At 40.3% G+C, this 1,153,433-nt stretch overlaps 11 protein-coding genes, 1 long non-coding RNA gene and 1 pseudogene across 40 annotated transcripts in view; 4 read left to right on the top strand and 9 right to left on the bottom strand.

Moving 5' to 3' along the window:
• Positions 1 to 14,542, top strand: part of C7H2orf15 (chromosome 7 C2orf15 homolog) — a 16,204-nt gene extending 1,662 nt beyond the window's left edge. The window contains exons 3-4 of one of the 2 annotated variants that reach the window (XM_045771875.2): positions 4,195 to 4,289; positions 13,173 to 14,542. In XM_045771875.2, coding sequence (XP_045627831.1) covers positions 4,195 to 4,289; positions 13,173 to 13,518 — 441 coding nt within the window. In that variant the 3' untranslated portion in view covers positions 13,519 to 14,542. The remainder of the gene's footprint in view (positions 1 to 4,194; positions 4,290 to 13,172) is intronic. The other variant, XM_045771877.2, reaches the window with a different exon arrangement.
• Positions 14,543 to 18,208: 3,666 nt separating this feature from the next.
• LIPT1 (lipoyltransferase 1) lies at positions 18,209 to 35,131 on the top strand. Of its 6 annotated transcripts, none has more exons than XM_087863312.1 (3): positions 18,209 to 18,697; positions 18,947 to 18,997; positions 34,746 to 35,131. In XM_087863312.1, the coding sequence occupies exons 1-2, from the start codon at positions 18,401 to 18,403 to the stop codon at positions 18,965 to 18,967; spliced, it is 318 nt and encodes a 105-aa protein (XP_087719438.1). In that variant the 5' UTR covers positions 18,209 to 18,400; the 3' UTR covers positions 18,968 to 18,997; positions 34,746 to 35,131. The 6 variants fall into 6 exon arrangements, with proteins under 6 accessions (XP_087719438.1, XP_087719437.1, XP_087719434.1 ...); XM_087863311.1 differs by lacking the exon at positions 34,746 to 35,131 and adding an exon at positions 19,109 to 23,029; XM_087863308.1 differs by lacking the exon at positions 34,746 to 35,131 and adding an exon at positions 23,059 to 24,406 and having other exon boundaries at positions 18,310 to 18,697.
• On the bottom strand, positions 24,407 to 41,075 carry MITD1 (microtubule interacting and trafficking domain containing 1). Of its 6 annotated transcripts, none has more exons than XR_015725123.1 (8): positions 40,867 to 41,075; positions 37,365 to 37,466; positions 35,295 to 35,431; positions 35,130 to 35,216; positions 34,316 to 34,431; positions 33,364 to 33,424; positions 29,847 to 32,227; positions 24,407 to 27,854 (listed from the first exon to the last, which is right to left on the bottom strand). XR_015725123.1 is itself a non-coding variant. In XM_045771743.2 (7 exons), the coding sequence occupies exons 1-7, from the start codon at positions 41,015 to 41,017 to the stop codon at positions 32,126 to 32,128; spliced, it is 756 nt and encodes a 251-aa protein (XP_045627699.1). In that variant the 5' UTR covers positions 41,018 to 41,075; the 3' UTR covers positions 24,407 to 32,125. The 6 variants fall into 6 exon arrangements, 2 of the variants coding, with proteins under 2 accessions (XP_045627699.1, XP_045627698.1); XR_006775250.2 differs by having other exon boundaries at positions 24,407 to 30,035; positions 32,043 to 32,227; XR_015725124.1 differs by having other exon boundaries at positions 32,043 to 32,227.
• A 64-nt stretch (positions 41,076 to 41,139) lies between these two features.
• Positions 41,140 to 50,434, top strand: MRPL30 (mitochondrial ribosomal protein L30). Of its 2 annotated transcripts, XM_045771753.2 has the most exons (7): positions 41,148 to 41,262; positions 41,974 to 42,038; positions 45,690 to 45,767; positions 47,449 to 47,529; positions 49,685 to 49,831; positions 50,060 to 50,133; positions 50,212 to 50,434. In XM_045771753.2, the coding sequence occupies exons 3-7, from the start codon at positions 45,717 to 45,719 to the stop codon at positions 50,342 to 50,344; spliced, it is 486 nt and encodes a 161-aa protein (XP_045627709.2). In that variant the 5' UTR covers positions 41,148 to 41,262; positions 41,974 to 42,038; positions 45,690 to 45,716; the 3' UTR covers positions 50,345 to 50,434. The 2 variants fall into 2 exon arrangements, with proteins under 2 accessions (XP_045627710.2, XP_045627709.2); XM_045771754.2 differs by lacking the exon at positions 41,974 to 42,038 and having other exon boundaries at positions 41,140 to 41,262.
• A 28,712-nt stretch (positions 50,435 to 79,146) lies between these two features.
• Positions 79,147 to 85,081, bottom strand: LYG2 (lysozyme g2). The gene is made up of 4 exons (XM_045771671.2): positions 84,946 to 85,081; positions 83,959 to 84,155; positions 83,032 to 83,170; positions 79,147 to 81,696 (listed from the first exon to the last, which is right to left on the bottom strand). Exons 1-4 carry the CDS (start codon positions 85,049 to 85,051, stop codon positions 81,578 to 81,580), a joined length of 561 nt encoding a protein of 186 aa, XP_045627627.2. The 5' UTR covers positions 85,052 to 85,081; the 3' UTR covers positions 79,147 to 81,577.
• Positions 85,082 to 90,597: 5,516 nt separating this feature from the next.
• Positions 90,598 to 91,697, bottom strand: LOC148109625 (uncharacterized). Its single transcript, XR_015725122.1, has 3 exons — positions 91,389 to 91,697; positions 91,150 to 91,256; positions 90,598 to 90,666 (listed from the first exon to the last, which is right to left on the bottom strand). It is a non-coding gene; the product is annotated as an uncharacterized LOC148109625 (long non-coding RNA).
• A 37,734-nt stretch (positions 91,698 to 129,431) lies between these two features.
• On the bottom strand, positions 129,432 to 134,506 carry LYG1 (lysozyme g1). Its single transcript, XM_045771624.2, has 5 exons — positions 134,464 to 134,506; positions 132,463 to 132,567; positions 131,342 to 131,535; positions 129,711 to 129,843; positions 129,432 to 129,550 (listed from the first exon to the last, which is right to left on the bottom strand). The coding sequence occupies exons 1-5, from the start codon at positions 134,504 to 134,506 to the stop codon at positions 129,432 to 129,434; spliced, it is 594 nt and encodes a 197-aa protein (XP_045627580.1).
• Positions 134,507 to 190,930: 56,424 nt separating this feature from the next.
• Positions 190,931 to 195,876, bottom strand: LOC123776007 (synaptosomal-associated protein 23 pseudogene; annotated as a pseudogene).
• Positions 195,877 to 196,225: 349 nt separating this feature from the next.
• TXNDC9 (thioredoxin domain containing 9) lies at positions 196,226 to 208,524 on the bottom strand. 2 transcript variants are annotated; one of them, XM_045771745.2, is made up of 5 exons: positions 208,358 to 208,524; positions 206,000 to 206,218; positions 202,537 to 202,655; positions 199,342 to 199,596; positions 196,226 to 196,620 (listed from the first exon to the last, which is right to left on the bottom strand). In XM_045771745.2, exons 2-5 carry the CDS (start codon positions 206,186 to 206,188, stop codon positions 196,503 to 196,505), a joined length of 681 nt encoding a protein of 226 aa, XP_045627701.1. In that variant the 5' UTR covers positions 206,189 to 206,218; positions 208,358 to 208,524; the 3' UTR covers positions 196,226 to 196,502. The 2 variants fall into 2 exon arrangements, with proteins under 2 accessions (XP_045627701.1, XP_045627702.1); XM_045771746.2 differs by lacking the exon at positions 208,358 to 208,524 and adding an exon at positions 208,002 to 208,338.
• A 962-nt stretch (positions 208,525 to 209,486) lies between these two features.
• Positions 209,487 to 295,758, top strand: EIF5B (eukaryotic translation initiation factor 5B). Of its 2 annotated transcripts, none has more exons than XM_045771660.2 (24): positions 209,487 to 209,691; positions 246,373 to 246,498; positions 246,600 to 246,684; positions 247,322 to 247,994; positions 249,085 to 249,302; positions 249,904 to 250,054; positions 255,071 to 255,169; positions 255,628 to 255,717; positions 258,006 to 258,080; positions 263,016 to 263,299; positions 270,012 to 270,119; positions 270,304 to 270,414; positions 272,779 to 272,846; positions 273,418 to 273,559; positions 286,399 to 286,530; positions 287,347 to 287,529; positions 287,658 to 287,819; positions 289,253 to 289,384; positions 290,416 to 290,547; positions 290,656 to 290,732; positions 290,826 to 290,990; positions 292,877 to 293,015; positions 294,761 to 294,922; positions 295,287 to 295,758. In XM_045771660.2, the coding sequence occupies exons 1-24, from the start codon at positions 209,657 to 209,659 to the stop codon at positions 295,392 to 295,394; spliced, it is 3,657 nt and encodes a 1,218-aa protein (XP_045627616.1). In that variant the 5' UTR covers positions 209,487 to 209,656; the 3' UTR covers positions 295,395 to 295,758. The 2 variants fall into 2 exon arrangements, with proteins under 2 accessions (XP_045627616.1, XP_045627615.1); XM_045771659.2 differs by having other exon boundaries at positions 263,013 to 263,299.
• A 1,433-nt stretch (positions 295,759 to 297,191) lies between these two features.
• On the bottom strand, positions 297,192 to 389,484 carry REV1 (REV1 DNA directed polymerase). 9 transcript variants are annotated; one of them, XM_045771649.2, is made up of 23 exons: positions 389,388 to 389,484; positions 363,516 to 363,579; positions 361,705 to 361,831; positions 341,198 to 341,366; positions 337,547 to 337,699; positions 334,017 to 334,723; positions 331,287 to 331,394; positions 329,574 to 329,690; positions 324,930 to 325,038; positions 320,068 to 320,196; positions 317,593 to 317,747; positions 315,117 to 315,236; positions 308,822 to 309,042; positions 308,399 to 308,571; positions 303,271 to 303,373; positions 301,739 to 301,904; positions 301,279 to 301,481; positions 299,822 to 300,055; positions 299,085 to 299,205; positions 298,261 to 298,481; positions 298,006 to 298,162; positions 297,606 to 297,708; positions 297,192 to 297,330 (listed from the first exon to the last, which is right to left on the bottom strand). In XM_045771649.2, exons 2-23 carry the CDS (start codon positions 363,567 to 363,569, stop codon positions 297,219 to 297,221), a joined length of 3,762 nt encoding a protein of 1,253 aa, XP_045627605.2. In that variant the 5' UTR covers positions 363,570 to 363,579; positions 389,388 to 389,484; the 3' UTR covers positions 297,192 to 297,218. The 9 variants fall into 9 exon arrangements, with proteins under 9 accessions (XP_045627605.2, XP_045627604.2, XP_045627606.2 ...); XM_045771648.2 differs by lacking the exon at positions 389,388 to 389,484 and adding an exon at positions 389,021 to 389,229; XM_045771650.2 differs by lacking the exon at positions 389,388 to 389,484 and adding an exon at positions 389,021 to 389,229 and having other exon boundaries at positions 324,930 to 325,035.
• A 31,684-nt stretch (positions 389,485 to 421,168) lies between these two features.
• Positions 421,169 to 974,271, bottom strand: AFF3 (ALF transcription elongation factor 3). 7 transcript variants are annotated; one of them, XM_087863304.1, is made up of 24 exons: positions 935,933 to 936,050; positions 850,207 to 850,281; positions 847,813 to 847,933; positions 846,464 to 846,776; positions 845,937 to 846,322; positions 694,872 to 694,919; positions 617,678 to 617,758; positions 602,785 to 602,821; positions 592,550 to 592,601; positions 573,289 to 573,342; positions 538,819 to 538,870; positions 518,250 to 518,290; positions 471,324 to 471,510; positions 463,123 to 464,229; positions 457,874 to 457,998; positions 454,320 to 454,521; positions 451,932 to 452,053; positions 441,562 to 441,625; positions 439,090 to 439,226; positions 433,679 to 433,750; positions 431,991 to 432,084; positions 429,170 to 429,219; positions 428,794 to 429,017; positions 421,169 to 426,126 (listed from the first exon to the last, which is right to left on the bottom strand). In XM_087863304.1, the coding sequence occupies exons 1-24, from the start codon at positions 935,983 to 935,985 to the stop codon at positions 426,005 to 426,007; spliced, it is 3,819 nt and encodes a 1,272-aa protein (XP_087719430.1). In that variant the 5' UTR covers positions 935,986 to 936,050; the 3' UTR covers positions 421,169 to 426,004. The 7 variants fall into 7 exon arrangements, with proteins under 7 accessions (XP_087719430.1, XP_087719425.1, XP_087719426.1 ...); XM_087863303.1 differs by lacking the exon at positions 850,207 to 850,281 and adding an exon at positions 974,175 to 974,271 and having other exon boundaries at positions 421,170 to 426,126; positions 935,933 to 936,052; XM_087863299.1 differs by lacking the exon at positions 850,207 to 850,281 and adding an exon at positions 974,175 to 974,271 and having other exon boundaries at positions 845,937 to 846,776; positions 935,933 to 936,052.
• A 123,822-nt stretch (positions 974,272 to 1,098,093) lies between these two features.
• Positions 1,098,094 to 1,152,343, bottom strand: LONRF2 (LON peptidase N-terminal domain and ring finger 2). The gene is made up of 12 exons (XM_087863298.1): positions 1,151,039 to 1,152,343; positions 1,141,198 to 1,141,316; positions 1,132,543 to 1,132,665; positions 1,130,229 to 1,130,387; positions 1,129,500 to 1,129,701; positions 1,129,053 to 1,129,152; positions 1,128,657 to 1,128,771; positions 1,125,383 to 1,125,504; positions 1,123,849 to 1,124,007; positions 1,120,503 to 1,120,665; positions 1,117,865 to 1,118,014; positions 1,098,094 to 1,116,214 (listed from the first exon to the last, which is right to left on the bottom strand). Exons 1-12 carry the CDS (start codon positions 1,151,712 to 1,151,714, stop codon positions 1,116,020 to 1,116,022), a joined length of 2,283 nt encoding a protein of 760 aa, XP_087719424.1. The 5' UTR covers positions 1,151,715 to 1,152,343; the 3' UTR covers positions 1,098,094 to 1,116,019.
• Positions 1,152,344 to 1,153,433: the final 1,090 nt, after the last annotated feature.

Below are 1,153,433 nucleotides of genomic sequence, written 5' to 3'. Positions count from 1 at the left end.
AACATGAAGCATGAACTCTCAAAGACCATCCTAAAAAGTTATTTTAGGAAAAACAATGTGTAATCTTACTACCTCTTCAGATACTAAGATCATAGTGAATAAAAGGTTCTCATTATCTATCATTATGGAAAAGAAAGGGAAAAATGTAGGAACCTCAAAACTCCCAGAGCTGAAGACTTGGGAGGAAAGAGGGAATTACTAATATGGAAGGTAGAAAATACTTCCCTTAGGGGAAAAATAAGAAAAGCTTAAGCATTTATGTGCACCACCTAGATGTTACTGAAGATTCTTTGGGAAGACTGTAGGAAAAAGGACATTTTAAGGCCAAACCAGAGCAGGAAGATTTTCCTTTCTTTTCCTATTAACGACTTTGTCCCCCAACCCAAGAAAGTGAACCTTTTCTTCCCTCTATGGAAATCCAAAGAGCGGTTAAGTGCTCCATCCTGCCCCAACTAATCCTTTTATAGAACCCGTGCTCTCCCGCTGTGACAAACACTCACGTGTAATTCTAAGGTTCGGGTTTTCTGTTCCCTTAGTTTCCCCCATCATTTCACAAGCTTCACCATGAAAGCCTCTATTTTGGGGTGCCTGGTTGGCTCAGTTGGTTAAGCTTCTGTCTTCTGCTCAGGGCATGATCCTGGACTCCTGGGATCAAGCCCCGAGTCAGGCTCCCTGCTCAGCAGACAGCCTGCTTCTCCCTCTGCGCCTCACCCAACTTGTGCGTGCACACGCGCCCTCTCTCTCTCTCTCTCTCTCTCTCTCGCGCGCGCGCGCTCTCTAATAATAAAATTTAAAAAAAAAAAGAAAAGAAAACCTTTATTTTGTCTTTTTTTCCTTATAACTCCTTGGTCCCCTAAGAAAAAAACTGGGGACTTCAACTGAACATATGTTAAGTTGCTTGATGTTGTTTCACAGCTAACTGGTGCTCTGTTCATTCTAATACATCTTTTGATATACCTTCAAGTTCACTCTTCTTTCCTTTGACGGTGTTAACCCCATCCACGGTATTTTTTATATCAGAATTTTTTTTTCCATCTCTGGAAGTTTAATTCTTTTTAATATCTTCCATTTCTAACCTCATCATGCTCATGCTTTGCTCTACCTTCTTGAAAATATGGAATATATTTAAAATAGCTGTTATTAAAATCATTGTGTACTAATTCTATCACCTATGTCATTTCTGGGTTTGCTTCTATTAACTAATTTTTTTTTCTCCTGCTTATGGGTCGTGTTTTTCTGCTTGTTTTCATGCCTGGTTACTTTTTTTGGCTTCCAGACATTGTAGATTTTACATTGTTGGGTGCTGGAAGTTTTTGTTTTTGTTTTTCTTTAAATATATTTAAGCTTTGTTCTGAAATGTAGTAATGTTACTTGGAAACAGTTGTATCCTTTAGAGCTGCTCTATTGAAAATAGTAACCACTATCTACATGTGGTATTTTGAATTCATATTAATAACATTAGATAAAACTTAAATTATTAATATTAAATAAGATTATATAATATTAAATATTTATATATAATATTAAGTGAGAATATATAATATTAAATATATTTATAAAATGAGATAAAACTTAAAATTTCATTTGCACTATGTACATTTCAAATTCCAAAGCCACATGTGGCTAGTGGCTAGTATAGTGGACAATAGATAGAGAATATTTAAATCACTGAGGAAAGTTCTGTTGGACAGCGATGCTTTAGAAGCTTGCTTTTAAGATTTGTTGGGTCCAAAAGACTCTTTAGGGCCAATCTGACCCCTTTCTGAGGCCAGTACCTTTTTGAGGACTCTGTTCAATGCCCTATGTGTTAGGAGTTCTCTACACGCAGGCTGGTGGGAACTCCATTCTTGGCCCTGTGGAAGCTCTGCGAACTATTCGGCCTTCTCCTTTTCGATGGTTTTTTCTCAGGCCCCAGTAGTTTCCTTACACATATGTTTCCTGATTAGTACCCAGCCAAAGGATTGTGGGGAATCCTCTGCCGATCTCTGGAGCTCTTCCTTTCATTGCACCTCTCTCCACAAGTTCTAGTGACCTTGGCTTCTACAAACTCTGAACTCCTGTCTTCCCAACTCATTGAAATAACTAGACGTACTTTGGGTTCCCCCTCGTTGTGCAGAAGCCTGAAATTTCCAGGCAGTGAGCACTCATAGGGTTCACCTCATTTATTTCCTTTGTCTCAGGGATTACTCTTTAGCACTGCCTTTTGTGCACTATCTAAAAACCACGTGTTTTGCCTGTTTTATAACAGTGGTTTGCAATTTAAAAATTACTTCAGACTGAGGGAACTGTAAGTGCCTGAGCCCTAAAGCAGAAGAGGGATTGGCATAGCATATACTTAGGAACAGCAATGAGGTAATGGGGCAGAATGAGTGAGAGATAGAAGCTGGAGAGAACAGAATGTTAGCTGGTGTATTAGTCTCCTATTGCTGCTGTAACAATTTACGACAAACTTGGTGGCTTTAAGCAACACAAATATATTATCTTACAGTTCTGGAGGTTAGGAGTCTAAAATGGGTCTCACTAGAGTAAAATCAAGACGTCAGCTGGGCTGTAGTCCTTCTGGGGACTCAGGAAGAATCCATTTTCTTACCTTCCAGCTTCTGCTTTGTTCGGCTCATGGTATCCTTTTATCTTCAAAGCCATCAATGGCCAGTTAGGTCCTTCCCATATTACATCGTTCTATCAGTGACAGTCCCACCTCTCTTTCACTTATGAAGACCCCTGTGATTTCATTGATAACCAGTGATGAGTCCAGGATAATCTCTCCACCTCAAGGTCAGTTGACTGGCAACCTTAATTCCATCGGCAACCTTAATTTCCCCTTGCCATGTGACATATTCACAGGTTCTGGGAATTAGGATGTGGACATCTTTGAGAACCATTATTCTGCCTACCACAGCTGGAGACTGAATATGTAGACAATTTGGCTTTCACTCTGACATGGAAAGTACCTAGAGCAGAGTGGTGAGCAGAAGATCGATGAGATCTGGCTTATGTTTTAAAAGGCTCATTCCAGATACAGTTTGAAGAACATAACAATGGGAAGGGTTGGGCAAGAATAGAAACAGAAACAGGATTCATTGAAGGATTGGATGTGGAATATGAAATAGGAGCTTAAAATTACTCTACCAGCAATGCACAAGGTTTCCCATCATCCTGTATTCTCCTTAATTCTCCATGTTATTATCCACCTTTCTAGTGTGCCATTCTGATAGTAGTAAACTTGCATTTCTCTGACTCCAGTAAGTTTGAACATCTCTTTATGTACTCATTATATATTAGGGATTCTCCAATCTGTGAATTATGTCTTTCTATCCTTTGCCCATTTTTCTCTTGGAGTTCCTATTTTCTTGTTGATTTGTAGTTATTCTTCTTATATTCTAGCTGTAAATCCCTTGTCTGCTTTATATAGCACATCTTCCACTCTCCATCATTTTAACTTTGTTTATAGTTTCTTTATTGAATAGAAGTTCTTAATTGTGAGTAGTCAGGTCCATCTGTTTTCTTACTGTTTAAGCCTTTTAGTTGTTTTGTTTTGTTTTTTTAAGATTTTATGTATTTATTTAACAGAGAGAGACAGCCAGCGAGAGAGGGAACACAAGCAGGGGGAGTGGGAGAGGAAGAAGCAGGCTCCCAGGAAGAAGCCTGATGTGGGGCTCAATCCCAGAACGCTGGGATCACGCCCTGAGCCGGAGGCAGATGCTTAACAACTGCGCCACCCAGGCGCCCTTAAGCCTTTTAGTTTTTATTCAAGAAATCTTTCTCCACCCAAGGTGACAAATATATTGTCCTACATTTTTTAAATTGCATTTATAGTTCTGTGATTCACATTTATGTCTTTACTGCATTTGGAGTCCACTTTTGTTTGTATATAAAATAGGGATCCTGCTTTATTGTCATCCCCATCATGAGCCGGTATTCACAGTACTATCCTACTAAACTTAGTCTGTTCTATCCCCTTTGTTGTAAGGTGCCACTCTTACCATATGTGAAGTTCCGGCACATAACTAGGTGCAACTTGGAACTCTGTCATGTTCTATTGGTCCTTTATTTGTTCCTGCACCTGTACTAAACTGTACACTTCTTTTTTTACTTTGATTTTGTAGCATATCTTAATGATAAGGCAAGTTTCCTGTTGTGTATGTCCAAATTTATTTGGTTTCTAATGGAACTTTTTCTTCCTTATGCATTCAGGATTTCTTCTTGAATGGCAATCTGAATGCCAGCCCAAAGAGGCCCCAAATACACTTGTTCTCCCTTCATGTCCTCAAGATTCCAGACAAGTTAAGGTGAGACTCAAAGGGCTAAATCTACCCTATTGTATTTGGTTCCTCCTCAATCCCTCTATTAAACTGAAATTTAATGTGCTAGTTGAGAATTCTGTATGTTACCATTGTTTTACCATTGTTGATGTCAAATGCGGTATGTTGTTTTACAGAGTTTTGTTACTATTATTGACCCTTCAACGATGCAGGGGTTGGGGGCACCAAACCCCTGCCCATGCAGTCAAAAATCTACATATATCTATCAACTCCCCAAAAACTGAACTACTAATAGCCCGCTGCTGACTGGAAGCCTTACCAATAATATAAAAAATTAACTTATTTTGTATGTCATGTGTATTATATACTGTATTCTTACGATAAGTAAGCTAGAGAGAAGAAAAGGTTATTAAGAAAATCATAAGAGGAGGGGCGCCTGGGTGGCACAGCGGTTAAAGCGTCTGCCTTCGGCTCAGGGCGTGATCCCAGCGTTATGGGATCGAGCCCCACATCAGGCTCCTCTGCTATGAGCCTGCTTCTTCCTCTCCCACTCCCCCTGCTTGTGTTCCCTCTCTCGCTGGCTGTCTCTATCTCTGTCGAATAAATAAATAAAATCTTAAAAAAAAAAAAATCATAAGAGGAAATACATTTACATTATTATGCATATTTATTGAAAAAAATTGGTTGTAAGTGGATGCATGTGGTTCAAACCTGTGTTGATCAAGGGTCAACTGTATATTACTTTTAGCTTTTTCAATTTTATCGTTTGAAAAAGTTTTAAACATACAGAAACTTAACAAGAATAATACACCGAACAATGTTTTATCCTTTCCTACCTAGATTCAACAATTTTTAACATTTTGCACATTTTACTTTCTCTTTATATCTATCTATTGCTAGATAATTTGAAAGCAAGTTGTAGATATGATCCTTTACCCCTATTTCAACACATATCTCCTAAGAACAAGGACATTCAGTAATGTGTGTTCTGTCCACTGCTCCCATACTAGGAACCACTTCAAGGACTCAGCCTTGAGAGACTCTGGATTCCACATTAATAGATGGGTGCTGGCTGTCTGGGTGTCCAGTTTTATAGTTTTAAATCTTGCATTTAGGTCTTTGATACATTTTGAGTTAATTTTTGCATATGGTGTTGGGTAAAGGTCAACTTCATTCTTTTTCAGGTGGGTATCCAGTTTCCCCAGCACCTTTTGTTGAAAAAACTGTCCTTTTCTCCATCAAATGATCTAAGCATCTTTGTCAAAAATCATTTGATCATATATCTGAGGGTTTATTTCTGGGCTCTCTATTCTGTTACATTGGTCTGTACATTTGCTTTTTAGGCCAGTACCACACTCTTTCGATTACTGTAGCCTTCTATTAAGCTTTGAAATCAGGAAGTGTGAGCACTCCAGCTTTGTTAATTCTTTTTCAAGATTATTTTGATTATTTGTGATTCCATATGAATTTTTGGATGGATTTTTCTATTTCTGCAAAAAGTGTCACTGGGATGTTCATAGGGATTGCACTGAATGTGTAGATCATTTTGAGTAATATGGACATCTTAAAATATTAGGTCTTCTAATCCATGAACATGGGATATGTTTTATTTATGTCTTGCTTAATTTCTTTCAGTGGTGTTTTGTAGTTTTCATCATACAAGTATTTCACCTTGGTTAATTCCTAAGTATTTTATTGTTTTATTTATGCTACTGTAGATGGATTTGTTTTCTTAATTTCCTTTGCAGATTATGCATTGTTGGGGAACAGAAATGCAACTTAAAAAATGTTTTTATTTAAATTCAATTTAATTAACATATAGTATATTATTAGTTTCAGTGGTAGAATTTAGTGATTCATCAGTTGCATATAACACCCAGTGCTTATTATATCAAATGCCCTCCTTAATGTCTATCACCTAATTACCCCATCCCCCCAACCACCTCCCCTCCAGCAAACCTCAGTTTCTTTCCTATAGATAAGAGTCTTGTTTGGTTTGCCTCCCTATTTTTATATTATATTATTTTTCCTTCCCTTCCCCTATGTTCATCTGTTTTGTTTCTTAAATTCCACATATGTGTGAAATCATATGGTATTTGTCTTTCTCTGGCTGACTTATTTCACTTAGCATAATACCCTCTAGTTCCGTCCACATTGTTGCAAATGGCAAGATTTCATTTTTTGATGGCTGAGTAATATATAGAGATATATATCTATCTATATCTGTATCTCTCTCTCTCTCTCTCTCTCTATATATATATATATATATACACACACACACATACACACCTATACACACACACCACATTTTCTTTATCCATTCATCTGTTGATGGACATCTGGGCTTTTTCCATATTTTGGCTATTGTAGACATTGCTGCTACAAACACTGGAGTGCAGGTGCCCTTTCAAATCACCATGTTTGTATCCTTTGGATAAATATGTAGTAGTGCAGTTCTAGGTCATAGGGTAGCTCTATTTTTAACTTTTTGAGGAACCTCTATACTGTTTTCCAGAGTGGCAGCACCAGCATGCATTTCCACCAACAGTGTAAGAGGGTTCCCTTTCTTCACATCCTTCCCAACATCTGTTGTTTCCTGAGTTGTTCATTTTAGCCATTCTGACAGGTGTGAGGTGGTATCTCATTGTGGTTTTGATTTGTATTTCCCTGATGCTGAGTGATATTGTGCATTTTTTCACGTGTCTGTTAGCCATTTGTATGTCTTCTTTGGAGAAATATCTGTTCATGTCTTCTGCCCATTTCTTGACTGTATATTTTGGGTTTTGCGTGTTGAGTTTGATAAAATTGCTATAGATTTTTGGTACTAGCCCTTTATCTGATATGTCATTTGGAAATATCTTCTCCCATTCTATAGGTTGCCTTTTAGTTTTGTTGACTGCTTCCTTTGTTGTGCAAAAGCTTTTTATCCTGATGAAGTCCCAGTAGTTCATTTTTGCTTTTGTTTCCCTTGCCTCTGGAGACCTGTCTAGCAAGAAGTTGCTGTGGCCGAGGTCAAAGAGGTAGTTGCCTGTGTTCTCCTCTAGAATTTTGATGGATTCCTTTCTCACATTTAGGTCTTTCATCTCTTTTGAATTTATTTTTGTGTATGGTGTAAGAAAGTAGTCCAATTTCATTCTGCATGTGGCCGTCCAATTTTTCCAACACCATCTGTTGAAAAGTCTGTCATTTTTCCATTAGATATTCTTTCCTACTTTGTCGAAAATTACTTGACTGTAGAGTTGAGGGTCCATTTCTGGGTTCTTTATTCTGTTCCATTCACCTATGTGTCTGTTTTTGTGCCAGTATCAACTGTCTTGATGATTACAGCTTTGTAATACAGGTTAAAGTCCAGAACTGTGATGCCTCCAGCTTTGGTTTTCTCTTTCTTGTCTTTCTTTTCTTCCTTTTCTTTTTCTTTCTTTCTTTCTTTCTTTCTTTCTTTCTTTCTTTCTTTCTTTCTTTCAGATTTATTTATTTACTTGAGAGAGAGAGAGTGCACAAAGGGAAGGGGAGAGAAAGAATCCTTAAGCGGACTCCCCACGAGTGTGGAGCCCAATGCAGGGTGTGATCCTAGGACCCTGAGATCATGACCTGAGCCGAAATCAAGAGTCAGATGCTTAGCTGAGCCACCCAGGCACCCCAGTGTTCTTTTTCAACATTACTTTGGCTATTTGGGGTCTTTTTTGGTTCCATACAAATTTTAGAATTGTTTGTTCCAGCTCTGTGAAAAATGCTGGTGGTATTTTGATAGTAATTGCATTGAATATGTAGATTGCTTTGGGTAGCATAGACATTTTTAACAATATTTGTTCTTCCAATCCATGAGCATGAAATGTTTTTCCATTTCTTTGTATCTTCCTCACTATCTTTCATGAGTATTCTATAGTTTTCAAAGTATAGATCTTTTAACTCTTTGGTTAAGTTTATTCCGAGGTATCTTGTGATTTTTGGTGCAGTTGTGAACAGGATCAATTCTCTGGTTTCTCTTTCTGCTACTTTATTCTTAGTGTATAGAAATGCAACAGATTTCTGTGCGTTGATTTTATATCCTACAAGTTTGCTGAATTCCTGTATCAGTTCTAGCAATTTTTTGGTGGAATCTTTTGGGTTTTCCACATAAAGTATCATGACATTTGTGAAGAGTGACTGTTTGACTTATTTGCCAATTTAGGTGCATTTTATTTCTTTTTGTTGTCTGTTTGCTGAGGCTAGGACTTCCAGTACTATGTTGAACAACAATGGTGAGAGTGGCTATCCCTGTCATGTTCCTAACCTTAGGGGAAAAGCTCTGTTTTTCCCCGTTGAGGATGATTTTGCTGTGGGTTTTTCATAGATGGCTTTTACGATACTGAGGTATGTTCCCTCTATCCCTACACAGTGGAGAGTTTTTATCGAGGAAGCATGTTATATTTTGTCAAATGCTTTTTCTGCATCTATAGAGAGGACCATACAGTTCTTATCCTTTCTTTTATTAATGTGTTCTTTAATCACATTGATTGATTTGCAGATGTTGAACCACCCCTGCAGCTCAGGAATAAATCCCACTTGGTCATGGTGAATAATCCTTTTAATGTACTGTTGGATCCTATTAGCTGGTATCCTGGTAAAAATTTTTGCATCCATGTTCATCAGGGACATTGGCCTGTAATTCTCCTTTTTAGTGGGGTCTTTGTCTGGTTTTGGGATCAAGGTAATGCTAGCCTCATAGAGTTTGGAAGCTTTCCTTCCATTTCTATTTTTTGAAACAGCTTCAGAAGAATAGGTGTTAATTCTTCCTTAAATGTTTGGTAGAATTACCCTGGGAAGCCATCCAGCTCAGGACTCTTGTTTGTTGGGAGATTTTTGATTACTGACTCAACTTCTTTGCTGATTATGGGTCTGTTCAGGTTTTCTATTTCTTCCTGTTTTAGTTTTTATAGTTTATATGTTTCTAGGAATTTATCCGTTTCTTCCAGATTGCCTAATTTATTGGTATATAATTGTTCCTACTATTCTCTTATAATTGTTTATATTTCTTCAGTGTTGGTTGTGATTTCTCCTCTTTCATTCATGATTTTATTTATTTGAGTCCTTTCTCTTTTCTTTTTGATAAGTCTGGGTAGGGATTTATCAATCTTGTTAATTCTTTCAAAGAATCAGCTCCTGGTTTTGTTAATCTGTTCTAGTTCTTTGATTTCTATATCTTTGATTTCTGCTCTCCCTTCTCCTGCTGGATGTAGGGTTTATTTGCTGATTTTTTCCCAGCTCCTTTAGGTGTAAGGTTAGTTTGTGTATTTGAGTCTTTTCTGCTTCTTGAGGAAGTCCTGTATTGCTATATAGTTCCCTCGTAGGACCACCTTTGCTGCATCTCAAAGGTTTTGAACTGTCATGTCTTCGTTTTCATTTGCTTCCATGTATTTTTAAAAATTCTTCTTTAATTTCCTGGTTGACCCATTCACTGTTTAGCAGGATGTTCTTTAACCTCCATGGATTTGTGGTCCTTCCAAATTTCTTCTTGTGGTTGACTTCAAGTTTCATAGCTTTGTGGTCTGAAAATATGCATGGTATGATCTCAATCTTTTGGTACTAGTTGAGACCTGATTTGTGACCCAGTATGTGATCTGCTCTGGAGAATGTTCCATGTGCACTTGAGAAGAATGTGTATTCTGCTGCTTTAGGATGAAATGCTCTGGATATATCTGTGAAGTCCATCTGGTCCAGTGTGTCATTCAAAGCCCTAGTTTCTTTGTTGATTATCTGCTTAGATTATCTGTCCATTGTATTCAGTAGGGTGTTAAAGTCCCCACTATTATTGTATTATTACCAATGAGTTTCTTTAATTTTGTCATTAATTGATTTACACATTTGGCTGCTCCCTAGTTAGAGGCCTAAATATTTACAACTGTTACATCTTCTTGTTGGTTGGACCCTTTTATTATGATATAGTGTCCCTCTTCATCTCTTATTACAGTCTTTGGTTTAAAATCTAGTTTGTCTGAAATAAGGATGGCTACTCTAGCTTTCTTTTGATGTCCATTAACATGATAAATGGTTCTCCACCCCCTCACTTTCCATCTGGAGGTGTCTTCGGAACTAAAATGAGTCTCCTGTAAACAGCACATGGTGCATCTTGTTTTTTTACCCATTCTGAGACCTTATGTCTTTTGATAGGAGCATTTAGTCCATTTATATTCAGAGTAATTACTGAAAGGTATGAATTTAGTGCCATTGTATTACGTGTGAAGTCGCTGTTCCTGTAGATTGTCTCTTTTCCTTGTTGGTCTTTGTTACTTTTGGGCGCTCTCTCTGCTCAAAAGGTCCTCTTTAATATTTCTTGTAGAGCTGGTTTAGTGTTCACAAATTCCTGTAGGGTTTTTTGTTGTTGTTGTTTTGTTTTGTTTTGTTTGTGTTTTTGTTTTTGTTTTTTGTTTTTTGTCTTGGTAACTTCGTCTTATCTTCTACTCTGAATGACAGCCTTGCTGGATAAAGTATTCTTGGCTGGAAATGCAACTGACTTTTGTGTGCTGACTGCATCCTGCAATTTTGCCGAATTCGTTTATTAGTTCCAGTCATTTTTTTGTGTGTGTGGAATCTTTAGAGTTTTCTGCATATAAGATCATATCATCTGTGAACAAAGGTAATTTCACTTCTTCCTTTCCAATTTGTATGCCTTTTATTTCTTTTTGCTCTGGCTAGAACTTCCAGTACTATGTTGAATAGAAGTGGTGAAAATGGGCATTCTTGCCTTATTCCTGATCTTAAAGGAAAAGCTTTCTCCACTGAGTATGATATTTGCTGTGGGTTTTTCATATATGGCATTTATTATGTTAAGGTATTTTCCTTCCTTTTCTGGTTTGTTGGTTTTATCATGAAAGTTTGTTGAATTTTTATCAGATGTTTTTCTGCCTCAATTGAAATGATTGTGATTCTTTTCCTTCATTCTGTAATGTAATATATTGATCAATTTTCATATATTGAACCTTTCTTGCATTCTAGGTATAAACCCATTTGGTCTGAGTGTATAATCCTTTTAATACTTCGCTGAATTCAGTTTGTTAGTATTTTGTCGAGGATTTTTATATTGATGTGCATTAGGAATATTAGTCTACAGGTTTGTTTGTTTTCTTGTAGTGTCTTGGCCTGGCTTTTGTATCAAGGTAATGCTGGCCTCACAGAATGAGTTAAGAAGTATTCCTTCCTCTTCAATTTTTGGAAAAGTTTGAAAAATATTGCTATTAACTCTTTAAATATCGGTAGAATTCACCAGTGATGCCATCTGGTCCTGGGCTTTTCTTTGTTAGGAGTTTTTTGATTACTGATTCAATCTCCTTACTAGTCATTGGTCTATTCAGATTTTCTGTTTCTCCATGACAGTCTTGGTAGGTTTTGTATTTCTGGAATTAGTCCATTTCTGCTAGAATACCAATTTGTTGGCATACAACTTTTGAGAGCACTCTCTTATAAATCCTTTTTTATTTCTGTAGAATCAGTAGTAATGCCCCACTTTCATTTCTGATTTTAATAATTTGATTCTTCTCTTTTTTTCTTAGTCCATCTAGCTAAAGTTTGATCAATTTTGTTGATCTTTTTAAGAACCACTTTTGGTTTCATTGTTTTTTCTGTTATTTTTCTATTTTCTATTTTATTCATCTCTGCTCTAATCTTTATTATTTCCTTCCTTCTGCTAACTATGAGTACAATTTGTTCTTCTTTTTCTAGTTCCTTAAGTTACAAAGTTATATTGATGATTTGAGATCTGTCTTGTTTTGTTAATGTGTTTATAGCTATAAATTTCACCCTTAGCATTGATTTAGCTGCATCCCATAAGTTTTGAATGCTCTAACTTTGTTCAAATTCATCTCTATAAGTATTTTCTAATTTCCCTTGTGATTTCTTTGGCCCATTGGTTGTTAAAGAGTGTGTTAATTTGCATAGATTTGTGAATTTTCCTGTTTTACTTCTGTTATTGATTTCTACCTTCATTATGTTGTGGTCAGAGAAGATACCTTATATGATATCTATCTTTTAAAATCAGTTGAGACTGGGGTTGCCTGGGTAGCTCAGTTGGTTAAGCAGCAAGCTCTTGATTTCGGCTCAGGTCATGGTCTCAAGGTCCTGGGATCAAGCCCCGCATCAGGCTCCCACACTCAGTGGGAAATCTGCTTGAGGATTCTCTCACTCCCTTTTCCGAAGCACATTTGCTCTTTCTCTGTCTCTCTCTCAAAAACCAAATTTTTAAAATAAATAAGTAAAATAAAATAAATTGAGACTTAATTTGTGGCCTAACTTATAGTCTATCCTGGAAAATGTCCCATGTGCACTGGAGGATGTGTATGCTGTTGTTGAGTAGAGTGTTCTGTAAATGTTTGTTAAATCTAGTTGGTTTAATTTATTAAGTCTTCTCTTTCCTTACCTAACCTCTGTCTAGTTGTTCTATGCATTATTGAGAGTGGAGTATTGAAGTCTCCAACTATTATTATAGAAGTGTCTATTTCTCCCTTCAATTCTCTATTTGCTTTGTATATTTTGATGGTGTGTTAGTAGGTGGGTAAATGTTTACAGTTGTTTGGGCATCTTTATTTTTGGCAGAACATCTAGTAGAATGGCCTTTGGTAATTATTTCTTTAAGCCATTAATAATTTATGAAAAGTTTTTGATAGCAAAAATGATATAAAGGACTAAGTAGAGAAGTTCTATTATTTTCTGAAATGTGATAAAGCATAAAATCTGGTAAATTCCTTTTTAAAAAGACTTTCAGAGAATCTGTAGAACCTGCAAATTCTCCCACAAAGAAAATGTGAACACAGAGATGGAAGGCAATTTTTTTTTATATTTTTAGCATCACCATCATGATGTTTCATGAAAAGAAGCATTGCCATGAGATTAGTTGAAATTCCCACTGTATTCACTTGTTATTATTTCTTTTCCAAGCAATCAAGTTGAAGAAACGTTTCCACTACTTAAAGAGGTACCTGCGAACTATATTTACTCGACCATCCCAATGGGGTTTTCCCTTAGTAAATCTGCTACTCAGGTATCTGCTCTGCATATGGATTCAAAAGTGGATGATCATTTGATGCAAGGGACTGAGAAGACCAAGTTGGAACCAGTGACTCAATTATTTCAAAACACCAAGAAAATAAGATTAGAAGACACAAACCAAGAACACTTTACAAGAAGTAAAGAGATTGGCTCGGGAACTCTTTCAGAGAAAACCTTGGGTTCTGTGGTATATGTTAAAGAAAGTGATGGAATAGAAATGACAGATGTGGAATGAAGTTATTTGTACATACTGCCAAAGAAACCGGAATTTGCTTTTGACTAAGTGAGCATGTTGAATGAGAACTTAACCTTATTAGGAAAACCTAACAAAATGAAGGAAGACAATTGCTTATTTTTCACTATTTATGAATCACGTTAGACTGCACTTTTTTGATACATATTCAAAAAAGTTAATGTTGTAGGGAAAAAATTTTTTTCCAAAATTCAAAGCAAAATTCTTTGGTATTACATTCTATCCTTGTCAAAAATCAGAATTTTTGAATAACAGTATTTAAATGGTACCAAAATATTTTAATTATAATGTATTTCTTTAACAAGTGATCAAAAAACAGTGCCCAAACAATTTGACATCTGTATTTCACACTACTTGTGGTGTACTGATTTTGTAAGATTTCTAGTTAGGGATTTTGCTTTAGGGTACTTTATCTTGCTGCATTTTTGCATTTCTGTTCTATAAAACATCACTTCAGGTAAACTCTGCATAAGACCAGTAAATTACATACCTTGAGAAGCATTTCACATTTTAAATCATCCTTTTAAAACTGTTTTCCCCCACATTGAATTCATTTCAAAATTACAAACTAGTTATTTCCAAGTGTAATAGTTTATCTTATAGATACTACCATTTTATACTACCAATATTTAATATAAGAAAATACCTAGTGTTAAAAAAATTCTTGTTTTATATATATCAGTTTGCCATTCTTACTGAAATGTCTAGTAGTTCGAGACAGCAGTATTGTCCCAAGTATTGTGAGATGAAATTAAAACCATTTTGTGTGTGGACATATAGTGACCTGTAACTATATTATTTAGGTTTAGAACATTTTCCTGTACTTTAAGATTTATTGGCTATTTCTAATGCCCAATTGTGAGTAATCTCCATAATATTCATAAAAACAAAGATGAAAAGGCATCTTCTTTTAGGGGAAGCAATATTTTAGAAATCAGAAAAATACAAGTGTAATATGTTTGTAGGGAATATTGAGCTTAGAGCTAAATAAAATTGTTGAATGGGACATCAGCCAATAGGATGATGCTTTTTATCATTTATAGAACATAATTCTTTGGGAAAGGAAAAAACTCAAGTCTTTCATTTGTTCACCTAACCTGGCACTGTGGTTGTTGCTGGGGATATAGTAGTGAATAAAATAGCCACTGCCATCATAGTGTTTACTGTCTGTCTTCCAGGGAAGATAGAACATCAGACAGTAATTATATAAGATACAAATTATGATGTGCCATGAAGAAAAAGTAAAATGTTCAGAGGGACAGGACACATAACACATAAACTTGATTTTTAATTGTGGGAACTCGGAAGTTTTCTCTAAGGTCATGTTATTTATAGCTTTTGTAGTGACACAGTTGTCCAAGTAAGATGATGGTTAATGGTCAAGGCCTTGAGAAAGGGATAGAGTCCTGGTGAAGGTTAGCAGGACAGAATGATGGTTTGAAAGTGAGAAGTGAGGAAAAAGAAAGGAATTCTAGCTAAAAAGACTATGCATGGAGGTTCTCTGGGGAAAAGACTGAACTTAGGAGCATGGTTTTGGGACATAACCCAGTTTCCAAGGCAAGTAGACAGCTATATGTATGGAACTGAAAATACGAATTTTGAAGTTGTATACAGAAATGGTATTGAAAGCCTTGGGAATGAATGAGATTGCTTAAGATAAATGTATAGTGTGAGCTAAAGTCCTGAGGAACTCAAACATTTAGAAGCTAGTCAACATGGGGGAGCTAGCAAAGGGAGCTGAGGAGTTGGTAGTGAAATGGTAGAAAACTAAGACAAGATAATGTCAAGATTGCCCACGGTAGTTGTTACAGTGGAGGTAGTCAACTGAAAGGCCAGACAAGGGTAGAAAGGTCCATTGAATCTAGCAATATGAAATGTTACAGTAACCTTAGCAAAAACCACTTTTTTTTTAACAGGGGCTTGGCTTAGTTACAGCTTTGTTTTTCATCTCCATGAGTGTCAAATACAACATTTGATAGTCATGTTGGATGCTGAATTTGGGATGACCTTTCATTGTGCTTGATGCCTCCTGCATTGCAGGATGTGAAATACAGTAGCACACGCCAGTCATTGAGACTATAAAAAATGCAAACATTAATTACCCTCACTGAGAACCATTGCTGCTAAGACAACAGAAAATTGGAATACCCAAATCCAATCTAAGCCATAGTTTTAGCAGCATACTCAAGAAGGGAAATCCACAAAGACTTCCTGCAAGAGGTGGGATGGAACAAGTTTAATAAGCACAACAACTTCACTTAGGTGTTTTGGGAGAATCCTACAAGCGGTATCTTAAAGAGACTACTTTTCAGGATTCTGTTGTTTCTAATAAGATAGTAAATTCCCCATATAAAAAAGTGTAGTTCGGCAAAAATAAGGATTTTAGGAGACTTTAAATACAACATATCCATAAAATAAGGATTATACATGCATTATACCTATTATACATGCATTGGTATTGCATCTATTGGTGTTGTCATGGATGCTAACAATAAAAGCTTTCATTGATTGAGTTAGTGTGTGACTGTCTTAATTAGGACTCCCTAGAAGCTGCCTGAGACAGGGATTCAGGTGGACATGATATTTGAGAGTGTGCTCTTGAGGAAAAGCATGTAAGGAAGTGAAGGAAGCAAGATAGGGAAACAGGAGTCAGCTAAGGATGAGAGCTCAGATAAATTCTTGGCCTGATCCACAGGGTGCTCTAGAAGGACCAGACAGCACAGTTTGTCCCATTACTCACTTTGAGGCAAAGGGTAAGATTATTGTACCGCCTGCCAGTCTGGCCTTGGTTGCCACCGCAAAGCCAAAGAGGGAGGCTGGAGGAGCAGGGAAGTAGCATGAATCACTCAGGTGTCTCTGGCCACAACAGCTCCTACACCCACAGCAGCTGAAGAATAGATGCATGGATTAAGGGTAAAGGGACATTGGGGGGGGGGGATAACAGTCTTTATTACAGTGTCAGACACCTAACATATATTATTTTCCTTTTACTTTTAAACAATGTCAAATTTACAGAAAAGTTGCTAGTACAAGGCCTTTCCCTCTCCCCACAACCGTGTGAGAATACATAACTGACTTCATTCTTCATCAGCCCTGAATACTTTCTTTAATGATTTAAAGAATTTCATTTATTCTTTATTTCTATTTTTAATGGAAATATAATTGACATATGACATTGTATTAGTTTTAGGTGTACAACATAATGATTTTATATATGTATACAATGCAAAACAACACAATAAGTTAACATCCATCACCACACAGTTACAATTTTTTTTTCTGTGATGAGAACTTTTAAGATCTCTCAGCACCTTTTAAATATAAGACAATATTGTTAAGTATAGACACCATGCTGCACATTAGATCCCCAGGACTTATTTATCTTATAACTGGAAGTTTATACCTTTGACCACCTTGACCCATTTCACCCCCACCCCTTGAAGAAGCACACTTGATGGTATGGGGACAGAAGAAATGTTGGAGTAGGCTGATTACGAATGGGAAGTAAAGAAGCAGATACTAGATGTGTAGCAAGTCCTTGAAGCTCTGCTCTAAAGGGAAGTGGGCAGGATGAAAGGTGGAAAAAAGAAGTGAGGTCACTGGAGGGTTATGATGTTCACGTCTGAGTGTCAATGGAAGAAGGTACCAGGGGAGAAGATGAAGTAAGAAAGGGATTAAAAATAACCAAAAGACAAATGTCTGAGAGTAGGAAGGAGGGAGTGGGATTCTTGAAAACCACCTCAGTAGAAAATAGGGGGGAAAAACTACCATCTCAAATTTCAGAAAAATGAAATTTAGGAAGATAGAATATAAGCAAAGGGACAGTTTTGTGTGGCTATTTTTAATAACTAGGAAAATTCCTACTGGGGCTAACTCTGTACACAGTTCGTTCCATATGCATAATACAAGAAAGGAACTCAGAGTGACTTCAATCAAAAGGGTATTGGTAAATGAGCCACTGTGTCTTTATTGTTGCTTTTTATGGAGGCCTGCTCAGTGTCACCAAATTGTGAACACTGGATGCTTCTTATTCCAAGATGCAAGTCTTGGTAGTTTCTATTCGCAGAGAAAGATTTCATTTCTGAGCAAGACTGAAAAAGATGGCTACAAATTATTTGGGCTCCTCTCATCAGGAGGTGGAGTCCACCGCTCCACCCTTTCTCTCTGGCCTGACTTTGCTTGTTGCTTTGGCCAATAGAATGTGGCTGCAGGGCCTCTTCCAAGGCTAGACCTGAACTGAGGTGCCCCAGCAGCCACTAAGCAGGAACCAACAAGGGTGTGAACAGGACCAGCCTGGACCTTCCAGCTCAGCCAGCCCTGGTTGAATAAAGCCCAGGTGAAACCATATAAATGCTAGAAATAAATCGTCTTAAGCCGCTGATATTTGAGGCCGTTTGTTATGCGGCAATAGTTAACTAAAACTTTGGCTTGCTGGAGGAATTGCCCCCATCTGGCTGAGAAAGTATTTTCTTGCCAACCACAGATGGGTAACATTCTTTAGCCTAAGGGTGTGTGTTTTCTGACCCAGTCCTTCCTACCAGTTCCCATCTCTACTGGGCAGAGCAGCGTTTATTCCTTTAAATGCAATTTGTCAAAACTGATTTTAGCTTCCTCAGCTTCCAAGTGGAGTTTTGTGCCCTTTGGACTATGAGCAGATGCGTGAAGACCTGGCGGAACGCAAGTTCAGTAGGTGTTTGCTGGTGCTCGGGCCGCCCCGGCTTCCCGGGGCCCTCACGCTAGCCTCGCTCCGCGAGGGCCCCCCCCCCCCCCACCAGCGTGCCACAGCCGCCTCTCCTACATTCGCCCCGGGCGACCGTTAGCTCTGCGCTGTCATGCGAGGACCTCCATGTGAACGGGGGGCGCTATGACTTTTCATACGACCATTGGAACGTGCCCTGCGTCCCCGCTTCTATATGCTCTGGCTTGGCGCCGGCTGGGCCTCTCCGCAGGCCACCTCCTCGGGAACCCCGCGGGCAGAAACACTCCGAGCGCGCGCCCGCCCGCCGCGAAGAGCGAGGCCGGAGGGGCACCGCCCACCTCCCCGGCCCGGGCGCGGCCCCGCCTCCTCTCGGCGTTTCCGGCTGGCAGCGCTCGCAGCCTGCGGCGCGTCCTTCTCCTGAACGAGCCAGCAAGCGGCCCTAGGCGCGACCGGAAGCAGCAGGTGGGCGACGCTGGAAGTGGGGCTCTGGGGGCGCTGGGGCGGGCGGCAGGTGGCAGGCAGGGACCTGGGACCCTGAAGCCGGGCCCCGCGCGCGCACCGCCCCGGGCCGCCGCTGCTGGTGCTGTACGCGCCGGGGTTTTCGCTCAGCCCTTGGGAGGACCTAACTCCTCGGTTAGGTACGGCCCATCCCCAGCATAGGAGGGTAAAAAGCTAAAACGTGTTGGGTGCCAGCTCTGTGCATTCCCACAGGGAGCCAAGAAGGCGACGTAAAACAAGCGCATGACCATCGTGAGACTCTGGGTAAGTTACATACTGTCATAGATGTGGCAGAATAACTTAATAAAGTGTTTTGAAGGAGCTGGGCCTACCTAGGACGATAGAGAGGATTGTTATTTTTTGCTTTCTTTTCAGTGTTGAAGAAGCATGTTTGGCATTGCAAAGTGGTGGTAGCAAAGTGTCCCCCTAGAACATGGATTGTTCTTTGGGGAAAAACTATAAAATCAGTCATTACAAGGTGAGAGTAGTCACATGCAGAGTTGATTTAAAGAAGCAGTATTTCACCAGGCCTTCAAGCCTGGACATATCCTGACAATTAAAGAAAGACTGTCATTCAGCCGGACGTCTGATCTGTTACTAAAGGACTGAATAAAAGAGAAATGCCTCTGTTCCAGATGAATCCAAGCCTCCTCTAGGAGAGAGAGGTATCCTGGCTTTACCAGGATCTTTCCAGAGCCCAGAAGTAGAGAACGTGATTTCTTCGCGGCTCATCCCATCAGACACTCAAGTCCTATAACTCTGTCCTTTTGTTCAGGTTCTGTCTTCACCGAGCAAACTTAAGATAAGTTGGCTTACCAGTAGTCCTACACAGTTTTTGGACAGGCTGATCTGAACATCCAGTTGATAGCCTTCAGTTCTCTTTGTAAATTAATAAATTGGCACTTGGGTTTTTTTCCAACATCCTTTTGTTTCCTCATTCTTTGTGTGATTCTTTCTCTCCTTCAGGGCTTAGTTGAAATGTTACATCCTCACGGGGCCTTTTTGTTTATGTGTTCAGATGTCTAGAACAGTTTCTAGCACATAGTAGGTTCTCAGCCTAACTCACTGAGTTCTCTCAGTCTTTGCTCAAATGTCACCTTTTAATGAAGCCTAGCCTGACAACCCTATTTAGTATCACAGAGTAGTTCCTCTCACGGTTAATTTCCAATTCCCTCTTTCCCAGCTCTGCTTTTTCATATAGTCCTTATTATCATCTTTACTTATTTGGTTCACAATATAGGCACAATCCTAAGTGCCTAGAATAATGCCTGTCATGTGGTAGATGCAAGATTTGTTGAATTAATACCTTTGCTATATTTCATTCACACTGCATACACAATGCCTGGATGAATAGAGATATTTATATTTTGTGCACTAATAATACATAAATTGGAACAATTTGGGAACCCTAACAAGTTGCATTTTTTACCAAAGTCAATATCTTTCACTATTGTTAATTTATCAAAATAAATGGCACTTTAATGTGTCTTGGTTGGGGATCTTTGCACACTTTCCTATTTAAGCTCCTGTTGGGAATACCTGTAATCTGACAGGAATGGTATGAGAGGAATAGAGATGGGAAGGTAGGAACTCTGTATAGCAGTTAACATTATCGAGCATTTCAGTTTGCCAGGCATGAGTGCTTTATGCATGTTAACTCATTTAATTCTCTCCACCATTTTGTGAGGTAGGAACATTTTATAAATGGGACAGTTGAAGCAGCCAGAGGTTAAACTACTTGCCTTAGGTTATTCAGTTAGCAAGTGGCAGAGCCAGGATTAATAGTTAAGCTCTGTAAGTGACTATAGTTAAAAATACTGTATTGCATATTTGAAAGTTGCTAAGAAAGTAGATCTTAAAAATTCTCATCACATGGAAGAAAATTGTAACTGTGAGGTGATGGATGTTAATTAAACTTACTGTGATAATCATTTTTCGGTATCTTCAGATATCAAATCATTATGTTGTATACTTTAATACAATGTTACATCAGTTATATCTCAGTAAAACGAGGGGGAAAAAATCGTAAGATCTTAATCACTTTGCATCCTGCCACATTCTGCATATGCAGACAAGAGTCAGAGCCCTAAACTTAGGGAGGGATGTACCACAAGGTCTTTGAAAATCTGCAGATCCATAGACATCGTTCAGCATATCATGGTCCACCACCCCTGTTCTTACTGTTTCTCTCTTGGATCACAATGGAAGAGTTTCCTGTTTGTTCTCAAGGTTGCCTCCCTCCCTACCTGCATTGGATCCCAGCACTACCACTTTGTCAGAGACCTCCCTTCACTGGTGTTGCCCTGCCTCCCTTCCCAACTCCCAGCAGAATCTGAATGTGCTCAGTTCTCTTGCACTGATGTCTGCCGCCCTAGTCCAGGTGCTCATTGTGTCTAGCTTAGACGATTGCATGAGTCTATCAACCAGTCTCCCTGCTCCTAGTCTGTCTCTTCTTAAATCCATGCTGAACACTGTCCGCAGAGGCAGTTCTGTATAATGGCTGACTTACGCTTGTCTGCTTAAAACACTTAAATAGATCCCAGCTGCTTTTAGAGAAAGTCCAAATGTTTTAGAATTACAATGAATTTGTCTCCTCCCCTTCTCTATTCCCTTCCTATCTCGTGCATAGTCAGCACTCCATAAATATTTGTCCAGGGAAGGAAGGACTATATCAAAGTCAATCAGTCAGTCAGAACCAAGAATAGAGTTTATTTTTTTTTTTAAGATTTTATTTATTTAACAGAGATAGAGACAGCCAGCGAGAGAGGGAACACAAGCAGGGGGAGTGGGAGAGGAAGAAGCAGGCTCATAGTGGAAGAGCCTGATGTGGGGCTCGATGCCACAACGCTGGGATCATGCCCTGAGCCGAAGGCAGACGCTTAACCGCTGCACCACCCAGGCGCCCCAAGAATAGAGTTTAAACAAAGAAATTCAGTCGGGCTGCAGAGGCTTCCTAGGACGGCGTAGCCATAGGTTTCAGTGGAGCTAGAAGACCAATAGTGTAACTCCATCCCTGAGGAGGGAGTATCCAAAACGCGCCTTACTATTAGATGACCCTGTCTTTGTGTATGCCTGACATATGCTTTACTTCCATCAATTTGGTAAACACCATTTTGAGACTCAATTTATGTATCCCTCTATTAAACCTCTCCTGACATTTGTAGACAGAGAAAATATAAATTGGCTTAACTTTTTTGTAGTGTATGTAGTTTATCAGAATGTATCAAGAGTGATGAAAATATGAAGACTCTTATTTGTGCTTGTAGGACATTAGTAACTACAAAAGATTTTGGCCTGGCTTTGGACTTTAATAACCCATTTTATCCTAGTTCTTTAACCTGGAGAAAAATTATGAGCATCCTAAGAAATAGAATTGGAATAGAATGGTTTCTTTACAAACATAACTACTCAGAATACTTGATTACTATAGCTAGTATTTTCAGCCTGTTGCCATCAGCAGTGCTAACAAAAATAACATGTAAAGTGTCCAAACATAATGAAATTGTTCATAGCCTTTCCATATAGCCCCGCTACTCTAATTGCCTCTGCCCCTAACCTCAGGGGGTCTATCCTAAATAAATACTGATCTAAATAAAAGAATTATACTGCTAGTAAATCAAGTCTCAAAGTAAATAGGAATTATTTTTTTTAAGTATTTTAAGGACATAAAGCTTTCCACAGAGATATTCATGAATACGTCATTGATAACACTGAAAAACTAAAACAATCTAAAATTACGAACTAAGACTGATTTTGTAGTAAACTGTGGTATATCTGATAATGGAATATTACACATTAAAGCTGATGTAAAAATAGATTTAACATTGAATGAAATAACAGTATGGTTCCAATTTGGATGGGGGGGTAGTGTTTACTCGTGCACAGAAAAAAACGGGTATACACCAAAGTGTTAATTGTAGTTATCTGCAGTGGTGGTATTATGGATTCTTTTATTTTGCTCTTTATATGTATTTTCTCATTTTTCTCAATGAACATGTATTACCTATGAATTCAAGATAATTTGTTTGGCTTTGAAATATATTAAATAATGAATTTGCAGATTTATTGTTTGAAAAATCTGCACCCGTACTCCAGTTCAACTGAAATTATTTGAGGTTTGTCTTTATTTCCATTGAGTACTCTGTTACAGGGTTGCTAAAGACTAAGGATAAAGCTAAAAGACAAAAGCAGCTGGATACTTGGGAAAGTTTACCTAAAATAACCAAGAATCAATAGCCAGAAAATACAATTTAATTTTCTTTTTCCCAATTAACTTGTCTTCCATTTTTATTTATTTTTAAAGATTTTATTTATTTATTTGACAGAACAAGCAGGGGGACTGGCAGAAGGAGAGGGAGAAGCAGGCTCCCCACCGAGCAGGGAGCCTCATGCGGGACTTTATCCCAGGACCCTGGGATCATGACCTCAGCCAAAGGCAGACGCTTAACCAACTGAGCCACCCAGGCGCCCCAGTCTTCCATTTTTAAAAGCATGCTGATCCCATTTTCAATGAAGAATTGCTTCCAGTTACTTTGTAACCTCAAAGTCCCAGCAGCTGGCTTTAAAAACAAAGTAAAAAGTGGGCTCATTTTACAGTCAATTTCCAGTGATGTTTATCAAAATCTGGCTGTAGAAGACTGGATCCATGACCATATGAATCTAGAAGGCAAGCCGGTTCTTTTCTTGTGGAGAAATTCTCCCTGTATTGTAATAGGTAGGCATCAGAATCCTTGGCAGGAATGCAACCTGAATCTGATGAGAGAAGAAGGTATAAAACTGGCTCGGAGAAGAAGTGGAGGAGGAACAGTCTACCATGATATGGGTAATATCAATTTGACTTTTTTTACAACCAAAAAAAAGTATGATAGAATGCAGAATCTAAAATTAGTTGTGAGGGCTCTGAATGCTGTCCAACCCCAGCTGGATGTACAGGCCACCAAAAGATGTGACCTTTTACTTGATGGACAGTTTAAAATCTCAGGAACAGCTTCTAAGATCGGCCGGACTACTGCTTATCACCACTGCACTTTATTATGTAGTACCGATAGGACCTTCTTGTCGTCCTTGCTGAAGAGCCCTTACCAAGGGATCAGGAGCAATGCCACTGCTAGCACACCTTCCATAGTAAAAAATCTTTTGGAAAAAGATCCCACTCTGACCTGTGAAGTACTCATGAATGCTATTGCTGCAGAGTATGCTGCTTATCATCAAATTGACAATCATATTAACCTAATTAACCCAACAGATGAGACACTGTTTCCTGGAATAAATAACAAAGCCAAAGAACTACAGACCTGGGAGTGGATATATGGCAAAACTCCAAAGTTTAGTATAAACACTTCCTTTAATGTATTGTATGAACAGTCGCATTTGGAAATTAAAATATTCATAGACATAAAGGATGGAAGGATTCAAATCTGTAAAATTGAAGCACCTGATCATTGGTTGCCACTGGAAATATGTGACAAATTAAATTCAAGTTTCATTGGCAGTAAGTTTTGCCCAAATGAAATTTCTATGCTGACAAATATTTTATGCAGGACATGTCCAGAAGATGATGAACTACACAGTAAATGGAATATTCTCTGTGAAAAAATTAAGGGAATAATGTGATTCCAAATAAACTTCTTAATATTAACAGTTTTTATGAGATAATAAAATGTTTAAGGTACATTGTATGTTTTTTTTTTTTTTTTTTTTTAGTAATCTCTACACCCAACATGGGGCTTGAACTCACAACCCTGAGATTAAGAGTCATATGTTCTACCAACTGAGCCAGCCAGGCACCCTCATCATATATATACCTTAAAAAAAGACCTAGTTTCTCAGTAACTATTCCCCATTAGAAATTGTCACCTAGTCCATATTTTCTTATGGTCTGTAGGATATTCTCTTTCTTCATCAATTTTTTTTTTTTTAATCTAGCACACATGTATCTGCTCCTTTCTCTGTTACCATCATGGGTGTGTATACGGTATTTGACACTGTGAGCTCTGATTTAGTTCTTTTTCTTAACTCTAAGGAATATAACTCAGGCTTCTTGTCACCTCTGATACCTTAAACTCTAAAATTCTTCCTTTTAATTACAAAGTTGATAGTGGGTTTGAGCTGCATGGTTTAAATTATATGTAGATTTTTTACAGTGCTATAAATGTATTTTCTCTTAGGATTTTTAAGTAACATTTTTTTCTAGCTTTATTTTAAGAATATAGTACATACAAAATGAGTCTTGACGATTACTAGTAAGGCTTCTGGTCGATAGGCTACTAGTTAAGTTTTTGGGGAGTCAAAAGTTACATGTGGATTTTCAACTGTGCCGTGGTCAGCACCTCTAACCCCCACGTTATTCAAGTGTCAGCTGTACTTTCTTATCCTCCATCCTCTCCCGTTTAAATTAAGCCCACTGCACTTTTCTAAGCCCTTAACCCTCCCAATCTCTTGCTTCATCTCCCTTCCTATCCAACCCTGAGTTCTTTCAAGTATATGGTCTTGTCTTACCAGCATTCTCATTTGCTTTTCTCTCTTGACCTACAATGACCATTGTTTTATTATCATTCCATCAACTGATTTTTCACTATCATACCCAGATGGCAGGCAATGCTGGAAGAAAATTCACATAATCATGCAGACTAACCCAATTTCATATTTCTATTTATCCTCTATTGGTGTCAGAGTCAACTCCTCTCCATTGACTCCCTCATTCTTCAGAGGCCTTATTCATAAATGTTTCCACTTTTCTTAAACTCAGAACTCGACTTCTCTTGTCACAAATCTTGACTCATAATTTGACAGTGGAGGCCTTCATAAATGAGCTCCTTCAGCACCCCATTTCCTCTTACCATTTCTCATTCACTCTCAAATAACACCTTTTCCTTAAGGCTAGTTGTACCTGGATCTTTGTCCTTTCCAACCTGTTTGGGCCTTCTATTAAATATTTATCTTTTTTATCTTAAATTTTCTCTCTCCACTTACTGGATCCTTACACATAGTGAATGAACACGCTTATGTCTCTTCTTTCCCCAAAACCCCTGCTTAAGGTTTTGTGTCTCTACATCTCTTCATTGTCAAATTTCTTCAAGGAGTAACATCACTGCCAACCACTTCGTGTCTCTGCAGTTCATTCACATACTCCTCTGATTTCTACAGTATTTACTGTGTGTTTTCTGAATGCCTACTATGTCCCAGGTACTTTGTAGTTGTTGGTTCATGGTGAGTGAAAGAGACATGATTACTAGCCTCAGGAATTGACAGTTTAGTGTACTGGCTTTCAAACTCCTTAAAAACTAGAGTAAAGAAATATATTTTGGGGCGCCTGGGTGGCACAGCGCCTGGGTGGCTTTCAAACTCCTTAAAAACTAGAGTAAAGAAATATATTTTGGGGCGCCTGGGTGGCACAGCCTAAGTGTCTGCCTTCAGCTCAGGGCGTGATCCCAGCGTTATGGGATCGAGCCTCGCATCAGGCTCCTCCACTATGAGCCTGCTTCTTCCTCTCCCACTCCCCCTGCTTGTGTTCCCTCTCTCGCTGGCTGTCTCTATCTCTGTCGAATAAATAAAAAAATAAAATCTTTTAAAAAAATATTTATATATATATATATTTTATATTATATACTAGCACAGACATTAAACCCAGCAAGTTTTACAATACAATGTTTATCCTATACTATTTACTTATTTAACATTTTATATTTGATTTTATATTTGATTTCATCTTTTAAAATGATTTTATCACACATTAATAGGTCAAGACTGGAGTTTAAAAAACATGAGCCTAATAGGAAATGTAGACAAACAAATCAGTATATAATTATAAAGCAAGATAAGCCTGGGTAGTTATAACAGACAATAATAGGGGCTACATAGCTAGAGCTATCAGGGAGAGGACATTGAAATGGAGAACTGAAGAATGAGAAGCAGCCAAGCAGAGTGGAGTGGGGTGTAGAGTATTTCCGGTTTTACCAGTTATCTATTGCCTCTTAACAAACCACTCCAAAACTTAGTGGCTTGAAACAACATTTATTTTATTCACAAATCTATAATTTGAGCTTTGATGGGGATAGAGCATATGATCCAGTGTCATCGGCTAGGACAGCTTAAAGAGCTGGAAATACCTGCTTCAAGATGGCTCACGTGGCTGGCAAGTTGGTGCTGGCAGTTGGCTGGGAGCGCATCTGGAGCAATGGGTTGAGGCCTTCAATTCCTTCCCATGCGCCTAATCAAGGCTGCCTGAACTTCCTCACAGCATGGTAGCTGAATTCCCAGAAGTGACTCAAGAAAGCCCAACAGAAAATATTTCCTTTTATACCTTATCTTGGAAGCAATTTGTATAGCCACACGTGCATCCAAATCCAAAAGGAGAGAACATGGATAGCCACCACTCCATGGGAGGAATGTCAAAGTCATTATAAAAATTACTACTGGGTCTAGGAGATCCTATTGCAACCATTTCTGCAAAGTATAATCTACCACACAACAGCATACAGGAAGCCCTAAAGCAGGTAAAAGCTAGGTTACTGATGGTGTCAAAGGAAGTACAGGCAAACTGAAGTGTGGGAACAAGGGGAGAATGGAGCAAGATGAAGATGGAGAAAAAAGAGACCGGATCATGTAGGGACAGATAGCCCAAGGTAGACACAGATCATATTTTAAGTGCAATGATACTGCAGTTGTTACAAAGACTATTCTGTCTGCTCTGTGGAGAATGGATTGGAGGGACAGAACACAGGAAGCAGAAAGCCATTTGGGAGACTACAGCAGGAATCCTAGCAGAAGTAATGCTGGCAGTGGCCATGGAAAGATGCTGGCATTGTGTTAAGCCCTTGTCAAAAATTAAGGATGACTTCCATTTTCAGGACAAGGTTTAATTCTGATTCCATTTAAAGGGAAACAATAAAGCAGTATATATTAGTTTGCTAAGGCCGCCATAACAAAATACCACAGAGTAGGTGGCTTAAACAATAAAAATATTTTTTCTCACAGTTCCGGAGGCCAGGAAGTCCAAGAAGAGTTGGTGGGTTTGGTGTCTCCTGGGGCCTCTCTCCTTGGCCTGCAGGTAGTTGCCTTCTTGCTGTATCCTCACATGGTCTTTCTGTTATTGGACAGAGGACCAGTTCCAAAGTCACCACTTCAAGAGAAAAGTGTTGGTGGGAAAAGAAGGGTTGCTTTATTGAGGAAGTTGGCAACCTGGAAAAATGGCAGATTAACGTCTCAAAGACCATCTTCCCTGTCCAGGGGCAGCAGATTATTAAAAGGGAAGGCACAGGGAATGGTGAGGGGGCTATGTACAGGAGAAATTGGTGCTCAGCAGTTGATCATTTGTCCTTGAAAAATCTTCCAGAATCCTCTGCTCTACCAATAATCAAGGCTCCTAGGTGTATCTCAGTAAAGGATGCCCCTGCAGCCCAATAAGCCACGTCCTGGCAAAGCAGTCCAGACTCCTCCCCCTGTGCCAGGAATCAAGGATCCCAGCCAGATGTCTCTTATTGAAGATGCCATGGTCAGTGGTGGCTGTTTTTGAGTGTGGTCAAGCCTTATCTTCCGGGAATTCTGCTTCTAGCAGTCTGCAGGATCTCAAGGGAAGTAGGTTAGTACTGCTACAAATTGGGATTCAGGTCAGCAAGCAAGGCGTGCATAAGCTTGAAGCACGTTAACCCTTAAGACCAATTGGGGTGCTGTTACATTTCCTCTGAGTGTGCATATCTGTGTCAAAATTTCCACTTCTCATAAGGATACCAGTCTTAGGATCCACTCTAAAGACATCATTTTTAACTTTATAGCTCTTTGAAGACCTTATCTCCAAATAGTTACATACTGAGGTACTGGGGGTTAGGATTTTAACATGTGAATTTAGCTCTTATGAGTTCTTTTCATGTAACTGAGTGGATCCAGATCTCATCTCCCCCCCCCCTTTTTTTTTTGACGAAGGGAAGGGGCAGGAGGGGACACACAAGGTTTTGTTTGCAACTGGTTCTCTCAGTGTGGGAGTGGAGTAAGTGAAGGGGATTTTACTTTTCAAGTGGCTCCTGGGACAAACACAACTGGCAGTCTAACCATTTGAGTTGAGTCTAATCATTTGAGTCGGGTTTCATAGGCAGGTCCTTCTGTTCTTTTCCAGCAATATTAAACAGCAAATAAACAATTCTGAAGAGATTTCTCATGGGTGTATTTTTTACTCATTACATTTGCTGCAACATGTTAAAGTTACTTTCCAAGAAAGATAAAAATCCTGATATGATGTGTTTTGGGGCAATAAAGCACTCGTGATTTTCTGATACCATGTTTCTCAAGAGCGAGGATATCATCAGGTGAAAGGTTAGCTTCAAGTTCCAAAAGGGAAACTTAGCATTACCCAGAATAGAAAAGGTATGTTTTGCAGCTAGAGTCCACAGACTTTTCTGATTGTTTCCATATGAGGATAAAGGAAACGAAGAATCAAGAATGACTCCTAGATTTCTTATTTGAGCAACTGGATGGATGGGAGTAAACACAGGGAGTGGGGGAGTGTTGTTTCCAGAGCTCAGCTGCAGCCTCCTATATTTGAAATGACTGTGCTTCTGAAATGCCAGGAGAAATGCCAAATAGGCAGCTGAACATGTAAGATCACAGCGCCAAGGAAAAATTTTGGCTTAATTTATATATTCAGGAGTTGACAGCATATATATAGTATTTGAAGTCATGAAAAGGGATAATTGTGAACTTTCATAATTCATCTTAAAGCATAAAGTGTTTAGCACCTGAGTCCCCTCACTGTTTGGGGAATTCTCCAACTTAAAAACCTTGCTGCGAAGCAGAACCTCCTGTTGGAGAGGTCATCAAGAAGATGTGACTGCAGTTGACCCTCGAACTGGAGATGGGCAATCGGAGGCTCTTTACACCCTCCCCTGTCCTTGGGATGTGTGTTCTGTCCACTGCTCCCATACTAGGAGCCACTTCAAGGACTCAGCCTTGAGAGACTCATATGTTACTCAGACTATCTGGATTGTAGATGTGACTTGAATCCCATCAAGGCCTCCATGAACTCTCGAGATTCTGCAGGCATGTGTGGAGATTACTTGTCTCATAGCCACCCAAGACAAGCCTCATAGGTAAGTTCCCTTGCTTATTAAACCCCACCTACCAATCTGGAGTGGTCTGCCTCTGTCTTCAGTCTCTCCTCGCCCTGAGTGTACGGAGGCCAGTTTTGAATTTCACCTGGGGAACTCCAGAGGTTGCACACCAACAACACTCCCCTCTGGAAACTGGAATTTTCACTATCTTCTCTTTCTCACCTCTCTTGAATCCAGGGTGAGGGCACATGACAGAGGCTCTGCCAATCAGATGTACTTGTTTCAGACTCTGAATGGATCATGATGAAGTGAACCTGGGATGGTGAAAACCCTTCTCTGGCAGTAGTACCAGGGCCTGAATTTCTGGGGTAGAAGGTGCTAAGATGGCAGTGTAGTGTCCAATAATTTAAGTGATAGAAGTGGTAATAAGGCTACTGAGTTCAGGCCTTGCCTTGGGGTCAACAGTGGTATCAGCTGATTAGTTCTGTGTTGTGATTCTAGATGTGGGTTTTTTTCACTGCAGAATTCCAAGGCCAAGTCTGTACCTCTTTTGATGGTTTGAACTACCCACTATTTTTGCTTACATCAGGTAAGAGCAGTTTCTATTGCTTTTCACTAAGGAATTACTGGTATAATCACTTGGGGGAGAGTGTAGATTAAAAAGAAAAAAAAAAGAGGTTACTACTTAGTATCTAATATAGGAGAACGCCGATACTTAAAAGACAGGGTGGAAGAGAAGGAAAGAATGTTTCATGGAATTTGAGAGCTTTAAGAAAGGAGAGGCCAACTAGGTCAAATACTCCTGAAAGGTCAAGTAATATGAAGGTTAAGAAGTGCCCACTGGATATGGTAATAATGGAAGTCATTGTTGACCTTGACAAGAGCAATTTCAGTGGAGTGATAGGATAGCCTGGCTGAAGTGAGCTGAAGTATTAATAGGTGGTGACAAAATGGGAAAAAATTGTATAGAGAACTTTAAGAAGTTTGTTCATATAGAACAAAGAAATAGGATGGGTGGTATCTGGCTGGGAATGTCTGTCTAGCAGAAACAATGCAGCAGAGGGAGAGATCGCTCAAAGGACAAAGTCCTTGGTGAGGCTAACAGAGGCAAGATTGAGTTCACTTCCTGAAAATTTGGCTATCTTCCTTATATATTACTACTATTAACCCTTTCTCTATATGCTATAAATCTGAGGTCATGTTAACTTTTTATGGTTCTCTCTACTCAAGTTTTCAATATTTACGTGATCAAATCTTTTGCCTTTTCCTTTTCTTGATAATTCCTGGGTTTTGTGTTATACTTAGTATATTTAGTGGAGCTTTAAAAAAATTTTTTGGGGGGCACCTGGGTGACTCAGTGGGTTAAGCGTCTGCCTTCGGCTCGGGTCATGATCCCAGAGTCCTGGGATCGAGTCCCACATTGGGCTCCCTGCTAAGCAGGGAATCTGCGTTTCCCTCTACCCCTTCAGCCTGCTTGTGATCTGTCTCTCATGTTCTCTCTCTCTCAAATGGATAAAATCTTAGAAAAAAAATTTTTTTTAATTAATTAGCTCTTTAACAGAATAACCTCTATGTGGGGGTAGAGATCTAATGTTTTTTCCAAAGATTTATTGAATAGTCTACTCTTTCCTCACTAATATGAACCACACCTTTGTTGTGCATTAAGGACCCATACACACATTTACTTTCTCTCAGGTGTTTTCAGACTCATTCTACCCAATTGATTTGTCCGTTCTTATGCCCATACATTAAAAAAATATATATATTGTAACTTCACATCTTTATAGCTGGTCAAGCAAGTCTCCTAGTGTTAGTCTGTCATTTAATTTATAAATTAACTTAGGGAGAAATGACATCTTATTAAGTCTTCCCATTCAAGAATATAATTTGTCTTGCCCTAGTTTTCTTTTACATTCTTCCGTAAAGTTTATAGTTTTCTCATACAGTTCTTGCATGTTTCTTAATGTATTTAATAAGTAACTTGGATATGGTAGTCTTCTGATGTTCTAATTGGTTCTGGGGATAGATTTCAAGTATCTAGAATAATGGATAGCATTACTGCTTTATCCATTATTATAAATAATGAATAGGTGCTCTTCCTTAAATATCAATATGTCTTAGGCAGGATTCCTATGTGGGTTGGATAAAAGTTAATTTCACAGGGTTGTGAACTGCTGAATCTCTACAGTGATAGATTCACATGCTCTAGAAGAAATCAGAGTGGTTATTTTAACATGAAAAGGAGGAGGTCTAATACATGTTCTCACCTGAATGAAAAGCCACTCTACTTCCACATGCTGATAGGCACCTGGCAAAATAGCTACGATACTTTGCAGAAAGTAACTTCTGATTAGGTCCAACACTCGCTCTCCTGAGACCCTGAATTTCCATATAATAAAACTTGGCAAACTGGCTTGAGTCTTTTCAGGTTCAGCATTATCAGCACCTGAACCTGAAAACATTAAAGAAAAACATTAGGAACTTTTCTGGAATCCCTTCTTGGTCTTTTATGCCAACTCAGGTGACTGCTGGCTCCCAGAGGTAAAACATAAATCAAGTCCAAGTCAAGTCACCCAGGACCACTCTGCCTGACCTTATTCCCGTGGCTTCTACCCGGCTTTGGTCCTCAATACTACTTAATCTTGAATGTAATCTTCAGTCTTCTCCAGATGTGATGTTTATATGTGTATTCCCCAACATGAGTACTTCTGTTTCCCTCCATAGACTGGCTTAGCTTATTCTTAAAGCTTCTGGACTGCCCGTTACTTCTACCTTTATCCCCAAACCCAACCTATCTCCAAGCAGTCAGCTGGCATCTAGATGGATGAGCTTACCCAGAACAGTTGATTCTAAGCTGCAAAGCTTTACAGACGTGCCAGCCAAGGTTGAATTAGCTGCAAACTGTATCTGCATAACTAAGCACGTTGATTTGCCTTTATAGAGTTAGGTAATATTGGATAAATGAATGTTGGTGAATTTCTTCTGGTTATTAGACCTACAAGCCCATCTGTCTCTTCAAAGAGTACTCTAATCCATGATTTTTCCTCCTGGATGCTAAATTCCCAGGGGCAAGATTAACATCCAATTCATCTTCATAATAGGTGCTCATTATTTATTGATTCATTCTCCAACAGCCAAATAAGAAAAAAGCTGGTAAAATGTTTAAATTAACCTTGTTACTAGAAACACTGTAAATCTCCTGAATAATGTATATATAAAAATATTTAGGATTGGTTACATAACTGAAAAATGGATCCATAAATTAGTAGAAATATAAAAATTTATTGTTAGATTCATAATTATAGGAATGATCTCTCCAAAGTAACAACAAAATCAATATTCACTTAAAATAGAAATATATAATGCAAATTAAGCTACTACCCATCATATTTTTTTGTGTGCTTATTATGAAAAATGTCCACTGTTGTTTCATGACATGGTCTTAAATCAAAATCACAATATCCAAGGGAAAAACGACTCTAAGAAGAGAAGAAAAGAGTTTTTTTAATTAAAAAAAACCCCAAAGCCATGTTGTTAAAATGATACAAAAAAGAGTGTAAGATACTCACTCCTAAGACTATACCCTACCTGTGGTTTCTTAAAATAATCAAGTCCTCTTCCAATCTTAATCATCCATCCATTGTTAAACCTATTGAAATAGTATACAGCATTATATTCCAGACATTTAAGTCAGACAGTTATCAAAGGTGTACGATAGCAAGCATCAGCAACATTTCCCCCTAACAAAGAAAATCACTTTCTGCAGTGGCATGAGTTGACTCAAACCAGGGGTTACTTAAGAGCTACGTCTACGATGAAATAAAAACATCCAAAGAAACCGTTAGTTGATTTGATTAGCTGGTAACAAGTTAGACGATCCAATTAAATCTTACTCTCGAATTTCAGACTTCTGACAAAATTTTCCTGTTCTGCTAAGTGTATTCAGGCAGATTATGGTGTGTTGCAGGGGTTCCCCCATCTAGAGATAGAGGACATACGCAAGAAGAGCTCTGGATCCCAACCTCTGCTTCAACCACAGCACTGCATTTTCATCTGTCCTGCATTTAGGTTGTGTTTAAGTATTCATTAAAACTAAGGGTGCAGTCACTCTAAACATATGAAAGCCACTGTGCTAAACAGAGGAACACGCCTCTGTGTGTTTCCTTGTAGACACTGTAGCATACTGTCACACCTATGAGATTACTTAATAAACTATAAGAAGTAAATCCTAAGATCATCAGAATATTAAATATTATCACCAGGAAAGAAAATTATCCCAATACCATAACACTATATGTATACTTGAATACTTCCTCTTCTCACATGAAATAGAACAAGTAAACTTATTCCATTAGGAAATATGAAACTCAGACATAATAAGCCAGATTTCTTTTCTCAATAGTGAAAAGATACTAAAATTGAGCTTTACTTACAATGTTAATAAGTTGAATACTTATATGCAATTATATGAAACTTATCAAAAGAAATAAAAACAAGTATTTTCAACTACATAAAAATTAAAATATTGCTATACACCAACCTAATTTCTCGGTCATGTATTGAAGAAGAATATTCTAATTCCAACAGCACCCCATGATTCTGGAGTGACTCTTTTATTTCTTGCAGGCCACTACTTTGCTGCTGTTTCCTACTACCCTGTTAATAGGAAAAATACAATTTTCTGTTCAGTTATTAGTATTTTAAATTATCATTAAGCTGTGCAATGTGTATGATGGATGAATTAAAATGGGAAAGATTCCATAATAGTTTCAAAGTCTATTATCTCAAAGAAGCAACCAGAGTATGAAGCAGTTTAACAGCACTGGTTTTTATCAAAATAGTTTTTTTTTCTAATGTGTACATAACCCAATCATGTCCCATCTCCTAAAATGTATTTTAGTAATGCTGTTTAGTTATTCAGATGGGGCTGCTTTCTTTCCAAGTTAATCCTAGAAATCTGGTTTATTTAGCAGCATTCCTCCTTGAGTCATAATCAAGACGTAGATGCCGACTATCACGCTGCGCTCCAGAAGGCCAAGGCAATAACTCAAGAAGAAGAGACCCAATCATTGGTAAAGAAGAGACAAAACTGTCAATAGTGCAGACATGTGATCATCTCCTGGAATATCCAAACTATTTGAATCAGAGAGTTTAGCAAAGTGGCCAAATGCAAGGTACAACAAAATCAGGAAAAAAATCAACAGCATTTTTTGGAAGGTATTTTAGGCCTATCGTTAGATAATTCCCAAAGAAATAGTTCTAGCTGAAGTGGTGTCCACGTTTTCCTTGCTCAAACTACATCTCGTAACTGAATAAAGTTAATGAAGAAAGAGTAAATGCTTCCAGATACCTACTTCATCCAGAGAGGTGAGAAGATGGATAGTTTTTACTTTACATGGTTTCTTAATAAGCATCTCACAAAATCGAAGAAAGTTATATAGCTGAAAGACATCAGAATAGGTTATTACTAACATACATTTTAAATAACATTTCATCATATTTTTGTACATTTCACCTACCTGATGGATCTGTCTAATATAAGGATCTTGTATCCAAACTTCTGTAACTGTTTCATTAAGGTATTTTTGAAAAAGTGACTCATAACTGAAACCTGTTGCATTCTCTTCTATTTTAATCTGCTCATGATATTTTCCATCTAAAAACACAAATTTCAATAATAAAACCAGTGACCATTTATTTTCTTTTTACACATATTTACATACAGTGATTAATCAGGAATAGATACGAGTTAATTTTTTTGACTCCTCCACTCAGCAAACATTTCTGAATACCTACTACATATATACAAGGCACAAAGGAAGATGCTACACAGAGATAAAGGCAAACAATTCCTTAAGTGATTTCTACCTTCATGGAGGCCAAGTAGGAAAGTCCAGAGATTTCTTGCAACAGGTTCTTGAGTTGAATCCTACAGACCAGGCAGTTTATTCAAGAGCAGCTTTATGTATAATGACAGCTGACATTCTGTCACCATGAGTAGAACCATAAGCTAGAACTCAGGGGCTACCTTGTCCTTCCCTTCAGATTTAAGTCATTTTATGTCCTCAATTTAATAGCTAAAGTATTAAACATATAAATGCAATATTATGTGGAATTCAGAAGTCTTTCTTAGACCTTAAAGAGAGTATTTTAAGCAGAAATGTACAGCACTTAACAACCCAAGCCAAAGACTAGGATGCCACGGGATCAGTGAAATAGTTCCATTGTTTTTGTTGATTCCAAATGAATAAGTATTGAATTACTTATCAAAGACCTGTAAGATTTTTTTAAAAAAACATGACCCCTAATGGTAGTTCCTAATTTATATGATGGTTGCATATTTAAAGGTTGCTTAAAAACCAGTAGTTTGGATTCTGCTCCTACTGTTCCCACATATATAATGTTGGTAACTATGCATCAGTTTTCAAGTCAAGCTGGCCACATAGGTTAATTTAACCCAATGTATTCAAACCACAATGCTGGTGGTACTACATTTCACCCATGTTTTAAAAGGAAATTTCATTGTACATTTCAATTTAGGGTGAAGGAAACACTATTTTATTCCCACCCAACAGAGGAGCTCAGGGAGGGGGGTACCCAGGGTATGGATGGGCTCATACAGAATATTAGAAAGAGATGGGAGAGGGCTGTATAAGGACAGTGAGGAAGTGCAGCTAAGGGCTGGAGGCACTGGTGTGTGGGGTTTTTTTTTTTAATAGATTTTTTAAAGATTTTATTTATTTATTTATTTATTTATTTATTTATTTATTTAGAAAGAGAGAGAGAGCAGGGGCTGGGAAGGGCGGAGGGAGAGGGAGAATCTTAAGCAGACTCTGTGCTGCCCGTACACAGAGCCCAACAGAGGGCTCAATCTCACAACCCTGAGATCAAGACCTGAGCTGAAACCAAGAGTAAGACACTTAATCGACTGTACCACCCAGGTACCCCTGCAGGCACTGGTTTTTTGAGGGCAGTAGTAAATTTGGCTAAAAAAAAAGGCAGGAGTGTGCCAGGCAAAGGTGGTGATGACCATTTATAGACATAACGTTTGTAAACTGCATGCTCATGAGTAGAGAACTAATAATAAGTAGGGAAGGACACCTATGGCATCTCCAGTCATCAGGAATACTTAACTCCTGAAATGTTTTGATTCACAGCAAAATCCTTAAGAAGTCCCAGCAGTTTCTCTAGCTATTTCAACATTTTGGTCATTTTATAAAGGGAAGATACAAATAAAATAAAGGATTTACATTCCCTATTTCTGTGTAGTATTGTGTCAACTGCAGTCCACACATAAGCTTCATGGGGATCTGTGAATTTCTTAAAACAGCATGCAGAGTTCTGCAGTATGTATAGCTCTCATCAGATTCCCAACAGGGTATGTGAAAACCACCTCCCCCTGGGATCCCCCACAAAAGGTTAAGAATAGCTTACATATAGGGAAGTGGGAATGCAGAGTAAACCTGTAGGCTCCCAGGGATAAACGGTCCAGGCCACAAAGAGTTCCAAAAGGTAGAGCCAGAAACATTGCATTAGATGGGCTTTGCCACAATAGCTTATGGACATATTCTGTAAATTAGCCTCTTTACCTTCTTTTTCTTGATCCAAGTATTTCTTCAGTATTTCTGCTCTATCCATGTAGCCAGTTATTTGTTTTCTGAGATTACATTTCTTTGTATCATCTTTGGTACCTACAAATTAAAAAATATATTCTCAAATTTCCAAATAGTTTTTCTAGTTAGCACAGGCATTATTTCCAGTTTCTCAAGTCTACCACAAATTTCCTAACCTTAAGCATGGTTTGCCTCAGTCCTAGAATGCACGAATGGGCTCAGATTTGCCTTGATCACGCAAGACCTTCATTTTTACACTAAGCATCTGAAACAGCTTTATTTAGGAGTGGAGATTCTGACACTATCTCACTGGCAGGGACACCAAATTTGGTGAGATGATAGGATGGGTTATTATATGTCAAACCTGAGTCTGAGAACTATTTTGTCCCAATCAACCACAAGTCTGAAATCTTAGCGTATTCAAAACATAGCAAACAATACCTATCTTTCTTCCACAAAACCAGGTTCTCTTCCAGACTTCCCGATTATAGTTCATGTTCGATAATTTTCCCAGCCACCCCAAAAATGTAAGGTATTTTTTTAATATACATTATCAATAAAATCTTACCTCAAGCCCCACCCCCCAAAACCCAGTCACCAAATTATTTCTGGTTTCTTCATTCCTTCCTTTTGATATTGCTTATATTTTCCATAATAATTTCATTTTTAAACTACCAGTTTTAAAATTTTAATTTTGTATTTATATAAAAATTGCAATACAATGGTACAGTATCTTTTCACCCAGACTCCCCTAATATTAACATATCATGTAAGTATAGTACAATTATCAGTTAGAAAATTAACACTGATACAATATTAATTCATCCACAAACCTTATTTGTATTCCACCAATTTTCCCACTAAAGTTTGTTTTCTGGTTCAGGGTCCTATACAGCATTTAATTGTCATGTCTTCTTGTTCTCCTCTAATCTGTAATAGGTGTCCTTAGCCTCTCTCCACCTTTTATGATTTTGTGGATACATGATGTAAATATGTGTTATTATTGGCAATGTTAACTCTGATCAGTTGTTCTCTATCGTTATGAGTCTGTTCTGGTTTGCCTCCCTCTTTTTTTTTTCTCTTTGCTGGTTTTTATTGTAAATTCCACATATGAGTGAAATCGTATGGTATTTGTCTTCCTCTGACTGACTTACTTCACTTAGCATTAATACTCTCTAGCTCCATCCATGTCATTGCAAATGGCAACACTATTATTTTCTTGTTCTAATTTTATCAGCTTTGGCTTTGAGAGCTTCTTCATGTTGGCCCCTGTCCTTTCGACATCACCCATATTTTGAGCACTTCCTTGCTTTCTGGTGCAAAACGTTTTAAGCTCATCTTGTGTTTTCCCTGCTCCAGCCCTGGAATCAACCATTTTTCCAAGAAGCCCTGGTTCCTTTGTTGGAGAATGGTATGAAGACATCCAATTCCGGGTGCTGACTGTACTTGTTGCCACTAAGGAAGTCCTGTCACTACTTCTAGACCCTTTCGGTCAACGTGGCTAGAAAGTATATGTAGGGTTAATAACACACAAGTACATCTGCATTTATTTCTGTGTCTATCTATCTGTATATATATTAAAAACCACAAGTTCATGATGCTAACTTTGATCCCACAGGGTTCATTCTAGCCCTCTTCCTCTCCTTACGTGTAACTTTTTATTAACCACAATATATATACTGGCTTGTTCAAGCCTAGTATAGACACAATTATTCTCTGTCATTCAAGTGGGAGGAAAGACAACAATAAAAGTAAATTGGTAAAATATGTATGTTAGATTGTGATAAGTGCTATTAAATAAAATAAAACAAAAAAGAAGGATAAAGGAGTCCTAGGATGGGGTTGTAGTTTTACACAGGAGGTCAGAGGCGGCCTCACAGAGAAGGTAATATTTGTTTTGGGGGATGGGGGTTTTGTTTGTTTTAAAGATGTTATTCCTTTAATTGACAGAGAAAGAGAGAGAGCACAAGCAGGTGGAGCTGCAGAGGGACAGGGAGAAGCAGGCTTCCCACTGAGCAGGGAGCTTGATGTGGGGCTCCATCCCAGGACCCTGAGACCATGACCTGAGCTGAAGGCAAACACTTAACTGACTGAGCCACCCAGGGACTGTACATGTCTCTTTTTGGCAGTCAGTATACCAGAGTCTTTAAAGCCTTGGGTTCCAATTGTGACTCTACTAATTGTGGTGGAACTGAAAAGCTTAATGGTATGCTGCAAATGAGGATAACATCAACTCCTACTTCATAGGGCAATAAAACAAGATTATGATTTTGATGTACTCTGCACAGTGCCAGCACTCAGCACTCATAAATTATAATTGCTCTTATCATCATCATCATTATCATCATCAAACGGGCTTTCCCAAGGTAGTTTTATAGTTCTTTTTTAAGATTTTATTTTATTTGAGAGAGAGAGAGGGTGCCTGCACGCCTGCACGGGTTGGGTAGGAGCAGAGGGAGAGGGAGAAGCAGACTTCCCTCTGAGCGTGAAACCCAATGAGTGGCTCTATCCCAGAACCCCAAGATCATGACCTGAGTCAAAGTCAGACACTTAACGACTGAGTCACCCTGGCGCCCCTATAGTTGTATAGTTCTGACAAAAGCACCCAACCTTGAAGACTGCCCTCTGCTGTCTTTTCAAAGCTTCTGTAACACTTAGGCTAAAATGCACAGGGGAGATCTTAAGCCAGACTGGGAGCTCCAGGGGGTGGGGAGCAGAAGCTAGTCTTAAATGAGTTTAGTACCTAATAACTGGGTGTCTACTACGGGCCAGGGATTGTACTAGTTGTTAATTTGGTTACTTGGTACTTTTCAACACTGAATGACAGTCTCGCTGCCCCACCCACAATCCTATGCATTTCTCAGACTGAGTTGCAGTACACACGTTTCTTACGAATTTTTTTTCTTTTACCGCTACGTGATTTTTTGTTTACTTCTAACGAAAATGCCTAAACAGAAAAGTAATAATAGTGTAATGAACACTCTTATTACCCATCACATAGATTTAAAAATGGTTAGCATTTTGCCACATTTGCTCCAACTGTTTTTTTTCTGAAAATTAAATTCAGACATCATGACAAATTCTTTCCAAGACACTTCAGTCTACATTTCTAAAAATCAAAGACAGTTTTCGAAAAAACCATACTACTTAAGTCAGTAATTTGTTACCCAATCCATATTCAAACTTTCCAAACTGATACAAAAATGTCTTTTATATTTCGTTCAAAACTAGTCCTATCAAGGTTTATACATTATATTTTATTGTGTCTCTTAAAAATCTAGAGTACGGTCCCACTTTTTTGATGACATCAATCTATTAAAGATATAAAAGAAACCAGTCCACTTGTCCTGTAGAATATCCACCTTCTGTATTTGCTTCCTGGTAGTGCACAAGAAGGATTTTTAACTTTCACTCCATCCCAGACACAGCGGGATCCAGTTCCTTTCCTCTAGTCCTCTCTCCACGGCTCCCTGCTCACCTCTCAGAACCTGCATGAGCAGGTCTATCCCCTCCTGGTAACACACAAAAGCCTGCTGGTACCGGGACTCCGAGTCTAGTTCCACCGCCCGCTTTAACACCGTGAATGCAACCACGCTCTGGGTATCCAGTTCCTTCCCGGACTTGGCCATAGTTCCGAAACCCGCCTCCGCCCCAAACACAACCAGACCCGAGCTGGCCAGCGGCACTTCCGGGAGTCATCACGTGACACCAGTGCGCCTGCGCTCCGGTTTTTTTTTTTTTTTTTTTTTTTGGGCCCTTGAGTAGGCGGGGCACGGCCGGAACTAAAGTGCGCGGTGTCGCAGTCCGTGCGCACTGCGACGGCCGGGTTTGAGTGTAGCGCTTCTTGGTTTTTCGTTTGTTCTTCTTTCACTCGGTGAGTAAGTTCAGGCTGAACAACATTTACCAGATGTTGAGGGGGGAATGAATGGTGGAATGTATTGCATTTTTGTCAGGAGTACGTACCTGGGGACGCTATGGAGATGCCAGTTGGTTCTCCTATTGGATTCTGAGTTGGCGGGTCGCAGTAACCTAAATGGGCCTGCGCCCGTCTACTGTCTCATGGGCTCGCGAAAAGCCAGTGGTCGACCAGATTCTGTTCCCTAGTTCCCGAGCCACGCGGCTTGTTGAGCCCGACTGTTGGAGCCCAAGGGCCCAGACGCCTGGGGAGGATAGCTCAGTGGGGAAGGGAATTCACGTTTGTTTTAGCAGTTTCTGTGCTTCTGTTTTATTAATTTCGGTTTCCCACTGGGGATCAGCGTAACTTGAATTTTTGTTAATGAAGATAAAAGCTTACCTAATTGCATTTTAGAAGGCAAAACCTTCCAGGGTTGGCATTTAAAGTATTTACCATTTTACCAAAACTGTGATTTTACAACCATGTTTTTGATCGCCACCTATCCGAAGCTGCCTGTTCTGTGTCTTTTTGCCAAGAGGCGCGGATGAGGATGAGGACTGCCTATGCTTGATAAGCATTAGGAATTAAAAGTAGAGACATTTATTGCCTTCAGAGATCTCGGTTTATTCAAAGGGAAATTCTGTGTTGTGCATTTTCAGTAGCGTTTCCCTTACTTTTGTCGTTTAATAGATGCCTGAAACTATTCAGACATTAACTGGGATTGGAAAATCGCCTCGATAGCCTTCTCCCCAGGGGTATGTTAACATTTTACTGATAGCCTTCCAGAGTTTTTCTGTGTATACACACACATTCACAGACTTTTTTTTATGGAAAAGGGACCATACTTCTCATGATGCATGTATTCTCCTTTTTTTGCACCTGTGTAAGAGAAGTTATTGTACAGTAGAAGACGATATGGTTACTTCAAGGTCCAAGAGTTGTGTGCCTTATTATTAACAATAATCTTTACTTTTTATTAAAACTTATAACTTTGAATTATCACACCTTCTGAAGTCTGTAAATTAAACTTTACAATTTGATTGTGTGCCTAGCACATGACAGGTGCTGCTTTAGGTTTAAGCTTGGCATACTCTGTGAAGAGACTGGGCAGACCAAAAACAAAACAAAATTTAAAAATAATTGTCCTTGCGGAATTAACATGTTACTGGGTGGAGACAGACAGCAAACAACAAACCTAACAAACTGTTAGAAGATAAGTGCGATGGAAAGAAAACCAAGTGAAGTAAGAAGTCTGAGAGTTTGGGGGTGGGTCAAAATGTTAAATAATGGAATCAGGCCAGACCCCATTGAGAAAAGATTTGAGCCAGGAATTGAAGGAAGTAAGGGAATTAACTATGTGAATATCAGGAGCATTCCAGGAGAAAGAACAGCCCATCCAAAGAAGCATGGCTGCCTGGCAACTTGGACCTGTAAGAGGGCCAGTGTGTGTATTGATTGAGAGTGATTGGAGATGAAGTCTTAGAGGTGGGATTAAGGTTTGGCTGTCGTTCCAATGCATTAAAGCTTTTTGGGTTTTTAATAAATAAACTTTTTATCTTAGAATAATTTTAGGTTTATAGAAAAGTTGTGAAGATAGTACAGAGTTCCTAATTACCCCACACCTGATTTCCCCTTTTATTAACAATCTTACGTTAGTAATGTACATATGTTATAATTGATGAATCAATACTGCTACATCATTAACTAAAGTTCATACTTCATTCAGCTTTCTTAGTGTTTACTAGATGTCTTTTACTGTTCCAGAATCCCATTTAGTCATCATGGCTCCTTAAGCTCCTCTCGACTGTGGCAGTATCTCACTTTCCTTGTTTTTGGTGACCTTGACAGTTTTAAGGCACTCAGGTATTTGAAGAGGTACTGGTCAGGTATTTTCCACAATGTCCTTCAAATGGAGTTTGATGTTTTTCTCTCAGCCTGGTGTTAGGGCTTTTTGGGAGGAAGATGAAGTGCCGTTCTCATTCCATCATATCAAGGGTGCATGCTATCAACTTGACTTTTATCACAGTTGATACTAACCATGATCACCTGGCTCACATAGTGTTTATGAGGATTCTCTAGTACAATGTTAGTTTTCCCTCTTTCGATACTGTACTCTGGGAGCAAGTTATTAAGCATAGCCCATACTTAAGAGATGAGTGTTTTTGTTCCACCTCTTTGAGAGGGAAGTATCTGCATAAGTTGTTTGGAATTCTTCTGTAAGGGAGATTTGTTTCTTCTCTGCCATTAATTTACTTCTTCATTTATTTATATGAGTATGGAATCGTGGTTATTTTATGGTTTAGATTATAAGCCGTTACTTTGTTGCTCATTTTGGTTTAGCTTTAGCCATCAGGAGCTCTTTCACTTGGTTCCTATGTCCTTTTGACGTACTCCCATCATTTTGATTTTTTGAGTAGTCCTTTCTAGTACTACAAGATGCTCCAGGCTCATCTTTGTATATTCCCTGCTGTAGCCCTCCAATCAGCCATTTCTCCATGGAGCCCTGGTTTCTTTTATTAGAGAATGCTAAGATCAGGGTGCTGGGTGTGCTCATTGCTACTGGGATGCCATTGCTTTTTGGTCTTCTTAGCTAACAGAGCTAACCCACATATAAATGCATGCCTGTGATTATTTCTATACCCATCACTATCAATATTTAGCTAAACGGGAGCTGTGCTGTTGGATCACATGGATTATTTTGGCTTTCTCCTCTTGCTTGTATGTTACTTCTCACTCCAACAGTGAGAAACCTGGCTTACTGGAAGGTTTTGAGAAGAGAAGTTGACATGATCTGATTTAGGATTTTAATTACTTGATTGCTGCCATGGAGAAGAGATCTTAGGGAAGTTGGAATGGAAGCCAGAAGGTCAGTGAGGAGGCTTTTGTTGAAATTTAAGCGATAAGAAAAAGAGTTACATAGTGCGAAGCCAAATGAGTTGGGTTAGTATATTATGTTTAACTTGGGAGAAAGAAGTATGGTAAACAAAATACTTTATCATTACCTATTTGATTGAAGGGCCTGAGAATTAAATAAACATCTCTTCTAAGGAAATTAAGTGTTTCTTCTAAGGAAACCTTGATACAAAATATGTATCAAGCAGTGGTGGATGATTTGAACTAGACATTGTTATGCTGTGTGGTAATGTTTGAAGTGTGAAGTCTGAATGGGAGTTACGGTATTTTGATTTACTTCTGAATTCTGAGCTGAGCGGACCATAGATCTAACCCATTAATTGATTCAGACATTCAGAAATAAACACTGGGTGCCTACTGTTCATCAGATACTGTACTAGATGCTGAGAGTAGAAAATTAACAAGACAAAATTCTGGATTTCATGACACTAAGGATTTAGTAGTTAACTTTTCTAAAACTGATATATAATTAATTTTGAGAGACTGGTTCAGTTGCTGAAAATTTTTCTGCAGTCTGGCTCTTTTAATGGGACATCTTGCATTGATTCCCACAATTTCACATCATGGAAAAGACTTGCAGAACTTGAGTGAGCCAGAATCTGGTGATTCACTGAAATACACCATTGTATCTTGTTTTGGTGTGTTAGAGTGTTCTTATTACAGCTTTGTAATAATTTAATAATTTTATCAGTAAAAGCTACCATTTATTGAGGGCTTCCTATGTGCTAAATACTGTTTTAGGTGTTTTTAGAATAACTCATTTGCAAGATAGGTATTATATTCTTTCTTTTGGGAAAAATTGAAGCACACAAATTAAGTAACCGATCCAAAATATACATATATAATTTTTCTGTTTCCAGTATACATCAGTATAGTAGGTTGTAATAATTTGTGTCTAAATAAACATGACTTTTTTTACATCATAGAAGCAATGCATATTCGTTACTAGTTTAAAAATACAAATATGCAGAAAATAAAGTTATTATGGTGTTATGATTTAGTGAACATGTGCTGGACTAGGAACTAGAATTGGACTGAAACTAGTATACTCCTTGGATAGCTGGATGCCCTGGGGTAAATGATTGATTTTTCATTTTCCACATATATAAGATAAGGTTGTTAATTCTAGTTCTGCTAGTCAGGATTTCCTCAGTCCCTTCTAGTCCTTCCATTTGCTGTGATTCTATAACAAAACATTCTTAATAATAACCTCCTTTGCCCATCCTTGTTGAGTCAACCTAGGTTCTAACTCATTTGGCAAAAATGAGATGTGGTTAATGTATAAATACTACCTACGGTTTTGCTGAACTCCAAATAACACATTTATTATAACTTAATTCTTACCTTTATTGTATTAAAATAATAAGATTTCACTGTTAAACTTTAGTAGTTTATAATTAACTTGTTGTTTAGTTTTTTAATGTTACAAAAGTGGGCACCTATGCATTTCCGAGACACATTTGACCCATGGATGTATTTTCTGCTTGTCATAGCCTCGGAAGAGAACAGTCACCACAGTCATGGCAGGGATTTTGTGCTCAATAGTTCAGAGGCCCCCAGGAAGACTCCGTGTAAGTGTTTCTTTTCAAGCATTCTCTCTCTCTCTCTCTCTCTCTTTTTTATTCCTTAAGAACTGTTTCTTTCTCTTTTGTAAATAACAAAACAAACAGGCAGGTTAAACTGCACAAGTTCCTTTTCTTACATATTAAGTTCTTTTTAATGTTGAGGGTCAATTTTATTTATGATTTATCTGCTGTTTTATCACTAAAGATTTGAAATCACAAAAGATCTTTTCCTGGAGAACATGCTGGTAAATAATGGCCAGTGTTGATTTCCCCTTAATCTTTAAAGTTTAAGCCTTTATTCTCTTCAGTTATGAAGAGTATATTTTCAATCATAGAAAAATAGAAAACTATGGAAGAGCAGAAAGAAGAAAAGCACTCTCCCAGGAACATTCATGCTTGTATTTTCATGTATTTCCTCTCTAGTCTTTCTTATAAAAATTGCAGCAGTGCAGCCCAATCTATTCCTGAGGGCCAGAGTCTAGATACAGATGTGCTGCCGGCTATAGATAACGATGTTAGGTGCTTTACATACATCACCTTAACCTTAGATTAATCCTATGTGGTCAGTATTATTTCCTTTTAAAGTAGCTGAGGAAATGACTCTCTGAGAGGACAAATGTCTCATTTCTCGCAGATGATAAGCACAGAACCAGGATTAGAAGTCCATATTTTCCCTTTCCCCCCCTCATTCGCTCCTGCTTACTCTCTAATTATGTGTGGATCTTTGCAGGACAGAGAGGGCATGAAGGGAATGAGTATTGCCCATTCAGAGAGGAGTTTCCAGATAGGAAGGATTGGCAGCGAATCCTTTCTCTTTAGCAGACTGAGAGCAACAGGACTGGAAGATTGCCAAAGGGGAACAAGAGATAGAAACTAGGAGTGATGGCGTTGTATGGACTAGAAAGAAAATCATAAACTCATTTATTTTTACAGTTTATTGTTGAAGGTTATTATTGCACATTGTGTAGAGCAGGGGTTGGGAAACTAGTCTGCAGGTCAGTTCATCCCCTACCTTAATCTTTTTCCGTAAACCAGGCTTTATTGGAATGTAGCCACGCCCACTTGTTTACATATTGTTCAGGGCTGCTTTTGCCCTAAGGTGGCATAGTTGAGACTTGGCAATGGAAACCATACAGCCCCAAAGCTGGAAATAACTTCCTGTTTGGTCCTTTACAGAAAAATATTGGCAACCCCTGGCCAAAAAGTCTCTATTTCACTCATATGTGGAATTTAAGAAACAAAACAGATGAACATAGTGGAAAAAAGAAAAAAGAGGGGCAAACCAGAAAACAGACTCTTAACCCTAGAGAACAAACTGAGGGTTGTCAGAAGGGAGGTGGGTGGGGGATGGGCTGAATGGGTGATGGGAATAAGGAGGCACTTGTAATGGGCACCAGCTATGTAAGTGAGGAATCACTAAATTTTACACCTGAAACTAATATTATACCATATGTTAACAAACTGGAATTTAAATAAAAATTTGGAAAAAACAAAAGTCTATATTTATGTGCTTTTTGCTTTCTAATGTTAGTGGTAAGATGAGATATATTCATTCAGCTAAGAGGCGGAGATAAATGTTTGGTAAGTATAGATTAGATATAAACAGACTTTTGTCACCTAAAAATTGGTGGGTATGGATTTCTGCACTAGACAGAGTTCTTAAAAAATGTTTTATATCATGTTTTAGACTGTGACAAAAGGTATGGAGTCTCTTATTTGCACGGATTGGATTCGTCACAAATTTACCAAGTCAAGAATTCCAGATAAAGTAAGAACAAGGGTTTGGGTTTTTGGGGGTTTTTTTAGAGTTGTTATTTTCTTTAAGCATGTGATGTTTTAAAAGCTACCTACTTTTGTAATATTGAAAACTTTTATGTTAAATTATTTGTGGATGTTGGTGATAGGGCGAAGTTTAAATAAAGCATAGTAGAGTTTATCTAAATAATGATTCTTTTTTTAAAAAAAAAAAAAGTACCACTGGCCTTTGTAGTAGTAGGTTTTTATCATCTTAGAATCTTTTTATTCCTGCTTATGGTTTTTTGCCTTAGTATTTTGTGTTTTCATCTCACCATTGTCCTCAGAAAACAATGAGTCCTCTTCTTGCTCAGACACTATCTACCTGGCTCTGTGTTCACTTTCTATATTGACTATTGCAACTTGGGATCTTTGAGTTTTCTCTGCTAAATTTATGTGTACATATCATTCTTTCGGAAAACAGTAGCTACAGTGCTTTTTGTGGTTTTTCCTATGTTAGTCACATATAACTAGTTGGTTTTCCCCAAATATTTCATGCTCTTTACACTGTTTCTTTATATCTTCTTTCCTTTTCTTTGGTGTGCCTGCCCCATCCTCTGCCTTCCACCATTCTTCTCACCCTACATCTCTTCAAAACCCCTAGAAAATACAAACAAGCAAAAACAACTGAAAAACACCCTTTATCCCACCTGCCTGGAGACAGTTGTCAACACCTTCCACATCCTTTTCTGTTGTATATTTTTAAAGATGTGAATCATCTCATGTATGAAGCTTCTCTAGTTGCCTTCTTCATTTAGCAGTATAATGGGAGCCTCTCAGTGGATAAGTTTCTGCAATATTATTTTCATGATTGAATGATACGCTTTTTGATTAAAGTGTCGTCTTTTGTGTGTGTGATTCCCCAGAGGTATGACTCTTGATCCAATGTTTTTGAAACCTTTATACATACATAAGTGTCTGTGTGTGTGTGTGTGTGTATAACATGATTTCTTAGAATCAATATTTATGTAAGGTATCCTATATACAAACCTGTGTATATTGGTACAGATGAAACAAGTACAAGATCTTACTACAGGGGCACCTGGGGGACTCAGTCAGTTAAGCATCTGCCTTCAGCTCAGGTCATGATCCCAGGGTCCTGAGATTGAGCCCTGGTCAGATAGAGAGTTTGCATCTCCCTCTCCCTCTGCCCCTTCCTCCTGCTCATGCTTTCTCTCTATTTCTCCTTTCTCTGTCAAATAAATAAATGAAATCTTGAAGAAAAAAAAAAGATCTTATTACACATGGTTGTGTGGTTTTTGGGATTTTTTTGTTTGTTTTTTTGTTTTTTTGCTCAAGAATGTATTGTGGCCATTCTTCAATGTTAGTAGCTGCAAGGACAGTAAACTGTATTCGTTTTAATGGCAGCATTGTATCCCATGGGATACATAATTTATTTAGTTAATATCATATTTTGTTTGATTTTGTTATTGTTAGTTTTATTTAGAACGTACGCGTTGTAATTCATTTAGTTATTCTATGAGGAGCATGGATGTGGCCTTTAAAATTTTCAGTATTACAAATAGTATTACCATGTACATCCTTATTCAGTACATTTTATGTACTTAGGGAAGTTTTTCGTGGGATAGCTTATTGGAACTTTTTGATTCATAGAGAATCAGTTCACACGGCAGCTCTCTGGAGCTGTTTCTAATCCTTCATAGGCAATCATTTGTCTGTAGTCCTCTAGTACTTTGTTCATACTTTTTTATGATTCTCATGTGTTATTGTCATTGGAAGCTTATCTTTGTTCCCCTGCTTGAATGGGGTGGAGGGATGCAGCTGTGCCCAGCTTCTATAGGGCAATACCGTCTCCTGACATTTGAATTCTTTAGTGTCCTCTGGTTGCTCCCGCTTCACCCTTAAAACAGTCTTTGCCTGTGGGATACTTTTTTCAGAGTATGAAATTATTAGACTTTGTCTATCTAAGTAATCAGACGGGTATAAATGTTCAATTTGAGGATAGGATTACAGAAAGATTTGGGATGAGATCGTTACATAGTCATTTGGTTTTTGTTTTTTTTTTTTTAAGGAAAAAAGAAGATACATAGAAGCATAGATACATAGAAGTTGAAATACATACATACATAGAAGTTGAAAATTTACCATTTATAATTCTTCTTTCTTAGGTATTTCAGCCTTCACCTGCAGATCATGAAAAATATGGTGGGGATCCACAGCACCCTCATAAACTGCATGTTGTTACCAGAATAAAAAGTATAAAAAGACGTCCATATTGGGAAAAAGATACAATAAAGATGCTTGGATTAGAAAAAGTATGCAATGATTTAAGTCATCTTATGTGATGTTTAAATTTGCTTTAAATTTTATAGTTTCTAAATTTGAGGTGTATTTTTACTATTTCTTTTGTTTAAATGTATTATTTAGTGTAATTTATTTGAAACTTTGGTTTAGACAGAATAAGCCTTCATTTTCACATTTTGCTGAAATATGGGACCATCTGCTCTGAAACTGATCCATTACATGGTTTCCTTTCTTTATAGGCACATACTCCTCAAGTTCACAAGAATATCCCTTCAGTGAATGCAAAACTGAAAGTGGTTAAACATTTGATAAGGTTTGTTGTTTGTTACTTCAGCGATTTTTAAAAATGTGTTACCTAATATAATTCTAAAAGCATTTTCTTATGTCACAGGATCAAGCCCCTGAAGTTGCCCCAAGGACTTCCATCAGAGGAGGACATGTCTAACACGTGTCTCAAGAGCACTGGGGAATTAGTGGTGCAGTGGCGTCTAAACCCCATAGATCAGGAAGCAGTTAAGTCCTAAGGCCAGAGCAGTTTCATATTAAAAAATGTAAATTGTTTTTATTTAAAGGTAGTGAGAAAGTATTCCCATTAAAATATATTTTAAATGCTAGTCCTTTTCACTGGCTGAACGTGGTGTGATTCTCCCTTATATAGGCATGGAGATTTCAGTGCTGTTATTTGGTTTAACTCTCTCTCTTTTCCTTCTGATAGTTTCATTTCAGAATGGGCAAGAATGGTGTTATTTGAACGTCTGAGTTCAGATGTCACCTTAGCAATCACCATTGACTTTTTAAAAATACTGTTTTCTCTTTTAATAGAATTCAACAAATTCTGTGAGTGTCCCTTTGAGTGAGCAGTGTGTTGTTATATGTGGAGAAAGGCACAGCTGACCAGAACATGGTCCCTGCCCATCAGGAGCTTAGTCTGTTTTGCTAGAGAACAGAGACTCAGCCACAGTCATTAAACATTAGGTGTAGCTCGATTGGCTGCTTTGTGCTTTAGTGTCTATAAATATTTTTGTAGACACGGCTGCATTTTATTCTTAAGCTTAATAACAAAAATAATATCTGTTTTCTAATTATAAATCTAATTTGGCCTAAATTTTATTGATGTTCTTTAAATTCCTCAGAAACTGCCAACAGTTGAGATTGCTATTTAAAAGACGAGAAAGAAGGGAGAAATCTTTTAGGGAAAAAATTTTTTTTCCTTTTTTTCTGTTTCAGATACCTGAAGGGATTGGGAGAAGTAAGAATTTTAGGAGAGATTCAGTACTGGGAAATTCTGTGGCAGCTAATTGAAGATGATGGTAAAGAATCTCTGGATTCTAATTACCTGTTATTTCCTTTGTCTCTTGTGAGATTTAGTTTGGGCGACAGTAACATTGGCATACTAATAATTTGTGGTCCCAGTATCCATCCTGTCGTAGGTCTTGATGTTTTGGGGCATCAAGCAGAAGTGCTACCTGATACGAAGCCAGATATCATTAATTATTTTTTTAAGATTTATTTATTTATTTTAACCACGATGAGATACCACCTCACACCAGTCAGAATGGATAAAATTAACACAGGAAACAACAAATGTTAGTGAGGATGTGGAGAAAGGGGAACCCTCTTACACTATTGGTGGGAATGCAAGCTGAAAATAGTATGGAGGTTCCTCAAGAAGTTAAAAATAGAGCTACCCTATGACCCAGCAATTGCACTACTAGGTATTTACCCCAAAGATAAAATGTAGTGATCTGAAGGGGCACTTGCACCCCAGTGTTTATAGCAACAATGTCCATAATAGTCAAACTATGGAAAGAGCCCGGATGTCCATCAACAGATGAATGGATAAAGAACAAGTGGTATATATGCACGATGGAATATTACTTCTCCATCAAAAAGGATGAAATCTTAACATTTACATCAACGTGGATGGAACTGGAGGGTATTATGCTGAGTGAAATAATCAGAGAAAGACAATTATATGATTTCACTCGTGGAATATGAGAATCAGCATGGAGGATCATAGAGGAAGCAAGGGAAAACTAAATGGGAAGAAATCGGGGGGCGGGGGCCAAACCATGAGAGACTCTTAACTCTAGGAAACAAACAGGGTTGCTGGAGGGGAGGTGGGTGGGGGATGGGGTAACTAGGTGATGGGCATTAAGGAGGGCATGTGATGTGATAAGCACTGGGTGTTATATACAGCTGATGAATAACAACTCTACATCTGAAAGTAATGATGTACTGTATGTTGGCTAATTGAATTTAAATAAAAAAAAAAGATTTATTTATTAGAACAGGGAGGAAGGTCAGAAGGAGAAAGAGAATCTTAAGCAGATTCCCCACTAAGCGTGGAGCCCAATATGGGACTCAGTCCTATGACCCTGAGATCACAGCCTGAGCCAAAACCAAGAATCAGATGCTCAACCAACTGCACCACCCAGGTACCCCAGATGTTATTAATTATTAAGCTTAAACAGTTTTAATTCAACAATTACTGAATATCCAATATGTGTAAGTCCTGGAGGGTATGTTAAAGCCAAAGGACACTAACTTCAGAGAGCTCATTCTAATTGAAGAGACCTCTGTGCTACAACAAAATGTGTCCTTGCTGCAGGCAGGTTGAGGATAGCTGTGTAAATAAAAGCTGGTCACTGCTAATTTATTACCATCTCTTTCACTGTACTAATATTAATGATGTTTAAAATGGGGAAAAGGATATTAGTTAATTTTTACTCAAAGAATCTAATAAACTTTGGGTAAGTAATTTTAACCTTAACAGCCCATGACTAGAAAAAAGGACCTAAATGTTAAGTTGAATTTTTAGAAGTCAAATTATCTAGAAAAAGAAGTCTATAGGGAGAACGTGGGCGTAGGCTAATGCATTAGTTTTTTATTGCTGTGTAACAGATTACAACAAACTCAGTTGCTTAAAGTAACACACACTTATCTCACTGTTTCTGTGGCTCAGAAGTTTGGGCTTATATTTGCAGTGACATGGATGGAGCTAAAGTGTATTATGCTAAGTGAAAAAAGAAAGACAAATACTATATATTTCATTCATATGTGGAATTTAAGAAAGAAAACACGTGAACATATGGGAAGGAAGAAAAGGGAAAAAGGATAGAGGGAAATAAACCATAAGAGACTCTTAACGACAAAGAACAAAGTGAGGGTTGATGGAGGGAGGGAGGCTGGGGATGGACTAGATGGGTGATGGTTATTAAAGAGGGCACATGTGATGAGCACTGGGTGTGCTGTGTAAGGAATGAATCACTGAATTCTACTCCAGAAACTAATATTGCACTGTATGTTAACTAAAAACTAAATAAAATAAATTACAAAAAGAAGAAGAAGAAGGAAGAAGGAGAAAAAGGAGAAAGAAGAAGGAGAAGAAGAAGTCGAAGTCATTTGGGCTTAGCAGGGCTTAGTCTGCCTAGGGTCTCACAAGGCTGACTTCTTGTCAGAGCATTGACTGGGAAAGGATCTGCTTCCAAGCTCTCAGATTGTTGGCAGAGTTCATTTCCTTGTAGGTTTCATGGCAAGTTGCTTCTTCAAACCCAGTATTGAGAGAAACTCGAGCAAGATGAGTGCTACACTCTTGGGTAATCATGCAAATGCAGTCATGTACATTCCATCACTTTTTTGCATTCCATTGGTTAGAAGCAAGTCATAAGTCTGGCCAGACTCAAGAAAGAGGAGAGTTTTGCAAATGTATCTTGGGGCAGGAGGCAAGGATCTGGGGGCCTCCTTAAAGTTCACCTGCCAAGCATGATAATTCCATCCCCAAGCTGGACCCAGGTAATTCCCCATTTGGCCTTCCTTTGCCTCGTATCATTTCAAAACCTTTTAAGGACTTCTTGCTTACTCTTGTCTTTGGGTCTCTGGGAATTGCTCTTTAATTTCATCTGCTTTGTTTCAGATTTTGTCTGACCTCTCATTGGTGACCATTGGCATTTGGTCAAGCTCCGGAAAATAAAGTTACCCAAGCATTAGCACTACCTTTTTTCTTTTTTTTTTTTTTTAAGGTTTATTTTTTTTGAGAGAACATGAGCCAGGAGAGAGCCAGAGGGGGAGAAAATCTTTAAGCTAGCTTCTTACTGAGCGCAGAACCCAATGTGGGGCTTGATCCCAAGACCCTGAGATCATGACCTAAGCTGAAACCAAGAGCCAGATGCTCAACCGACTGAGTCACCCAGGCACCCTTTGCAGTACCTTTAGGACCATACCAGTTCTCTCAAGGTCTTCTCAGTCTAAAATTGTGCCTCCTCCAGGTACGTCTTTTCTCCTTACAATACTAATACCTTTCTAACTGGCACAGTTTCACCAGGAACAATTTGGAATTGCACTGCCCTTTGGGGAGCAGGGGGCTTTTGACATGAACAAGATTGTGTATTTGGGAGGTAACTTGCAACAAGGAATGAAGAAATCCCATGAGGAGATTCTTTGTCTTGTTTTTCTAAAAAAGAGATATCTTGCTTAATATAGGTGGTATCCTGTCCTTCTTTCCCATACTAAATACTTCAACAAGTAACAAGTACTGGCTTTTTGATTACCCAGTTTGTTAAAATTTTTAAGGGTCCAAGTTATTGTCTAAACCATTTGTCCCTGTCTTTATATGTGGAGACATGTCAAAATTTGTTTCCTGTATCTAAACTTTTCTCTCTTAATTAACTTGAAGACCTTAAGTAAATTAAGTTAGTAAAGAATCTTTGGAAGTCTGGACAGTTTCTAAATAAGAAACAGATACAAAACGTTAGTCACTAAACAAAAATTTTACCTTTATTTCTTGGAATGTCAATCAAACAATGAACATACCTTTGGATAATATCTATGTCTATTTTTGCCTCAAAATTACTGAAATGATATGAAGTAAGTGCTCATGGAGAAAAAAAATAGCTAAACAGTTCCTCATTTTCTGTTCTCTAAATTTTCTTTGTTGCGTGGAGAAAAGATTTGTTGATCACTTAAGTTAAAGATAATAGAAACAGTGTTAACAACATTATATAATGAAGGAGATAAGATGGCAGAGTAGTAGGAGGACCTTAGGCTTGCCTCATCCCTTGAACAAAGCTAGATAAATACCAAATCATTTTAAATACCCAAGAAATCAACCTGAGGACTGACAGAACAAACTGCACAACTAGAGGATGAGAGGAGGCCACATCATGGAAGGTAGGAGGTGCAGAGACATAGTTTGGGGGTGAAAAGGATTGCAAGGGCTGCAGAGGGATGGGAGCCCTGATCATGGAGAAAGGTGAGAGAGAGAGAGAACTTGTACAGGGGATCACAAGGAAAACACTTCTCCAAAACCACTGACTGAGAAAACAAGACAGGCAGGCAGCAGAACTCAAAAACGAATTTTAGAGGTCTGCAGCTTGGCAGCTGTGGAGACGGAGGGTGCTGCAGTGTTCCTGTGGTGGAGGGCAGAGGACTAGGGGCAGATGGCACAATCTGAGGATCCCCTGGGACACACTGGGAGAGATGGTTCTGAGACCAGTGGCATTGCCTCTCTGGAGACAAAGGAGCTGGTGGGTGTCATTATCCTCCCCCACCCCTCAGTATAGGCACAGAAACACCTGGTGAGGGCGGCTCACCTGGCCACTGGCTCTTTAGTGCATTTTGCTCCAATCCCATGCTTCTGTACTCTGGTGCAACTGCCCTTCAGGGTCAAACCTGCATCCGTTCCTAGTGCAGCAAGACCCTTCCCCAGAGGATCAGCGTAGGTCCCCACCATGCCAGGTCCCTGAAGTTTGGAATTTTAAAACTTAGCCTGGCTGGGAGAGAGCCCAAAGTGCACTATGCTGCTCTAGCCTGGCAAGCAGCGCTGACACAGCATGAAAACAGTGATCTGAAAAACACCCACAACACACTAGGATGTTATTTGCTTGGGGAGGGCTTCCTTGACAGCAATGAGCACGAACTCCCCTCTCCAGGAACAAAGATTCTGGCTGGTGCCGTTTCCTTCTCCCACCCCAATCATAAACCATCTTCAGTAAACAGCACAACACCAGCACTGGCTGCTTAAATTGCTTACGCCAAAACCAGCTGCCCTGCACTTTGCCGATACTGCTTTTCTCAGGCAAGGGTGTCTGAGAACCAGCACATTGGTCCCTCCCCCTGAAGACCAGCACAAACCCCCACATACACCAAGTCTACTGACCATAGAGTGTTGCAAAGCTTCAGCTCTAGTGGAAATAGCTTCAGGTCTCATAACAAGCAGACCAGAGCACACCTAGTTAAAATTTGCCACACTCTGGCCAAGGTCCAAACACCCCACTGCAGGAAAGGAGAAATCCTGCAGAGGACTGACCTGAGGGATAGAGGATCCATAACATAGCAGCAGAGTGTACACAGCATACACCAGAGACAGTTCCTGAAGCACCAGGTCCTGGGCATTATATAACCTCTTTGTAAAGCCATTACTCTCAGCAGCAGGAAACATAACAGGCTTCCTAACACGCAGAAGAAGACAGACACCTAGACAAAATGCCAAGATGGAGGAATTTATCCCAAAAGAAAGAACAAGAAAAGGTCACAGCCAGGGATCTAATGGGAAAAGATACAAGTAATACACCTGATCTGGAATTTAAAACAACAATCATATGGATACTAGTCGGACTTGAGAAAAGCATAGAAGACATGAGGGAGTCCCTTACCACAGAGATAAAAGAGCTTAAAACCAATCGGGCCAAAATGAAAAATGCAGTAACTGAGATTCAAAACCGACTGGATGCAATGACCACAAGGATGGAAGAAGCAGAGGAACTAATAAGTGATACAGAAGATAGAATTATGGAAAATAATGAAGCTGATCAAAAGAGAGAAAAATCTTGGATCAGAAAGTAGACTTAGGGAACTCAGTGATTCCATGAAACAATAACATTCCTATCATAGGAGTCCCAGAAGAAGAAAATAGAGAAAAGTGGGCAGAATATTTATTGAGGAAATTATACCTGAAAACCTCCCCAATCTGGGGGAGAAAACAGACTTCCAAATCCAGGGTGCACAGAGACCTCCCATCAAAATCAACAAAAGTAGGCCAATGCCAAGACATTATAGTTAAATTTGCAAAATATAGAGATAAAAATTCTAAAAGCTGAAAGGCAAAAGAAGTCCCTAACTTACAAGGGAAGACAAATGAGGGTACAGCAGGTCTCTGCACCAGAAACTTGGCAGGGCAGAGAGTGGCATGATTTATTCAATGTGCTGAATGGGAAAAATCTACAGCCAAGAATACTCTATCCAGCAGAGCTGTCATTCAGAATTGAGGGAGAGATCAAGAGTTTCCCAAGCTAGGGGTCCCTGGGTGGCTTAGTCAGTTAAGCGTCTGCCTTCGGCTCAGGTCATGATCCCAGAGTCCTGGGATGGAGCCCCATGTCAGGCTCCCTGCTCAGTAAGGAGTCTGCTTGTCCTTCTCCCTCTGCCCCTCCCCCCTGCTTCTCTCTCTCTCTCTCTCTCTCAAATAAATAAAATTTTTTTTAAAAAAGTTTCCCAAACTAAAACTAAAGGAGTTTATGTCCACTAAACCACCCCTGCAGGAAATATTAAAGGGGACTCTTTGAGTGGGAAAAACACTAGAAAGAAAAGAGAAAATCCACAGAGAAAAATGACAAAACGAGCAATAAAATGGCGCTAAGTTCTATCTATCAATAATTACCCTGAATGTAAATGGACTAAATGCTCCAATCAAAAATCGAAGTGTCAGAATGGATTAAAAAACAAGAGCCATCTATACGCTGCCTATAAGAGACTCATTTTAGATCTAAAGGCACCTGCAGATTGAAAGTGGGGGGAGGGAAAAATATTTTTCACGGCAATAGATGTCAAAAGAACGCCAGAGTAGCAATACTTATATCAGACAACCTAGATTCTAAACCAAAGACTAACAGGAGATGAAGAAGGACGCTATATCATAATAAAGGGGTCATTCCAACAAGATCTAAAAATTGTGAATATTTATGCCCCGAACTTGGGAGCACCCAAGTATATAAAATAATAATAAACATAAAGGAATTCATTGATAATAATACAATAATAGTAGGGGACTTTAACATCCCACTTACATCATCAAGGAAACAGTGGTTTTGAATGACACACAGGACCAGATGGACTTAACAGATTTATTCGGAACATTTCATCCTAAAGCAGCAGGATGCACATTCTTTTCTGCGCATGTAGGATCTTCTCCAGAATAGATCACATATTAGGTCAAAGATCAGGCCTCAACAAGTACAGAAAGATTAAGATCACACCACGCATATTTTCCAACCACAATGCTATGAAACTTGAAGTCAACCACAAGAAAAAATTTGGAAGACCACAAATACATGGAGGCTAAAGAACATCCTGCTAAAGAATGAATGATTCAACCAGGAAATTAAAGAAGAAATTTAAAAAAATACATGGAAACAAATGAAAACACAATAGTCCAAAACCTTTGGGATTCAGCAGAAGTGGTCATAAGAGAGAAGTGTATAGCAATACAGGCCTACCTCAAAAAGCAAGAAAAATCTCAAATACATAATCTAACCTTACACCTAGAAGAGCTGGAAAAAGAACAACAAATGAAACCTAAAGCCAGCAGAAGGGAAAAGCAGAGCTTTAGGCATCACAATTCCGGACTTCAAGTTATATTACAAAGCTATAGTTATAAAGACAGTATGATATTGGTGCAAAAACAGATACATAGATCAATGGAACAGAATGGAAAACCCAGAAATGAACACAACGATATGGTCAACTACTCTTTGACAAACCAGGAAGGAATATCCAATGGCAAAAAGACTGTTTCTTCAACAAATGGTGTTGGGAAAACTGGGCAACAACATGCTGAAGAATGAAAGTGGACCATTTTTTTTACACCATCTACAAAAATAAATTCAAAATGGATGAAAGACCTCAATGTGAGATAGGAAACCATCAAAATCCTAGAGGAGAACACAGGCAGTAACCTCTTTGACATCAGCCATAGCAACTTCTTATTAGATAGATCACCAGAGGCAAGGGAAACAAAAACAAAAATGAAGAGATTTTATCAAGATAAAAACTTCTGCACAGTGAAGGAAACAATCAACAAAACTAAAAGGTAACTCAGAATGTGAGAAGATATTTGCAAATGACATATCTGATAAAGGGTTAGTATCCAAAACATATAAAGAACTTCTAAACTCAACACCTGAAAAACAAATAATCCAGTTTAAAAATGAGCAGATGACATGAATAGACACTTTTGCAAAGAAAATATCCAGATGGCTAATAGACACATAAAGAGATGCTCAACATCACTCATCATCAGGGAAATACAAATCAAAACTACGATGAGATATCACCTCACACCGGTCAGAATGGGATAAAATTACCAACACAGGAAACAACAGATATTGGCAAAGATGCAGAGAAAGGGGAAACCTTGTGCACTGTTGGTGGGAATGCAAACTGGTGCAGCCACTCTGGAAAACAGTGTTAAGTTTCCTCAAAAAGTTAAAAGTAGAACTACCCTACAACCCAGCAATTGCACTACTAGATATTTACCCAGAGGATACAAAAATACTGATTCAAAGAGATACATGCACCCCAATGTTTATAGCAGCATTATCAACAAATAGCCAAAGTATGGGAAGAGCCCAAATGCCCATCCACTGATAAATGGAAAAGAAGAGGGGAGATATATATATAAAATGGAATATTACTCAGCCATAAAAAAATAATGAAATCGTCCCATTGATGTAATGATGTGGATGGAGCTAGAGAGTATTATCTAAGCAAAATAAGTCAATCAAGGAAAGACAAATACCACATATGATTTCACTCATATTTGGAATTTAAGAAACAAAACAGATGAACATAGGAGGGGGAAAAAGAGAGAGGCAAACCAGAAAACATTCTTAACTACAGAGAACTGTGGGTTGCCGGAGGAGAGGTGAGCAGGGGAACGTGTTAAATGGGTGATGGGTATTAAGGAGGGCACTTGTGATGAGCACTGGGTGTGGTGTGTAAGTGTAAATCACTAAATTCTACACCTGTAACTAATATTACACTGTATGTTAACTAGAATTTAAATAAAAACTTGAAACTAAAACAAAAACCAAAAACCCCACAATGTTATGTAATGTTAATAGTAACTGTTAACACTGTTTTTATATTATAAACAATTTCAATCAGATATAATAATTACAGAGAAACACAAATATGTGTACAGCATAATGGATATGATTTTCTGCTTATTAAGATGGTAAATTTAGTACAATGTATACATTTTCTATTTAATATATGATAAATTCTATTTTAACTCTATAAATATAAGCTTTAAGCTTATTAAATATAGATGCCATGCCTAAATACATATAAAGGTATATTAATAAATTACTGCAATCTGTGCATGAATAATGTAAAATAAAGGTAAAAATAGAATTTGACTAGAACAACGTATTTTTGCCTAGACTCATTATTTCCTATTTTAGATACTTATCACATATCTTGTCCTCTCTAAAAGCTATTCTTGATTTTGCCTTTCTCAAAATCATACCCAAATTTGAAAGAGTAAAGTTATTAAGATGTATTTTATTCTTAAACTATCTATGGGTTTTCTAAAGTGACCATCAGATAACAAAGATTTGCTGTTCACCACATAAAAATAAAAGCAATAGGAATGATTGTCTAAAACTTCTCCAAACGTTAATTCAAAATAATTATGAGCATTTTTGTCTACCAAACTTACTTTTTTTTTTAAGTAGGAACCACACCCAGCGTGGAGCCCAATGCAGGATTTGAACTCATGACCCTGAGATCAAGACCTGAGCTGAGATCAAAAGTCAGATGCTTAACCGACTGAGCCACCCAGATGCCACCAAACTTAATATTAATAGAAACCTGACAAATTAAAAAGAGAGTTGATCTGCCTAGGTTAATTATATGTAAGTAAAGTCTATTAAATATCTTTTAATGAATGTACATTTTAAGTTAAAAGAAATATAGCTATGATTAGACAGAAAGACTATAATTCATTTTAATTTATTTATAGAAATTCATATATATATCAATTATATATATATATATATATATATATATAAGATATTTATATATCTTCCAGAAGATTGTTTCCATTTATCTAGATTCACAAATCCTCCCCTCACTCCACCCCCTTTCTTTTTATTATAAATCTGAAAAGGCACTAGGGAACTGAGTCAATTAAATGGAAACTATCAGAGGCCCATTGCTATATTTAATCTTAATTAGAGTCAGTAGCCAAAACATATATATCCACCTTGTTAAGAACTATAGCAGTAACAAAAATGCAAAAACTAGTTGATTTAGTTCTAGGGTCTCTACTAAACTTAATGGTTTCCCACACTGTGCTGTGTAGACTTTTCCATTGACAGCAAACTCTCAGCATTTTTTAGCAAGTCATCTAACATATGAAGTGTTGTTGCTGTTTCTTTATACATCATTGTTCAATATTACAACCCCCTAAACCCTATTACCTCTCTCCATGGGGCTGTGGTGTCATGCATCAATCTAAGAAATTCAGACAAAACGATCAATGATTTGCCAAGGACAATTCAACCCTTCTGACAGAATAGACCCTAAATACATTCGTGTTGGGATGTTAAATTAAGTATTTTTCATTGTCTTTATTAAATTCTCCTCGTTTAGTCTATTTATAGCCAGGCTCATTCCACTCATTTCCCTGGGGTTAAATAGATCCTGTGTTTGTCTCACTCATCTTTAGATCCTATGTTAATTACTTTTGATCAAACTTCTCCCCCATGACTCTGTCACTCAGACATGCATCTCATTTATTGCTTTCTTGTCCTCTGGATCAGAGAAACTGAGTTCTTAGAGAGGGTCTAGGCGCCACTGTCAGGGAGCAGTACTTTTATTAAGCCATTTTCTGTATTTGGTAATACTAATTTGGTAAAATCTGAGTGCAGGGCTTCAACTTAGTACAATTGCAAGAAAATGTCTTCTCAACCAGGGATGTACTGTATGGTGACTAACATAATATAATAAAAATATATTATTATTTAAAAAAAAGAAAATGTCTTCTCATAGGATGGACTATGGAATAAAACTTGGAAAGACCCCTCAACCAAACACTCCCTCCAATCATTCTGTAGGGGGGTCTGACATTCTTCTATTAGAAATTCAGTCGTTTGAGGAAGAAGCAAAATTGTTTCAGATGGCATAATTTTATACATAGAAAATCCTGAAGACTCCACCAAAATACTGTTAGTTCTAATTAACAAATTTAGTAAAGTTACAGGACACAAAGTTAACATATAAAAAAGTAGCATTTCTATTAAGAAATTATCTGAAAAAGAAATGAAACAATCCCATTTAACATAGTGTCAAATGAATACGATAACCAAAGAGGTAAGAGAGCTCTACACTGAAAAACCACAAGACATTGATGAAAGAAATGAAAGAAGACACAAATGGAAAGATATTCTATGTTCATGGACTGGAAGAATTAATGTTAAAATGTCCATACAGGGGCACCTGGGTGGTTTAGTTGGTTAAGCATCTGCCTTCGGCTCAGGTCATAATTCCAGGGTCCTGGGATCAAGCTCTGTGTCAGGCTCCCTGCTCAGAGGGGAGTCTGCTTCTCCTTCCTCTGCCCCTACCCCCTGCTTGTGTTCTCTCTCTCTCTTTCAAATAAATAAAATCTTAAAAAAAAACAAAAACGAATATAATGAATATTATTCAGCCATAAAAAAGAAGGAAATCCTGCCATTTGCAACAATATGAATGGACCTTGACGGCATTATGCTAAGTGAAAGAAGTCAGAGAAAAACAAATATTGTATGATCTTATTTACATGTGGAATTGCTTCATCTTAAACAAACAAACAAACAAACAATAAAAAACAGAAGAACACATCAGATTTGTGGTTACCAAGGGTTAAGGGTAGGAAGGTGGGGAATTGGATGAAGGCTGCCCAGGTACAAACCTCCAGTTATAAGTACTAGGAATGTAATGGAATGTACAATATGATAGCTATAGTTAACACTACTGTAAGATATATTTGAAAGTCAGTAAGAAAGTAGATCCTAAGAGTTCTCATCAAAAATTTAAGAAAAAACTTTTCCCCCCTTTTTCTGTATCTGTACGACATTTTGGATGTAAACTGAACTTACTGTGGTCATCACTTCACAGTATGTATAAGTTAAATTATTACAACTTGCACTTACATAGTGCTGTATATTAGTTATATCTCAATAAGACTGGGGGGAAAACTGAACTAAAATAAATTTATGAAAAAAAAAGAAATGTAGTCATTTATTTTCCTTGAGTCTTCATGAATTCACTGAATACCAGTGAAGTGGCGACTATTCAGAAAAGTTACCTCTGGCTGCTATCTGATCTCCTCAAGTCATCATTTCAGTCTGATGGGGGAAGGAAGTGGGAAAGTGGGATCCTCAGGGAGCAGCAGGCTAGATGGAGAACAGATGGAGGTGGTGCTCAAGGGAGAAAGCCAGAATTGGGTAGAATAGGCCCTGAAAGAGAGGGGACCCAGAGAAGCACATTTCGGTTACTTAAATCTCATAGCAAAGTTTGAGTTGGGATAATTTTCATGCTACAAAATAAAAACAGTCCCATAATCTCGTCTAATGTTTTACAACCAAAATCCCAACAGCAAGCTGAACCAGCCTTCACTGCTTTGCTGTCATACCTGCATCAGCCCAAATCTATTTCCTGTATCTCCCCAGCTATTCCTGAGAACTCTTCCAGCATGACTCTCCGTGAAATGACGGCCACAATGTGTGAAGGGTCCACGGAAAACCATTTCCCAGCCTCTTGGATGTTGGCTTTGTAGGCTAACATCCTTTGAAGATCCATTGCTGCAATCATGTTGGAGGCAATAACCCTTGAGGACGGGAGGAGAGGGTGCTGTCTCTAAAATGGAGCATACCTTCCCAAGGGAGAGAGTATGGTCCACTGGCATGAGGAAAGTAAGTACCGGAAATTCTATTTGTTTTTTCATCTCATCCTTCAAATTTATGTTTTTGTATGTATGTCATAATGTCATAGATAGAATAAAGTGCATGTGAAAAATGAGCAAATATATTGTGGTATCCTCTGAAAATTCTTCACTAATAGTGATGCACAGTCAGGAAAGTGTTGATAGATGTCTTGATGTAAGCTGTTTTAAAGAGACCACCTATGTGAGCTGTTCTTCAAAGGCATCACCCTGGAAAGGGCTCCTCTTGGTCTGCCAGTTTGGAAACTCTTCCCTTGAGCCAGTCTTGTGTCCAAATGAGTTAAACCTGGCTCATTAAACCTCTACATTTGAATGAAAACAACTTTGACCAGGTTAATCACATGGTTCTTAGTTTGTGTGTTTGCTTTTTGCAACCCCTGACTCCAAACAACTTTTGGAGGTTTCCAAATATCACATCTACCTTTGCAGGGGACCTGCCTTCATGGGTAATATTTAAAAGTTTCCTCCCAGACAATTCCAAAAGAAGAATGTTTTAAATTATGCTGAGAATTTCCAAGATAACAGAATGAAGTGGGAGGACAAGGTTTTTGGCTATCAAAAATATAAGTTATTTTTTTAAGTTTTAATTTTTATTCCAGTTAACATACAGTGTTATATTTGTTTCAGGTGTATCATATAGTGATTCAATTATTCCATACATCACTTGGTTAAGCTGTTGTATTTTACATTTCAAAATTAGCCACAACATTGTACATGTGTGAAACTGAGTAGGGTGTTTGTTTGTTTGTTTGTTTGTTTGTTTGTTTTAACATACAAAGTATGGGAGGCATATGAGGGAGAGAAAGCTTCAGAGAAAGAAGTAATTTCCAATCAACATTTGATTGATACCTTGCCTTATTGCAGACATTTTAATCAACGATATACCTTATGAAGTCAACTGGAAATTTAGAGGGGAAAGTTAGAAAGTGGCAGATCCAAGAGCAGATAGAACATTACTACTGCACACATAGGGCATCATAGAGATTAAGGGCACATGCTCTAAACCCTAGCCCTGTTACTGGCTATCGGACCTTGGCAAGTAATTTAACCTCTCTGGGTTTCAGTTTTCTCATCCATACAATGAAGATGATAAGTAGCACCTTTATCATAGGAATTGAATGTAGAAATAAATATAAAGCAACTGCTCTAGTGCCTAGAACACAGTAGCTATCATTGCTTTTATTAGTAGTACAGTATGTTTCCTTCAGAAAAGAACATGGTCACTTATCCTTTTTATATCATTTCGCCTCTGCCCTCTAACATTCTAAGGCTTAGGCTATCAACGACACCAGCCTGCCAGAGAGAACTTTAGGCCCTTACTTTGGCCAAAGTTTTGAAAGAAGGAAGTGAATTTTAAGGTTCCTTGAAGTTCTAGCTTGGGAAGTAGGACTCTTCATTCTCCAGATAATTAGAACCTGCTAGCACTGCACTTGTCCCCAGAGTAGGGGTCACTTCCTAAGTGTTTATGCAATTGAATTCTATCGATAACCCTGCTGTGTCCATGAGAATTTGAACTCATGGGACAGAATTGGTTTGAAATTTTTGAAAAGTGGACTCATATTTATATGCTGATTTGGGGTGTCCAGTGCCTAAAATGTTATGCTCCTGTTCAGACATGGTAGTTACTATGCTTACCTGAGATCATCAGTCCCTCTGGGAGGTTATCACTGAAGCTTAGTCTTTTTTTTTTTTTTAAAGATTTTATTTATTTATTTGACAGAGATAGAGACAGCCAGCGAGAGAGGGAACACAAGCAGGGGGAGTGGGAGAGGAAGAAGCAGGCTCATAGCTGAAGAGCCTCGTGTGGGGCTCGATTCCATAACGCCGGGATCACGCCCTGAGCCGAAGGCAGGCGCTTAACCGCTGTGCCACCCAGGCGCCCCTGAAGCTTAGTCTTGAACTTAGGTAGATAAACAAAACACCCATGCAGGTTCTTCTTTCTCAAAACACCATCTGAAAATGAGGGTTGGATGAGGGCAGAGAAATGAGAATGTTGGCCAGGGCAGAGTTGCTATTCTCAAGGGCTGAACTTGCCTTTTGGAAATTCTGATGAACTGTTCATGTGGACAATTCTGTACCTAGCTTCTCGTCTCCACATTGCACCAGAAGGGAACAGGCTAAATCTGATGTTAAGGCCTAACCTGGAAAAGGGAAAAAGCAACATACAGAGCAAAGAGCTTCTAAGGGAAATGGTCTATATTATGCCTACAGTGACTATGGATCAGTTTTCCTCATTATCATGAGTTTTAATAATTGAATATTCTTTGATATTATGGAAATCTTCCATCATTCTCCCTTCAATAAACAGCTTTGTATACAAAAGGATCTTATTAACAAAGGTATTCAGACAGATCTACTCATTGAATATTGATCAATGTTGGCAAATTAATCTTATTCTCTAATTAGTGTACTCCATACTCTGATTTAATCCATGTCCTTCGGACCACCCTCCCCCTGATGCTGTGCCACCTCCCATAGAGAGATCATTCTTAGGTATATCTTCATCTTTTTTGGTCTTCTTTGACCAGAAGGCTTCTCCCCTCTCAGACCCCATCCACCACACTCTGAAGATAATATCTGTGGCTCTCACAACCTCCCCCTCTGACTCCATTGTCACTGTGGGTATGGTACCTGGCCTTGGGGCCTTCCAGAGGGTTTCACTGGTAAGGACAATGAAGACCTCCTGAAATCTTCTCCACAACACGGACACCCTCCCCGAGACTCACCTGAGAAGCACCAAGGCCCAGAAACATCAGTAGAATCCGCAGCCTCAGGATGCTGAGAATATGAGACAAAATGAGAATAGAACCTCTTAGTATCAGTCTATAAATATATATATAAATAAAAATATAGATAATATATATAAGTAAAAATATTTTTATATATTAAATATAAACGTATACATTTATATATAAAAACACATATATGTTATATATATTTATATATAAAAACACGTACATGTTTTATGTATATATATATATATATATATATATATATATATATATATATATATAAAACAACTCATGCACTGCAGATAGAGCAAATCTTTGCAAGCATGGTGTTGAATAGCTATGAGGAAAGCAGTGTTTCTTCACCTTATGAACACACAATACATTCGAAACTGTATTGAGTTTAAGTTGTGTTTTCCCTTAAGGTACTCTGACCCACATCTAGAATGCACGACAATCTCAAGTTCAGTTAATTATACTCTTACCAAAAAATCAAAGTAAAAATGTATGTACGTAAAATATAGCTTTAATTTTTATGTTTTTAGGACTTTTAATAAAGTATAAGGTCACATATTGGAACAAATTTCTTAACTGATTGTTTTAAGCATGGGCACAAAGCTCAAAGTACAGCTGAGCAGAGAACTCTTTTTCTTTAAAGAAAAGTCCAAAGAATCCTCAGAGATATAAGTGATATAGAATTAACTTGTTCCTTAATTCTGAAAATGCTAATCCGGAATCTCTGGCTCCAATTCCTTAAGTTTGAAATAATATGTAATAAAAATACCTCCACTGAGTTCACTTTGTAAAGCATCTTTTGTTTTAATTTTAGAATCCAGTGCAGGAAAGAGGCAAGAAGTAGTGACAGAAGAGCTGGGAAACAGAGGAAAGGGGATGCCAAACCCATGGCAGATCCTTAGGAAAGGGAGGAGGTGGTGCAGACCCAAGGATTCAGGAGGGCAGATGATCTGGGGAACAGGTGGAGGAGCATCGATCCTGGAGAGGCGAGGCCATATATGTGAGATATGGAGTGAAGGAAACGGTGGGAAAGAGAATTCTGCAGAAGAGGAGAGGATGTGTTTAGGAATGGAGCCATGTAGAGAAGTGGGGAAGCCAATCACACAGCTTTCCATGGCGTTGACTTGGGATGATCAAACAGCTAAGATGTGATGCTCACAGTCATGACTCCTAGAACATTCCACACGTTTTTGCAAGTTTCAAATTACAGCAAACAGCCAACAGTGACTTAGTTCATTCTTTAAAAATTAGAAAAGCTATTTTAACATTCGGAGTGGATTTGGCTAAGCTAAGCCCTCCTTGGGGTGGTTATTCTTCACTGCTATTAAATTAGACTTTGTCAGTTAATGAGGAATTCACCCCCAGACAATGAACAAAGAAAGAAAAGCAAGTGAAACAGAAATGAGGAGTAAATGCATCCATCCCCAGATTTCAATCACTCTCTGTGTGTGCAGCTCTTCTCAGGATGCCGCAGCTTGCGGGGCCTTAATAAAGCCTTCAAGCTCCCCATCATCAAAGGCACAAGTAGTAACCATGTCCTCTCTCATCCCTTTCTGCATTTTGCATTTTCAAAGCTTCAGTCATGTTTTAGCCTTTTATCTTCTAAAAAGTAAACCACACAGCTTTTTGGAGGAACATATTAAATGAACCCAAACAGCATGGATGTTGGTGTGGCATGATAATTTATTTAAAACTTTAATCTGTTTTGTTCCCTCATTGGCCAGGACTTGATGTTCCTTTGATTGAGGTCAGCCTCTATTGCAGGCATCTGTTTTTGAAAGCATGAAGTTATACTAAAGGGAGGGGAGAGACGTAATTCGGATTGTTAAGAGAAATGAAGTTCTACATCAGACTTTTACAGAGAATCCTGTGTGCTATCTGGACCCTAAGGCAGCTGAGCTGTTTGTTCTAGAGAGGCCTTTTCTTTTTCTTTTCTTTTGGCTAGGACCACCAGTAATTACTGAATAGAAATGATAAGATCACATACCATTGGTGTATTTTTCTGAGAAATAATACATCAAGCTCAACACAGACTTGGGCTTGGGATAGGTAAGTAGGGAGCACCAGGAACATTGCACACAAACACCACTAAGCTGCCGTAACTTTCATTTATTGGTTCCTTCCATCAGACCAGACAGTACCTGCTAGCAGGTCAGGGGAATGGGACGGATGGCTGCTTGGTCCAAAGATGGGTCATTCTTCTGTCTGCCTCACCTGCTGCTCACTCCCAGCTGTTACATCTAGTGACCTTTACTTGTGGATGTCTTCACAAGAGATTGGAGCCATTTTATGGTGTGTGGCAGTTTATAGCCAACTCAGTGCATTTCAGAGTAAATGCTGGGGCGTCTGTTTTGTGAGCTGGGCTTATATGCAAACTGAAATGGTCCTGAGCCCTTTGAGTGCACCTTCCAGTGTATGGTCTGCAGCTGTATCATCCATATTCCAATTGGTTTCACCCCAGATTACCTAACTAATTTCATAACTGTTTGTGTATTTTGCTTACAAATTTTACAATTCCTTATCAGTATGTTTTAGAACATGGCTGTACTTTCTAAAACGTGTTCATTACAACTTATCTACAACTTTGACGTGAAACTTTATCTTCACTAGCAAGGGAGAATTCCAGGTGGGAAAGCCAATTTCAAACACAGCAAAGACTTTATAACCTACGTTAAAATATAAGATGAAATATATTTTACAAGTGCCAATTTACACAAAACACACTAGCCTTGTTTCTGGTTTTAGGGGAAAATGTTTAGTTTCACCATTAAGTATGATGTTAAGTGTAGATTTTTTTTTCGTTGATCTTAGAGGAAGTACTTCTATTTCTGGATTGCTGAAAATTTTTATCATGGATGCATGTTGGATTCTGCCATCTACTTAAATTTATATATTTCTCTCATTCTGTTAATACAGTAGGTTACATAGATTATTTAAAAATTTTAAATCACCCATACAGTATTGGAATAAACTCCACTTAGTCATGATTAGTTAACTTTCTTATGTATTGCTAGTTTGGGTTTGCTAATATTTTGTTAAGGACTATGGTATTTAATTTTCTTTTCTTACAATCTCTTTGTCAGATTTTAGTATTAGGGTTAATGTGTACTCTTAAAAGAAGTTGGAAAGTGTTCTTACTATTTTCTAAAAGCGTTTGTGTAAGATTGGTGTTAATTCTTTTGTAAGTGTTTGATAAAAAGTTCTCAGTCAAATAATTCATGCCTGAAATCTTGTATTGGGAGTTTAAGGTAGATAGATAGATACAGAGATACATAGATACAAATAGATATAATGATTGAGGGTTTTTTATTTCATTCCAATTTTTCAAGAACTTGTCTATTTCATCTAAGCTGATAAATATATTTGTCAAAAGTTGCTCATAATATTCTATTACCTTTTATTGTCTTTAGAAAATCTAGCAATAACCCTTCACTCCTTCATTCTAATATTGGCTATTTGTGTTTTCTTTCTTGATCAGCTTGCAATCAATTTAATCAATTTTATTAATATTTTGAAAGAACAAATTTTTTGGTTTGTCAATTTTTTCTATTTTTTTGCCTGCTCTATAATTTTCACTATAATCATCATTTCCTTTCTTCTGCTTAATTTTGGCTTAATTTGCTTATGTTGTTTCCAGTCTCTTAAGGCATAAATTTATATCATTGATTCTAAGCTTTTCTTTTTTTCCAACATAAGCATTAAAAACCATAAACTTCCCTTTAAGCACTGCTTTAGCTGCATCCCACTAATTTGGATATGTTATGTTTTCATTATTACATAATTTGAAATATTTTCTACTTTGCTTTATGATTCTTTCTTTGACCATGGGTTGTTTAGAAGAGCATTGTTTAATTTCCAAATATTTGGGGATTTTCTAGATACTACTGTTTTTGTTTTTTAATTGAATTTCATTGTAGTTAGAGAACATCCTCTGTAAGATTTCAATCTTTAATATATATCAAGGTTTGCTTTATGGCCCAGAATTTGGCCTGTCTTGAGGAAATTTTCATGTGCACTTGCAAAGAATGTCTATTCTGTTGTTTGCTGGAGTATCTATGTCATTTAGGTCAAGGTGTTTGATAGTGTCCTATACAACTGCTAGATCAATACTGTCCAAAAAATATATGTAATCTGAGGGGCACCTGGATGGCTCAGTCAGTTGTGTCTGCCTTCAGCTCAGGTCATGATCCCAGGGTCTCTGCTCAGCGGGGGGCCTGCTTCTCCCTCTCCCTGTGCCTGCCACTCTGCCTACTTGTGATCTCTCTCTCTCTGTGTCAAATAAATAAATAAAATATTTTTTAAAAAATGTAATCTGAGCCACATATGTAATTTTAAATTTTCTGCGGCCACATTAAATCAAGAAAAAAAAAACAGATGGAATTAATTTTTAAAATATATTTCATCTAATCCCAAATATCTAAATATCATTTTACCTTGTTATCAGTATAAAATTATTAAAAAGATATTTTACACTCTTGTTTCATACTAAGTCTTTGTAATTCAGTGAGGATTTTACACCACGCAGTACATCTCAATTTAGACTAACCACATTTCAAGAATTCAATAGCTACATGTGAATAGCTGTTGTGTTAACAGCAGAGTTCTAGATTCTCACTGATTGTTTCTTCTAATTATTTTATCAATTGTTGAAAAAAGGATACTATGATTACAGATCTGTCTACTTCTCCCTTTAGTTTTGTCAGTTTTGCCCCACTTATTTTGAAGCTTTGTTATTAGGTACATCCACATTTACAATTTTTATATTTTCCTGATGATTGGCTCCCTTTTCACTATGAAATGTTACTTTTTATCTCTGATAAAGAGAGATGTCTTGATATCTATTATGACTGATATAGATATAATCACTCCAGCTTCTTTATGATAGGACTATTTGCATAGTATATCTTTCCCCCCATTTGAGTTTCAACTTATATGCATTTTTCTTTTCTTTTCTTTTTTTTTTAAGATTTTATCTACTTATTTGAAAGAGAGAGACTGAGTGAGAGAGAGAGAGAGAGAGAGAGAGAGCATGAGCAGGGGAAGAGGGAGAAGCAGACTCCCTTGTTGAGCAGGGAGCCTGACAGGGGGCTCCATCACAGGATCCTGGGATCATGACCTGAGCTGAAGGCAGACGCTTAACCAACTGACCCACCCAGGCACCCCTACATGTCTTTCTATTTCAAGTAAATATTTTGTAGATGGCATGTATTTGAGTCCTGCTTTTAAAAATCCAATCTAATAATTCTGTCTTCTAATTATAGTGTTTTGTCCAGTTACATTTAATGTAATTGCTAATGTGGTTGGATTTAGATCTACCATTTTACATATTTGTTTTATTTGGGTTTTTGTTTGTATTTAATTTTTTTAAACTCTGGGGTTTTTTCTTTTTTTAGATTTTTTATTTATTTATTTGACAGAGATAGACAGCCAGTGAGACAGGGAACACAGCAAGGGGGATGGGAGAGGAAGAAGCAGGCTCCCAGCAGAGGAGCCCGATGTGGGACTCGATTCCAGAATGCCAGGATCATGCCCTGAGCCGAAGGCAGACGCCTAACGACTGCACTACCCAGGTGCCCCATGGGTTTTTTTCTCTCCTTCTTTTTGGTTAATCTTTCTAGCATTTTTTTAATTTTCCTATTGATTTTATTTCTTACATTATTTTTAAATGGATTACAATGCACTTTAACTTATTCCACACTACTCAGAGTTAATACTTCATCATAATAAATATAGAAACATTGCAATAGTATAATTCCATTCACACCCGCATTCATACTGGTGTTATGCCATGTATAGTAACATACATGGTAAACTCTGCAATACAGTGTTGTAAATTTTGCTTTGACCATTCATATATCTTTCAAAGAACTAAAAGAAAAAAAATATTGCCTTATATATTCACCATTTCTGGCAATATTTTTATTCCTATAAATTTGAGTGTCATTTCCCTGGTGTCATTTCCCTTCAGCCTGAAGAAGTTCCTTTAGGATTTATTGAGTACAAGTCAATTTTCTCAGGTTTTGTTTATCTTAAAATGTTTTTTATTTAGTATTTTATCTTATTTTTTGGAAGTTAGTTTTCCTGCACATAGCATCTTGCACTGTTTTTTTTGTTTTTTTTTTTATACTTCAGCTCTTTAAAGGTGTCATTCAATTGTCTTCTGGCCTCCAGTGTTTCTGGTGTAAAGTCCACAACCTTTAAGTAGTTCTCCTGTATCTGATGTGTCATTTTTCTCTGGTTTCTTCAATATCTGCTTTATCTCTGGATTTCAGCAGATTATTTTATGCCTGTTTTGGTTTTCTTTATATTTATGCTATTTGGGATACATTGACTTTCTACAGTCTGTAAGTCAATGTCTTTCACTAACTTTGCTGGGTATATTACATCCATCGTCTCATTGTGCTACTTATATAACATTCAAAATCTCACTTAATTCTCATGACATCAAATGTGATATAAACTATTTTCTCCATTTTTTTATAGAAGAGCAAACTGAGCTCAGAGTGGAGAAGAAACTTGCCCAAGACCAAAGATCTGTTAAGTGATGGAGTAAGATTTTAACCTATATCAGTCTGACTCCAAATTCAGAGGCATTGTTTGGTGCTAGTGAAGTCCAGCATTAAAAATGACTAATTTTGCTTGAGAGATCTGTGAAGGTTTTAAAGAGCTCTTAACCTGAGTATGAGTAAAGAGAGGGAAAAAAAGAGCATTTCTTCTACTTCATCCTCTGTTTCATCTTTCTTTTCTTCCTTTCCTTGTTTCTTTTCCTTCTGATCCACTCCCCCCAACTTAGGGTTGCTTGTTTAGCAAAATAATCTGCTAGAGCATTTCCTTTAGTCTTATTTTTTTTTCTTCCTCTACCTCTTCTTCCTTTAGTATTACCTCTTTTTGGATGGGTCTCAATCTTTATAATAGCCACCTCTCTAGGAGGTAGGAGTTCCTTGAAGTTCTATAACTTGTTGTCCATTTAGATGGGAATTCCAGCAGAAGTAAGAAACACCTTTATCTCCACAGCATTCCAAAACCATGTACTACTCTAAAAACGTCCTTGCTATCTGTATATATGTTTACTCTCTAGTCTTTGGATAGTTGATATGCTCTCATTGGTGCAATAAGTTTTGCTACCTAGGCTGGTTTTACCTGGTGGGGGATTATTTTCTGAAGGAGAGCTTACATTAGTTATAACATCTTGCTTAATAACTTCCAGTTTGGGTTGAGGTATGATAAATCAACAAATCATAATAGGTCAATGTTCTCGATGGGAGTGAGGTACAGAAAGTTTCCTAACTGGGGTAGAACTATCACATGATTCCTCTTTTTGTGATGGGGCAAAAGAGTGGCAGGATTCAGGGGGTTGCAATGGTAAATAGTAATGCAAGAGGGAGAGTAACAGAATCTCAATAGAGATTGATATGCTGGCTGGAATGTGTTGTGTTTTCTTAGCTAGATGTAATGTCTATATTGCAAACAGAGCCCTGAGCTTAAGCAAGAAGTTTAGAATTAGTTCAGCACGCATCACGTTTTTCAAAGACAGCTATTCCTCTCAGATAAAGAAAACAAGCCTTTGAAACTAAGGGTGAGGTGAGACTTTAGTAAGAGATGATTTGACAATTCCCATGAAATTGAGTTAAAACCTCACGGGCTGCGGTGCCTGGGTGGTGCAGTCGTTAAGCGTCTGCCTTCAGCTCAGGGCGTGATCCTGGCGTTCTGGGATTGAGCCCCACATCAGGCTCCTCTGCTGGGAGCCTGCTTCTTCCTCTCCTACTCCCCCTGCTTGTGTTCCCTCTCTTGCTGGCTGTCTCTCTCTGTCAAATAAATAAATAAAATCTTTAAAAAAAAAAAAACTCATGGGCTTGTTCAGATAACTCATACACATATAACTAAAAGAGCTTTTTGTAGTAGGGATAGTTAGGGAAGGAAGTTAGTGAAGAGTCCTCCTCAGATTGCAGAAGACTTGTTCATATTTAGGTTCATATTTGGGTGTCACAATATCAGAGAAATTTGGCATCCATGGTCTGCTATACCTAGTTAAAACTAGAAATCCTCTCAACTCTCATTTTGTGAGTGGTCTAGGTACATTTAGATAGTCTTTAGTGAGTCAGGAGAGAATGTTTTTATCCCCTGAATAGGCCATGCCCCACACATACTGTGGTTTCACAAAATTGTTAAGTTATTTTTTGAAAGTTTATGTCTCTTTCCTGTTAATTCTGAGAGGAAGTAAATGGAGTCTTTTTTGCAGTCTTCCTTGTTCTCTGAAAAAAATGAAGGAGGCTTCAGTGGACCCCTGGGACATGACTGTCCAGGTATATTGTTGATCTCTGCAGGTCAAGGGAAGAATGTATTGACTTTTCTGATCTAGAGGCACACTGAAAAAGGCAGAGCAAGATCCAATACAGTAAAGCAAGTGGCTTAAGGCAGAAGTGATGAAAGGATATTTGGATTAGGTAAAGTAAGGGATAAAATTTTTGTGGATTGTCTTGAGGTTTTTAAATGTTTTTTTAATTTTTAAATTGAAGTATAGTTGACATATAACATTGTGTAACTTTAAGGTGTACCATGTGTTGATTTGATGCATTTATATATTGTCATATGATTACCTGTTGTATATTGTCATATGATTACCTCTGTAGCATTGGCTAACACCTATGTCATGTCACATAAGTATCAGTGTGTGTGTGTGTGTGTGTGTGTGTGTGTGTGTGTGTGTGTGTGTGTGTGGTGGGAACAATAAAGATCTAGAACTCTAAGCAACTTTGAAGTTTATAATACAATATTGTTGATTCTAATCCTTCTGCTGCACATTTGTTCTTCAGAATTTACTTTTCTACTGGTTCCTAGTTTGTACCTTTAAACAATGTATCATCAATTCCTCCACCCCTCAGTCTCTGGTAACCATCATGCTACACTCTGTTTTTATGAGTTTGTCTTTTTTAGATTTCACATATAAAAGATAGTATTTGTCTTTCTCTGGCTGGCTTATCTCACTTAGCATGACACCGTCAGGGTCCATCCTTATTGTTGCAAATGGCAGGATTTCCTTTTTTCCCCCTCATGGCTGAATAATATTCCATTATATATACACACCACAACTTCTTTATCTATTCATCTGTTGATAAATATTTAGGTTGTTTCTATATCTTGACTACTGTGACTAATGTTGCAGTGAACACAGGAGTGCATATGTCTTTGATATTCTGCTTTCAGTTCCTTTGGATATATACCCAGAAGTGGGATTTATGGTAGTTTTATTTTTAATTTTTTTTTCTCCTGAGCAGTAGGTCTCAATCATGGGCTTAAAATATTCAGTAAACTGTTTTGGAAACAGGTGCACTGTCAAGACAAGATTGCTACATACCTATTAGAATGGCTCAAATCCATCATAATGGCCAAAAATTGGGAGCCACCAAGACGTCTTCAGCAGGTGATTGAAAAATTGTGGTACATTTAGATAATGCAATATTAGTCACACTTATTCATCATACACACTGTATGATTCTAAGACATTCTGGAAAAGGCAGAACTATTGAGACAGTAAAATGATCAGTGGCTGGGGGAAGATAGGGGGAAGGATGAACAGGATTATTAGGGGCAGTGAAACTATTTTGTATGATACTTTTGTATGATACTCTTCATTTTGTTTGAAACTATTTTGTATGATACTCTAATGATGGACACATGTCCTTATACATTTGTCAAAACCCATAAAACGTATAACACCAAGAATGAACCCCAATATAAACTATGGACTTCGGATGATAATGATGTGTCAATGTAGGTTCATCGATTATAACAAATATACCACTGTGCTGTTGGATATCGATACTAAGGGAGGCTGTGCATGTGTGGGGACAGGGAGTATATGGAAACTCTGGTACTTTTTCTGCTCAGTTTTTTTGTGAATCTAAAACTTAAAAACTAAAATTTTTTAATTAAAAAAATCCTAACAGTTATTTTTGTGGAACTTGACAAGCTAATTGTAAAATTTATATAAAAATGCAAGGAGAAAAACAAGGTTGGAGGACTTGCTTTACCAGGAATCAAGACTCACAATAAAGCTATACTAAACTCAGGTAGTTTGTTCTTGGTAGAAATAAGTAAACAAGCAGAAGAGAGACATCAGAAATAGAGATGGTAGTGCAGGGCAGTGAGAGAAAGATGATCTTTTCAATAAGTGTTTTTGAGACAATTTTAGGTATCCACACAGAAAAACATTTAAGTTGGATCTCTAAATCACACCACGCCAAAAATCCAGTGCTTTATAAACCCACATGTGAAATACAAAATAGTAAGGCATTTAGAAGTAATGCAGGAGAATATCTTCATAATCTGATGATGGAAAATATTCCTTAAATGGAGCATGAGAAACATTAAGAATAAGGTAATATTTATATAAGGTACTTAAATAGTCAAAATCATGGAGACAGAAAGCAGAATGGTAATTGCAAATGGTAGGCAGGTCGGGGGGAGGAATGGGGTTATTGTTTAATGAGTATAGATTTTATAAAATGAAGTGAGTTACAGAAATGGGTGGTGGTAACGATTGCACAACATTATAAATGTATTTATACTGAACCACTTAAAAATGGTTACAATGGTAAATTTTGTGTTATGTATTTTACCAAAATTTAAGAATTGAAAAAATCAAAGAAAAAAATTAAGCAGCACAATAAATGCAAAATTTAACAATATGAATTGTAGGGTTTGAATATCCGGTGGGTTTTTTTTTTTTCTTCATGAAACTTGGAATAAAATATTAATGAAACTTCATTTAAAAAACTTTATAAAAGCCGGGGCGCCTGGGTGGCACAGCGGTTAAGCGTCTGCCTTCGGCTCAGGGCGTGGTCCCGGCGTTGTGGGATGGAGCCCCACATCAGGCTCCTCTGCTATGAGCCTGCTTCTTCCTCTCCCACTCCCCCTGCTTGTGTTCCCTCTCTCGCTGGCTGTCTCTATCTCTGTCAAATAAAATTAAAAAAAAAAAACTTTATAAAAGCCAATTAAAATATCACCTTGGGTCCCCCCAAAAGAGAATAGATTGATGCATTAGACCACAATAAAATATTTACTTATTTGTTGAAATGTCTTCTCCTGTTCTGTGGCTAGTCTTTTTTGACACTGTTAATAGTTTATTTTGCTAAACAGTTTTGTCATTACACATACTCTTCTGTATGTGTATTATTTCACAATTTAAACAAGTTTTTTTAAAGAGGGGATTTTAGGAGCACCTGGGTGGTGCAATTGGTTAAGTGTCTCAGTTTTGGCTCAGGTTGGGCTTGAAATTTTCTCTCCCTCTCCCTCTGCCCCCTCCCACTTGTGTGTGTGCATGCTCTCTTGCTCACGCTCTCTCTCTCTCTAAAATAAATAAATCTTAAAGAGTGGATTTTAAATTCAATACAAATAAACATCAAAATGGCAACTAAAAAGAAGTAACTGAGATGGGGCGCCTGTGTGACTCAGTCGTTAAGCATCTGCCTTCAGCTCAGGGCGTGATCCCAGCGTTCTGGGATCGAGCCCTGCATTGGGCTCCCTGCTGCACTAGCAGCCTGCTTCTTCCTCTCCCACTCCCCCTGCTTGTGTTCCCTCTCTCGCTGGCTGTCTCTCTCTCTGTCAAATAAGTAAATAAAATCTTTTGAAGAAGAAGAAAGAAGAAGAAGAAGAAGGAGAAGGAGAAGGAGAAGAAGAAGAAGAAGAAGAAGAAGAAGAAGAAGAAGAAGAAGAAGAAGAAAGAAGAGGAGGAGGAGGAGGAGGAGGAGGAGGAGGAGGAGGAGGAGGAAGGAAGGAACTGAGAGATAACTCCACTCCCTTTTGTACTCACCAGGTGGACAAACTAAGGGCTGCCTCACAGGCTACACCCAATGGGGCTGGCAAAGAAGAGGATTGCAGTCAGTCATTTACCTTTAGTCTTTTAACTTTCAGAGCTCCCTCTCTCCCAGGAATCCTGTGTCCTTGTGACCCCCCAGCTTGCAAAGCCTCTCATTCTGGGGATGCTGCCACCACAACACCACCAATGATTGCTTAATTATTTCTCAAATACGTTTTCCTTCAGTCTCCGTAATACCAGAGGTTGGTCTTATTAGGGCCATTAGTCATGTATGTTCCTTTAGCATAATGCAGAAGAAGTAAGGGAAGGAAGTGCTTCCATATCTGTGACCTCTAATAATGTTCTCAGAACTGATGCTTAAAGTCCTGTGACGTATTGATTGCCAAGAAAGGAAAGGATGAGAATTTTTTGGTGTTGTTGCTTTCAGAACTATTTATAAAACAATCTTTCTTCATTTTCCAAAGACAGCTTAGTTTTTGGACAATAAAAAGAAGTGACATTGTACACACTCAGATGTAAACAGAGCCATTCATTATCCCTGAAGAGGACACAGACAAAATATATCTATTATCTATCTATCTATCTATCTATCTATCTATCTATCTATCTAAATATATATATAATTCTATATAATACATATTAATCTATATTATATATTTTTATTTTATATATATGTATATATATATATGAAGAAAGAAAGAAAATTGAGGATGACTGAAAGAATATTTCATGGAGCCACATTTGAGTTTAATATCTTTAATATTGTTCTCAGTATAAACTGGATAAGTAGACTGGGACAGTTCTATCATATCTAATTAGTAATTCTAATAGATTATGGGAAAGCTTGGCATGGAAGTCATGAGGCATAATGAGGCATGTATTTATTTCCATATTGTTCTTACTATGTTGTTAGGTCATGGAGGTAAGCAAGCAGTGTTGGGGGGTATCCCCAGCCTCCAGCTGTATCTAACCTTTGTGAAGCAGATGCTCTCAGTGCCCTTCCCATATCCCTAGACATTCCAGGATTCTCAGGTGATTTCCAACTGCCAGTATCTGCATCTCTGTGCCTACAATCTCTTTTCCTTGGAACTGCATTAAAGTGTGTTGCCTATTTGCTTGGTAGAGCAGAGAAGCACAGAAGTGACACACCCTCCCCCGGCCCCCAACAGGAAGATCCCTCAATCAATGGCTCTTAAAAGTAGATGTATCAATACCCCACCCCTTATCTCCTGGGTAGAATAATTCTGAACTGTGTGTTTTGTGCCATTTCTTGATGTTTGCTTGGACCATTGAGCTCCAGTTCCCACCACAGTAGCTGGTTTGATAACACACATTTTACTGGCTTTCTTCCCTTGCCTGTATCCCCAAGCCACCTCATACCAGTGTTCCCTGCACCTCTCAAATAAGCTACCTGGACCTGACTCCTTGTCTCAGGGTCTGTTTCTGTGGGAACCAAACTAAGATACCTTAAATGTGGACTCTCCATTAGAACATCTCTTGGTATCCCAGTCATAAAGAGAATACTGGGGGAATCAATTCAGAGTCTAAGTCAACATGCTATTTCTTGTTTTTCAAATTACTTGGAAATTATCTCACGTCAATGTACTTTATTGCTTTAGTAGTGACATTGAAGGGGCTGGCCATTAGGTGGAGTGCATGCTTGTGGGGGAAAGCCTAGAAGAAATCATTCTTAAGTAAAGTGAACATCTAAAGAACATTCTGGATTGCCCACACGCAGGGATGATAATCAAAATATTTAACAACTGGTACAGTACGGTCCTCAACCAATTATAAGTGATGCTGGACTGTATTCTGCAGGGCTGCCATACTAGCTGACCATTGACTCAGCCCAGTAAAACGCAGGGTCCCTATTCTGCCTGGGTCAAATCTTAAGGCTAGGTTAAGAGGTTGTTGGGTAGAGAAGGTTTACCCGGCTTTCTCCGGGGGCACTCAGAGGTAGGTGGGTTTAATTTTGATTCCTTCTCAGAAAGAAAATTAATGGATAGAAACTTTTATCAAATATTCCCCCCAAAAGCTATAGGCCAACCAGGAGCCATGTCAGCAGGGACTCTAAGGGTTTTATACTCCAACATTATTAATTGTCCTCTTCTGAGCATGGTAGTAAAGCCACAAACTGCACCAGGTTTTTTATTCTGGGGAACGGTCTCTTTTCCATTGTGGTGGTCTGGGCAAGACCAAAAAGCAGAGTATCCAGGGCGTAGGTTTGTATGTGACCAAGATAAGCCCATCAGAGTCCCTCTCCTGGAATTATAAAAGTGAGGCAGAATGATGAAAGGATGGAAGAAAAAGTCTCTGGAGTAACATTTATGCAAAGAGAGAGCTAATTCATTCATGCAGTGGGGATGCTATCAAGCATGGTCCACTGGTTCCTGCTGCACAGAGTTGCCTGGTTTCTCTTCATGTCCTTGATGTTGTTGTTTCTATGAGTCTTTTGATAGCCTTCTCATAATTGCCTTTTATTCCTTAAATTTTCCAGAATTGGTTACTTTTGCTTGCAACTAAAGAACCATAACTCATTCAGGTCCTATATGCTTATCTTCAGCCATGTTTTGTGGGGAGTGGACTCCTTGAACAAGTGTGTGGCAGAAATTACTGAAAATAGAAGAGGCCAGTCCCTGGATCTCTAGCAAACAAGAGGAAGAAGACACAGAAGGTTGGTGTGACCCAGGGACATGGCATATATCACTTTCAGAAGACCAGCTTCACCACAGTCAGCTCTCAGTTACTTGTGAAGCTAGAATTCCATCCCTAGTTTCTCCATTATCCCACAGGTTGACTGACTCATGAATTAAGCGTATCTCAGAATCTAAGCCCTAGTGGCTTGGACAAATACTTGGAAAAGGACAAAGGCTCAGGTCAGGCTCTCTTGTTAACAATTCTGGTAAAACGGGGTCAGCAGGCATTGAAATCATGGAATAAAATAGGGCCTTACTGAAATATGTAGATGTCACTTACCATGATATTCACATTTACTACAAAATAATTATGCATATATGTCTGTGAACATTTTATGGGAATCATATTATGAACTGGGTGGGTTTCCTTTTCTTTTTCTTTTTTTGAAAGAAAACTGAGAAATGAGTTTTCTGTCATAATTGCAACCATTTCTTTGTGTTGGGTAAAACACATCCATATCAAACTCTCAAAGAAGGGCCATCTGAACACCTGCCAATCTGGCCCACCCATAGAGCTTTGCCTAGAAGCCATGTCTTTTATAGAATTTAGCTCGGGCAAGAAGATCATTGACCATGTCATTGTCTATGTCCGTTGGGGTGACAATGGCATCGGTTCCTGACTTAAATGCCGAGAGACCACCTGAAATGAAACAGAGGTTCAGATTAAAATATTAATTTCAGCAGAAATAAGATATGAGCATTCCCAGGATGTAAGCCCCCTAGGCAAATTTTCCAAGGCAGACAGTCCCAGGTTCTCCTTCCCCCTTCCTCCCCTCCTGAAAGGGTCAACTACCCCAAGAATCTCTGGGAAAATTCCAGATTGTTTTCCCTCTCTCTCCTTTTAAGAGACTTTTGTTTTTCTTGCTGCAAAAGCCATATTTGCTTCTTATGTAGTCCAGGCCTGGCAAAACTTGGTCCCCAGCAAATCTTCAGTCTGAGAATGTTTATAGCATTCTCCCAGTCATTAAAAACTTACACATTAAAAAAAAAATTACTCATTTATTCACTCCCTCATTCAGTCATTCAATAAATGTTTTTATGTACCTACTATGTGCCAGGATGGGTGCCACACAGAGTGCAGAGTGCACAATGGTACCCAAGACATAATTTCTTTTAGGGATATGTGTGGGTATGCGTGTGTGTATGTGTATTTTACCCAAAAACGTTAATCTTCAATAGTTATTTATGTGTTTAACGTAACTGTGCAGACCCCTGGTCCTGATCCCTGACTTCAAGGACCTTGAAATAGAACATAGAAATTGTTTATTCTAAATTAAGGACATTAAAGTGTGGGAGGAGAAAGGTATATGCACACCATGGGTCTATAAGAAGTAGCCTTAATGGGACTTGATGCGATTGAATGTGAAAACAGAAGGAACCAGAGAACCTGAGAACACAATCTGGTTTTCTAGCTGGAATGACTTGATATATTATGCCTTTCACGGAGACAGAAAAACAGAAGAAAGAGCAAGTTTATGGTGGGAGGCTAGTAACTTAATTCAATCTGGATAACGCTGAGTTTGAGGAGGTCTGTGATCAGCCAAGCAGAGATCTCCACTTAGATATGGTACCTAAGCCCTGATGTCACTGAGAATGCTCAGAGTAAACATTTGTTCAAACAAAGAAAGTGGTTAAGTTTGTTGCATCGGGAAAAAAAATCTATCAGAGGAAGGCAAACATTCTTTTTTTGCAGTAGTTTTTGCATTAACTCTCAAGGCATCACTCAGTGGCTCAGTAACTGATGAGAGATGCAGTAGAAACACCAACATCTGGCAGAAAGGGAAATGGAAGCTGGGAAGGAAGACCACTCAAAGTAACTCAGTGGTTCGGAGAGCACTAGTGCAGCCTTTTGGCAGCTCCTCCCAGGCCCACTGCTGACCCCATGGGAACACTCCCAGGGAGGCCCAGGGCACATCTGGCCTGCAGGGGTCTCGCTCACTGCTGTTTTCAACAAAGCACCACAAACATGGCCTACCTTTGAGGTGTTGAGCCACACTCCACGTGGGGAATTTTTTCTGGATTGCCTTAATTTTGTCTGCTAGAATCCCAACAGCCTGCAAAAGGTGTTCTTTGCTGTCCCACGTACCAATAGGGTGATGAATTTTTTTATCCAGCTAGGAAAAATCAGATAATAATGTCAGCATCTGGATAAAGCAACACATTTTTCTACTATTCCCAATTTCTCTTCCTTGTGTTCAAGTGCACAGCCACTGGCTTCGGCCCCCTTCATTTATCTCCATAGAATCAATTCTACCTTCTCTCACAGAAAAGAGAGTCAGAGAAACAAAGTATGGTTTGGGAGATGTGGATGTGGCATAGTTTTTGTTAAACTCTCAAATATAAATAAATATGTGAAAAAGTTGTTTCAAAACAAATAATTAGCACTCAATGACTAGACATTTGCAGTCAAAAATAAAAATGTGTTTCTAATTGGGACAGTTTGAAGCTTGGGTCTCTACAGACAGTTTAAAATAAAGACTGGTTGCAAACATCCAGATAATTTGGATCCCCTTCCTCCAATTTGCCTAAAGAACCATTTGATTCAAGGAGAGTCTAATTATAGTGTTTGATCTCCATGGATAAAATTCACTACTTTATGAAGCCCAAATGGACACCTCTAATAGTGCCCTTTATAAAATTTTCTCAATTTAAGTGCATTGCATATTATTAATTGTAAATTGTAGTTACAAAACTCATAAAATGTTTTTTCCAAAGATACCCAAAAACTGATAAATCTGGAATGAAATACCAAAGACGTGTTATAGAAATGCAGAAGTACAAATTATGCTGAAATACCAGGGTTTCTTGAAGCCTGGAAGTACTACAAATGGACATCCAGTTTGGGTTGAGCTTCCATAAGGAAGGGCAAAGTGGGGCCAACTGAAAGTTTCCTGCCAACTACCTGCATCAAGCCAAATTTAAGTCCCCTGTGGTCCCAGCCATCTTGCAGGACAGTTCCACCGTGGCTTTCTCTGGAAATGATGGCTGCGATGAGAGCAGGGTCCACACAATATCTCAGCCCAACTTCTTTGATCAGAATCTGGTAAGTTTTTAAGGCCCTCAAATCCATCTCAGCAAACATTTCAGAACCACGGATCCCTAAGTCAATAGAAAATAAACTGTTTACTCCAGAAGAGAACCCTTTTTCAAAGTTTAATAACTCAGTCACAGCCCCCAACCAGAGCCCACAGCTTGGGACAACTATTCTAGGACATCTTTTTTTTTTTTTTATCTCTAATTGCATAAACCCAGAAAGGTCCACAACCCCAGGCAGTACCACTTCTGCTCTCTTTCTTGTTCTTCTTTTACCTGCCACATTGGTGCCTTGGGAAGACTCTTGGACTAGAAGTCAGCCAACCTAAATTTGAGGCTTGTTCTGCTACTACCTAGCTCCAGGCCCATGAGAAGTCTCTTCTTGCTGAGCCTCAGTTTTCAGATCTATAAATTGGGGAGGTAGGATTAGATTGACCTTGTAGTTGTTTCCAGCGCTGACCTTCTAATATTGGGATAACATGAAGAAGACTTGGGAACAGGATTACAAAAGAGAGGATGTACAAAGAGCAAGAGGCTTGCTTAAAATGCTCATGCTGTAACATGAAGTAAACACAACAACAAACAAAAAAACAAAGGCAGAATTTAATATTTTATGTAAGCAATCATTTAATTATGTAGAAATAAACACATTTGGATAAGGTTTGGAAAGAATAGGGGGAAAATGAAAAGAAGAAATTTGTTAGGTTGGTCAGGATTCTGTTTTCTTCTAATTTTTAACTTTGATCTTATTGCTATAACAGCATTTATATCTTTTCAAAATTAAGCTACTTCCTAAAAAAGAATATGAAAATGATGAAAGGGGGAAAGCCAAATGTTCGCTTTGCTTTTCACTTACCACAGTTCATCAACCTGGTTATATCACAGGCGGCACCAGAGGTCTCCATGGTCATGATGTCACCATAGCAGCCATGGTACAGGCGGGGATGCAGGTGAGGGTTCATTGAGTGAGTGAAAGGGTACGAGCCCCTAGAAGTGCCTGGGGGAGAGAATGGTAATTCTCATGAAACCTGTGAGAAATATTGCTCGAGTTGCTATAATGAGCATTACTAAACCAAGGTGAATGCTCACAAGATGAAGCCATAGACTTACTGTTTTCCAATTCCCTCCCCAAGCCCCCTATGATAGCTCATCAGACAAAATAGAACAGAAGATTCTCCCGTCCCACTTTACTCCAACCTTAAAAAAAAATTTTTTTTAAGTAGTCTCCACACCCAACGTGGGGCTTAAACTCATGACCTGGAGATCAAGAGTAACATGCTCTACTGGCTGAGCCAGCCAGGTGCCCCCCCAAAATTTTCAATGAAGTACTTAATTCTAAACATTGTACAAAGTATTATGAAAATCAATTTTTATAGGTCTCAAAAACATTTGCTGCAATCTCTTTTTTTTAATTTTATTTATTTATTTGAGAGAGAGACAGCCAGCGAGAGAGAGAACACAGGCAGAGGGAGTGGGAGAGGGAGAAGCAGGCTCCCAGTGAAGGAGCCTGATGTGGGGCTCGATCCCAGAACACTGGGATCACACCCTGAGCCGAAGGCAGATGCTTAACAACTGAGCCACCCAGGCGCCCCCATTTGCTGCAATCTTGATCAAAATTAAAATTGACTCTAGATTTTTAAGCAGGAACTTTGAGAGAAATTTTGATACTTCTTACACAAATACTTCTGGGGATGTAAACATCTGGATTAACAATTGCCTTCATTTAAGAAAATAAGAAAGAACAGTACCAATACTACTTAAGATAAAAAAAGAAGGGTACCATTAACTTAAAATATCCATTTTATATCATGTTTCTGTGAAGTTAGTTTCTATCTAAGTATAATTAGTAAAATTGGAAATAAGATTCAATTACCATAAAAACTTAAGTTAAATCCTGTTCTTGTTTTTTTTTATTTTGTCATTATTGTCATTATGAAATGACTTACTGTCCAAGTCTATTAACTAAAGGAGATAAAGAACTTTTCTGTAAGTTGAAAAGTTCATTCTCATAGTTCCTAGGACTGTTGACTTATATCTTAAGACTACAAATACTTGTTATAAGAAATTATATTTGTTAAAACATTTGATATAAAAAACTATGTTGTTTCACTTAATGTTGTAAATGGTGTTTTGCAATAAAGAGATGGATTTTACCCATTCACTATAGGTCTAGTTCTGATTAACTTGACAGTATAAAGAGACTCTCTTAGAATTAGGCACACAACCAGTGGAACTATTCCTTATAAATATATATTTTAAAAGGAAAATAAAGCAACTCTAAAGAGTAACTTCTTTAAAAAGCAAAACTCATCAAAACAAATAAAAATACAGGCACAATCTACTCCCAACTACGAACAAGAAAAAAAAAAGATATTGTAAATGCATCAGAAAGTCAGACAGTGAAACTATCAAGTAAACTCAGAATTCTTAGAAAGCCTATTTAGATGATAAAACCAATAGAAACCAGCAAAACCATTAAGCTTCTCTAAGCAGCGTGGACTTCCATGTGATGCAAAGAGCATGGCATTGGCAGTCTCCATGGCCCTCAATAGAACCTTGTGCCTACAATATGTGTAGGAAATATACACGAGTAAATGAATGGATGGATTTCCATGACACAGATCATATGTAAGATAGAGGTGTAGAAGCTGTGAGTGAGGATGCAGACTGACAACATATACCCAGAATCTGACCACTTTTCAGCAACTATCAGGGTCCAAACTACCACCATTGCTCATCTGATTATTGTAACACCCTCCTCCCTTGCAATCTATTCCCCAGAAGCCAGACTGGTTCGTGGAAACATGCATGGGATCATATCAGTCTTCTCTCTTAACCTTCCAGCGGCTTTCCAATCATTCATTTGTGGCCTTCAAGCCCTACCTGATCTGGCCTCGGCTCACTTTCTGACTTCTCCCTTGCCTCACTCTTCTCTAGTCACATTCTTCTCCTTGCTTATCCTTCAACATCAAGGGCAGGTTCCTGCCTCAGGCCTTTATATTTACAGATCCTTTGGCATAGAATGCTATTTCTCCAGGTAGCTACATGATTTGCTGCCTCACTGCCTTCAGGACTCTGTTCAAATACCACGCTATCATCAAAAGATATGAATAAACAGTTCATAAACAAAAAAAGGAAATAATCCTTTAATGTATAAAAAGGTCCTCAACCACACTCAAAAAAGAATGCCATATTAAAACATCACTGAAACACTATTTTTTACCTATTTAATTGGCAAGAAACCAGAAGTTTGACAATGTATTCTGACAAGAAGGCTGGGGGGGAATAGGCAGTCTTACACATTCCTGTGGAAGGAGATTTTGCAATAGGTCATTGTTTCAGCACTGTTTATAACAGCAAAGGTCTTGGAACAATGCAAGTGTCATTCATATAGGGACTGAGTAAGCTAAGCCACTTCCACACAACAGATTACTATGCAGCTGTAAAAAGGAAAGAGGAAGAACTCTATATGATTCTATAACATTATCTCCAGGTATAGATTAATATTTATAGAATTGTATTCTTTGGGGCACCTGGGTGACTCAGTCATTAAGCATCTGCCTTCGGCTCAGGGTGTGATCCCAGAGTCCTGGGATGGAGCCCCGCATCGGGCTCCTCTGCTGGGAGCCTGCTTCTTCCTCTCCCACTCCCCCTGCCTGTGTTCCCTCTCTCACTGGCTGTCTCTCTCCATCTCTCCATTTTAAATAAATAAAATCTTAAAAAAAAAAAAGAATTATATTCTTTGTTTGAAAAAGGGAGAAAATATGAGTGTGAGTGTGTGTGTGTGTGTGTGTGTGTGTGATTTCCTTATATATTCAAAAGAGACAATGCAAGGATGAACCAAAAACTAATAAAAATTGCTAGTTATGGGGCAAAGTAAGAAGAAATAAAAGAGACAGGAATAGAGGCTAGACTTCTCTAAATGTACCTTTTTATAGTTTTTATTTTCAAGCCATGTAAATGTTTCTATAATTTAAAAAAATTAAATCAAATAGAAAAAAATTCCTAAAAAGTGAAAGACAAATCTAAATTCACATCAAATTGAAAATTTAATTAACACATAGAGGAGGATTATTTCTAGTTCCTTAAAAACAAGTCAATGTAAGTATATACCACTAATGAAATACACCCTGTGAATGTAAAGAATCATAAGAAAATCTTAAATTATATGCACAGGATCATTGTTGGTTGGTAATACTGCCATAGTTATTTTGAAACTATTATATATAAATAAGTAATCATGTTAATGTTATTAGGAGCCAGGATTTTTAGTAAATCCTTCGTATTCATAAATATTAATATGAAATATCAGTATGAATGCATAATTATTTTTCTTTAAAATATATATATATACTTTCTAAGTTCTTTCCACTGAAAAGACCGGGAAGGAATAACACCTCCTAGCAATGGAGCACCCCTGGTACTCATATTGTGGTCTCTAAATATTATTTCCCACTCGGAGGAACCAGTGCTCCTCAGAAAAAAGTCTCATTCCTGGTCTGGGGTGGGAAATGTTTAAGGTGAGCCAGGAACATCTTCTTGTGCCAGAGCTGGTCCTTATATATTTTAGACACATACTAAAACATTTACAGGTAAAATGTTTTGATGTTTTGGGTTGCTTTACAATATTCTAACCTCCCCCCCTCCCAAAAAATGCAGAGTTGAGGGATAGATAAAATAAGAATAGCAAAGCGTTGAAAACCATAGATGCTTGATGATGGTACATGGGAGTTAATTATACTATTCCCACCCCCATTTTATGTGTTTGAAACATTCTACAACAAATTTTTTAAATTACCTTATTAAAGAGCCTTTTTTTCTACTTTTATTAAAAAGGCAACACACTCATGCCTCATTTCTTATCATTCATTACCTTACATTATTTTATTTAAATCACCTAGTACCACCTGACATGTCTTCCTTCCTTCCTTCTTTTATTTCTTCCTCTCTTTTTTTTCTGTCTATTCCTCTCACTAGAACATTTTTTCCCTTTGCTGTTTCCTCCTCAGCACCTAGAACAGTGCCTGGCACAAAGTGGACATTAGATAAATATTTGTGAATGGATAATGAATGGATGGATGGATGGATGGATGGATGGATGGATGGATGGATGAGAAGTAAAGAAATTATCTAGATTATCTGGATCAAGTGTCCATATGTCAAAAGTTTCAATTTGGGACACCTGGGTGGCTCAGTCAGTTAAGCATCTGCCTTTGGCTCAGGTCATAATCCCAGGGTCCTGGGATTGAGTCCCGAATTAGGTTTCTTGCTTGGCAAGGAACCTCCTTCTTCTGTTGCCTGCTCCCCCTCCTTGTGCTCTCTCTCACACACAAATAAATCAACAAAATCTTTAAAAAAGAAAGTTTCAAGTTCTTTCTACTGGAGAGCTGGCCTTTGCTATGCTCAGTGTGTGGCCCACAGACCACAGGTGTCAAAGTGATCTGGATGCCTATTAAAAATGCGTATTCTGAGCTCTTCATACTAGGTCTATTGAACCAGAGTCTTTAGATATAAGGTATAAGTTAACCAGGATTCCCAGCAGACTCATGCATACCTAAGTTTGATTTAAGGGGGTTAGAATATGACCATGGACTTTACACTACTTGTGTTGACATCATAAACATCAGGCCCTTCTTAATTATAGTCACCTTTCAGTTAAACATAGCTAGTAGAGTAGCTCATAATTAGTCTACTGGCTATATAACGCTGCTCCCACCTGGAAATTAAAGAAGGAATAAAAATTTAAAACTATGTTCCCCTGTTTTGACCAAATAAATAATTGGAAATTATTACTTTTCTGTAGCCTCACTTTTTCAAATTTAGAATTAAACATTTTAGAAACACTTTCTTCTCAATCTTCACTCTATTCATAAAGACAGCTTGAACATTGTTTACAATGGCTTTTTATTTTTCCTAAGCCAAATTTTCCATCTTTTCTTATTCAAAGTCCCTCACCACCTCACCAGCCTACCTTTCTAGCCTTCCCCCCAGAAATCCTCACTTCTGGTCTCTTTACGGTACTCCCAATACTTTTCGTGCATTTCTGCCTCCCTATATTAAAGGCATTCTTCCCGTTCAGCAGGCTCTTTTCTTCTCTTATCAGATAACACCAGACATTCTTCAAGTATCACATCCTCCAAGAAAGCCTTTCTGGTCTCAACATCCTGACTAGATATGAAATCTTTATCCTAAACTCCTCCCAGACTAGTGTCTTTTTCTGTCTATATTCATTTAATTCTTATTTGCTGCCTGGTATTAATAATTTTATCTTCATATGTCTTGCCTCCCAAGGCACTGTTCCATAAATCCCACTGACAGTGCCTTTACCTGCTTGGCAAGCAGAATACACTGTTAATTATAGATGTAAGGAGTTGCTTAATGGCCAGGCTGATTAGAAGGAGAGCCCACCCCTCCATTACATGTAATCATTGCTTTTTCTGATTCATTACTATGCTACATGTTTTTGTGGACACCCTGCAAAAGACAGTAAATGTCAATCAATGACTTACCAATGAGGGCAATAAGTCCCCAAAACAGGATAGAGGATTGCATGGTTGTGAACCTTATCCTACAGCACCTAGTATGAGTTGAAAGAAATACTGGTTAATTTTAAAACTTGAAAGTTTCCTGAAGGAAATTTGTTTTAATTAAAAGAAAATTTAGAATCATTTCCAGTGTAATACCTTTTTGCCAGTTCCAAGATATTATTCTCATAGGCTCAGTATGATGGTTCATTGGATCACTCTTTTTCCTAAGTATAATCTCCCAACTCATTTTAATCCAATTTCATATTGACATGAGCCTACAAATAATCTGAAATATGTTAGGCCCACACACACACTCCCATCCTGTCTCCAGGCTTGCTCGCATCATAATTTTGTTCCCATTCTTCTACTATAGTGTCCTTGGAAAACCAAATGAAGCCACTGAGAGGAACATCAGAGCTCATGACTCAGAAGAGGTTTGCTGTGCTCCCTACCTTCCTCCATCAACTCTGTTTCTGGTTTCATTCAAAGGACAGCTTTAGTGTTCTACAAGATACAAGAAGGTGAGCACTAACCTGGTTTCTGACCTTGCAGAGAAAGTCTCTCCTCTCGGTTTAGGAAAGTCCCCCGTCTTCAGCACTACCCTGCACGCCAGGCTTTAAACAAAGCAGTGGTCTTTGTCCTAAAAGACAAGTTAAACAATTTGAGAACCCATTAGTTGGTAGATCTAGGATTACCTGGCTTCAATCCAAGCAAACTTCAGTGTGGCTCTGCCAATGTGGAGGTGGTTCTAAACGCCAGCATGTAGACTCACCTGCCTCTTCGTACCTTCATCCTGTGCCACTGATTGTTGGAGGAGCTTTATATATGGTTTAAAACCCTCTCTTTAAATCACTGACCTCATTAGACCTGATTATAATAACACTTTGTACTTAGGTGGCCCTTTTAATAAAGAGATATCAAAGCATTTATTAACCACTATTAATTAATTGATCTAATGAACCCCCAAGTTATATTGGAGGCATATATTTGGTGGATAGTTTCTGGGTATCTAAAATTGAGCTAGGTCAACAGCTTCTAAATTTGAGAACAAGAAACAGATAATTAGCATTAAAAAAGATAAATAAACAGGAAATACTAGCAGCTCTCATTCCTGGATTGGTTGTTTGCCTGAAGGCCGAGCCTCCTGCTCTTTGTTCCTCATTCCATTGTCACATGGTCCACATACCAATATGTCACATGGCTCCTTGCTCCAATTCTACTCTGACAAACAGAGCCAAGAGTGGCTGCCTGCTCTGGGAGATCAGTACAAAGCCAGAGAGTAGCAACATGAGTGCTAGTTTCCCAAAATATCTGAGGAAATGGGGAAAAAAAGACTTGGCCAGGGATGAAAATATTTTCAAGGATGTAGTATCTTTCTTCACACTTATGTCCAAAGGAAGAGATAAAGCACATTGTGCAGCCCTGGGAATAGGAAATGGAAGGGACGTTCTTGAAACAGGCAAAGCACATTTTCCAAAGGGGAGGAAGTCTGACACAGGTCCTTCCACAAGTATGAGAAGTGTCTAAGACTGTACACAATCCTTCCATAAATCCACCAGGTGAACACAGGTGTGAGAGAGACTGAGCAAGAGATAGTGAAGACGAAGGCCCTGAGTCAAATAACTTGCCAGGCTCCCTGGCAATGAATAAACCACAACTTCTAGGAGATCATGCCCTCACGAAGCTGATCTCTGCACCACCTCATTGCATTCACTTCCCTGCCTGACTTCCTGTTTGTAGAATAGACTTCCCTTTAAGTGGCCTCCAGCCTTCCATTCCAGGGAAGAAGGGCAGGGATATTCTGAACCAATGATGATTCCTGCCTTGACTATCATGAAAATGATTCATGGCAGGGGCCGGCTCTACCACCACCATCAATGCTTCCAGTCAAGGCCACTCTGTAATAAGGGGTTTTGCATGGGTCCAGCTCCTCCAACATGGCCCTTAGGAACAGATGGGTCATCCCCAGTGACAATGGCAACATTGCACTGACGTGCTCATGACACACCCCCTCCCAGTGCAGGACAAGGTGGGAGAAAGAGGAAAGGAAGAAGGAATAGAGGAAGAATGAAAAGTTATGTAAAAGATTCTAGATAGGGGGCGCCTGGGTGGCACAGCGGTTAAGCGTCTGTCTTCAGCTCAGGGCGTGATCCCCGCGTTATGGGATCGAGCCCCACATCAGGCTCTTCCCCTATGAGCCTGCTTCTTCCTCTCCCACTCCCCCTGCTTGTGTTCCCTCTCTTGCTGGCTGTCTCTATCTCTGTCAAATAAATAAATAAAATCTTTAAAAAAAAAAAGATTCTAGATAGAAGCTGAAGCTGTCTCTAGGTGCTCCTAGAGAACAAAAGTAAAAACAAAACATTGAAAGTACTGTTAAACGTGAAGCCTATTTTATTCCTCTCCCTGTTCCCATATAGTGGGGCTACAAGCCATTCTAGGTATGAAGCTCTTAATGTCCAGGCCCTCTGCAATTTAAGTAAATGCTTTCAAACTGATGTGGATTATTACGCTTTGTCCAAATTGTGGGAATACAAATAAACATTTATTTGACACCCATCATACATCAGGTTCCTGTGTACATTGTATCATCCACTCCTCCAACAGCTCTGTAAGGTAGCTATTATCCCCATTTTAGAAATGAGGAAACTGAAACTCAGAGAAGTTAAGCAATTTGTCGAAGATGGCACTGTCAGGACATGGCAAAGCTGGGATTTGAGCCAGGTCTATAAGATTCCAAAATCCATGCTCTTGCACTATGTCCAAGGTGCTAGTGCTATGGACCAATGACCCTGCAGAGTAATTCTTACAACAGGTTCAAATCAATCAATTTGCACACAAAGCGTTGTCTGTGGTCTGAATAAATCATTCCAGTTGCTGATAGTTAGCAGTCATTGGTTTGTAGATGCTGTTGTGATTTTTTTTTTTGAGAGAGAGAGAGAGAGAGAGAGGGAGAAAGAGAAGAGAGAACACTGAGGAAGGCAGAGGGAGAGAGAGGGAGAGAATCTTTTTTTTTTTTCATAGTAATATTTTTATTATATTATGTTATTCACCATACAGTACATCCCTGGTTTTAATGTAAAGTTCGATGATTCATTAGTTGCATATAACACCCAGTGCACCATGCAATACATGCCCTCCTTACTACCCATCACCAGCCTATCCCATTCCCCCACCCCCTCCCCTCTGAAGCCCTTAGTTTGTTTTTCAGAGTCCATAGTCTCTCATGCTTCATTCCCCTTTCTGATTACCCCCCTTTCTTTATCCCTTTCTTCTCCTACCGATCTTCCTAGTTCTTATGTTCCACAGGTGAGAGAAACCATATGATAATTGTTTTTCTCTGCTTGACTTATTTCACTTAGCATTATCTCCTCCAGTGCCATCCATGTTGCAGCAAATATTGAGAAATCGTTCGTTTTGATAGCTGAGTAATATTCCATTGTATATATGGACCACATCTTCTTAATCCAGTCATCTGTTGAAGGGCATCTCAGCTCCTTCCACAATTTAGCTATTGTGGACATTGCTGCTATGAACATTGGGGTGCATATGGCCCTTCTCTTCACTACGTCTGTATCTTTGGGGTAAATACCCAGTAGTGCAATGGCTGGGTCATAGGGTAGCTCAATTTCTAACTTTTTAAGGGACCTCCACACTGCTTTCCAGAGAGAGAGAGAATCTTAAGTAGGTTCCATGCTCAGCACAGAGTCCTGACGAGGAGCTCTATCTCACAACCCCGAGATTATGACCTGAGCTGAAATCAAGAGTCGGATGCTTCACCAGCTGAGCCACATGGGCGCTCCAATGCTGTTGTAAATTTTAAATACAGATAAGAGTCAATTCCTCAGTTGCTTTTTGTCACTTTATATCTTCACCAGTGACGTGCATTGAGTTTCTATAGTAGGCCTGGCAGAACAGCAGTAAGGGGCATGGCCTAGGTCTGCTCCCAGGTTTGTTGCACTCTAAAGCCTACCTTTTAATTAGTAGTCCAAAACCCAGTGGATGGTTAAGTGTGGATGCTCTCATATAAGGTCTGAGAAAATTTTTGACTGAAAAGTAATTTACTGAATGAATGATTCCCCATCTCTTTCCAAGGGTGCTAACAGTGACTATGCATGTGAGTTGTACTGATGGCGCCAGGAGGAGCTTGAAGGGACCAGTCATCTGCTATCATCTCCATCAGCCCCCCTGTTTCCCAAAGTAACAATATGATCTATATGCAAAAAACATCCTTTCTCAGGGCACCTGGGTGGCTCCGTCTGCTGAGGTTCTGATTGCTGTTGCTCATAGTTTGGGGCTAGGTGGGGATCACATTCTGGGGAACCATCACTCCTGTCACAATGCCTATCACTGTGATGTTGAAGCCCAAGACAAGACTCGAATCCTCTGGCAATTCCACAGAATTTTTAACTTTCCTTTCTGCTGCCTCTCTATTTCCTAACCCAATGTCCTGCTCCCCCTGAGCTTAATCTGATAACAGAGTTTTATTAATTAATGACAGAAACTTAAAGTAATATCATTTTCAGGTACAATTTAATTTTAAATTTTAACCAGGGTTTTTAATACCTGAAGTCTTGTTTTTTCAAAGTGAGAAATGAGTCAGTCTACCAAGGGGATGCAGAAACCAGAGAACAACCATCACACACACACACACACACACACACACACACACACACACACACACCTCTTTGCAAAAGGATCATTATTTTTACAATAAAATACAAGAGTTCCATTTGCCTCATATTTCCACCAATATTTGATATAACCACTATTTGATGTTAGCCTTTTAAAAGAGTGTGAAATGTTATTTCATTGTGGTTTTTAATTTGTATTTTCCTGATGCCTAATGATGTTGAGCACTTTTTCATGAGCTTTTTGACCACTTGCTTATCTTCTTTTCTGAACTCTTGGTCAAATATTTGACACTGGAAGATCTTGTACCTTCAGCAGGGTATGGTATTTTATTTACCATAGAGTAGATTAAACTCAAGACAAGAAAAGAAAAGCACTCAGCAGCTCAAGCCAGGCATTGAAATATCTTGAGGTTAAATTGAGCTTTTTAGTGAAATTTTGTAAAGGGCTCCCTCCCCTTCTGCCTTCCCAACAGCCATTGTTTCCAAAGTACCTTTGCCATGTATTCTTGGGCAGCCCCTTCATTCTGCAGTTTCTAAGCTGTGCAGTGGGGGTTTAGGCTATGTGTGACTGTTTCTGAGATTGTCCTTCCTCCGGTCCCACCAGGCAGGCTGCAGAATCCCAGCGATAGCCTTTGCTTGTCTTGCCATATGTCCCTCCTGGCTGAAGTGAAGCTTCACTTGTTACTTCCTGTCCTATAAGTCAACTCTTCATTATGTTTCCTGGTGTCCTGTGGACAAATAAACAAACAAATGAATAAATCAACAAGAAGCTAAACCATCAGGATTTGTGTGCAACACCATCATAGTAATAGCTGGCATGTGTATGAAGCATGCAGTTTATAACATGTTTTCACACATATAATTTATTTTTATCTTCAGAACAGTCATGGGGCATCATTATCATCTCCATTTTACAGATGAGGCAAACTAAGGCTCAGAGAGGTTAAATGAGTTGCCCATGGTAATCATCCTTGGTTGTTCTTGAGAAAGGAGAGCGGCGACTGGGATTCCCAAATGACAACATGGTGGAGGCAACCCAGTCTCTAAAACCACAGACCAGTGCTGGGAGAGGGGTAGATGGGGATGAGGAAGGAAAGAGGACCAAGCAAGCTTGAGATACTGGGCTCTTTTAACTCCCAAGGGTGCTGACCTAGGCTAGCTAAGGGCGCAAGTGCGGCTCTCTCTGTGATGTGTCCTGAGGAGTCCTTCAAGGAACTCCCACCAAAATACTTCCTTGGGCATGCACAGTGCCTTAGATTCCATCATCATTCCTCTCCTTCTATTAATTGGGACAGTACTTCTTAAACTTTTCCACCTAAGCTCTCTCAATGGCATAGGCATATAAAGGCAGTTTTGCATAAAGTTAAACATATGTTGGGGAGGAAAATTTTTTTCCCATCCTTCAGAGTTCTAGCTAGTCTAAGAATTAAATTGACAGGAGACAGATTAACAGAAGAAAAAAATAAAGTTTAATTATGTGCACAAGAAGGCTCAATGATGAAATTGAGACCTAAAGAATGACCAAAGCAGACAGTTTTTATATTTTTTAGACAAAGAGACAATAACTCTGTGAGGAATTGACAGGACAAAGATAATTTATGTTTGGGAGCTTCAGTTAGTAAGGAATTCTGAACAGAATTTGGGCTGGAGTAGTAAATTACTAAAAAGTACAAGGTTTGTAGATACAGCCGTCTTGGCCCAAATTCCCTATCTCTGTTGATAAGGCTGTCTCTTTACCTCTTGGTACAGGGAAGGTACCTTTCACATGGGAGATTTCTCTCCTGCTTTTTGGAGACAAAAGAGGGGCTAGAATGTTCTTCTTGCACCGGCTCCTTTTAACTAACTTTAATTTTAAATAATTAATACGCCAAAGTGGCACATTTTGGGGTGGTCTGCTCTAGGCTCCTACACACACATCTAACATATTACCCAGCAATTCCATTCCTGGGTATTTATCTAAGAGAAATAGAAACAAATGCCTCCCAAAAGACTTGCACAAGAATGTTCACAGTAAATTTATTTACAGTAGCCCAAATACTGGAAACATTCCAAAAATTCACCAACAGGGAAATGGATTAACAATCATGGTATAGCCATATAATAGAATAATATCCAGATTAATAAACAAACAAATTTGGGGAGAACTCCAAATAACCTGGATTGGGTCAAGTGCCCACCTCTGGACTATTCAACTGTGTCTAGGAATAGATTTGTTTGAAACGGAGAAAGGAGAAGTCTGCTTTTTTTTTTTTAATGTGCCAGAGTTGTTCACTATACCTGTGTCAGAGAGAAGAGCTAGGGCAGTATCTGGAGGAAGGCTTGGATCAAGGCCACTTTGTTATGGTTTATCCTGGGAATGACTTGAAATATTTAAGAGCTGTAGAAGAGACTGAGGATATGGAAATGGAAGCATTATGTGATCCAGTAAGGTTAAATCCAGGAGTTCAAAAGCCTAGGAATAGAGATTGGCCTGAGGCATGACTTCTTCCACTGTAACAGAAAGAAAAGAGGACAAAATCAGATGGTAATGCAGTTCAATTTATAGAATCGATTGGAGAAAACAGAGAGTAACCTAATGATTCCTAATTCCCCTGTGAAATAGAAGGTCAGATCATGTGCTGAGAGTAAAAATTATGTAGAATTAGAGGCTTGAGGAAATGGAGAAAATGTGGAAAAGCTGCAGTGGAGAATTAAAAGACCTGACAATAGAGCCCAAAAGATTAGTAGGGTCCAGCTATGGACTGGTTGAGGTCAGAGTCCATAAATGTTTTAGAAGCACCAAAATGCTAGGCCCCCCAAAGCGCAGAGGAAGGAGGCATGGGTTAGGAGCCTCTGCTGGAGGCTTTTTAATAATAAGTTTTCTTGTTCAACAACAGAAAAATGTTCGTGATATATCTTTAAGCTCTTTACTTACGCAGGTTATTAAATAGTATTAATGAATGGTTCCAATTTTATTTTAAGTGTATGCATATGCAGTCATGGAAAATAAGCTGAATTGCGTCTTCGCCTGTACCAGATGTTATAAAATTTTCTTCAAAGAGGCTGCTCCACACTTACCCTGTGAAGTAGGGTATGAATGTTCCCAATCCCCCACATCTCCACCAAACTTTATTATCATCAGACTTTTAAACTGGGTGGGGAAAGTCTCATTTCCCTGATTGAGGGTGGGTGTCTTTTCCGCTATGCATATTCACCATTCCACTTACAGCTTCTCTAAACTACCTGCTTGTATCTTTTGATAACCTTTTACTGGATCATTTGCTTTTTTCTCATTTTTAAAAGTAGGAATCCTTAGTACATGGTAGTCTGGGTCCTAGCCTTTTGTTTTTGTTTTGGGGTAGAGTTTTTTTGCCTTTTATTAGTTATATGAAATATTTTTTAAAAAGGAATTACAGAACATAAAACAAAATAATGAATAATTTATGTGGGTGTAATCACAGTACCTTTCAGTAACTTTCAAGTATTCTACAAAGAATATGTATTAATTTAGTTATCAGAAAGAAGCACTATTTTAAAATTCTTTAGAATTTCAAAGAACCCTATGTGTTCTCTAGAGTGTAGCTAAGTCTGATCCCACAGGTGAATACTGTGTAGGGATTTCCTTTAGATGGCCCTGGGCCCCTGGAGTTTTGTGAAAACTGCAAGGGCACCTTCCCGAGTTCCAGCCCCTGGAGCCTTGCCACAGAAGGTGACTGGGAAGGTGGGATCTTCAGAGATCATTTACATTTGTCCACCCTTCTTTGTGTCAAATTGAGGGCTGAGGGAATGGAGTCTGAGTCTTAGTTCCAGATGTGTACAGCAACAGAGAGGCCCAGGAGGACATTGGCCTCCCTGAGGGTCCAGTCCAGCAACAAGTAATGGAGAGATGTCTGAGGAGTTATGGCTGTTAGCAATCACCCTTCAGGTTGGCCCAACCTCAGCCAGTATTCCTGAGGCTGGCACAGGGATGAGAATGCCTTGGGCACCCCTGGCTTCTCCTGGCTCCTTTGTAGGAACTTCTCACCAGCCTGGGGCTGGGGAACTGACTGTTTAAGAAAAATGGGGAAATGGCCCTGGCTGGTCATGCCACACTGTTAACAACAGAGAGCAGCATTGTGCTGCCTTTGCCTCTAAAAAGAGCCAACTCAGGAAGGTGCCAGCTTGGGCAGAATGAATAGCTCAGCCCAAAACATCATCCTACAGCAACTTTTGTTCTCTTTATTACCTCAGCCTGATTTATTTGATTTTGCCAGGTTCCAGAATTTTCATCCAAAGTTCCTTAGGGAGTTGTAACTACGATAGAAAAAAGAAGAAAAAGGGAGCTACTGGTTTTTTCATCTTTGCTTCCTTTTGCTCCCCTGCATAGACATAAGCATGAACACGCCAATATGTTCAATGCCAAATTGTCTTTAAAGTAATTATCCACTTTGAAATTTATCAACAATTCTCTGTACAGCCAGACTGAGCCAGGATTATAACATAGGCAATGTCTTTTTAATATCTTATATTTGCACAGTGCTTCAGAAATTTAAATGGGCTTTTGAATAAGTTAAAATACCTGAAATAACCCTCTGAGAAAGGTCAAGATTTATCTCCTTCATTATATATACAAGAAAAGAGATTAAATTATTTTCCCAAGATCTCCCAGCTAATAAAAGGTGAAGCTGAGACTAGAACCCAAATATTCAGACACTGAATCCAAGGCATTTCCTTCCCATCACTTACTGAACATTTATTATTAAAGGCATTTATTTCTTAAATCATGAAATTCTAAGATTCAGTGATTTGTTTTGTCATTTCCAAAAACCAGGCATTAATGGCCTCAATTACCACCTGGCCATACAAAGACCTCTCTTCAGAGCCTCCTAGGTCCACTTTAATTTCAACACTGCTCAGCACCTGTCTACCTTCTCTGATTCACTCCCATTGGAAAATATGCCTTTTGGAGTTCTATGTTCAGAGATTTTCCAACAGGAATGTAATGTGAGCCATGAATTTGATTTTAAATTTTCTATTAGCCACATTGAAAAGAGAAGAAAAAATGATAAGATTAATTTTAATAGTATATTTTATTTAACCTAATACATCTAAAATATGATTTCATTTTAAAGATTGAGATATTTTACAATCTTCTTTTTCATACTAAGTCTGTGTATTTTAGAATCACAGCACAGCTCTGTTCAACTTGACCGCATTTCAAGTACTCAGTAGTCACATATGGCTAATGGCTACCATATTGGATGACACAGTTCTAAATGATGACTGTTTACATGAACTTTTGATGCCCTAAGACAAATGAGTCACCTAACACCAAATTTTTTATATCTATAAAGGAGATATTTTTAAGTATTTCAAGTTGCACTATACCAGGTCATGTCAGCCCCAGACTCCCTTGAAGTATTTGTAGTGCTAAAGTCTTACACCTTAGATCAAACCCTGATCTGCCCTTAATTGGCCATTTGACTTTGAGAAACTAACTTAACCTCCCTGATTAACTAACTTAACCAGAATACTAGTATTTATTTATGGTGTTGTGAGAATTACATTTAATTCTATATAAAGCACCTATTATGATGCCCATCATACATAGCAATCATTCAACAAATGGTAACTCTTTACCAGTAGTATGATTATTGCTTTTCCTGTGCTGCTCAGTTGTGCTGGACGTTCTATGACTAGATCAGGCCAGTAGGCAGCCATTATTCAGGGAGGAAGGGAGAAAATGTCCTCCGTAGAGCACCCTGTACTCCCCCCACCAGTGTATGCTTTACCACCCATCCTGGATTGAATAGGGATCTTTACACAGCACCTGCGTGGCTCAGTCAGTTAAGCGCCTGCCTTCAGCTCAAGTCATAAATCTGGAGTCCCAGGATTGAGCCCCACATCAGGCTCCCTGTTTAGCAGGGAGTCTGCTTCTCCCTCTGACCCTGCCTGCTCTCTTGTGCACTCTCTCTCACTCACTGACTATAAATAAATACTTTAAAAAAAGAAATAGGATCTTTGCAGATGTGATCATAGTGGATTAGGGTGGGTCCTAAATCCAGTGATTGGTGTCCCTAAAGAAGGCCATGTGAAGGCACAGGGAGTGCACCAGGTGAAATCTGAGGCAGAGATTGGAGTGATGTGTCTACAAGCCACGGAATGCCAAGGATTGCAGGCAACCACCAAAAGCTAGAGGGAGGATGGCCCTGCTGACACCTCGATTTTAGGCGTTAGCCTCCAGAACTGTGAGATATTAACTTCTGCTGTTTTAAGCCACCGTTTTGTGGCAATTTGTCATAGCAATCCTAGAAAACAAATACATCACTGAATTTCAATTGTCTCTTTTCTGGGTTGTTTCTCTCATAGTCTGTTGATTCATGTTCTGTCAATCTTGCTATCCCCAGTACTTGGCATAGTATTTGGCATATCACAGGCACTCTATATGTGTTTGTGGACTAGGAGTGAAGCAAAAAAGCACATGGGGAAACCAAGTCTGATAAACAGGTAACGCTGTCATCCTACAACTGATAAATCTGTAAGAACTATTAACATGAGCCATGAGAAAAGGGAAGTTTGGAATAATTTATGGGTAATTGTACTGGAGAGCAATCAGTGAAGCTCTGATTGGAGAGGTTTGTGGTTTTGGTTTTGGTTTTCCTGATTGGAGAGTTTGGTTGTAAGGTGCAGAGAGCAGAGTAGCAAGAAGCAGAAAAATCCACAGAAAGAAGGCAGGAAGCAGAAGCCATGAGATAGGAGAAGCCTCGAGTGAGCAGACAGGAGACCAGAGATTAGTCAGAAAAATCATTTGGCTTTCAGAAATAGTAGCTGTTAATACAGAGACGGAGGGTTCCTGAATCCCAAGAACAGACCACCAAGAGCTGCTATTGGGACACTAGGGGTCTGTTCTGGAGAACATTCTAGTTCCCCATGCCATCTACTCATTTTCTGCTGAACCAGCTTCCTCTGCTTTCTCACTTACTTCCCTATGAATCTCTACAATAGAGCACCATCATCTGAAGTAAACTGAGCACTTTCCTCAACTGCAGACAAAATATATATATTTGAGAGAGAAACTGAGAGCATGAGCACGGGAAGGAGTAAAGGGAGAGGGAGAGAATCTCCAGCAGACTCCCTGCTGAGCACAGAGCCCAACACAGGGCTCAATCCCATGACCCTGACATCATCACCTGAGCCAAAATTAAGGGTCAGATGCTTAACCGACTGAGCCACCCAGGTGCCTCTGGCCTAAATATATTTTAATTCACTTTGTTTCTGGTGTTATTTTTACTTTATAGATGAGAAAATTGCAACTTACATTAGCACGTTGGTGAGTTTAAATCTTCCTCTTTCTCTCTCTCCACTTCTCTCCCTCTCTCTTGCTATCTTTCCTACTCTCTTTAAGTTAGTTAGAAGGCAGAGAGCAAGATATAGAGAAGATAAGCAATAGGAGAGGTACATTTTGATGGAACAAGGTAGGTGTTCCTGTGAGAAATCATTGGGGGGCTAATTGGTCCTTGGGTGGAGGCAGCAGGGCAGCAGGTCACCCACAGGGAAGACATGCTTGAGGATAACTTTCCAGATTTGCTTAGGAATAAATTTTTTAAAAATCACAGACTGTAAACTATTTCCCACAGAAATCAAGGAGAACATCAGAGTAACAAAAGCCTTTTAAAAAATAATTTTAATTTTTATTTAATTAATTAATTAAATTATTATATTTTATTTATTATTAATAAATAATTTAATAATTTTAATTCATTATTATGTGTTAATTATAATATATAAATATATAAATATATAAATTATTAATATATTATTAATAGTTATTGATAATAAATACTTTAATAATTTTAAATATTAATAATAAATAATAAAATTTAATAATTTAATAAATAAATAATTCGATAAAATTATTATTTATTATATATAATAAATTAATTATTAAATTAATAATTTAATAAAATTATTAAAATAATTTTAATTTTTTTAAAGTATTTAAAAATAGTTTTAATTTAAATTTTTAAATGTTTCATCATTGTATTTTCACCCCGCTGAGCTTTGAAGGTCATGTTATAGAAGCGACTCTGCGCAGAGTCCTGTTTACCCTCCATGCTGTAATCAGTGTTGCTACCTTAACCTGAAGGAGAGTTATAACCAGTTTTCTCTCCCGGGATGTTTCAAATAAGATGTCCCAGTGCAGCTTCATCAAATAAGGCAGCAGCAGACTCTGAGACCATATAAACACTGTTTTTTGGAAGATTAGATTGCATAACTCCAGAGTCCTGGACATCTGTGGCCTCAGGCAGATGAAAGAACAAGAGATGAAGTCATACGGGGGATGGTAGAGGCAATCTTTCATCTGAGGAGCAAAGAAAGGTCTTCCCTTCAGGACTTACACATTACGCACCCTGTTCCCCAGGAAATTGAAGCCACAGCTGCAGCTCTGAGCTCTGATGTTGGACTGGGAGCTGAGAAATCTCCCTGAAAAACAGGCTTCCCAAGGGCAGGGCAGGCATTGTGCTCTTTCTATATACAACTTTAGGGTTTTTATCTTCTCTTAGAACACGGAAATGAAATCATACCAATGCTAGAAGAACAATTGTCTTTATTTTTCTAAATTGATTTCCCCTCCCTAAACTCCTACTCAATAAACAATGCCATCCCAAGCCCCTCTTCCATTTTCTTCCAGGTACTGATGTTTGGGTGACAGCGTTCAACCCAAGGAGAGAGCCTGTCTGGGGTCCCAGTGTCACAGTTGATCAGTGCAGCCTTTGGCATTCATGAAGATTTCATTAAAATGGAGCCTAAGAATATCCTGTTTCTCCCAAGAACCCTGCTCTGGCCTCCTTAGACAGCCTTTTCTGTGAGTACATGTGACTCCATCTTGTAACTCTTGTTACAAGGAGGTTAATGGATTGCACGTCTATCTTGTATAAGAATAGCTATTTTTGTCATTGATTGAATCCCTACCTGTGTCAGGGGCTGTAATCAACATTTTACACACATTATTTCCTTTCATTCTCATTCCACAGATGGGGAAATTCAAGCAGAGACATGGAGTGACTTCCAAAATGTCTTAGGTGAAGCCACATCTCTCTCTCTTTTTTAAAGATGTACTTATTTATTTTAAAAAGACAGAGAAAGTTGGGAGGGGAGGGGCACAGGGAGAGAGAGAACCTCAAGTAGACTCCTCACTGAGCACAGAGCCCAACACGGGGCTCAATCTCACGACCCTGAGATCATGACCTGAGCTGAAATCAAGAGTCAGACGCTTAACTGACTGAGCCACCTAGGCACCCTATGTCTCTGTTACTGCTTAAGGGCAGCTGCCTTTGTTAAACTGGCATCCAAAAGAATTTCCCAATATATTTCAAGTTTAGCTGAGATGGTTATGCCATCTGAGCAAATATTTAGCATAACAGGTATTTGAAACAATTACCTGGAAGCAGTATAATTATATTAAAGGAAATTTACACCTGGTAGTAAATTCAGAGCATCAACCTGTCCAACTCTTTAATTTATAAATAAGGAACTGAGGCTCAGAAAGTTTAAGTTACTATAAAAGTATACACAATAAATAGAAGCAGAGCCTAGAATTCTGACCAAAGGTGTATTGTGATTATCCACCTTCTTCCCCTAAGACAGAATATAACTCCCTCTTCTCCCCAGCTAGGAGATAAGGGCTCGTAGGAGGCAGGGAGGCTTGGTGCTAAGAATTCGTTGCCACTTTGCACCCACAAGCTGTGTGACACCATGTCAGTCACTGAGCTTTCTGAGTCTCAGGTTTCTCTTTTGTGAGATGGGAATAACATGGTGCTACTTACCTCACAGAGCGTCTATGGAAACATAGTCCAGTGACGGATATGAAGGCATTTGAAAAGGGAAAATGTACTATTGGATGTATGACACAATTATTATCAGTGATTCGACAAAGCAGAAGTTTATTTCTCTCTCATGAATCGGATCCTTCTTCTGTGTTACTGCTCCACCATCCCTAAGCGTTTTCCTTTTCCTCATGGTCCAAGCTGGGTCATCTCCATGCTATCAAAAAAATGAAAAGACAACTGACAGAATGGGAGGACATACTTACAAATCATAAACCTGATCAGGGGCTTATATCTAGAATATATAAAGAATACGTACAGCCCAAAAATGAGACAAGAAACTCAATTAAAAATAAGCAAGGTATTTGAACAGACATTTCATATCCAAAGAGGATATGCAAAAGGCCAATAAAAGGATGCTCAACAATATTAGTCATCAGGAAAGGCAAATCAAAACCACAGTGAGCTCCCGCTTCACCCTCATTAGATGGCTAAAAACCACAAGATGGACAATCATGACTGACAGGGATGTGGAGATAAGAACCCTCATTCATTGCTGATAGGAATGTAAAATGGTGCAGCCCTTTTAGAAAACAGTTTGGCATCGCCTCCAAAAGTTATCCATAAAGTAGCCACATGTCCCAGAACCTCCACTCCTGAGCATATATCCAGGAGAATGGAAAACATGTATGTCCACACAGAAAGCCTGTACACAAATTTTCATAACACTATTATTCACAGTAGCCAAAAGTAGGAAACAATCAAAATGTCCATCAACTGATGAATAGATAAAATGCATATATCCATACAATGGACTATTATCCATCTATAAAAAGAAATTAAGTGCTGATACATGCTACAGCAGGAATGTACCTGAAAACATTATGCAGAGTGAAAAAATCTAGACACAAAAAAACCACATATTACTTTTTAAGCTTTTATTTTTATTTTTATTCATTTATTTTAGAAAGAGACAGAGAGAGAGAATATATGCACAAGCCAAGGAAGGGGGGAATGCAGAGCAGGGGGAGGGAGAGAGAATCTTCAGCAGACTCCAGGCTGAGCAGGGAGCCCAACGCAGGGTTCAGTCCCATGACCCTGAGACAATGACCCAAGACAAAATCCAAGAGTCAGACAGCCAACCAACTGAACCACCAGGCACCCCACAAAAAACACATATTATTTAATTTCATTTATGTGAAATGTCCATTAGAGAAATCCATAGGAAAAGAGTAGATTAGTGACAGCTGGGGGTGGGGGTGAGGGGGTATTGGGGGGGCATGGGGAGTGACTGCTTAATAAATATAGGGTTTATTTTGAGCATGATGAAAATATTCTGAAATGAGTGGTGATGGTCACACAACAGCATGAATGTGTAAAAATCACTAATTCTATACTTTAAAAGAGTAAATTGTATGATATGTGAATTGTATCTCAGTACAGTTGCTATTAAGGTAAGACTGAGCAATACACGTATTACACATGTTCTGTGTAAGACTAAGCATATACACTATATTAATAAGAAAGGAAAGATAAATCTAAAATACAGGAAAATGGTCGTGGGAAAATCTGAGGATAGAATAGGAGAACACATATGTTGCTGTCAATTATCGGATCTACTCAAGTTTTTGGGTTGATGTGGGTTCACAAGTCTTCATTATATTTTTTAAATAAACAAATAAAAGAAGGTTGTGAAAGGACTAACAATAATGTGTCAGAGACCAAGAATTATAATTCATCTGATTTTTATGTATCTGATGTCAATGGGAAAAATATGTATTAATTACATTTACAAACTGCAGCAACAACAAAATGTAATTTTAAAATGCTATTTGGGCTTTGCTCCTTACTCAGATGACATGAACCCACTACAGCCTATCCCATCCCCAGGTTACAATGAAAAACTCTGAACAAAATGCTGCCAGATAGCATTTCCCTAATAACCATCTTGTTGTACTGTAGTGATGTAGGAGAATGTCCCTGTTCATAAAAACCATACACTAAAGTATTCATAGATAATGGGACATCATATTGACAACTTACTCTCAAATGGTTTGGGAAAACTTTATTTGTATTATACAAGTAAGTTATTTGTAGTACTCTTGTAACTTTTCTGTAACTTTGAGTTTGCTTCAAAGCCAAAGGTTTTCATCAAAAAGAGTGAAAAAGTAAGTTATAAGCCAAACAAACATATTTGCATGACACAGAAATAATAGAGGGTTAGTACTCTGAATAGATAAATAATTCCTATCAATCAATAAAAAAGAGATACACTGAAATAGAAAATGAAAGAGCCATAAAGAAAAAACAGAAGAAAAAATATAAATGAACATAAGACAAAATGCTCACCATTCTTAGAATAGATAAAGATGTGGTACACACACACACACACACACACACACACACACACACACACACACAGAGGAATATTACACAGCAATAAAAAAGGATGAGATCTTGCCATTTGCAACAACATGGATGGACCTAGAGGGTTTTATGCTAAGCAAAATAAGTCAGACCAAGAAAGACAAATACCATATGATTTCACCCATCTGTGGAATCTAAAACAAAAACAAATGCATAGACAACAAAAAGCAGAATCAGACCTATAAATACAGAGAACAAACTGGTGGTGGCCAGAAGGAAGGTGGGTAGGCGGATGGGAAAAATGGGTGAGGGGGAGTGGGAGATACAGGCTTCCAGTTATGGAATGAGTAAGTCACAGGGATGAAAAGCACAGCATAGGGAATACAGTCAGTGATATTGTAATAGTGATGTATGGTAACAGATGGGAGCTACATTTGTAGTAAGCATAGCATCACATATAGAGATGTTGAATCACTATGTTGTACACCTGAAACTAACATAACATTGTGTGTCAACTATACTTAAAAAAAGCAGTTTTTTGAAGATTTTACTTATTTATTTGAAAGAGAGAGCAGAGCAAGAGAGAGAGCACCCAAGCAGGGTGGGGAGGGACAGAGAGAGAGGGAGAAGCAGACTCCCCACTGAGCCAGGAGCCAGACACAGGGCTGGATCCCAGGACTCTGGGATCATGACCTGAGCTGAAGGCAGACGCTTAACCGACTGAACCACCCAGGCACCCCAAAAATACTTTTTAAAGTGCATGTATAGAACTTAGCCTAGTGCCTGAAAAAAAAGAATTCTCAACATCTTTAGTAATCAGGGAAATGCACATTTAAACTACAATGCAATAACATTTCATATCCACCAGATTGGCAAAAATTTAAAACCTGGACAATGCTGGGGGAGGTGGCAAGAGGAGCATTCATGCATTGCTGGTAAAAGTGTAAATGTTATAACCATTTTGCAAAGCACTTGGGTATCACCAAATATTAGACCAAGTAGTTCCACAATAAGATAGATACCTTATTGAACAGCATGTCCTATGGAAATAGAATGCAAGCCATATATGTAATTTTAAGTTTCCTAATAGCTCATTTAAAAAAGTAAGAATTACTTGAAATTAATTTTAATATTTTAACTTAAGCCAATGTGTCTAAAATTTTATTGTTTCAGTATTTAATAAATATAAAAACATTGACAATGACATATTTTAGGTTTCTTTTTCATACTAAGTCTTCAAAATTCAGTCAATATTCTAGACTTGCTGCATTTGGATTGGCCATATCTTAGGCTCTCGATAGCCACATAGGGCTAATGGCTACCGTACTGGATAGCATAGTTCCAGAAACTTGACATGTGCAACAGGAGGCTTGCACAACCAACTCTATAACAGCATTGTTCAATGTAGCAAAATCTGTGACAACCCAAATGTCCATCAATAGTGGAACTGATAAATAAATGTTTATGTGTCACATAAATACAAAATGGAATATCAGACACCAGTGAAAATAAATACATGACAGCTTAGGCATCAACCTGTTTGTTCCTCAAAAACAATATTGAGGGGTGCCTGGGTGGCTCAGTCGGTTGAGCATCTGCCTTCAGCTCAGGTCATGATCTTGGGTTCCTGGGATCAAACCCCGCATTGGGATCCCTACTCAGTGGGGAGCCTGCTTCTCCCTCTCCCTCTGCTGCTCCCTGTGCTTGTGCTCTCTCCCTCTCTCGATCTTAATGAAATGAATCTAAATGAAATCTTAAAAAAAAAAACCTTGAGTAAAAGGAACAATTTACTAATTAACATATACAAAACGACTTCATTGACATAAAGTTCATAAGCAGGCTCAACTAAATGCAATATCATCTAAGAATACATGCATAGCTGGTAAATGTGAAAAGTTAAGCAAAATTGTGGTTAAGATGAAAATTCAGCCAGGTTCCCCCTGGTGGTGATGGAGGAAAAGCACCTTGGGGATATCTCAGGGTAGCAGTGACGTTCTAGTTCTTAATCTGAGAGATGGACATATGGATGTTCGTGGTAGTGTTCTTTAAACTGTACATAAACATTTTATATATAAGTTATATTTAAATATGAACAATGGGCATAAAAGTATATATAGTAAGCCTCTGATTGTGGGGGAAGTAGTAAAGCACAAGAATATTACATGCATATTTATTCATTTGTAGAACATATCTCTGAAAAAATTCAAAAGATTGGTGAAATTAGTTGCCCCTAGAGAGAGGAGCTGACTGAATAGAGGACAGAAATGGGAAGGAAAATTTCATGGCATACCCTTTTGTATCTTTCGAATTGTGAACCTCATGAATATATTACCTAATCAATTAATCAGTCTCTGTAATTCAATCGCTTGGACCCCATCTCTGGAAATTCTGATTTAATAGGTCAGGGTTGAAGGCCTAGGAACTGCAGGAGTCAGACATTGTGATACTGTAGGTCAAAGGACTACACTTTATGAACAACCACTGTAGGCTTATTTATTCACAAATTCTCATGTTTATTATATGTTGGTCATTGTTCACCCACCATAAAAGGTAAAATTAACATGGGCACAGTAGCCGATAAGAACTTTTGGAAATTCTCTTCTGATTGCTTCTATTTTCTCACAGAAATGAGAAGGAGTCATCAACTCAGACTGTTTTGAGGACTGAGAAATAACATATAACATGGATGAACCCTGAAAACACTATTGCTAAGTGAAAGAAGACAGTCACAAAAGACCACATAGCGTACCATCCCATTTATATGGAATGTTTAGAATAAGCATATAGAGATAGAAAGTAGATCAATGGTTGCCAGGGGCTGAGAGTAGTGAGGTAATGGGGAGTCACTGCCAATGTTTACTGAGTTTCTTTTGGGTAGTTGGAAACATTCTGGAATTAGGTGGTAGTGGTTACACAACTCTGTTGTGTATATTAGAAAACCCCTAAATTGTACACTTTAACTGGATGATTTTTATGGTATTGGAAATATATCTCAATAAAGCTGTTTTGAAAGAAAGAACATAAAATTCCCAGTACAAGTTGGAACCTAATACCCACTGTTATTATTTTTGTCAGTAGCAGCTGTGGGATCTCTAAGATATCAATATTATCATGTTGTGTAGTAATTATTTTTCACGTTCACCCCCTGTAACAGCCTGTTTTCCAAAGACGGACATACGATTGTATATCCCATCTCAAGGGCTTTTCTTATTTTGTGACATTGACACTCCTGCACTGAGAGGTCAGGTCTATGCTTTCTCCCTTCAAAGGTGAATGGAAAACCTGTAACTTTCTCAACCAATAGAATGTAGCAGAAGGGACGCCATGTGGCTTCCAAGGCTAGTGCATGAATGGCAATATAGCTTCCTCTCAGCTCATCTCTTGGCTTGACCTTGGAACCCAGCCACCATGTTGTGAGGAAGTTCAGGCCACACAGAGAGACTACATGTGGCTATTTCAGTGGCAGCCCCAGCTAGACCCTCAGCCTAGAGCCAACAGCCAGCATCAACCACCAGACTCTCGAATGGACAAGACTTCAAATGTCTCCGCTGTTTTCAGGGAGAATGGAGATTAAAGGAAGGGCAAGCGTGTTTTTTCAGTGCCCACATGATGGGCTGGTTCATTGGTGCCCAGGGTGTTCAGACCAGGACTCGTTCTCCTCCACACGACCTGAAGATGTGGTGATACTTGAAGTTTTGCTTGTTTACAATCTCACACACTGGAGCAAAATATTTATAGGGCCTGGTTCTTACTGCCTTCCCGAAGAGCTTTTACTTGATCTTAAGAATTCTCCTTTTTAATTCCCCACGAGAAATATATTACTGGAAGTATAAAATGTCTATTATACCTGTTCTAGAAAAATAGATTCAGGTCACATAGGGAAGTTGAACATAAGAGAAATTGAGTCGTCTTGATCTGGCGTTACCTCCATATCTATTTGATAAAGAAACCCATGAGTCCATGTTACCAGAAGACCAACAGTACAAGAGCACGTGGCTCCAGGGGTCCCAAACAGACTAGGTTTGGCCACTCACCACTGACAAAGTCCAAAGGCAGAGAGACTTGTGGTGGTAAAACAAGAGTGGAATTTATTCCAGTGAGGCCTATACTGGGAACACAGCAGACTAGTGTCCCGAAGCCTGTCTCCAAAGTACTGAAAATACTTCCAGGTTTATATATGGAAAAATGTGGGACAAAGGTCAGTGGGTATGTTCAGGTAGGCAATAAAGGCCAGGTCCATCATTCTCTTGCAGTCAGTCACTCAGGGTCTTGCTGACATTAGCACAGTCGTAATTGCTTGAGGGGGTAATTTTGGTTCCAATCACAGGATGCTTTGCCCACTGGGTCTTTTGCCTGAGTTAAGAGAGAAGCTGGAAAGAAAAACTTAATCAGAAAGTGCAGACTGAGGTCAAATGGAGGCAATTAAGGCAACAACTGGGTCCTGTTTCAGCTGAGACAGCATGGGAAAGAGATTGGAGAAGGTTGCAGGAGACACTGACAGAACAGGAGGTGGGGTGGACTGGCAACGGCTGGATAGGCTGACTCAGCAAGTCAAAAAGTGCCTTGGCCCCATCTGCCAGCTAAGCCAGAAGCGTTGCACACGTCACTGAGGAATCTGGATTTTGAATAGTCCTGAAAAACAAGAAAAGGCTTTAGGGTGCTCCAGATAGCCATACAAAACTGCTCATCAACATTCTGTTTATTCCAGGTGATCTGTAGAATTTGAAAGGCAGTAATTCTCAATTTTGGCTGCGCATCAGAATCACCTGGAAGTGGGACCTGGGATTTTAAAAACACCCATACTCAGGGCACTCCGCAAACCAATTACATCAGAATCTCAGGGTGGGATGCCAGCAGTTTGAAATCTGTCTAGGTGGTCCATTGCACAACCAGAGTGGAGAACTCTGGTGTAAGGGGAGACAATCTTAATGTGAAGAAGGAACAATGATGGTTGGAGTCTCAAGGGCTCCTTCAGCCCAGTCCCCTTCTGCTTCTTCCTCTGCTCCTCCCCCCTCCTTGTGCTCTCTCTCTCTGACAAATAAATAAATAAAATCTTAAAAAAAAAAAAAGACTCAATAGTTAAAATAAGTTAGTACAGCCCTATGTGTAGATAGACAACTAATGGGAAATGATAGTCCAAAAACAGACCAAAAATATGGGAATTTGGATTGTGATAATGTGAAATTTCAAATGAATGGAAAAACTACAGACTATTTTATAAGTGGTGTTGGGACAACCAGGTAGCAATCTAAGAAAAATTAAGTTAGATGAATATTTTACACTGTAACTGGGATAAACTCTAAGTAAATCAAAATTTTAAATATAAGAAATGAACCAAAAAAATAATTTTCTACACAGTGAAAAAAATTTTTTTAACATAAGAGACAAATAAAAATCAAGATAAAATAGTCAAATTTCGTATTACAGAGGGCTAACCTACAGAATGTATAAAAAGCTTCTACAAATTACATAGATAAGAAAAATGGACAAAAAGTATAAACAGTTTCCAGAAAATAAATGGAAATGGATTTTAGATATGAAAAGATGTTCAGCCTCATTTACAATAAAAAAAATTAAAAGTAAATTGGAATACTACTTTCCACTAATATCGAATTGGTGGAAAAAATTAGAAAATTGTCTGTGGGAAAATAAATATTCTCATATATTGCTGGTAAGAATGAAATTAGTACAATCATTATAGAGAAAATGTATTAATATTTTTCAAAATTATAAAATCATGAGCTGTACAATGAAGAGTATCCAGCAATAAAAGGTAATGAAGTACTGATGCATGCTATAATATGGATGAAACTTGAAGACATTATGCTAAATGAAATTATGCTAAGTCTTAAAGACCACATTGTATGATTCCAATTATGTGAAACGTTCACAACAGGCAAACCTGTAGAGACAGAAGGTAGATTACTGGGGGGCGCCTGGGTGGCGCAGTCGTTAAGCGTCTGCCTTCGGCTCAGGGCGTGATCCTGGCGTCATGGGATCGAGCCCCACATCGGGCTCCTCCGCTATGAGCCTGCTTCTTCCTCTCCCACTCCCCCTGCTTGTGTTCCCTCTCTCGCTGGCTGTCTCTATCTCTGTCAAATAAATAAATAAAATCTTTAAAAAAAAAAAAAAAAAAAGAAGGTAGATTACTGGTTGGCTATGGTTGGGGGATAGGAAGAAAATGAGGCACTGCTAATAGGTACAGGGTTTCTTTTGGGGTGATGTAAATGGATTTAAACAATGGTGATGGTTGCACAACTTTGGGAACATAGTGAGAGAATGAATGTAAAAATGGACAATGGCCTGACTGTATATAAAAATAGAATTCTGACCTGCCATTTGCAGCAATCAGCCCAGGAAACCAACCCATTATCTGTAGTAACTAACCCAGAAAGCCAGCCTGCTATCTCTAAGTCAGTCTTGCAAGAAGTCAGACCATTATATCTCTCTAACAACTGGTTCAGTAAGCCAGGAAAGAATACCTGTAACAACTGGCCCCAAGGAGCCAGGATTTGATTAATAACTGTCACCTTCTCTAATTTTTGTCCCTGTTTCCAGCTGAGGACCAACAAGAAAAGGCAAATGTGTATTCCTAACCAATCACATTGGATGCCTCACTTCTACTTAGCCTGCCTCCAGATCCCCCATACCAACAGCCTCCAATCAGGACACATTTGGAGCCTTCCCTTTTTTACACAATAAATCTTTCCCACTCCTCTGCCTGCCTTTGAGTCTGCCAAAATGCAAATGATGGTGGCTGATTCCTTTGCTATAGAAAGTTCTGAATAAGCCTTTGCTTATTCTCATTTGGTTGGTCTTTCCACACTAAAAATGATTGGGTTATACACTATAAATGGATGAATTCCATAGTATTTGAGTTCTGTCCCCATAAAGCTGTTAAAAAATAAGCTTTTTGATTGAAAAATTCCATTCTGAAAATGTATCCTATTTGCACACATGCAAAATGACATGTAGTGGTTATTCATGGAAGCATCATTTGCAATAGCAGAAGAGGACAAACAATGACAATCTTATATAATATACAGTGAGGGGTGAGTGTGTGTGTGTATGTGTGTGTGAGTGTAAAATGAAGTACGGAGAAGACTTTCCATATGTTTTTAACTTCTTATTTCAGTTTTGATCTATGTGACTATGTATGCTAACCTTAAAAATAAAATAGCCAATATTCAAAACAATATGGTATTGGCACAAAAATAAATACATAGATCAATAGAACAGAATAGAGAGCCCAGAAATAAACCCACACAGATACAGTCAATTAATCTACAACAAAGGAGGTAAGAATATACTATGAGGAAAAGACACTCTCTTCAACAAATGGTGTTGGAAAAACTGGACAGCTACATGCAAAAGAATGAAACTGGACCATTTTCTTACAGTATACACAAAAATAAACTCAAAATGGATTAAAGACCTAAATCTGAGAGGTAAAACCATAAAACTCCTAGAAGAAAATATGGGCAGGAATTCCTTTGACTCAGCTACAGGAACATTTTTTTCTAGCTATGTCGCCTCAGGCAGGGGAAACAAAAGAAAAATTAAACTATTGGGACTACACCAAAATAAAAAGTTTTTGCACAATGAAGGAGATCACCCGCAAAATGACAAGGCAACCTACTGAATGAAAGAAAATATTTGCAAATGATATAACCAATAAGGCGTTAATATCCAAAATATATAAAGAACTTCTACAACTCAACACCAAAAAAAAAAAAATCCAATTAAAAAATATGCAGTTACCTGAATAGACATTTTTTCTAAAGATATGCAAAGGGCCACTGGACACAAGAAAAGATGCCCAGCATCACTCATCATCAGGGAAATATAAATCAAAACCACAACGAGATATCACCTCACACCTGTCAGAATGGCTACAATCAAAAACACAAGAAATAACAAGTGTTGGCAGGGATGTAGAGAAAGAAAAAAAAAAAACCTTCCTGCACTGCCGGTGGGAATGCAAACTGATACTATCACTGTGAAAAACAGCATGGAGTTCCCTCAAAAAATTAAAAATAGAAATACCATATGATCCAGTAATTCCACTTCGAGGTATTTACCCAAAGAAAACAAAAACATGAATTAAAAAAGATACATGCATCCCTGTGTTTATTGCAGCATTATTTACAATACGCAAGATATAGAAGCAATCCAAGTGCCCATCCACAGATGAATGGATAAAGATGTGGTATATATACACCATGGAATACTACCCAGCCAGAAAAAAGAATGGGATCTTGCCATCTACAACACGGATGGACCTAGAGAGTATTATGCTAAGTGAAACAAGTCAGACAGAGACAGACAAATACCATACAATTTCACTCATGGAATTTAAGAAACAAACAAAGGGGAGGAGAGAGAAACAAGCAAACATCTTAAATACAGAAAACAAACTGGTGGTTGACAGAGGAGAGATGGGAGAGGGGATGGGTGAAAGAGATAAAAGTGATTAAGAGTACACTTATCTTGGGGTGCCTGGGTAGCACAGCGGTTAAGCGTCTGCCTTCGGCTCAGGGCGTGATCCCTGCGTTATGGGATCGAGCCCCACATCAGGCTCCTCTGCTATGAGCCTGCTTCTTCCTCTCCCACTCCCCCTGCTTGTGTTCCCTCTCTCGCTGGCTGTCTCTATCTCTGTCAAATAAATAAATAAATAAATCTTTAAAAAAAAAAAAAAGAGTACACTTATCTTGATGAGCACCGAGTAATGTATAGAATTGTTGAATCATTACAGTATGCACCTGAAACTAATATAGCATGGTATATTAAACAATAATAAATAATTTTTAAAATGAAAGTGACTTTTGTAAAGAAGAATTTCCAGGGAGTTCTTTGTCCATAACAATAATGTTTAGATTACACTTGCTTTATTAAAGAGGGTGATTTTTGTTAGCCAAACTCAAAATACTTAGAACATCATATGATGATTTTTGAAAGGAAGTTGTTTCTTTGGATATTAGAGAGCTCTAATGCACACATAATTTTAGAGATTGTGGTATTCACTAATCCAAAAACAGGTCTTTTATGTGTAAGTAGAAATTTCTGACCCTAAAGATGTTTTTCCTTTTGTTCACAAAAAAATTCTAACCTAATATCATTTAAAAATATATTTAAATATATAAGGAAAAACCCTTTAAAATCTAGCTGCCAAATGTTTTTTACCTAAAAGAGTAGTGCGAGGGGGGGGAAAGTGAAAGCTAGCAAAATGACAACACTGTCCTCAATTACACATTAAAAAAACCCAAAAAACAAAAAATTCAGTTCCAATGCCTGATTGCAGCTGTGATGTTGACAACCCAACATTTGTGTCCGAGGTTTTACATTGGTTTAAATATATAAATGAACAAATCATAAAATAGCCAGTTATTCTACCAACAAAATGAATTTATTTGGGAGTAGCAGGAAAATTGGGATTTGGGGCAAGCGCACTACGGTGAACCATACGCAAGTCCGAAGAGACAAAGACAAGGTCAACTTGTAATAGGTTTTAGGAGGAAAATGGGGAAGGTTGTTTTAGACAAAAGTTCATTGGAGAACAGAGGTTGAGATTGTGATGGTTTCTCATTGGCCACAAGTGGAGGTCTGTGTGTTGTTGCCTTCCCTGGGGCAGGGGGGATGTTCCTTCTTAAAATCAGGAGATGAAATTCCTATGTGAAAAATGTTTTCCCTTGTCGAGGGATCCCTTCTTTCTGTTGGCTCCTCAGGCTGCAAGGAGCCGTACACGCAAGAGCTCCCCCTTCAGGACTTTCTGGCTCCACTTTAAATGAGGCTTCTTTTATTTTCACAATTAACTCTTCTCATAATAATGAGGAAAGGAGAAATAACAAGATTAACATACTTTTAAAGCTAAAGAGGTATTGTGGGCTAATAGAAAATACATATATTGGTCTCTGCCCCCAGGTCCTGCCAGACTCCTAAAACCCTTGTAATTTCCTAGGTGATAAGAACATTAGGAGCATCTTTTGTTCTAATGAGGTGACTCTGGGTGAGCAGGATGGCCTTTGGATGGGGGGCTGGTCACCGGAAAGAGCTTGGAATTTTCAGCTCCACCTCCTCCACACCCTCCTGGGAGGGGAGGGGCCCTAGAAATGCAGTTAATGGTTGATTGTGCCTGCAACCTCTTCGATCCCAGCCACAGCAACTTCTTGCTAGACACATCTCCAAAGGCAAGGGAGACAAAGGCAAAAATGAACTATTGGGACTTCACCAAAATAAGAAGCTTTTGTACAACAAAGGAAACAGTCAACAAAACCAAAAGACAACCGACAGAATGAGAGAAGATACTTGCAAATGACATATCAGATAAAGGGCTAGTATCCAAAATCTATAAAGAACTTATCAAACTCAACACCCAAAGAACAAATAATCCAATCAAGAAATGGAAAGATAGACATTTCTCCAAAGAAGACATACAAATGGCCAATAGACACAGGAAAACATGCTTAACATCACTCGGCATCAGGAAAACACAAATCAGAAACCACACTGAAACCTCACACCAGTCAGAATGAAGACAGGGAAAAGCAAATGCTGGCGAGGATGTGGAGAAAGGGGAACCCTCTCACGCTGCTGGTGGGAATGCAAACTGGTGCAGCCATTCTGGAAAACAGTATGGAGGTTCTTCAAAAAGTTGAAAATAGAGCTACCCTATGACCCAGCAATTGCACTACTGGATATTTACCCCAAAGATACATATGTAGGGACCTGAAGGGGCCCCTGTACCCTAATGTTTATAACAGCAATCTCCACAATAGCCAAACTATGGAAAGAGCCCAGACATCCATCAACAGATGAATGGATAAAGAAGATGTGGTGTGTAAAAAAAAAAAAAAAAAAAAAAAGATGTGGTGTATATATACAATGGAATATTATGCAGCCATCAAAAGATGAAATCTTGCCATTTGCAATGATGTGGATGGAACTAGAGGGTATTATGCTAAGTGAAATAAGTCAATCAGAGAAAGACAAATATATGATCTCACTGATATATGGAACTTAAGAAACAAAACAGAGGGGAAGGGAGGAATAAAACAAAAAACAAAAAAACAAGATGAAAACCAGAGAGGAAGACAAACTATAAGAGACTCTTAATCATAGGAAATAAACTGAGGGTTGCTGGAGGGGAGGTGGGTAGAGGGGTGGGGTAACTGGGTGATGGGCATTAAGGAAGGCATGTGATGTAATGAGCACTAGGTATTATATAAGACTGATGAATCACAGACCTGTACCTGTGAAACCAATAACATTATATGTTAATTGAATTAAAATAAAAATTTTTTAAAAGAAAAAAATGATTGATCATGCCTGCATGAGGAAGCTGCCATAAAATCCCGATAGAACAGGGAGCAGAGAGCTTCCAGATGTGTGAACACTTCCACACCATAGGGTGAGGCACACCACTTCCACAGGGACAGAAACTCCCGTGCTTGGGACCAACCCGCTCCCCCCGCCAGGCCTCGCCCTACTTAGGTAGCTGTTCATCTGGCCATTCCTCTTCACATTTCCCTGAGTTCTGTGAACTGCTTTAGCAAATTAATGGAACCCAAGGAAAGGGTTGTTGGAATCTCTGATCTACAGCTGGTTGGTCAGAAGCACAACATGGGCTTTTGATTGGTATCTGATGTCTGCTGTCAGGGGTAGTGGGGCAGTCTGTGGGACTGACCTGCGGGATCTGACGGGCAAAGAGTGCCAGAATTGAGTTGAATTGTAGGACACTCAGCTGGTATCAGAGAGAATTGCTTGGTGTGGGGAAAACCACCAGACATTTGGTGACCGGTAGTATGGCACATCTGGATAGCTTGTTTGTGCAAGCATACCCCGTATGCCCTTGTTAATCTCGATCTTGAAAATGTAGAGATCCTGTCCTCCCTGTATAGTCCCATCAAACAGAATAGGCAGCAGAATGTGTTGCTTAGTGTTCAAGGTCAGGGGCTCTGGGGTGGACAGCCCCAAGCATCTCCCTAGCTTCCAGTCTGCTGGGGAGCAACTGCACACCGGAAGCAACGTGTTATGTGTGAGTAGTCAAAGTGACTCCCAGAGGGGAAACACTGTAGGGAAGAGCTCGGGTCTTCCCTAGTAGGAGGGGAAAAGAAAGAGTTCTTCCCTTACAGGTGTCCATCAGGAAAGCTATAAAAAAGAGAGGATGTAAGTGTTTGCTTCCAGGAGGTGTGACTGGGAAAGAGGTGGGGCAGAGCGGAAGGGCCCTGCTTTTTATTATAAACTTTCTCTCTCTTTTTTAAAACCACATATATTTGATTTTTTAAGAAAGAGTGGGGGCTACAAAAAAATATGACAGAGACGCTGGTGCATCTCCCTCCAGAGTCAATGGCTCCCCCTCCAGAGTCAAGTTCAAATCCCCCAGGTGGGGTGGGACTGTTTTTAACTGTTAACGTGTTCAGATGAGGCCTATACTGGAGGCAGCCAGGCTGATTGGAGAGTAAAATAGGCGGGAACTATTGGAGTTTTTATCTTGCTTCCAGACCATTCTGCATTACCTTGGAAAAAACAGGGCCTGCTAACACATGCAGACTGGTTCAGGTGTCCCCAGGTGTCAAATTAAGCCAGCACAGAATCCCTGAGCTTTGGAGGAAGAGAAGCAGGTGGGGACCAACTAATCTTCCCCTACCCTCTTCCTCCAAGAACAAATGATTGGCTGGTACCCAGAACTCTCTCCCTGGGGACTGTTCCCGCCCCACCCCTTCCCCAGCCTCAGCACCCACTGGGGCCAACTCTGCTAGGTCTGTGCTTCTGAAGCTGCCTGCAGAGAATACTCCAGGTCAAATGGAGTCACAAGCTAGGATTACTAGACTTTTGAGGAAGCATTTCAAAAGGAAAAGAATATATAGATTCCATCAAAAGCAAAAAGTATTAGCAGAGATCAACAAATAATTTTAAATTAGGCTCCATTTTTTTAAAAGATTTTTTATTTTAGGAGAGAGAGAGCGCGCTAGAGCACAAGCAGAGTGAGAGGCAGAGGGAGAAGCAGGCTCCCTGCCGAGCAGGGAGTCTGATGCGGGGCTCCATCGAGGGATTCCGGGATCATGACCTGAGCCAAAGGCAAACGTTTAATTGACTGAGCCACCCACGGCCCCCCTTCGCCCATTTTGTAATTGGGTTGTTTGTTTTTTATCCTTGTTGATTTTAGGAGTCATCGTAATGGGTATGAGGTGGTGACTCACCTTGATTTTGCTTTTCATTTTCCTGATGATTAGTGAAGAGGAACGTCTTCTCATATGCTTAGTGGGGTTGTTTGCTTCTTTGTTGTTGCTTTTTGGGAGTTCTCTAAATACTCTGGATATAAATTCCTTATCACATATGTGATTTGCAAATATTTTTTTCCATGCCACGGATGGCCTTTCTACTCTGGGACAGTGTCTTTTGATGCACAATTTTTAAAGTTTTGATGAAGTCCAATTTATCTATTTTTTGTTGTTGTTGTTGCCTGTGCTTTTTGTTGGCTGGCTTTTGGCAAGAAATCATGGCCAAATCCAATTATCATAAAGATTTCTCCCTATCTTCTGAGAAATTTATAGTTTTATCTCTAATGTTTAGGTTTGGGATCCATTTTTAGTTAATTTTTGTATATGCTGTAAGGTAAGGGTTCAGCTTCTTTACTTTTTTTTTTTTTAAAAATGCATATGGTCAGTTTTCCCAGCAATATTTGTTGAAAAGACTATCCTTACTCCCATTGAATGGTCTTGGCACCCTTGTCAAAAATCATTTGACCATATATGCAAGAGATTATTTTTAAGCTTTTTATTCTATTCCATTGGTGTATAAGTCTATATATGTGCCAGTAGCACACCGATTTAATTACTGTAGCTTTGTAGTAAGTTTTGAAATCAGGAGGTGGGAGACCTTCAGCTTTGTTCTTTTTCAATATTATTTTGACTATCCAGGGTCCCTTGAGATTCCATTTGACTGTAAAATGTGTTTTTCATTTTTGAAAAAGCAAAAATAAAAACAAAACAAAACGAACAGTCTTGGTATTTTGATAAGGTTTACATTGAATCTGTAGGTCATTTTGGGCAGTATTGGTATTCTAACAGTATTAAGTTTGCTAATCTCTGAACACGGGTTGTCACTTCATTTATTTGTGCTTTCTTTCATTTCAACAACATTTTGTAGTTTTCAGTGGATAGCTCTTTTTCCTACTTGGTTAAGTTCTTTAGTGTTTTATTCTTTTTGATGCTATTATAAATGGAATTGTTTTCTTTTTTTTTTTTAAGATTTTATTTATTTATTTGACAGAGAGAGAGACAGCCAGCGAGAGAGGGAACACAAGCAGGGGGAGTGGGAAAGGAAGAAGCAGGCTCCCAGCAGAGGAGCCTGATGTGGGGCTCGATCCCAGAACGCCGGGATCATGCCCTGAGCTGAAGGCAGACGCTTAACCGCTGTGCCACCCAGGCGCCCCTGGAATTGTTTTCTTGATTTCCTTTTTGGATTGTTCATTGTTGGTGCATAGAGATAAAACTGATCTTTAGGTATTGATTTTGTACCCTGCAACTTTACTGAATTCATTTATTAGTCTCAACAGGTTTTGTGCATATGTGTGCGTGTGTGTGTGTGTGTGTGTAATCTTCAGGGTTTTCCACGTATAAGATCTTATCATCTGCAAAGAGAGATAATTTTACTTCTTCCTTTACAATTTGAATGTCTTTCCTTTCTTTTTCTTGTCTGATTGCTGCAAGTAGGACTTCCAGCACTATGTTGAACATATGGCAAAAACAGGCACCCTTGTCTTATTGATAGCTGTGGGTTTGTCATAGATGACCTTAATTATGTTGAACTAATTTTCTTTTGTTCCTAGTTTGTTGAGTGTTTTTATCATAAAAGGGTGTTGAATTTTGTCAAACTGTTTTTCTGTATCAATTAAGAAGATCATGTGGCTTTTCCCCCCCATCATATATATTTTTATAATGCTAAAAACTAAAATAAGAATGAAAATCTATATGTAAAGGAAAGCAAGGGAATGATGAACACAGGATTCATGTTGATAGTTACCCTGTGTGGAGAGCTGCAAGGGGATACAATGGGAGAGGAAAAGGACCAATATATTTAAATGTATTTTATCTGTTGTTGGAATCCTAGGTTTCATTTGGGAGTCAGGGTTAGCCTGTGTGATTATTAAATTGCTAAAAACACCTAACTGTATAACTAACTATATCTAACTATAACAATAAAATAAGGCTGTATTTGGACTATTTGATAAGAGTGCCATTAACCAGTATTTATGAATTAACATAATTCTGATTCCTGAGGTCTGGGGAAAATCATAATATTAAAGTGATAGATAATGGAAAAAGCATATTACTTAGCATTAAGGAGTTTACCATAAGGACTATAAAGGAAAGAATTAAAGTGGTTACTTTGACTCAAAAATTCCACTCCTGGGGGTGGCTGGGTAACTCAGTTAAGCATCCAATTCTTGATTTCAGCTCAGGTCATGATCTCAAGGTTGTGAGATCAAGCCCCGCATCAGGCTCCTTGTTGGGCTTGGAGCCTGCTTACAATTCTCTCGCTCTCCCCTTCTCTCTCTCCCTTCTCAAAAAAAAAAAAAAAAAAAAAGTCCACTCCGAGGTATTTACTCAAGAGATGTGAAAAAGATATGTCCACAAAAAGTGATATACAAAAATCTTCATGGCAGCTTTAGTCCATAATAGCCCAAACTAGAAACAACCCAGGTGACCATCAACAGGAGCATGCGTAAACAGAGTGTGATAGTTACACAACAGAATACTAGTCAACAAGGAAAAGGTAAGAATTACTAGCAAATGCAACAGTGTAGATGAACTTCGAAAACCTTGTGCTGAGTGACAGCAGCCTTATACAAAGGAACGCATGCTACCGATTCCTCTTGGGCGAAGTTCTAGAGCAGGAAAATGACGGTATGCAGACAGCAGTAGCTGCCTTCACAGGAGGAAATTGGGAAAGATCATGAGAGGATTTTTTGGAGTGATGGCAGTGTTCTGTACCTGGATCAGGAGTTAGGTTGTATAGGAGTATGTGTTTGCTGTAAGTCATTCAATGGTGCACTTAAGATCTGTGTGTGTAAATCTTACCTCAGAAGAATCACAGCAAAAAAAGAATCATGGACAAATGTTGAACTCCTGTTAATCTTATACTGACTAATGCATCTGGGAGGAAGTATAAATAATGTCTCTAAATTAGTCTGAAATGCATCCAAAAAAAAAAATAGATGGATTGATGGGTGGGTAGAAGATGGATAGTTGACTAGATATGTAATAAAGCAAGTATAGTTATACGTTAAGGGGTAGAATCTAGGTAGTGGGAATATGGGTGCCCATGTTTAAGTTTTCAGCCTTCCTATTGGTTTGAAAATTTCCACAATAAAATTCAGGCATGGAGAAGGATGTCAATGATCCAAACTTCCATTAGGAAATTTATTAAATAATAGTACATCCACATAATGGAATGATATAAATATCATTTATTAAAAGAAATTTAATCAATTTAATTTTTTAAAAATATTTTATTGATTTATTTGACAGAGAGAGACAACCAGCAAGAGAGGGAACACAAGCAGGGGCAGTGGGAGAGGAAGAAGCAGGCTCCAGCGGAGCAGGGAGCCCTACTGGGGGCTTGACCCCAGAACCCTGGGATCACGCCCTGAGCCGAAGGCAGACGCTTAACGACTGAGCCACCCAGGTGCCCCTAATCAATTTAATATTAATTAAAAGAATTTTGTTGCCTTAAGGCTGTCTGAGGAGGGATGGGGTGGGGTTACTTCTGCTTTTTATTATTTGCACAATTCTATTTTTTTCTATGTGTTTATATTACACTGATAAAAATAAAAAGGGAGCAATACAGAAAATTTTCAAAATGAAAGATAATTGATTTTTTGTTTGGGAAGCAATTATATTTCCCTAATATTTATCTAATTAGGTAATCTTCTTGATTCTGCACTGATTACCCTTCCAAAATATCAGTTTCTGTGGAATCCAGGCACAGCTCAGCTAGACCTCTGCTTCTGCGTCTTTCACAAAGCTGCAATCAACCTCAGAGCTAGAGTCTCATCTGAAAGGTAAATTATGGAAGGACCTGCTGCAAAGCTCACTCATATGGTTGTTGGTAAGCTTCAGTTCCTTTGGGTTGTTGAGACAATGCCCTCAGTACCTTGCTGACGTTAGCCAGAGGTCACCCTCCGTTCTTTGCCACATAGGCTTCCCTAGCATGGCAACTTGCTTCATCAAAGCCAGCTAAAGAGAGACTTGACTAACAAGATGGAAGTTACAATCTTCTGTAATGTAACCACAGAAGTAACATCCCATCATCTTTGCCATATTCTCTTTGTTAGAAGCAAGACCCAGTTACCACCCAGAGTGAAGGGAAGGGAATTCCACAAGAGCATGAACACTAGGAGGAAGGGACCATAGAATGCATCTTAGAGTCTGTCTGCCACCGTGATCTACTAGAATCTACCAAAGGCATAAATCCACAGCATGAGAAATCTACAAACTTTGCTCGAAGTGTGTATACAGAAAGCACAGAAATTCTGGTTGACAACTCCTAGTCCTTGGAAACATTCCTAGACTCTGATAGATAAACGCAGCAGAATTGTGAAAGCTGGAAAACACTTGGACAAGCGGACACTGATAAAACACGTGTAGGAATGAAATCCAAACTTGGCAGTGGCAAAGCAAAGAACCAATTGGATTCATATTGTAAAATCCTCACAAGATTCAGAAATTGATGGCATCAGCCACCTCTGGAAGTGAGGGAAACTCCAGGTAAGAAAAGATGTTTACATTTGAAAGATGACAAAGAAGCCGCTGAAACCCTGGACCTCTTCCCTGATCCCAGAAGAGATTTTGTCTCTGGAAAGGATCATAATATAGGGGGTCTCTGGGCAGGATAATGCCAGGCACAGATTTGGGAGGGGTTGATACAGAAAAGAGGAAGACCAAGTGAAATGCATGTTGAATGCTGAGTTCCTCAGTCTGCTACCTCCACTTGGATTCCAGAACCCTGGCAGCCAAGTCTTTACTCTCTAGAGAAGTCTAAAAACTATGTGGCTTTTTCTCCCAGGCATATGAACAGTCAAAATAAATATGTAAAGATAGATAGACATAGAGGATTTCCCAACAAATATCCCAGTAGGGTCACTTTGTGGGGTTGCTCACATAAGCTTCACCCATGTGCTCAGAGTTTCTGATAAACTTTCTAGTTCCCACACTTTTAAATATGTCCAGATAACAAATAATTCCTGACATTTGAGGAAAGCTTCCAACAGGAAATAGAAATGTCAGAACAAACAGAAAAAATCAGGAAGAAAAAGAGATTTGCAAGAGGAAGACTTGGGGGAGTGGGAAGGACTCTCAATAATAGAGAAATAAGAGAAAATATTGCATTGATAAAACCAAAGCAAGATGCTATAAAGAGAAACACTCAGAGAACAGCAGAAACCAAACCAAACCAAACCAAAACAAAAACAAAAAACAAAACAAAACACCTCCTGGAAAATAAAAACATGATAGCAGAAATGAAAAACTTACTGGAAACTTTAAGAGATAAAGAAGTTTTCTAGAAAGCAAAAGGACAGAAATGAAAATTAGGAGAGAGAAAAAAAATCAAGAAATTTAGAGGACCAGTCCAGGAAGTCCATGCTTTATTACAGAAAAGAGGACAGAGAAAGATGGAGGGAAGGGAATTATCAGCAAATTTTTTGAATTTTGAAATTAAATTTGAAGGGACTGACCGAATGCCTAGCATAATGGATAAAACCAGAATGTTACTAAAGCACATCATTGTGAAATATCAAACATGTGACAAGAAAAGATTCTACAATCTTCTAGAAGGAAGAAGGGGATGTATTATATACAAAGGATTAAAATTGAAATGACTTCAGGCTTCTCAAGAGTAACCCTGGAAGCCAGAAGGCCAACGGGGCAATGCTTTCATAATTTTAAAGGAAAATTATTTCCAAACTACAATTTTGTACTAGGCCAAATCACCAATTCACATGACAGTAGAAAAAATGATATTTTGAACATGAGAGGTCTTAAAAAAGATTTACCTTCCATCCACTTTTCTCAGGAAGCGGCTGGAGAATGTGCTCCATCAAAACAAAGGAGCGAGCAAAGAAGGATGCAAAAAATGGAAGGAGCAACAGAGGACAGCTGCAAAGGGCTAGTGGTGGAGAGACTCCCAGGATGCTCTCAGAGCCTCCTGATTTACCTCAGATAGGAGCAGGTCAGAAGGCTTCAGGAAAGACTTCCTGAGAGGATATTTAGAATTCAGTTCGAGATAGATACAGAGAAAACTAAGGCAGTAAGCAAATAAAGGGGGATTATTAAGTCCATGGAAAACAAAAATTGTTCAAGAAAGTAAAGTAATCTCAGGTTACTACGCAGCTCGGCTGCAAACTGTGATGGCATAGCATCTGCTCTGGGACAAAACCATTTTCTGTGACGGGATTCACAATCTCTAGGAAGAAGTCTCCGGCATCTGGATGAAAATCTTGTACTTGACAAAGAGGAAAACCAAAGACCTGGGACGTGATTAAGACCTTCCGGAACACCAGTGCCTCACACAGCTAGCTGACTGTCAGCCCCGGACCGAGTGATCTTTAACCAAACAGTCTTTTCTTTTTGTGTTGTCAGGGAATTAAAAATCTACACAAAACATCAAAAAGAAAGGAAGCAGTTTCATTATTGAATGAGCATAAATGGGAGCATGGACACGGTTGATCACCTGCAAAGAGATTGTAAAGATAGAAAGAAATTCTATCCTATTTAAGCAGCCAAAATGTTATAATCCTTTTTTGCTGCTCTATTTTTAGCCATTACTACATACAAGAAAACAGCACCATTTGCTGCATATTCTTTAGTAGTTTACCCTAAATCCACCTTTATCAGAAGAAGTGATAAAAATCTTCTTATTTCTATGACAAGCAGATGCCTAGAGGCTGAACTATCACAGCGACAGGTGCATAGGTAAGCTATCTTCTTGGATGTTTACATTTCAAAGACATGGCTCCAAGACCTCTTAAAAAATTTTTTCTGAGTTATAAAGTTGATAAAAGGCTAGCTCAGGAAGAGGTTTAAAAAAGATGTACAGACACACACACACACCTTCATTTACATATGTTCTTCACAGGATGGGGCCATCCTACCCAGTGTTAACTGCAAAATGTTTAGCATCCTTTTCCTCACCACAAAACACCAGTAATTTCCAATCCCCCCTCCCTCTCTCCACCCCCAAGGCTTGTGTGGATAACAAAACAAAGGGTGTGAGGAGGAGAGAGGGAAAGAGGAAAACTACCCTCACACATTTTCAAATACCTTCCACGAGGGCTAATGCCCGGCTGAGGTGACCAACTCATCTGGATTTGCCTGGGACCTTTCCCCTTTAACTTTCTCGTTTTTAGCCCTGATGGTTGACACCCTAACAGCCCACCACACAGACAGACACATGCACACCATACATATTAATAATCCTCTAATTACAGGGGGGCCTGAGGGGGCTGAGTCAGTCAAGCGTCTGACGCTTGATTTCAGCTCAGGTCATGATCTCAGGGTCATGGGATCCAGCCCCATGTCAGGCTCCGTGCTGAGTGCGGAGTCTGCTTGAGATTCTCTCACTCCTTCTCCCTCTGCTCCTACTCCCCCACTTGTTCTCTCTCTAGTAAATAAATAATCTTTAAAAACTGCAATCATCTAATTATGTGCATGTGTCACTTAGAGAAAAATAAAAAGGTTTAAATGAAAGAAACCTGGGCTTGAATTCTGGTTCTGGGACTAAGGCAAATAATTTACCAGTATAGTGCTGGTCAACGTCCTTGAGGGTGATTCTGATTGATGAATCACTATCCTCCGTGGCTCTGTTTAGTCTTAAGTGCCCCAAACCAGGGAATAGTTTAGCTGAGTTGGAGGGAGTGGGGGGGAAGCATGGGTGCAGGAGAAGGTTCTGTTGCCTAGGGTCCAAGAAAGGAGGAGGTAAAATTAGATGATAGAGAGGCTGTCCCTGGGCTAAGCTAATGCTGCAGAGTTAACAAGTGACTCTCCAGGGCACCCGGATGGCCCAGTAGGCTAAGCATCAGCCTTCAGCTCAGGTCATGATCCTGGGGTACCAAGATTGAGCCCTGTGTCAGGCTCCCTGCTCAGTGGGGAGCCTGCTTCTCCCTCCCCCTCTGCTGCTCCCACTGCTTGTGTTTTTTCTCTATCTCAAATAAATAAAATCTTAAAAAAAAAATAAACAAGTGACTCTCCCGAAACTTTTCCACCCAGCAGATGGGGCAGGCCACCATCTCACCCTTTTTCTCATCAGAAGTTTTCTTTGAGGGGCACCTGGGTGGCTCAGTTGGTTAAGTGTCTGTCTTCAGCTCAGGTCATGGTCCCGGGGTTCTGGGATGGGGCACCCCCCCCCCAGCATAGGGAATCCCTGCTCAGCTGGGAATCTGCTTCTTCCTCTCCCTCTACCCCTCCCCTCACTCGTGCTCTCTCTTTCTCTCTCAGCTCACTGTCTCAAATAAATAAATAAAATCTTAAAAAAATGTTTTCAATTAAAATTAGAAACTATGATTTTTATCAAAGATATCAGTGGTAGAATTTGCATAAAATATCAGGTACCCAGATAAATTTGTATTTCAGATAAACTGAATAATTTTTTAGGATAAATGTGTTCTAAAGATTGCATGGGACTTAACACGAAAAAATCTTTCACCATTTACCTGAAATTTAAATTTAACTGGGCTTCCTGTATTTTTATTTGCTAAATGGCAGTGCCAGTCACTGAGGTCTAGGATTCATTTCGTGGAAATCCACATTAAGGCTAACTTCCATGGAAGTACCTTTAAGGAGACACAGCCCTTCATTTACACACTCACCACACCACAAAATGCAGACAAATCCTCCTTTAATGTGCTTCATGGGATTTTGATGACCTTCAGGTCAAATTCAGACTCACGGTTACAAGCCCCATTGGCTAGTTTTATCTGTGTAACTGTTGAGGTCTTCTATGTGATAATGAGCTCGGGTTTGCTCTGAAGTGTTAGAAGCCATGTCTCCTGAAGTATTTGGCTCGTGCAAGGACATCATTGCAGAAGTCACAGCTCAGGTCCTGGCTGCTTCGGATGTAGCCGGGAGCTCCAGCATAGGCACACAGTCCGCCTGGAATATGTGAGACGGGTTAATGCTGACCTTATAGCCCCTCATTGCTTCTGGGTCTCAGCAGTTAACTTAGATTCTCTTGGGGAATCTCGTACAAGGTCTTGTAGTTGTTCTTATTAGTTCCATGCTGCGAAACCACCAACCCATGGGTTACACTTACCTCTCAGGTACTGGTCAGAGGTCCAGGTTGGAAACCTCCTCTGGATTTCTTTGATCCTAACAGTCAGGACCTCAGTTATTTGAGAAACCTGGGACTCGCTGATCCAGGATGTGGGAGCATAAAGACCAGGGTCCTAGAGAGAGGGAGGCAGAGGAAAAGCTAGGTAAGCCATGTGCGAAGGTGATAGGACTTCATGGGACCAGTGCTGCTTTCTCATTTCCCTCCTTTTTCTCTCTTCCATCTTTGGCCGAACTAATGCCACTTCTAATCTCCCTGCAGATAAAGAGTAAAGCTACAAGGTTTGGGCAAAGGAAGGATGAGCAGACATTTCGCAGCTGCTTCCTTGTACTGGGGAGAGGCAGAGTTGGAAGCCAGAGGTGAGAGAGGTAGTGGACCTACCAGCCCGATGCCCTCCTTCAATGCTGCAAACACAAGCCTTCCAAACAGGTCAGAAAGGGGTTTTTATATCTGTACTTGGAATTCTCCTTCCAGATAATCTGAATGTCTAAAAGTACTTCTAATTTTTCTTATACATCCTTGGTTACTGTTCCACATGAGTTTCAACATATTTAGGAGAAATGTCTGACTCTGGAGAATTCTTTCATCTTCAAAGTAGATGGACGCATCCTTTTCCCAAGAACAAGATTTTATGAAGGAGGCAGAGCAGGGCCTCGGAAATGATGCTGACCCTAACATCGCCCATGTTTCTCTTGGTCCCGGTTCTGCATTTTCTAGCTGCCATGTGACTCTGCAGCAATGACTCTCTTCTCGTAAAACCACTTCCTCACTTGAAAAGGATGGGTTACATGTCTTCCCCCAACCCCATCCTCATCAGATTATTGGATGGGTCTCCAAATCAAAATAAGGTATTTGAAAGTACTTTTAAATTGCAAAGTGTTATTCCAAGTACTAATGGGAAGCCAGTTTAAAGATCACTGAGGAATACGTTTTCCTAAAAGCTTAAGAAATGACTGTTCCACATAAAGGCTTCTCGGCAACTACAACAACAATGTGAAATGCAATCGAAAAAACCACAGCTCCATTGTCTCCTTGCCATCACCGATTCCCCCAGTACCCAATTAATTCAACTGTGGGATTAATGCCCGTTCCCCGGAAGACTCTATGAGAAGTGAAACCAGGCAGAATTTGTGCAAAAATAAAACTGGATCTTCAGAACTAAGGATTGTGTAGAAAGAAAACAAAGGAGAAAGAATTCAGTGTTTGCTAAGAATCTGCCATCTACTAAGCACGTTTTCACAATGTTGCATTCACATCGTTCACATATGCAATTATAACAATTCTAGGAGGCTGGTGTTTTATAGGTGAGGAAACTGAGTCCTAGGGAGATTAAATGAGGTCACGTGGTTACCAAATAACAGAGCAAGGATCGAGAGTAGGGTACCACGGATGATATCCTGGAAAGACAGCACAGTTGATTTTGAAAAGAAACCATGGTTCGCAATAAAGCAGTGATGCTGCTACTGGTATCAGGCAGAGCTGTGACTCTCTCAGATCCAGGGAGCACCTTTCGTTCTGTGTCCCATGGAGCTGTGCTCCAGGGTGTCAACAACAACAAATGTAAAGGTGTCCCCTTAGTGTTGTGCCATATGCCATAACTGATGGAGGGTTACCTGCACAACCCCGATGCCATCGCCCATGTTGCCCACATTGGCCATAACGTTGCCACCATGAGACTCCCTGGACAAGACACCAGCAATCACTGCAGGATCCACACAGTACTTTTGGCCGACAGTACGAATCACGGGCTGATATCTCAGGAGGTACGGCATGTCTATTTCAGCCAGCCTTTCAGAAGCACGAACTCCTAATGCAAACATAGAAGGAAGGATGTGGCGGGTGTGACTTACGCGGATGTGGGAGCTCAAGAGGAGAGAAATCACCCTCCAACAATCTGGGCAGTGGTCTAGGACCAAGAAGCCCATGTCTAATCTGAAATCCCTAGTGGCCATTCCTAGACCTAAGCTTGTATTGGTATCCACTGAGGTCATGTCCTTTATGTCCTTTGTGGCTGCCAGTCCCCCTCGCTGGGCTCTCAGGGGCTGCTCTGGCCCACGCAGGACAATTCCCTGGACACAACACCCTGGCCCTATCCTAAGCACCCCAAACAGGGTTACCCAATAAAATGTACCTGTCCATCAGCTACAACGAGCACCATATATATAAAGAGAGACTCTCCCAACCCCTTCAAGAAGTCCTTGGAGAGTTTCCCTGACAGATTTGCTCACGCTTGCCCACCTTTCCACCCTAAAGTGACACCCAGAAATTACATGAGCTTAAACTTTTGTAAAATAACAAGGATGCTGGGCAAAATGAAAACCAATACTAATTTACCTGGCTAGCCCACTTACCTTGTAAGCATTTTTTGTGGTTTCAAAGCACTCTCATCTACATTCTATCAACCAGAGTTTACAACAAAATTGTAAAGTGAGTACTTTTAACCCCTTTCAGTGGAGGCAGAGGAGAACTAAATGACTTGTTGAAGAACCATAGCCCACACTCAGACAAGGTCTTTGGACTCCATGTCTAGTGCTCTTCCTGCCACTGGGCTGTGGGAAATAGTGGGAACCAAAAGGATACATTGAAAGGATCAAAATTTGTGGGGAAGGACAGGGAGACATGGGTGCGGGGTATTATGGGAAGGACAAAATCCTGTTAAAGCCACCCTTGCCAAAAGGAGGCACCTTCTGAGAGAAAGAGGAGGGGGGAGGCGGACAATGAGATTGTAACCTACCACAGTAGTTCAGGCCATGACGCTTTCCAATCCCACAAGACGCCCCAGGGGTCTCAAAGTTTCGGATGTTTCCATAGCATCCCCAATTGCTGCTTTCAGATGAATCTACAAATTGAGAAATTTTCAGGCTAAGGCATTGAACTAGACTAGTTTTGATCATCTTCTGTCCATGAATGAAGCGCCATTAATAAAAAGAACTTTACCAACATCAGTAACAACAACTTCACTCTGAACTGAAGTACACTTTTGAAATTTACAATATAGTGCCTAGGAAATTATCATAGAAACCTCCTCGATACTAAATTGTCACCTCCTATCCTGCAGGCATGAGCAACTGTTGGAGCAGCTATACTCCTTGCAAAGCCCTGGGCTGTCCAGTGCTGTTGAGTCGGTGTCTTGGAATCAAACCAGAGGATCTGTTCCCTGTAACTAGTCTTCATGCTGTATCTTAGGTGAACTCTCAATACTTCTCCCTCAAATATTCCTGCCTGGCTGGTCTGCTGAGATATTTATGGTTGCTCTGGAGAAACATGTATAAAGCCTGGGCTTCCGTGGGGTCTCAACCCAGACCCAAAGTAAAGGCATCAGGACTTGGAGCTAGCCTTCCCTGGTCTTCTGGATGGTGTACTTTTCTAGACGGGGGTGCCAAAGACAGCAAAGAGGGGAGGACATGTAATGGGGCACAGAACCAAGTTTCCACAGGGGGGCTGCCTCTATCCACTTCTTTTTCGGTCTTTGCCTTTCCATATCTCTCTCTCTACCTACTGCTACCCTTCCAGGGAAGAGAGGTTTTTCACAAAGGTCACTGAAGAGGAGGGCTTCCCTAGTATTAATAATTCATACCAGAAGGACACATGAGCAGTAACAAGATACATATAGGGGGCAGGAAGTTGCCCATTGAGAAAATCATCTCACTATGATAAGCTTGTAAGGACTTCACATTAGATTACTCTTTTTTATTTGCTTTATTCTTTGCTCATATCATCAAATCTTAATGGTTTGCAAATCCTTGGAAACAAATCCATTGCGCATCATCGTATGTGTATTATATGTTTATATAGATGCCTGTTAAGGTTTATTTTCTTACTAAGAGCTTCTTGGAGCTGAAAATATTAATATTTTGGAGTAAATGCTTCTACTTTACAAATCTGAAAGAAATGTGGAGACAAAAAGACCTGGTCTTTTATGAGTGTACCAAAAATTAAATGAACCAACATGTCCTTTTTTATTTTTTAAGCAGTACACGTTTATCTTTATAATTGGTGACAAATATCCTTAATATTGTAATGGGTTGTGTCATTCATTGCTCCCCGCCCTGTAGCCACTCCCTAGTCACATTAGCTATTCCCTAAAGTTCCTTATAGTCCCAAAATATCTTTTAGAAATTTAAAAATACTTGTTAAATAAATGGACCAATCAATAAATGAATGAATGTAAGACCCCATCTGAGAAATCATCAGAATTTAGAGCCAGGAAAAAGTTTGCTTCTCCTGAGGAACTATGCTTCCTCCTTTTACTTTCAAAAAACATGTACTTTTCCCTTTTGGTCTGCAAGGAACCTTAAGACCAAATCTGAAATTCAAGCACAGCAACTATGTCAGCCTCAGTGGTTAACTTCGTCACATGTCCTTGATCCCCTCCATGCTAGTTTTCTATTTGAAATTACATTAGTCTTATTATGGTAAACCATCTCAATCCTTCTACGGAAATACATGAGCTATTAATAACTTCAATAACTACTCTTGGTGAGATGGTTTTTATAGAGGAACAATGAGTACTTATCAATGATGTATATTTAAAGTCCAGTCTCCAGCAATGCTGGTTTAAGCCCACTCCACATTCCAGAGTGCTCCCTCCTTTTGTGGGGCATCTGGAAAGAGGCCATTCATTAGTGGCTGCCACTAAGTCCAGTATTTATTGGACAACTTAGAAGAAAAACATTTTCTACCACAGTTTCAAGTATCAGAAATACCATTCTGTTCCTGCCATTCTGTTACTCACCAGTAAGGGCAAGAAGACCCAGAAGCAGCCACAGCACAGACATATTGATGAGGGGCTCTTCACGTCCTAAAATGATTTTAGAATAGAAATTAAGTCAAAGATGTGAAAACATCCATTATCATCATAACAATATGTAATGTTTCTATGGGAAAAGGTAAAAAAAGAAGACAACGACGAAGAAGAAAGAAATAAGTTTCCCCATGTCTGAACTAAGAAAATTAATCATCTGAATCATAATGAAAAATACAAAAATAAGACTTGTGCTCCATCCACCCTTTCAATTAACTGAAATATGACGAGACTCCTGCTTGGCTCACGGGGACTCACCAGACCATTGAACTACTAGAGAGTAATTATTTCAGGAAGCCAAGATACTTTGATTCTCAACACTGAGAAACATAGTTATCTGAGTCCAGATTCCAAAAAGCAAATTTTTGATGCCTGTGCCTTATCTCAGTAGTAGTCTTCTTACTATCAAAAGATAACATGAAAAGGAGAATTTTATATTAGTGTTTCTTTTCATTTGGGTTCTTTTTCCTTCAGTGTAGAGGAAAGGTTACACGTTCCTGTGTCTTGGAATATACTCTGTTTTGGTTGGAGGAGGGATTTGTAGACCTTTCCCACTGCTCTAATACCCCAGCCTGGGAATCTCAGACCCCTTTGGCCACCTTAAGCCATGCTCCCCATTCCTTCTGCAAAACTCCTGTGCAGGAGAAAACCTAGTCAAATCCCCAAAAGTCAGGGGAGCCTGGGTGGTTCAGTTGTTAAGCATCTGCCTTTGGCAGAGTCCTGGGATCGAGCCCCACATCAGGCTCCTCTGCTGGAAGCCTGCTTTTTCCTCTCCCACTCCCCCTGACTGTGTTCCCTCTCTCGCTAGCTGTCTCTCTCTCTCTCTGTCAAATAAATAAATAAAATAAAATAAAAATTAAAAAAAAAATCCCCAAAAGTCAGGTCATGGGCAGGATTAAACTCATATTGTGCTCACTAGATGGGAGAAGTGGTAACTAACTGGTCATTGGCATGCACTTGCACTTGTACTCACTTACTTTCTTATCCAACCGTTTCTCTAACCACCTTCCACCGGTACAAAGAGCCTTGGTTGTCCCAGTAGCTACCAAATGAATACACAAATGTCAGCCAGAATAGGTTGCAGTTGACCCCAGGCAATGCTGGAGGATCTGGCCTCCTGTCCCCAAAAGCCTCCACTTCCCACCAACCCCTCCCACTGCAGGGTGTCCTCACCCTCTCCCTGCGTCAGATGAGTCTGGCTACCTATCATTTTGAATTATTACTGTCATTATAAGTGGGAGTATGCATATAAACGTGACACTTGGCACTTTCTCATCTCTTTTGCTTCAAGGTTATTCTTATGAATGTTTCCTTCCAAACACCCAGGAAGAGATTTTGTCAAAAGATAAAGGAGAAGTATTAAGGAAGTCATTTAAATTACGTCTTATACCAGGCAGTTGTGTGCTCCTCAGACATGGCCATGTTTCTTGTTTTTCTTCCCTATAACATTGAGATGGTCTACCTGGTTTCCTTTAGTTGAGCAGGAAACGCCATGCTCAGTCCCAACACCAGAAAGATACAGGAACATGGAATTTTAGCTGGGTCTGCAGAAATTCTCAGGTTCAATCACTGGACAAGAATCACTTATTTAGCACCCACTGAGCCGCCCCCTACCCCACCCGTCCTGCCGCACTGATGGAGAAAGAGGACACTCAGTCCCAGAAAAGAGAATGGAGAAGGAGCCACTTAGGTACAGGAAAAGCTCAGATAGTCTTAGGAAAGTTGATCTTTACAGAGGCTTCTTCCTGGCTTTATGGAAAGAACCCTGCAGAAGAGGGCATAGCTGGCGTCCAGATGATAAACCCAGAGTCCTTTACGCTGTTGCTGCCTTCCCGGGGAGCAAAAACACTTCCTCTTGGAAACCCAAGTGGAAAAGGACTTTGCTTTCATTGCGACATTAAAGCTACCTCACGTTCCAAGCATGGGACTATAAGCTCTGTTGAAAAGGGCCTATGTAATTCCACGTGTCAATTACTTAGAAACATAGAGTTCCCGTTTGTCACGCTTTAATTACATCAGGAAAAGGCAAGAAGTGACCATGGAAATAAACACAGCATACTGAAGCAACTCAAACTCTGTGGCCCAGCTTTATAGACGCCACAAAACTCTGTGTTTTGAAGGCACTGTTGAGGCATGGCAGGGGAGCTCAGGGAGTGTCCATTGGTTACCTGTGACTAAACTTTTAATGCCCCTGTGGCTCCGTGCACTTGAAACCATTATTAGAATGTCAGGCCAAGACAGCACGATACTCCTAATGCCACGCACAGTGTCTCTGGTGGCATCCCCCTTCTCTCTTCCTGGAGAGCGAAACAGTGACAAGCAGCACAAGGGTGGCAATAAGCTGGACCAGTAGCCTGCTGGGCACGGGGGAAACAGACAACCCGAGCGTCCCTTGGGACCAGTTCAAGTTCCTGGTGGCCTCTACCCACCTTCCCTCCACCGAGGGCTTTGTCATTCCCAAAGCATCTTTTAGATTTGTAAGGTGTGATAGACCATTTACCCCTCCCTTAAACTATTTTCCTGGAAAACATAGAACTAAAGGTCTTTGGTCTTTGTAGTTATCTCACCACAGAACTCCTGTTCCTTTCCCAGGAATGCTCTCCCAGGTCTTCACCAGAACCCTTACACTATAGCCTTTCCACATCCTTAGGGCCCTCCAACCAGCCTGGAGAAGGTGCCGTATTAGCACATTAGCGCCCCCAGGTGCTGGGCAGGGAGGTGGCCCTGTCCCATCGTGGCCCCCCATTTGATCCTGGAAGAATTGAGGACTGCGCTACACATGCGCGTAGACAAGTCCGGGGCTCCACTCTGTCTGCTCACCCTGCTTTTACTGCTGACTGGTCTCTCCCTCTGCTTGCTCCTTGTGGGCTGACAGACCTTTCCAGCAGCATCTCGTCTTAGTCATCCACCCTCTCACTGCCCCATCCTTACCCTCCCTCCTCACACACAGCAACACCCCAGCGCGTTGCCCTGCAGATGGCTATGCACCAGCAGGTCCTAAATTAAAATGGTAGCAGTGACAGTCACAAATATCAAATGTTTCTGCCACTACAATCATGTTTTCTTGAAAAAAAAACTAACTTTTTAGAGTAAAATGTAAGGCTCCTTCTGAACTCACTCTTTGTCAGAGTTACACAGTCTGAGAAAATATACGTTTCCTGAATTTGGATTGGGAGCAGATCAGCAGCCCCAAAGAGCTTGGAGGTGTGATGGCTTCTCTTCACTCTCTGCGAGCAAATCCTTTCCTTCTCTGCATAAGGCCTCTGTGCCTGTTTTCCTCACTTTGCCCATCTGGGATTCCCAGTCTTGAGAACTCCAGGAAGTCTCCTTTCCTAGTGCTGGGACCTGTCCCAGGAATATCCCTTTCTGAGCAAAGATCAACTCAAAAGACCATGGCCTCTCTGTTCCATCCACTACCCTTGCAGCTTGTCTATCCTTTTACTTGGCCAGGCCTCAGCTGTTAGGCATGTTGGCCTTTGTCCTTTCAGAGCTTCCAGAGAAAATAGGGTTCTGTTGTAGAGCCATCACGCAAGGTATATGGGGTTAATGTACCGTTGGCAGGAGAGTGTGGGTAGGGAAGAGATTGCTCTCCCGCAAAATGCAAACACCTCAATCCTTGGCTTTGAATTCACTGCAAAGACATCCCATTCAGCCTATTACAGCTTCTGTTAAAGGCACATATATTTCTATTCTTTTGCACATGCTCACAAATCATAAAGTAACTGTATAGCTGCATTAACAGAAATCTAGGTTTTTATAAGTATTATAATGAACAGGAACAAAATCATCCCATCATCTACATAATCTTTTATAACATGGGCTTAGCTCTTACACTACCCTAAATTGTCTTGTTTACTTAGCAGCAAAGACACAATCATTACCAATTAATCTCTGGATCTTTCATTCTCAATAAGCCTGAACGTAAGTTCCACCAGTCCGTCGTCTTACACTCACCTGTCTTCTGTTACCTCTTGTCCCTAGAGGCAGTCAGTCTGCAATGCTTTATATAGAGTCCCTGTCCTGCTTCCTCTTTTTAAACGTGTTGACTTCATCCTCTTATGAAAAGATTTATGGCTAAGTCTTACAAATTATAGCAATAATCACAATAATTACAAATACTTTGAACTTATATAGGGCTTTTTACTCAAGAATGTTGGCATTTTGCAAACATTAATGAAACAGTTCCCTTCCAGACCTTGTAAGGCAAATCATAGTTCATAGATTCATGTTGATGATTTCAATCCAACATTTGCTTTTATTTGCACCAGTTTCTAGGAATAAAGGCAGGTAAGAAAAGGAAGGAAGGAAGGAAGGAAGGAAGGAAGGAAAGAAGGAAGGAAGGAAGGAAAGAAGGAAGGAAGGAAGGAAATGAATTCGGAATGTCAAAAACATAGTCTTGATCTGTATTTCAGGCAAGCAGAACCACACCTTAGACAGGCTGAATGATGCTCTTTTATATACGTCTAGTACATACAGTTTGTTCCTAAATGTCTACCTCAATAAATACTTTGAGAGGTTTTATACGAAGTCCAGGAAGGACTCTTTGCCCTTAGATTGCCCAAGAGATGAGTTTCATAACTAAAAGAGGCAACCCTTTCTACCACCAACCACACCCTTTGCCCCATCTCTACTGAATGACATGATTTTCCCAGAACACAGCCCCAACGTTTGCTCTATGCCTTCTTCCTACAGGCTCTTCCCCCCGTTTGAAATGCCCTTAAGGACAGGGACTTTGTCTCATTTGTCTTTATAACCCCACCACCTAACACCCTGCCTGACACATAGGAGATACTCAATAAAACCGGTGGAATAAATGGCTTGCTCATTGCTGATTTGTTTATAATCTGTCTCCTTTGCATCCCCTGCCTTCTCCCCCTGCCGCCACCCTGCCACAACTAGAATGTAAGCCCTGAGCAGTGACCTTGGCTGCTTCATTATGACTGAGTCCTCAGAGCCCAGATCAGAGCCTGGCACATTATGGGTGTTCGGTAAATGTCTGTTGAATCAGTCAGGGCATGCAGAATTCTTACAACCTCACCCAACAAGATTCAGATTGGGTCCCCAGCACCAGGTCCCGGGGTAAGCTTGCATTGCTCATGTCCCATGCAGCCCTGTGAATATTTCTATCACTGTACCTGTGACACTTTTATTTATTTTATTTTATTTTATTTTATTTTATTTTATTTTATTTTATTTTATTATTATTATTATTATTATTATTTTGTCTGGTCAGCCTGAAAACAACTTCAGAGCAAAGACTAGGTCTTTTTTCCTGTATCCCTTAAATGACACATAGGAGATATTCAATAAATGTTTATGGGAGGAATAAACAACTGAATTAAAGGATACTTATGACATGAGAAATCACTGACTGGGCATTTGCAGCTCAGATTTTGGGGATTAGGATTTTGTTGCTCTCTATCAATGGCTGAGATGATGAGGGAAGAATGCAGCGCCCTATGAGCAAGGATCCAGACCTGGACACACGGAGTTCCTGAACTTTAAATTTGGGGAGGAGGGTAGGAGAATGCGGGCCTCCTCTCTGTTGTTGGCAGAGGTGGAATAAAAAGCAGAGCAATAATGTGCCCCATTAAAACCCACATCCATACCCCAAACTGGAGCCCTCTCTCTTTTTTTTGTCTAGCACACACCAACAACTAAAATGTATTACAGCGTGAGGAAATGTCGGAATGCCCTGACCCCATCTGCAAAAGCACATGTCACCGGGGCTGATCTAACCAAGTGCCCATGTTCATGTCCTAGCCTGGGTGGTCAGCATGTTGCCAAGCAACAGCTCCACAGAATGATGCCTGCCTAAGCCTCAGGCTTATTCAGTCTTGGGCCAATCTCCATATGGACACTTCCTTCCAAAAACCTGGTGTACATCAGTAGGGATGGTGGTGGGAGTATCAAAAAAGCTTGCTGCACTTAGACTTAAGTGAGACTAAACAGAAACAGCTCAAGATATTCCCTGTCCTGCCTCAAGAGCCAGGGGAGCAGTGAGTGCCCTTACAATTCTGACCTGTTTTGTTTTGTTTTTTTTCTTTCCCATACCAGGCAATTCTGGGACACCAGCTGGGTGTCCTACAATTCAACTCAATCCTGACACTGTCTACCTGGAGACAACATCAGATCTCAGATTAACATCTCAGTCCTACGAGACTGCCCCCACTCCACGTCAGACACCAATCACAAGACCAGGTTGTCACCTGTGCTGCTGACTGACAGGTTATAAACCAGAGGTTCTGAAGACCTCTCCCTGGGGTCAATTAATTTGCTAATGGCTCATAGAACTCAGAGAAACTTTTTACAGTGACTAGATTTCTGGTTTGTTGTAAAAGGGTATAACTCAGGAATAGTCAGATGGAAAATATTCGTAGGGCGAGGTATGGGGACAGGATATGGACCTTCTGTGCTCTCTCCAGACACAGTACTGTCCCTGAATCTCCCTGTTCACCAACCCCCTCCTCTTGGGTTCTTATGGAGGCCTTACTTAGCCATGACTGATTAAATCACTGGCCATGGAGCTTGAATTCAATCTCCAGCCCCTCTGCCCTACCCAGAGGTTGGGGTGGGTGGGTGGGGACTGAAAATTCCAACCCTTTAATCACAAATTAGTGTCTCCCACCCCCCAACGCAGGCCCCACCCTCCAGAGCTTTCCAAAATCCACCTCGTTAACATAATAAAAGGTGCCTTTATTGTTCTTACGCCTTAGGAAATTCCAAGAATTTTAGGAGCTCTGTACCAGGAATAGGGATGAAGACCAAATACATATTTGTTGTTGTTGTTGTTGTTGTTGGCTGTTGTTGTTGTTTTAATAATCCAGTGATGTCTTTATAAGAATTGGAGGAGATACCAAGATGCATGCACACAGAGAAAAGGCCATTTGAGGACACAGCAAAAGGATAGCCATCTGCAAGCCAGGAAGTGAGGGCTCAAGAGGTCCAACACCTCGATCTTAGACCCTCCAAAATGTGACAAAATAAATGTATGTTGTTGGAACCTAAATGTATATTTCTTATTGCAAATCACAATAGCATACTCCCTCACCTCACTCCCACCCCAGCCTTATTTCACAGACACAGGATCTTCTCAGTTTGAGTGTGTGCCTTAAATGATTTTGGCTTTCTTACTCTTACCTTAAGGCTGAGTTCTGCAGAGTATCCCTCCAAAGGAACACAAATCAATTGATAAAAGCCCTGAAAACAAATAGATAGCTTTACAGGAAATTACACTGAGAGGTAGCAAAACGAGAATCATTCTGCACATCACCAAACTTCCTAAAAATCCTCTTTGCCTATCTATCTCTCCAAAGTTCCAGAACATGTCTGCTCCCAGCCATATTCTTCCTTCTCAGAATGTCTCCTAAACAATATCCTTTTCCCCATCCTTCTCTCCTCCTGGTACCTCTTGGTGTTTTCTAATAGCCCAGTAAAATAATAAATATTATAAGATTCTGCTGCATGTAGGTTGAAAGCATTTATTGAGCATATTGTGGAGTGTTCTGATTGGATGAGGGCTGGGCAACACGGTGGTGAAAGAATTCACCCAACGCAGAACAAAGGAGATAGAAGTTTATTGAATACACTGCAAGGGAGCCATGGGCAGGACAGCAAAGGAGAGACTGTCTGCCAGGAGGAGGTGGTGAGGGGCCCCAGATATAGGATGGGGTAAGGGGGTTTGGAGGCATATGGAATTTTCCCTTTTTGGGTAATCTTAGGAACTGTTCCTGGTTGTAATTGGCCAGTTAGGGCCTCTGGCGATTTCAAGGTAGGTTGCTCAATGAGTCTGTTTGCATCAGTTCCGTCACTGTGGGCCCTTTTGCCTTGATCAGGTTTCCATTGCTAGAGTCTGCCTAAAAGTGGCCTCTGCACATCTCAGAATCAGTTACAAATGTCATCTCTTTTACTCCTTACTTAAACATCTGAGTTGACAGATGAGGAAAGTACCTTGCTTGGGAATGGATGGACTGAGTTAAGAGCCTAGCTTCTCTTTTCCCCGGACGCTGCCTAAGGTAGCATTCTCTTCATAAATTCTGGGCCATCTCTTTTAGGCGGGTGTTTCCCAGACTCCTGTTTCTTCGGCCTCCTGTCCTGCTCAGTGTTTAACCTTTCAACCACCTTCAGTCCTGAGTAGAGCTATTGTCTTTGGTTGTTATTCATGTCTCTGAGAAATGGCTTCTCATGGACCTTGCCAATTCTGTGATGACTTCCAACTCCTCTCTGCTGTACCTGGGTCCTCCAACCCTAAGAATCCTAGTGGTCTAAGGGAGCATTGTCCATCAACCCTCCTGGACACTGCAGAAAAATGACAGATTTATGTTTTAAAAGTATGCTCTGGCTGCCAATTAGATTGGAGGTGAACAAGAGTTGAGATATTGCAGAGGACCACATGAGAGATGGTGGTTGCCCTAGGATGTGCATTAAGAGGGAGAACTACACACAGAAGATAAGGCTAAAGAGAGAAGGCATAAGCAACTAGCAGATGGTGCTAGGTCTGGAATGTTAGAAATGGAGCAGCTTTGTGAAAGACTAAGAACTGGGTTTTGGACATTGGAATTTTGCAGCATGATTTTTCCCAAGAACTGCCTCCATCTTCGGTTCTCTTACAACACAGGTGAGGATCATGAAAGTAGCCATTTGTAACTTGACCCTGCCTCTTAGCCATAGTCCCTTGGACCAGGGATGGGAAAATAACCTGAGCTGGACCAGAAGGCAACATGGAACCAAGAGAGAGATGTGGTAATTTCTCTCCAAATTGCTGAAACCAAGGACATGTAGATTTGACATCTGTTAGTAGTTTAGAACAGGGGTGGGCATAGTGCAGCCCAGGGGCCACCGCTTGTTTTATAAATTAAATTTTATTGGAATACGCCATGGACATTCATTTACATACTGTCTATTACTGTTTTTATGCTACAATGGTAGAGGTGAGTATTTGCGACAGAGACCACATGGCCCATAAGTCTACCTGAGCCTTTAAGAAAAAGCTTACCAACCCCTGGTCTAGAATATCCATTTGGTCTGAGGAACTAAAACAAAAAAAGCAGCTAGAGAGAAAAATGAAGTAGCTGCACAGGAGGAATGAAGGAATAACTGAAGAGAGTCCTGACAACGTGCCTAATGACCTTGAGGTCCAACCACAGTCCTGTCCTCAAGTTCGGTCGAGACACCTTAATTGAATTATGTGAACTACCTCTTATTATTTAAAGGAGATTGAGTTAGGATAATGGTATCTGCAACTAAACGGTACTATTATTTAATTTACCCACTTATTCATCTCTCATTTATTCATTCAAAATTTTTATAAAGAGCTTATTCTGTGTCAGGCACAATGCTGGGAATGGGCCACACAGTGGTGAACAGCACAGCTATGGCCCCTGCCTTCATAAAGCCTCTATTCTAATATAATGAGCTAGGTTGCTGGTGCCTGTGAGACATCCAAGTAAAGATGTCACAGTGGCATTTGGACCTCAGAAGTGAGGCCTGGATTGACAACTATAAATTTGGGAGTCATTGCCATACAGAGGGAAGTAAAGTCAGGGAAATAGAAGGCAATGCCTAGGAAGAAAGTGTCAAGTGAGAATTGCAGTATGCCCTTAACAGTCCCTGAGGAACCCCAATATTCAGGGATTGAGTAGAGGAAAAACAGCTAGAAAAGGAGCCCAAATAGGAGAGACCATAGAGGAGGAGAAAACCAGTAGATTATTGTTAAAAAGAAACAACAGGTCCAAAATGGAGTGACTTATGTTAAGCCCCACCAAAACTTAATACCTAACCTGACTGCAGTTTCAGCCTCTCCCAGGAGTGGAATTTTAAACCAACCATTCTGGAATTTCCCTGATCAACACTAGTGGGTCATCTGCACGATAAGACCCCCTGCTCTTTTCACTTAGGGAAGGTGACCTGGCCTTTTTGTTTTTTTCTTTTGCTAATTATTTCCTTGTCCCACCTCTTTCTGCCTATCTGCTTTTTATCTGCTTTCCATTTTATGCAACTCCTCAGAGCACACTTCTATTTGTCAGAGAGAATGCTGTCGGATTCATGAATTGTTGAATAAAGGTAATTAGATCTTTACATTTACTCAGTTGAATTTTTGTTCTTCAACAGTATGATATCACAGAAGCCCAGGAGTTGGTGGTATCTTTGTCAAATGCTGTTGAGAAGACGAGGCTGAAAAGAGATTATTGCATTTAGCCACATGGAAGTCACTCAATACCAGGCAAGAGTGATCTTGATACAGGTGTACCAGGATTTATTCTGTTGTAAGTAACTGAAAATTTGACTCAATAAATATTTATTAACTTACATAACAGGACGCTCAGAGGTAGGCTAAGTTTCAGAGATGGTTTGATTCAACAGTTCAACAATGTCATTGTGTACCTGGAATTCTTTTTTCCCTTCATTCTGCTTTCTTTCTTCCTTCTTCTTTTTTTAAATTGGAATAGAGTTGACATACAATGTTACAGTTGTTTCAAGTGTACAACGTAGTGATTCTCTACACATTAGGCTATGCTCACAAGCGTAGCTACACCTGTCACCACACAACACTATTACAATACCATTGACTATATTCCCTAGGCTACGCTTTCATCCCTGTGACTCACTCACTTCATAACTGCAAGCCTGTACCTCCCACACTCTTCTTCACCCATTTTGCCCATGCCTCCACACCCCAACCCTCTGACAACCATCAGTTTGTTCTCTGTATTTATGGGTCTGTTTCTGCTTTTTTGTTTGTTCTTTTGCTTTGGGTTTTAGATTCCACATATAAGAGAAATCATATGGTATTTGTCTTTGTCTGGCATATTTCACTTAGCATAATATCCCTAGCTCCACCCGTGTTGTCACAAATGGCAAGATCTCATTCTTTTTTGTGGTTGACTAATATTCCATCGTGTGTGTATACATACACACGTACACACACAAATACACACATCACATCTTCTTTATCCATTCATTTATCAATGAACACTTAAGTTGCTTTCATGTCTTGGTTGTCTAAAATAATGCTGCAATAAACATAGGGGTGCTTTATATCTTTACAAAATAGAGGTTTCATTCTCTTTGGGCAAATATCCAGTACTCCACTTTGCTTTCTTCAGTGTCAAATTCGTCCTAATGCTTTCCCTCCCCCTACTCACCACCCAAGATGGCTTCCAACAATTCCCAGGGTTCATACTTTCTCATTCAAATCTAGAGGAGAGAGAGAATCACTTAGCAACTTTCTCTGAAAAGTGAGATGAGGTGGTAACTGGACTGAGGTGTAGAGGAAAAGGGGGAGTATTTATTATTTACTTGGACAACAGGGACTATGAAGACATCTCTGAACACTAAGAGGAGGGACCCAGCGGAGGAAGAACTTGAAAATGCATCAATGGGAGTAAGGGAGTAAGAAATGGAGCAGTTGTCTTGAAGATGAGTGAGAGTAGCATCCTGACTTCATGCCAGGGTTTGGTTGGTTTTTGCTGGGAAAGGAAAGCAGCATGACTGAGAGGAAGGACTTTGAGATCCCAGGGCTCTGGGTGAACTTTGGCAAGTTGATCTCTTTGAGCCTGTTTCCTTGGCTGTTAAAATGGTGGTAACCTCATAGGGAGCTTTTAAGCATTAAATGAGATAACGCTTGTAAATGACAATGGTATTTTTAGCATTCTTTAGACCTTCTCCTTTGCAGCTCCAATCAACACCACCAATTCATTTTAAGCTAGGGACAAACATCTGGACATAGCAACCTCCTAAAGAAAAGGAGGAGGGAAAAGGGAGAACGACTGATATTAATTTATATTTGTAAGGCCTTTTTCATCTAAGAACTTCCAAATTACTTACCAAGGAATCTTTGACTAAGTCCTGTGGAACTTTTCGAGGTGGCAATTAAGCAAGTCCTGCTCACAAGGAGATTGGCTGCCAGCAATGCTGTCAGCAGCGTCCTCTTCCCAGATAAAGGAGGGGCCAAGATGTCTTTATGCCTTAACCATTTTTGACAGCTTTACTAGGCCATGGGCAGTTCTGGCCACAGATGCCAGAAAAGGAAGATGCCAGGCAGAAGGACCTGAGAAAGGGCCTTCAATGCTGGCTTTGGACACCACTGACTTGCTATACTTTATTGTGGAAATCACAGAACTTCTTGCCTACTTAGGTTTCTTTTGATGAAGCAAGAAAAAAGGCCTACAAAACAAAACAGTTGAACAAAGCCTTCCTCCTACTTAGCTCACTAGAATGAGTTTGATTGTTTTAGGTGTGCACAGAAATATGGGGTGTAATTTTTTGAGTTATCTCAGTCGTAGGGTGTTGCTACTGGCATCCGGTGCCCCTCTGAGAAATGCTGTTGACTTCATTCAGCAGGGGCTTCAACTGTGCCGGTCCTTTCAGTTTCCTGCTATTGTCCCTGTTCAAGTCCTGAAATGCTCCTGGTGGCCTCTTACAAGACGTAGCTGGATGGGACAGATGCTGCAGTGTGTTCTGCTAATGTTTTCTAGGGGAAAATTGGCAGCTTTTCTTGCCCTCCCCCGAGGCTGGTCCTAGACACAGGTTTGGGGTACAGTCTCACAGCATGTACCCAGTACACAGAATATGGCATACACTCACTTGGTAAGCAGGCCCAAGAGGGTTTTTCTGTTTCCATATCCTGGAAACCTTTGTAGTATTTTAATGAGACCAAAGCACAAAACTGATCTGATCTGATGTCACCTATAGAACCTTTATATTCATTTGAAGAGACCCTAGAATCCATAGAAACCTTATCATTGCTCTTCACCATACATTAGCTGAAACATCAGGAACAATAAAATCTATGCAATTTCTTTTCATACACTGAACACAGAATTTATGGATTTCTTTTTCTATTTCTTTTCACACTGTATGATGCCATTCTTAGAAACAAAATTCTGTGTCATGCCAAGCATTATCATTGCATAAGACCACATCTCCTAGTTTTCATTAAAGTCAATGAAGGGGGGCACCTGGGTGTCTCAGTCAAACATCTGCCTTTGGCTCAGGTCATGATATCGGGGTCTTAGGATCGAGCCTTGTGTGGAGCTCCCTGATGAGCGGGGAGTCTGCTTCTCTCTCTCTCTCTGCCCCTGCCCCCTGCTTATGCTCTTGCTTTTTGTCTCAAATAAATAAATAAAATGTTTTTAAAAAAAAAATCTTAAAAATAAATAAATAAATGAAGTCAATGAGGGAAAGCAATGATTGAAATTTCAGCGTAAAAGGAGTTTAACTACGTAAAACCATCAGACGGAAAAAGGTGCCATGTCTAAATACACTGCTGGTTGCTGCAAAGACCATTCAAAATCTTGCTGCTATTTTTTTGTGGGATTGTTGGAGAAGAAGTAGATTGATTACCTCTTGCTCATGAGAAACTTCCTGCCAGATCCGGGGTTCAGAGAGAGTTGTCTTATTCTTAATAATCAAATCCCAGTTCATTGAGAGATTTTATCTGTTTGTCTTTTTCTGGGGGAAAAAAATCCTCTGTTGTGTATTCCTATTTTGTATCTTTGGCTTGACACATCCCTGAATTGTGAAATTCCCTTGTGTGTTGAGAACAATGATTTAATACCAGTTTATAAATGTGTGGGTAATTATATAAATTTAGACATGTAAACACACACATCTTATATTGGCCTTCCCCTTACAACTAATAACATCTCCAAGAGAAATCCTTTTCGATTGTCACATGAGCCTGAAACTACTTTTGCCTGAAAGCACTGGGGAGATCATCTATGAATGAAGGCAGGCTCTTTAATATGTTTTTAGTTTCTTCTGGTTTATGAAGAAAAAGAATGGACATTTGAATGATGAACCTGGTACAAGTTTTTTGTGTATTTTCAGTTTATATTCATACGATGCCTTTTCTCTAATGAGTGTGAAATAAAACATTGACCCCGTGTAACAATGACAACAAAATACAACACAAAATCAAGGCAAAAAGTCAATGCCTGGGCTAGCTTTGGAGATAGGCAATTCCAGGAAGCAAGTAACAACCTTATTCCTTCCAAACTATTGCTGTCCACCGATTAAACAAATGTCTACTTAGTGCCCACAATGGGCCAGCCACTGGGCTACATGCCAGGAATAAAAATAAGATCACGGCCCTCAAGAAGATCACCTCCAGATAGTTTACATGCATTTTTCTAATTTCTGTTGTGCAAAGGAGCTAAATTGATGGCTCCTCCTGAAGCCACATTAAACCTTTCATATGCTGATCATAAAACTCCATAGAATCCATCAGCAAGCCAGCAACAAAATGATGAGGTAATGCTAAGTAAATGTTTTATTGTCCACAGGCATGGAAGAGTGAGACAAATAAAACTGTCTTATCCAGGAACCAATAAAGCTCTTAGATGCTGTAACTCATGCAATTTGTTTAAAATATCCCAAATATGGGAAAATGCCCAAGGGATCACTCAGTCATACCTCACAGTTGTAGATTACTTCCCAGGGTATAAGGTACTTTCACATGTAAGGGCATAACCATTACCCATATTTTACAGATGAGCAAACCATGAAACTCAGTAATTGAATGACCTATCCGGGTTACCAAATTAGCAAGGGGTCAATGGTCGATTAAGGTAGACTTGTTTTCCTTCAATTTTTTTTTTTTTTTTTGTCTTGTAACTCCGCAGAGAACATAGGGCTCCTCTCTTAAATTTAGTGGGATCTCTGGGGAGTACCGTGGTTTGGGAACCAGCATCAGTTAAGGCCACAAAAGGTTGCTTTTTATGTGGGCAAAAAGGCCCACCATGATATAGAGGTGATTGTCTTCAGATGGTGCCTGGGGTCCCAGGGATAGGATGTACCCCCAATAAGGCTGGAGAGATTGCCATTGCCTCAGGTCAGGAAATGGAGCTGTGTGTCCCATACCTTGGGGATTTGCATTCAGGAATGGAGGAGATTGGATGCTCTGTGTAGCTTCTGTAGGAGAGCATGGAGCTCCTGTGGTTAATACCTGAAATCAGATGATGGGGGAAGCCCAGATCATGGAGTCATTAATACCAGGTCAAGGATGACTCTGGAAATTCTGAAATGGAGGCTTATCTCAGTAGCAGGATTTGGTGCCTTGGGAAGCAGAGGCCTGAGTCACAGAAGCTCATTAGCTGCCAGTAATTCAAAGCCATCTTGGGTCTCTTTAATAATGGCCACTTGACTTATCATAAGGAATAAGGAAATCCTATAATTCATAGATAGTCCTTTGAGATATAACGGTCCGATATCTATGTCAGAAAGAGCCTGTTCAAGATTGGCTAGGGCTTCCTATCTCACTGGCTCTGAATTAACCTTAATTCAGGATGAGACATGTCAATTGGCTGTTATGTCTTATGAACCCCAAATTAATAATTTATTATGGATCCCCTAGACTTGTGGAAATGAGTGTAATTATATTGTTTAATTCTATTTGGTTCTTCTTTATACCTTTTCTTTTTTCTTTTTTCTTTTGCTGAGACTCTTTTTTCACTTTTTTTCAAGGAGGTTCCATGCCCAGCATGGAGCCCAATGTGGGACTTGAATTCACAACCCTGAGATCATGACCTGAGCTGAGATCAGGAGTCAGATGCTTAACTGACTGAGCCACCCAGGCCTCCCAGACTCTTTCCATTTGTTTTAGATGTGTTTGTAATTGGTGAAGCATTTAGAAATCTTTGTCAGATAAGTCTAACAATCTCTGTCCCCTGTATATTGGCATCTCTTGATTGTCTTTTTGCATTCAGCTGGAGATATTACTGGTTCTTGGAATCATGAGTGATTTTCAGTTGAAACCTGGACATTTGAGGTACTGCGTATGAAACTCTGGTTCTTATTTAAACCTGTTTTAACTGGCTTCCTCTGACATTGCTACAAAAGGCAAAGGGGGGAGGTGCCATTTTATTACCACTAGGTGGGGATGGAAGCCCAGGTCCCCCACTGTCGGTGTAAGGCTGTCAGGTAAGGTTAACCAGCCACCTTGCTCAGCCCTCGTCCTCGTATCCATGTGCCCTCTAGAGACGATCCATGACCACACAGCACAATTCCCATTGGTGGTATTTGTGTGGTCACTCATTCCCCTTCTACTCTCAAAGATGGAGGTCCAGGGAAGCTTAGGTACCAAAGTATTAAATAAAGATTGTATTAAGCCACAAATGTGGTCATGGAGGTATTTAGAAATCACTTAGAAGAAGTTGGGGCTTCCCAGCAAGGCCTAGAGAATCTTCCCAATCACTTACAAGAAACCTGCCAAAAGCTGATGAGTGGTGGTTCTTAACGGGGAAATTATGCCAAATTTGGCCGACTTTATGATATGGATCCCTAGCAAAAATCAGGGATGTTCTGTTTAAAAACTATGTATATATAGTTTTATTTAAAGTGCACACAAAAAAATTCGTTAACCCCCCTATTGGCTTATAAATCGTGAAATGTATCCTGTCCCGTACATACTAAAGGCCATTTTAAAGTTCCTGGTTATGAGCTTATTACTATCGCTCTAACCGCTGACTCCCTGGATCAGAACCCCTCAGGCCGAATCTACAGCTTCTAGCACTCACCATAGTTTATATTCCTCCTGGAATTTAGACATTAAATTATCTAATTAACACCTTTTTGTTTCCAAGTCTAAACTCGAAATACTCTTGTAGCTCTACTATCAAGAAGCAAAGAACCAGGATCTTTGCTCAACAGCTTCCCACCACGTGATTCTGAGTCTCTTCCTTGGTCTGTGAAATGGGAATAAAAACAGTACCTATTTCATAGGGTTGTTGTGGGAATTCTTTGAGAGAAAATATTTGTAAGATGTCAGCCCAATGTTAGCACAGTTAACATCACAATGCCCGGCATATAAATATTAGTTGTATTTTTAAAAAGAATCTAACAATCGTTAAGTTTTGCAAAGATCTAATTGGCTTTATTCAACAATTCGTGGATCACGCAGCATCCAATCTAACAGATAGGAAAGAGTTCAAAGAGCTGTACCAGGTGAGAGATTTTTATGGACCAAAGTGAGCAGCAACAAGGAAGTTATACCGGGCATTTGCTGGCTGGTTAAAGCAGGGTTATCCCTTTTATGGAACAAAGGGAAGAATCCGAGCCAGGTCAGGTAACTTGTGCCGAGCAGGCAAGCACTGTTTGGTTTTCCAATGCCTTCCTTTCCTGGGTGAGCTAGGCATAGAAACTTAGTTAAGTTGTGGCCTGCTGACATTGGGCTTAGCACCAGCAATTCCATCTTGGACCTAATCTAGTTACTTTAACAGTTGTTATGTCTAAGTACATTGTTGGAAAGGCTAAATAGTATGTAAATAATAAGAGCAGAGCAGTGCATAATATTTATGTATACATATATGCATATATGTGTGTGTGTGTATATATATATTCTATTTCTTTGGAGCAGTGGTTTTCAGTGGCTGCTCATGAAAATTGCCTGGGGAGCTTTAAAAACATCTGATGCCCGTGTCACATTCTAGGTCAATGACATCAGAATCTCTGGGGGTGGGCCCAGGCATCAGTACCTTTTGAAGTTCCCCAGCTGTGGGTAGGCTCCAAGGACGCCTCCCAAAGAAGTCCACATCCTAATCCCTGGAACCTGTGACCTGTGTTCTGCTTGTATGCTACCCAGCAGAAGGGAATCAAGGTAGCAGATGGAATTATAGTTGCTGATCAACTGACCTTAGATAGGTAGACTAGCCTGGATTATCCAGGTGGGCCCAATGTCATCACAAAGCCCTTTAAAGGTGGAAGAGGGAGGCGGAAGAAAGATGTCGGAGCAACATGATGTGAGGCTTCGCCAGCCACGGATGCTTTAGAAGATGGGGGACGGGGCCACCAGCCGGGGAATGAGTCAGCCTTGAGAAGCTGGAAAAAGCAAGAAAATGGATTCTTTATAGGGCCTCTGGAAGGACATTGGCCTTGTTGACACGTGGATTTTAGCTCAGTGAGTCCCATTTCTAACTTCTGACAGCCCAGAACGGTAAGGTAATAGAGTTGTTGTTTTCGGTCACCGTGCCTGCGGTAACTTACAGCAACAACAGAAGCGGATACGTGCAGCCAAGGTTAAAGAGCCAGAGCTGCAGTTTCCATTGGCCCTCGGCCATCATTTGCCAAAATCTTTTCTCTGATCTTTCTAGATGTGGCTTTGCCTGAGAGGAAGGGATTTGTCTCAACTGTCTCCAGTTCTCCTTTTCTATTTTTTTTTCCTAAATTTTTTAAATTGATATTTAATTTACATATAGTATTGCGCAAGCGTAGGGCGTAGGTGTTGATTTGATAGGTTTATAGATTGCAATATGATTACTACCATAGTTTTACCTAAAACCTCTGTGATGTCACATACTTACCATTTGTTTTTTATGGTGAGAACAATTAAGATCTAGTCTCTCAGCGATGTTGAAGTATATAGTACAGTCTTGGTGACTATAATTGCTATGCTGTGTGTTAGATCTTCAGAACTTATTCATCTTGGGGTTGTGCCCTTTGTGCCCTTGAACAACATCTCCCCAATTCCCCCAGTCCCTGGTAACCACCATTCTATTCTGTTTCTAGGAGTTTTTGTTTTGGATTCCACATATAAAAGATATCGTACAATATTTGTCTTTGTCTGACTTACCTCAGGAAGCATAATGCTCTCAAGATCATCCGTGTTGTCCAAATGGCAGAATTTCCTTCTTTCTAATGGCTAAGGAATGTGTGTGTGTGTGTGTGAGAGAGAGAGAGAGAGATCTAATTTATCCACGTATCTATTGACAGAACTTAGGTCATTTCCATAACTTGGCTATTGTGAATAATGCTGCAATAAGCATGGGAGTGCAGATATCTTTTTGACATCCTGCTTTAATTCCTTTGGATATATACCTAGAAGCAGGATTTGTAGGTCATGTGGCACTTCTATTTTTCTTTTTTTTTTTTTAAAGATTTTATTTATTCATGAGAGACACAGATTGAGAGAGAGGCAGAGGGAGAAGCAGGCTCCCCATGGAGCAGGGAGCCCAAAATGGGGCTCCATCCCAGGACCCTGGGATCATGACCCAAGCCCAAGACAGACACCCAACTGACTGAGCTGCACAGGTGCCCATATTTTTCTTTATTTTTTAAAGTAGGCTCCACACCCCGTGTGGAGCCCAATGCAGGGCTCGAACTCATGACCCTGAGATCAAGACCCGAGCCAAGATCAAGAGCTGGACACTGAACCAACTGAGCCACCAGGTGCCCCGATAGTTCTATTTTTAAATAAAACTTTTTTTTTGAGGAAACTGAATACTGTTGTCCATAGTGGCTACTCCAATTTACATCAACACTGCACAAGGGTTCCCTTATCTCCACATCCTTGCCAGCACTTGTTATCACTTGTCTTCTTGATGATAGTCATTCTAGCAGCTGCGACGTGATGCCTCCTTGTGGTTTATTTTGTTTTCAGTTCATCTTTATTTTTCACTGAAGTACAGTTGACACACAATGTTACATTAAATTCAGGTGTACAACATATTGACTGAACAAGTCTATACCTACACTCGCCACATGCATAGCTACCATCTGTCCCCATACAACACTGTTACAATACCATTGACTCTATTTCCCATGCTCTACCTTTTATCCCCATGACTTATTCATTCCATCTCACTGTGGTTTTGATTTGCATTTCCCTTATGATTAGTAATGTTGGGTATCTTTTCATGTACTTGTTTGCCACTCTGAATGTGTTTCTACTGTTCAATCACTCTATTTTTAAATTGGATTGCTTGGGGGGGTTGTTTGTTACTGAGTTGTATGAGTTTTTTTCATATTTTGATATTAACCCCTTATCCAATATGTTTGCAAATATTTTGTCCCATTCCATAAGTTGCCTTTTCATTTTATTAATGATTTATTTTGCTGTGCAGAAGCCTTTGAATTTGATGTAGTCCCACTTATTGATTTTTGCTTTTGTTGCTTATGTTTTTGGTGTCTTAGTCAAATAAATCATTGTCAAGACCAATGTCAAGAAAAATTTTTCCTGTTTTCTTGGAGTTTTATAGTACCAGGTCTTACATTTAAGACTTTCATCTCTTTGGGGTTTATTTTGGTGTGTGGTGTAAGATAAGGGTCCAATTTCCTTTTTCTGCGTGTGGTTGTCCAGTTTTCCCAACACCATTTGTTGAAGAGACTATTCTTTCCCCATTCTTGGCTCTTATGTCAAATACTAGCTGATCGCATATGCAGGGTTTTATTTCTTAGCTCTCTATTCAATTCTATTGGTCTAGTTGCTTATTTTTATGCCAATACCATACTGCTGTAATTACTAAAGCTTTGTAGCATAGTTTGAAATAAGGAAATGTGATGCCTCTAGCTTTGTTCTTTCTCAAGACTGCTTTGGCTATTCGGGGTCTTCTGTGGCTCCATACAAATTTTAAGATTTTTTTTTTCTGTTTCTGTGAAATATGCCATTGGTATTTTGATAGGAATTGCATTAATTGCAATTAATTAATTGTAAATGGATGGTATGGACATTTTTTTAAAAGTAATCAGTCAAGCAGAGAAAGACAATTATCATATGATTTCTCTCATCTATGGAACATAAGAACTAGGAAGATCAGTAGGGGAAGAAAGGGATAAAGAAAGGGGGGGTAATCAGAAGGGGGAATGAAGCATGAGAGACTATGGACTCTGAGAAACAAACTGAGGGCTTCAGAGGGGAGGGGCGTGGGGGAATGGGATAGGCTGGTGATGGGTAGTAAGGAGGGCACGTATTGCATGGTGCACTGGGTGTTACACACAACTAATGAATCATCGAACTTTACATCAGAAACCAGGGATGTACTGTATGGTGACTAACATAATATAATAAAAAACATTAACAAAAAAAGTAATCTCCACACCCATTGTGAGGCTCAAACTCATAACCTCAAGATCAAGAGTCACATGCTCTACCAACTGAGCCAGCCAGGCGCCCTGGGTAGTACGACCATTTTAACAGTTCTTTTAATGCATGACCATGGGAATATCTTTCCATCTGTTTGTGTCTTCAGTTTTTCTCATCAAAGTTTTATGGTTTTCATTGTACAGATTTTTCACTTCCCTGGTTAAATTTATTCCTTAAGTGTTAGTTTTTGATACTTTCCTCTCATTTTTGATTTCTAGTTTCATACCATTGTGGTTGGAAAAAAATAATTGGTATGATTTTAATCTTAAATTCTCTAAGACTTGTTTTGTGGCCTAACATATAACCTATCCTGGAGAATATTCTTTGTGCCCTTGAGAAGAATATATATTCTTTTACTGTTGGATGGGATGGTCCATAAATGTCTTATGAGTCCATTTGGTTTAATATATGGCTATGGCTATAGTCCAGTGTTTCCTTGTTGATTTTTTTTTTTTTCTGTCTGGATGATCTATCCACTGCTGAAAGTGGGGTATCGAAGTTCTCTATTATATTGTTGTCTATTTCTCCCTGAAGATTTGTTAATGTTTGCATAATATATTTAGGTGCCCCAATGTTGTGTTCATATACACTCATGATCTTGATAAATTGACCCCTTTATTATATAATATTCTTTATCTCATGTTACCTTTTTTGGCTTAAAGTCTATTTTGTGTAATACAGATATAGCTACCCTTGTTTTCTTTTGGTTTCCACTTTCGTGGAATATCTCTTTCCATCTCTTCATTTCAAACCTATGCATGTCCTTAAATCTAAAGTGAGTCTCCTGTAGACAGGATGTAGTTGGGTCTAGTTTTTGTCTTTGCCTTTTTTTTTAATCCAGATTTTTGATTGGTGAATTCAATCTGTTTACATCTGCAGTAATTACCGATATGTAAGGAAGGACCTTTGACTACCATTTTATTAAATTGATCTATGGCTGTTTTGTAGTTCCATTGTATCTTTTTTCCCCCTTGTTTCTGCCTACCTTTGTAAACTGGCGATTCCATGGTGGTATACTCTGTTTCCCCTTTCTTTAACTTTTATGAATCTACTCTAGGTTTTTGTTTTGTGGTTACCATTGTTAATCTTAAAAATAAAACTGCCAGTTATTTTACTAGCAAAAAGGGGTTTATTGGGGAGTAGCAGAAAATTGCAATCTAAGACAAGCAAACTATGGTAAGCCATAGGCAAGCCCACATAACAAAGTAAAGAAAATGTCCTTTTATAGACATAAGGGAGAAGCTGGGTGTGCTGTAATGAAAAGTCCATTGGAGTAAACTGGGAGCTTGAAGTGTAGTGGTTTTTCATGGTCTGAGTTGCGATTGGCTGGGGTATTGCTGGGGGAGGAGAACCTTTCTTCCTCCAGCTGAAATAAAGGAGTAGCTGAAACCAACTGTTTAGTCTCCTCCTATGGGGTGTGCAATCAATGGTGAGTGGTAGTTTTTGAGAGCTCCCCCTGCTGGCTTCCCTACTGCTTTTTTTTTTTTTTTTAAGATTTATTTATTTATTTGTTTGTTTGTTTGTTTGTTTGTTTGTTTGACACAGAGAGAGAGAGAGAGAGGGAGACAACCAGAGAGAAGGAACACAACCAGGGGAAGCGGGAGAGGAAAAAGCAGGCTCCCGGCAGAGCAGAGAGCCCGATGCAGGGCTTGATCCCAGGACCCTGGAATCACGTCCTGAGCCGAAGGCAGATGCTTAACTGAGCCACCCAGGCACTCCTCCCTACTACATTTTAAATGAGGCATCTTTATTTTCACACCATGAAGCTTACAGAAAACATCTTACAAGTAACCGTTCATTTTAAGCTGATAGCAACTTAACTTTGATCACATATAAAAGGTCTACTCTTTTATCCCCACATTTACATTTTTATGTCACAATTTACCTCTTTTGGTATTGTGTATTTGTTAACTAGTAATAGTAGCTATGGCTATTTTTTTTTTTTTAAGATTTATTTATTTGAGAGAGAGCAGGAGAACACGGGCTGGGGCAGGGCAGAGGGGGAGTGCGGAGTGGGGGAGCTGGTGGAGAAAGTCTTAAGCAGACTCCTCACTGAACATAGATCCTGACCCTGGGCTGGATCTCCCAACCCCGAAATCACAATGTGAGAGGAAACCAAGAGTCAAAGCTGGAACCGACTGCACCACCCAGGTGCCCAACTATAGTTATTTAATACCCTTTTCCTTTAACCTCTATATTGTTGGTAACTTGTTGTCACATGATCCTATTACAAAATTAGAGTTTTCTAAGTCTGACTGTATATTTACCTTTACCAGTGTGTTGTGTACACTCATATGTTTTCATGTCACCAGCATCTTTTAATTTCAGCTTGAACTTTCAACATCCCTTGTAAAGTAGATGTAATAGTGATGGACTACCTCAGTTTTTGTTTGGGAAAGACTATTACTTTTTCTTATGGAAGTAGCTGACCCACAATATTATATTAATTTTAGGTTTACGACATAGTGATTAAACAATTCTATATATTACTCAATGCTCACTGTGATAAGTGTAGTCACCACCATCTGTCACCATATAAAGTCATTACAATATTATCGACTATATTCCTGGTGTTGCGCTTTTCATCCCTGTAACTTATTTTATAACTGGAAGTTTGTATCTCTTACTTTCACCTACTTTGCCCATTTCCCCATCCCCCACTCTGGCAAACATCAGTTTGTTCTCTGTATCTAGGAGGCTGTTTTTGTTGTTTGTTTGCTCATTTGTTTTGTTTTGTTTAGGTTCCATGTATAAATGAAATTATATAGTATTTGGGGTGCCTGGGTGGCTCAGTCGTTGAGCGTCTGCCTTCAGCTCAGGGCATGATCCCAGCGTTCTGGGATCGAGCCCCACATCAGGCTTCTCTGCTGGGAGCCTGCTTCTTCCTCTCCCCCTCCCCCTGCTCGTGTTCCCTCTCTCGCTGGCTGTCTCTATCTCTGTCAAATAAATAAATGAAATCTTCAAAAAAAAAAAAAAGAAATTATATGGTATTTGTTCCTCTCTGAGTTATTTCACTTAGCATAATACCTCCTAGTCCATCCAGGTTGTCAGAAATGTTGGCCCATGTTCAAGGGATTACGGTCCATTTTCTTCTAGAAGTTTTATGGTGTCAGATTTCACATTAAGATCTTTAACCCATTTTGAGTTTATTTTTGTGTATGGTATAAGAAAGTGGTCCAGTTTGTTCTTCTGCATGTAACTGTCCAATTTTCCTAGCACCATTTATTAAAGAGACTGTCTTTTCCCCCATTGTATATTCTTTCCTCCTTTGTCATAGATTAACTGACCATATAAGTGTGGGTTCATTTCTGGGTTCTCTATATGTTGTTCCGTTGATTTGTGTATCTGTTTTTGTGCTAGCACCATATTTTGATTACTATAGCTTTGTATTATAGCTTCAAATACGAAGCTGGAGCTTTGTTCTTTCTCAAGATTGCTTTGGCTATTCAGGGTCTTTTGTAGTTCCATATGAATTTTAGGATTATATGCTGTAGTTCTGTGAAACTACATGTTTCAAACCAGTGTTACTGATATCATGATAGGGATTGCATTGACTCGGTAGATTGTTTTGGGTAGTATATCCAGTTTAACAATATTCTTCCAATCCATTAGTGTGTATATCTTTCCATTTGTTTTTGTCATCTTCCATTTCTTTCATCAATGTCTTATGGGTTTTCAGAGTACAGTTTTTTCACCTTCTGGGTTAAATTTATTCCTAGGTATTTTATTCTTTCTGGTACAGCTGTAAATGGGATAGTTTTCTTCATTTCTTTTCTGTTATTTTGTTAGTATAGAGAAGTGCAAGGATTCCTGTATAAGAATTTTGTGTCCTCCAACTTTCCTGAATTCATTTAGTCTAATTTTTTGGTGGTGTATTGAGGGTTTTTATATATATAGTATCCTGTCATGCATGAATAGTGACAGTTTTACCTCTTCGTTACCAACTTGGATGCTTTTTATTTCTTGTCTGATTGCTGTGGCCAGAACTTCCTGTGCTATGTTGAATAAAGTAGGAAGGGTATACATTCTAGTTCTTGATATTAGAGAAAAGCTCACAGTGTTTGACTAATGAGTATGATATTAACTGTGGGTTTGTCATATATGGTTTTACTATCTTAAGGTATGTTCTGTCTACACCTACCCCTTGAGGTTTTTTGGTTGGTTGGTTTTTGTTGTTGTTGTTGTTGTTGTTGTTGTTGTTTTTTGAGAGAGAAAGAAAGAGCTGGGGAGGGAGGTGTGGGGAGAGCAGAGGGAGGGAGAATCTTAACTCCCTGCCCAGTGCAGAGCCTGTCGCAGGGTTCAATCTCACGAGATCATGACCTGAGCCAAAATCAAGAATCAGACGCTTAACGAGCCACCCAGGCACCCCAAGAGAGTTTTTTTTTTTTAATAATGAATGGATATTTAATTTTGTCAAATGCTTTTTTCCTGTAGAGAATGAATTCAGAAGGGTTTTTTTCTATTTAGGGGGAAAGGGGATAGTTTGAGAAGGAGAGGTATTAATTCTTCTTTAATGCTTGGTAGAATTCACCTGTGAAAACTTCTGGTTCTGAACTTTTGTTTATTGGAAGCTTAGTACCAATTCAGTTTTGTTACCAGCAAATCAGAATCAGATTTTCTATTTATTCCTGATTCTGTCTTGGAAGATTGTATGTTTCTAATAAATTTATCTATTTCTTCTAGGTTGTACAATTTGTTAGCATACAATTTTTTGTAGTAGTCTTTTATAATCTTTTGTATTTCTGTGGTATTGGTTATTCTCTTTCATTTCTGACTTTGTTTGAATCCTCTCTGTGGGTGTTCCAAAAGATTTATCATTTTCATTTATCTTTTATCTTTTGAAACCAGCTCTTGGTTTCATTGATCTTTTCTATCGTTTTTAGTCTTCATTTCATTTATTTCTACTTTGGTCTCTATTTTTCCACCTTCTACTAACTTCGGGCTTTGTTCTTTTCCTGGTTTCTTTAGGTGGAAAGTTAGATTGAGGTTTTTCTTGTTTCTTTAGGTAAGCCTACATCATTATAAACTTCCCTCTTAGTACTGCTTTTGCTGTGTCCCAAAGATTTCCATTTTCATTAATCTCCAGGTATTTTTTTAATTTCCTCTTTGACTTCTTTGACTTACTGGTTGTTCAGTAGCCTGGATTTTTTTTGTTTGTTTTTAGTAGACTGTTATTTAGGCTTCACAGGTTTGTGTTTTTTCCAGTTGTTTCTTTTTCCTGTAATTGATTTCTAGTTTCATACCACTGTAGGCAGAAAAGCCCTGGATATGATTTCAGTCTTATATTTAGTGAGATTGGTTTTGTGGTCTGCCATGTGATCTGTCTTGGAAAATGTTCCATGCGTTTTTGAAAAGAATGTGTTTTCTGTATTTGGGTAAAATATTCCATATTTGTGAAGTCCATCTACTCTAATGTGTTATTCAAAGGCACTGTTTCTTTACTGATTTTTCTGTCTGGATGATTTATCCACTGATGTAAGTGGGGTGTAAAAGTCTCCTACTGTTACTGTCAGTTCCTCCTTTTATGTCTGTTAATATTTGTTTTGTATATTTAGGAATTCTAAGCTGAGTGCATAGTTATTTACAATTATTATACCCTCTCATCGGATTAATCCCTTTATAATTAAGTAATGCTCTTTTGTCTCTTGTTGCTGCCTTTGTGTTAAGGTCTATTTTATCTGATAGAAGTATCAGATATCCTGGCTTTTTTTTTTTTCCACTTTCATTTGCATGGAATATCTTTCTCCATCCCTTCGCTTGTAGTCTGTTATGTGTTCTTAGGTGTGGAGTGAGTCTTTTGTAGTCAGCATGTAGATGGGTCTTGGGTTTTTTGTTTTTGTTTTAATCCATTTAGTTAGCCTTTGTCTCTTGATTGGAGAATTTAATCTATTTACATTTAAAATAATTACTGATAGGTATGTGCTTATTGCCATTTTGTTCATTGTTTTCTAGTTTTTTGCAGCTCTCCTACTTATTTTGCTCTTTTCCCTTGAAATTGATGACTTCCTTTGGTGTTTATGCTTGGATTCCTTTCTCTATTTTTTTCGTGCATCTGTTACAGGTTTTTGGTTTCTAGTTACCATGCGGCTCATATATAACATTCTAAGTATATAGCAGTCTATATTAAGTGGATGGGCACTTAAGTTTAAATACATTCTAGGGGCGCCTGGGTGGCTCAGTCGTTAAGCGGCTGCCTTCAGCTCAGGGTGTGATCCTGGCGTTCTGGGATCGAGCCCCGCATCAGGCTTCTCCACTGGGAGCCTGCTTCTTCCTCTCCCATTCTCCCCCCCCCCCCCCCCGCTTGTGTTCCCTCTCTCACTGGCTGTCTCTCTCTGTCAAATAAATAAATAAAAACTTAAAAAATAAATAAAAATAAATAAATACATTCTAAAAGTATTACATTTTTACTCCCCCTCCACATTTTATGAATATGTCATATTTTGTATTTATTTTGTGACTCTCTTAACTAATATGTCATATTTTGTATTATTTATTTTGTGAATCTCTTAACTAATCAATTTTTAAATTAACATATATTATCAGTTTCAGAGGTACAGGTCTGTGATTCGTCAGTCTTATATAACACCCAGTGCTCATTACATCACATGCCTTCCTTAATGTCCATCACCCTTAACTAATTTTTTAGATGTAACTGATTTTTACTACTTTTGCCTTTTAATCTTCATACTAGCTTTATAAGTGATTGATCTACTACCTTTACTGTATTTTACTTTTACCCATGAACCTTTTTCTCTAATGATTTTCTTCTAATAATGGCCTTTTCTGCTTTAAGAAGTCCCTTCGATGTTCTTGTAAGGTCAGTTTAATGGTGATGAACTCCTAACCTTTTGTTTGTCTGGCAAACTCTTTATCTCCCCTTCAGTTCTGAATGATGATCTTGCCAGGTAGAGGTTCTTGTTTACAGGTTTGTTTGTTTTTCCCCTTTCATAGTTTTCCTTTTGAATATATCCTGGCCCTCTTTTCTGACCTGCAAAGCATCTGCTGAAAAATGAACTATAGCCTATGGGTTTCCCTTGTATGTAACTGATTGCTTTTCTCTAGCTTCTTTTAAGATTATCTTAGATATCTTAATTATTACATATCCTGCTGCAGGCCTCCTTGAGTTTATCTTGTTTGGGGCCCTCTTTGTTTTCTTCACCTGAATATGTTTCCTTCCCAGGTTAGAGGAGTTTTCAGTTATTGTTTCTTCAAATAAGTTTACTGCCCCTCTCTTCTCCTCTGCGACCCGGTATAATGCAAACGTTAGTATGCTTGAAGAAAAGCCTTTATTTCTCCATATTTGAAGGATAACTTTACTGGATACATTCTTGGCTGGCAGTTTTCTTTCAACATTTGGAATATGTTGTTTTACTCTCTCATGGTCTGTAGAGTTTCTGTTGAGAAGTCAGTTGAATTAGGCTTAATTGGGGGTTCCTTTATAGGTTAGAATCTTCTCTCCCTCCCTTGTACCCCAGCTCTGGCTGCATTTAGCATTTTCTGTTTATTTTTTATTTTTAACATGTTCATTATAATGTGTATTAGAGTAGGTCTCTCAAGTTTTTATTTAAATTCAGTAGTTAATATGCAGTGTAATATTCGTTTCAACTGTACAACATAGTGGTTCAATACTTCCATAGAACGTGCAGTGCTCCTCCCAACAAGCACTCTAATCTCCATCACCTACTTAACCCAGCCCCCACCCCACCTCTCCTCTGGTAACCATCAGTTTAACTTCATAATGCCTTTATTAGGGGTCAAGATCGCTGTCAGACATTTCCGTATTCCAAGGAGCACAAAGCTGAGAAGAGCTACATTGAATTGGGTAAGAAGATCAGGTAAACTTTACCCTTCTCTGCCTCTCACCCCAGCTAGCACGGCTCAGTGACAAGATTACACTCGTCTGTGATTTTTTTTTTTTCTACAAGGAGAAAGAAATAGCATGGTATGCCTTCAACATTCTGAACTTTGATATGCTTCCCTAGAAGTTGGGTTTTTTCTTTTTTTCAAGTTTTTATTTAAATTCCAGTTAACATACAGTGTATTAGTCTCAGATGTAGAATTTAACTATTCATCACTTACATAAAACACCCAGTGCTTATCACAAGTGCCTTCCTTATTACCAATCACTCTTTAACCCATCCCATTGCCCACCTCCCCTCCAACAACTCTGTCTGTTCTCTGTAGTTGAGTCTGTTCTGTGGTTTGCCTCTTCTTCCTCCCACCCCATATTCATAAGTTTTGTTTCTTAAATTCCACATATGAGTGAAATCATATGGTATTTGTCTTTCTCTGATTATTTCTCTTAGCATAATACTCTCTAGCGCCATTCACATCATTGCAAATGGCTAGATTTCAGTTTTTTATGGCTAAGTAATATTCCATTGTGTACATATATGCCACATCTTGTTTATCCATTCATGAGTCCATAGACATTTGGCTCATCCTATAATTTGGTTATTTGTTGATAATGTTTTTATAAACACTGAGGTGCATATATCCCTTTGAATCAGTATTTTTGTATCCTTTGGGTAAATACCTAGTAGTGTGATTGCTGGGTTGTAGGGTATTTCTATTTTTAACTTTTTGAGGAACCTCCACACTGTTTTCCAGAGTGGCTGAACCAGTTTACATTCCTACCAACAGTGCATGAGGGTTTCCCTTTCTCCAAATCCTCACCAACACCTGTTTTTTCCTGTGTTGTTAAGATTAGCCATTCTGACTGGTGTGAGATGACCTCTCATTTTAGTTTTGATTTATATTTCCCTGATGGTGAGTGATGTTGAGCATCTTTTCCTGTGTCTATTAGCCATCTGGATGTCTTCTTTGGAAAAATGTCTTCTGCCCATTTTTTAACTGGATTATTTTTTTGGGGGGGTGTTGAGTTTGATAAGTTCTTTAGAAATTTTTGGATACTAATCCTTTATCAGATATGGCATTTGCAAATATCTCCTCCCATTCTATAGGTTACCCCTTAGTTTTGTTGGCTGTTTGCTTCACAGTACAGAAGCCTTTTATTGTGACTAAGTTCCAATAGTTTTTGTTTTTGTTTTTGTTTTTGCTTTTGTTTCCCTTGCCTCAGGAGACCCATCTAGTAAGAAGTTGCCACAGCCAATGTCAAAGAAGTTACTGCCTGTGTTCTCCTCTAGGATTCTGATGGTTTCCTGTCTCACATTTAGGTCTTTCATCCGTTTTGAATTTATTTTTGTCTATGTTGTAAGAAGTCCAGTTTCATTCTTTTACCTGTTGTCCAGTTTTCTCAACACCATTTGCTGAAGAAATGGTCTTTTTTCCATTGGATGTTCCTTCCTGCTTCATCAGTGGTTAGCTGGCCATCTAGTTGTGGAGTCGGTCTCTTTTTCACTGAGATGGTACGGTGATCTATTAGCTTAGTAACCTTGGATGTCCAAGTCTTTCCCAGGTTTGGGGATCTTTTAGCTATTTAAATAAACTTCTGTGCTTTTTATCCCTCTCTTCTCCTTCTGGAATACTAATTACTCTAATATTTTATGTTTGATGGATTCCCATAGATCACATGGGCTTTTTTTGTTCTTTTTCATTCTTCTCTTTGTTCTCCTCTGATTGGGTTATTTGGAAGTTCCTATTCTCTTGCTCATTTATTCTACCATCCCTTTGGTTTACTTTGCATTTTTTTATTTCTTTTTTTTTTTTAAGATTTTTTATTCATTTATTTGACAGAGAGACAGCCAGCGAGAGAGGGAACGCAAGCAGGGGGAGTGGGAGAGGAAGAAGCAGGCTCCCAGCGGAGGAGCCCGATGTGGGGCTCGATCCCAGAACACCGGGATCACGCCCTGAGCCGAAGGCAGATGCTTAATGACTGAGCCACCTAGGCGCCCCTTTTTAAAAATTTTTTATTCATCGAATTCTTCAACTCTAGATTTTCTGTCTGGTCCTTTTTTTTTTTTTTTTTTTTAATGATTCCTCTTTGTTAAAATTCTCATTCTGTTTATGTATTCCTGATTTCATTGAGTTATTTTTTTCTATGTTTTCTCGTAGCTCATGGAGTATCTCAAAACAGCCATTTTGAATTCTTTATGAGCTAGGTTGTGAAATTCCATGTCATTGAGTTCAGTTATTAGAGGATTACTGTTACCTTGAGATGATGACTTGTTTCCCTCATTCATCACGCTCTTTGGAGTTTTGCCTTGCTGCTTTTGCATTTCAAGTAGCAGAACTCCTCAAATCTTTACCGGTAAGGTTCAGAAGGAATATACTGTCTCTCGGCCCTGTTATATCTGGGATTTTCTCTGACCTTGTATGGATACACCTGCTCTATGCTTCTTAGTCCCACTTATGGCAGAATTCTGAAGTTTTTTGGTCTTCTCTGGTTCTTAACAAGTCACCAGCTTGGCTGTTGGAAACCTCTCTTGTGTTTGCCAGAAGGTGGCACTACCACTCAAATTTGTGGTTTCTCCTTTGTCCACAGACTGGTCTGATTTTTCTTTTCCCCCCCTCAGAGTACTCCATTACTGGAGCTCACTCTGGATGCTGCACTCAGAGAGCTGGCCACAGAGTGAAGTTTAGCGCTCTGGGTGATGGGGTTTGCCTGTGGGCTGAGTTGGAAATCCTCAAGTGAGATTCTTCGAGAGGCTCATTCCTTTTTTTAACCCCCTTTGATGTTCTTTATCAAAGAACATCTTGATACAAAGAGCCTCCTTCTTGATCTCTTGCTTTCCCTCCGTTACGGAGGTTGCACCTCAGTCCTCTTGGTGCTGCTGGAGAGAAATGGGTTTTTCCGGCAGTGTGCAGCACAGCTGGGGAACCTGGACACTCACGGCTCCCCTAGACTGTCAATGGAGAAGTCACCACCAGCTAGTTCAGTCCACGCTGTGTTACCTTGGGAGGCCAGCAGTGACAAAATTCTTCTTACCTTCTTAAGTGTGTTCAAATTTATAATTTTTAAAAATCCAATAGTATGTTAGAATTTTCCCCTCAGGAAGGCTGGACTTCTACAAAGTCTCTTGCCTGAGGGTGTCTGGCCTGTCAGCACTCTCCAGATTTTACCTGAGAGGAGTTGGGGCAGGTTCTCCATCTCCTCCTGGCTCCACAGCCTATACTGAGCCTGTGGTTTCACAGCCTGTGCAAAAATAGTCTGTTTGCCTATTACCAGATGCAGTGAGACTTCTCCCAGTCCTTCGGCATTTGGTGCTGGACCTCACAGCTGGCAGGAGGCACTTCTGTTCATGGATGGATGCCTAATGAGTTGTTTTAAAAAGGACAAAAGTGAGGGCCATCTTATACCACTACATGGCTGATGTCACTCCCCGTTTCCAGTGTTCTTGATCAGAATTTCCCCATATGAGATTCAGCCTGCTTTATTTTTGGTTTTATAAAAGATTGAATTTTTATTTCTTTTGTGTAATTTAAAACATAGAAAACACAATTTTAAATAAAAGGAGTTTCTTCACAAGGAAGCTAAGGACTAGCACAAATTTAAGTCGAATTTAAAAATACATGAAATAAGAATTTATATCCTGTATAAGAAAAAGGGCAAAAGAACCCACCCTTCATACATTTAATGGAAGAAAGACTAGTTTCATGAAAGGGGTGTCTTAACACCATTGCTTGGATGGACCTGGGAGGAGGAGGTTAAGGGGTGTGAGGCCACTCAGTAGGAGTGGGAAGCAGAGAAGAAAAACCCTGTCAGTCACCTCTGAGGGCAGGGAAGCCACCTAAAAGATCTGTACCATCAAGGAAATAGCAAAGGGAGCCACATGTCCTCTCTCACCTAGCCAACTCCTTCCCACCAAGCAAATCCACATCCTTTATTCCGTGGGATGGCTTCCCAGTTAATCCTTTTACTTGGAATATACTTTAAAACTGGAAGTGCTGAAGAATTTTTATGCCCACCCTCAGACATTTCAGTGGGAGTGATATATTCAGTGATTTTTTTTTTAATCATACAAATTAAGATAGCTCTTCAGGCTATTTCCGAATGTGTAATATATACTTTACATTTTATGATTACACAGAATCTGGTACTTGGTCAAGATTTTTATTTTTTTACACCCAGAGATCTTATTTAGAGACTTGGCTACCTCTTCTTTTGTGAAGGAGAAGGAAGAAAGGCATTGCCAAGCTTGCCAGCTTAGAGCAGTCCACATGTTAGTTCTGTGGAGCCGAAGACACAAGACAAATTCTTCATAAAATAAGGATTTTGAGGTATGCCAAAAAGAAAAGTCCAGAGGAGAGGCTTTTCTCCTTCATACTTGCCTGATTAGGAAATATTTTCTTTTTTTTTTTCTTTTTAAATTTATTTGAGAGAGAGAGAGAGGACAACCTAGAGGAGAGGCAGAGAGAGAGGGAGCCCGATGTGGAACTCGATCCCAGGAACCTGGGATCATGACCTGAAACATAGGCAGACTCTTAACCAACTGAGACACCCAGGTGTTCCAGGAAATATTTTCATACAGAGTTACTGTACAATAAAATAATTTGCATTCATTAGAGAGTAGCTCTGCATATACTGTTGTGGGGAAAATGTGCAAGCCATAGATAGCTAAATGGGGTGAAAAGCAAGCTGCAGAATAGAATGTACCGAATTACCTCATTTTTATAAAAAAGTTAGTATATATTTAGAAAATGAAAATTTGGGGGGAAATGCACCAAATCTTGAAAGAGGTAAGCACTGAAAGATGAGACTACCGGACCTTCCTACTTGTCATGTTTCATATTTCTATAATTGACTGTTGTTTACCTTATTATTCTTAACACTAGAAAAATAACAATAAAAATAGCCGGTCAAGTCTTCCTCCCACCGTCCACTTTCCCCTAGCTGTTGAGGATATAGTAATGTAAATTCAATGTAAATATAGTAATGTAAATTCAGTCATTACAATGTTGCCCTCAAATGTCTATTTTCAAAACCATCTTCTCTCAGCAAATCAACCATCAAAATCGTTAGTCTGATGAAAAGTATGCAGGTCACTTACTAACTAACTAGCATAGCATGTTCTGTTTAAAAAAAAAAAAAGTCCAGAGGCTGCCCTGACCTCTGCAGGTACCTCGGATCCTTCTCAGGAAGAGCAGTTCCAGCCTTTCTCTGACCATCTGAGCAATGGCTTCTCCTGTCCCTTCTAAATTTCTCTAAAATTATTCGTATCCCTTACCTATTCCCTTCTTGTACCTCCGTTCATTCCTAGAATCCCCCCATATTTGGTTTCTCTCCCAGTCACAATCACAACAGTACCTTATGGGTTTTCCAGAGCAGTTCCATTTTATTATATATCTTTATTCAATAATGGTGATTCATCAAAGGTGATTTACTTTTTGACCATTGAAAGACTTCATATAAATAAGTTCATAACTCAATCAAAATCCATCATGTAACCATGTTTTTCAATTATAGGTAATGAAAATAGAGTTTTTGTACTGAGGGCACCGTGGAATTGGTTCCCTTGATAATTCCTGATGACCTTCGTATTGTCTCTCCTTAACTTCATCCACCTTAACTCTGTTGCAACATTTATGACTGCTAATTTTTTCCCCTTAATTCCCCTTGTATTCTCCTCTCTCCCCAGCCCACTACCATTTCTTTCCTTGGCTCTCCTAGACTGGTTAAGGAGAGGTACTCAGGTGAGTTAATTTCAACTACCCCTTCTACCCACTTCCAGCCCCTGAGCCCCACATCCTATCAATCTCCAAACCCTACCCTTTTCCCAAACATCTCTAGCAACTTTCTTTGCCTTCTTCCGTCTTCTCTGGTACTGCCCTTGCTCAGACGCATATCCCTTGCCACTGTGCCTCCAGTCTCTTTGACCACTCCTAAAACTAAATAATAATAAACTATAAAATAATAAAACTCACTATATAGAGTTTTCATCCAATAAGGCAGAGATAACTATGTAACCACACTGAAAAAGAGGTACCTCTCTTCTAGAACTGAACAGAGTAAGTGAAATGACAGTCAAGCAGACAGGTGAATTATCCAATCTCAACAATCATATAAGGACTGAAGACTTGGGTCAATGGGCAGAACTGGTTTGAGCAGTAAGGAATATAAGACAATTTTCCCAGGAGCAGGTTCCAGAACCCCACAGCAGCCGGCCTTTGCAGTGTGTTAACTGGACTGACCCATGGGGTATTCTTTTGTTTCAATGAATATGACTGAACAAGTTAGGAGTAAGCCCTTATTAGAACTGTCCTGTGGCCTTTGTTTGGGCTGGGAAGAAACTCTTGTTTCCTAAGAATTGGGTAATACTCTTAAGAAACGTATTTAGAAAGTAATATCTTAGATGGCAATACATATTGCCCCCACAATTGTGGCAAACATTGTCAAACTGTCAGTGTCATCCAGACAGGACATTTACTATGAGATAATTGGGGTAAGGGCTCAGGTGTGGGGGAACAACGTGCATTTCCTCATCTGATCTGTGAAAGGCTCACTGGTCAGTTGTCTGCATTCTCAACATGCTACTCTCTTATTTAGCCACACTATTAATCAGTTGGTCTTGCGGGGGATAGGGAATAACGTCTATACCCTACAGTGCACCTACATCCTACAATACACAGGACAGACACCTCCTGTACAACAAAGGATTATCCAATCCAACATGTGAATAGTGCTGAGGTTGAAAACCCTGGCTCAAACCGACTTTCCTTTACTTAGCGTAATTAGTAATCCTTTACCTAAAATTGTGTATGAAGACTTTGGCTAAGGTTGCTCTGGCATCAAGTAAAATTTGATCTGCATGGCTACTTTGTGGTTTTGGGTTTTTTTAAAGATCTTATTTATTTGACAGAGCACAAGCAGAGGGAGCTGCAGGGAGAGGGAGAAGCAGACTCCCCACTGAGCAGGGAGCCCAATGTGGGGCTCATCCCAGGAACCTGAGATCATGACCTGAGCCGAAGGCAGAAGCTTAACCGACTGAGCCACCCAGGTGCCCCTGCATGGTTACTTTGAATGTTGGAATATAATAACTAAACCCTAACATATTTACTTTTTAAAAAAATCCTAACATATTTATTTTTTTTAAACCATAACATATTTAAAGGAAAGAAGCTTACAGACCATGTAACTTCCACCCCAACACCAACCTGCTTACAGATGAGCAAACTGGGGGCCAGAAATAGATACCTTACAAGGTAAAAGATTTAATTTCTGGGCATTTCAGTTTTCTCATTTGCAAAATGGGGGTGATAACTTTTGCCCTAATTACCTAACACTTTTTGAGGCCTGAATAAGAAAACTTAGGAGAGGGGCGCCTAGGTAGTGCAGTCGTTAAGGGTCTGCCTTCAGCTCAGGGCGTGATTCCGGCATTCCGGGATCGAGTCCCACATCAGGCTCCTCCGCTGGGAGCCTGCTTCTTCCTCTCCCACTCCCCTGCTGTGTTCCCTCTCTCGCTGGCTGTCTCTCTGTCACATAAATAAATAAAATCTTAAAAAAAAAAAAAAACTTAGGAGAAAGCACTTGTAAAATACAAGGATATCTATATATGTATAATAAGGCTTATTACTATGACCGCATAGCCATATATCAGGCCAAGATTAAATTTATTATTAGAATAGGTTTTCTGTTGTTGTTGTTGTTGTTTACTCTAATTCAATACATTTTAAATTTATTTTTATTTTTTTTTTAAGATTTTATTTATTTATTTGACAGAGAGACAGCCAGCGAGAGAGGGAACATAAGCAGGGAGAGTGGGAGAGGAAGAAGCAGGCTCCCAGCAGAGGAGCCTGATGCGGGGCTCGATCCCAGAACGCTGGGATCATGCCCTGAGCTGAAGGCAGATGCTTAACAACTGAGCCACCCAGGCGCCCCTTGATACATTTTTTTAAGCTCTTTTTAAATCTAAACATCAGTCTACACAGTAAGGAGGAAATTGAAAACATGAAGGAAACTTAGTCCCCACCCTCAAGGTGTTCACAGTCAAATTGATACAATATAGAGTAATTAACTATTAAAAATATATACCGAAGTAAAAAACAATGTTCTACCGCCATATAGAAGGTCATTTTATCATAATGATCTTAAATGAGGATAGCTTATATCTGTACAATCCAAAATGAGCAATTAGCAAAATCATCTTTAATAATATGCAGAGATAATTAATGTTCATAATAATGACCGAAGGAGCAAAGATCCAGAACTCTTGGAATTATACTGAGCACCATCTAGCATTTACATTTATAATTTTGGTATAAAGTCTATTCATTGACTCCTGAAATAGTTGAAATGGGAATCCAAGAATTAAATGGGTCATTTTCAGAATAGATTCTTCTGTATTAATATTTCTTGTTTTGTGCAGTTTAACAGAGTATTTCACCAGGCAATTTCCCCTTGCAGTGATGGCGTATGTGAAAGTAGTACCAAGTCACTATTTGACTGAAACATTTTCCCCCTGATTCTTAGAGCAATGTGTGTCAGGAGAAAAGAATCACCCTGCAGGGGTATTTTCTATGTGCTCTACAAATAGCTTCTGGAGTAGGATACTTGTTCCAATAAATCTAGAGGCCTTTGGAGGAGCTTACACAGACTTCAAGAACAACTGGGATCTTAAACTTGATTCAGTGTCTTTCTGTGTTCAGCCTCTGTTTTCGTCAAGCCAGATGATATTGAGCATAAATAAACACAGCAGATCAGAGCATAAGCTTTAGTTAGCATAAGCATTGACCACATGTTCTGGGTCCACTCAGTCTCATTTATGATTTCCTCTAGAATCTTCAACATTAGGGCTGGCCTCTTTCTGAGGCTTGAAGGCACAGGTGTTAGTTGTCGTTAGTCGTATTGTTTTAGGGTTTGTTTTGTTTTTTTCTTCACCCAAACCAAATTCTACTGCCTTCCTAAATGCATTTGAAATGGGGGTGTAGGTAGTTGGGGCAAATGAATGTCTCAAATGCCACGATTCTTCAACCCCATAACCATAGCAGACATGGCGAATCGATCGTGGCACTCTTTCTGGCCAAGACTGGATAGGACCTCTGAATCTTTATTACCATCCTCTAGCCAGCTACTACCTACCAATGAAAAGGAGTGGACCCTGGAGATGGTTGCATATCCACATGTGTGCATATCTGTGAATATGCTAAAAACAATTGAATTGTGCACTTGAAATAAGTGAATTGTAGGATATGTGAATTATATCTTAAAGCTGTCAATTTCTGGTCACTGGGGAAAAAATAAAGTGTCTTAAACAGCTCTTCTCTGCGCATCCCCCCACCATGCACACACCAAAAAAAATGTTAGAGAAGGGAGTTGGCACTCCAGTGAGAATCTATTGGTTTGTCCAAGCATGAGATTTTTAAAAAAATAGATGATCTATCACCTCGAAAGGGTAGATATTCTTTTTCTTAGCACAAGGCTAAATCCTTTCATAGCTGCTTCCACCACACTCGTGGCCTGTGGTAGAATCTCTTGGAAGCTTTGTTGAAACACAGGATGCCACTTCCCCAAAATTCAGATTCAATATGTCTATGGTGGGGCTTGAGAATTCGCATTTCTAACAAGCTCCCGAGCGATGCTGATGCTGCCGCTCTTGCTTGACCCACACTGGGTTGCGGCATTGGCTTGAATCACATGACAAAACCAGAGAGCCAGGACAAAGGCTAATATTGTGTAAAAATAGCTCCACACCCAAAATAGCGTGCAATGACATCATGTTCTTAGAGTGCAGTTAACGAGGAGCAGAATGGAAATATTTATCCACCAAGGGCAAAAGCCTGTCACAAAAGCAAATGAGTCCCTCTCTAAGAAAGAAAAATAGAAGGAGGAAGTTTAATATAGAACTGAGCTGTGGCAAACCTGGAGCCTGGCTTTTAAATGCTACGATGAGACAGAAGATGTATTATAATTTCTTTTTGTTACCTGTTAGATTTCTGAATTTTTAGATAGTTTCTGCATAGCTTTTTTTTTTTTCTTTGAGTTGTGTCTCCCTTTTGGTGATTAAGTTTCTCTGAAAAAGTCCCCGTAGGCCCTTTAGCAAAAATAAATTAAAATGCCAGTACTTAAGCAATGGGTCTTTTTAAAGTTTAACTTACTTTTTTATTAAGGAGGAACTGGTTAGCTACATGATGAAATAACAGGAATACAACTTTCGGGGAAGCGAAGAGCTTCTGTTCATAGAGATAAATTAGAATCTCAAGTTTGTTCATTTGGAATCAGACACTGCTTAGTTATTCAGAAAATCATGTTTTGGCTTCATATTCAACTTACACACAAAATGACAAGGGAACTCGCTGCTGAGTACTAACGAGCTGGGGAAATGGAACACGGATGGAGATTTCCTGAGGTGAGGAAGAGCTACCCAAAGAGAAGCAAGCTCTTGCTCTGAGCAATGATTCTCAGCAGAGACAGGTGGAGATGGGGGTGAAGATAAGAATTGACCTACTGTGGTGGTGCCTGGGTGGCTCAGTCGGTTAAGCATCTGCCTTTGGCTCAGGTCATGATCCTAGAGTCCTAGGATCGAGTCCCCTGTGGGGGGGGGGTCCCTGCTCAGCGGGGAGCCTGCTTCTCCCTCTGCCCCTCCCTTGGCCGGTGCTTTCTTTCTCCCTCTCTCTCTTTCAAAAAAAAAAAAAAAAAAGACTTGCAGAATTGCCCTACTGTGAGAAATTGAGATTGAAAAACTCAAAGTCTGATACCACTCCTAGGCAATGGTTCTCAAACTTGAGCTTGAAGACCGAGGGCTTTTGTTAAAGGGAGTGAGTTCCTGGTCTCAACCCTACAGACTGATCCAGTACGTTTGAGGTGAGGCCTTACGTCATTGAACGCTTGACTACAATGCGGTCCCTAGGCTTGTCGAAGATTCTATTGCACGCGTGCATCAGTGGAACACACGCTGAGAAACTGTGTGCTTGGGATCAAGAATCCCCATAACAGTTAGCAAATGCGTCGACAGATGGGGCGCATTCCTCAGATGTGTGGGAGTTGAGAACTATAGCTGTTAAGGGAAAACAGAACTTAAAAATAAGAAAGAGCTTAATGTTAACATTCATGTTTTTTCAACTGAGCTCAAGTAGAGTCTGGAACACTAGTCTGTGCTGAATAGTTGGGCCCGCTCCTGGCTGCATTCCTCACTAAGCACTTCAGGGCCGTGAACGGCCTGTTACTCTTGATGTTGGGGTTTAGCCTGGTCGCCAGTTAGGCAGTGCGATAGGTAAGGGTGAAGAGGGGACTTCAGCTCTTGTGAGGGTATCTACTTAAGTCAAGCCGACTCACTCTTCCTCAGCTGAGTGTGCCAGTTAATCCACCCAGTCTCATGACTTTTTCATTTTTATTTTTTTAAAGTCTGAACTAAGCACAAACACAGTTTTGGCTTCCTTCATTTACAGCACAAATAGAATGTTATAAATATGGGTATTGATAAAACACATGAGTCAAGATTTTAAAGAATTGGGACGCCTGGGTGGCTCCGTCCGTTAAGCATCTGACTCTTGATCTCCGCTCACGTCTTGATCTCAGGGTCGTGAGTTCAAGCCCTGTGTTGTCTCCACACGGGGCATGGAACCTACTAAAAAAAATTTAAGAATTTAAGATGCATATGGGGCACCTGGGTGGCTCAGTTGGTTAAGCGTTTGCCGTCAGTCATGATCTCAGGATCCCGGGATCGAGCTCCTCATCAGGCCTGCTCCACAGGGAGCCTGCTTCTCCCTCTCCCTCTGCCTGCCACTCCCCCTGCTTGTGCTCTCGTTCTCGTGCGTGCACTCTCTATCAAATAAATAAAATCTTTTTTAAAAAAAGAAAGAATTTAAGATGCATTTAAAAAAAATGTAGCAGAAATGTCCAAGAAACGAAGATGGTGCAGCCGCATCTTCTGGGAGCGAGCTGCACACAGGGCCTCGGTAGGTCAGACAGGAAAATGCCCAGCATGGATGCCAAAACCCCCCATGGCAAAACCCAACCACCCTTGGGTCCTGTGCATTCCCTGACCTCGTCTATTACCAAAAAGCTGAGGAAGAGGCAAGGATAAGAGATATAGGAAGGCTCTGTGTGCAAGAGGCACAGCAACCCGGAACAGAGATTCTTTATTGAAAGCAGCATGAGAGACACTAAGCTCTTGTGGTTGGGAGAATGGAAGGCGAAAATATGTCCTCCACACGTACCATCCTGTGTCGTAAGGGACCTCGTGCTAGCCTGGAACCCAATACTGGCCTCTTCCAAAACGCCAGCAAAGGACAGTTTCAAGAACTCTTCTCATTTAAAGGTAATTGTTAGTCTGAAAGGAATCAACACAGTTTCAAAAAAAGATAATAAAAGGAAAAAAGCAGGAAAAACAAATGGCAGATAAAGCTCCCTCATCAGAAAAAGTCACCCAAACCGTAAAAATTTAGAACCATCCTATCCTCACATACTCTAAATCTTTCAATGAGTTACTGGAACTTGGTTGCAAGTTACCACTTATAAAACAAGTGGCCAAGGGACGCCTGGGGGGCTCAGCTGGTTAAGTGTCTGCCTTCGGCTCAGGTCATGATCCCAGGGTCCTGGGATGGAGTCCTGCACTGGGCTCCCTGCTCAGTGGGGAGTCTACTTCTCCCTCTGCCTGCTGCTCCCCTTTCTTGTGCTCTCTCTGACAAATAAATAAAATCTTAAAATTTTTTTTTTGTTAAAACAAGTGGCCAAAACAGAGAAAGGCTCAGGAAAATAAATTTTGACTTAAAAAAATGAGATCTCTGTCAAAAATGAGATAACACATTGAAGAGCAAAATAAAAGGAGGGTGTTTTGGCTGTCTGTTACTGTATAACAAAGCACCCCAAATCTCTGAGGCTTAAAACCACAACAAAATAATGCTTTCGTGAATCTGCGGTTTGGGCTGGGTTCAACAAAAATGGCTTATCTCTTCTCTATGAGGCATCAGCTCAGGCACTCCAACTGGACTGGAGAATCCACTTCCAAGTGGCTCACTCACTCACATGGCTGGCAAGTTGGTACTAGCTGGTGGCTGAAAACTAAGCCAGGGTTTTTGGCTACGTGGGTCTCTCCACAGGGTTGCTCTGACCTATGGGCTGCAGGTGTCCACAACATGGTAGCCATGTTCTAAAAGCAAGCAGTTGAGAGTCAGAAAGTGGAAGCTGTTGGTCTCTTAAGGCTGGGACCTGACACTTGCAGTGTTACTTCTTCATCTTCTATTGGTCAAAACACAGCTGACCCTTGAACAACAGGGGTTTGAACTACATGGGTCCACTGACATGTGGATTTTTTTTTTTATAAATACAGTGTAGTATTGTAAATGTATTTTCTCTTATGATTTTTAAGTATTTTCTTTCCTTTAGCTTACTTTATCATAAGAATACAGGGTATAGTACATATAACATACAAAATATGTGTTAATTGACTGTTTATGTTATTGGGGGGACTCTGGTCAACAGTAGGCTGTTAGTAGTTAAGTTCTGGGGGTCAATAGTTATATGTGAATCTTCTGTTGCATGGGAGGTTGGCGCCTCTAACTCCCATGTTATTCAAAGGTCAGCTGTAGTTACAGAGCTCACCCAGACTCAAGATTAGGAGAACGAGACCTCTACCTCTTAGCAGGAGGGATGTCAAAGACATTGTGGCCATCTTTAATCTGCCACCAATGGCATATTGGAATCAGAAAAAAAAGAGATTCTGTAAAGTTAGGAAAGACCGTGGAGGGCAAAATTGAGAAAGAGGAGTGTATTAAACAAAAGTAAACAGTTAATAAGGATTAGAGAGAAAATTATAGATATGGAGTATAGATATAGGTATAGTTAGTGACTCTAAAGAGAAGGAAAAATCTTACAATATTATTCAAAGGGATTTTCATATCTGGCAATATTCCTAAAGAGAAATCCTGAATACATTTCAATTATTTTTAAAAATTATTTTATTTATTTATTTGTCAGAGAGAGGGCACAAGCAGGGGGAGTGGCAGGCAGAGGGAGAAATATGCTCCCCGCCGAGGAAAGAGCCCAACGTGGAACTTGATCCCATGACCCTGGGATCATGACCTGAACCGGAGGCAGACACTTATCCTACGGAGCCACCCAGGCATCCCTACATTTCAATTATTAAAATAACTAACAAAACATAACATTTTAAAAGAAATGTTTGTATTTTTGTTCTCATGGCTATCCTTATACAAAACCTTTTTTCAAAAACCCTTTATTCCTCTCTTTTAGTGATTGTTGTTTCCCTAATTTGAACAACATTGAAATTAGGAAGTAATAATCTTTTTTCTTTCCTTCCCTGAGCTTCTAATTTGAACTAACCCTCACCTATAAGGCAATTAGTAAGTTTATTCTAAATAGTCTCTATCCTCTCCTTATTTTAAAAAGTGTATTGTATCTACATTGTCAGAGCACATAACGATTACATACTATTCCGTAACCCATATTTCCACAACTTGAATTTAGGTTTTTTTTTTTTTAATTGAGGTGAAATTCACATAACATAAAAGTGGGTGTAAAGCGTACAAGTTAGTGACACTGAGTACATTCAAAATGTTGTACAACCGACCCCTCTATCTAGTTCCATAATGTTTTCATCATCCTAAAGGAAACCCCATACCCACTACACATGCCCTCTTCCCCCAGCCCCCTGCAACCACCAGTCTGTTCTATGGATTTACCTATTCTGGCTACTTCCTGTAAAAGGACTCCTACAGTATATGACCTTTGTGTCTGCTTTTATGTGGAATAATGCTTTTGAGCTTCATCCATGCTTTAATTTGTATTAGTACTTTATTCTTTTCTGTGGCTGAGTAATATTATACTGTATCCATATATCACAATGTTTATCCATTCATCCATTGATGGATTTTTGGGTTGTTTCCATGTTTTGGCTATTATGAATAATGCTGCTATGAACATGCCTATATACACACTTGTCTGAATAGCCGTTTTCATTTATTTGGGGGATATACCTAGGAATTCAATTGCTGGGTCATATGGTAATTCTTAGCCATCCAACTGTTTTCCATTGCAGCTGTGCCATTTTACACATTCACCGATGATGTACAAGTATTCCAGTTCACATTCATACCATTCATACCATCGCTTTTTCCTTTTTTTTTTTTTAAACTTGTAGTCATTCTAGTGGGAATGAAGTGGTATCTCACTGATTTTGATTTGCATTTACCGAGTGACTAATGCTGTTAAGCATCTTTCATGTGCTTGTTGGCTATTGCAGAACTTCTTTGAAAAAAACAGCTATTCAGGGTGCCTGAGTGGTTCCGTTGGTTAAGCGTCTGCCTTCGGCTCAGGTCATGATCCCAGGGTCCTGTAATCGAGCCCCACGTCGGGCTCCCTGCTCAGCGGGGAGTCTGCTTGTCCCTCTGCCTCTGCCCCTGCCCCGCTGCCTCTCTCTTGCTCACTCTCTCTCAAATAAAAAAAAAAAAATAGATACTAAAGTCCTTTGCTCATTTTTGTTGAGTTGTAATTCATATGGATTACATTGAGGATTGGTTTTTCTATTTTTGCAAAAAAAAAAAAGTCATTGGAATTTTGATAGGGATTGTATTGAGTCTGTTGATGGTTTTTGATAGTATTGCCATCTTAAAATACTGTATCTCCCAATTCATGAATACAAGATATATTTCAATTTTTTTGGTCATCTTTGATTTATTTCAGTGATGTTGTATAGTTTTCAGTGTACAAGTATTTCATTTCCTTGATTAAGTGTATTCCTAGGTATTTTATTCTTTGGGTACTATTCTAAATTGAACTGTTTTCTTAACTTCCTTTTCTGATTGTTCTTTGCTAGTCTATGTCAGCAGATGGCTGATTTTTGTGTGTTTATTTTATAAACTGCAACTTTGCTAAATTTATTTATTAGTTGTAATAGTATTTTGTGTATTCTTTGGCATTTTCCATTTACAGGATCATGTCATCTGCAAATAGAGATAAATTGATTCTTCCTTCCCAGTCTGGATGCTTTTCTGCTCTTTTTCTTGCCTGACTGTTCTGGGCAAGAACTACCAGCACAATGTTGAATAGCAGTGGGGAAAGCGTGCCTCCTTGTCTTGTTCCTAATCTTAGGGGAAAAATTGTCAGTTTTTGACCATTTGAGTATGAAGTTATCTTTGATGTTTTACATAAATCATCATGAGGAAGTTCTTTCCTATCCCCAGTGTTCTGAGTGTTGTTATCGTGCAAGGGCATTAGATACTTTCAAAAGCTTTTTCTGCACCAATTGAGATGACCGTGTTGGGTACTTTTTTTCTATTATACTGATTTTTTTTAAGATTTTTTAAAAAATTTATTTATTTGACAGAGAGAGAGACAGCCAGCGAGAGAGGGAACACAAGCAGGGGGAGTGGGAGAGGAAGAAGCAGGCTCCCAGCAGAGGAGCCTGATGTGGGGCTCGATCCCATAACGCCGGGATCACGCCCTGAGCCGAAGGCAGACGCTTAACCGCTGTGCCACCCAGGCGCCCCTGATTTTTTTTTTTTTTTTAACGTTGAACCATCCTTGCATCCTGGAATAAATCCTATTTGGTCGTGATGCAAAATCCTTTTAATATGCTATTAGATTCCTGTGCTAGGGTTTTGTGGAGGGTTTGTGCATCTGTACTTGTAAGTGACATTGGTTTCTCCTTCTTTAGTGACTGTCTGACTTTGTATCACGGTAATATGGCCTCATAGAATACATTAGAAGTTGTTTCCTCCTTTTCTATTTTTTGGGAGGATTTTTGAAGGATTACTGTTAATTATTCTTAAATTTTGGTAGAATTCACTGGTGAAGCCATATGGTCCTGGATTTTTTTGTTGTTGTTGAGAGAGTTTTGTTTTGTTTTGGTGGGGTTTTTGTTTTTGTTTTTGTTTATTTGCTGATTCAATCTGTCTCTTTTTTAAAATGGACGAATTCAATCTCTTTACTCAATATAGGTCTGTTTATATTTTCTAGACCTTGAGTCAGTTTTGGTAGGTTGTGTATTTTTCTAGAAATTCATTCATCTGGGTTATCTAGTTTGCTCGTGTATAATTGTTCATAATTTCTGTTATAATTCTTTTTAATTTCAGTAGTAAAGTCCTCATGTTCATTTCTGATATTATTTATTTACATCTTTTCTCTCTTTATGGGTCTAGCTATCAATTTTCCAATTTTGTTGATCTCCTCGAAGAATACTTTTGGTTTCATCAATTCTCTTTATCAATTTCCATTTCATTTATCTCTGCTTTAATTTTTAGTATCTCCTTCTGCTAGATTTGAGTTTCATTTGCTCATCCTTTATGACTTCATTAAGATGTAATGTTCGCTTATTAATTTGAGATATTCCCTCTTTTTTAAAAACAGAAATTATTGGGGGTGCCTGGGTGGCGCAGTCGTTAAGTGTCTGCCTTCAGCTCAGGGTGTGATCCCGGCGTTATGGGATCAAGCCCCACATCAGGCTCCTCTGCTATGAGCCTGCTTCTTCCTCTCCCACTCCTGCTGCTTGTGTTCCCTCTCTCACTGGCTGTCCCTATCTCTGTCAAATAAATAAATAAAATCTTTTAAAAAATAAAATTAAAAAAAAAACAGAAATTATGATGTTTTAAGGGCTTATTTGGGGGGGCAAATGGAGAGGGAGAGAGGGTCTTTCTTTTTTTAAGATTTTATTTATTTATTTGAGAGAGAGAGAGAGAGAGAGAAAGAGCACATACTTACAAGCCAGGGAAGAGGCAGAGGGAGGGGGAAGCAGACTCCCTGCTGAGCAGGGAACCCAACAGTGGACTCTATCCCAGGACTCTGGGATCATAACCTGAGCTGAAGGCAGACGCTTCACCAACTGAGTCACCCAGGCACCCCAGGAGAGAGATTCTTAAGCAGACTTCGTGCTGAGCATGGAGCCTGATGTGGGGCTTGATCTTATGACCCTGAGACCACAACCTGAGCCAAAACCAAGAGTCAGATGCTTAACCAACTGTACCACCCAGTCACCCCCAAAATAGAAATTATTTTTTAAGATTTTATTTATTTGAGAGAGAGAGAAAGAGTGCATGCAGGAGCAGGCGGGGGGGCAGAGGGAGAGGGAGACATATAAACAGACTCCCCGCTGAGTACAGAGCCCTATTTGGGGCTTGATCCCAGGACCCCGAGATCGTGATCTGAGCCCAAGTTGGATGCTCATGTCACTGAGCCACCCAGGCACCCAAGACATTTTTTTTTAAAGATTTTATTTATTTATTTGACAGAGATAGAGACAGCCAGCGAGAGAGGGAACACAAGCAGGGGGAGTGGGAGAGGAAGAAGCAGGCTCATAGCGGAGGAGCCTGATGTGGGGCTCGATCCCATAACACCGGGATCATGCCCTGAGCCGAAGGCAGACGCTTAACCGCTGTGCCACCCAGGCGCCCCCCCAGACATTATTTTTTAGAGCAGTTTTAAGTATACAGGAAAGTTGAATGGAAGGTACAGAGATTTCCCACATATTCCATGTTTCCACCTATGCACAACCTCCCCCATTATCAGCATTCCCTACGAGAGCAGTGCATTTGTTACAACTGATGACCTACATTGACACATCACTATCACCCAAAGTCTATAATTTATATTAGGATTCATTCTTGGTGTTGACTTTTCTATGGGTTTGGACAAATGTACAATGACATGTATTCATTATTATATTATCATACAGAGTAGTTTCAGTGCCCTAAAAATCCTTTGCACGGTACCTTTTCATGCTTCCCTCCCCTTTAACTCCTGGCAACCACTCTTTTTTTTTTAATTTATTTTTTTAATAATTTTTATTTTGTTATATTAGTCACCATACAGTACATCCCCAGTTTTTGATGCAATGTTCCATGATTCAGTATTTGCATATAACACCCAGTGCACCATGCAATATGTGCCCTCCTTAATACCCATCACCGGTCTATCCCAATCCCCCACCCTTCTCCCCTCTGAAGCCCTCAGTTTGCTTCCCAGAGTCCACAGTCTCTCATGGTTCATTCCCCCTTCTGCTTACCCCCGCTTCATTTTTTCCTTCCTTCTCCTACTGATCTTCCTAGTTCTTATGTTCCATAAATGAGTGAAACCATATGATAATTGTCTTTCTCCACTTGACTTATTTCACTTAGCATAATCTCCTCCAGTCCCCTCCATGTTACTGCAAATGTTGTGTAATCGTTCTTTCTGATGGCTGGGTAATATTCCATTGTATATATGGACCATGTCTTCTTAATCCAGTCATCTGTCGAAGGGCATCTCAGCTTCTTCCACAATTTAGCTTTTGTGGACAATACTGCTATGAACATTGGGGTGCATATGGCCCTTCTCTTCACTACGTCTGTATCTTTGGGGTAAATAACCAGTAATGCAATTGCTGGATTATAGGGTAGCTCAATTTCTAACTTTTTCAGGGACCTCCACACTGTTTTCCAAAGTGGCTGTACCAACTTGCATTCCCACCAACAGTGTAAGAGGGATCCCCTCTCTCCGCATCCTCTCCAACATTTGTTGTTTCCTGCCTTGTCAATTTTTGGCAACCACTCTTCTTATTGTCTCCATCATATTGTCTTATCCAGAATGTCATGTAGTGGAAACCATACAGTATATAGCTTTTTCAGATTAGTTTCTTTCACTTTGTAATGTGCATTTAAATTTCCTTCACGTTTTTTCGTTGCTTAATAGCTCATTTCTTCCTGGCACTGAATACTACTCATTGTCTGGATGTACCACAGTTTTTATTCTTTCTGTTACTGAAGACATCCATGGCTGCTCCTAAGTTTTAGCAATTATGAATAAAGCTGCTATAAATATTCATGTGTAAGTTTTTGTATGGAAATAAGTGTTCAACTCCTTTTGGTAAATACCAAGGAGTGTAATTTCTGGATTGTATTGACCATGTTTAGTATTGTAAAAAATTGCCAAACGGTCTCCCAAGCTGGCTGTACCATTTTGCATTCTTGCCAGCAGTGAATGTGCGTTCCTCTTGCTCCACATCCTCAGCAGCATTTGGTGTTGTGTTTGGGATTTTGGCCATTCTAATAAGTATGCAGTGATATGTCACTGTTTTAATTCGCGTTTCCCTGATGACATCTGATGAGGAACACCTGTTCATGTGCTTATTTATCATTTTTTGGTGAGATGTCCGTTCAGCTTAAAAAAAATTTTAAGAGTTTTTGTGTATTTTGAATAATGGTCCTTTATCAGATGTGGCTTTTTGAAAATATTTTCTCCCAGTTTCTGATTTGTCTCCTCATTCTCTTGACATTTGTTTTCACAGAGTAGAAACCTTTAATTGTAATGAAGTCCAGCTTATCAATTCTTTCATTCATGGGTTGTGACTTTGGTGGTGTATCTAAAAAGTCATCATCGTACCCAAGGTCATCTGATTTTCCCTTATTTTATCTTCTAGGAGTTTTATAGTTCTGTGTTCTGCATTTAGTTCTGTGATCCATTTTGAGTTAATTTTTGTGAAGATCCATTTTGAAGTTAATTTTTTGTTAAGTCTGGTCTAGATTTTTTTTTTTGCATGTGGATGTCCAGTTTCTCCAGCACCATTTGTTGAAGAACCCTATCTTTGCTCCATTGTATTGCCTTTGCTCCTTTGTTGAGATCAATGGACTATATTTATGTGAGTCTCTTTCTGGACTCTTCATTCTGTTCCATTGATCTATTGTTCATTCTTTAACCGACACTACACTATCTTGATTACTGCAGCTCTATCATGGGTCTTGAAGTTGGATAGCATCTCTTCCAACTTAATAAAGAACAACTTTAGACCTTTAATAATGTGGTAGGGTATTGGAGGAGGGAAAGTGTTTCGTTCCTGTGGTTATTTCCCTACCTTCTATTGAGCCTAAACTTCTGAACTGCGAACTTCGAACTTCACACATGCTTCCCCCCTCTCTGAGGTAGGACAAGATGGCAACAGGGGGATGGAGTTGGGGATATCCTTTCCCCAGGGCCATCATGCTCTGATAAAAGCCCAGAAGGTTAGGCTTTGGTGATAGTTTTTCCTGAGGGCAAACCTTGTTAAGAACAGAATGCTCTGGCATACTTCAGAATGGTTACTTTTTTCCGCCCCTTGTCAGAACCATGAGGGGATTATTTTCTGATATTCATTTTGAGAATCTGATAGAGACCCAGGGAAAGCTTAAAAATATTTGGGTTCTCTCCACCTCCATGAAGGGGTCCCCTTGGAGTTTTTAACTCTCAGAGTTGTCCACATGCCTCCAGAAATTGACCAGTTACAGTTCAGTTTTCTCTACCCTGGCACTGGTTCCCAAGGAAATTGCTGCTCTGTAAGTTGTGATTCTCTATATTGCCTGTTGATCGTTCTAATTTGGGGGGGGGCAGTGGTTTGACCTAACTTGTCTCATAGATAGAGTGTTGTTAATTTTGTTCCGTCTGTTCAGCTTTCGACTTGTTAGAATGGAGTGGTGACTTCCAAGCCTCTTACATGATGGACTGGAATCTGGAAGTCTCCCCTTTTTAAAATATGCTTACTGCTATACATTTCCCATTGACCTCTGCTTTCATTGCCTCTCACATGGTTTGGATTGTTGTTTTTGCTTCCATTCATCTCCAAATATTTTCAGATCTCCCTTGTGATTTCCTCTTTGCCCTCTGGTTGAGTGTGTTAATTTCTTCCTATTTGTAAATTTTCTAATTTCTCTTTTGTTATTGATTTCTAGCCTCATTTGGGTGCAGAAGATAATTTGTATAATTGGAGTCTTTTTAAATGTATCGAAAATTGTTTTGTGGCCTAAAATATGGACTATCTTGGAGAATGTTTCATGTGCACTTGAGAAGAATGTATTCTGCTCTTGTGTGGTGTGTCCCATAGGTGTTTGTTAGGGCTAGTTGCTTTATAGTGTTGTTAAAATCCTCTATTTCTTTTCCAACTGTTTTATCCATTATTGAAGTCTCCAAATGTAATAGAAATGTCCATTTCTCTATTTCTGTCAAAGTTTGCTTCATTATTTTGGGGTTCTATTGTTGGGGACATATATTTATAATTAATTGTTCTTGATGAACTAATTATTAAAGATTATATGTAGTTTTTTCTCTCTCGTAACAGTTTTTGACTCATGTCTATCTTGTCTGCTTTTAGTATAAGCACCTCAGTTCTCTTTTGGTTACTATTTTCATGGAATATCTTTTTTCATGCTTTCACTTTCAACCCATTTTTGTCTTTGAATCAAAAGTAAATCTCTCATACACAGCATATAGTTTGATCATTGGTTTTTGTTCATTTGGTTTGATTTTATCCATACTCCCAACCTCTGCTTCTATTTGGAGAGTTTAATCCATTTACATTAAATTCATTACTGAAAAGGAAGAATTTACTTCATCATTTTGCTATTTTTTTGGAAGCCTTATATATTTTTTTGTTCCTCATTTCCTCCATTACTGCCCTTTTTTGTGTTTACTTGATTTTTTTTTTGGTAGTGTACATTTTGATTTCCTTATTTCCTTTCATGTATTTAAAAATTTTTTTTCTTAATAGTTATGGGGATTATAAAAAAGCTCTAAATATATAACAATCTAGTTGGAATTGGTAACAACTTCGCTTAAATATACAAAATTCAACCTTGGTACAGCTGTCTCCTACCCCTTTTATGTTACCATAAATTATATCTTTATACATTACATTATACATTACATTCTCACTAACATAGTTTTATAATTATTGTTTTATGCATTTGTCTTTAATGTAGAGTATTTAAAAAGAGTTATAAAAATACAATAATAATGGCTTTTATATTTACCTATATAGTTACCTTTAATGGAGGGTTTTTGTTCTGTTTGTTTTGGTATGGCTTTGAGTTGTTACCTAGTATCCTTTCATTTCAATCTGAATAATCCCTTTAGCATTTACTGTAGGATAGGTCTGCTCGTAATGAATCCTCCCAGCTTTTATCTGCTAATGTCTCAATTTCTCCTTTACTTTTTAACTTATGCCAAATATAAACTCCTTTTCTCTGTCAATACATTAAAAATGTCACTCCACTCTTTCCTTGTCTCCATGATTTTTTAATGAGAAATTTGTTGTTAACATTATTGAGGATTCCTTGTACATGACTTGGTTCCCTGACTGTTTTCAAGGTTCGCTCTTTGTCCTTGGTTTTCAACAATTTGATTATAATGTGGCTTAGTGTAGATCTCTTTGTGTTTATCTTTCTTGAAGGTGTTAAGCTTCTTAAATGTATAGATTTGTGTGTTTTATCAAATTTGGGACGTTTTCACCCAGTTTCTTTAAATGTCCTTTCTGTCCTTCTTTGGGATTCTCATTATACATATCTCAGTAGGATTGAACTAGGTGCCACAGGGCTCTTAGGCTCAGTTCATTTTTCTTCATTGTTTTTTCTGTTACTCAGACTTGATTATAGAAACTGATTCATCTTTACATCCACCAGTTCTATCTTCTGCTTCCTAGAATCTGCAATGGAAACACTCTGGTGAGTTTTTCATTTTAGTTATTGTACTTTTCAGCTCCAGAATTTCTTCCTAGTTCCTTTTTACAATTTTTATCTATTTATTGATATTGTTTATACATTGTTCTTCCTAGAGCTTTTTGTCCATGTTTTCCTTAAAAGTGTTTTAATATGTTTAGAACAGTTGATTTAAAGTTTGTTTAGCAAGTCCAATGTGTGTGCTTCCTCATGGAGAGTTTCTGTTAATTTCTCCTGTGAATGGGTCGGTCATACTTTGTATACATGCTTCATAATTTTTTGAATAATTTGTTGAAAACCAGACATTTTTAATTATATAATGGGTTAACTTGGGAAACTAGGTTCTTCAGCCTCCCCACAGCTTTTTTTTTCTGTTGGTATAGCTGTTCAGTGACTTTTCTGAACAATTTTTGTAAAGTCTATATTTTCTTGTCATTTGTGTTTGAAGCTTCTGTACCTTTAGCTTGTGTTCAGCTTTTTATAGAAATTTTCCTGAATACCAACAGTGAGAGAGGGAGGAGGGAAAAAGGCAGAGTAAAAGCCCCGGTCACTGTACTGGGGTACCTGGTCAGGATATCTACACCTCTGCCTTTGCCTTCATTTCTTGCTTTCACTGAGCATAGACATCAGCCTAAAGTGAAAGCTCTGAGTCTTCTCTGGTCTTCTCAGACCTTGCATCCTACCTTGGATAGTCATAGGACTTTTGAAATTCCTCAGTGTAAACGTGCAGCTTCGAGTGTCCTAATATTCCCGAAGAAACTCTCTCCCTGGGATTTCTTCACAGGCTTTGGTGCTCTATTGTATGCTTCGACTATAACCTTTTGCCCCAAGTGGCTACACGTTGCTCATTTACCTTAAAAAGTTTTTGAGGAATGCCTGCTGCTATTCTTCCTGGAGTTCTGAGTTAGGCAAAACAGAAATGAATTCCTTCTGTCAGTGCTTCAAGTAGTGCCCATACAGGTAAGAACAAACAGTTAATTGCAAATAAGGTCCATTCTGCTCTCTCCAGCATCAGGGAGTAGGATCCCCCATGGGGAATGCAGGCTACCGTCTTCGGTACCACCACACGTTCAGGGAGTAGGGGGGACAAAGGCAAATAAAAACGGCAGAAGGATTTCCGACTGTTGTTAAAAAAAATTTTTTTTGATTCAGCATTTCTTTGATTGTTAACTTTTGACTGTTTTCCATAATTATGAAAAAGTTGACAGTTTATGGCTTGATTTTTTTTCCCCAATTGGGTTGTGTGTTGGGGGTGCGGTGGAGAATGTGCCCTTGGAACTGCCTACTCTACAATTTTTGCTGACTAGCATTGGATTTAGTTTTAAGGGTAAATATATTACATACTCCCAAAAGCCTTATACTGGAAATTCTCCAATCATCTCCTAGTGTCTGAAGCTTGTCGTTCAGTAGATTACTCATTACAGTGTTCTCTAATTTCTTGCATAATCATAATTTTATGTATGGTCTTATTTCTTCAAATTTAGTTGGCTGAATAAAAAATTCTTGGTTCACATTTCTCTCTTCTAAACATATGAAATATGCCACTCTATTTCTTTTCGTATAAAGTGCGGTGGATAAAATTCCAATGCTAACTCAATTTTCTTTCCCATGTAAGTGACCTGGACTTTTTGCCTGAATGACCAAAACCTTACTTCCTTCTTCTCCTTTAAAAGTCAGTAGTTTTATGAGAGTATTTCTCAGTAGTGGCTATTATGGGTCACGTTTACAAGTATTTGGGATGCCTTTCCAATACATAAGTTCGAATCTTACTATTTCAGTAGAGTTTTATTGAATTATCATTTTGGGAATGTCCTCCTATTCAATTCCTTTGGTTTTCTTCTTCACAGCTTCTTATTATAATTATGGTGGATCTTCTTTGCCTGGCTTCCCATATTTAACATTTTTTCTAAAGTTTCCTTTTAACCCTTTGTGTTGTCTATTTCCTCCTGTTACTTTTTCTCCTTTAAGCTTCATTTGTGAAATGTTTTCATTTTTCTTTCTTTCCTGAGCTCTATGAGCTTTTTCATATTCTCCTGTTGTCTTATTTACTTTTCTATTTGTTGCTCCTTTATAGTTTCTATCACCTTTAAGTGCTTTATTGAGATGTATACTTTAAAAGGATGAATTGTATCCAAATCAAGTTTAGGACCTTTTCACCATCCCAAAAGAAACCCCGTACAAACATCAGTCACTCCCTGTCCCTTGGCAACCCTCCCATCTTATGCAACCACTAATTTACTTTCTCTTCCTATAGATCTGAGTTTTCTAGACATTTCATGTATAAACAGGATCATAATCATAGTCTTTTGTGACTGGCTTCTTTAACTTAGCATGTTTTTAAGGGTCATCCATATATAACACACATCGGTTACCTTATTCAGTACCATATAGGTCTCTGATCCATTTTATTTTATTTTATTTTTTAAAGATTTTTTATTTATTTATTCGACAGAGATAGAGACAGGCAGCGAGAGAGGGAACACAAGCAGGGGGAGTGGGAGAGGAAGAAGCAGGCTCCTAGTGGAGGAGCCTGATGTGGGGCTCGATCCCAGAACACTGGGATCACACCCTGAGTCGAAGGCAGAAGCTTAACCGCTGTGCCACCCAGGCGCCCCCTCTGATCCATTTTAAATTTTGTATATTGTGTGAGGTAGAAGTTCAACTTCATCTTTTAACCTATAGATATTTAGTTGTCCTAACGCCACTCGTTGAAGAGATTATTCTTTCCCACTTGAATTGTCTTGGCACCTCTGCCAAACATCAATTGACCACAAATTGTTATTTCTGTACTCAATTCAATTCCATTGATTTATGTGTTTTTCTTTATGCCTGCTTGCACCACAGTGTAGATTATTGTAGCTTCAAGGTTTTATCTCCCCTGCTTGTTTCAGGTTTAGTTTGTTCTTTTCTCAATGTTTTAAGGTGGAGTTTGCGTTCTTTGTATCCTTTAAAATGGGTGTTCACTGCTATAATTTCCCTGTAAGTACTGCTTTAGTGGCATTCCATAAGCTTTGGTATGTTGCATTTTTATTTTCATATATCTCAATGGATTTCCTAATTTATCTCGTGATTTTCTCTTTGACCCATTGGTCAAATTTATGGAGTGCATTCATTTCTACACATTTTTAATTTTCCAGATTTTTGTTACTTATTTGTAATTTCATTCCGTTGTGACCAAACAACAGACCTTTTATTTCAACACTTTTGCATTTATGGAGGCTTGTTTTGTGTTCTGGCATATGATCTGTCGTGGAGAATATTCCATGTGAGCTTCAGAATTGTGCTGTTGGTGTGTGAATGCTCCATAGATATGTTAGGTGTAGTTGGTTTATCGTGCTGTTCACGTCTTCTGTTTCCTTGTTGATTCTCTGCCTACTTTTTCTATTCATTGTTGAAAGTCTTGTCTTTATTCTTGCTGAATTGTCTATTTTCCTGTCAATTCTGTCAACTTTTGCTTCACAATTCTGACAGCGAAATACAGAATTGTCAAGAATTTATGGGCTGTGTTGTGGGGTGCAGAGATGTTTACAATTGTTAATAGATCCTTGATGGATTCTCTTTTATCACTACAAAATGAGCCTCTTTCTGTAGGAAGTTTTTATTTTCAAATCTTTTTTTAGCCACTTCAGCTCTCTGATGGTTGTTGTTTGCAATGATATTTTCATTGTATTTTGAATCCAAAGTATGTTTCCTGTGGACAGCATATAGTTGGATCTTGTTTTGTAATCCAGTCTGACAATATTTAATCCACTCACGTTTATATGGTTGGATTTATGTATTTTGCTTTTTGTTTTCTATATGTGTCATACACCTTTTTTCCTTTGTTCTTTTTCTGATTTCTTTTTCAATTGAGTTTTTTTTTTTTTAATTTTTTATGTAGGCCCCACACCCAGCGTGGAGCCCAACACAGGGCTTGAATTCATGACCCTGAAATCAAGACCTGAGCTGAGATCAAAAGTCGGATGCTTAACTGACTGAGCCACCCGGGTGCCCCCCAACTGAATATTTTCTAGTGTAATATTTTGATTCCTTTTATTAATCATTTTTTGTTTTTTTTCTCAGGGGTTACTCTAGGCTTTTACAAGTATATATCTTGTCAGAATCTACTTTAGCTTTACAGTAACTTAATTCCAGTGAAATATAGAAATGTAACTCCTATAAAGCTTTTTTTTTGTTATACGTGTTACATATCTATGTTAAAAATGTTTAATACATTGTTGTAATAAATAACTTTCATAATTTTGTGTTTTAAAATAGTTGAAAGAACAAGTATATATTTATAGTTTTTTTTTAGTTATAAAATTTAATTGTAAAGATCAAACAGTGGTTATTGGTTAAACCAAGCCACATTAATAGCTTTGAACTGTGCAGACACTAGTTCTGAAATAATGGTGACAAATACCAATCAAATTTTTATAACATTGTTCAGGATCTAAATAAACGTGATTCTTGACATAATTTAATCCACAAGGCTAATTGAATGATAGTACAATCATCAATAATTAAACCAAAGGCATAATTTTCCAAATCACTTTGTTAAACAGAATAAATTCTAGTTTTAAAGTCTAAAGCTACAAAAAACTCAAATCAATCTAACTATTTTTCTACCTGAGATCAAAACAAGTTTCTTATTTTTCTACCTGAGATCAAAACAAGTTTCTTATATCTTATCTAAACATGATTCTTGACATTGAGGTAAATCTGAATTCACGTAATATACTTTGTCAGACTTTCCCAAAGAATTTTAAGCCCTGCTTTAGAGAGAAATTCTCATGTTACACATACATATTTACATATGTTCTCCTTCTAAGACTAATGACAAATGTACGTGGTTAATAGGCATGTAATGGGACCATGATGCTACTAATAATGTGAAAATAAAAAGTAATTCATTTATACAAAGTGTTCCTGTATGGCACAATATGAAATGGGATCTCTGTGTACATACACAAGTCACCAAACATTCAGAAACTAAGCCCACTCTGAGAAAGTCATTCTATTTTTTTGGAGCAGAGGTTGCCAAGCTGTGATGTATAACAAAAATAGTGTATAAAAGCTCCGAAACCAAGTATTAGTCTAAATTGGCAATAACTTCAACTTAAATTAAACCCAACTAGATCTTTACTGTGGCTATGCAACTTTTGCTTTGCAGCCTGCAGGTTTTACTGAGGTAACAACCTCTTGTCTCTTGCCTCTCCTCCTTGTGCTACCCCTGCCTCCAGCTTCCTTCTTCATGGCTGTCTTTGGCAATGCTTCCAAATCTTGAAAGCAAAAGAACCTGCTAAAGCAAATGAGGAGGATGAAAAATAACACAATATATGATGTACAAAAACCAACCTGAGACTATGAACCGAGAAAAAAATAAATACTAGAAGGAAGGCTGAGCAGTAATGTGCCCTCAAAGGAAAGAGAACATAAAAAAATAGGGTGTCTGTTCTCCTGGCCCTTCTTGCACATTATCTCCTGATTTAGAAGAGCATGGAACCAAAACATCAAACTCTGAAAGGGTAATGACTTTGAAGGACGAGCTAGAGAAGTGAATACATGATGGAGAAGTACAGCAGCAGCTCTAGCTGTCAGTGAGTTTCTTTGCTCTGGCATTGGCAACATCAGTATGATCATCGCTGGGGTCAGCTTTTTCTGTGATCCGGTCTATTTGTCAGTTTTGACCTTTGATCTCATTGCCCATGTCCAGGGCCATGTTTTTTAGGTTTCCTAGGATACTGCCCACTGGAGACAGGTTCTCTTCCATCTCATCTTCTCTGGCGTCGTTAGTTACACGTTTAATGTATCCACCACTAGCTGCTCCAGTGACTGGTTGTTGAGGCTGACTGTCACTCGGCCTGGCTGCTTAGATACTACATTGCTAGAAGAGTTGTCTCCACCATCTCCCCATGTTGCCTTGTAGGCCTTACCAGACTCAAAGTTCTTTGTCCTATTATACAGGCAGACGCAAAGGCCACAGCACCTGTTGAGTTCCATGAAAGTCTTCTCTGCCTCTCTCGTGTCTTTATTTGGTCCAGCCCTTCTTCTATGCAGTTTAGTTGTTCCTCTTGTTTACCCAGCATAGGGATAGTCTTGATTCCTGCATCCTGAGACTCGAGGGCTGAACCAGGATTCTCCTTGTACTTCCCAGAGACTCTTCAGTAACCTGGTGGGCTCTCAGCTGAATTTCTTCTGATGACTGATTATCCATGATGGATTAAGACTTCTGATAAGCACAGAAAATGAAACGTGGGCGCCTGGGTGGCTCAGTCATTAAGCGTCTGCCTTCGGCTCAGGTCACGATCCCAGGGTCCTGGGATGGAGCCCTGCATCGGGCTCCCTGCTCCACTGGGAGCCTGCTTCTTCCTCTCCCACTCCCCCTGCTTGTGTTCCCTCTCTCACTGGCTGTCTCTCTCTCTGTCAAATAAATAAATAAATAAAATCTTTAAAAAAAAAAAAAAAAGAAAATGAAACGTGGATATTCAAGCAGATCTGGCCACTCCTCTCACACGGCAGAGGTTCGGACACCTCCAGACTGGATCTGGAGCTGTGTCCTCCCAACACCTCCTTATTTATGTTTTTTTGTATTAACCTTTTAATTTACCATTTCACGTCCTCATTTCTTGTAAATTCATTATTGAAATATAGCTTTGCTTCCACACCACCTGCCTTATGGTATCACAAACACATATTTCTATGTTATAGATAACACCACAATTATATACATAGTTTTATAGAATCGTTCTTAAATCAGCTGAGGGAATAGGTTATTACAATGTCCTTTATAATTTCCTACATAATTACCTTTATCAACATTTTTTTTTCATGAGGATTTGAATTACCGTGTGGTCTCACTTCCTTTCAGCGTGAAAAAACTTCAGTATTTCTTGTAAGATTGGTTTCCTAGGAATTAATTCTTAAAATGTGAGAATGTCCTCATTTTCCCTTCATTTCTGGATAGTTTTGTTAGAAGATTCTTGGTTGACGGTTCTTTTTTCCTGTAAAGCACTCTGCATGTTATCATGCCACTGCCTTCAGGTCTCCTCTGTTTCTGATAAATTGTTAATGGGGTTTTCTTGTACATGGTAAGTGATTTTTGTTTTCAAGATCTTTGTCTTTCAGTATTTTCAGTCTGACATGTATGTGGGTGTAGACCATTCTACTTTATGTAAGAATTTACTGATTTTCTCAGATTGTTTTTCACCAGATTTGGGGATATTAAGCATTAAGAAATCTTCAATTTTTCTGCTTGTTTTCTTTCTCCACTCGTTTGGGCATTCCCATTACATATATGTTGGTGATTCATATTTCTCTGAAGCTATTTTTCATCCTTTTTTTCTCCTGCTCTTCAGATTATTATCATCTGCATTATTTGGTTCTTTTAAAATACTTCCTTTGTTCTGTATTTGATGAAATATTATTATACCTTTACCTCCAGCATGGTCTCTTTTAGTTTTTTAAAAAGTGTAGTGTGATAGCTGCTTGGACAGTTTTTTCTGCTTCCAACATCTGGGTCCACTCAGAGGCAGTTTCTTTTTACTGTTTTGAAATCCCCTTGTTTTGGGGATACACTTTAGTTTCTCCATAGATCTTGCAACTTTTTGTTGAAAACTGGACCGTTTAGATAATATAGCAGCTCTGGAGACTCATCCTCCCCTCCTCCCAGGGCTTGTTAGTGACTCAGCTGGACTATTTAAATCCATTTACCCTGCCCTGTACAGCCTCTGATGCTCCTCTGCAGAGGGTACAGCCTGAGAATGTGGCAGTCACCTGACTCCTCTCTCCAACCCCAAGGACACTTTTAGTAGGGTTTTTACGGTTTCTTTCTCCAGTCTCCTTGTAAAGGTTCATTTGTCTGCCTCTATTGTTATCACACTGTAATTAACATCCACTAACTATTGGTGGACCTATTATTCTGGATGATGTGCTGGGGCATAAATGACTACACCGTTCGATCCAATTAAATTCAGGCCCTTGTAGTCTCTTTGAGGCTTGTTCTAGAACTAGGACTACTCTTATCTGCCTTTCATTCTGTTAGACTTATCATTAGTTTCCCCTTTTGCTTACTGCTATCATGGAGTTACCAGTCTCCTCGTCTGTCTCTACTCCCACTCCAAACTTCGTTTATGGTGGCACCCTTAAGCTTGAACTTAGAGGATGCTATGGAAGCTGTTTTTCCAGCTTGCTACTGCTTCAGAGTTGGGGATGGGGAGAGTAGCCTGCTTTTCTAGGAGTGATACCTGTGGTTTATAAATAGAGCAGTGGGTGACAGCTCCTGGTCTTGTTTGCCTTTCCTTGCATGGCACCTCCACTCATAAGTTGGGGCAATAGTGATTAGGCAACAGTATTCTTTTTTTTTTTCATTCTAACTAACTAGAATTTATTTATTTTACTTTATTATTTTTTTAAATGATTTTTTATTATATTATGTTAGTCACCATACAGTACATCCCCGGTTTCCGATGTAAGGCTCGATGATTCATTACTTGTGTATAACACCCAGTGCACCATGCAATACGTGCGCTCCTTACTACCCATCACCGGTCTATCCCATTCCCCCACCCCCCTCCCCTCTGAGGCCCTCAGTTTGTTTCTCAGAGTCCATAGTCTCTCATGTCTGCCATTCCTGGGGTAGATCTTCAGTGCTCTAAGTGGGGACTGGGTAGAGGAAGGAAGGTCCAGACCTCTTTGCTACTGTTACCTGAAATAGAGCTTCTGTGACATACAGCTTGAGGGGAGAGGGCAGGTAGAATGAGAAATGCTAGCAGTCTGCTCATCCTAGGGAGAAATTGTGGGCTGAAATTGGGAGCTAGGGAGAAAAAGTGTGTGGAGTCATGGCTCAAATACCAAAGAGACTTGCTATTCTTACCAAGCTTTAGTATTTTCTTGAATAAATGTTTCTGTAATAAATGTTTTTATTTGCCATATGCTTTTATGACAGTTCCCAAGACTTTAAGTAAAAAGTATACATATATATTTACTAGTTACGGTTGTTTTCATTGAGGAGTCTACAGATCACGTTGCCATTCCAATTGTGCTTCCTGATTATTTACTTTTGAAAGAGAGCATGAGGGAGGGGAGGAGGCACAGAGGGAAACGATCTTAAACAGATTCCCCACTGAGTGCAGAGCCCGATGCAGGGCTTGATCCCAGGACCCTGAGATCATGACCTGAGCCGAAATCAAAAGTCAGACACTTAACGGACTGAGCCACCCAGGTGTCCCTTCCTGATTATTTTTTTAATGCATGTCTTAAAATACAAGCGATCAGAACCCTTTAAATAAGGCAGTATGCTCAAAACCTGAAAAAGCTTTCTGCTGCCAACAGTTGATTCATCATCAACACACAGCCTACAGAATAAATAGGCAGTTCTTTAATAGTTAAATATATTCCAGAAGTAAAGACTGTTTATAATTCATTTACAAGTGAGTCCATTACACCAGTAAATGTTGTTTGACCTGTTGTATAAAGTAAATAATGCTGTGTAAGAATTAGTCCTGGAACAGTTTGCTGAATTCCTATTTCCAATCCAGTAGATTAAAAGCACAACTGTGAATGGTATAAAGACATAAGAATTATATTGTGATAAAATCAATCTCAAAAATAGAGAATCCAGGCCCTTGCTGGATAATTTAAGACCTCAGAAGTTTTCCTCAACTTAAACACGAGTGCCACACAGAAAATACTGAAGATGTCTTTCAATGTGATGAAACTACAAAACTCTAGAACGTGACCATTAGGTGACCAATGTATCAAAACCAACGGGATTTAGAAAACACATCTAATTCCGAAGTAAGCAGAAATAAAAAGACAATTTACAAAGAATTATAACTAATTTCTAATCATCATCAGAGTCTGAATCATATTTCTTCCCTCGGATAGTTTTCTTTTCCAGCTTTGTGAAGTTTGTTCCAAATTTCTTTTGGCTCTGAAATGGTGGCTCCATTAAATTTCCACTAAAAATAAAGCAAATTTGAAAAGCATTTATTCTTTATGATTTAGTACAGCTGGTATGCTAACCTGCAAAAAAAAAATCTCTTTTCTTCCTAACCTATGGAATAAAGTTTTCTTTAAAATGCTGGTGTCAAGGAAGACGTGTATTATTCATACTGATGGTTAAGAGTTTTAAGCCCTAATTTGTATTACTAAATGTTTTTGATCAAGGTTTTATTTTATCATTAATTACTGACATTTCACAAGATATACTAACAGAATTTCTGACTGAAAGCATAGAAGGAAATGAAAGTTTTTCTACCTCTCCTGATATGCTGAACTTGGATTAGATCCTATTCATTCTAAGAATGACACAGGAAAATGATCTATTTTTTTACAGCCTGTTATGGCTGGTATGATCCTGTTTCACACTTTTTTTTTTTTAAAGATTTTATTTATTTATTCAACAGAGATAGAGACAGCCAGCGAGAGAGGGAACACAAGCAGGGGGAGTGGGAGAGGAAGAAGCAGGCTCATAGCGGAAGAGCCTGATGTGGGGCTCGATCCCATAACGCCAGGATCACGCCCTGAGCCGAAGGCAGACGCTTAACCGCTGTGCCACCCAGGAGCCCCTTGTTTCACATCTTTTAATGTTTAGACAAACATCAAAAAAACTCATGGAATTCATTAGCATTAACCTGGAATTGGTATGAAATTTTTCAGTGATGCCTGAGAAATAACTGAGACATTTTCTTCTTTCAAAAATATCTAGGCAGATTCCTGGCACCTAGATTCTGGTTTTGAAATATCATTTGCCATTGAGAGGAACCACAGTGTCTTGGAGAAATAGTCAATTCTAGGGAGAGTCCCTCTAAGACCTCTCATCTGCACCAGAAAGAAAGTGCTTAAAGAACTATATGGGGCGCCTGGGTGGCGCAGTCGTTAAGCGTCTGCCTTCGGCTCAGGGTGTGGTCCCGGCGTTCCGGATCGAGTCCCACATCAGGCTCCTCTGCTGGGAGCCTGCTTCTTCCTCTCCCACTCCCCCTGCTTGTGTTCCCTCTCTCACTGGCTGTCTCTCTCTGTCAAATAAATAAATAAAATCTTAAAAAAAAAAAAAAAAAAAAAAGAACTATGGGGACACGTGAAAAGGACATACAAGCCTGCTTGAGAGGGGCTCTCACTGGCCAAATCTGGGGCAATTTGGGCTTCAAAATAAATAATATTAGTAACCAACTATAACCCACTGGATAAGATAAGCCATTGCCCATTCTAATATAAATAAATGAAAAAGTTAATTAATGTGTGATATGGAAAAGTTCTTCTTAAATCACTATTTGGCTTGGTAGACAACTTGTTAACCAGTGCTCAGTTATCACCACCAGAAATGAGACAGAACACCCTATACCCCATTGTGCTACTCTGAGAAGTAAGAATATGACATCACTTCCATCATGTATCTGTGAGAAAATGCACAGTCCAAACTTAATCCTGAAACATTAGACAAACCCAAACTGAGGAATGCTCTACAAAATAACTAGCCTGCACTCTTCAAAAATGTCCATGTATTGAAAAATAAGACAAGCTGTCACAGATGAATGGAAACTAAAAATACATAGTAACTACATGCAACATTTTAGTATGCAGAACATTATTTGGACAGTGGTAGAATTTGAATAAGGTCTGTAAATTATATAACATTTCCTGTCTTAATAATTGTACTCTGGTTACATAAGAAAAGTCCTCATTGTTGGAAAATACCCAAGGAAATATTTAGGAGTAAAGGGACAACACATCTCCAACTTCCACTCAAATGATTTTGAAAAAAAAAGTATGTATTCAGAAAAAGAATGATAAAGCAAATGTAAAATGTTTAGAATTGAGAGATATGGGTGAAACACATAAGAGAATTCTTTGTATTAGCTTCCAACTTGTTTAAAGTTTGAAATCATTTCAAAATACATTTAATAAATATTAGTATTTCATTTATTAAGAAAGTAAAAACCTAAAACTCCAAAGTCAATTTCTACAATGTAGGGATAATTTAGGCATATATAGGGGAGATTCAGAGGAAAAGGGACAGGGAAAAGAGAACTTTCTACTTATTGAAAAGCACTATGACTATAGAATGATCACATAATTTTATCTGTTAATTTTGCAAATCAAAAACAGGCAAAGAAGGCAAGATGATAGGTTCTGATTTGTGGAACCAGATAAACTATTGGCGAAGTAGACAAGGAGATGAATGAAAAATGGAAGTTGGATTTTAGATTGTTTTCAAATTGAGACTGTCTCCACAATAAGTAATCTAAGCTGATCACAGAAATGAGATTATACCTTTCATCAGATTCTACAAGACAGGAATAGCTACATTAAAAATCTGATGTTCACAAATAAGTCATTATCAACTTGAGTAATCTGGTTTAAATCAGGGAAGAGTCGATTCTGAAGTGTCATTTTGAGTTTCCAGACTAACAGAAAATTAGATTCAACAGGATCTGTTAGGATGAAAACTTCTATAGTTAGGTGTACTCCAACAAGACTCAATTTTATCTGTAACTCTGATTTTGTTCTAAGATCATGCTAATAATGTACGCTTTAGGAAATATGTTTTTCATTTGTGAAATATTTTCTACATCACAGCCAGATCTTACTTAGCTCCATAAAATGAATGCTAACATAAAAAAACTTCTCTAAAAATATCAACTGGATTTGGAATTAAAATCAATTGTTTTGCTAAAAATTACCTGTAATTGAGAATATCGGAACAACCCAGCCTCCATTCTAAAGTTTCTGTGGTGAAGTCATCTGTATTTCCTAGGTCAGTAAATCCAACAATGTAATCTTGTGTTTTTCCATCTTTGACCAGTGCTAGTGTGGGAATGACTTTGATACGCAGTCTCTCACAAAGGAAAGGTGCTTTTTCCACATTCAGCTTCAGAAATTTGGTCTCAAGATGTTTCTTAGACAATAGCACCAAATGTCGGTCTAATATTTTACACCTGTAAATAACAGCACATAGAAAATAAAAAACTAGAACAGATTTTTCATTTAAAAAATAAGTATCATAAAGGTGTATCTAATTTTATAGTTCTTCTCCTTGAGTCTCGTAATTTGGCAGCCAGCCCATGCTTGTGTTGGAAGACTTCATTTCATTTCATAGGTTAGTTAATGGATTATGAGAGGCAGAAAAATAATCCAGTATCCTAGAAAGTCAGATGTGTCCTAATGATACTTATAAAAAACAAAATACTAAATATACGCTTTCAGTCACAAGTGGTTCACAAAGTTGTCATGTTCATGGTAAGAACAAAAAACTGTCATTTCTCTTATGCATGTTTCCTGGTGTCTCATACGGTGCTTGAAGGGTGACAAATCTGACTTGATAGAACTCAGAAGAGACTTTTCAGAATTAGAAATGTACACACAGTGCCATATTTGGAAGTCATTAAGACTGAATGGTGTCACCAAGAAGGAACTCTTCTGTGCAACTATCGTTAAGAAGTATAGGGTAAGAGCTACAAATATGGTCATATGGTTCCAAAGAAATGAAAAATACCAGTAGTAACTTTTATTAAGCCACTTTCTATCGAAAAGATGGAAATGACATTTTCTGAAAGTTAAAATGTATTTTAAACTGGTCAGTCCTCCAGCATTCCTGAAACAGACTACTGTTATCATCTTTTTGAGCAGCAGTTCTTAATCACAGGTGGTCATTAAAGTCAGCTTTTAAAATACAAGGATGAACCAAAATTCTCTTGGAGTGGAGCTGGGAAACATGCAGGTGATTCTCATGCCCCATAAAGTTTGATAACTACTGCTTTAGATGATGAAGATACCAAATGTTTCAGAGTTGTTACTTGTAGGCTTCTTGGTGTAGTTATTCCTGAATTAGGACTGGGTCCAGCAAGTTCCTGGTAATCTTGATGCCTCATCACTCTACTGCTGAAGGTATCTTTTCACGTATCACCCATGTAGTATAGCAATGAGATTGTAGTGAAAAATGGAAGGAGAGAACAAGTAGATAAATGGTTCCTGAATGAAGCTCAAAACAAATAATAAATGAACCATTATGTGAGAAATATGTTCTTGAAAACTTGTAGGTAAGTCAACTCCATCGTTTTACTGCAGTTATATGGAACCTATTTTAAGTAAATCTATGATTGTACCATTTATTAATTCATTTTTTTAAAAGCCCAGAAGCAGCAGTCATGATGTAGTTAGAACAGCTTAGGCTTAAATCCTGAGTTTGAATCCTCTTCTGTCATTTAGTAGATGAGTGACATTAAGTGAGTCATTTAATCTCTCCAAGTCTTGGTCTCCAAGCATGAAGCATGGGAATTATACCTACCTACTTACCTCAAAGGGTCACTGTGAATGTTCCAGGATTTTATACGTGAAGTATCCAGTCTACTATGACCAAGAACTCTGATATCTACTAGATCTACCCATAAAATTTTCTAATGATTTGTTTTTTTCTTTTTTTCTATTTTTTAAGCAATCTCTATACCCAACATGGGGCTGAACTCAAGACCTCGAGATCAAGAGTCAGATGTTTTTACTGGCTGAGCCAGCCAGGCACCTCTTGATTTTTCATTTTTGCTTGAAGGTAAGTATTCCTGGTGTTGCACTGTTTATACAACCATCAAATATATTTACTGAGCAACTACTATGTATCAGCCATTGCTGCTCTAGGGGTAGGAAGTTGGGAGCATGGTGAACCACGGTACAGGCAAACTCTCTGCTTTCACAAAACAATCTAGTGGGCAAAAACATCTAATAAACATCAAATGAGATCAACCGTAGAGTCTAATATGATATTAATATATCACCCCATCATGTATGTCAGAGTCTGGCAACTTGAGAAATGTGTGCCCATGGTAAAGGGCTGAGTACCATGGTGACAGACGGTTTCTCTGATACCCTTTCTTTTCTACTCCCTTCCCACATTTTCCCTTACAGGAGATTTCACCATTTCAACATTTTCTTTCATTTTTATTACCTTAATCAGTAAGTCCCAGGTTCAGATGTTAATTAATAACCAAGTTACTGGGTGGTGCGTTTAAGACAAGGGCCGAGCAGACTATGGAAATGGGAGAAGAGGGCAGGGCTGAGACAGCAGTGAATGATGGAGACTCCACACTGGAGTGTGTGTCTGTCTGAGGGACGCGGCTGCTATTCAGTATTAGCAAACTGCCTTCCTACTGACTTCTAGGTCTGCTATTAAGTTATTTGATTTTTTAAAACATCTAAAATCTGGATTTAAAAAAAAATTGTATCTCTCAATTTTTAAAAGTTGGCAACCAATCAAATTTGGGGGTTAAAAGAAAGGCTTAAGTTAAGATGTAACCTTTTCTAGGAGTATTTTTATTTTACAAGGACCCTGCCTCTGTAGAGAGGCTTGCAGATCTGGGCTGTTCAAAAGAAATCACTTTCCTCTCCTTCCAGCCAAGGCTGGCACTCCCAACGATGCTTCTAGTGAAAGGCTTGGTCAACCATTGTCTCCTCATGAGTTGCTGGCTGGGAAGGAGTGAGTGAATTCAAAGCTGGTATTCAAGGTGTTGGCCCCCCACACCCAACATTGTGCCTATATCATAATAGTACCAAAAAAAGAAATAATTCTTGTTGTGTTGACAAAAAAAAAATTTACGTGTACGTCTCTTAGATATTTTTAAAGTTACCTAGTGAAAATATAATTCAGAAAATAGCGAGTTCTATGGAAATAACAGTAATTTTCAATAACGTTCATTTATACTTTTTTATGCAACAGGTTTTTTAGTTATCTTCAAAATAACAATTATTTAACTTTAATGGTGACTTTTACAGAAGTACAAAGAAACTTACAAGTAGTTCCTCTAATTTTTAATTTTCCTATTATGTTATTGTATCTCTACTCAAAGATCTCATCATTTTAAAGAAGTTACTGAGGGAAACAAAGTTACCTGAATGTGGAGTCTCTGTAGAAATGGCAAACCACTTTTTTACTCTCCTTGACTTCTTGAAAAAAGTCTCTCTCACTAGGGATTTCTCTGTATTCCCCATGTCCTTTTGAAAGCCATTCCTAATTTGGAGAAAAGGGAAATATTACACACTTGAAATATCTTTCAGTACCACTTTACATTTTGGGTCTAAATCGCTATAATATTCTGTAATTAAGTTGATTTTATCTTGTAGAGACATCAATTCCTCTTAGTGATTTACTTTCCTAGGTCTCTAGTGTCAGTGCAAACTGTGTTGAAGAGAATCATCTGTCTTGGTAACTTCACACATATGTTTTCTTAGAACTTCAAAAACAAAAATTTAGACTTCAAGAGACTTAAAATGTAAATATCCATTTAATTTCTCCGTACTCAAACTACTAAAATCAGAAGCATTAGGTCCAAGTTAACACAAAACTTTGAAAAATTATGCTCCTGAGATAAAGTTACTCAGTCTTTGTAAGGGTGGTGACTGCAGCTTTGCAGCTCAAGAGCCCTGTTTGCTTAGAGAGGCAGAAACCGCTTCTATACTGGCCACCAATGGGAGGTATCCTAGGAAGAAAAAAATCACATATGTCCAGAAACAATACCGATCCCACAGGTCATCTAATCCCACTACTCAACCCAATGTATCAACCCTTATCAACCGTGTCTGACAGACCTTTCAGTTTCTCAAGCTTCCTGCTACAGGAAAGGCTCATCATCTCAACTGGAAGCTTGCTTCCTTTATCAGGCAGCTCGTTTAAATAAAAAGGAACACTGGGCTTACAGGCAGAAGGCATGGGCTTGAATAATCATTCTACCAGTTATTAGGCTAAGAATTCTAATAACCTTTCTGAGTCTCCATTTCCTCATTTGTAAAGTGGAGATCACAAAGCAACTATCTCACCAAGTTGTGAAAGTAAGACTATCAATAAGAAAATATCTACAATAGTGTCTGGCACAGGTGCTTACAAAGCAGTTGCATGTATACTAATTTTCTGAAAGGTCTTCTTACACTGAACTGCAATATATCCATAACTTTGGTCTGTGGATCTCAGCTTGGACCTAAGATTAGAGAGAAAAGTTCTAATGTCTTTCACATGTCAGCCCTTCAGATAGCCTATCTCACTTATGTCCTTTCTTCTCTACCTCTTCCTTCATTTTCTTTTGGCTGTTTCTCAAATGAAATGATCTCTACATTTCTTACTTTCTGATTATCCTCCTCTGAACAGAGACTAATTCCTCCTCGTCCTTTTAAAAAGTGGCAGATGTCTGAATGCAGCCCCCCAGAAGCGGTCCACTGAGAAAGGGGCAGGAGTGCCATCTCCTTTCTTCCTCTGGACTTAAGCTAACACAGACTGTATTAATAGTTTTGGTATCCATTTCACATTGGCTTATGCTGAGCTGACACTCAGCAGGAGGCCCTGGTGTTTTCTCTTTATGCGACATTTCTTTGGTCAAGCTTCTATACACAATTTAAACTCTCAAATACAATTTCTTACTGGCATGGAACATTTCACCACTTTTCTTGACTTACCAATAACACTGCCCTTAAAAAAGAATATTTGTTTTTTAAAAAGCTCTTATTAATTCTCATATGTTTAAACAACAGGTGGAAGACTTGAACCTTTCCAAGTTCCTAAGAGGGAGGCAAGCCTACTCTGAACCTCCACTAACACTTGGAGCCTCTCCCAAGACACTCAGCACACCCCGTTGCTCTTAGTACAGTTTCTTGCAGAGTGCGTGCTCCACTGGGCATCTGCTGAATGGAATCAAGCAGGATGGGCAAAGATCACACTGCAGGCTGAGTCTACCCAAGGCCTGGCAGCTGGGCAGCATCTAGCTCTCACTTTGTGGCTCTCACCCAAGCCTCTGGATGCGCTCTTCCTATTTCTCACCTGTCCTTCTGCTTACTACCAAGTCCTGTCACTAGCTGCCATAACAGGAAGACGGTACCTCAGTTGACTGAGGAATGGTGATTCGCGTGGGCCTATTAAGTGCTTATGTCACTGCATATACTGATTTCCTGATACCCCCATAGATCAGCAAATCAAAATTACTATGCAATCTATACCAATCTTTCAAAAAGACTATATATAAAACCATTAAAGCGTCTTGTCTACTTCTTTAAAAAACATTTTAATAAAAAAGATCTATTAAAATGCAGTGAAAACTCTAAAATAACACGCTCTCAGTTATTCTATGACAAATTCATTTAAATTAATTTAAATTAACTAAAAAATTAATTTGAAAAAATCCTTAAAGGCTGCAGGACTCAGGTTTTTAATGATAAATATTCAGACTATTGTTTTTTAACTGCTGACAGTTTCACTTAAGCCATTATGTATGTTCCTTACTGAAAATCAGTTAGATTCAGTCTTTCTACAAAAACACCCCAGTTATGACAACTTTTTTTAGTTGAACTATTAGCAATTAGTAATGTTACTTAACTGTGATTGTGAAATAGGAGTTTGTAGCAGAATCTCATCATACATACCTTAGATAATTATTAGCAATATAATAAAGTCTCCTGGCTTCAAAACCAGATACGTGTGTGTGTGTGTGTGTGTATATATATATATATATATACACACACACACACACACACACACACACCCTATTTTAGAAAACTCAACCTATAAAAATAGAAAGTCACATTATCAAAGATTCTTTCTTTTTTGTAGCAATTCTTATAAACACTGGGAGTAAAAACATTATCAAAGAGATGCTACAGCAGCACAGACAAAACTCCCTGTTTCTTTAGAAAAGTTAAAGCTCACGTTTTGTTCACAGCCAAATGAAGAGGAACCAGATTGGTAATAACCTATTCCAATGTGACAAAAAGCAATGAAAACATTTTTAAACAAAATTATATTTACAGAATTTAACCCAACTGGTTTTGATCAGAGTCTACAAGTCTGTTCCACACTTCACACTCTAAGAGACCAACAAGGACAGAGCTGTGGCCACCCTTCTCTGTGACCCAGCATACATTCTTTTGAATAAATAAGCCATGTAATTGTTACATTGGAAATGCCTGAAATAATTTCTTCAATGTAAATTGCCTTACAGCTCTCATCTCACTTACACTGATCACAGCTAAATTATAACCAGCTTTACATTTACCTAAAAGAGAAACCACTGACTCCCAGTGCTCTTCCTAGTCCCCTCCCTTCTCAACCAACAAATATGAGCTCAAAAATGATCTAGGGCACATTTCTTTTACTTGACTGTAGATTAACATACTGAGCAGGCTAATTTTTAATATGTCTTTAAAACTAATTTTTTTCCCCAGCAAATTTTTAACAGGGAGAGTACTCTGCAGTAAAAAACAAAAACAACCCTAAAAATAAGGACTGAAATATAACTACTTCAGCACACGTATATATAAGTTGTTAGGAGCATACTGTTAAAGTAATTTCAGAAAGCAGGGCAGAGAGGTTACTTGTTTCTGCTGTTGAGCTTTCCTTAGTGCCTCAAGTCTCTTTTCTTTGAGGCGTTCCAATTCATCCTCATCCATCTGATCCAGTTTCTGAATTTCAGAATCCAAATGTTCTTCTACTAATTTGGTAGTTTGAAGCAACTGATTTTCCAGGACTTTTGAAAACATGTCAACAGATGCATTAGCTTCCATTCTTCTAAATGGTACAGTTCAGCCTTGGTGCTAGGGAGAAAGTTTGCAAAGTTGGGGAAAAAGAAAAAAAGTAAAGTTTCCTCTCTCGTTTACAAAAATTCTAGCAAGTATATAATTTGTATTCCACAAAGTGTTCTGCTGACAAGTAAGCATTTCATATTACACTGAGGAATTTTTAATTAAATGTTTTATCTTTTTTTAAGGAGGCAGAGAGAGTGGGGGAGAGGGAGAATCTTAAGCAGGCTCCACACTCAGTGAGGAGCCCGATGCGGGGCTAAATCTCACCACCCTGAGATCATGACCTGAGCTGAAATCAAGAATCCAACTGAGCCACCCAGACGCCCCTTACCGAAATGTTTTAAAACTGAATTTTCAATAGGTTAAAGTCATATCACTCAAAGATTACTTAGAGCAAAGTTTAGGTGCTTCTGATTTAGTTTGTGTTTCATTACAATAAAGCAAAGACAAGTCTTTAAGACCAAGAGAGAAATGGGTAGTTGGAGTTCTATCTAATGACATATATTAACAGTATTTTTTTAAACCAGAAGAGAAATAAAGCAGAAATGACTGAATAATACTGAAATTTAGCTGTAGTGAGGTTTTACACATACATCTACAAAGCAAACTTTGCTTCAATACAGAAGAGCGTTGAGCCAAAAATGTATTTTTCAAAGTCTCTACCTAAATGATTTTCATTTAACTCCTGAGAAAGTGCATTACAATTGTAAAGAACAGTGCCTGGTGTTCCCTAAACTTTAGTTTTCACTGCTGTTCTCTATGACTAACAAAATCTCTGATGTTACAAAGACTCATACTGGTATGGATCTATGGACAGTGTTCTTAACTTTGATGTAAAACAGTAACCCTCTAAATGTTAAAAATACTGATTTTCTCATCAGTCCTTTATGTAACATAGTTTAAAAACAGAATCTAATTCAGATAGGAAAGGAAGCTCTATCTCAATTACACATTTTATAAGATGTAGTATTTTCTGTCAGCAACAATCAGATGGAAATTTTATGTGTACCCCTGGGTTATTACTACAGAAATATAATTTATAATTTGCTTATGAAAGCAGGAAGCTGTTGCATTTCAATTAACTATGGCACAGTTGCAAATACTACTGAAGAACCTTAAAAAAAATCTTAATAAACTGTGGACTCACTGACCCAGTTGAGGGCTTGACATATAGCCTGGCCCACACAAACCCTCTACAACTGCTGAACTGAAAAGTAGTCATCTTGCAAACTTCACTTTCGATTCTTTTTTCTTCACAGGAAAAGCAGTTGAAAAGCACACCTGATTTCATCTTTGTATCCCCAGAGCTAGCAGTGCTTGGAACACAGCAAGTGCTCAAAAAAATATTTAATTTTGAATGAACATGTGCCTACTTTCTGTTCAAATTTCCTTAAGCTTCAAAAGTATTTGAGTTTAAAAAACCAAACTGTAAGCTCCTTATAAATGCTATACATTTTCAAAGAATTGTATTTCAAATATTATAAAATAACTTCACACTTCCTATCTCCAAAGAAAAATGTCAGTTAGACTGTTTCCCTTAGGGCTGGAGCCGGATGAGGCAGAAAATTGGTTACTGAGACACTGACTTATATGTCAGAACCTGTTCTTACTAGAGGTATAGTGGATGCTGATCCCTGTAGTTTTATGAGATGAACTCAATTTAATTCTGGGATAATTGGGAACAGAAGCGAATAACAAGAGCCGTTCTGGGGACAGGTGATGGTAGTCACCGCATTCACAAAGGGGAAAGGAGATGGCGTAGCGATCCCGATAACTTTTCATTCAAATCACAAACCTGATTCTTCCTTTTCACAGTTCACCGGGGACAGTGGGACGGGGCTTGTCCTCAAATTAGCTAACCGTTTCCTTGACTCCCCTACATGCACCCGCCAAAACAACCTTAACTGCACCCGAGGCATCTTCCGAGCATCCTCGCCATTCCCTGACCCCCACAGGGACAGACCAAGGCAGAGTTTAGGTGGCCCCGTCTTCAACCCCTCCCGGGGCGCATGCGCGAAAGCCGCCTCCGCCTCTCTGACTCCGACGTCTGGGCCGCGCCCCTCCCCCGCCCTGGCCGGATGTTGAGTGGTGAAGTGTCCATCAGCACCGGGAGGTGGTGGTCGGTTTTTTTCACACCATCCTCTACCTCACCTGAGCTCTCGGTGACACTTGAGAAGTGAAGAACTAACTGCTCCAGAAAGGCAGTCCACTCTGGCTTCACCCTCGCAGCAGCTGCCAGGGGCTGCGAACCGGCCGTCACTTCCGCCTCCCCTTTGGCTGCGGCCCTCACGCGATACAACCTGCGACGCCCGAGGAAGTGGGGCGGGGGAGGAGGGCGTGGGGACCGTGAGCGCTTCTGCGCGTGCGCAGCTCCCATCCTCCACCCGGAGATTTCCGCTTTCTTAGCCTCGCTCTGGGTAAACGGCTCACGGGGGAGGGAGCAAAGTATGCTGGAGGTTGTAGTTTATCAGTGCTCGGCCTGGCCGTGTTGGACTTCCTTAGGCTCTGAGCCTAAGTACACACAATGTTACATCAGACACTTGATAGCTATGGTCTTGATCCGGAGTGACACTCCAACTTCGCTTCCATCGTGTTTAATGAACACTGTTTTTTTTTAAGTTGAGGTATAACTTACACAGCATGGTTAGTTTTTACATACTAGCACCCGTAATATCACCGTCCAGATTCAGATATTAAACATGTTTGCCACTCCAGTAGGTTGGTTCTCTTTGGACTTCCCTAACACAAATTCTTAGATCTTGCTCTCACTTTGAATGTTAAGATTAATTTCTATTTCGGGGAATTAAGGGGTGTGTCCTTGTTTTGTTCATGGTAATTATTTTTTAGGGACTGAACAGACTTCTTAATTCATGGACGTTACTGAGAGTCCCTATTTGTCCCAGATTTATTACCTAAGGTGCCTATCACTGGTTCATTGTGTTTCTTTACTGAACTGCGTGCGGCTGAGAATACAAAGATACAGAGGTGGAAGGAAAGCCCAAGACTTACTTCAACCGGGCTCCAAAACTCCAAGTTTGCGTTCTCCACAGAGATGGAGCTGACAAGGGGAATTTTCAGCATCATTGTCTGTCTCAGGGTTCTAGAACCAGGAGACCCGGCTGTTACCAGCGCGCGGCGGACGCTTGAGGAAAGGGGGCGCTCGGGCTCCTGCCTAGCCGGCGGGTCAACTGGAGACGCTCTACCCGAAGCGCAGCTCTCGATGAGCCGCGCCCTGCGTCCCCACGCCGAGGCGGCGGGGCGATGCGCTTGCGCACTGAGAGCTCACACCATATGTGCCCTGTCCCAGTGCGCGGGTCTGTGGAGAGCCGGGTGCGAGAGGCGGCAGTGCGAGGGGAACCGAGCCGAAAAGAGACGAAAGTCGGCTGGGGGACAGTGGGTCTGTGTGAGACCGAATAGAGGGGCTGGGGCTACGAGCGCCGCTGACACACGATGGGGAAGAAGCAGAAAAACAAGAGCGAAGACAGGTAGCCAGTGACTGGGTTCGCACGGCGGCGTCCGGCGCAGCTCAGTGGTTCGCGTGGGTTCCGCCGGCGTGGGGTGGACCGGGGACGAGGCTCGCGCCCGGCACCACGGGGCACCGGGCCTGGGTCCAGAATGGGCGGCACGGGGCCAAGACCCCAGTTCCGGGCGGGCGCCGTGGGCCTCGGCGGCAGGAGGGTTCTTACAGTCGAGGCTCGGTCCCGCCGCTACCTCTCACCCGGCCTGGAAAGAGGGGCTTCCTGAGTGAGGAGCGGGCAGTGGCTTTGGCGTTCTCTGCCCCACGGAGAGGGACTCGGGTGGCTTCGCTGGGCTGGGGATGGCCTGGCCAGCGTGGCTCCGGCCAGTGTGAGAGTTGTTTTGCGGCGCTATTGGCGAGGGTCAGGGAAGAGTTCTTTCTGTGCCTTTGTACCTGTGAATATTTGAAGAGAGAGGGGAGTTCGAATGTGAGTGTACCTACAACTAGGTTTTTTTTTTTAACTCTGAGCCGCTTAGATGAGTTGGAGTTACAGGGAGGTGTTTAACAGGCAACTCCCTCTCAATTTCATTTAATTTGGTTACAGTTCCCAATTATTTAAGGTCTGGTTGTCCAGACTCCATGCTTTTCGCTTTCCTTCTTCCGGCCTGTCTTTTGGTGATTTCTTTGCTGTTTAGCACCTCCCCTTAAGAAAGGAGGAGGAGGAGACAAAACCAGCCAACCAGGGCCTCTCCTTTCTAACCACTTAAAAGACTTTGGGGGGAGGCAGTGTAAGGGTGTATGTAAAGTTACGTACCCCGAGATTTTTGCAACATTTCCGTGTGTCACATTCGATTGAATCCTTTTTACTCTTTTCATTCAAAATTTACTCTCTGGGAGTGAACGTTTGTTATATTTCACCTTTGTATACCCCTCACCAAACTTAGTTCAAATACTAGGGAGAGAGTAAGGTAAATTAAAAACAAAAACCAGGAACAACCATCTCTGATAATTTTTTCTCAAAATGGGTATCAGGTTTTGAAGTTAAAATAAGATTACTAATTATAAATTCCTGGATTGTTTGCTCACCTGACAGCACTGATGAGTGGAATTAAAAGACACCAAGGTGAGTCTTGTATTTCAGCTACAGATCTATTGGAGGAAGTTAATTGGCTTGCAGACTAGAACTTGTTAATCAGACCGGGTAAATGAGAGAAAATAAGCAGACTTCTGGGATATTTAGTGGGACAAAAATTTCTCTGCTTTTGACAGGATGTTTTGACGCATAGGATACATTCTTATGTCACCCGTGTACAAAAAATATAGTATAATAAAGCTTTGTATACTAATTAGCCGGTTTCAGCCATGGTTGTCACACAACCATTCCTGTTCTATCCACCTGCTAAGATACTTTAAAGCCCTCTCAGTCTTCATGTGTTAATCCTTTAGGTGTATCTGAAAGAGAAATACTTGAGGGAAAAAGCAACTGCAGTTATCAAGCCTAAGAAATATTAAGAAGGATTTCTTAAATATTATTGAGTATCCACTCAGTTTTCTAATTTCATTTTCTTATTTAAAAAAAATTCTCTTTTTTTTTTTTTGCCTTTGATTTGTTTGGTTCAGGATTGCAGAAGTCCGTTTTTAGATTAAAAAAATACATGTATATGTTATTCTTTTGCTTACATCTTTTGCTTTCTAAGCTTTTTATAATGGAATAAAGCTGTTCAGAGGGGAGATACTTCTTGTTTATTTTTAGATAAAAGAGAGTGTTTCTTACTGATTCATAAAGATTTTGGTGAGTGATATAAAGTGCAAACACTGGAGCCTGTTAAATTATTGGTTTGGTAGTGTAGAAAGAATGCTACTACTGGTTTTCTACCCCTTCAGACTAATCTGTCTGATATAAGACTAATCTTATATTTTGGCTCATTTTGAAGGGTAAGTGGTAGCAGTGTAATTGAAAAATTTATTTTCTCATATGCCAGTATCAAGTTTGTTTTTTCAAATGCTTCATGGACTCATTTGCTTGAATGCCTTTCAAAAAAGTGTCTTAAAAATCCTTGGGTTTTGCATAGGTCCGCCTTTGGCCTTTTTACTTTGGCATTCCTCATAAGGTATTTTGGAGGGATGGAGGACAGGAGATATTTTGGGGGTGGGGAGTGAGGAGGGTAGCAAGAAGTTACACTACTGGTGCATTAGTTTGCTTTGATCTTCTCTATATTTAAATACAGATTTCTTCAAGGATATTTTGCACGTTTGTAAAAGAAACAAAAATATACACTGGGAAGAAAGTCTAGAAAGAGAGAGCCCTATTTTAGGATTAATATTCTTGTTTGTGTAAAATGAGATAATTATCTGGTTTTATTCTCTTGTATAAAGATCCGCACTTTTAAAGATTATACATTCATCCCACAACCCCTTCCCTTTCAAGGTATGAGGCCAGGTAGAACTGGGTGAGAAATGAGCAGCTGCTTATTAGTTATCAATAAATACAGGGAATTGAGTCACTTTTCAGGTTGGAAAGAACAAAAAATACTTGATGGTTTTAATCCTTACGTATGTTTAATCCTTATTTTAACTTCTCACTCAGTGTTCATTTAAAATTAGGTCTTATTTCATCTGAGTATCTAATTTTATTTGGGTAGCATATGCTTTGTTATATCAGTGACTGACTTTGTTTAAAAACTGAGTTCTCAAATTTTGTTCCATCTTGTGTAATTCTGAGAATGAGATTTTGAATATCTTATATTCAGCAAGTTTTCCTGCCTTTTTTCAGTTGTCTGGAGAAACTCTTGATGAGATAAGGGCTAGGATTCAATATCTGTAGATCATACAAAATATAAGGCCAGTATTTTCATAATTCTCACAGTCATCAGTTTACATAATGGGACCTTATGGGATCTTGTGTGTTCTAGTGATGTCCTACTGTTTCCATTTACACAATATGATTGATGTTCTCTTACTGATGAGTGTAGAGAAAGAGAGGATCTAGGTTATTTAGTTTTTCACAGCCTCCAGTTCTTTATTCTGGTCCCTTTTTTGTTTGATCCCTTAAATGTGGTATTTCTGTTTTTCAGTTTATAAGGAAGTGTCACCGTAATAGGATTAATAGAATACAGAGGGAAGGAAAATAATTATTTCATCTATCTCACCATCAGCTGTCGTGGAGGTGGGGATGTCATTCAGGAACTAGAAGGTCTTTGAGGATTCCGTAGAGTTCTAGGGTATGTTCAGCATCAGGTTATTTTTTGCTGTGTTTCTGTATACCAGCAATGAACCGGGATTGTGACTCCACTGTTCTTTGTTTTTGTTTTTGTTTTTGTTTTTTTTTAAAGAGTTTATTTATTTATTTGACAGAGATAGAGCCAGCGAGAGAGGGAACACAAGCAGGAGGAGTGGGAGAGGAAGAAGCAGGCCCATAGTGGAGGAGCCTGATGTGGGGCTCGATCCCAAAACACCGGGATCACGCCCTGAGCCGAAGGCAGACGCTTTAACCGCTGTGCCACCCAGGCGCCCCTGTTTTTGTTTTTTTTTAAAGATTTTTTTTATTTATTTGACAGAGAGACAGCCACTTAATGACTGCACTACCTCTTTGTTTTGACTCAGATATTATTCCTGTCATTACTGGCAAATTCCCTGGTTTCTTGGGGCGCCTGGGTAGCGCAGTCGTTAAGTGTCTGCCTTCGGCTCAGGGCGTGATCCCGGCGTTGTGGGATCAAGTCCCACATCGGGCTCCTCCGCTGGGAGCCTGCTTCTTCCTCTCCCACTCCCCTGCTGTGTTCCCTCTCTCGCTCGCTATCTCTCTGTCAAATAAATAAATAAAATATTTAAAAAAAAAAAATTCCCTGGTTTCTTGAGAGTTCTGGCTATCTCTCAGACAGTTGCCTAACCTTTAGATGGTTGCTCTAATGTCAGACATTCATCCTAGTCAGTAAGGTATGATTAGGGTACCAAGGTCCTTTCCCTGTGATAGAAAACATGGTGATCTACTTAAGGAATCTGCCCAAAAGGAGCTCTGACTATAGCAGGTAGTCCAGAGCTTTCAAGAGAGGGAGTCGGCCAAGTGGCAAATAGTCTAGCTCAACAAAGGAATTTATTTCTCATTTGTATATACTTGAATTAATAAAAAACCCTCTATCTGCGTATATTAGATCAAAAAAGAAAAAAGATGTATAGTCCAAGAGGTCTCTTGGTTTAGCTTGTTCCTGAACTGATACTTTAGAAAATTAATATGTGGAAGGAAGAGAAGTCCTAGTTTGCCATAAATGAATAAGAAAGCAGGTGATAAACTTTTGTTGTTAGCTTATAGTAACTTTAGCCTTCTGTAGTGGTGATCTCTGGGGAGCTGATGTAGCTCTTTTTGATGTTGTTTGCCCACTAAGTGCACTTTATTTATCTAAGTTTCTTCCATTCTTGCATTTGATCCATAAGGTGAGCAAAGCATTGTTTAATAACAGAAGAACCGAGTGTCAGTGGTTAGGTTAGAACAGTGGTTCTCAAACTTTGGTCCTACCACCCCTTTACGCTCTAAACTTACCAAGGAACTAAAAAGGTTTTTATTTTTGTGGGTTATATGGATACTTAACTGTATTACAAATTAAAAGTTCTTAAAATAGTTATTAATTTAAAAATAAAACGGGGGGCTCCTGGCTGGTTCAGTTAGTAGAGCATCCAGCTCTTGATCTTGGGGTTGTAAGTTCAAGCCCCACCTTGGGCAAAAGGTTACTTAAAATTTAAAAAAACTAATAGACACATTACATATTAACATAAGTAGCATTGTTAAGTAATCGTTTACAAAAAATAATGAGAAGACTGATATTAAACAGTTTTGCAAACTGGCTTAGTAGAAGAGAACTTGATTCTCATCTGTTTGTGCATTCAGTGTTGTAGCAATATCACACATCATATGACCTCTGGAAAACTCCACTGTACAGTTGTGAGAAAATGAGAATGAAAATAGCCTTTTAGTGTTATTTTGGAAATACTTTTGATCTCTTGAATTAGTTTAGACCCCCTGAACAGGTCTTGGGGACTACTTTAAGAACAGCTGATTTAGGGATTCCTAAACTAGATTTGGGCCTTTGTGAGATATTTTCCAAAGCTCTTTGACCGTCATTAATGTTTGTCTAACAGATAATAGAAATGTGTAAGAAGGACTCAAGGACAGCTTAAGACATCTGTGGTCCTGTTCATGCTCTTGATATTTTACCCACTTAAGATTTTCTTTTTTAATGTAATACGTGAATTTGTCAAGTTCTATTAAAAATCTTTTGGGATTGGTTTTAATTGGGAGTCCCATTAAGTTTTTAGAATATTTAGATGACAAGTATACTTGTCATCTTTGTGATATTGAATCATCTCATTCAAGAAATTGTCTGCTTAATCACTTAAGTGCTAAGTGTTCTAGGTGCTCAAAATAAGTGGTAAACAAATCACTAATAGGACATGCTTCTCTATTTGGTTAATTGTATATCAGTAAAATTTTTTTTCTTTTGAGTCTTTAGAATATTTCTTGTTTGGCTTATTCCTAGGTATCGTATACTTTGGTTGCTATTAAAATATAGTAGTTTTTCTTTTTTGCTTAATAAGAAAACTTTTAAGGTGGTTATCTGTGTCTGACCAACTTAGTGAACTCTTATTAGAATAGGTGTGTAAAGGGTGAGGATGTGATTGGGTTATTAGTTTGTGATAATAGGTAAATAGTAAAGGGGGAGAATAGGGAGAAAATTAAAGACATTACGGCAGCATTCAAATGTTTTAGTTAGTGACACCCAAATGACTCCTTTTTGTCACCCTTTCTAATTTATGCCCTGTGACAGATATGAACTGTTGAGAAATTATAGTCCAAAATATACATGTATTTTGAACCCTTATTAAATAGTATTGAAGTAATCACAGTAGCACAGCTAGTCCTAGCAGTAACCACCGTATTTATGTAATTTTAATGAAAGTACTTGATATAGAACCAATAACCATGTTATAATTAGTTTGAGAATCTGGAAGGAAGGGGAAAGTAGAGAGACTTAAGAATTATTATATAATATATAGAAGAGGGAAGTGGGATTTAACACAATAAAGTGGTTGAGGTTTAGAACCTCTCAGCTCTTAAGCCAGATCCAACTCTAGAACCCTGTGGCTTTTCACTCTGGTATACTAGTTGATTTAAGAAATGTTGATATTCCAAAATATAGATTTTGGAAAAGATTAATATCTGCATAGAATCTTTATTGATGAAAGAACTATTAAAGATTAAAAGCTCAAAAAAAGAGGGAGAATAGAAAAATGACAGCCATTGTCTGTAGGTCAATCAGTGCCAAAATTTCTTTTTTTTTTTTTTTTTTTAAGATTTTATTTATTTATTTGACAGAGAGAGAGACAGCCAGCGAGAGAGGGAACACAAGCAGGGGGAGTGGGAGAGGAAGAAGCAGGCTCATAGCGGAGGAGCCTGTGTGGGGCTCGATCCCGGAACGCCGGGATCACGCCCTGAGCCGAAGGCAGACGCTTAACGACTACGCCACGCAGGCGCCCCAGTCCCAAAATTTCTTTAAAGAATTTGCCCCCTTAACCAATTTAATTATGTAACTGCTTATCTTGTCTGTATGTTTAAAGTGAAAGCAATGACAATTTAATGTTTCAGTCCTTCCCATCAGACACAGTATATAACATTTCAGATATGTTCTTTCAGAGGAATCTCTGTTTTCCACCAGGAAGTAGTTATTTTTTAGAATAATTGGTTTTCAGTCCTCCTTTTGGTGATAGAAGTATACTTTCCACTGAAATATAAAATATTTATTTGGCTTTTCTGTTTCTGAAACTTTATTCAAACCATAAAGCTTGGATAACAGTCTGTAAAAATACAATTGAGTACTGTTTTAACTCAAATTTATGTCATTAGGTTTCAGGTACTGGAGTTTTGGTGAAGAAGTATGACTGATGATATTGTAGTTGGCATTTCTTCTAAGTCTAGAATCATGTTCTAAGATTTAATTATATGAATATACTACATTTTATTTACCCATTCATCAGTTGATGGATGTTGGGGTTGTTCTTTTTGAATCATACTGCTGTTATGAATATACATACTGTTATGAATCATACTGCTATAAAAATACCTGTACAAGTTTTTGTGTGGACATATGTTTTCAGTTCTGGGGTTTATACCTAGGAGTGAAATTGGTGGGTCATAGGTAACTCTGTGTTTAACTTCTTCAGAAACTGTTTTAACTTTTTTCAGGAACCGCCAAAGCTGCTGCTCCATTTTACATTCCAATCAACAATGTATTAGAATTCCAATTTTTCCACATCTTCATCAACCCTTATCATCTGACTTTTTGATTTATAGCCATTCTAGTGGGTGTGAAGTGGTGTCTTCCTGGGATTTTAGTTTGCATTCCAAGGTGGCATAAGATGTTGAGTATGTTCTCGTGTGCTTATTGGATGCTTGTATATCTTGTTTGGAGAACTGGCTATTCATATCCTTTGCTTATTTTTAAATTGACTTCTTTATTCTTGAGGAATACGAGTTCTTTCTATATTTTAGATACAAATCCTTTATCGGATATTATTTGCAAATATTTTGTGCCATTCTGTGGGTTATTTTCTCCCTTAGAAGGTGGTGGTTCGTTCATTTTTTTTTTTTTTTTTTTAAGATTTTAAGTAATCTCTACACCCAATGTGGGGCTCAAACTCAAAACCCTGAGATCAGGAGTTCGCATGCTCTACTGACTGAGCCAGCCAGGTGCCCCTGTCTTTCCACTTTTTTGATGGTGTCCTTTGTAGCACAAAAGTTTCTAATTATGATTTATCTATTTTTTCTTTGGTTGCAGTGCTTTTGGTGTCAGGTCTAAGAAACTGTCAACAAATTCAAAGTCATGAAGATGACTTAATGTTAATTAAATATTAATGTTTGTGTGCAGGTATTTTTCTTTCTAGTAGCTTTGTAGTTTTAGTTCTTACAGTTAGATGATTGAGCTATTTTGAGTTACTTTTTGTTTGTAATGTGAGATAGGGATCCAACTTTATTTTTTGCATGTGGATATCCAGTCGTCCCAGCACTGCTTGTTAAAAAGGCTTTTCTTTCTAATTCCTTGTCAAAATCAATTGACCATATGTGTAAAGGTTTATTTCTGGACTCTCAATATTGTTCCATAGATCTTTGTGTGTTTATGGCAGTACCACACTGTTGTGATTGCTGTATTTTTGTAGTAAGTTTACAAATTTGAAAGTGTGATTTTTCTAACTTGTTTTTCAGATGGTTTTGGCTATTCTGTGTCCCTTATATTTCCATACAGATGTTAGGAATCACTTTCAATTTCTGCAACAAAAAAGAAGGCAAGTTGGGATTTTGATTGGGATTGCATTTCACTGTAGGTCAATTTTGGGAGTATTGCCAATATTATGCCTTCTGATCCATGAATGCGGGATGTCTTTCCACTTATTAGGTCTTCTGTTTCAGTGATATATATATATTTTTTAACGGTTTAGAGTACAATGTTTGCATTCTTTTAAAAGATTATTCCTAAGCTTTTAATTCTTTTTTACGCTATTGCAAGTGGAATTAGTTTAAGTTCATTTTCAGATTGTTCATTACTAGTGCATAGTTTAAATACGATTGATTTTTGTATATTGATCTTCTATCCTGCAATCGTAGTGAACTCATTTATTAGCTCTAATGGTCGTGTGTGTGTGTGTGTGTGTATTCCATGGAAATGATCATGTCATCTGCAAGTTCAGATAGTTTCTGCCTTTTCCAGTCTAAATGTCTTTTGCTTCTTTGTCTTTTTAAAAGCTCTGGTTAGATTGTGCAGTACAATGTTGACTAGAAGTGGGGGAGAGTAGACATTCTTGTCTTGTTTCTTAAGGGGAAAAAGCTTTCAGTATTTACCCATTAGGTATGATGTTAACTATGTTTCGCCCAGATGCCCTTTTCCAGGTTGAGGAATTTCCATTCTATTCCTAGGTAGAGTGTTTTTACCATGAAAAAGTGTTAGATTTTGTTAAATGCCATTTCTTCATCTTCTGAGATCATTTGGTTTTGTCTTTTTTTCTGTTTACATATGTTGTATGTTGAATCAACCTTGCTATCCTGGGATAGATTCCAGTTAGTCATGGTGTGTAATTCTTTTTATGTTTTTGGATTTGGTTCCCTAGTGATTTGTTGAGCATTCCATTTTTTCCCTTTTAAACTTCCTATGTAGCTGTTTTGGTTTGACTTTTGGTAAACAGTGTAACATTGAATTTTTATAATAGGACTTGATACCCTGTGTTTAAGGGTTTAAAGTCACTTATATTGCTTGTATTAATTTTATATTTGACCTTACCTCGGCCATCTGTTTTGTTTTCATTTGTACCAATTCTGCCATGCTTTATTTCTATTTTCTTCCTTTTATCCGGGGTTAGAATTTATACATGCTATTCTTATTTTTTTATGTGGTTAGATTTGAAATTTTACCTTGCATGTAAAAAGTCAGTATTTAATGCTCCATAAAATAGTACAAGGACAGTCATGCAACTGTCCAGTATTTTCATTTTATTTCATAATCCTTCACTCCAGGTCAGTGACCTTTTACTTAAAGTTAGATTCTACTTAAATGCCAGACTGAACCTAGAAAAAAACAGGCACGTGTATTTTCGGTTTTCAAGAATTTAATTTGCTCTAAAGTCAAAATAATGAAAAGTGATTTCTTCTTTTAGGCATATTAATAGCTAAAAAAGTCTTAAAGAATGAAATGTTGGGAAGGCATTACCTTCCCAGACTCCAGAAATTATGAGACAAAGTAGTAGGTTCCTGATTCATTCCAAAGTTTACTTTCTGTTCATGCAAACTTGTAATATTTTTAAATATAGAAATTGAACTTTTTAATATAAAAATTTCAAGCACACAGAAAAGTTGAAGGAATAGTATAGTGAACCCCCAAATACTCATCACCTAGATTTAATCATTATGAGTATTTTGTCCCCATTTTTGTTATATGTACTTATTTTATAAATACCTTGACATTTTCTCCCTAAACGTGTTTTTATACAACGACAGTACTCTTATCCCACCTAGTGCAATTAACACAAATTCTCTAATATTTAATATTCAGTCCATATGTCACAGTGGCTTTTCAGTGTGTTCAAATCAGGTTGCAGACAAGGTTCACACTACATTTCATTGTGGTGTAGCTTATAGTTTTTAAAATTCACACTTTCATTATAGGTATCTGGCTAAAATTATTTTTTTCTATGTAAATTTTTCCTCCCTGCTCTCACTCTGAATTTAGAGTGATCAAAATTTGGTTCTCAGCCTCTTGGTAATATGAGGGGAGAATTATTAGACTTATAAGTTGTAACTGCATTCTTTGCTGTTTGGTTTAAGAACAAAATTGTTTTGCAAGCCTACAAACTTACTACTACTGAATGATGAATAAAGTGTTAAGTTGTATTAACTTGCTCTTATTGATATGAAATATGTAATCTTGTGAAATTTTTTTTTGAGGTGAAGTTTACATAACATAAAATTAACTATTTTAAATATGTAATTTTGTGGCATTTAATACATTCACAATGTTGTGCAGTCTCTTCCCTAGTTCCAAAACATTTTATCTCCTTCAAAGGAGATCCTGTACCCATTAAGCAGTCACTCCCCATTTCCCCATTCTCTGAGTCCCTGGCAACCACTAATCCATTTTATGTCTTTTGATTGACCTTTTCTAGTTATTTCATATAATGGAATCACACCATGTATGACCCTTTTTTAAAAAAAGATGTATTTGAGAGAAAGGGAGAGCGTTTGAAAAAAGGGGGAAGGGCAGAGGGAGAGAGAGAATCCTAAGCAGACTCCCTGATAACCCCAGAGCTCCACATGGGGTCTGATCTCATGACCCCGAGATCATGACCTGAGCCAAAACCAAGAGTCAGATGCTTAACTTACTAAACTACCCGAGCACCCCCATGTATGACCCTTTTATGTCTGGATTCTTTGACTTAGCATAATGTTTTGGAGGTTCTTCCATGTTGTTAAATGTATCAGTACTTCATTTTGTTTTTATAGCTGAATAATATTCCATAGTGTGTATGTATGCCACATAATGTTCATCCATTTATCCAGTGATGGACATTTCGATTTTTTCCACCTTTTGGCTACTGTGAAAAGTACTGCTATGAATATTTGTGTACAGGTATTGGAATCCCTGTTTTCAGTTTTCTTGAGTATATATCTAGGCATGGAATTGGTTGGTGGGTCATATGGCAATTGTATGTTTAACTTTCTCAGGAACCACCAGACTTTTTTTTGAGTGTAGTTGACTCACATTATTATGTTAGTTTCAGATATACAGCATAGTGATTGGAGAAGTTTATACGTAATGCTACACTCACCATAAGCATAGCTAGCATCTGTCACCATACATTGCTATTACAATATCATTGACTGTATTCCTTATGCTGTTTTTTATTCCTTTGATTTACTCATTCCATAACTGGAAGCCTGTATCTCCCACTCCCCTTCACCTGTTGTTCCCATCCCTCCATCCCCTCCCCTCTTGGCAGCCATCAGTTTGGTCTTCGTATTTACAGGTCTAATTTTGCTTTTTTATTTTTTTATTCATGTTTTTTTTTTGTTTTATTTTTAGATTCCACATGAATATGATCATGTATTTGTCTTCCTAAATCTGATTTTTTTCTCTTACTGTCATACCCTGTAGGTCCATCCATGTTGTCATAAATAGCAAGATCTCGTCCTTTTTTATGACTGCATAATGTTTTATCGTATATATATATATACACCACATCTTCCTTTTCCATTTGCCTGTCAGTGAACACTTGGATTACTTCCATATGTTGGCTGTGATAATGTTGCAGTAAATATTGGGGTGCATATATCTTTTTGAATTAGTGTTTTAATTTTCTTTGAATAAATAGCCAGTAGTGAAATTACTGGATCATATTGTATTTCTATTTTTAATTTTTTGAGGACCCTCCGTAAATTGTACCATTTTACTTTTCCTGGGCGCCTGGGTGGTTCAGTCAGTTAAACATCTGCCTTTGGGGGCGCCTGGGTGGGTCAGTTGTTAAGCGTCTGCCTTCGGCTCAGGGCGTGATCCCGAAGTTCTGGGATCGAGCCCCACGTCAGGCTCTTCCGCTGGGAGCCTGCTTCTTCCTCTCCCATTCCTCCTGCTTGTGTTCCCTCTCTCACTGGCTGTCTCTATCTCTGTCAGATAAATAAAAAAATAAATAAATAAATAATCTGCCTTTGGCTTAGGTCGTGGTCCTAGGGTCTTGGGATCAAGGCCTTGCTGAGCAGGGAGACTGCTTCTCCCTCTCCCACTCCCCCTGCTTGTGCTCTCTGTCTCTGTCAAATAAGTAAATAATAATTAAAAAAAAAAAGTCCAATTTCTTTTACAAGTAGCTGGCCAGGTTTCCCGGGACGATTTAATGAATAGACTGTCTTTTCCACATTGTATATTCTTGCCTCCTTTGTCATAGATTAATTGACCATATAAGTGTTGGTTTATTTCTGGGCTCTCTGTTCCATTCCGTTGATCTATGTCTGTTTCTGTGCCAGTATAATACTGTTTTGATTACTATATCTTTGTAGCATATCATGAAATCAGGGATTGTGATACCTACAGCTTCCCCCCATCCCCCAAGCTTGCTTTGGCTATTTGGAGTCTTTTGTGGTTCCATATAAATTTTAGTATTATTCTAGTTTTGTGAAAAATGTTGTTGGAAGAATCAACAAACATTTTACAGTGGTTGCAACATTTTACATTTCTACCAGCAGTGTAAAGGGTTCTAATTTCTTTATGTCTTTGCTGGTGCTTTTTTTTTTTTTTTCAAGATTTTATTTATTTATTTGACAGAGAGACAGCCAGCAAGAGAGGGAACACAAGCAGGGGGAGTGGGAGAGGAAGAAGCAGGCTCCCAGTGGAGCAGGGAGCCCGATGTGGGGCTTGATCCCAGGACCTGGGATTGGGCCCTGAGCTGAAGGCAGACGCTTAATGACTGAGCCACCCAGGTGCCCCCCATTGTAGTTTTGATTTGCATTTCCCTGGTTACTATTGATGAACATCTTTTTTTTTTTTTTTTTATGTGTTCACTAGCGATTTGTATGTCTTGTTTGGACAAATTCTATGTCAGTCCTTTACTCATTTTTAAGTTGTATTTTTAAGGTTGAGTTTTAAGAATTCTTTGTCTCTTCTGGTTACTTTTCTCAGATACATGATTTGTACATATTTTCCTCCATTATATGGATTGTTATTCATTGTGTTGATAGTGTCCTTTTTACCAAAAAATTAATTTGGTGAAGTCTAACTTTCCTTTTTTTTTTTTTTTTTTTTAGTCATGTTGCTTGTACTTTTGCTATGGTACCTAAGAGTCTATTGCCAAGTCCAAGGTCATGATGATTCACCTGTATGTTTTCTTCTTAAGAATTCTATTGTTTTAGCTCTGACATTTAGGCCTTTAACCCATTTTGAGTCCATTTTTGTATATGAGGCGAGTTAGGGGTTTAATTTCTTTTATATGTGAATATCTAGTTCCAGTACCATTTGTTGAAGAGACTGTTGCTTTCACTATTAATTGGTGTTGGCACTGCTGTCAAGTCCATTGACCATGGATGAATGGATTTATTTCTGGAATTTTTATTCCTTTGGTCTTGTTGAGCCTTATGCCAGTACCAACTTGTTTTGATTACAGCAGTGTGAATTTTCTTAAATGAAAATTTTCAAACACATAGAAAAGTAGAATAGTTTAAGGAACCCACATGTGTCCATCACTCAGCTTCAAATATTACAGATTGATGGATGACTTTGTTTCATCTATATTCTACCTACTCTTTTCTTTCCTCATTTTTTTAAAAAGATTTTATTATTTTAGAGAGTGCGCGTGTGCATGCACCTGAGTAGGGGAGAGGCAGAGGGAGAGGGACAACCAAACTCTGTGCTGAGCGTTGGCCTCCATCCCACAATCCTGAGCTCATAACCTGAGTTGAAATCAAGAGTCGATGCTTAACCAACTGAGCCACCTTCACCCCTTTCCGCATCATTTTGAAACAACCTCAGACATTTGCATATATTTCAGGAGATTACCTAATCAGTTATAAGAAAGATTTTACATCTTAAATTTTAAATAGTGGTGCATTTCCATTCATTTGGAAAATTCTCATAGAGTCTTTGTTCAGGTAAATGAAATGTCATTGCACTTTTCTCTCAGTGGGAGTTTTTAACTGAATTTGTTTCAGAAAATTCAACTTGGAGGTTCTGTCATCAAAATTCAGTAGTTGTTGCAGTGGTAGCACGGTTTTTATTAAGCTGCTGTGATGAACCTGCCTTCCCGATTGTATGAAAGTTGTAGTTGCCATTCCAGAATACAGTTTTTCTTTATTTAATACTATTAAGAATGTGTTACATTTCCTGGTCATTGTTCATTGTAGAAGGTAGGGAGGTGAATTGGGAAAAAAAGAAGGAGTTTTCTCAAAGAATCTTACATTTTAATACAGCAAATAGGCTTATGTACAGATAATACAGTGAGGAGATACAGAGAGAATGTGAAGTTTAGTTTAACTAGGGGAGTGCCACCCTTCAGATTGCAAATTTGCCTCCCCAAATTATTATGTATATGATTTTCAAATTCCTTTCTAATTAAAACTGCCCTCAGAGCAGGCCAGATTGGAGGGAACAGGAGCGTGCTGTATATTTTGTCTTGAGTACCAGGGTCAATGACAAAGAATATCCAAGATCTTCATTTGCTTCTCAGTTGCCTAATAATTCTGTAGACAGGTGCAGCCAGACCATTCTACTGATGGTGTTGTTCGGCAAGTTGGTTATTGAGAAGTACCCTCTCCTAGTAGTATTTCCCTGCGTAAAAATTTTGTTAATATCTATTTGGTTATGCTGGGTACTAACTAGAGTATGTTAGGTGGAAATAATACTTTTAACAGTGTTTAAAGGGACAGACTTACTTGTACAGAACACAAAGACTACAAGTTCACTTTATTTATTTGAGAGAGAGAGAGAGAGAGAGAGAGAGAGCATGTGCACAAGCAGGGGGAGTGGCAGAGGGAGAAAGCAGGCTCCCTGCTGAGCAGGGAGCCCCATACGGGCGCTCGATCCCAGGACCCCGGATCGTGACCTGAGCTGAACGCAGATGCTCAACCGACTGCGCCACCCAGGCGCCTGCAAGTTCACTTTCAGTGTGCCGAATGTGCTCAATTTGAGCAATTATTTTAGATCATAAATTGTCTCCTTTCTTAAGATACTGATTCAGAATATTGGCCTAAATTATCAATGATATCTATATATATCTACAGGCATAATAGTAGGGATAAACTTGTATTTCTTATGCAAGTATGAGACCCCAAAATACTCATATCAAATAGTAAGAGCTATAATATTTTTAAAGTTCAGATTTGCTGCTTTGACATGAAAGATGATACCGTTGTGTTGTTTATTCTAAAGCAGTGCTTCTCAAACTTTAATGTGCGTGTGATTTCACTTGTGGATCTTGTTAAAAAGGAGATTTTGATCCATTAAGTCTGGGGTGAGACCTGAAATTTTGCATTTCTAAGAAGGGGATATTGATGCTGTTTATCCCGGAGTATTTCTTTGAGTAGTAGATCTAAGTTGACCATTCTGTTGTGAATATATTGCCTCCTATAATGGCCTTTTTTGAGTTTAGCAAGGGCTCAATTTTTCTAATGAGTTTTTCAGTTTGAACTGATGATTTTAAGCTTTGTATTATAGCACTTTCTGTTGGCAAAATGTTTACATATTAAGTCTGCTCCTGATCTTTTTCATCAAAGTTTATCAAGTGGAGGTTTGTAAACAAAAGCTTGGATTGATATTCTGTGAGAGTACAGAATGATAAGTTGGCCATCCCTATGGTTCGTGGCATGTTTATCTTAAATCTTTATTATCAAATTGAAATTAAAGGCAGATCAAACAAGTTACTGGAGAGAAAATTTCGACTTCTGAAATCACCCACAACCATGGATCCCAATCCTCATCTGCACCCCCCTCACCCCCATTGAGGGTATTCACTCCAGTTTGAAAAAAATGCCTTGGACTGATTTTATAGTTAGACACATTGGAATCGATAATATGTATGAACTTAGATTATGTGTATTTGGGGGTCTGCAAGATGATGCTTGTGCTTGTTCTTGTGCTGTCACTTTAACACATCAGGTGTTTAGATAGTGATGAATTAGGCTGAATTTTGTGGAAGGTAGTAAGATACCTTCTGTTTGCATTGCATTGTACAATGAAGGCAGCAGTATGGTTTCATATACCTTTTAAAGGTGTCAAAACTTAATTCAGAAGGAAATTATCAGCTGGCAGGGCTTTATTTTTTTTCTTCCCCAAGGTATGAATAGGTAGCTCTGAATTAATGGGTTGTAGTATATAGGATAGAACTCCATTGAGGGAGTAGAGAGTGAGTGCTTTCGGGAGTTGCTGGTTGTGCCAATGATGGAAGCTAGTGAGGAGCAATGATTATTGGGCTTTTCCTTCTTTTGTTTTGTTTTTCCTCTGCATATGTAACTGTTGATGATCAAGGAGTGCTGGGTAAGAAGAGATGGAGACTGGAGAAATTCTAAAAGGCATCCCATGGATAGGTCAGGACTCTGCTTCCCTTACTGCTACTAGCACTGGTAGGATAGAGTTAGGAGTAAAGAATGGGATTCCTCCTTCTGCTTTTCCTCTTGTTATTGTTAAGAGTTGGGGAGATGAGGGGCACCTGCATGGTTTAGTCGGTTAAGCGTCGGGCTCTTGATTTTGGCCCAGGTCATGATCTCAGGGCCCTGGGATCAAGCCCTGAGTTGGGTTCCATGCTCATTGCATAGTTTGCTTCAAATTCTCCCTCCTCCTAGCCTCTCCCGCCCAGCGCCCGCTCATGCCCTCTCTCTCTCTCTCTCTCAAATAAATAAAATCTTAAATGCGTTGGGGAGATGATCAGAAACTGAAGTAAAGTGAAAAGGGGTAGCAACAGGGTTATGTGTGACTGTTCCTTCTCTCAGCATTTCCCTCAGTGCTTTGAGATTATGGTTAATTTACAATTTTCAACTTGGGGGCAAGTAGAGAGGAAGGAGTGTTGTGTTTGGGATTTTATCTCTTTCTATTGATGTGCTTTCCATTTCTATAGGCCTTGGTATTGATTAGGAAGAGAAAGAATATATAGGTGCTCCAATTATTTTTGCATTGTAACAAGTCATTCCAAATTTAGTGGCTTAAAATAATAAAAATCATTATCTCCTGGTTCTGAGGATTGACCAGACTCTGTTAGGTGGGTCTCACTTGGGCTCTCTCGTGTGGTTGCAGATAAATGGTAGCTGTGAGGGAGTCCTCTTAAAACCTTCCTCACTTGGCACTTCACTCATTTCTGGTGGATGATGATAGTAGCTCTTGGTTGGGACTTCAGCTGGAACATCTATTTTTGATCTCTGTGTAGTCTGGACATCCTCATTAGCTTGGCAGTGAATATCTCAAAAGTCAGGAAGTAGATACTGCCAGGAAAAGGCATGGGCCCAGGAACTATAGCATCATTTCTGCCATAGTCTATTGATCATTCACACAGCCCCATGTTAAAGTGAAGGTGACAGACCTCCATCTCTCAGTGTCCAAGAAATTTTGAACCAGATTGTAAAATATCCATAGTGGGTAGAGAGGCACTGGAGAAGAGGGGTCGGTAGGAGAAAGTCTTAGGAAGCTTGAAGATTATGAATTGTGGAATAGTTTGGCAAGAGTTGCATTTTCTATATTCTTGCCTAACTTTACATTAGACTTTTCAGTGGAAAATGCCTGTCATTATTAAATTTGCCAAATTTGGACTTGAGATTTGCACATACGATTAATTTTCCTTTTACTTTTTTTCAGTGAACTTCTTTTGGGTAGTGTTTTGTGTCTTTAAGAGGCTTTATTATATTGATCTCAAAATGTAGTATGTTTTACTTTTATATTTGATTTTTATTCCAAAAAGTTAAATACCAAAGTTGAGTATATGCCTGCATACACAGATAATAAAGAAATAGCATGTTTTAAAATATTTATTTATTTTAGAGAAAGGGAGAAAGAGAGTGAGTGAGCACCAGCAAGAGGGGCAGAGGGAGAAGGAGATAGAATCTCAAGCAGATTCTGTGCTGAGCGCAGAGCCCAGTGCCAGGATCCATCTCAGAACCCTGAGATCATGATCCTAAGATCATGACCTGAGCTAGTTTAACTGCCTGAGACACCCAGGCTCCCCAAGAAATACCATGTTTTTAAAAGATTCCTTTATAGTAATATCATTTTATTTACACATTAATCACATTAATGGAAATTAAGGTATTAGAAAATATTATAGATTTGTTCTTACTTTTCATAACTTATAAAAATTGGTAAATGATATATATTTATATTAGGTTCATATGCTTTTAACCATAACTGTTTAAACTGATAAACGCACTCTGTAACTTCTTTTTTTTTTTTTTTTAAAGATTTTATTTATTTATTTGGCAGAGATAGAGACAGCCAGCGAGAGAGGGAACACAAGCAGGGGGAGTGGGAGAGGAAGAAGCAGGCTCATAGCGGAGGAGCCTGATGTGGGGCTCGATCCCATAACGCTAGGACCACGCCCTGAGCCGAAGGCAGACGCTTAACCGCTGTGCCACCCAGGCGCCCCCGCACTCTGTAACTTCTCAACTGTTTTTATTGCATTACTAGAAATTAAAATTAACACTTCTTTTGAGGTGCAGTTGGCATAAGATTCACAAATTTCAAGGGTGCAGTTGATAAGTTTTGATAAATGTATACAGTTGTGCATTCTTTGCCACAGTCATGATATAGAATATTTCCATTAGCCCAGAAAGTTCCTTTATGAGCCTTGTAGGCATTATTTTTTCCCTAGAACTGGCTTTTGGCCAGAAATCACTGTAGTTTTTTGGTTTTGTTTTATTTATCTTTTCTTTCTTGCCATAGTTTTCCCTTTTCCAGAAATTCATAAAAGTAGAATCCGAGTATATAGCTTTTATTGGCTGGCTGAGTTTCACTTAACATAATACTTCTGAGATTATCCATGTTGGTATATGTCACATTAATTCTTTTGTCATTGAGTAGTAGTGCAGTATGTGGATAGATGACAATTTGTTTATAAATTGTCTGGTAGATGGATATTTGGATTATTTCCAGCTTCTTAATGATTGTGAATAAAGCTGCTATAAATATTTGAGTACAAGTCTTTGTGTGGACATATGTTTTCATTTCTCTTAGGTAAATACCTAGGAGTGGGATTGCTGGGTCATATGGTAAGTGTGTATATTCAACTTTAAGACACTGCCAAACTGTCTCTTCCAAAGTGGCTGTGCCATTTTTACATTCCCTCTAGGGATGTGTTCCAGTTGCTCCACATCTTCTCTCAACACTAGGTATTTTCAGTCTTTTTTTAGTCGTGTTAGTGGCTGTGTAGTGGCATCTCATTGTGGCTTTAATTTACATTTTCTTATGTTAGTGATGTTGACCATCTTGTTATGTGTTCATTTGCCATTCTTGAATCTCATTTGGTTAAGTGTTTATTCAAATCATTCACTCATTTAAAAAATTACATTGTTTAATGTTGGATTGTAGGAGTTTTTTTAATATACTACAGACAAATCCTTCATCAGGTATATGCTTTGCAAAAAATTTTTTTTCTTAATCTGGCTTGCCTTTTTCTTTGACACTGGCTGTTCAAATGAAACTTTTAAGATAATTGTAGATTCACATGCAGTTGTAAAAAAATAACACAGAGAGGTCTTTATACCTTTTACCAGTTTCCCCACTATGGTAACATCTTCCAAAACTATACAGTACCACAACTTGGATATTGACAATGATACAATTCATTGACCATATTCAGATTGCTCAGTTTCATTTGTGTTTATGTTTAGTGCTATATAGTATTATCACCCGTGTAGATTTGTGTATTCACTACCATAGTCAAAGTACCAAAACATCACTGGATCCCTCATGTTGTTCATGTGTAACCGTATTCATCTCCTTCTTGCGCACCTCCCCTTCCTTGCCTGTCCCTAACTGCTGGTAACCTTGAATCTGTTCCACGTTTGTAAAATTTTTTCTTCTCAAAATGTTGTATAAATGGAATCGTGTATGTATGTATGTAACCTTTGGGGAATGGCTTCTCTCCAGTCAGCCTAATTCTCTTGTAATTAATCCAAGTTGTTGCACGTATTGATAGTTCTTTACATTTTATTACTTAATAGTATTTCATGGAATGGGGATGAATCGCAGTTTATTTAATCATTCACCCATTAAAGGACATGTGGGTTGTTTTTGGTTTTTTGCTATTGCAAATGAAGCCACTACAAACATTTATGTACAAGTTTCTGCATGAGATAAATTTTCATTGCTCAGGGATAAATGTGCAAGAGTGCAGTTGCTGGGTCATATGGTAAGTACATTTTTAGTTTTACAAGAATATGACAATTTTTCAGAGTAGCTATATACCAGTTTACATTTCTACCAGCAATGTGTACATGATTCAGATCCTGTACATCCTCACCAAGATTGGTTAGTATCACTACTTTTTGTCAGGAGGGTATTCTGATTGGTGTGTAGTGATATTCTGTTGTGACTTCATTTCCTAAATGCCTAATGATGTGGAACATCCTTTATTTGCTATATGTAAATGCTCTGCAGTGAAGTGTCTTTTCATGAATTTGTCCATTTTCTAATTTACATTATTGGAATTTTTACTGTTGAGTTTTTAGAGTTATCTATATATTTTAGATACCAGTCCTTTTCTAGAATGTGGCTCGCAAATATTTTCTCCCTCTCTGTGGCTTGTTTTCTCATTCTCTTCAGATGGTCTTTTGCATAACCAAAGTTTTTGATTTTGATGAAGTCCAGTTTATTTTGGAAGTCTTAAAAACTGCTTAGTGCTAGATTCCAAAGATTTTGTTTTGTTTTGTTTCCCCCTAAAAGTTACACTTTTATATTTTACATTTAGGTCTGTCATATATCTTGAATTCATTTTTGTATAAGTAATGAGATTGGAGTTCAATTTTTTTTTAAGAGTAGATGTTCATTTGCTCCAGCATCATTTGTTGGAAAGGGTATTGTTCCTTCTTCAATTGCTTTTTCCAACTTTTTCAGAAATCAGTTGGCCATACTTCTGTGGGGGCTAATTTGAGATTCCTTCTTCTGTTCTGTTGACATTTGTGTCTGTATGTCTGCCAGAACCACAGTCTTGGTTATTCTAGTGATATATTTAGTTTCAAAATCAGCTGAAGTTATTTTATATTTTAGTCATTTTCTAAAATGTTTTAGCTCTTCTAATGTTGGGTTTTTTGCATTTTGTTTTGTTTTCCATATGAATTTGAGTAGTCTTGTGTATATTGGCTATGTCCCAAAAATCTTGCTGGAATTTTTATTGGAATTGCATAAACTTGAATGTCATTTTGGGGGAGAATTGATATCTTACTGTGTTGAATCTCCTAGTTCATGAACGTGGTATATCTCTCCATTATAGTAAGGTTGTATTGAATTTCTTTCATCCACATTTTGTAATTTTCAGCATACAAATTCTATATATGTTAGATTTATAGCAAAGTATTTTCTTTGAAGTGATTGTAAATGATTGTCATTTTTCCTTGGACTCCTCTTTGAGAAGATTTCAGCATGTCACTGATACTGACCTTGATCATTTGGCTGTATTTGTCAGGCTTTTACATTGTTAAGTTACCCTTTACTGGAAAGTGATATAGCAGTGGAGCACAAAATCAGAACTTTTAGAAGTGTGCTCTGGTGAGGGATGTCCCTGCCTGAAAGGTGATCAGGTGGCGATACGGGGAGGAATCCTAGGTGGGACAGTGTGGTCTCAGCATCCCTGGGGGCACAGGAAGACCAGGGTGCATGAGTGTGGCAGAGTTCCCAGGCATCGGAGTACGGAAGCTGGCTGCAATCAGCAAGCCCAGGAGTGGCCTCTCAGCTCCAGGTTGCCATATACCACGAAATGTGGCCCCATTGGCCAACCACCCATGACCAGGGTCCCAGGGAGAGGCAGAACCTCAGCGAGACACCACCCACCCACCCAGGAGTGCCACAGGTGTGCACCGCAGGAGTCTGCAGAGTTTGGAGACTTGAAACAGGGTCAGGTGCCTAATATAGAAATGCTCGGTCATAGGCTGGGTGAGCACAGAGTGCGGACAGAGTCCAGGGAGACAGGAGTGATTGACTGTTTTTCCCTGAGGGCACACTGAGGAATGGGGCCCAGAGCTCTCAGCTCTGGGGCTGGAGATAAGGAGGCTGTCATTTTCATTCTCAGAAAGTGGCACAGAAAGCCTTCAGGGAACAAAAGCCCCATGGAACAATCTGGAGCTGCTTGCTTTGCCTGGCCTCCTGGCAAGGGTGGTGCAATTCTGCCCTGGGCAAAGCCACCTGAGAATCAGGGACTGCAACGGTCCCTCCCTCCAGAAGATCAGCAAGAAGGTCCAGCTAAGAGGAAGTTTACGGATCACAGAGAACTGCAAAACTCCAGCACTAGGGGAAATTAGTATATAGAATTCATGGTTTTTTCCCCCCATGATTCTTTAGTCTTTCAACTTTAATTTTTTCCTCTTTCCTTTTTCAACCAGTTTCTTATTTTATCAACTCTTCTTTAAAAATCTTTCTTAATTTTCATTTTTACAATTACATTCTGTCCTTTCATTGTATTTAATTTTATTTTTGTATGTATATAAGTTTTTCTTTCTTTACAATTTTGGAATGCAGTTTCTTCTAACAAACAGACCAAAATACACCCAGAATCTGGTGTATGGCTTGGTTCTCTTCACCTGTCTGGTCATATTCTCTTTTTTTCTTTTTCATCTTTTGTTTGTCTTGTTTAACTTTCTTTTCTTTTCTTTTTTTTTTTTTTTTTAAGATTTTATTTATTTGACAGAAAGAGAGGCAGCCAGCGAGAGAGGGAACACAAGCAGGGGGAGCAGGGGGAGTGGGAGAGGAAGAGGCAGGCTCCCAGCAGAGAAGACTGATGCGGGACTCGATCCTGGAACAACAGGATCACGCCCTGAGCCAAAGGCAGACGCTTAATGACTGAGCCACCCAGGCGCCCCTGTCTTGCTTAACTTTCATCTTTACAGTTACATTCTATCCTTTCAATGTATTTAATTTTATTTTTGTGTATTGTTTACAATTTTGAGATGTAGTTTCTTCTAACAAACCTACCAAAATACACTCAGGATATAGTGTATTGCTCTGTTCTGTTCACCTGCTTATAGTCTTTTTTTTTTTTCTTATAATTTTCAGTTTTATAGTTACATTCTGTCTTTTCATAGTATTTAACTTTATTTTTGTACATGTATGAGTTTTTCTTTCTTTACAATTTTGGGATCTAGTTTTTTAACAAACAGACCAAAGTACACACAGGGTCAAGTGTACTGCTCTGTTCAGTTCACTGGTCTGATTATATTCTTTTTCTTTTTTTCTTTAAAAATATTTTTTTGTTTTGGTTCTTTTCTGTTTTGATTAGTGTATATCTGGGGTCGTTTTTGCCATTTTAGTATTTTGTTCTCTCATTCATCTATTCTCTCTGGACAGAATGACAAGACAGAAAAACTCACCTCAAAAAAGATAACAAGAGGGATGCCTAGGTAGCTCATTAAGGCGTCTGCCTTCGGCTCAGGTCATGGTCCCAGGGTCCTGGGATTGAGTCACACATCAGGCTCCTTGCTCAGTGGGGAGCCTGCTTCTCCCTCTACCTGCAACTCCCTCTGTGCTTTCTCTTTCTCCCTCTCAAATAAATAAAATCTTAAAAAATAAATAAAAAGAACAAGAGGCAGTACCGATTGCCAGGGACTTAATTAGTATGGATAGAAGTAAGATGTCTGAACTAGAGTTGAGAATAAAGTTATATAGATACTAGGTGGGCTTGAAAAAAGCATAGAGGACACATCCCTTTCTGGAGAAATAAAAAAACTAAAATCTAATCAAGTTAAAATAAAAAAGGCTATTAATGAGATGCAATTAAAAATGGAGGCTCTAACTGCTAGAATAAATGAGGCAGAAGAGAGAATTAGTGATCTGGAGGACAAAATGATGGAGAATAAAGAGGCTGAGAAAAAGACATAAACACCTACAGGGGGAGTGTGATCACAGGGGGAGAATTTGAGAGATAAGTGATATCATAAAGTGAAACAATATTAGAATAATCGGGATCCCAGAAGAAGTGGGGGGCAGAAGGTACATTGGAGCAAATTATAGTGGGCAATTTACGTAATCTGTGGAAGAAAACAGACATTCAAGTCCAGCAGGCACAGAGAACCCCCCTCAAAATCAATAAAAGTAGGTCAACACCTCAACATAAAATAGCGAAGCTTGCAAATCTCAGAGACAGAGAATCCTGAAAGCAGCTTGGGACAAAGAGGTCCGTAACTTACAAGGGTAGAAACATTAGACCGGCAGCAGACCTGTCCACAGATACCTGGCAGGCCAGAAGGGATGGCCATGATATATTCAGGGTGCTGAATGAGAAAAATATGCATCCAAGAATACTTTATCCATCTAGAATGTCATTCAGAATAGGAGAGAGAAAAAGCTTCCAGGACAAATAACCTAAAAGAATTTGTGATCACTAAACCAGCCCTGCAAGAAATATTAAAAGGGATCCTATAAGCAAAGAGAGAGCCCAAAAGTAACAGAGACAATATACAGAAGCGGTGACTTACAGGTAATACAATGGCATTAAATTCATGTCTTTCAGTAGTTACTCTGAATGTAAATGAGCTAAATGTCCCTATCGTAAGACACAGGGTATCAGATTGGGTTAAAGAGCAAGACCCATTGATATGCTGTCTGCAAGAGACTCATTTTAGACCCCAAAACACCTCCAGATTGAAAGTGAGGGAGTGGAAAGCCATTTATCATGCTAATGGACATCAAAAGAAAGCTGTGGTGGCAATCCTTATATCAGACAAATTAGATTTTAAGCCAAAGACTCAAATAAGAGATGAGGAAAGACCTATATAATAATTAGACGTGTATCCAACAAGAAGATCTAACATTTGTAAATATTTACACCCCTTATGTGGGAGCAGCCAATTAGATAAACCAATTAATAACAAAATTAAACACACTGATAATAATAAAATAATAAGGGGACTTTAACACCCCATTCACTGCAGCAGACAGATCTTCTAAGCAGAAGATCAGCAAGGAAACAAGGGCTTTGAATGACACGCCGGACCGAATGGACTTCACATGTATATTCAGAACATTACATCCTAAAGCAACAGAATACACATTCTTTTCGAGTGCGCATGGAACATTCTCCAGAATAGATCACATACTGGTCATAAATCAGGTCTCAACCACTACCAAAAGACTGGGATCATTCCCTGCATATTTTCTGACTACAATGCTTTGAAACTGGAACTCAGTCACAAGAGGAAATTTGGCAAGAACTCAGATACATGGAGGCTAAAGAGTATCCTCCTAAAGAATGAATGGGTCAACCTGGAAATTAAAAAAATTTAAAAATTAATGGAAACAAATGAAAATAAAAACACAACTGTTCAAAACCTTTGGGATGCAGCAAAGGTGGTCCTAAAAGGAAAGTACATAGCAGCAGTACAAGCTTTCCTCAAGAAACAAGAAAGGTCTTAAATACACAACCTAACCTTACACCTGACGGAGCTGATGAAGGAACAGCAAATAAAGCCTAAACACAGCCGGAGAAGAGAATAAAGATGAGAGCAGAAATCAAAAAAAACAAAAGAACAGAACAGATCAACAAAACTAGGAGCTGGTTCTTTGAAAGAATTAAGATTGATAATCCCCTGGCCAGACGTATCAAAAAGAAAAGAGAAAGGAACCAAATAAATAAAATCATGAATGAAAGAGGAGAGATCACAACTAACACCGAAGAAATACAATCATAAGAACATATTATGAGCAACTAAGTGCCGACAAATTAGGCAATCTGAAAGAAATGGATGCATTTCTAGAGACATATAAACTACCAAAATTGAAACAAAAAATAGAAAACCTGAACAGACCCGTAACCAGCAAAAGGATATAGAAGCAGTAATCAAAAATCTCCCAACATACAATAGTCCAGGGCCGGATGGCTTCCCAGGGAAATTCTACCAAACATTTAAAGAATAATGCCTATTCTGAAGCTGTTTCAAGAAATAGAAATGGAAAGAAAACTTCCAAACTCCTTCTATAAGGCCTGTATTACCTCGATCCCAAAACCAGACAAAGACCCCACCGAAAAGGAGAATTATAGTCCAGTATTCCTGATAAACATGGATGGAAAAATTGTCACCAAGATACTAGCCAATAGGATCCAACAGTACATTAAAAGGATTATTCACCTCGATCAAGTGGGATTTATTCCTGGGCTGCAAGAATGGTTCAGTATCCGCAAATCTCAAATAAAAGAAAGGACAAGAACCACATGATCCTCTCAACAGATGGAGAAAAAGCATTTGACAAAGTACAGTGTCTTGATTAAAACTCTTCACAGTGTAGGGATAGAGGGAACATACCTCAATATCTTAACCATCTATGAAAAGCCCACAGTGAATATCATTCGCAGTGGGGAAAAACAGCTTTTCCGCTAACGTCAGGAACGTGGCAGGGATGTCCACTCTGACCACTGTTGTTCAATGTAGTACTAGAAGTCCTAGGCTCAGCAATCCGACAACAACAACAACAAAGCATCTGAATCGGGGAAGAAGTCAAAACTCTTACTCTTCACAGCTGACATGGTATTCTATGTGGAAAACCCAAAAGACACTCCCCCCCCCAATTGCTAGAACTAAAGCAGGAGTTCAGCAGTGTGACAGGATATAAAATCAACACACACAAATCCGTTGTATTTCTATGAACTACTAACAATGAGACAGAAGAAAGAGAAAATAAGGAGTCGATCCCATTTACAATTGCACCCAAACCTTAAGGTGCCTAGGAATAAACCTAACCAAAGAGGCAAAGGATCTGTACTCAGAAGACTATAGAACAGTCCTGAAAGAAATTGATGAAGACACAAAGAAATGTAAAAACATTCCATGCTCATGGATTTGAAGAACAAATATTGTTAGATTGCTCTAGATACCATAGACATTTTATTACTATTCAATTCTATCTCCTTGTTTTAATTTGCATTTCCATAATGACAAATGATGAGCATTTTATCTTTTTTTTTTTGCCCTTTATCTGTCAAGTGAGTCTTTATTCATATTTTAATTGAGTTCTTTTTTTATTGAGTTTTAAAAGTTTTTTCCCATATTTTGGATACAAGTACTTCAGCCAATAGTGTCTTGCAAATACAAGCCTACTTCAGAGATGCTGCGCATTTGGTTCTAGACCACTGCAATAAAGCACACCAAATCAGTTTTCTGGTTTCCTAGTGCATATGAAAATTTTGTTTATAGTATATTAGTTTCTTGTGTACAAAAAATAGCATCATGTCTAAAAGGATGTAATATGTTAACTTAAACATACTTTATTGCTAGAAAATGCTTACCATCATCTGAACTTCCAGCAATTCATAATTTTGTTTTTGTAGTAGTCTTGCCTTGATGTCAGTGGCTGCTGATTCATCACATTGGTTGGTAATTTTTGAAGTTTGGGGTACCTGTGGCAGTTTCTTAGAAGAAGACAACTATAAAAGTTTGTCAATTGATTCTTTCATGAATGAGTTTTCTGTGGCTGCTGCAGTGCTGTTCGATAGCATATTTTTACTCAACGGTAGAACTTTCAAAATTGTTACAAACCCTGTTGCTGTTTTATCAATTGAGTTTATGTAATACTCGAATCCTTCATTGTCATTTCAACAGTCTTCACAGCTGCTTCAGGAGTAAATTCCACCTCAAGAAATGATTTTTTTTTCTTTTTTTTTTAGGTTTTATTTATTTATTTGACAGACAGCCAGCGAGAGAGGGAACACAAGCAGGGGGAGTGGGAGAGGAAGAAGCAGGCTTCCCAGCGGAGCAGGGAGCCCGATGCGGGGCTTGATCCTAGGATCCTGGGATCATGCCCTGATCCTAAGACCCTGGGATCATGCCCTGAGCTGAAGGCAGATGCTTAACAACTGAGCCACCCAGGCGCTCCTCAAGAAATCATTTCTTTGCTCATCTGTAAGAAGCAACTCCATCTGTTAAAGGTTTTATCATGAGATTGCAGCATTTCAGTTTTATCTTCAGGTTCCACTTCTAATTCCAGTTCTCTTTTAATACCACATCTGCAGTTATTTTCTCTACTGAGGTCTTGAACCCCTCAAAGTAATCCATGAGGACTGGAATCAACTTCTTCCAAATTCCTGTTAATATTGATATATTTGATCCCTCCACGTGAACGGTAAACTTTTTTTGTCACCTAGAATAGTGAATACTTTCCAGGTTTTCAGTTTTCTTGCTTTGATCCATCAGAGGAGTCACTATCTATGGCAGCTATAGCCTAACAAAATGTTTTTCTTACATAATGAGACTTGGTAAGCCAGAATTACTCTGATCCATGAGCTGCTGTGAAATTTGTGTTGTAAAGCTGATTTGTCTACACTGAAAAGCTGTTGTTTAGTGTAGCCACCTTCAGTAATGATCCGAGCTAGATCTTCTGGATGACTTTCCACAGTTTTTACATCAGCACTTGCTGCTTCACCCTGTACTTTGATGTTATGGAGATGGCTTCTTTCCTTAAACCTCATGAGCCAGCCGCTGCTGGTTCATCTCACCTCTCTCAGCCTTTGTAGGATGGAAGAGAGTTAGGGCCTTTGATTAGTCTTTGGCTTAAGGGAATATTGTGGCTGGTTTGATCTTCTTTCCAGGCCACTAAAACTTTTCTCTGTATTAGTGATATGATGGTTTCACTTTTTTTTTTTTTTTAAATCATTTGTGTGTTCACTGGAGAAGCCCTTTTGTTTAAGAACTTATCCTTTGCATTCACCACTTGGCTTACTGTTTGGTACAGGGGGCCTAATTTTCAGCCTGTCTCAGCTTTCAACATAACCGTTTTCACTGAACTTAATCATTTCTGGCCTTTTTTTTTTTTTTTTAAGGTTTTATTTATTTATTTGACACAGAGAGACAGCCAGTGAGAGAGGGAACACAAGCAGGGGGAGTAGGAGAGGAAGAAGCAGGCTCCCAGTGGAGGAGCCTGATGCAGGACTCAATCCCAACCCCGGGATCACGCTGTGAGCCAAAGGCAGACGCTTAACGACTGAGCCACCCAGGCACCCCCATTTCTAGCTTTTGATTTAAAGTGAGAGCGGTGTAACTCTTCCTTGCACACTTAAGAGGCCAATATAGGGTTGTCAGTGGGCTTAATTTCAATATTGGTTGTCTCAGAATAGGGAGTCCCAAGGAGAGGGAGATAGATATATATAGGAACCATCTGAACACACACAACATTTATTAAGTTTGCTGTCTTATGTGGGTGTGATTTGTGGTGTCTCAAAACAATTACAATAGTGACATCAAAGATCACTGATCACAGATCACTATAACAAATACAATAATAATTTAAAGGTTTGAAATATTGTGATATTTACCAAAATGTGACACACAGGCACAGTATGAGCAAGTGCTATTGGAAAAATACTCCAGGCAGGCTTGCCATAATCCTTCAGTTTGTAGAGTATCCATGGGCTTGTATTTTCTCTTTCTCTTACTTTGTGGTTTGTGTTTTCATTTTTTTATCGGTATCTGTTTAAGCAGAAGTTTTAAATTTTAGTAAAGTGTAAATTTATTATTTTTTTCTCTTATGAGTTCTGCTTTTGATTTTTGTTTTATCTTAAACCTCATTGCCACACCCAAAGTCAACAGATTTTCCATCTTTTTTTGCTGCGCTGTCTTGATAGTAAGCTTTATAGTAAGTCTTGAAATAGGGTAAAGTCCTCCAACTTTGTTCTTCAGTATTGTGTTGATTATTCAGTCTTTTACTTTTCCATTTAATGTGTCAAATCGGTTTGTTGATATTTGCAAAGTGGTTGAATCTGTAGATTGTGTGGGAAGAATTGACAACTATATTATCTTCCAGTTCATGATCATGGAACATTTTTCTGTTGTTCAGGTCTTGATCTCTATTTCTGTTTGCTGAGTATTTTTAGGTTTCATAAAACTTATTTGGTGTGGCAGTTAATATTATCATAGGTTTGTTTGATTTTTTTCCCATAGCCTGTTGATGTGGTTGATAACATTGCTGTTATGTATATTAAACCCAGCCTTGCATTCCTGAAGTAAATTCCTTTGGTTGTGATATGTAATCTTTTTTATATGTGGCTGGATTTGGTTTGATAGTATTTTTTTGAGAATATTTGTATATGCAACTATTTGTATATACAAATAATCGTCTGTACCTTTCTTATGTCTGTCTAGTTTTGTTATCTGGATAATATTAGTCTCACTGTTCTTTTCTTTCTCCCTCCCTCCTTCCCCCTCTTCTCTTTCTCTCTCGGAAGAGTTTGTGAAGGATTGAATTCTTTTTTTTTAAATTCTGTTTGTTTATTTGATAGAGAGCACGCACAAGCAGGGGGAGTGGCAGGCAGAGGGAGAAATAGGTTCCCCCCCCATCAAGGAGCCTGATGTGGGACTCGATCCCAGGACCTGGGACCATGACCTGAGCCGAAGGCAGATGCTTATTGCCCCTGAAGTTAATTCTTTAAATGTATCATAGAATGCATCAGTGAAGCCACCTGGGTCTGGGCTTTTTCTTAGTGGGAAACTTTTAGATTAATGACAGTTGTTTGTTAAAGATGTATTCAGATTTTCTACTTTTTGAATCAGTTGTAGTAGTTTGTCTAGGAATTTGTCCGTTTCACCTAAGTCATTGACTCTGTTGGTATATAGTTGTTCACAGTATTTCTTGTATTCAAATCTTGCATATCCGAAATAAATTCCAGTTGGTCATAGTGTATAATTTATTTTATACATCGTTGGATTCAACTTGCTAATACTTTTTTTGAGGATTTTTACATCTTTGTTTAAGAGTGATACTGTAGTTTTTCCTTATACTGTTTTTGGTTTTGGTATTGGGGTAATTCTGGCTTCGCAGAACGAGTTAGGAAGACTCTGCTTTTATTTTCTAGAGATTGTGGAGAAATGGTATAATTTTTTCCTTAAATGCTATAATTCAGTAAAATTACTTGGGCCTAATGCTTTCTTTTGGAAGGTTGCAAATTAGTGATTCAGTGCGTTTACTAGATACAGGCCTTTAAGGATGAAATAGGGGATAGTATTATAGCTGTACATCAAAAGCATAAAAAGAAATATTCTGAACAACTCTATACACATGAATTTGATAACTTTGATGAAATAGATTAACTTCTCAAACTATTGAAACTCACCAAGGTGAAATAGCCAGTTTGAAGAGATTGATGCCTGTTAAGGAAATTGAATTTGTAATTTAAAATGTCCTGAAAAATAAATCTCCAGAGTCTGGCAGTTTTACTGGAGATTTCTACCATATATTTAAAGAAGAATTAACACCAAGTCTATATAATCATTTTTGGAAAATGGGAGAGGAGACCCTTCCAGATGTTTTTATGAAAACTAGTATTACCCTGATTTCAAAGCCAGTCAAAACTGGTGTGCACAGAAAAGTACAAGTTGATATCCTCATAAATCTAGATTGCAGAAGTTGCTAATGAAATATTAACAAATAGAATTGAGTACAACTACATCTTGGCATTATATGAAAAGAAATATACACAATGACCAAATGGAGTGAATTCAGGTAATGTCAGATTGGTTCATTACTCAGAAACCAGTCATTGTAATACACCCCGTTAACAGGTTAAAGAAGGAAAATTGTTTATGATTACACCAATTGATGCAGAAAACGTAAAAAAAAAAATTTTGTTTTTATTTGATACAGAAAGCTTTTGACAAAAATACGTCACCCATTCATAATAAAACTCAGAAAACTAGAAATAGAGGGAAACTTCTTCATTTTGAAAAGGATATCTACAAAATACCTGCAGGTAACATATTTGAAGGTGAAAAACTCTTTAAGTTTCCTCTGAGATTGGGAACAAGGCAAGGATGTTCGCTTTCACCACTGCTGTTAATATAGCACTAATTGTAGCCAGTGCAATAAAGTAAAGAAATAAAGAAATACAGATCAGAAAGGAATAAAACTGTTCTTATATGCAAATGGCATGATGTTTCTTTCTTTCTTTTCTTTTTTTTTTTTTTTTAAGATTTTATTTACTTATTTGACAGAGATAGAGACCGCCAGCGAGAGAGGGAACACAAGCAGGGGGAGTGGGAGAGGAAGAAGCAGGCTCCCAGCGGAGGAGCCTGATGTGGGGCTCGATCCCATAACACCGGGATCACGCCCTGAGCCGAAGGCAGACGCTTAACCGCTGTGCCACCCAAGCGCCCCTGGCATGATGTTTCTGAAAAGTCTCAGTCCATTTTAAAACTCTTAGAACGAATAAATGAGTTCAAGAAGGTTGTAGTATACCAGATCAACATAAAGATCTAATCATATTTTTGTACTTTAGTAATGAGTATGTAGAAACTGAATTTTAAAATCTCCAGTTATTTAAAAAACACTAGTTTTGTGAAAATTTCAAAACACTGTTGGAAGAAATCAATGATCTAAATAAATGGAGAAACATATTTTCTTCCAGTCTATGAATATAACATAATGAAGATGTTCATTTCAAGTCTTTGTATATAAATAACACAATTTCTATTAAAATTCTAGCAAGACTTTTTCATAGATATATACAAGATTAAAATATATTTGAAAAGTCAAAGTTAAGAATAGATAAAACAGTTCTCATAATGAATAGTAAAGGGAGGGAATAATTCCACTTGATTTCAGAACTTACTGTATAGCTCCATTAATCATGATTGTTAATGTCAGAGGGAGAGATACATAAATCAGAGCAGAATAAAGGACTCAGGAATAGCCCTACACAAGTACAGCTAAGTGATTCTTGACAAAAGTGCAGAAGCAGTTCAGTGTAGGACTGATACTTTAAAATGTTGCCGGAGCAGCTGAGTACCTATAGGTTAAAAAAAAATTGGATCATAGATTTAAACATAAAACATTAAAGCACACAACTGTCATAACAGGTTTTATTTTCAAGACCTAGGGCATGGTGAAATGTTCTTAGTTATGACACCAAAAGCATGATTTGTAAAATTTTAATGAAGAGTATCTCATGAAAATTAAAATTTTTGCTTTGATAAAAATCCTGTTAAAAGATGAGCTGCAGACTAGAAGAAAATACATATAAACCGTCTTCAACCAGTGACTCAGAACATAAAAAGAGTTCTGAGAACTCAACATTTTCAATAAGTCTAGTTATAAAATGGGCAAAAGATACGAACGGACATTTCACTGAATAGTACATATGAATGGCAAATAAACGCAGGAAAAATGTTTAATTACCCTAGCCTTTAAGGAAATGCAAATGAAAACTATGATGAGATATCACCACATATCTATTAGAGTATCTTAAAGGAACAGTAGCCATAATCAAATATTGACTGGGATGTGGGGGAAAAATGGACATTTCCATACATTGTTGGTGTGAAAATTAAATGGTAAACTCACTTTAGAAATTAGTTTGGCTGTTTCTCAAAAATCTACACATAACTTTTTAATAGCTTTATTTTTTAAGGCCATTAAATTATAACATTTTTATTGTTTTGATGGAGGAGTGTGGCCTGTGAAAACATGAGTACAATAGAAAATTGGTTTTTATTTCTGTAAGTCGGTGGTAAGTTTAGAGTAAAGGATTGGGGGCTGTCACAGGAAATAGTAATAGGAATGTTACAGCTTAGTTAAGGGGAAAAGTAAGTGGTTTGCCAAAATACATACTTACAGAAAAATACTTTTATAGCATCCTTAAAGGTTTTAAAACTTTTCTTATCGGCATGACTGGATTTTAGATTTTATACTTTGGTTTATTGAAATCTTAAAGCTGTAGTTTGTAATGGGTAGGTAGAGGAGTAGCACTGAAAATGTAGCTATAAAGGTTTAGCTGATACTGTATGTGTGTCACTTTTATGTCCTGTCATTGTAATATGGTTGACTTTTTAGGACCTCTTCCTGAGTCTGGGGCACGAACTTCAGTACATATTAAAGGAACACTTTAGAAACCATTGTGGTTAAGACTTAAGTTCTGTTGTGTATCAGTGATATATTTTGTAGGTATGTTTGAATTTTTCAGATAATTTCAGAAACTTGATGATTTCCCATTTTTAAGGAAGGCAGCCCAATTCTGGTGTCAGATTTGGGCATGAGTTCCTGGAATGTTATTTTCTAGCCTTTTGTAACCTGTTTTATCATCTTTAAGCTTAATTTTATAGAGTTGTTATGAGGAGTAAATGATATATAGTACGTCTGGCGGTTGATCAGCACAATGCTTTGACATATGATAAGCACTCAAAAACCGTCAGTCTTTTATTACTAGCCAGAAGAAGCCTTTCAGACTCCACAGCATACAAAGGTAGTCCTATATACCATTATCCTGGAGATGCTTGTTTCAGTAGTATTTATCGTAGAGCTAAATGAAACCAAATGACGGCTCTGGAAATATAGCTAGTCACAAGCTATTCTGATGAGATGAATATAGTTCAGGTGAGGGCTGGCAGATTTTTGTAGGTGAGGTGCCAAGCTTCAATCATTAACCATCTTACCATCTCACCCTGTTTTTAGAAGCTTCTGTGGTGTGAAATATTGGCAGAGGTGCCTTTGGAGATACTGCTGATTGATGCTTGGCCAGGCTTAGGTTTCTGTTACTCAATGAGACTTAAGGATGGTTCTTGATTCTTTCCCGTCTATTTACAACACATCCAATTGGTCACTTAAGTGCTGCTGATTGATTCCCTCACTATGTATCTTACATCATCTTGCTTGCCACTGCTGCAAGTCAGGTGTTCATTTTTTCTCGTTGTAAATAACTATAAAAGCTCCCTAACTGGTCTTCCTACTTCCTACCTAATTGGGGTTCTAGTCTGCCACTCATACCAGAGGTAGCTTTCTAAAATGCAAATTCGGTTTTGTAAGCAGAGTTAAGAGTTTGTTACTGTGGAATCAGAACTTCTGGGTTCAAATCTCATCTCTGCCTTGTGTCATCCTGGGTGAATTCTACATGCCTTGGTTTCTGTATTAGAAAGAAGGATGACTACTCAAATTGGGCCCACAGTCACTTGGAAAGATTGCTAAAAATACCCTGTCTAGCTCCCACCCTGTTACTGGGTCCCTTAATCTTGGGTTGGGTCAAGAAATCCATAACTTAGGAAAAACATCTCAGTTTGTTCAGATACCCTTTTATGAGTCTTCTTAAGACATCATCTACTTCGTCTTTAGGTTTTTGTACTTGGGTCTGATACGATATGCATACCTGCTTGTCCAGCCCCTTCAGTACTTGGTTCCAGGTTTGTGCCTCTGCCAAGAAGTGTCTGACTTTCTGATTGTGGATTTCATGCTTCAGGAAGTCCTGTCCATTGCAGCAGTTCAGTGTTCTATAATCTTCCTCAAATACACTGTCTAAAATATAGGACAAAAGGAATTGTTTCAGTTCTGTACAACTATTACATTTGGCATTTTGTAATTCCTGGCTTATTGATTTGCTGTCTGTTTCTTCTAAGATCCTTGAGAATAAATTTTATATCCTCAGTGTCTTATTAATCTTAAAATTTTATTTATCATAGAGCTAAAAGTTATTCTCAAGAAATTTTCTTTACTGAAATGAAGCATGTTTATAACAAGGTGTGCAAAGTGGGGGGTCATGTTGCACCAAATCTTTTTTTTTTTTTTCTTTTTTTTAAAGATTTTATTTATTTATTTGTCAGGGAGAGCACACAAGCAGGGGGAGCAGCACACAGAGGAGAAGCAGGCTTCCTGCTAAGTAAGGAGCCCAATACAAGACTTGATCCCAGGACTCTGGGATCATGACCTGAGCCAAAGGCAGATGCTTAATTGACTGAGCCACCCAGGTGTCTCGAAGTCTTTGTTTTCTTATTGTATCATTTATTTGGATTCATCTGCCTTTCATATTTGTACCTCTAAGACTGACTGACCTCCTTGGTTTTCTGTAGTTTTTAACTGGAACTTAACTTTGATTTCTTCCAATATTTGTAAGTGAGGACATTGTAGGGAAGAGCCAGAAATGAAACCAAGAATGTAAAAGATTACGAGCAGATTTGGTTCTGGGTTTTGGATGTTTTATGTGTTTTATTTAGTAAATCATTCCTAATTCATTTAGATTTGGTTGTGTGGTCATGTTTTGCCCAAGGCATTCAGACTTTGTGCATCTTACTTTTCCTGTTGGCAAAATGAGGTAATAGATGAGATGGTTTCTAAAGTTCCTTCCAGCTCTAAAATTTCTATTCCAAGAAAAATGAATAGCTGTTCAAATATTTAGGCGTAGCTATTAATAATAAAGTAATAAGGCTTGTTTTATCTTTTAAGCTTTCTCCATTTTATAAATAATTTGTTTCAGGCACACATCAAAAAACTTTGGTATCAACAAAAGTTAATTTCCTTCTCTTGTTACCTAGATTTTCCTGGAGCTGTTCATTATAGTTTTGTCTGATTTGAGTGTAACTTTATTGAAACAGATGCAGGGAGGCTGATCAGTAGATATAACTCAAGTGTTGTCATGAAAGAGCTTGCCAAATGATTTTTCTCAACGGGCTGCTAATACATGAGAAAAGTCAAAATATTAAAAAAAAGTCTGTTAATATGGTAGATTATTTTGCTCTCGAGTAACATTTAGATCTTCTCTGTTTTTACTTAAGTGCCAAGGATGACATTGATCTCGATGCCTTGGCTGCAGAAATAGAAGGAGCTGGTGCTGCCAAAGAACAGGAACCTCAAAAGTCAAAGGGGAAAAAGAAAAAGGATAAAAGAAAGCCAGACTTTGAGTAAGTATATTTCAAATACATTTGATTTTTATTAACTTTGGTACTAGATTGACTTATTAAGCTAATTCAGTGCCTCAGAATATATTTTAATCCTTTTCTAGTGAAGACGATATCCTGAAAGAACTGGAAGAATTGTCTTGGGAAGCTCAAGGCATCAAAGCTGACAGAGAAAGTGCTGCAGTAAAGGTGAAAAACAGACCATTGTTACCTGTTCTGTGTCCTAGTGCCAGTTTCGGGGAGCTGCTTTTGGAGGCTTTTGAACAGTGTGAATATGTTAGTTAAACATTTCTATAAATTCAGATGCCAAAGAGGGAAAACAATTTTTAGGAAAGAAATAATGTGTTTTAAAACGTTTCACAGATATAAAAACATTTTATTTGGGAATTTAAAGGTATTTTGTGGTATGTTGCCTATTCATAAAATTGGTATATTTGGAGATAGAACATTTCCCATCTCCAGTTTCTGTGTTCTTTCTTTTTCATTCTTTGAATTTGGATAGCCTCAGAGTAATGGGAAAGTGATAGGCATATTTTTTCTTTCAATTTCCCCATGGGCTCTGTATGCCATTTGAGAAGGTAGTGAATGTGAACTGATGATTGGTACTTGCTTCAGAGCACCTGGATTCTGAAATTTACAGTGAATGTGAAATGTGCTTGAGGCCTAGGCTAGCTTCTAGTACTTAGTTTTATAATCTTATAAAAAGGACCTTATTTTGAAGTTATTTTGAGAACTTTTTCTGTGTGTACTTAGTAAAATACATGATTGAGGAATCTGTTTTTTAAAAAAGTAACTGTTAAAATTTTTAACAATGAAAATTTTTTAGCCAACAGAAAATAATGAAGAAGAATCCACCACAAAACAAGATAAAAAAAAGAAAGGACAGAAAGGCAAAAAACAAAGTTTTGATGATAATGATAGTGAAGAATGGGAAGATAAAGATTCAAAATCAAAAAAGACTGCAAAGCCAAAAGTGGAAATGGACTCTGGGAGTGATGATGATGCTGATGACTTTAATAAACTTTCTAAAAAAGCTAAAGGGAAAGCTCAGAAATCAAATAAAAAGGCGGATGGGTCAGAAGAAGATGAGGATAACAGTAAAAGAGTTAAAGAGCGTTCCAGAGTAAATTCTTCAGGTGAAAGTGGTGATGAATCAGATGAATTTTTGCAGTCTAGAAAAGGACAGAAAAAAAATCAAAAAAATAAGCCAGGTCCTAATGTGGAGAGTGGGAATGAAGATGACGACTCCTCCTTCAAAATTAAGACAGTGGCCCAAAAGAAGGCAGAAAAGAAAGAACGCGAAAGAAAAAAGCGAGATGAAGAAAAAGCAAAACTGCGGAAGCTGAAAGAAAAAGAAGAGCTAGAGACTGGGAAAAGGGATCAGAGTAAACAATCTCAAAAGAAATCTGAAGAAGAAGCCGTAAAATCCAAAGTGACCCTTGATATTGGAGCAGTCCCTATCTCTGAAGAGAAAGGAGAGACTCCCACAGCTGCCGAAGGTTGGTAATATTATCAAGGAAGGGGCTGAAGGCTTAGATTGATAGTCTAAGTTTTGCCCCAAAATCATATTGGCTTTTGCTCCTGGTTATACAGGAACTTAAGTTGTAAGAAGAGGACTTGTAAAAATTATATATAAGTAGTTTTGACTTTCATTGTTAAATATAAAGTATAAAATATCTTTAAAATGGTTTGTGTAGAGACTAGAATTTTTAAAGAATTTCACTGTGAAAACAGTTTTGCTGCTGATAAAGACTGGTAGTTGTCTAATGATAAATTTATTCCTTTTGATATCTGTGTCAGATAATAACAGTTCTTTCCTATTTAAAAAAACTTTATTTTTGTAAATACTTTCCTTTTTTTAAAAACCCAATTCAATTTATGAAATAGAAAAGTAAAAACATGCTAAAAGTAACATCTTTTAAGCAACAGTGAGCCAAGTTTTTGTGCCAGAACCAATTAACAAAAAATAAATTTTCTAGCTAAAATTCTCCTTCAGAAGAAGAATAAAGATCAAATGATTCATGTAGCTTTTTTTTTTTTTTTTTTTTTTTTTAAGACTAGAAAGCTTTTAATGGAAAAACTGACCTATCTTTTTTAACCAAATTTTTATTATCTGGACATCTTTGAGGAGTAACACCACAAAAGTAGCTTCATAAACTTTAATGCTGTAGACCTCTTGAAATGTGATTATGTTTTTTGTTTTGTCCTCCTAATATCCCCTTAAGGTAGGCGTCATTCCTATCATCCCCATCTTATAGAGGTGAAACTAGCTACAGAATGGAGGCAGGAATTCAGATACCATGGATTAAGAGATACATTAGGTACAGTATTATCTGCTTCCTGCTGTTAGGATCCCCCTGTCTTCTTGGATCGCCCAGGAAATTTAGAGCAGCACCAGTATTGTAGGCTTCTAAGGAGGAAGCTGGGCGGTTTTGAGCTATTCTGGGTACCCCCTTGATAGGGCTAGATACCTTACCCTGCTGCTGGCATCAGTCTTGGCCCAATATGGTCCTTGAATTCTGGGGTTTGTTTATCACTGCTTAAGGAAACAACTTTTTAAAAAACACTGCCTCTATTCTTTTTTGGTAGATGACAATGAAGGAGACAAAAAGAAAAAAGATAAAAAGAAAAAGAAAGGAGAAAAGGAAGAAAAAGAGAAAGAGAAGAAAAAAGGACCTAGCAAAGCCACAGTAAAAGCCATGCAAGAAGCTCTGGCTAAGCTTAAAGAAGAAGAGGAACGACAGAAGAGAGAAGAGGAGGAACGCATAAAGCGGCTTGAAGAGTTAGAAGCTAAGCGTAAAGAAGAGGTATGTTTTCATGAAGTTGAACTTAAAAGTCTCTGCTCTGTAAGATATCTTTAACCTTCTAATTCTAAAAATGTCATAGTTGTATGGTAATTTAGTTATGTTATTTTCTGATATAAAAAAGATGAAGCAGGGGCGCCTGGGTGGCACAGCGGTTAAAGCGTCTGCCTTCGGCTCAGGGCGTGATCCCGGCGTTCCGGGTTCGAGCCCCACGTCAGGCTCCTCCTCTATGAGCCTGCTTCTTCCTCTCCCACTCCCCCTGCTTGTGTTCCCTCTCTCGCTGGCTGTCTCTATCTCTGTCGAATAAATAAATAAAAAATCTTTAAAAAAAAAAAAAAAAAGATGAAGCAATACAGAAAATCCTACCTTTATTTCCTCAGTTGCAGAAATTGGTTATGTATCCTTGCCAATACTCAGTCTACTTTCATGTAATATTAATTAATACTTACTATGTCCAACCGTTAAAATATTTTCATTTGGGTATTCCTAGTATAATACTTTGCCTGTTATCTCAAGAGCTTTATATTTGAGTTTGGGTTCTTTACATTTAAATTTTATAATTAGGCCAGTACAATTTTTGTCTTATTTATGTACTCTTATGCAGGAAAGACTAGAACAAGAAAAGAGAGAAAGGAAGAAGCAAAAAGAGAAAGAAAGAAAAGAACGCCTAAAAAAAGAAGGGAAACTTTTAACTAAATCCCAGAGAGAAGCCAGAGCCAGAGCTGAAGCTACCCTTAAACTCCTACAAGCTCAGGGTAAGTAGTATTTTTAATTAACTGAACAATCTAGAAGCTTCTGTCATACAGTTACAGGTCTGTAATGGTCAAAAGCAGAATTGAATTAAGTCAGAAAATTCCTATGACAATGCTGTGGAAAAAGTGAAATAATAATGTAAAGAATAGGGATACCTGGCTTGCTCAGTTGGTAGAACATGCAGCTTGGTCACAGGATCATGAGTTACAAGTCCCATACTTGGTATAGGGCTTACTTTAAAAAAAGAAAGAAAGAAAGAAAAGAATAGGTAAGGTAATTAGATTATTCTGGGAGATGACTTCTGTAAAGTGAATTCTAAACACCATATTATTTTACTTGTATTTTGCTTTAGTATGTTTCTCTTAACAAGTAAGGATTTTTTTTTAATGTTAAGTAGAGTTTGTATTATTACATAAAGCAAAATTAATTCCTTGACAGCATCTGGTTTTCCATGTTTAATTTTTCCCCTTATCTCCAAAATGTTTTTAATAGTTGATTTGTTCAAATCAGGATCCAGATTAGATCCACACATTGCATTTGGTTATGTCTGTCTCTCACTGATACCACTACCCATTCTTGTTTTTGGCATGCTCTTTGTCATTTGCAGATACTGGATTATTCTTTAGAATTTCTCATATTCTCAATTTACCTAATGGCATTTTCCTGGGTGTTGGCTAATATACTTCTCTGTCCCTTATACTTTCTTAGATGTAGCAGTTTGGCTTCTTCCAAGTGGTGCTATGTACTTCTTATTGCCTCATGTCAGAAGGCATGTGATCTGGTTGTCTCACTTCTGTGATGTCAGTATTGATCATTGGGTTTAGGTATTGGCAGCTTTGTCCATTATACAAGTACTCCACTGACTTTTCCTAATAATAATTTAATATTCAGCCTAATAATTTAATATCCGCTGATGATCATTGCAGAGTTGTGATAATTAGCTACAATCTTCCTTTAAAGAAGAGCTTTCCCTGAAATGTAGTTCATGCAAGAAAGCCAGGATAAATGCTTAATTCTTATTCTTTATTAATTTTCAGAATAATAGTGTCTTAATGACTTCCAGAGGTGATCAGTGAGTGTAATTTTGTTTTTTGGTTGTATATCATTTTCTTTTAATGGGGTTTTATGTAATTGATGTGGTTTTAGCTCATGAAGTCATTCATGTTTTTTTATATTCAAATTGTCCCATCTTTGGCCAGTAGGAGCTCATTCAGGTTGGTCCCTGTGAGTTTTTCTACATGACTACAGTGTTCTTAGACCTCTTCCTTGCTTTCTAACACAAGTTATCTAAGGTTTATTTTGCACATTTTCTGTCCTAGATCTGGAATCACCTGTTTATCCAAGGAACCTTGGTTCCTTTTAGTTTAGAGACCACAATCTGGACATACAATTGATTGTGTTTTTGACAGATAAGATGATTTAAAATAGTGTTTCTGCTCCATTGAGAAGAATATATTAGGACCTCTCAATTTCCTGTTCTTGTATTTCACAGATTTTTATATGACAGTAATTTTGGTGCTTATGCTATAACTACAGTAATATGTATCATTTATTGTGTATTATGTAACTGATGCTGTCATAAACCTTTGACATTGTCTTTTTTCTCATAAAAATCTTACAGGTATTTTCATTCGCATCATTTAGGTGAAGAAATAGAGACTCTGAGTTTTAGCAGCTTGCCCCCAAGGTCATGGAGCTGAGATTTAAACTGATCTGTATGACCACCTCATAATTATGCATTATGTGTTCAGCTAGGAGCAATAAATGTAGAGAAACACAGTACTTAGATTTCAGAAAGTTTTGTTCTTAATTGGGGATATAGTTTTTTGAAGATGAAATTAGAGAACAAATATGAGTACAGCTAGCACCCAGATATCAGATTTGGCAGGTGACTATCTGGAACGCTAAAAGCAGTCATGAAGAAATTGGGATGGGAGTAATTTGCCAATCTTAGTAATGTTTTATGGAGTAGTTTGACTTGTACTTATGAGATTAGATGAAAATTATTTTTTTTAAAGATTTTATTAGAGGGCGAACGCAAGCATGAGCGGGGGAGGGACAGAGGGAGAAGCAGATACCCCACTGAGGAGGGAGTCTGATGTGGGGCTTGATCCTAGGACCCTGGGATCATGACCTGAGCCGGAGGCAGACGCTTAACCGTCTGAGCCACTCAGGTGCCCCAAAACACACTTCTTACTAACCCACAGGTCCAAAAGGAGGTCTTACTGAAAAAAGTATCTTGAATTTGGGGGGGAAAAAAGGGAACACACAACATATCAAAGTTTGTGGGATGCAGCTAAAGCAATGCTTAGAGGGAAATTTGTAGTGATAAATGCTTCAGGAAAAAAAGGTCAAATCAATAGTCTAAGCTTCCCATCTTAGAATAGAAGAGCAAAGTAAGCAGAAAGAAAAAAATGCAGAAAACAATGCAGTATAAAATTCAGTGGGGTGTCTGCTTCTCCCTCTGCCCCTCCCCCTGCTCATGCTTGCTCTCTCTCTCTCTCTCTCTCAAATAAAATCTTTAAAAATAATAATAATTTTCATCTAATCTCATAAGTACAAGTCAAACTACTCCATAAAACATTATGAAGATTGGCAAATTACTCCCATCCCAATTTCTTCATGAGTGCTTTGATCATCTCATGGATGCAGAAAAATCATCTGACAGAATTTAGCATCCATGTATGATAAAATTTCACAAACTCGAAATAGAAAAGTTCCTTACTTTACTAAAAGAGATCTACAAAAAAAAAATTCAACCATTGCACTTAATGGTGAATTATAGATGCTAAATCTTAATATTGTAATTAAGACAAAGATTTCCACTCTTAACCACAATCATTCCATGTTGTACTGGAACATCCTAGTGTGGGCAATTGGGGGGAAAAAAAAAGTAAAAGGCATACAGATTTGAAAAAGTAAAACTCTATTCACAGATGATAGCTGCCTACATAGAAAATACCATGGAATCTAAAACTGAAAAAACCCCCACAAAATCCTACAATAAGTGAGATTAACAAGGTTATAGATAGGGCCAGTACGCAAATATCAATTATGTATCTGTATGCTAGTAATAAACAGCTGAAAATCAAAACAGTATTATTTGTAGTAGTACCCCCCAAATAAATTAAAAATTCTTCATTATAATTCTAATATTTGTGGGGTCTATATGCTGAAAACTGTAAAAACATGAAAATAATCAAAGACTTTTGTAGATGGAGAAATGTTGCATTCACAATTGGAAAACTTGATACTGTTGATTATCAGTTCTCCAAAATGACCTCTAAATTCAGTGCAGTCTCAGTCAAACTTGGAGCAGGATATTTTGTGAGTATCTATAAGCTATTTCTAAAATATGTATGAAAAGGTAAAGGAGTTAGAATGGCCAAAATATTTTTGGAAATAATATACTTAGAGGACTCAAAATACCTGATTTCAAGACTTCCTATAAAGCCGTGGTAATCAGTACAGTGTGATAATCGCAAAAGCAGCAATAAAGACAGATCAGTAGAATCGTCTGTATATGGTCAGTTTTGGGGAAAAGATAGTTTTTAAGTAAAATACAGTGTTGGCAACAACTAATGTTGAAACAGTTAGGTGTCTAGATGCAAAAACAAACCAAAAGCCCAGTCCTAAATCTCATGCATTGTGTAAAAATAAAAAGATCATAAATCCAGATCTAAAATGTACAACTACCAAACTTCAGGGGAAGAATAGTAGAAAATCTTTGTGACTTTGTGTTAGTGCTTAGTTTAACTTAAAAAGTGTAATTCATAAAAGGAATGTATTTGGGGCGGTCCAGTTAAAAACTTGCGCTGCAGCAGACACCACTGAGAGAATTCAAAGACAATAGCTGAAGATCACATATCTGACAAGGATTAATATGCACAATATGTGAAGCTAACTCCGTATTCAACAATAAGAAGAGCAACAGTCCTATTTAAAAATGGGCCAAAGATTTGAACAGAACTATAAACAATGAAAAAAATGTTTAACATTAGTCATTAGGGAAATCCAAATTAAGACCACAGTGAGATATCACTACATACTTATTTGAAATACATAAATTTTTAAAACTTGCCTTTTTCTGGCAGTATGCAGAACAGTTGGAACTCACCTACCTTAACTGGTTGAAATGCAAAACTATACAGTCAATTTGGAAACAGTTGGCAGCTTCTTACAAAATTAAATACATATTTGTCTAATGTCCCATCATTCCTAGTCCAAAATATTTACCCCAGAGAAATGTTCACACAGAAACCTGTATACATATGTTCATAGCAGCTTTATTCATAATTGTCAAAAACTGGAAAAAACTCAAATGTCCTTTAGTTCTCTACAGAATAATGGAATGCAATAGAAAGACATGAAGCTTTAGTACACGGTTAGTACATATAACAATGAGGAAGACCCTAAAATCCGTTATGATGACAGCAGCCCAGACTATGAGGTTTCATTCCTGTGAGATTTTGGGGAAAAAAACAAATCTTTTGGGACAGAGAACAGATCAGTGGTTGCCAGGGGCTAAGAGTATAAGTAGGGTTTGATTACATAGAATAGCACAGGGTGATGGAATTGTTCTGCATCTTCGTTGTGTTTACTAACTACATATTTCTCAAAAGTCCCAGAACTGGGCACCAAGAAAGTAGTATTTTAGTTTATGTAAATTTTAAAACGCCTTATATAGAAAAGAGGTTTTTCCATGAATGTATATATCTCTGAGGTGAACAAAATGTTATCTTTTTTTTTTTCTTTTAAGATTGATTTATTTGTTTGCTTGTCAGAGCAAGAGCACAAGCAGGGGGAGCAGCAGGCAGAGGGAGAAGCAGGCTCTCTGCTGAGCAAGGAGCCTGATGTGGGATTCAGTTCCAGGACCCTGGGATCATGACCTGAGCTGAAGGCAGACGCTTAACCAACTGAGCCACCCAGACTTCCCTAAAATGTTATCTTGTTAAGTAGCATTTCGTAGATGATACACAAATAACATAAATCTAAAGTTTTTAATTTTTGTCCCTTAGGTGTTGAAGTGCCATCAAAAGACTCTTTGCCAAAGAAAAGGCCAATTTATGAAGATAAAAAGAAGAAGAAAACATTACAGCAGCTAGAAAACAAAGAAGGTTTGTATACAAAGTGACCTGTGATTTAGAAACAATTTTGTTTGCTTTTTTCTTACAAACTTCAAAGCAGTGTCTTTTAAAAAGAAACCACAAATCAGGATTACATACTGAAACTTATTTCCTATACCTTGTTTCTTATTATTGTTAATCATTCTCAACTAATTTAAATGACAGGCTAATGGAAAAGTGCTTTTGTTTGAAAAACCTAGATCTTCCCAAAAACAGCTGTTCTTAACTGTCATTCTTATTTTTCTTTGTTTCTTCTCAACCTTTTGTAATTTCACATTGCTCCTTGAGCAGACTGTTTCCTGTAAAATATATGGTATTTAAACATTTTCTAAACTTGCTAAAGAATTTAGATTTGTACTACTGGTTTTTATTCAGTACTTAACAGAGCGTCCCAACAGAAATTATGCACTGAAAAAGTATTGTTAACTTAGTTTCTTCCCTTTTTTCAGTATCTGAACCAATAGAATTAAGTGCTGCTGTAGAAGCTGTAGAGCAAGGAGTTCCAGAAAAGGAAGAGACACCACCTCCTGTTGAACCAGGCCAGTAGCACTGACTAAATTGCTTCTGTTAAATAGCACTGATGTGTCAGAATTTGTCTTAGTCATCATTGATGTGGGGCAAGCAAATATCTGGCAGGATGGTATTCTTCATACTTTTCTCTATAAACCATTTCTTTCCATTTCCATTTTGAAAAAGTTTAGGGCTCTCGGGAGGCTCATTCAGTTGAGTATCTGATTCTTGATCGTGGCTCAGGTCTTGATGTCATAGTTGTGAGTTCGAGCCCCGGTGAGTTTGAAATCCAAGCTGGGCTCCACTTAAAAAAAAAAAAAAGTGGGAGTGAGACTTGAATCAGTTTTTAGTAGTGTCAGTGAAATGTAGAGAGAACAGAAGTTTTTTGGATTTTTTTCTCATGTTTTCATTTATGGGTCAGAAATCTTAGGTGGTGCCAGGAAGACCTGAAGTTCTTTATTTAATCCTTTGGAAGCATTTTAACAACAACTTTTTAAGAGTACTGTAAAAATTGGCATTTTAAAACCTCCTTGGAGGTCAGCTTCTATTTACTAAACAGAGGATTCAGTTTATTCATTCTGTGTATGTGTGTACGTGTTTTGAGGTTGGAGAAAGTCTTTGGCTTATTTTTTTAAGATAAACATTGTTTTAATTTTTTTTTTTTTTTAAAGATTTTATTTATTTATGTGAAAGAGAGACAGCCAGCGGGAGAGGGAACAGAGCAGGCGAGTGAGAGAGGAAGAAGCAGGCTCCTAGCAAAGGAGCCCGATGTGGGACTCGATCCCGGAACGCCGGGATCACGCCCTGAGCCGAAGGCAGACGCTTTTAACGACTGTGCTACCCAGGCGCCCCCATTGTTTTAATTCTTACACTAGATACTGATAGCCGAGCCAGAGGCTAGCTACATGTATGGTTAACAAAATCAGGAGAATCTCCACTGTTTAAAGTTTGAAGTTGGAATAAATAGGGGAGAATTTTTTCTCCCCTCCTATTCTTAGTATAAAAAGGATCTTTTACCTGGTACAACTCAGCTTAGCATGATGACATTGGGAAAATCAGGTTGATATGCTTAATGGCAGTCCATTATTTTAGGTGACATTTGTAGTAGTAGAAAGAATTGCTAATTTAGAAGGATGTTTTGGGTACATGTACCTGACTCATTTCCTCTTCGTCAAGATGATCCAAACTAGTTGGCAAATAATAATTATTACAGGGAAGCAAATACCACTTGTCCCACTTGGATTTGAGAAATCGTTTTGCTTTACTGGATTTCAGTAAAAAGGGTCATTAATGTTGAGAATATTAAGTCTTTAATAATCAAAATTACACCTTTCTGGATGTTTTTGGATTGTCAGCAGATATTCTTTCCTTATTTTCAACTGGAGTGTAGAGGTGTAGCTTTATACCTACAACTATGGTTTAAGTGGTATTTGTATGTAGTTAAAGCAATAAAATAAGTAGTAAATTCTTAGGTATGACATAAAAGTTTGGAAGATCAAAATGAAGATACACAGTAAGTAATCCTGTCTTATTTTGTGGGGGATATGTTTTGAGACCCCCCGTGGATGCCCAAAACTGCAGATGGTACTGAACTCTGTTTTCTTCTATACATACATAACTGTGATAGAGTTTAACTTATAAATTAGGCACAGAAAGAGATGAACAGCAATAAGTAATAATATGAACAGTTAGAACAATATACTATAATACGTTATTAAGTGTAGTCTCACTCTTTTAAAATATTTTACTGTACTATACTCATTGTTCTTGTGACGACGTGAGATGATAAATACCCATGTGACTAGATGAAGTGAGATGAATGATGTAGGCACTGTGATGTAATGTTAGATTTCCACTGACCTGACCATACGTTAGGAGGAGGAAAGGAGGATCATTTGCTTTCAAGACCGCAGTTCACTGTGGGTGACAAAATGCAGAAAGCAAGACCATAGATAAGGTTGGGGGGACTATTGTGAAATTTCATTTTTCCTCAAGAACTGAGTGTAGTCATCTACCCTTTTTAAAATCTAACAGAACATTTCAGTGTCTGAGTTTCTAATATTTTAAGTATGTCAAATATGAAATCTGGTTTAAGGTTAATTTGGTGTATTAAAAATTCTAGGAAATTGTGCAGCAGTTGGTAATACTAAATTATAACATGTAGCTATATTGAGAAAATAGTTCCAAAGATGACAAAATTGTATGTTTTTGCATAATTAAAATATTTTTAATGTCAGCATGATTTTCCACTTTTTCTAAAAGCAAACCCCTATTTCTAGATGATTTCTATGTCTTTAACAAAAACTTTAACTTACAGAAGAGGAAGAAGAAACTGAAGATGCTGGATTGGATGATTGGGAAGCTATGGCCAGTGATGAAGAGAGAGAAAAAGGTGAATAGCTCATAAGTACATGTTGATAAATCTAATGGTTATTAGAGGTGTGTATATTTAAAGGGATAGTCAGTCTTCTGATTATGAAAGCCATACGAACATTTCTGGGAATAAAAAGCAGTCTTGGATCTCTCCATTGCCATCGTTCCTAAATCCTCATGTGGATCCTCACTTTATGAATAAGTGGTTTTTCAGGGGCTTCTAGGTTTTAAAATTTTTTCAGAATGATGTTGTAAATGGGTTAGGTTATTAAAGCTAGCCTACAAAAAAAGCACTTTAACTTGAAATATAATACAGAGGTTAATACAAGTAAATAGTACCTAATCAAAATGAGTAATTTTTCTCTTTTCATTACTTTCTGTTCTGTGTTACTAAAATCTACTTTCTTCGGTTTTAATTTGCTGGTTTTTTTTCCCTAACTTCTTGAGATGGATATTTGGTTTTTTGGTTTTTCAGGGTTTTTTCCTAATACGTGCATTTTTTTTTTTTTTAATTTTAATTCTAGTTAGTTAACATGCAGTGTTAATATTATTTTCAGGTGTATGATAGAGTGATTCAACAATTCCGTATATTACCTGGTGCTCATCAGGACAAGTGTAATTGTCAAGACCTCATTAACCCATGCTCCCCTGCCTCCCCAGGCCCTGCCCTACCGCAAACCTCTCCTCTCCTCTGGTAACCATCAGTTTGTTCTCTGTAGTTAAGAGTCTTTTTCTTAATTTGTTTCTTTCTCTTTTTTTGCCCTTTGCTCATTTGTTTTGTTTCTTAAATTCCATATGAGTGAAATCATGTATTTGTCTTTCTCTGACTGATTTGTTTCACTTAGCATTATACTCTAGCTCCATCCATGTCATTGCAAGTGACAAGATTTCATTCTTTCTCATGGCTGAATAATATTCCGTTATATATATATATATACACCACATCTTCCCTGTCCGTTCATCTGTCAGTGGGCACTCGAGCTGCTTCTGTATCTTGGTTATTATAAGTAATGGTGCTGTAGACATAGGTGTGCATGCAATCCTTTGAATTAGTGTTTTTGTATTTTTTGGGTAAATACCTGGTAGTGTGATTATTGGATGATAAGGTAGTTCTATTTTTAATTTTTTGAGGATCCTCCACACTGTTTTCCACAGTGGCTGCACCAGTTTGCATTCCCAGCAGCAACACAAGAGGATTCCTTTTTCTCTACATCCTCACCGACGTGTAACACGTTTTTAAAACTAAATTTTTTGTTAAGCATTGCTTTAGCCAAATTTCACAAGTTCTGATGTTATTTTTTACTTCCCATTTTAATATATTTTACCTAATTGATAGAAGTGTAGTTCGTAATTTACAAAATTCGGATTTTCTAATTATTTTCTTGTTACTTCATTGAGATCAGAGAACATACATGGTTCTATCTTTTGAAATACACTGAGACTTAATTTACAACCCAGCACATGGTTGATTATTGGGTTTAATATGTGATTGGAAGGAATTTATATTCTGCAGTAGTCGTGTGCCTTGTTCTCTGTAGAGTTAACCCTTGAACAACATGGGTTTAAACTGCAGGAGTCTACTTACAGGCAGATTTTTTTCAGTACGGTTTTGTAAATGTATTTTCCTTAAGATTTTCTTCATAACATTTTTTATTTATCTGGTTTAGTTTATTGTAAGAATACAGTATGTAATACACACAAAATATGTGTCAGTCAACTGTTTATGTTATTACCAAGGCTTTATGGTCAGTAGTAGGCTATTAGTAGTTAAGTTTTCTAGGAGTCAAAAGTTCTGCATGGATTTCCAACTGCATCCCCATGTTGTTCAAGGGTAAACTGTATTTGGTCAGATTTTGTTCAGGTCTTTTTTATTCTGAGATTTTTTTCTGGACTGCCTTTTCTCTCTGTTACTGAGAGTGGTGGGTTAAAATCTTCCTTGATTGTAGATTATCTATTTCTCCCTGTGTTCTGTTAATTTTGTTTGATATATTTTAGTGCTATATTATTAGGTGAATACACTCTCATATTTTTTGATGAATTGACTCGTTGACTTATTCTATTGTGTTTTCTTTATATTGTGTTTTATTTATTTTTAACAATGCTTTTTGCCTTAAAGTATTCTTTATCTGGTATTAATATAGTGACATACCTTTGATTTACATGATCTTTTTCTATTTTTAACTTTATCTCCTTAATTAGTACATAGTTTTTTATTTTATTTTATTTTTTAAAGATTTTATTTATTTATTTGACAGAGAAACAGCCAGCGAGAGAGGGAACACAAGCAGGGGGAGTGGGGGAGGAAGAAGCAGGCTCCCAGTGGAGCAGGGAGCCTGATGCGGGGCTCGAAGCCTGATGGAGGGCTCGGTCCCCAGTCCCTGGGATCACGCCCTGAGTTGAAGGCAGACGTTTAACGACTGAGCCACCCAAGTGCCCCCATAGTTGAGATTTTTAAATCCAGTTTGTCAATATTTATATTTTACCTAGACCACTTAGCCCATTACGTTTAACCCTTTATTTAATTAATGAAGAGTATTTGTTATCTTATTTAGTCCTTACTGGTTCTGTTTCTTCTTTTGTCCTTTTTTTTTTTTTTAAAGATTTTTTTTTTAAATTTATTTATTCGACAGAGAGAGACAGCCAGCAAGAGAGGGAACACAAGCAGGGGAAGTGGGAGAGGAAGAAGCAGGCTCATAGCGGAGGAGCCTGATGTGGGGCTCGATCACCATAACACCGGGATCACACCCTGAGCCGAAGGCAGATGCTTAACCGCTGTGCCACCCAGGCGCCTCTCTTTTGTCCTTTCTAATCATGTTTGGGGTTGTTGCCTTGTTTTGTTTAAAATTTTATTTATTTATTCAGCAGAGAGCAGGAACGAGAGCGAGAGAAAGCACAAGCAGAAGGAGCAGTAGAGGGAGAGGGAGAGCGGGCTTCCCACTGAGCAGGGAGCCCAATTTGTGGCTCGATCCCAGGACCCTGGGACCATGACCTGAGCCAGAACTGACTGAGCCACCCAGGCACCCCCCTTTTTTTCCCCCCATATTTTCCTCCTTCCATGAGCTTGGAAGTTGTATACTTTTACACTTATTTTTAGTCATTACTCCAGAGACTTTAACATGGATCTTTGAACTATCACTGTATAATGTTATCCTTGTTTCAGACAACGCAAAGACCATAGAATACATGAGCAAATTTATCCAGTCCTCGGTTCATTATTCCCGTTTAATTCTCTTTTTTAAATCCCATATCATAGCTTAAGTTTACTCATATTGTCAGCTCTTTGTTATATTTCATTTCTTTTTGCATCTCTGATATTCCATTTGAGATCATTTCTTCTTGCCTGAAGAATACCTTTTAGAATTTCCTTTAGTATGAATCTGTTAGTGAGGCATTCCATTTTTGCTCTTCTAAAAATCCCTTTATCTCTTTATTCTTGAAGGCTATATTTACTGAGTGAAGAATTCTTTGTTGAAATTCTGTTAACATTTTGAAGATATTATTCCCTTGTGTTAGCTTTCATTGTTTCTGTTGAGAAGTCAGATATCAACCTAAAGTTTTCATGTGCCTTTGGTTTTCAGCAGTTTTAGTAAGATGTGACCAGGGTCAATTTTCTTTTATTAATTCTGCCTATAGAGCTTTATCAATATATGGTTTTATGTTTTTATTGATTTTGCAGTGTTATGAGCCGTTATTTCTCTTCGGGGATTCTAGTTATGCCTATGATATGCCTTCTTATTATATCAGTGTATCATTTCTTTTTATGCTTTCTACCTGAGTCTACATGGTTCATTCTAGAGTGTTTCTTCTGATCTGTCTTCTGGTTCACTAATTTTCTCTTCGGCTGCTGCTACTTGCCTGTTAAACCCATCTTTTGGGTTCTTAGTTTTGTCTCTGGTATGTTCTAATTTTAGATACTCCATTTAACTATTTTTATAGGTTTTTACTTTCTAAACTTTTTAATCTTTTGCTCCCTAAATGTTAGAAACAGTCATTTTTCAAATTTTTATTGGATTTATTTATTTTAGAGAGTATAAGGGAGGGGGGAGGGGCAGAGAGAGAATCTCAAGCAGACTGCCCCTAAGCTCAGAGTCCGATTTGGGGCTCAATCTCATGACCCTGAGATCATGACCTGAGCCAAAACCAACTGTTGAATGATCAACCAACTGAGCCAGCCAGGCACCCCTCAATTTGGGGGCTTTCTGTCTTCCATCTTGTGCATTGTTTTTTCACATGGCTTGTTATTTTCATATATTGTGCTAGATATTATACTTGTAAAACTTAGGAATAATTTGACATCAGGTTGGTGTGTTTCTTTCTCCAGAGAGAACTTATGTGTACACTCACCAGGAGTCTGAATGAACTAGCAATATGGAATCATCTTATTCTAGATTTAGAATTGATAGAGTCTGGAGGTGATTGGCCAGTAATGGGGAAGTCCTGTTTATTTCCTATTCATTCTAACTGCTGGTGTTCTTTGGGATTTCATTCCATAATAAGAGTAATACCCAATGTCTGCCCACCTTGCCCCCTTGAATCCTTAATAGACCCAGTGCCTGGACCCCTAAGCATTGCTTAGCCTTTAAGCTGCCTTCTCCAGAATCAGCAAAGGACCACTGCTTCTTGGTCTTTTGGCTAAGATCAAGTGCAGAATTGGCAAATAATCCCAAAGGAAAGAAATTCTAAATGTTGTGTTCCCCTCCCTGGGTTCTTGTTCTGTCTTGTAGTCTGGTTCAGTAACATATTAAGTTTTTATGGTTAAATGGCAATCTTCATTGTAGCAAATATGTGACCAACGCTTTGCATTTAGGATGCATGAAAACAATTTAGCATTCACGATGTTTTATAATGTTACTACCATACTGAGTGCACCCCTGGTAGTATTTTCCCTTTAAGGTCTCCATAATGTTGATGGAAATCTCCATTTTTAACTTTCAAATCTTTTTCCTGAAAGAAGAAAACACGGTGCATATAGAAGTAAAAGAAAACCCTGAGGAGGAGGAGGAGGAGGAGGAGGAAGAGAGTGAAGAAGATGAGAGTGAAGAGGAAGAGGAAGAGGAAGGAGAAAGTGAAGGCAGTGAAGGTGATGAAGAAGATGAAAAAGTGTCAGATGAGAAGGATGCGGGGAAAATGTTAGATAAAAAACCAAGTAAAGAGATGAGTTCAGAATCTGAATACGACTCTGATGATGATCGAACTAAAGAAGAAAGGGCTTATGACAAAGCCAAACGGAGGATTGAGGTATTTATTTTCCCCTTTCTCTTTACTCCTCCCCCCCCCCCCACTTCTCATCTGGGATCATTAGAACTGTACTCTGAACTAAAGACAGTGTGGTACTGGTTTAAGAACAGATAATACAGATGATGAAACAGAACTGAAAGCCCAAAAATCCTTATATTTCTGACTATTGTTTTGTCAGATATCCCAAAGCAATTCAGTGGGAAAAGGATAGCTTTTTCAACCAGTGGTGCTAATTAAATAAAAAATGAGTTTAGTTTCTGACCCCAATTCATATATAAAAGTTGTCTTAAAACAGATCAGAAATAGAGGTAAAGATAGAGGAAGCTAAAGGTATAAATTTAGGGGAAAAAAAAAACCAGCACAAAATACTCATGACCTTGGGTTGGACTTTGGGTCTTTGACCTTGATCTAACCTAAGGACCTTACTCCCTCACCTAAGTCAGAATGGTATACTGTTTCATTGTTTTTGTTTTTGTTTTTTCCCCAAATTTTGATGTGCTCTTTAAGTGATGGTTTAAGGGTATGCAGAGATACTCTGAGCATATACCCTGTAGTCATAAACACTAGTTAAACTAGTGTTTGCCTTGTGTATTTTAGGTTAGTCACCGTGAGGCGTCTGATGACTTTAGTTATTGAAATCCGGTGGGTTAATGAGGCATCATTCTGTTTAGCAAAGTGTACATACCTAGCAGGCTTACTATATTTTTCCTCCTTAATGCAGTAGACTTGAGTTTTCTTTAATTATGTCAGCTTAGCATAAATAATATACTAAAAACTAGTTGCTTAGGATGTTAAAGTATTTTAAAGCTAAAAATGATTTTAGCTTTCCTTTTTTAAAAAATATTTTCTAATTCTAGTTTTTCAGTTTTTTTATTCATTTTTTTTAAATAACCTGTGTATCAATGTTTATCTTATCCTTCTGTAAAGTCTATTAAGAGATACGCTTTCTGAATTTCTAAAGGGCTGAGAAAGTCTGTTGTTGTAAGTTGGGATTTCTAACCTCTGCCAGTATTAACATCTTTAGGCCGTATAATTCTGTTGTGGGGGGACAGTCCTTTTCATTTAGGATGTTAAGCAGCATCCCTGACCTCCACCCACTACATACCAGTGGCATTCCCCTCCCTGCTTCCCACAGCACCTACTCAAGCCAATTCCCTTGCTCTATACCCACATGTGAGAGACAGTTTGTAATGTATTTGATGATTTAAAAATAATGGGTATAAAGCAGAGAGAAGTTTCCCCATTATCTTACTTCCCAGACTTGTGCATAGTTCTGTACATGAGCTTCAGGTTTTTAAAAATGTTTAATTAAAACTAAGATAATAAATTTTGTAGATAAACATTTTTTTTAAGGATTTTATTTATTTATTTGTCTGAGAGAGAGAGAGCAACAAGCAGAGGGAGAAGCAGGCTCCCCATTGAGCAAAGAGCTCAATATGGGACTCAGTCCCAGGACCCTGGGATCATGACCTGAGCTGAAGGCAGACGTTTAACCAACTAAGCCACCCATTTTTCCCTCTATATTCTTTTTTTTTCACAGAACAATATGCTGTGGACTTCTTCATCCAGCAAATTGTTAAGCAGCTTTGTTGAGATGTGATTTACATACTAAAGAATTGATCCGATCTAAGTATACAATTGAGTGACATTTTGTAAATTTTTGTAGAGTTGTGCATCCATTATCACAAGTCAACTTTAAAATATTTTCATCACCCTACAAAGGTTTCTTGTACCAGTTATAGTCATTCCCTATTCCTAGCCCCACATATACAGCAGTTCCCAGTCCCCCCATCCACAGTTTTGCTTTCCATGGTTTCAGTTACCTATGGTCAACTGCAGTCTAGAAGGTGATGATCCTTCTTCTCTTGTATTGTCACAAGGTCAGTAGTAGCCCAACACTGTGTTATTCACCTCACTTTATCTCTTTACATAGGCATTTTATAATCTCACATCATCCCAAGAAGAGGGTCGTGAGTATAGTACAAGAGGGTACTTTGAGATCACATTCACTTAACTTTTTTGCAGTATATTCTTATCATTGTTCTATTACTAGTTATTGTTAGATTATCAATTTAATTTTTTTTTTTTTTTTTAGGGATGTGGGCAGAGGGAGAGTGGGAGAGAGAATCTTAAGCAGGTTCCATGCCCAGTATGGAGCCCAACGTACGGCTTGATCTCATAACCCTGAGATCAGAACCCGAGCCGAAATCAAGAGTCGGACGCTTAACCAACTAAGCCACCCAGGCACCCCTAAATTTAACTTTATCTTAGATACATATAGGAGAAAGCGTGGTATATATAGTATTTGGTACTATCTGCAGTTTAAGGCATCCACTAAGGGTCTTGGAATGTATTACCCCCTGGATAAGGAGGGGACTGCTGTAATTTAATCATCTAATATGTGGTCTTTTATGTCTAGCTTATTTCACTTAACTCTGTGTGGTAGCTGTATCAGAATTTTGTTCATTTTTATTTCCAGATAGTGTTGTATAAGTACACCATATTTTATTATGTCTTCAGTAGTTAGAGACATTCGAGTTGTTTCTAGTTTTTGGCTACTATAAATGGTACTACTACATATATTTGCATATAAGCCTTTGTATGGAAATGTGTTTTCATTTTTTTTGGATATATTCCTAAGAGTGAGATTGCTGGATTATGTGGTAAATTTGTGTTTAACTTTTTCAGAAACTCCTAAACTATTTTCTAGAGTGGCTGCACAATTATAGATTCCTACCATTTGAGGGTTCTAGTAGTTTCTCTGCATCCTTACTAATACTTAACATCTGTCTTTTCAATTATAGTCATTCTAGTGGATATGAAATAGTATATCTTATTGTGATTTTAATTTGCATTTCTGTAATGTTGAGCATTTCTCAATGTGCTTTTTGGCCATTCTGTATCTTCATTGGTGAAACATCTATTCAAATTTTTGTCCATTTTTAAATTTTGTAACTTGTCTTTTTTTTTTTTTTTTTCTTAAGATTTTTTATTTACTTATTTGACAGAGATAGAGACAGCCAGTGAGAGAGGGAACACAGCAGGGGAGTGGGAGAGGAAGAAGCAGGCTCCTAGTGGAGGAGCCCGATGTGGGACTCGATCCCAGAACGCCGGGATCACACCCTGGGCCGAAGGCAGACGCTTAACCACTGTGCCACTCAGGCGCCCCTGTAACTTGTCTTTTTATTGAGTTTTAAGAGTTCTTTTCACCTTTTTAGGTTTCTTTTGAAGTGAATAACTTTCTAAGTTTGTTAACATCCATTTTATCGGAACTTGCTTTTGTAGAGCACACTTCTAGAGTTGTATTAAATCATTGACCCAAGGTCATGAATATTTTGTCCTTTCTTTTTTTAATTTCTGCATTTAGTTTCTTGTATCTTTAGCTCTATCTCTGATCTGTTTTAAGGTAATTTTTGTGTATGATGGGTCAGAGACTAAACTCATTTTTTATTAATTTAACTAGCATCATTGGTTGAAAAGCTATCCTTTTCTCATTGAATTGCTTTGGCCTCTTTGACAAATCAATAGGTCAGAAATATGAGGATTTATTTTTGGACTTTCAGCTCAATTTCATTATCTGTATTATCTGTTCTTATGCCAGTATCACACTGTCTTGATTCCTATAGCTTTAATACTAGGCTTTGAGGTAGGGAAATATGAGTCTTACAGTGTTGTAATTACTTTTCAAGTTTGCTTTGGCTATGCTAGGTCACTTGCTTTTCCATATAAATTTTATGGTCACTTTGTCAGTTTTTGGAAAAAACTTGCTCAGATTTAGATAGAGGTTGTTTTGAATCTATAGATCAATTTTAGGGAGAATTATCATCTATTTTAATAATATTGAATCTTCCAATCTATGGAAATAGGCTGGTTCTCCATTCATTTGGATCTTTTACAGTTTCTTCCAGTGGAGTGTCGTAGTTTTCACAGTTTAAGATTTGTAATTCTTTTGTTAAATTTATTACTAGGTGTTTTATTGTTTTTGATGCTATTGAAAATGGGTTTTTAAAATTTTTTTCATTTCTACTATAACGAAATACAGTTGAGTTTTATAGCTCTCATATCCTGTAATGATATTGAAATATTTTTTACTCTAATTTTTTATGGATTCCTTAGAGTTTCCTGTAATCTGTGTCATGTTCTCTATCAAAGACAGTTTTAATTCTTGCTTTCCAATCTCCCTGCTGCTTATTTCTTTTTTTTGCCTGATGTCTCTGGCTAGAACAGTACATTAGTGGATAGAAGTGGTAAGAGCAGACATAACTTGCCTTGTTATCAGTCGTTGTGGGAAAAACATTCAGATTTTCAGCGTTAACTATGATGTTAATGGTAATGCCCTTTATCAGTTTGAGGAACTTCCCTTCTTTTCCTAATTTGTTGAAAGTTCATATCATGAATAGAGATGGGTGCCTTTTCTATGTGTATTGAGATTCTTTTTTCTTTTTTGTATTAATATATGATGTATTATATTGGTATTCAGATGTTAAGCTCAACCTTGCATTCCTGGAATAAATCCCACTTGATCCTGGTATAATCCTCTTTATATGTTACTAGATTTGGTTTGTAATATTTTGTTGAGGTTTTTGTGATCTATACCCATGAGGGATATTGATCAGTAACTTCCTTACGATTTGTTTGTCTGGTTTTGGTGCCATTTTAAAATTAGCTTCCTAGGATTAGTCACGAAGTGTTCCTTCCTCCTCTTTTTTCTGCAAGAGTTTGTGAAAGATTGTTTTTCCTGTCTTAAGTGTTTCGCAAAATTTACTAACCAAGGTTTTGTCTTTCAAAGGTGTACCAATTTCTAATTCAGTTTCTTTACTCGTTATATTGTTATTTCTGTCCAATTTTCTTTTCATCTTGAGTCATTCTCAGTAATTTTTGTCTAACTGTTGTGTTTCATCTAAGTTGGGAGCATGAAGTTGCTTATGGTATCCTTTTAGAGTCCTTTAAGTTTCTGTAAGGTTAGTAGTGGCATCTCTTCTTTTGATTCTGATTTTGGTGATCTGTGTCTTTTTTTTTTTTTTTCCCTTGGTCAAACTAGTGAAAGGTTTTCTATTTGATCTCCTCACACTGGGTGCCTAAACAATAGAGATTTATTTTCTGATAGTTCTTGAGGCTAAAAGTTCAAGATGAAAGGGTCAGCGGGGTTGTTTCCTGGGGAGAGCTCTCTTCGTGGTTTGCAGATGGCTGCCTTCTCACTGAGTCTTCGTATGGCCTTTACTCTGTGCATGCCCAGAGAAAGATTTTTCTTATTTCTCCTCTTGTAAGGTCATCTGTCTGATTGAAGTAGGGCCCTACCCATTTAACTTTAATTACCTCCTTAAAGGCCCTATCTCCAAATACAATCACATTGGGAGTTAGAGATTCAGTGTATGAATTTGGGAGAGATTCAGTTAAGTCCATAACACATTTCATGGTTCCAAAACCTTGCCACTTATAATTTTCTAAAATCCGTACCAGACGTCCTGAGTAAGAATCTCCATTGTGGATAGGGGTCTAAGTGATTCTATGCAACCAGATAGATTTCAGCCCTGGGATTGAGGAAATATTAAGAAATCTCCAGCTACAGATGATTAAGTCGTTACTAATTTTTGGTGTTACAGACAATACGGCAATGAGCAAACACTGTTGTACACATGCATTTCTCTATGCTTATGTCACTGCTTCAGGACAAATACTTACAGATAGAATTTGAGTTAAAGTCTGTACTGCATTGCCCTTCATAAGATTTTAATGCTACAGCAAGTGTGGGAGAAAAAGGCAATTTTCAACCATATCAAATCCTAACTAAGGTCGTGATGTTTGCGTTTGGGTATAAAGCTCTTGTGTACTACTCCTTGTTAGTAAATACTCACATCTGACTTGACATTCCAAAATGTTTTTTCATTCCATTTTCTATAGAAAGATCCAGTGTCTAGTGGTAGAAATGAAAGTAAAGAATTTTTACAAAAATGGTTTTTAGATGGAATTTTTACAAAAATGGTTTTGTAAATTACTTCAGAATTTTGATGAAAGTCTTCTCTCATTTGAATGCCAGCTTTACTGTACTTGAAAAGTTGGCATTTCAAAGAGCTGCTGGCATGTGTGTTTTTGTTTGGTTCTTAGAAAGCTGAAGTGTCTAGGTAAATGCTACAAGAGAAATGCATTTTGATGCAAGGACGTGGTTCTCATGCCTAATGAGTGGTATTAAGGTAGGAAATGTCATTGGACGTCTTAGGCTGGAGATTAAATAAACCGTCTCTCAACTGAAAGGTTTTATAGTGTTTGTACACTGGATAAAGTTTAAAAATAAATTGCTTTAAAATATGCTATAGTTTTGAAGTTCTAATGAGATTGTTTGAATGCAGGAGTATATCTCCTTTTATATAAACCCCACATAAGCTAGAGGATGTACTGTATGTGTACTGGATGGAATACAAGATCACTTGTATTCTATTAAATAAGCAATGTACAAAAGTGTTCAGAAAGTTGAAGCCAAAACTTCACACACTTTTTACTGATATTTAACAGGGTTGTCCTGAAATTTAACAGGTTTCTCTTTGTCCGAGGGTACTGTTATGTAAAGGTTTGTTGTAAAATGCACTTACATGTAGTTAACAAAGAACTTGGATGAAGATTGTGGCATTCTCTTGCTAAGGCAACGTAATTTGAAGAACAATAGTGATAGGGTTTGAAATAATAATTTTGTGATTTTTTTTTTTTTTATTCCTAGAAACGGCGACTCGAACATAGTAAAAATGTAAATACAGAAAAGCTAAGAGCTCCTGTTATTTGTGTACTTGGACATGTGGACACAGGGAAGACAAAAATTCTAGATAAAGTAAGAAAATATTGTTAGCATTGATTAAACTTTTTAAGTAAGTGAATGATACCTTATAAAAAGCTAATAGAAACCATAGCACAGATAATCAGTTCTGTTACATTAAATAGGTTGCTACTTTCTTATTACTTTTGCTTCTTTTTATATTTTGAAATACAAATCTGAATCTGCTGTCTCATCCTAGCTTCGTCACACACATGTACAAGATGGTGAAGCAGGTGGCATTACGCAACAGATTGGGGCCACCAATGTTCCCTTGGAAGCTATTAACGAACAGACTAAGATGATTAAAAATGTAAGTACACTGTAGTTGGTGTGTTTTAATCTCTGACAAAAATTAAGGTATAAATTATTTCAGATACAGAAAAGAGTAGTATAAAGATCAACATGCTCACTATTCGTAATCAACACTTGTGCCACTTAGTTCTATTTTACTTCAGATTTTTTTTTTTAAAGAAAACATTAGATGTTATAGGATCCCTCATTTTTCATTTCCTTTCCTCTTGCTCCCGAAGGCAATTACTATTTTGAAGTTAGAGTATATTGTTCCCCTGCGTGTTTTAACACTTTTACTGTAGAATTCCATGTTGAAAAACTGTTTCCTCCTCCAGCCTCTTTTTCTTCTATCATGTTGATGGTGTTTTCTTTATCACCCTAATATTTTCTACTTTGGAGATATTCAGTTTATTCAAAATAAATAAAGAAAATCACATAAGATTAAGGTAAAGTTTAATGAATCATTATAAAGCAAACACTTTTGTGTCACCTATATTAGGAGATAGAACTTTGGCCCTTACCTCAGGAGACCTGTATTAGGTCCCTTTGCAATCGAGACACTCTTCTACTCAGGAGGAACTTTTAAAATAATCTTTACCTTTTAACGTGTTAGAGGTTGCAAAATGTTGTTATTCCAAGCCCATTGTCCATGTTTATAAAGAGTGCTTTGGTTTTGTTTTACCTTAAATGCACGGATTTAAACATATTTACTGTGTTTTAGTTCATTTATTCTAGTGGTAAGATAGTCTCATTTTCGTCCAGTAATTGACTCCTGAGTCTTTTTAATTCAGGTTTAGTAGTCTTTGGTTGCGTCTTTGTGGTCTGATGTAGCAGGATGTTTTAGGCTCATCTTATACATACTCTGCTCCAGTCTTGGAACTGAGCCTTGTAAAAATTCCCTAGTTCTGTTAACACAGAGCAGGTAAAAAAGGTAAATTTGGAACTAAGAAGTAACAAAACTGATACGTGACACACAGAGCATAAATTATTATATGCTAGTATCTCCCTTTATTCTTTATTTGGTCTTAGTTCTGTATATAGAAGGGGTCTGTGAGTTTGTCTCCAGTTTGTGGGGGGGGTTTTTTGGGTTGAGATTGTGTTTTATGAAGCTTGTTTTCTGGTAGGTTTCTAAGGAAGCAATAAGAGGAATAATAATCTTTGAGTTTTTGAATATTGCCTACCTACTTTGTGGCCTTCACCCTAGAAAGTTAGTTGGCTACATATAAAATCCTTGATTCACATTTTCTTTCCTTAAATATCTTAAAAGTTACTCTCCTTTCTTCCCACATAAAATATTGCCTTTCAAGTTTGATCATAAGCTGGTTTTCATCCTTTCATAAGTAATGTGGCCCTTCTGCATCTTGGGGTTGATTTTTCTGGGTCACTTTTCCAGTTATGTGGAAATTTTCCAGTTCCATTTCAGTATGTAATTTAAAATCTTTATTTTAGGACAGTTTTCTTGAATTACAGTTTTTCAAATTCATAATTTAAAATTTATCTTGAAGTTGTAATTTATCTGGTATTTCTGTGTGTTAGTCATTGGGGATTTTATAATAGCTCATTTCACCAGTTGCCAGAACTTGAAACTTTTATATGACAATTATAATTGTTTGTATTCCAGACACTGAAGTGGAAATAATTTTGGTGCTCAGTGGATGTTGATTTAAGATCACCAGAATGCAAATATGTTTTACCTTTGAATCATTTTGACCTAGATCAGGAGATAAGATTTTGAAAAATCACTTGAAGATTGACAAAAAGTATAAACAAGTAAAAAAAAATCGTGTGTGTGTGAGAGAGAGATTTGTTGGTCAGTGCCACTATTTAGGGTAGAAGAGAATGTCCATATCAGGCATGTTGTAATTTTTTCCCATTCATTGAAGAACTTTTGTCCAGAAAGTCAAGTGTTTATGATGTTATTTAAATAAAGCAGTCTTTCTTTAATATTTTAGGTTGGTGTAGTAAATTTGCTTTAAAACATACTTTGGGATATTTTTCAAGGTTTAGAATAGAATTGCTTTACAGTTGGACCAGATACATTTTTCAAGTAGTCAGAGCCTCTTCTTGCAAGTTACCTTTTTATAGATAATCACTCTCAGACGACTGCTATCATTTGTTACTTACTGGTAATCTGCTCAAAATTAGAGTACACCGTGGTTTTATGACTTTAACAAAGAGGATGTTTTCTCATTTCATTTTTTCCCCTGCAAACTCCTTTTGATTAATGAAAATATTGGCTTATGTGCTTTGCTGGTTGACCCCCTGACTGTTGTAAAACCAGTGGTGATATTCTGTAGTTTTCATGGCCCAATAATTGTTTTTATAAAGAAACTTTCATTGTGTTGGCTTCCTTAAGCTCTCTACTTTTCCCCACCTTTTCTAGTTCGATAGAGAGAACGTAAGAATTCCAGGAATGCTCATTATTGATACTCCGGGGCATGAGTCTTTCAGGTAAGAGCAACTTGCGTTATTTGGCATCAAACAAACTGCTAGAAAACATTAAATCTAAAAGTGCATTGAGTGAGAAAGTCTTGATTAGTCAACATTGGGGTAGTATTTTAAGATCTATAGTCCCTGTAACTACCAGTCATCATCTGTGCCTTACTGAATAAGTAAGTAGTAATTTATTTGGATACTTGTTTTTTATAGAGATCTTTTCTACTTTGAAAGACCAAGTCCTAATACGTACTTGGTCTTTTTCCTATCAAACGCACCCTATCAAACGCACGATAGGTGGAATTTATCCTGTTGCCTGTTGGCTGTATTCCTTAGTGCAAAAACTTGGCCAATACAGTTCGCAGAAATGCTGGAGTAATTTCTGGAACTAACTTACTCCAGCTGATGTTAGTTCACTTTGTCAGATAAGCATTTGGCAAGTTAAGGGCTAATGGCACTTAAAATTCTAAGGCATGTGCTTCATTTTGTTTTTTTCATTTAGGTTTTACGAAGAAACATTTGTTTCTTTAAGTAAAAGAGTAATTTCAAGATTTCTATTTATGCATCTTTTTCCTCTTTCCAACAGTAATCTGAGAAACAGAGGAAGCTCTCTTTGTGATATTGCCATTTTAGTTGTTGATATTATGCATGGTTTGGAGCCCCAGACAATTGAGTCTATTAACCTTCTGAAATCTAAAAAATGTCCCTTCATTGTTGCACTCAATAAGGTAAGCTCCTCTGAAGAAATAATGTGAATACATGTTTCTTAAATTTTTGTGATTAAACAAATGTGTCCTAGTATAACTTTCATATAACAGTATGTACTTATGCTAAATGTATTTTGATAAATATATACACACATGTAACCATCACCGTCAGAATATAGACCATCTCCATATTCCCGAATGCTCACTCAAGTTCTTTTAAAGTAAGCCTACTCCCTTTTTCAACCCAAACACTGATCTGTCACTATAGTTTTGTGTGTTTTATAATTTCATATTAATGGAATTATACAGTGTTTAATCTTTTGAGTCTGGCATTTTCCACTACTCTTGTTATTTTACGTTTATCCATGTTTTGCATATACCGTTGGTTATTCCTTTTCATTGATGAGTGGTATTTCATTATCTGATTAATACCACACTTCGTCCATTTACACACTGAGGAATATTTGGATTGATTCCACTTGAAGTTATTAACAAAGCAGCTGTCAACATCTCACACATCTTTGGGTTGAAATTTCTTTTGATTTACTTTGAATAAATATTTAAGAAGAAAACTGCTGGGTCAAGTTGTATGTATGTGTTCCACTTAATGAGAAAATGACATTTTCCCAAAGAGTTTGTACCATTTTATATTTTAAGATTTCAGTTCTTTTTTCTTTTTTTTTTTTTTTAAAGATTTTATTTATTTATTTGACAGAGATAGAGACAGCCAGCGAGAGAGGGAACACAAGCAGGGGGAGTGGGAGAGGAAGAAGCAGGCTCATAGCGGAGGAGCCTAATGTGGGGCTCGATCCCATAACGCCGGGATCACGCCCTGAGCTGAAGGCAGACGCTTAACGACTGCGCCACCCAGGCACCCCTAAGATTTCACTTCTGCACATTCTTGCCGACATTTGTTCTACTTACTAAACAAATGTTGCAAGTAAGTGTGCAGTACTAGATTATTGTTTAATTTGCATTTCTATGATGACTAGTGGCATCAAAAATCTTTTCATATATTTACTTGCCATGTATCTCTTTAAGTAACTATTTTTAAATTTTTGCTCATCTTTTATTGGACTATTGTCTTACTGTTGAATTTTAAGAGTTCTTTATTGTTGATTGAAGTCTTTTATCAGTTATGTTTATTGCTTGTATGTTCTTGTAGTCAAGGACTTGGTTGTTCATTTTCTTGATGTATTTTGAAGAGCAGAAATTTCTAATTTTGGTGAAGTCCAATGTATGAGAAATTTTTTTTATAACTTGTGTTTCTTATGTTCTCTATAAGTAATTTTTAACCACCCCAAGGTTCTGAAAATTTTTTTCAGTGTTTCTAGATATTTAACATTTAGATAGGTGGTATTTTTAGTTAATTTTTATGCATAGTATAAGTTAAGGATCAAGGTTCACTTTTGGGGCGCCTGGGTGGCTCAGTCATTAAGCGTCTGCCTTAGGCTCAGGGTGTGATCCCAGAGTCCTGGGATCGAGCCCCGTATTGGGCTCCCTGCTCCACTGAGAGCCTGCTTCTTCCTCTCCCACTCCCCCTGCTTGTGTTCCCTCTCTCACTGGCTCGCTCTCTGTCAAATAAATAAAAATAAAAAATCTTTATATATATAAAAAAAAAAGTTCACTTTTTTCCACATGAAAATCCGGTTCAAAACCTTTTTGTTGAAAAGATTGTACTTAATTTATTGATTTCTTTTTTATAATGCTATACAGTTGACACAATGTTACATTAGTTTCAGGTGTACCACATAGTGATTGAACTGTATACATTATGCTGTGCTCACGGATGTAGCTATCATCTGTCGCTATACAGTGCTATTACAGTATGCTGTACCTTTTATTCTTGTGATTTATACATTCTATAACTGGAATCCTACATGTCCTCCTCCCCTTCACCCATTTCATCCATGACCCCCCACCCACTTCCCTGCCTCTGGTAACCACCACTTTGTTCTGTTTATGGGTCTGTTTCTACTTGTTTGCTTGTTTTTGCTTTATTTTGTTTTTTTCTTTTTAGATTTCACATATTAGTGAAATCATATGGTATTTGTCTTTCTCTATCATGCTTATTTCACTCAGTGTAATATCCTCTGGGTCTGTCCATGTTGTAAATAACAGGATCTCATTCATTTTTATGACCGAGTAATACTCCGGGGTGTATGTGTATGTGTATATGTATGTATGTGTAAACTCCACGTCTTTATCCATTTAACTATCAGTGATCACTTACGTTGCTTTCATAGCTTGGCTATTGTAAATAAATGATGCAATAAACATAGGTGTGCGTCTGTCTCTTTGAATTAGTGTTTTTGCTTTTTTTAGGTAATTACCCAGTAGTGGGATTACTGGATCATAATGGTATTTCTATTTGTGGTTTTTTGAGGAATCACCATACTGTTTTCCACATTGATTGGTTGCACCAATTTACGTTTACGTGAGGATTCCCTTTGCTACATCTCCTCAGCAACATTTGTTATTTATTGTCTTTTTGATACTAGCCACTCTGACCCTGTCATAAGGTGGTGATATTTCATTGTGGTTTTGTTTCCCTGATGATTAGTGATGTTGAGCATCTTTTCGTGTGTTTGTTGGCCATCTGTATGTCTTTGGAAAAATGTCTATTTAGGTTCTCTGCCCGTTGTTTTATTTGGGTTATTTGTGTTTTGGCATGTTGCATTGTATATGTTCTTTATATATGTTTGATATTAACTCTTTATTGGATGTGTCCTTGCAAATATCTTCTCTCATTCAGTAGGTTGCGTTTTTGTTTTGTTGATGGTTTCCCTCACTTTACAAAAGGTTTTTATTTTGGTGTAGTCCTAATAATTTATTTTTATTTTTGTTCAGCTTGCCTTAGGAGACATCTATAGAATGATTGATATTGCTATAGCCAATGTCAGAGAAATTACTGCCTATGTTCTCTTCTAGTTTTATGGTTTCAGGTCTTACATTTATGTCTTTAATGCATTTTGAGTTTATTTTGTGTATGGTGTTAGAAAGTGGTTTGGTTTTATTCTTTTTTATTTTTTTAAAGATTTTATTTATTAATTTGACAGAGAGAAACAGCCAGCGAGAGAGGGAACACAAGCAGGGGGAGTGGGAGAGGAAGAAGCAGGCTTCCAGCGGAGGAGCCTGATGTGGGGCTCGATCCCAGAATGCTGGGATCACGCCCTGAGCTGAAGGCAGACGCTTAACGACTGCGCCACCCAGGCGCCCCTGGTTTTATTCTTTTACGTGTAGCTGTCCATGTTTCCCAGCACCATTTATTGAAAAGATTGTCTTTTCCCCATTGTATATTCCTTTCACCTTTGTAATAGATTGACCATTTAAGCATTGGTTTATTTCTGGGCTCTCTGTTCTGTTCCATTGAACTGTGTCTATTTTTGTGCCAGTACCACTCTGTTTTTATTACTATAGTTTTGTACTATAGCTTGAAATCTGGGATTGTGATAACTCCAGCTTCGTTCTTTTTCTCAAGAATTCTTTAGCTATTTGGGGTCTTTTCTGATTCTATACAAATTTTAGGATTATTTGCTGTAGTTTTGTGAAAATTGCTATTGGTATTTTGGTAGGGATTGCATTGAATCTGTAAATTGCTTTGGGTAGAATGGACATCTTAACAGTATATCTTTCCATTTGTTTGTGTCATCTGCCATTTATCAGTGTTTTAGAGTTTTCAGAGTACAGGTTTTTTTTACCATTTGGATTAAATTTGTTCCTAGGGATTTTATTCTTTCTGGTACAACTGTAAAACGGGATGGTTTTCTTAACTTGCCTTTCTCCTACTTCATTATTAGTGTATAGAAATGTAAGAGATTTTTGTATGTTAGTTTTGTATCCTCCAACTTCACTGAATGCATGCATTCTAATAATTTTTTGGTAGTCTTTTAGGAGTTTCTATATACATTATTCTGTCATGCACTGACAGTGATGGTTTTACCTCTCTCTTACCATTTTGGATGCCTTTTATTTCTTGTCTGATTACTACTGTTGGGACTTCCTATGTTATATTGAATAAAAGTGACAAGATTTGACATTCTTGCCCTGTTCAGTCTTAGAGGAAAAGCTCTCAGTTTTTCACCATTGAGTATGGTGTTAGCTGTGGGTTTGTCATACATGGCCTTTATTATGTGAGGTACGTTCCCTCTAAACCCACTTTGTTGAGTTTGTATCCATGAACGGATATTGGTTTTTGTCAGATGCATGTTCTGAATCTATTGAGATGATCTTAGGACTTCGTCCTTCATTTTGTTAATGTGGTGTATCTCCTTGATTGATTGTGAGTATTGAACCAACTTTGCATCCCTGGAATAAATCCCACTTGGTTGTGGGGACTGATAGTTTTCAGTGTATTGGTGAATTTGGTTTGCTAATGTTTTGTTGAGGATTTTTGCATCTGTGTTCATCAGAGACAGTGGCCTGCAGCTTTTTTTATAGTGTCTTTGTCTTGTTTTGGAATTGGGCTAATAACTTGCATTGTCGAATGTATTTGGAAATTTTCCTTCCTCTTCTGTTTTTTGGAATAGTTGGAGAGGAATAGATATGAACTTTTCTTTAAGTGTTGGGTAGAATTCACCTGTGAAGCCATTTGGCTTCAAAAGTCCTAGACTTTTGTTTGTTGGGACTGTTTTGATTATTGGTTCAATTGTGTTACTGGTAATTAATTGGTCTGTTTGGCTTTTCTGTTTCCTCCTGATTTTGTTTTGGAAGGTTGTATGTTTCTAATGATTTATTTATTCATTTCTTTTAAGTTGTCAAAGTTGTTGGCATATATGTATTTTAAATTTCATTTATTTGAGAGAGTGAGAGCGAGCAAAAGACAGAGCGTACAAATGGGGAGGGACTGAGCAGGGAGCCTGAGGTGGGATCGTGACCTGAGATGCTTAACTGACTGAGCCATGCCCCTGCAATACAATTTTTTTGTAACAGACTCCTAGTCCTTTGTTATTTCTGTGGTGTTGGTTACTTCTGTGGTTTCAGTTACTTCTGTTTCTGATTTTGTCCTCCTTTTTTTCTCAATGAGTCTGGCTAAAGGTTTATTAATTTTGTTTCTTTGCAAAGAATGAGCTCTTGGTTTCATTGATCTTCTTTATTGTTTTTATAGTCTCATTTATTTCTGCTCTAATGTTTGTCATTTCTTTCTTTCTACTAACTTTGGGGTTTTGTTGTTGTTGTTTTTCCCCAGTTCCTTTACGTGTAAGGTTAGATTGTTTGAGATTGTTCTTTCTTGAGATAGGCCTGTGTTGCTGTGAATTTTCCTCTTATTACTGCTTTCGCGTATCACAAAGATTTTGGACTGTTGTGTTTTCATTTTCATTTGAGTTCTTCATTGACCTCATGGTTTTTCCCTACCATGTTGTTCAGCCTTCACACGTTTTTTTTTTCCAGTTTTTCTCTTGGAATTGATTTATATTTTTATTACTGTTTTGGTTGGGAAGGATTGATATGATTTCAATCTTAAGTTTATTGCAACTTGTTTCGTGGCCTGACGTGATCTTCCCTGAAAAGTGTTCATGTGCACTTGAAAAGCATGTATTCCTTTGTTGCTGCACAGGATATACTTGACGTGTCCGTTAAGTCCGTTTGGTTGGATGTGTCATTTGATTACACTCTTCCTTTATTTCGTACCTGGACAATCTATCCAGAGAGGTAAAGGGGGTATTAAAGCCACCTATTGTTCTTGTATTACTTGCAGTTTCTCCCTTTATGTTTGTTAATAATTGCTTATGTCTTTAGGTGCTCCAGCTTTAGGTACTAAATACAGTTGTGGATCTTTTTGTCGGATTGATTTCTTTATTAGTATGTAGTGCCTTTCTTTGTCTCTTGTAATCGTCTTTGTTTTAAAATCTCTTTTGTCTGATACAAGCATTGCTGCGTGGCTTTTTTTTTTCTTTCCACTTTTGTTCCCATCGAATAGCTTTTTCTGTCCCTTCTGTTTCATTGTGTGTGTGTTTAGGGCTGAAGTGAGTTTCTTGTAGGCAGCATATAAATGGGTTCTATTTTCTTAACCATTCTGTCACCCTTTGTTTTTTTGAATGGTGCACTCAGACCATTAAAATTTAAAGTAATTATTAATAGGTATGTACTTATTTCCATTTTGTCAATTACCTTCTGGTTGTTTTTGTAGTTCTCTTTTCCTTTCTTCTCTTGCTCTCTTTTTTGTGATTAACGGTTTTCTTTAGTGTCATCATTGGATTTCTTTTGTGTGTCTCTTACCACGAGGTTCATTTGTAACATCCAGAGTATATAGCAGTGTATATTAATTTGGTGGTCACTCACCTTTGAACATAGTCTAAAAAAACGTCATTTTTATTTACCTCCTCCACGCTTTAAATATATATTATGTTTTGCATCTTTTTATTTTGTGAGTCCTTTTCCTTTCATAATTTTGTTCTTTTATGGCCTTTTTCACTTACAGCAGTCTCTGATACTTCTTGTAAGGCTGGTGTAAGTGGTGAAGAACTCTTTTAACTTTTGTTTGGGAAACTCTTGCTCTGTCCTTCAATTCTGAATAACCTTGCTGGGTATAGTGTATATGGTTGTAGTATTTTTCCACTCCTTTGTGGCTTGCACGTTTCTGCTGAAAAATCAGCTGATAGTAGCCTTATAAGGTTTCCTTTGCATATAACTAGTTGCTGCTTTTGCTGCTTTTAAAATTCCCTCTTTATCTTTCATCTTTGGTATTTTAACTATGTCTCATGATACGGACCTCCTTGGGTTCATCTTGTTTGGAGCTTTCTGGGCTTCCCGAACCTGGACATCTGTTTCCTTCCCAAGCTAAGGAAGTTTTCAGCTATTACTTCCTGAAATAAGTTTTCTGCCCCTTTCTCTCTGTTTTCTCCTTATGGGACCTTTATAAAGAGAATGTTTCTTTGCTTGATGTTATCTAAGAGTTCCCTTAATCTATCCTCATTTTTTAATTCTTTTTTTTTTCTGTTCAGCTTTGGTGCTTTCCATTTCCCTGTTTTCTAGATCACTGATCCCTTCTTATGCACCCTTAAATCTGTTGAGTACCTCTCATATATTTTTCCTTTCAGTTATTGTATTCTTCAGCTCTGGTTGGTTCTTTCTTATGTTTTCTATGTGTTTCTTGAAGTTCTCCCTGAGTTCATTTGTGGTTCTCTCCAGTGCAGTGAGCATCTTCCTTACTGTTACTTTGAACTTTTTATCAGGCATATTGCTTGCCTCCATTGCATTTAATTCTTTATGTGAGGTTTTGTCTTGGTCTTTTGTTTGGAGTATATTCTTCATTTTGATTTCTTCCTCTATTTATATGAATTAGGTGGAACAGCTGTTTCTCCTTAACGAGAGGGAGTGATGTTGTTTATGGGTTCCTGTGTAGAATGTGCTTGGTGAGTTTGGGTGGCTGGCTGGAGCTGTGCTGTTTGTGGGTGTGGGTCTTGGCACACTCCATGCTGGGTCCACCCTCGTATGATAATCAGAACTGAAATAGGTTCAAGCTGGGTGTTTCTGGGGGCTGTCTTTGCAGAGGGCACCCTAGCATCACAGAGCTGAAGTGAGGATAAGCCAGGGGACTTAAGGGGTCTCCTTGCAGGGAGCACTCCGATGGGACAGCTGAAACTGAATGGGCACAGGCTGGGGCGGTCCTATACTGAAGGCACGCTGGGAGTACAGCTGAACCTGAAGTAGATGCAAGCTAGGGGTCCTGAGGCTCTCCATGTGGGGGCGCCCTGGTGGGGGTGAAGCCAACGTGGGTGTGGGCAGGGGTATCCTGGCAAGGCAGCTGGAACCAAGGTGGGTGCAGGCTGGGGGTGCCTGGGGCACTCTGTGCAGCAAGTTGTCTGGAGCCGTAGTGGTGTGGGCCTGGAATGTTCTAGGGTGCTTTGTGTTTGTGTCACCTTGACGAGACAGCTGGACCTGTAGTGAGGGCTGGCAGGCACGTCCTGTTAGGCATCACACTGGAGCCACCCTGATGGGATGGCTTGGGCTGGTGTGGGCTAGGGACTCAGGGCTCACTGAGGTGGTAGGCCAGCCAGAGTGCCTGGACCTTGCCCCTGTTTGTGCTCAGAGAGGAGGGGAATGTGAACTGAGGTACAAGCTCCTCTTGACAGTACCTGGAGAGAGTTTCAGCAGTTCATCTGCTGTTAGGCAGGGTTCTAGAACTGGTTTCTTTACGTTCTAGTTGTCCTTTCAAACCGCAGCTTTTTTTCTGTACCCCAGGGCGGACTAATCTGCTCACAGTCCGTCAGCACTGTCCGTGTGGACAGCAGTTTGCCATGCTGGGAAAGGGGTTTCTCTTTGTTTGTGTCTTCCTCTCTCTTGCCATTCTCTGTGAGGTCTTTGTTGTGCAGAGCTGTTTAGTCAGCTCTTAGTTCCTCTTCCAGACCAGTGCTCTGAACAGCTGTAGAGCCGGTGTGTCCGCGGAGGGGGTGAGTTGGTTCAGTGTCTTCCCGTATCTTGCCATCTTGAACCAGGAGTTCTCCATTGAATTACTTTTGAGTCTTTGTTGAAAATTAATTAAGCCATGTATATATGTATGTCCCTTTTTGGTATCTATCTTTTCTTCCATTGACCTGTATATCTATCCTTAGGCCTCTACTACCCTTTCTTGATTATTATAGTTTTATAGTAATGTCTTGAAAGCAGGTGGTGGTCATTTCTTTAACTTTTTGTTTCTCAAAACTGTTTTGGTTATTTTAGGGTCCTTGAATTTTCATATAAAGTTTAGAATCTGCCTCTTTAGTTTTTACAAAAAGCCTTCTGGAATTTTTATTGTAATTGTATTTAATCTGTAGGTAAATTCTGTAAGAGTTGACATTTTACCAAAATTGAGTCTTCTGATAAGTGAACATGATATCTCTACGTTTACTTAGTTCTTTATTTTCTCTTAGTGATATTTTGTAGTTTCACTGTCCGTGTGTTAGACATATTTTTCTAAATTTATCCATAGTACTTCATGGTTTGGGTGCTATTGTAAACATTTTAAAAATTCAGATTTCTAATTTTAATTTCATAAAGACATATAGTTGATTTTTATGTATTCATTTTTAATCTTGTGGTCTCATTAAATTAACTTAGTAGGCCTAGTAGCTTATGTTATAGATCATGTGGGATTTTCCATCTACCTGATTATACTATCTTCACACAGCTGTTTTACTTTCACGAGTGTGCTCTGTAAATTTTCTTCTTCCTTGCTACACTGACTAGATGTTCTAGAACAATGTTGAATAAAAGTAAGGACAGACGCCTTGCTTTCTGCCCCATCTTAGGGGAAGTAGTTGGTCTTTCACCGTCACATATGGTGGCGGTCATAGGTTGCTTAAAGCATTATTTGTGGTTGTTTGTTTTTTAAGTCAGGAGTTGTTGATTTCTATCAGACGGCTGTTCCACATCTCTTGAAATACTTATGTGGCTTTTCCTCTTTATTCTGTAAGATGAACTAATGTTGATATTTTGAGGGGACTTTACTTTTCATTAAGACTTTATTTTTTTTCTTTTTTAGAGCCATTTAAGATTTACAGCAATACTGAAGGGAAGGTACAGAGATTTCCCACATACCCCTGTCTCCCCCATGCAGTCTCCGCCATTATCAGCACCTTCCCTCTCACACCAGAGTGGTGTATTTGTTATAACTGATGAACTTACGTTGACTTACCGTCACCCAAAGTCCATGGCTTACTTCTTGGTGTTGTACATTCTGTGGATTTGGACAAACGTTTGGACGTGTATCCATCATTTTGGTACCGTAGAGTATTTTCACTGCCTTGAAAATATTTTTGCTGTGCTCGTTTGTTCCCCCACCTCTCAATTCCTAGCAAAAAAGTCCCTGATCTTTTTACTGTCTACATAGTTTGCCTTTTCCAGAGTGTCATATAGTTGGAATTATACAGTATTCTATAGTAAGCTTTATCAGATCACCTTCTTTCACTTAAAAATAGGAATTAAAGTTTCCTCCATCTGTTTTCATGGCTTCATGGCTCATTTTTTACTCGTAGCTCAGTATTCATTTTGTTTAATAACTCCATTGTCTGGATGCACTACGGTTTATTCATTCATCCATTGGAAGGCATCTTGGTTGCTCGCAAGTTTGGCAGTTACGAGTGAAGCTTCTGTCAACCTCCACGTGCAGGTTTGTGTGTGGAGATAGTCTTTTTCTCCTCTGGGTGAATACCAAGGAGTGTGATGGTGGATTGTATGGTAACAGTGTTTAGTTTTGGAAGAAACGGCCAAACTCTTCTCAAGTGGTTGTAAGTTTGCACCAGCAGTGAATGAGAATTCTTGTTGCTCTGCATCTTGACCAGCATTTGGTATTGTGTTCTGGATTTTGGCCATTCTAATAGGTATGAGGTAGTATTTCGTTGTTTTAATGTGTGTATTCTTAAGATGTTCTCTAAGATATGGAACATCTTTTCACGTGCTTATTTGCCGTTTCTGAGGTGTCAAATTCATTGGGCCATTTTTAATTCGGCCAATTTTTGAATTTTAGGAGTTCTTAATATGTTTTGGATACAAGTTCATCATCAGATGTCTTTTGCACAAGTTTTCTCCCAGTCTGGCTTCTTATTTCACTCTCTAGACTCACTCTGTATTTCATAGAAGTTTTTAATTTTAATGAAGTTCAGCTTATTAGATTCTTTCTTTCATAGATCTTGCCTTGATGTGGTATCTGAACAGTCCTCACCACAGCCAAGGTCATCACATTTTCTCCTGTTTTCTTCTAGGAGTTTTAGAGTTTAGTATGTTACATTTAGGTCTGTGATTATTCCGAGTTAATTTTTGCAACATGGTGGGCCTGTATTGTGTCTGGATTCAGCTTTTTTGCATGTGGATGTTCAGTTGTTTCAGCACTATTTGTTGATTACTGTTGAATTTTTAAATGTTAACCAACCTTACATTACAAGAATAAACCCTACTTGGTCATGATGTATTTTATCTCTTTCATATATTGCCAGATTCGATTTGGTAAGTTTTTGTCGATGATTTTTGTGTCTGTGTTCATGAGCGATTTTGCTATATAGTTTTCCTTTCCTATAACATCTTTTGTCTAGTTTTGGTATCAGAGTAATGTTGCCTTGTAAGATTAATTAATAAGTATATCCTCCTTTATTTTCTGAAAGAGTTTGTATAGAAATGATATTTCTTTATGTGTTTGGTAGAATTCACCAGGAAGCCACATCTGCTTAGAATCTCTTCTTTTAAACAGGTACACGTTATTTCAGTTTTTTATTTTTCTTTAATTACTATAGAAATTTGTGTTTCAGAGAACTGGCTTTTTTATTGATATTCTCTACTGTTTGTTTTATAGCTCATTGATTTCCAGTGTTAATTTCATTTCCTTCTTTCTGCTTTGGTTTTCATGTCTACTTTTTCTAACTTAAGATGGAATTTTAGATTGTTGATTTCAGATACTTTTTCTTGTCTCATAGAAGTATTTAAGGGTATGTTTAGCACACTGTTAAAAGCCCTGCTTGGGGCACCTAGGTGGTTCAGCTGGTTGAGTGTCTGACTTGATTTTGGCTCATGCTGTGCTCTCAGGGTTGTTGGATTGAGGCCCAAGTCTGGCTGTGTGCTCAGCGCAGAGTCTGCTTGTCCCTTTCCCTCTGCTCCTCCCTCCACTTGTGCTCGATCGCTCTCTCTAGAATAAATAAAATCTTAAAAAAACAACACTGCTTAGGTACGTTGTGCTTTTTTTTATTATCATTTAGATCAAATTATTTTCTGAATATTTTTACTTGATATAAAATTCTAGGTTTAAAAAATATTTTTTTCCTTTATTGTCATTGCTTTATGGCTTTTTTCTCTAGTTGTCCTTGGTTTCCCTGTTGTAATGTGTCTTCCTTTTTCTTTGATTGCTTTTAATAAAGAACTTTTAAGGGTTCATCATTGAGATTATGTAATAGCTGATGTTTATCCTACTTTGGCTTGATTTTCTTCGATCTTTGAATTCATATATTCATCAATTTAAAAAAATTTTTGGTTATTAAGATACTTTTCATAAGTGACTAAGGTTTTCTTTCATGCTTTTTTTGTATGCTTCCATTGGGATAGTTTTTATTGCAACATCTTCAAGGCTTCCAGTCTTTTCTTTTGTAATATATAATTTACTGTTAAGCTTATCTAGTGAATTTTTATTTCATAGTCTTTGTTTTTTTAGTTCTACAAGTTTCATGTTTTTCCTTGGAAGTCACATATATTCATAATAACTATTTTAAGGACCTCATCATATACTAATTATAACATCTTTGTCATGTCTGGGTCTGTTTCTACTAATTTTTCTCCTTTGTAGCATTCAGATTCGGGCAACCTCTTTATATTGTAGCCCTAGACTAAGGAAACAGATTTTGCTTGTTTGTTTTTACTACTAAATAGTTTTTCCTCTCTATACCCATTTATCCCACTTTTGAAAAGAGAAGGAAAATACATGATTTACTCAACAGAGTAAATCTAATTTGAGCAATAAATTAAAATGGGCTGTTCTCTGAGACACGATGTAATTTTTTTTATTTTCTATTTTTTTGGTGTACAATTTTCCTGGTGATGATACTTGCTGTAATTCTTATTTCTGATGACTAAACAAAACCATTTTGGAGTTCCAACAAAATACACTAATAGTCCTAAGATAATTCTAAGATACCATCTTTTGCAAACAAATGACAGCCTTTCCTGAACCGGTTTGGAGGCTGATGGGCTGCGTGTTACTTCAGAAGTTTCTGATTTAAGAGGGGGTGCAGTTAAGCGGGTTCTACAGGCTTTTTGGTATAATAAAATATTTGAGTAATTCACACTCTCCTAAATGTATATAATATGCATTAGGAACTTTTAGGAGCTTTAACCTAAATTAAATTCCTGAGTGTTGTGAATGTTTTAAGGATGTTTCTTATGAAAGTTTTGTCCAGATCGATAGGTTGTATGATTGGAAAAAGAGCCCTGACTCCGACGTAGCTGCCACTTTAAAGAAGCAGAAAAAGAACACGAAAGATGAATTTGAGGAGCGCGCAAAGGCTATCATTGTGGAATTTGCACAGCAGGTAAGAAAGCTTTCCCTTCTCAATGACGAGTCTCTGTCATAGAATATTTCTTCCTTTTGTTCTGTTGTCCTTATAATGAAGCCAGCAGTTTCACTAATGCTGGTTCTGTTCCCTTATTGATGGCAAGTAGTGTGCTCCATTCTTTCCCCTTATCCCTTTTTTCTTTTTAAATTAGCTAATATTTCAAAGATCTGTCTTTGTAGTCTGAATGTTTAAATTTAAAAAATAAAGTTGACTTGGAGGCGCACCTGGGTGGCTCAGTCGGTTAGTGTCTAACTCTTGATTTCGGCTCAGGTTATGATCTCAGGGTCGTGAGATGGAGCCTTGTGTCAGGCTCTGTGCTCAGTGGGGAGTCTGCTTGGGGTTCTCTCTCCCTCTGCCCCCCCACCCCTAAAATAAACGAATCTAAAAAAAAAAAAAAGTTGGAAAGAAACCACTTTTCTGTGATACAACTAATACCTACAGGATATGTATGATCTCTTGAGTGTTTTTGAGGAGTTTTGAGGATAAGCCATTTGCTTATCTGTCATGTAATCAGTCATGCTGTCCTGCATACTTCCTTCCACAGCTTGGCCTTTTGGAATGATTTTTTTTTTTAACAGATTTTATTTATTTATTCAACAGAGATAGAGACAGCCAGCGAGAGAGGGAACAGAAGCAGGGGAGTGGGAGAGGAAGAAGCAGGCTCATAGCGGAGGAGCCTGATGTGGGGCTCGATCCCATAACGCTGGGATCACGCCCTGAGCCGAAGGCAGACGCTTAACTGCTGTGCCACCCAGGCGCCCCATGGAATGATTTTGCTTTTTATGTCTCTAGGGTTTAAATGCAGCTTTGTTTTATGAGAATAAGGATCCCCGTACTTTTGTGTCCTTGGTACCTACCTCTGCGCATACTGGTGATGGCATGGGAAGCCTGATCTACCTTCTTGTCGAGTTAACTCAAACGATGTTGAGCAAGAGACTTGCACACTGTGAGGAGCTAAGAGCACAGGTTATGGAGGTAATTAAGTTGATTTTCCTTTTTGCCTTTAACAGTTGAGTTCTTGGGTGTGGATGTCTTCTGCTGTTAGATTCAGTCAACATAGTGTAGCGTCTCTCTGACTCCCTTTATATACTAATGTCTCTCAGGTTAAGGCTCTCCCAGGAATGGGCACCACTATAGATGTGATACTGATCAATGGGCGTTTGAAGGAAGGAGATACAATTATTGTTCCTGGAGTAGAAGGGCCCATTGTAACTCAGATTCGAGGCCTCCTATTACCTCCTCCAATGAAGGAATTACGGGTGAAGGTAAGCCTAGGTGGTAAGTGTTGACACATGGGACATGTATGTACAGTGTGTATGAGTTCTGTTGAGGTCACTTCTTCACTCCGAGAGCTGCTTGGCTTAATATGCGTTCGCTCCTCATCCCCTGTTAGATGTCTTCATGCAGAAGGGATCATCTGTCAGAATGGAGATGCGTGCGGATTCTTATTTATCATCGAGGGTGTCCATGAGAACTGAAGTGTATTGTTTTGGTTCTACACTGCTAACTAGTTTTTTATTAACATTTTTGATTATGAAATAAAACAAATACAGAAAACTACACAAAACATGGAGGAAAAGTTCAACAAATTTTTAGGAAGCAAACTGTTGAAACCCCAGAAGCCTGTATGTCTCTCATGGATGTTAGCCACCCCCACACCTTCCTAAAAGTTAACCGTGCTTCCATTTTTATGATAGTAACTAATATCCTTTTTAAAAAAATAGTTATAATACCTGAGTGTATGCCCCTAAAAAATATATATGGACTTCATATAAATGGAGTCATTCTCATTTCCATTGATTGTATCTGGCTTCTTTTAAATTAAAAAGAAATAAAGAAAAAGCTCGAGATTTACCCATGTTGTTGCATATACCTGTAGTGCATTTTTCTTGTGTGATATTCTATGGCAGGAATATATCATGGTTTATTTATCTGTTCTCTTGTTGATGGCAAGCATAGGGTATCTCCAGCTTTTAAATTTTTGGTATTAGCAACAGTGCTGTTGCTTTGAACAATTTTGTATTATCTCTTGGTGCAGTTGTGCAAGTTTCTGCAGGTATGTGCCTAGGAGTGACTTGCCGAGTCCTCACTTATGCTCAGCTCCAGTTTTACTGAATAAGGCCACACTGTTGTTCACAGTGAGTCCAACAAGTTACACTTGCACCTGCAGTATATTTAGAAATATTTTATTTATGAAATATTTATGAAATAATGAAGTATTTTCATTATTTCACGTCTTTTAGCTCTTTGATGCTGTCAGATTTTTAAATTTTCCCATGTGGTAGCTCATTGTTGTTTCATTTGGTACTTGCCTGATAGAAATATGGTTGGCCATTCTTTTGTATGTTGATTAGCCACTGAAGTTCACTCCTTTGTGAACTGTCCCTGTGTCCAGCACTCTGTCTGGATTAGTCATGGGAGTGGTCTGTCCAGTCAGGAGATGGGTCTGTTAGTGGCTCATACCCATCGCAGCATCTTCTACTCTGTGACTTGCCTGTTTACTTTTTCTTTGGTATCTTAAGAAACAAGTGTTTAATTTTAATGTTGAAATTATCAGTCTTTTGTGTTTATTGATTTTTGTGTCTACTTTAAGAAAACTCTTCCTACCCCACGGTCATGAAAATACTGTGTCTCACATCATCTCCTACTCCTAACCACTTTTCAAGTAAATGTGGAACAAATCCTCTGATCTCTACAGAACCAGTATGAAAAGCATAAAGAAGTAGAAGCAGCTCAGGGGGTCAAGATTCTTGGAAAAGACCTAGAGAAGACATTGGCTGGTCTGCCTCTCCTGGTAGCTTATAAAGAAGATGAAATCCCAGTTCTTAAAGTAAGTTACTTAAAATTTTTGTTTCCTCCCGAGCTGTAGTGATGAATGAAGTGGGCCCCTCTGTCTTTGTGAAGCCTTACCTGGTGGCTCATAGCAAACAGATCATGCTTTTACATTACTTCAGTTTGCACAGTCCTCTGAATTAGCGTAAGTAATATTTATATACACTAGAATTCTAAAATACACATTTTATTTAAGTAAAAAATGAATCAAAAGCCCAGAAGTTTTTGTTCATGTTTTTAGATAACTGAATATGCAGACAGAACTCAAGAAAATCTTACAAGAAGTAGGAGTCCTTTTTAAAGCTTGTGTGCCTGTCTTAGGAGCAGATGCCCACTGGAGTCCAGCATAGTTTCCCAAAAGCAAACTCTGAGTTTGCATACTCACTTGCCAAAGAGAGGAGGGCACTCTTCCGAGCACATTGGCTCATCTTGTATCCTGGGTCTACTGTTACTCCTCAGACGGTACCAGGTCACCGCCATCAGGGAATTGGCCACCTGAGGGCCAGTGAGAAGAAGGCAGGCATCCCTCTTTGGCCAGTCCCAACTGCATCCTTCACGGCTTGGACATGGCTGTCCTGCTTATTCCTGGGGGAAATCTCTTCATCTCTAAAGCAGCAGTGGCAGAGGAAAAGGACGCCGAGGTTAGGGCCTTTCAGTGAAGGCAGTCAAGCAGACCCTGTGGGCTACCATCATACGTTACATTGATGTAATCCTTTTAATTTTGAAAAGATTCTTCTCGTTTCATTCTGCTCAGCCATCTGAGCAGCCATTTGCCAAGTACAGCAGAGGTTAAACAGGTTTCAGCATTAGTAAATATAAGACAAAGGTGAAGTGTGGGACACAGCTCGAATTCGGCCCCCGAATCTCCTCCTCCTTTCCTGCACAAGTTCTGCTGCGCCTTAGGCTTTCTCTGCCTTGGCTTCATATTTTCATATGAATACTTAATTAAAAAGAGAAACACAGTTTAAGTCTAGGCCATTGCTGATAGAGATGTATTTACAACCTGGTCAAATGTAATTTCTTTTCAAGGACGAGTTGATCCATGAGTTAAAGCAGACGCTAAATGCTATCAAGTTGGAAGAAAAAGGAGTCTATGTCCAGGCATCTACACTGGGATCTTTGGAAGCTCTACTTGAATTTCTAAAAACCTCAGAAGTGCCCGTAAGTAATCCTGTCCGACTCCACAAGAGTACAGATAGTCATGGTTTGTGGTGCTGTTTCTTTTACCTGAAGCACAGGCAGTTAAGCTCAGAAACTCCTTTTCTACAGTATGCAGGAATTAACATTGGTCCGGTCCATAAAAAAGATGTTATGAAGGCTTCAGTGATGCTGGAACATGATCCCCAGTAAGTAGTTTTTCTTCTGCTGTGCAGGCTTTCCTATTGCCTGTCCTTCATGACGTTTCACCGAATGATCTTTATTGTGTTTGAACCTTTCAGGTATGCAGTAATTTTGGCCTTTGACGTGAGAATTGAACGGGATGCACAAGAAATGGCTGATAGTTTAGGAGTTCGAATTTTTAGTGCAGAAATTATTTATCATTTATTTGATGCCTTTACGAAATATAGACAAGACTACAAGAAACAGAAACAAGAAGAATTTAAGTAAGTTGGTGATTTTACTTACTTTGGGTGTTTGGTAATGAAGTTCATTGAGAATTACCAAATACAGCTTTCTCCCGCTGTCCTGAAAGTGAAGCGCTCCTGGGAAACCTTCTGTTAGCCGAAATGTCATAACGTGAAGCAGCAATTACCATTAATTTATATGAGAAAGTTTTGGAGCACTCCCAGGCCCAAACAATAAACACGATAAATCAGGGCGAAGCCCAGATGCTCACAGACACAGCTCACAGCTCTGGCGGCGTGACACCGACATGCTGAGTGTGGTCCCTGGGGAGAAGCTTGGCGGGGCCACTCTGCTTGGGGTGCCTGCTGCCTCTTAATGGCTCACTGCAAAACAAATGCTAAACATTTTTGCTTTTCGCTTCTTTTCATAAGAGCAAAATCCTCCTCTTTTGGTTAGGGAAAGCAGGTACTAACGTAGGTCTTTTTTAAAAAGGAAGGTGGCGTCAGGCGAACTTTAGACATGTGGGGGATACCTGTACCAGAAAGGTGTGTGGACAGTAGAAGCATGGCATTTGCTCATCCAGGAGAGGCTGCATCCTGAAGTAATGTATTAAAAACCATAAATTCTGTCCATCTGGGGCATTCCAGCAGTGTGTTAACAAATCCTCTGTAGCCTTTCGGTTTTTAATTTTAAAATTGCTGGGTCTCATTAATTGGCGAGGAGTTGCTAACATCCTCTTGCTGGAGTTTCTTATCTGCGATTACATGGGAGGGAGGGACCAAAGTGAGAATGGGCACGGTGCGGAACTGAAATGAGGCGAGGTGTTCCATGGGGAGCTTGCTCCTCCCGCTGACCTCACAGCTTGCCCTGTGTAGGTGGCATCACTGCAGGGCCTAGACGAGTCAGCAGTGACCCTGACCAGGTTCCCCCTCCTCTTGGAGCTCAGGCCAGACAAGCAGTGAACACAGGAGAAGTAGGGTAAGGGCTTCAAAGCAGGGCAGAGCAGGGAAGGCCTAAATCAGGAGGAGAGCCGTGACAAGCAGTATGGTCCGGGGCCGCAGCTCAGCTCTGCAGGGCTCCCGTTCAAGTAGAGATCTAGAGGGAACGAGGTGAGCTGGCCGGACACACGGGGAGTTGTCCGGGCAGAAGGGCAGCACTGGGAGGCAGCCACGTTGGATCTGACAGAGAGCAGGAGGAGATGGGGTCAGAAAAGTTGGTGGCACTCTGTAGGCCCTGGGGAGGATCTTAGGGAGGCAGCGAGGAGTCTTCTCAGGCTCCCAGTGTTCCAGGCAAGACATGAGGATGGCTCAGACTGTAGGGAGTGATGGCTCAAATTGGGGTACGTATTTAAAGTAGAATTGCCAGGTGAGTATTAGAATTTAGATTGGGATATGCTCGCTTAAATTCATGAAACCCGAAGTGAAAAGACGTAGTTACAGAAGACTGCTAGACACTGTGAAAACACTTGAAGCACATGCTCTATAAGCAGAGTAGTAGCCTTTTGGATCACCTGATTTGGGAACGTGGTACGGAGAAGGTGGCTGTGGTTCGATGCCTGTGTGGTCCCTAGAGTAGACTGCCCGTGTGCCTGACTCTGGGTCCCATCAAGGTTCCAAGCTCCATCTAAATTTAGGGGCAGGGCTCAGTGCCCCTGTGATGTGGCTTCTTTAAGACTTGGGAATAACAGCGTGGATGGAGGGAGGGGAAGAGGAGGGTGAGCGGATGAAGCACTCCGGGCAGGTGGCCTGGCCCGGAGCAGACACCACGGAGGGCTGTCCACGGCGTCCATCCTGCTCTTCCGGCCCCGCCTGGGGAGTGCTGCTTTTATCCAACAGGAGAAGCCTTACTCACTTGTATTTGTTTCTTTAATGTTTAAGTGGTTTTGTCAGCTTCAAAATTTTTGGGTTTTCTTTTTTCCTTTTAGGCACATAGCAGTATTTCCCTGCAAGATGAAAATCCTCCCCCAGTATATTTTTAATTCTCGAGACCCAATAGTGATGGGAGTGACTGTGGAAGCAGGTCAGGTGAAACAGGGGACACCCATGTGCGTCCCTAGCAAAAATGTAAGTTTGGGTTGTACTTTCAAAACAAGTGTGGTCTCTTAAAGGAATAAAATGGGGAGTCCAGGAGTGGTGACGACAAGCAGAGCTTGTCACCTTCTGTGATTTATACCGTAGTAAGGAGCGCTAGTGTGGATTCTTAGTACCAGGGGTGGATCGGTGCTTCAGCAAATGAAAGGGGCAAGGTACTTGGAAATATTACCCTTTTAAAAATTTTTTTTGAAGTTTCAAGCCTGGGGAGAAGTTTAAAGAATAAAATAATGACCACCCATATTCCTTTCCTCGAGATTAGCATCTACCTAAGAAAAATTAACAGTTAATGTTCTCTGATTTATGGTTCTCATTCACATTTCCCCAACTTCCCACGTGTCCTTCATAGTGCCATCTGCTGCCCTGGTCCAGGATTCCTTCACGGTGCATTGCATTTGGTTATTATGGGTTTTAGTCCAAATAGGACCAGGCCCCATCCTTTCTGGAGAGTCCAGTTGTTTTGCAGATTATTTCTCAACTTGGATTTGTCTGATTGTTTCCTCCTCACTAGATGGAAGTTATAGTTATTGAAACGGATACTGTATGCACAGGTGCTCCCAGCTGCCTCCTGCCCCATCGCACAGGCTTTCTTACTGTGGGGATGCCATGTTCGTGTCCTGGGGAAGGTGCTGTTGGCTCAGCAGTGCTGTTAGAAACACATCTTTCTCCCTTTATAATTACTATGTAATCTCTGGGGCACTTTTGAGTACCTGTAAATATTGTTTCAACAGCCTTTATCCCGATAGATTTATAATTGGTAGTCCTTGCCTAAGGCAGTTTCACAATGTTGGTAACATTGTGATCCGCCCCCCATACTTTTGTAAAGAACCTTCCTCCCCCGTGAACTTTTCATTAACTTATACACACTCCCTTTTAAAAAAATTTGATGTTATATTCCATTACCAGCATCCATTCTGATCAGTGGGAGCCCATTTGAGCTGGTTACTTCAGCACCTGGAGCATTTTCTTCCTTTCTGGTGCAGGAAGATGCTCCAGGCTCATGTAGGACTTTCCCTGCCCCAGACTTGGTTCCTTTAGTGGGAAATGGCACTTAGAAGTCATCTGAGCACTAGGACTTGGTGCTTCTAGGAGTTGTTGCTTTTGTACCATTTCATTGGACTGAGATGGGACTTTTGCTTGCCGCAGTTATCCGGTGTGGCTTTGGCCACACCAAGCACTCCTCGTTTTCACTCTTACTCTCCCGTAGCTCTTGACAGGGCAGGCCGCGGGGTGGTTTTCTCCTGCACTGTAACTGAGCTCAGGTTGCCCACCGTTCTCATCCTCTAACCTCGGCTTCCAGGGCCCCACATCATGCGTCCCTGGGTGCCATCCTGACTTAATCCCCTCGCTCACCATTCTGACCACTCGAAGCTCATTTCTGATTGAGAAGGTTTGTGCCTGCCACTCCCTCTTACTATGTCGTGTGCAAGAGCAGAGCAGAAATAGTAAGCCACACTGGATTGACAGGGCCCTTTCCAAGTTGTCTAAAGCCGACGAGTGACCTCCTTCACAGGCCATCTCGTGAAGGGCAGAGGGGATGTGGTGATGTCATTCCCTAGCTTCCCAATGAGAAAATGACACTGTGACGAGTGAAGAAGGGTCACCAAGCCAAGGCTTTTCAGCTGGCTCTTTGGCTCCAGCTTTTATTGCCGCTGTGCATTTGCGGTGCGTGTGACTGGCAGGGTTCCTCTGCTTACGCTGTACTTCCTATTTCACAGTTTGTTGACATTGGAATAGTAACAAGTATTGAAATAAACCATAAACAAGTGGATGTTGCAAAAAAAGGACAAGAAGTCTGTGTCAAAATAGAACCTATCCCTGGTGAATCTCCCAAAATGTATGGAAGACATTTTGAAGCTACAGACATTCTTGTCAGTAAGGTAAGTGTCTCCTAGAAGTGGCCCATTTTAAGAAAGGGGGGGGGTCTGGTTACCTTTACGCGGTAGCTCTGAGGGCTGGAAGTTTGAACTTTCACAGTCTGAGAGGACTGGATTCTTCCTTAAGACACATCTGTGATACGGCCTTGTCTTTGTTGAGGAAGGGGCCTCCTCACAGAGGGTGCCCGCCGGGACCTGCAGAGATTCTGCTACTCTTAAAAGGCGGACAAGCACTGCACTTGTATTTTGGCTAAGGTTTCTCTTTAATGAGCAGTAGCCGATGACAGGCATGGCCCATGTGCTTGGGGGGGGGGGGGCATGTGGTTGTTACACTGTTGTTGACCCTGTTTGTGCCTCGGGCTTGCAGATCAGCCGGCAGTCCATCGATGCCCTCAAAGACTGGTTCAGAGATGAGATGCAGAAGAGCGATTGGCAGCTTATTGTGGAGCTGAAGAAAGTATTTGAAATCATCTAATTTTTCCACATGGGGCAGGAATTGGAATAAATGCAATATTATGTTGTAAAATCACCAAGAAAAACCAGACAAAAATGGAACGGATGTATCTGGACACTGATGAACTTAAGTATGGAAGGAAAAAAATAGGTGTATAAAATGTTTTCCATGAGAAACCAAGAAACTTACACTGGTTTGACAGTGGTCGATTACATGTCCCCACAGTTCCAACGTGCCTGTTCACCTGCCCCCTCCTTTCCCAACCCTTCTCTACTGGCTGCTGTTTTAAAGTTTGCCCTAACCCAAATTTGGATTTTTATTACAGATCTAAAGCTCTTTCAATTTTATACTGATTAAATCAGTACTGCAGTATTTGATTAACGAAGCTTCTGCAGATTTTGTGATTCTTGGGACTTTTTTGATGTAAGAAATACTTATTTATGCATATCCCTTCCCACAGTGATTTTTTTTTCCCCAGCATTCTGCCATATGCCCTTAGGAATTTTTTAAAATAGAAAATTAGGCACTCTGATCTCTGCTTTGTGTGAAACCATGGTGTAAAGCATAGCCGGCTGCTATTTACTGCTTGTATAGTCCTGGGAGTCCACTGTAATCAGCACAATTCTGAACTACCAATAAAGAAAACAGACATCCACCAGCGAGCTCTGTTAGGCGTCCATGCTAGCGTAGCTGCTGTCCGTAAGTCCTCAGCTTCGGTGTCATACCTCGTGTGCCAGCACAAGTTAGCGTTAGCATTTTTGTACATCAGTCTTGGGCTAGTTTGTCCTAGAAAAATCGTATGATGCATACGTTTCCTGATGGGGCAGTCAGGGCCGACTGTTTGGGCTTGGCTTGGTACTCCTCTGAGTTGTTGCAGAGACACCATGACTCCCTGATAGCAGTAATTGGATTTTAGCTAGTTTTCCTGAAGAACATGGAACGTCCACGTGAAAATATCTTTTTTTTCCCCACTATGAGAATTCTGTTAGTGTGAGATGAATACTGGTAACAGAGCTCTAGTGTCAGACTGACTACCTGTTTATAGCACAGTGCTGAAGGCAGTGAGGTGTGTGTTTGAAGATGTCCCCAAGTATTCACTGGCATAGGATTATAAATTGTGTTTTGAAGTATTACGGTATAACCTAGCCTAGAAAAAAAACCACTTTATGTACATTTGAACATCCGTACCATTCTTCACTACTACTGAAGTTTCTCAAGGGACGGTAGAGGCAGAGACAATACCGCTAAGCCATCTGTGGGACATAATTTTCCCAGGGAAAAACTTTTAATATTCAATGATGTGTGTGTTCTAATTTAAAATAAGTAAAGATTTTCTTAACATGCTCCTGTGTTCATGCTTGGGGACAAGAGTGATAAGATTATTTAGAAGCTTTACCCGGAACAAGCAGAATCCCAGTCTGGGACCTCTCAGGAATTTCAAAGCTTAGCATGGGGCCTATTAACAGTCCGGCTTGTAGGTCTCCTCAGCCTTTAAATATAATAAACAGTGCAGGATTTGCTTCCTAAAGGATTCACAAAAAGGAGCCTGTACAAAATATACATACAGTTCTTTATTAAACAACTGTAAACACTTCACTGTAAAAATCCATAAAACTTTATAAACAAACATTTTGTAAATAGAATCTATACTACAGTAAAAGAACACAATTATTTACATGCAATACTGACAAATTTGGCACTTATTGAAAAGAAATGTACAAAACACTTGCTTAAAAAGAAATGTAAAATTATAAAAACTCCAAGCATTACTACCATGCACTTTGCAAATACCTCACAAGCACTTATGGCACAGCGAGCGGAGAGCACCAGGCTCCCTGGTGAGATTCATGTAACTTTTAATGTGCTTCCGTAAGTTTGTTGTAAAACCACCTGAACATTGTCAAGAATAAAGTCAAATGCCATGTTCCAAACCGATTCCACCGACTGCTGCATCAACCTAAAAGGTGGGTTAAGAAAAAACATCAGGTAAGACTGACTTCTCCCACAAGGATCAGCTGAACATGTATCGTTAGGGTTTTAAACTATATAAATCTCGAGGGGAACAACGATCTTTTGATCGTAGTGTGATATTCAAAATGAAGGGTACCCCCCTTTTCACGGACTCCATGTTAACGGCTTGTGCCGCCGCGTAAAAGCTGCTCTGAGCCTCCCCGCGAGCAGCTGTGTGAGATGCCCCATCTTATCCTTTTGATAAAAGTATCGAATAATTACCTTTTCATGTACTTTATAACTAGGTCCAGTTTTTCCAAATCTTTTTCCTCTATCAGATCAGTACAGTATTTCACAACTTGCAGAATGTCTTCTTCCATTGGATCTAGAGAAGGGGGAAAACCTCACATAAGGACCAGCCTCCTGAAGAAGGCAGGCCGCCAGCTGCAGGCATAAAGGAGACCCCGTTTCTCTAACGATCCACTGACTCACAGCCGTCCAACACAGGGTGTATGGTCTGGAGCCTTTCACAGCCCCACAGTTCTCAAAGGTTAGAGGGTGGCTGGGTTCAGCCTACCAGATTTAGAAAAATGAGTTCCATTTCTACGATGAGTCTGTTCCTGTTCTAAAACCCTAGAACCACCGCGTCTCAGTCTGCGGCTGTGCCGCTGGCCAAGCCAACCTGAAATGGTAGTTATCCATTCCTTGAGCAAGGTCTTCACATCACTGAATTCGACAGCTCCTGCTAGGTTGGGTGCCGGGGGTCTCCCGCAGCCAGCCGGCTCCGGCTGCGAACCAGAAAGGCCTGGCACACCTGAAGTGGAAGCAGAGAGTTCTCCCTGTTAAAGAAAACAAACGATAAAAAGTGCTATATTTACATAACAGCAAGTATGTTAAGATCTGATCAAAGAAAAGGTCGAACTTTGAAAAATATTACCAGAGGTTTCTCAGGAGCAGGACCTTCATGTTTTAGAAACCCATCTATCAGCTTCTGCGGACTCCCGCACGCCCCGGGCAGAGTTTTCACAGGACTGTTCAGCAACTTGTTTTTCAAAGGACTCTGAATCTTTTTGGGGGGACTGATGGGACTTTTTTTCTTGTTTCGTTTCCTTTCTTTCACTGCTGCTGGTTTTAGCTGACGGAACAGATTCTTTGGCACTAGAAGAATATGAACATGAGATCTTGAACAGAACATGTCTGGACAGTACCACGAGTTCTCTTTCCTCCTCAAGTACAACCCCCACGCGTGCGCACGCGCATCCCGACGCAGGCCCCCGACGCAGGCCCCGGAGCCAGACCGCGCGGGGGGCAGTACTCGGCCGCAGGCGCGGGCTCCAGGACGCCCCCTGCCGGTGCGCGCTTCCTACAAGGTGCTCCGTGAGGGCGGTGGGGGAACTGCGTAGGGATTAACTGGAAATTCAACAGCTGAAGTACAAGGGTTCAGGTAGAACCTTCGGATCTTGATTTTGTTTTAAACCCACACTCTGATGTATCCATCCTAACAAGTACTCAAAAAACTTCTGGTAATAATTCAGACAAATTTTGCTGAAGTGAAGGTGTTTTTAAGTCAAGAAGCTGCAGGCACAAAGGCAGCTAGCGCCGTGCAACATTTACCCGTGTCGTATGCTCGTTCCGCTCCAATAAAAAGAGCTCTCGGCATGACCGGCAGCTCGGCGATGGCCGAACGTGCTACAGTGATCACGGCCTACAACGGGCTCCTTTCTCATCTTCAGTTGTGGCACCAGCCCCCTCCCGGCTTACCTGCCGCGGCGGCCGGCTGCTGGTGAGCGGCGTTCTCTCCCTGCCTTTGTCTTTGATCGTATGCGGCCTTCAGCTCCTTCTGAAGCTCGGCAGGAAGGGCAGCAAACACCTCGGGGTCCACCTAGCGGAAATGACAAGGTTCAAAGTCAAACCTGAGTTGATGCTGTTTTTTACAAAACAGATTTGTTTTCAAATCATGCTTTTCTGATCTGTATGAATTCTTAATAGGTCCTCAATATTAAAGCTCATTGTATCCTCACAAAGTTTTTGGGTAAGAATCAGAAAATTTGGGGTTAAGAACTGACTTAAAACCACTGTAGAACCATCAGGGCAAGCAGCACTAGAAATCAGGCTCATTTGCAATGTTTTTTTTTTTTTTTTTTAAACACTAAGCTTAGACTCTGTTATTGTCTCTCATCTAGGATTCCACATCTTCACCCAGTTATTTGAAGTGTGGCCCAATGGTCATCCCTGGCCAAGAAAACAGAAGCCAGAATGTGTTTCTGTTTTACTCCTGGGTGGAGATTTCAAGCACCCACATACCACATCCTCCCTCTCTTCTGCCAGTCTGGGTCCTTCAGACGATGTAGAAATGAGCCAATCCCTCCGCCCCCAGTGGATACTGTCTAAGCTACTGCGAGTTTAGGGTCCAAAGGAAAAGAGGAAATGAGAGAAGCCCTGAGCTGGAGTAGGAAGGGTAAGCATATTTAGGGAAGAAGGTCTCTGATTTAACTTACCTGTGAAAATGCTGGAAGGGCTATGACATTAATTCCTGTGTCACTGTTAGATTCTTGAGGTTCTGGTATTTGTAACAAAACTGTCCCAACTGGTTGTGGCAAAATTCCTGTATTACAGCCATTTACTGGCTCTTTCTTTTTGTCACCATGCAGCTCTCCCTGCTGAACAGCACAGACCTGCTCTACTTGTTCCCGGAGATCAGGTGGAAGTGCTTCTAAAACAGACTGATCCAGCTGTAAAATACCACAGGAGTCTAGAGTTAAAGCGCGCTCAGAGAGGGGACAGGAGAGTTCATGCGACCACTTTCACTTCAGTTTGAACATCCTGGACAATAAAAGGTGCAGAGAAGCAGGCGAGGATCGCTAACCCTCCAAAGCAGCACATTTTTGGAAGGTTTTTGGCCTTCTGCCATCTAAGGCCGAGTAGTAAGACGTGGAGTCTGGAGAGACAAGTGCACGCTACACACTACACACCACACTGGCAGCACCGGCGGATCAGGCGAGTCCAGACTCCCTGCATCTCCCGCAGCTGAGGCAGAGAGGGATCTCAGACCCCACCCAGGCGCAGGGGCCAATGCCCACGGGACAGGTCAAGTTTCAGGAACGGGATAACGGGGTCCTGTTCACCTTTCACACGACAGACCATCTGCCCCCAAATACAAATAATTCTGGCTGACAACACCAAGTTAGAAAAAAGGGATTCTAGAAACTAACTTTTGTGTAGCCTACAAGCCCGATTCCTCTGCGCATCTGTGCACTTCCATTTAGAAACACGGAATCCCGTAAGCTGGGCAGGCTGATGTTCTACTTTGCCAGCGATTATTTCTGGATAACTCACAAGCATCTGGGACCCATGCAAGCGTATCACACTGTCCCTTTCCCAGCCTTAAAGTCAACATGTATGTTTCCTTCAGCCTTACTACTTGGTGGAGCAGAGAAATGGACTTTCCCAATATAGCTTAAAGTGCTATCTTAACCTTACAAGGAGCAAAAGTTCCAACGGTACTCCACATTTACCGCACACACCAACGGAATTACTAGCTCATGTTAGGAAAATCGTTCACTCTACAGAGAGCACTGTTTGCAAATGCTGCAAGAAAAACCTTGAATGTAGGCCCCTACTGATGATCACCAAAGCTGTACTGCTGAATAGAGTTAAATCCGTATGATTACCGCTGCTACAAAGAGGTGAGCTAGCTACTGGTGGCAGTCTGCAGAACGGGCTTTCATCCACGTTCTACAACTTGCAGGAGTCGCACATCTTTGCAAAAGTACCACCTTTCTCCTAACGTGATCTTTCTCATTGGGAATCCAGTAACACTGTGATCCGCCCTTGATCTACCCTGACAAGCAGCCCTCTCCTCGCCCCTTCTTGGCTATGTGGACAACTAAAAACATCATTCCTACTTTGAAACTGCTTTTGAACTCACATCATACTTAGAACTATAAAAATATACCTGGGAAGGTGATGGAACCTCTATACTCAGGTTAAGTCTTGATTTTAAGCTGATGGGAGAATGTAGACCATTCCATTTCCCTGAAGACTCAGCTTTGCTAGTAACAGGATTGACACTTGATGTCAGATGTGTAGAAAAAGATGGCAAGAAAGTGCAATTTCTAGAGGCAGGGGATATTTCCAGATCCATAGCAGCCAGAAATACTGAAAGTATAGAAAATACATAAAATAGCTTCTTCATATCCTTAGGGATGGGATAATATGGATTACTTTAATCCACTGTAAGTAAAACAAACTTATATACTATTGATTCATCATAATCCAGAATGTCAATGTGTTCCCTAAAAAGTAGAGCCATGCCAGACACTTGTTATATTAACTTAAAATGTTCTATTAAACGTATTAGCCTTCCTAAGGATACAGGCAGCACCAACACAAGAACCACACTGATGACCACTGACCTTCCTTGTGCTCCTCTTCTGTGGATTTCTTGGCTTTCTGAACTTGCAAGAGATCGAGGACTGAGTGTGACCCTCCAGGAAAGTGGCCTGATGGAACTGACGGGCGACTGGGGCATGCGGAAGGGTTTGGATTGGTCGGAACCAACTGATTGACTTGAATCCCAACCTAGAACCAGAAGTGAAAATGTGTCTCCAGGAAAACTGAAGCAAGAATATGAATTCAACTATACAAACTTCTCAACTATTCCTTTTTAAAAAGATCTTCTAGGGGCACCTGGGTGGCACAGCGGTTAAGCATCTGCCTTCGGCTCAGGGCGTGATCCCGGCGTTCTGGGATCAAGCCCCACATCAGGCTCTTCTGCTATGAGCCTGCTTCTTCCTCTCCCACTCCCCCTGCTTGTGTTTCCTCTCTCTCTGTGTCGAATAAATAAATTAAAAAAATCTTTAAAAAAATAAAAATAAAAAAAAAAGATCTTCTAGAACCTATTTCTAAAATAAAAGATTAAATGAAAGTATTCAAACAGTCTTCTGATTACAAAAACTACTAACTAGCAGCAAGCAGTTATTCACCTCAATCTTGGGGTATCCAATTCTATCCAAATATACTGCAATCTCTTCAAAATCGTAAAAATCCAAAAAAATGTACTACTTTTATATCCCCACCAAAGTTCTAATCAACCAAGTTTTTAACATAAAAAAAAAAAAAACAAACCTCCATCCATAGGGGGCAGTCTACTTGCAGCCTTACTTCATTTATCATTTTTGTTTAAAATGAAGTACTTCTCAAATAAATGGTGTGGGCGAGGTGGGATGGGCAGTACCCTGGGTACACCACTCCCCAGGTGTCTAGATAACCACAGCCCGCACCACCATAACTTCAGCTTTACTGTAACACTACTGCAAGGAGGAGTTTTAATCGTGTCGGCTTAGTAATTCCTTAATCCATCCGAAAATGCCACACCAAGCCAACAAATGCCTTCCACTCACAAGGGGAGAGACGCACAACGCAGCTACAAAGGTTCATCCTTGAGAAAATTGAGGTTTTTACAGTTTTGACGGCCTCGCACCTACATGTCCCAAAGGCACGTTCTATGCTTGTGGTAAAGGCTCTCTTCTAGAGCGTCCACAGGCATCAGAATGAATTCGGCTAAAAAGGACCTTAAAGGTACAAGAATTATTTGCAGTTTTATACTCCTCACAGTCCCATCTACTTCTATGGGAGTGAGAACAGGAAGCAAGATAATGTAGGTAAAATAAGCCCTTGGTTAATTAAAAGATAATATAAAAATTTAAGATAACAAAATTATTCTAGGCAGAAAAAGAGCTTTCAGAACAAACTGACTCTCTGCTGAAAAATAAGATGAGGTCAGATGAGAAAGTCAAGAATTTTTCAGTTTCTATTCTCCTGGTATTATCTCAAAGAAGCTGAAAATGTACACATAAACCCACTACCCACCCCATGACCATTCTTGGAGCAAGGCTTAAATGAGAACACTGCAGAAAGTCAGAATTTTAAAATGTTGCATACTTACCCCTCTCATATCCGATATATTTAGTTTCATTGTATGAAACATGTTTAGTGTAGCTTTTCCAATTATCTTTGCACTGTCTGTTGCCTGGTCGAGAGTTACAGTCCTGTAAAGTGATAGAATTAACTTTTTTAAAGGAACAAAAGCTACATCCCATATACATTCACTAGTACCTCACAGGTACTGAGCAGTTTAAAGAGGTATAGGAAAGTTGTAAAGAAAGTTATAAAAAAGTTTAAATAATTAAGTACTAAATACAATCCTTGAAAAGGAATGAGATAGGCTTCCTTCAAGGAAGCCAGGAATAACAAATTATTTACACTGACAGCAAGGAGTAATAGAAAAACCATACAGAACACCGGGACTTTGAGATACAAACTAATGAAGACCTGGCCAACTGAAAATAAGTTGGAAAAAATTATTTAGAAAGATGTATTTTAGTGAATGTGTATATATACAAATAACACGCATATTATGTTGCAACTAAAGCGTGAATGTAAATACAATGTTTGAGATTCCAAGAGAAATACTAGATTCCAAGATTATCCATGTTGAGGTATGAAAGAAAGATGAATCCCCCTGTGTTTTAGTTCTTGACTGTTATTATGTTTGAAGTAAAGCCACTGAATAATTTCAACATGTGACTATGTGCATGACAATTCTCGGAGGCTCCAGAAATCAACAAACATGTGGCAGCTGTGACAAAAGAAATATGGTGGCACCCTGTCTAAAACCCAGCGGGACTAAAGTACACAATTCTTAGATCTTTAAGAATTCTTGAAGGAGGACGGGAGACTGCCAGCACTATTAGGTGCTAAAAACTATTTTTATTGTATTTACTTTCTCAATACGTGAGGACATTATGTACATCCATGAAAGGTACCAGTATTTTTAAGGAAACCATTTTCAAAATATTTCCATTGATTTGTTGCCTTAATTAAGTTTATTTCACACAAATAAATACAGAAGAACTTAAAAGCAAGACTTTTAGTGGACCATGGTAGTTTAAATGTGTTTACCTTCTTATCTTTCCAGAATACCACTAAACTGTCTTGAAATGATTTCAAGTAGCATAGACTCTTAAAAAATAGAAACGAGGCGATAAGAGTAGAGGAAAAATGGCAACCGTAATTTACAAGACTGAGAGCAAATCAGACAATGGTAAGTTACCAACTATGCCTGCTATGCCTAAAGGCACCAGCTTGAGATAAGTCAATTTATGCTACAGAACCTCAGAAATGCTCCATGGTTAGAGGTGTCAGGTGCCAACGAAGGGGGTGAGAAGGGGCGGAGAACGTGCATGTGTGGCCAATAGAGGGACAGCCCCTCCTCTGTGAGATGTACTATACCTGGCACGTCAATGCTGAGAGCTAGGAGAATCATACATGGCCAAGGGGAGGGTGGTACCCCCCTCGAAAGGACCTACACTCTTCCCACCCAGACTGGTCTTCCTATTGAGTAACTACAAAGCTAGCTGCCACCTTCACATCTGCTCACTGCAGGCAGGAGACGGGAAGATCTCTCGTGGGGCCAACTGACAAGCATAACAGCAAAGACCACAGATACATACAGGTGTGGTAGCCAAAGACCAAGCCCCTCAACTGCTCGTCTGTGGTGAAGCCCACTGGTCCACATGTCCTACTACGAATCCAGAGGTTCCAAATAAAATTTCAGAAGTTCATATATGAACAGAAAGCCACGACCTATCAGACAGATGGCTGAAGAAAACCTCTAATATAAAAGCAATCAAAAGAAAGAAGGAATGGGGAGAAACAAGTGACAAAGGGAACGGAAGAATATTTAAGAGATAAGAGAGAATATGGCATCTGTGAAATAACATATTTATTTTTAAATGTCCCCAAAATAAAAATACTCAGAAGTTTAGAATGTTGGTAGAAGTAAAAAATTAATATTGATGAAGTATCTGGCACAAAAACAAAGACCAAATAAAATTCTGGAACCGCTGGGACACCTGGGTGGCTCAGTCGGTGAAGCGTCTGCCTTCGGCTCAGGTCATGATCCTAGGGCCTGGGATCGAGTCCCAGGTTGGACTCCCTGCTCAGCGGGGGGTCTTCTTGTCCCTTTCCCTCTGCCCCTCCCCCAGCTTGTGCTCTCTGGCTTGCTCTGTCAAGTAAATAAATAAAATCTTTTAAAAAAAAAAGAATAGGCAATCAAAAGAGCACTGAGCTTCTCAAGAGTAATCCTGAAAAAAAGATGACAATGGAGTCTTTAAGTGAGGAAAAATGATTTCTAACTATGACTTTTAAGTCAGCAAAACTACTGAGCACGAGGACAGACAGGTTCAAAACAATTTACACCCATGCATTCTTTCTCACTAGATACTAGGAGAAGGAGACAAGGGATCCAGGAAAACAAGGATCCTACACAGGTCACAGAGAAGGGACACCCCTTGACTCCCACTCTGCAGTACGCTGCCAACTAATCCGGATTGCAGTGGCACGCTGGAGGGCCCCGAGACAGCGCTCCGAGAAAAAAGATCAAACAGGTGATTAACTGGTGTACTGAAACACACTCGGAGGGAATTTGGGGATAAAACTCAGTGGCGAATTCACAAAAAAGCCAACGAACAAAACTAGACGCTCAGTAACTCCAGGACAAATTCCACACAAAAGGGAATGTGGTCGTGGCGGACTCTACTGACCACGTGCCGCGCGCCCACGGCCGCCCTCCCGGAACAGCGCCGGGCAAAGGAAATGCACACACGGGGGCAACAGGAATCGGCGGTGGAAAGAAGTCGTGCAAGGGACTGTGTGTGCAGGAGTATAACATTCAAATTGAAAACACATATATACAAAAGAACGCCAAGGTGGGAAAATTCTTTCCCCAAAGGAGAACTGTTAAAAGAAAACTTTTCCTATGTCATAATCAAGCCACAGATCTTGACTTACATACGGCTCTTTGATACGCAGTTTAAAATGCGTCCTTTCCCTTACGGTACTGTAACCTATCAGAGTCTGGGAGGCACAGGATTGCGACGCAGCTTTTGATCAAGGCCAACGACAAGAGGTAACAGAATCCTGGAAAGTGGAGTACCACTTCTGGACCCCGCCCGACAGCACGGCAGCTGGGCCTCCAGCAGGGCCCACGGATGGTTTCTGTAAAGGGCCAGAGAGCAAACCGCTGTGCTTCACGGTCCCCCTCACAGGCTCTGCTCTTCACCAGCTTTTACGTAAGTATCATTCCTGGCTCAAACAAACCACATAAACACAGGCCCCAGGCTGGGTATGGCCCACAGGAAACAGTGTGCCAACCCGGGAAGTAGAGGAAATACTCGGTCACTGGTAGGATATTTCCTAACCCCTCACGTACAGCGTTCCTCACGCAGTTAGAGCACCACCGAAATGTTAGGTGTAAGTTAATGGTTTACAACTCGTCTGCATGTTGGGAACATTTATAAAATTACACTTGTTTTGATTAATCGTGTGCTCTTTAACATTATCATCTTCTCCAAAGTAAGTATGTTAAGGGCACAGTAAAAGGTACACTTGACCACCAGCTACACAGCAGACTGTGAACAGCCCCGTGGTTACTCAACCGAGTCCTCACTTCGTTAGAGATGAACATTGAAATATTTGCGGAAGAAATGACATGGTATCGGAGATTTGCTTCAAAATCACTGGGAAGAAGGGGAGGAAGGGTGCTATTGGAGGAGTTGACAGCAACCACTGGAATCAGGTAACGGGTTCACAGGGGTTCATGCTACTGTTTTTCCGACTTTTAAATGTTCTAAATTTTCCTAATAAAATTGTCTTAAGTTCAGGACAAAAATGGAACAAACACCAACAACAGCAAGCAGATACTGTGTTTACAAAAAGGCTATTATCCTTCAACTGGGGGCCGGGGGAATAAAGTATAATCAATCCTTGTTTTAATGTTAAAATTACATTTTTGGAGTACGTGATTCTCCAACAAGGACTGAATGAAGGCCGATTTTCTTATTAAGATTAGAGGGAGTGAACCCCCAAATATACAGTGCTAAGTAACTATAAGATATTTAAAAACGCATACATGAAAAGAGGAAACTCTACTGCCAGTTCTCTTTCCAAAGAAAAATTACTTCATTTTTGGATGATCCTTCCCATGTATCTTAAATCAAGCCTCAAATTACGTTCCCAGAAAAGGTACTAATAAACTAGATCTGATTTTCCCATAGAAACCATGTGTAAAAAGATCATTCTATTCCAGAGTTAAGGCCTAACAACCAACTTACTATAGAAATGATCACTAACATTGTATTTAACTATCATTTGAAAGACGGGTATATCATAATGTTTATTAAAATAGGTAAATATAACAGTTAAAGATTACCAACTGCATAAAAATATATTTTATAAATATGTTTCACATGTAATTTATAACCCTTGTTTTCATGGTGAACAGGTGTGTGACAAAGCTGGCAGCTGCCTGTGACCAAGAGCAGCCCTCTCAGGACTTCTGGCAACATCACCATACACACAAACTAACTGGTGTGGTTGGCATAAGCTAACCCTTATAAAACCTTTTTTTTTTTTTAAACACACACAATTATGTGTGGCTTTCAGGGTCAGAAGTCTCCACGCTTCCATTAATTTGACATAAAACACAGTGTACTGTTGGTATACAAAATGGTGCACAAAAGTAAGTATTTTCTTTTGGTCACGAACTTTACATGAAGTTTCATATTAGCAGCCCTCACATTAAAAAAAGGGGGGGGCGTTTTAAATGCTTTCTATCAGTTTGCAGAGACTACAGTAACTAATCATTTCAGAAACAGAAGCCATATCTCCCTAAATAAAGTGAATGTCTCATTAAAATCACTTTCTGAATCACGGTGCTGACCTTTCCTTCCAGGACCCTGTTGCCACCCACAACCGTCACCCCATTCCTTCTGTCCATGCACAGAAGCCCACAGTCTGAAGACTCCCTCCGAAGGTCAAGCACACAGGGTCCCGTGACCAGCCGATCCTGAGGGCAGTGACTCAAGGGCAACAGCCTTGGGCTGAGCATCCGATTACATCAAAGCGTAAGATCTTTATTCAGACTCTTCCTTGGTTTTCTTCTTTTTCCTATTAATTGTAATAACCTGCACCGAAATATCAATTAGCCAAACTCCTTTTACACATAAGCTTACCTGGCAACGTTATCACAAATGCCATGGCCTCCAAATTTCGCAGTTTCGATTGGGGCCCCAGGCTTTCGCACCATGACTTTGAGCGTCAGGCGTTTACCCTTCACACCAGCAGCCTCAAGTCGTCGCTGAATTTCTTCTGAAAGATTCAGAAGAAAAGCTTCTGCTTCTTTTGGCTATGGAAAGACAAACAGAAAAACTCCCACATTATTTTCCTATACACCGAACAATTCTCAAGTATTTTCACATTCAAAATCAAACACGGATACTCTTTATAGCCTGCAAGCTGTAGGAACAACAAGAGTGTCAAGTCTTCACTTCAAGCAACAAGAGTCTATGAGCTAGCTGGAGAGATGGGACTAGGCAAAAAGATAAACAACAGTTAAAAAAAAAAAAAAAGGATAGAGCTCGTTAAGAGACTGGTACCTGGGTAAATCTTATTCCATAGTTGATCTCAGCTGAAATAGATTTTCTTTCCTTTTCAGTTCGAACTGGTCTATCATCCAAACCACGGCAGAATCTATAAAGCATCTGACCTGTTTTGGGACCAAATTCTTTTTGGAGTTTTGCCATTGTCATATATTGCAAGTCTCCACAAGTTTTAATTCCCAATGAGGTCAACTTGGATTCCATTGAACGTCCAACTCCTAGAAAAGGGGATATGTATAGTTCTTCAATTCTGCACATAAACCACTGAAAACAATTTAGCAATGTGAAGGAACTATCATTCACCCACAAAACAACTAGTTTCAAATAACCTCCCTTACAATTCTTAAGTGACATAGCTGAAGCACCTCATAGACTAAAGAACTGTTTGGTGCAAGTGTCAGTAGTTATTTCCAGAACCTACTCCTCGATCTGACTCCCGATATCGGGGAACCTTCGCAAATATGTGTAACTACGTAAGTTCTCAGCAGAACGCCATCTTTATTCATTACTGAGTAATATCAAGATTTCTATCCTATTCGCAAAATAAACAAATGAAGTTACAGACGTTTTTACGCGGGCCTACAGTAGGACCTACGTGTGAGGAGACTCACGAGGGTTAGGGTGAGGGCCACACTTCACAGAGCTTCAGCCTCACTCTCTATGAATGGGAACTGGAACAAGAACTTACGACACAGGTCCAAACCCAAAAACGTTATTGCTGTCATACTGGATGGAGGTTCCTAAGCAAAGGGGCAGTGGGGGCAGGACAGATTTCTTTTACCAACAAAGATTATCTCCCTGAGAAGGTCTCAACCCTCCTATAGCCGGGCCAGCATGCAGCCCAGTCCCTGCGCCCTTCTCTTCCAGATGCCAGGTTTGAGCCTCACCTGGAGGATGCTAATGAGTTCTCTTGCTCTCACTTTGCCCAAAATCTTAACAAAGGTACACATATCTAGGAGAGAGACTTAAGAGTAAACTAAGGAAACTAAAATTCTGACCAGAATGGTCTGCACACTCTCAAATCGGTAATTTCCACCAATAAGGAAAAGACTGTTTCTGGTCTTCTGCAGGATCTGGCGGGAGAGCTCAGAGCGATGTCGGCCATGTGCTCATCACTCGATCATTTTTCTTTTTTAAAGATTTTAGTTGAGAGAGAGGGAGGGAGAGCACGCACACAAGCAGAGGGAGCAACAGGCAGAGTGAGAAGCAGGCTCCCCGCTGAGCAAGGAGCCAGACACGGGACTCAAGGACTCAATCCCAGGACCCTGGGATCATGACCTGAGCCAAAGGCAGATGCCCAACTGACTGAGCCACCCAGGTGTCCGATCAATCGTCATTCTCCTAGCGGCTATTCTCTGAGTGGTCTTCAGTAGAAGGTCTAGTCCAGGTTCTGCCAGAAGCAGCTCTTGAAGCAGTTATGTAGGACACAGGGTTAGGAGGTTGTCAACCTTACAAAAGATCTATGGCCACAGAGGTGGGTAAGACAAGTTTAAAAAGAAAAGCTATTCCCTCGTGGATGAGATGAAAGGTGTTAAGGGCACTGCCTCCCGTCTATGCCACTTTAAAGTTCAAGTACGAAGGGAGAACAAGAGTCTGCTTTAACATCACCAAAATCTGCCAGAGGAATACCACTTACAGGAAGGTAAAATTCTAAGTGAAACCCATCTGAGTGTTTTTTAAGATGGAGAGGAGAAACCCAAGGTAAGAAGAAAATCATACACGAGGCTGGCCGAAGTCAGACACTCTATACAGTATTCATCGTTCAGGAAAGGTTTTTTTTGTCTCTTTTGTGCCATTCCACACTCTCAAACTGTGATCATGATATTTCCCTTAGAGATCTGGAAAGCTGATATGTTCTCACTGACTTGCAAAACCAGCAAGACGCAATAATCCTGGATTAATTTTATGTGTGCTGGCGTGGGGCAGGGGGAAAACCTATCGTTTTTGAGAGTATCTTCAATACAGTGGAACAGAATTATTATTCACTAGTTGGTACAAAAGAAAGGCTAGCATATTAAATACCACCAAATTAACCACAATCAACCTAATCTAAGTAAAGTGTCCCTGTAGGGAGGAAGGAAAGACCCTGTCCGCTGCAAGCTCATGTAATGAACTGGAAAGGACCTGACGTCGAGTGGGAGAGGGAGGCACGTGGGGTGGCAGCCCACCGACTATACTGAGTGGGGAGGAAAAATTAATAAGCACCAAAACCCTGACAGAGTTGTTAGTTTAACTGCCTGCATCACGTAAGCGTTTATAAGGAGAGGAGGCACCTCTAAGGACACTCAAATTGAGTGCAGCCACTTGAAAGGGAAAAAGTGAAGGAAAACAAGCTAGCTTAGAACCAAATCTCCAAGAAGGAGAGAAGGAAAAAAAAAAAAAGGATGTGGAAGCTCCTGATAAGCCACGGGGACAAAGCCTGGCTTTCTGTCCCTGAAGGGGAACTATTACTCTAAATTAAAAACAGCCAGTAATGTCTCCTCCCCTGGCATCCAGACTTGACAGTACAACAGAGACAAGGAAGAAGTCTTCAAGAATACAGTGTTCGCCATCTGTCTGAATGAGCGCCGTCCAGAAGTGATGATGGAAATGTTCTCCACCTGTGCTGTCCGGGCCAGTAGGCCCCGCCACACGAGGCTGCCGAGCACCGTAACGTGGCTAGCGCACACGAGGAACTGAATTTTAGTTTTATTTGACTGTAATTAATTTAACTTGAAATTTTACTAGCTTCACTTAGCTACTGGTTCCCATATGAGAACAGGGCAGATCTTTCTGTCCGCCTACACGGCCGTGGTGTCTCTCTGAGAATGGCCAGTGGCCCAAACCCAGCGCGAGCTGAACCAGGTGCAGAGGTCCTCAGGGTCAGGGCACATGCATGAGGTGAAAGGCCTGGCAAAGACCCAAAAGAACTCATAGAAACAGGTTACTGTATTTAAATAGTCGGAGGGGATGATCCTTTCTTTCATTAAATAAACAGATTTCATTAGGTAATTTATTCATTAGTATAACATACACTCATTATTCTGTAGAGTCCCCTAAAACGTAAACATAGTAATGTGTTTTCTCCTTCTCATGTAGCTACGGTAACCGTGTATACTGTGCTGGATACACTGTGTGCCAGGTAAACATGTATGGGCACAGTGGGCCAAAGAGAGCCTGTACAGGACGACAGGTGAGCTGTAGCCATCCAGTTTCTGGCTATTGGTTAGAGAGCGAAATTGCCCCAAAGCACCTTCCCCAAGATGTCAACAGGCACTACACAGTCGTCGTCAAATACCTGCGGGAAATCACTGCTTTTTAACAAAGATAAATAGATCTCTTTATTGTAACAATTCTCAACTTTTACTAAGCAGGCCCTCTACCAGGGATGGTTCCCCCACGCATGCGAAATCTTTTTTAATTTTTTTATTTATTTTTTTTTAAAGATTTTATTTATTTATTCCACAGAGATAGAGACAGCCAGCGAGAGAGGGAACACAAGCAGGGGGAATGGGAGAGGAAGAAGCAGGCTCATAGTGGAGGAGCCTGATGTGGGGCTCGATCCCAGAACGCCGGGATCACGCCCTGAGCCGAAGGCAGACGCTTAACTGCTGTGCCACCCAGGCGCCCCTCGAAATCTTTTTTTAAAGGGACATAACCTGCATTCTATACAGCACGCTTTGGGAAAAGATGATAACAATGCCATCTTCATACAGCTCTAACAAGGTGACATTTCGGGTGCCTTCACGAAAGGTCCTCAATCTATCTGATTAAGAACGTGGGAATCTGATAAAAGGCAACAGACATAAGGAAATCACATGAAGAATTCTGGGTGGATACAACCTGGTTTTGAAGAAGAGAGGAGGCCTCATGGGAAGGTGGCTTGCCAGAGGGAGCCAATCTGGCTGCCCTCCCACTATATTTTGGACATCCCTTAGGAAATTCAAGGCTGTGCTTAAGAATTTGACCAGAGGGGCGCCTGGGTGGCACAGCGGTTAAGCGTCTGCCTTCGGCTCAGGGCGTGATCCCGGCGTTCTGGGATCGAGCCCCACATCAGGCTCCTCCGCTATGAGCCTGCTTCTTCCTCTCCCACTCCCCCTACTTGTGTTCCCTCTCTCGCTGGCTGTCTCTATCTCTGTCGAATAAATAAATAAAAAATCTTTAAAAAAAAAAAAAAAAAAAAGAATTTGACCAGAACATGGAACTTCACACTCGCCCTTCAAGAAATAAAGTCCCCCTAGTCAGCAAGCAAACTAAAGTGAAAGGTTAAGGGGCGCCTGGGTGGCACAGCGGTTAAGCATCTGCCTTTGGCTCAGGGCGTGATCCCGGTGTTCTGGGATCGAGCCCCACATCAGGCTCCTCCGCTATGAGCCTGCTTCTTCCTCTCCCACTTCCCCTGCCTGTGTTCCCTCTCTCGCTGGCTCTCTGTCAAATAAATAAATAAATAAAAATCTTAAAAAAAATAAATAAATCAAGTGAAAGGTAAGATTACTAGGTTCGGGAAACACACACTGTGTATAAAAAAACAAACCACCAAACAAAAATGATTCAATGTAAAGATGGTGTTAGAGACTGAATGTCTCTAACATTATTATAACATAAATTCTTTTGTTGAAATCCTAATACCCAATACCTCAGAATGCGACTGTAATTAGAGATGGGCCTTGAAAGAGGTAATTAAGGTAATGAGGTTGTATACAGGTGGGTCCTAATCCAATATGACTGGTGTCCCTGTTAGAAGAGATTAGGAAACAGACGTATAAATAAAAAAAGACCATGTGACAACCCAGGGAGAAGACGGTCAATCTACAAGCCAAGGAGAGAGGCCTCAGAAAACAACTCTGACAACTCAGTCTTGGACTTCAAGCCCCCAGAATCCTGAGAAAATAAATCTGTGTTACTTAAGCCACCCAGTTGGTGGCATGCTGTTACGGCAGCCTGAGCAAGCTCACAGAGACCGCTGCTATGGAAGTTTGAATGCTCTTTCACACGCAGCTTTACATACACTACGCCAGCTCCTTCTTCGAGAAGCCTGCAATAAGATGTGCTATTAAAACTTTAAAGTCTACTGTCTAATAAAGTAATTTTCTAGCTTGATTTTTATAAGGTTAATTATTCTTCCAGTTTAATCTCAAACTGACCAACAAAATGTCCTATTTCACATTACGAACACTAATACATTGTTTTAAGTTATTTACTAGGGGGTCAGGAAGCTTTAAAACTAACCTACCATAAAATGGCATTTTGGTCATTTAATATTTGATAGCCTGTAACAGAAATTTCTAAGTTGCTTCAGACATACTTCTATTAGGTTTAAGACTATGCATCTAAAAATATCACTAAATCCACTCTTCACAAGCAAATGAATTAAAAATAACTTTCACTGAAAATGTATGGGCTTGAATTTTCCCCACCACAAACACACAGGAGCTTTGTGAAACAGTGTGTTTTTTAACAAATAGGAGGATTGTCTGAAACAGTATCAAGGATTACAGCATGGTTTAGGGAAATTTCTTAGAAAGAGGAATCCACCATAGCAAGCAAATCTCAGTATCTAGTAACTGTGAAAGGACCTGTCCTGTAATTATTGTGAAATGAATCGTTCTACACAAAAAATTACACCACCTCAAGGTCCCAAAAGGGCAAATGTTTTTCAGTTATAATTAATTACATTTGATAGTTTCTTTATGGAAAGATTTTCACAAGCTAAGTTAGTCACACAGTAACTACACAACAATATAAAATAACCAAACATCCTGGCCCTTAGAGAAGAAAGGTGGAGATGGACATTTTACTTCTACCTCTGAGTTAGCAAAACATAATACTTAGTCTTTAGGTTTTATTCTTCCTAATAGGATCCATACATTTTCTACTTTTAAAGCTATTTGCTTACTAAACTCAGAAACCTGTCATGAGTCCATCAGTATAATTTTATAAATAGGGGAAGTGATTCTCAGAACTTTATAGTTGGCCTAGAAGTACACAATTTCAATTATGATTTAAAGGACCAAAAGTCAATTTCATCATATTCTCTTTAAAATGATTTCTAGGAATTCCCTGATCTTGCCACTTGAGAAACATTTAAAGTAAAATATGTGAGAAACAGAAGTAAAAGGTAACATTCAGGTCCTGATTAGTCAACTGAAGGGATTATTCATTGAGGAATTCCAAATTCTATTTCTCATGGCACTCAATCATGGATAAAAAAAATCTAACTCCTGTTTTGGAAAAGAGAGTAACGTTGTAAAACTATGAAAAGCATTAATAGATTTTTACAATAAACCGAAGTTAAAAAGCAAAGCTCTGTATTTACCTGGTAGATTACTAACCAGCTGGCCTCTGATAAAATCATCTACTTCTTCTGGTTTTAAGTGGTACTGGCCATCTGGTTTTGCTTTTCTAGTTGCCATTCTAGCAAGGAGAATATTAGAACCTATAAAGTTAAAAACAAAAACAGTCTTCAAGAAATATTCACCACAATTATTTTTAAATTTCTTAACAAAGACATCTATCTACAGACAGGTTACCTATCAAAATTTCTTTCAAAAACAATGAAAATAAATAATCTGCAATTCTGATCATTTCAAATACAGTACAAAACTGGCAGAATTTTGTTAAATAGGACAGATTATAACCTGCAACGGATACTGGAGAGGGGTTTTCTTCTGTTCCCAAACCGAATGTCATTTCGACGTTTCCTACTCTGGTAAAGGAAGGGAGAAAGCAGTCCCTGTCCTTGTGACAGGATTTGCAGGCATCGGGGGCAACGATCAGAAATTCCAGCATCCTGCCGGTGCGTCCAGGCTGAGCAGGGAAATAAAGCCAAAGGCAGGCTACTGGACGGCGGGAAAGGAGCATGAAGAACCCAAAGTCTCACTATACAATCAGGACATGTGCAGTGGAAACTGAGGGTAGGAGAGTCTTACAAGCAGACAGTGTCAGCGAGGTCCCAGGTGGTGTGGACATGCAGAAGTAAAGCAGAGCAGAGGAAAAGCTACAGGGGTCAGAGACGGTGTCAGGGCTCTGTGAGAGGAGGACATCACAATTTATGGAAGACTTATAAAAAGAACACGCCTCAGTTTTACGAAGACTTATGTAAAAACTATGTGTTTCCCTAGAATAAATATGTAGATATTCATGAAGAGAAAAAGTTCTGCAAAGTCACACCAAAACGATATAAGTGGTGAGTTGTGGAGAGGCAAAAGGGGCTGAGGAGTGGAAATGTCACATGGGATTTTTGTTGTGATTGCGTGATTGAACTTAAAAGAATGTACTCATATTGTCACACCTGTAAATTAAAAAGTACAATTTAAACAACTAAACCCATGCTAGATACTGGAATACAGAAAATAAGCCTAAATGAACGCTGAGAAGCATCTGCAGGACAAAGACAGGGAGTAGAACTGGAGGAATACTGTGAATGTATGAATCGTGTTTTTTATTTTCTGTATCTTACAATGTTTTAGTATCTTAAAATTCTTGCTGGCTGGGGGGAGATGGCCTCCCAGGGCTAGCCAGCTTCTAAGGACAGCAAACAACTAACTCCCTTAGGAGTGCACCTCTCACATGCAAGCCAGCCACCCCCAACCATCTCCTTATCGAGCTCACACACAAAGACAGTATTTTCCTGCCCTACATGATTCAGGCTGGGTAGCAGGCAACTAGAGATCCCCGCTTATAGCCCTAAGACCACAGGAATACCCAAAATAGTGAATCCAAAGCTGTTTACTCCACTCTGCCCAGCTTTCCCCACAGAAACCCCAGTAAAGGCTCTGGCCTAGGATTTCCCCTTACTCCTGCTTCTGCCTCCTGACCCAAACTGGAGGCTTCCCCATGTGGCCCTACATGGTACGGCATGCCCTCTCCTCTTCTTAGCAAGTGTAAAGAATAAAACCCTTTCCACAGCATTGGCTGCTCTGTCTCGTCACTCAGTTCTCTCCATAAATTAAAATCCCAAGGGTACAAAATTGAACAGGGAATTTCAGAGGAAGGAGGATTTCTGAATGAGAATGGAGGAGTGGTTGGAAATGACAATGACAAGCTAAGAGGAAGTTACATCTACCTCCCACGCCTGGGACGTACAGAGTACTGGAGAGAACACAAGTAAAGAGATATCCTGGCAAGAGCTCCTGAGTACAGCATGTTCAGAAAGAAGGTGACTCAGGGAAGCTGACGTATCAGACAGAGGCTCCAGAGGGCACAGCTGCACGAGCCAACAAAGCAAGGACAAGTGATGGGAGCGGCTGAGGAAACTAAGTACAAGGATTAAAGATAAAACAGCCAAGGGCTGGGGAGAGACAGGACCATCACTGAGGGCCACTCGTTGATAAGGGTGACTTCTGGAATTGAGAGTGAAGGAAGGACTGGTCGAGCACTCCAGGAAGCTGAAGTTCCCAGTAACCGAATTGCAACAAGGCTCACAATAACACTTAACTCCACATCCCCCCAACCACCCTGCTTTAAAGGAGGCTTTGGCTCACTTAGAAAGAGTATGTTTACAACAAATACTGAATTCACTTCTCCCCATTTTTGAAAGACTAGAACTATTCCAACTCGTTCACCCCGAAGACGGTATTCTCCTGAACCATCTACTTGCCTTCCTAACACTTCTAGCTCACGCGCTGCACAGGTGTGAGCGATGCTAAGGAGGGCCTTAGAAGTCAGAGGCCTACGCAGAGCGGTGAAAAACAAAATCTAGAAAAGTCACTCCTAAAGATTAAATGATATTCAGTGATCACAAAGCAATGCTTTGAGTAAAACAAAGAGTACAAGGTAAGCTGGACACCAACCAATTCCAACAGAGGCTGCGCATTTCGTCTGGTCTTTGATTTCCATGCGGACAGCATTTGCAAATTCATCAGGAGTCAGTCTGGTCTCTGCAAGGATCTCAGTGATGTCTACCAGCGCTTCATCACAACTGACGGCTTCGATGTTATGGGTGTAGCTGTCGACACACAGTAAAGGCAATGAATCACCCGGCAGCTTGCCCTCAAGGAGACACAAATGTGGCAAAGTCCAGTCTTCCTCCGGCATCTTTCTTCACATTTCCTTGTAAGACTTAAAATGCTAAAAAGTATTAGCATTTTAATTGAAGTGGCCCAAGTGCCATTGTTTGGTCACCTTTTAACTGCAGAACTAATTAATTAGTATTTTCCCATTCTCCATACTAACTACCAAAAATACAGCAGAAATTATCATTCCAGTTCTCTATACTGAGGATACCTTTATAAAGCTCTGAATAGTTGAAAAGTAGTGGGTGAATTAGAACTGTCATAATATTTAATCTAAAAACTATTCAAACATGGTTTACCAGAATCCTAAACAAAAAAATCACATACGCCAGTCCAATAAGTAACTGATTATCTCCTAAACAAAAATACCACAATTAAATACCGTTCACTGTAGCAGGCCTAGATATGGGGTAGAAAGGCCAGTCACCCCCAAATACCTGTCTGAAAGGACACCAACTACATTCCCCAAATTTGGAAATACTGTGGGTTTTGGTCATGATCTACCGACACAAAGGGCTTGTTTTAACGAGCTAGAGAAGAGGAAAAGGAAGAGCAGAGTTGTCCTGTCGCTCCAAAGCTAATTCAATATGCAGACCACAAACGGAAGGCAACCAGCAAGGCCTCAAGGTCAAAAACGTACCTTCAATAATCTGCATGGTAATGTATACTACGCCTTAGCTCACCTACGTCTTACTGCAGATTTCAGACAGGAATAATTGGCTATAGTCGTTCAAGAATAAATAGCTGTATTCATTTAAGAAATGAGTGTTTTGTTTATGCCTAAATGAAGGATGAAATCTGTAAGAGCAGAGGGGTATCCCTGACAGAAGGAATTCTGCTTCCCACTGCAAGCTGCCCCGAGGCGTGGAGAATATGAAGTCGAGGCAGGATTTCCAAAGGGTGGTAGAAGAGCAACACTGTGCACTTTTTCCCCAAGCACAGCCACATGCCACTGACAGTGTCTCCACAGACTAAAGGATCTCAGGACTAGCATGTGTCATGGCTCTCTTTCAAATCGTCCCGATGTGAGATTCAGGCTGGCAGCTTGCCTGAGTACCTTGATACTCGGGCTGCAGAACACGGTAGTACACTACCCAGCTCCGTCATCCACTCCCAGCCCTCATTCGAATGCTTCTATTGACCTCAGCTCTGGAACAGGATTTTAAAACCACACTTTCCACTTGGTAACACCAACATTCCCACAGGTGATATCTTCAGGACAGCTATGATTATAAATGGCTTATCATTCAGCACTCAGACCTACATACTAACGCCAGATAACTTCATCTGTTCCTTTTATTTTCTCTCTCCTGCTCAAGTAGAGATCAGATCTTGTTTCTCTCTTTAGGACCAGCTGCATCAACAGCTATTTGTACTTAATATATTGATACTCAATAAATATTCAAAATAACGCATAAGAAGGGAGAGGAAGAGGTGAAGACAGAGGTGCAAGACGTATCTCTTAGAACATTAATGCACTCCAAAGGCCGACAAACCTTGACCTACTGTCCAGATGCCTGTTTTGAAGTAAATATTTCATGGAACACAACCACACACCCATTCACTAATTTCACTAATACATCTGTCTGTGGCTTTCACTTCATACAACAGAGTTGAATTTGGAACACAGACCTTATCTAGCCCTTTAGAGAAAAAAATATGCCGACCCCTGCTTTAGAGCATACATGGCCTGCCATAGACTTATTTTAAATTTTGAGCTTTGAATTAATATTAAATATACCCATACTGTAAATATAATCTCCTTTTCTCAAGCCAACTAATCAACCACACTGAAACTATTACTAAAAACTAACTTTTATAAAAACTAACTTTTGGCATACCTAATCATTTTAGAAGATAAATGGTTTTAGAGTCTCTACTCGTTAACTCATCAATTCTAATTATAAACAAAACTATAATTCAAATGTAATAAAAGAAAATAACCAGATTAAAAAATGCCAATCCTTCGTCTGGCCAGTTCCAGAGGAAGAAAACGAGAGCCGCGGAGTGGAAGCTGTACAAGAAGAGAACCCATTTCCACACATCAGGGAGCATCGGAACAGTCTGAGCAGTGCCAACATGTCCCTTAAGACTGAGCTACTGATTACTGGATTGGCCGAGGAAAGGGCTCCTGAAAGAGAGAAGTGTCCAGCAAAAGTGGCTCTGACACCCTAAAGAACACCAGACCCTCTTCACTATTAGATAAAAGAAGTAAAAGAGGAGCCGTGGAAGTGGCCGCAGCGTTCACTGTACCTTGCCAGTGTTTCATACATTGTTCGTGCAACTTCCTTATATGCATGAAAATCATACGGAACAGCTTGAAGACTGGGACAAAGTTGTTTAGCTTGCCCAAAAAACATTCCATTCCTGATGCCAACTTGTCTAGAGAAAGAATAAAACACAACAGAGGTTATACTAGGAATAGCTTTCAAATGCTTAATCAAATATCAAGTGTTGACAGTATCTCCCCATGCCACTAATACATAATTTTCACTTAACTCAATTCTCATTAGGGATAAACAACAAGCATTAAGAAAACTGACAAGTTCGATTTCCCCCCAAAGCAAAATTGCACAATGGTCTGATTAGTGTAAATGACATGTGTAGATGTGCCAAAATGTTATTAAAAGACCAGGTTTGGCTCTTGTCTGTATCTGAAGATTTCTCCTAAGACTCAGACCTCTGGCCCCTTTGCAGAGATGCCAGCATGCCATATGCTGGTGATACCACAACCACCACAGAGCAGGAATGTGCTGTCAAAAAGAGGTTTTCTTCCCCTAACACATGGCACGGTTTGGCCAGGGTTCATCCCCCAAAGACAAAGAATATAAACGAAAGAACTACACAAAACAGTGCTATGTGACAAACAGACAAAATGTACTCATCCTATTACCACCCAATTCCCAATTGACCAATTCCATGCTCCTGAAGTGGCTCCACAGTGGTTGAGATGCCAACAGCATTGTATATGGTAGGACATCACTCTGGGCAGGAGCCAGGGTTCCAGAACTTTGAGGGACCTAATTGAAAATGGTAAATTTTAAATCTTTTGCGTGTCTCAATGCCCCACATTACCTTTGATATTTGGAGCATTCAGCACAAAACTAAAATCATGGAATTATACATAATTAGTAAAATTCCATTTGACTACTCTGCAATCAAGAAAAAAAATACTTTAAAGTAAAAACACAAGCGAAATAATAAGCACTGTTTCACCAGATTACATACTCCTATGTAAATACACCAAATAGCTATTCTATACATTCATTCAATAAATATTTACGAAGTGCTTACTTAGTATGGCGGTGTATACCCTGTTTGGAGAAACAATACACAAATACTAAGCTCCAACTACTCAGAGGTCTCTGGCATCTTCCCCATCTCAGACCACCACTGAGAGCCAAGAAGGAAAAGAATCCTCCAAGTTACTCAGAGGTAAAGGCAAAATCATATGCATTTCTTATGGACACGGAAACAGTAATAAATTATCCGATTGCAAAGCTCCCAGTAGATGAGAAATATCTAATAGGAAGGAAAAGCGACAGGAAAGAAAGTGACAACCGACAAACAGCACAGTGAAGAAAATTTTTTCACTCATTCAAGAAAAATTTATGTCTCGGGCATTCTGCAAGGTGGTAGGTAAAAGATGTGAACAAAACAGAATCCATGATATTCACAAGGACAACCCTGCACTCATTCAGCAAAGGACAGATTATAGTCAATGGGCCTTATTTTGTAAGGCAGAGAAGTACATATAGAATAGTTTAAGTCTATATAGAATTATATACAATTTAATACATTTTCAATAATGCTCGATATATAGGTTCAGCATGCAAAAGCTAAGCTTACAAATTAAAGGTATTCATCTTTTGAAAAATGTGTTACATAATTCTATAAATACCATATTCTTATATTTACAATAATTTCATTTTCATATTTTTCACTTATTCAGAAATTTTCAGGGACACATTTCTTAGCAAAACATAATACATCTACTTATGTACTTGTGCACATATACAGCTTGGATAGAGATGTTTAGAAGCCACCAGACACCATAAGGAAATTACAAACAAAAAAGGAAAACGAAGAGATTTCCCATAACTAAGGGAAGCAAAACACTCTGAGTTGGTAGTCGGGAAACTGGATTTGTTTCATAGAAAATAAACGCGAAAAGGCAAATACACAACAGTCAGAAGTGATTTTGCTACAGTGACTTATCTGTTCCTGTCAACTAGGTCCCATGCAGGACAAACTACCAACACTTCGTCAGTGCGAGCTGCAGAAAGCGATTACCCGCAGGCTTACACTGCACATGCAGGTCACTGCCCATTCGATATGTTAATAGGTATCCGTATCACTAAAAACAGTAAAGCGTCCTTACGAAATCATTTAAATATGATTTGATCTTAAAAAATAAATGTTTCGAGGGTATCTGTATATCATTACATATTCATCCGCGTATCTACCTTCTCACTTATTATGTATAAAGCTTGCTCTTTCTGATGAATAGAGCTAACAGTAATGCATATTCTAGCCTTTGTATATACATCCTATCTTTCCATGATTTCTACCATCTCATGTGCACCCGCCACCCTTTGCGGACCCATTATTAGTCTGTGTATTGGAAACTCATCAATGCATAAAACTGGGATGACCGTCCCCACAATCTAGTCCCCACTCCAACCCCAGAAACATTTCTCTGATGCAATTGTGAATATACATATTTTTAAAAATCTTCTCACCTAAAGAAAATATAATTATGGGACAGCCACAAGAACGGGGTATCTGAGAATTATTTTCTAGAGACTTTCATTATCAACAGGTTTCTACAAAATGAAAATCACAATTAAGAAACAAAACGCCATTGCTGTGGGTTGTATGGGCTTTTTTTCCAACTTTCACTCAAATTCATTTTCATCCCTTTATGTATCTCCTTAAAACAATCACCACCTAAGTGGCTTGCTGCACAGTATCTGGCCTACATATTGTCACCCCATTATTCTGCAATACATTCGCCTCAACAATCACTATCTCTGACGCAGTACGAATGCAACAGCCAAACACCAAAAGAAGCCTAGAGCCCCGACACAGCTGTGGCTACTTGAGTCCAAAGCCTTCAGTAACAGAAAGTACTTTTACCCTTGAGGCAGACGTGCTATCCCTGCGCCCCTCCCCCAACCCGCCGGCCAGCACTCAGCTTGGGGGTGCTGAATGAGAAGGGACACCCTTCGGGCCGTACCCAGTGGGGGGGGGGGGTTCACTTCACCACCAGTTGAGCAAAACTCAAACACTGACAGAGCATTCCTGAGCTTCACCACGCCCTCCAGATATGACCACAACTGTCCAGCCACCAGACACACATGTCACACAATAACTCCATGGGGAAAAAGACTAGCCTTACTGAGCACAACACAAAATCAGCTCTAAACTGCCTGGGCTAATAAAAATACAATAATCCAGAATGTATCAGTATTTGACTTATCATTTTTATTGAAGTTTTCAACTCTTGGGCTACATTATCAACTAACAATGAGAAAGGTTAAAACATAAAATTGTCAATAAGAAAGGCAAAAATTAGTCTAGGAGTAAGAGTTTCACATGTCATAAAAGGAAAGTAAATATTTTATAATTATGCACGTTTATAAAATTTTCTTAAATATCTTTTAAATAAAATAATCGGCAAGATTTTAAACTATTTCAGTTAGATGATGTTGAAATATTTTTTGTTCTTATTAGACTCACTTGAACAATCCCAACTTTTAATCAGATATCAAATCATTATGATGTACACCTGAAACTAATGTAATGTTGTATTGTCAGTTATATCTCAATAACAAGTTATGAATGACAAAGCCATAAATAAAAAAGACTGAAAAATATAACTGGTAGAGGACTGCTTATTATTACTTTTATACTTGTTAACAATGTGTAAATGCTTGCGCTGTGTTATAAAGGTAAAAACATCTGTTCAGTTTTCAAGAAAGAAAAATAAAGATTGTTCTTTTGAATTAATCAGTTCATTACTACTCCCTCTAGTTTTACAACTATTACAATTATTTTTAAATGATTGATTTTTTTAAGTATGAGGAACACATACATATGTCTGTTTCTTGTACTGAAACAGCCCATTGTAATGAGAGTTAAGCTTAGAGTAAGATAAAGATCTACAAAGTTGCTACTAGTGAGTTGACAACACTCTACAATTTTAAGTGAGGAGATAACTGGGTATGCCAATATGGAATTATTTACTTGTAATTTAACAGGTGATCAAGTTTTAACATTATTTTGAAGAAAATACTAAGTGTTAGTTTTAAATTACAAGGCATTTTTCTTAGCTACAAAAAAGAATGATTATATCAGAAGAACATTAAGGCCCTCTCCCATTAAAAAATATCTAATTCTTCGGGGAGCCTGGGTGGCTCCCTCAGTTGAGCGTCCAACTCTTGGTTTCGGTTCATGTCGCGGGATCAAGCCCCACGTTGGGCTCCATGCTCAGTGTGCAATCTGCTTGGGATCCTTTCCCTTTCTCTCCTTCCCGCTCTGCCCCTCTCCTCAAACTCTCTCTCAAATGAATAAACAAAATCTTCAAAAAATTTAAAAATATATCTAACTCTTTAATTCTATGCTTCAAAAGACAATGGTTTTAAAAAAATGACAATGTCCATGGGGCGCATGTGTGGCTCAATCGGTTAAGTGCCTGCCTTCAGCTCAGGTCATGATCCTGAAGTTCTGTGATCAAGCCCCACACCAGGCTCCCTTGCTCAGTAGGGAGTCTGCTTCTCCCTCCCCTTTGCCCTTCCCCTTGCTTGTGTTCTCTCTCTCAGATAAAAAAATAAAATCTTAAAAAAAAAAATAAAAGACAAAGTCCAACTTCTTCTGGTTGCTACTGTCAGACCGGACCTACTGATTCATCAGGAAACTAAAGTATTTATTTAAAGTTATCTAGCATTTGTGAAAGGAAAAAAGAGTTGAAGGGATTAAGCCCTGAAATATTTCTTCCCATAACATGTGTGTAACACAGGTCTGACTGGCACATCTGAATCCACTTCAAGAGTCTGTAAAAATGATTAAGCAAATTATTTTTAAGGATTACAACACACTTAATTTCCACATACCTGGCTTCATAACTACAAGAGGCAATTTCAGCCTTTGACAAAACAGAGTCAATCCCGTTTGCTTGTGCAGAGTCCTGGTTCTCCCACAGTGATGCATCTGGTATCTCTGCTTTAAAAATAATAAAATTTAATGATTATACATCAAAAACTCACTCTCCTTAACTTTCATTCAAGAAATATATTTTCCATTCCTTTCATATACAAATGTTTAATAAATTCCAAATACAGTTATATCCATTGGTACTGGTCTTCTTAATAAAAGAAAACCTACAGCTCTAAAATGGTTTGCTTTCATTATATACTCCACCAGCGGCCAGACAAAAACATATAATAAATGCAAAGTGTTCTGTTTTGGTAAAGGTTTGGGGTTTTTTTCTTTTCTTTTTCTTTCTTTCTCTCTCTTTTTTTTCTTTTACAAAATATATCAAAAGGTAAATATAAACTATCCCTTTAACAGTCTCTTGAGATGAAAAAGGATGAAAGGTTATCAGGAAGATGAATCCCCTCCTATATTCTTGAAAGGATTATACAGCTCCCTGTAATGGGAAACAGTTAATGGAAAATATACATTTCTCTGAATGTTCTCTGCTGTTTCCTAAATAAACTACCTGCAAAACTGTAATCTACTTAATACCACGCTCAACAAACACCAATTTCCTACAAGTCATTCGATCAAACAATTCAGTAGGTCACATACCAGAAAGAGGTTTCATCCTAAATTTAAGATTTTTCTTTTGAACACACATCAGGTAAAAAAGCTTCACAACACTGCCCCCCTTCCAGTAAATTCTACTTAATGGTTTAACAACGCACGGTGAATAAAAAACATTCAAGTGTGATCAGAATACTAACTGCTTTACAGAAAACAACTCTAGCCTAAATAGTACCGCTCGCTAGAATTTAAAATCCAAGCCAAATTCACAGCTTCACTCAAGATTATAAAAGCACATATCTAGAGAGCACTGACTGCATGCCACTTTACTTCCTTTACCACCTTTAGCTTCACTAGCAATTGAGAAAGATTAAAACACAACTTCAGTTCTTGGTCTCTTGGGATATTACTACGTTCCAAGAATATGCTTTAAAAACATCTTAAAACACAATCTCAGCCATCGTTCTAATACTATGAACAAAAATGCCATTAGTTAGTAAAAGAGGCCAAGATATACCATTTCAATTAATTCTAGACAAACCTATTTTGAGTACATTCTAACAATATGTAACTAGCAAACCCAGTATTTCTTTTCTGCTTATTTCAGAGACATAACGTTGCATGAGAAATCAGCCAAGTTAGAGCACCGCCAGAAACACATGGCAAAGTGTCTAGCTTTATGGGCTGAAACAACTCTTCCTGGTTTGACTCCAGAAATTGTCAACACCTTTTACCCAGCTATGCAACCCATATATGCATTTTTGGATTCCGGCACCCATACAGCCAAGCATAAATGCAAATCAACCTGTAAAGGACGGGTATCTTAATGGGCTCAAATCCCAAAAATTAAAACAGCAGAGTATATAATTTGAGCCATGATTCCTGATATATTATGATAAACATATGCTATACCATGAAAAATTAAAAACAGAATGCAGACTTCCCCATTTTCCTGAAGCATCTTAGAAGGCTAAATATCCGCTTTCATAGTCCATTATTCTAAGCTGAAAATCTGCAAGAATTTCAGGATTGTCAGTATCACAGTTCAAGAGAGGTTGCTACTAAACCAAACAACACCAAAGAGAGTTGAAGCTTGAAGAGCCACAAACCAGCTGCCTTTCACAGGTATAACCATGACCTTATGCCTTCAAAGCTCGGGAGCTAGGGGACTTAACATGTGAAGGTCTAGTCAAATAATCTATGATACTTGTCTTGAAAATTACAGAAAAACCATGCTTGAGGTGAGATCAGTGTCTGCGGTCCCTGGGCTCCCAATGCCCTGCCTGAGAGGCACCACCTCGTGTTTCTCTTCACTGGGCTGGCTGACCTTTTCCACAGTGCAGCAGAATGCGTGGATCCCTCCACGAGCGCAGTGAGTTGCTTCAAGGGAGACTCAGGGAAATTCAGGGACACACTGTCCTCACTGGAGGGCAAAGTAGAGAACTGCTCATCAAAACTTGACAAACTAGACGGGCACATGGAGAATGTGGAGGAACGGTTGGAGAAATCAGAAGCCAGGACCCAAGTCTGTGAAAAAGAAATCGCTGAGAATAAATCTATAACTAACACGATTTTAAAAACTGTTGTTCTTTAGAGCGAACACTGAAGTTGTCGAAGGGATAAGAAAACATCTGCATCCTGGAATCCAGGAAGAGGTAAAGGCCCCAACCACAAAATCTTGAGTATAAATGGATTCCAAATAATGAGGCCATCAATGAGAAGCGTCACTGCTGAGTATGGCTCAGGAAGCAGCTTCCAAAGGAAGTCATGGATGGAGAGCCCCTGCTTACAGTGGTCCGTTTAGACAAAGAGTTTTTGAATATGACGAATAAGAAACTAGAGTTTCTACCTATAAAGGCCTGAAGATGCTATCTGTTCTAATACTTTGCTTAGACATACAAGCCAAAACATCAGAACTGAAATTTTTTTTAAAGCTAGTGTGCAGAAGCCAAAAGTTCTAGTTCCTAAATTGATCCTCGATATTTTAAAATTTGGTGTCATGACTGATAAGGACCCAGAGAAAGAAAGAGCAGGGAATAACAAGGAAAGAAGAACAAAGGCATTGAAAAAACAAGTTCTAAGTACAAGGCTAGCAGCAACCAAACTTTATAATAAAGGACAATCTGTCCATTTTATGTTATAAATATTTTTGGTAAGCTCCTAATGGGTCAAAGGCTTAGGAAATAAAAGTGAATGATATTAAGTTAAAGAAAGAATATAAAATGCAAAGTATCATATTCACCTTTTCCAGTGACAGAAACATCTATTTTTGACAGTTTTCAATGGCAAGTGAATTTTCAATATTTCTCCTAATATTTACCTTCTAACTCACCACCCACATTTAGAGGTGGAGGGGATGTGAATTATAAAAGGTCATTACAATGTTATGAAAATCCACTGGCTAGATGAAGATAATTAAAAGTCACCAATGCCTGTATTCTGTTAATAAACTGCGTATGGTCAGATCACTTGTGAAGGAAGGAAAGACGAAAGAGAACTCGTTCTCTGCTACTCCTAAGGAATGTGTGCTTGCCAAGGCCCAACTTCTGGACGGAGACTGCTGAACTACAGACGTGAGAGACAAACGCAAGGTTCCACGCACCTGGAGGAACTGAGCGCTGGGTAACTGACCGACATTACCGAATGCTATGTGTCCAAGGTATTTTTCCTTCTTTCAATGTTCTTTCAGTGAGGTTTTTACTGAGTGCCCAATAGGTAACAAGTATTATGCATTTCCTTAAGCTACTTATTTGTTTTCTAGAACCTAAGATTTCATCTTTTAATGCCACATAGAAAATACAGAAAGAAAAACCAACCTACCACAAAACCATACAACCAATACTTCAGAAACTACCCATATTGTCACATACCATAACACAACTAAATGTTAACGAGCTCAATACTGGCTACCCCAAGACCTACTCATGACACACAAAATGCTAGACTCTCAAAAATCTCTTAAAAGATTTAAAAACCAAAAAAAGCTTTAGGAAATCTGGAAAATACAGATACACATGAAGCACCAAGACATATCTATCATCACTGTTTTGTACTCATACCATGGAAACAGATAATCACAGCCAACAAAAAGACTGTAATCCCAAAAAAGGTCCTCAGAAATGTCCAGTGGCTTTCCTTTTGCCTTAACTTCAATGAGATCGTTTTAAAAATAATCCCAACTTTTCATAATAAAAACTAGGAACCAGAAAAATCAGGATGAAATTTAACTGCTTGCCTTCCATTCCATTGCGTACCTAATTTCTGACTACTTTCTGATTGGTATTTCTCCAGAAAACTAATTTAAAAAAAATTTTGGCTTTGCAGACATCCATGAGGAAACTGATCAATGACAAAGAATTTAATTTCTAAGAAACTATTTCTCAGGGAATTTACTCAGGGGGAAAAAGAGATATAAAAATCTTAATATTGTGAATAGTCTAAGCTATGATTTTTATTTATTAATAACAAAAATTCAAAGACCAGCGAGGCAAGAAAATGTTGAAGCAGGTTTAGCAAAGACATGGGAAATGAGTTCTGGTATTCATCTTCTTATTCCAATAAATAAAGTCCTACTGCTTCTTACTCCACTGCCTCATACAAATCTTTAGCAACATGAACTTTAGTATCTTTACTGTCATCAGTGACCAAACAACGACTAATTAACTCTCTGGTCTAGAGGCTCCCACGAAGTTATATCCAGGATTTTATTTTCATCCTCAATCTAAATGTATGCAAAGCGAACTAATCACACCTTAAAAAACATTCTTCACTCTCTGTCCCAGGAAAATATCATCCACTCAACAAAGCAGGACTATGAATCAGTCATTTGTACTGCATACAGATTTTGCTTTAAGATGTCACTGACACCTTTAAAACCCTGAATGAAAAAGCTAATTATTTCAACTCTTTCATTTCTGTAACAAGAATACCAGCAGCAAAATCCAGACGTCTTCAACAGGAGCACTGGGACTTCAAAGAGAGCTCGTTTGTACCTGCTCTGCCTTTCAGGACTTTATTCTGGTAATACTGCCACTCCAGCTGGGGGTTAGCACCAGGACGTAAAGGTGCCCTTCCTGTGCCTCTGTTACTTGTAACAGCCACTGGCTTTCCTGTGAGGAAAAGAAAAAAATTATTTTTAAATCTAGGTACAGGAATGTTAATGACACTGACAACATGTAAAGGAAAATTCTCCACAAGATTTAAAAAACACGACATTTTTTTCTTTAGCTTTCTTGAGGCATTAATCCATAAAGGAGCTCACATCTTTGAAAACTATCAATTGCCATGCAAAGATCATCTAAGTTTCCCAACACCCCCCTAAAAGAAAACTACTTATGACAACTTTGATACATTTATTCAACTTAAAAGCAATGCTATCACTTTGCTTCCCATTGTTTTTGTTTGGTTTCTTGCAAGTCAAGTCTGATCCTAGATTCGAATTAGAGGGGTCGGAGAGGAAAGAAAAACCAACTGTATCTAGCTGTTTTATATTTCTCGTATCAGAAAAGTAAGGCAACATCCAAACTAATCTTCCAATTTTTCAGCAAGAGAAACAAATGTATATGCAGAGGAACCACAATCTGACCTACTACATAATCAAATGTGAAATATAGTTTCTCGGTTTTGGGTTCAGTTATAAAATCTCTCATGTACCATTTCTTTGTGTGTGCATTAAATTACAAGAGAACTGTTAACTTTTGAAGTAATAGCAGGGATAATTCACGTATATGTTACTGAATGCACTCGTTGTGAGAATTAAAAAAAAAAAATTATGGGGGTGCCTGGGTAGCTCAGTCGTTAGGCGGCTGCCTTTGGCTCAGGGCGTGATCCCGGCATTCTGGGATCGAGCCCCACATCAGGCTCCTCCGCTATGAGCCTGCTTCTTCCTCTCCCACTCCCCCTGCTTGTGTTCCCTCTCTCGCTGGCTGTCTGTCACATAAATAAATAAAATCTTTAAAAAAAAAATTATGTATCAGAGTGACTCGTCAGGCTAAACCCAATGCTTTAACATTCCAAACTCCTTTCAAAGCTGAAGCAGTAGCTACTGGTGACAGAAACAAAGCCCCAGTACTAACCCAGCAGCTCCTGTGCTCTCCTTAAAGGAAAAACAGACTCTCAGAAGAAAATGCTAATAGTTAACGTCTCTCAAGCACAGAGAGAACTACTGAAAAACCCAGAATAACTTTTTAAAAGTACTGCTAGCTCACAAATACCTGAAAGTCCATTAAAACAAAGATGACAGCGTATCTTAGCAATATTCAATAACGCAAAATTATTCTCTAACCAAAAGGCTGGAATGTGCAGTAGCATCAGGACAGTTAATCGAGTTATTTATTCAAGAGAGAGAAAGCGCAGTGACCCAAGTTGCAGACATACGCTACCACAAAATTTCCATTTAACAACAAAGTAAGAGTAAATATATAAAAATATAGAAAATGCCCAATACCAGTCTCTATTAGTCTTAGATGACAGATCCTTCAGGTGAAGAGGAGTATTCTTCCCTAAAGACCTGACCTCTTTAGGGAGAAAAAAGCATTTCTAACTTCCCTTTATCTTTCTTGATAATGGAGTCCAGAAAACATGGAAGCAGGAATTTATTTTGCCAAGGAAAATTAGAATAAATATTTCTCAAAGAAGATTTTTAGATCCTTTAGAACATATAACAATATTATCAATTTTCTTAAAATATAAACAAAAATACAGACCTTTGAGATCTGGTCTATTTCGTATACCCACTGATACAAAGAAGCAGTCCATATCAACATGCATTATACAGCTCTGATGCCTGGGTGAGCTCAATACTGACATATTTCCTAGAAGGAAAAAGAGAACATTCAAACCCCAAACTACTTTTTAATATTTAAAAAAATCAGGTCTATTTAATTTTAGAAACTCTATTTTTAAGTGCCTATAAGTAGAATGAAGTCTCAAAAAAAAAAAAAAATACAGAATCTATTACAGACCATTTCTAACCACCTCAAGACACGTTCAATTTCAATTTCTTTGGCTCTAAAAGTAATCCAAAGACACACATTTAGTTTCCAAGCAGAATTTGAAATCAATTATGAAGATACCATGTTTTCCTAATCTATATCCTAATTAAGTCTTTATATCTAAATGCTTATCTTAAGGTTATTTCTGTGTGCCAAAGATTTTATTAAAATGTATAAAGGTGTTTTCATATATTTAGTTACATGGAGCTAAGTAACTTTAAATGATCAGGATTCCATGCAGTCTACAAACATTCAAAAAAAAAACCAGTAAAAATTGCTACTGTTATTGTTGGGTAGGTGTCAAGCACTGCTATAAGAGGTTAATGTGTATTTAAATTCTCACAACAATGTAAGTAATCTTATGCCCATTTTACAGATTAATATTATGTTAATAATTATATTATGCAGCCAGTAAGAAGAGGCTGAGCTGGTAATCAACCGCAGGCAGTGTGACTTGAGCCCTCAAGCCATTGTACTGTTGCCCTAGATATATTTAGAAAAGTCTATAAAACAAAAATCTACATATAAATCTGTATATATATAAATGTATATGAACTTTCCTCCTTAGACCATTAAACACTATCAAAAATCAGCTCTGAAGCATATATGCCACTTTCAAGAAGACAAAGCTGAGTATCCTCTCCTAAGGACTCTGCCTTCTAATTACCCTAAGCTACATATTTTGATTTATCAGGGCTATTTTAACCAATCCAGCCACAACAAGAGCTTTCCTCTTTATCAGTTTCATCCTTAGCCCTTTTCCCTGGTCCTTGTCCAAGTTACACAAGTCTTGGAAATAAGAACCCTGAGCTTATAAAAAGTTCTACTAATCTCATAAAGGAGTTTTCTGCTGATAAAGAATACCAGTACTGAAGGTAGGTCTTCATGACAGGTTTCCCAAAACTTACATTTTTACTCCCCAAAGGTTCAGACTACTCCATTTACCAAATTGTGACTGTGAAAGCATTTACCAAGTTCTCACTACATGCCAGGCACCGAGCCTTTGTTCGTGTTATCTTCCCTAAGCTCAGAAGCCCATGAGGTGAGCATCATGGACTGCCTACCGCTCCACCCTGAAGAGGAAACTGAGACCCAGAGAGGTGAACTAACTGGCCCATGGTCCTGCAGGGTCAGAGTAGCAGAGCCAGGATTCGGATTCAGGGTAAATTATTGAACTTCAAAGCCATGCACTTCCTTGCTACCCTCTATATTATCTCAAGAAATGATTTATAAATCTTAACAATCATAATTCTGCTGTATAGAAGTATTATAGAAACATAATGCAAACAACCCAAAATAACTGCTTTAAACATTCAAGTAGTACAGAATGCGTATACCATATACCTACTGAATGCTTTCATACAATATAGAAATTCAGCATTTTATTCCCATTCATGAAACTAATTTGTAATAGTTCTTTGAAGCTTTCAAAATTAAACGACCTTTACCATTTAAGGCCAAGGATGATGTATGGATAATCTAATAGCTATTACATTATTCTGAAATGTTTCCTAAGTAACAGAAAGCATTTAGGAATACATCAAACACAACAAAACATAACAGAAAAAAACCCACATGGAGAAGATCTAGCACTTTCTAGGACAGAACCATGAGCTTCCCTCTGTACCTCAGTTTCCACAGCTATTAAGTTGAAGGGTAGTATTAGATAATTTGAGATCTCTCTCCAAAAAACGAAACAAAACCATACATTCCGTAAAAAGCATCACAAACCTCAAAGCAGATACTAATCGATAATGACTGCACAGAAATATAGCGGGTAATTGTTGGTTTTGTTTGCTTTTGAAGACAAGAAAAGTATTAAAAAACAAAACACAATTAACCCATCTACTTTTATGTGAAAATACTTACTCTCACTACAAGTTTACCACTATAATTACAATAGCTATTATGTCAGTTATTTAATAATTTAAAAATCATTAAGATGTCAGCTTCTGGAATTAACAGTTACTCTTGCCAAGCCAATTTATTCTTACAGGAGTTTATGCACTGAATATAACACACATAATATTTTACACAGTTCAAAACTTCCCAACAACTGACAAGGTCTACATGAGGAAAGAATGCTCAGAATCTCAACTTTGTTACTGTTTAGATTATCTAAAAATATTGTTAGCCGCATTTAAATCTAAATTTATAAAAAAATACTTTAATAAATAAGAAAGCTTTCTATAATCCGCTATGCTTGCTGTAACAAGCATAGCATTTTTTTTTTCAGGTTTTAACTAAGTTTTATTTTGAAATAAAGAATCCCTGTACATGCTCCCCAGGTTCCCCAAATCTGAACATTTTTACCACGCTTGTTTTTTCTCTGTACTCTTCTATTATGAGAGCTTAGTATTGATCAGAATACCAATGACAGCTGAAGAACAAAATGGTCAAGCATGATTGTTTCTTAAGAAAACAATTTTAGTAAGTATCTACCTGTGTCAGTTACAACAAGTGCAGACCTGCCTGTTTTCATTTTTTTTAACTTTTCCCTTCCTGGAAAGATACCACTACTTTGTCTCTGTAGGGTATTGACAAATTCAGTCAATTCACACTTCCACATTGATATGTGATGCAGTCTTGAGCGGGAATAGAAGTCTGAAATAAAATTGCAATCTGAGGGTTTGGATGGCACTGAAGGTGCTGCCTTGCTAAGAGTAGGTACTGAAGAAGTGCTTTTTGTGCTTGAAGGCCCCTGAACAGCGGAGTGGTGAGCACCGTTTATTTTAGTGTTACTGTGCAAAGGTGACAAGGAGAAGGAGTTAGTTCTGTGTGGATTCCGCATGGCATCTGTGTTTCTAGTGCTTTGTGGCGACTGCTGCACAACGCAGTCTCTGAAGTCAGTGCTGCTCTTCTCAGCCTGCTCCTCCTCCTGGGCAAAGTCTGGAGAAAGCCTGCTGGCAACACTGTGGCCCAAGGGCACCAAGCAATCCTGCGTCTTTAAGGCACCATTAGAGCTAGGAGTGTGTCCATTAAAAATGGCAGCGCTGTCTCTGTGATGCGGAATTCCGTTTTGTTTCCTTCCTGGAAAGATCTGCTCCAGCTCGGTAAAACTAAAATTATTTGCATCTTCTTCATTCCAACTATTCACTCCATTGACTTTGACTTCATTTTCTGTCTCAACCTTCTTAATTATGTGATTTCTATAGCAGGAAAGAAGATTTAATTTCAATTAATGTGTGACTTTCAGGCTAAAACAATTTTTAATGTAAACATGGTCTTAGAGAGATATACGTCAGTATTTCTCTGAAAAAGTAAGCCATAAATTTTATATTCTTTGTCTCCCAACAAAAGATAATTCTCAGCTAAATCAAAGTAGCAAGGTAACTAGGAAAATTCTAGAACATAAACAGTCTTGTAGGGTTTTTTTTTTTTTTTCAAACTTGAAGCACTCCCAAAGAAGAAATACAATGGAATCTCAGATTGAAGAGAAATAAAAACTATTTTCAATTATTTGTCCCACTAAAAATTAAATGGAACCTGTAATCTCTAAATATCCAGTTTGAAGCATAGTGTCTGCCATTTACCAGGAAGTCAATAAATCATGGGACTCAATATAAAAAGCTCCCACAAAAATGGGTAAGAAACTTTATTTGAATGATTATTCCTAGTTTAAGTTTTATGTAATGTTCAACACGTTAAATCCAATACTGCTACAATCCTAGGGCCAGTTAGTTTCACTCAGGAAGACTGACGGACTATACGTACTAATCCATTAATGGGGCCACCTGTTACATGAGTAGATAAAAAGAACCAGGTTAATGTATATGGGTAATTCAGGAAAAAATATACCTAGAAAATGAGGACACTCACTTATTAACAGAGGAAATGGCATTTCACTTCTAAGAAAAGCATATTCATGGGGCACCTGAGTGGCTCAGTCGGTTGAGCACCTGCCTTCGGCTTAGGTCAGGATCCCAGCGCCCTGGGATGGAGCCCCATGTTGGACTCTGTTCATCGGGGAGCCTGCTTCTCCCTCTCCCTCTGTCTACCACTCTGCCTACTTGCGCTCCCTCTCTGCCAAATAAATAAATAAAATCTTAAAAAAAAAAGAAAAGCATATTCAGATGCCAGGGTGGTCCAAGGCAATCTGAACCAAGTTTCTTGATGACAAGATTATAAAGGAAGGACCCATGACAAATGTTCCGCTAAATGCACACTGTGACTCCTCTAGATGTTTGCCTGGTAATGCTCTATAATAAAGACAAAATTTATTTGCATTCATAAAAATTATCTAAGTAACAAATACAAAAACCTGAATTACAGAACAGTAATTCATTCCATTTAGAAACACCCACACCATTAATCCAATTATAGTTCAGGCTCCAGAGATTGCCTGATACATGGTACCCAGGCACAGGTGAGGTTACCACAGTATTACCAGGTTTAATCTAAAGTCCTTCATCCTAATACCAACATGATATATTAGTAATAACAGTCTGAATACACAGAGAAGTCACACATGAGTCAGATGCAAAACACTACCACCCATTTCTGGGTTGGCTCTGTCTGGCTGAACCATCTCATGGAATATGATAGCCAACTCTGATTTAGGTCCAATCCTCACGGATGATCACACCAGTGAAAGAGAAAAAGACGACCAACAGGAAATGATTAAAAGAGGAAGGAAAGAAAACCTAATTTGTTACATGTCTGGCCCTTGAGATAAAGAGAAAGCAAGGGAACAAGAAGTCACATAAAAGAATTTCAAAGGAATTTAAAAAATGTATTGAATATACCAAAAAATAAAGATCACAGACAGCAACAAAAGTGAAGTAAATCAGAAAAGCCTGACGTCTAGTTTTCTGTGTCACAAACAGTTGAGATTCTTTCCACATATACTAGCAACATATGCAACAGAAATGCATATATTGGCAATAAACACAAAGCTAATATACATGCTTTATGTACTGTAGTTTTTCAGCCTAGACAATGGATATTCATGAAGTAGCTGTAGTGGAAATATATCACTGGTAATATACATTAATTAGGCAAAAGTGTACATGTATTAAAAAGTACAATCTAATAGGGTAAATTCTTGCTAAATTGGCACAAAGAATTTCAAAAAAACCACATATTTTCTATTTTTATGAATTTGGGTAAGAAAAAGGGCTAAAGTTGTGCATTCAGAAAGATTTTCTGATATTATTTGTTATGCACATTGATGGTACTAAAAAAATCAAAAGTGTCAGGTAATGTGAAAACCACGTGAATATGCTTAGAATTGAACTCAAGCTAAAAAACAAATGACAACAACAAAAACTATGGAAGGTAGTGACATCGGATCCCCCCCAGGTTAATTAGACTCCCGGCCTTTAAAAAAAATACATCTAACTCCCAAAGCAAGCAATTTAGTAAATAAGGAGAAGGCAGGCAACACACCAATTAATCATGAAACCACTTTACCCAAGATCATTGCAATTAAAGCTTAATCAGTATATTTTTTAAAACCTGCCACATGGACTCAAGTCTAGAGTTACCTCTAACTGTAACATCGAGAGTCACCAACTAAATTTTTACTGATATAAAAATATTTATATATGTAAACCTGCTAGGAATTTGGAATTTTTCAAAAACTACCTAGAAATGTAAACATTTTCATTACGTATATAGCATACAACAAAAGTATACCTGGCACAGTTCGTTCCGTTTTTGAGAAAGCAACATTCTACAGCAAATTATTTATATGGAAATAATTACTTTCAGGAAAATCCATGGGAAATTTTACTTCTAATAATTTAAGATCCATTAGTTTAACATGGGAATCTAAAATTAGAAAAGCTTTCTAATTTACATTTTATGAAACTTTCACAATAAAAATAATTTTTAGGTAAGACACGCACACACGAATTTTAACATATTTAATATAGATGAAGGGCCAGGTTTTGTGTCTGTTTCTATCTTCAGCAAAGCAGGGCCTGTAACTACTGCTTTAGCAATGGTTTCCTCAATGGAGACAAACTTACACCCTGTTGTTGAGCTGCTTGGCTACACTGCTTGGACCTGGCACAGGTTCCTCAGCTTTGCACGCAGGATTAAAGTTGAGACCTTTCTGCATGTTGGACTGCTTGCTGTACAGCTGATAGGGAATGCAGGACAGCAGTCGTCCAGCTTTGATGCTGAAACAAAAAAGTAACACTAATTTAAGAGTCTAATACTTGGGGAAAATAAGCCTCATGAAAAATCAATGTCTGAATGATGGAGTTTTTCATCAGTGAGCCACCTGTTTTCCTAGTTTATTTCCTCTCCCTCTGTTTTAGTGGCTCTAATGCAATATAAAATCTTTCTTAAACACTTAAGAATAAGACATTCTACCCATGAAAAGACACACATCTGAGCTCTGAAAAGGTAACGGCCAACAACCTTACATGAGGGGGAAAAAATAACTGGAAAGTAGGACGACGAAACTGCATGCACAGTTTAAATATTTTAATCATCATGACTTTAATATTTACCACAATTCACCCTCAAACAATTCATACAGAAGCATTAAGACTTTCTCAAATCTCATTTCGCATATGAAGTATTTCCAGAATAACTAAAATGGATGAGGATTTCCAGTTTCTACACTATGATCTCAGGAGAGGAAAAAAACAGGTATGGAAACATGTATACAACTTCTTGCCCTTTCTCCTACAGCAGACAGAATGTTTACAGACACGGAGAGTAAACTATTCATTCTTAAGCACCTGAAAACCAAGAGTGTACTTTCTGATACAATATTACCAGAAGTCATTGGGCGTAGTCTGAAATGTGTCTCTTGGCTAGTTAGCCAAGTAAAAATAATTTTAGAAGAACTCCGTAGTACTGTGAGAGAAAAATGTAAATGACGCCAATTAAAAAAAAAAAAAAGCCAAATCTATACCAGAAACTAGCGTCATACACATTTTCTATGAAGAATAAATTGAGGCAAGATAAAAAACACAAGAGAAAAGAAAAAAATCGTGAGATGAAGGCACTCTAATATTAATAGTAAATTAATTAGAAACATTTTAGCCCACATGAAGTATCAGCTCTCCAGAGTATCATAAATACCTAACAAATGTGCTAACACATTATAGTTTGGGAGCTTAAAAAGGGCAGATCTGGCTGGGAAGCAGTCACCCCCACCAGGAGAACCCCATGAGCTGGCACGAACTACAACAATCACCATCTCTTGCTACCAGGAGACCCACGTGGGAACCTAATCATAGGAGGGGGGTCCCCTGCTACAAAAGACTCAACACAAAATGAAGAATAACAACAAAATCAGCCTTTAATAACTAGGACAGTGTTTTTATTTTTATTTTTTATTTATTTATTTTAGGACAGTGTTTTTAAACTGTGCTCCATGGCACTGTCATGCTTGATGAGGCAGTGGGGTGAATCACAGCACCTCTCATTAACTATTCTATCCTTCAAATGTCAACATTAAATTGTCTGAAGAAAAGGATGATGACAAAAATTTGAAAATCCCTAATTTACAATACACTATATAAAAGTGTAAGATCTGCCAGGCAAAGGTTTCAGTAAAATAATCTACCTAAAACTAATACACACAGGATTCTCCATTAAAGGACTCCCCTGCGTCTTAGAAGTGGTGGCCCTATAACCACGCCCACATTAATTCAGGTTTAATGGCACAAACACAGACATTAGGGAACTCTAATCAAAGCAACGTTATGCCCCCACACTTAGAAGTGGTAGCTGCTTTTTAAACTGCTCAAACTAAAAACAGGAAAACAATTAAAGAAAAGATGTCATGTGCCATCCATTAAATAACTAAAATAATGTTTAAAATTTTAAGTATAATAAAATCTCATAAAAACACTACCAAGAAGAGATGAACAAGACTGGGATTAGAGTATGAAAGAAAACAGTATTGTGACTGCCCAAAAGGATTCCATGCTAGGACATGTAGACATTGGGCATTTATTTTATATATTAACACAGATGCCCAGGTTGACCCATTTCCACATGGGCCAATTCATCTATAGTAAGCTTAATTAAATGGCAAAGAGCAGACCCAACTAGGAGCCAGAAAAATCTGGACTCTGCATCCTGCCATTCTTGGGTGAGTTAGCCTTCTTAGCTCTGCCTTTTCATATATAAAATGAAGCAAACCGGCCATATAATCAGTTATTTAAAAACAGATGATTAAGCCTGACTTCAAACTGAAATAAAATCTGTTCAAGTGAACTTTAAAACTTATAACTGCCATAAATTGCTTTTTCGATTGTATTCTCTCTCTAGCTGTATTCAGGGCAAGAAGGAAGAGCAGGTATTAAAAAAAAAGCTATAATGAAAACTACTATTTTCTAAGCAAATCAAGTTCTACCTAGCAAGTACCCTTTTCAGTGCACTTTCCTACTATCTATGGATCTCTCCCACCCCCTCCAAAGTCAGACTAATATCCTCAGATCCAAATTCTAGCCCTAGCATGATGACAGAATTGTCTGTACATGACACCACATAGCCCAACTCTGGAATGATGCTAACTTCTTACACTGAAAACTGCACAGCTCCTTTTTTAAGGGGAGACACAGCTAAACGCCATGTTCAACGATCCTATGTAAAGAAGGGACAGGTCATGAGAGAACAGCTAAAGGAATCAATAATATGTTCCACAGATGGGCTGTCAACTTAATCCCCCAAGGTTTAAAAAACCCTTAATCTATAAGATACATTTGGTTTTCTAGAAGCCAAATGCACTTTTTAAAAATGCACTTTTGACATTTTGGAATTAACTTTCTAATACTTGATAACATTTATAGAATAAAAATAACAAAGGAACTTCTTATATACTATGCTCCTAACAATGTGTCAGGCACTGTGCTAGACAGTTTGCACAAATTATTCCTAGTTCTCACCTAATCAGAGCATATCAATATTAAGCCTTCTTTTACAAATGAGATTTTAATATTTTCACTTTTAAATAAATCTATCAATTACTCATATATATTATATATCATTTCAAAACAAATCACTTAAGTTATGGCTCATCACCAAGGTTCAGATGACATATTTAAATTTAGGGAGTTAGTATGAATGGCCGCTGATTTACAACATCAATTCCAAACCAACAACAGAAGAACCATAATGTAACAACCAAAAAACAGATATTAATAATACTGCAAACTGCTCTTCCTCTCTGTCCCCTCTCCCAGTACACCAGGTCCACAATACCCTGATCTTTCTCCCCTTAGCATGCATTAAGTTTTAACATATGATATAATTTACTCATATACTAAGAATATTGTTTTATTATGTTTTCTTCAATAGAACATAAGCTCCAAGAGGTAGGGAACGATCTTTGTTTGCTTCATTGATATTTCCCAAGGATGTAGCCCATCAGAGATGTACAAACATTTGCTGAATGAACACCATGCTTAGCCAACCCCTTCCCATCACTGCTTCCTGCTGCTTACCTGAGTCATCCCAACTCCTGGTAGCTGAGGCTGCAAGAACACTAACATACTAGGTTACCTAAATTATCAATGTGAGGTTAAACAGTACAACAGTGTTGTTTAAGACGTTATTTTTCACCCTTAAGAGGCAACGTAAGTGAGATTAAGTGTTTATAATATAAATAAAAGTATTCCAATTTTTAAAACTTATTAATTAAAAATTAAACTTACCTTTCCACAATCCATTCCGGCCGAATTACTTTTTCCCCCTTTAATTCTTTAATTTTGGCATTTGGAAGATTTGTGGCAATAATGTGTGTTGTTTTAGATCTGGAATAATACACATGGTATTGCCCTCCATGCAACATCATTAGCTTTCTCAATTCCTCAGCGGAAGGATCTGTAAAATTAATATTAAAATATGTTAAGACTTTTATATATAAGTAAAGCCCTACCTGAATAACCCCTTAAAAAGCCCAACTTAAAGAACGTATCACTGATCCACTTCCTCCTGGGCTGTGTTGCCAATAAACAAAATCGGGAGGTAAGTTACAAAGTGATAAGGCTATTTTGCTTTAGCATATCCTATTTCCTGCTGGAGACAGTCCACCAACAAAGCAGCACCTACTGCTAAGAGATGCCCAGAGCAGACAGGGACCTCACGTAATGAATCAAATACTACTAACAAAGCAGATGTTTTAAAACTTCTGACCACATTTAGCTACGTGACCTTGATACTGGTATCTTATGTTTTAAAAAACTGACAATCACAAAATCATTTACAGATCAATTTACAGACTCCAATTAATCCTACACATCCTTCAGAAAAATACAATAGTAGATAGGTAAACTGCTCATACTTACTATGAGCAGACTTTACTCCTATGAAGCTTAATATTTTTATTTTTAATTAAGAAAATATAAGAAAAGTTAAAATAAAATTACTCAGTTTCTTAATATGAACTTGCACCAAAGACAAAAAATAAAGTTCACCAATATAAAAAAAAAAAAAAATCGCAAAAAAAAGGAAACATTTTTCAACTGTGTTTCAAATTATTTTTTCCCTGCTGCCCACCCAACCCTCAAATTATTTTTTCTTAATAAAAGTACAGGAAAATATCTTTAAAAAGAATCAGTGTGGTTTATGCTTTCCCATAAAAAGTCTGACTCACTGAAATTATGACCAGTATTACTGGCATCACATTAAAATAATTATTTTCAATAGCTTGTTTCTTCTACCTATTATCCTAATGAAAGCTCTAAATTACACCTTCCTCAAAACAGCTGTACCCCAGGGTGGGGGGTACATCACAGGAGGCTTATATATCTACTTTGTTATCCAAGCAACAGATTTTTCTTAAGCCCAAGCAATACAGGTCCAAGAATTTAAATAAACACTTTCATTATAATAACCATATAATTAGGACAGTTTAGTCTTCAGAAGAGAAAAAACACTAACAAAGCACATTTAGATATAACAGGTTTGGTCAATTCTTGGTAAGTTCTTATGGTGTAGAATTCATTTGATGTTACTGATTGCACATACTGGCACTGCTTAATAGAAATATAATGTGAGCCACAAACGCAAGTCACATATATAATTAAGAATTTTCTAGGAAGCTCACTAAACATGGTAAAAAGTAAAATTAATTTTAATAGTATTTTTAACCTCACAGATCCAAAACATTATCACTTCAACATCTTCAACATATAATCAACATTAAAAAACTGGATATTTCACATGATTTTTTTATACTAAGTCTCCTGCATTTACATTTGTCAATTTAGACTAGCACATTTCAAGCACCTAACAAATGTGGCCAGGGTTTACCAAATTGGACAGTGTACGAAAAAGAGAAATGAAAACAACTTCTAAATAAAATTAATTCGAAATTCATAATGGAAGAGTTTCAGAGGTTAGGGATCACAAAAACTAGAGCATCACAATGATTTAATAGAAAACGGTGGAAATTAAACAGCTAGCCAGTCAGAAATCTCTAGTTTACTTATTTTCTTTTACTAAAGATTACAAAATGTGGCTGACATAATAGTATAAAGTACCAAATTAAGGGCTAAATACAACATAATAATACGGACAGATGCTAAATCCAACAAAAAGCAAGGAAATGCAAAAAAGTATTTACAAGTTAATCTACAACTTTCCTAAACCAATTCTAATTGTATTCAATGATTTAAATAGAAAACAGGCTGACAGAACGCATTACCTTTGTCTACACATACTTGTAAAAACACTGTCCCCTCTACTACTTGCTCCCTGAAATCGAATTACTGCAGAAATCTAGAACTGGAAAAGCTGGACAGTTTACTGTCCTACAGGAGGAAATCAGGGAGACTCCCCTGAAGTTCAATCTTGCAAACTCTTGCATATTCTTGAGTGTGAAGTGAACCAGGAAAGCCAATCTAGTTAAAGAGTAATATCACATGAACTCTGGTGTCAGACCAACCTGGGTTTAAAGCCAGGGTTTAACATCCTTTGGCCGCATAACTTTGACTCCTTTAAGCTTTCTCCTCATTACAAGTAAGTCTGGCACATAGAAGGTACTCAATTAAAAACCATTATTACTATAAACTATAATGACAGAACTCCTTTCAAGTAATGTAAGACCTGAGGCTCCGGCCCTAGATCTACAAAAAATGGTAGAATACAACACATCCGCTGACACGCGGAAGCCCTAACTTTTCAAACACAGAACTGCCAATAATGTACTAAGGACAGCAGCCAGGACCCACTCCACCAGCCCGAACAGCCTGGCATGCACGGTGGCTGGTGGCTGCCCTCATTTTCCTAGCTTTTTGTTATTTTTAAAATAGGATTTCTCTCTGGCTCTGTTCCGTCAGCAATAGACATACTCCCACATTACAAGTTCAAAAGAATATAAACAACAGCTCTGAAGATTTGCACAAAAAGTTCATTTTTTGTTGTTGTTGTTAACACTCTCCTCCTTAAATTCAGCAGATGTGGGCTAATTAGGGAAAAATGTTTGGGGGACAGTATCCAACCCCATGAAATCTCTAGGACACTAAGCTTTGTGTAACTCCAACCCCACAGTCTATTACACCAGGGAATTTTCTTCATACTACTGATAATAATTTGAAATTACCCTATTTGTTTACTTGTTTGCTGTCACATTTCCCCCTTGAGCACGTGCACCTTGAGGGCAGGAACCCTGTCTGTCTTATTCACTTCCATATGTTTGGTACAAAGCAGGTGTTCAGTACACATTTACTGAATTAACTGGCATCTCCCATGCATCAATGTTTCCTGCCTGGAGTTTTCACCCCTCTAGCAAAAATGGACTGTAAGTAGTATTACCACTTCAATTCTCAAAATATTTATTCAGTAACTCAACAAATTAGGCCATACAGCACAGGGTCCAGAGCGAGATCTAGTGGGTACAAATCCTAGCTCAACCCCTTGCTAAGTTGTGTGGACCTCAAGCAAGTTACTTAACTTCGCAGGGCCTCACTTCTCTCACGTGTAAACCGGGAATAATAGTGCCTCAGAGGTCTGCGGTGGGATTAAGAGCTAAAAATTATAAATTGCTAAGAAAAGTGCCATGCACATAGTAAGAAGTATGTGTCAGCTATTGCCAGCATTATTATTACCATCTCTTATCCCAAAAAAGCAGAAAGGAAAAAACTTCATGGCTGAGGCTGTTCTCTATCTATAAATCATTAAATTTTTCCAATTTATTATCCCATCTATAAATCTTTCTCTTGTTGCGCACCCTCCAGTACATTTTCCTTCAAGAAAAGTCCTTGATATACTAGCAAGGATAAGAAAACAAAATGAAAAATCAAACAAAACAAAAAATATTCAGAGAAATTTTATCCCCCAAATCTTTATAACTGATGTTACCCTCTAGAGAATGTCAGAACTAAAAAAGCTTTTAGAGATCTAATAACCATTTCATTTTCCATATTGGTATAAACAAGCTTAATTAAGTTAAACCAACTAGACCAATTCAAATAGTAGATAAAATTATCCCTCAATCCTCATTATATATCCTCACTGAACATATTATTTTTAAAATACATTAGAATATAAAAAAGTTAACTTAATCACCAACAAAAATCATCACCATAGATTACCAATGACATCTTGGTAAAGATCCTTTAAAGAAGAGTGTCTCTGAGGTTTAGCAGCTCCCAAAAATGACTTTACCAAAAGGAAAAAAAAAAAAAAATCAGTTCTAACAAAAGATTTTTTTAAAGGCACATTGTGCCAACTGAATGATTTCCCCTGAAGACAGACTAAATTTTTCAACAAGCAAATTATTATTCAACAATGCACTTAAGGTTTCTTATAAATAGCATCAACTTTAGGCAGATTAATTTGTAGAAAAACAAAACATCAATCAGAGAGACTAAGGTAACTTTCTGAAGTCACACACAGCTGGTGGGACAGCCACCACGGTCCAGGTTTCCGTCTCCCAACACTCATCATACTTGATCAACCTTAACACGCTGCTACCCTGGATAGAAAGGCCTGGTTTCCAGCTGCAGTGTGACACTGAAAAGTTGTAACATCTCAGGCAACTGACGCATCCCACTTCGCCTCAGCTTCCTCTTTACAAAATGAGAAGCTAAACTAGATGACACTTAAGATTCCTTACAAAGCTATTGTATAATTCTATGTACTAAAACCATTATCTCCAGCAAACAAAACTTGAAGACTATTTCACAAGTTCGTGAGAGAAAGCAAACCAGGTCACTCAATTTTACGGATAAAGCAACTAAAGCAGAAAAATGTAAACGAGTTAAAAAGATACATATATATGTTAGCAAGACATTGGAAAAGGTAGGTCACTAACTCACATATCTTGATTACCAAAAGAAACCACAATGTCTTGTACATATTAACAGGTATAAAATTCAGTAAGGCTAAGGTCAAGTAACAGTACTTAAAAGCAAATATTGTCTCTACTGTGGCCAACATAAAATATATGGTATAAGGGAAACACAGTGAACTGGAGATCAAAAGTCCTGAGTTCAATCTGGCTCTGCCAAAATTCACAAGTTTCTACTATCTTCATCATTTACTGTGACACAGGTCAAATGGGATGCCTGGAGCGAATGACTCCTAAGGTTCCTTTCAGACCTAAACTATTATGAAAATCTATTTGGCTTCCAGATAAATTTCCTATCACAGCCTCATATTCAATTACCAGTAGCTTCCATCACATTAAATACCATCACAGAAAGAAAGAAAAAAAAAGTATTTTAAAACCAACTCTACAACCCATCAAAAAGTCAGTAACAGTGCTTTGATGACCTGGTTAAAATAAACCATCTTTTATGTGTATTTGACCAGATTCCCTGCTCAACTGAGTTTATCCTCCCTCTGTAACCAAAGTTCTATACCTGATCCTATCATATGCTAACAATATTTATGAGTAGAAGGCAAAGACTAAAGGGGTCTTCACTTCTATTAATCTCTCAACAAGCAATATTGTCCGTCTTCATTGACATATATGTCGGTTATTATATGTGTATCCATGTGTGTAGAATCATACATCCCAAAACGCCTACATCAACTCCCAAACTGTCCATTAAAATACAGGCACAGAAGATCCAAGACATTTGAAAAAAAGTGTAACTAGTCTATTCTTTTCATTTGCGGCTTCCGTACTGAGGCAACATGGTGGTTTGAAATATGACACAGGAGCAATGTGCTCAGAAAATGTCCTCTATGATAAAACAATCTGACAGTCACTTTTACTAGCAATAATCCTAAATATCTGACACAGAAATTTAAGATTAGATGCCAGTTTCCCTAAGCCATCATATTTAACAAAATATACTTTTTAAGAGATACATAATACTTGGCATATCCTGTTAAAAAGTAAGTGCTCTCAACACATGTTTACTGAACAAAATAACAAGGATAAGTTTTTATACATGATAATAAACCCTGAAAATATCATTTTTTCTCCTTTCCCATGGTCACTAGACACGTGCCCATTCTAGTAGCACCAATATATATATGTCAATTTTATTTAAAAACATCCACCTCGGAGCGCCTGGGTGGCTCAGTCAGTTAAACGTCTGCTTTCGGCTCAGGTCATGATCTCAGGGACCTGGGATCGAACCCCGCATCAGGCTCCCTGCTCAGCTCGGAGCCTATTTCTCCCTCCCTCTCTGCTTGCAGCTCCCCCTGCTTGTGCTTGCTTGCTCTGTCAAATAAATAAATCTTTAAAAAACCAAACCAAAACAAAAACATCTACCTCTTTGCAGAGCAAACTAAAACTGTCATTAGCTGTTTTATAACCATAGCAGGTAAAAAACTGAGGAAAGAAAATCAACACGAATTTAGGGCCTATTAAAGTCAGGTCCTTGACATACATTATCTCACTCCTCACCACCTGTGACTCCAACACTGGAATTAAACAGTATAGTCTTGGCATCACAAGTCCTGTGTGACATTATTAACTTCATTTCAATACTATTCTTACTGGAAAACATGCATTTTTTGGGGGGATTATTTGCATAACCATTTCCTAACGAAAGCACTGCCACGTGATTTTAGTGCCCAGGTTTTGTTACAAAGGGGCTGGTGCTGTTGTCACGGACTGCTTTAAATGTCATAGACTAATGTGGTATGTACATTCAATGATATATTCAGCCTTAAAAAAGCAAGTTCTAATACATGCTACAACCTGAACCTTGAACCATTTATTACGCTAAATAAAATAAACTAGTGACCAAAAAACCCCCAAATATTGTATGATTCTACTTCTTTGAGGTATCTCAAATAGTCAAATTCACAGCAACAGAAAGTAGAATCATGGCTGCCAGGGAAGGTGGGATGGGGGAGAGGAAATGGAGTTATTTAATGGGTACAGAGTTTACAAGATAAAGCAGCTCTGGGGATTGGTCGTACAACAAGGTGGCTATATGTCACACTACTAAACTATACAATTCAAAAATAGTTAAAGTGGTAAACTTTATGTTATGTGTAATATGCCATAATCAAAAATTTTTTTTAAAAAGCAGATCACATTTGACAGCGATGCTAAACACAAAAAAATATGCAATGTACCAATTAGTACCACATCTATCGTAAACAGGAATTTAGTTTTAGCAAAACAATATCATTCACATACTAACACTAACTTGCATTTTATTATCTCTGTAATTTTATTTGCATTTAATTTTCAGTTCTGCAACATTATTATTACTACTACCACTTTAGAGATGCTTGTGAAAATTAAATATATGAAAATCTTACAGTTTTAAGAGATGGGATTAGCTAATAAGTGACAAAGACCTAGAATTAAATTAAAATCCAAGCCTTGATTTCTGCTCCCATGCTCCTTCTCCAACTTACTGTCTCTCAATAAGAATATCTACATTCTACACTTCAGAAAAAAGTTTCAGAAAAAGATCAATGAAGATAAAGGGAGCCATTTGCAAAATAAAAATTTCTATATTAATACAAAAGTCAGCATACACTCAATCAACTTTCCCAAACTTTTTTTTTTTTTTTAAGATTTATTTATTTATATGCCAGGGGGCGGGGGAGGGCAGAGGAAGAGAGAGAATCCGCAAGCAGACTCCAGGCTGAATGCAGAGCCTGATGTGGGGCTTGAACCCAAGACCCTGAGGTCATGACCTTGAGCTGAAACCAAGAGTCAGACACTCAAATGACTGAGCCATAAGGCACCTCCAACTTTTCCAAACTTTTTAAAGCTTTGCCATTCTAACTGGAGAAGTGGTATTTGCTACATGAAAACTTACTAGAAATATTTCAACCAAAGTAAAACTATGAAGGTTTCCTATTAACAACCTTTTAAGCCAAAATTATTAGCTCCTTCAACATCCCGAACAAGGGTCTTTTATAAAGAAGACCAATTTCAAATAAAAGGCCTGTAAAATAGTAACATTTTCAAGTTTTAATAAATCTAAAATCAGGTTCTAAAACTTACAGCTTAAACATATACTCCTTTCTTTTTCTATGTGCATTTACGTATCCTTTCTTGACAAAACACAAGTTCCACCAAAGAGCAACTGATCAACGAGAAAATTCTTCACCTAAACCGTGCTTCTCAGGAATAGGATTGTACAAGTTAAGAATTTTACAAATATCTTGGAAAGAAAGCTTTGCAAACGTATAACAATGTATCTCCTAAGGACAATGGTGGTAACTCAGCAAACAGCACCAAAAGCCTAGTGACTGTAGAGACAGTGTCTACCTACAGGGAGGTCAGCGTGCACTACGGGACTTGTTCTCAGCCCTGGACTGCACTGTATTTCAATTCAGGACTTGATTAAGAAAACAGGGGGTTACGCTTCTGGGTGGCAGAAAGTAGACGGTTAACTTAAACAAGAGACAAAGTAATCTGGGCCAAAAAATACCTTAATGAGAACAATGGAGACAGTGAAAACTGAAGCTCCACATTTGATTTTAAAACAACTGCACCATTTAGTATGTAGGAGAACTGGTACAAAGGCGACACAGGACAAAGACGTCTCAAATGTTTAAGCTAAATAAAGCTCTTTGCCTTTTTTTAATTAGCTCTACCTCCTTTCCCTCAAAATAACGAACTCAAACAATGCAGACATACAGAGGGCAGACCACGAGTGGGGATGGTTCTGCTCCATGTCACTGAGGTCACACTACATGCCTAGAATACTTGATTCTCTTTATGACTCAATATATGCTAGACCCTGACCAACTTCATTAGAGAAGTACAGTAAAAATCAACCAGGAGGAATCCTCTAAAGACCAAAATCAAGTCAGACTGGCTAATAAGCATTAAGTGATGTTTCAGTCATGCATAAAACACCAAAGGAAACAAATTAAGAACCTGCTTTGCTTTAATGAAGAAGAAAGATGGAGACATTTAAACTAGTGATTCTCAATTTTTTAAATAGCAGAACCCTATTTCAAATGAACCCTTACCAAAAAATCCCCCAAATACCAAAAAATAAAAGTAATATATATAAGACTTTATTCTGAAAGTTCAATTTGTAACATGTACTTATTACCATTTTGCCTCTCGGCATAGTAGTGAGAAAATCCTCATTCACACACATTAGAACTATTAACATTTTCAACTATTTAAAAGAAGTTATATTCCAAGGTCTACGTAGAAACTACTTAACCTAACAACAAAAGGTAAAAGACATTTCTACTAAATAACGTATTTGAGTTTTTGCATCATCTGTTTTTAGTGTACTTAAAAATACATTTAATTTTGAGACTATAAAATCTTTCGGGTATTTTGGAACTTAAGTTAATAACCAATTCAAAAACAACCAGCAAGGGGTGCCTGGGTGGCTCAGTCTTAGTTAAGCGTCTGCCTTCGGCTCAGGGGCTCCTCTGCTGGGAGCCTGCTTCTTCCTCTCCCACTCCCCCTGCTTGTCTCTCTCTCACTGGCTGTCTCTCTCACTGGCTGTCTCTGTGTCAAATAAATAAATAAATAAAATCTTTAAAAAACAAAAACACAAGCAAACAAAAAAATACCAGCAGCTTTTATCTGGCATCCAACATCACTTATGGTGTTACCTGTAACTTATGGAGCCAGGAACCTTGTTTAATCATGAGTGTATCCTCAGTACCCATGTTTTCAAGCATCTCACTTAGAATTTAGTAAGGATTCCACAAATGCTTTTTTTTTTTTTAAAGATTTTATTTATTCATTCGACAGAGAGAGAGAGATAGCCAGCGAGAGAGGGAGCACAAGCAGGGGGAGTGGGAGAGGAAGAAGCAGGCTCCCAGCAGAGGAGCCTGATGTGGGGCTTGATCCCATAACGCAGGGATCACGCCCTGAGCCGGAGGCAGACGCTTAACGACTGAGCCACCCAGGCGCCCCTCCACAAATGCTTTTTAAACAAAAGATATTCTATCTCTGTGGGAACAGAGAGCCGACCAACATTTGATTGAGTTGAACCCAGAAACTAAGTAGGATTCTGACATTCCAAGAAGCTGAGGAAAGATGATGAGAAAAGCTTTAATTAAGGAAATGGAGAAGGGTGTGGCCACAGGGTTGAAAGCACACTTCAAAGAACTAGGAAGAATCTAGTCTGAGAGCTGTGGAGTGAGTTAACATGAAGATCAATCACACTGAGAGGACGTGACAGGGCTTGAATTCATGCTCTGGAGAGAAAGAACTAGGACCACTGGATGGAAGCTACAGGGACGCACATTTTGGCTCACTAAAACCATCAGACCTGCTTGAAAATGAACTCGCTTGCCTCCTAGGACAGTATACCATCACACCAGAGTCACTGCAAGAGACTTGAGTGGCAGCCTGTCAGTAACTCAGCAACACTGAAGAAGGAATTCTCACATAGACAAGGATTAATACGAAGATTTAAATTTCCTTCTAACCCCAAGATTCTGAGTCTGTGATCTAAAACGAGGTTAGCAAACTAAGGCCCCTGGGCCAAATCTGGCCCACCTATTTTTTAAATAAGGTTTTACTGGAACATAGCCGTTCTCATTCACTTATATATTGTCTAGGGCTGCTCTGGGGCTACAAGAGCAGAGCTGAGGAGTTCCAAAAGAGAGTACATGGCCCACAAAGCTCTGGCCCGTTACAGAAAAAGTTTGCCAACCCCTGATCTAAAATATAGCCAAAGCGGGGTCCCTGGGGGGCTCAGCTGGTTAAACAGCCAACTCTTGATTTCAGCTCAGGTCACGATCTCAGGGTGGTGAGATCAAGCCCTGCATTGGGCTCTGTGTTCAGCAGGGAGTCTGCTTGAGATTCCCTCCCCCTCCTCTTCCCCTCCCCCTGCTTGTGTGGGCACGCTCACTCTGTCTCTCAAATTTAATAAATAAATCTTTTAAAAAATTAAAATAAAATAAAATAAAATACAGCCAAAGACTACTACTTTTGGAAACGTAAAACAAAATATAGTATTTGTTCTAAATATTTCTCCTATCCACTATTTCAGATGCTGCTCAGAGAGGAGAGGGACGATTATGCTGCAGTAACATATGACCTCAAAATCAGTGACTTACAACAAAGGTTTATTTTTCACTCATGAAACACGTCCATCCTGTGCTCCATGTCACCTTTACTCTGAGATCCAGACTGATGGAACAACCTCTACCTAGAATACTGTCAGTCATTGTGGCAAAAGAAAAAGGGTATATAATGAAGTGCAAACTGATTTTTAAAGCTTTATCCCCAACCTGACAGATACCACTTCTACTCACATTCCGTGAACTTCAACAAGTAGGGAAGTAAAATCCTCCTCCAGGGGGAGGGGAAGCAGATTTCAGTGAACAAAAATACAATCCACCATGTAGTATATTTGGAAATATTTACACAAGTAATTTGCTTTCCTTATTTCTACAAACTATCTTATCAGTAGCATATTTCTATAACAATATTCAGTCTAAAAGCAAAAAAAGCAAAGCCACTATAGTAATTTCATGTTTCCCAAGATAAACAATATTAAAGCTCAGAATTATTTTAAAATTATTCTCTATTCTACCAAAAACATGCCTAGGATAAAAAAATCTAGAAAATATGGGGCGCCTGGGTGGCTCAGTCACTAAGCATCTGCCTTCAGCTCAGGGCATGATCCCGGCGTCCTGGGATCGAGCCCCGCATCAGGCTCCTCCGCTGGGAGGCTGCTTCTTCCTCTCCCACTCCCCCTGCTTGTGTTCCCTCTCTCGCTGGCTGTCTCTCTGTCAAATAAATAAATAAAAATCTTAAAAAAAAAAAATCTAGAAAATATACCACTCACAGTTCTAAGCCCAAAAAATGTTACTGCTGTGATATATTTGCTTCTAGCATTTTTTTCCTGTGCTTTTCTTAACAGCTCGATCATCCCCTACTTATCATTTTATATCCCACCCTTTTTTACCAAAAATTCTTCTATATTATTATAAATTATCCATAGTTAGCTTTTTAATTGTTTTAAGTCACTTTATAGATGGTATAATTTATAACAGAATTTCTATTCTCAGACAGTGCTTTGCTTTCATATAAAATAACGTGATTAAGATGATCTTTTCTATAAAGCTATACTAGGAGGCCAATCAGACTTATCAGCTTAGAGTGGACTCTTTTTTTTTTAAGATTTTATTTATTTTTTTGAAGAGACAGAGACAGCCAGCAAGAGAGGGAACACAAGCAGGGGGAGTGGGAGAGGAAGAGGCAGGCTCATAGCGGAGGAGCCTGATGTGGGGCTCGATCCCAGAACGCCGGGATCACGCCCTGAGCCGAAGGTAGACGCTTAACCGCTGTGCCACCCAGGCGCCCCAGCTTAGAGTGGACTCTTAGAAGAATTACTAAGCCAAAGGTTATAAGCATATTAAAGGCCACTTACATGTTTCATAACACCATTCTCCAAAGCAAGTCTACCAATTCACTCTTACTCCGGCAATGAACGGAGCGGTTATTTTCACCCATCTTTACCTATATTGGGTTTATTCATGTAATAATTTTTTAAAATTAAATAAACTTTGCAAAAATATATTGTTTCATTATACATTTATCTAACAGTGAAGTTGAACATATTTCCATACTTGTGACCCAGGTCTACTTACTGAAATAAACTGTTTCTGATATCTGCCTTTAATCTACTGGGATGTTAGTGTTTTATTTCCTATCATTTTGATGTATAAGCTTTTTTCCAGTCATCCAATTTGTTGCAACAAATTATACTGAATAATCCTACCCTCTCCCCCACTGATCTGTGGATCTTTATATCCCAGAATATTTAAAATAATGCTGAAGGGCTAGGCTGTTCTGTTTTATAAATATAATGCATGTTACTTATAATAAATACATATTTATGTACACAGACGATATCTAATTTACATAACATATAATTTCTTCTCTCTTTTCTTTTTTTTTTTTAACTAGGCTCCACACCCAGTGTGGAGCCCAATGCAGGGCCTGAACTCATGACCCTGAGATTATGACCTGAGCTGAAATCAAGAGTCAGATACTTAACTGACTGAGCCACCCAGGTGCCCCCACAGAATTTATTTCTGAGTAACTCTAAACGACTTATCTGCCTAATCTTCAACCAGTTACACAAAGTTTTAAATGCTTACAGCCTTCTATAATAGGTTTTGAGATGTCAGAGCCACTTCTCATTGTTCTTTTTCATCATTGTCTTAAGGTAGACTATTGCAGGGGAAATAAAATGCAAGTCAGATAATATACTGTAGCAGGGTGGCTAATAGTTAATGGTATTAACAAGAATAAAAGCATTGGGTTTGAAGAAGCATTGCTACTGCAATAAAAGGATTTCTGGCATTCTAAAAATTCAAACTATTTAGCAAGCAAACTTCTTATGTAAAATAATAATGGGCGTTCTTGATAACAATGAAGGCACTCTAGGATCCTAAAGTATCTTCTCAAAGTTTAAAATTATATTCCACAATACTCCTACTATTAATTTTCAAGAACATTCTGTAAGAATGTTCTGAATTCAACTAGAGTTCAGAACTAAAACCAACCCTACTAAGGGACAATTACACACAGTAAAAGCAAAGGCATGTATCACAGGACCCCAATTTAGGCCTAAACCTCTGCAAATGAAATCCCATCACAGCAAATGCCATTACAGAACACGAAAAGAGCCACATGAAGACCACTTTCATGTTTCTAGGCACAATTTATAAGGTCATCTGGTTAAAACAAATTCTATTAACAAAATTTTAAAATCTTGTACAGAAGTTTTCCTCGATAAATCTCTAATGAGAAAATATTCATTATGTGCACCATTTCATTCTGTATATCCAAAGAACTTGATTAAATGTTGGTTGTGCTACATACATGGTAGAAAGAAGTAAACCAAATGGCTGCTTACACCTCCTTTGGTTCTACAGTAGTAATATCCTTCATTATTTCATTATTTCATTTGAGTCTCACAATCCTACAAATTAGAAAAGATAATTTAGCATAGTTACTGATGAGGAAATAGAAAAAAATTAGGTGATTTGTCCATAATCACACAGCCATTGTGCAGACCCTTTTGTCTTCTGACTCCCACCCATTACTCTTTCTCCAGTAGCCACGCTTACTCTTGACTCCTTTCCTCCCTAACTACCTTAGACTTACCACATTCAACTAAAAGCCACATACGCTTAACCAAACAGAAACTGAAGAAGTTTCTAAAGACTACAGAACACAGTTTTGAGTAACTATCAGGTGCAAACACCTACTGGACACTGGTAAAAATACAGTGGGTGGCATAAATTAATACAGGAAGTCTCTCCCCTGTTAGAGGCAAAATTCCTACATCTCTGATTTACAAGATCAGAGTCTCACAGAAAAATGAAAGAAGATACATATATATAGAAAGAAACTAATTTCTGGAAAGCATACATTTCTGAAAAAGTAGATTTGTCACCATTAAATGGACTCTTTTCCTAAACCATCACATTCGCATGTTCAGAAAACAACAAAGTAAGGTTGTTAAAGTTTTCATACCAATCCTTACCACTTGAAATGTAAGTCTGTCATATTTGCATACTCCCTTGTTCATTCAGCAATCCATGCCCAAGTTTTTGCCTGCCTGTTTTTTCACAAACCTAAGCAGTACCAAAGCCATTGGACCTGGTCTTCTATCCACATGTTGAAAAAAGTACAAAATAACCAGAACACCTCTTGCTGATCCCACTCCAGAGAAGACAGCAATTACAGTTCACTAGATTGGAAGCACTAACTCACCTGGGGAGCTTTCACCAAAATGAACATGCTCAGGGCCTATCTCCCAGAGATTATAATTCAGTAAAAGCCTAGAAAGTGGCCCATTTCTTAATTAAAAACTAACGATTTGGGGCACCTGGGTGGCACAGCAGTTAAGCGTCTGCCTTCGGCTCAGGGCGTGATCCCGGCGTTATGGATCGAGCCCCACATCAGGCTCCTCCGCTATGAGCCTCCTTCTTCCTCTCCCACTCCCCCTGCTTGTGTTCCCTGTCTCGCCGGCTGTCTCTATCTCTGTCGAATAAATAAATAAAATCTTAAAAAAAAAAAAAAACTAACGATTTAAGAAGACTGAGTTGAATTAGCATATGACTGAAAATTTTTTAACATTCTGATATACAAACACAAAACCCTGTTATTCACTCATTTACTCAACTAATATTTATTAAGCATCTTACAATGTGCCAGGCAAGGTTCTAGCCCCTGGGATATAGCATGATCAAGACCCATGTCTGTTCTCCACGGTACTTCTATTTCACTGGGCAGACAGAAAATAAGTCAGACAAATGATACCAGTTTAGGTACAAATAAATTCTATGAAAAGAACTAAAGCTGGACAAGGGGTCAGGAAAGAAATTGGAGGGCAAGGTACATCTATCTTAGACAAGGGTGGTCAGGGAGTCTCAGAGGAGGTGACATTTGATCAGAGATGTGAATGATGAAGACCCAGGGACCTCAGACGGAATAGCAAATTTTAGGCCCTACAGTGCTACCTCTGATCCACGTCTGACTGGTGCTACAACATAAAATGGGCTAACTCCAAAAACTCAATACATGAATAAGACCTACCACTATAAGACGTTAGGTGTCAAAGTAAATGTTTCTAGCAATGATGCTATGCAATTTAAACACTGTGGACTGGCTTAGGGAAGGAGACAAAATCTAATTTAATCTGAGTGTTAAAGGATGAATATAATTCCAGTTCACAGAAGTGAGGAAAGAAGCTTTCACAAGAAGCAAAAGCACAAACAGAAGCTCAGAAACGACAAAGTACAAAGAAAAAACCTAAAATATTAGAATAAGCCCAATGACCAAAACTGAAGAATATAAAGGGGAAAATGCAGGTCAGGATTAGGACAAGAATGACTTTACCCTTTTGTGCTTGGAAAATGCCTATTTATCCGAGACCCAGCTTGAAGTGTCAACCCCTTTATGACGGCTCACTAACTCTCAAAGGCAATAACTTCTCTTCTTTGTTGCCACCTACCTTCCTCTGTATCTAACTCTCAGAGATTACTTACTCATCACAAAACCCACATTCTCCATCAGCTACCATCTCTGTTCAAACATAGTTCCTAACACACAAGCAGCATAGAAAATACATTTGTTCAATCAACTAAAGCAGAGTAAAGTGGGATGGACAGTCCACAGACTGGAAAACTCAACATAGTCAAGATGTCAATTCCCCTTAAATTGATCTACAGGCTTAATGTAATTCCTAAAACAACCCAGCAAGGTATTTATTTTATAAACACAGACAATTTTATTCTAAAATTTATATGGAAAGGCACAGGCCCTAGAACAGCTAAAACAATCTCGGCAAAGAAGAAAATGGAAATAATCATTCTGCGGGATATTAAGGCTTACTATATAGGTACAGTAATCAAAATCATGTGATATCAGTGAAGAGACACATGCATTAATATAATAAAACAGAAAACTCAGACACAGACCCAAATATTGTCCAACTGATTTTTGACAAAAGTGCAAAAGTAACCCAATGGAGGAAAATAGTTTTTTTTTTTTTTTTAAAGATTTTATTTATTTATTTGAGAGAGAGAGAGAGAGAGACAGCCAGTGAAAGAGGGAACACAAGCAGGGGGAGTGGGAGAGGAAGAAGCAGGCTCCCAGCAGAGGAGCTTGATGTGGGGCTCGATTCCAGAACTCCAGGATCACGCCCTGAGCCGAAGGCAGACGCTTAGACTGAGCCACCCAGGCGCCCCGGAAAAGTTTTTCAACAGAGCTAGAGCAACTGGATATCCATACACCACCAAAAAAATAAATTAAATAAAATTAACTGAAAATGGATCATGAAATTAAATGTAAAACATAAAATTATGAAAATTTTAGAAAAAAAAAATCAGTGAAAATCTTTGAGATCTAGTAAAGCAAAGACTTCTGAATTGAAAGCACAATCCATAAAGGTAAATAAGGCAGATAAACTGGACCTCGTGAAAATTAGAAACTTTGTTCTGCAAAAGACCATGTGAAAAGGATGAAAGACAAGCTACAGACTGAGAGAAAGTACCTACAAACCACATATCTGACAAACGAGTAGTATCTGGAATATATAAAGAACTCTCAAAACTCAAAGGAATATAAACGAATCCAATTAGAAAATGGGCAGAAGACACGTACAGACATTTCACTGAAGAGGACATACAGATGGCAAATAAACACATCAAAGGCTGTTTCGGTATCATTAGCCATTGGGCAAATACAAATTCAAACCACAATGAGACACCACTACGTATCTATTAGAATATGTAAATTAATTTAAAAAACAAGAACAAAAAACCAATTTGTCTTTATCAAATGCTATGCAATGACATACAAATGACATTGAGCAATGACAACACAAATAAAAACTACAAGGAGATATCAGCACACACCTATTAAAATGCTTAAAAAACGCTAAATGCTAACAAGAATGAAGAGAAACTGGGTCACTCATAAACTGCTGGTGAGAATATAAAATAGCACAGCCACGGAAAACAGTTTGGCAGTTTCTTAAAAAAAAAACGAAACAGGCAACTACCATATGCATGACCCAGCAATAGCACCCTTATGGTCACACAAAACCTGTATATAAACATTCAGAGCCAAAACCAGAAAATCATCCAGATGTTCTTAAACAGGTAAACGGTTAACAAACTGTGGAACACCCGTACTGGAATACAACTCACCAAGAAAAAGGAAAAAACTACTGATATATACAACTTGGATGACTTTCCAGAATATTATGCTGAATTTAAAAAGCCGATCCTAAAATGTTATATACAGTATGTCCTATTTATGTAACATCCTTGAAATAAAAAAAGCATAGAAATGGAGACACGGTTACTAGTTAAAGGGATTGAAAAGGGGCAGAGAGCAAAAGGGAAGCAGGTGTGGCTACAAAATAGCAGCATGAAGAATTTTTGTGGTGTGGAAACATTCTCTATCTTGACTGTATCAATGTCAATTGCCTGGCTGATACTGTACGGTAGTTTATAAGATGTTACCAAGGAGACGAACTGGGCAAATGATTCATGGTATCTCTCTGTATTATTTCTTACAATGGCATTTGAATTTACAATTATCTCAAAAAAAGAAGTTTAATTTAAAAAAACAGGATGGGGGTCGCCTGGGTGGCTCAGTCAGTCAAGCATTTGCCTTCAGCTCAGGTCATGATCCCAGGGTCTTGGGAGTCGGTTTCCCTGCTCAGTGGGGAGTTTGCTTTTCCCTCTCCCTCTGCCCCTTCCTATTCCCCTGCTCATGTGTGCTCTCTCTCTCACTCTGCTCTCGAATAAATAAAATCATTAAAAAAAGAAAAAAAAAGGATGGGGCGCCTGGGTGGCTGAGTTGGTTAAGCAACTGACTCTTGATTTCAGCTCAGGTCATGATCCATGATTGAGCCCTGAGTCGGGCTCCGCACTCAGCAGGGAGTCAGCTTGAGATTCTCTGTCTCCTCCCCTCCCCCAGGTATGTGCGCACACCTGCATGAGCATGCACACTCTCTCTCAAGTAAATCAATCTTTAAAAAAAAAAAAAAAGGATGGAAGGCGAAGAAGTTAACCTTAGCAGGGAAAAGATTTTCTTGTGGGGGGGGGGGGGGAAGAACGGGTTGATAGATGCACAACATCCAAAAGATGTAGAATCTTCCCTTAATCTCAAACTCAACGCTAATTGGGTTGCAAACGATGGGAGTCACCAAAGAGAAGTTCAGTTGGCAGAACTGGGAACTTTATAAGAATCAAGAAAACTTGGAATGTTAAGGTCTATGGGGAGCACGATTAAGAATTAATAATAATAATAGACCATTTCTTACTAGTCTTACTGCATCTAAAGCACTAACTGACTACTGATAATTTATCACACAGAGACTGTTGATTCTTCTACCTACAAACTGACAATATTCACTAAAACTGAAAACTTTTCTAAAAAAATTATATCATCACAATTTGCATGTCCCTAGAAAATTCAACAAAATGGAACTTTACTTGTAGAATTATAATGTAATCCTAGTAATAGTAAAAATTAATATTTTCATCCCTATCCAAAAGAAAAGGATAGGCAACAAAATGAAAAGGACAGGGATAATAATGAAAAAGAAAAGGATAAAACTGGGTCCAAATAAAACGGGTCTGCAGAGAAAATGTCTTATGGTCACACAAAAATTGGTGAGAAAAGTAGAATTAGAATTCTATTCTCAACCATGGTAGTGATCACTATAGTGTTTTTTTTTTCTCCCTCATACAAAGAATCTCTTTCTTTTTATATGAATAAGGGTGCCCTCATGAACTGGGGACTTCCACTCCTGGCTAATGTAACAAGCAATGTTTCTTTCTTTCTTTCGAACACTTTTAATTTTTATAATGCATCTCAGAAAAGTCTGTGAAGCTTGAATGTTCCAGGATACCTACATAGAAAAATTGCATGTTATGAACTTCCCCAAAGGGGCACCCAAAGCATTCATTTTGAGATAACATTCTTGGACTAAATTTAATGTCAACGATGCCCGGTAAAACTCAACCAGGAAAATGTATCAGTTAGTTAAAACTTAATTTTAATTCAATAAATTTTTCCTGAGTGGCTAATACCCAGTCACTGTAGAGACACAGTACAACAGTAATGAAAATGTGAAAATGTAGCTCTTGCTCTTGCCTGGGAAACAGGCAACTACGGTAAGATCCAGTAAATGGTAAGATACTAAGGAGTCATAGTCCCAAAAGAGCCTGAGAAGTCACTGACACAGTAGGAAGACAATCAGACAAGTTAGGGGAAGTGATGCATAAAGAGACCTCAAAGATAGACAACTAACAGCCAGCTGAGAAGCAGAGAGGGATAAATATCACAGACTAACACAAATATTTACAGCCATTCACTTAAAAAACACACACATTAAAATGATCTTAAGAGGAGAGGAATTCTCAAGAGATTGAAAACTTTAGTAATAAAAGCTGATAGCCAACAGACAAGTGATAACTGACTTTACAAATCAGAGAAAGATAAAATCTAAGCTGGCTATGTGGAAGCAGAGAAGAGTCTGCTTGGTGCCAATGAAAGCAAGAGAAACTCAGTGCCCAGAAAAAGACGCACTGGGCAACTTTCAAAAGTGGCCATGTGAACAGGTCATAAAACAAGAAGTTTATGGTTGAAATTCTAAGAGACAAATTAGAAGTCCAGATCTCCACTTCCACTCACAAAGAAGAAAGATTATTCTGTCCCTTCCAGAGAGTGGACTCAGTGTCAACAGGCACACAGGAGGGGAGAAGTGGATGCAAGGGATGAAAAAAAAGAAGAGGAAGATAAAATGAAATTCTGTTTTCTAAACTGCGAGAATTGTGGCCTCATCCTTCCCCCATGGCAACCAAAATGCCAGCAGCTAGGGTTACACCTTCTCTAAGTAAGATTCTGGGAATCAAACAGACACACTACCCTCCTCCCCCATCAGCTCGAAAGGACCTATGGATAATTATAGTTGGAAATTCACCAATGAAATGGCCCTACCACATCCCACTATACTGAAGCTCATGGCGTACATGCCCCACACGTGTGTGATGAACTTCCTGTCAAGTGGTTACAAAAGACGACTACTGTTTTCCATTTTAAACCTCATTTTGCTTTTTAAAACTGTGTACTTTGATAAAAATCAAAATGAAAAACACAATGGCAAGTACAGGTGGGACAAAAAGGAAAAGGAAAAGACACTAAACAGAGGATTTTATCATTTTTATACAGAAAATTAAAAAAAACAATTTAAAACAAATCACCCTCAATCCTAATAAAAGTACATGCCAAAATAGGGTACCTAAAAAGTAAAAAGGACTCAACCTGTATATCCATTAACGTAAATGGCAACTCCACTAAAAATCGTAGATGAAGTTCCATCCTTCTGTATGGTAGCATCTGATCGAAATTGTTCCTCCAATTTCTGGACCTTGGCAGCCATATACCCACCCTAGAATTTAAAAAAAGGTAAACCAATCATAAAAGTTATGTTTTTTCACCCCCTTTCTTCAAGAAATTTACATTAAAACAAACAAACAGACCTTATTCTATGCTAGTGACCAAGGTATAATGATGACAAGGTGTAATTATAAACATTAACCATAATGCAAGGCAATAAACAGGCAGGTCAAGGAAGACTTTTCCCTCTGTCAACTCAATTTTAAATTCTTTTATCACATTCTTATAACAGTTACTTTAAAAGAGAAAGGTAGGTCAAGAATAATGTTTAATCCCATAAAACATTGTTCTTACCTACAAAATCAAGCAGAAGTTACAGTGAAGTTTAAATCAATTAAAAATTTGACAAGTGGTCAGTAAGAGTATATTTTTGACTGGCTTCCACTATCTTCTGAATACAGGAAGCTTAAAATTAGCAACTTAAAGTGAAATTAAACAGTTCAACAAACCAGTACAGTAATCCATACATGGAGCTACTACAATAGATGATTCAGTGGCCAAATTCTGGATCTAATCAATCTACTTGATAACTGTAATAATTTTCCTTAGAGAACATCAATTTCAGAAAGAATATAAAAACATTATTTTTGCTAAAGATCTACACAAATATATGAATTCAGCTACACTTTTCCTAAACACTGACAAAATTAAGCTTTTAAGTATTTGAATTACCAGTTAAATCTTTATTGATTTTACTTTACTAAAAAGAACTATCCATTAGATCTTTAAAATACAGCCATAGATATCTAGAAGTAGTACATATACTTCTTCCAAAATGTTAATTACTTCACTGTATTCAAATATTACGTGCTCATTGTGGAAAAAAAATTTTTTTCCAGAAAATATGAAGAAGAAAACTTAAATGAGGTATGATCCTATCCACTGTCAACATTTTGGGATCTTATTTTCAAAGTTTATTACTATGTCTCAGAATATAGAGGTTTTAGAAATATAGGATCATATATAATAGTCCTTTACAACATACCGTTTTAGTCAAGGCCATCTTGCCAAGTTAAATATAAAGGTAAGAGGCACCTGGGTGGCTCAGTTGGTTAAGCATCCAACTCTTGATTTTGGCTCAGGTCATGATCCCAGAGTTGTGAGATCGAGCCCCATATCAGGCTCCATGCTAGGCATGGAGCCTGCTTAATATTCTCTGCCCCCCCCCCCGCCCCTCTCCCCTACCTCTCTCGAAAGAGAAAGAAAAAGAAAGAAAGAAAGAAAGAAAGAAAGAAAGAAAGAAAGAAAGAAAGAAAGAAAGAAAGAGCAAGGAAAGGAAAGGAAGGCAAAGAAAGGAAAGGAAGGAAAGGAAAGAAAGAAATGTAAAGCTAAGTGATGGCTGGACAGTGTTCCACTACATAAAGGTAATTTATTTTACCAATTCCCTACTATGGTATATCATGTTTTCCTGTTTTTCAGTATTTTTAGCAATGCTGCAATAAAATTATCATAAATAAATATCTGTGTACCAGAACATTTATTTCCTCAGGATAAAATAAAGTTCAGGTGTTAAAAAGTTTAAACAAGCTTTCAATATGTTGTGAAAACTCAGAAGCGTTGGTATCTAAAGTGATTTACACTTTTAAAAAATGCCTTAAACCACACCATAACCTACAAGAAGAACAAAAAATACCTAGACAATTAAATGTAAGTATTTTTACTCTTTTAAAACACACCCATTTTTCCCAGCCGTCACTTTCAGCTCGCCTCCTCCATCCACCTCGTCTCATGGCGGAGCTTCTGTATTAAGGGAAAAACAAAAAAACGAAACTGTGAATTTTATAACATAATGTACTACTAACTGACATTTTATTTCAAATCAAGAAAAATGAGAAATTAAACTCAAATATTCAATTTGTGAAAGTTAAAATTTTTTCCAAAGCATACATTCTCCTGCTTCTTAAGTGAAATTTGTTCCTTAAACACCCTCCTGTAGATAAGTGTCAGGCTTAGATTATAACTACTATAAATTTAATTTCATAGCAAAAACTTTTATGCATTCCTGAGCACCAAACCTGATACACACTTGCATAAAGAATCACCAAATTAGACTAACATGGCCACGCTTACTCGTTAACATTAATTAGTATTAACAGAACCCAAGAAAACATTTTCCTTCATGAATTGCCCTCTGATATGGCTCTTACACTCTATCTTTGCTATTACATACTAGACACTTAAGAGTGCGGTCACCGTGTAATTCACCTATTATGCAAAAACCCCTAAATGAAGTCAATTAAAACAACACGTCTAGGGGAGATAATGTAGAAGGATTATCACTTATAACAAACTATCAAATCTGGCATTCTCCTTAAGGCTACACTTGACCCACTATCCCATTAAACCACCAAAATGACCAAATAATGGCTTATCTCAAGTGTCAGCTGGCTTAGTGGCTAGCAAGATATAAAATGGTTCAGAAGTCAAAGCAGGCACTAAATGAAACTCCTTATAAAATCCTTCTAGCCATATGGCTACATCTTGAGACAGGACTGCATTATCCTTCACAAAATTAACATGTCCTCTGTTTAGGTTATTTTTCTTCTACTAACTATGTAAAAGTTATTATCAATGCATATGCTACTCGAGAAGCTCTGTACATTATACAAATCAGCTTTGATACGGTTTATAAGAATTTGTTAGTGACTGACACCTTAAAACATGACACTTTAGCCACCCACATCAGTAGATATTTTCTTTCAAATATTTCTATATTTGACATATTATGTGATTTATAGTTTTTCTTGCTGACATTAATTATGAATTTTTACTGTCTACTCTTAAAAGGGGCCTAAAGATATGTAGAGACATTCTCTTAAAAATGTAAGTCCAACAGAGAGACAAGGGGCATTAGCAAAGAGCTCTGCAAACAGGAGGCAAGGGATTAACCCAGATTAGGGGATGTGGATGCTGGCATTGTTTTCAGTCTGACAAAGGTAGGGACATGGCTACCCAATGTGTTCATTATGAGTCCCAGAACTGCCATATTTGCTTTACTTAACAGTTCTGTTTTCAAAGGCTCACTTTGTCTAGTCTCTCAAGACTTCTCCCCTTACCTTAAAGGAGTCTGGGAAATGTGTTAATACACAATTTTTATATAAACTCTGAATCTATACATCTGCTCTTACAAGTAAATAGTTTGGGGGTTCTGGCCATTATATGTTAAGGATGCATACTCACAAAAATTAAAGGCAACGATTAATCAGCTAAATGAAGGTAAGTTAAAGAATAAAATATGTTATCACAGTTTAATTCAGTTGGCTAATCAATTATTTAAGAGTCTTACTCATTTAAGATCTACTGGGTAACTACTGCAAAAGGCCAATATGAAATATTAACAGTGGTCTACTGAGGGTAGAAAACTATGAAACAAAGTTACAATAATTAAAAACAATAAATTTTAAAGGTTCTTCTCTATTCCAAAGTAATAAAGCTATTCCAGACAAACTTTTAAGCTTTGAAAAGAAAAAGGAATGAGACTGAAATTAGTAATTTCTTCATTTCCACTAATTTGACCAAGTATAACAAACTCATACTGACTGAGGATTCAAATAATAAGACCAAAAAAAGGGGAAAAGAAACAAGAAACTTATTTCATTTTCTGAGGAAGAGGAAAGCTAGATAAAACATTAAAAAAAAAAAAAAGGCATAGAAGGCCCAGAAAATAATGAAAAATTACTGCGCCAAGATTTAGAAGATGAAAAAGAAAACCTGCCACTTCACCTCTCCTTCCCAGATTGGGACAGCTTTTTCCCCTAAGAACATGTGGAAATTATAAAAGAGTGGCTGAGAGGCTGGGCAATGTTTTTGAACAACACAGTAAGGGAACAAAAGTTGGCATTTAAGGGTCCTCCAAGCACATAAATCTCTATACTTGGGACTAGGATCCTAGGAGTAAGTAAACTGGAAGTAGACAGACCAAATTTTGTCAAAAATATATCCTGCCTTAGATTATTTCAATCTCTGAAAGTAAATTAAGATGATCCTAGACTAACACAAATATATGGAAGTAACATAACATGCTTATATTAAACAATGAATGAGTCAACCAAGAAACCAAGGAGGAAATCAAAAAATACAAAAAGACAAATGAAAATGAAAACACAATGGTCCAAAATCTTTGGAATGCACCAAAACTGTTCTAAGAGGGAAGTTCATAGCAATACAGGCCTACGTCAAGAAGCAAGAAGAATCTTAAATCAAGAAACTAACCTTACACCTAAAGGATGTAGAAAAAGAAGAAGAAAAAAAAAAACCTAAAACCAGTAGAAAGAAGGAAATCATAACGACTAGAGCAGAAATAAACAATAGAACAGATCAATGAAACCGGGAGCTGGTTCTTTGAAAAAACTCAACAAAACTGATAAACCTTTAGCCAGAAGCATTTAAAAAAAGAGAGAGAGAGAGGATTCAAATCAACAAAATCAGAAATAAAAGAGGAGAAACAATAAATAACACCACAGAAAATCACAGGATAAGAGAATATATATATATATGTATGTATTTTAGATGTTATTTGGGAGAGAGTGCACGCACATGCAAGAGAGCATGGGGGAGGGGCGGGGAGAAGCAGACTCCCCACTAGCAGGGAGCCCGTGGCGGGGCTCCATCCCTGGACCCTGGGATCATGACCTGAGCTGAAGGCAGCAGCTTAACCCACTGAACCACCCAGGAGCCCCAGATTATAGGAGAATATTATGAAAAATTATATACCAACAAATTGGACAATCTAGAAGTAAATTCCTAGAAACAATAACTTTCCAAAACTCAATCAGAAAGAAATAAAAATTTGAACAGAGCAATTAATAACAATGAAATTGAATCAGTAATCAAAAAATCTCCCAATAAATGAAAGTCCAGGCCCAGATGGCTTCACAGGTGAAATTTTAGAAAACATTTAAAGAAGAACTGATACCGATTCTTCTCAAACTATCCCAAAAACCTGAAGAGGAAGGAAAGCTTCCAAATTCATTCTATGAGGCCAGTATTACCCAGATATCAAAACCAGATAAAGACACTACAAAAAAAGGGAAATACATACAGGCTATTATCTCTGATGAACATATATGCAAAAATCCTCAACAAAATATTAGCAAGATGAATCTGATAATACATTAAAAAAAAAATCATGCATTATGATCAAGTGGGATTTACCTAGCTATGAAAAGGTGGTTCAATATTCACACCAACAAAACAAAAGGAAAACAATCATATGATCATTTCAATAGATGCAGAAAATGCATTTGACAAAGTACAACACCCACTCATGACAAAAAACCCTCAACAAAGTAGGTTTAGAGAGAACATAACACAATAAAGTTCATATAAGAAAAACCCACAGCTAGTATTGTACTCGATTGTGAAAAACTGAGTGCTTTTTCCCTAAGATCAGGAACAAGAGATTCTCAGGACTTTTATTCAATATAGTACTGGAAGTCCTAGCCACAACAATTAGATAATAGAAAGAAATAAAAGACATCCAAATTGGTAAAGAAGCAAACTTTCATCATTTACAGATGACATGATACCATATGTAGGAAACCCTAAAGACTCCACTGATAAATGGAACTGATAAATGAATTTGTTAAGGTTGCAGGATACAAAATCAATACACAGGAATCTGTTGCATTTCTATACACAAATAATGAAGGAGCAGAAAGAGATATTAATAAAACAATCCCATTTACAAAATGCACCAAAAAACAAAGTACCTAGGAATAAGCTTAACCAAGGAGGGGAAAAACCTGTACCCTGAAAACTATAAAACATGGATGAAAGAAACTGAAGATGAAAACAAATGGAAGAATATACCTTGCTCATGGACAGGAGAACCAATATTATTAGAGTGTCCATATTACCTATAGCAATCTACAGATTTAATATAATCCCTATTAAAATACCAACAGCTTATTTCATGGAACTAGAACAAATAACCTTAAAAATCTGGACAGAACCACAAAAGACCCCAAATAGCCAAAGTAATCTTGAAAAAGAAAAACAAAACTGAAGGTATCACAAACAATCCCAGATGTCAAGACACACGACAAAGCTGCAGTGATCAAAACAGTATGGTACTGGCACAAAAACAGACACGAACATCAATGGAACAGAAGACAGAGCCCAGAAATAAGCCTATGATTATATGGTCAATTAATCCTTGACAGAGAAAGCAGGAATGTGCACTGGGAAAAAGACAATCTCTTCAACAAACGGTGTTGGGAAAAATAGCTACATGCAAAAGAATGAAACTGGACCAGTTTCTTACACCATCTACAAAAATAAACTCAGAATGGATTAAGGACCTAAATGTGAGACCTGAAACCATAAAAATCCTAGAAGAGAGCACAGGCAGTAATTTCTCTGACATCAGCCATAGCAACATTTTTCTAGATAGGTCTCCTGAGGCAAGGGAAAGAAAAGCAAAATAAACTACTGGGACTACATCAAAATAAAAAGCTTCTGCACTCCAAAGGAAACAATCAACAGAACTAAAAGACAACCCACTCAATGGGAGAAAATATCTGCAAATGACATATCCCATAAAGGGCAAGTATTCAAAATATATAAAGAACTTATAAAACTCAATACCTAAAGACCAAATAACCCAATTAAAAAAGGGCAGAAGACATGAACAAATATTCTCCTAAGACATACAGACGGCCAACAGACACATGAAAAGATGCATAACATCACTCATCATCAGGGAAATGCAAATCAAAACCACAATGAGGTATCACCTCACACCTGCCAGAATGGCTAAAATCAAAAACACAAGAAACAACAAGTGTTGGTGAGGATATAGAGAAAAAGGAATCCTCTTGCACTGTTGTAGAATGCAAAGTGGTACAGCCACTGGGGAAAACAGTACGCAGGTTCCTCAAAAACTTAAATGATTATTAAATAAATAAATATTACTATCTTAATAAATTATATGATCCAGTAATTCCACTATTTACCCACAGAATATGAGAACACTAATTTGAAAGATATATGTACCCCTATATTTATTGCAGCACTTACAACAGCCAAATTGTGGAAGCAGCCCAAGTGTCCATCAATAAATGAATGGATAAAGAAGAGGTGGTGTGTGTCTGTGTGTATACATATGTACAATGGAATATTATTCAGCCATAAAAAATAATAAAATTTGGCCATTCGCAACAACATGGATGATCTAAAGAGTATAATGCTAAGTGAAATAAGTTGGTCAGAGAAAAACAAATACCATGATTTCATTCATATGTGGAATTTAAGAAACAAAACAAAGAGAAAGAGACAAGCCAAAAAACAGACTCTGAGAACAAACTGATGGTTGGTTACTGGAGGGGAGGTGGGTGGGGGGGATGGGTGAAATAGGTTAAGGGGATTAAAGAGTACACTTATTATGATCAGCACTGAGTGATGTACTGAATTGTTGAATCACTGTATTATACACCTGAAACTAATATAACATTGTATGTAAACTATACTGGAATTATAATTTTAAAAAACAAAACAAAACAAAACAAAACAAAACGATCCCGGACTGCTCAGCGCTCCAAAGCATTGGGCAGAAGCAATGTAAATCCTCTATGGAGGGCAACAACATCCTAACCTTCCCATGTTTCTGCAAACCATTTTGAAAATACAAAGTCTGGCATGCAAATAAAAATAACCAGGCACACAAAGTAGTAAGATCATATGAGTGAGAACCAACAGAAACAAATTAACAGACCTACAGACTCCAGATACTGATCTTGTTTTTTTTTTTAAAGATTTTATTTATTTATTTATTTATTTATTTGACAGAGAGAGAGAGAGAGAAAGCACAAGCAGGGGGAGCAGCAGGCAGACGGAGAGGGAGAAGCAGGCTCCCCGCTGAGCAGGGAGCCCTGACGTGGGGCTCAATCCCAGGACCTGAGATCATGACCTGCGCTGAAGACAGACGCTTAACGCACTGAGCCACCCAGGTGCCCCAGATACTGATTTTAACCCACTTAAAAATTGAATTGTGCTTACTATGTTCAAGGAAATAAGCAGCTGCCATGGGTGGGGAAAACAGAGATTCCATTCAAAATATTCAAAGGAGCACCAATTAAACAACAGCTGTCTTTTCAACAGAAACAATAGTGCCAGAAGACAACAGTGCCGAAAGAAAATAATTAACTTACTTAGAATTCTATACTCAGAGAAAAATTCAGTCAAGAAAGATGAAATAAAGGTATTTTGGTCAAATAAAAACAGAAGCTAATGCCACCAGCAAACTTGCACTAAAGAAATCCTAAAATATATCCCTCAGGTAGAAGAAAAATTATCTTGAAAGGTCAAAAATACAGGAAAAAAAGCAGCAAGGAAAAAAATTAATATCTGGATTAATCAATGTTAAATACTGACTGAATAAAAGTACAGTAATGACAGTCAATCTGTTATTGTTTTTACCATAGAGATTTTACCAAAAGATTATGAATAAAAGAATAAGGGTAAGAGGAATTGTTTCTAGTCCAGACTCTGCCACTAACTGGTTTCACTGATCTCCAGTACATCGCCATCTCTCTAGGTCTCAATTATTACATTTTCTGGGTCTTTTGCTGTAAGAGGTTTGGGTAGTTGACTACTAGATTTCTGTCAACCTAAATAAAGAGAAAAACTGAGGAAAGCTCGTATTACCAGAAACTGAATTTATTTGAGAACAATAGAGCAATTCCAATTTGGGAAATGCACGCTGTACCAAGCAATAGCGAAGCCTGTTGAGGGTTTGGGGTGGGCTGTGCTTATGGGGAAGGACTGCAAAGGGGGGAAGCCCAGCTCAAGTCCAAGCGGTCAGTTCATCGGCTTGAGGATGGGGAGAGATTCTTGGCAGATATTCACTGGTCAGGAGAGAGGTCTCCATCTTCTGTACATCAGACATTTATAGGAAATCAGCCCCTCAATTTTTAAGTACGCTCCTCTGAGGGCATATGCCTGAGATTCTCCATTTCATATCCTCTTATTCCGTTTTAGATTAAAATTCTTTCATAGTTTCCTTTTGTATTCTATATAAGACACACAGAACTATTTTCAGAAATCAAATATAAAAATTAACACTATATCCATACACTTTAGCAACAAATTTTAGAGATTTAATTATGTAACGGTTTTGATGCTCTATACTTATTTATGCAAACCTCCTTTACTTATTCCAGAAAAGACTTAAGGCAACTTGTACTATCAAATTCATTTAAATAATCTATGATGGCCTATGACAGTGGATTGAGGTAAAAACTGAACTGCAAATCTAGTGTTCGCTGAATGCTGGGAGTGGCAATTTATCAGCCCTATCACTGTTACATGACATCAGTTGTATAACTCTCTTTTGTCAAACAATAGATGCTATAGGTAAGTAGACAGCTGTAGATTACGTCTCACAGCATAGGTAATTATGGCACCTAAGAAATAATTCAGACATGTATAGGGGACACCACACTAAACTACCTATAGATCAAAGCTAATTGAATATTACTGTGTCTAAAGCACCATATTTTACTGGGCAATACTGAGATAAATGAAATCATAGACATTTTTGCATGAGTTCTAAAATTTTACAATCTAAAAAGAAATAAGTACCAATTAAGGAAATACTAACTAGCTCTACAAACGAACTTAAAGGAAAGATTTTAGGAAGGAAGAGTAGGGAGAAAAAAAACTCTGGACACAAAGAAAACTACGTGACCCACATCTATGATGCTGGCAAAGAGCAGTAACAGACCAAGCTGGCATGCAGCAAAGCTACCTGACAACCTAAACTGTAAGGTCAATAAAAGAGAGACCCAGGTGACAGGAAGCAAGTAATAAGTAGGCTTATCAGACTTCTGTTCATATGCACACAGCATCAAAGATTATTCATACTTCACTGAGTTCAGCTAGACACACACTCCTCTTTCTCATACTCAAAACATTACAGAATGAAAATATGAACATACTATACATATATATATAAACATTAATCTTACATATGATAGAGTCAATAAATTCTTGTTAAATAAAGAAAATGTACTTATACAGAAGACATAAAGCAATAGGAATGTCTCAGTACAGTGTACCCCAGTATATCTATATTTGAAACTGTACCTTGTATATTTAATCTTACCTACTTTATTTCTCTTATTTTATTATTTTTTAAGATCCTATTTTTAAGCAATCTCTATATCCAATGTGGGGCTCAAACGCAGAACCCCAAGATCAAGAGCTGCATGCTCTACTGACTGAGCCAGCAGGTGCCCCTATTCCTCTTATTTTAAAACATCTTTCCAAAGATTCACAAGTTCTGTGCTGTTTAATAGAAATGATACACTCTCTCCCCAAAATGGCACAGAGACAAGATTAGTCAATGATACACACTTCTGATGCTAACCAGAACCACACAACAGGTAGGATTAAGCGTAAGTCATTTACGGGGTTCTAAAGCCTACAGTGCTTCCTTTGCAGTGTGAAATCAGGAAACCGCTATGTAAAAAGCTATTCTTGTAAAGCAGTATGCCATGAAGCCAGGGCTTATGTTGCTGCTAACCAGTAAGGAGCTTCAAAAAACAGGCACCTACGACTCTCAAGCCATATTCGGGCCAAGAGTTCTCCACTCTAGATGACTGATTTGCTTCTTCAAATAGGACTTATCCTAGAATGGAGGAGAGCAGTATGTCGGGATACCACAACTTGACACAAATAACACTCAAAAATAACACACACACACTCATCTTCTCTGTTCCAAGCAACCTTCTGAATTACAACATGTCCTCTTGACTAAAAGAGAATGCTCTTTACCAATGAGCCATTCAATTATCAAATATTTAAATAAAAATTGTCTTCTAGATGAAACTCTTGCAGACTGGGTTCCCTATCTAGCCCCACAGTCCTCAATGACCTTTAGGAAAGTGATAAATGTTTCTGAAACTATAATACAAAACTAAAATAACCTATGGACTTCTTATCCAGCATCAACATAGAAGTCAACTGCTAAGGTTTTTAAAAACTAGTTAAAAAATGGATGAAGAATGATTCATGTATGCAAAAGTACCCTTATCCCTAGCATTTAGGTTATGCCTTCAATAAACATTAGCTGCTATTATACTAATCTACCCTGCCAAGTCACAGAGTGAAAATCAAATGAGACGTGTGTGGAAACCCTTTGAAGATTATAAAGTACACAACATCATTATTTTAAATGCGCTATCCATGGTGTACAACATAATGGAAAGAGCAATAGATTTACTGACACAAGATCTGGGCTTTAATCCCAGTTCTACCACTGCCTAGCTATATGACTTGGGAGGAGTCCAAGAGCACTGAGCCTCACATCTCTTCACCTATAAAACAAAGTTTGACTGACTAGTGCTGAGGAAAATCCCCATGGAACCATGAACTGGTTATATGGGATGAATGTGGCAAGGAGGAAACAGAATTTGGGGTAAAACAGCAAGCAGGTAAGATTCCGCTCTCTAAACCCACTTCAATTTTAACCGCTCTGCTTTGTTAAGTTTTAAATTATCTAAGGTCTGAATAAGAAAAAGCTCAAACTGGGGCGGCTGGGTGGCACAGCGGCTAAGCGTCTGCCTTCGGCTCAGGGCGTGATCCCGGCGTTATGGGATCGAGTCCCACATCAGGCTCATCCGCTGTGAGCCTGCTTCTTCCTCTCCCACTCCCCCTGCTTGTGTTCCCTCTCTCGCTGGCTGTCTCTATCTCTGTCAAATAAATAAATAAAATCTTTAAAAAAAAAAAAGAAAAGAAAAAGCTCAAACTGAAAAAGACGGAAACCCAAAATGAATGAACTAAAAACGAAGTCTAAAGACTTCTGGCTGTGTTCTGTGTTCCCGTACGTGACGACAAAAGGAGCTGAAAACGTTCCACCTCTTGAAAGAGTCATAAGCTAAAACTCACCTAACAGCCCTCAAGCAATGAAATTATAAAAGACCAACAAAATGAGAGGCTGTCAGTGCAGTCATGCCCAGCCCCCAGTGTCAACACAGAGCAACAGCTAGCCAGGTGAGGCGCAAATGGGACAGCAGCTGTATTTATAATGAGCCCAGGGCCCCCCAATGCCTTGCAATGCTAAAGATCTCCTGACTCTTCCATTCTCTTAACAGGGATATTCAAAACCCTATGAAGAGTCTTATGAAGGATCTGCTTATTAGAAAAAATACATCAAGAGGCGCCTGCGTGGCGCAGTCGTTAAGCGTCTGCCTTCAGCTCAGGGCGTGATCCCGGCGGTCTGGGATCGAGCCCCACATCGGGCTTCTCGGCTGGGAGCCTGCTTCTTCCTCTCCCACTCCCCCTGCTTGTGTTCCCTGTCTTGCTGGCTGTCTCTCTCTATCAAATAAATAAATAAAATCTTTAAAAAAAAAAAAAGATAGAAAAAATACATCAAAATTACTTATTCATACTTTTCTCCTAACTTTATTTCATCTTTTGCTGGAGCAGAGTTATCAGTTTCCTCTGGACTTCCAATGTGCATTTAAAGAAGCTATTCAAATCCCACTAAAAAACCAAACCAAACCAAACCCACAAAACTTCGTTCTGTCTTCTTTACTATGATTACTGGTGGATTTTAGTATCTACCCAAGAGCAATCACTTTCATGCAAAAGTGGTATTCCATCTATTTCCTGAAGAATTATTAACATAGAGTTCACACACCAGAAAAGTCCCACTACATATCCAGAAACTGCCCAAATACGTATTCATTAGTGTTAATCTGTTAGTTACAGGTCTGTAACTCTATAATATATTGGCTAGCGGCACCTAGATGGCTTGGTCAGTTAAGCATCTGCCTTCGGCTCAGGTCTGGATCTCAGGGTCCTGGGATTGATCTCGGGGCAGCAGCTGCTTCTCCCTCTCCCTTTGCCTCTCCCCCTTCACTTGTGCTCTCTCAATCTCAAATAAATAAAATCTTCAAAAAAACAAATTTTATAGTCAAAACGGTAACGTTTACATGTGATTTGCCCCACAATTCAAAATTTTTAAATGAAATTTTTTAAAATAAGCAAAGGAAAAAAAAAAGGACTTCTGACACTGGAAACACTCCATAGGCAGCTGGGCTCACAGAGGCAAGCCACAGGGAAGAGGGTAACTGTGGTGTTCATCTGGAGTACAACACTGGGCAAGAGGCTACTTCTCCAAGAAATCTATGTAGCAGTATCTAGGATTTTTTCTTGGAGGAGAAAGCAGTGGGAAGCCATCTGAAGAACCAAGTACTGCCCTTACAAGTGACTACGTAAATGAAGTGCTAGCACAGTTACTAATACGACTTGCAACGCCTGCTCCCACATGCTCTTATGTGTCCTTAAATGGTAAAGCCTGTATTACCAGATAAACAGCTTTTTATGTAATATTTAAATAGAAAGATACAGCTGTTTTGAGGTTTTGGTTTGATTCAACCACAGAGACCATCGTTGTCTACAGTTCTCAGACTGCTGAAATTGTAAGGGCACAGATTCTTGAATTTCATAATCCAGGGAAGCAGAATTTTCTTCTAGACGTATCCCACACACTAGTCAGGTTTTGATTTCGAAAAGACTCTCCTCAATCTATTAAAAACAAAAGTCAGACACCTAGGTGATGGACATTAGGCCCTTGTAACTATTTCCAAGAAGCACAACCAGTGACTCTAGACTTTACCATATACTCGCTTTTAGGGATTCAAAATCAAACTGACAGTTTACATCCTAAGGATAATACTGTGTGTATTTAAAACACCTTTGAAAAATGTATAAAAATAAAATGTCAAGATATTTCAACAGGTATTATTCCTAACCTAATAGGACCCTTTCAGAAAACTTTTTAACCTGGCTCCTTCACCTTCAGTATACTGAGACATTTTCCTACGACCAACTGTTTTTGGCTGCAATGAAATAATTCCCCAACTATAGGAGATAACCTTCTTGACCGACACCAGATAAACACAGAAATCAAAGAACTTTAAACCACCCAAAAAAAAAAGTGGCTACAACACACACAGCACCGTCTAAATAACAGATGATAGACTTGGGTACATAAACCTTTTCTAGAAGTGAGTCTGATCTTTCCATCTTTTCTTGAGAAATTTCCTATTATCCACCCTATTCGTGACTTGCGTATATACACTGCTTTGTCATGTTGCTGGTATTTGGTCTTGCTAGGCATCCCTTTTTAAAAAAGTTTTCCTTGATCTATTTATAAAAAAACTACACGTTTACTGAAGAAAAGAGAAATAGAGGAAACAGAAAATGGGAGAAAATTACCATATTCTCACCATCTTTTAAAAATTTCACCTCTTGGGGCACCTGAGTGCCTTAGTTGGTTAAGTATCTGCCTTCAGCTCAGGTCATGATCTCAGGGTCCCGAAACGGCAGGGAGTCTTGCTTCTCCTTCTGCCTCCCCCACTTGTGCTCGCTTGCTCTCTTTGAATAAATAAAATCTTAAAAAAAATTTCACCTCTTGACTGTTACTTTGTATTTCCTTCCTTTCAGCATTAAATTTTTAACATTTAAATTTAAATTCCTTAAATTTAAACACACCACTAGTAATATTTTACATTTCCAGTACTTAGATTTTTTCAAAGAGATCTTTACATTTACTATTTATGTTCACAACAATCTGTGGAGTAGGTAGTCCAAATACCTACCTACAGTTATTTTGCACAGTTTCCTCCTAGGGTAGAAAGACTAAAGGCTTTCAATAAGGCTGCATTGCTGGTTGGTGGTGCAAAATCATACTTAACTTGTATAAAAATATTTACAATCTTCAGTGGGAAAACTAACAATGCTATCAATATAATAAACATCTGAAAAGCAAGAATATTTATTTTGAATTGAACCAGCCTAATGCAATTCAACAAAAGAGATGCTTCGAATCCAGCCCCTGTCTGGGTCAGATACAGTAGCTCCCAGATATGTATGGTATATATGCATGGACGAAGGAAGAAAATAGGTCCTACAAATAAAGTTCTATCCCGACTCTAACTGTAAGTAGTCCATACTCATAAGAAGTAGAGATTCAGAAACAGTATCAACTTTGTTAACTGGTTCTCTGACCTTAAGCAAGTCACAAGCAGATTCCAGTTCTTTCGTTTGTGGATAGAGTTGAACCTGACAGAAGTCTAGTCTCTTGCAGTTTTTAAAATGTGCATGACTCTACGCATCTATTCACTTAAGGGGAAAAAAAAAAAAAAAAGCTTTTAGAATGAAAGCATATATATTATGCAACTCTGTCTATACTTCCAGAAAACGAGATGTGCCTATCCACAGAAGTGGCTATCTGGTGAAGAATTAACCTTACTCAAAAAGGTCTAACCTTTGCCCTTGGTTCCTGGGAGGTAACCTCTAAGCCCCTGGAATGTCCTGCTTGATAAATGTCTTTGTTTACCCAGGGACTATGAGCCACTCCAAATTGTCTAACAATGTGATTTATGGTAGAAGCTCCGGGTCATGCATCATTGACCTCCTGAGAGACTAGAGACTGAAGGTCAGCCATGTGCGCAGCCAAGCATATCTGTATGACCAAACTCCAATAAAAACTCTGGACATTAAGGCTTGGGTAAGCCTCCCTGGTTGGCAATACTTTGTGTGTATTGTCACTCGTTGCCAGAAATTAGTGCTGTCCTAGACTCCAGTGAGAGAGGACAACTCCAAGTTCCACCTGTGTGCCCCATGTGCCTTTCTCCTTGGTTGGTTTTAATCTATACCTTTCACTGAATAAATCATAACCATGAGTACAACAGTCTGCAAGAGTTCTGAGTCCTTCTCATGAATTGCTGAACCTAAGGATAGTCTGGGGAATCCCCAAACTTGCACTTGGTATCAGAAATGAGAGTGGTCTTGAACTCCCGAACTCTGGAGTGGCAGAATGACAACTGTCCTCCACTATTCATTCTTCCTTTCTTTTTTTTAGTAATAGAACACTTCTCCCACCCCCAAATGGGAAGCAGAGTTACCAACTAGAGACTACATTTCCTAGGCTCCTTTAAAATCAGGCATGGCCATGTGACTAAGTTCTGGCCAATGAGATATGAGCAGAATAATACGTATAAAAAAATAATCTGTGCCATCTTCTTAAAGGAAAGTATTTATTCCCTTTTCTGGTATGCAGCTATGAGGTAACTTTGCTTCAACCTGAAAAAGAGAACAATACCACAGGGGATGGCTAAGCAAACAGAAGGAACCCGAGACCATGAATAACTTAAACAAAACAACACAACCCCTGCAGTTCCTCACCCACTGTGGACTGCCCATCTACTATTACAGGAGAGAGAAAAACTTCAATATTGTTTGCATCGCTGTGTTCCTAAGTTTCTGTTACAGCAGCTTAGCCTGTATCCTAATGAATACAAGTACATTTCAGCATTTTAATATGATGATTTAGAGTCAGTATTTACATAAACTACATACAGATAAAGAGAAAAACAAGATGTAGAAGAAAAATATTTGGATATATTAAAACTGAAAATGCACAACAAATATTTGTAATATCCCAGTTTGAGACTGATCTTATTAAAAGGAAAGTATCTATCCCAAACAATTCAACATAACAAAGAACTTTCTCTCTTATCCTCTTTGTTATAACAACAAAAATACAAAAAGATGATTGATTTCGCAAAATCAGTCATTTGAGTACAAGCTGAAGGAGGCGTTCTAAAAGAATTACTAATAATTTTCTTCCCTGTAATTACAGATTTCCATAGAAGGGAAAGGAAAGAAATGAAGACTGCGATTTTAATAAAGTACGAAGAACCGCCTTCTCTGACTCTCCAAGGTGTAACGAAATTAAATGGTTTCTAAACACCTTCCCTCAATTTTCCTGACTTTATGAAAACTCCAAACCATGTGGCCCAATTGCTTATTAAACATCTCCACTAGGATGTCCCACATGCATCTCAAAGTCAGCATGTCCAAAAGCAGGGCTCAAGGTACAAAGTAAAACAAAAGAATGTTCTTCTGCAGATGACGTGGTTAAAAAACTGAGTCTAGAAGAAGGCATAAAAAGCCAGAGATCTTCGCTAAGAAAAAGTGGTATATTCTCACAGGGAAGCCAAATAATTATCCATAGGAAAGTTCAAGGTTGCAGTAAATCAAGGATTTCAAAGGCCACAGTAGAAGTTTAGTAACAAGGACAGAATATACCTGGAGAATAAAGGAGGTAATATAAAAGAAGAGGGGATTATATCTTCAGTAGTCCTCATACTTGAGCAGGCACCAGAGTATTCTGGAGGCCCAGTTAACAAAGACTGCTGAGTCCCAACTCCAAAGTTTCTCATTTAGCGGGTCTGGAGTGGGGCCGGGAATCTCCATTTCTAAGAAGTTCCCAGGTAATGCTCACGTGGGAGAGCCACTGATTTTTGCCTGCAGTGTATCTAGAGTGGTAACTGCAAACAGAGACAAGTACAGGAGAAGTTCAGACGAGACCGAATATACCAAGGAGAAAGAAAGCTGCTATAATGTACAGTAAACAGAACAACAGGAGTAAATGCAACTCACCAGATCAAGGTTTTGATTACATTAGGTAACAAGCTCTCTCTCATCCTGTGCCTTGCACTCCCTCTCCCAAAATTCCAGGTCTGATCTAACAGCTTACTCCTTATTCACAGATTTACTGTAACTTACAGTTTTCAAGGTGAGTAAAGTAAGTATAAACCACAATCCAACGCCATCTACTAGAGAACAAAGATCTGTGTGAAACTACAAGACAGGAATCTACACCAGCGGCACTGACGACAAGGAATCAATGCACAGAAGGCAACAACGAATCTCAAGTTGGGGAAGAGATTCAAGAAGGCTTCAGTGAAGAGGTAGATATGCACTGAGAACAATGAGTAGGATTTTAATGGGCAGAAGGGGGGGGGGATTTCAGGAAGAAGAAAATTCCTGAGCAAAAACACAAAAGAAAAAAGATAATTAAGGCAACATGCTGGGCTGACACATGGAAAGAGGTAGTGATAACCTGTAAGGTGGTTGAGGAAATATAACAGAAGGTTCTGAATATCACACTAAGGAGTTTGAACCGTACTTTGTAAAAGTTGGGAAAGGGAGAGTCAATTTGCACGTGTGAATGCCGGAGGATGGGGACGGCTGCACACAGCCAGGGAGAGGTTCCACGTCCTGCGCCTCACCTACAAACCCGTCCGTAAACCCATTCTCAGCAGATCCTCGTCCCGTGTCTTCTACCTGTAAATGCATTAGACCTCCAAACCCAGAAAATAAGCTGGCATACGTAATGACTTACAACTAAAAACTAATTCCTCTGAATAACTGCAATTCAAAAATATGGTCAACCTCACTCTTTTCTAGATCTGCTATCAGTTCCATCTGTTAAAAATCTCTTTTCTCACAAATCCTTATATTAAATGTAGCTGCAAGTGGAAATAAAGGGAGTAGAATGTTTAAGAGATCACCCTTGCTTTAACTTTCTGGCCTCTTTTCCCTTTGCTTCACACCTAGAACTCCTTATCATATATTAAAAACACCAAAAGGGCGCCTAACGTCAGTTAGGCGTCTGCCTTTGGCTCAGGTCATGATCCCAGAGTCCCAGGATTGAGTCCCGCTATCAGGCTCCCTGCTCAGCAAGGAGTCTGCTTCTTCGACTCTCACCCTTCTCATGCTTTCTCTCTCAAATAAACAAAATCTCAAAAAAAAAAAAAAAAAAAAATCCACCAACAAAACCCACCAATCCTGAAAATAATATGACATTCCAAATAGAAGATGCTGCATTCCTCAAAAAACACTAGGAATCTTACTCAATGAAAGTTTACTTAGGTAATAGACTCTATTTCTGAGAAACATTCAGTGAGTTCCAAGAGAATGTAATATAACCTTCAGATGAAACAATCAGAAATAAGATTTTCTACTGGGCATAAACGACATGAGAAGAACATTATCAACCTTCAACACTGTAAACCTCAACAGCTAGTAACTCAAGAGCTGAAATTCAAAATGGCAATTAAGTTACTAGAAACACTTTACAACTACCAACCAATGGATACATTATCAACACCTCCACCTCACTAACAAAAATCTCACCTCAGATTTAAATTTCCTCTCACTTAACACTAACAACAACCCTAGTCTAAAACTACAAATTCAAATACGCCAAAAACAAAACTTTGACAGCCAAAATTATTGAGCTTTTAAAATACTAAAAAGTATGTAGCTTATAAACTTACGTACAACACAATTTATGTAAGTATATGACTCAAATGAATATCCACCCAGATTTTAAACACAATTGTATTGATAAAAGAAATTGTTACAATTTTCAACAGAAAGCAATCTTTCTACATACATATATTCTAATCCAACCTGTTACAATTTTTAGTAATGGAGATCACTGGGCTACTACTTCAGAGATATCTTCTAGTTTCAACTGTCACAAATTAGGCAAATGTCTGTTCACACTTCTTCAGCTATTGTTTTTTTTTTTTAATGATTTTTTATTATATTATGTTAGTCACCATACAGTACATCCCCGGTTTCTTCAGCTATTGTTGTACAAAATTTGGCTGGCTTTTGTCCCTGATTCCTGGGATGGAGATTCTAAGTCCTTGGAATTTTACAACTGATAGGAGAATCTTTGTTATCCTTGGTGGGCTCCTAGGACATCTTTTTATATTAACATAGAACTTTCAGTGGACCCCTAGTTTTAAGATGGGGCTAGCCATACTTGAAAGGCCGGGAAAGTGAGAGGTGCCTGGGTGGCTCAGTTGGTGAAGCGTCTAACTCTTGGCTTTGGCTTAGGTCATGATATTGCAGTTGTGGTATCCAGCCTCGAATCCGGCTTTGTGCTCAATACTGAGTCTGCTTCAGACTCTTTCCCTCTCTCTCAAATAAATAAATAATATTTTAAAACATAGAAAAAAGAAAGGCCAGTAAAGTGATTAGATGGTTAGGGCTTTGAGCCACATGATATCAGCCTGACCTCCTGGAAGAGGGGGGAGTTGGAGACTGATTCACCATGTGGACAATAATTCAATTAATCATGCCTATGTAATAAAACTCCAATAAAAACTCTGCACACCAGGGGTGCCTGGGTGGCACCGCGGTTAAGCATCTGCCTTCGGCTCAGGGCGTGATCCCGGCGTTATGGGATCGAGCCCCACATCAGGCTCCTCCGCAATGAGCCTGCTTCTTCCTCTCCCACTCCCCCTGCTTGTGTTCCCTCTCTCGCTGGCTGTCTCTCTGTTGAATAAATAAATAAAATCTTTAAAAAAAAACAAAAAACAAAAAAACAAACAAACAAAAAACTCTGGACACCAAGGCTTAAGTGAGTCTCCCTGTTTGGTAATCACGTATCAATGCAGCAGAAGGATAACACATCCTGACAACATGGAAGCTTCATATTTGGGATCCTTCCAGACCTCTCTCTAGATATCTCTTCATTTGGCTTGCCCTGATTTGTATCCTTTATAATAAAACTATAATTCCAAGAACAGTGCGTGCAAGTACTTTTCCTGAGTTCTGAGTCACTCTAGCAAATTATCAAATCTGAGGGAGTAGTGGGAACTCCCAAATTTGGGAGAAGTACAGGTGGCCTGGAAACCCTGGAGACTGCAGTGGGTATCTTAAGTGAAGAGAATCTTGTGGACTGTGCCCTTAACCTGTGATGTCTGCCCTAACTTTGGGTAGTTTGTTTTTCTGCCTTTTTTTTTTTTTTTAAGATTTTATTTATTCACCAGAGAAAGACACAGAGAGAAAAAGAGAGCACAAGCAGGGGCAGAGGCAGGCAGAGGGAGAAGCAGATTCCCTGCTGAGCTGGGAGCCGGACACGGGGTTTGATCCCAGGACCTGGAGATCATGACCTGAGCCGAAGGCAGATGCTTAACCGTCTGAGCCACCCAAGCGCCCCTAACTTTGGGTAGTTGGTGCCAGAATCACACTGCAGCTATACAACAGGATATACTGTCTGACCTCTCTCTTATAGGAACTGAATGAGAAAAAGCCAACTAAAAACACTTTTAAGGCATAAACCGTTACAAAAAGTAAAGGACATTTTTGGTTATGCTCTCAAAAATATAAAAGAAGAAACTTAAAATATTTTTTTAAATTCGGGATTGTCCAATTTAATTTTCTGAAAAAATGCTTTAAGAATAGAACTTACTTTAAAATTCAGAACTTTGATGAAAACATTTAAAAGACAAAGGAATCTAAATCACAATTAAGACTAATGCCTAAGTGATAAAAATATATTAAGTTCATTCTTAGTAATCTCAAGAGTAGAAATGATGGACTTCAGCTCTTATTTTCTAACTAAATGTCCAAAAAGCTCATTTTAGCCTTGGTTACATCAGGAATGACTGAAGCCACTAAGCACCATTTTGTTTACTCAGACACTGGATTCAAGTAAGTATCATTCACATCACAACGAACTTTTTTGCCCATCCTTAACTAATCTTTAATTCAAGCATAAAGCCACAAGACCAGAATGGTCTTTAAAAAATTACTCAAACTAGGGGTGGCTCGGTGGCTTAGTCAGTTAAGCGTCTGACTCTCGGTTTCAGCCTAGATCATCATCTCAGGGTCCTTGAGATCAAGTCCTGCTTGGGCTCCACACTCAGCGGGGAGTCTGCTTAAGTTCCTCTTTCTCTGCCCCTCCCCCTGCTTGCATGCTGGCTCTCTAAAAAAAATAAATCTTTTAAAAAATTACTCAAACTAACCTGTGTGTATAGGCAGCTACCTGCCTACATGAGAAGGCATATTTTAATATGACTGGATAATACCTTCCTCACCTACTAAACACAAAGATGGTAAAGTTTTGCTCCATAATCAGCAGAAACACATCCTTAATTTTTATTATTTACTTGCTACCTGAAATCTTTAGCCTTAAGCAAATTGAAAGATACCCATGTTTTCTTAAATCTGATGCATTATTTATTACATGCAAAACTTTTTCAAACTATTTACAAGCTGACCTTCCACGACACGCATTCTTTGACTTATTTCACTCTGTAATAAGATGAGGAAAAAAGATTTTGCCTATCATCAACCTATCAAAACATTTTTCACTTATAGAACACATGGGCATTTAAGTATAATAGTTAAATCAAAGAAAACTTACCCACAAACAATGAAATGACTTGTAGTTTGAGGAACACCACACACATATAACACGATAAAACATAACAGCAAGTTTCCAAACTTGTTTTAATGTGTCTCAGAGAAAAGTGGTTATGCCCCAGGTTATGGAATAAGGTAGGAGTAGACTGAAATCCTGGCTCCTTTCTTACCTATGTGACTGGCCCCAAGCAACATTATCTGAATCTGTTTCTCTAAAACCATGCCTGCCTGAGAGCGGTTATGCATCTTAAATGAGACACTGTGCTTAGCAGAGCCTGACACGCAGTAAATGTTTAATAACAATTATTATTAAATTTTGGAACAAATGTTACACAGAGAAGCAATATTTTGATTTTTTCCTTAAGTTTAAGGCCCACAGAGGATACTCCTAGTTACAGTTGAGACTCAGAAATAAAACATGTCCCTACAAAGAGGCATTTTACTAAAGATATGTGCACTAAGTAAAAATAAGTGGTACCAAGCAAGTGCGGTTACTACAGGGAGAATCTTAGTTTCTAACAATTCAAGTTGCATTAGCTCAGAGTTCTATTATTACAACGTTACTGTTTGTCCCCATTCATTCTTTCTTCTCTGTTTCTGTAAAATACTAAAGAAATAACATAATCACATTATGGAAAGATGAGCAGAAAGGGGAAAAAAAGATATGATGTAGGGGGGCCTGGGTGGTGCAGTTAGTTGGGTATCTGACTCTTGGTTTCAGCTCAGTTCATGATCTCAGGTTGGTGATCTCAGGGTCATGAGATTGAGCCCCCTGTCGGTATCCACACTTGGTGCAGAGTCTGCTTTGGATTCTCTCTCCCCCCTCCCTCTGCCCTACCCCTCTGCCCTAAGTGCATGCTCTCTCCCTCTCTCAAACGAACAAATCTTAAAAAAAAAAAAAAAAAAAAAAAAAAGATATATAGTTGGGTCACTACATGTTCTCATTAAGAACCAAACACAATTTTGGGGGGAAAATCCATAACAAAAAATAGCAGAAACTGAACACAAAAGATGATAGAACACCTGTCCTTTTCCCAAATACTATGGGACTCATCCTTCAACTGGATCTTCAAGGATTTTCTATCTTCAGCCTCCAGCAAGGTCCTATTTCCAGCAGAACTTCAAAGGGAAATATGTAAAAGCTACTCTGGTGGGCAGCTGCTAGGAGAGAGAATCTCTCCAGCATCTTCCACAGATCTGAGAATGAAAAAGATGACTTCCACATTAAGACCAATACTAGTCGCCACTCTCAACAATGTATTTTTAGTCCATTCTAGACATCCACAAAATATATTTATTTTAAATAAGAGTTCCATAAATATGACTTTGGTAGCCAAAAATAATACCAAAATAAACACAAAATTCAATGATTATACCCTTGTCTCATGCAAAAACACAAAATTCCAAGTTAATTTCAAATACTATTTCTAGAAACTATAAAATAACTCTGTTCTAAGCACTTTACATATACTAACTCAATTATTACTCGCCACAATCCTACAAGGTACATATGGTCCCCCATCTCACAGATGAGCAAACTGAGGCATAAAAAGATATTAACTTGCCCAAGACTATAGAATCAGTAAATAGTAGGAGACAGGATTCTAACCCAGGCTCTGATTACAGAACAATGTTTAAATTAAGTATACCATTCACTCATTTACAAGTTTTGTTGACCACCTACCAGGTAAGAGTTCTGAGCACGGCGGATAGAGCTTTGAGAACAAGTCAGACAAGGCCCCTGCCCTCTAGTGGGAGAGAGGCCTTGGAGCAAACAAGCATATGGGGAAAACTGATAAGTGAACAGTGTATCTTCACCTGGCATAGTACTAAGTGTTATGAACGAGAATTAAAATGACAGCATCAAAAGTGGCAGAGGGGTGGTTTCTATTTTAGGGATCGAGGAAGGCCTCTCTGAGGTGATGACATCTGACCAGCAAACAGAAGATGTAAAGGCAAGATAACCACCAGGAGGAAGGGGTGGCCCAACTAAGAGAACAGCAAGTTTTACACCCCTAAGGTAGGAACAGTTTGGTTAGTTCAAGAAATGGCGAAAGGACCAGGGGACGGGGGCAGGGTGATGAAGAGTCACATGGTAAGAGGTCCAATTAGGATTGGCAGCTGCCAAATCATATAATACCCCAGGGGGCTGTGGTTAGGAGTTCAGACTCAATACTAAGGGTAACAGGAGGCTTTCAAAGGGTTTTGAGCACAAGAACGACAGTGTGATTAATGTCTTTAAAAAGCTTGTTCTGGGCGCGCCTGGGTGGCTCAGTCAGTTAAGCATCTGACTTCGGCTCAGGTCATGATCTCAGGATCCTGGGACGGAGCACAGTGTCAGGCTCAGCAGAGAGTCTGCTTGTCCCTCTCCTCTCTGCTCCTGCCCCCACCCATGCCTGTTGTCTCTCTCTCTCAAATAAATAAAATTAAAAAATAAAAAGATCGCTCTGATTCTTATGTGGGGATCAGTCAGGAAGAAAAGCAAGAGAAACAGGCATACCAGGGAGGGCACTGTTCCAACAGTCTAAGGAAGAAATACTGGAACTCAGACTAAGATTCATGTACTGTTTATAAGTAGATGAGACACGAAAAGAGCATGCAACCCAACTGTCTCTAAAAAAGACTTTTTAAAATATGCTTCCTCCCTTCATTTTCATCCCCCCTTCCTGACTTGACTTTAAAAAAAATAAGATTCTTTTTTAATATCCAAGTTAACGCTTCAGTTGGTGCTATATATAGCAGAAAAAAAGATGAAAACATATTTCCTTCAGGGGCATTTGGGTGGCTCAGTCAGTTAAGTGTCCAACTCTCGATTTCAGCTCAGGTCATGATCTCAGGGTTGTGAGATCAAACCCAGAGTGGAGCCTGCTTAAGATTCTCTCTCCCTCTGCTCCCCTACCCTAGCCCTGGGCGCACACTCTCTCTCTAAAAAAAAAAAAAAACCAAAAACATACTTCCTTCATTTATAAGTGTTCTGTTCTATATTCTATAATGTATAATATGCCACATACACGTGTACATTCTTGAGAAACAAAAGAAAGAGCTTCACCGCTGTTTAGCTTAGAGCTTGTTCATTAACCTGGAGATAAGGAGTACCTAGCACCTCTTCTGATCAGCTCTCTTCTCATGCTTTGTTTCCAGCATATCCTGGTTCATTCTAGATTGTGAATTGCAATAAAAAGTATACCAGAGGGAATATGTATGTATTAATTGAGCATCACTGTGTACCAGATACTCACTAGATGCCTTACATTTAAAGACTCATTTAATCCTTAACTATCCAAGGCAGGAAATAATGTCTTCATTCTACACCTGAGGAAAAAATCAGATTTAGTAACTTAAATCGTCCAAGGTCACACAGCTAATAAGACAGAATTTAGATTTACATCTAACTCTAAAGTTCTTATCTTTCCACTACAGCAACTGTCAAAGAAAGAACTATCAAATATATGTAGTCTTCCCAACATTATTCATGACTAGCTTGTTGCTGGTGAGGACAGGGTTTCTTTCTTTTATGTGGAGCTGAGTTTTGCAGTTGGAGTGGGGAAAAGGGAGTGATCCTAACTATTCAAACACATTATTTTGAAAAATTATTTTCCACTTCAAATATCAGAAACATTAATCCTACCAGAGTGATTCCTACCTTTTTAAGGGAAAAAAAACCTTAACTATGTACTGTTTACCATAAAATAGGAGTAATGTTCTATGACAAAAGATGAGTTTGGTACGGACTGATGGAGAAAAAGAGGATATGGACAAAAAGATAATCATCACGACACACGTAGAATCTAAGTGGCAAATAAACAGCCTTAAGAACTGAATGGAGATCCTTCTAAACCTGAGTAAAATTCATTGAAGAGGGACTTTAGGGGAACCTCCAAGAATCCAGCATAGGAAACACTGGGAGGCAACCACTTGCTAGCAGCACTTGCACTGGCTAAGACAAAGCTATGCGGGAAAGCAGAGATGGGAAGTTTGGGAAGCAGGTCGACCGTTCCCCCAAAGGCTGGATTACTGTGTACTCCACAGCAAGAACCGACGTAATGGTGCAACAAATCCTAACGAACAAACAGCTAACTCTTGAAGATTAACGCGGAGAGGCCAGACAGCCCAGACAGACTCATAGAATGAAGAACCGGTACATTAAAGTCCTTAAAAGTTAGTTACAGGTACTTTTATGAGATGTACTATTCTAACATTATGTTCACCTAAATGATACCATTTCCGCTTTATACATGATCTGCAAAGGCGTGAAGACAGAAATAGTAAACTTACACCATCTGCAATTATTTTGTTTTAAACAAGGGGGACTCAATTAAGAGTGATATATTAAGGTACGTTATTTCCTCACAGACTGGGTTTAGGTAGTAAGAGCACTGAAATACACAAGGAAAAGCCCCTTTCGGTCTACACAGGGGCTCAGTCATTTTAATAGGGAGTGGAAGTGTGAAAAGGGCACTTGTAAGGACAGTTGGGGAAAGGTGCCCTGCATATTAAGGAAACAGGTAACAAGGAAAACTAAGTGACTAAAAATTGCCTTCAGCTAGTCGGACACGGATTTCGGGAACCAGCGCGGGGGAGGGGCGTCGGAGGCAGGGGTCACGGTGTGGGGGGAGGGATGGCGTGGCGGGAGGCCGGGCGGAGACCACCAGCGCCCGGCCCCCGCCGACATCCTGCGCTGCTTGATGAACCTACGACCGAACGCGCGCATGAATGAATGGCGCGGGGCTGAATGGCCGGCCCGGGCGCCGACGCAGGAGGAAGGAGTTTGCGGCGCGGTGTAAGCGGGGCCGGGGGTGGCGTCCGCCGGCGGGACCCGTGGAGCACCGAGGGAAGGGCCGCCGTGCGAGTCTATCGCGCCGGGCTGCCGTGGACGGGCGGCGGGGTCGGCGGCGCCCGGCCGGCCGCGCCATGGCGGAGGGGGAAGGGGAGGTCACGCGTTACATAACCCGGCAGCTGGCGCGCTCGGGGACGCCGCGGGCCGCCCAGGCCGCGAGAGGACGGCCTGCCGTGTCCGGACCGGCGCTCCCTCCCCAGCCCCGCCTCAGGCCGTCCGCGCTCCGGCCGCCGCCGGGCGGGTCTGCGGCGCCTCCGGGCGACGCGTGTCCGGTCCCACCCCTCCCCCACGCCCGCCGCCGGCCCGGGGGTCGCTCACCTTCCGCGTTGCCCCGGACCACCATGCCCCGGCACGGCCGCCTGCTCGGCCTTGCGGGCTCAGGCGCCGCTACGGCCGCCGCACAGTGCCCCCGCCGGGGGCCGGGAGGAGGGTCGCGGGAAGGAGTCACACTGCCGCGCCGCGGCCCACGCTCGCCCCACGCTCACGGCGGCCGGCCCTACGCGCGCTCAGCGGCTGCTCCCGCCCCTCCCCTAGTCTGGCGGGCTCGCGCGCCGCAGCTCCGCCCCGCCCCTCCCCCTCCACCGCCCGCGCGCTCTCTGGCTCCTCCCCCTTCCCTCCCCGCTGCACTGGCCGGCCCGGCGCGCGCGGCTGGCGAGCCGCCGTCCCCGCCCCGGCTCGCACTCACCCCCGCGTGGTGCACGCGCCCGGTCCGCACCCTGCTCCGGGCGACCCCCGCACCGCCGGCGCGGCGCCTAGGAGCTCCGCGGCGGCCGGCCTGGCCCCGCCCCGCCCTTCCTGCCTGCCACCGCCCGCTGGGGGCAGCGCCTCCGCAGCACGTGACCGTCTCGCTAGCCGGGGCGGAGACGAGTGCGGCGCGGGCCCGCCTTGCGCATCGCGCAGCCTGCCCTGCAACCCCACAACCTCGCGACCTGTGCGCCTCCCGCTTGGGTCGCGGCGCGTTGGTTGCCTCTTCCGAGGGGGCGCTGCCCCCGCTTCAGAGAGTCCGCACTGCCCCCGTCCCGCGATGGACTCCCCACTCTGGGAGGAGACAAGTGCGGGGACCGACCATGTTTTAAACCCTGGTACTGTCTGAAGATAACGAGAAACACACGGGTCCCCTCTCCACAAGCGATTGATTTACAGTGACATCTAGCGGCAAAAGGGACACACATGAACTGACACTTTCCTATGTCTCGGAAAAACCGAGAATCATGGTCCACGCAGGTTAGCGAGAATGAACACTGCGCCACGGGGTGTAAGCGATTCATCGCCAGCTCCCGTAGGGTCACAAACACCATTTCTTGTCCTATGAGTTTCCGCCCGGGATGACACCTGGATATTTGTAAACCTACGGCGGGTATCCCATCCCACGTGCAGCACTGGGGTTACACGTGAAAGCAATTTTCTACTAACGTAAAAAAAAAAAAAAATCGTATATTGTGTGTACTTAAACACAATTTGAAGACCTTCCGGCAAAAGACAATTGCTCCACAAGGACCATTTCCCCCCTTTTGGCAGTGTCGATTTGCCAAGAGATCCCACAATGCTATTATAATAGTCTTGATTGTTGCAATGAACAAACATGAAGTGAACCTCCGTGCAAAGGCTCAACACTTTTTTTTCCTTATTCCCTTACCTAAGATACTTGAAGAGTTTGCACGTACTTAGGAAACAGTAAGCTGAGACTTGTTTACTGCTAATTCAGAGGCTATTCGGTTGACTTGTTTCATTTATTCTAGCCTTTTCTGGTTTTGCCATTTTATAGACTTATAGATGCACTTCAACTTCGGTATTCTTGTCTTTAACCTGGCAGAATCAGGTGGCGTGTTTTTCTGAGACGTAATAATTTAACACAAATGGCATAATTTCAGCAGGCTCACAATCGCCCACTGCAACTAAGGTTATTCTCACCTGCCGAGATCTTGCAGAAAAACAATAGCAACCCTTATTAATTTTTTTAAATGTATTTCTCTCAATGGCAGCATTCTGTTAACAAGAAATGGCAAAACTCGATTTTCAAAAAAAAGGGGAAAGCGTGGGACCTCTACAGGAAACGTACCATTATATTTCAATTGCAATTTTCTTTCTCACTCTCTCCTTTTAGAGTCAAAGTGTTTTGTTTTGTTTTGTTTTGTTTTGTTTTGCTTTCTCAAGAAAGAAACACAAACATTGAGCTAACTGGCCTTGGCAACATCTTTATAGAATATAGTAAAATGGTATGACTAAGTAGTGCTAAGTAGTAGAAAAGCCTCTGATAAGGAAGAAAAAAAAATCACACTGCTCTTTAGATAAAACAGAACAAAAAGAGAGATAAAGAGTACATAAATAAAATGTATACAAACTCTAGAATTCTCTATACAATTTTGTCAGTTTTCTTTTATTCTTGCCCATTCTAGAATATTCTGTGTTATGTTATCCCACAATAGATTACATGATACCTGAAGAGCCCTTTATTTCAATTTTGTCCAGTCACCTACATTCATTCCTTCATTTGCTTCCATTTAGTCTCCTGAGGACTATCTTTCCTGTCTAAGGGGAGCTGGCCTGACCTTTGTGTAGTACAACTTAGAGAGCCACTCTGGACTCCCACACTTGGGAGATGCTTTGGGGTACTCTACCTTATATTTCTTTTCTGAGCTTCATTAAAATTTATTTTTGAGATTTCTATCATTACATCTCAAGGGGCCTATGAACGTGCAGACACTTGCAGGGACAGCCCTGGGAAAGGACATGGCTCTGCTATCCTTTAACCTCTGTATCTGGTGGAAACTTTCCTTGAAAACATCCACATCCAGTCTCAAATACCAAAAACAGAAAATAAGAACATGAAACCATTAAAAAACAGAGATTTGTACTTAAGTCCCTTGGGTGATATAGACACAGTAACTCCTGTGATTTACTCATGGGAACAAACGATCGTGCCGATCGTTGTAAGGCATTCAGCACATTATGCTGAAAGATGAAATAATAACAAGGAGGAATGAGCACAAGCCCACAGAAACCAGGAATTTAGGAACCAGAATTGGTTTACCAAGCCTTAATTCTTCTAAACACATTATCTGTTTCTTCTGAGTAAAAAAAGACCATGGACAGGTATATATATATATATATATATATATACACACACACATTTAAACAACATAACTCACAAAATTCAGGATGCTTCAACAATTAAGTTATATATATATATATATATATATATATGGTATATATATGTGTATATATATGCATATATATATACACACATTTAAACAACATAACAATTAAGTTATATATATATGGTATATATATATGTATATATATATGTGTGTATATATATATGTATATATATGTGTGTGTGTGTATATATATATATATATATATATATACACACACACACACACACACATTTAAACAACATAACTCACAAAATTCAGGATGCTTCAACAATTAAGTTATAATGAGCATTCTGAATGCCAGTTACTCTTTGGTCAATGGGGAACAAAATGCATTTCCTGCTCCCTAAAAGTTTCCAGTGTAGGAAGGGAGGCACCTGCAGTACAGGTTAAGGGCTGCTACTCAGAAGTGTTCTATGGGAATATAGACAGGATGTCAGGGAGGCTTCCTAGAGAGAGTGATATGTCAGTAAAGATAGAGATACTAGTTGAGTTGGCTAGGAGAATGCCACTCCCCCCAGAGGGAGCCCCATGTGCAAAGCAGAGAAGGGAGGGAGAACAGGGAATATTTCAGAAACTGGAAAGTGCGGGGTACAGAGGGACATGGGTGGGGAGTATGCTGAAAAAGGGAGGTTGGAGAAGCAAGTCGGGGTCAGAACATAAGGGGTCCCTTAGAGTATACGAGTATATTTTGACTGTATTCTAAGGGCAATGAATCATTGAAGTGTTTAAGTTTTGGGTTTTTTTTTTCAGTTTACTTAAGTAATCTCTATACCCAACATTGGGCTCAAACTCATGACCTCCAAGATCAAGAGTCCCTTGCTCTTTGAACTGAGAACAGCCAGGCACCCCAAATCATTGAAGGGTTTTATGGGGTAAGTGGCTTCGGAAAATCACTCCAGCTGCTGAGTGGAGAGTAGGGTTGAGGGCAGTCAGGAAGTCTTGTATTAGCCCAGCTGCCCGGGTGCAGGCACAGAGGGAGCAGTGGGTTGAATTTGACAAGGGTCAAAGCAAGCATAATGCATAGAGAAAAGGGCAAAGAAATTGAGGATGTATTCAAGGGAGGGATTATATTGATCATGGATCAGATCATGGAACTGAGTCTCAGTAATTTTTTTTCATAGCATTCTTAGGCCAAAAGAAATACCTAACAGTTTCATTTACAAAGGAGGTAAGGGAAACTGAGTGGGAAGAAATCAGAGAGTTGGAGAAAAACCACGAGAGACTCTGGACTCAGGTAACCAAACTGAGGGTTACTGAAGGGAGGGGGTGGGGGAATTGGGATAACCGGGTGATTAAAATAAAAAATAAAATAGAAAGGAGGTAAGGCCAAACAACTGAATAAGCATTTGTAACATAACAACTTTGTAGCCATTTGAAAAAAATAATACACGTAAAGTGAAAACAAAAATAATATTCGAATTTCATTTTTAAATAACCATTACTTCTCAATAGGACCTATGTGCCCATTGGGCAATGTAAAACTCTACAAACTATGGGATCAGATTGGATATTGCCACCCTCATTTCCCATTCCACATTGGCAAAAACCATTCATACATATTGCTTCATATATTATAACAGGAGGTATAGGGTGTATGGTTGGCTTAGTTGGTAGAGCATGCAACTCTTGATCTCAGGGTCATGAGTTCAAGCCCCACATTGGGCATGGAGCCTACTTAAAAAAAAAATAGTATAGGAGGAACAATTTGTCCCATTACTACCAATACTAAATTAAATACTTAGCTAGGTGGTGACAGGTAGATCTCTCCATTGTAAAAGCATATTTTCCCCTGTGCATACTGTGGAGCAATACTTTTGATCAAGTGAATAGTCTCTTCAACAATTTTTTAACCTAATGGGTCCAGTATTCATGGATGATCTTGGACTGAATCAGTTGTTTTATTGGGTTGCAAAGAAGGGATTTTCTAATTCCATAATTTCTCCCACATTGCTTAGTTGGCATTTTTCTGGAAAAAGAACTGTCCCTATCAACTGGGGATAAACTATCATTTCTCCTTGAAAAGGAGGGTAAATGCTTAATTCCTTCCCTTTAACTACTACTATTTGCAGAAAAGTATTATCTAATAGTTACCTCCACTGGTGGTAAATGAGCTTCTTCTTCCTCTCTTTGTTTTTCCTCTTTTCTTCAAAATTCAAATAGACTCATAAATATTTATTTATTTATTGTAATCTAGCAATTGATTATACTTATTCTTTTTGATGTGTAAATTGTTCCAGATTTGGCCAGTTATAGCCCCTTCAAGTTGGTGCCTATGTCCCGTAACACACCTCAGTAGTTATTTTTGTATTTTTAAGATTTAATTTTTATTTATTTATTTATTTAGGGCATGAGTGGGGGGTTGGGGGAGAGGCAGAGGGAAGGAAAGAGTCTCCAGCAGACTCCCTGCTAGTACAGAGCCCCGACATGGGGGTCAGTCCCAAGACCCCAAGATCATGACCTGAGCTGAAATCAAGAGTCAGACGCTTAACCGACTGACCAGGTGACCTACCCAGGTGACCCCACCCCAGCAGTTGTTTAAAGTTTTGTTTTGTTTTGTTTTTTAATCTAATAAGGCTACCACTATTACTCTTCTCTTTGGGGTTTTCTTAGCTATTCTTGCTTACTAAGTTTTTCATTTTAGGATCAACTTCTATAGTTCTCTGGGGAGGGGGAACTTGATATCTTTATTGGGATCTCATTAAACTTATATGTAAACTTGGGGATAATTTTTTATGGTGAGTCATCTTATCCAAGGACATGGGACATCTTTCCATTTATTCGTTGTTACATTGGAGTCTTTCAGAAGTTTCCCAAAATTTGATTATGTAAGTTTATGCACATTTCTATTTTTATATAGTTTATTTATGTGTTTTTGTTGCAATAGTAAATAGTCTTATTTCTTATCTTTTTATACTGCCTATCGTTTATATGAAATCTATTGGTTTTTTTATAGGTTAATTTTACATTCTTCTACTGTATTAAAATGCCTATTATTTGTGTTGGTATTTTTCACTGATTTTCTTGTGTTTTTCAAGTAGTTTATCGTATCATTTGCATACAGATATCATTTTAGTTCTTCATTTGTAATTTTTATTTCTTTAATCATTTTTCTCTTATTTGATTGCTTTGGTTAATACCTCCAATATATCATAGCTGAAATAGTGGAAAACTGCTTTGTTCTTAATTTTAATGGGAATGGGTCCAATGTTTCACATTAAGTAAGATAGTAACTTTGTGGCTAAGATATATATTAAGTATGATCCTGAATATTAAAAGGAATCTGGACTTCCAGTTTCACTTTTGACCTGTAGAGATCTTGGAAGTCATCACTCCCATCCTTATGATCATTCGTGTTTTTTAGATGTATCAGAGAACTGAGATCACATGACAAACCACCACCTCAAAATCTAAAGACAAGCGTATCCAGAGTATATAGCATAAGATCTGCTTACCCGGAGCAGAAACTATTGGATGCCATAAGATAGTAGGAACACTTACATGGGAATTTTGATGAATTGCTAGATCCTGTTTGGACTAGTGTAAGAATGAGAAACCTGGGAGCAGCAGTCATAGATTTTAATTCAACTATATTAAGAATCACTTTAAATGTGAATGGTTTAAACACACCAGTTAAAAAACAGAAGTTTTTAAGTTGGATTTAAAACAAAACAAGACTAGATACTGTGTACAAGAAAATACACTTCAAATATAAAGACTCAGATTGGTTAAAAGTAATGGGATAGAGAAAGGTATACCTTGCTAGCACTAACCAAATGAAATTTGGAATAGCTATATTAATTTCAACCCAAAAGACTTCCAAACAAGGAATATTATCAGGGATAAAGAAGGGCAATTACATAATGATAAAAGGGTTAATTTTCCAAGAAGATATAACAATCTGTATTTTAAACATACCTAATGACAGAATGTCAAAATACATGAAACAAAAGCTGATGGGACCGAAAAGAGAAATAGACAAATCCACTATTATAGTCGAGGACTTCTACACCCTTCGGTCAGTAATTCATAAATCAGGCAGGCAGAAAAAGTCAGTAAGGATATAAATGACCTGAACAAAACTATCAATCAACTTGATCTAATTGACATTTATAGGATACTCCATCCAACAAGAGCAGAATATACATTTTTCTCAATTGCACATGAAGCATTCACCAAGATAGATTGCATTCTGGGCCATGAAATATACCTTAACAAATGTAAAAGAATAGAAATCATACAAAGTATGTTCTCAGACCATGAAATTAAACTGGAAATGAATAACAGAAAGATAGCTGGGAAAATCTCCAAATGTTTGGAGATTAAACAACACATTTCTAATAACACAAGGATCAAAGAAGTCTCAAGGAAACACTTAAAAATATTTTGAACTAAATGAAAGTGAAAATACAACTTATCAAAATGTGTGGGATGTAGTGAAAGTAGTGCTTAGAGGGAAACTTTTAGTATCAAATATATATCAGGAAAGAAGAAAGATCTAAAATAAATAATCAATAATTTTCTACCTTAGGAAACTTGAGAAATAAGAATAAATTAAATCAGCAGAAGAAAGGATATAATAAAATTGGAGCAGATATCAGTGAAATTGAAAACAGGGAAACCAGACAATCAATAAAAACAAAATTTGGTTCTTTTGAAAAGATCAATAAAATTAATAAGCCTCTAGCCAGACTAACCAAGAAAAAAGAGAGAAAACATAAATGACCAATATCAGAAATGATTTCATTCCCCATGGGCATTAAAAATAGAATAAGGTAATACTACGAACAATTTTGATAGCTTAGATGAAATGGACCAGTTCTTTGAAAGATACAAAGTACCAAAACTCACTCAAGGATATAGTCTTTTCAAGATCTAATTTTATATCTACTAAAGAAATTGAATTAAGTCTTCCCAACAAAGAAAATGCCAGGCCAACATGGTTTCATTGGTGAATTCTACCAAATATTAAAAGAACAAAAGTCAATTCTACCCAGTATCTTTCAGAAAATAGAAAAGAAAAAAGAAAACTTCCTAACTTGTTCTATTATCAAAACCAGTTAAAGATGGGACAGCTAAGGAAAACTACAGTTTCTCATTAATTCAGACACAGAAATCCTTAACAAAATAATAGCAAGTTGAATTCAGCAATATATAAAACAGGTAATACATTACAACCAAATGGAGTTTACCCTAAGAATGCAAAACTGGTTCAATACTTATAAATCACTCAATGTACTTAATCATATTAAAGAACTATGAAAACCCAGATAAGTATATCAATAGTTGTTGAAAACATTAAAAAAAATTAAACTGGAAATAGAAAAGTGTTTTAGCTAATTAAGGGCATACATTAAAAACCTATAGCTTATATTATACTTAATTGCGAGAGACTGAATGCTTTCCCCTAAGAATAAGAACAAAGCAAGTATATTCTTTTTCATTGCTGCTACTCAACATCATACTGGAAGTCCTAGCCAATGCAATATGACAAGAAAAAGAAATACAGTTATGCAGATTGGAAAGAAGGAAATGAAACTGTCTTTACTTGCAGATGACATAAATGTCTATGTAAAAAAACCAAAAAGAGAATCTACAAAAAAGTCTCCTGGGACTAATAAGTGAGCATAGCAAGGTCACAGAATACGTGGTCAATATACATAAGTCATTTGCTTTTATATATACCAGCAAAAAATCATTTGAATTTGAAATGAAAATAAGAAGAAATCAATAGTCATCAATGGGGGCACCTGGCTGGCTCAGTCAGTGGCGTGTGCAGTTCTTGATCTTGGAGTTGTGAGTTCAAGCCTCATTTTGGACATAGAGATTACTTAAAAGAATAGTCATCAATGGCATTTTAAAAGGAAAGATAATAGCTAATTATTATTAATGTAGCATGTATGTTGACATCACCCTGTCTCAATTCAAATGGACACTTTAATTCATGCTGTTTTTAATTTAACAACAGAAGAAAACAGGAATTTCCTTGTCAAACAAATGAATTATACATTTATAACTCACATTTTACATTTTTATTCTCTCATATTCTTATATTCTTCAATTTTTAGTGGCTTAAAAATGCAGTTTCCTAACTTCTTTATTTTATAAAACTTAATATTACCTTTTATCAAAGCTTGTAACTTCTCCCTGTCCTTTAATTTCTGATTTCCAAGCTAACATTGTCAATTTTGTAGCAATTCATGCTGGCATTTACCTCCATGTTTCCATGTTTATGTTGCTAATACTTGCTCTTTCAATTTTAGATATTGTCTACTGATTTTTTACCATGAAACATGTGTATTTGGCTGTCTTAAACGAGAATTTATGTGCAAAACACACACACACACACTTTCCACCCTATATATTCTCATTTTAGATATGTCACAAAAGTTGGTTATGTCAGTGCTTATTGTTTATATTATCATGACTATTTTTTTTCAAGATTTTATTAATTTATTTGAGAGATTGAGAGAGAGAGCATGAGTGGGGTGAAGGGCAGAGAGAGAAGCAGGCTTGCTCCTGAGCAGGAAGCCTGACTCAGTCTCGATCCTGGAACTCCGGGATCATGACCCAAACTGAAGGCAGATGCTCAACCGACTGAGCCACCCAGGCACCCCTATCATGACTATTTAAATTAGCATTCAGAGGTGACTCATGTATTTATGTGACCATAATTTTTTTTTAATAATCAGATAATCTATCAGTTTTTATTTTTTTCTTGGAGTCAATAACCAAAAACTTTCCAAGAAAAAAAAAAAAAAACAGAACCTGCCAGCTTTACTGATGAATTCTATGAAACAATTAAATAATTAATACCAATCGTCCTCAAACTCAAACTCTTCCAAGGAATTAAAGAGAAGAGAACATTTCCAAATTTATTTTATGAAGCTAGCATTACCTGATACCAAAGTCAGACAAGGACATTATAAGAAGAGAAAACTACAGGCCAATATCCCTGATCAACATAGATCTAAGAGAGCAGATCTTAATTGTTCCACTACACACACACACACACACACACACACACACACACACCGGAAACTATGAGGTGATGGATGTGTTAATTAAGTTGATTTTGATAATGATTTTACAAAGTATACATCTATCAAATTATCACATTATATACTTTAAATATATACAATTTTACTTGTTGATTAGCCTCAATAAAGGGGGAAAAATTGTCTCTTCTGTTTTCTGTCCATTTGTTCTATTTTCTGTGGGAGGTTCCTCAACTTTATCTGCTAAATCCTAACTAACATCAAAACTTCAAATTAACACATTTTACATTTCTAAGAGCTCCTTTTTGTACCACCAAGTTTCCTTGTTTGCTTAACAATACCATCTTTATTCTTATTGCAGAGATCTTCTCTTATCTCTCTATGGATATTACTGATAGTAACCACTTCAAAATTTTTCTTCTTTCCTTTGTATCTCCTTTGTCCCTTTATATCTTCTCTTCACCTTTTGGTTTGGTTCTTATCTTTCACATTAGACACAGTATTAGTTTGCTCAGGCTGCCGTAACAGATAACACAGACCAGGTGGCTTTCGACAGAAATTAATTTTCTCACAGTTCTGGAGGCTGGAAGTCCAAGATTCAGGTGCCAAAAGAGTTGGTTTCTGATAAGGTCTCTCTCCTTGGCAGGCAGACAGCCACCTTCTTGCTGTGTCCTCACACAGCCTTTTCCCTGTGTACATGCATTCCTGGAGTCTCTTCCTCTTTCTATAAGGATGCCAACCCTCTTGGTTCAGGGCCCCACCTCTCTGGCTTCATTTGATCTTATTTACCTCCCTGAAGCCCCTACCTCCAAATACAGTCACATTGGGGGTTGGCTTCAGCATATGAATTTGGGGGCAGACACAATTTAGTCCATTACAGACACCTTCCTCAAATTTTATAATTATGACTATCTGCTCATATTTAAGCATGAGGCCTTAAAAGAACTGTGTGGCATAGAAAGGCCTGTTGAATGTTGGCTTCCCTTACCAGATAATCAGAGGGTCAGCTACCTGATTGACTAGGGACCCCAAAATACCAGTAACTATTGGTCTTTTAGGAAGGACGGTTTATTTTGTCTATAGGAAGATCCTCAGTCCTGCTATGGGAGATTAGGCCTGGCTGAAGATCTCTGTACTACAAGAGAAGGTAGGACGGAAGTGGGGTGGGCAGGAACCCGGGAGTCTCAACCTCTAATGCACACTTTCATTTAATCCCCTGCTTTCATCAAGATATCCCTCCTTCCACTTGCTTTGCATCCTTGAATCCAGAGCTTCTCAGATCAGCATTTCCAGGAGCAAACTTTTTCTCTTATGCTGGGTCAGGGAACAGGTGTCATCTGGGTACACAGGCTCTGAGGCCAACTAAAGGGCTTCACTGCTTTTTTATAGATTCATTCCAAGTCTGTTCTGGGTGCTGGGTACGTGTGGCAGCCAACGACCTGAGCGAATTTCCTGTGCTTGTGGTGCTTACTTCCTATAGTGGGTAAGAGTAATCAATAAATGAATAAAAAGCGATGTCAGTAAAACACCAGTGTGGAGCGCTATGGAGGAAAGGAAAAGAGGGAAGAAGGGCAGACTGGGGGAGGGTGGGTTATTAGAGGTGTGGTAAGGAAAGCCCTGGTAAGGAGCCTTTTCAGCAGAACACAGAAGGACGTAAGGGAAGAAGCCCTGCAGGTATCTTGGAGAAGGGAATTCCAGGTTCAAAGGACAACGAGGTCAAAGGCCCTGAGTGGGGAATATGCTTCAGTATTTAAGGACAGTGAAGCTGGATCAGAGTGACAAAGGGGGGAATGGCTGAAGATGAAGTCAGGGGGTGGCAGAAAGCCAATTATGTTGAGCACTAGCCCTACATGCTGGGTGTGATGGAGCCCCTGAAAGGTTTTGACCTGAAGAGTGACATACTGTTTAGAGGAATTCCTGTGGCTGCCATGTGAGGAAGATTAGAGGAAAAGCAGAGCAGGTTTTGGGGGTGGAGATCAGGAATTCTGTTTTAGTCATGTTAAGGGTCAAGATGTCCATCAGATACACAAATGGGGATGTTGAATAGGCAGTTAGATTCAACTGCAGAGTTTGGGAAGATGTCCGGATTGAGGGATCTACATTTTGAAGTTGTTAGTTTATGGTGATGTTTAAATCCATGCAGCTGGATACAATCAGTTAGGGAATGAGTATACAGAGAGATGTTTGAGGACTGAGATTTGGAGCACTAGTAGGAGGGTATTGTCAAGGGGATAGGGACCCATTAAAGGAAACTGAAAACGATGAGCTGCCAGTGAGGTAGAAGGAGAAGAAAAAGAGAGTAGGGTTCTGCAAGACAAAAAAAAAAAAAAAAAAAAAGGAATGGGGGAGTATTTCAAGGATGAAATAAAGATCGACTGAGTCACACACTGCTGATAATTCAAGTAGGACAAGACCAAAAATGAACATTGGACTTGGCAATGTGGAGGTAACTAGTGACTTGGTGGGGACAAAGTCTTAATTGACACAATGGAAAACGAGAGGAGAGGAAGAGGATGGATTTAGGCGAGAGGCAATGGTGGCCTGACCTAGGTCTGTTGTGGTCAAAGTGGTGAGAAAGGTCCAGAAGCCGAAGATGGTTTCAAGATCGAGCCAGTAGTGTTTGCTGATGGGTTGCTTGTGGGGTACAGGGTGTGAAAGATGATGTAGGTTTTCAGCCTGAACAACCAAAAAAATGGGAAGGAAGGAAAGGATCAGACTTTCAACCAATCTTCCTGTTTCCAGTCTCTCACCTTCACATCTACCTTTGGAGGCACTTGGTGCTCCCAACACCTGAGGTTTCTAGATTGCTCCTCCTGCTGCCCCACCAGCAGCTCTTTGCATTCAGCTTCTCCTGGGCCCTGGCCAGCCAGATGAATTGCTATGCATGCTTCTGATTTCCAGCTTCCAAACTTTTGTTGCTGTCTCTCCTTTCCCATTCTCCTCTTCCTTGTGTGTTTGAGTTCCTTTATAAAACAAAACAAAAAAGAAAACAAAACAAAACAAAACAAAACAAAACCTTTTATAGTCATTTTTGTGAGATTTAGAAAGGGACAGAGAAAATGTATCTTCTACCCAAAGTTGACCAGAAAGTCTGTTTGTTTATTTTTATTTTTTAAAAAATATTTTATCTATCTATTTGAGATAGTGAAAGAGAGAGAGCATGAGCCTAGGGGCAGAGGGAGAGAGAGAAGCAGACTCCCCACTGAGCAGGGAGCCCAACTCAGGGCTCAATCCCAGGACCCTGGGATCATGACCTGAGTCAAAGGCAGACTCTTTTTTTTTTTTTTTAAAGATTTTATTTATTTATTCGACAGAGATAGAGACAGCCAGTGAGAGAGGGAACACAGGCAGGGGGAGTGGGAGAGGAAGAAGCAGGCTCATAGCGGAAGAGCCTGATGTGGGGCTCGATTCCATAATGCCAGGATCACGCCCTGAGCCGAAGGCAGGCGCTTAACCGCTGTGCCACCCAGGCGCCCCCAAAGGCAGACTCTTAACCAACGGAGCCACCCAGGAGCCCCGTTTGTTTATTTTTAAATTAACAAATGGATATTTCTCTAGTTTGGTCAGGTCAGTTGGTCCTTCATAATGCTTATATTAGATGTTTCAGAGCCTGTGTTTTCTGACTGAGGTAGGTCAACAATCTGAGTGATAGATTTTTCTTCCTCCTTCCCCTTTCTCTTTCTCTAATTCTTCTTCTCTTGCATGAAGCAATGCATTTTATTCACGAGTTGCCTGGGAGCACTGCCACTGGGCACCAGCCTGGAAAAAAGTATGCCACAACCATTTAAAGATCTGAACGTTTGCGTTGACAATGTGAGCATGTGTGAGTGTGCATGGGTGTGTGTATCTTTGAATTGGAGGCTACACCCTTATGAACATTTATTCTTAGGTTAGAGAGTCACAAAGAACCACACATATTTAACTGTGTTAACACATAATTTAACACATAATTCCACCTCCGTTTATCTTAGGTCTCAGCTGGGAAGAAATTCCCAGAGAATTTGGAATTTGAGCAGAGAGAGGGAATCTTCAAATGGCAGGCAAACGCAAGAGCTCCAAGTGAATTTATAGGTTGGGCTCAGGAAGCTTATTCTTCCAGATTCTTGCAGCAAATTCCTAGAGCAAAGCAGCCTCAGGTGGAGAGAACTACATAGGCTTGTGTCCTTGGAATGGATTTCTCTTTCCAGCTTGAGCTGACTCAAGTTGGTATCAGTAACTTGCAGCCAAGGGCACCTACTAAGATTAAAGAACTGTGTTTCACCAATCTGGAAGGTTGTTCAAACTTTCCACGGAGAAGTAAACCAGTCCATCTCTCTCTACTGACATCACAAAGAACAAGGCCAGCGCTTAGGACAACACAGCTCTCAACTCAACTTCCCTATGGGCTAGCAAATTCCCGTGACCTGGGGCCATTTGTGGGCCTTTAGCAGAACTTGATCTCAGCGGCTGATCCCACCAAATGGAGAAAGCTGCATGAGGACATAGGCCTAACTTATCAGCACTTCCCTCTCCCCTTTCACTGGAACAGTAAGCAAACCCAAGGAGCACTCTAAATTACCCTGAATCTTGGGCTTAATGGGAGAGGATTAGAAATGTACTTTGAACTAGATAAGAGACACGAGGATCACATTTCTGGACTAAAAGTAAGTGCACTCCCCCAAATTTAGTACCCTAAATGATGTTGTATGTCTTGTTTTGTGACTGTCTTAGACAAGGTCTTTCACGGGATCTGTCTATAACTAGAATCCAACCCATTAGGAAAGCCCAAGGGAAAAATATTCCCAAAGTTATACACCAAATCAGCGGGAGAACTGAAAATAAACCCGGGGACTTTTACTACTCCCTCTATCATTAACGACTCCGGGGACCTGCAGGGACCTTCAAGGATGGAGTCTGTTCCCAGATTTTATTGGAAGGCTTCCCTTTTGTGGGTGTTCCAAATACAAATACTGAAGGGAAAAAAAGATGAATACGCACGTTCTGAGAATGATGACATACTGATGGTATTCACACATTAACAGCACTTCCAGTGGAGACGCAGTTCTGTTGTAGAAACAGCATTGGTAGAAAAAATTAAAAAAAAAAAAAACAACTATAAAAGGTAAAAATCAGTAGATGAAATTGAAAGGAGTAGAAAAGAGGAAATCAGGAGTCCTATATGGACCTGTACATTTGTTAGAGGAAAATCTAGCTGTATGATGGCCAATAAAAAGCTAAACACACACACACACACACACACACACACACACACACACAGAAACAGCATTGGTTTCTGGTTCTGATTCTGCCATTAATGAGCTGCTGCATGTGGGGCTAGTAATTTAACTCCTCTGGACCTCAAAGTCCTGGTCTGTAAAATGAAAGGGTTGCAATAAACAATGTTTTCTCTAGTTCTAAAATTCTAAAAAACCCTAATTGTAAAGGTTTACAAACCGAATAAAATAAATTGGAATGCTGCTTGTCTCATGTGGTACTGACAAATTCAAAATAATACAGTGTGTTTAATACAATTCTAAAAAGCTGAAATGGTCACAGAAATATATTCAATTAAAGATAGAACAATGGAGAGGCCTTTTGCTTCTGGTCTGTTTTTTTTTTTCTTTTCTTTTTTAGATATGAGGAAGCCAGAATAAAAATAAGGGAATTATAAAAGACAAGCAGAATTAATCATGATATGGGTTTAATCAGGGAGAGATTAAAACAATCGAGAGGCTCAATATTGCAAGCAGCATTCATGATCCCAGGCTTTTAAACCACATGCACAAGACTCAAATATTTTCACATGGGGGGAAAGGGGTTCAGAGAACAAAAGGCATAAAGGAAGACTAGGTTTTGAACAGACCATTTCATTACTGACAGAGGGAGCGAGTGGCGAATTGCCAAAATAAAGAGCCTTACATCTAGGAACCACGGCTGATATTCAGGACACTGAGAGAAAGGGTGGTGATGGTAGAAATGGTTATTAGCAGGCAGAATGCGTTTCAGCTAAGCAAAGCACCAAGCTCAGATATGATTGTCTCGAAGGTGTTCGGCAAATAGGCAGAGATACAGAATGAAACTTGAACAAAAATACAGAACCCCCACCCCAATAACCAATGTAAAGAAAGATCCCAGGGGCACCTGGCTGGCTCAGTCGGTAGAGCACGTGACTCTTGATTTCAGGGTCATGAGTTCAAACCCCATGTTGGGTGTGGATTCTACTCAAAAAAAAAAAAAAAAAAAAAAAGAAAAAAGACAGGGGGTACTTGGGTGGCTCAGTTGGTTAGGCATCCTACTCTTGGTTTTGTCAGGTCCTGATCTTGGGGTTGTGAGATTGAGCCCCCCCCTCCTCCCAGCTGGGTGCTCAGTGGGGAGTCTGCTTGATATCCTCCTTCTCCCTCTGCCCCTCCCCACCATGCATGCTTTCTCTCTCTTAAAATAAAATAAAATAATAAAATAAAATAAAATAAAATAAAATAATTCCAAAGTAGGAAGAAGCACAGTATCTTGAAGGAAGTAAATAACAAACAAAAACTGAAAGACCAAATCAGAATATACAACAGCTCAAGTAAATGAAAAATCTATTGTGGGAAAATGGCCAACAAGAAAGCTGTGGGAAACTAACTGGGATTTTTAAAAGCACAAATTGGCCTTGTTTTTAGACACAAGCTAGTCACACTGAAACAAATGTTGGGTATTTCTGGAAGTTACTGGTGTAATTATGAAGGAAAGCCGATGTCCAGGCTGTTCATCACACATTAATTTTTAGTAAGGATTATTCGTAAATTCCTGCAATGGGAAATTAATTTCAAATGCTGAGGCAGAAGCTAGGAAGTTGCCCCACTTAAGAACCAGGAAAAGGTAGGAAGGATTGAAGCCCATACGTGCACTCAGTTCCCACCCCTGCTGCACCCTTCCTGTTCAGTAGTGCAATTATTATTCCTGCCCTTCCCAAGTTCCCTCTTGATATCTGGGCTTTCTGAGCAGTGGTGTCCTAGTCCCAGGACCACGGATAGGCCACCTTCCCACACGAATAACTTCCAGAAAGGAGAAAGGGGTGAGGAAAGGGGCTTTTGAGGTGAACAGCATCTGTGCAATTTGGCTCCCCATCCTTAGCGAAATTCTTAGCTTGGCATCTAAGACCCTGTGGTATCGGGTCCTGCTTCTTCGCTGGTGTCCCTCCATTGCAACCCCCGCCCCTGCACACCCACCACTCTGCAACCAAACTTAGTGTTTTTCGTTGCCTTTTCCTCTGGGTCCTCATGCCTCCCTCTTCCCACAATGCTCTCTGTTTGGCCAGCTCCTGCTGCTCAATCTCATCTTAGCTCACCTCTCAACACTGCAGAGGGACCTTCCTCGAACAGCCCGTGGACAGTTGCCACCACTGCCTTTTTGGTTTGCTTTCCATCACCACCCCATCTCTGTTTTCTGTTTCCTGTCTTCTTGCATGTCCGCATGGTCACCACTATGGCCCTTCCTCACCGCAGCAGGGGCCATCTGAGAAGACTCTCTTGAACAAAAAGGGAAATGGGTTTACGCTAACTAGGCAACCCCAAGGGAGAGGGTGTTTGCAGAGCTTTCTGTAGGTTTCAGAAGGCTAATTTATCTTCCTAGGGCAAGAGGTTCAGGGCCTGAGGGCATAGCTCATGGAAGGGGCTTCAGTGTTGGACAAGTTTGGCACCTCCTGCCTACAATATATGGTCATCTTAGGAATCCCCAGTACTTGGTCTTGGAAAATTTGGAATCCTTTGTAATTATTACAAAGTGAGAGATTGGCCTCCTGGTGATATTGTACTTCCTAAATAACGAACTTTTTGTTGTTGTTGTCACAGGACTGTGATTTCTCTTTGCAGGCCTTATGTCTCTTGTGAGCTAAGGCCTTTATTATATACACAGAATCAATCTTAAAGTTTTGCTCCTTTTTTGAACACAGTGAAAGATCTTCTACATATTATATTAGAGCAGAATCACCAGGAAATCTCAAATCTTCAAGGTCCCAATTAAGAATCTGAGAGAAATAAGGGGAGCATCAGTAAATCCCCAAGACAAAACAGTCCAGATGTATGGGTGATTCTCCCATGAGAAGGGAAATGACTATGGACGGCCTGGACCTAATGGGATGCGAAAGAACCTAAGTCCGTCACAGTGAGGTGGGTGGCCTCAGGTAGTATTGAGGACCCAACAGAACTTGCGTGAAGGCGCAGTGAAAAAAGAGGAATCACGATCTTCGTTATAGTCCTGCAGTCTTGCATAAATCAATATCTATGCCCATGAGGCCTTTTCTCAGGCAAACCTGGAGTATTACGAGGGCTGGTGCAAGGAATAATGAGTCCCTGCTCCATAAAATCTTCCACAGTGGGCTTCAATCCTTCCTTACTTCGGGCTTTAAAGGGTCTTAAACAAGGATGGCTGAGGGTTGAGAAAAGTCCATTTCTGTTTTGATAGGTTTGGTTTCCAGAATTCTTCGGGACAACTGTTGTCCCAGAGCGAATCAGAGACTTCAAGTAACTGCTAAAACTGAGATTGGGTTAAGTTTTCAGGGACAGGCAAAATGCCATCTAAATTACACTATTTAGGGATTATGCATGAAAGAGTCTTCAGGTGTTCCTAGAAAAAGTCTGTCTGAGGAACATTTGAGTTGGCAGTTCAATTTACATAAAAGATGTCTCCCAATAAAATTTCCCAGTATGGTGCTACAGAGAGGAAATGCATGTTGATTACTGAGACAACCAAGGGTTACCGTCACAGGTTGGGTCATGGGAAGAGTTTGAGCACTGTTTGGAATTCTTGAATAGTTAATCATTCTGAAGAAGACGGGTAGAGATGGTGGTAGAACTATTAACTGGCAGAGTAGCACTCCTATCTCGCAGAAAGCTTTGCCTTTGTCTTTCTATTATTATAATCCTCCGTATTGAATTAAAAGAATCATTGGGAATTGGGCATGACACTATCCCTCAGAGTCCCTTCATTATTCCTGTTTGGAATAACAAGGAGGCCGCACAATTCTGTTTCATTTTAGTTAAGATGGGGACAGTTATTCTAACTGCCTATCCCCCCCCCCTTTTTTTTACTGTATTGGCAAGTGTCTCTGTCAAGGGGAAAGTTTTTATTGTCTCTTGAGGGAGAGGAGGATAGATTTAATTGCTTTAATTGTAACACGATGTGCTTTGTTTTCCTTTTGGCTATCTACATTCTCTTCAGAATGTTCCATCAAATGTTGAAGTTCATGGAATGGGGTATATGCAAACCAACTTTTTATGTATCAGATCTGCAATTGCTGCCTTTGAATCAGGAAGAAAGAAAGGTGGAAAAGGCATTAAAAATCAGAGCACCAGGAGCTAAACCAGAATATTGTCTAAATGTCGTTAGTCTGTTGAGGAAGCCTCTTTAGACTCATTCCTTTGCTTTTGGCAAGATTGAATCAAGGTTCGGGTTTTAGTTTTTGTTTTTTTGTATGAAAGTCTTGTGTTACAGTTTCCCAAAGTTCTCACCCATTTCCTGTACTTTCAGGTGTCCTGATTGAGTAAAGTTCATCCCGTTCTTTTGTATTAACTTTTTCCTGAGAAAAGTGTACCTTCACGTGCACTTGTAAGAAATAATTCAGAGAGCTCCTGTGTATCCTTCACCCAGTTTCTCCCCATGTTAACGTCTTGCAAACTGTAGTTCAGTTTCACAAGGTTTTGACATGGGCTACAATCCACCAACCTTGTTCAGACATCATTAGCTTAACTTGTACTGATTTGTGTGGGTATAGATAAAGTTCTGTACAATTCTATACTATGTGTAGGTTCATGCCTTTGCCACCATAGTCAAGATATAGAACAGTTCCATTGTTGCAATGACCCCTCCTGTCGCTCCTTGATAACCGCATCCAACTCCTTCCCATCCCTTTCCCCGGAGCTCTTAACCCCCAGCAGTCAGTAATGTATTATCCATTTCTAAAATTGTGTCATTTCAAAATGTTACGTAAATGTCATGTAAATATAATCATACAACTTTTTGAGATTTCTTTCTCTCAGTATGAGTCTCTGGAGATTCATTCAATTGTAGTGTCTATCACTAGTTCATTCATTTTTATAGCTGAATAGTATTCTGTTTTCACCCATTTACCCATTGGAAGACATCTAGGCTGTTTCCAGGTTTTGGCTATTATGAATAAAGCTGATATGAGCATTTATGTACAGGCTTTTGTGTAAACATGTTTTCATTTATTGGGAATAAATGCTCAAGAGTACAATTGTTGCGTTGGGTCCTATGGTAATTGCACGTTCAGTTTTGTAAGAATTGCCAAACTGTTTTCCAGAGTGACCATTCTGTTTGACATTCCCGCCAACAATGCATGAGTGATCCCGTTTCTCCACATTCTTGCCCACATTTGTCATTATTTAGGTGCTCTTGTGTTGAGTGCTGTTTTACCCATTCTGATGGGTGTGTAGCAGTGTTATCATCGTGATTTTTAATTTGCAACTCTTTGATGGCTAATGATGTTGAACTTGTTTTCTTACTTGCTATGCATTTCACTTCAGTGAAATATCTGTCACCTTCTGTTGCTAGATTGGGGGTCAGGAGAGGGCAGGCATGGGTTGCCTTCTTCTGTTGGGTGGTCAGTTGGCAGACACCCTGCTGCTATATTGGTTCCCCAGTCCTGGGTCCCCAACGAGTTCTCCTTCCTCTTTCCACCTCTGCGACCTCTCTTTTGTTCGCCTCTTGCATTGTTTCCGGGGTGTATAGTTGCGCTTGGCTGGAGGAGTGAGGAGAGATGAGTCTGGTGCCTCTGGTCCATCCTGGAAAACTCTATTCTAACTTCATCTTAAGAGAATTAGAAAGTTAAAATAGAGGATCCACAATATACATATTATATTAGAAGAGAATGCAACTCTCAGTAAGAAGACTGGAAAAAGGGAATTAATATTTCCATTAAGAATTAATGTAAAATAGCTAGATATGTTCAGACTCCCATCATCTAACATTTTATCCATTTATGCTGCTCCCGAATGCATGAAATAAAACCTTAAATGGATCATATAAATAATAAAGAAGTAGTAAAAGACTTTGTGTGATCATTCTTATGTCAAGAATGCTGGTTCTGAGCTTGCAAGGAGAATCCTGGAGATGTGCGGATGGCGGACACTGCTGTTTGCTCCAGGGCTAGGAGGCCTCACCTTTATCCTTTTCTCTCCGATAGCACCGCCCAGCAGAATATAATGCAAGCCACATATATCATTTAAATTTTTCTAGGGGCCACATTAAAAAAGCAAAAGGAGAGGGTGAAATTATTTTAAATAGTATTTTAACCCAATATATCACAAATATTATCACTTCAACACACAGTCAATACAAAATTGTTAATGGCATAATTAACTTTTTTTTATATACTAAGTCTTCAGAGTCTGCAGGGGTGTTTTACCCAGCGCATTTCAACCCATGCTAGCCCCAGCTCAGGTGCTCGGTGCCCAGCTCCCGTTGTGGCCTGACACCTCCTCCCCTGGAGACGGTGAGCAGAGTAGTCTGGAGCGCTTGAATGCTGGGGGCACGACAGGTGATAGGTTGAAAACAAAGTGGAAACAACTGGCAACTACCTTGAAAAGTATTATCCCTACAGAAAAGGAAAGGTTTCATTCATTTGAGGTCCTCTGCTGATCTTCCCTAGGTTCTTCGCCCGATTCTTTCTCTCTTTCTTTGGCTTATTCATGATGACTTTCCCATCCCTGGGTACAGGGCCTGAATTTATTTTCATATTGTTTGTGCTACTTTGCTTCCAAGAGGAAGATGACCCCAGCTTCGGGGGAGTCAGGGGATTAAGTGCTTATTTTCTGCTCAGAAATGTATCCGTTCAGCCACCTCTAGGAGTTTCTACTGCAGGATCTGGTGAGAGCAGGAGAGAGGAGGAGGTACTCCTTTACAGCATTCAAAGGGAATGCGGTCACTTAATTGATGGAGCCAGCAGATGGCCAGTGCAGCTCAGAAATGACTGAATAAACAGAGCAGTCCACAAACAAAGGGCAAATCTGCAGGTGGGGCATGCTCACCTTGGGAAGCAGGTCTGAAGGGCCTTGGTGGGAGTGGCTGGGCACTAGTGGGTCCTGGCTCCCTCATTCAGAGGCGGCCACTGCCTCTGAGCGCAGCAGGCAAGGAGGGACACCCGAGAAAGGCCGGTGTTTGAACAAGGACCATCTGGAATAAGCAGTAATAATCAGAGAAAGGATAAAGTACTTTGCCTGGGATTAAAAAAAAGAAAAAAAGCCCAGCAACTGATCCTAAAGGTCTCAGTTTGTTGACATATATCGTTTTTATGAGGGACCAGCGTTTATTTTTATGGCTGAGTTAATGGACTTCTAGAAGTAGAAACCAAATACAGATAACATTTACTACTCATGTAACATTAGGAAAATCCCTAACAGCCTTTCTCCTCCTTTCTCCCCTTCCCTGCTTGCCTTCCCCTCCCTTCCCTCCTCCTTCCTCCCACACCCATTTACTCAGCATCTACTATGTGCTAGACACGTGCTAGGTACTGCAGGTGCAGAGATAAAAGATAGAGTCCCACCCTGGCCTCACAGCCTAGCTCACAAGCTGGGGCCATCAATGTCTGCACACAGGTGATTACCAGGCAGTGCAGAAAGGGCAGGTGAGGCTCTGAGCCTTTGAGGTCCAAAGGTGGGCTCCTCACCCATAAGGTGAAAGGGAGAGAAGTAAAGGAAGGTTGGATTTGGGGATGAGTGGGCTGGATGATGCCTGTGTGAGCGAAGCTGGAGAAACAGGGTCTAGGAAGTGGGAAGAAGGTGTACAAGAGGCATGGAGACGTGAGTGTGGCTTAGTTCAAGAACCTCCAGTAGGCTCGGCATGCTGGAGCCCTGTCTGAGGAGAAGTGAGTGGGCTCACCTGAGAGAGGCAAAGGCCAGATCACTGAGGGTCTCATGTATCAAAGTGGTTGGAGTTTCTTCAAATGCAGTGGCTTTCAGCATGGGGAGATTTTGTCCCTCAGGACACACTTGGTAGTGTCTGGAGACAATTTTCATTGTCACAACCCGGAGAGGAGCTCTACTGACATCTAGTGGGTAGAGGTCAAGGATACCATTAAACATCCTACAGTGCACAGGACAGCTCCCTAGGGCTGGCCACTTAATTTGCAAGGTCCAGGTGAGAAGATGGCTTTTGACCTAACATACGCGAATCAGGGTTTCCTTTGGCTAGGAATATACAAAGGCCCAATTATCTGTGTCTTTGTTTGCTTTATGTTAATTTCCCCCTTCCAATGTTTGGAGCAAATACAGCCTGTTCGAAAGTCTTGTTTCTTGGTGCTGGGTCCGTGAATCAAGAAACCTAGAACAGTTCATCATGGTAACAAACATGCACCATTTTTCTAGATATTGAGAATCTGGGGGGTAGGAATTATCAACAAATTTATTCACTTGTTCATGCAACAATGGAAGTCAGACTCTCTGCACCCTTTGCAGACCACCCACATAGCTCCCCACAGCCCTGCACATCGGTTTTGGAGGTCAGGACAGTTCATGGGACTTCTCAAAGTCCGGGAATTCTTTGTGTCTTTGCTGGAATTTCTAGTGCCTCGCAAACTCTTCGAGTGAATAAATCAAAACCACTGAAAACCCTGTATTCATATCTTGCCCATCCATGTTCTTTGGCGTGTTTATTGGCCATTGCTGAACTCAGGGTTTGAAGCTCTCATTTTCATACCCAAACAAAACAGAATAAAACAAAACAACCCATTCAAGATGATTTACAAATTGAAGGCACCTAATAATAATACCTCACATTTCTGGAGAGCTTTTTATCTGCAGAGCACTTCCTAGACAGTAACTAATGGATTCTCCAACTCCCCTTAGGAATAGAGACACATGCATTCCCACATGCGCCGGCAACTTAATTTACATGGAATGGAGAAAAAGACATTCCGAAGTGGCATGCCACTAAATCATAATTACAACCTCAAGCTCAAGATAAACATGTTGAGCTCTCCCAAGAAGGCAGCGACGCTCACCCACTGGGGAGTTTCCACTTAGATCAGGACCAGAATCTAGTGCGTGGGGAGGACGGGTCAGGAATGTTCATGTAGTCATCCGTCTCTGGGATCAAGGGCCCATTTCAAAGGCAGACGACCTCAGGTAAACGACCTATTGGGAGCAGTGCTATGGCAGTTGCTGGATGTGACCCTGGGCGGTCTTCCCCTGCTCAGCCTGTCTCCCTCTCTGCTTCAGCCTTCCTGGCCAACCCCTGCCTGGCACCTCTGCCTCCCAACAGTCTCCTCCTGCTAATCAGTGGAAACAGTGTGACGATGTCAGGGATGTGTGAGGGACTTCCTGTGTGACACCATAGGGGAATACGGGCTTTTTACAAAGAGGAGCTGGGAGATGGTCTTCCTGGAGTTTTCAGTCACTGAGGGAGGTAGAACATTCTTCCCAGTGCTCCATGAATCCCACTACCTGGCTCTCACTTGCCTCCACCTTCCCAGTGGGCTGTCCTGTGGTCCTGTGGCAAGGCTCATGTGTCCATCTATACACTCAGCACCTGGACACTTTCATGGATCATACCTTACTTACCTTGCTTACTAACTTGCTTTGAGATGACATCAACCACCAACCGAGATGTCGCCAAGTCCCACATTAGAAATGTCCTCGGCTAACTGGCTGAATGTAGAACTGTTCTCTGGGTCAGCAAGCTCAGTTAGAATTGGTCTGGTGAAAAGGACTGAACCCCTTTATTTTCTCTCTACCCCTCAGCCTTCCCCTCTCCGTGACTGAAGCCACAGAACTTTCACCTGCCGGCCACCCACCCCAGGCTCAGGACTTTGAGCTATCCTGAGTCAGGAGTCACATCTCAGTGTTCAGGCAATTCATAGTCAAGTCCCCTTGTTGTTGGTCCAGCTCTTCTAATAAGTGATTTCGGTCACTGTTCTTGGGACCAGCCCCTGGTCTACAACCAGGGTAGGATGTGCTGTGTTGACCAGCAGTGGGGTTGGAACCATTTGACCTGGCTTCTGCAGGGAGCACTTTCAAGGCCACGGTAGAAATGGTCTCAACACGGTCTGTGATGAAGAAGAAATTTCTGCCTCCAGGGGGCATTTTTAAGGTTACGTCACGGGTGGATGCCAAAAATCCACTTCACATCGGACTCACGGGTGTGGCAGAGGCAACAAAGGCCAACAACAGCCCGCAGGGAGCGACCTCTCAGGGGCGCCACTGGATAGACTGACTGGAGGCCTGGTGCAGCAGCAGGAATAGCAGACAAATGGTTTTCGAAGGGCTGAGCAGTGACTGCACCAGAAAGGCCAGGATAACCAGGGGTGAGGCTCCCAGCAATGTGGAGTCCAGAAGGCCAGGGCCATCTCGGGAAGCAAGTTAGATGGAATAAGAAGGACCAGCAACATGCAGAACATCCCAGAAGGAAGCCTGAGTTGCATCAAGCCCGATTGCTATACAGCAATTCTCCCACCCGTGGCAAACATTAGGACTTGACTTTGTTAAATTTACATCTCTTTGATATAACAACAGCAACAACAAATCCACAGGGCACTAAAAAACAGGAAGCGGTGTCTTAAAAGGTCCAGGAACGTTGAGGCATCTCTGAAAGATGGAAAAAGCCTAGGATCATCATAAAGAAGAAAATTACAGTCTTGAGGTTGTGCAGAACTAAAAATATAGAGGGCTGATCTGGGATTTGACAAGCTTGGAGGACAAGAATATTGGGAGGGGGTGGTTAATCACTTGGGATATCATATAGGAGCAGCCACCTCTCCACCTTCAGGCCAAGAAGTAGGCCCCAGGGGTGTTAGCCCCCCAGTATGGACCAGTGGGTTCAGGTGATTGTGATGGAGAGGCCAGATGGGGCCCTGGCAACCCCCAGGATGGAGAGGGTGCCCTCTACATCCAGGAGACTAGATGCAGCAAATAGAAAGAACACTGGCAGAAGGGCTGAGAGCTCCAATGTGAAGTGTAGCACACAGCTAATAACCCCTAAACATTGGGAAAAGCCATACAAGAGAGGTACCAACCCCACCAAATGGAAAAGTTTACATCCAAGAAGCAGAGTTAATAGAGCAAGCAGAACAAGAAAATGGCACATATATAATTAGGATCCTCAGAGGAAAATAAAATGATATTGCACCCATAAAAAGGAATGCTTTAGAGACGTTGGAAATGAAAAATTTGACGATTGAAGTAAAATTCTCAGTAAGTGGGCAGAAGCACTGAAGCTGACAAGAGAATAAGTTGGCAGGCTGAGCCAAGGAATTCTCTCAGAATAGCAGAAATGGACAAGGAGGACAGAAAAAAAAAAACAAACGGTCAAGAGAATCAGAAGATGAACCCAGAAGTTCCCAACATGCATTGAACAGATCTTCAGAAGATAAGGACAGAGGGCGTGGAGGACAGAGTATACTCAGCAGTAATGGAAGACACTGCCCCAGAGTGAGGACAGGTGTCAGACCCATGGTTGGATGAAAGAAATCAAAGACAAACAAAATGAAAGACTCTTACCCAGCAATGTCACGGTGACATTTCAGACGTCAAGGGTAAAGGGAAAACCCGAAATGCTTTCTGGGAGTAGCAGGATGGGGAGAGGAGGGACTTTGTTGCTACAAAGATAACATGAGATTCATTAGAAGGAACTAGAACAATATCTTCAAACTTCCAAGGAAAATCCTTTTGAATTAGCATCCCCTAATAGGTGGAACTAGGACACAAGTGTGAGGGCACAAAGGCAGATACTTTCAGATGTGCAAAGGTTCAAACATTTTACAACTCAGATCTGATCTGAAAGAAGAATGAACTCAAGAGGCAGGATACAAGAAGCAACAAAACACCTGGGAAGCCTTCATCTTAAGTCTAAATAAACACCGACTACTTTTGAAATTGAGCTGTAATTCACATACCATAAAATTCATCCTTTTAAAGTGTGTAATTAAATGGATTTCAGTATATTCACAATGTTGTGCAACCATAACCACTAGCTAATTCCAGAAATTTTCATTACCCAAAAAAGAAATCCTGCACCCATCAGCAGTCACTCCCCAGTCTCCCCCCAAAATAATGAAACATGGAGATTACCCTATGACCCAGCAATTCCTCAATAAGGTATATACCCAAGAGAACTGGAAATATATACTCACATAAAACTTGTGTTGTGAATATTCATAGCATCATTATTCATAATAACTAAAAAGTGAGAACAACCCAATATCTACTGACTGAAGAATACATAGAATGTGGTATGTCCATACAATCGAATCTTGTTCAGCCATAAAAAAGGATGGAGGGACGAACCCTGAAAACATTATGCTAAGTGAAAGAAACCCAACAAAAAAGGCCACTTGCTGTATGATTTCATTTAAATGAAATGTCCAGAATAAGCAAATCCATAGATGGCTAAGGGGTCAGGGGAAGCGGGTATGGGGAGTAACTGCAAAATGGGGCTTCTTTTTGGGGTAGTGGAAATGTTCTGTGATTAGATAATGATAATGTTTGCAGAGCCTTATGAACATACTAAACACCAACAAACTTGACATTTTAAAAGGATGAATTGCTGTTGAGCAATGCTTGTCTATTTTTATCACATGCTTTTAAATTTATTTTTAATTTTAATTCATTTTTTAAAGATTTTATTTATTAGAGAGAAAGAGAGTGCACACATGTACACGACGGGGGGAGGGGAGTGGCAGAGGGAGAAGGACAAGCAGACTCCCAATTGAGCAATGTGGGTCTCAATCCCAGGACCCCAAGATCATGACCTGAGCCGAAGGCAGACGCTTAACCGACCAAGCCACCCAGGCGCCCTTATATACTTTTTTTTTTTTTTAAACAAGCCTGTATTCTCATATTACTTGTTTGACTGAAGATACATTTTAAAAAAGAAAACAGAAAAAGAAATGTAGTGAACTACAAATGGCAGGAGTCAGTCTCAGCATGGAACATTTTTGTTGTCTGCTGTGTTCGAACTGTGTCACAAGGTAACCCGCCTCCACTCAGGCATTGCTTTATAGTAAACAAAGCCTGGCATGTAAAAAACCAAAGAAACAAAAATCAAAACCTCTCTTAGCAAGAGTATTCCAGGCTCTCTTATATGTTGTTTAGTTTTTCACTCTAAGGTGACACTTAACATTTCCTGCCAAGAGCATTCTCAGATTGGTGTTCCTTTCTGGAAAATGCGCTCACCTGATTTAGTAGTTCAGGTAGGGTCATACTTTTGTAGAGGAAAAGATAAGATTGTGACTAGCTGATTGCATTTCAAACAAAATACTATAACAGATGGGAACGGGAAAGGGTATTTTACTTGAAAGTTCTAGGAAGAGACAAGAGGATGTTGTTGAGAGACTGATGTTGATTTCAAGGTTTAGTAAGACATTAAAAAAGTAACTTCGCTGATGCCTTAATATTTACCTTCAAATATGTAAGTGCTTATTCTTACCAATCCTTAAGTCTCATTCTGTTACAGTATAGTAAGATGCTTCTCCATTCCAGAAACCGTTCTGCCTGAGTTTTATGTGACTTCTAGTTAGACACAGCAAAATCTTCTAACAGTAAAATAATGGTCAATGATTCCATCATCTTTGTACATGTAAATTCAAACTCAGACAAAATATAAGATTTCCCCAGACAACTCCTTAATATTAGATACACACTCTACTCCTTCCTAACACTTTGCCAAAATAATTCACTCTTGAATTGTTCATGATTTGAATGTGGAGTTTTGTTTATTTGCAGTATGATAAATACTGCTAGGTGGGAGAAACTTTTTCCTTATATGAGAGAGAGAGAGAGAGAGACATAGAAACGGGATTTTGTGTTTGCTCTTTCTTATGCAGACACGAGCAACCATCAAAGTGAAGGACTTTAGGCATCATGCATGCAGACATCTCAGAAGCAGCCTGGGAGGTGAGACCCCTCTGTAAGAGTAAGAGATCTGGGGGGACTTGTGAGGATGCATTGGAATTTCCTTGGAAAAAGTGTTAATGAATTTTGAGAAGAAAAGCTGGAGGAAGTGAACCTTACTAAAGCCACTGGTCTTTATTCATTGCTTGGGTTAAGATTTTCACCACACACTTAAAGACACAGACAAGAGCACATGGTTTCATCAGTAATAGTGTTCTTAATGTTGATGCTTAATAGACCATTACAACTACTTGGGTTAAAATAGTGGCTATCAACACAGACTCTGAACTTTCTCCATAACCATATCCAAATGCCCTAACAAGAAGTCCTAAGTAAATGTCACATAACAAAAACGAACTTAAGCTATTTTAATATTGAATGACTAGACACAAATGAAAATAGTATCCGACCTTATAAATACAGCCCTTTAATCAATGCTACAATGGGTACATTTTTACAGCATAAATTACTGTACATAATTGTCCTACTTAAAATCCTCTTCAATCCTGGAAACAATTGTAAGATCAATTCCTGGAAGAGGAGATGAAGGCCCTGAAATCTGGTTTTGTGGCTGCTAAACTGGATCGGTGGGAAAGTCTCGCAGGAGGTAAGCAGGTTCCCAAGTTGCTGACAGCTTTCCCGAGACCGAGATGCAGAATTTGAAATGGTGTTTGATGTGACACGTTACGCAGGAATATTGAATTAGAGTTGCCAGCTCCATACATAAACATCCAAGATGATACAGTATGAAATGGTGGAATTTTAAATTCCTGCTCCAGTTGAGGCCAATTTACATGGGAGTGACTTTCAACCTGATCCCACAGAACCGCAGAGTAAGCAACTATTTATACGCTGTAGCAGGAGCACCTGTTCCATAACATCCTGCCCGAGAAAACGTCCCATCCAAGGTCTAGCGAGTGTATCGACGCCTCCTCGTGCTAATAAACCCCATGTTGCCATTCTGTAATTTTTTTTTTTTTTTTACCTAAAAACTCAGAATTCACACTGGATTAGGTGTTATGCTCTTGTGGAAAGGGTGTTAGTATCAATTCGGGCCTAAATGAGGATGGGTCTTGCAAGCCTTCAGCCACTGCACTTTAGTACTGGAGGAAGGCGAGGGATTTTCCAGTGAGTATGAAAAGTAAGGGCCCCTTAGAATGAGTATTTCATGATTATTTTGATGACATCAAAACACTGATTTAGGGACACAAGGAAGCACTGTGTCTAAATAATATAAATTTTAGATAAAAGCTCAAAACTTCAATCAACATTTAGGGCCTTGACCTCAGTGGTATGAAACAGTCAGATTATCAGTCAGATTTCCAGTTTTTGTTTCAATGTTTGGCGCTAGAATGTACAAATGTCTAGGTGGGCATCACAAAAATCACTAAGTTCCTATGTTGATTTTTCTCTCTCCTGGTACACTGACTAAGGTGTAGCCTGCAATTAAGTGGTCATGTTGAGGCAACCTAACCCACTAGAGAAAACATCTATCTATTCTCTCAAGAGAGGTCTCATCTTTCCTGAAGCTCATGACATACCCAAGTCCCTTATGACAGATCTCCTCTATCAGGGACACACTTCCCAGAGGAGCTGTCTTCCACCGCCTGGCCCCAAACCAACCAACCAACCAACCAACCAACCAACATACCACCAAAGCACAAGACCCCCATCTTGGAACTCAGCCCCCTAGCTCTCAAAGAAAAACCACGAGAGCATGGGAAATGAGACTGCGCTGTGTTCTCTGGCTCTATGACGAATTCTGAAACACGGTGTTCAATAGGCAAGTTATTTTCTCATGGAAGATGGCACACACTGGAAGCTTGGACCCAATGCTCCTTCTTCCCCTTTCCATCTGATGTCTTAAGGTCAGGACTGGATGAGAAAGAGGGTGGTGGGACTGTACCACCAACTGAGATACTTGGCAGCCTTGCTGTTCTTGGCAAGGACAGAACCAATCCCACTCCCCCCGCCCCCACCACCTCATTGGTCTTAGAGCTCTGCTGACAGGCAGGAGGACTCAAAGTGGTAACAATAAAGGCTGAAGAATCTTACAAAGGGGGCTGTGGTTACCCCACTGTCATCCTCTTGGTCCTGTAGAACCTCGCTGTGGGGGACAGAGTACCATGCCACACATCACACACCTTTGTATCTTGGTGCCTGTAAATATATTTCCATTGCCTTTGTTCTGACAACCATGCATTACTCCGGCTGAGTGACAACTGGGGATCTCAAAATGCTTGCCCAAATCTGTTGATCCTCACACCCCGGCTGAGGTCATGGGTACTCGGAGTTACATGTCACATAGAGGATACTGAAGTATGCAGGGGAGCTTTATTCAAGCATCAGGTGCAGCAGGCAGCGGAGGGCAATGTTTGGGTACCCCAGTTGTTTTCCTGACTTCTCCCCCAACACCCATGAGTTCTCGTATTGGAATCCTTGTTTCCTTAAAGCTCTCACTGTCTCTAATAACTGTTCTTCTAAAAAGTCAAGATACTAAATCTGACTAATAGAACATAGAAGGGCAAAACCCCCAGAGGAACAACAAAATCAACCCAGGTCACAGAGAAGGACATTTCGGGGTGAGCTGGCAGCCCTGGGAACTGCAGGGGATTAATAATCAGATTGCAGATTACTCAAAGGAAAGAATCGATATCGTTATTTCACCACACGGGTAGGCCCCAAGACAGCCGGCGATGCTATGGAAGCGTCTATCACTAAAGATTAGTATGTTATATGCTTAGAATTTTTGACATCTCAATTACATGGCCATACTTGAGGCCTTGTGAGCTCTCATTTTGTAGGATGAAGGTAACAGAGAAGACTCAAAGAACGCTCTGTAAGAAGTCATATACCTCTGGCTACTGTGGGTAGAATGCTATTCAGTCAAGTAGTGCATATTTCCCAGAGTTAAGTATGTTCTCTTTGCTCATGTGGACATCTAGAAATCAAGAGATGATGAACACTGGGGAGAAAGTCAGTTTTGTCTTACGGAAAACTGAAGAAGGGCTGAAGAACAATACAGAAAGCAGAATATCGTGATTATTTTTATCACCAAACAGCACTGTTTGAAAATCCTAAACACTGGTACTATTTTACACCATCTTTGGATATAAATATTCTCTGATGACCTTTTTCTATGTCAGAAATGAGTAGAAAACAAGTCCTTGATTTAGCTCTTCAGGCCCCATTGTCACTTCCTGTTGCTTAAAGACAAATGCTGATCCTCGTGTCGACTTGCAATTAGTACTTTGAATTCATCCCTCAGATCAGTGTGTTTAAAACTGGCTCTAAGAGGTGGATTTTCAAAGTAACACGTAGGGATTTAATCCCCTGATTCCCATTACTGTGAGTAAGAGCTGTGACTCTAAGTGCCCTTGGAGCCGGCCCCAAATTACCCCCTGGTGCCTCAGAATGCCAATTAAATCATAAAAACCAAAACTGTGGTCAGATGTAATTAGTTTGAGAACAGAGTTTTGTAATTTTCCTCATGCCACACAAACAAACTGACCCCTCTGATGACATATACAGAACAATTCAGTTTGGACAAAGAGGGCACAAATCTCAAGTCTGAACATTTCTTGTGCTGTTTGCTAGGAAGCTGTGATATCGAAAACTGTGCTTGGAAAATAGTTGGAAATGCAGTTTATGTTGTTAAGTTTTCTTTCTTCCATTGAAAAAGTGTCTTTCAAGACTCCAGTTGATCCATGTTTCATTGAAAATGTGTTACTTCTTAAAAATATGATTCTGATTACAACAGACTTCAATAGCACGCAAACTGTATAAGAGAAAGACAGTTCTTAGAAGACTGTTGAGTGTTTCTTAGCCCAAACCACTTCTGAAAAGAGCATCAAGGTCCCTGAAGCAAGCAAGGCCAGTGCCCTGTCCTGGCCTTCTCTGGGATGAGGTGGTCTCCATGGTGGCCCCGAGCTAGGGTCCTGCTGCATGACAAGGCAATTTGAATCTAAGGGTATGGGCTGGGTAAGATGGCATCATCGTTCTGTTTTTGTTGCTGTTTCTGCTTCTTTGGGAAGGAATGGACTGCAAAAATTGTGAGAGATGAGTAAAAATAAGGTTAACAAAAAACCCTCCCACACAAGGGGACAGATACTGGCAAGCCGCTGTTCTAGTATTTCCATCTTGGTTAGTTCAAAATTCTCTTATTTGATTCAACCAAATATTTGCGAGCATTATTCCACCATGTTGGCTTGAGTTGAAAAAACCTGGCACATATAACTTAGGGAATTAACTTGTGTCATTAAGGAATGTTGAGTAAAACAGTGTCCCAGTGTCCCAGGACTACTGGTGGGATAGGCATCAATGAACTCCTCAAGCTTCCTATTCAACGTTTTCTGGGACACTGGGCTGTGTGCTTCTGCACGTTGTGTGCGTGCATATATGTGCTGGGAAACAGGAAAGACAAATAGTAAACTGTAGTTATAATGAAGAAAAACATGCTTCTGTCTTGCTCGTGGAAAATATCAGACCTAGTAATGATAATCCATGGGAGCTACATTTAAAAAATTCATGAAACCACAGGTTGTTTCTGAAGACAGTACGAACCGGGGACCTGAATACTTATTTGAATGTATTTTGATTCCGAAGTTTCCTTGTGAAAATATTCACAGAAATTGATGGCCATTTTTTTTTTTTTTACATACAACTCGGTTTCTCTCATTTACAACATAAATCATTTAATGTAACATTTGCAACCTTAGAAAGGCAGACATATTTAATCCAAGTCAGTTTATAAATTCCAATTTCACATGGATTAAAAACTGCAGATAAATTAAGTCACAATAATATCCTGTACATGCATTAAGGCTGGTGACTGCTAAAGTCTCTTGGGTATCTACAAACAGGAAATCACACACAGATTACTGGGTCTGAAGAGTGTCTACATCATTAAAAAAATCTTGCTTTTTTTTTTTTTTGGTGATACAGATTTCAACAGTAACTCTGGAAAACTGTGAAAAATGTTATTTAAAAATATATATGTATATACTACTGCACAGTTTCAAAGATGTGATTCATAAATAATGTTGGCTGCACTGATTAATTTTGTAACAATTACTGCACTTCCAAGGTGATGGGAACACGCAGTGACTTATACTCAGTGTTAGGCACTAGTAATATCCTTCAGGCATACTACAGTTTTATGTTAGCTGTATTGTACATATATATTTTTAAATGTATGCATTTATACAAACTGTGTATATTATGTATGGGATGTTGGAAATGTACACATCACTGTTATATGATACACACATCATTGTTTTACATACTAGGATAAGTTTTAGTGCAGAAAATCTCATTGCATTGCATTCCATGTGTTCAATCTAGTACACAATTTGTCAACTCTTCAGATTATTTTTCCAGTACATTCTCCTTTAGATAGTGGGTCCGAGTTTCCATTTGTAATCTGAATGTTTCCAGAAATATCTGTTTTAACCAAACCTCTCTTTCCAGGCACAATCCTGCATATAAGGCTGGTCTGTGTAGAGAGTAGTAACAAATCCCAAATTTTGATCAGGAATATATTTGGGTCATTTTCTCTCAAAGGTAACTCTAACATTGTGATAAAGGAAGGCATCCACTCAGGTCATGGAAGGATAAGGTCAGTTGAACTTGTGTTGAACTTCTGAGGAAATAATATGTCTTCAAATGGAAAAAAATGGTAATAGACATTGTATGTTTAGACGGGAGAATCTCTAGAAGAATCTACATGAAACTGTGAGCAGTGGTTGTCTTCGGGGGATGGGACTTACTACTTTCTACTTTATACATTGCTGTCTTGTTGGAATCTTTACAATGAGCATGTATTACTTTTATAATCCCAAAACACAAGAAAGGTATTTCTACTTTGAACAAAGCTAAATAAAAGGAACAAGTTATGAATGACTTTCACAAACAACAATCAGAAGATGGTTCCTTACTAAAATCACCTATACCAAAGCAAACAAAAACTGCTGCCCTCACATGGCCTATTGATGAGATCGAAGACAGGGAGAGGACCCTGCACGCTCTGACCATCCCCAAAATGACCAGTTCCAAGTTTTGTTGGGAAACACAGGCCACCTAAGTGCTGATAAAATGCTGTGGGCACAATCAGCCAGGGGCCACCTGTGTGTTTACATGGGATTTTGTGGGTAAGCACATCATGGGGCTCCCACAAGAACTGTGACTTTAAGGGCAGGGCCAAGCAATCACCCCAGGGATACATGATGGGGACCCTGAGGTTCATCATCCCTTTACTCAAGAGTTTCAACATTTCATCAGAATTCAGCAAGAGAAAGTAGAACTAAGTCTTGGTCCTCCCCCCCCAAAAGGCCCCCAAATCCAGAATTTCCTAAATTAGACTCAAATTTCCAACAGAGGATGGGATCATGAACTCTGCCAACAACTAGTGAAAGGGATGTGAGGAGGACCTCAGTTGGATAAATGTAAAATAGAAATACTGGTAATATTACCAGATGCTTCAGGGCTGAAGTCAAATGCAAATTTCACACACGCTTCACTGGCTTCATTTCCCTTCAAACCCTTCACTTTCAATTCATTTCAAATCACCGAAGTTGCTCATTCATTTCGAATCAGTGCTTAGAATTACAGCAGTCTTATTTCCCACCTACAGGTCAGGTGACAAAAATATGAACATTACAACCAAACAATTAAGCGCGTCAGGGAAAGCATATATCACTATCTATTATAAATGTTTTGTGCCACCATCAACTTGGAAAATGGAGCATTCCACATATGACATTCACCTGTCTTTCTCAGACCATCCTGGAGCAATTCTGTCAGGTGAGAGGCTTCAAGGACATTATTTTTGTTTTTAAGGATATGGCAAGGTCTATCCTCTTCTGTACTAATTTTTCTTTTTATCAGTATTTTTTATATCCAAGTATATTTAACAAGAAGACTAAATCTAGGGCACTATAAGAGACTATAAAACAAGTAAGTTTCAGACAAAAACTGTAAACAAGGCATCAAAAAATTAAAATGTAAACTTCATAAAAAAAAAAAAAAGACAAGAAAAGAATCAAGGGCAAGACGTAAACACACCAGACACTCGGGATGGAAGCATGATGTTCTGGTCGTTGCTACCCCACACAGATCGGCAGTCCTTGCAAAAATAACTTACCCTGCGCAGTAAACAGCTCGCTAATCAAAGCCTGAAACACAGCCCCCAGATCGAAATGCATTAAAGGCCTGCGTTCTGCACGAAAAGTGAGAGGATCAGACAGTCTCATGATAGCGAATGGTTCTCAGCCTGAGAAGCAGCAGATTACAGACTCCTAGTGAAGAGACATTCTAGGGAATGTCCTAATTTGGCCAAGAACATTTGTAAGAGAGCTATTGCAGAGAGAAAAGACTTGAAAAATATTGGCTGACAAATGCCATGTGGCTCTGTGGCCACCGTGTCACAGTGGCAGGAAGAAACAACACATGTGCTGGGTAGGCTTGTTGTGGCACGTGCAGAACCTTCCAATTCTTGACTGAGCTCCGAGCACAGTTGTCTTTTAGTGTCGGTTAGCTTTCAAAGACACTGACTTTTTACCAAATCCCAGTGCCATGTTCATATTCTTTTGGGGGCAGGGCAGGGAAGGCCTGTGGGATTTGATCCATTTGCTCATAACGCCTTTCGTTGATAATAAAGTTAGATGGAAGGGGTGGGGATTAGACAAAAGGCAAGGTATTTGGTCACATGCAATCTAGTAAACGTCCAGCACAAAAATAACTGACTTCTTTTCATTATTCAATTACCCATTAATACACACAATCAAAAATTAATTGGGGAATAGTATATTAATACTGAAAGTAATCAACAATATAAGAACTAGGTTCATCTTAACTGGCAGTCAAGCTTTTGGTGTGCTGTATTGCACCTGGTTAACTAACCCATGAGATTTTGGTTGAATGTTCTAAGAAGTCATGGTTTAGCTTTGAAATAGAAAGTGTGTGTGTGTGATTTTGTGTGCATGTGTGTGTGTAAGCGTATATTCTCTAATCAGAAACCTCTGATTACTTTGTCTAGCTTGGGATTATGGAAACTAGACAAAGAAAATGTGTTCTAAAGAGCTGTATATCTTACACACATACAGGCAGCTTCTTTCACACCCACACATACAAACACACATGCCCTGGGAAAAGACCATTGTTCGATGCTGAAGAAATATTCACCGCAGTTTGAGAAATGCTGTGGCTGGGGACTTCAGTAGCACAGTGTCCAGAAACATTGAGCCGTCCACGGAGACGAGAGCGCAATTCAGCTCAAGGGCAAGGTCCCTATGACAGGTGGGTGCTGTTCCGCAGCCAGTGCAGGCCCTGCTGGGAGTACTGGACCAGATGTTCCATGCTGCTGTGCAGGGTGACAGGCCCCATGAGCAAATCCAAGTCGTTGAAGAATTCTAGGGGACAGAGAGAGTGGTTTGAGTGACACACATGCTAAGTGTGCTACGCTGGGAGGCCCAAGTGACTTAAGAAAAGAATTCCATTCCTCATCTTTATATAAATCAAGCATTTTCTATTCCATTATGCAACTTTAGCATTTAATTGAACAGAACCCATAGGTGGAGAACTCATCCTGTATCCAAATGATTCTATTGGCCATTTCTCATTTAAATGAATAACATTTACTGAGCTAAAGAGCAAGGAAAATTTACTTCCTCAGACTGCATTGTCCTTGTGCATGAAAGCTTCCTACCCTGCATGGGGGTTGTGGCCCTGTTGCTCCTTATACTGTACTCAACTGTAGCATGTGCTGAACCCCTGGAGTGAGTTCAAGGAGGAGGCGCCAGGCCCCTTGGGGCAAATCGAGATGGGTTCTGAACAGTCCTCCTGAGGTCACCTTCTAGTCCTGGGACATACTCTAGGTTTGTCCTTTCATTAAGTATTTATTAGGTGCCAAGGCACTGTGCTAGGTGCAGGAGGGTGGAAGTAGGGGAGTATACCAAGGTGAACAATGTGTAGGCTCTGCTCGCTCAGAGATCACAGTGTAGTGGCCAATAGAGACATATTCATCCGGCTGTTACGCTGTCATAACTGGATCACTGAACAACACTCCTTGAAAATATAATCTGGGAGAAGTTTTGCAGAGGTGCTCATGTATATGCTGAAAGAAGTCCTGCCGGAGAAGGCAAGGGAGAAGCTAGAGAAGACTCCCAGGTGGCTGGGAGGATAGCCAAGGCAGGCATCCAGGAGCAGAAGAGGGGAGGGGGAGCGGGTCTGGGAAGCAATGCCGACTTTGCACTGGACAATGTAGCATTGAGCCCTCTGGTAGGACACATCCAGCAGGCAGCTGGCAGTGCCATCTGGAGCGTGGCCTGCTCAGGGTCTCCCAAACTGGCCACGTCAATTTTTATATGTCCTGTCCCTTCTGTTTTGTCGACCTGTGATGCCCACCCCACTGTGTCTCAGCCACACAACTACTGTTTGTTTTTCAAAACCCTGTCCCATGCCAGTTCCTCCAGGAAGCCTCTCCTGGTGGCCTCCGTCCCTTGGCATTGACCTCCCTTGGCATTCCCATTAGATTTTTCAGGGTGTGCGACCTCTGGGATGCATGTTATGTACTATCTGGTTTTATTATCAATTTCATGTACTCAGGACCCATCTGCTTCTCTGTGCCATTAATTCCTCATCTCATTGTGGACATTCTGGTCTTGTCCTCAGAAGCTTATGCTATCATGAGAACAAAACTCGCATTTCACGGCTTGCAAGTGAGGTCAGATTTGCACTCTTACCTGCTGCTGGAGGGAGAGTAATAAATTGGTATAATCTTTTGGGAGAAAGTTAACAATATATGTCAAGATACATAACAATATATATCTTAAAGGAATCTATACCTGTTGACTCCCAAATTCTCCCTCTGATGAAAATAATTAGAATATGGAGAATGATTTATATGAAGATATTTATCATAACATTATTCGTAATAGTAGAAAAAATTGGAAGTGACATAAACGTCCAACAAGAAGGGAATGTTTTTTTTTTTTTTTTTTTTTTTTTTAAAGATTTTATTTATTCGACGGAGACAGAGACAGCCAGCAAGAGAGGGAACACAAGCAGGGGGAGTGGGAGAGGAAGAAGCAGGCTCATAGCGGAGGAGCCTGATGTGGGGCTCAATCCCGTAACCCCGGGATCACGCCCTGAGCCGAAGGCAGACGCTTAACCGCTGTGCCACCCAGGCGCCCCAAGAAGGGAATGATTTTGAGAAATCATGATACTTTATGACTACATAAGCACTATTATGACAGTCTTCTAGAACATCATAAAAGATGTTTTTGAACAAGTCAGTGACATGGGAAAATGCCTGATACAATGTTAAAATGGAAACAGACAGGATATAAGACTGGATATGGACTGCAATCTTATTTTGGTAAGAATCGTGTGTATTTGGAGAAGACTAGAAGAAACTTCAGTAGAATGTTAACAGAATTATTTCTTGGTGATAAGATTACTGATAATTAAAAAATGTTTTTCTCTGTAGTTTTCCACATTTTACAAATTTAGCCACAGTAGACATGTGTTTGTCTTATAATCTGTAAAAACAAATCTTATTTAAAGAGAAATAGAGCTTACTGTTACCTAGAAAACACTCTTTTTTCAGTGGTAAGTACCTATTACCTAAACAGCTAGGAACATTCATCCTCGTTAATCAACCAATCCATTCATTCATTCAATGTTTCAGCTCCCAGCTGTGTTCTAGGCACTGTGTGGGTGTTGGGAACACTAAGCTAAATAGAACGTTACTCCCTACCTTCAAGGAGCTCACCGTCTCAAGGGAAACCATATGTGCATGTATTCATATAGGTATCTACATCATTTCTATGTATCTGTATCCTATCTGTCTCCACCTTCACCTCCATCTCTAATCTCCCACAGTCAAGATTAAGGTCGGTCAAGGCACAGGAGGCCGTGAGTGAGGGGGAGAGGTCAGGAAGTTTCGCACAGTAGGTGACAACTTCTATTATGTCTTCTCTGGTACATGATGAAAACTTGCTCGATGATGTCCAGGGTAAGGCTGGCTCCCTGAGCTGTGGTGGAAGCACGCATGCACTCCCCAGAGGCACACACACCTCTGTTTTCCTTGGCCAGGTTGTCCGCCATCTCCCAGTAGTCATAGCTATGGAGAATGCTGTTGGTGATGCTGACGTGATTGGCTGCCATCTGGTGGATGCGCTGTGGGATGCTGACGATGGTTGAAGGGGACAGGGCGCTGGCATTGGAGAGGCTCCCCTGAGATCCCACGGAGCTGGTCGGGGAGGGGTTGGGAGACATAGGGGATGGAGTTCCAGTGCTCCTGGAAGGGGAGAGCGTAGATAAACACAAGAGTGGGGAGGTTGGTACCAGGTGGGGTAGAACAGCCCCCAGGGTACTGTGAGCAAAGTAGCACATGGCCCGGCATCATGCAGTGTCTCATTTATCACCTTTACTTTGGAGAAATGAACTTACTTTCCACTGGCTCCCCATGGAGATGGGGCTTGGGCAGCTTTAGATGAATTCTGCAGGAAAATAAAAACGTTGACAGTGAGTACCATCTGTTTAAGTTTAAATAGCTGACAGTAACATGTTCTCAGGTGACCGTTGAGAGAAGTAATGGTAGAGACTGCAGAAAAAGTGAAGACTCACAGAAACTGGATCTGGGAAGTTAAAATTACTAGGCTACTGGTTTCTTTTCTGGAAGCTAGTGGGGGGCAGTTGCATGGCCTGCTGGATTTCACGGTGGGCTAAAATGGAGAACTCACCACAGCCTGGGTTTTCATGCACCAAATTCTATGTACCAAATTAAATCGTAATCCTGATGGTCTGTTGAATCCTAAACCAGCCTAATTTTTTTTTCAACTAGCTTAATTTTCCTAAAAAGGAAAAAACAGCAGGAGTCACTGCCCGCCTGCCACACCCACTGAGAACACCTTATATTTAAATATAGGGCAAATGTGCAGGAACCACTGACATACATTTAATGCCTGAAAATATATGAGACACCAAATTGTATTGTTTTGACTTAGAAGCTTAAAAGTATTTCTCTTAAAGGAAATTGCTGTTGAATTTTTCTAAAAGAACAGATTAAAATATATGTCCTTAACAGAGTATTCAAACTGATTTATCTGAGTATTTTGATTTAGGATGTTATGTTACATGAGCCAGCTGTTTGCATCAGGCATTGAAAAGAAGTTTTGCCTGTGGCAAGGAAAGTTGCTAAATGTACAGACAGATTTCCTCTCTGAAAGCCTGATAATGTGTTCTTGCACATAAGTCTGGGGACTAGTAAAGAGAAGAATGGTCTTTATGATACTGATTTGAATTTTCCCATCCAGAAACAAGAACACAGCCTGAGCTTCCCCCGAGACAAGGTGTTTCTTTTGGTTAAAAAGGACTTTATCAAGTGGTGAGTGATTTTTAGTTTTTAGTGGAGGTGTTACCAACATGGTAAGAAATGGCCTAACAGGTGGCAATTCTACAATTGCCTTCTGGCCTCTTCTACTACCAGGAAGCCCTGTGACTGTAAAAACATATGTGGTGACCAAGCCTTTTTTTTCAGAGGCAGCTTTGTATTGATAAAACACATTCTTTATGGACAAATTATCACCACCACGTGAAGGTTTCATGATCCCTGAACTTTTTTTTTAAGATTTCTTTTCTTTTCCTTTTTTCTTTTTCTTTCTTTTTTTCTTTTCTTTCTTTCTTTCTTTTTCTTTTTCTTTTCTTTTCCTTTTTTCTTTTTTCTTTTCTTTCTTTTTCTTTTTCTTTCTTTTCTTTTCCTTTTTTCTCTTTCTTTCTTTCTTCTTTCTTTCTCTCTCTCTCTCTCCCTTTCTTTCTCTCTTTCTTTTCTTTTCTTTTCTCTCTTTCTTTCTTTCTTTCTCTCTCTCTCTCTCTTTCTTTCTTTCTTTCTTTTTCAGAGCGAGGGCAGAGGGAGAGGGAGAGGGAGAATCCTAAGCACGCTCCACGCCCAGCACAGAGCCTGAAGTGGGTCCTGATCGCAGGACCCTGAGATAACGACCTGAGCCGAAATCAAGAGTCAGAGGCTCAAGTGATGGAACCTCCCAGGCGCCCCCACAATCTCTGAACTTTAAGTAGCATTTAAATGGCTTTGAATTAAGGGTAATTACCAATAAACCCTGGAGGGGAAACTCTGATGTTTAAGTTGTGTTCTTTGTTCATTCTGTACATATTCATGGATGGCATACATACTCGCTAAAACTTTTTGTATCCCTTAAAAGTTCTGTTGTAACCTCTGTGGCTTACAGAGTTCAGATTCCTTTTTTATTCATGCTTTTTTTTTTTAAACTCTAATAATGCTCTTCAGTATTAGCTCTTAGATTCTGACTTTTTGGAAACGACCTCTCTTGACCTTAGGCCCCCAAAGTAACAGAATATGCTTAGTGTCTGTTCTTGCCCATTATGACACAGAATGGTCGATGTGTCAAAACAGTTCTCTCCTTGCCTTAGCACCTGGCTACTCTACATGCGTGACCAGGAAGCAGGTGGCATGCTGGACACAGCCCACGGAACCTCCAACATAGCCTGGTCAGCAGAGATGATCTCTAAGAAGTGGAGGCTGGGGATTAAATTAAAGGATCTAAATGATGGAGTGTATCTGACAAAGGGTTGGTGGAGGTGGAAATGGTATACTTTCTTGTTTCTATAGACAAATGAACAGCAAAGAGGTCTAGAAATCTCAAATGCATTATAACTTCATGTCCATTTCACAAGTACAGCAGAGAAGGCTTTCTTTTTTTTTCATTCCCCCAGTGAAAATGATTTCATTTCCTGAGATAGGTAGAAGTTAGCCTGGTTTCCAATTTCACCCTTGTATTTACCCACTGTCATTATCCTAGTGCCTTTGAGTTCCAACAAGCCATTTCTTATCATTTAAAACAGCACCCTTATTAAAAATTAAATGAGTTACTGGAGGGAGCTACGCAGGAAGTTCTAAGTAGTTACTTCTGAGAGGAAGAAGCTGTAAGCGAACATGAGGAATTGGTTAGCTACAAAGGGGAATTTCCTAGGACACTGGAGTGGGTAATAGGATCTTTTTTCTCCTGAGGCCATGAAAGTACTTGGACATGAGGCAGGGGGATGAATTAGACGGGCTGTCACGCCATTCTCTGAGCCCTGAACACCATGAGTATGTCATAAAGGGACTACTGTTGATATCAGAGGGTTCCTGTATTCCCTCCAAAGCCACAGATTCTACCAGGCTGCAGAAAATGTCCTTGACCGAGAGACCACCGGATACAAGCAACAATGTTGCTCATTAGCCAGACAATACCTTGAAATAGTCGATAAGTGCTTTTGAATACTTCACAGCGTGGTCCCTTTTGAGTCGAAACATCCGCCAGTACAGGAGAGCCAGGCAGCGGTAACTGCGGCGGAAAGAGAGAAATGGGCCCTGGGAGCATGACTGTGTCCTCCGCCAACACGACTTAGACAAAACTTGTTCTAAGGCACACCATATTCATATCACGATTACATAAATGGGATATTGTTATACTTACGTTTATGTCTGTTAAGTATCTGACCTTCCTTGTGTTCAAAAGATCTAATTCAAAATTTCAAGGTGTTATTCCATAACTGTATTTACTACTAGGTCTCTTAGCTTTATAGCTTCTTTCTTGGGGCCAAGGGACAGGCCATTTTCTTCTTCTGCCACTAGAGGGCAGTCTCTCTCCATGGGAGGAGTGAGGGAGAGCTCGCGCACAGCTTTCACAGTGACTGGGAGAGTCTCTGGCCAGAGCCACCTTCCTTCCTGACTCCCCCTGGCGCCCCCGGCCCTTGGCAGTGTGGGCTTTGCTGAAAGAATAGCTCTTCGCTTGTTTGTATTCCCTTCACTTTTAAACTACTTTACTGGACTGGAAGTAGTTCAAATAAAGTAACAGGTATGAATGTCTTATAAACAATAAAAACTCAATGCTGAGAGTAGTTATCATTATTTCATTGTTTTATATTTATTATTTACATATTAGTATTCTATCATATAATATGAAGTATTAATCATCATTAATTTGTTAATCCTTACATGGAACTTTGAGTTTGAAAAGAGCACAGAAAGCCTTTCCTCAGACATCCTCTTTTCCTTGGTGCTTTTCACTCCTAATTATTTGCTAACTCAGATCTGGTGCTGACATGCTGAAATGCCAACGTACCACTTACAACTTACTAGTCTCTTCTGAGCACATCAACCTGCAGATGATGTAAAACTACCTGAGGACCCTCTCTTTTGTATATGTTGCTGTTACTTTTTTTGAGACTTGATTCTCCGCCTCGCATATCAGGTTCTAGAGTAGAGTATGAACCAGCAGAGAGCAGAAAATGCTGGATTTCTATAGCTAGATGTCCTGTGATTTGGGAGAATGGGATGAGGTGTCTCAAGGAGATGTAATGGGGAAAATTATTATACTCACATAATCAGTACCGTTGTAATCATTACAGATACAGAAAAGATCTATTACATGTTGGTGAACAGTTTAAAAGAAATGCTTCTATTATCACTGTGTAGTGAACTGCTCCTTAGATTGATGTGTTGGGAACTTCAGCCCATCATCTTGATTCAGTCATACTAATCCCACATGTAAATAGACAAATGGATTATTTTGATTGTGTCTAAAGTGTTAAACAGAAGAGAAATGACATTTGGCCCAATTCACATTCAAATTATTAAAACACAGACCTACCTGATTTTAAAGTTCGGCATGCATTCATGTGTGCGTACACACACACACACACACACACACACACACACACACACACACACAGAAACAATTATGCTTGTGTAATGGACCTGTTGATTCTCAATCACTGTGAATTCACATCGTGAGTGGTATAGCAGCAAGAAATGGTGTGGGCTCTCCCTGGTCACCATTAGAACTGCATTTGGTTTTGCATGTCAGAAGGCACTAGTTTGCCAATGAACATACACAAGGCTGAGGAAGCTATTTTAAGCTGATATCATGCACTCACCATAATGCAGCCAGTTGTTTGTCCTCTGGGGTGGCATTGGGGCCTGAATGTGTTTTTAGTCTCATAGCATACCTAGGGGGAGAAAAAGAAAAACCAAAGAAATTAAAAAAAAAAAAAAGCTTTCTTATTAATAGAACATCTTTTATGATCGAAGTTCTCTTTGCCCAATACTTAGTTTTTCATAGCACTTGCTGTTAATTCTTTCTTCCTTCTCTTTCTTTTTTCTTCCTTCCTTCCCTCCTTCCTTTCCTCCCTCCCTCCCTCCTTCCTTCTTTCCTCCTTTTTCTTTCTTTCCCCCCACATGAATCTTTCTTTCCCTTCCTTCCTTCCTTCCTTTCTTTCTCTCTCTCTTTCTTTCTTTCTTTCTTTCTTTCTTTCTTTCTTTCTTTCTTCCTTCCTTCCTTCCTTCCTTCCTTCCTTCCTTTCTTTCTTTCTTTCTTTCTTTCTTTCTTTCTTTCTTTCTTTCTTTCTTTCTTTCTTTCTTTCTTTCTTTCTTTCTTCCTCTTTCTTATTTAGAGAGGGAGGGGGGTGGGAAAGAAGGAGGGAGAGAATCTCAGGCAGACTCCCTCCTGAGCATGGAGCCTGACATGAAGCTCGATCTCATGACCCTGAGATCATGACCTGAACCGAAATCAAGACTCGGATGCCCAAACTGAGCCATCCAGGTGCCTCATCTGTTAATTCTTTCTTAAAAGTTAGCTGATGCCGCCCCATTTCCCCTAAGCATTACACTACTATGACAACTCGAACAAAATGACTTTCATGACTGTCAAGCTACTTTCTGCTCCTTAACAGTACAAGTTCAAATGCTACAGATGGTTGAGAGTGATACCAGTTCAAGCATTACCCAGGTGACACATCCACTTTTACTAATTTGGATTTATGGCTGAGTGGCCGACAAGATGGAGTAAAGTTTAATCCTTCTAAACCAGTCTCCAGAAAAATGTTCACTCCCTGTACTCAGATGAATGCTTGGATTTACCCCTTTTTCATTGTTCAGGAACTCTTACTTTGATGGCTGCCTAAGTGTCCTAGGTGCATAACTAGTGGCTTTTATGAACTTTACTTAATCCCTCTTATTTCTCCAAGGAGACTATGGCCATTCCATTCTTCCAATAATATACCAAGTTACTTGCAGACTTTTTGAGAGAGCTGAGACAGTAGGTGAATGGTCAGAAAGTCCTGGGTTCAAATGTGATTCAGCTTCAATTTCCTTACCGATAAAATAAGACTAATACTGCTGATCACATAGCATTGTTGTAAGGATAGTATCGGTAACGGTCATTGTAAATGCTCAAGAAATGATACTGTTATTATACTAGCCTCCACACCATGCAGATTTGTAGGGTCTTTGAATATACCTCTGTGCGTAGTTTTCCTAGTGGTTGCTCTGGGTATTTACAAATGCGTATGTGCCTTACCACTGTTCATTGGTGTTAACATGATCCACCTGGAGTGAAGCATGGAAACTTTATTTCCATTTAGGTCCCTTTACTTTACTTACTTCTAAATAATGTTACCTTGAGTATCAGCTGGTGGTCTAATTTGGTCTAATTTTTGTTTTAATCACTGAATAGGATTTGTAAAACTTATGAGGAGGACAGGTTATCACATGAATCCATATCTCTGTTCTTGTGTTGTCCTTCCTTCCTTTCTGATGCTCCAAGATTCCTTCATTTGTTATCTCCTTTCACACTGAGGAACTTCCTTTAGTCAATCTTTAGAGGTTAAAAACAAATACTCTGTTTTTCTTAGTCGGAGAATATTTTTATTTTCTCTTCATTCCTGCATAATGAAGTTTCACTGAACCTAACCTTCACAGTTTGATGGGTTTTCTTCTTTCAGCACTTGAAAAATGTCATGCCACTCCCTTCTGTCCTCCATGGTTTCACTCCCTTCTGTCCCCTACAGGTAATGCGTCATTTCTCTCCCACTCTCTTCAGGATTTTTTGGTGGTTGTTTTTAGCTTTCCAAAACATAGTTATGATGTGCCTTGGCATGCATTTCTTTGGGTTTATCCTACTTGGGTTTTTCTCAGCTTCTTATACCCATAGGTTTATGTTTTTTGCCAAATGTGGCAAGTTTCAGCCATTATTTCTTCAAATACTCTTTGAGTCCCACTCATTTCCTCTCCTGAGACTCCAATGATACACATGTTGGATCTTTTGTCACTGTGCTTGAGACTCTATCCTTTTTTTTTTCAGTCTATTTTCTTTTTGTTGTGCAGATTGGATAAATTCTATTTTCTATTCTCAAGTTCATCAGTTCTGTCTGTGTTGTTTTATTGGGAAAGGTCTTCAAAAAGCTGTGACTGCCAGTTGACCTGGACCCTGTGAGCTGCACCCGTGATCAGAGGCTCCTCACCTCCTCCCCTGTCCTTGAAAAGTGGGTTCCACTTGCCTTTTCTGCTCCCAGAGGCTGCTGCAAGCACACAACTTTGAGATAGTGATATGGTGTTGAGAACATCTGCACAGCATACTTGGCTGATCCCAGTTAAGCCCTCTATTAAACTTTAAGATTTGGTGGGCAGGTGCAGGGATCCATTCATCTTGTGGCCACCCAAGTAAACTTTTTCTCTTTGCTTATTAAACCTGCCACCTACCAACATGGAGTGGTCTGCCTCTCCCCTGCCCCCCACCATGTCTCCCTGCCCCCCATGTACAGGGGGTGGTTTCAGATTATACCTGGGAAGCTCCTGACAGGGTTATGCTCCAACACATCTCTACTCTACTACTGAGCCCATCCAGGGAGATTATTGTTTCTGTTATATTTTTCATTTCTATAATTTACATTTGGTTCTTTTCAAAAAATAACATATTTCTTTGCTGAGATTTTTAAAAAATTTTTTTTGGTTTCTTTCAAGAGAATTTATCATTGTTTGTTGAAGCATTTTTATGATGGCTGCTTTAAAATCCCTGTCAGATAATTCCACATCTGATTCATCTTGGTGACTGGTGTCAAATGGTTGTCTTTTCTCATTCCAGTTGTGATTTCTTGTTTCTTGGTATGATGAGTGAGTTTCTATTGGACATTTGGCTATTATGTTAGGAGACCCTGGATCCTACCTAAATCTTTTCTTTTAAAAGGAATTCACCCTATTAAGTTTAGCAGGCAGGTCCTGGCCTACTTCTAGGCTGCAGTTCCAATTACAATTTAATTTTCAGAGCCTACAAAATAAATATTATTAAAAAAAAATAAAGTTGCTTCAGGTTGAAAAAAAAATAATTTTCAGAGCCTTTGTGGTGCCATTTTGATTTGTGGTGCTTGGTATCCCTTGGGGAGAAAGGAATTCTCCTGCCTATGGTGATAAAGAGGGCATCCTGAGCTGGACAACTGTGGTGAGATCCCCCTTGCCAGCGCTCCCAGCCCTGGTGTCTTTCAGTGGGGAAGGAGAGTCTTAAGCCTGGGAGGCAACATGCAGATTTAAGTGGTGAATTAATGCTATTTTCTGACTCAGATAAGAAAAATTTCTTTTGCCTTAGTTTTCTTTCTTTCTTTCTTTCTTTCTTTCTTTCTTTCTTTCTTTCTTTCTTTCTTTCTTTTCTCTTTCTTTCTTTCTTTCTTTCTTTCTTTCTTTCTTTCTTTCTTTCTTTTTTTAAGATTTTATTCATTTATTTGACAGAGAGACAGCAAGAGAGGGAACACAAGCAAGGGGAGTGTGAGAGGGAGAAGCAGGCTTCCCACTGAGCAGGGAGCCCAATGTGGGGCTCGATCCCAGGACCCTGAGATCATGACCTGAGCCGAAGGCAGACGCTTAATGGCTGAGCCACCCAGGCACCCCTGTCTTAGTTTTCTGAGTAGTTTAAGGGTTCTGTTCAGTCTGAATTATCTAGAAAATAGATTGTGTTCTCCATCATGCAACGATACTTGCATCAGTGAACAAGTGCAGCACATCAGCACCTCCAGTGTATTTGACTGGCATCAGGATTTTATTGCTGTTTGGATTTGTTTATTTGTTTTTTAAAAATTTGAAGGCCTTAAAAGGGGCCATGCACACTCCAGTTCACCACAGGCCCTCCGACTTGCTTATTTGTTCATTCAAATATTTATTGAGCACATACTATGTTCTAGGAACTGTTCTAGGGATTAGGGATACATCAATAAACAAATCAGAACCCCTCCCCACCAAATTCCCTGTGTTGGAGGCACTTGCATTCTAGGACACCTTACTTCTTTGTGTCCATCCAGTGTCACCATTTTCTTACCTGCCTGTGGGTATCTGAGTCTGTACTTTGCTCTGAGGAAGGAATGGGAGAATCTAGGATCTTTTAGAGTCATTTTAAGTATTTTACTATGGTGATTTATTTTCTTCACTGACAAAAATAGCATACCATGTAAGAAAATAGAATGAGGAAATTACCAATACATTGATGTAGTAGAAATATATTAATAAGAAAAATGACTGAACAGTGTTGACTCTCAAAACATTCTTAAGAGGTGCTTTTTGAAGATGATGTATTCTCTGATGCTGGGATGACAGTTTCAAAGGCTAGAAACTACTTACTGAAGGAGGGTGGTATAAAATATCAAGTTGTATTTTTGGGCCAATGCGGATCAAAAAGGTTATAACCTAAGATGAATAGAAATCTTTCATCTGGAATGATGGGGGTACTAAAAAATATCTAATATTAGGTTGCAAAGAATTCCAGAATTAGAAAAGTCTCTTAAAGTTAGTTTTGGGGAAGAATAATTTCACATATGAGTATTAAATATTATCCCAAGCAGTTGAGACATAAACTATATGACAAGGTTCTCAGTAGGGTTCATGGATGAGATTCCCTTCAGGGTTCATTAAAAAGACATTAAGGATGTGTCTTTCTGGGTCTCCATGATGGAAGACAAGAGTCTCCCTTCCAATCCCTTGATGTGCCTCTGTTAGAAACCCTGCTTCTGTTCACATTACATGTCCCAACCCAGGTGGGGGATAGTGTTTCCATCAGGTCTAAGACCAAAACAACATCAGCACCAGCTGAGACAGCATATCAAGGAGGGATTTCCTTTCCTAGAATCCCCCCTGAATCTTCTTTCCTCTCATCAAATACTCCTGAATCATTTACTGATGGAGTTAGGATTTTTATTATACTAACCTAAATCAGATTTTTAAAAAAGCAGCATAAAGGTGAAATTAGTTCAAAATCTGCCACGTGCCAGCTGGGTGAGGGAGGCATGTCACATCTCACTGGGACTCAGCCTCCTTCCTGCAGCAATCAGGGGTTAGAGGAGCTCTCCTGCTCGCTCACAAAGACAGCAAAGGAGGCAGGGTGTGTGAAAGCGCCTTGCGTTCCTCTTCGTGAGGATGAACACCAGTTCTTGGTAGCTGATGGTGCAGGCTGGCATTCTTTTCTCTGTATTCAGAGTACTGACACACATTCTTCACCCTCTCCACTTCCCCAGCAAGATGTGGTGCTTACCTGATGAGCTCTACTGTTTCCGAATACATTGTATAAGGAGATTTAGATTCCATTGGGCCTTGTTCCATTGCGTTTCCACACTCAATAAATGACAAAGCTGCTTCAGCGTAGTTCAAAGCCTTTCCAAACTTTTCCACCTGATCAACAGAGTTAATACAGTGTCTTCCTTGAGTATAGTTTTTTTAAATGGCATTGTCACATAGTCTATACGCTTTATTTGAGAAACCCAACTTTGAGTTTCAAAGCCCTGTGAATGGAGCTGAGAGAACAAAGAAATAGGATGCTTCCTTCTCTAGTTATTTTCACAAATTGCTACTGGTTTAGGGTAATCCCAAATCCATACAACAGATGCCAACCAGAATTGGTCAGAACTACACGGTTGCTCTAATTTCTCTTTCTCTCTTTCTAACCCCTAATTGCTGGGCAACTTCTCTCCTCATCCCTCCCTGCTATGCTAAATAAAAAATGATTTTGGGGGGATTATCTCAAGTTGTTTAAATTTATGTTAATTTCCCCCCACATCAGTGAGGATATCCGAGAATCAGTGTCATATTCTTTGATTCTCAAATATCTGAATTTACACATCAGGTTCCTGTCTCCATATATTGTTACTCTCTGCGGTAATTACATATTCTAAATTCGGATTGTGTAATCTTCCCAGTTGTCACATATTCATTCATCAACCAAAACAGAATTACGCAAATACTCTACTAATCTAGGTCTTGCCTCTAAAAACAATTCTCATTCATAATGGATACTGCAGAAAACACCAATATAGAGTAAAACTCTCCCTCCTTGCCAAATCAAGTTTTTAAACAGCTTATAACCCTAAAAGGCCATAGAGAAATATTTCTTGGCAGCGCTTTTCCGACTAAGGAGGTAATTTCTTTCAACAAGTATTTTCTACAGCACCCAGTTCTGTGCAGCACGCACTTGATACACAAAAGCTCCTTCCAGGAACCTAGAATATATCTGAAGAGAGAAAACGTGCCCTCACAATATAGTTCAAAGTGCAAGGCAGTCTGTGATTAACTGACAAAATGCAAAGGCAAGAGTCCAATGCAAAGAGATGGTAGGCATGGAACACTACATCAAAAACTAATGATGTACTGTATGGTGACTAACATAACATAATAAAAAATTAAAAAAAAAACCCAAAGAGATGGTAGGAAGGGAGCAAGTCAGGGGGTTCAGAGAGGCTGGGGAGGCCTCAGGGGGGAGAGTTGAAAATGAGAGTAGGAAGGAATGGTATGATTTGGCTGGGTTTGGGGAGGAAGCCGATGGTGTGAGTAGCTGTGAGTGTGTGTAAGGCTCTGCGGCTGCAGGGGCCCACTGGCTGGCATGAGTGAGGGGCTGGGAGGGCACCAGCCTGGCTGGAGCAGCGTGTTGATAGGAAAGGTCAGGTTCGGTAACATGACACCGAAGGGACAATCTCCGTAAACCTTGGATGATTCAGGCAGAAAATTTCATTCTGCTTTAAACTTCAGTGCTCTTCTCCAATAGTGACCACGCATCAGCTTCTTCAGGTGACCAGAACACTCCATCAGACTGTGGGGTTGTGAGGATAAGAACTGGACCTTCCATTTCCCGTGTCTCTTTTCTGATAACTCTGCTTATTTCCCCTGCACGCCCGTGTACCTAGGCGGAGAGCTCCATACAAATAAATGTTTGATGGGCAACATCACTAGCACTGGGAGAGGAGCATGCTTCGGGTTTCAGCATCTTCAGCCCTGGAATAACACCCCGAAGGGCAATGGAGATGCCTTATTCCTCTCTGGCACCCTTATGCCAGTTAGGAATGCTGGAGGGGAACAGAACTGGAATTACTAGGTAGGAAGGAGTCTCTTCGGATGAGACCTTAAGATGGAATAACCATGTGATCTCTCAGAAAAAACCAGAAGTTTTCTATTTCTTGCCTGGAAGAGTCAAGCTTTCCAAAACAGGAGATTATCCAAGTAAGAAAAGTTATCTTTTTTTGAAAACATCAAATCATGGTGACTTTGGGGTCTTATGTGCAGCATAACAGTTTCTGTGTTATACAGTTTCAGAGGAAGTACTAATTTTAGCAGATACATAGGCAGAACAGGAGTCTTTTTGAAAAGGGATTTGATCCTGGGACCAAGCCAAGGGTTGGCCAGGCTAACAAGAAAGAAAAATGCAAACCTAGATTTTTTTTTTTTTAAGGAACAAAATATTACCACCCACTGACTCCATTGCCTCTAGTTACTATTCAAACCTTAGAACTAAATTGAAATATTCATTTATCCAGGACTTTCTCCCAGTCAGACATTATTGGTTGAAGTCATAATTTATTGGGCTATGAGCACTTGATTATATAAACATTTCTCCATTTAACAGACCCAGCCATCCTTGTAATAGATTTTATAATTACCCCAGCTATATTGCCCCAGTGATGAAGCTGCAGCACAAACATAATTTGGAAGAACGTATCTGGAAAGAAAAGGGTCTTACCATTGCATCTGCTTTATGCTTCATCCGTTTAGCTTCTTGCATAAAATAATCTGCACTGCGTGGCCTACAGGAGAGAATACTAAATGTCATTATTGTGTAAGCACAAGATCTTTTGAAAATATTCTTCCCTTTTACTCAAACTTGAATCACAATTTTCAGTCTGCTTAATATGGAATCAAGCATTTTTGCATTCCCAAATTACTGTGTATATGTGAAATATCACAATTCTTTTTCTCTTAAATTAGCTATTCAAAACACACTCAATATATGCAGATAGTCTACATTTATAGTGATTTTAACATGGTTCCCCACTGCCTAATTTGTGAATCAGATTTCTTATTGCATGGTTAAGAAAATAAGTACAAAATCTTATGTTACACAGTATTTGTATACAACAATCCCTTTTATGTAAAGATTATAGACACACCTATAATAACTGTATGGATATGTATGGGTGAGCATGTTTATGTATTCTTATGAAAGTACATGTCACTTATATGCATAAATGGTACCTACAGTTGTTTGTATCTATATATAATTATTTTAGGGCTTCACAGTGAAACATGAAAAGAGGTAAAACTGTATCATTATATTCCAGTTGTAATGAAGTTAATTGTAAAGTGATGTCTACCTTGTAACAATGCAAACGTGGCATGTATTCTCCAGAGTTCTGATTAGCTAGCTGGTAAACATTAAGAGCAGACATGTGCATTATTAAAGCAATAACCCTGGCCAGCACTAACTCTGCTGGGAGATGAAGGTAATTTATACAGAGACTGATCCGAGTGTGTGTAATGATCCCAAGTTATGCTAAACTACTCATCAGACAGTACCTTTAAATGCTTAGTCTGATAGATTTTTAAAAATCTGCATACTCTGGGTACCATCAGCATAAACTTTTTTATATTATGGGTCTTTATATAATCAATAAACTTGACCTATTCATTAATATCCAATATAAGCCAGGACTTCCCAAATGAGAGGTAAGATATAAATAGTGATATTAATTATGGACTGACTTACCTATTGTTATATGCTTATTCTGAACTCTCTTCCTTCAGATTCTAATGGGTCTTTTCCCTTACTGCAATATTAGGTGGTCAGAGCATCCTTGTATCCAAAGAGGTCAAAGTGTTTGAAATACCATGTATACCATGACAATGACATCGCAATCTCAAACGTTTATCCTCATCTTAATGGTTTTAATCAATCAAACAAACAAACCACAATCATAATAAATAATTAGTTTCGAGTACAAATCACAGAGGCAAGAAAAGGGCCTTGGTTTTCTGTCTTTTACGTCCCCGTAAAATATTGTATTACCGTGGTAATGTGCTGAGAATATTTAACTTTTCCAACAAAGAAATAAGGAACATATTTGCAGAATTTCCTTAATGTATAAAATGAAACTCCCTGTCCTTGGCTCATCCTTCTATCATTCTTCTTGCCACTCAGGCCTGAAACCTTTCCTTCATCTCAGTGGGTCTCTGTGGAGGTGGGGCCTGCGGGGTCCTTTATAGGAAGGCCCTGCTCCTACTGGCTCTGCTTTCTCTCGTTCATTTCCTAGATGTTCACACTTCTTCCATTCGAATGCATTTTAGTTGCCTTTCTGTGGTTTTTCCCTTCCGGTCCACACACTGACCTTTGAATACATACTGAATACTGGTCTTGGATTCCAATTCTGGCAGTTTCCATTTTTGTTGTTACTGTCTTTGTTTTTTAATGGATCTTATGTTTCAGAGCAGTTTTAGGTTTACAGCAAAATTAAATGGAAAGTATAGAGAGTTGTCATATACCTCCTGCCCCTCTCCCACCAGCCTCCCTTACCTACCTTAACATCCCTCACCAGAGAGGCACATTTGTTACAACTGATGACCTACACTGGCACGTCATTATCACCCAAAGTCCATAGTTACATTAGGGTTCACTCTTGATGGTGTACTTTCTGTGGGGTTTAACAAATGTATAACGACATTTATCTACTTATAGTATCATAGAGAATAGCTGCACTGTCCTAACAATCCTGTCCATTATTTTTTGTTGCCTTTTTGCTAAATGCCCCAGCATAGAAGACCAGACCCTACCTCTAGCCCGGACCCAAACCTGACTCCTGAGCTTCAGATGAGTTCCCAGAGCCTATCTGCTCAGGAGAGGAGTTCCAGTATCTTCATCCATTCCTCTTCCCTCTTATCAGATGCTGTGAGTGCATCCTCCTTGTAAACATCCTTCCCTTCCTTAGTGACCACATCCACTACCCAGGCCTAGGCTTTCATCACCTCTCTTGGCCTCTAGTTTCACTCCCTTCCAACCTATCCTGGGCTTTAACCCTTGACCAGTGTTTGTAAAACAGGGCTTTCGTTACATCACCATCCTACTCACAGACCTAAGATCAATCTCCAGATCCCGCGGGATCAAATCTCAGTTCGGGCCCCCAGTGATCTTGCCTAACCTCCTTAACTGTACCAGTTACTCACCACGGCCCTCAACCAAAGCTACAGGTGGCTTCCTTGCTGTGCTGTTCACATGCCATCTCTGTCTCAGAACCTCTCTGCTCCTCCTTTCCCTCTCACCTGGAACACTGCTCACTGCGTGCATATTCGCTGAGTGCCTTCTAGGAGTTACCTCTCCCTCAAATTCTTAGGCTGTGAGGTTTTCTTGGTAATTTGATCCATGCTCATCTCTGTCCTTCCTGGCTGTCCCTTCTTGTTTCCACTACACTTTTAGGCATTAATTACCTTCTGAGCTGTATGGCTACAGTCCTTGCACATGGGCAGCTCTGTAGCTGGTACATTTTCAGCAGGGAATATGCTGTGGACATCTTTGATCTTCCCCACCCTAGAGTTTTGGGCACATGGTAGAAGGTCCATGAATCCCCCCTGAATAGCACTGAATTCATTTTGATCTTAGAAGAGAGTGGTGGCTTCTGATGGGGTGCAGCATCACAGCCAATAAGCCAGAGAACGTCTCCATGGCAACTTGAAATTCTCCACATCATTATCTGCTCCACACTCTAGTATGTGAGTTTGGTCAATTTTTTTCTTGCCCGGTTTTGTAGACCTTGTCACTAATAGATCATGATTTCAAATGCATTTCGTTTTCATGAAAGGATTCTCCTGGCAATAAGCTATGGCATCTTAGTTTTAACTAGCCTTCTAAGTTAGCCTTAGGGATGGTGGTGTCTCCTAATTCTTCATATATGTTCCCTAATCAACACTGTTTTCATCTGCAGTCTATGGATGTATTTTTTAAACCTGAGATGGAGGCTGAGTCACAAGCTCTCACAATAGTGTACGTGGATAAGTAGCGCATCTAATTTTCTGACTGTATCATAGCAGCTGACGCTAACCCGAGATGCTGGAAAAAATGTACCGTCCGGAGGCCACTTACAAACACATTAGTGTGAATGCTCATCTTCGCATGTAATGGAAGGCTCCCTACACTGAGTCACTGAAGATTGCCTGATGGTTGGCTCATTTTCTCCTTTCAGGTGATTTCCAGCACCACGCTCCTAGAGCAGAACATTATCGACGCAGTGGGGCCAATGGGACGCCACTGAGGACTGTCCAGCAATGCAGGGGATGCGTGCTATCGTGAAGGCATCACTCTGACGGCAATGTACAAGCCAGGAGGAAAGGAGAACTGTCATCACCGCTGTGGCAGTTACAGACTATCATTTGGCCAAGGTACTCCAATAAAATCTAATTATTTCAGTGTTCAGACAGATTTGTGATTTATTCTTCTAGGCTTTTTTTTAACATGAAAAGCCTAGAGTTTTCGTTTTTCATTTAGATAATAACATTCCTCATATAGTTTTTTTCACAGTGATGGTATTTTATGATGATACATCAGTAAACCTAATAGAAGTTCAATTAAACATCATACATGTAACTAACTGTGTATCTTGGGCTCTTCAGAAATGGGGCTTGCGAGTGATCTTTTTAAAAGGCAAGGCTTAGCCATGTATATCTTTGTTGTAAGAGCTCTCTGCAACAAAAAAACTGAACACTTGATCCAAATAGAATGTTTTCTTTCTTCTCCTCACCCTCCCACTACCCCACCTATAAACACACAGCCTTAGTTCTGAGCAGCAACAGGGTTTGAGCTACCCCGATATTTCTTCTGGCACAGGAGTAGTAGTAAAGCAACCTTGCTTTTTGTTCTGCTCTGTGGCAGATACCGAGTTGAATGGTCTCCCACGGAGAGGCTGGCAGCCTTCTTTCTGTAATTCCTACCTCTGTGAAATGCACCCCCCCCTCCCCCCACAAGCAGAGCCGCCTGTTTTGTGAAAACTGGCAGGGATGGGAGCTCAATGTGTTTGAACAAACAGGTTCCTTGGCACAGCAGAAATCTGGATAATTTTCTTAGGGAAGTTGAAGTCCAAATCAGACAGATAGGCAACTGCATACCAAATGAATCATCATCTGATATCCTGTCAGCTTGTCATCTGATAAGCCCCATGGGTGTTACTGTGTCCCTCAGCTTTTAAGTACTTTCTTCACAAAGAAGGACATGTAAGAAGTTAGGTACAGACACCCCCCTGCTTTCTGAAAGTTTGTGGTATGCCACTTCACTTTTACGGAAGACCTAGAATGGTTTTTGCTAATCTGGAGAGGATTTTCATGCTTCCAAAAAAAGGCCTTACTGTACTAATGTAGGTCTTTCTTCAAAGTGAAGTGTAGTGCAAGGCGAGCTCTTGGAAAGAGCTTTACACAATCTTGGCTTGCAAATGGTTTCATAGGGATGCTCTACCTTCAGATAGCGGAGGAACCTGTAATTCTTTTTAATCCACTAAAGTGAACACGCCTGAGGAGGGCACTTCAGAGTCAGGGTCTCTGGCAGGCTGGGGTTGGCTTTATGAGTGTTTCTTGAAGGAAGCAGGCAGACTGCATTTAAGCAGCAAGGATTCAAATGCAGGTTTTGTTTCCATTAGCCTGATGCTGGCTGGGGCCCCCGGGTCTCCAGAGCCTGGCTTCTCAGAAGCACAAGTGATCACTCGTGTCTCGTGCAGGTCATGGGCTCTTGCCCGTGACTGCTTCTCTCCTGGTCATGCACAGAAAACAGCATGTTTTCCAGGATGCACAGGCTAAGTGGAGCAGGTTTTTATCATTCAGTCCAAAGCAATTTTCTATTGAAATGGAAACTCATCACTTTGATTGTTGTTCTTCTCTGGGTGTGACATTTAACATAAAATAATTTTACAAAACCCTTAAAATGATCAGAGAACTAAGATTTCAATCAGGGAGGTCTGAAGGCATTGTCCTTCACTACTCCCCACCACCCCAAGCCCAGTCTTTTCCTTTCTCTTTTTCTCTCTGTTTCAGTTAGAACAAAATAAGTTGGCCGAGAGACCGAGATCTCATAAAGGAGAAAATTCCATATGAAGAACATAAAGGTGTACTAATGCGGGGTGCCTGGGTGCTCAGTCGGTGAAGTATCTGTGTTCAGCTCAGGTCATGTTCTCAGGGTCCTGGGATCCAGCCCTGCATCAGGCTCTCTGCTCAGAGGGAGTCTGCTTCTCCCTCTGTTCTGTGCTGTCTCTCTCAAATGAATAAATAAAATCTTAAAAAAAAAAAAAAGGTGTACTAATGGTCTACCAGGGAAGGTGGGAAAGGGGGACCCTCAGGAGAAGAACAATGGCCATAGCAAGCGCAACGTGGGAGCACCTTGCCTCAATGTACTATCACCTCCTCAAGGGTTTCAACTGGTGTCCTTTGACTATATCATGCCACAGGAGATCTGACCTTTTACGTACCAGAGTCTTCCCATCCTCTATAAAATTAAATCCTTTCAGCTATAGATTGCTGAGCGTAATTACATCACAAATGCCAAACCTCCTTCCTTCTCTGCCAGCCACATTTCACACGCCATGGCCTTCAGTGCCTCGTGGTTGAGGGAGTCTTTTCCCAATGTCGGGAGGTTTAAGTAGCTGGGCTCCTTTTACTGGTGCCACGGGGACAGATGGAATGTTTGGTGGTTGTGCTGAATGTGATGATCATGACTGACTCTTCCTTGTGAAATATAGGCAGGAGACAGTACATCCTTCTGGGAGCAGCAGGCAGTTCTGGCACTCGGGATTCGCTGGCTTCCCAACACAGCAATATGGCTGCTGGGAAAGGAGACTTGATTTCCCAGCCAAGCATTTCACCACTCAGCTCTGCTCAGGACTTCTGTACTGAGGCCTTCACGACACAGTTGTTCTCTCTCGATGTTCCTGGGCCAAGAACTCCCCTGTCACTAATTATGACACAAAGTAATTTGCAGCTCATGGCTTCGCACTAATAAGATCAGTTTCTAGGCTTTGAGTTGAATCAAGTGCTGTCACTCATTGACATAAATTCTTACAGATTTTTTTTTTAACAAAAGTTTGGCAGTCACACCAGTGTCACCTTAAAACCGTGGCTGTCAAGTAGTGAATGTCGACATGGCTAAATGTCGGGGAGTAGGTGCGGACACGCTGCCACCAATCTGAGCCTGCAAATTACGCAGAACAAGCTGACCTGGATCACATTTTTAAAAACAAGTGTTATTTCCTTTAGTTCCATCTGCATCCCGAAGACGCAAACTAGGTGCCTGTTTAATTGGTAAGTAACACAGGAAAAGGGGCTTAGAAGCCCGTGAATTTAAATTGACCTGCATGTAGATTCTTTATATTCACGGGGGAAAAAAATTGCAGGCATTACTCTCCTGGGAATGTTATTCTAATTCAGCTGTGTTCATTCAGCACTTGTTATTAAGTGCCCACTGAATTCAGCTGTTGTCTGAATCGCATGTTTATTCAACCATTAACCAGTATTTATAATACAAAAGGATGAGTTTACTTTTTTTCTAGAAGCTACATGATGTGGCTTTAAAAATTAAATGACAGTGTGGCATCTGTTCCTTCTTGGATCACTGTAACTGGATTTCCATCAACTCTAAATTACTCCTGGGCGATTTCTCTAGCTCTTTCTTTTCTATTGGTGGCCTCTCTGGTTGTTTCACTGCTTGCTGACACCTTCAGTGAGGAGAAGTCAAGGAAAGTGACAGGAGCCAGGTCTTCGTCTGTCAAGGAGGCTGCTGGTGGGGAAACTGGCGCAGAACAGAGCAAAGCAGGAAGAGGCGGAAGTTTTGTGGTCCCAAGGCACCTTCCGGGGGAAGCCACCCATGTGCCTCCCTACCCCCTGAATTAATGACTGAAGATTAATTAATTGCATATCTTAACTCCACCCAATGTATCTGGTCCTTAGGAAGCACTCAGCACAAACCAACTGGACTTGGGAGACATTCTGTACAAGTTTAGGTGACTTCCTAGCCCAGCCATCTCTTTAGGGACACGGATTTTTATTGTTTTAAGGAAGAGACGATGCCTAGTTTTGCTTTTCAAGCTTCAAGGATCTTCCCAAGACTTTCTTAGTTCAGTGGTTGAGTGGCTGTTGGAGTTGCATGTTTATTTTACTGCTGTGGATTTCAAATCAACTGGAACATGACATCTATCTCTCCATATGATGGATATGTAAGAGTGCTTTTTTATTCTGTTATATCCATATCCATAAAAAGAGAAACAGTTTTATTGTAGCTGTCAGCCAGAAAAATTATACATATTGCTAATGGGAAGAGCGAATGATAACAGCTTCTTCGTTGACACAGATAGTGAAAAAATTATATTAGCAATAACCCTGGCAGATTGAGAAACATTTCCTCTTGTAAGTAGTCCAAGAAACTGCAGATTGAAGTACGGCCATTTAGTTGTTGCTATTTCTGACTTAGCTTTTTGGTCCATATACTGGAAAACTCCTTATATGTAAATTTTTCATATGTATGTTTAATATCATTGTATTCATACATGTGATACCCTTGTGTGTGTGTTTAAATATCATGCCCTTAACATCACCTGCTGGAAATTTTGGATGTTTTAAGCACCTTAGGGTCTAATGCACGTTGTGTTTGATCACGGTATTAGATTATGACTTCTGAATGCAAACTGTGATGTTGTCATTAGACACAATTCTGATCTCCCGTTTCTACAAATGGTTTGAGCTCACGTGAACAGTTATACCATCAAACCCTAATTATATATGTAGTTGACTGAGGGACTGTCCTCCCATTACATGCATCCACCCCGGGGATTAATTACCACCTCCCTCGCTCGATGCTTAGGTCAGTGGAAAAGCCGAGGGAAGGGGAGGTGGTGAGGGCCAGGAGGAGAGAGTGCTGGGGCTGAGTGCAGCTGCAGCCACCATGGGAAGAAGAGAAAAACACATGTGCTCCTGGGCCACCCTTAAACTTTCATAAATTCAATTATCTTGGAATGTGTTCAGAAAGTGGAACAAACCAAAAATGTGGATTTGGCTTTCAATTCCCCAATTCTGTGCCCTTAATTAGCTCACTGAAGTCCAAGTATAAACTGAGGACTACAACTTCGTTTTCTCATTTCTCAAGAAGTCTATGGGATGAGTAAATAGAGCGTGTCTACACTCTGGGTGACATCAGGGCTGGAGAAGAGGTTGGGTGGAAGATGAGGCTGGAAGAGTCATCACTTCTGCACAGACGGTCATCCTCAGGAGATCTCATCTAACTGGGTCTTAGGAGAACCTCCGGGAGAGAGGTGTCATGACTATCATTTTTCCTGATAAGGAAGCTGCGCCTCGAAGACATTTGGCACCCTTCACTTTTCCAATTTTGGGTGGGGTAGTGGTTTATAGTCTGTCCCCTCAGCCAGACTGTAAGCAATAAGAGGACAGGATGTCTTAGTGCTGCGCTCTGTTCCGCCCCAGGATTTAATGGGGCGCCTCACACAGACATGCACTGGATGTGTGTTAAAGTTAACGCTGAAAACAGGATTCAAGCCAAACTCTTGAAACCGTATCTTCTGTCTTCCAGGCTTGTCCTTGACACATATATTTTTTTTTTTCCTAAGAGCCTAAATAATTTCCAGGATCATTTTATCACTTCTCCTTTGTCATTTTACGCATCTCAAGAGCATTCCAGGATGTTACTTTTATTTATCTTATTCTCCTGTTTCTTCTCCTTTTAAATTGATGCTGGGAATGGAAGCAATACTTGGGTTTCAGGCGCTTGGGCTAGGGCTAGGATGACAGGATATTTTTTTCCCGTATAAGAACTGTTTATGCTATTATAAAGAATATAGCATTTTAGAAGGAAACAAGCCAGTAACAGACACATGAAAAAATGTTCAAAATCATTAGCCATCAGGGAAATTCAAATCAAAACCACACTAAGATACCACCTTACGCCAGTTAGAATGGTAAAAATTGACAAGGCAAGAAACAACAATTGCTGGAGAGGATGTGAGAAAGGGGATCCCTCCTACATTGGTGGTGGGAATGCAAGTTGGTACAGCCACTCTGGAAAACAGCATGGAGGTCCCTTAAAAAGTTAAAAATTGAGCTACCCTATGACCCAGCCATTGCACTACTGGGTATTTACCCCAAAGATACAGACGTAGTGAAGAGAAGGGCCATATGTACCCCAATGTTCATAGCAGCATTGTCCACAATAGCTAAATCGTGGAAGGAACCGAGATGCCCTTCAACAGATGACTAGATTAAGAAGTTGTGGTCCATACATACAATGGAATATTACTCAGCTATCAGAAAGAACAAGTTCTCAACATTTGCTGCAACATGGACGGCACTGGAGGAGATAATGCTAAGTGAAATAAGTCAAGCAGAGAAAGACAATTATCATATGATTTCTCTCATCTATGGAACATAAGAACTAGGAAGATCAGTAGGGGAAGAAAGGGATAAAGAAAGGGGGGTAACCAGAAGGGGGAATGAAGCATGAGAGACTATGGACTCTGAGAAACAAACTGAGGGCTTCAGAGGGGAGGGGGGTGGGGGAATGGGATAGGCTGGTGACGGGTAGTAAGGAGGGCACATATTGCATGGTGCACTGGGTGTGATACGCAACTAATGAATCATCGAACTTTACATCAGAAACCAGGGATGTACTGTATGGTGACTAACATAATATAATAAAAAAACATTAAAATAAAATAAAAAAAAGAAGGAAACAAGCCAGGAGTGAATTGCTATTATTCTTTGCCTGTTATAATTTACAAAAACAAAATGCTTCTCTTTCTTGTAGCATGCAACTGCCAACAGCCAAAAAATGCAGGTGCTCAGAAATGTAAAGCTCATGAGTGCCATCTGCCTTAGCTTCTTGGCATCTTGGATGCAACCCCAGCAGCTCTGGCTGTTGTAGCTGTTCAGAAAGCCCACAAGGACTCAGGGGTGCGCTCAAAGTCAAGCTCCAGTTCTCTTTGAGAAGGCAACACATACCTGACCAAGTCATGCATGTAACCCTCCTACTCGCGGAGTCTTGTTTTACCTTGCCCCTCACCACATCAACAAAGAGTCCACACTCACATATCATCGAAGACAAGTTTCTGCCTCTTGCAGTCCCTGTGGCCGTTGGCACCTGGAGACCATGGCTCTGTCTGTGGCCGTGACTTGTGGAGAACGTTTTCGGAATTGTTGTGAGTGGCTTTCTAAACAAAAAAACAACACACCAGTCTTTCAGAAACCCTGCTGAAAGAGCAACCCACTGTTCTGTGTTCTAGGTTAGAACTGATGATCCCTTGTGTTTAAATTTATAAAGAAAAAGAAATACATGCATTCCAGTTCTCGTGCTGAGGGCTTTTACACATGTTGTCAAATGTCATTCTTATAACAGTATCAAAAGGGAAGTTCTTAGTGGTCCATTCTCACAGATCCAGAAACTGAGGCTGGCTGAAGTTAAGAAACTTGCCCGAGTTCAAATAGCTACTGTGGGTGACGGCCAGGGCTTACGACTCAAGCTTCTACTTTTCCCAGTTGGCTAGACGAGTGGTTCTCCAAAGTGAACTCTGCATCAGAATCATCTGGGGGGTCCTATCAACACACAGACAGCTGGAACCCCACCCTCCAGAATTGAATTTTGTAGGTATGGAGTGGGGCCTGAGAACATTGCATTTCTAGCAAGTTCCAGGTGATGCCAATCCAGGAACCAAACTTTCAGGACTGCTGACTTAACCATCCCTTGCAAAAGAGAAGTTGTTCAGTACTGATTCTCATTAGCTGTCTGAAGAATAGGAAAAGCCAAAGAGAATAACTAGAAATTATTTAAAATGTGTTTTTAAAAGAAACACTATTGATCTGTAAAAATTAAAAACATTAAAAGATCATATTCCCTGGGGATTCAAATATTTATAGCACACCTATTGTGTGCTAGACCCATGAATGATAAAGCGACTGTCTTTGGTTATGAAATTCAAGTGGATTCTTCCGAAATAATTAAAATGTGTTGAGTGTATACAAGTGCTTCTTTAAATATGGACTGATTTTATGTGTAGGTCAAGCGTCTTGGTTGTAAGAGCGCCTGGGCCTCTGTGTTTCCTTTTTGGCACTCATGGTGGTTATTACCGATGTGTGTGATCTCCCATCTACATTGTTCTCCCCAGAAAGACTGTGAGCTTCACACAAGCCCAGACTGAACCTGCTAGATCATCATTGGATCTCCATTGCTTGGCACAGTGCCTGGCACACAGTAAGTCCTTGCTCAACAGACAGCTGTTTGGTGAAAGAAAGAATGACTGACTAAAGTCTGTAATTATTTTACAATTCTCTGGACATCATAGTTGTTTTTATATTAGGATCTAGAGGTGAAGAAATGTTTTGTTTGTTTTAATTTGAATTGGTAGTTTTTTATTCCAGGTTTTTCTAGTAGGGTCTTCGCAGATTCTTTGAGCCTAGAATTAAAGAGAATTGGTCCCAAATTAGGGTGCATCAGCGGGTTATTAATTTCCTGATGTTACAAGATTTAGGCTCTTGCCAGACCTTCTACCAGCTATTTTACCTCTTCAATTCATGAGATGGAACATTAAATATTGCCTCCCCCTCTTTGCTAAACCCTATTCTCATGTCTCATCTCTCTGCCTGTCTCACAAAGCCCCACTGGTATTGATAGCATGGTGGTAACCTGAGAAAACTCGGGAGGAGGGTTTGCAATTAAATAACGTGCCCCAGAGGATGTATGTTCCAAGGCCACCAGCTGTTAGGAGTGGCAATTAAGAGGAACTAACATGTAGTGTTAGTTGCATAGGTATCCGTAGGTACAGGTTCTTCAGATAATACTGGCTCATTTAAATCTTCTCACCACCATTTTGCAAATGAAACCAGCTCAAAGAGATGAAGCAACTGGCCAAAGTTACATTTTGACTAAGATATGAGGTTAGACAGACTGTGGACCCCAGGCCCCAGCTCTTCCCCAGGGCAATACAGGCAGCTGGAATCACCCCTGGGAAGGTTGCTGGAAAAGGGATGGTGGCCAGGTCCCACACTGCAGCCACTACGCTGGTCACCAAAAATGGAGTGGGAATCCCATAGCTTTGGCTAGGGTTTCAGTCCCAGATTTAACTCTGCCCTGGGGCAAGGAATCTTTCCAAATGAAAAGGCTGGTTGATCCCAAACTCCCAATTTACAATGTCTCTGGATAGTATTCCTTTGGGGCCATTTCTCTTCAGAGGGGGCAATGCAACCCTACAAAGAGAAGTCCTAAGCAGAAGAGGCTTACGATGCCTCTTCTGGTTTCTTCTTCTGCTGCTCTCTGTGGGAAGAGGTCACGGGGCGTGCTGGTTCACTGCGTCTTCCCAGAGCAGCTTTTAGGGATTCTTGCGGGACCTCAAGCACGTGTTTAGGCTGTGCTGGACAGAGGAGTGTAGGGGTGTGCTCGCTTTTACTTTTATCTTTATAGGGAAAGGAAGAGAATCAACATACCGTGAGGTCTCCGGCATGAGACTGTAGCTGGTTCTCAGTCTTATGCTTTTTGTTGGAGGAGGCAGAAGTGAACAAGCCACTGCCATTTGATCTGCTGGAAGAAGTTAAGTCCTCGCTGGAGTATTTGTGTTTAGATGCATCCGAGAGGGGTGAGATGGGTGACCGGAGCATTTTTTCATTTTTATTTATTGGTATTGCCAAGCTGAAAAAGGAAATCACAGTAATGGAATGTCACACAGTCAGCACAGGGAAAAGTAAATGTTTTATATATGACCCAAACCTCCCATTAAAAACCTGCTGGTAGAAAGGCGTTTATTGGAAATTATTATACCAGGAAACAATTTTATGGCCTTAGGACCATAACAAACAATAAGTAAATTTTACTCATTGTTTCCTTACTCATTTTATCGGAATGAATAATAATTCTGGTGTTAAATGCCTAAGACTAAGACTTTCATTTTCCTCAGTTTTTCATCCAAGGATCTCAAAATACATAACAACTTACTATTTTCCTAACAAGCCTAAGCAGCAAGTAATGGGAAAGTCAATCACATGATATATAAGTTCTCCACCTCTAAAAGGACTTTTGATAACATCAGAGCTTGTACTAATTGTTATATGGAGAATAACAGAATCACAGAATAATCTGCAAAGTGTGAGGCCAAATTTCAGTTTTTAGGTTTCTGGGCTAACCAGACATTGATCAGAATAAACACAGAATAGAAAACTGTCATTAAGCATTATAGTCTCTGGGGGTGCCTCGGTGGCTCAGTTGGTTAAGCATCCAACTCTTGATTTCAGCTCAGGTCATGACGTCAGGGTTGTGGGATTGAGCCCTGCACTGGGCTCCACACTCGGTATGGAGTCTGCTTAAGATTCTCTCTCTCCTTCTCCCTCTGCCCCTCAACCCTTCTAAAAAAAAGTTTCATTTTCTGATTTCTAGTTCCTTACTTCACCTCCAAAATTAATTGTTTATGCCAGAGGAGGACAAATGCTGTATAATTTCACTTATATGTACAGTCTAAAAAACAAATGAACAAACAACAAAAATTGAAACAGACTCATAAATACAGAAAACAAACTGGTGGTTGCTGGACAGGAGGGGGGTGGGGGCAAGGGGATTAAGGCGTACAAACTTCCAGTTATAAAATAAATAAGTTATGGGGATAAAAAGTCAATAATACAATAATAATTCTGTATGGTGACAGATGGTGACCACACTTATCGTGATGAGCATTTCACAATTTATACAAATGTTGAATCACTATGCTGTATACCTGAAACTAATAAAATATTGTATGTCAACTATACTTCAATTAAAACAAAAAAACCCCACAAACCACTGAATAAAACTATTGTCTATTCCTGAATATAACTCTCCCCCACAATTAACCACCAGAGAAGGGAGTCACTCATATCTTTGCAATGTATGTTATGTTGACAGGCCTCTCTCCATTACTTTACCCTGAAAAAAAAATTGAGAGAAGACACATCAACCTGAAATAAACTCAAACATTGCTAATTTGGGAAGCCCATAGAAGTCACTTGACAGAGTTAGTTAAAAAAGGGTAAATCCATTTAACAAAGACTTAGTCACATTCCTGCAATTATTACTTCTTAATTGCATGTGTTGGCTATCACTGCCAACAAGCCATTAAAGTCACTTCGAAAAGCAATTTCCTTAGCTGGTGGTCACAGTGTAGAAATTACAAACACAGGCCTCTACAACAGATAATAAAGCCAAGGTTCTTAATGTTAAAGTAACAAGGTTCTTAGTGTTATGCAAATAGATCTGTGCAGGGATAGAGTTTCGGTGATAGATTTCTGGTTCAAAAAGTACTGTGCAGTTAATAACCTAGAAGTGAGAAGACGTGTTCTGGAAAACTCCCTCGGGCAAATCAAAAGTGGCTCAGGGATGATGAAGACACGATGTTGTAGATGTGAACAGTCTGTGCATAATTGTGTCTTGACATGTGAGTGAAGAAAGTCATATTTCTAAATCTCTATTATTTTACACATTATGTGGTTTGAAATGTCAATAGAAAACCAAATTGTTACATTAAATATTGTCATGGACCTAGGATTATTTCTTTTTCATCATTATAAGTTTACATACTCAAGTTGACCCAAAAAACTTTCTTTGGATCTCACCTTTGGGATAGGTGATCCCCTTAAATACATTCCCACAGTACACAGACCACCCTTCCTAGAAAGAACTCGAAGCACTTTTATATGCAAGGGTCATTACGTAACATAAATAAAGCTATCGGAGCTAGAGGCTCTGCCAGGCAAAGGCTCTGGAGTAAGAGCTTTTATCCTGGGGTCCATGAACTTGGATGGGGAAAAAGTTACGACTTCTCACAGAAAGGGAACATTTCCAGAGTAGTGGTTTAGCAGGAGTAGTGTTAACAGTGCCTGTGATTGTGTCATCAGCAGGAAATCACAGATATTCTCATGTCATGTCACAGTGGTTGCAGACATCTTGAAATATTGTTTATATTCGTATTCGTTGCTACTTAGAAATTATGGCAGTTACTAGAAAGGTTTTCAGTGCTTTAACAATGAAGCACGTTTACAACTACATCACACACTTAAAAGACGTTTTGGAGCCATACTCCTCCTATTCATATTTCCCAGAATGTATCCCAGAATACACCCACTAGGCCCAGAGCACTGCTGACTAGGCCAGCTTGCACGCGCACTCTCCCTCACGCTCAGACCTTCAAGAGCCCCTGCCTTCCTTTCCAAGGTGACTCTCACACTGCAGTGGGCCTGTGCTCGTGTGCCCTCACTCTCCAATTTCCTCCCGGAGGTTTAGTACTGCTCTACATCTTCTCCTAACCTTTCAGTTTACATTTTTATGTGTTGTGCTGAAACATTAATCTCCCCTTAAAAATTCTACGTACACAGTCAGGGAGAGTGAGGAGTGTCTTAGCAGAGGAAAAGTGGTTTCTGAGCTATGGTATTTCTAAATGGAAAGAGCTTCGATGACTGATGATAAGCTACTCCTAATAAATATTGGGGACCTTGCCTTGCTAGAAAGCCATTTGTCACAGAGGGGATTTGGTGCAATGTGGGTCCATCCGGAACCCCTTTGGAGGAGTGACTGGGTGCCGTTTAACCTTGGAAACACAGATCCTGTCTAATGTCACGATTTTAGTCTATATCCAAGAGATTCCACTCAAAGTTTATATTTTTTCATCCATGTAATAAGCTTAGTGTTCTTACAGGTTTAGTGGCTATTAAAATAAGGGTTTGAAAATTCAGTTACTGAGTTTTCAGAGGGAAGGCGTGTCTTTGAGAGCGCAGAACTGAGTGTAACTAGTAATCGGTCTTTTGTTACAAAGAAGTGCTGACAGTGCCCCTGGGGTTGTGACAGGAGCAGACATCCAGGCCTAACTAATCACTAGCCTTAGGTTAAATCAAGGGAAACAAGTCTAAAGACCCAGACCAGAGCAGTCATTAAAAGATCTGACTCTCCTCCAATATGGTATGTGCCTTTTGGACCCAGAGATCCTTCAGGCTTACCTCTACCCTCAATGGAACATGCGTACCTGTTGATGTTCATGCTGCAGTGGTTTGCAGATAAAGTATTATTGGCAGAGGCGGTCAGTCGTGAAGAGCTCTCTTTCTCTCCCTGGGCCTTCTTGACCTCCCTGTAGTCATCTTCGTTGTCACACTGCATGGAAATAAGCAAAAACCAATCAGCTTTGGATGTCAAGGGATCATAATGAGCTCACATCACAACCTTCCACAGAGCAAGGCCGCGCAGGAGACAAGCTCACTCAGCTTCTCTGGAAAGTATCCCAAGCAGGAATGTGGTTGCCGTGTTCTTCTCCCTGTTCTAGGTTCCCAGTGAGTTCCTCAACCTACAAGGCTGGAATCTGTCAGTTTTACTATTGACACTTCATTGAGAGGAAAAGCATGACACCATGATCAAAATTAGAGAGGAAACATTGTGAATGATGAAAACTGGCCTACTATCAACACATCTGATTTAGCTCTCCAAAGACAATCTTTTCTGAATTCACATTGTACCTTCAGTGTCTCTCATTTTGGCATTTCTTGGTATCTGAATAAAGTAGAACTACCATATCCTGGGCTTAATGCCATAAGGGCAATGAGAAGCCTAGACCTTTCTTTTGAAATTTATGGCTTTTATGAATTTCAAGCAAAGGTTGTTACCTCTTGGTGTCTTAATTCTAGTTAACAATTCCCTCCTATGACATCTTAGAATCCTTACGGTACTTTTTTTCTAAAATAGTATTATGCTGAGTGAAATAAGTCAATCAGAGAAAGATAATTATCATATGGTTTCACTCATATGTGGAATATAAGAAACAGGGCAGAGGACTGTAAGGAAGGGAGGGACAATAGAATGGGAAGTCATCAGAGAGGGGAAAAACCATGAGAGACTCTTAATTCTAGGAAACAAACTGAGGGCTGTTGGAGGGGAGGTGGGTGGGGGGATGGGGTAATTGGGCGATGGGCATTAAGGAGGGCACTTGATATAATAAGCAGTGGGTGTTATATGTAACTGACAAATTATTGAACCCTACATCTGAAACTAATGATGTACTCTAAGTTGGCTAATTGAATTTAAATTAAAAAAATAGTATTTCAATGGAATTCTTGTTTCTATGATTGTGTTTAACTTCTATACGTGTGTTAGGGTACAATGCAAACACACTCAACAAAGTTCCATTGTTGGTAAGAAAGCAGGAACACAATAACTGTACATTCAGGGCTTTCAGCAGTGTTTTCCAGGAGACAAGTGCTGGCTTCAAAGATAGAGTCTGACCTTCTCTCTCCAGCTGGGATTGTTACACAGCCTCTGTCACAGGATCCCAGATGCTCACACTGAGTAGTGACCCCAAGTGACCCCAAAACCAAAGCTCTGAATCCCTAGTCTTCTGCTCTGGGGTTCTAGCAGGGCTAGACTCTGAACCTTGGGCAGCCAAGTCTATGATGTCTTAACACCCCAGACGCTGAGTGAAGATTTCTATGAAAATGTTCTTTCACTTCTCTGTGTCTGTATTTAATGATGATTCATTAGATTTTAGAGGAGGGCTGGGTGTCAGGCTTAGTGTAAATGAAGTTTCATAAGTTAAAAATTTTTAAAAAGGCCATAATAAAATTACTTAAATATAGAATATTATGGAATTTATGTCTTTCTGCACATCTATTTATGTATGCTTATATAGCCATATGTATTTCCAATCTATGTTTATCAATTTCTAGCTATGTGTATTTCTTATATAACTATGTTTTTCTCTTTCTTTCCATTAGTCTATCCATTTACCCAGCAATCCCACAAGTAATAAGGAGGGCAGGGTATCTAGAGGGAAACAGGAGGGAAGAGGGGTAGAGAAGTAGTGAGCTAGCCCATTACTGAATTATACGGTCTGAACCTGACAACACCTCTGCAAAGATGTCACCATTTCACAAAGGAAGAAAATGAAGTACAGAGAAGGTAAGGTCACCTGATTAAGGTTACCCAGGAGGCCGGGCCAAATACATAATTTGCAGGGTTCAGGGCAAAGTGAAAACACTGGGCCCCTTGGTCAAAAAGCAGGAAAAGATCCTTGACATTGGTCTTGGTGATACTTTTTTTTTGAATTTGACACCAAAATCAAAGACAACAAAAGCAAAATTAGACAAGTAGGACTATATCAAACTGAAAAACTTCTGCACACCAAAGAAAACCGTCAACAAAATGAAAAGGCAACCTACTGAATGGGAGACGATATTTGCAAATATATATCTGATAAGGGGTTAATATCCAAAATTTATAAAGATCTCCTACAACTCAATAGCAAAAATACAACCCAATTAAAAAATGGGCAGAGAATCTGAACAGACATTTAGACGCCATACAGATGGCCAACAAATAAATAAAAGATGCTCAACTTCACTAATCATTGGGCAAATGCAAATTAAAAACACAATAAAATCACCTCACACCTGTTAGAACTGCTAAAATAAAAAAAAAATGCAAGAAATGGAAAGTGTTGGCGAGGATGTGGAGAAAGGGAACCTTGTGCACTGATGGTGGAAATGTAAATTGGTGCAGCTGCTCTGGAAAACAGTATGGAGGTTCTCCCCAGAATTAAAACTATAATTATCATATAATCCAGCAATTCCACTTTGGGTATTTATCCAAAGAAAAGGGAAACACTAACTCAAAAAGATATTATGCAACCCCATGTTCATTGCAACATTAATCACAATAACCAAGACACGGAAACAACCTAAATGTCTATCAATGGATGAATGGACAGAGAAGATGTGGTATGTGTGTAATGGAATATTATTTAGTCACAAAAAATGAAACCTTGCCATTTGCAACAGCACGGATGGAACTTGAGGGCATTTTATTAAGTGAGATAAGTCAGACAGAAAATGATAAATACCACATGATCTCACCTGTATGTGGAATCTAAAAACAAAACCCAAATAACGGAAAAAGCCCGAGCTGGTATATAGAGAACAGATTGGTGGTTGCCTGAGGTGGAGGATGAGGGGTGGGCCAAGGGAGTGAAGGGGGTCAAAATGCACACATTTCCAGTTATCAAATGAATAAGTCATGGAGATATAATGTACAGCATGGTGACTATAGTTAATAGTACCCTACTGCACATTTGAAGGTAGCAAGGAGAGTGGATCTTGAACATTCTCATGAGAAAAAAAATTGTAACTGTATAGTGATGGATGTTAACTGGATTTATTGCGGCGATTGTTTTGCAATACATACAAAAACCGAATCGTTACATTGTACACCTGAAACTAATACAATGTTATGTCAATTATACCTCAAAAAATAAATAGAAAAAAAAAAGCAGGAAAAGAGTAATGTTATAAAGTACTAAAGTAGAAAACATTTTCCTGTCTGTCAAAGTCTTTATCTTGATCTGTCATGGTGGTGTTTCGTTGCCATTTCATACTGTGTTCCTTGAGGCGTGGGGATATGGGGGGGGAGGCGCCGGCAGACTGAAGTGCCGGAGCCGGTCCTGTGACTGTACACACACACTTGGCCCAACAGTGGTTCCCTCCCGCCTGCCAGGTGTATAGGGGTAGGGAAGTCCAGTCAGGCATTTCTCCTTTCCACGGCCCACCCCCAAACCCAAGGCGAACCTGCAGCCCCTAGGAGATTGCAGCCCCCACTCTGAGACCTCTCAGGTCCTGGATGAGGGCCAGGTGAGATGCCTATCTTGACCTGCTGTGCCTTAGCTCCTGGGGGCTTCGGGGAGCAGCACAGGTCCCCGGAAGGAGATAGGGACCAGGAGGCTGCACAGTGCCTGCTTCTACACCGTGTTACTAGGAGTGTTTCAATATGGGAGTGATGATGGAAACTCTCCCTGTAAGCCGTTTGGCTAACTTTGGAGTGCCCAGGGGCCAAAGGGCTGGCAGAACCTGTGCTGTGGAAACCGGCAGAAGGGGGGACCACTTGTGAGTCAGAGATCCACAGGGCCCCCCGTGCTCTATCGTCCCATCACGCTTCACTTAAATACACAGAGATTAAATGAACTTCAAGATGGCAACCACAAGCATTGAATTCCAGAGCCCTTCTGGGCAGGGGCCTGTGGGGAAAGTACTACCCAGCCCTCAGACTAATGTTTTATTGGGAGAGCTGGGAGCCAGATAGCCTGGGTTCCTTCTGCCTCTGCCCCTTATCACCTGTGGGAACCTGGGGCAAGATGCTTTCGGCTCTCTGAGCTTCAGTTTCCTCATCTGTAAAACATGTATGACAATAACATTTGCCTCATAAAGTTGTAAGGACTGAATGATTTAATAGGTACAAAGTGCCTAGAGTAGCGTCCCTCATGGGGACATCACTGGTACACTGACTGTTGGGAATGATTTTGTCGGCAATTTGGAACCATCCATGATGGTGAGATCTTTGGTTTGTCGCCCCTGGTGTTTTTCGCTGTGGCCCAAGTTACTTCTGAAGGTAACAGTAATGGGAGGGGATCAAACTCCTCAAAATTGACTTTAATTCATGAGTAAGTTACTCCTGCCCCCAAAAGTCTGCAAACACGGCTGAACAACAGGGGCTGCTTCCAGATGCCCCCCGCCCTCAGCACTTGAGCCACCTTTCTTACTCCATGCCTTCCTTGTGTACCCTGTTCCCCTTCTTTTGGTGCCATATCATCCGTGGCTCTCTGATTGCTCTGTGTTTGTCCTCCTCAGAGCCCTGTTCCCAGCCCATCTCCACTTCAGAATTCTCCTCGGTCAAGGCTACTGGGAGCAGCACCTGCTGGTTCGGCTGCGGCAGGCTGGTGCTCTCCTCCCTGGGCCCGTCCACCCATGGCCTGGCGGCCGGCTCTTCTGTTTCCTGCTTCACCCTAGTCACGGCCTGACACTCTATAAGGCTGTTGGCTTCTTAGGTCCATGATTGATCAATGTCCCCCTGTCCCTTCCAGCAAAGAGTGAGGGGCACTATGTGTTTAGCTTTCTACTGGCCCAGCATGCAGCTTGCCTCTGCACATTCTTGATAAGGATTCCCCGTATGCCTGCTTCACCATGCAGTGGGACAGGGCTGAATTATCTATAATGATAAAATGGAACTATGAATGGTGCTTCCCCCATCGAGCAGTTCTAAGGATTTAATGGAGTTAATCTAAGTCACGTACTTAAATATATGGCATACAGGAAGTACTCCAGCAATGTTTGTTGAGTAAGGACACACATAAAACTCTTGCTGCCTGTCCACTGAAGACCAGCTGCCCCGTGGGCTTCAACACTTCCCCACAACCTAAGGGAAAGCCCTTCCCCCTTGCCAGGCCTTCAGCCCCAGGCCTACCTTGCGTTTCCTCTTGGATTTTGGCAAAGCCTTTTCAGCAGGAGTGTCAGATGGATGGCTTGGCTGCGTGCTCTCAGCGTCCTTGGCTGCAGGGGCATTCAAGACCCCGGGCTCCTGGGGCAGGTGTTCTGGGATCCTGGACAGGAGGGTCAGGTCAATTTTGACCCAGAGAGACCTGACCTCATCACTGTCCTTCAAGGGGGAGAGAAGTTCATTGCGGCCGAAAGGGACCAGCGTGTAGAACTGCTCCTCCAGCTCCTTGGCAATGTCACTGGTGGTCCTGGCGTTGATGGAGCCCACCGGGGCCCGGGGCCCGCCGCCACTGCTAATGCTGCTGGCCGCCTCCTTCAGCCTCTGGTCACTCCCCGAGGAGACCGCAGTGGCAGCGGCGGCGGCCTGCGCTTTGGACAGAGGGTACTCCTCTTGCTCTGATTCCAGGTCCGAGTCCGAGGAGGAGGAAGAAGATGACGACTCTGTCTCTATGAACTCCTTGGATTTGGGGACGATCCTGCTCAGCCCCCGCGTGCGGCGCTTCTCGCAGGTCACCGAGGAGCGCAGTTCCTTGCGGTGGCTCGTTCTGCTGTTGCCGCAGGGCCTGGTTTTGGTGGGCTCTGGAGGGATCACCACGCTCGCCCCCAGCGCGTCTCCAGCCGCGGGCTCCTCAGGCCGGTGGCAGTTGGCGCTGTCGCCGGCGGAGGTCCTCTCGGTGCGCCTGGTGGGCTTCTTTCCTGCTGACCTCCGGACGGGCGCCGGCGCGCTATCGGCGGGCGCGGTGGGCGCGGCGGGCGGCTGGGCAGCTGTGGTCACAGCCACGGCCACAGCCGCGGGCGGGGACTTCTGCTTCACTCCTTTACTCCCCGGGGCCTTGTTCGCTGTCCTTGGCCTCTGCTCCTCCTTGCAGGCGCTCTTGATGTCCTTCTCTCTCAGGCTGGTTTGGCAAACGTCGGGAAGTTTCCCACAGTCCTGCACTTCCTCTTTCGCTGGAGTGTAGTATTGATTGCTCTCTGGCCCGTGGCTTTCATTTTGGATCAGAAGAGGCGGCTTGTGGGGATTAACTTTGTTTAGCCACTTATCCAGCTGCCACTTGTTAGAGGACGCGGGTTCAGCCTAAAAGCAGGAAACCAGCAACAAACAAAACATCTTTTATTAGACTCACTTAAAAAAGGCTTGGCTGTTTTTAATCTTCACTTACTTCCCTAGGTGTACGAATGAGAAACCAATGGGCTGCAAGCAAAAGGAAGATGGAAGCAGTAGGTGTGTGTAGCCCTGGCTGGCCTGACACAGGGGATGCAGGGGTGGTGTCCCTCTTCTGTTCCAATGCGCTTGTATGTCAACGCAGTAGTATGAAGCCTATTTGTTAAAAATAAGGGGATATCCCTGTGCTGCATCAGAACCCGTTTCCAGCGCTTTTGAGTGTTATACAATGTCTATTTTTTATAATTATACATACCTACATAAACTTGATATTCCAGGAAAGTTAACAGGGGAGTAGTGTGAAGACCTCGAGTGTTAAAGCACTCATTTAAAAAATTTTTTTAAAATTATATTGTGTTAGTCACCATACAGTACATCCCTGGTTTTTGATGTAAAGTTCCATGATTCATTAGTTGCGTATCACACCCAGTGCACCATGCAATACGTGCCCTCCTTACTACTCATCACCGGTCTATCCCATTCCCCTCCCCCCTCCCCTCTGAAGCCCTCAGTTTGTTTCTCAGAGTCCATAGTCTCTCAATTCATTCCCCCTTCTGATTACCCCCCCTTTCTTTATCCCTTTCTTCCCCTACTGATCTTCCTAGTTCTTACGTTCCATAGATGAGAGAAACCCTATGATAATTGTCTTTCTCTGCTTGACTTATTTCACTTAGCATTATCTCCTCCAGTGCTGTCCATGTTGCAGCAAATGTTGAGAACTCATTCTTTCTGATAGCTGAGTAATATTCCATTGTATGTATGGACCACAACTTCTTAATCCAGTCATCTGTTGAAGGGCATCTCGGTTCCTTCCACGATTTAGCTATTGTGGACAATGCTTAAAGCACTCATTTTTTGTAAGACTGAAAAATTTAGAGGAAATTAAAAGAGGGGACTAAGTGGAACCTATAATCCCAAGCAATTAACATATAATTTATGTGGTGAAGGCAAGTAGGGAATAGTAATTTAACAGTAGAAGCAGTAACTTTGGGGCGATGACTTTTTAGGGGCAGAGAACTCCTATTTCAAAGGGAGCTCTTTGTGCCCCGTATGCTTTGGTAGCTGGACCTGGTTATTAGTCCATCCTCAACCTGCTTCTATCCCACTTTGCTGGAAATGTTTCAGAAATGGAAATGATGGTGGAAACTTTTCCTGCCCACAGTTTTGTTAACTTAGAGCAAATCATGGACATTGTAGGTTTTACACTCTGCCCCATGGACTGGTTCCAGGGAGCCAAGGAATGCTCTGAATCGGAGTGCTGTGTAGATGCATTTTTCTAAGAGAGGTCCACAGTTTTCATTCAAGACTCTAGGGATCTATGGCTCATAAAAAGGTTAAGAATTGACGATTTTACTGAGAGTAAATGCTGTTGATTTCTAATACAAGTCCATTTTTCCAGCATCTATGATTATTAATAGAAATTGGTAAGCGTAAAGCTTTAGGCAGAGTGTTTTCTATTTGTGACCATTCGTGACATGGGGAAAATATTTTGGCTACTTCAAGTGATGGTATTTTTCCTTCCCTGTGGCCTCCCACCCTCTGAATTTCTGGCATCCATTGTTTCAGGAGACGAGATTCCAGCTTAGAATAAATAAGACATTGCTTACCTTTGCATTTAAACTGGATTGGTTAAAGTCCAGAGCAAGGCATGCTCCCTTGTAGAAGAAAACCTTTTTTTTTTTTTAACATAATAATTTCCCAAAGCTTGCTTTTAGGTGTCAAAATTTGTTTTTCAACAGTGAGGTCCAGATTAAGAGCAGAACTTGGGGTGGTAGCCCATGCAGCAAGGATCTGAGGGGAGTGGAGCAGGCAGTGTCTTGGCCCCGGCTGGGGCTGGACATAGCTTCGGACATGGGAAGCCTCTGATGGGCCAGAGGGGCCTGGGGCCAAGAGGAAGAGGACACAGAATGTGGGCACCAGGCCCTAGAGCTATGGCAGGGACCATGGACAGCCTGCTGGTTCCCCCAAAAGAGATGAGGCCAACTGCACTTCAGGGAACACCAGCACAAGGTGTCCAGTGACTGGGAAGGACAAGCAACATTTCAGGGGAGGCCAGCATGAGGACCTGGGACCCTTCTCCCAGGGCAGTGAGGATGGAGAGGCTTCACCCTGGGATGTAGGTATGGGAGGGGAAATCCTCATGGCCCCCGATGGGGAGCCTGGCCTTCGACTCGATTTTCTTTGTTTTTATGTACCACAAGGACCAGGGCAAGATGCGAAAGAACAAAAAGTTATCACTTTGCACTTCTAAGTTGTTCTATGTAAAATCTGACTTTGCTTTATTTTGGCTTCTCCAGAGAAAGGGAACACAGGAACCCTAAGAGCACACCCAGTCCATACTGCAATGGGAGATGCATGCAATAGAGAAAGCAGGACAGCAGGACACAGAACAGTTTGTTGCCAAGGGGAAGCTCTCACCTTCCCTGGGCTTAGCTGAGTGTGGCCAAAACTGAATTTGGTGGCAAACAATTTATGGCTTCTGATAGTGTCTTCTCCCCACCCCACTTCCCTCCCTACGTGACTACTGGCACATCAGTGACTTGTGTGCCACAGCTGCCCTAGTATGGTGGGACATGGTCAATATGAATGGACGTTGAAGGGGCTTCTTGCAGAAAGGGGACACATTTGAGTAGAGGGTGCCAACATTGATGGCAGAGCAGGCACTCACACTGGCCTGGCCACCACGTTTAACACCAGCTTGCCCTCATCCCCACCACCGCAAGCCTTCCACAGCTCACATCTTAGGCGAGAGAACGCAGACAACTGCCTGTAACCAAAATGCAGCTGCACACAAGGAAATTCGCACTAAAACTCCCTGATGAGAGCACTGACAGTGAAGGGGAGGATTTAATACATTTAGTATAGGCCCATTGCCTGATATGCTTTAGGGGCATTTTTTTTTCTGCACTTCACAGCTGAAAAAAAATCACTCTAAAGTACCATTTTCAACACATCACTAAATCACACTCCCTTCCTTAAGGATCTACAATGACCTCCTATTGCCTCTCAGAAGAAATCCAAATGCCTCGGGCTGGTTTTCAAGGGCATCTTTCATCTTACAGTCATCTGTCTTGGCTGAACCCTACACTGTGCCCCCCACTTTACAGATATCATCTCATTTAATCCATACAGGTAAGAAATATGATCACTCCCAATTTGTAGATGAGGCTCAGAGAGGTTAAGTGACATGTCTAAAGTTGCAGAGCTACCAGGCACTACCAAGGTTAAACCCATATCTGTCTACGTTTAAAGAGCAGATTCTCATAGCATAATGCTTAAACTTGCTGAATCACTATGTTGTACACTGAAACTAATGTAACATTGTGTGTCCTCTACACTCAAATAAAAACAATTAAAATAAAAAAGGTCAGGTTCTCTCCTCTGCTGCTTTGCCTAATCTATTACTCACTGGCATAGCCTCGTGGAAAGGGGGACCTCATTCCTTTGAGAAACGTCAGTCTTCAATCTAAAATGACAGAATTAGATCTAATTTTGGAGAACACCACTAACTCTCCAAACAATACCTGTTGGCCTCTATTACCCTCAATTGCATAGTCTTTTTTTTTTTTTTTTTAAACTGCATAGTCTTATGATGTCATTTTCACCTGTCTATGTCTTGGGTCTTTAAGAAAGCCAAACACTTCTTTCAGAGGCCAGGACTCTGTTTCTTTGTATGGCTTGCAGTGTCTGTAATAGCGTAGGGAGGCCAATTGCTGTGACTTTGCTCCTAGTAAGAACTTACAACGGGCTTTTGCTTAAATTATATCATTTATTCCTCAGAACAGCTTTACAGATTAGGCAGGACAGTAGTATCCGCCATTTTGGGGCTGGGGCAATTGTGGCCACAGAAGCTTAAATGGTGAGCAGCTAAGTGGCAGCAGAGGAGGGAAAACTCAGGGCTTGGGACTGTATCCACTGGCATGCTGCTGGCTGTGGTCGACTTCCTCAGGGTTTCTGCCTGGTGTTGTCTGTTTGCTTTGCTGGCTGCTTTGTATTTTCAGCCATGACTCTTTTCCCTGATTAATCTTCCCTCCCTCTGATTCATGTACAAGCTCTCCACCGTGGACTTGAGTCCCTGCTTCATCCACATCCTTCATAGCACCCACTGCCATGTACCCCACAGATGCCTAATTAACGAGAAGCCTGTTCAATCAAGGGGTGACTTGCATCACATTTCTGCTCATTTTCAAGAACGATCTAGGGCCCCATTTTCCAAAATGTGTGTTTGGCTTATATATTCCACGAAGAAAGTTTCCATGGTCAGGTAAGTTTGGGAAATGCCGTAATAAAAAACAGTTTACATGAGCAATAGTAAGGGCTGGGTGCTGCCCTGAGAGATGGATTAAACTGACTTTATCCTGACACTCCTCAACATCATGTGACCAGGCTCTCTTTGTCCCACATAGGGCCTATTACTTGTGGAACGCTGCTCGAGGGAGCACCGTGTGCTTGTGTATGTGTGCTCAGTGGGTCTCCAGTGCTGGCACGCTGTAGGGGAGCATGCAGGTGCCTTGGAACATCAGGAGCGCTTCCTTCTACTCCCACAGAAGGATGGTACCAGGTGGGAAGTGAGTGCCAGGAGCACTTTGCTGCAAAGCAGCAGGGGTGTGGATATACACAGTCCGATTGTCTCCTGGGGGTCAGAATGACGAGGCTCACCGCTCTTCTTAAGGTGACCTGGGCCAACTCAGTCCCAGTAAAACAGAGACGCTGGAGAGGGTCAGCCACATAATGCTACTTCCTATCTTTGCGATTTTCATTCTGCAAACTCATTTGATTTCTCAGGGGTGAATGTCTGTATTAATGTTGGGGAAAATGTTAAAAGAAACCTTACTTTTACTCCAACTGATACTTTCCATTCCAGTGAAAGAAGTACCATGCGGCATGGCTAATACATTGCTTGTCACTTCTGCACTCCCTCTGCGGAGAAGCAAGAATTGAAAGCCTGTGGCTGCAGGCAACTTAAACTTTTAGGACCGCTTTACTAGACTTGCACTCCCTCTCCTTGGCGAGGGGCCTCTGAGAGCTGCTAGAAGCTCGCTCGACAAGGGTTTCCTTTCATCACCAAGGAGTTCAGTCTTCGTAATTATCTCAATGACATTTAGAAAGAATGTGCTTCAAGCACTTTTTAACTGTACTTCTCTTGGACTAGGTTTAGCCAGTAGCTCCAGGATTTACATTTCAGCATGAAAAGAAGACTCAACATTCATGAATTTAACCTTCAAAGTCACAAAGAGACTGGAGGAGGGGAAGGGTTATTCATGGACACTAATACTTTTTATGCACCTTCAATGGCCCCCTTGGCTCTTGCCATGTCTCTGGTACCCGTTATTTCTTATAACTAAATATTCTGGAGCTTCTCAACAAATTATAGCATAAAGCTGACTTTGAAGAAGACTGTCTAATGCCTGTATTTTTGTTTGTTTGTTTCAAATTCTTCCAATTAGAATGTCAGTTCTCTGAAGACGGGGACCTTTTCTTTCAGATACTTGCTGTATTCCAAAGCCAAGCAGCATGTCTGTGGCAGATGCTTGGTAAATATTTGTTGAACGAACACTAAATGAGTGAATGAATGAAATTATGAAGAAGGAATAATAATTTATTTTCTGGGGAAGTCAGGGTTATATCAACATTACAGGTTACTGTTGCTAAGGGCCTTCCCCTTATATTGATAGATAGAGATAGAAATAGAGAGAGGGATGGGGAGAGGAGATGAGCATCATGGAAAGGAGAGAAAAATGGAGGAGAGATGGAGAAGGGGCTGATTTGGGGATGAATGGAGGGCTCTCCGTGCAGAGAGAAAGGTGCTGAAGAAGGAATGAGCAGTGTGGGGAAATTCTCGGTGCTTTGGCAAAAAGCCTCAGCCTCCTGGGAGGGCACTGGAAGGGGAAAAACCTGAGGGAATTTAAGAGCCAGTCTATGAACTGCAGATAAAAACACAGTTGCTTCTGGGTGTCATGATGTTCTGAGCACGGGTACCAAGCTGGAGCATGGGCTGTGCAGGCCCTAATGGCGCTCTGGTCCCCTCTCAATGCCAGCGTTTGCCAAACTGGTTTCGGGTGTATTTCAGAAACTATTTAGAAATTTTGGCCCCAAAGTGGTACAGAGGGTTGTAGGCAAAAAACGTAAATCCTGTCATCCATGGTAATGTCAAATGTTTATATACCCAAGGAGAAACTATATTTTATGCCTTCTTTAGCGATCAAAGTCTACCTTACATACAGATCCAGGGACTTGAGAAGTTTGCTTTCAATCCTCTCCCAAGAATCTCCATGCACTGAATTACTATTTAATTTCCCCCTTTCCCGTTTAAAGTAGAAATAGCAATGGTTTTTATTGGTACCTTATAATGCTTTTATATGAGACACCTAAATCTTCCACATAGATACTCATCATAGCTATAAAAGGTTTCATTATTATTTGTAGGTTGATGCTAATTTTTCTTTTTATATTTTCACAAAGAAAACACAGTTAAGAAGGTTTTATTAATATTTATAGCCCTTGTTCTTCTAATCCGTGATAAACGGCAAAAAGGTAGGATTCTAACTATGTCTAATCCATAAAACTCCTTTCCCCCTGATTTATGGGTGGCCACACTTCCCAGGCACTGAACTGCCCTGTCTAGTTACTGCCTTTGCTGACCCTTAGGGAGACCCGATCTAGAGGTTATTTCCAGGCAGTGATGTGTACAGCATAGTTGGAAATTTCTGGAAGTTAACACAGAGATTTTTGGACAATGAAAGATGAAGTTTCTGTACTTCAAAGGGAGCTCTATTAGGAGCTCTGTTAGGAGAACTGCGAGGAAGGGGCAGAGTAGGGAAAATGATGAGCCCAAACAAACCATGACCAGCTGCCTGCCGAGGGGTGGTGGCCTCCAGGCCAGTCCTCGCTGTCCCAGCATGCAGGGTGAGGGGGTGGGGAAGGGGATAGGTGTGAGAACCAGATTGCAGGGATTTACTGTGCTCACCTTTGAGAGAGAAATGGGGCTGGGAGGGAGGGCCTCTTACCTCGGGGCTGGAGTAGTGGGGAGGCTTGCTACCCTCACTCTCGCTGGAACTGCTCTCAGTCTCCGAGTCAGATCCAGAGCTGCTCTCTGAGTCACTGGACGAGCTGCTGCCGCTGCTGCTGCTGCCGCTGCTGCTGCCCTTGCTGGAAGGCACGGAGGCTCTGCAGTTGGCCTGCTGGACCACGGCGCTGCCAGCCCACGAGGCCCCCCGGGAAGGAGAGGGAAGGAAAGCCAAGTGAGCAAACACAAAACACCACCGAGCAAGCTGTCATTCGACCCAAGAAGACAAGGAGCACAGAGGGGGCTGCCCGTCTGTCAACCATCACCCGGAACCTGGAGAGCAATCATCAGGTCAAAGGCATCCTAATGGTTCAAAAAAAAATTATGTATGTGAATAAAATTGGGAATGAAAGTTGGTGCCCCTTTAGTCGGGCACTCGTTATTTGGTGGTCATTTTGGAAGGGAGTGTGGTGTCATTTCAGAATAACTGTATCTTGGAACGGCTTTGCAAAGGCACCCCTTAATTTGATCAGCTACAAAAAGGCAAGGAAATCCAAAATGCTTGAAATATTTTGTGAAGACTGAAAATGTCTGTTTGCTTTATTTTAGGAAGTGGGCTGTGAGGAAGGGCCCAGCATTCTGCTCTGTGCTTTCATGGCCTGCTGAAAGGCTCTGGAGTCTGTGGGATCATCAAAGTTACAGTCCTGCTTCCCACCTCTTCCTGCCCAAGGAGTTGAGTGCTGGAGTGTTTGCAGGAGCTGGCTCGCTGTATAAACAGTACTTTCTTTGAGCTCTTTATTAAAGAACAGAAGATCCATCCTTTACACATTTTTATATATTCCAGACTTTAAAATTTAACCCCAGTCCAGTGGCTTATAGTAACAGCATTTCAAATGTTCAAATGTTTCCCATGTTCAAATGCTTGATGTTCATATCCATGCTGAAATTTGCCAGAAGTCATTATATACTCAAAGACAACAGGAAAAATTGACACTTTCTAATTGTAATTAATTAACCACAAAAATTAAGATGGAACACACCAACCCAAAGAGTGTCCGAGCCAAAAAGAAAGTTTCGGTACTCACATAGTATTCAACATCTTCAGAGTCCTTTATTAACTGCATTGTAACACGCCTGAATCTGTTTTTTTTTTTTTTTAAGATTTTATTTATTTATGTGACATAGAGACAGCCAGCGAGAGAGGGAACACAGCAGGCGAGTGAGAGAGGAAGAAGCAGGCTCCCAGCGGAGGAGCCCGATGTAGGACTCGATCCCGGCACGCCGGGATCACGCCCTGAGCCGAAGGCAGACGCCTTAACGACTGCACTACCCAGGCGCCCCTGAATCTGTTTTTTTGAGGTCAAATTCTGAACCCAGAAAATGCAGTGATCACTTTTTAATGTTGAGTCAGCAAATATCTCCTTGCCACTTCCAGCTGTGACTACTGCTCCATCAGGACTGGACATTAGTGAAGGCCAGGGCGGCGGCGGTGGCGGGGGGCGGGGAGCCTATCAGGGTTTATGGCCTTAAGTGCAAAGGAGCCTGGACAAGGTGAACGACCCTTTCACCTACCCCTTAAATCTTTGACAAGTGTTTTGCCTGAGGACAGATTCTCATAAATCCTCAGTGTGGGGACAGGGAGGGGGGTTAATATTCATTGGAGCCTTGCTTCTCCTAGAAGAATGACAAGACAAGAAACTCTCTTGCAGGATGTATATCTGAAATTGGAAGCATCATTTTGAACTACAGGGTTAGAGAAAAATGGAGCTGGAACATAACCTTCCCTAGTGGTTCTCATTTCTTCCCACAATGTCATGGTCCATACCTACTGTCTGACAAAATTCTTCAACATCAGACAACATCAGCACCTTTATGCCTTGCCTGAGCTATAGTGATTTCTTCACCAGACTACCGTTTGTGTCTGGTGTTGAGTGAGGAATCCTGGATCTTTAGACAGAGGTGGGGAAGGGAAAGTTAACCATCAAAGGGCTGTAATATTTCTTTCTTCCTTTATGAACTAAAGTCCATTTTTCCTGTTGGCTGAGTGGAGATGGCTTCTATCAATGGAGTCATAAAAAAAAAAAGACTATTAGATTCTGACCAAACATAAACATCTGAGATCCATAAGAGTTTGTCAGTAGACCCCAAAACACTGGGGGGGGGGAACTCCAAACAACCAAACAACACCCTCCCCCCAAAGCCCCCCAAAAGCAAGCAATGCATGGTGCAGGAAAGTGTCTTCTCCCCGCCATACCCTGGAATAACATTTGCTGAAGATGGGGAAATGATGATGAATAGAGTATTTTGATGGATTTTATACGATGGTCAAAGGCTTTGATCACTGAGCAGTACATTCTACTTGCTTTAATTCAAACAACAAAGGACATGTGATGTTGGTGCTGTGTGTACCTGGGCATTGTGTGCGCAGTAGAAACAGCAATGTGTGTGCAGTTCCCTGGGGCTCGCACCACAAAGTGATTGACTGTCTTTTGAAAAGCGGCACTTTAATTTCTGAAAAAATGTCCATTAAACAGTTACCATGCTGCCTTCCTTTTATGACTGCTGTCCTCTAGTAATGAGACATACTAGCCCAAGGAGAGAGAATCTGTGATCTGAATTAGATTGGCAGAAAAGCCTTATACTTTTATGTTTTCCTTCCTTAAATTAGGAAATTCACTTAAAATGACAGTTGTATTGGCATAACTATTATTTGTTTTTAAAACAGTTGAGAGAACCACGAATTTTAGTTTTTTCTTAGTGCTTTGGTTGTAAGGGCCATGAGGCTTACCATGTTTCTGGGGGCAGGGTGGAATCTATTTGTGTTTTAATGGTCTGGGTAGAGAATATGCCACCAGAAACAATCCATGTCAAGCATGGGAGCCTGGAAAGACTGTCATGGCTCTAGTTGTGGGATCAAGATAACTGTCTCAACCTCCACAAAGGCTGCCCCAGTAACTGGTCTTGAGGCAGGTCTTTGGGGGATGAGTCCTTCTGGCCTCGGCATAGCAGATGTTGTTGCCATGAGTGTGGGCAGCTGCTTTGCTGTCGTGGGCCTCTGCAGCTGGGAGGGGAGGGTGGCAGGAGAGGCGAGGACACTGGGGATGGTCATCACTACACAGTAGTACTAATAGAAGGATTAAAATCGGTTAAACCCGGAGGGCTCTGGGGAGTCATGGAAATCAAGAAGAGAGAAAAAGATGTTATCAGAAAGACCTTCTGGAAAGAGGGCTTTAGACTCAATATATTTCCAGTCCTAGACTGAGCACATTAGTGTACTAACTTGTTGTCATGCTTCCATACAGAAGATATTTTTAAAAAATTCACAGAGTTAAAAATTTAACTTTTTCCTAAAATAATAACACAGATTAGTTGAGATGATGACACAGTCCCTGACAACTTTTAGGAGAGTTTTTGGACCCTATGCCATTTCAGGAACATGGTGGCACGGTGCTTGCAGATATGACAACATTACTGAGATAATGGAATAAAAGTCTTTGTGTCATCAAACTTAGCACCGTGCCTGGGACGTAATGGACATTTACATGTGATTGCTGAATGAAAAAATCAATAGAGAAAATTTATCGTTGGGTTAATGAGTTTTTTAAAACAAAGGATTTAACCTTTTAGAAGAGGTATAATCTCTCTTCTCCCATAAAAAATTTAAGGGGACTTCAGCACCTCTTGTGATCTTCCAATTTTAACACTTCTTCCTTTCAGAGAATATTTCTTTAAATGTGCTCTAAATTTCATCTGTATAGTTAAGCACAGTTCTCTCTTGGATGGTTTATTTACTTTTTTGTATTTTGACTTCATGCAATGTTTTGCTAGTTTTGTGAGTGGTCAAGACCAAATATACCTTTGGGAGAGTCTTGGGTTTATTCTAAATGATCTGCTTGCTGTGTCCCCTCCTTTGGCTGTAGTGACACATTCCTTTCAGAATCCTGCATGGGCAAAGTCTGCATACAGACAGTAAAAGAAAAGATCTGGAACCCAAATGACAAATCCTGGATCTCACAGTCAAGGGTGCTCATGCCTGCCAAGTGTATTGTGAGGCCTGGATAAATACCCAAAGCTGTCCACACGCTTTAGCTCACAAGTAACTTGGAGGCAGGCTCTCTGCCTGGTTGGCACTGTGTGGACAGCTGTGATGCCCAGCAGCGGCCTCACTTCCTGTGGCCACCCCACTCACACTGGCCAGATGATGATATTTTAGAAGGGGCAAAAGCACCTTCTCACTCAAAACTCGGTATTGATTTCCAAATGCTCGATTTCCAAAGTGTGATCAGTGCTCTGGCAACAGTATTCCTTTTTTGATAGCATCTTTATTGATATTAATTGATCTGAATTTCACATTATGCGAAGTGAAAATGGTAAAAGATGGCACAAGGAGGTTCTCTGTTGCTGAAATCATCTTCCAAGACACAAAACTGATAGGACTACTGGTCCTGTATAAAAGGTTTTGTTGCTCTGCTATAGCACCAAGAACGAGTCTTCTGTTCAACACGGCTTTTTGAAGCTCTTCATGGTCTGGCCTCAATCAGATCTCCATCTTCACCTCAGTGGGTCTATCCCTAAACCTCAGCCACAATAAATTTCTCATAATTTCGACCATCTCTAAAATGTTTCAGAATTATATATATCTATAATTATATAATTATATGTGTGTATGTATATATATCTATTTAAACTCAATTTATTTATTTATTTTAAGATTTTATTTATTTATTTGACAGAGAGAGAGCACAAGTAGGGGGAGCAGTAGGCAGAGGGAGAAACAGGCTCCCCGCTAAGCAGGGAGCCCGATGTGGGGCTTGATCCCAGGACTTTGGGATCATGACCTGAGCCGAAGGCAGACGCTTAATGACTGAGCCACCCAGGTGCCCCTAAACTCACTCTATTTAAACTAAAAAACCAAAGACAGTTCACCTATTTCTCCCACCCTCCCACCCCCACCTCTGGCAACCACAAGAACAGAAAAAAATTATAATAAAAATAGAATTCTATTTTGATTTATCTTCAGTGTTTTTGAATTCATCTGTTTGCACAGATTTTCAATTATTTTCCCAGATGCTACATTAATACATAACTTATCACAATCTACTGGTATAGTCATTTTACCAGTTTGAGTGAAGTATAGAAACCTTACCTCCTTCATTGTCTTAAATATTTCTTCTATACACATTGGAGAACCACACCAAACAATGTTTCAAGTTTTGTTTCAATTGCCAAATACAATTTAGAAATCTGGAGAAGAAAATATTATTGTATTGACCCTACTTTTGTTTCCACTGTTCTTTCTTTCTTGATATCATTTATTTTATTGAGATTCTTTCTTTTATCATTTCCTTTCTATTTCAAGAACTTCCTTCAGCCATTCTGTTTGGGTAGGTCTGCTGGCCACCGATGCGTGTCAATTTTAGAATGGCTTTTGTCCTTTGTTCCTAAAGGGAATTTTCCATGCGTATAGAATTTTAAGTTGACAGTTTCTTTTTCTTTCAACATTTAAAAAAAAAAAAAAGTGATGTGCTACTTCCTTCTGGCCTCCAGGGTTTCTAACTGCATTGTCATTCAAATTGTTTATCATTTTACCTCTATAGGTAAGGTGTTTATTTGTCACTGCTTTCAAGATTTCTTTTTTGACTTTTGTTTTCAGAAGCTTGACTATGATGTGTCTTGGCATGAATTTATTTGGGTTTATTCTGTTTGGAGTTTGCCCAGCTTCTTGCATCTGTATGTTTAGGTCTTTTGCAAAACTTGGAAAAATTAGAACCATTATTACATTGAATGTTTTTTGAAAGAATTTTCAGCCCCATACTCTTTCTTCTCTCTTTCTGGGCCTCTAATGATACAAATGCTAGATCTTTTGTTATAGTTCCCTAGGTTCTTGAGGCTCTGTCCCTTTTTTTTTTCTTTAGTCTGTGCTTCCCTGTTACTCATTTTGGTAATGTCTATTATTCTATCTTCAGGTTCACAGGTTCTTTCTTCTGTTCTCTTCATTCTACTTTTGAGCTCATTCATTGAATTTTCAAATTTCATTTATTGTATTTTTCAGTTTTACAATTGACATTTGGTTCCTCTTTATATCTTCTATTTCTTTACTGAGACTTTATATTTTCAGTTGTTTCAAGTGTGTTCTTAAATGCTCTGTTGAAGCATTTTATAATGGTTCCTTTAAAATTCTTGTCCAGATAATTCTAATATTTATGTCATCCACTTTTGGCATCTCTTGATTGTCTTTTCTCATTCAAGTTGAGACTTTTCCAGGTTCTTGATATGAGGAACGATGTTCTATTGTATCCTGAACATCTTTCGTGTTATAAGACTTTGGATTTCAGAAAAAGCACTTATTTTAACAGGCATCCACCAACACAAAACCAGCAAGGGGGCAGACAGGTATTTCTTTACAGTTGGGCAAGGGGAGAAGGAAGTCAAGTCTTCTAACTTTGCCTTTCCTGATGAGGGTGGAAACGTGGCCATCCCACCCGCCCACCCCAGTGTTTGGCTGCAACAGAGCAGTTATTGTCTAAAAGTTTTCTTCTTCCTATGATACTTCCTGGTTCTTTCACTAGAGAGAGCTGGCTTTCTTGGGGCTTTTATTTTTATTTAAAAATATCAGTGCCTGTTGGCATTTCCAGGTTGTTGGCTTTTCCAGCATCCACTCTGAGCTATATGAGGAGAAATGAAAACCCAGTGAACCAATCTCCATGCCTTTTTCGGGCCTTAATGCCCTAGCTGATCTGCCTTCTCTCTTTCTTACAATCTTGTGTTTGTTTTATATATAATAGCTAATGATTTTAGCTGTATTTAACAGAAAGGATTGGGAAAAGTACATCCATATTTTGTCCCAGAATGGGAATGACCTGCTTGATATTTATCAAGTAGAAAGGAAATCTCTCTCTCAATACTTCCAACCTCTGCACTGGTTAATTGTATCAAAAGCTGATGAATGAAACAACCATGCAGATATCTCTACAGTCCCTGCCCACTTTATTACCCAGCCAAATCAGGCATTAATTCATTTATTTAAAAACCATTTACTGTGGAAATTAAGCTCAGATTTTAAAAGTGTATGTACCAAAGCTAGAAAGATCATGTCACAAAGAATTCATATATCCTTATGAGAAAAAGGACTCACACAAAATGAGGTTGTAAAAATGTTAGGGATAAAAAGGCGAGTACTTTAAAAGTTATGTTCAGAGTAAATGGCATGGGAATAAGGGATGATATTGGTATGACATTTGTTAAGAATCCACTGTGTGGAGAGGGTGGCCCAAGATGGCAGTGTAGGAAGATTCTGACTCACCTCCTCCCATGGACACACTCTATCTATACCTACATATAGAGCAATTCTTCCTGAAGAAGAACTGAGGGCTGATTGAGTTTCCTCACGGCAAACAGTAGGAGGACCACGAAGAGAAGAGTAGGAGAGACAGAGACACGGTAATGATGGAAACCCCGTATCACCAAGGGGCCCATGGGCAGATTCATCCACCTGGGGCAGCAAAAAAGCAGTAGTTTAAAGGGCAACTAGACTAAAGTGAAGGAAATCCATTTACTAACTGTAGAGCACCTGTCAATGGATGGAAACTGTTGGAACTCTCTCCAGGGTTGGGGGGCGATGGCAAGTGTCATTTTTAATGTTCCTCTTCCATCTTGATAGTGTAGGTGGGAGTAGGGTTGAGGCACTCTAGCCAAATTGCTAGTGCTGCCCATTGTGCCCCAGGCCTCTGGCTTAAAATAGCTCTACGGTCCCCCCAAGAAGGCCTCAGCATGTCATGCCCTGGGACCCCCAGGTTCATGCCTGTTCCAGCTCCAGCCGTCCTACTTGGGCAGCCCCACACAGTATTCCCTGGGACCCCACTAGCTCATGCTTGCTCCAGTTTAAGCTATCTCACCAAGGCAGCCTTGGCATGGTATGTCCAGGGACCTCCTGGTTCACACCTGCTCTGCTCCAGCCATTCCACCAGGGCAGCCCTGGCATGGCACACCCAGAACACTCCTGTTCATGCCTGCTCCAGCTGTCCTGCCAGAGAATCCCTTGTGCAGTGTGCCCCAGGACCTCCTGGCCTGCACTGGCTCCCAGTATGGCATGTCCTGGGACTCCGTGGTCTGTCCTCGCTCCAACTCTAGCCATCCACCAAAACAGTTTTGATGCAGCGTGCCCTATGAATCCATGGCCTGCACCTGCTCCAGCTCCAGCTGGCCTGCCAAAGCCACCAGGCACATGCAGCCTACACAGGGGATGCTCTTACACAAGGTCACTTCTTCAAGACTGGGAGAAGTAGCTACTCTGCCTAATTGATAGAAATAGACAGAACGTAAGACAAAATGAGGAGACAGAGAAACATGTTCCAAAGGAAAGAACAAGATAAAACCACAGAAAAACCCTAGTGAAACAGAGATAAGTAATTTACCTGAGGAAGAGTTCAAAGTAATGGTCATAAAGACATTCATCAAACTTGGGAGAAGAATGTGGAAGAACACAGTAAGAACTTCAAAGAGTTAGAAAACGTAAGAAAGAACCAATCAGAACTAAAGAATGTAATAACTGAAGTGAAAAATACACTAGAGGGAAACAACAGCAGATTAGATGATACAGAAGAATGAATTAGTGACCTGGAAAACAGAAGAGTGGAAATTACCCCATCAGAACAACAACAACAAAAAAAGGGACCTTCGTTTAAGGGACCTTCAAGACATCAGGCATAATAACTTTCACATTATAGGGATCCCAGAAGGAGAAAAGAGAGAGAAAGGAACAGAAAACTTATTTGAAGAAATAATGACTGAAAACTTCCCTATCCTTGGAAGCGAAACCGACATCCAGGTCCAGGAAGAACAGAGAATCCCACACAAGATGAACCCAAAGGGATCCACACCAAGACATACTATAATTAACATGGCAAAAGTTAAAGAGAGAATCTTAAAGGCAACAAGAGAAAAACAGTCACAAACAAGGGAAACTCCCTAAGTCTATCAACTGATTTTCAGTAGAAACTTGCCAGGCCAGAAGAAAGTGGGAGGATAGATTTAAAGTGCTGAAAAAGGGAAAAAACTGACAACTGAAACCAGAGCCTGTCAAAATTATCATTCAGAATTGAAGGAGACAGAAAGTTTCCCAGATAAGCAAAAACTAAAGGAGTTCATCACCACTAATCTCACCTTACAAGAAATGTTAAAGGGTCTTCTTTAAGTATAATAGAAAAGGCTGTAGTAGGAGAAAAGAAAATATATGAAAGAAAAAAACCCACTGGTTAAAAAATAAACTCATTGATAAATGCAAATGTATAGTAAAGGCAGTGGTCAGCCACTTAGAAAGCTAGTATGAAGGTTAAAGGACAAAAATAGTAAGGGGCGCCTGGGTGGCTCAGTTGGTTAAGCGACTGCCTTTGGCTCAGGTCATGATCCTGGCGTCCCAGGATCGAGTCCCACATCGGGCTCCCTGCTCAGCAGGGAGTCTGCTTCTCCCTCTGACCCTTCCCCCCTCATGCTCTCTCCTCTCAAATAAATAAATAAAATCTTTAAAAAAAAAAGGACAAAAATAGTAAATCAACTATAACTACAATAAATAGTTAAGGGATACACAAAACAAAAAGATGTAAAATATGATGTCAAAAAATAAAATGTGGTGGAGGGCAGTCAAACGTTAGCGACTTTAGAATGCATTCAAACTTAAGCAATTACCCGTTTAAAATACACTGCTATTCATATATGACAATATAGGACAATATATATGAACTTCTTGGAAACCACAAACAAAAACCTACAATAGATACATAAAAAATAAAGAGAAAGGAACCCAAACATAAAGCTAATGAAAGTTGTCAAATCACAAGGGAAGAGAGCAAGAAAAGAAGAAAGGAATGAGAACTACCAAAAAACCCCAGAAAACAATGAACAAAATGGCAATAAATACACACTTATCTTTAATTACTTTAAATGTAAATGGACTAAATGCTTCAATCAAAAGACACAGAGTGGCTCAATGGGTAAAAAAAAAAAAACCAACAAGACCCATTTATATGCTGCCTACAAGAGACTCACTTCAGAACTAAAGACATACACAGACTGAAGTGAAGGGATGCAGAAAGATATTCCATGCAACTAAAAATGAAAAGAAAGCTGAAACAGTAGTACTCATATCAGACTAAATAGACTTTAAAACAAAGACTGTAACAAAAGACAAAGAAGGGCATTGCATAATGATAACCATGTCAATACAAGAAGAGGATATACTATTCATAAATATTTATTTATTTGGGTGCACCTGACATAGGAGCATCTAAATATATAAAAGAAGTATTAATGGAAATAAAGAAATTCACAGTAATAAAATAATATTAGGCGACTCTAATACCCTAGTTACATGAATGCATAGATCACCCAAGCAGAAAATCAATGAGGAAACATTGGCCTTAAACAACACATTAGACCAGATGGACTCACATATGGACTATTTTATCCCCAAACTGCAGAATACACATTGATCTCCAGTGTACATGGAACATTCTCCAGGATAGATCACATGCTAAGCCACAAAACAAGCCTCAATAAATTCTATAAGACTGAAATCATATTAAGCATCTTTTGTGACCAGAATGGCATGAAACTAGAAATCAATTACAAGAAGAAAACTGGAAAGAACACAAACATTTAGGAACTAAAAAATATGCTACTAAACAACCAATGAATCAATGAAGAAATCAAAGAGAAAATCAAAGAAACACCGTGAGACAAATGAAATGGAAACACAACTTCCCAAAATCTATGGGATACAGCAAAAGCCGTTCTCAGAACAACAGAGGCCTACCTCAAGAAACAAGAAAAATCTCAAGTAAACAATCCAACCTTATACCTAAAGGAAGTAGAAAACAAACAAAGCCCAAAGTTGGTAGAAGGAAGAAAATAATAACGGATGGAGGGAATAAATAAAATAGAGACTTAAAAAAATGAAAAAAATCAATGAAACTAGAAGCTGGCTCTTTGAAAAGATAAACAAAATCAATAAACCTCTAGCCAGACTAATCAGAAAAAAAGGGAGAGGGGACCCAAATAAATAAAATCAGAAATGAAAGAGGGGAAGTGACAACTGACACCACAGAAATACAAAAAATCATGAGACTACTATGAAAAAGTGTAAGCCAACAAACTGAAAAACCTACAAGAAGTGGATACATTTCTGGAAATACACAATCTTCCAAGATTGATTCACAAAGAATTGAAAATCTGAACAGACCAATTACAAGTAATGAAATTGAATCAATAATTTAAAAATTCCCCCAAAACAGGGGCACCTGAGTGGCTCAGTTGGTAAGTGTCTGAAAGCTCAGGTCATGATCTCATGGGTCCTGGAACTTAGCCCTGCATCAGGCTCCTCGCTCAGCGGGGTATCTGCTTGTTCCTTTGCCCCTCCTCCCACTCATGCTCGTTCTCTCTCTCTCTCTCTAATAAATATATACAATCTTAAAAAAAATTCCCCAAAACCAAAAGTCTAGGACCAGATGGCTTCACACGTGAATTCTATGAAACATTTAAAGAGTTAGTATCTCTCCTCAAATTACTGAAAAAAAAAACTATAGAGGAAGAAACACTTCCAAATTCATTTTATGACCCCTGATACCAAAACCAGACAGAGACACCACAAAAAGAAAATTACAGCCAATATCCCTGATGAACATAGATACAAAAATTTTCAACAAAATATTAGCAAACAGAATTTAATAGTACATTGAAAGAATCACATACGACAGTCAAGTGAGATTTATTTTAGGGATGCAAGGGTGGCTCGGCATCTGCAAATTAATCAACATGGTACACACTACATTAACAAAATGAAGGATTAAAAATCCTTCTGTCACCTCAATAGTGCAGAGAAAGCATTTGACAAAATTCAACATCCACTTATCATGAAAATTCTCAACAAAGTGGGCATAGAAGGAACATATCTCAACATGATAAAGACCATATATGACAGACCCACAGCTAACATCATACTCAGTGGTGAAAAGCTGAAATCTTTTCCTCTAACATCAGAAGAAAACAAGGATGCCTACTCTTGCCACTTTATTCAGTGTAGTACTGGAAGTCCTAGCCACAACAATTAGGCAAGAAAAATAAGTAAAAGGCATTCAGATCAACAGAAAGAAATAAAACTGTCACCATTTGCAGGTGATATGATACCATTTATAGAAAACCCTAAAGATATTACCAAAAAGCTATTAGAACTAATTAATGAATTCAGTGAAGTTGCAGAATACAAAATTAACATACAGAAATTGGTTGCGTTTCTACATGCAAATAAGAAACTATTAGAGAGAAAAATTAAGGAAATAATCCTATTTATAATGGCATAAAAAATAATAAAATATCTAGGAATAAATTTAACCGAGGAGGTGGGAGACTGGTACTCTGAGAACTATAAGACATTGATGAAAGAAACTGAAGATGAGACAAATAAATGGAAAGATACACAGTGCTCACAGATGGAAGAATTAGTACTGTTAAAATGGCTATACCACCCCAAGCAATCTACAGATTCAAAGCAATTCCCACCAAGATACCAATGGCATTTTTTACAGAACAAGAACAAAGAATCCTAAAATTTGTGTGGAACCAGAAAAGACCCCGAATAGCCAAAGCAATCTTGAGAAAGAAGAACAAAGCTGGAAGCATTATTCTCTCTGATTTCAAACTATACTACAAAGATATAGTAATCAAAACAGTATGGTATTTTCATGAAAACAGACTCATAGATTAATGGACTAGAATAGAGAGCCCAGAAATAAACCTGTACACATACGGTTAATTAATCTACAACAAAGGAGGCAAGAATATACAATGGTGAAAAGACAGTCTCTTCAAATGGTGTTGGGAGAACTGGACAGTTATATGCAAAAGAATGAAAATTGACCATTTTCTTACTCCATATACAAAAATAAACTCAAAATGGATTAAAGACTTGAATGTAAGACTCGAAACCATAAAACTCCTAGAAGAAAACACAGGCAGTAAGCTCTTTGACACTGGTCTTAGCAATATTTTTTTTGGACCAGTATCCTCAGGCAAGGGCAACAAAAGCTAAGATAAACAAATGAAACTACATCAAACTAAAAAGCTTTTGCACAGTGAAGGAAATCATCAATAAAATGAAAAGGCAACCTATTGAATAGGAGAAGATATTTGCAAATCAAACATTCCATAAGTGGTTAATTTCCAAAATATATGAAGAATGTATACAACTTAGTACCAAAAAACCCCCACAAAGATTAAAAAATGCACAGAGGATTTGAATAGGCACTTTTCCAAGGAAGATATATGGATGGCAACAGGTCCCTGAAAAGATGTTCAACATCACTAGTAATCAGGGAAATGCAAATCAAAACCACAACGATATCACCTCACACTGGTCAGATTGGCTACGTGGAAAAAGAACTCTGATACACTGTTGGTGGGAATGCAACTTGGTGCAGCCACTACGGAAAACAGTATGGAAATTCCTCAAAAAATTAAAAATAGAACTATCATATGATCCAGCAATACCACTTCTAGGTGTTCATTTGAAGAAACCCCTAACACCAATTTGAAGAAATACACGCTGTATGTTCACTGCAGCATTATTCACAACAGCCAAGATACAGAAACGGCCTGCGTCTATCAATAGAGGAATGGATAAAAAAGATGTGAGATACACACACACACACACACACACACACACACACACACACACTGGACTACTACTTAACCATAAAAAAGAATGAAATCTTGCCATCTGTGACAACATGGATGGATGGACCCAAAGGGTATCAAGTTAGGCAGAGAAAGATAAATATCATATGATTTCACTTACATGTGGAATCTAAAAGACAAAAAAAGGAATAAACAAAACAAAACAGGAACTGACTCTGATGAGGAAAACAAATTGTTCATTAACAGAAGATGGGGGCAGTGACTGGGGGGTGGGCAAAATAGGTGAAGAGGATTAAGAGGTACAAACGTATAGTTATAAAATAAACAGGCCACAGGGATGTAATGTATAGCATAGGGAATATAGTTAATAATACTGTAAGAACTTAGTATGGGGACAGAAGGTAACTAGATTTATCATGGAGATCATTTTATAATGTATAAAACTATTACATTACTATTCTATAACCTGAAACTAACAGGATACTGTGTATCAGTTATACTCAAAAAAATAAAGCTATATTTGACCAGAAAAAAATGGAACCCACTTTGTCCCAAGGGCATCAGAGTAACTGTGTGTGTGTGTGTGTGTGTGTGTGTTGTGGTGTGTGTGAGAGTGAGTGTGTGTGTCTGAGGAGGAGGCAGCTGACAGACAGTACCGCACAGAGCCGGCAACAGAGGCGTCGGTTGCTCCTGGCTTCATCAAGGACAAATTGTAACTCTCAGAAACAGTACAGAATCATAAAAAGTAGATGAAATCAGCTATGAAAACTGTAAAGCAAGTTAGAATACTACTTTTTGACAGTGCAAAAACTGCACATTTTTCATTAATCTAGAAAATCAAAGAAAAGCTCTATAAATAAGTCATAATGGATTAACCAGTATCCAAGAGGAGGGAAACCGCTACATACACAACACGAAGTGGTGACTCAGGACAACAGGACAATACTTCCTTCCGACCCTAGACCCCCCGGAGATTTTGTTGTTGTTGTTACTTGATACCATTGTTGCCTCCTTACAGGTATTATTCTTTCTGTTTATAGGTGAGGACAATAAGATCCCTAATAAGAGACAGGGTTGAGATTCTATTCCAGAAATTTGCCCTATGAAGATAATCAGGAGTGTTTAAAAACATTTATCTAAAGGATATATGCTCTTACATTATTAGCAATAGGAAAGGATTTGTAAACAACCAAATGCCTGACAATCGGGGATTGTTAAATAAATAATGATACTTTAGTATTGTGCGGTCATTATAAACATATTAGAAACTGACTTCATGAAAAATTCTCACAGTATATCTGTGAGGAAATGGGCTTTCTGGTATGCCAGTCATCTGAGGGCAGAGAAATGGATCAGAAACACCTAAAGGTTGACTCTGTTTTTTTTTTTTTCCCCTGGGAGAGGATGGGATTTTGCTGACTCTGGGTTTTACTTCAGATTATCAGATGGTCCCAGTGTCTATAAACAGACTCTTCAATGGGATTATTAAGCATACGGATTGTGTAAATCTTCTTGACTAGTTATGTGAGGTCCAAGCATAAAGGGACTGAGGTGTGAGCATCCTGTGAGAAGCTCTAGTGTTACCTGGGGATTTGTGTGCGCCAGTGTACGGGACGCCTATTCCAGCTCTGTGGGGCTCCTGTGCCTCAGCTGTGTTTCCATATCCTTTGGCAAATAAAATGAGGACCTAATCTAACCTCACAGGGTATACATGTGTGGTCCTTCCCAGACAGACTATTGCCTACAAAGCAGCAGGATCATAATTACATTAAATATATATACATTACATAATTACATTAAATAAATAAATATATAAAATATATATGTGTATGTATATATGCAGAAAAAATATATATACGGAGAAAAAAAAACCCACTGGAAGGATATATACCCAAAAGTTAACTGTGGATACTTTTGGATGGCGAAATCATGAGGTTTAAATATTTTTTGAACTTTTCTGTATTTTCTAATTTTTAACCAACAGAACATATGCTAACCTTTTCAAGTCTATTTGATGATTCTCTTAATATATTATTAAAATTAGCTTATTAGTATTTTATTTAGAATTCTGGGAGGATCTAAATTTATGCGTGAACCGGACATATATTTATATTCATCTATTTTATATTTTAGGGGCAATTTTTGGCACGTTTTGCATCATGGGGAGTTCAGCTTGGAAATAAATTGGATGGTGTTCTTAAAAAGTTTCAATAGTATGAGAATTATCTGTTCCTTGAAAGTTTAGTACTTACCAGCAATAAACCATATAGTCACAGAGCTTTTTCAGAATGGTGATTATTTGGTATTTTTTATAATTTATTTCTTGGTTACTATCTATCTCTTCTTTTGTTGATTTTGTTATTTTTTTCCAAAAATTTCTATTTAATTTCTATTTTCCAAGCTTATATCACAAAATTTATAGAATATTCTCTTAAAATAAAACCCATAGTATCTAGTATATCACTTCCCCTAAATTTTGCTTTCTCAACCCTTTTTCTTCATTGTATTTGTCAAAAATTTGTCTATTTTCTTTTCAAAGAAACAGCTCAATCTGTATAATAATTCTAGTATTTTCTGGCTTTTCTTCCTTCTATATTTTTCAGGTTTATTTTATAATACTTTTTTTTTAAAGATTTTATTTATTTATTTGACAGAGATAGAGACAGCCAGTGAGAGAGGGAACACAAGCAGGGGGAGTGGGAGAGGAAGAAGCAGGCTCATAGCGGAGGAGCCTGATGTGGGGCTCGATCCCAGAATGCTGGGATCACGCCCTGAGCCGAAGGCAGACGCTTAACCGCTGTGCCACCCAGGCGCCCCTATTTTATAATACTTTTACACACTTCTCGAGTTGAAGGCTTATTTCAGCTATTTTAATTCTTTCCTAATAATGGAAGCATTTGGGGTTATCACTTTGCCTCTGAGTATATCTATGGTTGCTGGTGATAATCTCCATTATGCTGTGTTTTTATTTACTTTCTAAATGGATGGTTGGTAGTAGTTTTAAGTTCTCCTTTGACCAAGCATTTATTTAGAAGATGGCATTCTATACAAAATTACATTTAAGAAGGATAAACATTACATTTGGGTCCCCAAAATAAAAATGGTGGATGAAGCTTAGTATATGTCAAAACTTTGAGTGGGATGGTGGCTTCAGCCTGGGTGGGGGAATTTTAGGGTTCAGGTAAGACAATCTGGTAAAGGAGAGGAGGGAGCAGTAGGCAGCACAGCTCATTTACTGTGAACTAGGAGGGGATGGTGAAAGGGAATGGCCTGGGGAAGGGATTAAGGCCATAAAGGAAATTTATACAGTACTAGGTCTCTCCCAAAGGTCTCTGAAATCTTCTGCTGGCCTGAGGGAAGGATAAAAGTCAACAGAACCTGCCACTTTTGGCAAAAGAGAAATTCAGTGATATAGAAGGTCAGTAACCTTGGACATAAATTATGCCTCATATTTGACTGCTGATGCTATTGTAGCATATGGAATTCTTCTGTTACAAATCAAAGAATCCAGAGATCCTCCTGATTAGCCAGTTGGGTCATTTACCTAGTCCTAGAGGGAATGAGGGACTAATGCTCAAATTTCAATTTTATGAAAAGCTTTGGGACAAAAGGCTTGATCATCAGTTTCAGGCACCAGAGAGCACAGATGTCACCTCATGGGGCCTGTGTCATTTCCTGGATTTCCATCTTTTGTGACATCAAATGTCATAGATGACAATAAGCCATTAATTCTTTTTTTTTTTAAGATTTTATTTATTCGACAGAGATAGAGACAGCCAGCGAGAGAGGGAACAGAAGCAGGAGGAGTGGGAGAGGAAGAAGCAGGCTCATATCGGAGGAGCCTGATGTGGGGCTCGATCCCATAATGCCGGGATCATGCCCTGAGCCGAAGGCAGCCGCTTAACTGCTGTGCCACCCAGGCGCCCCATAAGCCATTAATTCTTAACCAGCTGTCTGACTCTCCGCTTCCCTTAGGTAGGCGCCCCGCCCCGGCTTGGAGAATCTGCTTGAATAGCACCAAAACATTCTTGAGTTTAGGATTCTTGAGTTTACATCATTACTACCTGACTAATAACATTTGCTAAGGAATATAAATTCTTTTGTTCTGACATTAGCCCTGCTTTGAGATTTATCATAATTTCTTTTTAGAATGGGTGAAGAATGTCCTAGATATACCAAGAACAACAACAACAACAAAAAGTTATGGCTTCAAACTCTGGATCATATTTGAAACAAAGTTTTACTTCCAGTTGAAATAAGACCCACATGTGACCCAACCAAGCAAATACGTATTTCACACACAAAAAAGAAAAAAAATACAATAAAGGACAAATATACATTGGTTCCTAAATATTTCTGGGTTTGTTGATAGTTTTTGTCTGTTTCTAAAATAATATTCATTTATTTGTAAATAAAGGCCCATCAGAGAACATCTTCCAGCCAGCCACCTTCTCTGGACTGATGGCTTTGAATAGAGTGGCACCCTCTGGCCCTTCTTCAGATGCAAGTGTTCTTGGTGGAGGTGGAGTGTTTGTGTTTGTGTTTGTGTTTGTGTTTGTGTGTGTGTGTGTGTGTGTGTAAATATCACTGGGAAGCAGAGAAGCATCTGCACATTTTGCTTGGGTAACAGACAAGCATTTAAGCTGGGTGTCCTGATACGTGAGCGTCCTAGAGGATGTTGGCCTCGTCCCTATGTAGGATGCTTCTCAGAATCCCTACACTGCTTTGGCCGGGCTAGCCCTGCACCGCACAGCTAAGCAAGACCAGTTTGCAGGTGCATCTCCATCCTGTCCTTAGCACTGTTTGAGAGCAGTGCCAGGAAGAAGTTGCCTTCTGGCGATACACACTTGCTTCCTTTATAGTCAGGTGAGTGGTACCACTAGTACCGGGTTGAAAAGCCTTTCTTGGCCCAGAGAACACCTCAAAGCAGGGAATTCAACATCCTTCTCTGGACAATGGGGATGGGAGCTACAATGTGGCAGCAGCTCTGGAGGGCCTGCCCCCAAAGGCCATTAGCACAACGACTGCCCTGGCAGAAAGAGCTGAAACGGACTAGGTGAAGGCCATCTGGGCAGGAGTATGGGGAGATAGGGTGGAAATGGAAGGTCACTGGCCTCTGAGAGGCTGGGCTAGCTGGCTGTTTTTCAGCCACCAGATCTACAATGGAATGCTGAGAGATTCACAGCGATCATCATTTCATGCTACCCTGAGCTTCTTTCTCATACTGTCCTCAGGGGTAAGGTTGTGCAGGGACTGCTTCTAGGGATGAAATCATGTGGTGGGGCCATGCAGGAACAAATGCACCCTACCGACTCCCATGCTTCAATATGATAGAAAGAAATTCTACTGTGAAGGGTACCTCTTGTACCTCCCAGCACTTAAGAGTATTTTAAAGCAATACAGCACATGAGAGATCCTGCCACTTGTGTACTTGCTCATGTTGTTCTTATATTTTCTTATATATATTTTCAGTTCAAGGAGGCCTTTACACAGTGCAGCCCTAGACTGCTGCCCTCAAGGGAACTCTATAATCCATGTGGCAATAAAAATTTACCCGAGCTCCCGGACTACTTATGAAAACACACCCCAAAACAGCTTCCCTGAGATATAATTTATATACCACACGAGTTCACTGGTTTAAGGTGTATAATTCAAGGTGTTTTAGTATGTTTGCAGGGTTGTGCAACCATCACCACAATCTCATTTTAGAATATTCTTGTCCCCTTTAAAGAAATCCTGTACCCATTAGCCGTCAATTGTCATTTCCCTCATCCCTAGTTCCCCTTGTTCCAGCCCTAAGCAAGCACTGATTTGCTTTCTATTGCTACAGATTTGCTTATTCAGGACATTTCATATAAACGGAGGCATGCAGTATGTGGTCTTGGTGACCAGCTTCTTCCACTTGGCATAACATTTTCAAGGATCGTCCATGTGGTAGCATGCATTAGTACAATATGGTGGTTGAACAATATTCCATTGTATGGATTACTACATTTTGTTTATCCATTCATTGGTTGATGAACATTGGGTTGTTTCTACTTTTCGGTTATTATGAACAAAGTTATGAACATTTCTGTGCAACTTTGGTGTGGACACATGTTTTCATTTCTCATGGGTTTACACCTAGGAGTGGAATTGCTAGGTCCTATGGTAACTCTATGTTTAATCTTTTGAGGAACTGCCAGTCTGTTTTCCAAAGCAGTGGTAGGTACCATTTTGCATTTCCACCAGGAGTGTATAAGGGGTCCAATTTCTTCACGTGCTTGTCAACACTTGTTATTGTTCATCTTTTTGATTCTAGCCATAGTAATATGTGTGAAGTGGGCGCTCACTGTGGCTTTGGTGCATTTCCCTGACGACTAATAATATTGAGCATCTTTTCATGTGCTTATTGGCCACGTGCTTATCTTCTTTTGCGAATGTCTACTCCAATCCTTTCCCTTCAAAAACATTTCATTACTGAGTTGTAATAGTTCTTTATATATTCTGGATAAAAGTCCCTTATCAGATACGCAATTTGCAAATGTTTTCTCCCTGTCTTGATGGTATTGCTGCAGCAAAATAATTTTTTTCATTCTATCATTTATTCACCCATGTGACAAATATCTATGAACACAAAAGCATTAGGCACTGTTCTAAAGCAGCAAAATCATTTTTAATTAATTAATTAATTCTATTTTTCTTTTGTCTCTTCTCCTTCCTTGACTACTTTTAATCGTAATAGGTGCTTCAATTTATATGAATCTGTAAGAGTTTTCAAAGCACTTTCCTTTCAAGCCCCTCCTGTAAGCCTCACGGTAAATCTATAAAGTAGGAAAGTCAGAAATCATTATGTCCACTTTATAGAAGGTAAAACAAAGAGGCTAAATTGCCTACTCAAGAAGTATAAGAGAGGCTGGGACCCAGGTCTTTGGCTTCTTTTTTTTTTTTTTTTATTATGTTATGTTAGTCACCATACAGTACATCATTAGTTTTTGATGTAGTGTTCCATGATTCATTGTTTGCATATAACACCCAATGCTCCATGTGATACGTGCCCTCCTTAATACCCATCACTGGGCTAAGCCATCCCTCCACCCCCCTCCTCACTAAAACCCTCAGTTTGTGTTTCCTGGAGTCCATAGTCTCTTGTGGTTCTTTTCCCCCTCTGTTTACCCCCCCTTCGTTTTCCCCTTCCTTTTCCTATGATCTCCCTGCTATTCCTTATGTTCCACAAATGAGTGAAACCATATGATAATTGTCTTTCTCTGCTTTATTTATTTCACTTAGCATAATCTCCTCCAGTCACATCCATGTTGATGCAAGTGTTGGGTAATCATTCTTTCTGATGGCTGAGTAATATTCCATTGTATATATGGACCACATCTTCTTTATCCAGTCATCTCTTGAAGGGCATCGCGGCTCCCTCCACAGTTTGGCTATTGTGGACAATGCTACTGTGAAAATTGGGGTGCATATGGTCCTTCTCTTCACTACATCTGTATCTCTGGGGGAAATACCCAGTAGTGCAATTGCTGGGTCATAGGGTAGCTCTATTTTTAACTTTTTGAGGGACCTCCACATTGCTTTCCCAAGTGTCTGCACCAACTTGCATTCCCACCAATGGTGTAAGAGGGTTGCCCTTTCTCCACATCCTCTCCAACATTTGTTGTTTCTTGCCTTGTCAATTTTTGCCATTCTAACTGGTGTAAGGTGGTATCTCAATGCAGTTTTGATTTGAATTTCCCTGACGGCTAATGATGTTGAACATTTTTTCATGTGTCTGTTAGCCATTTGTATGTCTTCATCGGAAAAGTGTCTGTTCATATCTTCTGCCCATTTTTTGAATTGATTATTTGTTTCTTGGGTATTGAGCTTGAGAAGTCTTAGGCTCCTAATACTAACCTGTGCTCTCTGAGGAGCCAAACTTTCCCAGCAAGGGGGGTAAATTATCAGCCTTTCGGCCTCAGCCAGGCACATTTAGATAATTTTGCCACATGAGGCAGAATGGTGTATAGGCTTTAGAATCAGGCCAGTGGACATTTTACCTCCTCTGCTTGCTGGCTGTGTGACCTTGGGGAGGTTGCTTAACCTCTCTGAGCTTCAGCTGCCTCACTGGCATTAAGGGGGTAATAACAGTGCCAACCGACTGCTAGGTGGACTAAATGAGAAAATGCATGTAATGTTCTCAATTAGCACAATGCCTAGAGAACAAGTGCTCAATAAATACAGGATAACATTATTCTTAATTTTTGATAACTACTACTTCTTCCAACATGTAGCCTAAACAAGTAGGAATTCCTCTAGTTTACTTGCATTCTTAACTCGCATTATCCATCTGGTCATTTCATGGGATTTTAAAATGTTTGCTCAAGAAGGAACCTGAGAGATCAGCTAGTCTGGCTCTCTAGAAAAGAAGTATAGCTCAGTGTGTCTAAGATCACAGGGCAAATGAGCTTTCCAACACTACTTCTCAGACATCTCTTCTTCAATTTTCCATAAACCTGGTTTAGTGCAAAGTTCCAGGCAGCTCTGATCTTGAACAAGGTCAAAGCTTAAAAAGCACCCACGGGGGGCTGGAGGGGCTCAGAGAGATGGCAGCACCCCAGTCTTAGGGTGGGATAATGTCTGGCTCCTGAAAACCATCCTCCTAACCCAATCTCTGTCTGAATAAACCAATTCCATCTCTCTCCTGTGTTTAAAGCAAATAAAGCAAGCTTCTGAATGTCAGCAGCATGTGGTGTTTAATTTGCATCTCACCAAGGAATACAAGACTTAAGGATGATGAGCAAAAGGGATTTTTATGGAAACCAAATTACAGCATCCAAGACACAGACTCGGGGCCGTATCAGCTCAAGCTGTGATCTTGTTAGCTGTCGTTAACTGAGCCGGGTTTGTTCCTTGGATAAGGACTCTCAGGGCAAATGTGTAAAACATTATTCAGGTGGTTCTGTGGTAAGTGCTGTTCATAAGGGCCTTTTCAAAGGCTATGTAACAGAGCGTAGCTGATAGACTGTGTCTGGCGGCAGGGAACAGGGACCATAACTAAAGTAAACAAAAATACAGTAAGGACATGCGTGTCTCCTAGTAAGAAGCCCCGGGGAAGGGCATTTCCAGGACTGGCTAGTTCAGAGGGTCAGTGGTCTGGTCAAGGACCCAGGTTCTTCACCTCTTTTCTCACTGCCACCCTTGGCTTGTCTGCAGGCTAATTGTCTTCACTGCTCTAAGGCGGCTGCTGCAGTCATCAAGTGTAGCCAACAATGTCCAGACAAATGGATATTCCTCTCGGGACTGGCTTGCTAAGTAGACCACCCCTCACTGGCTTCAAGTGCATCACATGCCCAGGACTACACCAGTGCCACAGCAAGGCTAATAAGGCCATTAAGACCATTACGATCAGCTTAGACCAATCAATAGTCACCTGTTAGGAATGGAGATTGACCAGCATCCCTTGAAGAATGTGCTATTCAGTGTAGGGTGAACCCACAGGGGTTTTTTTGTAAGGAAGTGGAGAGTGGCTGCTGGATAGGCAATCAACGGTGTCTTCCTCATACAGGAAGCCTGCACCATTAATGGAGCATATGAAACAAATGGCAACAAATCCAACCAGCCAGATACAAGGTTAGCTTATAAGGTCATCCCAGCTAAAATTCAAGCACAGAGCTGTGCAGCCTTGACACCTGCACACCTGGGTTCTAGTCACACCTGTGGGCCTCTGCTTCCTTATCTGTTAAGAGACGGGCATGGATGAGATGACGTCTAAGGTTCCTCTGACCTCCAATATCTATAGTTAATTACAAAGAAAATCCATAGTTAATTACAAAGAAAACCCCGGCAACCCTCATTTTCATTACTTATCCCTAGAAATGCCTTCTACCAGAATTTCTAACTAGAAGCCATGGTAATTTCTATGTTAATTCTTCTCCTTTGCCCCATTCAGGATGATGAGCAGTGGGGAGGCCAAGAAAACAACCAAGAGGACATTAGTGCCGGAAGTCAGAGATGATTATTCACTAGTGGTAGTTAGTCCTGAGTTGACTATAACATGCTGTCTTGTGTTTTCTTCCTGAATGTGCATGTAGGATTCCTGCGTAACAGCTGAGCGTGTGCCACATTCCTGGCTTTGCCGCTGCTGGAAGTCTAGGCAATCACAAACGTTCCCCTGACAACTAGCACGGAGCCACTGATATGCCAGGTGCTGTGCTGGGGGCTGGAGATTTCTGATCTTGCTGTGTGTAAAGTGACTTCAAGGATGAGCCAAAGGCATTATCTGCCTGAAGCCTGTTATATCCAGAGCACTTTCCATTTTAGTTTTAGGTCAATGAGGACTTTTCTGCCATTAAGAATTTGTCAGTGCTTCTTGCCCTGCACCATTGCTTTGTACACTCCCTACCTGGCACTGTTCTGAGTGTGGTGGGGGCAAGAAGCACTATGCTTTCCGAGTCCTCAAAGTTGGAGGGCCTAGAGTAATGTTCAAAAGAAGACAGCATATTTCACGTGTTAAATTCTGTGATAAAATTCTTACTCGTAAGAGTTTAGAGACCAGGAGAATAACTCCAGAGAAACTCCAGGAGGGTTGGAGTTTGCAGGTAGGGTTCCCTGGAAGGGGTGGTGCCTGAGCAGGGCCCTAAGAGTGAGGTAGGCTCTAGCTAGCGGAACAGAGAAGGGGACAAGCTCTAGGGGTGGGAATCCAGAATCTAGCAGGAAACAGAGATTCACAGAGGGCGGCTGTGCAGGGTGAAGTCAAAACAGGCTCGGATGGGGGTGGAACTATTTATCTTTCCTTAGATTTTACAGAGTCCGGCACCAAGTAGCCCTTCTATGTAGAACACAGGTGATGATGAAAAGAGCTGAAGAAACAGATCAAGATTGACCGATTTCCTGTACCGTGTGAAGCAGAAATTCTATGAGAAAATACACATGATTTAAAATAGGAAGACAATTCTGAGTGCGAGGCTCATGGGAGAAATGCTGGATGGGGGGTCTCCAGCCCTACTTTGGTGCAGCTGCTGCTGGAGTGGAGGGCACATGAGTCAGGGAGGTGGGATCTCCTCCAACCACTGTGCCCCCCTCGGAACATACTCTGTGGAGGCTGTGCCCATGGGAGACACTCATGACTGTAAGCAAACCCACGTGCAGAAGCTGAGAATAAGCTGAACCGAGAGGGAAATTACAAAGATGACATTTTATTCAAGGAAAGGAATGTTGGAGTCAGGCCTTTGTTTCTTTAAGGTTTGCTGAAAGTAGAGGGGTTGTTTTACGGGCAGGCTGAGCAAAGAGTGGGGAAGGGTGGGGGGGTAAGAAACAGAAGGGGGAATGAAATAAACTGAAATGTGGTCAATATAATTTTATTTGCTTTATTATTCCTGAGGATGGTGCCAATAAGCCTGAGTTCTGTGACTCCACAGCTCCACCATCACAGAAAATGTGAGCCATCCTGCTCCCAGAAATGAGCTTCCCACTAAAAAGAGAAGCATCACCAAGCATCGTACAACAGGTCAATAAAACTCCTAGCCCAGGTCCAGCCTGAATTGATGGTGTTCTCCCAGCAGGGTCTGAATGGTCCCAGGCATCGGGCTGGGGACAGGCCCGGCCTACAGGGCTGTAGCCTGTTCTTTCACTGAACACACACATGGAGTCAGGAAATGCAGTCAGGCCCCAACTGGGTTCTGGGTAAAAGGCAGGAGCACTGAGATGGGTGCTAGAGACAGTCCTTGCCTACAGGAAGCTCTGGCTTGTCTTTTTGATCAGGATCTGCTGCAAAGGTAGTCTCACTTTCTTCCAGTGAAGGAAAACTGAGTTTGAGTGTTCACAGGAGGAAGAGAGGACAGGAAGGAGGTATGTCGGCAGCCGCCGGGGTACACTTGGCAGTGTGTGCCTCAGTTAATTCCAAGGAGCAAAATGCACACGGGACCTCAGAGTGTCACATGAGAGAAAACACTCCATAAGGATCTTAAAACCTGAAAAGACAGGCCTTTCCTGAGGCTAAAAATGGGCAGTGCCCCAGCTTCCCTAAGCTCTGGAGCCAGGTCCTGCCACATGGTTTGTAGGGCTCATTGCATGATAAGTATGTGAGCTCCTTGTTCAAAAAGCAGGAAATTAAGGTGTCATTACAAGTACTAAAAGACAAAGCTCCCTCTTTTCTTCCAGGGTCTCTCATTGGTCATGACATTTTTGAAAAAAGATTTTATTTATTTATTTGAGAGAGAGAGAGCGTGCACAAGCAGGGGGAATGGCAGAGGAAGAGGGAGAAGCGAACTCCCCTCTGAGCAAGGAGTCCAATGTGGGGCTCGATCCCAGGACCCTGGGATCATGACCTGAACTGAAGGCAGATGCTTAACCGACTGAGCCACACATGTGCCCTGGGTCATGGCATTTCTTATTTGGTATTTCATGTTGTGCTTTCTGGGCACCAGGGTACTTGTGGGGTGAGTATAGACCCTCACAGGCTTCTGGGGAACTTGTCTTGTGGTACCCTGGCTGGGGGGTAGTCGAGTCAGGAATCTCCCCTTTCTACAGCCTGCTGCTCCAACTATGATGGCCAAAGGGTGACGCCCAAGGGTATTGTGACCTTTGCACTGGGACATACTAGGCACCTGCATCAGAGCAGAGGAGAGGCTCGCTCTGGAAGAGTTGCCCGTTAAATGAGCCTGGAGCTGTCAGCTTGGGGCGGAAAGGGCCACCACGGTGCCCTAGCCATGTGTGCCCTACTCCCGCCCACATTCCCCCTGGGGTGCAGGATGGCAGCAGCTGCTGCACAGGGTGGAGAGGGAACACAGAGTGGGGCCAGGGCACTAGGCAGGGGAGCAGGCGGCTCCCTGGGAGGCATGTGACCCAAGACTCCAAACTGCTGCTGCACACTCCACTGGTTCATGGGATTTTGCTTATGAAACACAAATTCAAACATCAAACTATTAAGGATTTCAGGAGGGCAACCTGAGCATTAAACTGAGTGCGGACCATCTGATCACGGGGCCCTTTGAGACCTCACAGTTCACTGGCCCAGGAAGCTGATCCTACCTGGGGCCTTAGGTCCCAGGTCTTCTACTTTCGTCCTTCTCTAAAACAAAATGCCCAACAAGGAGGCTGTCATCCAGATTCCTGGGACTGTGGTCTTCTTCTGAGAGCGCCTGTTTCCTGCCTGTAATCCACCCTGCTGCCTCTCTGCTTGCATTCCCTAAGTTGCTCACTGATGTAAAGGTGGAAGAAGATTCCGCAGACTATCTCCTGGTAACCAAGGTGGTGACAGTTTTGGAAGCTCAAAGGAATTTCCGTGGAGAAGGGGTTTTAAATAAGTTGGAGTCCCGTGTAATTAAAATAATGAATTAAAACTGCCACTTCAGTAATTGCTTTTATATTATAATATTTACTACCACTGCCATTGTGTAACTTAACTCATTAATTACATTTGGAAAAAAGTTCGGCAATGAATAATTAATAGGATGTGATAACTGAGGGAGTCATGGTGGTTAAGAAACAGAGCTTGAAAGAAAGTGTCACCCACACGCAGTCCTGTTAATGAGAGCTTCACAGCCTGACAGCCACATGCTCGGAGGTGATGCTCTCAGCCCATCGCCTGCTGTTCTCAGAGGTCAACAGAAAACTCTCTTTGGCCTCACTGCAGATGTGGAAACAGGTCAGGAACTCTCCTCAGTGGCAGCAGGAAAGTCTCCACTTTATCAAAACAGACAGTCCTTGGCACAAATAACTCAGCAAAATACAAATTAGGAACGGCACCAAAAGGTCAACACAGCGCTGCCCGTGCCTCATAGAAAGTGGAAGTCTGATGTTTTCCATCAGGACACATATGGTGGGCGGTGGGAGGCAGGAGTTCAGCCAGATGCCCTGACCTGCAAATGGTTCCACTCCCACCTGGATTTCCAAACAGGTCTAACACTTTCAGCAAGTACGGCACTTACTCCACACATACACACAAAGATACACACTCGTATGGAAAATCGAGAGGAACCGCAGTGTACTGCTCTGGCAGGGAGCAGCTTATTCTACCGAAAAGAGAAAATTAATTTTCAAGGAAGTTCTCTTGAAGAGCAAGAGAATTGTGATTTAAGCTGCACCCACAGTTTGTATACAAATGGCCTTCCAAGGCCTTGACATTTTCTTACGTAATTGCCAACAAAGATCAAATACTTTTATAGGACATTTTTTTTTTTTTCATAATGGTCTTTTGACCAAAATATGGTTTCGGTAGGTTGCCAGGTCAAATAGAGGGTAACCATAAAATTTGAATTTCAGATAACCAATGCATAATATGCAATACGAAGGATGTACTTATATTAAAGAATTATTCATTGTTCCTGTATTTTTATTTGCTAAACCTGGCAATCGTAGGTTTGTGATCTTTCTTATTCATCCAACATGAAAATGTCCGGTGCCGAGCACTAGAGACACTCCTGGGATGTTTGTGGATGACTTACTTAAGAAATTTGCATGACACTTGGCAAACAGCACCACCATTAAATAGTGTATGCAGGGATTTCCTGCTTGAAAGTTTGCAAAGTCTCTTCTGGGTTCTTGACAGGATGCTAGATGGAATGACATGTTAGAGGATTAATTGCAACTAATCACAGATCTGGAAGTTTGGAGACCTGGGAATTCATATTTCAGGTTGCCAAAGCTGTATTTTAAGAGTGGTGGAATACAACAGATATTGTGATGGAGGAACTGTTAGATGATAAAATAAAGGGGTAATAAAATATCATGAGTCTATTTCAAAGTCACAAAATTCAGGGTTAAAATATTGCCTTTAATGCTTCTGAATGTGTTGAAAGGATGAAAAGTGAGCCGTATGTAACCATTTTCTTGGTGTAAGCAAACTTGTTTATATCTCCATGACTGCAACACCCGCCAGCTAGTTGAGAATCCTAAAGTGGCCATACGAAGAGATTAGAGTTTCTAGAAAAAGAAATATACTGAATTGCCTTCCAGGGCGGGTATAGAGAATGTCAACAGTGAAGGAGCTTTAGTGCATCCAAACTAGCCACACTCCACCCATCCTAAGCTGTGTGTTGTTGCATTTAGGCAACAGAATATTGGAAGAATATTTTATTCAACAGAGCAGGCTTGGTCATAATGTTAGGAGTTAATAAGACATGTCCTCCTTGTGGTGTTTCACTGAAAGACAGTGGCATCTGCAAACCTGGAGTCCATGTCCCAGGCTCATGTTTATTGTTGTTGTCAGTTTTATTTTCATAATACATAAAAGGTAGAAAGTTCCTCTGGAAAGTAATTCTTCTCCTTTAGACCTCTTGTTTAGGCTTTCCTACTGCACTAGATGCAGCTTACCCCGTTTAGAACAGGTGGTAGGATGGAGAGAGAGACAAGGTTGACTCCAGGCACCAGGTTTCACTCTAGACTCCTCTGGGGGCTGCTCATGGGGCAAGTGACCTAAACCCTCAGGAATGCAACCATCACAGAGGCAAGAACTTGTGAAGACTTGTGCTTGTCTTAGGAGCTCTGTCTCTACCGGGTTTTAGCATTAAGACTTCCAAAAAAAGGGGTGCCTGGCTGGGTGGCTCAGTCGATTAAGCATCCGCCTTCAGCTTGGGTCATGATCCCAGAATCCTGGGACTGAGTCCCACATTGGGCTCCCTCCTTGGCAGAGAGCCTCCTTCTCCCTCTCTCTCTGCCTTCCCCTCCCACTGCTTGTGCTCTCTCTCTCTTTGTCAAATAAATAAATAAATAAAATCTTAAAAAAAAAGACTTCTAAAAATAAAAGACTTCCACCAGATGATCTTCATCAGAAAGTTCAGAGAAAACAATAACACTGGCAGAGTGATGGGGTACATTGTATGAAGCTTGAAAAGGGGGAAGGGTAAGCCAGCAATGTTAAATACTAACTCAAATCATGGCAATCATGTTAGAGAACAGAAAATAAACAGTCTGCAATAGCTCCTGAACACGTGTCATAGAAATGAGGAGAAGACTTTATGACCCCATCTTCACACTGCCCTCTGGAAGTTTATCCGCTGATGAAGGAGATGAGACCCGTGGAGAGAGGATCACCGTCCTGGGGAGAATCGACAGGGGCATTTTCACACAGCTGTGATACAGCTAAGAGGCACCTTGGAGAAAAGAGAGAGGCCTGGCATGTCCTGGGCTCACCTCATGGAAGAGTTGACATGGGGTTCTCAGTGCAGAGGGCGAAGGAGGGCTTGTCAGAAGGAGGCCGCTACTAGCTAAGGCTGTTCGACCCAAGTGCTGCGGGCTGTTGTAGGAAAGCTGGCCTGAGCAGGACACGGAAGGGGGCGCAGTCTAGTAGTGAAAGCTCAGTGAGAGTTCTAGCTCCTGAGAGTGGCCCGCCTTAGCCCTGGAACAAGCACTCTAGAAACTGCAAGGAGCCTTTCTTTTGCAAAGAACCCCAACTCCGTGTCAATGAAAGGAATACGCTGGACTTCCCTGCACTGGTGGCCTGATGCTTGTGTGAAGCGCCATGTGTCATGCCACCCAACCCAAACGAATGTCCTTCAAACTTCTCCCCATCTGCCTGCTGAGAGTTTAGAGTCCTTCATAAGAGCTCTCTACTCTACAGTCAGAAATAACAGGCTTACACTGAAAATGTTTCCTTGAGTAACGCTGACTGATGTGAATTTAAGATTAGTTATAATTAGGGCGGCCATATAACTTTGGTCTAAACCAGGACACTTAAAAAAATTGTGTTAAAATACACATAACTTTTTTTTTTTTTGAGAGAGAGAGGGAGAGAGAGTGTGTGTGTACGCAGGAGGGACAGCGGGAGAGGGAGAGAATCTTAAGCAGATCTTCCTGCTGAGTGTGGAGCTGATGTGGGGCTCAATCTCATGACCCTGAAATCATGATCTAAGCCGAAATCAAGAGCTGGACGCTTAACTGACTGAGCCACCCAGGTGCCCCGTTTTAAGTGCATAGCTTAGTAGCATTAACTATATCATATTGTTTTAATACCATTACCACCATCCATCACTGAAACTCTTTTCATTTTACAAAACTGAAACTCTATAAACACTGATTTCCCATTCTCCCCTCCCCTCAGCCTCTGGCAACCACCCTCTACTTCCTGTCTGAATTTGACTACTCTGGATCACCCATGTAAGTGGAATTACACAGTATTTACCTTTTTGGGGCTGGCTTATTTCACTTAGCATAGTGTCCTCAAAATATATTATACAGCTCATGTCAGCATTTCCTTCCTGTTAAATCGGAATATACCCCAGTGCAGGTATTTACCGCATTTTGTTTATCCATTCATCCATCTATGGCTGCTTCCATCTCTTGGCCACTGTGAAGAATGATGCTCTGAACATGGGTGTGCAGATATCTCTTTGAGACCATGCTTTCAATTCTTTGGGTAATACCCAAAAGTGGAATTGCTGGATCATATGGTAGTTCTCTTTTTAATTTACTGAAGAACTGTATATTTTTTCTGTAGTGGCTATACCATTTTAGAATTCCCACCAACAGTGCAAGAGGGCTCTGATTTCTCCACATCCTTGTCAACACTTATTTTCTGTTAATTCATTTTTTATTTTCTTGATAGCAGCCATCTTAATGGGTGTGAGGTGATATCTCATTGTGGTTTAGACCAGGACACTTCTAAGAGTGAAGGAGGCACTATGTGTAATTATAACGGGGCTGGGTGATCATTGGGATGTAAGCTCACTGCAGCTATAATCAGCCTAGGGAATCACATGAAGAATGTTGCTTCTATGGCCTCAGATCTGCTGGCACAGAAACCCAAAAGGCAAGCTTTTGTTGTAGAGTGACGTAACAGTCTTCTCAGGAGGCTCAGTTCCTGCCTGTAATCTACCCACCTATCTGTCTGCTTGCATTCCCCAAGTTTCTCACTAATGTGAAAGTGGGATAACATTTTGCAGACTGCCTCTGGGTAGCCAAGGTGGTGATTGTTTTGGAAGCTCAAGGAGGCACTGTGGAGCCAGGATTTTAAATAAGTTGGAGTCTCATGTAAATAAAATAATTTTGAATTAAAATTGCCTCTTCAGTAATTGCTTTTATAATATTTATTACCATTGCCATTGTACAACTTTTTTCATTAATTACTCTTGGAGAGAATTTGCCGGCCGTCCTTAGGTTGGGGGTAAAGGGTTAAGTGTAATGGATGGAATGTAGTGTTTTTACTTTACCCTTCATTACTTGTCAAGGGTGGTAGAAGCTATTCAAGTTTCTCCCTCTCTCTCTTCCCTACTCCTTCCTTTCTTCCTTCTATCCTTCCTTCTTTCCAGCAGCTGTTTTACTAAAAATGTATATTATTTGTAATAAGTTTTTTGTTTTATATAGCTCTTCTGCAAAAATAAATAAATAAATAAATAAATAAACCCATAATGCCTGACAAATGCTTCAAGGTAGATAGAGCAAGCATTATCATCCACTTAACAGATGAGAAAAAGGACTCAGAGAAACAAAGTTGGTGAGCAAGTGTTAAGGCCATGCATTAAGGACTACACCAGGTACCAAGATTTGACAGGGATAAGACAGAGCTTGTCTTCTGCAGGAAGGCTGGAAATCAAGTTCATTACAACAGAGGTGAGTTTCACCAAGAGGCAAGTGGAGGGTGCTATGGGAGAAAAGATAACAAAGGGGGTAGGGAAGGCCTAACACGGTACAGGATATTTAAGCTGTGACCTGGTATTAGGGTAGGAGTAGGCCAGGCAACTTGGAGCAGAGGAGCGGGGGAGGAGAGGAAAACTGTTCCAGGTAGAAGAAACCATGTGTGTGCAGGTGTGGGAGAAGTACAATATCTGTGCTTGGAGTCATGCAGTGAATCTGTGACAGAGCCAGGGCTTGGCTGGGAAAGGAGGAATCATGTTGGTTGAACCCCTACTGTTCCAGACCTTCCGATGTCCAGAGAGTCTGTGTAGTATCCATGGCCCAGCGCTTCACTTTCCCTGACCGAGGCAAGGAAATTGGGATAACTGATGACTAGTGCCCACAGGAACCATATATGGGTCAGGTTCACATTTAAAGACCCATGGGGTACAGAATTGCTGCAGAGCTGTGAGCAAAATTTGGCCTTCATTCTGAAATGTTAGTGAATAACTAATATTTCTCCAGCCAGCTGGAAAGAAAAAAATTTTCAAGAAATGTAAGTCTTAGGAAATAATGTTGGCTTGACTCTCCTTTCCTCATCATATAAATCTAAGCACAACCAGAGCACTTTTCAAGTTTTTTGTCATCTTCTGTTTTAAGTGCAGAGCACAGAAGGAGGGCTAAAATCCCTAGAACTACTTTCTTGGAGAGAACAGAAGCAGATGAGGTATGTGCCCCCCAGTCAGCCCCCAGTGGAAACTTGTGGGGATGCATGTTCCTTCCTGTTCTATGCTCAAATGTGGCACCAACACACTGCTTGCTCTGCTTAAATGGGCCTATGTTCTGATGCTCTGACATATGGACGGGGCAAGAGCAGCTCTTGGTCTGGTGTGCAGTGCTCAAGCCTGTGCTGCAAACGCAAGCTTGTGGCAGGTGGGATGTTGTCCTTTTTAAGGGGCTGCAGTGGGGGCAGAGCAAGGATGAGGCCCTTGGGCGACCAGGGCAATGTGCCTTCGTCACCAGCTCAGTGTACCACGTTGTCCCTGCACAAGACCACACTGCCACCTGAAATCCTGGGCTCCGGCCAGCTCTACTCCTTCCTCAACCTTGGGCAAGTGACTCATCCCTCTAGGCATCAGCTTCCCCATGTATAAAATGGGGACAGTGGTGCCTCTCCCAGAGTGCTGTCGTGGGGGATGAAATGGGATAATGACATCAAGCCTGAGCACAGGGCTCGCAGCAGCAGGCATGCCACTCCAAGAGGAGAGAGGGTAATGTGATGTCCCGATGACCATATGCCTTTGTCAAGGAGGGGTGGGTTATCATTCCACGTTGTGCTCACCTTCCAACAAAAGCAAAGGCCCACACCTACTGTCCTTTTAGAATTACACTAAACAGCTTCGTGGCTGGGGCAATGACTCAAAGAAAATAGGGACCTCCTTCACATATTCCTTCAGCAAACTATTAAATACCTTAATTCTCTGTGCTTGGGTAGCGTTCATGCCTTCACACACATCTTTTTCCTTCTTCCCTCCTAGCACCAGGACTGGCTAGCTGAATAGGGGTTACTGTCTCCACTGTAAGATGAGGAACTGTGGCCTCAAGTGGCCCTCTGACTCACTGGCTGTGAACAGGGCAAATGGGGCCATAGGGAAGCCCCTAGGGAACTGCTGGGCCTAAAGACTCTTGGGCTGGGCTAAGCTTCATGAGGTCCTGTCCAATGTGTTGGATCAGGGCCAGCGAGTAGGGAGAACTGGTCGGTGAAATGGAAAAGGTGCCATGGACTGTCCCTTCATAATTAGTAGGGTTTGGTTTCAACATTGTCACCTAACTGACCTATAATTAATTCATGAGCCCAGACATACTGACTATAGACTTTCAGGATGAGAGAAGCAATGGGTAGAGGGCAGCATGAAAACTCAAACCCAAGGCCCTGGAGAATTACAGAAGGAGAGGGCAAGGCTGGGGAATCTCAGAATTAAGCAGCTCTGATGGCTGTCAGAATAACGGTGCAGATGGCCAGGCTCCGATGCTGGCTGTCAAGGGCAGAGGTGGGTGCTGCACTCTTCAGGCTGTTGGGAGGATATGGTATGGCAGCTGGCCTGCCAGTCACTTGCCTGGGAGCCAGCACAGGGAAAGGAATTGGATGAAGTCTGGAAAGGTCAGGCTGCTCCAGTTGACAGGGAGCACATTAACCTTTCAACAGCAGCAGGGGAGCTCTTCGGGCTCCAAAATATAGTCATTAAAGGCCAGCCGGGTGGCTCTGCCAATGCTGGCTCAAGGCTTCCTCTGGGAGGGCAGTCAGAGGAGTGGGTCACCGGGAGGCCGACTGGGGAGTGGAGGAGAGGAGAGGAGGGGCAGGCCCTGTGCCCAGAGTTAGCAGCTGGAGGGGTAGCTCATTCCAGCTGGCTCTGTGAGTCCAGAATGAAATGGCCAGGATGGGACTGTCTGGGAGGGGATTTACTGGGGGACTGGACGGGTGGGAGGTGTTGGACGAAAAGGCTCTTATAGAAGAGAAGGAAGGCTCCAGGCCTTTGGCTAGTTTTCTCCACTGAAAAGAGATTTAACAAAACAAAACAAAAAACAATGGTGGTATCATAATTTAAATAAGCTTCCATTAAAAGCGGCTAAGTAGTTTGGTTTTAAACAAAACGAAACAAAACAAAAAAATCCCCAATGTATCTATTGGCTTTAAAACTATCCACCTACCACAAATGTTTCTCCAGCTGGCCCTCCACTTATTAAAGGCATAGATATGAGTGAAATATCTAAAGACAGTGGCATCAGGGTGTTAAGAAATATACACGTGCACTATTAATGTACTTCATCTTTTTGAATCTTCCTTTTTTCCCCTGTAAGATATATTACTTGTTGCTCTTGGGAAAAGTTCAGTTCAGTTTCCCAGATCTGGGTCAGTGAGAGTGGCGAACACGTGCAAAATGTATAAAGGTCAGGGGGTGACTACAGATTGTTTCTTCCTGTGTAATCAGTTTAAACATTTTAAAAGAACTGACCACTAATGAACTAATCATCAACATACTCAGTGTAGGACAGCAAGTGTTTAATTAAAACTAAGTAGTTATTCAAGAAGGTGCAGGTGTAATTCTACTTCAGAAATATATATTTTTATTTTTTTTATTTTTTATTTATTTTATTTTATTTTTTTTTTTTTTTAAGATTTTATTTATCTATTCAACAGAGATAGAGACAGCCAGCGAGAGAGGGAACACAAGCAGGGGGAGTGGGAGAGGAAGAAGCAAGCTCACAGCGGAGGAGCCTGATGTGGGGCTCGATCCCATAATGCCGGGATCACGCCCTGAGCCGAAGGCAGACGCTTAACCACTGTGCCACCCAGGCGCCCCCAGAAATATATATTTTTAAAAAGGAGTAGACAGAAAGCAAAAATAAACTAATGGGACTACACAAAAATAAAAAGCTTTTGCATCACAAACCATCATCAAAACTAAAAGGCTATCTAGTGAATGGGAGAAGATATATGCAAATGACATATCTGATAATGAATTAATATCCAACATATACAAAGAACTTCTACAACTCAACATCAAAAAACCCCAAATAACACATGCAAAGGACCTGAACAGACATTTTCCAAAGAAGACACACAAAGGGTCAGTAGACAAATGAAAAGATGTTCAGCATCACTCATCATCAGGGAAATGCAAGTCAAAACCACAATGAGATATCGCCTCATATATGTCAGAATGGCTAGAATCAAAAAGACAAAAAATAATAAGCATTGGCAAGGATGTGGAGAAAAAGCAACCCTTTTTTTTTTTTTTGAGAAAAAGCAACCCTTGTGCACTATTGGTGGAAATGTAAATTGGTGTAGCCACTGTGGAAAACAGCATGAAAGTTCCTAAAAAAATAAAAATAGAAATAACATATGATCCAATAATTCTATTACTGGGTACTTCCCCAAAGGAAAAGACATATGCAACCCTATGTTTACTGCAGCATTATTTATAAAAGCTAAGGTATGGAAGCAGTTTAAGTGTCCATCAACAGATGGATGGATAAAGAAGATGTGGTGTATATACACAATGAAATATTACTCAGCCATAAAAAAGAATGAGATCTTGTCTTTTGCAACAACACGGATGGACCTAGAGGATATTATGCTACATGAAAAGAATCAGAGAAAAGACACATACCACATGATTTCACTTACATGTAGAATCTAAAATATAAAACAAATGAATAAACAAATAAACAAACAAAAAGCAGAATTAGACCTATAAATACAGAGAATAAACTGATGGTTGCCAGATAGAAGGGGGTGGGAGGATGGGCAAAACAGGTGAAGGGGAGTGGGAAGTACAGGCTTCCAATTATGGAAGGAAGAAGTCACAGGGATGAAAGGTACAGCATAGGGAATAGTCAATGGTATTTTAATAGTGTTGTATGGCGACAGATGGTAGCTACCCTTGTGGTGAGTATGGCATAACGAACAGGCTTGTCGAACTGCTATGTTGTACATCTGAAACTAATATAACAGTGTATGCCAACTGTATTTCAGTTTAAAAAGAAAGAGTAGACAGCAGTGACAAATATCGAAAACTATGCTAATTCCACAAGAATTAATGCCAACTTTGAGCTGTCTTGTGTATTGAATATATAGATACCTTTTTTGGATGTATTAAAAATTAAATTAACAAGCATATGCTATAACATTGTCCTTGGTCTAGAAGTGAAAGCGATATGGTGCTCAGAGGAGTATGACATAGTGACAAAGACTTTAGTAAAAATAACTTAGAGTTCTGCTACTTAAATATCTTGCCTTCAGTAATTTTATCAATTTAGTCTGAGAGAATGAGTCCAGAAGAGGGGAACACAGTGTGGATGGCAATGGGTCAAAGTTGGTAATTTAAAGTACGATAATAATAGTTACGTTATGCATTCTATGGGGTGTCTGGCCCTTCTGATCCCCTTTCCCAAGGCTCATTAACTTAGGCGGTGTGGACGATTAGCTCTGCTCTTGGATAATCACAGACCTCCCCCTGGCTGCGGGAGCAGGGGTGGGATGGCGGGTCTCCTCCCCACCGGGGCCCAGGGGCGCCTACGAGAGGCTTTCTCCACCAGCAGACAAGGAAGGAAGGAATCTCCAGACTAGAACTCCAGCACCTCACACCCGGGACAGAGAGCACTACTTCCCACCAGAGACACGGGAGAAAGGGCACCGTCCTGAAGAGCTTGGAGTATTAGTACGTACTTTCTTTTCTTAAAAAAATGTTTAAATTGTGGCAAAATATATGTAACATAAAATTTATCATTTTAACCATTTTCAAGTGTACAGTTCATTACGTATATTCGCATCATTGTGTGGCTGTCACCGCTGTTGGTCTTTTTTAAAGAGGCTACACACTCCTAAGAAAGCCGCATGCGTTCCTGCGGGTTCACAGGAAGTGTGGGTAATGACAGAAAGGGTTAAAACTCACTTTCACCCAGAGGCCCCTCCTATGGCATCCCCGTGCCCAGACATCAGGCAGCAGGTCCCCACTAATCCTCGGGTGTCCCCAGACCCACTAGACGATTTTAAAGGCAATTAGTGCCTTCATACAATTCATTGTTTATTTACACAAAAGACTATAACAGTTTCTTCCAGGCTGCTCTGTTCTATTGTGTAAAATACATGTTTGGGACCTTTTAAAATGTGTGTTATTTACCTGATAGAACTCAAGGGCTTCTCTGGAGCCATTCAGTTTTATTGTGGAAATTAGTACTAGGGGGGCTTTGTAAAAGCTGAATTTTAGACCTGACAGCCTGAGTTTGCTCACATTGTGAACGTAGTCAGTTGAGCTAACAGCCACCAAAGGGCAGTGGGGGCCCCTGACATGGCCTCTCCAGAAGATGCGGGAAAGGCCGAGGGGGTCCACTTTTGTGAATATATATATGGGTACTGTCGGGCCCTGTTAGAGAGGAGAGTGCTGGCTCAGAGACTCAGCAATTTTTCTCCCTCCACAAGGTCCCCCTGAACAGACCTCTACCAGGGATCCCATGGTATCTAAGCATCACTGTTTGCTTTTGAAATAAGGATTATTTACTTTGAAATAATAAATGAGACCAATTCTTTGGAGACCCACCAAAAAAAGTCTCAGGAATTGACCCAGATTGACTTTCTATGTGATGAAAAGTAGGAAGATGATGTGGTAGAGACAGACCAGAGCCCCCTGTAAGGTGTATGTGAGCCTCATCCAGGACCCACAGACCCACAAGTTGACTTTTAGGGGAGAATAGGCTGGATTAGAATACATAACAAAATAGGGATGGTATGAGCAACAGTAAGGCATAGTTCTTGGGATTTGTTGATGTTTATTTTTTTTATAATGTCAATGTAAGAACATGACCCACACTATTAGCTCTTCAGGGTTTCATATATTAAATCCATACTGGAAGATTTTCCTTCCCTGGTTTTTAAGCCTCTTGGTAGACTTAAATCAGAGAGTATCTCATGGTATCTTGATGAGTGACTCTTCTTAGTGGTGTAACAGAGTCATTACCATCATATGGATAGATTAACAGAGCACTTTTTCCATTTATCACCTCATTTAATCTGGACATAAACCTAACGTGGACGGCATTACTATTAGCCTGTTTACGTAACTGAGGAAATTCAGACTTAGATGGGTAAATACTTTGCCCAAAGTAAATTCTAGCCCAAGTTCAAGGATTCAAAAATCCCATTTCTCCTGCATGATGAGGAGAAGTTAGGGAGAGCTGGGACAGAGGTTTGGTATTTTTTTCCAGAGAGCAGAGATAAGAGGGCCTAATTTGAATTCTTGGTCTTTATTGTTTGAATGGCACTGAGAAAGTCCTATTGAGCAGTCCTTTGGTGTAAAGTACTACCTAATATTTAAGATGGGGTTCCTGTTCTCCCGTCAGCTGTCGAGACCAGACATAAATACGTAAGGTGAACAGAGGACGGAAGCAGGCCTCTGTCCACAATTATATGAGGTGCTGCTGGAATAGGTATGTGGGAGCCAGGTAGGTTGGTTATTTAAGGTTTCCGTGGAAAATGAAGATTGATCCCACGTTTGAAGGCGGCACTGTGTAGTAAAAGGTGACCCCCCACCCCTTGCACTGGTGGCTGTCTAGAGCTGGCTTTCAGACCCCTTTCCCTTTAGACGCCTACACCCCAGCAGAATGAAGGGCCTGAGGCTCCCTGTTCACCTTCCTGGCCTTGCTTGCTCAGACCAAGGCCGTTTGTTCTGTGGAGAAGGGCCGTGCTTCCCTTCTCCCCTCCTGGGTCCTGTGATGCTACCCATCCTTTATATGCTACTCCAAACACCTCCCCCACCACTGCTCTCCTCCTCTGCTCGGAGAGTACTTCAGTGCTTCATTGCACCCCTCCAGTGTCTTTGATTTCTTCATAAATTGATGGGGGGCAAGGGCGATTACTGAAGCACCTAAGAGCATCATCAACCAGGGTCAGACCGCTCCGAGGCCTTATGTCCCTAAGACTTTGGGTAAGTTATGCGTCTCTGGTCACCGGGTTCACTGGGATTCTAGGGAGAGTATCTGGGGAATGAAAACTTCATTGAAAATATCATCTCCTCAGGGCCCTTCTGTTGAATCCCTCCTTCCTAGCTGAGAGGGATGCGGTGGGGAGTAAATGAAGTATGTGTGTGAAGCACGGAATGTAGCACTGCCACGTGACAAGATGTACGGCCAGGTGTGCACATGTCGACGTTTAATGTGCACAGTAGTTACACGGATACCTAAGCTTCTTCCACCACCCTGTAAGCTCCTGGAGGCTGGATCCACGGGTAATGAATTTCTGTGCCTTCCACAGAGACCAGCACAATGCCTTTCCCATGGCAGGGGTTCAGTAGTGTAAACAGGCTTCGAATGAATGAAGGAAGTAAAGGAGCATGAATCCCTGGTGGAGAGAGTATGGGAGAGCGCCGTGGTATGAATCACAGAAACGAGGAGTGGGGCAGGGAGACAGCAAGGGGCCAGAGGGCACCTGGTCCCACCCCTTCTGCATGGCATCAGAGAGTTCTCCCTGAGAACTCTATTGATTGATTTGTAGTTTAATTCCACTCTAATTTAATGGTACTGGATGATTTTAATCCTTTGAAGTTTTTTCTTTCCGAGTTTTTAATTCCAGTTAGTTAACGTCTAGCATTATATTAGTTTCAGGTGTACAATATAGCGATTCAACACTTCTATACACCACCCTGTGTTCATCATGACGACTGCACTCCTTAATCTCCATTGCCTATTTCATCCATGCTCCTACCCGCCTCCCTTCCGGGAACCATCAGTTCTCTATTGTTAAGAGTCTGTTTCTTGCTCTCTCTCTCTCTTTTCTTTCTTTCTTTTTGCTCGTTTGTTTTGTTTCTTAATTTCCACATGTGAGTGAAATCATATGGTATTTGTCTTTCTCTGACTGACTTTATTTCGCTCAGCATTATACCCTCTAACTCCATCCATGTTGTTGCAAATGGCAAGATTTCATTTTTTATGGCGGAATAATGTTCCATTGTGATTATCTATCTATCTCACATCTCCTTTATCCATTCATCAATTTCTTGCCTACTTCTGGACTGATTTTTTTAAAAAAGATTTATTTATTTATTTGAGAGAGAGAATGAGAACGAGTGAGGAAGGGGCAGATGGAGAGGAAGAGACTCTCAAGCAGCCTCCCCACTGGCGTGAGGCTCGATCCCACAACCCTGAGTTCACGACCTGAGCCGAAAGCAAGAGCCAGACACTTAAGTGACTGAGCCACCCAGACGCCCCTGGACTGATTTTTTTAATCATTCCATTTTATTCTCACTCTTTAGCTGTGTGGCAGTTAATAGTGTTTCTCAATTCTATAGCATCTTACAGGCATGGACACCTGCTTTAACCCCTTGGTGGTGAGTCCCTGACCATCAACCTCGGTCTCCTGGGTGGTCTGCTGTAGTGGCACACAGCCAGTTTCAGAAAAGCGTTTTCTATTTTCAGCCCAAAGCTGTCATCTTTTAACCACAAAACATCAGTCCGAGTTCATTTATTTATTTGCTCATTGTTTTCTTTCATTCATCAAGTGACTTCCTATGTCTTCTAATTGCTAGGAACTCTGCTAGGTGCTAGGGATAAAAAGATAACCACACCAGAAATGTTAGGATTATTAGAACTATTGGTAGAAACAAAGTATGAGTACAGACTGAGTTAACTATTTGTTAGAATATAAAATGTGGCACGAGCCACCAGTCTCTGGACCCACCCACGCCTGCTTTGTTGCTGTGCGGTGGAGGATGAATCATAGTTATTGAGAGTCAGAGGATGTGGAGTTTAGTCCCAGGTCTGCCACCTGCTATCTTGTGACCTTGTATGAGTCACATCACCTCTCTCAGGCTCAGTTTTCTTCTCTGTAAAATGGGCTTCCTAGCTCACGGGGCTGTTGCGAGGATCACAAAATGGGATGGTCAACGTGATAGTGCTTCTGAACTCTAAGGCTCTTTTTAATTTACACAGTATACCAGAAAGACTTCAGGATAAGTAAGGAGTCCCTTGCACTGGAGACACTGCTGCGGGTCTCAAGGGCAGGGTTGAGAGACACCCTCTAGCATGCCACGTTAGCATATTCAAAGTCAGAAATTCAAAACTTTCTTAAAAAGTTCTGCATTCCCCCCACCCCACATTTTGGACCCTTTGAGAAGAGACCGACTGTTAGTAGTGCGTGGTAACTGTGACGCTCCTCTCAGGATGTCAGGGACATTGTGTAAAATGTGACCCAGAAAGTTACACTTCTGTGCTGGTGGCCACCCCCAGCACGCTCCCTTTGCTCAGGTGAAGTTGGTCCACTTGGCAAGGCATCAGGCAGATGAAGCTGAATGTAAACACCCCACCGTGCAGTCCAGTGCCCCACCCGGCCCTCCTCATCTGGCTCGGGGGCCATTTCCAGTCCTGCCTTTGGACGAACACCAGCCCCACGTGGAAGGAAAATGCCTTCCTTTTAGTCTATTTCTCATTTGCTTAATTCCATTACATTCTCCCTAATGGGAAGAGGAGATTTGATGGGTGAGATTTATTTGAGTGAGCCCAAAGAGAGCCTTCTTTTTGCAAAGCCAGCATCCCTCTACGTGGTAAAGCCCTGAGCATAGGTGCATGGCCGCTTCTGCTCACCCCTGCACCCCTGCCCTGGCTCTGCGCCTGGCTGAGGACGCGGGATGTGCTCAATAAACGTTCATGGCATAAGTGAATCAATCAATGGCAGTTATTTGGACTTCAATATAAATGGATCTTGGACCTGAGATATTGCCAGATGGGCAGACAGGTTACAGTCTGGTGATGCATCTCTAAAGCTATAAAAATGTAGCCATTTCTGGAGTCACACGCTGACATTTCAGAAGATGATTATATGCACAATTTAACCACACAGCCACTCGTGCCCTCCAAGTGCCATCGCTTCAACAACTGTTTTCATGTTGGCTTTCTTTCTTTCTTTCTTTCTTTCTTTCTTTCTTTCTTTCTTTCTTCTTTTCTTTTCTTTTCTTTTCTTTTCTTTTCTTTTCTTTTCTTTTCAGTCAGGCACAGTTTTTTTTCCCCAGCTCCTCTTATTTCCAGCTGAATGTGATTTATTCATATGAAATTATGCTCCATTTTTATAAAACCCAAGTTACTGCAAATGATGCTTGAGGTTTCACAGAAAATATTAATTCCTGATCTGCTGCTATAAAGCATCCCCGCTCGTTCTGCAGCAGCTCTGTCGCTCGGAGACAGATGGAAGCAGTCCAAGGGTATGATTAACTTCTTAGTCCTGGCAATTTCCTAGTGCTCCTCTTGCCCTAGATTTCAAGATTGACCTCCAGCTTCTCTGCAAATGCACAGTTGCTCAGCTTGATAAATCACACGAATCCCTTTTTTGATCACAGTTATCTACTATTTACTACTTATGAGGCAAAGTTAATCATATTCAGAGGCACTTCATATGCTGCACACATACCCTTCCTTCTCTGAACAGCACTTTGCATATTTTCCACATTACTGGCGATGTGGCAGCTTTCACAGTGCAGTGAGTCTATACCAAAGACACACCTTTATAAATGAGGCTCGTGCCCATTTATCCTTATTCTCCTCTGGTACAATAATACATAAGGAGAAAAAAAAAAAAAACCACTTGGGAAGCACATTCTAAGGAGTGACTAAGTAAGAAGGAGAATGTCCCTTTGTAGATGGAGGTTTTCTTCTAATTGTTTTGTTTTACCTTGTTGAGAATTTTGCCACCTCTTCCTGCCCTGGTCTCCTAGTTGTTTCACGATTTTGGGGAATCAGAGGGCCTCTGGTAGGCCAGCTGACGTTCAAAGGCATAAAACAGATGAAAAAACCCACAGTCAGCAGTAGGAAGAACAAAAAAAAAGTGCCGTTCTGCCCTCCTGCAAGGCTTCCTGTAACTGCAGGGTGGCCCAGGTTAGCAGGGCCAAAGCCCAAATTTGCCTTGCCGGTGTGATCCAGTCTTCAACACTTTGGCTATTTTGGAGGAACCATAAATTCAGCCCAATTGTTCAGGCAAAAATGAACGAGGCCACTGGTTTTCACTGGAGGTGACCACAGAAGATTTTTACATTTTAGATAATGGAAATACCATAGTTTTAATTCATCAAGGTGTGCATGGATTGCTTAGGACTCACTGAACTTTAAAGTACAGTCTTAAATGTCAGACACTGGATTTCTGCTAGAATGTCTATTTAAACCAAGAAACTGGAGAAATGAAAAGACAGACAAGATTGGCCTTCAAAAGACATCTGGATGTTCTCTCATCTCAGACACCCCAAAGGGACAAGATTTCTACCTGCCATTAGAAAGAAAAGGGAAAGGCCAACCCTCTTCCTTATAACTTGCCTCACTGGGTCAGGACTCTAAGACTTGGATGCAGGTTTTCTCACGGGGAAGCAGAGAGCAGCCCCTGGTGTCCTTCAGTGTACACTCACACCCACCAATGACCCCAAGTCAAGTGAACCCCTAGGTCATCCTCAGGTTCACATCTTGGAACAAAATGGCTCTACTCCTGTATCAAACGTCCTTGTGTCCACCAGGTACTCAAGGTGGTTATTAAGACTAACTGGTAGTGAAAGGGGCCCACATGTGAACAAACTAGCAGTACAGGAGACAAGAAGTCTATGGTGGCACATTCTGAGCCACCTCGGGCTCTTCTGTTCAACGGTAGAACTCAGGAAAGCACCTTTTAAGGTCTGAAAAGTGCTGCCATTTTCTAGGACAAAATGAAAGTGCTGCCTCATTATTATGGAATTTTATATCAAGAAGTGATAATAGGCTGAAAACAATAGTTCAGGAAAATAGAATAGTTTATGTAAATGAATGTAGAATAGATTCATACCCTGCTCTAAGCAGCCAGAGATACTGGGGTAAGATCTCTACCCCATGGGAAGAGTCATGACTTGGGGGAAATCTTTACTCAATTCCATTCCCACCCTGGGGTGGTTCCTCTGACAGACAATATTGGGCAAGACATGCAGTAGTATGACCCAGAGTTACATTCATCATTTTCTAGAAAATACCGGTTTATTCAATAGAATAAGTAATGTGCTAGAAAATGACATCTACTACTTGGTAAGTTAGCACTCCCTAATTTAAGAAAATAGAAAATATACATCCCATGAACTCAGTAGGTATTTTAAGCCTCATTTTAAAAAAGGATTTAAAATTGTATCTCCAAATGATTATAGATACTTCTCACTTCTGGAAATCACTTGTGTGGCCCTGTATTGATGGAAAATATAGAATAGAGCAAGCAGAGAGACGGTAGCTTTACACAACTGCATTGTTAGAATAGCTAAGCCAACTCATTACTTTAAAATGAGCCAAATTCCCCCAACTTTGAACAGAAAAACCTTTAGACTTAAGGGAGCAATGCTCTATTACATTTAAAGATAGAGAAATTCATAAGAAGAGAAATTACAATGGGAACCTCTGTTTCTTTTCTCACAGTATTCTATTACTAGCAGTTATATAATCAACAGGGGCTAAGATGCTAACTTACTAGTTGACTAACTATTGGTTTTGATGAGAGGTTTTAGAGAGAATATCAGAAAAAGTCAAGGGGAATAGTCTTGCTCATCATTAAAATCCATGCACGTTTTCTATCCAGGACAGTCATGTATCTTTTGGGAAGCAGCCTTAGAATGCATCAATTCTAGTCTCTGATGACTTGTCTTTGTGTCTTTGTGTTTGCAGCCATGTCTTCAAAGGAACTCCCTATTTTCCTGAAATAGGTTTTGATTCATTCTATGAAATGTTGTAATGATGTTTTGTGTCTATATATATAGCTTTATTGAAATATAATTTATATACCATAAAGTTCACTGACTTAAAATGTTCAATTTGATGGTTTTTAGGAGAGGGCTATGAAACCACCACCATCATCTAATTTTACAACATTTTCAATACCCCCAAAAGAAATCTTCTAACCACTGGCAAGAACATAATATTGTAAACTGAGGGCCTTCGCTTGCTTTTCAATGCATTTTGTTGAAGGAAACTCTTAATCAGTCAAAGGGGAAAAAGAAATACATAGAAGAAAGGAACTAATGTGTCAGATTTTCAACGTTTCGATCCAGAGTGTCCTTCTACCAACAGACTCAGAAACAGTACAGTTATCAGCTTTTGTGAAAATCCCAGAAGCAATTCCAAAGATCACGTGGCGGCCCCTCTCAGAGCACACAGCTTGTGTGGTTGTCATGGGGAAGGCTTTTCAACTGAAATAAAAATACGCTCAGCCTGCCACCATAGCGAAAATGCTTTTCACCCATGTGCACAAATAATTTGCCTAAGTGACAGGTTTTACCTTGGAGAAGCACTGAACTGAGCTAGTTGACACAGTCAATTATTGTTCATTCAAAAAAAAAAAAAAAAAAGAAGAAGAAGAAAAGGAAGGTGGTGACAGTTTGCTAGATAATGCTGAGGTGCCCACCAGCCAGCCAGGGGAACATCTCCATCTGGTTCTAACACTACAAGAACTTCCTTTGTGGACAGAAACTGGGGCTTCCTCTTCACCTCTTGACAGTTCTTTAAGAAACACACACACCCCAACGAAAACTCAAAAACCAACCAAAGCAAAAAGGGTCTGGTTTGTTCCTGAAAGTAACTCTGTATGTCCCTGTTCAGCTCTCTTTACACACAGCCTTTGGGCAGAGCAGGATGTGAAATGCAGCTTGAGTGTGTTTATTGATTGGGTTTATAATATATCTCGCACAACAGCACGAGTCCGAAAACACAAGCCAGAGCCAGGAGTAAAAAGTCAGGCACCCGGGACCATGAACTGGGTTACGTGCATGAAGTATTTCAAGACAGAATTTCATCCAAAGAAGACAGCTCCTGGTGAAACGCTATGAAAAAAGTCTCAAGAAAACATCTCAAAATAAATGAAGCACTTATTGCTGAAAAATGAGCTTAGATCTCCACCAATTCCAAAGTTCAGAATTTACTGCCCTATTCAGGTCTTTTCCTCTAAGTTTCTTGTCTCCTGTTTCATTGCACAACAAGGGATTCTTCATACTTTCTATGAAATACAACAAGGCGATTTTTGCAGTAATAAACTCCACACATGCATGACAAATCCAAGCATGCAAAATGTTTAACATCCCAGTTCGCAGATACTTTAGGGACAAAATCCGATTATGAATTATATGCCACAATAAATAGGGCTCAATGTTTCATAAAGCAATTTATAGTTCATAAAAATGACAAAATGTACCTGTCAGACAGAGCGTGGAGAGCAGTTCTCTGGGCTGCCTGCTGGAAGGAAGGGCAGAGATGTTTATTTAATATTCTGACTTTAAATTATGTACTCAATCAACACTTTTAAAAATCCGGTGTCACACATTTTTGCCATGTGGCCAAATATTAAACTACTAGCAACATCGTAGAGGGCCCCATCATGTTGACTGAAGCCCCTGCAGCGCACATCTGCCACTAGGGGGCGACGTCGGAGAGGCACGGAGTACAGGGCAGGTGAGGTTAGACCAGTCTCTGGAGACCAGGAGAGGGGATCAGAGCTGCTGCATTTTTACTCTCCCACATCGTTTTCCCCATGGTTTTAGTCTACTTTCCTGTAAGAAAAAAATTCGGTTTTGGCTTCTTTGTAGCTTCTTTCTCAATGAAAACATAATTTTTGACTCAGTTTTCAGATTGATTGAAAAAGTCGCCGCAATTGGAAACTGGAATGCCAACTGGAAATGTGATGATATTATGAGATCATTGATTTGTTTTAAGTATGGTGATTTTTAAAAGAGTCTTTTAGAGATCCATATTGAAATATTTATGGATACAATTATATGATGTTGGGATTTGCTTTAAAACAATACAGTTGGAGGGAAAGGAGAGTGGGTGGGCATTTATAAGTGAAACAAGATGGCCTTGGGTTGAAGCTAGGTGTTCAACAGCCTAACTGTTGAAGCTAGGTGATGAGCACGCTGGGAGATTATTATATTATTCTGGGCATCTTTGTATGTTTTTGAAACTTTCCCTACTACCAAAACTCAGAGAAAAAGGAAAGAAAAAGGCCACCATTTCTCCACCAGATTCGCTCAGGTTTGTAATCATTTTCTTGTCATCTGCCTTCTCTATATTTTTGTATGTTGGCTTTCTATCACTGAGCACTCTGAAACTTCAGAAGGCCAAGGTCACACTCTGTTCTCCGTCTCAGAAGTTATAATTGGGAGGGGATCAAAGCATGGCCTGTAAGACCAAGGCTTACTCAGGGTGCACCAGGCAATAAAGTGTGCATACAGTTCATTTTCACCATGTATGCTACACATGTCAAGTTTACTGCTCACCAGGGACACCAAAATATTTCCCATGCTATTCCTCATTCCATTTAGACAGCAGACAAAACAGAAAGATTCTTCAGATTCGAAAAAGAAAATTACACATCAGTGTTATCAACCCTATTGTGGAAATGTAATATACCCTTGATGGGAGCTGCATGTCCTTGGATCAGTTAGTCCCAATACGTACTGAATTCCTACTGTGTAGAGATGATTGCACTGGGCTCCAGGAGGGACAGAAACAAAAGCAGAATAAGTAGTCCTTGTCTTGGAGAAGCTCCATCCCTAGGTAGGAAGTCACACTGGAGGCCCAGCAATGACTTGAGGAATAACATGTAAATGGAGTAACATGTAAATGAACAGATTAAGGTAGGACAGTGTTAGGAAGATGCAGGTCTGAATGACAGCTAATAGTTGGTGGATCAGTAGCTCTTCAAACAATGCCTAGAACTGTTAGCAGGTGCTCAGTAAATATCCACTGAGTAAACATTAAATGAATGAATCCATTAGGGAAATTTGAGCAGAACTTTAAAGACAAGGGGTGTTGGAACTGAGTAGGGGTGTTTCTTCATTTTACATTCATGAGGGGGAGCACTACTGGTTTGTAGTGCCTGGGGTTGGGGATGATAAAACCTTTCAAAGATCAGGGAGGTCCCTTGTACAGTGAGTACATGTCTCCTTAAAATGGCAAGGGTAGCTCTATGGAGAAGCACCACAGTAAAGCAGGAATGAAAGTCAGATTTGAAAGAAGTCAGATTTGCTTCTGGGGCTGGCAAAAGGAACTGGAAAATAAACAAACAAGAGGAACTTCGCTAATTCCCACAAATGACATAACCACACTGATTTAAGAAAAAAAAACCCATATAGTCTGTGGAACTGGGAATTGAAATTCTTACACTCGGGGAGAGGTTTTGCCATTTATGTATATGGCAACTTTAGTCTGGCCCTCAACCTACGTCTGTTTCCAAACCGCCCTCTCCTTCCCTGAAGGAAATGACGAGGGAGCCAGTCAGTCAATGTTCCCACTACTGTGGACAATCTAAGGGGTTACTGCCTCCTCTCTTTCCCCTGGTTTCCAGCAAATTAAGGCCCAAATGTCCTGGCATTCCAGTGTCACATAATCAGTCCAAGAGAGGAAAGAAGAATATCCACAGAGCTTCTCTTGATGAGGACACCGGAGGGAGTAGGGAGAGACATGGGGGAAGTGATGAGAAGCCTGAGGAAGACTTGGAGCCCAGGAGCCCCCTCTGATACCTCAGAGGATGGGTACTTCCTTCTCTCGTGCTCCTTTCTCTGTGTTCCCTGGAGGGCCAGCCTAGGAGCATGCTCACAAAAAGCACCCAGCAAGTGACGGGCCGCCATCACTGTGCCCAGGTTTGTCTCCTAAAAGGTTCTCTTATCACTCATCAAGATGGCTTTCAATTTTGGCAGCTATCCTTGGAAAGAACAGAACTCTCTACTCTTGACTCTGGCTAAATATACAAAAAGAATCTGGAACTCCCCAAAGGAAAGATGGCATGCAGTATTAGTACAGTCTCTTGACATCATCTCAGCAGGAGGCACTGGAGACTGACTCTTCCTGGAATAACAAAAATCATAAGGGATGTGACTAAAAGTTCAACAGAAACCTCTCCCATGGCCTCTGAAGTTTCCCCTAGCCATGGGTGTCAATGTTTAAAGAGTCTATTGACTCTTTTCTCTCCTGCCTCCAAATACTTCCTGATGACTTTTGTGATAAGGAAACACCATGCTTTTTGATGTGCAGCCTCTAAGAAAATTATTTAGAAAGCAAAACAAACAAAAAAAGAAACTCAGCCACTCAACCATCACTGGAGTGACGCATCCCAGGTGGTGGCCCCTGTTGAGAGCATCTCCGTAGGCCTGATGTTGGCTGAGCCCTCCTCATATAAGCCGAATGGGAAGCTTGGGGCAGAGGCTGCTTTCCCTTAGCAGATGGGTGTGATGCTGGGGCCAAAAGGCTTTGACATATGTCATGGGCATAGGAAGGTATAGACATCGGTCATCCCACCAGTCACTAAGCAATGTCTTTCGGAGACAGTTACTCTTCAATCTGTCCGCACGATGTGTGTTACCACCCACTCCACTGACTGCCTGCACCACTATTTTCAATGCCTGGTTTTGATTGTGCTATTTAATTTGCAGTTATTCTACATCATTAAAAACTTTACAGAGGGTGACTCATCATCCATCAAGAAAAGAGATGAGAGCATTTTAAACATTTTAAGTAATTCCTTGAGAAAATAAAGGCTTTATGGCATTAGATTAAAATCGTATATCATATAGCAAGGCAAAGACTACATTTTTTTTTTTTTTTACTGCCTCATCTCTTAAAAATAGTTTGGCTTTTGCATGCTATTTCACTTCACAGTTGGAAAATAATAAAATAAATAAACATTGGAATTAAAGAGCAGAGAAAAAATTACTTAGGTGACTCATGATTGAAGCCTGAAAAACTACTCATAGTAAACTGGATGAATTGCCCAATTTCCTTCTTTCAAGAGTTGTACATTACAGCAACCATATTTTTCTCTTCCTAAATCATCATCTCCTCTAGTAACTTTCCTCTTATTCAGTTTTCAGCAAAATAGGTTGAGAAGGTTAAGAGAATGCTTCATTGATCTCTCCTGAGTTCATTACTCATTCATGAACGCCTCTGAAGCATAAGTCTACGGAGACAAAACCAGTTTTCCACCAGAAATAATCATTTTCCAGGTTCTTTCCAGGAGATGACATCTTTTCTCTGTCTTTATTACAGCAAGCTCGGTGTTTTGGAACATAATCAGTAGACATTCAGGTTTCAATGTATGCTAAATGAATTACCAGTCACAATCTGTTATTGAAGGGAACTCAAAGAGGAAATTAAGTGCCCTTCTTATAATTGGGTTATGCACAGAACAAGTTTATGGATATTGGAGTGGGGAGGAGAATGAAAGGAAGATGCTGAAATTCAGAGGGGTTTCAGGATGAACCAATTTCTTTTTTTACTTGATAGAAACAGACTAACATGCAGACAACTCTGTAATTTGATCTGAAGTACCTATGATGTAGATACTGGGCTTGGCTTGGGTGACACGCAAAATGGACAAAACCCTCACCATATTGTACTTCGGGTCTAAAGTGAGTCAGCCACGAGAAGTTAAACATACAGAAACATTCTAGATGACAAGGGCTATGACTGAAGAGCACAGGGTGCTATGAAACAGAGTATGAAGGAGATCTCATTTGGAGTGAATGGTCAGGGAAGGCTCACTAACTAAGGAAAGCACAAAAAAGCTGACGCCTGCAGGATAAAGAACTTATTGACCTAGAGAAACAGGAGTGAGTGGGGAAGGCACGAAAGTTTGGGAGCAAAAAGCCTGAGTTAGGCCTAGATCCTTGCTCAGTTGAAGAACTATAGGAAGGACACTGTCGGGGAGTGCAGCGAACAGTGGGGACGGGCAGTTCCCAAGGGCTTTGGAGGTCAAAATAAGGATTTTGGATATTATCACAGGGCAATAAGAAGTCATTGAAGGATTTACATTATGGGAAGTTGGGTGAAGGCTGTACGGGACCTGCCTGTACGTTCTTTGCATCTTCTGGTGAATCTACAATTGAAAAGAAAAGAGTAAGGAGCGAGGCAACATAATTGATATTTTTCAGATACCACTCTGGCTTCTATGTGGTGAATGGATTTGAGAGGAAAGGAACAATGTTTGAGGTTGTTGCAACAATGTAGGCAAGGGACGTGCATGGTACCACTGGAGACGGAGAGAGTTTGTTACATTCTGGAGGCAGAACTGAGGGAACTGGAGATTGATGGGCTGTGGCAGATCGAGGGAGGGGTCAGAAATGAGTCCCAGGTTTCTGGCCTGAGCACCTGGTAAGCATGAAGAGTCACTGATCGGGGCGCACAGGACTGGTACAGGAGCAGGGACAAAGGTAGACTTTAATTTTGGGTGTGTGAAGTTCTAGTTGCTTCTGGGATGTTCAAGTGGAGAGGGTGAATAGATTGTTGGATACATACATGAGACTAAAGCTGTTAAATGCCAGTAAAGCACAAAGTACCGGTAGAGTGTGGGCAAATAACAGTTATAAAAAGGAGATCTATGGCTGAATTTTCTGAATCTACAGTTTGCTATCCTTCTCATAGAAACCGATTCAGGATTCAAGTGGTTAAAACACATCTCTATTTCTCCTTCCACACGTGACTAACCTCTATCTTTTCTATGAACAGTATCAGGTTTATTATACTGACAGTAAAGCAGGTACCTCTGCAAGCCGTGATTTTATCATTGGCTTCACCTGTGTTAGGACGTTGTCTCCCCATTCAACTACTTGAACAAACACTGTCACAGTTCGTCTTAGTTCCTCCGTTTTTTGCTGTTACTGAAGCACACTATGAAATTTAAACTGGATTCATGTATCTTTACAGGAATTCTGTCTGGTAAGGCCTTACTTTTTTCTTGCCATTTTTCTGCAAGGTGAGATTTGTATTTATTTATTTCACTGCTTAATTTCCTTCTACGTCTCTCAACACATCTTATGTGTCATTAACTTAACTTTTATGTGGTTGCTTTTCATTTTAGTCCGAGCTGATCAGTCTCTTAACTTTTTATGTTGTGAACTTCCCATTTGTCGTTTTCAACCCATTTAGTAATATTTGGAAGACAAAGGAAAGAATCTTAAGCTCTTCGGTTTTTCCTCTCTCATAATGAGTCCTGTGAATTTTCAGATTTCTAGAAATGCTGTCTAGGAAGCGTTTTGTTCAGTAGACTTTGACTTTATCCTGTTCTCTGCAGGGGTCAGGCAGAGTCAGGGATGACAATGTAATTTATGATCCAAATAAGAACATTTTGGAGAATGACAGGGGGTGCCTGGGGCGCCTGGGTGGCTCAGTCGTTAAGCGTCTGCCTTCGGCTCAGGGCGTGATCCCAGGGTCCTAGGATCAAGCCCCGCATCGGGCTCCCTGCTCCACTGGGGCCTGCTTCTTCCTCTCCCACTCACCCTGCTTGTGTTCCCTCTCTCGCTGGCTGTCTCTCTCTCTCTGTCAAATAAATAATTAAATTAAAAAAAAAAAAAAAAAGAAAGGGAATGCTACCCAGATGGGAGTCAGGGGCAACAGGAGAAAACTCAGCTTTTCTGGGCATGCTGGGCTGTATGGCTGCTCTAATAAAGACAACTCTGCACAAATATAAATAAGATCAGGATGAGAAGACAGAATTTCAGGGGCTTAGGAGCTTGTCAATAAAGAAAGCGAACAGTGGAATGGGGTCAGCAGCAGGCAAATTACTTGCATTCTTGTTTCTTTAAGTCAAGTCAATGTTTCTGTCATTTTTCGTTCTCTTTCCAGCCGCTGCTTTTATTTAGATTCTGCCTATAATCTGAGGTCTAGCTCATCCTTTTTATAAGTGCTCCTTGACCAAGGCTTTTATTGATCTTCCTCTCTCTGAACTCCTAGCGCAGAACATGTGTTAGCACCGGGTTCTTTTCTTTCTTGAGGAGTTTGCCATTTGCTTCATGAGAATTCTAATCTTGGCTCCTCCAGTTCCTTGAGGATCACTGAAGGTAGAAACCCGAGCCCCTCCCCCCTCACAGAAAGGGCTTCCTGGAGACTGACAACACTTGCAGTGGGATTCACAGGCAGGATGTGAGGAGGTAACTTAACGGGGATGATATATCGCCACTATTTATTTGCCACAGGTCCAACCTAAGAGATTTGTTGTAATATATTTTTTTTTCTTAGCTGTATATTCTTTCTTTATTTCACTTTCTTTAAAAACTAGGGTGTACTTTCCTCTTTGGAGAAAGTTTGACTTGTCCCCCCACCCCCCACTGGATTGCTTAGATTTGTCTACCAGAAATTCAGTAAAGACAATAACAAGTATTTATTGAGCACCTATTATATCTCATGGAAAATGCTGATTAGGGTTGACAATACCAGATGAAGTCCGCCTGTATAATGATATCTCATAATTTGGCTCCTTTAACCAGGTGACTGATTTGGGGGACTTGTTTGAGGTCAGATTGTCAGTGACAGTCCTAATTTGGCCACTCAGATGTTCTGAGAGAGATTAAGAGAGACATGCTGTCAGTGACAGTCCTAATTTGGCCATTCAGATCTTCTGAGAGAGATTAAGAGAGACACACTTGTTTTCACTGAGCGTTTCCTGGACATTTTACTCACTGGAGAAAAACTATGAACAATTTGTGACATCTGCCATGCAGGATGACAAACTCCTGCCTCTAGGTCCTGGAGACTTTTGCCTTCACAAATGAAAATTTAGGGGCAGCCACTAGGAGTTAGGAGAAAGAGAGGAAATATGTGGGGGACAACGTGAGCACATGCCATAGGGGTTGTCCCCCGTCCACAGTGACTGACATCAGACTCCTCCCACAGGGGCTGGGGCTCCACGGAGGGCCTGGAAGACAGTGAGCCATACTGATTGCTACAAGGGCAAAATTATGGATCAGAGGGTCCCAGTGGCCTCCTGGAGAAGTCTGTGGGGCAGGGAGGTTGGTGTGGGAGTGGTAGGAGATCAGTGTGAAGTGCAGGGATAATGGTAGGAAGAGCCATGGTCGTGTATGAGGCTATTAGCATTCACCACGATGCTGGGGGCTGGCCGCAGAAGTAAGCTGAGCGATATCCAGCCCCAAGCCAGGTCAGAGGAACAATTTGTACTTCCGGTAATGTGGAATTGCAGTCCCACGACAAGTAGCTGCATCTACTTGGCCAGCTGGACACTTACCCCCTAAAGGGCCAGACTTAGGAAGGCTAGATACCAGCTCCTTGAGGACAGGAAGTGGGCATGAGTTACTTTATTGACCAACCCTTGGTACAAGGTCTAACAGACAGTATAGGTAGTGGCCCTCTCTTCTCCTTCTTCCTCTGCCTCCTTTCCTCCTCCTTTCTCCCCTAAAACTCCAGACCTTCTCCCCTCTTCCTCCTCCTACCTTCCAGATCTATTCTTCTATAATTAGCTTCTTGCCTTTTCTGATATAAATCAATTTTCCTGGCTTCTTCCTGTACTCCTCTCCTTTTATTACTAAATAGGCATTAAAAAAAGTTCCAGCAAAGCAAATAAAGAACATTCCTGAGGAGAAAGGAAAGGAGAAGAAGAAGAAGAAGAAGGGATAGGGGAGGATGTTAAAATGTGTACTTTAACAGCTTTATGGTAATACATACTTATATTAATATAAAATGTTCTCTATTAGTCTACTTTAGTATTTTTTTGTCCAGTTACCTTAAGATATTGAAACAGGGGTTCGGTAAGGTTGACTTGCTCACAGACACAGAGCGGGTAAGTAATGGAACCAGGCCACTGAGGTACCACAGAGCACCCCAGCCCTGCCTCTGCCTCACCGTGGACTCTTCCTGGCAGAGGGTGAAGGGAAGGGGACCAGCGGAATTGGAATTATGGCAGTCTCAGTGCGAAGAGCACTGGTGGGATGCTGAGTGGACGCTAACACACACAGAGGCAAGCTTCCTGTGGGGACACTAATGAAGAGGAAGCATAGGAGCCATCTTTTAGACAGGTATTTGCAAAGGAGATGGGAGGGTTTTAGGTTTCTGGGACTAAAGTCTTTTCCTCAAGAGGTTTACAGGTAGAAGAATATTGTTTATCTCAGAGTTTGCCAGAAACTCCTGGGGAAGAAGTCTTTTTTACCTCCAGAGCTCACCATGACAGAATTGCATATAATAAGGAAGTGCCTGCCTGGGGCAGGTCTAGGTAGGTGCAGAGATCACTGAGGATTCACGAGGCAAATGGGGCAAACCCACTGGTATTTATTGCTGGATGATGGTGAAAGATCCAAGCTCGGCTGTAAATTCTCACAATGGTGATAGTGTTGGAAACATTTGGATTCTGGGACAGAACACGGGCAAGGCAATAGCCTTCCATGTGAGAGAGAAAGAAAGAGAGAGTATACTTGTCTAGCATCTGCAATTTCAAAGTGGAAGCAAACAGTCAAGAATGACCATCATATCTAAGGATGGCTGAGTAATTTGGAGATACTCTACAGGTAGTATGTGGATTTAAATAATTCCTGGTTGTCGGGAATGGAAGGTTAAATCTGGAGTATGGAGGGGATGCAATCTAAACCCTGCAGGTTCTACCATGGCTTCGTGGCCCACTGGTTAGGGTTTTGGTCACCCACACACTCCTAGAACTCATCTCACAGAGCAACTTCAGTGCAGGCCAGAACTTGAACATGGCCAAGATGGTGATGGCCTGTTAACAACTCTCATCTTTGGCACAGCAGGTGGATACCGGGTTCAGTCACTTCCTACTTTGTTGGGTTTGCCAAATGCCTTTATCCTTATGCTACCTCAACACAATGCTTTGGTGAAAACCCATTCACTTTCTGTTTTTTTGTTTTTTTTTTTAAGATTTTATTTATTTATTTGACAGAGATAGAGACAGCCAGCGAGAGAGGGAACACAAGCAGGGGGAGTGGGAGAGGAAGAGCAGGCTCCTGGCAGAGGAGCCTGATGTGGGGCTCGATCCCATAACGCCGGGATTACGCCCTGAGCCAAAGGCAGGCGCTTGACCGCTGTGCCACCCAGGCGCTCCTGCCCATTCATTTTCTAACTGGCCTTGGTAGGTGTTTATTATGAATGCAGCTGGGGCCCAAGTTGTGTGGAATATAAATGTTACTTTGTTACTGTATAAAGATTAGAGTCACATAAATGTTTTGATAGTTTTGTTGTAAATGCAACCTGTATTTGAATAACAAACATCTGAAGTCTGGCTTTATGTTTCACTTAAACACCTTTTTTACACAGACAAAATAGCAATATTTGAAGGTAAAAACAGGTTTGTAATGGTTAAGAAAGAGTCTTATAATTATACTTTGCAAACTGATTTTTTAACATAAAAGAAAAAATCGATTCTGATTGTTTTCCAATTAGTATTAGCATTTTCACCTCTCAAGAGACCACTGCTTCGGGGTTTATATGTGAAGGTGTTTTCACATATACGTTGTAATCACATACTCTTCCTTGAACTGCTTTGGACTTTAAGAATGAATCCCAGGTTGAAAGAAGTGGTACCCAGAGACGTGTTGTTGAATCGACCTCCCCAGAGAGACAGTCTGGCTAATTTGCACTTTTCTAGCGTGGAGAAGACTGTCTGGTGGCCTGACGTTTAGGGAACTGTCTGGTCTGCTTCTTCAAGATGGTCTTCTTTCACTCAGCCCAACCTATTGGCTGCAAATCTGGTTAGGAAGGAACTGGCAATTGCCAAGGGGCACTGAATTATCACAAATGATTATACTCCATGTAGAAACAACAAGCTAAGAGAGTCTCCTGAGAAAAGCTGTGCTATGAGATAACCAGACCCACCTGGAGAAGATTTGGAAAAACACAAACAAAAATAAAACTTTCCAAGTGATATCTGGACCAAACACCTGAGTGACTGTAGGTAAATCCCTCACTAAATGAAACCACTCAAGCCTGGATCCGAGTGATAGCATATACTCCAAGGAGCATCCACTCTTGAATAGTTACACTTCGGAAGAAGCTATTGAAGATAAACACCATTAAAGTCATAGGACAAAAGACTATTCCTTTGAGTTAAATAGCTACGTCCTCTGGAGGAAGAATTCCACTTCCTCTGCCAACCAGGAGCTCTGCTGGTAGCTATATTTGAGAGAAGAGCATGTCTATCAACACTTGATGCATGGCCTTTCTTCTGTTCTCCAAATGGAGAGTCTGTTTTGTTGGTACTGAGATCCACCATTAACAAAAACTTGGCTTAGTTTAAAAAATATAGCTCCTCTATGAATTCTTGAACTTAACAAAGCAACGATTCTCTGTTTTTTGTGTTAATTGTATGTTTGCCCAAATGTAATGGATCATCTTTTAATTTTTATATAATTTTCTCATTTCCTCATTTCTGTTCAGGGTCTCCCAACCGAAACTAGTCACACCCTACGGTCCAGGCTGGTTGGGCACAACTAAACCTACATAAATCTCAAATGGGCCCTCAGGAGAGGTCTGAGAAAAAATTTTAGGAAATAGGGTTGTGGGCCTTTATAATTCTGTGCTCAGTGACATTTAAGTCAGCTGATAATTTCAATTTTGGAAATTATTGTTCATGAACGTGAAACAAAGGCCATTACATTTTTGGTCATCTACCTATGCTTGTTCTTTGCACAAATGTGTATGAAGAGTGGCATGATTTAATAAAATGGCCATAGTAAGAGATTTTTATATTTGCTTCTGGTGACAATAAAATTTTATTTCTATATTATGATTACTTAACTAAGTTTTAGGACTGTTAGACAAACAGAAACCTCCTGCTAAACATTTTAGTTTTCACTGACTGCGTCATAAGTTTGAAATACATGCTTACTTCATACACATGACAAAGACCTGACAGGCAGTCCTTTTCAATTTGAGTTATTGCTCTGCTTCTATATTAAAAAGAAACCAATTCATCAATATGATTAAATTGGATATTTAGCTTAGGGATAACATTAATGCAAGACTAAACATAAAAACAAACATAAACTACTCTTCCTTTTTTTCAATTTTGCTAGTAAGTTTAATATATGTAATATATGCTTCTTTTTGTACACTAAGGGCAGAGCTTGTCCTAGCATTTACAATTTACTTTAAATGCTTGAGGTTAAATTATCAGAACGAATATCACTAATGTGTCTTTTTTGATATTCAGCACTTAGTAGGCATTCAAGCAGATTCTCAGAATGATTCGCATGTAAAAATTTTTTAGCTCTTGTTTAACTACAAATAACATCTACAATATGGTTCATTTCTAATGTAGAAGAAACTTGATTTTGGAGCCTTGCCCCTCAAACCTGGTCCTGATTACTGCTTCAACTCCTGTTTATATAATTCTACACAAGTTTGGCAGGATTCAAGAGCACATACCAGGGTGTTGGCTTTTATGAATCTCCTGGGATGTGAATGTCAAGCTGACTGGATGAACTCTGGCCACAAATCCCAGACAAGCACAATGACTCTATTTATTCAGACTTGGCCGCCTGAATGCAGATTGACTCTGTGGGTAATAAATTTTCACAGGCCAAGAACTCCAGCATCAACCAAGCTGATCCTGAGAAGAAAAATGCACCCAGGGAAGTGGAGCTGGGTTGCACAAACCTCCTATGTTTTTATTCCTCGCCTGTATATCATTTAGCTAATTCATTTGGTCACTGATAGACATGCACGGCCAATGGCTTCAGAGGTTCTTTTCGAAAGCTCTGCTTTCTGTTATGCAATTGTCATATTAAAAAGGAACAAGGGAAAAAATGAACGGCGCCTATTATGATTGGCAATCTGCTTTCAATATTACACCCCAAACTGACGTGAGTTATCCAGTGGCTTCTATGGTAAAAAGCAGAGAACTGAGTGGGAATGTTTCTGTGCCTCCCCATAAGAAACCAAAGGCAACTAAAAGCAATGAGAACTGCAATTCAGTGCTCGGAGCAATTGCACCTATAATCTTGACATCTCGATGCAGCGAGGCTTTAGATTCATTCCGAGAGGGCTGGAATTCTTTTTGAGAGACACGATCAGTACTCCATGCATTACAAATAAGAAATGAACTAGCTCTTTAACTTGAAGATTTACGTTAACTACCTAGATATCTATTAAATTAATTGTGTGCTCTCCAAATATTGATTAGGGATTAAAAGGTAACTTTTCTTCATTGTAAGATGTAAATTATGCCAGCAGGAAAATTTCCCTCTACAGATTATATGCAATGATCAGTGCCTATAAAATTAAAATTGTCAGTTTGAGTGGATAAACCATGCTCATTTAAAGAGAAAAATGCAGTTATATAATTAAAATGAAAAGACTGCCTGATACGTGTGGATAATGTAATTACTGGAAGCTGCAGGCACATATGTAGCCATTCAATTTGGATCCCTGCTTCTTTACTCTCCCTGAGCTTATATATTTGTCATCTCTGAAACACTGTCTGCAGTTGACACTCTCTCGGCTGCTCCTTGCTGAAAGGCTTAATCATTCGTTCCTCTCCTTAAGCCTTAGTTATAATAATTTCATCTAGATATTCACTGTGTCTGACTTCCCAAGCTTTCCCTGACTTGAGAGGCAGAGCTCTTCTTTTTACCAAATTGGAAGACATGAAATATAATTAATCTCTCCAAGTCCATTAAAAAAATTCCTTTAGTACGTAGTGGCTTCATGAATAATTTTGTCTTAAATCTTCGAATTTCTTTGCGTTCTTACATGAAAGCAGTGGTCTTTGGAATGTTAAAGCCAAGAGTTAGAGAAAAGGGGATCTAAACAAATCGCTGCACTATTAGAATCTTTCATGGACCCAGACAAACAAGAAAATGCATTCTCATACTACTTCCCAGTTCGAACTGTCCCAGTTCGAACCTCATCAAGTATGAAAATTATAAGAGCGAACATGGGAAAATGCTTCCATTTTAACTATATCCCTGAACTTTCTAGGTAAACTCTGTCACAATCTCAGCTCTAGACATTACAGTCAAAACTCTGCTATCTTTGAAAGGGAAGACTGTAGAGAAACCCATTCTTTTGGTTTCGGAGGCTTCTGTTTGAGATAAATTCTGAACATTTGTGACGTCACCATGGTGTGGCGGTAAATATATTTAAGAAGTGGCTACAGACATTTCCATGGAGATTGGATAGAACTTTCCTCCTAAATAGGTAGATTATTTGTACATAAATCTACAGCCACCTTAAGATTTTGGGTCTTACGTTTTTTGTCTTTTCTATCAACAACTTTGATCTTTGGACAGGACTAATTTGAAAAACCAGTGTTCAGTAAAAGAATAAAGGTAGAGCAAAAGTTATCTTTGATACTGGAAAACAAAAAGCAGGAAGTACAGTCAATTCAACTCAACATTGTACATGTATTCATGTATCCATTCAGCAAGTACTTAGCACCACTTCTATGCCAGACACAGTCCCTCCCCTCAGGAAACTTCTGTTCTTACTGGTAGAGACAGATATTTTAAGAAGTAAACATACACATAACTAAGATTATGATACTTAAGAAGAAAGGTTAAGATGATTGGGAGAAGGACTAACTGGGAGGTCCAATTTAGACAATGGGGAGGCCCCCTGAGAAAGTGAAAGTTATGTTGCACTTCCAGGATGAGTAGGTGTTGGTCAGACCAAAAAACAAAAAAAAAAGAGGGAGGAGAGGCCTCTGGACGCCCTGAGGCAGCTGAGCGTGGCTTGTCAGAGGAGCTGAAAGAAGGCCCATGTGGCTAACATGCCATGAATGAGCTCAATGTGAAGCGAAGGGAAAGAAGTGGGTGAAGCTGGACTTAGTGTAGGGTAGTGTTAGTCATGCTACGGGCTCTGGATTTTATCTCAAGTGAAAAGGAAAACCTATTTAAGATTTCAGAGCAAGGAATGAGTTGATATGAATTACATTTTTAAAAAGATTGCTATGGGGAGTTTGCATTATAGAGAGGAAGAATAGAAATATGCTAGTGTCTACTAGATTGGTTTAGACTCACTAGGATGGAAAGAGATGGAAAGGCTAGAATTTAATTTTGGAGGCTGAATTTATAGGCCTTAGAGATAAAATTAACATTTAAGTGAGGAACGGGGAGTTGTCAAGGATGAGCCTGGTGTTTCTAGGCTTGAACAACTGGGTGTCTGGCAGGGCTACTTTTAGAAATGGAAACAATCACAAGAAGAATATATTTGTGTGTGGGTGGGTAAGGGATGGCAAAGACCAGACGTCCAGTTTGGCACAAATGGAATTTGAAATGCTTGTGACACATCCAAGTGGAAAAGTCAAGTAGGTCTGCAGTTCAGAAGAGAGTTCTGAGCTGAGGATGTAACTTTAGAAATTGTAAGCATATAAAAAATGAAGGTCATGGGAATGGATGAGGTCACCCAGAGAGAGAGAGAGGGAGGGAAGGAGAGAGAGAAAGGAAGTGGAGAACAGAAATGACGAATAAATGCTGAAAGACTCCAATATGTAAAACTGGGCAGAGGAGGAGCAGCCAGCAAAGGAGCCTAAGAAGAAACAGTCCAAAAGGGCAGGAAGCAAACCAGGAGTTTCGTGTTAGACAGCTCAAGAAAAGTGGGGTGGTTGATGGTTTAATGTGGTAAGTCTGGTAAGACAAGAGACTGAAAAGAGCCCAGCATGTTTGGCCCTGTGGAGGTTACTTGTGACCCAATGCATAGTTCTGATAGGGTGGTGGGGCAGAAAGGAGTCAAAAGAACAAGGCCCCAAGTAACTGAGAGGAAATGGCACAGACTTGATAAAAAGAAAGCAGTGCTCTCATGTAACAGGAGTAAAGGAGGGGACGAGTGAAGATAAAGGTACTTGTGTGGATCTGGTTATGGGAAGATGAGGCTTTCCTATTGGACGCCAGTTAGCCAGGGTATGCACTAGGATGAATAAGATAGAATAAGATTCAGGTTGCTCACTCAAAAAGTCAGGAAAATAGAAAACAAAATCCTCTATCACCTACATATTATCAATTCCGTGATGGAGAATACTCGGGGAGAAAACCTGTAAAATGCTATCACCAATGAACTGTTAATAAGTTATGTATATAGAATGTAATTCCTAGAGCAGCCATTAAAAAAGCTATACAAAGAGATACACTAAAAATATGATAGATAAATAAAAACAGAATTCTGTAGAATGTTCCAGAAACCTATAGGAAGTCAGGGAAAAGAAAACAGAAAAATGAAAACAGAAAGAAAAGCAAAGTAACAGAAAAGCAAAAATAAACTGACAGATTTAAGCCCTAATATATCAGTAATTACATTCAATGCAAATGTTCTAAATACATCAATTAAAGACAGAGATTGGCAAAATAGATAAAAAATATGACAACAATATACTATCTGTAAGAAACTCACTTCAAATACAACAGTATAGGTGGGTTGAAAGTAAAAGAATGGAAAAAGTTACATTATGTAAACATTAATCAAAAGAATGCAGCAGTGGCTATATCAGTATCAGATAAAGTTGACCTCAGAGCAAAGAAAATTACCAGAGATAGAGTGGAACATTACATAATGATAAAAAGTCAATCTACCAAGAAGACACAGCAATCCTAAATGTTATGCACCAAATAACAGAGCTGTAAAATATATGAAGCAAAAACTGACAGAATGGAAAGGAGTAACAGACAAATCCACAGATACAGCTGGAGACTTCAACATTCCTCTCCAACACCTGATAGAACAACTAGAGAGAAAGTCAGCAAGAATCTAGAAAAACTCAACGATAACATCAACCAACAAGATCTGACTGACGTTTATAGAACACCCCGCCCAACCGTAGCAGAATCCACATTCTTTCAACTACCCATAAGACGTATACCAATACAGACCAGATCTTGGGCCATAAAAAATACTTAGTAAATTTCCAAGAATTGAAATCACACAGAATGTGCTCTTTGGCCACAATGGAACCAGACTAGAAATCAACACAAGTAAGATCCAAATCCAAACATTTGGAAATGAAACAACTCACTTCTAAATAATTCATGCATCAAAGGGGCAGTCTCACCAAACTGAAGGACAGTGAAAATACAACACACCAAAATTTGTGGGATGCAGCTACAGTATGCTGAAAGGGAAATGTAGCACTAAATGCTTATATTATAAAAGAGGACAAGTCTCAAATCAGTAATCTAAGGTCCCTCAAGAATTCAGAAAAAGAAGAGCAAAATGAACCCAAAGCAACAGAAAGAGGGAAATAAAAAGTTAAGAAATCAATAAAATCAAAAACAGAAAAATTGATAGAGAATATCAAGAAACAAAAGACTTGTTTTTTTGAAAAGATCAATGAAATTGAAAAACCTCTAGCAAGATGACGAAGACAAAAATAAGATCAGTCTCAAGATGAAACGGGATTATCACCATAGACCCAGACATTAAAGGAAAATAGAAGAATGGAACTTTCTACACATAAATATACACTAATGTATAACTTAATGACATGATAAACTAGTTACTTAAAGAGCACATACTGCCATAAGCAGTATTTCATAACCCAATATGAAATAATCTCAACAGCCCTTTATTCAGAAACAGAATTTTAAGTGTTAAAAATCTCCAGGCCCACGTGGTTTCACTGGAGATATCTGACAAGTGTTTAAAGAAAAGTTAACATTAACTTTATATAATCTCTTCAAGGAAAAACAAGTGCAGGGAACACTTCTCAATTCATTTTATAAGCCAGTAATGCCCTTCTTTCAAAACCAGACAAAGACAATACAAAAAAAGGAACCTTCAGAACAATATTGTTCACCACCATAAAAAGACAAACATGGTGAGGATGCGAGCAACTGCAATTCTCTTATACTCTTGATGGGAGTGTCAGCTGGTGAAACTGCTTTGGAAAAAGGTTTGAGATGATCTACTCAATTTGAACATGAATATACCCCCTGGCCCTGATCTCTACTCTTGGGCATAGACCTAATAGAAATGTTCCCATGTGCTCACCAGAAGACTTGTACAAGAATGTCAATAACAGTACTATTCTGATAGCCCCAAATACCTTTGTGCCCATGAGGAGTAGAATGGGTAAGTCAATTAGGGTATATGCACATGATGAAACATGACTGAGCAATGAAAATGAACACACTTTAGTTACATGCAACATGGATGAGTCTCGCAAACATAACACTGAGTGGAAGAAGCCAGGAGCACGAGCACACACTGTAGGATTTCATTGACAGAAAGTTCAAAAACAAGCAAAATTACTCTATGATATTAGAAAAACAGCAGAGTGGTTATTCTTCCAGAGGGTGGTGACTGGATCAGGATGTGGGAGACCTGAGATGCTGGCCATTGTCTGTATCTTGATCTGAGGGCTGATTACATGGGTATGTGTGTTTGGGAATATTCATCATATTGTATTCTTAGGTTATGTGTACTTTTCTCTATGTACAGTATATTCAGTTTTAAGTTAACTAAAAAGCAAAAAACCAAAAGCCTATTGGATCTGGTGACGTGAAGATAACAGGTGAGCCCAAGTTCCAAGGAAGTGGCAGGGTTTGGGGATCTAACATTAATTCCCATTTTACAAATGGTGACCCTGGAGCAGAGAAGAGCTCAGGGACTGGGCCAGGGCTGCAAACTACTGAGTCACCAGCAGAGCAGGGATCTGAACCCAGGGAGCAGGGCTGCGGAGCCTGTACTTACTCACTAAACTAGCCCATCTCTTCATCCCTGAGAGCGCAAAGACAATGAGGATAAAGGAAGCATTAGGCAGAGTATTCAAATACATGTAAGTCTGAGGCGAACTGAGGAAGGGCAAACAGGCACAGCAACGTGAAGCTCTTGTGGATATCTTTTGTCACAGCAAGTGACCAATATTCACAAGGACAGCCAGATGTCATGTAGGAGAAGGCTAAGGAGTTTGGTATGCTCTGTTTATTGAGGCAGGGAAATGTACAATACATTTTTGAAAGATTTTGGGTTAAGGGACAAACTCTGATGATATCTGGTAAAATCATTTATGGGAAACATTTAATTATCTTCCAATGCCAGAGAAAAGCAGTGTGTGTGTGTGTGTGTGTGTGTGTGCGTGTGCGCGCTAAATCTCTACTCTTCGGGGGCACAATCATATTTTGGTCTTGCAGGGAAAAAATTACCATATCATTAGTCTTTTTTAAAAGGATGGAAATTATGATTTTGTGATTAGGCCAGGCTATAATTATAGGCCAAAGCAGGATAACTTAATATAATTAGTGTTAGAGCAATCACTTAAACTACCACATACAAACCACTGTCTGGAGTCTTAATTATACTACTGTACAGAAATCATTCATTCTGTCAGCTGCTCTCATTGCAAATGATGGAAAGGTGTACACTCATAGGGACTAAATATAAGAATAAAGGATCTAACCTGTATATTCCCAATACAATATTATGCATGGTCACAGATTAGAAAACAGCAGCTAATAAAGCAAAAATGATTTAATTTAAAGTTCTTACTGCCTTAGAGAACGTGTCTAGTACATCCTTGATAACTAATTTTTTTTTAAATTGAGTTTTCAGTGGAAATATTTCCTTGAAATAACTCTAGAAAATTCTTTCCAAATTAAGAAAGCTTGCTGAATGCAATACTCAGTGAATCCCTTTTCTAATATAAGGGATACACAATCTACAGATCTGATATGACTTAATCTACAATGTACCTTAATGAACCTCTCACTGGGAAATACATGAAGACATGAATAGCTGAAAGTCACATAGATGAGGAACCAAAATTAGGAGTGAAGTCATTCTCAGCTCTGCCAAGATGGCTGTGTTACGGGTATCTGACAGTCCTGGTGTGCACACCTAGAAAGAAAGTCATCAGTCTCCACAAAACCCGAAGCCTGAGCAGCTTTCCTTGCTCAGTTAACCTTTCTTCACTTGGGGTTTTCCCTGCCTGCTACTCTAGTTTCAATGTGAGTTCTATTTCACACCCAGCCCTTCATTGGTGCCTCACCTTCCTCTTTAAGGTGAACAAACTCCTCTGTGACCTCACAGCCACATTCTGCTTAGATGCTCTTCCTGGAAATGTTCCTTTGACTTTTACTTCACCTCCGCACACTTTGTACATTATGTGCATTCGCATGGCTAGACAGCTGAATCGCCTGTATAGTGCTCCACGACACCTTTGTATAAAATTCACAATTCCAAGATCAACCGCATACGGTCTCACAGTGCATGTAAAAATAACATCTGGAAAGACCTCTCTGGATTGTCTTTGTACCTACCACATTTGTCCAAACTTGACAAAATACCATACAGATAATAAGAAAAAGGAAACAGAAGTGGAAGAAAAATCTATTTTTTGTGTTTTCAAACTTGCTTTAAAATACAAACATTTCCTGCAATGCAGAAGTTGAAAGTGATTAATGTTATGTGGATATTTTTCCACCTTAACTGACTGATCAGAAGAGTATTTATAAACCCCTGACAGATGTCTCGAGCTTGTAAATCAACACCAGGGGAGAACACTTTAGGCACATTTATCATCTAAGACAAACAGCCTATTCAGAGCATGATTATTTTTTATTCATCATTTAAGTTTCACCTCTACGTTTGCTTCTGCTCAATGTTAATAATATCTGTATAAAACCTCTCAATATTTAATGTTACAGCTTGCCCGTTGCATGCTGATGAGGTTAGGTCACACGCTTGATCTCTATAAGACCAGTAAGCTTTGCCAAAAAGAAAAGAAAAAGAGAGAAAAGAAAAAGAAAACAGAAAAAGGGTCTATTTCATATTGAAGTCTGATGCTAGTTGGCTTCCTTGTCAGTTCCCATTGTTGGTTTCAATGACACAAAAATCACAGCATCACAGTTTTAAGCGAAATTCAGCCCAAGATATTTTAGGGGACTGGCCCCATGGCATGTAAGCTCATAATTAGCAGAGGGCACCTAGCATCCTACAGCACTACAATTTTGAGTGTGTACAACTCAGTCAACTCCCAGGACAGCCCACTGGGTCAGTGACACTGTGTCACATTCAAAGGATAGCAACATAAAACTAAATCTTACCTGCTCATTCTCCTCTTCATCACTACTTAGCTTAAGGTCATCTTCTAGCATTCTGAAAAAAGGAACACAGGGGTAACAGAAACTTAGCAAATTCAAAATAATTCAGCACCAAAATATCTTTATTAGAGCTATGTTTCAATAATAAGTATATTCCCTAATTAAAAAAAACAAAACCTTTCCTTTGAAGCCTTTTCTTCTGATGTACATAGGAAATAACAAACTGCCCAATCATGAAAATTAACTCTCACAACAGTCCTTCATAGGATCGGATGGGTTGCTTAAGAATATGAGGTTGTAAACCAACGGAATCAAATAGGTGCTTTTGCTTGCGAAGTTTGAATCCCACAGGTACTTATTCAGTGTTTGGCACGCGACAGGTGCTGCGCTGTGTCTCCATGACTATTCATGGTAAACAACAAGAGAGCAGGTAGAACTCTGCCAACAGCGATAACACTGGAGCTGTGAGCGGTAGCTGCTTAGGTCTCCACCAGTCCAAGACCTGGAGAAGACATCTCCTTGAAGACTCTGCTGGAGGAGGAAGACCAAATGGGATAGAACTTTCCGAAAAGACTCCGTGAAAGCAACTCTCAAGTGCCCCCTGGTTCTGTCTGATTTGCCACGCTGAAGGCAGTGGGGAAGGATACTTTTGGGTCCATAGAGTCCAAAGTAAAAATGTACAAACAGAAAATCAAACCCTCTTATTTTGGACGATGATAAAATTGTATTCTTAGTAGCACTGCTGAATTGTTTATAGGATAATAGTTTTCAGATTAATTCATTTCAAAAGAAATCTCACTCAGACGGATACTCTGTAACGCAAATGAATGCAGGCGGAGCTGCTCGGTGGGGGGTGAGGAAGAGTGGGGAAGAGTCCATTTCTGATGGACCCTGGGACTCCAGGAACCAGTCTGAAGGCCACTGAGCCCACGTGCTTGAAAGACCTCACTGTCCTCCTTTAAGTCACCCTCCAAAGACTGCCTCCTAAAATCTGCCTCGTTTCTTTAAAAGCCAATTATAGGCCCATCATCAGTATATTCCTCTGAATATCTTTATAAGTAATTTCAGTGACTTTTGGGGTGAGCTTGGGGTAAAGATTTGCCAGGGCAGCACGTAGACCCAGTTTTGCCCCAACTGGCTTTTTGTTTGGAGAAAATCACTTAACACCCTCATTCCGGTCCCATTTCCTGAGTTGTAAAACGACAGGTTATGCTGGGCAATCTCTAAGGTCCAGTCCTGCTTTAGATGCCACGAAACTAAGTAATAAAGTCGCCCCCTCTTTCGTAAAGTAGAAAAACTCTTGTATTTGTTGTAGAGAGCACAGCTGAGATATTTCTAAGCAATTTCTGGTGTACCATTTAAGCCATAACCATTAGGACGCCAGATCTGTTTCCTCACAGGTGATGGCTATTCTACCAGTATGGAGAAGTATCACTCTTTTAGTATTTCAACCACAGGCAAACCAAGAAAGCATCAGCAAAGACTGCAGAGCTATATCCCCAACTGCTCTTTGTCTCTGTCAGGCGTGCCATCCATTCCCCTTGACCTCACAAACTCCTACCCTTAGCTTCAAAGGGAAGAGACATGGTGGTGATTTATTACAGCATTGTTTGGGAAGACCCTTCTAAGAAGGGGACTGTGTTTTCTTTGTCCTTGAGTCCCCGGAGACTAGCCCAGTGACAGCACACAATACAACACCAGTTTGTTGGCTGGTCTGGGGCGCCTTCCCCAAGCCTATTTTCCTACCAAAAGGCACAAATGCCTTTCTGATGAAAAAGCCCCAGAGAAGCAGGACCGTTTCTTGCCTCACTCTCGCTTTAGGGGTAAACTGCCAGCTGTGATTTGGTTTCATCTCGAGACTGCCCTGCAAGCACTGGGTGTTCCAAGTGTGGGTGGTCCTGTCAGTGGGTGGGAAGAAGGAGGGGGAAGGACACACACAATCATCGTTAACAACCCCTTCCTTTGTTGTTGGATAGAGGTCAAGTCAAGGGTGACCGAGAAGTTTCATCTTTATATGGGTGATAGCATGCACAGACTTGAAGGTCACTGTCAACCAGCAAGAAACCCCAACATGCCCCAGAGCAAGGGATCTCAGCTTGGCTGCAAACCAGCCATGTGACTCGGTCACCACACGACTCTGGCAACGCTGAAAGGAACCACAACAGTAAGAACAGTGTGTGAGGTTCTCAGGTAGGGAATACAGCTGATTTTTGTTTATTTTAAGCATGTGCTAAGTGTGTAAACACATCACTGGGTGTTTGTTTGAATTTCATACTGTCTCTCACATCCCCTGATCCCGGGCAAGTCACACCTCTGGGCCTCAGCTTTGTCATTTCTGTATTTTCCATTGTTTCCAGAAGAGAAGCAGTCAGAGATCCACCTTGCTTTGTGAATTTTTTATATTTAAAAAAAATGAATTTATCGTGTTTCCGGCTGAGATCCGAAAACAAAGGGTCAAATGTAAAAATACCTCATATTCAAGAGAGACTTCCCGAGAAGTTAGAATCCAATTAAAGTTCCGAATCTTGAAATGGGAGGAAGTGACATTGAAACACTAAGTCTAACAGTTCATACACATTCCACAGCAGTCCTGGGCCGCTGCTGTCACCAGAACTTGCAGCCACAGACCCGGAGCAGACAGTCACCACCACTCTGTGCCCAACTGCCAGCAGTCACATGCCGAGGGAATGGACTCTCAAGGCCATCCAGGAACACAGTCCAGCCCCTGTGCTTTATTCTGATGGTCATGGCGGAACCCCCATGACTCAACATTCACTGCATTCTTCAAGCCAGGCCTAACTGACTTGAGGAGGAGGAGCCAAAGTGGATATCTGAGGTTATAGCTAAACAACAAAGCATGGTTGGAGAAGAAAAATGCTGTAATCCCACAAGATCCTAATAAACGTCAGTGTGTGGAGGGTGGCAGGTAGACAGGAGGCTGGGATTAGCTCCATGTAAACACACAAAGGGCACTGTGGCAATTGTGCCCCCAACTCCAATACTACTCATTTGAGAACATTTTATCATCTATTTCTGAAAGGAATAGATTGGCATGGGTATATTAAACAAGAACAAAAAACAAAGGTTTAAACCAAAAGTAAAAGAAAATCCAAATTAAGTGTTGGTGAGGCCAAAGGGCAGAGGCAGGTATGCTCCGAAGGGCTGGAGGCAGAGTTTGGGATGCGTCATCTGTACATGAGCACAGGGCCTGTGGTTTGGCATCGTGCTGGCTCGTGTGGGCACCCTGCCACACCCCTACACCCCTACATCTGAGCACCATGGGGCCTTCCTCCAGCCAGTGATGCCCACCCAGCCAGAGGTGCTCCCTTTCACATTCCCTTAGCCCTTCCTCTTCTCAGCCCCTCAGAGCCGCCCCCTCCATGCCTGAACTGTTGATTAGAAGCATTGCTCAGTGTTGAATGGATGTTCATGCCAGGCCAGCTAAAAGCACTTTCTACACACTACCTTGCTCAATCCCACACAACTCCTCCAAGGGGGGCGCTGCGGCGGCAGGAGGCCGTGGTGCTCAGAGCATGGACTCTGCAGTCGGGCTGCCCAGGATGAGTCCTAGCTCTACCAATCAACTAGCTGAGTGACCCGATACCTGCCTCAACGGGTTTTCCAGAGAAATCATCACATAATCATTGGAAAGTGCTTAGCACAGAACCTGGCGCAGAACAAGCATTCAATAAATGTTCGTTTTTATTAATATTCCTTTTTTTTTTAATCTCTGAGGGTAATGCCTTAGAGCATTCAAGGAATTTGCATGGGTAAACAATTTGGGAGAAAAGATGTTTCTATAATAATGCCTTAAATCTAAGCCCTTTGCTCTACTTTCTGGACGTTCTGAAAAGATGAGATTTTCTAGGGGTTGTGGATAGGTAATGTATTTTAGGTTCTAATTGCTGCCATGGTTGATTGATCGGACGTGGCTTTATAGCTGCAGTGGACACAACACATGCCCGTCAGCCTCAGTGCACAAGGAGATCTTCCCTGAGGGCCAGCGGGCAGCCAGATGGCCAGGAGTCCCCTAGCAGGACCCACTGAGTGATGAGCACAGGGACGCTGAAATAAAATAGACAATAAAATGAAGTGAGGCCAGAGAGCAGAGGTGCAGCCAGAGGACGTGCTGTCACTGCTGTCAGAAGCACTCCCAGGTCGTGCCCGGTGGTGACGTACCCGCGGAGTCTGAACAAGGTACCCAAGAACTGAGACACCAAAGGACGCAGGCAGGGTTTTTAAACACGCAATTAGGTGATTAAGATTCTACCTATTTTTCACTGGGGAACTGCCTTAGACAACAGTTTCTTAAAATTATCGTCCCAGGCTTGTTACCACACGCCTCTCGAGCACCTGGGGCAAAAGGTCACGGGGTTCTGAGGCCTGAGGCCCGGGCTGAAGGTCCCCTGCTCTCACGAAAGGGAGGGGGCCTGGCGGGGACGGCTTCCACGGGGCGGCGCGACGCCGTGGCTCCCGAGCTCTGACGGGGGAAGCAAGCCCAGACAGTTCCCTTGCGGGGTTTCCCTTGCGGGGTGCCCGGTACTACCTCAGGCGGAGCTCTCTTTCCGCAAGCGAAGGACGAATGGCGGCGCGGCCCCGCCACCGGCGGGACCGCGTCCAGTTGCTCGGCCATTTACTGCGCACTCCTGCAGTCACGTGGTACCGGGGGCGGGGCGGGCCGCACGTACCACGTTCCGTCCGAGCAGCGCTGCCGCTCTGGCCATTTGAACAAGGCCTCCAAACGGTGCGGCTCTGGCACGCACAGCTCTCACAGAGCCCAGCTGCCTCACCTGGTATCTGCGGCAGCGCTCAGGAGAGGGAGAAATGAAATAAAACCCTTACGACTTTACTATCTGATGATGGCAACTTTCTCACGGGTGGCATTTTTAAATTGGGCAATAGACACATCTCTGTTGTTTCCAGTCCTTACATTTCTGAGGTACAACACGTCTCAGGGAGCATAAACAGTGTCCTACCCTTAGCAGATGGCCATCGGCTTCTCATGCTCCCCTATTTCTTCACAGGTATCGCGAACGGGCACATTAACTACCTTCGAACGTAATGGCAGTCATTTCACAGAGCAGTGGTTTTTAATTAATAGGATTTCCCCGGAATTACTTGCCATTTGGGGCCCTTAACAGATCTGAATCCTTTAGCCCTTTAAAGTTCATCTCATTTTGCTTGATCTTAATGGCTTTAAAAAAATCTGACTTTTAATTGGGCTGTTTGATTTTCAGATTTGCTTCTATAGCTGGTGCTACTACTGTCTCCACCTATTTGAGATTTAAAGCCAAAGACAAATGTTTTTGACTCCCCATTAAACATATTCATATATGTAAATATCTATTCTAGCAATTAGCCTACTGGTTATGCAAGTGCGCCCCTCTGCAGGTACTCCCCAAGCCATCATCTCTACTGCTCCGAACATGGGAAGGAAGTTATAGAACACCTTTCATTCTGTCTGAAGTCCACTGCTCGTCAGGGTCAGTGCTACCATCTGCCTGGGCTTATTTTCACAAACAAGTAACCACTCTCCTCTCTGCATTTGTTCAGAAGAATTTAGCTCCTGCCATTCGAGTAAACCGGGAGCCAGGAAACCCAGGATAGGCTCACACTGCCAGCAGGAGCGGGGGGGGGGGGGGGGGCATTGGGAATTTAGTGCATCCGAGGCACAAATGAAGTAACTAGATAACCTAGGAGTTTTCAACTCTGATGTTTTCCTATCCAGGGTTTCATATCTACATCTTTTGAAACAACGGTGGTGAATAGGGAGATGGTGTTTGCTCACACTTATCTCCTTCCTAGACTTCCTCTTCCAGGGACTGTTCTGGTTGTTGATGAAATCGACAAGTAATCTGATTCTGCCATGTTCATCCTGTGGTGGAGGATGAAGGTCCACTGTAGCTCTTCTGTTTATGACCTTGTTTTTTCTTAGGGCCAGTAAATTCCAATGGTCCTTTTCTCCCACTACAAGCTGAGTGCACCTGCTACCTTCTACACAGGTCTGTCTTCCCTGGGGGGCAGCATCTCATTTCCTACCATTTAAGACTCTCACAAAAAACCAACCTCATTTAGAAGACCTGTTAAACTCTGGTGGGGTATGAGATGAATGTGTGCTTTCGAAATCTCAGTTGAGCAACTGCCTTTCCCAATAGGACCCATATCTAGTATATTGATACAGAACAAATGGAAATCAAAGGAAACTGAAAACCAACACTAATAAAAAAACATAGTCAGTGGTACTAGAGTGTGGGGTGGGATGAGTTCTGGAGACTAGGGTGCTCAGGAAAAGCTGCAAGGAGGAGGGAGTACCTGAAGGGCTTCAAGATCCTAGAGGAGGCAGACGAAGTCAGGGACCTCCATCCTGCCCCACAGGGGAAAGGTGACAGCCAAGCACAGAGTGCTTGGGAATGGAGGTGGTTTATTTCTCTTACTCCCATGGTATTTTTTTTTAAGTAATGCATACACATAGTTCAGAACTCCCCAAACAGCATAAGGTATACAATGAAATGTCTCCCTCCTGGCCTTCTTCCTACCCTCTTGCTTCCTACTCTCATCCCCCAAAGTCACCCTGTCTGTAGCTTCTTATATACTATTTCAGAGTTTCTTTATGCATTAACAAGCAAATATGAATGCAGCGCATTAGATCCATCAGGGTAAGTACATGATATTAAAGAACAACTATGTGGTGGACAAATAAAATGTTAACTGGACCCTAATTATCTGTCTGTGGCAGGCAGCTTCTAAGATGCTCCCAAAGATCCCACCTCCTGGTATTCATGTCCTCGTGTACCCTCCTCTCCCGAGTGTGGCTACACCTAGTGATTGGCTTCCAGTAAAGAGAGGAGGACAAAAGTGATAGGATGTTACTTGTGAGTTGAGGTGACCTCTGCCTGCTGGCGTGCATACTCTTTTCCTCTTCTGGCCAGCCTGCTTGGATGGAAAAAGGCTGCCATGTTGTGAGCTGCCGTATGGAGAAATTCCCGTGACCAACAGCCGAAGAGGACCAGAGGCTGGTCCTCAGCCCAGCCACCCAGGAATAACTGAATCTTGCCAACAACTACACGAGTGAGCTTGCAAGTGGGTCTCTCCCCTGGTAAGGCTTGAGATGACTACAACACACGCACACCTTGCCGCCTTGTGAGAGACCCTTAGCCAGAGGACCCAGGTGAGCCCTGCTCAGATTCCTGACCGACAGAAACCGTAGAGTAATAAATGCTGTTTGAAGCCACTAAGTTTTGGGATAATTCGTTAGGCATCGATAAGTAATTCATGTGCTGGCGGATGACATTAAATATTTAGTGTGTCCCTTTTCAAGATCACTCTCAGCTGTTTGAGCTAAAAGCATTAGTAGCCATTATTCAAGGCATCCAACAGAAGTATAATGTGAGCCTAAAAGGTAACTAAAAAGTTCTAGGGTTGCCTGCGTGGCTCAGTCGGTTAAACGTCTGCCTTTGGCTCAGCTGATGATCCCAGGGTCCTGGGATCGAGCCCCGCCTTGAGCTCCTGGCTCAGCAGGGAGCCTGCTTCTTCCTCTCTCTCTTTCTGCCGTTCCCCCTGCTTGTGCTCTCTCTGTGTGTCAAATAAATAAATACAATCTTTAAAAAAAACTTCTAAAAGCCATGTTAAAAAGGGAACAAGAAACAAGTAAAACCTACTTTAATAGTGTATTTTATTTACACCAACATATCATTTCAACATGATAACGTACACATTTCAAGTGCTCACTGGCCACATGTGGCTGGTGGCGCCTATGCTGGACAATGCAGGCTCCAACTTTTTGTAGAAGGTGAGGGATGTTCAAATCTCCAGGAGGTTCTGTGTTTTTCCCATCCCCCACTCAGCCCTCAGCCCCCCTTTGCTTCTTTTAGATGTCAATCTTCTCTAGCACTTCCTGCCTAACAGGGTACACTGAAAAAGTCTGTGACAGCAAAGATCCTGGTAATTTAGCAAGTGCAGGAGCTGAGGAAGGAGAAAGGGAAGGCTTTGGTCAGAATCACTGTACCCCCACAGACTATCCTTTATGGAGACTGGGATCCCAAAGTCCCATTTTGTGCCAGTTAAGTGTTTTATTTTTGCTTCTAATTCTGATGACGCTAATTACATGTGGCATGACACCCCACAATGTGCATGGAAGCTTCTGGCTTCACAGAAGAGCTGGAAGGCAGACACCTGCACAGACCAGCAGGTGGCCCATGATAGGGGTATGCTCAGAGGCAACATGTTTAGGAGCCACGGCCTAGGAAAGCAGAACAGTGGGCTGCCTTGCAAATACACCGGTCAAAGGCTGACTGTGCAAGGGAAACCCTGTACACTTGTTGCTCTGACTTATTTCTTACCCACTTCTCTTGTGTATAGTAAAGACATATCTCACGAAAGTTATTTAAAACACTCTTTGTTTTTTTCAAGTTGTGTATTTTTAAAAGCATGCCGGTTATTTTTTTTCACTTGGAATTGCAGTCCTACCTAGGGATGCTGAGTGGCCCAGAGGGAACTCTGTCTAGGAGAAATGGAATGCTGGGCCCGTTTTCCTTGAACACCCCATGGATGGAAAGCACCCAGAAGGATGTAAGTGCCACACACAGTTCATGTGACCGTGAAAATACGAAAATGCTCCATCTTTTCCATGTAGGGCAATGCAGTCCACGGTTATAAAGAAGCATTTCCTGAACACATTAGACTTTAAAATTGCTTCCTCCGGAAAGCATTACAGGAGAGGAGGGCTGGGGGTACTCTATCATTTCTATCAAAAAAACAACCAAGGCTTTAGAAATAGCACTTTAATAGGGAATGCTTTCTCCTCAAAGACAGTTTAAAAATTCCTATCCTTTTTTGTTACAAGGACTTCTAGAAAATTAGTTTCTGAACTTGATATTCTCGGTATTAGAAGATTCAGTTTCTGAGTAAATTCAAGTACAGCATGTGAAAGAATAAGATCCTTTTCCAAGCAGACAACAGAAGAGAGGCCAGAGGACCCTGACTGGGAACATTCTCGGCTACACAGATCTGATGATGGGCATTTCTTTACTTACTCCTCCTTGAAGGGGAATTTAAACCTAACCAGAGGGGAAATGAGATATGTACACATATGGCTCATGTTTGTGATGGCAGATATTAATTGGTTGTCAATAAATTAGTAAGCTGGCTGCCTATTCTGCTTGCTAACTAATGGTTACCTTATTTAATTGATAACTTTTGATAGTAAGAATGCACCGAACCTAGAAGGGTCATGCATCCGCTAGGTTAGGATTTGTCCTTTGGTTCATGATACCTGTTTTTGCATTTTTGTGGCTATTGTTATTAATAAGTTAATTGCCAAGACAGTCCCTAATTGAGAGATTTATTTGAACTGATAAACTGTTCGAATTAGAAAAAAGAACCAAGTACAACCTCCTAATTAGCAAATGCATGCACTTTAAGTTACACCAACCTTACAGGTTGCCTGTGAACGGCATAATGCAGTGGTTTCTAAACTTTACTGCACATCGGAATCACTTGGGATCTTTGGGAAATACTTATGCCTGGCTTCCACCCCACCCCCATATTCTGACATAATAGGGGTGTGATCTGGGGATCCAGGTTTTTAAAAGTCCCCCCAGGTGATTCTGATTTACAGCAAAGTTTGGGAAGTACTATATAACGTACAACTGGGCAAAGAGTCAGAAGAGCTGCATGCCTTCAATAGTTCTGGACCTAAACTCTCAAGTTTCAGTTTACCCATTAATAAAATGGGATGATAGGGGCGCTTGGGTGGCTCAGTCAGTTAAGCGTCTGCCTTTGGCTCAGGTCATGATCCCAGGGTCCTGGGATCCAGCCCCACAATGGGCTCCCTGCTCAGCGGGGAGTCTGCTTCTCCCTCTCCCTCTGCCACTCCTCCCCAATCACGCTCACTCAATGTCTCTCAAATAAATAAAGTCTTAAAAAAATAAAATGGGATGACAGTTGATTCAAATGAGACAATAAGGGTGAAAGCACACTAGAAATTGCAAAGCTGTATAGGGGCTTCTCATAAATGGGATTAGCATTATCTTAGGTGCTTTAAAAAATACTGATTCATTTTGCACAGTGAAGGAAACCATCAACAAAATGATAAGACAACCTACTCAATGGGAGAAGATACTTGCAAATGACATATCTGATAAGGAGTTAATATCCAAAATATATAAAGAACTTCTACAACTTAACACCAAAAAACAAATACTCCAATTAAAAAATGGGCAGAAGACCTGAATAGACATTTTTTCCAAGAAGACGCACAAAGGGCCAACAGACACGTGAAAACATGCTCAACATCACTAATCATCAGGGAAATGCAAATCAAAACCAAAATGAGATATCACTTTACACTTGTCAGAATGGCTAGAATCAAAAAGACAAGAAATAACAAGTGTTGGCAAGGATGGGGAGAGGAACCCTCATGTACTGTTGGTGGGAATGCAAACTGGTGCAGCCACTGTGGAAATCAGTATAAAGGTGCTTCAAAATATTAAAAATAGAATTAGTGTATGATCTAGTAACTTCACTACTGGTTATTTACTCAAAGAAAATGAAAAGACTAATTCAAAAAGATACAGCACCCCTGTTTATGGCGGCATTATTCATAATAGCCAAGACATGGAAGCAACCAGTGTCCGTCAATAGATGGATGGATAAAGATGTGGGGCATATATACATAGTGGAATATTACTCAGCCGTAAAAAGAACATCTTGCCATTTTTGACAATATGGATGGATCTAAAGGGTATAATGCAAATTAAATAAGTCAGACAGAGAAAGACAAATACCACACAATTTGACTCATATGTGAAATTTAAGAAACAAAACAAATGAAGAAAAAAGAGACAAACAAAAAATAGACTTATATACGGAGAATAAACTGGTGGTGGCCGGGGGTAGGTTGGTGAGGAAGATGAATGAAATAGATAACGGGGAAAGAAAAAAATACTGGCTCATGGGCCTCATCCCCAGAGAATCTGATTTAATTGGTCTTGGGTTGGGCATGGACATCAGTATTTTGACAGGCAGCCCAGATGAATTTACTGCCTCAATTCCAAGTGAATGATCGCCTTCTCATTAAAGCCATCTCCAATCCACAGGACAGAATTCTTCCCATCCTATCTAATTTTGCACAGAATTAAAGCACTATAGGGGACTGCTTGTCAGTTCACCTGGCTCCACTGTTCCCTCACCTTCCATTTGAGTAAGAACGCTTCTAAGCGAGAGGTGTGTTTCCTAGGATAAGGCACAAACCCATCGTTACGAGTTAGGGACGTATTGTTAGTGTTTTAGCATTCTTCAGTGGTGGTTTTCAGAAACCATGAATAGTGCTGGGGCACCTGAGATTGTTTTCTGGCCTGTTCTTCAGCCCCTGGAAGGAAATACAGAAGGTTACAGGTTATCTTGCCTTTTACGTTCTCTGGGGAAGTCCCGAAAATTTCTTCAAGACAAAATAGCACAGCTGACATCTCGGCTCCCCTTTAAAGCACTACCCTGTACCACAGGGGCTAGAGGCCTGGGAACCTCACTCTCTGCTTGCAGGGTTTTTGGCTAGATGTCACCACTGAGAGGCACTGAATAGGGTTTGGGAGCTCAAAGAGTAATGGAAGCCATTAGTGCTCCCGGGGCAGTGAAAGCAGGTGTATAAGCTTTAGCAGATGGCAGATGTGCTCTCTGCTGGTGGCTTCCGGGCCTCCTTCTGGACCATGCATAGGTGCTGCAGAGCTCTGCGATTTTTGTTAGTCATTTTCTGTAATTCTGGCTCTGCTGATTTCCTCGTGGCTCCATGCTCATAGCTTCCCTAGCCCTACTGATGGGTTATGCCCTATGGTTAATGCCTTTGTACTTCAAATACCTAGAGTGGTTTCTCTTTCCCAGATCAAACTCTGACTTACATGTACAGTAATTAAGAGCATGGGCTCTGGAGTCAGAAAGCCTGATTTAATGATGTACATCCAGGCCCTGCCACATACTAGCTGTGTGTCCTTGTGCAAAGAAGCCAGCGTTGCTCTGTCTCGGTTTCCTCATCTTTAAAACAGAAAAATAAGAATGTTTACCTCCCAGATATATTGTGGGAATTATATGGAAAAAATGCATGAAACAGTTGTACAGTGCCTGATATACACAGGACTCACTCAATAAATATTCAATATTATTATTGGTATTTTATTATCCATTCCATCTTGTAACAATGGGCATGCTATAATTTAAGATTATTTCACTTCTTCTAACAGAGACCATAAACTTCTTAACTTATTGACCATCTCCAAAGAGTCAGGGATATTCTAGGTTGCTGGTGATATAAAGTTGAAAAAGTCTTTGCCTTCAAGTGGCTCACTGTCTTTTGGAGGGAAAGGCAGATAAGTAAACCTAGCAAAGTGACAAAAAGTGGGAGCACAAAGAACTGTCTTCTTTCATTGTCAGACAGCGCTGGCCCCTTTGATTCTTCCTCATGGGTTTTATTCTCCAGACTTTGAAACACCTCTGTAGTTCTCTTCTGTGTCTACTATAAGTTCTCCGACGTCCTTCTGAAGGTACAGTCATATATGGTTCACTATGAGCTTTATCAGGATTAGTTGTGAGTGCGAGAAACACCTGTCCTATGTTGGAAGTCAAGAATTCCAACAGTTCTCCACCTTTCTCATTTCGTTGCTCCCTCCCTGTCCATCTTGCCTCTTTGTTCAGGATACCCCCAGGTCATTTGAGATTCATCACCAAATTTTAACAACCTTGCGCTATGCTGTGAACCTAGATGACCTTTCTGGCTTCTGTGATTGTGGAGGGGACCGAGCCAGAACTGGATACTGCAGAGATCCAGTCAAACCCCCATCTCAAGCTGTCCAGTCCCCTGGGATATACGCCCTCAGGACTTCTGGCTACCTGTGACTGGCTGCAGACTTTTATACGAAAGCCACTAACCCTCTTCACCACGAACACAAGGGACTGATTATTTAAATGTAAAGAAGAGAAGAGGACATCCATGTCCCATATTAGAGAAGAAGCATCCTATTAGCTATTCATTAAATCGGGAGATTGGTATATGATCCTCAAATGAAGGCATTTCCATAAATTCAGCTTAATGCTACCACTTTTGTACTACTTCACGTATTATCTCCGATACTTCCATAATTTTTCATTATAAAACTAATCCAGGTGGTCTGAATATATAAAGCAGATAACCCCAATTTAAAAAAAAAATCTCGTATATACCAGGATTAATTCACTACTTTTTAAAAAAAGTGAATAGGGTTGAAAATTAGACCAAATATATTAAATATTCTATACTCATTTTCAGGTATGCACAACTGGTTTTTGCAATGGGAAACAATTATCCATTCAACATGCATCTCTGTCTACCAATTACAACCTTTCGGGAGTTGGATCAAACAACTCATGCACATTAAACCCCACCCCATCCATGGCAGAGGAGGGTTCTATTCACTGGATTGGAAACAGGGTCACAAGCATCAGTCAAGGTCACTCCACAAAAAAGTTTCAGGATTTCCTCATGGTTTTAGGTCAGGTATATTTCGGGGTTAAGTCAAGATGAGTAAAACTGCAGAATCAAGTTGTTTGTTGCCTATCCAGCTTTTTACATATTCATCTCTTTGACTCTCAGGTGGCAGAAAGAAATCTCAAGTGCAAAGAAAATAATCCATGTGAAAAATTTTAAGTGGTAATGCATATTTTTGAAACAGAATGTGACTGCAGAGTAGTGTTTGTTCTACTTACTGCTTAAAAAAATAACCAGTTGGCGCCTGGGTGGCTCAGTTGGTTAAGCATCTGCCTTTGGTTCAGGTCATGATCCCAGGACCCTGGGATCAAGCCCTGAATCGGTCTCCCTGCTCATTGGGAAGCCTGCTTCTCCCTCTCCCTCAGCCCCTCCCCCACCACCCGAGTTCTCTCTTGCTCACTCTGCTTTCTCTCTCTCTCTCACTCAAATAAATAATAATTAAAAAAGAACCAGTAATAATCGTGATAAATGCAGTTACTATCCTAGGGGTCATGTTGTAAATCCTGCCTAAGTGGGTCTCTTCATTGATAGAAGACAGGAGTAGGGATGAAGACAGAGAGGCCCTCAGTCCAATGCAGACCTCCTGAGTTTCCAATTTTAGATGGGTCATGAGTCCTGGGGTCCATAGTTTTTGTTAAAATGGTAGAAAATCAACTGAACTCAGGACCAACACTAGACACTGCAAAGAAGGTGCACTTTGTCTTTGGAAACCTCTACCATTTTAGGTAAATGCTCTCTCTCTTCCAACGTTCATACCTCCTTTCTCATGCAGCACATTCTTTTTCTGTCCCAGGATCCCATCTGCGATAAACAGACGTGACATTCAGTTGGCATGTCTCCGTAAGGTTCTTCTCAGCTGTGACAATTTCTCAGTCTTGCCTTGTTTTTGATGACCTTGACCATTTTGAGGAGCAATGGCCATGTATTTTGTAGAAAGTCCCACAGTTTGGGTTGTCTGATGTTTTTCTCATGATGAGATTGGGGTTCTGGGGAGGAAGACCCCAGAGGTAAAGTACCATTCTTATTCCATCATATCAAGGGTGCAGGTTATCAGCATGACTTATCACTTACGATGCTAAGCTTAATCACTTGGCTGAAATTGTGTTTGTCCACTGTAAAGTTACTCTTTTTCCTCCCTTTCTAGACTGCATACAGAAGTGACTAAGTAAAACTCATGCTTAAGGGGTAGGGATTTACATTCCACCTCCTTGACAGACAGGATCCACAGAAAAAATTTGGTATTATTTTATACAAGAAATTCGCCTCTCCATCCCTGTTTATTTATTCAATCACTTATTTATATCCATATGGACTCTTGCATATTTACTTTCTGTATTGGGTTATAATGCAACACTGGTCAACTATTTTTATTTATTTATTTATTTACTTACTTACTTATTTGAGAGAGAGAGAGAGAGAGCATGTGGGGGGAAGGCATGGAAGAACATGGAGGGAGAGGGAGAGAGAATGTCAAGCAGACTCCACGTTGAGCGTGGAGCCCAACGTGGGGCTCTATCTCGTGATCCTGGATCACAACCTGAGCCGAAACCAAGAGTCGGGTGCTCAACTGACTGCATCACCCAGGCACCCCTCAACTATTTCTTAATCACATAAAAAGTACTAGACTGAGTAGTCCTTCCGACACTCTATAAATAGAGCCAAGAGGCAGAGTCACAATGTGTTGCCAATGGTAGCTATAGACATAAATCAAAGGCTCGTCATTACCTGTGCAAAGTGATTAAAATCTGGCCAAAGAGACATTTTAAGTCCCAACAAAGCATTCAGATTCTGATCAGCAAGAACAGAATTCTTTCTAAACGACAGATGTCTGCATATTCATATGTATACACTAAGGCTATCAGAGATACTCGATTGCCAAATGAAACGGACACCTTTGATTCTTTGTCTTGTTTTTGAATGTCACTGATTTATGCGACATTCATGTAACACTCCTTCCTTAAAATGTTCCTTGCCCAGCTTCTCTGGTCCCTAAGGTTCTTTTTATCTTGGACTTCCCGTTTCCTTTGATGAATCTACCCTTTTGCCACTCTTCAGAAGTTGATGTTATCCTAGGGTCCTGTCCTCAGTTCTCTTCTCCCCCTTCTCATCTATTCCTGAGGCTGACATCTATGACCTCATCCTCCAAGAGCCAGGTCTACAGGCCCAAGTGCACCCTGGCATTTCGGCACTATGGCCTCCTGGAGGCCAGAGACCACATTTATCCTACTGGGCATAGCATAATGCCTGCCATGGAATAACCACACAACAAATGTTTGCGGAGAAAATAAATGAATCTCCACTTGGATGTCCCTTCACCTTGATTTGCCCAAAACCAGGACCCCTCATCTCCCCACCTAAAATCCAACATGAACTACTGAATTGCATGCCCAGGTCTGTGGTTGGCAATCTTCACATGGTTGCTGACTTCTTCCCTTTCCTCTTTACAGACAATAAAACTCCTAGAGGTGTGTGTTCAACTTCTTCGGTTTTCTTTTGAACCCATCTTCCTCCACCCCTCACAATACGGCTTTAATCCACACCTCTGGTTCCCCTGGAAGAGCTTAGCAACTCCCTCCCTCCAGGTTTTCCTCCAGGCTCTACTGCCCATCTTGCTGCAGTCCACCTAAAATCGAAATCCACAGTCCCTGCTGCTTGTTAAGGCCCACAAGGTTCTTCAAGAGCCTCAGCTCTTTGCAGTTGCTACCCTGTCCTAGCCCTTGGATTCAAAACTGGAACAGTGCAAACTATGTATAGTTCCACTTGTCTGACCTTCAGCCTTGACCTCCCCTCCTGCCTGAAATGCCCTTCTTTCTGTTCCCTGCTTTCATCTATTACTCACCCTTCAAATGCCACCCCAAAGGACACATCATCTTGATGCTCAGTGACCTTAATTATCCTCTTCTGTATACTTGTCTATTAGCACATCTGCTGCTCTGTAGTGTAATTATCTGTCTTCAGAGTCCGCCATCTACCTAACTCATGGGCTCCTTGAAGGAAGTGCCAGCCTCACTCCTTTCTGTGTCCCCAGAACCAGGAGCACACAAGTATTTACTTAATGAAAAGTCCTAAGCACACGCCCTTCTTTAATAAGAGACAAGACCCGTAACACTGTACTGAAGAACTTGATCCATGACTACAAATGAAATGGAATTTATTTAAAATATGCCTTTAGAGAGCTGAAAAATAATGAGCTCAAAATAAGTTATGTAAAAATTTACTGTAAGAAGCAATTGAGTTTATAATAATCACACTTTTTAAAGCTTATTGCCTATTAACTTCAACAACAAAAAGTGGCTGGGCAAATTTGTCTACTCCAGAAAAAGCAACAACGGAAAGGGCTCAGACAGAACCCGGAGACTCCCAGGGCCTCAGTCGACTGTGTAGCTGTTTATGAAATAAAAGGTGCTAGGCTAATGGCCCTGTCCCGCTGCTAGAATTCCTGCAGGAAATGATGGGATATTGTATGTGATTTTTTATCCAGATCTTTTCCCACTAAAGATCTGGCTTTTGACAAATATATTTTGGTTAAAGATATCCTAATACAAGGTAACAATAATGAAAAAAAGATTAGGGGCTCCTGGGTGCTCAGTCGGTTGAGCATCTGACTCTTGATTTTGGCTCAGGTCGTGATCTCAGGGTGGTGGGATCAAGCCCCTGTTGAGCTCCCCGCTCAGCAGGGAGTCTGCTTGTCCCTCTCCCTCTGCTCTTCCCCCTGCTTGTGCTCTCTCTCAAATAAATAAGTAAATAAATAAAGTGTTTTTAAAAAAGATTAAATCTGTGTTTTGAAGAGTATCTATATAGGCATGGTGGAGTGGTTTTTTTTTTTTTTTAAGATTTTATTTATTTATTTGAGAAAGAGAGAGAGCCTGTGCACGAGCACAAGCAGGGAGGGGACAGAGGGAGAGGAAGAAGCAGACTCCCTGTTGAGCAAGGAGCTAATGTGGGACTCCATCCCAGGACACTGAGATCCTGACCTGAGCTGAAGTCAGACATTTAACCAACTGAGCCACCCAGCTGCCCCTGGAATTTCTTTCGTTTAGTTTCCCTGATGGAGAAGGCAGGTTGGGGGAGGCCAGGAGGAGCCATATGGGGAAGGACGAAGATGCCAGCGTGGATACAGTGTCAGGCAAACGGGGCATATTCTGTCTGAATGTCTCGGTGTGGGGCACAAAAGGCAGAGACAACAGTAGGTAAGGAATATGTGTTAAAGGGACTCACCCTAACTTTGCCTTGACATTGTTTGGGGCCCAGAGGCCCAGTCCCTTAGGAAGCTGAGGCCAAGCAGGTAGTTTTTAGCCCTATCAGAGGCTCCTTCACTGCCTTTTCTTTTTCTTTACCAAACCAATCTTGACCAGGATTTCCTCACCTCTCACCTGCAACACACTCCCTGCTCCAGAAAATTCGTGGGTTGCCTGACTGCCAAGGCTGGTCTCCATACCAGGCTGTGCCCAGTCACTGCTTATTCCTCCCATGCTGAGTCGGATGTTCTGGGGGAAATTGGGTCTTACTTGTGCACTAAGAGCTCCGTATGGCATCTTTCTATGTATTTATGCTCTAAGTATTTCACGAAAAATACAGAGACCACAATAAAGCTCTGCCCCAAAGGCAGGTACCTGCTGAACTCTGTGGCCTGCAGTCTGGGAGTGTCATTTTGGAGCACCCCGTGTTGCTGATGCTCCTGTGCCCTTGTCCCCAGCTGGGCTCCAAGCTGGGGCATTTCCCGGCTCTCTCTGAGCCGCCTTCGCTTAAGGAATCCTTCCCTCAAGACCACAGTCAGAGGACTCAGACCATAAAAGAGCTCGTGTGCCAGGAAAATCTCCTTAAAAGGGATTTAGAGGTAAAGAGGCTTTGGTGACAATCGAGACCAGTGGTTTATCAACTGTTGGTGTCAGTGGTGGCACCTCAACCCTTTCTTCAGAGGAAAACCTGTGCAAGAGAGCAGGGGCCTCAGATAAGTGTCATTGGCCACTTTTCCCTCCTGTGAGGAAATAGCAGTGACAAAGCAAGTGGCCACCCTGCCATCAGTGAGAGGCCATGGGACGTGGGACGAGCCGTGCAGAGCCTATGAGTGTGTGACTGAATCAGGAGAAAAATGAACTTAAGGGAAAAGTTCCCCCAGTAGGAGCACTGTTGGCTAGAAGGCGGAAATTCATTCTGACGGAGGTCTTGTCTCAGGAGGATATTTGATTAGTGATTAGGGCCCAGGATGTTCATGTAATTAACTAATACGATCTCAAATATGGAAAGTGTCAAGGACCCTTCTGAATAGCCTTCTTGCCCTTCTGAGTGGAGCTTCTGGAAGCAGTGACTGGTCACCAGCCTTGGGGGCTGGCGGCTAAGGCTGCCAGAGTGGCAAGGTCAGGGCTTTGCTGGAGCCCAGGGAGGGTATGGCCTTCTGGCCTGGCCCCCACCTCCTCCTCCAGGCTGAGCTCTCTTCCTGCCAAATCTGACTGTTAACTCTGGCCCCTGCAGCACTGAGTCCCAAGGCAGAGAAGAGTCCTAGCTGCTAAATCCGGTTCTGGCCTTGGTGACATCTTCCAAATGTGGGGTGGCCCCTGGGGCCAGGGAGACAGGACAGAGAATTCTGCTTGTCCCTTGCTCCTGGCCCCTTCTGAAACAGCCTGTTCTTTATTCCTACTCTTCTATCTTATCCACAGCAGCAACAGTTGGGAAGAGGTTACCAGGCTATGGAGGTTGGAGGTGGCGTCTGTGCCTGGGACATGCAGTCGCAGGAGGAAGACTGGCAGATGAAGGCCTTGGAGGAGTTTTCTGGAAGAGGGAGCATGATCAAATCCCACAGTGCTGTGTGCTCTGTTCTCGCCTGCAATGCTGGGCCTCCTTCCTCTGCAATTTGAATCGCACACATCTTTAAGGGTCCATCCCAAGAACCGCTCCCCTAGGAAGTCCACCAGAAGATCCTTCTTCCCTGGTGTCCCCTCTTCTCTAAACGCCATCAAGGATCCGTTGTCTTGGCTGGTGCCAGTAGTTCTCTTTCCTCCTCCAGACTTCTGGGACTGAGACGATGCTTGAAACTCTCGTGTCTTCTGGAGAGTCAGGTCATAAGGTACCAGGTTAAATGCAGTGGGAGGAGACCCAGTGTGAAAGCCCACAGCTGGCTCAGCTTCTCCGAGCCGGAGCCGTTCTCCCAGCTGCGGGGGTTTAGCCCATTTGGATGCACACCTGTACCAGAGCTGCTGTCACCTTCCACTGAAATGCCTTCCTTATGTCTTAGCCTCACCCTGTGCGGGCTGAACTTCTTTTGAGCAGAGGCCATGCCACAGTCCCATGTTCATTTTGTTATTTCCAGTGCGGGGCCCGGGTCAGAGCAGGAAACAAATTAACAGATTCCCCAACTGAACCAAATGGAAATGAATAGACTGCGTTGAGGTTACAGAGAAAAGAAGTGGGTGATGGAGTAAGAGGAGAAGCGGGATGAAAAACAGATGGACGGGAATTTCATTATTGACTACAACTCAAGTCAGTACTGACTGATAGTAACGTTAACATTATTACCCAGGATGGAGAACTTTAAATAGGACTCTGCGAGAAAAATGTTATTTTTCTCTGTGTATGTTTCCATAGGATTCTTGGAAATAACCCTTCTTTCTATTCCCCAGATATTGCGAACACTGGATATGCCCAAACCTAATTTTCATACGGAAACAGTTGATATGCCACTAGGATTTCTTATCTAGTATCATTATTTACAGTAATTGTAAATCCTTTCTATGAAAGAAAAACACATACTTTTTACAGAAGTCAAGGTGATTTCAACCAAAGAAAAATTATAGAGTTGGTGAGCATTAGAGAAGTGACTTTGCCTCCTGGGTCCTGTAATTCGTAGACCTTAGGTCTATCACTGGTTCCTCAATAACAGGAGAATGGCTCCCAAAAGTGACTCTTTGTCCTGTGATACCACGTACTTCGTTCTTTTTTCCCCTTATTACCAAAAAATAAAGTTGTTGATCTATTTTTTTTATAAAAGAATGAACTCGAAAGGCAGTGATTTTTGGTACCTTATTTATACTCTTAAGTTGGTAAGTAAGAAAAGCACTCCAAACACCTCTTTCATTTCCTACTGTGTCATTATTTCCAATGTCAAGGGATCCCATATAAAAGCAGCCTTTTTCACTGTGTAAATACATATTTCTTACTTCTCAGTGCTTCTCAGAACTCTTCAGACCAGAAAGTAGAGATGGGTGCTTTAGACTGTTGAAGGATTTTATGGACTCCCAGGCCAAATTCTGACTGAGGGAAGACCCATCTGGCGACCCTTGACCCCCTGATCCGGCGGCAGTATAAAGCCGGGGCTTAGCTGATGTGAGCCGTGAGCAGTTAGCCACACAGGAGCCCAGGTGCTCTAAGCGGGAGTGGACGAGCTCCTGGCTTTGCTTCCCAGCGTTCTTTACTTGCTCGGTGACCTGCCGGTAATACTGACTGTCAGTTTCCTTCTCTATAAAGGGGAAAAGAAAATACTCTCTCAGAACTGTGGTTCTATCTGAGAAACAATACTTGTACGAAAGCTTTTGCGCTGCCAGTAATAACAACATCATTAAAAGCTGTCATTTGGTTATATGATACACTGTGATCTCGTAACTATGGAATTTATCTAGGAAAGCCTTGCACCTCCCTTTCACTTACCCACAAGAGTGCAGCTCTTTTACCCGATCCAGCACCCTGGGTTGTTTTCGCTACCAGTACTCATAAATTGTTTGCTGTCTCCCCTGCTCCATTCTGCTGTTTCACACGGCTGGGCCAACATTTCCTTTACAAATTTGGGGTATTCTTTAGCGTAGCTGTTAAGATTTATTCTGGAAAGTGGCTGAATGTTGCCAGCGTTGCTTCGGGAACTGGTAAGAAAGGTTTCATGTCTGGGCCAAGAGTGGGCATGCGTCCATACCTACTCAATGACCTTCAAATGCGCAATATGTCAATTAAAATAAATCTTTTTTTTTTTAAGATTTTATTTATTTGAGAGAGAGAGAGAGTGCACAGAGGGAGAGGGAGAAGCAGACTCCCCACGGGGCGGGGAGCCCAACTTGGGGCTCAATCCCAGGACCCTGAGGTCATGACCTGAGCCAAAGGCAGACGCTTAACAGACTGAGCCACCCAGGTGCCCCTAAAAGAAAGCTTTTAGCCCCTCACGTTAGTGAGATATAGGAAGTGAGCGACTACTGTCTTGGAAAATGTGCTGGATTTGGAGTTAATTTTTGACTTCTAACTCTGTCACTTACTAACTTGATGGCCCTGAGTAAGATATTGGGCCTTTTTAAGCCTCCATTTCTGACTGTAAACTGAGAATGAATAGTACACATCTCCTCAACTTTATAGGATTATTGGGGAACTGAATAAGATCACGTAGACAAAACCACTCTGCGAATGTTAAAGGACAGAATAAGCATCCTAAGGGCCTGAGGGCTGCGGGATTCTAATAGTGTAGGCTCAGAGCCTTGTGTGCGTAGGACTCAACAAAGGGAACTGAAAGGAAGGGCTCCCCAACAACCCCCACAAAGTCCCCTGGCAACTTGACGTGTAGTCCAGAGGTGAGGGACAGTGGGAAATAGAGTTGGCAGATTAATTTGGGCTCAGCATGACACAGGGATGAAAACAATGAACTTCAGCATCTGGTTATGTGTTTCTAAGGAATCAGTTCAAATGACAAAACACAGGAACACATTTGATTCTAGAAGGAAGGATCCTTTGGGTGTCCCTTGGGCCCACTGGAAAGGCAGGCAATAGGCCAACCCTCATTAACTATCTGGAGAAGACAGACGTCCAGGTGGGGGAGCAGGAAACTGCACTTCCCTTCACTTCGTCTGCCGCCCCTCCCCCCTTCCTGCCGTCCAGCCGCAGGGGGACTGGCGAGCCCTGCTGCTCTGCTCTCTGGCTTCTCTTACTCGGCCTGCACTTGCGGCGGCTTTCCTTCACGTTTGCCTTGAACACTTTTATTGTTCACTGTAGTTCCTGTTGTTTCATCTCCCTTCTTTAAGGTCAGAGACTGTATTCCAAGTGTCTTGAGGCCCCACTGTCTGAGGGCCTACCTGTCGCAGCTGATCAATACCTGCTGATGAGAAGCCCGGACAGCTGTGAAGGAGCTGGGATCTGGCCTGGAGGCCGTGGGAGTCCTTAAAAGGACTGAAAGGAGGACGATGACCTGGTTAAGCCTGTCTTGCAGGAAGATGATCTTTAAGGCAGCCTGGATGGGTGAGCGAAGCCAGGTTTTAAGGGAGGGAAAAACTGCTTCAGGTCCATAACGCCTTCTGAAACTCTCAGGTCTGGATGTGTTTGGGTATTCAGAACTTTTTTTTAGAAAGGCAAACTGATGCCTCCATCGCACACTCTACAACACCTGGGCAGGGTGTGGGGCGGTCGAATGAACGGTCACAGGAAGTGAGATCAAAGCTCTAAATAACCTGCAGCCAGTTCTACCAAGTGAGTCTGTTGTTGTTTCAATTGCAGGCCTTCAGAGCTTTTAAAACATCTGAGTTGAGGGAGAGATTGTGGGTTGATACTTTAAAGGAAAGCCTTCTAAGGAAGATGGGTCGGTTAACCAAAGACTCTCCCGTTTTCTGCTGGAGAGAGGAAATGCTCAGGCCAGCAGAATGTGAGCTGTCTGGAGTGTGGGGCCATGCTGGAGGGAGGGAGAGGCTCAGGGGAAGGCTGGCAACGGGTGAGGAGAGGGCAGCTGGCCACGGGCTGTGCTGGGTGTGTGTTGAAGCTATCAAGGGCCGCCAAGGAGAAGCCCCTGGGTAGGGCTGCCGAGGGATGCCTAGTAATCAGTTTGAAATCGCGTTGCTTTCCATAGGACCTCGCCTTGCCCACCCTACACGCCAGAGGATTCTCTAGAACAGTGCTAACAGAAATAGATATGAACCACCTATGTAATTTAAAATTGCTAGTATGTATGTCAAAAAAGTAAAATGGTGAAATTAATTTTAATAATATATTTAACCCAATATACCCCCAAATATTGTCATTTCAACATGCAATCAATAAAAATTACGGAGATTGTCTGTTTTTGTTTTTGTTTGTACAAATTGTTTGACACCTGGTGTGTGCTCTACACTAAGAACCTATCTCAGCTCAGACTCCCCCCGTGCCTGGGGGCTCCGGGACTGGGTAAGTTCTAGATGCCGCAGCTGGGCCAGTCTCATACCTCAGATGGCTCAGGCTTCCCTTCAGGTGAGTTTCCCAGGTGGAACCCTCGTAGACGCCATACTTCTACCTGAATACATCATTTAATGCACCGGCTTACCAATGACCAGGGGATTAATGCCAGGTACATACATTTATGAGCATAAATATATTCTTTTCAGTGAGAGCTCTTGAGATAGGCTGGAAGTATGCCTTTAAATTGCAAAGAAAAAAATATCTGGGAAATGTATTTTTCTGTAAAAACTCTGAGTTTCCGTGCATACCCAGAGCTACACAGGATGCAGGAGGTAGGGTTATCCCTGCCTCCACTTTTTTCATTATAAATGACCACGGTTAGTTCCAACAACCTTAATAAACAGAATATTCTCAAACTCACAAAACAGCACTCTATCTTCACTATAGATGGGATTACATTGGTAATATAGAATTCTGAGAATTCACGAGCACCTATGAGCACCTGCCTGCCATAAAATAGGAGAACTGAAGGAGAAGCTGAAATTAAGTGTCTGTAAAAATAAAGATGATGAATCACAGAGTTCCTCTCCCTAGCCAAAGAACTCCTAAGAAGTGTGAAAAGCTTGCCTGTGTGGGGAGACACCCCAAACCACTCCAACGGGGCACCGTTGAACACCAGTCACCACCTTCCCACAGGGCACACTCACTCTTCACGGCCTAATGGCCTCACACAACAGTTAGCTGTCCATACCCGTTCAAACAAAATTGATTATTATTATTATTTTTTGGTGAGTGTGCAGATAAAATTCACAAATGAACTGCCCAAGAAATCAGTTTGGCAGATTATCACATAAAATCTCAGCTGTCTGGAAGAACTGTAGAAAGTTTCATTAAGACAGTTTCATCCTCCGTCTTCTCACACCAACATCGCTGCCTGTTACAGCAGCAAGATTCGGTGGTTTGTGCCCAGGAAGCTAAAATCACTGCGTCTTAGCTGAACAGTATTTAATTTTAAGCCGGGTTATCCTATGCTTCTACTACTTAAACTCTGTGTTACATTTAATGTAAAAGGCCCAATCCAGGGTATGCGTTTCCAGTCTACACAGGCACATCTACACTCACTTAGTTTGCCACAAAAGAGAATCAAGTTATACTTGTCCTACTGCTCTTTCTTCCTACTTCTGCTCTAGACATGTGGTCTCTGGGAGCCCAGAATTTGGACTAATGAAAGTTCTGCACATTTACAGCGCAGCGTGGCATTTCTGTGGACTGGTGGAATTCTGGATGGCTATGGAGGAGAAGCTGGCCAGCCTTGTTGCTCCCTTTGCTCTCCTCTTCCTCTATTTCTTCTGAGGGGGTGAGGCCCTTTCCATGCCTATAAGATCTGAAGGCCTCAGGTCTCTTAACTCTTTGCCTCCCACCCCAAGGGAAAGACGGTCACTTGGGTCTTCACAGGCAGAGAATAGAAGCAGGAGAAAGCTGGAGAGGAGGAGTTCCACAAGATTTTGGATCGGGTTCCTGCAGATTTGAGAATTCTCGATGCCATGTGGGGTCCTGCCACCTACTTAGCTGGGCAGCACTGCAGGTGAATGAGATGGCCTTGTGTCCATCCCTGCTCTGGGAATGGGGAGTGGTGTGTGTGTGTGTGTGTGTGTGTGTGTGTTTGAGATTGTAGCTATCCTACCTCGAAAAAGACTTTCCAACCCAAGGACCATCTGTAAAAGCCTAGAGTTTATCAGAAAAAAAGAAATGCAAGTTTCAGGTCTATAGAGCAAATGTGGTAAGGAAGAGCAGTTAAGATCATGAGTTAGGTTTCTGTACATACTTCTGTTGTAAAGGCTAATTCTTCTTCAAAAAATAAGCAAGACATTCTGTTCTGTAGAAAGGCCCTTGGGATCAAAACTGAAGAATAGGTCGTGCTAAGGATCCAGGCTCTGTTAACTCCTTTCAGGCTCTAACAGCTCTGCTAGGTATCTCAGAGCTGAGGGGCTGAGTCCTTCTCCTGGTTCTGATGTTAAGTACTTATAACAGACATGATAAAACCAAGTCTCCTTTTTTTACATGTTGTTGAAGACAGGGTGATGTAACGGAACTGAAAGTGCTTTGAAAAACACTGCTTTATGACCATGCATAAGGCAGTAACCGGATACCTGACTGTGTGTTTGCGTGCTGCCAATATATCTACTGCCTGCATCACGAGGTCTCATCTATGATGCTCTATGATGCTTACGTCTGCTTTTTCCTTCTCTAAAACTTCTCTGTATATTCCCAGGCTGTTCAAAATAGAATTCCAAGGGTGTATCGTCTGTAGGATTGGGCAGTAGCCCAGTGCTGTCTTGATCCTGGAGCTAACCCAAAGTTCCCGGAATCAGAACATCTTTAAACTGCCCAGTGTGAAAACTCTGTTCTAGGAAAGAAAATTCTCTAACAGCCATCTCTACCCTCTGCCTTTGGGCCACTGTTTTAGCAGCCTGTTTGTGTTTTTTTAAAGCGTATTTCCCAGCCCCTGGGGCAGCTACGTGTCTTGCCGCACCACTAACAATGGAGTTTTGGAGCCAATCCGGGCATCTCATCAGCGCACACTGACTGTTCAAAAGTCTGCCTGTGACTCATGCCTTGGACTGCCCAGTGTTGGGGTGCTGGATGGCTGTCACCAAACATTTGAAAATTTGGAAATTCCACCTCAAGCTCAAGTCCAATGCTGTTGATCCTGGCTAAGTACGTTCATGCAAAACAATCCAAGCACTGACTCACTTTGGGAATCTAGGCATTCTTGGGCTTTTGATATTGAGACAGTGGAAAACTTATATCAGTGTAGATGCTACCAATAATTTGTATCCACTTAAGCACTTGATCTTTCATGTATTTACCCAGAAATGTCCAAGGATCACCACAGATCAGAGTTAACACTCTTTTGCAAGGAGAGACTGATCCACAGTGCGGACACACAGTTGCGGACGTCAAGTGAGAACATTTTAGGCATTCAGGCATCAGTATTCTGTAATTTTCATCATAGAGACCTTGTATACTTGTTAGATTTATACCTAAGTATTTTGCTTGCTTTGAAGCAATTGTAAATGGTATTATATTTTATTTTGGTTCCTACTTGTTGTCAGTACACAGAAATGCAATTGATTCTTGTTGATCTTATATCCTATAATCTTCCAGAACTCATTTGTTAGTTCTATTTGGTAGGTTCTTCGGGATTTTCCATACAGACACATGTGTTGTCTCCAAATAGAGACGGCTGTGTTTCTTCTTTTCCAGTACATATTTCTATTTCTTGCCCTACTTCAGTGGCTAGAACTTTCCGTGTTACATTGAATAAGACTGGTGTCAAATTTTGTAAAATGCTTTTTTTTCATCAATGCATGTGATTATATGCATTTTCCTTTTTAGGTTGTTGATACAATAGATTATATGGGCTGATTTTCACATATTGAGCCAGCCTTGCCTACCTGGTATAGATGGACGCATGGTATCTTATTCTTTGTATACATTGTTGGATTCAATCTGCTAAAATCTTCTTGAAAAAGATTTTTTTTAATTTCTAAATTTACAGGAGATATTGATCTATATTATTATTGTTTTGTTTTTGTCTGGCTTTGGCATCAGGGTAATACTGGCCTCATATGATTTGGGAATCTTATCTGGAAAAGACAGTACAAAATTAAATGTTAATATTTCTTTATATAAATGATAAAATTCTCCAGTGAAAACATCTGTGCCTAGAGAGTTCTTTTGGGGGGGATTTTTAAATGTCAAAGTAAATTTCTTTCACAGTTATACAGCTATTCAGGTTAACTATTTTAGCTTGGCTGAGTTCTGATAGTTTGTGGGTTTTCAAGGATTTGATCCATTTCATGTAAATTGCCAGATTTATGTGTGTAGAGTTCATAGGATTACCTTATCCTTCCGATGTCTACAGGGTCTTACAGTAATATCTTTTGTTTCCTTCCTGATATTGGTTATTTCTATTTTTCTCTCTTTTTATCTTCAATCTTGCTGGAATTTTATTAATTCTTTCAAAGAATCAGCTTTTTGCTTATTTTTTTCTACTGTTTTCCTGTTTTCAGTTTCATCAATTTTAGCTTTATTCTTATTTCCTCTCTTCTGCTTGCCTTGGGTGTATTTTGCTCTTCTTTTTCTAGTTTCTTAAGGCAGAACTTTGATAACTGATTTGAGATATTTTCTCATTTCTGATGTGAGCATTTAGTACTATAAATTTCCATCTTGACATTGTTTTAGCCGTAACCCATAACACTTTGATATGTCATGTTTTCAGTTTCAATCATTTTTATGTGTATTACAAATTTCCTTTGAAATTTCCTCTTTGACCTATGGGGTTATTTAGAAGTAAGCTGTCTAATTTCCAAGTGTTTGGAGATTTTCCTGTTGTCTTTCTGTTGTTTATTTTTAGTTTGATTCTGTTATGGTCAGAGGATATACTGTATATGATTTCTATTCTTTTTAATTTGTTAAGGTTTGTTTTATGACCCAGAATAAGGCTTCTCTTGGTGAATGTTCCATGGGTACTTGAAAAGAATGTATGTTCTAACTGTTATGGGGTGAACTGTTCTATTAATTAATTCTAACAGATCCTGTTGCTTGATGGTATTGGTCAATTCCTCTATATCATTGTTGATTTCCTGTCTAGTAGTCTATTAACTGCTGAGGCTGGGGTTTTGTAATCCCTGACTATAACTGTGGATTTGTCTATTTATCTCTTCAGCTCCACCAGCTTTTGCTTCATGTATTTTGAAGTGGTTTTGATTCTAAATATACATTTCAGGTTGATATATCTTCTTGGTGGATTGATCCTTTTATCATTATGTAATTTCCCTTTTTGTCCCTTGTAATTTTCCTTGTTCTTAAACCTACTTTTAAAATATTAATATAGTCATTCCTAATTTTTAAATTAATTTTTACATGATGTCTCTTTTTGATAGCTTTGCTTTTAACCTACATATGCCATTGTGTTTGAAATGAGTTTTTTGTAGACACTAAGTAGCTGGATCATTTTTTAAAAATCCACTCTACCAATCTCTGTATTTTAATTGGTGTATTTAGACCATTTACATTGAATGTAATTATTGATATGTTAGGGTTTAATTCTGCCGTATTATCAGTTATTTACTGTTTTTATCTTTTGTTTCTCACTCCTCTTTCTTTTTTTTGCCTTCATGTGGGCTACCTGAAAATGTTTTAGAGTTCCATTTTGATTTGTTTATAATATTTTTGAGTATATTGCTTGTATTGTTTTCTTAAGGCTGTTCTCTGTATTGCCACACATAGGTCACTTACCACAGCCTACTGGTACCCACTTTGAGAGAAATGTAGAAACTGTAATACCATTTAAGTTCCTTTATCCTCTCTACTGTGAAAACTATCTTCACCTATTCACCCGGGTTTGGAATAGTTTTAGAAGTTTAAGTCTGAAGTATTCAAGCCCTGTGGTCTCTGAACTTCCAGTGTGACTCTGAGGCCTTGGAGCCATTACTGCATCCAATAATACCTTATTTGACACAGGCACCAGGCCTAAAGGTATCTTACATAACACACACTCCTTTATGTCCACAGATGGACTTTAAGAAAGCATAAGAATATAACCACCGACCCTGGCTTAGATCTCAGATGTAACACAAAAGCCCTAGGCAGAAGGTCAACGTCAATATATTGTGTCACGTTTTTGGTTGTAAGTGGGTAAAATGAAGTACTGGGTATTAGAAGGTACAGATTTCACTATGGAGAGCCACTCAACTTTCAGAACTTGGTTCCTATTTTATCTCTGAATTCTATAAATTAAAACCAATAAAGCAACTAATCATGTTGCCCTTTTTTGCATTTCTAGCCCCTGGGTTCACCTAGTCAGTGGATGAAGGTATACAGTTCCAGACCATGAGATGCATTATGTTCTTAGGTCACTGTGCTAATGCCTGACTAACCCACATTTCAAAATGTTCAGGCAATAACTAAGGTGAATTTTTACTTTTTTAGTGATTTTATATGCCTATCATATATTTATTACTAAAATATCCATTATATTATGAGGAAATATATTAGGGGCAAAATCAGGTATATATTTGGTGTAATGGTAGAGGAACTGAGTTAGAATTTGAAACTTGTGTAGCATTATCACAGAAGTAGGAGAGGTTCTCATGTGAGAACCAGGAAAGACTCTCGGGAGAATTAGAAGAATGCACTCTCAGCAGAGAGAATGGCACGAACAGAGGTAGGTAGAAGAAAGATCCCAGGGCATCACAGAGGAATAGCAAGTACCAGGTTGGATCGTGCTTTGGGTATGTGGGGATTGAGGGTAGGTTGTGTAAGATGAAGCTAGAAAAAGAAATAGGGGAAGATCGCAAAAGATTCTAAAATCCAGGTTTGGAATTTGGACTTAATTTTTGTCAGTACATAGTTATCAAACATTTTAGAGCAGAGACGTGGCATGATCAGAACTATATCTTTTTAAGTTTATTTATCTGGTTGGGGAGGGGCAGAGAGAGAGGGAAAGAGAGTCTCAAGCAGACTCCCGTCTGAGCTCAGAGCCTGACATGGGGCTCGATCCAGTGACCCTGAGATCATGACCTGAGCCGAAACCAAGAGTCAGACACTCAACTGACTGCACCACCCAGGCAGCCCCAGAACTGTACTTGATAAATTAATCTGGCAGCTTCATAGAGATGGTATGAAGAAATGGGGGAGGGGGAGGGAGATCAGGCTTTTATAGAGGACAGGGAAGGGAGAAGGGAAGGCCTAAACTCAGGTGGCCATAGAGACTTACAGAAAAAGAATTATGTAGAAGCTGTGGGCATAGAACTTGATAGGATATAGCAAGTAACCAAGTCTTGGGGCCAAGGAAGGGGAGAGAGACCATGGTTTTGCATGTGGAGGTCACCGTTAGCAAAAATAGGTGATATAAAAGAAAGAGCAGGGGGCAAGAATGGAGAGGAGTATTCGATTCTGAATACGTAGGATTTGGGGTCTCAGTAGGTGGCAGGACAGACTGGCTAGAAGCTCAAGGAAGACATCAGAGTTAGGGATCTCAATTTGAGAGGCATCTGGACAGAGATGGGAGTTAAAGCTATGGGAATGGATAAGATCACCATGAGAAGGATGTAGAAAAAAAGAAACAGACCAAAGACTGAACCCTTGTAGGGTGGCAGACAAGGAACAGATGGTTCAAAGAGGGCATGGTCAATGAACAGGGTCACAGGCTGCAAAGACATCACAGGAATTAAAGACTCAGAAAGGGCCACTGGTTTGGCCCAGGGACAAATAGGTCATGGTGGCCGACAAGTAGCAGACAGGTAGTGGACAGGTGGTCAGGAAGAGGACCCTTGAGAGTAGAACAACTGCAATGGTTGATGGCTGGGACTGTTGTTGTTTTGTTTGGGAAAATATGAACAGACTATAGGCCCAGGTAGGAAGAGTACCTAGGAAAAGAACAAGATAGGAGGAGGCAGATGAGGTGAGGGGCACCAGAGGAGAAAAGGATCAGACATTTCTTCCACCGAGATGGGAGAGAAGCAGGTGGGGATAAAGCTAGGAAAAAGTTTAAGGTGATGACAATGGAAACATAGGGTGTTGTTCTAAAAGTACCGTACTCAGGACCAGATTCTTTTTCTTTTTAATCAAAAACCTCTTTTTTTGCTGAAATTAACATGACTCAGTTAGGGCAAAGCTGGTTTTCCTGATCTGACTAATCATCAAAATTAATTGTGAAACTTTTCAAAAATACATATTTCTAGGCCCAACCCCAGCCACACCCAATCAGAATCTCAGGTGGAGTGGTCCAGGAAGCCGCATTTTAAAGTCCTTTCAGTGATTCTGAAGGTTAGCTGGGTTTGGGACCTCCTGAGCATGGTTTTTCAACCCAGGATGTGTATCAGAATCACAGGGGCAGGCATTGATTAACTGAGGCTCTGCAGAGCACAAGTTCCCCAGATGATCTGATGTGCACCCTGGATAAGAACCACAGTAAAGAGACTGGACTGGGTAAAAAAAAAAAAAACAACCCACCCCCCTTCCCCCAAAACCAAGAAAAAACCCCACAAACAAACGACTAGTTGGATAGAATACTGAAATTCACTGTACCGATTGGTTCTCTGTTACTTATGTCACTTGACAATTTCCTTTGGACATTTCTCCTATTGAAACGGCATCTGCTCCTAACCTGGCTGTCACAGGTGGACTGATGTGTTTCTCTGTGGCTTCTCAGTGCATTTCCACAGGCGGCCAGGCCTGCGGGGATGCCATCTGTGGCTCTTTGGAGAGAGCCCGGCTTTGAAATTTTTTGGTCTCTTTCAGGGAAAAACATACAGAATAACATTGTTCATTCTCTGAACTAATGACACAGTGTATCTTATAAAAGAAACAAAGATGCAGAATGGAGGAAAGAGGGTAGAAAAAGCAATGATGGTTCCTATTAAACTAACCTGAAAGAAAATATTGTCGGACAGATTCATAATTCGGCCAGAAAATTCCTTGTACTGTTTGGTCGATTTTTTTTTTAAAGCAACAGTAACAATACAATAATTACAGAAATGAGAGCTTGTCACATAGCTGCTTGGCTCTGAGGGAGGCCATAAGCCCAGCCCTTTTAATGCCTCTCAAAGAAACACAAAATTTTCTTTGATCCCACATGATGGTGTGATCCAATTCCTGCTGCAGCAGCCCCAACATATCATCTGTTGAAGTTGTTAAGTTTACGGCACAGAAGGAAACCGGCAGCTCCTCTCCCCTTTTACAGGACACTCACATTTGCATACTCAACCGACAGTACAAGCCTCAAAGGCCATATTCCCCCAAATGCGATAATCCTACTCTTAAAATACAAAAGATATAATAGTAGTATGAAAATACTCTTACCCCGATGAAGGCTGGCTCCAGCTGTGGCTTAGTAAGTCAAAAACTAGTAAACTTGCTTGTAATAACATCCTAAAAATTCCAAAGGTTATTTTCCCCTATCCACAGTTAAAAAGCCATCTCCTACAGAACAGTGTCACATCTGTGACGTGTCCAGATTAAGGCAAGAGGTTTCTTGCGTCTAGTAATTTGTCTGGTTAGAGATTAAAGAAAAAAAAAATCTGTCTTGAAGCTGTCAGTTAGTATTTTTTAGCTTAAAAAAAAAAAAAGCCATCTTCATGCTTCGCAGCAGAACTGTGTGATTTTTAAACAGAGGTAAATTCTTCTCCATATCAGGTATCTGATAGGTTTCTTTCTTTCTTTTTTTTTTTTTTTTTGCATTTTAGCACGAGGCAAGCAAACAAAAGGTTATCCACGAAGTTTCAAATGCATTTTAGTAACATAAAATGAAGTTAGCTTTCTTTGATATCGAATTACCTACGCATCTCACTGAAAAAACAAAATCCTCCTTGCAATTAATAAAGAATTGTGGTATTCGAACAAAGCTGGATGCTAAGGATCTTCAAATTCCAAATCTTTCCATTCCTGGATGAGCTTTGGTATTCAGATGTTAATAGGATGCCTGCTTTTTTTTTTTTTTTTTTTTGGCCAGTGTTCAGGCTAAAGAGTCTGCGTAACAGACTTTTTCCATCCTATGACCTCAGTTTTAGGATTTCTTTCTTGCAAAATGTTAGTTATTTTATTTGGCAGATTGCCAGAACTCCTTCTTACTTTTTCTCTCTCTTCTCTTTATCTCTCTCTTTTCTCTTTATCTCTTCTCCCTGCTCTTTTCTCTCCCTTCTTCACCTTGCCTATCTTCTATTCTTTGGTAAGGTATGGATTTAAATTAAAGTCCAGCTGGACCAACACTTACATGGTATTTGATAGGGTTGCTAGAATTAGCAAATAAAAATACAGGATGCCCAGTTAAATTTGAAGTTCAGGTAAAAAATGAATATTTTTTAAAAATATAAATATGTCCCAAATATTGCACGGGACATATTTATACTAAAAATCCCCCAAAAACCAAAAAACTATTTCCAAATATTGCATGGGATATACTAATACTAAAAAATTATTCCTTGTTGCTCTGAAATTCAAATTTAACTGTGTGCCTTGTATTTCATCTGGCAATACTAGTTTGGAGGTTAAACAGAAGGGATAAAAAAACAACAAAGACATCTATTTACAACTGGAAAAAGAGAAATTTCCATTCCTATCCTTCTGAATGCTTTTTGTCTAGGTATAACTCTCTATGGCATTGGCTTATTTTTGAACCATCCAGTTTTACTAACAGCCCCACAGAGCACACCACCTCCTGACACTGTCTGACGAAGTCCACAGGGTTTCAGCTCTGGATCACCTGAGTCCAGAACTGGCAAAATGGGTCCCGCAGACAGCACGGGATCGTAGTCCAGCCACAAAACCAAACAAATACTCAAGTTTTAATCGATCATTCTCCTTCAAAATTTGTACGTCCAATTTAATATTTTCAAAGGCACCGAAAGAGTCTTCTCTCTATAGTTCCCACTCTGAGGCAATTTAGCATGGTTAGTAACAGTAATTATTAGGAAAAGCAATAGAATTCAATTGTACTTCAAAATGTAATAAAATGATCACCTCTTGGACATTTTGAAAGGGAAGATGAAAATATTGATATGCTCCAGACATTTAAAGATAAGATGAAGATCTTAATTACATTAATTATTAATTCAAGTGTATTTTCCAACATCTAAGTATACCCAAGGGGGACATGTAATTCAGAAATGGTGTTCTCTTGTTCAAAGACATATTAATATTCAGTATTCTGAAAATATGTTGAAGTCTGATAGTCAGAATGGAGAATGTATGAAAGTGGGGTTAAAAGCATGGGTTCAGGAATCAAACTAAATTCAAATCCCAGCTTTGTCACACACTAGCTGTGTGACGCTGGGCAAGTTACTTACCCTCTCTGTGCATCATTTCCCTTATCTGTAAATGGGGATAACCATTCCAGAGAGCTGTGAGAATAATATGAGTAAAATGCTTAGAATAGTGCCTACCACATAGTAAAGTGCTCAGTAAATTTTTGGGGTGAGGATCATAGCCCAAACTGTCAACAGGAAAACAAAACTCACAAAATCAGAGATTGGTTCCATTTTTACAATTGGCCCAGGAGAAAAATGATTTTTTTTTCCTGTGGCCAAATGGATGATATACTTATATTTTCAAAATTATAAATAAGAGTATTTTATGTATTTATCCATTAAAAAAATCATCTCTTTGTTTTCAGAGTATAAAACTTCTCAGGTTGTGTGAAATTAGCATCAGATTGTTTCAAGAAGTGAAGTTATTTGGTTAACAGTTCAACCAAACTATTGGTTGTTTTTTCTTTCTCACCCTGCTTATTATTATCTTTACTCTCCCCAACTCCAAAAGCGAATGAATAACACTCTTTCCCCCATCCCTACAAGCTAATTAATCTAACTCAATCCTCTAAGCTTTAGTGTTAAACAGACTTTCAAATGAAATGGTCCCCAGTCACTGGGTTTCCTGCCATCTGGTCACTTTGAACTTCATTTGTTTGTGTTTTGAACCAGGAATGGAGTCCAGCAGTGCTGGGTCTACTCTACAACGCAGCTCAGGTGTCTGCAGAAAGAGTGCTTTCAAGTCAGATACCGCTAGGGTAATATCCTGGCTGGGCCACACTACCTGTGTGCTCCCCGAGACTCACTTTCTGTATCTATAAAAGGAGAGATTCTAATACTGTCTACTTTTCTGGTTGCTATGAAGATTTAAAGAGTTGATTCATCTACAGGGTGATACTATGTTTCAGTTTACACCTGTCGTCCCTGCATCACTGTTAGAGTATATAGTTATCCGATTTTTATTAGGCATTTAGCACACAGACTGGCTAGTTACTTTTCAGGATTTGTTACCTCTTAATCATGATATACCAACACCTTTACTATTCTAAAGAAATGCTTTAAGTCCCACCAAGTCCTCATTTTTAAAGCAGGGATGGCCTGTTTAACAGAGATGAGTGCGTGCACGTGTGTGAAAGTTTGGTCGCCTGCCCACGATCCCTACCTTCCCTGTCCCTTTGTCTATTTCAGCTATTTAAGAAGCTCAAAGTGGGGGTGGAATTCTCTGTGGTAGAATCTTGAGGGCAGAGGCTTAAATATTTTACATGCTTTGGTGGGATCATGTGAGTTCTGCTTTAGCAAAATATACTCTGCCAACAGCAGAAGGCCCTCTGAGGTGAGCAGGTGGGCAAGGGCTGGGAAGCTGTCCTTTTACTTCTGCCAGCTACTTGGATTGTCAGATGAATTCCAGATTCTAGCCTCTGCTTTTTCCAAGATCTCTATCGCTGTGCAGTAATGCTACCCTTCCTTACTGTCTATAACCTCCTGCCTCCTCCCCAGCTCTTTGGGACACAGTTTTCTTGATGATATGGAGGGAGGGCAGATATTAAGGGCTTTTAGGGACATACCAGCCCTTTGCGCAGAAACAGGATTTCTCCCTTAAAATAGCTTCTGCTTCATATGCCCCCTGCACCAGGCCACAGACTGAAAGTGGTTCCTGCAAGTGGTTCTGGAGCTTGCCGACCTAGCTGAGATTGAGGCCACGGCCAACTGCGAAATCTTGAGCCAACTTGCAACTCTGAGACTTCGATTTTCTGTTCTGTGATATGGGATGTAATAATGCAATAACACACCTCATTGGATTATTGTAAGAATTAAATAAGACAACATGTCCAGTACAGCGTCCGGCACAAAACAGGCGTTTAATGCCTGGAAAGTATCATAATGGTACCAGGCTGCCTGGGAAGAGATTAGCACTAGAAGCAAAGAGAATCTGTGTGATCTGGGGGCGGGGAGAGCGAGAGAGTTCAATCTGTAAATATATAAGCTCTGCACTTTGGAGGTTTACATCTTAATCAAAATCTGTAGAAGAGAAAGAACAAATCGCTAGTGGTATTTCTGAGAGAAGATAAGAAAATGCATAGCAAATGTATTCCAACCATCCTTTGTGTTATTCCGCATTCATTTGTTGATTCATACCCACAATTTCTTATTGCGTATGTATTATGTTCTAAATAGCTGGGCAAAGCTCCAGCACAAGAGCGTGAAGAAGCTTTATAAAAGAAAACATTTGGAGGAAGCATAATCAGTCTGCTAATGCCAGGCAATATTTATTGATTACCCACTGCAATCAATAAATATGGTAATATTTATTGATTTACCACACTCTCCCACGGCCCAAGTGACTCCTCAGAAAAACGTTGCCATCTGCTAAAGCCACAGCGAATACAGAGTAGCTAAAGTTTATTAATTAATGTCTCTGTGGACTGGAATTGCTCATTGCAGAGGTGCCAAACTCACGTCTAGAAACTGTCCACCTTAATCATTAAGTGAGGGGAGCGGCTGCTTATGCGATCTACTTAGGGGTCGCTGAAAAGCTCGTCCTTCTCGTGCAACGTACACTCCAACTATCTACCTTCTTGAGTCTGTGAACGGTCCTAAAACTTTCTGAGTTGTCAGGCCTCCTTCCAGCTCAAGCCTTCCTTGGCCCTGTGAGGACGCTTATAGCTTCTCTGAGGGGAGTACCGCAGGGTTTAAACCAGCCGCACTCCGGTAGTGTGGGCCTGTGGCAGAGCTGAGTGGGAACAGACTCACTGGATACAAACCTCTGGACAAGCTTCTTATACTCTTTCAGTCTCAGTTTCCTCATCTGTAAAAGATGAGGAAGGAAGAACTCCCTTTTGAGGCTACGGGGAGGCCTGAGGAGGTCGTTGACCTAAGGTGACTAAGGGCTGGAAACATGGTGGGGCCGGCGCACGTGATCTCCTTCTGCTTCCTCAATCCTTTGGCACAGACTACGTATCATTAGTTGGTCAGTAACCTGTAGTGTGTTGGGAACACTGGCTGGCAAAGGCAGACTGGTGTGGTTTGACCTGTGTTTTAAAATCTTAAATAAGAATAGAAGATGTCAGAGTAGTTGTAGGTAATGTTTTGTGATTCCATTCAGTACATACACTTTCATAGGGTCTGATGCAAAATGTACTTCTGACTGTGTAGTTTATGTTCAAAAAGGATGAAATGAGTATATTCCCAAAATAACTCAAGGCAGGAATTCGAATTATGAATGTCTTCATAAGCAGCACTATTGGCAACAGCTGAAAAGTAGAAGGAACCCAGGTGTCCACTGATGGATGAATGGAAACACAAAACATATACACACACCATGGAATATCATTCCATTATGTATATATACACCATGGAATAGTATTCAGTCATAAAAAGGAAAGAATTTCCTTTTTAAAAAGGAAAGAATTTCGGACACATGCTACAATATGGATGAACCTCTGAAGACAGTATGCTAAGTGAAATAAACCAGACACAAAAGGATAAATACTATATGATTCCACCTATACGAGGTCCCTAGCACAGTCAAATTCATAGAGACAGAAAGAAGAGTGGTGGTTGCCAGGGACCAAGGGAGGGGGAGATGGGAGTTATTGACAACGGCAATTCATTAATTCAGTGTATTAGCAGAGTTTCCACTTGGGGAGATCAAAGGAGTTCTGTGGATGGATGGTAGTGATGATGGCACAACGACGAGACTGTGCTTAATGCTACTAACCTGTACACTCAGAAATGGTTAAGATGGTGATTTTATGTTACATGTATTTTGTCACAATTAAAATTTTAAAAAGACATCATATTACAAAAAGACTGAGAAACCCTGACCTAGATAACACTCTGAGAAGTGTGTCTGGATGGAGCCTGGTCATGAAAGAGAAAGCGTGAACCAAATGCGGCAGGGAATACACTCTCTAGTTTTTCTGCAGAATTCTCTTTTGTGAGCTCTGGGACCATGGGCCTTCCAGTCTGGTGTAAGAACACAAAAGAGAAGGTTTGCAATCTTGTTCTGTGATAGCATAATTTCCAACCTGCATTCTTGGGTTCATTTCGTATTTTAATTTGGGAGTACAGCCAATAGGACAGCAATGTCTAGCTTCCCCCTCAGGTAAAACTGATATACACATCTCTTCTCTTTGAACAAGGCTGTCCAGCCTTGGACTCATTGGTATCTGAGTGTCGGGTCAAGGTCTTCCTTCCTATTCGAATAAACCATACCTCTCAAAGGCCCTCAGCCTAAGTTTGTTCATCTACATAATGAGGGGGTCCAAGGAGCCCTAAAGGCCCTTCCCATTATATTTTTTATTCTTGGTGTCTGAGAGTTGAAGAAGCAGAATCTGGCCAATTTTTTTCTAGGCAAAGGCTGTACACCAGGTTTCTCATTTTCTTAGCAGACAGAATCCTGGCAAATTACTTAAACAGATACGGAAAGGAAGTCTCTGGGGACAGACACCTCATAGACTAAAAGAACAGCCACAGTTCATTATTTTAGATACGGATTGCTGTGGCCAAAATAAATATCAGGAAGGTTTCAAACTTCTCGGAAAACACACACACACACACACACACACACACACACACACACACACACACTATAAAACCATCTTTTGGTAACAGTTCTCAAATCAACTTTGATCTCTCAACTTCCAGAACCTATTATATGATCAGTTTGTATAAACTTATTATTAAATGCACATGTATAAATGACAGATTTTGGCATACAATTGTTTCTCTGTGTATTTTTTCTCCATATTTAACATTTTCTAAGGCAGCTCTACAATGGGCATAAGAAATTTTTAATGAATATGGTCATGGACTGTTTATATCCCTCCAAAATTCGTATGCTGAAATTCTAACCCCAAGTGAAGGTACCAGGAAGCCCTTTGGGAGGTAATTAGAATTAATGCCCTTATATTATAAGAAGGAATATAATAAAGCTTGCTTTCTCTCTCTCTCTCCTCTGCTCTCCTCCATGTGAGGACACGGTAAGAAGATGGCCATCTGCAAACCAGGAGGTGGGCCCTCACTAGATGCTGGATCTGCCAGCACCTTGACCCTAGACTTCCCGGCCTCCAGAACTTTGAGAAGTAAATTCCTCGTGTTTCCAAGCCATCCAGTCTATGGTAGTTTAAGAAGCTGAACTGACAAAGACAGATATTTTTCATTGATATGGCTACATTAACTTTTCATCTTTATAAATGACTCACAGAGTTGGACATTGTACACCTGGAAAGGATCTTTGGGCATCATCGAGACCCACTCTGTTCTACCAATCAATGACAGCCACATCTTCCAAGACATTTAAAAACAGAAGTCAGTGGTAAATCCTTTAGCCTCCTCCAGGCCATGCATTCTTCACAGGGGGATGTAAAGCCATGCACTCCTTGCCTATACTCCTATTGTCTGAAGGCTTGGGGGAGACCTCATTCCAGTTAACATCTCTGGACTAGACTAAGCACTCCGCTTTCTTCTTCACTGCCTCAGCAACACTAGAAGACCTTTTGAAACTTTTGTTTCTATCACCCTTCACCTCTTCTCAGTTTACTCTTTTTTTTAAAGGAAAGATTAAAATTCTAACTGAGCTCTGATCATTACCAACTGCTGAGACAGGGTTGTTTTCTTTTATAAGTCATGAATCCTGTTAGGATTGCAGTAATAACTGTTTATTGGGTGCCTACCAGGTAACTGGCACTTTCTATACATTAATTTCAACTACTGTATAAACTTTGGAGAAAGAACACTGCATAAGTCATTCTAATTCAGTATGAGCTTACAATAATTTCCAAGTCTTTTACTGTACCATGTGCACACCTGATGAACCATTCTTTTTCTGCCTCCTTTGTTTATTTGTTTTTTTCTTCTAGGAGGTGAATACTTTGTGTTTGATCCCACTTCTTTAATTTATGAAGGTGATTTCAAATCTTTATGAAGTTTTTAACATTATAGGTACTTTGTTCAATGAAGGGTCATCTACAAATATAGAAGGGTCCTGCCTCGGGATTCTTCTACAAGCGTAAGCTACTGACGTCTCATTTGAGAGTAGATTTGTCAGTGGTTGGTAAGTCTGGATTAAGCAAGCACAGTGACCCTGTTGAACTGTGGCCTTCACAGTACCTTGGGAATCTCCACTTGCTCATTATTCCTAGAACTTTCCTAGCACAGATGACAGTTTGGCGGGATCTCAATCTACTCTTCCCCTGCAGGCACCACCTTAATTGCTTGCTCTTCCTGGCCTGGTTATTGTCTCCAGAGAAACTTCAGAAGAGCTCAAAGACAGCAGTAGAGTGGGACAGAGATGTTAAAAGCTTGGCTTGCAGGTTCTGAATCTCGGATTTAAATCCTGGCTTTGCCACTTCAAGCTATATAGAGCAAAGACCTTAATTCTCCTCTTGTTGCCTGTAAAATAGGGTGTTATCGGATTTTTGCTAAAAATTAGAGGTGATAAAACATGTAAAGTGTTGAGCATAGTGCTTGGTCAAGGTAAAAGCTCAAAACAGGTCAATTATTATTATCACCAGGTAGAAAAGCTGCCACATAAATTTATCCTTTCTGTAAATTAATTTTGTTATTTAATTGAGGTAAAATTTATAGACAGTGAAATGCATAGAACTTCAGTGTAAAATTCAGTGGGGTTTTGATAAATATATTTCCTTCTTACACAGCCCAAATTAAGATATAGAACACTTCCATCACTTTAGAATTTCGTTATGACCCCTTCCAGTCAATCCCTAACCCTTCATGCAACCACCAGCAATGAATGAGAGTTCTTGTTGCTCCATACCCTCGCCAGCATTTGGTGTTGTTAGTGTTCTGGGTTTGGACCATTCTAATGCCCATTCTAATACTGGTTTCTCATTGTTTTAACTTGCATTTCCCTGATGACATATGGAGTAAGAGCATGTATTCATGTTAAGGTCTTTAGCCCATTTCTAAATTGGGTTGTTTTCTTATTGTTGAGTTTTAAGAATTCTTTGTATATTTTGGATACCAGTCCTTTATCGGATGTGTCTTTCACAAGTATTTTCTTCCAGTCTTATTCTCTTGACATTAACTTGCCTTCTTAGTCTCATCTTCTCATTCTTTTCACATTGGTTTTCATGCAGCAGATGTTTTTAATTTCAATGAAATCCAGTTTATCAGTTATTTCTTTCATGGATTATTCCTTTGGTGGTGTATCTAAATGGTCATCACCATACCCAAGGTCATCTAGGTTTTCTCCTATATTATCTTCTAGGAGTTTTATAGTTTTGTGTTTTATATTTAGGTCTGTAACCCATTTTGAGATAATTTTAGTGAGGGGCATAAGGTCTGTCTAGATTCACTTTTTTCTATGTGGCTCTCCAGCTGTTCCAGCACCATTCGTTGAAAAGATTTTGGCCCATTGTACTGTCTTTGCTCCTTTGTCAAAGATCAGTTGACTATATTTATGTGGGTCTATTTTGTTCCACTGATCTATTCTTTATTCTTTTGCCAATACCATACTGTCTTGATTACTGTTGCTTTACACTAAGTCTTGGAGTGGGTAGTTTCAGTCCAACTTTGCTCTTCTCCTTCAATACTGTGTTGGCTCTTCTGGGTCTTTTGCCTCTTCATATAAACTTTAGGATCAGCTTGTTGATACCCACAAAATAACTTGCTGGAATTTTGATTGTGATTGCACTGAATCTACAGATCAAGTTGGGAAGTTTGTTGACTTTTGATTAGAAGTATTCCATTGTGTGGATATATCAGAGTTATTTATCCACTCACCAGATGATGGATATTGGTATTGCTTCCAGTTTTTGACTATTATGAATAAAGCCACTACACATACTCTTTTATGAATCTTTTAAAGGACACATATTCCATTTTTCCTGCATGACTGCTACAAAGGGAATTGCTGGGTCATGCAATAAGTATGTGTTTAATTGCTGGGTCATGCAATAAATGTGTGTATAAGAAATAGTCAAATGGTTTTCAAAAATGGTTATACCATTTTACTTTTCTACTAGCAATGCATGAAATTTCCAACTGCTCCAGATCCTTGCCACTATTTGGTGTTATCAGTCCTTTCAATTTTAGCAGGTAGGTGTAGTGGTATCTCATTGTGGCTTTAATTTTTATTTCCCTAAAGAATTAGAATGTTATTGAAATGGCATCTTTTAAGTCATCAAAGTGAAATGCATCTTTTAAGCAGCTCGTTAGTCATTTGTGTATATTCTGTTGTCTGTTTGAGGAGGTTGCCCATTTGAAACATTCGTTTCTTTTTTTTTTTTTTTAAGATTTTATTTATTTATTTGACAGAGATAGAGACAGCCAGCGAGAGAGGGAACACAAGCAGGGGGAGTGGGGGAGGAAGAAGCAGGCTCATAGCGGAGGAGCCTGATGTGGGGCTCAATCCCATAACGCCGGGATCACGCCCTGAGCCGAAGGCAGATGCTTAACCGCTGTGCCACCCAGGCGCCCCAGAAACATTCGTTTCTTTATCATTTTGTTATTGAATTGTCAGAGTTCCTTATATATTCTGGATATAAATTATTTGTCAGATATATGTATTGCAAATATATTCTCCCAGTTTGTGTCTTGCCTTGTCATTTTGATGAGAAGGTATTTTTAATTTTGAGGAAGTCTAGTTCATCAGGATTTTCTTTTATATTGTATGTTTTTGTGACCTCTGCAAGACAGCTTTGCCTATCTAATGTCGTGAAGATATTCTCCTATGTTTTCCTCTAGAAGCTTTATAATTTTAGCCTTTATATTGGGGTCAATGATTCATCTCAATTGTATGTGGTGTGAGATTCCTATTTTTTTCCCCAGTGGTTGCTCCAACACTATTTGTTGAAAGGATTTGGCTTTTGCCACTGACCTGCCTGGTGATTCTGTGAAAAATCAATTGACCATATATGTATTGGTCTATTTCTAGACTCTATTTTGCTCCATTGATTTATTTGTCTGTCCTTATGTCAGTGCTACACTATGTTACTTCAGTTTTATAAGTCTTGAAATCAGGAACTGTAAGGCCTTCAACCTTGTTCTTCAAGACTGTTTTGGCTACTTAGATCCTTTGCTTTTCTATAAAAATTTTAGAATCAACTCATTATTTTCTATAAAAGTGTCCTGCTAGCCTTTTGATCAATATAGTGTTGAATCTACAGAACAATATGAAAAGAACGGACATATTAACATAATTAAATCTTCCAATTCACGAACATCTGTCCATTTAGTTATAGTTTTCAGTGTACAGGTCTTATGTCTTTTGTTAAATTTATTATGTATTTTTGTCATTGTAAATGAAATTCTATTTAAAATTTCATTTTCCAGTTGCTTATTGCTAATAAATGAAAATGCAACTGAGTTTTGTATGTTGACCTTGCTTAATTCATTTATTGATTCTACTAGTTGCTTATTAAATCTCTGAGGATTTTCTCTATAAACAATCATTCTTTTCAATCTTTATGTTTTTCAGTTCCTTTTCTTGCCTTATTCCACTGACTAGAACTCCAGTACAATGTTGATAGCAGTGATAAGCGCAGATATCATTGCTCTGTTTCTGATTTTACGAGGAAGGTGTTTGATGTTTCATCATTAAATATTATGTTAGCAGTAGGTTTTTTATTGTAGGTGCCCTTTATCAGGTTGATTAAGTTCCCTTCTTGTCCTAGTTTGCTGAGATTTTTAAAAAATCATGAATAGGTGTTAATTATACCAAATGCTTTATCTTCATTTATTTAGAAGAGCATATAGTTTTTCTCCTTTATTCTATTAATATGGTGGATTACATTAATTAATTTTTCTGTTAAACCAACAATGCACCCCTGTGATAAGCCCCACTTAGTCATAGTTAATCATACTTTTTTTCATATATCACTGGATTATACATGCTAATATTTTGTTAAGGAATTTTGGAATATTTATGAGGGATACTGGGTTATTTTCTTTTCCTATGTTTATGTCAGATTTTGGTATCAGGGTTATACTGTTCTTTTACTATGAACTAGGAAGTTTTTCTTCCTCTATCTTCTGAAAGAAATCATGTAAGACTGATAGTTTATTTGTTGGTATTTCATTGGCATAAACATTTTTTATTTAAAGTTTTGACAGAATTTACCTGTAAAACCATCTAGCCCTGGAGGAATCTTCTTTGTGGAAAAGTTCCTATTACAAATTCAACTTTTTAAAATAGTAATAAGGGCATTCAGGTTTTCTAAATATTCTTGTGGCAGTTATGGTAAATTGCATATTTTCAAAGAAAGTGACTATTTCATCTAAATTGTCAAATCAACTGGCTAGAAGTAGTTCAGTATATTCAGTTATTATTGTTAAAATTTCTGTAGGATATGTGTTCATGTCCTCTCTTCTCATTGCTGATGTTGGTAATTTGTGTTTTCACTCTTTTTTTTCTTAATTATTATCATCAGTGTCTGTTAATTTTATTAATCTTTTAAAAGAATTAAATTTTGGCTTCATTGATTTTCTCTATTATTTGTTCTATTCCTATTTTTTATTATGTACATGTAATTATCTTGGGTTTAATTTATTCTTCTTTTTATAGCTTCTTTTTTTTTTTTTAAAGCTTTTATTTATTTATTCAACAGAGATAGAGACAGCCAGCGAGAGAGGGAACACAAGCAGGGGGAGTGGGAGAGGAAGAAGCAGGCTCATAGCGGAGGAACCTGATGTGAGGCTCGATCCAATAATGCTGGGATCACGCCCTGAGCCAAAGACAGACGCTTAACCACTGTCTTTTTATAGCTTCTTAAAGTGGGAACATAAGTTACTGATGTTCAGCATTGTTCTTTTTTTTAATACAAGCATGAGAAGCTGCAAATTTCTTTTTTGCTGTGTTTACTGTTTTAGTGAATCCTGTAATTTTCATAAATTGTACTTTCATTTTCACTCAGTTAAAATTACTTTCTAGTTTCCATTGTGATTTATTCTTTAACCCAAAGACTATCTAGAAATGTTATTTAACTATCAAATACCAAGATTATTTTTTTGCCATTGACATAATGTAATCACGCTGTGATCATAGAATATACTCTGTAAGATGTTAATTCTATGAAATTCATTGATATTTCTTTTATTGCTCTCAATAAGGTCTGTCTTGGGTGAATGCTTCGTGTGTACATGATAAGATTCTGTAATTTGCACTCGTTGGGGGCAGTGTTCTATAAATGTCAATTAGATCAAAGTGGTTAATAATGTCCAAATAGTCCATATACTTGTGAATATTTTAAGTTTTCTACTGATTATTGAAGAAAGGGATATTAAAATCCTATGACTATTATTAAAGATCTGTTAGTAAATACATATATAATTATGATTGTTGTTTTCCTTATTAACTAACCTTTTTAGCATCAGTTAAAGGTCTTTGTCTGAAGGTCTATTTCACAATATTAATAGTGTCACACTGGCTTTCTTATGCTTACTGTTTATAGGCTATCTTTTCCACCATCTGGCTTCAAACTATTTGTGTTTTTATATTTAAGTTGCTCTTCTTGTTGACTTGAAAAGTCTTGATTTATGCCAGTCTGACCATTTTCGCCTTTTAACTGGAGTTTTTAGTCCATTTACATTTAATACAAATATTGATATGGCTGGGATTAGATTTATATTTTTTCTATTTCTTTTGTATCCGTAACTTCTGTTTTTTATGTTCTTTCTTTTCTCTCATGTATTGTATTAACCTTTTTTTTTTTTGTATTTTAATTCCTCCAATAACTTAATTTCAGCTATGCCTTTTTGGGGGTTGTTTTTAGTGGTTTTTCTAGGTATTATGCTATGTATACTTTTCACCAAACTTAGATTTCATATTATAGTAATTCACATAAAATGTAAGAACCTTGTAGTCATGCAATTCCATTAGCCCTTTCTTATTCTTCATGTTATTTTTGTCATATACATAGTTGACCCTTGAAGAAGAAGGGTTTGAACTGTGTGGGGCCACTTATGAGATTTTTTTTTTTCAATAAATACAGTACAGTACTATAAATATATTTTCCTTATGATTTTTCCAACAATATTTTTTCTCTTGCTTACTTTATTGTAAGAGTATAGTATACAACACATATAACACACAAAATATGTGTCAACTGACCATGTTATCCGTAAGGCTTACAGTCAACTGCAGGTATTAGTACTTAAGTTTCTGAGGAGTCAAAAGTTAAGTTGTATATGGATTTTTCATTGCATGGGGGGAGTCAGAGCCCCAACCCCTGCATTGTTTAATGGTCAAGTGCACACTGCAAATCCCACCAAACAATATTTTTTTACATTAATCTTTTTTGCTTACACATATATTTTTTCCTGTATATAATTCCTTCTTATAGGGCTGAGTTTCCATCCAATATTATTGCCCTTCAGCCTGATAAATTTCCTCTATTATTTGTTGTAGTGCAGGCCTACTGGAATGAATTCTCTCTGATTTTCTGTATCCAAAAGTCTTTATTTCACCTTCTATTTTGAAGGATATTTTTTTGCTAGAGTTAAAATTATGGCTTGACAGTTCTTTCTTTAGCTTTTTGTTTTGTTTTGTTTTTTGTTTTTCAGCACTTCAAAAGTTTTTGCATTGTATTCTAGCCTCTGAAGTTTCTGATGGGAATCTTTCAGTTAGTTATATCACTGCTCCCCTATACATGTCATTTTTTCTTTACAACTCTCAAGAGTTTCTCTTTATCTTCACCTTTCATCAATTTTACAATAATGTTTCAAGATGTGGTTTTATGTGCATTTATCCTTCTTAGGGTTAGCTGAGCTTCTTGTATTTATAAGTCAATGTTTTCACCCAGTTTAGGAAGCTTTCAGCTATTATTTTTTCAAAATTTTTTTTCTGAGCTCTTTTCTCTGCCCTCTCTTTCTGGGACTCCAATCACATGTACATTAGACTATCTGATATTGTGCCACAGTGCACTGAGTCTCCATTCATTCTTTTTATTTTTATTTTTTTTTAAGATTTTATTTATTTATTTGACAGAGAGAGACAGCTAGCAAGAGAGGGAACACAAGCAGGGGGAGTGGGAGAGGAAGAAGCAGGCTCCCAGTGGAGCAGGGAGCCTGATGTGGGGCTCGATCCCAGGACTCTGGGATCACGCCCTGGGCCGAAGGCAGATGCTTAACGACTGAGCTACCCAGGCACCCCTCCATTCATTCTTTTTAAATATTTATTCCCACTGTTCTTCATATTGGATAATTTTTATTGGCTATGTAGTGAAATTTTCATTTCAAATATTGTTCTTCTTAGTTCTAGAATTATCATTTGGTCCTTCTTTATAGTTTCCATTTTCCTGCTAAGATTTCCCTTCTTTCACAGTCATTATGATAATGTTTTTTGTTTTCCTTTACATCCTTGAACATATTATAATGGATGCTTGAAAGTTCTTGTCTGAAAATTCCAACATCTAGATCACATCAAGGTCTATTATAGTGACTACTTTTTCTCTTGTTTATGGATCACATTTTCCTATTTATTCACGTATCCTTTAATTTTTGATTACATAATGAATATTGTCAATGATACATTATAGAGACTCTAGAGTCTGTTTTCTTCCTTTAAACAACGTTGACTTTTTTTTTGTTCTATCAGACAAATTATTAGCCCATCGCCTGAAACTTGTGGGCACTTAGTGATATACTTTGTCATGATCCATTTTGGTTTTGTCTTTAGTTTTTAGGATGACTCCTTTATTTTTAAAGCATAGACTCTCTGAATTTTCCAAAAACAAAAAAACCCAAAAAAACAAAAAAAAAACCCCCACAAAACTCAAGGTGTTTACCAAGCTGTTATAGTTGGATGGGATTCAAATTCCAAACTGTACAGGCAGTACTTGTAGGCAGTAGGCAGCAGCTGAAATCTCTGCTCAGCTTTCCAGCTTTCTAGCTATTGTTTTTCACTAGGCTCACTGGCATCTCGCCCACACATATGCAGTTTAGGGGTCATCCAAGGATTGAGAGAAATTTCTATAAAGAAGTGGAGCCCTATTCTGTATGGTTCCTTGCTTTCTGGAATTTCCTCCCTTAAAGCCCATCTACTCTGGCAGCCCTGAACTCCACTTTCTGACACTTCAGGCAAATATGACTGTTGCTTTTTCCTTGAATTCTAGTTGCTCTTTGCAGATTGAAAGGGCCCTCAGGGGAGAAGCTGTAGAAATGTAGATCTCAACCAGTCCATTCCCTTCTTTCAAGGAACAAATTCCCAACATTATCTGCCTTCCTTTAGTCAACCTCTAATGCCTTCAAATAGTTTCTTAAAGAGTATTTTACCCAGAGTGTATAATAGTAATTGTAGGAGAGTTAATCTAATATAAGCTCTTCTATTATACACATAACTGGAACTCTCTCACAGAAATTTTAATTTATGAGTTCTTCTCATAAATTATGTTAAGAATAAATTATATCTGTCATCTTTATGAATACTCATAGGATCATTAAATAATATATTCTGAGGGGGTCCTCAGGTAATATCCAGACGACTCTGTCCTACTAGGCAATGACTACCTGAAATTTGTCATGATTAATCTCCTGTTTTTATTTATTATATTAGTTTCAGGTGTACAACATAATGATTTGACATACAGTTGACCCTTGAACAATGCAGTCAATGCCGCAACCCCCATACAGTTGAAAATCTATGTGTAATTTTTGACTCCCCCCCAAACTTAACTACTAGTAGTCTACCATGACTGGAAGCCTTACTGATAACATAAATAAGTCAATTAACACATATTTTATATGTTATATGTATTATATACTGTTTTGTATAATAAAGTAAGCTAGAAAAAAGAAAAGATTAGGAAAATCATAAGGAAGAAAAAGTACATTTATAGTACTGTACTGTATTTTATGAAAAAAAAAAAAAAACCCTGCATATAAGCAGATCCATGCATTATAAATCTGTGTTGTTCAGGGGTCACCTGTATGTATATATTGAGAAATGATCACTACATGTCTAGTTAACATTCACAACCACACATAGTTACAATTTTTTTTTATTTTAATGTTTTTTTTATTATATTATGTTAGTCACCATACAGTACATCCCTGGTTTTTGATGTAAAGCTCGATGATTCATTAGTTGCGTATAACACCCAGTGCACCATGTAATACGTGCCCTCCTTACTACCTATCACCAGCCTATCCCATTCCCCCATCTCCCTCCCTCTGAAGCCCTCAGTTTGTTTCTCAGAGTCCATACTCTCTCATGCTTCATTCCCCCTTCTGATTACCCCCCTTTCTTTATCCCTTTCTCCCCCTACCGATCTTCCTAGTTCTTATGTTCCATAGATGAGAGAAACCCTATGATAATTGTCTTTCTCTGCTTGACTTATTTCACTTAGCATTATCTCCTCCAGTGCCGTCCATGTTGCAGCAAATGTTGAGAACTCGTTCTTTCTGATAGCTGAGTAATATTCCATTGTATATGTGGACCACAACTTCTTAATCCAGTCATCTGTTGAAGGGCATCTCGGTTCCTTCCACGATTTAGCTATTGTGGACAATGCTGCTATGAACATTGGGGTGCATATGGCCCTTCTCTTCACTACGTCTGTATCTTTGGGGTAAATACACAGTAGTGCAATGGCTGGATCATAGGGTAGCTCAATTTTTAACTTTTTAAGGGACCTCCACGCTGTTTTCCAGAGCGGCTGTACCAACTTGCATTCCCACCAACAATGTAGGAGGGATCCCCTTTCTCCACATCCTCTCCAGCAATTGTTGTTTCTTGCCTTGTCAATTTTTGACATTCTAACTGGCATAATTTTTTTTTCTTGTTTTGAGGTCTTTTAAGATCTATTCTCTTAGCACCTCTCAAATATACAATAGAGTACTATCAACTATAGTCACCATGCTGTTCATTACTTCCCCAGGACTTATTTATTTCACAACTGGAAGTTTGTACCTTTTGACCACCTTCCCCATTTTGCCCATCCCTCACCCACACCCTACACCCCACACCCCTGCCTCTGGAAACCACTGATCTGTTTTTTTTTGTTTTTTTCTCTTTGTTCTTTTTGTTTTTTTAAGATTTCACATATATGTGAGATCATATGGCATTTGTCTTTCTCTGACTTATTTCATTTAGCATAATGCCCTCGAGGTCCATCCCTGTTGTTGAAAATGGAAGGATTTCCCTCTTTTTTATGGTCGAATAATATTCCAGTGTGTGTGTGTGTGTTTGTGTGTGTGTGTCTTCATGTGTGCATGTATCACATTTTCTTTGTCAATTCATCCATTCCTGATCACTGAGTTCATTTCCATGTCTTGGCCATTTTAAATAATGTTAATGTCTTGCTTTTAGAAGAGGCCAGGGAGGAAAGATGCTTCTTCAGGGAATGAGTTCCCTGTCTGGAGATTCCCTATTATATACTATAATTTAAATCCATATAATGGCTTTAAATGACTCACAGGGTCACTGAATTATAGAGACAGATGGATGTATAAGCATTACTGAGGCTGAGTTTGTCCCACTAAGCCATGAATGCAAAAGAGGCATCTTTCCTCATGTTTTGTGTGGATGTTATCTACATTTTTCTTCGCTCTGCTTCTTCACTCCTTCAGTTCCCATGGAGCTCATCATTTTTGGTCTGTTTCACTTAGGTTCTTTCACCTTATTTCATCTTCTGGCATCTATACACTCTCTGTTCTCCCAACTTGGCTTCCGAATCATTCTGCTTGCTCTGAACCTTAATATTATGAGTTGAATCATTTCCCCTCAAAATTCATACCTTGACGTTCTGGCCTCCAGGACCTCAGAATGTAACCTTATATGGACACAGGGTCTTTATAGGGGTAATAAGGTAAAAATGAAGCCATTAGGGTAGGCCCTAATCCAATATAACTGGCATTTTTATAAAAAGGGCAAATTTGGACACAGACATGCACAGAAGGAAGATTATGTGAAGAAACACAGGGAGAATATGGCCATCCGTAAAACAGAGAACAAGGCCTGGAACAACAGAGCCTTCCTTCACAGAAGAAACCAACCCTAATGACTGATCTTAGACTTCTAGCCTGCAGAACTATGAGACAATAAATTTCTGTTGTTTAAGGCACCCAGTCTGTGGTACTTTGTTATGGAAGCCCTAGCACACTAATATACTTACCTCTTAACATATAATCTGATCAGTTTTTCTATTTGATTCTGACTCAAGTCTTTGCTTTGTCTCCGAAGATCCCCTTGCCCCTCAGTTTGGTAAATGGGCAGAAAAGTAAAATATCTGATTTGTGTCCTAATTTTTTCACTCAAGTTGAATGACTTTTCTGATCCTTAGATTCCTTGTATATAAAATAAGGATATTGTCCCTGCCCTACCTGTCTACCTAAATAAAGCTCAAATAAGATACTGTGAAGAGCATGCAAAATGCTACACAAATCTCAGTCATCCTGAGTCCTTGCTCTTTGTTCATAATATGATCCTCCTCTTGCCTAATTACAGGAGAACTACTGTTAGAGGGCTCAAGTTCAGAATTCTCTCCTTTTTAAAACAGATTTATCTATTTATTTGAGAGAGAGAGAGAGACAGAGAGAGAGCAAGGGGGAGAGGGGCAGAGGGAGAGAAAGAGAAAGTCCCAAGCAGACTCTGTGTTGACCCCAAGATCAGGACCTGAGCCCAAACCAGGAGTCGGATGATTAATTGACTGTGCCACCCAAGTGTCCCCAGAATTCTCCACTTTTAAAAGAGAAATCCTTTCAACCTAAGACTTTATCTCACTATTTCTAGTTCAAGAGGCAGAATGTGAAGCAGATGATGAATGTGGGGTGATGTCTCACGCTTTTAACATTCTGACATCTCCAGAGGGTTTTAAAGTAATTCCTCAAGCAGTATATTTATTTTTATAAGAGACTAACATATGGAAACCAATTCTTTTAGAGAATAGGCTTTTTAGAAATGCTTATGAGAAGAAGAACTAATGACACATCAAACTGCATTAACAAAATTGGGGTGTGTATTGAATGCGATTTTAAAATTTGTAAAATTAAATGTGGAATGTTAGCAGTTTTTCAACATATTTTATATGTTCTGTTTTTAAGATGATTTTGTTAATGAGAATTTGAAAAATTGTTGTTTCTACAATAATTAACACTTTTATAAAATTATTTATAAAAATATAATTTATTCCCAAATAGCTTACTTTCTAGTTGCATTGATTCTTATCCAGTTTCAAGTGTTACTCAAAAGAACCAAATTTTTAAGTGAATCTACCCTTTTCAGTTCTCTAGAATGCCTCCAGATGGCATTAAAACACTTTCCCCATTATATTTTGCAGCACAAAAATTTAAAAATTAGTGCTATTTTACCACTTAAGACTAGTCACATTCATTATATCATCAAAAATCATGACAGTAGGACTATTTAGAACTTTTAGGGCAATATTTTAAGAAAGACAAACATATAATTATATCCTTTATGAAATACATAGCTCTGCTATGGAAGCCAAAGCATCTTTCTAGACTGAGAAACAGATCTTGGACAAAAAAACACATTCAATAATATCATATCACAAAGTGTGATTTCTAATGAATAGCATTTTAGATGCTGAGTAATATGAGCATTGGCCTACACATGGACAAATTCACAAAGCTGTCTTATAATAAGAAAACATATCTCACCCTTCAAAATAATAAAAATAAAGATTCTTAAGGAACCAACCTGATACTGATTCCTGTGAAGCTAGAGTAATTTGTTAACCTGTGAATTCTTTAAACTTTGGTGGAAAAATTTGGTAGCAAATTAATCATTAAAAACCCATTTGGATTCTTTGAGTACTGAGAGGAAAAAGACAAAATGTGGAGGGAGGAACACATTTGTAAGTGCTTTTTCTTATGTTTTAAAAACCGTATTTGTTAATTCAAAAAAATAACAAATTATTGGGATTCCAGAGATAATTATAATCGTATTTTTCACATAATTCCGAGGTGAGGTTGTAGATGGCAGGCTTTTAAAATGACATTGGTACCACACAGGTATGCAGGACAGAATATCTCCCAGTATGTGGGAAAAGTCCTGTAATTATTTATGACAGTGCTGAAAGGCTCCAACAAAATTCTAAAGGGTTTGCCTCCTTTCTCCCTGACAATACACACCCTGAAATCTTATTTCATTTCTATTTTATAAGGAGGAGTATTTGCATTTTTAAGATTACTCTTACTGTGATAGAGCATAAGAAAGACCTCAAATTGCATCTGCACCCAAAAGCATTTAAAAAGACATCATCATGAGAAAGAGAACCACAGGCTTCCTTCCATTATTATGATTACTCTTACAAGATACTTGCACTGTTTCATATTACAGGCGTATTATCTGGATAGAAACAGGAAAGACACTTACGATGTATTCGATGTGCCATTGTCTGGACTCTCTGGCTCAGCATCACCTTTCTCTTAAAAAGGAAGCAGGAAAAAAAAAATACCAACATGTGAGTGTTACGGTCTCTAAGATTTAAGAGAGATTAAATATATTTCCATGCTCCTATTAAAAATCTTTCAAAATGTGCAGCAGGAGGCTTTTAAAACATCTTTTTATTGTCTGAGAACCGGATTTGCAAGTAATTTCTTCTCTGTATTACAATTGCCCAGGCACGGATCTGTGAGTAGGTACTAAGGAGCTGTTTGCAAACAACCAGAGGTTCAGAGTGGAGACCTTGCCAAAAGATGAATATCTTACAGATGGAACCTGTTTCCTGCCACTTCATTTTGCAGAAAATTTAAGGAAATAAACTGCATTAGTATTCCGCGGGCAAGGCATTTTGAACTTTGATCCCTTCTGCTAACACAAGCCAAACCAGGGCAGGCTGCATAAGAACTTGGAGGAGACAATTTCACAGAACACTAAGGCTGCACCACAGCTTACAAGATCCCCCAAATTTATACCTACTGAGAGTCCTGGCAGCACCTTTTGGGGACCCTGCTTTAATGCAGAATAGGATGTAAACCAGAAATCCTTCCAGACCATCTGAAAGTCTAGCTACAGAAATGTTTCTGCGGTCTGTGGTCATGGAAGACTTACTAGGTTTTAATTAAGGGAGCCTGGGACAGTTCCCGTTTTATAGTTTCTAAAGGGCAAATTCTTCTAACCACACACATAAGGTAATTCTTAGGGTTTGACCATTGAGCGTTCGAACCATGCATCCTCATTTTGTATGGTGCTTCTTTTTATTTCTTTGAGGCTAAGGGATGGAAGGAGAAGGGTCAAGACTGCAGTGGGGGTCAGCTATGGTTATAATGGTTGTGTAGTGCTAAGAGCTGAGTAAACCCTAGAGAAGGTTGTGGGTTGTAGCAACTGGGCCTGATGGTGGCAACTTCCTTGCTTTGTTAAGTCAGGCCTGAACCTCTCGTAGAACCTCAGGCCTATAGCCCCGTATGAGCCCCCTGTCAGCAGCTGACATTATCTTGTGGTCGCCTAGTCTCAGGAATGAGCCCCTAAATTACATATGAACACGACCCAAAGATATCATTCAAACTGAACTTCACAGTAGACCTTACAATGTCTCCTCTTTTCGTATAGGAAATTAAACAGTTGTGAGGAAGAGAAGGCACGGCTGCATATGTAGTTCACACATCTATCTCAGATATAACTCGGTGTCAATATGTCTACACAGTGCCAGAGAAACCACGAGGGATAGTCACTTTGTTAAAAAGCCACAAAACTGACTTAAGTGCCTCGATCACAAACACTGATGAGATGAAGCCCCGTACAGAGGAAACCATACCGAAACAGAAGTAGAGGCAGCAAATTAACAAACTTGCCTTAAAGCTCATCCTTTTATACTATATTTTTGTCTTCCAGGCCAGTCCGTGGTGCACTTATGTAGGAGCTATGTAAGGCCTCATCAGCTGGCTTGAGTGCTGGAAAATAACCTAATTTAGTACTTTCCAGAATCATTTTTCCGCTAAGTAACCACGACTCCTGCCAGAATCCCCAAATAAGAGCTGTAACACCTGCATTATGTAAGACAAACCTAAGTGGAGGTTCAATTTCTCAACCATATTGGTATATATTTTTTTCCCTTGACTTTGGAACAACTGGTTACTTTCCCAAGTCTATAGCCGCCAGTAATAACCCCACATACAATCATAATCAAGAATGTAAAACAGCCGGTTCTGTAGCAGCAGGCAATGGTAAACAGTTCTAAACAACTTCTGTCGGAGACACAGGAAATCAATAACATACGCAGAGACAATTACTTGGATGTCTGAATAAGTATGTTTTACCTTGACCAACAATGCTGCCAAGTAACCTGCGGGATGAGAGGGCACAGGCCTTACTGCACATGCGGTCTGGGGCTGCAGGCATTGTGGGCTGGATCAGCACAGGGACAGAGCTGCCTCTGCTCACCTCTGCTCTTAGCAGCACTTATGTTGTGGCAACGGGGAAAACACAAGAGGAAGGACACGATGGGGCCAAACGGGGCATTTACGGATGGCCGGAGAGTGAGCGTTCTCAGCAGCTTCAGTGTTGATAATGAATTAACCTTTCTGGGGAAAAGTAAGCTCAGAATGGAGACAGGGATTAAAGCTGTGTCTGTCGTTCATAAGGAATAAAACGCAAAATTCTCCCCAACATCTTGAAATTTTAGGTGATGCAATTTCCGAAGCTCACTTGAAATGTTCAAGCGCATCAGCCATTAAGAATCATAGTCTCTCTACCAGGACCCGAGGGAAAATAATAAATGTATACTAGAAGACTCCCAACAAAAAAATTCTCAGTTGGGTGCTCAGGAGATGTTTCCCTGCAGCCAACACAGAAGACTGTGTCGGGTCACCCTGGTTATTTCAGCTGTTTTCATGATAGATACCACACTTGTCTCTTCGGAGGAAACCTGCATTGATCATTAAGAGACTGGACACGGAAGAATGGCAGGAGCAGTGTGGTCATTTTGCATGTGGCAATATAATTACAGAGAGGAAGAGGGCAACAAAAATGAGCCGTAGGATCTATGTATCTGTACACACACGTAAATGCATAGGTACGTCTATGTGTATGCCATATGCGTGCTTTCAGTTGGACGCTCCATATTTGTCTCCTTGAGCCTTCCACAGTATCTAACATATACCACGTGCTCAGTATATGTCTTCTGTCTCATGACCTGTCAGGAATACAGAACCCCTGCTTCAGTGGGAGAAGAGGAGAAAGGGGCACTCACCACTGGGATGAACGTACAATTTGAGGTAGGAAACAGCTTGATGGCCCCAGTAGGCCACTTAAAAAAGTTACAGTAGCTACATTTTTAATCTAATCAATGCACTGAGGACTTATACGCTGGGCACTCTGGTAAGCATAAAGATAAATAACACCTAATTCATGCCCTTTAAACACGTAATGTGACTGCCCTGCTGGAGTATGCACTCTCCATCAACAGGGCTACGAGGTGGACTAAAGACTATTGAAAAGGGATCGAAATACCCCTGTATTAGGATCTCTTCTGCTGCAGGGGAAAGTTCTGCTGTATACTATGACTTTTCTTTATAACAAAAGTAACCCATGTTCATGGTAATGACTTGGCTTGCTTTTGTTTTTAGTTCTGTTAGCCCTTCAACCACTATGCTAAGTGATATGCTTGTTTCTAGATACATCAACTTTAGACAGTGTTATTGATTTCTGATACGAAAGGTGAGAGATAAGGTACTTAAAGTATTACCACCCCTCCTTACAATTCTCACTAGTTCTATTATTATTTAGTGCCTCCAGTGGGTCTTTAGAACTTTAAGTTTAACCTATTTCTTGATTAATCAACTGCTGACACAATCTTTTCCTTTATACTATGTGAAATGAGGAAATTCATTCATTTATTCTTCTCTCCCTCCACTGCACACAACTCTGCACAGCTATACCTTTCCTTCTGCATAGCCAAGATCTAAAATATTTATATTCTGTTCAGTAATTATTAATGAGTCACCCTCATTAATATTAATTTAATTAATAATTTAATTTTTGGAATTGCCTGTAGGCCCATTAGAAAAATTACAAACCAATAATCAGATTTACAATATTATAATGATTAGATATTAGTCACTAAAGAACAAAGGAGTAAGACTGGACATATACAGAAGGGAACGTCACTAACTTTGAATGAAGGCAAGTGTTCCTGGCATTTAGGTCAAATGTATTCCCATTCTTATACTTCATCATGCCACATGTTAATCTGTCCCAATGAAAGGCTATCCTTTTCCTAAAAAAATGCTGAACAGAGAGGCACCTGGTGGCTCAGTTGGTTAAATGTCTGCCTCTAGCTCCGGTCATGATCCCAGGGTCCTGTCGGGCTCCCTGCTCAACTGGGAGGATGCTTCTCCCTCTTTCTCTGCCCCTCTTCCCTGCTCGTGCGCTCTCTCGAGCTCTCTCAAATAAATAAAGTCTTTAAAAAAATGTTAAACAGAGCGTGAATTTAGGGTACATAAAATATATATATGTCTATGAAAGTGTATATATACAGTTTTAAAAAGTTAAAATGAGTTAACTGTGAAAACACCTTCCAGGCCAGGAAATGGGTTTTTGCCAAGAAATAACCCAGAAACCTCCCAGGCTTACATCCTCTTTCTGCCCTCCCTACCAGCTACCTCGAAATGGAATTTTGTGTGAATCATTCCCTTTCTTCTCTTGATGGTATTTACCACCCATTTATTTTTTATAATTATTAGATAAAATATTCTCTAGTTTTTCCTGGTTTTAAATTTTATATAATTGGAAGCACACTGTATGCATTCTTCTGGGACCTACTTTTGTCACTCGATGTTACGGTTTTTACATTCAGCCATCACGATGCCTCGTAGCACTGGTTCACTCATTCTCATGGTTGTGCGGCATCTCCTTATAAAACTCTACCATGATTTTCTTATTCATTTGACTCTTGATGGACATTTATTTTTTCATTATGAATGATGTATTACAAACATTCGTGAGCTTCCTTCCTTGTACACGTGTTAGGAGTTCTGGGACATGGGACTTACATAGTCTCGACTTTACTAGGGAATCCTAAACTGGTTTCCAAATTAACTTATGGTTAAACTTTAGAAGTTTTTTCCAACTTTATAATGTAAAATGCAATTTCCTTGTGGTGTTTGCATTTCTGCGTGCCAGTAAGGTAGAGATTTTATGCTTGCTCTTTGTGACACTCCCTGTGTCACAGAATTTTAATTAATTCTTAATTAAAAAAACACTTTTGGAGTATTATTTCTTTTTTTTTAATTCACAGAAGCATTTTATCGTCTTGATACAAGTCTTTAGGCATATATATAAATATATATGCACACACACCCCAGGGAATAACTGTTCCCAGTTTGAGTCTTTTTACTCTTTTTCTGAAATCTTTGGATGATTATAAGTTCTCAATATTAATGTACATGAATTGATCAACATTTCCCTTTGTTATTTTGTTTAAGAAATACATCAGAAAAGTGTTCTATATTACCTTTTGACAGTGTATAATTTTTCTATTAACATTCAGGTCTTTTAAATATACAAGGAATAGGGGCACCTGGGTGGCTCAGTCGGTTAATTGTCTGACTCTTCATTTTGACTCAGGTCATGATCTCAGGGTCGTGAGATCGAGTCCTATGTCAGGCGCCATGTTCAGTGGGGAGTCTGCTTGAGATTCTCTCTTTCCCTCTACCTCTTCCACTCTCTCTCTCTAAAAATAAATAAATCTTAAAAAATAAAAATACAAGGAATAGGTTTTGTATATGCTGTAGGGCAGGAGTTAATTTCATTTTTCTCCCTATCAATAACCAATTATTCTGGTACTATTTATTAAAAAGCCCAGTCTGTCTCCACTGGTCTACATTATCAGCTCTGTAATAAATCTAGTTTTCATACATCTGTGGGTCTGTTCCTGGGTCTTCTATACTATTTCATTGCTCAATTTGTCTATTACTATCTTCATTACTTAACTAAAAATATATATTTATTTTTAATACTGGTAAGGCAAGGCTCCAAACTTGTTCTCCTTTGGGAGTGTCTGAGCTACCCTTAGTCCTTTGTTCTATCAAGTAAATTTGAGAATCAGCTTGTTAATTTCCACACATACAAAAGTGAAGTTATAAATTCGCTGTCTGCTGGATCCCACTGTCCCATTTCCACTGTTGAAAGTCAACTGGAAGTCTAATTGTTGCTTCTCTGACGGTATTAAAGGTTATTTTAAAGAATTTTTTCTTTATCTCTGTGATTTGCAGTTTAACTATAATGTGTCTAGTGTGGACCTCTTTTTTATTTATCTTACTTAGTATTCATTGAGTTCCTTCAGTCTGTGGGGTACTGTCTTTCAATTCCAGAAAATTCTCAGCCACTTTCTCCTTTAATATTTCCTCTGTTCCTTTAGCTCCTGGAACTCTAGTTAAGCATATGTTAGACCTTCTCACTTTATCCCCCATGTTTCTTAACTTCCATTTTGTATTTGCCATTTCTCTAGACTGTACTCTAGATAATTGCTTAAGTCCAATTTCCCAATTTATAAATTTTTTCTTCAGTGATGACCAATCTGCTGTTAAACCTGACCAAGGAAATCTTATTTCTTCTAATTATTTTTTCATTTCTAGAGGTTCTGATTAGTACTTCTTCAAATCTTGTTCTTTACCACATTTTCAACCCTTTCTTTCATTTCTGGAAATTAAAGTAAGCACTCATGTTATATATATATATTGGGCTTGGTAATTCCACTTGATCTTAGCCAAAAGACCCAGAAGCGATGGGCTTGGTAATTCCAATCTCAAAAGTCCTTGCAGGTCTAAGTCTCTGCTATCTGTTTTTCATTCCTCTTGTTTATGGTCTCTTGTTTTCTTATAGATGAGTGGTTTTCTCTTTAAGTGTATTTACTTAAGCAATCTCATACCCAATGTGGGGCTCTAACTCATGACCCTAAGATTAAGAGCTGTATGCTCCACTGACTGAGACATCCAGGAACCCCTATTTTTTAAGTTTAGTATATGAGTGGTTTTGATAGCTCATTTCCCTTAGAATTCTGTTTTTATTATTCTTTATTATTTTCCATTTTTTTTCTTTTTCTGGTATTCCTATTAGCTGGATTTTGACCTTTTCATCCTGATTGATTTTCCAAGTATTCTACCTTCCTGTCATATTTTCCATCTGTCTTTTGCTTTATACCCAGAAAAAAAATGTTTTCAACCTTATATTCTAGATTCTAGATTTCAGCTATTACTCATCACTTCTACTAAATTTTTAAATTTTATTGACCATATTTTAAATTCTCAAGTGCTCATTTATTCTGCAACTACTTCTTTTTCATGCCAATCTGTTCTCTTTATATTTAATACAAATAATTTCAAAATTTTCTGAAGATTTTGATGACACTTGAAATTTTTTCTTCTGTTCTTTGAATTAATAGATTGATACCCTCAGGCCCATTCCTTCTCTTTGGTGCTCTGTTATGTATTCACATTTTTGAATGATAATGGGTTGATTAATGAAGGTAATTGGTGTGAATTTCCTGTATTAGTATATTTATCTCTTTTCCTAACATACTTCTACCTTGTAGGGAAGGGCTGATTTAGAGCTCTCTGTAAGTGTACAGGGTACTGTGACTGGAAGGATTCATTTAGGGTTCAGGAGAAGAGAGGCCTCAAGGTAAGCTGGGAGCCTTGACCCTCCTACACCCCAACAAAAGTAGGAAGTATTTTACCCTGAGTGTGTAGTGTTTTTATTTCCTTCTTGAGAAAACAGGACTCTTCTTCTACCATTCATATACGTCTATTTTTAAGGTCTGGTATCATCATCATCTCAGAATCTGCTCTGCTTCTCTTAGTTATCAGCCCCCAACTAGGACTTCCAGTCAGCTGTTCATTTTCTTAATAAATATTACTTTTTTGGGGGGGGTCTTTTTTGGGGGGTGGGGGGGGGAGAAAAGCCAGACTGAATGCTCTCTATGAGAACCAGTTAGGATGGGCATGGAGGTAATCGGGGAAGAATGGTCCAGGTGTTCCTGTCACTGCCCACAATCCATGCTTATCTATTCTTTCTTGGGGTTGAATGGAAATATGGAGTCTTTCTTGGGAGCTCCCTAAGATAGTTCCCATCACTACTAGAACTTGCTCCTGTTTGTTTCACTATTTTGCTTTTTATCTTTTTCTGGGTCATGATCTTCTCTGCCAGGATTATCAAATAGTATGATCCTTTCTGTTTCTGTTTTCCAAAAACTCAACTGAATTTCTGGTTTGTTGATGGTATCCCTTTTTGTTCTCAGTGCTATTATGGATTTATTTCTATTACTTTTGCTTTTGGTTATTTAAATGGGGATCCTGAAGAAAGGGGAAGAATTGCTTATGCTTACTCTTCCTCTTGAACAGGACGTGCTCACAACTTTTGAAAAACATTGACACACATCATCTATTTTAATATTTAGTGTCTTAAACTTAATAAACTTCTATATTATAATATTATATTAATCATTGATTCAACAAATTGACTAACGCGTCTACCTTTTAAAGATTTAGATTGAAAAGAATTTATGTTTAATTCACACACTTTTTTCCCTTAGTTACATACATAACATACTTTTTCTAATTTCAAAAAGAAAAAAAGCACTGACCAAAAGTGACAGTCTGTCAATCCACACATATACATTTTGTGTTTGGTGTCTGTTAAGTTCAGCTTTTTCTATTTTCTACATATTTGCTGGAGTCAGAATTCCAAATACATTCCAGACTGGAAAGATTCCAAACCAAATACAAGAAACAGCACTGGAAATGCTGGTGGCATTAGCTCTCCTAAAGTTTCAAATGTGCTTTAATCTACAGAAAAAGCTCAGATTTTTAAATAGCAATATTACCTTTTTATAGATGTGCTTGGCTTTGAGGGGGAAATTTATTTGAAAAAAACCTCCCTATCCCTAGAAAAGAGGAAGCCAATCACAAATGTCCACAGACAATGAGATGACAGAGTGGGTCACACAAGGCAGGTGCCACCTTACGTTCCGTAGAAGACGGGGTCTGCTTTACGTCATCACATTGCAGTATAAGCATGTGGGTTTACGACATGCCATAAAAATACCCTAGATGCATACCCAAATCACAGTATATAGTTCTTGGACAAGAATTCAAACTCACAGTGAAATGACAGAAGCAACCTTCTAGGGGTCAAGGCAATGGGATACAGTTTGTTGTCTTTGGGGTAGAGTTTCTGGAATACACATCCTGGCAGTCATTTTTTGTTTTACCATGTGACCTTGGGTTACTTATTAAGCTCAAAATCTCATTTTCATCATGTGTAAAACAGGGATGGTAATGCCTACCTTATATGCCTATGGTTAGGATTCAGTGAAATTACATGTCAAGGCCCTGGAACACAGAAGAGACTCAAGAGCTATTTCCTTTGTTCTATATGTCAAAAACTCTAAGCTCAAGCAAGTACAATGAATGTACATCAATTCATATTCTCCCTTTATCCTGAACTGTTTAAATTCAAATTGAAAGAAATAGTGAGGAAAGTAATGGCAACTCTTCGGTATGCTCTAGTTTTCTAGTATGTTCTGTAGCACAATCATAAGGCATATGATGCTGATACTGCACATCTCATGGACTTAATCAGGCATTTCTTTTAAGTCCTTTTCTTACCACTGAATTTATCATTTTCTTTAGATTTCCAGTCCCTTGGCCTTTCACCTCTTCACCAGTGCCTGTGCTCACAGCAAATCCCAAAAGAGGGTGGGATAATTAAGTGATATTGCCTATGCATCATGATGCCACCGTCCCCCTATCCTGACTTTCTCTAGTTGTGCATTAAAAGTCTGGGGCTTTCTAACACATTTGTCTGGATGTCTTTTCTGCTCTAGCCTTCTGCCTCACAGATGCTCAGTGGGTGAGCCTCAGTTCCAAAGACACATTTACTAGCTCAGAGTGATTTTCATGTTCAAACGTAGCTTTGTAATTGGCAAGGGGTGCTCCTAGCTGAGTGGCTGGTCAGGAGACGAACAATGCCCAGTCTTGGTGAGTGTGCTTTCACGACATGAATGGTTAGCATATGCATTTTTAATGCTCAGGAAGATATTAACACCAATTACTAGTGACAAAGAAGAGAATTAAAACACTACTTCATGGAATGATAACATCCTCTCTTTGACAATGAAGCCCACGTGTTTTACTAGATACTGGTTTCAGTAAGGAAATTGCTTCCTAGACACTGCAGCTTGTCTCTGGAAGAAAGCATGATTTCTTCATGGATTCTAAGGTCATTTATCTTGAGGTCTTCTGATTGGTTCTTTTGGCCCACTCATTTTCTTTCAATTTAGATAACTCACTAGCTGCCTTTAAAGATTTTTCCCCCTCCACATATATCAGAGACTGACTGTAATAAAGCATTATGTTCCTTCCTCCCAGGATTGCTTTGAAATTCACCATTTTATGTTTTGGTCCTCCTTCCCTTTGAATAAAGCTAGAGAAGCACTCCAGAATCTTACCCATTTGGGCAGTACTTGAACAAATGGCCCTCTTTTTCGCCACCTGATTTTGTTTCTTAGTGAAATTCTTCTTAACCTAAAGTCTATTGCACACATCTTCCCCTCCTCAACCCCTCTATCTTCCACCCCCACATATGAAGCTATAGAGAGACGTCTTTCTTACTTGGATTATTGTGTCCAGAGGAAACAAGCTGAGAGTCCTAAAAGAACAAGAAATATTAGTTAATTTTCTTATTTTGACTTTCAAAATCTAAGTTGAATATGAGACATCTTATTGGTCATTCAGACCTTATTCACTAATCATGATCTCTACCAGCCACTGTAAAGAGAAACATTTATATCAGTGTGCTTACTAAGCAGTTCTGGAAATGTAGTTCACAAGCACCTTGCTTTTGTATTATAGACTTTTTGTTTATTGAAGTGAAATTCACATAACATAAAATTGACCGCTTTAAAGTGAGCGATTTTGGGGCACCTGGGTGGTTCAATTGGTTAAGTGTCCAACTCTTGTTTTCCGCTCAGGTCATGATCTCAGGATTATGAGATCGAGCCTCACATCAGGCTCCACGCTCAGCGTGGAGTCTGCTTGGGATTCTCTCTCCCTCTCCCTCAGCCCTTCACCACCCCTGTGTGTGTTCTCTCTCTCTAAAATAAAAATAAATAAACCTTGAAAAAATGTTTAAAGTGAACAACTCAATGGCACTTAGTACACTCCTAATGTCGTATAACCACTGTTTCTATTTGGTTGCAAATATTTCCATCATTCTAAAATAAAACTTACCCTTTAGGCAGTGTCTCCTGATTCCCCCCTTCCCTCAGTCTCTGACAATCACCAATCTGCATCCTGTCTCTAGGAATTTATCTATTCTGGATATTTCAGGGAGTGGAATCATAAAACATGTGACTTTTTGTGTCTGGCTACTTTCACTTAGCATGATGTTTTGGAGGTTTATCCATATCATATAGCATGTATCATTCCTTTTTACGGCCAAATACTATTCCGTTGTGTGTATATACATGAATTTGTTTAGCCATTCACCCATTAATGGGTATTTCCGCTGTTTCCACCCTTTGGCTATTGTGAATAGGGCTGTTATGAACACACATGTGTATGTATTTGTTTCAGTCCCTGTTTTCAATCTTTTTGGGTATATACAAACGAGTGGAATGGTAATTCTATACGAGACTTTTTGAGGAACTGCCAACCGTTTTCTTACAGTGGTTGAATCATTTTGGATTTTTACCAGCCATGTATGAAGGTTCCAATTTCTCCACATCCTCACTAACACTTGTTATTTTCTTTTAATTTTGAGAAATTCTATGATAGCCATCTCAGCGCATGAGGTTTCTCACTGTGGTTTTGGTTTTTATTTCCCTAATGACTACTGATGATGATCATGTTTTCAGGTTTTTGTTGGGCTCTTGTACATCTTCTTTGGAGAAATATCTATACAAGGACTTGGCCTATTTTAAAGTGGGTTCTTGGCCTTTTTGTTGTTGAGTTGAAAGAGTTCTTCACATATTCTGGATCCTAGACTGGATATCAGACAAATGATTTGCAAATATTTCCTCCCATTCTGTCAGCTTTCTTTTCACTTTATTGATAATATCCTTTGAAATTTTAATTTTAATGAAGTCCAATTTATTTAATTTTTCTTTTTTGCCTCATGCTTTTGGTGTCATATCTGAGAATCTACTGCCAAATCCAAAGTCATACACTTTCTCTATGTTTTCTCCATGAGGTTTATGGTTTTAGTTCATATATTTAGGAATTATTATATTACTGACCTTTAATTTAACCCACTTCCCTTTGAATGTACTTTTACTCTCATCACCTTTCTACAGATGAGGCTGGCAACCATCCCACCAGGGACAATCCACTGAACAACTGTTGTCAGTCTCACATTGGTGGATGGAAAGATTATTACAGATTTCCAGGGACCTGCAATGGTGGAAAGTCAGTACTACATAGTATTTTGAGTTTAGTTACTGTTTCGGCAAAAAGCAATTGAACCTGAGTTTATTTGCACTAAAGTGAAATGCTAACTTTTGTTTTGGGAATTCACATCCTTTTTACTTGCAAAATTCCCATTTAGCATGAAATATAAGGGAGGATTAGGAAAGAATGACTTAATCAAGACGGTAGGAATGTAAAAGAATAAGTGGCAGCACATAAAATCCAGTGAAACTTCTTTATAATTTTAGTGCATGGGACAAAAGCCCAGTGAAATGGAATGAACTTCTATTATATGGTTTAATGTACTTTACTAGAGTTTTGCTCCATGAATATGTTTGTCAGGGGACAGGAGATGTCCTTTACGACTTGTTGCATATTCAAATCCATGTGATGTTTTCAAAAGGAATTCCACTGGAACAGTATGAAATCAGCCAGACTGCTGGGTAGGGGCTGGGTGGGAAAATAGGGAAGGGAAGGGATTCCCGTTCTGTTAAACAGACTGAGTCATACACAGATGTTTTTAATGTTAATGCTAGTAATGATGAGCTATTCATATGAAGAAAAAAAACAAGCTCAACTCTCAACCTGAGATTCAGGTTTTGGAAACAGTGTATTAAGATGAAATATTGTTCCTGAAATGATGGGCTAAAGTATAATCCTCATAAATAAATAACTTGGGCCTACTTTGAATACTTGTTATTAAGAAGACATCCACGGATAAATCCTCCAAATGGATTGGTATGTTTTCTACCTTTTCTAATTAATTTAGAGTTTATATTTGAACATATATTAGTGTTAGCTTTGATACATGAAAAGAACTTTGAGCCCCATGTAGTTGACTCCTCTGAGCTGTCTGTAGATTTTGACATCTTGCAGGTGTCTTGTGTTAGAGAGGTAAACACTCTATCACCATCAAATAGACGAGAATGGTAACTGAGATAGTTTTCAGCACTAAGTTCACTCTTTTTTTTCTTTAAGTAGGCTCCATGCTCAGCGTGGAGACCAATGCAGGGCTTGAACTCATGACCCTGAGATCAAGACCTGAGCTGGAATCAAGAGTCGGACACTTAACTGACTGAGCCACCTAGGCAACCTGCATCAAATTCATTCGTAAGAGGCAAAAGTAGGAATTTTTGTGAGACTGTTTGCTCACACTCTTGGGAAAGAGCTCATTTTATTTCTTGATGCACATTAGGCACCCTAAAGCTCAGACGATGACTACAGACCATAGACTCTTGAGCAGAGAACCAAAAGTAAGCTCACAGATAACCTGAATTATAATCACATACTGCAAGATCATGTGTTTCAGAGATCACAGACTTCGAATTTTACCTAAAATATTTGCGCAACTAATGATGATGATTATTTCTATCTTGTGTGGGCAGTGAAGAGAGGCAGAAAACAGTTAAAGTAATTGGTTAAAAAAAAAAATCACCATAAAAGTCTGCCCTTCTAGAGAGAAGGAGACTTCTGGAGAGGCAAAATAAAATAAAGACTTTGTCTTAATATGTAATGCCATGTTTGTAACCGATGTCTTCTGGGTGGTGCACTGAACCAACAAATACTAGCTTGAAAATACTGACTCTAACCCCAATGTTTCTAGACCATGCCACTCTGCGGGTATGAATGATACCCCATTATCATTCTCATTGACATTGGGCCAGCACATAGCCAGTGGGCTAGTAGAAGGTGTGCGTTACCTCATGAGGCCCCTACCAAGATTATGTCCACAGGACACTGTCTTCATTCTAAGTCTCTGCTGGCCAACAACAGGGCTGGTGGCTGCTGCTTCTTGACGGAGTCCTGCTCTGCCCAGGCAGCTGCCAAACCCTGGGGCTGCCACAGAGTGTACAGACCCTTTACCCTTCACTGAGCCAGGGCCGGGCTGGGTTCAGAGCAGAGGGAAACAAAGCCCCTCCCTCCCCAAGGCCCAGGCACTTAAGTCCTTTCCATTTTGTATTTCCTGCCATCCCTCCCAGACGCTCAGGCGCCCACACACCTACAGCTTCTGTCTCAAAGGCCTTCTCTCTCTCTTCTCCACTTTCTCTCAAAGGCCCTTGCTTTCCGTAAGTAGATGCTTGGGGAGTTGCTAGCCCCATCTGCACATTCTTATTGTAGCCCCCTCTGGGAGCACTCTACAAGGGCTGCAAGGTTCTGTCAGGCACCTTAAGGGTTACACAGTGAGTGTACAAAATCCCTGCCTACAGGGCCTGGGGGTCTGGTGAGTTAGCAGTGGAGATGATGTGTATACAAAATATTACATCGCAAGGCTGAAAGGGATGTCACAGCCACTCTGCAAGAGTACTTCAAGCCTTTGCATCCTTTCCTTGTCCTTGGGATGTGTGTCCTGCCATTTTCTGTTTTCTGCTTGAGAAACTTCATTCTTTTTTCAAGGCACAGAACAAAAAAGCTCAAGGGTTACCTGCTCTTTGAAACCTTCCTGAATCTCGGAAGGACTCATCTGCTTTATGTTTTCACTGCACTGTGTCACACTGCCACTACAGAAATTACCTTTTCAACTCTGACTCTTAAAAAAAAAAGAAGACAAACCCAGCTTTATTAAGGTACAAATTACATGATATAAATTGCACATATTTAAAGGATACAACTTGATAGATATCATAAAAAGAATGATACTATTATTACTGTCTTGACCCAAGGGTGGCTCTATCTTGTTACAGAGTATTTACGATTTGAAGAAACAAACAACAGTAATATCTATTCATTAAAGAAGATTCAGAAAAGCAGTAAAGCATTAAAAAAAAGTTGCCTGTCATCCTGCTTCAACAGGACACTGCTAAGGTTAATCGACTGCTTCTGGTTTGCCAGCGTCATTCATCAAGTGTGTGTCATTCTGACATGTGCACAAAGGGGACAGCCATTTCTGGTTACTTAAAAGAATATCTACAGATGGGAATTCATTCTTCTCCACCTCTAAGTCCTGAATTCCTAACACCTATTGTTTGGTACATGGGAATCCTAAACCTTCTTTAAATGTGGTGTGTAGCTGGGAAATAAAGTTTGGCTTCATTTGTCTAAAGACATTTGGCTAAAGACAGAAATAACCAAGCATGCTGGTATCCAAGAAAACCCTTCAATGAAGCACTATAATAAAGACTGTATTTCGTCATGGGTGATCTGCCATCAAAACTGTCTGAGGCTACCTTCCCTCCTGTACTACGATGAAAGAAAACTACTGCCAATTAATTGTAAGATGCCATAAACTATAAAACAAATCCTGATTTTAGGGAACTTCAGATGTAAAAAAAAAATCTACCTTAGATCAGTAAGATACAGTAGTTCTTAAGCCATGTCGCTTAAGGACAATCCTTACACTGTGAGGGTATTACTTAAAAATGGCTCTTTGGGACCATCTGAGGTCTGCTCCACTCAGATCTCCCCTTGCTTGTCTATATCAATCCACTGTTAGAATTATAAAAGGAAAGAAATGGAAATACATCTTATTTTCAGACCCACTCATGAAGCTAGTTACTACAGAAAAAGGAACCACCTGATTTGGGGTCTCCCTTCACCCCCATCCATCACTTTCTCCTCATTCTTTTTTATAAAGCTCAGAAGAGTTGAAATAAGGTAATTTATAATTAATTTAGATGTTTGTTTCAAGGTAATGCTAAAACATGGAGTATTAGTCCAAACACTTTGTGGTGCAACTTAAAGCATGCTAGGAAGCCCAAGAGGGAGACTGAAAATGAACGTTCCAACTTTAAAGCACTTTCCTTCACACTTGCTGCCTTTCTTCTCCTAGTGTACGAAAACGCAATAGGGTTATCATTTCTAAAATGATGCTAGAATTCTTCTGTATAATGCATTAAACACTGACCAGTAAGAATAGTTCCAGACCAGGTTGTTCCCACCAGAGCCAGCATCCATTGCCACACGAAATGTTTGTGAAATGTTGTTAGGTTTGCACATATGCCTTCTAAGGATGCAAAAGGTTGTACAACTTTGAGTTCTTTATTTGCATTTCAAAATTTATGAGACTGCTACAGAAATGAAGAGAGAAGGGCAAATCAAATTCACTTTTTTTTTTCTTGGCTGAAATACTTGATAATGGCACACAGTCTTTTTTTTTTTTTCCTTACCCAAATTCAATTACTTTTGAGATTTAAAGAATGAGGAGGACATGTTGGTAGTTTTTGTCTAGGGAATTGTGGCTCCAAATTAAGATTTCAGAGAACAGAAAAAAAAATCCAAGTTCATTATTAATGAACTTTACTATATATTACATCCTTTAACACTGAGACAAATTGGGGAAATTCTCGGAAGTATTTAGCTAATTAATTTAGTGGTATTGGTAACTCAGAGTGCCCAGTTTAAAAGGACTTTCCTTGTGAGGTCAAATTACCCCTTCAATCTTAATGAGGACTTAATTTGGTCATTTATTAGTCATTTTGAAGATTTTGCCCCTCAAATTCCATAAATAATTCTAACTCCTGTACACTAGCAATAGCGATAATCTCAAGCATTCATAATCTAATGAATGAACTGCAAGCCCTCAATTGTCAGAATACTAATTAGCTGAGATACAGGTTAAAAGAGATGCGCTGTGTGTGAAAATTAGCAACAGTCTTTGCAGTGGGCAGAGTAGGGCTCCCCCAAAGATGTCTGTATCCCAATTCCCGGACCGTGTGAGTATCTTGCTGCTCATGGCAAAAGGGATTTGCAGATGTGGTTAAGTCAGTAATTTTGAGATGGGAGATTATCCCGGATTATCCAAGTAGGCCCAATATAATCACAAAGGCCCTTATAACAGAGAAGGGGAGGAAGGAGAGTCAGAGAAGAAGACGTGACAAGGAAGTGCGAGGTCAGGATGATGAAAGCCATGAACGAAGTAACAAGGGCAGCTTGTAGAAGCTGAAAGCAACAAGAAAACAAATTCTTCCCTAAAGCCTTCAGGAGGAACTCAGCCCACCAACACCTTGATTTGAGCTCAGACTTCTGACTTCCAGAGTTGTAAGACAATATATTTGTGATGTCTTAAGTCACTCAGTTTGTGTAATTTGCTACAGCAGAAATAGCAGACTAATCCAGTCTTATTTCTTCTGTACAAGATCAATTAATAGTACTTCCAAGCTTTTTGAAAGAAAAGCATTATTAAAATCATGCAATGTTCTTACACTTTGTAAAGTGACTTATTCTTTCTTTTTTGGGCAAGGCCAAAAGATCTAGGGATGACTTGACTCTACACAAATCCTATAAAAATCCTAAATAACATACAGTTTTTAATTTAAATTTGAAACTCTGTGCCTTATCTGATATTTGATATTGTATCTTTTTGGATGGAAGATAAGATTCTTGTAACTTAATTTCTGCCTTGAAAAATATGTTTTTTGTACTAATGAGATAAGGTCTCTATTTTACTATAGAGATAAGTTATTACTTAAACTATATACATTCAAGAAAACAAATTTGTACAACCCTTTTGGAAAAGTCACAACCAAGTGTGCCTTGGGACAATTACATCAGAAATTATACCTACACCATACCTTTATATAAATAAAATACGTATTTGGGTGTATTTTGGGTGAAGTCATTATTTTGGCCAGATTATATACAAAAATTATAAGGATTCTGCATTGTATTTTGAGTGGCAGTATTGCCACTGGAAGTTCTAATACAAGAGTGACATGCAGGTTCTGGTTAAAGACGGTGACATTGGAAGATCTTGAACTCACCTCCTCTCACAGACACACTGAGTCCACAGCTACGCATTTCCTCTTAAAGAAACCTAAAGCCCGGCTGACTGATGATGACACATTGAGCAAATGAGAAGAAAACTACATCAAAGCAGGCAGGAGAAACTGGGACACAATCTCCCCATAAAACCACAACTGGGAGGGAACGCCAACCTTCTCCTTGAGGAGCAAAGGGTTCCAACTCCATATTGATCACTCCAACTTTTTAGGGCTGCACTTGAGAGATAAGCTCTCAAAACATCCAATTTTGAAAACCTACGGGGCTCGAACTCCAAGACCCACAGCACAGTAGTCATCTGAGAAATGCCTCTTAAAGGGCCCATGTGCTCCGAGTCGGCCACACCAGGGCCCTGCTCAGATTATGCCCAGACTTCTGCAGGAGGCACACCTACTTTATTAAAATCTTGGCCTGAGGGGCAGGCACCTAATTTAACACACACAACTAGGAGCCTGCTGGAACACTTTCAAGGGTCAGCCTGGTGGGTGCCATTTTCTTGCTCTCCCTTTGTCATGTTCCAGAGCACCAGTATATCCTAGAAGGGAGCTCTGATATGTGTCTGATGCCCTGATTTTTGTGGCTGCTGCCTAGATTATGCCTCTTTGTCTCCTGGCTCTGGAGGTCAGAGATCTTGTGATCCCGGTCACAGGGGACTGTAATAATAGGCGTCACCTGCAAAGGAGCTTACACCCCTATCTGATGCCCTGACTCTGGGGACTGTTATCAGGGGACACCTCTATATCACCTGGCTGAGGTGACCAGTGGGGCTTCACCTGTGGGTCCCACAGGACTGTAAACAATGGAGAAGAGTTCTTAAACTGTTACTATCCTCAGGTCATAGCAAGAAGCAATAGACCCAGGAGCCCAGTCTTTCTGGGAAGGAGGCCTAGTAGCTAATCATCATGGCTGTGGCCTGAGGGGTAGGCTACTAATTAAACATGCATCTGGAGCTGACTGGACTCCTTTCCAGCTATCTCTTTGCACTCAATCCGGCTGTACTCCAGAATACCACGTCTCCTGGAAGGGAGCTTTACGTGGATCTGGTTTCTGGTGTTTCTGGCAGATGCCTGGGGATGCCCCTTGATCACCTAGTTCTGGTGGCCTGAAGAACTTGTATTCCTTGGTCCCACCAGACTGTGGCAATTAGAGGGATGGTTCTTGGCAGGCTACCATGTCCAGGGCGTTGCACAAACAGTAGACTGAGGCACACCCTCTTTCCCCCAGTCTGTGAAGGAGGCCACTTTGCTTGTCTTAGAGCTTTAGACTGAGAGGCAGGCTTTGGGACTGGCACATACTGGTTTTTTTTTTTTTTTTTTTTAGATTTTTATTTATTTATTTGAGAGACGGAGAGAGAGAGATAGTGATAGCGAGAGACAGCATGAGCAGGGAGGAGAAGGAGAAGCAGGCTTCCTGTGAGCAGGGAGCCCGATGTGCGGCTTGATCCCAGGACCCTGAGATCATGACCTGAGCCAAAGGCAGACACTTAACCGACAGAGCCACCCAGGCTCCCGGGACTGGCACATACTTTAGTGGCCTATGGAGCTGCTCTCAAGGAACATATGCTGTGGACACCATCTTTGCATTCTCTCTCTGGCTTGCTCTAGCTTGCTGGCATCACCCAGAAAGGAGCTCATACACACTTCTGGAGCCCAAATTTTTGCAACTGCTGTCTGGGGAACACTTCCAGATTGCCTGGCTCTGGTGGTCAGCAGTGCTTATGCCTGTGTCCCCTCAGGGCTATATATATTTGCATACTTTTAAAAGCTGTTGCCTGCAGGTCTGGTTTCCAGTCAGCCTGAATCTAGGTTCTGAGATCCTTCCTTTTGGGACACTGACATGTCTTGGCACATCCTAAACTACTGGGAGCTGCTAAAAATATAGTAAGTTGTCTGGACAAGCACACAGGTTTGAGAGATGACCAAGAGCTGGGGAAGGGCTGAATAAAAAGGTTCATCTCCTACACGAGGCCACTCCTTCAAGAATGAGAGAGGTGGTTATTATATCTACTATATAGAAACCAACACAGAGAATCTGGTAAAATGAAAAGACAGAGGAATATGTTCCAAATGAAAGCAAAACTTCAGAAAAAAAACCCGTAATGAAACAGAGGTAAGTAATTTACCTGATAAAGAGTTCAAAGTAATGGTCATAAAAATGCTTACTGAATGGATGAGAATAGAGGAACATAGTGAGACCTCCCACAAAGAGATGTAAAATATAAGAAAGTATCAAACAGAAGTCACAGAGGTGAAGAATGCAATGGCTGAGCTGAAAACTACTCCACAGGGGTTCAACAGCAGAACAAATGAAGCAGAAGAAAGGATCAGTCTGCTCAAAGACAAGGCAGTGGAACTCACAAATCAGAGTAGGAAAAAGAAAAAAAGAATGAAATAAGTGAAGACACCTTAAGGGCCATAAGGAACAAGAGACTACATTTGCATTATAGGACTCTCAAGAGGAAAAGAGAAAGAGAATGGGACAGAAATTTTGTTAGAAGAAATAATGGCCACCTTATGTGGATATAGGGTTCTTGCAGGTAAAATCAAGTTAAGATGAGGTCACACTAGATTAGGGTGGGCCCTAAATCTAATGACTGCTTTCCTTATAGAGAGAGACACAGAAACACAGGCAGGCAAGATAGCCATGTGAATGAAAGTGATGCAGCTACCAGCCAAGGAATGTGACAGACTGTTGACAGTCATCAGAAGCTAGGAAGAGGCAAGGAAGGGCTCTTCCCTAGAGCCGTCAGAGGGAGCATGGCCCTGGTGACACCCTGATTTCAGACTTCCAGCCTCCAGAACTATGAGAGAACACATTTATTTTATTTTAAGCTGCCCACTTTGTGTATTTTATTACAGGTGCCTTAGAAAACAAATACAGATGATTCCAAGGGTTTTGGCCTGAACTGCTGCAAAAATGGAGAAATCACTTACTGAGAAACACTGGGATAAAAGACTTGTGGGGGGGATTAAAAGCTCAGTGTTTGATCTATCAAGCTTAAGATGTTTGTTAGGTATCCAAGTAGAGATGTTGAGTAAGTAAGGAGAAATACAAGCATGGAGTTTGGGAGATGGAGAAGGGGCTAGAGACACAAATTTAGAAGTCATAAGCTTGGTATAAAGAGTATTTAAGGCAATGATCAGAAGAAATAATTAGATGAAACAATAATCAGAGTGAACAAACAGAGAGGAGACGTGGAAGGATTAAAGGTAAGCACAGAAAAGAACTATCAGGGACTTTAGGTCAAGTCTGGACTAAAAATCTGTTTGAAAATACACTCTAGCAAAAACAATACGCACATCTTAAAAAGAGGAAGACTTGAGACACAAGAAACAATGACCATAAGAAACTAACAAATAATTTTAAGGTGTAATGCTAAAAAATGGTTATAATAATAACAGTTTGAAATATTGTAATCTCAAACTGAGAGATGATGGTGAGGGAGATCAAAGTAAAACTAATTGTTTTACAGTTGGGGGTAGAATATAGATATGAATTAATTGTAGGTATTGATAAAAATAAGTTTAGGTTAAAAATGTATTAAAATTTTAAAGGCAATTACTAGAAAAACAGAGTATTATGTATACGTTTGAAAATCCTAAAGGGGGGAGGAAGGAACAAAAAAAGATTAATTAACCCAAGAGGAGGTAGAAAATTTGAAAAAGCCAACAGGAATAGCAGAAAATGAAAATACAATTAAAGATCTACTCTTAAAAGAAAACTATGGACTGTATGTTTTATGGTTGAGTTCTCCATGCCTTTAAGGAGGGGGAAATTGACATGTTACACAAAGTGTTCCAGAATACAGAAAAAGGTAGAAAGCTAAAGAATTCATTATAGGAGGCTATTATATTCCTGGTATCAAAACTGAACAAGCATATCCAGAAAGATACCTAGACCAAGGTGACTTACGAACACAGGAGTAAAATTCCCAATTAAATATTGGCATATTGAATCGAAAGTATATCAAATGAACAAAACACAAAGGAAACTAATCATAGGAGTATACAGGTGATTAAAAAATCAAGGGAATCTACTAATGTAATTTTCTACATTATAAGATTTAAGAACAAAACTATGAATACTTCAATAAATACTGAATAAATTTCAACTGAATTCAAACTTGTATTTCTGTATACTCTGGGAAACAGATCAGTAATTGCCAGGGATTGGGGGTGCAGGAGGCATTGACTACAAGGTACCAAGGGAGAGTTCTGGGTGGTGATGGAATGCTTCTATATCTGGAGTGTGGTGGTCTCGGGAGCATATGTTTTTCAAAACTTCCAGGATACTAACTATTTGCAAATTGTACCTTAAGTTTTAAAAATGAAAAACTAAATCAATCCATGAAAGTGTTCAGAAAGCTAGAAATAGAAGGAAGGAACCTGAGTTGGATATACAATGCACAATTCATATACCTATTGATAACATGTAAACTCAATGATAAGCATCATCCTCGTCAATGTCATGAATATGGCAAACGTGTACAGCTTCCCATCAACACAATAAGAAAGGTAAAATGAAACATATTTGTTATTTGCAAAGCTCTTTAACAGCTCAATTCACTTAGAGTAAAGCCCAAGTCTTTTCAATGGTCCTACTGTCCCAGCATAATGTGACTGCATTTATCTCATGGTGTCACTTACTGTTCCTTGCCTGGTTTGCTTTGCCCTGATCCCACTATTCATGTTGTTCCTACAGCATTCAGGCACTTTCACTGCCATCTGCCACAACTCTCTTCCTCCACTTGCCTGCATGACTTACTCCTTCTCTTCCTTCAGCTCAAGTGTCACCTCCTCACGATGGTCTTTCTAAAGCTATTTAAAATTCATCCATCACCATTCACCATCAGCATTCAGTAACTTCCTCTCCTGATTTATCTTTCTTCACTACATCTCATAATCTAACATGTTATATATTTTACTGCTACGCATTCCGTTTTCTCCCACTTGGAAAATATAAGTCCACCAAAAAAAATCTCCCAGAACCAAAAGGAGTTCAGTAAATAAATATATAACACCTGGTACATTCCTTTTCAGTTCTTGTGGGAATATACCTAGGAGTGGAATTGCTGGCTCATACGATAACCTGATGTTTAACCTTCGGAGGAACTGTTAAAAGTGTTTTTCAAAGAAGCCACAGCATTTTGGATCCTACCACAACTGCGCAGGGCTCCAAATTCTCAATACTCTTGTCAACACTGGTTATTGTTTGTCTTTGATTTTAGCTATTTACGTAGGTGTGAAGAAGTATCTCCTTGTGCTTCTGATTTGGAACCCTAATGATTAACAATGGTGATCATGTCTTTTCATATATGTATCAGGCATTTATAGACCTTCTTGGGAGAAATGTCTACTTAAATCCTTTGCCCATTCTCAAAATGAGTTATCTTTCTATTGTTGGGTTGTAAGAGTTCTTTATATATTGTGCTACTACCTGTTTCAGTAAATAAAATTTTATCTGAACACAGCCACATTTATTCACTTAGGTATTGTCTGCAAAGCCTAAATTATTTACAATCTGATCCTTTACAGAAAAAGCTTGTTGACCTCTGATTTAAAAATGAGTTATTGAGGAAGAATTAGATAAATATACCGAAAAAAAGAGGCTGGATAGTCCTGAAATAAATCCATGTATTTATGAGAAATTCAATTGTTGATTTAGGTGGTATTTCAAACCAGTGGGGGGAACATGGGCTAATCAGTTGATAATGTTACAGTAATTTACTAACCACTGAAAAGAATAAAGCTAGAATCCTTTGTTACACCATCTACAAAAAATTGCTTGAAAATCCAAAAATGAAACTATAAAAAATGATAATAAAATAGAGAACATTGTTAGAATGTTGGAGCAGAAAAAATCATTTTTCTCTGACATAAAAATTAAACACTTTGGTAGTATAAAAGGTACATAAATAAGGTTGCAAGAAAATAGTTGCGTCATATATAATAGACAAGTGAATAAGATATAAGGAGTTCCTACAAATCATTTTTTTAAAAAGTGCTAATGGATATGAATGGGCAATTTGTAAAGGAAAAATATTCAATGTTCAAACTAAGAAGTAATTGGAGAAATGCAAATTAAAACAATGAGATATCAATTTTTCACCCACACTACAGACACAATGATCTAAAACCAGATAATGTTAAACCTTGGCAAAGACGTATAAAGAAGTACGGTTGAAACACAGTCAAGGCTAAATATGGTTTCTCATGCTTCTAGTACCCAATTCTTCTTCTAGGTGTTTATACTAGAGACTTTCATTCAATAAGAGGCATACAAAGAAGCATTTATAAAAATGTTGGTTGTAATAGTAGTGTTTGTGATAACAAACCATAACCAACTTCAGTGTCCATCAAAAGGAGCTTGACTAAATAAAGTACAATAAATTCATACCACAAAATATTTTGCTGCAATTAAGAATGAAGAGCATCTCTATACATTTACTTGGAAAGATCTCCAAATACACTTTGTTAAAGGAAATAAAAATCAGCTTAGAATGAAATTTACCACTGTGATAATTATAATAAACTGTTATATTAATAATTCACTTTAAAAGGTTTCAATGTTAATATTTAGCAATAATATGTATTCACTGTATCCGAAAAAAAAAGTCAACTCTTAGAAGAAATGCTTTTAGAACTATGCCATCTAAGAGTTTTTAAAAACTGCATATGAACATATACATATATCATGCGCAGGGAAGATGAGTGGAATGGTACTCACCAAACTCTTGAGAGTAAATTCTGGGTAGGTAAATAAAATCTAGATGAGAGTACTGGACACTTTCATATTTTGCTCCTTCTATCTGTATAATTTCATCTTTATGAATATGTAGTTATATATTAGTTGTATGGTTAAAAAACATAAAATAAAACCTATTAGACTCATGTGGAATTTAAATATATTGTGGCTGATTTGTTGAGTGTTTGCTTGTCCTTAGAAAATGGAAATTTGTTTTTTAAAGTCCTACAAAATATTTTAAGGTTTATAAAAATACCAAAGAGGAATTATATACTACATGTCCTCAATTCTAAGACATTGATTCTAAGATACATTATTAATTTAATAACAGCTTTTGGGGGAAAAAAAAGACAATCACACTGAATGTATAAGATGATTGTATGATGCATTTCAACTTCACAAATGTTTTTAGATAAAACGACAATTATAATATGCATCACATTTTGCCAAAAGTAGTAAAGTAGAAGCTTAATTTTCTCCCTTTGATGAATAAATACATGCTTGCAAATTGTTGAAAACCAGCCATATGCCTCTGGTAGAAATATTTACAGAGGGAAAAACAATCACGGCAAAACCCACTATGCACTAAAACTCTTTGTGTGAGTAAAGCATGTTGCTCCTGAGTGTTGCAAGAGCTCACCTTATTTGGAAATGGAAATTTGCTTGGTTCCACTTTGCCAGGTGCTGGGACAGCAGAAAGTGGTGGGAGCCACGTCATCTCCTACACGGTGGGAAAAAACAAACCGCATTGTAATACAGGGAGTATTTCAAGTCAGTAGCTATCTAAACCTGCCTTAATAACACTGGGAAGGGATCGGAATGAAGAGATGAATAAAGAATGAAAAGGATTTTTTAAAAAAGATTGTGAGGTCCGCTTTCATGATTTCTTTTCCTAATTTTACCAATTCTTGGTTCCATGGCTATCCCCATGCTCCCTTTATATCTTAAAAAGATTTGCAAGGCTGTCCTATTTTCACTTCATTTAAGCTCCTGAGTAAAGGGACAACCTAGTAGTAAACGTTCTATGGAAAATGCTGTACAAAGGCGGCTGCTTCTCTTGGACTCAATCCCACAAAATTTCACAGGGTGTTTCTGAAGGAATGTACAAAGTACTTTTGACTTTAGGGTCATTATGAGCGGACTTCTTTATTTTATTAGAAACTAATATTAGGATGAGTTTCCAATAAGCCCCACACATCACTTTGGTCTTCATAAAATTTCCGTCACGGAGAAGTGAAAAAACATATCACACATATGAGATAGTGAGTGAGTGAGAGAGAGAGAGACAGAGAGAGAGAAATAAGTGTCTTATCATTTTTATAACACAGTATCAAGAATACAACTTTAGGTCAACACACAATCATCTGTCATAGGCTTTCTGACATACACTTTCACTAAACAGTGAGAGAGAGAGGGAGCGGTGTTTAGCCACTTGCAGTTTTCTTCTTCAGTTCCATCTCCTGGAAGGTACCTGCATTCACTAAATGACTGTACAATTAAATTGAATCAATTGATTTCTAATTACCAGGAGACTTACTTGGGAGTTTACAGATAGGTTTTGAACCCTATATTTTTTTTTAAATTTCCTTCCACTTTCAAACCTAAGTAAGCATAGAAGCAGAAGTTGATCCATTTTAAGAAAAGTGAGAAGTTCTTTTTAGGTGAAGACATTTTCTCACCTCCCTTGGGGAAAAGGGACTCTGTCAGGTTTTTCAAGTCAAAGAGCTTCTTGAGGGTGGTCTTGTGTCTTTTTTGGGAGGGTAACTCTCCTCCTTTAGCACCTCAGATAGTGCAGACCCACACAGACACGGAGCAGAGGGAGAGGTCAACCCCACCCTGGAAGGATTTACTGACCCTACTATCATCGCTGACTCCCCATCACACCTGTGCCGTAGGTGGGTTAAGCTCATAGGCATTTGAGATGTCCCTTCTCCATTCTGCTGTTAGGGAGGTCTCGCCAATGGAAAGCAAAGGAAGATCCAGTGACCTTCTATATCCCTCTCTCCTCTTACCTCTGCTCCCCAAGTATCTGCCTGTTCTACCTTGTATCTACCCCTGTTGTCTCTTTTGAGGAGGCTGTTAAGCAGGACTGCCAAGTTTGTGTCCAGGAAGAGTGGGTGCTCAGTATATTTTTGAATGAATGCCCAATTGAACAGCATCTATGCAATGTCTCTACCATCCTAATCACACCTTTATTACCTTTAACCTGAATTACTTTAATATCTTCCTGATTGGTTCTCTTTCTTTTGTTATTATTAATCCATCCACTGCACTCCAGCCAACTCAATTTTCCTAGACTACAGATGTAGACAAAAAGCTTCACTGCTTCGAAATCTTCACATACCATTATATACATAAGAATATGATGATGACCATGGCCATGATGCCTCCTGTTGTGCTTTACAGTTTTCAGAGTACTTCCATACCAGTTTTTAAATTTACACTCAACCTTTAATTACTACTATGCCCATACTGTAGGTGAGGAAGTCAAAGCTCAAAGAGCTTAACTAATTTGCCCAAGTTCACTCAATTCATAAATGTCCCCTCTGAAATTTGCACATATATCTCATACTTCCAGCCCAGTATTTGTCTTTCACTCCACTGCATTTCCTCTCAAAGACCTCACCCTAGTATTCAAGACTGTCTACAAGGTCCCGGTTTTCAGCCTTGGGTCTTTTTTGTTAGTCTACATGCACACTACGTATAAGGAAAAGTACACTCTCTGTTTTCACTTACACTACACACTTTGTGTGTGAATGTCCTATTCTCCTATGTTTTTTGGGGGGGTTTCTATCCATTCATTAAGGCTCATCTCAAACTTTATTTATGTCTTGAGGCCTTTGCTGATTCCCCTTCTATTCCAACATGATACGACAATTTCCTTCTCATGCTCCTCCAATGCACTTACTTTACTTTTCTCTCTCATAGTAACTGTTAGATTTTTTTTGCGTTACCATTTTATGAGTATACACCTCAGTCTGCACTCAACCATATCCTTCCCCCAAAGTAGAATAGAAATCATACTTAGGAATCTCAATAATCTCTTTCAATAACATTCAGATCTATTAAACATAATCCTGTCAAGTAGGACTGAAAATTTCTCCAGAGAGGGATATGCCTACTTATCTTTGTATAGACTGAAGTATGTTATATACTATGCACTCAAAATTAAGACGCTGTTATCAGAAAGAACGAGTTCTCAACATTTGCTGCAACGTGGACGGCACTGGAGGAGATAATGCTAAGTGAAATAAGTCAAGCAGAGAAAGACAATTATCATAGGGTTTCTCTCATCTATGGAACGTAAGAACTAGAAAGATCGGTAGGGGAAGAAAGGGATAAAGAAAGGGGGGTAATCAGAAGGGGGAATGAAGCATGAGAGACTATGGACTCTGAGAAACAAACTGAGGGCTTCAGAGGGGGGGGTGGGGGAATGGGATAGACTGGTGATGGGTAGTGAGGAGGGCACGTATTGCATGGTGCACTGGGTGTTAAACGCAACTAATGAAGCATCAAGCTTTACATCGGAAACCAGGGATGTACTGTATGGTGACTAACATAATATAATAAAAAAACATTAAAAAAAATTAAGACGCTGAATCAAACTGAACGCCCATATTTCAATGCAAAATTCCATACTAACTTTAATTCTAGTTAAGTATTTCCATATGATTTTTCCACCTGATGAATTCTGCTAAATATACGAAGGAATGGTAAAGACAACAGGGTTGCTTAAAACATTTAAATCTTTAGAACTTCCAAAAACATAAGAATTCTTTACACAAACTATTTAAATGTATACCTTAAAAATCAATGTGCAATGATTTTTTTAAGATTGATTATCCATTATATAATAATTCTTCATTAGGGTTAGATGGGAAACTTATGAGCAAAGAGATTATTTCTACTTCTCTTCTGTCACTTACTAGCTCAGTGAGCTTAGGTAAATCACATCTTCAGTAAACTGTAGTGATTTAAAACCACAGACCTAGGAATCAATCAAATCTGAGCTTGTGGTATTTTAGAACCAGAGGAAATAGAGATGTTAACAATCTCGAAGTTTAATCATGAAGATTAAATGAGATAATACATATACAGAGCATAGCGTGGTTCCCTTATGTTTAATCATTCGATAAAAGACAGTACTGATTAATATAAAAATGAGTTTCAGAATTCTTATCTCTAAAATGAGAAAAAGAATTTCTCTCTTAGCTTTAGATATTGGGAAACTGAGATGAGAGAATATACAGGAGAGTGTTTTTTTTAAAGATTTTATTTATTTATTTTTAAGAGAGAACATAAACAGTGGCGAGGGGCAGAGGGAGAAGCAGACTCCCTGCTGAACAAGGACCCTGATGCGGGACTTGATTCCACGACCCTGGGATCATGACCTGAGCCAAAGGCAGACGCTTAGCCGACTGGGCCACCCAGGTGCCCTGGGAAAGTGTTTTCATAAAAAAATGAAGCATTATGCAAATATAACCTGTAATTAAGCTAGTAATTATTAATACCAACTATATAGTATTAAAACAAAGTTTTTAAAAGCGATTATTATGATCCCTAAATATCATCTGTACTTTACACGGGAGAAAAATGTCCCTAAGTTTTCTCATGGGAACGGAGCCTTGACATAATAACGGTGAGATAAGATTTGGTTTTAAAAAAAAAGTGCTTAATTTGTACCTTATTTCTGGTAGTTTAAAATGTAAACAAAGGTAAATAATTTTTCATAACTGCTAAAATTTCACTTAGTTTATCTCACGTCATTCTCTTCACAGGAAAAACTTCCTGTCCATTGGCAGGTGATCAATCCCATACCACTGTGTCCACTGTTGCCCACCCCCACTCATGCTCCTGACCTCCCTCGCCTCAACCAGCCCTTCCTCACTGCTTGTCCTCCTTGGCTGTTCGGTAGTCACTTCCCGGATCACAGGTAAGACAGGATGAAAATATAAATAAGGCCAATTACTCCAGAGTTTACGGAGCTACCTTCTGATCTTCGAAAGTCCCTTGCCACTTCTTTGATCTGCCTTTGTTCCTTTTTGATTTCTTGTCTCTTAGGAATGAGGTCACACCCTATTCCTCAACACTAAGAGGCTTCAGTTTTGAGCTTGAGTTCCTTAGCCAACTGGTAGGATTCAGAATCAGACGTATCTGTCTTAACACAGCCTTATCAGTCCCATCTCTCTAAGCAGATGTCTAGTTACCCAAGGGACATATTTCAGGGTGTCTTCTTATTTCTTAGATAAGCTTCAAATGCCAAGTCTCTTTATAGTAAATACACTCACTTTTCTGCTAAATGAAGGAACAGATGGTTAAATGATAACAGTATAGAATACTGCATTTCATTAACTGTCCAACTTTTCTCTATCCTTTATATACTGATTTTCAGAAGGCCATGGGACACATGGGCCAGTGTCCATTTTCACACCTATTGTCCAGCAAGACTGACCCTGAGTCCCCGGAATCCAGAGCTTCAAGGTGATCAGACTTTCATGTGCTCGTTTTGTGCAAGCCTCTCCCTTCTATGTCGCTACCCACTTACTCTGGCATCACCTGCGTCAGCCTGTCCTAGAACAAATGGTCAGAGGCTTAGGGTACCATTCAAGAAGCAGTGTGCCTCTTTGTTATTCAAGGTGAGAAAAAAAAAAGTTGAATTTTAACCTGAAACCTTAAGAGTTCCAAATGTATATATTGTAGTATAATGATCTGCAAAGTATATTTGGTTTGCAAATAGAATAAATTAGAAAAATATTGAACAACATTTAAGTTTTCCTATTAAAATCAACAAATAGAAAATAAAATAAAATCAACAAATAGAGGAATACTTTTTCCCTGGTCTCTCTCCCTGTCTGCTGTCTCCCCACTACAATCTATCTCGATCACTGTCAACGAAGTATTTTATTTAAAATAGTTCCTATGCCACACTTGCTCAAAAGCTTCCAGGGACTCTGGTCCAAGCGTTCAAGATGCTCTGTCATATGGTGCCATCAAGACACAGTGCAGTGTTCCTGCCTGTTACTTTTCTATGCGGTCCTCCCCTCCTCCTGCCAGATGGGCTTACTTCTTGTCCTGCCCTATGTTTTCCTGTCCCGACATTTTCTGCTTTTCCTTTTGTGTTATTCCAACTTCACTTACCTCTTCCTTCTTTTTTTAAAAAGATATAATTATTTGAGAGAGAGCGAGTGGGGGCAAGAGGCAGAGGGAGAGGGAGAGAGAGAATCTCAAGCAGACTCCCTGCTGAGCAGTGAGCCCAACACAGGGCTCTATCTCAGGACCCTGAGATCAGGACCTGAGCAGAAATCAAGAGTTGGATGCTTAACGACTGAGCCACTTAGGCGCCCCTTACCTCTTCCTTCTTTCTCATCCCTTGTCTCCTTCTGAAGGTCACCGACCAGAGTGATCCTTAGCAAGCACCACACCCTCCACTCTCCATTACACATGATCTGTGTCCCTTATTTTACATTTCCATGTTACCGGGACTGTGAGTCTAGCTTTCACGTGTTGCCACTATCAGACTAAACATTTTTTAACCCCTGTTAGATTATAACCTCTTTGAGGGAAGGGACTGTGCCTTTGAAACTCTCTTGTAAATCTCTGGAGGCCTAGCACACTGGATAAAATAATAGGAATTCATTTAACTTCTCTGGGATTCTCTTTTCTCTCCTTTTAAAACGATGGCACCAATAAGCTGTACTTGTCCTACCAAATACACACGATGGTTGCCAGAATCAGGAGAGACTGAATTTCTTCTTTCTCTTTCGGCAATGTCTCAACATCTGCTGCCAACTCCAAGGTCTGCTAAAAAGGGGTGTCTATCCCCACAGGCCTGGCGAATGACCACAGCTAACTCCAGAATTCTTTGTGCTCAGAAACTCACTCTTCTCAAAATAAAACATTGGATTAATTCTGTCACTTGGGAATAAAAATATAAAATGCCAAAGTCGATTTTTGTATGTGGCAGTGGCTGCTGCAGATGAGAACATTATTTTGTTTTCAGTTTCCATATCAGAATAATCCCTCAGCTTTTCAGTTCTTTCACACATATTATTCATGTTATGACACTCTTATCAGATAAGTGCTGCCAACAACAGAACAGTGTAATTTTTATTACACTGCATATCCTTTAAATGTGGTAGCTAACAAGAGCACTGTGTCTGGGGAAGGGAAGCACTCCTGCAGGCCCATACCTGGGAGTCAAGAGCACCAGCCCTCGAGTAAGAAAACCAGGAGAAGCACACTCATTCTTTTCCTCATGGGGCTAGGGAGTGCGTTCTAATTGCCAGTCCATCCTTGGGCTTTATTTATTTTTTATTTTTTTTAAGATTTAATTTAATTTATTTATTTGAGAGAGAGAGAAAGAGCATGATCATGGGGAGGGGTACAGGGATAGAGAGAAGCACACTCCCCACCAAGCAGGAAGCCTAATGTGAGGCTCGATCCTAGGACCCTGAGATCATGATCTGAGCCGAGGGCAGACGCTTAACCTACTGAGCCACCCAGGTGCCCTGCATCCCTGGACTTGAAACAGACTCCAGGGTCAGGCTTGAAGGCTGGGCAGATTTGGGCCCCAAACAGGGGAAGTTGCCCCTTAAATCAACAAAAATTCAACAACATCCTCATTTTGTTACTATAGTAGAAGGACCCAGGGTTTGCAAAATAATAGTAAATATAGTGTAATCATGTCCATTAAGAATAACAACAATCATTATTTTGATGGAAACACTACTCGTGGAAAGCTTTTAGAAAAACAGTGGCTGTTGGAAAAGAAAAGTACCTTCTGTTTTTTTATAGTACAGCTTAGGCTGCTGAAATTACAAGTAAGCATATAACCAATAAAAGGGTGTAACTGCAGCATTACCAAAAATCATAGGGAAAACTTGTTTCTTTATACTGAAAACCCAGGAATATGTCCAGTTTGAACTAAAATTGGCCTGAGAAGGGGATTCCCAGGAGTCATATATGTATTTTCTGGTCTCATACATGTCCCCTAGATGGGAGAATCTCAGATTGCAACACTAACTAATCTCAGCGAGCACTTTCTAACTTAAGGCTACCCCTCGACTCTCAATGAGGTTAGTCATCAATGGATAAAATGGAGGGTGCACCAGGTAGGTAAAGATTAATGGAATCAATTCGAGAAACAGTTTTCAATTCCGCTTTCACAGACTGAGAACGACAAGGAGAACACGTGTATTAGATAACCATATGACCCTGTGGGCTTATGGTGGGAAGAAGGCAAGCACTGGAGATGGAAAAGCGCAAAAGTAAGCCTTCAAACTGGAAATTCCAGGGGGACCTGAAGCCTGTGCATCTCAGTTCGTCCTCGGGCTGTCAGATTTTTAGTTCTCTGAGGCCACGTAGTGTCTGGCCTTTCCTTATTTCCTTCACAAGTAAAGAGTGATTGCTTGTAAAGAAATCCATCCTGTGCACTACAGACCCATCTCATCCCCCTGACTTCAGCATCCCTGCAAAGTCTGAACTCTCCAATGAAAGGATAAGGGCTCGGACTGAAGCCAAGATACAACGGCTAGTCCAAAAAATTATTTCACACTAGATCCCTTCATTTTAGACTTTCCTGAAGATTTCTTGTTCTAGATGCTGCTTTGCTGTTTTCCAGTTTTCTTTTGGGGCAGGAAGATGGATGTGATCTGTCTTATTCTCTTGTCCCTCAGTGTTAAGTGCGTTCTGTTTTACCTATTTACTTGGGGCCTTCTGGAACAATAAGAACCACACCTTTCTATAATTCATTTTCAGATTCACCTGGCTTTCAGTATTATTTTCCCCCTGGGCTTAAAAATATCATAATTTCTATTCTTTAATTGTGGATTGTTTCTAGAACTAAACATCGTGCTAAAATGCTAAAAGTAGTAAAATCTGGGGCGCCTGGGTGGCTCAGTCAGTTAAGCATCTGCCTTTGGCTCAGTTCACAATCTCAGCTTCCTGGGATCAAGCCCTGTGTCGGGCTCTGGGCTCAGCTCTGGGCTCAGTCTGATGCTCCCTTTCCCTTTGCTCCCCCCCCCCCCACCTCATGCGTTCACTGTCTCTCTCTCTCTTGCTTTCTCTCTCTCAGATAAATAAAAAATCTTTTAAAAAAGTAGTAAAATCTACTTTGGTTTCTCAGAATTTAAAGAAGAGGGTTTTGATGTTGAGTGTACAGCTGCAGGAACTTAATGACTCTTGTTAAACCCAGGTGACAACTTCGCCCCTGAGTTCCCGCTGCAACACACAGACATCTGCCAGTTTCCTGCGCTCTTCAGAACCTTGTGCTCCTGTTGAGAAGCACTGATTAGGCTAATTTTAAAAGATGCTTTAAAAAAATAAAGCATTTGGGGGCACTAAGAGGATTTCCCGAATTCTGAATGTAGGGCTGGTATTTTCCTGTATCGTTTCTAAGAATAAGTTATATTAAGTCTAGGTTTATAAGAAGTGAGCCAAATCCCTGACCAGCCCCTGAGAAAGGTCCTGTTACTAATGATACCACTCTCACCTTACTTGTGATCTACATAACATCTTTTCGTGATAGCACAAACACCAGAAATAAGCCCTCCTAATAGACGTATAGATTGTAATTAATCCCGGAACTAGCTGTGGTTTGCAACAATCAAACGGCTCTTTCTTATGTATCTAAGGGTAGAGAGGTATTATTTGGGACAGAGAGGAAGACTCTGGAAGCCAGAAGGGGAAGAGGGTGATAATTACATTCTTGGCCATGTTTTCCTCTTACCATGTTCCCGAACCCCTTTCCAACAGATAGATAATCAGACATGTGCATTTGACAAAACCCACCTCTCAATTACAGAGAAGCGGAATGGTGGAACAGGACAGGTTTGGAGTCAGCATCTGAGAAACCACCTGTCATCTTGGCCCTGCTGTGAACCGGCAGAATGACCCCTGGGCAAGTTTGCTTTTCTGATTATTGATGTCCTCATCTGTAAATTGGTGTCCATCACCCTATTGTGCAGGATTACTAAAAGGGTTAGCGACAAAGTAGCGAGCACAGCGTCCGGCACAAAGGAGGTGCTCCACAGAAGGTGATTACTGCCGCATCGCTACCTTTATAACTGGTGGTGGCAGCTTCTGGCTTGGACTTTGCGAAGATGGGGATGACTATAGGAGAAGACATTTATGAGTTTGTTTTTTAATCTATTTCTCTCTGTTAATTATTTAATATTTAACTGGTTAATTATTCATAGTCAAATAGAAGGCATAATGAAAGTGTGCTTATTAAACAATAATTTGCTTCCCTCACTCCCTTTGCCACTAGGGCACCATGTGCACAGAGGGGGGGGGGTTGCTGTCGCACCGTCTGGTATTTTTCTTAAATGGGACAATTACTAGTAAGCAGAATGCATTCTCTTTCCAAAAGCCGGTTTGGGGTTCTAAAGAGTTTAGAAGCTTTGTCTTTATGCCTACAGACTACCCCTGGGCAACAGTTAGGGCAGTTAGGCTGGTACTCTGGTGTGAGAGCTCTTCTGAGATGATCTGAAGGAGCCAATGGGGAAAGGTGAAGATAGAGGTGGAAAGTGACTGGGTCACGGGGGCGGGAGTCGGCCTAGAGGCAGGGCACAGAGCAAGGCAGGCAGCCTGGCCAAGAAGAGATCCTGAGAGCCACTGGGGCTGAGATAAAAAGTCCCTGGTACAGCAGGATGTCTGGTTCCCCAGAGGGAAGGCAAGTCTCAGCAGCTGTGCTGCCCTTACTGCAACCTTGCTGACGGGGCACGTCTTTCTCCTTTTCAAGCCTTTTCCCAGCTAAGTTCCCTTCTATCACACAGGTTTCTGTGAACTTCACTCAAGTATTTCCTCTCAGTTTGAGAGGTGATTTATAAATCACTGAATGGCACTGCCCTAGTCTAGCCGGGATGTCTCCTCTTCTCAGGGATGAAGGTAAAAGGCAGGATGACTTTACAGAAGACAGGAAATGTCTACTGAAGTATTCCAGATACGGACACCAAATCCAGAGGAGGAAGGAAAGCTGGTGAGTCTGCGAGAAATCTTTTTTTTTTTTATTTTTAAACCAGGAGGTTAAAATATCCTTAAAATGGAGAAGCCAAAGATCAAAATGTCTCCCCCCAGAAGTTCATAGGTCTGTGAGAAAAGAAAAGTTAGGGCCAAAATGAAAACAGGAGGATAACTACTTTTATTAGAAGAAAAGCAATAGAAAAGACTGGGTTAGTAGAGCCTGGTAAAGAGCTTACCCCTTGGGAAAAGATATTACTTGAGAAGACAGAAATGAAGATAAAAGAGGAAGGCACCAAATTAATGATGCCTGAGGAAGATAAGACTCTGAACTCAGATGCTGTGTCTTTAAATGGGGAAAGAAAAGAACTTAAGGAAATGGGGAAGCAAAGATGATCTCGCAGACATCTCCATGGGGAGAAAGTGAGAAGGAAGGTTCTGAATACGCAAAAGCAAATGGACAAACTACAAATTTGAGACAGATGTTTCTATTCCTTGATCCTTGCTGACAACACCAGACATAGTTTCCTGTCTTGAGAAGGGCTCTGCAATCATGCTGGATAGTTTATGACTTAGTTACACCAATCAATTCAGTTTCTACTGGTGCATCCAGATGTCTATCCAACTGAACTCATTTTTGAGCATCCGCTATGTGGTGCAACACTATGCAACACTATGTCCTGGGGATGCAACACAGCGTACAACAGACGTGGAACTGTGAGTCCCCATGGGACAGACAAGCAATACACTGTGAACAGTGTAAATACAAAACATCCATATTCCTCATGGTGGCCATGTTTTTGTTTCTGGTTTTATTTCTCATGGAGCCACCCCAACCACCAGTGCCCATCCTGGCCTTAACGGATACTGGTTGAGGAATCATATTTCTCATGGTTGCTGCATTGGTTTCATGTGTCCAAGCAGTTTGGCAAAAAAGAAGCCTAGTTGCTGTATCAGATATCCAAGGGACCACCTTGTGGAAAAAACATTACGTGTGGCATATGGAGACAAGCAGCCCCAAGTAGAGTCCCACGGTTAAAGCCATGAGGAAGAGTTTGGTTTTTATAAACTTTCTAACAATTTCCGACAATATTTCACAGGTGCTTTGTGCTAAGTACTGTTTTAGGTGCTGCAGACACAGCTGCAAATATGGTCCTGTCCTCATGGATGCTACATTCTGATAAAAGTGAGATAGACGGTAAACGTGTATACAACTTTATACAGCATTATGTAACACACCACAACACAGTTTAAGTTAGCATAATATAATATGATATACCATAAGAACCATTAAAACTACTCAGTGGTAAATTGGCCATTTCTTAAGATGGTGAGCTGCTTTTTGTGGAAACATTTGAGACTGTAACAGTGAAAGGTGTCTAGAAATCCCAAGTCTGGAGTACCTACTTCCTTCTGACTTTGGTGGGGCTGCATGCGGGGCACTTGAGGTAACCCCCTGCCCTCTCTGTGTCTCTACTATTTGTGACTCAGTGAAGTTCTTAACTGCACATGTAATCTCTGTTAGGCTAAGGACACATGCCTTCACTTTAATTTTTAATTTAATTGAAAAATTATCTTCACTGCATCTTTCTGCTTACATAAATTATATATGCTTCTTGTTAAAAAGTTAAACATTGCAAAAATACAAAATGCAGGAAAGTGAAAGCCACCCAGGATCCTAACACCTATGGATAATGCCCACAGTGAACAGTTTTAAGTGCCAGGTACTTATCCAATTTCTATATACATATACTAACATGGGGATTAAACATATATTTTTAATGAGGTCATACTGTTTGCTGACTTGATCTTTTTCATTTTTCATTTCTTCTTTCCCAAGACAACGTATAAATACATCTTCTTGTGAAAGGCTACGTAGACAATCCACTGCCTGGAAGTATCATAGCTTATTTAATCAAGTGATGGAGAGTTGATTTGTTGCCTTTTTTTTTTTTCATGACTATAAACAATGCTTTGGCAAAAATCCTTGGACATCAATCTTTTCATGGTTATATATTTCTTCCAAAGTATAAATTCCTTGTATAGAATTTCTAGGTCAAATGGCATAAATATTTTAAATGCTAATATATTGTCAAATTGTTCTCCAAAAATGGTCTATTAATTTACATATCCCATCACAGTGTATGAAACTCCCTGTTTCTAAACACCTTTATTAATACTCTTTTTAAAAGTCTTATTTGCCATGGCTTCTAGACAAAGATGGTGACATAGGAGGCTACTGAATCTCCCTCCTTTCATGAACACACTGAATATACATCTACACATGGAGCAATTTCCTCTGAGAGAAATGCAGGAACTAGATGAGTCAATCCTACATATCAGGTGACAGACAAAATATACACACTGAAACAGGTAGAAAAGGCTGAGAGTCATGCTATAAATCCCATCCCTATCACAGCATACAATTGAAGGGAACCCCCAAGTCCCAGCTTCTCTCTGAGGAGCAGAGAGTCTGGATCACAAATCTAGCACCCCAAATTTGAACACTGCCACCTGAGGAATGGACTTCAAAATCACTTGGCTCCAACAGCCAACAGGGCTTGCATTATGAGTTCCGCAGGATTACAGAAAACAAAGAAGCATCATTAGAGGATGAAGGAGCATTTGTGTCTATACACCTGGGCACAGTGCAGAGGTGGCAGGCAAAAATGCCCATCTCCCAGTTTCTCCCTGGAAGGAGTAAGAGTATATAATTTCCCTGCCAGAGGGACTGGCTTCTGATCAACATGCATCTAAGTGCTAACTACAATCCTCCCTTTTGGGACACTGAGAAGTCTTGGCACACTCTCAATTACTAGGAGCCACTAGGAGCAAAAATGGCAGCTTGGATAATCACAAATGTTTGAGAGGTAACCTGGAGATTGAGCTGGGCTGGTTGACAGGACTCATCTCGTATACAAGACCAGTCTGTCAAGCCAGGAGAGGTGGCTGTTTCAACTAATGTGCAGAAAGAAACACAGAACATCTCAGAAATGAAGAAACAGGGAAATATATTCCAAACAAAAGAACAAGATAAATCTCCAGAAATGAATCTTAATGAAAGAGAGAAGTGATTTACCCAACAGAAGAGTAATGTTCATAAAAATGCTCACTGAGGTCAGGTAATCAATTTATGAACAAAGTGAGAATCTCAACAAAGAGACAGAAAATATTAAAAATTATGAAAAAAATCACAGGGCTGAAGAATGTAATAACTGAATTAGATAATCGAACAGAGGGATTCAACAGCAGACTAAATCAAGACGAAAAAATCAGTGAGCTAGATGACAGGGCAGTGGAATTCATCTAATAAGATGAGCAAAAAGAAATAAAAAAAGGGTAAAAAAGAGTAAGATAGCTTAAGGGACTTCTTGGACACTGTTACATGTACCAATAAACATTATGGAGGTCCCAGAAAGAGAAAAAGAGAGAAATGGGCAGAAAACTTATTCAAATAAATAATGACTATAAACTTCCCTAAACTGAAAAAGGAAACAAGACACCCAAATCCAGGAATGCCAGAAAGTACCAAAGAAAATGAATCCAAAGAAAGTCATGCTGATACACATTACAATTAAATTGTCAAAAGCTAAAGACAAAGAGAGAATCTTAAAAGCGGCAAGAAAAGTTGTTACATACAAGGGAAACACCATAATATTTCAACAGATTTTTCAGCAGAAACCTTGCAGGTCAGAAGGGAGAGGGATGATATATTCAAAGTGCTGACAGAGAAAAAAACCCTGCCATCTGAAAATACTCTACCTGACAAGGTCCTTCTATCATCCATCACTAGCCCAGCCTTTCAAGAAACGTTAAAGGGAGTTCTTCAAGCTGAAGGGATGCTAATTAGTAATATAAAAATATATGAAAGTACAAAACTCACTGGTTAAGGTAAATATGTAGTTAAATTCAGAAAACTCTAATATTTTAGTGGTGGTATATAAATTACTTATAACTCTACTATAAAGGTTAAAAGAGAAAAGTATTAAAAATAACTACAACAACTTGTTAATAATGCACGATATAAAAAGATGTAAACTTTAAAACAGAATGTAAGACCTAAGACTATAAAACTCCTAGAAGAAAACACAGGGAGTGAGTGAGCTCCTTGACATTGGTCTTGGCAGTGATCTCTCCGTTTTGACAGAAAAAGCAAAGGCAATAAAAGCAAAAATAAAAAGGTGAGACTCCATCAAACTTAAAGCTTCTACACAGCAAAGGAAACATCAACAAAATGAAAAGACAACTTCTGGCATAGGAGACTTGCAAACCACATATCTGATCAATATCCAAAATATACAAGGAACTCATAAAACCCAAAAGCAAAAAACTAAATAACCCAAATATCTGAATAGACATTTCCTAAAGAAGACATACAGGTGGACAACAGGTACATGAAAAGCAGTGCAACATTACTAATCAGAGAAATAAAAGTCAAAAACACAATGAACTATCGCCTCACATCTGTGAGGATATCTATTGTAAAAAAGACAAGAGATGACAAATACTGGCAAGGATGTAGAGAAGAGATAACTTTTGTACACCATTGGTGGGAATGTAAACTGGTACAGTTACTAAGGAAAACAGTATGGAGCTTCCTCAAGAAATTAAAATATAACTACTACATGATCCAATAATCCCACATCTGGTTATATATCTAAAGGAGACAAAAATCATTATCTCAAAGAAATATTTGTATTCCCATGTTCATTGAAGCATTATTCATCATAGCCAAAGAATGGAAACAACCTAAGTGTCCATTGATGGATGAATGGAGAAAGAAACTGTGGTTTGTATATACAATGGAATATTATTCAGCCTTAAAAAAGAGAAAAATCTTGCCTTTTATGACAACATAGATGAACCTTGAGGAGTTTATGCTAAATAAAATATGCCAAACAGAGAAAGACAAATACTATATGGCATTACTATAGGTGGAAACGAAAAAAAAAAAAAGTTGAATTCATAGAAACAGAGAGCCTGGGGCTGGGATATGGGGAAAATAGGGAGAGGTTGGTAAAAGGGTACCAACTTTCACTATTTATAAGATAAATGAAGTCTGAGATCCAAATGTATAGTTGCTAAATTATGTGCTATAAATACTGTATCATATAACTGAAATTTGTTGAGAATAGAACTTAAAAAAAGGTAAATATGTGAGATGATGGAAGTGTTAATTAACTCCATGGTGGCAATTTTTTCATAATGTATATGTATATCTCATCATCATGCTGGACTCTTTAAATATATTATGTCAATTATACCTCAATAAACAATCATTTCTTACCTCACTGACAATTTTATAGGAAAAAGAAATGCTTGAACTGTTGCTTTAATTGCATCTCTAATTATTAGTGTGGCATACTTATTAGTTGGCTTCTTTTCCTAGTCCTGAAATACCTTTTTATATCCTTCCCCATTTTGACATCGGAGTTTATATTTTTCATATTGTTGTTTAAAAATCCCTTTGGGTATTCTGGAAATTAGCTCTGTCTCATCTGTCAGGTTGTCACATAAAATACATTTTCCAATCACATCTCTATGGGAAGAATTCCTGAAGTAAAAATGCATGAGAAAACTTGGAAGGAAAATCACCTCTTGAGAAGAAAAGATGAACAATACAAATTTTCTCTTTGGAAAGTATTCAATATAATCATCAAAATATGTGGCAATTTTATTGTACAGCAGCAAACTTGTCTAAATATTGAAGCCTGATTGCAAAAAATATTTGTTGTAATAAAACCCTAAATAGAACAGAATAGTAATATTCCAGTAGAACCAATGGATGTTCGAGTGAGTGTGTATGTGTGAAGGTGTGTGTGAATCAGTGGGTGCATGTGTGTCTAAGTTTGTGTGTGATTGTTGGCTATATGATGGGTATGAGGGATCTCACCAGGGTGATGAAATCTAAAACTATATAATGGTGACAGTTGCACAATTCTAAATTTACTATGAATCACCGAATTGCACACTGGAAATGGTTTTTTTTTTAATATGTAAACTATGCCTTAATAAAGTCATAAAAGGGAGAGTTAGAGAGTGCTCGATATTAGAGTAGACTAGCAGTACTGAGAAGATAAGGACCCTTTTGACTTAGGGAAGGAGCCACAGAGGAGTAGCAAGTTTCTGACGGAGGGTTGGAACCCACATATATGTGGCCCTGACGGTCCTGTGAGTGAGGAACCTGGCTTGACGAGGGCAGCATGGAAGGTGGGGCTGGGTGGTAGTGAGTGCTCTGGCACAGAGAGAGATGAACCTGGAGCAGGAAACAAGCACCCAGATCATGGAAGCCTATAATGGAGCAACTCAGCCAGTGAGGAGATCTAAGCCCAGGTGTCATGACAGGAGTGGTTCTGACAAGAAAGAAGGTCGGCACTAGTGGGATGCATGGAGAAATTGCTAGAGATGCAAAATCCCAACTAACATTTTTAAAACGTTACCTTGTTTAAAGCATATTTGTATTTTAAAACTTTATGCTTCAGAGCCCCCAAAGAGAACAACACTGCGTAAAGAGGTAGAGAAAAAGCCCCGGACTCAGAATGAGGAGACAGTGAGGCTGGTCCCAGAGCCATAGGGAACCATGGAACCGGGGTGGGGGGAGGGGATGAGAGCACTTGGCCCAGAGAAGTTATCTGCTCAAGGCCACCAAGTCATTCTGTGGTCACCTAGAATGTGAAACTAGGGCTTCGCCATCCTTCAATTCTCCTTCAGTTTGTAAAGTAATGATAAGATCATTTAACTGGGGTTTGGTGAGAAGAAATAAGATAGTGTATTGATATTATTTCATAAATATGCTTCTTGAGGTAGAACAAGTAGCGTCCACAGCATTTCTTTTTTTTTTTTCAAGATTTTATTTATTTATTTGGGAGAGAGAGTGAAAAAGAGAGAATGAGCTTGAGAGAAAGAGCACAAGTGGGGGCAGGGAGGGGGAGGAAGAGGGAGAAGCAGACTCCCCGCTTAGTGGGGAGCCCAAAGCTGGGCTCGATCCCAGGACCCCGCGATCATGACCTGAGCCAAAGGCAGATGCTTAACTGACTGAGCCACGCAGGTGTCCCATCATTAGCAGTATTTCTTAGGTGTAAATGTAATCTATACAATATTCTAGCATTATTGGTTCTCTTAATGTTTCTTACTCCACCCTGGTCCCCTCTTTTCCTACCTCTGCTCCACCAAAAATAAACTAGAAATGGGACAAGAAAGAACAAAGGGAAGGGGAAGGAGAAAGCAGAGACTAGAACTAGGTGAAGTGGGCAGGTGAAAGCAAGTATCCTAGGAATCAGGACACCTTGCTCTGTCCTTGACCAGGATGTGTGCTTGACTTTGCTGGGCCTTTGGTTTTTCATCTGTGAATACTATGAGAAGAAATGCAATAATCAAAGAGTTTTCGGAAGGAAGGAGTCAGATGGAGCCTACCCCATTCTACCTCAAGAGCAACTGTGTACACACAGAGCAAGATTCTTGCTGGAAGTTTACACAGAAATTGCCCGACTACATTCAGCTCTTCTGAGTGATAGAAATGGAAAGTATTTACTCTGGAGACCTGTTTTCAATACACAGCCAAGGTCTCAATGTTCTCAGGTTCTCTGGCATTTGCCTCTTCCTTCCTCTTGTTATTTCTTTTGTATCTCTTCAGGAAGATGTGGTGACAATTTTTTAAAAAACAATTTATTTTGATCAGCGTCAAGGCATGTGCGTGAGCCAAGCACCATTTTTACTTCAGAGTTAATCATCCTCTAATTCTCAAATTGCTTCCCTGCCCTGGGGAACTTCATGTCCAAGTCTCTGACATGTAATTCTAGAACCATCTATCATGAAATGTAGTTGAGCACAAGGAAGTTAGGGCAACTACAGCTAGGGGAAAGGTCATTAATCCTGACGCCACATTAATATTCCCTAAACACCTTTTCTATCAGGCCACCTGCCTCCCTAAGAGTCTGCTCAACTGAGAGGGTCCCTGACTGCCCATTAGAACAGGTCCCATTTCTCAGTCTTGTCTCGGGCCCTGCCTGACTGTGACATGTCCAGCATGTTCCTTCTAGGAGTGTTCAATTAGGCAAGCTGGATTCCCCTGGCCGCTCACAGTAAGGAGGCCCTGTACATCTTACCTGCAGGCCTTTGCTGGTATTCTCCCATCTGCCCTCACTTCCCTGTCCACATCCCTACCCTTCCATGCCATATCAGTTCACAACTAACTAACTCAGGAGAGCTGTTCTGGATCAAAACCCAAGCAAGGATGTTGGTTCCTCCCTGTTCATCCTCCTTGCTCTCAAGAACAAAGTAGTTCTAAGAATGTCTGAGAGATGACATCATTAGAAGGAGTATTTAACTTCCCAAAATGACTTTTTGAAGGACAGTGACTGATGCCTTTGAATGCATTAAAGATACCCCACATATGAATATGTCTTTTAAAGATGAATCTAGACACTAAGTACATAGTAGGAACTAAATCAATACCCACTAACCTAACCTTATTAATGGTTGTAGGTTGGTTCTGTGCAAATAGGAACTTTAAAAGAAATTTGACGCTTTAAAAATTTCACGTTTCTAGAGTAGAACAATAAACACAACAGTAGGAAACACACAAAAAGGCATGGCTACCTCTCGGGAAGAAGGAAAGTGTGGGGAACTTTTAAATTACAATTCTCAGAGGGGTTTCAAATTACACGGAGAAAAAAGGAATGTACTAGATGTTTCTGGAGTTCTTTATAATTGTATCTTTTTGGCTCCAAACAAAGAACCAGCAGCAGAGTCAGGATTATTTTGGACAACTTTCAAGAAATTAAAACAAAGGTTAAAAAAAAAAAAAGAACAGAGGTCAGTCTGTTTACCTAGTACAGACAGATGGTTGTATTTATGTAGTTAGACTAGTAACGCAGAAAGACTTCCAAAGTTCCATGAAGCACATTTGCCAAGAGAATGCTTCAGGTTGGCAGAAGGTAGAAATCCTGTATTGGGTAAATATTTAGCAACATTGGTGAATTTTTAACACTAATATCTCATTTGCAGTGGAATATGCTTTATGGTCTGAAATCTCTTTCCCCATTCTGTTTTATAAGTGATGATAAAAATCAAAACATAATCACCTGTCGAGGATGAATCCTGCACCTGTGAAACTATATTTCTAACAAGCCAGCTTCCTAATTACAATGGAGAGGGAACTGGCACAAGGAAGCACCCTTTTTTGCACCATTCCTGCAGTGGGCTGCAGGCTCTCAGATGAAGGGCTGTTGGTACAACTGCTAAAATCATCTTTTATTACTCCTGTCTGCACAACAGATAGCTTTGTCTGGGGCTCAGTGGTAGACTCCAGCCAAAATGAGAGGGTTCAGATCTGAGGCCTCTAAAAGCAGCTCACCTAAGGTAGACACCAGAGCACCGGAAGTGTCATGGTCACTGTCTACAGAAGTCAGGGGAGAGCTGGCTGGTGCAGGGCACTGGGCTGTGCGTAGCAAGGGGCGTGGTAAGTGGGAACCATGGGCTCTGCTTTAAGGGAGCTTACACTGCGGCTGACATCTACAAACACACGTACACAGAAACAATACAGTCCCTGGGCTTATGTGGCAAGCTCCAAATGTAGGATGGGCAGTGCTGCTTGGAATCCAGGAAGGGAGCAGCACTCATGGTGAGCTGGCGTGTTCAGGGCTCCATGAAGGAGGTGAGCAGTGAGCAAGCCAGTAACAGAAGGTGAGACCTGGAATAGGCTGATGGGGTATTTGAGCAGGGATAAAGGGATGCGTGGAAGTTGGCGGGGCTCAAGTGGAGAGCTGAGGAGAGTAATGAGCACGGTCTCCATAGGTCTCTGAATGCCAGATTGTGCCATGGAGGGTGGGTTGGTGGTGGCAGGTTATGAGGGTTTGAACAGGGAGGGTCAGAGCTGCCAGGTGCTGTTTTGGGGAGAGCAACTTGGCAATCCTGCACCAGACAGTTTGGATGGGGGACAGTGGAGGACAAGGAAGCCTTCTAGGAAGAAAAAGCTTTTTAAAACAGTTGAGAAATAGAATTACAATAGGCTAGGAATGAGGAGGTGACAGGCTCAGGAAAAATCAGATGTTTTAGCATCGGAGTCAGGAACTGCTTTGAGAGAGTACAAAGTCTGAAGGGCCAACTTTTGACCTTAAAGCAGGTTTTTTCAAAGGCAGTTTTAGGAGCGCTCCGTGCCTAGGCTCAGACGTGTCCCAGCCCCAGCAACTAGATCCCTGGCCAGCTCCTAGATCTCCGCCCAGCCCCACCCTGTCCTGGGCACCGCCAGGACAGAGCGAGCTCCCAGTGCTCTCCTGAGTTCTCCAGTTACTACTGCAGATAGGAGTGGACCTGGTCAGTCTGTACTTGAGTTCAACAAACAAGAATGATCCCAACCTGCCTGATTGATTCAGCTGCATTTAGAGGCTTACTATGGTCCTTGCCTGGCTTCTGGCCATACAGAAGGCGTGTAAACTGCTGTTCTTCCCCTAAGAAGACTCACATTAACATTTGGAGGCCCGGTGAACACACACCAGTTACTGAGATTCACAAAATGGCATGTAATTTACTGCAACCTTATGTATTTTAGATCAGAGGGGCTATAGGACTTCAGAGACATTCAGAATCTATGACCAAATAATTCTAAAAAAGCATAAGAAGCCCCCAAAGGAGCAGAGCAGCCTTGCTTAAAGAATTCTTGCTCTCCTGGTGATGGGTAGTAAGGAGGGCACGTATTGCATGGAGCACTAGGTGTTATACGCAAACAATGAATCATGGAACACTACATCAAAAACTAATGATATACTGTATGGTCACTAACATATCATAATAAATAAAAAAAAAAGAAAGTAAAAAAATAAAATATGAATTCAATGTAAAAAAAAAGAACTCTTGCTCTCACCTTATAGAAGACTTTAAAGCAGAGGAAGTGCTGGGCTGGGAGGAAGAGAGAAAGTGTCTGAATTCACGTATGGAGAGTGAACACAGTATGGGGAATGGCTAGTGCGATCACTGAGTCACCTTTAACTACAATTGTGATCACAACTAAAAATCCCAACTCAAGAGTGAGATTAGCAAGCTGGGCTCCCTGGGCCACCGCTGAGCAGAGCACTGGTACTCACAGATTTTCAGAGGCACCGTGTACTGAATGGTCACCGCGCGCCACATGCCTCACCAAGCACTTGCTCTACATTTATCTCACGTCATCCTCAGAGCCGTGAGGTAAGCGCTGTGTGAAAGATGAGGAAACTGAGAATTTGAGAGGTTAAGAACTTGCCCAGGGTCACGGAGCCAGGAAGAGAAGGAGCAACGTCTCCACCCGCCTCTGAGCCACCCTGTCTCTGTGCCTCCAGCCGGTGGGGGTGGGACTGTGGCTGCTGACGGGGCTCCCACTGCCCTCAACAGATGTCTTCTGTGACTGACCAAGCCCTGGACACAGCTGTGGAGCAGAAGGGTGGGGGGGATTCGGGTTCCACGGTGAATGCTGCCAGAGGGGACACAGGCCCCGTTTTATCATTCATTCTCTGAAACATGGAGCATTCGACTGTTCAGGGGAAATTTGCTTTCCACTATTACAACTTTGTAAGCATAGCTAACTGCAGGGGACTCGGTGCTTTCAGATAGAGACTGTTGGTAAGGGGGTGTGTGATGGTAAGGGGGAGTCTGGGCATAAAGTCACCTTTGGCCTAGAGGAAGGGGCCTGTGATTTTCTGCCACCATCAGGCTTTCAAGTAAGTTGCAGCTTTGGTGCCTCTGTTTTTACACTAACATTTATGTGAGGAGAGCCGAGCGTGAGGAGAGCCTCATGCATGTGAGGCCCCAGGCTAAGTTCCTACACAGCTCACGGGTCCTCTCATTCACCTGCTTCCTTCCTAGGAATGTCTTAGGAAAGGGCCCCAAGAGCTGTCCGTTCTTTCTGCACAGAGAAAGCCTTCCATTCCTCCAAGAACATTGTCTCGGCCCTACCTGGCTTCACGTCTGACGCCTGAGTCTCTTCTCTATGGGCCTTAAACGAGCTGACAACAGACAGTGCGGGGTGCAACTGCGAGGCCTGGCTGTTTGGTGCAGTCTGCCCCTGGACTGTGGGTGGCCGCAGGCTGGCCACACTGCGTCCTGGGCTGGAGTGCTGAGTCACGGGGGAGTGGTCTGCCAGCTTTTCCTCACGGAGGGAAGACACTGCACTGGACACCTGTGCCTCTGCTTTGCCAGGCTGGGTTAGGCAGCCCCACTGCCTGGCCTTGTAAGCTTCTCTATTAAAGGACAAGGCTCCTCCTTCAGAACTCTTACATGACCTCAGATAGGCATTGCTAGCCTGACACCTCCAGCATCTGGCAGGCTGTCTGCTCTGTTCCTTTCTTCACGCACACGGACAAGTCAGCCACCTTCAACAGGTCCCTGTGGCTGCACAGAGGAGTCACAACTGTAGGGAGAGACCTGCCCGATGTGGCCCCGGGAGCTCAGGCTCAGCCAGCACAGCATTAACAACGCAGGCCCCCGGGGGTTCTTTTAAAACAAAAATGAAAACCCAAACCTGGAAAAATGAGTTCCGAACCACGAGAGACTATGGACTCTGGGAAACAAACTGAGGGTTTCAGAGGGGAGAAGGGTGGGGTATGGGCTAGCCAGGTAAAGGGTATTAAGGAGGGCACGTATTTCATGGAGCTCTGGGTGTTATGCATAAACAATGAATCATGGAACATTACATCAAGAACTAATGATGTACTCTATGGTGACTAACATAGCATAATAATAATAAAATAATTAAAATTAAAAAAAAAAAAAGAGTTCCGGCACTGCCAGTTCAAATGGGCAGCTTGCATGTCTGTATGGCCCAGCCCCTGCAGGTCTGACTGAGTCATAAGGACAGGTTTCAGTGGGTTTGTTGGAGAGCTGAGAGCCAAACGCAGAGCAGAGTCCGAAGTACCACAGCCAGAGCGATCACTGGGCTCCTGTCCCCTGCTGGGCTTTCCTGTGTCCTCACTGCCTGGGCACACTTCCCCTTCCTTCTTCTTCATCCAGACTCCTCCTGTCCCTCCTCCTCCTCCTCAGCCCTCACCTCCTAGAGGTTGCTGGCTTCTCTCGTGCATCCTACACAGTACCTGGCACGGAGCAGAAGCTCCGCGAACGCTGGCTTAGTGAATGAAGGAATGTCCCAATGATACCAGAGAGGGATGAAGCAGTGAGTGTCCCAGACAGGCAGTGACTGGGATGGAAGAAGGGAAACGGGGAGAAGGGGGGGGGCGATGAACAGCAGATGTAGAAAGCAACAGAAGGATTCATGTACATATCCCCAGTGTGAGTCTCCCCAACTCTCAACAATAACTGGAGGGGACAGGGCTGGCACCCCCATCTTTTCTTTTACGTGAGTATCAGCACGAGCCATATGGCTGCCCATCTGTCTGTGTATCTGTGTGTCTATCTACATATCTATGTATCTGTCAAGAGTGTTTTGTGAGAGCATCTCTGTATGATATATGTACGTGTGTATCACACACACACACACAAAGAGCTTAGAAAGCCATCTCCATTTTAGCAGTTCCCCCTCAAACATTTCAGCACAAGGACTGTTGTAAACGTGTCGCTTTTAGGATTTCTTTTTTTTTAATGATTTTTTATTCTATTATGTTAGTCACCATACAGTACATCCCCGGTTAGGATTTCTTGACAAGGAAATGACCCCTTAATTTTTTTTTTATTACACTCAGTATCACCTTTAAATGAACACGCCACATTTAATAATCAGGAAAAAATGACATCAAAAACAGTATAGCCTCTCCTTAGGGATCACCCTGAATTTAGCAATGAGAAAAGAGGCACTGAGAAAAACTCCCCCTGGACTCTCACTGATGAAATGGTAGGGTGAATTAGGGCCTCTGCTGGTGGCTAACTTCACATGTCCAGCAGCAATGGTGTTAAGGATCTTAAGTCATTTTCAATTCTAATTGCTACAGAAAACATGTTGATTCCTGACTCCCAGAACCTGGAATTTAAATAGGCTTTGGGGGAAAGAAAAAGATGACAATGAGGCTCTAAGACATAACTGACCACATACGGTTAGGGCGACAGGCACTTACCACAGAACTTAACTGTATTTCTTATATGAAAGCTTTTTTTGTTTTGTTTTGTTTTGTTGTGGTCTCAACTGTCTACCTTCATGATCAAAAGAAAGAAAATAGTAGGAAAGAAAAGACATGCGTGGCTTGTGTGTATGCATGTGTACATGTGTTTAAGAGAGGGGCATCCTGGAGAACTTGGCCACTTCCCAACAAAGGATAATACTGCAGTTGCATTTTTCTGTCACCTCAGCATCTGAAATTCCTATTATGTTACTTTTACTGGGAATTACAAAATAACTTTTTAAAAACTGAGATAAAAATTCACTCTTTTAACTATTTAAAAATGCGTGATTCAGTGGGTTTGTTATTCACAATTTTGTGCAACTACCATCCACGTCTAATTCTAGAATATTTCTGTCATCTCACAAAGAAACCTTGTACCTTCCAATTCCACTCTCCTCCCGCCCCTGGAAACCACTATCTAGCTACTTGCTGTCTTGATGGATTTGTCTATTCTGGGCATTTCGTATAAATGGAATCATACAATATGTGGCCTTTTGTGTCTGGCTTCTTTCACTTAGCATAATGTTTGCAAGGTTCATCCGGTTTGGAGCATGTGTCAGGATTTCATCCCTATTTATAGCCAAATAATACTTCATTATAGCACAATTTGTTTGTCTATTCATCAGTTGATAAATATTTGGGTTGTCTCAACTTTTTGGCTATTACAGAATAATATTCATGTACAAGTTTTGGTGTGAACATATGTTTTTAATTATCTTGGATATATATTTCAGAATGGAACTGCTGGGTCATATGGTAACTCTGTTTAACTTTTTGAGGAATTGCCAACTGTTTTCCATAGCTACTGCACCATCTTACATTCATACCAGCAACATATGAGGGTTCTAATTTCTACACATCATTGCCAATACTTTGTTCATTTTAGCCATCCTAGTGGTAGGAACTGGTAGCTCATAATTTTGATCTATTTTCCTAATGGCTAATGACAAACATCTTTCCATGTACTTATTGGCCATTTGTATATCCTCTTTAGAGAAACGTCTATTAAATCCTTTGCCCCTTTTTTGGGCTGAGTTTTCTTTTTATTGTCGAGTTTTAAGAGTTTTTAAAAATATATTCTGGATAACAAACCCTTACTAGATACATGATTTGCAAATATTTTCTTCCGTCCTGTACCCTATCCTTCTACTTTCTTGATAATATTCTTTGAAGCACAAAAGTTTTACATTTTGATGAAATCTAACTTAGCTATTTTTCCTTTTGTTGCTTGTGCTCTTCATGTCATATTTATGAAAAAAAAACTGCTTAATCCAAGGCCACAAAAATCATTTAGACCTATGATTTCTTCTAATCTTATAGTTTGACTCTAAAATTTAGGTCTTTAATACATCTTGAGTTAATTTTTGTATATGGTGTGAGGTAAGGGTCTGACTTCATTCTTTTGCATGTGCATACTTGGTTGTCCCAGCAACAACTGTTGACAAGACTCTTCTTTCCCTTTTGAATGGACTTAATATTCTTGTCAAACATCACTTGACCACAAAATCGTGGGTTTAATTTTGGACTCTCAATTCTATTCTATTGATCTATATGTCTAACCTTAGGTCAGTACTATACTTTGTTGATTTGTACCAAGTTCTGAAATCAGAAAGTGTGACATGAGTACTTCAATTTGTTCTTTTCAAGATTTTTCTTGAGCTTTGGAGGTCTCTTACATGTCCATATGAATTTTAAGATCAGCTTGTCCTTTTCTGCAGAAACAGCGATTGGAATTTCGATAGAGATTGCACTGAATATGTAGATTAATTTGAGTAGTATTGCCATCTTGACGATATTAGCTCTTCTAATCCATGAACACCAAATGTCTTTAGAGTTATTTAGGCCTTGAACTTCTTGCAACACTGTTTTGTAGTTTGCAGTGTAAGTATTGCACTTCTTTAATTTTGTTTCTAAGTATTTTGTTCTTTTGATGCTATCATAAATGGCATCAACATTTAATTTTTTTTAAATTCACTTTCAGATTGTTCATTGCTAGTGTAAAGAAATACTTATTTTAGTATATTAGTCTTGTATTCTGCAACTTTGTTGACTTGTTTGTTAGTTATAATAGTTTTGTGTATGAGTTGGAGACGGTTTTTTTTTTTAGGGCTATTGAAAATGATGTTATCAATGAATAGAGATAGTTTTTCTTCTTCTCCTCCAATCTGGATGCCTTTTTTCCTTGCCTAACTGCCTTATAGAGTACTTCCAATACATTTTGAACAGAAGCCATGACAGCAGACATCCTTGACTCATTCCTGATCTTGGCTAGGGGGAAAGCTTTCAGTTTTTTACCATTATGTGTGGTGTTAGCTGTGGGTTTTCCATAGATATCTTTTTATAGGTTGAAGAAGTTTGCCTCTATTCCTACTTTGTTGAGCATTTTTATCATGAAAGGGTGCTGGATTTCTGTATCTATTGCCATAATCATGTGGTTTTTAATCATTTATTCTACAGTTAGTGTATATTATTTGATTTTCATAAGTTGAACCAATTTTGAATTGCTTAGAATAAATCCCTAAAAAATAATTCTTAAAACAGCAGGAAGATAATCAATATGCATTTAGCATCACATACCAGTGTGGTGATTCACAGTTTTCATGGAATTTGCACAAACAAAAAACCCTGGGAAAGTGACCACACAGTCATTATTATTATTAATCTTCATTTTAAAATGAAGAAATTGAAGCTCAGAAATTTTCCCAAGGATAACACTGGCAAATGGTGAAGCCAGGTCCAGGCTCCAGGTCTTTTCATTTCTAGTCTGTATATTCAGCCACACATACATAGGAAGTCTCCTTTAATTATACTGAAAGGATAGTCACAACATTATTATACAAAAAGGTAAGGAACATCTCATTCAAAACTAGAATCCCAACATCTGAAGCACCATTGAAACATTTAATGGTCATCTGTTCAGAATCCTTTTCTATGGGTCATTCCTATCACTATAGAAACAGCAGAAAGTATGTCCCATCTCCAAACACTCTTCCTTGATCTCAGCACACTAGCCACTGTTCCATGTTTCTGCTCCCTTTTACAGCAAACTCCATGGAAGAGCTATCGTTACTCTCTGTCTCCACTCCCTCTCCATAATCTGCCAATTCCAGCCACACTGAGCTGGCACTGCTCTGGCATTCTCGATGCCAGTTCTCAGTCTCCACTTCACTGGACCTCTCAGCACTCTGTTTCAGTGCAGAATTCTCTCATTCATGAATCTCTCTGCACCTGGTCATTGAATCACCTTCCCTTAGTTCTCCTTCTTCCTCAGCAGCCATTCCTTCCCAGATTCCTTTGCAAGAGGAACTGTATGAACCAGGGTTCAGCCCAACATCCACTTCTCTTTTCCAAGTATACTTCTGTTCTAGATGATCTCATCCTGCCACATTTATCCTGCTAACATTTATCTTTCTCCTGAATTCAAAAATCGTATATCAAACTGTTTCACACTGACTGCCACTTGGATATCAGAATAGTACCCCAGTTTAAAATATTTAAAACTGAGCTCTTGATTTCCATTATAGGTCTTTTCCCACAGCCTTCCCAATGTGAGTTAATGGCAACTTCATTCCTCCAGCTGCTTAGATCAAAACCTTGGAGTCATTTTGATTCTTCTTCTCTCACACCGAACATTTAGTCTATTAGCACATCCTGTCAGCTCAACCTTCAACTTGTACCTGGAATCCGATCACTTGTACCATCCATTGCTACTGTCCTGGTACATGCCACTTTCATTTCTTATTTTGCCTCTACTAAGGTTTTTTAAGCTTCCCTCCTTGTCCTCTGACAAGTCTCTTCTCCATACATCAGCCAGAGGGATGTTTTAGGTGAACATGGTAAACGTACACTACGGAAACCGATCAGAGTGATCTTTAAAAACCACAAAGCCAATCCTGTCACTCCTCTGATGAAAAACTTCCAACGGCCGCCTATCTCATAGAGAATAAAACCCAAGGTCCTTACAATAACCTCTAACGTCCTGTATGATCTGGTCTGTATGAGTTAATTTCCATTATTATTTCCCTACTTATTCTACTCTAGCTACAATGGCCTTCTTGTTGTTTCTCCAAACAAGCCAAACAAGTTCCTGCCTCTGGGCCTTTGCACTTACTGTAACTGTAGCCTGCCCAGTCTACTCCATGATAGTGACACCATTCCCTCATTTGATACGTCTCTGCTCCACTGTCACTTCCACGGAGAAGGCTCCCTGCCTGTCCTACCTTAAATAACACTTGCCCCACTGCTCCCTGTCGTCTCATACTGCCTCCTTCTTAGCACTTATGACCTAGCTGACATTTATATATTTACTGGTTTGTTTCTTGCCTCCATTTAGTAATATCTAAATTTCATAAGCACAAAGAATCTTCTCTTCTTAGTTCATCGCTCTATCATGGAGCAGGTGTCAGTAAACAATGACCTCCGGATGAAAGTGACCTGTCACCTGTTTTTGTAAATCAAGTTTTACTGAGATACAGCTAAACCCATGCATTCACAATGGCTGCATGGCTGCTTTTGTGCTTTAAAGGCACAACCGAGCAGCTGCAATGGAGACTGTAGGACCCACAAAGCCTAGAATATTTACTACCTGGCCCTCTATGGAAAAAGTTTGCTGACTCCGGTTTTGAGGCCTAGAAGTCTATGCTAGAATATGGTAGAAGGCACCGAACACACTTTTTCAATGAATGAATGAATGAAAGGAAAAAGAAGCAAAGAGGTGGGGTTATGCAGTCCCATAGCAAAAGGACATTTGCATTTTGTTACTAAACATTTGCATTTTGTTAATAGATTAACCAAGTATAGTAAAATATAAAGTGATATGAACTTAATAAAATCCAAATACATACAAAAGGTATTTTAGAATTCTGTTTTCTATACATTAGGAATACAATGTATTTTCTCTGGTGTGACATAGTAGGAGTAGTGAAGTGAATACCACTAGCCTGTGTGACATTTAAGGCCATGCAGGGCTTTATTATCTGGGTAACTTCAGTCTAAATAAGCAAACATGCACACATGAAACCAAAAACTATGGTTTCAGAAACTTGGAGGAAAGGGTTCTTTTTTCTTTTTCTTCTTTAAATTATTCTGGCTAGTGTTTTCATTTTCCATTTCCCTTCGGGCATGAAGACAGTCTTCTTTTGGATTTAGGGTCCTCACATCATAAGACTTGTAAACAGAGTACACTTGAAAGGCTTAACATAGATGTTACCAAAAGCCCTGTAGCCCAAACATCTGTAAATGCTAGCGGACATTATAAAATAAAGAATCAGGATTCCAGGTTTATGATGTTATTTTTTTTAAGGCACTAATTCTGCCAGCATGAGAAAGAGGAAAGACCAGAACCCAAAAAGGAAAGGTCAGTGGTAGAATTTTAAAAGGCAGTACGAAGTTCCCACTGAACATTTAGGGGACATATTACCCGAGCTGTGACCTTTGTTGTCGCTGTAGGACAAGGGACCTACAGTGACCCTACAAAGGTTTTCTGTGGTAATCCATTTGAAAGTACTCCTGAAACTTTTTAAACCTTGACCTGCAACACTGGTTCTCAAAAGATCCAGCTTGAAAAGCATCTGCTTATTTCCTTCTGTGTTCTGCTTTTGTGTAACATCAAGGGTTCAGGCTTCCACCAACATTTGACCATTTAAACTGGTAGTTAGATTTATGGACCAATACTCATGCCCCTACACACACACACACACACACACACACACACGCACACGCACACACCACTCATGCCAAATTCAGAGACAGGATTTCTGGAGATAAAATTAGTGCTATACAGCCCCATAACAAGACTCAAAATACTTTAATGACATTTGGATATCCAGAAGCAGAGAGAGAGAGAGAGAGAGAGAGAGAGAGAGAGAGAGAGAGAGAAAGAAAGAAAGAAAGAAAGAAAGAAAGAAAGAAAGAAAGAAAGAAAGAAAGAAAGAAGAGGGGAGGGGGAGGGAGGAAGGAAGGGAGGGAGGAAGGGAGGGAGGGAGGAAGGGAGGGAGGGAGGGAGGGAGGGAGGAAAGCAGGGGGGAGGGAGGGAGGGAGGGAGGGAGGCAGGGAGGGAGGCAGGGAGGGAGGGAGGGAGGGAGGGAGGGAGGGAGGGAGGGAGCCCATAAATGCTTATTTTGGCCTGTGAGTATGTAGAGGATCTGTTTTCTTAACTTTGAATATTTTCTAGACGAATCATTTTCAACATCCAAAAGCCTGTTTTGCCTTGTTGTTTTAGACAAGTTTCTAGGGTGTTTGAGGGAGTTAAATAGAGTACAAGGACAATGAATGGCTGCTTGGAACCTTGAGCCCAGGTTGGCCACCTCTTCTCTTGGTATCTTTTTTTCAGAAGACAGTGGAAGATAAAATTCATCACTCTCAGAAGGAAAACCGACAATGAGCAGAGATTTAAATGAGAAAATGTTAATAACTACCCAACTTCACAAAGGCAATAAAGCTTTTGCTCTCAGAGTTTGATAGCTGCCATGCATTCCCAACTCTCACCTCCCGATTATTTTTTAATATCCCCCTCCAAACTTGAGGGATAGAATTTCCCTCTACCCTGGGACCTAACCGTGGAGATTCTGAAAAGCGGTGGCAGACCCAGGGGTTCTGAGTGCTCCGAGGGGGCTTGTGTCCTGTCAGTGTCCAGGGACTATGGGCAGACGATGCACAAGGGGAGGGTATAGATTAAAAACTCTGCAGTTTTTGTGCCAGCAGCTCTGCTGCTGCCCTGCAATGTGCCAGAACTCCCCCCATCTCGGGATGTGTAACTCAGGCCTCTCTCTCAAGAGCACTTGATAGTTACTGGCCAATGACACCAGGTGACAGCAAACGATGGAGCAGCCTAAGAGGGTTCACTGCAGCCTTACGCTGCCCTAAGGACTAAGTCAAGCTTGGTCCCCGACAAAATATGTGTCCTTTTCTCCACCAAACATCTCTGTAATAAATCAGTTAGCCTGACTGTCCTTCTAGAATCCAGGCCCGCTTTGTGATGCGGAGGCTGCCATTTTCAGAAATTTCTGAAAAAGCAAAGAATGGTTAAAAGACCACCCTGAAAATATAAAACCAGCTTCTTTTTTAAGATATCTTATTCTTGCTCTGATAGGTAAAGACAGGGCCCTTGTTGGAAGGAAATTTATTCAAGGGTCTTCAGAGCAGTAAATCAACACTCTCTTGAGCACTTAAAATGTGCTAAGCACCGATACTGTACTTCATCAATCACATGCCATTCATCGTAAGTACTCTGGCGAGCTGCATTAACTTGGCTTGAAAAGTCTACTTTTTAGGCATACCCAGGCACTTCCCAACAGCCCTCAAAGAAAACACTCAAGGTAGCCTCCACAGATGTCTTGCTGAGAAGCATGGATTTACCTCACCAGCTGCTCTGGCCTGAACGATTAGCAAGGGGTTTATTTAAGCCCCAGGCCCCCCTGGGAAACTGAGGTAGTCCCTAGAATCCTGAGGCAGTACCTGTTGATCACAACCAGGCCCACACAGCCCAGACTTTTCAGGACTTTGTCCTCTTGGATACTTCCCTGCCTGGAAGTGAGGCTTGCGTGAGCTGGGGTCTCCAGCACCCTCTGGAGGGTCTGAGTTCTGTGTGTGTGTGTGTGTGTGTGTGTGTGTGTGTGTGTGTGGTGATACTCTGTCAAACCTCTGCAAGTTCAAAATCTGACAGAACGCAGGGGTCACACCAAGGCCCCACAGAATAGAGATGACAGACACAAGGCCTGGGGCTTACATGTCTACAGGGGCCAGGAACAGACTCTGAGCAAAGGAGCGAAGGCAGATGGGCTGGCAAACAAAACTGCGTGTGCTGGCACATACAGTATATTAGCATACTAGAGAAATAAAGTGCTGTGTGCAATATGAAGATATCCTGCTTCTCCACTGTAAAATCCTAGGGTATCGGCGCAAGGGGAACAGGCGCTATACATACATGGCACTAAATACAAGAGCAATTTTCTTTTAGTGAACATGAGGACTTTGACTTTCTGAGCCACTTTTTATCTCCGGATCTGAAGACTATACCAAATATAATGGTACTGCCCTAAAATCTAGTCCATACCCTTTCAATTACCTGCAGAAGCTGTCTGTCATGAGTTCATCTGAAGTTATTAGAGTTTAATGGGGCGCCTGGGTGGCACAGCGGTTAAGCGTCTGCCTTCGGCTCAGGGCGTGATCCCGGCGTTCTGGGATCGAGCCCCACGTCAGGCTCCTCTGCTGGGAGCCTGTTTCTTCCTCTCCCACTCCCCCTGCTTGTGTTCCCTCTCTCGCTGGCTGTCTCTATCTCTGTCGAATAAATAAATAAAATCTTTAAAAAAAAAATTCATAATGACCCAATAAGACGGCTGTGTTGGTTTTCCTCTCTGTGAGTATGTTCTCAACCCTCTTTTGTGCATTTCCTCACTCGTCTGAAATTATCTGCTGAGGGAATTGTAACTGTAGTTTCTCAAACTGTTCAAATCTTGTTTAGTGTTTATGCGCAGTGTTGATGTTGGAATCCTCTGAGGTTTTATTCACTTTATCCCCATTTGCCACCCTGCTCGTGTCCTGGCCGCCAAGGGGACACAGAGGTAGGATGAGGCAGAATGAGTTAGAGTTACTGCAGGTCAGCCCGGACTGGTTTGTCTGTTCCTAATCACACCCCGATTAAGTCATTCCAAGTTCTAATCGATGTGGCCCAGTGTAACGGGAAGAGAGTAAAACCAAGAACAGAGAATTACAGTAATGGAGTCTGTGAGTAATGAAATTATATATCACTAGCTTAGTGCCACACTCACATTAAGCAGCCATTTCTAAATCTAAAATAATAGCGCAGAGGTGGATTCTCCCTGTCTTTAAAAGGACAGCACTAGCTCAAAAATTATACCCAAATCTCTAACAATTACCTGTAAAGGTTACGACTACTAAAGATAGGAAGACTAGCTTAAAAAGAATAAAACTTTACTCTCTCCTTATTCCTTTTCTCTCTTTACAGCAGAATCTTATCAGAAGTTCTATAAGAGCAATAAAAGAGGGACATTTTATTTCACTTTGGGTTTCTGGTAGAGACTTAAAATAAAAGTTCTAAAAAATATCATAGATGAAAGGTTTCTCTGCTGTATCTTCTTCCAGTCTTTAGAAAACTTCTAACTATTTCCACACACTCCGGAAATTCTGGGAGTTGGAGTCAGTATAAACTTTCAAGGAGTTATTTAAGAACTTGAGTTCACCGAGTGCAATACGCCCCGTGTACGTGTCCTCCGTGCTCCACTCCACACGTGTTCGTCGAGGGCCTATTCTGAGCCTGCTCTGAAACTCGATGCTCAGCTAGCACAATGTCTGGTGTGTGAAGCATAGAAAGAGCGTGGGGGCCAAGAGTCTGGGTTCTACAGTCTGACGGGTGGGGTTTGAATCCCAGCTCTGCCAACTTCTGCCCTGTGCTCTTTGGAAGGTATTTCAACTCCAGGTCCCGTTTCCTCATCTCTAAGAGGGGAATGAGAATAGCACTTGGCTCATGGGGTCGACGGGAGGCTCAAATGAGATGTCAGCACCAAAGCCACCACCAGCACACGAGGTCCTTGTGTGACCTTAGCTACGAGTTGGGGCTACAGAGATCAAAGTAGCCATAAAGTGAAGGACGTACTATTGGATATTCAGGTAGAAAACCAATGTGTCATCTTCAGAATGACAAATGTTTAAAAATCAAAATCAAGATCTCCTACCTTCCGCTGCCTGATCTTATATGATAAAAACGTGAGTGTCACTCAGCAGCGTGGTAAAGAAATCAGGCAGGTGAGTTTCTCTGACTGCCCAGGAGGCCGGGGTGCGGGAGTCAGTAAATAGAACCGACCCTGGAAAGCATTTGTGGTTTTAATGCCATAGAGCTATAAAGTAAGATAGTAAAAATATAAACGATAACTTCAAATTAATCCTTTCATGCCAAGTTACTGTAAAATATTTAGAGGATTCGGGCCGGTTTTAGTGGTAGATTCAATGTGCCACGGAGCTTTGTCCTTTACCGTACTTTTAGCGCCAATGGCTGGATTCCCACCACTCCATCTGTTCCTGACACTTGGCCTCATTAGCACGACTATTTTTATTGATACACATAGCAGTGCTTCTCATACCATCTTAGCTAAGCATTATTTATTGTATCTATATATACAACAATATTAACACAGTCAAGCACCAGGATCGGGACTGGAGGGCATCATTAAAATCAGCCAGTGTTCAGCGAGAGATTTAATGATGGATTTAATAGTATTAAATGGGAAAAAATGCCCTTGGCCTTTACATTCTCATTTAAAAACATATAAAAGAGCAGTAATTCAGGCAGTTATACTTCTCTCAAAGATTTTGCTCTAAATCACAGATGGCAATGGGAGGCCATGGCTGCGTGCTGGCTCACACCCACTCACTCTGACCAAAGCCAGAAGTGCCTCGTTGGGTCATAATTAGCAAACTGCCTGCAAACTCAACTCTTTAAATCAGAGGCCAGTGAGTGCCAGGCTAAAGCACAGAGGGTAGAAAACCCACAAGAATGATGATCTAGGTGTTCTCCAGAGACTGCATTCTCTGGATAGCTGCAACCCCACCTCATTATCGGGTACCACACCCGCACTCACGCACCATAAAGTGTTACTTTGTTTTCTAAGAAATCTTCACAGTTCGGCTCTTTAGTTTATAGGGCTTCAAGACAATATACTTCCCCCAACCATCTCCTGCCCACTCTTTATCCCTTGTCACAGACAGGTCATAAATTTCTGTCTTGGGAACACAACATCTAGCCAACAAATGGTCAGCTCCCTATGATGGATATCCTGGAGAGCTCTGATCGGGGCAGCTGGTCTGAAAGGCTAAACACTTTTGATTAGAGATCATTAGGCTGGGCTTCAAATTTCCAAGGAGATAGTTTTGGCAGAGTGAAAACAAACAAACAAGCAAACAAACCAACCAAAACCCTGGATTTTACTCAGAGACTTGGCTTTGAGTTTGCTGGGTTATGCAGCAGCTCTGTGATCTAGAGCTGGCCATTCTGAATCTCTTCTCTTCTCTGTAAAATGCCTCCTAGAGTTGGTATGATACTTCTCATCATTGCTGAGGACTCGGGCCACTAGTACTTTCTTTTCTAGGGACCCTAGTAATCATGTATATGTGACCAGAATGACAATCTGGCTCTTAGAACTTCATCAGGCCTCTCTGGATACCACTGGGATTAACATGCAATGGACGGCAGCCATGCCTCTTCTTGCCTCCAACGTTAGGAGAGACTTTCTTTGTTTCTTTTTTTTCCCCTTAACTATGTTCAGTTAGCCACTGGATAGTACATCATTAGTTTTTGATGTAGTGTTCAACGATTCATTAGTTACATATAACATCAGTGCGCATCACAACACGTGCCCTCCTTAATACCCATCACCCTGTTACCCCCACCCCCTCCCTTTTGAGACCCTCAGTTCATTTCCCAGGGTCTATAGACTCTCATGGTTCATCTCCCTCTCTGATTTCTCCCCCTTCATATTTCCCTCCCTTCCCCTGTAGTCCTCTGTGCTATTGCTTATGTTCAACAGCTGAATGGATAAAGCAGATGTGGTCCATATATACAATGGAATATTACTCAGCCATCAGAAAGGATGAATACCCACCATTTGCAATGACATGGATGGAACTGGAGGGGATTATGCTAAGTAAAGTAAGTCAAGCAGAGAAAGACAATTATCATATGGTTTCACTCATATGTGGAACATAAGCAACAGGAGAGACTTTCATTTTGGAAATGTTGCCAAACAGTCCTGAGAATGGGCCACGTAGAAGCTGGTAGAGGGATAGCCCACGGACTCAGGCTGCTCCCATGGCTAAGTTACAGTGCTGAGTCCTCCCCCCACTTTTTAAAGTCTTGTCAGGAAAAAGAAACATCAGTGGCAGAAGCACAAGCTCTGCAAATTAAAATATAGCTACAAAATTATCTTCTTTGCATTTTAAAGCAAATTACAGAATCATTCAACTAATTTCAACAATGAAAGGAATGTAGATCCAGTCAAAATTACACATGCATGGACGTTGGTGATGATACCTAAAATTAGATTCTTGGTGGCAGCTCCTGCAAAAATAAATGCGAAGTGATTGCTCATCAGAAAATACATACGTTTCTATGTGAAATTCTCTTGCCTGTGATAAATTCCTCCAGCAAAGTGACTACTCAAGCATTTACCAACCTACTTTAGGAAATACTGCAAGCTAATGTTTCTTGTCCAAAAATGTGTATGCAGCACAGATAAGGGAAGAAAGGGACTGCAACATCAGAGTCTTGAACTGTCTGAAAAGCCGAGACAGTAAATGTGCCACAAGAAGTGCACAAAACATGACTAAGAGCCAGGTACCTGCGGTAACTACAGTGTCTATCAGGAGCACGCGTAACAAAACTGCTGAAAATTCAATAAAAGCACCATGTGCTTTTCAATATCTAAACACAATGGGACTAATGCTTTGGAATTTTGAATGAAATGCACTAAATAGAATCTTCTGTGAATGAATGAGAGATCTAAGCTTTGCCTCTCCCTGGTAAAGGAACCGTGAGATATATTCAAGCGTCTGGGGATGAAATATTTCCGTAACTGAGCACTCTCTCGTTTTACAATTTGACTATCAATCCCCACTAAGTGGCCACCAAATTCTATAGTGGTTTTCATCCAGGGGCAATGTCTGGAGACATTTTTTGGTTGTCACAGTTGAGAGGGTGTTACTGGCACCTAGTGGGTAGGGGACGGGAGGGGGGCCTCCAATGGACAATTCCCCACAAAAGGGATTACCTGTCAATAGTGCCAAGTCAGAAACCGTGACCCACATACCATCCAGCAACTCTCCCCCAGATACTCACTTACCCAAGATAAATGAAAACATACGTCCATGAGGAAACAGCCAGATGAAGAGATACGTTAGATGCATTAGATCTCCTGTCCATTAGATCCTGAGCATAGGAGCTCCTGCCCCCGTGGAGTTTGGGGTGTGCTACTCTCCCAGCGCATGGATGAGTTCTTACTCACCAACCTGCAATCTCTCCGAAACCCGTCCTTTTGGGTTTTTATGGAGGCTTCATTACACAGGCATGATTGATTAAATCATTGGCCACTGGTGATCACTTCAATCTTTAACCCCTCTCCCCTCCCTGGTAGTCAGGAGGTAAGGCTGGAAGTTCCAACCCTCTAATCACAAGGTTGGTTCTCCTGGCAACTAGCCTTCATCCTTAGGTAATCTAGGGACTTTCCAAAAATCACCTCATTAGAAACTCAGATGTGGCTGAAAGAGATTTATTATGAATAACAAAAGAAACCTTTATCTCTCTGATCACTTAGGAAATTCCAAGGATTTTAGGAGCTTTATGCCAGGAATTGGGATGAAGACCAAATATGTATATTCCTTATTATAAATCACAACATCACAGGACTTGCCCATGAACTGTTCAATGTTCATGTTCCCAGCTGAGGTCCAATAAAGGCGATGCTTTGCCTTCTTTCACCTCTTATACTATATTTAGCACCATATTTTTTGCTTTTTAGTGCTTCTTTTTGTTGGTGGTTTCACTGTTTAAAATTGCACCAAGCGTAGAGCTGAAGTGCTGTCTAATGTTCCTAGGTGCGAGAAAGCTGTGATGTGCCTTCCAGAGAAGATATGCGTGTTAGATAAGCTTCATTCAGTCCAGGGTTAGTGCTGGCCATGAGTTCAACGTTAATGAACCAACAATACACACTAAATAAGGTGTCTTTAAACAAAAAGACACATAAAACAAGGTTATGTACTGATGGGTTGATGGAAGTGTTGTGACCGGAGAGGCTTGCAGGAACTTACCACTGTATTTCCCCGAGGTTCAATATGTGCAAACTCCGTATTCATGGCAACTTTACAGAACATAACTACCACGAATAACGAGAACTGACAGTACACATGGGTCTCTCACTAGACTCCATTACACTTGCATTTCTATCTCTATGTTAGTGTCTGCTTCCCAAAGTGCTACAGTTTAGCACTCCGTTTATTTAGGTGTTCTTTAATTTCCCTTAGTAATTTTTTATAGCATTCAGAGTATAATTCTTGCCATTTTATCAATAAGTACTTTGTGATTTTGATGCTATTGTGAACTGCATACATATACAAGATTGTTATGTACTTCTGATCATTTGCTAAAAACAAATTTTTTTTATCACTTTAAAACATACCACTACATCCCTGGCAATATTATTCATCCTCAATTCTACTTTGGCTGATATTAATATAGCCTCCCAATCTTTCTTTAGATTAATATTTGCATATATTTTTCATCCTTTTAATTTGCCTATCTCTCTAAATATAAAGCATGTAGACAGCATATGGTTCCTTTCTGCTTTTATTGTATCCACTCTAACAACCTCAGCCTTTTAATTGGAGTGTTTAGACCATTTCATTTAATGTAATTATAAAATTACATCAATTTAATATTAAGTGTACATTTTATTAGGCTTTGGTTTAAGTCTATCATCTTGATAGTTGTTTTCTATGTCCCTGTCCATTCTTTGTTCCTTTTTTTTCTCTTTTCCTGCCTTTGTATTAATTCAATCTTTCTTGTATTTTCTTTCTCCTTTATTGGCTTATTTGATATATCTCCATTTAACTTTTAAGTAGCTCCTCTCTAGTTTACAATATACATTATTATCATGGTCTGTCATAAAGTAATATATCACTCTACTTCTGATGTAAAAGCTTTACAACAATAACCTCTATTCCCCCTTCAGTCTGTTGTACTATTGTCATTTATTCTTTTACATATGTTATGAACACTTCAGTAAATTGCTGTCTTTTTGCTTTATTTATTTTATTTTTTTAAGTTTTTATTTATTTGAGAGAGAGAAAGAGAAAGAGAGAGAGTGGGGGGGAGGGTCAGAGAGAGAGAGAGAGAGAGGGAGAAGCAGAATCCCCACTGAGCAGGGAGCTCAACGCAGGGCTCGGTCCCAGGACCCTGAGATCATGACCTGAGCCGAAGGCAGACACTTAATCCACTGAGCCATCCAGGTGCCCCTGTCTTTTTGCTTTAGATTGCCAGTTATCTTTAAAATCAGATTAAATTAGAAAAATATTTTATATTTACTAGTATATCTACCATTCCTGGAGGTTTTCATTCTTTTATGTAGCTCCAAGTTCCCATCTAGCATTATTTTTTTAAGCCTGAAAAACTCTTTAATATTTGTCCAATTTGTTGGAAATGAATTATCTCACCTTTCGTTTATTTGAAAAGCTCTACCTTGCATTTGTTTTTGAGATATGTTAATTGGATATTAATTTCTAGGTTGACATGTTTTTTCTTTCAATACTTTAAAAATACTGTTCCATTGTGTTGTTGCTTGTATTGTTACTGACAGTAAGGTTGTAGTCATGTTTTTATGTTTGTTCCCCTATGTATAGTGTCCTTTTTTTCCTCTCGTTGCCTTAAAATTTTCTTTGTTATTCATTTTTAACATTTTGAGTATAATCTGCTTTGATGTGATATTCTTTGTATTTATCCTACTTGGAATTTATTGAACTTCCTGGATCTATAGGTTTATATTTTTCATCAAATATGAAAGACCTTCATGTGGCTCCTGGGTGGCTCAGTTCGTTGGACTCATGATTTTGGCTCAGGTTATGATCTCAGGGTCATGAGACTGAGGGCTCTGAACTCAGCCGGAAGTCTGCTTCTCTCTCCTTCTTCCTCTGACCCTCTCCCCGCTCACACGCTCTCTCTCAAATAAATAAATCTTTAAAAAATAATGAGACTTTGAGCCATCATTTATTCAAAATATTTTTTCTGCCCCTTTCTTTCTCCTCTCCTTTTGTAATGGCAAATACACATATGATAAATACCTAGATATTGTGACACAGGCCAGTAAGATTGTTTTTTCTCTTTAGACCTCATTTTGGGTAGTTCTATTATAATGTTTCCAGCTTCATTGATTTTTATTTTTTGAAGTGTCAATTTACTGTTAAATATGTCCAGTGAATTTTAAATTTCAAAAAGTATATTTACAGCTCTAGAAGTTCCATTTCTATATCTTTAATTTCTTTCTTTAGTATATTAACCATTTCTTTAAATCTTCAAGACCATTTAGATTAGCTATTATAAAGCTCTTATCTGATAATTCCATAATGTCTTTCATTTCTGGGAACATCTTTATTGAATTTTTTATTTTCCTTTTGTGACAAGTCACATTTTGCTGTTTCTTTTTTATGTGTAATGTTTCTTTGTATTGGATGCCTAACTATGTGAGTGTTACATTGGTAACTTTTTCAAATTTTTTATTGAGGTATAATTAACATACAATATTATATTAGTTTCAGGTGTACAACATAATGCTTTGGTATTTGTATATATTGCAAAATGATCACAAGTCCAGCCAACATCCATCACCATACATTAAGAATTTTTTTGTGATCAGAAATTTTAAAAGTTGTGAGGAGAGTAAATCTTAAGTATGCAATACAGTACTATTAACTATAGTCACCAGGCTGCACATTACATCCACATGACTTACTTATTTTATAACTGGAAGTTAGTATTCTCGGACTCCCTTCACCCATTTCACTCACTCCCATCTCACTCTGGCAACCACCAACCTGTTCTCTGTATCTATGAGCTTGTTTTTTGTTTTGTTTTTAAAATTCTACATATATGTGAGGTCATACAAATTTGTCTTTCTCTGTCTGACTTATTTCACTTAGCATAATGCCCTCAAGGTCCATTTGTGTTGTTGCAAATGGCAAGATTTAATCCTTTATTTATGGGTGAGTAATATTCCAGTGTGTGTGTGTGTGTGTGTGTGTGTGTGTGTGTGTGTGTGTGTGTGTTTTCTTTATCCATTCGTCTGTCAAAGGAGATTTAGGCTGTTTTCCCATCTTGGCTATTATAAATAATACTGCAATGAACATGGGGTGCATGTATCTTTTTGAGTTAGTGTTTTCTTTTGAATAAATACTCAGAAGTGGAATTGCTGGATCATATGGTGGTTTTATTTTTATTTTTTGAGGAACCTCCATACTGTTTTTCACAGTGGCTGCACCAATTTACATTCCCACCAACATCTTTCAACACTTGTTATTTCTTGTCTTTTTGATGACAACCATTTTAACAGGTGTGTATTGGTGATTGTTTTCATGTTTTTCATTCTTCAAAGATGAAATTTGTTACTTGTGGATCACGTTTATCCTTACGAGGCTCAATTTTAAAGTTTCTTAGGGTGGGTCTAACGTAGCCTTTACTCTGGGGATATTTTAGCCTTATTACTAAGGCATGACTTTTCTGGTGACTCTACTTAATGTTCTGGTTTTTTAATGAGATTTCTCCATTATGACTTGTGAGAATTCAAATGCACCTCTGCCCTATGAGAGCTCTGGGAATTGTTCAGTTTATAGCTCCATAGAAATTTTTATTTGCATGGCCTTGTGGAGTTTCACATTATGTATGCAAGGATTAGTATTCAGCCAAAGACTCAAGGGGCTCCCTATGCAGATTTCTGGAACTCTTGCTCTGAATGCCTCCACTTTTGTATTCTGCCTTGCAAATTCGAGCTCCCTGGGCCTCTCCAAACACTGTTTCTCTTTCCCCTCATCTCAGTGAGACTTCTAGGTTCTGCCTGAAGCTACCTCTCTGCACTGCAGTCTGGAAAGCACCTCTGCATATAAATCTGAAGTGAATATGCAGTAGTCACCTAATTTATTTTCCTTCTTATAAAATCACAATTCTGAAGGACTATTTCCCAATGTCTGAAAATAGTTATTTTACATATTTTGTGCAGTTTTCTGTTTATGGCAGAAAAACAAATTCTATGCCATTTATTCATACATCAGAGGAACCAGATTACTCATTCAAAAATACAAACCTGATGATGTCACTCTCTAGCTTAAAATCTTTCAAAGCTGACTACATATTTTACTGTCTATAATGGTATATTTTTTGAAGTGCTAAAATGCTCATTAGAAGGGCGTGCTGTGATAATAAACATAAAGCAGGATGGCACAGGAAACCTGGGACCTCTGTCATTGTCATACATCTAGGTTTAGCTTCTAGGGTCTCACTACATAGCCCCCTCCCCCATTTTCCACCAACTTTTATCCTTAAACAAGTTTGACAGTTCTCTTTCCTTCACTTGTGGGAGCTCTCCTATCTTGTCCATCTAGTAAATTCCTCTTTCTCCCTTCAGGCAGTTAAAACATTATCTTCCTCTATGTCTATGCAGCGCTGTACCTCACTTGGCATGTGCTGCATGGAATTCTGTTAATTTGTTTACATTTTGCTTTTTCTTATAAACTAGGTTTTTGAAAAAGTGAAAAATCAAGAAGTATGTTTTAGAAAATTAATCCAGAAGCAGTATTTGTTAAAAAATGGATAAAGGAAATATGATAGAGACAATTTAGAGGATTCTTCAATATCTATTGTTTTATTTAATGTCGACCTTCAACACTAACGAAGCCCAAAGTCCTCTTAACACCAAAGCATCCTACTTTTTCTTGTTAGATTCTCAACTAGAGTCAAAACCTATTCAGAAAATCAGATTTTTTAAATGTGACAATCTCAGTATGGAGGTTCTCTGTATTTTATGCTCTAAGCAAACCTGCCAAAATTTGGTGACTTTCAATGTTGGGAAAAATACCTGCAATTTTCCCACTTAACTATATTGAATATCCTACTGCAGTATCCATTATATGGATATGACTTATATGAACACACTGTGCTCACAATCACATTATTTGACTCAAAATTCTGAAATTTAATATTGTGTCATAATGTCTTTTTCCTTTTTAGGGAGATGTAGGCTTCTAGTTATGGAATGAATGTTATGGGGATAAAAGTACAGCATAAGAAATACAGTCGACAGTATTGTAATAGCATCATATGGTGACAGATGGTAGCTACACTTGTGATGAGCATAGTAGAATTTACGGACGTCAAATCACTGTGTTGTACACCTGAAGCTAATGTGACACGGTGCATCAACTACACTGTAAAAAGGAAGGAACAAAAACCAAGAAGATATATTTTAACTCAAGAAGTTTCCTATTTGGGATAAATATCTGAAACAGAGGTTTTCAAAACACATGTTAGGCAACCAATGACACTGATTCTCATGAGATAGAAAACTAATGAGGCAAACTATACTATCACCCCAGCTTACTGCATTAAGAGTTGCCAGGCTATGGTATAGAAAAGGGAATCCAGGTAGAGTCCAGTGGACACTCTGAGCTGAGTCTGGAAGAGCAAGCTCACTAGACTTTGCAGGACAAAATGCCAGAGAGATTCCTGCACAGAGAGAATCCTGGAGATCTGCAGAAGGTCCCTTTGTGTATTCAACATGGTCCTGAGTAGCACAAATGTGTGGAGGAAACAAATTGAGGTTAGGGAAAGAATTATATGAAAGGATTAGAAAGAAGACATCAGGTGCTCACCCAAGGCCTGAAATAGTAATTGTTTTCACTAGGTAGGGTAGAAAACCTCATCAATGATGGGGCATTGGGTAGAGCACTTGAAAGAACCTTGCCTTAGTAGTGGGCAATAGACTAAATGCTGCTCTTTCTTACCTAACAGATTGTTAAAATAAGAGCCCAAATGATCAAGTTGTTTCCAAGCAACTTAAATGCAGCCCAAAACATGGCTCAAGATTTATAGAAATACAAAAAGGCAGAATTCTCACCATCAGACAACCTACCAAATATTACCAGACCTACAAAGCAGCAAGAAAATGCAAACCATAGTGAAGAGAACAATCAATCAAAACCAACTCAGAACTGACACAGATATTAAAATAAGTATATAAAGATAAACTAAAGTTATTATAATTGTAATTTATATGTCCAAAAAGATAAGGAGAGACATGGAAGATACACAGATGACCCAAACCAAACTTCTAGACATGGAAACTACAATGTATGAGATGAAAATATACACTGAATGCAATTAATGGCAGAAGAGATTATAGAAGGAAAGACTAATGAACTTGAAGACACAGCAACAGAAACCACACAAAATAAAACACAGAGACAAAAAATAGTTAAAAAAAAAAGAGTATCATTGAACTATAGCATAACTTAATGTGCGTCCTAATGAACATGAAATCTGAGTCCCTAAAGGATAAAAGGAGGAGGGGGAGTATGTTTGAAGAAATAATAAAAGAAAAAAAATTCAAACTGGATAAAAATTATAAACCTGTAGATTCAGGAAACTCAATGAACTCTAAACATGGGAACCATGAAGAAAGCCATGTAAAGACACAGTATAATGAAATTGCTCAAAATCAGCAATAAAAAGAAAAAATTAAAAGCAGTCATAGTAAAATGAAATGAAGATAAAGATTACAACAAATTTCTTATCGGAAACAATGTAAGTGAGAAGACAGTAGAGCAACATCTTTAAAATATGGAAAGGAAATAAATACCAGCCCATAATCAGTAAAAATATCTGTAAAAAAAACTAGGGTAAAATAACGATATTTTCAAATATGCAAATGCTGAAAAATTCATAATCAGCAGATCCACACTATAAGAAATGTTAAATGAAGTCCTTCAGGCAGAAGGAAAATGCTAGCAGATGGAAATGTAGATATATTCAAAGGAGTAAAGAGAACTGGAAATGGTAACCACAGAGGTAAACATAGAAAAATATTTATTTTAATTATTTAAATGCATTTAAAATATAATTGGCTATTTAAACAACAATATTAGTTTATGAGGAGTTTATAACATAAAGAAGTAAATATATATGCCAACAATAGCATATAGGTGGCTAGGAGGGGAAAATGAAAGCATCCTGTTGCAAAGTTCTCAGACTGTATGGGAAGTGGGATAATGTTGCTGGAAAGCCGACTATAATAAGTTAAAGGTGTCTACTGTAAACTCTAGAGTAACCACTGAGAGAATGAAACAAAGAGTTATAGTTACTAAGCCAATAAGTAAATAAAGCAGAATATGAAACAACTCAATATAAAAGAAGGCAGAAAAGGAGAGAAGAGAAGCAAAAGATAGGATGAACAGAAAACAGCAGGGCAACAGGCTTAATCTCAACCATATCAATAATCACATTAAATGTAAACACTTTCAAATCCCAATTAAAAGACAAAAATTGTGAGACTACATAAAGAAATCAAGACCCAGATATATGCTTCGTATAAAAACCATATTTAAATATAAAAACCAAATCGATTTTTTAAAAATGATAGAAATAGAAATTACATACTAACATGAATTAAAAAAAAGATTAGAATGGCTACATTAATATCAAAGTATATCTCAGTGTAACCAGGATAAAGAGATTGTAACATGTTCAAGGAATCAATCCATCAATAGGACATTACAATCTAAATGCCTACACCTCCCATAACACAGTTTCAAAATCCATGCAGTAAAACCGATACGACAGTAAGGAGAAATAGACAAACCCATAATTATCTTCAGATTTCAATATCCCTCTCTTAGTAATTGACAGAATAAGTAGGAAGAAAGTCAGTCACAACGCAGTCTTGAACAGCAACACTATGACATGATGGTTTATGTAGAAAATCTAATGGAATCTACAAAAAAGCTACTAAAATTATTAAGTTAGTTTCATAATACTTCAGGACGTAAGATCAATAGAAGCAATTACATACCTATGTACTAGCAGCTAATAAATATAAATTGTAATTAAAAAATAAATGCTATGTACGGTAGTATAAAAAATATGAAATACTTAGGGATAAATCTGGTAAAAGATGTTCATGCCCTGTACACTAAAAATTCTAAGCATTGAAGGGAGAAATTAAATGAGATTTAAATGAATGGAGATATATACTGTGTTCATGGCTTGGAAGAATCAATACTGTTAAGATGTCAGTTCTTTCCAGATTGATCTGTAGATTCGATACAGTCCCAATAAAAATCCCAGCAGACACTGACGAGCTGATTCTAAAATTCACATGGAAATGCAAAGGTGTAAAAATAACCAAAACAACTTAGAAAAATAAGAATGAAATTGGAGAACTAACACTACCTGCTAGAAAATCTTATTCTATAGTCACAGTGACAAAGAGAGTGTGATATCGGTGTAAAGACTGATATATAGGGACAAAATAAAGAATCCAGAGATAGATCACACAAATATGGACAACTGATTCTCAGCAAAAGTGCAAAGATAATTCAGTGCAGAAAGGATAGCGTTTTCAACCACTGGTGCTGGAACAACTGGATGTCCATATGCAAAAACCGAACTTCCATCCATACTTTAAAGTGGATCTTAAATCCAAATGTAAAACCTCAAACTGCAAAAGTTAAAAAAAAAGTAGGAAAAAATCTTTGTGATCTTAGATTAGGGAAAGATTTTGTAGTTATGACACTAAAAACATGATTCATAAAGAAAAACAACTAATAAACTTGACTTCACCAAAATTAATTTTTTAAAAACCTGACAGTGTCATCTTCGAAAGACACTGTTAAAGAGAATGTAAAGACAAGCCCCATACTAACAGAAAATATTTGCAAAAGATGTATCTGCAAGGTATACAAAGGATTTGTATATAAAATATATATAAAGAAATTTCAAGACTCAAAAATAAAAATAAGAAAGAACAAAAGTTTTGGATACTTCAACAAAGAAGATGTATGGTGGAAAATAAGTATGTGAAGAGAAGCTTAAGATAATTAGTCATTAAATCCTTAATGAATGAATGAATCCTTAATGAATCCTTAATCCACAAATGAAAACCATGATAAGACACCATTGCGCACAATGTTGAGAATTAAAAACACCAGGTATTTGCAAGGATGTAGAGAAACCACAATTCTCATACACCACTGGTGGAGATGAAAAATAGTATAAGCACTTTGGAGAATAGTTTGGTAAGTTTTTTAAAAAAGTTAAAATACATCTATCGTTTGATTCAAACATTCACTGGCAGGTATTCACTCTAGAGAAAAGAAAGCATAATTCTACACAAAGACTTTTTGCACGTTCTAAACATGTGCACAAATACTTATAACAGACTTATTTGTGCGAGACAAGAAATGGAAACAAATTAAATGTCCTGTGAAAGTGAAGGGATAAACAAGTTGTGGTGTATCCATACAGTGGAATACTGCTTACCCATAAAAAGGAATGAGCATGGAATATGGATGAATCTCAAAATAATTACGCAGACTGAAAGAAGGCAAGAAAGAGTACATATTATATGATTCCATTTATATAAAAGTGTAAAAAAATACAATCTCCTCTATAATAACAGAAAGCAGATGAGGGGTGGCCTGGGGACAGGTGGGACATTCAAGGGTAAGGGATGAATGACAAAGGAGTCTGAGAAAAATGTGAGGAGTGAGGGCTATGTTCATTATCTGGATTGTGGTGATGTTTTCACAGGTATCTTGAGCTTCTCTTCATGCACGTATGTGAAAACTTCTCAAGCTGCCGTTCTAAATATGTGCAGTTCATTGCATGTCAATTTTACTTCAGTAAAGAAATGCATAACTAATATTTGCAATTTCCTCGCAACTCTATGCATTTTAGGCTTCATACATGTAATCCTTTCTGTAAGCTCCTAGCAGGGTTTCTTTCAGCAAAACCAGCTAAATAATTTTGGGAAACTTTTCAGAAATTCCAACGTATGTCAACATCAATTACTTCTAATAACCGTATAGATTACCTTCTTTTTCTAACCTTCACCTAACTATGCTACAAGGTATTTTCTCATGTTTTCATGAACTTGATCTTCAATGTCAAGGCTTTTAGGGATTGTGGATACTTATAGTCAAGAAAGTGAAGCCACTGGCACTGCCAATTGGAAAGTGATCCCTCAGAAAGGCAGCCATTGACCCAGCAGGGGACTCAGGGGCAGGGAGCAGAAAGTTCCTGTCACCGAAACACAGGGCCTGTATTCCTTCCTTCAGGACAATCTGGATGGAGGAGCCATCCAGAACCTGCTCTGTTAAAAAGTTTTCACCAACTATGCTCTTATCCTAACATCTAGTTATAGGATCTCTCATTTTCACTCATCCCCCTGAGTCCCAGCTCTTCAGTTCATGTGTTTGCCTTTGACCAGAAAAGTAGAAACTATGAACACAGTTGCTATAGCATGAGTACTTTTATACAAGTGTAGGAGGGGTCTCTAAATTATCTCAAGTCCTTAATCAACCAAATTCTGTAAGTCAACCCTTTTGCAACTCTTCCCATAACTATTTTCCTCAGAACTATTTCCTTTGTTAAATACATGCTTATACAGGTTTTTACATGTGTATTATGTATCAATTATCATATAATTACATAATTACTGTAATCGGATTTAACTGCATAATTAGAATATGTAATTACATAATTAAAACATGTAATTACCAAGTTTAAAAAGTTATGGAAATTATTTTTTTAAATGAATAATGCATGTACGAGGAGGCAACTGTTGAAGTTCACAATTTAGGACTTCCAAAAATCATTTTAACTGAAAACACAATTTAAAATCCAGTAGCCAATTATTTCACTTGATGTACTGGATACTTTAAAGTTTTTAATGGATTTTTATTTTGTTAAAATATTAAAAACCTTCAAGAGCTCAGTGTCTGAGTGCAGGATAAAGAGACAAAACAAAACAAAAAAGGCAGCTTTCATTAAGCGTACCTGAGGTCTGAGTGCATTATTAACCTATTCCCACAGATATATTAAAAGTTTCCTTAATGTAATTGACTGCAAATAATAAGCAGTGATGACTCGCATGAAAGTCATTACCCAGCTGGTGTTTCAGTGAATCTAGGAAACCATGTACTCCTCTGCCCCGCCCCTGCCCCCAAAATCTATGCTTGGTCTCAAAGGTGTAACGTTACTTTTAAAATAAATGTCGATTATATAGCTGCTTCATAATAAGAGAAATCCACCTCTATTTACATGACTTTCACTTGAAGAACAAAAAATTTTAAAGTTAGAAGCATATTACATCAGTGGTATTACGATAATAATTCAACTATGCCAGAGATGGAAAGAGGAATCAGATGTGTTCTCTGGCCTTATGCTGTTCAGACAGACACACAAGCCAATAAATAAAACACAGAGAAGGCGGACAGTAATAGCTTTTGGAAAACTTTTTTTAAATCTACTAAATCATAGTTTGGTGCCTGAGGAAACAATCCTCATCCTCTAAACCAGCAACTGATTTTTGATTTTTCTGATTCATATCAACACAACAGTTGATTACCTTCTGTGCAGATAAATCTCTACTCCTCTTTGGGCCCATCACATTCTGTACATACTTCATAATAAAGCACTTATCCTATTATCTCATAATTATGTATATGTCTGCTTTTCCAATTTTCCAGGAGGAAAAAATTGCTCAGTGCAAGAAACATTTTCTCCCATGTGTTAATGCCTGCAAGGGTATCCTCTATACACATACATTCAAACACACACACACACACACACACGTGTGTGTGTGTTTACACACAACAAAGTAACATTTGCCTGCCCTTTTCACAGAAGCAGAATATGTGTCTCTTGACAACACATATAACCAGCATATCTTTCAAAACCCAACAGTTTAACTTGCAAATAGTCATAAAGATCACTGTCAAATGATAACTTATTCTTGGACCAAAAAAGGAAACACGTGCACAGAATCAAGAATATGCCTCACAGAGATGGCAGGGAAAAAATCAGAATAGTTACAGTCAGCCACAGCCTCGTTTCAAGAGGAGCTCAGTTTCTACAGACTGCTCTGTCACCGATCATCTTGTGAAGTCATCTGTATCAGATTAACGCTCCATTCATTCATTAATTACTCCCACCAACATTTATGCAGCTTCTGTCTACTGTACGTGAAGTGGTGAGCTGCGTACTGAAGATACAATGAGGGGCAAGAAATAACCTCATGGAGTTCACGTTCCAGGGATGGGGCAGACACAGGAGTGAATGTTAACAGGGCGTGTGCTCAGCCCTGTGATGACAGTGTGGGGACCTCAGGTGTCTGGGGGAGGGTGGGCACTCCTTGACAGATTCAATGCACTACACTGGGGATCCAGATCCGTATTTGTTTCTTCTAGATAGCCACTCCAGTTTTAATGGGGGTAATCCAAGCTGAACTCATATGACAGAGCAAGTAATTCAGAACAACCCCGATGTCCCAGAACCTGACGTGGATCCGCTAGTCTCAGAGGGGTCCCATTCCCTCCCACATATACCTGTCTCCACCCACCCCACCCTTGCTCCAGATAAAAATTCACAAGCATTATTCTTAATGTGTCTTTGCTGGGAAATAAACTGGTAGGTTGGGGTCGGGCAGAGAGTCTGGCAAATAGTAAGCATTCCATGCTGAATGCTGAATCCATAAGTTACATAGGTAGCACTTATAATCCATGGTATAATACATGTGAGTGGTTTTTTCTTTCAATAATTTTTCATCATCTCTGAAGGAAGGGACAGACCACTGAAAAGGGGTAGTACATGGAAATCTTCTGGTTTATCATGGATCGTGGACTTGATCATGACCTCAGGAGTTTATGAGAGACATGTTTAAGGCCTCAAAGCTCCACTAAGGTTTGAAGAAGGCTTGAGAAGGGGGACATATATCTTAGCCTAACCCCCAAAATGTTCCTTGCCTTGTGTGATATTACTGGCATCACTAGGCCTACTCCTTGCATTTCTCAGTGAATTTTGATAGAAGGCCACTACTGTCATGTGTATGAACTGAAACTGATAACCCATGAATGTAAAATTGGTTCATCAGATTAGGTGGTGTCACCTTGGAAATGAGGAGTTAGGATTCTGGGTGGAAGGGGATAGAGCACAGTACAGGTAAGAGAAAACGGCTTAGTTTTTGGATTGCTACGTAGTTGGTTGTTTTTTGAAATCCTATAAGATCACAGAATTCCCAGTCTCGGGACTGTGGACCAGCCATGACCCTAACTCATGAATTCTTACCAAACACCCAAGTTCTGTTCTTCCTAGGATGGGAAATTGTTACGCTCCCAAATAGACCCTTAGTTTTCTCATATCTTAGCTGATAGACAGGTCCTTCCTGATAAGCCCCAAACTACCAATTCTACTCCTTGGTCCTGTTTTTCCACGCCGACATCAGAAGCACCAACCTAATCATCAGCTGCTGTGGTGTGAGGCCTAAAATGAAGATCCAATATTATGTGTTGCCTTGACATCTGGTGAAACCAGGGAGGCCTCACACAGTCTCACCACAAATCCCCCACACACTCTACCCCTGTGGATAAGGTCCCCTAGCCAAACAACCCTCCTTATCAAGGGGGACAGGCACAGTTATTACTCATTCCCGAGTAGTGGATTTAGTTCCCTGCCAGGCTGCAAAATTATTCAAACAAGCCAATCTCATTCCTGTGGGGATCAGGGGACACCACACCCTCTTGATACTATGAAGCCTGCTTCTCACCACTCCTGCTGGTTCCCTCTGTTCCAGGGTGTGGCCCCGGGCAGCCTTGCGTCCCCATCTGCCAGGTTGTGAGTGCATGAGACTAATAAAGTGCTGTCGAGCTCATCTGTCCAGGGTCAGGTGTCATGTGTTTGGCTGTCCCCATTCCTCCGGGAGGGGGATCCCTTCCTCAGCAATGGGGTGAAGCTGAGACAATCAAAGCAGCTGTATGTGAGTAGGAGGGCTCAGGTACCTGGGAAGAGTGAGCGGACAGAGGCCAGAAGAACTCCATTTCACGCGAATTTAAAAATCATGTTTCCTCACACTTTCCATCTTCTCTAAATACCACTCCTGAGTTTTCTTAAGTGACTGTGGGTACGGCTGCTGATGTAGCACCAGGTTAGGAAACAAAACAAGTGAAGAGTGGCGGAAAACAAGAGTCACAGTTGAGGAAAAAGAAAAATATTCTGGGGTCTCAGGACCATCGGTGACAGGAAGTATATTCCAGAAAATGTATAATTATGCATTTAATTCACCAGCAGATTCCATCCACATCTTACTCTAGTTCACTGGATATCGCATCTCAGGGCACCAAAACTCTACCTGTCTCTGTATGAAAACAAAGCGTCACGAACAAGAGAACTAGTGATTAGTACTGATGTATCTGTTCAAGTTACACACGCAACTCTGTCTCCCCTCCCCCATCCCACACCAAGCTAATGGATGAACCTCAATCAATACACTCAGGAAAGACCACAGAATCAATAACAGGGCTAATTTAACAGAATTAAGAAGTGGCTTTTTTTTTTTAAACAAAAAAGCAGACACATTGGCAATAACCACATTCTTAATGTTGCCTAGCAACAAGATATAAAAATGATGTACAATGTCAGTAACTTATTTTCACGTACAAAAACAGCCCCCTGCCTTGGCAATGCTATGATGTACTTTTCCCCAACTAGAACTCCGCCGAGACTATTAACACTACCATTTTCCATAATATACTCTGTTAAACAATCATGTGTTTTCGTGCATTAAAACACTGAATTTACTTAATGACTACTCAGTGAAGCAGCAGCTACAGAAAAGGGAGGAGTTTTTCTGTTTCCATTTTGAGCTCACAGGTTCGTTCCCTGGCCAGGGGAATTCAACAGATAGCAAACGTAATGAATCCAAACATTGGAATTCACCTATAAAATAGGAGAGAACAGGTCATGGAGTGGTCTTGTGTGTGTTTCAAAGGGAAAGTAGACAAATGAAATTAAAGTGCAGGATTCTTGGTGGTTTTTTAATTTTTTCTTTGGAATGTGAAAGAAGTTTCTGGAAGGCGGAAAGCCTTTGAGGTTCCAAGGTAAGTCCTTGGATATGGGAGTGAAGGTGTGACGGGAAGGGAAAGTGACAGCAGAGAGCTTTAATGGAGGGGCTGGTAGAGAAGAATGGGCAGCTACTGGGGGGTTGAGCTCTTAGTAGCCACATGGGCAAGCCCTCAATGCGGGAGACCCTCACTCCTAACACAGCTGCTGCAATGGCAGGTGGGAAGGGGAGCAGGTCTGCCCTGAGCTGGGGCTTTACATATATTATCTCATTTCATCCTCCTATGATTTCATTTAATAGAAGCAGAAAATAGGCTCGACGAGATTAAGTGATTGACCCAGAATCACTCAGCTAGTAAGTGGTAAAGCTGGGATTCAAAACCAGATCTGTCCTCAAAGCCACGGCTCATCTTTGCCCCATTTGGCTGTGACCGAGTTCCTGCTGTGGGGGGTGTTCTGGGATTGCTGTTACTTAGTACCAAGGTTGAAAGGAGGAAACCCATTTTCCCAAAAGAAGCAAACAAAAAAACCCCACAAACTTTCCTGATAAGCCTCAGATCACACTGTACCATATTTACATGCACATTTGTTAACTTACACGCTCCCAGGATTTTTGGCAAGTTTCTCAGTCACTGTTATGTGGGGTCATTAACTCCTTACTTTGGGGCCATGTAATAGATTAAAAACAAAAAAACAAACAAATAAGCCTATTTTCTGCCAAATAGAGCATCTTATTTAAGAGACCTTTGGTAAGTATTGCTGGGCAACTTGTGGGACAAAGACACTCAGTTTTATGAAATCTTTGCAGAAATGGACCCGTCATAATCACCACCTGTGTTGGAATACAAGTGCTCAATAACTATGTATAAGGTCAACTCTATGCCCTCATGAATTTCAAGGTTTCCCTAGTAGGCTGATTGACCAGTGATTTTTGCTCAGGTTCCTCTGGGGCTTGAATCAATACTGGTACCTGTAAAACAGCCTGAGGTGAGCAAAATAATCCATTATCACTGGCTGCTAAGCTGCAGTGGACTGTACTGTTTAGTGGGAAGGGCAGGTGGCTATAGGTGAAGACTACTTGACGGCGGCCGAGCATCGTCCTGGTTGCTATGCTACCCCAGACAAGTCCCTCGTCTCACCTGGCTTCTCTAACCTCACCTGTGTCCTCATCTAGGAAGTACTTACAACACACTGTCAGGCAGTCAACAAGCACTTACGGAATACCCACAGGGCACAAAGCAATAAACTTACTGCTTATTTAAGCCAGGAAATAAAGCTAAAGCAAAGCAGAGGATTAGCCCAAATACCTGGGCAAACGAGGCCCAAGTAGAAGTATTAGGCTCTGCAACCCTCCAGGTGATTGTGGCCCTGTGCAGTTGAGGCTTTGGGCATTTTAAAATTAGTATCTGAATAATCTTGTCTACCGACTTTAGTCAGAATGTGTGTGTGCGTGTGTGTGTTGGTTTTCTATTGCTGCTATAAACAAATCATCTCAAATTCAATAGCTTAAAACAACACAAATTAATGATCTCACAGTTCAGAATCTTAGAAGTCCAGATGGGCTGAAATCAAGCGGGGCTGTGTTGTGTTCTGGAAGCTCTGGTGGAGAATCTGTTCCTTGCCCCCTCCGGCTTTAAGACTGCCCACGTTCCTTGGCTTGTGGCCCCTTCTGTCTTCCAAGCTAGCCATGTCAGGCATCTTTTTCATACTCCCATCTCTTCTGCTTCTCTCCTCTACTCGTGAAGGACCTTAGTGATTACAGCGGGCCCACCCAGATAATACAGGATAATCTCTGCATCTCAAGGTCAGCTGATTAGCAACCTTAATTCCATTTGTAACCTTAATTCCCCTTTGCCATATAACCCAACATAGTCACATGTTCTGGGGATTTGGACATGGACATATTTGGGGGCTCATTATTCTGCTTACCACAGTGTGTGGTTGTGAGTAATTACTTATTTGTCAAGAGCAATGGTGGGTTATGAATTTTATGGTTATAGCCCAGGGACCTGTATAAGACTATTATCTTCAGAGCTTTATGTTCTAAGGAAGGTAATATATACATAAAATATTAACCCTACAATCAAGAACAACCCTGACATTTATAACATGACTTATGGGTTACAAAGCACTTTGACACACACACACACACACACACATATATATATATATATATATTTTTTTTTTAGGTCCTCATAACTACTTTACAGGGCAGATAAGGGAAGCAGTGTTATCTTTGATTTATAGATGTGTGAACTGAGGCACAGACGGATTTCCTTGAGGCCACAAAATCAGATTCAAACCCAGGTATGCAGAGTTCTAGTCCAGTGTTCTTTCTATTACCCATACTGCAAAGCTCTCGTGGCAGGTGTCATATCAACATATACTGCCCAAAGAAGTAGTAAGAGATCTTGTTTCCAATCTATGAAAGGAAAAATAGATGTGAGGTTGTTCAGAAACTTAATGAAGAATGCAAAGCATGCCTCTCACGGAGCTGAGGAGACTCCCTCTCCAACAATTCAGAGCTGACGTCTGATCCACGCTGGGGGCAGTGACACAATAATGGACGGAGAGGACAGGAGGAACTGCTTGTACGGTCAGAGTCACCGTCGTGCTGAGGCACAGTAGAGAAGTGTGTATACCTCATATCCATAGTTAAAAGGAATTGCTCACTTTATGTTTCAGGGTTTTTGTTCTGTTTTTTGTGTGAATAAAAGAATGAACCCATAGGACAGCTGTAGCCTGTGTGCACACTGGCACAAGATTTTGTTAAAATCTTGCACACCTGTTTGCTATTTTATTCTCCAAAAAGGTACCTCATTTTTAAAAAATATTTTATTTATTTATCTGAGAGTGAGAGAGAGAGCATGAGCAGGGGGAGAGATAGAGAAACAAGCAGACTCCCCACTAAGCAAGGATGTGGGGCTTGATCCCAGAACCCTAGAATCACAGCCTGAGCTGAAGGCAGATGCTTAACCCACCGAGAAACCAGGCGCCCCAAGGCACAACATTTTAATGGAAAATCCAAAATCAGAAACTTGTTCATTTTAACCATGATCTCACAGATTTGTTCTGTTTCACACCTTAAAAAAAGAAAAGGAATGATTCTTGTATCCCGCTAAAGGGATATGCGGGTGATTAGTGAAATGTGGCCGCTCCTGATGACTGACTTAGGCGCATGGCTAGGGCCCGGCCACAGAGACCGCTTGGGGTCATTATCTCCCACTTTATTTAGAGGCTGCCCACTGACTCTCCAAGTCAGATATTCCTCTTTCCCTCCTAGTAACCTCAGAAGACACCTCTGAAGGTGAGACACTAACAGAAGCTGAGAAGTCACAATCCCCTGCTGGCAGTGCCTGACAAAGGTGCGCGGTACATCCTGGCCGAGTAGTATCCTCATGCAGATCCTCTGGAGGGCAGACGTACCAAACCCCAGAACCCCAAAACCCCAACAGCTCACTGTGCACTTCCTCGAGATGTGACTCTAATGGTTAAGCTAGTGAAAGATAAGAAAGATAGTCCCTGGTATAAGACAGGAAAATACATAGATGTAAATGCATAAAGGGAAGTCGAGTGTGACTCCCTACCTTAATTGCCTAACACAATTCCCACTAGATGCATAAATTATAGTTCCTATTAACAGCACTATGAATAATAATCAGTTTACTTTCTGACTTGTATCTAAATATACTTTCTATATGATTTCATCTTTTATTCAGCTGTTTAAAAGCAGAACATCTAATTACAGTTCCTATTAGTCAACATTAATTTTTTTTTTTTATTTTTGCTACGGAGCATGTGTGATGACTGATTTTCTAAAAACAGAATTCTTCAGCATATGGAACAAATCGTGTTATTATTAATGCATTCCCAAATGACTCTGCATTTCAATTCCCTTAATTATTTAGTCATTGCTGATTATGTCTTTTTACAATTCATTATCTCATTTCTTGCCATGTGGGCATTTTATTCATTAAGTGTCAAAATGAAGGGTTTGACCTAAAAAAAAAAAAATCAGGAAATACTGGCATATTTTTAAAAGTCTGTGTTTCCCTTCTTCGACATTTTCATGCCATGTGACAACACACTCTAAACAACAAGTATTTCAAGGACATCGTAGGAAGCAGTGCTAATCTGTGTATTGTGACAGCCACTGTTGGCCTGGGTTGGAGGGGCGTCGCAGAGGGGAGGCTGTGGAGTTGCTTACCGGAGACGTCTCTGAAGATTAGAACGTACCAGTTCCAACCATAGCTCAATCACACTGTGATGTTCTCATTTTAAACAAAGATACTATTTGTGTAAGTGGATTGTTGTACTAGTTTTATTCCAAAGCTAAAATGATCTTTTAAAAATAGCTCTTTAAGTAGCGCTGGGAAGCACAGGGTAAGAAACATTTACTAAATTGAAAGAGAACTAGCTCTTAATAAGAATTAATTTTGTCCTCTGGCTGGTCCTGTTGAAGTTACAAAACCAGAATCTGACTGGGACTATTTAATAAGGCTGGGGCACCTGGCCTTCAAGCAGATGTTGGCTCCTGGTTTCAGTGAGGTCTGTGTACCGTGCCTGAGACCAAATTCATTGTAGAAATTTTTAAAAAGGCAAGGGGAAACTATGAAAGGATTAAGAAAGCTGAGGATGTGAGAAAATTAGGAGAGAACATACTTATCTCTACCTGACTCAAGCCTCTGTCTGAGATGTCAGGTTTTCTCAACAAAACTGTGCTTTGTTTGCAGCCTAGATCGTAGACACTACACACAGAGCATAGAACAAAATGGTAAACCTCTTAGTAAGTGTACCTTCTAGCTAAACATGGACCTTCCTGATCACGCTAAAATTGAGTACTACTGAACAGGATGTGAAAAGGGAGCTCATGTTTGTTTTTCGATTTAGAACAAACAACAAATGCCATACAATCAAAGGAAGGTGCATCTGGGCAAGACAAAGCAATAGATGGGCTCAAAGAGAGTATTACTCCTCTGAGGCCCAGAAGGAGAATTTCTTTGGAGAAAGATACTGTAATACTGTGATGTTTTTCTCCCCCATCTGAAGTGGGGGAGGGGAAGGGAGCTAGTTCTTCCTCACCTCAAGCCGAAAGTGGAAGGGCTTTCATACACACACCTGTGCACATATCAACAGCCCTCAGAGGACTTTATATTTGCTCTGGGCACTTGGGGATACCTAGCTTAAGCCTGAAAAAATCATCAGGGCAGCAGCGAACGGCTGGCATGGAGGCACATGTGGACTGAACTTTGACCTACAGAGAGACAAGATCCACACTGGACACAGAAGCTGGGTTGGGCGAGAACATGGAGAGAAGGGGGGGTCATATGGAAGATGGAAAGAGGCACTACCCTCGTCAAAGAAGCTACAGGTGGATGTTCACAGTGGGGAAAAGATCTTTTTGGAATCGTGAAAGCATCCCACGAAGAACCAGTGCTCTTTCCCAAAGACAGAGACCCGCCAACTCCACAGACCACCAGGGCCAGCAGCTAGGGACAGTCAAGTATGACTTCTTAGGCCCTTACCACTTTCTTGTCACCCTACCTCTAGCCCTGGGGGAGCCAGAAAGCCCAGCTGAAAAAAGGAACGATGCAAGCCAGTGAAATAGGGAAGGAACATCATGTCCCTCTTTCCCCCTGTAGAATTCCAGCCTGAAGGAAGCCCAAGTTGGGGAAAGGAAATCTTTAACTTTAAATGAGTTCAGAGCTTTGATGATGCCCTATAACTGGGTATTTTAATTACTGAAATGAGATTTTTTTTTTTCATCACTAAGAGTGACTGGAAGACTTCTGAATCATCTAATAGTATCTGGGAAACTAGTGAGATTTCATTTAAGGGCAGGAGAAGACGTAGCCCATGAAAAGGATTTCAAGAAACCCTGTGATCAAAACTTTTGGGCTTTATGTTTGCATTCTGTTGAGTACTCCTTGGACGTAACCGTTGCATTTTTTTCTTTTACTGTGGTAAAATGTATATAACATAAAATGCACCATTTTAACCCATTTTTAAGTATACTGTTCAGTGGCATTTACATTCGTATTGCTGTGTAACCACAATCCATCCACAAAACCTTTTCATCTTTCCAGACTGAAGCTCTGTTTCCATTAAATACTATGTAATAGTTGCATTTTAAAGAGGAAATAAAAGAACTCAGCATAAGGCCTGGCTCGTGGCCTTGGAATTTACTACATGCTTTTGTTGCTATTTCACTTTCACTTATTCCATTTCTGATGCTCTTATTTTTGTGTGTGTAGATCTGAGTTTCCGACCACATCACAGTCCTTCTGCTTACGAATTTCCTCTAACATTTCTCATATGGTAGGTCTGCTGGTAATGATTTCCCACATTTTTTTGTCTATATAACTCTTTATTTCTCTTTAACTTCTAAAGCATATTTTTGCTGAGAATTCTGGGCTGACAGCTTTTTTCTTCTTTAACCACGTCAAAGAGGCCACTCCATTGTCTTACTGCTCGCCTGGCCACTGATAAGTCTTCTGTCATTCTCATCTGAATTCTTCTGTTGGTAATGTGTCTTTTTTCTTTGGCTGGCTGACTTCAGGATTTTCTCTTTGTCTTTGGTCTTCAGCAGTTTGAATATGATATACCTTGGGGCGTGTGCATGTGTTGGTATTTATACGGCTAGGCATGCTTTGAGCCTGAGCTTCTGGGATATATGGGTTGGGGGTCTGTCGCTAATTCTGAAAATTCTTGGCCATTACTTCTTTTGTCTTGTTCTCTTTTCTTCCCCCTCCTCGGATCCCAATTACATGAACATTTCACCATTTAAGATTATCCTACAGATCTTAGATGCTCTGTTCTGTTTTTTTCTTACATTTTCATCTCTGTTTTCGAGTAATTTCTTTTGACTTATCTTCATACTCTTTGATTCTTCCCTCAACTGTGTCCAGTCTACTGACAAACCCATCAGAGGCATTTTATATCTCTCTGCGTTTTCCATTTCCCCACATTTTTCATGTGGCTCCCTCTCTTATAGTTCCTGTCTTCCCAGTGAAATTCCCTATGATTCTGCAGGCATGATTTTGGATTCCTATCAGAAGTAAAAACTAACTTCATAATTTAAATGCCTTTTCCTTCAGAGCCACTAATGTATTAATTGCAGCCATTTAAGTTCTAATGTCTGTGTCACATTGGATTCCGGGTCTGATGACTGCTTTGTCCCTTTAGACTGTGCTTTAATGAAGCCTTTTCATGGGTCTCCGAGGTTTGTGTTGAAACCATACATGTTGTAAAGGGCAGCAGACTCTGAGGTAAGTATGTTCTATGTTTGCAGATGAGAACGCCTTTCCCTCTGTTAGGTCTTTAGTGTGAAGGTTTGTGTTCATCTAGTCAGGAGTGGGTCTGGATATGAAGTTTGCTCTCTGCTTGGCTATGAGTTTGGGTCTTCCTTATGCCTGGCTCTTCCAGTTGTATCCCACTGTTATTTTTACTCAATCCTTGCTGGTGTGGTGGCTGGAGAATTGGGGAGGAAAGACAGACTCTGATGTTCTTATTAAGACTTAGTTTCAGGTAGGCACTGTGAATAGGAGTCTTGGTGGTGTAGCCTCCTCCAGAAGTAATGTTAGGTAGGACATACTCCTGTACCTTCCCCAGGGGTAGAGCTGTTTGTTTTCTCCTCCCCAGGTAGAGCTGTTTGTTTTCTCCTTTCCAGGTAGAGTGGGCCTCCCCTAGGGACCTCAGGATGCATTTGGGTCATCCTTCCTCTTGGAGATTAAGGCTTTTGCTTCTTAGGAATGAGAGGGAGCGGGGTCTGAGTTCAGTTTCGGAGGCAGGTACCATTCCCCTGCCCCACTGGGAGATCCACCCAAAGGGCTGCAGTTTTGTGCCCTTCCTCCCGCAGATGAAGTCTTCCAAGCAGCCGGAGAGATAGAGGAGTTGGATCTGGATGGAGAGGCTGAGCAGTGACTGCTCTTCCCCGCCCCCTCCAGCCAGCGCCACAAGAGAGGCTTCTCAGTATGCTTCCTGGTCTTTTCTATGAGTGCCTGGTGGACGAAAAGACTGCAGGAGATGGCAACCCTCCCTGTGTTTGTGGCATTCTCCTGTGAGCCCACATTCACCTTCAGCAATTCATTATAGGTTTCCAGCTGAATCTTCTTACTGGTATATATGGCCTTGGGTGGTGTCCCATATGAACAAATGCTCAGGTCCCATTTCTTCCTGAAGGTGCTTGTCTCTCATCACATTTCAGGTTAATTGTTTGCCCTATGAAGTCAGTTCTTTCATGGGTTAAATAGTTTCTCTACCTTTTTCTTGTTTTGAGTGAAGCAGTGTCTCCTCCAGCTCTCTATCTTTTTCTGTAGCTCTGAGCTGAAGCATTACTGTTTTTAATAACACTTTACCATGTTGTGTGCAATCCTTGATCTTCTTTGAGCTACACAACCAACCTGGGTCGAGCACATGTTATTGCTGCCACAGGCAGACAAGACAATCAGCTAGAAGACTTACTATTTACTATGCCAAATATGGATGGACAGTTCTTCAACTTCAAGTACTGATAGGTATCATTATAAACCCCTAATTCACTCAAGAGTAGATTCTTATCAGAGGTAGCACTAAGTTTATAATTTTAGATGCTTCTGAGTTCCCATGAAGCCATGAATTCTTTATATGTAAAATTCTAGCTCTTATTCATTTCTGGACCCTAGAATTCTCTGGCTTTCTTAATAGTAACAACTCAAGGCACTGAATACAATTTAACAAGTAATATGTCCCATACTTGAAAGTATGCCTTTAAATATTGAATAAGTCCATTTTTTCATGAAGTGAGATTTTCAATAAACCATTCAAGTACTTATTGAGATGATTGTTGGGTGCTACAAAATCAAACAGAAATGTAGGCAATCTCATTCTAATTGAAATTAAGTCTGTATATCACTGAAAAATATTGAAAAGAAATAATCCTTCATACGCAGTATAAAAATGCCAACCCACTTTCCTTCTCATGTCTTCTTTTAAGGGTCTACGTAAAAGCTGAGGATTTTCTGAACCCACCCCTTTGAAGACTTCCACTATTTTAATTCATTGTCCTTTCAAGTCTAAGTAGATTTCTGAGTTTTACATTGCCCTCCTTGGTTGAATAAGTATATGTGGAAAGGATTTATATTTAAGTAGGAGGGTTCTATGTCATTTGCCAGCTGTTTCAAGCAATGTACCAAGTGTATTTCAATGTGAAAATACTGCTATAAGTTAGAAGTTATGCATAATTTTTAATCCTTTGTGAGCTCTCAAAAGGAATCTGTAGGAACATAGTTGACTAGAACACATTATAAAAATTACTTTGCCTGGATAATCTGATTTATAATTAGGCATACTTAGTAAAACTATATACTTGTAAAAGCAACTTACAGGCACAAGTTGACATAGTTTTATAATCAACCAAAAAGGCAAAGAAATTTAAAGAAGCACTTTAACTGTACTTAACGAGATAGAAAGCTATCAACCACCTATCAAACAAATGCTCCACCAGGGGGTGTAGTCTGCATTTATTCCCTTCGCAGTCACTTTACTTTGTACACGCACCTGAACGGTTGTATAAAAAACTCTATTTTTGTAAAGTGATTTATAATGTCCCACTGGCTTTTGATTTCATTCCAAGCCTTACTGTTTGTTAGTCAAACTCAGTGATTTCCAACACTTTTGTTTTCCTATTAACGCTGAGTTTTAAAGAAACTGTAAACAGACATCTAGGTTCTTGAGGGGAGTTTGCTGTTAATCCTAGGTTGATCTTTTCCTATAGCCAGGAATCCTTTAGCAAAGCAATTGTTTCTTAGCAATAAAGATAATCTCACAAATATTCTACAGCTAGATATTCTAGATTGAAATTTCTCTAAGTGAACCTCGTCTCTAATGAATTTGAAAATACTCGATTATCCTAACAACAAGAAAACCAGCAGCTAACAGTCATCAGTTCCAAAATAAAATGTTTATTTCAATCACAGACTTACAAAATTGGTTTACCTCCAGAACTGCATTTGATGAATGAAAATATTTTGTTAGACGCTGACTCACTAAGATGTGTGTATTCACAAATTTACCCAGCAATAAATGTTACAACCATATCAAATAGGGAGTGAGAACAATAGCTTTTTTTTTCTGGGCAAAATGTACACTGTCTTGAAACCTCCATTAGCTCAGTGTTGCGCAGCTGGTTGGGGGCAGAGCTGTTGAACAGATGAGTATCGGACGCAAAAGTTCAGGCTCCAGGGCAACTCACGCCCATGCATCGGGTGCCTGGACTTCTGTCCCCTGGCACTCTTGGCGTCTCCACTCTCCATCTTTACCCACCCCTCTCCTGGGGAGGAGGACAGCACTGACTGTTGCTGCTCTTACTAGGGCTAATATGGGCAGGAGGTGTCAGTAACATACAGCTCCGTACAAGGCAGTGTATAACACAGGCTGACACAAAAGAACCATATTCTCAGTAACAGACACTCTACTCAGTAACTAGCCTACACGTGAATACGCACTCAAGCTCGCTTTGTAAGGAACTACCGGTGGCATTTCTATGCTCACTGTGCATGCCGCATGCCACTCGGCACACACTGATCCTCAATCTAACTCTTTCCAGATGCCTAGCAGCTTCTTACCACTGGGGCAACAACTGCAGCCTAAATGCACCCCTCTGTTTCCTACAAGCTATAAGAAACGTGGTACAATGCAAGAGTCTCAATGTGCCCTCATAAGACAAATTTGCTCAGTCTTATGTTTTGAAAATATTCAGAGTTTAAAAAAAAATTGCACTGTATGTGTTTATGAGCTTGGGCCCTGAAGACCTGAGTTTGAACCCTAACCCTGTCTCTTAATAACTCTCTACATCTCCGTTGCCTCTTCTGTAAAATGGGGATGGCATCATATAGGGTTACTTGGAAGATTAAAAGAAGTAAGAGATGGGAAGGGCACAGTTAGCCATCAATACATGTTAAGCGATGCCATTATGATACTTTCCGATGCTTTAAGTCACGTAGTTTGCTCCAGTCCAAGGAGCCAATTCAAATCCCTGTGCCTTAAAGGCAGGGAAGCTATGCGGCAATATTGATTTGATTGACTTTTCCTCATTTTCAATGATAAAGGTCCAGCACTATCCTGAAAGCTTTCCCAGTGCTCCTAAGATATTGGGGGTAGGGAGTGGAAAGGGGGAGGGAATGAATTTTTAAAATGTTCACATCAAAATTACTGCTCATCCGATTTCCTTAAACATTTGATCTAATTCGCCAAATACTTGCCCACTGCCTTGTCTTTCCTTCCTCTGCCTGCATGTGCATCGCTCCTGACGCGGCACACGCTTTAGAAACACATTATTAAGCAGACAAGCACGTCACCCCTGGAGCTAGCACTCTGTCCCCTGCTCATTCTTACCCAATCTCCTTTTGTGTTCTTTTGTGCTGAAGTGATTAATCATTTCAACTATTCAAGGGGTTGCTGATGATCTTTCTAGATGATGCCAGCTGCGATGACCCCTCCTCCCCCACCATCCACACCATCTTAAACATGTCAGGAATCTGCTTTGGAATCTTTATTCATGTCACAGTGGGCTCCACATTTCCTACAACAATAACTACTGAACCTCCAAAAGAACTCCGTGTTCATTTCTCATCTTTTTCCAGAGTCTGGGATTAGGATGTGTGTGGAGAGGTTGGTGAGAGACGTTGATGAAAAAAAAAAAACAAAAAAAAAAAAACAAGGAAACAGGAAGTTAAGAAGTCAGAATGATAAAGGCTTATTTTGCAGAATAGAGGAGACATTTTTCTCTCACTGTCTGGAGAGAACCTGTTGCACCTCATTGTTTATGCGATATCATCTTCCTCATTGCACGTGGCTGGATTTTCTCCCCGCCCCCCCTCACCCTGCCTCTTTCTAGTTATTTGCAGTGGAATTTTCGAATGGCTTTTGTAGTTCAAGTTGACTCTCAGACTTACCAGGGTCTCAATTTGTAATTTGGTTACAGAGCGGCAGCCTGGGTAGGTTTTCAGGGATTGATCATTTTTTAGAAGCCATTACTAACATTTTCAGCTAACTTTAAAGGTTCTATTTTGAAAAGCCTATTCTTCACTTTCCACCTCACCCCCAGATATACACCATTAAACTGAATTCAAAAAGATGTTTAAAAATTGGCCCAAAATACTGTTAGGTCACAAGTTATTGCCAGGGAAGGGAAGACTAAAACGATTCATAAAGGAAATATTCAGATACAAGTATTTCAATAATGTTAAATGAATTACTATAGAATCCCAGGGTAATTTAAAAAGAAATATGTACTTTACATACAGAATTAATCTATATTTGAGACTATTAAAAGATATTTACAAGTAGCTGAGGATAGAGTTTTAAATTATTGCATAATACGTCAATAATAAGCATACCGATCTTAAGATTTTTAATCACATTTCAAAAGACTAATCAATGTTCAGAGATAAATACTTTGTTTAAAAAAATAACATAAAATCTTTAATATTTTTAACTCCACAGAACCAGAGATGTCTAATTATTTAGAATTACAATGCAAAAATAAGGCACTAAAATAAAGACATTATACTGAAAAATCTGCAATAATAAACAGTGCACAGATCACAACTTCTTGTGATGTCTTAGGAAATTCAGGGGAGAGAGAAAGATACCCATTTGCAAAATGGCACATCTTTTTAGTGAGAGGAGAGAGAGAGGGAAGGTACATTAAAGAAAATTAAGCCCCGACTGTTAGCATAGGACAATTGTTCTCAAAGCTAATAACTGGAGAGACAGGAAGAGGTGCACCTTTCCTGATTTATCATCAGAAACTAAAATTGTTTAGGAAAGCAGAATTTGGTACAGGGCTGGTCTCCAGAGAGTGGAGGTGTAAGCAGTGGTACTGAGCATAGCACTTCTCTAGAACTGCTGAGGTCCAAGTAGGGCCAGGAATGGAGCTATGTGCAAACAGAACAACACCCCACATGCAAAACCTAGTTAATGGGGGGGGGCTAAAGAATGCGACACTAGGTTACCTATTCTGAAATTATGGGCTGTGTGGGTAGTTTTCAAAATCAGAACAAAATAAGATGCCCGTAGGTACGGGAACATGTTCTAAAAGTTATGCAAAATGTCTGAGTTCCAACCCCTACATTTAAAAAATACTTACACTGCATTGCATCCAACCAACATAAAAATAAAAGAATTGTACACCTACTAATCACATTTCTCAGAACTTATATGACAACATACAAATGAAATGGAAAGGGAAAATGAGGTTTCTAAGTTTTTTCAGGTTATGCTGATCTAAATAATTATGAATATAAAGACTACAGAAAATGTAGATTAATATCTGGATAGATGGTCTAATTTTTCAAGGCCCTTATGTCTTTAATCTGCAAATTATCATCTCTACTTAAGAAATTATTTTCAACTTTCCCATGAGGGTACAAATTTGCAGCAAATTTGTAATTTCACACCCTTCAATTTGAAAAAGTAACAGAAAACACTGTGTGTGGTTTTCATGATAATAAATACAATTTTAAAATGTACGTCTTCAGCTGATCACTTTTGGGTGGATATGTTTTAATTGTTCTAAGAACTGCTTTCCACAGAGCATATTAGCAGTGGAAAGAGCTTTGACTTCCAGCCCTTGATGCTATGAGTAGCAAAATGGTAATTAACCAAATTATCCCTGCAAATTTATTATCTTGATTTCTTCAACTTGTACATTACACTCATTATCTATCAAAATGAAAAACTCTGTCTTCGGAAAGATAATCAGAACACAAGCGGCAGACAGAAAGTCTGCGCTCGCCTGATGTGTGCACGCGCAAAAGCTGCCAGGCTCCTTTTCACTTCTGACCCTCAGGAGTTAGGAGGTGAATTTTCTTCTCTCTTGCATTGTGCTAATTGTAGGATGTGTCCCAATTCTCCCAGGTCACACAGCAGTCTTCGCTGTCCTTGGAGAGCTGATGTTCTAGGGGGATAGCACCTCAACACTTTTTGTTGCAGGATTGGAAGGACAATAAGGTAGAGAACAAGAACGGACACTGAGCAAAAGGTCAAAGTCATTCATTCATTATCCTCCATCCATCTATTCAGTATTTATTAAACATTCACTGGGACAGTCATTTTGATAGTCCCTGGGGATAGACAGTAACAGCCTAATGCGGGCTACGAAAGACCATTATGACTCAACGTAGAAGTGAAGTGATAAGAATAAAGGGTACCTTTCCTGGGGAATACAGAATAGGAGCATCTAACTCGGACTTGGGAATCAGGAAGGCTTCCGGCAGGGAGTGAGCTCTCAAGGGAGGCTTGGAAACAGCTGAGTTGGGGGTGAAGGGTAGACAGAGCATGTTCTGTTGGGTACAGAAGAGCATGAGGTAAGCCCAGAGGCAGAAGTGGAGTATAGAGTGTGAGGTGGGCCATGGGGAAAGATAAGGCTGGAACGCAATGCAGGGCTAGGACTTGTGTGGCTCTCCCAGACCACATCCAGGAATCTGACTCTGTTCTGAACCCAGAGGGGGGCCACTGAAAACTTTTAAAAGCACACATGCTTTGGAAAGCTGATACTGCCTACACTGGGGGAGCTGGATAGAGGCCACCAGTATGAAGGTGGCCAGGGAGGAGGTCTCTGGAATAATCTGGGTGGGAAAGGATGGTGGACTGAACAAGAAGAACATCTCTTTCCAACAGAGATGGAAAGAAGCAGATCCATCTGAGGGCGATTCAGGAGACAGACTGACAGGCTTGGTGTGCAACCAACTGTGGCAAGTGTGAGCAGGAAGAGTCCAATGGTTTGAGCAGCTAGGTGAATGAGGATAATCCATGCTGGAGGCAGAGCCATCAGAGGTGTGAGCTGGCATCAGGGTGGGGGCGTCTATGACACAAATAAGTGGAACAACGGGGGCGCCTGGGTGGCTCAGTCGGATAAGTGTCTGCCTTCGGCTCAGGTCATGATTTAGGGTCCTGGGATCAAGCCCCATGTTGGGCTCCATGCTCAGGAGGGAATCTGCTTCTCCTTGTTCCTCTTCCTCTGCCCCTCCCCCTGCTAGTGCGTGCGCTCTCTCTCTCAAATAAATAAATAAATAAATAAATAAATAAATAAATAAATAAATAAAATCTTCCAAAAAAAAAGTGGAGCAATTCAATTCGGGGGCAGCTGGATAGATAAGCATGAAACTCAGGAAACAGCTGGGCTCGAGATACACACTCACCCACCACCATGGCACAAATGCCACCAGAAGCTGGAGAAATGTAGCCTGGGAGAAGAAGAGAGAGCTGGGACAGAAGTCTGAGGAATACCAACCATAAGGGGTAGTTACAGGAAGTGAGGCGCATGAAGGAGACCAAGAAGAAATGACCACCCACTGGGAATAAGCCCAGGAGGGTGTGGTGAGGGAGGCTAAGGCCCCAGCACTTTAAGGTGGACAGTGTGGTCAGCACATCGAATGCTACGAAGAGATCACGCTGGGAACGGTCTCTGTGCTTAGTGAGAAGCCAGCATGAAGCAGTGACTCTGGTAAAAGTGGTTTCAGGGGAGTGGGGGAGGAGGACCTGGACAGCGGTAGGTTGATGAGAAAGTGGAGGTGAAGGCACACGGGGACCCGGCCGGCGGGAGGGGGGGGTGTCAACTGAGGAAGGGGAGAGAGCCCCAAGGAGTGCAGCACTGAAGAAGCGTCTTCCAAAGACAGAAGGTGTGTGTACATGTTTACCCTGAGGATAAGACCCAGGCTGGAGGAGACCTGAGACAGAGGGCACTCGCCAGCTCGGAGTTGGCTGCAGTCATTCATGGGACTCCAAACACAGGCAGAGGGATTAGCTGGAAGTCAGGAAAGAGGGAAGGAGGGGTGCAGGAGATCCGGGTCAGTCTCCTGGTCTGTCAGCAGGTTGGAACACAAGAGGTCCTGCGAGACAGAATCTAGGCCTATTTGCTTCACTGCTGTACCTCAGTGCCTAGGACAGAGCCTGGCACACTGGCCAATGAAGCCAGCAGGCCAAGGTGCTTGTGCTAATAGCATCTGTCTCCTCAGTGTCTGGGACAGTGGAGCTCCTGCTCAGGCAGGAAGGAGGTCCAGGTGTCAGAGGTGCGGGGCGAGGGCGATGGCTTAGCTAAGCCGGATCAACCTGGTTCTTGGAGATGAAAAATTCTTTCTCTGTATAAATCACAGATACATATACCATACACAGATGTACAGCATATTTGTGGTATTAGAATTTCGTGGGGGCAGCAATTAGGAAGAGTGTCTAAAGATTCCCTAGAAGGGGATAATGGGAAACAGCACAGGCCAGCTACCGTGATCCAGCCTGGAAAGTGGGATTCAGCATAAACAAGAGGTTGAATGCCTACAGGGGTCCATGACCCAGGCACCAGAGCTGGCTGATAGAGAAAAGGTTTCACTGCTCCATCCTGGAAGTCCTGGAAGGACTGAGGGGAGCAGTGGACTCTGAAGGTGGACAAGAGACCAAGCACAATGGTGCCTTGCTAATGGGGTGGGAGAGGGCATCAACAGACGACCCACGTCAGAGGAAGGTAATGCCTCACACGTGGCCATTCCAGCAAGAGGCTGAAACTGGCAAGCTTTCTGGGGGAAAGATGGCCATGCTTGAGCGAATGCGATGGGGCAGAAACAGTGGTAAAAGGTCCTCAGTGACTTGTCCTCCAGGACCTGTTTGCAAGGACCAGCATCAGAGGGAATTTCTAGGTTAGAGAGAGAAGCAAAAAAAGGTAAGATAGAGTTGAAGAAGGTCACAGGGCCCTTTTTGCTAGAAATTTTCTGACACAAAGGTTACACACTTGCATATACACATTCACAGGCTAAAAATTCTTTGGCAAACAAGGAGGATCTTATTTGTCTGCACATGTTAAGTACTAATATCACTTCAGCAAACAGTCTAATGCTTCTGTGCTTCTTAATTAGCGCTCCAAAGTATTCTTTATTAAGTGACTTAACATAATCATTCCATAAATAATTGCCAGTTTTGATCTTTGGTAAGACTTTCAAAGTCCAATGAGCACCTATGCTTATATTATACTAAAATATAGAAATAGGAAAGAGAAAATAAAATTGCATTCGTTCTATTAGGTGAATTTAGCAAAGGACATGAAGCAGGTCGAGTGGCCAGCACTATTAGCATTTCACTGCTGAAGAGCAGCACTTAAAAGAACCCAAGATTAACAATAAGTGTGTTCTTCGGGAATTTATACATTTGAAAGTATTATCAGATATTATACTCTCATGTCTATTGATATTTTCTAGAAGCAAAATAAAAACCACAATGCAATCGTAAAATTCATTCATAGATAAAGATAAGAATCTGCACGCTTCGTTCTAGGTGATCCAAGGTTAAGCACTTATTATTCTGAAAATGAGGACTCCCCGAAATACAAAGCAGCAGAATACCGTGAGGGTGCTGTGAAAACCTGAGCGGCACGCATGGGTGACAAGCACAGTCCAATGGACCACATATGCTCTGACAGGCAGCGACTGTCTCTGCTTCTGTCCCACCCTCCTACACTCTTGTGTTGCTAGGGGAGGACTCTGCAAGGCACCTTTCAGAGGAGTACTGGCATGGAAAGGAGTGCATCTCTATTTGCTTTCTTCCCCACATTCTCTCTCTTACTCATTCTATAAGCATCTGTCCCTTTTTCGAGTCTGGCAGGTGTTTTAAGGCAGGGCGTAAATCTATACTTCTTGAGGTACGTTCAATCTCTTATTTCTTTGTTCTGTTGATGCCCCTTGTAAGGCAAGAGCAGCAGAAAACTTACGAAATCAAGTATTTTTAATCCCTCGGTCCTCTAACGTAATACTGAGCTTCTCCAAGTATCCTGAGAAACTGTGAAACTGGGTCTTTGACCTTGCCTGAAGCCCAGCCCTTCCTGCATTCTGGCTGCTGACATGCTTCTCTGCATGTCTCTTAGTCTTTACCAGCCTGGCCACAGCAGGAGGCACACAGCACCGTTAGCTTCCATGACATCCAGTGGCATCTAGGTTTTGTTAACATGCCACTTGTGTATCTCCTCTTTCCTTTCAGCCGGCACCGGCAGAGTAAAACAGTGACCAATACCCATGTAAAGATATCAACTGAGGTATCAGAATTCACTCTTGACCCTTAGGGTAGAAAGTACATTCCCATGGACCTTTAGCTACATGGGCTGCTAACATTCCTTTGGTCTTCTATCCCCATGGTTCTGTACACGCCTTTGTAGTTCCTAATGGTATGCATCAGAATGAGACAGGCAAACACAGAAAGACAAAGCCATGTGCGCCCAACAGGAGCTTCCAGACCCCTGGGGTTCCTTTGGCCATCACCTCCAAATTCCCTGGGCTCAGAACAGATTTTGAATTAGAGTGGTCTCTTGCCCCACCTCTGTTAGAAACCGAACACTTCTGGAGTGATCACAAAGTCTAAAAAGTGTGACCAAATGGCCCTGGAATATAGGAGTAGGGCACTGGATACCCCTCACAGGCACGAGGATGCCCTTGGCAAGCAGAAAGGGAATCATTTAAGTAGGGCTTTTGGTTTCAGCCAAAAGGACTAGCATAATAACATCTCTTACAAATGCACCTATGGTAAAATAAGACGTAAATTTGTGGTATTTCTGTCTCTATCCATTCAGATGACCAAATGCAGAAAGAGAAGTGAAAACAAAGCACTATCAGCCAATAATTCATCTTGGGCAAGACCCGCAGGTTTTGTCTGGTGAATTTCTCTAGGCCTACATCAGGGTTACTTTCGCTTTGATTTTATTTCACTGCAACAAGTAATGGGAAGTATTAATGGAGCTCCTCTGCAGCTCTACCTGGATTGATTTTGCCATTTGTGGGCTTCATTTTGTCACTAATAAAATCTTTACTGTTTGAAACGAATGAAATAATTGATAAAGGAAAGAGCATGGGCTCGAAAAAGCCTGTCTGGTCTGAAGCCGGGGAGATTTGACTGAGGTCCATCTCTGCAAATGACCTGAACAGGTCACTTGAAACAAGTGGTCTCTTTGTTCTCTAAAGACTGGCCAACATATTTTCATTTGGGTTAAGGAGCATGTAGACATTTAAGCACAGGGTTTGTCTTGGCCCACCATGAGAGTCTGAACATATGAGGGGGCTGTAATAATGCGCACTTCATATGATGGTGCTTTAAACGCTCTCCTCACTCACAGATCTCCCAGAATCAAAACCGAAAATCTTGTCCAGTGAGCTCCTTAGCATCTAGGAAAGGAATTCCTTTATTTGCTGGAAGTTTGTTCAATTGTAGTGTCAGGAAACTGATTTGGGCCCCCAGAATTTAAACAAGTACCAGTTATCCCCGTCCTAGCGACAGAAATGCAACTCTATGTAAATATTCACTATAAACATTTCATAGGAAACTGTAATTAAATTAGTGACTAAAGGTGAAAACCAAGAGGATAATCTGCTCAGACATTACCCTGAAATTGTCTCTGACTTCATCCTTTAAGTTCAAACCAGAATCTCTTAACACTGGTCTCTTCTTAAGAAGTCCCACTACACTAAGAGTCGTGCCCCTCAAGAACTGCCATCCAAAGCTGTCTTGCTTAAAATCTGTGCATCCTAGATTCCAGCCGTGCACAACCCCATTAAGTTGTAAACGGATTTTATTTGCTGAACAAATGTTAATTTCATTCTACGTTAATGGATAATGTTGACGAAAAGCACCTAAGTATTACAGCACTGGAACCTTTAAGAATGAAATATGGTGCAACTTACAAAACTGTCTGTTACAAACATATGTCAGCCATGAGGGCTCCTAGCTCTTATCGCCCATCTTCATAGAACTCGGTTATAATTTCTCCCTCGGTTAACTGATTTTTGCAATAATACACAGATTTATTAGGTCCCAGGATTAAAATTCTCTGAGTAAGAGTAAAAAATAATTACACTTTAGAATATAATGTAATATTCAAATGACTTGAAAACAGTCACCTCAGCAAAAATAAGAGAGGGGAGAGGAAAAGGAAGTTTAAAGATGAGGTTGATAACACTGGCCATAAAACCTCTGTGAGTTCAAGTGCACAAATGCATGATCTGGCACTTCTGAATCATAAACATGTGGAAATGGGAAACCTCCCTTTCACGGCAAAATGCCTGAGTGGTTTCATTATTGAGCCAGGGGGATTTCTTCATTTAATAAGAAAGCTTAGGAGAGAAGATAGGGTGCTGCTGCCAGACAGTGCTTGTTAAAATCCCAGCTCTACCACTTTCTAGTTGTGTGACCTTGGGCAAGCCGTGTTTAGATTTCTTTGTCTGTAAAATGGGGATGCTAACAGCGCCTGTCTCATAAGGGCATCTGTGATAGTTAAAGGAGCTAATACATGCAAGAAACTGAGAACAGTCCCTCATCCATAATAAGCACTCCATAAATGTTAGCTCTCCAGCATTTGGTACTTGCTCTTATCTACAGGACTGATTGCAAATGGAGAGGCCCTGGACGGAGGCTATGGCCTCTCCTCAAAATGTCTCTCAACTCTCTGACTTCATATTCTCAGTCTTGTCTTGCCTGGTTGCTGCCCTCTCTACTGCACAGAAACAGCACTCAATAAAGTCACTGATGAGCTTTTTGTTGTCCAATCCATGGAGTGGTTTTCAATCCTCATCTCTCTTGTCCTCTCGGAAGTCCTGTGCACTGTTGAGCTTGAAACTCTCTTTCCGTGGGTTCTAGGACCTTCCATAGCCACCGTTATCCCTCAACTTCCCGAGTCACGCCCTCTCCCTTTCATTTGCCAGTGGACCCTACTCTCCCTGGCCCTTAAATTTTGGAATTTTGGCTCTCATTTCTTCTCAGTCTCTTGTCTCTCTCCAGGCAAATTTACCCATTTCTATGGTTTTACTATGGTTTTACTACCAATGTGCTAATTAGTCCAAGATGCTGGTCTGCTGCTTAGACCTCTGTTCTGAGCCCCAGACCAGTGTATGCTCAGTAGACAGTCTCCATGTTTCCTGGACTGTGTCAAAGGTGCTTCAACCTCAACATGTCAAAAAATTAATGTATGACTTCATCCCTTCCCCCCACAAACTAGCATCTTCCTCGATGTTCCCATGCCTGTGAGTGACCCACCGAACATCTCTCATCTGGGCAGGTGCAACAGCCTCTCACCCCTCTTTTCTTCCCCTCGTCCCCTCAATCCATTCTGCATAGCAGTCAGAGTAGAGTATCTAAATGGCCAATCTGATCACATCACTCTGGCTCATATTTCTTGGTTGTGGCTGAGAAGGCACAGCCCTACCTGGTTTGTCCTTCCTGGCTTTTGCCACCTACTCTCTAGCCACTCTGGCCTCACTGTCCTTCCTGGGTCCCTAACTAGCCAAATACTTCCTATTTCTCTGTGTGCAGCCTCAATATCCCTGTCCTTAGGCCAGTTTCCTATTCATCCTCCAACTATTAGTCCAAATGTTGCTTCCTCAGGGAAGCTGTTCTTGACCTAAAATGAGGTCATGTGTCCTATGGTGGGCTCTCACAGAACCCTGAGTATTTATCACAATTAACATTTGACATTTACTTATAAGATTAAAAATAAAACTTAGTATCTGTATTTTCCAGCATATGGTGGGTTTCAAGAGGGTCATGTCTGTTTGGCCCACTGTTATTTTTCCAGTACCTCCCACATGGAAAGGGTATGTTAACACTCGTCAAGTGAATATCTCAATTTTCATTATTTTAAGGCACTTTCATGACCTGTTCATCCTCCACAATAAGAGAGAGCCATCGCTTGAATGTGATGGCTCTAAGTAACGAGTACCTTGGTGACCTTGACTACATCAGGTTTATCTGAGCTGCTCACGAGGGGAGAGAAAGGGATAAGGAAGACTGGGCTCCACAAAGACTATCCATGCGAACCCAATGCTAAAAACGCCAATAAGTCACGTCCACAATTTAGAACAAATGGAATCTGTTTGTGAGCTATCACAATGATATTCTTCATTCTTCCTTAGAGGATTCCTTCACTCATTCACTCATTTATTTATTCTACAAAATCGTGAATTCTCAGTTCCAGACATCAGGGCCACAGTGTAGGAGGAAGCCCGACGTGTGGCAGATACACAATAACTACCAGGGAGAAGGAGCCCTGTGTTTGTGTTTGGAGGAGAGGACATACTTAGGACAAGAGAAGAAGACAACCCTGGAGAATGACTGGGGTGTGCGAGGCAGGGGACAACCAGGAAAACATTCTGGGCAAAACTGGGAACACTGATGTGATCCTCCAGAAGCTACCTCAGTACCAGCTACTAGTACTAATAGGTCAGGCTGCCAGGGGAGAGCAGAGAAAAGGCCCACCTGGACAACACCATCACCTCTGAGTCTGTATCATTTCCCATTCTGGACCACTCCTCACAGGCTCTTTGAAGACTGGAATTTGGAGAGGACTCAGCTGCCTTCTGAAGAAATCATCATCTCTGTTACCCTGAACCTTGCATGTGCTTCCAAATCAATTATCTGCTTGGTCCAGGCTTTCGCTTGTGTTCCTTGCCTGATTCAAAGTGGGTCGTGGCAGCGGCAGCACCCGTCGAATATTAGGGTCAGTATTGGGAAGTAGATGTGGGACCAGGGGGCATAAGGTTTTCATCAACTCTCTTAAGAAAAAAAATAATGCTTTAAACTCTTGACTTCAGCACTCAGTTTCATTTTAGGTGAATTTTATATTACCTCAACTATATCCTTTCGGTATGTGAATTGCTCAAGCCCTTATTCAAACTTCAGGCTCTGCTTGGAGTATGGAAAAGAAAGGTCAAATGACAGATTTCTACCATATCCTCAGAAAAGAGAAGAAAGGATAAGAACAGGTAGGATTTTATAAATTGGGAAACCAAAGAGGGATTGCTATGTTCTTGTATTACCATTTTGCTGACATAAACACCATAACCAATCAAAGGAACAAGGCTTAAACACTGAATATTTGGAGTCCAGACATGAAAGGATGTCAAAAGAAAAACGGAAAGTATATTATTAGCACTTTACACTATTTGTTGTTTAATCTGAAACAAAGCTCCAGGTTAGAGATAATACAGATACAAAATACAATATGTATATTATTTAACATATATTAAATGCCAGAAATGAAGCTACCCATTTTGATGACTATTTTCTATATAAATCTCTGCCAGAAAAACAAAAATCATTATGAACTCAACAGATCAAATTTCAATTCCTTATTTTGGTCAACTTGAGAGTTAAAAGATTTATTTATGAAATAATGTTTTCCAGGAAGCAAAAAAAAAAAAAAAACCCTGCTTCTGAAAACAATTTGATGATTAATGCAAATTTTTAAACCAAATAATTATATTACTGTCATTCACTAACAATTCAAGGAAAAGTGTGTAGGATGTCCAAAAGTTAGAAACATATTAAAATAAAGGTTTTTTCTTTATAGGGAATTGCCATCCCATCTGGTCTAATTTGTCTTGGTGTTTTGCCCAGCATAATATCAGCTCTCTGAGAATGTAAATTATTAGGTTACTCCCCTGAAAAAAATATGAGTGAAGAAAAAATATGGGTTGAAGATGACATCCTGATTATAAGTTTGAATACTCAGGAAAACACTAATATGGCGGAAGAGCTCAACCTAAGTAAATCTGGGTGTGAAACTAGTTCACGGAGGGTATCTTCTAGACATGGTGAGGAGGAAAAAGACAGTCTTACAGGGAGGAACAGGCAACACACTATGATGCAAAACAATATGGAAATAAATTTTCAGACACTGGGCATTACTTGTCAGAGTGCTTCTGATTCTAATTAAGTTTAGGAGAAAAATAACAAGGCAACCCTTGCCTGACTGTAAAGTATAGACTATTAAAGGATGCTTCTAAATAGGAGGGTGATAAATGGGGGCATCCGAATGTTTGCGCAACCGTATTTTTCATCTCAACTCTATTCTTCTCTCAGCTGATCACTTTAACACAGTGTCACCTCAGCCTCTACAAAGGCCTCAGGTTGACGTGTAGCTCCTGGATTTCGAAAAGAAGCATTATTTTTGTAAAGTGGCCTTTAGGCAACTTCCATGATTGCCCTCAGAAAAGGTAAGCATCAAATAGGAAACAGACAATAGGCTCCTTTGACAATTGTAGCCACATGCCTCCTTCTATTTGGAATCTATGTCCAACCAGCTGGTAAGATTTGTAAAAAAAAAAAAAAAAAAAAGAAAAGAAAAGAAAAGTCCTTACCCGAATTATTTCTTCAACACAGCTGTTTGTGTCTCCAGATCTACTCTCCTGAAAGCAAAGGAAAAAAAAATTAAGCCTGATAGCACAGATTTATGGTTACAAAGAAAAGAGGACACACAAGCTTCTAAAGTTGAGTTTGGACTGGGGATGCCTGAAGTGGGACTTAGTGCTGAGCTCCTTTCCTCAGTGGGGTAGCCTGAGTCACGGCTATGACTGCCCCCGCCATGGCGCAGCAGACGGACCAGCCAGGAGCCCCGCACACACCTGCGGTTCAGCTCTGGGCCGTCAAATTGCGTTCATGCTAAGCGGGACAGGCTCCTAGGAGGACAGCGGCCAACTGGCAGGTGTGAGCTCTGTTCCCCCTGGGCTCCATCAATGTGTGGAAATGTGGCCTTCACTGCAAAAGTGGAGCTGGTTTACCCACCAAACACGTGCAATGGCTTTGCCGAGTACAATGGTTGTTAAGGCTTAAGTAAAAGTCTGTCCCCACTTTTTAAGTAAAAGTCTGGTAGTTCCACCATCCTCAAAGCCCAGATTTACTGGTTTGATGAGCCGAAAACTGAAAGACCAAAAGGAGAAACATCCTCTCAACAGTCGCACAGCATGCTGGGTGTCGTACTCCAGAGCCACTTGTTCTGTGACCCACACTGCCCTGTGCTGTGGAGATGTTAAGGGCTCTGAGGAATGGTGGCTTCAGGTCGCAGTCGACACTGGGGAGCACTTTCAGTTCCAGAGATTCTGTGTGGTTACTGCTGGTTCCATAGCTCGGAGCACAGGAAGTGGTATGGTGGGGACATGAAAGCAGTGTCTGCTGGTCTCGGGAGAAACTTCCCTTGGCCTTTTAATACAATGACGTTGGCCACAACTCAGCATGACATCCTGGAACGGGGCTGTATTCACGGTCTTCTCCAAGCCCATTCTCCCATCCTCTCCGTAGTTCTCTCTCCACCAGAGAAGCAACTCTTCCCCTTTCTGGGTTTCCTGGTTAGTTCCAAGTCACCCCGCAGATCATAGGTCAACATGACCCCCTCCGAGCAGCCGCCCCTCATCCTGGAGTACACATCCGCAGCAGCATTTACTCCTTCCTCAGAGTGCTCACCACATTCAGTACTTAACTCTTTAATGCTATCTCCTCCCTCTAGAACACACACTCCACAAATGTAGGGGCTCTGTGTCTTTCGGCTGTGCTTCACACAGTCCTGAGTGTGTGCAGTCAATGTCTGCCAGTGGACACTGTGGGAAGAAACGAGTGAACCTCCTTCCTATGGTCTCAGGAATGTCAGGAGTATCACAATCAGCTTCAGGACTTTGGAATATTGCAAAGGCTCTACCAAAGAACACACCTTTGCACTCCTTCCACCCCCTTTACCTGGTAGAAGAGCATTCTGTTTGAAATAGTCTACCTTCACACTGGCTAAGGGGCCAGGGTGTGTAAAGGTATGTGAAATCTGAAAAGGTCGCACATGATTGAGAAAATTTGTCCAAGTCCCCTAACTGAGGCCCAGAAACTTTACATGATTCACCCCACATCACATAACAGCAGTGCCTGGACCAGAACACAGGACTCCTGACCCTTAGTCTTGCACAGTTTCACTTCCAGAAGCTTCCCCTAACACCAAAGCTATGTTTGAAAGAGATCTAACCCCTTAGCAAACCTGAGCTCATTTGTCAAAGGTATTTCATTACCAGGGTTTCTACAAGGTTTATATGGTTCAGGAATTTCTCGTGTGTGGTAAAATGCACATAACATGAAATTTGCCATTTTAACCATCTTAAAGTGTATAATTTATTGGCATTAAATACAGTCACAATGCCGCCACTATCTAGTTCTAGAAGTTTTTCATCACCCTGAATGAAGTTCCCATGCCCCTTGGACAGGAATTTCCCCTTCTTCTCTCTCCCTAGCCCCTAGTAACCACTAATCCATTTTCTGTCTCTATAGATCTTTCTATTCTGGACATTTCATGGAAATGGAATCATACACTATGTGGCCTTTTATGTCTGGCTGGCTGGTTTCACTTAGGATAATGTTTTCAAGGTTCCTCCATATCCTAGCACATATTATTATTTCATTCCTTTTCACGACCAAATAATATTCCACTGTATGGATATACCAGCTTTTGTTTATCCATTCATTAGCTGATGGACATTTTGATATTTCCACTTTGGCTATTGTGATAGTACTTCTATAAACATCCACATACAAGTTTTTGTTTGAACGCCTGCTTTCAGTTCTTTAAGGTATAAAATTGGGAGCTGAATTATTGGGTCATATGGCAATTCTATGCTTAGCTTTGAGGAACTGCCAAACTGTTTTCCACACTGGTTGTCCTATTGCACATTTCCATCAGCAATGTATGAAGATTATAATTTCTCCATATCCTCACAAACACTTGTTATTTTTGGTTTTGCATTATTTTGTTTTTGATAGTAGCCATCCTACTAGGTGTAAAAATGGTATCTCATCATGGTTTCGATATGCATTTTCCTATTGACTATTGATGTTGAGCGTCTTTACATGTGCATGTCGGTCATTTGCATATCTTCTTCAGAAAAATGTTCTTTGTCCACTTTTTAATTGGGTTTTTTGTCTTTTTATTGTTTGTTGTAAGAGTTCTTTATATATTCCAAGTCCTAGACCCTTATCGGATAAATGATTTGCACATATTTTCTTGCATTCTGTGGGCTGTATATTCACTTTCTTGGTAGTTCATGGATATACAAAATTTTTAATTTTGATGAAGTCTACTTTATTTATTTATTTTTCTTTGTTCCTGGCTTCTGGTGTCATATCTAAGAAACCACTACTAAATCCAAGGTTCGGAGAGATGTGCCCATGTTCTCTTTAAAGAGTTTTACAGTTTTAGTTTTTATATTTAGGTCTTTAATCCATTAGTTTGAGAATTTTTAGGTGAAGTATATTTCCTTATTGATTATTTGGTAAGTTTTAGTTAAAATGGAACGTTATCTTTGTATACATTACTCCATGCTGGTCTCATCACTAAAAGATTAGTAACAAAATGTTTAAGGCACAGCCACTGTTACTCATGGTGTCTGAACACAACATACATGTCTATCCTTATAAATCGAGAAAAACAGCGCTAAATAGTATGACAGGATTAGGAGACCCAAATGCTTTTACTAATATTTCATTACCCTTTCCTACACCCATCCCTCCTGTTTCCACAAAAGTTCCAGTTTGGTGACACACATCTCATAAGCCCCTCTTCCCATTCCCGATGCCTTATCCCAGGACTGCTCTAGAAACTGCACCGTTCTTTTTTTTTTTTTTTTTTTTTTAAAGAGAGCAAGAGGGGTGGGGGAAGGGCAGAGGGAGAGGGAGAAAGAGAATCCTAAGCAGGCTCCATGCATGTGACACAAGCTCAATCTCACAACCTTGAGATCAAGAGTCAGATGCTTAATGAACTGAGCCACTCAGGTGCCCCTGAAAACTTCAGTATTCTAACACTCCAATCAAAATGGATCAGAGAGCTCTTTTTGGAACTTTCCCCAAACCTACTTCCATTCCAGGGCAGCATGAGGCAGTCATCATAAAAGCTGTATGGTAAAGTCTCAGTCAGGCCAGAGCTCAATGTTTTTAGAATCATCTTCTTTGGATTTCAGTGGTAGGGAGGAGTGGTCTCAATTGGAAAACATATCTTCAGACTCACAACCACTTCTCTTACCCTACTTCCAAGTCCCAATTCTTTCCTACTATACAACATACTGGCAGAGCAAATGTTAAGGTCTCATGTACTTTCTATTTTCCACCTTAAAACAGTCAATCAAGAAAAACTTGAGTTCATGTTCACCTGGAAGACTCACCCAGGTACACAACATACTAAAAAGAGTCTTCAAATTGAACTTTGGGTTTGATTCCTTAAAGCTATATTTCCCCTGAATACCACACTTTAATTTCATTTGAAGGGATTTATATAAATGACAGGTTGCTCTTATGAATATCTCTCCCTATAATCCTATAAATTTCCACTACCTTACTCTGAAAAGGGAATCCATTGAGAGAGACATACAGTATAGATACCTATTAAAATACTTCCCTTATCACTATAAATGGAGTATGTAAGATTATTACATTGGGTCATATCAATGACTGCTCCAACTATGAGTTTTGATGGTCTGGACAGACATCAGGTCATTCCCTACTGGGAGAGACCTTTATAAAGCCAAGAAAGTGTCAGAAGTAAAGCTGGGACAAAGGACTTCCAATAACAGTCTCAGGAAACCCTGGCCTTACATTACACTATGGAGAGTCTTTGGGCCTTCTCTGGAACATCTCTTACTCCTGGGGACACCTAGGGACCTAAGAAGGGTACTATGTTGAATCTGAATCTCCAGGGCCCCATTTGGATTGAAGTGGGTCCATGAGGCACATATTATAGAAAGTTTGAATTGGAAGGAAACTTGGAGCTCATTTTAGGCCAAATCAGTGACTTTAACAGATGGAGAAACTGTGGCCCAGAGAAGCAAAAGACTTTTCTAAAATCATTCTGGCAGCAAGAGGCAGTCGAGATAGAGCCCACACCCATTTATTCAACACCAGTTCAGTGAATTTTCTGCTATATCATGCTGTTTCTCTAAGATCAACCCTTAGAACTGGCTCAACTTAAGGTCACTGTCATGCTTGAAGTATGGAAATAAAAGAATCTGGGGAGTATTTGGGTTAATTTCTGCGATGCAAATCATCCAACACTTAGTCACCCTGTGTCTTAGTAAACCTCCAACATCGCATGCATACACCAAAGGGGGAAGAGATAGGAGAGGAAGTGGAAAGGGTTAAATCCACCATCTCTCCTTGTGACATTAACAGATTAGAGAGAAGCATTTGTGTCCCCTGAAATTAGAAGACAGAATCCCACCTCTTCTTTTCCAAATACACAAAAGGGGGTAGGCATGTAGGATTGGGGTGGGTAGGGGGTGAGGGCTGGGGGAGACCGGAGGGCCTTTCACCTTCTTGAGGTCTTTCTCAAATCTGCTTTTAGCTGCAGTTGTGTGCTTTGATTATATTTACATTTTTAAAACTTTCAGTGTTTATGAACAAGATTAAAATATGCATGTAATTTACATCTCTAAATTTGTGTTTATATTTTTCACAATAAAGTCACTGCTTTCCCTGGAAAGGTACCCACTGAGAAGGAGGACTGCACAATGCAAATTTTAATTACTCTATATTTTTTTGAGGGTTTGTAGCTGTTGTTTCATGCTGAGTTGCTCCATATTTACTCTGACTTTGATGAACCCACCCTATTTCCTATCATTACATTTTGAAATCTGTCATAACAGTCTCACCTCATTGAACCTCCAACTAAACTTCAATTAAAAGCTAGCAACCCCAGCTGATTCTCCTGCTCTACAGCCTTGTCTATCACGTTCCTTTTTCACGGAACTGCTTTCCCCAAATCCTACCACTTAAAAATACACACCACACACTCTGCCAGGGAAATGTAAGGAGCTAAGCTGTGGGAAAGTAGAGCTGGAGAAATAGCCAGGAGCATCCTATCACTGAGAGCAGAAGTCCCTAATTACCATCCCAAGCACAGAGCCCTGGAAGAAGCAAGCAAGGCTTAAGGAGAAAAGGCTCGATCAAATCAGTGGGAAATGGCATTTCACTGCAGAGATGAAGCTGAACGCGTCCTATTTTCAAAAGTAGTTTAACTCTTCATCAGACACACTTAAGGCGGAACTTTCGTTCTAAAATAATGCTACTTTACAGTCACAATGCCTTTGTTTGTCTGCAAGCACTCAAAAGGCCCTCAAGCTTTTAGAAATTGTTTATCCCATGCACACTCTACAATACTTCTACAGAAGTATTTTTAAATAAGTCTTACTATTCTTGATTTACAGAAAAACTGAATTATGAAGAAATTAGGCGTGCCATCAACGCCACCACACCAGTGGGCGTGGATGTACGCTTGAATTCAGGGATCACCGTAATTCTAAGTGCAGCCCATCCACTGGCTGTATCCCCAGCCTCACCTAAGGCCAGTGTCACCTGCGGACAGGGAGGTGGCTGGCCAGTTCTCTCTCTCGATTTCAGCCTGTCTTACACTCAACTTAACATCTCGCCTTTTGAGGGCTATGCTCTGCTCCCAACCACTCAAGCTGAAAGCCTGCTTCATCCCTCATCAGTCCCCTCCTATCTCCTGAATCTGCTCAGCAAAACAGTGTACCTTTTGCTCCGCAGCTCACGTCCATCCCTTCCTCTTTGATTCTACTGTTACAGTATTATTGAGACATTTATACACTGAGAGGAAAAATAAGCAAAAAGAGTAATAAGAAAAGAAAGATGTACAAAGATAATATCATAAAAATGCAAGCAAAATGACGACAGGTGGTGGCAGTATTAATATCAGCTATATGGACAACTATAAAGGACATTTCATGGGAAAAAAAAAAGAATTGGATAGCAAAATACAGAATGAGGAAAAAAATAGTCCAGGCATTAATAGAGCATCAAAATAAGGTATGCTAGGAGAAAGGCAGACATAGAATTATTATGGTTGGAAATGTTTAATCTACCCGTATTGTTCCTAATAGAGGAAGGATGTCGAACCCTCCTCTGTATAAGAAGATAGAAAATTTGAAAAATTAAATAAAATGAAGAAGGCTAAGTTGTTAGATATTATGAACTTAGGCAGGAGCCCCAGCTTTTCAAGCACACATGAGACAGTTACCATGACGGCAGTCACCACAGTAGTCATATACTGAGCTACAAGAGGGCTTAAAAAATTTCCAAAAATAGTAGTTGTTTTATAGCCCAGACTCTTTAAACATAAGTTATCAAAATGATGGAGCTATAAATTAAACACTGTACAGACATAAAAATCTCCTAGAATTCTTGGAGTAAAACAAATATCACACACTTACAAATAACTCTTTATGGTCCCAGAATAGTAAAAGTAAAATACCACAAAAGAAAATTGTGGGATACCCCAGAACACTCTTAGAGGAAAAATTCACACACAAAACAATTTCAGTATGTTTTAAAAGAAAGTTTAGGTGCTAGGCAATCAATTAAAATTTTAAAATCAAAAGATACACGAAAGGGAGGAAATAACACAAAGGGAAAACCAATGAAATATTTATAACATGAAAAATTAGTAGAGTTTACAAAGCCAAAGTGCCATTTCTTAAAAACAAAACACACCACCCAAACAACAGAAAGTCACTTAAAAATCTGTTCAGTAAAAAGAAAGCCCAAATAAACATAATTTGATATAAGAAGGGGATAAAATATATGTAAGGAATTATAAGAGGATATTGATACTAATATTTAAAAAGAACACAATACTAAGAAATGAAAAATTTTGATGAAATTGGCAACTTTCTGAAAAACAAAACAATATACTTAAGAAATAAAGAAGAGACTGTACCCATAACCCTGAGAGTACAGATTACATTAAATTTAAAATTATCTTCAAGTATGGCTTCAAGTCAGATGGTTTTAGAGTGAAGCATTTCAAACTTTCAAGGGAACCTAATTCCATATATTTTCTCTTCCAGAGTAGACAGTAATGGAAAGATATGAGTGATTTTATTAAATTAATATAAAAACCTACCATAAGAGAATAATCAATATCCCTTATGAAGATAAATGCAAAATCCTCAACAGATTATAGTAAATATAATTCAATAAAACATCACAACAATTAGTAGGATTCATCCTGGGGAATGCAAAATGGTTTAATATTTAATATTAGGGAGCTTTTAAAGTACTGTATCACTAAGGAAAATATGTAAAACTGGGGTCATCTCAGCTTATAGACGTTTGGTCATATACCTAGAAAAGTCCAAAAGACCCTACTGTGAGTCTTATTAAAAAGGGAGATTAAAATATGCTGGATGTAAACTAAAGCCTCAAAGCTCCATAGCTATCCTGTGTAGCAGCAATATAGAATTTAAAAATATGAAAAAAATCCCACCCACGAGATCAAGAAAAATTAGTAAGAACCTTCACAAGAAATGTTTAAGACCTACAAGAAAAATCTTCAGCATTCTATTGAAAACTGCAACAAACAAAATACCTGAAAGGGACTAAGCTAGGCTTCTCAACTCGAATATATATTACAAAGCCAAATAAATTTATCAAGAGAAATAAACCACAAACTGCATTAACTTAAAAAAAAAACTGAGATGAAAGTCACATCACAGAAAATCAACCACATTAAATAAGTGCACAATTCAGTGGCATTTAGTACAAACATGTGGTGCCCAACGCTGTATATCACAATCACCTCTGCCTAATCCCAAACATCTCTATCAGTTCAGAGTAAAATGCTGTACCTATTAAGCAGTTTCTCCCCACTCCCCTTCACATTAGCTTTTTAATATGATTTTATTGTATTAATATTTTACTAAACTGAAAAGAACAGAATGAGAAAACCATCGATAAGTATCATTTACTTATATGAGTAGATTTTACAGTGGAAATGGTATCTCTCATTTATGTGTTTATGACCAGTTCCTAGTAGAGTACTTGGCACAGTGTCACAGGCACCTGTTGATGTTTGATGAATGAATAAATAAATAAGAGGCCAATGTATTTTTAAAAAGAGACTCTTTTAAAAATTAAAGTCTGCACTTTATAAGTAATATGGCTGGTTATATACATTACAAAGGGATGTCTTTGCGTTATCTCTCCCATTTCTCCCAAATAAATCACCAGAGTTATCTTAAAGACAAATTCTTAGAACATCAACATGCATTTGCTTCATTAATATTAAGCTTATCCACATTACTGCAAAAGCCCTTAGCAAGTTATGTGACTTCCCGAATCTCCATATTGGTATCTGCAAATTAGAGAACAAGGATTAGTCTGCTATCAACAGGCAATATTATTAAAGAGTTAATAATCGATTTTCTATCAGATTCCTAGACATAGGACAAGGTCTTTCAATTATGTTATTATTTTTATAATGAAAATTAGTGACCTCAATCAGAGATTGTAGTTAAAAGTGCATTTGGTTTTCAGAAAGTTAAGTGGTCTGTCAGTGCCCTGACCTTGTCAAAAATCTATTGATGGCATAAAGAGATTAGAACCAGAGACTGAGGTTTTACATCCTGAACACTGATTGATATTGAGTGCTTTTCCACAGGGTCATGTCTCAATAAAGTGCCTGAGTAGTGCATATCGGAGCCATCTTCCACTGTCCTGTCAAAGCTGGGTAAAGAAACCACACAGCAGTAATGGTGAACACATGCTTTCCACCTGTAATCTGACATTGACAAGAACACTTCAAGACCTCTGTGTTCTTTCATCTAAAACTGTGCAGTCATTACTTTGAGCGAGAGGAAGACCACACAGGCTCAGGCAAGTGACAATGATGACGTTATTAACCCTCACATGATAGGCAGACTTCAGTGAGACTCTGGAAATGTACCACCTCCTTTTTAACATTTTCCTGAAGCTCGTCCTGCACCCCATCTATATAATCTAATAACAAATCATGTGTTTTTTTGTAGGTAGCAGAAGGCTTGCTGATAGCACATCCCTATAACATATCCCTCTTTTTCCCCCTTAATTGATGGAGGGAAATGTAGAGGAAAAAACACATTTGAGTACCATTTATAATTGGGAGCATGGTTTTCTTTTCCAATCATGAAATTCTGAACAAAAAAGCTTGCAAGATGGAGAGAGTAATCTGATGTGGCTGAAGAAATTAGCCAATTAAAGATACTTAGGGCTGCTCCACCCTGTGTCCCCAGTAAGAGAGATGATCAATGTTCTTTCAGCCATGAATTGAAATGACTGTTGTAAATGGCAGAAGTGGCACAACGTATTTAATAATATTCTGTTTGGCACAATCTATTCATTTTACTTAAGGACTTGGATAAAAGAAATAAAGGGCAGATTCACAAGTAACTCTTAATATGTCATGTTTCTCTATAAATCTTTCTCCATTATCATCTCACCTTTTCACAAAGGTCTCAGGTCTGGCTGACCCCCAGAACACAGTTCATCTCGTCTGTGCCTGACATCAACTGTTTCTATGTATGTGTGCTGAGGAGATAGGCTATAAATAAAAGCTGAATGAAGAAATCCAGCTGAAAATAAGGCTGACCTGAGAGGTGGGAGCAGGCAGCACTGAAAAGCATGAGTGAGAAACTGGTACGTATTTCTATTGGCTGGTGAGGGTTTTTTTTAATACTTGAAGTTTTATATTTTTTAGAAAAAATCCACCTACAATGCCATTCTTAAAGATTTTCTTCTTCTTTTTTTTACTTGTGCACATTTACAGCATTTTCATTCTGGACTCTGCTTATGTAGCTTTAACTGTTGGTCTTGGAAAATATTTACAGGCTATTGGGAGGAGACCTGTCATAATGGCAATGGATTTTATCTTTCCTCTTCCACTCCTAGAAAATACTCAGTTCCTTCAAAACCTGTATGTATGCCCCAGTGTAAGACAGAGTGAGTTTGTTCGCCTGTGGAACTTGGTGTACCTCGGGCTGAACCTGGGACATTAATCCGTACCTCTGCCCTTTCTGCTGTCAAGGCAGGACTCAGAAGGTCCCCAGAAGTGCCTGCTGACACCTGACTTTCCATATTAAAACATCACTAGATAAAGCATCCTCTGGTGGTCCTTGCTGGGCAATTCAGGAAGAGCAGAGATGTGTCAGCTCCCGTGACCCTACCATAAAGATGTCAGAGCTGTTTTCTATCCCAATTCCAAAGCTTCTGCGCAAAGCCCAATGAGAGGACAATTTCTCTGTATCTTCACACCCTCACTGGAATCACAAAACCCCTTGGAGTTGTCATCCAGAGGGAGAAAAACAAAAGTTTTCCAAAACAGAAATTTCAGTAAGAAATAAATACCACATTCTAAATATGCTGCGATCATTATGGCAAGATTCTGTTTGGACAGAATGCAGACGTTCCCTCTTCAATGTTAGCGAACACCATGTGTGAGATCCTTCGGATACTGGGAAACGTTGGGAAGAAGACTCTGTGCTTAGGTCACTTTTTCATTTCACAACCTTTGGCTACTTTAGCTTTTCTTAACAGACTGTTAGAGTATGGAATTGATCCGTAAGTTAAATTTCTGCATCAACAATGTCTCTCTTTTCAACAGAGAAAATTTTAACTGTATGTGTGTATATATATGTGTGTGTATATGTGTGTGTGTGTGTGCGTGTATATAAAAAAGGCTTGAAATCTAATTAAAACACACCCAAGATTATGTTGGAACAACTTAACCAAAAATGATCATTTTGTCACAAATACCAACAAGAGCAGTCAAATTAAGTCAAAGTATGAATGAAAATTAGTCATGGTTACTTTCTATTTAACACTATGGCTTAAAGGCCTACAGAAAAAGCAAAGAGAAAAAAATCCTTCAGTTAAGTTCTCCTTTTTAATATAATACCAATGAATAATGTGCCACATTTGACTATGGACTTGATCTCTAGCACTGGGAAAGTGATGATCTTTAGAAACCACTTTCTTTAGGCTATAGACAAAGGACACCTAGAAACTTAACAGTTGTAAAGGAATAAAAGTTACAGACTGTTTAATATAACATGCAACCAGAGAGGGACTTGAAAAACCTGTAAGGTGGTGTAAAGAGTAAGAACAGGTGGTGACAGATGGTGACTACACTCACCGTGGTGAGCACTCCGTGATGTATAGAACTGTTGAATCAATATGTTATACACCTTAAACTAATATAACTGTTCGTCAGTTATACTTCAATAATTTAAAAAAACCAAAGGATGGTCACTGTTTAGGGAGATGGTGTTGTGTGAAACAGCACATCAACAGGTGCCAGAAAAAACATAATTCAACTTCTGTCTTGTTTCTGCTTTGACATCAAGAATGATCTGAATATAAAAAAAATTTTAAAAAAGAACAATCTTCAGAGTGATAAGGAGTAGAGCCATCTAAGAGGGAATTAAAGTGGTGGTTAGGTGGCGATACTAAGAGAGGGCTTTTAGCCACTTTACACTTGTTCCCCCCAGAAGTAACCTACCTTCTCTAGACAACATTGATCTCATTCATGAACAGGGATGATAACAGTACCTCCTAAATATGAGGACTAAACAGGACAAGGACTAAAGGAGCCAATACATTTATACAGGTCACTGAGCAGGGTTCCTTCCACATGAGAGCTGAACACTACATATGAATAATTATTTTATGTTAGAATTACAAAGAGAGTATTTTCATACTTAGAAAAGAAAGCAATGACTACCAGGAGCCAACATGAGTTCGCAAAGACCAGATGATGTTATCTCTACAATTTCCTCTGATCTTAAATATAATGTATCTGGATTTCTGCAAGGCATCTGTCAAGGTCTTGCAAAAGCTCCCAGTGGGCAAGATGGAAACATATGAATTGGTTGTTAGTTTAGTTAGATGGACTGGTATCTAACTGAATAGCCATACCTAAGCAATAAATACTGTTCAATAAATATTTGTTGAGCACTTGCTATGTGTCTAGCATGATCTAGACGCTAAGGATTCATAACTGAATATAGCAGAAAAAATTCCTGCCCTCATGGAGCTTACATTCTTTTTTTTAAAATTTTTATTTTGTTATATTAGTCACCATACAGTACATCCCCAGTTTTTGATGCAATGTTCCATGACTCATTATTTGCGTATAACACCCAGTGCATCATGCAATACGTGCCCTCCTTACTACCCATCACCAGTTTATCCCATTCCCCCACCCCCCTCCCCTCTGAAGCCCTCAGTTTGTTTCTCAGAGTCCATAGTCTCTCATGGTTCATTCCCCCTTCTGTTTACCCCCCCTTCATTCTTGAAAGGAGACAGTAAAATAATAAATAAATAAATTATATAGTATACCAGAAGATGCAATGTTATGCAGGAAAACCAGAACAGGGTAAAAGGACTTAGAATATGGGATGGGGCATTATGTTTGTAATCTGTTCATCTGGTGTGCACACTATCTCTGTTGACCTAGAAAGGTTTTAAGACTGGGCTAGGTTAGCCCCTTCCCCTACCTCCTTTCCTACCTATAAACCTGTAGTACTTTTTCCTTCTACTATGAGAATCTCATTACTCTTAGTATTGTGTGTTTAATATTTCCCTGCATTGCTGAGTGAAAGCTCCATGAGTCTAGAAAAGGACAGCAAGACTAATGAAGGGTCTGAATGTTTGAGGAATAGTTGAAGAAAGTAGAAATATTCTGTCATGGAGAGAGAAGAGTTAAATGGGTCACACCAGACATCTTTCATATCTAAAGTGCATTGTTATGGAAAAGAGGTTAAACTTATTATGGGTCATTCCAGACATGGGAGTACGGACCAATGGGGGTAAAGTACAGGGGTCATTCTAGCTTCCTGAAAGTTTTTTTTTCACAATCAGGACCATCCAAAGAGAGTGGGTATGATTCCTCAATTGATTACATATTCAACCAGAAGTTAATGACTCTGAATGGAAGTTAGTTGTTACCTCATACCTCTAAGTGTGAGATTCTTTCTAACTTTAAGACTATAATTATGGTCATTTCTACCAATTTTTGGCTAATAAAATGTTGAATGGTAAATCTCTATACCTTCTGCTTTACCACAGTACTTTAAGTCTGTATGAGTTAGTTATTTATGAAGAAATCCTCTTAAGAGAATAAAAAGAATATTCCATAAGTACAATCTATAAGTACAGAATCAGAATTATTACAGTATCTAATAAATTAAATGGATTAATTGGGTAGAGATTTGAGAAATTTTAATTAACAATTAATCAATAAAAGCATTCAACATGAAAATCTATTACAACCCTGTTTACATTATTTAACTTCAAGCACTTCAGTTCTGTGTGCTTTAATTAGCAAGCTATAAAAGATGCCATCCATTGGAACATAATGAGAAGAACTGTTTATAATGATAATTAGTATTCATTTTCACAGACGGGAAGGTTACGTGGCCACAGGGTGCAGCAAACAAAGGGTTAAACTCGTTGAGGAAAATACTATGCTTAGGCAGTATTTATTATACATTTAACCCTGTAATGCAGAGCCCTGTCTTAGGAAATACATCATCAATAAAGCTTCATGTTAAGACAGGTTAAGATTTTCCAAGGTGAGGAGGTGAGTACAGGGAGTCCATGAAATACCACACCTCCACGGGACGTAACTAATCCTACCACATTGGTAAGGGCTGACCTGCAGCTGCTAACTTTCATGTTCTCTCCCTGCTTCCTCAAATCTTACCTGCATAAATGTTTTATGAAAACCATTTGGTGTACTGTGAAGCCCAGAAAAAAATATTAAAAATTTTTTTCATTCCTGTATTTGGGCTGGAGTTTGTTCTCTACGACACTTTATCTCCTACTCTGAGCACTGTTGGAGGTTTCTCATGGGCTTGCCTGTAGCAAAATCTAGGCTCAGAAGTGGGAAATATAAACCCACAGTACAAAGACCCTCACTTTTAAAATCCTTTTGTAATTCTGGCTTTAGAAAAATCAAAGTTTTCATTCAGCGGAGATGAAGCTCCTGTCCCTTTTCACAGAAACTCTGATATCTATAAAGACCTACTTGATGAAGCCTAAAATGCTTTCTAGACACATGGTCGTACCAATAAAAGTGGTTCTTCACCTCCCACTGTACCTCTGAGCTGACAGACAGAATTTGTTACTCTACTGACAAATAACCTGCCAACACTTCACAATAATTAGAGCAAATGATCCTTTTCTAGATATAGCATAGTGCAACCTTCCATATTAAAATTTTCTCTATTTGTTCTATGTGCAAAGCTAAGACTGAACAAATCTTAGACCAGTTCCTAGCTTGAAGTCAAAGAGATATTTAATGCAGGTCATAGGCTGGCAACAGCAATAATCAAGGGCAAATGCAGATAAATGTGAACCAGGAAGTCAGCAGTCAGACACAGTATGGCCTGCTGCATTAGCCACCCTCTGAGCTAAAGAGGCACCCTAGCAGTCCTCATTTAAAAAGAGAAAAATCAAAGAATCTTAATAGAGATATCGGTGGGCTTATTTTTCATCATCACACGCCTTTAAAAGGAAAGGTCTAGAGTCAGCTCTGATCAATACAGCTCCTCCTGCTTCCTGTGTCTTTTCAATCTGTTAAGCAAGAAAATGCCTTTATGTTGGCATTAATCCCATTGTGCCCCCAAAGTAAAAAAAATAAAAATAAAAAACCCCTCACAAACCTCCTATGGGACTACATATTTACATGCACATAGTCATTTTTTATTTAAAAAAAAAAAAACAAAACCAACAACAACAACCAGCAACCATAAAAAAAAAACAAAAAACAATGAAGTAAAGACTATCAAGAGAATACTCCTGGAAAAGCCTTCTTAAAAATATAGCTAGGTAAAATAAAAGTAAAAAGATTAGAGAAAGCAGTTATGTTCCTGGAACTCATATTCTGCTTGTGAAAGAATTTCAGCATCTAGAGAATTACTTATTAATGACTTCATTAGCTCATTCATTCATTCACAGGTGATTACTGGGCACCAAGGCTGTGCCAGCACTGGGGATGAGGTGGACAAACCCGACAGGGATCTAGCTCTCACGGAGCTTACTACGGAAGAGGTGGACGACAGATGAAGGAAATAAACAGGACAACTTCAGACAGTGACAAGCAATTACTGGAACGGTAAACAGGGTGGCGTGAAAGGGCTGGTCTAATCTTCAAGAATCCTTTCAGCGCTGGCATCACCTCATTTTTACTTATATCACAAAGGTATGATGAGGACTTGTAGTCATTTCAAGAAAGGGGCTGTTTAAGATGAGAGAGTGTACTAATAACAGTAGATATAAAGCCCCAAAATATAACAACATAAAATTGCAAAGAAGCAGCAATATGCGATCCCAATTTCTACTACATCCCCAAGACTCTGGGAAGAACCTATTTACAGTTTCATCGCAGCCATTCTGAAAAGGTAGAGAAAGAATCACAGGTTTTTGATAAGAAATTTTGCAAATAACATGGCAGTATAGCGAAATGCAAATGTGGAGGCTGCTGAGCCATCTGTTCAATATTACGGCAACGTTGGGGAAAGGCTCTGAAAGAAATGATGTTTGAAATCATTAAAAAAATAACATGTCAAGTTTAAAATACTCAAGAATCTTAAAACCAGCATCAACACATTCAGCAACCATATGGCCCTACAGCAGGTTAAAAAAAAAAAAAAATCACCCTGCTTGCATTTTCTACTTCAACCCAATGGTTTCCAAAACATGTTTCTTTTTCCTATTTGAGTATTTTTTTTCCCTGTTAAGTTCCTTGGTGTTTACAGCTTCTTAAATTATACCTAAAACCATAATATTCATTTCACTCTTTCTGAAGCAGGAGATAATGTAGTGAGGAAGATTGAGTCAACTCTCCCAGGAAAAGGGACGTGTAGGTGACTATATATAACTTGTGGAACATATCCTGTTTTAGATTTATTGATTTACCCCTCCTGATCTCACAGTCTCAGTACTGATAAGCTAACTTTGTTGAGTATCGCAGTTTTCCGGGCACGGCGCTAAGTGCTTTACATTCATCATATCTTTCAATTATCACAATTTTACAAAGTGGATACTGTTATTATCCACATTTTGTAGAAGGGAAACTTCTTTCAGGTCATACAACTAGCATGTGGAAGGGCCATAGTCCAAACCCCAATTCGTGGGCCAAGCCTGTCTCTCAACTGCTATTATGCACAATACTTCATTGTTCAGATGTTTGTATGGGAACAACGGAGTTGACTTTTCAAGGTTAAGAAATAAACAATACATGTTTAGGGTAGAAGTAGCTCTCTTGTCTCAACAAGAAGAGATTCTTGGGGAAGTACCTGAAACGCTAAAGAACAGAGGTAGTGGTCTAAAGGCAAAAGCTTCCAGAAGCATAAGACACAATGACAGTCACAGAATTGGGAAAACTGTGAACAAATGGAAGACACTGAGTGAGTTAATACTGCAAGCATGGTTTTTGAGAAAGCAGTCAAAAAAATATTAAGATCAACAAAACTTAGCCTGCCCCGCAATAGATCTAAAATTTCAGGCTAACTTTTAAAATGACATTTACAAAGATATCGTTTCCATTGCCAGCAACAGATGGCATGCCCTACTGCATAACCCAAAGCACCCACCACTGGAGAAATGAGTTGATTCAATCACAGAAGCAGAGTTTATGTTAGAGCATACTTTCTAGCATTTGTCGAAGGACAAGCCAAGTGCACCTAATACAGTGGCTGACTAGCACTGCAGATCTGTGTCTGGCAAGTCAAGTAAAGAGCTTGTGATAAATATTTCAATCTGTGAGACGGAAAAGCAACCTGAAGCCCTTTGGTTGTATTATAGTTCATAACTCATCTCATAAACCAATTCCAATGTTTGGTCAAATTTATAAAATGTAAAAGACTTAGAGAATTACAAATTTATGATGGAAATCCCTGGGGTTTCAAATGAATTAAAAACTAACTCCATTCAACTTAACAGCTTCATACAGTGTCTTATGGATATAGTGGGACTAATACATGATTATTGGATTGCAGTATTAACTCATATGTAAAAATCAGTATTACTTCAAATGGTCAGGGTCTGTGGATACATTTTAAATGCTAAAGTTGTTTTTGTGTCTGAAACATAGAAGGCTTTTTAAAGTAACAGCATATTTAAACAACTTGATGAGGAGGAAGAATCCAAAGGAAGTCAGCAGTAGGAACATTTGCCAAACACTTAAGTTCTCTAAAATGTAGTGATAATAAATTAAAAATATAACCCTAACAAATGCAAAACCTGTAGTAGGAACAGATTTGCCTGTATTCAGTGATTTCCAATAATCCGCAAGTCTACACTGCTCTTTAGTTGTGTCTACAAATCAGCCAGCAAAGGAGTTCCTGATGCACATGGCCACGGCCATTAGTGTCAGTGGAGAAAGTTATGTGGTCTTATAAAACGTTTTCATATTCATCTGTCTATTGCCTTCAATGAATGATTTTATCTCTTGACTGATTAGCAAACTTGACTGTCTTTAGCAACCCTTTAAGTCCCATGCAGCCAGAGTAATAAACAGAATAAAAAGAATAAATATAAAAACGACAAGTTAGGCAAGACAAGTCAGCATGATAAATAGCTGTGGAGTTACAAACTTACTGCAGAGAAATCCACACAACCAAATCCACATAAACACATAAACATTAGTTACAGCTCAAAACCTATCACTTTTCCCTTTTGTCCCCGAAATTTAGGACACCTGGTAAATCTTTGGCCTAGAGTGGCATTTTATTTTTGCAGAAGTTGAAGATATATAACCAGAATATAGTTGCCTGTAGATAGAGATTGGCGCCTTTCTTCTCCACTAACCAAGGAGTCTGTACAATAAGAATGATAAGGTTTGGGGTGCAGAACTGGAAATATACTTCTTTTTCTTGCCTAATTGCTCTGGCTAGCACTTTCAGTACCATGCTGAATAGAAGGGCAAGGGTAGACATCCTTGTCCTATTCTTAATCTTAGAGGAAAAACTTTCAGCTTTTTTTTTTTTTATACCAGTGAGTATAGTGTCAGTTGTGGGGTTGTCATATATGGCCTTCATTATGTTGAGATACATTTCTTCTATACCTAACTTGTTGAGACCTTTCATCATGAAAGAATGTTGAGTTCTGGCATGTGCTTTTTCTGCATCTACTGGGCTTATCGTATGATCTTTACCCTTCATTGCATTAATGTGGCATATCACATTTATTGATGTGTGTATGTTGAACTATACTTGTATCCCAGGGATAAAATCCCACTTCATCATGGTGTAGGATCCTCTTAATGTACTGTTGATTTAGGCTTGTTAATATTTTGTTGAGGATTTTTGTACCTATGCTCATCAGAGATACTTACCTATAATTTTCTTTTCTTGTAGTGTCCTTGTAATTTGGCTTTGGTATCAAGGCAACATTGGCTTTGTAAAATGAGTTTGGAACTATACCCTCCTTTTCATTTCTTTGGGAAGAGTTTGAGAAGGATTGGTATTAATTCTTATTTAAATGTTTGGTAAAATTAACCACTGATGCCATCTTTGTTTATTGGGGTTTTTGATTATTATTGCAATCTCCTTACTTGTTATTGTTCTGTTCAGATTTTTTATTTCCTCATGATTCAGTCTTGGTAGGTTGTACATTTTTAGGCATTTTACAATATTAACAAAAAATTTTAAACAATAGTGAAGAAACAGACTAGCAAATAAATGGTCAATTTATGTTTTAAGAAGGTAAGGTAATTTGTTAAAAGGTAATTCAGTGAGGAAAAGAATCTTTTCAAAAATGGTGCTAGAATAATTGCATATCCATATATAAACAGATGAACCTCGAGCCTTGCCACATACATCATAAACTGTCACAAAATGGGTCTTAGACCTAAATATAAGTGCTATGATACAAAATGTCTAGAACATACGTGAAAATCTAAATGACCTTGGATGAGGCAAATATTTCTTAACTAAGACACAAAAAGCACAAACTTCAAGAGAAAAAAATAATTTCACTTTGTTAAAATTAAAACTTTCCTTCTTGAAAAGACACTGTAAAAAATGAAGAGAAAAAGGGTACCGGGTTTCTTTTGGGGGTGATGAAAATGTTCAAAAATTGACTGTGATGATAGTTACATAACTCTGAATATATTAAAAATTATACACGTTTAATGAGTGAATTATATGGTATACGAGTTATAGCTCAATAAAGCTGTTACGAAGAAAAAGAAGAAGGAGGAGGAGGAGGAGGAGAGCAGGAGGAGGAGGAGGAGGAGAAGGAGAAGGAGAAGGAGAAGGAGAAGGAGAAGAAGAAGAAGGGAAGAATTCATGGTCTGGGAGAAAATATTTGTACAACATATATCAGATAGAAGACTTACAACCAAAATAAAGAACTCTTACAATTCAATAAATGAGAAGACAACGCAATAAAACGTGGGCAAAAACACAATGATGGAGCTATGTCAAAGGGATACAGGAGCCAACTGGAAGAGTTCCTAATGGCCAGAGCTAGAACAACAAAATAGTGTTGGATTATAACTCAAAGTATGAGATAAATATCCATGATTCCATACTGATTATAAAAAACAGTAACTTCATGGGGAAGAGCAGATAAATCTCCTGTGTACAAGAATTAAAATAAGTTATGTAGCTAATATGCCCTCCAGGAAATGGAGCATAACCTCATACTTCTTAAGTGTGGGCTGCACATGGGGACTTCTCTCCCAAAAGTATAGCATGGAAGAGGGGGAGGAAAGGCAACTTTACATGGGGGAAATCTGGTAAACACAACTCCAGTGAAATGATCAAGGTCAACATCAACACTGGTAAGTCATGTTGACAGCATGTACCCTATATATCATGTGATGAAACTGGCACTTTACTTCTGGGGTCTTCCTCCGCTAAACCCATAACCTCAGTTTAATCATGAGAAAAAGATCAGACAAACCTAAATCGAGGGTTTCCTACAAATACTGGGCTAGTACTTTTCAGAACTGTCAAGGTTATCAAAAATAAGGGAAGTCTGAGAAACTCACAGTTTAGAGAAGACTAAGAAAATATGACGACTAAATGTGTTGCTTCCTATATGAGATCCTAGAATAGAAAAGGGATATTAGGTAAAAACTAAGTAAATCTGAAAAAAGTATTATTTAGTTAATAATAATGTGTCAATATTGGCTCATTAGTTGTGATGAACATTCTATACTAACATAAGATATGAGCAATAGTTGAAACTGGGTGTAGGGTATAGGGAACTGTCAGTACTATCTGCAACATTTTGTAAATACTACACTATACTGAAAGAAGAAGTTAATTTTCTTTAAAAAATGGGCAAATATTTGGAAAAACACTTTGCCAAAGAAGATATAGGAGTGGAAAATAAGCACATGAAAAGATGCTCAATATCATTGGCTAAAAAGGGAACGCCAATGAAAGCCCCAATGAGGTAACATTGCATATCCACTAGAAATTCTAGACTAAAATTAACTAGACTGACATGTTCACTTCTAGAGATAGAGTAAGCCTACTTTATCCTCTCTCACACGCTGAATGCAGCTACAGAACCTGGACAAAATGCGTGGAATAAAAATTAAACAGCAGCAGACTGGCCAGCAAAGAAGACCAGAATCTGAAGTACCAGTGAACCATTTTCTTTTCTCTCTGGTATCTCCCAGTCTGCATTCCACAAAGCTTGAAATCCACAAGTGGGCATTATTGTGGAGAGACGGAGACAGAGAGAGAGTATTAGGAGAAGCCTGCTAATATGGCTCAAAGGGAAGGAGAAGTTGCTACCAACATTCAGAGAATATGCAGGGAATCCTCCATTCTTCCGCTCTGTCACAATTCAGGCTCCAAAAATATCCCTTGGTGGTGATGGCTTTTAGAGTGGCAGCAAATGGGTGTCAGCAAGAGCCTAGGCCTGCCATGAAGAAGAACCTTCTTCTCCAGTTAGAACAATGCCCAGTCAGCATGAGCTACATGAACGTAACTTGGGGCACATACAAACACAAATCACAGCTTGGATCAGATCAACCTTCCTAAGAAGTTGGGGCAAACCCCTGGGTAGGGTTGCAGGAAGTGTGTGACAGAGTGCTATGAAGTCCCAGGTTTCTGGTGGGATGTCTAAGAAGAGAGTCCCAGTGAACCAGAAAGTTCGGGAGAGATTACAAAGAGGATAAAGATTGGAAAATTAACCCCATAAGGTTTCTTATGATCTCCTGGGTTCACCTCTCGGCAGAACATGCTTGGATCTAACTCTAAACAGCATACCACAGACTTTGAGGTCTGAATTCTTGGACTGGCTGCTTCCAGGCAGACACTGGATGGCACATGCACAGGAATGGCCTGAATAGCACGCCAATGATTTGAAAACAGAACTGGCATTGAAACTAAAACTCACAGAAGGTACATCAGAACCTAAAGCCTAAATCCAACCAGGCTGACTGACTGCCTGCTAAAACAAAAATATCAACCTTCTCCATATGATTTAAACAAGAATCAGTCTTAACTGTATCTTATTCAAAATGTCCAAAATACAATCCAAAGTTACTGAGCATATGAAGAACCAAGAAAATCTCAATTCACGTTGGAAAAGGTAATAGATGCCAATGGCGAGATGACATAGATGCTGAAATCATCAAAATTCATTGAGTTGCTCATTGTTTATAATCGGTAGATTGTATTATATATAAATTATACCTTGAAAAATGAACAAAAAGGAGGACTGATACAGTTGAAATCTTATCCTAGTGTTATTTTAGTGACAGTGTGAGATCTATTGATTCCTATAGACTATTCTGGAACTAACCCACTACTCATAACATTATTTCTTTGAGAAATTATGTTCTAGTTTCAAATAATCAGATTGCAAAAAATCTTTTGGCACCTGGTCCTTTCTTAGGTTGGTGACCAAACATTTTAGAAAATGTGGTACAGATCCCACCTTCAGTCCAGGAATGTGAGACTTTTGATTACTTGGTTATCAAATTATACATAAGCATTTCTTAATGCTATTAACATCTCTCAAAGGATTTTGGAGATAGCACATTTGGAGCAAGGGTCGTCTTTCAGGAAATTCTCAAATGATGACTCAATTGTTGTCCTGATATGGGACATATAGGAGGGAATGATTACAATCCTTCCCCTCTTCTGGTATTGAAATTCTGCTAGAAATTAGTGAGTTCTGCTTTTATAGAGTACCTCTCATTAAATCCTTCAGTCTTTTCCTAGAAAGAACCATGGAGACAAAGAGTGCTCTAATTTTTATCTTTACTTATCACTACACTCTTAGTGAGGGGCATGGGTACACAGGTTTCAAGAAGACTGTCCTAAAAAATATTTATTTTCTCAAAAGGAAAAATGCATAAAATTGATATTCTTTCATCCTAAATAAATGAACAATCATAATTGGTATCTATGTTTGGGAGCTCATTTACAAACCATTCTTATAACCGTGCCACTCATTTAGAGGCACGATTGAGTGAATCAGAACATAATACTGCACCCTACTTATTAGCGTTAACTGTGATCAATTGTCACAGTTTGTTTATAAGACTGAATAATTTTTAATCCTAAAATAATTATGCTGATTATCAAATGGTTCTGTATGAGTTAGTTTTTTTTTTTAACATTTAGAAAATGTTTAATAAAATCATTGCATTTTTAGATGTTGAAATACAGGCTTTTGGGGCGCCTGGGTGGCTCAGTCGTTGAGCGTCTGCCTTCGGCTCAGGGCGTGATCCCAGAGTCCTGGGATCAAGCCCCGCATCAGGCTCCTCTGCTGGGAGCCTGCTTCTTCCTCTCTCACTCCCCCTGCTTATGTTCCCTCTCTCGCTGGCTGTCTATCTCTGTCAAATAAATAAATAAAATCTTAAAAAAAAAAAAGAAAGAAATACAGGCTTTTTATTTCATTGTATTTGCTTTATATCCAAGAATTTAGAGGTTTTTCCAAGTCATTCTGTAAATAGCCATTAGAAGAATAAGGTATAGTGAATATATGTTGTGATTTTCAGGTGCAATGAACAGTAAGGATAGAGAAATGTAACACCAGAACACATAACACAAATCCCAGCTTGGATCAGATCAACTTTCTGTTTCCGATGGTGAAAGATCCTATCCATCCTACAAATGCCAGTCAATTCAACCTTCCTGGCTGGTCCCAAAAATAGTTAATGATTCTCTTCTACATTCTCCCCAAGTACTCTTCCTGGGCCTCCATTGTCACATTTCCCCTAAGCCTACCTTTAATTTGGGTAAGTCTTCCTCCACACCTTGACCTTGAACCTATGGATATCTCATTAATGGCTTTTTTTCCTGACGTCAACTAAAGAAAAATATCTCTACTGTGCTATTTTAGGCTATTTTCCAGAAGATACTCACTCCCCTTTCCTTCCCATTGTGGATGGAATATTTTTCCCTACCCCTTGATTTTGTTGGCTGAGTGACTTTGGTGTGTGGGATATAGTGGACATGACACAATCTTCAAATGCGCTTGCTCAGTAGGGCTTGCCCTTCTGCACTCCTGCTATCACCATGAAAAGGACATGCCCCAGAGACTATGTGGTTGAAAGAAAATTAACTCACAGAACAGATCTGAACCCAATCTTCAACATGGAGCTGGTTCTAGCCAGTTCCAGCCTAGAGTGGATATAGGAGCAAGAATAATGTTCTAGGCCACTGAGTTTTGGGATGGTTTGTTCTTCAGTAATAACTGACTGATACACTTATTAATGTGGGGTTTTCATCCTCTATGAATATGTCTATGAGCTCCAAAATAAGATAGCTCTGCTTCTCCTATGTCCTAAGGACAGTGCTAAATTGAGTTTGGATTGCTTTCCACTAAGGCATTATTTTAGAATTGCTTACATTAAAGCTGCTGTTTTTCTTTTCTGCCCAGTCTTTCAAGATCATTTTGTGATTTATCCTTATAACTTCGGCACACTATTTTTCAGAAAATTTGGGGTCATCTGCATGTCACATGTCACTCTGCACCTTGTCATCCTGGAATCACATCATTTGTGGTAAGGATTTTAGTTTTTTTGAGAGGGGTCAGGAACCATCTGCAGCACAATCACCTAGAACTCTTGTTAAAATTGCCAATTTCTGGGCCAGCTCCAAACCCACTGAGTCAGAATCTTTGGGGTGGAATCCAGGAATTTACATTTTTAACAAGTTCCCTAGGAAATTCTTATATTACAATGAAGTTTGTGAAATACTTCAATACTGTGAATATATTAACTAACCAGATCTCAAGCCAATATCTAGTCCTAAAGGATTTAAATGATTATCTATCATTAGCCAAAATGTACCTCTTTACCCTTTGTTTTCTATATATTCATTTTCTAACTACTTCAAAATGCTACTTTTTCTTCCCTTCACTTTTAATCATATGAAAGCTCAATTTTTTTTAGTAACCTTAGTACCTAATATTTTCAAAGGCCTTCTAATAATTTAAGTACATTATTTCAATGGCTTCTATTAACACACTTATATTTTCTCTCAAAAATGTAGTACTTGGGTTAGTCAGATATTTTCCCCATAGAAACCACACGTCCCACCCCTTGAAGCATAGTCCTTGCATTTTGCATTTAATAGAGTTCACCGGCTGGCCTCATAAGGAAGTGACTCACAGATCTTAATTCACTGAGTTCCCTATGGAAAGAAGTCAAATTGGTAGCTAACCAGGTTTTCAGCAATTTGCCAGTTACAGGATGGTTTTGGTCAATAGCTCTAAAATTGGTGCTGCCACTGATTTCATTCCATCTGTGGCTTCCAACCTTTCAGACTTGAAAGACAATTTGATCTTTTCTGTAAAAGAACCAATGCAAAATTTTATTTAGCCTCTTTAATACTATATGGGTGTGTAGAAAAGTGGCGAAGAGCATGGGCTTCAGAGCCAAAGTGCCTGGATTTGATCCTGGTCACACTCTGTGTCTTAGTTTCCCCACTATATAAATGGGGATGACAATGACATACTACACAAGCCTGTCCATTACATAAATTATTGCATTTACAAGTGCTTGAATAGTACTTGCTTCATCAGAAGTCAAGAGGGCAAATCGTTATTATTACTACTTCGAAATCATTGAGTATATTTTGGGCACCATTATAAATCTTTAGTTGAGCTCTTTTGCAGCTAACCAATTCTTTCCATTTTCTTAGTTTTCTTTTTTAAGATTTTATTTTTAAGTAATCTCTACACCCAGTGTGGGGCTCAAACTCACAACCCCGAGATCAAGAGTCACATGATCTACCAACAGAGCCAGTCAGGTGCCCCTTAAAGATTTTATTTCAAAATATATCATACTTATAGTGGTGTCTGGGTGGCTCAGTCAGTTAAGCATCAGACTCTTAATTTCAGCTCAGGTCATGATCTCATGTTGGCTCCATGATGGGCATGGAGCCTGCTTAAGATTCTCTTTCTCCCTCTCCCTCTTCCCCTTTCCCCAAGCTCACATGCACACATGCTCGCTCTCTCTCTCTCAAAAAAAAAAAAAAAATATATATATATATATACAAAATATATATTTTTGTATATATGATACATCCATAATGTATATGTACATTTTAAGAATAACAGTAAAATACCTATTTGTGTACCCAAACAGCTTAAGATACAGAACTGTAAAAATAAATTTTCAAACCATTGTGCTCCTTATTTACCACCTTCTCTTCATTATTCCCAAATGTTGTTTGTCATTCCCTTGCTTTTCTTTATACGTTTACTACCGATTTGTTTCTTACTATTTTTAGAGAAAGTTTGCAAGTTCATAAATTCTTTTATGATCTATTTTCTTGTTAACACTCTCCATCTGCCACCTTTTTAAGGCTCTTCTGTTCTCCTCAATTGGGAGACTATCATAGATTTTGAAAAATGTCTTGTTCTCCACGATCGTCAATTTTTTTCTCCACTGCTTAGTTTTTGAAGGCTTCCTCCACCCTCCTCAAAACTCTCTCCCGTAATCATCCAGAGTCTATGGCCATGTTTTTGGATAATGCCCAGCATCATCTGTCTGGTCCAATGCTCCATGGAGTGGTCCTGACACTGGCCTGAATGACTGAGGCAGGAAATTTCCACAGTCTCATCTTTTTCTTTATGCTCTTTACCCTGTGTAAAAGCTGAGTAAAAAAACAATTAATATTTTACAAACATAAAAGGGATCTTTGAAACCTATCTGATGTGTCAGTATGCCAAAGGCTAAGGCATCGCAAAAGGAACTGAATGAGGTTGTCATTGAACTTAACTCAGTTTCCTCTTCTAAATTAAAATCTAGTACCAGACACCAAAAGGCTTCCTTTCTCTGTCCTTCTGCAATTAAAAAGACCCCCTTGGTCCCTTTATGCTATTCTCGATTCCACCTACTTCCTAGCATCCAACGATGATATTTCGGCAAACTAATATTACAAGGATTTTTTGTTAAAATAAATATAGTTTTAAATGGAAACACTCAATAAAAAATCTCAACAGATGTTTTTCCTGCAAAGGAAATAGAACCACAGAAATTCAAAACGAATCTATCCACCTTGCTCAATAAAGACTCTACTGTTCGTTTGCTATGGCCATTGATTTCTGTAGGTGATAACAGAGGTTGAGAAGAAGTAAGCTCTTTTAAAGGTGGATGTTTTAGTCATTCCCAAAGAAGCTTCTGCATTGCCTGTTTCAGACAAAAAAGTAAAAATTTATCTTGTGCAAAAAGGGTAACTATTTCAGAGTAAAAGAACACTTCTGTGCTCTGAGGATAACTATTTCAGTGTAAATCTACCACTTTCTCATGGGCTGTGAAGTCAGATGATGACTGATTGAAACCATACAAACATCAGAGTCAGACTGCTCTATTTATTTTGTCTCCTCTTTTAAGAAAAATTTCAGAAAGGAGTTCACATAACCCCAACCCTAATCCTTTAGCCATCAAATAAAGTATCTTAGATAAATATAAGTATGACTTAGAGACACTGGGAAATATTTGGATTCCTCTACTGATTTATGTTTTTTACATGCAATGTTGTAGAGAACATTTTTAAAAATCAACTATTAATGTACATATTATGGTTTGGTACCAAGATGCAAAAATGTTATTTAATGAGACTCATTTATCCACAGAGCAGACACTTAATTTTAACAAGGTTATCCAGAAGTTATTGGGATGAATGTGGTATGAGCGTATGAGTCAGCTGACAGCATCCTAACTGAGCAGCTCAGAGGCAGATTAGGATGGAAGCATCAAATGAAAGACTCTGACAGGTTCATGATCAATTTCCATTTGAAACCCACCTGCCGCAAAGATGTTGCTTCTTTCACACAGGTGGAGCAAACTCCATGTTAGAAATGACAAAAAAAAGAGACAAAAGAGAGCTATTTTGACGACCTTGTAAGCCATCAGAGTATCAGGGAAATGAGGTAGGCATCAATTATCTACTTGGTATTTCAATTCCACAGAATTGCCTTCTCAAGGGAAGCCAAGGAAGTTAGTTGTTGCCATGGTCCTGACAGACAGTTCACTACTGCTGTCAACATCCGACTAGATGAGCTATTTCCTAATGGGACCCACTGTGGTCTTGGAGAATTCATTTATATGGCTCTCCTTGCTTTATGATACAAGGAACCCAATGATGGCTGCATAACAGATTGAAAATGGGATAAGATCAAGGGCATCTTATATCACTCCTGGACTTGGATTCTGGGGTCTCAGTAAGTTTGTCTACTGATAAAAGTCTACACATGTCTTTAAAAGTCTATCTAGTCGTTTCCATGATGGCAAGGCCAGGAGTGGCAAAAATGTCCACACATATTGTCCCCATTGTGCCTGGAGGAGAGCAGAGTTCCGTGATGGCTTATATTTTGTTCAATCTATTTTTTTTATAATAATTTTTTATTATGTTATGTTAGTCACCATACAGTATATCCTTAGTTTCTGATGTAGTGTTCCATGATTCATTATTTGCGTATAACACCCAGTGCACCATGCAATACGTGCCCTCCTTAATACCCATCACCGGCCTATCCCAATCCCCCACTTTCCTCCCCCCTGAAGCCCTCAGTTTGTTTCTGAGAGTCCACAGTCTCTCATGGTTCATTCCCCCTTCTGTTTACCCCCCCTCCATTCTTCCCTTCCTTCTCCTACAGATCTTCCTATTTCTTATGTTCCATAAATGAGTGAAACCATATTGTTCAATCTATTTTATACAGTTGTATTTATTTATTTTTAAAGATTTTATTTATTTATTTATTTGAGAGAGAGAGAGAGAGAGACAGCCAGTGAGAGAGGGAACACAGGCAGGGCGAGTGGGAGAGGAAGAAGCAGGCTTCCAGCAGAGGAGCCTGATGTGGGGCTCGATCCCAGAACGCTGGGATCACGCCCTGAGCCGAAGGCAGACGCTTAACGACTGAGCCACCCAGGCGCCCCTATACAGTTGTATTTAAAAGCGTAAACACAGATCTGTAGACTGTTAAAACTGTGCATCTAGTTCTCTGGTGGAATCTCTCAACTTAATAGGTTACAAATGTCATGAAAAGACCTTATGACCAGCCATCTGACCAGTTATTCAAAGGCCGCCTATTCATGGCTCTTCTGAATGAAGCCCACTTTGCAGACACTATGACCGCTCTATTGCAAATGCACCTACAATGAGCAATGAGAAGCCTGAGGTTAACGCATCAGCAGATGTCAGGGAGTCCTGCAAGTGACCAAAGAACTTCATCAAGGAAAGAACTGCAAGCTTTGCTTCCATTCTGCTTCACAATCCAATGTGTTCACTGAACATGAAATGTTAAGTAAGGGCCGATTTGTTCTTTGGGAGTGTGATAGACAGAGTTCAGCAACATCTAGGCCCCCCAAAACTCCCAAACAAAAGGGCCAAGAGTCACGCCTTCTTTGCAGCTGGAGACTGAGGTGATACTGATGCCACATGTTGCTTCTTAGGCATTTTAATTAGTATCCCCTATGAACTTTCTGTAGCATTAAATAGAAAGAAAAGAGATCCTTAAACAGAGTCAATCTGACAACACTACAACAATTTCTGTTGATCTCATGCTGCTGAGAACACGGCGGAGGGAAATCAGACAGTGAAGCAACACTTACGTTAGATGGTGAATAGAAGTGAACATAAGCTGTGTGGGTCTAGAAAACGCTCCAAGGGCACAATGGCATAGCTAGAGTTGCAGTGGCCCCGCCATCAAGGGCTGGGGGAGACAGCAACAGGGAACCATCCTGGGCAGTGGAAGTGGGACAGCTTTTTTGAGCAGGCTCTTTGGAACTCTTCAAGGAAAAATGTGGGCAGCTTTGGCCTATAAGCAATAGACTCTGGAAACAGACAGTGGTTAAACAGTAAACCAAAGAATTATTTACAAGAGCATAGAAGGTCCTGGCTGTCACACTGCTTATTTTAGCCACACATAACTTCATGTGTTTGATGACAGAATTAAATTCAGAATGATCTCACTAAGTTGGATGGGTCACTCCAACAAAATGAAATGTAATAGAGATACATGAGAATTAATTATATTTAGACACAAAGATACAACTCCAAGAATATATGAGTTGCGACTTAGCAGCCTCGTGTGGATAGGACTTGGAAGAGTTGCAGTCGGGAGTCAAGAGTGAGGCAAAGTTAATCAACAAATTAATTGGATTAATTACATAGAAAAAGAGGAGGATAACCCTATTTATGGACCAAAGGTAGTGCACTGTGTTGGGTTCCAGATGCATCCATGAGGAAGGTGACCAAAGAAGAGGAGCACATGACATCACTGAAAATGCTCCCTCAGAGGATATGAGAACTCAAGTATGTCAGAAAGCCCTCACATTTTTGAAGGGTTATGATGCAGATAAGAGATTAGAGTTACTCTATGAGGCTTTTATGGGCAAAATTAAGAGCCAGTGATGGACATTATATTTGAATCATTCATTCAACAAATACCTGTTGAGCTCCTATCATGTGTCAGACATTATGCTAGGCGGCAGAATTGTAAGGTAAGAGAAATACCCTCCAATACTCAGAGCTTTCCAGAAACAAACTGGGCTGCCTTCTGAAGACAGTGTGTCCGTATTTGCTGAAGATGTTAAGGCCAAGTTGGAAGCTACACTTCAGTCTTCGACTGGATGTAAGCGGAAGACACGAATTTTTAGCTCCCTCCCGCAGAGTGGCTTACGCTCATCCACGTGCTACACTGTACATCTCTTTTCCAGTTCTTCCACGTGGTAAGGAAGAGGCTAACTCTTGACATGGTTTCAGCAGAAAGTAACAAAAAACCAACACTGCAATTAAACAGAAAGGGCATTTATTAAAGAGGCTGTTGGGTGTCGCAGAGACTCTCCAGGAGACCTGCAAAGCTGGTCTGGGGCACACCTCTGCTGTGAATGATGAGCTCACATCACTATCAGTGGGGAGGATGGTGCTACAAGAAAACTGCAGCAAACTGCCACCATTGCCGCCCTCCCTGCCCCCCAACTAGAGCAGATTCCATGCTTTCCCAACCTCCTCATGCCTCCTGCTTCTGATTTAACGTCTGGAGGGGATGCACTGGACAGGCAGAGCTTAGATCACGGGTCTAAGTCCCAGCTTTAAGGGAGGCTAGGGAATCAAGTATCTGGCATTTTCAGCTTTGACAGGCAGGTTCTGCCTCATAAGACAGGGGAGTCTCTGACGGTGTTCAGGTGCTGAGAGTCCTGAAAATCTAATAATGATATAAAAGCACTCAAAGGAAGTTATAGCAATTCTTCTCCCAATGATACTTCAACCAAGCCAAAAACTGAAACAGAAGGCCAAAAGATGAGAAAATTGAAGTTGGCAAATTAACTTCCCTAATATTACAGGGAGTATTTCCTTCTCCGAATCCCTTTTTAGGAAGAATTCTGATAGTCATGGTCACTCACAAACATGGTTAACAATGATTAAAAATTGTCATAGTGGGTTTGAATTGAATTGGTAACAGGAGCAAAACCCAGGAGAAACTAGGGAGTTTCAGGTTGTATTATGGCAGATGGGTTTTTAAGTCAGCCTGTTGGAAAACTAATTACCGCCGCAGTGACCAAGAATAACTTACTAGTATCACAGGACTGGAAGAAACCTCCGGCAGTCAAGAAATCCATCACACAGTGTCCCCAGGGCCTGCATTTCCAAAAAGATGGCTGGCAGCCCCCTCTCTCTAAAAGCCTCTAGAGAAGGTCATCTGATAACCTCCCTAGATAAGTGAGAATTGCAGATGTCGTATATCTCATGGTCAGAATGTTCTTTGAGAATGTTCTTTCCATCCATACCCCCCACCCCCAGTAAGGAAAACAGAGAGGAGGGGCTCACCATCGCTTCCAGCAATTTCATTGTGGTTTCCAAAGGACAGTGCTGGGGTCAGAGCCAGGGTAACCTCACACCACCATGATGCATCCACTGGGGCATTCTGGACTCTGGGTGACACTTCAGGATGCCAGACTTCCTCCAGGAAGTGTGAGCATGCTAATCGTGCCCCTGGGACAGGTGGGCACGTGGAGAGAGAGATTAGCTTTCCCCACAGCTGTCAAGCTGGGGCCTCTCATTAACACCCACGTTTCTCTTTCTTTCTTTTTTTTTTTTTTAGGTCCTTTGACTGTAGCTTGTGTACTTGAAGTATGTCATTGAAAAATGCACAGATGGGATCTACCAGATCATGAGAACGCTTTCACAGCTTTTGAAAGTGTGCTGGGTTTCTTTCCTTAAGAAAAAAAATCCTGTATTCTAATTTCTACCCATTTCCCACTCTCTTCCTGCTTCAGAAATAGACTATCATAGAAGACAATGTTCTAAGTAGTAATAACCAATAGGGCAATAATTAAAATCTAGTTCTTTTGATTTGTTTTTTAATCCTAAAGCAGCTAATTGTATCTGCTAATCTTATCTTCATAGTTCACGGAGAGGGCACAGCATTTGAAATATATTCAACATTAGCCGCAACCTACTGAAATTCAATGTCGGGCCAGAAGGGGAGACAGCAGGGCAAGCAAGAGGGGCGTCTGACAGGTGGTGCCCTGAGGGGAGATGCGTCCTGAAGCAGGAGGGACTTGGGGGAGGGGTCTTTTATCTTGTTATGAAAGTTCTAGAGAAGGGGTTGGGAGTTTTTGTATGAAAACAGCAAGATAATGAGGAATGGAGGAAGAGTACTGAGAACCATGAGTCTGTCTTGGATGACCCTGTGGCTTCCCGAGCATTTTAATCAGTTTCATCCATGATCCCCTGAACAAAATCAAAGAGGCAAAGAGGATAAAGTTACTATTCTCTGGATGGACACTGTGTTCTCTTTGTATGAGGCTGTCTCTTTGTATAAGGAAGAAAGGGAGCTATGTGAAGATCCAACAGTCCCATTTTTAATTGAAGTTCCTAGTTCTGGACTTCTAGGTAGCCCCTGCCACACCCACCTGGCCCCAGCCAGCGCAGGGTCTCACTGAACTGACCCCAAGCAAAGTGGGCCCTCTGGAAGCCTATACCGAGAGGGCTGTAGTCTATTCAACACAAGCCCAGGATTTGGAACAGATGATATTAGCAATCTTCCCAGAAAATACCCAATTTATTTGTAATGGCTTGGTTGATAGAATTATAGTACTTTTTAAATCTCAGGAAAGACCTTCCATAAAAAGAAGGCACTCCTCAATAAACATTTACCCAGCACCTACTATGCTCACGTGTCCTGTGTAGGGCTGAAGCAGGAGATGGGAGGGGGGGAATAAAATACGACTAGGATAGACCTCCTACTGCATAAAATTCCAGGAATATAACCTTGAAAATGATGACATTTGCCCTGAGGAAGTGTTGGGATGGGCACAGGACTTAATTAACTAATAAGAAATGTTGAACAAGAAATCTTCAAAGGTGCTTATCTCTAGCCAGAAGGGCTACCACTGTGCCCTTTCGAGAAGCATCAGGGTAACACAGCTCATCCTGGGTTACCCCAAGTAGCACCCCAGTGTACATAGTGATGTGCCAGATTACAGTCAAAGGCACAGAATAACGACAAGGGTCTTTTGTGGAAAGAGGGGGGAATGAGATATTCTTCAAAATTTGTTACTAGGAGATACACTCAAAATTCTGCTCTTCTTCATGAACTAATTTCATCCCTTTCCCAAAAGCTCATAAAGAATAGGAATCTTTATGTTCAGTGAGCGATTGGCTGGATAACAAAGAACCTGCAGTATGGAGTTCACCAAACCAAAGTGAGCAGGGCACAAAGGGCTAGAGGACGTGACATCAGCCAGGGCTGTGAACTCGTGATTCCTCAGCTGATCTGCAGGGATCCCATTAGTAAGTTTTATAGAAAATGACTTTAGAATTTAGAAATGTGAGCTTGGTGGTCCTGTGGGTCTATCTCTTCCTTCAACACCAGTGCTTGAGTGGAACAGCTGACCAGCCTCTGAAACCCCTCCAAGCTCCTCCCCAGCCTCATCCTAGGAACCATCTCCTCAGCTCTCCTCTGCCTCTGGCAACAGCAAACACTGTTATCTGTGGTTCGCATCTTGCAGCTGACAAGCCATGAGCTCCCAGATTCAAAAGAATTACTCCTTTGGGGTAAGATCACAGCCAGCTGCTTGGTCAACCAGCATCAGCCTCCAAACCCTACTTCCCTTTGGAGCTAGACTTCTACCCCAAGGATGTGGCCTTGGGGAACATGGGCCCTTTAACCCTAGCTGGTGGAGGACATTCCTGCCCTCTCCTCAGGAAGCTGGCTAGGATGAATGGGATCCCTCCCTGGATGTTCTGGCCCTGCAAAGAACCTGCACCAGCCCTCCTGGATGGGCCCACACAGACCCCATCCCTGCAACTTCCTAGAAAATGACTTTCTAGATGAGTTGGGTGACCACTTGACCCTCTTCTGCAGGTTGGCAGGCCCCCATGTGGGCTGTGCCAGGAACCCTGAAATGGCTGGCCCTCAAAGACTAGGGGCCTCCTGGGCCTTTGAGGGAGCTTTTTAACCATGGGGAGCCTTCCAGCCAATCTGTGGGATGAGGAAAACAATAAAGCTTTTGCCAAAAAAAACAAACAAAAACCTGAATTAGCAACCATAAGAAGGAATGTTTGAAAAATTATCAATTACACAAAGAAACCACTCTGTCCCTCAAACTGGTTTAAATTCCATAAAATGTATCAAGAATTTGGACTCGGGAAGTAGACTGCTGAGTCTGAATGCTGGCTCTCTCACTTAGTAGTTACCTAACCTCTCTGTATTTCAGTTTCTTCACCTGTAAAATGAAGAATAGAAGATTACCTGCCTCAGTGGGATTCTACAAGTAATAGGGGCCTAGCAAAGCACCAGGCCCATTAGGAGGCACGCACTCTCAAGATCTATTAGCTGTTGTTATTATTAAATATGTATTTACATTACAACACAAGCATTGTTCTATTTCTCACCTCAATGGATCTCTATGATCCATCAGGAAAACTGATGAAAAACCTGGATAAACAGAATAAAATTCTTGATTGCCTTAATGATAATGAAATGCTCATAAAATTGTCTTATTTTACAGATGTTTCAAGGCTGACTCTCAATCAACAATTACATGAAAGCAGTGTTGTATTTTGATTTTACATGACAAAAATGTTTTTAGAAATAAATGACCAAGGTTATTTGTAATATGAACTCTGCTCACAGCAATGAACTTTTCAAACTTCGTTACATTAAAATCCATTGGTCTCTCTGGCACTTTGAATGAATCTTTTGCACATGCACAATTATGTGACAGTATGCACCGGTCATTTGGAAAATACTGGTTCACTGAATTATACAGATCTTCCATATGTTAACACATTTCATTATAGAACATCAAAAAGTCATGTTTGTTTATATTACCAACAGTCTCATCAAAAAAATCCTTCAGAGGGGCGCCTGGGTGGCACAGCGGTTAAGTGTCTGCCTTCGGCTCAGGGCGTGATCCTGGCGTTATGGGATCGAGCCCCACATCAGGCTCTTCCTCTAGGAGCCTGCTTCTTCCTCTCCCACTCCCCCTGCTTGTGTTCCCTCTCTCGCTGGCTGTCTCTATCTCTGTCAAATAAATAGATAAAATCTTTAAAAAAAAAAAATTCTTCAGTGTTTAAGTTAATGTAGTTGTCAAGCCCCTGGTGGTAGATACAAGTTTTCTAAAATTTTAATTTTTGCTTGATATCTCAAGTTTTATCATTAGTAACAAACACTGTCAGTTTTCCTTGAAGTGACAATTTCACTTCATTCACTTTCAGGAAAATGTCTGCCAAATACCCAAGTTTGAGAACCCGAGTCAGTCTCTCAGCTGTTCTTTAAGGTAAAACCGTGTTCTATTTTACTTCAGTGCCAGTAAGTGGCTTTTCTCAAGACAACCACTCCACTCGGGTTGGCGGGCAGCAGAGGGATCTTACACATATTTCCCACTTTGACAGAGTATTAGAAAGACATGTACTCAGCTACCGAGATCAAATTAATAATTCCATGCTTCTTAATCAATTTCATTCTTAAATGGAACTGACGGTTTTTGTCCTGACTTTTAACTGTGAGTACATGACGATGGAGAATACAACGGCTACTAACAAAGTTTGGTGGCCCTGCTTTGATTCATACTCAGGCACCTGAGTTTTACCCTCCATTGTTTCCACACCTAGTTGAATGTCAACACAGTGAGGGGGAAAAAAATAGACAAAACAGCATTTTTGTATTATGTGAGGATAGTTTTGGTATTGTGTACCCATCCTAAGGGTCTTGGGCCTTCAGAGACTATGTATTTGAGAACTGTTGCCTTAGGTAGATTCCTTCATCTCTCTATGCCTCAGTTTTCATATCTGCAAAATGGATTAATTCACGGCATATATCCCATAGGGTTGTTGTGAGGACTAAACAGAACAAAGCTGGTACAGACCAAAGAACAAAGCTGACCTATGGTAAGTGCCATATAAAGATTGGCTAAAGGGGGCCTGGGGATCACTTGAGACCCTTTGTTCATGCCGGTGTGATAAAAATAACCATCTCAGTGGTTAAAACAAAAAGAACATCTCTCAGTCATCTCCACTGAAAAAGTTCTTGTTGAGTATTTCCCAGAGATTGTTGAAAAGATGAACTGGTCAGAGACTCCTTCAAATGCCACAAAACCGACACCACTCTTTAAAAAGCTCTCATCACTGTAACTGCCCCTGATGTGGCCTGAGAACGTTACCTTCCCCACCTCTATGTGGCTTTCTGAGCATCTCTTCTTAGGGGTTGCCAGGGAATCACTGGAAATACTGGAGGAAAAAAGCTGACATTTATTTATATTTCTGTTTTTATGTGTGTCTGGGTCCTCACAATATTGTGACACAGAGAGAGATGAGAGATTGCCGGACCCTGAGCGTGCTGTGCGATGTCAGCTCTCTACAGTTTAGCATGGTTTTTTTTAAAACGAGCAGACTCAGGACAAAAACATCTGTCCCTTTAGCCAACGACCTAGGAAACTGATAAGGGTTTGTTTATTCCTGATGGTACTAATGTGGTGTTTTAAAATGAAAGCCGACACAGATGTATACTGTAAAATATAAACTTGCATGAATTTTTAGGAGACCTTTCTTGCTTTTGTTGTGAGAGCTTATTAATGATGGTGCTGGCAGGCAATTTCCTCTGCGTGTATCGCTTCGGCCTCCTCCTGTCCTGCTCAGACCACTGTAGCCTTGGCCCAGAACTGTCCTGCCTGAGGCCCGTTGCTCAGGACGCTCTCCTTCACTGCCCCTCATCTCCCTGATTCCACAGCACTGGCGGCTTCTGGCTTCTCCCTGACTCTCGCTTTCCTTTGCCAGCTCCTCCCCAATCATCTACTATTCCTGGTGGTTCCAAAGGATCGGTCCTGAGCCTCCTTCACTTCTCACACCACACTCATTCCCTAGGCCATGCCATGCCCTCCTCTGGCTCTGAATACCATTTGTATGTTTAACTCCCAAACATTCATGTCCAGCCCAAATCTACTGTTGAATTCCAGGCTCGTTTATCCCACTGCCTACTTTGTGCAGCCACTTGAATAGCTCACAGAAATCTCAAAATGTCTTAACTGAACTCTTGGTCTTTTCTATTAAACTTCCTCCATCCTGGTCACCTCAGGGAATGTCTACCTTGTAACCCACTTACTGTCTTACTGTTACGTCCACTTCATCAACGTCATGTCGAGTCTACCTCCAAGAGATATTTTATGCCCGCCTACTCTGGTGCATCTCCAACGCCACCGCCTTAGCTTGAGGTCTCATCACCTCTCACCTCCCTCTTAACCTGTCTCCTAGCTTCCCTCCTCACCCACCTCCATGCTTCACACAGCAGCCAGAGCAGGCTTGGTAAAAGAGCAATCACATCATGCCGCTTCTATGCTTAAAACCATTCAGTGGCTTTTTATGGCCTTCAGGATAGAAACCAAATCCTTAACGAGCCTACCTGGGGCGCTTGGGACAAGCATTCGGCATGTCAATGAGACGTCAGGTAGAAATGTCCATCACCTGCTGTGTTGGGGGCTTTGTAGGGTCCTAGCAGGCTGGAACCACCACTGTGAGAAATGAGCAAGGGAGCGGACTAGAAATATATGGAGACACTGAGAGCCCCTGGGAGCCGTTACAGTTGTTGGCACCCCTGACAGGGAACCTCCTTTATATGGAAATTGTCATTGGCACTTTATTAAAGTCCCTTATTCTGTAGCCATACATTCATTGCATGTCACAGAACACATGAAGCCAGCATGACTATTTTTGGAATGCAATGAAAACGTTAAGTGAAACATGAAATAATTTTACAAGCATAATATACTAGTTTAACTTAGAAGCAAACTATAACTTTTGTTTGCCACTGCTATAGATGTTGCTAAACAGAGACTAGATACTATCATCTAGATACTAGGTGTTCATTTCCTTCCTTTCAAAAACAATGTAATTCACAAAAGAGTGCATTCTTCATTCATTCAACAACTCACTGAGTCCCACTGTGTGAGAGACATCATCCAGGTGCTGGAGATAAAGTGGTAAGAAAGATATGTATTTATACAAGGCGTGCTTAATGAATGTGCCAAATCAAATCTCCCCATTATTATATTCCATCTTCAACACTTTTCTTCCCAATGCCACAGATGTGATGCTATAGGTGAACCTTCCTTGATTAGCTAGCATTAAACACTGCAAAGTACCTCACACTGAAGTTCTACGTTGAAACGGACGTCCAATAAAATGTAGCTCTGTAGTCATATGTAGGAGAAAACAGCAGGACAAGGACGTTCATGTAACCACTATGGTAATATTCTTCAGGCCAGCACAGCTTAGCATGAGTTGAGAAGAAAAATCAAGGCAGGGCAATTTGACCTCGGAATAAAACTCTGGTTGAATTTTAAGTGGCTAAAACACAACTTTTGGGAGAAATTGTTCTTGCCATGGAATGCTCTTACCTGTTGATTAGACTCAGCCTCAATTTTTATTTATTTACCTTTTTGTACTTCAGAGTGAAGGGAAAATTCCATTCAATAATCATCTATTGGGACACATTAAGAGTATTTTTACCCATTCGTAGTGGATTTTTAAATACTCAGAGCCTTCCAAATTAATTCAAAGTCTCATGATCTCTCCTTTTAGTATGTTACTTTATAATAAGTAAATTTTAGTAAAAACAAAGGAAATAAAATTCTGTTCTGTCAGTGCACACTGACATATATCTTCCAATTCTCATCATGTTCTCTGGGGCTGTACTTCTATGAAAATTGATACAATCTAAAAATAATCAATGACCAGAGTAAATTTAAGAACATATAAAGCATTCAATCAATTAGTTAAGAAAGCTGTCATTAAACTCTTGATTTGGCAATATGAAGTCTCGCAAGTGGAAGAGGAGGTGGATGGGTGATTCCTGTCGCCTGCCAACATGCCTTGTTTTGCACGCCCATTCAACAGCATCCTGGTCAGGACACTTCATATAGATTTAAGCAGCAATCCTCTCCGCCCTCTTTGATTCTGTAAGCCTATGGAATATCTTTCAAATATCTGAATTAAATATGGACAGAGGCTAAGAAAACTAGACAACCAAAGGCCAGAAAATCAGGTTACTTTCAGAGATGTCAGGTTTTCTTTTTGTGCATGAGTCGACACTCAGGGCAGCCCAGGAATCTGTTGGATAGAAGCAATGAAGTAATAACTCATAGGGGCTGAAAAAAGTCCCAGAGCTGGTCACAGGGATGGAAACACAGAGCGTGCAGTTCTAAAACTGTTTTCCAGATTTGTATTCTTTAACAAAGATACCTATTATTTATGCTTTTGAAAAAAAGTCAGTAACTTCCCCGTGCAGTTCATAATGAGCTTTGCAGATTCATAGGATTCCTTTCTTGAAATCATTTCCTTTACCTGAATTTTTATGTTTATACTATCCATCTCCAAGCTTATTTAAATTCAGATTGTGAAGAGGGGCTATGTTTATATCTTCTGAGCCATGCTCATCAGCTTCCTAGTAGCTCCATAAATGTCTATAGAACAACAATATTAATAAGAGTAATGAAGCATTACATAAAAACTACACAATTTTTCTTCCATTTCCTTGAGGTGCAATAAGCCACTTTTGTAAAATTCCTCTACTAATTCGAGGTAGGGGAATGGTCAGACGTTCCCTGTGACAGTAATTCTGAGCTTCTGGATAGTTTACTCAGAGTCAGAAGGGCATAAATAACTGGTCTTTATAATCTCTTATGTTTTGTAAAAGGCGGCAAAAGAAACTGGTCATCATTTCACATGTGGTCGGGTTCACAAGCACCCAGGTCTTGCCAATGTGCCCAAGGGCCGCATCTGTCTTCTTGTGGAAATATGGAAAACCTGATCTTCGTGTCTTCACCTCTTCTTGAGTTTTTATGGCCTTTTCAATTATTACTAATGTCCATGGGAACAGCTAAAGTAACTAGTCTTTTAGGTATGAGCTATCATCAATTATCACTGTAACTTTCATTAAAATATTAAGGTAGTTAAGGACCAAATAGAAATAGTTTCCTTTATTAATATCATTTAAAATAACAATGAAAGTGGTAAGATGGTTATATGTTCATTAAATTGCTAATGAAGCCCGACCAATAACTCAAAGCTGGGCTCCCTGCAGAATATGGATTTGAAGTATCATCAGCCAAGATCATTTGATAAGAGACACGTAAAATTAGTACCGGGATTTTACTTTCCAAGAATTCGTCTTTGAAATTTTGAAGCTAGTGGTTTCATTTCTAGCCCACTCGGAAACGTAAGGTCCCCTGAAGGGAGCAGGCCTGAGTCTAGTCAGAGGCACGGAATTCTGATGAAACATTTGTACATCATATTAAAGTGAGAGGAGCCCGCCGCACGCTGCCTGGCTGTCGGTCCCGCGCCCTGGGAGAGCCCCACGGAGGCATCTGCCGGGACACAGCCCATCCTGAGGCTCTGACTCACAGTGCGGGGACAGTTTTTTCCTCTTGGGAAAGACCAGACACTTGCCCTTTATTAAAAAAAAAACCCTCTAAGCTGAGTCACCGGTAAAATGAGTTGGCATTCTGAGGTGGCGGGTGGAGATCAGGGTTTGCAAGGGGGCCGGGGGATGAGCCGGAGGATCCTGCCGGCGGCTGCCCAGGCAGCGTGGGCTGGGCTTTTATGGCTGTGCCGCATGGAGAATCCCTCGCTCCAGGATTCCTGCTGTGGATCTCATCACGCAGCGAGGACTCCCACTCAATTTCAAAAGGGTGCTACCCACCCTGGGGAAAAAAAAAAAAAACAAAACCAAGCCCTAGCCCACTGAGGAGATGTGAAAATACACCGCCAGGGGAACAGATGGCTGAGGAAGAAGCAATCTGGAATAATAGTGAGGGTGTGGGAGTCGAAGTGCAGGCTGGGTGAGGAGATCAGAGAGGAGAGAACGGGCATCAGTATGTGGCGACAGATGACAGCGTGTTGTTTGGGAGGAGCAGTTGGAGGAGGCCAGGGGAATGGAAGTAATGCAGAAGGGTTGCAGCATAATTAGGAAAATGCCCCTTCTGTCGCCTCCATCAGCCCCGCTCGGCTCAGACGGAGAGAGCACTTGCTTCGCCCAGGAAGCAGAGGTGACGTGCTATTCCAACAGGCTTTCTGCTTCAGATCGAAACAAATCCAAACTGAGCTAATCTGTGTACAGCTGCAGGCAATATAAACATGGCTGTTTAGAATTCTTTATAGAGTATGGGCCTTTGTACTCCATACTTCACCGAAGTTAATAAGTAGGTGTCAAACTCTGAATTAAAATTCCCAGAAGAGGACACAGCACAAAGGACAATAAAAATGATTTTTAAATAATCATAGGGATAAATAGCATCCACTTCTGACAAATGTAAGTGCTGGCATAAAATGTTATTAGGCTACAGAGATCGTCTTTTGTTCAGGAAGTATGTTTTATTCTCCAGTTGTGTCATTCATCATCCTAATGAGCCCTCAAAATGTAAATTAAATAGCAAAGACGGATTCCTTCAAAAAGCATCTTTGTGCTAGGTGTTAAACCATTTTTCTACTTTTATGCTATATATTGGTTCATGTTTTCATTGGGGAAAAAAAATAAGCCCTCAATACTTGAACACTTTATGGGGTAAGTTCATGCAATTCATATTTTCAGGAAACAGTTCATTCATTCTCCAGTACTATGGGTTTTGTGAGTTCAAAAAAAAAAAAAAAGAAATCCTATTTTAAAATGCTGTGCCCTGTAAATCACGTTTGATCCGGAAAATCTTAGAAACCTGTGCATGCATTTGCTTTGTTGTTTTATTCAGGAGTGATTTGGTCCAGGTAAGCCCTCAATGGGAAAGGATTAGTGAAAATTTCAAACAGCTTTAGTTTACTGAACCGAATGCGTTAATGGCCAGGCAAACACCATTTCAACCATTAATGATAAAAGAATAAGGTCATGAGCCAAATTAGTTGCAATTTCTTGTTATGTATTGATAAGAACATTACCTGTTCCTATGATGAATAGAGAAATCAGGGTTTTGTACTTGACCTGAATTTATGCACGAGCACACACACAACAGAAGTGACTGAACAGCACTGCTAGGGAGGCATCCAGGAAAAATACACTGAGAAAGGAAAATAGCAGCAAATCATGTCTCATTTCAGCATGATTGGTCCTCATTTGCCTCTCTCTGTCTCTCTATATATATCTCCCCTCCCCAACCCATTCTCTCTTATTGCAACATATAAATCATTCTTTGCATTCTTTGGCTGTCCCTGCTTTGTGAGAGCTCAGTTGACCCATGTGTCTCTCCAGCTCTTAGTTCTGTGTATGTGTGAGCAAATATATATAAAATGAAGACACAAATAATTACACTGTTGAGGTTTACCTGATGTCTAGGGAATAGCCATTAATCTGCACGAGGGGGTTTCTATAGCCCCATTCTGCAGGATAAACTATAATTAACCAATCTAGGTATTCTAGAGACATTATATTTTATGAGGTCAAAATGCTGGAGAAATATCCCAGAGCAGAGACTGAAACCATCCAGCTAGGAAAAAGTAAGCTAGTGGGCAGCATTACATAGGAGCCTGGGTTTGAGGTACACCCCCCCCCTGGCTTGAGGTACACCCCCCCCCTCCAAGGCCTGTCTGGTTCATTGGCATTGTTGCCAGTGTCCAATGATGGCCCATCTCCAGATGGGTGGTTTCCTCTGTTTGAAGGTTTGGCTAATGAAAGAACGCATCATGACAAATGGGAGGTCACAGTGAAACCAGCAATATTCTACTGAATATCCCATTTTAGTTTATTTATTTAGTTTATTTATTTATAAGATTCTCTGTTTCTTTTCTTTTATTTTTTTAAAAGATTTTATTTATTTATTTAACAGAGAGAGAGAGAGAGACAGCCAGGGAGAGAGGGAACACAAGCAGGGGGAATGCGAGAGAAAGAAGCAGGCTCCCAGTGGAGCAGGGAACCCAATGTGGGGCTTGATCCCAGGACCCTGGGATCACGCCCTGAGCCGAAGGCAGATGCTTAACAACTGAACCACCTAGATGCCCCAAGATTCTTTACTTCTAATGGAGAATTTTCTTTATAACATGACTGAGCTGAATTCAATGCAAGGCTCAAGACTGTCAAAATGATAGTTGACCTCATAAAGAAACTCTATAGTTTGAACCCAAATCATGGCCACTTTATTTCTGCCTATCAATTTCCTAACAATGCACGTTGATTGGTTTATGATCTAATAACAACATTAATCAGGGAAGGGAGAAGCTAATGCCATGTTTCGAAGAGGCCATGAGAAGTACTGGTGAGAAGGGGACAAGAAGCCAGTGAAGGGGTGCAGTCTGAGAGGTGGACTAAAGATTACTTCTGACAAAGAAAAACAAGGTGTTATTCCATGCAATTTTCAACTCCGAAAAAGCTTTGTACATTCAGAGACATATTTTTAAATGAAATTTAAGCCTCACCTGGAGTCTGGGAAGATAAATGGTTAGGATATCAATAAATTGTTTTATTTTTGACCCCAGGCAGGAAAAACAACACACAACCCAGGGACTGGAAGGTGCCCTACTGTGAAGAATGTGCCTTTTAACCTTTGCAATATGTTAATAATATAAATTCACACCAATATGGCACCTTCACGGAAACACAGAACTCACACATAAAACCTTTCAAGTATAAAAGAAATAAGCTACCTCCTAAATGTTTTCTGAGAAAATTCCCGATGAAGAAGGATCTCACCATTTGAATGCCTAGACTTTCAACCCGATTTGAAATTCCTGCAAACAGGCCCCAGGTTAAATGACTGACAGTACCACTAGGAGCTCCACAAAATAAAATACATGCTTCATTAGTCCCCCAGCTGAACTCAGAATCCTCTGGCTCAGAATAAATCTCAGCCTTTAAAAATAAAATCTCTTCTGAATTAACATCTCAGAATCATTAATCATTAATCAATTTCATATGGAAGAGAACCACTGTGTTTAACAAAGGTCTTTTTTCTTTTGGCACATCATGATTTCATGGAGAGAAGAGAGATAACATACGTTTTCTTTTATCATTTCTCCAGTGTCGCCCTCAAGATGGCTTCTTTGTCCTCAACTGAAACAGCCTCAATCTAAAATCAACAGATAGCCATCTACAGAATCAGGAAGGGACAAAAATTTAGTTTTAGGTATATGTGAAAATAAAAACAAGGCTAGACAGCATTATTATAAATTTCAGGAAGAAGGAAGCATTGCAGGAAATAAAATTTTGCTAAATTCAAAATGGTTGCGCTTTTGTTCTTCATTGCAAAAGGCCTTATGTATCATGAGACACAGAATGCAGCTTGGTCATTCCACAAAGCAACCACCAAACATTAATAATGTTGATTTATTTAATAGGCCAAATAAAGAGATGAGGTCTGTGTGCAGTAAAGATAAATGTTGCCTCATTTCACCCAATGTGTGTGTTACTAAAGATACAGACATCGTAGCTTAAATATTTTAGAGTTTGGTCTATAAAGCAATGCCACCATAATTCATTCTTCAGCAAAGAACCATTTTGAAAAGCAAATAATTATTCCTTTATTTGCTTATTGATAATCTAGATGTTCAAAGTTATTTAGTTAAAGCAGGATGAGTCTGTTCTGTCTACCAACTTTCACTGAGAAGACCACACAAGGCAGGTAGCAGAGGAGACACACTGTTGCTTAGGGATTGCTGGCTTCACTGTATTTGTTTCTCCTACCATCCTGGAACCTTTCCTCCCTTCTACAAAGGGTATTCACTGGAACAATCCATGTTCGTTTTTGGTGTTCTTCAGCCAGAAACAACTCCCGAAAAGCCTGCCTGCCACCCACCCTTTTCAAACAACACTATCCTCTACTACTAGGTTAATTTTAAAATATAGCTCTCACCATTCAGTTTTCCATGCTCCATGCTCTGAGCTTTAATGGCTCCCATCCCTAGAGGATAAATCTGCAGTCCACAGAGCCAAGCGCAGCCCCTTACTAAGCCTTCCTCTTCCTGTCTGGTTCATTTGGGCATTTCCTTCTAAACAGTCTGCGCGTTCCTGCTGAGAGCCCCTCCTTTTTCCTCCTCCTCAAATTCTTCCTCTGAAGGTCTGCTCAAACCATACCTCACAATATAAAGACTTTCTCTCATCTTCCTGGTTTTTAAAAAAGATTTATTTTTAGATAATCTCTATACCCAACATGGGGCTCAAACTTGCAACCCGAGATCAAGAGTCACTTCCTCCACTGACTGAGCCAGCTGGGTGCCCCTCGCCTTCCTGCTTAAAATCCAATGTCTACAACCCTTTTGCTTGATATTTATTCCCTTCTGTCTTATTGAGCTGTTATGTTTTTTAAGGGGGGGGTGAGCGGAGGGAGAGACAGAATCTTAAGCAGACTCCCCACCCACCGTGGAGCCTGATGTGGGGCTCGATCTCACAACCCTGAGATCATGACCTGATCTGAAATCAAGAGTTGGACGCTTAACTGACTGAGCCACCCAGGCGCCCCACTGTCTTACTGAGCTATTTTAATGTTCCACTTTAGTCTTACCAATATGTCTCTGATAGCAGGGATTATGTCTGGACTCCCATGCATATAATCTACACATAACCGAGTGCCTTACCCAAAGGAAGACTAAATAAAAATGTAATCAAATTAAGATTATTTTCCTACTCCCACCTTGAACTTGAGGAAATACGAGTCTCAGAGAGAAAATGCAGGCCTTGAAATCTGTGTTTATTCCCAGTGGTTGCTGGTTCCAGGGATAAAGGTACAGGGGCTTTTTAAGTCCTGAAAAGTCCACTGCAAACCCTTCTAAGTTTCGGAGGTAGTAAAAGATACAGAGCCCTTTCCCTGTTCAATGACTACTAACTTGTCTGAACTGGATCTGCTCATTCACCATGTCTTACTCCTGCGTGTGAGAGAAACTCAACCACTCACTTAGGCCATTTGAACAAGCTCATTTGGAGGGTAGGCCATACCTAGAGGGCCAGCTTTAGAATCTATTATTTGATAAGTCTTCTCCATCTACCTCTCTGACTACATGACAGAAAGGGGGCTTACCTGCTGTCAACCAGTTTTATTTCATCTCCTACTGTCTAAAGATGGAACAGGGAACATGTCAACAATGAAAGTTTACTGATCCAGTTTACTCTTAGTGATTGATCTGGAGAACAACACCTGAACCATGTGTACAGTTTTTTCCTAAATCCTTAAAATACATTCTAAAACTATCCTTTAAACATACCTCTTCTACGCCCTCTGTGTGTTATCCCAACCTGTTCACATCTTGCTCACTTACATTGTGCCTTTCAGATTTACTGTCTCTCTCCCACTTTGGAAAGGTTTCCGTGACCCTAAAGATAGGTGCTCAGCTGCACACTAGCTAGGCCTTACTACTTTCCACCCATATTCCACAACTGGGAGAACATTCATCTCACCCCTGGCCAGCCCTTGCTGGGGAACTCTTTCTTCAGACTGGCCTTAGCCTACTACTCCAACACATGGATACTCTGAGATGCCCACCACTAAATTAAAACTAATACACTGGAGTCACTGAGCAATTTTTTTTTCCAGGAACAAAGGAGGGACATGCAAGGTCAGACAGCCTCCTTACACAGGATGGATGCATTCCCACGATGTCAGGCCTGGAGGCAGATCTAAAAGCATCTGCAGCCCCTTACTGTCTCCCCTCCCTGCTGGAGAAATGCAAAGGATGCAAGTTTGCCATTAGAAAAATCTCTAATTGCTTTTGGACTATTTTAACTTTGAGTCCATTGGATTAAGGTCCTTTAAAAAAAGGCCTGTACACCACATGCCAAGGAAGAAATTTTGTTACCCAAAGTGAAAAAAAATTGATGACTCGAAGGTAGACCGATACAAAAATGACTGCTGTGGAAGAAATTCCATTCTAACATTTGATTTGTAGATTTTTTTTTAATAATAATATTTTATTATGTTATGTTAGTCACCATACAGTACATCCCTAGTTTTTGATGTAATGTCCCACGATTCATTACTTGCGTATAACACCCAGCGCACCATGCAATACGTGCCCTCCTTACTACCCGTCACCGGCCTATCCCAATCAACATTTGTAGATTTCTTGAATGGCAAAGAACAACAGCAATCATGAAAGCATTTTACTATATTAATTTGGGAGTTTTCCTGAAAGTTTTATTTTTAGTACCTCAATTTAGAAAAACTATCTTTAAAATATCAACTTCAGCTTGTACCTGATGCTATAAGGAACAGCAAAATTTAATTGAACTAATTCCTTAATTCAATGTCCAGTGACACCTAATTTTTAAAGTTTCATCATTTACCATCTCTCAACGTCCCTTCATGGGATGGTTGAACTACTCTTGAATCCAAAGCTATATCACCAGTCAGTGTTTGAAACAGAAATGGTGGAAATCCTGGTTGGCCTGCACAGGTCACAGCTGCTTCCCTGTTCTGGTGGGTGGGGCAGGGACTCTAAAAGCAGCAGGTGTGCTGGTAGAAGACAGCTGAGCTAATCCGGTCACCTGAACCTCCCTGTCATGTTCAATTTAGCCTCAATCTCTAGAATGGAAGTGGTCTAAGGCAAAGAGCAAGTACAAATGCAGCCCTAAGCCAGAGAACCGGTCTCTGAGTCCAGAAAAGGTAAAAAATCTTTTTTTTTTTTAAACACAAAATCAGAGGGGAAAAAAACCCCAAACTATCGTTACTAGAATCACCATTAGGTAAAAAAAAAAAAGGGCAATGAATTCTTCCAGACTCTCAGCCTTTCTTATAACTGATTATTCGGGGTCGGGTTGGCATTGTGCTTGTTAACTCAGCATCAGCCTAGTTTATGAAGTTGACTATTTTTTCTAAGCGACACATCATTCCTGCTTGCAAAATATCGTAGTGTATATTCACAGTAATGTGGTTATCACATTACATTATAATTATCACTTAAATAGATGTACTTGTACCAGAAAATATAATCTCTTTAATGTTAGGTGTTATTCTGTTATTCTTGATTCAAAAACATCCCAGTTCATAATACAGTACCTGGAACATGATTAGCATTTAATAAATATACATCTTTGTTATGGTTGTACTCAATGACAAGTACTGAGCACTTACTGTAAAAGGCCCTGTGCTAAACCCTTTCTATGCTTTATCTGATTTGATCCTGCGTCACATCCCTAGGAGATCATCTTACTTCCCCTCATTCACAGATGAGTTAACACGGCTTAGTAAGGTAGGTATAACTTGTCCCCGATCACCCTGCCGTAGGGTGGAGAGACACACTTCAGTCTGGGTCTAACTCCAAACAGGCACAGTACTCCAGGCTGCACCAAACATCCATGAACACACATGATTCTAAGAGTCACCTCTCTGCCCTTATTCTCTGTAACCAAACACAGCAAGTGTTATATTAATAACACTGTCCTATACAGTCAAAACTTCCCACCAAATGTTTTAGTAATGAATGAACCTAATATAAATACTTTGGATAATTCCAAAGCAAGGGATGAAAAAAGTATATTCCCAATAAAATACTGGGATTGGAAGACGTAACTCTAAAAATAAAATACAATAAAACTTCACGGTAATTTGAGAACAAATGAAGAGAGTAGGTGATGAAAGTATTGGGATAAGTTAAACAGATCTCCCCTATAAAGCATAGACATTGAGGACATCATATGTAATTTCAAGGGAATAAAAACTGTCAATTAAGTAGAAGATGCAGCATGTTGTATAATATTTGAGCACTGCCATTTTAAGATAGCATTTCATTTTCTGTACCATATTAAAAACTACAGTCAGGATTTCATAGCTACAAGACTAGAAATGTTTATTTAAATTAAATGTTATCATTACTCTAGTGCTTGTGGATAAGTATATTATCTTTTCCTTGATTTCTTCCCACTTCATCAATTTCTTTCTAAAAATTGTAGTAGTGTGGTTTTTGCAAATCACCATCTTACAATGACTTTCATTCTTAAGTATTGCAGATAAACATTTAACCTGACGTAACTTTTAGAAGTCTCTCTATGCATTGTAATCAATCACTCGTACTTCTGAAAAGACGAAAGCATGTACATCAAAACTGTATCTTTTTAAGGCATGCAGCTGTCTTTGTCAAAGCATTGCATCTTTTCAAGGAAATGTCAGCAATGTTATTCTTGGGCCTCCCTCTGCCCAAGAGGCCAATGAGGGCTGAACAATGAAGCCAACAAGACAGTTAATCAATAGCAGTCACGGCACCATTTTTTATCCTCCAGAATCTTCATTTTCAATGAGGTTTACATCATTAAAGGAAGAAAACGGGGCCGTCAATCTCCATTGGTTTCAAGTGGTAGATGAAAGAATTAATTTGGTGGTCATAAAAATAACAATGCAACTGCGTACTTTAAGTCTTTAAAAATTCGTTTTTAGGTTTAAAACCCAGAAGGACAGACATATTGCTGAGAAATAAAAGCACTGACTTGTCATTTTTTTCTCTCATTGTCCAAATGGATTTCTAACAGATCTGAATGCCATAAAGAAAAGCAAAAAGGTTTCAATACAAGTCTGTTAAGATGTAATGAACAATATATTTGAAATACATTTATTATCAGTGGTACCAATGCCACTGTTTTTGAACGATGTTGACACATGTCATCTCAATATGTGCTTTCATCATGACAGATTTATATGAAAAGGAGTAAAAGCATCACCTAACACCCACATAACCACATAACTCCTTCCCTGGGACAGATGCAAGTTTTGTGGGCCCTAAAGACTGTTGAGCTCTCCTTCAAAAAAAAGAATGCAAAATATAAATACTAAAATTAGGTACAGGGCCTTATAAGAGGACCACACAACCCAGGAGCCCTGAAATTAAAGCTTGGTAAATTTAGTGGTAAATCCATCCCTGCCTCATCCACTGAACACATGAGTATCATTTTGTTTGTACACTGGCAAGTTCTAAATGAGCTGCGTTTTTCTTTTGGTCTTTTTTCCACAGCAGCCTCCCCTGATCTCCCCCAGATATTCTGTGTTAGTGTGGCCGAGTATGCCTTGGGAGAGAAGGCGTGGGACATCAGCTCAGCCCACAGGGTTCTGTGAACATTCTGGAAAACTGTAGGCGGCCACTCCCAGCCAATGAGGCAGCGGTGAGGGAAATGCCATAGCAGGTAAAAGGAGTGCTTTCTGATTTTTATACAATGTAGGCACCCGACAGGATTATCATTAGGTATGTGCGTAGTTTTTAGAACTGACTTTATACTTCTATGTTTTGCTTCTGATCATTTATTACTAGCATTAACTTTCAGTGGAAAATTCATCAGAAAGAACAAAGAATGGAGAGGAAGCAGAAGCCAGAAGAAATACCAAGACTTTTAACACTTGATTAAGAGACATGCTTCGGCACCTCGTTTTTAATTGAGACAAAAACAAAGCAAGCCCTGTCTAGGGCAGCCATGATGCCTGGCCAGGCAAACAGAATGTTCCTGGGTCAGAGTAGGGAGAAGACCTGGAACAGGAGCACGTGTGTGACTTCTAAGAATTTGGCACTTTCTCACCATCACCTTGTCTCACACAGGGTACCCTAGCTGACCCCTCCCCCCATTCTTGTCCTTCAAACAGCAGGGGTGTCAGAGATAGGCTTTGGTGCTCAGTTCTGTCTGGGTAGAAGTGACCTTCGCATGCCCCTGGCCTACCAGATGCAGGATCAAGGCCTGTCGGCTGGATCTTCCTCACCTCCATCATGGGGACCCAAGCAAACTGAGAGTTCGTTTCCTTGCTCTGTGGGATTTGCCTTCCTCAGGGCTGGTGTCTTTTAAATGTAGGTTTATTATTATTCAGGAATGATGACAGAAGACAAGTGATCAGAAGACAATTGCCATTGAAAGGATAACATGTTACTCACACGTCCCAAGTGGAGGGGGCACATCACACCATGGAGGCCACACAGGGAAGCACAAAGGTTGGTCAAGGAGGCAGAGGGAGGAAGGGGAAAACGTGGCCAAGAGCCTTTACAGTGCTTTACAAGGAAAGGAATGGGTGAGGCAGGGAAAGCAGGTTCAGGATTGGCTAGTTTGAATACTTTCAGTGGGTTCTACAGTACAGAGGCTGCCCCTAGTTGTCTGGTACTTGGGGTGATTAGGGCAGAGGGATAGTGGCCTGATAAAGGAGGTGGTTGGGGGGTGTGGACTCTGGATTGGTTAGTTGGTATATAAAAGCTACACTCCCAACATCTCTAAGAATCAGCTACCCCTGGGAAAGGCAGTCCCTTCAGGGTCAGCCAGGCTCCAAGATGTCAAAGCATCAAAATTACAGAATAAAAAGACATGATTGATACGAATAAAAAGACATGATTGATACAGGAGGGAAGAATAGCAGGCAGGTAATGTCCCAGCCAATAGCAAAGGCAGCCAGAGTCCCCTTTAGCTTTCAGGAGTTGGGGGGTAGGGAAGAAAGACTACCCTTGACACTGCTTCAGGTGCAAGCTAGGAGGGTTACCAAGCCTTCCACCTGGTCCCTGCGACAAATGGATGACAGTTGCTAGTAGACGTTTCACCCAACACCAAGAGGGCAGATGTGACTTCACTGGGGGAGGCAATATCACCCCCATTTTACAAATGAAGACACTGGGGTTCAGAGAGTTTGAAAGCACCTTTCCCAATGTCACACAGCTAGTAGGTGGTAGAGCCAGGATTTGTATCCAGGACCTGAGTCATTCTATCTTTTAAGGCACTGAGCTTAAAGCCTACCAGACTTTTAAGAACCCACACAAATATTTGAGACCTGAAGAAGTATATATAGGGGCTCCAAAATAAAAAGAGAAAACGATAATGTCAAAATTAATAACGTTTAAATAATGTCCAAAAGCATATTAAGTCATTTTTTAGTTGTTATGTTAAGTACTCATCTTAAAAATCTGTTACACTTGAAAATAATGTATAGCTTAGATTTTTTTCATTTTCCAAGAATTCCTGAGTTTGCCTGTTTATTACAGGGAAACCAATTGTAAATTAAATGAATTAGTTATAGTCAAATAATTCCAAAAGCAAAATTGTAAAAGCCCCCCTCAAAAATTTTAAAGCGGTGTGTTTGGGTTGCTCGGTAGGTTAGGTGTCTGCCACTTGATTATCAGCTCAGGTCTTGATCTGAGGGCTGTGAATTCACACCCTGCATTGGGCTCCATGCCTAACACTGAAAAAAAAATGTTTTAATCTTTTTTAAATCATTAAAATAAAACATCAAAATGTTGTACTTAATGTGGGATGTGGGTATATTTCAATATGTTCAACAGGAAAGGGGTAGGGCCACTAAAAGGACTAATGCCTTGGAGGTCTTAGAAGGGCCCTGTCTGAGTCAGCGTTCCTCTGAAATCCAGGCTCTTTCCACTTATGTTCCCACCTTGACCACAGGGGACTTGGAACGTGGCTTCAGAGGTCCCTGTGGGAATGCGCTCACTACAGAGAATGGTTCAAGGGCTCTGCCCACTGCTCGCTGCAGCATTTGATACTGTAAACTCTGTAGGATGTGATCCCAACTATCACAAAGGAGGTAAGAATAGTCAAATACAGGGAGGATTCCCAATGGAGTTTCTGGAATGTCTGTCGAGAGCATCAGAGTTTGGGAGTTCTTTCAGTGCTACAATTCCTTGGCTATCTGGGCAATTTAATACCAATTTAGGGCACAGTCCATTAGTCAAGACAACTAGGAACTAGGGTACTAATATTAAACACATTCTCAAATTAAATTGTTTTGGAATAAAAAAAGGAAGTTCTGCATATATTATATTTATATTATCTGCATATATTATATTTATATTATCTATGTAAGTCTCTTTGAAAAGACCCCTGTACTCACAGGAGGTAATCAAACGTTATCTCACCATCTTAATAATGAGATGATAGAGCATAGGGGCTACGTCTGTCCCTCACTAACTCAGTCGACAAGCATTTGTTGTGACCCCTTTCCCTCCCGATTCTTCCTAAAGGCTGTCTCTTACATCCACATCGACATCTTGAGCACAAAAGATAATACTGTGAGATCAATAAGAAGGAGGATAACTGAGGGTTTGCCTCAGATCTCCACTGTGGGGCTCAGCACTCAGCACCGTGTTCTCCCTTCCCAGAGCTTCCCACAGACCATCTCTGTTACCCACGGGTGGGCCTGCCTGCCCCCTGGTACCGGTCGGACTCTCCGCTCAGGACGACTATGGGTCATACGCTCTCCACAACTCCCGTACTAGAAATTTTCTCTTATGATTATATCTGAAGTACTTCATAGTGGGCTACACAAAGCAAATATTTAATAAATGTTACTGACTGACTGGAGGTTTGACAGTCTCTTTTTAGACAGTGTTATGAACTGAATGATTGTAAACCCCATCCCCCCAGCTCACAGGTTAGTTCAACTAACCCCCCAGGTTAGTTGAAGCCCTAACCTACGATGTGATGGTGTTTGGAGGTGGGGTTTGGGGGAGGTACTGAGGTCAGATGGGGCCCTCATCATAAGACTAGTGCTCTTCTAAGAAGAGACACTGAAGACCTTGCTTGCCCTCTCTCCACCATGTGAGCACACCGCAAGAAGGCATCTGTCTGCAAGCCAGGAAAAAGGGCTCTCACCAAAACCCAGCCATGCTGGCACCCTGATCTCAGTCTTCCAGCCTCCAGAAACTTGAGAATATAAATGGTGAAGGAAAGAAGAAGGAAGGACAGTGTCTGGTACATAGTAGGCATTTTGATTGACACTTTTTCTGATGAATGTCAGGAAAATATTTTTTAAAAGCTTAATTACATAATACATAAGCCTGTGCTTTATAATACTTCACAAGGTGCAAAAGTGAGTAGATTTTAAAATGTAAACCCCCCCTTTACTTTTGCACTAGCCTGTATCTCTCTCCAAAAATAATCATTTATTAATAGTCTTGTGTGTCTTTATTTAAAAATAAAGTACAATGTATTGGTTTTACACCTTCTTTTCATTTAACATTTCTTGATGCTCAGCGCAAATAGATTTGTTTTCATTTTGTGTAACTGACATATGATAGTCCACAAAATTTTTACACCACAATTAAACTTCTCCCCTATAGGAGGACATTTGGGTGGTTGATATTTCTTTTCTATTACAAGTTCCTTGAGCACATTTGTGGGTATTTCTATTGGAAATGTTCTTAGAAATGGAACTGCCAGGCTGAAGGGCTCATATTTTCAAATGCTTGCAGATACTGCCAAATTGCACTTTGAAAAGACAATGCGAGTTTACAATCCCACCAACAGAGAAAATTAATATAAAAATCAATTTGGAAATTTAAACGTGTTTCTGAAGTTGAACTGCAACTCAATAACATGGGATAGAAACATGCCTTTGATTTTAAAGAGATGACATGCTGAAATTCAGATATGCTAGGAGCACAGAGATATTCTCGGAGCACAAGAACCCTAGCCTTCACTTATATATTATTTAATTGCATCTATTCACATAACCTTTTGAAGCTGGTTTCATAAAGAGGCCACCATGCTCACTGCAGAGAGCATCACTGCCCCCGTAAAGCATGACCTCTGACAGTGGCATGCAGAACCCCTCACCACAGCCGTGGTGCCAACTGCAGTAAAGGCCTGGGTTGTGCACTCTCTATATGCTGATGAAAGGATTTAAGATGAACTGATTAAAGTAATAAACCATATTTGTACACCCTTAGCAGCTGCTTCTACCATATAAAAGGGCGGTCTCTTCTTTCTTTTTCTTTCTTCTCTCCCACCAACCCCTCCACCTCTCCGTCTTCTTTTTGTTCTCCCTCCCCATCCCCCCCCTTTAAAGTAAATCTCAATCGAGAAATCACCTGGCCACAGAAAAGTTCACCTTCAGTTTCTGAATAAACAAGTAGGGAGAGAGTTGGTTGTCTGACAAACACAGAATATATGATATTGTAAGGTGGTATGAAACTGTACAACGGAATGAACCAAACACTCTATGTCAAGGAGCTTCCCATCAACACCATCTGATGCACAGCTCTATCAACCCAAATTCCAGAAACGCAGAAAAGCCCATCCTGACTACTTCCACAATGCCGCTCCTGCTACTCTGCAGGCTTCTCAGGTGCTAGAAGCGTTTTCCTGGCTTAGTACCTGATGCTTTTTTCACAGAGCTGTACCCAAGAACCTGTCAGAAGTTTCTATCTGAAGTGAAGCAGAGTTAAGTCAAAGTACTTAAAAGTGCTCGTCAAGATGTTTCATTTGTTCATTTTTTTCCCTGTCAAAAATGCATTCTTATTCAATATTTCTCTACCCCAGGAGTAAATAAACTGTTTTGCAAGCACACCCTATAAATTTTAAAGGAAGGATTTACTTTAAAATATTTTTAATTATTTCTTCTAATTTTATTTTTTTTTCAATCGTATTGTGAAGGTTTATTCAAAAACTGAGTAACAGGTGGTTACTTTATCTGCCAAAGTTGAATGAAACCGACATTTATTATAAAATCAATAGAAGAGTAAAGTCACCTCATTTACCATACAGATGATTTCCATTTTAGGACAATAAGAGTAACATTTTAAACTGCATTTCAGAAGTTTTATCCTGCAATGGGTATAAGACAAATTGCACTGTAATATACATACTTAATTTCATTTTTAGTCAAGTGCAATTAATTTATGTTGTCTTAAAAAGCACCCTCCACTACTCCCCCAAATCCAACATATTCTCATGAGAAACTTATGAATGAAAGAGCACCAGGAGACCATGGAAATAAGGGCCCCTTGAGTTGATTCAAAGGATCTCTTTAGCCAGGTGGGTCACTCATCATTCTGTGAAGACTAAGGCCACATGCAAGCTCTCTTTGGACGGTCATCTCTCCTCACACTTACGTCCCATGGTCACACTTCACTGCTTCCTCATTGCTCAGCTCATTTCCCTTTGTGAAGCCTTTTCTAATTATGTCAGCTCACAATTCTAACCCCTCTCCATTTCTGGAGTGCTTACTGTCAATACCATTCCTTTCAGTCCTTATTCATTTACTTTCTTTTTTATCATTTTATAATCCTGTCTTTTTGAAGAGACACCTTTTAGGAGTAAAATACAAATCTTACACCTTTTAATTTGCCCAGTATAGGAAATGCTGAACTGAAATGTCTAGTAAGAAAATGTGATACAGGCAGAGCAAAGGAATATTACATATAAGCCACAAAGTAAAATTATGATCTGCCAGTTGAATAAAAACACACTAATTGTGAATTGGTAAGAAAAAAACAAAGCCCTTAAAGTGATTAGCTTCTGAAAAATAGTGGAGAACTTATCTGATAAGCTAGGTCAATAAGTCTTAAGACCTTTCTATTTCGTATCCTCTCTGCAGTTTCCACTGAGTACTTTACAATGTTGTATGCAGGATGCAGACAAAAGTGGATTCTTTTCTCCCTTCCTATTAATTAGCAAACATGTTTGCAGAGTGAGAGAAACCTATCCCGTCATCCCCCTAGCTTTTGTTTGGGCTTTCCTGAGAGTTAACATTTCCCCTACACAATCTTCAGAGTAATAACAACTCACACGTATGGAACCCCTGCCCCGTGCCAAGTACAGTGCCCAATGCTTTCTACCATATTCCCTCACGGACTCATCCCTCCAGCCCCAAGGGACAGGCACTCAGATGCAGATGCAGAGGCACAGGGAGGGCGGCTCCCAGCCAGCATGCTCAAACCATCTTCAGATTCGCACACCCTAGCTCCGGACACGGACTGCAGCACTCCGAGCGAGGCCCGCACACAGGAGAAACTGTCGTGCTGAACCCCGAGAACAAGTTCACGATCAGAAAGAGCACTTCCATAAGCAAGCAAATCTTGCATGTCTTCTCTTGCGCTGTTCTGTTTTCTCCCCCAGGCATTGTTTCACTTGTCTGATCCTCAGTCCTGCACTAGATCGTGCCAATGCTTTGGTCCCCCGCGTGTTGTCTCCAGCCTGTGCGGCTCTCCCTGGCTTCTGATGTAGCTCTGTTCTCTCAAGAGAGCCTCTTGCAACCGTCCATTCTCATACCTCCGATCACCAGCCCAGGTTTTCAATAATACATTCTCATCTCAGCTTGAAATTCTGGAACAGCTCCCACTGCCTCTAGGCCTAAAAACCAAGGCCACACTGACAGGCACCCTCACGCTGACCAACTTCATCTCCCCTTACTGCCCCTGCTCCAACAGGGTGCAGCTCTCCCTTGTCCTCCCTCAGTTCTCCTTCTACTCCAGCATCCCAACCTCCTTCCTGCTTCCTGTTCTCAGTGCCTTCTCTTCTCGCAACCCGTTGCTTATGCTAACCTCATCGTCAGAACCAATGCCATTTCCTCCAGAACCCTTCTCACAGGGCTGGGCACAAGGATGTCTGGATTTGACAACACACACACACACACAAAGGAGTGCAAAATGTTGACTGTGTAAGAAAACCAAAGAGCCCACTGCTGAAGGAAAAAACCTCTCTGCAGTTTCTCTTCCGCCTTTTGCCCCACATTCACAAACACACACAAGTCCTCCAACTCCCCTAATCTTGGCAAGTTTAAACTGCAGTTTTCTGAAACAAAGGTCACTTGCTCAGCTACAGATAAATAAAAATTCACAAGCATCTCCAGGAAAATCAATACAGGTACTAAAAAATCTAAGTTGATAATAAATTTTAGTTCCCCTTGCACATAGCTCAGGAATGTCACTATTTACTGGAACTGCTGTAATATCAGATATTTCAGAAGGGTATTGATTTTGCTACTGAAGTGTGACTAAGGGGATAAATAAACTGCTCCTGGGGTCAATCGATCCATTTATCTTCACTGGTATTTTATAAAAAGTCAAAGTAGCATAAACTTTGATAAATAAATGTTATCATGAAAGAAATATTGCTGACATAAGGATGTGAAGGAAGAAAGAACAGACAATTTTGCTCTCTGAAAGACACACGACTGGCTTAAGATTTTAGCACTCTTAATAATAGCTGCCCACAAAGAAACATCCTTTTTTATTCGCTTTACATAATCCATGTGGGCCTGAGTAAAATTCTGAGCCACATGGCCGAGAAAAACAGAGGCGAGGTCACAAGTCAAGTCTTCATGAGACAGAAATGCAAGGAAAACAAAGATTTTTTTTTCCTGTTTATCACGAAGTAACTGCGAGAGTCCCTAAGGTACACAAATGTCTTTGGATATTTTGAAGGTATGTTTGGAAATGGCAGAGCTGTGGAAAATTTATCACAATGGGGCATGTTCTGAAGTGGCTTTTTAGGGCTTTATTGTTAAACCCTGTTGCACCAATAACCACTTACCTGCACCGCAACGATCCCATAAAGATTTCAGTGCAAGGCCGTGGAGAACCCACGACACCAAGGCTCTGGTAGAATAGTAAGTCTCCTGAAGAATTTTAACTGAAGTGTGGGAGAAGTGGGAACCCCGTGAAGACGTGATAACTTACCCTGAGAAACTACCCCCGCAAGACGATTTTACTGCGGTTGTGTGAAGGCAGCACAATCATTTTCACCTTGCGATGGAGCTGATGGTGATGGAAGTTCCCACGTTGATACTGTAATTTCAGCCCAATAATGACTTCAGAAATGACCATACCCCAGGGAGACACATGGCTGTCAGGATGCAGAGACTGCTAGAGATTATACATTTGGTTCAGCCAACTTCTCAAAGGGCTCTCAAACTTAAAAAAAAAAAAATTTCCAATCCAAATATGTAGCTCTTAGATCCAAGGCCGCCCTGGTTTTCTTTTCATTAACTACCAGGAGCCCATTCAGGAGTTCCTTATTTTTCTTCTTTCCTTCACAGAGACCACTGCTGCCTTCAAAGACCCCTGCCCAGAGAGACGCTTTTCAGGGTCCTGTTGGAGGAAAGCCTGCTCGGCATTTGGTGAGGCAGCTAAAAGGAGTGTATCTCCTGGGGGCTGGGGCGATGCCCAGCAGGACACAGTGGGCACTGGATACAATGGCATTTACTGACTGAAAGTGTCTGGGTGGCCAGACCAGGCCTGGGATTCTCTGGGGGTCACAGGATGTTGGCAGTGTGGTTCTAACAGCTGCTAAAGCTACCCTGGCAGGAACAGAGCGGTAGCCATGGGTACAGTCAAAGGGAAAAATGCCCATGACGAAAGGCTGTCTGGCAGGCTTGGACAATCTCCATGAAATAGGTCTGGCACATTCCCGTAATGGCAGGTCACAGGAAAGAGTCCAGAGTGTGCAGTGCTACTCATTTTTGTCCCCCCGAAGAGTTGAAAGTGCAGGATTAGCCACAGATCCGAGGAAATGCATGCCCCCTCTAAGGGCGGCATCCCTCCTTGTCACTTGAAGGAACACAATGTGTATGCACGCATGCATATGTGTGTGCGCACATGCTATCAGCTCTGAATTTATTGCAGAAAATGTCCCTGATATTATGGCACTAAGGAAATAGGGCAAAATCTTCTTTAACGGGGGTTTTTATTCTCTCTTTTCTTCCCGCCAATCATTCTGAGGATCCTGGACTTGTCTTCTCAATGCATTACGTCAGACTGAGGCTTCTATTCCTCTATCAGGATGTCATCTATGTGTGGGGTATGTAACATAGCTGGAGAAAACTCTCATCATAACCTGGTAGAGAGGCCCTCACCCCAGTGCTTGGGCTTTGCAGCAATCTGTGTTTCTCCATTGAGCTTTTTCCCGCTCTCCAAACAGATTCTGCCAGACCCTGGTGGCTCTACTAAACCCTTGCTCTCCCCTCTCTCTCCATGGCCAGTGGGACATCTCCACTTGGACTGAACTCATCCTCTTGACCTCCTGCTCGCCATCTGCTTTTCTTCATATGTTCACTCTCAGAGAGTGGCACCATCATCCTTCCAGCTGCCCAAGTTGGTGCTCTGGGAGTCAGCCACAGCTCTGCCCACGTTTCACCCCACATGCAGCGCATTACCACCTCTTTCTGGAGAGCTCTGTTCTCTGGATAACTTCTCTCCATCCCTACAGTCTCTAGCTCATCCTCCATTCTTTCTTCTCCAATTGCTGTGGTCATCTCCCAACAAGTCCCCTGGCATCCAGTCCAGCTCCAGTGGGTTCTCTCCCTGTGGCCATAGGGCTCTTCTAAGACTCATCTCATCATGTGGCTCCCCTGCTTGAGACACTTTTGTGGCTGTGCCCTTAGAAGGAAAGGCCAACTGCTTGTCACAGCTAAAGAAGGCATTTCCGGATCTGCCTCAGCTTACCCTCTTATCCTTCACAACTCCCCCATTCACCCACTTTCTGTTCTCACCTACACTGCTTGGTTTTGCAAATATTTTTCCCTCTGCCCCTGTGCAGCACAGAAGTTTCTGCTTGGATCTAATTTCCTCCTCAAATCTGAAAGAGAGGTCCCTCCTCAGCTCTCCTACAGAACCCCATGTGCGGTGGTCATTAATACTGTTCATGAAATATAGATTTTAGATGTATTTGTAAGTATATTTGCTCATGACTGTTTAAACTGTAAGCTCCTGCACTAAAAAAAAGTATAAACTTTAATAAACAGTATAAATAATTTATAGCCCTATAAATTCTTAAAATCTGGAAGTCACATGCTACAATTAGTACTGACTTGTTATACATGTACAATGGAGGAAATATTTCTCTTTTATGGTCAGAGAAATTGAACATTTGTTTAAAATCAATGAGTGATAAATTCTAATTCCCAGCGGGTGACTCTTCTGAATAATGTTTAAATATATATTTAGTGTGCTCTGTGTTTGAGTGTCTTCTGCTGAATTCGATTGTTGACTCAGCTCAACAATGCAGGTGTTAGCGCCTCGGTGCAGCTGCACCTCATTTTACCTGACAGGCAGGCTTTGAAAACTATATGCGAACTGAATTTCTGTGAATCGAAGTTGATTTTAAGTGTCCTATTTGAGCAAATTCTACAGTAATTCCATGTTCAAAGGGAAGAATCACCTCCTAATTTAACTTTCTTGAATAATCCAGACTTTCATAATTGGATTTACTTACAGCAATATTATAAAGTAATTAAATTGATTTCAGTCACAGAATAAAACAAAGAAAAAGCAGCGTATAAGATATGTACACACATTGCTAGCATCCTATACAATACAAACACCGAGACGATCAAGCTATTCTAAAGAACTCTCATATATAATGAGGGAAGAAATATAGGAAAATTTAGTATTTCTATTCTTCTGAATCCCATTTGATCGATAAGTGATTTTTTTTTTCTATTTACAACTACCAAGGACAACAGAGCTATTTTTTCTGGAGGAACAACAATGAAATAATCTTGGAAGAACACTCTTAATTTTTATAATAAATAATATGAAATCGTCATTTAGGTTCACCAATATGTATATGTATAATTGTAATTATATCGTTAAACTCTATTTCAACAATTATAAGATACTGTCAGTTGTGAGATGCACCATGATATTGTGTGCCGTTTGGGAAGAAAAACTGTCAACCAAACAATGACACCTCATAGAATGTGAGACACATTCCAACTTTGGAGATGTTAAAATATGAGAAAACGTGAATCCTGAAATCATTGATATAAAGTAACAGATTCTTTCCTACTTAATTTCAGTATTTGGAGTAGTGTTTGGCAACAGTAAACACCCTATAGATATTTGTTGAGTGGCTGAAAAAATAGTGTTTAAAACACAGTGAAATAAATAAATGCCTTGCATATAGAAAAATGAGAAAAATGGTGGGCACTGATCAAAAGTTTTACAAAGTAGCAGTTCTTTTACTATCAAACTGTTTCTTCTTTTAAATTGCAGCTCAGGAAATTAGAATACAAATAATAACCTCTTTACAAATTTCCATTAAATAGATAACTATCAGGTTTAAGGTACACAAAATCATACATACATTTGATGAGATTACTTTTAATTAGATTTTAAAATGAATGCCCTGCTACGCCTTTCTGGTATGGTTTATAATAGATTTTCCTTTGAGTTTTACTTTAAGCTCATTATTTATATCAGACTTATCTCAAAGGTCCAGGGTGTCTTACTGGGACTGAACAAACACACCTTAGGCTTATGTCTGCAATCATGTCAATATGAATGGGAAATACCCTGTTTTGCAATTGTGTACAAGCCCACTACAAACCTTCTTCCCAAATATATTTCATGAATACCTATCCTATATTATCTTTATCTTCTTCTGCTGACATCATTTTAAGATACTCCCAGCAAAGAGTAGCTTTGTAAACAAAGAGGAATTCAACAACTTCTTTTTATTGCTTAAATTTGCTGGGGTTTAGTCAATCGCTTTACACATCTTTATGAATTTTATCCTTCACCTGAAAACTTCCCTTTTCTTCCTCATTTGTTCTGCCTTCATGGGCTCATGAGTAGGAAACCAGAAACTAGTTAGGTCATTTCTGAGAGTTGTGCCATCTGACACTCCACTGGGAATGGAAGCTGCAGCCTCCCCAAGCCTTGATCTTCACGTATAAACGCTGGGTCTGTCAGGTCTAAGATAAATCTGTGTCTCCTCTGTGCTCAATACACAATGCAAAACAGGGCCTGGACCTCTGGAGAATAACTAAGCAAGGACATCGTGTTCTATCTGTACAATAAAATGCACATCTCCCATTAAATGGCAAATCCTTCGTTTCTAAAGGTTGAAGAGGATAGTACTTATAAATGAATTCCACTTGGTTAAATTTAGAGCGCAGAAAACTCTATCCAAAAATACACTCTGGCTTGGGGCCCTTTCCATTTGATTTTGAATTAATTTATCTCACACCCTTTCCTCTCAGTATCTGATGAGGCAAACACCAGTGGATATAGCAATATCAGGCCCAGAAATCTGAAATACTTTAGTGCTCTGATTGAGTTGCCTTGTAGAGTTTTCAATTAAATGAGGGCTTTCTCTTTATTGATACGTTTGGTGCAAGCAATCTCAGTAACAATGTTTCCCTATCTTGTTCATTGTTTTGTTCTGTTTCGCTTCTTCAGTAATTGACTTTGCCTTTGCCTGGTTCTCCAGACTTCCGAGGTGTCCTTCTTTTCCCTTTGGAGAAGGAACGGTCTCAAATGAGCATGGCCAGTTCTGTAAGCCTGTCTTAAAACTGTCTAGAACACTAACATAACCTGCTTGGTTCTCTTTCCCAAGGCCTTTTAGGGTCTAGAGCAACAGCCCTTCCCACACCTCTAGTGCCTGCAGCCCTCCTTGTGGCCGTGGCAGCCAGCTGCTCCAGGGTAATGCGCAGATGCCTAGTGCCCCACCATCCTGCCTTCTCTTTCCTCCACCCCCTCCTCGGCTGCTGCCACTACTGGCTTCTTCCTTCCCCCTACATCTCCTGGCTTCCTCCTCTCGGTGGTCAGTCACCCTTCTGAACTTCCCCTTCCACTCTCCCTACTGCGTAGGCCCCTGTGCTGGGGTGGCCACAAACCTCATTACCCCAAGGCCGGTATTCGAGAAATGGCCCTGTTGCCTACACTTTGACATCTGGTGATGGTGTGCCATCCAGAAATCTCTGCTGCTCTCTCTCTGCTGGCACCTGAGTCCTCACGGGGTTGTCCTGAAGACGCTTGTTTAAGTTCCTGCCAGCTTATGTCTGCTAGTTTGGGGAAAGGCTTCTGATGAAAACTTCGTAACAGCCCTCTTGGTCTCGGTGACTTTCCACACATAAAGTCAAGGACAGTCATCTACCTCACATTCTTGGTCCAAATGCCTCTTGCCTGTCTCCCCACCCTACTTCCCCTTCTCTCAGAGATCATATCATTAGTTACAGTTTCTTCTCTTATCATCTTAGGCACTGATTATTATAAATGACAAGGAGAAATCACTCCAGTTAATTGTTTCCTTTGCTCTCCTGTGTTTATTCCTAGCCTCAGACCCGCAAAGAGAAAGAGAGGTGCTTTGTGCAGTTCAGTGCATTGGTACAAACAGCAATACGAGGCTTTTGTTTCAATTTTATATTTTAAAAACTATAACAGATATTCATGAGTTTAATTTAACTGTCTACTTACTAGCAGCCATGCTTGTTAAGGGCTGCAATAAACCAACAGAAAAATTAAGCGCTCCACTTCCTCACATCCTAAGTAATACATTATTTTAAGAGTCCCGTCATTACAAATTCAGTTGGTACTCATACCAGCAGCACAGATCCTAATGACTGCATTTGGTATTCATACAGATGTTATCATTTATCATGCCCTCTACTGCCATCAGAGAATCATTCCCATTCACTGTTTTTTTTTTATTCCTTGTGTTTGATAAATAAGCTTATAATCTTTGCTTTACACAATAAAAGAATATTAAAAACAGGCCTAACTAATGTGTGACTGTAGACATGAGAAGAAACTTTTTTAAGTCCCAACGCCAAAATACTCCAACTTCTTCGCTGTGACTCCATCCAGATGATTTTAGGCATTCTTACATTTCTGGACGCCATTCCAAACAATATGACAATAAAACTCTCTAAATTGCATCTTAAACCTTAAAACATTACAAACCACAGCAGCTACTGTTAACTGTGTACTTTTATCATATCAAATATTTACTTGATTGTGCTAAGAACCCCAGCAAGTTGGCATTACTACCCCCATTTTATATATGAGGGAGCCGAATCAAGGAGAGGTCAGGAAACATGCTTGACAGGCTCAGAACCAGGATGTGACAAGAGCTGGGCTTCAGACCTAGACTTCCCAACTACCAGGTGGGTGTGTTGACCAGCATGTCAGCCCAAAACACAATCCTACCCTTATCCATCTGCAACAGTCAGTTTTACGCATCAACTTGGCAAGGCTACAGCCCCCAGTGACTCAATCAATCACTAAAACAGGTGTTGCTGGGAAAGTATTTTGTAGGTGTGATTAACATCCACAATCAGCTGCCTTTATGTATAAAAGATTATCATGGATAACCTCACTGGGCTTGATCCAATCAGTTGAAAGACTTTAAGAGCCCAACTGAGGTTTTCCCGAAGAAGTTCTACCAACCAGTTCTACCAGTGGATTACAGCATCAGCTCCTAGCCAAGAGTTTCCTACCTGCTCTTCCTGATGTCCTGCCTATGGATTTTGTACTTGCCTAGCCATTCCCCACAACCCATAAGCCAACTCCTTGCTATCTATCTATCTATCTATCTATCTATCTATCTATCTATCTATCTATCTTTTATTTATATATATCCATATATCTCCTACTGATTCTGATTCTCTCCTGGAACCAGGGCTGATATACCATCCAAGAACAGTACTGATGGTTAAGGAGATATCATATGCCAATACTGTGGTAATAAGCACTCTCACCTGTTACTATACAGCAAGTCTACACATATACTACAGGTCAGGCCAATACTGGATGCACCACATTTTTTTTTTAAAGATTTTATTTATTTATTCGACAGAGATAGAGACAGCCAGCGAGAGAGGGAACACAAGCAGGGGGAGTGGGAGAGGAAGAAGCAGGCTCATAGGAGAAGAGCCTGATGTGGGGCTCGATCCCATAACGCTGGGATCACGCCCTGAGCCGAAGGCAGACGCTTAACCGCTGTGCCACCCAGGCGCCCCAAGGATGCACCACATTTTTGAAGATCAACCCCCCAAATCCCTTAATGGTAAGCAAATGAATCCTAATAATATGCACAGCTATTTCTCCTTTTGTAATTCAGGGCTCCTTTTGTCCTAAATGGAGGTGGAAAACAACTTTTCTTTGTCATCTATTTGAAGTCACTCATATACTTATATCATTGATCAAAAGCATGTTAAAATTATGTAAAATCTGCATAAGCTGTCTAACACTAGCCCAATTCTGTTGCACTGTGTACAATTTTTACCACTTTACATAATTAACAAGTTCGTGCAAAACCCAGTCATTTTGTGTACAAGATTAAAGTGAAATATTTCAAGTATTACTAAAATATTATTCCTCAGACACTAGTTTAGAAAAGCCTATTCTTCTCTCCAGGTTAAATAACCCACCCTCCCTTACTGCTTCACCGTGAATCACACACCCAGTCTTGCAATTACTTCACTGGCTTGCCTGTGGAGTTTTTACTATTTATTTTTTCTCATCCTAAGAAGCTAACACTAGATTCAGTTTTCTAATAAGAGAGTCTGAGTTGTTGAGGAATGTGGCTTTTTACCAGGAAACAAACATTCCATTCAGCAACCATATTCAGTCTTGGGTTTACTATACCCATCCCCACACCACTGCAGTCCATCCCCTTATTCTCTTCCCACCAAGCAGAAGGCATCTTGATGCTTTACCCTCCCTCTTCATTGAAATGAATGAGTCCTGGCCTTATGACCATGGGATTCTCACAGCTTAGCTTTTATCTTTAATAAAAGTGTCTACCCGATACCTGTTTCTAATTCAGGTGGCTTATACTTGCCCATTTTCTCCCATTTCTCATAATTATTTTGAATCTTTTTGGCTATTTTACCTCCTGCTTATTGGTCTCAAGTCAATATTAGGTCATCTATGTGCCACTGAACATAATTTTCAACCCTTCCCTCATGTCCCCGATCAAAAGCTATTTAAAAGTCATCATTTCATGTACAGCAGCGTATGTTCAATTTGAGATGAACTCCAAACTGTAAAATGTGCTGATTTGGACTGAAAGAAGCATAACCCCAATGTTATGCTCTGTCACAGAGACTAATCGCTAAATATTAATTGCATTAAAATGACCATTTAGGAGGAAAGCACTCATAATACTCGATTTGGGAATAAATATACTTTTGTTTAGGCAGTGACGGAAAACCATCCTCCCATTATTTATTCACTAAGTACTACTGGTTAACATTTTTACTGTTCATTTGTTTTCATTCCCAAGCATATTTTTTAAAAACTAGACTTGATTAATAATTTAAAATACTGTATTATGCAGTAGCATTTAGATACTGTATTAAAGCATTAAAAAAAGATCTAGATAGGGGAGAGGTAAAATAGCAGTGTATTCATCCTTTATCACCACTGTACTGTATTTTGGCATTTTGATCACTATCTGCACAAAGGAATGCAACAAAAACAGCTGGATAAAAGTTTCTAGTTACTGCAAGAATGTTACAAAGAATGTTATAAAAAGTCTTTTCTTCTATAACACTGTATCACTTCTATATCACTATATCACTCTGAGCTAAATAAGGAGAAATGTCTCGTAGACCACAGTATGAGCAAAGCGTCTGTTTGTCTTAAGTGGCTACGTTTATATTTAAGGACAAAGTGATTCCTGAAGCCCTTCATGTTTCCCTTTTCACTTCAGCCACTAGGGAACTCAAGAGCAATTTACTGGCTACTTTAATTTACTATATAATAATTGTATGAATTTTGGTAAGTTACCTTAGATCCTTTTCTGAATAAGAGACATATGAGTAATATTGTGGTTTGATGAAGTAAGTTAAATATGATCACTGAAGGAGCTCTCACTGGCTTTGCTGTATGACTGCCCAAATCATGTAATTAGAACTAACATCACCTATTACTCCAAATACTGAATTAGGGACTCTACAATTCCTTCCCCTCTAGCCAAGGCTACTCTGATGATTGGTGAAGTTTACTCAAGGATCTTGAAAGAACACTTTTACATAAATGTTAAGGAAGGCATAAAAAACGTTTTGATTTGTGCGTACAGTATAATAACCCAGCGCGGTGTCTGAGTCAGAGCTGCTGGGGTGTGGGCTTCCTGGGGTGAAGCATATTAGTCCATTTATTCTGCCAGCTGTCTGATGCTCTGTCTTTGACAGTGGATTGGCCTGTATTGTAGGAGGTATGGCATCAAGGGTCTACGTGGTTTTGTGTGTGACTATCACATTCGAAGATCTTTCAATCATTGTTTGATCTCTTATTTCTATGTTATTTTTTGTAAGACTAAGCGTGTACCAAGATTTAGTACAAAAAGATTTTTTTTTTTTTAATAAGAAAAGGATTCCTCTCAAAAGCTCAGTAGAAACTGGAAATTACAAACTAGCTGCCCCAGTAGATCTCACTGGCTTTGTCAAACATCTGTGCCCATTTAAAGATTTGCACTTTTTATGTTCACTCAGACAGGCAGGGCAAAGGATGGGGGTCTGGCTATTACAGCAAGCACTGACCCCTCTGATAGAGCAAAATTCCAAGCACGAGGGCTGAATAGTCATTAGAGGTTTCCTGTGTCCCAGGATTCATGCTGTATTTTACTGATCAACACCTGAACTGCATATGAAAACATTGTAAATGCAGGTGTTATGTATTATTGCAAAACGGTCCTTTAAAAAATAAGCTGCTGCATCCAGCAACAGCTGTCTGAAAGGATGCCATGTGGTAACTGAATGGGGTGAACTGAGTTACGGCAGCCAAGAGGCTAGAAAGGAAGATATGCACCACAGCGACGAAAGCCAATACCTGTGCTAGCTGGTGAAGAACCTCATGTTGTTACTTACAGCTGGGATGTGAAATTCCGAGAAGAACCGGGTATTTGAAAGCAATTTAACATTTTCAAAGCTCTAGATGGTAAAGGTTAACTTCCCTGATGATTCATCAGGTCTGTCTTGCTGAAAGTGGCAGAATTTACAAGCACTAAATAATAACTGGCTGGGGAAAGTGCCCAAAAGAAAGAGAGAAGCAGAATCCATCTATAGCCAGGATACCAAGCTTCAGACACAGTATTCCTTGGCATGTGGAAGTAATTCAGAGATCAATGGGAGTAATATATTGCTTTTCAGCCCAAAGGAGAACAAGTCTACATTCATGTTACCAAGGAATGGTGAGTCTCGATTTCTCCAAGTGATTAGCCTATAAAAGGAAGACTGCTCTATTTATTAATGTAAGAACCTAGCATTATTAGAGGCTTAGGGCAAAAATCCACTATGACTCATGGGAAAAAATCTTCCTAGGAAACCAACGATCAATAGTTCTATATTTACCTAAAGTTTTATGCTTGATGACAAACACAGTCCATAAATGTCATTTAGTAATTTGCATTGGTAAAAATTATTGGCCAAAAGTCACACTTGGGGCACACATGCTTCCAAAGACCACATAACTTGCTACAACATGTCCTCATATTTATAACTATGCTGTATGTCCTCATTAAGACCCAATAAATTACTTCTCTGCACCACTGATTATGAGGATTTTTCTCCGTTAGGGTACCTTCCAATCATACAGAGGTTTCCAAAGGTCATATTTTTAACCCTAATAAATATAGTTGTATTTCTCACCAAATGATCTCAAGATCAGAAATCACTAGGGTATGAAAGAGACATGAGGCTACACATTAACTCAGAAAATTGTAAATTTAATGAGGGACAAAATCTCACAGAGTCATACATTCCCAAATGATAACACAGAGAAACAAATTCTTAGCTTACCGTTTCTGTATTAGGGATTGATCTTGGCTCTGCCAAAACTGCATATCCATGAGCAAGATAAATTATTATGGTTATTTTAAGCCACTAAGTTTTGAGGTGGTTTGCTGTGCAGCAATAGCTAATCCAAACACTCTCAATGAGGGCAGCAGTAAGATGCATAGGAGGGCATGTCCTTTTTGTAGACAAAGATACTGCAAAGTACCATGACAGGGAAGAACAAGGATAACCTCCATATGCACTCCCACTCCAAATGCACTCCCAGCCCCATCATAGCCTGGACTCTGCGGCACTTACTATGTTCTGATAAACGCTGGGGCAAAACCAGTTCTATCTCACTCCTTTCATTCAGAGAGGAGAAAGAGGAAGAGGTAAAGTAGTTTAGTGGTAAGGACCATGTCTTACTCATTATACCTACTACTGGGTCTAATATAATAGGAACCTTATATAAATATATTAAATAGTGAATTCTTGAAGGTGTGTTTTTCACAACCGTGTATGTTAGCAATGTGTATAGTATCTGAAGCCAGAGAGCAGAAAAGCCTGATGCAGTTCTTCCAGGCACTTCCCTGGCACTAAGCAGCTGGGAGAAGAGGTGAGAGTGGATCTGGGACAGGAAAACAGAAGAAACTCTGAATACTGACAACCATCTCTCTCTGTTATAAACACTTATCACAAGGGATGCACAATTACATCCTCTCCTGTTAGCGTTCAATCCTTGTTTCCTGTGTGCTAGCCTTGTCTCTTTCGGCTAGACTCTAAGCTCTTCAGGGGAAGGGATCATATGTTATTTTTCCTGCATCCCCTAAACAGATTATCATATAATCATCTATCATACCATATAATCACAATAATTTAGTGATCATATGATAGATTACTAAATAAGCTGTCAGATTTTCTGATATTAAAAATGACCTAAAAGCATCAGAATTTACGATACTCTGATTATATGTGATAGCAGTATCTATCTCATTAATAGAAGCCAGAATTCTGTAGCAACCCATACACATTTCTGCACAAGATACAACATAACCTAGTAAGAAAAGTAAATGATGAAAGTAGTTCGCTATTTAACAAGAAAACTGCATTATCTGCTCCACAGAAAGCATGAAAAAAATTTTGTTGGATATTTATTACTTGGCCATTATATGAAAATATTACAGAAATAAAAACCTTAGGAGAAGGAAAAAATCCTAACAAATTCTTATAGGACTGAACAGTAATAATGCCAGTGCACAATCAATTCTGATACAAAAAAGGGGGAAAGAAAAAAACCCAGCTTTTCTCTTTCAGTGTGGTTTTCTAAAGGGAATAAATAATTTACTATTCCTTCAACCAAGCAATTGTCTCCTATTATCTGAAAAATATATTCTGGTTGCAGTTACAAAACAAAACATAGAGCTTTTTTTTTATTGCGCATTACATTGCTGTATATCTTTTGATTATGAGCATGATAACTCAGAAGTCATAAAGAAAAGTTTTTTGAAACACCATTATCTTGCTTTGGAGACAATGAGGAAAAGGCAATCAGTCCAAAGCTTGAAACATCCTGGAAATATCTTGGACATTTAAAATAATTTGGAATAATTTAAATTAGACTACTTCTACATCGTATTTCATGTCCTTAAAAATCTACTAATGAATATCACCCTGATCCCCATTCCTCATTCTTTAGACACTCTGGGGGTCAGAATTACTGATCATACATACACAATGTTCCACTCCTGCCTTCCACAAAAATGGTGCCACTATCAGAAAAGTATCTGTTCTGGCACCAGTGTTGGTAATATTAATCACTCCAACTTTGGTTGTTACATTCATTCATTCTAACAACAAATATTTATGAGGTGACATGGACAGACATAACACTAATAAGCATTGTACGACTGCCATAGGAAGTGCTAACCTAAAGGCTACCTCATTAAAGTGGTATTTAAATGCAGTATGGAGGATAAGTACAAGTATTACTTAAAACCAAAACCTAATAGAAGCAGCTTCCAATGACAAACTTTACATATACTTAAGCCTTATTTTCAAAGGTTATCATAAAAAAAACACAACCCAGCAGCAATAAAAATACTACTTTTCCAGTAGAAAAAGTTTAGTATGAAGATTGAACTTTGATACCTTAAGTCCTACTTTGTCATCTAAAACCACTTTTATACAAAACGACTAAATCCCCCAGTAGCACCACAGAAAAGGTGATTTTCATACAGGGCATGAAAATGCCTGGCTCTCCTGGTTTGGAAAGCCAGAGGTGCTATTAATCCTAATTGTCATTGTTATTGCTTTATGATATACATTAGGTTACTGCCTGGTTTTTATGAATATAGACAACAATCATTAATTCCCAGTAGCAGTATAGAACCATTTCCCTGCACTGTAATGTTTTCCCCCATTAAGGACATGGATGAAAAACATTTGGGGCACCTAATTCTTTTATGGAAGATCCAAGAGCATAAAACTATTAATGTTTATCTCTTAAGTGTGATTACCATATTTATCACCTCAATGCCCACAGTTGAACACATCAATTAAAACTAAATGTGTAATTTTCATGTTTTGAATGACTGTGTGAAGAAGATCTGTTGTATGCCCTCCTACATATACCCTTCAGGAGGCATTTCTTTGCCAATTCTAGAATGGGCTGTAGAATACAGGATGGTTCCTTCTATAAAATAAGCCAATCCCCTGGGCAGTTGCTACCAAAACCAGAGCAGCCACACCTATTCAGATCGCTTTAGATCTAATAGGCGAACTTTACTTATATTCAAAAACTAGTACCAAGCTCAATTTACCTATAATATTTTATAAAACAATTATTTCTTATTTAAAAAGATTTCATACTATGGGGTGCCTGGGTGGCATAGCGGTTAAGCGTCTGCCTTCAGCTCAGGGCGTGATCCCGGCGTTACGGGATCAAGCCCCATGTCAGGCTCCTCTACTATGAGCCTGCTTCTTCCTCTCCCACTCCCCCTGCTTGTGTTCCCTCTCTCGCTGGCTGTCTCTATCTCTGTCAAACAAATAAAAATAAAATCTTTAAAAAAAAAAAAAGATTTCATACTAATTAATCTTTTTTCCCCTTATTAATAGTAGTTCCTTTAAGGCAAAGGTTAAAAGTAGTAGAATTCCCTTTCAAATTAAACCCAAAGTAAGTAGAACACTGAAAATAATAAAAATTAATGAAACAGAAAACTGACAAACAAAAAAATCTACAAAGCCAAAAGTTGGTTCTTTAAAAAGATTGATAAAATTTATAACCACCTAGAAATACCAATCAGGATTTTGGGAAAAAAAAAAAAACAGAAATGATCAATCTTAAGAATAAAACAGTGGACATACTACAGATTGTACAAAAATTAAAAGCAAAATGAAGGGATATCATAAACAATTTTATGCCAATAAATTTGACAATGTATATGAAATAGATTCCTTTAAAAACACAACTTACCAAAACTGACACAAGAAGAGATGGAAAATCTAAAGAATTCTATAACCATTAAAGAAACTGAATTTGTAACTAAACAATTTTCTAAAAGAAAGCTGCAGGACTAAATGTATCCACTGTTAAACTCTTCCAGGAATTAATAAAAGAGATAATATCAATCATATACAATCTTTTAGAAGACAAAGGAGAGAATACCTCCCAACTCATCCTGTGAAGTCATTATAATCCTGGTATCAAAACCAAACACATTATGAGAAAAGAGAGCTACAGACCAAAATCCCTCATGAACAGCAATGTAAAGGAAAATAAAACCTTTAAAAAAATATTATTAAATCACCTAGAAATGTATAAAGGGGATAATATACCATAATCAAGTAGAGCTTATTACAGGAATTAATGGTTGGAAATAAATTAATGTAGTTGATTATATGAACACGTTAAGGGGGGAAATTTATATGATCATTTCAGCAGATGCAGAGGAAGCTTTTGACACATCCATTTATGTTAAATACATAACCCATTTATCCAATACCCATTCATGTAAAAATCTTTCAGCAAACTAGGAATAGAAAATAACTTCCTCAGACTGTAACGGAAATCAAAAAAAGAAAAGTCTATAGCTAACAACACACACCACAATAGTGAAATATTAAATGTTTCTCCCTAAGGTTGGGAACAAAAGAAAAATGTATAATGTATACTCTTACCACCTCTATTCAACATTTTACTGAAGGTCCTAGCCAGAGCAATCAGACAAGCAAGAGAAATAGAAGGCATATAGACTGACAAAGAAGAAGCAAAACCCCCCTTTTTCAGTGCCGACATGTTATGTACATATAAAAAGTCAGAATAAATCTACAAGAGAACTACTAGATCTGATAAATGAATTCAGCAACGTTGTAGGATATGAAGTCATTGTATTAGCAATAAAAAGGCTAAAAATACTATTTACACAAGTAACAGAAATACCAAGGACTTGGGAATAAATTTAACAAAAGTCAGGTGAGATCGTTTTTTATTTTAAAGATTATATTTATTTATTCGAGAGAGAGAGCAGGAGTGAGTGAGGCAAAAAGAGAGAACAAGCAGGGGGGAGGGACAGAGGGAGAGAAAGAAGCAGACTCCCTACTGAGCAGGGAGCCCAACACAGGGCTTGATCCCAGGACCCGAGGATCATGACCTGAGCCAAAGCCGGACACTTAACCAACTGAGCCACCCAGATGCCCTGTCATATAAGATCTTTATACTAAAAATTCTAAAACATGGCTGAGAGAAACAAAAGAAGACCTAAATAAGTACAAAGATATATTACAAATGCAGGCATTGAAAAACTCAATATTGTTAAGAGGTCAGTTCTCCCCAAACTGATCAACAGATTCAATATAATTCCAGTCAAAATCCCAGCAGGCTTTTCTTAAAAGAAAAGGCACAAAATTAAAGTGGGAGACAATCATGGGCCCAACATAAAAGCTACAACAAACAAGTGACTAGAAACGATGAAAAGAATATACCACCTCGGTTACCATTCATTCTTCCCAGTAATCCATAATGTGTCTAATCATGAATTTGGTCAGACACACCAAATTGAGGGATACTCTACAAAACCCCTGGAGTAGACTTCAAAAGTGTCAAGGTCATAAAAGACAAGTAAAAGCTGAGGAGCTATCAGAGACCAGAGAACACTAAGGAGTCATGACAACTAAGGGCAATGTGGTATCCTGGACTAGCTCCTGGACAAAGACTTTAAGGGAGAAACTGGTGAAATCTGAACAGAGTCTATACTTCATATACTGTACTGATGTTAATTTCTTAGTTTTGAGAATTGTGCAATCATCATGGAAGATGTTAACATCAGGGGTAGCTGGGTGAAGGGTATAGAGGCACTCAATACACCATCTTTGCAACTTTTCTGTAAATCTAAAATTACTTCAAAATAAAAAGGTTTTAAAATGCTATTAGAACAAAGTGTAGAATAATATATTCATGAAGGTGAAGTGGACAAAGATTTCTCAGAGTAGAAATTTTTCTTAGAAAGGAATAAATGTAAAAGAACAAAAATGATAAATGATAACTTGGATTTCATCACAACTAAAAATGTGCATCAAGAAGTACCATCAAGAGGATAAACAAGTAAGCCACAGAATGGGAGGAAAAATCTGCAATGCAATCTAAGAAGTGACTTCTATCAAGTATGTAACAAGCACTCTGGTACCTAATAAACAACAACAGCAGCACAATAAAAGAGGCTAAAGACTTGAAGAGAGCCACTTCACAAATGACGTTTAAGCAAATTGCCTTATAAGCACGTGGAAAAGTGTTCGACATCATTTCTATCTGGGGAATGCAAATTAAAGCCACAATGAGATACCAAGAGTCACCTACTAAAATAATTAAATGAAAAAGACTACCACCACCAAATGTTGAGGAGGATGTGCAATACCGAAATTCTTCAGTATTGTTGGTCAAGTATAAGATGGTGCAATCGCTTTGGAAATCTCTTGCAGTTTCTTGAAGTTAAACACAATCTACTCTACAACCTACCAATTCCACTCCTAGATATTTATACAAAAGAAGTCAAACCACAGGTCTACAAAAAGTTCTGTACTACAATGTTCATAGCTGTTTAATTCATAACCCAGACCTACAAATAGCCTAGATTTCCATCAAAGGATCAACCTACTGTGATACATTCATATAGTGGATTACTACCCAACAACTGGGGGAAAAAGGAACTACTGATTCAGGCAATAATAGCGATGAATCTCAAAAATATTATGTTGAGGGGGGAAAAAAAGCCAGAAATTAAAATTACATTCTGTATGATCCCATTTCTATAAAATTCCAGAGTGGGTAAAATAAGATCAAGGTTTGCTTCTGGGGGCCGGGGAAACTGACTGGAAGGGGGCATGGGGATGATGCCTTTAGCCTTTGCATTTATCATAACTGATTGAAAGGTAAATTTAGTAACTGAAGATTCCACTGCACGCAAATTATACCTCAATTAAGAAGAAGGTAACACAGTTCCTAAGAATTAAGAACCAGGGGGCGCCTGGGTAGCATAGCGGTTAAGCGTCTGCCTTCGGCTCAGGGCGTAATCCCTGCGTTATGGGATCGAGCCCCACATCAGGCTCCTCCGCTGGGAGCCTGCTTCTTCCTCTCCCACTCCCCCTGCTTGTGTTCCCTCTCTTGCTGGCTGTCTCTATCTCTGTCGAATAAATAAATAAAATATTTTAAAAAAAAAGAACCATTATAAGTTCTTGAGTTAACATGTTTTTTCCTTTATGCCTAGAGTCTTTCCTACCTCCAGAGGTGAAAGAAGCCTTTTTCATAGTTCCAGTCCTTTGGCCACTGATCATGGAATGGTGGTAAATATTTTTTAGCCCAGCCTTCAGCTAGGGCGAGCTACTCTGCCAGGTGTCCCTGAAATGCTTCTCAAATGTAATATAGTATATTCATGCACGTGCTATTCACTCCCAACACACACATGCAGAGCATCAACGGCATAAATGTTTCACATTTTATAAATGTTAAAAAAGAACAGAGTTCCACCATCACCCCCTCCTCGGAAGAGTTTTAAACCACCATGCCAAATACAGTATGTTTTAAGCAAATTTTCTTCACCCCACAGGAAGCATGACAGTAACCTAGCTCCATTTTAGATAGGATAATACAGGGGAAATCTGAAGATAAGACAAAACCGGGGCTCTGTTTAACCCAGGATCTTCTCACAGTTGCCATCTCTTCGAACCAAACGCCAAGTTGCTCAAAGTTAAATGGCTCCTTAGGGAGTTATGGGATTGTGAGCACAAAATGTTGATAAGGACTTTGGTCTGAACATTTGATGCTTACCAGAGTACAGATTGTCAATTTCTAGATATAAACTTTCAATGCTAAAAAGCATATGTTATATCTGGAAAGAAATATGCTTTGGGCTTAAGAATCAGCAAGTACTTTATTTCACATTCTACCCAAGTATTCTCAAGAGCTACAATTACAAGTTCTATAAACTTAGAAGTTAATTTGTATTTTTGCAAAAGGAACATTTAAAGATGACTAGGATCTTCTGAATTGTAGTTGGGTGGAAAGTGAGGTCCAATGAATTCATTCAAAAGAGATAAAGCACACAGTAACAATAGTTGTTCTATGGCATATGAGCATATCTACAATGCTGACTGTGTAAATCATCGAATTAGATATTTTAAAGGACTTGTTCCATAGTTCTTTTGCCATAAAAACTCAATTTTGCTTTGGGAAAAATATTCCCCAAATAGGAAATTTCTGCACCCTTCATTTCTGAGATCTGTGTAGCTTAAAAAAAAAGTATGGGGGGGGGGGGAGAACATGCCAGATCTACCTCAGAATGCATGTACTAAGCATATTAAATGTGGTTTTTGCCTCTATAAAATCACATCATAGAATTCACTTTTAATGCTGCACTTCTTACAGTTACAATTAAACCAAAGTGAGGAATAAGAATCATTAACAGCAACATATAAAGGGTAATTACGCAAATCCTGCTTTAAGAAACATCTCTGCTTTCGGACTACGGAATGGGCAAGAGAGAATTACAGCAGATAGCTTACTGTAGGGAGTGAGCTTAGCTATGAATCACCTTGCTAAACAGGACCCTCATAAGGAGAAGATCAGATACCTTCCCAATTCAAGATATCCTCTGTAGGTTTGTTGTTAAAGTTCTTCCCTTGAGCTTCCCTATGCTGTCCTTTCTCTAACAAGTACCACTGAACAAACTTTTGTGCCCTACATTGGACGGGGGATTGAGGAAGTTTCTTTTTCCCCGTAAGACATGCCTCAAGGACTTAAGATTTGGGGAAAGAAAACACACACACACACATACAACACACAGACAACAATGCAATTCCTCCCCCCCTTCAGCTAGCACAAATCTTACAGATTCTTCAAGGTTCTACTTGGGTATCATTTCCTTTGAGCTGCTTCCCTAGAGTTCCCAAAGAAATCAACCTTCCTACTCACATTACCACTTGCATCTCTATTACAGCTCCTATTTGATCCTGTATGATCTATAGTTTACGCCTAATCATGTTAGTGCTCACTAGGTTCCTGACCTTTTCATTTAAGTTTGGGAAATGTAAGACTGTCATTAACAGGAGGGTGAAAGAGTGAATATCCTTGTTTAATTACTATCACCATTCCTCGGTCTGCCATATTATGTAACAAACTCAAATTTCACTTTACCTTTGCCTATTACTATAAATTCAACATTAATCTGGCAAAAATAACAACATCAGGAGGTCACTCTATCACATGCTATGTTTCATATTTAGAAACTATTAAACTGACACATAAAACAAAACCCAAAATGCTACTTCATCAACTTAATTTTCCCAGGTACACACATTCCAAAAGGGAATTTCTATTTCAGAACTACACCATCAAATGCAAATGACTAAGCTTTTTGTTATTAAATATTATTGTTATTACAGACTTTCTTTCTTTTTGTGCTCATACCGATTCACTTCAGGCTTGGCACAGATGACCAATCTCTATTTTTTTCAAGCTCAATAATATTTTCCTGCAAAATATGTTTATTAATATGGGTAAACTCAAGTCATTGCAAGGAGTGATTCTCACTAGCCCAGAGCGTGATCTAGGAATTTATGTCTGCTGGTCTTGATCGCCTTGAGGTCAAGGACCACATACTAACTTATTGTGTTCTCGGCAGAGACTGTAGCACCGGTACATGGTCAGTACTCAATCCGAGTTTACAGAATGGATGCCCTACATTTAGTCTTGGACAGATGAAAAGACAAATGAACAAGGAAGAAAGACAGCATGCTGAAATCTCAGCCTTCCATTACCTTCAGCCTTCCTTTTTGCGCTTCTCCAGGGGCCCAGTCCCTGCCATGTGTGAGGCCGTCCTGGTAGACTGAGCAGTTCAAAGGTCAAGCACAGGTGGAGGAAAGCAGGGTGGAGGGCACACACAGAAAAGTGGAAACCTCGGACCAGGACATCAGCTTAGCACACAGAAGACACACAGTAAACGGCATATATCATTCCAAGGCCCGTAAGCTGAGATTCCATTCCCCAGGAGCTGCTTTATTATGAGGGCATAAACCAAGGTCTCACAACTATGGATCAGGAAATGATAATGTCCCTTTTAGGCTACAGGCAACCATGCAGCCGTTTAATTAATATCCGTAAAGGCTGGATGATGTATGGAAATGAATCACTATATTGTACACCCGAAACTAATATAACACTGCATGTTAACTACAGTGGAATTAAACTAAACTAAACTAAACTAAACTAAACTAAAACCAACTAAAATAAAACAAAAATAAAGACAACTGGAAAAAAAATACATTTGCAAAGGCCACTCAGAAGAAAATGAAGTAATCATTCATACATTCGGTAAACATTTATTGAGCCCCAATTCAACTGTGTGAGGCACTGAGGGTACAAGAATCAAGAATTCGCAGTCCTCGGGCCTCATGGAGTAACCTGCCATGGGGTGACGGTCATAACATAAACCAACAAGCACAAGACCAGACCCCCAATATGGATGCCTGGAGAAGAAACACAGCTAGTGAGAGCAAGTCAGCAAAGTGCAGACACATGGGTACAAGAGCACAAGAGGAACTGAAAGTCCTCTACTGAGTCCACCTGACACTCCCTGCAAGAAGCACATAAGCCCAAGTGCATCTGCAGCCAGAGCCGGAGTCCTGCTGCTCCATGTTCAGGTGCGAGTTCTTGATGCTTCTCATTTTCCTACTCTGAGCTCGTTCTATTATTTAAAGATACGTATGTTTTCATCCAGCAAAATCCCTAAAGCCAAACCACCCACTTCACACATTATTAATTTATACATAAACAGATAGAGGACTGGATACATTAGAACAGGTATCAACTGTTCTTTGTGGGAGATTTAGGGCATCTCAAGGACAGTTTTGATTAAGTGTGTTTTTTATCTCATACCCCAACTTTGAATCTAATGGCTCCACTGGATGTGCAAAGTGCTTCAAACACACAGGACCTGGATGAAGGGGCAAGTCTGATGCATCTGCACGGCTGCAAGGAATCAAAAATGATCTATCCTTTTATTATTCAACAACTTGCTTCAAAACACCATACACACTGAACAGTGCTTCTAATAGATCTCTTTCTGGGAACCTGATTTCTTTCCTCTGCATATATTAATAAATCAGCAATTAGAAATGAAATTTCTGAAGTCAAACCAATCAGAATTTTGCCCACAAATGTCAATCTCCAAGTAATCTAAACAAAAGCATCACAGCCCATATGCTACTCCTGGTTAATTTCTGCTAAGTCTCCTAGCAGCTCCCATGGTCTCACACAGGCTCAGGGCATAAGCTGATGTGCAAGGTGATACTGGAATTCTCTTGAGAGTGGACCCCTGTCTCCTTGAAGGAAAGAAGTGAAAGCTGCGTCTCTCATCTCTCAGCTTCTCATCATGCCCCTACTTGCGCAAGGCAACGCTTGCTTCGAAGTCAAAAGCTAGGAGATGAGTAATTAAGCAATTTTCCAAAGGTCTTCAAATAAGCCAGAAGCAATCCAGCCCCAGCACCTCTCCTGAGCTCTAAACCTTACAAATACTAAAATGTCCTAATCAGAGAACCCCGAATGTATATTGAGAAACCACAGAGCACGTGGGAGGCTATTTCATGCTTCGGAGCCCACAAAGCTATTGTGGGACAGATGTACTAATATGGGAAAGAAAATTAAAGTTTAAGGCTAAATAACTTCACCAAAACCTCAGAATGGAAGCTAAATAGCATTATGAAAGTCTTCTTAATATGCACGACATGAAGTCAGGGATCCTTCCTTGAATATAAGTTTCCAAAGGCTCTTTGTTCTATAAATATTTGCAAGTGGAGGCTGATATTCATAGGTCACAGAACATACTCACCTAATTATATTTATATAACGAGAAGAAGCTGGACTTTGTTTGCCAGTGTCAGGTGGAACTTCAAAGCTACCACTCACTGATAAAAGAATCTTCCTTCAAAAGCTGAGTGACTGTATCCGCATAAACTAAGTTGGGTTACTCTTTTTACCATACCGCTTCAGGTGAAGAAGGCCAGCCCTACTCATTCTTCAATGGGAAACACAGACAGAAGCCAGAAAACGAATCACAGTTCCACAGGCAAGCCTTGGCGATTCGCTGGGTAAGGCGATACCTCCGCTGTGGTTTTTGATGGACCCAACCTCAATTCATTTGAATAAAGAATTGCATCATCCCAGCTCTAAGGGACGGGTCAAATTAGTGTGGAGTCCATTCAGATCAACTCTCTTGGAGTTGCCACAGCCTCTAACTATAAGAACTCTGGTCACAAAACACCTTGCACAGCAGTGTCTACATACAAACCATAGACACGCCACAGAAACCAAACTTTTGGGACTTGGATTAGATGCTGTATATTAAAGCCACCTTTTACAAAAGCACAAAAAATATTTTAGACCAGTTTAGTACATTTAAGGCTATGATTTAAGAAATGGCATGGGTAGATGTCAGTAAAGACTTTACTAAGTGTGAGAAAACTCACAACCAATTAGGTTACATAATAAAAATTAATTAAGCCTGTGGATCAAATCCATTCAAGAAGATAAAAGGATATATTCCTTCGTTTCATCATGAAGTTTGACCACCTACATCCTGCAGTATAACTTCATGTTAATTTTATGTTGACCTTGGTTATTTTTTTTAAAATAAATCTGGTTTCTTTTTCCCTAGCACTTCTCATACTAATCATCTGAAAAAAAAAAAAACACCTTATTTAAAGCATATCTTTTTGCAGAAAAATGTTCTCTTGGAACAAAGCATTTTCTGACATCGCTTTGCATTGCCCTTACTTGATTTAAGTTCATACTATAATAAAGTAAAAAGAAATTCAAAAATGTTAGAATAAATATGTTTTGAGTATAACGTTTTATAACCAAACTAGCTTGAAAATAGCATTTCCAAACAAATGAAAAGGCTGGCATGCCAACAAATATCTGAGAATGAGCATCATTTTAAAATACAGTTTGACATGTTCAGTGAAGGAAAACCAGGGGTAAATTCATTATCATGCATTTAGAATTTTTATTTTATTTAAATGAACATCTGACTTCTTTTTACGTTTCAAATTTGGGAAAGCAGAAAAATCCCAGGATATTAAAATAAAGTATTTTCTGGATTATATGGAGATTGCCACAGACCTGCACACTAGCATCTCTCTAAACTTTAAGAAACCGTTGACTCTAGGCTAAGAGAGTGTTCAGTGCACAGGTGAGGTCGAGAGGATAAGCTTGGTTTACCCAGACCTTATGCCTTCCCACCAAGAAATGATAAGAGAATGGTGTATATATGGAAAGTGAAATAAAAATTCTTATTTCTTTTTCCGAGGATTGCAATCTAACAAGACAGACAAGCAGAACTAAGCAAATACCTCGTCCTCAGAAGAGCCTAGCAATGTTGCAGGGATGTAGGTACAAAGTTATAGGTGACCCTGAGCCTGTGCTGCTAGCTGGGTCTTTGGTGTGGCCCCGGCAGGCTGGTCCCCTCTGTCGCAGAGTGGAGACTAAGCCCTGACCCCAGCCACGGATACCATGTGGTCATCTGAACGTGCCAGGAACTGGCTTTGAGAAGGGAGAAGAAAATTGTCTGGCAGGTGAGATAGGCTACTCTCCTCTCCACCCATCCCTCCCTCCCTCTCTCTTTCTCTTTCACTTAACTCCTACATTTTTGCACTCTGGGACGAACCAGGCTTCTGATCAAAGGCAATCTGTGACTGCGGTTCAAAAGTGTTGATCAATGCTTGTACCCACTATACAAATCCATGAGACAGGGATGACCAGCCTAAGGGCTTTTATATTTCTTTAAAGCATTAGCCATTGACAGGTTAAGTTTACCACTGGGACCCAGGAAGTTAGCCCCAAAACACAAGCTCAAATATATGTACTTTCCCATCTATGGTTCTCAAGGACATATTCCATTTCTATGCGGCTTTAATGAGACCTGAGAGCTGTCCATTTATAATGGCTCCCACAGCACATCTGGGTGTGATTTAGTAACTTACCTAAGCTTTTACAATACTAAAGTTTAAGATTTAGAATTGAAATTCACATGGAAGAGGGTTTAAAGTCACAGAGTGAGTCTTTGCTTTTTTAAACTTCACAACATCATAGAAGGTTCATAGTTTTAAGATGCGGAATACGCATAGATCATCCAACCCTAGGATCAGTTTGCGTTATAACAAAATCAACATGATAAAATAAAAATAATGGCATACACCCTATCTCATTATTTTTGGTTGGTTTATGTCTGGGTATGAAGAGTCAAGACCTAAGGGTAATAGTCATTGACTAGTTCATGAGCTCACAGCACTTGCTGAGATGTTAAGAATAGCAAGGTACACGCTGGCCTCACGGAGCTCTCAGTCTCTGGCCACCAAGAGAATATAGTTCCTTTTTCAGGGATCTGTATGGCCAAGAAACAGAGTGGACCCTTCTAGGTACAAACTGGGAAGGACTCCAGCTTTGAGGATGAGTTGAGGTGTTAGAAGAGCATTGGTGTGTTCTCTTTTTTCATTTCGGTGAGTACTTCAAATCACTGTTAGTCATGGAGTACTGGTTAAAGATCACTGTGATAATTTTGTTGTTGTTTCATTTACATAAACATAATATAAATAATTTGCATTGTAAGGTTTGCCATGTGCTCTCTTCAGTCCATAGGGACCCCAAAGAACAAGACGTTCAATAGCACAGTCTTGGTAACTATAGAGATGAGGTTCATTTATCTTCCCTAATTCAGCACTACAATCAGTGTATTGATGAAACAACTCACTCTGCTTATTTTTCTCATGGAGAAAGAGCATTTCAGAAGATATTTCTCTTCATTCCAGATTTTATGCTGATTTAAAAAAACCACAAGATTTGGAAATAGAGCACCCTCCAGTTATGTGGGGTAGGTAACAGCCACCACCAGAACTGTTCTAGTCCACAGCTGTCCACTGTGTCAGTGGCCTCTCCCACACAACATCTACTGCAGCGCCACTGGCAAACCCTGCTGACTCTCCTTGTTTGGGGACAGTACTGTACCTGGAACCCTGTGTCACCTTACAAACTGCCTATCTGCCCAGCTACACTATAGGAACTAGGCGGGCAGGGACTGCATCTTGCATTAATCTGTGTCTGACAGGTGCAAGATGCTCTTCAATGTTAGTTCCATGCTTTAAGGATCAGAGAATGTATCTCCTAGAGTTTAAAAGGCTACATAGAGAGGCAACAAGGTCATCATTTTCCAGAGGACTCTGTGGATGTCTCAGTTAATCATATTTTCCAATTAACTTTTCCACAGTGCTCCATAGATCTTCTTGTTCAATTCCTGATCATAATGTACAGTTTCAATAACGTGGGGTTTTTTAATTGATGTTAAATAAGCTCCTAGAAGTTGCATTGCAATGAAGTAATTTCACAGAAAGGCAAACTAGATTTGCTTGTCAGATAATAAATATACGTATGTTCATAATTTAAAAAGATTTAACTTTCCAAAGAGGAGCATAATGGAATTAAGAAGGTGGTACAGAAATTCTGAGCTCTATACAACTAGTGATGCATTTCGCCTGAGATCTTTTCAGAAAAATGCAACATTCTGAATATTAAAGTCTTGAGATGATTTGGAAAAAGTTCCTTTGAGGACCTACCAAGAAAGTAACAAGCTTAAACTAGAGGCGGTAGTATTTAGGTTAAGCATCTGGAAGACTCTCAAACACGAGACCTGGTAGCTGGTGGAACAGATAAGTAAAGAGGGCTGGAGGTATTTAAGAATAGGGCAGTCCCAGGAGGGAAGCAGGCTTCAGAAACTTTCTGAGAAGACTCCTCTGTGACCCAGCATATAAAGAACTACAAAGGCAGTTCCCTAAAACAACACAGGGGCCTACAGGGCCACAAAGGTGCTGCGTATGTGTCCGTAAGTGCCTCACAGACAGCTAAAGACAATCAAAGCAAATCAGATCTCAGGGAGTAGAGGCGCAGTGTAAGGACAGAGAAGAATGTCCTACAGACTTCCACCCTGGGCAGGGGCAAAGGGACACCATGGGCTTAATCCAATAGTCAGGGCTGCAGTGAACCTAGACAGAACAAAAAGCCAGATCCAGGTAGATTTTCAAGACAACTTATATTAGAATAGATGTTTACATACAACTGTTTACTGTGATACTATTCCCTGTTCTTATCTGCCCCAGAAGGGAAGAAGCTTGCACTCCATTCCTGAGATGGGACCACTTGGGAAGGAGCACTTCCAACCTCACTCAGCCTGCTCTCTCACGACTCCCTCCCCAGGCAGGAGGGCCATTTCCTATCACTGCCTAAGGGAGAAGGATCAACGTACCTTGGTCAGTCTGGTTTTTTGGGTCTTTCTATGATAGCGGTGCATTTTTCAATTTATTGAAGTACTTGGAATGTTATATTAGTTTCAGGTGTACACCATATGGATTCGACAATTCTATACATTAGGCTGTGCTAACCACCGTAAGCATAGCTACCATTCTGTCACTGTACAATGTCATTACATTTTTTCTGCTCTCCTGCCAGGCAGAAAGCTTAGCAAGGCAGCACCTGCCTCTCAGGAGAAGCTGCAGGTGTCCAGCATTTCCCAAGACGACTGGGACTGGAATGTTTAATTCTGGGGAGAAGAAACACAGATCAAAGGCCACCTTCTGCAATCCACTTGACCAGCTGAGATTTTGACACACATTTGACTGTTGCTTGTATCTTATTTCCCAATTAGTTCTAGATTCAGGAGAGGATGAAAGGAGGTTTTTACATGCCTCATAACACTCTGGCACCTCTATGTTTGAAAAAAAGAGGTCACCTAATGTTTAGCATCAGCAAGGGGATGGCCAGTGTCCACTGTCACCTCTGCTTGTGTGGCCTTCTTTTATCCTCAGCCACGGAGACACCTTGGAACCCCTCTCAACACACTGTTCACATGGAGAGTCACCACCAATAAAATGCAACGTGAAATTATCTATTATCCCAGACCTTTTACATATTGGGTGCTGGCTGCATTCCTTTCTGAAGAACTTCTTACTATACTTAGCCAGACAGGTTATCTGTAGTCATCATTAATTCACTCACTGTACAAATATTTAATGAGCAATTTATAACTCAAATGGGGAAGCAAAACCAGCTATTGTCTTTATGCGACCTCTTTAAAATAATAAAGTATCATGAACCTTACTGAGAAGACATATTCTCATTATGCTAGTGGGTACAATTTAGAAAGAGAGAGACTGAAAAGCTCAAACATTCCCAGAGATGGCAGGCCATCCCCCAGGGATGAGTGTGACGATCTTATGTTCCATATAACAACAGAGAACTTCCTGAGACCTTAGCCCCATCATGAGTGTTTCTAGGACTCTACAAATAGTTCCATATCCAAAGGCCTATGGTTTGTCCTAAAATTCTAACACCACTTCTCTATTCTGAATACACCACAATTTGAATACACTTCAGTACTTTCCATTCCACTTAAGAATGTTGGCGGGGGGGCGCCTGGGTGGCTCAGTCGTTAAGCATCTGCCTTCGGTTCAGGGCGTGATCCCAGGGTTCTGGGATCAAGCCCTGCATCGGGCTCCCTGATCCGCTGGGAGCCTGCTTCTTCCTTTCCCACTCCCCCTGCTTGTGTTCTCTCTCTCGCTGGCTGTCTCTCTCTCTGTCAAATAAATAAAATCTTAAAAAAAAAAGAAGAAGAAGAAGAAGAATGTTAGGGGAGAACTGACCAACATGCAAGGAGGAATTGAGAACATCTACTTGAAGCAACAAACTGCAAAGAAACATGTGCCCTGGTAAGTAACCCAGGCGTGCGTCCTCAATCACGGGAGCTGCATGATGAATCATTCAACAAAAGCAAAAGGGAGAAATGGAAGGAGGTGGGAAGAACATGAATTCCAACAAAACCAAAACTAAAACCCCTCCATTATTTACACTCCAAAATCAGAAGACGAAAAACACCCATACTAACTGGTTGATCTTGGAGCCTAGGTAGAAGGTGAGTAGGTATGTACATAGGTAGGTGGGTAGGTAGGTAGATATCCATGGTGAGAACTTGACAGAGAGAGAGAGAGAGAATTTTCCAAAATGCTTGAAAGGAAAAGTAAATACAACCCAACAGTCTTGTGTTTTTCATTTTTGTTTCTTTTCCCCCCTTCTGCTTCTTCCTCCTATCCCTCAGAGACTACAGCCCTCAGAGAAACGGAATTGGGTATTAGCTGGCTATTAATTAGAGGATCTAAGTTTGCTGGTACAGAAGGATTAGTGAGAGCTAGCCACACGATGCTCGGCTAATCCCTCACCTGAGGCACCAGGGGCCGTTATGGCCTGGTGGTGCTGTGTGGGCAAGAGTTCCCAGGAAATCGAGAGGATCTTTTCCTGACAGCTTCATCTGTTGAGTGTCAGCACCTGGCCTGCTTTGATGATGGGTTTTACCCTAATCAGACCACCCAGGAACTACAGGGACAAGAAAGCCAGCTGAGTTTCAGGGACATGTCCGCAAAGCTACGGGAGGATTACAGAAAAAAGGCATTCTTGTTATCTGTCAAATCCATATACATTCCTACAGACAGGAGGAAATGCCATTTGGGGCTGTGTGCTTATGCAGTTTATAGCCTGTACCTTCATCTTCTAATTTTTTTAGAACACTAAGGAGAAGTTACACAATATTCAGGAACAAAGTTCACTTTGTTCAACAAAGTCCAACTCAGAAGTCCCTAGGAAGGAAGAAAGGATTAGGGTGCATTCATTTGGTTTAAAGATGCTGGCCCCAGTGAGAAATTACTGGACTAGTGAAGTGTGAACACACTTGTTGGAAAGGTGAACACTCTTTAAAGTACTAATGACCTTTGTCAAGAAGAAGTTTCCTCTTTCAGCAATTATTGCCTATGTTTTCTGACCACTAGTCCAAGCTGGATTTCTCTGTGGCATCATCCCATGCCAATGCTGTCCTCAGACACTCAGGTTTAATATAGGACATCTGTGACTATCTGATGCATTCCTAAGCCCAAAAAGTAACATTCTAGAATGATTATTTATATTCAGGAAGAAAAGAGGAGAAAAGTACCATGTATTTCATGATGGACAGGCATAAGAATAGTGACGTCCAGGTTGGAAAGGCCAGGAGAGAAAAGAAAAAGGAGTAGTATCAGCCGTGTTTTCAAGGAAGTTTTATAGGCAAAGTAGACAAGTATACAATGAAATTAGATGAGCTATAGAACTATGGGTATGTTACTTGACCTCACTCAATTCTCTCATTTGTAAAATGGGTATAGTAAGAGTATGTATCTGATGTGGCTGTGATGAGGATCCAGTGAATTAATATGTGTAAAGTACTTAAAATAGTACCTGGCACACAGTACATAATGATGATGATGATGCTGATGATGCTGATGCTGATGTTACTGTTGTAGTAGTTAATTTTTTTTTACCCTTTTTTTAACTGAAGTGTGGCTGATCTATGTTATATTATGTAATGGTCAATCGTATGTGTCAACTTGGCTAGGTCACAATACCCAGATATTTGGTGAAACACCATTCTAGATGTTGCTATTTTTAGGTATTTTAGATATTTTTTAGAAGAGATTAACACTTAGGTCAAGAGATTTCGAGTAAAACAGATTACCCTCCATAATATGGGTGGACCTCATCTAATCAGTTGAAGGCTTTAAGAGAAACTGAGATCCCTGAGGAAGAGTAATTCTGCCTCCTGACTGCCTTCAAAGTCAGGCAGATTGCAACATTAAGTCTACTCTGGGTCTCCAGCCTGTTGGCCTGCCCTACAGATTTTAGACTTGTCAGCCCTCATAATCATGGATCCAATTTCTTAATTTCAACCTCAATCTTTCTCTCTCCATATATGTATCTTCATATATATATATATATATATATATATATATATATATATATATCTCTACATATATACACACACACACACACACACACACTGTGGATACTTTTGTGTGGTGTGTATATATTCTTACTATATACTATACTCTTACCATACGTGTATGTGTATATACATATATACACACACATATGTAGGTATATGTACACACACACACACACTCTCTATTGGCTCTATTTCTCTGGAGGGCCCTAACACAAATGATATTTTTTTAATTATTATTTTATGGCAAAAAATGACGAGAGAAATGCCAGGGATCAATATCACAAACAAGATTTCAACTTGATTAACTTTTTCTGTAAGGGTCACCTTGTTTGATCTTGTTTCCCTGAGAACACTGGCAGAGTGTCAAGAGGACAATTTACTCAATGCATACCTAGTTGTTTCCTTTCTATTAGAAAATAAATACAAATGTTTATTTAAAATAAACAAGTAACATTTAACCTTCCTGATCACACCAGGGGCAAAGCTCTTCACACTCAACTCACTTAATCATATATACACGACGACTCAGTTCTTGGACTTAGAAGGGAAAAAGGCCTCCCTCAGGTCCCCTCTTCACTTTGTTAAAGAACACCTAAGCCCTTTCCTATGGAATAGCTCCTATCAGTTTAGACTGACACTCTATCTAAGGAACATTTAAATATTTGTAACAAATGCATATGAATTACCCAAGAAGAAAAATCCAACTCCATGCAGTTTTAGAAAGGCTAGGATATATTAAGAAACTAACAATTTTCTTTAATATCTCCTAACTCCAGACAGGGACAAATAAAGCTATTTGTTAAAACTAAGCTTCCCGAAACATCTCATATTCTGACTACTCCTGCTACATTAATGAAACACTTGAAATATAAAAAGTGAAATCTGTATTTCTTTCATTATATGTTTATGGCATTAATAAGAACTGCTTTGCTAATTACTCTATTGTCAGTTTTCTATCGGGATAAATCTAAGGTATTAAGAGTACATAAGCGATTTTATTTATATCTTCTTCCAAATGATGACTATATCGTTCCATGGGGCCCACAGCATCGAGGATATAGTTAGATGTGTTATAGTGTATTGAGCTCAAAGCTAACTTAGGCTAAAAAAAGCCCTCCACAACCACTGAGATCTTATATTTTTCACTAAAGTTTACCCCCGAATTTAAATGTCTGATGTGGCAGCAAACTCATGCTATAATCTTAAATCAGGAGACCCTGATGCCCCAGAGTTTCTGTGTTTGCATGTGAGTGTGTATGGGGTTTGTGTGCGTTGGTACAATCTGCTATATGGGTTTTCCTCTGTGATTATAAAATATTTTACACATATTAATTAGAAAAATATCCCCTGAAGTGGATAGAATTTTCCAGTTCTCTAAATTATCTTCCCAGATAATTTACTTCCACAACTAGAAGTAGAATGAGGAGGCAATTCTAAATTGTCACGTTTTCTGTCTCTCCCTTATGTTCTCACCTGTTTCATGACCACCCACCCCTCGTTCCCTTTCATCAAGCTCCAGATTTCTAGATCCATCATAAAGGGAATCAATAAAGACTATGAGCATTCCCAGGATGTGCTTCTGAAGGCGTGAACAGGTAAATGAGCTTCCGGGGCTACTGAGAGCAAACCAGGACTGAGCGAGCCCTGCCAAGGAGGGTCCTGCTGAGCGTCTGTCATCAGGGTATGGACAGGGACCAGAAGGGGACTTTCTTTGGCAGTCAGAGAAAAAGAAACTGGCCTAGCACTGCTCTAAATTGACAGGGACTACGAGGAACTCCTTAGAAGATTCAGCAGCCATTCCTGCTATGACAGGCTTCGCTTGGAAGATTTTCTGGGACTTTTGTCTGAGAGGCAGTCTAACAAGTTACTATGCTATTGTTATGTGTTAGGCTTGTGAGAGCAGCCTAGCACACATGTCCAGGAAGCCTAACAGTTTTACACGATCTCAATTATATATGGTAGCAGACTGCTAACTGCTTATCACTGTCCATTCTTCCCTTCTTCCTTTACTAATAGTACCTGAATTTTGTTGGACAAGGCAATGTACCACTTTACAAACCACATTTCCCAGTTTCTGCTGTGACTACTCATATGACTAAATCCTACTGAGTGGGATGTAAAAAGTTACCTGTTGGGGCTTCTGAGAAACTTCCTTAAGAGGGAACTTACTCAGCTAGCAGCCTCCATTCTGCCCATCCCCCTTCTTCCTCCTTCCTATCAGGAATAGGGATGATGATGGCTGGAGCTGCAGTAACTACCTTGTGACAATGAAGCAGCACTGAGGATAAAACTACACACTAAGGATGGTAATTTTAAAAAATGCGCCTGAGGCACTGATAATATTATGGTTAAGCAGCCTGTTGAGATCAATCAATCAATCATTTCAAGATACCTACAGTCTATTTCCCAAGTAGCTGCAGTGACCCTTTTTTCTAGTCAATTATTCAGCACCTACTTGGTCCTAATGTGAGCCAAGTGCCGAAGGTACAAAGAAGGGTGAGACACACTTCATGCCCTCAAGGAGCTAACAGTCTACTGGGGGAAACATTCAGGTAAGTAGCGGAGTACAAGTTGTATGATAGTAAGATGTGTGTTATTAACCCGTTCAAAAGACGTCAATTAAGTCCCTACTAAGTTCCAGACACTCTTCCAGGGATATGATAAGGAGTTTATATTCTAAATGGCATGGAGAAGAGCAAGTTGGAGAAACAAATAAATAAATAAATAAATAAGATTAATGAACAAGACAAGGTCAGAAAATAGGGGTGCTGTGATAGTGAGTGACTACTGGTAGCCAGCAAAGGCCTCTCTGTAATGGTAGTATTTAAACTGAGATCCTGAACAAAGAGGAAAAAAAGAACAAAACTGTCCTGTGGAGAGCTGGGGGAGGAGCTCATGCAAAGGTCCTGGGCAGGTATAAGCTTAGCACGTTAGAGGATGGTGCTAATAACTCCTACAGAGAAACACCTAGCCCTGAGGAACACTTAGCCCCCCAGAGAAACACTGAGGGTAGGGTGGGGTAGGAGGGAGTTAAGAAAGTTTCCCAAGTTGGCCTTGGCTGAAGTCTTTTTCTCCTCTCTAAAGCAGAATTCCCAGCAGAGAAAGAGCACAATGACTGAATCCCCCCTCCCCACCCTACCTCAGTCCTTACTCAGTGACACCACTGTCTGTGCCTCACTCCCAACATATTTTCCTTCCCTGAGAAATCATCGCCTGAGACTTGGAGGAAGAAAAAACCAAACCCAAGAAACCGATCCTTCTCCTTCGGTATCAGAGGAAAATAATTTTGGACAGCACTGCCACTTCGGAAGCAATTGTCATGATGAAGGCCCAGCCTGTACCCAGGTCAATGGCTACATAAAGGTTCACTAACAGACCATTCCTGTCCAAAGTTTGCCAGGTCCCTCAGTTCAGAAGGGTCAACTGTACCTTCACTGGCCATATGCCAAGCCAGTGTGGAACAGAAGCAGCCCAGGCCCTCTAAGCCACAAGAGAAACGGATGCAAACTCATGCCCCTTACTCCAAAACCCCAACCTGGTTCCGTACGAGGCCCCAGGAGCATGCCTGAGCCTGCCGGACGGCGCCTGTGTCCTGAGTACCCTTCCATTGCTTCATGACACTACCCAGCAGATGAGGACATCCCTAATCTTTTGGTTTAGTCAGCATTATTTAAACAGTGGGAAGTGCAGAAACACACCAGTCCACTGACTTTAGCAGATTTGAGGTGATGTATCCAATTTTCAATAAATGATGATGTTATCACATGGACAACAATTCTTTGATCATTAAGAGAAAATGTGACACTGCCCTCTCTCAAACCAAAACAAGCTCTTTTCCTCTGAAAAAAAAAATGAGCGTTTATCAAGTGAAAAGGTTTTTCTTCATTTTAATAAAGATCCTTTCTCTCTTTTCATAGACTTACTGCACTCAGTAATGGTCAAGTTATTACCAGGTGATCTATTTCTAATGAACTCTACTTGGTTAAAAAAGAAGCTGAACGTGGGAGAATAATTTCTCATTGGTTTCCTATTACCCTTCTGCTGACTGTTCAGTCTCCCATCTAAAAGTGGGGCTGATGACAGTTTTGTGCAGTTTTCTGGTAACTTCCCTCTTATATGTTTCTCTCAGATTAGTACTTTATGTAAAACTGGGACTAGTAGATCATTTTTCCCACTGATACCTCTATTTGTAATTTTTGTCTGATCATCTAGATTAGATTGAATGTTGGCTTTCAACCTAACCCATGCTGTCTTCTATGAGTTCTCTGTGTTTAAAATAAGCCTACTTACATTGACTTTTTGTTCTAATGGCCCATATTGAGATTGGAGTTGATGATCTTCGGTTGGAGAGTTGATTATATTCTTTCCATGTTATCCCAGTGTAGATATTTCTCACTATAAAATTAAAGCTGTTAAATGTGTTATCTGTTCCCCTATCAATAATAACATCCATATGTAGGAATGTCCTAATAAGTCAAGTGGGATTAATTAGACAAAAACCCAATTTAAGGCAAAGCAGACTCTGAAAGGATGGTAGTGGAGAACCTAAACGCCTATTTCTTCAAAGTGCAGAGGCTGGTCAAAGTTTCCCATCCTCATCAAATCACACCACCAGCCAGGGGTTCAGGCATGGAAGGAAGGATGGAGGGAACCAGCCCTTTTTTCACTAGTGGTCAAGGAGTTTACACTCGAAGGATGAGTCAACGTGCTCTACAACTCTTGCTTTTTAAATTTTTCAGCACTTATCGTGCTACAAAACATGCTTGACCCTAGAGGTACAAAGAAGGAAAAGACAAAGCAGTGAGTGACAGAGCTGCCAAAGAGCTCCCCCCTATAGCCAGGGTGACAAACAGTGGCCAACAAAGACCCAAGTCCAGATAGAGCTTTCTCTAAAATGTAATCGTCAGAATCTAAAATATACACTTACATTTAATTAAGAAAGGAAACGGACCATAAGAGGTTATCTGTTTAGTTTTTTTATATAGACTTAGAGAAAACAGAGTCAACAAGGAGTTTGTGTGACTCTGACATAAACTCAGTAAGGTGATTCACCCATTGAAGTACTCCACAGTTGAGGGACACCCACTATGTATGGGCTGGCATTACAGAGGCAAGACATGATCCCTGTTCATGAGACGCCTCGGCCTCAGAGATAAGTGAATATATAGAGATAGCTCAGAATGCAAGACTTGTCTGCAGGCTGATGCAGAGACAGGAACCAAGCATGAAGGAGCTAGCAATCAAAGAATGGTCTTTAGCTGGTTCTCCAAAAATAAACGTGATTTCTAAGACCTGGTGTACTTTTATTGAAAATTACTTTGTAATTTCTACTCATCCGTAACAACAGTGGCTCCTTCTCCCTTTGTTAAGACACTAACAGGATCACTTGAATATATATGTACAAAGAAGATACAAACGAGTAAGTCTCCACTGTCTAATTAGCAAAACACACAGCAAGAAAACAGTTGTTTGACGAGGTAAAACCACTAGCCTAATGGAACTCTAAAGTAAAAGGCAACCCTTTCCTAGAAGACTCATGGCAAAAAGGACCTCCTCTTCATTTCCACAGATGGGGTGAAGAGCTGGTGTCGACGAGCACACTGAGCCTTCTCACCTATGAAGTCAGACTGCCCACCAGGCACCCTGGGCACCCCGCCATACTGCGGTCAGTTCTGGCCTTTCTCCTCTTCAGGATGGCAACTGGGAATGGCGAGTTTCTGCTTTTCCATTTGTCCAATTTCTGTCCCCCACTGTCTAGCCAGGAGAAATGAGAAACTCACCATCTATCTCACCCTCCCTGAGGAAACAAAATGGGGTCCAGGTTATGCAACAATGATTTCTTCAAAAAGCTTCTTGACTCTAAAACCTGGTCTATGGGTATTTTTAGAGATGGCTCAGCTCTGCACTCTGGGATATATAATCACTGAGAGTAAGCCACACCTGGGGAAGATGCTTTTGGGGTTAGAAAGCAGAGGCTATCAACAAATATCTTACCGGCCACTCAGGAAAACTGTGAGGTATGTGACAGGAGGTCTGCCACACCCCAGCACAGCCTGGATGGCATTTAAAACACACTTGTTGAAAAACTGGTATAAGTGACTATGCATGAGCAAAGCCAGTTCACCAAATTTTTGACAAATAGAAATTCCCCCATTACCTATTTCAGCGATTTTCTAAATGTTTCATAGAAAATTAACTTCAAGAACCAGGTCCCCCATGCAGCCCTCCTCCAGGCTCTGTGTAACAGGCACAGCCCCCACCACAAGGTGTTTCCATTCTGGGAGATGCCATATACAGCAAAGGTCCCTACAAAATGGTTAGCGGTCCAGAGAAAAGCTCTGACTGACATCCTACCAGGGCTTCAGGGTGCACCGCTGTCTTTTGAATTTCTCCATAACATGCCCCAAGCCCAGACACAGAACTTTGCTTGCAGACTGACACTTAGCAAGAATAAAGGAAAGTAAAGTCATCTGGGCCACCCTAATTAGAAACCAATAATAGATGAGTAGGAATTAGGCCAAAGTTCACATTGTTTGATACTTGCGTAAAATGGTTTGTTTACAGAGCTAACAATACCAAGAGCTGCTGCGTGGGTGGGTCATCAGTAACTAACTTATTTAGGAGACTATAGTACCTCAGCCACCTTTAATCCCAATTACATACAAGTAACTAACAAACTAATCTCAAATCTTTAGGGTAGTGACTTATGTCTTTTCATTTGTGTATTACTCAGAGCCTTGAACTCACGACATCCTAGATAAAATGATCCTAATTAAAATATGTCACCGTAGGCGCTTCTATTTAGCAACGTTTTGTTCTCCTCGTGCAAGTGAATGTATTACTTGCTTTAGTCAGTCATTACATATTTATTCCATACCTATTATGTGCAAGGCCCTGTATAAAGTATTGTAACAGGATGTAAATATAAACAACACATCTAAGCACGTGCATGGATATGAAGTCAAAAGGTGATGTATGAAGACAAACTTCACAGAGCTGTCACAGGAGGTGGGAGTTGCATCTGACCAATGAGAGCAAGAGGAAGGCACTTAGGAGCAGAGTGGGGGACATACGCAAGTAGGCCTGTGGAGACCTCAGCTCTGCGGAGGTAGAGAGCGTGGTGTGGGAGTGCACAGGCAATACTAAGACATTCGGTTTTTTCAATGCAGAGAATAAATGAAGGGACTGGTGGGAGATAAAGCTTGGAAGACAGAATGGGGATTTAGCATGGATTATCCTGCAGCCAAGATCAGGCATCTAGAGTTTGGCCATAAGAAGCGAGTGGCAGATCTCTTTTAAGTGAGGGAAGTCGTGATAGTTGTATGGAAGAGCAATAAAACCACATTATTTTTCTAGTCTTCTCTAACTTGGGGGACTCTCATTCAGATTGGCTGACTTCTCTCTCCAACACTAGTCTGCGTTAATAAAACCCTGCTATACAAGGTCACCAGTCTGGGGGTACTCAGAGCTCCATGGCTGCTTGGGGCCACCTCGTTCTGGGGGGGGGGGGGAGGCCTGGCTGTCTTCTGCCTGCAGTACTCAGTTCCTATAGAACTCACCCCTTCATGGAACTGCAGGTGTGGGAGAATCTTACACTAAATGAATCCGGAGACAACCCCCTATGTTACCCCCCTCATTCCATCCACCTGCTCCTTGACCCCTTTCAGCTTCCACGGCACACTCTGAGGGTCTTGCTTGGCTTTGTGCTCAGACAGCAGGAATTTTTCTTTGCTGCTGTAGTCTATTGTATTTCATTTGGAATCGAAAAACTCAAAGGAAGGGGGATGATGAATGAGAACAGTGGATGGCAAGGGCCTTGTTGAAAGGACACATTCACCCCCCTGCCCCAAATTAGCTTCTCCTGCTATCCCCAGATGGACCTCCCTGACTTATCTGAGAAAGAATGAAGTCCTAAAGACACAGCTCCAGAAAGTCCAGGGCGGAGCTAGCAGCACACACAGCATCTCCTCATCCTAAGCCTGCGGTCCCTGTAGGAAAACATCTGAGAATTCAAACCACTGTGTCAAAAAAATAAGTAAATAATGAAAATAAAAACTGCTAAGTGAAATAAGCCAGTCAGAGAAAGACAAACACTATGATTTCACTCACATGTGGAATTTAAGAAACAAAACAAACGAACAAAGGGGAAAAAAAAAAAAAAGAGAGACAAACCAGAAAAACAGACTCTTAACTATAGCGAACAAACAGATGGTTACCAGAGGTTGGGGGTGGGGGTGTTGGGGGAAATAAGGGACGGGGATTAGGAGTGCACTTGTCTTGTTGAGCACTGAGTAATATATGGGACTGTTGGATCACTATATTGTACACCTGAAACTAATATAGCACTGTATGTTAACTACCTGGAATTAAAATTTAAAAATTCATTATGACAGAGCATTTAATATTTAATATGCTCTTCTGTCTAATTAAAAAAAATGTTAAATGCAATATCGTATGGACTAAAGAACACGTGAACTTAAAAAAAAAAAAAAAAGGCTCTGTCTTCCCTACCACGAGCTCATGACCACATCCAATCCTCCCAACTAGAGTGATATAAATCCTGGGAAAGAAATGGGTGGAAAACATCTGGATGTATCCTCAATTTAACTTCTCCAAATAAAATTTTAGTTGGAAAAAATGAAGGTCACTTTCAAGGAGACTTTGGCAAGTTATTCAGGTTTCAGAGTTCTCATCTGGAAAATGGGAAAAATAATAGTACAAACCTACAGGGGTGGTCAAGAATTAAATGAAGTAATGCATATAAAAGTGCTTAACCCATCCATTTAGGATATCTTATTGCTGCTAACATTCATGTATTTAAACTGTTTTATTCATTTCACTGTTTCCATCTCAAGTGAAACATTTGTTTCCTTTTAGTTCCCCTAAAGGCAGGAGAAAAGATGAACTTCGGGTCAAGTATGTGAACTCTATTTGGTGTATGAATGTTCTAAAACACTCACAGGCAGAGATATTCATCTTCTACAACTACTGAAATAATGCTGCAAATATCAAAAAATGAAACGGAATGAAATGTCTTTTCACACAATAACCATGAAATGATATTTTTCACTCTTCCCAAGTATTTAAAAAGACACTTTATCTCTTATACTTTTCTTAGCCATTACAAAGAAATTTTAAAAATCAAATGCCTACTAGCAATTTGATTTATAAGAGACAGACAAGAAAGCATTACTAACAAAGTGATTTTATAGCTAAACCTTAATTACATGCGCAGCTGTGTCAATTCAGTTTGGACAAATAATTACATGATTAATCGTGCAGTAATATTAAATGTAACATAACGGTAAGATTAAATGGATCATCTCTATACTCCTTCCTCAGCCAAGTATTTCTGCATTTGTGTTAGCTTTCAAGATTTTGTTTTGTTTTTTAACCTGTCAAAAAAAATAAGGGGGGAAACAAGTTAAGGAGAGTTGGTGGTGGGTGAATATGTGACAGATTCCAGAAGAGAAAGAATGGAAATATTTGCTGAATTCCGAATATTCTGTTTGGTAAAAAGAGATATAAAGTCACTGCATTCTGTACCCCAGTGCCTGGGTCATGGGAGACAATTCACTGTTTGTCCTCTGAATGAATGATCACAGCAATTCATTATTACTAATAATGAAAATATTATGACCAAATAAAAATTTGGTGAGTTTTTTTGATGTGTACTCAATGAACTGCCATATCCACAAAATCATTTTATTTTACAAAAAAGATTTAAAAACAAGGTTTAACTATTTCAAACTCATAGATGAAGAATTTATCCATCCATTTAGCAAATGTTTCTTAAACACCGACCATGCATAATTACAACAGGAGAATCAGACTCGAACATCAATCTGTTACTTAAAACTGTGTATTATTTATGCACTTTGGGCCCTACTAGTACTGTGACAAATTTTTGAGAACTTTGAGACATACTTCCTTTTGGAACAGCAAGTAAAATCTCATTTGTAGATAGAAAACTACTGTTCAACAAATTTGATAATAATGAGAATATATATGCCTACATCCAAATATATGTGCCTGTGTGCACAGATGTCCCTTATAATCTGACTTAGTGCCGAAGAAGCTAGGTAAAATTAATGCACCAAAAATCGAGGCTAAGATACTACACTAAATACTAAAATGAGCTTTTACTTAGCCTAAAAAAACTAAGGGAGAAAAATTATTTATTTTATAGCTTAACAATTTTTATGCTTCTAATTGTAACTACCCACTCAGTCTTAAGCAAAAAATGAGTCAAGTCGTAATTATTCTTTAAAATGATTTTTCTGAAAAAATTTATATGATTGCCCTCGAGAACATCTGATTTCTGAACCTGATTTTTTTGCAAAAAATAATTGAGTCTGTAATTCTTACCAGGATATCTCTTTGAAAAAAAAAAAAATCCTACCATGCCATCATCTGGGTCGATTTTCTCCTTAATTACTAAATTTGTCTAACTCTGCCAAATGCTAATTTGCTAATGGTTCTGCCTATGATCTGATCAGTTCTCTAACATCAATTTCATTGACATCATCGAAATCCCATATTTGGTAAGACATGGACACCACAGTTCCAAATTGGCATTGTATTTGCAATTTATTGTCAGATGTTTACAACAACTTCTTAGTAGGAACAAATAGATGCAAGGTTAGGAAAGAGGAGTAGAAATTCATGTTACAAATGGTCAGTTCGTTTGTAAATACTGTCATATTACAATGACTTGATTTTCTTTGTTTTTTTTTTTTTAATTATTTATTTATTTTAGTGAGACGGAAGGACAGGCGCAGGAGAGGGAGAATCTTAAGCAGACTCTGCTCGAAGCTCAACACAGGGCTTGAACTCACAACCCCGAGATCATGACCTAAGCCGAAATCAAGAGTCAGACAGTTCACCTACTAAGCCACCCAGAGGCCCCACAATGACTTGATTTTCTTTGCAACCCTGAAACTGACTCAATTCTCTGAGAATGATTGCCTGGAGGATGGAAATTGAGGTGCTAAACCGCCTTCCTTAGAGAACAAGAGGCTCCAGCTGAGTTCAGTTTCTCCTCCTCCACTTCAGAAAAGTCCTTTGCTTTTCAAACACCCAAACCCTCACTTGGTTCCCTCTGTCCCACTGCTCTCACCCTGAAAACACTCATCGTCACCTGCCCTCCAACATCTTGCTTTTCCTCCTTCCATGATTTTCCAATTCTGTGTATTACTGTTTCAAAGCTTTATTAGGAAGACAGCCACCTAATATAAAAAATGTACCTGAACTATACTATTTATGATTGAAAAGGGCACATGTGCAGATGCCCTCTCATTCTACACATTTCCTTTGCCAAGGCCATTCTGTTCCTTATTTAGAGGACTGACTAATGCAAGGCAGATGCCCCCCCCCCCAGTGGTTAGGAGTGTGGGTGTTGAGAGCAGGCAGCTGGGTGCAAATCCTAGCTCTAACTTACTATGTGACCTCAGACAAGTTGTTTAACCTCTCTGTGCTGCAGTTTCCTTCCCTGTAAAATGGAGGTAGAAGACTGCTGTACTCCATAGAATCAGTAAGAGGATTAAGTAAGCTAATATATGTAAAGTGCTTAAAACAGGGTGTGGTACTCAGTAAGCACGAAGTGTGAGTCCTTACTGGGATCTTCAAGCACCATCCAGTGCTCAGTGAACACCAGGCACCGTACTAGAGGCTTGGGATACAGAGATAATACACATTCCCTGGGCCCTGAAATCTGAAAAGGAGTCTGTACTGCAAGACCTTCAAAGGCACCCTCACATTCACAGGCTGTGTGATTTGGGATAAGGAAGCAGGGACAGACATTCAAGGCCACCTGTGCCCCTTAGCAGCTGTATGACTCTTGATGGAGTATCTAATGTCTTTAGACTTCTTTAAAAAATGGAGACAATGCTCTCTAACTCACACAGGTTTTGGAATGATTATATATAAGACATATTTGAGAAAGCATCTAAAACAGACTCACAGAGATGCTCCAGAAATGTGTATTTCCCTTCCCTTCTTTAGAAAAATGACCATAAATTCAATTTGCAAATACCTAGAAGAAGAGGAGCCACTTAAATAAAAGTGCACTCTGGTTAATTTTAAATCCTTCTGCATCCAAACTACAAGTCTTCGAAGACGGAGAATCAGTAATAGCTGTAACTTCTCAAATTCATCAAAATGTATTATTTCATTCTGTACAGAATGGCTAACCAATGAACTGAGAAAGTTGTTTTATAATATCCTTTCTCGGACTGTTTTACACAGAAGAGGAGGAAAAATGCCAGTTGTTAAAAATAGGCAGGAAAATTATGTGAAAATGAGAGACAAAGTGATGGATGGCAACAATTGTAGAACCCACACAGTCAGCTACAAACATAGAGACAGAGGGATAATGGTGCAGGAAGGACCCAGGTGAGGAACTGGGCTTCCCTCACCAGCTGCAGCTCCTGCTCCCATGATCCTCCACTCCCTTTGATAAGGGTCCACAGGGGGAGAGATACAGCTCTGGTCCATACACCTGAGTGAGTCACTGGGACATGTTAACGAATGATTAGTAACAACACGAGGGTCTTGTGGGTTTGACTGCTTGGCCAAGGTCATGGCTTAAAACTTGCCTTGCATACAAAGTCCAGGGAATTCTTGTGTGTGCGTGTGAGTGGACTGATAGAGTGATACAGATTCTATACCCCTACTGTGCACGAACCAACAAAAATCCGCAAAGAATAAGGTCTACTGACAGAATCCATAGACAGTTCTCTCAGTGCTGTCTTTTCATATACACTTAGCATAATATAAATGTGGAGATATTAAAATCCTGTGGTACAAAAAACTCCACTTAATTAACAATCTGCCATGCTGATAAATATACATAAAAGGCAATGCTTAGGCTTTTTTATTTTTTCTATCCTTATTCACATTTTAAGGCTACTCCAACTTCCAAATATAGAGAAAATGGATTTCATATAGTTTTCAGTAAATGGTGACATATATGTGTGTGTCTATATATATAAATATATGTGTGTATACATATACACACATACATATATACACACACACATATATACATCCTGAAACTTTGAGGAAATGTTACAAGGTAATAGTATAAACACATACAAAACACTCTGAGGAAGTAGAGTATTTAGAAATGCTTCAATTATCACCAAGGTGATGTAATAAAATGAGGATAATAAAATATAATTAAACATTAATTACAGAAACTATCAAAAATAATTGACTTGTACAAAGCACAGCACTCCTATTAAAAAAGAAACTGATGGATAATAAAATATATACAGTATTCTGTTCTCTAGACATAATTACTTCAAGGCAGCAATTAAATTTATAGAAAACTGTTAAGTTTCTTCTGTGACACTTTACTACTGTGAACTCAAGACATTTTGACTGAGAATTGCCTCCAAAAAATCCTCATGATTGTTTAACATCTTAATAGGAAACACTGCCATAAACTCAAAGATGTGTGTTATAAACAAATAGAAATGAATTTTAGGGGGCGCCTGGGTGGCACAGCGGTTAAGCGTCTGCCTTCGGCTCAGGGCGTGATCCCGGCGTTATGGGATCGAGCCCCACATCAGGCTCCTCCGCTATGAGCCCTGCTTCTTCCTCTCCGACTCTCCCTACTTGTATTCCCTCTCTCGCTGGCTGTCTCTATCTCTGTCAAATAAATAAATAAAATCTTTAAAAAAAAAAAAAGAAATGAATTTTAATGCAGTTAGGACTCTGCTGCACTTGTCACATTTCTGGGCCCACAGAACAGACTTTTGCTCCTATTAGAAATGTCCGGTGCTCTGCTAGCCAAGGCAGAGTACAGTTTAAGTTACTTTTAATGTAAAAATAATAGTCTGCAGAAATGCTGGCAGAATATATTTTTATTAAAAATTATCATGCCAAAGTTTTTATACCAGTTTGTTTATCATTTAAGGAACTAGGACACCATCCCATAAAACCATTCTGATGTCCTTATGGGAAGCATTAGGTTTTTAAAAGGGCATAAAAACCTCTCCTTTTGGCCTTGTCACAGCATATTCAGAGAGTCCAGAGATTTCTCTACATATAGGCAGCTGAAAACATAAACTTCTCTACACTGTTGCAGAGGGTTGGTGGGGGGAGGCTAGGATTTCATGTTTTAACACTGACAACGTTTGTAACCACTCAAAAATGAAGGTGATTCTAGTCAAAATAGGTGTGTATAGCTATAGGCAAAATGGAAGCAGGAAATTTGAGAATTCTATATATACATGTATGTGTGTGTAGAACAGCCTTCAAAAATCGGATTGTATTTAATTTTTCCTTGTCATATGCTTTTTTGTTTGTCCACAAATGATACATTTTTAAAAATATTGCTTTCATCCAGCAACACTACAGGGACCTCTGGTTAAAGGAAGGAGGAAAACACGGCTTGCAAGCACAGGGGCCCTCCCTTACTGACATGAGAAAAAGCCTGAGTCTCCAAGGAATACTTCCAGAAGCAGAACTGAAATGGAACCGTGACAGACATTTAATGTGAACCACTACAACGGAAGCCGCTAGATCAGGGGTTGTTTGTTACCACAGCATCAGTTAGCTTAAGCTGACTGACACAAAACCCGACATCTAGTTTTTATAAGCAAGTTATGGTTTGAGGACCTGACTTTAAATGAATATGAGAGTTACCCCTCACCCACAATGCCTTGATTTAACATTAAAAGAAATTGGAATGATTTGGCAATATTCCTTCAATATGCCTTATTTTGACCAAAATTATGCCACTAAAGAAACCAGAAGCACATGTGTTCATCACCCGTCTTTATTCGTGACAGTACATTTTGGCATCACAGAGCATGGCAAGGAGTTCTGAGAGCGACCGAAAATAAGGAACTCAATGATGTTATATGCTAATTCACTCTGTTGCCTTTGACTGAAGATGAAATACGAGCTCCGTGCCATAAGAACCACCGTGTAAAAGTAGGTCAGGTATAAAAATAATATAAGCACCTACCCACAGAAATGACAACTTATAGAAGGTTCAGCAGAAACAGCTGAGAGTGGTGCCCAATAAACACCAGACCCCACATTAGAGCCTTGGGATAAAGAGACAATATGCATCCTACTGCCCACGAGATCTGAAAAGGGCCCTATTGTGCATGAACTGCAAAGGCCCCATCTCACTCACAAGCCGTGTGTGTGTGTGTGTGTGTGTGTGTGTGTGTGTGTGTCCCTGCATCATTAGTTACAGACCCATTAGACACCTTACTTAATTAAATGTTGACCCCTAGAAATTTTGGAGGGCATTCCAGAGTTATTTTTTTTTTAATTTATCACTCCTTTACAGGAAAGGCAGCAACACTTAACACCTTAGGGTTGCATGAAGAAATAGATTAAGATCAAAGGATAATAATCCACTGTGCTATCTCACTAAAATTTACCTCCATAGACAGCCTGTCAAATAAGAAAAATTCATTTATGTATGTGTGTGGGATGTGGAAAGGAGGGAGAAAAGAGAAAACAGAAGTGAGCCAGTCTATTTCTTTACAGAGAGAACAAGACACAGCACAGAGTCACAAAACACCAGTACACTTGCTGAACGTCGGCCTCTACAGGGTGTTCAAAAGGCAGCGCTGTCGCCAAAGACAGTATGAAGCGTTAACAGGAGCAACCGGATCATCCAGGTGAGAGGGCTCTTTCAGAGGAAACCATATGTAACGGGCAAAGAAAAGCAAACTCTCAAGACCCGTGGAAGATAAAGTCTGCACACTCAACCTTTTTCGGGGGAAGTCCACTCAGTGTGTGGAAACAAAGGGTTGAACCTGTTCTGTGTGATGTTTTCTCAATGTCAACGGTGAGGGAGGCAGGTGAGCTTTGACAGTAGAAAAGGAGCAGCACCTTAGAAGCAGGCCTGGGGGCTGGCGTGACCACAGGCCTGGCAGCATGACTCATGCTCATTACATGTTCAAAGAATTTTTGGTCCATTTGACTGTTCCATGATAATTAAAAAAAAAAAAAATGACTCTCAGAGTGGTGGGTAGCTTCCCCCACACCCCCCTACTGAGGAAATTGGTGGTTGTGCTGTATTGGGCCCCAATAAGAATACCATTTTCAGTTCTAGACACAGTCAGGGGGACGATGTCCACACAAGAGCAAGTGGAAAGACAAAGCCTTTGGAGATATTGAGTTTCAAGAACTGTGGGTGCACATAGCCTGGAAAAATTGGTGGAACAGAATAGTTATACTCAAAAAATATGAAAGCTCGCTATACAATACAATTCAATAAATATTTACTGAGTAACTTCCATGTGGCTGATCCCTGGAGGGATGTGCAGAGACTGGTAAGAAGCAGTTGCTGTCCTTAGGGAGTTTGCATTCTAACTTGGGCAGAGAAAAATTGTAAATAAACACAACCAACCCAAGGCAGGCCCGAGGAAGCACAAAATGCTGTGCGGACCTATGGGAGGAAAAGATAATTTTTCACTAAAAGACATTTTGGAGAGATAGATAAAGTTTTGATTGCCAGAGATTTTCTGAGGAGAGGTAAGGAATAAGGACATTATCAGGAATAGGATGAACAAAGAGGTACAAGTAGAAAATAAAATGTATGAGGTTGGAGGGAAAAGTCTAGTTTTGCCTGGAAAATACGATATGATAAAGAAAGTAGTGTAAGATTGGTATGTGAAATATGTATTTGCAAGGAATATTTATATTTAAACTTTTTATTGTAGTACTAACATATACGCCATTTATAGTTAGAAAATGAAGCACAAGAATTCTTCCTCACAACCCCTCAGTTCTTAAGTAATCCTTTTGAGTCCAGCACCTTTTAAACCCGCAATAATGGACTGCCGAACCAAATGAAAAAATAAATTTATATTTTTAAAGAAATTTTATATCATAAATACATGTGAGATTATTAGCAATTTTCCTAACATCCGTCATATATTTCTCCCCTTTCTTTCTGTTTGTAAACACAGTCCACTCTCGTGAAATGTGTGCTTTTAACTCCCATGCATGATTTAAGCCCCATTTTAAACTCCAGATTAGCTCCCCCTCGTCATGCAGTATGGTTTATGGCTTCTCCCTACAACACCGATCACACCCACGCCCAAGCAGAGACCATGGATATTTGATAATGAAGGAGGACAGGGATTTTGTGTGTTTTGTTCACAGTGCTTAGCACAGTATGTAGAACATAGTCTGTGATCAATAAATATGTTGTTGTTGGATAAAGCAAACAGATGTCTAACTTACAAAGAATAAGCCAAGATAAAATTATATGTTCTGTTGTTTGTTTGTTTGTTTGTTTACTTGGTTCTTATCTACTATGCTAATGGAATGGCACAATCAACATTTTATACTAAATGAAATGTGGAAGTTCATGCTTAAAAAGGGTAAACCCTCCCTTCTTTGATGGGCACCAGAGTTGTTAACTTCTGAGCAATCACACCACCAGCGCTCATCTTTAGATTTTGAACTGTATTGTAAATAATGACAATATTACAGGTTTCTCTACTGTGATTTGTAGACTCAACTAGAAATTGCTGGTCATATATAATTTCACACTTTCTTAGCTATTACAAGGAAAGTAGTCATTTTGATGTTTCATTTAATATCACTATTTACAATTAGTTTTTATGTTTACTGAAAAAACCACTAGCACCATATGGACTAACTCCAAGATATCCTGCTGGGATGTTGCATTTTATAAACAATACGCTTAATGCTATTATCCTTATAATAACCCCCAAACATTTTCCCTTCCCTCAAGTGCTGCGTTTCATACCACAGACCTCTTATTTAAAAACCAAGCTTGCCATCTATGTCATATTGTATTTTTGATTCTCCGTCTTCCTTCCCGAGCGCCTGCCTACTCCCTAGTACAGGGACCCTCCAAACAGGACCGGGTGCTTAGAACGGTTGGGCAAGGGGCATCTGCAGGTTCCAAAACGGAGTGTGTATCCACAGCAGCACACATCAAAGAAGTGGGCCTTCCAGGCCCCCTTCTGAGCACTCTGATAGGCTAAGTAAGGATCTGGCCTCCACCTTTTGCCGGGCACCAGAACGCAGTGCTGTTTCCTTCTGAGCTGTCTTGATAAAGCTGCCAAACCTGTGACCTACTTCCACACAGGCCCCCTGTTTCTGGCGTCCCCACAGTCACATGCCCTTCCACATGGCGGGCCCGCTACCTGTTTTCTCAAAACTGGAAATCACATGGAGCCTGCCACACACCTTTTTAGCATTTTAGTCATTGCCTTCAGGGTTTTAGTCACCGTGTGTAGGCATTTTGAAAGCCATTCTCCCAAAGTCTTCCCCACTGCCTGTCTCCCATTGATAGCTCACTATCCTGCTTCCCACTCCCCCAGTACCTGGTAAAGCAGGGACTAGATGACTTGGGGGAAGTGTCTTGTTTTAAGATGCTGCTTTCTAGCCGATGGTTCTATAGTACCAGCTACAAAATCTCATTAACCTGACGTTCATACCCTATGGATGTCATGACCACTGAAAAACTGTGGTTATTAATTGCTCAAGTCAGGCTAGGAGATATATTGATCTCTCCTTCCTCTGAGTCCCCAGTGTTTCTTGCACATATCACTCACTTGCAATCAATCACATTTCACTTTGAGACACCTGAGGTTTCCCTTTTGCCATTTTCTTCAGTTCTTTGTTCCCAACTGGCCAGTCCACTCAGTGCACAAAGATTATGTAGATTATACGTTTTCCACAGACTATACAGACTGGGTCTCAGAAATATGAGAGGACTAACCTGTGGGCATCAAGTGTGGACAAGATGATATAGACTTATTTCTTCCTATCCCTGCAAAGCAAAACAATGAACCCTGGAAATAACACAAAGGGCAGCCAAAGGAAATATCTAAAAGAGTAAGGTGAATTGGCTAGGGACTCTAGATCCAGAGGTCCACAGAGTAACAGGGCACCTTAGGACCACCCCACCCAATAGAAGAAGGAGTCTTAGACTTGGGGTTTCCCAATTCACAACTTTTAGGAACAGAAGGCAGCCCAGGCAGTCTCATTCCTTCTGCAAATTGAATAAGACTCCTACCAACAATGCCAGGTGAGGCAGAACCAGTAAGGGGGATAGATCAGGTGCCCCCCCCCGACAAAACATCAGCCAGGAGAAGTGTTCTCCTACCCTGCCAGGGCCAAGATTGCCCTCCCTCAGCAGACCCAGTAGGCAAGGGGGATCCCACCACAAGAAGCACCTGACCAGGGAAACATTCTTCAACATGTCCTCCCCATGAACCAAATACTCCCGTCCCTGACCTAAACGTATCAGGAGACCCAGACTGCAAAAACACCTTCCTTTCCCTCAGGCAACATCAAGGCCCAGATAAACCAAACAGACCAAAATAGCACTACAAAAGCTCTGAACATTAACTGTCATTATAACCACAGTCCACAAATGTAGCCTGGGTGCTAAACCTAAAAAGAGAGACTCATTTAATATAATAGCCCGAATGTCCAGGATAAAATTATAAAATCACCCATTATACCAAGAGCCAGGAAAACTACAAGCTGAATGAGAGAAGACAATCAACTAATGCTAGCACTGAGATGATCAGATGTTAACATTATCTGACAAGGACTTAAAAGCAGTTATATCATGAAAATGCTTCAACAGTCTAATAAACAATAAAATCTCTTGAAAAAAATGAAAGAACAGAAAATCTTGGCAAAAAAATTAGAAGTTATAAAAATGAACAAAATTGAAATTGTATAATCAAAAATACTACAATGAATAGAAATTCACTAAATAGGTTCAATAGTAAAGTGGTGATGACAGAGGACAGAATCAATGAAACTGAAGATGTATCAACAGAATTCACTCAATCTGGGCAATAGAGAGAAAACGGACGAAAAAACAACAACAACAACAGAGCCTTAGAGACCTGTGGGGCTGTAACAAAAGGTCTAATATTTTTTACATCAGAGCACCAGAAGGGGAGAAGAGAGTATTAATGAAAGACTATTAACAAATAATGGCTGAAAACTACTTAAATTTGGTGAAAGACATGTAACTCACAGATTCAAAAAACTGGGGGAATTCTAAATAAGAGAAAACCAAAGAAATACGCACTAAGACACATCATGATTAAATGAAAACCAAAGACAAAGAAAGAATCTTGAAAGTGGCCAGAGGGAAAAGTTGCATTATTTATAAGGGAATAATAATCTATATGAAAACAGATTTCTCATCTGAAACCATGGTGGTCAAGAGGAAATGGCACAAGTCTTCAAATATTTTTCAAAGAAAAGAAATGTCAATTTTGAATTCTCTATCTGGCAACAATATCCTTCAGAAATGAAAGGGGAAATAAAAACATTCTCAGATGAAGAAAAACTAAGAGAATTTGTACGAGATTTGTACCTACCCTTAAAGAATGGCTAGAAAAGCAAATAACAGAAGAACATCTGGAGCTTCAGAAAAAAAGAATATCAGAATGGGTAAAACTGACGGTTGAAGCAAAAATTATTACACCATCTGACATGGTGCACAATGTATAAAGAGGAAACACTTAAAATAATTATATTTAAAGACAGGGAAGCATAAAGATACCCAAATGACAGTAAGTTTTCTACATTTCAATCAAAATGGTACAACCTTGATACCAGTAGACTATGATGTTTCTTTCATAGGCACATTGTTAATATCTACAGCTACCACTATGAAAACTATACAAAGCGATATGCTTAAAAAAACTAAAAATAAATCAATACAGAATCATTAAAAAATTTTTCCCATAACCTACAGAAAAGTAAAAGAAACAGAGAAATGAGAAAGTGAAAACAAATCAGAAAATAAATAAAATGGAAGGCTTAAACCCAAACATGTCAAAAATTACCTTAAATGTAAATAGTCCCAATAAACCAATTAAAACAGATGGTCAGAGTGTATAGAATAACATGAACCAACAATAATATACTGTCTACATGAAACTTCCTTCATGTATAACACTACAGGTTGATCAAAATAAAAGGAGGGAAACGACAGATCATGCAAACATCAATCAACAAAAGAATGGGCAGAAGTGGCTGTATTAATATCATTAGACTGATAAAACAGACTTAAAGGAAAAATACCAGAGATGAAGAGGATTTTTACATGATTATAAAACAATCAGTCCACTGGGAAGGCAAAACAATCCTAAAAGTACATGCATGAACCAAACCACCTCAAAATGCCTCAAAATGCATGAAACAAAAACTGAGAGAGCTGAAAGGTGAAACAGATAAACACACAGTTATAGCTGGGGACTTAAACACCCCACTTTTAGCAATAGGTAGAACTATTAGACAGAAAATTAAAAAGGATATAGAATAATTCATTCAACTAACAAGATCTACTTGACATATATAGAAACTACACTCAATGACAGCAGAATAAACATTTCTGTCAAGTGTTCATGGGCCATTCATCGAGATAGGGAATTTCCTGTGTCATAAAACAAACTTCAAAAATGTAGAAGAATTAAAGTCATACGTAGACCATAATGGAATCATACCAGAAAACAATAACAGAAAGACAAGAAGACAATCTCCAAGCCCTTGGAAATTATACAAGACACTTGTAAACACTCCATGGGTCAAAAACAAAATCTCAAAGGAAATAAAAAATCCATAGAACTGAATGAATATGAAAATACAACATATCAAAATATGTGGCACCCAGCTAAAGCAGTGCTGAAAGAGAAATTTATAGTACTAAATGCCTACATTAGAAAAGAGAAAAGAGCTCAAGTATTAGATGCAAAAGTCCTCAATAAAAAATTACCAAACCAAATCTAACAATGTATAAACAGCATTATGCACCATGACCAAGTAGAACTTATTGTGGGATTGCAAGGGCAACATGAAGGATCTCTGTGGTGACAGAATTCTTCTGTATTTTGACTGTGCCCATGTCAATATCCTGATTGTGATATTATACCATAGTATTGCAAGATGTTACCACTGGGGACGAATGGGTAGAGAGTACATGGGATCTTTCTGTATTATTTCTTACAACTGCATGTGAATCTACAATGATCTCAAAATAAAAAGTGTAATTAAAACATGTGTGTGTGTGCTGAATGCAATTTCAACTCAATCATTAATCTTTAAGTGCTTTTATGTTACAGAAAACTGAGAGTGTTGTAGTTGTTGGTTCCTAGAGGTTAGACTCCCCTAAAACTAGGATTTGAGATCGTTTTCTGAGGTTTCAACTTTGTGAATAACACAAAATGAATGAAAGATGAAATATAAAAATAAACTTTCAAAAAATAACCATGAATGCTAGACCAATAAGACTATACTGTGATCTGACTGAAGCTACCTATCTAAAATAAGGCCATGTGGTTCGGAAGGGTGATTGAAGCAACCATGCCAAGCACAGAAGAAAAGAAAATAAGAGTGTAGCGTCCATCCCAACCCTTTCCAGGGAAAAACAGCCTTAACCAAATCTATTACTACTAATCCCATGTTAGTAGGCAGGCATTCACACCACTGCAATGGAATTATACTTACTGGACTTCACATATTCCAGTCCTGCTCCCCCTCCTGCAGTGTGTGGTAAATAAATCAAAATACTTAGAAATCAATTGTAAACCTGCATCTGATGACAAATAGCTGAAAGCTTGTGTTGCATACACATCTAGATTTTCCTTTTTTCCCCTCTAAGTTGGCCACATTTCAACCCTATATTGTTTCCTAGATTTGCAGTTCTCTTCCTACTTGAATAAATAAACTGATATTCTAGTTTCACACATCAGTCTTGCTAGGTGAGTATAGGTGAGTCCAGTCTTAAAAGTTTGGTGGCAAAATCAGCAAATTTACTACTGAAATGGTGCCAACCACAAGTGGCCTTTTAGGAACGGGGCTGAATCTCGTGGCGATGATCATTCCCTCTCTATGTCTTGGAGTCAAGTGTGACCTTTCCGAACCCACTAGTCATTCTTCTGCCAGTAGTCTCAAATTAGATACGGTGCTTTGTTCTTTGACTGTATTAACACAACTGCCATGTGATAAGTGGAAATATACATGAGATTTCTATTATATTTTGACTACCAAATAAAATAATTTTGTTTTTATTTTAAAGCATTATGAAAACTCAAGATTTTGAAATTATTCTAACCGAGGCATTAAAATTACTTTCTTCCAATACCAGACTTCAAGACTTGTTAATTAAGTCTGTTGAGTTTATGATATGGAAGACTAGAGAAAGAGATTTCCAAGCCACATCTTTTTCTCTATTAGGGTTCCCACCTAGACTTTTAATTGCCCTGTGCTTAAGTGAGCTGTCAGAAAAAAGCAACTAACTGAAACTTATTGGGTTTATATTTAAAGACAAAGTAAAACTTACATGGCTATAATGACTACAGACTAAAATTTATAGAGATGAAATATCGCCTAAAGGATCATCTGTTTGTTGTTAATGGATAAAAAAAAAAAAAAAAAAAAAGGATCCAGGGAAACTGGATCCACAAATGATGGCCTCAAAAGAAAATGAACACCAAAGGATATAATCAGTAAAATTCAATAGAGATTTTAAAAAGTTATTGATAAATCAAATCTTTACCATGATATTTATGAGGAAAATAACCGATCCTGATTTAAATAATTTTATTAAGATAAATATGAAAACAGAAAAAACTGGAAACAGATTAACAGCACTCTATGGAAAATTGATTATGGGAAGGAATTAAATTGGCTTAATGATGCTCCCTCAGGAACTTCATGAAAATTAATTCATGCTGGGCCAATTCTGATTAAAATATTATGTTCATAAACTGGGAGTCTAAACCTCCCATCTTCCTGATGACATCATGCTGTTGCATGAACTCTTCGCTATCTTAGATGTTGCTATCTTGCCTTCTCCCCATTCTCACCCCCACTGCTTTCCCTTTCTCAGTCCTTCACTTCCGGGTGGTTTTTCCCTCACATTTCACCCCTTATACATAAGTATTCCCCAAGGTTCCATTCTAAGCCCACTTGTATAAATTCTTTCTCTCCCTCTTCCTCTCTTCTTCTAGCCACTTTCACTCTTCTGCTTCCGTCCTCCCCCACCCCCACCTTAACGCCGATGAAATCAATCTCCGTATCTCATCCTGCCCTTTCTCCTGAGTGCCAGTTATGTTTCCAATGCCACGTGGATGTCCCACGGATACATTCAATTCGAACCATTCAAAACTGGACCTAGTATCTTTCTATAGAGCCTACAAGACACCATGCTGCCGGGGCCAGCTCGAACCAGATTGTGCGCTGACTGTGTGCGTCTCTTCTCAACTCCACAGTCAGAAGTGGGGATCAGCTTTGGTGGGCACATCTACATCAGGGACCGTGGGAAACAGGATTTCTCCGTATTATTCTTCAGCATTCCACTCAGCGACGCTGCTTTATCCAAGCCACCACCCAGTGTGTGACTAGACTACTGCAATAGTTTCCTAACTGGCCTCCTTGACTTGTCTTTGATTAGACAACCCATCTCATGAAGCCACGGGACTCCATCCTTTAAAATACAGCCTGGTACATTCAATTCTGCTTCAGTATCTCACCATTTTCTAAGGAATGAAGTTCAAAACACAGTAGATCATTCTGTGTTCCCTGAACACAACAATATATGCTTACACAGTCCCATCTGTGGTTTTCCCTTATATCCCCTTAACCTTAAACGTTCTTACACTCGTCCTCCTCTCGAGGCTCACTCAGCTGAGAAGACCGGTTCCTGACCCCCCAACCCCCGGTAGGAATGAACTCTTCCTTCCTTTATGCTACACAACCTTTGTTTGCATCACTACTCGTTCTTCCAGCTCTGTGCTTCAGGGTCTTATGTGTACCCAACTTGGCAAGCAATCAACTTCATTTCCATCAGTTTTTAAAACCTCCTTTTGCCTTTAACTGATGGGGATTCTATTTTCCTTTCAACCATGCATTTCCTTCATTTTGCTTCCCTAACCCAATTTAATTATTCCCAAACCATAAGCATTTACAGAGTTAAGAATGCCTACTCTGTCTGTCACAATCATGCAAGATGAAAGGATATTTAACCTCAGGCTGGGTATTCCAAGTGCCTGCAATTAAAGCAAATCTTTTTTTTCCCTTTGGTTGACTCTATGATTAAAAAAGAAAATGATTTCATTAAAGATAATTCAGTTGACATTTCTGCTTTGGTACAACTTGGATTTGAGACTGCCCTGGAATAATTTAGCATGCAGTAACATCAAGAAACTAGGAGCAGGAATGCCCTCAACATATATGAGTAACGGGTAAAACACAAAGTGAGCAGCAAGGAGCTAAGTGGCCTAGAGGAGGCTAGGCTTGTCATAAAATACCTATGGGAAGCCCTGAGAGCTCTGGCCAGGGATGGGTTTGTACAATTTTCCCATTACCCTTTTTTCAGCCTTTATTTCCCTCTATTCTTTGTTCCCCACTTCTAAGGCAGCTAAAACAATACCCTCTTAACTATGTATCAAAATTTAGCAATGTTCCATTGCAAAAGAAAAGATTCAGATGCTTCAGGGTCATAAGTGAGATGGGATAGAAAATGAAGCAAGGGAGAGGGGCAGTAGAAAGAACACAGGCCCTAGAGTTAGAGTGAACTTCTTCCCGCCCTACAGCCTCGCTGTCTTCCTAAGATCCAGATTAAGAATAGAGTGGGAGCAGATTTCTGATGTATGTTCTGCCCTATGTGAGGGTACAAAGGTGAGGGCATGCCCACCAGGCACCCTTCAGGTGTACATGCCACATCTCTTATTCAAGACCCCATGGATGGCTGGCCACAGGATAACTCCACTCCCTTTACCACCTTCAGAGACAATGCAAACATGCAGTTTCCCTTTTGGTGAACAGTGACCTCAATTTACCTAGAAACAAATGTACTAATTGGTGGAAAGACCCATGTTTGGACAACTCTATCTGTATATGGGGTGGAGGGGGAAGCTTTAACTGCCTTGTCTGGGATGCCTGGGTGGCTCAGTCAGTTAAGCACCTGCCTTTGGTTCAGGTCATGATCCCAGGGTCCTGGGATCGAGTCCCACATCAGGCTCCCTGCTCAGAAGGGAGCCTGCTTCTCCCTCTGCCTGCTCTGCCTGCTGCTCCCCCTGTTTGTGCTCTTTCTCTCTTTCTCTCTGACAAATAAATAAATAAATAAAATCTTAATAAAAACAATTTGTCTATGAGGATAGATTATGTTTTATTAATAGAAAGTTAGTAAGCTGAAAATCCATACCATTTCTACCAAATCTAGAGCCATATTTAAAAATTAATAACACCTACCAAATCAAATAATTTTAGTATTTCTAAGCCTGAATATCTATTTATCATTTTTTATAATTAGGATCCTTGAAATCATACACAGAATTATCACAACAGTACCATACATTTATATAATGTTTTCCTCTCAAGGACCACTAAACATTTATAGGTATTATCTACCTCAGTGTCAGTTTTTGTACTTCTCTGAACTGAGAAGAAATATAACAGTGTATAATAGTGTACGAATGGTGCATCTCTGTGAGAGGTGAAGAAATTTCCTGATAGGGAAGAAAAGGAAGAAAATGGCCAAAGGCACAGACTTGAAAAGGTGTGCTCCACATATTTCCTTTGGGGCACTTACTGTACAGCTGACAATAAACTGGAGTCACCTCCTTACAGTCCTGAAGGATGAAGTGTTCCCACCTTCTGAAGAGTAACCTGCTCCTGTGACCCAGAGACTACCCCTTCTCTTTCTTGCCCATCATTTTGACTCTCTCTTCTGCCAGTACTTCCTTTCCTTTCCCTTTCAAACAACCAAAGATCTTCCATAGCTTGAAAAACCCACTGCTTGGTCCTACTGCTTCTCTAGATGCCATCTCCCTCCTTCTGTCATTATTCATGATTAATGTTGGTTTAAAATCAAAATCTCTATTTCATCATCACCCACTCATTCACTTTGAAATCTTTCACCACCTGGCTCAGGTTCCTACCCAACTATTTTTACTACTCTCACAAATGTCAACAATGACCTTCTTTTAACAAGTAAATAAGCCTCTTCATAACCCTTCAAGGCATCCTGACACCACCCCTCTCCTTATTGACATGCTCCCTTTCCTTCACTTCTAAGATACTACACATCCTTTTTTCTCTTTCTTCTGTAGGTACTCCCTACCGGTCTCTTCGGCTGTCCCCTGATGATGCAGGGTCTTCAATGCAGAATTTCTTGGCCTCCTACTCTTCTTTTTCTAACTCTTTCCCAAAGAGATTCAATGACTGTTTCATTGGTTTAATTACCATGTTGAGGACTCCCATCTCAAGCACCTACACTGTATCTCCAAATGCTTCCTCAGCATTCCACTTGAATTTTCCACCATCATCTCAAATTCAACATATTCAGATGAGAATTTATCACATTCTTGAAGAGGTCCCAGGCTCCATGCCAGCTTCTCCACTCTATTAGCCATGTGCCTTGCATTTTCTGAGCTCTCTGAGCAACTACATTTATAATATGAAAGTCAAAAGATCTTTCCTGCCTAGTCCACAGGGTGGTCATAACAATCAAATGGTCTTCACATCCACAGAGTGCTATAAATACCTAACACGCTCTCATAGCAATTCTACCAGCCCCATTTGTACGAACAGCCCTTCCTTTACTAAGTCACAGGATCAACATCTTCTCTAATTTGTTGTCCCTTCCCCTCAGCCAACCAGAGCATCTCCACGGCCTATCGCTTCCTTCAAGACATCTCACAGTTCCTTCATTTTATGCTCGTCCATTCTTCTCCACTCTGTCAGCCCAGTCCTTCATCCACCAGGACTTGTTTCCTGCAACAGTCCCTTAATTCAGACATTTTCCTGTTTCTCCCTCTTCACTCCATTATGTTACCCCCAGAATAATCTTCCTAAGATTTAAATTCCACAACATCTTTTCCCATTTCCTAAACTGATTACGGTTCCCACTCTGCCCAAGAAAATATCCAGACTCAAACTTCTGGCTGACTTTCAATCCCTCCACAATCTAACTTTTTCTCTCCAATCAAAATTATCTCCAACTACTCCAAAACCACAACCCACTACTAAATGCAAATGTCATGTCTCCTCTTGAGGTTGAAAGCTCCTTGACATATATATATTAAAAAAACATGACTTAAATTTATTTTGTGTAATCCACACTGTGGAGTCCACTGTTGACTGAACATGTAGTGTTTGATCCATCTTGTACTGAAAACTTTAAGCAGGGTAATATGATCATAAAATATAATTTGAAGGCCATTTTGGTTTAAATAATAACTCATGATCTAGCCCTATACTGGGGAGTCAGGCCCAGGGCCAAACCAAAAAATGAACAACAAAAATATATTGGTCGGAGGTTTCGGCTCAGTATGATTGATCTGGAAACATATCTTGAGGCTCTGTTAACAAAACTTTATGGTGGAAAAAAAATGATTTGGATTGATTTCCACTGTCTAAATCATGAGCAGAAAACCAAAAGAATTCGACATGCCTGTACATTGTAAAGATAGAAGATGACTAAATCCATGAACAGGTGAAACAACTCAAATTAGAGATGCACATCAAGCTAGTGTCCTTTCCAGTGGCACAGAAGTGTCCCACCTTAACACCAGCCGGCCACTTGCCGGAGGCTAATGGCACTGATAAATCTACTGGGCGCTAAGAATGGGAGGCTACCACACTGGTGTCACCCAGAATATACACCAAGCCCCGGAGCTGGGGTCAAAGAGGGTCTAGTGCAGAGGCTACAAGGAGTGTGGCAGGCTCAGAAGACACAGGCTGGCTCCTTGGTCATCCACATGTCTACCCTGCTTGCTTAGCAAGAAGAGCTGAACAGGAGCAAGTTCAAAAGAAGTACTTATATCCAGAGCTGCTGAAGAGTAGCTTAGCTCTTGATTCAGGTAAGCCTCAAGCAATGTCCTTTCCTGTAATTTTATGGGAATCATGGTGGGCAGTGGGGAGGAGGTGTCAGATAAAGACAAACAATGACACCATGCAGAGTTTCATAGAATATTTTACCCTGCTTTTCATTATGGGTGGTATTTTCATTCATTTGACAAATAGTTATTGGCCCTTTACTGGATGTCTGGCACTGCTGTAGGTACCCAGGATACAACAGTAAATAAGACAGATACAGTCTCCTTAATATATCAAGGAGGCAGGCAATAAACCAGAAAATGAGTAAGATAATAACAGACAGTGGTAAGTGATAGAAAGACTTTATAACAGGTTAAAAAGGATTGTGAATGATCGTAGACTTTAAGCCCAGCCAATAAAAAAACAGAAGGAGGCAAAGATCTGTTCCAAACTCCTTCTCACCACTCCTCAGCCAGCTCCTAGAGGTGGAAGCTACTCTTTCTAGCTATAGCTCTAGCCAGTTAAGCTCAACAGAAATACTGCATTGCCTATGATCGGCACCATCATAACAAGCTATGCCTCAACAACTACAAATGGTTAGGTGTAAATAAACACACAAGCTTTTCTCCTTTGGCGATTCTATTTAGTGCAATAGTATGCTTTTTGATATACTTGATCTGATCAGAAATGGACCCCAAAACAACATATGACAATTTTAATTTTTTTTCTGATATGTCTTGTATAATTTCTAAACATTTAAATTCACAGGACCTTTAGCTCTACATTGATAAAGTTGTTCTTCTTAAGCATTCACTAGTAGCACTTACCTCTCACTAACTGGGGCCCTGTGTTTTGTTCTCATGGCACAGATGCAGCTAAAAAGCAGTCCACCCACTCACTAGAAAAATACTTCTTTGTGAAGATGAGATTTGAGGAGGGAAAACACAGATCCTCAGGACTTCTAGTCTGTGGAAATTCTGCTCAATACAGGGTAGACAATGGAAGCAGATAAGCAAGTTCTGCTGGCTCCATTTTCCCACCACCTACATCAATGCAGAATGCTTCTTCTTGACTCTTTCTTACCCATAAGTTCAGACTGACACCTTGGACAGAGGGCTACATTTTATTCTACTCTATGCACAGAGCGGGGGTGGGGGGTTGGGGGTGGGGGTGGGTGGCGGGAATCATTTAAAATGGACCCAAATTTCTACTAGGTTTGATACCCCCAAATCTGTGCTGCACAGAATTGTAATCACAAATTCAGGTCCACTGAAATAATTCTGTTTCAACCTGGGTATTCAAAATGGCACTGTATAAGCCCTAATTGCCTAATTCTAATTCTCAATGTTTTCCCCTTTCTAGGTAATCTTCATTTTTTAAAGAAATGAGACCTTTAATGGAAAATTATTGCTACAGGTACAGGTCTCCAATTTCTATTCTGCCTCCGCAGCTATTGTTTTAATTAGTTTGCCTGCTTGTATGCCGGCCCTTTGTTGTGGCCTGCTCTGGGGCAGGGGTGCCTGCAGAGGGTTCTTCTTCTGGAATGCAAGCAGTAATGAGCCATTTCAATAATAAGAGCCCGTATTGAGCCAGGAGCCAAAGCACCCGAGATGCCCCAAGGAGCAGAAATGCTCCTGCATTTCTGAAGCTGCCTTTCTAATTTGCATTTAAACATAACTCCTAAAGAACAATTTCACCTGTGATTTTCTGAGCTGGGGAGTGAGGGAGTTTAGATGTTGAATATGTACAAATTATGTTAATACAATGGAGGTAAATGAAAGTCAAATGCACTTATACATTTACAAATGTAAAATGTATAAGTTTTATCTAAATGCCTATTTTCTACCACAGGTTGTTTTTATTTTTTTTCCCCTTAGGTGAAATGTGATGGGATTTTTTAAATTAAGTGAATCTTCATAATTCCAATTTGATTAAAACTACCTGATCACTCTTCATTTTCCTGTAACCTAGACTTCAGAAACCTTAGCAAGAGAAGGATTAGTGGGTGTCTGGCCACTTCACACAATGGATTGAAACCAATCTAATTTAACACCTGTGTGCTCATCAATAAGTGTACTCAAGCACAAAAGTGAGCACAGCGTTGAGTGATTTTGACACTGACTGCACGACAACCACAGATTCTGTGTCCAAACACTCACAGACAAGAAGTTAATTGCAGGGATGAAAGGCACGCCGCTAAAAGCATGAGTAATCGCTGCCACGATCCACAGATCACCTGCTCTCCTTCACTAGCGGGGCACTTCAGCATTCATGTCAAACCTGTCTCTGCCCAACCTGACCACCTTTTGTCTCTCTGACCAGTGAAAAATGGAAATGATTTTTCACTGCTGCGCCTGCAACTGTGAAGGATCTCTTCCAAGTGTGGAGATTTCATTCAGCAACTGAGTGTGAAAGAAATGCAAAAGCTGACATTTGTCATCACACTGCAGAAATGGAAGACTGATTAATGAGATCTGTTTGAACACCTTCTCCCCGATCCACCCTTTGGTACTAACGGAGACTACAGACACGTTGCCTTTCCAAGTTGTGACACACGTAACACTGTACCAGGGCCAATGATGATGCGTATCATGATGCAGCCCTACCGCACTGTGGTGACACTAAGGAATCCTATTATCTGATTGCAGTTCAAGGTGGTGAGGATTAATAATGTACCACCTGAAATATATAGCTTCAACCGCTAAGGGAATATTAACATTTTCCACTTGGTTCCTCCAAGAGTATGTGGGCCCAACCAAGAAGGCATCCTTAACCTGGGAATCACATTGGCCTACTCTTATTCTCAGGTAAACTTGAGTTTGTTTCACCACGCTCTTTGGGTCTTTTCTCTTGACAGTCAGTTAGGCTAGTGAGCAATACACATCTGACTTGAAGCTGGAATCCACCAGGCCCACCGAATCATTGATGTCTCATTTCAACCCCAATGAATTGGCGTACAATTGAATATTCTTAAGTATCACACAAAGCAGGAAACATGAAACAATCTATCAAATTGTCCAGCCACATGGACTAAACACCTGCACAGGGTATCTCTGCTCATGAAATACTAGCAACGACAGCAGAAGATCTTCCAATTTCAAATCTATAGGTGCCAATACTGATCTTGGAAATATACGTATAAAGTAGTTCTCCAAAAATCAAGTCACTTCCTATGGCATTTTGCTCATCTCGTGGGACTGAAATTGAGATTAGGGAAAATGAGGGACTGCATTTTTAGAAAGGCTCCACCTCTGCTGTTTTTCTGCTAGGCCCCATTTACTCATGTTCTGTATTTTGCATCTGAGTAGAACAAAGAAGCTATGTTCTCACTCCAAGGGGAAAACAATAAAGTTCATCATTCTCTGAGTTTCATCCTAAGGCCCCCAAACACCTGATAACACCTAAGAAGAGCCAGATCCCAAACATGTTCCAGGATATTAGCTTCAAACAAAACCTCGGCTGATGCTGGTATCAATACCCCCCTACCTTCGATGACTTAGGAAATGACACCTATTCACCTGCCACTCGCCTCTGATCAGACCCCTACCCTGGATTCCTGAAGGAACACATGTCCTGACCTGCTTTCCAATATAAACCTCTAACCCCAAGTGACCGGGAGACTCATTTTCCTTTCTGAGTCTCCCAGACATTATGTCTGATATACCCTAACCCTTACACTATTCAATAAACTCTGCTCTCACTTCCTCCAGGCTGGAGATGGATTTCCATCCTGTGCGAAGCCAAGAATCCTCTTGGCTGGTCCTGTGGGACTGGCTCTGGGTCTTCGGACCCAGCCTGCATATGTCAAAATGAGAGAAATTGTTTAGGAAATCTGATTTCTCATACATCGTGTTTCCTTAAAGCACGTATGTGGGCTAGGAGTGAGGAGACATTGGAATTTCCATCTTACTTCACAATGTTTGGAAGCCAGTTGGCTAATATGGATGAATGACACAGGAGCTTTGATGAACAATTACGGTGGCAGCCCTTTGTGCCAAGACCTCCTTACACCCTTTCCTCCACTCATTTTTGTCAAGCCGCCCATTAAATTATAAAAGTGGTACATCAAGGAACATCTCACTAAATTCTGGAAAAGTACGGCCATGAAGATGGAAAACTAAAATACAGAAAACAAAGCTAAGTAACAGTTTCTGAAAGCAGCATTTTACTGATAAGAAAGCGCAGGAAGGTGACAGATGAACCCAGGTCCATACAACCAGCCTGGGGCAGAAGCAAGAGAAGAATCCATTATTCTGGTGCCTGGCCAAGGTTTCTTTACACAGATCACTGCATTGTAAGGAGGAGGTTAACATCAACTCTTATTCAAAATTAAATTCTACTAGATATTGAGGATTTCTGGTGGGAATACTTCAGAAATGAAAAGGCATTTTCAATTTAAATTAAATTAAATATCCAATTATGTCACAGAGAACTATACTTCAATAGGAATCTGTTTTACTTTACCCTTTTATAAAAACGAAAATTCACTTTTTCCTTTCTTTTTATAAATTAAGAGTTTTATGCAAAATGATTCATTTTCACCTTTGACTAAAATGCAGCCTATTTTAGGTTTGGGGATTAGAATCCGAAGTCCAGGGACTCAATGAAATTATATGGCATGGTTCCTGTATATACATATTTTTTTTCTAGGAAAGGATTTTCAGCTTTTATCAGATTTTCAAATGGGTCTATGACTCTCCCCAAAGATTAATAACTTCTGTTCCAAAGAGGGTTGAGGTTTTGGCAAAAGTAAGGAATCCTTACTCCACAATCTTGTTTCTCTCCACAGCTCCTAAATCTCTTCAATTCACACAATTACTTTTAAATTCACAAAGGAAATCCATAAGACTTACAAAGAAAAGTAAACTCCAGCTCCCACTAGAACGGGAATGGACAGCAACTGATTAATTTGGCAGTGATGCAAACTTAATATAAAACTTCATTTCAGGTAGCCTGAACTTCAGATGGGACATTATCAGCATAAAAACCATTTCTTTCTCTTCCCCCCCCCTCTTTTTCTCTCTCTCTCCTATTTCCCCCCCTAAAAAAAGACCTATATTTACTTGATTTAAATTTGCCTACCAAGCTTTTTCTTCTGAATTCATGTGACTGGAACTGAAATTATTCCACCTGGGGAGAAGAGAAAGCTGAAAGCCAATTTCATATTGGTTTTCAAATATAAGAAGGGTACTCAGGGAGAGGATGATAACCAAAGGAAATGGTCTTTGAGCTAAAGTATGAAGAATCTGAGTTTGCTCTAAACCTAAATTTCCTAACACAAGAGTTGATAACATTAAACTGACAGAAGGAGGGATCGTTTTTGGACAGTTTAAGAATCAGGTAGATTCTGGGGCGCCTGGGTGGCGCAGTCGTTAAGCGTCTGCCTTCGGCTCAGGGCGTGATCCCAGAGTCCTGGGATCGAGCCCCACATCGGGCTCCTCCGCTGGGAGCCTGCTTCTTCCTCTCCCATTCCCCCTGCCTGTGTTCCCTCTCTTGCCGGCTGTCTCTCTCTCTCTCTCTCTCTCAAATAAATAAATAAAATCTTAAAAAAAAAAAAAAAAGAAGAAGAATCAGGTAGATTCTTGAATGTCTGAGATGGCTTTGATGTGGCCCTGCCTCTAGTCAGGGACATGAAATGTACCACCAGTGGTCCCTTCCTGGCCTATGACTCTAAGGGCATCACTGGCCTATCAGAACTTTGCACTAGACCAGAAGTCCACAGTTGTCCCTCTAACAGTAGCCAACTAATAAATCTCAGACTCACCATCTCTCCATCTCTCGGCTAGCTACAACTGCCACAGTGTACTTGGAGGCCTGCTCCTGTCTGAGGCTGGAAAGGGGTTTCCAGCAGAGGAGAGCACTGCTCCCTAATTCTACCCTCAGACCCTACCAATCCCATGCAGGCCCTAAGTTTTCAAGAAAAAAAAAGTAGATGCTGTTTAGCAGAAATTACATGAATGCCAGATGTTTTGATTTGTTTTTTAATCCCTATTAGCTTTGCAGTGCACTTTTTTTCCTTCTTTTGATGAACAGGTTAATAGCCCACCTCTGCTTCCAAAACAACCATCTATAAGATTGGGCTGGTCTTTGCCTTCCTTTTTGCGGACAATCCTGCCCCAACTTAGAGTGCAGGAAATGTCTATAGCCTTACACCTTCAGATTGGCCTCAAAAATCTTTGTGTGGGTCCTAAAAGGGAACTTCAGGGACACTTAAGGAGCTGGAAGGTTCAACTTCTCCCACCACCCACCAGTACTGTCCTCACAGACTCAGAGATGCTGAGTTACTCAGGAATCCTGGAAAACATCTGATCTTATCTGCAATGTATGCCCCTCAGTCACAGTTCCCAACTGATCACCCTGTTCCTGTCAGGGCTCCTCCGGGGTGGGGGTGGGGGGCTCATTATCTGCAATCAGCCCGTCCCAAAGCTATCCTACTGTCCTGCTCTGAGAGAAGGGGCTCAGCTGAAATCTGCCTTCCCTCTTGTCTGTACATGTCCACTTCACACTAGTTTGGGAAACTTCATCCACAGATCCAAATGCAGGACGTTCACCTGGGCGGTAAAAGTTCTAAGACAGCTGCGGTGCACATTCCTTCAGAGGTTCAGGAACAGAATTCCTGGAGGCATAATAATCTGAAAAGTATGCCTGAATATACTTTACAAGTGAAGACTGTTCACAAAACTCTGATCCACAGGAAAATCTAAATAGGGTAAACATATGTATTTGCGGGGGTGCCTACTGGAAAGCTACACACCCAGCAAAAACCGGAAGAGGCTAATAAGTTCAATAAGGGAAAAATAGTTAGAAAACACTTGCATTGTAGTTTTATTAATATTGCCAATGTCAAAATTACTTATTGGTTAATTAAAAAAAACAAACCCTCAAAGCCACAATGAGAATAATATGAAAGTGAAAGTCATTATTGATTTCTTTCTGAGAGCACAAGGCCCTGCGGCCCACACAACAAATAGAAATGCTGGACCTTATCAGAGAATGAGGGCATTCTCCTTCTCCTGGACGAAGCCGCAGTGCCATGTTTATGATGGTAGGGAAGGAAGAGGAGAACAGCTAGTCTGATCAAGGTGGTAAGAGGACTAACTAAATACGGCTCTTCAACCAGAAAAGATGAATGTAGGGAGAGAATGAACATGCTTTAAGTCTGTTCAAAATCTGGAAGGGTATAAAAAGGGAATATTTTATTAATACATTTGCCTTCCCTACGAGTTTCTTCAAAGACAAGGACCGGGATGAAGTTGTCCCCATATCACCCAGAGACCCTGAAGGGCCTTGTACACACTAGGTGTTCAACACATATTCAAACTGAATTCGATTGCATTTCCTCCAGGGAAAAGTCAGTGCCTGAGAACTAGCTCGTTTTAGTAAAAGGTATTCAGTTAGAGTCTTTGTAGGAAAAGAGTGAGACGGCTGATAAGCTCAGAACAGCTATGCATCTAAGGCTGAGTGAGAATATTTAGGTTCAGGGAAAAGTCTCCTAAGCTGTGAAAAAGGACCAGTCAGAGTCCACAGAGAGAAAAAAAAAAAAACCCTCCCTTTTTTAAGGTCCTTTTTTCCTTTATTATATTCTTTCCATTTAAAAAAATCTCTCCCTAGTTCTACTATCTCTATGTTAAACATTTTCTTTCCTGCTGCCAATCCACTATTTGAACTCTGAGTATCAGTTAAAAACTTGAATTCCATAAAGTACAAGCAATGTAGATAAGCAAACACTGCTCCGAGTATCTTACTGTCTATATTGCTCGCTATCTCTGGTTTTCAAGTACACTTCTTGCCATAATCATGTGTCCTTAATTAAATATAAGTTTCTGGCCAATTTTTTTATAATGTAAAAACTCATGACAATGTCCTTGGGTTTATAGCCCATTACTGTTATAGCACGCTATTCACTCTCAGCTATTGCTTGACTGGAGTTAATAGAGGATTCCGAGTCTCATATTCATTGCTATAATGTCACTTATGGAAATAAATATTGTGCTGTTTGCCTTTCCCTGCTGTTCCACAGTCTCATTTCAGCCTCGAGGGCTGTCTAGCACACTTGGCCCTTGTGCCAGGACAGAAGACACAAGATGAGCCCTCACAGACATAATGCCAATGTTTTCTTTCCTCTAACGGCAGATATAAGGATGCTCTGGCACGACTGTGTATGGGGTGGCAATTAGAGATAGGGCACAATGGCAGAACAATTGCACCAGAAGGACACAAAGAAAGGCACTGATTTCTCTTTCCCAATACATGGCAATTTTCAGATTTCAGAGGAATAGTGGACAGACACACTCTATGAAAGGATTTGATTGATGGCAATTGCCTTTCTTTTCCTGATTCCATTAAGGCCAGGTGTGCTGACCTTCAGCGCAGGGCCAGGTGTTTTCTTCTTATTTAGTACTCCCTGGGCAACTATTATGTGTATCAGTTTTCTTTTATCCAGATCAATACTGTAAAAAAAAATGTGTCTTTCGGTCACTGTATTTTACTTAAACAAAATATTTGTTGGCATAACACGTTTTTATGGTCAACCTAAGGGAACTTTAAGTCACAGAGTTATTTTTTAATTACATGAGTTGTTTCTGATTAAAAAGTAATTCATGCTCATTGTAAAAACAAACTGAAAAAGAGTAAAAATATTTTAATAATCTATAATGCCACCAATCAAAATAAACTCTGGTAAAAGACTGTGTATTTATAAAATCGGGATCGTCTATATACTGTTTTATGTATTTATTATTTTTCAGTTAACATGTCATAAAAACTTTCTCATGACATTAAGTTCTTTTCAAAATCATATTTTAATATCACATAGAGCAGGGAGATTTTTTCCACTTCCTCGATGTGTTAAATGAAACTGTGATACACATTTCTGTAGATAATATTTTAAATTTCTTCACTCACACTCCATACTGAACTTCAGAAAGTTACCAATGTAGACTTCTATAAGGATACTACAAGAATGACTGCTCCCAATCCTTCATAGCGTTTAATTTTTTGCCAATTAGATGGGCAACATGTTAAGACGCTGATATTTTCATTTGTGTGTCTTTATGTTTATTTTCCCATATGATTTTTTTTTTGTATTTTTTTGGACAGCTGGATATCTTTTTTTTGTGAGCTATCTGCTCAGGAACTTTGTCCACTTTTCTTTTAGAGAAAAGGTTTGGGGTTTTTTTTTAAATAATATTTAAGAGTCCTTTATGTTATCAGGATATTAACAGACCATAAATTTTCCTCAGTTTGTCATTTGCCTTTAATTCTGAGATCATGGTTTAAAAACTCTAATGAATAGGAACTTATATCTATGTCATTTCTCATCTGAACTTCAAAGTGTCCTTGAAAATTATACCATTTACAATAATCAGACGTGTTTACTGTTCTGAACTTGTCCACTGGCTATTAACCACCTAAAATATAAAACCACTAAAACTTTTTGAAAAAGAGAGCCTTTGACTGACAACTATCAGAAGACAAAGTTGCCAGTAATTTCCATTGCTTTTCTGCTGTTCACAACGTCAGGACCCAGCAATGTCTCAAAGATAGCAGCCCTACAGTGCTCTTGCTCAAGCCACAGCACACAAGCAAGCAAAGGCAGTCTAGGGCCAAACCATCATCCTCTGGGATTCAGTTTGGAGTTCTAAGGGGACCTAATCAGAGGAACATAAACGTAACAGAAAAATGCCGTCCAGCCTGAGCAACCGCACTCACTAAGTTACTTGAATTTCTGAGTCTCATTCTGGCATGTTAACTCCTGGCACTATTCCTTATGACTCTCCAGGTCTGATGTTCCAACTTCCCTCACACTGCAGGCCCAGGATATTAAATTTACTAGAAATTTGCAGAAAACATTAAACATGGAGAATTTAACTCAAAACGAAACTGAAAACCAAGCAATCAAGTAGAGAGCTAAGATCAAAAATAATATGAAAAATCAAAAAGGACGCAAAAAGTATTTCCTAATTAAAGAGAAGGGGAGGCTTTAACAATGGAAGAAACAGAACATTCCGGGCTTTATGAGCTCTGTTCACTCACTGACAATTACTCAGGTTATTGCCACATACAGGTAGTCTCCCTGAGGGACAGGGCATAATCTTTGTCACAATGTGTACATATAATTCATGCAAGGACAAACCAGGCATACATAGGATAATCCACAAATTAATAAAGACAAGAGTCTCAGCCCCTTTAAGAATTACTCATGTGTTGGGGTGCCTGGGTGGCTCAGTCGTCAAGCGTCTGCCTTCGGCTCAGGGCGTGATCCCGGAGTCCTGGGATCGAGCCCCACATCGGGCTCCTGCACTGGGAGCCTGCTTCTTCCTCTCCCACTCCCCCTGCCTGTGTTCCCTCTCTCGGTGGCTGTCTCTCTGTCAAATAAATAAATAAAATCTTAAAAAAAAAAAAAAAAAGAATTACTCATGTGTCCATGGCTGAAAAGAACCCAACCATAAGAGATTTAGAATATATTAGATGAAATCTAAGTTCTGCTTAATCAGAAGAGCCTCATACAGGTGTGAAATTAATCCAGTTTTCCTTGAACAGCACCATCTCATCAAGCCAACAGTCACCATCTATCCCAATGGCAGAGAAAGCAGAACTGAATGGGGCCTACTCTTCATCTGACCCATTTCATCCACTCTCCAAAATGGTTTACAAATTTTCAAAATTCATATAAAGGATGATCTCCATATATCTTGATTATCTTTCTGTTTTTTTTCTTAATCCAAGATGATACAATTCATTTTTTGGTGGATCACTTGTGAATTATTTTTAAGTGTCTTTGTTAATACTATTATTGTTCCTGTTATTAAACTATCCTGAAACAACATCAAATACTTAAAATTCCTGCTAACGAGGCAGAGACTTGACCTTGAGGTCTGGAGTTGTTTGCCATCTGAGGGGGGGAGACTTGAAAGAGTAATAGAACCAGTGTCTTTTTATCCATTGACTTCAGAAGCGCCAGAAGGCAAAAACATAATCATCTGGACAATTCAGGTGAGAAAAACTCACCTTTTCCCTGAATTCTTTGTATAAAAGCAGCATTAATGGACTGAATTACTCAGATAATTGTTTTGTGTTGGTCTGTGTTTAATTAGAATAAGAAAGAAAAAAAACGCTGCCAGGCAAGCCCTTTCCAGAAGGTTTCGAGTACTGAGCACTCCAAAGGTTTTGCAATAGGACTGCATGGCTCCAGAGAGTGCCCGCAGAGCAAAAAAACTCATCTAAACAACATTAGTTTTAATTTCACTAATTTCAGAAGAAATCCACTTCACAAAGCTTATAAAAACACTGGTTTTCAAGCATGAGAGAGAAACGTTCGTTCCCCTTTTACATATAAAATAAAATGTAAAAGTGTTTTCCTCCCAGTTTGCCAAGAGTAAGCTTTGTTTTTGCATTTTTGTTTTTGTCTTTTATTTTTTAACTTTACAGTGTAGCATAAATTGCCTCTAATATTTCAAATGTCAGGCTTCAAGTGCTAAGGTGATTGTGACAAGAGTTGGAATAGTGTGGAGAGTGAACAAATGTTCAATGCAACTAAGATGGATATATGGGTATCAATCACTTCAACTAAACAATTCACTGATTTCTGTATATGAAAGGAATCTATGAAGCTTTTAAATTCAGACCTGAGTAGAAAATTTTAATAATGAAAGATCCTCTTCACTCAGCTTCCATATTCCGTTTCATCCAAAGTCCTTATTTTAGTATGTTGTGAATATCTAGAAATTAAATAGGCCCCTTCGGTGAAGGCCTGGGTTTAGCATGAAGATTGTTTATGAAATAATCTGAAAGGTTATCTAAATGTGTTTTTGCTTTATTTTCGTAACCTAAATGATCATAAATACACTATAGCTCTGTGGATGGAAAAGTAACTGAATAGAAACAGAAAGAGGTATGTTCATAAATCTACAGAACTAAAAACAAAATAGTATGTTAATACCATCTGTTCCAGTTCTGTATCGTCCAACTCTGCCACCCCCCACCCCATCAGAAGGACCTAGTTAATTCACTTGAACTGCTTGCTGCCTGAGATTCTTGCCAGAACACTTAACAGCCCCCTCATTTGTTGGGTGGTTTTATAGGTCTCTGGTGCTGAGCAGAGGTAGGACAGCTTGCAGGGCACGAGGAGGACAGATAAAACCACCCTGCTGTGCAGATTTAGTCCATTTGCACTGGCTCTCATACAGAAAACAAATTGCAACCTCTCACAAAGGGGCCCTTTTCTGCACTAGCAACCCTGAAAAATGCAGGCAAAAATGAGTAAATCAGGCAACTTCACATCAGGAGGAAAAAAAAAATGGCTACCACTCCAACAGCTGCTCTCATAATTAAGAACAGATTTCATCACTAAACTCTTGCTGGTTATGTCTGCAGCAAAACAAATACACAGATGTAAGGCATTTACATACTGGATTTTTCGTACTGGCTAACCAAACCAAATTTACCTTTTTTGTTTTATTAAGATATTCTCTTAAAAATATCATCTTGTCAATAATAAAGTATAAGGCAACGTCCAAACCTTAAGTACAACTATATTTCTGTCATCGTCTTGCAACTAAATTTATTTTGGCCTTCTACCAGATTCACTTTCTTTTTACATATTCAAAATTGCAATGCACTGCCATGGACATGACCTCTCTCAAATAATGAAAATGCGCTACCAGTTTCTTTTACTCGTAAAATTTGCTAAATTTATTGCTGCCTCATTTATCCATGTTTTAAAAGATTGCATGGCACATGCAGTAAAAGGAATAGCATTTGACCTTTTTAAAGGTAAATTGGTGTGCCATTAAATCAGAGAAATAAAATTAATGAAATGATAAAATTATAATAAAAACAGATAGGTAAGGACAAATTAATGGAATGCCACTCCACTGCAAAGAGAAAAGCGGTCTACAATTCACACAACATTGACGAATCTCACATACAAAGAGCTGAACAAAAGAAGCCAATAATATAAAGTAAGAAAATAGTCAAAAGTACTTTTGCTGTTAGAAGTCAGGATAGTGGCCCCCCTTGGGTAGGTAGGATAGTAACTGGGAAGGGGCACAAGAGGTCTTCTGGGGTCCAGTAATGCACCATTTCTTATTGTGGATTGTGGGTGCCAGTTACACCAGATGTGTTCAATTTGTAAAAATTCCTCAAGCTGTACTCTCAGGATCATTTTTCTACATATAAATTGTACTTCCACAAGAAGTAAAATAAAATAAAGTAAAATGAAGTAAAGTGAAATGAAATAAAGTAAAACAGATAGGCGAGGCATGCACTGAACTTCACAATTTTCAATGTCAACAAGTACCTGTTCACCAGTTAGTGCCAACCTCTTCACATGACCCAGCACCGTGCACACAAGCTTCCTGACACTGTTACAGTAGTGTCTTTATTAACAATATTTATCAAGTCACACGTTGCACTTTTTGAATGACTGAATTGGCCAAATGTTTAAGCTTCAATTAATAGCACAATATTTGAGGATAGTCTCTTGTCTAATATGTTAAACTGATCACCCTCCCAGAAGGTATGAATATTAAGTAACTTTTTGTGTATTTCATCACCAGTACTATAATTTTAGCAAAGAAGCAGTTCTAAACATGTAATTTTCAGTAAAAAGTGGTTCTAAGAGCATCTTTTAAATGACACATTATTACACTGCTTTACCCAAGGAACATTAATCCTTATAGAAATCCACAGATGTAAATAAACTAATTCAAAGTAGAACATGCAAGATAACGCCTACTCAAGTTGACATCGTATTTTCTAAGAGTCTGCATATTTTAAATTAGACTTAAAACACTACCCCCCACAAAATATCTAATGCATATAGTTCAGGAATGTATAACTGGTAGATTAAATAGTGGTGGTGTTTTCATTCAGAATTGCAAATTTCAGAATTTACAGATGCAAGTTAAGCTGTAAACAAGCATTAAGGCATCAGAGTATCTAGAGAAGTAAACTTACTAAACAAGTTGTGGTGGCTGATGATGAGGGTGTTTTCTACACTTTCATCCCAGCTAGGGCTTTGAACACAACAGCGGCCGAGTTACAAACATAATCACATGCCCTTTACTTTAAGTGGCTTCACAGCTGCACTTCTCAAACACTGATCATCAATGCACGAACCAGGGGTCAAAGGCATAGAGACACTTTCCGAGCCTAAGAGGAGGGTCTCTCTGACTTCTTTCTGCATGTTTGTTCATCTAGTTCAACACTGTTGCAAAGGCTGAATTCTCTCCTGATCACTTGATCCTACACAATAATTAATGTTAAACCATACCTAAAAGAAAGGGATATGGGAAACATTATTCATAGTCTTTGCGTTAATCGATTTGGGGCTCTCGTTTATAAGTGAGAGCCCTAGAGAACTTGCATGTAGCACAATGGAACTCTCCACCAATTGGTGTCTGCTGAATAGCTGAACTAACATCAGGGTTCACTTTCCCGGGCAATGCTTCCGCAAACAGCAGACTTCCGCAAACAGCAGACTTGGAGCTGGCGTTCTCAGCTGGTGCTCCTTTAGATTCAGCCACACACCCTCTCAGACTGTCAGTCTGAGATCTAGCTTGCGACTCAGGACCACGCAGGGCTCATTAAATTTTGATTTATGGAGTACTTGATGTTACCTGAACTTTTGTTTATGCCAAACTATGCGCATTTACTCGTTTTAAAGAACTCCTTTGTAATTATAATTTAAGGAAACTAGATCTGTATCCTTAACGAAATTATGATTTCAAATTCCTATTCACTCTTGGAGTGTGGACAGTTCTGTACTGATCATTGGCCACCCCAAATGAAGCTTTTATTCATGAGCTTACTTCTACACTACCCAGGCCTTTTAAAAATGTATTCTCTGTTCTTTAAGAATTGAGTGTTCAGCCAGAATTCTGACAGGATGGAAGATGTAAAGTGTATTATTTTCTCAATCTCTAGACTGGGATAATGCTTGCTTATAAAACATTATGAATCTTTGGTTAAAAAGAATGGCTATGTGATTTTTTAAAGCTTTTTGATTTAATTGGATGTTAATTAATGAAGCACCTGCATGTTAAACACTGTATTCGATGCCAAGGGTGTAAAGACGAGTAAGACAGGGCACTAGCCTGACTAGGAGCTCACAGACCAGTGAACAAGAGCCCTATGAACCTAATGAAAACATAATGGGATGGATGGGTGGATGGATAGAGACAAGAAGTTCTGTGAAGAAACATAAAAAGCAAGTCATTCCACAAGGAGCAGAGGTTTCACAGAGGAGACGATAAAGAGCTTCAGTGACATTTGACTTGATGGGGGTGAGCGAATGCAGAAGATGTCTGATATGGAAAAACTGATGGTAAAAGCACAAAGGCAGGAAAGTGCATGGCGCATTGGGGGTGGGACAGAGCCATCAAGTTCAGGGTAGCTAAAGCATAGTATGCCTGGCTCAGTGTCATGAGGTTAAAGCTAGAGGGGTGAGTTGATGTAAGACCGTGAAGGCTGTATGCTAGGTCTAAGTATTAGATTTTTTATCTCTAGGTGAGTATTTTCTAGTGTATGGTTCTAGGAATATTAATTCCCTGAGTTGCTTTGCAAAAAAAAAAAAAAAAAACCACCAAAAAACCAAAATGCTTTTTGATCAAGTTTGGAAAATGCCGCATCCTCTAGTGTCATTTCAGAGATTCATAATATACATTTGGTATAACAGGACTGAGAAATATAGCAGTAAAAACCACCTTAACTTGAATACCATTTTCACATAAGTGTTGACATCCCTCAAAACTAATGTTCTACAGAATACACATGGGGGATACTAAATGCTACTCCAGGAAAGTAGGGGAACAAAGAAACTTGGAGCAAGAATCTAACATGATCAGATTTATTTGTTCCTTTCCATTTCCTCTTCATTAGAAAAATATTTTTTTAGCAGTTCGTGTCTGGTAATGATGTGGATGTTGCACTAAATTTGAAAAAGGTTAATGACAAAATGCCAAGAGGCGACGAAACACAGAGATGAGGGACTCCACACAAGAGGCTATCTCATATTGAAAGTACTTCATGATAGAATGAAGGTGGAATGATGGAAACATAGCAAACGATAATGACTTCAAAGGTTCTAGCCTAGAGACCAAGTGCAAGGTGCTCCTTTAGCCAAGACATAGAATTTCAAAGAAGTCTGCTCTGCAGAAAGGCAGTATGAACAGTGCTGGTCATTTTAAGTGTGGGATGCCTACAAAAACATCTATAGGGGCATATTGAGAAAGCACAGCATAACACATAGAGAAGTTGAATCACTATTATGTTGTATACCTGAAACTAAAGCAACATTGTGTGTCAACTACACTCAAATTAAAAAAAAAAAAAATTAAAGAGAAAAAAGAAAGCAAGCAGTTAGAAATACGGCTTCAGCTTATATTGTAATCCTACAGATCGTCTATGAAGTCACTGGAATGGATAAATCATCCCGCTCCCAACCCTGGGGCAAATGCATAGGGCAAAAAGAGTAAGGAATCCAGAATACCAACATTTCAATGTGTAAAATACAAAATTAATTGATATCTTATGTGACTTTTTTATACTATAATCTTAAGGTTTTTTTATTATAATTTATTGTAATCTTAAGGTTTTATTGTAATGTAAAAGGTTCTGTTTTACATTATCCAGAAACAGAATATAGTGCTGAGCCCGACACTGTTTTATATTATTACTTTGGTCACTGGTACATCATGTAAAGGAATCAAAATATGTCTGGAAGAGAGTCTAATTAAATACACCTGAAGTCCAGAGTGATTCAGAGAATTGACCAAAGTCTTGCAGCTAGTTGGTCCTGTTTGCAACTAGCCCACTATTAAAAAATTAGTTCAAAATCCAACATTCTCTTTCATTTCACTTGTTTCTAAGGCATGTAAGAATGCAAATGAAATCAAATAATTCACTCGAATAAGATCATTAACAGATATTAGAAAAGCATTTTGCAACTTTCACATGTTCTCTTTTTAATTTTAACTGCTATGATATAAGACACTTAACAATATTAGCTATTTTTTCTTGATGTAGTTGACTTGTGTTTCATTGGAAGGAACATCATGGAATTAGCCTGTATTCTTGGAAGGGTGGTCAAGAAAAGACCACATTAACAATGGTCTTATCATCCCACATAGCCAATCAATAAAAGACACAAAAGTGCCTAACATGAGTGAAGCACATCCTTACTCATTTGAGAGACACCAAAGAAAGGAAGAATGAGTGGCACAATCATAACTGAAGTCAAGGAAGACTCCAGCGTCCGCCATTTAACTGCACATGATGATTTCAATTGATTGGCATGAAGTTTTTAAACACTCAAATATGGAATCCTTTAAAATCTGTGTTAGATTTAACAGAATTTGCATTTTTCTTCAGAGTGGGGGGAATAAAACCTTCAAGAATTATAAAATACTGCTGCACAACAACATGAATATACTTCACACTCCTGAACTGCATACTTAAAAAATGGTTAAGATGGCAAATTTTATGTGTTTTTCATCACAGTTAAAAAATTTTAAAGGCATTATGAAGTTAAATTACCTTAACATACTTTTGTCCATAAAACGTTCTATATCCCACAAGGAAGAGGGAGCTGGCCACCATTTCCAGATGGTGAGAAAGAGGTGGAACTGGATCTTTAGGTTAATTAACCAGACAGTGCTACTCAGGGCTTGTTAAAGAGATGTTGACAAGATGAACATTCAAGAGCTAGAGAAGCTAGTAACAAAGTGAAACAAATAGGAAAGTAGCACTAAGATTTGGAAGCTATGAGAGACCTGTGAAAAGAGTAATCAACAAGCTACAATGGTATGGATAAAGAAAGAGAGTCCAAGATGATTCCAGGACATCAAGTTCCAGTAATAACACGGACCCTGTTATTACTGTCAACCTGAGTTTAAACCATTAAAATGAAAATACCCAGAAAGCACTTCGTAAAAAAGACTACAGCCTGAATGCTCTTTAACCTTTAACCACCAAGGTCCAAAGACATCAAATCTGAGATACATGACAGTAAATCTGAACCAGGAATTCAGATGAAGCTCAACCAACCAGTTCAGCCATCTTTTGTCCCAGTGAGGTTACACTACCCACCATCCCTGTGCCTCCTTCACTTGAAGTTTACATGGGAAGGTGAAGGGACTAACAAAGAAAAGTAAAAATCATTTCGCTCCCAATTTGATGGGACTAAAGCAACTTCAGGAGAGTGAAAGTCTCTTCTAAAAATTTGCTATGCTCTAGGAAACAGAATAGAATTGAGAAAAATTAAACCCTTTATAGACTTTATGCCTTTAGGCAATCTGACAACTGCTGATCTTCCTTTCCTTTTGGATTTCAGCACTGCAGGCAACTCAGAAACTCTCCTGCTCTGATCTGTACAAAAGGTCATCTGGTGTTTCCAGATCAATCTCTATGGTGTTCTAGTCGCTAAAACAGCAGATTAAATTAGCATCCACAAGAACTGCAAATCTCTCCTCTCCACATCAACACTTGGGAGAAAAACAGGTGAGTCAGAATGCCACTGGTATACTGGACTTGGAGAATCTTACTGTAATGTATAGCATTAAAAAAAAAAAGAAAGAAAGAAAATTCAAATTTTATTTAAAACCTTCAGAACCTTATCACAAAAATGTTTCAGCCTTTGCAGATTAAATGGAATTTTTTTCCACTTAAAAAAAAATATAGCCAATTTCTAGGGGTAAAATGGTACTTAGAAAAACAAAATGAATTTATTTTCACTGGGATGTATATATTTAGACTATCCTACTATTTCTGTTCTTTAAATCTAAGTTTGGATACTTATTTTTCATTTAAAAAGCGGGCATGTTTTAACTTCTAATCTAAGGATATTATGGTTACCAAAAATTTTTATTTTATTTTTTTTTCTACTGCTAGCTACTTAATCTGTGAAATACAGCTCAGGGAAAAAATGCTCTCATAAAACCTGTTGGTATAAAGATAAGCAGTTTATTTAATATCTAATTAAATGTGGTCACCAGAGAAATCACAGCTTATGAAACTTTATCAGAAAAAGATTAATCCATTTCAGGCTTAACCCAAATGTCATAAGAGAACTCATGAATTTAGATAGGAATCCACTTATTATCCAAAGACATTTTCATATTGAGTAAGAAGAGCCTATATTACTGGTTATATTTATACTTACTTCAATCAAATTCATATACGTTCTAGCTATCATTGATTTCAGGGACAATTATCAAACTAGAATAATATAATAGGGAGCCCTGTCCTCTTTGTCAAAAATTTCTATAATGTTCTAAAAACACTTTAGGAGTTTATAGACCCCATTCATTCAGAAATTCAAAAAATTATATGGATTGTGTCATTTTAATTCAAAAACAACTATCTAACAAAAAACTATTGAACAACCTATTATATGTTGGACTCAGGCACTGGGGAAATGAGGATGGAGAAAAGGATTCCTTCTTTGGAAAGGCTCATAAAAATCATGAGACAAACCCTTAAATAACCACTAATATAAAGTAATAACTACTACAGGCCAGAGGCTGCTTTTTCCCCCTAATATCTATTCATGCCTTTGTCCATAATAATAAAAAAAAAATTATCTGAACACATGGTGACCCAGCATAAAGTCTGGATGCATTTCTCAGCCTTCTTTGAAGCTAAGACAGCCAGGTGACTAATTGGGGTCAATGGGATGTGAGGGAAAGTAGTCTGTGCTCCTCCCAGGTTGAAACTTTAAAGAACAGGATATGCCCTCCCCCTTCCCTTTCCTCTTCCTGAGGGCTCAAAAGGAACCTGGGCCATCTTGGATCAGGCGGACAAGTGTAGAACTCTTATAGGTAGTAGAGCTATAGAATAAAAGGAGCCTGAGTTCGTGATAGGATGTCACAGACCAGAACAACCATTCCACCTCAGATTTATAAACAAGCTTTTGTCTTGTTTTTAAGTTGCTGTTTTTGGAATCCATCACATGAAGCAGCACCAGGTTCTAATTAAGATCTAATAGGGGCACCTGGGTGGCCCAGTCAGTTAAGCATCTGCCTTCGGCTCAGGTCATGATACCAGGGGCCTGGGATCAAGTCCCACATCAGGCTCCTTGCTCAATAAAAAGATCTTAAAAAAAAAAAAAAAAAAGATCTTATAGATGTGCTTCTTTTTCTGAGAATTTTGGTACTAGAAAATGTCCCTTAAAAGGAAGAACCAAAATTTTATAGTAAAAGCGAAGGAAAGCTTGATTTCTAACTTTCTCATGAAAAATAAAACCCTGAATTAGAACAATAAACTAATCTTACAGTAATAAATAGAAGTGAGAAGTAAAATTGTATAAATCCTTAGAAGAGAATGATTTAAGTAATGCAGGGGGCACAAATTTTAACAAAATTGAATAATCATGTGATAGAGCTAATAAAAAAAAATCAACACAGTAAGAAACAGAATAGGTATCAAAAACTGATCACTGACATGTGGGAAAAGCTTAGGAAAATAGTAGCGAATGCAGGTGAAAAAATTACAGATCAAAGCAATTAGAATGGCACTGATAGATAAGAAAGACAAAGATGATTCAACACAAGAGTAATTCCTTTAAGAGGCAAATCAAAAAGAGTGCTTGCAAACAATGTGTGTAAACAATACAAAAAAACTCCCTGAACTGGAAGAATGTACTAATCTGGAAAGATTGAAAGAGCAATCCATGTTTCAGGAAATGGTCAATACTGAGACATATTTTGAGTAGGCTGCAGAAGTTTAAAGAAATACTTCTTTAGGTATTCAAGCAGACAGAGCAAACCTCTTTCAAGAAGTAACAGGATGGGCATATTTGAAGAATATATATATATATCGAAGCTCAAGAGAATCTTCAAATTTGGTGAAACTAAAGAAATATAAAAAAAGACAGGTGAAAAAAGACTTTGTGGTCTGGAATGAAATTCATCTTATGTTTGTGGAATTTTTTTCTGGCTGGTGGGAGTTGAGTTGATTTTTAAATTTCATTTTTCTTCATTATTTAGATAATTTGAATGAGCATGTAACATGTTAACAAAAACAATGAGTAAGTAAGCACAAAAATATCAAGAATAAGATGGAAAGCAAATATGCTAATACATTAACAACAATCAATTCTGGGTGGTGACTTTCTAATTTCCAAATATTATTTTCATTTTTTTATAAGAAGAACTGGACCTGAAGGAGGAATTTGGCAGGCAAACTAAGAAAGAATAATACTCCAGGCATAAGCAAAGCCAGGAAATTATGAAAGAAAATGGCATGCATTGGAAACAGCAAGAGGTCTGCTAAGTAGATAGGGATGAAGCCTGGGTCAGATTATATGCTATGCTTGAATTTCATTCCAATCTTCATTTCTGTCACTGATCTACCTAACATCAATCAAACCAGTTACAATATATTTATTTGTCTCTATTTTTCAGGTGCAAAAACTCGAAATCCAGACCTCAGGGACAAGATAATTAGGTACTAGATCTAAGAGAACCCTATTCTAGGTGATACCACAAAGACAGATGAGAAGCAGAGCCTGTGCTCAAGGTGCTTACAATATATTTGTGACACCAGACAGGCACACAAAACAGCAAATAATAATATATGGTAATATAACACACATGGACCCTATAGGAATTTAGAAGAAAGGAAACTCTTTGATGGTTGGAGCAGGCTGTGGAAGTGGCATGACTGATGCCAGGGTCTAGAAGAAAGGCTGGACATTCTGATTTAAGATTTCCAGTCTCTCAAGAAATTACATTGTAGGATCCCTACCCACAGCTAACTCACAATTCCATAAAGATGGAGTATAGCTTATCTTTTTTCATACTAAATTATAAAGAAAAGACGGACTGAGTCATCATTTATGTTGGAATATGACTGTGGGGGAAAATAAACAAGTAAGTAAAGGCTTACCTTCTATTAAAATAAATTCCAGATGGCTAACTTTTCATCTAGTTCCTTTATAGTTTTACACATTAGATTTAACTCTTTAATATATCTATGGAAATAGCCTTTTTAACCATAATTACAAAGGAAGAGATCAAAAGGAAGAAAGATACAAAATTTAATTTCTACATTATAAACAAAGGTTAAGCAAGAAACTGGGAGAACTGCTTACAATATATTTAGAAAAGGTTCATTTTCTTAATTAAAAACTCATAACTCAGTAAGAAAGAATACAAATACTTCAACAGAAAAATGAGTAAAGAACATGAAAAGAAAAACTCAAAAGATTAAACATGATAACCTTTGTTCATTTTGGAATTATAAATTAGATGTCTAAGAATTTTTCCTTGGAAAATATGATATCTACACAAATTTACTTATAAGGCTATTCATTGAAGAATAATTTATAATAGTGAAAAGAAATTGAAAACAGCTTAAATGCCCAGCAAAAAGGTTATGTAATAAATTATGGTATCTGCATAGGATAAAACCATTGAAACTCTCAACTAAATGAGATGCAAAGACCATACACTGAATGTTGCCAAAGACTGTTCAGTGACATGGCAAAGTGGTTATGGCATGCAAGGAGAATAATTGGGAAAATAACCATATATGATAGCTTCATCCCAATTCAGTAAAGAAGGTCTAAGTATAGAAAAAGACCAGAAGAATCTATACCAAAATGTTAATTGTGACTATTTCCAGACTGCAGGATTACATGTGATTTTTTTCTCCTTTATGCTCTTAATGTTATCCAAATTCTTATAATGAAGACATATTACTCTCAAAATCTTTGCTGCCCTTTGCAGCAAAACTTCTAGAAAGAGTTGTCTATATGTAATATCTTTAATTCCTCCTCTTGATTTTCTCTTAAACTCAGACTTTGGCCCCCAAAACTCTCTGAAGTAACTGGTGATTTCCATGTTACTAAATCCATCAGCAACAGAACTGAAACCGCTAATTCCCTTCTCTTCTTGATATCGTCTCTCCTCATGTCTCCTAGATACTGCACTGATTTCTTCCTACCTACTGACCCTTTCTTCTCTGTCTCCTTTGTTGGCACCTTCCCTTCTCACTAATCCCTTGATGTAGGAATGAGTAAGGGCCCAGCCCTCTTCTTCAGTCACACTCCCTCCCTGAGTGACTGCATCCAGCCTCAAAGCCTTATCACATGTATGCTGACCACTTCCAAATCTGTAACTTCCAGCCCAGATAAATATTTCCTTCTCTACCAAATTCCACGCTTGTGGCTCCAATGTGTGTGTGCTTATTATGTCCACTTGGATGTCTAAGAGACACCCCAAACGCAATAAGCTCAAATGAATTCCTGCTCTTCTCTTCAAAAACCTGCTTTGTATATCATTTTTCCCATCTCAGTTGAAAGCAACTGCTGCCTTTCAGTTACTTGAGTCAAAAATTTGTCCTCAATTCCTCTCCATCTATCACCCAACTGGTCAATTCTTACCTGACTCTCCTCCAAAATATATCCAGAATCCAACCTTTGCTACCACCAAACTCCTATAACTGCTATCATCTCTCCCCCAGATTAGGGACATAATCTACCAAGTGATCTCCTGTTTCCACCTCTATCCCATTACAGCTTATTCTCAACATGACAGCCAGACCGATCCTTGTAATACCTAGGTCAGACCGTGACACTCTGTGCTCAGAACCCCTCAGGAGCTCCCCTTTCTCACTCACAGTAACACCACAGTCCTTGCTGTGGCCTAAAGGCCTTACATGATGGGGGCTCCTCTCCCACCTCCTTCTTCCTCGTGCGTTCCGTGCCAGTACACTGTCCTGCTGGCGTTACAGGCTGAGGAGGTGTGCTCCCACTTGGGCCTTTGCCCTAGCTCTCCACTCTACCCCAACTACCACCGCCTTTCTCCACATACCTTCCTGCTAACCTTGCCTCACCTCTTCTTGCTCAAATCTCACTTTCTTAATGAGGATTACTTTAACTACCCTTTTTTTAAAAAAGACTTTATTTATTTATTTATTTATTTATTTGAGAGAGGGCAAAGGAGAGAGAGAGAGTGAGAGAGCACAAGCAGGGTGAGGGGCAGAGGGAGAAGCAGGCTCTCTGCTGAGCAGGGAGCCCGATGTGGAGCTCAATCCCAGGACTCCGGGATCATGACTGAGCCGAAGGCAGATGCTTAACCAACTGAGCTACCCAGGCGCCCCTTAACTACCCTTTTTAATAGTGCAACCTGCTCCCTACCCTCCAAACCCGTCCGCACTCCTTTACAGGTGTGAACCCAGCCACATTTACTCTTTTCGGTAACATTTATCACAAATCATAAAAGGGTAAAAATCAAAATGATAAAGGAGTAATCGAGATAGGCTATGCTGAAGCAAGGAAGGCTCCTCTGAAAACTAGCACTTAAATGACTATGATGCCATTGGAAAAGGGTGGGGTGAGCCTGAGGGAGGGACCGTCCAGGGGGCCAAACCTATGGGAATTAATAATAAAACAAACACAAATGACACAGCCAGCAATGTGAAATCCCAGGGGGGCATGATGACAGCTAAGAAGTGCAAGTTACTAGAAGGTTGATTTGTAGGTCAACATAAGGAAGAGTGTGAGCTGCCCAAAGATGGGAGGCTTACCCTAGGAGGTAGAAAGTTCCCTTTTAGCGGTGGGGGCTGAACACACTGACACGAAGAGCCTCAACAGGGATGTCACAGAGAGGAGTCAAACATCCCACAGGTCTGGAGGACACCTTCCAGCACCCATGCTCTCTCTGTGAGATTTTCAAGACATCCAAGAATTGGGGCAGAGGGGAAGGAGAGCGGCTGACCCATATTTGTTTCCAGGGCTTTTGTAGATCAAAAACTGAATGCACACATTTTTCTATTTTCTACTATTTAGCCTTCTGTCACATAGATAAGGAGTCAACATTTATTGTGTATTAAAGGCATGCCACTGGCTATGTGGACCCAAATGCTATGTAACCAGCAATATTTCTGAAGGATATGTCTCCAAGACAACAAATAAACAGAGCTCTGGATAAATATGTGGATTATGTTCGCATAAGTTATAAAATAATGCATTACCATGAATAAGTAGAATAGGAATCACAACAGAAACAAGATGCATGAAGCGCAAAATGACATATAGAGAAAAAGGGCCATTCTGGGAATGGGTACCCATTGTCCTCAAGGACCTCTAAGAACTCCATGTACACCAGGCTATCTTAAATCCATTAGAACTTAATTCACATGGCAGAAAGTTTGAAAATGTGGTCTCTCCCCCACTGTCCCCTGTGCCCCTCAGCCCCCTTCTCATTCCCACATCCTTTTGCTACAGCTCACACCCTGTGGCCAGAGAATGGAAGCATCTGCCTGCAGCACGCACACAGAGCCCCGTACACACTGCCCCAGGCCAGGGCTTCTGCTCACAACAACCAAACAAAGGAGAACAAGGGAAAAGAGGCAGAGCACATAACAACCCTGGCAGAGTACTGCCTGCTTTGGCTTTTGTTTCCGAGGCCAGCATATAGCTCTATGGTTTATTTTACATGGGCTGTGTTTACATACATCAGTAAATATGGTTCCCATTTCTCTTTGTAACAGCAGCTATAAATTATATGTTGGAAGTGTTTGGCTCTTCTCTTCCCATAAAAGGTTTGGCAGGAATTACTGAGGCCCCAAGGAAAGGAGGTCGGTGGCTGGAGGGGAGTGACTTCCTTCACCCATAGCCTTAAATTAATTAACTAATTCAACAAATACCTATTGAGTGCAAACTATGTGCCAGGCACAGTTAGGGAAGCTTCAGGAAACAAAGCAGTAAAAAACAAAACAAAATCCTTGTTTTAACAGCATTCATAGTCTAGTGAAATTCATCACCTCACCTCAATTTCCAGATTCTGAGCTCTCAAACCATCTAGGGCTGAGCATATTAGAAGGTAAATGTGAAGTAAACAGAGCTACTATAAATAATTATAATAACAATCATAAGTTATTATTATTGTGGATTTTTAAGTGCTTACTATGTGCCAGGCACACTATTCCAAGCATGTACCACTATTAACTTATTAAGTAGTCATAAAAAACTCTATCAAATGCTATCAGGTACTGTTATATCGAATTGTGTACCTCACAATTTTAAATTTTAGATAGAGACAGGGTCTTTATGGAGGTAATCAAGTTAACAACGAGGTCGTTAGGGTGGGCCCTAATCTAATCTGACTGATGTCCTTACAAAGGAGGGAAATTTCGACAGACACACACGTAGAGGGGAAACAATGTAAAGATGCTGGGAGAAGACAGCCAACTTCCAGCCAGGGAAGGAGGGCTAGGTTAGATTCTCCCTCACAGCCCTCAGAAGAAACCAACCCAACTGACACCTTGATTTCAGGGCTCTGGCTCCAGAACTGTGAGACAGTTTTTGTTGTGCTAAGCCAACCAATTTGTGGTACTTTGTCACAGCAGCCCCGGCACACTAATAAAGATACAATCATGATTCCATGTCACAGATAAAGCCACTGAGACATCTGGCTAGCCAACGGACTGAGAGTCGAAGTCAGACAATCTAGCTCCAGAAACCACACTCCTCATTCTGTTCTAAAATCAGGCCAATTACTGCAGAAACGGGTCCCAGTCAGTATTACTTCTGAAAGTGTCTGTTGATCCTAAAGCCTGACCTTTGGCCAAAATAGAAAACTGCTCCGTCCAGGGGTGGCCGCAGGCTGCTTGTCACACGTGCAGCTACAGAATGGAATGTGTGACTAGCAGCAGGGAAACTGCACTCTCCTCCACTATGAAGCCATTGCTAAGGCTGGTTAGTCATGTGGGTACGTGATTCTCCTGCTCGGCCCAATTAAACATGCTATTTAGTAGTGTGTGGCTTCAAGGAGATCTATTTCAATGAGTCATTCTAAATACTTACTACCCGAAAATTTTAACACTTTTCCTCAGCCCATATCTTATTGACTTTATATTTCATTTAACTGGAAATAAAGCTCAAGTGTGATATGTTCTACTATAGGTAATAATAGCCCAGGAAAGTCAAATACACAAAAAGAGAGAGAAAATTAGATCACAGGCTTGGCAATAAAATCTCTAGAGGGGGCTAAGCATTAAATAAGGGAGAATCATGTCACTCAGGCTTTGCTATATTAATCCAGGATAATCTCAGTCTTCAAGATTTCCATTATTTCCAACAAATAAACACAAAAGAACTTTCAGAATTTCATTTTTCTTTTTCTTTCCACCTCTTCTCTCTTGCTCTCTCTCTAATTCACACGCACGCACACAAGCACTTCCAATAATATCCTCACTTCTATATCTTGTTTGCTTTTGTCATTTCAGAGGTATTTCTAATAAGAGTAACATAGCCAATATTTACTGAATGCTTACTATACTGTCACTGTGCTAAGCACATGACATTCTTCAACTCATCGATCAACTCCTCTTTCAAGTAACTCTAGATATTATCATTTTCTCCACCCATAGAAGAGACCCAGAGAAGTCAAACTACTTGCTCCCTGCCACATGGCTAATGAGTGGCAGAGCCAGGATTTGAACCTACACCTGGCAGAGCCATCGACATTTCACTGTGTATCCCTGTGTATCTGAAAGTGTGCACAGGATTTCCAACCAAGAACAGATGAAATACAAAACAAGAGGCTTTTGTCATTGGACTGTGCAGTGATGCTTTTTCTAGGGTGGGAGAGGTTCTTGGATCACATACCATCTCTTCAAGTGACTCCAAACACAGAGGGCTTCGGCTCTTGATTAGCCCCAGGTTTGGAGTCAACACACATAAGGTTGCAGTTTAAAGGCCAACAGCCCCGTAATCTGTCCAGATGCTTTCCGGGAGAGGAAACTTTACGAGAACTGAGAAAATATACAGGCAACGTAAAGTGGGGCTTTCTAATGACCTCCCTCCGGGTCTCACTCTCAACCCCGCCATCACTGGGAGTAGTTTCCTACCTTATAGCTAGAAAATGTGGTTTTATAATATGAACCTAAAGGAGCCCAGAGAGGAAAGGAGACAGAAAAGGACACCGGCACCTTAACACAAGACACATTTCAATATGCTTTCTTCAAAGTTTTCAATAAAGGGTTCTAGAAACGGAAGTTATTTTTAAGTGGCTAAGTGCTTTACCTTGAGGGCCTCACTAGCTGAACATAAAAGTACCAAAAAATACGGAAACATTTCCACTTTCCAGCCTTCATTATGACCTTCAGAGTGACCCATCTATAAGATGGGGAACAAGTGCTTTCATCCAGTATCTGAGATCAAAGTTGTGGGTCTTCACTCTTCTAAGTCTAAGGAGTACAAGCTGCCTGCGTCTTCACTAAGAGAACGCGCAGCATGCGTTACAGGGAGAGGAGGAAGCACAGAGCGTAACCATCTGTGCTGTTACTAAGCCCCGCTGTCCCACAGGACTCGGCCTCGGTCTGCAGTGGGTGAAGGAGGACGGAGGTGATGATGGTCAGGAGGACGAAACCACAACAGACAGGGAAACCGAGGCTCTGGCCTGGCCACACACCCTCATTTCATCAATGAGCAATCAGACAGCATACTCCCACTTGAAAATATTATACATCTCAAATGTAATTAAGAAATTTAGACTGGCATGAATATGTAATGTACACATTGCTCTGCAGATGCCTTTCCCGTCCGACAGGCTGGTGCTGACTTTAATTTGGAAGAAATCCATTTTCATACAAAGGTAACCAAGAGTGACAGGAAATAGGAAGGCTACATCATTTATCTTCTGTGAACTTAGGGGAAAAAAATCAGTTAATTGCTTTTCTAGGAAGCTATTTTGTGGAATCACGGTGCTTTATCTTTCTGCTCTTATTCATGGTATAAATGGTGATTTTAAAATGCCCGTTGTGAATATGCTGATTAATCAATACACCTTAAACTATTTAATTACTTATTGAAACAAATAAAATTCCGATCAACCAAAAGTGGTTTCTCTGTTCTTATAGCTGAATTATCAACCACTATGAAAACTCCTACTATACATATGGTCTATTAATTGATATACAAATTCAGGTATCTCTTTCCTTATCACTGACTAAGCTAAGAGCAACAGGCCTGCTTTCCTTCCTTCCTTCCCTGGCTTTTCAGATCTGTTGTCAGTCATCAGAGCCCCTCTGCAAGAGCGGTCTTAAATCACTGTTACTTATTAAATTAATAACAAACGGAAACTAAAATGTTATGTTCTGGAGTACCACTGAAGCTGAAACTTGCCAAACAAACTGACTTCATAGCCCACGAACCCATATTCCCATACTTTGTCTCAACGGCACTGCATATTAGGCCTCTTTTATAGGATTGTCCCATTTCTGCCTTCCTATATCACCTAGCATATACATACGCATTTTTAAATTCTACCAAGTTTGAGGCCAATATAAAGCACTCTTTTCAAATCTAAAATTATCATTTTAATAACAATTTCTTATTATTGAGCCAAAGATAGATACAGCGTGAAGCTAATGACGCATAAGTTCCAGGGCCTCTTAGGTGAAGATTCCTCCAAGGCCCCAGGAGGGGCTCTAGCAATGAGTTAAGACTTGTTTTTGTAAAAATTTCGAGTATAAGATAATTTTCTACTCCTTTTTTCCTAAGAAAACCCCCAAGACAGTATACATTTTAGGTCCCACAAAACTTGTATCTGCCCCACTAGGTTAATAGTCCCCAATGTCTAGATCTCGAATTACATGTTGAGGGCAAAACATGTGTCTTGTGTGTCTATGAAACAAAAAAAAATTTGCTTCAACTGGAAATAAGATTTAGTGTGCCCTACCCTAGAATGTTCTAGAATGTATCTGCAGTTACTTCTTTTTTTTTTTTTTAAAGATTTTATTTATTTCTTTGACAGAGATAGAGACAGCCAGCGAGAGAGGGAACACAAGCAGGGGGAGTGGGAGAGGAAGAAGCAGGCTCATAGCGGAGGAGCCTGATGTGGGGCTCGATCCCAGAACGCCGGGATCACGCCCTGAGCCGAAGGCAGGCGCTTAACCGCTGTGCCACCCAGGCGCCCCTATCTGCAGTTATTTCTTGTGTCCCTGTCTCTCACCTTACACTAGTCACCCTTCCGAGTGGCACTCCAGGGAAGGCTCACTTAATGAGGGATGGCATCAAGAATAAAAAACTCAGCTATAACAACAAAAATATGTTTTTCATTAAACACAAAACTGAGCTGGGAAAAAACCAGCCAAGAGACAGGTGTATCAGTTAAAGAACTCCCTTGAGGCCTTTAACTTCCACTTCAAATTGCACTGAATTTTTCCACACTAATTACCTATTATTGAAGACTAAAGAATTATAACAAATAATTCACCATGGCAGCAGATAGAGTGCAGATGTTGTAAGAAAAAGAATGAAGAATTTATGAAGTATAAAATCAGGCAAAAGAGATTCACAAATTCTTAATTTTTTTAAATAACACAGAAGATTTTTCTACTACAAGGATTATGAAGGTGAGGAAATTTTCCAGGACTAGAAGGCCAATTTTAAATTTAGTTTGTACTGTACGTGAGAGAAATTGCAAATTAAAAGCTAAGTGCTGGAGTCTAATTTATTCAATTCATGGAAATTTCTTGCAGGCAGAGATCACATCTTACATTTTTTAAAAAATTTCTCCTATCACATCACACCTAGTCATTGATTTGACTTCTTATGAGCACTGTCCTACACAATGCCATACAGCTATATTTGCATCTCCCTTGTCTTTACGTCATTTTTAACTAACACTTGCTCTTATCCCCCAAATCCTTCACACTGGCATAAGTCTTGCTCTATAGCTAACGTCCTGGGAAACTATAGTCAAGTCATGCAAAAGTTCCCTTTAGGTAACAGCCTCTGTAAACTTCCCTAAAAAAATGCATCCCCTACCTCACTGAAAATTAAAGTCAGTACTATCAAGAGGACATTTTCATGTAGGTACTACCTGTGTAAAAAAAAAAAAAGTAGGTATTAATATTTCTTAATTGTTTGCCATCTTTGTTTTATTCTCTCCAAAAAATAAAAGCAAATGTTCCCTCAAAAAGTAAAATCTGATTAGCTGATAAAATTCTTCTGCTTCTATGCTATGATTGTGGATTTTATAAGGATGCCCTATAAACACTGAGTGATATACCTGCAAAAGGTGTTTTTAATCTCTTGGAGTACTGTAAAATAGACAAGCAAACAAAAACTCTTTGAGTCTGAAGGATAGGAAATGTAACTTATAGATACTACCCTGCTGCTAACTGGGAAAGAGTCATTTTCTTCTTATATAAGACTGGAGTGCAACACACGAGTGCTGCACAATTCGCATTACCATATTTTCCATAATATGCAGTTTTTTGCTAAAATAAGGACTGTATTATCTCCCCTACAAAAAAAGAAAAAAAAACCCACACATAAAAACAAAAACAAAAAAGCAGATCCACCAATTAAAACTTTGTTCTGCAAACAACACTTCTTACGTCTTTTCTATCAACGCATGATTGGCCTCTTTAAAGTATTCAGTATAGAAGTTAGGAAGCGAGCAAGTGGACAGGCTCAATGTCATTACATGGGGGAAATGAAACACTTCCTGTGGAAAAGCTCTAATTTTTCTTGGTATGACTTTCTATCTCAGGCATTTCCCTCTTTCTGTGATTACCGAACCGTAGTACGATGTGTCATTCCCAATCTGGGGTCTTGGAAGGGCGTCCTGAAAGTATCCACGTTATTAATGACATACCCAAAAGCCTAATGAAGACTGTACAGTTATCTGCATAAGGTTGTACTGGCTATCACAAACTGGCTTTTAACCAGGGCTTTATCAACTCATTGGGTTACAAAGTAAATAAATAAATTACTACCTAATGAATTTGAAGTTTCTCTGGCACATAAAAATCATTTTAACAAGGAATCAGTTGGGATTAAAATTATAATGAATTCCTGGCGGTTACAGTCACCTCTGTTCAAGGATAAGCCATGTTTTATTTGCCAGGTCATTTGATGATGATAACACAAATCAAAGGGCTTGATAAATTCAGTTTTATGAGGTGATATTAATACGCGTTTCCTACAAACTTTTCAAAACATAAATGCTTGCAGAAGTTATATGTTGCTACTATTAATTCCTAAGAATACTTTATGTGATCCATCATAAATGAATAATCAAAAGGAGTCAGTCGTGTACACATCACTTAATTTCCTCATTAGAACCTGTGTAAATATCTCGGAATTAAAAAAATGTATCTTCTCTAAGGGCAATATGTTGATCTCCCAATTGGAGCACAGTGCTTTCTGAGGTGAGAGTTCAGCTCAGAAATGATTAAGTCAGCCTTGTCAGACTCCCAACAAGAAACATCAAATCATTTGTGTTTTATTTGGTGATTAAATCAGATTAAGATACAAAGAATATGCTAGCCACAGAGTGATTCCTTCTTTACAACCGAATATGACAAAAAGAAAAAAAGAAACGGAATAGTTCCTAAGTCCAATGCTCTAGAATTCACATTCTATGTTAGTATACCACATCACAGCCAAACAAAAAAATGTGCATGCATACTTCTTCGTGTGCTCTTGACAAGTGTCATCAATTTGGAATATAGGATGAAATGTGCCTCTCTAAAACAAGACTTCATTTTCCATCCAGATTTACTGTTCAAGTAGACTAGACTCTTTCCTACCTCTGTGATTATGTGATTTGCTTTTTTGAGTTCTCATATTCCACACATGCATCTACACAGTTTGTAATGCAATAAATAAGTACTTCCGATTAAATTCAAGACACAAGCCTGAACTAAAAGATTTCACTCTCATCATATAACCTAAGATCATTTTCACAGGACAAGGAGAGTCCTTACTTGAGTAACATCAATTAACCTGGATTTTAAGTATCCTAATATGGATGGGACATCTGATACATTTGAATATTCACCATATTCAATACTGAGTCATTTAATAATTACTTTAAAAATCATTATGAGGTTTCCTTTATGTCCTGGAACATTTCAAAACTTACAAAAATGTTGAACTTCTGAACTCTCTTACATAAAAATTGACCTCTTTATATATGGCCCTAACAATACTTTTATTTCTAATATATAATATCCATGTTAACACTGTCTCTTTCACAAAAAAAAAAATCCTTTGAAGGAAACATGGAAGGAAACATTCCTTCCCGAATGAACAGAGACACATAACTGCATATGCTGGAACTTAAAGAAAGATGGTGCTAATCAATTTGAGATTTTAAGAAATCATTAGTTATGTGTACATTCTCCTTTAGCGATTGCTACAAATCCTACCACATGAAGTCATTCACACACCGAAAATTAAGAAACATGGGCACTGAATTTATAACTGTCAAGTCGTCACTGAGAACTACTCAGATGTACGTAGGTGCCATTGAGAAAAGACTCACCTCTCCTTGTTTGGGGATGCTGAACTTGGAAAGCTTGGCCTTGGCTCTGGCGGACTCCGGCTTGGTGGCCGGGACTCCCCTGTAGGACGTGCAGTGCACACTGGTTTCTGTGGACGACTTAAGCTTTGGAGACTCATCAGGAGCCTGATCTTGGCCGTCCATCGGCCGCACGTATGCAGTTGGTTTCTGCTGGACCAGGCTGGGTTTTGAAGCCAGGGACGGAGGAAAGTTCTGAACACAGTGTCCACTGCTGCTGTGCTTGGCTGCCATAGCAGGGGGCCTTTCCTGGGTCTGAAGACCCACCTCTACATTGCACACTTGTTTGGCTCGTGGCTGCTGTCTGCCCACACCATCTCCAAGCAAGGTCCTGAGAGAGCCTTGTTGTGCTGAGTTGGAAGAAGAAGAAGAAGAGGAAGAAGAAGAGGAAGATGAGGATGAGGGGCTCGACACAGACTGGTTAGGTTTTTTATTATGGTTCTTTGGGTTAGCAGATCTGTTCAAATCAAGCAACCTGTGTCCGTGCTTACTTGCTCTCTGTTGGCCATCTGATGGCGGGTGCCCAGCCTTCGGCCAGCCCATGCTGCCCCGCTTACTCTGCTGCACGGGGACAGCTGCTGGTGTGGAAGACGCAGTGCTACAGACAGATGGCGGCTGAGTCTGGGCTCTTGAATCCGCAACAAAATGTTCATCGATCTTGTTCACAGGAGCCTGAGGAACCCCGGGTTTGGGAACACCAACGAGATGACTCTGATTAGATCTATCAGTTAAAAAGTCTTTCATTTCATCATAATTGCCTAAAGTATTCTGGATCCGGTTGGAGAGCTCATCCCCCTTGTTCGTCTGGAAAAAGAAAAACACAACAAGCATCCTGTCATTAGAGATAAGAGAAACACAGGAGACAACGGAGAGTTGCGTTGATGGCTCACAGAGTCAGGGTTGTCACATTCAGCATGAGAGCTGGGAGATGAAATCAAAATCATCATCTCTGAAGTCCATCCACACTGAATCGTGTGAAGACCAGGAAGCCGTTAAGAGCCTCAGACTACATCAAAAGGGAATCTATCCTCGCTGGTGTGATGCAGCTACGGAAATCAGAAAATCTACCACCGTAGCTTCACAAAACCGTCAGGATTGAGGCTTTCCAGGATTGGGGTTTCTTTTCTTTTCTATAGTCCCTTTGGAAGCTTTTCTTGAAAATTCAAATTTGGCTCAAATTGTTCTGCTGCCAATTTCTAAGTATATAATTACTTTTGTCAGAAACCCAGAATGACAGGCAGAGGAAGTCAGCATACAGCTTAAAATGAACACAGGTCTCAATGTGCAAGAAGCCACCAGCCTAAACTACCCATGGTTCCGTGCCGACCTCAGATATTAGTGAAATCTCAGAAAGTCTTTCATTTTGGAAGACAGCTTACATCTCCAGCCTTTGGTGTAAGTGAGAAACAATCCAGCAGTTTTTTTCTCATTACCCTATCAGGTAGCCTGACCGTAGCATGACCTACGTGTGGCAAATATGTTACCCAACCTTTTTTCATTTCCTAATAACTCAGAAAACAAAAACAAAAATACTACAAGTGGCATTGACTTTGAAAATCAATGCAGAAATGAAGTCTATACTCTGGATAAAAATCACAGCAAGCAGCTCTCATTATTAAGCAAAAGTTACATTTTACTGAGGGAACAGGCAGTCAAGTCGTGTGAACTAGACACCAAGATTTGTGGGAGAAGACCTCATTCTGAGTGGCTGAGCTGTCTTCCTGGCCTAGCAGGCAGAAAAGCAGCTGAAGTGTGGTTGGTCAACTTTTCCAGGAGATGCTGCCATCACAGAGGAAGAGGTACAAGTGACGGAGAAGATGAACAACTGAAAACCATCTACCTTGTAGGGTTCGCTGAAGAGGGAGTAACTCGAATTAAATGTGCCATCATCCTGCTGAGCTTCCTGATTTCTTCTTTCTCGTTCTTTCCTCCGTAACACATTTCTATCTGGTTCATAGACACTGCATCAGGAGAAAGAAAAAAGAACAACCACACAGAAAAAAGTTAAAGGCAAAAGCCCAGTGGAACATTCACCTGAGTGCAGAAATCTGGCTCATGGATGAATGGCGGTGATAAGGAGAACAAGGATCAGATTAGAGCCAGTCTAACCAAGCTTGGGAATCTGATAATTACATTCTTCAGGAGCAAAAAAAAAAAATCCTTAGGGCAAGTTCCAACCAGTACTAGACCTCTCTGCCTGATATGTAAGACAGGAAATATCTAAGCAACTTTAACAGGAGAAGACTGAAAGTAATCTTAAGGCAGATGGTAATTACAGCGATGTGTAAATAGAAATTATGAGCATATTTCCCCTTATGACATAGCCTCTGAGTGTTATATGGGAATGCTCCTGTTCTTGTCTTTCTTTCTTTTTTTTTTTTTTTTTGCATGGCTGTTTCTGTAGTGATTCTTTCATTAACTAGCTCCCTAAAGAGCTGTTAAAACTCCATGCTGCAGTGGTTTTCACAGTTATGAGCCTTCTTCTGATCTCTGTTAATCAGTCAAGTCGTCAAACTACTACTGAATCAATTCTTCCTTCTGATATATTTGACACTATCACTCCTCCTAACTATGAAAAATGTGCCAGGAGGAAGGGGTGCAGGCAACGCAGGGAGAGAACGGAAATTGAATTATGGTGTGTCATCAAGGATCTCAGCCTTTTTGTTAAAGAAAATTAATATCTATTCTCCCAAAATACAATTATGAAGTGACCAGACACCAGATAACTGGGAGGACTAAGGGAGAAATAGTGTTCCTTCCCCCTAATAAGGAGAAAATAAAGGGGCTAATTCAACTAGTAATAAGGAAGTGACCCATTCACTGAAGGAAGGAAATACACTTGTTTTTTCAACTCAGTAGGTGAAGAAATCAGGCCTCAGTGGAGAACTGACATGTCCCTCAGAATGAGCATTGTCTTCATCTCCTAGCAGAAGCATTTGGTTTAAGTGACCTTGTTTTGCTTCGAGCTCCCACTTGGTCTAATGCACAGGCGCCTGAGCTGGGAGCTAGGACAGCTGCCTACTGACTGTGGTTCTCCCAGAACCGGCGACATGATGATGGAAAAGCCACACAATCTCTCTGCACCCCAGTGTCTTCATTATAAAACAGGGATGCTTCATGGCGTTGTAAGGTTTAAACGTGAAGGTAATCTACAAAATGGCTTTGGAATGGCTTTAGGTGCCCAAACTCCAATGCACAGCTTTTAAATGTTGTTAATAATGAAAGGAGCTGTGGGTTCACAGAAACATACGAAAAGAGTGAGATTCTGTTTCATCTTGTTTTGTTTCAGGTAAATTGCTACCTTGAGTATATGAGAGAATACTGTGTCATGTAGCTGTAGAGGACACAAATAAAATGATCGTAAAATAAATACCGCTTATCCTCCTAGCTCTGCCCGGGTGGACAGAACATACTTTAAATTTGCTAAGGGGCAATGCTAAATACGCTTCCAGTCAGGCTGTGAGAACACCTAAGGCATTTCATTTAAATTTAAGATTAGGGAATGTTAAAATACCCAGAACATGTCACCTATTAGCATTTTAATTCATCTTTAGTACGTTACCCAAAGTTATTAGACTGGGGAATCCAACCAGTGACCTTCACATAAACGGAGGCTGCAGCCACAACATTACCAACTGAGAGGCTCACAGCTCCGACATCGCCATCACTAAGAGTTCTCTGGGTGGCTACAGTGACAGCGACTGGCATAAAGGAGGCATAAGATGAAAATGACACTCTTACTCACAGAACCAGGCTTCCAGTTCAAAGAAGAAGCTATGATTGTCCTGCCCTGCTTGTGGACATTTGCAATATGAAACCCCAGTTTTCATGAACATTCCATGGATTTCAAATGGAGACCGCTCTGACGACACACAACTCATGCTGTGGATGGGAATGAAGTGAGCTTTAACCAAGAAGTGAATTCGAGTTTTACTATGAACTTGCTCACTTTGGGACCAATACCAGCATCTGCAGCCAGAAAAAGAAGCTTGCATCGCATGCACTGCCCTTCTTCCCCGTTCCGGGCGTGCCGACACCCAGGAAGCACCTACTGTGCTCAACTCCACGCACAGAGACTTCCGCAAACATGCTCACCACCCGCGGGCAGGTCAAACCAACCACACACACAAGACTGGTGTGATGCATGAAGTGGCCTTATGTGACATGGAGCAGGCAGGTGGTCGTTTAGGATGATTTCAGGGCTTCTGAGAGGCCCCCATGCCCAAAATAATACCTCCTGCATCTGCTGGCTGACGACTGAAATTCCACAACTAGAGAGTCATTCCTCTGGTTTAAGATGTCTTCACCCCTGTAAGAAATGTAGACACCACAAGAAGGGGAAACACTTTAACCTGATCAGCCCTCAGTATCTCTGAACGTGCATGAGCTTGTCAGCATTTTTGCCGAAGGCCAGGGGAAAGGGCACAGGACATCAGGGTCCAAACAGGGTCCAAACAGGAGGTGTAACAAAAAAGGGAGGGACAATTAGAGTATAGCAATGAAAACAAATTGATAAACTCTACCTACTTTGCACCGTGGCTTAGATGTTTTTAGCATTAGGCTAAAAGCCATAATCAATTAGGCAGCTATCAGACTTGCTGCATTTTCAGGGTCAGGGAGTAAGAATCACTTCAAAATATGGGGAAGCTGGAGGTGAGAGGCAAGTTGCTCCTCTTTGACTAAACCTGCCCCCAATCCATTTAAAGTAACCAAGAGCACTCCAAGATGCACACCCCTGCTGGCTAAAGTTCTCTAATGAGGCTCTGCCTGCACACCCAGACTATGCATTCTCAATCTAAGGAGATCGAACACCCTCAGGACCACCCACATGTAGCCTGCTAATAGAAATGCACTAGCCATCTTTAATGGGACTGGCGTGATGCTTGTGCCATGGAGTACCCTCCATGCCACCAGAGGAAACAAGAACGACCAAAAATGACAATCATCCCCACCTTCTCCAGAAGAGAGCAAAGGAAACCCAAAGAGAGAGCCAATACTTCTTCAGTGCTTTCCCTTTGGTTTCTCTTCTCCTTCCTTGGAAGGCAGTCCTGTTCCTGCCTTCACTGAGCATTCAACTCTTCCTAATCGTGACCCACCTGACTCCTTCTCCTTCACTAGAACCACGACCCCCACCTGTCATGTCAGGCCTTGGAAACTAAAGTGTCACCTGCCTAAAGCAAATGTCATTGTAGAGAAAGTCTGGACTTGCCACCCGCCATCTTTTTCTAAGCGTCTGAACGCTTATCTTTCCTACCAATACTAAATGTTTTAACTCATAAAGACAGTATCTTCTCGACAGTGAGTCTACCATTCCCCTAATTACCAGTGAAACCTGTGTAGGTACTTACAATTCCGGAGAGTGCCTTTCTCTTGATCTCTCACCATCAAAACTCAGTCCTCTTTCCTCCTATGCCATTCAAGCAATGTAAAGACCAAGCCATTTGTTTTAGAAGAAAAGGAACCTTTCCCCTGACATGCTGAAAGTCAGGTCAGCTTCCCTGGGGATGGTTGGCTAAAGTTGTAGAGAATTCTGATTCCTGGCATGCCAATATATACGTTAAACTCAGTAAGAGCCTTGTGTTATGAGCTGTGTTATTTTTGTTGTTGTTACTAGCAGATGGTAAAATCTCTATCATCTGTAAAGTTATTCCTTATTTCCATGAAAATTATAAGAATCACGCTCCTCAAATGTATGTCACCAAATGTATTTATTTATTTTGTATGAAAGTGGAGGCAGCCAACTGCTACAATATTATTTATTATTTATTGCAGATGCATAACATTCCCAGGAAATGAACCTTTTTAATCAACTCCCTTTAAAAGACTTATTTATTTTTAGAATTAAAAAAAAAACAGCCAATGAAAAATGTAGTAGAAACATTTCTGATCATTTCCCTTTATTTTCTTTTAATCTATAAAATGAGCTAAGTGTAGGGTTCAGGCCAAAGCCAATTATGCTGATTAGGTAGGAATAGATTTCCAAACATGAAATTATCACCATTTCCAAAATTAATGTATTCTTGATCATATGGTAACAGTATGAAACTAAATAACAGTAATACCTTTGAGCCTGATGGCTTCTCCCTTCTACTGAGCTCAAAACATTTCACATGTTTGTCCCTTAATTATGCTTACAATGTCCCTTGGAGAAAGACAAGGGTGGATATCACCGCTGGGCTAACTTTTTTTAATATCAAGGAACTTAGGATAAGAGTTTGATCATCAAAACAACGTCATAAAGAAGCCATCATGTACAACAGACAGCAATGTCAATCCAAGGAAGAGGAGTGACCCAGGAGCGAGAGGTGGGCACACTTCCTAAACCCTGATGTCTACAAGCCCACACTATCAATAAACAGTGAATGTGAACCTCACAAAAACAAAACAGGACAAATGAGACATGGGGAAGCTACTTTGCATTCAGAGAGAAAAGGAGAATTCTGGAATAAAGGCTGGGTTGTTAAAATTGTTTACAGTCCTCAAAAAACAAAAGACAAAAATCAATTTCTTTCCACAGTCCACAAGATAAAAGGATATCCTTGTAATACAGAAGAGTGGACTAGAGCACAGATGAGTGAATTTAAAAATTACCGACTCTGAAGTAATAAGCCAGCGAGGGCTGCTAGTATCACCATTTTCATGAAATCCTACCCATCCCTCAGCCTGCTCTCATCTCTGCCCAAGCAGCCCTACTGGGGGGACAGGGGCTGGAGCTGGTGGAGCCGCCCGCTCAGCGGAGCCCAGGTTTGACCCAGAAGGCCTGGCTGGCCAGGAGGGGCTGCTTTCCATTCTCCGGCGCTCGTCCATATGCAGCCTGTTTACATCTGAACGTTCACTGCAAACAAACTGCATTTCCCATGGAGGAGGCTTTCAGCCAAAGGTATATATAGCTAATTGCACCCCTTGACTAGAATTGTCAAAGTGTTTTCTTCTTTAAAACACACACACACACACACACACACACACATATTATCCTACCTAGTGGCATGTGTCCAGAGTCGAGGTCTGGAAAACAAGTAAATTCAAGGAGAAGAGAGAGAACCACCTCTCACTGATCTTTTGAAGAAAGTTACCACGTTCTCCATGGTTAAAAACTACCCTCCTCTTCATATAGCAGAAATACAATTCACTTCAGTTCAAAAGCATTTCCTGAAAGCCATGGTGTTAGATGCAGTGGAGACAACGAGGGCTGCAACGGGCCTTTCCTGCTGCTGAGAAGCTACGGTTCAGGAGACAGGAGGAGAAGAGGGAAGGGGCCCATTCTAAAAGAGCATGTTGAGAGCATGTGGTTGGGGCACTGTAGAAGGGAGCACAGGGAATCCGGAGCGCTTCCTGAAAAAGACTGCCTTTGGGCTGGGTCTTGAGGAAAGGGCAGGTAGAGGACAGTGAAGGGAAGAAGGGCTCAAAAGTACAAGATACACAAATTACTATTAAGTGGTCTTTGAGAGTATTTGCCCTCCCCACACCACCCCAGTTCTTCAACCAGCTGGAATTCCACATTTAAAGTTTCATTTGTTTGTTTGGCTCCACTGCTACCTTGTCATTGTTTCCTTACCCTAAATAAGTTGATCTGATCCCTTCCTGGAGCAGGTTTGGTTTGGAGGAAATAAATGAAGGGTGGATGCAGGGAAGAGCAAAAGACACCCTGTCCCTTTCTTTACAGTTTGCATCAGGACAGGCCTTAAACACCTTGACCACAGAAAAGACAATCTTTTCAGACAGTCACAGTCCTTGGACAAAGTGCTAACCTGCCGCTGGAGTGTGCACTGGCAGCCACAGGGGCGAACAGGAAAGAGAAAAGGCACTTAGTAGAGAGATGTTTCACAGAAACTCTCCTGTTCTTTGCAGCAGCAACATCAACAACTGTGCATAATTAAAGAAACTTAATCAAACACTGCAAAATTATAACAATTGCTTTAAACTTAATGAGTCAAACTAATTATCATCTCTTGTTATTTATAAAGCAAATGATAAAAGATCAGTAATCCCTTCTTCAGTCAGAGAAAAGCAAGACTGCTGAAGTATACTTGCAAATTACTTTCTTAATCTACATACAGAGCTGGGAGACTGAAAGACAGGAAGGTGGTCAGAGAGTGAGCAGGTCAGAGAAGCAAGTCAGACAGACACAAGGTGGGTTGGAATCACAGCTTGGTAAAGAACCAAGGATCCTCTAACCAGAGTCCTTCAAGGCCCTGAACTGTTGTGGCCATGGTGCTGGTGCTGGTCCTGGGGGTGAGGGGTGGGGGGTGGGGAGGCTGATGAGGAGGAGGGAGGTGGGGGTGGGGGTGATGGAGGTAATGGTGGTGATAATGGGGGTAGGGTCGGTGATGAGGGGGTAATGGGGGTGGTGGCAGTAAGTGGGAGGGGGTGGGATGTTGAGGGCTTGGTAATGATGGTCATGGGGGTGGTGGTCATGGGAGTGATGGGAGTGATGGTGGTGGGGGGGTGGGAAGGGGTGGGGTGGTGGGGTGGTGGTGTTGGTGATAACAGTGGTGAGGTTGCTAGTTAAAGATCTGCTGAGGAGTGAGGACTGGTCAACGGTGCATATAACAAACCCTTAAATCCTGAAGAACATCACTCTGCCCTGCTCACTTAGACTAGGCTTTTCTTGTAGAGTCAAGTAAACCCATTCCCACACCTCTTTATTCCATTTTCCCCAACAGCATTATACCACTGGCTTTGCCATCAGCTTTGTAAGTACGACCCAATATTATTTCTACCATAGGTACCTTGGAAAGGTCAGTCCAACCTTACTTGTTCGTCTCTGATCACAAAGGTGATGTCAATCTTAATTTAATCTTGAAACTCTCTTTGAGAGCATTCACAGATCTCTGCCTCAGGGCTGCCGATCTGTTCTACAAGAATGGGAAAAGAATTGGGGGTGGTTTGTGCCAGAATCATTTGTCCTGTACCACAGCTTTGGTGAAACTAGGAAACAGGGAGTCACAAAATAATGAACACCCACAGATAAATTTAGTCCGCAAATTTTCCAAAGAAAAATAGCTTTTTGGGACCATCTATAACATCTTCCCGAGCCCATCAGGTCCATATTAAATTTCGCTAATAACAACAACACTTTACTACTACATTCAGTCACTGCATGAAACACTTTACATACATTATTTCACTGAGTAGTTTTCAAAATCCCAAGAGATGTTATCCCCATCTACCAGTGAAGAAACAAGAGGCTCTGAGGTTAACTAACTTGTACAAGTCTTTTGGCTGGTAAGCGACAATGCTGGGGTCTGAAGCCAGGCAGTCTGGCAACAGGAACCGAATTCTTAGACTCTGCTCCACTGGCTCCCTGGGGAACCTGCTCCCTGACAGGCTTTGACAAATGGTATCTCCATCTTTTGCTAGTAAATGCCAGGCAGAAGGGTGTTAATTTTCAGATCATGACAATTTCAGTTCACTCTTCTAATATCTGTTAAGTCTCCTTGAGTGATAAGTGTAAACTCTAAGAATACCTCTAAAGCTTATAAAATATAACTGGGATAAGCAGTTCAAATGAGTCAGCACTACCAATTAACTAATACTCCAGTCCCAGAATTCTGTACAGTGAATTCCTTAAAAATTAGGGAATGCCGTAATTACACTAACAAAGACAAGATGCTTCTGCAGCATGGCGCTGGACATTCATCAGTTCTTTACTGATCACTTGGTGAGTCCTAACTCCATTTCTAACTCAGTGGAAATGATGACTGTTCCAACTCTCTCTTGTAAATACCCTCCAGTGAGTTTTTAGAGAGATGACAGATAAACGACAGCTTTGCATTTCCAAGGGTTAAACGCTTTTCCTGAGGGATCTTTCGTCTTGGTGCCCTGAGAACAAGTGTCAGGTTCTAATGGAATTGTTCCATTATAAATAAACCACCAGGCTGTATGACAAGCAGCTTTCAAAGAGGCTTTCCACATAGTATAAACAGAGAAGTTAATTTGAGTTTCTTAACAGGACCTTTTTCCTTTACAATATAAAAGTGCCTTGGGATGAAGCAATTACTCTGATTTACCATCTTCTCCTTGTTAGAATATAAAGATGCAACAGAGCTTCACAAAAGCAGTAGTAACTTAACCAAACGAGACCCACCTGTAAAGTCCCTACTATGCTATTTTAAAGAGCTCACTTGTAGCCAGCAGCAGCACAGAGCTGGCACCAATCCCCGTATCCATTATTAGAAGGATGCTTAACCACAGGACTTTTCATGTTAGAGCCAGTAAAGTACTTTTCCTCCACCAAATGCTCAGTTAAATTTCATTCTGAGTTTACGGCAGCAGTTTCTAAACTTCAACGCCTAGGAATTTGAAAGCCATATACAAGGAGGAGTCGTATTTAATAGCATGCTTATGTTTTAACTATGCCCTTCCATACGTTCCCCGTGCAGCCACTCAGGGCCATGGATGTGATGCCTTACACCAGAGGGCAGAAGGGTGGCCGAGTCCTCTCATATAACTTCCCGATAGCAGTTGGGTCAGGCTTCTGGACACAGAAAGGCCTAAGACCCTGAACATCAGCCATTAAAGAATGGCTCCTATTCTCCCTGAATCCAACTGTTCAACTTCTTTTCCCCCCAGAACCACTAATGACATGCACTATCTGGTTGAAATAGGATTTCTGAAAAGGAGTTAAGAGTTAACTTGAGCCACTTCCATCTGTTGAACTGAATTAATTTACCTGTGAGGTACAGAACTAGCCCCAGGCTAGAATGAAAGCAAATAGAGCTAACTTTAAGGAAAGAGAGAATTAAAGGAATACGCTTGTCCTCAAATACCTTCTGTTGTCGAAGTAATCTGACAGACCAACCATTAGGGTCTTCCATGTAGAAACACAAATGGCAACTACTACAATAGACCTATTAATTTATCTGAGAGGGAAAGAGATCCTGTTTTGAAGATGAGAATGACCTATTTTAGGGCAATTTATCGGCTTAGCTAGAAGTCTTGGTGGGCAAAGGAAGGAGGAAAGAGCAAAATGCAATGTTAAATCCTCAGTGTCTGCATGAGAACACAGAACCATTAAGAGGGTGGAGCCTCTATGTCACCAGGAATGCAGGTCTGGGGTGTGAGACCTGGGCTCAGTTCCTCGGTCACAGGGAAACAGAAGCCAAAGGGCAGATGTTCCCTCAGCTTCCCATCCTCCAACCTTTCTCACCTCACCTGCCACCTCAGGTCTTACATCCTCCCCATCCCCCCCACCCCCCACTTCCTCTTTTCTCCTCTCCAGGCTGACTCTCCTGCTTGGACTCTGAAGCCTATTGCCCCCAACCCCACCTTCCCACAGATGTCACTTTCTCCTACTTGGAGTCACCATCTTGGTCTCCACTGGGTTTTTCTTCATCCACTAATAAAGGCCCTCCTATCTTCTAAAAAAGAAAACGACAAGTCCCCCCTGACCCTCTATCCCCTTCTGGCTGTTGCTCTCCATCAGCCACTGTTTTCTGCAGAGCCATCCACACTTGCTGTCTCTCTCCAGTTCTTTCCTAAACCCGTGTGATCTGGCTCTGCTCTTCACAGCAAGGTCACAACTTCCCCACTAGGCAATCAATGGATATTTTTCACTCCCCAACCTCCCACACAGCTACCATTGCCTTTTGAGAAGCTTTCTTCCCTAGGCTCCATGGAAAGCTATACTCGTGATCCGCCTCCTGCCTTTTGGGCTACTCCTGAGTGTGCTCTGCATGTTTCTACTCCTACGCCACTCCTTTAGAATTCTTTGCCACTCAGGGTTCTGGGCAAGACCTTGTGTCTAGGCCTGGTCTCTTCTCATGTGACAGTCTTCCTGGTGATGTCGTTCATTCCTTGTCTTGGGTGCCATCTTTATATTAGTGATAGGCAAGGCTCCAAGATTTACCCAAATCTCTTTTCTTGGCTCCAGATCCAATTATGAAACTATCCACCTGATCTTCTCAAGTCGTGTTTCCCACAATACACAGAGCCCAGCAAGTCTACACATAGCTTATCACCACTCTCTGACATAAGCTTCTGCCTCCCCTCTGTTGCCGATGACAGTGGATGGCACCACCACCCACACAGTTGCCTGGGTCAGAAACAAGGGCATCCGGTCATCCCCAGTCCTGTTAGTATCACTCAAATTTGTCTGTCTCCTTCTCCACTGCTACCTCTTCAGTCCAGCCCACCAGTGACTCTCTCCAAGTCCTTCAGAGGGCCCCCAAAGGGCCTCCCAGTTGTTCTTCCTGCCATTTGCTTTTCCACAGTGAAGTGGTGTTTCTTAATATAGCAGTTTGATCATGTCACTGTAACGCTCCACTCTCCCTTGGACAGAATCCAAATTGGCACCCATGACCCTGCAGGGCCTGGTCCCTGCTTATCTTTCCAATGTCAGCTCAAATCTCCCCCAATCTCTACACTATGGCCTCTCTTTGAGCCCAGGGGTACGCTCTCCACCTGCCTACCTCCTCCTGATCCTGAAGGTCTCAATTTAGTGATGCTTTCCTCTCAAAAACATTCCCTGACACCCTCAACAGACCCAAGTCCTGACCTATGTCCTACATAGAACCTTATACTCTCTCTCCAATCACATTTCTTACATGAATTATCTGAATCCTCCATTAAATGGTTAGCTCCACAGAAGAGGACCTGTGTCCACTTTCTATAATACTGTATTCCCAGCACCTAGAACACTGGCTGGCACAGAGGGGGCACTGAAAACAATACTCCAAGTACTTTAAAAATACATGGTAAATGATTTTTAAAATTTTTTCTCATTCCTTTTCAAGATTTAGCCTATACACATACCACAATTTGAACAAACAATAAAAATCCATTTAAAGCCTGGGTCTTAAAATGTTCTTTGTGGAGTATAACAATGGGAATCACAGTAACACGGAGCAACTGTTTGGGTGCTGGAAAGTTTGTAAAGAAAGTTTTGTTATTTTACTATTCCTCTCAACAAACTGTTATGTAGCCCTTATTTATGAAAAACACAGAATTTTAATAAATGAACATGCAAATATAAAAATGAAACAAAATCTGTGTGCCATAAACATTCTTCTGTTCATTTTATAGATGAATGCCTGTCTTCAATGGAGAAATGAGGCTTAGAAAATTTAAATTAGTTGCCTAAACAGTAACTGTTAGAATTAAAATTCTAAGTTCCAAAGAAGTTCTGGATATTAAAAACAATTCAAGTGTTTAAAAGTGTATTTTTATTCAAAAAAATTTAATTGACACTATATACAAAATGCCAGCTAGATGTGAAAAAAATGCCCATTCTTGAGGACATTTCTCTAACCTACCATGGTTAGAAAGCTCTATAGTCGATTAAGCTTGAGTTAGAGGAAGATGTTAAAAATCGTGAATTATTTGAACTCTATAGTTCTATAATTCATTAGGTGCTAGTGACAGTAAAGATGATTAATTCTAAATATCTGTATAACACAGTGTCAGAAAACCAAGGGGTCTTCCTATGGCTGATGTATCATTCACAAGTTCCCAATTTTAATTAGACATGTAATCTATCATAAAAATATTTTATTAGATCCCTAGAACATTAGGAATATTATATATTATGGGGCTGCCTGCACACGATGATAATTATCACAGTTCTTTAAGAAATGCCATAAAGAGGACACTCATACATATTCTGTGAACATATTTGCTTCGTGTTATCTTAAAACACCCCTCCTTCCCTTCTCCTTTCCTTTCTTCCCCCACTCCTTACTCTGTCTTTTTTAATGTGTCCAATATATAACCATACACAACAGAGTATATCCAATGTCACAGGCAATACAGGCAGCAGCTCTGTGGCATTAAGATAAATTTATTGTGAAGAATATCTAGGTAGAAGGTTCTTCTTTCTCAAAATGCTGTGCCCAGAACAAGGCTGGGCAGTTAGAGGCACATACTAGAGGGAGAGACAGGAAAAGAAACATTTGACTTCTCTCCTCATCTTTGATCTCTGGCAATTCAAAATCAATTAGCCTTCTGCTGAGTTAGCAGGATGATTCCATTCTGTGGGCTTCCATCTTGATTGCCCAGCTTTCGGAATGCCTAAGGGTCTCCCTCCACTAGATCGTAGTGTCCACACCTCTCAGAATTAGCTGAAGACAATACCTGGCTTACATTAGGCACTCAGTTACCATTTGTTGAATGAATGGATGGATGGCTGAATTGCCAAGATTCGTTTCACTCAACCCCTCCTTCCACTGAATAACCAGTAAGGATAAACAATACTGTGAGTAGATTTATCTGGTCTTCTCAGAACAGTAAAGCATATGCTCTGATAATATAAAGGCCCTTCAGATACATTCTGAAAGCAGCAGCCTCAAGGAGTTGATAATGCTAGGTTTTACCAAATAATTCCTTAAATGACTGGCATAAAGAGACATGGAAGTGTCATACTGTCCCTTTGGAATTAAAAGTCTACATGCATTAATAGAAGATACTGCAATCTCTCGATGGGAAACCTACCTGAAAATCACTGAACTTAAAGCTTTCTTGAATAAAAAGCTAATGATCCAGAGTCAACTTGGAATGATATAAAAGGGAAGACCTAGCAAAGCCTCCCACTGAACAAGAAGAACATTTCCTACCACTGGGCCTATAACTTCCAAGCACCCTCCACTACTTTCAAAGATGTTAATATTAGGCCAAGAATGAGGAGATCCAGATAAGGTCCAGCCATAGACAAGTCAGGAGCCACTGCATGCTTTCGCAGAGTTAATAAAACCAATCCATACACTGATCACCAGTTGTAAGAAGCAAACGAAGTCATGAACACAGAATTCTTTGAAAATGTTGAAGTGCTCTGCCGAGGTAAAATATTATTAATGACTGGACAGAGGTGATTAAAATACCCACCATGCAGAAAGAAATACCACTTCCTATCCATCCTAGGCTGTCATTAAGTAGTGACTTTGACCCAAGGACTTCATATTTAGTAACATACCATTCATATTTAGGATGTCACTACAGCATTATTTAAACTGCAAAACAAAAACAACCTTAAAATCAATTAAATACCATTCTTAGGAGACTGGTTAAAAAATTATGGTCTTTCAGACAATGGAAGACTATGTAGCCATTGGATGGAGGGGATCTTAAAGTACAGACATGGAAAAATATCCAAGACATACATATTAAGCGAAAAAAATAAGCTGTAGAAGAGCATAAATGATATAATCTCTTTTACATAAAATAACACGTGTGCTTTTACAGACATTTGAAAAATCTTAAAATACTTATCTCTGAAGTGAACGATGAAGTGGCAGGGGGTGGAAAGGAATTTAGATTCTTCTGTCTAGCTTGGATGCTTTACAAGCACATTACTTTTTTAATACAAAGCATATTTTTAAAATATTGACAGTGTTAAGTTTTAATTTGTTTCTCCCTTCTGAACTATCTATAAAAAGGCAAAACATAAAATCAAGGCAATGATTAGTAAATAGAGCACAGGTTTATATGCGACGCTCTACCAGGATCCTGGCTTTCCCTACCAGACCGGTCTCCATCCCCTCCCCCTTCTCTCCTCCTCCCCAAGGATGAACAGAACAGATCTCTCCACAAACCTAACCTGTAGACTTTAATCCAACCAAACTCCATGTTGCTCAAAGCCTTTCTGAGTGTGTCAGTAATGCCCCTGTACTTAAGCATGCCAAACAAACAAACAAAATCACCACATCCATCCTGTCAGCATCTAATTACATCTACACTGATATTACCTGGGTTTCAGACAAATAATCTGCATAATTCCCAGGAATAACTTAGAAGAGACCAGGTCGTATCACACCAGGTCTGGAAACGTCTCTTTATGAACTCAACTTGCCTACTTCTCCAGAGATATACAGAACCTCAATATGGCAAACCTGGGTACAGAGGCATCTGAGACTTTCAATTTATAGGAATAAAACAATTTACCTCACAAAGGGTTTACTGAATTGCCAAAGCCCTTCAGGAACTCTGAGTTCTGCTCTCCCAGCTACAAATTGGTTAACTGTCCATTCTACTCCCTCATCAGCACCACCCTCCTTCTCACCTCTCCCCCCTTATACTTTCATCAGTACTCTCTTGAGTTTTTGTGTCAGACTGTCTCCTTGGCTCTCATCTAGTCTAATTTTGTTTGCTGTTTGAGCAATAGCATTTACTGTATTAATTATTTCTTTTCAAGTTAGTAAGTAATAATGTTGGAATTTTAGATAAAAATGAATTGTTCTTCAGATTATAATATGCGTTTCTTCTGTTTCAAATATTTATATTTTAAAAAGTTGTCCAGTATTAACATCTCATAAAACAAGAAAATTACCATTAATAAATGCAATATATCTCTTAATATTAGGCATATTATACATTCTTAAACATTAAAGGCTATGACTAATAGCATCTTCTTATACTATTCTTCTACTAGGAAAATATTGGTAATTCTGCAAATTCAATGTGCCATTTTCTGTCCATGTCAATTATTTTATCAGGCACATTAAATTCACAAGAGAAAGAATAATAAATATGAAACAACTGCATATCCTCACTAATAATTAAAGAAATGCAAAGCAAATCAAAGTGAAACCATTTTTACCTACCCAATTAGAAAAAAATTTTTACATAAATAATGAATCATGGAAAACTACATCAAAAACTAATGATGTACTGTATGGTGACAACATAAATAAATAAATAAATAAATAAATAAATAAATAAATAAATAAATAAATAAATTTATTTTAAGTGAGTTGGAAAATTAATATTCAATCCTGGTAAGTATTTGGTGACAGTGGTATCTCCCAAGTGGCTGGAGGGAGCCTAGATCAGAACCAAGTTCCTGAAAACAGTTCTTCATTTTGTAATTCATGTTCTTTAAAAAGAATCTTTTACCTTGCTAATTCTCCTAGAAATCTGTTCAAAGGAAATTGTAAGAAATGCAGAGATTTATGCAGATGAAATTTCAACCAAGAACTGTATACAGGAGGGGAAAGTAGGAGCAACCTGATGTGCAATAATCAGAAAATAATTAAATCATTATTTACTGTAGCCATTAAAACTTATGTATTTCAATAATACCCAATGACACAGGAAATACTCGTAATGTTAAAGGGAAAAAGGATAAGAATTACATAAGCAAACGATCAAAGTTTGTTAAAATTATACAAAAGTATACATGTGTGTGCACACACACGCATATATACATGAGAAAAAAATGTAAAAGAATACCAAAATGTTAATGCTGGCTACTCCTGAGAAATAGAAGAAATAAAACTTTCTTTTTCCTTTGTTTTTATTTAGTATGTTTGATTCTTCACACACTTCGTACACATTAGGATGGAGGCTCTAAGACACAGACAATAACAAGTGTTGGCAAGGATGTGGAGACACTGGAGCCCTGTGCACACTGTCTGTGGGAACGTAAAATGGTGCAGCTGCGTTAGAAAACAGTATGGCAGGTCCTCAAAAAGCTAAAAATAGAATCACAATAGGACTTAACAATCCTACTTCTGGCATATGCCCAGAAGAATTAAAAGCAAGGTCTCAAAGAGCTATCTGTATGTCCACGGTCAGAGCAACGTTATTCATAACACCCAAGATGGGGAAGCAACCCAAATGACCAACGAATGGATAAATGAAATGTGGTCTACACATAAGACTGGATGTAGTCAGCCTTATAAGGAACTTCTGACACTTGACATATACTACAATCTTATTGGCTAAACCCTGTCCCTCCTGAATTCCTACATTGAAGCCCTAAGCCCTGCTACCTCAGACTGTGTCTACGTGGAGGCAGGGCCTCTAAAGAGGTGATTCAGTTACAATGAGTCATTAGGGTGGGTCTGAATTCAATCTGACTGGTGTCCTTCCAAGACAAGGAAATTTGGACTCACCAGGGAGACACCAGGGATTCCTTCGCACAAAGAAAAGACCATGTGAAGAGGCGGAAAGACAGAAGCCATCCGCAAGCTGAGGAGAGAGGTTTCAGAACAAACCAAACCTGCTGACACTTTGATCCTGGAATTCCAGCCTCGTGAGAAAATAAATTTCTGTTTAAGCCACCTGGTCTGTGGTATTTTGTTCTATAATCTTAGAAAATTAATACACACAACATGGATGGACTTTGAGGACATTATGCTAAGTGAATGAGCCAATCATAAAGAGACAAATACTGTATGATTCCACTTATATGAAGTACATAGAGCAGTCAAATTCAGAGACAGAAAGCAGAGGCTCCCAAAGGCTGTGGGAGGGACAAATGACGAACTGTTTAATGGACAGAGAGTTTCGGTTTTGCAAGATGAAAACAGTTCTGGAGATTTGCCACATTTAACGCTACTGAACTGTACACTTAAAAATGGTTAAAATTAAAAAATGGTTAAAATGGTAAATTTTATGTTGCATGAATTTTACTATAAGTTAAGACAAAAGAAAGTAGCAATCTGAGTTAAAAAATGATTTCACAATTATAAATATACATTTTTTAACATTTACAATAAACAAAATACTACTGATTTAATTCACATCACTCAACAGCAGAATAACAGTATTCTAGAAGTTCACCCCAATTTTGCTCCCATGCAGTCTTCTCCATCTCAATAAATAGCAACTCCATTCTTCCAATTGGCCAAAAAAAACTTGGAATCTTCTTCACATAATAAAGGGGAGGAAGATGGAAGGATCTATGCAATCCATGTGGTAATGGGTTAGAGCTGGAGACATCGGCCTGAACTTATGTTCAGCTTAATATATATATGCAGGTGGATACATATGTAAATATTTATTGATATGTGTTTACATACACAGGTTAGGACATACACGTATATGTCCTTGTTCTGTCAGCAGAGTGGGCCTAGAAACATCAACACCTCAGTGGCAATGAGCATGGCTAGCATTCAGATCTTGGTTTCCAAAACCATTCTCCAATAAAAGGAACCAGGGCTTCTTGAAGAAATGGCTGACTTTAGGACTGACAGAGAAAATACACAAGATAGGTCTGAACAAACTTGTAACACCAAGAAGCAAGACCACCACCACCAATGATGGGCTTATGTTAAAGAAATCTAGAAGCCAGCTGAAAAAATTTCCATTGGCCAAAGCTGGAGCAATTTGAACAAGAAAATAACTAAAATAGTATTGGAATATAACCCAAAGTAAAAAAGAAATACCCATGAGTACATACTAAATAAATAAATAAATAAATCCAAATATTTTATATGGATACTATACCTTTAGGGAGGAGAAATTCCACACTTCTTAAGAACTACAACTACATCCAACAACGTAAATAAATCTCATAAACACAATAGTGAGTGAAAGAAGCAATACAGAGAAGAATATCTACTATATAATTCCATTTGTATGATGTACAAAAACAAGTAACCATAAACTTTAGTATTAGAATTCAGGAATTCAGGATAATGGTTATCTCTGGGGAAAAAAGGGAAAGAATAATGATTGGGAAGATGCCCAGGAGAGATTTCTGAGATGCTGGAAATATTCTATTAAACTTGTTAATGATCTATTAATAATCTAATCAACTCAATAAATTAAACTTGACCACTACCTCATACTATGCCTGAAACCAATGTCGGTTCAGGGGGGAAAAAAACCTCCTGAAATTGATTTTGATGTGACGTAGTGATCAGTTTCATTTTTTTCCACATGGCAAGCCAAATGACTCAGTTCTATTAGTTGAAAAGACCATTATTTCCCCATTGCTATGCAGTGCCAACTTTTGCCATAAATCAGGTCTTCATATAGGTGTGGTTCTGTTCTTTGACTCCTTTTTCAATTCCATTTGTCTATTTGCCTATCCCTTTGCCAACACTATATGTCTTAATTACTATAGCTTTGTAATAAAGTCTTGATATCCAGCAGAGTAAGTCCTACGACCTTATTCTTTTTCAAGATTGTCTTGGTATTCTTGACCCTTTGTATTTGTCATACATATTTTGAAATCAGCTTGCCAATTCCACACACAATTGCTAGGAGCTCATTTAGGAACAGGTATGCATATCCTCACATATGTCACATCCACATCTCCTCCCTGGCCAAATATGGAAGCATAAAGATGTAGTTTTCCCTCACTTGGGTGCCTGAGTGGGGTCACTGTCACAAAAAGCCCTCACTCCCACTGACACATTACAAACATGTAGCATAGGGGCGCCTGGGTGGCACAGCGGTTAAGCGCCTGCCTTCGGCTCAGGGCGTGATCCCGGCGTTCCGGGATCGAGTCCCACATCAGGCTCCTCCGCTATGAGCCTGCTTCTTCCTCTCCCACTCCCCCTGCTTGTGTTCCCTCTCTCGCTGGCTGTCTCTCTCTCTCTGTCAAATAAATAAATAAATAAAATCTTAAAAAAAAAAAAAAAAAAAAAAAAAAAAGTCCTACAACGGGAAACAAAACCTTCCTTTAAAAAAAAAAAAAAAAAAAAAAAAAAAAAAACAAACATGTAGCATAAGCGAGAAACAGACCTACATTATCAAAAAAAAAAAAAAAATGCTAAAAATTCTATGGCCTTGGGGTAAGAACAGGAGTTATAAGAAAAAGATCCAATATTAACTCTGGATTTATTTTAAATATCTGAGCTCCAACAAGCTTATTGCATATAGACTCATACACACAAATATGGGATACATGAATTGTTATTTCTGTATGAAACATCTGAGTTACTTGCAACTCTCTGAAATTAACTCAAACCATTTACCAGATGGTAAATTCTGGAAATAAATTTAAAATATACCAAAAAAATACTATCTGACTTTTATATGAAACACAGAGTACCTAATTATAACCTCATATTTTAATTTTGAGAAGAGGAAACAATACAGAATTTTTATTTCTAACATCAGCTTTGAATGATAATCAATTCTGATTTGAAAAGGTCTATGTTTTGCAAGCAAATCAGTATTTCCCATTTGGGATTTTTATTGGACAATAAAAGCCTTATGGGCTAAGAATTCATTAGGATTAATAAAAAAAGATGCAAATTCTTATAATACAATGTGCCCCTCAACTTTTTAAGAACCTCTGCAACAGCTTTTTGTTATCAAATTAAGATTTATTATATAATAAAATTATGTAGCAATAATATACAACCTTTATCTAAAGTCATATGATTCTTCAACATTTATCCCTGCTACACTGCAACACATAAATCATGCAAGAGAACTCTCAAGATACATATTATATAGGGCACAGAATTATTTTGATTTAATTCTTGATAAGAAGTGAAGCAGTAACTTGTTACTCTAGACTGGCAAATCAATATCAAATGCTTGTTCTAAAATCGGCTATCACTCTAGTCATGCAAGTAGCTTGAAAAACTGAAATATTAGCATTGACAAAAGGATTGCTCTATTTGTTTTCCAAAGGCTTTCCTGCGTGACTCAATACTTAGTTTTACGCCAAAGAAAATCAATTTCTTTATTCGACCTGTCAATCAGAAAACGTGTATAGAAACAATGGCTTTATTGGAGCACATAAAAGAACAATGAATAATAATGTAAGATGAAATGTAAATATAAAATGGCATTACATACAAAATATATATATGTAACAATAGAATTAATATACATATATAGCCTTACATGCAAAAAATAAGAATTACAGAAGTTAAAACTAAACTGACAAAAATCAGTTGTACAAACTCACTCTCCTCTTTAGTTTTCAAATACACCAATCTCTTTTCAACTCAGAATTCAAAAAAATAAAATCATTAGGATAACTAGCTTTTCCTCTTACAATGAAAGTGCACAGAAATCCAATTTTTCTTTTCTCTCTCTCTTTTTTTTTTTATCTGCAAACACTAAACCATCTAGAGGGATGATAGTACTGGCGCATTTATACCAGAATATCAACAAGGAAAACATTTCTCTTTAAATGAAGAGCCCGAGTGACTCTGAATTGCACTTTACATAACAAAGAACCGAGAAATTATCTAGCTTTTGATCTTGTACCAATAAAAAGAGTTTCAAAAAGGTATACACTGGATACCAAGGTAGAAAGCAACATAATACACTGATCTTATTACCACCCAAGTTCCCCTACTCCATCAAGATCATACAAGTTCACCATGTATGAAGTACTCAATGTTACCCACATTAGTTGCCTCATGTGAGTCTTCTTTCATTTTAATGGTTGGGTATTGCCAAACACCAAGTCCTGGCTCTAAACAGTGAAGTTTGACCAAGGAAAAGAGTCTGAGTCTTCCTTGTTTGAATTAAGAACAAGAACCTTCCTTTCTATGTATCCTCAGTACCTAACAATGCTCAGCAAACCATGGGCCCTTGGTGAGTATTTATTCAATGAAAGAACAGGAAAACATATATTCTTTGTGTGACCATAGGCACCTACTGTCTTTTGGTATAAGTTTCCAAATCTCTAAAAACAGGACATAATAATAATGCACACATGCCTTCTACACTGGGTTGTTGTCAGACCCAAGTGAATGAACAGGTAATGAAAGTTATCTGTTCCCCATAAAGTATGTTACAAAGGTAAGTTACAAGTCAATAAGCATTCTTGGAATGGGGGTGGTGGTAGCAATGTGGAAACTTCAAGGAACACAGCTTTCCAAAGTCCAGATTTCTCCTCTGTCCCTTGAACCACTTAATCTACATCTTGGCTTGCAAAGATGTTCCATCCACTGAAAGAGACCAGTGATATGGTTCTAATCAAAACTGAACATGTGTGCCAGTGTTCTGAAAAATAAAGTGCTGAAGAAAATTTATCAAAGTCTTTTCTGCTGATGGTCCCCCCCACCATGAATTCCCCATTAAGATGGATGGTGCCCCCATCTTCACAATGCCTTAGGTTTGAAATGCCTGCCATCCACCTGCTACATTCAATTCCTCCTATTTAATAATTCTAGGGTTGCCCCACATAGTGTCCTAAGCCATTATTATCTTACCAGCTTTTTAAAAACATAACATATCATTACAGATCCACTTTTGGGTTTTAGGGTAAGTACAGTATTTGGGAAAGAAAATATTTTATCTGACTCATAACATATTCAAAAATAAATTCTAACAGTTTGAAGAATCATTGTTTTAAAATAAAGCAACAATAGGGGCACCTGGGTGGCTCAGTTGGTTAGGCATCTGGCTCTTGCTTTCAGCGCAGTTGGTGATCTCAGGGTCATGAGATTGAGCCCCGTGTGAGGCTCCACACTCAGCACAGAGTCTGCTTGTCCCTCTCCTTCTGCTCCTCCCCCAGCTCTCTCTCTCTCTTTCTCTCTCTCAAATAAATAAATAAATAAATAAATAAATAAATAAATAAAATCTTCAAAAAATAAAATGAAGCAACAATAAAACAAAAAGAAAATACAGATAAATATTTATGTGATCTAAAAAGAGGCTGACATTCCTAGTCATTAAAGCAATGAAAGAGAATGCAAAAAAATTGACAGATTTGATCATGTAGAAATTACATGCTTCTATACATCATAAAATTCCCACAAATGTATCTTCAAAGATTAAAGATAAACTGAGAAAAGATGTAAAACGTATAAGAGAAAGGGTAATAGTTTTATTCTACATATAAAGATTTCTTATAAATATAGGAAATGGTTTTAAAAAATCAGATAAAAGTGAGGGAGGGAATGAATATTAAGTAAAAAATATATATAAAAATAAGAGGGGGGTGCCTGGGTCGCTTAGACAGTTAAGCATCTGCCTTAGGCTCAGGTCATGATCCCAAGACCCTGGAATCAAGCTCCATGTTGGACTCTCAGCTCAGCAGGAAGCCTGCTTCTCCCTCTCCCTCTGACTACCACTCTGCCTGCTTGTTTGCTCTCTCTCTATCAAATAAATAAAATCTTTTTTAAAAAATTTAAAAAAATAAAAGAAAGGGAGAAACAAAAATTACCAAACATGTAAAAAAAAATGGCAAATCACCAATAATTTTTAAAAAGAAAAAAAGAAAAAATAAATAATAAATACCATTTTCCCTACCAAATAGGCACAAAACTAAAAAGTATAATCCTCAATACAGACAAATGTACAGGACAGCAGGAGGTCTCATATGCTCCTGCTGGTAGCAAAACAGGTCAAATCTTTCCAAAGGGAATTTTGGCAATATATCAAGAACTATATAAAAGCTCACATCCTCCAACCAGGAATTATTGGCAATATGTGCAATGACTTCTTTACAAGAATGTTCACCATTGCACCTGTTCGTGTAACAGCTAAAATATTAAGAGAAAAAACTCTAAGTGTCCAACAGGAGGATGGCTAAACAAGTTATGAACACTCATGTAATTGAGTATTAAGAATCTGCTTTCAAGGTAAAGGTAATGATATGTAATGATAAATACCCGCAATATTAGTGAAAATGGAAGATTCAAAACTGTATCGGCGATGATCCAAACATGGGGGGAAGGTGCAAATATGAATGCACTACGTTTTATAAATACAAAAGCCAAGAACAGCACGCTCAACTTCAACTTGGAGTGTTTTGGGGTTTTTTGTTTTGTTTTGTAATTGTTTGATCTGGGTCTCTGCAGACTCTGAAATGCCTTGGGGAGAAGAAATACTTTCAAAGTCAGTATTTCAAACTATAAAACTCTAGGCTATATTTCTTCTCACCCAAAAAAAATCCTCATAAAGTCATTTAGGGAAGACAAAGAGAGAGAGGGAAAGAGAGAGAGAGGGAGAGAGAAATGCAAATACAATACAGGAATAATTCTGCAGCGAAGTCCAGGACAGAAGAAGAGAAGGATCAGGGGACACAGGACACAGTGGAGGCACCCACGGACACCCCAGTTGAGTGGGTGTACCTATGCCCTGCCTACTTTCTCACCACACTAAGGCTGTCATGTGTCTTACTGCCGAAGATTTCAGTCACAGAGACCATGTGGCCCTTATTTCATTCCTCCCAGGATTCCAGCCTTCCAGCATCCATCAAACTGACTTAAATTTTCCTCAAATTGAAAAACAATCTGGAGATATCAATACCCCCCCAAAAAACAATATACCAGTATGTACATATCAAAAAGGGAAGCGCTGCAAAAAGTATCTTACAGACAGACACAGAAAAGAGTAAACAATGTCAACCATTTTGTGGATTAATAATACAAAGAGAGCTTTGATGTTATTTCTCATGCATTTTATAAGCATTGGAGAGAGCAAGTGAAAGACATCACGAGGCTTGTGGCTGGGGGAAAAAAGAGACTGGGTACCAGTCCAAAATCTTCCCATGATTTGACCAGTGCCACATCTATGCATAGAAAAGACCACAATGTAATAAAGCATTCAAATGGCTGAATTTTTATAAATGGGTCACGGGATTATGCAATATGTCTATTTTCTTCTTTATAGTTTTTCTACTTTTGAATTTTTCTGCAATTAATCTTCTTTTATGAGAGAAAACTACTGTAACGGTGTGTACATTTTAAATTAGTTAAATGAAATACCACCTTCATTATGTCACTTTCCGGCTCAAAAATCTACAACGGCTTCCGCGTAACCAGTAGCTATCCTATCAAATCCGCACGCCTTCAATTACTTTCTTTCAGACCTGAGCATGTGCAGAAGCCTTAGCATGATGCGAAAGCCTCTCCCCACCAGTGCTGCCCTACCTGCCTCCGTCCTTAGCTCTACAGCAGTTATCCTCCTGCATGCTTCCATAGAGCAGACACACGGACTGCTCCCCAGTGCATCGTGCTCCTTTTCACACACACACCTGTGCTAACCTTCTTACTTGAAATTCCTCTTCTGTCTCTTTCCCCACCTCCCATTCACTGTCAGCTCTGCCGGAAGGTCCCTCCACTCTAGGAAGCAGTCCCTGACATAACCCGCTGCTGCCTCCTCTTTGCTCCAGGTGCCTTGGGCTCACATCCAGCATAGATTAGTTTCCATTTTCTCTCTCCCCCAGGAGACTGTGAATTCTGGGGCACGTACTCATCTCTATTCTCCCCAGAACCTAGCTCAATACCTACCTCAAAGGGGCACGGAATAAATGTTTGTTAAATTAAGTTTTCCTTTCAACTGTTCTAATTCGCAGAAATCTCAAATACAGAGATTGCTAATACTTCAGCCTAGCAAACAACTGCTTCAATGCTACTGCCCATTTCAAACCCAATAACCGTATCTGCCATGCTTTCTAAGTGGGATTCCATCTACCTGCAGGACCCATTACCCTCCCCCTTCCTCATGACCCTTGTCATTTCCTTCACGGAGTGCTTCCCCTCCCTGACCACACTCTCCTGAGCTCTGCGGACACATTCCTATGTCCTTACGTTCTCTGCCGGACCTCTCTAAATCTGTACTCATTTGGACCCCGTGTGCCCATGTTATTAAGCACTCTGGCAACTGTTGCTTACAACCTCCCCCCTCAGACTACAATCCCCTGAAAGAAAGAAAATGTGACAAATTACTTGGAGTGGCATTTTCCCTGAGTCCCTGCTACAGGACTCCACACAAAGAGCTCCACCCCAATGATCACAGCATTCCTTTGCTCCGAGGAAGAGTTCAATCTAGCTGAGATGCAACCGTTTTACTATTTCGGCCAATGGAACCCAGGGAGTTGCAGAAGCTCCGAATGTTCCTGAAGACCTTCCTCTCGCCAGTAAAGGAAAAGAATATATAACAGACCCCTTTTGTAGTCACCAGCAGTAGGAGAAAATGTCCTCGTTTTACATCCTGATCAGTTCCGCCACAGACCACCACCGAGCCCTGAGGAGAGCAGGATGTTGAGGCAGTGCTTACAATTGCCGTCAGTGCCGCCAGGTCGGACACACTTGCCTGGCAGGAGCACCGCAGAGCTGGGCTGCAGAAGCACCTGCTTCATTCCCTTGATACTTACAGGCCTGCCTTTCCTTCAAAGGATTTTCTCATGGACAATCACAAGCGAAAGCAGTGTTAGGAAACACAGCTTCGGGGCTTGGGAAGTGTCGTTTCTCGGGGGCCAGCTGCGAAGTCAGACTGAGCGATGATAGGACAAATACTCCTGAGAGGAGAGAGCCCCACCTGGACAAACCCTCGAAGGAGAACAAGGTGAAAATCTCCCTCGGGGGATGTGCTTTGTGACAGAGTCAGACCTGTGTTCCAACTGTAGTCTGTCTCATACTGCGGCCAGTTTCTTAACTGTGTCTCCCCGACCCCGACCCCACCACACCCGACTTTATTAGCATTTGTAAAATAAACAGAAAAGTGGAGAGTTTTCAGTAAGAAATAAAAAATAAAGATGTGTAAGAAGAAAAGCGTTCAATCTCTCTTTACCCTTTCCCTCTACTACCATCCCATGCTATCCAACCATCTTTCTATATGTCCTCAATTCAAGAGAATACAGCAAGAACCAAATCGCATCAAATTCTAGTCTATGAATTCTAAAAAACAAACAAACAAACAAAAACTTCAATCTCAACACAAACAGTTCCTAATCCTGAGGAGGACTGTATCCTCTTGACCACCCTGAACTTCCTAGTAAAGCAGTGCAAAAGAAATCTTAAAATACTATAGATTAACATTTACTATCCTATGCCTCCTTCTAAACTGGAAAAAGGTAAACTCTGTTGACTTTGGCCTTTAGCAATTTCTTCCTGCAAACTGAAATTCAGCGTGGAGTGGTGGTAAAAGCACAGAGCTCGATGGCCGCACATTTGGGATGGCACCCAGTTCTACAACTTGCTGGATGGACAGCCCCCTCAGAAACACTAGCAGTGGCTTTTATCTATAAGGTGGGAACCATAATGCTGATACTCTACATGCTTTATATGTTTGAAAAGACAAAATAAGAAATTGCTCCTGTACTGTAAAACATTATTTAAATAAAAGAGAAGAATATAGTTAAGCAAGGAAAGTAAAATTGGTATTAATAACAAACCATTAAAATCTGTAGGATAGGTTCTGTCAAGGGCTATGAGTATTTGTCTCAACAATTACTAAATTTTATATTTTAGTTTCTTAAAAAGTCACCAACTTTCATGGGGGCACCTAGCTGACTCAGTTGGTAGATCATGCAAATCTTGACCTTGGGGTCGTGAGTTTGAGCCCCGCATTGGGGGTAGAGTTTACTTAAGAAAAAGTCACCAACTTTCAGAATTTAAAAACATACATGAATTAAATCTGAATGTGTTAAGAGTGTCTTAATGGTGGATCTTCCTAATGATGGTAAAACGGTCTGGATTACCAATTGGGTAAGTCTCAGAGTTCTTATTTCTTTTAGTCCCTGGAGGGGAGGAATGGCCAGACTCAACACCAGCTCTTCAGGCCAAGGGCTGCATCATCCCAGGGGGTGTCAGGGTAGCCCTCAGGATCGCATCAGCCCAGTCTGGTTCTCATCAAGGTTCCAGCCTCCCTCTTCATCACCTGGAAAGCTAAGCCAATCCAGATCTCTGGGTCTTCCAAAATAAGGCCACACAGAGCTAAAACTATGTGCAAATGTACAATTTCATGAAGATAAAAGTCCTGTGCATCATTGATGGTTCTGCCAGGAAGATGTCAGCAAAGGAGTTCAGGAAGTGCCTCCTGAACATATGGTATTCTCCAGTTCCACAAAAGCAGCACATAATTTCAACCAGAAACTAGGAACCAGACCTCATCTCAAAGGTATGGCTTTGACTATCCTTGAACTTCAGGGAGCAGAGTATTTTTGAAATACAGCTTGGAAAATACCTCGCTTGTAAGTAAAAATTATATGTGCAGGCTACTGTCAGTGCTTATCCAAAAAACGGTGTAAAGCTAAGCAAAATATTCTGTTAACAGTAAAAGAAGTATCATGATTTTAATTCTGGAGTGCTAAGTCAACTAATCTTCAATGTTTTGTGTTCAGATGACAGGCAGGCAGCCGAACCTAGAGTTTATGCTTGTCCAATTAATCAAATAACCTCCATGCCACTTATCCTTGGAATTGGCATTAGAAAAGCACCCATGTGCCCCCAAATCATATAAATTCCATGGTTTCCTATTCATTAAATCCAGGTTGGCTTATGCTGATATGTCATATTTTGACATGTAGCCACAAGGGATATACAATCAAAATTAAGAGGAGACCCTAGCTAAAATTGGCATGCCCTACTCGAATGAACAATTTATGCCTACACATGGATAAAAATGTATGTATCTTCTCCAAATGATGAATATTAAACTGTTAGAAACACAGAGGGATATGATCCACTTACTCGTTTCTTTTAGTTTTCAACCACCAGACTGAGGGAGTGTTCACATCATAGCAAGTACACGTGCTATTATTACATGTAATTATATACCCACTATCAATACTACTATCATCATGGTATTTACCGAATAAACCTGCAGCATTAATAAAATCCTATTTTTCTCCTGCTTTCAACCCGCCCGTAGCTTCCGTCTGCATTTGGAATAAACGTCCAACTCCTCACTATTGCCCCCAAAGCTCCAGCCAGGGCCCACTCTCTGAGCCCACCTCATGCCAGCCCCACCCCAGCCCACAACCTCGCCAGCCCCCTGTCCCTGTCCCACCATCATTCATCCCACCCGCGGCACGCTGGCCTTCTTTCTTTGTTCTTTGTCCCATGAATGAGCTAGGAGAAAAGACCTGTCCTTGCAGTTTCCTTTGTTTGAAAAGCTTTTCCCCAAGACCTCTATGTGGTAAACTTCTCAGATCTCAGGTCAAATGTTACCTCATCAGTGGGGCTTTCCTGGCCCTCCTAATTACTGCTGTCCTTCACCTGCAAGCACCCTCTACCATGTCCCTTATCCCCCATTTTATTTTCTCCATACCGTAAATATATTTTAATCTGAAAGCTGTCATTTGGCCCACTGAAATGTGAGTTCCAGGAGGAAAGCTGTTTCTTTTTAGTGCAGTGTCTGGAACCTGTGCCTGGCACACAGTAGGTCCACAATACATGTCTGTTACCTAAATGAATGCTGGTCTAGGAGCCGGATAAAGCAAGTTACACATGTGCCAATCCACATGCCCGAAACTATCTAATGACTAAGAAATAAATGGAAACAGAAAAATATATAGCAGTTGGATACTAAATTATGTTTAGGTAGTCAAAGTTAGCTGAAGGTATCCGACATGAATAAATTATTTAACAAAACAAACAACATGAATAGATTATTTAATAAAATAAAGAAGGGTTATGGGGCTCAGTCAGTTAAGCGTCGGCCTTTCAGTCAAGTCACGATCCTGGGGTCCTGGAATAGAGCCCTGTGCCGGGCTCCCTGCTCAGCAGGGAGTCTGCTTCTCCCTCTGCCCTGCTACCCCTCATGCTCTCTCTTGCTCTCTCTCAAATAAATAAATAAAATCTTGAAAGAAAGAAAGAAAGAAAGAAAGAAAGAAAGAAAGAAAGAAAGAAAGAAAGAAAGAAAGAAGGAAGGAAGGAAGGAAGGAAGGAAGGAAGGAAGGAAAGAAAGAAAGAAAGAAAGAAAGAAAGAAAGAAAGAAAGAAAGAAAGTCAGTCACATGGAAATGTGAGTGCCCTGGACTGGGAAGGCTTTCTGAAATTTGATAATGAAGAACTTGATGAAATTTCTAACATGATCTTATGGACTGAATATTTGTATCTTCCCCAAATTCATATGTTGAAGGCCTAACTTCCAATGTGACAGCATTTGTAGGTGGGGCCTTTGGGAAGTAATTAGGCTTAGAAGATGTCATGGGAGTGAAGCCCCTGTGATGGGATTAGTGTCCTTATAAGAAGAGAAAGAGACCAGACACATCTCTCTCTCCACCTCCCCTCTTTCCCTACTTCTCCGTGTAAGGACAGCCAGAAGGCAGCCTTCTTTCTGTAAGCCAAGAAGAGGGACCTCACCAGACATCAAATCTGCTGATACCTTGATCTTGGACTTCAGCCTCTAGAACTGTGAGAAACAAATGTCTGTTGTTGAAATACCCCAGTCTATGATATATTTGTTACAGCAGTCCAAGCTGACTAATACACAGAGTGTCTGATATGGCACCTACTGCCTGGAATATCATAGCTGTTCAATAAATATCACTGAATTTTGAAATATTCAAACTAAGAAAAACCTAAAATGTTATTTTAGTTTTCTCAGTGAATATTTTTAAAGACCACTTCTCTATGATCCCTACTGATGTTCCTCTCCAGCATAAATACCAGATTTGTGGATATTAAAATTAGGCAATAGAAAAACTACCCACGGGTGTAGGTAAGATATAACTTGGAAGATTTTTTTTTCTTAAGTAGGGAAGTTTTTTTTTTTTTTTTTTCCCAGCCCTACAAATTTCAAAGAGCCTTTGCAAGTGCAAACAGACTTCAGCTTTTTCACATTTCTCATGCCCAGAAATTGGGACATTAAAATGCCAGGAATCCTTTCAATATCTAAAATATGTGATAAATGCAGAAGAAACTCTCAAATGACCAAGATAACTTCTGTGGAGCTGCCAAAAAGCCAGATGCTTCTTTCAAAAGAATATCAATTTGGCTTTGAACGAATCTGTGGCCTTCGCCCCAAACAGGAAGGGCAGGTGGGATGACATGGGGTGCAGTGCACATCCCAGTACCCTCAGCAAGCATCTTCTGACAGCAACACAGTGTTACCACCAGGCTTGGCATCACATGCCAAACACACGGCTCTGCGGTATCTGAGGACAGGAACTGGAGGGATTTGGTCTGGGGCCATGCAAAATGAATTCTGCATCATCACATGGGGAGCATGTTATACTGAAAAAGATGCAAAATAGCTTCACCACACTTGAGATTTTTATTTTCAGAGAGACTGAACATAGTTGAAGAAAAAAAAAAAAACAGCCGTATTCAAAAAAAGTTTCATGATGCAGGATACTAGAAAATACAACTTTTCTTTTTAACTGATACATACCACAAACAGCAGTTGTTTTTACTATTGCCATCTACCTAACTATCAATTGTGTGATCTTTGGCCTTAATTATGAGCATTTAAAAGGCCCTATTCATGTGCGTTTGTTTTTCACACACACTTGTGAAACTACCATGATGATCTGGCTTGAAATAGTGCATCCAAAAGGTTTTTGCAGTTGTTGCTGAGGGTATTTTTGTGTTTTTAAGAAAGTTTAGACTCCATTCCTACATTTGCAGCTCCTAGTGGAGTTCATCCGAGTTTAAATTTGCTGCCAAAATTATTTTTTCAGTATCCTGAACACTGGTCGGTCTCATGAGAGCGTGTGTGCCCTGGGCTTTCATAATTAGGCAGCTCGCACCTGAGCATCTCTGTCTCTGGTAATTAGATCGCACGGCGGCACCTGCCTTCCCGGCCGGCCACTGGGCCAGGAGTGACATATTTAGGAGCTGTGACTGTGGGCAGCACTGCTGTCTTGCCCTTTCTCCCCAACCTCCTCTGCCTCAAGATGGCCAGGTTCTCAATTACATGGTCAGTGCCCGGAGGGCAGGGATGCAGCCTCCACTTCTGCTCTCTCTGGGCACCTTGCAGAATCCTCTGTCTTGGAAGACAGCTGAAAAACATTCACTTCCCAGCAGTAATAATATCTGCATGTTCATAAACACTTGCATGTTTTGAGTGAAATAGCTCTTTCTGTATTTATTTGCCACAGTCCTCTAAATATTAGGGATGGTACAAAGAGAAAATCTCTAGATGGGAATATTAAATTTAATCAGAATTACCCCTGTCACTCTCTTCCTTTAAATCTGTCTATATGAGTTAGAGAGTGCAATGAACCTCAACGTCCTTTTTCAAGATCTTTTTCCTTCTCAACACCCAATGTAAGTTCACTTTCCTGGCCCAATGGAGTAGCCAACGGCTAAAGAGAATTCCCTAAGCAATAAATAGGAATGCATACTATTTCATTTTTTTTTCTCTGTGGGTTGGCCTGCTGTTTGCTGGTCCACTGGCTAATAGATGTGTGACATGGTATTCAGTTTTGGTTGATCTCTGTGATTCAGTTTGGGGGAGACCGATATGTTTATATTCCTTCAAAAATAACCTATAGAGGTTATGCCGAAGAGGATAAAAGAAAACAGTACTGTTCATTCAGGGGCCCATCTATCCCATGGCGGTCTCACGGGCCTGCAGGTCAGACCACATCAAGCAGCGAAGCAGACCTGAAGAGATGGACTGGAACAAGGTACGTGGAGGGTAACAAGTACAGGACGGTAATGTGCTTTAGGAGAAAGCCCCCTCAGCCCAGGGGCTCCCAATAAGCACCTCCCCAGCCTAACCAGCCATTCTCATCAAATTCAGGGCTATAATCATTGGTCTGAAAGGAGAGGAAAGGGAAGGGAAGGAACACACCACGGCCACGGGGGCGGGGGGGGGGTGGTGGTGGCAAGAATGAGAGGAGGTGGGAAATTGGTTCTTTTCTTTCATCTGGTGGCCAGTGGTAGCCAGAGAAGACTGTGAAATCACCTCAGAAGAGCAAACAGTTGATGAGCAGCTACTATGAGCAGCAGCAATATGTTCACCAGCATTCTTGTTCTGCCTCTAGGAAGCACAGAAAATGGCCAAGCAACTGCAGACAAATCTGCTTCTTAATGAGAAGAGCCACCATTATTGAGCGTTCACTGTATATCAGCTATTCTGCTAAGAGCTGCCTTAAATCTTCCCTTTAAGGGTATCAATAAATATTTATTATTCTGAGATATATATATATATATATATATATTAATATTAGATAGATATAATTTCTAACCTACTTTCAATCCTGTTATGTTGGTTATCAGTCAGGTTTCTCCAGAGAAACAGAACCAACAATGGGTGTGTATGTGTGTGTATGTGTGTGTGTGTGTTGTAAACAGATTTATTATAAGGACTTGGCTCATGTAATTATGGAGGCTGACAAGTCTCAAGATCTGCAGGGTGAGCTGGCAAGCTGGAGATCCAGAGAAGCCAATGCTGTAATTCCAGTCTGATTCTGAAGACCTGAGGACCAGGAGAGCCGATTGTGTAAAGCAATCACTGTTTTACTGTTTCGTCTCCTCCACAAGACAGTAAGTTCCAGAACTTGCAGATACTGAGTCTTAGAATTCTCCAAGTATTATTGAGTACCTGCTATGGGCCAGGCTTAACAAGGACACAACACGGACTCTGTGCTTACAAACCTCTCCATCCTCTACCTGCAGGACAAACCCCAAAGCAACCGAAATAAAATAAACTGAAAATTAAAAAAAAAAAAAACCCTCCAATAATAATCCAGAGTACATGTCTTTGACAATTTTTTAATCCAGTTATGGTAATTAAAATCCTGAGTTTTTAAAAAGTCAACTATAAAGAACAAAAACAAGTCAACTAGAAGATCTAAGCCAATGCAATGCAATAACGCTTAATTCTTCATTCAATCATTAGTGTACTGATGAAATTCTCTGTAAGGAGTAAAACATCATGTCCTTTGTGACAAATTAAGCTACAAAGCTGTTTCCTCTGTTCTCTGGTTTCTAGCTTATATTAACGAGTGCCATAAAAGAAAGCCTTTAAGATAATATTTATTTGCAGAAACAAACATCGATTCAAAGCACTTAGAAGCACATATGTGCATTGAGGGGAAACACTCGAGGGAATCCTAGTATTTTATCATGTCGTGTATATGGTTACCGTGGTACCTGCATATCTCCATACTCAAGCCACTCTCAATATTTCATGTCTATCTCTATCCTCGACCAAAGCTGTTCTGGTGGCGCACCTGCATATTACCCACGGTAATGACACCAGTAAATATCACATTTTACCCTTTGTCAGAACTGTCTCAGATTACATAAACATGATATATTTTAAGAAGGAATGCATCTCTGTTGTTTATAATTTAACAAAGATAAAGCTATGACAAATATTATAAGCTATAAATAAAGACATCTACCGTTGTACTGTACTTATTCATCTCCGGGTTGAACAAATGTTAATTATACAGAATTTGAAAATGAGACTTGTTAATGTCATTTTTAATTTAGCATGTTACAGTGTAAATGTTTTCCATTGTGTTAATTTACACCTGTTATCACAAGCTTCATTATTAGGTTTATAGTGGAGCAGCTCTCTGTGACTCTGAAATTTGCTTAAAATGGCAGAAACAATTACTAATTAGAAGGGCATGTTTACTTTAATTATATTTATTTCCTAGTCTAGTTTTATACGTAATGTACTATGGAAGTGTATGATTTAATTAGTGAAACCCATTTATCACAAGCAATTTCTCAAATGAGTGCTGCTTAAAAAATACAACAGATTCATTCAGAGTTTCGTAAATTCCTTAGATGACATTTCTACAGTGACACAGTTACATGGAGATCTTTTACTCATGCACACAGAACACTTTCCCACTTTTGTTTTAAATACTGCAATAACAAGAATTCAACCCTAAAATTTTTGATGCAAATTTTAAGATACGGTGTACAAAATTTAGAAATTTATAAGCTCACAATTTTATGATCTGCACTCAAAATTAACATAGGCTTTTATTTATTGATATTAGTCACAAATTTCATTTAAAACTTTATTTTAAATATGGAAAAAGCAAATTCTTTTGTTTTAAATGAAAGGACGTGCATTTTTTTCTCCCTAAAGTCATTTCTCTGGTACCCAAAGTACAAATGACTTTTTCTTTCCCAAAATTGGGGTATGGTAATCACCAATTCAATAACTTATTTAGGCAAAGACCATCAGTAGATGTTAAAACTCCTGGGAAAGATTGTTGGAGAATGGGATATTCACCTGGTCTCAAAATCACCCCACAAGCTACTTAATCACAGAAGAAATAAAGTGCCTTAACAGGGGAGAAATCTGGTGGACATCACTTTAACCACATGACCAAAGCCAACACCACCACCAACAGGGCAGACTGACTTTCTGTGCTACCTGAGGCACAGCCATGGGAAGATAACCCTCCTGAGGTAGCATTCTTGAATCTTATAAAAGGAAACAACTGAACAGATACAGATCATGGGACATTCTATAAGAACTGGCCCGGACTTTTCAATGTCACAATAAACTTTGAAAAAACTGAGGGACCATTTAAAAGAAACTAAGGCAGGGCACCTGGGTGGCTTGGTCAGTTAAGCGGCCAACTCTTGATTTCCGCTCAGGTCATGATCTCAGGGTCATGAGACAGAACCCTGAGGAGGTGTGGAGCCTGCTTAAGATTCTCTCTCCATCTCCCTCTGCCCCTCTCCACCCCCACCCCATGTGTGCGTGTGCACTCGCGCTGTCTCTCAATAAATAAGTAAATAAGTAAATAAATAAAGGAGACTAAGGAGATGTGACAACTAAATACAATATGTGAATCTTGACTGGATCCTGGATTTTTTTTTTTAAATAGCTATAAGGAAAATAACTGACACAGCTGGGAAATTTAAATATGAACTTACGCTAGATGATATTATTATGTCTAAGTTAAATTTTCCTGGTGTTTTAATGGTAATTGATTCTTTAAGAGAAAAACTAATTCTTAGGAGATACACCCGAAGTCAGCAGGGATGAATTGTCATGGTCTGCAACATTCTTTGGAATGTTCAGAGAACAAAGTGGGAGCCATGCAGCCAGTGCAGCAAGATGGCTGGTATACAGGGTTGAGGGCAGGGCGGGGGTAGAGTTCATCATGTTCATTACACCCTTGTTTCACCTTTTCTATAGGCTTGAAATCAAAAGTCAGGAAAATATGAGTACTCCAACAGGCAGAATGATAGGCCAAACTAGGAATACTTTCTATACAACTTCTTAGATACACACTTACAAGAAACAGTATTGCACTACTCTGAATTTAAGCTTTTTTGCATGAATATCAAACCCATTACAATGGCAGAGTTACACTTAGAAATGGCTTCACAGTTGTGTCTCAATATATTGACTCAAATGTTCCCGTGAAGCACATTCTAGTCACCTTACATTTTTAGACCCCAGAAAGTATCCATGCTACAGAGCAGCCAAGACACTTCTTGCTAAAGACGTGCATCCCACCAGCCCGGGTGAGAAGTCTAGTACTTAGTTTTGTTAGAAAAGAGGTATCTTGAGTCCGTTTTCTTTAATTTTAAGACAGTTACTATAAGTTCCCTAACATAGTTTCTACATTTGTAGAAACACACTTTCTTAATAAAGGAAAGCAAACATCACCATACGCAGGATGTGCCTGGTCAAGAGAAATCCCCCAGAACCGTAAAGGTCAGAGTATTCCCTGCTCATCCCCAACCAGTCCCGGCTAGTATTCCCACGGATCCTACCAACGCACCTGCGCTGGACCACACCCACGAATTCCCTCACAGCCGGTGCACTGAGGATCTCTGCTAGGGTCATGCCTGCTGCCCTCTGATTCATGTGGATTAAGAGTAAGGGGGCGGTCACACTGAAGGAGGGCAGTAAGGGGGCGGTCACACTGAAGGAGGGCAGTGCCACTGAAGGAGGAGGGTCCCCGTCGCCAGTCCTCCTCTATCCAGACGGAAGAACTATACAACACACTCTCTGCTACACCTTGACCCTGCCACCAAGCTTTCCAATAACCAATGGCATTTTTAGGAATGCTAGGGATCTTATCTTTTAATTAAATTTCTGATTTCTCCCCATGGCAGGGCCTTTTTCTTCCAACTCAGTCATCTGGCAGTCTTCATTAAATATGGTTCTCCTGCTGGGTAAGGTAGATAACAAGCTGCTTGGCTAAGTGTCTGCCTACTCCCAGCCCAGCCCTGATTTTAACCCGTGGGGAAGACCAGGCCTAGCTAAGGAAGTAAAAAGACCTGGAAAATCCAAGCTGAGCCAGTGTAATGCCTCTCAGGAAGGTGCAGAGGGCAGCTCGTAAAGAACAAGGTAAGGCAGGGGAGCCAATCCATGGAGGAATCAACAGCTCAGCAGCTCTTAACAACAGTCTTCAAACACACAGCACTCAGAGGTTCTGCACCTGAAAACACAGCTTCTATCTCCAGAAAAGCAAAGTGTGGGGATGAGGCAAAGCTCACTAGGAGAAACAAGGCAGGCTAGTAGTGACCCAGAATAGCCAGTAGTGTCTCCCAACTCCCCTTTCCCGAGCTGTAAAAAGTTAAAAGGAAAAAGGAAAGAACGGACATGGCTTACATTTCTAATCTACCATTTATAGGGAGAGTTGAAAATACAACCCAGGGAGCTTCACAGGCACAGATTATCTGTGTGTGTGTGCACCTCTGAGTTTACAGATGTACAACATACACTGTGTGTTTCAAGAAGGGGAACCTGGGTGAGGAGAGGTTGCCGAAGCAGGGTAAATTTCAGCAAAATGTAACCTTCGCCTTAGAAACCAGGAAACTGGAGTGATGAGATTACAATCTTTCCAACACTGTGGGAGAGATTTGATGAATTAGAGCCAAGATCAGTTACATTATTTGGTTTACCTAAGTAATGGACCCTTAAATGCAATCAATACTTCTCCAGGCTGTGAGTCCTCAAGACCTAAGATGCATTCAGCAAAAAACACAAATGGATTTTCAAAGGGCCTTAGGATGTTCAATCACAGACCGAGGAAGGGGACTGGAGAGGGTGGGGAGAAGGAAGGAAACCCAGTGTTAAGCTTGCTATATGGAGTCTTCCTTTCCTTCCCTCCTTTGTGTGCTATGCTCACGTTTGTTTGTCTTGTAGTTCATATAATTTAAATTTGTTTTATTGTAAAGCCTTAATGCAGGGATGAGCAGCCATCCCATTCAGTTTCTGTTTAAAACTTCAGTATTGAATCTAATTTGATAGGGGAAAGAATAAGATTTCTATTTATGGTTTAAGAAATTGACAAAACTTAAATTGTGAAGGGGGTTTTTTTGAAGATTTTTTTATTTGAGAGAAAGAGAGCACGAGTGGGGGGGGGCAGAGGGAGAGGGAGTGGCAGACTCCCCACTAAGCAGGCAGCCCCATGTAGAGCTCAATTCCAGGACCCCAAGATCATGACCTGAGCTGAACCTTAACCAGCTGAGCCACCCAGGCACCCCTAAATTGTGACGTTTTAAAGTAAAATGGCAGAAGCAACTCCAGATCTTCTATCTTCCCCAAACATGCACCGTCTCCCCTCCAGGAATGAATTTGGGGAAGGGCAATGTGGCTGCCATGCTCAATCTGTTTGGGGACTACCTAGAGCTGCCTTCTAGGACTATTCTTGCTGAGAACGCATCCAGAAGAGTCCCATGTTAATGCTAAACTTTCTGACTGCCTACTCAAGTGCAAGAGCTGGGTTTAGAGACTATCCTTCAGCGTGGTAGGTTGACTTACCAATTCATACGGTTTAGAGTCTAAAGATAACGTATCTGTACATCTAGACGGAACACTCCTCAAAGTATTCTAAGTCCATCCACTATCATCCTAAATTAGGTTTCCTGGAAGGCAGGACAGGGGCAGCAGCACCCGCTACCATTTTCTCCAGCAGCCCTCGTGAGTATCTGCTTGGGCATGGGCACCTGCAACGCACAAGCCTCTTGCCAGTGATTTGTTTAACACACTTGTAATAATTAGAAAGTTAAGCAACTAATTCCTGACTTCCCCAAGAGTAGGGCTTCTATTAAAAGGTGTGGGGAAATGTGACAAGAGAGGAAGTGGAAGGGGGGAAATTTATACTAAGAGGCTTTTTTTGCATAGCTTTTAAGTCTCTGTAGCAATGATGAAGGGAAGCCAACGTAATCTAAAACAACAGGTAATCAAAAAGTCATTTATATTTGCCTTTTATCATCAATTATCTTCCTCTTGGCAGCAGTTGCAAAATTATGTTTTACTCAAAAGTCAGCCTGTTGACTTTATTTATACAACACCTGAACTGTGTTGGGTGTCAGCACGTTAGCCACGGCGGAATTTCAACTTCTGCTGTTTGACGGTAACTGGGAGCTGACTCGGAGAGCAATCTTCTGAATAACTGCATTATTATCGTTCCCTAAAATCAGATGGGCTCAGTGCCAGCAGCGTGGAAACATGCAGGGGCATTACATTAGAAGCCTGAATCTAGGCTGTCAGTTCAAATCATCTTCCAAAATGAAGAAAATGCATCTAGAGCTCAGTCTTCTTGTCTGTGGGGTGGGGACCAAAATGTGTAACTCGAAGAACTGTTTTTGAACTAGGAAAAATAATGTATGTGAAGTACCTAGAAGAGTATTTCACGCCAGGTAGGCACGTAGCCTATTTTGATGGCTGTCAGGAGCAGTATCCTAGAGGTGGGGCTCCCCTTTGAGCGTCCTGCATCTTTCTGGCCAATTATCTGCTGATTCTCCACAAGGAGGTCAGATGTTGCCCCCGCCTCCGCCGATGGACTACCACTCGCCTAATTATGCATGCTAGCACGAAATCCTACCTGCAGATTCCTCTTCCTCTTGCTCTTCAGAGCATTAACTAGCCTTTGGGGCTCCCTGAGAGGCCTGAAGGGGGTTATGTATAAAATCCAAGTAAATAAGCCGATGGCAGTCACCTGGGTGGACACTGACCACCTCCGTATCTAGTTGATGGGTGTGCTCCTCAAAATTGCACACTACTGTCCAGTGGCTACAGTGCTTTGTCCTGGTTAAACTTTCTTGCCCCCAGGCATTCCTTCCTCATCTCTTTTAACAGAATCAGTTTAATCCTGAGGATTAGAGAGAACCCTGGAGGTCACTGGCACACCATCTATATCTACTGAACGGTCTGGCCAGAAGAGCAAAGGACTGTGGATTGAGGAGCCCCAAATCCCAGAGCTGCTTTGGCCTCTGGAGTACCTTGGGCAAGTCACATCCTCTGAGACTGTTTTCTTTTCCACGAAATGAAGACACTGCATTAGATGGTCACTGTGATAGTAGCTACTTTGATGTGTCGATCTGACGAGGCTGTGGGTGCCCAGACATTTGGTTAAACATTATTCTGAGTGTGTCTGTGAAGGTGTTTCTAGATTGGATTAATATTTGAATCAGTAGTCTGAGGAAAGCAGTTTGCTCTCCCCAGTGTGGGTGAGCCTCATCCAATCCAATGAAGACCTGAATTGAACAAAAATTCAGATTTCCTCTGAGTAAGGGAGAATTCTTTCTGCCCAGCTACCTTCAAAGTGGGACAAGGGCTTCTTCCTGCCTTCAGATTTGAACTGAAACATCACCTCTTCCTGGATTTTGAGCCTGTGGGCCTTCTGACTGGACCTGACACCATCAACTCTCTCCTAGTTCACAGGCCTTAAGGACTCAGACTAGAACTTACATCATTGGTTCTTCTGGGTCTCCAGTTTGCTGACTGACCCTACAGATCTTGGGACTTGCTGGCTTCCATAATCACATGAGCAATAAATCTCTTGATCAATATATGAATACACAGACATGTAAAAATATACCCTATTGAGTCTCTTTCTCTGGAGAACCCTAATATAACCACCAAGAATATTTTCAATACTAACCCATGCCAAATGTTCATATAATCTTCCCTTGAACACCTTCCAAAGAGGAGACCTCCTTGCCTCCCATGGCAGCTCATCCCACCCATGGGTGATAACACAAAGCTTAATCAGTCATATTCTCAGCCATAAGGAGCTTAGATCTAACAGATGTGATCTGACCTGAACAGGGTATAGTATCTTTGCTTTTCATTATAATTAGTTAATGCAGGCTGAGATTGCCTTGGTTTTTATTGTTGATTTTATTTCATTTTGGTTTTCCTGGTTATATCATAATGTTGGCAGTTAACCCTTAGCTTATTTTCACATGAATTACAATGAGGTTAAATCATCACCCAATACTTACACAGGGACATTTAGTACATAAATGCAGGACTTTGCATTTATTACTATAACCAACATCATTTTCTTACTCTAGGAGCAGAAAGTTTGTAATTCTTATCCTGTCATCTAGAGAACTATCTCTTCCTCTCCCCTCTGTGTCATTCAGAGATTAATTACGGATCATCAGCTCTAATAGAAAACGTGAGATGGCTCTTGTCCCCCTGCAGCACTCCCCATTAGTGCCCTACCTCTGGGTCAAAGGTCTCCAGCCCTGACTGACTACACATCACACTCACCTGGGAATCTTAAAAAAAAAAAAAAAAAAAAAGACAGTCCCAGCCTCAGAGATTCTTATTGACCTGGGGAAGGTGGGGAGCACAAGCTAGGGCATTAATAAGAACCCAGGTGATTCTAATACGCAGCAGGTCTGAAAACCAGTGTTCTGTCCAGGCTAGGGGTCAGCAAACTTATTCCATAAAGAGCCAGACAGCAAATATTTTAGGCTATGCGGGCCATATAGTCTCTGTCACAACTGCTCAATTGTTCCCTTTAGCGGAAAAGCAGCCAAAGAAATGAATGGCTTGGTGGTATTCCAATAAAACTTTGTTTACAAAAACAAGCAGCGGGCCATACTGGTCCATGGGCCATATTTGTCAATTCATCCATTCACCAGAAGTTTTAAAATGGTTATTGCTCTCTCTTGCAGCAAAAAAGAAATTTGTCAAACTGTATTATCAACCACCTCACATTTCTCCATCTTGCCACGTCACAAGAGACTCTCAAATGTCTTGTTAAAATCAATATTCACTATCTGGCATCCTCTTCCTGTGTCACACTAGCGATCCCATCTAAACAGGAACAAACTTGTTCTTAGAGAATCCTTTGTGTCTCCCAGTAATCACTGCTGCCTTTTTATATGTTCACAAACATCTGTTTAATATTGCTTCTAGAATTTCATCAGACATTGACTTAAGCTCACCCATCTGTAGTTTCTAAACTATGCTTTCCCCCCTTGAAAACTGGTACATGTTCACTGAAATCACTTACAATCTTCTGGCATCCTATTTGCCTTGATTCACAAAATATTCTCTAAAGTGGTTCCACAATCACATCTGCAAGTTCTTTCAGTGCCCAAGAGACCTAAATGCATTTTTAGCAGCTCTCATTATCTCTTCTATCTTGGCTTTAATTTCTCGTAACCATCTTCATTCTACCCATACCAATTTCAAAATCATTTTTCCTGATAAATATGATAACATCAAAATAGGAGTCAAGCAGATCTGCTTTCTCCATGTCATCTGTTTATATTATACCATCATCTGTTCTAAAGAAGGCTATGTCTTCTTGATTTTTTTTTCTTTTGGCTTCAAATATAATTGTTTTAAAACCCCTACACACAGGTGACCATATGCCTGGGACAGACTGGTATATAGCTTTTGCCCTGAGGTAAACGTTAATAGAGCCCTCTTTACTCTGAAAAGTATCCAGTATGAACAGGTGGCTCCATAGCCAAAGCTGAGGAAATGGACCACCACCATGTTCAGATATTTGGTAGAAGGACAGAGACTCAAGGACAGGCCTTGGTGAATTCTCAGGTCTCTTGCGCACTCAAGAAAAAGAGAAAAACATCTCTGTTGTCTCTAGCCACACTGCATTCATTTCCTGGATTTGCCATTTACTAGCTGTGTGATCTGAGAGCAAATTCTTTACTCTCTTTAACTCCTGGCTGGATTCTATGGAATCTTTGTTTCTACCATACGACCAAATACATGATCAAAGCACTTAGCACTGTACACATATCATAGAACAGATCCCCAATAAATGTTACCTATTATCACTACTGGTTTCCTTACCAATATTATTAATTCCCTCAACCCCCTCCACAGGGTCACAGTATGTGTCACCCTCTATTGGTGGTGTGGCCTTCCTTTTCCATAAGTCACATTCTTTCTTCTCACTAATCTCTTGCTGTTCATTTAAACTCTACCTCCCCGCGGTCTTGTAAAGTCTTTCCCATCCTGTTGAAGAAATCTTTGTCTCCACCAGAAACAAAGAAATCTACAATATGCAAAGGAAGTTTCTCTCCCGGCAAAGAAGCAACCTGCATCTATAACCTACATAATTCAAGAGCTGCTCTAGCAGGAATGCACACACGTATTCCATGAGTCCCTCAGCATCTATATTTCCTGGAACAAGATAAACTACTATCCTTCATGGTTCCCTTGGGAACACACCCTGAAAACTTAGGAGATTCCAACTTTCAAATAGCTAGAGTAAATCACACGAGCTAGATAATATGACTACATTAGCTTTCTGAGAAAAAACTGACCTAAGCCGTATTTAAATAAGGGCATTAGAAAAAGGGCCAAACAGAAAACAGTTAGTGATACTTGGGGTTTCAGTATCAACCACAAAAATAGCAACCATTTATTGAGTGACTACTATATGCCAAGACATGATATCCTAGGTGTTTTATAAATGTTATCGTATGTATTCCTCTCAGCAACTATGCAGGAAAATGAGGCTCAGAGGACTCACTCACCCAAGGTGCATAATTGAATAAAGGAATAGCATTCACCTTAGGTCCTCTGAACCCAAAGTCTATGGTCTTTCAGATGTAGTAGGCTTTCTTTATGAATATAATTCAAGCTTGTTTTTAGACACAGTTGAAAAATAAAAAGCCTCCATGAAAAAAGCAAAACTAATAAGATTCACATACATTTTAGAGAAATGCATAAACCGTGTTGATTAAATGGGTAGCTGACCTTTAATCAACAATTTTGGATGATGAAAGTCAGGTATCCCAAGGGTGCTTTTTACATAAGACTTACATAATAAACACAAAGCCAGTACTTTGAAACGGGTAACTACAATGAAGTAAAATTGCAGGAGACTCAAGAAAGGTATCACTTTGATTCATCCTTTACCAAAGAGAAAGCGGGTAAACATCATGAAATGGCCCAGGGTTGGTCTTAAATTTAGAAGATGGGGTTATGTTATGAATTGAATTTTCAAATGTGGAAGTCCTAATCCCCAATATTATGGTATTTGGAGACAGGACCTTTGGGAAGTAGTAACGTTTGATGAGGTCATATGGTAGGCAGCCCCCCTCCACAATGAGATTAATGCCCCTATAAGAAGTGGAAGAGTCCATAGCCCCTCCCTCTCTCCACCGCGTGAGGATACAGCAAGAGGCATCTGTCCACAAACCAGAAAGAGAGGCCTCCTCAGAAATGGAATCAGCTGCCTGTCACATTATCTCAGACTTCCCAGACCTCAGAACCGTATGGAACAGATGCCTGTTGTTTAAGCTACCCAGTCTATGGATACTTTTGTTATAGCAGCCTGAACTAAGATAGGCTCCTATCCTAGTCCATACACTTCCTACATGTTTGACCTTGTATAAGATGTGTGGTGTTCCTGAGGTCTCAGGATTTAAATTTCTCTTTGAAAATATACGTCCTCTTTCAATAAATAATGCTAGGACAACTAGATATCCAAATGCAAAAGAATGAAGTTGAACTCTGTGTTATGGAGCCCTAAGACCACCACCATGTTCAGATATTTGGTAGAAGGACAGAGACTCACTGTATAGTTACACTCATTACTAAGACTTGTAACAGCTATGTAGTAAAGATACAGAGCTAGATCATAAGGGGAAAAGACACAAGGGAGTCTGGAGGAACCCATGTGCAGATTTCCTATGCTCTCTCCCTCCCATGAGGGGTCACACAGAGCACATTTTCTCCCAGCAATAAAAATGCAACAACATGTGTATGATGCTTGTACCCATTAGAGACAAGGCACCCAAGATTTTTACTGAAAGCTGGTCACGGAGGCACCTTCTTCCTAGCCCACACCAAAATTGAAGACCCTCTGGGGAAAAAAAGCAAGAGATCCCTTCCTCATACCATACACAAAAATTAACATGAAATAGATCACAGACCTAAGTGTAAGATCTAAAACTATAAAACTCTTAGAAAAATACAGGAGTAAATCTTCATATCCTGTTTAGCAAACCTTTCTTAGATATGACAGCAAAGTACAAGTAACAACAACAAAAAATAAAGTAGATTTCATCAACATCAAAACCTTTTGTGTTTCAAAGACTATCATCAAAAAAGGAAAAGACACACAAAATGGTAGAAAATATTTGCAAATCACATTTCTGATAAGGGAGTTAGACCTAGGATATACAAAGAACTCTTACAACTAAATAATAAAAAGAAAATAACTTATTTAAAAATGAGGAAAGAATATGAATAGACATTTCTCCAAAGAAGATACACAAATGGTCAATAAGATCATGAAACGGCAGTCATCATCCTTAGTCATTAGGGAAATGCCAATCAAAACCACAACGAGATACCACTGCACAAGCATTAGGATGTCTATAATCAAAAAGATAACAAGTATTGACAGGATGTAAAAAATTAGAACACTAATAAGCTACTAGTGAAAATATAAAATGATGCAGCCACTTTGGAAAACAGTCTGGTGGTTCCTCAACCAATTAAATATACAGTTACAACATATGAACCAGCAATTCTACTCCTAGGTATATGCCCAAGAAAACTGAAAATACTCATCCACACAACAATCTGTATGCAAACGTTCAAAGCAGCATTACTGTAGTAGCCAAAAAGTCTAAAAAACTCAAATGTTTATCAACTGATGAGCAAATACATAAAATGTGGTCTATATGTTCAATGAAATACTATTCAGCAATAAAAAGGAACGAAGTACTGATATGTGTTACAATATGGATAAAACCTAAAAATGTTATGCTAAGCAAAATAAGCCAGATACAGAGGCCACATATTATAGACTTCTACTTCTATGAAAGGCCCAGGACAGGAAAATCTACAGAGATAGAAAGCAGATGAATGGTTTTCTAGGGCTGGAGTGGTGGGGAGTTGGGGGATGACAGCTAAAGGATATGGGATTTCTTAGGGGGTCACGAAGGTGTCCCAAGATTGAGTGTAGGGAGGGTTGCACAACTCTGCGAATACACTGAAGCCACTGAATTGTACATTCTATATGGAAGAGTTGCACAGTATGTGAATTATATCTCGATAAAGCTATTTTTTAAAAGAAAATTGTATGTCCTCATTTCTTCTAATCCAACGCAAGTTAACAAAAGGACAATGAGAAAAAGAAGGCTAATTTTGATCCAGAGGCCACATCAATGCTCCCATCTGGCTAAAGAGTCAGCCAAGAAGCCAGATGTCAGGACTAGAAGAAGATGACCCAGGATCTGGCACTGCTGCCTTGCAAGTGCCTTTGAAAAAGGACAATGAAAGCTTATCTGGCATGAAACACAGAACAGTGTCCACAGAACACGCTTTATGATCCCAGCCATATGATGGGTTTCCTCAAAATCATAAATAAAGTTCTGCAAAACCACAAACACAAAACACATATGACTAGATGTATTAATCTGATCCATTCGTTAACAATAGAGAGTACCGAAAGGATCCAGGATACACAAGTGATGATGTTATTAACACACCCTCCATCCCTGTTCAGCTCAACAATGGCCTCTGAGAACAGACATTTTCACATTAACCCGCCTGGCATCAGGTTATCCACTACTTGTCTGGGAGTCTAAGCAGTGAAGTTGTTGGAGAAATAGAGTAAAAGTCCTGGCACTACAGCAGGCATGTGGATTATGCCAGGGAGCTTGATGTGTGTTCTCTCATTAGTCCTCAACCACCCAACATGGGATAATGAATTGCATGTGGGAATACTGAGGCACGAAATGCTAACTCGCCTAAGCACCCAGCTAGGAGGAATGAAACAGCGCTTCAAACCCCGTCCGTCTGGCTCCAGTGATGCCCTTCATCACCACGTGAACTGCTGTCTGCTCAACTATGCTATGTGTCTTTCCACCACAATTTCTTATCTCGTCTAGAAAATGGTCAAACGTCCTGCTGAAGTACAGATAACACCATATATATATAATATTTCTCAGCACTATTAGGAAAAGTGTTTAAATACCTATTTTTATTTAATGATATCTATTTAAAATTTCAATTTGAGTAACCTTTTTACTTTACAATAGTTTGAGGCATGCAGAAAAGTTGCCAAGACAGTGCAAAGAATCCCTGTATACTCCATCACCCAGTTTACCCAACTGTTATTATCTCCCATCACTCTGTACATCTTTCATAACTAAGGAACCAACATTAGCACCCCACTATTAACTTTACATGCCACACTTTCTCTGGATTTCACCACGTTTTTTCCTGATGTCCTTCTTCTGTTCCCAGATCCCATCCCATTACAGTTTGCAGGCATGACTCCTTTGCCTCCTCTCATCTGCAAGAGTTTCTCAGACTTTCCTTATTTTTGATGATCTTGACAGTTTGAAGAGTGCTAGTCAGGCACTGTGTAGAATGTCTCTCGCTTTGGGTTTTACTGGTGTTTTCTCTCGTCCTGAGACTGAGATTGTAGGTTTTTAGAAGAGCACAGAGGTGAAGTGTCATTGTCATCACAGCTTATCAAGGGTACTTACTATTAGTGTGACTTACCCCTGTTGATATCAACCTGGATCACCTGGCTGAGGAAGCGTTTGTCACTCCACACAAAATGCAGCCCTCACTCTAGGGATGGGGAGTTAAGCTCCATCTCCTAGCGAGGCGGGAGGTGGCTATATAAACATAATCTTATTTTTAATGGGAGTTAATCTGGCATGACATTTTAAAAAAAGAAAACACGCCAAATGATAGTGTACTGCCCTGTGCTGTTTGTAGTGACCCTGTCATGGTTCTGAGGGCTCACTGCTCGTCTGTCTTCTTATGTTTCAGAGTCAAATGGAGTAAAATACACTCTCTGCAATGTAAGAAAAGAGTGAACCAACCAACTTACAGAGAAAGTAAGAAAGACATTCCATTCTAGAAGATGTTTAATAAATGATAGGAGGGCAAGGGAAGGGAAAAACTACCCTGTGAGAGAGGAGATGAAACCTGCTGTACGTCTTTGTACGGACAGATATTAAACTGGAAGTTTCAAATGAGCCTGCCAAGCCCTAAAGATATAAACGTCCAAAGTGAGGTGTCAGGCTTTTTAAAGGAGCTTTGCAGGGGCGCCTGGGTGGCTCAGTCGTTAAGCGTCTGCCTTCGGCTCAGGGCGTGATCCCAGCTTCCTGGGATCGAGCCCCACATCGGGCTCCTCTGCTGGGAGCCTGCTTCTTCCTCTCCCACTCCCCCTGCTTGTGCTCCCTCTCTCGCTGGCTGTCTCTCTCTCTGTCAAATAAATAAATAAAATCTTTAAAAAAAAAAAAAATAAAGGAGCTTTGCAAAGTTAATGCAGCCAATGATTTCATGATTTCGTACACCCTTTGCCCACTCTGAGTGGGGGAAAGAAAGGAAGCCAGCAGAGAATTTTATAATTCTTTGAGGACAAAAAGCTGTGTTGTGATTATGACCACCACTACCGATGGAGTCAGGGGTAGTATGGCAGGGCTGAGTGCCTACTCTCACTTCAAGTCTCATGAGAGAGGCTCTAAAGTAGCAAAGAAGAGCCTTTGATATGGTTTCCCTAGAATCTGGGAGGCATACTGGACTAGCAGCTGACACACACAAGAGGGCCCCAGGCTAGCAAAAAATTGCACAGAGAAGTACCTGCATCCCATTACCACCCTAAGATGGAACAAAGGTGACTCGATCAGGGGAGAAGAACAGACTTCTTCCAGAGGATAAGGTGATCCCAACAGGGTCTGGGTAGAACAGACTTCTGTAAAATCAGAAGCTTGGATGCAACTGAAGGAGAAGGCTGCCCTAAGAAGGGTGCTACAGTTTGAGGGGCCCAGCAGAAGAACCAAAACAGTGGCCATGGGAAAGGTGTTTTAAAATCAGCTAAGGCTTCCAGAAGTATGGCAGACCAACTACTCAAGCCTACCGGTAAAACCATCAGATCCTAAATAAAAATGCAATCATTATTGTTTTGTTAGGTTCAGAGGAAGCAAGAAAAATCATCAACAGGCACAAAGGAAAAAGCAAACAAACAAAAACCCTAGGCAATGAACGCAAGAAAGGAGAGGGTCTTATGAGGGACAGCGCTGTTTCACAGTGGCATTTGGGAGGGCCTTACATGTGTGGTTGGGCAGGAGCAGTCAACTAAAGCTCTGGGACACCTGGAATGTGGAGAAATGGTCACAGGACAGCAGCACCCCATGACTACTTGTGGAAGCAAATGCAAATACTCTCCCAGAAAAGCTTCCTTGATTTAGGTCCCAAGGCTTTGTCTACAGATTAAGATCAATCAAATCAAATATGAACTAGCAATCAAGACTTACTAAGCACACATGGAAACAAAACACCATGCATGAGAGTCAGAAGAGATAGCAAACGAGAGATTTAGACTGCCATGGACTTCAGAAGTTTCAATTACCAGAGAGAGCCTATAAAATAATTATATATGAAATATTAAAGAAGCAAAAAGATAGAATCCCAAAAATAAACAGGCAATAAGTGACTATCAAAAATGACCAGGCAGTTTCAGTTTTGCAGGATGAAAAGAGTGCCGGAGGGGCGCCTGGGCGGCTCAGTCAGTTAAGCATCTGCCTTCAGCTCAGGTCATGATCCCGGGGTCCTGGGATCGAGCCCCACGTTGGAGCTCCCTGCTCAGAGGAGAGCCTGCTCTTTCACCTCCCTCTGCTCCTCCCAACTTGTACTCTCTCTCTCTCTCAAATAAGTAAATAAAATCTTAAAAAATAAAAAAGTGCTGGAGATGGGCCGCACAACAAAGTGAATGTACTTAATGCTAACTGAGCTGTACAACTTAACAACGGTTAAGATGGTAAGTCTTATGTGCATATGACCACAGTTTTTTAAATGACCAACATCTTTAAGAAGAACCAAATAAAACATTTAAAAATAAAAATTATAATTATTGGGGGTGCCTGAGTGGCACAGTCAGTAAAGTATCTGACTCTTAATCTCAGCTCAGGTCTTGTGGGTTGTGAGTTCAAGCCCCACGTTGGACCCCATGCTGGGCATGGAGCCTACTGAAAAAAAAAGTTACAACTATTGAAAAAAAATGCACTAACAAGATTATACAGCATATTAGTCAAAGCTGAAAAGGGAATTAATGAGCTAGAAGGAAGAGCTGAAGAGATTGCCTAAAAGGCCGTCCAAGGAGACAAGGAGATGAAAGATACAGAAGAGATGTTAACCTACATGGAGAATACAATGAGAAGGTCTAAAATAAGTCTAATCACATTGGGATGCCTGGGTGGCTCAGTTGGTTAAGCGTCTGCCTTCAGCTCAGGTCATGATCCCAGGGTCCTGGGATCAAGTCCCACATTGGGCTCCTTGCTCAGTGGGGAGCCTACATCTCCCTCTGCCTGCCATTCTCCCTGCTTGTACTCTCACACTCACTCTCTCTCTCTCTCTGGCAAATAAATAAATAAAATCTTAAAAAAAAAAAAAAAAGTCTAATCACAGTCCTAGAAGAAAAGAACAGAAATGATAGAGGACAGAGAATGTTTAGGGCTGTAAGAACTGAGACCTTCCCAAAGGTGGTAGGACATAAATCCATGTATAGACTAATCAGGGTAAAGAAAAAGGAATCCAATCTAGATATAGTGTAGAGAAACGGAAAAGCCCCAAAGACAAAGGATGTTAAACAGCAACCAAGCCCAGAAAACACAAAGCCAGCTTATGACCAGACAAGTAAGAAATCCCATCCATTTCTTATAATTACCTTCCTTCCCTCAACTTCTTTTCTTTCCCACCACAAACCCAATGAGAAAGAGCAGTTAAAATACAGGGGAAAATGAAAAAGACACCAAATGCACCTCTTCTCCCATAATCAAGATTGATGGATGCCTGCAATCGGGCCTCAGCTGGGCAGGAAAAGTCTTACCTTTGAACAAGAGAAGTTTCTGAGGTTTTCACTAACATAATAGCATAGTTTACTGAGCATTCTAACTGCTACTACAGTGAGACAGTGGGTTTTCAACTTAACACAACTGTCCAGTGTACAGAGTATAAAAAGAGAACTGTGAGTTAGCCCTCCTCACCAGAAAAGAGGTGATAAATTCCTGTTACTTCTATACTGCAAGCTGCCAGAGACCAGGACTATCTCCCACCGTTTGTTCTTCCCAGGGCCAGAAACCACAGTTGGCCTGATAAACATGGTCTGTGTAAATACAAAACTATATCATTATGCAGTGATAATTTCAGTGCCGGCACTCACCTCCACTCCCATTTCTAATATGCAAAGTATTAATCTGCCAATCGTTGTGAAAAGCATCTATGCTCTCTTTTATAAATTCTATAGATGCATGATGAGTAGATGCTTTCCTTACATACCAGCTAGCCAGAAAAGGGGATGAGATAATGAATAATACCCAAGGGAAGGAAATCCCTTTTTCAGCTGGTTTAAGTCTTGCCGATAATGTGCATACAGCATTTTGCATTTACCATAAAGCTCTTCAATTAGTTCATAGGCAAGTTAACCTTCTAACTCCCAGAAAATATAATTCATGCACATTTTATACCATGCAGCATCCTGCTAGCTATTATCCATCATTTACAAGTGTTATTTGTCTATAAAAATGACACTAAATTTTTGAAAAATGACACTGCTCTGCCTGCTTCTGGCTGTGTTTTAACAAATGGTACCACTGCAAAAGGCTTTAAGTCGTATAAGAAGCAATTAGTCAAAGAAGCTATAAATATTTTTTAAAAGGATATAAATGATTGCTTGTCCAGATAGCCAAATGTCTAAAGGCTGATACACAATAAAATAAGGGTTAACATAAAAGAGTACACTTCATTATTTATGGTTAATAAAGTTAATCAAATTCAGTGCTTCCTACTCATGCATGCGTTTAAAGAGTATGATATGCATATTTATGGAAAACAGCCCAAAAGATCATTATCTCCAAAAGAAAATCCAACAAAGAAAGAGATGCATAAAATGTTGCTATTATCCTATTACAACATAAACTGTTTTGCTTAAAACACAAACATTTATTTTAATTAAAACTATTAAGCTAAATATAATATTTTCCACCACTGACAGCCATGACTAAAACATGCATTCCAGGATTAATATTAAAATAATTTTCGATCAGAGAAAAACATAGTCAGAGCCCTTCAGTGTTCCTTTTTCTGGTATCTTATCCACCTATCCTAGAGTATTTTTGTTCTTCCATTCAAAAATCTATTCTCAAAAGATATATTAGGATCTTTTTAAAACAAAATTAGATAAGCATAAGCTCATCAATCAGCAATTTCTAAATGCATTATCTTCAAGTGGCTTGGTCTTTTATGTCACTTATCTGCTCAAAAGTAAGTGTAAAAGAGTTTCCAAGAAAAGAAGATAGAAAATTAACTTCATTTCATAATACGTTCTCCAATCATGCCAGCAGACAGCTGACATTATTACAGCTCACACTTATAAATCAGTGATTATATACACTAGTTAAGCCAGAAAAGAAATGAAGAAGGCAATTATATAGTGGTGAAATTCCCAAGAAGCACGGTTGCAGTCAATGTTGCTAAACAGCAGTTCACTTGTGGTTAAATTTTTTTTTTTAATCCCACCTCCAGGTATTTTGGGGGAGTCCACAGTGACTTTTGAGGGGAATAATGTAGAAAATCTAGTCAATCTGTCTTACAGGCAGAAAAGCCAACAAAGAAATCAGTGGACTGTAATTTTAATTCATTTTATTGTTTATTTTGAATTTAAATTCTAAAGTTCCCCTATATTGCTAAACAATAAAATAGTACGGAATCAAACCAAAAGCAGAATATTTGGGGCGAGGGGGTGATAGCTTTGTATCTACAGACAGTAACGCATAAGCCAGTGGTGAATAAAGACACAAGAAGTGAGCCAGGCATGATTTCCACACCCTCTTCTTCTCCGTGCCACTTGAATAAGGGCCAAAACACCACTTCTAATGTTATTTCCCATTTCTTAGATGTGTTTTATTAACTCCTCTTTTACTGCATAGTTAAATATTCTACCCGGCACACTGTAGACCTACAGCTACTAGATGTCGATCCTGCTTCAGTGTGTTTGTAAGGGCCTGCGGTAGGTGGGTTCTGGCAGACCCAGGGAGGGCCCCTTTATTTCTGAACTTACAGAGCCTGCTCGTGATAACACAACCTGAGCAGCGCGTCGAAACAAAGTGGTTCATATCACTACAAGGAGAGGAATGTTCTCTCTTCCATCTTCTTTAAATTACTTTGAAGAAATGAGATATCTTTTCCGCTCACTCCAAATGAGCACCAAACAATGTTTATCATTTCTGAAGTACCTTTTGATTCTCAAAGCATTTGCTAGTGTTCTATTTAATTAACCTGCACAGCATCTCTGCAAGGACTACTGGAGGAAATACTGTTCAAAACTGACATTTTACAGAGTGGAGAACTGCGGACAGAGATCCAGAAAACCTGACAAGAGTCTGAGGGCTTCTAGAAAAGAAGATACCGCTTTTATTCACATCTTCAACTCCAGTGTTCTGCCCTGAAGGAAATACTACTCGATTCACTGACTTGTATCCTCACCTAAACCATCCTACTCATAATTATTTCCCTCTTAACCAGCAAACTTGAAGATCTGTTCATACTTTTACATTTGCTAAAAAAAGGTGTTCCTCAAAAGGCCAGACAGATAACCTGAAATCCCCTGCCCCAGGGGAGATGTAAAAAGTTTACTTCTTCCAGTCTAATCCACAGCTAAGGAAAGAGCTGGATAATGCGCAGGGGCAAGAGCCTCTTATCTGTTTCCTTCCTGAGAACAAATGGAGCAAGCACACAGATCTGAGAGTGTATCCGTGCACACACGCACACCCCTCTCCAAGCTCATCTGAGATCAATTAAGGGAGTTGTTTCTGAGTGATCAGTCTGTTCCCTGCAAGGTCAGAATTTTCTGGTAAATATTTTTGATAACTCCACCCTGTCTAAACTAATAGCGACAGCAAAATTTTTAAACTGAACAGCATGCTAGAAAAAGAGTCTAAATTCCACTGATAAGCTAATACTTTCATTTATAGTAAGGGCTAATAAATATTCACAATAGCATCACATCGTTTTCTATAAACTCATTTCTCTGGACATCTCAGGTCTCTAGGTAGCCAATATGTTTAACACCTCTCTCCAACAAGATAGGGCAAAGGTACTTACTAGCCCTATTTCACAAAAGAACTCTGGCCCAGAAAATTAAAAAACTCGTTTAAGCTAGAAACTGGTAACAAGGTAGAGACATGAATTCGGGTCTCCAAACTCTCTGCTAACTAAATAAAGGCCCAGAAGAGTCATAGAAAAGTCAACACAAACAGTGTCAGCTGTTATTTACACTGCCTACAATAAATATTTGTTCCAGAAAAAATAGTTCAAACAAGATGGGAAATAGTTTAAACACAAAGGGCTGAAGGGTTCAGTATAGGAGAAAAATATGTTTGCTTTTACTACAGTGGAGGAGCTGTTAAGGAACAGCCCATCTTCCTGCAAAGGCTGGCCTGGGCTGCAGTGGGCCACAAGCTCATGGGCCACATGGAACTGAGACACCTGCTGCAGCAGCACGACTAACTCCTCTCTTAATGTCTCATGCTTTCAATTCGTCCACATCTTTGATTTGGAATGCGAGTGATCTTTTTCGACAAGCAAAATTTAGATTTGTGTTATAAACAATGACCAAGTCTCCTAATTCTGACAGAGCTAAGTGATACCAAAGAAAAAGAAAATTAACTGGGTAGGCTATGAAATGATACCATATGAGGGGAAACAGCATAACACCTGCTTTCTGAAGAGCTGGGGAGATTCCATGGTTGATATCATGGTTGTTGGTGGGGGCTGCGGTGGTTCCTTTTTGCAGGGGACTTGAATTTGGCTCCTGGCACAAGTAGCCTAGAGTAGGAAAGCTACAGTAGGAAGAAGCTGTGTCTCTTTGAATAACACAAAGGCTGTCATGCAAAAGAAGGACCAGATTTATTCTGGATGGCTCCAGAGAGCAAACCCAGTAAGTGACAGGCAAGAATATACGTGCCCAGAGCAGAGCGGAACCTGTGAATAATGTGAACTGCTCAGTAACAGCAGGGGCTGCCTGGAAAAACTAGAGCCTCATCTCTGAACTGTCTGCAGCAGAGGCTCACAGGCCCACCATCAAGGATGTTGGGAGGGGAACTCCATATTGGGAAAGATGTCAGACAAAATAAAAGTTAGGATTCTTTCAAATGCTTAGGACTCTATGGTGGGGCTTTTAAATGTCTCTGCTCAGGCCCCCATGACAGTTACCTCCAGATTATGTGAACTCTGGAAGCACACAGATCTGAGTCCCACTCTCGGCACTATCGTTTCACAACTGTGTGACACGAGGTGGCTCTTCCAACCAAGTGTGGCCTCCAAACCAGGGTGGTGCTCATTAGAATCAACTGGGGAAACTACTTATCCATAAAGACACTCAGACCTATACTCTAGAACTTCTAAATCCTACCCACCAGAAGTTGGTCCAAGAATCTCCATTTTTAAAAAGTTCCCATAGGACTTGCTAGCAGACCAATTTGGGGAATACTGATAAACTTTCTCAGCCTACATCTTCATTGGTAAAACAGACTTAATGATAGTTTTTGCCTAAATGAGTCACAGAGATAATTAAGTAAGATAATATATGTAAAATACTTAGCTTGGTGCCTATCTCTAATAAACACTCGGAGTCCCTTAAAAAATGTATTCTCCACAGTACGTAATCGAGCTTAAGAGCACTCACTGATTAGAAATAAGGACAATGTGGGTTATGTAGAGTTAATGTTTGGCCTTCTCCTGTTTTCTTGTTTGTTTTCTCATCCTGTGTTCTTCTGGAAACATGAACAACACCTGATGCAACATAATTTGAATTAGCTGAATAAAATGTCTTATACATGTGAATATTGCCTTAAAATCAATTTAACATAAAGTTACATTTAAAAACCGAATGCAGTACTATATAAAGCCTAAGAATTATTGCTCTTTTACAACAATTAGAAGCTCAAGATATAAATTCTCTCCATAGATGAGTTTAGAACTCATATTTATTCCAGCATCCTCAGGTAAAGATAGAAGACCCCATTTCTCATCTTCCCCGTATCAGCCACAGTCACTCATTTAAAATCCTGCAGGGCACTGAAATGGAACAATTATCCTGTTCTGACATTTATATCAGCACAAATGGCTTCAATTCTTTAATTGTAAAGTTGCTTCTAGACACTAGGGTGAGTGTTAAAAATATGAAAGAAAGAAAGAAAGAAAGAAAGAAAGAAAGAAAGAAAGAAAGAAAGAAAGAAAGAAAGAAAGAAAGAAAGGAGAAGGAAGGAAGAAGGAAGGAAGGAAGGAAGGAAGGAAGGAAGGAAGGAAGGAAGGAAGGAGAAAGAAAGAAATTGAAGCAATTTATATCAAATGAAAAAAATGTCTCCCAGATTTCTGTATGCCTGGTTGCGAGTTATTAGACTGTTTCTGTTTGGGTGGTTTGTACAAAAAATTGTAAAGCGTGGTTGCTTAAGCACATCTAAAGGTTAAACTCCAAGCAGCTCATCTGTATGTGAGAACAAGGAACTGTCAAACACTTCACCTTTTGCAGATGAAAACCCTCTGACTAACAGATGTGAAATCATTGTTGCTATAATTGTTATAAGTAGAAATCTGAGCATTTTTAGAAGATACACCACTTTTTGGAGCAGTTGTTTTGTGCCTTGGGTCAACTTTCCTGTTCATGACAGAGACGGAATCACTGCCTTTCATTTATGCTCTTACTCTGGTTCCCCTGAATTACTATACAGTGTTCATCATTATTCTACAGATGGGTTCTTGAAAAGTTATAAACTGAATTTTAATCATCAGTTATATTTTCACATCGTTCCATATATGATAATTTGAGAAATGCATTATCTTCATTTCTGACTTCTCCTAATTGGCCACAGCAGCCATGGTTCTCTGCTCCCTTCCACTTCTCTATGCCCACTTCTACCACATAATCACAAGTGTCTGACTCACAGATGACTGATCAAGATTTGTTGAATGAAGTAATTATCTATAACACCTCAAAGATCTATTCCCTAAAGACAGTTTTTGGTAAACTCTTTTTGTTATTGTCAATCACCATCTCTAGTGAACTTGCTTGATCATTTTTGATTTTAATAAATGAGGTTTTTCTTAAAAGGGAATATAGTGTTTCTGGTTTTCAGTTTTAAATTACTGGCAAGAATGAACATATGAGAGTTCATATAATTTTCATAAAATTATAGTCGTTTTCTTGTCCTGCAAAACATAGGTGCTCCAATATTTGTTTAAGAGGATTGTACGTGTAAGAAGTTAGAGCATTAAAACACCTGACTTGAAACATGCTACAATTTAATAACATAAATTTCTTCTTATCAACAATGGTTTAAGAGTATATGACCTATTTCTAAAAGAAAAAAAAAGCATGCGTGCAAAGGCTTTTAATTCTGGAACTGTCATATAAAATAGAGAATTTTATTAAGAACAAAAACAGTTGACAGAAGAAAAACCTGAGGTATATTTTACAGTTGACCCTTGAACAACACAGGGGTTCAGGGTGCCAGTCCCCTGCAGTCGAAAATCCGCATACGTTTGAGTCCCCCCAAACTTAATTAGTAGCCTACTATTGACCAGAAGCCTCACCAATAACATAAACAGTCAATTAACACACGTATCTTGTAGGCTATATGTACTACATACTGTATTCTTACAAAAAAGTAAGCTGGAGAAAAGAAAATGTTATTCAGAAGTCATAAGAAAGACAAAATACCTTTATAGTACTATATAGTAATTATCAGAAAAAAATCCATGTAGAAGTGGACCTGTGCAGTTCAAGGGTCAACCGTAATGAAATTTAAAAAGATATAGGAGGGTTTCAAAGTTCCAAGTTCCGGGTTTTTATGTGAACGGTATACACAATATGAACCGTGAAATATACCCTAGACCATCTGTGACTGAGGTGACTCCATGTAAAGAAGCAGTCACAGTGCACTAAAGCACACGGACACTTTATCTACCCCTGAAACACAGCTGGAGGGAGGCAATGTGGTTCTGTGAGGCCCTGATCTGAAGAAAGACACCTCCAACTTTGGCTCCAGCCTAAAGCTGGACAAATGAGGCGGCTCAATTTTAGGGTCTGCCTTTAAAGGGCTTGGTGCTGGCATGGGTATTAGAAGGAACTGAAAAGAGCACCCCTGAAAATGCTTTGAGCAGAACTGTCAATAAATACCAAATGATGAAGTAAATGGCTGGCACTTTCTTTAAGAAACCATCGTTGTGTCTTATTTTTCCTTTTTCTGCCTGTGAAGCAGCTGCCTTTTTCTCGTGAAGACTCTCTCCATTTCAGAGTCTCGGCGAGTATATATTCAAGGCACACTCCGCACAGCAGATGTGCTTATCTGCAGGTAACGCAGTCTGTAAATCCAGCTTGCTCAACTAAACAGCATTTATCATGTATTTTTATGCCCTCTGACGTCTGTTACTAAATATAAACAAGGGAAGAGTCACTGACAACTGGAGATTTCTAATCTCTGAGATAGGGTGGCTAGAAAAATCACCTCTGTTTTAACCACAAAATGAGATATTTTGGCCTTCCTGTGTCCACGTGCTCAGGCTGTCCTCTAAACGACCCCTTAGCCCTTAAGGGAATATGCGCGGACCTTGAAGAGCAGGACCCATGGAGAGGTGAGTCCAGCTGCAGCTGGCTTGCTGGCTGAGCCACAGTATGGTACCTGTCCTATTAGTAAAGCCTGGACTCCCACCACCACCTCCAGGAAAGTGCTAGTCTCAGACTAGGAAGGGGCATATTCATGAACTGAAACATCTCCAAAGTAATACTGATAACTACACTTTTGTTTTTCTTGTTTATTACGTGTGGGATTAACATCACAAATGCTAAGAACCCACCATATCACAAATATTGACAATGAAGTGTGTTTAGAACACTTCATAGATTATCTGCACCGAGAAAATTCCATCTGAAACATGCTCCGAACATAACCACCATTGCTGTTTCTTATTTGTATTTTCTTTATTTTTTATTGAAGTATAATTAACATACAGTATTACATTAGTTCCAGGTGGACAATATAATGATTCAACAATTCTATACATTTCTCAGTGCTCATCAAAACAAGTATATGTATTTTCTTAATCTTTGCCATTTTATCTTCATTTCTGTTTCCTGCCATCCCTCTTACTCTAACTGAGTCCTTTTGTTCCCTAGTTCTATTCCCATATTAACTGATTTGGCTAACTGATCTACAGACTTAAATATGAAGAAATTATTGCTGAACTTCACTGAAATGTCATTTTTCAAAGAAGTATCAGATAAAGTCCTACACCTGAAGGCCAAATGTTGAGGACAGATAACCTAACCTCAGTCTCAGAGAATCTAACTGGCTGTAGTCTGTTGTGGGTTGAGCTGTGTCCCCCAAAATTCATAAGTTGAAGTCCTAACCCTACTACCTCAGAATGTGTCCTTATTTGGAAACAGGGTCTTTGCAGATGTATTAGTTAAAATGAGGTCATCCTAGAGTAGGGTGGGCCCCTGATCCACTATGAGTGATGTCCTTACAAAAAGGGGAAATTGCCAAGTGGGCATGAAAGTAGAGATCAGTGTGATGTTTTCCACACGCCCAGCAACACCAACTATTGCCAGCAAGCCACAAGAAGCTAGGAGAGAGGCAGGAAGAGATTCTTCTCCACAGTCTCCAGAAGGGGATGACTCTGGCAACACCCTGATCCAGAGTGCTAGCCTCCAGAACAGTGAGACCATAGATTTCTGTTGTTAACGCCTTCCTGTCTGTGGCGCTTTGTTATAACAGCTCTAGCAAACTAATACACACATCACACATTTTCTCTGTTCCCCCAAGCAGCTCAACAAAATGTGTTATTTGGTCTAATAAAATACAACATAGAGCCACATAAATAAGACACCAACCTCCTTCTCAAATAAAGGCAAGTTCATACATCATGATCAGAAGTTAAAAATTAAAAGAAAAATTGCCAGCTACAATCCAAAGTTTGCTTGACAGGGCTTTCGGATAGCTACTTTATGGAAATCAGATCTTTTTTTTAATTTTACATTTAAAGTGCTACATCTATGTTTAAAATTGTAAATAAGCAGCTTACTGTGCAAAACGCAGCATTTTACTCCATCCACAATATAGATCTAATAAGGAGACTAATGAAATGAGAAATTCTTAAATGATGAAAAATGAGGACGTGTGGCCTCTATAATGGAGCACTGTAAACGAGTCATAACAGAAGAGCCAGTCCCATAAATATGAAGGAGATTGCGTAGAAAGTTCTGGAAGGAAGACCCCTACCAGGCCCCGTCTGGCCATGGATCAGACACTTACTCGTTCTGAGCACTGGTTTCCTCATGTGGATGTGTCAAATGCCTCGGGTATGGCCACCCAGCCCAACGTAAACTTTCCAGATCTGACTGAGCTGCGTTGTATTCTGTTGACTCCCCCCCCCCCTTGAAATTCCCTGCTTCCTGGGCTTATGGACTTTGCTGCCTCCTGGCTCTCCTCCTGCCTCTGTGTCTCCTCCTCCACCTGCCAAGGGCACCTCTCACTCTCTTTCATTCTTGTCACTCTCCCTCCTGTACCCTGTGTGCCATGGCATCACCACGCCTGTATTCCCAGTCCCAACCTCTCACAGCTCCCAAGCAGCGATCTCTGTGGAATGGCAATGCTAATGATCACGGCATGCTAGCAAGAGACCTGGTACCTACCTACACATACTTAGATTGGCACTTTTGCTAAACACTTTGTTTTCCAGCTGATCCACCACAGGATCAACACAACATAAAGTGATAAGGTGACCTGGAAAATGGCCTGTGAATAGATTAGTCTCTCAAAGAAGGTTAACATATCCTGGCACCTTGTTTACAGTATTCTTTCGTTTAGCAGATGTCTTTATCTCACTTTACCTGGTGAAAAGTTAAAGCCCACTTTGCCTCTGAACTCTGAATCAGAGGGGTACAACACAGGCAATATGAGTTTAACAGCATCCGACATGAGGATCTGCGGGTCCTCCCTAACACTGAACAACTGGGAAGAACTAAAGGGCAGATGCCCAACAGAGTGCCTGTTAGCCTCATTTATCCTGAGAACACAAACTCGGACCCTGGAGAATTAAGGAATATTTTGGAGACAGTCCCTGCCACTTGGAGGCAAATTAAAGCCCACCTTCAAGCACTGGTAGAGAAGAAGGTAAAGAGAGGCAGCAGGAAGCCTGGGTAGGTTTAAAAAAATACTCTAATTTAAATGTTCAAAAGGACCATTATTGGATCTTAATTCCTGCCAGTAAATAGAGCATTTAATTATATGACAATGAGCTATAAATATAACCCCTCTAGAAAGGAAACACAGAATAGAGTTCTCTGCTCCAGGGAGTATCTTTTGCTTTCAAAAGAATAACCTGAGCTAACTGCTCATGTTTCTTGGTGGGTGATCAGATAAGTTTAGAGCAGACCCATTTAGGGGAACAGCAGGTGCACAGAAGCGGGCCATGGACTAAGTTAAATGTCAAGGCTCCCAGGTAAGATATGGCAAACATCCCTGTCCTCTCATTCAACCTCTTCTAAAACCCTTTTAAGAAACACCATGATCAATGCCTTCCTTCGTTCAGTAAACAAGTCCATAAGAAGCATAACAAAGTTTAGGGCAATAGTTAACACCCGTCTAGTGGGCCGGTTCTCCTTCTTTATAACAGAGCTCTGAGAACTGAAGGAAAACAATACACAGAGCAACGAATGATGGCCAAGGCTGTTTGCTTCTCTCAGAATACCCAATTCAAGATTCTTCACTGAAAACACCCTTCCACAGAGCACAAGGAAGAGCTTCAAGAATAAGCGTGTGTGTTTCCTAGAAATTGTCAGATCAGAACAATCCTACTTCTAAACATAGCAACAAGAGTGGCAAAAAACTATTAATTAGGGTGGGTGGGGGGACGGGTGAAATAGATAAAGGGGATTACCAGGACACTTGATGAGCTTGAGAAAAGTACAGAATTGTTGAATCACTATATTGTACACCTGAAACTAATATAATACCGTATGTTAATTACACTTCAATAAAAGAAAATAAATAAAAAACAAGCCACAAAATAAAGACCTTTCTGTTTGTCGTTTAAGATTACATTTACTTCTATAATGAAAAAAAAAAAAAACCTGTTAATTAGGGAAATAACTAAGGAAATTTCACTATAATTAGGGAAAATTTAGAACTGTGGTATTTTATAAATGTTTCCAGCTTTCACTTTTCCCTAGAGGTTCTGGCCAAATTCCCAGCGTACATTTATCTGGTGATGTTCCCAACGATGGCGAAAACAGAATATCATATTCCAGTTGTTCCTGCTGCTTGTGTCTCTGTGGCTCCCTCCTCTGTAAGATGTTTTATGCCTTGAAGGCATCATGCTGTCAGAACGCCGTGGGGCTCAGGTGAGAGAGCCCGTACCAGCTGGCTAACTGGGCACACCCACACCCCACACGGGAACGCAGCCCAGATTCTTCTTTAATATGCCAGGCAGTGCTTCACCACTGCTTACCGGGGAGTATGTGGAGGCAGGTTAGTGTGCTTCTATTGAAGCAAGTCAGAACGTCCAAAGGGACTGGAGAAACATAAAATTCCTCAGGAACCAAATGAGTTTCTCCTGATGACATGAATGTCTCTGTCAAATCGGGGTATGGATGCAAAGTGGCTGGAGTTTATGGGGGGAAGATGTGGCGTCAGTCTCACTCATCTGCTCTCCACACTCTAACTTGTCCTCAGTCAATTATGTCTGTAACTACAAACTGAGGTAACTCCTTATCTCATGCAGTGACAATTAAAATTGTATACTTCAAACTAACCCCTGAGATACTAAGAGCACAGATTCATTGTGGCTTCTGCTTAGAGAACTATAAACACTGTTGGTGTCACATTCAGACTCTATGCAGGGGCTTCTTTCCCACTGAGGATTCGACACCTTCCCAGGAAAAAAGCCTTCCCAGAAAAAGCCTTACCACCAGAAAGTAAATCCACGTTACCTCAACCTCGAATGCAAGATGTCCCTGCAGCTGCACTCTCAGAGAACCTAAAACCAAATATCTCACCACATTTCCTAAGAGACAAGTCGCAAAATACCTGTGGTTCTGACCCCGGGAACCTATTTGCCTTTTTCTCTGCACAACTGAATCAGAGCATATCGTACACTCTCCTTCTGAAGGCCTTGATGTTGACTCCATTTGAGTTGATAAAACTGCCTCCCAGCTGTGTAGTTCTTTTCCCATTTTCTCCCCTTTTTCCTTTTAATAAACTTCCTGCTGAGGCACAAGAGGCTGGAGCAGTGCAGCTGAAGGTCCCTCATGAATGCTAAAAATGATTTAATCTGCTAGCAATATTTCTTTCAAGAGAGAGAAGTATGGTCTCCTGGGCCAGTGCAATGCTATCAACATTATGTATGTGTGGTAGGTGGAAAAATGGCACCCCAAAGATGCCCACCTCCTAATCCCCAAAACCCACGAATATGTTCCCTTACACGGCAAAAGGGGCTTTACAGATGTGATTAAGTTAAGGATCTTGAGCTGAGGAGATTATCCTGGATTATCCCAGAGGGCCCAATCTAATCACAAAGGTGCTTAGAAGAGGGAGGCGGGAGAGTCAGAGAAGCAGAGGTCAGTGTGAGGTGACTGCGGGCTTTGAAGCGAGGAAGGGACCACAAGTCAAGGAATGTGGAAAGCCTCCAAAAGTTGGAAAAATCAAGGAAACAGATTCTCCCCTAGATCTTCCAGAAAGACCCCTTGATTTTAGCCCAGTGAAACCTATTTCAGTCTTCTGACCCTCAGAACTATAAGATAATAAGTGTGTGTTGCTTTAGGCCAGTAAATTTGTGGTAATCTATTCCAGCAGCAATAGAAACTACTATAGGATGTTACTTCCTCCCTCCTGACTAATCCAAGCTGGGAGTTTTGGGGAAGCAGGTGGGGGAAACACCTAGCTAATTCCTAAACTCTTTCTCTACTACTCCAACTCTCGATTACCTGTTTCGTCAACAGAAACTAACAAGGTACAGTTTGCTTTATTCAGAGAATTGCAGAATTCCTAAGGCTAGAGAAGCCATTTGATAAGCCAAACCTGTTTTTATCCAAGAGGAAAATAAGAACTCAAAGAGGTTCAAGGAACTCCCATGGACACCCAGTCAACTGCTGACTTCTGCGGACTTTCCAATCCAGTTCTCTCAATTTCCTGTCTCCTGCCTGTATTGTGAACAATTCCACCCCTCAGAAATACATTCTTCCCTCCCCCTCTGATTCCTTTGGCATATTTTTCTTTGACATAAATGTTTCAATCAGTAAAATGTACATATTTTGCATATTCCAGCTAGAAAGCGATGCAGACTGGCCAGCAAATCCATGAGGAACCAGACGGACAGAAAGAACATCAGCTCATGCACGGAGGAGGACTACTAGGTTGCCAAAGACTGACATCTTAAAGCCAGGTGAGCTCAGCTTCTGCTGAAATGCAGAAGATATTGTGAAGCGATGTGCAGGTTTGTCAAGTGGTAGGTTCTTCAAATGCCATCTGAAACACTGAAGAGAGCTTTTACCATTTAAACTCGCAGCTTTTTACAAGGCTTATTTTGAATCGAAATCATATCTTGGGAGGTAGAAGAGACTTTAAGACCGTTAGCTCGAACTTTCATTTAGTCAAGCCTCTTTACAAGGGTACGTGCACATGCTTCGGTCTTGACCGAGAAGCACAATTCAAATGACATCTCAGAGGGCTCTGCTCCCAGCTGCAGCGGTGAGTCTCGCTTTAAACGGGGGTGTAAGTGATGACACAGAGAATGGGCTCACTTGGCCACACACTGAACTGAGTCACACGGACTCCTGAACATCTCCCGAGGAAAGAATACAAAATTAAATTGAGAATCATATGATGTCAAATGGAATTAAGTATCATGTATAGGAGAGTTTACTTCACCTAAAAAAAATTAAAAGCCCACTAGAAATGAGCAAGCTAGCCAACTTCAAGTTTCTCGGCTAACTTGTGAACTCCTCAGGGCAGCCACTGTCTGGATACACTTCTCCTTCTTGCCTGGCACTTCACTTTACCATGGGCACACAATCAGTGCATGGTGAATTTGACTGGGACTGACATGTCCCAGCTTTGCTCTCAGAAAGGGAGAAAGCCCCACAATGTGAACTGTACTTTCTTCCAGCCCTTCAATAGGCACTGACATTCCCCAGCTTCATAAACACTTGCACAAGCGATCTAAACTTGCAGTGGGGGTCCACGTTCCTGTACCAGCGTTTGCTCCTTGATTTGACGCTTATTCTCATCAGGGTCCAAGGTTCTGATTGATGCATCTATTGCGTCTGAACACTGGGTGAATGGGGTGCTAGCAGACTCATGGTAAGATTAAGACGTCAGCCTCCCCTGAGTCTGGTACTCCTGAGCTCCTGGCCATGTAGACAGAACATCTTGGTCTTAGTTCCCCCTGCTCTAACCACACACTTCACTGTTACTCTTGTCATTATCACTATACTGTGCTAGTCCTCTAGCACTCAGACACAGCAAACTAAGAACCACAATACACAGAAAAGGGTTACAGGAGCTTCAATATCCTTTAAAACCACAAGACAGAGCACCTGCTTTGCTTTAAAATCAGCATGGCAGAGCACAATGACATTATGTCCAGTGTCACAATTGGGCTTAAACCCAACTGTGCCTTTGTTTCCTCACCTGTGCTCCCTGCTGTGATAGGTTATTGTTGATGACCAGGGAGAACGTAGATAGGATGCCATTAATTATTAGTAGTTCTTAACCATTATTGTTATTTGTCTAATATTACATGGATGTTTATTGCAATTTTCCTTAGCTCTGTCAAGGAATAAATGACTTCTAATTAAAACATGAATTCATCTGGAAATGTTTCTTTTCCTTTATATTTTTATTCAAGGCCTTGATCAAAGCTTAAAAAAAAAAAGCCATATACAGATTTCTCAATAAATTATTGTCCTGAAACCTGGAGACTAGAGGCAAAAGTAAAGCCTACCATCTCAGCTACATAAAGAAAGAAAGGAAGAGAGGAAAGAAGGGGAGAAGAAAGAGAGGAAGGAAAGTGCAAAAAAATAAATAAACAAAAGTCAAACTAATTAAAAAAAAAAAAAAAAAAGCATAGGCACCCACCAAGCTCTAACCAGTTTGCCTCAGATGTTCTCTCTGAAGGAAATAATTTGTATTGTTTGGGCTAAATGACCAATTTATACATAAAGATTAAGAATCAGTGTATTTTGGAGGCTTTTTGGGCAAATGTCACCTTCAGAGCAGGAGGGCATTGTCCTCTTCTGGGGACAAAGGGAAGAAAAGCCCTGTGCCTATCAGACAGAACAAGGATGTAACCCTGACTCCACCATCCATTGGCTTCAACACTTAAACATGTATTTAATCCCTCAGAGTCCTGTAGGCCCCATTTGTCAAGTGGGATAGAGTGCCTCCATGTAGAGCTGTCTATGATGAGCATTCAGGTTAACCTGCATCCTATCAGCTGGGTCACTCACCTCTGCCTCCAGAAAAACGCACACCTGCTGTCCCGCGCCCCAGGGTGCTGCCAAGCGACCTTGATAGTGAAGCCTGTACTTCTCCAAAAGGGAATAGCTCTTAAGAAACCTAGCGTGACGATCAAGACAAGGCTGAGAACCAAAGGTGAGGCCTTTTCTGGGCGAGGAGCAGATTGAGGGGTATCCAGAAGCTAGTAATGAGGATTGAGCAGACAGCTAAAAAGCCAGGTAACAGCAGATACCTGTAGAAACCAGCAATGCAGCCTGAACGGCAGTCCAAAAGCCACAGAAAGAACAAGACTTTATACTCCTAAGTTTACTACAGGGAGCAGAGCCAACTACATAGTAAGTCAAGCCCACAGTCTACAAGCGCAATCAGGTAAACTGCCTCAGGAAGGGGGGTGATTAGGTTTCAATATTAGAAAAGATCCTGATACTCAGGCCCGTTTTCTCTCTAGCCATGAAGTGATCTCCATATCACAGCATGTGGATTCTGCCTAAAAGCAATTTTCTCCCTTTCACTCAGATCTAGAGACAGGAAAGTCCCTGGGTGGCCACATCAAACAGAGCTGGAAGAACAAGAAATTCCCCACAATTTCAGTGACCACCTGTTTACCTAGTGAGTTCCTCCCACAGATAGGTTCTGTTGAATACACACTTTGGTCTACCTTCCCAGATTTCCACTGGGCTGCACGGTCCCTCTCTCAGCTGGCTTAGGAACAGTTTGGCCCATATCTAGCCCACATTTAAATTCACGGATAAAAGGAGAGGAGAGACAACTTTGATTCGGGTAACAGGACCTCCACAGTTGACTGTGATTTGCCTTTTGATGCACAAAATCTTTGAGGAAAAAAAAACAGTTACAATTTATCAGGTGCTGAGAGTAAGGCACTGCTCATTCATTTACTCACACAACCTCATGAGATAGACAGGACAGTATCACCATCCCAAATTTATAGATACAGAAATAAAAAATCAGATTGTGATGAGTGGCATGGCCAGAAATTAAGCCTACATTTGACCTTTCATTGATCAGCAGTTCTCCCATAACAGTCAATAGGCAACCTACATAGAACAACAATACCTCTACTGGGGAAAAAAACGAGATATAACCTAACAGAAAGATCTGTGTATGTGAGGGTTTTTTAAAAAATGCATGTAAAGAAAGAAATACCTATTGACATTTCTTTCTTTGGTTTAATAATTTTTAACATCTATTTCCTTGGAAAGCTTTTTAAGAGGGTTTTTGGAAGTATGTAAGCCCTCTAATGTTTTCCTAATTTTAATTTTTCATCATGAATTTCTCTCATGATCTAAAAAATTATTCAGATCCTTGTAAAAATGTCCTAGAAGTAAACCTAATGTCAGGAAAAACTGAGACATGTTGAAGTATGGACTAGCGAATGAGTGGATGGACAAACTGACCAGCAAACTCCAGAATGCACCATGCACCACTGTCCTGTATGCCTAGACTACCCAAATTCAACAAGAACTGTGACTGGAAACTCCCAACCATTGATAGCCCCATAGTGGTTTCTGGATGCTAAATATAGACCAGGCCCAAATTCCCAAAGTCTAACCCTGGCTTTATCACACATTCATGGCAAAAGAATGTTCTCCTGATAAAGCCCTCCTGTCTGGCCATACTTAACTAAATGCCCCCAACATGTCCTGTTTTCCACCTAACTGCCAGGGAAGAAATGGATCACTTCTATACTCTTGGTGTCTAGCCAGACTATATTAAAAAGTCCTTGATCCTGACACTGCAACAAAAAGTGCATTGCCATCCGTTATGTTAAAGCCACTGTGTAATAAATCTGAATATTGCATAATGAAGGAAAAAATCTTGGGCTATCTTACAGCTACAAAAGGGACATGCGAAGCTATTTGGTCACAATTTTGTCATGGAGTACTAACGTGCAGGATAACTCAAGCAACAATCAACTTGAAAAGCCCTTGGGATACAATGTGATACGCATTCTTGTAAAATGATTCTTCTAACATCATAATGCTTTGAATTCCTAAGTCCTTATATACAACACTGGTCCCTTCATTTTATTTGAAACACAGAGCAGCAGAATTTTTCTTTCAGCAGGTATGCATCACTGTGAGAAAGTCCAGGTCAATCAGCTCATGTGCAATGAAGGCAAATCTAAGCCACTGGACCCCCACCGTGCCATAACCAAGTGACAGAGGAAGAGTGTGCGTGCCCTGCGGGCTCTGAGTCCTTATGGGTTTACTTTCCAAATCATGGAGGACATTGTCTTCATGTTCTGGCTGTAGGACTCCAAGCCTCCCACTTATTCACGCAGTCAAGAAGAGATTCAGCAGTGTCTTCACGATAAAATCACTTCTGCATGGCAGAACAGCTCTGCCCAGCAGCCCTATTAGTGCCCACTCCTTCCTCTGCAGCTGGAAACTCTAACAAAGGAATACGGTTCTTAGACTTCTTCAGCACCACCTCAGCTTCTGCTCATAACGGAAACCGGCTGCTGCTGGAGCTGCTTTCACACTCAGGGAAGTAGGGTCACAGTTGCTTTGGGGAGTCTAATGAAGGCTCTCTGTAGGCTCTTTTCTCAGAAAAGACAAAGAAAAAAAAAAGAAAGAAAGAAAAATGTGCATTTGATGTTAGGGGTTTCCCTGTCCTCCAGGTTCAGAATCTGGCTTTCCAAGACTAAAGGAAGAATGGGATCCAGAAGAGAGATGAGAGTTGCAGGAGGGGGCAGGCGTGGGGACGAGGGCCAGAGAGACTCAGAAAGAGAGCCAGACCAAGTGACAACACCCTGAAGAAAGTGCTTCAGAGAGAAGCAACTTTTTCCCCTTCTCCCCCAGCCTGGGAATCACACGTGGTCTGGGTTCTGGTCCACGTTCTCATTTCTTAATGATCTTGAGTGAGTTCTTAGAAAAAGCCCTCAATTCCTCAATGTATAAAATGAGGGGCATTAACTAGATGACTTTAAAGCACTTTACACAGATTAACTCATTTAATTCTGACACCAATCCTTTGTGATAGGTATTATTTTTCTCCAGAGTTCACAGTTGACAAAATAGAGTTATTCATAGCTAACAAGCAGCAAAGCAGGGGGACAAGAACTCAGATCATCTGCTTCAGAGTCCGTGCTTTTAATCAGTACTACGTCGTTACTGCCTTCAACCAACTCACAGACTAGGGAGAATTGTTCCTGTACAAAAACAGTTTAACATTATGACAGTGGAATGAACGTAACTATAAAATGCATACAGAATGCATAACTATAAAATTACTATATATGAAAATATAAAATAGACATTTTACAAAAAGGAAATTGTGTGGTGTCTTATACACTCTGGTTGAGTACATTTATTTATTTATCAGGATGACTATAGACAGTTTCATGTATCTTAATAGTATTTAAAATACCATAGGGATAACTCACTTTCTTGAGAGAATAAAATTATTTTCAACAAAGAATAGTTTATAAGCGTTAATGTTTTTACTGGCTGTCTATAGTACACTTCTTTATCCAGACATATTTATTAGCATACTGCATATTAATGACTTTATTACCAAGAAATACAGGAAATGAGCATACACATTTTTCAATGTCTATCTCAAAACAATTTGGGGAAGGCAATGAAGATACTAAGCATGATATTAATAATAAACTAGAAAAAAATGCTTAGGATTGTAGAATTACCTGTAATACAATCAAATACTTTCTTAAAACCTTCACCCCCCCCCAAAAAAAGTCCAAGTGACTATCGGGTTGCCCTGAGCATGTCATAGCTCTTTTTCAAAGCAAATGTATAAAATTTCCTACAGCACCTTACTTTCCAAGAGAGACTCATGATGTAAAACATCTTGCTTATCATCTTGGCTGTGCCAATCCCCAATTCCATGCCCTCACCCAAGGTCTTGGTCACCTCAATCTTACCCACCCATCACTGCAACATGAAAGCTCCCCATCAGGCCCTTTCTCAGCCTTTCAATGAACTCCCTAAACCCTAAATTCCAAAACCACTAACAACCTGACTGGTACCATTCCCAAATCTATTAAGCAAAATGATTCTGCCAGAATCCTCCAGGACTGTGGATCTTTTGTACTTCAGTACGAACTCCTGGTTCCCCACCCTAGGTACTGTATCCCCACGTGATTCTGGGAAGCAGCTAGATTTGAGAACACCTGGACTACCTGATAGATATTAACATTTAGTTATAGGTATCAGTTTTCTCTGCTGTAAAATGAGGGAAATGGCTGGACAGATGACCTCCAGGGCTCCTTCCAGACAAGCTAGTAGTCTATGAGTCCAAATTCTAAAGCTATTTCATGGATACTGCTTGCTCTCCAACCAGACTTCATGCTTCTTCAAAGCAGGGGCCACATTACTCTTCTGTGTTTCTAAGCTAGCTTCACACTTAGTAGGAGCTCAATAAACTTAGGATCATGAGTTTCTATGACCATGTCCTGCTGGCTGAGAAGAACTGGTAAGCTGAGCCACAAATACTGCTGAATGGCTATTTGGCAAATTTGATGCAGATGCTGGTTTGCATCTGTTACCAAGCTCACTCTAGTGAAAGGAGGCCTTTCTAGCTGGCCTTTTGGAGTTTCCCAATGTCTGGCTATGAAACCTTCTTAACAAGGAAGTGTCATCATTGGAAAGTTAAGATTTACAGAAACTAAGGAACAACAATATTCCTTACGTTGATATAGGCTTAAATAATTTTCCAGTCATCTTCACATGTTATTCTCCTTAAAGCCTCTCACAACAGCCCTCGGAGGCAGGCAAGGCTTACATCATCTGCATTTTACAAATGAGAAAAAGAAGCCTAGGAGAGGTTAAGAACTTTCTCAACGGTGAAACTGGAATGAGACCCCAGGTCTTCACATTCTATCACTGAATCGGGGTGTCACAGAGGGGAGGCAGATGTGTGATGTCTGGCCAGAACAGTGGGAATTTGAGTTCGCTTTGTTCATTTTATTTTGTTTGTTTTCCTTTGAATTTGTACTGAAGCAAGGTTGCAAAGTTTCCAACTGGCCACAGGCCCCATCACATCCAATTATGTAACTGCTTCAGATATTTACTTGGTCTCTTTGGCCCCTAAAGTTATTTGAATTTGTGCCCCTGTGCTAAGTAATTATATTTACCTACTTATATAAATAAAAATAATTGTATCTTACCATATTATGTAATATAAGCACATTCACATACCATATTTTATTTGCTCCTCATAATTCTGTTTACTGATTAGGAAACTAAGCTAAGAAAAAAAAATATAAGTGACTTCCACAGGGTCGGGACCTAAAGGCTGAGTGTGTCATATAAGAAATAACATTATGTGGGAATTTTTAAGCATACGCCAAGGTGAAGTTCTTTAGATAACCATTACCTAAGTATCTGAACTTCACTACTCAGGTAGGAATAGTTTGAAGTTTGATTATCTCTTAAAGGACAGTCATTCAGAATATGTGCAGAAATGAAGTTTCCGTATTTCCATGGGGCCAAGTCCTGGGAAAGTCATGTTCCTTTATTTTTCTCTCGAGTGTTCCTGAGTTTCCAATATCAAAAGAATAAATTGACAGAAAGTCTTTCCAAAAAAGGAAGTTATTCACCAAAATACTGGCAAAATTAATCCAGCAACATACAAAAGGATTATATACCATGACCAAATAAAATATTCCAGGCATGCGAGGTTGGTACAATATATGAGAATCAGTCAACATAACAGACCACATAAATAGAATAAAAAACAAAACCCACATGGTTGCTTTCATAGACATCTAAAGCCTTTGACAAAATCAAACAATCTTTCATGATAAAAACACTTAACAAACTAGAAATAGAAAGAGGAACTTCCTCAACCTGATAAAAAAACATCCACGAAAACCCACAAACAATATCGTACTTAATAGTGAATGACTGGATGCTTTCCCCCAAGACAGGAATAAGCCAAAAAAGAAGGTCTCTCACCACTGCTATTCAACATAGTACTAAACATTCTAACATGCCAATTAGGCAAGAAAAAAGAATAAAAGGTATCCAAATAGGAAAGGAAGAAGCAAAACTATCTCTATTAACAGATAACATGATCTTCCATATATAAAATCCTAATGAATACACACACATACACATACACATTCACACACACACACACTTATTAGGATTAATGAATACATTCAGCAAGGTTGCAGGATACAAGAGCAATATACAAAAAAGAAAGTAAAAATATCAGGGACCCATGATCCCATCACAAAATACTAACAACTAAAAAGCTTGCTCTTTTAATTTCATTAATCTCAACCTGGAGATGTAGAACATAAAATTTAGAATTTATTTTGACTTTCAAAAGTATAATATTTGGTTAAGAGAAGTGTTTCCTGGTATACACACAGTTCTGGAAAATGTGGAGGGAAAGATACTTTTGTTTATAGAGCCAAGAAAGTTAAGTGATGAGAAATAGAAAAGATTTTGAAGCAACAAAAAAATTCTGCCAGGCTCACTAAAGAACAATAATCTGTTCAGGTTTTACTTTTCTTCTAATGGGTTTTCTTCAAAGTACTTTACAGCAGTTGCAATTAGTTCAAAATATTGCATCTTGGTGCTCATACAAACTAGAAAGTAAGGACTACATTTTCAGTTATTTAGTTTATATTCTTACTTTGGCCCAGTCTCCCAGAGATTTTAAATACCATTAAGCACTTCACAGGGTTGGTGTAGACTGTTTTCCTTCTGCAATTTCATTAGAATTAACATAAAAGTGTATCTCATTCCAATAATATTGAACACGCTTCTTGGGTAACACAAACTGAACATACATGAAAAGAAAGATTGTTCACTGATTCAGAAAAGCATTACATTTGTTTCTTTTCTGAAGATTTGAATACAGATGCAGCCTGCTCTAAAAATCTATAAGGTGTAAAGTGAACCAAGAGTAAGCCTAAGCTCTGAGAGGTCCTGCTAGGTTTCAAGAAATTCCTTTCATACACTTTGCCCTCAGGACCTCAATAAACACACATTCATTCACTCACATCAATGGTCAATTATCATTCCCTCTATATTTGTAGGTTACCACATCTTCTTTTGTTGTTTAAATTTGTTCTAAACAAAAATCAAAACCAGACTCAAGTCATAAGCAAAGCTTCAGTTAAAGAAAACATTCGTGCAGCTTTTCTTTTCCTATAAATCAGATAGTTTATTGCCTGATTCCCTTCCAATTTATATACGGATTTTATTCTTCATTCACAATTTGATTCTAATTATTAAGTGGCAAGCAAAGTCAAGTTATTAATTTAAGAACCTGGACATAATAATTGAATAACAGTATTCTACAATATATGATAAAGGCAAACTGCTTAAAAATGAAATATTAAGTAAACACCTGCTTTCCAAAATAATTTCCCTATTACTGTAAAGCTGATAACATGGAAACTTTGGCTCTTTGGATGAACGCATTTCACCAAATTTTTTCATCAGCCCCTCTTTTTGCCATGAAAATTCAAAAAAGGTGATAAATTCCAGGAAAAGGAAAACCACAGGCCAAAAGACAGAAAAATTCTATAATATAACAGAATATGCTACCAGACAATTCAGGAAGATCTTTTTCAAATCTTACTATTTTCCTTTAATTTAAAAATACTGATTAATGATAACAACAACAAAATACTGATGAACTGCACAGTAAACGATATCATTGTTTTCAATTTTTCATTGCCTCCCTTTAGGAGGCTATGTATCCCTGCTGGTCGCCATGTGAGTGGCACTGCTGCTTTATAAAAGGAGGGTATTTGCCCTTCCTCCTGATGTCAGGCTTGGGCCCATGACTGATTAGGCCAATGAAATGGGAGCCATATGACGTATGCCACAGACAGCAAAAGCTCTTTCATTCCCTCCACCAAGAGGATGGCACGTTCCAAAAAAGGTAGGTTCTGTCAGTCTAAGTCCTAGAATGAAAAAGGCACCCTAGGGCACAGCTGACCTTCAACTGCCACGTAATATGGGTAAGAATTACACTTTGAGATTGTAAGCCACTGAGATCTAGGGGTTATTACCACAGCATCGCCTGACAAAAGCTGACTAATACGAACTACAATCCTAGCATTTAACCCATTCTGTCATTTTAATTTATCTGTAAGTAGACAGACCTGATGAATGTCATAAACAACCTTTAGGGAATGTTGGTTTCACAATTCAGTATGAAAGATATACGTAATGATTCATCTTGGCTTGCCAGAATCAAGCAATTTGATGTAAAGCTATCCTACGTTCTGTAGCAGCAATTAATGCAGTGATAAGAGAAGGGACTCAAGAGAACAGAAAGCACCCAAATCTGAAGTCTACAGAAACAATGAATATATCACTTAGGTTCACTGTACAGACGGCAGTGGGCTGTCATCCAGCTGGAGAATCTGAGGTCATTCTAAGTCTGAAACTGGGGAGCAATCATACGGGTATGGATCAAAGTAGAGATATAAGGTCAAGGTACAGTCATCCATCTGAAATTGTAGAAAGAACTCATTTGGTACTGATGAAAAACTACTAGAAATTTTGTCACTGGAGCTATCCAAAGTTGTTGCTCCTAAGTCCACCTAAACAATTCAATAATATAACTGCTTCATCAATTTTCAAGTTCTCTGTCTTAATTGGTATTTATTGTAATTGAAATGCATGTAATTTTTTTTAAAAAAATAGGTGCTTCTTAGCACATACATAGGGATCTTTCTACTAACATTAAAGAGGATTGTGAAGTCAGAAGAAAATATTTCTGCTCTCAATGGAAGAAAGTATTAGACTATCTTCTTTTTTTTTTTTTTTTTTAGATTTTATTTATTTATTTGACAGAGAGAGACACAGCCAGCGAGAGAGGGAACACAAGCGGGGGGAGTGGGAGAGGAAGAAGCAGGCTCATAGCGGAGGAGCCTGATGTGGGGCTCGATCCCAGAACGCCGGGATCACGCCCTGAGCCGAAGGCAGACGCTTAATGACTGAGCCACCCAGGCGCCCCTAGACTATCTTCTATTCTTATCTGCTGTAGTTATTAAATAAACACAAGCCCAGATCTGAAAAAAAATATCAATTTTTAAAAAAGATACAAACTGAAAGAGTAACTCACATAAATGCTTCTAAATATGTTTTAATCATAGAATGGATACAGCCATTGAATCCAAATTGCTAATAAAAACATTAAGTAGCCATGAGAAAAGAATAATGAATGAAAAATGAAGTTACCATATTCTGAGGCTCTACTATGTGCCAGGCTATCTGTATATTATCTCATTTAATCTTCATGATGCATCAGTGGCACAGGCATTATCTCCATTTTTTTTTAAAGATTTTATGTATTTATTTGACAGAGAGAGAGACAGCCAGTAAGGAGGGAACACAAGCAGGGGGAGTGGGAGAGGAAGAAGCAGGCTTCCAACAGAGGAGCCTGATGTGGGGCTCAATCCCAGACCGCTGGGATCACACCCTGAGCCGAAGGCAGGCGCTTGACGACTGAGCCACCCAGGCGCCCCATTATCTCCATTTTATACATGAGGAAATAGGCTCAGGAAGGTTAAGTTACTGGCTCCACTAGAAAATCGTACAGTCATAATCTGAATCCACTGCATGCTGGCTCCAAACCCCTTGGCCTTCACATTATCAGATGGTGTCTTTCTGGAATTTTGTCACCAAGTGGATTTTTAACCTACCTTAAAGTCTAATTCGTCTTATACTCAAGGATTTTTACACATTTAAAATCATCTCTGTCATCTGTTTCAGTATGTCACAATTCCTTACGCCAAGAATCTATTAATTTTACTTCCCCTGAAGTGCTTGTGACATAAATTAAACCCATTTACTCTTTCCATCATCAAAGCAACACTTCTTATAGAATCAATCCTATAGCTAGAAGACATAGTCTATCTTTTTGTAGAAACTAAGAAGAAACCATAAGATAATCTACATAAAAAAGAACCACCTCACACACAATTTCAGGTTACCTTCATAACGTAGATGTATTCATTTTATTGCTGGACCGTCATTATCATTATTAATAAAGTTACATTTAGGTGTTATGGTAGATTTGACCAGCTGTGGTGAACAGCTGTTATCATTTTCTTTATCCATTAAACTTGTCAAAGTAGTGGTTTTATGAGTATACAAGTAATTAAGAGAAAACAGATATAGACAATGTATTTTTATACATTTTAAACACTGACAAAAAACTAGTAGCTAAAATGGCAATGAATTACAATCTTCGCACAGTAAAACCTGTTTAATTGGAATTCTAGTCCAAAATACACAACAGTTTGGACCCAATACATTATTCCTTCTGAGTTAAAAAGTTCAAACTAAATCTTAAGATGTTTTTCCATATGTACTTCACTGGACCTGCTAGAGACTATCAATATATACATATGAAGTCACCCCTATTTTAAGGTTGGAAGGGACCTCGGAACTCATGCCCTATGATTCTGTCACTGAAAGAAACTTCTTCTATGGTGGCTACATGTGAGGACAGGAGCCAGACCATCTGGACTAAAACCCCAGCTCTGTACACACTAGTTGTGGGACTTTGGATTAAATTACTTTGCCCCTTTGTTTCCTGCTCTTGATATAAAATAAAGAATAACAGAACCTACTCACAGGTTATGAAGATTAAATGAGATATGATGCATGTAAAGGGTTCACGACACTTCCTTACATATAAGAAAAACTAAGAATCCCTGAGGCCAGATGGGCCAAGTGCCCTTCTCAGGAGATACAGCCATTAAATGACAGAACACCACTGGGGCGCCTCACTCTGCCAGTCTTATGTGTTTGAAAACATTAAACAGTCCTCAATCAGAAAAGTCTACAAATTTTTTCCTGGCTACAGATCTTCATCCAATTACTTCCGAATCAAAATTACTTTTAAAAACACTCTAATTAAATTACAGATGGTGTGACATAGATTTATGCTGAAGTGGTGTATGCAGACTTTTCATTCATTAGTCACTTATTCAAAGCTATCTATGAAACATTTATTATTTACATTTTAGAGTCTAATATTTGATTCTATCTTCTTCTCTATGGTTCCATGCCCCAAAACTTCCATTTCTCAAAAAAATGTCTCCACCACCCCCAACATATCTACATCTATAACCACCCACATGCTCTTCCTCTTATTCCGGGCCTGGCCCAGGCTGCCCACTTCCTTCTCTGAGACATGCCTCCATGCATTTGCCCCATCTTTCCCCTCATAATCTCCACTTCCCATTTCCCATTCATTCTTGCACCCCTACTGCCAGCCATCAACCACCTCAACCTTCTCGTGTTAAATGACTACTCTAAAGCAGTTGACCTGGGGGACCCCACTTTCACATGGTCTCCTACCTCTCCAACCATTTGTTTTCCTTCAAGGGCTGCTTTCCCTTCCACTGCCCCTCTGTGTCCTTAGCTTAATTCTCATCCTCTTCCCTTTTCCTGGATAATCTTGGCCGATCTCACAGCTCTCATCAGACCTGTATGCAGATAACTCCCAAATCTTTTTTTCTGTCCTAATCTTCCTCACCATCACCACTTCATCTTTCCCCATTCAGCTTGCTCCTCCTCTTATACTCCCTACCTCATCACACAAGCTAAACATTCTAAAAGCATCTTTGGTCCTTCATCCTCCCTCATTCCTCTATCCAGTCACCAAGTTCTGCCCGTGTAATCACCTAAACACCTCTTCCCTGCCTCCCCTCGCCTCCATCCTCCTGGCCTCATCTTGGCAGCCATCAACTCCCTGACTGACCTCCTAATCCTTACAGCCACCAGACTAATCCATGGACAATGCCTTCTAGAAATGATGATAAAATGCAAATGTGACCCTTTTGTTCCCCTGCTCAAAGCCCTCAATAGCAGGCTATCCCCTACTGGAAAATGTTCAAGCTCCTTGGAATGCCAGGCAAGGCCCTCCTAGGCAAAGCTCCAGGGGATCCTTTCCATCCATTCCTCTCCTGCTATTCCTTATCTTGAATGCTTCAGACCTGCAACTTACTTACCTGCATTCATCATCCTTCACAACATGCTATTTTTCACCCTCTTGCCTTTGTTTACCCTTTGCACTATTGTACCTACCCACATTCCCTCTACTCCCAGCCTAACTCCTATTCATCCTGTAAAACTCAAATTAGATGTCATTTTCTCCAGGAATCTTCCCTAAAACTCCACCCTGGGAAGGGTACCCTTTTATGTACTCCACAGGATTCCCTATTAGAGCATATAAAAACTCTACTGAGATTATTTGAAATAATCTGCTCCAGGCTAAAGTATAAACACATCAAGAGCTGGAAAAGTGAGCTATTCACTTCTATGTCTGGTTCAATAAATGGTTGTTCATCTCAACCCAGAAACCTACAAATCTAGAGGAAGAAAGTTATAAAGAGCAGCTTAAAGCATCCACTGTGTTACATTATTGTATATGATATTTTAGGACTTTAAAATACTACTTTTGTCCTGCTGAGCGATAAGACTAAGGAAAAGAATAGAAACTAATTTATGTAACTAATTATCTACCTAAATATTAGAAACTAAAATACCATTCTTCCTTTTTAGACTATAAATATTTAATTTCCATACTGAGAACTTGTTAACTCAGCCTTGGAGTATTCATTCAAGTTGAGGGGAGGGAGGGGGAGGATGGCTATAGGTAGTAGGTAAAATACACCAGCTTTCCCACAACAGACCTTTCTCGGGTATTCCACTCACACTAAAAGATTAAACTCTACTTATTAAAAACAAAACAAAGAACACTCTAAAGCAAAGTCACCTAAAAGATTTAGTTCTCGGGAGAACCCATGCCATATTCTGGAGAAGAACCTATCATCGATGAAAGGAACAGAAACAGGAGAGTCCATGTGGTACCAGCTGAGCAGCCCTGTCCTACACGTGGACACACTTCTGAGGACTCAGCAGGCTCTACACGCAACATCTGTCCTGAGCTCTGAATATCCTGCAGCAGCAGATGTGTCTGGTGCTCAGACACAGCATGGACTTTATCTGCTTCACCCTAACCTGAGCCCAGACAATACAGGCCAGGTCAGAGGCTTCATCCTACAGAGTTACACAGTCAGAGGTACAACTGGTATACCACAGTAAAATATTAAACCATTTGATTTTACATAAAAAAGAGGAGGCTCTTACGTATGGATGTCAGTTGGAATAGTATGGTTTTTCCATTACTGCTGATGCTACTACCTAATTCCTCAGGACAAAAGACAACGGACAATATCTTGCGCAAAGGGTCCCACCCTGCCATTAGGTAAATCCTCATTTCTACCACTGCTGCAGACCATGAGAAGAGCTGGCAGGACACTTCAGAAAATGGAAGGACCAAAACACTCCAGATCACAAGCCTCTATTTCGGTGAGCTGCAGAGCCCATGGCCTATGAAGATACATGCCTCTTAGCCTGAGGTAACGTCCTCAAACTCCAACAGCTTTCTCCTGCTCAGCAATTCTGCAAAATAACACCAGTGGGCTCCCTGTCATGCAATATGGTTGGTATAAAAGGGAGCAAGCAAGGAGGGCCACGCTGATGGCCTCTCTTCTCAGTCAAGGCCAAAAGCCTGAATAATGTAACCAAAGTTCAGAATTTAGCTGACCATCATCAGTTACTTTTTTTGTCCTTAAGGAATACTTGGGTGTTTCTTCTTAGGACCCAACAGAACAAATCCCTGACTCTGAGAGTCCTTTTTTTTTTCCTGAGAATAGTCTAAATCACCTGACTATTCTGCTATTTGTACCATATATTGAAAGCCAATAAAGTGTCTTCTCTCCTATAAAATAAAATATATTAATTTGGTAAGACTAGTACAAACCAAAGCAATACCCAAACACTTGCCTTCCTTATTACGGGCCTGACCTATCTTCATGCCTGAGGGAAATAGTTTCCCTTCCCTCCTCCCAATCTAAAAGAAAAGTTAAATTAGTGGAATAATTACAAGAAATTATTAAACACAATTAGACAACATAATGGGCTATGATATATACGGCAGCACAATCGCCACTAGAAGTATAAATGAGGAGTCTTGCCGCAAACAATGGGCGGAAAGCAATCAGGAGCACTTCCCCTGTGGATTCACATGCGTCCCAAGACTGCAAGATTTGTACTGGCCACTATTATTCCTGAAAAGCCAGCTTTTCTTTTCCAAATCTGAGACAGTCAAGTGTTTAAACCCAGTGTGGCTTGCTCTTACCAGCAACGGTCTCCTATGCCATTTCAGAGAATGGAAATGCACGTGTGTACACGCGCACACACGCACAAACCCTCATTAAGAGGATAAAGTAAATAAACTTCCTGCCAGTCTCACAGCACATTCAAAGTCAACTGCGCTATATTTGCTCACATAATCATTTCTATCTGCGCTTATTTTTCTAATGAAATAGGACTGGAAATTAAACCCGGAAACTGCAGCTCTGTCTGACCACCTGATGGACTCAGGGCACTCTGCGGTCAGGGCTGAGGGAGAAGGTAGCTGGCAGCGCTGGGAGAGAAGGTGCCCACCTGAGGTGCCTGAGACTTGCCCTTGGTTCTGCTTGGAGCTTGAGTTTCTCCCAGGACATGAGACAGGTTGCAATTTGCAGCTCTGGCCACAGGGTAGTGCAGTCATTCTGCAAATAGCTGCCCCTCTCCCCCACCACTGCCACCTCCCTTCCCCTTGGCACCCCACCTCCCCAAAGAGAGAGTGGCTGGGAGAGAGTGCAGACATTTGGTCTGAGTCCTGGGCACCTACGGGAAGGACTGTGAGATTCCCTGACAAATCCAGAAGTGCCTGTGAGACCTGGTATCCAGTTACTCTGAGCATTTGCTCCTGAAGCAAAAGGACCCCCCCTTCGAAGGACTGACAAGAACTCTAAGGCTGTAAAAAGTGATTAGCCTATTTACTACAACCTTTGTTTACTCAGGCTCTTATGTTTATTTACCACTGTATCCCCACTAGGATACAATTAACCACCCCCTCACTCATCAAAATTGTATTATAAAGACCCACAAAACTAAAATAAATGCTGCATCTAAATGTAACTTCCTGGTATTATGGAATTGTAATGTTATTATTCAAACCCCCCCCCCAAATAAAGAGAGGAAAATGCATTATTTTGAAAGAGCTTCTTTTTAAAGAAATTTTTGTCTTTTTAGTTCTCACTACTCAAAGTTTGGTCTGTGGACCAGCAGTTTACCAGGGAGTTGGTTAGAAATGCAGAATCATAGGCTCACCCTGGACCTATTAAATCATAATGTATACTTTATCAAGATCCATAAGTTATCTGAAGGCACGTTAACATCTGAGAAGCACTGGCCTGGGTGACAGTTAAGTACACTGACCTATGTTCTCAAAATAGTTGTCTAAGCCCTAGGTATTTTCTTTCTCAAGATACGTTATATAGAAAAAACAAATATATCTTGAAATTGGAAAATAAAAACAGATTATTTCCCAGAGCTGGTGATGATCCACTAGAGTAAAGGCTTTTTCTATCTAAACTGCCAGGTAACTAATTAACATTTCAATGAACATTGACAGAAAATTTGTTCTGTCACTTCATAACTCAGGTAAACAGTAGAGGTATGACAACAAAAATTTAACCAAGACCACCAGACTCATATTACAGCACTCCAGAGGATTTCTGAAAACTAATTTCCTGTCCATAAGAAAGGAAAATTAAAATTATTTTCAGCATCAAGGTAACACATAACTCTAAGCGGAGTTGTTATGTTAGTGGTCTTCATATTACAGTTCTTTTTGTTTACCTCAGCTAACAATGAGCCCCCTGGGAAGAAATTATGTGGAGAAGTTTAAGTACTCTCTATGCTGTCTTCCACATGTGAGTGGAGAAATTACAAAGGGGAAAAATACACAAGAGCAAATTAATGACTTCTGCACTCTTTGATTCCCGCTCTCCTACAATGGGAATGATCACAATTTTGAAGTTGGAAGAACCCAGATAACTTACTGCTGCTGGTCCACTTACCCAGGACTCTTTTTCTACAGAGTAGCTGGCAGGGCATCTACAGCCTCCTAAGAACAGGTAATTGTTACCCTCCGAGAGACAGCCCGGTCACATCCCTTTCGACACTCTCACACCCCCTGATCTTACCAGTGCCCTGAAAGAACCCAGACCAGCTCAAGGCCCCCTTCCCAGTAAAACTCCTTCAATCCCTCCAGGGCCTGTATCCTGTCCCCAGGGGTTAGTTTCCATAGCCTAAACCCATTTTGCTTTTTGGATGGTGTGGTGTCTTCTTACCCTGGTAATAACTATGTATTTTGTTTCTATTGAAACTAAATTATGATTAGCCTGACATAATTTAATGAGACCCACAGTGCCAAATGAAGTCATTTGATGTAATGGGTGGTAATTCAATACATTCTCAGTGAAACATCAAAGATTATGTAATGGTTAATATATCTACATATGTTAGCAGTACAACCGCAAGTAAGGGTGTATTTGTCCGCTAGACTATGATATACAACTAAGAAAAGCTACCAGCCTCCACTCTAAAATGTGCCTGGATCCCACTGCCAGGGACAGAACTCTACCAGATGGATGACCTGACCCAACGTGGCCTTTCTGTATCCTTCCTTGTTTATGATAAAGAGACTTTTTGAGGAAGCGAAGGGTATTAAAAGAACTACATTTGGCATTCACAAAGCAATTGACACTTTTATTACTTAACATCACAACCTTATGAGGTAGGCCAGTATAAGTGCTGTCATTTTATAAGTGATTAAACCAAGACTGAGAATAGGAAATGAGAAAAATCGTGAGCTGCCCAGGGCCAAACAGAAAGCAAGGTTGGAGCCAGCTGAATTCAGAAACCTCAATTAAATTCCTAGACAAAAGAAAACGAGCAACATTTAAAGTAAGTTTTATGGATTTCACTTTGAAATAAAACAAGGAAACATTATGTTACCATTAAATGATATTAAAATGGTCTTTTATGGCCTTGATTTTGCTACCAAGGCTTTATTTTCAAAATAAAGAAAATTTAAACAGGCAAACTTCTTCCAGGTTAAAAAAATTCCATTTATACACAAAAAATGCTGCATTCCTTTTGAGATTTGTTTTTTCCCTAATTTGACTGCTATGCTAACCAATATTATGCCAAAGGGCCTCGTACAAATTGCTATATCTAAAGTGTCATTGATTAGACCCATTCTGGTTCACAGGGACATTCTCCCAAAATAGATACCTAGCATTTTATAACCCTCCTACATTTTTACAAAAGAGAATCTGGAACACAGGAAGGAATCACTTCCCCACACACAATACTCATCTTCATCGTCATCAGAAAGCATGTGGTTAAAATTCATCCGCACATCCAGTGTGCATCCTCTCTGGGAACAGTGTGGCCCCCAGCCAAGCCTGAGTCCTCAACTTCAATACCGTGCATTAGCCTGTCTTCCCACCTGGTTTTCTCCAAAACACACCTACCGGCAGCCAGGCTGATGCTGGAAGCAGCACTCAGCTCCCTGCCCCCAGCTGCTCCACAGCTTCCCATGGACACCTCCTTGCCTCCTGCACCCAGGCAACCAGCCCCCTTCAAGGCAGCAGCCCACAGACCCCTTCAAGCTCCTAGCCCTGAAAGCCACTTGTAGAAACATTTTCACCCCCGCACATGCTAAGGCCTTTCCTGAGCTCTGGGGATGCTCTGGGGCTCTCAACCAGAGAGAAGTGCTGCTGCCAAGCATACAGCCACTTTGGGCCGTTGAAAATGAGCACAATCAACCCGTCTGCTCTCTACCATTCACCCTGCAGAGAGCATGTGGAGGGTCCCTGCATGCACCTCTCCTCCTGCCTTCTGTGTTCTACTGAACTGCTTTGACCCCAAGAGCCCACAACAAGTGGGAGGCCTTAAAATGTGTGCTTTGCCGGGGCTGCAGGAAAAGGGTCAAGGTACCTGAGGGTCAAGGTCAGGAATCTGGAGCAGTTTTCTGACCCTATACAGGGCCTGGGAAGCCTAACTAAAGAGGCATGAGTGAGGCCATGGCCTGGGCATGTCCACTAGCAGTTGATCTGAAGAGGACCCAGTAGGTAGTACTGGGAAGCTCCCCTGTGTTGTTAGCAGCTCTGCTTCACTCCCCCCTCCCCCATAGGAACATGGGAGTGCAAGGGTAAACCCATGGGAAGACGGAAAATTTTTAAGAAATAGAATGGAAATAGAACAGAAAATATCAAAGTGCATCACACATAGTAAGGGTAAGTGTCACTTTGTGACAGTTGTTTCAGTTATGTGTATGTGTACCCACAAAAGGTCAAAACGTTAAATGATTTGTTACTGTGAGTCATGGTCTAAAACGTTTGAAAGCTACTGTTCTATAGCACCTATCATATAGTAATGCTTAATACTCTCTGAATGCTTGCTGAATGAATAAATTGATAAGTATGAAACAATCCATTTATCACAACTTCAAAGCTTCCAGTTTGAAAGAATATAAAGTATAATGCCTATCTGAACAAAAGTAAGTGGATTCTGGCCTATTGGGGGTGGGGGCTGCGGTGAGAGAAATCTGAATATTTCTATTGTATTTCAATAGACTTTCTCCCCAATAACTAAAATGTTTTATATTTAAGGGAGATTAAAGACAATTTTGTCTAAGTTCATTTGGAAAACTTTTCCCATTCACTGAAACTACCTACTGATTACAAAAGTTCTGCATCTTTAAAATGCTTGGTATAGGTAATTCCACCATGATTCATAAAAGGATCTTTCAGAGACACCATGAAAGCCTTTGTTCAAGTTCTTTCTTTGCCCAAGATGCCTCTATGTCCTCTCAATACCCCGACCCCCACCATCTGTAAAAATCCCATTCATCTTCCAAGGCTTAGTTCAAAGGCCACCTTTTCCATGGGAGCGTTTGTTGTTTTTTTTTTTTAACTCAATTTTTCCTCTTTGCCTCCTCTACCACCCACCCCAGTCCCTAATATGGTCTTTCTCTCTTCTGAATCACCAGTGTTGAAAACTTCCTTTTTTATTTGTATACTCATCTCATTCCCCTCCTAGATAATCACATGCACAACCCGCAGTTTACTCATCTTTGTACTCCTTATAGCAATCAGCACAAGGTCTTACACTTAAGAAATAATCGATTAATATTTAAGTGAATAAATGAAAGTAACGGTTAGCCTGTTAAAAGGGATGGTCATTATTTTAAAGGCCCTGAGGAATGGCTTCTATGTCCAGCACCTGATCAAAAGCTGGTGGAGAACAGGAAGGAGCAGATGGGAAGAGAGTGGGAGGTTGACAAGAGGTGCTCTTCCTCAGGATATCTGCCCCTGCAAACTTACTGAATCCCCAACTCTTCGGGGATCCAACTCTACCCAATGAAGCTATGGAGCTGGGTGCGGGATGAGTGCCTTCACCTTGTTCCAAGAGTTCTACTCTTGCTTTAAACCAGAAATGGGAAGTGAAATTAGAAGTAGAAATTAGGGCTACCCTTTTCAACTTTAAGTAAGGCTGAAAAGAAAAGCTGAAATAGCTAAGTGGATCATTTAGACTCAAAAAGCTCCCTTTGAAAAATAAGTATGGGTGTTTGGGCAGAGTGGGGGTGATGCAAGGAGGTGGAGGAGATGGTTCTTGAATTACTTGATTTTTTCAACAATACTGAGCTTTTCTCTTCACAATGTCTATACAGTCAGTTGGGGACACTTTCTGCGACCACTAAACTAAGCTAGCTCTAGTTCAAAGCCACAGTCACAACTAATAAACTGCAATTTGCTTTATTAGAAAACAAAGCCCACCAATTGGGAAGAAATATTAGGGATTAAAATACCATTCTCCTTTGCCATTAACCTGTACTTTCCCTCACCCTCTCCAAAGAAACATTTTTTCGTAAGATGAATTAAAACAATGTTTTTAGTGGTGTTTATTTTAAATTTATAGACATTTATAAGTTAACTCATGTAGGGCAGGCATGGTTTGCTAAACCAAGGTATTTTTTTCAGATTTTTAATTTTAGATCAGCATCTTCTAGGGTTCTGACCTTCTCTTTCTTTGGTATTTTAACAGAACATTAACTTCCAGTCCATCAAGGTTTTGTTTTGTGATTAACTTCAGAGCCAAACTCATAAACTGGGAGACATCTGCAGTACTGTAGAAACTAAATCCAGTTCTGCACTGGACTTAGAGTAAGAAAACGGAGTTCTGAAAAGTTAATGGTTGGTTTGAATATGGCTCCTCCATTTCTAGATGTGTGACCTTGAGCAGGTTACCTGATCTTCCCCACCCTCAATTTCCCAATCTGTAAAATGGGAATAGTAACCGATAAGGCTTCCTAAGGCAGTTATGAGGGCTAAATGAGCTACAACATATAATGCACTTAGAACTGTGCCTGGTAAGTGGTAAGCGTTCAGTCAATGTTGGGTTTAAAAATTTTGCTCTCGGGGTGCCTGGGTGGCTCAGTCGGTTAAGCATCTGCCTTCAGCTCAGGTCATGATCTCAGGATAGAGCCCCACATGGGGCTCCCTGCTCAGTGGGGAGTGAGCTTCTCCCTCTCCCTCTGCACCTCCCCCTACCACATGTGCGCACATGCTCTCTAATAAATAAATAAAATCTTTAAAAAAAATTCTGGTCTCATTTGTTTTATGGTCTCAGTAGGGTCCTTTTACCATTCAAAGCCTCCAGTTCCTTATCTATAAAATGGGACTCCTACTTCCTACCACCTCCAGGATTGTTATGAGATTCAAATTAGAAAAAAAAATGGATAAGAAAACATTTGACACACAGAAAGTACTCAAATGTTCGTTATTTTGGATCACTTATAAACTTAAAAATAAACCATAACACCATGCAAAATACCATGCAAAAATTCATCCGTTAACTGAGAAAATGTCTATGTTAGAAATGCATACTCAAGAAGTATGGCTTATCTTTAACTTATCAGAAATATATAAGCTTTTGTAAAATGTAAATTTTACATCTGCAAACTAGAAACACTCTCTCAGTCAAGCCAAACTGTCCCACTATGCTGTAAGCAAGAAGGCCTGCACATTTTCATAAGCCAAAGATAAACTGATGCACCGATTAAACGCAGAGTGCATGTATAGCAACTTCTTTAAAATGCTTATTTTTTTTCATTTTTTAAAAAAAGGATAAATGTACTGTCGGTAGTGTAAATTTCAAGTCAATGCAACAGACATTTATTGTATAACTGTGCTCCAGGTAACCCAGCTGGCAACTAAGGATGTAAAGAGAAATAAAGCTTAGACCCTGTGCTGGAAAAGCCCGCAGATTAGAGCTGACAATTTCAAAATATTACTTGTAAAAGTCATGAGGGGGCTTCAACTTGAATCAGCAAACTGACAAGCACCGTAAAAACATGCCAAAGCACTAAGTTCTTCCATTTGACAGAAATACTGTCTTTTAAAAGCAAAAGTCATTTTTAAGGCACAATTTCTATCTAGAAAACTATTGAATTTGTGCCAGAAACCAACATTTCTAAATGTAAACCTGTAAAATAACAGGTATCTGTACATGAAAGGCTGAAATAACCCCGGGAGCAACAAGACCGTAATTAGCAACTTGTATAGAGTAATAACATGTTTCATATTCTTTACACTGGCTCTTTGAAGTTTCCAGTGCAATATATAAAAGTTTTATTACATTCGGGCCCATCCTTGTGTATTTTATAAGCACCAGCAACATGCAGAGCAAGCTGTAGTTACTCATCATCGGATCTTTTATAAGAAACTGCTCAATAATGCGCTAGCTTTGTGTCCAGTTTAGTTTGGTACACCTGGCTTTAGAAAGATAAAAGTCACTAGAAGCCTAAATCACTGAAAATAATCCACATATCATCTATATAATCTATAAATCTTAAAGCAGTTTAGCTTTAAAATTGTACATTGCATATTCATGTGCACACCACTTGCAGTTTTAGACACATGTGAACTCTTTGCTGAATTAAAGCAAAAAAAAAAAAAAATTACCAGAGGCAGAACAGAGTGCAGTTAATATGCTTGTTCCGGCAGATGTTCATTCCCGTAAATATTAAACATAACACAAGTTCCTCCAGGAATATGCGGGCAGTAATTTTACCACCTGAAAAGGGCTGGTTGGAAACATTTAGGAGATGGGGGTGGGGGGAAAATAAGAGGGATGCCGAAGCAGCCAATGGGATTTTTAAGAAACCCGCAACGAGAATTAAACTACTTCTAGCGGCGATTTACCTACAGCAGCTCCTCAACGTGAGAACGCGGAGCAACAGATCCCGGAGTGCACCCCCGGCCGCCCGCTCCCCAGGCTGTGAGCTTGAGCGTGGAATAAAGGGACACGCGGGGCGCCGAGGTGGGGAGGAGGAGGAGTACAACTGTACTGAGGTGTGAAGAAAGGGCCCAAAGGAATTGTGAACCTCGAGGAAATGAGTCTCCCTGGGCCAAGGCCTCTGGAATTCCCGCACGCAGAAACACTCGCCCCTTGCCCCCGGTGTTCACTTTCCATCTCGGGTGGGAGGGGGTAGGAGACAGAAAAGATGCAGCCGCCCAGACCCGGCGCCTCCAGGCAGGAGGCTGGAGCATCATCTAAGGGCACTTCGCAGCAGCACCAACTCCAGGGGGTCGCTGGTGTGAACCAGAGGCTCTTAGAGAAGAGGGAGGGCGCAAATGAAGCGAAGGGAGGTGAGAGGGGCTAGGGGCCGAGGGGTGGATCCCCAGACACTAGTGACACGTTCTAGAAATCGGGTCTTTTTCTCTCCATGGCTGCGCTCTGCCCCCCCGCTCCCCAGATCACCAGCCCCTGGGCTGGGGCGGGCAGCACCAGGCGAGAGGATAGGAAAGGGGGTCAAGAAGACGAGAAGGCGGCCGTGCATCCCCTGGGGGGAGGAAGGAAGGAGCCGGCGGGGCGGGCGCCCCCGACCCACCCCACCCCCACGGCGGCCGGCCGCTCCGAGCCCCCCGCCCAGGTAAGGGCGCGCGGGCCGCCGCGGCAGCCCCTCGCTACTCCCGCCTGGCGAGGCGGCCGGCACCGGGACTCACCACAGCGACTCGAGGTCCCATTCCTGGAGCAGGGCTAAGTCGAAGCTGTCCATGGTGGGAGGTGTCAGCGCCGCCGCCGCCGCCGCCGCCGCTGCCGCCGAGGCTCGGGCCGCCCGCGCGCTGCAACGAAAGCCGCCGCTCAAGGTGCATCCCGGCCGCGCCGGAGCGGCCGCCGCCCGCTCGCTGCCCGCCCCCGGGTCGGGCTTCCCCGCGCCCCCCGCCCCCGACTCCCGGCCCGCCGGGCGGGCGGAAGCGGCCGGCGCACTCACCCGCTCTTCGGCTCGCGCACAGGCACACTCAGGAGAGAGCGGCGAGCTCGCCGCGCCGCCGCCGCCACCGCCACCGCCTCGCCCCCCTCCCTCCCCGCGCCCGCCCCTCCTCCCCTCCCTCCCGGCGGCCCGGCCCGCTGCAGCCGCCGCCGCCGCCGCGGTGCTCTGCGCCCGCCCGCCCGCCTCTTTCTCCTCGGGGAGGCGCGTGTGCGCGGGCGAGGCCGAGGCGCGCGCGCGCCGTGAGCCCCGCGCCGCACCCGCCCCGCGCGCCCCTGCGCTCCCCGCGCCGCTCCCCGGGGTCCCGCGGCGCTCGCAGGCCGCGCCGCACACTCGCCCCGCGACCCCCGCCGCCCGCCTGACCGGCCGTCGCCCCGGGCCGCCCGGGGCGGTCCCGCGAGCCGGGGCGAAGGGAAAGGCGGCGGTTCCCAGCGCCGGGGGATGCTGAGGCGGGCCCGGCCTGCCGCATCTTCTGCCTCTCGCCCTCGCCCGGCCCCACCCGGCCCTGCCCGGGGAGCACACACTTCTCTTGGGGTCCAGAATTCCCCCGACCCTGCCAGGCGCCCCAGCGGGCGGTGTGCTGGCTGCAGCCCTGGAGGGGGTGCTAGGAAATTCCCTGGCCGCCCCAGGCACGGGGAGAGTTAACTGAGCTGCCTGCAGCCGCGCTGTAAACAAATCATTTAAAATATCTGGAGTCAGTAAGTTAAGTGAAAGGGAGGAACCTCTTCTGACAGGACCTGCAGTTTGGCCTACAGTGGGGGTCCCACCATCCTCCAGCTGGCTGTCCCTGGAAACTAACCTCCTTTCTTTTTATTTCTTACAGGGAAGGGGGACAGGCCTCTGGGTGTAGAGTGCTAACTTCTCGCCCCATCTCTTGTCTGGAGAATGGCATACTGTCAGCCGGATGATAGAGTATCATTGTGGCTCCTAAAAATCAGTTCCTTTTTATTATCACTTCCTTGATTGTAAAGAACATCCCCACCCCCTTCCTTACATTTACAGGCATGCTGAGAAGTCCCTGCCTAGATCAGGGCCATGGCTCTGTTTCTCCACAGCTGGCCAAAATCAGAACCCCTCCTCAGGTCCCTGACTCTCCTATCCTCTTGGCCACAGCTCTGGAAGCCTCACTTAGGAGTCCAGAGAATTCCTGGAGAGAGTGGTACAGAACAACGTGGTTATATCCCATCACTTGCACCAAACCCTTTATTCCCTGCAGCACAGGAGGCCTTTCCCATACTCTCCCCTTTGTTCATTCTCAACAAGAAGGACTACTGACTGGAGCCACCAGAAATCTAGACCCTTGTGTGGGAGTCACAGGATCCCTCCATCAAGCCTCCTCACCTTCCTGACCTCTGAATGAGGATTAACAAACGAAGTCTGGAGAACACGTGGAAGAAGAAAAGACCAAAGAGAATTCTTACCTATTTGGGATCCCATTACAAAATGCTCAGCCCCCCTTTCTTCCCCCAGCTCTGAAGTAGTCCTTCCTTTACTAGCATCCATAACTAGTGTACAAAATGTAAAACACCAAATTAAGAGCGAGTATCAACATGGTTTGAGAAAATGGATTTGTTATTTTACAAGCTGACAACTTCCAGCCCCTAAAAACCTCCCTCCATCGTTGAAAGTAGTAAGAAGACTACAAAAGAACAAAGAGAACGTGAATAGATGAGAAAGTACAGGTGTGAAGGACTGTCTTCCCAAATCCCAGTCTACAGTGCATTTGGAGAGAAGAAAAAAAAAAATCTGTCTTCCTAATACCTCCTTAGCATAAGCCTTGTTGGAAATGTTTGCTCTGGCAAAAGTGAGACGCCTGAGACATCGAGACAGCATTCCCAGGAACAAAGGATGGGGGTGGAGGGTGGAGGAGAGTGAGAAGAACAGCACCTCTCTGGAAGAACTGCAAGTTCCCCTGCCTGAACAAGAAATGCATCCTGTCCCTGTGCTCATGGCTGCAGCCTGGAAGCTTCTCCAGAAAGGAGACCTCCCACCCCTCACAGAGATCTGGCTTTCCTTCCCTTCCCACCACATCTGTTTATACAAAGGAGGGCTGCTGGAGAACAAACAGAACCATGTTTACTGGGAGTCCCATCCTAAGCTTGAAGCTTAAGATGCAGAGTTGCCCTCACCACAGAGGCTGAAGATAAATAGATGAAATAGATGGCCCCGGAAAAGGAAGCACGGCGGGGGGGGGGGGGGCAGGGCGGGGGGGGGGGGGATAGAGCGGGTGGAGTGGTTTACTCATAAAAGGCCTCTCCCCAAAAGGCACGTAGTAATGGGTGGATTTGTATTTGAATTTCAACACAGTGCCTCGTGTTAATACATGAATGTACTTGAGCCTAAAGCAATTTCAGTGTGGGTATTTAAATATTTTTCTCCAGAAATCACCCTTATTTTCTGTTTGGGGCCTCCTAACGTAGGGGAAGTTGCTTTAATACTTTTATTTCCAGTGTATGTTTTCGTGGATAGTGTCCAGTTGGAGAATACGGTCTTTTGAAGAAACCCAAATAATACTCATAGATATCATTTTTACTAAGTTGTCATGAAATAAATCTAAATCAATAGTATTTACAAGTAAAATGTACAACAGTTAATGAGAGCCATTATAAGGTGATTTTTTTATTATTTTTATTTATCTGGTATATTAAGATGTTGCCATTATCCTACAGCTTCTAGATACACATACCAAAACAAGTGCTTAATCCACTTGTCAAAATTTTAAATCCTCAATAAAAAGCAAAAAAAGGTTTGGACTTCCTGGGATTAGAATGCCAGAACTAAAAGGAAGGTTTGGGGAGTTTGGGTTTTGTTTTGGTTTGGTTTTGGTTTTCTTTTGTTTTATTTGTAAAGGAGTAAGGGGCTACCTAAATTAAAAATAAAACTGCTGTTTCCTCTGAAGTGGACGGAGCTTCTGTGCATACTAAAGACCTGGCGACTTGAGGGGCTCTTCTCCTGGGATAGATGCAGATAACACTCCTGAGAGCTGAATGAAACCCCCCAGCTCTGGAGTCTGGAGAGCCGCTGCAGGGAGTTAGCTAAGGGAGGAGCTCTTGGCTCCCTGGGCCAGGGGTATTTTTTTTTTTTTTTTTTTAGTTAAATCTATGAACGGAAGGGACTGAGAAATGAATCCTACTCAGTCTGCCTACAAGTGCACTCAGCAAGGGCCCCACTCACATTCCACCAACCTGGAATTAAAAGCTTCCAGAACAGACCCAGAAGCAAATCTATGGCATCCAGCTAAGATCTCCTTCTCGATACAAACTGAGAGAAGAGAAACCTTGCACGGCTTTTATTAATTCATGCCTTATTCTGAAGATGTGGCTGCAACTCAGGTCACGATTGTGACCGGATGGGAATTTTCCTATTATAATTCCACCATTCCCCTAGAAAAATAGGCCTGGCTAAAAGCCAGCTGTGTAGGCAGTCTTGCTGGTAGGTCAGGGGAGCCCCCACCCCATGTGCTGCAGCATTGTTTGTCACTGCACCTTCTCTCCTGTTCCAGCAAGGCTGCAGTCACATCACAGTCTGCTTCTCCTTCCAGAGGCTTCTTGAGTGTTTGTAACTGTATCTAGGGATTGCAGGATAAGCCCTCTAGGCTTTCTGCTTGCAAATTACATGCTAATATGTCGAGCCCCAGGACAACTTGGGTTTTAATCCACCTAGGAGTTCTAGTGTCTTCAGGCCTTTCCCTCTGCACTGGTATCTCAGAGTGGTTCTAGCCTGGGATCTGAGGTGCCTCTCTTTTTCTATTTTTTTCATCATTCACCAGGTCCCGAGCAGATGGTGTGGCTGTGCTGGCTGTCATCACTCCTCCTATGTTTCCATGGAAACATGGGGCATAGGGACCATCTCTGCCTTGGGCTCTCTGACAGTATCCTCTGGCAGAGAACTTCAGCACTCTGGCCCCCTCCCCCTTGTGCCATCCTGGAGAGTTTGAGAAGGACTTGTGGCCCTGGTAGCCAGGGTCATTTCAGAGATCATCTAAGGACATGCTCCCCACAAGTGGTTGTGAACTGGCTGCAAAAAGGAGGGGGAGGGGAAGGAGTGCTGATAGCCTAGTTGTGCAGTTGTGTTGCAATGGTGGCATATTTGGATTATCTGTCCCCTCAGCCAGATTCTATCATGGCTGATTATTGCCCAGATGTCAAAAGAGATACTCCTAAGGTTTCATTTGCTCATCGGGCAAGAGATACTTAATGAGTGTAAGCATGTTACTGGTGTTTTACACTTTACTGACATTCTCCCTCCTCCGAGTGCATTCCTTTTTTTTTCTTTGTACAAAACCAGGTTTTCCCTAAGGAATGTACGTACCTTCCTCAAACTTTCCAACATCCTCCTGTCTACATAATTCACTTATATAGCCACTGAGACATTAATTAGATTCAGAAGTCCATGGAAACAGCAGAGTTGGGCAGGGTCAGAGGCCAGGCAAGGCAGAGAAAAGAGCGGGGAAAATGACCCCTTGGGAGAGGAGTAAGGAAGCAGAGGGAAATTTTTCATGCCATTCAAGTACCAAACAAGACAAAGATAATTTCAAAATGTGGTCAACTACCATAACATTGTTTAGAGAATTAAAGTATTGTCCAATTAAAGAGTTCTTAAAGAAAAAAAGGTTGATTCGGTAGAAGAATTCCATGCATGTGTCTTCGGTGTTAGTTGCTCCTTATATAGCTGGTACAAAAGACTAGTGTGTGAAGCTCGCCACATTTTAATAAAGAAAAGAAACAAAGCAGGCATACCAACCGAAAATGAAAATATGGGCAAGAAAGGCATAGGCTAGTCATAAAGGTAGATGAGAAAAGTATTCCTTATCACAGATCATGTATTTTGTGCCATGCTGACCTACTTGGGGGATAATCCCATTATTTGTGACTCAAGAATCCCTTGGTGCTGGTAACAAGAACCAACCGTCCTGACTTAAAACTTAATATCCCCACTGGCTCTTTATCGTGCTTCTTCAAGATGTGCACTGGCCATCCATGCAAGATTCAAAGACTATTAATCTTTTGAGAATAGGAGACAACTAATCATAATGATAGCAAACATTTCTGTATTGTAATATTTCCATACTATCCCTGGGTACTGTTCTAAGTGGCGACTCCATTTACTCCTCCTAAAACCACACGGGGTGTTACCACTGCTTTCATTCTGTGGGTGAGTAAACTTAAGGAACAGATAAGCATCGCAAACCAAAGCATGGCAGATAGGGGACTAGACTTAGCGGCCACGATACCACACGTCCTGGCAGATAGGGGACTAGACTTAGCGGCCACGATACCACACGTCCTGGCAGATAGGGGACTAGACTTAGCGGCCACGATACCACACGCCCTGGCAGATAGGGGACTAGACTTAGCGGCCACGATACCACACGCCCTGGCAGATAGGGGACTAGACTTAGCGGCCACGATACCACACGCCCTGGCAGATAGGGGACTAGACTTAGCGGCCACGATACCACACGCCCTGGCAGATAGGGGACTAGACTTAGCGGCCACGATACCACACGCCCTGGCAGATAGGGGACTAGACTTAGCGGCCACGATACCACACGTCCTGGCAGATAGGGGACTAGACTTAGCGGCCACGATACCACACGCCCTGGCAGATAGGGGACTAGACTTAGCGGCCACGATACCACACGTCCTGGCAGATAGGGGACTAGACTTAGCGGCCACGATACCACACGCCCTGGCAGATAGGGGACTAGACTTAGCGGCCACGATACCACACGCCCTGGCAGATAGGGGACTAGACTTAGCGGCCACGATACCACACGCCCTGGCAGATAGGGGACTAGACTTAGCGGCCACGATACCACACGTCCTGGCAGATAGGGGACTAGACTTAGCGGCCACGATACCACACGCCCTGGCAGATAGGGGACTAGACTTAGCGGCCACGATACCACACGTCCTGGCAGATAGGGGACTAGACTTAGCGGCCACGATACCACACGCCCTGGCAGATAGGGGACTAGACTTAGCGGCCACGATACCACACGCCCTGGCAGATAGGGGACTAGACTTAGCGGCCACGATACCACACGTCCTGGCAGATAGGGGACTAGACTTAGCGGCCACGATACCACACGTCCTGGCAGATAGGGGACTAGACTTAGCGGCCACGATACCACACGCCCTGGCAGATAGGGGACTAGACTTAGCGGCCACGATACCACACGCCCTGGCAGATAGGGGACTAGACTTAGCGGCCACGATACCACACGCCCTGGCAGATAGGGGACTAGACTTAGCGGCCACGATACCACACGCCCTCCCGTCACTTTTGCCTTCCTTGTCTATAGCGCTGGAGTGTTCCTATGCCTGCAGGGGCTTCAATGGCAAATATAACACACACCCACTCAGAAGGTGACAGAAAGCCCTCTACCTCTCTCCATGCCATCTTACTTCCCCTAGTTTTTGACCTCTGAGTTCTGCCATGCTGCAGCTGGAGAAAGACACGCACTCTCCCAAGTCTCAGTGTCTTCCTTTGCAACATGAGAGGGCTGAGTTGGCCATTCTTTGTCTTTGACGGGTTTTTGTCCCTGACAGTTCTAAAATGTTATAATTCTGTTTTCAGTTGTTCCTCCTGAGCACTGCCAGACAGAAATCCCTGGAGTACGTCAGGAGAAACATAAATCTTTTTTTGTTTAAAGGTAGAACCTCCTCCTTGGCTTAAACAAATATCAAGGTGTTGGCCTGTTCCAAACAAGAGTGCTTGCTGTTCTGTTAAGTGTTCACAGACAACAAGACCAGCATGCCCAAGAGGAAGAGACATGGCTTAGGTCTGGGGGGAAATGTGAGAAAGAAGTCATAACATGGCTAAAGGTGTCAAACTCTTTTCTCTATAGCACCAGAAAGCATTCAAGCTTGGAGCTGACAGCCCCCATGGAGCCCCTGGAGGACACTGGAGTTGCAAATGGACCAACTATGGCTCACAGCCAGAAGACGGAGAAATTTCGAAATTATGTATTGGTGGGTTAAATACTGACGTGGGCAAAGGGCAGCAGTGTAAGATCCTCACAAGGTCTTTCAGGTAGCGGTATCTCCTGTAGCTCAAAGTCAACAGTGAAGGTCCTCCATCCAGAAAAAAAGAAATAGAGAGCAGAGCCTACCTCATCAGGAGACTGCCAAGTTATGGCAGTCACTGCTGGTTGCCTACCCAATATGCATCCTCCTCTTATTTACTAACAAAACCTAAGTTTTGTTTGGGGGAACTAATAAGCCCACTTGCTCTATTACAGCAAGAACTGAGCATGTAACACAGCTTGGGCCAATGAGACATAGTTCAAGCTCTGGAATTTCTTGGGAAGCTTTGCTGTCCTGAAATAGGCACCATCTCTTCCTCTAGGTCACTTCCTTCTTCTTGTCCAGAAGGTATTTAAAGGCCTGAGGTGGAGCAGCCACCTTGGACCTTAAGGGTGAAAACTAGAGTTTGCAGAACTGAAGTTAAAAGGAGGCTACATCCTTGATGTTTTTTTTCACACGACTATAGCATCTTCGAACCACCTACCTGTCTCTGGACTTTTGGGAACAAAGCAAAACTCTATTTGGCTGACCCACTGTAGTCATGTTTTGATTCTTACAGCTAACGAATAGAGAAGTCATGGTCCCTCCAGGGTGCCTGACACACTGCCACATTCAGTCAGGTATTCCAGATATCCCAGCCTCCGTGCCCCACCAGAGGCAGCACTGCGAGAGGTCCAACTGCGATTTGGAAAAGCCTACGTTTGCTTTCCTAAGCATAATCTTGCCAGAATCTTCTGGGTTCACTGCAGCTATATGAAACTATGCTTGATTGTCTGAAGACTGATTAATCGGGCTTCAGCATTTTTAAATATTCCATATTAATAATTCTTTCTTTATTTTCATGTTATTTATTAACTTGGTTAAGTTACTGTTACAGCTTCACAGGGATACTAGAAAATCTCATTTCTGGAAAACAATGCAGGAATAATAATAGTCAGCCTTTCTTATGTCCTTGCCACATACATAAAAATATGCATGTTTCAGACTCAGTCATTGTTTCTCCCAGTAAACTAATTACCACTGTATGAAGCTGATTTACTTCAGAAGGAGTTTAGAAAAACAACTAATTAAGTATAGTATTTTGAAATATAAACTCTATTACAGGGTTAGAACCCTATAATAAAATTGCAGAAGCTTGAAATTTGGAAGAAACCATAGAGGCTCTCTCTAGCTAACCTTCTACCCCATGCAGGAATTACTTCCAGATCAGCCCCGGTATGTTCAGCCTACACATGAGCATTTCTAATGATAGGTAGCTCACTCTGTTGAAAGGCTTCCTATTCCAGAACAACATTCTTCCTTATATTTATGAATCCCAAATTGATTTCCCTGTAACTGTCTAGCACATTACTAACTTGCAGTAAGTACTCAATTAGAGCTCAGTTTCACTGAATTCCTTCTCTGGGTGCTCCATATATTGAGACTTGTGGGCTCAAGTAATTGCATTGACACCTTTCAAGAAGGAATTCCCTGCCCAGTTGGGAATACTGTACAGAGAAGGAGAGCCAGTCTTTTAAAAGGAGTACGTGGACAGGGGAATGAGAGAAACCCCACCTTCTTCCAACTGATAGTTGGTTCCTTGGAAGAAGGGAGCTTCAAAAGAAACCTGAGCTGGCCACAAGAAGGAAAATGCATGCCGCAAGTTGGGGGCAGGGGACAAGAAATTCCTCAAAAGAATGATACCTCCCTGCTGGATCTCAAGGAAGAAGCTGCACATTGGGAGGTAGAAAATGGGAGCCCAAGATTATAGGAGAAGGATGACAGGACAGGAAGGAGCCCTGATTAAAGCTATGAGTCTAAGGGTCAGGCCCACCCTTAAATAAAAACAGCAGCTCCTTCAAGAGATGGTTCCCAGTGTTTTTCCAAAGCTCCACCTCTCCTGTGATGCTTATTATAATTCTATATACTTAGCACAGACAGTTACATTTTTATGAATTTAGCATTACTTTCTGTCACTCTCTAGACAGCAATATGAGGTTTATTACAACATAAAGGGAGATTCTTCCTCTTGGTCCTGAGTATCAGCTCACATCCCTGTGCTGTCATCCCTGTAATCCTCCTCTAAAGAATACAACCCCAAGTCAAGGATGAGGTCACTGGGGATACCTACCCAAGCCTAGGTCTTGGGCTCAGGTTCCATGATCACATAAGTCTTTTCAGGTATTTATTTACCTAACAAACACTATTGAATAGTTAATACATACCAATCGGTGGGTTAAAAAATAAGGAGAGAGAGGGAGAATTTTTTTTTAAGTTACAAAACCCACAGTTTAGACGATAATGCACATATATCTTCATTCACTAACTCATTCTTGAATTGGACAAATATTTATTGAGCCAGGTTTGTGCTCAAAACTATGCTAGGCACTCAGGTTACCACCTTAAGTGACACAGACATGGTCTCACTGAGGAGGGGTACCGATTATGTTATAATGTGATTAGTGCTATAACGAGAGAAGTGCAGGTACTCAGGAAGATCTTTCTAGAAAGAATGACTGGCTTGTGTTCCAAGTCATGAATGGGCTTCTCCAGAATAAGGTGGGTGGGAGAGGATGAAAAAGAAAAACAACCTCTGCATGCCATTCTGTGTCACCTGCTATGACAGAGGTGTGTCTTCAAAACTATCGGAGCAAGAATGAGTGGGTGACAACTTCTGCCTGAGGCACTCTTCAAGGGCTTAATAGAGAAAAGAACATTTAGGTTGGGTCTAAAAGAGTGAGAGCCAAGTGGGGTAGGTGGTAGTGATGGAAGAGCATTCCAGGCAGAAGGAAAAGCACACGACAGAGTGCAGAGGCGAGAAGCATGCCATGTTCCAATGACAGAGAAGGCTCTGTGTGGTCAAAGCCCTGCCTTGGGCTGGGGGGCTGTAGAAGTCAGTGGGTCGTGTTCAGGTGGGAGCAGAAACAGAATGAAGGGAGAAGGGAAAAGGAGCCAAGGACAGGACAAGAGATTGGGGCCAGGTGGTGAAAAACCCTGTTTTGCCGTTGTGGAAACATTTTAAGGGAGCAGGAAACGAACATCAGAGATTCAGTAAAGCAGCAAGTGAACAGCAGCTGCCAAACCCAGGGGGACAACTGAGAGCTGAAAAGAGGAAATGGTTTCTGAGAAACCAGAGAAAGTATTTCACAAAGCACTCAGCCCAGAGGTTTTTCTTTTTTTGTTGTTGTAAAATCAAGCAAGACTATAAACCCCTTCCCTCAGCACAGGGCTGACCACATCATTTGCAAAGCCTAGAGCAAAATGAGAATGTTGAGCCCCTTGTGCATAAATTAGTAAGAATTTCAAATAATGACAAGCACAGGACCCTGCTAAGCGTGGGGCCCTGTGTGACTGCCTGGGTCACACGTTCACAAACCTGGGTCTGCCGAGGTACTTTTATGCTCTGGGGCAACTTTTCACTAACAGGGTGAGTGGATGCTGGCTCCTTGATGTGTGTCACAAGGACTGGCTGAGCACAGCACTGCGCCCACTCAGTCTGCACCACTCAAGTCCCCCGCACTTGAGTTCATTCCAAAATGGAAAGGTCTTTTTTTTCCTGATAGTATTGAAAATATGCACAAAGGAAGACAATTCAAGCCATGCCCAGCTGTATGCGGCAGGGGAAAACATTAAATGAGAAGTACTTTCAATCTTTTTCCCCCGTTTATAAGAGTAGGTCCTGAAAAAGACTTGTGTTTGCTAAGCAAGAGATGATAGAGATGGAGGAGAGGGAAACTGAGGGAAGGGGGAACTTGTTCTGCAAAATAAAACCAAAAAATGACAGGAGTACAGGGAGAAATGAAGAACTTGGCTAGAGGAGAAAGGGAAAGGAGGGGCCAGCAACTAAAGGGAGTAGAAATTTGGGGAAAGACAGAAATATCTAAATGGGATTTCAGAAAGTTTTGGAATATGATGTAATTACATTCTCCAGCCTCCTAATGAGCCTCAAATAAAAAACTGTATTGCTCATCAAAGTTTAGGAGACAGAGGTGTGTGTGTGTGTGTGTGTGTGTGTGTGTGTGTGTGTGTGTGTGTGAGAGAGAGGAGGTGGTGTTCCAATAGCTGCAGATTAGAATTATCGAGGGGAAAATTCCAATGGCCCGTCCCACCCCAAGACAGTGAGGATGCGTGGTGTGAAGTAGTTTGGGGACGCCCTGGCTGAGGGGAGCTACCACAGCACTGGCCAGGATAAGGTGTCTGTTTTGGCCCTAGCCCAAGTCTTATTCTTTGGTGACCCTGTCATTTCCATTGGTCTTCCCTGGGTCAGCTCCACACTCAACTGCTGTTGCTTTAGAAAAGACCCCGCGGGCCGGTAGAGCCGGTTACACCCACCTTGTTCTTCTTTAACATAATCTTTGGGGCACCTGGATGGCTGAGCTGGAAGTTGCAACTCTTGATCTCGGGGTTGTGAGTTGGGTGTAGAGATGGATGTAAAGAAATAAAAACTTAAAAGAAAGGAAATCTTCTGATCCTAGCCCTTTGTTTTTCAGTAATATTTTGGAATCAGCTTGTCAGGTTACACACAAACAGATGCATAGAAAAAAATAACCGAAACGTGTTAGCACTTTGACAGAAATAGCTTTGGATATATAGATCAGTTTGGGGAGAACTAATATTTCAACAATACCGAGTCTCCTATATCTGAACATGCTATGTCCCTCTGTTTATTTAGATTTCCCTTTGTTTATATTAATTTTTCACATCCTTCTGTATAGAGATCTTGCATATCATTTGTTAGAATTTTTTTCTCTCTTGGGGCGCCTGGGTGGCTCAGTCGTTAAGCATCTGCCTTTGGTTCAGGTCCTGATCCCAGCATTCTGGGATTGAGCCCCACATCAGGTTCCCTGCTCAGCTGGAAGCCTGCTTCTCCCTCTCCCACTCTCCCTGCTTGTGTTCCCTCTCTCACTATGTCTCTCTCTCTCTGTCAAAGGAATAAATAAAAAATCTTAAAAAAAAAAGATTTTTTTCTCTAAAGATCTGATTAAACTATTCTTTCTAGTAATTTTTCTGTAGTTTTAGTATTTCCTATGTATACAATAATTCAACAATATCATCATGTGAATGATGGCTGTTTTTTCCCCTCTTTGCAATCTTGACACCTTATCAGCTGGAACTTTAAATACAATATTGAGTAGAAGAAGTAATGATGGGCACCCTTGTCTTATTCCTGGTTTCAAAACTAAGGATTCTTTATAGACCTTTTATCAAATTAAGAAATGTCCTTTCTGCTCCTAGTTTGTTAACTTTATAGCTAGTATTGTTTGTTTATTGAAATCGTGAATTGGGGACGCCTGGGTGGCTCAGTTGGTTAAGCATCTGTCTTTGGCTCAGGTCATGATCCCAGGATCCTGGGATCAAGTCCCATATCATGTTCCTTGATCAGTGGGGAGCCTGCTTCTCCCTCTGCCTGCCACTCCCCCTGCTTGTGCTCTTTCTCTCTCTGACAAATAAACAAACAAAATCTTTATTTTTTAAAAAAATCATGAATTGATGCTGCATTTTAAAAAATATTTTCTGTGGCCTGTTGAAATGATTCCACTGTTTGACTCCTTTTTTTTCTATTAATGGTTAATGCAGTTAATTACATTGATTAATTTTCAAAAATTAAACCAGCCTCGTGTTCTGGAGTAAATACAGCTCAGTGGTGATGCATTACTTGTTATATATTTATTGTTGGAATCAATGTGCTATTTGGCCAGGGTGGCGGAATTTCTGCATCAATGGTCATGAATAAGTGAGTTAAATTTTCCTATTTTGAAGTGACCTTGTTAGCTTTTGCCAAGAAAGCCCTTGAAAATGAATTGGGGAGATTTACCTCTTTTTCTTTGTATTCTCTGGGAGAGTTTGTGTACTATTGGCTTGATTTCTTCTTTAAGAAGTTGGTGGCATTCACCAGTAAAGTCATCTGAGGCTATAGAGTTTTCTTTGAAGGAAATTTTTAAATTACAGATTCAGTTTTTAATCATTTTAAGTCGATTCTCTGTCCATTTTGGTAAGTTGTATTCATCTAGAAAGGTGTCTAAATCATGAAAATTTTCAAGTTGATTGCCATAAGTTATGATATTTACTGAATAGCTCCTTAATATATGTCAGATCTGTAGTTAACTTCTTTTCATTCCTTCATCACACATTTATGGCTTCTCTCCCTCTGTCTCTAAATCAACCCTTCTAGCACATTAATTAATTATCAAAGAATTACCTTTTAGTCTTTGATCCCTACTATCATAGTTTGCTTTCTATTTCATTCATCTTTATTGTTATCTTCATTTGAATGTATTTGGTTGTGATTTGCTGTTCTTTTTCTAATTTCTTGAGTTGGATGCTTGGCTCCTTGATATTTAGCCCTTTTCTTTTCTGGTATATGCATTTAGTGCTATATATTTTTTTTGTCTAACCACAACTTTAACTGCATTCTCTAAGTTTTGATGTACAGAATTTTCATTATCTTTTTAAATTTGTATGCTTTTTCTTTACTTTTCTTGCCTAACTGCTCCGGCTAGGACCTCCAGTACTATGTTGAAGAAAAGTGGTGAGAGTGGGCATCCTTGTCTTCTTGATCTTAGAGGAAAAACTTTCAGCTTTTCACCATTGAGTGTGATGTCAGCTGCGGGTTTGTCATATATGGCCTTTATTATATTGAGGTACATTCCCACCATAACCAGTTTGTTGAGAGTTTTTATCATGAAAAGATGCTGAATTTTCTCAAATGACTTTTCTACATCTATTGAGATAATTATATGATTTTTATCCTTCATATCATTAACGTGGTTATCATGTTAATTTGTGAATGCTCAACTATTCTTGCATCCTGGGAATAAATTCTCACTTGATCATGGTGTATGGTCTGTCTAATGTACTCCTGCATTTGGTTTGCTAATATTTTGTTGAGAATTTTTGAGTCTGTGCTCACCAGCGATATTGGTCTATAATTTTCTTATAGTGTCCTTGTCTGGCTTTGGTATCAGCATAATGCTAGCCTCAAAAAAATGAGTTTGAAAGTGTTCTTTCCTCTTCTGCATTTTGGAAGAATTTGAGAAGGATTGGTATTAAATCTTTAAGTGTTTGGTAGAATTCATCAGTGAAGACTGAGCTTTTCTTTGTTGGGAGATTTTTGATTACTGATTTAATCTCCTTATTAGTATTTGGTCTATTCGGATTTCCTATTTATTCATGATTCAGTCTTGTTAGATTGTATGTTTCTAGGATTTGTCCATTTCTTCTACATTATCTAATTTGTGGCATATAATTGTACATAGCGGTCTCTTATAATCCTTTGTATTTATATGGTATTCATTGTAATATCTCCTCCTTCATGTATAGTTCATTTGAATACTTTCCTTTTTTTCTTCTTAGTAAGTCTAACTATAGGTTTGTCTGTTTTGTTAGGGAAGTTTTCAGCCATTATTTCTTTGAACAATCTGCCCTCCTTCTGGGACCCCCTATAATGTGTATATTGGGGGGTTTTCAGTGGTTTCCCATACATTCTGTAAGCCATCTTCAATGTTTTTCATTCTTTTTTCTTTTTGGTCTTTTAATTGAATTCTACTGTCTGTTTTCATGCTCTCTTATCGTTTCTTCTACACGATCTAGTTTGTTCTTTAACTCCTCCGTTGATTTTTTTTTTCGGTTCAGTTATTTTATTATTCAGCAATGTGATTTCCGTTTGGTATTTTTTTATATTTTCTATCCCTTTGTTGAAATTCTCACTTTGTTCATATGTTGTTCTCCTGACTTCAGGAAACATCTTTGACTGTTATTTTGAACTCTCTGTCAAGTAAATCACACATTTCCACTTCATTAAGATCTGTTTCTGGGGATTTAGCTCGATCTTTTGTTTGAAGAATTTTCCTCTATTAATTTTTCTTGACTTTTTATGTTGGTTTTTGTGCATTAGATAAAACAACCACTTCTCCCAGTCTTGACAGAGTAAAGTCTTGCTAGGAGATGAAACTTGTCAATCAGCCTGGTCTGAGCTCCTGGTTGCCTCTCAAAGCTTTGTGATTGTCCAACCTGCTTTCTTTATTCTAAGTGGCTCTCAGTATTTGAGGGTGTACCAAGACCTGTCAGTGTCCCTAAAGGAAGAATTGTATTCAGCAGCTAGATGCAGTATAACTGGAAGCCAGACCCTCAAACAGCATTGAGAAAGTAGGTATTTAAGCCTCTTCCAGGGAGAAACTGGGAGATAGTGTTTTTGCCTACTCCCTTTGCACTGGACCCAGGTTGTATAGCTGTAGTGGGGTGTCTGTGGGACTCATGAATGGAAGCCCAGTTGGCTATCAGAGCTGGGTGATCTGGGGACTCTTCCCTCAGGCAGCAGAGCAAAAGCCAGATGCAGATGTATGTGCAAACTCCTTCCAGGAAGATACTGGTGACTCGGAGCATGCTAGACGGAGGAAAAAGGAGGTGTTTGCTGGTTTCTCTAGTTTCAAGAACAGATCACAGCCAGCCTCAAGATGTATACTAAATTAGAAGTCTGATCCTGAGGCAACAGCTTTCAAAGTTTACAGATGGTCTCCTTCAGGAAGACCTGGAGATGGGTCATTTCCCCTGCTCCCTCTGTGCTGAGCCCTGGGGAGAGAGCCACAGCAAATGCTTGCATGCCCATTAATAATTGCTTTTTTGTTATTGTCTTGTGGGTCTCATGAACACAAGGCCCACTGGTTTTCGGAGCTAGGTGTTTTTTGGGCCTGTCCTTCAGGTGCGAGTCTTAAAACCTGGGGTGCTAAATGTGGTGTTCAAGCCATTCACTCCTTGGTAGGAATAGGGAGTTTGTAGTTCCCTCCCAACTGTATGGTGCTGTGTCAGGGGTGGGGTTTATGGCAAGTGTGTCTCAGCATTTCCTACCCATTCCAATGAGAGTGTTTTCTCATTTGCCCAATGTGTAGGAGTCTCTCAAATAGTTTCTCTATTTCTTTCAGAGGTAACTGCTGTGTATACATTTGGTATTGCCATGGGAGAAGGGAAGCAGCCTTCACTGTCTCCATCATGATCAATGTCTCTATTTTACGTTTATTATTGAGGGATATTTTTACTAGGTTTAAAATTCTAGGTTGACAGAGTTTTTTCTCCAGCAATTTAGAGATATTATATAATTGTCTTCTGGCTTCTATCATATCCATTAAAAGTTCAGCTGTCAATTATATTGTTGTTCCTGTGTAGGTAAAGCCTCCTTTTTCCTCTGCCTGCTTTTAAGATTTTCTGTTTTGATAGTACTACAAGTCCTTGCAACAGCAATCAGACAACAAAAAGGGATAAAAGGTATACAAATCGGCAAGGAAGAAGTCAAAATGTCTCTCTTCGCAGATGACATGATACTCTATATGGAAAACCCAAAAGAAGCCACTCCCAAACTATTAGAAGTTACAAAGCAATTCAGTAATGTGGCGGGATACAAAATCAATGCTCAGAAATCAGTTGCATTTCTATACACGAATAATGAGACTGAAGAAAGAGAAATTAGGGAATCCATCCCATTTACAATAGCACCAAAAACCATACGTTACCTTGGAATTAACTTAACCAGAGACGTAAAGGACCTATATTCTAGAAACTATAAATCACTCTTGAAAGACATTGAGGAAGACATAAAAAGATGGAAAAATATTCCATGCTCATGGATCGGAAGAATTAACATAGTTAAAATGTCCATGCTACCCAGAGCAATTTACACTTTCAATGCTATCCCGATCAAAATACCGAGGACATTTTTCAAAGAACTGGAACAAATAGTCCTTTAATTTGTATGGAACCAGAAAAGGCCCTGAATCGCCAAGGAACTGTTGAAAAGGAAAAACAAAGCTGGGGGCATCACAATGCCGGATTTCGAGCTGTACTACAAAGCTGTGATCACAAAGACAGCATGGTACTGGCACAAAAACAGACACACAGACCAATGGAACAGAATAGAGAACCCAGAAATGGACCCTCAGCTCTTTGGGCAATTAATCTTTGATAAAGCAGGAAAAAACATACAGTGGAAAAAAGACCGTCTCTTCAATAAATGGTGCTGGGAAAATTGGATAGCTACATGCAAAAGAATGAAACTTGACCAATCTCTCACACCATACACAAAAATAAACTCCAAATGGATGAAAGACCTCAATGTGAGACAGGAATCCATCAAAATTCTAGAGGAGAACATAGGCAGCAACCTCTACGCCATCAGCCAAAGCAACCTTTTTCATGACACATCTCCAAAGGCAAGAGAAACAAAAGATAAAATGAACTTATGGGACTTCATCAAGATAAAAAGCTTCTGCACAGCCAAGGAAACAGTCAAAAAAAACCTAAGAGGCAGCCCATGGAATGGGAGAATATATTTGCAAATGACACTACAGATAAAGGACTGGTATCCAAGATCTACAAAGAACTTCTCAAACTCAGTACACGAGAAACAAATAAACAAATCAAAAAATGGGCAGAAGATATGAACAGACACTTTTCCAATGAAGACATACAAATGGCTAACAGACACATGAAAAAATGTTCAAAATCATTAGCCATCAGGGAAATTCAAATCAAAACCACACTGAGATACCACCTTACACCAGTTAGAATGACAAAAATAGACAAGGCAAGAGACAACAATTGTTGGAGAGGATGTGGAGAAAGGGGATCCCTCCTACATTGTTGGTGGGAATGCAAGTTGGTACAGCCACTCTGGAAAACAGTGTGGAGGTCCCTTAAAAAGTTAAAAATTGAGCTACCCTATGACCCAGCCATTGCACTACTGGGTGTTTACCCCAAAGATACAGACGTAGTGAAGAGAAGGGCCATATGCACCCCAATGTTCATTGCAGCATTGTCCACAATAGCTAAATCGTGGAAGGAGCCGAGATGCCCTTCAACAGATGACTGGTTTAAGAAGTTGTGGTCCATATATACAATGGAATATTACTCAGCTATCAGAAAGAACAAATTCTCAACATTTGCTGCAACATGGACGGCACTGGAGGAGATAATGCTAAGTGAAATAAGTCAAGCAGAGAAAGACAATTATCATATGATTTCTCTCATCTATGGAACATAAGAAATAGGATGATCGGTAGGGGAAGAAAGGGATAAAGAAAGGGGGGGTAATCAGAAGGGGGAATGAAACTTGAGAGACTATGGACTATGAGAAACAAACTGAGGGCCTCAGAGGGGAGGGGGGTGGGGGAATGGGATAGACCGGTGATGGGTAGTAAGGAGGGCACATATTGCATGGTGCACTGGGTGTTATACGCAACTAATGAATCATCAAACTTTATATCGGAAACCGGGGATGTACCGTATGGTGACTAACATAATATAATAAAAAATCATTAAAAAAAAAAAAACAATTTTCTGTTTTGTTTTCAGCTTTTAGAGGTCTTACTATGATGTGTGTAGATATAGTTTCTTTTTTCTTTATCCTACTTGAGGTCCATAGGGCTTCTTATCTGAGTTTGATATCTTTCAGCAGTTTTGGTAAGTTCTTAGTCATTATCTCATTAGTTACTGAGTTTGGCTCATTCTCTCTTTCCTCTCCTGAGACTTCAGTTTTATGCACATTAGAATTTCTGTCTTCTTTTTTACTCTGTCTTTTGAAATTTTAATCCTCTTCCCTTTCTAAAGCTTCTTTCTGAATATTTTCTTCTAATGTATCTTTCCAGTTAACTAATTCTTTCTTGAGTTGTATGTAATCTGCTGTTAAACCCATTTGCTGAGTCCTTAATTTGGAGTATCATGTTTTTTTTATAACAGAATTCCCATTTGATTCCTTTTTGTAGTTTCTCATCTTCCGCCCAAATTCTCTATCTTATCTTTTTTCAATTTAGACTTTGTAAACATAGTTATCTTAAAGTTTGTGTCTCCTGGTTCTTTTATCTGGAGCCCCCGTGAGTATGTCTCCATGGTCTATTTTTCTGCTGAGAACGTCATTCATATTATCTTACCTCCTTATATGCAGTTATTCTTTTAAATTACATGGTGGACACCGCATTTGCAAAATGATTTTTGGAAATAATTCGAGGATTACAGTAATGTTATCTTTCTCCAAAGAAGTATGTCCATTTCTGCCAGGTTCTTAGAAGCATTAGCAATTAAGGGTTATCTTTATATAGTTTCACAAGTTGGGAGGAATTTATACTAAAGGCCCTTTAGGGGCATGTCTACTTTCAAGTCTCCATTTCTTTTAGGGTACACTTTTCATGATTCCAATCCAAATAATGGGAATTCGCTATGCTGTTTTTCCTTTGTGGACTCTGATTTCATTGTCATCACTTGAGCCCCAGAAATCTGTCAACAGTTTATGTTAGCCTTTCAACCATTGCCTCCAAAAGTGGGTTTGGCCTCCAGGGACACGCAGCCCTAACACCAGACTCACTTTCTTTAATTTCTTTCTCCTTCTGGAGCTTGACTCTGCATGCAATGCTTCATTCAATTTTTAGATCTCTAATGCCTTTATATCCTAATTATTAAAAACTTTTCAGATTAATTGAATAGATGCATATGTGCTATGAAAACTAAAGTTTTATTTGGATTTGGGTAATTTGCTCTGACAATGACCTTCACAGGGTGGATGTAAGCTATCCTGTGTAGTGGTTAAGAGCACAGGATTTGGAGCCAGGAAATCTGGTTCAAATCCTTGTTTTGCTTCTAGTGGCAGTGTGATTTTTGGCAGCTTACCTAAACTTTCTGATTCCCACTTCTCTCACTGGTAAAATGTAAATGATGATTATAGATTCTTTGTTGACAAATAAATAGAAAAATATTACAAAAATATGATACAGAGTTGGCATCTAGTGTAAGCACCATCAAATGGCAACTATTGTTATTCAATATGAACTATTTAGATATTTAATAACATCTGCCAAAGACAACTATTTTAGATCTAAAATAATTATAATTATGAGAGTCTTTTCCCGGTGTTATATTTCAGAAAGTAACTCTTAGGTCATGGTTTTGGGGTCCTGGCAATACCTGCTTTGTAATTTTTCCATACCCAAATCCTAGCAGTGTTTATGCTGTAGAAGTCAGGGACCCAGTGGAATACTTCTTTGCATTCTGGGGTCAATTAAAAACTCCAATTAAAGAAAATTCTGGCTCTGCCCACATGTAACCTTAAAGCATGCACCCATGCATAGATGTGTAAGAGTTCATGTGTTTGAGTTTCTACAATTGCCCTAATCGTTTTAATGCCTTTACTAGCTCCCTCTTTACACACAGGTAAAGCCAAAGGTGCACTAGCAAAAAGTCCCTATGATTACCCTCAGGGCCCCCATTGTTATTGCCCTACTTTAAGCCGCTTGACCCTGTTTTTATAAATCTAGAGATTATCTACTCTTCAGGAGACTATTCCTGCCAATTCTGCTTGTTGGGCACTTGAAAGCAGGTTCATTTAAACATCAATAACTAGGAGTCTTCATTGACCTCATGCTGCTTAAGTCCTAACCTAGTCTTGACCCTACAGTCAAAACTTTGTGAAAAGTCAATAAAAGTAGCAAACAATGTTATATTATTCTTGGCAGACTTTGCACAACAATGAGAGGGTTTAACAATAGTTAATTATGGCTTAATAGTTGCTTGCTAACAACTGTTGAGTTTTTACAATGTAGCAGGCAATATGCATACATGCTCTCCTTTGATTCACATAACAAACAAATGAGGTAGGCACTGTCATTACCCCTGCTTTAAAGGGGAGGAACTGTGGTTTACAGGGCCAAAGTATTTAACCAGAGGCTACAGACCAGTCACAGGGTTCATGTCAGCCATTCCTGGCATCCGTGTGCTCTCCATGTAGAATATTAGGTAGGGAAACTTAAGACTCAGTTTATTATGGAGAAAACTGTCGTGAAGCTTTGAGGGAACATCCAGCAAATTAATAGGTCTGAACTTAGTCCACAGAATTGCTCTGTTAAAATGAGGTAGATTATGCTTTCAAAGACTATCCTGGTAAGAATAATGACTGAGGATTTAATGAAAACAATTAGGTTAGCAAGCATCAAAACCAACCCATCAGAACAGGAACAGAACCGTCTGGCAGCAAAGGGATATCACCTGGTCGTGTAAGTGACGATGTTCAGTAAATAATCCAGAAGAGGAGGCATTAGTAGGTGTTGAGAAGCTTCTTAGGGAAGCTTATAATTGACAAAATGAAAGATAACACTCCTGTAAGATTGCGAAGAGTTAACCTTCTCTGCGCAACTGGAATATGCGTTTCCACAAACTCTCTGACTAGACACACTTAGTGGGTAACCATGTTAAAGAACTGACCCTCATTAAGGATTCTACCGGCCCAACCCAGGGCTTTCCGCACAAGTCATTACACTTCAGGCTCTTTTATGGAAGAGAAATGAAATTATAATAAGAATAAAAGTTATTAAGTTACTTAATGGTCCTGCCGCTTTGCCTACTAAGACAAGGTTTTGGTTTCGGTTTTCCACTGTGAATACTTAACCAAGTAGAAGCCTAAAGTCTGAAGGGTTAGGCCCACATTTACCCAAATAGTTCTGGTTACCCTCACTTACCTGAGGGATGGAAATAAATAAACAAACAAGCAAACAAACAAATAAATTCCCCCTTTAACTTCTTGAAACAATTAAAATGTTGCTTTGGAAGATATTATGAGACTAAACAATCCCTCATTCACTTTGGCCTTTTAATCTAATCTGACCAGTCTGTGTAGAAATCGATTCAAGGACTGCTAATATCAAGGTTTAGGTGTGAAGGTAAAGTGGTGTAATATACCCATTCCAAAGACGATGGTGATGAAGGAGGAGGGATCATATCCCCTATAGCAGTGGCTTCCCACAGTGAAGGTATACAAATGAAGTTCCCATGTATTTGTTTGGCATACTACCAGTCAGCAATCCTGGATAATGCCTGGCACACTAAATGCTCAAAGAATGCTTGTTGGGTGAATGCATGTATTTAGAAAGTGAGCTGGTCAAGGCTTTGAGCAGAATCTTAGAGGAGGAGTTTAGCCAGTGAGGAAGAGATCTGTTCAAATCAGAGAGAAAAGCAAAGGGACGAAGATGACTTGGAAGTTCCCACTCAGGCAGATGGATAGGCAGTGGTGCCATAAACTAAACAAAGTGATGCCATAAACTAAACAAAGTGATGGATGGATGGAGGCGCCAGTCAAATTAATAACAAACACATGATATTTTGTCACAAATTGGGGAAATTCATGTTCAAGAGATTGGTGCATCTTGCGAAGTGTTACTGTCTCAAATTACCTTCTCCATATTTACACAACTGGAATCCTCTTGTAATCTTTTTCATTGGTCATTCTGTGACTATCCAGGAGTTTGAGTCTTTCATAGTCTACCAAATGATTTTGCTGTCTACCAAAATGGGATACTGTTTACTAAAAGCTAAGATGGCCATAGAGAACTCTCTAAAAGCAGAAACTTTATTTCAATGATTTTATTGTCACCTTCATGTAATAGGTTGGCTGTCGTTTTTCTTTTTCATTTCTTACTAAAGCCTAATGTGTTTGTGTGTTGATATTTTGTAGATGAGGAAACTGTATTAAAATACAGCATCATTCAAGGATGTGGGCAGGGGGGTGGGGTTGGGAGGGAAGTTGGTTGCAAATTAAGAGATGGTCATAGCACAAAAGCAGAGAATGAAGACGAATATAGTAGTGAGGTTACCAAACCCAAAGTAGTGAAAACTGAATATTACTCTGGAATGAAATGCCACATGTCTGGGAGACATGGCCCAAGCATGTGTAATTGAGAACATGTCTCTGGAGAGGAGATGAAAAGCAGAATGGCTCTTTAATAAATTAAGTCAATGTCTCTGAAAATGCGTGTTTTCTAAATCAAGCATTTCCCAAAATGAGCATTTCCCAAATCTCTTGGAGAGATTCTCTTGGAGATTCACGATGCTAAATATTAGCAGTGAAAGGCTCTGAAAAGACCAGCAGCAAAGGAAAACTAACTTTATTTAATCCAAATTTGATCAAGTTTATTTGGCCTTGGAATGTATTTGTCATGGAACAGTTAGTACCACCTCCCAGAAAGGTGTGGGAAATGTTGAATTAGGAAACGATGTTTAATTTCATAGTGTCTAGTACATACTAGGCGATAAATAAACTTATTTTTGAATTTTTATAAGTAATTTTCAAATAACAAAATCATTATCTGTTGTCAACAGTTTTTTCAAAAAATGGATTAAGAAAAAGTGAAGTAGCCATGACCTTCAGAATCAGGACAGAACCTTAGAATTAGAAAGAATGTGGCTTTCTTAACATCTACTAAAAATAATTAAAGAAATTTCTACCATCTCAGGGCCTGCCCAATTCAGGGATAAATTATTCCCTCCAGTTCCATAGCACATAGTTCCTCTGAAGCTGTTAATTCTGCTTAGATGCCTTCTGAGTGTGAGTGAAATTTAATTATCTCATTTTCTTTAATAGCAGAGAGTAGATTAATTGTTTAAGAGAAAAAGATGGCTTGTTACATGGGTGGAAAGGTGCAGAGTCCCTGGTGTGCCACTGTAGATATGACCATCAAGGCAGAAGCTTGAAGTAGATAGCACATGAAAGTGTATATTCACACAGAAGATAGAACTAATTATTCATTTAACACTAATTTTCAATTTACACTGAAATTTATTTGGTTTTGTCAAATGAGAATAAATGTGTTCATCAGGCAAACTGCAGTTCAGATTTTGACTTAATCACTTTCTAGCTATTTAGGTATAGGCAACTCTCTGAGCTTCAGTTTCCTCTTAGTAAAATGGCATTAATATTTGGAGTACTAGAATAAAGCCTTCCTCATTTTAGCATTTAGAAGTCCTCAGGATGATTGTTGCTCACGGTCATACCACCCTAAACCAAAGTTTCCTAGCAGACACACCCTACTCCATCCCACTTGCAGTTCTAAAGGAGAGAGATCCAGCCAGAAAACAGACCTAGAAAGGATAAACACTTGAAATACACAAGTCACTTAATCCCTTTCCCTTAAATGGAAATGCAAAACTAAGGATTACCAGGCATACAAGGAGAACTGCAGCATGAAAAAGAAAGGCAAAAAATGAAAAAACCAAAAACCAAACCAAAACAAAAACCTAAGACCATACAAACACACACACACACACACACACACACACATACACACACACATCAACAACAACAAAAAGACAAAAACTAACCCAGAAAGGGGGAAAAAAAGACAATTAGGGAATAGAAGACGACACTAAAAACACTGTAATTAATATGCAAGGGGAATTTTGGAGAAAATATGATATCCTTAAAATTGGGACAAAATGCTAAGAAAAAGAAACAATTAGAGAATGAAAGAGAATGCTTGCAAATTAAAAAAAAATAGTACTAGTTGAGAAAAAATTCAATTACAGAAGACATAAAAAATAAACCCAAAACTCTTTCTACTCTCTTAGAAGATAGGGGGGAAAAAGACAAAGTTGGGCAAAGTGGACAAAGTTGTCCAACATTGTATTCCTTGTGCCTAGAATGGCACTGGGGACACCTGCTGATCAATGGTGAGTGAAAAGAAGGTGATTCTGGGAAATAATACATGAGTGCAGAGGAGAAGGGTCAGAGGTTGTCTCTTCCCGACTTTGAATGGTTACAAGATAAAGGTACTATTTTGATGGAAAAAAATTATAATATCAAAAGGACACAGGAAAATAAAGCATGCCATGAATGGGAATGCTTCTTGAGGAAGTGACAGGTAAGGTGGGCCCTGGAAGAGGAATCATCCAGGTGAGGAAAGAGAGTTCCAGACTGAGGGAACACATGTGCAGACTTTGGGTGGACAGAAGATCCAGGTGGCCAGAGCAGAGTGCGATGTGGAGGCAGGCTCTGTGTAAGCCTGTGCAAGTAGGCAAGGGGCAAGTCTAACAGGGTTTGGCAGGCCGCATAAGGATGCTGATGAATTGTTTAAGAAACATGACGTGAGGCCTCTGACTTCATTTGTTTCCTTGTCACCAATGAGTTCTCTGGGTTCTCCTGGCTCTGTGCTTACACTTGGGGCCACGGCCTGCATACAACTCCGTTCTTGGCCTTTCGGGAATGGAAGGGGCTTCTGGATTTGATTTTCAGTATCTAGTAACTCTGAACTCCCAAAGAAGAAAATACTACATATCAGGTAACTGAGTAGAATATGGTCCACTTAACATACTCTGTGTCTTCGTTGCGTAAGTTGAAGGGGATGTGCAGAGAATGTTGGGGGAAAGAGCTGGATTTTATCATCGAAGTTTTGGTGCTTGTCAGGAAGTTGTGATACTGTTTTAGCAGGGAGGCAGAGAGACATTATCAGGGCAATTTAGGCATTGATCACTGGCAAAGCACGTTCTATTCAAGAAGCCAGAGGAGTGTTTACAGGGCTCTCAGGAGCATGGGGCCGGGCCAGATGCCAATGATAATTGTTAAGATATGGGCTCTACCCTGAAGAAGTGCCTATTCTTAGAAGACAGAAATAGATGTGGATGAACACAGATCCAGATTCTCTCGGAGCACAAATGCTGCACGGGGATTAGGCTCGGTGCTCTGGGAAGCTGAATGAACTCTTCCAATCCACTGGGGTCCTTGTTAGTGCATCGAAGCAGTAATTTACTCAATGACAAGAGTTCACATCGCTTCCTAAGGCACTTAACTTACTCCCAGGATGTTGGTTGCACACCAGGGGAATCTGGCTCACTAATCTTTAACACTTGTCATAATTATTTTTCCTTCAATAATACTATTTTCCCCCTGAGAAACTCAAAATTATTACATAAGAAATGTAGAAATATAAGTGTGTGATATTTTTTAATAAAATGTAGTCAGTGGCCCTGGGGAATTTTTGTAGCAAAAACCTCTCAAATCAATTATATTTTCTCATTTCTAGTTCCAATAATTGAATATTTTATTTCTATATTTATTTAGGTTCTTTCAAAATGAAAAGGTGGAGTTGTGTTGACACACTGGGAAAGGAGGGTATTATTAATTACAGTTGTTTAAAGTATAAGATGAAAACAGTGCTGATGCATATAAATTTGCCTCAATGAGCTGCCAGCTGCTTTGCGAGGTTATAGGAATACTGTCAGCAATCCTGGGCGGTGGCACAGTGGTGCATTATTCCATCATCTCTAGGAGGTAAGTTTGCAATCACAACTAACCAGAGAAAGAGTGAATCATGCAGCCAGGTGTTGAGTGCCCATGACCCAGCTATTTAGAAAATCCAGGATGGCTGACCTGCATCTCTCACATTTCAATCAGAATGTTCAGTTCTGATCCCTCTGTCACCTCAGCTGGGAGCTCATTGACATTTACTTCTATTGTCTCATCTGATTCTCACATCATTACTATGATGTAGGTGGGAAGGTGGTGGTGGTGGTGGTTATTCCCCTTTTAAAGGTAAAGAACACCAGGCTCAAAAAGGTTGAGAATGCTTGCCCAAGGTCACATGGCTGCTGGGTAGTAAGGCCAGAACCAGACTGGAGGTCTTCTGATTACTTGCAGGCACTTCTTGCTGACTCCCAGACCTCACGTGACCTCAGGCCCTACTTTGCCTGACCTCTGACCTTCCGCCATTGCACCCCAGCCCTGCCACACAAGTGCTCTGAATGTCTGAATAAACATGGCCTGGGAAGACCAGCCCCAGAAAGTTCCTGCTCCCAGCTAGATGCGGATGAGTTACCCAGAGGCAAGGGAACTCTTGGGAAGGCATACATCTCACGCAGGAGTCGGCATTAGTCAGAAAACAATCGTGAAGCAGAAGTAGATTTTGACCCTCTCTTGCTAGTTCCCTTAGTATGAATAATACCACCCCTAATTTCTCTCTCTCTTTCTCTCTTTCTCTCTGTCTCTCTCCAACCTCTCCCTCCCTGCCTTGCCCATTCTCATTGGAAAAACTCTCAAGGGGCTTCTGATGTTTTTTGTGGTTGGTTAAGGATGACAAGAGTGACCCACTCAAGGAAGGTTAATTTCAGAGTTCAAGCAATGAGTTTTCCAGAGCCTGCTTCTTCCAACCCATGCCACTGGAGATTAATAAATGTTGGTTATTGTTATTTGGCTCAGAGGATGCTCGATCTGTTTGCCTAAGTCAATCTCATATTCTTGTATTTATTCACTGTGACACCAGAAAGCAAAATGAGAAACAAGAGACAAAATGACAAAGAGGCTGATTTCGTGTTGAAATGAAGGACTTTTAAGTTATTGGAACTCTTTGGAAAAGAAAAGGCCATATCAAGGGGCCATGAGGTTTTTGTTGCCAGAGGTAGTTAAACTGAATTGATGACCATTTATCAAAATGTGTTGGAAAAAGAGAGTATGGTTAGAATAGATGACCTCTAAGGTTCAACCCTGAGATATTTAATTTGTTTATCCTTCCCATAGACACTTTTCTGGAGTACAGACAGAGGGAATTGGGTCAGAGGTCAGGGTCAACGGTCAGGCACCTTCAGTCCATCTGTTGCCTTTGCTAACCTAAGTTGCTCATCTACGAAGTCCAGCGAGGAATGTGGCACCCAGAGAGCAGCTGGGCAGAAGACAGGCTCATAGCTAATGGGTCAGAGTGTCCCTGATTTCAGCTACAGTCCCACCATTGACAAACTTCACAGCAGCAACCACTTAACTAAACCAAAGGATCTATTTTGATGAGATTCTGAAACAAGAATCCCTAATGATTTTCTCCCCAGAATCATAGGAAAATGCAGCAGAGATATCATCATATCATTTGAATGTGTACCCACTTGCCAATTACTCTATATTGATGCTTCCTGATGTAAATAATCAGCTGAACATAAAATCTAAATCATATACAGTTATTTGACACTTTATTCAAGACAAAAAAAAAGATTGGCTACTTAGGCAAAAACATCAGCCTAGTAGTTTTCCTGGCAAATGTGCTATAACTAAGTATATATATAAAACAACCCACATTATGAGCAAGTAATGGTCAGGCCATTCCAATGGGCAATTTACTCTCCAGGAAACCACCAGGGCCTGTGCTACATGCATGCTCTTTTCCAAGTTGCTCAGAGCCATTTAGAAAATTACTATTGTTATTCACAAAATGTTCCACCAATCTCAGGAATTAACCCTCTTCCCAACATGTCTAATTTACTTGTTCTTCAAGCAATAGGTACGTTAAAGTTGATACGGGTCCACTGTCTAAATAAGAAAAAAAATAGCTGCTTTTTACTGAGTGCTCTATATGTTCCGGCTATTCTGAATGCATTGCATACAACCTCATTAAATCCTCGCAACAACCCAGATGTATTATTATCCCTATTTGAACTGAAGAGTAAACTGAGACTCAGAGAGGAAAGTAATTTGCCCACAGTTACAGATCTCCTAGTGCCCAGTGCATAGGAAGTGTTGGATGACGGATCGTTAATGTTCATTTATACTGGGAGGCACAGCTGGGATTGGAGCTGAGCTCTAACACATGGCCTCTATGTGGTTCTGCCCCATACAAATTACACTGCCCATGAGAAAGAGGTGTGTCATGGCCAAGTGTCACTGGCAGGAATCCTTGTTCTAAGGGAGGCATATTGCATATGTCACACTTTCAGTAGGCTCTCTATTAGTTAAGGGCACGCGGCATGTAAAACATAATGATTAACACAGAAGTCTCCAAACTTGGGTACGGTATGCGAAGAACTTTCTAGAAGTTTCTAGAAACTGAATGATAGTCAGGGTTAATGAACTCTACGACTAGCTTTTGTTTGTGGATGTCATCCTTTCTAAAACTGATTTGCCCAAGACTGCTCTGTGGGCACGGCTCCATGTCATCTCTCCATTCCTGCCTCCCCTGTACCACAGATTTCTACCACAAAGGACACTCCTCTCACCCAGGCCTGTCCTGTGTACATGCATAAGTGACATCCACTCCAAGGGGTAGGCACAGGGCTTAGTGAGATGCTGTTACCTTTGTGAGAACTAGAGAAAAAACATTCCTTCCACTGGTCGAATGGAGGGTGGGCTGAATCTTAGTTCCTATTCACACACTCGGCAGTGTGCCCCTATGTGGGTCATTGCCTGCAACAATCTTACTACAGCCCTTAGAATGTTCATTGTCCTGAAATAAAGGCTTTTTGTTTTTTAAGAGACAGTTTCAAATACTGATTTCCAGGAAGTCTTGAAGTACGAAGTTTTTTGGGGTTCTTTCAGAAGGTTTGTAAGCAAAATCATTTCATGCAGTTTGGGAAGACAAGATCACTGGGCTGTCTCACAGGACAACCCAGCTGAGGCATTGTCAATCCTCAAAGATCTCAGTTGAGTCAACAGAAGGGCATTTACCAGTCAGGAAGGTTAACTGCTCACTCTTTATTTCTAAACAAAGATTGTTGAGCATCTCCTAAAGCACAAAAATATAATTGCAGTCCAGACAACAATGAAGATTGAATAACAGAGTCATAAAATTAATAGCCAGAAATTCCATGGCAACATTTTCTGCCCAGAGCTTCTCTGACCTCAGACTGTAAATATGCCATTTGAGAAACAAAAAGATGGACTCAACATTCCAGTTCCCCAACATTCCCAATATCTTTAGGAGAAGGACAGCCCACTACTCCTGTGAACCTCAGACTCCACAGACACACTTGATTATTAATTATTATTATTATTATTATTATTATTATTATTATTATTTTACCAAACAGTGTAAGTGTTGGTTCAGTGCATGACACGGTGCTTTCTCGGCCGTTAACTACTCAAATGAGTATGGTTTTCAGGACAGTATTACTGATATGATATAAATGCAGTTTTCTTGGGAGAGGCTGCCTTTTAAAACAGATTTCTCAAGAATTACAGGGTTTCTACCTCACCTTCTCTTCATTATATTTATGAGGCAATGGGGGAAGAAAGCCGGGTGCTGCCTCTGACGTGATCTGCCAGGTGCACCCCAGGGAACGAAGGACTGAAATAATTAATAAACACTTAGAAGTTCCATCTCCGCGTCACACATGGCATTAGGAGATCATAGTAATACGAAAGCCAGTGGTTATTAAGCACCTACTATACGCCAAGTGCTATTCTAAGAAAGGTACAGATATTTGCTCACTGAAGCCACATGGCATCCATTTTGATGGAACTGAGTAGCTTGCCCGCCACCACACAGCTGGTGGAATTTTTCTTCCCAAATGCTTATTAGTCATTTATATATATTTTTTCTTTTCTGAGTTTATTTGACAGAGCTTTGTATCTATTAATGATAGCATGCACACATTACATATCGAAGTATTTTTCCAAGTTTGCTGTTCATTTTCGTGTGTGTGGTGTTTTTGACAGAGTCAAATCTATCCTTATTTTTATTTACAGTTCATTTATTTAGTATCAGACTTACAAAAACCTTTCTCACACCAAGATTATTAAATCTTTACCTAAATTTTCTCTAGTAATTGTCAAGCTTTATTATACTACATTAAAATCTTCCTAGAACTCATTCTAATTTAGTATGCATCTAATTTTACTCTACTCCCAATCACCCCCAACAATTAGACAGTGTCCTAGTGTTGATTACTGGAAAGTTACTTTTCTAATTATATATTTAGTCAACAAATCCTTACCCAGAACCTATGATAAGCAGGCATTTTTCTAGGTCCTGGGGATACACTGTATTATAACAGGGAGATGCAAAAGGGGCAACTAAACATGAAGTATTTTAGGTGGTGCTAAATGCTGTGGACAAGGAGGGGGCTGGAATGGCTATTTTACACAGAGTGGTCAAGGAAGTTCTCTCTGAAATGGTGATATTAGGGTAGAGACCTGAAGGAAGTGAGAGGTGACCTAGGTATCCTGGGAAGGGCATTTCAAGCAGAGGGAACAGTAGGTCCTGGGCCGTGAGGTCAGATTATACTTGGTGTGTTCCAAGAATGACAAAGAGACCACTCTAGCTGAAGTAGTACCACAAATCAGGGGAGATGGTACTAGAAGAAGTCAGAGGGGTGGCCAGAGTCAGATCATGTAGGACCTGATTGGTTATGGTAAGCACTTTGGATTTTGGCACTGAATGAGCATAGCTGATTACATTTCCCAAAGATGGCCACAGCCACATCCTGTGGGCTTGTCTGCAATATGGCATTGCTGTACCTTCAACCTCTTTGTCTCTGGGCAGGCCTGGTAACTGGTTTGGCTGATAAAATATGGCAAAAGAGATGCTGTAACAGTTTGGGCAGTAACCTCTAACTGGTGCGGTAGCTTCTTCTTCCTGCCTCTTAGAAGACAATCACAATGGGAAAAAATGCAACCACCATTCTGTGAGAAGCTCAAGCCACATGGAGAGCCCTGGAAGATGAGATGGCACATGAAGAGACAGAGAGGCCAAGGAGCCACAAGGCACCGGGCACGTGGGTGAAGAAGCGGCAGGGGATTCTCCAGCCTGGCCAACACCTACATGCTCCAATTCCTGATCCATGGTATCTTGAGCAAAATCGAAATGCTGTCTTAAATTACCATGTTTTGGGATAGTTGGTCATGCAGCAATAGAGAACTAGAACAGTGAGGAAGGAGGCTCTTAGAGGGGCTTGAGCCGTTACATGATTTGACTTGTTCTATAAGAATTCCTCTGGATCTGTACTTAGAACAGAGGGAAGAAGGGAGAGTGTGGAAAGGAAACCAGTAGGCAGAACAGGTAAGAGACCAGAGCGGTAGAGGCGAAAGAGGTGAGAAGTGATTCAGTTCTGGATATATTTCAAAGGACACATGGACGGGATTTGCTGATGGATTAGATGTGTGTTGTGAAAGAAAGGCATGAAGGATGGCTTTGAGGTGCTGGCCTGAGAGAAGGAAGAACAGAGGAGGCTTTTAGTGACATGAAAGGAAACTGCAGGAGGAGAAGGGTTGGAGGCAGGGAAATCAGGAATTCTATTTTGGACATGTTAAGATTATGAGGCTGAATATACATTCAAGTAGAGATGCTGAGTGTTGTTGGGCAGTCAGGTGTCTAGTCAGAAGACAGGTCAGGGCTGGGAGAAGGAAGTCTGGGCATTGTTGGTGTTTCCACGGTCATGTCAGACCCAATGGCCGGGGAGTGAATGCAGACAGAGCAGAGAAGTTGGAGGACTGAGACCTGGGCATGCCACCATCTAGAGATGTGGAAGAGTTGGAGAAGGAACCCAAAAAGGAGGCGGCGAAGGAGTGAGGAAGTTGGCCAGTGAGATAGGAAAAGAAGTAAGAGAATGATGTTCTGGAGGCGGAGGGGGAGGTTCCTTTGTTAAGGAAGGAGAGAATAACCGTGTCAGATCGGCCACAGAATCCAGTCAAATGAGGACTGACCATTCTCGATATTACCGTCCTCATTCTTGATATTACTGATTCAATATATTTATCATATACCAAATTTGCATATGTGTGAGTGTATGTGTGTGCGAACTTTCTCTTCTCTCCCATTGATCTGTGCATCCTTCTGGAACCACATGACCACTGAAACTTTCATATTCCACAAGGCAAGCATCATGCCTGCCCCTCCTTTCTTCTTTTTTTCCCTCCAAGAATATCCTGGTTATTCCAATCTAAAATTCATCAGAATTTTAGACTGGAATTTTATCAAGTCCTTTTGTTCCCCAAATGCACTGGAAATTTTATTTTACATATTTTTGGCATACAAATTAGTTTGGTGAGAGTTATACTGAGTCTGCTTATCTAGTCTCCACACATTATGTGCTTTCATTTATATGTTTCACAAACCTAAGTAGATTTTTTTTTCATATAGTCTCATGTGTTTCCTCTTAAGTTCTTTTCTAGGTATTTAAATTGCAGTGGCTTTTGTGAATTATAGCCCCTTTTTCTCATTATATTTTCTTACTGGCTATTTTTGCTCTAAGAAATCTATTTATTTTTGTATGAAGAATTCTCTTATTATTTCTAATGATTTTACAGGTGATGCAAACAGATTTCACACCTTTGTTACTTTCATAGGCATGAAATTTCACAGCTATGGAATCAAACAGCCAATGTATAAGGCTGTCCTAATTTCTGCTGATAAAATTATTCCTCGTTTGGAGAATGGGATTTAATATGCCAGTATTTCAAAGTGTTTCAAAAGAACTCCATGATTTCCAGGTGCTCTGAGAATGACTGTAGCCACACATCTCAAATTGTCCCAGATATTTCCAATTTCAAATATTTTCCCTTTGTTAACCCATGAGTCAGACCATATGTCCTTTGATCTTTGCTTCAAAAAATATTGTCACGGTATTTAGAAACAGGGACAGCCTAGGCAAAGTTATAACATATGGGATGTTTTTCCTCTGAGCCCCTAACTTTCCTCTCAGCATTCTTCCTGGTTATGTGTACCCTCTAGCACACACGTGTGTTCATGTGCACACACTCAGACACACACACAGTGGCGTCCTGGAGGAAAAGGGGTTTTATTCTAATAATGCCACGTGTGTTGCTGCTGTGCAGCCTGCAGGATCACCTTAAGGCTGGCTGGTGTAGAAGGTTTCAGAGTTGGGAAGCCGCGGTTTGAACCTCACCTCTAACTGTATGCACTTGGGCAAGTCACTTAACCTTAGAGAGCCTCTATTCTCTCTCTATGAGTATCTACTTCGCAGGGCTGTTGCAAGGACTCAGAAAAACACTATAAAATGCTCACCATAGGTAAGAGCTGAGGAAACAGTACCTCGTACTTTGATTTGGAAGGAAGTTCCATATTATTGCTCAGGTCCTTAAGAAAATTCCTTGGTCTCATGCTGTAGAAGCGAAGCAAATCTATCTATGCAAAGTGACCAAAATGCGAATGCAGGAAGCAGCGGTGTCTCAGTCTCCTAATTCCCTCTTTGTACGCCTATCTATCGAAACAAACCACCAGTGGCTGATGGTTTATAACTACTTATAACTAACCAGCCTCCACCGAGAGGCCGCCGCGTAGTAACCATGGGGCAGACATTTGTCATTTTTTTGCTGTCACCTTCCAACTATCCACCCCTTCCTATTACCACTCCACTCTTCCTTTTGAGGATGTCTTCATGTGCAGAGCTTTGGGTAGTAGGGCCTGAAGTCAAATGGATGGACTCGACCTTTCCCTGGGGACAGACACGTGACCTAGATGCACTCTGCCTTCTTTCTGGGACTCTGTATTTTACATAAAGAATGCCCCAAAGTGGGGACAACTGAGGTCCTATCTGTCACAGTGGTGGCCACATTACATGGTGCAGACTGGGTTCACATTTCCATTACTGTGGTTCTTAATGGTGTTCTTACTGGTTCTGGCTGCTTGGCCTTCAGACCCCCTCACTTGCTGCTCTCTTTTATACCTGGTTAGCAACCCCCCCCCCCAAATGTTCCAAAAAATTGCCTTTTTGTTTAGCACAGCTCAATTTGGTTTCTCTCTCTTGCAACAGTGCACTGACTGATACAGCCAGATTCCAAGATGAAAATATGAAAAGCAGCTCATCCCACTTAGCGAGAATTCTCTTACCACAGGCAACAGCTGGTGCTTGGGGGAAAGGTGGAGTCTTAAAACACGTGACTAAATGGGACCTCATGACCGAGTTGAAGTTCTACATTATCACCTTAGAGAGGATTTTGGAGTAGAATGCCATTCAGTTTGCAAATTTATCACCAAAGGAGGCAAGAGGATGGAAGGGTGGAAGAGAGACAGTGAGTATCAGCACATCCGACAATCAGCTCAAACCCAAACCCTTTGGACGCTTTCAGGAGAACCTGAAACAATTTCTTTGTTCAGAATGGGTAAAAGTAAATGCAGGATTAGCCTTTTCTCTCTTCATTTTCCATTGTTTCATCACTGCTCCTTGGGCCTGAGAACTCTGCCACAAAGCATTTTACTAGTTGTCTGATTGTCATCCTACTTAACATGTTCCGTGGTCTGCTGGCTGATGGTAGTTTAAGCAGGATCTAATTGGTAACATATTGTCGATTGAATTAAGTGCCATATGATAGAGATTTAAACCATGGTAATTTTTCTGTAAAGAAAAATCTGTCAACAGACTACAGCAGAGGACCATTAATAAATCAAGTTGTCATGTTTATTAGTTATTGCAGGAGTCTTGTTGTCTTGTATTCATGATAGCCCCCCCCCCCATCTTTAGCACCAATAACAGGTATAAAGAGGAATCTCTGGCAAGGTGTTTTTCAATGGGTTCATATTTGTACACAAACACCTGTTTGTATTTTAATCATGAGAAAAATGGTGCTACTTCACTTTAAAAGGAATGGTTTGGGGCTGTTTTTTGGATGAGGGATAATGTTTTTATTTTTTGCAGTTATGTTTTAAAACATTGGGAAACAACACATTGATAATCGAAGAAAAGCCAATGAAAACAAAAATGAGAACACCATTTGCTGATCAGATTTGCAAAAAATAGAAGAACTAGTAGAATGTACTACAGGATTTGGAGGCAAACAGTCGCTGCAGTTTGATTTGTAATATTATAAAAATTGGCAATAAATTAATTTTCCATATATGGGAATGATTCAACAGATTATGGAACATCAGTACCAGGGAGCAAAACAGCTATCTGAAAGAATGAGCTAAATCCTACCTAATGACGCATCATTAAGAACCAATATCATTTATACTTTCCCTTTCCCTTTTCTTTTAACTGCCTGTACTGAAAGTCGGTTTCCACACTTTTCTCCTACATGAATAAGAAATAATAGAATCGTATTTTGCAAATGTACCCTCCCTGGACTCTCCTAAAACCCTGGGCACTGAGTAGGACATGTTATTATACCCACTTTACAGATAAAGAAACTGAAGCGCGGGAGAGGCTGATTTATACAAGGAGTCCCATAGCTGTCAACCTCAGGAGGCAGGATGCAAGGATGAAAGTTCTTCCTCTGAGCTGATGTGTAGAATAAAGGGTCTAGAAATCAGAGACCAGCATCCAGCTCCTCCCTAGACTGTTAAACCTCAGCATGACTTTGAACTTGTTTCTGATTTCTCTGGGACCTGGTTTTCTCATCAGTCACATTTCAATACCACTTAGTACTGTAGAGGCAACCCTAGGAGCACGGAGTCGGAGATGGTCAACCCCCACCACCCCCTGCTCTGCCCGCTCCCACCTGGCTCTGCACCCTTGGGCCAGCTATTGGCTATCTTCTAAAATAGGCACAATCACAAGGGATCTGACGCAACAACATGAAAAGGCATGTAACGTGTACACACACGTGACAGACACTGACCCCATGCCATGTACTGTCATTTGGATGCCAGTTACAGGTTTCTACTGCCCAGGTTGCTGTGCACATGGACGCACAAGAGGTGTATGAACTCATATCATCAAATCTGCCGAGCTCCGGAGCTTGCTCCAATCACCAGTGGGACTCATGGGAAGGTCTGGCCCTGGCTCCTTTCCCAACCCCTCCCCCAATACACCTTTGCAGGGCTTGCACTTGGGTATCCTTGCTCTGACCTCCTCTGTATCTCCTTATACACTCATTTACCTACCCCACATCCCACCTTCAATCTTTCCCACTCTCCCACGATTTTCCTTCAAGTCTGGCAACTTTAATTGTGGAAAAGGCGGTGATACTAATACTAATGCTAATATGAATATGAATACGAATACGAATACGAATACTAATACTAATGATGGTCATTAACACTTATTGAGCCCTTTCAATGTGCCAGGCACTCTCCTAAGCACTTTATATGTATCAGCTCTGCTAAACCTTACTTAAGACGTAGAGATTATTGTTGTACCCATTTTACAGATGCCAGGACCCTGATGCAGAAAGGTATGATGAATGACTTGCCCAAAGTCACAGCAAGTGTTAGAGTTAAGATTTGAACCCAGAAATCCAGTGAATGAACAATGTATATTTTTCCACTTTCTAAATGCAAAATAAATAAAAAATATGCATGACACAACTAAACACTAAATACAGGTGTTGCCCAGAGAAAAAGAACCACAGTAAGCAGAAACAAAACCAAAACCTTAGCATATGGAGTGTTTGTTACTTTCACTGTAATAATCTCACATCAGCAGTGAGATGAGAAACCCTGACAGACCTAAGTAAAGAAAAGAACTCTTCCTCACTTTGCACTAAGGGGCAAATGCTTCTGAGAAAAGCAGACATCATAGTTTTAAAAAAAAATACTTAGTTGTACACTCAAGACCCAAGGAACGAGCTTACTGTCACTTCTCTGCTGTTGTGGGTATGGGTTAGCAGTTGGTTTACCCTATTCTAGTTGTAATATCAGGTCGCAGAATGCCTGAACAGGCTCTACCTCATAGAATTGTCAACCCTTTGAATAAAAGGGATTACACACTGCTATCTAAACATGATTTCACTTTTACATTTGTAAGAGTCTGAGTAGCAAGCAATTCACATATTAGGAAAAAAAATCTTTTGTCACACCATTAGTTCTCTGGTTTCAAAAATATTGTCACTATGCTACTTTGCAGTAGATGTGTATCTATGTGTACACACGTATGTGTGTACATATACATAGAATGTGCCATATACAGATGCACGATGTCTGCACACCCAAGCATACATGCATGCATAGTACATAATGTGCTATCCAAAGAATATGAGATAGGGCTGTCAGACCCTATTGTTGAGAAGTTCATTTGTTCTGAGTTATTTATGCAGAAGCATTGGTGGCCTTAGGGCAAAACACACATATTCTCTCCTTCCTGTGACTAGGCCTCTGGGAGATCATTCTCTATGACCATTCACTGGGGTCTAGTCTGGCCGTGTCATAGGCTCTTTTTTGGAGGTGTAGCTAACAGCCTAAGTCAGGTTCAGACACACTGTCCGTAAGGCCCGTAGGCCCAGCTATCATCACAAAGAGTATCAGCACATCCATACCAAGGCTGTATATCCTTCACTTGCTGCACCCACATGAATTCTGTGACCTTTTCTGATCATGTTCCAAGTCTGCCTCCTCAGTCTATCCAGCCATTCACCCAAGGCTGAATTATCTCTATGGGATGCAATGGGGATGCTCCCTGCTGCCCAGTCCTGAGGGGTGCTACTCTGATGCACCCCCCAAAAAGGGTACAAAGCAAGGGTTACTTCTTCTCCACCCACAGCAGCCCAGAGGACCCAGACGCTCTCCAGCTTGATCTTACCTCTCAATTCACAGGCTCCTTTTCTTTCCCTCTCAAATAAGTCGTTCAGCTTCTTTCCTCTGAGGCTGTGTGTGGAGCTCCCATCTCACTGGCAAGCTTTCTGAATGGCACTTTCTGTATAAACAGGAAGAGTGTGTGTGGTCATGACTAAAGTGTGCAGGTGCTGATAGAGGATGTGAAAGTGTGGAGGCGAGTGACTAAACCAGCCAATGGCATTTCCCCACCAGATACCCAACTGCCCTCTTGTTACCCACCGCAGGGCAAGGTCTACCAGAAGGCTGAAAGCAAGAGCCTGGGCTCCACTCTGGGGGGACCACCTGACATAAACCAGAAGAATGTGGCTGGTCATGGAGGCCAAGGGTGTAGTTCTCTACTGCTCTGCCTCTCCCCACCACTGTACAGACTCCTTAAAAGAATCCCAGGAACATTTCTGGAATCCCTTAAATACATTCTTATCATCAAGTACACTGATTTAAATGGCTTGTTTGACTTGTCTGAAACTCTGCTGGCTTCCCAAACTGCTCATACATAGGAGACCAGAACCAAAAGCCTTATCCTGCCTGTGGTCTGTAATAAGTCTTCTAGAACTTTTTAGAATAGAGATGCAGGGGGAGAGAAGGTGCATTAGATCAGGAATCAGATGACCCAAGGCTGCTCTATTTGCAGGGTTTCTACCAACTCATCTCCATCTACTAGTCAACCCACAACAGTAGAGCTTCTTACCCAATACCCTTCCAGTCTATTCCATTCATCTCTGGAATACTTTCCATCACCAAGGAGCTTACTGATGGACACCTTCTCAGTTCCTGTCTTATCTGTCCCCCTGCAGTGTTTGACACCAGGGACCATGTCTTTCCTTCTGGAACTTCCCTCTTGGCTTCCATGACTTCATATTCTCTTGGTTTGAGTCAGGCGATCTCTCTCATTGTCAGGCTTCCATTCCTCTGCCAACATCTTAATTTTTGTCCCTCCCTAGGGCTCCATGCTTAGGCTAGTGCTTCATGTTCTCCGTGGACTCTTCCCAAGCCCACATCCATATATTCACAAGTCTCTGCTGCTCTCCCAGGATGTCCCCCGGGTACTCTGGCTCAACTAGACAAAATGAAACCCTGGTCTCTAACTCTCCTGCCTTTCCATGAAACCTGTGAAATCCTTCCTGCCTTGTTCTCAAGTTGCTCCAGTTTTCCACTCCTGAGTTTGCCTACTTCTGGCCTTTACTTTGTTCTTGGCTAATACAGCTTCTTCAGGTTTGACTCTCAATTATCCTTGTCCAAACAGAGCCATTCATCTGTATCCTCAGGCTGGATTCACTTCTGAACATACCTAGAAACTGCTCCACCCAAGCCTATGCCAACTACTGGGAAATTATCCAAGTATTGACCACATCAGGTCCCTGGCAAGGAGAAAACCTTTCTTTCTCTTATATTCAAATATTCAAACCAGAAATGGGGAGTCTTCCTGCCTTCTTTCCTTTCTCACATACTCTTCAACCTTTAATCACCAAGCCTGGTCAATTCTACATCTTAAACCACACCTCAAATTCTTCCTCTCTTCTCCTTTCTGATAGCCAGGCCCTGACTCCAGGCTTCATTATCAATGCCCCAGGACCCAAAGGGGCATGTATACTCAAGGTGTGCAAGAACATTCAGAGTTGGGGGAGAAAAGTCTTAAATATCTACTCATGCTTACTTGTTTTATTTGTATTGAAGTTAGATTCACATAACATAAAAGTAATCATTAACCATTTTATTTATTTATTTATTTTTAAAGATTTTATTTATTTTTAAAGATTTTATTTATTTATTTGACAGAGAGAGACAGCCAGCGAGAGAGGGAACACAGGCAGGGGGAGTGGGAGAGGAAGAAGCAGGCTCCCAGAGAAGGAGCCTGATGTGGGGCTCGATCCCAGAATGCTGGGATCACGCCCTGAGCCGAAGGCAGACGCTTAACGACTGCACCACCCAGGCGCCCCAACCATTAACCATTTTAAAATGCACGATCCAGTGACATTGAATATATTCACAATATTGTGCAACCATCAGCTCCATCTAGTCCCAAGACTCACATTTATTTTTATGTCATATTTTTAGTGTCTACTTTTTGTGTACATTTTAATGCAGGTAATGTTTGAATACAGTTGTATTGTGACCATTTGTGAATAATCATACATCCACTGGGAATCTGTTGTGAAGATTTCTTTACTGAGGAGGATGCATGGTCAGAAACATGGACACACGTAGTCTCTAAACTCATCTCCCAAGTGACAGGCTCTAGAGTGCTTTCCAAACTGCCTCCAAATTTTCTTTGCAGAAATGACTGCAAAATGGTAACATTACAACCCCCTCAAACCAACCCCAGTTCTTAAACTCTCCAAAGGCTCCCCATCACCTATATGAAAATCCCAAAGTTCTGCCACTGGGGGAACAAGGTGTTTGATGCAGTAGCCTCTGCCCTCTCTCCATTATCATCTCTTGTCATGCTCACTACCTCCCTCCCTCCTCCTCCTCACCACCCAAGAAGACCACGCCAGAAGACTGGCGATTTCCTGAACATCCAGGCTACTTTAGGCCACTCTTTTCCCATGCTATTCCTCTTTGGGGGATACGTTTACTTCCACTGGCTATCTGGCAAATCCCCACAGACACTAAAAATCCTTCCTCATTACTCCTCTCTGAGGTGTAATTCATGACACGTGCCAGCCACCCCTGCGGCCATTTGTCTCCATGTTGGAGGATACCATGGGCTATTTGGTGGTTCAGAGGGTGAGCTCTGATGTCAGAAAGACTTGGGTTTGAATCCTGCCTCTACCATTTACTAGCTGTGGAAACCTGGGTACGTTACTTAAGTTCAACCTCCTCTTCTCTACAATATCCATGTCAAAGTGATTGCATAAATTAAACAACATCATGCATGCACGGGAGAAGTATTCAGTAAGTAGAGGGGAATTATCTTAACTATTTTGTTTGTTTCCCTTACTATACTGAAAACTCCTTGAAAATTTTGTAAATTTCATACCAAGGAGAGCTACTCCCAATGAGGCAGAATGAATTCATTAAAAAAAAAAAAAGGATTAATTCTTTAGTGTGCATTTGTAACAGAAATTCAAAGGAGGCATTTTCTGCCAGCTGTTTATGCACTGACCTCTGCGGACTTCCCAGACACACCTCCTCCACTTTCCCCCTCCCGGACCCTCTCACTGCCCACACAGCAAGAACCTACTACTATGCAGGTTGCTGAACACTCTGGGCTGCTCCTGCCACTTTGCTTCTTCATGAACTTGCTGCCGCAACCCTGGCAGGGAGCAATCAGGGAGCCCAGCCATTTTCCTCTCAGAGAGCATCCCCATGTGTCCCACCCTGGGTGACAGCTGGACAGATGAGAAGGCAGACATGGGATGTGAGCAGCAACAGGTCCCTGGAGGCAGTGCCGGTCACAGATGCATTCATGTAAACTTCTTTCCAGCCTCTGGCAAGATCTCTGGCACAATGTTTAATAAATGTACTTCCTCTGCCACAACACCCAACACACTTAATTACAATCAATTACTTATTCGTGCATCTTCTCCAGGAGCTCGGGGGCTCTGCCAGGTAAAGTTGGCACTGGCCCTGCCCACGCCTGTCTCTGTCACACATAGTAGGTCCTCAATAAATTTGAGTGAGTATATGAATGAAAATAAACTGCAGTTGGGTAAAACCAATATTGACCTCAAATTCTGTCATGTATTAACCTTGTCATGCTCTGTGGCCTTGAGCAAGTTGTAATATCTCAGAGCTCAGTTCCCTCATAAAATGGGAAGCACAAACACATCCTCCCATAGGAACAAGGCAGTTACCAAAGCAGATCATAAACTGCAAAGCCTGCCCTTTACAAGACAGACAGCACGGGGTGTATTTGGAGCTGGGAGCGAGAAGTGATGAGAGAGGGTGGCAGAAAAGATGGGGACAAATGTGCCTAAGCCAGTTAGTGGCAGAATGTCCTACTCCAAGTACACCCTGTTTCTCTGGCACAAGAAAGCCAGGGTTTCACCTCTGACCCCAGGAAGAACTGTGTTTGTGGGGCTGCTGTTCTCCTGAGCCCACTCTCTGTTTACTATGCAAAATTCTGGAGGCCTCCCTGGAGGAAAGTGCCTCATGGCTTGTGATAGGGAACGAGAGCACAGGGAACATGGCTTATCCTGTCCGCCAGGACCTGGAAAGAAGCCCACACTGGCTCCACTCACTGGACACTGAGAGGCCTCGTGAGTGAGTCTCTCCGTGAAGCTGGGATGAAGAAGTGTGTTTGGGAATCTTACAATTCCTTTTTGGGCCAATGTAACAGCTAGAGTGGTAGTGGGTGAGGAGGGACTGGTTAGCGCTGCCTGGGGCCTCTATTGCAATTCCCAGCTAGAATGGGTGCTGACAGCCTATTCTGTCCAGGTGCTAGATTAGGTACAGAGGATAAGTACTGAGGGAGGAGGCCCACTGGGTTCCGCACCGGGGGGCGGGGGGTACTGTGCACGATCATTGATGTACATCGGAGAGCAGAGATTCTCCATCTTTGCATCCCCGAGCACTCTAGTGTGGTGTCGGGCACTCAGTAGGTGTTGCAAGTTTTGGCTGAGTGAATGGGGAGGATCCGATCTCCTCAATGTCTATTATGAGTATGTCTGTACCTATTATTTATTCTATGTGATAATAGAAATAGCTGACAGTGATTATTGAGTGCTTATGCTGTACCAAGAAGCACTTTGTATGTATTAATTTATTTAATTCTCACAAAACCCTATGAGATAGATACTATTCCTATCCTTATTTTGCCAATGAGGAGAATGAAGCCCAGAAGTTTAAGAAATTGCCCACGGTCGCGCACCTGGGTGGCTCAGTCAGTTAAGCATCTGCCTTTGGCTCAGGTCATAATCCCAGGGTCCTGGGATTGAGTCCCAGATCTCCCCCTCCTTCCCGCTCATGCTCTCTCACTATCTGTCTCTCTCAAATAAATAAATAAAATAATTAAAAAAAAAAAAAGAAATTGCCCACAGTCACACAGATAATTAACGACTGACATAGGGTTCAAACACAGGTCTTTCTGTTTCAGAACACATACAGTCTCTCTCTTCCTCTCTCCCTACACACACACACACACACTTTATTCACATAGTCTTATATGTATATGTAAAGACAGGTGGACACATCGTGTTTATATTTATTTGTAAATCTATATGCATGATGTTTATTCCTGGCATGGCTATCCTGTGTGAAATTTTCATTAGATTTCTCAGCCCTAGTGAGCAACCCAAAACATACACATGTATATAAAGTACTTTTACCTAATATGTCAGGATCACACAAATCAAACCAAGGAAGAGTGTGGAAAGGGGCTAAATTAGTTAGTTGAACAACTTACCTCTGTTAGAACCAAAAGACTTCTAGTTAAGAAATAAGTAAGAAACACAAGGAAACAATCAGAGGGAAGATGGGACAAGTCTCACACACTCCGTCTTGGAAGTACGCGTAAGTGGGTAATGCTTTAAGGCAAAGGAGGTAGAGCGGCCCATCAGCCATAAGAGAAATGACTGCCGGAGCCACTCTGTAATTCATGACTGGAACACGAAGCAGGGACTGCTGCAGTGATATAATAAGAAACAAATAGGGTAGACAAGGATGGAACATAATTACGGAGACACTCAATCCGCTGGTTGCATTTACCAGAGAGTAAGTTGCATGCAAGAGAATTTGCATACAAATGAGATGCTGAAAGCGCAGGAACAGGACAGTGATAAGACCTCACACGTGTTATTAAAGCATGTCAGCGGGGAAAAAAAATCATTAAATTGATACCATGTAGGTTTAACTACATTACATTACCAAAATAAATTTCAAATGGCCTTCTCAGCTTTCACACACGTATGTAGCTTTCAATTCAGAAAGTTCGCCGATATTTTGTGGGTGCCTGTCTCGTTATTTGCTTGGCTTTATTATTTTAGAAACTAATATTTTAAAATAAAGACTACATTATTAGCTCTCTTATAGATTAAATGTAATCATTCTTTTTTTTATCTTTCACAAACATTATATTTTATTCTCTTGTTACATTCTGTGTGCAATTCTTAGACAAGGATTTAAAGACTAATTTCTTCAAAATACTTCATCATTACACTGATGCCAACTTTGTTTACATGAATAGGTCAGGAAAAATTAAACTTTTATAAGTAACCATTCAAACTTCTACAACAGTTAAAATGATATTTAAGGAATCCAACAGTCTTCTTTTGCTTTTCTAGAAGTTGGTTTGTTGAAATACATTGTGAAGTAGGAATTTTGTATCAAATGAAACTTCATATCAGTATTTGAAAATAGTTATGAAGCTCTCATTTTCAGTTTGTGCACATATCATTAGAGGAATCAGTCTGCTGCTAGCACTGAAAGGCAAATCTATCAAAAGGGGCAGGAGTGTCCAAAACCCATGATAGAGATTGAGGATTGGGGCCTGGATGTGTCCCTGTTCATCCTCCCTAATTACCAGACACGTCCTTGTACAGTTTGCTCCCTGAACTTCCCTGCTCCATGACAGAGCCAGATGTAACTCACTGTATTCTCTCTCTGGTCTCGGGTACTGTGGGGCATGACTTCAGACTCCCATCTACTCCAGCAGTTCTCCTCAGAGTCCCAGAAAAAGCTGCTCAAGGCTGGAGGTGGCTAACCTGAAGTTTTCAGCTTCCTTCATTTCTGTAGATGACTTCAGGGCTCAGGAGGTCCTATGGCACAAGAGTGCTTATTGGTTGGGAAACTCTGTTCTAAAATTTGGAAGCTAAGAGTTGGTTATCACTTTCACACTCAATATGCCATTGGCTGATACCTGCTATGAAAATTAATAAAGGGACATCTCACTAAAGTAAATTTGGGAGGCTAGGGGAAACTTAATAGCCAACATCAATTATAGGAAGAATTGTCAATTACAGACCCCGATGGAAAAATCAGCAGGAAAGAATCATCAGTTACAGGTCCCACCAGGGAAAGTTGTACACTGCTTCTCCTACAAGAAACTGATTACCCTTTCAACTCAGCCAATGAGAAATCATCGTTACCCTGAACTCATGATTTTTCCAATGGATTCTGTTCGAAGCAACCCCTCCAACTTCCTCCTTCTTCTCCATAAAATTACTTTCCTCTCCTTTGTTTGCTGGACTTGCCTATGGTTTTGCCATAGCTTACATGTCCTTAATTGCAATTCTCTGTTACTCCTAAATAACTCCAGTTTTTGCTGCTTAAATAACGGTTTTATTTTTAAGGATAACATTACATGTTACTGTATCCTTGAATTTGGACTTTGTTAATTACTCTTTGATCATCTTAAAATATTTGTTTCTATATATTTTTATTGACATACAGTTGACACACAATGTTCATTTCAGGTGTACAACATAGTGATTCAACAACTCTGTACATTATGTTATGATCACCATAAGTGTAGCTCCCATCTGTCATAATACAATGATATTATAATACAATTGACCGTATTCCCTATGCTGCACCTTTCATCCCCAAAATTTACTCACTCCGTAACTGGAAGCCTGTACCTCCCACTCCCCTTCACTCATCGTGCCCATTCCTGATAACTCTCCCCTCTGGCAGCTAGCTACCAGTTTGTTCTCTGTATTTAAGAATCAGTTTTTCTGTCTCTTTTTCTTTGTTTGTTCATGTGTTTTGTTCCTTAAATTCCACATATGAGTGAGATCATATGGTATTCGTCTTTCTCTGTCTGACTTATTTCACTTAGCATAAGATTCCCTAGATCCATCCATGTTGTTGCAAATGGCAAGATCTCATTCTTTTTTATTGCTGCATAATAGTGTGTGTGTGTGTGTGTGTGTGTGTGCGCGCGTTCACACATACCACATCTTCTTTATCCATTCATCTATTGATGGACACTTAGGTTTTGCTTTCTATATTTTATGCTGCATTTTGGGGCACATAGATATCCCTGCAAAATATTTAATTTTGTTATTGATTATACCTTATACTAATTGATAAGATGGTTCTATTTTTCATTATAATTATAGTGCACATCCCATGGAATTTGACTTTGTATGAATAGAAATATTATACTCCTTATATTTAGTATTTTCCTGAGAGTCTTTATTTATTCTTCTAATTTTAATATTTCTTTGTCATATTGATTTACATATTAGGAGCCTCGTAGTTTGTTAGACTTTATGTTGTTGTTGTTGTTGTTTGAGAGAGAGAGGGAGCAAGAGAGCAAGTGTGTGATTGGGGGGAGGGGCAGAGGGAGAGGAAGATGGAGAATCCCAAGCAGGCTCTACATTCAGTACAGAGCCCAACTCGGGGCTTGATCTCATGACCCCGAGATCATGACCTGAGCCAAAATCAAGAGTAGGACGCTTAACCAACTGAACCACCCAGGTGCCCCAGAGTTTATGTTTTACCTGGTATTTGTTTACCTGGCTTCCCTTATTTACTTTTACTGTCTTAATTAATTTATTTATCTTTTCTTCCATTGCTGTTTAGGTTTCTCCCTTTTTACATTTCTTGTTTTGATTTTTCTATATAAATTATGTATTACTCTCTTTGAAAGGTGGAAATCCTGTTTTAATATCACTGGTCTTTTATTCTTTAAGTCTAGTCATTTTGAAACTGGCAAGAACATAAACATTATTTACTGTTTTAATTTTAGTGAGATGGATAAAATGCTTAATCGAACAGCATATTAAATAGAACTACTAATGGCACGATAACTGTAGTAATTCTGGTAGGAACTGATGTTAACTGAGTGCTTACCATGTGCCAGAAACCTATGTTAAGGCTTTCAAAGATGCAACTCAGTGGCAGGGTTTCCAGGGCTGAGAGCCTAGACAAGGCCAAGGGGTTAGCAGTAGGTAAAGCTGGGATCTAAATCCTTGGCTGTGTGACTACAGAGGCCGACCTCAATTCCAAAAGGGTGCCTCAGAACTCTTTTAAGGAACAGATGTCCTCTTTGCCCACAGTGACCTGCTATCCAGCTCCTCCAAGGGTATTCAGAAGGCTTCTTAGCTAAAGAAAATTGGTCCTGGAAAAAAAGCCACTTAGAGTGAATTCATTTAAAGTGGAGGCCAAAATTTGATACTCAGTAGAGAAGAAATTTCACTGTGACTTCATCTTTAAAAAATAAAGTGAAAAACAGTGACAGTAAGTTTATTCTACATTTATTAAAATATAGGTTATAATTGTAATTTTGTGCTAATTCTTAAGACGAAGAAGAAACAGACTGAGTACTATTTGGCTGGCTTTTTCTATTTGGGTGCCACATTCCTGGCAAAAGAGTAGGGTAGTACCTAGAACATCCTTTACTTCACATAGTTTTATGACACAAACATAAGGAAAACATCTCTTTTATTGAAGGAGAAGAAGAAGGAGAAGGAAAAGAAGAAGAAGGAGAAGGAGAAGAAGGAGGAAGAAGGGAGGAGGAGAAGGAGGAGGAGAGGAGGAGAAGGGGAGGAGGAGGTGGAGGGGGAGTGGAGGAGGGGGAGGGGAGGGGGAGAAGCAGCAGCAAAGAATTCATATATTTGCCTAATGCCTCTTTTAATCCTTTGACATTAAAATCACTCTGTTTTGAAATGGCTGTGTTAATTTTCTCTTCAATTTTTCACTGGAGAAACTTTGTTAACCTGCATTAGATAATAGTTTTACATGTGATTTGAACAGTTCTCCAACACCACTTTCATCTGCTCCATGAAATTTGCAAAATGAATAATTTCACCCTGCAAAGGACTTACAACATATATCCATTGTATTACATTGTATTGTCCTGCTTACATATGACAAATAGGGTAGGGCAAACTGTACCAGTCTCGGTCCCTATAGGAAGCAGATGGCATACTCAATCAGATTGTGTAATTGAGGAGAGTTTAATAAAAAAAAAAAAAAACTTTTAAAAATGTTGTTGGGCAGTAAAGGATACTGAAGGATATATGGGTTAGCAATAGCAGGAAGCCATGGCCAGCCAACCCTAATCCCCAAACCCCCACCTGAGACCCAAAGCACATAGCTATAGCCAGAGGAGAGGGCCGCAACAAAGAAATTGTGATTTAGGTAGAGGGACACAGGCCATTCACAGTAATCCAGTTGAGAAGGCTCTGGGAGAGTAATTATCAGTAATAATCCTGATTATCATTCTTCTATTGTCTCCTGGTCACCTGCCAGTGACATCCATTGGCTAAACCCAGATGGAATCCAGAGAGGAAGGAAGCCATTGAATACATCCGTAGAATTCAGCCTCTCTGGAGAAAGGGAGGTGGAAAGGGAGAAACTGGATCTAGCGGGGACAGATAAAAATATCTATCATACTGACCAGAAACATGTTGATTTGTTGACTCAGTAGATTCTGATACTAAGTGGAGAGTGATACTAGAATGAGAACAAATCCTACGGGTGCTCAATTCATTATGGATCCTCTAGTTTCATAACTTGTCCTTGCTATATTACATCATAACTGGAGCAATCTGCATGACAAATACTGGGTTAATGTGATCTCCTGAAGTTTCCTTTCTAAAGGAATGCAGAAAAGGTTTCCTTTTCTACTTTGAAGAGTGAAGAAATTGAACAAGGGGTAAATTGAACACATGTGCTTTGGGACAGATTTGTATATATATACACACATACACACACACACACACACACACACACACACAACACAGAAAAGTGTCCCTATATAGCATGGGTGAATTTATTGAGTCAGCTAGCAATAATGGACATTTCAATAGCTAGAAAATGCTTTCTGGCATTTTCAATCCAAGAGGCTATATTTAAACTTTCAAGCCTTCACTTAACTACCAGTTTCATAATCTCACCTGACTTACAAGGTTTAATGAGCAAAATGAAAATTTCAGAAAGAAATTAAGTTGAAAATCATTCCATTTTCTATCATATTTGCAATGGCTTAAGAAAATTAAAAAAACAAAAACAAAAACAAAAACAGGGGCGCCTGGGTGGCTCAGTCAGTTAAGTGTTCAACTCTTGATTTCAGCTCAGGTCATGATCCCAGGGTCATGGGACTGAGTCCCTCATCTGTCTCTATGCTTAGGGTGGAGTCTGCTTGTCCCTCTCCCACCCCTCTGCCCTTCTTTCTGCTCACATGGGCATGCGTGCTCTCTCTTTCTTTCTCTCTCTCAAATAAACAGATCTTAAAAAAAAAACAAGAAAAGAAAAGAAAAAAACAAAGTTACTTCTGGCTCCTTTCTGAAGTCTTTCAGAAGATCTGAAATGCATGCTATCTAGAATAATCACTAAAATCTCTTTGCTTCTATACATTCAGGATAATTTTCCTGTTTTTGAATATTCTAATGGTTAAAACAGGACAAATAGGGGCAAAAGGAACAGAACACATCATTCTGACAAAAAAGCTTAGTCCAGGCTGCAGTTGCAGAGAAAAGCATTTGTTTTTAACTGGTGAGTCATTCACTTATTTTCAAGATGTAACTTACCACTACCTACTCAACCAGAAAACGAGGAAATGGCCCATGGCCCCAAACCTTCATGCATCTCTAGACTTTCATCTCTGGAGTCCTATTATCTCCTCTGGGAGCCAGGTTCTGGGTGCATCTTCACCAGACTAAGCCAAGTCTTAGTTAGGGTTCACCCGTAGGTAGATGCTGAGGCATGGATTCTAGTGTAAATTATTTTTTAGGGAGGCTAAGAAGTCACCAGGAAGGGAGCTGGGGAGAGAGACAGGGAAGGGAAAGCAGGTGAAAGGAGATATTATCAAACCAATGTAGCCAACTAGAACTTAACTTCTGGAAAAATGACTTGGGAGCCAGTGTAGAACACACAACTCAGGAGTTGAGAGCTGGAGTATTTTTATGCCAATTTCTGTCATTGGTTGAAAGCTACTTGCTGGAGGCACTAGTTTGCTGGCACTTCACGTTGGCCAAAGATGAAGGCAAAGTGGGATTTCAAGGCCAGAGAAGACCCTCAAGCAAAGAAGCACAAGTATTGGCAGTTGGAAGTCACTCTGGCATATTGTAAGGTAGTGAGTTAGTGCCAGGGTATAGGGGCAGGGCACCAACATCTGCTACACCAAGGCTCTCTCTCTCGTCATTCTCTCTCTCTCTCTCTATTGTCATCAACTCAGGGGATTTATTTTCTTGTCTTGGAGTGGAGAGGCCTCTATTCTCTACCCGTTTCTCTCGAGAATTTTGCCAAGGCCTCACATTTTCTAAGTTGTCCTAAAGGCCTAGGTTTTTGGATCACCAAAGCCAGAGAATTACAGGCCTCCTCGGTTTTCTATCTATCATATTTTCATATGGGACAATGAACACAGAGCAAACTATCTGTATAAATGTATAAAAGCAAAAGATGGAAATATGGGGGAGGGAGTTATTATCTCAAAATTTTATCCTTCTATGTAGAATCCACCACTGCTGTTATCAACACCACCATTAGTTATTTTATTACTGTGGCCACAACAGAAAATATTATCGTGAGAGCACTCGTGAACATTAGTACTAGTAAATGTGAAAATAATCAAATTAAAAGTAATATATAATTTTTGCCATCTACATACTCACAATTCAAACTTATTTTTATTAAAATCCTATAAAATATATTTTTTAATTTTTTTATTATATTATGTTAGTCACCATACAGTACATCCCTGGTTTTTGATGTAAAGTTCCATGATTCTACTTTGAAGAGTGAAGAAATTGAACAAGAACATTGCGTCTCTTCAGGCTATGATAGAATGACTTATAGTGGACTAATGATTCAGCTGAAAACAAGTGGAAAGGCAAATACAAAGTATATTTGTTTGAGGGCATTGGAGAAATGTTGGGAGAGGTGCCAGTTCTTAAAGGGCCAAGGTCCTAGAGAAAAGGGAAGCTCACTGAGGAGAACTCAACCATTTTCATTCCATTCTTCTTAGGACATTTGCTGATTCCTGACACGGAGGGAGTAAAGTTGAACTGGGCAAAAGAAAACTACCAAGAATCAGATAAACCAGAAGAACTTCTGATAATCTCACAGGAATGGAGACACAAAATAGGAGTTTGGGGTTGCCAAGACAGCCAAGACACAAAGGGCCAAGCACTCAAAGAGAAGAGAAGTTCAGAAAAGTGAGCCTGACACTCCACAGCAGTTTCTCCCTAGAGGGCATTTGCTGATTCTTAATTTGTGCAATACAAAACGCTTAGAAACCCCTGAAAAAACAGCAGGAAAACAGCAGAAGTTTTTACTGGTCACATATATGTGGAGAAATGAAAATTAGAGCCCATACCCTCTAAGCTCTAGCAAACACCCAAGGTCTCAGTGAGAGTCTGGAGTGTATGTATCAAAGGTCAGTTTGAATCAGAGATAGATTCAATCTTACAAAGGCTGTAACATGGCTTTGAACCAAGGATTTAGGTGAACTGTCCATATTTGAGCTATCTGGCACAGGGTAGTATCAATCCTTCCTGAAGAAGAAAAAATTACCCTCAGCCTCTTCAGTTTTTTTATACATAATATTTGACATTCAATTAAACATATCAAGTATATAGGAAACAGGGTCAAGAGAAAAATGGACAATAAAAATAGACAAAAAGATGATCAAGATATTACAGTTATATGCATTAATCTGATTAATATGTTTATGAAACTAGATGCTAAGATGAATAATTTCAACAGAGAACTGTAATATACCAAAGGGAAATTCTAGAAATTGAAAATATAACTGAAATTAAGAAAAGGCCCAATAAATAGGTAAGGCAGTAGATTGAAAACAACTGAGGAGAGGATTAGCGTATTTAAAGGTAGGTCTGTTGAAAAATATACACATTGACACAATGAGAAAAAATGGAGAGAAAGAAAATGTTGAAAACATAAGAATTATAATGAAAAGGTCCAAAATATGTGTACCTGGGATTAAGGAGGAAGACAGAAAGATTAGGGCAAAAACAATATTTAGAAGAGATATGGGGTGCCTGGGTGGCTCAGCCGTTAAGTGTCTGCCTTCCGCTCAGGTAAGGATCCCAGGATGGGATTGAGCCCCCACATCAGGCTCTCTGCTCAGCAGGAAGCCTGCTTCTCCCGCTCACACTCCCCTTGCTTGTGTTCCCTCTCTCACTGTCTCTCTCTGTCAAATAAATAAATAAAATCTTTAAAAAAATAAAAATAAAAAATAAATAAAAGAGATAACGCCTGACAGCTTTCCAAGACTTACAAAGACATCATGCTACAGATACAGGAATCACTCTGACCCTCAAGCAGTATAAAGAAACTAAAAGAAATGAAACCCATATACCCACTACATCATAGTAAAAATGAAGAAATTTAAAGACAAAGAGGAAATATTCAAAGAAGAGCCAAAGAAAAATGAGCACTTTCAAATAGTCAATGAACAATAAGGCTAAAATCTGACTTCTCAATAGAAATTTCAGAAGCCAGAAAACAATGGAAAGATATCTTTTGGTACTGAAAGGAAGTCATTTCCAAAATAGAATTTTATACTCAAAAAATATATTCTTTAAAAATTGGGGAAAAATAAAGATACTTTTGGATAAACACAGAATATTTCTTGCCAGGGATTCCCACACAAGAAACCCTAATTTGGGCTTTACAGGCAGAAGGAAAATGATCCCAGATTGAAATATAGAAAGGAATAAATAAAGGAGATACACATGAATGAATAATATGTTAATAACAACAATTCATGTGATTTAAAATGTTTGTACAATTAAAGTTCATGACAATCACACCAAAAGAAGCAGAGAATGAGTAAATGGAGTTAAAAATTCTAGCATGAGAAGTGGTAAACACACTAATTTATACTAAATCTTAAGAAGTAAAAAGCACAGAGAGTAGTCTCTAGGGTAGTCATTTAAAGAACTGTACAGGAATACATAACTAAAAGCAATAAGAAAATTATAAAATAAAATATTTTTGATTATCTAAAAGAGGTAAAAAAAAAAAAAAGATAATGAAAGGTCTACAAAACAGGCAGGATGGCAGCTACCCAAGCAAATTAGCATTGGACTGGATTTCGAAAAAACAAGCACCAACCATATGTGGCCAACCACACACACATTTTAGTATAAGGACAAAACAAAAGGGGTGGCAATTAGAAGATAAAGAAAACCATACCATGCAAACACAAAGCAGAAGAAAGCTGATATAGCTGTGCTAATCTACCAAGTACTAGTTAACAGACAGGGCGGACTTTAAGGTAAGAAACAACACTAGAAATAAGGCAACACTTTCATAATAACAAGACGGTGAAGCTTCAAGAAGTATACAAAAATTATAAATTTGTATGCACTTAATGATATAGTTACAAATACATAAAACAGAGCTTGACAGAACTAAAAGTGGAAATAACCAAATCCACAATCCTACTGGGACATTTAAACATGCATTTCTCATTAACTGACAGAACAGGTCAACAAGAAATTCAGTAAGGGCATAAAACACTTGAACAACATGATTAATAAGTTTGACCTGATTGTTCTATATAGAACACTGCATCCAAAAATGATGGGATAGCTCTCTTTTTCAAATGCGTATTGAATATTTACTAAAATTTAACATATTCTGGTCCATAAAACAAGGAGTGAAATCACTCAAAGTATGTTATTTGTCAGTGAAATTAAGCCATTTATCATTAACAAAAGATAACTCGAAAATTCTTAAATGTTTGGAAATTTTAAAATTTTCTAAATAACTTATGGGTCAAAGAATTCTAATGAAAATTAGTAACTATTTTAAAGTGAAAGATAATAAGTTCTGTTTCCAGTAATGGCGGAGAAGCTTGCATTGGATTAACCGTCCCACAGAAAAAAATTATAAACTCTGGGCAAAATACTAGCAACCCCTGGACAACAGCAGCAACAAAAACAAATGGCTATTTATTAATTAGTCATATCACAATCAAATTGCTTAAAACCGTGAAAAAGAAAAAAATCTTAAAAGCTTCCAGATTTAAAAAAAGACAAATTATGTACAGAGAAAATGAGATAAAGCTGATTGCAGATTTATTGGTAGAAACAATGTAAATTGGAAGACAGTGGAGCAAAAACTTAGAAGTGCTGAAATTAAAAAAAAAAAATCTGTCAATGTAGAATTCTTTACTCAGCAAAAATGAAGACATGCTCAGACATACAAAAGCTGAAAGAATTCATCACAATCAGATCTGTACTACAATAAATGATAAAGGAAATTATTCAAGCAGAAGGAAAATTATAGGAGTTAGAAATCTAGATCTACACAAAGGAATAAAGAGCACCAGTAAAAGTAAGTATAAGGGTAAACATAAAGACATTTTCTTATTATTGGAATATCTGTGAAAGAAAAGTAGTAACAATGTATTGTGGGTTTTATAACACATGTAGAAGAAAAATATATGACAGCAATAGTTCAAAGGCCAGGAGGGGAGGAATGAAAATAATCTCTTGAAAGACTCTTAAACAGTAATGTAAAATGCTATACAATATCTTATGATGGCAGATTATGATAATTAAAAGCTGTACACTATAAACCCTAAAGCAACCATTAAAATAACATAATAAAGTATTCTAGCTAATAACCAATGGAAAAGAAAAAGAGCATAAAATACACACATTTAATAAAAAAAAAGGCAGATAAATAAGGCAATGGAACAAAATACTGAAGGACAAACAGAAAACAAATAATGAGAAGATAGAGTGAAATCCAATCATATCAATAATTGATCACATTCAATGGTCTAAACACTTCAGTTTAAAGATTCAAATAAATGGGATTTAAAAAAAATTCAAGATCCAAGTATATGTGCCTACAAAAAACTAAAATGTAAAAACGGCAACAGGTAAAAAAATAAAAGAATGGACAAAGATATACCACATTAACCCTAGTTGAAAGAAAGCTTGAATTGTTATGTTAATTTCAGGTGAAGTCAATTTCAGAGAAATTACCAAGGACACAGAGGGTCATTTATAATGATAAAAAGACCAATTCATCAAGAGGATATACAATTTCAACATTTACATTTCTAAAACAGACCTTTATGATATATGAAGCAAAAATTGAAAAAACTTCAAGGAGAAATTGACAAAGTCACATTTATGCTAGAAGACTTCACCACCTATGTGTTCATAATTGAGAGAAAAAGTATACAGAGCATCAGAATGGACACAGAAGATTTAAGTACCCTCATTTACATTAAAGCACACTCCACCAATAACAGCAGAATGCACTTTTTTCTACATTTACCAAGCCACATCATGTTCTAGGCCATTAAACTATTCTTAATTTTTAAAGGTACGAAGTCATCCAAAGTATGTTTTCTACAATGGCATCAAATTAGAAATAAATAACAAAAGTCCCTAGGAAATCCCCAAATATTTAGAAACTAAGAAATTTCCAAGTAACTGGTGAATCTCAGAAAAAAAAAAATACAGAGGGAGGTTACAAAGTATTTTTAACTGAATGAAAACACAACCTATAAAAATTTGTGGAATGCAACTAAAGCTATATTTACAAGCAAATTTATAATACTAAACACCTGTACTAGAAAAGAACATACTTCAAATCAAAGACTAAACCTTAAGGAATCAAAATAAGAGGAGCTAATAAAACCTAAGATGATCAAAAGAAAGAAAATAATAAAGATCAAAGCAGAAATCAATAAAATAAAAAACAGCAAAAACAATACAGAAATATTTATGAAACAAAAAACTAGATCTTTGAGAAGATCAATAAAACTGATGAACTTCTAGTCAAATACTTCACGTGATTTTTGCCAAACATTGTTTCCAGGTTATTGTCCTATATTGTATGCATGTTACATATGCAGTTTCCTTTCTCACCCCACTGTCTCATTCTTGTCTGAGCTCTGAATTCCTTCATTAAAACAGCTTAACTAGTGTTTTTTTAAAATCATAGCTGAGAAATTGACACTGCTACACTTCAAAGACCTTATTCAGATTTCATAGGTTTTACATGTACTCATCTGTATTTGTGTGTGTGTGTGTGTCTGTGTGTGTGTTTAATTCTGTGCAATTTCATTACATGGGTGGATTTCTGTGACTACCACCATAGTCAAGATACAGAACAGTTCACTTTGCAAAAAGCCCTCATGCTACGCTTATATAACCATAGCTACCTTCCTTTTACTACTATCCCCTGCTCCCATATAACCCTTGACAACAAGTATTCTATAATCTTGTTGTTTCAAAAAATTTTATAAAGGGAGTCAGGCAGAGATTCAAATTTTGTCACTCAGCACAATTCCCTGGAGACCTATCCAAGCGTTGCACATATTAATGGTTCACCATTATTTATTATTGTGTAGTATCTATGAAATGGGTGTTACCGCAGTTTGTTAAATACTCACCTGTTGAAGGATACCTGTCTAGGCTCTTACCAGTTTTTGGCTATTGTGGATAAAGCTGCTATAAATATTCATGTACAGATTTTTGTACGGACATAAGTTTTCATTTCTCTGGGATAAAGGTCTAACAGTGCAATTGCTGGACCATATGCTAGTTGCACATTTACTTCTACAAGAAACTGCCAAACTGCCAAAAACAAAAAACAAACAAACAAACAAAAAACCCACAAAATGGATCATACACCTAAATGTAAAACCTAAAACTGTAAATTTATAGAGGAAAACACAGAGAAGGTGTTTGTGACTGTAGGTCAGGCAGTCATTTTTTTAGATACAACATCAAAAGCAAGATGCATTAAAAGAAAATATTGAGCAACTGTACATTATCAAAATTGAAAACTTGTACTTTTCAAAATACACTTGAAGAGAATGAAAAGGCAAACCACAGAATGGGAGAAAATATTTGCATACCCCATATTTGATTAAGAACTTGGATCCAGAATAGAGAACTCTTCAAACTCAATAACAGGACAACAAACAACCCAATATAAAATGGGCAACAGATTTTAACAGACACTTCACCAAAGATGATATACAAATAGCAAATAAGCATAGGAAAGGTGTGCACCATTATATCATCAGGGCAATGAATTAAAATCACAGTGAGACATCACCACCTATAGATTACAATTTCTAAACTTAAAACATCTGATCATAGCAAGTGTTGGAGAAGATGCGGAACAACTTGTACCCTGCTGGCACAACTACTTTGTTAAACAGTTTGGCAGACTCTTAAAAAGGTAAACCTCTACCTACCCCATGACCCAGCCATCCTTCTTCTAGGTAGAAAAGAAAGCTAATGTCCATGCCAAGACTTGTACACAAATATTTATACAGCTTTATTTGTCATAGCCCGAAACTGGACATACCTAAGTATACATCAATAGGTGGTTGGGTAACTGCATTGAGGCAGGTACACACAGTGGAATATGGCTCAGCTTTTTTAAAAAAATGAGTTAAAACATAGCCCAACATGGATAAATCTCGAAAAAATTATGCTGAGCATAAGAAGACAGGCAAAAAAAAAAAAAAGGAAAAAAGAAACCGTATGATTTACTTCTATATAATTTGAGATCAGGCAAATAATCTAAAGTGACTTAAAGCTGATCAGGAGTTGCTGGAGGATGGGGATGGGGAGGGGCAAAAAGGAGGCAATAAAAGGAGTTTGAGGAATCTTTTGGAAATAATGGATATTTCCATTATCTTGATTGTGGTGACTGGATGACAGTGTCATGTATGTGAGCTTATATCAAAGGTATCAAATTATTCACTTTAAGTACATACAGTTTCTTGTCTGTCAATTATACCTCAAAAAACACCTGTTTCAAAATTTAATTTAAAATTTTCCTACAAAGAAATGTTCAGGCCCAGATGTATTCGCTCGTGAATGCTTCTAAACATTAAGGAAGATGTAACACCAATCTTACGCAAACTTTTTTAGAGAGCAGATAAAAAAGGAAATACTTCCCCACTTGTTCTATGAGGCCAGCATATCCTTAATACCAAAATCAGGCAAAATGAGACAATACGGAAAAAATAAATTGCCAGCCAAATCCTTCTTATAATGCAAAACACTAAAAAAAATTTTAGCAAACTGCATCCTGAAATTTATAAAAAATGAAACATATCACAAAGAAGTTAGGCTTATTCCAGGAATGATTTTGAAAAATTACCAATTACCAGACTAAATGTGAAAAATCATATTATTTTGAATGGATCTATAAAGAGTACTTAACCTAACTCAACATCTACATATTTATTTTTTAAAGAAAAACCCCAAACACTTAGCAAACTAGAAATAAAAATGAACTTCCTTAATACAATAGAGAATTTACAAAAATTCTGTAGTAAACAACTTAATGGTGAAATAGGGAAAGCTTTCCCTCTGTGATCAGGAATAAAACAAGGATGCTCAGTATCACTATTTCTATTCAATATCATCCAGTATAATATGGCCAGTACAACAAGGTAAGAAAAGAAAGTTTTAAGAATTGGAAAGTAAGTAGTAAAACTGTTATTATTAACAGCAACATGGTTGTGTTTGTAGAAAAGCCAAAAGATTCTACAAACTCTAGGATTAATAAAGAATTTAGCGAGATCACTGAATGTAGGATCAACATACAACAATCAATTATATATATTTTTTTAAGATTTTATTTATTTATGTGACAGAGAGACAGCCAGCGAGAGAGGGAACACAGCAGGGGGAGTGGGAGAGGAAGAAGCAGGCTCCCAGCGGAGGAGCCCGATGTGGGACTCGATCCGGAACGCCGGGATCATACCCTGAGCCGAAGGCAGACGCTTAAGGACTGCGCCACCCAGGCGCCCCCAATTATATTTCTATACAACAGGAAACATCACAAAATAAAACTTTAAGACAATATCATTTAAAATAGCATCAACAAACATCATATAACTAAAAATAAAGTTAATGGAAGTTATATAATTCTTTTGCATTGAAAATTACAAAATGGCATATAGAGAAATTAAAGAAGACCTAAATAAATGGAAAGATATATCATCTTTATTTTTATTTTATTTTTTTATTTTAAAGATTTTCATTTATATATTTGTCAGAGAGAGAGAGCATGCAAGTACAAGCAGAGGGGAGCGGAAGGCAGAGCAGACAGAGGGAGAAGGCAGATGGTTAACGCACTGAGCCCTCATTTTTATACTATACTATACTATACTATACTATACTATACTATACTATACTATAAAATTTCATTTTTTCTCTTCAATGAATTTATATGGGAGTGGAAAGTCCAAGAAGAGTCAAGACAATCATGAAGAAGAAAGCTTAAGTTCTTACTGATCCATAGATGAATTCATATGGAACACATTAGTGAGCCCAGAACCAGACCTGCACATACACTCTATTTGATTTATGATGAAGGTGACCCTTTAGTAGAAAGGAGAAATGATCATTTTTTCCAAAAGCAGTGCCAGACCAACTGGATACAAGGGACAACAATTAATCTTGACATCTACCTCACATCATGAAAACAAACTTAGATGAACTTTAGATCTAAATGTAACAGGTAACAATAGCATGTGTAGACGAGAACACTGGACAATATTTTGGTGACACAACGGTAGGCAAAGATTTCTTAAATAGGATACAAAAAGCGCTGACCACAATGGAAAACTGGAAAATTAGACCATGTTCAAAGCAAGACTTTCTGTTTGTCAAGGGATACCCTTAGGAGTTGAAATCCAAATCACTGAATAGAGCAAGGTATTTGCAACTCATCATTCACAAAGAATTTGATGGTCCAACCAGTCCATAAGGAAAATACAGACAGACGGTGGACAAAACATGTGAGCTATATCGCCAAAAGAATAAGTGAATGTTCAGGAAACACATGAAAAAGTGCTTACATCATGAAGTGTCAGGTGAATACAAAACCAAACCACAAGGGGATACTACTATACATACACCGAGATGATTAAAATTAAAAAGACAGGCAATACCAAGTATTGGCAAGGAGGTGGAGCAACTGGAATTCTCAATCATGGCTGCTGAGTGTGTTGATTTGTACGACTGTTTGGCAGTATTTATTAACACCGAATATCCTCATACCTTATGCTCCAATAAATTCATCTCTGGCTTTATCCCCAGCAGACATGTATACAAATACACCAAAAGGCACGTGTATGAATATTCATGGCAGCACACTTCATGACAGTTAAAAATTGAAAACAAGGCAAATATCCCTTGGCAGTGGAATTAAGCAATAATAAGTTGTAGTATATTCCCACAACAGAACGCTCTATAGCAGGAGTCAGCAAACTTTCTGTCAAGGGTTGGAGAGTCAGTATTTTAGGCTTTACAAGTCACATATTGTCTTTGTTGCATATTCATGTCATTTGTTTGCAACTCTGGAGAAATGTAAAATGCAGTTGTAGCTGGTGGGCTGTTCCAGAACAGCTGAAGTGGGCTGCAGCCTGCCAACCCCTGCTCTAGACAGAAAACAAGTGTATTACGGCCACATGAAATAACATGAACGAATTTCACCAATGTAATTTTGCATGAGGAAACCCATTCACACAAGAGTGCACACTTGCTGTTCTAGGGAAAATTAAAAAACTAAGAAGTCTTGATAGTGGGGTTTTTGGGGGTTAAGGACAGTGATAAAATGGGGCACAAATAAGGTTTCTAAGGGGGCAGTGATATTATTTCTTGATCTGGATGGTGGTTACACATGATTCATTCTGTGAAAATTCATTGAATTACATGCTTATGATTTGTATAATTTTCTGTATATTACACTTCAAAAATAATTTTACTTAAAAATCTTGAAAGTCCAGTTTCTTCCCCCAACAATTTATTTTCTTCTCACTGCTGTTTTATACAAGCTTCTTTTCAGTAGTCCTAATTAGTAAAAACACCTTAGCCCACGCCTAGAAGATTGTGTTGTGACTTATACTCACTGTAAAGTTATTTAATAAGAATACTCAAAATATTGATTTTCCTTGTCATGAGTGAGAGGGAAGAGAGAGAGGACAGGGAGAGAGAGAGAGCTGGGGAAAGAAAGTGAGAAAGAGTCAGAGAGAAGTAGAGAGCATAGCACCTTGAGGAAAAGTCACCTCGAGGACAGCAGGACAATGGTTTCACCATCTGGCCTGTGGTCATTTGTCCTTCTCATAACACTTATGTTTCAGCAGAAGACAATTAAGAACACAGCCAAAATATAAGGGCCGAGTTGAACATGGTTTTCTCATTTGTGCTTTATCCTAAACATGTGTAAAGATTCAGCAGCTCACCCCGCAAGCATTTTTAATCCACATTCCAGCAATAGAGATTTCATTAATGCTTCTCAAGGATATTTTTATTTCCAGGCTTCAACAGAGCCAAGTAATTTCATTCTTTTAGGTGGCTTGGTGAAACCTTGAGATGATGACCAATAGGACAGACCAAAGGTGATTCCTCTTGGAACTTTTAAAGGTTGGAGATATTGGAAGATGTGGCAATTTTTTGGGTTTTCTGATCTCAATGAGAACTTGAAGATTTAGAGGCCAGGTAGTGTTGTTTAACTTTCACAGCAAGGCAGGTGCAATGATTACAATAAGTAACAGAGACAGAACTGTTATCAGAATGTTTTCACCTGTTTAGGCAAGGGGTTGTCCCTTGGGTCCCTGGAGATGAAATAGATGGACAATTTTCTAGGATGCTGCTTGAAATATATAGGTGAAAAAATTCTAGGTCTGATGAGAAGAAACCTAACCTGAGTTGCCATAGTGGGAATTCAAGGTCTCTTACGCAGGTCTCAGACATAGGTCAGTTCATAATTCAAGAACTTCTCAATTCAGTGGGGTGACTGTGTCCCTTTGAAGAAGGATCTAGTGATATGTACACAGAAGTACAGCATACTGTGAATATTCTTCCAAGCCTTTCCCAGAGAGCCCTGGGGCCATTTTCCAGGACCATGTCCCAAGATAGCCAGACCTTCTAGGAGTTTCCGGATACTGGTTCTGAAGTGGTGCTAATCCCTGGAGAACCAAAAAGCCACAGTGGGGACCTTGCGAGGTAAGTGATAGACGAAGTCTTTAATCTGTCTCACAGTTGGTCCACCCATTTTGTGGTTAATTTCTCCACCATGAGAAGTAGAGCAAGACTAGATATACTCAGTAACTAGCCAAATCTTGACATTGGTTCCCTGACCTGTGAAGTGAAGACTATTACAATAGGAAGAGCCAAGTTCCTAAAACTGCCCCCAACCCCATCATTAAGAAAATAAACTAAAGGAATGCCATGTCTCTGAGAACTGCAGAGATTAATGCTGCTATCAAAGATCTAACACATCCAGCCATAGCTCTATTTAAATCACCTGTTGAAACAGCCTGACAGCTCCTAGAGAATAACTGAGATGATCACAGCTGTGGTTCCGGTAGTGGTATAATTACTAAAGCAAATCAGCGTGGTCCCTGGTATCTGGTATGTAGCTATTGTCCCAGCAAATCCTTTTCTCATTCACGTCAACAAGATAATCAGAATCAGTTTGCATATACAGAATAGTCACATCACTGTCCTGTTATGAGCTATGTCAGGTCTCCCAATTCCCATCAAAATTAGTCTGTGTTGCAGATACCAACTATTTCCCATAAAATAAAAGACAGTGAGGAAACCAAGAGGCAAAGGAAGTGAAGTTTTCTGGATATTTCCCATTGTCCCTTCAGATCCACTCTCCACTCTTCTTCTCTCTACTCTGTTCCTGTACAGAGCATACAGACAGACATACTTGCCTTCTGCCTTTTGCTTGATTTGGCCAGTGGGAGGCACCAGCAAACAATCAGAGGATGAGAGGAAAGTGAGGTGGAGGTAATTTTCTGCCATACTGGATTGTCTTGGGTTGGTTGCATCCTTCCACGGAAGGCCACAGTTTTTATCAGGTGGTTGTCTCCATATACCACTACTCTCTCTGGGTATCTACTCAGACTTAGGGATGGGAATGGCTGTTTCTAGTGCTGAGGACTGCTCTCTTCTTTGTTGATTTCTCTAAACTCTGCCCATACCTATAAGTAGCTTTTTTAAAACTTTTTTTTTTTTTTTAGAATAGTTGATACACAACGTTACATTAGCTTCAGGTGCACAACTCAGTGATTTGGCAAGTTCATACATTATGTTATGTTCACCACAAGTGTAGCCACCATCTGTCCCATTACACTGCTATCACAATAACACTGATTGCACTCCCCGTGTTCTGCTCTTCATTCCCATGACATACTCATTCTATAACTGGAGGTCTGCACTCCCCTTCACCCATCCTGCCCAATCGCCTAACACCCCCCCTTCCATGCCTCTGGCAACCATCAGTTTGTTCTCTGTATTTATAGTTCTGATTCTGCTTTTTGTTTATTCATTTTTTCAGATTCCATTTATGAGTGAAATCATATAGTATTTGTTTTCCTCAGTCTGACTTATTTCACTTAGCATAATACCCTCTAGGCCCATCCATGTTGTCCCAGATGGCATGATCTCTTCCTTTTTATGGCTGTGTAATATTCCTGTGTGTGTGTATGTGTGTGTGTGTGTGTGTGTGTGTGTACCACATTTTTCTTATCCATTCATCTATTGCTGGACACTTAGGCTGCTTCCATGTCTTGGCTATTGTAAATAATGCTGCAATTCTCTCTCTCTCACAAATAAATAAATAAAATCTTTAAAAAAATGATGCTGCGATAAACACAGGAGTGCATATATTTTTTTGAGCTAGTATTTTTGTTTTTCCTGGGTAAATACCCAATAGTGGAATTATTGGATCATACGGTATTTCTATTTTTAATTTTTTGAGGAACCTCCATACTGTTTTCCATAGTGCCTGTACAAATTTACATTCCCACCAACAGTTCACAAGGGCTCCTTTTGCTTTACATCCTCACCAACACTTGTTTCTTCTCTTCTTGACTTTAGCCATTTTTAAAAAGATTTTATTTATTTATTTGAGAGAGAGAGAGAGAGAGCATGAGCAGGGGGAGGGGTAGAGGGAAAGGGAGAGAGACAAGCAGACTCTCCACCAAGAATGGAGACTGACTCAGGGCTTGATCCCAGGACCCCAAATCATGATCTGAGCTAAAGTCACTCAACCAACTGAACCACCCAGGCGCCCTTGATTCTAGCCATCCTAACAGGTGTAAGATGATACCTCGCTGTGGTTTTGATTTGCATTTCCCTGATGATTAGTGATGTTAACCATCTTTTCATGTGTTTATTGACCATATATGTATGTCTTCTCTGGAAAAATGTCTATTCAGGTCATCTGCACATTTTTAAATCAGATTGTTTGGGTTTTTTTGTTTTGTTTTTTGGTTTTTGTTTTTGTTTTTTTTGGTGTTGAGTTGTAGAAGTTCTTTCTATATTTGGATATTAACACTTTATTAGATATATCATTTGTAAATATCTTCTCCTATCCAGTAGGTTGTCTTTTTATTTTCTTGCTGGTTTCCTTTACTGTGCTGTACAAAAGCTATTTATTTTGATGCATCCCTAATAGTTTATTTTTGCTTTTGTTTCCTTTGCCTTAAAAGACGTATCTAGAAAAATGTTGTTAAGGCTGATGTCAGCGAAATTACTGCCTGTATTCTTTTCTAAGATTTTTATGGTTCAGGTCTCATGTTTAGGCCTTTAATCCATTTTGAGTTTATTTTTGTGTATGGTGTTAGAAAGTGGTCCTGTTTCATTCTTTTACATGTAGCTGTCCAGTTTTCCCAACACCATTTATTGAAAAGACTGTCTTTCCCACTTGATATTCTTCCCTTCTTTGTCATAGATTAATTGGCCATATAAATGTGGGTTTATTTCTGGAGTCTGTATTCTGTTCCATTGATCTATGCATCTATTTTTGTGCCCAGTACCATACTACTTTAATTGCTACAGCTTCAGTATATCTTGAAATCTTGAATTGTGATACCTCCAGTTCTGTTCCTCTTTCTCAGGATTGTTTTGGCTATATGGGGTCTTCTGTGGTTCCATACAAATTTTAGTATCGTTGTTCTAGTTTTGTGAAAAATGTTGTTGGTATTTTCATAAGGACTGCATTGGATCTGTAGATTGTTTTGGGTAATATGGACATATGGACATTTTGACAATGAGCATGGAATATCTTTCCATTTGCTTGTGTCATCTTCAATCTCTTGCATCACTGTTTTATAGTTTTCAGAGGACAGATCTTTCACATTTTTTTTAAAGATTTTATTTATTTATTTGAGAGACAGAGATAGCGAGAGAGGGAACACAAGCAAGGGGAGTGTGAGAGGGAGAAGCAGGCTTCCTGCCAAGCAGGAAGCCCGATGTGGGGCTCGATCCCAGGACCCTGGGATCATGACCTGAGCCAAAGGCAGACACTTAACGGCTGAGCCACCCAGGCACCCCAGGTCTTTCACTTTCTTGGTTAAGTTTATTCCTAGGTTATTTTATTCTTTTTGGTGTATTTATAAATGGTGATTTTTTAAAATTTCTCCCTCTGCAACTTTGTTGTTAGTGTATGGAAATGCTACCGATTTCTGGGTATTAATCTAGTATCCTGCCACTTTACTGAATTCACTTATTACTTCTAGTGGTTTTCAGTAGAATCTTCAGAATTTTCTATGTATAACATCATGTTGTCTGCAAATAGTAACAGTTCAACTTCTTTACCTATATGGATGCCTCATTTCTCTTTCTTGTCTGATTGCCATGGCTAGGACTCCCAGTACTATGTTGAACAAAAGTGGCAAGCGTGGATGTCCTTGTTCCTGAACTTAGAGGGAAAGCTCTCAGTTTTTCACTACAAGTAGCATTTTTATTAAACTGCCTACTATCACGTTTGCGTGTGCTATCTGTGTCCTGCCAATACCCTGACTAATATATAGATTAATAGTCCCCAGCCCCTATCTGGGGTTGCTTGGGCCTGAGATAAAGTAGATGAGGGCTTCAGCCACAAATGCCATTGCAACCCTTTCTGTCCCCCTCCTTTCTTTCCAATCAGATAAGGATTTGGAGAACCAGAAGTATCCACCCAACCTGCATATCCCCTACCTCCCGTCTGGCCTAGAACTTCTTTTTGTGATCCCCTCCTTCCTTGATTTCCCTCTATAATTGGTGTCTTGCTCTGAGATCTAGCCCACCTGGCTATTAGACTTTCCGTGGCTTAAGGTCCTCAAATCTCCTTCTCTAGATACCATGGGCAGATCAATAGGAGCCAGGACTCAGTCTTCCTCTGCTTTCCCTCAGCTGCCTAATTGGTCACTTAGAGCTGATCATTTCTAAAATCAGAACCAGTGTACCCAGGCCTACATGATGCCTGACTGCCAACTGTACTTTTCGAGCTACTTCAGTCTCCATTCCCTTCTACTTCCAATCGATATTACTTGGCCTCTACCTAGCCACAATATTTCACATCTGAGCTGCCCCAGAGCACACACACTAACTCCAAGGCCAGATAATTTTACAGCATTACATGAAGTACCTTGCATATAGAAGTTCCTCATTAAATGAAATGACATGTCAGGAAGCATTTTGTAAACTATAAAGTGCTACAGACAAACAATGAAATTGTGATTATTTGTTGACTAAAGTAAATGACCAGCATGTACACAAAAGTATTAATATTTGCAATAGTCTTTTACATAATTGATATTTGTAAAGTGACAGTGAAGAAAACCAGATATAATTTCCTTTTGTGTCTTTTTTTTCCTTCCTAAAGATTTATTAGAAAAAGACCTGCCTTTAATTACATATGGAAAGGGTAACAACATTCTGTTATGTTCTCTGAGAATGAGCTGGAGTCCACAGCTCACTAGGAAAGTATTATAAAATATTGTGTGTATATGTTGGTATGCATGTGTGTATATGGGCATGTGGTGTGTGTATGTACATGTGATGTGTGTGCGCATGTATGGTGTGTGTGTGTGTGTGTGTGTGTGTGTGTGTGTGTGTGTGCAAAAGAGCCAGCTAGAGCCCTAAAGGGATAAAGATGTCTGAACTGCAGGTTAAGGAGTAAGCTTTGGCAGAGGGGTTCTTAGGAAGCTAATTGATGCTTTTCTCTGAGCAGGATGAAGCAGATGTGGCCAAAGGATATGGAAAGGTTCCAGGCCAGCGAAGAGTCAAGAAGGAAAAAAAAAAATCACATCTTAAGTCTCAAAGAAGGCAATGTTGAATGACATAGGGACTACAACAGTTAAGTAATGACATGAAGGCTTAATGAGTACTTAGGAATTGTTTATTTTAATGATTGCTACACTTGGTGGTAATTCAGGGCTTATGAAAAGAGACATAAGAATAATAATAATAATGATCATAACCAAGATATACTAACCACTGGCTGTGTACCAGGTGCTGTTCTAAGCCTCCTCCATATATTAGCTCATTTAATTCAGATAACAACCCTCTGAAATATGCTCTAGCGTCCCCACTTTGCAGATAAAGAAACTGACGCACAAAGGGATTGAATGGTAACTAGCCAGTGTTCACATAGCCAGTAAGTGTTGGAGCCAAAACTCAAGTGCCTGTAACCTGACTCCAGAGTCACTGGGGTTTATGCGCTAAGTTGACTCACGAGAGTTTTCTCAATGCATTTATTTCTGTCGATAAAGCTAAAGGAGCGAATTGTTAGATTTTTGTTACCCAGGTCTGAATAAACTTAACTCTTTCTATTACACTATCCTAAACCATCTACACTGGTATTAAATAAAAGTAGGGTGACCAACCACCCCGGTTTGACCAGGAGTTAACACTGGGAACATCCCAGGAAAACCAGGATGGCTGGTTATCCTAAAAGGATTCCTATTTAAAATGAATAAATTTACCTCTGTGGACTTCTACCAGTTTGTTTTGGCAACAAAAACATCACCAGAATAATTTCTACATTTCATCTCTGGCATTAATTAATAACTATCATATAGTAAAATGGCCCTCATTTAATTTTCATTAAGCAGTGGCTCCCATCCTGGGATGGTTTTTTTTTTTTTTAAAGATTTTATTTATTTATTTGATAAAGAGAGAGACAGCCAGCGAGAGAGGGAACACAAGCAGGGGGAGTGGGAGAGGAAGAAGCAGGCTCCCAGCGGAGCATGGAGCCCGATGTGGGGCTTGATCCCAGGACCCTGGAATCACGCCCTGAGTCGAAGGCAGACACTTAATGACTGAGCCACCCAGACACCCCAAGGATGGTTTTGTTTTAATGTTGAGTGGAGAGTGTAGGCAAGCAGATCCCCAAGCTCTCTAACCTGCTGCAGGCATAGCCGGGTGGATAGAGAGTTTTCCCATGGAAGACAAAGGTCTTTAGGAATGGCAGACACTGTCCAGAAGGTCCAACCTCTCTGACCTTGCAGGAACTTCCCTTGTGGCTCTCTCGGTACAGGCCTGGCAGAAGACAGATCAGTCAAGGCCCAGAAGGTACCCACATGCACCACCTGTATCTGTCAGACAGTGCACACTGGACTAGCCTTTCTATTCTGCAAGTCACTCAAAAATTCAGTAGCAGATACACAGCCAGCACCTTTGATTTCTTTTTAGTAATTGGTCCATTGTTGATGTCTTTCTCACCTCTTCACAGTGTGGCTCCAGAGGGCATTTCCCATTGTGCCCTTAGCTTTCTTTGTCACTTGGCCTCCTGCCATCTGCTAGAATCTTTTCCTTGAGTGACTGGGGAGAAGCACATTTATGCCAGTCTTTCTAGTGAGATCTTACTGCCTTAGTCCGGTGCACTGTCTCATGTTCAATGTCTCGGCTGGAAGAAAAGCCCCACTTGCTGGCTTGTTCCATTTTATCAGACCAGGCAACACTCAAAGTGAAGTGACAAGTGCTGGAGGGTGCTCATTTCCTAAGCCTCAATTTGCACCCACTAATGATCTGCAATATCTGGGCTGAGGCATGTAGATTGGCAGAAATAAACCCTAATGGCTGCTAATTTCAAGTGGCATCAACAAAGTCACTCAGGCAGAAAGAGGGTATGCAGGTGGCACGAATTGTATGTACAGTCTATAACTAGGATGCTTTTGAACTCAATTGCTTAAAAGGAACAATATACAATTGAGAAATGAATAACCTGGGATTTGGGATCATTTGTATAAAATTCTATTTGCATAAAAAGAACCTATGTACCAGAACCAGAATCTCTGGTCATTATAGCTGACTAAATCATCCCAAGTGGTGATCACTAAAATGGAGCTCTGCATCATTTCCTGACATTTCCATGTCTCTTCTGCACAAGAAATCGCTTCTAAAATCCAAACAACTCAGGGGGAAAAAAAGTTATAAATATGAAACTAAGTATTATTTTCTCCCTCTTCCTAAAGATAAAGTGGTACCACTTCAAGAGAGACACAAATCATTTAAAACTCCAATCTTAATCTAGCATAAAACCATAATAGTATAATTCTTCCTGGGGGTAAACTAAAGCCTGCTTCAAGGTCCCTGCTTATAATTATTTTACCATTAGAAGCATAACCGTATTTCTCAAACTCGGTGTTTACTGTTCTGATCTATTTGCTTCACTCCCAGCCATCAGCTGGTTCCCAGTTATAAAGATGAGCCTGGAAGAAAATTAAGGCCTTTCTAAGAACTAATAAAAGACCATCTCTTCTGCAAGTGGTGTTTGTATTATGTTTGTCATCATTTGGCTGGTAGGGACTGTAGGAAATGGGAAGGAGATTATTACACAAGAATGCATATTGTAGGGAGAAATGAAGATGTGCCCATTGATTCTGTGTCCTATCCCAGAAATTGGATGATGCAGTTCCAAGATGCTCAGTGATGTTCATTAATTTGCTCTAGAGAGAAAAAGACAGAGAGAGACAGAGAGAGACAGAGATAGAAGGCCACTCAGCCCTGAGAAGCCAGCACTATCCATGCTGAGTCCTGGCATGACTCTGAGGACAATAATTTTAGAGCTCACAATTAATTTATCATTAAAAATATGATGAAAAAGAATCCTGGCATTGCCTGCCTTGGCAGACTCCCCAATCCAAAATGGAGAGGGAGATTTCCTTTCTGTCAAGTTTTGCTTAAAGGACCAAGAGACATCATGCCACCAGTACAAATTTAAGAAGTCTTTAAAGGATATTACGTAATGACATATTAGCCTATGGGTTTATTAATTCTCTGCTTACTCCTCTTTGGAAAATCTTCATGGCTCTGCTATGAATGGCAAGGTACTGGGATAGCTCTGGCTGATGTGAGGATGCCGTGGAGGCCAGGGTGGAAGTGGATGGAGTGGTCCCTCCTTGTCTCAATCTGCCCTCCCAAAACCTGGGCAAAATCTCATATAAGCTTCACTCCCAGTGCAGCCTCCGAGCACACTCTGCTTCATCACCCCAGACCCGGCTTACTTCCCACTGCAGCCTCCCAGGCCCATATTATTTCCCCCCATTCTGTTCTGTGTACCCTGTCAGCTGAAATCTCTTCCCCTGCCATATTTCATTGACACTTCTCCCACTCAAAAACCCAGAATGTTGACTTACTAGCTAGTATGTTAGGAAAGTCCAAACTTAACACCACTTTCAATCCTAATACCAGACCGCAGTGTTGCCAACCTACCCTCTGGCTCTGCCTCCCCATGGCCAGGCAAAATATCAACTGCTGATTACCATTCTCTGATGCTCCAAATCTTTCTCAACACAGCCTTCCAATGGTCACTAATTACTGATGTGAGTTAGCGAGCAAGATTGCTCAGCAAGTAAGAATTTGTTGAACTGTTATGTTCCAGCCACCTCTTCTAAGCCCTGGGGACACAGCAGAAAACACAACAAAGCCCATGTCAAGATAGAAGACAGATTTAATGTCAGGTAGAGGAAACAATATCATGAAGGAAAATTAAAGCAGAGTGAAAAGATGGCCTAATGATGATCAGAGAGTAGAGAGCAGAAAGAAATGAGGGAGCCAGCCATGCAAATACCAATGGGAAGATTCTTCTAGACAAAGGGAATAGCAAGTGCAAAGGCACTGAGCTGGAAGGCTGCTAGGGATCTGTTTGCCATCTCCACACCCCAGCCTGATCCCCATCTACTACCCTGTCCCATTTTCCACTCTTGGCCAAAGCCAATCATTGTACAATCATGGCTCACCTATGCAAATATTGCTAATTCTCACCAGCATCTCTGGGTCTGAGGTTATAATAAAGGGTTCAGATGGCTGAACTCCCTCCTAGAAGCTGCCAGAATTCAGAAGTTTGTATGTAGATTAAGAGAAACCAGCTTTGTTGCTTTCTGTCTAGATGTTGATTCTTCTTATTAATGTAAGTAGATCGATTGGTCATGGAGAAGGGGCCAAAAAACATTTTGGACATTTTCTCTTGAACCATTTAGGGAGGTTTTCCCCTTTATTTAAGATTCTTAACAAGCTTTCTTCCACCAAGTCAAGTTAGTTCTTCTTAACTAACTTCCCTCCCTCCTTCCTTCCTTCCCTTCTTCCTTCCACTCTTTCTCTCCCTCTTTTCCTCCCTCCTTCCTTCCCTCCCCCGAACTCCCCTCCCATTCCCTACCTGGTGCCCTGAGATGAACCCAGTGACCCAGCTTTGGGGTGGTGGGTCCTCATGGCAAGGCTTAGTGGATGCGACTTCTCTTCTTCAGTGGCAACCTTACCTGTTAATTACACAGTGGGGGTCTCAGAGTTCCTTCTCCTCCTTCATGGGAAGACCTCCAGCAAGATGCACCTTTGGCATTTCATCTACTCCATCTAGTCCCTGTTTGGCTTCATCTTCTCAGTGTGGTATTGCTGGCTTATACTACTGAAGACTGAGCTCAGATGAGCACTATCAGCACCTGCACGGTTAACACACAGGCTGTACGTTGCCTTGGCTTCTTCACAGTCATTCACATTTTGTCTCCACATTACCAGATCCATCAGAGTCGCTGGCATATTTTCAGGTGATACTACTGGGTGATGGAGATCTTTGGATGTGTGTGTATGGTGGGGGAAGGAACATGGAGGGAAGTGGATTGGTACATCAACCATTCATCTCTAGCTCTCAGAACAAACTACATCCAAATCTCCAAATTCTGAATCCTTTTCCTGCCAGGGCTGGAATGCCTCCCTTTCTCTTTTTGACTGTGCCTTCAGGGCCGGTGTCAATGTCACTCCTCTGACCTTTCCTAAATCTCAAGAATTCTTATTGAACTCATAGTTTTCTTTTTGTTCTACTCAAAGTAGGTTAATTATTCAAATAAACAAAGCAAAATCTGTGTTGCTTAAAACGATGATGATGTAATTCTTGCTCACAGTGCAGTCCATGTGGGTTGGGTAGCACCTCTCCAGATGATGACCCACAATGAAGCACCTTCCGTCACAGCAGAGCCATCTTCAACCTGTCGTATCTGAGGTCACCACAGTAGGACATAGAGAGTGGAGGGTCTCACTGGGATGTTCCAGAGGCCAGGCTGGAGAGGGGCATATGTAATTTCTGATCAGGCTCCCTTGGCCAGAAATAAGTCACATGGCTCTACTTATCTGCTGGGACATGGGGAGATATCGTTGTGCTACTTCCCCAGGAGGAAAAGGGACCCATTCAGGATGCACATGAGCATAGTCTCTGCTACGTTCTTTGATGCCTCACTTTGATTATGTTTTGTCTAATTATCCCCACAGATGCAGAAAAGTAATAAGGAAGCTCAGACATTCAATGCGAACACTGCCTTTTACAGATGAAGCCCAGAGAAGCAAAGTGACTTGCCCAGTGCAGAGTTTAGACTAGAACTCTGCTCTTCCCATTCCTGCTCCAGAGCTGACAGTTCTGGCTAAGTATTTTGCATTATTTTTACCTGACAAATCATACTCATCGGGGTCAAGAATAGGTGTCTAGTCCTAACTCCTAGAATGGAGCTGAACACGGACCAAAGCCTAACAATCAATCAGAGGGAAAGTTCCTGGGCACAACTTGTCCTCTTCAAAGCTGACCCTCTCATATGGGCCTTTTTTATATGGAGAGAGGAAGTGAAGGGAAGCATGCAGCCATATTTCACAAATCTAGGATGCCAACAATGAAAGATGTATCATTATTTTGTTTACTACTAAAAATGAAAAAAATGCTGTTAATTACCATGGGCAAAACACTTTCTTATCACTTAAAATTATTATTTTATACTTATTAGTAGAATGTGTATACATTTATTAAGACAGATTTTTTATTGTGGTAAATATATATAACATCAAAGTTACCATTTTAACCATTTTTTAAGTGTACTGTTCGATGGCATCAAATACATTCACATTGCTGCGTAACCATCACCAGAACTTTTTCATCTTCCCAGTCTGAAACTGTGCACCTATTAAGCAGTCACCCCCTTCCCCCCCCTTAACAAAGCCCCCCGATAACTATGATTCAACTTCCCCTCTCTATGAATTTAACTACTCCAGGTATGCATTCATACGGCATTTGTCCTTTTGTGACTGACTTATTTACTGAGCATAATGTCTTCAAGGGTCATCCTTACTGTAGCACGTGTCATAATTTCATTACTTTTTAGGAATAAATCACAGCCCATTGTATATACATAGACCACATTTTGTTTATCTACTCATTGCTTCCACCTTTTAGCTGTCGTGAATAATATTGCTACCTACGTAGGTAGAGACACTGTTTGAGTCTCTGCTTTGAATCCTTTGGGGCATGTACCCTTAAGTGTAATGGTTGGATTGTATGGTGATTCTGCATTTAATCTTTTTTGAGGACCCACTATACTGTTTCCCCAGCAGCTGCACCATTTTACATTCCCACCAGCCACGTACAAGCGCTGCAATTTCTCTACATCCTTGTCACGCTCGTTATTCTCCGTTTGTTTTTCTTTTTATAATAGCCATCCTAATTAGACATAGATATTTTTATATCACTCTTGTGCATCCATAAAAAGGAAAATACAAGCGAAATCAACAGTTGCAGACATTCTTAAAACTTTTTCATATTGTCTGACTTTCCTGAGTCACTTTGTGACTCAAAGAAGAGGATGTTTTCCCACGCAACGTCACACACTGTACTGTAGGACCATCAAGCTCACTGGTGATGCAGCATTTTTTAACAACTGGTCCTGGGCTCCCCAGATAACATTGCTTTCCTATAGAGTTAGCCCATTTGTGACTCCTGCTTTGAGAATGTTGCTAAATAACCCGGTTTACCTCTTCCCCTACCATGTCCTGGTAGCCATTTGGGTAATGCTGGGCTCCCCTGTGATCTGGGGATTTTCCTCCAGGCCACTGATCCCCATTTTGCAAGTTCTGATGCTGGTGCTTTCAATCAATGCCTGTCCAGGCAATGGCAACTATGTCATGACCATTGCCAAAGAATATAAGATGTCACTGATTGCAAGGCTTAATTTCAGAGAGGTTAAAATAAAAAGAAAAAAGAATATGTGTTGTCAAAATGATGACAAATATTGATTGTGACAGGTAAATATGTTTGTACATGAATCACTTGATATGAAAACTCTGTTCTAAGTCCAGCCCCCTCATTTTGAAATTATCATTTAATAACTCAGGAGGGCAAGAGGCACACAGCCCCCACTCCACCCCCATTAAATAAGACTAGAGGCCTTTTTATCCTGGACCCATAATGACAAAAATAATAGTGTCCTTTCCACAAATGGCGGAGGTCCATTTACACTAGCAGGGTGGGGGTGGGGATGCACAATCTTTCTGTTGGATGACTGTCGATCCTGTTACTGTAAGACAGGGAGGTCATTCTAGTCCTTCACTGAAAAACAAGACCTATGTGGAAGAAACACTGAAGGTCTCTTTTGGCCATGAGGGGGCAGAATGGACATTGCTTGTGCACTGAAGAGATGTGGTTGTGTCTCTCATGTGTGGTAAGTTTCTTCCTTGGTCTGGCAATGCTTCTGGAAAAGGTTAACCCCTTAATCCCGCCCTGTACTCCCTTCTGGATTTACTTATTGTAGGGCAGGATCATAAAGAAGTGTGCAACCTGGGACTTATCAGCCTGAAATATTCCTGAGAAGTTAGAGGGGAATGAATGAGAAGGTAGAAAGACCCAAAATGATCATGGAAACAAAGAGAAAGATCCCCGGAGAGGGAAATTCAGAGAATTCATTAGACTCACTCAAATTTTTATCTTTGTCATTCACTTAAATTTTGTAATTGGAAAACATAATACACAGAGATGAAGAGAAGTGCATAAAAATAAATTTGCAGTACCCTGTAATTATAAAGCCACTAAGTCACTAAGAAGAAGGTAGCTGGCACCCTAGAGACCCACCCCTGTGTGCCCTTCCCCATTACCTCCCCTCGTATCTCACCGTGTACCTCGCAGCTGAGGTAGCAACAGTTTCGTGGGTGCAGGACCTGAGCAATCTACAGAGCCCCACATTCAAAGGGGTCTCAGGCTTGGGATGATCTAAGGCTCTGCTCTCACCATCTTTAAATTCTTCGTAACTTTTTGAACTTGTGTTTTGTAAGTGGAGTCCAATGGCACATATGCACGCACAGAGGAGATACATGTAAGAAAGGAAAAACCTGTACATTTAGTACTTTTAACGATACTTTTCTCCTTCTTTTTTGACAAAAGGGCCCTATAATATTCAGTTTGCATTGGGCTCTATAAATTATGTAGCTGCTTTAGACTATAAGAATACTGCATACCTTAAGAGGAAAAGAGAAAGAGAGAGAGAACTATACTCAAATAAAAATAATTTAAATAATAAAATTAAATTAAAAAATAAAGAAATACCAAAAATGGAAGGAAGGAAGGAAGGAAGGAAGGAAGGAAGGAAGGAAGGAAGGAAGGAAGGAAAAGAAAGAAAGAAAGAAAAAAGAAATAAATCAAATTTAAAAAGTTAACTAGCAATTCTTGGCATGGAACCTCTAGGTATTTTCTATGTGACCCAGCTGGAGGTCAGCCTCCAGCTGTTCTCACAGTAAAGGAAGGAATACACCACACCACTCAGTAACTGACCTCGTTCACTGAACAAACACTGAGAGCCAACCATATGAAAAGTACTGTGACAGACTAATGAAACCCGATTCCTACCCTCAAGGAATCTAGAGTTTCCTGGGCCAAATGAAACATACATGTTCCTCCCAGACTCTAGCATTACTTGGCTCTAATCATTTATATTCACTGCAGCGAGGGTCATCTTTCTAAAACTTAGATTTGAATACAACACTTGTCTCCTTAAAATCCTGCAGCGGCTTTCTACTACCCTCAGAATAAAGTTCAAACTCACTGACTTGATTCACTTCATATGCTTCTTGTGGTAATTATTAAACAATACGACTCAGAAGGGGCCAACAATAAGAAAATGTACTACCCCACATAACCAGAAGTCCCAGGCAGAGAAGCTTTAGACCTGGTGAATTCATCAGCCCAATGATCTCATCATGAATGCAGGATCTCTCCATCCGGCAACTCTTGTCTTTCCAGCATATTGATTTGTCTTCTGGGGTTGGTTTTCCTTTTGAACTAGGATATATCCACAGGGGGAAAGGGGGAGTTATGTTTGCCTCTATTTGCCTCACTGAATGAGCATTCTTTCCCCACTCTCTCATCTGCAAGAATTGCTGTCTTGCCAATGCTATATCAATCCTTGGAAAGTTAAGGGGATTACCATGATTAGCTTAGACCCTGGTCTATGGAGGGGCTTCTACTCCTCTCAATTACGTGCTGCCTAGTAGCTAAACAACATAGAGATTCCCATAGCAAAGAAGGATGGCTTGTGGTGAAGCAACTCACCGGGCCCATGAGGCTCTTCATCACCTGGCCCTGCTTATGTATCTGGCCTTCCCTATTGCCACCTCTCTCTCACATTCTATTCTTCAGCTACACCTAATTTCTCAACCTACCAGACTGACTCTGTTTTGGGTATTCACTCATGCTGTTCTTTTTACCTGGAACCCTCTTCTTACTGAAGCATTTGCCCTTGTCCCCCAACACACACACACACACACACACACACACACACAGATTTTCACCTGGCTAACTCTAGCTCTTTCTGTTAACCAGTCATTTAAGCCAGGAGTGGAAACCTGGTGGCACCTGGTCTATTGACATATTTTGTTTGTTTCCCTTAGTATTTTTATATTTTTAGATTCAGTCTGGACATTTAAAAATAAAAATCCAACTTTTTCACTTCCCTTAAAAATTGGGAAGAGACACTAGCGCCCCATAGCCACAGAACTCCATTCAATTGAGCTGAGGGCAGTGGTGCACTGTAAATGGGGCATGCTCCCTCCAGTTCACGCAGCTCCCACCTGGCTGGATTAATTTATCTCTCTAGCCTGCCTGGCCCTGTAGGCATTGGAAGTTGCCAACTCTGCTTTAGACTGTCCCTCACAGCCTGCTTCCAATTTGGATTGAGTTTTTCTTGGCTGTTTACAAAGCACCCTTCCCTCCCCTAGTCAAAACACTTATCACATTATTGTAACCACCCATTTTCTGGTCAGCTCCCTCAATACTCCCTTAGATTATAAAGTCCTTGAGGGTCATAAGTACTTCTGTCTTGTTCATGGTTCTGTCCCTATCACCTAGCACAGGGCCTGGCAGGTAGCAGGTGCTTAGTACATGTACAGATGAAAGTGAAAAGTAAAATATATGTTGTTTGTCTCAGAAGAGCATTTAGGCCCTATTTGTTTAACCTACAATTACATGTTCATTGAAGCAATATCAATTAACTGCCCATTATAGGCCTGATAGTGTGTTAGATGTTGAGGGTAAAAGGCAAATAAGGCAGCCTTAGCTCTCAGTGAGGCCATAGTCTAATGGGGAGACCAAAAGAAACACAGTGATTACAGTGGAGGTGATAAATGGGATCAGAGAAGAACATGGAGGTGCCCTGGAGGGTAGTTGACTGATTTCTCTTGGGTGCTAAAGAGAATCTATGTCTGGGTTTCAGCAGGAAACAGAATTCATGCCAGATGGCTCAAGCAAAGAGTTTGATAAAGGGAAAAGGCACAGAGTTGTGGGCAAGTTAAGGAACCAAGAAGGGTTATTGTCATGACACTGGGAAGCCATTCCCTCTCCTGGGACTAGAAGGCTAAAAGAGGAAACGGTGTTGTTGGAGCCAGTAAGAGCTGGAACTGGGGGACCTGGACAAAATTAGAGACCTGGCACCAATGTACAGGGTAAACAAGGAAAAACTACCCCAACCTCTCTCTCTCTCTTTCTGCCTTCTCATTTCCTGCCGGTCTCTCCCATTGGCTCAAACCAACCAGAAACCCACCAGGTAGGGTGTCAGTGAGGTATTCTACAGAGGTCAGCCTCCTAGGGCACAGAACAAGGTAGAGGAGGGGAGAGAAGAGATCTGGGGGATGGCAGGTAAACAGAGGACAGCTAATGCAAGAGTCTTTCCAAGAAGAGGTCATGCTGGAGCTGAGGCTGAAGTCAGGAGGAAAAATACTGTTTTTTCAAGATTTTTTGTTTCACTTAATTTAGGTTTGTTGTTTTTGTTGTTGGTTTGGATAACTGTTGGTTATTTTATATATAGATATAGATAGATTGATCTATCTATATCTATATATATCTGTTTCTGCCTCATTTGCGGTTATTAGCACATGTAAACGTGTTTGCTGAGGCAGCTACCTTTTGCAGACCACAGCTATATATTCATTCACTAAGGCAGAAGATCCCCACTTACACAACTGGTCCTGGGAATAAAAATCTAAATAAAAGGACTCAGTAATTTTGGAGTTTTGTTTTGTTTCTTCAGGTACCAGGGACGTTAGCTAGAGGGCAGGCATCGGCAATGGCATATGTAATATGTGTTTTTAACACGATAGGAAAGGTTGGAAACTACTTTCGTGATCAATCTAGATTTCCCTGTAGCTCTGAATTAACAGAAAACGTGCCTAAATGTCCTCAGCTCAAAATTTAATTCCATAAAAAGTGGGATTCGGTGCATCTATTTGCTCATATAAAAGAAGGAACATTTGTGAAGGATGTGGTTCTCCCATTCTTGTAAGAACAACAGAAGGTCGATTTATGCCTTTAAGGAAATAAAGATGGTGGTAGATTGGGAGGGATTCAGGTGCTTGTTATTATTCAAACTGTGCAAGTTTAGATGTACAATTTGGAGCATATTCCTTACTGTGATTCAGTTAGAAAAATCCAAAGCCTATGTCTACTTTACATGGACCAAAATATCTGGCTGATAATGAGACCAGACAACAGTTGTGCCCTGTTTTGCCTCCCCAGTAAAAATCCAGGAGTTGGGTGATGTGCGGGTTCCCAGCCATGGCTGGACCGGCAGACACACCTGGTGACCACATCAAAAGGGCTCAGGGTGTTGCTTTTCACACTTAACGTGCAGTGAGAAGACAAAGGCATCTAAAGATCTCAAAGGCAGTAGCAAAGGTCTGTTTTATTTTTTATTATTATTATTATTTTTTAAAGATTTTGTTTTATCTATGTGACAGAGAGACAGCCAGCGAGAGAGGGAACACAACCGGGGAGTAGGAGAGGAAGAAGCAGGCTCCCAGCGGAGGAGCCCGATGTGGGACTCCATCCCGGAACGCCGGGATCACGCCCTGAGCCGAAGGCAGACGCTTAAGGACTGTGCTACCCAGGCGCCCCAGCAAAGGTCTGTTTTAAAAGGCTTTAAGGGGAGTTTATGCTAAAGTGTTCTGACCTGGCAAATTGATTGATTTCCAATTTTCCGTTGGTTGTGCTGTCAATACCGGGCAGTCTCATGGAGGATATTCTCTGTATTTTGTCACCTCTACATTTATGGAGATTTTTTAAAAATTAGTTTTTTATTCTTGCTAGGTACATTTCAAAAGGATATTCCTGAAATCACTCCAATGGGATACCTATGTCCCAGTGGTCCGAGTGGGGCCATGGAAAATCCATCAGAAAGGGTGAGAGTAACCTGTGCTCCACCGAAAGGCTTTTGACCCTGGGCCAATGGTTGAGACTCTTTGTGGCTTGACTGCTCAGTAAATAAACTAAGATGAACATCTCTGCCTCACTTGTCTCATCTGGAGCCAATGGGGACAGAATGAGAACATGTTCAGGTGCTTAAAGAAGGACAGAGCATCAGGCAAGGGAACAGTACCTTTCGTCTGCCTGTTTGCCAGGCATACAGTGATGTAACATGATTTGGTTCCTGGGGAGGAGGGGAGTGGGATGGGGCTGCTGTTGCAAGGAGCATTTGCTGCATGTACCACACAGCCTGTTAGATTGGGGAGGTGAGCTGCTGGCCTACTCTTCAGCTAGTGAGACACTCTGAACTCTTCTGATCCACTAAATCCAGCACATGTGAAGAGACCTCTGTGCTACAGACAACCTGAGCCACAATGCTTTTCTTCCACTCCAATTTTGGTGCCCTGATGTAGAAATATATGGGTGGAGCTCTCAAACCACAGCAACCTGACAGTATCATCAAGGGGATGTGGGTCTGCTGCACCCTTAGCCTGCTATTTCCTCTTCTTTCCCCCAACACACATGCAAAGTCTTTCTAGATTCTTGGCTGGGTTCTGTGGTTCCTCCTATGTGTGTCCTTTGGAAACTTTCAGCTCTGAAGTCAGTTTTCCCAGCCCACTTCCCTGGTCACTTTTCCTAGCCCCAAGCCTCTGCCTGCTGTGGGGCCAGCGACATGGTGTGGCCTTTGTTCAACTTTGGATTTTGCCATGATTTGACTTCCCTTGTTAATGAAGCCCATGTAGTCACACCTCTGATCGCCAATGCTGGGTGCACCTCCTTTACTCTACGTGGTCCTGGCCATACTGGGTAAGGCAAGGACTCTCCATCTGTGACTAACTAAAAAAAAAAAAAATTAATCCTTTAATAGGAAGACTTAGAGCTTTACAGAGACCTTGTGCTACAGCTCTCCTTCATCTCCCATTTCAATATAGTTACATCCCTTCCCCCGCCACTTGGGACTTCCTTTTAAATCTTTAGGGCCGGAGTTCAAAATCATCCCCTCCCATCTGTGCTGACTGGATATCGAAATCGGAGTTCTCAGGCCCTCGGTGGGTACTTTGTCCCCAACCTGTCTGCTCCCAGGAAAGCTGAGGGGAAGCCCTTTCCTTCCCATCCCATATGTGTTCAAGGATCCCAGTTCTGGGGTTGCCATGACACCCAGACTCCTATAAACCTCTCTTTCCACTTGGGGATCCTCGATACATTGCATTGGACAAATATGCTGTCCTTTAAACTTATCCTGTAGATTTAACTTCAGACCAAGAAAAATATGGAGTTTTGAGCTCAAATGTATTAAAGGGATTTATGCGTGACTAAAAATAGAGAAAAATTCATTACATTCTTTTCTTGTAAGAAGCTGGATTTACTTTGCCAAATGTGTCTCAGAAAGTGCATGGGTTGTTGTTGTTTTTTTTTTTTTTTCCTGTCAATAGTTATATTTGCTGCCATTCCCAGCAGGGCAGACTGTCCATTAAATAATCACAACATAAGGGAATCCTCAATGAAACAAAATTTTAGCTCAGGAGGACATAGGTATGCCTTGCTTTAAAGAATAGAGATGTTCCTCAAAGTGACTTTTCGGTAAAGCAACTAAGAAATACCAGAAATGCACCAGAAGGGAAATAAAAAATGTGGCTCAGACTCCAGACAAGGAGGGAGCGGGGGCTGGCGGGAGGCAGGAGCAGCAGCCTGGGGGATGGGCACAGCTTGGCCTCAGCCTGGCTGTGGAAGGAAGTCTGCTACTCTGTCGCCGGCACTGTCTGTGGCCCCGGAAAGCCCGAGACCACGCCTGCCCAAGGGGGCCACTGCCAGCAAGGCCAGGAGCTCTCAGCTCCTTTCCCCTCCTCCCTCTCTGCCTGCTTTGCACCATTATCAGCCCAAGGCAGAAACAGTGAGAGATGGGAGTACGCCCTGCAGATGATCCTAGAGCCAATAGGAAAGCAGCCTTTGCTTCATGGACAATTTACAGCAGCTGTCTGAAGCACAGTCGCTTCTGTGATGCAAGGTACAATGGGTACAGCTCTGAGGAAGGCATTTTATGTACCAGAGATGTTCCGTGCCTGGTTTGAAAAGCACACAAATTGCTTACATAACCCAGATGTCAGCTGGGGCCTCACTAACCTTGGAGTTGAGGTAACCTTAGCTTCCCAAATCCTCAGCGGCCTGCTGCTGACTCCTGAACACCCCCAGATTTACTCTCAGTCTGGATCCTAAATGCCTCGTCTCTTGTGTTCTCAGCCTTCATGTGGGGTCAGATGGGAGCTCCCCGTGGGTCCCCCACTGGAATCCATTGACGCAGAAGCAGCATGAGCTGCCAAGAGGGCCTGACTGGAGGTAGAGGTTGGGACACAGTTGGGGGGTTATATCATACACTTCACTGCTCACAATTTCAAAACCTCCCCTTACAAGATGTCCTTCGAGGGTAATGAAAATGTTTTGGAACCAGATACAGGCAATAGTTGCACAACACTGTGTACTGAATGCTACTTTAAAGCAGTTCATGGTATGTTCTGTGAATTTCACCCCACTATAAAACAAAAACCCAACACCTCCCCTCCGGGCCTCCCTTCTAGCAAAGCCCAGACTCCTTCGCCTCAGTCCTCCACCCTCTCTCAGGCTGACCCTCCCCTTTGTCTGGGGTGCCCGCACTTGCCTGCACAAAAGCCCCAGGGCTCCAGCTTTATGGGGCCTGGCCAGAAACTGACCCACCTTCTGTAAAAGTCAGTCAGAGAAAAAGTGTGTTATTTCTTTCTGTTCCATGGATTCAAGTGAGGAGGGCTGAGGATTGGGGGACGTGCATAGGAAGGTTTCTATTTTAATGAGCTAGTGGCAACTGTGGCATCCCAACCCCTACAACATAACGGGGCCCCCGTGAATAGGTCTCCCTGGCCCTACATCACTCCTCAAGCTTTCAGAGAGTAGACATAGGTCATCCACAGCCCAGTGGTCAGTGGTGAGGGCTCTGGAACTAGACTATACAGATCAGTAGACTGCCTTTGCCTCTTCCTTCCTCCATGGCCTTGACTGACCTCTCAGTCTCCACTTTAGTCCCCTCACCTCTAAATGGGGATCATAACAGTATTTGCCTCATCTGGCCATTGGAAGTGCTAGGTCATGAGAAGTGGCCTGCCTGCAATGAGTGACAGTGACAGTAAATGTTAGAGATTACAGGTTATGCCACCTCAGAGTATGGCCAGCAGACTTAGTTGTATGGAGTTTTGGCTTGGCGTTCCCATAGTATTCCAAGCAGGTATACCTTTATTCTTAGCATTCCCAGCAAGTCTGCCTACCGTGGGCTCAGAAATCAGGGTTCCTGGGACTGCAGAGATGCCTGGAGAGTAGGTGGCTTGAGGCCCCTGTGCCTAGGCAAAAGTGTATTGCAACTGAACTGGAATCTGCCTGCTTGTATTTATATTAATTACAGTTTACAAAACACTTCCACAATAATTTTCTCACTTGTTCTCACAACCACCACAGGAAGCAGATTTCATCCCTATCTTTATAGAGATGAGAAAGCTGAGATTCAAAGAGGTGAGGTGAACTTGCCTATTGTCACACAGCAAAGAGTAGAGCCAAGAGTTTCAAAAGCAGGTGCTCTGATTCCTGTGTGATCTCTCACGTGGGAGCTGTGTCCACGAAACCAAGGTCTTCTTCAGCTGAGCACTGCCGCGTGGCCAGCACTGGGCTGACGGTTGGTGGGGATAAGAAAAGGAAGAGTCATACATATCCTGCCCCAGGCAGCTTCGTTTACAGGAGACCGTCAAAGTGCTACAGCTCCCTGTCCAAATGGCCACCAACATGTATTCCTGAAATCCATTTTGTTTTCTTCAAGACCTATTGTGAGGCAGAGCTGTGCCCTCTGGTGAGCACACATATGTCTGTAGTGAGAAGAAGGCTATGGCTGACGCTCAGCGGGATGAGGAAGGGAGCCCAGTGGAGAAAACCCTGGGTTCCTGCCAGAGTCAGGAGAACAGCCTCTCGGAGCTTCAGCTCAGTTTCCTCATTTGTCAAATGGGGAACATCAGAGTACCTACCTTGTGGGGTTATTTTGAAAATTAAATGAGAAGATCTATGAAAGATGTTTAGTGCACTGACCAGAATTACCATTATCATCCACTCAAGCAAGCTCTGTTCCACACTGACCATCTTCAGTAGTAGGCAAATTCGACATTAGGGGATCTTACATGTTTTGTGCAATGATTGTGTCCTATAGGATTAACTGCAACTCACTACCCAGAGCTGGATGTCCTTTATTCTTTTGTACGCATCTGCACATAGACTAGAAATCTACGGAGCACTGAGAACACCATCATAATGAATGGCGGAGAGCAAAATTATACCCTGAGAGTGTTTCTCAACCTCAGCCAAAGAAGAAATTTGGGTGAGAAAAATTCAATCACAAGACTCTTTTTTTTTTTAACCTCTATTCTTTCACGTAAATGTCGGATTAGGGAATAGACTTTAATTATAGTTTTTAATAAGTTTGCTTGACCTCTTTCATATACATGTATAGGAAGCTTTATAAAAGCTACTAAAATATAAGAAAACAATTAAGAAGGTAAAATGACATATCTCTTTTAAGAAAGATTTTGAAGAATATATAAGGAATGACAATCTCCCACTCTCATCATTTTATTATCCATATGTGTTTTCTGAAAAACAACAACAACAACAACAACAACAACAACAACCCTGAAATAAGAAGATATCCATTAGTGCGTGCTCCTCAAACAAACACTGCAGGTAAACTACTTTTACTTGCAAGAGCAAGTTAGATCCGTCACCGTTTTCAATAAAACTGATTAACGACTAAGTGTGAGCAAAATAGGGAAGTGAGTAATCAGGTGGAATTTATGTTATTCTAAAGCTGGAATAAAAGTCTATGGCATGGAAAAAAAAGCCTTTGGGGGCTTGGCCAAGTCCTTAAATAATCAGGAGCTGAGCAGAGTGGCTGCTCTCAGGCATCAGCGTTCAATTGCACAGACAGAGCCTATTAAAAATTAACAAAATAGTTTGAGATTACTATTTTAAGCATTATGATTTGGCAAACGGCAAATACCTAGCTGAACAGATGACTGGTTTTGATTCTTAATAGTCAGTTGTAAAGGAAATGGACCACAACAGGCTCTCAGACACAGACGTAGCAGTCAGTGCTGAGACCGAGGCATGGGGTCCATGTAAGTGTAAGGATCAGCAATTCCCTAGGCAGCAAAGAGGAAAAGCCAAGTCTTACTTCCCATCAATTGCTGAGCATTTTCTAGCAAATTACGGATAAGTCTGGATGGAACTGGGGGGTGTGAATGCGGGGGCAGGGGAGTCTGCATTGGAGTGGGTCTTAGGAAGGGGGAAGTCCACTAATAATAGGAGGAGGCTGACTATTTTAGGCATTTTTCAATACTTTGATGATGTAAGGGGAGTTTTTTAGACCTTCCTATTAATCATATTTTTTTCCTGTATTTCCTGATGCTTTGATACCTTGGGACTTGGATGAGTCTGGAGAGAATGCCCTTCAGGGAGAGACAATTCACTGGCCTGTGAGCAAGCCTTTCATATAAAAACTAACCTATCCAGACCCCTCACCCCCAACCACCTCCTCTTATAGGCTCTTACATTCAGGACCACTATCCTCTCACTGTAAGAATAATTCCAGGGCCAAGTACCAGACAACTAGGGTACAGCCCCTATGGCCAAGAGCCCCTTGAAATTATTCAAAGAACCAATTCCAAACTTGCTTATTAGGTTTACCAAGCATTGCCTATTCCTTCCTACAGAAACCACAATATAGGCTCTTGCTCGCCCACATTTTCCCCTCACTCCCTCTTCCTCCCGACCCACACGGGCTTCCCCATGTGGCCCTGCATAGCATGGCATGCCCCCTCCTTTCAGCAGAAGTAATGAACTATCTTTTCAATTAGTCTCCTAACATGTTGGCCTCACCATACCTGAATAATCATAAAATCTACATTTTAGAACAGTCCTGTCAAATATCCCTGGCATCAAAAGAACCCCACAAAATGTCACACAGGCTGAGAAAGTGAGTTTGAGCTCTATAATTCAGGGCCTCACATGCCCTCATGAGTAATGATTCCATCATTCCATGGCAGCAGGGAACCTCTGCAAACTCCCGAGCAGAGGGGAAATGATCACAGCTATCGCTGAGAGAGCTCAACCCGGCCTCATACTGTAGGATGAACTGTGGAGGGTAGGGAGACCGATAAGGATGCTGGAGCAAGTGCCCAGGCAAGAGGGCCGGGCCCAGGACCACTAGGGAGGGAATAGAAAGGATACCACATATCAGAAAGGGCAAGATTTGCCAGCTAATGAAACACGGTGAGTAGAAGAATAAATGACCCAGAGCTTCCAAATGCTGGCCTATCAAAAGACAGAGAGGTAACAAAAGCAGAAGGAGGAGTGAGAAAAAGATGTGAAGTTTAAAAGTAGGAGATAATTGACTTTTTAAAAAAAGATTTCATTTATTTGAGAGAGAGACAGAGAAAGAGAGAGCATGAGCGGGGGAGAAGCAGATGGTGGGGGGGGTGGAGAGGGGGAAAGAATCTTATGCAGACTCCACGCTGGGCATGGAGCTTGAGGCGGGGGTCCAGGCAGGCCTTGATCTCAAACCCTGAGATCATGACCTGAGCCGGAATCAAGTCAAGTCAGATGCTTAACGGACTGAGCCACCCAGGGCACCCAGATAATTGGCTTCTTCGTTCCTGATTTTCAAACAGGGCGCTAGGAATCATCATGGGTGCCTCCTCTCAACAAGTATGTATTTGCTGAGTACTCCCACAGCCTGTCCTGAGTGCTGAGAAGAGAGGAGCAAACAAACAAGACTGGCATAGAGCTTATACCCTAGTGGGGAACATGTTTCAAATCACATTGCTTTTTCTTTGAAGACCATCATAACTCAGGACTTGTGGGCCAAAGGCTCCCCCACAAGCCCTCCTCCAGGCACTTGCTGTTCATGTCACCCCTGAAAACAAGCCCATCTTCCCCACCCATGTCATTCACGCAGACATGAAGATGGCATCAGGGCGTTTAGCAGACAAGCCGGAGTCAGGACTAACTTAGAAATCCATATTTATTTATTTTTCCTTTCGGTTAATCAAATAAGTGTTAAGAAAAAGAGAGGGAATCACGTGGGTACCAGATGCATGTGAGGGAGTCGCCTGGCAGAGGGACAGCAAGTCCTCGGTTGTTGTCCCTTCCTGGCTTGGGGCCATCTCACCTGACCAGAGGACCTCCAGCATTCCCATGGTACACACTGGTGCTCTTGTTTTCCTTCTGCCTGTGGAATAATCATTTTGTTTCCGATTCCTTCTCTGACCCAGAGCCTAGTAGTCACACATCAACCACAGCAAGACCGCAGATTAGGAACAAAGGGAAATGCACCAATGGGCAAAACCACACAAGCACGCTGACAACCGCAAGAGAGCTCTTCCAACTGTCCATCTCACCTCTGCCTTCTGACTCTTTCTACTGGCTGTGGATAAAAACTGCTTTATTCCCGTCTGTCTTAGTAGCCTGGGCAGCTATAACTAACAGCAGCTTAAACAACAGACATTCATTTCTGCTGCAAGTCCAAGATCAAAGTGCCTGCCGGCTAGTTTGCTTCCTGGTGAAAACCTATTTCCTGGCTTGCAGATGGCTGCCTTCTTGTGTCCTCACAGGGCAGAGAGGGAGATCGCCCTTCTCCTTTGTCTTCTTATAAAGCACTAATCCCATCACAAGGGCTCCACCCTCGTGACCTACTCGCCTCCCAAAGGTCAGACCTCCTAATACCATCACACTGGGGATTAGGGCTTTGACATATGAATTTTGGAAAGACATGACCATTTCGTCCATAGCACCTTCACTGGCCAAAATGACATAAGTGGGTCTTCCAGGTTCTCTCATTAGAAATGAATTTGGGTAGATTAGAGATGAAAAAAAAGAAAAAGCCAAGGAGAACGTAAAAGGTTTTCATCACTTAATAATGCCAATTTTATCATCACTTAGCATAACTCCTTTCTGACAATTTTATCATCACTTACAATAACTTCCATTAGGGTAATAAGGCATTAAGTAGATGTTGATTGCAAGTAATCTGGTTACATTCACTAATTATATGGAGACCGATTTTTTCCCCCTGTTTAAAATGTAATTTTATAACATCCCTATTTCCTAAAAACAGGACATATCAAAGTAAGGAGACACAGGCTGTAGAGATAGAAAATGAGATTTTTGTGTATTTGGCAAGTGCCTGATGATATGATGAACATAAATGAAGGGTTCCTCTTCAGAAATAAAAAATGTAAATGGCCCGCTCTAGTTTACTCTCACCTTCTTTCCCTTGAGGTCAAATTAATATGTTTACTGTGGATAAACCACTTCATACGGTTGAACATGTTGATGATGCTCAAATGCCATCTCATGGAGTGGGGATGTCCCCGGAACACAGAATCTTTATAGAGATTAAGTATAAATTGCCAGGCTCTGAATTTTATGAGTCTTCCATAGCTGTGGAGTGCTAGTTTAAGTAAGGGGTAGAGAGGCTTTGGATATATTGTGTTATTATTTAGGGCTGCTATAAAGTTTTGTAAGGCTGTCCATTATGACTCTTGCTTTCAGGGGGGTGTCATAACTCAATAGAAATACTGATACTACTATTACTCCTACTGCTACTCCTACTACAACTACTAGCAAATTGTTACTTCAATATTGGCATGTATGAACTAGATTAAATTATTGGTTTCCAATTGATAAAGCATTCCTTGGTTATTTTCAAGTTTATAACATTATTAATGTCCTGAGCATCCGAACAAGAGTGGGATTGTCAGAGCTGTGCGTTTTGGTTCTTCTGGAACTAAACATGATTTTCTTCACAGACATTGTTTTTAACCTACTTTTCAGTAATATGTTCGGGGCTTTTTTAGCTTGGAGTAAGAAATAACTCAGATTTCAATTTAAAAAATGGCAACGATAGTTTGCACTGCAAAGTGTTTTCAACTATTTAAAAACAAGTTCATTTTCTTAGTCTCTCTTTAGGAGATTAGGAGACCATGTGTTGTTACACTTTGTAGATTAGGCAGCCATTTGCCCTATTTTACTAAGGAAGTGAGGCTTCGACCACACGGCTTGTTCAAGGTCATGCAAGTGTCTACAGTAAGATTAGAAGGATCCAGGTGTCCTAAACAACAATCTTTCAACCACAGCATGAAATGACTCTGATGGAAAGTGTACCTCATTCTATGTATATTCTATGTACATTTTTATTTTATTTTTTTAAAAGATTTTATTTTATTTATTCGACAGAGATAGAGACAGCCAGCGAGAGAGGGAACACAAGCAGGGGGAGTGGGAGAGGAAGAAGCAGGCTCATAGTAGAGGAGCCTGATGTGGGGCTCGATCCCACAACGCCGGGATCACGCCCTGAGCTGAAGGCAGACGCTTAACCGCTGTGCCACCCAGGCACCCCTCTATGTACATTTTAAAAAAATATACACTTTCATCACAAATTCTTATATCATCACAAAGTCTTATATAAGCACACAACTTTTAGTGCTAGATCTGGCCGGTCTAGGCCGATGCAAAGGGCCTAGCTCATTGTACGGTGTCTATATTTTGCATAGTTAGCATCTGATGAATGTGAAGACATGTCTGGGGCAGGCAAACTGCAATCCCCAATGTGTGGGGAGTGGGACACCAGCTGTACCCCCGCCCTCCCAGGGCCTTGAGGGCCATCTACTCAGTGAGTCTGAGCTGCGAGGCACCTTTCAAGGAGTTCAGTCACTCTGGTTTTCTTTCCTAAAAGCGATTAAAAGTGGACATAAGTTCTGTCTCCCAGAAGTTTTCCAAAAAGCAAGTAAAAAATTTAGAATAATTCAAAATCTAAAGTACACTAAGATCTGAGCTCCTATATTCTGATTACCAACTGCTACCCCGAGGGCATATTCATTCCTACCAACGTGCTGCTCCTACACTTGCTATTTTATGTGGGGAAGAAAAGGTCAAGAAAATTTAGGTCTAAAAGGTTCCAGTTCAAGAAATGAAATATAAGGGGGACTGGGTGGCTCAGCCATTAAGCGTCTGCTTTTGGCTCAGGTCATGTTCCCAGGATCCTGGGATCGAGCCCTGCATCGAGCCCCGCATCGGGCCCGCATAGGGCCCTGCATCAGGCTCCCGGCTTGGCGGAAGCCTGCTTCTCCCTCTCACACTCCCCTTGCTTGTGTTCCCTCTCTCACTGTCTCTCTCTCTGTCAAATAAATAAGTAAAATCTTAAAAAAAAAAAAAAAGAAACAAAATATAAGAGTTTTTTCTTTTATTACAGTCTCTCCCATCTATATACACACCTTACAATTAGAATTGTAGAATCCTAAATTCCCAGGCAGATCCAGAGCCAAAGGAAGCAAAATGTCTTTATATATTGCTGGGAAGAATGCTCTCCAGCTGAGTTTTAAGATGCTTTCTGCCATAATATTCTCCTTCTTTAGACTGCAATTCTCATTTCTTAAACTATACTCAGGAACTGCTTGGCTTCCTTAAGGGTAAAATCACTGAGGTGAGTTCTTTTTTTTTTTTTTTTTTTGCCACATGTTGTCCTTGGCAGTTTAAAGGTTGTGGCCCCCACCATCACCCCATCCTATTTATTGGGCATCCTTTGCAATGTTTCTAATAAACCGAAACGGACCCTGCAGTCCCAACACCGACAATCTTTATCTTAATAAGAACGTGGGTCTAATTATTACAAATTCTGTTAAAATAAAGCCCAAATGTTCAATTTCCCATGTGTTCCTCTTAATTAAAAATGAAATGAAAGAGAAAAAGAAACCATCAAAATTATATAAATAAAAGCAGATGGAATGCAGTATTGGAAGCTCTCTTCTATAATAACATTCCCTTTAATAAAATTCATTGGTTAATTTGGTTGATAAAAGCAGCGTTAAAATTAAATAAGAATTAACATACACTCGGGTAAATATTTGTAGTTTCCTTCGTGTGCTACCATGATAAAGGTAATTTAGCTTAAAAGCAGTCATCATCTTTCTTCATAACTGATAAAGCATTACTAATTGTGTGTGTTAATATGGTACAATATGGAATTGAATAGAGATTTTATCTTAATAACATCTCCATTAAATTAAAGACAGTGTTGTATGACACGAAAGAGAAGTCTGTTTATTCTAAACCAGCACATCAAAAGAACAACTGTAGGGAGCCGCTGCAGTCGCTCACATTTTCTACACAATTCAAGCTGGCAATGTTACATTTACAGTCACCGTTGTAAACATGTTTTTATGGGTTTTGTTTTTTGTTTTTAGGAATAATCTATAGATAATGTTTCATTCAGAAAAGTGATATGTTAATTATGGTGCAAAATACCGGTCTTTTCCTTCCTGTGTCTGATAGGCTATTTCTATCAACAAGATGCTGGGTGAAAAAGGATCCAATTCTGTTGCAATGAAATAATCCTCCTTTTCGGCTATTTCTCCAATCCTGAGCTTCTGTTAGTGTGACATGAGTGGCGAGGGTTTGCCATGAAGAGAACTCTCAAGCTCGTAAGGAGTGAATAATAATGATTTAACTGTAAGAATGTTGGCGTCGTGGCTCTAGTTCTTTCCTCCAGACCCCTAGAGGGCTGTCACTGATGTGGCTGGAATGCACAGGACTGCACTCTAATCCCATGGTATGCTCAGCTGTCTCCCTGCCAGGCTGGAAGGGCCGGATGCCCTGGAGAAGACAAGCCAGCTGAAGGCCCAGGCCTGAGAAGCCCAGCATCCTTTCGCACATGGGCCTGGGCAGCTTCGTCCTAATAAACACATTCTTGCCACAGCACTAGCTGCCCAGGAGGGCCAGTAGACATTTTGAATGTCAGTAGTTTTTGCCTGTTAATGTGTTTGTTTTCAAAAGTACATGCCACAAACTGCCTACTCAGAAGCTATGAATTTGCTGTGAACTTGAGACCCTGCACTCTGCTATGGGGACATGCTCCCATGTCACCTTGTTGCTTCGGGGCCAGACAAAGCAGCCTGCAACACCTGTACAGAGCCTTGAAAGACATATCTCTTTACTGCTGACTTTGAGCACAGACGTCACACAGACGCGTCTCATACGAGGCGGCATGAGTGTGAACAGCCAGCGTAGATATCAAGTACTGGCTAAGAAAGTAAGCAGTTTGGGAATAATTACAAACCTCCTCCAAAATATGCTGTTCAAAAAATCAGTCTGCAAAGTAGATGCCAGCCCTATTTTTATACCAACCGGGCTGAATTCTTAAAGCCCAGCAAAAAAGAAAATCATAGTTTAACATAAAGTGGGAGATGTAATAAATAATGAACTGCACTAACAGCTTAGTATCATAAGGAGACAGATGGAAAACTTCTCTCCAGAGATCACTGCTTCCAATATTAGAAAAAAAGGGCTTCTGGACGTGTTCAGGGTGGATAGTTCAAGCCGGAATTTCAATGAGGTGAAAATACTTTTTAGTATAAATGCAAGATTTTCATGTCTCCCTTTCAGAAAATACACAAATTATGGCATTCATCTGCTTCGCCCAGAACATGAAAGGCAAAACAGTGAATCTCCGGCTTTTCCAGAATGTTGGATTCAATTAAACACGGGAAGATGCTGCTGGGCTTTGTTTCCTACAGAAGTGTTACGATGCCATCATCTGTCCAGGAAAAGAAAGGAATACCCATCCATGTGTAAAAGTTATCAGAAAACTGGAGCACTGGAAATAAAGGAATTATTTCCATGAGAAAAGCACAGTCAGCCATTGGCTCATAATGGCCTAAAAGGCCAATGACCCTTTCTCAGAGACTCCCCAGCCCTGGTGTCCAGGACCCACAGCTGCAGCTGAGTCAGTATGGTGCAGATCAAAGAGCAGGGGTGAGGCTGGGCAATGCTGACCGGCTATTTCTGCTCTGCATCACCTGAGAATACCACAGATTCTGTTCATTTTCATTGCCTTCCTAGGAAACAGCATCGCGCACATATGGCCCAACAAATGCACAGGTAATCTCGGGGAAGCTCATTTACCACAAATCCCGGTCTATCTAGCTCTCTGGAGCCCCTCCTTCCCTAGATACCATCTTCACTGAAGTTATTTGACTATACTTCTTTTTGAAAGGCATATAAGTGCCTCTGGCATTCTGTCTACTGGTCAGGAAACTCCACATCTGGCTCAGCTCCCTTCGCCTCAATTCCATTGACCAAGGGGATTCTTCTTTACACTTTTCCTTCTCAGCTGTTTCAACTGACCTCTGCTGGTATCATTATCATCTTGCCAATAAGGTTTTCCTATTAGAATGGTTCTAAGAAGTCTTCAGGAGCAAAATATGCATAAATAGTGTATCAAAAATACCCTGATTGGTGTTTGAGGACCATCCAGAGCAAGTTTGGCAGAAGATGGCTTTCCCTGGAGCCAGTAGGTGGCCTGAACCTTCCCATCATTCAATAGCCCAATTCTGCAAAATCCACTTGCCTCTACAAAAATCATGCATTTGAAAACAATGAATGTATGCTCTCTTCTCTTTAAAACACTGAAAATAATGGGGTGTTCCAGTTTCACCACAATGCCTCAGATGAACTTTTCAACCCATGACCCTTAAACACAAATGAATAGTAGCATGGACAGTCAAGGCGAACTCAAGTTCAAAATGTCAGAAAATAGGAAATTGGGATAAGATTAATTTACCTCTTAATTGCAGGAAAGGATAGGAAATGATGAAATCAAAGACATGTTTTTCAAAACCATGGCAGCTTGCTTCTTCAAAACCAGCAAGGGAGTGAGAGATTCTAGCAAGATGGGGCTACAGTCCTATGTAATGCAACCATCTAATGATGGACATATAATCATGTATCTACAGTCTCTTTTATCATATGCTGGTGGTTAGAAATAGGTCATAGGTCCTGCTCGATCTCAAGAGGAGAGGATCATACAAGGCAAGAACATAAGAAGTAAGGATCATGGGGGCCACCTTACCAGTCTGTCTGCCATGACATCCCATTACAAAATTCAGGACATTTAATATTGATACTGTCCTTCTCCGTGTATCAGCACCTGCTATCAGTTTGTCCCCTTAGTGGTGATATGAATTCTGATCATTTGGTAAAGAAAGCAGCTACTAGATTTCTCATCTGTAGTAAGTTTACCAATGTTCCCTCTGTAATTATTAAGTCATAGCCTGCTATTCATCAAATTTTCACCCAATAATTTTAACAAAATTGATGATTCCTTGCCTGCATCAATAATTACCATGAATTTTGCAAAATGGTGGCTTTGTAAATTCCATCATTCTTTCCACTTTTAGTTGGCATTATTCTGCTGTAAGAAAGAACCTTCCCTCTTCCCTGTATGTATTGGATATGTATGTAGGTTTGTATGTGGGTATGTATACAGGTATGGACTCATGGATTCCAATTATTTTAATGGTTTAAACTGTCATTATTTATTCTGATGCTCAAACTGTCCCACATTAAGTCAGTAGGAACACTTTCAAAGTGGCTCCTGTCTCCTGAGTCCTTTTAACATGGCCCCTTACTTTTTGGCATAACAAGATGATCCAGGTCCATTGTGTACCTCCCTGCCTTAGCCTTGGAATCAGTCATTTTTCCCAGGAGCCCTGGTTCCTTGTATCAGAGAATGGCATTTAGAAACCAAGATCAGTGTGCATGAGAGGGTTTCAAGCAAAGATGTAGGCAACAGAACATGGAGAGGCCACTACCGCGAATGGGACAATGAATAGCAGCTCTACTGTAGATTCTTTAGAGGCTGAGAGGCCAACTGAAGGCAGCATTTCTCCTGAATGCCCGAAATGTTTAAAACCACACCAGGCCCTTAATAGTTTCTCTATAAATACCTAGTTGGTTGATTCATTCATTGACATATTTACTGTTCAATAATAAAGCCAAAGTTAGCTTATTAGATACTTTTTTCATGGGCTTTTCAAATACGTAAAATGAAGCGCATGAGCAGCTTGGAGATCATACAGGCCAGCCCTCCATTTGGTTAATGAGGTCTCTTGGACCTCAGTGAGGAGCATGCCATCTTGAGGTCACACACTTGGCCAGCAGCAGAGCCAGGCCTGGACTCCAGCCCTCCCAGCTCGAAGCCCTCCACATCATATACTTTTCATCAGGACCTTTTGTAATAAGATGCCAAAAAGAATCCTTGCCTTTTAACAGATGAGGTTTTCCAAAGCCTTGCCCATGACTTCCCTGGCATGGCTTGGCCTGGGAGCCATGCGTTCTGCCCAGGCCCACACTGGCATGCTTTCCCAGTACCATGGCTCACAGGTTTTACTACAAGCTCCACGTTGCCAGATGGTGGCTCCAGGTTAGCAGTCATACCCTGCTGCAGGCTCTGCGAGTTCTGAGTATGCACACTACAGACTCTAAGCCAATCTGTAGAAGTTTCTTGATCCTTAAGCCTATCTACAGGACATTAGGGTCTAGAGGCTGCTGTGATTCAGGGAGGGGCAAAGTCCCCATCTCTGCCCTGAAGTCCTCAATGTCTACTTCACAATAAGGTAAGCAGTCTTACTCCCTGCTCATTAAAAAATAATAAATACAGTTTCCTAAAGAGCTAGTTGCAAGTGTAGCTGGGGGTCACTGAGACCTTGCTCAGTGCCCAATCTCTTGCATACTTCCTCTATAATCATCACAACCACCCTGCAAAGAAGCTATAATTATCTCCCATTTTTCAGTGGAAAAACATGGGGCAAAAGAGATAAGCAGTCTCACCTAAAATCTCACTCAGGGTGTGGAAGTGAGAGAGCTGAGAGCTGCACCCTGACCCACAGACTCCGAAGCACGAATCTCTCCTCTGCAGGGATGCAAAGGACATTTACAGACCAAAGGCTGAGGGGAAGGGGGTTGGCCTGTGTTCTCAGGGCAGGAGCATTCTCCTGGCCCTGCCCCCCTTGTCCCTTCACAGGCTTCTCTCCTCTCCCATCAGCCAGCCCTGGGAGGGCTCCTCAGGCAGGGCCCTGGGCTCCCTGCTGGCCAGCAGAGGCATCTTCACTGGCTTCTTGCCTCCCTAAAAGGACTTAGTTCCAGTTCTCAGCTTTTAAATCCCAGAAAATCTTCTGGCAGGGCTAGCTCATAAATGTCCCTAACTTGGCTGGAGGCAATCGTCAGCCACACCAGAGGTTTCCCTCTGCACGCTTTGCTTTGGCGTTTTGCCTGGGGCTGCTTTCTCAGGGAGGGCTTTAGAGTGTAGACAGGAGCTTTGCTCTGTAGCAGATGTTTTCTGGCATCTTTCCTGGGAAACACCTCTGGGATGGTACTTAAGGTGGAAATAGAAACTACAACTCAGGACTCGACTCAGGGATGTTCATCTGAAACACTGCGAACAAGCAATAATTTCCACTTGTGGGACCAACATTCAAATAGAACATTTCAATGATTCAAAATAGGGCAGACACCAATGTTTTCAATAGTGATTACGAGGTTGTGGAGTTAGACCTGGATTCCAATGCCAGTTCTACTCATTACTAGACCTAGGACCTTAGGTAGTTATTCGACCTGATGAGAAACTAAATGTATGTTATCCCCTCGCAAGGGCTAGTCTATCCTAAATTAGTGAAGCTTAAGGTTTTTGTAGTTGTAATTTTGCATCATTTATTTGACAGGGCATCCTTAAATTGCATAAGGTCCAAAGGTGTGGATTCATTTCTGCTCTTTTCTATGGACTAGTTACCTGTTTGAAGGGACAGTCCTTCCTCCCTAAGGAATAAGTGCTAATAGTGGAATTGAAAGCACTCAGAGCAGGGAGCCCAGGTGTAACCCCAGATTTCTTTGGAATAGAAATACCACTGGCATACTGGCCTTCAGGACTTTGCTCCAGCTCCTCCCTTTCTGTCCACCTGTCCGGGTCTCTTGAAACCATGTAGGTGAGAGTGCTTGGAATGGGAAACTGCTATTCAAATGTCAGAGGTAAATAAGTCCTGCCTTTTCCAGACCTTGTTCTTTAGCACAGCAGATCCCTACCTGGCACACAATAGAATCAAGGGAGAGGTCTGGAGAAATACAAATGTCTAGGCTCTCCCCCAAGCCAATTAAATCAGGGCCCCTGGGAGTGAGGCTCGGGCACCGATACTCTTTTCAGGTTCCTCAGATGAAGGTACTGAGGGAACCACCACCTTAGAAAGCCATCCTGGGCCTCCCAGGTCTTGTGCTTCTAGAATATTGATCCTGGAATACTAAGCTTTGCCATTCATTCAATGCTAAGCATTTGCTTTCTTGTACTGTCATTTGGCATTTTGTTTCTCCTTCCCAGGGTAGGTGGTGAGTACCTTCACACTCTCTCTATCTACCACAACCAGCACTCCTCTGGCTCTGGACATTTAAGCCAATCGTGGGCAGGAGCAGGTTGCTAACTGCCTACTGTGCACCCAGGTACAGCTGATCCCACTGGAAGACAGGAGAATAGTAACCACTTGTTCAGCCCTTTATGTGCTAGCAACTTCCATGCCAGGACCCCCATAAGAAATCTGCCAGGGAAAGAGTTTTTAAGACCCATTTTTACAGGCAAGGGGAATGAGACTCAGACAGGGGCAGCATCTTGCCCGAGGTCACAGGGCTACAGAGTACTGGACCCAGATGCCTACACTGGTCTGTGTGCTCCAAAGCACATGCTTTCCCCTGAGCACGCTGCCCTGACTACGGTCTTATTGAAGTAAGAACTGATCAGAGACACAATGTTTGGGAGCAAGGCTGCAGGCCAGCTCAAGAGGTGACTAAGAGAACTGTAAAACTGACATTTGAATTTTTCATTGCTCGAGTTCCTGATATGATTCATACTCATTTTGTGTGGCCAGGCTTAGAACTGAATGACTAGCTCAGCTATAAAATTTGGGTGCTTTCCTGAGTTCCTGCTGAAATAAATTAATAATAAGGTGACCTATAAATATTTAATAGTCGATTAGAGGTTTTTCCTTTTTTGGATCGGAATCAACATCCTCTGATAATTGCATTTGAATGTTGCAAATAATCTCTGCTTTTCAATATAACCTGTGTAAATTACCTCTTCAAAAAAAAATCTATTTGGAGTAAAAGGCCTGGCAGGAAATATGAACAGCAAATCCATTCAAACCTGGAGGTCATTTCATTCTGATGATGTGAGGACAGCCTGCCGGGCCAAAAAGAGGTAAGCCGTGGGTGCTGACATTCTTTTAAATGAGGGTTGAATTTGTGAAAGATTTATGTCCAGGCTGGTCCCTGTCATTTTCCTTTATGCCCACAAAGGCAACCCCCAAATCCCACACTCCCCTCAGACGACTCAGAACTTTTTGCCTTTTTGTACCGGTTGCTAGAGCCAAAAATACAAGGTCCACCTTCTAAGGCGGTTATTCTCCCTCAGGGGTTGGAAGGATGATCCTGGAGCTTGTTAAAAATGCAGGCCAGTGAGTCTGGTTCGGTGGGTCTGGGTTCAGGACCCTGCCATATTCGTGGGCATCCCACACTACTCAGAGCTGTGATCACGATCTACGAAATGCAGACTTAACTAGCACAGATTTAGGATGCCTCAAAAGTCATTCAGTCCAGCCTCCTTTTTGTCTTGAACCCCCATTCCAGCCCCACTATCAAGGATCTTCTGTGCTCTTCTCTGGGCTCCCAGGATCAACATCTGAGGAAGGGCAGGGAAGGGAAAACGACTGGGCAGGGTGGGAAGCTGGGCTGCAATGCAGTCTCAGTGAAGGCCTTAACCAACCCCATAGGGAGCCCTGGAGCAGGGATGGCCCTTTAGGGTGTCCCCGGCACAGTGAGTAAACAGACCTGGGCCTTTGTAGCCCTGCACTAATTGGTTATTATTCCTGAAGAGGGCTGACAGCCAAAGGCTGTCTTCCAGCAGCACTCTGGCACTTGGGGAAGTAAGTGCTTTATTCCTGAAGGGGATCTGCTTGGCCCCTCACAGGATCCACCAAAGTTCTCAAGACCCCCAGCTCTCATCCTCTTCCACAACTCTTCACAACTAAATACTATAACCTCTTCCGTCTGCAAGGGACCATTCAGCTGAGGAAACTTCTAGCCCTTCCCCCAGGGTCATATTCTGCCACTGAAGGCATGCAGATGTCCAGGCTGGTCATTTTCCTTTATGCTCACAAAGCAAGCTCTAAAGCCCACACTGGCCTCAGACGACTCAGAACTTTCTGTACCTGGTGCTGGAGCCAAGAGAACAAAGGCCACCGTTAAGGTTCTCCCATGTAATGGTCATGCAGATGTTTGAAGGCAGTGACCTTCCTATGGGCCCAAAGCTACAATGTGCCAAATGTAGTCCTGTGGGCTTCTCTACAGTCTCTGTTATAACTATCATTCACTGAAAAAATTTTTATATACCAGGCCCTCTGCTTAGAAAGTTCCCAGGTATTTCACCCTCACAACAAGCACATGAAGTAGAATCTACAAAATCTTTATTCCCATTTTACAGATAAAGAGATTTAAAGATGCTCAGAGAAATATAGTAGGTTGCCCCATGTCCTCATGCAGCTGCTAGTCGAGCATGAATGCAAACTTGGGCCCATCTGACCTGCTGCTCACCAGTGTTTGAAGTATTCACTTTGAATGCTGGGTCTTGGGTCCCATCTATGAAAGGGAGACCAGGTGCAGAGAACCAAGCACTCTGTCTGGAAATGGCATTAGAGGAACCCTGCCTCAGCCATCCAGGACGTTAGACAGCCCACTAACACGCAGAGTCCTCTCCGTAATCTTACGTACAGCCTCAGTGTAACGGCTTGGCCATTCTCCCCCCCTTGACATCCTTGCACTCCAGGCTTTCCTAAGCAGAAGAGGATCTTCAGGGAATCCCCCAGATATTACATCAGCCAGCCTAAATCTTCCTCATTTTACTGATGGAGAAATTGAGGAAATGAAGTCACATAGCCAAGGTTACATGATTTGTTCTTTTCCACTCCTTGGAAGTCTGACTCTTTTAAGGTCTATGTTTTAAAAAAAACACCCAGATGCTTCAATAAAAACACAATGCCACACACATCCCTTTGTTTTCCAGAATGGCTTTTCTCTAACTTGAATGTTTTAATAAAGGCAGGCAGGAAACCCCAAGATCACAGAAAACCTGATTAACAGGCATGGAGGTGACATCCTTCCCCTCCATCTGGTGTCCGCATCCCCAGAGTCCTAACCAGGGTGGAGGATCCCAGGTTTCACCTCGGGGCTCCAATGTACAGAGGTGCAGATTCCAAATTGCATTGCTACATGACCACAGTGCCCAGTTCATCCCTTAGTAGAACACCTCCAAACTCAATGCACTCCTCCCTGGGTTCAATGGGCCCCATTGAGGCCCCCCAAGAGATCCCCTTGCCAGCCAAAGGAAAAGGATGGAAGTGACCAGGGACTCCTGAGATGGGGGTGTGGTTTGTACTTGCTCATGAAGGCTTGGGAGGTTCTGTTTTATCTGAGTGCCCTATGCTGGGGACTGTCTCTCTCAAGGCTGCTGCTTATCAGGACGACCACCTGGGACAGGGATGCACTTCCTTCTTTTACTTCTCCCATCCTAATCCACTGCACCCCACCCCCTACAACAAATGCAGCCTCTCGCTCAGCCACCAAACCCCTGTGTAGCAGAAGCACACACAATTCTGATTCCAGCAGCTTCAATATCAACCAAGCCCTTAGGTAGGCAATGACCTACATAGTGTTTAATATGGAAATATAAGAAAGTTTATCTTTAAAAAAATCCCTGACCCACTTTCAGGCCAGCAACACAGGTACTCCTGGGTAAGGCACATTCCTGTTGACTCTGAACAGCACAAATGCTAATATCATTAGCATTTCTCCTAGGACTGATAGTAATTCAATCAAAGCCCCTCCCAGCAAGGGCCAGTTCTGAAGCACGCCTTAATTCACTTGTCAGAACGTGGCTGCTGCATCTAGGGCCTGGATTAAAACAGCAAATTCCCAAACACAGGCTCATGGCATAACAATTTTGTACCTCTTCTATAGGATGTGGGCTTTGGGGGCAAAAAATGGCTGAAGCATTCTAGTGACGAATTTATAAAAAGAGTGCTGTCATTTTTCTTCCCTTCATTTTCCAGTTGATCTAAGAAACTCCTTTAAAAACAAACTGAGGGCTTCAGAGGGGAGGGGGGTGGGGGATTGGGATAGGCCGGTGATGGGTATTAGGGAGGGCACTTGTTGCATGGAGCACTGGGTGTTATACGCAAATGACGAATCAAAACAGTAGGTGACTAACATAATAAAAAATTATTATTAAAAAACATTATTATTAAAAATATATTTTTATTTTTATTTATTTATTTATTTATTAAAATATGTTATTAAAAAATAAAGTAAATAAATAAATAAAATTATTTTTTAAATAATTATTGAATTGTATTAAAGAGTACTAGCTATAATTTAAAATCTTTGGCGAAAAGTAGACAGAGTAGATTTTTTTCACATCAGTGTAGTTGAAAGAGCACATGATCTCAAGTTCAGAGACCTGGTCTTAAGCCCTGACTCTACCATTAAATGGCAGGGTAGCGTTGGGTGGCCATTACCTTTTATGTTCTACTTTCCTTCCCTGAAAATGGGAATCACATTCATGCTTACTTCACTGACTTATTTATAAAGACCAAATAAGATCATGCACATACTTTATCAACTATAAAACTTTATCTGAGGATAAGGGGTCTTCTTTTTTTTTTTTATTCACTAGTAGAAAGGTCAAAGTCAACACTGAGAATCAAGTTTATTTTAATCATACTTTGCTTCCCAGTTTATCTTTTGGTCCTCAGAGATAGCCAATCTCTTCCCATTTTCATCTCTGCATACAGCATAAAATGGATCATAAATTCATTCATACTAAGGTATAAATGTCTCTTGCACAAACATTTTTCTTAGTCACAAGAACCAAGACTTTATAGTGCTAAAATTTTCTGAGTGAGAGACTGGGAGGTAGGGAAGCATACTGGATTCCCCCAATTCTACCAACAGGTAACCACCTGCTTGTGGATATTTAAGGACATCCTTATGGGTGACAAGGGTATGATCTGAGTTTTTCACAAGAACACAGAGTAACTCTAACCACCCTTTGAACCTGTCCCACCTCACATCTGCTGAGAATATATCACCTTACTGCGACCCTTACTGGGACCGCTTGCAGCTATGGTCTTGACTGAGGCTCCTCACCCTAATGTTAACATCCAAATTCTGAGAAAACAGTGGGAAGTTTTTTTTTTTTTTTTACTGTAAATGGAATTATTTTCAGAATTTTAGTTTAAGGTTGTTTATTGCAAGTGTATAGAAATAACTGATTTTTACAGATTGATCTTTTATCCTGCAACCTTGCTGAACTCATTTATTAGCTCTCATGGTCTTTTAGTGGACTCCTTAGGGTTTTCTATATACAAGATCATGTCACCTACAAATAGCCATGTTTTACTTCCTTCTTTCTAATCTGATGCCTTTTATTTCTTTTTCTTGCCCAATTGCCTTGACTAGAATCTCTAGTACAATGTTGGATAGAAGTAGTATAAGTGGGCATGCTTATCTTTCTTCCTGATCTTAGGGAGAGATCATTCAGTCTTTTACCATTAAGTACGATGTTTTGGGGGTTTCTCATGGATGCCCTTCATCAGGTTGAAGAAGTTCCCCTCTTATTCTAGTTAGTCAAATGTTTGTACAATAAAAGGGTGTTGAATTTTGTCAAATGTATTCCTCACCTCCACTAATTAATCATGTGGGTTTTGTCCTTTATTCTATTAATACGGTGTATGACACGGATCAAATTTTGGATGATAAATCAACCTTGGATTCCTATGATAAGCCCTAGTATATAATCTTTTTATATGTTGCTTGATTTGTATTTTGTTGAAGCTAGTATTTTGTTGAAGATTTTTATATCCATCTGTATTCATAAGACATATTGATCTGTAACTTTCTTGTGATATCTCTGTCTGGTTTTGATGTTAGGATTATACAGGCCTCATAGAATAAGCTGGGAAGTGTTCCTTCCTTTTCTGCTTTTTGGAAGAGTTTGTTAGAATTGGCATTAATTCTTCTTCAAATGTTTGGTAGAATTTACCAGGGAAGCCATTTGGGCATGGGCCATTCTCAGTGGGTAGCTTTCTCTTTACTAATTCAACCCTTCTGCTTGTTATAGGTCTGAATATTCAGATTTTCCTGTTCTTTTTCTCTTAATTGGGGAGCTCTTTAAAAAAATCAAGACACCCCTCAGAGACCCCACAGAGTTGAGACACAACTGAGTCTTTTTCCCTCTTCAAAGTAACTAGATTGTAGTCTCCTTGACCTTTTTCTAATATCTGCCTCAGGGCCTTTGCCTTTGCTATACCCTTTGCCTGGAATACTTTCTGCCAGACATCTGCCTGGCTACTCCCCTCTGTCTCATTAGTCAGACCTTCTCTGAATACTCTGTAAAATAGTATAGAGTCCATCTACCTAACCCCGCTCCATTCCCCTTACCCTGTTTACTTTTCTTGATAGCACTTTGGTCCTGCTGACATATCATATGTTCATCTGTTTAGAGTCTCTTTTACCTACCTGCAGGGGAATGTAAGCTCCTTGAAAGTAATCCCTTTATCTGACTGGTGTACTGCTATATGAACAGTGACTAACACATAGAAGCCACCTTTTTAACATCTTCTGTATGAATTAAATAATTAATCTATACTAGAATTCATAAACAATTTGTGTCCAACAGCAGTAAAATGATTGAGTAAATTACAGTTTCACTTCTCAATGGAATTTTACATAGTCAATAAAATTGATGGAATCACCTATAGGTATTATTCAAAGGACATGAACAATTTTCAGAAAGACTCCAAATTGTTAACAGACACACAAGGGAAAAGTATTACCCACCTAGCAAGCAAGGAAAAACAATTTAAAAGAACTACAGGATTCCATTTTCCCGTTACTAAATTAACACATGTTTCTCTTTAAACAAACAGCACCAGATTCTGGAAAGGCTTTCCAGTGCTGAGTTCTCTTCTAGGGAATATAAATTTAAAGAACACCTTTGGAAAAAAAATTGTACAAAAAATGCATATTACATCAAGATGTTCATTCTTTTTCATCTGGTAATTCTGCTGGGAGTATCACATAAGAACATGATAAATACTATGGAAATGTATGTATTTATAAGATAATATGTGTCAGATAATATGTCAGATAATATATCAGATATATATGTATCAGATAATCTGCACATCTCATGGTTAAGAAAATGATGATGTATCTACTCTATTGAACATTATAAAGCTGCTAAAATTATGTTTCTTAAGGGTTTTATTGACTTGGAGAAATGTTTACAACATAGTATGATACTAAATTTTAAAATATCAGCCCAGGAGAAGACACTACGTTATCTAGATAAGGAGTGAAATCATCCACAGAGATCCTATAGGAACCTGGAAAATTTTTACTTTTGCTCAAAATTACTGACTTGATGTTTTCTATTTGTTTCCAAAAGTTTAATTAAGAATATATTCACATAATGTTTTGACTGAGTTCTTTTCAGTTACAAATAAAAGATAAAGATTCCATTCTGCACTCCCTGCTGCTATCCTTCTCTGTTAGTACTACATATAATTATTTAAGTTAATCATGTCAGAGGTTTTATGTTTAGTTTTTAAACTATAAAGAATTATTAGCATTTTAGTCAGTAATAATATTTCACATCTATAAATGAATATTAAATATATAAACTTTGATTTTTTTATAATGCATCCACTTTTCTCATTAAAGCAAACAACAGCAGAAAAGTATCACCTATAGGAAAAGCCTCACTTAGAACAGGTTCTCTCTTTCTAGGATTAACTGATTGCTGTATGTATGGATTGCTGGAATCAATGGTATCTGGAAGAGGAGAAGTGGCAAAGACATGTTTCATCATGTGTTCTTTTTTCCTACCACTTAGAATCCAGTAGGAATTGGACAACAGAATTGCCAGGTAGCCAGAAGGCATCCCAAAATCATAAATACTAAACATGAAGGTTTGTTTTCTGTCGCATACATGTGCCCTCGTACACAGAGCCCAGCTTCAGTTCACCCAAAAAAACTGAATGGCTCGCTGATTTTTAAAAAACAATTTCAAAAACTTGACATAATTTTAGATTGACATTTAGAATAACACAGAGAGATGCCTTTGTTGAGTTTCCCCCAGTGTAACATTCTGCAATACTAAAGTACAATGCCACAATCAGGATATTGATGTTGATAAACTCCGATCTTATTCAGATTGCCCAGTTTTACGTGTGTGTGTGTGTGTGTAAACAATTTTATCGCATGTGTAAGTTCATGTTTCCATCACCAGTCAAGACACAGAACAGCTCCCTCACCACAAGGATCCCATTATTGACGTTTAATAGACACACCTACTTCCTTCCCCTGATCCAACTGTCCCTAACCTCTAGCAACCACTAGTCTCTTTTCCAGTTCTAATTTTTTTTCACTTCAACAAAAGTATATAAATGGAATTATATAATGTGTAACCTTTTGGGATTTGTTTTTTTATTTTTTCACTTAGATCCAAGGGATTCATCTGAGTTGCTGCATATATCAACATTTGGTTCCTATTTATTGCTGAGTAGTATTTTATGACATGGGTGCACCATAGTTTTTTTAACTGCTCTCCCACTGAAGAACTTTGGGTTATTTCCAGTTCTTGGCTATTATAAAGAAAGCTGCTACAAACATCCATGAGAAGATTCATCTATGAGCATAAATTTTCATTTTGCTGGGATAAATGTCTGAGTGCAATTGCTAGGTCATATGATAACTGCATGTTTAGGTTTGTAAGAAACTGCCAAACTACTTTCTAGAATGGCTGGACCATTTTATATTCCCACCAGTAATGTATGAGTGATCCAGTTTCTCCACATCCTTACCAGCATTTGGTAGTGTCATTATCTTTTATTTTAGCCATTTAGATAGGTTTGTAGTGGTTTTATTATTTTTTTTTATAATTTTTATTTTGTTACATTAGTCACCATACAGTACATCCCCAGTTTTTGATGCAATGTTCCATGATGCATTATTTGCGTATAACACCCAGGGCACCATGCAGTATGTGCCCTCCTTAATACCCATCACCAGCATATCCCAATCCCCCACCCCCCTCCCCTCTGAAGCCTACAGTTTGTTTCCCAGAGTCCATAGTCGCTCACGGTTCATTCCCCCTTCTGTTTACACCCCCTTCATTCTTCCCTTCCTTCTCCTTGTAGTGGTTTTAATTTGCATTTTCCTGAAAGTCAATGATTTTGAACATCTTTTCATGTATTTATCTGCTATCTGTATACCTTTTGGTGAAATGTCTATTCAGGTCTTTTACTCATTTTCTGATTGAATTTATTTGTTACTATTGACGGGTTTTTTAGAAGACTTTATTTTTTCAGAGCAGTTTTAGGTTCATAGAAAATTTGAGCAGAAAGTAGAGATCCCCCATTATCAACACCCTCCACTGGAGTGGTGTATTTGTTACAATCCATGAACCTACATTGACTCATCATCATCCAAAGTCCGTGGCTTAAATTAGGGTTCACTCTTGGTGTTGTACATTCCGTGGATTTGAATAAATGTACACTGACCTGTGTCCACCACTGTAGCACCATACAGGAAGTTTCACTACCCTAAAAATCTTCTGAGCTCTGCCTATCCATTCCTCATCTCCCTTAACTTCTGTCAACTACTGATCTTTCTACTGTCTCCATAATTATACTTTTTTAGAATGTCATATCGTTGGAATCATACAGTATGTAGCCTTTCCAAATTGGCTTCTTTCACCTAGTAATATGCATCTAGAGGTTCCTCCACGTTTTTTCATGATTTGATAACTCATTCTTTTTAGTGCTAAATACTATTCCATTGTCTGGTTGTACCACAGTTTATTTATCTATTCACCTACTAAGGAACAATTTGGTTGCTTCCAAGTTTTGGCAATTATGAATAAAGCTGCTATAAATATCTGTGTGCAAGTTTTTGCATGGTCATAAATTTCCACTTCATTTGGGAATACCAAGGAGTAGGCTCGCTGGAACACATGGTTGAGTATGTTTCGTTTTCTAAGAAGTTGCCAAACTGTCTTCCAAGGTGGCTATACCATTTTGCATTCCTACCAACAATGAATGATAGTTCTGTCATTCTACCTCCTCACCAGCATTTGGTGTTGTCAGTGATTTAGGTTTTGGCCCTTCTATAGGTGTGATAATATCTCATTGTTGTTTACATTTGCAATTCCCTGATGACATATCATGTAGAGCATCTTGCTCTCTGTGTATCTGCCATCTATATATCTTCTCTGGTGAGGTGTCTGCTAGGGTCTTTGCCCATTTTTTTAATTCAGGTTGCTTGTTTTTTTGTTGTTAGGTTTTAAGAATTCTTTGTATATTTTGGATAATGGTCACGTATCAAATGTGACTTTTGCAAATATTTTCTCCCACTCTGTGGCTTGTCTTCTCGCTCTCTTGATATTACTGAATTTTGAAATACTACTGCTTCATTGGATATGTGGTTTGGAAATATTTCTCTCAGTCTATAACTTGTTTTTTCATCCTTTTCACACGGTATTTCATAGAACAAAAGTTTTTAATTTTGATGAAGTCCAACTTATCAATTGGACTATACATTTGGTGTCAAGTCTAAGAACTCTGCTTGGCCTAGGCCCCAAATATCTTCTCTTTAATGTCAGAGGCAACCAAAGAATGGCATGGAAAAAAGAAAGGTAAACTGAAAGGTAGAAAGAGAAAGTTGAACTGATGAGAGACTGAGAACTGAAAGAACAACAGGCTATGTGTTTTGTTTCTTTCCACAACATTCCACCCACTAGGAGAAAGTGACTCAGGTCCCATGTTTCAGATCCCAACTCTACAACAGAAAATGGCCCAGGTAGCTCATTCTTCCCCTAGATGGAAGAAGAGACCCACCCAACCGTGCCAAGACAGGTGGGTCAGGAGCCCTGCTGACACAGAGTGGCCAAAAGAAGTGTTTGTTTGTTTTTTTTTTCCCCTACAGGCTTGAGAACCTCCTCCATTATTGAAAGGCACCAGGAAGCTTAACAGTACTGGCAAGGGGGATCTTGTTATAGGAAGCCTGAGTCCAGGAAGGTTCTCTGTCTCCAAGGTCTGAGACTCCTTTCTCCCACTCAGAACAGAGTGGCATCAGTGAGGGGGATCCTGCCCAGGAAGCACTCTTTATTTCCAGGGTTTATTTCTAAAGGCACCAGCCTAGTGAACTTTTCCCTGTGGTAGCACCAAGAGGGACCACTGTGAGCCTCAGCAGCACCAGAGAAACCAAGCAGATCAAAATAAAACCGTGAAGGCTGCAAAAATCAAATTGTCTTTGTAATCACAGGCTACAAAAAGTAGCCTGAATGCTAAACCTAAAATGATAGTCTGCTAATAATACCTAAAAAGTCCAGGATACTATAAAAAAATTAACAAGCATACCACAAGCCAGGAAAATCACAACTTGAGTGAAAAGAGACAATCAACTGGTGCCAATACTAAGATGAATCAGATGTTGGGATTATTTAACAAGGATTTTAAAGGAGTCATTATAAAAATGCTTCAACAATCAATTACAAATTCTGTTGACACAAATGAAAAAATAAAAATATCTCAGCAAAGAAATAGAAGTTATAAAAAAGAACCAATGGGAAATTACAGAACTGAAAAATCCAATATTTAATCCAAATATATATAAATAAATATAAATCTAAAGTTTTTAAAAAAAGTATTAGATGGACTTAATAGTAGAGTGGAGATGCAAGAGGATATAATCTGTAAACTTGAGGAAATATTAATAGATTTTACCCAATGTAAACAACAGAGAGAAAATAAGCTGAGAAAGAAAGAACAAACAAAGCTTCAAAGACCTGTATGATAATAACAAAAGATCCAAAAATTTGTAGCATCAGAGTCCCAGAGAAGAGGAGAAAGACCATGGCTGAAAGATAATTCAAAGAAATAATGGATGAAAACACTCCAAATTTGGCAAAGGACATCAACCTACAAATTCAAGAAGCTGAACAAATTTCCAAACAGGGACAAATCCAAAAAAGTCCATGCTAAGACATATTATAATTACGCTTTTGAAAAATAAAGACAAAAAAAAAAAAATCTTTAAAGCAGCCAGAGAAATGACACATTACCTACAGGGGAACACCAATTTGTATGACAAACTGTGGATTCATCTTCATCTGAAACCATTAATGCCAAGAAGGAAATGGCATATTTCTCAAGTGCTGAAAAAAAAAAAAAAGAACTGCCAACCACAAATTCTATATCTGGCAAACTATCCTTCAGGAATAAAGAGGAAATAAACATAATGTCAGACACTAGAACACAAAAAGTATTTGCAGTTAGCATACCTACCCTTAAAGAATGGTTTAAGCAGGGCACCTGGGTGGTTCAGTCTGCTAAGTGTCCAACTCTTGATTTGGGCTCAGGTCATGATCTCAGGGTAGTGAGATCGAGCCCTGCATCACGCTTCAGGCTCACTGTGGAACCTGCTTGGGATTCTTTCTCTCCCTCTCCCCCTCCCCCAGCTTGCACATGTTCTCTCTCTCTCACTCTAAAATAAATAAATCTTTTTAAAAAATGGCTGAAGCAATTTCTTCAAACAGAAAGGTAATAAAAGAAAGAATCTTGGAATATCAGGAAGGAAGAAAAAGCAATGGAAAGAGAACGTATAAGGGTACATAAAATAGACTTTCTTCTCCGTACGAGTTTCACAAATCATATTTGGTTATGGAAATGAAAATAAGTCAATGGTGGGGGAGTTAGGGGACCTCAATGGAAGTAGGGTTTCCACACTGCACTTTAAGTGGTAAAATGTTGATAATAGTACACTGTGATAAGTCACATATGCATATATAGTGCTCTCTGCAAAATTACAAATTCAAAATCACTTCAAATTCAATGACATGGGTAGGTTGAAAGCAAAACTATGGAAATATATACAACATATTAACAGTATTATGGAGACAGGTGTAGCTATATTAATATCTGATTTATAAAAAGATCTCAGAGCAAAGAAAATCACCAGAAGCAAAGAGTGACATTACACTACAATAAAAGGATCAATCTGCTGAGAAAAAAATAATGATCCTGAAGAGTATACACACACCAAATAACAGAAACTAAAAATCTATGAAGCAAAACTAATAGAGCTGAAAGGAAAAATAGACAAATCTACAGCTATTGTTGGAGACTTCAACACTTTCCTCTTAACAGCTGATAGAATTTCTAGAATGCAAATCAGCAAGAATAGAGAAGATCTAAACCATGCAGTCAACCAATGGGACCTAATTGACACATATAGAATACTCCATTTCATGACAGCAGAATATCCTTTTTTTACCCCCCAAGTGCTCATGGAACATTCACTAAGACCTACCTTATCCTGGGCCATAAAACAAATATCAAAAATTTTAAAGGCATTAAAATCATACAAGTTATGTTTTCTGACCATAATGGAATCAAATTAGAACTCAGTAAGATAGAGAAAACAGGAAAAATATCTAAACAGTTGGAAATTAAACAACACACTTTTAAACAATTTATTGGTCAAGAAGGAAGCTTCACAGGAAATTTTAAGATATACATAGAACTGCATGAATATGCTCACCAACTTTAAAAGCACCTCTTGAAAATAAAATGTTTTTATGATGTAGAGTTATAAAATAATTTCAATATATTTCATTATGTAATTTAAATGCTAGATTGTCAATACATCCCCCATCATCTTTTTAAATCAAAATTGTAGAATACTGCTTTGACTCCCACACTTTTAAGAGGTTCTAGGATGGTTTTGCAACATATTCCCTCATTTAAAAAAATAGGGTAACTGTTTGATAAAAGAGCCTATCTCCTATTTCACATATCCTGCAGCCTGTGAGGAGGGGCCAGGGAACATGTGGTTGGAGAAAGAAGCAAGAAGCTCCTCCTCTTCTGCTCAGTTTCTAAAAGTTAAGTTACCTTCTTGCGGGGCCTTTCCCTTCTCCATTCATATTCTCTCCCCAAGTGACCTCATTCAGGTCCACAGCTATAAATATTGTCCCTGTGTCAATAATTCTTAATTAGGCAACTCTGGCTCTAGACTCCAGACTCATTCATCAAACTGCAAACCTGCCATGTTCACCTGGATGTCTAATTGTCACCTTGCCCATCTCCAACAGGACTCTTGATTTTACCTCAAATCTGCTTCTCCTCAAGTCTTCTCCTAAAATTGGCACCCTCATTCACCCAGTTATTCAACCAGAACCTAGCATCCAATCTGGGCTCCTCCTTTTGCCTCACGCCCATAATACACCCATGACACACATCAGCAAACTCCACAGACCCAGTCCTCTCCTCTCAATCTCTGCCACCATCTTACTCATCTGGATGACTGCAACTACTTCCCACTTGCTCTCCTTGTTTCTGGTCTTCTCTCGCTATGATCCATTCTCCATGTGGAAGGAAATCATTTTTAAAATATAAATCGGATTATGCTACTCCCTGCTCACAATTTTTAGTAACTCCCCATCACCCTTAACGTTTGCCCGTCTACTGCTTCTCCAAATAGAACATGTATTTTATGAGACAGAAAAATCTTTATGTCTTGTTCACTCCAGTATTCTCAAGACCTGGCCCTTAACAAGGGATTCCATAAATATCTGTTGAATGAACATATAAATGAACAGGGTTTGAGGACGGCAACCGCAGCCATAATCATGAAGCAAATTGTCTTAGGAATCTAGATCAGAGCACACTGACATGACTCTGTTATACTTGCATATTATCTGTTCACACCATGTAAAAAGTATGTGTGTACAGAAGGACTGGATGGAATAACGAAAAATGTTAAAATGTCATCTTTAGGTGGTGTCTCATGGATACTTTTCTTTTTCCTTCCTTCTAAATTTTCTCCTCTAAAATTAACAGGAATAATTATACAATGGAGAGAACGTAAATGAGCTTTATTTGTTTAAGTCACTCATTGGAGCTTTTCTTCCTCAGGCTGAATTATTCAGCGTCTCATCATTTTATCTTCTTACCCCTCAATCATCTTTTGGGCCCTTTGCAACACAATCTCTCCTCACCAATCACAACCCTCAACAAGTTCTCATTCATATTATACTCCACAATATTTTTCTGTAGGCATGAAAATTTAAGGAAAGGAATTTTTCCTTTCTTAGAAGGTGTCATAGAGCAAGTGTGCTCAAAAATGTTAATAAAGTCCTCGTTTTAGGAATGGCTTCTAAAGAGAGCTGGAACAGTTCTAATGGGGTATAAAATCTGGCAATTAATTCCTGAAAGAATGCCTGAGAAACTCTAATGAGCTTTGCATATGTTTCCTTTTTATAAGTGGGATTGAATGAGTTATGTTATTCACACTTTTCAAGTGTGAATCTTAGCTAAAGTAGGTTTAATTATGCTTGGGCCAAGTATTATGAAAGAAACATGGAACTTAAAAACTAATCTTCAGAAATTAAAGAAATATATGTGATACAAATGTGAACATCTTTCTTTTTTAAAAAAATCAGATACAGTTGCAGGTACATGAGTATATACAGTTTTGTCTTCCATCCGGCAGTGACTCCAATGAGGGTGGTGACATGCTAATTTCAGGAATATGTGTCTGAGAGGAGAAACACAGAACATGTTTTATAAAAATTTCACTTGGGGGCAGAGGTCCAAGCTGGCTTTGGGGGTGGTCTTGTGGCCACCTGGACCAGTCAGGTTTCTTGCCATTTCTGGAAGTGGCTCATTTCCAGGCCTCATTAGAAGAGGTTAAATTAAAGCCAGTGAGAGGAAAGGCAGGTCACACTGTCTGGGGAATCTGAACAGAGTGGGTCCCCATGCACATCAAAGCCCTCAGATCCAAAGTAGCGGTAGAACTCATCCACCCCAAAATGTCTCGTCACCATTGGTACCCACCATAGGTGAGGTTTGCTGGTGTTGGCTAGGTGCTGAATGAAGATAAGACCTGGTCTCTGCCCTCAAGAATTTTAGTCTTCTCGGGGAGGTAAGACCCACAGCTGACAAAGGAAACAATGAGCCAACACATGCCCTGTGCTGAGCTGAGAAGTCATTCCATAGGTCAGAGGTGGGAAAGACTGGAAAGGACATATGGCAGCAGCATAGCAGGGCTGAGTCTCCATGGCCATGCTCCTCTCCCCACCAGTTTGACCTGATATGGGACATCATGCTCTGAATGCTTATTGGAATGGCTGTCTGACTGGCTGGAGAAAAGACACCTTCGTATGAAACAGAACCACCCTTAGTGCTCCCATCCCGTCTACTGTCATTCCTATTTGTGTCAAGACACCAGAAACTATCTCAGTGATGAGCTATAAAGATGGATTCCTATCTCTTAGCTGGGCTAACAGAAGCAAGAGGTCATATCTCTAGTCTGAGAGTCACTTAATCTCTGCTTTGGACTGTAGGGTCTGAATTTGTGGGGTTTTTTTATTATTATTATTATACTCAGTTAGCCAATAAATAGTACATAATTAGCTTTTGATGCAGTGTTCGATGAATCATTAGTTGCGTATAACACCCTGTGCTCATCACAACACATGCCCTCTTTAATGCCCATCACCAGATTACCCCATTCCCCCAACCCCTCCCTTCTGTAACCCTCAGTTGGTTTCCTGGAGTCCAGAGTCTCTCATGGTTTGTCTCCCTCTCTGATTTCTTCCCATTCAGTTTTCCCTCCCTTCCCATATGGTCCTCTGTGTTCCTCCAGTTCAATCCATGTCAGTGCAAATGGTAGGTATTCATCCTTTCTGATGGCTGAGTAATATTCCATTGTATATATTATTTCTAGGATGCAAGGGTGGTTCAACATTTGGAAATCAATCAACGCGATAGAGCACATTTAATAAAAGAAAGACAAGAAACATATGATCCTCTCAATTGATGCAGAAAAAGCATTTGACAAAATACAGCATCCTTTCCTGATTAAAACTCTTCAAAGTGTAGGGATAGAGGAAACATACCTCAATATTACAAAAGCCATTTATGAAAAGCCCACAGAGAATATCATTCTCAATAGGGAAAAACTGAGAGCTTTTCCCTTAAGGTCAGGAATGCCCATTCTCACCATTACTGTTAAACATAGTACTAGAAGTCCTAGCCTCAGCAATCAGACAACAAAAATAAATAAAAGGCATTCAAACTGGCAAAGAAGTAATCAAACTCTCTTCACAGATGACATGATACTTTATGTGGAAACCCAAAAGACTACACCCCCAAATTACTAGAACTCATACAACAATTCAGCAACATGGCAGGATACAAAATCAATGCACAGAAATCAGTTGCATTTCTATATACTTACAACGTAACTGAAGAAAGAGAAATTAAGGAATCGATTCCATTTACAATAGTACCAAAAACCATACAATACCTAGGAATAAAACCTAATGAAAAAGGTAAAGGATCTCTACTCTAGAAACTACAGAACATTTATGAAAGAAATGGAAGAAGACACAAAGAGATGGAAAAACAGTCCATGCTCATGGATTGGAAGAATAAACATTGTTAAAATGTCTATGCTGCCCAGAGCAATCTACACTTTCAATGCAATTCCTGTCAAGATACCATTGACATTTTTCACAGAGCTGGAGCAAACAATCCTAAAATCTGTGTGGAACCAGAGAAGACCCCAAATCACCAGGGCAATGTTGAAAAAGAAAACCAAAGCTGAGGGTATCACGATGCCTGACTTCAAGCTATATTACAAAGCTGTGATCACCAAGACAACATGGTATTGACACAAAAACAGCTACATAGATCAATGGAACAGAATAGAGACCCCAGAAATGGACCCTCAACTCTATGGTCAACTAATCTTCAACAAATCAGGAAAGAATATCCAATGGAAAAAAGACAGTCTCTTCAATAAATGGTGCTGGGAAAACTGGACAGCCACATGCAGAAGAATGGAACTGGACCATTCTCTTACACCATACACAAAGATAAACACAAAAAGGATGAAAGACCTCAATGTGAGACAGGAATCCATCAAAATCCTAGAGGAGAACATAGGCGGTAGGGTATGAATTTGAATCACATTTGCCTTTCTGATTAGGCTTTGGTGAGGCTTCTATTAAAAATTCACAGGCACTTCCCATATATGTCCCCAACATTCACATATATGTTAAGGGACAAGAAAAGAGCTAGAAGCAGGTACTGGCCAGGAGGAAGAAAACAACCCTTGCGCGGTAAGCCCCAGCCACCGCTTTCTTGAGGATATAATCAAGTTATGCAAATTAAACTACAATGACCTACTGTTTCATTTACCAGATTGGCACAGCTAAATATGGGCTGATGAAGTTCAGCAGTGGTGAGGGTGTGGGAAATCAATGGGTGCTCTGGATACTTTGGTGGTACAAGTATAAATCCATATGCCTTTTTGGCTTGTAACTTAGCAGTATCTACTGAAATGTTTAAAGTTGATACCTTTTCAACCAGTTTTCTCCTTTTAAGATTTATGCCTCCAAAGCCCTTCCTATAGGTGCTCAAAGACTCAAGTATTTTCCTTGTGGCTTTGTTTAAAAACTTAAAAGTATTACAAACATATAATTAACCCAAATGAACTCTGAAGAAGATTTAAATAAATGTTGGGCATCCACACAGTGGAATACTATACATGACTTAATGCATTAGACTTCTTTGTATTGATGTGGAAAGTGAAACATGCAAGCTCAGGGCAGCATTAATGGTATGAGTTCACATCCAAAGTATTCAGCAGCAAGAGTTAATATCAGTATAAAAAAGATGGAGAATTTTGCACCAATTTTTGGCAGTGTGTCTCTAGAAGTGAGATTATGTACATTCCTGTACAGTTTGGAATTTTACATAAATTTGCACCATTTAATCAGAAAAGAAAGAGGAGGGGCGCCTGGGTAGCACAGTCGTTAAGCGTCTGCCTTCGGCTCAGGGCGTGATCCCAGAGTCCTGGGATCGAGCCCCACATCAGGCTCCTCCACTGGGAGCCTGCGTCTTCCTCTCCCACTCCCCCTGCTTGTGTTCCCTCTCTCACTGGCTGTCTCTCTCTGTCAAATAAATAAAAAAAAAAGAAAAAAAGAAAAAAGAAAAGAAAGAGGAAAAGCCCATTTTAGTGTAGTTCTGAAACATATTTCCATTCAATGAATATTTGCAGGACTTATTCATGACATTTGTAAACATGCAGGCATATGAAGTGATACTTCATAGAGGCTTTATTTAGTACACTAATTTCCAGTGTGAATAAACAAGGAAAGATAGGAGCAAGTCTATGTGGCAAGGTTTATTTAGATCCCCACATCAAGAATTGCACTTGTGGATCTTTGAACAAGTAATTTTTAAGTCTCTTGAAGTCTTAGTTTCCTTATCTGTAACTTGCAGATGGACTTTTAAGGTCTAGTTGAGAAGCACTTGGCAGACAGGTAAGTGGAGGATGGGCAAATGATTTCTCCTAGCAGCTGTCTGCTGCTCACGTCAGCTCGGACCAGAGCCATGAGAGCTGACAGACCTCCTCTGAGTTAGCTAAACACAGAGATTTCTAGAATAACCTAGGTGGCCTTTCCCACACCAGTACTTTCTCTCTCATTCATCCCAGGCCTTCTGCTTCCCCATCTATTCTGACTAAAGAAAACTGGAGAGACAGAGAAATAGAGACACACACATACAGAAACAGAGAGACAGAGAGAGAAATGTTAGGAAAATCAAAATATAAATGGAGAAGGGAACTGAGTCATTAGGAGGCAGGGCAGTTAAGATGAGTTACTAGAGGCATAAATCACACAAACAAAAGTTTGTAAAACAAACCAAGGCCCAACGAGGTGATGACTGACACACAGCTCCAGAGCCCCATGTTCCAGGCCACCCCGGAGGGCCTTCTCCACAACGTGGCCATTGATGCAGCCCAGGTGTGCACAGCCTTGGCCACTCTCATTTCCCCTTCCTGCCCATAACCCCCCTGTTGCTCAGGAAGCTGTGAGGTCCTGGTCGTGCATGCAGAACTCCACAGCAGGTCAGGAGCCTTGGGAGTAGGGGGCTCCAGGCCCATTCTCGTTCTAAGAACAGCTTTTGTAGAAAAGACAAGTTCACAGGCATTGAGTGAACCTGTGACAGTCTTGTGGCGCTTACACTTTTGCTGCCAGCCAGGGCTGGGCCCAGAGAGAATGATGTAGTCAATGACATTAGAGCCATTGTAGTGGTTGTTGTGGGCATTCTGTGCCAGTCTGACCCTCATCACAACTCCATGACACAGGCATTACAATGTGCATTGAATAGATGAGGAGGTCACAGCTGGTCAGAGAGGTCAGATGTCCAAAGTCATCCAGCCAGAAAAAAACTGGATCAGGGTTCAAACCCAGATTTGCCTGACTTTGATTTTTTGGTTCTTTCCAGGCATATCTCCCATTCCTTCCTGTGCCCCACAACATTCTCTTACGCTTGTGAGCCAACCACTAGTAAAGCTGGACATGCCAAAAGCAGGCTTTCTTCATATATCTCTGTTTGTGATGTCCTTTTGCACACATTAGAAGGTTAATCTTCATTGATATTCAAAAAATCAATTAGAAACCTCAGCAGTAATTACAAAGCAATCACTCCTACAATGTCACACTGTTTTCCAGAGCCTAAAAGAGCATCTTTGGTCATTTCAGCTTCATACCCGCATCCCTGTGTGAGTGGGACCATCCACCCTATCTACACTACATCCCGCTGTCTACACTGACAAAGTGGAGCATGCCTCACCCTATCTCCCACCTCTCAGCAATCATTCACTGCAGATTATGCCAGCTCTCAGCACAGCTCACAGTCCCACCAACTCAACAGGCCTTTTGAGAGACAGCAGGGTGATAGAACGAATGCACAGTTTTATAAAAATCCACACACTGGGGGTACCTGGGTGGCTCAGTTGGTTAAGCATCTGCTTTCACTCATGTCATGATCCCAGGTCCTGGGATCGAGTCCCGCATCAGGCTCCCTGCTCAATGGGGAGTCTGCTTCTCCCTCTCCCTCTTCTTCTCCCCCCTGTTTCTGCTCTCTCCCTCTCCTGCCCACTCTCTCTCCCTCAAATAAATAAATATAATCTTAAAAAAAAAATCCACACACTGATCGGAATTTGGCAGTGAAGGTTTGAGGCACACAGTTTGAGAGCCAATGTGCTAAAGAGTTAAATGAAAACGACTTCTTCTACCTCTCCTGGGCATAACTACAATCTGGGTGAGATCTCTGAAGATGAAGTCATCTTCAAGACGCAAATGGACAAGCCTCCAAGAGTGTTTCAGACACCTATGGGGAAAGACTTGGGAACAAGCAGGGAGGGGACATGGAAAAGAGCAGGTGGTTGTAGGGGGCTTCTCAGTCACTTAAATCATGTAGCATCAGCAGACCTCTTCATAACCATTACAGGTTGAAGTGTGCCTCCCCCATTCACGGTAAAGCCTCCAGTACCTAAGAATGTGACCTAATTTGGAAATAGAGTCTTTGGCAACATAGTTACTTGAGATGAATTCATACTGGAGTACAATGGGCCTTAATCCAATATGACTGGTGTCCCTATAAAAAAAGGATAATTTGGACACAGACACAGATACAAGGAGAATGTCATGTGAACATGAAGACAATCACCTACAAACCAAGGAGATCCTTCCCTCCATTGCCTCAGAAAGTATCAACCCTGCAGTCACCTAGATTTCAGATTTCCAACCTCCAGAACTGTGAGAGAATATGTTTCTCATTTGAGCAGCCCAGTTTGGGGTACTTTGTTATGGCAGCCCTAGCAAACTAAAACACAACAGCTCAATATCAAACTTCTGCTAAGAGAAACCTAAACAGTAAACCAGTTCTCAGGTATAATGCTACACATTAAAATACAGCAAAGCCAAGGGCAGCTGGGTGGCTCAGTCAGTTAAGTCTTTGACTCTTGATTTCAGGTCAGGTCATGATCTCAGGGTTGTGAAATCAAGCCCCACATCAGGCTCTATGTTCAGTGGGGAATGCTTGATATTCTCTTTCTCCCCCTCCCTCTGTCGCTTCTGCTGCTCATGCTTTCTCTCTCTCTTTCTTTCTTTCTTTCTTTCTTTCTCTCTCTCTCTCTCTCTCTCTCTCTCTCAAATAAATAAATCTTTAAAATACAGTAAAGGCAGAGTTACATGCTTTCAACCCAAAATAGGACCATGGGCCTTCCATTACATTTCCCTCACTTCTTAGGAAGGCTTCCAAGAACCATCTATACATTGAGGGCAACATTGTGTCACCTACAGGAGAGATTTGAATCTTAAGTGGCAAATTTTAAATAAAAACAAAAGGACAAGGAGCTGATACCTGAAGCATACAGTCCCAAATATTAGATGATAATTAGATTCAATGCATATTGGTTACATTTAGCCATGTTTCAGTCCTCCATATAACTGCTGATTGAAAGTCTATACATCTGGCAAAATGATTTAATTTTTCCACTTACCATTCTTACATTTTTATACCACACTGAAAAAGTAATTCTGTAGAATATGGGCTTCAAAACAAATGGAATCAAACCAAGATGTTCTTTGTTTAAGGAATGTATCCTGAATTAGGGCCATGAGAACATTCACAATTTTGTGGCAATTTTACAAAATAGGATTTACCTTGATGATTTCATAAAACTTTGCGCTGTAATTTTACCCACAGACATTTTAATTCTTCTGCAACCTGATATGCATGTTGCTGGTTGAAAGGATAAACATGAATTCCTTTTTGTATTTTTTCCATCACTGGTACATGTTATCCAACACCTGACAGGCTGTCAGGACACGAGCTCACTAAAAGGTGAGGCTAGTGTTTAATTTGCTTTGTGAAGCACAAGCATGGCACAGAGCCACACACATGGACACCGCATATTTCATTCATTCACACACACACACACACACACACACACACACACACACTGCTCTCTGTTACAGTGCTGGGCAGTCTGTATGGTGAAGAATCCTACAGGACAGAATAAACAAATCTAAAGAGTAAAGCAATGCAGAGCTATTCTTTCTATCTATGCAGATGTCATCTACATATGTGTAGATTCACCATCTCGTTTAAGCTTTACGAGGCAAACCCCACAGGCCAGTTTTCTTTTTGTTCTTTGAGGGCCCTGAAAGATCTGGTATGGTGGTCATGGTACACAATCAGGTCTTGTCGGCTCTTTCATCAGGCTCCTGACCTTAGGACAGAGAGAACTGTCATACAGAATGTCTTTCCTAGTTTACTGCTTTTGACTAAAATAATAACATTCACTCTGACATAATGACTGCACCAATTAGACTTAGGCAAAGAAAAAACTCGGATGGAATAAATTTAGACATGGGAATGGAAACCTCTCCTGAGGTCCCCGCAGTAATTATCTGTCTTCTTCCAGAGACTGGGAGACAGGCCTGGTGCGGGAAATCCACAGGGAGGCCCCAGCTTCACTGAGGAGAGGGCCTCCAAACTCCTCAGTGGGCACTCCACCTCCCTTCCCATGTTACACCCCCAGCATAACCTGCTGGGGAGGAGAGGTTAACAGGGACTCCTGAATGCCAGAACCTGGGCAGCAAGAAGTACCCAAACAACCTTCAGGCTGAAGCTTCCAGACCCTTGCCTTGAATGGAAGCCCTGAGGGCAGGGTCTCAATCCATCCACGTGTGTACACAGCAAATATATACCGAATGAAAGAACGGCTAGATCTAATTTCATGGACATTAAAATAAAACCATTCTTACTGCAGCTCAGGTCCTTGTTCCAGGTGTTTGCACACGTTGGAATTCACTCCAGTACGGGGAGCTTTGTCTATGAGACCTAGGCTACGGTACAGGGCTGTTGTCACAGTCTCTTTGGGCACTGAGTTACAAATCAATAGAGGTCAGCCATTTTCTGGGGTGGCTTTAAAAGCAAACAAAATAAAATGGAGATTCCAGAGAAAGTAATTTTGAGTGATTGCTTAAAAATACAAACGTCACTCTACTATGTCCAACAGAAACAAGTGCTTATTCTGTTTTGTTTTTCACTTTGAAAAATGCTTTTTATCCCCGGCTGCTGCCTATGAGGACGAGCAAGGCAAGCTGTGCATCCGTGGCGGACACTTGGAAAACTGCAGCCCCTCCCCGGGGATGCTATTAGTGTCTGGGGTTCTTGTAAAGACAGGGAAACACGAGAATCTGATTACTATTCAGATCAGCAGCGAGGCCCAGGCTGTCTGGAACTGACATCTTCAGGTAAATAAAAGGGCATTCGCTGTAGACTGTGCGTGTTCTTAGGTCCCGTCTTGGAAAAAGTGTATGCCTGCACCCACAGCATCCATCACTATACTGTGGGAAATATCTCTGGCCCCCCAGATGCACGGGTACACTTTTTGTGCACAATGTAATTGATTATTTTGTGTCACTTAGCACTTCTTCTACCCCCAACACCATACTCAAATACCTGGCCCATTTGGACTCTAGCATTAGATGGGAATTGGTAACAGCCTGGGGTTTCTTTCTTGGTTCCCCGACTCATATCCCAGTATGTGACACTGTCCACTTGTCAGAAATGACCTGTATCAAACAACAGGAGTAAAGCCATTAGCTCTGTGGCTTAAATGAGTTAATGACTTCATAGTAAAAGCCAACATTTATTGACATCTTTCTCTGTCCCAGGGACAGTGCTTAACATTCACTATGTTATGGGGCACCTGGGTGGCTCAGTCGTTAAGCGTCTGCCTTTGGCTCAGGGTGTGATCCCAGGGTCCTGAGACCCAGCCCTGCATCGGGCTCCCTGCTCTGCTGGGAGCCTGCTTCTTCCTCTCCCACTCCTCCTGCTTGTGTTCCCTCTCCCGCTGGCTGTCTCTCTCTCCATCAAATAAAAAAAAAATAAAAAAATAAAAAACCATTCACTATGTTACAACAACCCCATGACATTATTATCCTCATCTTCCAGATAAGGAAACTGAGCACAGAGAGGGTATGTCACCTACCCCAGGTCACACAGCCAGTAACCGAGGTAGCCAGGACTCTAGTCTGCCTTGTTTCTGACTCCATGCCCAAGCTTGTCAGTCCTCCAGCATTGGGGAGGACAAAGCAACTTAAACTGTGGGCTGTAGGTTGGGTTCTTTCATCTCTCCTCCCCCCACTTGCCCCATAAGGGTTCGCATAATCCATTAAGTTGCATAAAGTGGTTTCTCAATCACACACAAATTCGATTTTCCTTAAGTATCAATCCAACTTTATCTAAAATCCCATCTTAAAGTTAACTTGCAGGGAGCTGAGGGGCTGGGGTGACACGGGTGTTCAGGGCCTCTCTTGGGAATGTCTGTGGTAAGACTACACCCGCCATATAAATCTTGTCCAGGAAAAGAAAAGAAGCCTGGCTGTGTAGGGTAGAGTTACTCCAGCTGCCTGGACCCCCTGCTCACAGACTGGGGAGATCAGAGGGGAGCCAGGCCAATTTGATTCCAGGCCCAGAAAGCCCCATTTGAAGCGAACCCTCTCAGGTTTCCAAGGAGGGAAGATTTGCTGGGGAGCTGGGAGTGTGGACTGAAGGAGGAATTCCGGGCTCTGTGGTTCCTTAGAGAAGCAGAGGGCAGCAGACTGCATAAGGAACCAGACTCCTTTCTACCTCAGATAAGATTGAGGCCTCTGTCTCGGAAGGTGTTATCAATACTCTGGTTCAAAAGGAGCTAGTTCTGTTCTTTCCCTGCAGAGTGAGAGTCAGAAGAGACAGGGACTTCCCCAGGGCAGGATGACCCCGAGGTTATAAACCCAAGGAGGGAGGTCCCACCCGGGCCTCTGGGGAGCTTGGTGCAGCCCTAGCTCTGCCGCAAGGCTGCTACAGCGGCTCTCTCTTACTATGTAATCACATTTAATAAAACATGAATATTGTACAATAAAGACTGCATTTTCATAGATCTGTTTGTGAGATCAAGTGGTAGGCTTGAAAATATGAAATATGCATCAAAATCTATTACAGCCTCCTCTGGGCATTTTATATAAATCTTTACCTGTGAGAACATTTCAGAGATAGAATCTAGACTCCACAGAACACCCAAAGCCTTTCCTCGCTGCAATGAGATATCAGCATAACATTTTAAAAAATTCAAGTTAACCTTTGGGATTCACACTCCCTGCATCATCATCCTAAGAAACATGTTTCCATTCACAGGAACAATTACTGCAGTTGCCCTGCATCCCAAGTCCTGCTAGCCCCATCTGGCCGGCATCAGCCAAGCTCTCCTGGGTCCACAGCAACCCCTAGTACCAGCTCCTGCAGCCGGGTCCCCACAGCTTCCCTGCTTCCTTCCAAGGGGAGGGCCCATATACACCACGCACCTCTCCCCAGTCCTCATTCTCCCCACTGGGGTCCTTGGGTCTTTAAGTATACAGTAAACAATTATCTAGAACTAGTTAATTCCCCATGGACATTCTCCCTCTCATATGCCCATCTATATTCTCTCGAACCTCTTCCTCCTCGTTCTCTTGCAACTCGTTGGAGTTTCTGTATTAGAAAAATCTCTATCCTCTTTCTAATCCTTTCTCCCTTCCATTTGGGAACCAAATAAAAACCCAAATTAGGGGTGAATGACATAAAAGTGGTGTTGATAATCCAAGTTCTTCCAGGAAAGGGATACGCCTGCCTTTGCCTTGGAGGTCAATGTGATGACGCTCTAGTGCCATTTCTAAAGCCCTGAAAAGTACCCAGAAGCCCCTTTCCATCTCCAGGAGTTTCTAACTCCCTCATGCTATCTCACCAAGGAAACCTGCTCTCCTCAAGCTCTAGCATTCAAGAGGAACTTTAAAAATACTATTTTATTCACTGATTGTTTTTCTGTTGTCTTCCATACTAAAAGCCTTGCTGTTTGTTGTATTTCCCAGTGCAATCAATTCATCCAGATTGCTGCTTGTTTGTGAGCTGGCCCACGGGGTAAGCTAGCCACCACTTATCTGTAATGCTGTCCATGGAGAAGTGTGGTCTGAACACCAACCAATCACCCTATGCTGCTCAGGCCCATGCATGTGAGGGGACCACCTTTTGTCCATCACCTCCCTTCCTGTCAGCCTCACTCTTGCAATCACTGCTGCAGAAACCAGGTCCCTGCAGGTTGCAACCAGCTTCCCACAGGTATGAACTGTCAGCTTCTTCCCTCACACCTGTTTCAGGTCCTCGCTTTGCCGCAGAGCTGTGGGCCACCTACGGGAACTATCTCACACACTTGTCACCTAGAAGTGCAGAGTTAATGCCCTGTGAGGGGCCCTCTGACCTGTGAGGCAAGGGAGGGGAGGCAGTGCTCCTCCTCCATTGCTCAGATGAACAGCTCTGAGTCTTGCTCCAGAAGACTCTTCAGAATTTCAAAGAGCAAGCATCTGGTCATTGTAGTGCCCCTCTCGATAACATGCCTCTTCCCTGTTTGTTCCCCTGTCCTTCACTCTTGCTCCCTGGGACCACATCCCTGCATATCAACCCTTGTTGCAGGATGTACTTTGGGGGAAAACAGGAAGAGACAGGCTGTTTCTAATTGGTCCCTACTATACACGTGGATTACCTGGAGAACCAAACAAGAATATGGCTTCTTAGAGCAATACTCTATATCCATGACTGTGGGCTCACTTTGCTCCTCTGGATACCTAAACCAAATATATATTTGTGACAAATCCCAGAAGAGCTTCAATGAACATGGGCTCCATAAGGACTCTAAAGGGACAGCTTCCCTTTGCTCTAGAATGAGGACAAAAGATCATTTATTACACAGTTAACTTATGCATAATTACATAAATTATCTCTAGATAATGTAAAAAGATTCTGATAATACTTTTCAATTCCTTACACATGAGAACCTCATGTGTAGAAAATACTGTATCTGCTCTGGTCTGGTCCAGATTTCTTGGCTTTTTTCATCGGTCAGTCCTGCATTTTCTCTTCTCTGGATTTTGCTTGTCCTACAACGTTTGTGCTAGGATATCATTTCTAGGATCAGGTTCAAAGCTGAGCCCCAGCGGTTTTATTGGCAGGACTGCAGAAAAGGCTTCGTTCCCTCGAGTACACTCTGCAAAGTGCCTTCCTCTGTTTGGAGCGCCCATGGTGGCACCCCCTGCAGCCTTTATAGCTCTAGGCTTGCCCTGGGTCTGAGGATCTCTGGTCCTTGCTCTGTGCGATGATCTGCTGCTGAGACTAGAGTGCAGATCCACCCTTTGGCTCTGCAGAGAAGAGGTGCTTCCTGACTGGGTCTGAGCTGAAAAGGGGTTCACTAACTACTCCCTGTCTGAAACAGTGTGAGCTACAAGAAGGTGGAGGCAGCCATCGTGACTGTGTGTGGTTGGGTGTTCAGACCTCTGGGAAGCAGGTGAATGTGACCTGTTGGAAAGGATGTGAGGTGCTGATAGAAGGGAATAAAAAAGGGAGGAAGCTGGCAATCCCTCCTGGCTCTGGAAAGAGTCTTTTGCCCAGGTGTTAGAAAATGTGACAGGGTGGGAAAAGGAAAGCAAATGCCAGACAGGCTTGGCCCCTTTATAAATGTTCTAGTTTCGTTGGCCAATAAGATGTGAGTTATTTTACTTCAGAAAGAAAACCCCAAGGCAAAACTTCAGTCGGGGACCCCGCCTGGAAGAGGCAGGATGCCCTCCTACCCCTCTCTCCCCCTCCTTTCCGGAAAGCACTGCCTGGAGTTTCCTAATTGCCATAGGACTGGCTTAGCCCCCAGGTTCTCTGGGAGACACTGTCTGAGGCCTGACAGGGGTCACCAGGCTGGCGCTCCTGTAGAAGCAGTATGTGGCTACAGAGTGCCACCTAGAGGCAGAAGCGGCTAAATATTCAGAGGGACTCCAGCCAAAACAAGCACCGTAGCCAGATCCTGTCCACTTTTCCCACCTTCATTTGTTTGCTTTAGTGAGGCCTGGGAGTCCCAGCCTCGTACCCCCAGCCCCCAGCCCTGGACTGGCTCAGGCGCAGCCAGGGCCCCTCACTCCCAAGGCCCCAAGTGCAATCTGGACACAGGGAGAGGCCAGCAGACCCGAGAGTTCCATCAGCTTCCTCTGCATTTGTGGCTTTTGTTCTTTTCCTCACATTTAGTCTTACCAAATGTATTTTAACCCTACAGACTCTTAGAACTCAAAGAGGGAATGTTTATTTTTAGAAACTAAGTCAACACAGAATAAGTATAAAACACATACTTCCCGGCCCAAACGTTATTGCTTCCCTTAATTCTTCTTTTAAAGAATCTATTTTGTATCCAGCTAGGAGGGCATCTTATTAGTTCCCACCATAATTGTGGCTGGCTTAGAAAACACTGTTTTGAAAATCTAAAACACCACCCCTGGTTCTTAGAGTTCCCAGACTCCTTTTAAATCTGGTGGGCTCTCTGCCCAGAAGAAATTTAATGCACCCGTACCCAAGCTAATTTAGCCCTAGTCTCAAGGGGTGTGTGAATCACTCCTCTCTCCAGTCCATCCATGGTTGGGTTAAAAATCCCTCTGCATCTGTCCTATGTCTGGGGACATACTGCACACTGCAATTGGTCCTGCAGAGCTAGTTCTAAGATGTCTTTAAATACCTATTCTCTACAGAAAGTCTAAGGGCACAGAGTCTTGGCCTTTGCACATGCTATTCCTCTGCCCGAACTCTCCACCACCCTTGGTAACCAGCTATCCATAGCTGCATAACAAATCACCCAAAACTCAATGGGTTAAGTCAATAGCTGGTTACTATTTTTCACAATTCTGTAGGCAGACTGGACTCATGTGGGCAGTTCTTACTCCGTTACAGTCAGATGATGGCTGGGGCTAGAATCATCAAAAGGCTTCTTAACTCACATGTCCAGGGCTGCTGGGATGGCTAGAAAAGCCAGGGGCTGATTGGGTATCTCTTTTCATGCTACTCTTCTATGAGGCTAGCTAGGCTTCCTCACAGCAGGGTGGTCTCAGAGTAATTGTACTTCTTACATGGCATCTGCCTTCCCCAGGACAAGTGTTCTAAAAGGTCTAGGCAGATGCTGAAGGCTTCTTATGACCTAGCCTCAGAAGATATAGAACATCACTTCTGCCACATTCTACAGGTCAAGCTAAGGCCAGCCCAGATTCAAGGACAGAAGAATTAGACTCCGTATTTCAGTGGGAGGAGGAGCAAAGAATTTGTGACCATCATTAAAGCACACACCCTGTTTGTCTGGCCAAGCACTACCGGATGCTTTCAGTTTCATATTAATGCCATTTTCTTAGGGAGCTAAGGGTAATCACCCCCTAGACCAGGGTAATCATATTTTTTGTACATGCTTCTATAGTGCTCTCTCTCTCGCTCTCTCTCACACACACTTTTCATATTTTCCCATTTGTTTAATATTCATCTTCCCCACAGACTAAATTCCTCAAGGGCACAGGCCATGTCTTTTATTCACTGCTGGTCCCAGGCACTTACACAATGTCTGGCATCATGTTCAACTTCAGAATTGAACTAAATTGATGTTGGGTTTTCAGTTGATCACGGGAAGGAACACGGAAAGATTTTCAGGAAAGTTGAAACTGATTTAGGTGTGTCTTCATGCAGCTCCCTCTCTGTGTAGCCTTGCTAGTCATCGGTTAGATCGTGCCCTTCCCTGAGCTCTCTAAAAGAAAGGCCTTCATGTTTCAGGAGCCTGCCAGTCATGTAGTTTGAGCCCCGGAATATGGGAGGACTCAGAACTTTGGGATGGGGCAGATCCTAGGGGTGGATCTATGCCTAGAGGGAATCTGGTCTCCCAGGCAGCATGTGGCAGTTGCTGGGTGGACACAGACAAGAGGTGGCCAGTCACTCAGCCCAGCTGTCAGGTCAGCAGGCTCTGTGCAGTCACAGGTGTCCTGACAGCTGGGCAGAGGCCAAGAACAGGGAGTTCAGAGCAGACCCTCATCAGAAATTGCATCTCAAGGGGCCTTAGGGTCAGCAGATGGTGAGGCCTCATCCTCCAGTTGCTGGGCCAGGGGGTGGCTCTGTGGGACTCCAGGTTGTGGGAGTCCTTACTCTTAGAGAGACTGGAAATCTAAATAGGGCACTGAGACAGAGACCAGGGCACAGGATACAAGACAGGCAGCCATTTTCCACCAACACGGTATGAGGTAGGGCTTGGGCATGAGGCAGATCCAGGCCCTCAGTCAATACCACACGTCAGGAAGAACAACTTCCCTGTTTAAATCCCTCCTGCTAAGCTCTGGCTGCACATTTGTGGTAGCCACTGCAGTATTTGACAAATATTTTTGTTCTCCACCTTCTGAGGCCATGGTAGGGATGTATTTCCTGTCCCCCTTGCGGTTGGATGGGGTCATGTGACTAGTCTGGCTAATGAGTTGTGAGAGCCAGTGGCATGCGTCCCCTCTGCCAGAGCCTGGAATTATTGGTGCAAGACCCTGGGAGATCTCCTTCACCAACCCTGGAGATGGCTGCCCCAACCAGTCTGGGTCTCTTGAGTCACTTATGACGAACAGCACGCCCTTGCCTCCCATAATACCTGTGTAGCTGGAGGGGCATAAAACTCTGTGTTGTTTTAAGTACCTGAGACTTTATAGTTGTTTGTTCCTCTAGCACAAACTGGCCTGAAGGTTCTCCCTTTGGCTGCAAATCAAAATCATCCAGGGGCTTTGAAAAGTCCTGATGCCCACTCCCACATCAGAAACTCTAGTTCCGTTGGTATGAGTATGCTGGGAATCAGGATTTTTAAAAACTGAACTTTTTGTTTTAGAATTGTCAACTACTGTTGACATCTCAAATTACTGTGGTCCCCTGTCGCTACTGATGAAACAATATTGACACATTATTACTAATGAAGGTTCATTCATCATACAGAGGCACTTAGTTTTTATCTACTGCCCTTTTGCTGTCCCAGGATACCACCTAGGATGCCACATTACGTTTAGTCATCATGTCTCCTTAGGCTTCTCTAGACTGTGACAGAGTCTCAGACTTCCCTTGTTTTGTTTCAACTTGACAGTTTTAGAGGAGTACTGGTCTGGTGTCTCATAGACTGTCCTTCAACATGGGTTTGTTTGATGTTTTTCTCATGGTTAGACTGGGGTAATGGGTTTTGGGGAGGAAAACCCCACCAACCAAAGATCCGTGACTTATCACTGTTGATGTTGACTCTGATCACCTGGCTGAGGTTCAGTTTGTCAGGTTTCTCCAAGGTAAAGTTACTCTTTTCCCCTATTTTCATATTATACTCTTTGGAAGTCATCATGCATAGCCCACACTTAAGGGGTAGGAGTTAGGTTCCACCTCCTTTTGTGAGGAGTACCTACATAAATTATTTGGAATTCTTCTGTATGAGAGCTATGTTTACTCTCCCACTGATTTATTCAATTATTTATTTGTATCAGTATGGACTCATGGATATTTATTTTATACACTGCTTATGGTCCAATATCTCATTGCCCAAATTGTTCCAGCTCTGGCCACTGGGAGCTCTTTCAGTCGGTTCTTCCGTCCCTTTTACATTTCCCCCATCATTGTGGTGAACACTTCCTTATTCTTTGGTACTACAAGATGCTCTAGGCTCACCTTGAATCTTTCTTGCCCCAACCCCAGAATCAATCATTTCTTCAACAAGCCATGGTTCCTTCTATTGGAGAATGATATTAGAAATCAACAACCAGATGCTTGGTTGGACATCAGGATTTGTCATTCTAACATGCAATAAAGTTGGGGAGCAACTGCCTAAACTCACAGTGGTTCTCAACCCCGATTGCACATAAGAAGCACCTTGAATGTTGACTACAGCATGGCAGGTGGTTCCTCATAGGTTCATGAGGCTCCACAGCATACAGAACTTACTACGTATCACAAATTATTTACCACATAAGATACCCATTCAATCGATGGTTTTGGTTTTTTGTTGTTTGTGCAGCAATTTGTAAGTACTATTTATACCAACGTTTCCTGGAGTTTAAGTATCTTAGCAGAATTTACATCTGGTGCTGGTGCTAGAATTCTCTCTGCTCCTCCCCTCCCACCCACCCCCTGCCCTGGAGCTCAGTCCTTCTTTCAAAACCCAGAGAATATGAAAGATGGAGAAATTACTCTCAAGGCACCAAGGTCAGCTCAGGATCTAACCCCAAGGCATGGGTGAGCCCAAGACACTGAGGTGACCATTTTCTTTCCAGGACCAGGAAGAGAACTCTAATCTGATTTGAAGTATACGAGAGAGAGAGAGAGAGAGAGAGAGAGAGAGAGAGAGAATACATGAGCACCTGTGAGCACATGAAAGTATGAATGAGTATGTGTGAACTGTGAGTGTGTAAGTCCAGGTGAATGTGTGTGGTTGAGAGTAAGTGTGCAAGTGTGTGTGAATGAGGTGTATAAACTCAAGATTGCGTGTGAGTGTGAATGAATGTGAGTATGTGTGTGAATATGCATGAAACACTGTGAGCATTTGGGGTGGGGACAAGTCCCAGTGACGCAAGCCCCCCAGCAATCCTCTTTCCCCACACCATCTTGAACTCCCAGCCGACTATCTCTGCTCCAAACTCACAGGAAATGGAGGGGACCAGGGTGCCATGTGTGGCACAGTGCCAAGCCTCGTCTCTCGCCCCCTCCTGAGAACCTGGGTGGAGCACAAAACAGTCAAATATTTTCCTCTTCTGTCATCACTAACTATAGCTCCACAAGTTCTCAGATCGCTGTGCTAGCTCATTGCCATAATTAGCAATTTTCTGATATCATACTAACACTAGTTAATTATTCCCTCTGAGACAAAGCAGATTCATGGGATGCCGAGGGTAAGTGGATAAATTCTGCTCCAGAAAGAAGCTCAAGCACTTGTTGTGTGTTAGTCATACTGCAGTGTGGTCTCGGAAGGGGCTCAGTGACATGGAGCGGGGCCATGGGTGAGGACCCGCAGGAAGGCCTCGGTCCTTACACTGGTGTCCACCGGCCCTGCTCCCACTCCACCTCACAAACCCTGGAAAATTTGGGAACCGGCTCTCTTCCTGTCCTTTGCTGATGTTGTGACTGAGCCCACCACATCCTGGTCCGCGGCCTTGGTGTGTGGCAGGACGTTTGTCATCTCACCCTCCTCAAGCTACTCTGCACCCAGTGGGTGCACCCCTTTTTTGTTCCAGCAAAACTAACTTGTCCTCATCCTATCCGTAGGGCCCTGCTTTGTGTCTGCTTCTCCCCTCAGGGACACAAAAGTACTTAACAAGGTTGCTTGTTGCCCTTCTGCAGGCAAGGCCTCCTGGAGGGGTGTTAGCTGCTGAGGGGGGACAAGAAGAGAGGATGTAGGCACAGCTGTGGCTCCCGGAGCACGGGAGCAGTGCCACTTCTCCTCTCCAGAGACACTGAGAAAGAGAACTGAGAGTTCTCGGGGCACAGCATTACGTGGGACACACCACAAACCTCTCAAAGGCCCGTTGATGAAAAGAAGTAAAGCAACCCACAAGGCTATTTTTGCCTGTTATTCTATTGACTGAAGCAGACATTGGGTTTTCTTGCTTCTATTACTCAAATAACAACCCCAGTAGTGTCTTCCTTTCACAAGTGAGAAAGTCCCTTGTCGATGGAAAGTTAAGGCTTGAGATCTTTTACCTGGGGCTTCTTCTCAATTCCCAAAACACAGAGGGGCTGCAGGGTGTTATTACAGTGTGTCCAGGGCAGCAAGGCACCTTCACTCCTCCCTGGCTGCCCCCAGCAAAGGACTTTGTGAGATTCTTTTGCAGGCCACATCCTGTTTGGTTTGGACACCCTCACCAGTGAGCCCTGCCACCCTGAAACTGAGCACACTGTGAGGGGCTGTGTTGGGCTGTGGTTCGATATGTCCTATAGGCCAAGGCACCTGGCTGCTCAGGGACAGTGTGACTCTATGGACTGGTCTTCTGGGACAGTCTCCGATGACGCCTCTTGTCCTAGACTAATGGCCTAATAACTCTCCAGTCTTAATTTGGACAATAACTATGGTCACCCTACTTGGTAAAGAAGAATTGAGGGCCAGCACCATCTCCTTGGCCTCTGAAATCTGGCCAGTCTAAAGCATCTCCACCCCTGCTGGAGAGGAGAAAGCTTGCTTCCTGAAGCTCTGGAAAAGTCAGGGTAAGATGAGGTAGAGTGAAAAGACTTACTGCTGGAGAAATAGAGCTGCCCTGTCCACGTACAGAGACTCAAAAGGCTCGTGCTGCACACCCATGTCTGTTAAAATCCAGCCCAGCTCTTTAAATGCCACCAGCATCCTGAAGCCTTTCTGCATGTCTTCGACCAGAGCTATCCTCTCACTGTGAATCCTCAAATCCACCCTGAGCATCCTTTTACCTCCTTTAGCATGTTCCTTCTGAAATGTTGGAGAGGCAGCATAGAGTACGGCACAGGAGTATGTTAGGCCTCAGCTCAAGTTCCAGCTCTAACACAGAGTAGCTCTGTGACCTTGAGCAAGTCACTTCACTGCCATAAGCCCCAGTTTCCCCATCTGCAAAATGAGAGTAACAGAGGCGGCTAGAGAGGAGTAAATGAGTGAATACATGTAATGCACTTGGAACAGAGTCTAACACCTCTAAGTATTAGTTATTATACTACTATTAATAGTACTAAAGGTACTATTAAGTACCTTCCTTTCTAGATTGTAAGCATTCCTTAAAAAGCAAAATTCAAAGTGATTTGTTGAGTCATGGCTACATGCCAGGTGCTTTCACAACCACTGTCTCACCAATCCTGGAGCCAACTCTGAGAGCTGGGGGTCACTGGCCCCCTTTTATAGGTGGAGAAGAAGAGGTTCAGAGAGGTTAATTAATTAGCCCAGGGCACACAGCTTAGTAATTAAAAGATCAGAGATGATTTAGAACACTGGTCCTTCCTCCAGCTTATCACACAACCTCCCTACCTCCCTTCACAAAAATCTCACAATGACAAATAAGCCTTTGTTCTGACATACACTGCAGTTTAGCTACAGAGGTTTACAACACATGACATTTAAAATCAGTTGTGCTCTTCAAGAAAAATCAAGTGGATTCCAGGCATCAATTTAAGAGAAGGACAGTCATTTACACAGGCCAAGAAGCATTAAGAGCTTCAGCCAAAATCAATATGTTACTGCTCCCTATAACTCTGTCCTGAATATGTGCCACTGAGTCTGCTCATGGCCTTGACTTCTGGATTGAAGAAAAGATGTTCAAACAAGGTTTGCCATTTGCAGACAGAGCAAGTGAACGTTGTTTCCAGGTATAAGACTTATTTCTGAGAAAAGGAACTATCACCAGCCTCTCCTGGGCTCTGCCACTTCCCCTCTTGGGGCCTCAATATTCTCCTCTGTACAATGAGACTGTATGGGGTCGTCTCTAGGGCCCCAACAGCTCTTACTTTGCAGGGGACTCTGAGTCACACGTCTTAGATGCTTCAGGTTACATCTGCTTTCTAGCAGGTTTGCCTGAGCAAGTAGTATAGTGGGTTGAATGGTGGCCGACCAAAAGATAGGTCCACATCCTTATCCCCAGAACCTGTGAATGTGAACTTATTAGGAAAAAAAAAAAAAAAAAAAGGTCTTTGCAGATGAAATTAATTTAAGGATCCTGAGATGAGATCATTCTGGATTACCTGAGTGGGTCCTAAATCTAGGAGACACACAGAGGAGAGACACAGACACATAACGGAGAAGCCCATGTGAAGACAGGCAGAGACCGGAGTGAGAGATGGCCACAAGTCAAGGAAGGCCAACAACATCCAGAAGCTGGAAGAGGCCAAGAACAGATTCTCTCCTATTGCCTCCAAAAGGAGCCCAGTCCCACAACCCCTAGAATTTTCACTCCTGGCATCCAGAACTGTGAGAGAATAAATTCCTGTTGTTTTAAGCCACCCATTTTGTGGTAATTTGTTCTGGTAGCCATTCAGGAAACAAATATAAATAGTTTTATAGGAACACATGCTCACTTTTAAAACACAGTTGGCTTCATCTATAAATGTTCCTAAAAGGAACTATTCGGTGGAATTACTGTGACTGAAATCAAGATTGGCTCCAGTCTGTTAGAACACCTGAAAATTATTTCCAGTGAAGAGGAGAGGTGCCTGGGGAACTGACTAGACAAATCCCCTCATAGCTTTACTGAATGTGTCTGGGGCCATTTTGCTGATAAGACATTTCCATTTGAAGATTCTTGAATATCTCTCTCTTTTATGTTAAAGATTTATTTATTTATTTATTTATTTATTTATTTATTTATTTATTTATCAGACAGAGAGATACAGGCAGCGAGAGAGGGAACACAAGCAGGGGGAGTGGGAGAGGAAGAAGCAGGCTCCTAGCGGAGGAGCCTGATGTGGGGCTCGATCCTGGAACGCTGGGATCACGCCCTGAGCCGAAGGCAGACGCTTAACGACTGAGCCACCCAGGCACCCCTTGAATATCTCTTTATCATGTCAGGGACAGATAGGCACCATGGGGCCTAAAACCAACCCATCCCATGTCCTACCTGGTACCCACAGCATAATGGGGTCTCCTTGGCAGGTGGATCTGGAGTCTGGATGCTGCTCTGTAAAGACCTTAATCAAATCTTTTTTTTTTTTTGAAACAAACAAAACCGCGGTTATTTGCTCTATGAATAGCTGACAGCCCTGTTATAACAACAATCTCTCACCCCAGGGCAGATGCTATATGCTCCGGGAGTATACGCTGGCTTTAACGTTGCTCCAAACCAAACTCTCAACAGGCCCTTCAAAGCCTACCTGATTCTTCTCTTACACAGTCTGGTTAGTTTTTCCCACTGTGTTCCCCAGAGGGTCTTTCTCCAATCCCACAGCCTGCATCACATCCAGCCACAGCCACACAAATGGAGTAATGGAGGCCCAGGGTGAGTGTCCTCAATTTCCCATCAGGGGCCTCCACCTGGTGAACAGTCATTCCTTCCTCCTTTCCTGGCAGAGGAATGTTCCTCTCTCCAATCCAAGCCTAATTTTCCTCCCAGGTTCTGGGTCCCATCTGTTCCTGCCTCCTCAGGACCTCTGTTTCACCCTTAGCCAGTATCTGTCATCTCTCCCTCTCTGTAGTGCCTTCCTCTGGGATAGAAACACGATGGACAGACACTCTCTGACATGAAGAAACTCTCCACACCAAGGGCATACAGGCAGTTCATAGAAGAAAGTAATATGATCAATAGCACACGAAATGATCCTCAACCTCACCAGAAGCAGGGAAATGCAAATTAAAACCACAGCGAGGCACCATTTTAATCACGTCAGATCACCTAAATTAAAAACGATGCCCAGTGCTGGTAAACAGTGTCAACTGCAGGTCGGTTGTACGTAAATGGAAAAAAACCTAAGCACACACCAGAGGAGCGGGATCTCTGTACTGAGGCACAGTCACACAACACGAATTCCCCACGAAGCTGAGCATGGCAGCATGTGGCAGAGGGAAACAGATAGGACAATATGGAAGGTGGCCTAGGTCTGAAAATGCATACTTGGTTAAGGTTACTTTCTTTTGTATATAACTGAGGAAAGGCAGACAAGCAGTGATAAGGATATACCCAAGTTTAAGGACAAAGTAAGTGGCTGAGATTCCTTTTTATCTATTTAGTTCTTCAAAAGAGCCCCACGTTCAGTGGTCTCGGTACCCTGCACAGAAGGAAAAATTGACCAGGCTAGAGAAAGAGAAGGTCAGATCCTAGCACTCACTGCCTATGAGGGGGGGGGGATGTCTGAGAGAGAGAGAAAGAAGGAGAGAGAGAGAGAGAGTGTGTGTATGTGTGTGCACACTCACGTGCGCACAGGGCCACACAGGTGCATACCTTCATGCCCCCACAAGGCTTTGGAGGGAAGACACACCAGCACTTAAACACCCATCATCATTTTTCATTTCTTAGAAATAAATATGAATCAAATATGGAAGCCTGTTAGAATCTGATTGAGTTGATAATGAAGCCAATGGTGTGGAATACATACTCAGCACTTTTCTGTATTATGCAATATTTCACTTAAAAAATCTGTCCTTAGGTCCGGTCAAATCTCCATTTGTCAACCCAAGTAGAAGTTAACCCTGTCTCTCATTGCAGGGATTACCAAAGCAGTTTTGGAGACAGAGGAGTCCTGCCTATATGTTTTGGGGGTCAGAAGAAGAGAGAGTGCCAGGGAGCCCACAGTGGCTCTGCAACCAGGCTTGGAGAAGACCGCTCCCAGAGGTGGGGGAGGGAAACTGAATCCCCCAGACCTGCAGTGACAGAGAAAGGAAAGAGAAAGGCACAGAGAAACCTATGCCCACGCTACACCCACCCCAGCCGGGGAGCCAGGCCAGAGCTGAAATAGTGCAAACTTCGCAGTTGTTGCATCGTCCGGTGACAGAACAAGCCATGGCCCTGTGCTGCTGCTTCTTTCCGGCTAGCCTCCTGAAACTCTCTGTCCCTCCTGGCCAACTCTTCACCCCAGGTCAGGCTCCAGTCCAGCCCAGTCAGGCTCTGCCCACCACCTCATGAAGACTGCTCTGACTCTAGCCCTTCAGTGATGTTCTGTGGCAAGAGTCCACAGACCCTGTCCAGTCCTGCCCGACCTGAGTTCTCTTGATACAGTTGACCCCTCCCTGTTTCTGAAACCCTCCTGAGGTTTTGAGGACACGGTCCTCCTCAGGCTCTCTGCTTGCCCTTCTTGAATATCCCTCCTAGTTCCTCTCTCTCTTCTCTTCCCCCAGTGCAGTCCTCTCAGGACAGACCAGCCTCAGACTTGCCTGGCGTAGTGTGATGGTGAGTTCTGTCTGTTAACCTGACTAGGACACAGGGTGTCTAGACATTTGGCCAAACATTATTCTCAGTGTGGGTGTGAGGGTGTTTCTGGATGAGATTAGCATTTGAATTAGTAGATCAAGTAAAGCAGATGGCCATCCGCAGTGTGTGTGGGGGGGTGGGGGGAGATCATCCAAACATTTGAAGGCCTGTATGAAACAGAAAGCAGAGGAAGGGAGAATTTGTCCCTACTCTAAGTGACTGCTTGAGCTGAGACATCAGTCTTCTTCTGCTCTTGAACTCAGACTTACACCGTCAACTCCCCTGGTTCTCAGGTCTTTGAACTTGGATTGCATCATACACCAGCTATCTAGAGCCTGCAGCTTCCAGACAGCAGATTAAGGGACTTCGCTGCCTCCATAAGCCAATTCCTTAAAACAAATATTTTTACATATATATGTTTCTCTGGAGAACACTGACAAATACAGCTAGTCAGTAAAATGTGGACTCTTCAGCCCTGTCCCAGACTTAATCAGAATTTTTGGAGGATCCCACAAATCTGCACCTTATGGGCACCACGGATGGAGGCGGGGGGGAGGCTCTTGTTCTCATATGAATGAGAACACCTGCTCTTCTCTGAGATTTGTGGCCAGCAGAGCTTTCATGGATTGGTAGTACCTTCCTTTTTTGGCCAGCAGGATCATAAGTCCACCATTCCCTCTTCTTCCCCAGACAGAGTGGAATGATGGCCTTCAGGAAAACAGCCTCTGAGTTTGGCCTGGGCAAGGCAGCCCCCAGTCTGGGTCTGCAGAGCAGGCTCTACATGCAAGTGGAAGCTAATAGATGGCTTATCTTTGAAAATAAAGTACTGTAGCACCTCCCAGAAAGATGGCTTCCTTATTGCGTAATGGAATCTGTAGTAATTAAAATCAGCCCTCCAGGAATGCTCAACCAAGTAGTAACATATCAAGATGTGGGGAATAGCCTTCCATGTTGGTTCTTAGTGTTTGGTTTATGAAGGTAAATGTTGTCACTTCTCCTGCCCGATTGCACATGCACACAGGTGAGGCTACCACCCACAGTCAGACCGACAGGCCAGGTGTTCCTCCTAATGTCCAGGCCATATTTCTGATGCCTTCTAGATAGTCCCCACCTGGATGCCTTTCACTCAGCATATCCAAAACCACTTCATCATCTCCCTCCCCACTTCTCTACTTACTTCCTCTCCCCTATTCCTTACCTTGGTTAATGGCAACAGTGCTCACTTAGCTGTTCAAGCTAAAAATTCTGCTATCATACTCCCTCCTCCTCTCTCTTACTTCCCACAACCAGTTGGTTATGGATTTTTTCTGAGGCATTACTGCTCATTACTTCTTCCCTCCTCCCTATCCCCTTATCACAGCCTGCCTTGGTTCAGGCCCCACCACTTTTTGACTGGACTTCTATAAGAAAGGAGAGGTCTTTCAGAAGTCGTAGGAAAATTCAGAGTTCTAGAGTCACACTAACCTAGGTTCAAATCCCAGCTCTGCCATTTACTAGCTGAGTGACTTTAGGTAAGTCATTCATCTGCTCTAAATCACAACAGTTACCTTGTGTGCAAAAAGGGGTAACAAAAATGTCTATCTCATAGGGTTCTAATGAGAATCAAATGAGATCATGCTTAGCACAATGGCTGGCACAGTGTACTCTTTCAGTGAACATAAGCTCTCAATGACTATCAATTCTGGTGGCTAGACAAGGCCTTCCAGGTGCTGGACACAGCCTTTCAGGCTCCGTCTGTGCCCCATACATTTTCTCATGCTCTTCTCTCTGCCTGGAATGCACCCCCCCCCCTTTGTCCATCAAGCTAACCCGTGCTTATACTTCAAAAGTGAGCTTAGGTGTCACTTCTTTGTGACATGTCAGTAACTTGAAATCAACCATGGTAGGAGTATTTACACCAAGGAAATTGGCAAATAATGTGAACCAAGTGTTGGTTTATTATTCTGATGATTGTCTAGACATGAGAAACTGACAGAGAAAAAGTTAATAATGAAGATTAAACTTAAAAGTATGTCGTGTCTGTAGCTATTACAACTGCAAAATTATTCCTCTAGTATTTGAAAACTATTATCCAACTTAGCAAAGAAGTTGCTCATATTGACAAGTGAGTAAATTTCCAATATACATCTTTGTTGTTTCACCTTCTTATTAATATAAACAAAATAGGGGCACCTGGGTGGCTCAGTAGGTGAAGCATCTGACTCTTGATTTCGATTCAGGTCATGATTTCAGGGTCGTGAGATCAAGCCCTGAGTGAGGCTACGTGCTCAGAGTGGAGTCTGCTCAAGATTCTCTCTCTCACTCTGCTCCCCCAACTCACGCTTGCTCTCTTAAAAAAAAAAAAAAAAAAAAAAGTCTTAATATAAACAAAAATATCAGCCAGCGTTTATGGTGAAAGTACACTCATTTACAATGACATGAGTGACTACTTTGCCAAACCAGATAGTGTCAAGCATTTATTTGTGGCCTGATTTTGTTACACTATTGTGGTAGTAGATTTTGTAAGAAATAGCAAGTCACAGTGAAGTTATATACATAAACTGGAAAATAAGGTATTTAGCTTAAAATTTATGTCATTTCTAAACTTAAATAACAATAGAAATTTCATGTTAATCCTCAAGGAGTATGAATTTCACTATAAATGTAAAATTCTTTTCCAGAGCCTCACCCCTAAAATACCAAAATGAGGAGTAATCTGTTAAATTTTCAAAATGTAAGGTGAAAACAGATACAGAAAATAAAAACAAACATCATGGAAGGTACCAAAGCAACTTCATTTGTCACCTCATGGTTGAAATGCAACCACAGGATGGCTGAGTACACAGGGTTCAAGAAAAAATATTTTTTAAAATCTGTGAGAGTTAATTAGCTATATAGAATTTACAATAAAGAATAGTATGTTTTATAATTATTTGTAAGTTGTGTGCTACATGTCCTTTATATCAGTAAATTTTATAATCGACTTATATGAATTTTATGTACATTTATTTTAGAGAGTCAGCAATGGATCCTTTACCAGCAAGCCACTGACACTAACCCTCTAAGCCTCCTGCCCTTTAGGATCTCACGGTACAGAATGGAAGACACGCGGAAATAACTCTAACACGAGGTGAAACCAATAGGTTACACAGACATGTAGAGATTGTTTGCTGCTAGAATTCCAATGAGTGAGACATCATTTCAGCCGTGCGCACTTGTCAGGCTTTGTTCATAGGGTACGCCTTCCTCCCGTGCCTTTCCAAACTTTGTAGATCGCGGTAAAACGCAGTTGCAGTGGGGTACATAAAGTTCGCCGATCTTCAGTGTATTCCTCCATGTGGATGTCTGTTCGTACCCCGGAATTTTGTGAAGGAACAGGAATGAACCCTTGGTTCAAGGACCCCATGGAGGAATCTCACAGACACTCCAGCGAGTGACAGAACCCAAGCACAGAATAGTGGATTCTCTGTGATTATTTGATCATATGATAATTTGAACCTTACCTGCCTCTTGTCTTAAGGGCAGGGTGGCAGTCTGCAGCGGCTTCCAGGGCTGCCCCGCGGTCCACCTCCACAGGTGATGACTGGCTGGGAGGGGAAGGGTAAGAGGGAGGGGAGGAGGGGAAGGGAGGGGAGGGGAGAGGAGAGGAGGGGCGGGGCATCCACTGTGGAGGGCCAAGCGGGAGCTCTGGCTTCGCTCCACCCGCCGTGGCCGTGTGGTGACGGCAAGCTTCATGGCCCCTCAAGGTGCGATGTACGGGCGGCCGCCGGGCTCCCGCTCTGCTCCTGCCCCCGCCCACATTTTGGAAGGAGACTCGCAGGCCAGGTCAGGGTTTGTGGGCCCCCCCACCACCACGGCCAGGAAAATGGCCACGGGAGCACTCGGGCCCTACCTTTCCGTGGCTCTTCAGGGCGAGACGGCAGAGGACTGCAGGGACCCGGCGTCACGGACGACCCTCGACTGTCTCTTGGGAGCCAGCAGGCCGTCAGATGAGAGGTCCTGGCGGGCGCGGGCTAAGCAAGTGCGCTCCGCGGAGCCCTCGCTGCCCAGGACGTGAGGCTTGGGGGCCGCGGACCGGGCGCCCCACGGGGTCAGCTCTCTTCTGGCCACGAGCAAAGCTTGCTTCTTCTTCGGGCCCCGAAGCAGGGCTGAGGTCACGCACGGGGTGTGGCGGCCCGGCGGCTCCGTGGCCATGTTGGGGACACGCGGCTCTTCCCTGTAGAACCACAGATCCCGGGACCTGTTACAGCGCGATCCCGGGGCTCACCTCAAGACCGGTTCAAGCAGCGCAGGCTTTCAAGAATCGTGCCGCCAAAGAAACAGGAAGGCGGGGAGGCAGTGGTGAGGAGAAGAGCAGCGGGTGACCCACCTTGACCCTTGACTTTTGACCCTTGACACGGACTTCCTTTTCCACCCCCTTGGCTGCAAGTGGAATCATGCCTTGTGGTTAAGGGGTGCTGAGGTGACAGTGGGGGAAGCACCTCTTTCCTCAGCATCTCCTCTCCACCTTCAGAAGGCCCGCTCCAATCGTGCTGTAGAAATATGCAGAATTTGCGCGCCCCCCCAACAGGTGGCGGTGTGTAGTTAATATTTAGAGCTAAATGACACGTGCATGCCGCCGGTCCTATTAAAAAATAAAAAGCAAACAAAACACCACCAAGCGACTAACATGTTCTAAGTGGACACCTCTCTGTAGATTCATTTTCTCACCGGGTCAGGGCTCTCAGACTGTGCCGTCCCTTTGGGGAGACACTCCACACCTGTGGCTATTGGGCACGTGAAGGCTGCCGAGCAAACTGAGACAGGTGCTGAGTTTAAACCCCACGCTGGATTTCCAAGGAAAAAAAAAAACGGAAAATAGCCCATTAATCATTTCATATGGATTACATATTGAATTAACTTACTAGGTTAAATAAAATATATTTTAACATTTATATCTCAGCTGTTTCTTTTCATTTTTGAAAATAGGACGACTAGATTGTCCATGTGACTTGCATATGTGGCTAAGATTATACTTCAATTGTTTTAAGTGAGTATTTACCTATATATTCCAAGGGAATCTAGGCTTTAAAAAAAAAAATCCCAATAACTAAACCAAACACTTGGCTTCCATGACCCAGATATTCCAAGGGTTTCCTACCAAGGGTGGTGGGACTGGCTGCCTGGTGCGGGCAATAAGGGATGTAATGTCTGTAGAGAATTTAAAAACAATAATAAAATTCAGCCAAAGTTCAGTCTGCTTTCTATTATCACCATCCAGTTGCTACTATAAGCAACTTCAGGGCCGAATAGTTCCTTCCTGCCTGAGTGAATGGCTCCTACAGCCTCCCACCCCTCAGATGAACACTGACTCCCCTACCTTAGCTTCTCACTGACCTCCCCCAAGCCCAGGTGCCCACTGACCACCGCCTCCCATGCTTTTGTTGCCCCCACCATGGGCTTGATGCTGCACTAAGTATCTTGGGGCTACAAAAAGCATAGAATTTAGGAAAGGCTCCTGTATTAGTCAGGGTTCTCCAGAGAAACAGAATCAATAGGATGTGTATAAATAGAAAAGGATTTATTATAAGGAATTGGCTCATGTGATTATGGAGGCTGGCAGGTCCCAAATATGCAGACCCAAGGTCCCTGGTCAAGTCCAAAGACCAGAAGCTGTGTAGAACCAGGAAAAGCCAATGTTCCATTTCAAAGCCAGCAGATTGGAGGGATTCTCTTTTCCTTGGAGGGTCAGTCTTTTGTTCTATTCAGGCCTGCAAACTGGTTGAGGCCCACCCACATTATGGAAGTAGACTCAAGGTCTACCAATTCAAATGCTAATCTCATCCCAAACACACACTGACTCACCCAAAATAACGTTTGACCAAATATCAGGGCACCATGGCCAAGCCAATTTGACACATAAAATTAACCCTCACAGCTCCTCACAGGCTATAGTGCCAGGGAAGAGATGAGAAAAGGACAAGCCTACCATATGGGCTTGAAGTCTTAGCTGCACCACTGCCTGCTGCACAGTCCCAAACAGGTCATCTGGCCTCCCTGTGCTCACGTCCCCTTCAGGACAGTGTGGACCGTGATCATATGCATCCAGAGGCAACACATGGGAAGTGTGTGGGACCATCCCTGTGCCCTACGTGCCACCACTGCCAGTTTTATAGTGTGGCTGCGGGGAGATTTGAGTTAAACTCACCATCACTTCCTGTGGCTTTGCGGCTTCTTTTATTGCCTTTTAACTTTTGGATCCAGGGCCTTTTGAAGGTTGATTTTCATCAGATTGCAAAAATGTGTCCCAAACCTGCTTTTTCCTGGATTAAGTACATACATGTGGGTCAGATACCCAGGGGGCCTGGAACCACTTCCTCTGCAAGGGCCAGGCGTTCCCTGTGCTCCCGCACCTTCCAGGTCCCAGATTCTTCTGAACCCTGCGTTTACGGCCAGGATGCTGAGCCTGGTTCATCCCCCCAGCTCTCCAATCTGAGCTGAGTGTCTGGAGTGATTCGATAGTGCTACCGTGGGGGAGAACTGAAGCTAAAGACGGGCACCTTTTCATGGCAGGAGGAAGCAGAGTCCTTAGTAACCAGGACCGCAGGAAACACCGAAGGAGTGACGCAGACCCCAGGGGCCTTGGGTAGATGAGCCGTTGTGGGTCCAGGATGTATTTACTGAGCACCCACTGCACACAGGGTATGGGGTGGGGGCTTCTCTCTTTTCTCATGGCTCAGAGGGGAAGGAATCTCCCATCCTCTCTTGCACTAGGGAGGGGGTCCCTCATGTGACTGGTGAGAACTTGACATCCACCAGTGAGCGTCCTGCTCCCTTCCCAACTCCTACTCTTGGCTCCATGCTCAGTATGCCCTCAGGGGCCCAGGACCAGTTTTCCCTGCAGAGGAGAGAAGCCAGCACCTGCTTCTCAGCTGTCCTTCCACCCACGTGGCAGTGTGGTCAAGGAAATGGGGTGGGCAAATGGGTTGGCTTTAGTGCAGGTGCGGAGCCAACCCCCTCTTTCTTGCTGCCTGCCATGGCCTTTCTCTGGCACCGGGGTGCTTCTGATTGTAGGCACCCCCCCACCCCCACGGTTGTGGTGAAACGCCACTCTGGGGTTTGGAGCTGAAAAAGACAGATTCAGAGGGGCACGTGAGAGGCCAGTGTCCTCCAATCCAGCGTGGGTGACTACCTCAATATCAGTGCTTTGTTTCAGAGTGGCTGTTGAGACTTGTATTTTTGTCTTCTAGTCGGAGCTCTGGAGGTCAGGCACAGTTGATTCTAACCAAAGACCCTGTGCTAAGCACTCCTAGGGGGAGCAAAGAGTGACCTGGACAGGAGCCCCTCTCAGCAATGCGTGGGCCTGGCTTGGGACCCTCACCTAGCAGCTTGCACTCATTTTAATGAGGAAGTGGCAAGTGCCATGAGGCAGATGTGAAGTGTGTGCTTGGGGCTGAATTTTATGCAGAGGCTACTGAAAACAATTCATTTCCCCATTCCCTACACTGAGCTCCTTCTGGAGGAGAATGGAGAAAGCGACAGAGCCAGGATGTTCAGGTGGTTCCACAGGCTGTGGAGCTCCAGGGGGGCCCACACAGGTTCCTTAGCACCCAGATCAGGGCAGGTACTCCTCTGGGGTCTGGCAGACCCCTCGAAGTAGCTGGAGTGCTAGCAGTGCAGGCCCTGGGCAGTGGGCGTGGGGGCTGCGGGAGGAAATGTGGAAGGAGGAAGGGGGCACTGGGGCAGGAGCCCAGATTTAGATTTCATGGACTAGTCAGGTTTCAGAAATACCTGGGGAGGTAGTCCTAGAATTGCTAACTTTTTGTTTCACCAGGTAAGGATGTTGAAAAAGAAAACTACCATCGATTGTCAGCAATACTTCATGAGAGAAAAGACATTTTCAACACCAAAGAGTAGAAAAGATTTCCTAAAATAGAATAAAGGGCTAGCTTTCCTTTGAAAGTTGGGGGAGGGTTGGTGCCTGGGTGATGCAGTCGGTTGGGTGTCTGACTCTTCATTTCAGCTAAGGTCATGATCTCAGGGTCCTGGGATGGAGCCCCTCGTCAGTCTCTGTGCTCAGTGGGGTGTTTGCTTTAGATTCTCTCTCCCTCTCCCTCTGCCTCTCTCCCCACTCGGGCTCTTTTTCTTTCTCTCTAAAAAAAAAAAAAGAGAGAGAGACAGAGAAAGAAAAGTGTGTGTGTATTAATATATAAATATATATAACTAATATAATTATATATAACATATAATTATATATAACTATATTATATCATATTTATATTTTAGTTATATTTTCTTTTTTATCCCTCTTATTTCTCTTTTCCATGCATATTGCATTGTATTTATTTTTCCTTATTTATTCATCCTGCAGTAAACACCCTCCTGGCTTTTAGAAAACTCACAAGAGCACTTGGTAGCGCTGGGACACGTTTTTCACTTTGTTTATAGAGCCATGGTTTGCATGAACTGCTGTATCATTTAGCTTGAGGAGACGTACTTCGACTATGTTGAGGAACATTCCACTTGTAAACTCCCATCAGATTGTGCTCAACAAGAATTTATCTAGAACACCTGAGATGGTCACCAGCCCCTGCACCCGGCCAGACCCACCCGTCCCCGTGGGCATGTCTGCCTGGACTCCGTCAATCCAGCCAGTAGAGGGCGGGGCCCTGGCCACACAGGGCCCCGCCCCAGCAGTGTGTTCATAGTAATCCAGCCACGATCAAAACGCAGGGACTTGGCTGGCTTTCCAAGTGGCGGATGGGTTGCTCTGCAAGCTACCTCGATGAACTGAGAAATGAACCACCTAAGTCAGGGACTGGTACTAAATCCTAGCACTACCCCCAAGCCTGAAAAGCAGGTGATGAGATGAGGAATTTGGAATCAGATGTTGCCAACGGGCAAGGGAAGGTGCTGAAGAGCGGTTGGATGTCCCCTGCAGTGTTACCAGGTCGCAGCTGGGGCTGGGGCTCCACACCAGAGGCTGCAAAGCTTGGGGACTCAGCTTTCAGGGCATGGTGCTTTGGGGACTCCCAGACATCACTCATTTTCATGAACTCTCTCCCTGGATTCCTTGGTGAATACAGTAAAGCTGTAAACGGAAGACATGTGCGGTTGGAAGAGCAAGCGAGTGAATAAAGAGAAGCACCTGGCGCCTGGAAAGTGCCCACAAAGTATCTCCCCAAGGCCTGGGGTAAACCCAGGGGCGTCAGGGCCTGCCCTGCATAGAACAGGTGCGCTCAAGACACCCCCACCCTTGGTTCTGCGAGCCAGCCCACCCCTCCCCTCCCCCTTCATCTGGCGTCCTTGCCCTGAGCTCCTGAGATGTGAAGCCTGAATGATGGCTGTCGCCAGACGAGCAGGGGCTCCTGGAAGGGCTCTGCTCCCGGGACAGCTGGTGGCCGGCAACACTGACACAGGACAACGGGCTCGGGAATGGGGGAGGCTTTCTTGCCTCTGCTTCTGCTCACAGACAAGGACCTCTGGTGTCTGATGCGACTCCAAGCTTCTGTCCAGCACTAGGGTGCTCAGGAAGGACTGACGGTCTGGTTGGCTGGTTGTCCGTAGTAACAGCTAGACGCCTGGTTCTGTGCTGAATGCTTCACGTATGTTCCCCTGTCAGGTCCTCACAGTAACCCTAGAAAAGCAGGCACCGTTCTCATCCCTATTTTACAGGGGAAAACTGAGTGCCCGGAGTTAAGAAACTGTCCTGAGCGTGCTTCCTAACAGTCACGCCCGTGCTTCGATTCGCTGTATTTACTGCCTCCCAATCTGACATGGAAATTCAGAACCCACAAAGTCTCCTTCCTCAATGTGAGAGTGTGGGTAGGATGGTCAGTTGACAGGAGTACCTGGATAATTTAAGAAGTGTAGACCTGATCAGATCCAATAAGTTGTCCCACTATTACGGTCTCCTCAGAGATCTCCATGCAGCCCTGGGGGCAGAGCACTGGGGTGGGGGTCAGTGTGGGGCAGGGGTCACCCTAGCTGGGCTGCAAAGGCTGCTCCCCCGCTTACCAGATGTGTGAATAGAGTCCAGGTCACTTAACTCCTCCGAGTCTCCCTTCCCTCCTAGGTAAAATGGGGTAAGAGTTCTGAGAACCTCGTGGCTCGTGGGGAAGAGCCAGTAAGTTGGCATAGAACAGTGGCTGGCACCCAGAAAGTGCCCACAAATGTCAGCCGCTGTGGCTGTTTTTGTTGTCTTGGTGTCATTACTACTATTATTGTGCAACCGACAGTGACCATTACCATTAGCCATTGAAAGGGTGTCAGAAGGCCACAAAATACCCCAGCACCCGCCTCTCGCCCTGTGGATCCTACTTTAAAAAAAAAAAGATTTTATTTATTTATGAGAGAGAGCACGAGCAAGCAAGCCCACGCAGCACAAGCAGGGGGAGGGGCAGAGGGAGAAGCAGGTTCCCCACTGAACAAGGAGCCCAATGCAAGACTCGATCCCAGGACCCCAGGATCATGACCTGAACCGTAGGCAGACACTTAACCAGCTGAGCCACCCAGGCGTCCCTCTTTTTCAGGATTCTTACAGAAGCATGCATTGTTGCAGGTGGAAATCCGGTAGAAATGAGTGTGCCTGGTTAGCCCTTCACTATCCGCTGCCCGGTGCCAGAGCAGGGAGCTGAGAGACGGAAGAGCAACGCCTGGAGTCTAATGAGGGGCAGGGGGCAGGGTGGGGGCTGGGATGCCAAACAGGGAGGAGCCACTACGGAGAATGATCCTAGAGCACGTCTGCCACGGAGCACGGGCTTTGGGCCCACACTTGCTTTGCATCCATGCTTCTCAGGCTTTAATGACCTCAACATCACCTGGGGCTTGTTAACCCCCGGCTTGCTGTTCCCACCTGTTGCTGAGACGTAGGTCTGGGTGGGGCCCAAGAGTCTGCCTGTCCGGCCAGTTCCCGGACCGCGCTGGTGCGGCTGATCAGGGGATGTCCATAGAGAACCACCCACTGCTTTAGATCAATGATCTTCACTGTTTTAAAGCCACGGAATCCTTCGATCAAATGGAATCTTTTGGGGGCAAAAACAAAGGAACAAGATGATGGTGTGGGGTCAGGGGTGCCCTGCTGGACACTACCTAAGGCACGATTCAAGTCGACTGGAAATTCTCAAGTTCACTGTTGGCTTTAGACCAGCCACTGGAGAACGGCCAGTGCAGGCCTCGTGTTGTGGACCCTGAAAATAACTGGTTACAAATTGCATGGTATTTGGGGTTGGCTATCCCCACAACCTGTGTTTTAACAGCCCTCCAGATGCTTCTGAACTTGTTAAAGTGTGGGAAGCACTGGTCCACACCACTTGTGGTGACTTTAGTTACATGGGGATGGCCCCACCTCTGCACCATCCTAGAGAACAGTCCCCGCTGTCCTGAGCCCCCTGTCTGCTGCACCTCCATCGCCTCTCCCAGAATACTGCCAACACGTCCAAACTTATGTCCGAGCCCACCATCCTCTCCCCCAGGCCTGTCTTCTGTACTCCCTCCCTCGGGAGCAACGAGATCATGGTGATTGCTCACCATGCACCTAGTACTGACAGGTGCTCTTCGCACATTAACTTCAAACCAAGGTAGAGAATAGATTTCCCACTTTATAAATAAAAAAATAAAGGTCCCAGGAAGTGAAGCATCTCACTCGAGGTCACCCAGCCAACATGAGATCCAAACCTATGTCTGGGGCTGGTATCGCAATCATTTTACACCAAAACCAACTACCAGCAGACAAAGCTAGACACTCACTCGCATCAGGACCCTTTGACTCAAAGGCTTTGGCCTTGATTTATTTTAGTGGGTATTTGACCTTTTTAGAGACAAGACTGATAGCTTTTATCAGCTGTGAGCCAAAAAAAGATCACTAAAGAATTCCAAAATCCAGTAACAACGAAAATAATAAAACGGTAATATTCCGGAAGCCTGTTTTCTACATTAAGACACTTGCCTCCTGACTTTAGGAGGCAGCTGTGTCCTGGTCAGCTCAGCTTTGCAGGAAAGGAATGTCTTAACGTCTTCATCCTTTCCAAGGGTGGCTCCTTTCTCAAATTCAACTTTGCCTGACAGCGCACCTCCCCCTCCCCCCACTCCCCGGCTGGTGTCCCTTCATTCCTGAGTGTGCAGTGACCCCACGTGGCCATTTTCCAGTGCAGCCACTTGCTGATAGTTCATCGTTTAAAAAAAATCATCTGACTGATGGCTTTTGCTAGAAGTTTTGCTTTCATTCCACCGAGGAGGCAGGCAAAGCAAGCAGCTCTCAGGGAAGACACAGGCTGAACTTGTGGGAACAAATATCATTCCAGCCTGCTGACCACGGGAACCCTTGAGCTCAGGAAGTGGACTGAGAGCGTCCCCTTAAGGCAGCATTTGAGGGCCAGCAACACGGCGATACGATGACCAGGACAGCTAACCTCAAGGTCCATTTCTGCCCTCTATGCACCCCTCCCCCTGGCTCCTTCCTCCACAACGCCACCACCCCTAACACCACACCCTACATCCCCTCCCCCTGTCACCCCCCCTCCCCTGCCCCAGACCAGACCACTGCATCCTAGAGAAAAGATAAAAGCAGGCAGGTACCACCAAGGAAACTGCTGTGGTATAAACTCCAGACTCAGGAAGTGGAAATGGGGGCCTGTCATGCAAGAGTTGGAAGGTCCTTGGGGGTGATCTAAGACACCCCTTTATTTTATAAATGAAAGTAAGGGCCAGAAGTGTTAGGAAGTCTCCCCTTAGAGCCACCCAGCAAGGGTTTGCATATGGCTGTCAAGTCATGGTGGCTTAAAGAAGGTAGGGGTTGTTTTCTCTCCTATTGAGATAGGGAAACTGAAAGGGACTCCATTTTAGAAAGGCTCCGTCTCTGCTGTTCTTCTGCTAGGCCCTATTTACTCATGCTCTATATTTTGCATCTGAGTAAACCAAAGAAGCCGTGTTCCCACTTCAAGGGGAAATTTCATCATTCTCTGAGTTTCATCCTAAGCTCCCAGACACCTGATAACATGTAAGAAGAACCAGATCCCAAACATGTTCCAGGACATTAGCTTCGAACAAAACTCGGCTGATGCTGGCATCTGTACCCCTACCTTCAATGACTTATGAAATAACACCTATCATTCACTTGTCACTTGCCTTTGATTGGACCCTACCCTAGATTCCTGAAGGAACACATATCCTCAACCCCCTTCCCAATATAAACCCCTAACCCCAAGTGACCAGGAGACTCATTCTCCTTTCCTTTCCGAATCTCCCAGACATTATATCTGATAGACTCTATCACTAGTCAAGAAACTGTTTTCACTTTCTCCAATTCATATTTGATTTCTATCCTGTGCAAAGCCAAGGACCCTCTTGGCTGGTCCTTTAGGACCCCCTCTGGGTCTTCAGACCCAGCCTGCCTGAATCAATATTAACAGAAGTCCCTCAGAGTTAGGCGGCCCAGACTGCTCTGGTGGCTCCACAATGCCATCTGAGACCTCAGCTCCTCTGCCCTCTGCTTCATCAGCCCCGAAGAACAAATTCTATCTACAAGGTTACATCATGGTCACAACCGGGTTGCTAGAGACTCACCCGTTGATTCTGAGTTCCATGCAGAAAAAAGAAAGAACAAGAGCAAAACCTCATTTGCCAGAGGTGAAAACTTCCTTTTAAATAGCTTTCCCTATTTTCCAATAACTTCCCTTATTTCTTATTGGTCATCCCTATCCATAAAGAGGCTTGGAACTGTAGTTTTGTAAGCTGGGCACATTACTAAGAAAGAAAGGAGAGAGGCACCTCGGCGGCTCAGTCGCTTAAGCAGCCGACTCTTGATTTTGGCACAGGTCATGATCTCCGGGTCCTGGGACCGAGCCCCGTGTCCGGCTCCATGCTCAGCAGGGAGTCCGCTTAAGGATTCTCTCTCTCCCTCTGTCCCTACCCCCCCAAATAAATAAATAAATCTTAAAAGAAGAAAGAAAGAAAGAAAGAAAGAAAGAAAGAAAGAAAGAAAGAAAGAAAGAAAGAAAGAAAGAAGGAAAGAAAATGAAGACACAGACAACTAGAAGCCTCCTCTGTAACTACAAAGCTTACGGTGCCCACTTTTTCCAGTGCCTACTGTGCTTACGTACACTGCCTCATTTATCCTCAGAATAACCTGCCAGACGGAGTCTATATTCTATTTCACAGGTGAGAAAAATGAAGTTTAGTGAGGTTGTCACCTGCAGTACAGCTAGTGAGAGATGGAGACAAAATCTGAACCTGGATGTTACTCCAAATTCCATGGGCTTGAAACCAAGCATCATAGGGTTAATGAGGTTGAAACCAGCAGAAAGTTTAAAGCGTGTTTTTCAAAGAACTGTTTCCCCCTAATCAGCTACTGTGTCTTTCCAGACCCCACTAACCAATCCACCAGCTGTCTCTGCAGAAGCCTGGCTCAAGGTCAGCTGATAGGGTTCCAGCCTGGGAACAGGCAGGGCCCCCTATTCCTTATTCAAGATAAGGAGCCCAGGACCCATCCAGTTTATACTGGTTTTCAGAGCACGCCCATGGCCCCTATCCTTGCTCTAAGAGAACCTCTTGACATCAAGGGCTGGATTCTACCTCGTTCTGATTTGAAGTCTCCACCCCAAAGTGAACATGGGGTGCTCAAGGCACACGCTCCATCTCTCCCCATGAGTAGTCCTAAGTTTTCCCACTCTTCTCATTAATGCATATTTCATCTCCTACCCTGAATTTCCCCTTTAAAAAATAAAACCCGCTCCTTAACCCAGAGCCCAGGAGATGATCTTTGGACATCAGTCCACCATCTCCCCAGGTTGCTGGCCTCCTGAATAAAGCAATTTTTCTCCCCAACCAACATTTGTTTCTCGAGTGTTGGTTTTTTAGCCATGAGCTGCCGAACTTGGCTTTCCGCAACAGTCCTCACACTACAGCAGGGCTCCACCAGGTATAGGTATTTTGCCATAAGGGGCCCAATCCAAAGCTGCTCCTGGGCATTTATCATGATTTATCCTTGGCAGGCCTCATTGATCCTTCAATGAAAGCATGGAGAAACAGCACTAAAACATTCCTTTTGAGGAGTAGGGCGTTTCTGCCACTACCACCCTGTCCTAAAGGGCAGAGCATTAGATCAAACAGTCCGGTCTAAATAGACAAGTTCGGCCAGGTACATTTCACCCAGACCCTTCCCCCCACTTCCTGCCCTGCGGCTGACCTTGTAATCTGGGTGAAATCTTCCACATGACTCTCATGACTCTAGGCTCTGTCGGGTTGACATCCCTTCAGGCTATCATCTTTTACTATTTGGACACTTGAGCCCAGAATTGTAAGAAATCTTTTAAATGTATGAAATAGACCAATCCCTTTGCTTGTAAAAAAGGCTCTTGGCTTCGGAAAAGAACTCCTTCTAGTGTTCCTTTAACTGGAGGTCTCCAGTATTTTTAAGTATAAAATATTTTTACGTATTAGCTAGTTGGCAAAATCGCCCAAGGACAGAGAAACTTAAACTGAGACTGTGACGATCAAACAGAAATCACGGGACAGCACAATATAGATCAGTGGGAAAATGGAGTTGAGTTTACAACCAGAATTTTCCCCACTCCTCTTCTGTAAAAGGAAGTCCAACTCTGCCTAGCATTTCTGATAATGAAGAGAAACGTTGACAGTCGGATCTCCACGATCAATTGCCTGGGCAATGGCGTTTGTGGTTTGTTCTCCTACAGATATTTGTCACGGGATCTCGCTAGAGACTTTTATTATTTTGGTGAAGTTCTTCGGAAAACCATCAGGCGTAGGCAGAGGGCCAGGTGGGAACCCCTGCGGACCGCGCACTGGAGCCTCTGCAGTACTGCAGCACATCCAGCAGATGGCGCAGAACATCGATTGTCCGACGGAAGAGATATTCACAAATGGATGCTTCCGCCCTCATTCCCTCCCTCCTTCCCTTCTTTCTGTTCTCTCCCTCCCTTCTCTCTGTCGCTCCCTTTCTTCTTTTATTCATTGATTCATCAAATATATATGAAAGCCTAAAGTTGAGCTCTGTGCAAGACAGTGGGGAAATGAATTAGAACAAGGTCCTTGCCTTTGAGGAGCCCAGAACATATGGAGAGAAATTCAACAAATTGAGGCCGACAGGTTGCTAAGGGAATAGTATCATTCTTGATCTCAGCCTATAGGTTTTGGAGTTAAACCTGTCTTGTCTGTCTTCGGGTCCCAAATGCACATTTACTGTGACCTTGTGCAAGTTCCTTAATCTCTCAAAACCTCAGTTTCCTTATCCGAAATGTAGATCACCCCATGAGGTTTTCATAATGTTGGAATAAACGAGCTGATATATATATATGAAGCACTTAGCACATAAAAATCCTCAAAATGGTATTTAACACACGTAACTCATTCTCTCATGCATGCATTTATTCCCTAGGCATTTGTTGTATGTAAGCACGTTAAAAAGACCATCCTTGTTTTGAGAGGTACATTATAGGTATAAGGAGCCTGCCTGTGCTCTAGGGAGTCGTGCTTAGAGTGAATACTTGTTCAATAGATTTCTGAATACCTACCCCAGTGAAAGAGTAAGAACCTGTCAAAACTGAAATTGTAAAGCCAGCTTAGACTATAAAGAGACAGCAGCCTTGATGTCAGCCAGGCTGGGAGGACAGACTCAGAGAGCCAGCTGCAGGGTTCCCAGGAAACAACATTTCTCCCAAAGGTCAGGCTGCAGCAGGAAAATGCCACTCTGACCACCTCTTTAAGTGACCAGTGCCTTCTAACCCCTGACATCCCCAGACCCACTTTGTTCCTCTCCTTTACTAGGGACCCCAAATACAGAACCACTGTTGCTTGGGAGGGCACCCTACCCTGAGCTAATCCTAAACCACATCTCCTCCTCCCACGGCAGAAGCAGCAGCCAGCACACCACCGATCCACTTCCCCAGGTCCTCCTCACACCCTGCAGCAGGAGCCCGCTCCTTCCAAGAGTCCGCCGCCCTCCTCTTCGCTGAGCAGTGTCCCATGGCTCTACGAGAGTGTCCTCCCAGGTGATAAATAGGATTTTGTCAGACTGCAGGGCGTGCCTCTGAAAAGGGTGATTCACAGTTCTTGCAGGAGCAGTTCAGGATAGCAATTGTGTTCACTCACAGGTGGGGGCAGATGCCTCCGGCCAGTCCCGGCACACCTCATCCCCCAGGTTACAGCGAGTCTCTCCAGGCCCAGTGACCATAGGAGGACAATCCACCAGGTGGAGAGGGCTCTGGGGCAGGTGACACTGGTGCAGTCTTGAACGTGGGTTTGAGGGTACCCCGATGCTCCATTTCTGGGACCTTGGCCAACAAATGGGTCTGTCCCTTTGCAGGCCCGTGGGGCCTCTAGTCCTGGCTTGGTGGCTGGTGGCTCAGTGCTAACTGCTCTTCTGTGCCACCGCGGGTGTCCCCAGTGCCGTGTTGGGGCACAATGGCCTATGGGATACTGGGGCCCTCACTCTCCTTGTGTATGGAGGGGTGAGAGATGCAGCTCCTTCCTGGCCAGGAGGGCTGCAGGGCCTCTGTCTCATTCTCTAGAAGTGGAGCACGGCGTGCGTGATGCTGGGGTCAGAGCCCCCACTTCACGACTGGGAGGAAGAAGAATAGTGGGTCCCGGGAAAGGAAATCTGGCCTGAGTATCTAGGAGGGCAGGTCGTGAGTGTGAAGAATTATGTGGGCCCCCCACATGCACACCCCTGCCCCTCTCCTTCCCCTCTAGGCCTGGCTCTGTGAAGACTCTTGAGCAGCCTCCCTCCCCTGCCGTCCACCGCATATATTGAGTGCCAACTGTATGCCAGGTGCTCATTCCACAGACGCTGTTCGTGGTCTCTAGAGGCTGCCCCGCACGCCATAGGCCGTGTTCCACCCTTTGTGACCACGCTCTCTGGCTCTCTGTTACGGGCGGGGACTGATGTCAGGTTAATCAGATGAAGTGATCTTGCCCAGACTGAGGTCAGGCCAGAGGCAGGGATCCAGGAGGCCTGAATTAGCCTGGGACCATAGCATTTCACTCTACTACTGTGGGTTCATGTGTGGGGTTGGGCTCCACCAAGGATTCCCAAATTTTGTGTTGTGGCCCTCCCCTGCCATTAAGAAATACATTTCACAGGGCGCCTGGGTGGCTCAGTCGGATGGGCATCTGACTCTTGGTTTCAGCTCAGGCCTTGATCTCATGAGTCGTGAGGCTGAGTCCCACGTCAGGCTCCCCGCTCAGTGGGGAGTCAGCTTGAGATTCTCCCTCTCCCTCTCCCTCTGCCCCTCCCCCGCCCAACTCGTGCTCTAAAATAAATAAATCTTTAAAAACATGCATTTCACATTACCACCCATGCCGTCCGTGGTGGCTCGGGACTGTAGCTGGACTTAACTCTATGCAGGGCATTCTGCAGGTTTCCGTTCTCTTCGCTTTATGTCATTGCTTGGAAATGATGGTCACAACCCACTAAATTGACAATACAGCATACAAATGACCCCGGACTAGCTGTCATCCCTGACGATGGCTCCACGTTTCCATCGGCCAAAGTGCCCCCAGATCCAGCGGAGCTTAAGGAGGGCACTTCTGGTTACATGGAGGCTTAGGATCCCCCTCTTCCCACGGATCTGGGTGTGGCTCTTTCCAGGGTGGAACACTCAGGATCCTCAAGTGGTTTCAGCAGGGCGTCGGGCTGGGGGGCTCTCTCTCTGCCCAGCCTAAGACCCCCCTCCCACTAGCGGGAAACCGGGGCCTAGACACCGCTGGACCTGGGTTAGTGACTCAGCTGGGGTGGACACCGAGGTGACTTGTCCCTGAGCTCCTTTTCCTCTTGGCTTTGCTGACGCACCTTGCCCTGACTGGGATTGAGGCACTGAAGCGTGTTTGCTAGCTCACCTCCTAGGGGCGCTGCAGCTCTTCCCTCACTACCGTGCACAGGAATGGCTCAAAATGCCACATGCTGAAGAATAGTCTGGCAACATCATAACTTACTTGGGTGCTACATTTTGCTTTTATGTAGCTTTATTCATGTGTTGATTTCAATTGCAGCAGGGACCTAGGTAGGGCCTCAGGGTCTCTCAGGGCCTGTTCTCCTGTCAACAGCAGCTCCGGAGGGGAGAGGGGTCTTGCCTTGTCTGGAGGCGGGTGACAGGAAGAAAGCACCATAGAACCAGCTCTGGGTACAAACCAGGTATCCCCCAACCTAAGTACCCCCTCCCTGCCTCGAGCTTCAAGGCCCTGGCTCCAGCCACATGGGTTGTACTCTTCCAGAAAACAAAACACCAAAAAGTTACTTTCCCCAGCCGCAATCTGGTGGCCCTCCGTGGTGAGCTGAGCTTTTAAGGGTCTGCTGTTTATTTCCAGAGCTGTGTTTATGCTAATTGCTAGGTTCTGCTCCTCAGGCTCTTACTGGAAATTTCTCAAAAATGCATTCCTGAAAGAGTCTTGAAGTGGCAAAGAAGCGAAGGGAGAGGGACCTGGAAACACAGCAGAGACCTGCTCTCCTATGCTTCTGCCCCGTGGTGGCGTCTGTCCCTGGGAAGCTCGTGCACTTGGCAGCTGACCGACAGCTTCAGGCTCTGTCTGGGGGGAGTCTGCAACACTGTGGCTGCTAGGGGAAGAAGTCGGCTGCTTGCTTCTGTTTCCTGTCCAAGCCTCTCCATTTCTGTTTTCCCCCTTCTTTCTGAAACAATGGCCCGTCACTTTCTGTTTTTTTCCCAAGTCAGCTTCCGAGGTTTCATCTGGAATACGGAGCTCTAACAGGGCCAGGCTGTGCATCTCATAGCCATCTTAGGGGAAGAGCCAAGCAGTAAGAAGTTTCTTTTTCTTTTGACAGAGCAGTCTCACCCTTCCTGCTGAGAGGGTTGGCAAAGGGGATGGGCCAGGTTCTGGAAAGACAGCCACTCCGGAGTGGATGCGTTTCCTGGTGATCATGTGATCACATGTGATCACAAATTCTTTATCCTTCGGTTTTAGGGGTCAAAAGTCTGGTGCTGGGCCCCAGGCCCCAGCGGAGGGGCACCATCTCCTTCCGGCACCACCCATTCCACAGTCCCTCACCTCAGCTGGCACCCCTGCTGCTCTCCTGCCTTCACTGACCCAGAAGGGGGCACCCCTGGTCTACACACCCTTCTTAGGCCAGGGTTGCCGCACTCGCTCATTTTCCATCAAAACTGAGCAAGGGAGTTCCAAGGGGTGCCCGCATGGATCCCCCCTGGTTTCACACATGTTCTTCTCTTCCCCAGTGTGTCACAGCCTTGCCTCCTCCTTCTGATCAGAGTCAACTACCCCCCCCCCCCCCCGTCAGGATGGGGACTCTCTTCCTGCCTGCTGGTCACATTGACGTGTCTAGATGAAATGGCAGCTTGTAATCCAATGAGTCTGATGCTGTTTCCAGGCAGAAACCAAGACGCCTCAACGTACAGAGCTCGAAACGAGGCCATGGGAAGTACGGATGCTCCAGGTGGGTCACTGGGAGTTCCAGGAACCAGCCCCTGGTTCCCAGACCTGTGCGTTCTTCCCGCCGGGAATACAGCACCACATTACGGTGCTGGATCCCACGTGTATCCTGCATCCTGGGGGGTGGCACCCCATTCTTGTTAGCAGTGCCTCCGTGGTGGCACTACTCCTGCAACAGGCCATAACAAGTCGCCATCAGGGGCTCAGTGTGGGATAGGAATCCATGGCCACAGGCCCACTCCTGCCTGTGCCGTGAAGAGGAGCTCTTGAGCTTACGCGATACGTGATACGCTGTGCGTCACACACTCCCCAAGCATGTAACAGTGGTTCAGCTGTCAGGAAAGGTAAACCGATACCCCCAAGTGTCTATTTCTGTCAGGATGCATTACGGGCCCTTTCAGGATAAAGAGGGTCCAATGTGGTCAGTACTCAACCACGTTTCCCTCAGGGAATCGCTGTCAGAGACTCGGCTTGTGTCTCTGTTATTGGCAGATGGGACATTTGGTGGCAGCAGTAGCGACCTCAGCTTTGGTAAGTGGAAGCCCACGCTGCTGGGCTGTTCACAGCCTCATCCCTGGCACCGCGGTGTCAGCACTGGGAGGCTCAGTGTCAGAGCCTGGCTGCGTCCTCTGTCCCCCTGGAAGCTCAGTGCCTCTCCTGGGGTGAATGCTCTGCAGTTAACACCAACAGGGGACACGAGTCTCCTCACACTCTGCCTACCGTCCCCATACGCCCATCCACACGCCTCTTCCAGACCCTGTCGCTCATCTTCCAGTCATGCTCCTTCCAGGGTCTTGAAGCCAGACAAGCCACTTGTCATTGCCCGTGGGTCCATGTATATTCCAATTTTGGCCTACTTTTCCTTCCACCCAAAATGGACAACCAGGTGCGCTGCCGAAAATTCTGCCCACTGGGAGGTTTTCCCCTCCCTACTCTTCGAAGACCACCCTCGGTTGAGGCTGGAGACAGTGGCCACCTACTTTCAGCTTACCTGTCCGTTTCAGGCCTACCTGACCGTGAACTAAGGTTGGACTTTTTCTTCCTCCTTCCTCTGGTCATACAGAATTCCCAAGACGGACCCCGGTAGGAACTGCGAAGCTGCACTGGTGCAGGACTGGTGGATGAGGAAGAGATCTCGGCCACTGGCTGTGTCCTTTGCTGTGCCCTCTGCTCTTGCTTGTGTGTGACCGTAGATGTCCACTTCCATCTTCAAATGGATTCTTGCCAGCCCACCCAACGCTACGACCTGGGTCTGTCAGAACCCAGCTCATTGTGGGCACTTGTGTCTGCGTGGTCACTTTATGCCCCCTGGTTCTGTCTCTGCCAGGGCCCACTCGCATGCCAGGGGTGTTTTTTAAAGATGTATGGTTTGCTGCTGGAAATGGCACAGGCTTGCTATCTGGAGGCTAATGGGGCGTGTGTGCTGCGACTTTCTACCATGGTCTGCCATACATTCTGCCCAGCTCCTTGCCCACCAATGATACACCTGCCCGGTTATACGGTCTCAACATCAGGGATCCTGGCAGGGGCCTTCCCCGTCCTCTCTGGGCCCCGCCCTAAAGCCGCAGCTCATGTCTCCCCTTGCAGGTGGGTTAGATATGTAACATGGTGCCTCCAAAATCTCAAGAGGTTTTCAAGATGCTGTGCTGTTTTTTTCGCCGTGGGAGGTGCAATAAGTCATCCTCTACTTTGGACAGGACGTCCTGGATGCCTCTCATTACTGAACCCCCTCAAAACGTCACTGCTGTGGCAAGCCCTGAGTCTTCGTGGGGTTTCTCGCCCATCTTCCGGAATGCGTGTTTTACCTGGGCCTTCCCCGTGCTAGCCACTTCTTGCTCATCCAGTTTGATGAGGTCAGATCAGTCGTGCAGTGGATTACTGTCTGCAGAACTCCTAGATGGTCGGGAGCTCTTCAGACTACCTTCTGACAGAGGGCAGAAGCTCCGCATTAGTCCCGAGGCCAGACTGCAAATGTATACATTCTTTGCTTCATGTGAGTGCGAAGGGCCTCTTTTCTGATAGGAAGTGCTTTGCGAAATCAGTATCTGTATGCCATGGGCCTCAGCACACGTGAACATGTTCCAGCGAAGACAGAACATCTGGCATGGGAGACTGCAGTCAGGGCTCCTACTCAGTGAGTTTAGAGGAGTCTGCTCTCATATGCTAGGATCCACCAGGATTTTTTAAGGGCTAGACTAGTACGTTAAATGGAGAAATGATGGGACCACTAAGTCTGCAGCCTTTTGATATTTAACAGTGGCACAAATTTCTGTCATGCCCCTGGGACAAGATACTGCTTTAATTTATGATCTTGGCTGAGGGAGAGGGGGAACAGTTTCAGAGGCTTCCGCTTGGCCCTCCCCACTAGGATAGCTCTGACCTCGCAAGGCTGAGGACACTAAAGTAGGTCTACTCTGTTTATACACTCAGCCACCAGAGAAATGGCCCCTGGGAGGGTCTGTGAAGCCGGTAGCCCACGGTGACTTGGATCCTGACTGCATTACTACTTGGTCCTCATATGCTCCACTCTGGTGGGGGTGCCACATCGGTGTTTTGTGTGCCTGGGTAACAACATGGACTCGGATCCTGTGTCCAAGAGTCCTTGAAATGTGAAGTATTCCTCTTCCCCTGGTGCACTGTCAGCTGACTGAATGTCTGAAGGTGTTTTTGGAGAAGGACCTGGGAAACTTACCATGGTGTTACAGTCCCCTCCCCTCTCGGAGAGCTGGTTATTGTCTTCATTCAACAGGTTCCAGGCCTGAAACTGCTTCAGATATGGAAGTTGGGCAAAGGAATGTGAATTTGTGTCAGGGTACCTCTCCTTCACCCCTTGATTTCTTTTGGTAGTACAGACTGAGTAGCTCCTCTGTTGGCTGTCCATCTATTCTGCCCTAGGGATACCTTACCTTAATATCCATGCTCATATCTGTGGGTCAACAGCATCCCTCCCTCCTCACCTTGGGCATCGCTACACGTTACAGTAACTGTTCACCTGGCTTCTGGCAGTTCCATGCTGTCACGTGGCCTCTACTGCTTTGGAAGTCCATAATCCCAACTGCCATCAGTGGGCTGGGTTCTCTAATGCCCTTCCCTATCATCAGCTCAGGGCTGGATTTTAGGGTTCCTGGGACTCCTTTCACTGGGGCACTCTTCCATCTCCTTGGGTCCTTGTTAGTGTGTTAAATAAATCCTGAATCCTAGGAGACTGCTCCCAAATTGATCGGCTTTCTTTTAAGCAGGATATATTCCAATCCCTTTGACGGAGCATCTCAGAAACCCATCTCTTCAAGTCTCCTGCCTTCTGCTGGTACACATGGGCTAGGTCCTTCTATTGCTTTGGGATCTAATACTCTCCCCAACCCCTTTATTAGGCTCAGAATATCCCTGGATGAGTTTCACTGTGACTTAACCCTATTATAGGCTTAGTGACAAGGAGGGTAGATGGGGTACAAGGGGTATCAGAGGATCCTGAGGAGTAGGAAGGAGTCTTTGTATCATCTCTTAGCTACTTCTGTGGATAGGTCATGTAAATAATAAATAAATCTTTGCCATTTGAAGACAATGAGGTTGGGGGGATGCTTGTTACTGTAGTCACGTAGTCTACCCTGACTAATACATCCGACTGCATGCTGAAAGAAGGGAAAAGATCTTTCAAGTCTCAAGAACATAAAAAGGAACCTTTTTTTCCCTAGAATGGTATGTCTTTTCTTTTTTAGACATTTTCATTAAATAGTCATTCTGAGCACACATAGGTAGATGAGGTAGACAGTTTTTTTCATACCTCCATGTCCTTGGTTGTTTTCGCCAAATGCACTGGCTAGTGCCCCAGTTTGCTAACACAGTCACCAGGCCTGGAGGGAGGCCCAGAAGAGGGCACTGAGGTGGGCCACGGGGCTGGGAGTGGACAGATTTCTGGACAAAAAGCCAATGTTAAAGCTGAATCAAATAAAAAATTCAGTTTCTCAGCCAAGCTAACCACAGCTTAAGTGTTCAACATCCACCTAGGGCTAGTGGCGACTATGCTGGACTGCACAAATAAACGTTTCCATCATTCCAGAAAATTCCGTGGGACAGTGCTAAAGAATTTAAGATTAGGCACTCCATGAAATACCTTGGAAAATGCCTGAATCTTCTAGCTCATATATAAAAGAATATCAGTTTAAGTTTTCCCACATTTGGCAGCAGTCCTAATAATTTAAATGGCATAACCAACAACTTGTGGAAAAGAAAAGAAACTTCTGAATCATAAAGTTCTTCCAACAACCACAAGAGAGGAAGAGTTTAAATATCATTCTCTTGAGAAACTAATAACAAAATTCTCATAGGAAGAGGTGATCAAAGTAAATGCAACAACCAAAAAAAAAAAAAAAAAAAGGAGAGAATGTGTCTTAAAGGGGCCAGGCCATTAATAAAAATAGCTGTCAGTATTTTGCAATGAGCGTGGTATGCCAGCTTTTTAAAATTTTTAACTTACTCCTTTTAGAATTCTAAATAAATATACATTTTCATACCCTAACTCTGTGTTTGCACTTTTATATTCCTTTTCTTACGAAGTCCTACCCCCCACCCACTCCCCAAAAAACTGTATAAGCCTCAGTTCCTGTAAAATCTTATATGCCTTGGATAGAACGGTTCTTAAAAAGAAATTATTGTTTTTAAGGCAAAGCCACTGACAGCCTTATTTTCTAGAACCGAGTTAAGCTGGGAAAGCTCCACATTTGTACTGGGTTGAGTAGCAATCCTCTAAAATTCATAACCAATTAGAACTGTGAATGTGACCTCCTCCGGGGACAGTCTCTGCAGAGGTAATCAAGTTAAGATCCTCTTGGATTAGCGTGGGCCCTAAATCCAATGACGGGTGTCCTTGTATAGGAAGAGGGAGACATGAGCACACACACGGAAGAAGGCCATGTGATGACAGAGACAGACATGCCGTCAGGTTGCCACGAGCCAAGGACAGCTGGCAACCACCATGAGGTAGAAGAGGCAGGGAAGGATTCTTCCTAGGGCCTCTGGAGGAAGTGTGGCTGCGCTGATGCCTTGATTTGGGACTTTTCCTCTCCAGAACTGTGAGAGAATAAATTTCTGTGGTTTTAAGACGCCGAGTTTGTGGTAATTGGTTGGAGCAGCCATAGGAAATGAATACAATATTCTACGCACTGAACTATTCTAATTTCCAGTCGTTGTACCCTATTATGGGGGTGTAATTATTTATTAAAGAGCATTTACAACACTGTAAGTTTTATTTAGTCCAAATATCACATCTTAGATATAGAATTCCAATGAATGAAAATCAACAGTCAAGAATACATGAAGTAAATACTGTACCATTTAAGACTGGCCTCACTTAAGCAACAGGAAATGCCAAATACTGCTATTACACCTTTAATCCTGACTTGAGCTTAAAAAATAAAAGGCCAGAAGAATAATCTACATTACATGAATGTGATAACACATTGGCTATCTCTAAACAGATAAAAGCAGAGTTTTTAAGTTTATCTACATTGACTTATTGGCTCAAACCTGCTCTTCTAATTAAGAAGAAAAAGATACACATCAAATTTTTACTGGTAAAATCATTTCACAGCTATAAAAGATGCTAACGACACCACCCTCTACTAGCAAAGAACACTGTACAAAGAGAGCTTTCCAACCTATCTATTAACACGTTGTTTTCCAGAGTTCAGTGGAAACTTGTGTGTATGTGTGAGTAGTATGAGAGGTAAGATGAGCCAGTCACTGATCGAACTGTTAACATATAAAACTTGACAAAACCGTTCAAGTTAAAGGACTATGGTAAAAGACAAAGGCCCCAGTGCAATATTTCAAATGATCCCCGAACGTGAAAGGTTAGAGACAATCCATGCTGCAAATGCCATGTTTGTCCTTAAGGGCCACACCTGCCAACTCAGCCTCATGACTTAGACTCCCCCGGTGGATTCCGTCATTACCGAGGTTCGCACTCTCCACCTGGGGGCTGTCTTAGGCCAGGGAGCCTCCCTGCTCTGCAGAGCTGTTCTGCTGCGGCAGGACTGCCACAGTGGTTCTGCGCCGAGCTCTGCACACACAAAGGCCCAGGCTGTGGAGAGACTGGCAACTTGGGGGCCTCGCTGACTGGGAAGACACTGCTCCTTCTGGTCTGGCCAGTTTTTAGAGACAACCAAAGGCCTCCCACGGAGCATACTTTTCATATGAAAACCAACCAATCCGGAGCCCCAACTCTCAGCCGCTTCCTCTATCTGGTTCTTACACTCCAGGAGGCAATATTCCTGTGCCCTAATCATGCAGGGTCAGCACCACACAACCAGAGGTCAATCAGCCCTGTAGCCGAGAGCCCCCTGACATTACCTCGCCTGGCCTAACACTAGCAGCTCTCCCCTATCCTGGGAAACCAGCGCTCCTGCTTCTGCCTTCTGAGGGGCTCTGGTGCATCTCCCTGTGGCCCTTTGTGGCACGGCATTAGCTTTTCCATGTTGTCACTCTGTCACCTCCATAAACTAAAATCTTGTGGGTAGATTTTATCACAACTGGTGCAGCAAGAAGGGTGACTGGTGTTGACAGAGGGGCATGCCTCTTCACTGCTCCTGACTGACTAACAGACTCTCTAAGCAGCCCACCCGCCAGCTGCTGGCACACTTGTACTCTGGCAGCTGCCATATGCTGACACGGCGTTCCAGCCTAACTCGTAGGAGGACATCAACGGTTTCCATGTCTACGGGCCTCATTTACTCTTAGGTGCTGTAGCCTAGGCTGCTGGTAACCCACATTCCCTACTTGGCACCTTGTGGGGTACATAATCGGACCCACGGCTCCCACGTGACTCCCCACCCTGATATGCCTAGTTTCTGGACGGATGACCCCTCAGAGATTGGAAAACTGGCCAACACACAAGGCAGAGGCTTTTCCCAACCAGGAGCAAGGAGTGACTTCCTCCAACAGACTGTGTTGGGGTGTAAGTCTGACTGACTAAGCCAGCAATGCCAAAGTCAATCAGGGCTGCTTGACTGAGTTACCTCCCTCCTCATTCTGTGAGCAACTGATCCCATCACATTGATGCCAGCTTCCTCCAGACTATCTCCCTTTTAGAAAGTGTCTCTGGGGGCACCTGGGTGGCTCAGTAGTTAAGCGCCTGCCTTCAGCTCAGGTCATGATCCCGGGGTCCCAGGATCGAGCCCCGCATCAGACTCCCTGCTCAGTGGGAGGCCTGCTTCCCTCTCACACTCCCCTTGCTTGTGTTCCCTCTCTTGCTGTCTCTCTCTGTCAAATAAATAAATAAGTAAATAATAAAATCTGAAAGAAAGAAAGAAAGAAAGAAAGAAAGAAAGAAAGAAAGAAAGAAAGAAAGAAAGAAAGAAAGGAAGGAAGGAAGGAAGGAAGGGTCTCTGGCAGAAGTCCAAGTGTTAGTCCCTAATACACTATAGGGATCTGTTGGTGACATGATGCTGAGCGCCCTCCTCGTGGAAACTACGGCCCCCAAAAGGCTTAAAAAGTTGCTTCAAGGGGCACCTGGGTGGTTCAGTTGGGTAAGTGGCTGACTCTTGGTTTTGGCTCAGGTCATGATCTCAGGGTTGTGAGATCGAGCCCCACATTGGGCCAGTAGGTGTGGTGCCTGCTTAAGATTCTCTCTCTCCTTCTCCCTCTGTCCCCACTCACGCTCTCTGTCTCTCTAAAAAAGAGAAGAAGTTGCTTCAAGGGCAGACCTCTTTGTTGTCACTTGCCTTTCTGCTATTGCACTTTGTCCCCAGGCCCAGTGTGAGATAAGAAACCTCTTCCGTGGAGACTGATAGCTCCATGTTCAATGCAAATTCCATCTCAATAGAAAGAGAAGAAAAAGGACAAGAGCAGAGGAGTAGATTGTTCCTGCTCCCCCCTAAGACTCAAGGAAGGTTCTCAACTCGTCCAAGATGGCAAATCTCTTGGCCGGCATGTCTGGGCGCTCAGGAGAGCTACCGCCTATCAACACGATACGAGCCTCCTCCTTAAAATCACGTGGTCACAAACTCAGGATGCTGCCACCTCTACTCTCCCGGATGCAGCAGCAAATGATGTAACAAATTTTATATAACGAATTATGTAGAATAATTATATGTGGAGCAAATGTATAATAAGATTGATATACTAAAAGATTTTTACAACCAGAAGATTAAAAAGTGTTCATTGGTTTTTGTGCCTCTGCAGCCTTAGCTGTAGGTTCTAAATTAGCTTGAACATTTTGCTAAAATGCACCAATGACAAAACTTCTTGGACGTAATCAATATGGCGGGGGGATCATAATTATACCTGGGGATTCTACTAAATATAGACATTGTAGCTCTTACCATCTGAAAAAAGTAATCAAATAAAAAACAGGAAAAAAATATAGGTATGCCTCATTGTAACTGTAGTTTTGTCTCAATTCCTGTAGCGACAGTACCAACTCTCCTAAAATACCCCCATGTAGAGACACACTAACATAATGAATAACAAATTAAAACTAATGTAAGTCATTGTCACTTACAAATTGGACTGACAAAAATGGGACTCCATGATCCCCCCCCCACCCTACCATTAAAATAGTTTACCTGGCCCAGTGTAAGTTAATAAGGCCCTTCAAGAGTTAAATTTTATTCTATAAAACCTAATTCACAAAGGGGTGATTAACCCAGTTGCTTCTCCATTTTTATGGCTCAAATTTGCCCGTTCTTAAACCCAGGGAATATAAAGGTCCTTCCTGGTGGATTACTGCCGTCTTGCTGCCGTGGTCCCATGCATTAGGGCCCTGATACCCAATATCCAATATTTTTAAAATTGTAAAATTACTAATTTTATTCAATCAGTAGCTGGTAAATATGTTGCTCTTAGAGGTTTGGCTAGGACACTTGCTCCTACTCGCTACTACTGTTGCTGCAGCAACAGTCTCTCAGGCACACTTCTCCTTCACCTTGAGGGGACATATTACCTTCTCCAGGCTCCCTGCGGGGTACCTCGGCAGCTTTGCAGACAAGATCTTTGCTGCGCCCATCCCCTCCGCGAGCACAGGCATGACATCACAATGATGCCATCCTTGCTCCAAGAAGATTCATCTGACACACTCACCAAGGACATACAAGCCTAACATCCTAACATCTTTCAGTACTTTCTGGGTTCTGATGACCACATAGTCCTCGTTTACAAATTATCCTTAATCTCACTGATGTTGCTACTTCAAATCAGTCCCCCTTAAATGGGGCTCCCTCAAAAAAACCCTCTGAAATCTGACCAAATTAAGATCCATAGGCACTGCTCTCAGAGACTCTTTCACTCAAGAGATCTGGGCAACTTTTCTTAGGTCACCTGGCATCTCTGGACCCCAGATGACTGACCTCATACCCGACTGTCCTATAAACAGAGGCTCTCCCAGACACTGGGCTGTATCTCTGTATCCAGATGCCCCCGGTTCATGAAAGTCACCCCACAAAGTCCACATGGGTACTGAGGCCTCCCTGATATAGGATGGGGCCAAACTCGGACTCTCTAACACAGTCCACCTACAGGAAGGAGTGGTCTCCCCTGTCCTCAGTCCCTTGCCCGATGCTACCTTCCCCAGGCCCTTCACTACCTGAGGAGCTGTTGGGATTAACTGAGTGAACAGCAGTGAAAGTTCATAGACTACATGAATGGCATTGCCCACCATCATAAAAATGATGGTGAGCTCAGAGGAACACTGCAACTTTCTATCTTCTAGCCAGGATGTCCCTCCAACAAAGGATGGGACCCCAAGGGTGGGCACCATTGGCCAAAACTGAGGCAGTCATCTTCGTGCTCAGCAAACAGCCCCATCTGCATACACATCACAACTGTTGCCCCGGCCTAAGGTTTGTCCTTTTCAGGATAAAATCTCTGGGAATCTTGTAGCTAAAGCTAAAACACAATCAAAGTCACACACGTACTAGGCCCACAACACAAGCCCTTGCCAGGACACTCCTTACTCCCCCGGAGGTTACAGGCATTATGAATAGTAACCAAGACACACGTGTCACTTCTCAGAATATGCAACACTGGGCTCTGGAAAAGGTGTTCAATAGAACTTTCATGCCCCTGTTAGGTCCCAGACAACCAGTTCAATGGAAAAATAATGATCTCCTCAAAAACTCCTGTTCAAATTCGAGTCTAGCAAACAGACGGCGCGATGGCCTCAATCATGCCCTAGGCCTTAATGTCTAATTCAGAGCCTCTTGGCTGATTCATCCCTCATACAAACTTTACAAACTTCCCCCCAAAATACCTGGCAAGTTGATGGGGTAGGTGGTCCCGATGATTATCTCTCCCACAAAACAACAAAAGCAACAAAGAAATAACTACACATCAACGGAAAAGGCTCTGGGAAAGCTCTGGACTACAAAAATGCAGCAAAACCCCCTCAAATCCAGAGGATGGCCACATGGAAAAGTGTAGGAAACATTTTTCCCTGTACCACCCCGACCCTCAGTCCAGAGCCGCTCCACACCAAGAGGGATCCCCTCAGAGGGATTGTACCCCACAAGGAAAGGAGAGCAGGGGCTCCTAGCAGTGGACCTTCACAGCCTTTGCTACTGAGGACCCTGACAGTCTTCACTGACGCTGAGCTCCGCTGATGGAGCTGCTCGGGTCGCACAGGGTCTCCTTCCCGGGGCTGGAGCCGTCCCTGTGGTGAGAGCTGCCCCTAGGCTCCTATGTCACGGCTGTGACCCACCGGCCCAGGCTCGTGCTGCTGCAGCTCCGTGTCTCACCCCAGGGTTCTAAGTCAGGGCGCTGACCCGCCGTTACTAGGACAGAGCTGCTGCTGCTCTACACCTTGTCCCCAGGTCACAGTCTGACCTGCCATCGCAGGCCGAGCTGCTGCTGCTGGGTCCCAAGTCACAGCTTCGGCCCGCCGTGACCAGGGAATGCTGCCGCCCTGGCCTCTGACTCGCCTCCTGCATCCTAAGTCAGGGTGTTGCTTCTCCGTCATAGGGGCTGAGCTGTTGCTACTGCTGCTCTGTGCTCTGCCCCCAGGCCCCAAGTCCAGGCACTGACCTGCCATCGCCAGGCCACACCACTACAGTTCTGTGTTCCCTCTCTGGTTCCTGAGCTGGAGCTTCGATCCAGCATAACTGGGGCCAAGCTGCTGTTACTCTGCCCCCTGCCCCTGGGGTCAGACCACTGCTGCACTCTGTCACCCTAGGGTCTGTGCCACTACTGCATACCGTGCTCCTGGGGCTCGAGTCATGCACAAGCCGCAGACCCAGACCCTGGTTCCATGGGAGATCTGCAAATGCCAGTACCTCAGACACGGGTGTCCCTGATGCAGCAAGTGCACCTGTGCCTCAGGACCCAGGCATGATGGTGGTTCCACATGCAACCCAGCCCTGGACCACAGCGCCACTGAGGATCCGTGTACTGACTTGGTGCCAGGAGGGACGCCCTCAACCAGAACTTCCTTCCATGGGTAGCAAAGGAGAACAGGAGAACCTCAGCAAGCTTCACCGCCAAGGACTGCAGTAGCCCTAGCCACCACTGCCACCAGCAAGCCTTCCACAGTCTGGGCCACCAAAGATCCCCACAGCCTTTACTGACACCGACCTCATCTAACAGACCCGCGTAGACACTATGCCGCTGTACACTCCCCAGAACAAGAAATGCACCCTACTCAGCCGGTGCCCTCACAGCCCACCTCCAGGTAAAAGTCTCTCCCCACCAAAGCCAGTCTGAAAAGGCTGGAGGAAGTAAATTCCCCCTCGAACGCTCAGACATCAATATAAACCTCTTAGAAACACACACAAAAAAGCAAGGATGCGTGACATGACAAAAGGAGCACAATAACTTTCTGGCAACTGACCCCAAAGTATTGAAATTCTGTGAGTTACCAGAAAAGGAATTCAAAATAATTATTTTAAGGAAGCTCAGTGAAATTCAAGAAAACACAACTCAATGAACTCAGGAAAATAATGCATGAATAAAACAAAAGTGTCAACAAAAAATTAGAAATCATAAAAAAGAACCACACAAAAATTCTAGAGGTGAAGGATACAATAAATTAAATGAAAAATGCAACAGAGAGCTTCAATAGAAGGCTCAACAAGCTGAAGAAAGAATCTCCAAACTTAAAGACAGAGCACTGATATTATCCAACAGAGGGGGGAAAAAGAGTGGAGGAAACCTATGGGACTTATGGGACAACAGCAAGCAAAAAATGTTCATACTGGTGCGCCTGGGTGGCTCAGTCAGTTGAGCATCTGCCTTCAGCTCAGGTCATGATCCTGGGATCCTGGGATCGAGCCCCACATCAGGCTCCCTGCTCAGCAGAGAGTCTGCTTCTCCCTCTCCCACTCCTCCTCCACCCAGCTCATGCTCTCTCTCTCTCTCTCTCTCTCTCTCTCACTCTCTCTCAAATAAATAAAATCTTTCGTAAAAATGTTCATATTGTGAATGTCGCAGAAGAAGAGAGAAAGAGAAAGAAAATCATTTAAAGAAATAATGGAAGAAAACTTCCCAAGCTGGGACAGAGATAGGGATCATTCACGCACATGAAGCTCAAAGGTCCTCAAACAGATTCAACTTGGAAAGATCTTCACTGAGACACATTATAAGGAAACTCTCAAAACTCGAAAACAAAGATGGGGTGCCTGGGTGGTTCAGTCAGTTAGCATCCAACTATTGATTTCAGCTCAGGTCATGATCTCAGGGTTGTGAGACTGAACTCCACATCAGGCTCCATGCTCAGCAGGGAGTCTGCTTGAGATTCTCTCTCCCAGGGTGCCTGGGTGCCTCAGTTGGTTAAGCATACAATTTGTGATTTCAGCTCAGGTCATGATTTCATGGATCCTGAGATCAAGCCCCATGTGGGGCTCCATATTCAGTGGGGAGTCTGTTTGAGATTCTCTCCCTCTGTCCCTCCCCCGACTCATGTGTGAGCATTCTCTCTCTTTCTCTCAAATAAGTAAATCTTAAAAAAGATTCTCTCTCCCTCTCCCCCTCCCCCACACCTCTTGCTCTCTCTACCTCTCTAAACAAATCAATAAACAAATCAAAGACAAAGAGAATTTTGAAAACAGCCAAAGAGAAAAAAGACTCATCACATGTAGGGAAACCCCACAAGGTTATCCGCAGATTTCTCTGTAGAAACCTTGCAAACCAGGATAAAATGGGACGATATATTCAGAGTGCACTAAGAAAAAAAACTGCCAACCAAGAATGCTTTGCCCAGCAAAGCTGTCCTTTAGAAAGGAGGGAGAAATAAAGACTTTCCCAGATACACAAAAGCTGAGGGGATTCATCACACTAGATCTGCCTTACAAGAAATGCTAAAGGAAGTTCTTCAAACTAAAACTAATGGATGATAATTAGTAATTGAAAGCATATAAAATATAAAATTCACTAGAAAAGATAAATATATAGTCAAATTCAAAATACTCTAATACTGTAATGATAGTGTGCAAATCACTAGAAAGACAACAGAAAAGATCAATGAAGAGTTGGTTTTTTTAAAGATAATATTAACAACCCATTAGCCAGACTAAGAACAAGTGAGATGATTCAAATACACAATAAACAAAAGAGGAGACATCACAAACGATACTACAGAAATACAAAGGATCTTAAGAGAATACTGTGAGCATTTATGCCAACAAATGAGAGGACTTAGAAGAAATGGGTAAATTCAAAGAAATACACAACTTACCAACACTGAATCATGAAGTAATAGAAAATCTGAGCATGTCAATAACAAGCAAGGAGACTGAAGGAGTAATCAAAAATTCTTAAAAGGAAAAGACTAGAACCAGATGGCTTCACTTGCAAATTCTATCAATCATTTAAATAATACCAATCCTTCTCAAACCATCTCAAAAAATGGAAGAAGATGGAACATTTCCAAACTTACTTTATAAGGCCATTATTACCCTGATACAAAACCAGGTAAGGACACTATAAGAAAAGAATATTACAGACCAATATATCTGATGAAGATAGATTCACAAAATCCTCAATTAAATACTAGTAAACCAAATTCAGGGGCACATAGGAAAGATTTAACCATGATTTACATGATTTTCATCAGGATCAAGAGGGATTTACCCCTGGGATGCACGGAAGGTTCAACATATGCAAATCAACCAATGTGATACCCACATTAACAGAATGAAGGATAAAATGTATATGATCTTTTCAATAATGCAGAAAAAGTATATGACAAAATTTAACATCTTTTCATGATAAAAACTCTCAACAAATTAGGTGTAGAATGAATGTTTCTCAACGTCATAAAGGCTATGTATGACAAGCCCACAGCTAACATCACACTTAACAGTGAAAAGTTAAAAGCCTTTCTTTTAAAGATCATGAGTAAGAGAAGGATGCCCACATTCACCACTTTCATTAAAGACAGCACTGGAAATCCTAGCCACAGCTATTGAGCAAGAAAAAGAAATAAAAGACATTCAAACGGGACAGGAAAAAGTAAAATTATCTCTTATAAATAGAAAACCCTAAAGGTCTTACCAAAAAAACTGTTAAAACTGATCAGTGAATTCAGTAAAATCCCAGAATACAAAATCAATTGCATTTTTATACACAAACAACAAACGATCAGAAAGAGAAATTAAGAAAACAATCTCATTTACAATTGCATTAAAAAACAATAAAGTACATAGAAATAAGTTTATCCCAGGAGATGAAAGACCTGTACATTGAAAACTACGAGACACTGCTGAAAGAAATTGAAGACACAAATAAAAGGAAAAGGTATCTTATGTTCTTAGATTGGAAGAATTGATATTGTGACAATATGCATACTACCCAAAGTGATCTACAGATTCAGTGTGGTCCCTGTCAAAATTCCGATGGTATTTTTCACAGAAATAGAAAAAAATTCCCAAAATTCATAAGGAAGCAAGAAGACCCCAATAGCCAAAGCAATCTTGAGAAAGACGAATAAAGTTGGTAGCATCATATTTTGTGATTTCAAACTATATTACAAAGTTACAGTAATTAAAATAGTGTCATACTGGCATTAAAAGGCACATAGACCAGTAGAACAGTACAGACATCACCAAAATAAACCCATGTAGATATGGTCAAGTAACCCTGACAAGGGCCCCAGGAAAACACAATGGGAAACAGACAACCTCTTCAATAAATGGTGTTGGGAAAACTGGATATTCACATGCAAAAGAATGAAACTGGACAGCTATCTTATACCTATGAAAATTAACTCAAAATGGATTAAAGACTTAAATGTAAGACCTGAAAATACAAAAATCCTAGAAGAAAATGAAGAGAAGAAACTCTTTGACATTGGTTTTAGCAGTGATTTCTTTTTGGATAAGATGTCCAAAGCACAGGCAAGGAAAGCTAAAATAAACAAGTAGGACCACATCAAACTAAAGTTTCTGTACAGCAAGGAAAATAATTAATAAATGGAAAAGGTAACCTATAGAATGGGAAAAAAAATTTGTAAACCATATAGGAAATGAAGTGAACTCCCATAAGGAATGCAATTAGTATTTTGAAGAAATATCTGCGTTCCCATGTTCACTGCAGCTTATTCACAATAGCCAAGATATGGAAACAACCTAAATGTATTTCAATGGGTAACTGGATAAAGAAAATCTTAGAGACACACACACACACACACACACACACACACACACACACAGAGCAGAGTATTAGTCTGCTTCAAAAAAGGAAATCTTGTCCTTTGTGACAACAGGGACGAATTATGCTAAGTGAAATAAGCCACAGAAAGACAAATATTGTATGGTATCACTATATATGGGATCTTTAAAAAAAAAGCTGATTTGATAGAAATAAGGAATAGAATGATGGTTGCTAGGAGCTGGGGAGAGGGGGAAATGGGAGGAGGAGGATGTAGGTCAAAGGGTACAAACTTTCAGTTATAAGAAGAGTAAGTTCTGAGGATCTAAGGTATAGCACAGGGACTAGAGTTAATTATATAGTTTTGTGTTCTTGAAAGCTGCTGAGAGTCGATCTTAAGCATTCTCTTCACACACACACGCTATGTGAAGTCACAGATGTGTTCATTATCTCAATGTACATGTATATCAAATCATCATGTTGTACACTTTGAATATACATAATTATATTTATCCATTTTTAATAAAGCTGGAAAAAAATTTTCTAATTGCACTTTCCTCCATTAAAGGGGGATTTGTGTTCAGACGGCTAACAGACATATGAAAAGAGGCTCAACATCACTCATCATCAAATCAAATCATCAAATCAAAACCACGGTGAGGTACCACCTCACACCTGTCACAATGGCTAAAATTAACAACACAAGAAACAATAGGTGTTGGCAAGGATGCAGAGAAAGGGAACCCTCTGGCACTGTTGGTGGGAATGAAAATGGTGCAGCCACTCTGGAGAACAGTATGGAGGTTCCTCAAAATGTTAAAAATAGAACTACCCTACAATCCAGCAATTGCACTACCAAGATTTACCTAAAGGATACAAAAATACAGATTCGAAGGGGTATGTGCACCCCAATGTTTATAGCAGCATTATCTACAATAGCTAAACTATGGAGAGAGTCCAAATATCCACTGACTGATGAATGAATAAAAAAGATGTGGTACATATATACAACGGAATATTATTCAGCCATCAAAAAGAATGAAATCTTGCCATTTGCAATGACATGGATCGAGCTAGAGTGTATTATGTTAAGTGAAATAAGTCACTCAGAGAAAGAGAAATATCATATGATTTCATTCATACGTGGAATTTAAGAAAGAAAACAGATGAATATATATGGGAAGGGGGAAAGGAAAAAAGGAGGGAGAGAACAAGCCATAAGAAACTCTTAATGACAAAGAACAAACTGAGGGTTGATGGAGGGAGGTGGGTGGGGGATGGGCTAGACAGGTGATGGGCATTAAGGAGGGCAACTTGTAGTGATGAGCACTGGGTATTGTATGTAAATGATGAATCACTGGATTCTACTCCAGAAACCAGTATTGTACTGTATGTTAACTATCTAGAATTTAAATAAAAAAATAAATAAAGGGGGATATGTGTTGCCTTCATGTATATTAAAAACTCATTATATGTTAGGCCCATTAACAAGGTTTCCCTCTCTATAAATTTTTCTATCTTGCCCCCATCCCACAAGGGTTAAAGGCCAGACTGAGGGCACATACTTTCTTGGGACCCATTAATCACAGACATTCCCACAGGCCCGGCAGCTGCTCAATTGATAAGGGACCCAAGTGAACATAAATCAAAAATCAAAAACAAAAACTTTGCAAGGTGTAGCTACCCACCATTCTATTGACTGTTGGTTTTCTTACTGCTGGTCTGGTTGCTTTCATTGGTTTACAAACACCTCCAGTAAATCACTGCTTCAAGCAGACATACCAAACGTTGAGACCCACATCAATCTGCGTGCGTACCCACTTAAAATGGATACCCCAAGTCCCACACCCCAGACAACATCACTCTGGCCCAGAAGCTCACTGCTCAGATGACATCTCCCAGACCACGAGCTTGCCACTGGAGAAAATCTGACCCTGGACACTAGAATTTATGCCCACAGACTGCTTTTGCTAAGTCACAAATTGGACACAGGACATTTTTACTTTTCTTCCTTCAATATTAGGGATTCTATCATGTTTCTGAGCTTGCTACCTGTTTAGTGCATTACCCTGGTATTATATTCCTTGCTCTCTGCCAAAACACACACCCCTACGTTCCCATGGCTAAACTGAAGATGGAGGTGATTATTACTTTCCCCAGGAAGCACCTGCCTTCTCTCAGTCAACCCCTCAAGTCTCTGGGAGAGAACCACTCACTCACTCTCCATTGCCTTCTCCTACTACCCCCTCCAGCTCTCCACCAGGACCTCCTACCCCGTGTCTCCAATCATAATACTCCTTTCCCTTGGTTACACACACTTAATCGTTAATGTATTTACTAAATTATCATATGCTCCAGTAGCATAACTGCTGGACCTGCCAACTTGACTCAAGAAAGAGATCAAGATATTATTATCACACTCATATATTTCATACACTTTACAACTCCTCCAAGATAGTGTTGAAGACTCCAGATCTGTGATCGTGGCTAATGCATATAAATAGGAACCTCAGTTATGGACTGGCCTCAAGGACTCCTCACACCTCTGCCTGTGCTGCTCCTTTCTCCTCTCATAGTAAAATGCTTTCTGTGCTGTTCAAGGTAACGTATGCCTTACTCTTTAATGTCTCCACTATCATCACTCCAAAGTTTCCTTAATATGATGTCAAAACATCGGAGGACAATTGTATTAATCATGTGTTTAGGGGCGCCTGGGTGGCACAGCGGTTAAGCGCCTGCCTTCGGCTCAGGGCGTGATCCCGGCGTTACGGGATCGAGCCCCACATCAGGCTCTTCAGCTATGGGCCTGCTTCTTCCTCTCCCGCTCCCCCTGCTTGCGTTCCCTCTCTCGCTGGCTGTCTCTATCTCTGTCAAATAAATAAATAAAATCTTTTTAAAAAAAAATCATGTGTTTAAAAAGACTTTATGATATTTTGACATCTTGGGGGACTCACTGGCTGGGGAGACTGCCCCTCCTGGGCTGGCCAGTGAGAGGCAGCAAAGGGCCCACAAGGAAGCATACCTTTCATATGAGAACCAACCAATCCAGAGCCCACACTGTGAGCCACCTCCTTTGTCTGGCTCTTACAGTCCAGGAGAAAAGAGTCCTCAGGCTTAATCACCCAGAGCTCAATACCAGACAAGTAGATCCCACCCTCATAGCCCAGAGCCCACCACCACCATCCAAACTAGACAATCCCAACCTGTTTCCCCTGCCCTGCCTGGTGTTTCCCACAGAAACACAATGAAGGCTCTCTCCCTCACTCCTGCTTCTGCCTTCTGGCTCTGGTGCTTCCCCATGCAGCCCTGATGGCATGCCTCCCATTTCTAGTGGAAATATGAATAACAATAAATTTTTCTTTCAAGGGCATGGACCTCTCTGCATTGTCACATGGTCACCTTTAGAAGGCACAGATCAGAGCTAATGTCCCTAGCGAGCCCACCTGCAGTGGTGGCACATGAATTTCTTCAATAGTTTATGCTGCTGTAATATTCTAATACTCAATATGCTAACAGTCACCTAAAAGCAGATCCACTACTGAAAGCTACTTGGCAGGATTCAGCAGACTTGGTAATTTTTTTTTAGCAGTTGAGAGCCCAAAGTTAAGGTGAAGTTAAGGCAAGGAGTTGCAAAGGTGGAAATATCTCCTATGAGTCAGAATGCAATGGCTCAGAACGAAGCGTCAGCCCCAGTAGGGACAACGTGACATTGGGCAACAATCAGGATTCAATTTTTCCCCATGTGGCTGGCACAGCTCACCCTCCTCATTCAGATCTAGCCTCCCTGGTTTTTGGTTTTGATGAACCATAGAATCAGAACAGGGTCTTCTCATAGGGGCAGAGCTACAGAGAAAGAACCTCTTCCTGCAAGCTGCCATTGCTAACCATGTTGAGAACGGGAAATGGGGACCTCTCTACCCTATTCCACAGGGGTATTTAGGAAAATAAAACCTCATGCCTTAAACAAACAAAACTCACCCACATTTATTTTCCCTCTTTTCTTTGTATCTGCCACATTATTTGATAGATAGCATCTAAATTTTGAAGAGTGGTACCTACCAAATCAATTTAACATAAAAGGAGCAAGGAAGAAAAAACAGATGAGTACTTTTTAAAAGCAACTTAAATATCATAATGACTTCTATGTAATACAGCTAGTCCAGGCAATGGACTATTTGGATTATAACAACTACCAATTTTCAAAAAGTTTTATGACGAAATGATACTATCATAGTTCATGGTAATTCTACCATCTATAATTTTGTTCCTTGAGGATTCAAAAGTCCTGTAGTAAGACTTGATGTATGTTAATAGTGAGATACAACTTACTAAGCAGTTTTGCTGCTTTTTGGTTTGGGAGGTGGGGGGGATGATACTTAAGAAAAGAAAGGACACCCTTGTAGTTGTAAAAATGGGATAACACTCCAAAAGTTGGAACATGCATTGGTTATGAACCACTTATTGTGGTTGCACGGATAAATTTTACATTTTAAAATTGTTTTTTCAATTTGAAACTTTAAAAAAAGTATTCTAACTTTTGATTCTGAAGATGAGGACACAAGGAACGTGATACCCTAAAAATCGCATGAGCTTTCAGAATACTGCCCATCAGGATATCAATTGTATTTCAGAGACGTAGGCAGGGATGGAATTATGAGCCAAACCACTTAGAAGAGTGAAATGGAAAAATACCTAACAGAGCGCACAGAATGTACTTCAAGTTCTATAGACTTACAGAAGAAAAATCACTCCCCCACACTGTTATTATTACTCTAAGTAGATTCTGTTTTATTCTGATGTAACTAGACCATTAGTGTTGGAACATTTTCAGTAAAATTAAACTTGAACGTTCTGACTCTGAATGAGACCTTATTTTCTGAGAAATATTAAAAATGACATCTCCATGATAGAAAAGAGGTGTGTATGGGGGGTGGGGGGAGCTGTTCCACTGCTTTAGCTAAATTTGTAGCAAATTTGTAGCAAACAGGAGTTTAGGTTTCCTTAAGTTTGTAAAAAGGAAGCTTCCCTCATAATACGACTTGAGATATTATTTCCCTGGTCTGACTTCCTGATAAAGAATGTCATCTAAGGGGCACAAGGGTGGCTCAGTCAGTTAAGCGTCTGCCTTCGGATCAGGTCATGATCCTGGGGTCCTGGGATAGAGTCCCACATCAGGCTCCCTGCTTAGCGGGGAGTCTGCTTCTCTCTCTCCCTTTCCCTCTCTCCCCTCCCCATTTGTACTCTCCCGAGCATGTGCTCTCACTCTCTCTAATAAATAAATAAATAAATAAAATCTTCAAAAAAAAAAAAAAAAAAGAACATCATCATCTAAGTGCTCAGGAAGTGTCCATCGGCTCCTGCTCTGCTCTAGGTGACATGCTGCATGAAGCATCACAGTCCATTCCCTTGGGTGTCAAAAGGCAAAGACAACAAAAACTTTTGCTGTTCTATCTACATCATTACTACCAAACAGGCTTTTACACAAGAACACTCAGAATGAGCTGACAACTCAGAAAGAGGCAGACAGAATCAGGAAGGGATAAGTCAGTGGTTCTGGTCAGTATTCTGTGCCAGTGATGACATTTCAGGAGTAAGGTTGAGAAAGCAGCAGCATCCGATTGGTATGGGACAAGCCCTGGTCCTCTGAGCACAGAGACTTAACTTCAGGAAGGCCCCTGGGGAAACTATGATCACACTGTGGTTATTTTACAAACTCCCAGATGGAAACAGCCATGATATGGTTTTAAGGTAAGAAAGATTCTCCAAAAGAAAAAGAAAGAGAATGGTGCAAATCCATTTTCATGAACCATTCCCGAGAAAGCTCCTCTGGTATACTAGACAGAGTTTTGCTTTCTTTTAGATGATCAGGTTAAGACACAATGTCTAAGAAGTTCGGATGCTATCATTGACACATGAATCAATATAAAATATTTTAGAAATCACTTGGACAAACTGCCTTTAAACCATGATCAAGATGAGATTTGAGATTCGCAGTAAGTGAGGCACTAGAAACATCTGATTGGAAATACTTTCACATTTTCTCTTTATGGCTAAGTTATACGAGAACAGTATTTTCTCACTCCCATAATGAAACTGAGCTTTAGCTATGGAAAACTCCTGTAATTAAAACGAAACACAATTATAAAGTCTTTCTAATAAAATGCTTGATGGATTGGTAAACAACCAACTTTTGACACTATGAAATATATTTGTTAAAACTCAAATATCATACACCTTGAATGAATAAAGCAAATCTTACAGCTGTGATTTATTTCCTGGTCTGGTTCTCATCGTCCTTCCGTTAAGAACATCCACAGCACAGACCAAGAAGCCAACTCAATGCACCAGCTGGTCAGGCCGGTGAGAACAATTCAGTATCTCAGGTTCAGATGGTTATTTCAATTAATACTACCAACATGCATCAGCGGCTGCAGTTGTCATGTACTGTCCTTTAAGAGGTAACACCAGGTCTGATCACTTCTAGAATTTCTTTTCAAAAGACACAAAGACAAATTTTAGGTTGAGGATGGAGGAAAAACTTGCTGAATATTTACATCCCATCCCCACCTCCTGCTTCTTGCATATTGTCCTGGTATGTTGTCCTGGAATAGACAGATGCCCATCCCATGGCAGCTGTTTTACATCTTCATCTGTGAGTGGATGGATGGTGAACCCAAATTACTGATGGGCCTAACTTGCAATGCAAATCCTAGGAGCAAGAGGACTATTTCCTAAATGCTTAGTATCCACCAAATTAATGAGACAGGGTTATGCTTTCAAGGAGTTTTTTGCACTAGTTTGGTTCTAAGTTTGACATCCCAATGCGCGTAGATTTTTAGCTAACTTTTGCTCACTCTTTCTTGAGTGTGTAAGGATATATATCTTCAAGTCACCTACACTGGTTCTCAGATTTTTCTGTATCCAAGGTACACCTTTGTGTATTCTGACGTTCATTTGATTACAACATGCAATGCACATCTGAACTACCGCGGGACACAAAACACAGTTCTATCCGGCAGCTACTACTTCTTGGGTGACGACTAATTTTGGCTCCTGAACTGGACCACAGTTTGGTTCCTCCACTTCACAGACAACTTCACAGTGACACACAAAGCCTAAGCGCGTTTTCAGTTAGCCTGCGCTCTGAGAAATCTGCTTCCAGATAAAAATGTGGTTTCCCCTTTCCTGGCTAGCCACCAAAGCATGCCGTTTCCATCTGGTGCAGCAAGTCACTGTACTGGGGAGGGGGTCCCTCTTTCTTGCAAACCCTAACCCACTCGTCCACCTTCTGTGGTGTTCCCTGCTGTCGGCGAACTACATCCTGGAGCATCTGCTTCAGAAAGATTCTCCTAGGTTCTTTTCCAACCACAGGCTCCATTCAAACTTCAGGCTAACCTTGTACAGAGTCCGCGAGGCACAGACTTTAAACATTTGCGTAGGAGTCAATGTTTGCTAAGTGTTCATTTTGTAACCCTATCAACGAGCGTTTTACAAAGCATGATGAATGGATGCTACTCTCTATGCCTAGCACTCCTCACAAAAGTACAAGGGCTTCCAGAAACCCTGACAGAAAGAGAAAATCAGTTATTTCTCTCCCTGCTATTAACCAGCTCCTGCCGACTATTCATCTTACGCGTGATGATGACTAGTATTCGCCGAATGGCAAGCAGGCGCTCTTTAAGGGAGATCATGCCAAGAATAGCCAGCTGAGCCTTGCGTTCCAACGGCAACACCGCCAGGATCCACCAGGACCACGCGGGACCGCTAGGGTTACTCTGCAAAAGAAACGAAAGTGAAATGAAATTATCACCTAAAATACAAGCCTCTTCCCCCCACACTGTCCTTTTGTGTCACTGACAAGGCAGGAGCGAGAATTAAATGCCATCTTCTATTTCAGGTCTACTTCCCACCCATTCAGCCTCTGGCATACAAAGTTTACTTTCCTGTTACACATTTAAATGTGGGAGAACTCCCAAAACAAAGAGCTTGCAAAGGGAAGCATCTTCCACAGGGAAATTCCACAAATTAATTGCTTCTGTTCTCTCAAAGCTCTAGTTGGGAGTATATAGCAGTCAGGCAAGGGAACCATAATTTTTACTTCTATTTCCAGTGTTCTGTGTTATTGTTTTTTAAGTACACCATAGAAAGTTCAATATTAGGAAGGCTAAAAGTAGGTGCACACATTTGATTATAATAAAAGAAAGCTTTTAATAGTTATGTGATGAATGTGAACACGTAAATGAAACATCTATATATGGATTATTGTTAATTATATGTATATGGGAATCACCATGAATTAACTGTATGAGAATTATTATGCTGACTGACAGTCTTTATTTCACATACCCAAACTCACACTTCTGGACTGAGCTCTAAGCAAAGCTGGTCATATAGTTGTTCTCAGTATTCCTGTCATTAAGAACCAAGATAACCAGGCCTCCCAGCTTCCTGTCCTGGATTCTCCTCTAATCCCACCCCAAAGGTAAACATCCCACCTGGGAATGAGAGAGGGTGGATTCTGGTGTCAACTTAGTTTAGGATGAGGAAGATTCTACTGAAAGATCAAGAGTATTATATTTGAGACAATTTTTGGCTTACAGGATGGTTCTGAATTTTAGAAAAGACATAGGTGTGTTGGGGGGGGGGAGACAGAAATCCTCAAGAGATAGGAAAATAACATAAAAATGGATGGGAAAAATAAAAAGGACATTTCATCTTCCCCCAACCCTGCTGAAAGCTGGTCCTCCAGCTCCGCTTTCTCCACGATAGGTGAGCACGTACAGTCGAAGGAACTCCATACTCTCAGCCACAAGCCTAAACCATCCCTGCCTGGCTCTGTCACCCAGAGGAAGAGCAGAGGATTCATTTGCGGTTAGAACTGCTTCACAGCCTGAAGCCAGGCATTGCTTGAAAAGCCAGCTTCGTGGAAAGCTTGTGGAACACCAGAGAAAGCCGGGCTAGAGATAAGGCAGGAAGCCTTCTAATTTAACAAGACTTAGATTTTCTCTTCACTTATTCAACACCTGTTTATTAGGCGCAAGGCAATATGATATGCAAAACGTGGAGTGTTCGTGCCAATATTTAAGAATTATTACTCTCTAAATTGTAGGATTTAAACAGTTGATTTAAATAATTGGTGAGAGAAGTAAAAGTACTAAAGCCGACAGCCAATCAGAATAAATTTGCTTTTGATAGAAAAGAAATCACCTTTATGCAGTACTCATCGGAAAGCATTGCCTGCTTTGCTGCAAAAAGCACATGCTACTATATTGGGTGCTTCCTTAGGTTGCTGATAAATGAATTGGTTCGTAAGTGATCGTGATGGAGTATATTGCATATAGTGCCTAATTTTCCTTCAGAATAATATATCTTAGCACATTATAGCAGCAAATAATAGCGTTATAAAAGAAATAAGGAGAATATACCTGAGGCTCAGATTCCCTGTCTGGCATTAACCCAAAATGGCTTAAAATTTGTTCCTTCATGTGATCCTGAAGTGAAGTAAACCAGGAAACTGACTGCTGATAAACTGAATCATGAAGACTGGTAAGTTCTTCATATGCTGGACCTTCCACCTGATCAAGGAAAAATGGACCACCATTTCAACAACTCATTAATACACATGAAATGTAGCAACATTGGCTGCATTTGCTAAGTGGATTCATGGCATTTATTTCTTAGAAAATTGATTAGTGTTTTATAAACCTATTATATGCTCAACATACAAATCTGTACTTTTCTTACACAGTGAGGACCTATCTACCCTGTCTATCTAGAACATCCTGATTTTTCTCTTAACAATATAAACATATCCCATGTTACCACGAGTAATTTTCAATGGCTACATGCAATCCTATATTTGAGAATGTACTACATTATCCAGGCCAGATATATTTAAAAATAACACAGCAATATAAATATTTATGCAAAAGTGGGGAGGTTGTTTTATTTTTGTTGTTGGTGTTGAGGGAAGGGACCGTCATTCCCTCAGGATAGTTTCCTTGAAGTAGAATTGCCAAGTCAAAGAGTGAGACATTTAAAATATTGTATTCCATATCACCAAACTATACTCTAAAAGACATGTTACAGCTACGCACACTCCCTGCTTTAGCCTTACGCAGCGGTAGGCCCTCACACTGTTTCTGGGTGCCTATCTCACTGCCAAGTCACTCATTTTAAGTATGTCCCAGTCCTACTCAGGAACACCTAAGTGGGAAAAGCACTGGGCTGGGAACCAAAGGACCCGGGTATGTTCTGGCTTTATTACTGATTCTCATGAGCCAGTCATACGGCCTCCTGAGGCTAGAGCTTTTTCATCTACAAAATGGGAATAAATCATTCAAGTCCTTTCTGGTTACAAAATTCCAGTATCTCTGAAAACTAGGGTGAACTGAGAAATTAGATTATAATGCATACAACCATTCTCAATGTGACGTATACAAATTAAACACTCATATGTGGTAGAGGATTTTCCTTTTTTAAAAAACCACCAAAATTATTTCATGTTGTAGCTATGTAAGCTCTCATTTTAAATACATATACCACTACAAATCTCCATCCATACAACAGTCAGTAAACCCTCTCCTCAGATTTATTACTGGGGCAGCAGAGGGACCCCGAGAACAATGACATTCAGTCACATCCTTTAAAGGCCACTCCCTGGTCCTGAGGCGTTAGGGTTGACTCGCTGTGCTCGGCTCCCCTGCACCGGGCAGCCCTGTGCTCAGGATGACCAGAACCAGAAGCTGGAAAAGGGACAGTGCTGGCCCTGTGGGTGTGGCTCTACTCATGGGCGTCACGAACGTACAGGACTGTCCCCAAAGTGACTTCCAGTGTGATGTCAGACAGCTAAAAACTCTCACTTTCCACGTTTGTAAATGTGAACCAAAGAATTCGCAAGAGGGATGCAGTAATGCCAAGGGTTTCCTCTTTCTAGAAGGATGTAATGTTTTTCTTGCAGGATAATGTACATACGGAAAATGCATAGGTCGTAATGGTTGGCTCGGAGTGTTGTCAGCCATGCACACCAGTGGGACCATGATCCTCAACAGGACAGGGGACGTTTCCATCACCCACGATGGGCCTCCACCCAGCCAGTCTCTGCCCTCCAACCCCAGAGACAAGTGACGCCTGGTCTGGGCGGCGTATGAACGGAGCTACACAGCATGCGTGGTTGTGCGGCCGGCGCCCCTGGCTGAGCATCACGTCGAGAGATGTGTGCGTTGAGAGACTGAGGAGACTCTTCCAGGCTGCTCTGTGCGCCCCCAGTCCCTTCATTTTCATTGCCAGGTAGTACTCCATCGTATAAATACACTACAGTTTGTTATCCACTCCTGTGCTGAGGGGCATCTGCACTGTTTCTTGGTCTGGGCCGTTAATGAATAAGACTGCCAGGGACATCTCCGTACACGTCTTTTTGAGAACCCCTTCAAAACATTTCATTAACCTGTCAAAATATAAGTTCTGATATGTCTACTAGACATATCAATATTTCTTAAGGGGTAAGAGAGCCCAATCTTTTACACCGAGCTTTAGAAGGTGTTTTTAAGCACTGTTTTTTATATTATATCTCATTCTGAACTAATACCAGTACCCGGAACAGGGATGGACTACTACCCACAAGTCAGATCCTGTTCATTGCCTGTGTTTATGTAAACAGCATTTTACTGGCAACCAGTGATGCCGACTCATTTACGGGCTGTGTACGGCTGCTTCTGTCTGAGCTGAGGAGTCGCAACAGACACTGCATGGCCTGGAACATCTATAGTATTGACTGTATGGCCCCTGTAGGAAAAGTCTGCTGGCTCCTAGGCCAGAAACACCGAGACAACAAATCACAAAGGCATTCGCAAGGTGCAGCAGTAAGGTAATTTTTTTGAGGAGGAGATGGGTCCACCAGCTCCAACCCAGGTGAAAAATCCACGGACGTACCAAGTAACTGAAGTGCTGAATTAGGGAGGATATAAATAATATTGTCAGTAAAAATCCGACCGAGTTTTTCCACAGTGCAGAGGGAAACAAGGTGACTGACCTCTAAACACGCAGCAGTAAGATAAACCTCACCTTTTCATCTTCGAGATACTCGATGTCGGCTGTGTTATAGCCATCTCTGTGGCGGTGGCTTAGAACTCTGAACCGACTGATTCCAATGGCATCCACAACCGAACTCCCATCAGGAAACGTTCTGACGTCCTTAATCTCCAGCATGCAGCCGTACTCCGAAATTCTGACAGGACAGTCAGGAGAAACAACCGTGATTTTAAAAATGCAAAGATCTAAACAAACAAATGGTGTCTCCACATGGGACCAGCAAGCTTATTTTCTCTAAGAGACACCTGCAGATGATTCCTTCTGTTAAATGCGAAACATACGGGTGTGCAAGGGCTGCAGAGGGAGGGCTGGAGGGAAAGGGGACCTTGTGCCTCAGTCATTCAAACAAGCTAGTGATTTGGAAGGACCTGAGGGGTGGAGGGAGAATTCTCCGTCCCTTTGGTCAGGGCACTGGCAGGGAGCACAGAGAGTACAAGGTATGTCCGGGGCTCTCACGCCACTCACAGATTCTGCTCCCTCCTCCCCCATCTCCACTACTGCCGGGCAGCTCTGTCCTCCCCAACAAAAGAAAGTCATCTACAGTCACTGCCTTCACCTCCTGTCCCCATCAGGCCTCCATACCCCACCATTCCACTGAAATGACCCCACAGGAAGTCATACATGACCCCACAGGAAGTCAGACATGACTCTGGCATGAGCCTGCTGATCTGTCACTGACCCAACACCCTCTGCTGCTCTCTGTCACACGTTTGTAAATGTGAACCAAAGAATTCGAAAGAGGGATGCAGTAATTCCAAGGATTTCCTCTTTCTAGAAGGATGTAATGTTTTTCTTGCAGGATAATGTACATATGGAAAATGCATAGGTCTTAATGGTTGGCTCGGAGTGTTGTCAGCCGTACACACCAGTGGGACCATGATCCTCAACAGGACAGGGGACGCTTCCATCACCCACGATGGGCCTGACTAGTGCAGCCCTTCATAGGTGCCTCCCTCCCCCACGTGTCCCTCACACAGGAGCCACCCAGGGTGGCATCCTCGCTCCAAAGCCATCCCTGTGATCTTACCCACTCTCACTCTTTTAACTCTCATCTGCTTCCTGAGGACACTGATTGAGCCCATTACACGTCAAGCACTACATGGAGCAGTTTAGAATATGTGCTCATTCAAGCCTCACAAAAACAGGAAGGTTTAAAAAAAAGCAACAACTTATGTAAGATTTAGACCTGAGATCTGAACCCGAGGCCACCTAATTCTAAAGTAAATGAACAACTTCAGTACACACCTTCAAGCTAACGATGAGTGACGGTTCCCAAGTCACACGCCTGTAAGGCTGGACACCCCTACTTGGATCTCTCCTAAAACTCTCTCTTCCTGCTTGTCTAACAGGGCTATCTTATCCATAGCCATGGCATGGACGGAGGTGCCCTGAAGATCCCCTTCAAGGGAGGACTGACTGCCCCAGCCATCAGCAGACAAATGCCTTCAAATGTCAGCTCTCCCAAAGCCTGTCTCATCTGCAGAACTGTCTTTCCAATAAGCATCCTGTCCTGTCTGTGGACAAGAACTTGTGAGCGAATGCAAATTCCCCTTGCATCTGTAACTCCCAGAGCATCTGGACTCTCATGCTTGTCCACATGAGGCCATTAGAACGTGGCCCAAAAAAACCAGCTGAATTCTTCCTACATACTTGCAGGTCTCCGTCTCTTGGGCTTTGCCACAGGTAAGCCACACTTTTGTCTACTGTTCTCCCTGGAGGGACTTGCCTTTCCTCACTTACTGTGAGCAACCTCTGCTCACCAATGGGTTCAAGAAACTTATGTCCTATAGTTTATCTGGAGTAATGCTCTTCTTAGTGTTCTGTATCCTTCATGGAAGCAGAACTTCTGGAACTTGTTTTTTCACTCTGCTTTTGCTGGTTTTGATGAATCAAATTTTAATATATTCAAATTTATTAATCTCTTTTTCCATGCTATGTGCTCTCAGCATCTTGTATAAAAAAAATCATTCTTTTCCTTTTCCTAATTGTGGTCTCCCAATGTTTTCTCTTAAAATTTGTATATGTTGTTTTTCACACTGAGAATGTAAATAACATGTATTAATTTGTGTACATGGTGCAAGGCAGAGAAAAGATTATTTTTTCCCATTTGGACTGCCCACTAATTTTCTAAGCACCTTTTAAGTGAGCAGCTTGCCTTTTCTCACAAATTGTATGTAAATACGGCATTCATATATGAGTGGATCTGTTTCTTATCTCCATATTCTGTTTCAGTGGTCTGCTTACGAGGACTTCTAAGTTTGTTACGGGAGTGTTCTCCCATCTTACTCAACTGATTTCTTCAAAACTATCATGGTCTTGGTCTTTTGCTTTTCCATAATAATTCTAAAATCAGCTTGAACAATTCCATGAAAAAAACCCTCTTGGAATGTTGACCGAAACTACTTTAGATTTATAGACTAATTTGGGTAAAACTGACATTTCTATGACATTGAAGTCTATGCATCCATCCATGGATATGGTATTTCTCTTCATTTACTTAGATCTTCCTGAATATTTTTCAATAAAGCTGTAGAATTCTTTCCATATATAAAGGTCCTACACATATCTTTAAAAAGATCTGTTCCTAGGTATATATGGTGGAAACTAGTGGATGGTCCTACATATCCATGCTCCCTTTCTTCCTGGGCACATGGGTAGACTACATTTCCCAGGCTTCTTTGCAGTAGGTGTGAGCAATAGTGATGTGTACCCCCTTTTATTCTGAATCCTTTCAGAGAATATGTGCCTCTTCTACCAGCTAGAACTTACATGAAGTGACCTCATTGTAACCATGCTGTAATGACAAAGCCCTAGGGGGATAAGGAAGCCAACAGATGGGAAGGACCCAGAGTCCCCAGAGCAGCCATGGAGGGAAGCTGTCTGCCAGCTTGATGTAAAATGAGGAGAGGTAAAAACTAAGAGCTGGGGTATTTGTAAGACTGAAATTTGTCTGGTTGTACAGATGGAGGTTTCAATTTTTTAGCAAATTTTTTAGACCTTAAAAGTTAGGCTGAGTTTGTTTGCATGGTGAACTAAAAGAGAATTATAGGCAGAGGGAAGCATGGAGGTATGAATATGAACTGTATTTAGAGAAAGGCAAATAACACGGTAGTGGACTAGCAAGTATGATGTCTGAAAGAAAGGAGCAGGAGATGAGGCTAGAAAGAAGGCTGGGATCACATCATAGATGGCCTCGGACTTATACCTTGTTATGTAATGGGAGACACCAGAAGTTTTCAACATCATCTTAAATTGTTCTTCAAGAAAAAGAACAAGTTATGTATTTATTTAGGACCCTCTGAATGCTGACAATTCTTACCCTGCGTGCTCAGCAGACAGACACATGCCAAACCGTTTGGTGCCAGTTTCCATGCATCTTCTTATCATAAGCCGATAGCGGGGCTCAAAGACATGAAGAGGGCACGGGACGGTGGGGAAGGCCATGGCACACACGAAGATGGGGACATCTCTGGTCAGACTGTTGGGTGAGGGAAAATGTAAACTGAGAAGTAGGAGCAGTTAGAAACAAAAGGGAATATTAGCCACTGTAAAACAGCAAAAGCTAGCCAACCTCAATTCTCTCATTTACAACGTAAAACCCTCAGGCCTGTCTTTAGTGGGAAAAGGAAGCCAAGGACCACCTCATGAGAAAGTTATCAGCTCACCGGGTTTCCTGCCAAGCCTGTCTTATTTACTTTGATGAGACAGAACATGCTGAATTGTATTAATTTAATTAGAAAAAGTTACACCTTATGACCATGATAAATAAAAATTCTAAGGACCTTGAGGGCACTATGCTAAGTGAAATAAGTCAGAAAAATGAATTCCGTATGGCCTCACTTACATGCGGAATCTTAAAAAAGAAGAAAACCAAGCCCATGGATACAGACAAAAGATTGGTGGTTGCCAGAGGCTGAGGTGGGGTGGATAATGGGTGAAATGGGTGAAGGGGGCTGAAGGTACAAGCTTCCAGCTGCGAAATAAATAAGTCCTGGGGATGTAATACACCGCACGGTGACTACAGTTAATAATACTGCATTGCGTATTTGAAAGTTGGTAAGAGAATAGATCTTAAAAGTTCTCACCACACGAAAAAGAAATTTGCTAACTATGTATAGTGATGGACGGTAAGACTTACTATGGTAGTCATTTTGCAATATATATAAATATCAAAGCATTATGTTACATACCTGAAATTCATATAATGTTATGCATCAATTTTACCTCAATAAAAATAAATAATAAGAAGAGAAAAAAGTTCTGATGAAAGCAAAAACTACACAGTAGTCAAAGATAATGAGTTCTAAATAAAAAGGAGTGGAAGAATGATAAGACCTCAATAGTTAAAGTTCGCCACAACACACAACTCTGTTCACTTTAAAAAGTAAAAATAATTGTCAAACCTATTTCGAGGGGTAAACCTATTTTCCCTTCCATTTTTATTTACTGTGCCTTTTCAATTCTGGAAAACTCAGTACCACTTACTTAGATACAAAAAACAACTATGTAATTTTGTGAAGACACACTTTTTTAAAAAGTGGGCTCCATACCCAGCATGGGGTCCAACATGGGGCTTGAACTCAACCCCGAGATCGAGACCTGAGCTGAGATCAAGAGTCAGACACTTAACCAACTGACCCACCTAGGGGCCCCATGAAGACACACTTTTGAAATATTTCTTATGACCCCTCTCAATTAAATTTCCATAAACTCTTTGCAATTAATATTTTTTTCTATTTTTAGGTCTAATTTCTCTGCCAAGAGGGGAAAAAAGCTGAGATAAAGGTATGAATGCAAGGATTTCCTTCTTTAATCTGAACTCAAGACCAAGTACATATAACATGAGGACTTACTTTGACAGTTCTGTCATTTCTTCATCATAAATTCTCTTCCTATCAGAGAGTTCATCAGATAAATATCGAAATATTAACTCTTCGGCCAGAATAGTTATATTAAAATTTCTGCTTGCCAGCAACTGTAACAAAAGGAAATGTTAAGTAATACCATTTGGTAAATAATTCTAGAGGACAAAGCACTTTCTCCCCAGTAGAAACTGCCAACAAGGAGGGAGAGGGGTGGAGTCTCCGGAAGACAAAGGGATGGGAATGGAGAACCTGGAGGTCAGCCAGCCTGGGGTAGGGACAGGGGCCGGGCCGTTCCTCCCCTCTGAGAAAAGGGCAGGATTAGGTGTTCATCACCTGGAGGAAGGATGAGTGATTCCCAGCCTTGCTGGCTTCTCCATTCTCAATCAAGTATCACAATGGCAGGGAAGGGAGAGGAAGCGAGTGGGATATGTTGTGAAAGAAGAGAAATGGGAAATAATCATCCGAGAAAGTGGAAAACTGAAGCTACTAGAGAAGCATAGTAAGAATGACTACTAATGTTTTGAGTCTGAGATTTAGAACTGTACATTTAAACTGAAACCATTCTTCCCAATTTTGCGCCTTCTCTCTAGCTTTGCTTTGTTACTTATATGGGCATGTGTGAGAGGCAGAGTTGACTTTATTTGGATTGGGAAAGGGGCTGAGGGACCAAGGAATTACAGCTGGATGTGAAGGGAAATAGGTGGAAATTGAATTAAAACTGCTAGGATCAGTGGCTGGAAGGGTCCTATGTAGCTGAAGATCTATTATTCTGTGTGTGTGTGTGTGTGTGTGTGTGTGTGTGTGTGTGTGCACTTCTTCTATCTTAAGCCTATGAATTTGCAAATAACTACCCTTTTCCACTAACATCCTAATATACATCAGGTACCAATTGCAGATGCTTCAGGCCTTAAAATAGCCCTACCCAAAAGTATCGTCTACAATGCACAATAAAGAAGATGGGTCTCAGAGGGGTGAAGGGACTAGTGTAGAGCCACACTGGGACCAAGACCTCGGGGCTGGTAGGTTTCAATGTGCTGCTGTTGCTTTGTTAACTTGCTGCGTCTCTGGGCTTGGGCTGCTCTACATATTTCTAACAGTTCCATCTGGGCGAGTCCTAGACATACTGCCATGTCTCCCTTTAGCTTGTGTGAAACAAGCTACATGTATTGCCGAAACTAAGAACTAGGAGTCCAGCCTCGAGTAACAGGACAACTAGCAAAAACAAGTTTAACTTAATTCACAGTGAATATTATTAATGACATCCGTGTTTTATTCTGTTAGTTTATGGCACCATTTTATTGAAGAGTAATACAATACAATCTGCTTTACTTGGCACCACGTTACCCAAGACCTCTGTGCATACAATAGATAGTTGATGACTCATGCTTATAATAATGCATGTGAGCAAGTCTAAGCTCATGAAGGGGTTTCTGCATGGAAGAAAGATCAAATTATGATTTTTAATTTTAGTTGGCTGTGTTAGATTCTAATTTCTGCAACACTGGCAATCCATGCAGAGCCTGCACTTAATCATTGGCTCATTCATTCATTCATTTAATCATTCATTCATTTACTCATAATCATAAGCCTCTACCATGTGCTCTGGCCCCTGGAGAGAGAGTGAAAACAAGGCAGAAGTCTTCTCTGTCCCTACGGATCTTGTATTACAGTGCCAGCCTCAACACACTGCTTCATCACACAGCCCCTACCAGACAGCGCTGAACATGGGCGTGAACGAAGGGTCTGTGTTACAAACCATGGTCATAAAGACATGCATTGTACTGTCTGGGAATAAACAAGCCGCCTCCAGGCCCACCGGCCCAGACAAGCATGGGTACAGCAAGGCAGCAGGCCAGATGCTATGCCACCGTTAGCAAGAAGAGAGAGCAAACACAGCCCTGTAGACCGGCAGAGGAACCGCCAAAGGAAACTACTACGCAAACTCAAAAAGCACCCACCATCATGACACATGGTGTCTAGTACAATGAATCATATTCCTGGTGAGAGCCCTGAATAACTTAGAGTTTCAGGATGTATGCGATTTAAAGAAGTAAGTATGTACATAGAATGATTTAGAAAGGTCTCAATTATAATAACTTATTTTAACAAATTTTGGCAGTAAACTAAGTTACAGTTATTTAAAAACTCACATAAGTATAATAACTTCTTTACCATATCAAATTCAAAAATAAATTTTTTACTGGACATTTGTTTTAAAAAACTACTTTATCCTGGACCACCTGGGTGGCTCGGTCGGTTAAGTGTCTGACTCTGACTTCCGCTCAGGTCATGTTCTCAGGGTCTTGAGCTTAAGCCCCACATCAGACTCCATGCTCACCAGGGAGTCTGCTTGAGAGTCTCTCTCTCCCTCTGTCCCTCCTTCCCCAGCTTGCACCCGCACACCCACACACTCTCGTTTTCTCTCTCTAAAAATAGACAAATAAATCTTTAAAAAACCACTTTGTCCTACTTAAAATACATTAAGTGTATAGAAGTAATTAAGGCAAATATTATTAGTACATTTTATGGATTAAAAAAAACCTTCCCCCCACCAAGAAGTTAAATAACTTGCTCCGTGGAAGGTTAGTGGCACCAGAGTCCAATACAGTTGATACATATTCACAATTTGAAAGGTTGATCAGAAAGCCTTTAAAAGCCTTTAAGTGTTGTTTATTGTATTTATGTGACAATTTATTTTTGAGTTAGAGATAATTAAATAGCTTCCTCCACAGAATCTTAAGTATGACTGGCTTTGATTATAGACAAAAGACACAACTGACAACACACCAACGGGATTTCCCAGTGGTCAAAACTGATCAAGTCTTCGATCCCATGCAAAACTGAGTACCACAATATGACTTCACCTTGAGATGAGATAAAGGACAGAATCCTTGGCACATATTAAGTGCGTCATGATGTTATCTCAACCCTTTACGATTAACATATGGTGAGGACTCAGTAATGTTATCTCAACTATTTATAACTAACACATCGTAAGAGCTCCGATTATGGTACCTGTTTTCAGTATATCTCAACTATAATCTATGCCTGAAAACTTCCCTGAAGTTTAATTGTTTCTGTATCTAAACTTCCCTTGTGTACTTTTTGAGAAATCAATGGGAAAAAGACCTATCTTTGACTGGAGAAATCCAACTTTCCTTAGTATATGGGTAAAAAAGCAAAGCCAACCCAAGAAATGAGCATCTACTGAGGGATGAGAGGAGGGGCTCAACAGTCCTGTTGTTTCAGAAGAAATACTTACTTCCGAGAGTTTTTCTTTACACAGTGGACAATGTGGGGCATGGTCGAGGCAGCGCTCAAGGCATTTCAGGCAAAACGTATGTCCACATGGTGTCGTGACAGGTTCAAAGAGCAACCTGGAAAATATATCTGAGTTTTTAGCCAAAAATGTCCAGAAGAGATTTTCAAATAATCTATTTATTTTCTAATAATTCCTTAAGACAATTCTTTTACGGCTGTAGAAATTACTGATATCCATTTCCATTGAGATTTTCCTTATCGAATTTTTAGAAAATAAATCATTTATTACTAAGGTATACATAATTTCTCTGATAATAAAAAGCCCATTATGTTTAGGATATCCAATTCAGAAAGGATGAGTTTTTCAAAGAGTCGCACAGGTTCTCTGTCATCCTACCTCATGCAAAGGGCACACTCAAAGTCAGTTACATCTATGGAGAGTTCTGGACTTTCTCCTATGTTAGAGGTCATGTTCCTTTGAGGTGAGGAATCTGACTCTGAAAAAGTTTAAAATGCTATAATTAACATTGCTCATCTGGACAAGAGCATGCAGCAACTGCATTTCCTCTGGCTAAAATGTGTTACACCAATATAACAAATCATTTATCTGGACTGTGAGCATGAATAAACATTAAAGTTATAACTAAAATTTCCCTATTTCTGACTATGAAGTCTTTGTAGGATTAACCATTTAAACTGTTCTATAATCATAAAGCTGATGTATTCCTTTCATTATTAATTTCAAACTATCTGTGTAAAAACTTTTTAAAAAAATATATTGAATATTAGCTAACATTCTGTCACTCTGGAGTCCTACAACTCTATAACAAAATAGCTTACTGACCTTTCTTGGGAATTTTCCCAGGGCCATTCAGGTCTTGCACATCCTCCAAATCATTTGGAAATTGTCTCTTTAAACCGGTGCTGGGTGCTGCTGGAAGGATACTCTCTAACACTTCTTTATCCTCTTCAAAGTGCAGACCCAGTATAAAATACAAAACTGAAGAATTGGTATTTCTAAACACATCAGATTTCTCAGATGGGTTCTGGTTAAATGGGAAAAAAGAATCCTGAATATTAAAGAAATCATAACATAAGAGAAAATAATATTCATGTAGTGGCCTTTCTTAGAAACCTCTGGAAAGAAGAGGGCTTATGCTCTTCCTTCATGACTGGTTTCATCTATTAACATCTAAGATGAGCTTTACACATTCCACGGTAAAATACAGAACGATTCTTCTTGAGACAGATCAACTGAACATCAATCTTCATATATTCAAATCATCCCTCTGCTTTCTTTTCTCCAAGCCAAAATAAATCCAAGTCTCCTGATGCCTGGGTTTCTCAATATGTGGTGTCCTGAATGCTTCTACATGTTTCTTTCTATTGTGTTCATTATTTCCACCAACTTCCTTTAAAAGGTTCAACTTTCAGGTTGAGGAGCTAGAACCAGTCTTGAGAAGTACTTCCAACTAACACAATGCCACACTCTGAATAACTTGTAAGTGTTCAAAATTAAGGGATTACATAAAGCTTAATCAAGATAATACTGACAAACACATGCACCTCATACCTTAGAACCCCCGGCACTGCCGCCTTCCTCCAGAGGCTGGGTGTTTTCATGGCTGGAACACTGAGCCTTTAGCCTGCTGGTCAACATTCTGCTTTGGATGGGAGATGTCAAATTCTGATGCACATTTTCTGAAGCTGGAAAAAACACCTCACACATGACCTATAAAATTTCCAAGAAGATAAAAAGTATTTTAAAACACTTTTGAAAAATACATAATATGTCTTAAAGATCCAAAGGAAACTATAAGGCCAAATAGGCCTAGCACACTGAAAAGAATAATTACCATATTCCAGTTGCCAAGTGCTACTATTTCAAAACTCAAGTTTCTGAAACCATAATCGATGCTTTAGGCAGTTTAGCTACCAGTCCCTTTCCAGCTTAGTCTTACCAATTATAAAATATGAGCATTACCAATTCTTTCTACCTGGTCCTTACACATCTGCTACAGAAAATCACCCCTAAGAGTCTCATGATTAGGAGAGAAAAGTGGGGTGTAGAGGTTGTGGGGGTCCATCCAGGCTGTGATCACCCACAGGACTGAGATAATTCTAGAAGACTGCTTGACTTACAAGATAACCACAAGAGCCGCCTAGTAAAGAACTTTAAGGGAAGACCAGGTGAAGAGCCATAATTCTAGTTCAAGAGCCATGGACTAGCCTTTGGTGGTGGTGGGAAGTGACTGCCGGTCACTCCATGGTCCTGCCAAACCTCATGGACTCAGCTGAATCCGAAGACTTAAAAGAGGTATAAAGGAGTGACGGAAACCCAATAAATCACCAGCCACTGTTCTTCATGTGACAGGTCAGTGCACCGGCACCCATGACCCCTGTATCAAGAAGGAACAGCACTCAGCAGGGACATCAGTGTCCTCAGCACTGGCTCTGAGGGGCTCCAGTAAAGCAGCAGAAGGCTGCCTGGGGGATCACCACGTTTCGTGGGCATCAACAGACTGGCAGTGTTTGGGCCCTGAGATAGAAGACATCTACCACTCACAGAATGCTACAGGGAAAAACATCATATCTGAAATAGCATGAGATAGACAAGAAGCACCCCCAAGCACCACCAGACCTAGATTCTGGCCCAGGGGACCTCTGTAAATCTGCTTAATTTTGAGCTCAGGCTGAATTTCATTACGATGCTGTTGTAAAGAGCAGCTGAGATATGTTTTAAGGTTCTCGTGAAGTTTGCAGTTGGGACAAAGCAGGCAGGGATAGAAGAGCCGATGTTAAGATTCAGTATTATTTTGACAAGTTGAAACGATGGCCAAAACCCATAAGTGATCATTTGACAGCATTAATGAAGACCAAACCACTGCACAATACAAGGATAAAAAATATCCTCACTGAAGGTTCTCTCACTGAAAACAAAAAAAGATCTAGGTGTTTGGCCTAACTATGGTTCTAATAGGAGCCAACGGTGTAGTATTAGGCTAAAAATAAACAAACATGCCTCGTGATATAAACACAAGGGAAGGTAAAATTCCCCACCTGTGGCTGTCAGGTGTGCACACTGAGGTACGCTGGAACGCGTCCAGAGGAGGAACCCTTACAACCTTGTTCCGTGAGAAAAGGATGTTCAGTCCAAAGAAAGACTTAAGGCAAAGATAACAGCCAATTTCAAATATCTAAGGTGGTTTAAAATGGAGGAGGAAAAATGGATTCATTTCCTGTTGCTCCAGAAAATAAAACTAGCCTGTAAAGTGGAAATTGCACGGTACATGTACAAGAGAAGTCAGCAATGAGTATTGTTTAAATAGGGAAACACTGACATAAAAATAAGAACTCCCGGTCACTGCAAGTGCTGAGACTAACTATTGTATAGGCTCTTACAGGGTGGATTCCCACAGTAAATGTGACTCGGTGACCTCTAATGAGAATGGGTTAAAGACCTGAATAAGAAAAAAGATATTTCTGCATCATGCTCGTGAAGCTTTGATGAAAATTTCAAGTCAACCTATCCAGCTAAACTGGTATATTTTGTATATCATCACAATGTCTCTCATAGGGCTCCTATCCAAACTATAATGCTTGAAATTACAAGTCTAAGAAAACTCACTCTGCCTCCCTAGCCCGTATCATTATCCGTGCAGAACGGAGCTATGTAAATGCTGTCTCATGAAACACTGGGCTTTATCCCTGGATGAAAGTTATCAAACGTGTGAAACTCATCGTTATTCCTGTGGGTTTTTAATTACATTGTCATGAATATTCAGAACTATATTCCTTTTTTTATTTGACATGCAGGAGTTACTCAGCGTGGACATAAAGGCTACAAATGAGACTTAAAAAAGAAAGTCATTTAAAGAAAATCACACCTTCTGCGCTTCTTTCTTCACTGAGTTACATTCAGGATTTAAAGCAAGGCAGTAGAGAAACTCCTTTAACACTTCCTTACTTCTTCCCAATCCAGAAAGAGCCTGAGCCTTCATATGATGCCCCTGGATTCATCAAAAGACAAGATACACATTTTTAAAGAGTGTGATTATATACTTGCATACAAAAAGCCCCGAAAAAAATCATTAGGACTACTGAATATTCGGATAAACATATTAGCTAGAATAAACACAAACCCACCAAGGATGGCTCTAGCTCTACTCCCCTGGCACCTGAGCAAACCCAAATATCTCATAACACACTCTACAGTCAGAGCACAAGAGTCTCGAGACCAGGAATTTGAGCCCAAGGCAGTTTCAAGGGCCATGCTAAGTAAGAAAGAAGCAGCTCTCTACCAACTTTAAATACATTCAGGCATCACAGATCACAACCACATTTCTGTCTTCAAGGAGCGCAATCTTGTGAGAGAAGACAGACATGAACAGAAATATCTGTAACACAAAGCATAACATACAAAATACTACAAGAGAAATAAACAAAGTGCAGTATGGATCAGTATTTTCCCCCAGCATTTTGTTTCTTTTTTGGGTGGATGCAGTATTTTCTCATATCATCAAAAACACTGTAATTTGTTTTTATCAGTTCATGTATTATATTTCCATTGGAGTCAGTCCTGATCATGCATTTTAGTCTTTTTCTTCTTTATTTTATTGACTTTTTTCTTGTGAATCCCTGCTTCTTCATTCATATTTTTAAAAGATGTACTGTTTCCAACTGGTTTTCTCTCATGTTGAGTCAGACCCTTGACCTCATAGACTTCATTATGAATGGAAGACTTTTTGGGTCCTTCATCTACATGTGGGAAATCTATTTGAGAGGTTTTATTTTCAGGTGTGTGGTAGGGAAGCCAGGCCTTAGGCTGGGAGCCCCACATACCAGGATTTAGAGGGGCTTACTCAGGGGGTAGGGGGAGGGGAATTTCTGCATGCATTGGCAGCCACACTTTTCCCCAGGCGGTTTGTCCAAATTCTTTGCGGGAGGTGGGGATGGGGCACTATGATTTTTTTTCCCCCACTACTGCTCTGCATGGCATAGTGAACTGGCATGTCAAGCAAACCTCCTTTCTTATTCCTTTCCCAAGAGTTTAAATTGAATCTTTTCTGGAGTTTGTATTAGGATATGAGCTTAGCTCCCATTTGAACTATAATGTTCTCTGCTTTTTCATCCGTTCACGTGCATTCCAAACATTTGCTGAGCTTTCTAATCTCATAAATATTCCCCATTCTCTTCAGTGATGGACTTATACTTGCTTATACTTTCTTGCTGCCACAGTTTTATGGAGGTATAATTTATATAGAATTAAATTCACCAATTTAAAATGTACAATATAGACTTTTGGGGCGCCTGAGTGGCACAGCGGTTAAGCGTCTGTCTTCGGCTCAGGGCGTGATCCCGGCGTTATGGGATCGAGCCCCACATCAGGCTCCTCCGCTATGAGCCTGCTTCTTCCTCTCCCACTCCCCCTGCTTGTGTTCCCTCTCTCGCTGGCTGTCTCTATCTCTGTCGAATAAATAAGTAAAATCTTTAATAATAAAATAAAATAAAATAAAATGTACAATATAGACTTTTGACAAATGTATACAATATCTAAGTACAACCACAATCGTGATGTAGCACATTTCCATCACCCCAGAATGTTCTCTCATGCCCTTCGAAGTCAATCCTCCCCTCTCTCCAAGTCCAGGAACCACTGATCTGTCAGTACAGTTTTGCCTTTTTGAGAATTTCATATAAATGAAATCACACATGTATTTGTGTGCCTTCCTTCACTTTAATGTGATGCTTCTGGGGTTCATTCACCTTGTTGAATGGATCAACAATTCATTATTCCCTATTACCAAGGAGGGTTCCAATGAATGGTTATACAACAATCTAAAGGCCCAGAATCGCCAAGGAAGTGTTGAAAAGGAAAAACAAAGCTGGACATCACAATGCTGGATTTCGAGCTGTACTACAAAGCTGTGATCACAAAGACAGCATGGTACTGGCACAAAAACAGACACATAGACCAATGGAACAGAATAGAGAACCCAGAAATGGACCCTCGGCTCTCTGGGTTATACAACAATCTGTTTATTTATTTCTATTTTTTAATTTTTAAAGAGAAATTTTATTAGTTTCATAGTACTTCATTCAGGAAGGTGAATCATACAATGAACCAGAAACTTTCAAATTACCTGACATTTGCTGACCAGTAACCTTACTCGAATTGTCAGGATAGGTCATGTGCACAGCACAGCTCACCTTGTTTATCCCCTTGAAATGTCTCAGGAATGACAGGTTTTTTGTTTGTTTTAAAGATTTTATTTATTTATTTATTTATTTATTTATTTATTTATTTATTTATTTGACAGAGAGAGAGACAGCCAGCGAGAGAGGGAACACAAGCAGGGGGAGAGGGAGGGGAAGAAGCAGGCTGGATCCCAGAACCCCGGGATCACGCCCTGAGCCAAAGGCAGATGCTTAAAGGCTGAGCCACCCAGGTGCCCCAGGAATGGCAGGTGTTGAGAGTTAAAGCAAACAGGAAAAAAAAAAAATACTGTCATGAAGCCCAAAACTAAGAATTTAACCTCCTCCAGATGATAGCTGAATTCATTTTTTTTTAAAGATTTTATTTATTTATTCGACAGAGATAGAGACAGCCAGCGAGAGAGGGAACACAAGCAGGGGGAGTGAGAGAGGAAGAAGCAGGCTCATAGTGGAAGAGCCTGATGTGGGGCTCGATCCCATAACGCTGGGATCACGCCCTGAGCCGAAGGCAGATGCTTAACCGCTGTGCCACCCAGGCGCCCCTCATTTTTTAATCCAGATTTATTGAGGAACAACTGACAAATATAACTGTATATAAAATGCAGCATCTATCATGATGATTTGATATACACACACATTGTGAAATGATTCCCACAATCAAGGTAATTGACACGTCCACCACCTCACATACTTAACTCAGTCACCCTCCCTTCCTTCCTTCCTTCCTTCCTTCCTTCCTTCCTTCCTTCCTTCCTTCCTTCCTTCCTTCCTTCCTTTTCTCCCTCCCTCCCTCCCTTTCTCTCTCTCTCTCTCTTTCTTTCTTTCTTTCCTTTCTGAATTCAGTTTGCTAGTATTTTTTGAGGACTTTGCATCTATGTTCATCAGGGATATTGCCCTATAATTTTCTTTTCTTGTAGTGTCCTTATCTGGATTCAGTATAAAGGTAATGTTGGCCTCATAAAATAAGTCTGGAAGTGTTCCTTCCTCTTCAGTTCTTTGAAGAGCTTGAGAAGGATTGGGATCAGTTCTTTAAATGTCTGGTAGAATTCACCTGTAAAACCATTTGTCCTGGGCTTTCCTTTTTTGGGAGATTTTGATTACGGATTCAATCTCCTTGCTCATTACTGATCAGTTCAGATTTTTTATTACTTCATAAGTCTTGGTAAGTTTTAGGTTTCCATGAATTTATCCATTTCTTCGAAGTCATATAACTTGTTGGCATATAATTACTCACAGTCCTTTACAATCCTTTGTATTTCTGTGGCATCACTTGTAATGCTTCCTGCATTTATAATTTCATTCTTTTGAGTCATCTTTTTGTCTTAGTCTAACTAAATGTTTGTCGGTTTTATCTTTTCAAGAAACCAATTCTTAGTTTCATTGATCATTTCTGTTGTCTTTCTAGTCTCTATTTTGTTTCTGCTCTAATTTTTATTCCTTCTGCTAAATTTGGGCTTAGTTTTTTTTCTAGTTTCTTGAGGAATAAGATTAAGTTGTTTGAGGTCTTTACTTTTATTAATGTAGGTGCAAACCTCCCTATTAGAACTGCTTCTGCTGCACCCCATAAGTTTTATTATCTGTGTTTCCATTTCCCTTTGTCTCAAGATTTTTTTTTTAATTTCTTCTTTGATTTCTTCTTTGACTCGTTGGTTGTTTGGAAGTCTGTTGTTTCATTTCCACATATTTGTGAATTTTCCAGCTTTCTTCCTGTTACTATTTCTAGTTTTGTACCATTGTGTCTGGAAAAGATACTTGATAAGATTTCAGTTTTCTTAAATTTGTTAAGACTTGTTTGGTGACCTAACATACGATCAATCCTGGAGAATGTTATTTGCTCTTGGAAATATCTAAAAGCATGACTGTTAGGTCACATAGGAAGTGTATGCTTAACTTTAAACTTCTGAACTGTCTTCCATTGTGTCTATACTGTTTTGCATTCCCACCACATTGTATAAGGGTTTCAGTTGTTGGACATCCTCATCCACACTTAGTATGGTCAGTCTTTTAAGTTTAAGCCATTTTAGTGGGTATTTAGTGTTATCTCTTTGAGATTTTAATTTGCATTTTCCTAATGACTAATGATGTGGAGCCTCTTTTCATGTGTTCAGTTGATATTCCTATGCCTTCTTTAGTGAAGTATCTGTCCTTGCCCATTACTTAACTGGGTTATTTACATTATGAAGGAGTTGGTAAGTGTTCTTTATATATGCTATATACAGATAGATGGCTTACCAGAAATATGTCTTGCAAATATTTTCTCCCATTCTGTTTGCCATTTTGTTTTTGTTGCAGTATCTTTTGAAGAACGGAAGTTTTCAATTTTGATGAAGACCAACTTACTTTTTCTTTTACAATTTTTCCTGTGTCCTGGATAAGAAATCTTTGCTTTACAAAAAGTGTCAGAGATTTTCATGTGTTGTTTTCGATATGCTATAGTTATAGACTATATGTTTCAGTCTATCCTCCGTTTTGAGTTAATTTTAATATAGGATGTAAGGAGAGGATTGAGGTTCATTTTTTTTCTTTTGCAAATAGATATCTAATCATCTCCTACTAAAAATTGTGAAAAAATTATCCTTTCACTATGGAGTTATCTTTGCACTATTGTAAAAAACTAATTCACCACTTATGTGTAGGTCTATTTCTGTACTGTCTTCTGTTTTAGTAATCTACACAGTTCTCATTAGTGTAGCTTTATAGTATGTCTTGGTACCAGGTAGTGTATTTCCTGCAACTCCATTCTTATTTTTTTTAATTGTTTTGGCTTCTTCTGTCCCTTGTATTTCCATAAATGTGTGTATACACATGTACACATATATGTATATTTTAAAGCCAAATTCTGCAGAGAAGAATACCAGAAGTTTAATTGGGACTGTGTTGTTTTTATTTGGGGAATCTGTCATCTTACTAACATTGAGTCTTCTGATCCATGAACCTGGTATGTATTTATACTTACTTAAATGATACTTAATTTCTCTCAGCAATGTTTTGTAGTTTTCGGTATACAGATCTTGTATGTACTTTGTTAACTTTATCCCTAAGTAAGTCATGCTTTTTTAAACTATTGTAACAGTTATTATTTTTAAAATTTCATTTGTACAACTGTTTCTTGTTGGTGAGTAGAATGTGATTGGTTTCATTTTTGCATATTATCTTGTAGCCTGCAAGTTTTTTGTAAATTTCTTAAGTTTTCCTCACAATTATGTCAACTGTGAACAGACAGTATTGCATTTTCCTTTGCATTATGTATGCCTTTTATTTCTTTTCTTTCTTTCTTTCTTTCTTTCTTTCTTTCTTTCTTTCTTTCTTTCTTTTTTTTTTTTTTTTTTTGTTTATTTGTTTTCTTTTACCATTCTGGCTAGGACCTCCAGTACCATATTGGTAAGTGGTAAAAACACTTTTTATTTTTCTTGGTCTTAGCAGAAAGTCATTCCATTTCCTATCATTAAGTATGATGTTTGCTGTAAGGGTTTTCATAGATAGTGGTTATCAGATTGAGGAAAGCCCCTGTTATTCCCAGTTCTTACAAAGTTTTTAACATGAAGGGCGTTCAATTTTATCAAGTGCTTTATCTCCATTTACTGCATTTTTTTTCAGTCTGTCAATACAGAAAAATTGATTTTCAAATGAGATAATGAGAGATATCAGTTTGAAGTTTGTTTGTTTTCTAATGTTTTTTTCCTGGTTTTGTTATCACAATAATGCTGTTCTCATAAAATAACTTTTCCCTCCTTTTCTGCTTTTCAGAAGAATCTCTGAAGGATTGGCATTATTTCTTCCTTAAATGTGTGATAGAATTCACCAGTAATTCCATCTGGTCCTGATCTCTTGGTGGGGAGGGTGGTTAACTACAACTTCAATTTCTCTAAATAGAGATAAGGCTATTGAGGTTCTCTGTTTCTTCTTGAATGAACATTAGTAGTTTATATCTTTCAAGGAGTTTGTTAACTTCTAGGTTGTTGAATGTATTGGTATAAAGTTGTTCATAAAATTGTTCTGTTTTAACCTTTTAATGTCTGTAGGATCTATAGTGATATCTCCTCTTTCATTCCTGATATTAGTAATCTGTACCTTTTCTCTTTTTTCCTGATTAGTCTGGTGAGGTATGTCAATTTCACTGATCTCTTCAAAACAGCAGGTTTTGTTTCATTGACTTTTCCTTATTGTTTTACTGTTTTCTATTTATTGACTCCTATATTTTTCTTTCTTTCTTTCTCCTTACCTTTATTTTAATTTGCTCTTCTTTTCTTAGTTTTTTAAGAAAGAAACAGATCACTCTTTTGAGACCTTACTTCTTTAATAACTTATCATTATAAATTTCCCTCAAAGAATGGCTTTAGCTGCACAGGACGAATTAGATGTAATGTGCTTTTATTATCAATGATTTCAAAATAGTTCCTAGTTTCCTTTGTGATTTCTTCTTTGTTGCATGCATTGTTTAGAGGTAATCTAATCAAACAACAGATATTTAAGGATTTCCTAGATGTTTTATTGTCATCAATTACTCTTTTCATTCTATTGTCAGAGAGCATAGTCTGCAAGATTTCAATAATTTGAAATCTATTGAGACTTTTTTTTTTACCAGCATAGGATTCTATAAGCATTAAAAAGCACAGGTATGCTTACCTATTTGGATAAAATCAAGCTTATCACATGCCTATTTGTATTTCTGCATATAGGCAAATGTTTTGTTAGCACTGGCTTATCTCCATTTGCACCAAAAGTTGTGAATCATTATCAGCCATGATCAATGGCCTGAAATTATAGTTTTGCCTGGATAAAACACACTGGTATAGAAGTCCCCAGTTGAAAACTCAAAGTTGGTTCTACAAGTGCTTCCATATCATCTCAGCTACAGTTGGACAACTTCATCCTTCCCTCAGTCCTTTCAGCTTACTTTCCAATGTTGCTTCTGCCTAATCCTTTAGTTACAACATTAACCTGGAAACAAATTTCTAGCCTTCATTATCTTAAATTGATTTATCAGGGTATACTTCCACTAAAGCTATTCTTCACTAGGCATTTATCAAGAACTGAGGTCCATAGATTTGCAATAAATCCTAAAGACATAACCCAAATTCCAAAAGCTAATAATTCACTTGCTGGCTCTCTTACAGTTAAAATTATCTATGTAACTTTGTGGTAACTAAGTCTATCTTTCATCACAGACACATTGCAAAGTTTTTAGCTCAAAAAGTCAATACTGTGGAGAAGAAACTAGCTTCACAGGGCAATACAGGTCCACTGTCAGTCAGAAATGCTAAACTTATAATTCATAGTAATGAAGTCTTAATCATTACTGACAGAAATTCCCTAAGAAGATTAATAGATCAAGGGATAGGAGAAAAGTCATCAATAAAAGGAGGAGAAAATGTTTTTAGTGAAGCAAGCAAGCAAAAAAAAAAAAAAACAAACAAACAAACAAAAACCAGATTTCTGGGCTTGGTCCAACAAACATTTGCTCTCATCCTTAGGCTCATACCCAATTCCAATTTAACACTCAATCTAAGCTGAAAACATTTTGTTTTAAAGAATGGAAGTTTGGATAGAAGGAAGGAAAGAAGGGCATCTTTTCTAATAACATGGGTTAATGCTTCTTCAATGTTTCTAAAACAAAAATGATAAAGAATAAGATAGAGGGACAAAATATTTTTACTTACTGGCTAAGAGCATGTGATCCATGTTAATTCCATTACAAATTCCTTAAAACTTTAAAATCTCTTTTGGGTTTTAAAAACCAGGGATTCGTGAAAAAAGCTACAACTTTTATTGTTTGACTTCTTAATCTTCAGGAACAACTTAAGCTATCATTATTATATTAACAAAGCTTATTTTGTGTCATCACAGAAAGAAATATTAGACCTTTCCAACACGGACGAAAATTATTCCAAAACCCTTACAAAACACTCATCCTTTCACTGACAACATTTATATGTTCCATGCATATTAGGGCCCAACTGTGAATCATGATTATTATACGATCTTACTAAAGTGTAATTTTAAACATTTCCCCTTTACTCACATTTTTATATAATTTTATCATTGTGCTTATATATTTATTTATTAAAAAGGCATATTATTCAGCTAAATATCTCCTAAAAGTAATCTGAATTAGTGTTTCTTAACTAAATCCAGCTGGGAGACTTTCTGGTCTTTTAGACTGAGTTGGTTTATTGTGAAGTGGATTGCTACATCTAGACTTCTATCATGAGGTAAACATACACTGTGCGTAAGTACCTAACCACCATCCTCTTAGTTTATTCTGAAGAAAGTCCCATAAACGTACATTTATTATCTCCAAAGCCAACCAATACCTTAGCCAGTACCTTAGTCAAGAGAGGTTCATTCTGACAAACTGCGTTGGCATCCTGCAGAGCCTGCTCGTAGTTCTTCAAGGTTAGATATAACTCTGCTCGCAGCAGCAGCAACGAATTGTCTCTAGGCGCTGAAAGACATGGGCAATAGAAAAAAAATTAAAGCGACTACATTTAAAAATAAATCTTTAAGTCACTAAAATATTAAATTGGAAAATAAGCACAAAGGCAAAATAAATACTTCCTCCCACAAATCGTATGTGGTTTAATAGGTTGGTAAGTATATTTACATAACTTCCCTCAGGAAAACAGAAAGAGTATTAACAAGACTTCAAAATGCACCAAGAAAAACAGACTGCTGAACGCACACTAGGCACAACCTAATCTGCAAGAATGAGTAAACGTGGAATCATCTTAATGCCATAACTAGGTATTAAAAATGAGAAGATTTAAAATAACTTTCTTGAGGGGCGCCTGGGTGGCTCAGTGGGTTAAGCGTCTGCCTTTGTCTCAGGTCATGATCCCAGAGTCCTGGAATCGAGCCCCACATCGGGCTCCCTGCTCAGTGGGGAGCCTGCTTCTCCCTCTCCCTCTTCCTCTGCCTGCCACTCCCCCTGCTTGTGCTCTCTGTCAAGTAAATAAATAAAATCTTTTAAAAATAAATAAAACAAAATAACTTTCTTGAAAGTACATGAGGAAATTCCTGTTCAAGAAACAAAAGAATGCATAATTTGTTTTCTTATACAACTGCATGGATGTGGACTTATCACCATAATTGTACCTATAGTATGTTCTTTTAAGTGCGAAAAGAAGGGGGGACAAAAAAACCTTCCTCAAACAGAAGAGAGCTTAAGAACCGCTCATATGCGACTATGGAGATAAGCCTAGCTATGCAGAAGCCAAGAGTGACTCTATGAGCTGACGTGTAGTATGTAAAGTCCTTGGCTTGGCAAGGTACCATGGAAAAGCGACAAAGCCAGAGTTCATGAAAGCTGAACCATCACCGCCATTTTCATACTGCTGGACCTGGTTCACTCTACCTATACTCATTGCAGGATCTTTGTAATAGAGCTACAGCATACATTTTAATTGACAATAAATATTCTAAGGACCCAATGTGTTCTCATTTCTCTACCTAATACCCATTTCAGTTTGCTTCAAATCCTAGACCTTGACTCTCTCTCAAACCAGCCACTTGGTACTTTCCAAATGCCACCACAACTCCTCTTAGTTTATGTAGGTAAGTGGGCAAGTGTGCATAACAGAACTCATGCAAAAGGATGTTACATCAAGACATAGTGGGGCTACCTACGACTGTATTATTGCTACAGATGTGTAATATAGAGAAGGTATGACAAGGCAAAAAGGTGGGAAAAGAGGAAAGAAATGGCAGAAATGGAGAATCTAACAATAAAAGTTGAATCTTTTAAAATGACATGGACTGGTTAGAGTAAGGGTCAACAATTTTTTCGGCAAAAAACCAAACGGTAAGTATTTTAGGTTTTGCAGGCCAGGAAGAAATTTGAGGGTATTGTACAGGCACTTATATAACAAGAGAGAAAACAAATTTTCACAAAATTTTTATTGACAAAATTAAAAAATAACAATAATTTAGTACTTTTTTTGTAACACAGGTCTACTAATTAGAAGAATGGAATTCTTTGGGGGAAAGGATAACATTTTCCTTAAAGTTCAAAGTTAGTGTCCCCCATCCTATCAAAATAAATAGAAAATGTTCACATGTTGGTTATGATCTGTAATGAGATTTTATGTTTTTCGTCTTGGAATCTGAAATATGGATGTCAATCCACAAGCATATGATTTTACATTGAGCAGAAGAACTGAAGTTCTTTATAGAATTCTATTAGATTCTGTGCATATTTGTCTCTGTAGTATGTCATTATACAGTAAATATAATTACAGATTAATCATTTCCAACTGAAGACGAAGGTAAAGTTCCTCAAATGCACAATTAAGTGCATCTTCAAATACAGAAATAACTTTTAGAGATTTTGGAAATCTCAAAAACAACATGCTGCTTCAACTATAGTTTGAGATTGAGAAATACACCCGCTGCAGATGTGGGTGAGAACGAAGATTTCCCACCTTGTTCCCACTTTGCCAGAGTTGATTCTCTTGAATCTTCTAAACCACCATATCACGTGCAAACAATCAGCTCTGACTCTGGGATGCTAGCTTTCATTCTTTGTGTTTCTTTTTGCTCCCACATTGCAGTAAGAGTGGTGATAGCAGACGTTCTTCTTCTTGAATTTAAAAAAGGACGTGTGGAATGTTTTAACATGAAATATGTTTACTGTAAGCTTCTGACAGAGAATATTAACCAAATTAGTTGTTTCGTTCTATTCCTAGTTTTCTATGAAGGCATTAGAACAAGTGGGCGCTGAATTTTATAGTATGCTCTTTCAGTATGTGAGAGATTACTTGGAGTGTATCTCCTTAAATCTCCCCTTATAGTGAATTACATTGAATAATTTGTCTAATACTGAAATATCCTTGTATTCTTGGGATAAGCTCATCTTGACCTTAAGTCTTACTATATTGCCGGATTCAAATACTAAGAAATTTAACTAAGATTCTGGCAACTATGCACATATGTAAGACTAGCCTGTACGTTTTTTTCCTAAGCTTTACTTGATTGTAGTATCAAAACTACACTCATAAAATTAAATGAAAAATTTCCCATATCTCTCCATGATCTGAAATAAGATGAAAGTTCATCTTCCTTGCAAGTTTGTTAAAACTGGCTTGACCTGTCTTTTTCAAAAAAAAAAAAAAAAAAAAGCCCTGAGTAGCATTTCTATTTTGTTTATGATTATTGCTCAACGTCAGGCTTTTACCTCTTCTTGGGTCAATTTTGATAATCTATGGTTTCCTTAAAATTGTCCTTTTTATATCGGCTTTAAAATCTGTTATGTTCTTCTATATCTGCAATTATGCTTTTTCTTCATTCCTGATCCTATTTGTGTTTTGCTTTTTCTTCATCACATTTGCCAAACATTTGTTTCTTTTATTGGTCTTTGTAATGAACCAGCTTCTGACTTCTTAACCAACTCATTTTTATTTTGTTCGTTTCATAATGTTTTCTTCATTATCTCTTTGCTTACACTTGTGTTAGCTTAATTGATCTTGACCAAATTTTTGGAGTTAAAAACACTCTTCGTTGACATTTATTTTTTTTAATTTTTTATTATGTTATGTTAGTCACCATACAGTACATCCTTAGTTTTTGATGTAGTGTTCCATGATTCATTGTTTGAGCTGACATTTATTTTTAATCATTCTTTTCTAATGAATACATTTAAGCCTCTACTCCTTACATTCTAAAGGCTACTTTTACTGAAGTCCAAAACAGTCACTTCCCATCCAGACACTAAATGAATCAAACTGTTTTCTTCGTTGACTTCCACCATTTGGCAACCCATTTATGAAGTCAGAACTTCATAATTTAATCTTTTAAAACATTTCAAATAAATCTCTACACATTTCCTGAGCATTAAGCTTTAAGCTTAATAAAACTGAGTTTATGGAGGAATCACAAAAAAATAAATGGAAGACAAAAAGCAACGTAAAATTCTTTGTGTGGAGACAGCTTATGGAAGAAAAATGCACGTGTGCACCTTCCAAGAAACTGACAAAAATATCCAAACATAATCAACCAACCCTTATATGGGGAAATGAGTCAAAAAGAGTGCAGTTTGAGAACCAGTCTCTGTGAGGAAAAGAAGAGATAGTCTACTCCCTACAGTTGTGTTCAGGGTTAATCAAAGACGGCTCTCCAACTGCAACCCAAGGTCATCATCACGTTGGGAGCTAGAATTACGACCATAAGATCTGTCAAATGAGTGGGCAGTGGTGACAAGTAGAGAACTGTACAAGTGTCATTTAGGAAGAGTTGAATGAATTGACAGAAAGCAATGACAGCTAAGTAGTGGTCCTGGTGAATAGAAAGAATAAATGGCAATAATCCTCATGGGTTATTTGTTCAAAGTGATGTAGGACTTACAAAGTCAAGGCTACAAGTCATAAATGTGTATCTTGAACTTTTACATTCATATACACCTGCGTGATCACTACCCAAATCAGGATCTAAGAAGGCTCCTTTGTGCACTTTCCCAGGTAGTACACCTTTCCTAAAGGTAACCACCATTCTGACTTCTATCACCATGGATTACTTTCACCTGTTTCTGAACTTATACATGGGGTTACATGAATAGAATGTAATCTTTTGTATCTGTCATTATCATTCTGTGAGATGCCTCCATGTTGCTATAAGTTTTTGTTTTTTTTTAAAAACAACTTGCTGCATACTACACTGTATGACTTGATTTATATACTCATTCTACTGGTGGGTTGTTAGCCCAATGTTTTTGGCATATATTTAATATATATAATATATATTATATATATTATATATAAAACTGCTATGAAAATTCTTATATATGTCTTTTGTTGGGCATAAGTATTAATTTCTATTTGGCATATACTCAAAAGTGGAAATACTGTGCCAAAAGTTGTGTTTATGTTTAACTTTAGTAGGTAGTCCCAAACATATTTAACTTGCACCAATCTGCACTTCCACCAGCAATGTAAGAGTTCCAATTGCTCCCAATACTTGCCAACAGTAGACATGGTTACTCTTTTTCATTTCCAGGTACGTTTCAACATCTTATTCAGTTTAAATTTGCATTTGATCAGTAATTACATGTATTTCATATATTTATTGCCCATTTTGATATCTAGTTTTACAAAGCATCTGTTCAACTCTGCCTATTATTTAGACAGACTTCCTTTCTTGTTCTTGAACTATAGACATTTTTTTCAATATTCTGAACCAGCATTCTCATTTAGATACATATTACAAATACACATCACCTTTTCACTCTTTTGAGGCGTCCCTGAGGAACAGAAGTTATTAATTTTAATTAAATCAAATTTATCTTTTCTCTATGGTTATGCTTTTTGTGTCTTAAAAAGTATCACCTACCCTAAGTTCATGAAAATATTCTATGATTTATTTTAGATATCTGATTATAATTTCCATGTTTGATGTGCAATGGTCATCTAGGTTCATTTTTCCCCAAATGGATAAGCAACAGACTTAGACTATTTAAAAGACTCCCCGCCCCCCCCCCCCCCATTTAACTCTATTGGCATCTTCGAAGGAAACCAGGTGACTGTACATGAGAGTCCCTTTCTATGTGTCTATACTTGGGCCAACACAACTCTGTGCTAATTACTGCAGCTGTATACTAAACCTCAGTATCTTGCAGTATCAGTTCTCCAGCTTTGTTACTTTTCCTCGTTATTGCCATGGCCATTTATCAACTTCCACGAAAACCATGAGCTGAGATCTTGACTGAGAATGCACTGAATCTGTAGTTCAGTATGCACAGAACTGACATCAATACTGAGCTTTGCAATCCATGAAAATCAGGTATCTTTCACTTATTTAAGTTTTTGCAGAAATGTTTTGTATTTTCAGTGTAGAGGTCTTGAACAACTTTCAGGTATTTCAAGATTTACTCCGAAGAATTTCTGGGTTACATAAATGGGTTTTCTATTTTGTTTTTTTACTAAGTATATATAATTATCACTGATCTTTCTATATTAACCTTAGAGTCAACAATCTTGATAATTCACTTATAATTTCTAATAGTTCAAAGATCCCTCTGAAGTTCCTATGTACTCCAACATGTCATCTACAAATAATGTTTTATTTTTCCAATTTTATACCTTTTTTCTCCTCATTGCACCAGCCAGAATCTTACTACAATGCAAAATGGCAGTGATGACAATGAACACCCTTGTCACCTTTTCCTTCAGTGGGAAAACATTCAATATTTCATCCTTATGATGGTTGCCACAGATTTTTTTAAAATTTAAATTCAATTTAGTTAACATATAGTGCATTATTAGTTTCAGGGGTAGAGTTTAGTGATTCTTCAGTTGCATATAACACCCAGTGCTCATTACATCAAAGTGCCTTCCTTAATGCCTATTACCCAATTATCCCTTCCCCCCCCACCTCCCCTCCAGTAACCCTCAGTTTGTTTCCTACAGTTAAGAGTCTCTTATGGTTTGCCTTCTTCTCTGTTTTTTTATCTTATTTTCCTTTTCCTTCCCCTATATTCATCTGTTTTGTTTCTTAAATTCCAAATATGAGTGAAATCATATGCTATTTATCTTTCTCTGACTAATTTCGCTTAGCATAATACCTTCTATTTTCATCCATGTCATTACAAATGACAAGATTTCACTCTTTTTTGATGGCTGAGTAATATTCCATTGTGCATATATACCGTCTCTTTATCCATTCATCAGTCAATGGACATCTGGGCTCTTTCCATACTTTGGCTATCGTAGACATTGCTGCTATAAATATTAGAGTGCATGTGTCCCTTCAAATTACTATGTTTGTATCCTTTGGATAAATACCTAGTAGTGCAATTGCTGGGTCATAGGGTAGGTCTATTTTTAACTTTTTGAGGAACCTCCACACTGTTTTCCAGAGTGGCTGCACCAGTTTGCATCCCCACCAACAGCGTAAGAGGGTTCTCCTTTCCCTGCATCCTCACCAACATCTGTTGTTTCCTGATTAATTTTAGCCATTCTCACAAGTGTGAGGTGGTATCTCATTGTGGTTTTGGTTTGTATTTCCCTGCTACAGATATTTTTTGTAGATACTCTTTAACATACTAAGAAAGTTCCCTTGGGGCGCCTGGATGGCATAGCAGTTAAGCGTCTGCCTTTGGCTCAGGGCGTGATCCCGGCGTTATGGGATCGAGCCCCACATCAGGCTCCTCCACTATGAGCCTGCTTCTTCCTCTCCCACTCCCCCTGCTTGTGTTCCCTCTCTCGCTGGCTGTCTCTATCTCTGTCAAATAAATAAATAAAATCTTAAAAAAAAAAAAAAAAGTTCCCTTGTATTCCTACTTTCCTGAAAGATCTTAAACCAGGTCTTACGATTTTTCTCTATCCTGTAGATGTAGTGAATTACATTGGTTGATATACAAGGATTAAATGAACATTTTACTTGATTGTGATGTGTTTAAGTGTATCACTGGATTCAATCTGCTAATATTTTGTTTCCCAAAGGTAACCACTGCCCTTACTTACAACATGCTAGAGTAATTTTGCCTGTTTGGATTTACGGAGAAGTAGAATCATGGTAAAAATGCTTTTGAGTTTGCCTTTTCACCCAAAATTATGTCTGATTTGTCCACATTGTAGTGTTTAACTGTAGCTGGTTTACTTTCTTTCTGTAGAGTATTCCAAAAGGCATCGTAATACAGTCACTCATTGCATTCTTATTGGACATGTGGGTTGCTTCCACTTCAGGACTATCTCTACATAAGGATATACCCTCTTGCACATTCTTGTACATTCTTTCAGTGCACATATACGTGAACCTTATTGAAACTGCTCAGCCAAAGGTCGTATTTAACATTTCAGATACCACCAAACTATTTTCTAGGTGTATAATTTGCAGACCCATCTGCAGCATATGATAGTGCTCATTTTCTGCATCTTCTCCAACAGTTGGTATTGTGATCGTCTACATTTCCAGCAGCTGTTTTTATTTATTTTTAAGATTTATTGATTTTAGAGAGAGCATGAGCAGAGGAAGGGGCAGAAGGGGAGAGGGTCAAGGAAGGAGGGAGGGGGAGAGAGAGAAGCAGACTCCTCACTGAACAGGGAGCCTGACCCTGGGCTTGATCTCAGGACCCCGAGATCATGACCTGAGCCGAAATCAAAAGTCAGATGCTTAACTAGGCCATCTAGGTGACTCAACAACTGATTTTAAAAGTTCTATACTTCTACTGTCTAAGACAGTAACCACTACCTGCGTGTGGCTACTGGACAACTATGGGGCTGGAGCGACAGAGGATCTGAGATACTGACTTTTCAAATTTTAACTAACTGAAATTTAAATTTAAAAGCTGATACTCTATTGACTAGTGGAAAACTTTTAATTTGGAACAACTTCAATATGCCACTCTACTATTTTTTTTTGTTTTTTTAAGATTTTATTTATTTATTTGACAGAGACAGCCAGCGAGAGAGGGAACACAAGCAGGGGGAGTGGGAGAGGAAGAAGCAGGCACCTAGCAGAGGAGCCTAATGTGGGGCTCGATCCCAGAACGCCGGGATCACGCCCTGAGCCGAAGGCAGAGGCTTAACGACTGTGCCACCCAGGCACCCCTACTTTTTCAACTCTAAATTTATTGAAATGGAAATATGAAGGAAGTATTTCTGATGAAAATTTTGTATCCAAATTGGGGTAGGCAGTGCATGTAAAATACACAATGCATTTGAAAGATTTTTTTTAAAGTAAAAATCTCCATTTTTTTACATCGAAGGTATGTTGAAATATTTTGGATGTATATGTTTAAAAAATACTGTTAAGGGGCACCTGGATGGCGCAGTCATTAAGCGTCTGCCTTCGGGGGCGCCTGGGTGGCACAGCGGTTAAGCGCCTGCTTTCGGCTCAGGGCGTGATCCCAGCGTTACGGGATCGAGCCCCACATCAGGCTCCTTCACTATGAGCCTGCTTCTTCCTCTCCCGCTCCCCCTGCTTGTGTTCCTTCTCTCGCTGGCTGTCTCTGTCTCTGTCAAATAAATAAATAAAATCTTAAAAAAAAAAAAAAAAAAGCGTCTGCCTTCGGCTCAGGGCGCGATCCCAGCGTTCTAGGATAGAGCCCCACATCAGGCTCCTCTGCTAGGAGCCTGCTTCTTCCTCTCCCACTCCCCCTGCTTGTGTTCCCTCTCTCGCTGGCTGTCTCCAAATAAATAAAATCTTTAAAATTTTTTTTAAAAATTAAAATAAAAAATACTGTTAAGATAAATTTAATCTGCTTTTCACCTTTTACATGTGGCTACCAGAAATTTAAAATTACATATGTGGCTCACACAATATTTCCACTGGATAGTGCTGCTCCGTGCCACATATACATAAACAAGATAGATGAAAATCCAAAAATATATAGCCTGCTAAAACATGAATATATTGGCTGCAAAAATGGTACAGAATACTTGTTATATAACGCAATTTCACTGCTCTACTCCAACAAAGAATCCCCCAATTTAAACATAGGTGCGCCCTCTAAAATGGAAAACCTCAACTCTAAATTTAAAATAAAATGCATAATGACTACAGCACACAAGATTCTTTTAGTAACAAAAAATTAAACCAAATCTTCTTGGCTAGTGATTTAAATCATATAGAACCAGTAGCAAAAGGAAGTTTGGTCTTTTAAATTACATATCTTAACAGGTGGGGGGAGGGATCAAGGAGAGCCTGGTGCTGGCCACAAATTTTAGTTATTTTTTAAAAATTAAGCAGACACACTAGTTAACTAATAAGCTAACCACACCATAACAACATCTAATGCCCTTTGAGAGAAAATGTACAATAAAAGCAGAACGGAAGGGGATCCTTCCTGGATTCTTTAGCTGAAACCCCAAAGCAAATCCTGCCACATCACAAGGCACTCTGTTTGTGAGCCTCTAGGGTGTTAGTTGTCGGCATTTTCCTGCAGGACAAATAAAAACACTTGGTCATCCTCCCACTTGTAGACAGCTGAGATGGGAGTGAAAGGCAGTCTTGGCCTCACAGAGCTACGCAGGAAGGATGCGGAGGTTCTGCAAAAGACTGGACCAGTGGGGCGCAGCTGGCCTCTGACACCAGCCACCCCGGTTGCTGGTTCACCTTACCATCTTCGGAAGAAAATAACCCCTAAGACCCCCTAAGCCTGAACAGAGCTCTCCATGTCCACCCCTGCTGCTCGACAGGTGGGCCAGGCTGGCGGGCAAGCTCCCAAGGCCGACTTACCCAGATCCAGAGCCTGGTCGCACCTGAGCAGCGCGGCCTCGGGCTGTTGCTGGCGCTGCAGACTCCGCGCCTGGCCCGCCAGCCTGCGCACGCGGCACTCGGCCGGGTAGCACTTCTCCAGCAGGCCGCTCAGCACTACGTTGACTCGCCGAGCCTGCGGCCGGGCGGGCCCCGACTCCACGCAGCGCTTGCACACCGTCAGCCCGCACGGCAGGGTCACCGGCTTGTGGAGCAGCCGCTGGCAGCGCGGACAGCCCAGCAGGTCACGGGGCGCGACGGGCGCCGAGGCCGGCTGCTCCCCACGCGGCTCCTCGGGGGTGCGGCCCGGCCTCCCACCCGGCAGCCGCCACTCGCGCTGGCCCAGGGCGCACGCGAGGCCGCCCGCTAGCTCCCCCAGCTCCTCGGGCCGCAGCGCCCCGAGCCGCGCGGCGCCGCGGAACGCGCCCAGGGCCTCGGGGAGCCGGCCCGCTCGGGCCAGCGCGTCCCCCAGCCGCAGGCACAGGCCGCGGTCGGGCTGCGCCAGCCCCGCCAGCATCGAGCGGAAGAGCTCCGCTGCCATCTCATACTCGCCCGCGCGGAAGGCCTCCTCGCCCTTCTCCAAGCGCTTGGCCAACGGCTCCCCGCAGTCGCAGCCGGGGCACTGGGGCGGGGGCGGCGGGACCGGTTCGGGGCTCATAGCGGTGGGGCTGCGGCGCCGTAGGCCCGGACGGAAGAAGCCTAGGCGGGAGGATGCTCCGCTGCCTGGTGCCCAGCGGCGGAAGCGCGGCAGCTTCTTCGCCGAGAGCCACGCACGTCTGGGGGCGGCCGCTCCGGGCCGTGGCTACCCTTGGCGGGGGCGGGCGCAACGCTGGGGCGGTGTCCCCCGCGCGGCGTGGGCGGCTGGTCCCGCAGGGCCACAACCCCACCCGGGCAGAGGCGCGAGCGGGGTAGACACGGCGGGCACAGCCCGAGTCCCGCGCGCGCGAAGCGCCCTCCTCGCCCCGCTCGCTTATGTAACCCAGACCGCCTGAGAGAACGTGGCGACCCCCTCCCCACGGCCGCGTCTCCTGCCAACGCTCTCCCTCCTCGTCCCAGGGCGGCCGGGCGCGTGTGTGCGTGCGCGTTCGCCTACACGCGCCCTTCGCCGCGCGCTCTCTTCCCGCGGCCGCGGCCGCGCCCGGAACAGGTGTCCGCGGCAGGCCCGGCGCCCAGCTCTCCTCTTCCGCGGCTCCAGCCTTTCCCCCAGGCCTGGCCGCCAACACAACCTGTGGCGGTGGTTGAAAGGGGAGCCGAGACAGTTACCAAGCACGTCACGAATTCGATTTAGGAAACTGTCCTAGGTGACGGGAGAGCCTGAAGTGGGCACTGAACACGTCTCCAGCAAGCTTCCTAATGCAACTTTAATAAATTACAGACCGAAACATCTTAGAATTGTAATTTAGGACAGTAGTTTTAATAGAGAACGTAAAGAAATACCATGCTAGATGCTGGGAGGAGGAGGGATCTGAGAAATGGACAATTGTACTGTGCCCTTGGTTCAGAAAGCAGAAATAGAATTTTTAAAAATGTCTCCTAACATGGAGTACTGCAGACAGAAGTTGCTGGAAGGAGGGAGTTAAAAGCTACCTTGGTGTATGAGCAAGGACTAAATGTTCTTTCTGTGCTCGTTAACCAGTTTTTAGAATTCTTCACTAACCATGGCCTATCGGCTCCCTGTTGTTCCGCCATTTATTTTATTCTATGTGTTTGAATGCGATAAAATGCAATATGTCAGAATCCGTATGTTCATTGTGTCAAGTCGAAATTTCTTTATGTTAAATTTGTGAGGTTTAACATTAAAACTGATGACTAAGAAAATATAAAATACTTTAATCAAATCTGGCTTTGGGGAAGGGGAAATGCCTCCTCCTTAGGTGAGGAGAGAAAAATTAGACTAATTCACAAAGGGAAAAAAGAGACAACTTCCGCCAACCTTCTAGTCCTATAATCAATGCAGAGCACGTCCCACCACCTCTCATCCCACCGCCAGCCCTTTCCGCGAATGATTTCCCCAGGTCACAGGGCGCGACCGCCTCTCTATTTTGACTGATAACAGTTACGGTGAAAGTAGGGTTTTTTTTTTTTTTTTTAAGATTTTATTTATTTATGTGACAGAGAGACAGCCAGAGGAGAGAGGGAACACAGCAGGGAAGAGGGAGAGGAAGAAGCAGGCTCCCAGCGGAGGAGCCCGATGTGGGACTCGATCCCTGAAAACCAGGATCACGCCCTGAGCCGAAGGCAGACGCTTAACGACTGTGCTACCCAGGCGCCCCCAAAGTAGGTTTATTTTTTATTTTTTATTTTTTTAATGATTTTTTATTATATTATGTTAGTCACCATACAGTACATCCCCGGTTTCCAATGTAAGGCTCGATGA

This window comes from Ursus americanus, chromosome 7, assembly GCF_024610735.1.
Source record: "Ursus americanus isolate L20-20 chromosome 7, mUrsAme1.1.p, whole genome shotgun sequence".
In the NCBI taxonomy this organism is placed as follows: domain Eukaryota; kingdom Metazoa; phylum Chordata; class Mammalia; order Carnivora; family Ursidae; genus Ursus; species Ursus americanus.
This window is presented reverse-complemented; position numbering and strand designations above follow the sequence as displayed.

Coding starts and splice junctions, on each gene's coding strand:
- LONRF2 (XM_087863298.1), bottom strand. CDS start 1,151,714: ATGAGCCCCGAACCGGTCCCGCCGCCCCCGCCCCAGTGCCCCGGCTGC. Junction 1,130,388..1,132,542: donor TGAAGAAAGAAGCGCAGAAG/GTGTGATTTTCT, acceptor GAAATTTTATAG/GTCATGTGTGAGGTGTTTTT. Junction 1,120,666..1,123,848: donor CTGTCTGCTGAGCACGCAGG/GTAAGAATTGTC, acceptor CTGTCCTGTCAG/AATTTCGGAGTACGGCTGCA.
- LYG1 (XM_045771624.2), bottom strand. CDS start 134,506: ATGTCTGTGCTGTGGCTGCTTCTGGGTCTTCTTGCCCTTACTG. Junction 129,844..131,341: donor ATGGCATCGGGGTTGTGCAG/GTAACCCTCCAT, acceptor CCCTCTCTCTAG/GACCCTGGTCTTTATGCTCC. Junction 129,551..129,710: donor CTCTGACCAGTACCTGAGAG/GTAAGTGTAACC, acceptor CACATATTCCAG/GCGGACTGTGTGCCTATGCT.
- AFF3 (XM_087863299.1), bottom strand. CDS start 935,985: ATGGACAGCTTCGACTTAGCCCTGCTCCAGGAATGGGACCTCGAGTCG. Junction 592,602..602,784: donor CTCTGGACACAATAATCCAA/GTAAGAAAGACG, acceptor TTCCTTTTTAAG/AGAAAGGTGATGCTGAGCCA. Junction 426,127..428,793: donor CCTGGCCAAGGAAAACAGAG/GTGTGTGTGCCT, acceptor TCTGTCCCCTAG/AATTCTTCAACGACTTGGAT.
- MITD1 (XM_045771743.2), bottom strand. CDS start 41,017: ATGGCCAAGTCCGGGAAGGAACTGGATACCCAGAGCGTGGTTGCATTC. Junction 35,432..37,364: donor CTTGGATCAAGAAAAAGAAG/GTAAAGAGGCTA, acceptor TTGTGTTTTTAG/ATGGAAAATATCATGAGCAG. Junction 32,228..33,363: donor ATTATTTTAAGAAACCACAG/GTAGGGTATAGT, acceptor TAATGTTTTCAG/GTTCAGGTGCTGATAATGCT.
- EIF5B (XM_045771659.2), top strand. CDS start 209,657: ATGGGGAAGAAGCAGAAAAACAAGAGCGAAGACAG. Junction 286,531..287,346: donor TTGTGGAATTTGCACAGCAG/GTAAGAAAGCTT, acceptor TTATGTCTCTAG/GGTTTAAATGCAGCTTTGTT. Junction 294,923..295,286: donor CAGACATTCTTGTCAGTAAG/GTAAGTGTCTCC, acceptor TCGGGCTTGCAG/ATCAGCCGGCAGTCCATCGA.
- MRPL30 (XM_045771754.2), top strand. CDS start 45,717: ATGGCAGGGATTTTGTGCTCAATAGTTCAGAGGCCCCCAGGAAGACTC. Junction 45,768..47,448: donor GGCCCCCAGGAAGACTCCGT/GTAAGTGTTTCT, acceptor ATCATGTTTTAG/ACTGTGACAAAAGGTATGGA. Junction 47,530..49,684: donor AGTCAAGAATTCCAGATAAA/GTAAGAACAAGG, acceptor CTTCTTTCTTAG/GTATTTCAGCCTTCACCTGC.
- LYG2 (XM_045771671.2), bottom strand. CDS start 85,051: ATGAACCCTCACCTGCATCCCCGCCTGTACCATGGCTGCTATGGTGAC. Junction 83,171..83,958: donor TTAAATTTGGCTTGATGCAG/GTAGTTGGCAGG, acceptor GATTTTTCCTAG/CTGGATAAAAAAATTCATCA. Junction 81,697..83,031: donor TGTGGCTCAACACCTCAAAG/GTAGGCCATGTT, acceptor GTTTCATTTCAG/GTGGTCTCTCGGCATTTAAG.
- TXNDC9 (XM_045771745.2), bottom strand. CDS start 206,188: ATGGAAGCTAATGCATCTGTTGACATGTTTTCAAAAGTCCTGGAAAAT. Junction 202,656..205,999: donor AAGCTCAACAGCAGAAACAA/GTAACCTCTCTG, acceptor TCTCCAAATTAG/GAATGGCTTTCAAAAGGACA. Junction 196,621..199,341: donor TCCGATATTCTCAATTACAG/GTAATTTTTAGC, acceptor CTTTATTTTTAG/TGGAAATTTAATGGAGCCAC.
- LIPT1 (XM_045771776.2), top strand. CDS start 23,225: ATGCTGATCCCATTTTCAATGAAGAATTGCTTCCAGTTACTTTGTAAC.
- REV1 (XM_045771649.2), bottom strand. CDS start 363,569: ATGAGACGAGGTGGATGGAGGAGGCGAGCTGAAAGTGACGGCTGGGAA. Junction 334,724..337,546: donor AAGCAGCTCAACAACAGGGT/GTAAGTTTGTCT, acceptor TTCCTGCTATAG/AAATCACATAATTAAGAAGG. Junction 308,572..308,821: donor ATGGAATAAGATTTACCCAG/GTACCAGTCTCT, acceptor GTCTTTCCATAG/CCAAAAGAAGCAGAAGCTTT.